General features: G+C 44.0%; 1 protein-coding gene across 1 annotated transcript; it reads left to right on the top strand.

Moving 5' to 3' along the window:
- Nucleotides 1-78,830: 78,830 nt before the first annotated feature.
- Nucleotides 78,831-724,955, top strand: LOC137324930 (LIM homeobox transcription factor 1-alpha-like). The gene is made up of 7 exons (XM_067989620.1): nucleotides 78,831-79,102; nucleotides 685,986-686,218; nucleotides 702,315-702,484; nucleotides 703,807-703,884; nucleotides 710,543-710,612; nucleotides 722,017-722,184; nucleotides 724,798-724,955. The coding sequence occupies exons 1-7, from the start codon at nucleotides 78,831-78,833 to the stop codon at nucleotides 724,953-724,955; spliced, it is 1,149 nt and encodes a 382-aa protein (XP_067845721.1).
- Nucleotides 724,956-1,153,433: the final 428,478 nt, after the last annotated feature.

Consider the following 1,153,433-nt stretch of genomic DNA (forward strand, 5'->3'; position numbering starts at 1 on the left):
CCATCGGAGCTGATGTACAGACGTGCCGAAATGAAATCTGAATCAAGACATGGTGAGGCATTGGGTTGTTAACCAGATTGGCAGATTCAAATCCTGGTTAACCATTGAAGTTGAAGTTTTGCATTTAGGTTATAGGGAGGGAGCACTGACCGCCATGTTGTTTGTTTTAGGGAGAAAAATCCAAGTGTCAAGACAGCTTTTAAAACACCACTAATCTTAACCTTCAGGCTCCTGTGCATATGTGGGGTCAAGCCACAAGGATCACCATATATAAATAAGAGAAAGTATTTCAGTAAGGTGAAGCTCCCATTGTTTGTTGCAAGGCTGGAATTAACCTTTGACATGGCTTTACAATGCACTAGAATGTGTTGGAAGTTTATTTGTGGAAAAAGTAATTGAATTAACCACAGGGATTTTCTTTACTTCAATTCAGGTTTGACCTTAAATTGAACCCCTGGCTGAGCACTTTCAACTTGCTGATGAGTTGAACAGGGTAAAAGAGAAGATGAGGTAAGTTAGGAAATGGTGATTGGGTGAGGCCAAGCTTGGGCTTCAGAAGCCTGAAGATTGTTGGAGGAAGTGAAGGCTGAGGGAGGTGATATGTTCCACAGTTTGGAAATAAGCAGCCACCTGAAGTTAATTAGATTTCGAGGTCGTGAAAGGTGCACTATTTCTTTTCTTGGAAAGAATGAGTTAGAGTAGCAGACTGCAGTGAATTCTGATTTCAACATATTAAGAATTTGGAGGGAGTACGAACAATGTGTAGGACGATGGTGAAAAGGTTGGAAAGAGTACAAGAAAACATGAGGTAAATCATCCAGTCCAGGAGTGTGCGAGGGTGTTTTACACCCTTGCCAGAAAAGGGAGCAGTATTCAAGCCTTGGATGGTTGGGCTTCATAGAGAGTTGTTGAGGAGAAACAAAATATGTGATATGAAAGGGGAAACCCGAGCTTCTTGGAGGTAGGTTTAGCACTGGAGGTGATTGACAGTTCAGTTAGAGGTAAGAGGAGATAGTGAGGTCTATAATGTTAATGGATGTAGAAAGATGAAAGGTGGAGCCATGTAAGGTTACATCTGCGAGAAACATGAACATGTGTCTTTGAAGAGTTGGAAAACAAGACTTTCATTGGCACCACAAAGGCATGGAGAAGATCAGATGTAGTCATTCAGCTATTGCACTGCAAGAGGAATAAAACGGTGTGCTTTGAGGGTGCGCAGCCTGAAGGAAGTTGATAAATTTCAAGTGGAATCATCAGCAAACAAATGGATAGGGTTGGATTATGGCGGAAGAATGTCCTTGACATGAAGAAACAGAGAGAAAAGAAGACAAGGCCCTGGGGAACTCCAGAATTATTGAGGAAAGGATCAGAGGATGAGCCATAAACTACAGCATGGATAAGGCCATTTGATGTGTGCTTCTAAACCTTATGGTGTCCCAGCATGATCGGCACTTTGATAGGGGAACCACGTGCTGTTAACTCGTTTAGAAGTGCACAGCATCAGGCCTGGTCGAAGGCAATGGCAAATGAATCATCAGAGTTTTCAAGAGTAGAGTTTGAGGTGCGTAGGTATCGAGATCACTAGTGGAATAACAGTGGCCAAGACTATACTGGTGATCATGGATTTGGCCAGAATTTTCAAGGTGAGGAATAATTTGAGTGAACAGCAGATTCCATAACTTTAGAAAGTACCACGATAACAACATAGGGTAGTAGTTTGAAGAGCAACAGGGATCACATTTCTTGGGGATAGAGCAAATTTTCAGTGAGAAGGAAAAGTGGTCCGAGAGCAAGAGATACAAGAGCATTTTGAAGAGTTAGGTTTAGAGGTGCAAACCTTGAGGACAATGGGATGGATACCATCAAGACCAGAGATGGTACTGGGAGTCTAGAAAGAAAGAGCTTGCAATTATATGTGCCTTTCACATCCTCAGGAAGTCCCAAAGCACTTCACAGCCAATGGATTACTTTTGAAGTGCCATCATTATTGTAAGGTAGGGAATCTTTGCACCCAATTTGCACCCAGCAAGGTCTCACAAACAGTGATGAGATAAATGACCAGATAATCTTTTTCGTGATGTTAGTTGAGAGATAAATGTTGGTCAGGACACCAGGTGAACTCCTCTGCTCTCCTTTCGGTAGATTTCTTCCGTCCACCTAAGAGGGCTGACAGATTCTCGGTTTAACATCTCATCCGAAAGACGGCAGCACTCCCTCAGTACTGCACTGAAATGTCAGCCTAGATTATGTGCTGCAGTCTGTGGAGTGGGGCTTGAACCCATGACTGTCTGACTCAGGTGAGCGTGCTACCACTGACGTGGAATGGACCTGGCAGGGATAAAACCAGATGTTAGTCATAATGGCATAACAGACTGAAGTAATGGCAATACTGTTCTGCGTGGTGAAAAAGGATGATGTCCTGCTTGGTAGTGGTTATTGTACTGTCAATGAAAGCTAATCATACCTCTGATAAAGAGAATCTACATGACTATTTTTCCTGGCAAGCTGTTCACTGTTGTGTATACAGTACTTAAAACAACAATAATGTGCATTTATATGGCACCTTTAACGTAGTAAAACGTCCAAGACGCTTCACAGGAGCGTAATCAGACAAAAATTGACACCGAGCCAAAGAAGGAGACAAATACGTGGAACAGCATTTGAAAATGAGAGAATTGCAGCTGAAGTGCTGGGCATCTGCCTCTCTTGCAGGAATATTAGGTCACCAAGTGTGATGAATATAGATTTTGAAGTGATGTTACAAAATAGAAGTGGACAGGGTGCTGATCTTGGCTTAGTCTGGGTTGGAAAGGAGGTGAAAGCAGCCAGAATGGATTTTTTTTTTACATGGACATAAAGGACAGGGTGAGCCCAGTGATCTAAGTACTCTTTATACGGGATATATGGGATATATGGATATACGGGATATATGGATATATATGGGATAAATGGTTCATTCTCGGACTGGCAACCAGTAGCCAGTGGTGTTCCGCAGGGGTCGGTGCTGGGTCCCCAACTCTTTACAATCTATAACGATTTGGAGGAGGGGACCGAGTGTAACATATCAAAGTTTGCAGATGATACAAAGATGGGAGGGAAAGTCGAGAGTGAGGAGGACATAAAAAACCTACAAGGGGATATAGACAGGCTGGGTGAGTGGGCGGAGATTTGGCAGATGCAATACAATATTGGAAAATGCGAGGTTATGCACTTTGGCAGGAAAAATCAGAGAGCAAGTTATTATCTTAATGGCGAGAAACTGGAAAGTACTGCAGTACAAAGGGATCTGGGGGTCCTAGTGCAAGAAAATCAAAAAAATTAGTATGCAGGTGCAGCAGGTGATCAAGAAGGCCAACGGAATGTTGGCTTTTATTGCTAGTGGGATAGAATATAAAAACAGGGAGGTATTGCTGCAGTTATATAAGGTATTGGTGAGACCGCACCTGGAATACTGCATACAGTTTTGGTCTCCATACTTAAGAAAAGACATACTTGCTCTCAAGGCAGTACAAAGAAGGTTCACTCGGTTCATCCCGGGGATGAGGGGGTGGACATATGAGGAGAGGTTGAGTAGATTGGGACTCTACTCATTGGAGTTCAGAAGAATGAGAGGCGATCTTATTGAAACATATAAGATTGTGAAGGGGCTTGATCGGGTGGATGCGGTAAGGATGTTCCCAAGGATGGGTGAAACTAGAACGAGGGGGCATAATCTTAGAATAAGGGGCTGCTCTTTCAAAACTGAGATGAGGAGAAACTTCTTCACTCAGAGGGTAGTAGGTCTGTGGAATTTGCTGCCCCAGGAAGCTGTGGAAGCTACATCATTAAATAAATTTAAAACAGAAATAGACAGTTTCCTAGAAGTAAAGGGAATTAGGGGTTACGGGGAGCGGGCAGGAAATTGGACATGAATTTAGATTTGAGGTTAGGATCAGATCAGCCATGATCTTATTGAATGGCGGAGCAGGCTCGAGGGGCCGATTGGCCTACTCCTGCTCCTAGTTCTTATGTTCTTTACCCATTGCTGACACAGTGTATTAAATAATCAGGGCCTCTGCTGACTTTCTGAACCATAACTGTAGACACATAGAAGATTAGAGAAGTATCGTACAATACAAGCCCATTCAACCCATTTGAAGCTCACCCTTGTGTCCCAATTCCCATGATAGCATCCAGCTGCATTTTGAATGTCCTGGAACTCAATTGTTTTCAGTTCAGTTAGTTTTCTTTTATGTGGAACTTTTGTCAGAAGCTTTCTCCAAGTCCCAACAAATTATATCTTAAGGAGTTCCACTATTACTATTTAATCTGTAATGTCCTCAAGGAAGTAGAGGAGGTTTGTCATACAAAATTTTTGCCTTCTGAACTCATATTTGCTGCTACTTATTAAGTTACCACTATATCAATACTCCTCCAGCCTGCCCCTTAGAATAGTTTAATTATTTTATCTATTATTGATGTTGGACTAATTAGCTTATTTGTTGGATCTAATTTGTTGCCTTTTTTAAAAATTGGTGCTCCATTTGCTCGTTGCTAGGCCTGTGGAACTTCACCACTGATTCCTTCCTCCGCAAAATTTCTTCCCTTATCTCGAAACAAAAGGTATATTATATCAGTCAGCATATTGAGTGTTTGTTAAAGCCATGTTTTATTTGGGACACCCTATAAGCTGGAAGCAAAGGTGAACATAGATCAGTAGGTTCAGATGACATCTTAAACGTGCAGTTTGCTCCCTGGTGGCTCAGCGGGTTTAGATGGTGAGAACCTGAACCATAACGAGCAGCAAGGACCCAGGTTCACTCCCCGCTCTTTGCTGAGCCAGCCGATACCAGCTGAGGTGGCACTAAAGGCACTGTAACTGGCCGTTAGTACCTCTTGGATTAGGGACGGGAAAATCGATCTGGATTCACACTCCCGGTTATTGCCCAGCAGCCCCTGTTCATTCAGAGATTCAGATGACCTTTCGTCAGAACTGGAAGAAGTTAGGGATTGTAACAGTTTATAAGCAAGTTTATAGCTCTGTACATGTTTATAAACTGTTAAATTTCTTGAGCTTTTGTCAGAACTGGAAAAAGCTCATCGACCTGAAACGTTAACTCCCTTTCTTTCTCCACAGATGCTGCCTGACCTGCTGAGTAGTTTCAGCATTTTCTGACCTTAATTCCCACAAACAGATGAGCTGGTCATTTATTTCATTGCAGTTTGTGGGACCTTACTGTGCACAAATTGACTGCCACATTACAACAGTGCTAGTACTTTATTAGCTGTAAAGCGCTTTGGGTTGTGAAAAGGGCGATATATGTAATTTCTTTCTTTTTAAATCCCAATATATTCTTCCCTGGCTGTTCTGAGACCAGACCCTTCATGTGCAGTGGAAGAAGCATGGGTCTGACGAGAGCAGTTCCAACTCCAGCTGGTGTCGGATCAGATTTCACTTCAAGGAAACCTTTTGACATGTGTTAAGTAGGACTTGACCTATTTATTTGAAGATGGACTTGAATTTAATTTATTAAGTTTGTGTTAGAAGGTTGGTATGGTTATGATTAGCAATATCAAAGGCCTTCTTGGGGTCCAGAAAAGGGTCACCGGGAGAGTCATGTGTTTAAATTAGTAGCACCAGACCTATTTGTCCTGGCTAGGTCAGATTCTAAGCAGATGAGCCAATACGAGCTGGTACCCGAAGACCTGTTTAAAATGCATCTTTTAAGAACGACTTGTTTTACAAGTGCGTTTGGTCCTCAAATCTGACCAGCTAAGCAAGACGTTATATCTGTCTATATTTTAAAAAATGACAAAGGATAAGTATACATTGCATACCTCTTAACGATCCAGTGTAGAACAGGGGGTGTAGCACATGAGCACATCGTGTAATTTTTTTGCAGTGCGAAGTTAATGTGTGCAACGCAAAGCTTCTGTGCGTCTTGCTGGAGCCCGCTGCTGAGTGATGAAACATCGAGCGTTTGGGAGAGGGGATGGTCGGGGTACTAAATGAGTACTTTGCATCTGTCTTTACCAAGGAAGAAGATGCTGCCACAGTCTCAGTAAAGGAAGGTATAGTTGAGATACTGGATGGGCTAAAAATTGATAAAGAGGAGGTAGTAGAAAGGCTGGCTGTACTTAAAGTAGATAAGTCACCCAGTCTGGATGGGCTGCATCCTAGGTTGCTGAAGGAAGAAAGGGTGGAAATTGCAGAGGCACTGGCCATAATCTTCCAAACATCTGTAGATACGGGGGGTGGTGCCAGAAGACTGGAGAACTGCAAATGTTACACACTTGTTCAAAAAAGGGTGTCAGGATAAACCCAGCAACTATGGGCCAGTCAGTTTTAACCTCAGGTGTGAGGAAACTTTTCAGAAACGATAATCCGGGACAGAATTAGCAGTCACTTGGACAAGGGTGGATTGATTCGGGAAAGCCAGCACAGATTTGTTAAAGGCAAATCGTGTTTAACCAACCTTGATAGAGTTTTTGATGAGGTAACAGAGAGGGTAGTTGAGGGCATTGCAGTTGATGTGGTGTATATGGATTTTCAAAAGGCGTTTGATAAAGTGCCGCATGGTAGGCTTGTCATCAAGATTGCAGCCCATTTAATAAAGGGGGCAGTGGCAACGTGGATACTCAATTGGCTAAGGGACAGGAAACAGAGTAGTGGCGAACGGTTGTTTTTCAGACTGGAGGGAGGTGTGCAGTGGTGTTCCCCAAGGGTCAGTGCTGGGACCACTGTTTTTCTTGATATATATTAATGACTTGCACTTGGGTGTACAGGGTACAATTTCAAAATTTGCAGATAACACAAAACTTGGAAGGGAGGTGAGGAGGATAGTGATAGACTTCAAGAGGATATAGACAGGCTGGTGGCATGGGCGGACACGTGGCAGATGAAATTTATCACAGAAAAATGTGAAGTGATACATTTCGGTAGGCAGAATGAGGAGAGGCAATATAAACTAGAGGGCACAACTCTAAAAGGGGTACAGGAACAGAGAGATCTGGGTGTATATGTGCACAAATCATTGAAAGTGGCAGGGCAGGTTGAGAAAGTGATTAAAAAAGCATACGGGATCCTGGGCTTTATAAATAGAGGCATAGAGTACAAAAAGTATGGAAGTCATGATGCACCTTTATAAAACACTGGTTCAACCACAACTGGAGTGTTGTGTCCAGTTCTGGGCACCGCACTTTAGGAAAGATGTGAAGGCTTTAGAGAGGGTGCAGAAGAGATTTACAAGAATGATTCCAGGGATGAGGGACTTCAGTTACGTGGATAGACCGGAGAAGCTGGGGTTGTTCTCCTTGGAACAGAGAAGGTTGCGTAGAGATTTGATAGAGGTATTCAAAATCATGAAGGGTCTGGATAGAGAGAAACTGTTCCCATTGGCTGAAGGGTCAAGAACCAGAGGACATAGATTTAAGGTGATTGGCAACAGAACCAAAGGTGACATGAGGAAAAACTTTTTTACACAGTGAGTGGTTCGGATCTGGAATGCACTGCCCTCGGGGGTGGTGGAGGCAGATTCAATCATGGCCTTCAAAAGGGAACTGGATAAGTACTTGAAAGGAAAACATTTGCAGGGCTACAGGGATAGGGTGGGGGAGTGGGACGAGCTGGATTGCTCAGGCATAGAGCCAGCGCGGAATGGCTTCCTTCCGTGCTGTAACCTTTCTATGATTCTGTGTTTGCCTTGATGTAAATTTTTTGAATTAAGAGGAATGGGTTTAACTCTGAAAGCAACATTTTCGACTGCTGGTGATGTGGAGCATTCAGTGTCAATGTATGGGAGACAAAGTGAACTTCCTGTGCAGCATGCGGACTGCTTCACAAAATCTGTTTTTTTTTGGTCAGCTGGGCGCACAGAAACCCATCAACATATTGTCAAGTCTCCAAAGCAAGCTACTTTACACTGGTAGGTTTTCTGTTTGAGCACACGCACTCTCTATTGGGAGATGCAGCCCACGTGTGAACCACGTGTGCAGAAAAGGTAATTTGTCTAAAAAGCTCCCATGAAGAACCTTGGGACATTTTACTACGTTAAAAGCGCTATATAAATGCAATTTGTTGTAAATTTTGTACACTAGATGAAACTAGACCATGGCACATGGACCAGGCGAAGGGTGGGGGGGGCACTGGCTTCAACGGCGAACAGCAAATTTAGGATTTAGGCTGGGACATTTCTCATACACAGTGTGATCACTGATTGAAATGGACTTCCAGGTAAAGTAGTGGAGGCAAAAGCTTAGAACCATTTCAGACGTAGTTGGATAGTTATGATGGGGGTCAGGCGGAATGGGGGGGGGGATGGAACGGCAGATTTTCTCTAAGATGGACGAACTAAGATGGCCTGAATTATCTCTTTCATTTGTATTTCTCTTGATCTTGTAATTCAAATGGCTGTAGGTTAAAGCTGGGCTGCAATCATCCACAACCGACCAAGAGTCTCAACTCGGAGCGAACAGCTCTGATCTACCGGACTCTGCATCGCGTGTTCGAATCTTCTCCTCTGACTCCTCCCGGGCTCAATGTTAACACAAAAAACAGCAGGTAGCGTATTGCTAGAAGTCTCATTTTCGAACTTATTTCTCTATATTTTTATTAATTAAATCTTTATGGAAGACTCATACAGTCCAGAACTGGGGGTTCCCTGATGCTTTGGGAGTGGTCCTGAGCCACACAGACCATGAGCATATACCCAGTTTGGTGTTGAGTTTGCTGATGTCTGTGAGGGCTGCTGCAATGGGCTTCACTGCTGGGCGGGGGGAGGGGAAGAGAGAGAGAGAGAGAGAGATGGAACCATAGTCCTGCAAAGGTCAAGGGTAATGGGCACAAAGTAAAATCAATCATAAACACATATTACAGTCGGGTGAATAAGAATCTTCAGTGTAGCCCGTGTAATAGATAACACGTACTCATCAAAGGCAGCTCGCTCTTCTATACAGCTCAGTATCTCAACACGTGTCTGTAAGACCTCCTTTCAGTAGCAGATATTCACTGGACCAAATTGTAAAACCAGGCTGAGCTTCTTGTGCAGAACTAATCTATTAAAAAAAAAATAATGTACTTGTTTGAATGTTTTGGAAATCTGGAGGAAGAAAATACTGAAGGCCCCACATTGTGGTTCCAGGTTTTCCGTTCATGCTTTGTTTTATCCATGATGTGGAGATGCCGGTGATGGACTGGGGTTAACAATTGTAAACAATTTTACAACACCAAGTTATAGTCCAACGATTTTATTTTTAATCCCACAAGCTTTCGCGGGCTTTCCCCTTCCACCGCCTGAGGAATGGGAAAGCCCCCGAAAGCTTGTGGGATTAAAAATAAAATAGTTGGACTATAACTTGGTGTTGTAAAATTGTTTACAATTGTTTTATCCAGCAATACATCGCCCCACACTGCCCTCTGGTGGTCAGCAACATAACAATCAAGAAGTCACTGACGAAAATTTACTTGAACTGCAGCAGCAGCTTTCAACTTGAATCAACCCATGCAACCTGGATCTTGAAATGTGAAAATGACCAGAGAGACAGACAAATGGAAGTTGTTGCAAAGTACCTCCGGTTGATCCGGGACACCGTTTTATCAGTAGACCTTTCTCCACTTCACAGAAAAAAAGTAATCTGAAATTCCTGAAAAGTAAATATGTAAGAGTGATTCTAAAACACAGCAATTATAAAGACTGCCCTATGCATAAGGACATTGCATGTTAGGGCACTGTCCTACATAATAAAAAGTGCACAAGGTTCAGACCCCTGGGATAGATGGAACGTATTGAATTGGATTGAAGACTGGCTAATTTGAAAGGAAGCAATAAATAGTATTAAATGGGAAGACATCTGGCTGGGAGTCGGTTGTTAATGGTGTGCGCCAGGAATCAGCATCAGAACCATTGATGTTCATCATTTTTTATGTATTTATTCTTGGGATGTTGGCAACACTGGCAAGGCAGTATTTATTGTCCATCCCTAGTTACCCTGAGGGCATTAAGAGTCAACCACATAGTGTGGGACTGGAGTCACATGTAGGCCAGACCGGGTAGGGGTGACAGGCTCCTTTCCCTGAAAGATGTTAGTGATCATTAGTTTAATGACCATCTGGCAGCTTTCCTGGTCATTTTCTGGTACTAGCCCACAAATCACAGAACGGAAAGAGGCCATTCATCTTATGATGGTATTCTTTCTTCAGCTGGAGCTATCCAGTGTAATCTTGCTTCCCTGCTCTTTCCCAGTATCCTTTTATATTCTTCCTTTACAAATATTTATCCTTTTCCACTTTAAATGATGTTAACAGTCTGCTTCAACAGCCATTATTGTTGAAGCATTCTATGTTCTAACAATTCTTTGTGAGATTAAAAAAAAATTCGATATTCCCCCTTCATTCTTCCAATGAAAAATGCCCCAATTCTTTGTAACTAAAACATCATTCCTCGTATCACTCTAGTGAATCTTTGCTGTCCCCTTTTCCTGGCTCTAATATCCTTCCTATAATTGGGCGTCCAGTACTGCACACAATACTCCAGCTGTGGCCTAACCAATGTCTTGTACAAATTCAACGTCACTTCATTGCTTTTATATTCAATACCCCTGTGTACAAAACGCAGAATCTCATTTGTCTTTTTTTATGGTCTTTGCCTGGATCTGTAAACCTTGTCAGTGGCAAAGGTCTCAAAGTTATACTGCGCCAGTAGCAGTTCATTGCTTAGTTTATTTTTACAAGTGTGAAAGACACACAGTTCACGAGTGGGAGTGAGTTAAGAGCTCGCTGTCATGCGGAGTCAATCCAGTTAATATTTACTCTATAAATATTAAAAGATTGATGCAAACAAATTCTTAAATTGCAAAATTTTATTGATTTTTTTTTTTGTGTGTGCGCAGAGTAAGACCAATTTTGGTTCCCCTGACGACGTATCAGGATCTCTTGAATTTCGCTCTGGTGACATCTGTGCATGGAGAGCAACTCAGCTCTGCCAGATCAATTGGGCAGTTGGCCCATCAAATGGGATTCAAAGGTTATAGAGATATAGGATGTAATTTTAAATGTGGGTGAAGGTGTAAATCGGGCGATATCAAATTAGACGCTTGTTATACATGCCGCCTGATCATTATACATGCCGCCTGATCATCACGCAACCGCGCCTGATCATCACGCAACCGCGCCTGATCATCACGCAACCGCGCCTGATCATCACGCAACCGCGCCTGATCATCACGCAACCGCGCCTGATCATCACGCAACCGCGCCTGATCATCACACATCCTGACTTATTACACACCCCGCCCGATTATTACACACCCCGCCTGATTTTCCTTTCCATTGAAGTCAGTGGAAGGATATATCAGGAACAGATGTATAATGGGCAGTCAATTTGATATTGCCTGTACTACACTATCACCAAAAGTTAAAATAACCCTCTATATCTTTTTAATTCCATTTGATGGGCCAGGTGGCCAATTGACCTCGACCATTCAAAATCCGACGTTCGTGATTAGACTGGATAGGTGGATGAAAGAAAAGGGGATGACGGGATATGGGAAGAGGGTAGGTAAAGGTGATTAGATCTATTTGCTCGCATGCAGGGTAAATGCTGACACGGACTGGTTGGGCCGAATGGCCCGTGTCCGTGTTGTAACTTCTATGTATTACCCCCATAAGTGTGTGTAGCAGGGCTCAATGGGCCGAAAGGTCTACTCCTGATCCAATGTTCTTCTTAAAATAGAAATTGTTCCATAATTCTTAAGCTTTACAAAGGGAAATATCTGCACACGAAATGGCTTTGGCCCTGCAGGTTAGAGGTGCAGATCAAAAGGGAAAAAAACAAACTGCTGCTGCTCTAAATTGAAATAAAATATACTACAGGTCCACCAGCAGCAGTGGAGAGAAAAGAGAGGTTAATGTCTTGGATGTGGACCCTTCATCTGGGTCATGATGAACGAGCCACAGCTGAAACCTTGACCCTTGACATCGTACCTTAACCGATACTACCAGACCTGCTGCGTATTTTCAGCATTTTCTGTTTTTATTGCCGGTTCGGAGTAGCACAGGAGCAGCTTTTTTTGTTCAGTGTTTCTCTCACTGTCATCCAGCTCCAGTGATAAAGGGAGCAGAAATTCCTGGCCGGGGGTGGGGGCGCGGGGAGGAGGGCGGTGGGAGATAATTTCAAACAGTACAAGATACACAGTTACCCCAATATTTGAATGCGTGTTTTTATATTAACTGTTCCTGCCAGCTTTCTTTCACATCAACAAAATGATGGGGAAATTCCCCTTAATCCACTGTCCCATTCAAGGTCTCTCAGCAGTGGAACTTCACCATCTCTGGTCAGCGGGAGTGCCTGCACAGAATGTCTGCTCACAGGACAACCTCCAACCAGCGATGTAAGAAAGACAAGACAGACCTTGTACAACGCCTTTCACAACATTAGGACGCCCCAAAACGCTTCACAGCTAATTAAGTACTTTTGGATTGTAGTTACTGGTGTAACGTAGGGAAATGCAGCAGCGAATTTGCACACAATAAGGTCCCACAAATAGGAATGAGATTAATGACCAGACAATCTGTTTTGAGATGCTGGTTGAGCGATAGACATTGGCCAGGACACCAGGAGAACTCCCCCTGCTCTTCTTCAAATAATGCTACCTGAGAGGGCAGACTCTTTTTGACATCTCGACTGAAAAACATTCCAGTGGGTATAATCTTGTTCTACTGGTAGCTGGTTGTGACCAGTCAATCCTTTCCTTCAGTCCTCAGCACCTTATTCATAGAATCATAGAAGTTTACAACACGGAAACAGGCCCTTCGGCCCAACATGTCCATGTCGCCCAGTTTATACCACTAAGCTAGTCCCAATTGCCTGCACTTGGCCCATATCCCTCTATACCCATCTTACCCATGTAACTGTCCAAATGCTTTTTAAAAGACAAAATTGTACCCGCCTCTACTACTGCCTCTGGCAGCTCGTTCCAGACACTCACCACCCTTTGAGTGGAAAAATTGCCCCTCTGGACCCTTTTGTATCTCTCCCCTCTCACCTTAAATCTATGTCCCCTCGTTATAGACTCCCCTACCTTTGGGAAAAGATTTTGACTATCTACCTTATCTATGCCCCTCATTATTTTATAGACTTCTATAAGATCACCCCTAAACCTCCTACTCTCCAGGGAAAAAAGTCCCAGTCTATCTAACCTCTCCCTATAAGTCAAACCATCAAGTCCCGGTAGCATCCTAGTAAATCTTTTCTGCACGCTTTCTAGTTTAATAATATCCTTTCAAAAGTAGGGTGACCAGAACTGTACACAGTATTCCAAGTGTGGCCTTACTAATGTCTTGTACAACTTCAACAAGACATCCCAACTCCTGTATTCAATGTTCTGACCAATGAAACCAAGCATGCTGAATGCCTTCTTCACCACCCTATCCACCTGTGACTCCACTTTCAAGGAGCTATGAACCTGTACTCCTAGATCTCTTTGTTCTATAACTCTCCCCAACGCCCTACCATTAACGGAGTAGGTCCTGGCCCGATTCGATCTACCAAAATGCATCACCTCACATTTATCTAAATTAAACTCCATCTGCCATTCATCGGCCCACTGGCCCAATTTATCAAGATCCCGTTGCAATCCTAGATAACCTTCTTCACTGTCCACAATGCCACCAATCTTGGTGTCATCTGCAAACTTACTAACCATGCCTCCTAAATTCTCATCGTGGTGGTAGCAACCAAGGATCCAGCAAGGATGTCAGATCATGAACATCTGAGCATTGCAGATCTGACTTATGATATGCCATCAACCAGACCGCTTAAGGGAATGAGTGACAGCACTGAGCCCGAGTTGATACCTGCAGCGTAAGGGTTTTTTTTACTGTTTCTCGGGCCTATTATAGGTCAGCCAGTTATGTTTTTCCTGAGCTGCCCTGCCCGCTATGCGGTTGTGAATCGCTTTCCCCTTCCTGATTCTGAGCTGAGGACTTATCGGGCGGTAACAAGGACAGACGAACAGACCAGTGGATTGGTACAAGGAAAACCAATGTTTATTAATAAGAAAACTAAAACTACAAGGTAAACAGTATTATACAGAAGATAAAAAGAAATCGCTATGGATGCAATACAGTCTTACACTTAACGGGGTGGAAGAAACGGACACATCGAGGGAAAATTCTAAAATCACAATTTTAGCAATACCCCTTTAACTCCCACCCTCACACCTAGCGAGGTTGTCTTGTGGCGGCCAGAAAATTAATGCTCACCGGTGAAACAGATGAAAAGGCCTGGCCCCTGTGCCCTGCTGCTGCCGTCGACATGTGGTTGCGAGGTTTACCGGATGGCCTTCCTTCTTAGTTGCTAGCAGGCAGACAGGACACTGGGCCAAGAGGCGAAGAGAAGAGAGAGAGAGATACTGGGAAGCCCCAGTTATATCCTCCCGGTATCCGGTTTTTTTCGTGCCTCATCAGCTTGCTCCATTGTTCGATTTGAGCACGAAAACGTAAGACAAAGGACTCCAATCTCTGGCCCATTTACATTAATGGCCGGTACCTGTACTGATCTGTTCCATAACTGCTTTCCATTGTTCCGAATGTTCCTTAATGGTCTATCTTTTGTCCTGGGATTTCTCCTGCTCGAATTTTGATGTGTAGGCCGGCAATGTTGATGGCTTGCCTCAGGGCGTAAATGCAACTGCATTGTTCAGAGACAATCCAATTTCAAATGCTGCAGGCCCTTGGCCATGTGTCTGACCGCAGCCATTTTGAAAGACCCTGGATTTTTTTAAAACACAGTCGCACCAGGGTTTCTTTAATAACTCCAATAAATCTTCGGGGAGGGGGGGGGACATGTGAAATTTTGCGAATCCCTTCAGCAGCAAACCCAAATTCATAACATTGTCTTTTTTTGCTTGTCTCTTTGGGCTCCAAGATGATGTTGCTTGTGATGGGAAACGGCAACTGCCAACTCTCTGAGGCAATCTCTGAAAAGAAGAAGAATGAATGGACTTGCTTTTCTAAAATGTCCTATCACATTCTCGTAACTTTCCAAAGCATTTTTGCAGTGCAGTCATTGCTCTGCACATTACACGCAATCCAATATCAGGTCCACAGTACTCTGAGGCATTGTTGATGATTGACCTTAATCAGCCTTACTCATTAATGGGATGGGTGTACCTGCCACTTGGGGGGAGGGGGGGGTTCAGGGGGGGGGTGGAATTATTTCTGCTCCACATAACCCTGCAAGCTAATGTCCTAATGCTCAGGGTGGTCTGAGCTGGATAAACAGCAGGTACCTTACCAGTGCTCTCTGTGGGTGTTTAGCTGTTTAAACTCCAGCAGTAACCTCTGGACACGCTTGGGGGGGGGGCTTCCTCAGCTTTAGTGCTTGCCAACTTGCACCTTTGTTCTTTGGCCTTGTGTAAGTGGGCTGTGTGCTTACAGGGGCAGAGATCCATTCTATACGCCCACAGATCTATTCTATACTTCCAGCACTTCCAATCATCCAGCTCAACACGCAGATCTGATCAGCACTCCGCGTTCTCTTCCAGCTTTCCCAGGAAATGCCAGAAAAGTTTTACATCTTCAAATCACATTTGTGACACACAGGCCACTATTGCAAAGGACCGGGATTGTATAAGCTGTGAAAATGCTGCATGACAGATTTTTTTTTTAATTTCCATGTTGTCGTATTCTAGAGCAATCAATCAACAGCATTTGGCCAAGAGGTGAAAATTTAAATTGTTATCAATTTTTGTCCTTTTATGTTGTGAAGTTGGGCAGTTTAATGTACAGAGCGGGGCTGCAGTAGATCGACTTTTACACTCTAGGTGGAGCCAGAAGCACGATAAACACAAGCAATTTATTTGGTCAAAGCACAGTGAATCACTGCTGCTCTCCCCCTTCCCCTCCCCTCCCCCCAGCACATGCAATAAACAATGCAACACTGCAATTGTAATCCCATATAGCTATACACACACACACACACACACACACCCTGTCTATACACCACGGATTGAACATTGGCTTTAAATGCAAGTGATGTGAATGTACTGCCAATAAGAATGGATTGGTCATACAGTCGCTACCCAAACAGTTTAGGACTGGCAATCTAGTTTCTCAGTGGGCTTCCTGGAAGATTAAGATGTAAAGTTGATCTACTGTAGCTCTCCCCCCTCAGTACATTACAATGCCCAGATGGTTGTTGCTTTACAATGTAATACGCAAAACCACTGCTCATAAAATAACTGTTTTATCCCCACTTTTGTTTTGGACTCTGGAGTTTGGGGAGTCTGTAGTTCTGGAGCCATCTTGGCATCACACCATTATCCCAGAGATAATGATGCTTTTCTCTCATATTCTGACCTTCTGTTCAGCATAGCTTGTGATTGTCTGCTGCAGATTTGAAATTCACGGGCTTTGTCATGTTTGACATCCCATGCAGCCTCCTTGACATAAATCATGAACACAAATCAGCCAGGGATCTGCCAAGACCTGGTTTCGGACTTGGTAAGAGATGGGAGCCCCAGTTGATAGTGGAGCAAGGATTAGCATTTGGACTTGCATTCCTTGTACTCTGTTGTTGTTGGGGAGTTGGCTTATGTGTGACTTGAGTTTTGCCTTGGTCTGTTTGGGTCAATATCCTAGTATTTCAGGGACTTCTAATTCTACTCAGGTCTTACTGTGTTGTTGTGATGAGGCCAGAAGAGGGTACATTTGAAACCCCAGCCTAATGAAACCACTGCTGGCCCTTTATCAAAAAGGCTTCTCCAGTGTTCGTCACCATTTGATGATTGTCGGAGACCCAAGGACTGATATTGCAAGGCTTTGATCCCAGTGTGGAGTTTCACTAGATGCATGTGCAGGTCGCAGAATGGGCACCTATAGTATTAAGTAATCAGTCTATGACCCAGACTCTGTGCCAAGGGTAGAGCATCACAATATTTTTTTTTATTCGTTCATGGGATGTGGGTGTCACTGGCGAGGCCGGCATTTATTGCCCATCCCTAATTGCCCTTGAGAAGGTGGTGATGAGCCGCCTTCTTGAACCGCTGCAGTCCGTGTGGTGAAGATTCTCCCGCAGTGCTGTTAGGAAGGGAGTTCCAGGATTTTGACCCAGCGACGATGAAGGAACGGTGATATATTTCCAAGTCGGGATGGTGTGTGACTTGAAGGGGAACGTGCAGGTGGTGTTGTTAACATGTGCCTGCTGCTCTTGTCCTTCTAGATGGTAGAGGTTGCGGGTTTGGGAGGAGCTGTCGAAGAAGCCTTGGCGAGTTGCTGCAGTGCATTTTGTGGATGGTGCACACTGCAGCCACTGTGCGCCGGTGGTGAAGGGAGTGAATGTTAAGGGTGGTGGATGGGGTGCCAATCAAGCGGGCTGCTTTGTCCTGGATGGTGTCGAGCTTCTTGAGTGTTGTTGGAGCTGCACTCATCCAAGCGAGTGGAGAGTATTCCATCACACTCCTGACTTGTGCCTTGTAGATGGTGGAAAGGCTATGGGGAGTCAGGATGTGAGTCACTCGCTGCAGAATACCCAGCCTCTAACTTGCTCTTGTAGCCACAGTATTTAAATAGCTGGTCCAGTTAAGTTTCTGGTCAATGGTGACCCCCAGGATGTTGCTGGTGGGGGATTCGGCGATGGTAATGCCGTTGAATGTCAAGGGGAGGTGGTTAGACTCTCTTGTTGGCACTTATCTGGCGCGAATGTTACTTGTCACTTATGAGCCCAAGCCTGGATGTTGTCCAGGTCTTGCTGCATGCGGGCTCGGACTGCTTCATTATTTGAGGGGTTGCGAATGGAACTGAAGACTGTGCAATCATCAGCGAACATCCCCATTTCTGACCTTATGATGGAGGGAAGGTCATTGATGAAGCAGCTAAAGATGGTTGGGCCTAGGACACTGCCCTGAGGAACTCCTGCAGCAATGCCCTGGGGCTGAGATGATTGGCCTCCAACAACCACTACCATCTTCCTTTGTGCTAGGTATGACTCCAGCCACTGGAGAGTTTTCCCCCCGATTCCCATGGACTTCAATTTTACTAGGGCTCCTTGGTGCCACACTCGGTCAAATGCTGCCTTGATGTCAAGGGCAGTCACTCTCACCTCACCTCTGGAATTCAGTTCTTTTGTCCATGTTTGGACCAAGGCTGTAATGGAGTCTGGAGCCGAGTGGTCCTGGCGGAACCCAAACTGAGCATCGGTGAGCAGGTTATTGGTGAGTAAGTGCCGCTTGATAGCACTGTCGATGACACCTTCCATCACTTTGCTGATGATTGAGAGTAGACTGATGGGGCGGTAATTGGCCAGATTGGATTTGTCCTGCTTTTTGTGGACAGGACATACCTGGGCAATTTTCCACATTGTCGGGTAGATGCCAGTGTTGTAGCTGTACTGGAACAGCTTGGCTAGAGGTGCAGCTGGTTCTGGAGCACAAGTCTTCAGCACTACAGCCGGGATGTTGTCGGGGCCCACAGCCTTTGCTGTATCCAGTGCACTCAGCCGTTTTTTGATATCACGTGGAGTGAATCAAATTGGCTGAAGACTGGCTTCTATGATGGTGGGGATATCAGGAGGAGGCCGAGATGGATCATCTAGTCGGCACTTCTGGCTGAAGATGGTTGCAAACGCTTCAGCCTTGTCTTTTGCACTCACGTGCTGGACTCCGCCATTATTGAGAATGGGGATGTTTGCAGAGCCTCCTCCTCCCATTAGTTGTTTAATTGTCCACCACCATTCACGACTGGATGTGGCAGAACTGCAGAGCTTTGATCTGATCCGTTGATTGTGGAATCGCTTAGCTCTGTCGATAGCATGTTGCTTCCGTCGTTTAGCATGCATGTAGTCCTGAGTTGTAGCTTCACCAGGTTGGCACCTCATTTTTAGGTACGCCTGGTGCTGCTCCTGGCATGCTCTTCTACACTCCTCATTGAACCAGGGTTGATCCCCTGGTTTGTTGGTAATGGTAGAATGAGGAATATGCCAGGCCATGAGTTTACAGATTGTGCTGGAATACAATTCTGCTGCTGCTGATGGCCCACAGTGCCTCATGGATGCCCCGTTTTGTGCTGCTAGATCTGTTCTGAATCTATCCTATTTAGCACGGTGGTAGTGCCACACAACACGTTGGATGGTGTCCTCAGTGCGAAGATGGGACTTCATCTCCACAAGGACCGTGCGGTGGTCACTCCTACCAATACTGTCATGGACAGATGCATTTGCGACAGGTAGATTGGTGAGGACGAGGTCAAGTAAGTTTTTCCCTCGTGTTGGTTCGCTCACCACCTGCCGCAGGCCCAGTCTAGCAGCTATGTCCTTCAGGATTCGGCCAGCTCAGTCAGCAGTGGTGCTACCGAGCCACTCTTGGTGATGGACTTTGAAGTCCCCCACCCAGAGTACATTTTGTGCCCTTGCTACCCTCAGTGCTTCCTCCCAAGTGGTGTTCAACATGGAGGAGGACTGATTCATCAGCTGAGGGAGGGCGGTCGGTGGTAATCAGCAGGAGGTTTCCTTGCCCATGTTTGACCTGATGCCATGAGATTTCATGGGTTCCAGAGTCAATGTTGAGGACTCCCAGGGCCACTCCCTCCTGACTGTATATCACTGTACCGCCACCTCTGGTGGGTCCGTCCTGCCGGTGGGACAGGACATACCCAGGGATGGTGATGGAAGAGTCTGGGACGTTGGCTGAAAGGTATGATTCTGTGAGTATGGCTATGTCAGGCTGTTGCTTGACTAGTCTGTGGGACAGCTCTCCCAATTTTGGCACAAGTCCCCAGATGTTCGTGAGGAGGACTTTGCAGGGCCGACTGGGCTTGGTTTGCCGTTGTCGTGTCTGGTGCCTAGTGGTCCGATGCCGGGTGGTCCATCCGGTTTTATTCTTATTATGACTTTTCGTAGCGAGATTTTACAACTGAGTGGCTTGCTCGGCCATTTCAGAGGGCAATTAAGAATCAACCACATTGCTGTAGGTCTGGAGTCACATATAGGCCAGACCGGTTGAGGACGGCAGGTTTCCTTCCCAAAGGACATCAGATGGAGGAGATGTTTAAAGTTCAAGTGTTCAGTTCCTACAAGTCGTCCTGTGGACTGTTCAGGGCATTTGTTTATTGACCAAGCAGTCTGCAACAGCATCGTGTAGAGTGCAACAGAGGGGAATGTGTATGTGTGATTAGCAATCTATCCCGTTCAACAACAGGCTAACAGATTTGACCGTCCTTCGGGGAAATCTGAAAATAAGTATCAACGGGCTCTTCTGATGCCTGTAGTGTGAGTGAATGGGCTCTGTTGGCATTGTCGATGGTAAGAGTTGAACTTGAAAGAGGACTGATGAAAGAAATATAAAATTTAAAAGTAGTCATGTAATGCAACGCAAGTTACAGATGTGCAAAATTTGACTGGAAGAAAGCATGAAATAGAAAAAAAGAGCAATTGACCCATCTACCCCATTCCTTTCACAGACTATGTGCAATTCACTCCAGTCAACTCATTTACTATCCTGAGGAAAGGTTCTGCCAGGTTTCTTTCCCAAATGTAAACCAAACTCTGCATTTTCCAACACAAGTTTAACATAGTGGTAATCACTTGTAACTAGTAAACCAAAAACATCAATTTTGGCAGTTTTTAAGAGGATGAATCACAGCTAATATGTCACTGGGGAAGAATGGGGGACCTTTATTCTGTATTTAAACCATGTTTTCTCTGACCAGGGAGTACTTGTTAACATTTGCTCCTTGAAATTGGGCTTTTTAAAACAGGTGAGCACCTCAGTTGAAGCAGCAGACCAAGGAAGTTTGTTTGAACATAATGTATTGGTACACTGATATTCAAAAAGACCAATTTCGAGGCATTGCTGCAGAAACAGAAGCAAGTAAATGCATGACACGAAGTTTGGTTCAATTTGAATCGATTTCATTGCTTGCTCCCACAAGAGAAATGTAACATAAAACATTTAGGGTTAAGGCCAATTGGGAGGAGATGTGAGGAAATACCTGAAGGTCTTGGATAGCTTTCCCCTTCATTGTATATTTATAATAACAGGAAGATAAAGAAACAATTGTTGTATTTTCACATTGTTTAAAAGAAAAGGGTGGTTAACATGAATCAAAATAAATGTAAAATAACAGCATAAATATCAAATATTTTGTTTAAATTCTGTGAAAGATGCAAAAGTAATCGTCACTCCAATATTAAGATGTACAAGAAAGCATTTTAATGCATTTGCTTATTTTTAGAATTTGCAAGAAAGTGTCCATCAGAGCTTGGAAGAGGACATCACAAAGGATCTCCTATAACTTCTCACCATGGATCTTGTAGCTGTCAGCCGCAGTGGGATATGATTGTACCACAGCTCCAACAGTCTACACCAACTAGCCTTTGAAGGGCTCGGGGTAGCTCTGAATATGCTCTGGTGATTAGGATGTTTGGCAATGGGCATTAGGAAGCCATGTCCTTTGATGGTGCAAAGAGACTTTGGCACATTCAAGGGCGGGTTTGGATAAACCCTCTAGTAGTATCCCAGAGCTGTGAAGAGGAGGTATGTTCGATTCTGACCAAAGTGGTGAGCAAATTAATTACTGAGCCAATTTGCTTTGTCAGCAGTCCCAGGCCAAATTGAATAATAAGCTATATTGTCATGTGAAATCAGGCTGCACAGCTTCAGTGATGTTCCGAATAGCCCATTTCAGTAAACTCTCCAATTTATATAGTGAAGTCCACAGATAGGTGTATGGGTGTCTAAGGGAGCTTGCCAAAGGTGTGAAGTCCTCATACACTTTGTTAGGCCATTTACCTGTTTGGATCTAAGATCCCTCATCTTCGGGGCTGTGTGGTGCTCCCCTTTGCCAGATTCCAGTTGATTGAGTTTTCATCCTCATCTTCTGAATTTACTGGCAGTAATTTTGACTTTGGGCAATAGTGTGTAAGACTGGTGATATTGGATCAGCCGCCCGTTATACATCTCTCCCCATTTTCATTTCTATTGAAATCAAAATGGAAATGAAAATCAGGAGAGATGTATAATGGGCGGCTGATCCGATATTGCCCGTTTTCCACTATCACCCAAAGTCCAAATTAACCACACTGTGTCTTTATAATGAAGACTTAAAGAATATGGAGCTCTGAAAGACAATTTTGCTTTGGACCATCCATGAACTTAAGATTTTTTTTTAACATTAAAACTTTACCTGAAGACAATCAATAATTAACTTAATTAACTCATGCATAGGAATGAATTGTACAATACTTGTGTTACGCATCAGATTGGCAATGCTTTGCTAAGTATCATCCAGTCTACAGCACAGAAATAGGCCATTCGGCCCAACTGGTTTATGCCGGCGTTTATGCTGCACATGAGCCCCTTCCCTCCCTACGTCATCTAACCCTATCAGCATACCCTTCTATTCCTTTCTCCCTCGTGCTTATCTAGCTTCCCTTCAAATGCACCTTAACTACTCCTTATGGTAGCAAGTTTCAATTTTTACCACTCTCTGGGTAAAGAATTTTCTCCTGAATTCCCTATTAGATTTATTAGCGACCATCTTATATTTATGACCTCTAGTTTTGGACTCCCCCACAAGTGGCAACACGTTCTCTATGTCTACCCAATCCATCTCCTTTTTATAATATGGAGACCGGAACTGTGCACAGTGCTCCAAGTGTGGTCTAACCAAGGTTCTCTACAAGTTTAGCATAACTTCTTTGCTTTTCAATTCTATCCCTCTAGAGTTGAACCCTAGTGCTTGGTTTGACTTTTTTATGGCCTTATTAATCTGCGTCGTTACTTTTAGATTTGTGTATCTGTACCCCGAGATCCCTTTGCTCCTCTACTCCATTTAGACTCTTACTATCCAAGCAGTATGTGGCCTCCTTATTTTTCCTACCAAAATGAACCCCTTACAATTATCAATATTGAAATTCATTTGCCAATTACACAGCCATTCTGCAAGTTTACTAATGTCTTCTTGCGTTTTGATGTATTCTTTGTATTAACTACCCCCCAATTTGGTATCCGCAAATTTTGAAATTGTACTTCCGATTCCTGAATCCAAATTGTTAATGCAAATTGTGACCAACAGTGGTCCCAGCACCGATCCCTGTGGAACACCACTTCCCAGCTTTTGTCAGTCCGAATAGCTACCCTTAACCCCTACTCTCTGTTTTCTGTTTTGTAGACAGTACGGTATCCATTCTGTTACCTGTCTCATGACTCCACATGCTCTGACCTTAATCATGAGTCTACAATGCGGTACCTTATCGAAGACCTTTTGAAAATCCAAATATATTACATCTACTGCATTACCCTTGTCTACTCTTTCTGTTACTTCAAAGAATTCAATAAGTTGGTCAAGCTTGATTTTCCCTTCTGAAGTCCATGCTGACTAGCCTTTATTATATTTTCATTTTCTAGATATTTTTCTATTACATCTTTGAGTAAAGATTCCATTATCTTTCCTAGCACCGAAGATAAGCTAACTGGTCTATAGTTCCCCGGACTTGTTCTATTTCCCTTTTTAAATATAGCAATAACATTAGCTGTCCACCAGTCCCCTGGCAGTATTCCCTTTTCTAATGAATTTTTCTATATATGTAATTATGCCTCTGCTATCTCTTCCCTAACTTTTAATATGCGCGGATGCAATCCATCCAGACCAGAGGTTTTATCCTCTCTAAGTATGATTAGTTTATCAATTATCTCCCCCCTTTCTATCTTAAATATATACCTTTTTTGAGCTCTTTTTCTAATGTCATGCCCACCGTGTTAGTCTCCCTGGTAAATACTGAGGCAAATTAACTATTCAATATTTCTGCCATTTCGCTGTCATTACCTGTGAGTTTATCTTGTGCATCCCTTAGTGGCCATAACCCTATCGTGATTTTTCTTTTATTATTTATGTGTCTGTAGAATACTTTACTATTTCTTTTTATAGTCCTTGATAATTTAATTTCGTAGTTCTTCTTTGCTTTCCTAATTGTTTTTTTTTACTTTTTTCCTAACCTCTTTGTATTCCCTTTTGGCATCCTCTCCTTTATTGTCTATGTAGTTAGAGTTTGCCTTTTTCTTTAGTTTCAATTTTACCTTATCTCTTTATTCATCCATGGTGTTTCATTATTGGTTAGTTTGTTCTTGATTCCCAGAGGAATGTATTTCTCCGAACTCTAATGATCACCCCTGTGCTTGCTGACCTACATTGGCTCCCGGTCCGGGAACACTTCAATTTTAAAATTCTCAGCCTTGTTTTCAAATCCCTCCATGGCCTCACCCGTCCCTAGCTCTGTAACCTCCTCCAGCCCTACAACCCTCCGAGATCTCTGCGCTCCTCCAACTCTTGCCTCTTGCGCATCCCCGATTTTAATCGCTCCACCATTGGCGGCCGTGCCTTCAGCTGCCTAGGCCCTGAGCTCTGGAATTCCCTCCCTAAACCTCTCCACCTCTCGACCTCTCTCCTTTAAGATGCTTCTTAAAACCTGCCTCTTGTCCTAATACCTCCTTATGTGGCTCGGTGTCAAATTTTGTTTGATAACACTCCTGTGAAGCGCCTTAGGATGTTTTAGTACATTAAGACTGAGATGAGGAGAAATTTCTTCACTCAGAGGGTGGTGAATCTTTGGAATTCTCTACCTGAGAGGGCTGAGGAGGCTCAGTCATTGAGTAAATTCAAGACTGAGCTTGATAGATTTCTAGATATTAAAGACATCAAGGGATATGGGGATAGTGCAGGAAAATGGCATTGAGGTGGAAGATCAGCCATGATCTTGTTGAATGGCAGAGCAGACTCGAGGGGCCGGATGGCCTACTCCTGCTCCTAGTTCTTATGTTCATATTAAAGGCGCTGTATAAATGCAAGTTGTTGTTTTAAATATTTCCCACTGCTGATCTATCTCTTTGTCAAATTTTATTTTCCAATTTACCTTCCCATTTCCATTCTCATCCCCACAAAATTAGTTTTTTTCCAATCTATTACTTTGTCCTTTGTCTTACTTATGCCTTCCCCAACCATTATTTTAAACCTTATTATGTTATGATCGCTATTGCCTAGATGTTCCCCTACACTTACTTCTCTTGTCTGCTCTGGTTCATTTCCCATTACTAGATACTGCAGTGATTCCTCTCTTTTTGAGCTTCTCCCTTACTGGGTAAGAAAGGAGTCCTGTACACACTGTAAAAGCTCCATTCCCCATCTCTTATTGCCAGTTTATTTGGGGGTAGTTGAAATCTCCCATGATAATTATTTGATGATTTTTACGAATTTCATGGATTTGCTGACATATTTCTCCCTCCACTTCCCTTCCATTATTAGGTGGTCTGTAGAATATACCTATTAACATGATCGATCCCTTCTTATCCTCTGTCTCAATCCATATGGATTCTGTTTCTATCTTAATATTACTTATTTCACTTTTTTCTATTGCCATTATGTTGTCCCCTTCTTCCTTCCCTGTCCTTTCTACATACGCCATATCCTGCAATATTTAACTGCCAATCCTATTCTTTATGTAGCCATGTTTCAGTTATCCCTACTACATCTGGCTCCTCGAATATGAATTATTGCCTCCAGTTCCCCTGTTTTGTTTCAGATCCTATGCACATTGCTATACAGGCAATTGCAGAGGACGCTATCTATCCCCCTAATTATCAAATCCCCTGTGGCTACAACCTTACTATTCTGTTTCTTCCTTACATGGACTGCCTCCTGCTCCACGGTGCCATGTTTAGCATTCTGGCTGTCCACCCCACAGCCTGCATCCTTATCCTCACAGATAGCAAGTACATTGTACCTGTTGGATAGGACCAGTGTCTGCGGGACCTCCTTCTATATCTCCCCTTGGTTCCCCGCACCCTGCTGATCAACAGTCAGACTCTTCCCTTTCCTGTACCTGTGCTTTCCTCTGAGGTGTGATTGTACCCTGGAGAAAACTATCCAAAAATTCCTCCCCCTCCCTCCTGTGTCGGAGTGTCTCTATCTCGCACTCCAGCTCAAGAACTCTGAGCTGGAGTGTCTCAAGGTAGAGACGTTTCCTACTTATGTGGCAATCTGGGACAGTCTCACTGTCCACAAACTCCCACATATCACAGTCTCGACACATAGCCTGCACTGCTATTTCTAGTTTTAAAATTTTATTTATTTATTTATTAGTAGTAATTTAATTCTAGATATAATACAATTACTTGAGATCTAAATTATATTTAGTAGATGAATTTAGCTTGATTTCAGATTAATTCATAATGAATTAGTCTTGTTTTTTGCTTATTAATTTCTTTATTTTAGTATCCCCTTAACCCCTATTTATTATTTATGTATACCAGATTTTTATTTAATGCAATTCAGATTCCTTTAAAGTTGGTATCCTCTGTTTAGTTAATTTTAATTTTATCCCCTTAGATCTAATTAATTATTCTGATTTATTTACTGTTGCCCCTTGGTTTAAATTACCTAGCACCTCCTTCCCCCTCTGCATCTAATTCCCACTCTCACCAAATTCCCATCATCACTCTGTTTAGCAAGTCATTCCATTTAGTAGATTCACCCAACTCTCACTGAGCTCTGAGAGAAATGTTTTATTAAAGACGTTTTAACAATTGCACGTTTTAATAACAGTACATTTCTGACTCCATCTGCCCATTCCACCAGCGGAAAGCCTAAGCAGTTTTGATCCATGTTATTAATTTGCAGGTATCTCAGGTGACTGACACCAACAGATCTTGGTGTTCTGATCTAGGATTTACCCACCAATGAGGCAGCATTGCTGAGGCGTACCTTTTCTCAACCTCCAGTTCTACGAAATTCAAACGGGACACACCGACAAATAAGAAGTAATTACAAATACAAGGGTGTTGTCCAGGCTTTGTAAGCTGGATTGTCTGGACTCATGGGCCACTCGTAGAATCATAGAAAATTTACGGCACCGAAGGAGGCCATTCGGCCCATCGTGTCCGCGCCGGCCGAAAATGAGCCACCCAGCCTAATCCCACTTTCCAGCACTTGGTCCGTAGCCCTGCAGGTCATGGCACTTCAGGTGCACATCCAGGTACTTTTAAAATGAGTTGAGGGTTTCTGCCTCTACCACCCTCTCAGGCAGTGAGTTCCAGACCCCCACCACCCTCTGGGTGAAAAAAGTTTTCCTCAGCTCCCCTCTAATCCTTCTACCAATCACTTTAAATCTATGCCTCCTGGTTATTGACCTCTCTACTAAGGGAAATAGGTCCTCCCTATCCACTCTATCGAGGCCCCTCATAATTTTATACACCTCAATTAAATCACCTCTCAGCCTCCAAAGAGAACAACCCCAGCCTATCCAATCTTTCCTCATAGCTAAAATTCTCCAGTCCTGGCGACATCCTCAAATCTCCTCTGCACCCTCTCTAGCGCAATTACATCCTTCCTGTAATGTGGTGACCAGAACTGTGCGCAGTACTCAAGCTGTGGCCTAACCAATGTTTTATAAAGTTCTAGCATAACCTCCCTGCTCTTATATTCTGTGCCTCGGCTAATAAAGGAAAGTATTCCATATGCCTTCTTAACCACCTTATCTACCTGTCCTGCTACCTTCAGGGGTCTGTGGACGTGCACTGCAAGGTCTCTCACTTGCTCTACGCCTTATATCCTCCCATGTATTGTGTACTCCCTTGCCTTGTTTCCCCCCCCCCCCCAAATGCATTACCTCACACTTCTCTGGGTTGAATTTCATTTGCCACTTTTCTGCCCACCTGACCAGTCCATTGATATCTTCCTGCAGTCTACAGCTTTCCTCCTCACTATCAATCATACAGCCAATTTTTGTATCATCTGCAAACTTCTTAATCATGCCTCCTACATTTAAGTCCAAATCATTAATATATATCTCAAAAAGCAAGGGAACAAGTACTGAGCCCTGCGGAACCCCACTGGAAACAGCCAGTTTGGCACACAGCTGTAACTTGTATATCCCCATTGTAGACCACAGTGTACCTTTCACTGTTTACGTGATCAATCTGACAACACAACATTGTAATGTTAGTCATCTGGTACTGGTGACTTTTGAATGAGCAAATATTTTAGCAATTGTTTATTCTCTGGAATGGGGTCTTGCCGTAGTTAGAAAATTGACCTTTCACCTCTAGAACATGGGATGGAAGCCTTCTCATTAAGCTTCTACATGCAATAATCTTGAGTATCGTCAACCTACGCCAGACCACAATCTGGCGTAGGTTGACATTAAGTTGGGAATCTCATTCAGAGAGCCACAATGCTGGCAAATGTGTGAAACTTAAAAGATCAGTGTAGTTAGGGGTGCTATTTTGAGGTTAGGCCAAGGTACATTGTTGTGGGGGTGGGGGTAGGGGAAGCAGGGGTGAGTCAGGGAAGCTTTACTCTGCTGTGAATCATGCTGTACCTGTTAGACAAGTGCTTGGTGATGGCATCTGGTCATAAAACAGGTGCAAACAAATGCATTGCACTGTGTTTGCTGAATTTGAAGACCCTTCACCACTGATTCCCTTCCAGAAGCACTGACACGTAAAACACAAGGATTGGGAGAAGACGCGAAAGGATTCCAAAAGACTCTTGAGCAGCTTTTGTACCTCGTTATATCAACAGCATTAATGTTGAGATCAGCCCTGAAGAAGCTATAGGGACTCTCGAGTGAAAGTATGACCAATAATAAGGGGCCTTTATTTTCTGTAACCCCTTGCATTGCTTTTATAAATACTTTTGGTAAGACTAGTCAGAATTGTGCCCTTTGTTTTAATAATGGGGTCAGAAATTCTGATTGTCGACTGGTTTTGATGGCCTGAGGGGGTCGGAGAGGAATTTTCCAGTTTTTTTTCCCCCTTACTGGCCCTTGGTTTTTCTCTCTTTTTTGCCTCTCCCGGGAGATTACATGGCTGCGGGGGCGGGAGTGGGTGGTGGGGTGGGGGGGGGGGGCGCGGTGCGGGGAATAGCAAGTGTCTAGTCATGATGCTCCAGCCATCATGAGATGTGGGGTAGGCTTGATGGACCAGTTGGTCTTTTCCTGCCCATTAATTTCGTATGTTTTTAATGTGCTGATAATGAACGTAATGTATTTCAGAACTGTAACTGTACTTCAACCACAACAACAACAACTTGCATTTATATAGCGCTTTTAACGTAGTAAAACGTCCCAAGGCGCTTCACAGGAGCGTTATCAAACAAAATTTGACACTGATCCACATACGGAGATAGTAGGAAGGAAGAGGTAGGTTTTAAGGAGTGTCTTAAAGGAGGAGAGAGGCAGAAAAGTTTAGGGAGGGAATTCCAGAGCTTAGGGACTAGGAAGCTGAAGGCACGGCCGCCAATGTTGGAGTGCTTAAAATCAGTGATGCGCAAGAGGCCAGAATTGGAGGAGCACAGATCTGGGAGGGTTGTAGGGCTGGAGGAGGTCACAGAGATAGGGAGGCGTGAAGCCATGGAGGGATTTGAAAACAAGGATGAGAATTTTAGAATCGAGGCGCTGCCGGACCGGGAGCCAATATAGGTCAGCGAGCACAGGGGTGATGGGTGAACAGTACTTGCTGCGAGTTAGGATACAGGCAGCAGAGTTTTGAATGAACTCAAGTTTATGGAGGGTGTAAGATGAGAGGCTGGACAGGAGAGCATAGGAGTAGTCAAGTCCAGAGTTAACAAAGGCATGGATGCGGATTTCAGCAGCAGATCAGCTGAGGCAGGGGCAGGGGCAGGAGATGTTACGGAGGTGGAAGTAGGCGGTCTTGGTGATGGAGGACGTTAAGGTCGCGAACAGTCTGGTTCAGCCTCAGACAGTGGACAGAGAGAGGGATGGAGTCAGTGGCTGGGGAGCAGAGTTTGTGGCGGGGACCGAAAACAATGGCTTCAGTCTTCCCAACATTTAGTTGGAGGAAATTTCTGCTTATCCAGCACTGGATGTTGGACAAGCAGCCTGACAAATCAGAAGCAGAGGAGGGGTCACGAGAGGTTGTCGTGAGGTGGAGCTGGGTGTCTTCAGTATACATGTGGAACCTGATGTGTTTTCGGATGATGTCGTCGAGGGGCAGCATGTAGATGAGAAATAGGAGGGGGCCAAGGATGGATCCTTGGGGGATTCCAGAGGTAACGGTGCGTGAGTGGGAAGAGAAGCCCCGGCAGGTGATTCTCTGGCTACAACTGGATAGACAGGAGTGGAGTCAGACGAGGCCATTCCCACCCTCGTTGGGACGACAGAGGAGAGGCATTGCAGGAGGATGGTGTGGTCAACCGTGTCAAAGGCTGCAGATAGGTCGAGAAGGATGAGGAGGGATAGTTTACCACGGTCACAGTCACATAGGATGTCATTTCTGACTTTTATAAGGGCCATTTCAGTACTGTGGCAGGGGCGGAAACCTGATTGGAGGGATTCAAACATGGAGATTTGGGAAAGATGGGCACGGATTTGGGAGGCGACAATATGTTCAAGGACTTTGGAGGGGAAAGGAAGGTTGGAGATGGGGCCGTAGTTTGCAAGGATGGAGGGGTCAAGGGTGGGTTTTTTGAGGAGTGGATAATGATGGCAGATGTGAAGGGGAGGGGACAGCACCTGAGGAGAGGGAACCATTAGCAATATCACCTAACACGGGGGCCAGAAAGGGGAGTTTGGTGGTCAGCAGTTTGGTGGGAATAGGGTCAAGGGAGCAGGAGGTGGGTCTCATGGTCAAGATGAGCTTGGAGAGGGCATGAGAGGAGATAAGAGGGAAACTAGAGAAAGATCCAGGGCTGGGGCAGGGGTGAACCATATCGGAAATTTGGGCTAAGGGAAGGGAGGGAAGCGGCAGAGGCAGCTGAACGGATGGTCTCAATCTTAGTGACAAAGAAGTCCATGAGCTCCTCATACTTGTTGTTGGAGGTGAGGGTGGAGGGGGCAGGGGAGAGGGGTTGAAGAGGCCGGTTTATAATGGAGAAGAGAAGCTGGGGGCTATCTTTGCACTGCAAGATGATCCTGGAATAGTGAGCAGTTTTGGCAGAGGAGAGCAGGACCCTTGGGTTGCAAAAAAAAAGCCTTGATGTGGACGAAAAAGTGGAAATGTTCTTTTGCCCAACACTGATATCTTTCATCTCTCCTCCCATCTGGCAAACTCTACCTGGAAAAGGTCGAGCAAATTGCTTATACAGCAAAACGAGGGGGCGAAATCTTTCATTGCTCCAGCAATTCCTTCTAATATTATACCGGCAGTCGCGATCCTCGGGTTTGCCATTCTGCAGGTGCAGGCTAAGAAACCTCCGCCAAGGTCCGAGACGTTGCTCCCCCTCTGGATGATGTGATCGTGTGAGACATGACAAATGGAGAGAAGGGCTGCAGCTGCAAAAGGAGCTTCTAGAACCTGTGCGTACCTGCACACTGCTTAGGGCACTATCCAACACAAATAGACAGGATAGTGTGTGGTGGTGGGGGGGCGGGGTGCAGGATGAAATGAAAAGACTATTTTTATGAGCGGACTAACACTAGTGCTCCTTAGCAAGGTAAGCTAAGGTCAGTCCACAAGCAGAAACATTGCATGGCTTACCTACGCTTCAGGGGTTTTGCTGTGTGACATAGTGAGTATCCAACAGTAATTAAATACGTATAATTGAGTGAGCTGCATTAAAGGTACGTGGAATGTTACTTTCAAAAGCTGGAGCTGACAGCGAGAGTAATTTTTCTTTGACACTAAGTTTCTTGAAAACTCTGCAGACTCTGAACAACGGCTACTTGCTTCCCAATTGTTAAAATGCAGAACATATTTCCACACTTAATGACCGAGTGTGATGATCGTTATTGAACTAGCACTGTGATGCGAACAGGATCTGTTTTTAATAAGTAGGGTTATGAAGCGGTCAGTTAATTGTTCAATGGTTCCTGCCAAATGCAATAGTCAACCAATCTGCAAGTTTAAAACAGTTCACAGTCCAGACAGCGTCACTGATTTAATGCTTTTTAAATTATTTAATTGGGCAACTGTGTTTACTGGTGAAATGGTCGAGCCACCAATTGCTGACCCAGGTGTCTGTAGCTGTATTGATTTTCATGGCAGTAACTATGGTGCACTTCACTGGAGGGCATCTCAGGTGCTCTTCATGGGTGGTAAGCACTGCATCTTTTTCACTAGGTGGAACCATGCTGTACTTTGCCCTGCGTTATCTGTCATTTTTCGTTGGTAATAACACTGCATGCTCTCGTTTGCCATTATTATCTCTCCTTCACTTTGGGGTAGCTGTGTTGTTGGGTTAATTGTTCTTCTTTCCTAGCAATAACACTGTCTGCTCCTCATGAGGAAATTCATGCAGCTTTTCAATGGTAACAACTCAAATCTCAACTTCCACCCCACCAGCCTCCACATTCAGCAGATCATAGAAGCATAGAGAGGTTACAGCACGGAAAGAGGCCATTCGGCCCACCGAATCCGTGCCGGCTCTATGCAAGAGGATTCCAACTAGTCCCACTCCCCCCGCCCTTTCACCGTAGCCCTGCAAATTTTTTCCTTTCAAGTTCTTATTCAGTTCCCTTTTGAAGGCCATGATTGAATCTGCCTCCACCGCCCCCTCGGGCAGTGCATTTCAGATCCTTACACTCCCATTCTGACCTCTCTGTCCTCGGCCTCCTACACTATTCCAATGAAGCTCAATGCAAGCTCAAGGAACAGCACCTCATCTTTTGACAAGGCACTTTACAACCTTCTGGCCTCAACATCTTCAGATCATAACCAGCACTCCCATTTTCTTGGAGAGTAGGTGCTGGTAATGGTTCTGCTGTGACCATTTACACCTCCTCTGAACCCATCTTTTGTTTCTTTACTTGTCCCATTACCACTCCCTTTTGCCTTGCACCCACGTCCCTTTCATCATTTAATCAGTCCTGTCCTCCACTCCATCACAGACCTTTCCCATTGTTTCTTTCCCATTGTTCCTTCCCATTTCCCCCCTCCTTTTCCGTGGCTCTGTACTTACTTATAAACTGTTAAATCTCTAACCTCTTCCAGTTGTGATGAAAGGTCATCGACCTGAAACAATGACTCTCCACAGATACTGACTGACTGACTGAGTGTTTCCAGCATTTTCGGTTTTTATTTCAGATTTCCAGCATCCACAGTTTTTTGCTTTTGAACAACTCTAGTCTTGTTCACTAGTTGTAATTATTCTTACTGTTGCTGGTGGTAACTCTGCTGTCCTTCAGTGGGATAACTGCCATCCTTCAGTGGGATAATTATGCTGACCTTCAGTGGGATAACTGGGCTGTCCTTCAGTGGGAGTACAGTGTGGTCCTTTATTGGGATACCTGTGTGGTCCTTTATTGAGATAACTGTCCATTCCTCTATTGAGATAACAGGGTACTCTTTCAGGCGGATAACTGTGCAATCCTTCTGGGGCATAACTGTGCGGTTCTTTATTGTGATATCTGTACTGTCCTTTATTGAGATAACACTGCTCTCCTTTATTGGGATAACTGTGCCTTCCTTCAGTGGGATGACTGTGCTGTCCTTTATTGGGACGGCTGTGCTGTCCTTTATTGGGACGGCTGTGCTGTCCTTTATTGGGACGGCTGTGCTGCCCTTTATTGGGACGGCTGTGCTGCCCTTTATTGGGACGGCTGTGCTGCCCTTTATTGGGACGGCTGTGCTGCCCTTTATTGGGACGGCTGTGCTGCCCTTTATTGGGACGGCTGTGCTGCCCTTTATTGGGACGGCTGTGCTGCCCTTTATTGGGACGGCTGTGCTGCCCTTTATTGGGACGGCTGTGCTGCCCTTTATTGGGACGGCTGTGCTGTCTTTCAGTGATATACTTGTGCAATTCTTTATTGGGATAAATTTCAATTTGTTATTGGGATGTCTGTACCATTCTTCTGTGGGATAGTTGTGCAATCCTTTATTGGGATAACTGTCCATTCCTTTATTGAGATAACAGGGCAATCTTTCAGGTGGATAACTGTGCAATCCTTCTGGGGCATAACTGTGCAGTTCTTTATTGTGATATCTGTGCTGTCCTTTATTGGGATAACTGTGCTGTCCTTTATTGGGATAACTGTGCAATCGATCTGTGGGACACTTGTGCAGTTTTTAGTGGGGTAAATGTGCAATTCTTTATTTTTTTTATTCATTCATGGGATGTGGACGTAGCTGGCGATGCCAGCATTTATTGCCCATCCCTAATTGCCCTTGAGAAGGTGGTGGTGAGCCGCCGCCTTGAACCGCTGCAGTCTTTGTGGTGAAGGTTCTCCCTCAGTGCTGTTCGGAAGGGAGTTCCAGGATTTTGACCCAGTGACGATAAAGGACGGCGATATATTTCCAAGTCGGGATGGTGTGTGACTTGGAGGGGAATGTGCAGGTGGTGTTGTTCCCATGTGCCTGCTGCCCTTGTCCTTCTAGGTGGTAGAGGTCGTGGGTTTGGGAGATGCTGTCGAAGAAGCCTTGGCGAGTTGCTGCAGTGCATCCTGTAGATGGTACACACTGCAGCCACAGTGCGCCGGTGGTGAAGGGAGTGAATGTTTAGGGTAGTGGATGGGGTGCCAATCAAGCGGGCTGCTTTGTCCTGGATGGTGTCAAGCTTCTTGAGTGTTGTTAGAGCTGCACTCATCCAGGCAAGTGGAGAGTATTCCATCACACTCCTGACTTGTGCCTTGTAGATGGTGGAAAGGCTTTGGGGAGTCAGGAAGTGAGTCACTCGCTGCAGAATACCCAGCCTCTGATCTGCTCTTGTAGCCACAGTATTTATGTGGCTGGTCCAGATAAGTTTCTGGTCAATGGTGACCCCCAGGATATTGATGGTGGGGGATTTGGCGATGGCAATGCCGTTGAATGTCAAGGGGAGGTGCTTAGACTCTCTCTTGTTGGAGATGGTCATTGCCTGGCACTTATCTGGCACGAATGTTACTTGCCACTTATGAGCCCAAGCCTGGATGTTGTCCAGGTCTTGCTGCATGCGGGCTCGGGCTGCTTCATTATTTGAGGGGTTGAGAATGGAGCTGAACACTGTGCAATCAACAGCGAACATCCCCATTCCTGACCTTATGATGGAGGGAAGGTCATTGATGAAGCAGCTGAAGATGTTTGGGCCCAGGATACTGCCCTGAGGAACTCCTGCAGCAATGTCCTGGGGCTGAGATGATTGGCCTCCAACAACCACTACCATCTTCCTTTGTGCTCGGGATGACTCCAGCCACTGGAGAGTTTTTCCCTTGATTCCCATTGACTTCAATTTTACTAGGGCTCCTTGGTGCCACACTCGGTCAAATGCTGCCTTGATGTCAAGGGCAGTCACTCTCATCTCACCTCACCTCTGGAATGCAGCTCTTTTGTCCATGTTTGGACCAAGGCTGTAATGAGGTCTGGAGCCGAGTGGTCCTGGCGGAACCCAAACTGAGCATCGGTGAGCAGGTTATTGGTGAGTAAGTGCCGCTTGATAGCACTGTCGACGACACCTTCCGTCACTTTGCTGATGATTGAGAGTAGATTAATGGGGCGGTAATTGGCCGGATTGGATTTGTCCTGCTTTTTGTGGATAGGACATACCTGGGCAATTTTCCACATTGTCGGGTAGATGCCAGTGTTGCAGCTGTACTGGAACAGCTTGGCTAGAGGCGCAGCTAGTTCTGGAGCACAAGTCTTCAGCACTACAGCCGGGATGTTGTCGGGCCCATAGCCTTTGCTGTATCCAGTGCACTCAGCCGTTTCTTGATATCACGTGGAGTGAATCAAATTGGCTGAAGACTGGCTTCTGTGATGGTGGGGATATTGGGAGGAGGCCAAGATGGATTTTCCACTCGGCACTTTTGGCTGAAGATGGTTGCAAACGCTTCAGCCTTGTCTTTTGCACTCACGTGTTGGACTCCACCTTCATTGAGGATGGGGATGTTTGCAAAGCCTCCTCCTCCCGTTAGTTGTTTAATTGTCCACCAACATTCACGACTGGATGTGGCAGGACTGCAGAGCTTTGATCTGATCCGTTGGTTGTGGAATCGCTTAGCTCTGTCTATAGCATGTTGCTTCCGCTGTTTAGCATGCATGTAGTCCTGAGTTGTAGCTTCAGCAGGTTGGCACCTCATTTTTAGGTACGCCTGGTGCTGTTCCTGGCATGCTCTTCTGCACTCCTCATTGAACCAGGGCTGATCCCCTGGCTTGTTGGTAATGGTAGAGTGAGGAATATGCCGGGCCATGAGGTGACAGATTGTGGTGGAATACAATTCTGCTGCTGACGGCCCACAGCGACTCATGGATGCCCTGTTTTGAGCTGCTAGATCTGTTCTGAATCTATCCCATTTAGCACGGTGGTAGTGCCACACAACACGTTGGATGGTATCCTCAGTGCGAAGATGGGACTTTGTCTCCACGAGGACTGTGTGATGGTCACTCCTCCCAATATTGTCATGGACAGATGCATTTGCGACAGGTAGATTGGTGAGGACGAGGTCAAGTAAGTTTTTCCCTTGTGTTGGTTCGCTCACCACCTGCCGCGGGCCTAGTATGGCAGCTATGTCCTTCAGGACTCGGCCAGTAGTGGTGCTACTGAGCCACTCACGGTGATGGACATTGAAGTCCCCCACCCAGAGTACATTCTGTGCCCTTGCTACCCTCAGTGCTTCCTCCAAGTGGTGTTCAACATGGAGGAGGACTGATTCATCAGCTGAGGGAGGGCGGTAGGTGGTAATCAGCAGGAGGTTTCCTTGCCCATGTTTGACCTGATGCCATGAGATTTCATGAGGTCCAGAGTCAATGTTGAGGACTCCCAGGGCCACTCCCTCCTGACTGTATATCACTGTACCGCCACCTCTGGTCAGACAGGACATACCCAGGGATGGTGATGGAAGAGACTGGGACGTTGGCTGAAAGGTATGATTCTGTGAGTATGGCTATGTCAGGCTGTTGTTTGACTAGTCTGTGGGACAGCTCTCCCAATTTTGGCACAAGCCCCCAGATGTTAGCGAGGAGGACTTTGCAGGGTCGACTGGGCTTGGTTTGCCTTTGTCGTGTCTGGTGCCTAGCGGACTGTCCGGTTTTATTCTTATGACTTTTTTTAGCGAGAGTTTACAACTGAGTGGCTTGCTCGGCCATTTCAGAATCAACCACATTGCTGTGGATCTGGAGTCACATGTAGGCCAGACCGGGTAAGGATGGCAGGTTTCCTTCCCTAAAGGGCATTAGTGAACCAGATGGGTTTTTACGACAATCTGGTAGTTTCATGGCCATCATTACTGATACTAGTATTTTAATTCCAGATTTTATTTAATTAATTGAATTTAAATTCCCCAGCTGCCGTGGATTTGAACTCATGACTCCAGATTATTAGTCTAGGCCTCTGGATTATTAGTCCAGTAACATAACCACTATGCTACCGTACCCACTTTATTGGGAAGTCTGTACCGTTCTTCAGTTGGGTAGTTGTGTTATCATTCAGTGGGATAACTGTGCTGTCCTTTATTGGGATGACATGGCAATCATTCAGTGGGACGATGGTGTGCTCTTTTATTGGGATAACTATGCTGTCGTTTATTGGGATAACTGGGCTGTCATTGATTTAGATCTCTCTGCTGTCCTTCAGTGGGATTACTCTGCTGTCCTTTATTGGGATTACTCTGCTGTCCTTTATTGGGATTACTCTGCTGTCCTTTATTGGGATTACTCTGCTGTCCTTTATTGGCATAACAGCTGTCCTTTATTGGGATAACTGTGCTATAATTGATTTGGATATCTGTGCTGTCCTTCAGTGGGATAACTGTGCTGTCCTTCAGTGGGATAACTGTGCTGTCCTTCAGTGGGATAACTGTGCTGTCCTTCAGTGGGATAACTGTGCTGTCCTTCAGTGGGATAACTGTGCTGTCCTTCAGTGGGATAACTGTGCTGTCCTTATTGGGATAACTGTGCTGTCCTTATTGGGATAACTGTGCTGTCCTTTATTGGGATAATTGCGCTGTCCTGAGATGGCAGGACTGTCGTATGAGGAGAGATTGGGTCGACTCGGCCTGTGCTCACTCAAGTTTAGAAGAATGAGAGGGGATGTCATTGAAACATATAAAATTCGGACAGGGCTGGACAGACTGGATGCAGGGAGGATGTTTCCCCGGCTGGGGGGTCCAGAACGAGTTATCACAGTCTCAGCATACGGGGTAGGACATTTAGGACTAAGATGAGGAGAAATTTCTTCACTCAGAAGATGGTGAACCTTTGGAATTCTCTGCCACAGAAGGCTATGGGGGCCAAGTCACTGAATATATTGAAGAAGGAGATAGATAGATTTCTAGACACAAAAGGTATCAAAGGGGTATGGGGAGAGAGCGGGAATATGGTATTGAGATAGAGGATCAGCCATGATCATATTGAATGGCAGAGCAGGCTCAAAGGGCCGAATGGCCTACTCCTGCTCCTATTTTTTTTTCTATGTTCTTTTTTGGGATAACTGCTGTACTTTATTGGGGTGACTGTGCTGTCCTTTATTGGGATAAATGTGCTATCCTTTATGGGGTAACTGTGCCGTCCTTAAGTGGGATAACTGTGTGATCCTTCAGTAGGATAACTGTGCAATCCATCGGTGGGACACTTGTGCAGTTTTTAGTGGGGTAAATGTGCATTTCTTTATTGGGAAGTCTCTGCCATTCTTCACTGGGGTAGTTGTGTAATCATTCAGTGGGATAACTGTGCTCTCCTTTATTGGGATAACTTGCTGTCCTTTATTGGGATAACTGTATGGTCCTTTATTGGGATAACATGGCAATCATTCAGTGGGATAACGGGGTGCTCTTTTATTGGGATATCTGTGCTGTCCTTTAATAGGATAACTATGCTGTCGTTTATTGGGATATCTGTGCTGTCCTTTATTGGGATAACTGGGCTTACCTCTATTGCCATAACTGTGCATTCCTTCAGTGGGAAAGCTGTGCTGTTCTTTACTGGGATAATTGTGCTGTTCTTTACTGGGATAATTGTGCTGTCCTTTATTGGGATAACTGTGTTGTCCTTTATTGGGATAACTGTGCTGTCCTTCTGTGGGAAAGCTGTGCTGCCCTTTATTTGGGTAACTGTGCTGTCCTTTATTAGGGTAACTGGGCTGTCCTATAGTGGGATAACTGAGCTGTCATTTGTTGGGATAACAGTTGTTCTCTATTGGGATAACTGTGCTGTCATTGATTTGGATATCTGTGCTGTCCCTTATTGGGATATCTGTGCTGTCATTGATTTGGATATCTGTGCTGTCCTTCAGTGGATTAACTGTGCTGTCCTTATTGGGATGGTTTTGCTGTCCTTTATAGGGATAACAGCAGTCCTTTATTAGGATAACTGTGCTGTCCTTCTGTGGGATAACTGTGCTGTCCTTCTGTGGGATAACTGTGCTGTCCTTCTGTGGGATAACTGTGCTGTCCTTCTGTGGGATAACTGTGCTGTCCTTCTGTGGGATAACTGTGCTGTCCTTCTGTGGGATAACTGTGCTGTCCTTCTGTGGGATAACTGTGCTGTCCTTCTGTGGGATAACTGTGCTGTCCTTCTGTGGGATAACTGTGCTGTCCTTTATTGGGATAACTGTGCTGTCCTTTATTGGGATAACTGTGCTGTCCTTTATTGGGATAATTGTGCTGTCCTTCCTGGAGTAACTGTGCTGTCCTTAAGTGGGATTACAGTGTGATCCTTCAGTAGGATAACTGTGCAATCCATCGATGGGACACTTGTGCAGGTTTTAGTGGGGAAAATGTGCAGTTCTTTATTGGGAAGTCTGTGCCGTTCTTCAGTGGGGTAGTTGAGTAATCATTCAGTGGGATATCAGTGTGGGAATTTCAATGGGAAAGCTGTCTTCTATTGGGATAACAGTGTGGTCCTTTATTGGGATAACATGGCAATCGTTAAGTGGGATAACGGTGTGCTCTTTTATTGGGATATCTTGTTCTTTAATGGGATAACTATGCTGTTGTTTATTGGGATAACTGTGCTGTCCTTCAGTGGGATATTTTGCTGTCCTTCAGTGTGATAACTGTGCAATCCTTCAGTGTGATAACTGTACTGTCCTTTATTGGGATGTGTGCTGTGCATCATTGGGAAAATTGTGCAATCTTTCAGTGGGATACTTGTGCAGTTCTTTATTGGGATAAATTTCATTTTGTTATTGGGATGTCTGTACCGTTCTTCCGTGGGATAGTTGTGCAATCCTTCAGTGGGATTACAGTGTGGTCCTTTATTGGGATACCTGTGTGGTCCTTTATTGAGATAACTGTCCGTTCCTCTGTTGAGATAACAGGGCAATCTTTCAGGGGATAATTGTGCAATCCTTCTGGGGCATAACTGTGCGGTTCTTTTTTATGATATCTATGCTGTCCTTTATTGGGATAACACTACTTTTCTTTATTGGGATAACTGTGCATTCCTTCAGTGGGACAGCTGTGCGGTCTTTTATTGGGACAGCTGTGCGGTCTTTTATTGGGACAGCTGTGCGGTCTTTTATTGGGACAGCTGTGCGGTCTTTTATTGGGACAGCTGTGCGGTCTTTTATTGGGACAGCTGTGCGGTCTTTTATTGGGACAGCTGTGCGGTCTTTTATTGGGACAGCTGTGCGATCTTTTATTGGGACAGCTGTGCGGTCTTTTATTGGGACAGCTGTGCGGTCTTTTATTGGGACAGCTGTGCGGTCTTTTATTGGGACAGCTGTGCGGTCTTTTATTGGGACAGCTGTGCGGTCTTTTATTGGGACAGCTGTGCGGTCTTTTATTGGGACAGCTGTGCGGTCTTTTATTGGGACAGCTGTGCGGTCTTTTATTGGGACAGCTGTGCGGTCTTTTATTGGGACAGCTGTGCGGTCTTTTATTGGGACAGCTGTGCGGTCTTTTATTGGGACAGCTGTGCGGTCTTTTATTGGGACAGCTGTGCGGTCTTTTATTGGGACAGCTGTGCGGTCTTTTATTGGGACAGCTGTGCGGTCTTTTATTGGGACAGCTGTGCGGTCTTTTATTGGGACAGCTGTGCGGTCTTTTATTGGGACAGCTGTGCGGTCTTTTATTGGGACAGCTGTGCGGTCTTTTATTGGGACAGCTGTGCGGTCTTTTATTGGGACAGCTGTGCGGTCTTTTATTGGGACAGCTGTGCGGTCTTTTATTGGGACAGCTGTGCGGTCTTTTATTGGGACAGCTGTGCGGTCTTTTATTGGGACAGCTGTGCGGTCTTTTATTGGGACAGCTGTGCGGTCTTTTATTGGGACAGCTGTGCGGTCTTTTATTGGGACAGCTGTGCGGTCTTTTATTGGGACAGCTGTGCGGTCTTTTATTGGGACAGCTGTGCGGTCTTTTATTGGGACAGCTGTGCGGTCTTTTATTGGGACAGCTGTGCGGTCTTTTATTGGGACAGCTGTGCGGTCTTTTATTGGGACAGCTGTGCGGTCTTTTATTGGGACAGCTGTGGTGTCCTTTACTTGGATAGATGTACTGTCCTTTATTCAGATATCCGTTGTCCTTCTGTGGGAAAACTGTGCTGGCCTTTATTGGGATAACTGTGCTGGCCTTTATTGGGATAACTGTGCTGGCCTTTATTGGGAAATGTTTGCTCTCATTTATTGGGATAACTGTGCTGGCCTTTATTGGGATAACTGTGCTGGCCTTTATTGGGATAACTGTGCTGGCCTTTATTGGGATAACTGTGCTGGCCTTTATTGGGAAATGTTTGCTCTCATTTATTGGGATAACTGTGCTGGCCTTTATTGGGATAACTGTGCTGGCCTTTATTGGGATAACTGTGCTGGCCTTTTTTGGGATAACTGTGCTGGCCTTTTTTGGGATAACTGTGCTGGCCTTTATTGGGATATCTTTGATGTCCTTTATTGGGATAACTGTGCTGTCATTGATTGGGATAACTGTGCTGTCCTTCAGTGGGATAACTGTGCTGGCCTTTATTGGCATAAGAGCTGTCCTTCAGTGGGATAACTGTGCTGGCCTTTATTGGCATAAGAGCTGTCCTTCAGTGGGATAACTGTGCTGTCCCTTATAGGGATAACAGTGCTGTACTTAATTGGGATAATGGTGCTGTCCTTTATTGGGAGAACTGTACTGTCCTTTGTTGGGATAATATGTGTCCTTTGTTGGGATAAGAGCAGTCCTTTATTGTGATAAGAGCTGTCCTTTATTGGGATATCTGTGCTGTCCTTTATTGGGATAACTGGTTTCATTTATCGTGTTATCTGTACTTTCCTTTATTGGGATAACTGTGCTCTCCTTTATTGGGATAACTGTGCTCTCCTTTATTGGGATAAGAGCTGTCCTTTATTGGGATAAGAGCTGTCCTTTATTGGGATAAGAGCTGTCCTTTATTGGGATAAGAGCTGTCCTTTATTGGGATATCTGTGCTGTCCTTTATTGGGATATCTGTGCTGTCCTTTATTGGGATATCTGTGCTGTCCTTTATTGGGATATCTGTGCTGTTCTTTATTGGGATATCTGTGCTGTCCTTTATTGGGATAACTGGTTTCATTTATCGTGTTAACTGTACTGTCCTTTATTGGGATATCTATGCTGTCTTTATTGGGATATCTGTTCTGTCCTTTATTGGGCTAACTGTGCAATCCTTCAGTCCGATAACTCTGTGGTTCTTTTGTCGGTATAACTGTGCTGTCCTTTATTGGGATAACTGTGCTGTCCTTTTTTGATAACCGTGTAATCCTTTAGTCGGATAACTGTGCTGTCCTTTGTTGGGATAACTATGCAGTCATTTATTATAACTGTAGGATCCTTCAGTGGGATAACTGTGCTGTTGTTTATTGGGATACCTGTGCTGTCCTTTATTAAGTCAACTGCACTGTCCTTTATTGGGATAACTGTGCAATCTTCCAGTGGGATAACTGGGCTGTTCTTTATTGGGATAACTATTCTATCTTTTATTGGGATAACTGTGCTGTAATTTATTATGATAACTGTGGAATCCTTCAGTGGGATAACTGTGCAATCTTTCAGTGGGATAAGTGCCCAGTCCTTTATTGGATTAACTGTGTAATCTTTCAGTGGGATAACTGTGAGGTCCTTTATTGGGATAACTGGCAACTGTCATTCTTTATTGATAATTTCTATGCTCTTTAAAGCCTGCCTCTTTCATCAAGATTTTAGTCACCTGTCGTAATATCTCCTTATATGGCTCGGTGTCAAATTTTGATTAATAATGTTCCTGTGAAGCACCTTGGGTCGTTCTACTATGTTAAAGGCGCTATATAAATGAAGTTGTTGTTGTGTGCTCTTAACCAATGGATTGCTCTGCTCTTCTTCATTTGGAGAAATTGTTCTTCTGTATAACCTGTGGACTGTTCGTTATGTTCGAGTGATGAATGCTCTTCACTGGTGATACCTCTCGATGATTAAATGGGGATAACACCTCACCAGGTGCTATCTGTGCTGTCCCTCACCAGGTGCTATCTGTGCTGTCCCTCACCAGGTGCTATCTGTGCTGTCCCTCACCAGGTGCTATCTTTGCTGTCCCTCGCCAGGTGCTATTCCTGCTCTCCCTCGCCAGGTGCTATTCCTGCTCTCCCTCGCCAGGTGCTATTCCTGCTCTCCCTCGCCAGGTGCTATTCCTGCTCTCCCTCGCCAGGTGCTATTCCTGCTCTCCCTCGCCAGGTGCTATTCCTGCTCTCCCTCGCCAGGTGCTATTCCTGCTCTCCCTCGCCAGGTGCTATTCCTGCTCTCCCTCGCCAGGTGCTATTCCTGCTCTCCCTCGCCAGGTGCTATTCCTGCTCTCCCTCGCCAGGTGCTATTCCTGCTCTCCCTCGCCAGGTGCTATTCCAGCTCTCCCTCGCCAGGTGCTATTCCTGCTCTCCCTCGCCAGGTGCTATTCCTGCTCTCCCTCGCCAGGTGCTATTCCTGCTCTCCCTCGCCAGGTGCTATTCCTGCTCTCCCTCGCCAGGTGCTATTCCTGCTCTCCCTCGCCAGGTGCTATTCCTGCTCTCCCTCGCCAGGTGCTATTCCAGCTCTCCCTCGCCAGGTGCTATTCCTGCTCTCCCTCGCCAGGTGCTATTCCTGCTCTCCCTCGCCAGGTGCAAACCCTGCTCTCCCTCGCCAGGTGCAAACCCTGCTCTCCCTCGCCAGGTGCAAACCCTGCTCTCCCTCGCCAGGTTCAAACCCTGCTCTCCCTCGCCAGGTGCAAACCCTGCTCTCCCTCGCCAGGTGCAAACCCTGCTCTCCCTCGCCAGGTGCAAACCCTGCTCTCCCTCGCCAGGTGCAAACCCTGCTCTCCCTCGCCAGGTGCAAACCCTGCTCTCCCTCGCCAGGTGCAAACCCTGCTCTCCCTCGCCAGGTGCAAACCCTGCTCTCCCTCGCCAGGTGCAAACCCTGCTCTCCCTCGCCAGGTGCAAACCCTGCTCTCCCTCGCCAGGTGCAAACCCTGCTCTCCCTCGCCAGGTGCAAACCCTGCTCTCCCTCGCCAGGTGCAAACCCTGCTCTCCCTCGCCAGGTGCAAACCCTGCTCTCCCTCGCCAGGTGCAAACCCTGCTCTCCCTCGCCAGGTGCAAACCCTGCTCTCCCTCGCCAGGTGCAAACCCTGCTCTCCCTCGCCAGGTGCAAACCCTGCTCTCCCTCGCCAGGTGCAAACCCTGCTCTCCCTCGCCAGGTGCAAACCCTGCTCTCCCTCGCCAGGTGCAAACCCTGCTCTCCCTCGCCAGGTGCTATCCCTGCTCTCCCTCGCCAGGTCAAACCCTGTTGTTCCTTCTGAATAGTATCTGTTCCTTCTACAGATAAGTTCCTGCTTGCTCTTTACTGGTTTATCCACGTGGCTCTTTAAACCTGTTATTTCTCATCTTTAATAAGAACCGGCTTAAGTAGAAAAACGATATGGAGCTTTGCCTTTGGCTGATTTCCTCATAATTTGTGGCAGTTGCTACATTTGTGTGGATAGAGGAACAATAAATGCGAATGGCTGATTGCTCCCATGGTACAGATTGGAATTATTTAAAATTCAAAGGAGGGAGAAATGCAGTGGATGAACACATGACAGTGTGTTGTCTAATATGCAGCAAAGAATCATTACTGGTTGACTCAGAGGAAATAATCACCTGTATGTTTTCCTTCGGCAAAATATATGGAAAGTTGGTCCCAGTGATCTCATCCTACCCAGAACGCTTTCCACGAAGGAACAAGCAGTGGTGGCTCTCTGGTGACTGAAAGGGGTAATGTCACTCACTGGATTTTTGTGCTGTGATTGTCTCAAGATACTTTCAGAGGATCTTTTTAACTAGCTAATAAATCAGCTTTTTATGTTTACTTATCTGTAAAGTGGGTAGAGTTCTTCCACTTTGATAGTAAAAAAAAAACCTAATATTTTACACACTACAAGTGTTAATGAGCACTGAGCTGTTTGATACCATGTGGAGATATTGGTCATTGTGCAGCTGTGCCACTGATGTGCATCAGATGTTCTAATGGTTAATGGTACCAGCAATTTCTGCCAAAATGCTGCAGTGTTTGTTTGTTTTTTTAATTAAAAAAATTATTGATACATGTATACATAGATCTGAAATACGTTTAAAAGTAATGGTTATGAGTGATAAATAGCTGGAATTTGTTGCCAAGAAGGGCGTTTGAGGCTACGTCGTTGAGTCATTGCAGAAACAGAACATGCTGTAATAGGAAGATGGGAGGATCCGTGTTCTGGAAGGATGAGATGAAGTGGGCTATTTACATACTTCATCTAAATTTAATCTAATGGCAACGCTATAAATTGTGTGTGTTACTGTTACGATTCAAAAAATACATACAGTTCAAAAAATTATAACAGATCATTTCAAAGGATATCAGGGCCTTGGAGAGGGTGCAGAGGAGATTTACCGGAATGAGGGACTTCAGTTATGTGTAGAGAGTAGAGAAGCTGGGATTGTTCTCCTTAGTAAGGAATCTTACAACACCAGGTTATAGTCCAACAAATTTATTTTTAAATCACAAGCTTTCGGAGATTATCTCCTTCGTCAGATGATTGAATGAAAAGGTTCTCAAATCGCATATCTTATACGATGTTGGGACAGCATCACACCAATCAAAAGGTGTCGTTGTTATTCAAACAGGCCAGTCACGGAGAACAGCACGTCCCAGTACACTCGATATACATTGTGTCTTTTACACAGGCAGGCAGAAAGAAACTTAAAATGGCAGAGAGAGAGAGAGAGAGAATTTTAAAAAACATATAAATTTTTTTCCCCCTTTTTGCTGGTGGGGTTACGTGTAGCGTGACATGAACCCAAGATCCCGGTTGAGGCCGTCCTCATGGGTGCGGAACTTGGCTATCAACTTCTGCTCGACGATTTTGCGTTGTCGTGTGTCTCGAAGGCCGCCTTGGAGAACGCTTACCCGAAGATCGGTGGCTGAATGTCCTTGACTGCTAAAGTGTTCCCCGACTGGGAGGGAACCCTCCTGTTTGGCGATTGTTGCGCGGTGTCCGTTCATCCGTTGTCGCAGCGTCTGCATGGTCTCGCCAATGTACCATGCTCCGGGGCATCCTTTCCTGCAACGTATGAGGTAAACAACGTTGGCCGAGTCACAGGAGTATGAACCATGTACCTGGTGGGTGGTGTCCTCTCGTGTGATGGTGGTATCCGTGTCGATGATCTGGCATGTCTTGCAGAGGTTGCCGTGGCAGGGTTGTGTGGTGTCGTGGACGCTGTTCTCCTGAAAACTGGGTAACTTGCTGCGAACGATGGTCTGTTTGAGGTTGGGTGGCTGTTTAAAGGCGAGCAGTGGAGGCGTGGGGATGGCCTTAGCGAGGTGTTCGTCGTCATCGATGACATGTTGAAGGCTGCGGAGAACATGGTGTAGTTTCTCCGCTCCGCCTTTAAACAGCCACCCAACCTCAAACAGACCATCGTTCGCAGCAAGTTACCCAGTTTTCAGGAGAACAGCGTCCACGACACCACACAACCCTGCCACGGCAACCTCTGCAAGACATGCCAGATCATCGACACGGATACCACCATCACACGAGAGGACACCACCCACCAGGTACATGGTTCATACTCCTGTGACTCGGCCAACGTTGTTTACCTCATACGTTGCAGGAAAGGATGCCCCGGAGCATGGTACATTGGCGAGACCATGCAGACGCTGCGACAACGGATGAACGGACACCGCGCAACAATCGCCAAACAGGAGGGTTCCCTCCCAGTCGGGGAACACTTTAGCAGTCAAGGACATTCAGCCACCGATCTTCGGGTAAGCGTTCTCCAAGGCGGCCTTCGAGACACACGACAACGCAAAATCGTCGAGCAGAAGTTGATAGCCAAGTTCCGCACCCATGAGGACGGCCTCAACCGGGATCTTGGGTTCATGTCACGCTACACGTAACCCCACCAGCAAAAAGGGGGAAAAAAATTTATATGTTTTTTAAAATTCTCTCTCTCTCTCTCTCTGCCATTTTAAGTTTCTTTCTGCCTGCCTGTGTAAAAGACACAATGTATATCGAGTGTACTGGGACGTGCTGTTCTCCGTGACTGGCCTGTTTGAATAACAACGACACCTTTTGATTGGTGTGATGCTGTCCCAACATCGTATAAGATATGCGATTTGAGAACCTTTTCATTCAATCATCTGACGAAGGAGATAATCTCCGAAAGCTTGTGATTTAAAAATAAATTTGTTGGACTATAACCTGGTGTTGTAAGATTCCTTACATTTGTCCACCCCAGTCCATCACCGGCATCTCCACATCATGGCTACTATCGACACCACAAACTGCCGGCTCACAGTGTTAAGGATCTCCATGAAGATTGCGCATATCGACACAGACATCAAGTTTTTACAGAGCTGCAAGAAAGCAGACAAGATCCCGAAAGGACTCCAGATCAAGAACCCACTCAAGTCCACATACAACTCGGATTACGCTGAGAGACTCTGCCGCCGTACCTCTCGCACACTCTGCAACCATCTCATACACCAACTCTACAGCAGACGCCACAACCTCGAAACCAAGATAGAGTCCATACTCTCAACCTGTACTCAGGACACAGCAGACCAGCTACGAGATACCGCCAAACAGACGAGGCAACGGAACTACACTGCCTACATGAAAACCAAGAGCAGGAAGCTTGAGAAACTCGGCATCACCACCAGCAACGACCAAGCCTCCCCCGGTACCACGGTTACAACCACAGGGAAGTCTATCATCAATTTGTCCGACCACACCCTTCAACCAGACGAAATCGAGGTTCTCAGCCGAGGGCTCAATTTCTGCCCCACCACCAAAATGGACCGCATCGGTCTCGCGGCGGACACAGAGGAATTCATCAGGAGAATGAGGCTCCGGGAATTTTACCACAAACCCCAAGATTTCAACAGTGAACCCAATGAGACAATCAATGATCCAGAACAGCAGACAGAGGGATCCACGGTACAGCAACCGAAGAGGAAAGAGTCAAACTGGACTCCTCCGGAGGGTCGCTACCCTCAGCTTGACATGTATGCCCAAGCTGTCAGGAAATGCGTCAATGCCAGATTCATCAGGCGCACTCAGAAGACAGTCCAGAATGTCACCCGAGCACAACGCAACGCCATCAACGCTCTCAAGACCAACCGAAACATCGTCATCAAACCAGCGGACAAAGGAGGAGCCATTGTCATACAGAACAGAACGGACTATTGCAAAGAAGCATACCGACAACTGGACAACCAGGAACACTACAGACGGTTACCCGCAGATCCGACCAAAGAACACACCCACCAGCTCAACAAACTGATCAAGACCTTCGATCCAGACCTTCAAAGCATCCTACGCACTCTCATCCCACGTACTCCCCGCGTGGGTGACTTCTACTGCCTCCCAAAGATACACAAAGCCAACACACCCGGACGTCCTATCGTATCAGGCAATGGAACCCTGTGTGAGAACCTCTCTGGATACGTCGAGGGCATCCTGAAACCCATTGTACAGGGAACCCCCAGCTTCTGTCGCGACACTACAGACTTCCTACAAAAACTCAGCACCCACGGACCAGTTGAACCAGGAACACTTCTCACCACGATGGACGTCTCGGCACTATACACCAGTATCCCCCACGATGACGGCATCGCTGCAACAGCCTCAGTACTCAACACCAACAACAGCCAATCTCCAGACGCCATCCTACAACTCATCCGCTTCATCCTGGATCACAATGTCTTCACCTTCAATAACCAGTTCTTTACCCAAACACACGGAACAGCCATGGGGACCAAATTCGCACCCCAATACGCCAACATTTTCATGCACAAGTTCGAGCACGACTTCTTCACTGCACAGGACCTCCAACCAACACTATACACCAGATACATCGACGACATTTTCTTCCTATGGACCCACGGCGAAGAATCACTGAAGAGACTACACGATAACATCAACAAGTTCCATCCCACCATCAAACTCACCATGGACTACTCCTCAGAATCGGTTTCTTTCTTGGACACACAAATCTCCATCAAAGACGGGCACCTCAGCACCTCACTCTACCGCAAGCCCACGGACAACCTCACGATGCTCCACTTTTCCAGCTTCCACCCCAACCACGTCAAAGAGGCCATCCCCTATGGACAGGCCCTACGAATACACAGGATCTGCTCAGATGAGGAGGAACGCGATGGACACCTACAGACGCTGAAAGACGCCCTCGTAAGAACGGGATATGACGCTCGACTTGTCGATCGACAGTTCCGACGGGCCACAGCGAAGAATCGCATAGACCTCCTCAGAAGACAAACACGGGACGCAACCAACAGAGTACCCTTCGTCGTCCAGTACTTCCCTGGAGCGGAGAAACTACACCATGTTCTCCGCAGCCTTCAACATGTCATCGATGACGACGAACACCTCGCTAAGGCCATCCCCACGCCTCCACTGCTCGCCTTTAAACAGCCACCCAACCTCAAACAGACCATCGTTCGCAGCAAGTTACCCAGTTTTCAGGAGAACAGCGTCCACGACACCACACAACCCTGCCACGGCAACCTCTGCAAGACATGCCAGATCATCGACACGGATACCACCATCACACGAGAGGACACCACCCACCAGGTACATGGTTCATACTCCTGTGACTCGGCCAACGTTGTTTACCTCATACGTTGCAGGAAAGGATGCCCCGGAGCATGGTACATTGGCGAGACCATGCAGACGCTGCGACAACGGATGAACGGACACCGCGCAACAATCGCCAAACAGGAGGGTTCCCTCCCAGTCGGGGAACACTTTAGCAGTCAAGGACATTCAGCCACCGATCTTCGGGTAAGCGTTCTCCAAGGCGGCCTTCGAGACACACGACAACGCAAAATCGTCGAGCAGAAGTTGATAGCCAAGTTCCGCACCCATGAGGACGGCCTCAACCGGGATCTTGGGTTCATGTCACGCTACACGTAACCCCACCAGCAAAAAGGGGGAAAAAAATTTATATGTTTTTTAAAATTCTCTCTCTCTCTCTCTCTGCCATTTTAAGTTTCTTTCTGCCTGCCTGTGTAAAAGACACAATGTATATCGAGTGTACTGGGACGTGCTGTTCTCCGTGACTGGCCTGTTTGAATAACAACGACACCTTTTGATTGGTGTGATGCTGTCCCAACATCGTATAAGATATGCGATTTGAGAACCTTTTCATTCAATCATCTGACGAAGGAGATAATCTCCGAAAGCTTGTGATTTAAAAATAAATTTGTTGGACTATAACCTGGTGTTGTAAGATTCCTTACATTTGTCCACCCCAGTCCATCACCGGCATCTCCACATCATGTTCTCCTTAGAGCAGAGAAGGTTAAGGGGAGATTTAATAGAGGTGTTCAAAATCATGAAGGGTTTTGATGGAGTAGGTGGGGAGAAACTGGCAGGAGGGTCGGTTACCAGAGGACACAGATTTAAGGTAATTGGCAAAGAACCAGGGGGGAGATGAGGAAATTTTTTTTTACACAGTGAGTTGTTATGATCTGGAATACACTGCCTGAAAGAGTGGTGGAAGCAGATTCAATAGTAACTTTCAAAAGTGAATTGGATAAATGCTTGAGAAGGAGAAATTTGCAGGGCTATGAGGAAAAAGCAGAGGAATGGGACGAATTGGATAGCTCTTTCAAAGAGCCAGCATAGACATGATGGGTGGAATGGCCTCCTTCTGTGCTCTATGATTCAGAAAAAATCCCTCCAATTTCCCCCCTGCTCTCTTTTCTCCTGAAGGTGCTGGCCTTTGCTGGGTTAAAGTCCCGTGGACCACGGTCACCTTCAGTACCTCAGCCAAGTGGCCTAGTGACCTGGACAGCAAATGTTGGCAAGCTATTCGACCATAAGTGGGGGGAAAGAGGGAGGAATCACAACTGAGCCCAATCCTGGTCTGAGCCTCACCAGGTATATCAGACACCTACACATGCCAGCAGCATTAGCAGCAGAAGCTGTGACTGAAGTTGTTCCATTTTCTATCCCAAAGGCACTGAGGCCAACATTTGAGCCTCTATAATATTAACTTCTATATCCTTTTCACCCTTTTATAAATACATATATTTTCAATAGACCATTGGGGAACTAGCTTGAAGGAGCCTGATAGTACGACTGAGATATTCCGTTACTGCTCCACTCTTTTCCCCCCTGATTATGCCATCTTTACTCATTGGACAAAAATATTTTTAATTTTTTTAAAAACAAAAAGATAAAAGGGGCCGTTAAAGTTCACAGTAAGCTTTTCTAACTGGTTATTAAAAGGGGCCCTGACAAGGCAGTTCAGGAGCATTGCAGTTCCTCTCCGCGTCTTCGAATTAGGAGGAAATTCTGCCAGAGTTTTTGCACCTGATCTCTATCCAGTGACCTCTACTGGAGAGTGCATGTCAGACAAGGACAGGATTGGCCTCAGCTGTGAAGCCCAATTGGTAAAATTATTAGGGACGGGCAATAAATGCCGGCCTCGCCAGTGACGCCCACATCCCATGAACGAATATGTAAAAAAAAATAGCCAGCTGACACTGCTTAGGCTCACACATGAAGAATAGGCCTTTGAATGAGGTACTCGAGGACCACTGGTGCTTGTCGAGCAATAGGCCAGCATGAGTCACTGCCTTCAAAGGAAAGGCAAAAAAGGGGTCATAGGAATATAGGAACAGGAGTAAGCCATTCAGCCCCTTGAGCCTATTCCGCCATTCAATTAGATCATGGCTCATCTATATCCTAACTAGATCTACCTGCCTTGATTCCGTATTGCTTGATACCCTTGCCTAACAAAAATCTATCAATCCCAGTTTTGAAATTTTCAATTGACCCCCTGCCTCAGCAGCTTTTTGGAGTCCTGATGGGGCTTCACAATAGCATAGCATGCTAGAACCTGTATAGCCTCAAAATCTGTAGTAAAATGCTCGGCTTCCCAACAACTCAGTGGGCTAACGCACGGCCCAGTGAAGAACTGACTCTTAGAGATCAGGAAAGTTCATATTTGATTCGTGGACCCTGCGGAGTTGCCAGGGCAGTGGTAGCCAAGGCACAACTGGTCTAGAGAGGGGAGAAAATCAGTCGGTGTTCCCGCTCTCGATTGCTAGCAAATGGTTCATGGTGGAAAGTGTATGTGTTCTGATGAACGGGGTCATCGACCTGAAGTGTTAACTCTGTTTCTCTCTCCACTGATGCTGCTTGACCTGCTGAGTGTTTCCAGCACGTTCTGTTTTTATTTAAGTGAGAACAGGGTTAGGCTCAGCCACTATACTGGCCCACAGTTGGAGAGCCTGCCTAACAAGACCCAACACATGTGGAACGACCATTTGGGAGAGGTACTGCAAAGTGCATGTGTGTGGAAACCAAATGAGAACAGGGTCAGGCCCAGCCATTATATGGCCCACAGTTGGAGAGCCTGCCTAACATCACTGGCTAGGCTGACACATATGGAATGACTGCTTGTGCGAGGTACTGGAGGGCAGCTGGCACCAGTGGAACTGTTCTCCTGGCATGTCAGCAGAAGAGGGGAAAAGATTAGAGTCAGCCCTAGACTATTGTAGCATTGTGGAGAAGAGGCTGGAAGTAGATATGGCAAGATTATAAACTCATCATGCTGAATGGTGATGCCTATTGTCTCCGCTTTGAAATATTGAAAGCATGTCTTTGGCCTTTTGTGGAAATTTGTATTTGAGTGTAACATATAGAATCATGGATACTGAAGAGGGAACTGTGATGAAATGAGGGGCTCTGATGACAATCAAATTTCTTGAGCGTGCAACCGAATCCTCGTAATGAATTATAGCCCTTAATTCCCTCCATTACACCTGAGGGCACAGAGTAAATATCATTGGTTATGAGGTCTTTGGAATGCCTCATTTAGATTTTAGCCTGTAACTCACTCCTGCCTATCCGTCATTCTATATGTAAACCACCCGAACCCCTCAGTTAGATTCTAGCCTGTAATTCACTCCGGAGTAAATGTTATTCTATATATAAACCACCCAAACCCCTCGATTAGATTCCAGGCTTTACCTCACTCCTGGGGATCTGTTATACTCTATCTAATTAGAAAAATACTGTTCTTGTTGATGAAATAACCTAATGACAAAAAAAAAGAACATTTTTGTTGCTCCTTTGAAAAAGTTGGTGGACTTTCCAGCCCATCTTCGTTATTACCACATGGGGGCAGGCTCTGCTTAAGGACTGCGCTCCCTTTAAGAGCCTGTCCATCCAGTTTTAGCACTGCATTAATCAATATTAATTTTACTGCATTGATTTTTACAAGCAAATACCAACCTCGGAGGCTGAGTTCATTTCCTTATTCTCTGTAGTCCTCGGTTTTTCTCTGTCGAAATGAAAGATTTGCCGCAGGTTAGTGACTTTCTTACACTGAACAAACTTCCATTTGCAATTAATAATAGTTTTTTTTTAAAAAAAACTTTGTAAACCTCTGGGTGGATGGGGGAAAGTTCCAAAATATAATGGTAATAACTACCTTAAAATGTAAAAGTTGATGAATTAAGAACCCAGAGGTACAGCATATAAAATGGAAATGTATCCTCCATGTCTCTTTCAATGAGACGGGGGGGGGGGGTAATTGTTGGGAAACTGACGGGATCAGCTGGAATGCCAGTTTTACACCCTGTCCATTGACTTCATTGGGGAGTGAAATTGGGCGAGGTATAAAACCAGTGTTCCACCCGATCCCGTCAATTTCCGGATGGGCAGGTTGGGTTAATATTGTTCAGTTGTCTTTTTTTTAAATAAAAAAATAGCTCTTCGGTTTACCTCACAATCAGTGTGTGTTATTATTTGCTACATGCTTTTATATCTTTAAGTGTTGACCAGCAAAATGCATAACATTCCTGTCAAAAAGTAAAATTATCCCGTGAAAAATGTACCGTGCATCATTGTCCCTCAATTGCTTTGTTCAGTACTTATTGATGATCAAAATTTTCAGACACCAGAGGGGAAGATTCCCTCTGTGTGTCGGATGGAGTGAAGCCCTGACTGTGTTTATAAAGAATTGGTTTATGATTTCACCAAAATGACTTGCGCTTCTATGGCAACTTTAATGTAATAAAATGTCCCAAGGTGGATTGCAGAAAGGGGAGCAGCTTATGGAGGCCAAGCAAAAGTTAGGAATGGAGCTGGGGGTAGGTGAATGATAAGGTTGTTGGAGAGAGAGGCTTTTGAAGGTGGGGACTGCTGTAGCAAGGCGGACCGGTTTACAAAGAGGCTTCAGGGCTACGATGGCTCAAGATTGGTGAAGCTGAGTGAGGGGGGAGGGGGGGGGTGGATTGCACAACAGACATAGGAACAGGAGGAGGCCACTCAGCCCCTGGAGCCTGCTCCCTCATTCAGTTAGATCATGGCTGATCTGTACCTCAACTTCACTTAGCTGCCTTAGGTCCATATCCCTTGATACCCTTAGCGAACAAAATCCTCTTGATTTTTGGACCAGAGTTGTATGGGTGCAGTGTGTGAGCTGGAGGAGGTTGCAGAGGGAGGGTACGTCAAGGCTACGGAGGGATTTGTAGATGAGGACAATTATTTTAAAATCAATACCTTGGGGGACACAGAGGAAATCTTGGCCCACTGTAAATTCAAGGTGGGTTGCAATGCACATCTAAAGATCTTCTCAAAGTCTGATGCACGTGGTTGCAAAAACATTGATGGAGAAATAAATTAAATATTGAATGTAGGCAACAGCTTGTGCCAAAGTAAAAAATGTAAGCCTGTTGCTACTTCAGTTTGCTTTTATATAGTTTTTTAAAGCTGAATTTTGGCATGGTTCAATTTGGTATGCAAAAAATTGTTCAGTTATTGCAAGGTCATCTTTTTTTTCCAGACGCTATTAGGCATGACACATCATCGTTGACTGTAGCTGTCAGGCAGAGATGTCAATTATTATTAAAAGTGGAAGAATTCATTAAAACTTTCAAGGACAGCCCCAGCTCCGTGAAAGGGAAAGGAATGCAGACTGAACACAGTCCTTGTAGCACAGCTGAAAGGTAGAGCTTAATTTAAAATATTATTGTATACTTTTGTTTCAATATTTCAGTCTTGCAAAATCACCATTGTCCTCAGGAAGTGTTTATTGATACCTCACATACGATTAATACTCATTATCACATATATGTGGGCTACAGAATTTATTCCACACACATGAAGTAACCCAACCAGAACTACTATTTTGTGAGCTGCAGATGTAACAAAATATATCCTGCCTTGTATTGGATCTCACTCCCATGGAATTCACCTCAACACAGAGCATTTCCCCAACAAATTTACCCCGGAGCAGAGCTTCACCCCATTCCCCAAAATAAACTTGCCTCTTCAACGAAATAAAAATCGCCCCCGAAATAAATGAACCATAAACCTAACCTGGGCAGATTTTATTCTCACTGGGAGTGGATTTACTTCGCAACACCAGTGGTTTTGGAGAGCGCTCGCCCACTGCGTTACGTGCGCAGCTGTGACCAAATAACCCGCCCCCAAACTTCGTGATACTCCACATGCTCGCAAGGAAAGATCATCACTCTGGACCAAAAGCACCATCGTTGAAAGGAAAGCTTACTTTCAATTTGTAACAAAATAATATGAAACTAGAACTCCAAGGCTATGCAAATAGAATGGTGCACAGGATATTGCTGAGTGTGAACATTTATGATGGAGACATATTATTTGTGACTTGGTCACTTGTGAGCTGGGCAGTCCCCTTAACAGTTTCCTGTGCGTTATTCTCCATTCATACGCCAAGTGTTTTGATTTATTACCAGTGGATTATGCTCTGTTCCAGCACCACCACTGGAACTTGCTTTCCTTCAAGTCACCTGGATAGGGATGGTTTAATTTTCTAATAACTGCCTACTCCTTATGAGTTGTGTTTATGTTAACACTTTTCTGTTGGAACATCTTTTTTTTTCCAGAGAATTAAATTAAATTTAATTGTTTTTTCACGGCTGTGAAACAAAATCCTGAGTAAAACCTATTGGCATTCTTGCAGAAAAAAATGCCTTTTCATGTTTCGAACATACTGTATAAGTAAAATTTGTATTCGAGGATCAGTAACTGATGTAGAAATACCCGTGGTGCAGCTGTTAATTTACCCCGCAGCACTCGCGGGACCCACAGATTATTTTGCATAACTATTTAGTCCGTGATACGTATCCTCAACATTGATGGATTCTAGATGAGTATATGTAAGTTTTCTTGCTGAACCTATTCTATTAACGTCGCAATCATTAATTGTGTCACAACGTTCGTGCAATGACTATCAACTCTGCACTGACAGCTACATCTGGCACAAAGCAGACCCAAAACTAAATAAAACCACCCCGTAAGATTAATGTAAAGAACATATGTCAGCCATGGTCCCAGTGGTAGCACTTTCGCCTGAGTCAGAAGGTTGTGACTTTAAAAGTCCTGCTTCAGAGATTTGAGCGCATAATCTAAGCTTACACTTCAGTGCAGTACTGAGTGAGTGCTGCACTGTCGGAGGTGCTGTCTTTCAGATGAGAAGTTCAAGTGGATGTAAAAATTCCCATGGCGCTATTTGAAGCAGATCAGGAGCGTTCTCCCCGATGTCCAGGCCAATATTTCTCTCTCTCCCAACAGCACCAAAACAGATAATCACATTGCTGTTTGTGGGACCTTGCTGTGAGCAAATTGGCTGCAGCATTTGCCTTCAAAACAACAGTAACTACACTTCAAAGATAATTACTTGGCTATGTAGTGCTTTGGGACATCCTGAGAATGTGAAAGGCGCCACATAGATGTAAGTTCCTTTTCTTTCTTAGTAATAAGAAATATACTCCAGTGCGATCATAAGGCAGTGAATGAATTTTGAGGATCAGATGACCAATATTAACCAATGAAACTTAGCTCTCCCTGTTATAAATCATTACACCTCTCAAATTGCAGCCTTGTCTCATTCCCAGGTATCCATAACAGTTATTAAACAAAAATGGTGGGTATCACCTTTGAGCCATCTTATTGGCAGATAGCAATCTCATGACTGTCTAAGAATCTCATTGGCCAAGGGTAACCACTGGACCACTCCCACTGTCAGCATTGCTTTCCAGCAATCTTGTTGGCCATGTTTGATTGACACAAAGCTCAAGATCAATGCGAGTAAGGGCAGACCAGACAGGGGTGGGGTAGGTAGCCCTGTAATGACAGTAAATTGCTCAAATGTTCATAAACCTGACGTTCTGTAACTATTAGACCTGCATCCATAATGAAAGTCAATGTTATAAACCTTCCTTGGTGAGGATTCCCGAGCATTTAGAGCCACCCTGCAGGTCAGACTTCAGTGAGTGTTTGTGGGGAAACTGTTGCAGCTCTTGCACCACAATGGGGCCTTATTGTGACACCATTGCTCCCCCCCCCCCTTCCTCCAGTTCTTATATTGTGGGCAGAACATGTGCTGGGGATTGTTCGAGTTTTGTTTTATTAGACAGGGCGACCATAAGGGACAAAGTGGTGGCAACAGGGGTCAGTCCGACAATGTGAGATGGACACAGTGACAGTTTCGGCCAAACCGGGAGGTGGAGAGGCATGAGACATAGCACAACCTGGTCTCAGCGACCAACCCCGGAGCAAAGCTGCTGAAGATGCACCAGTTCAGTCTATAAACTATCTGAACCCCTCAGTTAGATTCCCGTCTGTCATTCATTTTTGGGCATCTTTCTATAAATAAACCATCTGAACCTCTCGATTAGACCTCAGCCAGTAACTCACTCCCGGGTGTCCATTATTCTACATATAAACCACTTGAATCCCTCCGTTAAATTTGAGTTTGTAACTCTGCCACGTATCCGTTATTCTATACATCGTTCAACTAATCTAGGTAATTGCCAAGTGTATAATCTAATTAAAAATGGACCTTTGATCAAATTCCACCCTGTAACTCCCAGGTATCTGTTATTTTGCAGCCTACTCCCGGGTATCCATTATGTGCTGTAAATAAACCATTAGACCCCATGCAATAAGTCCTTGCAGTTAGTCTCAGGTATGAAAAGGGACACACGCACACACCTAAGTTGCATTTCCAAAGTAAGAAATACATTTTAATTTCATTTAAGAGTGCATCTGAGGGATTTTAGGGAGTCGCGCTCCCGGCGCAGAGCGTCGCCCTGTAACGTTGGGAAATCGCGGACCAAGAGGAAAGAGCCCGGCAGAATCTTCCGTCCATTAAAGCTCATGGAAAGAAAACCTTGTGTGACCCGCTAACCTCCGTGCCAACCCGGTGGGCAGGGGTGCAAACTGGTAAAAAAAATAAATCTACCCTCTTAATGCCTTCCTGTTGAAACCCCCTTAACAACAGTTGAGTAAAGGTATCTAGGTACCAGATCCTTCCTAGGGTTTAAAGTGACCGTGCAACCTGAACGGTCCTCGGTCATTCTGGACGCAGACTCTTACTTGTCGCAGACTCACAATCCTGGCTATCGGAGTGCAAAATATAGGCAAATCCCGGGGGATTGTATAATGTTGCAGTCAACGAGAGCACCGCACCGTATACCCATGTCGGTATTCTGCATTAAACTGTATATGATGTGGTGTATAAAATGTTCCAATTTGGGAGTGTTCCGATTGTCGGTCCCGCTCAAGTGACTGGAGTTCATCTTTCTTATAAAATAAATCATCATAAGTGGTGCAACAGTGGGTTTTTTTGAGTAAACGGATGGGTGCCTGAGAGGCCAGCTACAGAGTGTGCTCGGGGAAGATTCGGTAATCAAGGCTAGAAAAAGAGACGGTGACAGCAAAACAGTCCCAAACTTTCGGCTTTAACTTGTAAAAGGGAAAGTCATGTGTTGTGGCCTCCCCCCTCCTCACTCCCCAGCCCCCCTCACTCCCCAGCCCCCCCTCACTCCCCAGCCCCCCCCTGAGCCGCGTGTAGTTCTTTAACTCTATCGGCTCCCTGAATGTGATCGGTTTCGGCGGTCACGCCTACATATTGTGACAGAATGATATAGTTAAATGATGGACTTGCAATATTTGGCAATCTTTCATTTTTCTTCTAGGTTGTGTAAGTGCGCTCTTGGGAGCTGGCCCTTGTCTGCATAGGTGAGTTGGGGAACTCTGAGAGTTGTTATACGATCTATGGCTTGATATCTGTTCTTTTAAGTGTGCAGTAATTTGTATAAACGAGGACTCCATGGTTCGAACCGATAACCTCTTTGGGAGGTTCGTGGTTTGATTTGTGTTTAAATTGAAATAACCCGACTTCCCAGTTTGTAAACGTGCAGAATTCGGTCAGGGTTTTAAAAATCCTTTTATTGAAAACATTTCCCATCGGTTCCACACTGTTTGTTATATACATTGGAGACGATCAATTTGCCGTACAGTCGGGATGCAATTGCAGCGTGTTTGAGAGCGTCCCGCATTCAGAGCGGGTCCTGAAATCACAGCAACCTTTACACCAGCCTTGTTCCAACTCGTCACTCTCTACATTTCTCCCCGTCTCTTTTTCTTTCCCCTTTAATTTGTTTAAGCACTTTTCAATTAAATTAGTGTCTGTTAAAGATTGCCGAGCTTTCAATCATTAGTTTAAAATGCCCTCTCCTCTCCTCCCTTTCAAAATTCGGGCACCCGAAAGGTCGTTTCATTGTATCTGAAAACACATATTTCAGCTGGATATAATAATTCTAATCTAATCAAGGGAAGCATTTTATATATTTTTATTTATGGTTTGAGGATGTTTGATAAACACCTGCTCTTTGGGTTCGATAAACACTGACCTTTACATTATACGAATGTCTTTAGTTTGCATCGATTTGTTAGAAGGGGACTGGGTCTGGCTGTTGAGCGGGATAGTACCCAGGCCGGCCTGCTCGCCTCCCCCACCTTTTGCAGCCGGACTCTCGTCCCGATAAGCCCAGTGTCCGTGGAGGCTGTCGATTGCTTCCTCATCCCCCCCCCCCATCTCTCAGCCCAGTTAGCGAAGGAATTAAAACAAAACTTCACCTCTCCCAACACCACCGAAACGAATCTCTCTGGCGATTGTGAGCGCCCCACGCCTCGCATTCATTAAAGGGGCCAATTTATCTGTCAAACTGATCCCCGTTCAATAGGGACCGTTTACACACTTTAAAATGCAACAGCAACAAACCAGGGCCATAGATAAAACGGTGAATTAGGGTGTTACTGACACTCTAGAACGAACTTGCTACACGGTTCTGCTCTAAATATAATTTTAGGTGCAACGAGTTACCTGCTAGACACTGTATGCTTACACCAATACAGGATTGGTACTTCACTGAACAGGCGCTATTTAAATAAGTTACATTTACAAATAACGCTGCATTCGCTGTAAGTCTGCATTTAACAAATTTCCTAGTGAATCTAAAAATTATCGAATTACTCCTCACTTCTCTCTTTTCCCCTCTCTCTCTCTCCACGGTTCTAAATTTCAGGTAATTGAAAATAAATTGTACTTTAGAGCGGGGAGTTGTGTAAGATTTGTGCGCTGTTCCCTCGCCCCTTGGTCACTTGCACAGTTCTCCTGGCAGTGTCGGCTGCGTTCGTTTAATAATAAGAGCCTCTCTGAGTGAGATTTGTAATAAAAAGTGCCCCCGAGCTAAGCCAGCGCTAATGAGCTCTTATCAAATTATTGTCGAAAGTGCCCGCTGATTCCTTCAAGATAACAAGAAAGATAATTATATTCAAAAGGAAAAATCGATAAGGAAATATTAATCCTCTCTGAAGAGCTCTTAAGGAGATGACGGTAATAACGGGCTGGGCAGGACTAAGCAATTCACTGTTGGCTGTGGGACATTAAACACTTGCAATTTATGCCGATTTCAGGGACTGTGCAGTTATCAGTTTAAACCTTCGTTCATTTTTTTAAAAACATCGTTTCCCGTTAAACATCTGCTATTTGCACACAGTTAAAAAACCTTTCAAAACGGACCTACACCCCGGACAGGCGACCTGTGTGTTTCATTTACGTGATTAACTCGTCAAAGCGCCAATCGGAATTCATTTAAAACCCACAAGATTCACCCGTTTGATTTGTGCAGATTGGTCAGCTTTTATTATCGAACAGATTAGTGTTTCCCGTGTCTAATATTTAATATTAATAACAAGGGTAAATATGATTGTACCCGCTTATATACGGGCGTATTACAACCCTTTGTGTGTGTGTGTTTGAATATGTCACTTAGAAATATATATCATCATTGCATTTCCGACACACACACATTGCAGTTCTGCATGTGTATACAAATATATCAGTTCCTCTGAATATATGTGTATTAGTATATAACGTTCACTATACACATTAATTGACCGCGATATTGCAGTCGTTCTGTATATGTGTTAATATGACACCTGGATATTTGTGTATTAATATTGTATGCCCATATACACAACCATTAACAGCGATATTGCAGTCCTTCTGTAAGATGCATGTAATGATACTTCCTCTGAATGCAGTTAATGTATGACATTCCCTGTACCCCCACACAATTCACTGGCCTTTTACAGCGCTCCCAAAACAGTTCCAAAAAACCTTATCATTAGAATATATAACTTCTCCCTGAAATCCGTACCAACAGCGCGCAGTAATTTCGGGCGGAATGTGAACCATTAAGCATGTGCTGATGGTGAAAGGCGAGGATTTATGTATTTGTACGGTGTAACCAGGCAGTGACTGTAATAGACCCTTAATGCAGCCTCTGTCCAATGTGGGACGCAACACTCAACGGGCCCGGAGCTCCTGTACTATGTGTTGCTTTACACGGTGGTTGAAAATAATTCAGGCAAATAAGATCAGCTCTAAATGTCTTCTGGGCACCTCGTATAGGCAGCAGTTTCAGTAATATATGTATATATATTTATTTATACTTGCAGACACACACGTACACTGGTAATAGATATACACATATTATTTATAAGTGGTATAATATTTATTTGGGATCAAATACCTGGCAATTGCTGTCAGTCGGATATTTATTTTTCCCACTGACCCGTGCTGCATCAAATCCCTATAAACGGCGAGCCCAGGAACAGAGGGTTCCGCGGGTAGAGAGGCAGAGTTGCCGGGGTGAGGAGTCGGCCAGCCGGAGCCGGGGATAGGCTCCTTCACCCACACACACACACCGAGCTCTCATTAATACCAGACTCCGTTCTGTGACCGAGAGAGTGAGAGAGAAGCAGTTGAATTCGGAAAGCGCTGTGTTTAGTTTCGAGGGGGTCTGAACCCACTCGAGAAATCGCATCCGTTCGATGTGTCCGTGTCCTGTGAAGCGAACGTGATTCAGAATTAGGTGAACGAGCAGCAATAATCTCTGCAGAGTTTAACGCGGTTATGAACTTATTAATGGGTTATAAGGACTTTTTTTTTTGGCTAAAGTTTCAATTGTTTGCTTTCCCTTTCTACCCCGACTTTAAACATATTTTCAGGACGTGCTGCTAGTTTGGAACTTGTCTACGTGTGTAGGAGGAGAGGAGAGGGGAGGAGGAATGAGGGGGGACAGGAGAGGAGTGGGAGAGGGAGGGGAGAGGAACGTGGAGAGGGAGAGGAATGGGGGAGCGGAGGGGAATGGGGGGGGGGGGGGTGGAGAGGAGGAGGAGGAGGAGGAGAGTAGAGGAGAGCTGCAGGGCTCTGTTCCGGGGTTCTTGCCTTTAAGAGAAGTGGAGGTCGTCACTCAGGTAACAGACAGCCGGCCCTCCTGTGTGTTAGAAAAGAAACGGGCTTTCATTATATCAGAGTGAGATTTTACTGAGAACTCCGAGAAAGAGCGGTATTAAAAAAGGGAGGGGGAGCGGGGAGAGAAACCTGAGAATAAAATTAGGAGGAAAGAAAGCAAAAACTTTCAGGAATAAAGTGGGGAGCGGGCCGCCGCCCAGCAGTTGCTGCTAACTGTAAGTTAGCCTCTTGTGTTGTCTCGATTTGAGAAGCTTCCCAACTAGTCTTTATTTTTCTCTCTCCCTGGGCTGCTGCGTTAAGTCTCGGGGTGTATTGCTGCACCCGCTGAACTGAGAGACACGGCATCGAATGAAACGGCAAGGAGGGAACGAGCCGGTTACCGAACCGCGGGCCGTCTGGGGTGAATACCGTTCCCAGGGAATGTGTGACACAGGTCGGTCAGTGCCGTAATAAGCAAACGGTGCAGGTGACAGCTAATGTGCAACACCCACACACACACGGAGCGAGGGAGAGGCAAAAAAAAAACACACTGAGGAATTGTTACCCAGAAACCTGGGGCTATAAGAACAGAGAGGGAGAGACCGAGAGAAAGAACAGATTCCCAGGAACCTTGCACGTTACAAACCAAAAATAGAAGCAAACGAAAAGAAGTCGTCGAACGAAAAGAGCGGACGGAGTATGACATTAATTATAATAAAAACAGAGATGTTTAAATGTGCTCTTAAGACAGACGGCAAAAAAGAAGCCGTCTCCGAACCAGAGGGATCGGTCCATAGGGACCCTGGAAACTGCTCATACTTAAATTAAAGAGGGGAAAAGTTCGGAAAAATCAAAGCAAAAGCAAATTGCCCATTTAGATCCGGTAAAGCCCATCTGAATATCACCACCTCCTGCCCGTGTAAGTGGTTCTGACTGGATTTTATGAATACACACCAAGCTATTTTTTATTGCTATTAATATACAGAATGTTTCACGCCGTGTCATTTTAAGAAACCGTTGAATGAGAACGGAAATGTTTTTTGGATAAACTATCACAGGACCCGCAGATGCGTGGCTGTATGAAGATAAAGCGCCCACACTGATATATATAATAAAATGTGTTCATATATGTATAATAGAATGTGGTCATATTTATAATAAAATATGTTCCTATATAATAAAATGTGTTAATATATTTATAATAGAATGTGTTCATATATATAACATTTATTTTGTATATATGTGTATAATATATATAATGTATTATGTGTATAATATGTATATTCTAAAATGTGCTTTATATGTGTGTACATGTGTTTGTATACAGATATATGTGTGTGTCTGTGTATGTGTAATATCAATATAATATAATAGTATAATCTGTGTATAATTTATATATATGATGTAGCAGCCTGGGCGATTTCCTTCCCAGTTTCTCTCGCTGACATTTCATTCTGGAATGTGTTTGTGCGAATTAGGATCTTTGTGTTGTGAGGTTTTTCGTTCAATGCCATCGTTGCCCTCATCGTTTGGGGTTTTGCTGAAACTCTTCGGTCTCCCTGAGCCAGGATTCTTTTGTACCCAAGTGAGTGTCGACTGTTCCTCCGCCCAGTGCCCTCTGACTGGCGCGGAGGAATCGGAGGGGCTGGCTCCCAAGGTTCAGGCTGGAGGTGACGAGCAGAAAAGTGTGTGATTCCCTGGGAGAAAAGTTTGGGATTAGGGAGCTCTCAAAACCAGTCGGGATCAGACAGCCGTTTCCTCTGTCTTCCCTTCCCCCCCCCCCCCTCCTCCAGCAGAGAGAGAGGGAAAAAAAAACAAGATCGTTAATTACAGCCAGGACTTTGGGAGTTGGGCTTTGGACATGCTGGGATCATTGGACTGAAAGAAGATTTTCACGTTACCTGGGACGGGCCTGGGATTTGTCGATTAGCTGTGGGACACAGGTATCTGCACAGAGACTGGCTTGAGTGAGGGGGCTGTGATCTGCTTCTGCACGTCGGTTATGAGCAGCTCTCCCAAACCCATAAGTTTAAAATCTGTCCCCTCATAAGAGTGGCTGAGCTCCCTGACATTGCGGTGAGTTGCATGTGTGTGTAGTAAATCAGTGGTACCGAGCTAACTAACCGAGCACCCTAAGCTCTGTCTATGCCTGTATTTTGTGATCGAATTGACACAAAAAGCATCACTGGCTGACGGGCAGTGCCCAGCGTTTAACTTTATTTAAAAGTTATTTTTAAATCAAAATAAAAAGTGCACGTTTTTTGCCCGGGATCTGCACGATTGACGTCTCCCGGTGCTCTTTAAATCACATCCAACCAGCCGCCTTTCTTCAAATACCCATTTGTTTAGTATTTGCAATTGCGAGCAGTCGCAGGGACAGATATCACAAAGTAATCCAATTTGCCAACCCCATTTGCCACTCACTGTAACGAAGATTGTTAATTATTAATTTTTGACACAACTTTTAAAACCTGTAGCTTTTTATTTTGTTTGAATATTTGATTCTAAAAAACACTTCTCACATCGGCGAGCACACCAAAGGCGCGTGTATAATATTTACACACTGTCTCTATCCATAATTCATTTATTAAAAAATATTTCTTTCTGGTTGTCATTTGTAGCCGGCGTTCCCCATCCCAGTTCCACTCAACTAACTCCTTTTATTATTTTTTTGCATTTTTTAAAAACAAGCTAATTTATTTCAGGTTTTCAAATCATGCTTTATTTTTAAATTTGAAAGATTTTTTTTTAAAACGAGAACTGTCATTATTTGTTCGAAGTGGGATATTTGGTGCCCGCGTTGAACGCGACAGCGCCTTGTTTAATGCAAACCAGCTCCAGCGTTGAAATTTATATATGTGCATATATAGTTGTAGTTTTATATATATAGTTAAAGATATATTTATATATAATATGTATGTTTAAATAGAAATATTAAACTTCATGCGAAAACCTCAATTTGGGCAGTAGATTGGTGTCGTGATGCGATGAACTTTGACTATTGACGGCAATTGAATTAAAAATATTATGTGCGGCTCTGTAAGACCCAGTCAAACTTGTTTTTGAAATTAAAATGAATTACAAAGATTTATTTATGTTATATAATAGAGCATTTTTAAAACAAACTTTTTTTTTTCTTTTCAAAGCAAATAATAGACCGATGCTCAGGCTAGTACACAAGGAGGGAGCGGGACTGGGCGGAAATTCTAATCAGTTGCTCACGACGGAGGTGTGAAATGAATCGAGCGCCTCTGTTCTGGGCCGGACTGTGTGCTAACCTGATGGGATAGATGTGTTATACCCCCACCACCTCTTCCCTTCCATTCCCCCTCCTCACCCATTTCAGAATTCACTTCACAGGAAATTATGATGGACACCAGTTTCAGAAATTATTCATCGTTACAGCCTCTTTAACCGTTAGCTCCCTGTCAGTCAGACCAACAAAATATATATTAGTAAGTGAAAAATCATTCATTCAGCTCCAAATATTTCCTTTTTTTTTGTGGGGGGGGGGAGCGGAAAAACATTCAAAGTAAATTACATTAAAACATAATAATCGCGACAAGAAGTGTTTGCTATTTTCTCCTATTAACGTGAGTGTGATTTTTTGGGGGGATGTTAGTTTGCAGTGTTTTTTTTTTGTGAATGTTTTGTCTTTGTAAATGTTAGCAGAAATCCTGGGTCGAACGCTGAGATTTGAACTGTGTCCCAGTTGAGTTGTTATTTCATAATTCGAGCAGAAATTCGCATGCCCGTACACAGATCAGTGTTACAACGAGTCTCTCTCGGTCGATCACTCCGCAGAGACTCACTTCCCCAGTCTGCTGGCGCAGATCGGTAACTTTGGGGAGGAGAGAGGAGGGCGGGGATGGGGAAGGAGGAGAGGAGGAGAAGGGGGGAAGTTCTGTCGGCCTCTCCCTGACGGCGGCCGCCTGTCCCCTCTGCTCTCCCATGTGCCGAGCGGATCAGCAGTCTGATCGGGCGCCACTTAAAAGAATCCGAGGCCGGCGTGTTTGACAGAAGTCAGCCCCTGCGAGTCAGGGGTTTGCCGTTTGTGTGTGGAGGGGCCGGCCGAGCTGACAGCCCTGCTCTCTTCATTTAGGTGCCGCTTTCCCTGAGATCATGTTGGACGGATTGAAAATGGAAGGAAGTTTGCAGCATTCGGCTCAGACCCCCGCGTCCCTTCTTGGTGAGTTCTTTATACCTGATATCGTTTTGCACATTCAATCTCAGAATGAATCTCCCGTTTTTTATATAAAGACTGTCCAGTTTTTTTTAACCTAACCCCTTTTTTATTTTGGTTGTAGGTCTTTTTAATTTGAACAGATCGCTCACATGTGGACTGTATAACTCGATCCTCATAACTTGCGTGTTGATGCATGTACAGCTAGGAGCAAAATATAAGGGAATGGTTACAATAGTGTATTATAGTCAGAATATGCAAAATACATACACAAGATTAATACACAATGCATATACATAGAATGTACAATATACATAGACAAAATAAATGCACAATTCATATTATACAGTGTGCAATATACAAGAAAATTAATACACTGCATATTAGTCAGCATTTACAATATACGTAAATAATGCATATTATACAGTATGTGAAATATAAACACAAAACGAATACACAATTCATGTACAATAGACACACCATTACTGCATGATGCATATTGTTACACAATGTGCAAAATAAATATGCAACGTATATAATGCACAATATGTGCAAGATACATGCGTGTATATTATGCACAATATATTATATACAAAATAAAAGCACTGTCATACATGGTATGTATTATACATGCACACAATAGGTACATACTATATATTACATACAGTATGTGAAATATATATCTACATGCGTGGGTGCTGCTCCAAAATATACACATACTCCTACATATTCACACAAATAGGTGTTCACCCGTTATATATACATGCATATTGTGTACACACATATAGATTCTAATGCACGCATATACACCCAAACTTTATGCACACAGATCATATACATATTTTACATCTATATACAGAGCCCATATATACACGCGTATATATAATATATACATTTTCACGTATATTCACAGATCTTATGTAATTGTACATATTTATCTAAACGTAAATTATATATACACATACAAAGCTGTGTTGTAGCTTTCGTTGAAATCATTCCACATCTTATGAAGTACGGTGTCTGTGAATTAGTAAGGATGCCCCGACAGTCAGGCAGTCAAGTTAATGATCTGTTTGTCCCCAGATTCTTTTATCTGAAAATTTGCAAATTCCTATGAATTCCCACCGCAATATTAAAATGCCCGCTCATTGACAAAAAACCATCCGGCAGAGTTCTGATTGCAGTATAAAAATCTACTGGCCCTAAATCAAACCCCGTACATAACGAATATCTTAACTCGGACTTGCTGAGTTTAATCAAGGAGCGAGGCATGAGGTGGAGGGGAGGACTTCCCTTACTCTGAATTTACAATTCAAATCCGCACTCAGCACAAATAATAAAAAAAAACACTTCCAGATACACTTACACCGAGCTATTTCTGAAAAAAATAGCCTTTGCTATAAAACATATCCCTTTACATTATCCTGGGAGATTAATAACACTGTAATTCCGTTGGGTTATTGCGGCTCGGTTTTAACTCGAGTTTAGAATTTACCATTGATCCACTTTTTTAATGGTATAAAAAAATAATCCTGTCGCCGGAATTGGCGATTGCCTGTCAGGGTCAGGGCTGTTCCCGAGCCCTGTAAAACGATCAAGTAACATTACCCACGAAAGTTGTGCAGTTTGAATTGTGTGGACAAGAATGCCGCCGATGCGCCAAGGCGATAAATCCAATGTATCCCTGACTATATTAGATTTGGAGCCAGTTAAAGGCCCTTCTAGGAGAGCGGGGTTCAGGGTGTATAATAGACACGGGACACTCCAAAGCTTTCTTAGACCCAGAGAAACTCTCAGAGAGTAACATAAATACTAAGCCCGTGGCTTTACCCTTTACTCCTCTCCTGAAAAAGTTGCTAAGTTTTAACAGTGGGTGAAAAGTCTTTAAGTAAACATTTATACTCACAAGAAGTGAGAATTTCTGATAAATTAATAGGGTAGCAGGCCGTTATTTTGACATAAATTGATTATATTGGTGCATTATTTCCTTATACTTTATAAACAATTTAAGGAAAGGTTTAAAATATGGTGTGTGGATAGCCGGTAGCTGACAGATATTAGAGGGAGAGAGATACACACATCGATACAATGGGGAGGGGACAGAGAAGAGGCCTGGGAGACAGAGCTAGGAAGCAGAGAGAGAGAGTGGGTAACAAATAAATACCGGAGAAAGAGAGCTAGACACACGACAGAGAGTTTGAGTCTGCGTTTAGATAGATAGCAAATAAATATTGGCGTCACAAAAGGAGAGGGGAAAGGGACAAGAGAGCAGGTAGATACACACGACAGAAAGCGACTGCTGAAATATTGATCTGGGACATGTTACATGGATTAAGGTCAGCCTCTCCCAATCCTGCGTTTGGCCGTTGTGAGGAGTTGTGTGTCCATCTCTGAATTCCAAAAAAAAGTGAAAAAAAAAGTCAAGATTTATTTCGCTCTTTCAGTGCACTTCCAGGTGCTAAAACTATTCTCATTTTCTCAGTTTTAAATCTCTCCGCCGCGCGTATTATCAACAAAACAACATGCTGCCGAGAGAGAAGTACCAGAAATCACACATAATATCAATGTGAGACCGCCTTAGACATGGGAGTCATTTAGAAGTTTAGGAGGATTGCTAAAATAATGTAGATTGCATAGTTGTTATAAAGAAACGGCATCGATGTAATTATTAATTGCAGGGCCTAGCAACACACGCAGCACTGTCGTTTACACCCTTTGGTAAAGTTGTTGAATGTTCGGCTGCTTAGTCTGTTAAAATTAACACTTTGAATCTATGCTGTGATCTATATTAGCACTGGGACACAGACACACACAGGCACAGACATACACACGAATACAGACGCACATTCACACATACAGACACACACACAGATATACGCACGTACACACACATACAGACACACAGACATACACACGTACACACATACAGACACACACACATACGCACGTACACACACATACAGACACACAGACATACACACGTACACATACAGACACACACAGACATACACACGTACACACACATACAGACGCACACACAGACATACACACGTACACACATACAGACACACACAGACATACACACGTACACACACATACAGACACACACACAGACATACGCACGTACACACACATACAGACATACACAGACATACAGACGCACATACACACATAAATACACATACACAGACACATTCATTCATACACCGACAAACACACAAATAGACACACATAGACAGAAACACAGACACATACATACACAGGCTGTCAATCTGGATTTGCCGTTTCTCTCGTTATTTCCCCCTCTCACATTTAATTTAAACGGACCCAACCATTTATGCCAGACCTGTTGAAAATAAATGAACAGAAGGGCCGGTTCCTTCGATATTCTCCAAATCACAACCGTCCCCAACCATAAGAAGGTTAACGCAAATACCAGGCAAAATAATTAATAAGTCTTTAAACTGCAAATAATTTTGAAACAATCGAGAAATTTTTTGAAAAAAAGACACGGCTTTTGTTTTTTCGGTGGTATTTAAAAGCCCAGGCCCCTGCGAAGGGAGCCGTGATATTTTATCTCTACTTATTGCATTGCGTTGTTTCCCCTGATAGTTGTTCCTAAGTGAATTACTCATTTGTCGGTGGGTTTATTCGGGTTACTAGGAGCTCGGTGTCGGCAGGAATGTAAACGCGGGCCTTTCTCCTCTATGTAAGACAACAGCAGTCCGTTAACGGGAAAGAGACTGGGGGAAACATATTTCAAGGCAAGGATTTGTTTTAAAGGATCCGAATCACAGCGCCCAGCATATATGTTTTAAAATAAAGAATCAGATCTATTCAGTTTTAAAATCTCATTGAAGCGAATGTTTTTTAAATTGTTCTATATTTTCAAACGATCTGAGTTTAAAATAATAAATAATACTGAGCCGTGCCTGGCATATTTGTTCACTTTCTAACAGAACACTTTGGAGTGAATAATAAATCAGTCCGTATTAATGGAAAGAGCAATATTATGAAGCAGTTAATGCATTGCCAAAATGCACACATACGAACAGACACACACCTACATGTACACACGTACACCTACATATACACACGTACACCTACATATACAGATAGCTAGGTATATGTACATAGCTACACAGATACCTACACATACACACACAGATCCTCACGTATGCACGAAGTACCTACAGGCACACACCCACGGTTACACACATGCATATACACTCCGATGCCTACATTCACAAACATTCTTACAGACACACATACCTACACACATACCTACATATACGCTCGTACACCTTCAAACAAAGAAACAGGAATATTGTACTAAATATTTTAAGCAACATTATCTTGCTAGAATGTCAGAATCCCTCTGTGTATCTGATTTTCTATATGTGGATTTATTTGAAGGTATATTTATATGTTTGTATGTGTGTATGCACACTTCCATATGTAGACATGTCTTCCACACATGCCTATTTACATACATAATTACATATATATGTACCTTTAACTATACAAGAGTGATGTACATACCTATGCACTTTATATGTGCTATACATATAACTTACATCGATGGCAATACAAACGTGCAGCTAGTGTTATTTAATAGGGCGCTCCTTCAACAGCAATTAACTTCGGTTCCCACCCTCGTTTACTTTTTGAACTGGAAAGTTAACATGCACAAGTCTCACCCACAGCACTTCCAAACTGTTAGCACCTCGCACCCAGCTCTGTTTCTGATCAGTCCCAAACGCTCAGTACGGGTTATCATTGTTAGGTCGTTTGCCCGGTTGTTTGGTTGATTTCAGCGATATCCTATGTTAAGAATCCCTGCGAGAATTCCCGGGAGAGATCAAGGCCACATCGTAAACAGGGATCTGGATGCAGGATTCCTGGAGGAAAACGATTGTAATTATTTATTTTTTTCCCCAAAAAATATACTTTATTCATAAAATTTGCAGCAATACATACAATACAGTTGTCATATCACATTCCAAACGTACACAATACAGATTATACAATTTGCAGGTTACATCAAGTGCAGTTCAATGAACACATTGTACATAATTACAGTTCATGACGTCCCAGGTCACCCCGGTTCGGAAAATGTTGCACCCCAGAGGCGGGGGAAGAGAGAGCCGAGGTAAAGGTGAATGGCACACACGTACTGGTCACACTGTTTAATACATAATGTGGATCATTGTGTATTGTACACACACACACGTATCTATCTGCATTTGTGTGTCTTACATATTTATATAAGAAGTTGAAGATGAACTTTTAAATAAACTTGACGTGTTTAATAGAGAGCGTTTTCTGTAGACCCGCAGTTTGCCAGTAATTGATCCTGGTAATTTCGGTTCTCGTTAATCTGCCTCTATCCCCTCACATGGTGATGTCTCGCTGTTCAAGTAACTTGTTTAGATTTTTTTTAAAAATCGCGCAAATGAAGGCGTTCGGAGGCGGTCAGCGTTATCACACTAACAACTGCGGCGTGTCCCCTTAATCGGGCAGATTGATGTAGAAACATGTACACGTACCGTTTAAAGGGAGAGAGGGACAGGGTGCGCTGTGGTGGAAACGCTGTCAGGCCGACAAAATGCGGTTGCCGAGTTTTACCCACCGCTCACTCTGCAGTTCCACACAGTGTCTCCAGTGAAAGGATTCCTCCAGCGAGGCTGTTGTTTGCACTCTTCACCCATTAGAGTCTGGGTCGGGTCACTGTGCTCTGGACCCCCTGGTCTGAAAGACAGCTGTACAGCCAACAGATGATTATTTATCTGTAGTTTTGAATATATTCCATAATCTGATCCTTTGGAGAATCCAGGGCTGATGTAGAAACCTGCTCCGTGACATTAGAACCGGTGTCCTCGTCTTACCAAGGGAAGCATCTACTATTTGGAAATACCCCGAGACTTTCTTACCCAGATATTTTGTAAAATGTCTGTTTTTTAAATGCAGGAATATTTTCGACGCTTTCCCGGTTTGGTGACATCGATTTTACGTTAAACGTCGTAATTCTGTTACATCGTTGAAATACCTGTCCCCACCCCCCACCTCAATAAATTGCTGTAAATAATATTTCGAACATTAAATTACTTAAAAAATATCAGGAACATTAAATTCAAGCAGTTTGTTAAAAGCGAGAGAGAGAGAGAGAGAAGGATTATTAGGCAGAACCGCTCTTACAGCGCTTGGTCACATTTCTCAGAAATGGCTCAAAGTGTTTCACATTACAATTAATTACTTTGAAGTGGAGTTAACCTATTTTGGGTGCAGCACCGTCTCACAAAGAACAATGGGATAAAAGGCCAGGTAATCTAATTTTGGTGGTGGTGGTTGAGGGAAGTATGTTGGCCAGGACACCTGGAGAACCTCTGCTCTTTGATTGGCGTCATGGGATCTTAATCGACCCAAACTCCTAAAAGGGGCAGACTTGATCTTGGATTCAGTGTTTCACCTGAAGGAGGGCAGGTCAGACAATGCAGCACTCCCTCAGTACTGCACTGGATTGTCAACCGAGATTGTCAATCTCAGATTCCAGGGTGGGAGCGAACCTACTGTCTGAGATTCCTACCAGACAAGCTAAACTGACACTAGGTGATTTCCCGCCGTGTTGTTCGCAGATCAAAAGAAAATAAACCCTTACCGTCAATCAGTTTTACTTGAAAGGCACAAGAAGATAGTTAAGATTCTTGGATACATTAAATTAAGGAGAAGTAACAAATATTATACTTTACACACACATATATATATATATACACACAATGGGGTCAGCTTCGTGAGACCTGATGGGTGAAAGATAAATTAAACGTCTTCCCTTGGATGCATTGAAGATAAAATAATAAAGTCATGTAAAAGTGCAGAAAATGTTGTTTTAAAATGGAGCCTGACCAACAGTCTCCCCTCTCCTGACTTAGCTACTGAAATATCTCTTTATATCTTAATAATAATATTACATCTATGGACAGCCCCTGTCTACACAACCTCACTTCTTGCTGTTATCCCTTTTTGTTACATTTGTGTGTCAATTATTTTCCACCATAAGTTCCTATGTCTCACATTTATAATGGGAATGTCCTATGTAAACTCGTCACCCTGTAATTACATAATCTGGCCACTGGATGGGTTTTTGCCCCAAAAAATCACTCAAAATGCTCCCTGTATAGTTTTCATTTAAAAGTTTTAGATCCACCATAGTTTCCTCAGTAACTGTAATTTATAATGCCCAAATAAGTGTTAAACAAAATTAAAAAAAAATATGCATTTCATAATAACATTTTCACATTTATCGTTTAAATTTTGTGTTTTGTGTCTTTCAATGCTTTCATTAACATTTTTACTCAACGGCTTCAGCCTCCTCCGAGCTGTGGCGTTGTGAGTCGAATTTGGATCCAGCGATATAAGTATGTGCTGTGTATCTAAGTTCCCAGGTTCCATCAGTAGCATTCATTCTGCTGCACTGATGGATTTTTTTTAGCTTCCAGCACCTGCTGCTCTATTTGTTTTCAAAATTATTTGCAGAAAAGCTTTATTCAAGTAAAGCTTATACTGAGTGCGTATTTTTTTAACAGAAAGGGTGATAATGTGTGTGCGTATTTCTGAGTGAGAAAAATGGCAGTTTACTGATTACACGCCTGTCGTAGCTTTTGTTTTGTATTCTATAAATTTCGGAAAGCGTATTAAGCTGAGAGAGAGAGAGAAATATTTGAGGGAAAGGGGAGGGTTTAGAGAGTGCCTTCATGCTGCTAGTTCAGTTTTCAAAAAACACCAGTTGAATTTTGAAGTGAACTAATTATCTCCCCTTTGTTTTGATAGTTAGAAAAGGTAAATGTTAATTGCTTCTACCTGTGAGAAAAAATATTCTAATTGTTAGAGGCAGGGTATATTTTCTCATTCTAATTTGATATTTTAATAAAACAAGTACAAAGCATTCTGAAAGAAATCAAAGACTCCAAGGGAAACAGATTGGCAGGGAAGGGAAACAGGTTGAGGTCAAGAGGCATCTTGCCTCTTGCCACTACTCTGGGGGCGGGGAGCAATTGTGATTTGATGGAGGGTTAAGGGTGTAGCGAGTGACTAGAGCAAGAGGAGGATTCTGGGATTGAGAGGGGCAGTTATGAGAGTGAGGGGGTGGTGGGAAGGAAAAGTGGTATGGGACACAATGGGAAAAAGGGGAGAGGGGCAGCATGAGTTAATGGGGGAGGGGGTGGGAAGGCATGCTGCTGAGGGCCACAGTTACCCTGCAACCCCCACCCAACAGGTTGGCAGTTCCTTTTCCAACCACGGTACGTCATGCCACCCACCACCTCCTCCCCAAAAGGAAAGAAGAAAAAGAGAGAGAGAAATTTAGAAGAGAATAGGGAGAGAAACAAAGAGAGAGACAGAAGAAGAAGATGGGAGACAGAGAGAGAAACAGTAGCAGTAAGACAGCACATTCTGGTAAGAGAGACCATATTCTCCAACTTGCAATGTGCAATGCTGCAGAAGATGCATTCGTAATATATTAAATGTCTTGTATATAGCACACCCTTCCTAAGTGTCACACTTGCTCCCAGTAACACTTTTCCCATCATATTTTGTTCATAACCTATAGTTATCAAATAGCAACTCACGATGTATAGAGAATATGGTTTCACTTACCAGTATGTGCTGCTGTTTCTTCTTCCCTGTATAGAGCACACTTCCTGCAAGAGTCACACTTACTTCCTGTAACACTGTCCTCATCACTCTTTGTTATCAGCCACTCAATTGTTATATGACAGCTAGTCACCTGCGAGCAATGTTACGGCAGATTTGCCAGTATATAAATAATAAAATATTTCTGCTGTGCTTGCCTCAGCCTGACAAAGCTCCTAAATATATAGAAAAAATCAAATCTTTCTCTAAATATTATAATCTGGGTAAGTTAAAAACAAGGTAAGTGAATACGCTCAAGCTGGCTGGCTAAGAATGTAAATTAAAAATGTAGCCTTACATCTGTGAGGGCGTGGAAACATAGAACTGCTGACAAAAAAAGTTCAATTCATGATCAAATGTTTCAAAATATGTTAAATTAATTTTAACATTAAATAAAAATTAAATTAAACATTTACTTCAACAAGTCCTTGGCCTCTGGATTAAGGAACAATTAAATCTTTGAAGAAGCCAGCCAGAAAGAGCTGGTACGGAATAATAGCAGACTTTGGAACGCTGGTAAGTAAAATGGTCATGTTAACCAGCAGCCAATGAGCTTGCTAGAAAGCAACACACTCGATGGTCATGTGATTACTGCTCCCCAATGCGATTGCTAAAAACAAAGTTGGTACGGTCATGTGGTAACTATTGACCAATAAACTGTCTCAGAAATGATGCTCGCCATTTTATTTTTATTATTATTATACTTGTCTGTTCATTGCACATTTCTGTACATGTTGAAATATGGCCCTGGGACTGGGATGGCTCCATTTCCCTTCAATCAACCTCCAGCTGTCCTGAAATGATCTGGGGGTGGGGGAATCCCCGTCAAATCAATTAAGGGTCAGAGAACAACCAAGTGGGTCAGATTTCTGTCACATTAACTCAGAAAATAAATTGTGATTTTTTTTGTTTAAATGTCAGTAGTGATTCTATTAGTCTATATAAGATATTTATGTAAGGTAATATTGCATTAAATAAATACACAGAAATATTCATCAGAACAGCACTCCCTACAATACAGCAACATTTCCAGATTCACAGTCAACAATTAAAGACACAGTTTTAGTTAGATGGTACCAGCAAGTGAGTACACGGAAAACTGATTCCTTCTAATGAATTATATTGCAACACTCAAACACGTACCTTCCAGTCAAACCTCCGTATATAATTTGTATAATCATCTATGAATCATGCAGCTCTGGGACTCTGATAGAATTCTACTCAAATCCATTTGCACAAGACAGAGATGGATGAGGGAGACGAGGAAGATTATAGCAACAGATGGAAGTGGCCAAGGCAAAGCAGTAGCCATACAACATTAAAATCACCCCATGGTCAATGATAACAGTGCAGTAATATTAGAGTCTGGGGGCAAGCAGCACAGGGAGGTGACAAGTGAGTCTGACCAGCTAACTCAAGAGGGTCTTGAGCCTTGTGATCCATGAACAAGCTCAGGAATGGAGATAGTTATCACCTCACGGTGTTGGCCGTGATAACTTCTGTTTATGCAATTGTTTGAAATATTTTTAAGCAAGTACAACACAAAAAAACAACAAAGCTGCCTCCCTACCATGAAGCTCCTCAGGTGTTGCTAGTGCTCAACCTGCAGGTATGAGCTACCATCTTCCCCAACTCCCACCAGGCCCATCTCCCTTGTGGGGAGCAGGTGGATGAATTCCTTTTGTTGTTTTATGTAATTAAATTATAAATGCTTATAAAGAAAGAAAGAACTTGCAATTATACAGTGCCTTTCACAACCTCAGGATGTCCCAAAGCGCTTTACAGCCAATGAAATACTTTTGAAGTGTAGTCACTGTTGTAATGTAGGAAACGCGGCAGCCAATTTGTGCACAGCAAGGTCCCACAAACAGCAATGAGATAATGACCAGATAATTTGTTTTACTGATGTTGGTTGAGGGATAAATATTGGCCAGGACAGCAGGGAGAATTAAAACAGATTATCTGGATGAAGGGGCAAAGGCTGATAGTATGATGAAGAGGACTGAGAGCACAACGGAGAGGCATTGGGTTGGACTGCTGACTATCACATCACTATATGATATTGTGATGTCAACTGTGACTCAATATTAGCAGTCTCGCCTCTGAGTCAGAAGGTTGTAGGTTCAAGTCCCATTCCAGAGACTTGAGCATAAAATCTGGAACAACACTTCTGTGCAGTACTGAGGGATTGCTGCACTGTCGGAGGTGCCATTTTTCAGAAGAGTTGTTAAACCAAAGGCGCGTCTGTCCTCTCAGGTGGATGTAAAAGATCCCATGGTACTATTCGAAGAAGAGCAGGGGCGTTCTCCCCAGTGTCCTGGCCAATATTTATCCCTCGACCAACATCGCTAAAACAGATTATCTGGTCATTATCTCATTGCTGTTTGTGGGACTTTGTTGTGTGCAAATTGGCTGCTGCATTTCCTACATTACAACAGTGACCACACTTCAAAAATCTGCTGTGAAGCTCTTTGGGACATCCTGAGATTGTGAAAGGTGCTATAGAAATGCAAATTCTTTCTTTCTTAAATTGGCCATCTCATTCAAAGCAGCAATGAGCTTGGCTGGTGTTGGAAATGGAAGTGTATAGTAGAGTCATCTCCTAAGGTAGAGAGCAAAGCAGAAGGACCTTTATTGCTCACAGTATCTAAGACTATGATGTATCTCAGTGCACAACTGCATGATGTGTGTTTTATAATTATGCATATGGTAAGTCTATACAATACAGTCTCAAAAGAATACAATGTTTCCCTCCATCCCTCTATTTCTATATCCCTCCATTCCTTTCAGCTCTCTATTTCTTTCTGTCTAGTCAGGGTGTCTCAGTCTCTCCTTCCATTGATGCATTCGTCCCAACCTCTACTCCTCTATTCACTTTGTTCTCTTTCTCCACAGCCATTCTATCCAATCCTTTATCCACCCCACTCTCCATCCCTTCACCTCATTCTTCCATTGTTGCATCCAACGCTCTATACATACGTACATCCCAATTCCCATCTGTGGTTAAGTTCTGATCTATAAACACAAAGTAGTCCAGTGAAAATGGCATCTCAGAGGTGCTACCTGACAGACGGTGGATCTTGTGGTACAAACAGCTTCACGGATTCCTCCTGTCTTTTCTCTCTAGGGCCCAGTGGAAAGGAGAGGGCGGTGTGTGAAGGCTGCGACAGGGTGATCTTAGACCGATTTCTGCTGAGGGTGAATGACAGCTTTTGGCACGAGCAGTGTGTGCAATGTGCTGGGTGTAGAGAGCCCCTCGCCACCACTTGCTACTACAGAGACAAGAAGCTTTACTGCAAACACGACTACGAAAAGTAAGCGAGAAACAATCATCTCATTAAATACCGTAAAATGTACCTCCCCCACCTTTAAAATGGACTTCTGTTCCCATGTTTGTGTTCGCTCTATCTCCATGTACTGTTACCAGATCAAGAAGAACAGGCAGACCATCTGTTGCCAGGTCTCTGTCAGTTCCTCACTTGAACCACAACTGACAGCAGCCTCAAAGGGAGTGACTCCTCTCCCATTGTCCCTCTCTCTCTGGGAGGCAAGTGGATGATACGCCTGAGATGGAGTGAATTGTGGGCATGTACTGCATCCTACCTACCCCTCTCTGTGGTTCCAGGCTAAGTACTTCACGCAGTCAATACCACAATCAGTGCTGTACAATGTGATGAGAAGTAATTACCTTGATAGATGGTGTACAGAGTCAAACCTGACCATGTGAAGGAATTACTACTGTGTATAACCCGTACCTGGGCTTAAGAATGGAGGGAGTAAGGCTCCTAGCAGGAGCCGGTAACTTCTGCATATTTGTTGCTGTGGTCTATATGTACTGAGTTTCAGACATGTTATGCCTGTAGCAAAAAACCCTGATGTGGAGAATCTGACTGTGAAAGATCCAATAAAAAGAATGTGCAATGGATGTAGCTGTGGGGATTGTGGTCTAATACCATTATTGGTGCATGTTGGTGACTTACAGTATTGTGAACAGAATTCCAGGTATTGTGAAATAATAATATGTATTGCTCATTAACTGTATAGTGAGCACAACAACAGAGTGTGAAATAATGCCAGTATTGGTATACATTGTTTTCTAATGATATTTTGAACAAAACTACAGGAATTGCGTAATAATGGCTCATACGTTCGCTGTAGCAGTAGTGAGTAATAACTACAGGAAATTTGTGATATTAGTAATATTGATGCATTTACTCACTGATGACATGTGAGAACATCTACGGGATGTGTGAAATACTGGCACACGATCATGAATAAGATGGGCAGTGTGAATTAATATTAACGGTGCAAATTATTTACTGACGGTATAGCGAGCACAGTGTCAGGGAATATGAAATAGTGGTGCATATTCACTGACAATACACTAAGTGCTGTCAGCACACTGCAGGGAGCGTGAAATAGTGTAATATAGCGAGCACAGCTACAAGGAATGTGATCTAATAGTAATGTTGGTTGATGTTACTCACTAATGGTATTGTGAGCCATTGTAGATAGTGTGATGTACACAGGAGTGCTGTAGTTCAAGGCTGTAGTTCTCAGTGCTCCTCTCTCCTGGCTTTTGATGTCATATTCACCAACATCATATGCAGTAACCTCTACACATTACAATACTAGCAGATCTCCAGTGGCGTTGTGTACAGTAACTCAGGTAATCCACAGTTTTATAATGGCAGGAGTATTATATCATGCAACGCACAATGTATTATTCTGCTGCTAAGAAGGGTCTGTGTTTAAATTGGACTGCTCCTTTAAGGCCACAGAGGCTGTAAGTGGGCTCCTGCTGAGGTCAATTAAAAGCTAATTGCTGCAGAGGAAAGTTTGTCTATTGACAACTAGTTGTAAATTTCTGACTCTAGGTCAGAAGAAACCAACATGAAATTACTGGCTTTCTTTCTCTTCTTTTCATACTTTTAAAAAAAATGTCACTTGCTCCTTGGTGGGTTCTCTGTTCAGTTGTGATTTATTGCACTTTTATGAAAATTATATTTGGAACCAATCAAGTGTGACAATTTGAACCGTGACGAGTGTGTGTTAGACACCATTGCGAGTGAAAATGGTCTCGGGCGACAGTGCCAAAACGAGCGATAGCGAATCGGCAGCCCATTTTACACTGCGCCTGGTCTTCCTTTCCATTGACTTCGATAGTGCAAAAGGAAATCGGGCGGGATGTAAAGCGGCCTGCCAATTCACGATCACCCATTTTGGTGCTAATGTGCAAGACTAATTTCACCCCCAGTATTTCACGTGAAATATAGATATGCAAGGTAATTAGTTTCAGTATCAAACTGGAAAGGTTCATCACACCCCACTGCCTAAGTCATGCATCATACCACAGTTGTGATGCCACAGAACAGTGAGAACCAATCCGCTCCCACACAGAGGATGCTGCCAACTCCTCCTATCACCATTTGCTTTCTATTCTTTCTCAACCCCCTCAGCCAAATCCTCTTTAAGCAGGTCCTCAACAAAATGAGAAAGCAGAATAATTGCACGCTCGGAATTCCTGTACTCGCTCTATATGATTTCAAAACTACGCTCTTATTGTGCATGATTTCAGCAACCATGTAGAAATAAGAATTTTAAGAACAGGACGAGGTCATAGGCTCAACAAGCCCATTCTTTTTTCATGGATCTAACTTCCTTTCCTTCTTCATCCATCAATTCATTCTCTTGAACCTACTGAGACTGTCCACTTCACTGTCCTCCGCTAGGACCTCCATCAACCTTTGGGTGAGAAAGTTACACATTGAACTCCCTTCTTAATCCTAGGTCTGATTTTTAACCTCTGTCCACTGTTATTGGAACCAGTGAACAATTTGCTCGGTTGAGCTTTGCAATTTCCTTCATAATCCTGAAATCATCAATTCGTTCACCTCAACATTTCTTTTGCAAAGAAAACAAGCTTAACTTCTTTAACTTTTCCTCATAATTTGAATGTCCAAGACCCAGAATCCTCATCCTTAAGTGACAATATCCTTATTATAATACATAACTTATAAAAACTGTCCTGTCTTATAGCTTTATAACCTGGGTAATTCTGTATGATGATAATTTATCAACCCTAGAACTTGCTGTTTGTGCTGTTCACAGGTAAGGAATGTACACATTAGATGCATGAAGTGTACTGAATAAATTGAGTGCTGTGTAATGAGGTTGGTGTGTTTTGGTACAGCACTGCCCTTTGCAAAAGCTCACCTATGTCGTTCGACCCCCTTAAACTGGTGGACTTGCTGTGTTGCCCGCATTGTGCACTTTAGTGCACAGAATCCTTCTCCCACTGCCAGCAATAGGGTTCAGAGCTACAAATGCCCTGAATTTGTTTGTCTCTTTTCTTACAATCAGTGCTGGTGTAGTCCTTTTTTTGGCCAACAGTAATTTCTCAACCGCAGTCGTGACCATTATATGCTGTTCCTGTGGGTGGGATTGTTCTTGCTTCTCACCATCAAGAATCTAGGTGGGAGGGCCATACAACTTTCACAGCAGAGAATCCAAGTCAGAAACCTGCTCCCCGGGCTTCACCAGATAGCACGCAACAGCAACCTTGATGTGGCAAATTGGAGGATAAGATGTTGTTGGGGCAGCACAACATGTCTCCTTGTGATAGTTGAAAGGTACCATTGTATCCAGGGTCCGGGAGCAGGTTGTCTGCCTGCCCATTACTTTCTTGGTCGCAGGAGGTGGATGGCCTGGTGAGGAAATAGTGGACAAATTGAGAATGTCAAGCCTCCACTGGCTGGATTCTGCTTAGTGCCTCTCCCATAGTATGGATGAGATTGTGAACTTGATATGGGTAGGGATGAGGGGGCAGAGAGGGGGGAGGGGGTGCGGGAAGAGATTGAACCCTCAATCACTAATCCGTAACTGGTCTTGCCGGCGGTACAATGCGTATTATCACCGTATGGCGTGGAACTGAGCAATATAGACCAGAAAGGCCCTACATTCTATCCCTGGCCTGTGGTGAGTAAAAACGCTTTTACGTTTAAAAAGTGTAGCCAATGGCAAACATGGGTTTCTTTCACCGTCAGTTGAGTTAGAAATATAAGCTGCCTGATTTAGTTTTTACAGGCCAGTATAGCGGCAGTCTTCCGAAACTTGGGTAGGGGGGTGCAGGGGGTGCGATTTAAAAGCACCTTCAGATGATCTCAGCTGGTGCAGTGCTGGGATACCACTGTTGGTCTGAGAGCTACAGGCCTAGGGAGAAGAAGAAAATCAGACTCAACCGTAATCACTTGGGCGAGGTAGAGGAGCATGCAACCGGAGACAGAGGCTTCACAATGTGGAGGGTGCTGGGAAAACAACGGGCAAGAGATTTTATACAACTTAAGGTTTGCTCCAGCAACTGGGGGTTCAGCAACCGGGGGTTACGGTGTGTACAACGGAAAAGAGTTGCAGGTGACAGCAATGTTTGGGAGAGAGTTTTACAAGTGGGTGGAAGTATAAAAGGGAATTGGATAAGTATTTGAAAGGGGAAGAATGTAAAAGGGCACAGCGAAAGGGCAGGGAAATTGAGTTCGAAGGGATAGATTCAGCTGAAGAGCATGAGTAGGTTGGCTGGAATGGCCTTCCCCGGTGCAGTAATTTCTGAGATTCTAGGTGTATGAAGTTTTCCCACTGGCACCTTATTGAATCATACAATCATACAGCACAGAAGGAGACCATTTGGCCCATCGTGCCTGTGCTGGCTCTTTGAAAGAGCGATCCAATTAGTCCCACTCCCCTGCTCTTTACCCATAGTCCTGCATTGTTTTCCTTTTTAATTATACATCCACTTCCCTTCTGAAAGTTACTATTGAATCTGCTTCCACCACCCTTTCAGGCAGTGCATTCCAAATCATTACAACTTGCTGAGTAAAAAAAAAAATCTCCTCATCTCCCCCCTGGTTCTTTTGCCAATTATCTTAAATCTGTGCCCTCTGTGTGGATTATTTGCTTTTGAGAATATCCCTTTGGTTTTTAAACCAAATTTGGGGGAGTAACACCTGCAAAGGACACTGTGAGCAATAGCTGTGTCAAACATGCTGCCCTCCATTTATTTACGTTCTTGTATATCTATATTCGTGTGGGCTTTTACCTGAGATATACATACAAGTGTTTAATTACTGCGCTGTGTAAAGATCCACATAAGTGTTTGTACTACAGAATAAACATGATTGATTTTTGTTTGAAATGAGATACCCCATTTTGTCCCTTTAAATCTAAGCTGGTGTATTCAACAGTGAGTGTGTTCCTGACTGACAGAAGGGTGTGCATTCTGTAGTTTTTAATTAACACCCAAACATAAAGGGCTGTGCGTTTAGCAGCGGAGACAGGTATCAGCGCTTGTAGATGAAGCTGTACTGGGAGGCAGCCAGGGATGGACAGGTGAAACCAGGAACAGAATGACTCGTGGACTGTTGAAGTTCCTTTAAAGACCTCACCGCTTGGAATTTGCACGGGGCTTCACCCGATCTCCCGCCGGCTGCTTACGACGTTCACCCGGGGTTTAAGCCGAAGTTACGACGGGTGATCGGGGGGGAAACTCTGCAGCAATTCTACCCCTTCTCTCCCTCGCTCTGAGAAAATCTTTGCCTTTAAATCAATTTCACACCTTTATAGGGTCGCCAGCTCTGGTTGGACGTATTGCTGGAGGTTTGATCACACGACCTCCTGCCTCCAACCTCCCCCGCCCCCGCACTCCCGCCATTGGTCGCCCAACACGTCCATCCTCACTTTGCACCGCCTTCCCACACCAATCGGAAAGCAAACGGGCTGCTAATTACCCGATTGGCTGATGCTTGACTGAGCATCAAACAGCCTTTTTATCCAGTCTCCAATACTTTTATAACTAATAAATGTTCAAAGAAAATGAAAAAAATAACACAATTTTTTTTTAATGTCCCCTATGATTTTTCTCCTGGGTTGCTCACAGCAGTGTCCTGGAGGTTAATCTTCAATTCCTGGAGGGTTGGCAACCCTACACCTTTAAATATTTTTTCTGTCACTGTTGGGGTGTTTCATACTCCAGAGTGTGATGGCAGTTTCCAGTGTACAGTGTATTTTAATTGAGAGGGGGTGGGGGGATGATGGAGCAAGGTGAGGTGGGGTGGATTATGCATATTTTTATTTTGCCTTTAGGGCATCAGGGGAGCTGTCCTTAAGTCAGATGACTTGTGAGCACTGCTCTCCCTTTCTCTTTCCCGTGTCCTGTTGGTCCGGGCATGGGCCTGTTAGAGGCCTATGCTTTGCATTGCCTTTAGCAGCAGCTCTCAGGAACTTTAAAGTAATTCCAGCTGGTGGCTACAGATAGTGCTCCCAGAACAGTGCCAATACCAGCATTAGATTCCTGCCGAGCAGAGCCAAGGCCCATCGCCCAGGGCACCAGTAAGGTTAAGAACAGAATGAAAAAAGAGAAAGAAGACTTGCATTTATACAACACCTTTGACATCCTCAGGACATCCCAAAGAGTAGGGGAGAAGGTGGGCATAAATTAAGTAGCGATCGGGTGGAACTAAGCTTGGGTTTCTCAAGCCTATTCATTGTAAAGACTGAAGGAGCTGAGGAGTTCCACAGCTCTGAGGTGCTGGGAAAGAACGTCAGAGTAGGGGACAGTGTGCGAAGGCTCAGTTTCAACACAGTGAGGAAGAAGAGCGTGTGGCATTGCATATTTGGAATTTAGGAAGAAATGAGAGGGGCATTGAGCAGGGTCATATTGATTTAAAATAACGAGAGAGGGAAGAAAGGTTGGAATGGAGAGAGGGAGGCTGAAGATGGGAGAAAAATTGCTTCGCAGACAAGCACATTCTGGTCAGGTACCGATATAAAAGGGGCCAATGTGTAAAGGTCTTGAGCCAGTGACCACATTCCAGCGACAGGTTTTTCTAAAAAATATTGTCCGTTGGCACTTTGGTGTGCTGCATCATAGTCTTTTTAAAAAAGATTTTGTTCATTCCTGTTTTTTGATGGTTCTAGAGTTCATAGAATCATACAGCACAGGAGGAGGCCATTCGGCCCATGTGCCCGTGCCAGCATTTTGACAGAGCTATCCAATTAGTTCCACTCCCCTGCCCTTTCCCCGTGGCCCTGCAATTTTATCCCTTTCAAGTATTTATCCAATTCCCTTTAGAAAGTTATTATTGAATCTGCTTCCAGCACCCTTTCCGGCAGTGCATTCCAGATCATTACAACTCACTGCCTAAAAAAAAAATTCTCCCCATCTCCCCTCTGGCTCTTTTGCCAATTTGCAATCTTTGTTGATTTTGGTGGCAACATTGCTCCAGCCACGTTGACAGCCCTCAATGGTCAGCATTTAGGCTTGGTGACCAAGGGCACACTTCATACTATTTTAAATTGTTTTACAATGCGTGTGTAAAACCAGCGTGGAGAAGACAGATTCCTGCCACGTGTCTGCTGTGCAGGTCTTTTTCCGCTGTTTACAGCCTGTGCAGAGAATGGGGTGGAAAAGTTGTTCGCATAAATCAAGCAGCTTGTTGTAATGATGTTATCAGCTTGAGTGTGAGAATTTAGAGATGTTCCCTTAAGACCAATAAACTCTGCATCAATGCTGCAATTAAACAACCAGTTGGATCCGTCCTGCAGAAGGCAGTCAGTCTGCAAGATGGAGGTTGAAAGCAGAATGTGAGCTGCTGCAAGTGAAGTTATTTAAAACCTGATTATAGTTGTTCTCCTTTTGTCGTTTGATGTTGAATTATTAGAAACCTTAGCAACAATGTAATATAAGCACAATATGTTGGAACTGCTGTATGAGAAAAGGAAAGCGGAAGTGAAGAATCACAGTATCCGAAGATATAAGGCCACAGACATGTTAAAATGGATAAATTTTAACCTCCATCTAGTCTTCAGGTGATAGAAACTTAGGAAGATAGGAACAGGAGGAGGCCATTTAGCCCCTTGAGCCTGTTCAGCTGTTCAATGTGATCATGGCTGATCTGTGACCTAACTCCATATACTCGCCCATATCCCTTAATACCTTTGGTTAACAAAAATCTATCAGATTTTTAAATCTCAGATTTAAAATTAACAATTGAGCTAGCATCAACTGACGTTTGCGGAAGAGAGTTCCAAACTTCTACCACCCTTTGCATGTGGAAGTGTTTCTTAACTTCACTCCTGAAAGTCCTGACTCTAATTTTTCGGACACGTCCCCTATTCCTAGACTCCCCAACCAGCAGAAATAGTTTCTCTCTATCTACCCTGTCAGTTGCGTTTAATACCTTGAAACCTTCGATCAAATCACCCCTTAATCTTCGAAACTCCAGAGAATACAACCCAGTTTGTGTAATCTCTCCTCGTAATTTAACCCTTGGAGTTCAGGTATCATTCTAGTAAATCCACATTGCACACACTCCAAGGCCAATATATCCTTCCTAAGGTGCGGTGCCCAGAACTGAACACAGTACTCCAGGTGTGGTCTAACTAGGGCTTTGTATAGCTGTAGCATAACTTTTACCCCCTTGTATTCTAGTCCTCTAGATATAAAGGTCAGCATTCCATTAACCTTTTTGCTTATTTTCTGTACCTGTGCGTGACATTTTAATGATCTATGTACATGGATCCCAAGTCTCTTTGGACCTCCACTGTTTCGAGCTTGTGTCATCGGCAAATTTGGATATGTGGCTCTCTATCCCGTCATCTAAGTCATTAATAAATACAGTGAATAGTTGAGGCCCCAACACAGATCCCTGTGGGATACCACTAATCACATCCTGCCAATTTGAGTACCTGCCCATTATCCCTACTCTCTGTCTCCTGCCGCTCAGCCAATTTCCTAACCAGGTCAATAATTTGCCCTCAATCCCATGAGCTTCAACTTCAACTAACAGTCTCTTATGAGGGACTTTATTGAATGCCTTCTGGAGGTCCATATAAACAACATCCATAGACATTCCCCTGTCCACTACTTTAGTCACCTCTTCAAAAAATTCAATTAAGTTCGTCAGGCATGACCTACCCTTTACAAATCCATGCAGGCTCTCCCTGATCAGCTAAAAATTTTCAAGATGTTCAGTCACTCTATCCTTAATTATAGACTCTAGTAATTTCCCGACAACAGTTGTTAGGCTAACTGGTCTATAATTCCCTGATTTCTCTCTCTCACCTTTCTTAAATAGAGGAGTGACATATGCAATTTTCCAATCTAAAGGAACAGTTCCTGACTCGAGAGAACTTTGGAAGATTATAGTTAGGGCTTCTGCAATGTTCTCACCTCCTTCCTTTAAAACCCTGGGATGGAAACCATCTGGTCCCAGGGATTTGTCACTCTTTAGTGCCATTATTTTCTTCATTGCTGATAATTAACTTACATTAATTATGGTTAGTCCCCATCCCTGATTCAAAATTAGTTTCCTTGGGGTGTCTGGCATGCTATCCTCTTCCCCGACTGTAAATGAGAAATCTTGCCGAAATTTTGAAATGGTTTAAACAATGGGTCAAAGTATTTTTTTTAAGCAACCAGTGAAACAAATAAAAAGGTGTCAAGATGAAAGCATCCATCTTCCATATGTTATTGGCAAAGAAGCATTAAATATTTATCGTAATTTCAACTTCAAGAAATACTTGTGGAATACCAGATCATCCTTTGGAGAAAGCTTTGGCGTGGGAGCAACACGTCACCTTAAATGAAGCGGTAGAGATAGGTGTGTGGTAAAGATGTGAAACGTTGCATTAACCCAAGATTTTCCCAGCCTTTGGGAAAGCATGTATAAAATGTGGTATGGGGAGCAGTATTCGGGATGTTGCAGATCACACAACAGGCCTATTCCATCGTATCCTGTGGGGGGGGGGGGGGGGAGAAAGGTCACCTGAGAAACTTTATTTGAGCTTAGGGGCTACAAATCAAGCAAGTGGGAGAGATTGGGTCCTGTTATTGGAAGTGAAGGGAAACAGTTAAACTATTTAAATTGGATACGGGGCACAAGTGAATGTCATGCCTGAGCAAGATTGCAGATCTGACCTAAATTGCAGGAGACTCACTTAAATGTGACTGGACACCCGAGGGAAGACATAACAGTGAAAGAAAGATGTGTAGGCAGCATTACTCTTAAGGACACAAAGTCCAAGTTGTCATTTGTATTGGTGTCGAAAGATAACCAGCTGATTATCGGTCTGAGTTCTTGTGAAAATTTAGATATAGGAAAAGGGACCATTCAGTAAAGGCTAAAGTTTACACAGGGTGTGGAACACTTACAGTGGAATAAAGAAAGAAAGAACTTGCATTTATAAAGTGCCTTATGACACCTTCAGATCATCCCAAAATGTTCTTCACAAACGATGAATTTGAACTGTAGTGACTTTTGTTATGCAGGCAAATTCAGCAGCTGATATGCACAATAACCTCCCACAAACAGCAAATGAGATGAATCTGTTTTTAATGATGTTGATTGAGGTAGGAATGTTGGCCAGGACACTGAGAAAACTCCCCTCTTCTTTGAAAAGTGTCATGTGATCTGTATCGTCCAACTGAAGCACCAAGCAAAACTTCAGTTTGCTGTTTCTTCCAAAACATGGTGCCTCTGACAATGCAGCACTCCCCCAGTACTGCACTGAAGTGTCAGCATAGATTATTTGCACCAATTGTAAAGTTGGGCTTGAACCCACAATCTTCTGGCTCAGAGGCAGGAGTGCTACCAACTGAGCCAGGCTGGCATCATGGGATCCATGTCACCAATGGGTTCTCTACGAGAACATCGGATCACAATTGATAAACAAGCTACCTGATTAATACACCCATGTAGAAAAGTGTCACTTGCACTGAGAAAAAATTGGAGCATGATTGAATAGAGGAGTTAGAGGACAAAAAAATAGATGATCTGACAGAATGGATGGATTCATTAATAACTGTTGCCAAAAAGAATGGTAAATGGTGAATTTGTTATGGCTCCAAATAACTAATCAGGGCTATTAGATGGGAACATTTGACGCCTTCAAAATATTCGCTAAGCAAAATATTTCAGCAACCTGGATGTATTCTCAAGTTGCTGACAACTGAAGTTGAATGAACCAAGTTCCAAGTTATACATGTTCAATACTCTTTATGCGAAGTACCGATTCACAAGATTATCCATATAATATGAGTATATTGATGGTATCTGCACGTCGATGGGTGAACTATTAGTGTGGGGTTTGTCCAAATAGGCACATGATGCAGACTTCAGATAGTACTTGATGTCATTAGAATAGTTGTCCTGAAACAGAAAAACATGTATTTGGAGTCACTGAGCTGACAATTGTTCGGACATCATCATTGGTAAAGGTGTTAAACTTAATAATATAGAAATCTCAGTCGCCATGTATTCAGTACAAGAAAGGCATGGTCACTTAACTAAGTCATACCATATCTTTTGGTGAAAGTATCGCCTTTTAAGGAAGTTGTTATAATGGAGCTGCAATCACAAACAGGAAAAAATATGGGAAACTTAAAGGAGCTGCTAATGAAAGAGCCGGATTTGAACTTTACTGACCCATTGCGGACAGGATTAAGGGATGTGCCGCTATAAAAGTATGAGGATCAGTGGCAAGATGTCACTTCTCCATCACGTTCATTGACTGGTACAGGAACAAGCTGTGCAGAGATTGATTGCAAAGTGGCTGTTGAGCATAGTGTCTGCTTGTGAAAGTTTCAGTCAGTTTGGATATAGTTATACCATTCCTTGGAAATGGATCGCTGGCCGATAAACTGTTTTATTTGTGAAATCTTAGAATGGTTTGTTCTTTGCAAATACAAAGAGTGATGATCAGGCTACAGGGGTATGACTTGAAGGTGTCCTATACAACTAGGCACATTTTTGTACGCTGCTAACGCACTGTCAACAGCAGTGGACCAGAATGCAAAGACTTACAAAGATCTTCACGTTTACATTGACATGGCTATTTTGGCCGAGCCAGTGTCTGACTAGAACATGAAGTTAATCAGAACTGAGACAAAAAAAGAGGATGAAGCCTTTGAGACCCTCAAAGAAACAGAAATGAAGGGATTTCCACAAGTAAAACGAGGTTGCTTCCCAGACATTCAGGAATACCATAAATGAGTTCAGACAGTTTGCCAAAGAACAGGATTTCATTCATTTTGAATGGACTCGTGCTGATTGTAAAGAATCCGATAAAATAAAGTCTTGGGACAGTGGGAATGGAGGTTTCTTCAGTGCAGCTATTCTTGGGACGGAGAATAAGAGCCAATCTGCCTCTGAAGGAAAATGACTATAGATAGGCAATTCAGAGATGATAAGACACAGGAAAGAGCACAAAAACTCAGGCAAAAGTTTTAATTTAATAAGAACACACACAGTTTCCAGCCCTGAAAAGAAAGAACATATATTTATAGAGCGTCTTTCACATCCTCAGGCTGTCCCAAAATTATTCACAGCCAATTAAATTTTTTTAAAGTGTTGTCACTGCTGTTATGTCGTCAAATAAGGACCTACAAATAGTAGTGAGATTCATGGCCAATTAATCTGTTTTGGTGGTGATAGTTGAGGGAAAAGTGTTGGCCAGGACCCAACGAAAACTCTCCTGCTCTTCTTCAAATAGTGCAGTGGGATCTTTCATGTCCACCTGAACAGGTAATCTGGTGCTACAGTTTTGAAGGCTGGGGGGAAAAAGGTTGTTTACATCATTTATTCCTATATAGGATAGGTGATGTTGGAGGTGCCTATAGGAGGTAGGAATCAGGAAGATTATGAGCCTTGAGATAAGTTGATATCAGGTTCAGGAAGAATCCATTCTGACCCATTTAAGATACCAATGGAATCATCCCTACTCTGTGGGGAAGTCACATGGGAGTTTGAGTCCTCGCCCAGCTAAATCTTGTATTAGTAACATTCCATTGAGAAAGAGAGAGAGTGTGTGTATGTGGAGGGGTCGGGGGGAGAGGGGGGAGATGAGATGGGCTGGTTAAGCTCATTACTTAAAGAATTTTACCATTGTGTGTCCATATTGAGCCAATAAAAAAAGCAAATGCTGCCGGGTGACACCCTGAGATGTAGAGAGAAAGAAATAAAGGATTTGCATTTATATAATGCCTTTCATGACCTCAGGACGTCCCAAAGCGCTTTACAGCCAATTAACTGCTTTTGAAGTGTAATCACTTGTAATGTACGAGTATTTTATTGTGCCCTCCTGTTAGTGTATAAATGTACGGCACCATGGAGTGCTGGGTAGATGGTTCATGCCTGGCATCCATTCACAAATTCCTGATCTCCGCCTTACTACCACGAACAGAAACTAGCAGCCTCCCAATGGGGAGAGAGGGACGGAAGGAAGGAAAGATCACAGGGAAAGTCAGTCCTCATAGAGCCCTCAACGGCCAATATAAAGAGAGGTAATGGTGAGGGGCTCTGGAGAGCGGTTCACCCACTTGCCCACAAATAGTGGCGCGTGACCATGAAGGGCTATGGAGGAGGAGAAACCCTCACCCATGACAAAAACCAAAGCAGAAGATCACCCCCATTACAGTATCATCTTGGACAGACAGGAAACTTGTGTGAAACTATCCAGTCTATTGAAAAGCGTTTTATTGCAAGCTTGCACTGTCTTCAATCGGTCTGTCAGTGAACTCAAGAAAAGGCGCTGTGGTATCAGTGACCGGGTCTTACACACAGTGGGTGTTTGTAAACACAGCCACCCCCACCCCCCCCCTCCTTCAGCAGGCCCCGGAACAGGTGACAGAGGACCTGCTTTCACCAGACAATGCACTCGGCACACAAGAGCCACAGCCTTGCTTAGCAGCCGCATTAAAAAGTAACGAGCGGCGGTGTCATTTGAGCTGCGCAGGTTTGTTTAAGCAGGAGCATATTGTCTTTCCGAAGTCTGTGGCACACAGCTGAGCTCCAGTGAGCAAGTCAGGCCTCACGTTTCGCTCTCCACAATGCACCTATTGTCCAGGCTCTCCAAAAAAATATGGCACAATCCATCTGAGAATCTGTAAACAAGCAAATATTGTTCCGACGAAAACCAATTTGTAAATACTTTTGGGAAAAAAAAAATGCTCTTTCTTCTTTTGGGGGGTGCAGGTGGTGCGAGCTGGAAAGCCTGGTTTGAATGTATATTTTACCGTTTCTTATACAACATTTACTCTGCATTGAAGAAAGGAAGGAGAAATGAGGTTTCAAAGAATTTATTTGAAATGCACCCGGCACTCTGGGACCTTGGCTTGAATCCAGGCCTGACTTTTGACCCAAAGGGGATGAAGGTCTTTAAGCACACAGCAGCTTGCTCTACCCTGGTCAGGTTTCACAAAGAGTATATTTAACGTGTGCTTTTAAAGGCCGCCAGGAATAAAAATGCATGACAAAGAAATCTGCAATTCAATATATTTTTACTGAAAATTCTGAGGGCAGTTTTGTGAAGGAGACTCTTTTCTCTCGGGTCCTTCAGTGCAGACTAAGCAGGTACATTGTGCTGGTTCATGGGCCACAAAGAATTGAAGTATTACCTCTTCCAGGTGACAGGGAGTTAGGACCCGACAAGCATGGAACTGTATGTTAAGGTTGCCAGCCCTCCAGGATTGGCCAGGAGTCTCCAGGAATTGAAGATTACTCTCCAGGACACTGCTGCGAGCAACCCTGGGGTAAACATCATAGGGGCATTAAAAACAAATTGTGTGTTTTTTTTCATTTTCTTTGGACACTTCCGATTATTATAGAAATATTGGAGATGGGAGGGGGACAAGATTGTTTGACTGACAGCCAAGAATCATCCAATTGGGTAATGAAGAGTTTTTCGCTTTCCAATTGGCGTGGGAAGGCAGTACGCCGTGAGGATGGACCAATGGCGGGAGTGTGGGGGCGGGTTAGTTGGAGACAGGAGGTCATGTGATGAAATCTCCAGGAACACATCCAATCAGAGTTGGCAACCCTACTGTATATGCAGCGGGAAGTCCTTGTCTGCGTTATTAAAAACTCACTCGGATCTTGCTCCACATTTCAGAGTCTGGTTGAAAGAACCCGAAACGCCACATTCAACTCCCAACAGAAACGGGAGGTTTATTTTTCACTTGGTCTGCGTTGAAACCCAGGCCCTCCAGGTGAAGGGAGAGTACTGTCACATACTATATCACCCGATACTCCAATCAGAAAGAGGATACCATAGTCCTCTCAGTCTCGCTGGATCTAATCAGGGTTGCAGAGGTGAAAGGTCATTTCCTAACTGACTATGCTTGCCAATCTGCCATCAGAGTGCAAATGGGTTCAAGTGGCAACTGTTTCTAGAGAGAGAAGGGGATGAGGGATATGGTGAGATATGTGACAGCGATCTATCAAAAAGTCATGGCCTGCTTTTCCTGTTCCTGAAAATTCATCTATTCTTATCAGAGAGGGGAGATCTTCATTCTGTCTTACTAAGTCCAAATCCATATCCCAGAAGTAAAAGAGAAGCTTTCTCACTCACCGTGCCACCCTGTCCCATATAAGAGAGAGGACACCTTGTTACCTCTTCCTGGCCAGAGGCTAAAGTGCAAAGCAGTGGAACGGTAGGAGGCCCACGCTATCACCCACAGTAGGCCCTTGGTCTTAGCCTTGACATCAAGGAGAGGCATGGTGCTTCGTCGCAGGGAAGGAACAGCCGTCAGAAGACAAATTACTGCGGCCAATGTTGCACGTCTCCTGGTAGGTCACCTTCTGCTGAAACCCTCATCCATGCCTTTGTTACCTCTAGACTCAACTATTCCAATGCTCTCCTGGCTGGCCTCCCACCCTCCATAAACTTGAGCTCATCCAAAACTCTGCTGCGCTTATCCAACCTTGCACCAAGTCCTGTTCATCCATCGCCCCTGTGCTCGCTGACCTACGTTAGCTCCCGGTCCAGCAACGCCTCGATTTTAAAATTGTCATCCTTGTTTTGAGGTCACTCTATTGTCTCGCCCTTCCCTATCTCTGTTGCCTCCTCCAGCCCTACAACCCTCCGAGCTCTCTGCGTTTCTCCAATTCTGGCCTCTTGAGCATCCCCGATTTTAATCGTCCCACCATTGGCTGCTGTTCCTTCAGCTGTCTAGGCCCTAAGCTCTGGGATTCCCTCCCTAAACCTCTCTGCCTCTCTCTCCTCCTTTAAGACTTCCCTTAAAACCTAATGGGGGCGAAATTGGGTCGAGTAGCGCCCATTTTTAGGTGCCACGCGGACACCTAAGCCCCGAAGATGGCGTCCGAGATGCACGCGCACACTTCTGACGTGAAGTGCGCAGGATGCCATCTTGGTAAAGAGATTTGCGCTCCCGCCCGTAGAATGTAAAGCAGGGAGATTATGACGTGAATCAGTGTGCAAGGCTGATTTAAAGGGACTATTTTGGAACTCCTCGCTCCAGCCAACGCACTGCCTTAACCTTGTACAGCTGAACAGGACTTAAACGGCATGAAGGACCCCCACCAGCGGTATTTAAAGGGATCATGCAGGAGTTACAAGTTAGTTGCTGGATTATTTCTTCCGGCTGCTGTTGCATTTGTACCTGTTTTTGGAGGTTTCCTATTCTCGGGTCAGGTTTCAATCCTGTACAGGGTGGCCTGGCTGGCTGATGGGCAACAGCAAGGGCACTGGCGGAGTGGCAGGGGTGGGAGCAGGAAATGCTGTCATCCTGGGAGTTTCACGGAGCCACTGCCACTTGCTGCCTCCAGTTATGCGTCACCTTCTCCTGCAAGAAAGAGGGAAATGTGTCAATGAGTGTCCTGCAAGATGTTTGGATGATCTGGTCGTCATGTTTGAACAGCTGCCAGCGTGTGTGACCTGTGAGTTGTGGGTGTTAGGCTTGCAACAGTGGTAATGTGTGAGGGTGAGATGAAGCATCTAATTTGAAGAGTTGAGTACGGATTGAAAGAGTCTGTTGGTAGGTGGGTGATGAGGGTGTAGTGCGTGGAGCAGTGGATGAGGCTAGTGGTAGGCTATGCCGCTTGAAAGTTGAACTCACTCACCTTGACCACTTGTGTCAAATCACTGAACTTCTTCCTGCACTGCATCCACGTTCGTGGTGCTATGCTCCTGGCATTGACCTTGTCTGCTACTTCCTCCCACTGCTTCTTCATCATACGTCTGGAGGGCCTCCTGCCCCCTGCGGATATAGGATGCCCCTCCTTCTGTCCACCTTTTGCAACAAAGCATCTAGTGCATCATCAGAGATCCTGTTGCATGCTCTCTCTCAGGTGCAGCCATTCATCACTATATTGCAGCACAGATTCACTTCCCAATGGATTTCCATCACTTCCTGCAGCCACAGTGCACCTCCCCTTTAAGAGGTGCAGGCTGCCTATAACTAGTGCCAGCCACTCCCGATATTGGGGCCCCCTGCTGATGCATGATTAGATAGATTCATGATTAACAAGGGAGTCAAAGGTTTTAGTAGGTAGAGCGGAAAGTAGGGTGAGGTCGCAATTAGATCAGCCATGATCTTATCAAATGGCAGAGCCGGCTCGAGGGGCCGAATTTGTATGCTCGTATGTAATCAGGTAGCGCTGGCTGCACGCAGCAATTGTTTAAACCAATGATACGTGCTGTCTGCTTCACAACCAATAGGCACGGGTAAATCGCGCACCGCAATCCCAGTGCCTGTTTTCGGGGGTTATCCAATATAACCCCCCCATATCTCCTTTTGTGGCTTGGTTCAATTCTTTGTCTGATTACGCTACTGTGAAGCACCTTGGGACGTTTTACTACATTAAAGACACTATGTAAATGCAAGTTTTTGTTGTTGTAGGTGGCCAAAGAGTGGCATTGATGAGTCTTGAGAGTAGGTCCATCGGGTGAGAACTGTGTCACGAGAAGAATATTTGCAAAACAGCATTTGTTTTTCAAAAAATGATTAATTGTATAGCCTATACTAAGTTAGCCGATCTCAGTTGAGGGGCTGCAGTTGGCCTTTGTGATCTTTTGTAAGGAACCTTACAACACCAGGTGAGAGTCCAACAGTTTTATTTGAAAATCACAAGCTTTCAGAGGCTTTCTCCTTCGTCAGGTGACTAGGAAGGAGAAGATTCAGCCTCGACTCTAGACTCAACTATTCCAATGCTCTCCTGGCTGGCCTCCCACCCTCCATAAACTTGAGCTCGTCCAAAACTCTGCTGCGCTTATCCAAACTTGCACCAAGTCCTGCTCATCCATCGCCCCTGTGACCTTTGCTGAAAAGAGCAGAATGTGTGTAAATCGGATGCTGACGAGCGCAGGACCGGCTGTGATATTCTCTACAGTCCCAGAGCTGACTGACACCCACGGTCTGGGCATGCCAATAAAGAAAGGCCAGTCGGCTGAGGTGCCAGTGTACAGCCACACCCCTGGAACGGTATTCCGTATGACTCAGTGAATTGAGGAAAGAGGGGAGAAAATTGGAAAGAAATGTTCGAAATAAAGAATTTTCAGGGAATTGTTAACATTGCTCTTACCTCATTGAGTGGAGGACAGAATTGCCTCCCCACTACCCCTCTTCCCCCAACTCTGATTGGACACATTCCCCCCCACCCATGTCCCCGCCATTGGTCACCCGACATGTCCATCCTCCAGGCCCATCGCCTGCCCATGGCAACTGGAGAATGAAGAGACCCATCGTTACAGATTGGATGATTCTTGACTGTCAGTCAAACAGCCTTTTTCCCCTATCCAATATTTTTATAACTAATAAATGAAAGCGTTCAAAGAAAATGGAAAAACATACAATTTCTTTTTAATGCCCCTAAGACTTTTCTCCCCAGGTTTTTTTGCTCGCAGAAGTGTCCTGGAGATTAATCTTTAATTCCTGGAGACTCCACCATCCCGGAGGGTTGGCGACCCTACCCCTCCCCGAACCCATATCTTTACTCCACCCATGGACAAAATATCATTTAGAAGGCAGAGCAAATATACTGTACGCTCCCCAGTTCCACAAGGACCAGGAGGTCGGAGGAGTCTGCCTGAAAACAATGATCTACAGTCGTTACCTTCTCTGACTTTTTTGTCGGGCATTCAGCAGGCTACAAATGGGGTCTCAGGAGGTCAAAGGCAACGCTTCAACTTTCATAGTTGAAGCATGGAAATCCATCGCCGTAGAAACAGGTAGTAACTGTAACAAAAGAGATCTGCTGCATGGCACTGGTTTTGATTGAAAGGCTCCTTTGTGTAAGTTCATTTTCAAGGAGTTGAGGAAGATTAAGATAAAACCCACTATATTTCGCTTGGAAGCTGTTTCCCTGCCAGCCCCTCTCTCCCTTTCATAATCGTCAGTGTTTTAAAGATGAAAGCTAAATAAACAGAGTGAACAAACTCACTGGTGGGCTGTGCATTCGGGTGTGATATGTTCGGTGTTATTGGCCAGTTGTTGTGGGGGCGTTATTACATAACAGGCAGAGAGATAATCACTTCTTCTTTTCATAGGCTTTTGGTACCTGCCTTGGTAACCATTGTAACGTCCCAATATTGCGTTATGCACTGCCAGCATACAGGAAGCACCTTTTTGTAAATTATTTAAAATCTCCCAGGTCATGTTGGGTCACGTGAAGTGAAAGAGGCAGTGAAAATGAGACCATCACAACCTCCATGGTTACAGCCCGACCCAACTCAGGCCTTGGACCAATGAACAATGACCACAGAGCTGGGTGGAATGGGTGCCCGATGGACTGGAGTTGCATGCTATAAGGGACTGACAGCGGGTGGTTGGCGGGTTTGAGACGTCCAGATTTACACCCGTAATTTATTTATTCCCCGCTTCTCTCGCCTACTCTCGAGGAGGTGCTAACACCCTCTGGGCTACAGCCCATGGTGGGGGTGGGGGGAGGTGGAGGCAGTCCACCTGCCCCTCAGCCGAGTGGCCGTTCTGCATGTGTGAGCCCAGACAACAACAACAACAACTTGCATTTCAATAACATAGTAAAACGTCCCGAGGCGCTTCACAGGAATGATTATCAAACAAATTTTGACACCCAGCCACATAAGGCGATATTAGGACAGGTGACCAAAAGCTTGGACAAAAAGGGAGGTTTTAAGGAGTGTCTTAAAGGAGGAGAGCGAGGTGGAGAGGCGGAAAGGTTTAGGGAGGGAATTCCAGAGCTTAGGGCCTAGGCACGGCCGCTAATGGTGGAGCGATTAAAATCGGGGATGTGCAAGAGGCAAGAATTGGAGGAATGCAGAGATCCTGGAGGGTTGTTGGGCTGGAGGAGGTGACAGAGATAGGGAGGGGTGAGGGCATGGAGGGATTTGAAAACAAGGGTGAGAATTTAAAAATTGAGGCGTTGCCGGACCGGGAGCCAATGTAGGTCAGTGAGCACAGGGGTGATGGGCGAACGGGACTTGGTGCGAGTTAGGAGACGGGCAGCAGAGTTTTGGATGAGAGTATCAGCAGCGTATTCAACCATTGAGTGAGACATTGTTGAGCCCGATCCTCTTCTCAGCCGGTATCCACACAGGTGCACTTCCAGGCAGGGCTCGTTGGGACCTCAGCTGGTTTTTCCTCTCCCTACCCTGGGGATCGTGAGGCCAGCTGAGTGCCTCAAATGTTGTCCTGCTTGACATTATGCAGCTCAGCATAGGGAGGCAATCTAACCTGGTATCTTCTGCTTTTAATGGATTAATGCCACATTCTGGGCACTTACCCGCTGAGGTATTGGGGGGGAAGTCCGCTCAACATGCATCACAAATAAAGAGCTTTCGTAGCAGCAGCAACTGATCCAGGAAGATACTCGAATGTGAAGAGTCTGTGAGATGGGTTATTGTATGTGAAGAGTCTGCGAGACACATGTGAAGATTCTGTGAGACAGGTTACTGTGTGTGAAGAGTCTGTGAGATGGTTTACTGTGAGTGCAGAGTCTGTGAGATGGTTTACTGTGAGTGCAGAGTCTGTGAGATGGTTTACTGTGTGTGAAGAGTCTGTGAGATGGTTTACTGTGAGTGCAGAGTCTGTCAGATGGTTTACTGTGTGTGAAGAGTCTGTGAGATGGTTTACTGTGTGTGAAGAGTCTGTGAGATGGTTTACTGTGTGTGAAGAGTCTGTGAGATGGTTTACTGTGTGTGAAGAGTCTGTGAGATGGTTTACTGTGTGTGAAGAGTCTGTGAGATGGTTTACTGTGTGTGAAGAGTCTGTGAGATGGTTTACTGTGTGTGAAGGGTCTGTGAGATGGTTTACTGTGTGTGAAGAGTCTGTGAGATGGTTTACTGTGTGTGAAGGGTCTGTGAGATGGTTTACTGCGTGTGAAGGGTCTGTGAGATGGTTTACAGTGTGTGAAGAGTCTGTGAGATGGTTTACTGTGTGCGAAGGGTCTGTGAGATGGTTTACTGCGTGTGAAGAGTCTGTGAGATGGTTTACTGTGTGTGAAGAGTCTGTGAGATGGTTTACTGCGTGTGTAGAGTCTGTGAGATGGTTTACTGTGTGTGAAGAGTCTGTGAGATGGTTTACTGTGTGTGAAGAGTCTGTGAGATAGTTTACTGTGTGTGAAGGGTCTGTGAGGTGGTTTGCTGTGTGTGAAGAGTCTGTGAGATGGTTTACTGTGTGTGAAGGGTCTGTGAGATGGTTTACTGCGTGTGAAGAGTCTGTGAGATGGTTTACTGTGTGTGAAGAGTCTGTGAGATGGTTTACTGTGTGTGAAGGGTCTGTGAGATGGTTTACTGTGTGTGAAGAGTCTGTGAGATGGTTTACTGTGTGTGAAGAGTCTGTGAGATAGTTTACTGTGTGTGAAGAGTCTGTGAGATAGTTTACTGCGTGTGAAGAGTCTGTGAGATGGTTTACTGTGTGTGAAGAGTCTGTGAGATGGTTTACTGTGTGTGAAGAGTCTGTGAGATGGTTTACTGTGTGTGAAGAGTCTGTGAGATAGTTTACTGTGTGTGAAGAGTCTGTGAGGTGGTTTACTGTGTGTGAAGAGTCTGTGAGATGGTTTACTGTGTGTGAAGAGTCTGTGAGATGGTTTACTGTGTGTGAAGAGTCTGTGAGATGGTTTACTGTGTGTGAAGAGTCTGTGAGATGGTTTACTGTGAGTGCAGAGTCTGTGAGATGGTTTACTGTGTGTGAAGAGTCTGTGAGATGGTTTACTGTGTGTGAAGAGTCTGTGAGATGGTTTACTGTGTGTGAAGGGTCTGTGAGATGGTTTACTGTGTGTGAAGAGTCTGTGAGATGGTTTACTGTGTGTGAAGAGTCTGTGAGATGGTTTACTGTGTGTGAAGGGTGTGTGAGATGGTTTACTATGTGTGAAGAGTCTGTGAGATGGTTTACTGTGTGTGAAGGGTCTGTGAGATGGTTTACTGTGTGTGAAGGGTCTGTGAGATGGTTTACTGTGTGTGAAGAGTCTGTGAGATGGTTTACTGTGTGTGAAGGGTCTGTGAGATGGTTTACTGCGTGTGAAGAGTCTGTGAGATGGTTTACTGTGTGTGAAGAGTCTGTGAGATGGTTTACTGTGTGTGTAGAGTCTGTGAGATGGTTTACTGTGTGTGAAGAGTCTGTGAGATGGTTTACTGTGTGTGAAGAGTCTGTGAGATAGTTTACTGTGTGTGAAGGGTCTGTGAGATGGTTTACTGTGTGTGAAGAGTCTGTGAGGTGGTTTACTGTGTGTGAAGGGTCTGTGAGATGGTTTACTGTGTGTGAAGGGTCTGTGAGATGGTTTACTGTGTGTGAAGAGTCTGTGAGATGGTTTACTGCGTGTGAAGGGTCTGTGAGATGGTTTACTGTGTGTGAAGAGTCTGTGAGATGGTTTACTGTGTGTGAAGGGTCTGTGAGATGGTTTACTGTGTGTGAAGAGTCTGTGAGATGGTTTACTGCGTGTGAAGGGTCTGTGAGATGGTTTACTGTGTGTGAAGGGTCTGTGAGATGGTTTACTGTGTGTGAAGAGTCTGTTAGATGGTTTACTGCGTGTGAAGGGTCTGTGAGATGGTTTACTGTGTGTGAAGAGTCTGTGAGATAGTTTACTGTGTGTGAAGAGTCTGTGAGGTGGTTTACTGTGTGTGAAGAGTCTGTGAGATGGTTTACTGTGTGTGAAGAGTCTGTGAGATGGTTTACTGTGTGTGAAGAGTCTGTGAGATGGTTTACTGTGTGTGAAGAGTCTGTGAGATGGTTTACTGTGTGTGAAGAGTCTGTGAGATGGTTTACTGTGTGTGACGAGTCTGTGAGATGGTTTACTGTGTGTGAAGGGTCTGTGAGATGGTTTACTGTGTGTGAAGGGTCTGTGAGATGGTTTACTGTGTGTGAAGAGTCTGTGAGATAGTTTACTGTGTGTGAAGAGTCTGTGAGATGGTTTACTGTGTGTGAAGAGTCTGTGAGATGGTTTACTGTGTGTGAAGGGTCTGTGAGATGGTTTACTGTGTGTGAAGGGTCTGTGAGATGGTTTACTGCGTGTGAAGGGTCTGTGAGATGGTTTACTGTGTGTGAAGAGTCTGTGAGATGGTTTACTGTGTGTGAAGGGTCTGTGAGATGGTTTACTGTGTGTGAAGAGTCTGTGAGATGGTTTACTGTGTGTGAAGAGTCTTTAAGATGGTTTACTGTGTGTGAAGGGTCTGTGAGATGGTTTACTGCGTGTGAAGAGTCTGTGAGATGGTTTACTGTGTGTGAAGAGTCTGTGAGATGGTTTACTGTGTGTGAAGAGTCTGTGAGATGGTTTACTGTGTGTGAAGAGTCTGTGAGATGGTTTACTGTGTGTGAAGAGTCTGTGAGATGGTTTACTGTGTGTGAAGGGTCTGTGAGATGGTTTACTGCGTGTGAAGAGTCTGTGAGATGGTTTACTGTGTCTGAAGAGTCTGTGAGATGGTTTACTGTGAGTGCAGAGTCTGTGAGATGGTTTACTGTGTGTGAAGAGTCTGTTGGATGGTTTACTGTGTGTGAAGGGTCTGTGAGATGGTTTACTGTGTGTGAAGAGTCTGTGAGATAGTTTACTGTGTGTGAAGAGTCTGTGAGATGGTTTACTGTGTGTGAAGAGTCTGTGAGATGGTTTACTGTGTGTGAAGAGTCTGTGAGATGGTTTACTGTGTGTGAAGGGTCTGTGAGATGGTTTACTGCGTGTGAAGGGTCTGTGAGATGGTTTACTGTGTGTGAAGAGTCTGTGAGATGGTTTACTGTGTGTGAAGGGTCTGTGAGATGGTTTACTGTGTGTGAAGAGTCTGTGAGATGGTTTACTGTGTGTGACGAGTCTGTGAGATGGTTTACTGTGTGTGAAGAGTCTGTGAGATGGTTTACTGTGTGTGAAGGGTCTGTGAGATGGTTTACTGTGTGTGAAGAGTCTGTGAGATGGTTTACTGTGTGTGTAGAGTCTGTGAGATGGTTTACTGTGTGTGAAGAGTCTGTGAGATGGTTTACTGTGTGTGAAGGGTCTGTGAGATGGTTTACTGTGTGTGAAGAGTCTGTGAGATGGTTTACTGTGTGTGAAGGGTCTGTGAGATGGTTTACTGTGTGTGAAGGGTCTGTGAGATGGTTTACTGTGTGTGAAGGGTCTGTGAGATGGTTTACTGTGTGTGAAGAGTCTGTGAGATGGTTTACTGTGTGTGAAGGGTCTGTGAGATGGTTTACTGTGTGTGAAGGGTCTGTGAGATGGTTTACTGTGTGTGAAGAGTCTGTGAGATGGTTTACTGCGTGTGAAGGGTCTGTGAGATGGTTTACTGTGTGTGAAGAGTCTGTGAGATGGTTTACTGTGTGTGAAGGGTCTGTGAGATGGTTTACTGCGTGTGAAGAGTCTGTGAGATGGTTTACTGTGTGTGAAGAGTCTGTGAGATGGTTTACTGTGTGTGAAGAGTCTGTGAGATGGTTTACTGTGTGTGAAGAGTCTGTGAGATGGTTTACTGTGTGTGAAGAGTCTGTGAGATGGTTTACTGTGTGTGACGAGTCTGTGAGATGGTTTACTGTGTGTGAAGAGTCTGTGAGATGGTTTACTGTGTGTGAAGGGTCTGTGAGATGGTTTACTGTGTGTGAAGAGTCTGTGAGATAGTTTACTGTGTGTGAAGAGTCTGTGAGATGGTTTACTGTGTGTGAAGAGTCTGTGAGATGGTTTACTGTGTGTGAAGGGTCTGTGAGATGGTTTACTGTGTGTGAAGAGTCTGTGAGATGGTTTACTGTGTGTGAAGGGTCTGTGAGATGGTTTACTGTGTGTGAAGAGTCTGTGAGATGGTTTACTGTGTGTGAAGAGTCTGTGAGATGGTTTACTGTGTGTGAAGGGTCTGTGAGATGGTTTACTGTGTGTGAAGAGTCTGTGAGATGGTTTACTGTGTGTGAAGGGTCTGTGAGATGGTTTACTGTGTGTGAAGAGTCTGTGAGATGGTTTACTGTGTGTGAAGAGTCTGTGAGATGGTTTACTGTGTGTGAAGGGTCTGTGAGACAGGTTGCGCTTTGTTTAGAGGTAGCTGGGAGGTCAGGGATAGACAGTACTTTGTGCTTTCTGAACCGTTGCGTTTAAGCTGGCAGTATTTCTGAGAATGAATCGATATTTGATTACAGCAGAAGATTGCGATGTAAAATGAAACACAAACCAACATTAGAGGCTGGCAGTGTGTAACCAGCTGTCATTAATCGGAGTGTTTTTGATGAGATCATGAGCTCCCGATACAAATATTGGGCGAGCTGTTCATGATTGAATTCACCCCTTAAACCCTGTGCCAGTGATTTGCTGATTATTATCTGGACGCCTCTGTTGATGTTAAACATGTGTATTAATTTTTGAGAACTGTATATCATCCTCATTTGTCGGACACACTGAGTGGAGAAACTGCACAGTGATCCAGACACAGGGTTTGTAAAAATAGTTGTGATGTCGGAGCAGAATGTGGAAGACGTCAAACAATTGGTTGAATCGCAGTGCTGCTCACGAACATTTTAGCGTCCTGCAACACACTGAGCCCCTGTCGTGACAGGGTGCAGGTCTCAGTCTGCCATTTCCCCCTACACGGCGAGCTCCTGTTTCGAATCATGTCAATGGCCCAGAATTAGCTGGGAAAATAATGGCGAGTTTAATGGCGCTCGCCGTTATTCGTGCGCAACTTGTGGCGAGGAGGAGATACGCCGTGAGTTGCGAATCGCCTCAGATTGCCGGATGATTTGCGCCGCTCCGCCGTAAGCCTCGTGAAAATGGGAGCTCGTCCTCAACCTCCAATAAGAAATTGTTGCATTTGTGCAGTAAATACAAATTAAACTCGCCGCAGAAAGTTAGCGCTCATACTTAACGACACAAGGACCCTTTTCGTGGGGTGATTGTTGTTCCTGCCGTGCCACTCAACCTCTCTGACCCAGAAAGAAAAGAATTGAAACTGTGGAGTCTCATTCCTACAGGTAGTAAATTGTTCCTCGAGGTTTTTAAAATTTAAAATGTTTACATTTTTTTCTTATTTTTCCTGTCTATCTTATTTTTGTCTCTCTCTTAATCCAATCTTTCTTTTCCTCCTTTTTTTTTCTCTTTCTGTCCCTAATTTGACTCTAATTCACCCTATTAGGATAAAATCCCTGGTCTGGATGGATTGCATCCGCACATATTAAAAGAAGTTAGAGAAGAGGTAGCAGAGGAGGCACAATTACATGTATATAAGAATTCATTAGAAAAGGGAATAGTGCCAGAGGACTGGTGGACAGCTAATGTGATTCCTATATATAAAAAGGGAGATAGAACCAGACCAGGGAACGATAGACCAATTAGCTTAACATTGGTGGTAGGAAAGATAATGGAATCCTTATTCAAAGATGTAATCGAAAAACATCGAGAAACCAAAAATATAAAAAAGAATAGTCAGCACGGATTTCAAAAGGGGAGGTCAAGCTTGACCAACCTTCTTGAATTCTTTGAAGAAGTAACAGAAAGTGTAGACAAGGTTAATGTAGGAGATGTAATATATTTGGATTTTCAAAAGGCCTTCGATAAGGTACCGCAGTGTAGACTCATGACTAAGATCAGAACATGTGGAGTCAGGGGACAAGTAGCAGAATGGATAGCAAGCTGGCTACAAAACAGAAATCAGAGAGTAAGGGTTAAAGGTAATTACTCAGACTGGCAAAAGGTAGAATGTGGTGTTCCAAAAGGATCAGTGCTGGGACCTCTGTTGTTCATCAGTTACATAAACGATTTGGACTCGGGAATCAGGAGTACAATTTCAAAATGTGCGGATGACACCAAATTGGGGGGGTGTAGTTAATACCGAGGAGGACTGCGACAAAATACAGGAGGACATTAATAAACTTGCAGAATGGATGTGTAATTGGCAAATGAGTTTCAATATAGATAAGTTTGAGCTATTACATTTTGTTAGAAAGAATAAGGAGGCCACACACTGCTTGAATAATGAGAGTCTAAATGAGGTTGAGGAGCAGAGGGATCTGGGGGTACAGATACACAAATCACTAAAAGTAGCAACGCAGGTTAATAAGGCCATAAAAAAAGCAAACCAAGCACTGGGGTTCATTTCTAGAGGGATAGAATTGAAAAGCAGGGAAGTTATGGTAAACTTGTATAGGACCTTGGTTGGACTACACTTGGCGTACTGTACACAGTTCTGGTCTCCATATTATAAAAAGCATATAGAGGCACTGGAGAAGGTGCAAAAAAGATTTACAAGAATGATACCAGAACTGAGAGGTTATACCTATCAGGAAAAGTTGAGCAGTCTGGGGCTCTTTTCTCTAGAAAAGAGAAGGCTGAGGGATGACCTGATAGAGGTCTTTAAGATTATGAAAGGGTTTGATAGGGTAGACATGGAGAAAATGTTTCCACATTGGGGAGACCAGAACTAGGGGCTATAAATATAAGATAGTCACTCCAATAGGGAATTCAGGAGAAACTTCTTTACCCAGAGAGTGGTTAGAATGTGGGAACTCGCTACCACAAGGAGCAGTTGAGGTGACTAGAATAGATGCATTTAAGGGGAAGCTAGATAAGCACATGAGAGAGAAAGGAATAGAAGGATATGCTGATAGGGTGAGATGAAATAGGGAAGGAGAAGGCTGGTGTGGAGCATAAACACTGGCATGGACCCGATGGGCCGAATGGCCTGTTTCACTGCTGTAAATTCTAAGTAATTCTATATATTTTCTTCTATCGTTCCTCCATTTCTTTCTCTATCCTTTAATCTCACTGGTTAAGGAGGTAGACTGTTGGTCCTGTCATTCCCCAAGGTTCCCAGATGCCCTGTTGCCTTCGACGTGCTGTTATCAGCTCACACTTAGCACAAAAATCTTTCAAACTGAAGGGCGAGGGAAAAAAATCCAACTCAGAAGCCCCGCTTCAGCAAATTCTGGGCCAATATCTTGCTCCGGGGTTTCTCCCCGAATGCTGCAACACACTTGCATGGTGGAGCGATGGGACCTGCGTCCTTCCCCGCCTTTCCAGATTGCGGTCATGGCGCTGTGGTCAGTTGACCCGTGGAACTGAGGCACTTTCCCACAGCAAGGTGTAAAGAAAACCTGTCACGCCAATAGTTTAAATTAAATCTATCCGGTTTGTTCAGGGCCCTTTCACTTGTTCTATGGGAGCCGGGTTAACCCTGCGTCGTATCAGCATTCATTCCTCCGCCACCTTTGTTGGGAAAGAAGAAAGGACAAAGAAACACCACTGAATCCCAGCTCGGCCAACAGCCCATAGCCGGGCATGTTGTGAATGGAAATCTGAAGGCAGCATCAAGTCTGCTGAGGGCTGCAAATGGAGGGGAGTCCCTTGGGCTGAATTATGAGTGGCACGGCCTTAAAAGAAAGAAAGACGTACATTTATATAGTGCCTTTTATGACTTCTGGACGTCCCAAAGTGCTTTACAGCCAATTAAGTACTTTTGAAGTTCAGTCACTGTTGTAATGTAAGAAATAAATAAAAGATTAAGCAGCATCATGCTCAGTCCTCTCAACATGAAAGCATATGGTTTAAATACCTGACCAGACCATTCACTTACTCCGAAACACCAAACGATTCTTTCTGTCAACGCGACTTGCTTAGTACAGTAATAACAACATTCCTTTTGAGGAAAGGGGAACAGGGCTGATGGGCTGCCGTGTAAACTCTGAGCCAACAAAGATATAAATGTCAAGATCACTAACTTGCTTACAAAGTCTCCACAGATGCATCGTCTCTCAGCTAGCTCCTCCGGACCAGTCAAAGGACCATTAATCTGAGGTATTCCTACAAACACTGCACAGGTGTATCCAGCACAAAGAGAGGGTTGTACAGAGCAATGGTGCGAGTTTGGACATTGTCCTCCAACACCGTCACTGTGCCTCTAGAATCAGACGAGGCAACAATACACCCGGGGAACTTAGTTCAGGTTACAGATCCCTTCCAATGGAAATAGTTCTGTAAAATTCCCGAGCTCCTAGTACTGTTTACATTAGAGGGCAGTTCCAAGCATTGGAGGGTAGGGGAGAGCTCCAGAGAAACAGTGGTGTGTAAGCCTGTGTGTTTGTGTGATAGTCATGGATCGCAGCTACCCCCGTGTCTCAGTGGGTAAATGCACCACTCGCTGTGGCTCAGCCACTTGCGGATCGAATCTGGGGCAGGAGTTCTGGTGCTACGAACAGCCTCAGGACTCGGCAGGGGGCTCCAGTTCCTGACTGTTTACCCAGTGACTCCCTGTTGGAAAGCTCCCTTGTGTTTGCACGTGTCAGAGTAGGACAGGGTTGGGCTCGGCTGCAATGCCGTGCATTTTACTCACTGCCTTGGCTCGCACACAAAGAACAGCTACTCGGGCAGGGCACTGGAGGGACACTGGTCGCTTGTTGAACCGTAGCCCGGGATGTCTCGGTTGCCTTCGGGAAAGGAGAGAAGAAAAGGCGAAAAAAGAGTCACAGAATGCTTTATTTCCTTTTGCCCTCTAGTTGTGGAGTTTCCCTGTTGGATGGGAGGACAGATCAAGAAGTTGCATTGCTGGGCTATATAGATAGGCTGAGCGCTTAGCACGCCCCTGGTCTAAGACATAGGGGCTGGCATCAATGGTGGAAGCATTTGGGCAAGAGGCAGCAGTGCCTCTTACACATGACAGTGCCTCTCCCTAGGGGAGGCTGCTGTCAGTGCAGCGCTGTGATCTCCAGGGGGGCCACAATTCTTTTTGGCGTCAGAAATGGGTTACCAACGGAATCAGGAATAAAGATGCAGTTGTATTTTAGGATTTTGTTTCTCAAAAACCTCATATTTTTGATGCCGAGCTATTCAAATCAAATATTTGGGAACATCAGCTGTGGCTCAGTCGGTAGCACCCTCACCTCTGAGTCAGAAGGTTGTGGGTACGTTTACACTGTAACTGAGGCACATCTCAGGCCCGTTAAAGCTGGTAGCGCAGAGAGACTTTGTTTCATCTGTTGTTAATCCTGCTGGATAAGATGTCCTCATGAAATAAAAAGAAAGTCTTATATTTATAGAGCGCCTTTCACGACCTCAGGACACTTTACAGTCAATGAAGTACTATTGAAGTGTAGTCACTGTTGTAATGTAGGAAATGTATCGCATCACAACCACAACTACTGCCCTTTCCTTGACTATTGCCGTAACCCTGCCATATTCAGATGTTCAGGCACGAGCAGAAGACTCACTCCCAGTGTAGCTGCTGAAATTTGGTTTATTTTTCTGAGGGTGTTTAGTTCTTACTGAAGGGCACTCACATCCCTTCCCTTGCACTTTCCAGGTCCCCCTGCCTTTGCTGCTGGGCATCAGGGATGGTGAAGGGTGGGAGGCTCTGCTTCCAGGCATCTTCCAATGACCTCTTTGTCCAGCCGTGTGATAGCATCAGCTTGGTGCTTCCTTGCTCAGCATGGCTCAGATTGGGAACTGAGTGAAATGGAGGGGAGGGTCAATCGTGTGACCTGCTGCTCCATGGGCCCACTTGTTTGTGTGCCAACACTGGCCCAGAGACACAGCTTTATGGAGTCAGAGAGTTAAACATTAATTGTAACTCAGTGCCTCGGGATGAATGGAGTAACATCTGGGACCCAGACGGCTCAATTTATTTAATACTCAATCCCTGTTCAAGAAACTTAGGAACTGGTTGTAAGAGGCAGTTTACATGAGACAACAGGGAGCATTAAAGCAGCATGCGCACTCTTATTAACACTCATAAAATAGACTGACTTTGGTTATTTTATTTGAAAGAAAATTAACCCCACCTCTGTTGTACAAATGGAACACATTTCAGGAAGCAATAAGCCTAACGTGGCCCAGAAGTCAGAAAGACTCACCTTTGTCCCTGTCTTTCCATATACGGGAATAGCCTGATGATGTTTTTCCCTGTGTTTTCATTTCCCAAGTTTTCCGTCGTCTCCTGAAGGCGCTGACTCTTGCTGGGGTATGATTTCGCCCAAGTGTCCATTCTGATTGTGTGAGCATTGATAGTGAATGTCAGCAGGACATCTGATCATGAGGCACACCTTGTCCTTCCGCATTGTCCATCCAGGAGAGGCCATAGGATGGACAACGGGGAGGGCCCCGGCTGAATTTTGTTTCAACTCCTCCATGACGTAGTGACCGTTTCCTTGCCTAGTGCACCCAACTGCTGCATTGGCTGGGATTTGATAAGCTGGGACAGACCGGGAATCATCTTGACGATATGGCTTTGTACGACACTAACTAGTCCTTTTACCAGTTAGGTCTTTGGGGGGGCTTCCCATTATCTTTTTACTTTTCCCGTGAAGTTTCCTGTGCATGCACAGGTCTAAATAAATGTAAGACAATTATTTCCATGTTACAAAGATACAGACAGATGAGGGAGTCCATTCAGTCTAGCAGGCTCAACGTTGAAACCTATGGTCCCCTCTAACTATCCCCATGAATAATTCCAGAGTTTCTGCCTCCTTTACCCTACACAGAAGACCATTCTAGGTATTGGTCACTCTTTGTGTGAAGAAGTACTTCTTGACATCAGTCCTGAACTTGCCTTTTCCAGTTTGTACCTGCGTCCCGTTGTCCTGCAGTTGTGCTCAGGATTAACCCAATCTACATCACTATCATATTCTTCTAGGAGCTCCCCTCTTATGCACTTCCATTCGAGACTGAAGAATCTGAGTTTTTCTAGCCTTGGTGAAAGTTAAAATTGTACAATATTCAAAGACAAAGTAAGAAGTTCTGTTTTTGTTTTTCTTCTCAGTATCTTTGTTTCTCTGTCTGGTGCTTTTCATTCCTTCCTCTCTTTCTTTCTGCTCTATGTTATTCATATGTTTCTCTCACACTCTCCCCACCCATTCCTGTAGGTCAGTCAGACCCTGGCAGCACACAGTCCACTATGATGCTCACAGTGCTTTACCCCAATATGGGTACAGCATCGACATGGATGATTTGGCTTTTCAGAGAATCTTATCAGGCATTTCAGATGTTTGTTGGGTGAAAGATAAAGACAAACATCTCAAAAGGTGTTGGAACCCAGCAGATTCATTGGGTTGCAGGCCTTCCTGGATCAAGAGATACATTCTGCATTCTGAAGCTTGGTATCAGGAAAAGGTCCGATTCATCACTTGAACTTGTTACTTCATCCAGTCATTCAATTCCATCAGTCCCTTCTGCCAATTCATTCCGTTATTCCATTTTATCCTATTATTTAATTTCACCAGTCCCTTTCGTCAATTCATAATATTATTCACATTCAAACCCATTACTTCAATCTATTCTATAACCATTCAATTCCATCAATGTGTTCCATTTATCCTTCCTTTACACTGTTTTATTAATACCTTCCATTTATTAATCCCATTACTCTGCCTCATTACTCTCCATCCTGTGACTGCGTTCCATCACACCTGATGCATCAATCTATCTCATTGCTCCATTCTATTAGTTATTCAAATAATCCATCCTCTCACTCCATTCCATCGCTCATAGATTCATAGAACTCATAGAGTCATAGAAAATTTACGGCACAGAAGGAGGCCATTTGGCCCATCGTGTCCGCACTGGCTGAGAAACGAGCCCCCCAGCCGAATCCCACTTTCCTCTTTTGGTCCGCAGCCCTGCAGGTCATGGCTCCTCAGGTGCACATCCAGGTATTTTTTAAATGAGTTGAGGGTTTCTGCCTCGACCACCCTCTCAGGCAGTGAGTTCCAGACCCCCACCACCCTCTGGGTGAAAAGATTTTTCCTCATTTCCGCTCTAATCCTTCTACCAATCAATTTAAATCTATGCCCCCTGGTTATTGACCCCTCCGCTAAGGGAAATAGGTCCTTCCTATCCACTCTATCTCGGCCCCTCATAATTTTGTACACCTCAATCAAATCACCCCTCAGCCTCCTCTGTTCCGAGGAAAACAACCCCAGCCCATGCAATCTGTCATCATAGCTAAAATTCTCCAGTCCTGGCAACATCATCGTAAATCTCCTCTGCACCCTCTCCAGTGCAATTACATCCTTCCTGTAATGTGGTGACCAGAACTGTGCGAAGTATTCAAGCTGTGGCCTAACTAGTGTTTTATAAAGTTCCAGCATAACATCCCTGCTTTTATATTCGATGCCTCGGCTACTAAAGGAAAGCATTCCATATGCCTTCTTAACCACCTTACCTACCTGTCCTGCCACCTTCAGGGATTTGTGGACATGTACTCCAAGGTCCCTCACTTCCTCTACACCTCTCAGTATCCTTCCATTTATTGTGTATTCCCTTGCCTTGTTTGCTCTCTCCAATTGCATAACCTCACACTTCTCTGGATTGAACTCCATGAGCCACGTTTCTGCCCATCTGACCAGTCCAGAGATATCTTCCAGTAGTCTACAGCTTTCCTCCTCACCATCAAACACATGGCCTATCCTTGTGTCATCCGCAAATTTCTCAAATCATGCCCCCAACATTTAAGTCCAAATCGTGAACGTACACCACAAAAAATACTCTCCTTTCATTTCATCCTCTCACTCCATTACATCAGTCACTTCCATCGTTCCATCCTCACACTCCATTCCATCAGTCTCTTCCTCCATTCGATCCTCTCACTCCATTACATCAGTCTCTTCCTCCATTCCATCCTCACACTCCATTCCATCAGTCTCTTCCTTCATTCCATCCTCTCACTCCATTCCACCAGTCTCTTCCTTCATTCCATCCTCTCACTCCATTCCATCAGTCTCTTCCTTCATTCCATCCTCTCACTCCATTCCATCAGTCTCTTCCTTCATTCCATCCTCTCACTCCATTCCATCAGTCTCTTCCATCATTCCATCCTCTCACTCCATTCCATCAGTCTCTTCCTTCATTCCATCCTCTCACTCCATTCCATCAGTCTCTTCCTTCATTCCATCCTCTCACTCCATTCCATCAGTCTCTTCCTTCATTCCATCCTCTCACTCCATTCCATCAGTCTCTTCCTTCTTTCCATCCTCTCACTCCATTCCATCAGTCCCTTCCTTCATTCCATCCTCTCACTCCATTCCATCAGTCTCTTCCTTCATTCCATCCTCTCACTCCATTCCATCAGTCTCTTCCTTCTTTCCATCCTCTCACTCCATTCCATCAGTCCCTTCCTTCATTCCATCCTCTCACTCCATTCCATCAGTCTCTTCCTTCATTCCATCCTCTCACTCCATTCCATCAGTCTCTTCCATCATTCCATCCTCTCACTCCATTCCATCAGTCTCTTCCTTCATTCCATCCTCTCACTCCATTCCATCAGTCTCTTCCTTCATTCCATCCTCTCACTCCATTCCATCAGTCTCTTCCTTCATTCCATCCTCTCACTCCATTCCATCAGTCTCTTCCTTCATTCCATCCTCTCACTCCATTCCATCAGTCTCTTCCTTCTTTCCATCCTCTCACTCCATTCCATCAGTCCCTTCCTTCATTCCATCCTCTCACTCCATTCCATCAGTCTCTTCCATCATTCCATCCTCTCACTCCATTCCATCAGTCTCTTCCTTCATTCCATCCTCTCACTCCATTCCATCAGTCTCTTCCTTCATTCCATCCTCTCACTCCATTCCATCAGTCTCTTCCTTCATTCCATCCTCTCACTCCATTCCATCAGTCCCTTCCTTCATTCCATCCTCTCACTCCATTCCATCAGTCTCTTCCTTCTTTCCATCCTCTCACTCCATTCCATCAGTCCCTTCCTTCATTCCATCCTCTCACTCCATTCCATCAGTCTCTTCCATCATTCCATCCTCTCACTCCATTCCATCAGTCTCTTCCTTCATTCCATCCTCTCACTCCATTCCATCAGTCTCTTCCTTCATTCCATCCTCTCACTCCATTCCATCAGTCTCTTCCTTCATTCCAACCTCTCACTCCATTCCATCAGTCTCTTCCTTCATTCCATCCTCTCACTCCATTCCATCAGTTCCTTCCATCATTCCATCCTCTCACTCCATTCCATCAGTCTCTTCCTTCATTCCATCCTCTCACTCCATTCCATCAGTCTCTTCCTTCATTCCATCCTCTCACTCCATTCCATCAGTCTCTTCCTTCATTCCATCCTCTCACTCCATTCCATCAGTCTCTTCCTTCATTCCAACCTCTCACTCCATTCCATCAGTCTCTTCCTTCATTCCATCCTCTCACTCCATTCCATCAGTTCCTTCCATCATTCCATCCTCTCACTCCATTCCATCAGTCTCTTCCTTCATTCCATCCTCTCACTCCATTCCATCAGTCTCTTCCTTCATTCCATCCTCTCACTCCATTCCATCAGTTCCTTCCATCATTCCATCCTCTCACTCCATTCCATCAGTCTCTTCCTTCATTCCATCCTCTCACTCCATTCCATCAGTCTCTTCCTTCATTCCATCCTCTCACTCCATTCCATCAGTCTCTTCCTTCATTCCAACCTCTCACTCCATTCCATCAGTCTCTTCCTTCATTCCATCCTCTCACTCCATTCCATCAGTTCCTTCCATCATTCCATCCTCTCACTCCATTCCATCAGTCTCTTCCTTCATTCCATCCTCTCACTCCATTCCATCAGTCTCTTCCTTCATTCCATCCTCTCACTCCATTCCATCAGTCTCTTCCTTCATTCCAACCTCTCACTCCATTCCATCAGTCTCTTCCTTCATTCCATCCTCTCACTCCATTCCATCAGTTCCTTCCATCATTCCATCCTCTCACTCCATTCCATCAGTCTCTTCCTTCATTCCATCCTCTCACTCCATTCCATCAGTCTCTTCCTTCATTCCATCCTCTCACTCCATTCCATCAGTTCCTTCCATCATTCCATCCTCTCACTCCATTCCATCAGTCTCTTCCTTCATTCCATCCTCTCACTCCATTCCATCAGTCTCTTCCTTCATTCCATCCTCTCACTCCATTCCATCAGTCTCTTCCTTCATTCCAACCTCTCACTCCATTCCATCAGTCTCTTCCTTCATTCCATCCTCTCACTCCATTCCATCAGTTCCTTCCATCATTCCATCCTCTCACTCCATTCCATCAGTCTCTTCCTTCATTCCATCCTCTCACTCCATTCCATCAGTCTCTTCCTTCATTCCATCCTCTCACTCCATTCCATCAGTTCCTTCCATCATTCCATCCTCTCACTCCATTCCATCAGTCTCTTCCTTCATTCCATCCTCTCACTCCATTCCATCAGTCTCTTCCTTCATTCCATCCTCTCACTCCATTCCATCAGTCTCTTCCTTCATTCCATCCTCTCACTCCATTCCATCAGTCTCTTCCTTCATTCCATCCTCTCACTCCATTCCATCAGTCTCTTCCTTCATTCCATCCTCTCACTCCATTACATCAGTCTCTTCCTTCATTCCATCCTCTCACTCCATTCCATCAGTCCCTTCCTTCATTCCATCCTCTCACTCCATTCCATCAGTCTCTTCCTTCATTCCATCCTCTCACTCCATTCCATCAGTCTCTTCCTTCATTCCATCCTCTCACTCCATTCCATCAGTTCCTTCCATCATTCCATCCTCTCACTCCATTCCATCAGTCTCTTCCTTCATTCCATCCTCTCACTCCATTCCATCAGTCTCTTCCTTCATTCCATCCTCTCACTCCATTACATCAGTCTCTTCCTTCATTCCAACCTCTCACTCCATTCCACCAGTCTCTTCCTTCATTCCATCCTCTCACTCCATTCCATCAGTCTCTTCCTTCTTTCCATCCTCTCACTCCATTCCATCAGTCTCTTCCTTCATTCCATCCTCTCACTCCATTCCATCAGTTCCTTCCATCATTCCATCCTCTCACTCCATTCCATCAGTCTCTTCCTTCATTCCATCCTCTCACTCCATTCCATCAGTCTCTTCCTTCATTCCATCCTCTCACTCCATTCCATCAGTCTCTTCCTTCATTCCAACCTCTCACTCCATTCCATCAGTCTCTTCCTTCATTCCATCCTCTCACTCCATTCCATCAGTTCCTTCCATCATTCCATCCTCTCACTCCATTCCATCAGTCTCTTCCTTCATTCCATCCTCTCACTCCATTCCATCAGTCTCTTCCTTCATTCCATCCTCTCACTCCATTCCATCAGTCTCTTCCTTCATTCCATCCTCTCACTCCATTCCATCAGTCTCTTCCTTCATTCCATCCTCTCACTCCATTCCATCAGTCCCTTCCTTCATTCCATCCTCTCACTCCATTCCATCAGTCTCTTCCATCATTCCATCCTCTCACTCCATTCCATCAGTCTCTTCCTTCATTCCATCCTCTCACTCCATTCCATCAGTCTCTTCCTTCATTACATCCTCTCACTCCATTCCATCAGTCTCTTCCTTCATTCCATCCTCTCACTCCATTCCATCAGTTCCTTCCTTCATTCCATCCTCTCACTCCATTCCATCAGTCTCTTCCTTCATTCCATCCTCTCACTCCATTCCATCAGTCTCTTCCTTCATTCCATCCTCTCACTCCATTCCATCAGTCTCTTCCTTCATTCCATCCTCTCACTCCATTCCATCAGTCTCTTCCTTCATTCCATCCTCTCACTCCATTCCATCAGTCTCTTCCTTCATTCCATCCTCTCACTCCATTCCATCAGTCTCATCGTTCATTCCATCCTCTCACTCCATTCCATCAGTCTCTTCCATCATTCCATCCTCTCACTCCATTCCATCAGTCTCTTCCTTCATTCCATCCTCTCACTCCATTCCATCAGTCTCTTCCTTCATTCCATCCTCTCACTCCATTCCATCAGTCTCTTCCTTCAGTCCATCCTCTCACTCCATTCCATCAGTCTCTTCCTTCATTCCATCCTCTCACTCCATTCCATCAGTCTCTTCCTTCATTCCATCCTCTCACTCCATTCCATCAGTCTCTTCCTTCATTCCATCCTCTCACTCCATTCCATCAGTCTCATCCTTCATTCCATCCTCTCACTCCATTCCATCAGTCTCTTCCATCATTCCATCCTCTCACTCCATTCCATCAGTTCCTTCCATCATTCCATCCTCTCACTCCATTCCATCAGTCTCTTCCTTCATTCCATCCTCTCACTCCATTCCATCAGTCTCTTCCTTCATTCCATCCTCTCACTCCATTCCATCAGTCTCTTCCTTCAGTCCATCCTCTCACTCCATTCCATCAGTCTCTTCCTTCATTCCATCCTCTCACTCCATTCCATCAGTTCCTTCCATCATTCCATCCTCTCACTCCATTCCATCAGTCTCTTCCTTCATTCCATCCTCTCACTCCATTCCATCAGTTCCTTCCATCATTCCATCCTCTCACTCCATTCCATCAGTCTCTTCCTTCATTCCATCCTCTCACTCCATTCCATCAGTCTCTTCCTTCATTCCATTCTCTCACTCCATTCCATCAGTCTCTTCCTTCATTCCATCCTCTCACTCCATTCCATCAGTCTCTTCCTTCATTCCATCCTCTCACTCCATTCCATCAGTCTCTTCCTTCAGTCCATCCTCTCACTCCATTCCATCAGTCTCTTCCTTCATTCCATCCTCTCACTCCATTCCATCAGCCTTTTCCATCATTCCATCCTCTCACTCCATTCCATCAGTTCCTTCCATCATTCCATCCTCTCACTCCATTCCATCAGTCTCTTCCTTCATTCCATCCTCTCACTCCATTCCATCAGTTCCTTCCATCATTCCATCCTCTCACTCCATTCCATCAGTCTCTTCCTTCATTCCATCCTCTCACTCCATTCCATCAGTTCCTTCCATCATTCCATCCTCTCACTCCATTCCATCAGTCTCTTCCTTCATTCCATCCTCTCACTCCATTCCATCAGTTCCTTCCATCATTCCATCCTCTCACTCCATTCCATCAGTCTCTTCCTTCATTCCATCCTCTCACTCCATTCCATCAGTTCCTTCCTTCATTCCATCCTCTCACTCCATTCCATCAGTCTCTTCCTTCATTCCATCCTCTCACTCCATTCCATCAGTTCCTTCCATCATTCCATCCTCTCACTCCATTCCATCAGTCTCTTCCTTCATTCCATCCTCTCACTCCATTCCATCAGTCTCTTCCTTCATTCCATCCTCTCACTCCATTCCATCAGTCTCTTCCTTCATTCCATCCTCTCACTCCATTCCATCAGTTCCTTCCTTCATTCCATCCTCTCACTCCATTCCATCAGTCTCTTCCTTCATTCCATCCTCTCACTCCATTCCATCAGTTCCTTCCTTCATTCCATCCTCTCACTCCATTCCATCAGTCTCTTCCTTCATTCCATCCTCTCACTCCATTCCATCAGTCTCTTCCTTCATTCCATCCTCTCACTCCATTCCATCAGTCTCTTCCTTCATTCGATCCTCTCACTCCATTCCATCAGTCTCTTCCTTCATTCCATCCTCTCACTCCATTCCATCAGTCTCTTCCTTCATTCCATCCTCAATCTCCATTCCATCAGTCTCTTCCTTCATTCCATCCTCTCACTCCATTCCATCAGTCTCTTCCTTCATTCCATCCTCTCACTCCATTCCATCAGTCTCTTCCTTCATTCCATCCTCTCACTCCATTCCATCAGTTCCTTCCTTCATTCCATCCTCTCACTCCATTCCATCAGTCTCTTCCTTCATTCCATCCTCTCACTCCATTCCATCAGTCTCTTCCTTCATTCCATCCTCTCACTCCATTCCATCAGTCTCTTCCTTCATTCGATCCTCTCACTCCATTCCATCAGTCTCTTCCTTCATTCCATCCTCTCACTCCATTCCATCAGTCTCTTCCTTCATTCCATCCTCTCACTCCATTCCATCAGTCTCTTCCTTCATTCCATCCTCTCACTCCATTCCATCAGTCTCTTCCTTCATTCCATCCTCTCACTCCATTCCATCAGTTCCTTCCATCATTCCATCCTCTCACTCCATTCCATCAGTCTCTTCCTTCATTCCATCCTCTCACTCCATTCCATCAGTCTCTTCCTTCATTCCATCCTCTCACTCCATTCCATCAGTCTCTTCCTTCATTCCATCCTCTCACTCCATTCCATCAGTTCCTTCCATCATTCCATCCTCTCACTCCATTCCATCAGTCTCTTCCTTCATTCCATCCTCTCACTCCATTCCATCAGTCTCTTCCTTCATTGCATCCTCTCACTCCATTCCATCAGTCTCTTCCTTCAGTCCATCCTCTCACTCCATTCCATCAGTCTCTTCCTTCATTCCATCCTCTCACTCCATTCCATCAGTTCCTTCCATCATTCCATCCTCTCACTCCATTCCATCAGTCTCTTCCTTCATTCCATCCTCTCACTCCATTCCATCAGTCTCTTCCTTCATTGCATCCTCTCACTCCATTCCATCAGTCTCTTCCTTCATTCCATCCTCTCACTCCATTCCATCAGTCTCTTCCATCATTCTATCCTCTCACTCCATTCCATCAGTCTCTTCCTTCATTCCATCCTCTCACTCCATTCCATCAGTCTCTTCCTTCATTCCATCCTCTCACTCCATTCCATCAGTCTCTTCCTTCATTCCATCATCTCACTCCATTCCATCAGTTCCTTCCATCATTCCATCCTCTCACTTCATTCCATCAGTCTCTTCCTTCATTCCATCCTCTCACTCCATTCCATCAGTCTCTTCCTTCATTCCATCCACTCACTCCATTCCATCAGTCTCTTCCTTCAGTCCATCCTCTCACTCCATTCCATCAGTCTCTTCCTTCATTCCATCCTCTCACTCCATTCCATCAGTCTCTTCCATCATTCCATCCTCTCACTCCATTCCATCAGTCTCTTCCTTCATTCCATCCTCTCACTCCATTCCATCAGTCTCTTCCTTCAGTCCATCCTCTCACTCCATTCCATCAGTCTCTTCCTTCATTCCTTCATCCCACTCCATTCCATCAGTCTCTTCCTTCTTTCCATCCTCTCACTCCATTCCATCAGTCTCTTCCTTCAGTCCATCCTCTCACTCCATTCCATCAGTCTCTTCCTTCTTTCCATCCTCTCACTCCATTCCATCAGTCTCTTCCTTCATTCCATCCTCTCACTCCATTCCATCAGTCTCTTCCTTCATTGCATCCTCTCACTCCATTCCATCAGTCTCTTCCTTCATTCCTTCCTCTCACTCCATTCCATCAGTCTCTTCCTTCATTCGATCCTCTCACTCCATTCCATCAGTCTCTTCCTTCAATCCATCCTCTCACTCCGTTCCATCAGTCTCTTCCTTCATTCGATCCTCTCACTCCATTCCATCAGTTCCGTCCTTCATTCCATCCTCTCACTCCATTCCATCAGTCTGTTCCTTCTTTCCATCCTCTCACTCCTTTCCATCAGTCTCATCATTCATTTGATCCACTCGCTCCATTCCATCAGTCCCTTCCTTCAATCCATCCTCTCATTTCATTCCATCAGTCTCTTCCTTCATTCCATCCTCTCACTCCATTACATCAGTCTCTTCCTTCATTCCATCCTCTCACTCCATTCCATCAGTCTGTTCCTTCTTTCCATCCTCTCACTCCATTCCATCAGTCTCTTCCTTCATTCCATCCTCTCACTCCATTCCATCAGTCTCTTCCTTCATTCCAACCTCTCACTCCATTCCATCAGTCTCTTCCTTCATTCCAACCTCTCACTCCATTCCATCAGTCTCTTCCGTCATTCCATCCTCAATCTCCATTCCATCAGTCTCTTCCTTCATTGCATCCTCTCATTTCATTCCATCAGTCTCTTCCTTCATTCCATCCTCTCACTCCTTTCCATCAGTCTCTTCCTTCATTCCATCCTCAATCTCCATTCCATCAGTCTCTTCCTTCATTGCATCCTCTCACTCCATTCCATCAGTCTCTTCCTTCATTCCAACCTCTCACTCCATTCCATCAGTCTCTTCCTTCATTCCATCCTCTCACTCCATTCCATCAGTCTCTTCCTTCATTCCAACCTATCACTCCATTCCATCAGTCTCTTCCTTCATTCCATCCTCTCACTCCATTCCATCAGTCTCTTCCTTCATTCCATCCTCTCACTCCATTCCATCAGTCTCTTCCTTCATTCCATCCTCTCACTCCATTCCATCAGTCTCTTCCTTCATTCCATCCTCTCACTCCATTCCATCAGTCTCTTCCTTCATTCCAACCTCTCACTCCATTCCATCAGTCTCTTCCTTCATTGCATCCTCTCACTCCATTCCATCAGTCTCTTCCTTCATTCCATCCTCTCACTCCATTCCATCAGTCTCTTCCTTCATTCCAACCTCTCACTCCATTCCATCAGTCTCTTCCTTCATTCCATCCTCTCACTCCATTCCATCAGTCTCTTCCTTCATTCCAACCTCTCACTCCATTCCATCAGTCTCTTCCTTCATTCCAACCTCTCACTCCATTCCATCAGTCTCTTCCTTCATTCCATCCTCTCACTCCATTCCATCAGTCTCTTCCTTCATTCCATCCTCTCACTCCATTCCATCAGTCTCTTCCTTCATTCCAACCTCTCACTCCATTCCATCAGTTCCTTCCATCATTCCATCCTCTCACTCCATTCCATCAGTCTCTTCCTTCATTCCATCCTCTCACTCCATTCCATCAGTCTCTTCCTTCATTCCATCCTCTCACTCCATTCCATCAGTCTCTTCCTTCATTCCATCCTCTCACTCCATTCCATCAGTCTCTTCCTTCATTCCATCCTCTCACTCCATTCCATCAGTCTCTTCCTTCATTCCAACCTCTCACTCCATTCCATCAGTCTCTTCCTTCATTCCATCCTCTCACTCCATTCCATCAGTCTCTTCCTTCATTCCATCCTCTCACTCCATTCCATCAGTCTCTTCCTTCATTCGATCCTCTCACTCCATTCCATCAGTCTCTTCCTTCATTCCATCCTCTCACTCCATTCCATCAGTCTCTTCCTTCATTCCATCCTCTCACTCCATTCCATCAGTCTCTTCCTTCATTCCATCCTCTCACTCCATTCCATCAGTCTCTTCCTTCATTCCATCCTCTCACTCCATTCCATCAGTTCCTTCCATCATTCCATCCTCTCACTCCATTCCATCAGTCTCTTCCTTCATTCCATCCTCTCACTCCATTCCATCAGTCTCTTCCTTCATTCCATCCTCTCACTCCATTCCATCAGTCTCTTCCTTCATTCCATCCTCTCACTCCATTCCATCAGTTCCTTCCATCATTCCATCCTCTCACTCCATTCCATCAGTCTCTTCCTTCATTCCATCCTCTCACTCCATTCCATCAGTCTCTTCCTTCATTGCATCCTCTCACTCCATTCCATCAGTCTCTTCCTTCAGTCCATCCTCTCACTCCATTCCATCAGTCTCTTCCTTCATTCCATCCTCTCACTCCATTCCATCAGTTCCTTCCATCATTCCATCCTCTCACTCCATTCCATCAGTCTCTTCCTTCATTCCATCCTCTCACTCCATTCCATCAGTCTCTTCCTTCATTGCATCCTCTCACTCCATTCCATCAGTCTCTTCCTTCATTCCATCCTCTCACTCCATTCCATCAGTCTCTTCCATCATTCTATCCTCTCACTCCATTCCATCAGTCTCTTCCTTCATTCCATCCTCTCACTCCATTCCATCAGTCTCTTCCTTCATTCCATCCTCTCACTCCATTCCATCAGTCTCTTCCTTCATTCCATCCACTCACTCCATTCCATCAGTCTCTTCCTTCAGTCCATCCTCTCACTCCATTCCATCAGTCTCTTCCTTCATTCCATCCTCTCACTCCATTCCATCAGTCTCTTCCATCATTCCATCCTCTCACTCCATTCCATCAGTCTCTTCCTTCATTCCATCCTCTCACTCCATTCCATCAGTCTCTTCCTTCAGTCCATCCTCTCACTCCATTCCATCAGTCTCTTCCTTCATTCCTTCATCCCACTCCATTCCATCAGTCTCTTCCTTCTTTCCATCCTCTCACTCCATTCCATCAGTCTCTTCCTTCAGTCCATCCTCTCACTCCATTCCATCAGTCTCTTCCTTCTTTCCATCCTCTCACTCCATTCCATCAGTCTCTTCCTTCATTCCATCCTCTCACTCCATTCCATCAGTCTCTTCCTTCATTGCATCCTCTCACTCCATTCCATCAGTCTCTTCCTTCATTCCTTCCTCTCACTCCATTCCATCAGTCTCTTCCTTCATTCGATCCTCTCACTCCATTCCATCAGTCTCTTCCTTCAATCCATCCTCTCACTCCGTTCCATCAGTCTCTTCCTTCATTCGATCCTCTCACTCCATTCCATCAGTTCCGTCCTTCATTCCATCCTCTCACTCCATTCCATCAGTCTGTTCCTTCTTTCCATCCTCTCACTCCTTTCCATCAGTCTCATCATTCATTTGATCCACTCGCTCCATTCCATCAGTCCCTTCCTTCAATCCATCCTCTCATTTCATTCCATCAGTCTCTTCCTTCATTCCATCCTCTCACTCCATTACATCAGTCTCTTCCTTCATTCCATCCTCTCACTCCATTCCATCAGTCTGTTCCTTCTTTCCATCCTCTCACTCCATTCCATCAGTCTCTTCCTTCATTCCATCCTCTCACTCCATTCCATCAGTCTCTTCCTTCATTCCAACCTCTCACTCCATTCCATCAGTCTCTTCCTTCATTCCAACCTCTCACTCCATTCCATCAGTCTCTTCCGTCATTCCATCCTCAATCTCCATTCCATCAGTCTCTTCCTTCATTGCATCCTCTCATTTCATTCCATCAGTCTCTTCCTTCATTCCATCCTCTCACTCCTTTCCATCAGTCTCTTCCTTCATTCCATCCTCAATCTCCATTCCATCAGTCTCTTCCTTCATTGCATCCTCTCACTCCATTCCATCAGTCTCTTCCTTCATTCCAACCTCTCACTCCATTCCATCAGTCTCTTCCTTCATTCCATCCTCTCACTCCATTCCATCAGTCTCTTCCTTCATTCCAACCTATCACTCCATTCCATCAGTCTCTTCCTTCATTCCATCCTCTCACTCCATTCCATCAGTCTCTTCCTTCATTCCATCCTCTCACTCCATTCCATCAGTCTCTTCCTTCATTCCATCCTCTCACTCCATTCCATCAGTCTCTTCCTTCATTCCATCCTCTCACTCCATTCCATCAGTCTCTTCCTTCATTCCAACCTCTCACTCCATTCCATCAGTCTCTTCCTTCATTGCATCCTCTCACTCCATTCCATCAGTCTCTTCCTTCATTCCATCCTCTCACTCCATTCCATCAGTCTCTTCCTTCATTCCAACCTCTCACTCCATTCCATCAGTCTCTTCCTTCATTCCATCCTCTCACTCCATTCCATCAGTCTCTTCCTTCATTCCAACCTCTCACTCCATTCCATCAGTCTCTTCCTTCATTCCAACCTCTCACTCCATTCCATCAGTCTCTTCCTTCATTCCATCCTCTCACTCCATTCCATCAGTCTCTTCCTTCATTCCATCCTCTCACTCCATTCCATCAGTCTCTTCCTTCATTCCAACCTCTCACTCCATTCCATCAGTTCCTTCCATCATTCCATCCTCTCACTCCATTCCATCAGTCTCTTCCTTCATTCCATCCTCTCACTCCATTCCATCAGTCTCTTCCTTCATTCCATCCTCTCACTCCATTCCATCAGTCTCTTCCTTCATTCCATCCTCTCACTCCATTCCATCAGTCTCTTCCTTCATTCCATCCTCTCACTCCATTCCATCAGTCTCTTCCTTCATTCCATCCTCTCACTCCATTCCATCAGTCTCTTCCTTCATTCCATCCACTCACTCCATTCCATCAGTCTCTTCCTTCATTCCATCCTCTCACTCCATTCCATCAGTCTCTTCCTTCATTCCAACCTCTCACTCCATTCCATCAGTCTCTTCCTTCATTGCATCCTCTCACTCCATTCCATCAGTCTCTTCCTTCATTCCATCCTCTCACTCCATTCCATCAGTCTCTTCCTTCATTCCATCCTCTCACTCCATTCCATCAGTCTCTTCCTTCATTCCATCCTCTCACTCCATTCCATCAGTCTCTTCCTTCATTCCAACCTCTCACTCCATTCCATCAGTCTCTTCCTTCATTCCAACCTCTCACTCCATTCCATCAGTCTCTTCCTTCATTCCATCCTCTCACTCCATTCCATCAGTCTCTTCCTTCATTCCAACCTCTCACTCGATTCCATCAGTCTCTTCCTTCATTCCATCCTCTCACTCCATTCCATCAGTCTCTTCCTTCATTGCATCCTCTCACTCCATTCCATCAGTCTCTTCCTTCATTCCATCCTCTCACTCCATTCCATCAGTCTCTTCCTTCATTCCAACCTATCACTCCATTCCATCAGTCTCTTCCTTCATTCCATCCTCTCACTCCATTCCATCAGTCTCTTCCTTCATTCCATCCTCTCACTCCATTCCATCAGTCTCTTCCTTCATTCCATCCTCTCACTCCATTCCATCAGTCTCTTCCTTCATTCCATCCTCTCACTCCATTCCATCAGTCTCTTCCTTCATTCCATCCTCTCACTCCATTCCATCAGTCTCTTCCTTCATTCCAACCTCTCACTCTGTTCCATCAGTCTCTTCCTTCATTCCATCCTCTCACTCCATTCCATCAGTCTCTTCCTTCATTCCATCCCCTCACTCCATTCCATCAGTCTCTTCCTTCATTCCATCCTCTCACTCCATTCCATCAGTCTCTTCCTTCATTCCAACCTATCACTCCATTCCATCAGTCTCTTCCTTCATTCCATCCTCTCACTCCATTCCATCAGTCTCTTCCTTCATTCCATCCTCTCACTCCATTCCATCAGTCTCTTCCTTCATTCCATCCTCTCACTCCATTCCATCAGTCTCTTCCTTCATTCCATCCTCTCACTCCATTCCATCAGTCTCTTCCTTCATTCCTTCCTCTCACTCCATTCCATCAGTCTCTTCCTTCATTCCATCCTCTCACTCCATTCCATCAGTCTCTTCCTTCATTCCATCCTCTCACTCCATTCCATCAGTCTCTTCCTTCATTCCATCCTCTCACTCCATTCCATCAGTCTCTTCCTTCATTCCTTCCTCTCACTCCATTCCATCAGTCTCTTCCTTCATTCCATCCTCTCACTCCATTCCATCAGTCTCTTCCTTCATTCCATCCTCTCACTCCATTCCATCAGTCTCTTCCTTCATTCCATCCTCTCACTCCATTCCATCAGTCTCTTCCTTCATTCCATCCTCTCACTCCATTCCATCAGTCTCTTCCTTCATTCCAACCTCTCACTCCATTCCATCAGTCTCTTCCTTCATTCCATCCTCTCACTCCATTCCATCAGTCTCTTCCTTCATTCCAACCTCTCACTCCATTCCATTAGTCTCTTCCTTCATTCCATCCTCTCACTCCATTCCATCAGTCTCTTCCTTCATTCCATCCTCTCACTCCATTCCATCAGTCTCTTCATTCCATCCTCTCACTCCATTCCATCAGTCTCTTCCTTCATTCCAACCTCTCACTCCATTCCATCAGTCTCTTCCTTCATTCCATCCTCTCACTCCATTCCATCAGTCTCTTCCTTCATTCCATCCTCACACTCCATTCCATCAGTCTCTTCCTTCATTCCAACCTCTCACTCCATTCCATCAGTCTCTTCCTTCATTCCAACCTCTCACTCCATTCCATCAGTCTCTTCCTTCATTCCATCCTCACACTCCATTCCACCAATCTCTTCCTTCATTCCATCCTCTCACTCCATTCCATCAGTCTCTTCCTTCATTCCAACCTCTCACTCCATTCCATCAGTCTCTTCCTTCATTCCATCCTCACACTCCATTCCATCAGTCTCTTCCTTCATTCCATCCTCTCACTCCATTCCATCAGTCTCTTCCTTCATTCCAACCTCTCACTCCATTCCATCAGTCTCTTCCTTCATTCCATCCTCTCACTCCATTCCATCAGTCTCTTCCTTCATTCCATCCTCTCACTCCATTCCATCAGTCTCTTCCTTCATTCCATCCTCTCACTCCATTCCATCAGTCTCTTCCTTCATTCCAACCTATCACTCCATTCCATCAGTCTCTTCCTTCATTCCAACCTCTCACTCCATTCCATCAGTCTCTTCCTTCATTCCATCCTCTCACTCCATTCCATCAGTCTCTTCCTTCATTCCATCCTCTCACTCCATTCCATCAGTCTCTTCCTTCTTTCCATCCTCTCACTCCATTCCATCAGTCTGTTCCTTCTTTCCATCCTCTCACTCCATTCCATCAGTCTCTTCCTTCTTTCCATCCTCTCACTCCATTCCATCAGTCTGTTCCTTCTTTCCATCCTCTCACTCCATTCCATCAGTCTCTTCCTTCTTTCCATCCTCTCACTCCATTCCATCAGTCTCTTCCTTCATTCCATCCTCTCACTCCATTCCATCAGTCTCTTCCTTCATTCCATCCTCTCACTCCATTCCATCAGTCTCTTCCTTCATTCCATCCTCTCACTCCATTCCATCAGTCTCTTCCTTCATTCCATCCTCACAGTCCATTCCATCAGTCTCTTCCTTCTTTCCATCCTCTCACTCCATTCCATCAGTCTCTTCCTTCTTTCCATCCTCTCACTCCATTCCATCAGTCTCTTCCTTCATTCCATCCTCTCACTCCATTCCATCAGTCTCTTCCTTCATTCCAACCTCTCACTCCATTCCATCAGTCTCTTCCTTCATTCGAACCTCTCACTCCATTCCATCAGTCTCTTCCTTCTTTCCATCCTCTCACTCCATTCCATCAGTCTCTTCCTTCATTCCATCCTCTCACTCCATTCCATCAGTCTCTTCCTTCATTCCATCCTCACAGTCCATTCCATCAGTCTCTTCCTTCATTCCATCCTCTCACTCCATTCCATCAGTCTCTTCCTTCATTCCATCCTCACAGTCCATTCCATCAGTCTCTTCCTTCATTCCATCCTCTCACTCCATTCCATCAGTCTCTTCCTTCTTTCCATCCTCTCACTCCATTCCATCAGTCTCTTCCTTCTTTCCATCCTCTCACTCCATTCCATCAGTCTCTTCCTTCTTTCCATCCTCTCACTCCATTCCATCAGTCTCTTCCTTCATTCCATCCTCTCACTCCATTCCATCAGTCTCTTCCTTCATTCCATCCTCACAGTCCATTCCATCAGTCTCTTCCTTCTTTCCATCCTCTCACTCCATTCCATCAGTCTCTTCCTTCTTTCCATCCTCTCACTCCATTCCATCAGTCTCTTCCTTCATTCCATCCTCTCACTCCATTCCATCAGTCTCTTCCTTCATTCCATCCTCTCACTCCATTCCATCAGTCTCTTCCTTCATTCCATGCTCACAGTCCATTCCATCAGTCTCTTCCTTCATTCCATCCTCTCACTCCATTCCATCAGTCTCTTCCTTCATTCCAACCTCTCACTCCATTCCATCAGTCTCTTCCTTCTTTCCATCCTCTCACTCCATTCCATCAGTCTCTTCCTTCATTCCATCCTCTCACTCCATCCCATCAGTCTCTTCCTTCATTTGATCCTCTCACTCCATTCCATCAGTCTCTTCCTTCATTCCATCCTCTCACTCCTTTCCATCAGTCTCATCCTTCATTTGATCCTCTCACTCCATTCCATCAGTCTCTTCCATCATTCCATCCTCTCACTCCATTCCATCAGTCTCTTCCTTCATTCCATCCTCTCACTCCATTCCATCAGTCTCTTCCTTCTTTCCATCCTCTCACTCCATTCCATCAGTCTCTTCCTTCATTCCATCCTCTCACTCCATTCCATCAGTCTCTTCCTTCATTCCAACCTCTCACTCCATTCCATCAGTCTCTTCCTTCTTTCCATCCTCTCACTCCATTCCATCAGTCTCTTCCTTCATTCCATCCTCTCACTCCATCCCATCAGTCTCTTCCTTCATTTGATCCTCTCACTCCATTCCATCAGTCTCTTCCTTCATTCCATCCTCTCACTCCTTTCCATCAGTCTCATCCTTCATTTGATCCTCTCACTCCATTCCATCAGTCTCTTCCATCATTCCATCCTCTCACTCCATTCCATCAGCCTCTTCCATCATTCCATCCTCTCACTCCATTCCATCAGTCTCTTCCTTCATTCCATCCTCTCACTCCATTCCATCAGTCTCTTCCTTCTTTCCATCCTCTCACTCCATTCCATCAGTCTCTTCCTTCATTCCATCCTCTCACTCCATTCCATCAGTCCCTTCCTTCATTCCATCCTCTCACTCCATTCCATCAGTCCCTTCCTTCATTCCATCCTCTCACTCCATTCCATCAGTCTCTTCCTTCTTTCCATCCTCTCACTCCATTCCATCAGTCACTTCCTTCATTCCATCCTCTCACTCCATTCCATCAGTCACTTCCTTCATTCCATCCTCTCACTCCATTCCATCAGTCTCTTCCTTCTTTCCATCCTCTCACTCCATTCCATCAGTCTCTTCCTTCTTTCCATCCTCTCACTCCATTCCATCAGTCTCTTCCTTCATTCCATCCTCTCACTCCATTCCATCAGTCACTTCCTTCATTCCATCCTCTCACTCCATTCCATCAGTCTCTTCCTTCTTTCCATCCTCTCACTCCATTCCATCAGTCTCTTCCTTCATTCCATCCTCTCACTCCATTCCATCAGTCTCTTCCTTCATTGCATCCTCTCACTCCATTCCATCAGTTCCTTCCATCATTCCATCCTCTCACTCCATTCCATCAGTCACTTCCTTCATTCCATCCTCTCACTCCATTCCATCAGTCACTTCCTTCATTCCATCCTCTCACTCCATTCCATCAGTCACTTCCTTCATTCCATCCTCTCACTCCATTCCATCAGTCACTTCCTTCATTCCATCCTCTCACTCCATTCCATCAGTCTCTTCCTTCTTTCCATCCTCTCACTCCATTCCATCAGTCTCTTCCATCATTCCATCCTCTCACTCCATTCCATCAGTCTCTTCCTTCATTCCATCCTCTCACTCCATTCCATCAGTCTCTTCCTTCATTCCATCCTCTCACTCCATTCCATCAGTCTCTTCCTTCATTCCATCCTCTCACTCCATTCCATCAGTTCCTTCCATCATTCCATCCTCTCACTCCATTCCATCAGTCTCTTCCTTCTTTCCATCCTCTCACTCCATTCCATCAGTCCCTTCCTTCATTCCATCCTCTCACTCCATTCCATCAGTCTCTTCCTTCATTCCATCCTCAATCTCCATTCCATCAGTCTCTTCCTTCATTCCATCCTCTCACTCCATTCCATCAGTCTCTTCCTTCATTGCATCCTCTCACTCCATTCCATCAGTCTCTTCCTTCATTCCATCCTCAATCTCCATTCCATCAGTCTCTTCCTTCATTCCATCCTCTCACTCCATTCCATCAGTCTCTTCCTTCATTCCATCCTCTCACTCCATTCCATCAGTTCCTTCCATCATTCCATCCTCTCACTCCATTCCATCAGTCTGTTCCTTCTTTCCATCCTCTCACTCCATTCCATCAGTCTCTTCCTTCTTTCCATCCTCCCACTCCATTCCATCAGTCTCTTCCTTCATTCCATCCTCACAGTCCATTCCATCAGTCTCTTCCTTCATTCCATCCTCTCACTCCATTCCATCAATCTCTTCCTTCTTTCCATCCTCTCACTCCATTCCATCAGTCTCTTCCTTCATTCCATCCTCAATCTCCATTCCATCAGTCTCTTCCTTCATTCCATCCTCTCACTCCATTCCATCAATCACTTCCTTCATTCCATCCTCTCACTCCTTTCCATCAGTCTCTTCCATCATTCCATCCTCAATCTCCATTCCATCAGTCTCTTCCTTCATTCCATCCTCTCACTCCATTCCATCAGTCACTTCCTTCATTCCATCCTCTCACTCCATTCCATCAGTCTCTTCCTTCATTCCATCCTCTCACTCCATTCCATCAGTCACTTCCTTCATTCCATCCTCTCACTCCATTCCATCAGTCTCTTCCTTCATTCCATCCTCTCACTCCATTCCATCAGTCTCTTCCTTCATTGCATCCTCTCACTCCAATCCATCAGTTCCTTCCATCATTCCATCCTCTCACTCCATTCCATCAGTCTGTTCCTTCTTTCCATCCTCTCACTCCATTCCATCAGTCCCTTCCTTCATTCCATCCTCTCACTCCATTCCATCAGTCTCTTCCTTCATTCCATCCTCAATCTCCATTCCATCAGTCTCTTCCTTCATTCCATCCTCTCACTCCATTCCATCAGTCTCTTCCTTCAGTCCATCCTCTCACTCCATTCCATCAGTTCCTTCCATCATTCCATCCTCTCACTCCATTCCATCAGTCTGTTCCTTCTTTCCATCCTCTCACTCCATTCCATCAGTCTCTTCCTTCATTCCATCCTCTCACTCCATTCCATCAGTCTCTTCATTCCATCCTCCCACTCCATTCCATCAGTCTCTTCCTTCATTCCATCCTCTCACTCCATCCCATCAGTCTCTTCATTCCATCCTCTCACTCCTTTCCATCAGTCTCATCCTTCATTTGATCCTCTCACTCCATTCCATCAGTCTCTTCCATCATTCCATCCTCTCACTCCATTCCATCAGCCTCTTCCATCATTCCATCCTCTCACTCCTTTCCATCAATCTCTTCCTTCATTCCATCCTCAATCTCCATTCCATCAGTCTCTTCCTTCATTCCATCCTCTCACTCCATTCCATCAGTCTCTTCCTTCATTCCATCCTCTCACTCCATTCCATCAGTCTCTTCCTTCATTCCATCCTCAATCTCCATTCCATCAGTCTCTTCCTTCATTCCATCCTCTCACTCCATTCCATCAGTCTCTTCCTTCATTCCATCCTCTCACTCCATCCCATCAGTCTCTTCCTTCATTCCATCCTCTCACTCCATTCCATCAGTCTCTTCCTTCATTCCATCCTCTCACTCCATTCCATCAGTCTCTTCCTTCATTCCATCCTCTCACTCCATTCCATCAGTCTCTTCCTTCATTCCATCCTCAATCTCCATTCCATCAGTCTCTTCCTTCATTCCATCCTCTCACTCCATTACATCAATCTCTTCCTTCATTGCATCCTCTCACTCCATTCCATCAGTCTCTTCCTTCATTCCATCCTCTCACTCCATTCCATCAGTCTCTTCCTTCATTCCAACCTCTCACTCCATTCCATCAGTCTCTTCCTTCATTCCATCCTCTAACTCCATTCCATCAGTCTCTTCCTTCATTCCAACCTCTCACTCCATTCCATCAGTCTCTTCCTTCATTCCAACCTCTCACTCCATTCCATCAGTCTCTTCCTTCATTCCAACCTCTCACTCCATTCCATCAGTCTCTTCCTTCATTCCAACCTCTCACTCCATTCCATCAGTCTCTTCCTTCATTCCAACCTCTCACTCCATTCCATCAGTCTCTTCCTTCATTCCAACCTCTCACTCCATTCCATCAGTCTCTTCCTTCATTCCATCCTCTCACTCCATTCCATCAGTCTCTTCCTTCATTCCTTCCTCTCACTCCATTCCATCAGTCTCTTCCTTCATTCCAACCTCTCACTCCATTCCATCAGTCTCTTCCTTCATTCCAACCTCTCACTCCATTCCATCAGTCTCTTCCTTCATTCCATCCCCTCACTCCATTCCATCAGTCTCTTCCTTCATTCCAACCTCTCACTCCATTCCATCAGTCTCTTCCTTCATTCCACCCTCTCACTCCATTCCATCAGTGTCTCCCTTCATTCCACCCTCTCACTCCATTCTATCAGACTCGTCCTTCAATTCATCCTCTCACTCCATTCTATCAGACTCGTCCTTCAATTCATCCTCTCACTCCGTTCCATCAGTCTTTCCTTCATTCCATCCTCTCATTCCATTCCATTAGCCTCTTCCTTCATTTCATCCTCCCACTCCATTCCATCAGTCCCTTCCATCATACCATCCACTCACTCCGTTCCATCAGTCTTTCCTTCATTCCATCCTCTCATTCCATTCCATTAGCCTCTTCCTTCATTTCATCCTCCCACTCCATTCCATCAGTCCCTTCCATCATACCATCCACTCACTCCATTCCATCAGTCACTTCCTTCTTTCCATCCTCCCACTCCATTCCATCAGTCTCTTCCTTCATTCCATCCTCTCACTCCATTCCATCAGTCTCTTCCTTCATTCCATCCTCTCACTCCATTCCATCAGTCTCCTCCTTCATTCCAAACAATCACTCCATTCCATCAGTTCCTTCCTTCATTACATCCTCTCACTCTGTTCCATCAGTCTCTTCCTTCATTCCATCCTCAATCTCCATTCCAGCAATCTCTTCCTTCATTCCATCCTCAATCTCCATTCCATCAGTCTCTTCCTTCATTCCAACCTCTCACTCCATTCCACCAATCTCTTCCTTCATTCCATCCTCTCACTCCATTCCATCAGTCTCTTCCTTCATTCCATCCTCTCACTCCATTCCATCAGTCTCTTCCTTCATTCCATCCTCTCACTCCATTCCATCAGTCTCTTCCTTCATTCCATCCTCTCACTCCATTCCATCAGTCTCTTCCTTCATTCCATCCTCTCACTCCATTCCATCAGTCTCTTCCTTCATTCCATCCTCTCACTCCATTCCATCAGTCTCTTCCATCATTCCATCCTCTCACTCCATTCCATCAGTCCCTTCCTTCATTCCATCCTCTCACTCCATTCCATCAGTCTCTTCCTTCATTCCATCCTCTCACTCCATTCCATCAGTCTCTTCCTTCATTCCATCCTCTCACTCCATTCCATCAGTCTCTTCCTTCATTCCATCCTCTCACTCCATTGCATCAGTCTCTTCCTTCATTCCATCCTCTCACTCCATTCCATCAGTCTCTTCCTTCATTCCATCCTCTCACTCCATTCCATCAGCCTCTTCCATCATTCCATCCTCAATCTCCATTCCAGCAATCTCTTCCTTCATTCCATCCTCTCACTCCATTCCATCAGTCTCCTCCTTCATTCCAAACAATCACTCCATTCCATCAGTTCCTTCCTTCATTACATCCTCTCACTCCTTTCCATCAATCTCTTCCTTCATTCCATCCTCAATCTCCATTCCATCAGTCTCTTCCTTCATTCCATCCTCTCACTCCATTCCATCAGTCTCTTCCTTCATTCCATCCTCTCACTCCATTCCATCAGTCTCTTCCTTCATTCCATCCTCAATCTCCATTCCATCAGTCTCTTCCTTCATTCCATCCTCTCACTCCATTCCATCAGTCTCTTCCTTCATTTCATCCTCTCACTCCATTCCATCAATCTCTTCCTTCATTCCATCCTCTCACTCCATTCCATCAGTCTCTTCCTTCATTCCATCCTCTCACTCCATTCCATCAGTCTCTTCCTTCATTCCATCCTCAATCTCCATTCCATCAGTCTCTTCCTTCATTCCATCCTCTCACTCCATTCCATCAGTCTCTTCCTTCATTCCATCCTCAATCTCCATTCCATCAGTCTCTTCCTTCATTCCATCCTCTCACTCCATTCCATCAGTCTCTTCCTTCATTCCATCCTCTCACTCCATTCCATCAGTCCCTTCCTTCATTCCAACCTCTCACTCCATTCCATCAGTCTCTTCCTTCATTCCATCCTCTCACTCCATTCCATCAGTCCCTTCCTTCATTCCAACCTCTCACTCCATTCCATCAGTCTCTTCCTTCATTCCATCCTCTCACTCCATTCCATCAGTCTCTTCCTTCATTCCATCCTCAATCTCCATTCCATCAGTCTCTTCCTTCATTCCATCCTCTCACTCCATTCCATCAGTCCCTTCCTTCATTCCAACCTCTCACTCCATTCCATCAGTCTCTTCCTTCATTCCATCCTCTCACTCCATTCCATCAGTCTCTTCCTTCATTCCATCCTCAATCTCCATTCCATCAGTCTCTTCCTTCATTCCATCCTCTCACTCCATCCCATCAGTCTCTTCCTTCATTCCATCCTCTCACTCCATTCCATCAGTCTCTTCCTTCATTCCATCCACTCACTCCATTCCATCAGTCTCTTCCTTCATTCCATCCTCTCACTCCGTTCCATCAGTCTCTTCCTTCATTTCATCCTCCCACTCCATTCCATCAGTCCCTTCCATCATACCATCCACTCACTCCATTCCATCAGTCTCTTCCTTCATTCCATCCTCTCACTCCATTCCACCAATCTCTTTCTTCATTCCATCCTCTCACTCCATTCCATCAGTTCCTTCCTTCATTCCTTCCTCTCACTCCATTCCATCAGTCCCTTCCTTCATTCCATCCTCTCACTCCATTCCATCAGTCTCTTCCTTCATTCCATCCTCTCACTCCATTCCATCAGTCTCTTCCTTCATTCCAACCTCTCACTCCATTCCATCAGTCTCTTCCATCATTCCATCCTCTCACTCTGTTCCATCAGTCTCTTCCTTCATTCCAACCTCTCACTCCATTCCACCAGTCTCTTCCTTCATTCCATCCTCTCACTCCATTCCATCAGTCTCTTCCTTCATTCCATCCTCTCACTCTGTTCCATCAGTCTCTTCCTTCATTCCAACCTCTCACTCCATTCCACCAGTCTCTTCCTTCATTCCATCCTCTCACTCCATTCCATCAGTCTCTTCCTTCATTCCATCCTCTCACTCCATTCCACCAGTCTCTTCCTTCATTCCATCCTCTCACTCCATTCCATCAGTCTCTTCCTTCATTCCATCCTCTCACTCCATTCCATCAGTCTCTTCCTTCATTCCATCCTCTCACTCCATTCCATCAGTCTCTTCCTTCATTCCATCCTCTCACTCCATTCCATCAGTCTCCTCCTTCAGTCCATCCTCTCACTCCATTCCATCAGTCTCTTCCTTCATTCCATCCTCTCACTCCATTCCATCAGTCTCTTCCTTCATTCCAACCTCTCACTCCATTCCATCAGTCTCTTCCTTCATTCCAACCTCTCACTCCATTCCATCAGTCTCTTCCTTCATTCCAACCTCTCACTCCATTCCATCAGTCTCTTCCTTCATTCCAACCTCTCACTCCATTCCATCAGTCTCTTCCTTCATTCCATCCACTCACTCCATTCCATCAGTGTCTCCCTTCATTCCACCCTCTCACTCCATTCTATCAGTCTCTTCCTTCATTCCATCCTCTCACTCCATTCTATCAGACTCGTCCTTCAATTCATCCTCTCACTCCGTTCCATCAGTCTTTCCTTCATTCCATCCTCTCATTCCATTCCATTAGCCTCTTCCTTCATTTCATCCTCCCACTCCATTCCATCAGTCCCTTCCATCATACCATCCACTCACTCCATTACATCAATCTCTTCCTCCATTCGAACCTCTCACTCCATTGCATCAGTCTCTTCCTTGATTCCATCCTCTCACTCCATTCCATCAGTCTCCTCCTTCATTCCAAACAATCACTCCATTCCATCAGTTCCTTCCTTCATTCCTTCCTCTCACTCCATTCCATCAGTCCCTTCCTTCATTCCATCCTCTCACTCCATTCCATCAGTCTCTTCCTTCATTCCATCCTCTCACTCCATTCCATCAGTCTCTTCCTTCATTCCAACCTCTCACTCCATTCCATCAGTCTCTTCCTTCATTTCATCCCCTCACTCCATTCCATCAGTCTCTTCCATCATTCCATCCTCTCACTCTGTTCCATCAGTCTCTTCCTTCATTCCATCCTCAATCTCCATTCCATCAGTCTCCTCCTTCATTCCAAACAATCACTCCATTCCATCAGTTCCTTCCTTCATTACATCCTCTCACTCTGTTCCATCAGTCTCTTCCTTCATTACATCCTCTCACTCCTTTCCATCAGTCTCTTCCTTCATTACATCCTCTCACTCCTTTCCATCAATCTCTTCCTTCATTCCATCCTCACACTCCATTCCATCAGTCTCTTCCTTCATTCCAACCTCTCACTCCATTCCACCAATCTCTTCCTTCATTCCATCCTCTCACTCCATTCCATCAGTCTCTTCCTTCATTCCATCCTCTCACTCCATTCCATCAGTCCCTTCCTTCATTCCATCCTCTCACTCCATTCCATCAGTCTCTTCCTTCATTCCATCCTCTCACTCCATTCCATCAGTCTCTTCCTTCATTCCATCCTCTCACTCCATTCCATCAGTCTCTTCCTTCATTCCATCCTCTCACTCCATTCCATCAGTCTCTTCCTTCATTCCATCCTCTCACTCCATTCCATCAGTCTCTTCCTTCATTCCATCCTCTCACTCCATTCCATCAGTCCCTTCCTTCATTCCAACCTCTCACTCCATTCCATCAGTCTCTTCCTTCATTCCATCCTCTCACTCCATTCCATCAGTCTCTTCCTTCATTCCATCCTCACACTCCATTCCATCAGTCTCTTCCTTCATTCCATCCTCTCACTCCATTCCACCAATCTCTTCCTTCATTCCATCCTCTCACTCCATTCCATCAGTCTCTTCCTTCATTCCATCCTCTCACTCCATTCCATCAGTCTCTTCCTTCATTCCATCCTCTCACTCCATTCCATCAGTCTCTTCCTTCATTCCAACCTCTCACTCCATTCCAGCAATCTCTTCCTTCATTCCATCCTCTCACTCCATTCCATCAGTCTCCTCCTTCATTCCAAACAATCACTCCATTCCATCAGTTCCTTCCTTCATTACATCCTCTCACTCCTTTCCATCAATCTCTTCCTTCATTCCATCCTCTCACTCCATTCCACCAATCTCTTCCTTCATTCCATCCTCTCACTCCATTCCATCAGTCTCTTCCTTCATTACATCCTCTCACTCCTTTCCATCAATCTCTTCCTTCATTCCATCCTCAATCTCCATTCCATCAGTCTCTTCCTTCATTCCAACCTCTCACTCCATTCCACCAATCTCTTCCTTCATTCCATCCTCTCACTCCATTCCATCAGTCTCTTCCTTCATTCCATCCTCTCACTCCATTCCATCAGTCTCTTCCTTCATTCCATCCTCTCACTCCATTCCATCAGTCTCTTCCTTCATTCCATCCTCTCACTCCATTCCATCAGTCTCTTCCTTCATTCCTTCCTCTCACTCCATTCCATCAGTCTCTTCCTTCATTCCAACCTCTCACTCCATTCCATCAGTCTCTTCCTTCATTCCATCCTCTCACTCCATTCCATCAGTCTCTTCCATCATTCCATCCCCTCACTCTGTTCCATCAGTCCCTTCCTTCATTCCATCCTCTCACTCCATTATTTCAGTTTCTTCCTTCATTCCATCCTCTCACTCCATTCCATCAGTCTCTTCCTTCAATCCATCCTCTCACTCCGTTCCATCAGTCTTTCCTTCATTCCATCCTCTCATTCCATTCCATTAGCCTCTTCCTTCATTTCATCCTCCCACTCCATTCCATCAGTCCCTTCCATCATACCATCCACTCACTCCATTACATCAATCTCTTCCTCCATTCGAACCTCTCACTCCATTCCACCAATCTCTTCCTTCATTCCATCCTCTCACTCCATTCCACCAATCTCTTCCTTCATTCCATCCTCTCACTCCATTCCATCAGTCTCTTCCATCATTCCATCCCCTCACTCTGTTCCATCAGTCCCTTCCTTCATTCCATCCTCTCACTCCATTATTTCAGTTTCTTCCTTCATTCCAACCTCTCACTCCATTCCATCAGTCTCTTCCGACAATCCATCCTCTCACTCCATTCCATCAGTCTCTTCCTTCATTCCATCCTCTCACTCCATTGCATCAGTCTGTTCCTTGATTCCATCCTCTCACTCCATTCCATCAGTCTCTTCCTTCATTCCATCCTCTCACTCCATTCCATCAGTCTCTTCCTTCATTCCATCCTCTCACTGCATTCCATCAGTCTCTTCCATCATTTCATCCACTCACTCCATTCCATCAGTTTCTTCCTTCATTCCATCCTCTCACTCCATTCCATCAGTCTCTTCCTTCATTCATTTCCCTCACTCCATTCCATCAGTCTCTTCCTTCATTCCATCTTCTCACTCCATTCCATCAGTCATTTCCTTCATTCCATCCTCTCACTCCATTCCATCAGTCTTTTCCGCCATTTCATCCTTTCACTCCATTCCATCGGTCTTTTCCTTCATTTCATCCACTCACTCCATTCCATCAGTCTTTTCCTTCATTCCTTCCTCTCACTCCATTCCATCAGTCTTTTCATTCATTTCATCCACTCACTCCATTCCTTCGCTCTCTTCCTTCATTCCTTGCTCTCACTCTGTTCCATCAGTCCCTTCCTTCATTCCATCATCTCACTCCATTCCATCAGTCTCTTCCTTCATCATTTCCTCTCACTCCATTCCATCACTCTCTTCCTTCATTCCATCCTCTCACTCCATTTCATCAGTGTCTTCCTTCATTCCGTCCTCTCACTCCATTCCATCATTCTCTTCTTTCATTTCATCCACTCACTTCATTCCATCAGTCTCTTTCTTCATTCCATCCTCTCACTCCGTTCGATCAGTCACTCCCTCATCTCATCCTCTCACTCCATTCCATCAGTCTCTTCCTTCATTCCATCCTCTCACTCCTTTCCATCAGTCTCATCCTTCATTTGATCCTCTCACTTCATTCCATCAGTCTCTTCCTTCATTCCATCCTCTCACTCCATTCCATCAGTCTCTTCCTTCATTGCATCCTCTCACTCCATTCCATCAGTCCCTTCCTTCATTCCATCCTCTCACTCCATTCCATCAGTCGCTTCCTTCAATTCATCCACTCACTTCATTCCATCAGTCTCATCCTTCATTCCATCCTCTCACTCCTTTCCATCAGTCTCATCCTTCATTTGATCCTCTCACTTCATTCCATCAGTCTCTTCCTTCATTCCATCCTCTCACTCCATTCCATCAGTCCCTTCCTTCATTCCAACTTCTCACTCCATTCCATCAGTCCCTTCCTTCATTCCATCCTCTCACTCCATTCCATCAGTCTCTTCCTTCATTGCATCCTCTCACTCCATTCCATCAGTCTCTTCCTTCATTCCATCCTCTCACTCCATTCCATCAGTCCCTTCCTTCATTCCAACTTCTCACTCCATTCCATCAGTCCCTTCCTTCATTCCATCCTCTCACTCCATTCCATCAGTCTCTTCCTTCATTTCATCCTCTCACTCCATTCCATCAGTCGCTTCCTTCAATTCATCCACTCACTCCATTCCATCAGTCTCTCCTTTCATTCCACCCTCTCACTCCATTTCATCAGTCTGTTCATTCATTCCATCCTCTCACTCCATTCCATCAGTTCCTTCCTTCATTCCATCCTCTCACTCCATTCCATCAGTCTCTTCCTTCAATTCATCCCCTCACTCCATTCCATCAGTCTCTTCCTTCATTCCATCCTCTCACTCCTTTCCATCAGTCTCTTCGATCATTCCTTCCTCTCACTCCATTCCATCAGTCTCTTCCTTCATTCCATCCACTCAATCCATTCCATCAGTCTCTTCCTTCATTCCTTCCTCTCACTCCATTCCATCAGTCTCTTCCTTCATTCCATCCACTCAATCCATTCCATCAGTCTCTTCCTTCATTCCTTCCTCTCACTCCATTCCATCAGTCTCTTCCTTCTTTCCATCCTCTCACTCCATTCCATCAGTCTCTTCCATCATTCCATCCTCTCACTCTGTTCCATCAGTTCCTTCCTTCATTCCATCCTCTCACTCCATTCCATCAATCTTTTCCTTCATTTCATCCAATCATTCCATTCTGTCAGTCTCTTCCTTCATTCCATCCACCCACTCCATTCCATCAGTCTTTTCCGCCATTCCATCCTATCACTCGGTTCCATCAGTCTCTTCCTTCATTCCATCCTCTCACTCCATTCCATCAGTCTTTTCCGCCATTTCATCCTCTCACTCCATTCTATCAGTCTCTTCCTTCATTCCATCTTCTCACTCCATTCCATCAGTCTTTTCCTTCATTTCATCCACTCACTCCATTCCATCAGTCTCTTCCTTCATTCCGTCTGCTCACTCCATTCCATCAGTCTTTTCCTTCATTCCATCCTCTCACTCCATTCCATCAGTCTTTTCCTTCTTTTCATCCTCTCACTCCATTCCATCAGTCTCTTCCTTCATTCCATCCTCTCACTCCATTCCATCAGTCTTTTCCTTCATTCCATCCTCTCACTCCATTCCATCAGTCTCTTCCTTCATTCCATCCTCTCACTCCATTCCATCAGTCTTTTCATTCATTTCATCCACTCACTCCATTCCATCAGTCTCTTCCTTCATTCCATCTTCTCACTCCATTCCATCAGTCTTTTCATTCATTCCATCCTCTCACTCCATTCCATCAGTCTTTTCCTTCATTTCATCCCCTTACTCCATTACATCAGTCTCTTCCTTCATTCCATCCTCACACTCCATTCCATCAGTCTCTTCCTTCATTTCATCCCCTTACTCCATTCCATCAGTCTCTTCCTTCATTTCATCCTCTCACTCCATTCCACCAGTCCCTTCCTTCATTCCATCCTCTCACTCCATTCCATCAGTCTCTTCCTTCATTTCATCCCCTTACTCCATTCCATCAGTCTCTTCCTTCATTTCATCCTCTCACTCCATTCCACCAGTCCCTTCCTTCATTCCATCCTCTCACTCCATTCCATCAGTCTCTTCCTTCATTCCATCCTCACACTCCATTCCATCAGTCTCTTCCTTCATTTCATCCCCTTACTCCATTCCATCAGTCTCTTCCTTCATTTCATCCTCTCACTCCATTCCACCAGTCCCTTCCTTCATTCCAACCTCTCACTCCATTCCATCAGTCTCTTCCTTCATTCCATCCACTCACTCCATTCCATCAATCCCTTCCTTCATTCCATCCTCTCACTCCATTCCATCAGTCTCTTCCTTCATTCCATCCACTCACTCCATTCCATCAATCCCTTCCTTCTTTCCAACCTCTCACTCCATTCCATCAGTCTCTTCCTTCATTCCATCCTCTCACTCCATTCCATCAGTCTCTTCCTTCATTCCATCCTCTCACTCCATTCCATCAATCCCTTCCTTCTTTCCAACCTCTCACTCCATTCCATCAGTCTCTTCCTTCATTCCATCCTCTCACTCCATCCCATCAGTCTCTTCCTTCATTCCATCCTCTCACTCCATTCCATCAGTCTCTTCCTTCTTTCCAACCTCTCACTCCATTCCATCAGTCTCTTCCTTCTTTCCAACCTCTCACTCCATTCCATCAGTCTCTTCCTTCATTCCATCCTCTCACTCCATTCCATCAGTCTCTTCCTTCATTCATTTCCCTCACTCCATTCCATCAGTCTCTTCCTTCATTCCATCCTCTCACTCCATTCCATCAGTCTCTTCCTTCATTCCATCCTCTCACTCCATTCCATCAGTCTCTTCCTTCATTCCATCCTCTCACTCCATTCCATTAGTCTCTTCCTTCATTTCATCCCCTCACTCCATTCCATCAGTCTCTTCCTTCATTTCATCCCCTCACTCCATTCCATCAGTCTCTTCCTTCATTCCATCCTCTCACTCCATTCCATTAGTCTCTTCCTTCATTCCATCCTCTCACTCCATTCCATCAGTCTCTTCCTTCATTCCATCCTCTCACTCCATTCCATCAGTCTCTTCCTTCATTTCATCCCCTCACTCCATTCCATGAGTCTCTTCCTTCATTCCATCCTCTCACTCCATTACATCAATCTCTTCCTTCATTCCTTCCTCTCACTCCATTCCATCAGTCTCTTCCTTCATTTCATCCCCTCACTCCATTCCATCAGTCTCTTCCTTCATTTCATCCCCTCACTCCATTCCATCAGTCTCTTCCTTCATTCCATCCTCTCACTCCATTCCATCAGTCTCTTCCTTCATTCCATCCTCTCACTCCATTCCATCAGTCTCTTCCTTCATTCCAACCTCTCACTCCATTCCATCAGTCTCTTCCTTCATTTCATCCCCTCACTCCATTCCATCAGTCTCTTCCTTCATTTCATCCCCTCACTCCATTCCATCAGTCTCTTCCTTCATTCCAACCTCTCACTCCATTCCATCAGTCTCTTCCTTCATTTCATCCCCTCACTCCATTCCATCAGTCTCTTCCTTCATTTCATCCCCTCACTCCATTCCATCAGTCTCTTCCTTCATTCCATCCTCTCACTCCATTCCATCAGTCTCTTCCTTCATTTCATCCCCTCACTCCATTCCATCAGTCTCTTCCTTCATTTCATCCCCTCACTCCATTCCATCAGTCTCTTCCTTCATTTCATCCCCTCACTCCATTCCATCAGTCTCTTCCTTCATTTCATCCCCTCACTCCATTCCATCAGTCTCTTCCTTCATTCCAACCTCTCACTCCATTCCATCAGTCTCTTCCTTCATTTCATCCCCTCACTCCATTCCATCAGTCTCTTCCTTCATTCCATCCTCTCACTCCATTCCATCAGTCTCTTCCTTCATTCCAACCTCTCACTCCATTCCATCAGTCTCTTCCTTCATTCCATCCTCTCACTCCATTCCATCAGTCTCTTCCTTCATTCCAACCTCTCACTCCATTCCATCAGTCTCTTCCTTCATTTCATCCCCTCACTCCATTCCATCAGTCTCTTCCTTCATTTCATCCCCTCACTCCATTCCATCAGTCTCTTCCTTCATTCCATCCTCTCACTCCATTCCATCAGTCTCTTCCTTCATTTCATCCCCTCACTCCATTCCATCAGTCTCTTCCTTCATTTCATCCCCTCACTCCATTCCATCAGTCTCTTCCTTCATTTCATCCCCTCACTCCATTCCATCAGTCTCTTCCTTCATTTCATCCCCTCACTCCATTCCATCAGTCTCTTCCTTCATTCCAACCTCTCACTCCATTCCATCAGTCTCTTCCTTCATTTCATCCCCTCACTCCATTCCATCAGTCTCTTCCTTCATTCCATCCTCTCACTCCATTCCATCAGTCTCTTCCTTCATTCCAACCTCTCACTCCATTCCATCAGTCTCTTCCTTCATTCCATCCTCTCACTCCATTCCATCAGTCCCTTCCTTCATTCCATCCTCTCACTCCATTCCATCAGTCTCTTCCTTCATTCCATCCTCTCACTCCATTCCATCAGTCTCTTCCTTCATTCCATCCTCTCACTCCATTCCATCAGTCCCTTCCTTCATTCCATCCTCTCACTCCATTCCATCAGTCTCTTCCATCATTCCATCCTCTCACTCCATTCCATCAGTCCCTTCCTTCATTCCATCCTCTCACTCCATTCCATCAGTCTCTTCCTTCATTCCATCCTCTCACTCCATTCCATCAGTCTCTTCCTTCATTCCACCCTCTCACTCCATTCCATCAGTCTCTTCCTTCATTCCATCCTCTCACTCCATTCCATCAGTCTCTTCCTTCATTCCATCCTCTCACTCCATTCCATCAGTCTCTTCCTTCATTCCACCCTCTCACTCCATTCCATCAGTCTCTTCCTTCATTCCATCCTCTCACTCCATTCCATCAGTCTCTTCCTTCATTCCATCCTCACACTCCATTCCATCAGTCTCTTCCTTCTTTCCATCCTCTCACTCCATTCCATCAGTCCCTTCCTTCATTCCATCCTCTCACTCCATTCCATCAGTCTCTTCCTTCATTCCATCCTCTCACTCCATTCCATCAGTCTCTTCCTTCATTCCATCCTCTCACTCCATTCCATCAGTCTCTTCCTTCATTCCATCCTCTCACTCCATTCCATCAGTCTCTTCCTTCATTCCATCCTCTCACTCCATTCCATCAGTCTCTTCCTTCATTCCATCCTCTCACTCCATTCCATCAGTCTCTTCCTTCATTCATTTCCCTCACTCCATTCCATCTGTCTCTTGCTTCAGTCCATCCTCTCACTCCATTCCATCAGTCTCTTCCTTCATTCCTTCCTCTCACTCCATTCCATCAGTTCCTTCCTTCATTCCATCCTCTCACTCCATTCCATCAGTCACTTCCTTCATTTCATCCACTCACTCCATTCCATCAGTTTCTTTGATCATTCCTTCCTCTCACTCCATTCCATCAGTTTCTTTGATCATTCCATCCTCTCACTCCATTCCATCAGTCTCTTCCTTCATTCCTTCCTCTCACTCCATTCCATCAGTCTCTTCCTTCATTCCTTCCTCTCACTCCATTCCATCAGTCTCTTCCTTCATTCCTTCCTCTCACTCCATTCCATCAGTCTCTTCGATCATTCCATCCTCACACTCCATTCCATCAGTCCCTTCCTTCATTCCATCCTCTCACTCCATTCCATCAGTCTCTTCCTTCATTCATTTCCCTCACTCCATTCCATCAGTCTCTTCCTTCATTCCATCTTCTCACTGCATTCCATCAGTCTTTTCATTCATTTCATCCACTCGCTCCATTCCATCAGTCTCTTCCTTCATTCCATCTTCTCACTCCATTCCATCAGTCTTTTCATTCATTCCATCCTCTCACTCCATTCCATCAGTCTCTTCCTTCATTCCATCCTCTCACTCCATTCCATCAGTCTCCTCCTTCATTCCATCCTCTCACTCCATTCCATCAGTCTCTTCCTTCATTCCATCCTCTCACTCCATTCCATCAGTCTCTTCCTTCATTCCATCCTCTCACTCCATTCCATCAGTCCCTTCCTTCATTCCATCCTCTCACTCCATTCCATCAGTCTCTTCCATCATTCCATCCTCTCACTCCATTCCATCAGTCTTTTCCTTCATTTCATCCCCTTACTCCATTACATCAGTCTCTTCCTTCATTCCATCCTCTCACTCCATTCCATCAGTCTCTTCCTTCATTCCATCCTCACACTCCATTCCATCAGTCTCTTCCTTCATTCCATCCTCTCACTCCATTCCATCAGTCTCTTCCTTCATTCCTTCCTCTCACTCCATTCCATCAGTCTCTTCCTTCATTCCATCCTCTCACTCCATTCCATCAGTCTCTTCCTCCATTCCATCCTCTCACTCCATTCCATCAGTCTCTTCCATCATTCCATCCTCTCACTCCATTCCATCAGTCTCTTCCTTCATTCCATCCTCTCACTCCATTCCATCAGTCTCTTCCTTCATTCCATCCTCTCACTCCATTCCATCAGTCTCTTCCATCATTCCATCCTCTCACTCCATTCCATCAGTCTTTTCCTTCATTTCATCCCCTTACTCCATTACATCAGTCTCTTCCTTCATTCCATCCTCTCACTCCATTCCATCAGTCTCTTCCTTCATTCCATCCTCACACTCCATTCCATCAGTCTCTTCCTTCATTCCATCCTCTCACTCCATTCCATCAGTCCCTTCCTCCATTCCATCCTCTCACTCCATTCCATCAGTCTCTTCCTTCATTCCATCCTCTCACTCCATTCCATCAGTCTCTTCCATCATTCCATCCTCTCACTCCATTCCATCAGTCTCTTCCTTCATTCCATCCACTCACTCCATTCCATCAATCCCTTCCTTCATTCCATCCTCTCACTCCATTCCATCAGTCTCTTCCTTCATTCCATCCTCTCACTCCATTCCATCAGTCTCTTCCTTCATTCCATCCACTCACTCCATTCCATCAATCTCTTCCTTCTTTCCAACCTCTCACTCCATTCCATCAGTCCCTTCCTTCATTCCATCCTCTCACTCCATTCCATCAATCCCTTCCTTCTTTCCAACCTCTCACTCCATTCCATCAGTCTCTTCCTTCTTTCCAACCTCTCACTCCATTCCATCAATCCCTTCCTTCTTTCCAACCTCTCACTCCATTCCATCAATCCCTTCCTTCTTTCCAACCTCTCACTCCATTCCATCAGTCCCTTCCTTCATTCCATCCTCTCACTCCATTCCATCAGTCTCTTCCTTCATTCCATCCTCTCACTCCATTCCATCAGTCTCTTCCTTCATTCCATCCTCTCACTCCATTCCATCAGTCTCTTCCTTCATTCCTTCCTCTCACTCCATTCCATCAGTCTCTTCCTTCATTTCATCCCCTCACTCCATTCCATCAGTCTCTTCCTTCATTCCATCCTCTCACTCCATTCCATCAGTCTCTTCCTTCATTCCATCCTCTCACTCCATTCCATCAGTCTCTTCCTTCATTCCATCCTCTCACTCCATTCCATCAGTCTCTTCCTTCATTCCATCCTCTCACTCCATTCCATCAGTCTCTTCCTTCATTCCATCCTCTCACTCCATTCCATCAGTCTCTTCCTTCATTCCATCCTCTCACTCCATCCCATCAGTCTCTTCCTTCATTCCTTCCTCTCACTCCATTCCATCAGTCTCTTCCTTCATTCCATCCTCTCACTCCATTCCATCAGTCTCTTCCTTCATTCCATCCTCTCACTCCATTCCATCAGTCTCTTCCTTCATTCCATCCTCTCACTCCATTCCATCAGTCTCTTCCTTCATTCCATCCTCTCACTCCATTCCATCAGTCTCTTCCTTCATTCCATCCTCTCACTCCATTCCATCAGTCTCTTCCTTCATTCCATCCTCTCACTCCATTCCATCAGTCTCTTCCTTCAATTCATCCTCTCACTCCATTCCATCAGTCTCTTCCTTCATTCCATCCTCTCACTCCATTCCATCAGTCTCTTCCTTCAATTCATCCTCTCACTCCATTCCATCAGTCTCTTCCTTCATTCCATCCTCTCACTCCATTCCATCAGTCTCTTCCTTCATTCCATCCTCTCACTCCATTCCATCAGTCTCTTCCATCATTCCATCCTCTCACTCCATTCCATCAGTCTTTTCCTTCATTTCATCCCCTTACTCCATTACATCAGTCTCTTCCTTCATTCCATCCTCTCACTCCATTCCATCAGTCTCTTCCTTCATTCCATCCTCACACTCCATTCCATCAGTCTCTTCCTTCATTCCATCCTCTCACTCCATTCCATCAGTCTCTTCCTCCATTCCATCCTCTCACTCCATTCCATCAGTCTCTTCCATCATTCCATCCTCTCACTCCATTCCATCAGTCTCTTCCTTCATTCCATCCTCTCACTCCATTCCATCAGTCCCTTCCTTCATTCCATCCTCTCACTCCATTCCATCAGTCTCTTCCATCATTCCATCCTCTCACTCCATTCCATCAGTCTCTTCCTTCATTCCATCCTCTCACTCCATTCCATCAGTCTCTTCCTCCATTCCATCCTCAATCTCCATTCCATCAGTCTCTTCCATCATTCCATCCTCTCACTCCATTCCATCAGTCTCTTCCTTCATTCCATCCTCTCACTCCATTCCATCAGTCTCTTCCTTCATTCCATCCTCTCACTCCATTCCATCAGTCTCTTCCTCCATTCCATCCTCTCACTCCATTCCATCAGTCTCTTCCTTCATTCCATCCTCTCACTCCATTCCATCAGTCTCTTCCATCATTCCATCCTCTCACTCCATTACATCAGTCTCTTCCTTCATTCCATCCACTCACTCCATTCCATCAATCCCTTCCTTCATTCCATCCTCTCACTCCATTCCATCAGTCTCTTCCTTCATTCCATCCTCTCACTCCATTCCATCAGTCTCTTCCTTCATTCCATCCACTCACTCCATTCCATCAATCCCTTCCTTCTTTCCAACCTCTCACTCCATTCCATCAGTCCCTTCCTTCATTCCATCCTCTCACTCCATTCCATCAGTCTCTTCCTTCTTTCCAACCTCTCACTCCATTCCATCAATCCCTTCCTTCTTTCCAACCTCTCACTCCATTCCATCAATCCCTTCCTTCTTTCCAACCTCTCACTCCATTCCATCAGTCCCTTCCTTCATTCCATCCTCTCACTCCATTCCATCAGTCTCTTCCTTCATTCCATCCTCTCACTCCATTCCATCAGTCTCTTCCTTCATTCCATCCTCTCACTCCATTCCATCAGTCTCTTCCTTCATTCCTTCCTCTCACTCCATTCCATCAGTCTCTTCCTTCATTTCATCCCCTCACTCCATTCCATCAGTCTCTTCCTTCATTCCATCCTCTCACTCCATTCCATCAGTCTCTTCCTTCATTCCATCCTCTCACTCCATTCCATCAGTCTCTTCCTTCATTCCATCCTCTCACTCCATTCCATCAGTCTCTTCCTTCATTCCATCCTCTCACTCCATCCCATCAGTCTCTTCCTTCATTCCTTCCTCTCACTCCATTCCATCAGTCTCTTCCTTCATTCCATCCTCTCACTCCATTCCATCAGTCTCTTCCTTCATTCCATCCTCTCACTCCATTCCATCAGTCTCTTCCTTCATTCCATCCTCTCACTCCATTCCATCAGTCTCTTCCTTCATTCCATCCTCTCACTCCATTCCATCAGTCTCTTCCTTCATTCCATCCTCTCACTCCATTCCATCAGTCTCTTCCTTCATTCCATCCTCTCACTCCATTCCATCAGTCTCTTCCTTCAATTCATCCTCTCACTCCATTCCATCAGTCTCTTCCTTCATTCCATCCTCTCACTCCATTCCATCAGTCTCTTCCTACAATTCATCCTCTCACTCCATTCCATCAGTCTCTTCCTTCATTCCATCCTCTCACTCCATTCCATCAGTCTCTTCCTTCATTCCTTCCTCTCACTCCATTCCATCAGTCTCTTCCTTCATTCCATCCTCTCACTCCATTCCATCAGTCCCTTCCTTCATTCCATCCTCTCACTCCATTCCATCAGTCCCTTCCTTCATTCCATCCTCTCACTCCATTCCATCAGTCTTTTCCTTCATTCATTTCCCTCACTCCATTCCATCAGTCTTTTCCTTCATTCCATCCTCTCACTCCATTCCATCAGTCTCTTCCTTCATTCCATCTTCTCACTCCATTCCATCAGTCTTTTCCTTCATTCCATCCTCTCACTCCATTCCATCAGTCTCTTCCTTCATTCCATCCACTCACTCCATTCCATCAATCCCTTCCTTCTTTCCAACCTCTCACTCCATTCCATCAGTCCCTTCCTTCATTCCATCCTCTCACTCCATTCCATCAGTCTCTTCCTTCATTCCATCCTCTCACTCCATTCCATCAGTGTCTCCCTTCATTCCATCCTCTCACTCCATTCCATCAGTCTCTTCCATCATTCCATCCTCTCACTGCATTCCATCAGTCTCTTCCTTCATTCCATCCTCTCACTCCATTCCATCAGTCCCTTCCTTCATTCCATCCTCTCACTCCATTCCATCAGTCTCTTCCATCATTCCATCCTCTCACTCCATTCCATCAGTCTCTTCCTTCATTCCATCCTCTCACTCCATTCCATCAGTCTCTTCCTCCATTCCATCCTCAATCTCCATTCCATCAGTCTCTTCCATCATTCCATCCTCTCACTCCATTCCATCAGTCTCTTCCTTCATTCCATCCTCTCACTCCATTCCATCAGTCTCTTCCTTCATTCCATCCTCTCACTCCATTCCATCAGTCTCTTCCTCCATTCCATCCTCTCACTCCATTCCATCAGTCTCTTCCTTCATTCCATCCTCTCACTCCATTCCATCAGTCTCTTCCATCATTCCATCCTCTCACTCCATTACATCAGTCTCTTCCTTCATTCCATCCACTCACTCCATTCCATCAATCCCTTCCTTCATTCCATCCTCTCACTCCATTCCATCAGTCTCTTCCTTCATTCCATCCTCTCACTCCATTCCATCAGTCTCTTCCTTCATTCCATCCACTCACTCCATTCCATCAATCCCTTCCTTCTTTCCAACCTCTCACTCCATTCCATCAGTCCCTTCCTTCATTCCATCCTCTCACTCCATTCCATCAGTCTCTTCCTTCTTTCCAACCTCTCACTCCATTCCATCAATCCCTTCCTTCTTTCCAACCTCTCACTCCATTCCATCAATCCCTTCCTTCTTTCCAACCTCTCACTCCATTCCATCAGTCCCTTCCTTCATTCCATCCTCTCACTCCATTCCATCAGTCTCTTCCTTCATTCCATCCTCTCACTCCATTCCATCAGTCTCTTCCTTCATTCCATCCTCTCACTCCATTCCATCAGTCTCTTCCTTCATTCCTTCCTCTCACTCCATTCCATCAGTCTCTTCCTTCATTTCATCCCCTCACTCCATTCCATCAGTCTCTTCCTTCATTCCATCCTCTCACTCCATTCCATCAGTCTCTTCCTTCATTCCATCCTCTCACTCCATTCCATCAGTCTCTTCCTTCATTCCATCCTCTCACTCCATTCCATCAGTCTCTTCCTTCATTCCATCCTCTCACTCCATCCCATCAGTCTCTTCCTTCATTCCTTCCTCTCACTCCATTCCATCAGTCTCTTCCTTCATTCCATCCTCTCACTCCATTCCATCAGTCTCTTCCTTCATTCCATCCTCTCACTCCATTCCATCAGTCTCTTCCTTCATTCCATCCTCTCACTCCATTCCATCAGTCTCTTCCTTCATTCCATCCTCTCACTCCATTCCATCAGTCTCTTCCTTCATTCCATCCTCTCACTCCATTCCATCAGTCTCTTCCTTCATTCCATCCTCTCACTCCATTCCATCAGTCTCTTCCTTCAATTCATCCTCTCACTCCATTCCATCAGTCTCTTCCTTCATTCCATCCTCTCACTCCATTCCATCAGTCTCTTCCTACAATTCATCCTCTCACTCCATTCCATCAGTCTCTTCCTTCATTCCATCCTCTCACTCCATTCCATCAGTCTCTTCCTTCATTCCTTCCTCTCACTCCATTCCATCAGTCTCTTCCTTCATTCCATCCTCTCACTCCATTCCATCAGTCCCTTCCTTCATTCCATCCTCTCACTCCATTCCATCAGTCCCTTCCTTCATTCCATCCTCTCACTCCATTCCATCAGTCTTTTCCTTCATTCATTTCCCTCACTCCATTCCATCAGTCTTTTCCTTCATTCCATCCTCTCACTCCATTCCATCAGTCTCTTCCTTCATTCCATCTTCTCACTCCATTCCATCAGTCTTTTCCTTCATTCCATCCTCTCACTCCATTCCATCAGTCTCTTCCTTCATTCCATCCACTCACTCCATTCCATCAATCCCTTCCTTCTTTCCAACCTCTCACTCCATTCCATCAGTCCCTTCCTTCATTCCATCCTCTCACTCCATTCCATCAGTCCCTTCCTTCATTCCATCCTCTCACTCCATTCCATCAGTTCCTTCCTTCATTCCATCCACTCACTCCATTCCATCAATCCCTTCCTTCTTTCCAACCTCTCACTCCATTCCATCAGTCTCTTCCTTCATTCCATCCTCTCACTCCATTCCATCAGTCTCTTCCTTCATTCCTTCCTCTCACTCCATTCCATCAGTCTCTTCCTTCATTTCATCCCCTCACTCCATTCCATCAGTCTCTTCCTTCATTCCATCCTCTCACTCCATTCCATCAGTCTCTTCCTTCATTCCATCCTCTCACTCCATTCCATCAGTCTCTTCCTTCATTCCATCCTCTCACTCCATTCCATCAGTCTCTTCCTTCATTCCATCCTCTCACTCCATCCCATCAGTCTCTTCCTTCATTCCTTCCTCTCACTCCATTCCATCAGTCTCTTCCTTCATTCCATCCTCTCACTCCATTCCATCAGTCTCTTCCTTCATTCCATCCTCTCACTCCATTCCATCAGTCTCTTCCTTCATTCCATCCTCTCACTCCATTCCATCAGTCTCTTCCTTCATTCCATCCTCTCACTCCATTCCATCAGTCTCTTCCTTCATTCCATCCTCTCACTCCATTCCATCAGTCTCTTCCTTCATTCCATCCTCTCACTCCATTCCATCAGTCTCTTCCTTCAATTCATCCTCTCACTCCATTCCATCAGTCTCTTCCTTCATTCCATCCTCTCACTCCATTCCATCAGTCTCTTCCTTCATTCCATCCTCTCACTCCATTCCATCAGTCTCTTCCTTCATTCCATCCTCTCACTCCATTCCATCAGTCTCTTCCTTCATTCCATCCTCTCACTCCATTCCATCAGTCTCTTCCTTCAATTCATCCTCTCACTCCATTCCATCAGTCTCTTCCTTCATTCCATCCTCTCACTCCATTCCATCAGTCTCTTCCTTCATTCCATCCTCTCACTCCATTCCATCAGTCTCTTCCTTCATTCCATCCTCTCACTCCATTCCATCAGTCTCTTCCTTCATTCCATCCTCTCACTCCATTCCATCAGTCTCTTCCTTCATTCCATCCTCTCACTCCATTCCATCAGTCTCTTCCTTCAATTCATCCTCTCACTCCATTCCATCAGTCTCTTCCTTCATTCCATCCTCTCACTCCATTCCATCAGTCTCTTCCTTCAATTCATCCTCTCACTCCATTCCATCAGTCTCTTCCTTCATTCCATCCTCTCACTCCATTCCATCAGTCTCTTCCTTCATTCCTTCCTCTCACTCCATTCCATCAGTCTCTTCCTTCATTCCATCCTCTCACTCCATTCCATCAGTCTCTTCCTTCATTCCATCCTCTCACTCCATTCCATCAGTCTCTTCCTTCATTCCTTCCTCTCACTCCATTCCATCAGTCTCTTCCTTCATTCCATCCTCTCACTCCATTCCATCAGTCTCTTCCTTCATTCCATCCTCTCACTCCATTCCATCAGTCTCTTCCTTCATTCCATCCTCTCACTCCATTCCATCAGTCTCTTCCTTCATTCCTTCCTCTCACTCCATTCCATCAGTCTCTTCCTTCATTCCATCTTCTCACTCCATTCCATCAGTCTTTTCCTTCATTCCATCCTCTCACTCCATTCCATCAGTCTCTTCCTTCATTCCATCCTCTCACTCCATTCCATCAGTCTCTTCCTTCATTCCATCTTCTCACTCCATTCCATCAGTCTTTTCCTTCATTCCATCCTCTCACTCCATTCCATCAGTCTCTTCCTTCATTCCATCCTCTCACTCCATTCCATCAGTCTCTTCCTTCATTCCATCCTCTCACTCCATTCCATCAGTCTCTTCCTTCATTCCTTCCTCTCACTCCATTCCATCAGTCTCTTCCTTCATTCCATCTTCTCACTCCATTCCATCAGTCTTTTCCTTCATTCCATCCTCTCACTCCATTCCATCAGTCTCTTCCTTCATTCCATCCTCTCACTCCATTCCATCAGTCCCTTCCTTCATTCCATCCTCTCACTCCATTCCATCAGTCTTTTCCTTCATTCATTTCCCTCACTCCATTCCATCAGTCTTTTCCTTCATTCCATCCTCTCACTCCATTCCATCAGTCTCTTCCTTCATTCCATCTTCTCACTCCATTCCATCAGTCTTTTCATTCATTCCATCCTCTCACTCCATTCCATCAGTCTCTTCCTTCATTCCATCTTCTCACTCCATTCCATCAGTCTTTTCATTCATTCCATCCTCTCACTCCATTCCATCAGTCTCTTCCTTCATTCCATCTTCTCACTCCATTCCATCAGTCTTTTCATTCATTCCATCCTCTCACTCCATTCCATCAGTCTCTTCCATCATTCCATCCTCTCACTCCATTCCATCAGTCTTTTCATTCATTCCATCCTCTCACTCCATTCCATCAGTCTTTTCCTTCATTCCATCCTCTCACTCCATTCCATCAGTCCCTTCCATCATTCCATCCTCTCACTCCATTCCATCAGTCTCTTCCTTCATTCCATCCTCTCACTCCATTCCATCAGTCTCTTCCTTCATTCCATCCTCTCACTCCATTCCATCAGTCTCTTCCTTCATTCCATCCTCTCACTCCATTCCATCAGTCTCTTCCTTCATTCCATCCTCTCACTCCATTCCATCAGTCTCTTCCTTCATTCCATCCTCTCACTCCATTCCATCAGTCTCTTCCTTCATTCCATCCTCTCACTCCATTCCATCAGTCTCTTCCTTCATTCGATCCTCTCACTCCATTCCATCAGTTCCTTCCTTCATTCCATCCTCTCACTCCATTCCATCAGTCTCATCCTTCATTCCATCCTCTCACTCCATTCCATCAGTCTCTTCCTTCATTCCATCCTCTCACTCCATTCCATCAGTCTCTTCCTTCATTCCATCCTCTCACTCCATTCCATCAGTTCCTTCCTTCATTCCATCCTCTCACTCCATTCCATCAGTCTCATCCTTCATTCCATCCTCTCACTCCATTCCATCAGTCTCTTCCTTCATTCGATCCTCTCACTCCATTCCATCAGTTCCTTCCTTCATTCCATCCTCTCACTCCATTCCATCAGTCTCTTCCTTCATTCCATCCTCTCACTCCATTCCATCAGTCTCTTCCTTCATTCCATCCTCTCACTCCATTCCATCAGTCCCTTCCATCATTCCATCCTCTCACTCCATTCCATCAGTCTCTTCCTTCATTCCATCCTCTCACTCCATTCCATCAGTCTCTTCCTTCATTCCATCCTCTCACTCCATTCCATCAGTCTCTTCCTTCATTCCATCCTCTCACTCCATTCCATCAGTCTCTTCCTTCATTCCATCCTCTCACTCCATTCCATCAGTCTCTTCCTTCATTCCATCCTCTCACTCCATTCCATCAGTCTCTTCCTTCATTCCATCCTCTCACTCCATTCCATCAGTCTCTTCCTTCATTCCATCCTCTCACTCCATTCCATCAGTCTCTTCCTTCATTCGATCCTCTCACTCCATTCCATCAGTTCCTTCCTTCATTCCATCCTCTCACTCCATTCCATCAGTCTCTTCCTTCATTCGATCCTCTCACTCCATTCCATCAGTTCCTTCCTTCATTCCATCCTCTCACTCCATTCCATCAGTCTCTTCCTTCATTCCATCCTCTCACTCCATTCCATCAGTCTCTTCCTTCATTCCATCCTCTCACTCCATTCCATCAGTCTCATCCTTCATTCCATCCTCTCACTCCATTCCATCAGTCTCTTCCTTCATTCCAACCTCTCACTCCATTCCATCAGTCTCTTCCTTCATTCCATCTGCTCACTCCATTCCATCAGTCTCTTCCTTCATTCCATCCTCTCACTCCATTCCATCAGTCTCTTCCTTCATTCCATCCTCTCACTCCATTCCATCAGTCTCTTCCTTCATTCCATCCTCTCACTCCATTGCATCAGTCTCTTCCTTCATTCCATCCTCTCACTCCATTCCATCAGTCTCTTCCTTCATTCCATCCTCTCACTCCATTCCATCAGCCTTTTCCATCATTTCATCCCCTCACTTCACTCCATCAGTGTTTTCCATCATTTCCATTCCTTTACTCCATTCGACCCGTTCCTACCGACAATGCACCCCATTACTCCATTGCCTTAATTGATTGTTCGTGTCTATTCCATTGGTTCATTCTGAGAGCCCAGGAACAGTTGCATTAATGCATACCCTGACTGTACTAAGAACAATAACCTTACGAATGAAATCAGGCCGTTTATGAGATCATTTGCACTGTTCTGTTTACTGCAGCTTTCTATTGATTTAACCATGCTGACATGCTGAGCATCTGCAGATGTCCCTTTTCTGGGTTTGAATGCCTGTGTATTTGTTGTGTGGAAGGATAGGTACGTATTCTCCATCAGCTGTTCCTATTAAAACAAATCATTTAAATCCAGTGTTTTCTGAAGGAAATGGGAACAGAAATGGAGGGAAGTTTGTTCTCCTGGTACAAACTATATCCATCCTTGGAATTGGAATCATTTGGTCCTGGATTACACGTATCGAGGTTCATTGACGCATAGTTCTCTTGCAAGTGGTGTTACAAGACACTCTTTGGCTATCCTTCCAAAACAAGCAGAAGTCTCCATTTCTGAAATATTTTTGAAAATATTCTCGGAGTTTGCAATGAAGACTCCAATACTAATATTTTGAAGCAAAATTTCTGAGGGTGGTAGGCTGCAAAGCTGAACAGGCTGTGCTCGAGGAGAATTTGAGTATATTTGGGGATTGGGCAGACAAAGTTGAATATGAAGCGAAATGCAAAGTACTCTGCACGAGGACAAACAAAATCCTGCAAGGGGCTTTCACTTTAATGGAAAGAAAATAATATGCATGGACAATGAAAGAGATCTGGGGGTCCTGATTGATAATAATTTGAAGCTTTCGCAACAATGCTCGGTGGCAGTGAGTAAAGCTAATCAGATGTTGGGATGCATTAAAAGGTCAATGTTGAGCCGAAATAGTGAGATAATCCTGTCACTTCATAAACCATTGGTGCGACCGCACTTAGAATACTGTGTACTGTTCTGGTCGCCACAGCACAAAAGAGATATTGCAGCAATGTGGTTGATTCTTAATTGCCCTCTGAAATGGCCTAGCAAGCCACTCAGTTGTAAAATCTCGCTACGAAAAGTCATAATAAGAATAAAACCGGACGGACCACCCGGCATCGGACCACTAGGCACCGGACACGACAACGGCAAAACACCAAGCCCAGTCGACCCTGCAAGGTCCTCCTTACTAACATCTGGGGACTTGTGCCAAAATTGGGAGAGCTGTCCCACAGACTAGTCAAGCAACAGCCTGACATAGCCATACTCACAGAATCATATCTTTCAGCCAACGTCCCAGACTCTTCCATCACCATTCCTGGGTATATCCTGTCCCACCGGCAGGACAGACCCACCAGAGGTGGCGGTACAGTGATATACAGTCAGGAGGGAGTGGCCCTGGGAGTCCTCAACATTGACTCTGGACCCCATGAAATCTCATGGCATCAGGTCAAACATGGGCAAAGAAACCTCCTGCTGATTACCACCTACCGTCCTCCCTCAGCTGATGAATCAGTCCTCCTCCATGTTGAACACCACTTGGAGGAAGCACTGAGGGTAGCAAGGGCACAAAATGTACTCTGGGTGGGGGACTTCAATGTCCATCACCAAGAGTGGCTCGGTAGCACCACTACTGACCGAGCTGGCCGAGTCCTGAAGGACATAGCTGCTAGACTGGGCCTGCGGCAGGTGGTGAGCGAACCAACACGAGGGAAAAACTTACTTGACCTCGTCCTCACCAATCTACCTGTCGCAAATGCATCTGTCCATGACAGTATTGGTAGGAGTGACCACCGCACAGTCCTCGTGGAGATGAAATCCCGTCTTCGCACTGAGGACACCATCCAACGTGTTGTGTGGCACTACCACTGTGCTAAATGGGATAGATTCAGAACAGATCTAGCAGCTCAAAACTGGGCATCCATGAGGCGCTGTGGGCCATCAGCAGCAGCAGAATTGTATTCCAGCCAGCACAATCTGTAACCTCATGGCCCGGCATATTCCTCACTCTACCATTACCAACAAGCCAGGGGATCAACCCTGGTTCAATGAGGAGTGTAGAAGAGCATGCCAGGAGCAGCACCAGGCGTACCTAAAAATGAGGTGCCAACCTGGTGAAGCTACAACTCAGGACTACATGCATGCTAAACAGCGGAAGCAACATGCTATAGACAGAGCTAAGCGATTCTACAACCAACGGATCAGATCAAAGCTCTGCAGTCCTGCCACATCCAGTCGTGAAAGGTGGTGGACAATTAAACAACTAACGGGAGGCGGAGGCTCTGCAAACATCCCCATTCTCAATGATGGCGGAGTCCAGCACGTGAGTGCAAAAGACAAGGCTGAAGCATTTGCAACCATCTTCAGCCAGAAGTGCCGAGTGGATAATCCATCTCGGCCTCCTCCCGATATCCCCACCATCACGGAAGCCAGTCTTCGGCCAATTCGATTCACTCCACGTGATATCAAGAAACGGCTGAGTGCACTGGATACAGCAAAGGCTATGGGCCCCGACAACATCCCAGCTGTAGTGCTGAAGACTTGTGCTCCAGAACTAGCTGCGCCTCTAGCCAAGCTGTTCCAGTACAGCTACAACACTGGCATCCACCCGACAATGTGGAAAATTGCCCAGGTATGTCCTGTCCACAAAAAGCAGGACAAATCCAATCCGGCCAATTACCGCCCCATCAGTCTCCTCTCAATCATCAGCAAAGTGATGGAAGGTGTCGTCGACAGTGCTATCAAGCAGCACTTACTTACCAATAACCCGCTCACCGATGCTCAGTTTGGGTTCCGCCAGGACCACTCGGCTCCAGACCTCATTACAGCCTTGGTCCAAACATGGACAAAAGAGCTGAATTCCAGAGGTGAGGTGAGAGTGACTGCCCTTGACATCAAGGCAGCATTTGACCGAGTGTGGCACCAAGGAGCCCTAGTAAAATTGAAGTCAATGGGAATCAGGGGGAAAACTCTCCAGTGGCTGGAGTCATACCTAGCACAAAGGAAGATGGTAGTGGTTGTTGGAGGCCAATCATCTCAGCCCCAGGGCATTGCTGCAGGAGTTCCTCAGGGCAGTGTCCTAGGCACAACCATCTTCAGCTGCTTCATCAATGACCTTCCCTCCATCATAAGGTCAGAAATGGGGATGTTCGCTGATGACTGCACAGTGTTCAGTTCCATTCGCAACCCCTCAGATAATGAAGCAGTCCGAGCCTGCATGCAGCAAGACCTGGACAACATCCAGACTTGGGCTCATAAGTGACAAGTAACATTCGCGCCAGATAAGTGCCAGGCAATGACCATCTCCAACAAGAGAGTCTAACCACCTCCCCTTGACATTCAACGGCATTACCATCGCCGAATCCCCCACCATCAACATCCTGGGGGTCACCATTGACCAGAAACTTAACTGGACCAGCCACATAAATACTGTGGCTACGAGAGCAGGTCAGAGGCTGGGTATTCTGCGGCGAGTGACTCACCTCCTGATTCCCCAAAGCCTTTCCACCATCTACAAGACACAAGTCAGGAGTGTGATGGAATACTCTCCACTTGCCTGGATGAGTGCAGCTCCAACAACACTCAAGAAGCTCGACACCATCCAAGATAAAGCAGCCCGCTTGATTGGCACCCCATCCACCACCCTAAACATTCACTCCCTTCACCACCGGCGCACTGTGGCTGCAGTGTGCACCATCCACAGGATGCACTGCAGCAACTCGCCAAGGCTTCTTCGACAGCACCTCCCAAACCCGCGACCTCTACCACCTAGAAGGACAAGGGCAGCAGGCGCATGGGAACAACACCACCTGCACGTTCCCCTCCAAGTCACACACCATCCCGACTTGGAAATATATCGCCGTTCCTTCATTGTCGCTGGGTCAAAATCCTTGAACTCCCTTCCTAACAGCACTGTGGGAGAACCGTCACCACACGGACTGCAGCGGTTCAAGAAGGCGGCTCACCACCACCTTCTCGAGGGCAATTAGGGATGGGCAATAAATGCCGGCCTTGCCAGCGACGCCCACATCCCGTGAACGAATAAAAAAAAAAGCTATTGAAAGGACACAGAAGAGAGCAACCAGAATGATTCAGGGAACGGAGGGATTGGATTATGAGGAGTGCTTATGCAAATTGGGCATGTTGTCATTGGAAAAGAGAAGGTTGAGAGGTGATCTGATTGCTGCTTTTAAGATTCTAAAGGGACTGGATAATGTCTACCATGACGAGCTATTTCGCCTTGTCCAGAACAGTAAAACCAGAGGATTCGGTCTGCGCTTGAAGGAGGGGCAAATTCAAAACTGATCTGTGGAAACAGTGAGCAAGTGATCAGTCTACGGGACAGGCTCCCGAGGGGAACGATGGAAGCAGTTAGTCTTGAATCATTCTAATTGGATAGATTTCATTCAGAAAATAATATTTTGGGATATGGTATATGAGCAATTCGAGACATGATATGTGGTAAGTGCTTGGGAGGAACAGGTGACTTTGGACCTATGCTCTCCACCCACTGGGGGTTTTCCACAGGCCATGTCTGGGTCTCTTGTGGACTAATAGAGATTGATTGCCATGATTCGTCAACAATTCCATTACCGTTGTATCATGCGACTACCAGGATGGTAGAAGGCTAACTAGTTGGACGTTGGTCCTTTCTCATCTAGCAATTCCTATGTAACCTATGAGAGTAGGATGCAATTAGGACCTGAATGACACTACTGTCCCTGAAACTCATATCACTATACAATATTGAAGATGGATTCATGGACTGAAAACAGAGAGGGTCATTTTCAGGTTGGTAGGTTATTGCATGGATCAGTGCTTGGGCCTCAGCTATTTACAATCTATATTAATAACTTAGATGAGGGGACTGAGTGTAATGTATCCAGGTTGGCTGTGAGGAGGATGCAAAGAGGCTGCAAAGGGATATTTTGACAGGTTAAGTGATTGGGCAAGAAGGTGGCAGATGGAGTATAATGTGGGGAAATGTGAAATTATCCACTTTGGTCGGAAAAATAGAAAAGCGGAATTTTTTTAAAAGGTGAGAGACTAAGAAATGTTGGTATTCAGAGGGATTTGAGTCTTCTTGTACATAAATCACAGAAAGTTATCAGGTAGGTACAGCAAGCAATTAGGAAAGCAAATGGTATGTTTGCCTTTATTGCAAGGAGGTTGGAGTATAAGAATAAGGAAGTCTTGCTGCAATTATACAGGGCTTTGGTGAGACCACACCTGGAGTACTGTGTGCAGTTTTGGGCTCCTTATCTAAGGAAGGATATACTTACCTTCGGGGCGGTGCAATGAAGGTTTACTAGATTGTTTCCTGGGATGACAGGCATGTCCTCTGAGGAGCAATTGAGTAGAATGGGCCTATATTCTCTGGAGTTTAGAAGAATGAGAAGTGATCTCATTGAAACCTATAAATTTCTTAGCGGGCTTGACAGGGAAGATGCTGAGAGGCTTTTTCCCCTGGCTGGAGAGTCTTGAACTAGGGGTCATAGTTTCTGGATAAGGGGTCAGCCATTTAGGACCGAGATGAGGAAAAATGTCTTCACTCAGAGGGTTGTGAATCTTTGGAATTCTCTACCACAAAGGGCTGTGGATGCTGAGTCTTTGAGTATATTAAAAACTGAGATCAAAAGATATTTGGACACTGAGGGAATCAAGAGATATTGGGATTGGGTGGGAAAGTGGAGTTGAGGTCGAAGATCAGCCATGATCTTGTTGAATGGCGGAGCAGGCTCGAGGGGCCGTATGGCCTACTCCTGCGCCTGTTCCTTATGTTCTCATGTTCTTATTTAAAACAATTGCCATTGAAATGTTTGGTACTATATGTTACTCCTGTCATTGCAGCGCATAGTACTTATCATATCCCATTACTATTCCTGATTCCCATGAAGCTGTATGACAGTCCTGTCTCTGATTCCCCATGGTGCTGTACGACAGTCCTGTCCCTGCTTCTAATGGTGCTGTACAACAGTTCAGTCCCTGATTCCCATGGTGCTGTACAACAGTCCTGTCCCTGATTCCCATGGTGTTGTACAACAGTCCTGTCCCTGATTCTCATGGTCCTGTACGACAGTCCTTCCCTGATTCCCACGGTCCTGTACGACAGTCCTGTCCCTGATTCTCATGCTCCTGTACGACAGTCCTGTGCAGGAAAGATTTACTAGGATGCTACCGGGACTTGATGGTTTGACTTATAGGGAGAGGTGAGACAGACTGGGACTTTTTTCCCTGGAGAGTAGGAGGTTAAGGGGTGATCTTATAGAAGTCTATAAAATAATGAGGGGCACAGATAAGGTAGATAGTCAAAATCTTTTCCCAAAGGTAGGGGAGTCCATAACGAGGGGGCATAGATTTAAGGTGAGAGGGGAGAGATACAAAAGGGTCCAGAGGGGCAATTTTTTCACTCAAAGGGTGGTGAGTGTCTGGAACGAGCTGCCAGAGGCAGTAGTAGAGGCGGGTACAATTTTGTCTTTTAAGAAGCATTTGGGACAGTTACATGGGTAAGATGGGTATAGAGGGATATGGGCCAAGTGCAGGCAATTGGGAACAGCGTAGTGGTATAAACTGGGCGACATGGACATGTTGGGCCGAAGGGCCTGTTTCCATGTTGTAACTTCTATGATTCTATGATTCTCATGGTCCTGTACGACAGTCCTGTCTCTGATTCCCATGGTGCTGTTCGACAGTCTAGTCTCTGATTCCCATGGTGCTGTTCGACAGTCTAGTCTCTGATTCTCATGGTCCTGTACGACAGTCCTGTCTCTGATTCCCATGGTGCTGTTCGACAGTCCTGTCCCTGATTCTCACGGTCCTGTACGACAGTCCTGTCCCTGATTCTCATGGTCCTGTACGACAGTCCTGTCCCTGATTCTCATGGTCCTGTACGACAGTCCTGTCCCTGATTCTCATGGTCCTGTACGACAGTCCTGTCCCTGATTCTCATGGTCCTGTACGACAGTCCTGTCTCTGATTCCCATGGTGCTGTTCGACAGTCCAGTCTCTGATTCCCATGGTGCTGTACGACAGTCAAGTATCTGATTCTCATGGTCCTGTACGACAGTCTAGTCTCTGATTCCCATGGTCCTGTACGACAGTCCTGTCCCTGATTCTCATGGTGCTGTACGACAGTCCTGTCCCTGATTCTCATGGTCCTGTACGACAGTCTAGTCTCTGATTCCCATGGTCCTGTACGACAGTCCTGTCCCTGATTCTCATGGTGCTGTACGACAGTCCTGTCCCTGATTCTCATGGTCCTGTACGACAGTCCTGTCCCTGATTCTCATGGTGCTGTACGACAGTCCTGTCTCTGATTCCCATGGTCCTGTACGACAGTCCTGTCTCTGATTCTCATGGTCCTGTACGACAGTCCTGTCCCTGATTCTCATGGTCCTGTACGACAGTCTAGTCTCTGATTCCCATGGTGCTGTACGACAGTCCTGTCCCTGATTCTCATGGTGCTGTACGACAGTCCTGTCCCTGATTCTCATGGTCCTGTACGACAGTCCTTTCCCTGATTCTCATGGTCCTGTACGACAGTCCTGTCCCTGATTCCCATGGTGCTGTACGACAGTCTTGTCCCTGATTCCCAAGGTCCTGTACGACAGTCCTGTCCCTGATTCCCTTGGTGCTGTACGACAGTCCTGTCCCTGATTCCCATGGTCCTGTACGACAGTCCTGTCCCTGATTCCCATGGTGCTGTACGACAGTCCTGTCCCTGATTCCCATGGTGCTGTACGACAGTCCTGTCTCTGATTCCCTTGGTGCTGTACGACAGTCCTGTCCCTGATTCCCATGGTCCTGTACGACAGTCCTGTCCCTGATTCCCATGGTGCTGTACGACAGTCCTGTCCCTGATTCCCATGGTGCTGTACGACAGTCCTGTCCCTGATTCCCTTGGTGTTGTACGACAGTCTTGTCCCTGATTCCCAAGGTCCTGTACGACAGTCCTGTCCCTGATTCTCTTGGTGCTGTACGACAGTCCTGTCTCTGATTCCCATGGAGCTGTACGACAGTCTTGTCCCTGATTCCCAAGGTCCTGTACGACAGTCCTGTCCCTGATTCTCATGGTGTTGTACGACAGTCCTGTCTCTGATTCCCATGGTGCTGTACGACAGTCTTGTCCCTGATTCCCAAGGTCCTGTACGACAGTCCTGTCCCTGTTTCTCATGGTGTTGTACGACAGTCCTGTCTCTGATTCCCATGGTGCTGTACGACAGTCCTGTCCCTGATTCTCTTGGTCCTGTACGACAGTCCTTTCCCTGATTCTCATGGTCCTGTACGACAGTCCTGTCCCTGATTCCCAAGGTCCTGTATGACAGTCCTGTCCCTGATTATCATGGTGTTGTACGACAGTCCTGTCTCTGATTCCCATGGTGCTGTACGACAGTCTTGTCCCTGATTCCCAAGGTCCTGTACGACAGTCCTGTCTCTGATTCCCATGGTGTTGTACGACAGTCCTGTACCTGATTCCCATGGTCCTGTTCGACAGTCCTGTCTCTGATTCCCTTGGTGCTGTATGACAGTCCTGTCCCTGATTCCCATGGTGCTGTACGACAGTCCTGTCTCTGATTCCCTCGGTGCTGTACGACAGTCCTGTCCCTGAATCCCATGGTGCTGTACGACAGTTCTGTCCCTGATTCTCATGGTTTTGTACGACAGTCTTGTCCCTGATTCCCAAGGTCCTGTACGACAGTCCTTTCCCTGATTCTCATGGTCCTGTACGACAGTCCTGTCCCTGATTCCCATGGTGCTGTACGACAGTCTTGTCCCTGATTCCCATGGTGCTGTACGACAGTCTTGTCCCTGATTCCCAAGGTCCTGTACGACAGTCCTGTCTCTGATTCCCATGGTGCTGTACGACAGTCCTGTCTCTGATTCCCATGGTGCTGTACGACAGTCCTGTCTCTGATTCCCATGGTATGTACGACAGTCCTGTCTCTGATTCCCAAGGTCCTGTACGACAGTCCTGTCCCTGATTCCCATGGTGCTGTACGACAGTCTTGTCCCTGATTCCCATGGTGCTGTACGACAGTCTTGTCCCTGATTCCCAAGGTCCTGTACGACAGTCTTGTCCCTGATTCCCATGGTGCTGTACGACAGTCCTGTCTCTGATTCCCATGGTGCTGTACGACAGTCCTGTCTCTGATTCCCATGGTATGTACAACAGTCCTGTCTCTGATTCCCAAGGTCCTGTACGACAGTCCTGTCCCTGATTCTCATGGCATGTACGACAGTCCTGTCCCTGATTCCCTTGGTCCTGTACGACAGTCCTGTCTCTGATTCCCTTGGTGCTGTACGACAGTCCTGTCTCTGATTCCCATGGTCCTGTACGACAGTCCTGTCCCTGATTCCCATGGTCCTGTACGACAGTCCTGTCTCTGATTCCCATGGTGCTGTACGACAGTCCTGTCTCTGATTCCCATGGTCCTGTACGACAGTCCTGTCCCTGATTCCCATGGTCCTGTACGACAGTCCTGTCTCTGATTCCCATGGTGCTGTACGACAGTCCTGTCCCTGATTCCCATGGTGCTGTACGACAGTCCTGTCTCTGATTCCCTCGGTGCTGTACGACAGTCCTGTCCCTGAATCCCATGGTGCTGTACGACAGTTCTGTCCCTGATTCCCATGGTGCTGTACGACAGTCCTGTCTCTGATTCCCATGGTGCTGTACGACAGTCCTGTCCCTGATTCTCATGGTGCTGTACGACAGTCCTGTCCCTGATTCTCATGGTGCTGTACGACAGTCCTGTCTCTGATTCCCATGGTGCTGTACGACAGTCCTGTCCCTGATTCCCATGGTGCTGTACGACAGTCCTGTCCCTGATTCCCTTGGTGCTGTACGACAGTCCTGTCCCTGATTCCCATGGTCCTGTACGACAGTCCTGTCCCTGATTCTCATGGTGCTGTACGACAGTCCTGTCCCTGACTCCCATGGTGCTGTACGACAGTCCTGTCCCTGATTCTCATGGTCCTGTACGACAGTCCTGTCCCTGATTCTCATGGTGCTGTACGACAGTCCTGTCCCTGATTCCCTTGGTCCTGTACGACAGTCCTGTCCCTGATTCTCATGGTGCTGTACGACAGTCCTGTCCCTGATTCCCATGGTGCTGTACGACAGTCCTGTCCCTGATTCCCATGGTGCTGTACGACAGTCCTGTCCCTGATTCCCTTGGTGCTGTACGACAGTCCTGTCCCTGATTCCCTTGGTCCTGTACGACAGTCCTGTCCCTGATTCCCATGGTGCTGTACGACAGTCCTGTCCCTGATTCCCTTGGTGCTGTACGACAGTCCTGTCCCTGATTCCCTTGGTGCTGTACGACAGTCCTGTCCCTGATTCCCTTGGTGCTGTACGACAGTCCTGTCCCTGATTCCCTTGGTGCTGTACGACAGTCCTGTCCCTGATTCCCTTGGTGCTGTACGACAGTCCTGTCCCTGATTCCCATGGTCCTGTACGACAGTCCTGTCCCTGATTCCCTTGGTGCTGTACGACAGTCCTGTCCCTGATTCCCATGGTCCTGTACGACAGTCCTGTCCCTGATTCCCTTGGTGCTGTACGACAGTCCTGTCTCTGATTCCCATGGTCCTGTACGACAGTCCTGTCCCTGATTCCCTTGGTGCTGTACGACAGTCCTGTCTCTGATTCCCATGGTCCTGTACGACAGTCCTGTCCCTGATTCTCATGGTCCTGTACGACAGTCCTGTCCCTGATTCTCATGGTCCTGTACGACAGTCCTGTCCCTGATTCCCATGGTCCTGTACGACAGTCCTGTCCCTGATTCCCATGGTCCTGTACGACAGTCCTGTCCCTGAATCCCATGGTGCTGTACGACAGTCCTGTCTCTGATTCCCATGGTGCTGTACGACAGTCCTGTCCCTGATTCCCATGGTGCTGTACGACAGTCCTGTCTCTGATTCCCTTGGTGCTGTACGACAGTCCTGTCCCTGATTCCCATGGTCCTGTACGACAGTCCTGTCCCTGATTCCCATGGTGCTGTACGACAGTCCTGTCCCTGATTCCCATGGTGCTGTACGACAGTCCTGTCCCTGATTTCCATGGTGATGTACGACAGTCTTGTCCCTGATTCCCAAGGTCCTGTACGACAGTCCTGTCCCTGATTCTCATGGTGCTGTACGACAGTCCTGTCTCTGATTCCCTTGGTCCTGTACGACAGTCCTTTCCCTGATTCTCATGGTCCTGTACGACAGTCCTGTCCCTGATTCCCATGGTGCTGTACGACAGTCTTGTCCCTGATTGCCAAGGTCCTGTACGACAGTCCTGTCCCTGATTCTCATGGTGTTGTACGACAGTCCTGTCTCTGATTCCCATGGTGCTGTACGACAGTCCTGTCCCTGATTCCCATGGTCCTGTACGACAGTCCTGTCCCTGATTCCCATGGTGCTGTACGACAGTCCTGTCCCTGATTCCCATGGTGCTGTACGACAGTCCTGTCCCTGATTCCAAGGTCCTGTACGACAGTCCTGTCCCTGATTCTCTTGGTGCTGTAGGACAGTCCTGTCTCTGATTCCCTTGGTCCTGTACGACAGTCCTTTCCCTGATTCTCATGGTCCTGTACGACAGTCCTGTCCCTGATTCCCATGGTCCTGTACGACAGTCCTGTCTCTGATTCCCAAGGTCCTGTATGACGGTCCTGTCCCTGATTCTCATGGTGTTGTACGACAGTCCTGTCTCTGATTCCCATGGTGCTGTACGACAGTCTTGTCCCTGATTCCCAAGGTCCTGTACGACAGTCCTTTCCCTGATTCTCATGGTCCTGTACGACAGTCCTGTCCCTGATTCCCATGGTGCTGTACGACAGTCTTGTCCCTGATTCCCAAGGTCCTGTACGACAGTCCTGTCTCTGATTCCCATGGTGCTGTACGACAGTCCTGTCCCTGATTCTCATGGTATGTACGCCAGTCCTGTCTCTGATTCCCAAGGTGCTGTACGACAGTCCTCTCTCTGATTCCCATGGTGCTGTACGACAGTCCTGTCCCTGATTCTCATGGTATGTACGACAGTCCTGTCTCTGATTCCCATGGTGCTGTACGACAGTCCTGTCCCTGATTCCCATGGTGCTGTACGACAGTCCTGTCTCTGATTCCCTTGGTGCTGTACGACAGTCCTATCCCTGATTCCCATGGTGCTGTACGACAGTCCTGTCTCTGATTCCCATGGTGCTGTACGACAGTCCTGTCCCTGATTCTCATGGTGCTGTACGACAGTCCTGTCCCTGATTCCCATGGTGCTGTACGACAGTCCTGTCTCTGATTCCCTTGGTGCTGTACGACAGTCCTGTCCCTGATTCCCATGGTGCTGTACGACAGTCCTGTCCCTGATTCCCATGGTGCTGTACGACAGTCCTGTCTCTGATTCCCATGGTGCTGTACGACAGTCCTGTCTCTGATTCCCATGGTGCTGTACGACAGTGCTGTCCCTGATTCTCATGGTATGTACGACAGTCCTGTCTCTGATTCCCATGGTGCTGTACGACAGTCCTGTCCCTGATTCCCATGGTCCTGTACGACAGTCCTGTCCCTGATTCTCATGGTGCTGTACGACAGTCCTGTCTCTGATTCCCTTGGTGCTGTACGACAGTCCTGTCCCTGATTCCCATGGTGCCGTACGACAGTCCTGTCTCTGATTCCCATGGTGCTGTACGATAGTCCTGTCCCTGATTCTCATGGTCCTGTCCGACAGTCCTGTCCCTGATTCCCTTGGTGCTGTACGACAGTCCTGTCCCTGATTCTCATGGTGTGTACGACAGTCCTGTCCCTGATTCCCTTGGTGCTGTACGACAGTCCTGTCCCTGATTCCCTTAGTGCTGTACGACAGTCCTGTCCCTGATTCCCATGGTCCTGTACGACAGTCCTGTCCCTGATTCTCATGGTCCTGTACGACAGTCCTGTCCCTGATTCTCATGGTCCTGTACGACAGTCCTGTCCCTGATTCCCATGGTGTGTACGACAGTCCTGTCCCTGATTCCCATGGTGTGTACGACAGTCCTGTCCCTGATTCCCATGGTGTGTACGACAGTCCTGTCCCTGATTCCCTTGGTCCTGTACGACAGTCCTGTCCCTGATTCCCTTGGTCCTGTACGACAGTCCTGTCCCTGATTCCCTTGGTCCGGTACGACAGTCCTGTCTCTGATTCCCATGGTCCTGTACGACAGTCCTGTCCCTGATTCTCTTGGTCCTGTACGACAGTCCTGTCCCTGATTCCCATGGTCCTGTACGACAGTCCTGTCTCTGATTCTCATGGTCCTGTACGACAGTCCTGTCCCTGATTCCCTTGGTCCTGTACGACAGTCCTGTCCCTGATTCCCATGGCCCTGTACGACAGTCCTGTCCCTGATTCTCTTGGTCCTGTACGACAGTCCTGTCTCTGATTCCCATGGTCCTGTACGACAGTCCTGTCCCTGATTCTCTTGGTCCTGTACGACAGTCCTGTCTCTGATTCCCATGGTGTTGTACGACAGTCCTGTCCCTGATTCTCATGGTGCTGTACGACAGTCCTGTCCCTGATTCCCATGGTCCTGTACGACAGTCCTGTCCCTGATTCCCATGGTCCTGTACGACAGTCCTGTCTCTGATTCCCTTGCTGCTGTATGACAGTCCTGTCCCTGATTCCCTTGGTCCTGTACGACAGTCCTGTCCCTGATTCCCATGGTGCTGTACGACAGTCCTGTCTCTGATTCCCTTGGTGCTGTACGACAGTCCTGTCCCTGATTCCCATGGTGCTGTACGACAGTCCTGTCTCTGATTCCCTTGGTGCTGTACGACAGTCCTGTCTCTGATTCCCTTGGTGCTGTACGACAGTCCTGTCCCTGATTCCCTTGGTGCTGTACGACAGTCCTGTCTCTGATTCCCTTGGTGCTGTACGACAGTCCTGTCTCTGATTCCCTTGGTCCTGTACGACAGTCCTGTCTCTGATTCCCTTGGTGCTGTACGACAGTCCTGTCCCTGATTCTCATGGTCCTGTACGACAGTCCTGTCCCTGATTCCCATGGTCCTGTACGACAGTCCTGTCCCTGATTCCCTTGGTCCTGTACGACAGTCCTGTCCCTGATTCCCATGGTCCTGTACGACAGTCCTGTCCCTGATTCCCATGGTGCTGTACGACAGTCCTGTCTCTGATTCCCTTGGTGCTGTACGACAGTCCTGTCCTCGATTCCTATGGTGCTGTATGGCAGTGGTTGTTGGAGGCCAATCATCTCAGCCCCAGGACATTGCTGCAGGAGTTTCTCAGGGCAGTGTCCTAGGCCCAACCATCTTCAGCTGCTTCATCAATGACCTTCCCTCCATCATAAGGTCAGAAATGGGGATGTTCACTGATGACTGCACAGTGTTCAGTTCCATTCGCAACCCCTCAAATAATGAAGCAGCCCGAGCCCGCATGCAGCAAGACCTGGACAACATCCAGGCTTGGGCTCATAAGTGGCAAGTAACATTCGCGCCAGATAAGTGCCAGGCAATGACCATCTCCAACAAGAGAGAGTCTAACCACCTCCCCCTGACATTCAACGGCATTACCATCACCGAATCCCCCATCATCAACATCCTGGGGGTCACCATTGACCAGAAACTTAACTGGACCAGCCATATAAATACTGTGGCTACGAGAGCAGGTCAGAGGCTGGGTATTCTGCGGTGAGTGTCTCACCTCCTGACTCCCCAAAGCCTTTCCACCATCTACAAGGCACAAGTCAGGAGTGTGATGGAATACTCTCCACTTGCTTGGATGAGTGCAGCTCCAACAACACTCAAGAAGCTCGACACCATCCAAGATAAAGCAGCCCGCTTGATTGGCACCCCATCCACCACCCTAAACATTCACTCCCTTCACCACCGGTGCACTGTGGCTGCAGTGTGCACCATCCACAGGATGCACTGCAGCAACTCGCCAAGGCTTCTTCGACAGCACCTCCCAAACCCGCGACCTCTACCACCTAGAAGGACAAGAGCAGCAGGCACATGGGAACAACACCACCTGCACGTTCCCCTCCAAGTCACACACCATCCCGACTTGGAAATATATTGCCGTTCCTTCATTGTCGCTGGGTCAAAATCCTGGAACTCCCTTCCTAACAGCACTGTGGGAGAACCGTCACCACACGGACTGCAGCGGTTCAAGAAGGCGGCTCACCACCACCTTCTCAAGGGCAATTCGGGATGGGCAATAAATGCCGGCCTCGCCAGCGACGCCCACCTCCCATGAACTAATAAAAAAAAAGTCCTGTCCCTGATTCCCATGGTGTGTACGACAGTCCTGTCCCTGATTCCCTTGGTGCTGTACGACAGTCCTGTCCCTGATTCCCTTGGTCCTGTACGACAGTCCTGTCTCTGATTCTCATGGTCCTGTACGACAGTCCTGTCCCTGATTCTCATGGTCCTGTACGACAGTCCTGTCTCTGATTCCCATGGTGCTGTACGACAGTCCTGTCTCTGATTCCCTTGGTGCTGTACGACAGTCCTGTCCCTGATTCCCTTGGTGCTGTACGACAGTCCTGTCCCTGATTCTCATGGTGCTGTACGACAGTCCTGTCCCTGATTCCCTTGGTGCTGTACGACAGTCCTGTCCCTGATTCTCATGGTGTTGTACGACAGTCCTGTCTCTGATTCCCATGGTCCTGTACGACAGTCCTGTCCCTGATTCTCATGGTCCTGTACGACAGTCCTGTCTCTGATTCCCATGGTGCTGTACGACAGTCCTGTCCCTGATTCCCTTGGTGCTGTACGACAGTCCTGTCCCTGATTCTCATGGTGCTGTACGACAGTCCTGTCTCTGATTCCCTTGGTGCTGTACGACAGTCCTGTCCCTGATTCTCATGGTGCTGTTCGACAGTCATGTCCCTGATTCCCTTGGTGCTGTACGACAGTCCTGTCTCTGATTCCCATGGTGCTGTACGACAGTCCTGTACCTGATTCCCATGGTCCTGTACGACAGTCCTGTCCTTGATTCCTATGGTGCTGTATGGCAGTGGTTGTTGGAGGCCAATCATCTCAGCCCCAGGACATTGCTGCAGGAGTTCCTCAGGGCAGTGTCCTAGGCCCAACCATCTTCAGCTGCTTCATCAATGACCTTCCCTCCATCATAAGGTCAGAAATGGGCATGTTCGCTGATGACTGCACAGTGTTCAGTTCCATTCGCAACCCCTCAAATAATGAAGCAGCCCGAGCCCGCATGTAGCAAGACCTGGACAACATCGAGGCTTGGGCTCATAAGTGGCAAGTAACATTCGCGCCAGATAAGTGCCAGGCAATGACCATCTCCAACAAGAGAGAGTCTAACCACCTCCCCCTGACATTCAACGGTATTACCATCGCCGAACCCCCCACCATCAACATCCTGGGGGTCACCATTGACCAGAAACTTAACTGGACCAGCCATATAAATACTGTGGCTACGAGAGCAGGTCAGAGGCTGGGTATTCTGCGGTGAGTGTCTCACCTCCTGACTCCCCAAAGCCTTTCCACCATCTACAAGGCACAAGTCAGGTGTGTGATGGAATACTCTCCACTTGCTTGGATGAGTGCAGCTCCAACAACACTCAAGAAGCTCGACACCATCCAAGATAAAGCAGCCAGCTTGATTGGCACCCCATCCACCACCCTAAATATTCACTCCCTTCACCACCGGCGCACTGTGGCTGCAGTGTGCACCATCCACAGGATGCACTGCAGCAACTCGCCAAGGCTTCTTCGACAGCACCTCCCAAACCCGCGACCTCTACCACCTAGAAGGACAAGAGCAGCAGGCACATGGGAACAACACCACCTGCACGTTCCCCTCCAAGTCACACACCATCCCGACTTGGAAATATATCGCCGTTCCTTCATTGTCGCTGGGTCAAAATCCTTGAACTCCCTTCCTAACAGCACTGTGGGAGAACCGTCACCACACGGACTGCAGCGGTTCAAGAACGCGGCTCACCACCACCTTCTCAAGGGCAATTAGGGATGGGCAATAAATGCCGGCCTCGCCAGCGACGCCCACCTCCCGTGAACGAATAAAAAAAAAGTCCTGTCCTTGATTCCCGTGGTGCTGTACGACAGTCCTGTCCCTGATTCTCATGGTCCTGTACGACAGTCCTGTCCCTGATTCCCTTGGTCCTGTACGACAGTCCTGTCCCTGATTCCCATGGTCCTGTACGACAGTCCTGTCCCTGATTCTCATGGTCCTGTACGACAGTCCTGTCCCTGATTCCCATGGTGTTGTACGACAGTCCTGTCCCTGATTCCCTTGGTGCTGTACGACAGTCCTGTCCCTGTTTCCCTTGGTGCTGTACGACAGTCCTGTCCCTGTGTCCCTTGGTCCTGTACGACAGTCCTGTCCCTGAGTCCCTTGGTCCTGTACGACAGTCCTGTCCCTGATTCCCATGGTGCTGTGTGACTGGGACCCGAATGCCAACTCCCTATGGGTGACCTCATGCAAATCATTGGTTGGAGTTGTTTTTGTGGCCATCCTGGATGGAGGACCAAGATCCGTAATATTGCTCACTGCCATCGAGAATGAAAAGACTCACATTGAAGATGAGATAAACCTTGTAGTAGATGTTAGGAGAAAGGGTCGACTAAAGGAAATGAGGAGTTGCACCTCTTTGAAATTGTCAGGAATTAATGAGTTCTAATAGTGCTGTGTCTTTGAGTCAGAATATTATGGATTCGATTCCTCCTCCAAGGACTTGAGCACGTAATCCAGGCTGACACTTCAGTGTAGTAGAGGGAGAGTTGCACTGTCGGAGGTGCCATCTTTCGGATTGAAATGTTAAACCGAACCATTTGCCCTCTCAGGTGGACCGAAAAAATATTCAAAGAAGAGCAGGGGAGTTTTCATTGGTGTCCTGGTCAATATTTATCCCTCAATATCAGTAAAACAGATTATCTGGTCAGTATCTCATTGCTGTTTGTGGGGTCTTGCTGTGTACAAATTGGCTGTTGCATTTCCTACATTACAACAGTGACTGTGTTTCAAAAGTTCTTAATTAGCTGTAAAGCTCTGGGACATCCTGAGGACATGAAAGGTGCTATATAAATGCAAATCTTTCTTTCTTTAGGAGACAGTGGATTAATCTTGATTTAAACACAATTAGGATGTAGGGAAGAGGAAGAGCATGTCGATGGTGTACTTGGTGGTTAGACGACATGGTAGTCTTGATAAAATCTAGAGGAACCCAGAAGCTTGCAATGATAAGACAGATTGGAGTTTGGAGATTGGGATTGTGGCACTCGATACAATTAGTGAGTAACACTGCCCTAATTGAATGGAATTTAGTTAATTGGTCCAGGGGGAGTAATGTCGAAATTTGCAAATGATACCAAAATAGGAGGTATAGTTAATTCTTTAGAAGGCCATAGGAAGCTGAAAAGGAATATTGATAAGGTGGGGGAATGGGCTAAAAAGTGGCAGATGGAATTCAGTGCCAGTACACGTGAGGTGATATATTCTGGTAAAATAAATAACAGCAGTAATTACATTCTGAACGTAGTGGGCTCGATGCTGTGGAAGAGCAGAGGGATTTGGAGGTACAGGTTCACAGGACATTAAAGGCAGCACCTCAGGCCATAAAAAAATCTAAGGGAGTTCTAGGTTTTATCTCAAGAGGTATAGAATGTAAAAGCTGAGGTAATGATGAGCCTATATAAAACTTTAATAAGACCTCAGTTAGATTATTGTGTGCAGTATTGGGCTCCGCATTATAAGAAGGAGATTGAGGCTTTCGAGGGGTACAGATTCACTCGGATGCTGCCTGGTATGAGGGAACACAAAGAAAGATTTGAAAAATTGGATCTTTTTTCCTTAGAACAACGCAGATTACGGGGCGATATGATCGAAGTGTTTAAAATTGTGAAAGATTGGGACAGGGTAGGTAGAATCGGACTGTTTCCAGTAGCTGAGGGATCAAGAAGGAGGGGCCATAAATACAGGATTAAATGTAAGAGATTTCGAACAGAGGGCCGGAGAAACTTCTTCACATGGAGAGAACTGTGAGGCTGTGGAATTCGCTGCCAGGGCTGGTGATTGAGGCAGAAAGTATGTCAGCATTCGAGATGAGATTGGATCGGGGGATGAAGGGAAAGGGGTTGAAGGGATATGGGAACAGGGTGGATAAACTCCTGTCCTAATGTCTCTTTATGTGGCTCGGTGTCAAATTTTGTTTGATAGTCCTGTGAAGCGCCTTGGGACGTTTTACCACGTTAAAGGCACTGTATAAATGCAAGTTGTTGTTGTTGTAAACGTAATGAGGACTATTTGCTTGTGTGGAGTGTGAATGCTGACACGGACTGGTTGGGCCGAATGGCCTGTTTCTGTGTGGTACCTTCTATATATAACTCCTGGAATGTGAGGAGTATTTTTTTGCCAATGAATCCTTGAGACCAAACGACAGGCAGGAAATGAGTGGCTTTATCAGTCAGCAATAAACTTATTTTATGGGGATTTAATTGATAAGGAGGAAGCATTAAGTGTGATTTATAGCACTTGAATTTCTTTAGTTTTGTTTTTGCTTTGGTGGTGGTGGTGGTGGGGGTTTGGGGCAGTCGATTGGAAAGCTGCAGGCCGTGAGGATGTCATTATATTCAGGAGGCCTCTGAAGGCCAGAAATTATCACTCACCAAATCCCATGTATTGGGCGGCTTAAAATCTCCCAGCTGACTGGAAATCCGCAGCAGGTCTGTCCACATCTTCACCTGCGCCCTGGCGGTGGGGGAGCGGGGGCTTGACGTCATTAATTCATTGCCTACATCGCTGCGATGGTGACTTTTCAATGTGGAGTTTCTCCCCGGGCCGCACACTGACTACGGCTGCTTCCCAGGCACTCCCCCCACCTCCCCCCACCCTGCCCCTCCACGCCCCTGCCTGTACCACTCTGAGCTGCCTGCCGGGGAGGCGGCAAGGTGGTACCTGGGGCAAGGCCTCTCCTCTGACCTGCTCTGTCATGTCAGGAAAACATCTGGATTCGTGCCTCCCCTAACCGACTTGGTCAAGACCGAGAACTTGCTCTGGAGTCAGACGCTGGGCGCAAGTCCAGTACGGTGCCTGTGGCGCCCTCTGCTGGCATGTCAACTCTTGCTCGTTTACCTCCCGTGCTTTCTCACTTCGCCCTCCTTTGGAATCCGGCCGCTTTATACCTGGAGTCCGGCCCATTCACACCTCCCTAGGTTTTGTTGGGGTGCTCTGTACGGGTGTGCCGCGAGCTTTGAACAAAATGGCGACCCCCCCACCAAACCAGGCGCTGCAAGTTCTCATTGGCTGATCATCCTTGTTGAAGTGAATGAGGAAGACTCCAGAAGGAATGAAAGATTTGCATTCCTATTGTGCCTTTCACCACCTCAGAACGTCCCAAAGTGCTTTACAGCCAATGAAGTACTTTTTGAAGTGCAGTCACTGTTGTAATGTAGGAAACGCGGCAGCCAATTTGCACACAGCAAGATCCCACAAAGAGCAATGTGACAAATGCCAAATAATCTGTTTTAGTGATGTTGATTGAGGGGTAAATATTGGCCCAGGACACCGAGGAGCGCTCCCCTGCCCTTCTTTGAAATAGTGCCATGGGATCTTTTGCGTCCACCTGAAAGGACAGACGGGTCCTGGCTTTAACATCTCATCTGAATGACCTTTCACTGTAGGAACCTGCACTGATGGTCTACTTTCCCAGTCGCCTGCACAGAGGAGCGATGACATAGAGGTTTCAAAGACTTTCGAGGGAAGAAAATCCACATGGAAAGTTTGAAAGTGAACAGTGTTTGCACGAGATCCCGAGGAACTTGTTGGGAGGAGCAGAGCTGAGAAGCAGGGGCTTGAGTTGATTATGCTCTCTTTTCCACACCAGCCGAGCCTCGATCCCGCACCTCCCCCCTCCCCCCACCTCCCCATGCCCCAAAATAACCAAACTAAATCCTTTATCTTTTCTTATGGAAAGCAGAGTCGGAACTGACTGTCAGGGCAAGGATGTTGGCCTGTGATTAACTCTTTCTGTTTGGAAGTGAAGTAAACAGATTAACACCTTGAGCCGATCAATTGAGCTACTGCACTAAATCCAGCACTTGCTTTCACTGTGGCAAAATGCCGGAAACATGGCCATCTGATCCCTTTAAGTGTTGCCAAGGAGGAAAAGGAAAACCAAGTACCCATGGAGGGAGCTGGACAATGCGGCTTCTACAGCAGGATTATTCAGTGATTTAGCAGTCCCAGAAAGTTTCCAAATATGCACACACAGACACACACACGCTGGCTTGTACAGATCAATACACACACACACACACAGACACACACACACACACACGCTGGCTTGTACAGATCAATACACACACACACACACACACACACACACGCTGGCTTGTACAGATCAATACACACACACACACACACACACACACACACGCTGGCTTGTACAGATCAATACACACACACGCTGGCTTGTACAGATCAATACACACACATACACACACACACACACACACACACATGCTGGCTTGTACAGATCAGTACAAACACGCACACCACACGCACACCACACGCGCACACATGCGCACACACCACACACAAACACCACACACACCCACACACGCGCGCACACATGCAGTGGGAATGCTCGAACGTCCATGCAGCAATTTGGGAATTTGGTTCTATATTTTGTTATTTTTTGTAATCACGAAGCTAAGTATTCTCACTAACTCCAGGTTTATTATCTGAAAGTGTTAATACTTCAGGCTCAGTGTCGCACTTCAGTCCCGCAAAAAGGATTTTCAAGATGGTAGCCTGTTGGGTCTGGACAGAGGTGAAAGACAGCTCACATGACATAATGGACAGCACCACCTTGGTGCCTGTAATAATCCTCATTTAAATTAATAGGGCCCTAGAACCCAATGATGGATTTGTGCTGAGTCAGCCTCAGTGTTCCTATGCTTTTTAGCGCGAGCAGAAATCAGGTTTCTGTTCCTGATTAGTTTTCCAGTGACCCTTACTGAAAAAAATGTGCATGCACCAGAGGTGGGTACAGGATTGGGCTCAGCCATGATGCCTTCTGTGGTAGAATATCTTGTCAACACTCGCTGTCTTTTCTATGGGGGTGTGTCACTGAAGGACAGCTGCAGCCATATCCCAGCAAGGATCAGCATTCAGGAGAAAATTGGAGGGGAAGAGTTATCTAATGCACATTTATCCCCAAGTCCATTTTATAGAGTATCTATAAGAGGACAGAGGAGTACCTGGTTTACTGGACAACAGAAGACTTCACCTGCTATCTTGTTGGGTGTGATCATAAGGTCTTCCTCCCTCATGAAATACATTCAGCCCGTCACTTAGCTTTCTGCTGTCAGTGGCTCAGTGGTAGCACTTTTGCCTCTGAGTCAGAAAGTCATGGGTTCAAGTCCCACACCAGAGATTTGAGCACAAAATCTAGGCTGACACCTCAGTGCAGCACTGAGGGAGTGCAGCACTGTCGGAGGTACTGTCTTTCGGTTGAGACGTTAAACCCAGGCCCCGTCTGCCCTCTCAGGTGGACGTAAAAGATCCTACGGCACTATTTCGAAGAAGAGCAGAGCAGTTCTCCCAGTGTCCTGGCCAATATTTATCCCTCAACCCATACCTAAAAAACAGATTATCTGGTCATTTGTCACATTGCTGTTTGTGGGAGCTTGCTGTACACAAATTGGCTGCCGTATTTCCTACATTACAACAGTGACTACACTTCAAAAAGTATTTAATTGGCTGTAAAGCCATGAGGTTGTGAAAGGCAATATATAAATGCAAGATCTTTCTTTCTTCTTCACTCAATCCCATTGGGTTTGGGCCAATTCCTCCCCCAGGACCTTGGTGAAGTGACGTCCAATACATGGACTCCGTCAGATCAAATAAGCTGGAAACCCTAGTGAGCTTACATATCAATGAGCGGGTAACTTTCCCAACATATTGTTGGAACAGTTCTTGCGAATTCTGGTATATAAAGGGTTACCCTCAAACTACTGGGGGAATACTTTCTTTGCAGCCACACCACAGACTGATGTAAATCCTACTGAAACTCATCGTCATGTCTCTGGTTTGACACCGTCAATGTTAAAAAACTCACAGCCCTTCACTCCAAGCGAAAATACCAGATACTTTGTCAAGAAATCAGTGCCCTGTAAGTTTTGACATATACAATCATCTAATTATAGAATCATAGAATAGAATCTTAGAATCATACAGCATAGAAGGAGGCCATTTGGCCCATCGTGCCTGTGCCAGCTCTTTGAAAGATCTATCTAATTAGTCCCACTCCCCTGCTCTTTCCCTGTAGCCCTACAAATTTCTCCTTTTTAAGTATTTATCCAATTCTCTTTTGAAAGTTACTATTGAATCTGCTTCCACCGCCCTTCTGGGCAATGCATTCCAGATCAGAACAACTCGCTGAGTAATAAAATTTCTTTTCATCTCCCCCTATTTTTTTTGCCAATTATCTTAAATCTGTGTCCTCTGTTTACCAACCTTTTTGCCAGTGGAAACAGTTTCCCCCTATCTACTCTATCAAAATCTCTCATTATTTTGAACACCTTCATTAACCTTCTCTGCTCTAAGGAGAACAACCCCAGCTTCTCCAGTCTCTCCACATAACTGAAGTCCCTCATCCCTGGTACCAATCTGGTAAATCTCCTCCGCACCCTCTCTAAGGCTTTGAAAGCCTTCCTAAAGTGTGGTGCTCAGCATTGGATACAATACTCCAGCTGAGGCCTAACCAGTGATTTATAAAGGTTTAGCATAAGGACCTTTAACATAGCAAAACCTCCCAAGGTGCTTTACAAAGAGGGGGTTGGGGGTCTAGACACCAAGCAGGAGTTTGAGAGGCAGGTGAGGTAGATTTTGAGGGGGCTTTTGGAAATGGGGTGAGATGTGGCAAGGCGGAGGGTGGGGTGGGGTGGGGGGGGGGGTGGTGGTTGGAGGGGTGGGGGATGGGGGAAGGGGTGGACTTTGAGAAGATAATTCCAGATTGCTGAGGGTTGGTGACTGAAGTCTCTACTACCGATGGTGGAGGGGAGAGCAGAGGTCAGAGGCTGAAGTGTGGAGGGTGCAAATTGGAACGTCGGGATGGAGGAGGTTGCTGAGGTAGAGGGGAGAGAGGCCGTGGATGGAAACAGGGACATGGAAGTTGAAATCGGTGCGTTTTCTTTTATTGATGTGACTCATTTGTTGCGGTCAGCATACGCATGGCTTTCTTGTGCTTCAGTGTAAATGATTACATACAGGTAATATTACTCTGAGTGGTGCGAGGGAACTGAACAAACGAGGACGTTTCCAGGTTCGACCCCGGGGCAATAATGGGGTAGAGTCGCTGGGATGGGATGGAGGGGGGGATAAATCAGTCAAGGCCCCAGTCTTGAGTGCTACCTGGTCACCCCTGGAAGTTGCGAGTATGAGGACATCAGGCAAAGATGGGAGCAGGATTGGCTATGGTGCTCTCTTGGGTTAAATAGCCGACAGTCATTCAGTCTAGGCTTACACGAGAAGAATGGGTGAGTAACAGGAAGGTTGCTGGTGTCCTTGGAACTGTATCCCAGCACGGAATGGAGGGTGAAAAAGGGACACATAAATATTGACCGAGGAATCCCCCTCATAGGAAGGCTCAGTAACACGCATATCATCATCAGTATAGTGATGGGAACACTCAAAGATCCGGCATCCATTTCTGAGTCTCAGGACTAGGTGCATGCTGTGCTGAAGGCCAAGAGGAAGAGGAGAAACACTTTACACAAAATGGGGCAAGTTGAGGAAATGGTATTTGTTCTTCGCTATTTCGCTAATTTTTCTCCGCGTGGTGACCCATCCCTCAAGTAGAGTTGCCAACTCTGGTTGGACGTATTCTTGGAGGTTTCATCACATGACCTCCCATCTCCAACTGCCCCACCCAGTCAAACAGCCTTTTTCCCCCCCCCATCTCCAATATATTTACAACTAATAAACAAAAGTGTTCAAAGAAAATGAAAAAAAACCCCACAATTTCTCCTGTTTTTTTTTGGCTCGCAGCAGTGTCCAGGAGGTTAATCTTTAATTCGTGGAGACTCCAGGATAATCCTGAAGGGTTGACAACCCTAAACTCAATTACCCCCCGCATTTGTGATGCCCCACTCATCAATATCACTTGTGCAGTTAACACAGAGAATGATCTGCCTTCGGTCAAATTTTCTTCTCTCCTTCAGCCAAGATTAAAACCTCGCCTCCCCTCCCCTCCTCAGGGGAGGCCCAATTATAAGTGAGTCTCGGTGAAGACTGAGGTCCAAACCTTGGTCTCAGAGATGGCTGATTTCCATTAATAATTAAAAAAAAAGACCCAAATCGTTGTCTTTGTGGAAATCTATGTTTTCTCCTGTGTGCACCAATGCCTTGCAGCTGCGTGATTCGGCTGAAATGGCTGCCAACCTCAACACACTGCGAGGAGGGGGATTTTGGCAATAGTAGAGGGTGGGGGACATCAACTGCAAAATCCATTTCAGTGTGTAGAGCAAACAATATTTGATATATTCAGCAGAAATCAAATTTCCTTTAATGGAAGAGTCGGAGCCTCCTTCCAAAAAGAAGATTGCTTGGCAGTTCGGAGAAGTTAACTTCAACAGCGGGGCCAATTTAAATACTGCTAATACTGCCCCGGAGATTTAAAAAAAAAATTCCAAATGTGTGACAGTGAAAGTGATGGGTGAGGCAAATGCTTTTTGGAGGACCTGTACTATGGCCGCCTGTCCAGAGAAGGACACCCAGCAGTTCTCCTTACAAAGTCCTTGCTTTCTTCAAAATAATTGATTATGCATCAGCGGTCCCAAGTGCCTGAGGCTAGTGCTAGTTCAGCAGGTACTTGCTTATTCCTGGCCCCGACCAGGGTTGGTGGTAACCCAGGGAGAGATTAAAAACTCGGGCTTGGCCTGTAAGGCCTCAGGCTTTATTTCAGCCTTTTGTGAGGCAGGCCTGACATGGTTCCCTCTCAGCTGCTGCCCTGTCTTTGACTCCTCAGCCCTCCTTTGGAGCCGTATTTACTTGTCCAGCTGTTTGGAGATCTTTGGTCTTTCATGAGTAACTAGCGGAACAAATCTCTTTACTACGGCACTGCAGCTTATGCTCACTCAGTGCTCTCGGGTTACCAGGCACCTCTGCAAATTTCAATTATTTAATATCTGGGGCTAGTTTCCTTCTAACAAAATCTTTTGAATGATTAGAATAATAGATACCAAAGAGTTTTTAAAAAAATCACACCAGGAAATGAAACTTTGGCCATACACGTGATGGTTTCTTGTCTTCCAACCCCCTGTAGATGTGACACTGTGAGACAGCACTTGTGAGTAATATTACAGCACCAAAAGGTTCATGTGATATGCTCACTGTATAAAATGGCCATCTACTTCCAGTAAAATGCTGCTTGCCCGTGACTATCGAGTCTTGGAGTTGTCCCCTTTTGCCCGGGCGGTGGTGGAATCCTGGCTTAAATCCTGATAGTTTCTTCACTGGTGAAAATTTGTTTAAAACTTTTTTTAGTAGGTAATCACAAGGCCTTGGAGGAGGTGCAGAGGAGATTTACCAGAATGATACCCGGGCTGAAGGATTCCAGTTATGTGGAGAGACTAGAGAATCTGGGGTTATTCTCCTTAGGTCAAGAGGAGATTTAATAGAGGTGTTCAAAATCATGAAGGGCTTTGATAGAGCAAATAAGGAGAAACTGTTTCCACTGGCAGGACAGTCGGTAACCAGAGGACACGGATTTAAGGTAATTGGCAAAAGAACCAGAGGGGAGATGAGGAGACATTTCTATACGCAGCGAGTTGTTATGATCTGGAATGCACTGCCTGAAAGGGCGGTGGAAGCAGATTCAATAATAACTTTCAAAAGGAATTGGATAAATACTTGAAAAGGAAACATTTACAGGGCTATGGGGAAAGAGCAGGGGAGTGGGACTAATTGGATAGCTCTTTCAAAGAGCTGGCACAGGCACGAAGGGCTGAATGACCTCCTTCTATGCTGTTTAATTCTATGATTCGAGGTAATTGTAGCACGTTCTATTTTAAAACCGGACTTAGATTTCTGACTTAGGTTTGAAACATTTTCGGATAAACCATTGAAAAACTGCATGTGTGGAAATCCTGTTAAATCTCCTGTGTTATATCAACTGATGATTGCTAATAAAAGCTAACAATTTTGGATAAAAGTGAGCAGTCTCAGTCAATGAGCAGTCTCAGGATGGTTGGTGTGAGATATGGAAAAATGTCACACTGCCGACTATAGGATACTCTGATTAAATTGAGGCTGAGGCACCTTGTTTGGACATAACGGAATAGTTTTACTCTGTACCTAATCCATGCTGAATGTAACTTTGGGAGTGTTTGATGGGTCAGTGTAGGGGAAGCTTTACTCTGTATCTAACCCGTGCTGTACCTGTTCTGGGAGTGTTTGATGGGACTGTGTGGAGGGAGCTTTACTCTGTATCTAACCCGTGCTGTACCTGCCCTGGGAGTGTTTGATGGGACAGTGTGGAGGGAGCTTTACTCTGTATCTAACCCGTGCTGTACCTGATCTGGGAGTATTTGATGGGACAGTGTAGAGGGAGCTTTACTCTGTATCTAACCCGTGCTGTACCTGCCCTGGGAGTGTTTGATGGGACAGTGTAGAGGGAGCTTTACTCTGTATCTAACCCGTGCTGTACCTGCCCTGGGAGTGTTTGATGGGACAGTGTAGAGGGAGCTTTACTCTGTATCTAACCCGTGCTGTACCTGCCCTGAGAGTGTTTGATGGGACAGTGTAGAGGGAGCTTTACTCTGTATCTAACCCGTGCTGTACCTGCCCTGGGAGTGTTTGATGGGACAGTGTAGAGGGAGCTTTACTCTGTATCGAACCCGTGCTGTACCTGCCCTGGGAGTGTTTGATGGGACAGTGTAGAGGGAGCTTTACTCTGTATCTAACCTGTGCTGTACCTGCCCTGGGAGTGTTTGATGGGACAGTGTAGAGGGAGCTTTACTCTGTATCTAACCTGTGCTGTACCTGATCTGGGAGTATTTGATATTGATATTGGATGCCCTTCACTGTGATGAGGATAAAATGTAATAAAAAAAAAGATTTAAAAGACATTCCTATTTTGAGCTGCCCAGAACATTGCCGGGTAAGAAGAATGTAAAACCCAAAGCCAGCCCAGGTTCTACCGAATACAGGACCGTCTGGGATTACATTGATTATGGAGCCAGAGGGACTGGATGGTGTAAAGGTTACCTCAGGGATTCGAAGCAAGCTGGGATGTATCAATGAAAGTCTCTCCTGTCTGTCGATTGGCAGGGTGCTTTGTCAGCACTAATTGGCACTAAATGGCCATCTCATATTCAGTGCTGCAAAGGGAGAGTCATACGGTCATAGAATCTTACAGCAGAGAAGGAGGCCATTCGGCCCATCATGCTGGTGCCGGCTCCTTGAAATAGCTATCCAATTAGTCCCACTCCCCCAAAGTATTAAAATTCAGTGTTTGGGAGGGAATATTATCACTCAGTTCTCCAGAGTGGTAAGTACTAACATTCAGTTCTCCAGAGTGGTGAGTACTATCATTCAGTGGTCCAGAGTGGTGAGTACTAACATTCAGTGCTCCAGAGTGGTGAGTACTATCATTCAGTGGTCCAGAGTTGTGAGTATTAACATTCAGTGCTCCAGAGTGGTGAGTACTATCATTCAGTGCTCCAGAGTGGTGAGTATTTATGTTCAGTGCTCCAGAGTGGTGAGTATTAACATTCAGTGCTCCAGAGTGGTGAGTATTAACATTCAGTGCTCCAGAGTGGTGAGTACTAACATTCAGTGCTCCAGAGTGGTGAGTACTAACATTCAGTGCTCCAGAGTGGTGAGTACTAACATTCAGTGCTCCAGAGTGGTGAGTACGAACATTCAGTGCTCCAGAGTGGTGAGTATTAACATTCAGTGCTCCAGAGTGGTGAGTGTTAACATTCAGTGCTCCAGAGTGGTGAGTACTAATGTTCAGTGCTCCAGAGTGGTGAGTACTAACATTCAGTGCTCCAGAGTGGTGAGTACTAACATTCACTGCTCCAGAGTGGTGAGTATTAACATTCAGTGCTCCAGAGTGTTGAGTATTAACATTCAGTGCTCCAGAGTGGTGAGTATTAACATTCAGTGCTCCAGAGTGGTGAGTACTAACACTCAGTGCTCCAGAGTGGTGAGTACTAACATTCAGTGCTCCAGAGTGGTGAGTATTAACATTCAGTGCTCCAGAGTGTTGAATACTAACATTCAGTGCTCCAGAGTGTTGAGTACTAACACTCAGTGCTCCAGAGTGTTGAGTACTAACATTCAGTGCTCCAGAGTGTTGAATACTAACATTCAGTGCTCCAGAGTGTTGAGTACTAACACTCAGTGCTCCAGAGTGGTGAGTACTAACATTCAGTGCTCCAGAGTGTTGAGTACTAACACTCAGTGCTCCAGAGTGTTGAGTATTAACATTCAGTGCTCAAGAGTCGGAGGCTGCAGGTTTGGTCTCTATTTGGCTCAATTGCTGATCTGGCCTCCCAGTTGGGAGAGGGCAGGGACATTTGGACAGAGTAGTGCAGCCTGGGTAGTTACTCAATCCTCCTGGTGGACAGCCAAAGGGAACATTTCTGGAGGTCTGGGAGCAAGTTGTCTGTTCCTCTCCCTCCCCTTGGCAACAGAGTCATGGCAGACTGAAGAGCAGAATGAAGATTCACTAAAGGTCTTGTTAGCCTGTCCTACTTTGAAGTAATACTGTGGGATAACCACATCTACACTGTTTACATTTTCTACACTTCAGTGAGAATCTTCCTTAGTGATCATTTCTCTCTACTTGGATATTAAAATTCACAGTTCATAAAAAATAACATGGAATGAGAAAAGATTCCTTGGCTCATCAAGCCCACTGCTTGTTGCACCTTTAAGAGGCTTGACCTCAATTTTGCGTTCACCTTTGCATCATTACCATGGGCATCATTAACGATGTAGAGTAATGATCCTAAGGACCGCTTTTAGTGTTATGAGGGAGTGCTGAAAGTTCACCTGCACTGACAGTAGCCTTTCTCACTCGCTTCTCTCTGGCCCATTAACGGCTTTTATAGAAACTCACCATGCCCACAAACTCAGCTTCGTTCAGTTCACCCTCCCCCTCCCCCATCCCCTTTCACCTGTCAGATGCCTGAGCAGGGAACTGATGAATTATTTACAGTCTAAGTGTTGGAATTCACTTCCGAGCTCTCAGCGAATTCATCCAATTCGCCTCAAAGTTACAGGGCTGGTGCCACCAGGAGCTTGGCGCTTGCAGCAAAAAATACTGCTGGGTGGTCAGCGGTGGCTATAAAGACGTGAGAGCACAACAAAGCAAATCCCTCCGACCCATTCTTCATTTGCCCTCTTTTCCAATTTAATACCGCTCCTCTGCTGTTCTAAAGGTACTGACTGGCCCTTGGGTGGGGTTCCGTGGGTTGCATTCCAAGGGGCAGTTCTGTATCCGTGAGCCCAGGCAATGTGTGTCCATCGACTAGTCGTCTGAGGAGCTCATCAGTGCCGAATCTGACCCTGCTCTTACCCAATGCGCGCACCCACATTTCAGCAGGCGCTCACTGAATAACTTTCAACAACGGGAACGGCAGCTGCTTTCTCCTCTGCGATCACAACGATGACACTATCGTTACTGTCCCCCCCCCCTACCCCCATCCACCTGGGCTCAGGTCAGCTAACACAGTACAGGATTAAAATCAGGGATCCTCCTGTTCTATTTGGTATAGTTTCGCACTAAGCAGTGTATTTATGAAATGAATCACTGGCCACTGTTGCTGAACGGTATTCTAATTGGTTAGGGAGGAGAGAAGGAGTTTATTGTAAAATCATAGCTGGTTTCACCTGTTGATTTCCACATTGTCGGGTGGATGCCAGTGTTGTAGCTGTACTGGAACAGTTTGGCTAGAGGCACGGCTAGTTCTGGAGCACAAGTCTTCAGCACTACAGCCGGGCTGTTGTCAGGGCCCATAGCCTTTGTTGTATCCAGTGCACTCAGCCGTTTCTTGATATCACGTAGAGTAAATCGAATTGGCTGAAGACTGGCTTCTGTGATGGTGGGGATATCAGGAGGGTACGGTAGCATAGTGGTTATGTAACTGGACTAGTCATCCAGAGGCCTAGACTAATAATCTGGAATTATGAGTTCAAATCCCACCACGGGAGCTGGGGAATGTAAATTCAATTAATTAAATAAAAATCTGGAATTAAAAAAAGCTATTATTAATGGTGGCCGTGAAACTACCAGATTGTTGTAAAAACCCCTCTGGTTCACTAATACCCTTTAGGGAAGGAAACCTACTGTCCTTACCCGGTCTGGCCTTTCTGTGACTCCAGACCCACAGCAATGTGGTTGATTCTTAATCACCCTCTGAAATGGCCTAATAAACCACTCAGTTGTTTAATCTCGCTACGAAAAGTCATAATAAGAATAAAACCAGACAGGCCACGAGGCACTGGATGTGACAAAGCAAACCAAACCGACCCTGCAAAGTCTTCCTTACTAATATCTGGGGACTTCTGCCAAAATTGGGAGAGCTGTCTCACAGACTAGTCAAGGAATAGCCTGACATAGCCATACTCACAGAATCATATCTTTCAGCCAATGTCCCAGACTCTTCTGTCACCAGAGGTGGTGGTACAGTGATATATAGTCAGGAGGGAGTGACCCTGGGAGTCCTCAACATTGACTCCGGACCCCATGAAATCTCATGGCATCAGGTCAAACATGGGCAAGGAAACCTCCTGCTGATTACCACCTACCGTCCTCCCTCAGCTGATGAATCAGTCCTCCTCCATGTTGAGCATCACTTGGAGGAAGCACTGAGGGCAGCAAGGGCACAGAACGTACTCTGGGTGGGGGACTTCAATATCCATCACCAAGCGTGGCTCGGTAGCACCACTACTGGCCGAGTCCTGAAGGACATAGCTGCTAGACTGGGCCTGCGGCAGGTGGTGAGGGAAAAACCTACTTGACCTCATCCTCGCCAGTCTACCTGTCGCAGATGCATCTGTCCGTGACAGTACTGGTAGGACTGACCACCACACAGTTCTTGTGGAGACGAAGTCCCGTCTTCACACTGAGGACACCATCCAATGTGTTGTGTGGCACTACCACCTTGCCAAATGGGATAGATTCAGAACAGATCTAGCAGCTCAAAACTGGGCATCCATGAGGCTCTGTGGGCCATCAACAGCAGCAGAATTGTATTCCAGCACAATCTGTAACCTCATGGCCTGGCATATTCCTCACTCTACCATGACCAACAAGATAGTTTTTGTTTTTGTTTTGTGTGAGTCCATGTTTGGGACGGTCACCTCTCCACATGAGCTGAGTCAGTGTGTTCAGCTGTCAGACAGTTTACACCAAGCGCTCTTGTGTTTGTAGATAGACGTTCAGCGGAGATCTGTGCTCTATGTTTTGAAGTGTGACTTTGAAGTAGTATTCACCTGACTTTAATGTCTGGACAGAAACACTATAGAGAAATGGCTAACATGACAACAGTGCTTAGTAATTGTCCGTCTGCAGATCAGTAGATGTTCAGGTTATTGATTTTCCTCACACTTTTCAACGTGCCTTTATCGTCCAATCTATTGTCCTCGAATGGCGGGAGGATGGGGAGGAAGCTGGGAACTTCAGTTAGGTGATGTGGAGAAACAGCGGGGACAATTTTGACTTCAGAAGATATTGTAAAACGCGCGATAAATCTCCCGATTTTCATTTCCATTGAAGCCACTGGAAGTTTAACGGGTGGCCGAGCTGACATTTTACAATGGCCCGGATTTTCCTGTGAGCAGCGAACGAACGGTGCCCGCCGCTCGTTAGACTGCACTTACCCGTAAACTTTCCTTGTTTTTTTTTCACGGCAAGTTCCTCTCATTGGGGAGCTGAATCCAGCGCGACCCCCACTACAGGGTAGCTGGGACCTGTGTGAACGGGGCAAGCGGCTGTGTAACCCCTTAACAAATCACACTGAAGCATCTGATGTGCAGCGAAGAGTCAGAACCAAGAAGTGTAAGTTTGAATAGTGAATTCAATGTTAGATCAGGTACAGAAAGCAAAATAAAAAGAGGGTAAGAAATATTGAATCAAGAGACAGAGATAAAAGAGACAGAAAGAAAAAAAAGTATTTTTTTTTGTCAAATATCCAACAACAATTAAAACCTGAAGGAATAAGACTCCACATTTGTAAAGGTTAAGTTTCAGTGCCAGAGAGGTTGCTTGGCCGTTATTAAGACTTAACACACTTTTAAAAGTGTGCTTAGACTTAAATAGCTTGACGTACCTTTTTTGGCGAGTTTAATTCGTATCCATAAGGTCAGTGCAGGAACTTCACGCTGTTCAATTCATTTGAATGGGGAGCCAGCCAGCAAGATGCAGTTCTCGCAGAGTTTATGGAGAAGCAGGGCATCTGGTAGAGCAACTTCCAGATTTCTGCGTTTAACTGTGCATGCTGGAAGTTGCTCTACCATTTGCACTGAAATAACGGTGAGCCCTGTTAGGGCTCGTCTATATCGTCTATAATCAAAATAACCCCCCAGTGTGTCCAATTTTTTCCTTCTATTGTGGCTTTGCACCGGGAACAGCAGGGAGCAAGGAAACTTGGGGGGAGGGAAGGGTCAGCCTTGGTGCTCCTTCATGCCATCCCTTGGCACTGCCACGTGCTATGCCATTGCACTGCCAGTGTTCAGCCAGCTCGTGAGCTTAGCAGCAAAAGAAGATCTCACCTTTGCAATATGACTGTCGACACTGGACAAATGTTAGGAGTGAGGCTTGTGACCAAGAAGAGTGAGACAGATCTCAAACCCGTTTATAAACACAGGGAGCTGTGGTTATTTTTAACAGTGAGATATATGAAAATAGTTTACATTCTTAGAATGAAATGAGTTAAAAGAAAGAAAGAAAAAAAGAAAGACTTGCATTTATATGGCGCCTTTCACGACCTCAGGATGTCCCAAAGCGCTTTAAAGCCAATGAAGTACTTTTTTGAAGTATAGTTACTGTTGTAATGTAGGAAACATGGCAGCCAATTTGCGCACAGCAAGTTCCCACAAACAGCAATGTGATAATGACCAGATAATCGTTTTTTAGTGATGTTGGTTGAGGGATAAATATTGGCCAGGACACCGGGGAGAACTCCCCTGCTCTTCTTTGAAATAAGTGTCAAGGGATCTTTTACATCCACCTGAGAGGGCCTCAGTTTAACATCTCGTCCAAAAAACGGCATCACCGACAATGCAGCACTCCCTTGGTACTGCCTGGATTTTGTGCTTAAGCCTGTGGAGTGAGACCTGAACCCACAGCCTCCTGACTCAAAGACGAAAGTGAATCACGGCTGACACTGTAGTGTGTAGTCTCACAGCAAGTGAGTGAGGTTTGGACAGACCTAGCCTTGGAGGTGGTTGTGTACCCCAGTTAGCCCCTGCCGGTTTGCCCATCTCACCCTTCAGCGAGGCCTCGTGAGGAAGCGTTTGCGGAGTTTCCAGCAGTGATTCTAGGGATCCTGAAGTTGGATGAAAATAGACAGAAATGAGGGTGGGAAGGGAATTTCAATACTGCACTGAGTTCCCGCAAAGGGGATGCCTGACCGAGGCCCATAAACAGAGATACTCTGCCATTCAATTAGATCATGGATGATCCGTACCTCAACTCCATTTACCCTCCCTTGTTTCATATCCCTTGATACCCTTACCTAACTTTGCAGGAAAAATTTTCAGGGCTACAGGGAGGAATGGGGCTAATTGGTTAGCTTTTTCAAAGAGCCAGCACAGGCATGATGAGCAGAACGGCCTCCTACTGTGCTGTACGATTCTATGATTCTAACAAAGATAGTGTGTGTGTGGGGGGGTGGGGTGAGGGAGTCACGGGAGGGCGGTCTCTCGTAGTCGGCCACAAGGCTTATTGATGGAGACCTGGGAGCAAACTGTACACTCACTCTCACTGCCCCCCCTTCAGATAGACGGACAAGAAGCAAATAAAATCACAAGCGGGAACAAAGATTAAAGGATTTGATAGAGTGGATAGAGAGAAACTATTTCCTCTGGTGGGGGAGTCCAGAACAAGGGGGCATAACCTTAAAATTAGAGCTCGGCCGTTCAGGGGTGATGTCAGGAAGCACTTCTTCACACAAAGGGGAGTGGAAATCTGGAACTCTCTCCCCCAAAAAGCTGTTGAGGCTGGGGGTCGATTGGAAATTTCAAATCTGAGATTAATAGATTTTTGTTGGGTAAGGGTATTAAGGGTTACGGAACCAAGGCAGGTAGATGGAGTTAAGATACAGATCAGCCATGATCTAATTGAACGGTGGAACAGGCTCGAGGGGCTGAATGGCCTCCCTCTGTTCCCATGTTCTCATTCCTAGGAGAGGGAGAAACTCAGCCGAGAACACCCCGCTCAAACAAAAGTTTAAAACAAAAAAAATGAAGTGTTCTACCCGCCGACCTTTACAAGCCTGCGACCTTGCCAACAGGAACTTTCCCAACAAACGGCTGCATTGTAGGAGGGGTAGAAAAGGCTGCTCTGTACGGCAGAGGTTCTCATTTGGGGGAAGCCTAAATTTCGCAATGGACTGAGCAGGAAGATCTCTGGGAATCCATGAGTCGGTGTGAGTTCACCTCTGGCAGGGTATGTTAGCAGCACAGCGTGGGGTAGATTTATGAAACAAGTTGAAAAAAAAACAGCCTTACCCTGGCCCGTGTTCTGATGAAGGGGTCCTGTCATTTAGCCGTTTATCTCTTGCCCGCTGGGATTTTGCCAGTGTGTGTAACACAAGCTGATGTGTTTCTAAAGTGGCTTTAATCACCTGCCCTAGAGTTCCCTAGCCAGCAGGGGGTTAATAATCCAGTACAAGCCTCTGGACAGTAATTCGTTTGGTCTGTCAGCCTAGAATTTACCAATGAGCCTTTTCAGAGACTGGAGTCTAATACTACTGAAAAATACTTGATTGACCATTATAAATATATAGATTTTATTTAGAGATGTATAAATATAGACATTTTGTTAATTGTGCATATGATTATAAATGTACTTGCATATAAAGCGCACAACTCTGTATATTTCCAGATTTAAATAATACTCACATGGATGAGTTTGTCCAGATTTTTACAACAATCCTTCTTGGACTCATGTTTTACAAGATTAGACTCACATAACAGTTTCAAAATCACGGTAGCTTTCTTGTTGTCTGTCTGTCTTTTTTTCTCTAATTCCCTTATCCCTTTCTTCCCCCTTTCTCTATGTATCTGTGTATCTATGTGTGAGGGTCTCTCTGCCTATTTGCCTGTTCAGTTTTTCTATCTATGTCTATGCCTGCCTGCCTATTAGTCTGTTAGTTTACCTGTCTGTCTGAATTTGTCTTTTTAATCCAGCTATTTTTACATTTGTATATCTGCCTAACTAGCTGCGTCTGTCTATCTATGTGAGTTTGCGTGGGTCCATGTATGTATCTATCTGTGTTTGCGTGGGTCCATGTATGTATCTATCTGTGTTTGCGTGGGTCCGTGTATGTATCTATCTGTGTTTGCGTGGGTCCGTGTATGTATCTATCTGTGTTTGCATGGGTCCATGTATGTATCTATCTGTGTTTGCGTGGGTCCGTGTATGTATCTATCTGTGTTTGCGTGGGTCGGCGTATGTATCTATCTGTGTTTGCGTGGGTCGGCGTATGTGTCTATCTGTGTTTGCGTGGGTCCGTGTATGTGTCTATCTGTGTTTGCGTGGGTCCGTGTATGTGTCTATCTGTGTTTGCGTGGGTCGGCGTATGTGTCTATCTGTGTTTGCATGGGTCCGTGTATGTATCTATCTGTGTTTGCGTGGGTCCGTGTATGTATCTATCTGTGTTTGCATGGGTCCATGTATGTATCTATCTGTGTTTGCGTGGGTCCGTGTATGTATCTATCTGTGTTTGCGTGGGTCGGCGTATGTATCTATCTGTGTTTGCATGGGTCCGTGTATGTGTCTATCTGTGTTTGCGTGGGTCCGTGTATGTGTCTATCTGTGTTTGCGTGGGTCGGCGTATGTGTCTATCTGTGTTTGCATGGGTCCGTGTATGTATCTATCTGTGTTTGCGTGGGTCCGTGTATGTATCTATCTGTGTTTGCGTGGGTCCGTGTATGTATCTATCTGTGTTTGCGTGGGTCGGCGTATGTATCTATCTGTGTTTGCGTGGGTCCGTGTATGTATCTATCTGTGTTTGCGCGGGTCGGCGTATGTGTCTATCTGCCTGTACGTCTGATTTTCCCTTGCCTATTTTCTCTGTTGATTTTTCTCACTTCCCCTCTATCCTGAACACCCAGACCCCGCTTGGTGGTGTATGGTTCCAGGGGCACAAGGCATCCTCTGGTACCTTGCCCAAAGAGCCATTAGTTATTTATAAGCCTTGGCCGTGAATGCAGGCTATTTGACCACAGGAGGCATGACAGGTGGACCCCCATCCTGCCCTCACCTGACATCCTCACACAAACACTTCGTGCAGGGTTCATTGGATAGCAATTAGGAGCAGGAATCCTGGCTGATTATCTCTTCCCAACCCATAGGCGCTGAGACAAAGTCCAACACCTCAGCTATAATCAGGCTGGGGAGCAAATCTGTAACCTTCCCTGTCTCTGTGATTCAGCTGTTCACTGAATAAATTCACTGAGCCTGCATTTGAGAACTTAATGAGCATTTTCCCCATTTCTATCTCTATGTTGGTTTGTCAGTGGCCATGTGTCTGCCTATTCTGAGTATCTAACTTCGTCTGTCTGTGTGACTGTTCTTGCGTCTGCCTGCCTACCTATTTGTTGGTCTGTGTATGTGTACCCATCTATTACCATATGTGACAGCCGTGCCTCAGTGGCAGCACCCTTGCCTCTGAGTCAGAAGGTTGTGAGTTCACAGACCCATTCCAGAGACTTAAGCACATAATCCAGGCTGATACTTCAGTGCAGGACTGAGGGAGTGCTGCACTGTCGGAGGTGTCATCTTTCGGATGAGACGTTAAACCGAGGCCCGCTCTGCCCTCTCAGGTAAAAGATCCCTGGGTGCTATTTCGAAGACGAGCAGGGGAGTTCTCCCCGGTGTCCTGCCCAATATTTATCCCTCAACTGACATCACTAAAATAGATTATCTAGTTCTTATCACATTGCTGTTTGTGGAACCTTGCTGTGCGTAAATTAGCTGCTGCGTTTCCTACATTACAACAGTGAGTACCCTTCAAATAAAGTACTTAATTGGCTGTAAAGCGCTTTGGAACATCCTGGAGTTGTGAAAGGCGCTATATAAATGCAACTTCTTTCTTTCTGTGTATTGTGTAGTCTTTGGCTGAAGTCTGGTTCCAGTCTTGACCTGTTCTTTCTCCTGAATCTCCAGCTGCGCAACCAATACCACTTTTGGGCTTCCCGTGCTGCCGAGGGCACTTTCGAACCACATCTACCTGCTGGGCATTGTCGGTTTGGCAGTGGTACTCCCAGTATTGCCTGCAGTAAAGCTCTGCTATGTTTACTGGCTAAGCCGTGATCTGAAAACTTCTATAATAAACAGCATGCGCCTCTCCTTGAATAAGTGCTTTATCGTGTCAGCAGAGGCGTCTTGGCAGCTTCAAAAGGTCCTTGGTGCCGTAACATCCCACTAACCAAAGGGAGTATCGGGTTTACACTGTCCCAGAGGTTGTTAGCGTAGCAGTTGGGGGCAGTTCCTTCGCCATTGAAACCTGGTGACCAGATGTGTGATAGTTCAGACAGTTCGCAGATGAACTGTTGAGACAGGGCATGAGACTCATCACAAGAGACTCCGGCTGACCTCGGTCGTGATTACTGCCCCTTGGGTGAGTGGGGTCAGAAACTGAGGCCTGCATCCTCCTCCTTCTGTCTGAATAAAGGGGATGTAGACAAGGAAAACCCATGATAGAGGTAGGAACTAAACCAGGAAAATGAGAACATTAGAGTTGCTAAAGGAATTTATAAAGGTTTTAGAAGTGGTACCTCCAATACTTTAGGCAATATTGGGAGTACCACTCAAGCAAAAGGGGTGAGCCAGCATGTGTAACTAAGGATATCTAGCACCTTGACCTCTGACTGGATATCTGAGGACAAAAAGCTAAACTCACCTCAACTTACCACTTGGGCCATGATTTGATTCACATTTCAGAATGCACCTTTAAATGGCAAAAGTTGGGGCCTAGGTCATTTGACCAGTTTGGGATGGGGTGTGATGAGTTGGAGTTTCGTACTATTGACTAGTTGTCACTATTTGTAATGCAGTAGCTTCTCTAGAATTGAAATTTGATGGGCGGAGGTCAGTATTCTTGACCATGACTCAACGGTTTCAATGGGTGGGATTCCCAGTAGAGGTGCTATAGGTGGGACTCAGTGCTACTGACCATGACTCAACAGTTTCAATGGGTGGGATTCCCAGTAGAGGTGCTATAGGTGGGATTCAGTGCTACTGACCATGACTCAACGGTTTCAATGGGTGGGATTCCTGTTTAGGGTATGGTAGACGGAGTTCAGGGCTATTGACCTTGACTCAGATCTACAGGCATTGGGGTATTCACAATACATTAGGATACCAGGCTGGGAGGGCTTGAGTATTATGGGGAAGAGCTTAAATGGACCAAACATTTTCTCATCCTTAACTTTTGTTATGTAACAGACAGTGTTTTATACACAAGGTCCCAATAATTCATATGCCGAGGCCCCAATAAAACACAGCAATAAGCACGTTGCACTTACATTACCTTTACAATACTGTAACATGGTGACCACTCCATTTACAATGCAGCTGTAAAAGTATTTGAATGGGGCCCTGTCACCTGTCAAAGGAGAGAGTTGTTGTCTAAATGAAAATATAATCCAACTCCACTCATATATAAATCTTCGTACATTTGAATGCATTGTTATTTTGTTCTGATTCTCCTCCCTTCTCTTCAGTGTCATTCTAATTTATGTTCATGTAAGTCCCATATGTAAGTTCAAGATATAAATTAAGTTCATGTTCCTTTATTTAAAAGCTTTGAATGAACTCAGAGAGCCAGCTCAGGCATACGGCTTTTAGAAAACTATCGTTAGCTAAATTGTGCTGAAGTATTTCTGACCTGTCTAAATGCTGCACACTTGTAAACTTAGTCGAAGTGTGCAATTTTGACAGTCATTTAACGGTTGTAGATTTTTCATACCGTAGCTTCATTTTTACACGTGGCCCTTTGAAAGTCAAATCAGTAGCCCCACGCCTTGTCACTGATATATTTAAAGCTGTCTTATTGACTTTAAATGGTGCTCATGCAAAATTAAAGCCGATTTTGAGACACGCTGCCTTGCAATGGGATTATGTTGCCTCATCCCATTGTTGCGTTCCCCCTTGGGATATACGCTAGGTTCGTTTCAGAGACCAAACGCTGACATATAACAGGATTCCGATGTAGATTCAGGCAGGGGAATTCAAAGGCATTCGAGTGTTTCTGAATTTGCTGCATTCTGATCTAATCTGATTCATGGCCCCTTTATATTACAGCTTTGCTGCAGATGGCAGCCCTGTCTTTAGTGGCGGTGTTGGAGAGTAAATGAGGCAGCTCTCGAGGTGCCATTGCCCACCTAAAGAGTATTCAGCCTGCCCAGTCATATGGGCGAGATGGCTATGGTAGCCTAGTGGTTCTAGCACTGGACTGGTACTCTAGAGGTTGTGAGTTTAAACCTCACTACGGCAAGTTGGGAAATTTAATTCAGTAAATCTGGTAATTTGTGAGTTGGCACCAGATAAAATAACCATGAAAACTGCTGGAATGTTGTAGACATGAACTGGTTCACTAATGTCCTTCAGAAGCAGGGAACCTGCCACCCCTTACCTGGTCTGACCTACATGTGACTCCAGTCCCACACTACATGGTTGACTCTTAATGTCCTCAGGGCAACGAGGGATGGGCAATAAATGGGGCCTTGGCACATCCTGAGAACAATAAATATATATATATATGTAAAAAAAAAATACTTTTCCTCTGTGAACTTTCCCCAGCCTTTGGGGATGTTTCAGGCAGCCAGAACTGAAAGTAGCAAATTACGTCTTTCAAACAGTTTCGCAGGTGCAGGCCTGCAGACGAATGGTTATTTGCTTATCGCTGTGGAATCTTTCCTGCAATGAAATCCCCTGCCTGGATCTGCATTGGAACCCTGCTATAGATCAGAGTTTGGCCTTGTGATACCAGCCTCGCACCTATCCCAAGCGGCAGCCTGACACGGGGTGCGAGTTCCAGTGTATTTTTTAAATTTCAAAATATACTTTATTTCATAGAATTTAAAGATGCACACAGTTCAAAGTAAATATCAAGTAAATACATTTCAAACCAAGAACGCCGCAGATCGAAGAAGCGATCGCATTATTACAATTCAAACACAGTATTTCTTATAACTCATGGTGTACAATACAAGGTGGGGTTGGCCTTACATGGTGGCCTTTCCCTATAGAGCCTTTGCGTGGGCTGCACCTCGCCTCAGTGCATCCCGCAGCACGCTCTCCTGGACCTTGGAGTGTGCCAGTCGGCAACACTGGGTCGGGGACAGTTCCTTCAGCTGGAAGACCAGCAGGTTTTGGGCGGTGTACCAGGAGCTCCAGGGTCTCGATGTGGTCCTGTGATATAAAAGGGGTGTCGAGGCTGGCCACACACCTGGGCCAGGTATATTTCTGCAATGTGGCGGCAACTTTAGAAGTTGTAGCAGGAACCTGCAATTCCCCGCGTCCCCCCCCCCCAACTTTCCCCAAATAGAAATCCGTGCTCAAACCTGTTGCTTTTAGCACTGTATAAAATGGCAGAGCTCCTTTAAGCTCATTGGCTGAAAGTAGTGCATTGCAAACCGCAGACATCTGGGATATAATTGGACAGGAACAGAATTTAGTGGGGCCTGTTACCTATCGGGTTTTCAAAACTACCGGCGTCTAATGATGCACCATTTCACTCGTGCTAACCCATACCAGAGTTTGCTACAGGACGGTTGGTGTCTGCTGGCCTTGCGTTGTATCAGCTGAGATACATCGGGGGGCTGGGGGGGGGTGGTGGTTCTGACTGTTGCTGTCACAAGCTTGGCCTTTGAGCCGGCGATGACAGCTTACTCCTGACAGTAATTGCTCCGTCCTCTCATTTCTTAATCATTGATTTTCCTTTGCCGAGGGTCCCGGGAGAGAGCCCCCTCTCGCTGCTACGGCACCGTGTAATGAAAAAAAAAGGGCAGCGACTGGCCTGGAGCTGGGCCGGCCATAGGGCATCGTCTTTATTGCTTTGTTCTTCAGGGCAGCAATGGGTACCTCCACAGGGAGCAGCAAAAGGAATATTACGGTGATTCGGAGCGGGGGGGTGGGGGTTGGAGCATATCCACATGCAGGCTGCAATAATGCCATTTCCCTGCTTTTATTAAGTTAAGCGAGTCTTTGTTCATCTCCCTGATGCCTCGGGGCATTTGGTTTGTCTGAGCAAACTCCCCGGCCCTCCACTTTGATAAATAAAAGTGTTGTGATTTCAAGCAATTAGGGAGATTATTAAACACGCTGAATTCGAAATGAGCTGCTTTGAATTGTTAATCGGGTTGGCGATGTAATATATTTTAATGTTAAGTTTTTTTTTAAAAAGGCAGTTCACGATTTAAGGATGCCGTCCTGCAGTGCAAAGACTAAAAAAAAGTGCTTAAATACACATGATGTATATACTGTAAGTAACGTCTACTTGCACATTAACATGTAAAGCACATATGTGTACATTATGTGTGACTATTCACAGATGCACATGTTTTTTTATCTATCCATCTACCTCTAGATTTTATCTTGTCTGTCCATCCATTTATCTCTGCAGGTTTTCCTGTTAATATATGTTGAAATGTCGGGGGCTTCGTCTGTTTATCAAGCTGCCCATGTATCTAATTCTCGATCTGCCTTCTATCCATCCATTCACATATCTGTTTCGAATAAGGTTAGCGCCTCCCCTGAACATTTTCACTCTCTTTTAAGGGGCAGTCGTGGTGGTTTAACATCTTTCGGAGGAGGGAGGGAGGGAGGGAGTGAGGGAGAAGAGTTTCCAATCCTATAATCTGTGCCAGTTTTGTGAGTGAGTGTTCACTGGAAATCGAGGCCTTGTGCAAGGATTGAGTAAAAATGCAAATTCCCGAGCAGTCTCCCAGGCTTCGTCCCTGGTCTGTGCTGAGTGAGCTGATCTCACCTGAGGCAGCAGGAGGGGTTGCTGTTTGGCCTCAGTAGGGAGGGGGTAATCAGACACAGTTCCCATTCCTGATCGCTATTCAGTGTGGACATCAGGCGAGGGAAGGATTGGGTTTAGCTGTGACATCCCATACAGTGGAATAGCCTGTTGGAATTCATTTCTCAAGCATGCAGGTAAAGAATAGCCAATTGGCACCCATGGATCTGTGCCCTCGGACAAGTCACTGCCTTCAGGTGACTTGGGGAGGAAGTTGACAAAAAGAATTAATTTAAATTTAAAATAAATTTGCTCATGGTATAAACTGAAGATACCAGGTGAAAGCACTTGATACGATATTCTATTGGAGTCTTGAGTGTCACAAACCTGACCGTCACATTTAGATTTTAACTATTTTATTGATATTCTTGCCCTTGTTTTTTTTTTGGTAACTTTAGCCCTCCTTTAGCTCCCACCACGGGGCGCAATGGTTGAGAGGGTCGGTCACTAACTTACTCCAGGGCCTCTGCCAGTGAATTACTGTCAGTTTAGAATGGGCTGGCTGGAGTCTTTCATCATTCAGCTTTCCTTTCCTCACTTTAATAGAGAGAGGGAGAAAGAAAGAAAGAAAGAAAGAACTTGCATTTATACAGTGCATTTCACGACCTCAGGACGTCCCAAAGAGTTTTACAACCAATGAAGTACTTTTTGAAGTGTAGTCACTGTTGTAATGTAGGAAACACGGCAGTCAATTTGGGCACAGCAAGGTCCCACAAACAGCAATGTGATAATGATCAGATAATCTCTTTGAGTGATGTTCCTTTTACCCTGGGAGCTGGTTTCACATCCAGCCGTTACTGATGGGAAGAGATTCTCCTCTGTTTGCCAGTTGCCTGGGGTCCTACATGAAATGGAGCATATTCTGCCCTTGTTCCGATTATCTGGAGTGGCCTGATTCGTGAAAGGAGATAAGTCTATTTTACCGAGTGCTCCAGGACTTGCTGGTTTGGTCGAGCAAACACTATTCATTTTCACCCTTCTCGTTTTCCAGCGTAAAAGTGCAAGCGAGCGCTACCTGGAGGTGGAGCTGACCCAGCATTCATAGCACAAGTGAAAGGGCTCCATTAATTACTGCAGGTGATTCTTCCAGCATGCTCTCAGGGGAGTGGAGAAGAAGGAGACAGAAAAAGAGACCATCATCGGCAAATCCAACATCCGGGCAGCTAGAGACTAGAGACAAAAGGGAGAGAGAGGGAGAAAATAAATGAGAGCGAAAGAACATTAAAGAAGAAGAAAGACATCCTGAGAAAGACTCCTCAGGATGTCCCAAAGTGCTTTTGCCGCTAATGAAGTATTTTTTGAAGTGTAGTCACTGTTGTGATGTAGGAATCACGGCAGCCAATTTGCGCACAGCAAGATCCCACAAACAGCAATGTGATAATGACCAGGTAATCTGTTTTAGTGATGTTGGTTGAGGGATAAATATTGGCCCAGGACACCGAGAAAATCTCTCCTGCTGTCCTTTGAATAATGCCGTGGGATCTGTCCTGTCCACCTGAGAGGGCAGACAGGGCCTCGGTTTAATGTTTCATCCGAAAGACTGCACCTCCAACAGTGCAGCACTCCCTCAGTACTGCACTTAAGTGTCAGCCTAGATTACAGGCTCAAGTCCCTGGTGCCTCTTTTGTACTTCACTAGTTCCCTCTTCGAGTACAAGTGGTTCCTTCATATTATTAGGGCACCCAGTACTGTGAAACCAATTCCATTTATACCACAGCTAGATTCTATCGGACTAGTGGCAACAGAGAAACAAAGGTCGTATACACGGATCACAACTGATCCAAACGCATAGATCACAACTGTGAGCTCTGGCCACAGACTGGAGAAGCTGCTCATTATTGACTTGTGTGGGCAATTGAGGCCTGAGTGGTCAGCCTGCTGCATAGCCAGGAAAAGTATTGGTTGGGGGTGGTGCGGGGCAGGGGCATGCTGCCTCTGGACTAACAGTTGGACCCCATCTCTTGAGACTCATTTATATTGCAATGCAGCCATTGAAGTCGGGGATGCTGTTGGTGATATTGCTATTATGTAAAGAAAGGAGGAATAAAGGGCTTGGTATCTTCACAACAGTACAAAGGGAGGGCTACATTTTCACTGCCCGTTCACGAACTTGGGGAAGGCAGAGCTCCAGTCACACATACTCAACCTCATGCACTGGGCCCCTCTGCCACTCGTTCAATTTTCAATAAATGAAATGATTTTCACTGCTTAAAATGTGAATGGTGTTGCAGCTTTTACATGGTAGCCAATAGCTATCCTCACCGACACAAACCGCAGTGTCCGGTTGGCCCTGGTACCAGTGTATTGGCATACAATTGCTCGTTTGATGTGGCACGTTTGGTGTTGGCTCACTGTCCAAGTGGGAGGAGTGGCACCTGCACCGGTAAGTGTGGAATGAAAATCAGCAGTGGCTGGTATTATACAAGGACTGCCTCCTTGCAGAAGCTGAAAGATTCAGAGATGCTCACACAAGGGGATGCTCGTGCTGGGCTCAAGGTGAGCCTGAGATAGTACACATGGTCGAAAGCAGCTGTCCCTGATATTGGTCTTTTGCCTGATTTCTGCGGGCCACGTATCTAATTGACTAGTTCTACTGCTACTGCCGATGGCCAACTCCACCAATGGAAGTGGGACGGTGTGTGTGCAATGGTCCTGTCTCTGTCTCGTGCGGAGTGCCACGCAGTGTGGAAGCCTAAGCTGAGCTCTCATCGGTCCTCCACGAGTCCAAGCAGTTCTTGGTCGCCCAATCTGGAGGGAGCCTTGATTAGGATGCCTTCAGGGCTCTCTTTACTAATTCGGAGGTCGCACATGCTCATGCCCCTCAGCTGAGTGTCCTTGTACCAGTTTCCATTCCAGAATGGGCACCATTAACAAGGAGAGGGTATTGCACATTCACATGAAGCTTTTACGAAATCCTGATGGAAGCAGTAAGAGTAAGATTTCTCGGCAGACTGATTACTGCTCAGCCTTATCGGGGGCTTCTGATAGGTTGCACTGTGAATTCCAGGAAACGGCTTTGCTCACTTAGCAGGGTGAAAGTGACTTGCCTCAGAGTGTTAGGAGATGATGCTGTTAGAGTCCAAGGCAGTGTTAATAATTTATGGAGCCCTTCGACTTACTTTAGTGATGAGGCTCGGGTATTGAGAAAAGACTAAGAAGGAATGACTCCCAGACACTTGCGATGAGAAATCTTCAGGGCAGGGATGTGCAATTAAATTCTGGTGGGCCATCATTCTCATAGAGTGTCTGCATAATGTCGATGCTTGTTACAATAATGCTACATTGGCATTTATTAACTGTAAAGCTCCCTTGATGATCTCAGCTTGATAAATGCACTGTATATTGTGATACTGAGCCAACAGAGTGGAAATATTTCTACACTGAATCCCCGGTCAGTCCTGAGTTTGGAAAACGCAGCATGGGTGGGTGGGGTAAGGACAGCACATGTGGTAAAGGAGTAGAACTCATTAGAGAAAAAAGAAACTCAAACCATAGAATCACAGAAAGAAACTCTTTAATGAATGTCCAAAAATGAGGAAATCCATTAACCCTGTTATGCATTTTTTTCTCCCTGTACTTTCCTCTGTTCCTCCCCAGGGTACAGTTTCACAGTTGCCAGTACCTTGTTCAAATGGCCACTTTTCACGTCATATTTAGGGTTGCCAACTCGACTTGGACATATTCCTGGAGGTTTCATCACATGACCTTTTGCCTCCAACCTTCCTGCCCCCACACTCCTGCCATTGGTCACCTGACATGTCCATCCTCATGGAGCACCACCTTCCCACAGCCTTTTTTCCCATGTCCGATATTTTTATAACTAATAAACAGAAGTGTTCAAAGAAAATTTAAATAAAACAATGTTTTTATTGCCCCTATGATTTTTTCTCCTGGTTTTTTTGCTCGCAGCAGTGTCCTGGAGATTAGTCTTTAATTCCTGGAGACTCCAGGGCAATTCCTGGAGGGTTGGCCACTCTAGTTGTATTAGATCAAAAAATCGGTCTGGATGAAGAAGGCCCTTCGGCCCATTTGATCTCATCCTCCCGGAATACAAACTCCACTGTTATCCCGTCAGAGCATCTGGCTATATCTTGAGTGACTCCAGTGTGCTGACCTTAACCATCCTGCCTGGTAACCTGTCCCTGATGTTGACCACCTTCTGTGTGCAGAAATATTTCCTGACATCTGTCCTACATTTACCGTTCCTGACCCGAAACTTGTGTCCTCTTGTCCTTCTGTCCTGGGGTATCAAAGCAAAGCTTCAGTTTGCTGTCTCGATCCCATTAAATATCTTATTCACCTCTATAAGGTCTCATCAGAGACACCTCTTTTCAAGGCTGAAGAGCCCCAATTATAATATAGTCATTGCTCATAGCTCCAACACTGAGGATTAGCCTTGTTGTTCTCCATACTGCCTGTAGGGCCTGGGTGGCCCTAATATGTCAAGGTGAGCAGAACTGTATGCAACACTGTGGGTTTGGCCTGACAACTTCAGCATGACTCTTGAGGATTTGAACTCGACTGATTTGGCAATATAACTCGCACCAAGTCCCTTTCACCCATCACACCTGGGGTCGCTGACCTAAAATGGCTTCCTTTCCGGCAACATCTCGATTTTAAAATTCTCATCCTTGTTTTCAAATCCCTCCATGGCCTCGTCCCTCCCTATCTCTGTAAACTCCTCCAGCCCTACAACCCTCCGAGATCTCTGTGTTCCTCCAATTCTGGCCTCTTGCGCATCCCCAATTTTCATCGCTCCACCATTGGCGGCCGTGCCTTCAGCTGCCTGGGCCCTAGGCTCTGGAGTTCCCTCCCTAAAACCCTCCGCCTCTCTACCTCTCTCTTCCTTTAAGATGGTCCTTAAAACCTACCCCTTTAACCAAGCTTTTGGTCACCAATCCTAATATCTCCTTATATGGCTCGGTGTCAAATTTTGTTTGATGATCGCTCCTGTGAAGCACCTTGGGATGTTTTACTACATTAAAGGCGCTATATAAATACCAGTTGTTGTTATTATTATAAACCAGCATCCCATTCACGCTATTTATTGCCAACTCACACACAGTCTGAACAGAGAAGCCCTAACTATAATCTTCCAAAGTTCTCTCGATTCAGGAACCGTTCATTTAGATTGGAAAATTGCACATGACACTCCGCTATTTAAGAAAGGTGAAAGGGGGAAACCAGGGAATTATAGACCAGTTAGCCTAACATCTGTTGTCCGGAAATTACTAGAGTCTTTAATTAAGGATAGAGTGACTGAGCACCTTGAAAATTTTCAGCTGATCAGAGAGAGCCAGCGTGGATTTGTGAATGGTAGGTCATGCCTGATGAACCTGATTGAATTTTTTGAAGAGGTGAATAACGTAGTGGACAGGGGAATGTCTATGGATGTTGTTTATATGGACTTCCAGAAGGCATTCGATAAAGTCCCTCATAAGAGACTGTTAGCTAAAGTTGAAGCTCATGGAATTGAGGGCAAATTATTGACCTGGTTCAGAAAATTGGCTGAGAGGCAGGAGCGAGAGAGAGAGAGAGAGAGAGTAGGGATAATGGGCAGGTACTCAAATTGGCAGGATGTGACTAGTGGTGTCCCACAGGGATCTGTGTTGGGGCCTCAACTATTCACTGTATTTATTAACGACTTAGATGACAGAATAGAGAGGCACATATCCAAGTGTGACGATGACGCAAAGATAGACAGCATTGTAAGCAGTGTAGATGGAAGCATAAAATTACAGAGCGATATTAATAGATTAAAGTGAATGGGCAAAACTGCGGCAAATGGATTTTAATGTAGGCAATTGTGAAGTCATCCACTTTGGACCTAAAAAGGATAGATCAGAGTACTTTCTAAATGGTGAAAAGCTCAAAACAGTGGAGGTCCAAAGAGACTTGGGATCCATGTACATAAATCATTAAAATGTCATGGACAGGTACAGAATATAATCAAAAAGGCTAATGGAATGCTGGCCTTTATATCTAGAGGACTAGAATACAAGGGAGATAGAAGTTATGCTACAGCTATACAAAGCCCTGGTTAGACCACACCTGGAGTAATGTGTTCAGTTCTGGGCACTGCACCTTAGGAAGGATATATTGGCTTTGGTGTGTGTGCAATGTAGATTTACTAGAATGATACCTGGACTCCAAAGGTTAAATTACGAGGAGAGATTACACAAACTAGGTTGTATTCCCTGGAATTTAGAAGTTTAAGATCGAAGTTTTCAAGATAGTAAGGGGAACCGATAGATTAGATAGAGAGAAAGGGCTCGATATTAGGAGGGCGGTGGATTCACAGTGGGGGGGTCGACTGGGCGCGTGGGTAACGCGCCCGGTGAAATCAGTGTGCTCCGCACGGAATCGCAGGCTAATTGGAGCCACTTACCTGTGCTTCCGGGTTTCCCGCTGGAAAGCTGTGCGGCGGGCGGACTGCGCATGCGCAGCAAAGTCTGTCAGCTGGAGGAGCTCTATTTAAAGGGGCAGTCCTTCTCTGACTGATGCTGCAAGAAATAGGAAAAATTACAGCATGGAGCAGCCCAGGGGGAAGGCTGCTCCCAGGTTTAATGATGCCTCACTCCAGGTATCATTAGATGGGGTGAGGAGGAGGGGGAGGACAGAGATCTTCCCCCCGGCGGGCGGGAGGAAGCGGCCTGCCTCTGCCACCAGGAAGGCCTGGCTCGAGGTGGCAGAGGAGGTCACCTGCACCACCAACATATCGCGCACCTGTATACAGTGCAGGAGGCGCTTCAATGACCTAAGTAGGTCAGCCAAAGTGAGTACACTTACTCATTCCACTACACTCCATCTGCCACATCACCGCCCCCACCCCACATCTCCTTCTGCACTGCCAACACTACTCTATCACATCATCCCTCACACCCACTCAAAGCTCATCCTCATCTTACCTGCACTTACTCACCTCGCCAGTACTCATCCCACCACTACCACTCAACCCAATCCTCATACAATCTCATGGCTCTATCTCATACTCACCCTCTCGTGCATCTCTCTCACGGTCAGCCTCACTCAACCTGCCACTACCTGTGCTGCAGCCACAGGGCATGCATGACATATGTGCAGTAGGAAGCATAAGGCAAACGTGTTGTGAGCATGAAGGGGATGCACAAGGGTGTCTGAGGGTTTGTCATTTGTGTTTACCTATATCTAATTTCTGATCAACTCACATTACATATTATATTGTCACAACTACTGCCATATCTTTGTGAATCTTGTCTGGTTTGTGCAATAATGCCCTTTCCTGAGGGTCACTATGAAGACCCACAACTGATTCCACCCATTGTGTCACTGCAGAGTGGGTGTAGGTGTATTTGCAGGGCTCTTTTGTGCAGACGACTGAGAGACGTCAGCGATGTCCCCGGTGGCACCCTGGAAGGATGCGGAGGAGAAGTTGTTGAGGGCATTGGTGACTTTGACAGCGACAGGTAAGAAGATGGTGCTCGGGCCAGCCGGGAGCAGCTCGCCATGAAGGAGGCTGCAGATGTCCACAACTACATGTCGAGTGACTCTGAGCCTCTGTGTGCACTGCTGCTCAGAGAGGTCCAGGAAGCTGAACCTCAGTCTGTAGACCCTGCGCCGAGGGTAGTGCCCTCTGCAACGCATCTCTCTCTGCGGCTGCCCTCCCTCCTGCGGTGCAGGTGGATGTGTCACAGCACTGTGTTGTGGAGCTCCACGTGTCAGAAGTGGACGGCGTGGCCTGCGAGGCTGGTGATGCTGTTCGCCCTCCGAGGAGGTCATGACTGCAGCTACGGCGGCCCCCATCCGGAAGATGTACATCTGATGGGGTCCGCAAGGTAGTTAAATGTGTCTGGACACCGGGGTAAGTGTGCAAGTTGGTGCATTTTACTGTTAGGAGGAGGGTGGTGGAGGCCAAACTTTGTCCAAAGTGACAGAGTGGCCTCCTGCAATGAGTGAGGGTCGCCCCCCCACCTGTCAAATGGACCTTTGCAGCTGCCACAGGCTGGTGGCTGCAACACGTCCATCTGAACTGGGAGCGTTTCCCCCAGTACGGGAAACAGTCTCAGTTAATTTCAAAATCCCACCCCTCCTAAAATATCAGGTCAATCAGGTCTGTAAACAGCCTGAAGTACCTGTTTAAGTACTTTAAGTGGCACCCCGCCGGCGGGAGTCCCACATGCGGGGGCTGCGCGCGCATGTCATCGCGTCGCTGGGGAACCCGGAGTGGGCGGGTTGGAGCCGGGCTCCCGCCCCGCCCCGGGAATCCCCGATTTTCGCAGCCCCCCCGCCACGAACGCACCCGATCGCAGGTACGAAAATCGAGCCCAAACTCTTTCCACTGGTTGGGGAATCTAGGACTAGTGGACATAGCCTAAAAATTAGAGCCAGGACTTTCAGGAGTGAAGTTAGGAAACACTTCCACACGCAAAGGATGGTAGAAGTTTGGAACTCTCTTCCATGAATGGCAGTTGATGCTAGCTCAGTTGTTAACTTTAAATCTGAGAGTGACAGATTTTTGTTAACCAAAGGTATTAAGGGATATGGGGCTATGGCGGTATATGGAGTTAGGTCACAGATCAGTCATGATCTCATTGAATGGCGGGACAGGCTCAAGGGGCTAAATGGCCTACTCGCGTTCCTGTGTTCCTATGTTCTTAGTGAGCGACAAGTTAACTAACACACCCTAGATCTTTCTCAATTCTTCCTTGGCACGTTCCCAGCCATGAAAGACATGCCACCTATTTTTAAATCCAACCTTCAATACCTCACATTTGAACTGTGTTTGCCACTGATCAGCCCGGGTGCAGGCCCTGTTGAGCTCAGCTCTCTGAGCTTCAGCGATATTAAAGGTCGTCTAGCCATCGGAGGCATCACAGCCAAAGCCAATCCTTTGCTCAGCCAATGTTCACTCATGCACAGCCCAGGGGTGAGGATCTTCAGTTATGTGGAGAGACTAGAGAAGCTGGGGTTGTTCTCCTTCGGGTGGAGAAGGTTAAGGGGAGGTCTAACAGAGGTTATGAAGGGTTTTGATTGAGTCAATAAAGAGACACTCTTTCCAGTGGCAGGAGGGTCGGTAACCAAACGACACAGATTTAAGATGATTGGCAAAAGAACCAAAGGGAAATGAGGAGAATTTTTTTTACACTGTGAGTTGTTATGATATGAAATGCCTGAAAGGGCGGTGGAAGCAAATTCAATAGTAATTTCAAAAGGGAATTGGATATACAGTTGAAAAGAAAAAATTTACAGGGCTATGGGGAAAGAGCAGGGGAGTGGGACTAATTGGATAGAATCATAGAATCATAGAAGTTACAACATGGAAACAGGCCCTTCGGCCCAACATGTCCATGTCGCCCAGTTTATACCACTAAGCTAGTCCCAATTGCCTGCACTTGGCCCAATAGCTCTTTCAAAGAGTCGGCACAGGCACGATGGGCCGAATGGCCTCCTTCTGTGCTGTTGATTCTATGATGCTAGGTAATGCCTTCACATTGTAGCACATTCAGTTTTAAAATGGGACAGATTTCTGACTTACGTTTGAAACATTTTCGGATAAACCATTGAAAAACTGCATGTGTGGCAATCCTGTTAAATCTCCTGTGTTATATCAACTGATGATTGCTAATAAAAGCTAACAATTTTGGATAAAAGTGAGCAGTCTCAGTCAATGAGCAGTCTCAGGATGGCCTTCTTCAGTGCTGTATAATTCGATGCACACTTCCCAGTCGGGATGAATGGGTGGCAATCAGGAGTGGGGAATTCTTGGCACATTTTTTTTCTCTCTTCACCTCTGTAGCTTAGGATTGCTGAGGCCAATTTTGCTCTTACTCCAGCCCCAGCTGAGATCAGCGAACTCAGCACAGGCTGGGGATTCCACCTGGGACCTTCCAGGTCTGCGTGGTGCAATTCCAGGCTAAGCGCACACTTAGCAACTGAGCCATCGGGGAGCTGAACCTCACTGTTTGAGTGAATTGTTCCACTTAGTCGGTGTTTATCTCTGGTTTAAAAGGGAATAATTGGAGCTTGCAGCCTGGACTTACTACTTCATGCCAAGGTAATCAGCTTCAGCCTGTAATTTGATTGATAAATAAAGATAATAGCCTTTGTCATCAGAGCAGCAAGTTTGGGAAGGCAGCGTGTCCCATGTACGAATGGAAGGGAAATGGCCCTCATGTGCATTCATCCTATAAACAGAGTAGCTGCACAGTGCCTTGTTTCCATATGTCAGCCCATTCAAACGCTGATTTTACAGCCGGTCTGGGAGTCATTCTGCTGCAACTTATTATCCTGCTGTCTGAGCTGCGTTTTCTCTTTTTTAATCTGTTGTGATGTGACTCTGGAGTTAACCCTTTGAGGGCTGCACTAGTGGCTTGTGAACAGTCGGCCAAGGTTAGAGGGAGGCAGAGAATCGAGAAACGTCAGGGCACTTGAAGAGACTCCCTCCATTCGGACAGTCCTTAAAGTGGGAGTTTTCCCATCACTAACTCGTTAAGGAGGGAGCCTCATCATCAGCGACCATTAAAGGGGGGGGTCTTAACATCAAGACCTCCTAAAAAGGGAAAACCAACCTTTCCCATTCTGCACTTTGTTCTCTTTTTAAACTTTATTTTTTTGGGTGTATTTTGGAGAAGTCCTTTTTAAAAAAAAATGCTTTGATCCCTTTTTCCTTCTCTGCCTGGCCCTATGCCTGCAGATAAAAGAATGCCTGGCTCCCAGGCCATCATCAATGCCTTGTGTAGAAAGCCACCTGAGAGGAGCCAGTCTAGGCATGACACTTCCCCTCTGAATCCCCTTCTCCCCCCCACCACCCCCTCCGCTGGGAGACACTAAGGTCCCCCCGCTTGGCATGGCTCAGATCGGGAACTGAGCGGATTGGGACCAGGACTCGGACCCATCCCCGCATCATTGTGCTGAGAATGAGTGCCCTTGAGCCCTTATTCTATCTGTACGGTGACAGAAGAGGCTGGTCTCTTCCCTTTCCTGTTGCAAAGCTGGATTCCCCCCCCCCACCAATCCCTCCTCCATGTCCAACTCCTTCCTGTTGTTTGCCAGTGGGATTGTATTCCATGGAATCATACAGCACAGAAGGAGGCCGTTCGGCCCCTTGTGCCTGTGCCGGCTCTTTGAAAGAGCTACTCAATTATTCCCACTCCCCTGCCCTTTCCTCATAGCCCTGCAATTTTTTCCTTTTCAAGTATTTATCCAATTCCCTTTTAAAAGTTACTATTGAATCTGCTTCCACCACCCTTTTCAGGCAATTCATTCCAGATCATAACAACTCGCTGCATAAAAAAATTTCTCCTCATCTCCCCTCCGGTTCTTTTACCAATTATCTTAAATCCGTGTCCTCTGGTTACCGACCCTCCTGCCACTGGAAACAGTTTCTCCTTATTTACTCTATCGAAACCCTTCATCATTTTGAACACCTCTATTAAATCTCCCCTTAACCTTCTCTGCTCTAAGGAGAACAATCCCAGATTCTCTAGTCTCTCCACATAACCAAAGTCCCTCATCCTAACGTTTGGGGGGGGGGGGGCGTGTTTGAAATATTGGAATAATATATATGTCTGGAGGTCAGTTACAAAATAAGAGTTCAATCAAGCAGCTTTGACGACATCATAAAAAGTAGTTCTGGGGTTTGCAAATGCCAGCAGAGTGCCCCCGAGACTGAATTACTGCCTCAAACTCACTGCCAAACATTTGGTATTCGTTATAAAACATCATCTATAATTTAAAAACAATGGCCATTATTTGGGGGAGACGATGCTGAACATGATATGGGCAGAATGAGGTAACTGAAAGGGTAAGATGACAGTGATAGCTGACGATGCCATAAGCCTTCAACTGGTACTTGATAATATAGCATCACTAGATTTTGCTTGGCAGCCGACTGTAAGGAAATATACTGTTAATTGAATATGCCTTACATTATATGTTACGTATACCACTGTATATTTAGTAGTCATGTAAACCCTGTGTTCGTCATGTTTCCTGTTTTACTGTTAAGAAACCAAGTTGAGGGGCCTAGCACTACAGTGGAGTGGAGTGGAATGGAGAAATGAAAAAATGTAGGGTGGGGTGAATGGAGACACTGCTGACACCCTCATCTATTTTGTTGCTTCCGGACTCGACTATTCTCATGGTCTCCTGGCCGGCCTCCCATCTTCCACAATCTTGAGCTCATCCAAAACTCTGCTGCCTGTATCCTAACTCGCACCAAGTCCTGTTCACCCATCACCCCTGTGCTTGCTGACCTACATTGGCACCCGGTCCCTGAACGCCTCCATTTTAAAATTCTCATCCTTGTTTTCAAATCCCTCATGGCCCCGCCGCTCCCTATCTCTGTAACCTCCTCCAGCCCTACAACCCTCCGAGATCTCAGCGCTCCTCCAATTCTGGCCTCTTGCGCATCCCCGAGTTCCTTCACCCCACCATTGGCGGCCGTGCCTTCAGCCGTTTAAACCCTGAGCTCTGGAATTCCCTCCCTAAACCTCTCTACACCTTTCTCCTCTAAGACTCTCCTTAAAATCTACCTCTTCAACCAAGCTTTTGGCCGCCTGTCCTAATGTCTTCTTCTTTGGCTTAGTGTCACTTTGCGTTTGATAACGCTCCTGTGAACCGCCTTGGGACGTTTTATTACATTAAAAGGGCGCTATAAATACAAGTAGTTTTTGGTATTGTGGTTAGGAGATGCTGGATGATGATCATTGGTCCAGGTTGGCAGACGACTGTGGTCAGCTCACTCAGCACAGACCAGGAAATAGCCGTGGGACCATTTGGTTTAGTTACGCAACTGCCGGTATAAATTGAGCCAATGTGGGGATCCAGTCTCATCTCAATTAAAAAGAAAACGCAACAGAAGTTTTAAATGGCATAAAGGATAGAGGTGAGCTGGGACAGTTGCAGTGCTGAACTCTGAGCGTTAAAAAGTGATTCTGCTGAGGCGGGTATGAGCTGAGCTGGCAGGGGGCATGGCAGGAATTGGGGAAACATCGTTGTAGCCCCGTCTCTGACCCAGGACCCTGCAATAGTCGCTCCTCCCACACAGGGGTCATCCCTCCATTTGCTGCAGCCATGTTGTACATATTTATGAGGATTGTGGATGGTGAACTCGAGGGGAGTTTATCACATTACATGGCTGAAATGGGTGGAGCGTATTCTGGCACCGAGGCAGAGCGTGAGGTCATCAGATTGATGTCATGTGCACCAGAATGCACTGCAGAAGAAGCAATGGAGTCCCACCCAGAGATGAAAGGACGCACTGTTGTAAGCTGAATTTCTACGCCGTGGATCGCGTTAATCCATCAATTTTTCAACAGGCAGGAGCTTTTGTTTATTTTCCCACTCCTCAGTGTGGGAGACTGAACAAAGAATGTGCAAATACAATTTAGTCTTGCAGTTTGTTTTGCAGAAACAAAATCTTCTTTAGTTACAAAGATTATCATGAATTTACATTGTGATATTAGTGAGCATTTTACACGGGACCCTTCAGCAGGCATTTACACTGATATTAGTGAGCATTTTACACAGAATCCCACCAGGAATTTACACTGATGTTAGCGAGCATTTTACACAGGCCCCTACCAAGAATGTTCACTAATATTAGTGTGCATTTTACACAGAAAACCACCAGGAATTTACACCGATATTAGTGAGAATTTTACACAGAATCACATCAGGAATTTACACTGATACTGGTGAGAATTTTACACAGAATCACTTCAGGAGTTCACGCTGATTTTAGTGAGCATTTTACACAGGTCCCCACCAAGAATGTTCACTAATTTTAGTGAGCATTTTACACAGAAACCGACCAGGAATTTACACTGTGATATCAGTCAGCATTGTTCACAGGGCCCTTTGGAGAATTTACTCTAATATTAGTGAGCATTTTACACAGGACCTCAGCAGGCATTTACATTATTAGTGAGCATTTTACAGAGAAACTCACTAGGAATTTGCACTGAAATTAGTGAGCATTTTACACAGAACCCCACCAGGAATTTACACTGTATTAGTGAGTATTTTACACAGGAAATCACTAGGACCTTGTACTGAAATTAGTGAGCATTTTGCACAGGGACATATGAGAAATTGCATTGTGATATTAGTGAGCATGTTATACAGGAATTCACCAGGAATTACACTGCAGTACGTATGAGCATCTTACTCAGGAATTTACACTGTGATATTAGTGAGCAGTTACACAGGAACTGAACAGCAATTTACCTGAAATAATGCAGGAATTTACACTGTGAGGATATTGGTGAAGATTTTTCACAGGTTTTTACCGGGAGTTTAAACTGTGAGATTAGTGAGCATGTTTTACAAGAGATCACCAGGAGTTACACTGTAAGATTAGTGAGCATGTTATATAAGGGCTCACCAGAGTTACACTGTAAGATTAGTAAGCATGTCATACAAGGGCTCACCAGAGTTACACTGTAAGATTAGTGAGCATGTTATAGAAGGGCTCACCAGGAGTTACACTGTAAGATTAGTGAGCATGTCATATAAGGGCTCACCAGGAGTTACACTGTAAGATTAGTGAGCATGTCATACAAGGGCTCACTAGAGTTACACTGTAAGATTAGTGAGCATGTTATATAAGGGCTCACCAGGAGTTACACTGTAAGATTAGTGAGCATGTCATACAAGGGCTCACTAGAGTTACACTGTGAGATTAGTGAGCATGTCATACAAGGGCTAACCAGGAGATTCACTGTGAGATTAGTGAGCATGTTATATAAGGGCTCACCACAGTTACACTGTAAGATTAGTGAGCATGTCATACAAGGGCTCACCAAGAGTTACACTGTAAGATTAGTGAGCATGTCATACAAGGGCTCACCCAGAGTTACACTGTAAGATTAGTGAGCATATTATAGAAGGGCTCACCAGAGTTACACTGTAAGATTAGTGAGCATGTCATACAAGGGCTCACTAGAGTTACACTGTGAGATTAGTGAGCATGTCATACAAGGGCTAACCAGGAGATTCACTGTGAGATTAGTGAGCATGTTATATAAGGGCTCACCACAGTTACACTGTAAGATTAGTGAGCATGTCATACAAGGGCTCACCAAGAGTTACACTGTAAGATTAGTGAGCATGTCATACAAGGGCTCACCCAGAGTTACACTGTAAGATTAGTGAGCATATTATAGAAGGGCTCACCAGAGTTACACTGTAAGATTAGTGAGCATGTCATACAAGGGCTCACCAGAGTTACACTGTGAGATTAGTGAGCATGTCATACAAGGGCTAACCAGGAGATTCACTGTGAGATTAGTGAGCATGTTATATAAGGGCTCACCACAGTTACACTGTAAGATTAGTGAGCATGTCATACAAGGGCTCACCAGGAGTTACACTGTAAGATTAGTGAGCATGTCATACAAGGGCTCACCCAGAGTTACACTGTAAGATTAGTGAGCATGTTATAGAAGGGCTCACCCAGAGTTACACTGTAACATTAGTGAGCATGTCATACAAGGGCTCACTAGAGTTACACTGTAAGATTAGTGAGCATGTCATACAAGGGCTAACCAGGAATTACACTGTGAGATTAGTGAGCATGTTATATAAGGGCTCACCAGGAGTTACACTGTGAGATTAGTGAGCATGTTATATAAGGGCTAACCAGGAATTACACTGTGAGATTAGTGAGCATGTTATATAAGGGCTCACCAGGAGATACACCGTGAGATTAGTGAGCATGTTATAGATGGGCTCACCAGGAGTTACACCGAGATTTAGTGAGCATGTTACATTGTGAGATTAGTGAGCAGGAATCTACAGCAGAAATGTTGATGATATTTGCAAGGACAGACCTGGTACGGTGATATAATTACTGAATGACTGGAGATAATCATATATCTTAGAAGTGACAGACTATGAGGATATTGTGTCTAGTGGGGGCCTTGAGATATGTAATGTATCATTGCAAGACCTGTATGGTCTGTGCTTTGTTGAGAGGGACGGAGTGACTGTGGTGAAATTGTTTTGTTTTAAATTGGATTACATTTATCCCCGATGACTCGGGTTTGATCCCTGCTCTGTGCTGTGAGCCGATCTTAGCCGGAGCAACAGTTGAAACGCTGTAGTTAGCCTCAGTTTCTCTGGCGGAGGGAAGGGCGGAAATAGGCAGGCTGCCACTCCTGGTCACCATTTAGTAATCCCTGCTGAAGAGGATGCGTGCGGACATCGGGTGAGTTCAAGGTCCTGCTCGACGATGATGACTTCCAGAGGAGAATAGCTCACCAACACACACACTCAAAGTTTTAAAAAATTCGTTCATGGGATGTGGGTGTCGCTGGCAATGCCCATCCCTAGTTGCCCTTGAGAAGGTGGTGGTGAGCTGCCTTCTTGAACCGCTGCAGTCTGTGTGGTGAAGGTTCTCCCACAGAGCTGTTAGGAAGGGAGTTCCAGGATTTTGACCCAGCGACAATGAAGGAACGGCGATATATTTTCAAGTCGCGATGGTGTGTGACTTGGAGGGGAATGTGCAGGTGGTGTTGTTCCCATGTACCTGCTGCCCTTGTCCTTCTAGGTGGTAGAGGTCGCGGGTTTGGGAGGTGCTGTTGAAGAAGCCTTGGCGAGTTGCTGCAGTGCATCCTGTGGATGGTGCACACTGCAGGCGCGGTGTGCCGGTGGTGAAGGGAGTGAATGTTTAGGGTGGTGGATGGGGAGCCAATCAAGAGGGCTGCTTTGTCCTGGATGGAGTCGAGCTTCTTGAGTGTTGTTGGAGCTGCACTCATCCAGGCAAGTGGAGAGTATTCCATCACACTCCTGACTTGTGCCTTGTAGTTGGTGGAAAGGCTTTGGGGAGTCAGGAGGTGAGTCACTCGCCACAGAATACCCAGCCTCTGACCTGCTGTTGTAGCCACAATATTTATATGGCTGGTCCAGTTAAGTTTCTGGTCAATGGTGACCCCCAGAATATTAATGGTGGGGGATTCGGCGATGGTAATGCCGTTGAATGTCAAGGGGAGGTGGTTGGACTCTCTCTTGTTGGAGATGGTCATTGCCTGGCACTTGTCTAGCATGAATGTTACTTGCCACTTATCAGCCCACGCCTGGATGTTGTCAAGGTCTTGTTGCATGCGGGCACGGACTGCTTCATTATCTGAGGGATTGCGAATGGAACTGAACAATGTGCAATCATCACCGAACATCCCCATTTCTGACCTTATGATGGAGGGAAGGTCATTGATGAAGCAGCTGAAGATGGTTGGGCCTAGGACACTGTCCTGAGGAACTCCTGCAGCAATGCCCTGGGGCTGAGATGATTGGCCTCCAACAGCCACTACCATCTTCCTTTGTGCTAGGTATGACTCCAGCCACTGGAGAGTTTTCCCCCTGATTCCCATTGACTTTAATTTTACGAGGGCTCCTTGGTGCCACACTCGGTCAAATGCTGCCTTGATGTCAAGGGCAGTCACTCTCACCTCACCTCTGGAATTCAGCTCTTTTGTCCATGTTTGGACCAAGGCTCACAGTTGAAGAACTCGGGTGAGGTTTCAGAGGGCTACTGGTGCTGAGGAGCTAGATCCCAGTAAGAGACTGCACTTTCAGGAAAGGGCAGAGAAAGGGAATGAAACAAAATTCAAAAACAAACTGATATAGACGCCTGCATTCAGATGATGATGGAAAACTCGAGGACTGGATTTACTGCAGTTTCACCCGGAAGTGCCCCCCTCAGCCCTCTGCCCTCCTCAAAAACCCTTGCCCCCTCAGCCCTCTGCCCCTGTCTGCCCACCCTCAGCCCTCCACCCTCTCAGCCCTCTGCCTCCCCTCAGCCCTCTGCCCCTCAGCCCCTTTTCCCCCTCAGCCTTCTGCCCCCATCTGCCCCCCCTCAGCCCTCTTCCCCATCAGCTCTTTGCCCCATCCGCCCCGCACAACCCTCTGCCTCCTCTGCCCCCTCAGCCCTCTTCCTCCCTCTGACCCCTTCAGCCCCCATACCCCACTTCTGCCCCTTTAGCATTCTTTTCCCCCACAGCCCACCACCCCCTCAGCTCTCTTTAGCCCTCTGCCCCCCTCAGCCTTCTGCCCCCCAGCCCTCTGTTCCTCGGCCCTCTGTCCCTCAGCCATCTGCCCCTCACCCATCTGCCCCCTCAGCCCTCTGCTCTCCTCAGCCCTTTAACCCCTCACCCATCTGCCCCCTCAGCCTTCTGCCGCCCCCAGCCCTTTGTCCCTCGGCCCTCTGCCCCTCAGCCCTCTGCCCCTCAGCCCTCTACCCCTCAGCCCTCTACCCCTCAGCCTTCTGCCCCCTCAGCCCTCTGCCTTCCTCAGCCCTTTGCCCCCTCACCCATCTGCCCCCCTCAGCCCTCTGCCCCCTCAGCCTTCTGCCCCCCCACCCTGTGTCCCTCGGCCCTCTGTCCCTCAGCCCTCTGCCCCTCACCCATCTGCCCCCTCAGCCCTCTGCACTCCTCAGCCCTTTGCCCCACTCACCCATCTGCCTCCCTCAGCCCTCTGACCCCCTCAGCCCTCTGACCCCCCTCAGCCATCTGTCCCCTGCTCCCTCAGCCCTCTGACCCCCTCAGCCCTCTGCCCCCCCCCTCAGCCATCTGTCCCCTGCTCCCTCTGTCATCTGCTCCCCTCAGCCCCCTTGACCCCCTCAGCCCCTGCCCCTCTCAGCCTTCTGCCCCCCTCAGCCCCCTGTCCCACTCAGCCCCCTATCCCCCTCAGCCCCCATCCTCCTCAGCCCCCAGTGCCTCTCAGCCTTCTGTTCACCCAGTACCAAAGCACAATAGAATTGGAATCAATACTTCTCATACACAAGGATGGTGTTGGGATTCCTGTTTACAGTCACTCACAGAGAGACTCATCAAACAGGATCAGAGTTGTGAATTCATTCCTATACATGCACTTTAATTGAAGCCAACCCCTTCTGTGAATGATGAGCTTCCAATGATCTGCAAGGGGCCTGTTTAATGTGGTTTGTGCATTAGCGAGGGAAACGGGATGTTTATTATACCACAGATTCGGACGGGGGGTGGGGGGCGGGGGTCAGGGGGGAGAGGGAGATGTTCAAATTTATTGATATTGGACCCTCAAAGGATGCATATGGTGTGGGAGGCCTCGGAGGGTCTAGAGATGAATTGCTCCATATTACTGGTGATTCTGAACCCTGGGTGAAATTCATCCTTTACTGGAAATCGGGAGAATACTGTTGCTCTCCTGAAATGACCAAATTGCATTCTCCAGTGCCACACGTTTCACAGCTGGTCTATTCCTGCAATTCCGTTAGCGGGTCCAAAATTACAGAGAAAAGCAGACATTCTCCTGCTTTATGTTATAAGGGGAATTCCACCCCACCGATAGGTGCTATGCTGGGGCTGTTCCTGTGACGCTGTCAGATGTGTGAGTGGGCTGGGGTCTGGGGATGGGGCTGCTCTTATTTACGATATACACATGAATGATCTGGACTTAGGAATTGAGGGAGCAATTTTGGACTTTGCTGATGACGCCAAATTGGAGGGTGTGTGGCAAATTGTGAGGAGGATTGCGAAAGATTGCAGGAGGACATGGGAGTCTGGCAGGGTGGGCAAGTGGGGGACAGATGTAGTTCAACGCGGAGAACTGGGAAGTAACATGTTTTGGAAGTGTGAATAGGGGAAGCACGTAAATGGTAAGATCTTAAATGGAGTGAAGGAGCAGAGACATCTTACTGGGCAGATCCAGGTCATTAAAGGTGGCACGGAATTAGATACGATCCTATAAACGACAACTGAATCCTTGGCTTTGTATTTAAAGGCATAGAATACAAAAGCAAAGAAGTAACTTTGAACTTGTACAAGGCCTTTAATTCGGCCGCAGTTGGGGTACTGACTACAGTTTGGGGCACCCCATTCTAGGAATGATATAAAAGCAATGGACAAGGTGTAGCATAGATTCACTAGGATGTTAGCAGAGATGAGATTACATGGAGATGAGATGGAGCTGAGAAGGTTGAAGGGTGACCTGATAGAGGTGTTCAAGATTATGAGGGGTTATGCTCAGTTAAAAAGATTAAAAAAGAAAGAACTTGCATTTATATAGCGCCTTCCACACCGTCAGGACGTCCCATAAGAACATAAAAAATAGGAGCAGGAGTAGATCATACGGCCCCTCGAACCTGCTCCGCCATTCAATCAGATCATGGCTGATCTTTGACCTCAACTCCACTTTCCTGCCCGATCCCCATATCCCTTGATTCCCCTAGAGTTCAAAAACCTATCCATCTCAGCCTTGAATATAATCAATGACTCAGCATTCACAGTCCTCTTGGGTACAGAATTCCAAAGATTCACAACCCTCTGTGTGAAGAAATTCCTCCTCATCTCAGTCTTGAATGGCCGACCCCTTATCCTGCGATTATGTCCCGTAGTTCTTGACTCTCCAGCCAGGGGAAACAATCTCTCAGCATCCACCCTGTCAAGCTCCCTCAGAATCTTATATGTTTCAATGAGATTACCTCTCATTCTTCTAAACTCCAGAGAGTATAGGCCCATTCTACTCAACCTCGCCTTGAAGGACAACCCTCTCATCCCAGGAATTAATCTAGTGAACCTTCGTTGCACCGCCTCGAAGGCAAGTATATCCTTCCTTAGATAAGGAGACCAAAACTGTACACAGTACTCCAGGCGAGGTCTCACTAAAGCCCTATACAACTTTAGTAAGACTTCCTTTCTCTTGTACTCCAACCCCCTTGCAATAAAGGCCAACATGCCATTTGCTTTCCTAATTGCTTGCTGTATCTGCATACTAACTTTTTGTGTTTCTTGTACGAGGACACCCAAGTCTCTCTGAACACCAACATTTAATAGTTTCTCGCCATTTAAGAAATATTCTGTTTTTCTATTCTTCCTACCAAAGTGAATAACCTCACATTTCCCCACATTATACTCCATCTGCCACCTTCTTGCCCACTCACTTAACCTGTCTATATCCCTTTGCAGACTCTTTGTGTCTTCCTCACAGCTTACTTTCCCACCTAGCTTTGTATCATCAGCAAACTTGGATACATTACACTCGGTCCCTTCATAGGAACATAGGAACAGGAGTAGGCCATTCAGCCCCTCGTGCCTGCTCCGCCATTTGGTAAGATCATGGCTGATCTGTGATCTAACTCCATATACCTGCCTTTGGCCCATTTCCATTAATACCTTTGTTTGCCAAAAAGCTATCTATCTCAGATTTAAATTTAGCAATTGAGCTGGTATCAATTGCCGTTTGCGGAAGAGAGTTCCAAACTTCTACCACCCTTTGTGTGTAGAAATGTTTTCTAATCTCACTCCTGAAAGGTCTGGCTCTAATTTTTAGATTGTGCCCCCTACTCTTAAAATCCCCAACCAGCGGAAATAGTTTCTCTCTATCCACCCTATCTGTTCCCCTTAATATATTATAAACTTCGATCAGATCACCCCTTAACCTTCCAAACTCTAGAGAATACAACCCCAATTTGTGTAATCTCTCCTCGTAACTTAACCCTTGAAGTCCAGGTATCATTCTAGTAAACCTACGCCAGCATTCCATTAGCCTTATTGATTATTTTCTGCACCTGTTCATGACACTTCAATGATCTATGTACCTGAACCCCTAAGTCCCTTTGGATATCCACTGTTTTTAACTTTTTACCATTTAGAAAGTACCCTGTTCTATCTTTTTTTGATCCAAAGTGGATGACCTCACATTTGTCTACATTGAATTCCATTTGCCACAGTTTTGCCCATTCACCTAATCTATCAATATCGCTTTGTAATTTTATGTTTTCATCTACACTGCTTACAATGCCACCAATCTTTGTGTCATCGGCAAACTTAGATATGAGACTTTCTATGCCTTTATCTAAGTCGTTAATAAATATTGTGAATAATTGAGGCCCCAAGACAGATCCCTGCAGGACTCCACTAGCCACATCCTGCCAATGTGAGTACCTTCCCATTATCCCTACTCTCTGTCGCCTTTCGCTCAGCTAACTTCCTAACCAAGTCCGTACTTTTCCCTCGATTCCATGGGCTTCTATCTTAGCTAACAGTCTCTTATGTGGGATCTTATCAAATGCCTTCTGGAAGTCCATATAAATAACATCCATTGACATTCCCCTGTCCACTGCTTTAGTCACCTCTTCAAAAAATTCAATCAGGTTTGTCAGGCACGACCTACCTTTCACAAATCCATGCTGGCTCTCTCTGATTAACTGAAAATTCTCCAGGTGTTCAGTCACCCTATCCTTAATTATAGACTCCAGCATTTTCCCCACAACAGATGTTAGGCTAACTGGTCTATAATTCTCCGGTTTCCCTCTCTCTTCTTTCTTAAAAAGTAGAGTGACATGTGCAATTTTCCAATCTAGAGGGACAGTTCCTGAATCTAGAGAACTTTGAAAGATTATAGTTAGGGCATCTGCAATGTGCTCACCTACTTCCTTTAAAACCCTGGGATGGAAACCATCTGGTCCTGGGGATTTCATCTAAGTCATTAATATAGATTGTAAATAGTTGAGGTCCAAGCACCGATCCTTGCGGCACCCCACTAGTTACAACCTGAAAATGACCCGTTTATCCATACTCTCTGTTTTCTGTCCATTAACCAATCCTCTATCCATGCTAATATATTACCCCCAATCCCATAAGCCCTTACCTTGTGTAACCACCTTTTATGTGGCACCTTATTGAATGCCTTTTGGAAATCCAAATATACTACATTCACTGGTTCCCCTTTATCTACTCTGCTAGTTACATCCTCAAAAAACTCTAATAAGTTTGTCAAACATGATTTCCCTTTCATAAAACCATGTTGACTCCGCCTAATCATATTATGATTTTCTAAGTACCCTGTTACCACTTCCTTAATAATGAATTCCAGCGTTTTCCCGACGTCCGATGTCAGGCTAACTGACCTGTTGTTCCCTGTTTTCTCTCTCCCTCCCTTCTTGAATAGCGGTGTTACATTTGCTACCTTCCAATCCACTGGGACTGTTCCAGAATCTAGGGAATTTTGGAAGATCACTTCTAATGCATCCACTATCTCTGCAGCCACCTCTTTTAGAACCCTCCGATGTAGGCCATCAGGTCCAGGGGATTTGTTGGCTTTTAGTCCCATTAGTTTGTCCAGTACTTTTTCTCTAGTGATATTAATTGTTTTAATTTCCTCGCTCTCATTTACCCCATGGTTCCCTACTATTTTTGGTAAGCTTTTTATGTCATCTAGTTCCAAAGCACTTCACAGCCAATGAAGTACTTTTCATGTGCAGTCACTGTTGTAATGTAGGGAAATGCTGCAGTAATTTTGCACACAGCAAGGTCCCATAAACAGCAATCTGATAAATGACCAGGTAATCTGTTTTTTAGTGATGTTGGTTGAGGGATAAATATTGGCCAGGACACCAGGGAGAACTCCCCTGCTCTTCTTCGAATAGTGCCATGGGATCTTTTATGTCCACCTGAGAGGGCCGAAAGGGCCTTGGTTTATCGTCTCATCTGAAAGACGATACCTCCCACAGTGCAGTACTCCTTCAGCACTGCACTGGAGTGTCAGCCTGGATTATGTGCTCAAGCCCCTGGAATGGGGCTCAAACCCACGACCTTCTGACTTAGAGGCGAGTGTGTTCGCACTGAGCCACAGCTAACACTGTAGATTGATCCTTGGTGAGATGAAACCAGAGACAAATTAAGATGATAACAAAAAGAATCAAAGAGGAGGTTTGGAAAAAAAATGTTGTTATGCAGAGGTTTAGAATGTGGAATTATCTGCCTCAAACTGGTGTTGCAGCAGAGTCTATGAGTACTAAAGTACTTTCAAAAGGAAATTAGTTTGTTGCTTGAGAAAGAGGGATATTAAAGAGTATAGGGAGCGAGCAGGAGATTGGGCTTAAACAAGGTGGCTCTCGTGGAGAATAACACCGGCACAGACTCAATGGGCCGAATGGCCTGTGTGACTGCTGTAACATTCTATCATACTGATTATCAGAGCATACAAAGTATACTGGGGAGGGGCTGTTCTGTGGCACTGATAATACCAGAGTTTACGGACTGCCCTGTGATTTGAGAGACACTGAGGAACAGAATGTAGAGTGTGCGTGCTGGAGAGGGCCTGTCCTGCTGGTGAAACTCATCGACAAGTTGCATTGAAATTTCGTAAAGAAAGTCCAAAATGTTTTAATACAGGTAGAAAAATGCCATGTTAAGAGAAATGCCTTGTGCTTTATTGGGATTGTGCTTTATAAAATCTCATAACATTTGCAAAATCTCAAATTCTGATTGGTGTTCAGGGAATTGGACGTCCTTCTGTTGCCTGCTGTGTTGTGAAGATTTCAAAGCACCACAAGAAACGTAGGATTTATTTGGAAGTTTATCAAGTGCCTTAAAGGCCAGGTGATGAGAGATGTGTGCAACGCCCCATTAACAAACCTCTTCGAACCCTCGCTGTGATCTCTGTCAGCCAGGCGACTGAAAGCTAGCCCGAGTACGCTTATCTGAAGAAGCTGTCAAACTGTTGAGGGACTTCTAGTGGTTTCTTGATGAAACTAGACCTGTATAATCAAGTGTAGCATTTAGAAAAAGACAAGAAGGTCCCTGGACCCTGACTTAAACCTCCCATCCACTTGTTGTGAGAAAATTAAAGGCTTTCTTATAGCTGGCATTGTTCGTTTGTTTTCTAGGTCGTTCCATGCAAGTGAAATATTGGGGGGCCATGTTTACTGAACCCACCCGCTGGGGAACTGATCGGATCGGGTGGAACACCGGTTTTACACTCCGCTAGATTTTACTCTCCGCAACTGGAGAGTAATATGGGGCATGTGGTGTCAAACCGGTGCTCCACCCAATCCCGTGGGTTTCCCACCCGGTGAGTTGGGTTAAAATGACCCCCGTTGACTTGGTTGAGAATTCTGGTGACGGTTGGATCTTCCAGAACCCCCACCCCCCACCCACCAACACCCCATTTCAGTTTTAACCCGTTCCAGATTTCTCAGGCAACCTCCAGCAAACTCCAAGTGTAGTTTCCATCACCTGGAACAGAAAAATAGCCTGTAGCTGTCAGTCACCGAGCACTGAATCCGAGCACCAAGGCAATATCTGACACCAAGGATCCATTCTTCACTTTTCTACTGACCTTCTATCCTCTTCTCCCAAAAATATCGGCTGTTGCTGGCTCGACTGGATACCATTCCAATAGTGACCCATCTACTGGAATCTAGACAGCGAGTAGCTGTAAGCTCAAGCTGTTTGACTGCAGAGGGCATCATTGTTGAGCCTCCATCCTGCCCTCCACTGATGGCACATTCATGCGTTTTCTGGCAGTCACTGGGCAATAATAGGGAGAGCGACCCTTGGTCATATTTTTCCCCTTCCTTGCCCAGTGAGCACTGAGTCACTGTTCAACTGCTCCTCTGCCTGAGATCAGCTAACACTCAACAGGGCTTTTCTTTGTTGAAAGGATTTTGTTACATCATGGACTCTACCCACCCATTTAATCTCCCTCCACACACCATGTACACTCTCCCCTATCATGGACTCTACCCACCCATTTAATCTCCCTCCACACACCATGTACACTCTCCCCTATCATGGACTCTGTCCACCCATTTAATCTCCCTCCACACACCATGTACACTCTCCCCTATCATGGACTCTCCCCACCCATTTAATCTCCCTCCACACACCATGTACACTCTCCCCTATCATGGACTCTACCCACCCATTTAATCTCCCTCCACACACCATGTACACTCTCCCCTATCATGGACTCTACCCACCCATTTAATCTCCCTCCGCACACCATGTACACTCTCCCATATCATGGACTCTGTCCACCCATTTAATCTCCCTCCACACACCATGTACACTCTCCCCTATCATCAACACTTTGAATGATACTGGAATTGACAACACACTGCTTACAGTTGTTGCAGCAGGAACCTCTAGAGATCAATCACGAGATAGAACCTGTGTTCCCTTAGTCTATGCTTTTGCTTGAAGTAATGTCTCAGATCTACCTTCTCTGTGTTAGGGTAGGGTTAGGTTTACAATAATCAGACTGATCAAAGGAGAGCTGGAGGACACGGACACAAAATTAACCAGTGAGACAAGAGATTCTCGAAACATTTTACCCACAGCTAAATGATACACTTATAGTACAAGCAGTAATTCTGTTAATTGTCTTCTTTAAACAACCTGGACAAATATCTTCTTAGGAATTGTATTGAAAGGTAGAAGGAGAGGATACAGATCATCAAACAGTAAAAGCAACAGAGTGGTTCATGCACTAAAGGTGTTTGTGGCCATGCAACTTGTTGGGGTTGTAGGAGCAGGGTCGTAAGGATGGGTGCTGTAAATACAGGGACTGGGGCTGTGGGAGTGGGGCTGATAGTGCAGGAGCTGTAACGGTGGGGGATGTAAATGAGTGAGGTGTAACAGTCGGACTGTAAATGAGTGAGGTGTAACGGTGGGGGATGTAAATGAGTGAGGTGTAACGGTGGGACTGTAAATGAGTGAGGTGCAACGGTGGGGGATGTAAATGAGTGAGGTGTAATGGAGGAGCTGTAAATGAGTGAGGTGTAACGGTGGGGATGTAAATGAGTGAGGTGTAACGGTGGGGATGTAAATGAGTGAGGTGTAACAGTGGGACTGTAAATGAGTGAGGTGTAACGGTGGGGGATGTAAATGAGTGAGGTGTAACGGTGGGGCTGTAAATGAGTGAGGTGTAACGGTGGGGGATGTAAATGAGTGAGTTGTAACAGTGGTACTGTAAATGAGTGAGGTGTAACGGTGGGGCTGTAAATGAGTGAGGTGTAACGGTGGGGCTATAAATGAGTGAGGTGTAACAGTGGCACTGTAAATAAGTGAGGTGTAGCAGTGGGGCTGTAAATAAGTGAGGTGTAACGGTGGGGCTGTAAATGAGGGAGGTGTAACGGTGGGGCTGTAGATGAGTGAGGTGTAATGGTGGGGCTGTAAATGAGTGAGGTGTAACGGTGGGGCTGTAAATGAGTGAGGTGTAATGGTGGGGCTGTAAATGAGTGAGGTGTAACAGTGGGGCTGTAAATGAGTGAGGTGTAACGGTGGGGTTGTAAATGTGGGAGGTGTAACAGTGGGGCTATAAATGAGTGAGGTGTAACAGTGGGACTGTAAATGAGTGAGGTGTAACGGTGGGGCTGTAAATAAGTGAGGTGTAACAGTGGGACTGTAAATAAGTGAGGTGTAACGGTGGGGCTCAAAATGAGTGAGGTGTAACGGTGGGGCTGTAAATGAGTGAGGTGTAACGGTGGGGCTGTAAATAAGTGAGGTGTAACAGTGGGACTGTAAATGAGTGAGGTGTAACGGTGGGGCTCAAAATGAGTGAGGTGTAATGGTTATGCTATAAATGAGTGAGGTGTAACAGTGGGGCTGTAAATGAGTGAGTTGTAACGGTGGGGCTGTAAATGAGTGAGGTGTAACGGTGGGGTTGTAAATGTGGGAGGTGTAACAGTGGGGCTGTAAATGAGTGAGGTGTAACGGTGGGGTTGTAAATGTGGGAGGTGTAACAGTGGGGCCATAAATGAGTGAGTTGTAACAGTGGGGCTGTAAATGAGTGAGGTGTAACGGTGTGGCTGTAAATGAGTGAGGTTTAACGGTGGGGCTGTAATTGAGTGAGGTGTAACGGTGCGGCTGTAAATGAGTGCGGTGTAATAGTGGGGCTGTAAATGAGTGAGGTGTAACGGTGGGGCTGTAAATGAGTGAGGTGTAACGGTGGGGTTGTAAATGAGTGAGGTGTAACAGTGGGGCTATAAATGAGTGAGGTGTAACAGTGGGGCTGTAAATGAGTGAGGTGTAACGGTGGGGCTGTAAATAAGTGAGGTGTAACGGTGGGGCTGTAAATGAGTGAGGTGTAACAGTGGGACTGTAAATAAGTGAGGTGTAACAGTGGGGCTGTACATAAGTGAGGTGTAACAGTGGGGCTGTAAATAAGTGAGGTGTAACGGTGGGGCTGTAAATGAGTGAGGTGTAACAGTGGGGCTGTAAATGAGTGATGTGTAACGGTGGGGCTGTAAATGAGTGAGGTGTAACGGTGGGGCTGTAAATGAGTGAGGTGTAACGGTGGGGCTGTAAATGAGTGAGGTGTAACGGTGGGGCTGTAAATGAGTGAGGTGTAATGTTGGGGCTGTAAATGAGTGAGGTGTAACGGTGGGGCTGTAAATAAGTGAGGTGTAACGGTGGGGCTGTAAATGAGTGTGGTGTAACAGTGGGACTGTAAATGAGTGAGGTGTAACGGTGGGGCTGATAATGAGTGAGGTGTAACGGTGGCGCTGAAAATGAGTGAGGTGTAACGGTGGGGCTGAAAATGAGTGAGGTGTAACGGTGGGGCTGTAAATGAGTGAGATGTAACGGTGGGGCTATAAATGAGGGAGGTGTAACGGTGGGGCTGTAAATGAGTGAGGTGTAACGGTGGGGCTGTCAATAAATGAGGTGTAACGGTGGGGCTGTAAATGAGTGAGGTGTAATGGTGGGGCTGTAAATGAGTGTGGTGTAACGGTGGGGCTGTAAATGAGTGAGGTGTAACGGTGGGCTTGTAAATGTGGGAGGTGTAACAGTGGGGCTGTGAATAAGTGTGGTGTAACGGTGGGGCTGTAAATGAGTGAGGTGTAACAGTGGGACTGTGAATAAGTGAGGTGTAACAGTGGGGCTGCAAATAAGTGAGGTGTAACGGTGGGGTTGTAAATGAGTGAGGTGTAACAGTGGGACTGTAAATGAGTGAGGTGTAACAGTGGGGCTATAAATAAGTGAGGTGTAATGGTGGGGCTGTAATTGAGTGAGGTGTAATGGTGGGACTGTAAATGAGTGAGGTGTAACGGTGGGGCTGTAAATGAGTGAGTTGTAACAGTGGGACTGTAAATGAGTGAGGTGTAACGGTGGGGCTGTAAATAAGTGAGGTGTAACAGTGGGACTGTAAATGAGTGAGGTGTAACGGTGGGGCTGTAAATAAGTGAGGTGTAATGGTGGGACTGTAAATGAGTGAGGTGTAACGGTGGGGCTGTAAATAAGTGAGTTGTAACAGTGGGACTGTAAATGAGTGAGGTGTAACGGTGGGGCTGTAAATAAGTGAGGTGTAACAGTGGGGCTGTAAATGTGGGAGGTGTAACAGTGGGGCTGTGAATAAGTGAGGTGTAACGGTGGGGCTGTAAATGAGTGAGGTGTAACAGTGGGACTGTGAATAAGTGAGGTGTAACAGTGGGGCTGCAAATAAGTGAGGTGTAACGGTGGGGTTGTAAATGAGTGAGGTGTAACAGTGGGACTGTAAATGAGTGAGGTGTAACAGTGGGGCTATAAATAAGTGAGGTGTAACGGTGGGGCTGTAATTGAGTGAGGTGTAATGGTGGGACTGTAAATGAGTGAGGTGTAACGGTGGGGCTGTAAATGAGTGAGCTGTAACGTTAGGGTTGTAAATGTGGGAGGTGTAACAGTGGGGCTATAAATGAGGGAGGTGTAATGTTGGGGCTGTAAATGAGTGAGGTGTAACGGTGGGGCTGTAAATGAGTGAGTTGTAACAGTGGGACTGTAAATAAGTGAGGTGTAACAGTGGGGCTGTAAATAAGTGAGGTGAAACAGTGGGGCTGTAAATAAGTGAGGTATAACGGTGGGGCTGTAAATAAGTGAGGTGTAACAGTGGGGCTGTAAATAAGTGAGGTGTAACGGTGGGGCTGTAAATGTGGGAGGTGTAACAGTGGGGCTGTAAATGAGTGAGTTGTAACGGTGGGGCTGTCAATGAGTTAGGTGTAACGGTGGGGCTGTAAATGAGTGAGGTGTAACAGTGGGGCTGTAAATGAGTGAGGTGTAACAGTGTGGCTGTAAATGAGTGAGGTGTAACGGTGGGGCTGTAATTGAGTGAGGTGTAACGGTGGGGCTGAAAATGAGTGAGGTGTAACGGTGGGGCTGAAAATGAGTGAGGTGTAAAGGTGGGGCTGTAAATGAGTGAGGTGTAACGGTGGGGCTGTAAATAAGTGAGGTGTAACGGTGGGGCTGTAAATGAGTGAGGTGTAACGGTGGGGTTGTAAATGAGTGAGGTGTAACGGTGGGGCTGAAAATGAGTGAGGTGTAACGGTGGGGCTGAAAATGAGTGAGGTGTAAAGGTGGGGCTGTAAATGAGTGAGGTGTAACAGTGGGACTGTAAATAAGTGAGGTGTAACAGTGGGGCTGTAAATAAGTGAGGTGTAACAGTGGGGCTGTAAATGAGTGAGGTGTAACAGTGGGACTGTAAATGAGTGAGGTGTAATGGTGGGGTTGTAAATGAGGGAGGTGTAACAGTGGGGCTGTAAATGAGTGTGGTGTAACGGTGGGGTTGTAAATGTGGAAGGTGTAACAGTGGGGCTGTGAACAAGCGAGGTGTAACGGAGGGGCTGTAAATGAGTGAGGTGTAATGGTGGGGCTGTAAATGAGTGAGGTGTAACGGTGGGGCTGTAAATGAGTGAGGTGTAACGGTGGGGTTGTAAATGTGGGAGGTGTAACAGTGGGGCTGTGAACAAGCGAGGTGTAACGGAGGGGCTGTAAATGAGTGAGGTGTAACAGTGGGACTGTAAATAAGTGAGGTGTAACAGTGGGGCTGTAAATAAGTGAGGTGTAACGGTGGGGTTGTAAATGAGTGAGGTGTAACAGTGGGACTGTAAATGAGTGAGGTGTAACAGTGGGGCTATAAATAAGTGAGGTGTAACGGTGGGGCTGTAAATGTGGGAGGTGTAACAGTGGGGCTGTAAATGAGTGAGGTGCAACGGTGGGGCTGTAAATGAGTGAGGTGTAATGGTGGGGCTGTAATTGAGTGAGGTGTCATGGTGGGACTGTAAATGAGTGAGGTGTAACGGTGGGGCTGTAAATGAGTGAGCTGTAACGTTGGGGTTGTAAATGTGGGAGGTGTAACAGTAGGGCTATAAATGAGGGAGGTGTAATGTTGGGGCTGTCAATGAGTGAGGTGTAACGGTGTGGCTGTAAATAAGTGAGGTGTAACGGTGGGGCTGTAAATGAGTGAGGTGTAACAGTGGGACTGTAAATAAGTGAGGTGTAACTGTGGGGCTGTAAATAAGTGAGGTGAAACAGTGGGGCTGTAAATAAGTGAGTTGTAACGGTGGGGCTGTAAATGAGTGAGTTGTAACGGTGGGGCTGTAAATGAGTTAGGTGTAACGGTGGGGCTGTAAATGAGTGAGGTGTAACAGTGGGGCTGTAAATGAGTGAGGTGTAACGGTGGGGCTGTAAATGAGTGAGGTGTAACGGTGGGGTTGTAAATGTGGGTGGTGTAACAGTGGGGCCATAAAGGAGTGAGGTGTAACAGTGGGGCTATAAATGAGTGAGGTGTAACAGTGTGGCTGTAAATGTGTGAGGTGTAACGGTGGGGCTGTAATTGAGTGTGGTGTAACGGTGGCGCTGTAAATGAGTGCAGTGTAATGGTGGGGCTGTAAATGAGTGAGGTGTAACGGTGGGGTTGTAAATGTGGGAGGTGTAACAGTGGGGCTGTGAATAAGTGAGGTGTAACGGTGGGGCTGTAAATGAGTGAGGTGTAACGGTTATGCTATAAATGAGTGAGGTGTAACAGTGGGGCTGTAAATGAGTGAGTTGTAACGGTGGGGCTGTAAATGAGTGAGGTGTAACGGTGGGGTTGTAAATGTGGGAGGTGTAACAGTGGGGCTGTAAATGAGTGAGGTGTAACGGTGGGGTTGTAAATGTGGGAGGTGTAACAGTGGGGCTGTAAATAAGTGAGGTGTAACGGTGGGGCTGTAAATGTGGGAGGTGTAACAGTGGGGCTGTAAATGAGTGATGTGTAATGGTGGGGCTGTAAATGAGTGAGGTGTAACGGTGGGGCTGTAAATGAGTGAGGTGTAACGGTGGGGCTGTAAATGAGTGAGGTGTAACGGTGGGGCTGTAAATGAGTGAGGTGTAATGGTGGGGCTGTAAATGAGTGAGGTGTAACGGTGGGGTTGTAAATGTGGGAGTTGTAACAGTGTGGCTGTAGATAAGTGAGGTGCAACAATGGGGCTGTAAATGAGTGTGGTGTAATGGTGGGGTTGTAAATGAGTGAGGTCTAACAGTGGGGCTGTAAATAAGTGAGGTGTAATGGTGGGTTTGTAAATGAGGGAGGTGTAACAGTGGGGCTGTAAATAAGTGAGGTATAACGGTGGGGTTGTAAATGAGTGAGGTGTAATGGTGGGATTGTAAATGAGTGAGGTGTAACAGTGGGACTGTAAATAAGTGAGGTGTAATGGTGGGGCTGTAAATGAGTGAGGTGTAACGGTGGGGCTGTAAATGAGTGAGGTGTAACGGTGGGGCTGTCAATGTGGGAGTTGTAACAGTGTGGCTGTATATAAGTGAGGTGCAACAGTGGGGCTGTAAATGAGTGAGGTATAACGGTGGGGTTGTAAATGAGTGAGGTGTAATGGTGGGGTTGTAATTGAGTGAGGTGTAACGGTGGGGTTGTAAATGAGTGAGGTGTAACGGTGGGGCTATAAGTGAGTGAGGTGTAACAGTGGGACTGTAAATAAGTGAGGTGTAACGATTGGGTTGTAAATGTGGGAGGTGTCGCGGTGAGGATGTAAATGAGAGAGCTGTAATGGTGGGGATGTAAATGAGGGAGCTATAAGTGAAGGAGCTGTATGGATGGGGAGAGGCTAATACAGTTCATTGTAGACAGTAATAAATTCACTGAGGGTGGGACAAAGGTTAAATAAGGCAGTGCCTGTATTGGGGCCGAAAGCTACACTTGTGCTGGTGGATGATCAAGGACCAAACCTTCCATTATTAACAATAAGAAATGGCTTATTCTTGCTGTGTGTGTTTGGGTGAGAGACAGTCTGTTGAATGAAGCTTTCCAAGGCGGAATGAAGTAATAACAGACAGCTGCCTGGACGATGTCTGGATTAACAAGTTGATTAAAGAACTGCAGCACAGGTGGGGCTCTTCCCTCAGCCTCCCTTCCTCTATTTCGGCACAGTGTTGCACAGCCTATCATTATAAATTCAGCAATTTGGAGAAATTGCTGTTTATTGACGTTTTTTTCCTCTGTCTGCTGCTGTTGTCGTTGCCAGTCTTTGGTGTTGGAGGACAGCTGCCAGACAAGGCCAGGGCTTTGGGGCATATGCCATCGTACTGTTCTCAAAAAGGACAATTGTTGACATCCGGAAATATATAATACATCCCTGTCTCTCTCTGTCTCAAACCTCTCTCCTTCTCAACCCTCTCTCAACTCTCTCTCAACCCTCTCCCTCTCAACCCTCTCTCAACTCTCTCTCAGCCCTCTCCCTCTCAACCCTCTCTCAAATCCCTCTCTCTCAACCCTCTCTGAATCCTCAACTCACTCTCCCTCTCAACCCTCACTGAACTCTCTCTCCTCTCAACTCTCTCTCAACCCTCACTTGACTCTCAACTCTCTCTCTCCTCTCAACTCCCTCTCAATCCTCTCTCAACCCTCTCTCTCATCTCAACTCCCTCTCAACCCTCTCAACTCTCTCCCTCAACTCTCTCTCTCAACCCTCTCTCAACTATCTCTCGCAACCCTCTCTGAACCCTCAACTCACTCTCCCTCTCAACCCTCACTGAACTCTCTCTCCTCCCAACTCTCTCTCAACCCTCACTTGACTCTCAACTCTCTCTCTCCTCTCAACTCCCTCTCAATCCTCTCTCAACCCTCTCTCATCTCAACTCCCTCTCAACCCTCTCAACTCTCTCCCTCAACTCTCTCTCTCAACCCTCTCTCAACTATCTCCCTCAACCCTCTCTTAACTCCCTCTCAACCCTCTCTCAACTCTCTCCCACAACCCTCTCTCAACTCCCTCTCTCTCAACTCACTCCCTCTCAACCCTCTCTCTCATCTCAACTCCCTCTCAACCCACTCAACTCTCTCCCTCAACTCTCTCTCTCAACCCTCTCTCAACTCTCTCCCTCAACCCTCTCTCAACTCCCTGTCTCTCAACTCACTCCCTCTCAACCCTCTCTGTCATCTCAACTCCCTCTCAACCCACTCAACTCTCTCCCTCAACTCTCTCTCTCAACCCTCTCTCAACTCTCTCCCTCAACCCTCTCTTAACTCCCTCTCAACCCTCTCTCAACTCCCTGTCTCTCAACTCACTCCCTCTCAACCCTCTCTCTCATCTCAACTCCCTCTCAACCCACTCAACTCTCTCCCTCAACTCTCTCTCTCAACCCTCTCAACTCTCTCCCTCAACCCTCTCTTAACTCCCTCTCAACCGTCTCTCAACTCTCTCTCAACCCTCTCTCAACTCTGTCTCAACTCCCTCTCTCTCAACTCACTCCCTCTCAACCCTCTCTCATCTCGTACCTGTCTGCCTTTAAAATATCTGACTAAAAATATTGCAGCAAGTCCCTGATTTGCTTCGACAGATCCCTCCAATTCACCAGGATAGTGGAGCAAAAGATTTCCTGAGCTCACAAACTTTCGCATTTATTACTTATCACATTATCCATGTAGCCATTTTCCCTCTAGATTAGGGGAAGAATTTGTACATATTGTTAAATATTAGGGAGATAACTGTGCACTTGCTGGTGCCTCTCAGTTGTCTGCTGTCCCTGTGCTGTATACTGTCAGAAGCTGCCATATTGTGTAGACGCTCCGCTGCTGTTATTTCGGTGCTTCTGTCTGTCTGCACTGCGAGTGTTGCTGTCCCTGTTCATATAATCTTTGAAGAGAAGGTACCACATGAAGTGGCTGCTGCTGGACTATCTGAGAGTAAGAGGACAGGTAGCTCTAATCAGTTCTCTTTAACAGCATTTTACATAGAATCGTGCAGCACAGAAGGAGGCCATTCGGTCCACTGTGCCGAAAGAGCTATCTAATTAGTCCCACTCCCCCAGCTCTTTACCCATAGCCCTGCAAATTTTTCATTTTCGAGGATTTATCTCGTTCCCATTTGAAAGTTATTATTGAATCTGCTTCCACCACCCTTTCAGGCAGTGCATTCCAGATCATAACAACTCGCTGCATAAAATAAATTCTCCTCATCTCCCCTCTGGTTCTTTTGCCAATTACTTTAAATCTGTGTCCTCTGGATACTGGGTCTCCTGCCAGTGGAAACAGTTTCTCCCTATTTACTTTATCAAAACCCCTCATTATTTTGAACACCTCTATCAAATCTTCCCTTAACCTTCTTTGTTCCAGGGAGAACAACCCCAGCTTCTCTAGTATCTCCACATAACTGAAGTCCCTCATCCCTGGTACCATTCTAATAAATCTTCTCTGCACCCTCTCCAAGGCCTTGAGATCCTTCCTAAAGTGTGGTGCCCAGAATTGAACACAATACTCCAGCTGAGACCTAACCAGTGTTTTATAAAGGTTTAGTATAACTCTCTTACTTTTGTACTCTGTGCCTCTATTTGTGTTTTTGTTTTGTAAAACTTGAGGAGCTTTCCACCCTATGTGCCTGGAGAGGGACAGTTGGTGATTTTTCCCCAGTGGTCTAGTGATTCTGCAGTTATCAAAAGGCCTCCATCTCTGACCTCCTCACTGTAGAATCCCCAGCATATTACATTTCAACAACTTGTTAATCTTCCCGCAAAATTCCTGCAAACATTCTTCAGTGAACCTAACACTGCAGATCTCTAATTGATTGCAACTGCTGATCAAATCCTAAGCAACACACACTTTGGTTTCTCTGTACACACATGAGAGTTCAAGGGGAAGTGCTGTCCTCTGAATGGGCCCAGAACCCGAAGATTTGTAGCAATAATTTTCTCTAGCTTGCCGCCGTTACCTATGTTTCTTGTTGCCAGGCCTGCGGAGACTTCCACATTCGGTGGGAGTCTCTCGTGTGGGATTGCGACTACTGACTCAGGGTTGCCGTCACAAGCCTGTGTGTGCTGCCCATTCTGGGCATTGCTCTCACTTTCTTCAGCAAGACAAATCGCTCACAAATGACATGCCCAGGCAGGCCGAGGAAGGCAGGGCGTAAAGGATGAGAGAGATAAGAATATTAATGCTACCCGGCCATCTACCTCCGTCCATCTGACAGATGCAGCTTCCGGCTTTTAAAAGGTGTTTGGTTTTGGCGGCAGGTGGCATATTGGCAAAGCAGGATTTGTCCGATCTTAACTGCTTTGCTTCTCATCCCGCTTTATACTTTGGGAGGCAGTGTGTGGAGTGTGTGCATGCGCGTGTACACACACACACACACACAAACATACGTATACATACACATATGTACACACAAAACACATATATATGTACACACACGTATGCATGCACATACACACACGTATACACACTCACACATATAGTCTTTAGGGTTCTGGACTAGTAACCCAGAGATTGTGACTTTGAATTCAATTAATCTGATCATTTGTGGGCTGGCACCAGAAAATTACCATTTAAAAAATAAACAATGCCACCCCTACCCGGTCTGGCCTACACATGACTCCAGTCCCACACTATGACTAAGAAAGCCAGTCAGTTGTAAAAACAATCGCTTCTCAGAGCAATTAGGAATGCGCAATAAACATGGCCTTGCCAGCATCGCCCACATCCTGAAATCACATTTAAAAAAAAAAGCATAGTGTGATAGCTTTCTATTGAACAGCTAACCACGGAAGCTGTGTTAAGCATACTACAGTGTGTAATATTACATTAAACAGCGCAGTCCATCATTAGTGCAAGTTAATAGTCTGTGGCTGCAATACTCCAATCAGTTTGATACCGTGACACTGAGCCTGATAACCTCGAGTGTGGTAGGCCTCTGTCATTAAGTGCGGTTCTCATATCCTTTCCGCTTCTCCTCCCTCGCAGTCACTGCAGGCTCTGGATTTGTTTGTTTTGTTCCCGCAGCTCTCCAGAATCTGTTCCGGGAATTTCCTCCCTCTGCCTCATGTTGGGCCCAGCACTCCAGGAGTGCAACTGGTGTCTGTTTATAAAATTCCATGCGAAGGAAAATGATTTCAGACTTTATTTTCGATCTTATTAATCACGCCACTGGTCCAATGGACTTGTTTTTTGTGTATATTTGACAGGTAGCTGCAGGGATCTCAGTCCCAGTCACTTTAATGAAGGCAGAGAGACACTACTTGAGGACCTGGTCTCACAGCTTCGAATTCACACCTGCTTGTGGTGTAGCATTTTAATTTTAATTTTTACATTCATTGATGTCAACGAAAATGCAGCTGTCCCTTCGGTCCATCGCCAAAATGCAGCTGAAATTCGGACGCTGCTGAGTGTGAGCAGCATGCAGGTACGAGGATATCTCGGTGCTGTTGGCTCGCATTGCTCTAAAGCTGCCCGTATCCAAACTCGCACCAAGTCTCGTTCACCCATCACCCCTGTGCTCGCTGACCTTCATTGGCTTCCTATCCTGTATGCCTTGATTTTAAAATTCTCATCCTCATTTTCAAATCCCTCCATGGCCCCTCCCCTTCCTTTCTCTCTCACCTCCTCCAGCCCTACAATCCTCCGAGATCTCTGCGCTCCTCCAATTCTGGCCTCTTGCGCATCCCCGATTTTCATCATTCCACCATTGGCTGCCGTGCCTTCAGCTGCCTAGCCCTAAGCTCTGAAATTCCCTCCCTAAACCTCTCCGCCTCTCCCCCACTCCCTCCTTTAAGACGCTCCTTAAAACCCAATTGTTTGACCAAGCCTAATACCTCCTTATGTGGCTCGGTGTCAAATTTTGTCAGATTACGCTCCTGTGAAGCACCTTGGGACGTTTTTACTGCGTTAAAGGGGATATATAAATGCAACTTGATGTTGTTGTAAAGCTGGTGGTTGAATCAGACCAGTGCTGGCGATGTAACAGCACTGTAATGGATATGGGTCCCATAAATGGTTGTTCTTACCGGTTGAACGGAAAATAACAAGGAATGTTGAACCGACCTGTCTCTGTAAGATAATTAAAAGGATCGCTGATGGGGAGACGACTCTTTAAATTGCTGGTAAGTGCTGAATGAATTGCCACTGTATGTCAGGCAGGCCAGAGGCATAGGGCTATTGGCGTGCCAGCACACTGCGGTGTGTGGCATCCAGCGTGGCAAGTTCCCCGTCTCCGTCGGCTCTTCTGGGTAAAGGCCAATTAGACGACCCTCAGGGAAGCTCGGTCACCAAGTCACCCTGCCGCGTTCCCACAAACCTTTGCACCGAGCAGGGTAGGTCCGTGTGAGCTCGATTCATGACTATTAATGGGCGATAAATCTAGCCTTGCTACGTCTCCTCTTAAAAAAAAGTGCAACTCAGCTCCAGTTGTTCTGACAGATTTGTAACCCATGGTAAAGTCCTACAGGAGTGAAAGAAAGAAAACATAGTGCTTATATTTTTTTTTGAAAGGGCATATAAATTTGGCTCGGCTAACAATGGGCCCTTTAATATGTTATTAAGGATTGAAACTAATCTGAGGTGTAGGTTGGAAGAGTGCCTGTATAACAATAACTGAATAATAAAAAACAGTCAACATGGATCTCAAAAGGGAAGATCGTGTGTGACAAAACTCTGTGACTTCTTTGAGGACATCACAGGTAAAAGTAGTTAATGGGCCCCCACCCCAGTCCCCATAATGGACTTTCAGAAAGCTTTTGACAAAGTTCCACCTGAAAGCCTTCTAATTAATCTGAATGGCAGGAATATGGAACTGGATTTAAAAAAACAATGGGAAATACAACGAGAGCTGTAATATCAGACTGGGGGAAGGTGTTGAGTGGGGTCCTGGGCTGGATCTGGGCTCAGACCCCTGTTGTACGTGACCTGGGTATCAACTGTAATCTCGTCATATTTGCAGACAACACTAAAGTAGGAGGAGCAATAGAAACGGAGGATGCATCTTAAGGTTTGCAGAAGGATTTAGATGTTAGCAACCAACACCACTATAAACAGGTCATTAATATCATTGCTGTTTGTGGGACCTTGCTGTGCGCAAATTGGCTGCCACGTTTCCCTACATTACAACAGTGGCTACATTTCAAGAGTACCTCATTGGCCGTGAAGCGATTCGGGACGTCCTGATGTCATGAAAGGCGCTATATAAATGCAAGTTCTTTCTCATACAATCAGGCAGACAAATAGCGAATTGAATTTAATACTGACAAAAATGTAAAATATAACGCATTGGTTGTAAAAATGTGTCTCAAGTACACAATGAATCGAATAGAATGAGCACAGCAAGATTTAACAAGGAACATGGGGTGATAACAGAATTGTCATTTTCACTTAAAAAGGCCTATTGAATATTGGGATTATAAAGTAGAGTGCAAATTGGCCACCGCGTTATAATAAAAAGGGATTGAAGGGGACACGGAGAAGAGCAGCAAGAGGAATGGGAGTGCAAAGGAGCTGAGGATGAGGAAAGATCGAAGTAGCTCCATCTCGAGTGTCTAGGAACAAGCTGGTGACCCCATTGGAGATAAAAGATAAAATGTTCAATGGTATCGGTCGATTCAGAATATTTCTGAAACCTGAGCAGGTAATAGGAGCGGAGAACGGAATGAATGTTTGGAATATTGAAAGGTTTGGTAGTAGAGGTAAAAGCAGCAGGGACATTTGAAGTGCAGTTGGATGCAGTAATGAGAAAAGTAGGAGACTGGAGGGATGAGCCTCAATGGGCCAAACGGCCTTTCTCATCCATGACTCTGCCACCTCTCCAATGTTTTTATGTAATCCCTCTCTCTGTATATGCAGCTCAATTGGTTTCCGATCTGGTGGATTAGGAACAATGGCGTTCTATCCACACTAGCACGGAGGCAGAAAGTTCCCTCCTGCACGTGGGGGTGAGGCCATTTTATTTTTAAGGGAACAGGCGCATTGAAAAGTATTTGCCTTGCGCCAATATTTGACAAAGGAGCCAGGGCAGGCTCAACCTCGGGTGACCAGGGGCTTGAGATCTGGTCTGACGCCACTCCCGTCTCTGAAGTGAGATGGCCCGTTCCAGCAAGACCCGGTCCATTGTTTACAGAGATTGCAGAAAATGCACCAAGCTGCCAGCACTCAGATGGTTAAAATATATGTGAACATTTTCCTGGGGGCTGAGGAGCCGAACGATTTTTTAAAAATAAAGTCCTTCATTGTCTCCTCACAGATTCCACTCCCCCCCCCCCCCCCCACCCAATACTGTAATCTGATCGCTGCTTCCTTGGCCTCCAGCAGCCTTGGCACCTCCCGCACTGAGCCTCCTGCTCCCACTTCATCTTCAAACACGAAGGCTGTTTTGTTTTTGAGAAACCCAGCGGTTTTCTATCTCTTAAATTATTGCCTCATCTCTTATTATTATTTTGTATTTTAAAAAAATATATATATAATATTTGTGAATATATTATTTATTTATGTATATTAGTGACCTAATAGAGGTCTTTAAAATTATGAAGGAGTTTGATGGAATAGACCTGGAGAAGATGTTTTCACTTGTGGGGGAGACCAAAACTAGAGGCCGTAAATATAAGATAGTCACTAATAAATCCAATAAGGAATTCAGGAAGAACTTCTTTACCCATAGAGTGGTTAGAATGTGGAACTCACGAACACAAGGAGTGGTTGAGGTGAATAGCATAGATGAATTTAAGGGGAAGCTAGATAAATACATGAGGGAGAAAGGAATAGAAGGATATGTTGATAAGGTGAGATGAAGTAGGGAGGGAGGAGGCTCATGTGGAACGTAAACACCAGCATAGACCAGCTGGGCCGAATGGCCTGTTTCTGTGCTGTAAATTCTATGTAATTCCATGTAATATATATACAAACAGCTTGGGGTAGATCTTGACTTTGTGCGATAGTGTAAAACAGGTGATAGTGAGTCAGCAGCTTGTTTTACATCTCTCCCCATTGAGTTCAATGGAAATAAAAATGGGGAGAGATGTAAAACAGGCTGCCGATTCACTATCACCTGCTCTACACTATCGCACAAAGTCAAAATCTTCTCCCTTCTGTTTTTTGGAGCATTTTTCAGCCACCTTCTGTTGGGTGAAGAGCACATAGAGAGGGAGCCTGTTACCTTAATGGCTATCGGGGTAGGGGTCAGGCACAGCCTGGAAGTTTGTGGGCAGCTCACCTGGTGCCATGAAGAGTGCTGCAAGTACTTAGTGCCAGTTTCTCTATGTCCTAAATCGCCCTTGATGGTCATCCCTATTGGTTGAATTTTTCCCCCCAATATGGCGGTGTCAGATGGCGGTTTGAGAGTTACAGTTGTTGTGGGTATATTTATAAATTAAAACAAGTGTGGCCTCACAGTTCACTGTCGTTCGTTCTAACACCACTTTGACGTTGTGTCAGCCGTGGCTCAGTGGGTAGCACTCTTGCCTCTGAGACAGAAGGTCATTGGTTCATAGTCCCATTCCAGAGACTTGAGCACATAATCCAGGCTGACACTTGAGTGTAGTACTGAGGGTGTCCTGCACTGTCAGAGGTGCTGTCTCTCAGATGAGACGATAAACCGAGGCCCTCTCAGGTGGACGTAAAAGATCCCGTGGCATTATTTCGAAGAAGAGCAGGGGAGTTCTCCCTGGTGTCCTGGTTTATCCCTCAACCAACATCATTAAAAACAGATTATCTGGTCATTATCACATTGCTCTTTGTGGGACCTTGCTGAGTGCAAATTGGCTGCTGCGTTTCACTATATTACAACAGTGACTACACTTCAAAAGTACTTCATTGGCTGTAAAGCACTTTGGGGAATCCTTGCATAAAAATGCAAGTTCTTTCTTTCCTGCATTGTTTGACCGTGCGTCGCGTGTCATGCTCTGCACTGGACCTTGGAGAAGCTGAAAGATACAATATCACATTGGGCCTCACCCCACACTGACAGAGCAGCTGGTCAGAACACGGCGTGCTGCTCAGAGAGGAAATCATAGATGACCATCCCACAATGCACCACTCCATCCATGCTTGGCGCCGCCTCACAATGAGTTTCTATTTGAACGTCGGGTAAAACAAATTTATTTTTCTAACTTTCCCATTCGTAAGGTTGGCCTTTGAATTCCTTATCAGGTTGTCCTCAGTTGTGGGAACTCAAATAACTTCTCCCCATTTCCACTGAAGGGTCCTCTTGCCTTTCCCCATTGTGTGTCTACAGCCACTGGCATCCACTGAGCAGACCTGAAGCAGCATTCCTACAGGTTGTAATTATGATCCGGCTTTTGTTGTTGGATTCCACTGTCAGTAATTAAGTGAAGGGTCTGTTAACCTGGTCACACTCTGCTTACAGTCAGGGTTTGCGCCCAGGGTCAAGGGTCACAGGGTTACATAGTTGGAATGATTCAGTGAACAATCAAAGCACCACCTGAGGTGAACGACTAATGGATCCCTTGAATCGAACCTTCCCAATTGCTGTGTGGCCTTTCTAGTCTCGCTGGCAATGGGGCCTCTGTGCTCGCTCACCTTGCCCGAGCAATGACAGCAGTATTTATCTCGGGGAGACCTGTGCGGACTCTGAGGCGACAAAGAAAAGGGTAAGGGTTTCAGCGGCAGAGTGGAAGAGGTAGAGGCAGAGAGGCAGGCAACGTATTCAGCAAAATAAAGTAACGTTGGTTAAAAGCTCGGGCTCGGGCAGTACACCACGTTTCCAAACCTCTCTGGGCTTAGCCTAAGGTGGCAGCAAGCGGGAAGTCAACAGAGTCAAGGTCAGAGGTAGACTAGGGTTGCCAACCCTCCAGGATGGCCCCGCAGTCTCCAGGGATCGAAGATTAATCTCCTGGACAATGCTGCGAGCAAAAAAAACCCTTTTGTTTATTAGTTATAGAAATATTGGAAATGGGGAAAAAAAGGCTGTTTGACTATGCAGGGCTGTTAGAGACGGGAGACCGTGTGATGAAACCTCCAGGAATACATCCATCCAGAGTTAGCAACCTAACGTAGACATTTGAGAGAGATGAAAGGAATGACTTTGGCCTTCTAACATTTAGCTGAGGAAATGTCAGCTCATCCTGGTCATAAATGTTGGACAGGCAAGAAAAAAAGAATTTGCATTTATATTGCGTCTTTCACCACCTTGGGACGTCCCGAAGCACTTTACAGCCAATGGAGTACTTTTTGGAGTGTAGTCACCGTTGTTAAGTAGGCAGTGGGAGAGAGTGGGAACGCCAAGTTTGAAAAGAATAAAAGAGATGAAGTAGGAAGCAGTGATTGGATGACACCAAGCTTAGGTTTTGGAAGGCTGAAGAGTACAGGAGGAAGAAAAAGCTGAGGGAGGCTTGAATAACAACAACCAATTGCATTTATATAGCGCCTTTAATGTAGTAAAACTTCCCAAGACTCTTCACAGGAGTGTAATCAGATAACATTTGACACCGAGCCACATAAGGACAGATTAGGAGGGGCGACCAAAAGCTTTAAGGAACGTCTTAAAGGAGTTGGAGAGATGGAGTGGTGGAGAGGTTTAGGGAGGGAATACGAGGCCAATGTTGTCAGGGGAAGAGGTATGGAGCTTGAAGGCCGAGTGAGTTGAGGTGTATAGGCCTCTGGACAGGCAAAAATGGGCTTAGCGGTCAGGACCCCTGAAGGAAGGGGATGCTGCTTGTTCAATTTTCTGGATCTGGAGTGCTTGCTTAACCCCATGTGGCACCCACCTGCAACTGGGGGGCAGGAGATGAGGGTACAGGGGGCCATGGTTTGGGTCAGGGTCAGCGGAGCCTGGGCAACCTCCTCCTCCCAAATGGCGAATGGGCTTTGGACTTTCTGGCTGCCTGAGGTGTGCCCGCAGTGGCCACACGCGCCCGCCTGCCCATTGCAAGTTTGGTGCCCTCCCCTGACACTGCAAACTCTGCTGGAGTGAGAGCTGGAGGGCACAGGTGGGAGTGATCCTGACATAAACGTTTCAGAATAAAGGCAGGGCAACAGAACATTAACGTGGGCGTAACGAAGGGCTCAGAGTGGCTGTAACATACCCGCTCGCGATCCACCCGTCTACTCTCTCCTCCGACTTTACCTGCCCAAGAAGGAGATCAGAGTCATTTCTGGAAGGTCAAACTGGCAATGCAATCAACATGACGGAACTGACTTTAATAAGCATGTATCTGTTTGCCCATTTACTGAGGCGTGTTTGCATGCTGAGTAATTGTTTGTTTTCGGAGTTACTGATTCCCGTATATATTGACAGTTGACCCACAGCGTTGAGTGTCTTCTGATGTCTGATTCATTCCTCATTGCTGTAATTGATGTTGGTTACGTACAAAAGGAAGAGTGAGAGAACAGCACCAGGCCCATCAATGCTCACTCTGCCTACTGTACCACCTTCCCTACCCACCGGGGCTGGTGTACCAGTCTCCCTACCCACCGGGGCTGGTGTACCAGTCTCCCTACTCACTGGGGAAAGTGTACCACCCTCCCTACTCACCAGGGCTAGTGTACCACCCTCCCTACCCACCGGGGCTAGTGTACCACCCTCCCTACCCACCAGGGCTAGTGTACCACCCTCCCTACCCACCGGGGCTGGTGTACCACCCTCCCTACCCACCAGGGCTCGTGTACCACCCTCCCTACCCACCGGGACTTGTGTACCACCCTCCCTACCCACCGGGACTTGTGTACCACCCTCCCTACCCACTGGGGCTAGTGTACTACCCTCCCTACCCACTGAGGCTAGTGTACCACCCTCCTTACTCACTGGGGCTAGTGTACCACCCTCCTTACTCACTGGGGCTAGTGTACCACCCTCCATACCCACCAGGGCTAGTGTACCACCCTCCCTACCCACTGGGGCTAGTGTACCACCCTCCTTACTCACTGGGGCTAGTGTACCACCCTCCCTACTCACTGGTGCTAGTGTACCACCCTCCCTACCCACCGGGGCTAGTGTACCACCCTCCTTACTCACTGGGGCTAGTGTACCACCCTCCCTACCCACTGGGGATAGTGTACCACCCTTTCTACCCACCAGGGCTAGTGTACCACCCTTCCTACACACCGGGGCTAGTGTACCACCCTCCCTACCCACCAGGGCTAGTGTACCACCCTCCCTACCCACCAGGGCTAGTGTACCACCCTCCCTACCCACCGGGGCTAGTGTACCACCCTCCCTACCCACTGGGGCTAGTGTACCACCCTCCCTACCCACCAGGGCTAGTGTACCACCCTCCCTACCCACCGGGGAAAGTGTACCACCCTCCCTACCCACCGGGGCTAGTGTACCACCCTCCATACCCACCAGGGCTAGTGTACCACCCTCCCTACCCACCAAGGCTAGTGTACCACCCTCTCTACCCACTGGGGCTAGTGTACCACCCTCCTTACTCACTGGGGCTAGTGTACCACCCTCCCTACCCACCGGGGCTAGTGTACCACCCTCCCTACCCACCGGGGCTAGTGTACCACCCTCCCTACCCACCGGGGCTAGTGTACCACCCTCCCTACCCACTGGGGCTAGTGTACCACCCTCCCTACCCACTGGGGCTAGTGTACCACCCTCCTTACTCACTGGGGCTAGTGTACCACCCTCCCTACCCACCGGGGCTAGTGTACCACCCTCCCTACCCATCGGGGCTAGTGTACCACCCTCCCTACCCATCGGGGCTAGTGTACTACCCTCCCTACCCACCGGGGCTAGTGTACCACCCTCCCTACCCACTGGGGCTAGTGTACCACCCTCCCTACCCACCGGGGCTAGTGTACCACCCTCTCTACCCACTAGGAGTGGCAAAAAAACCCAGGAAAAACGTTGCAAATTCCTCCCCAATTCCAACAGGTAATCAATGAATCTCCAGAAGGCATGGTTAACCATGGCACACCACCAGACCAGCTAAACTGGCCCCCACAACCCTGACACACCCCTAGTTTCTTGCTCCCTCAGGAACTGCTCAAGCCACATCTTATAGGCTGGTATGCACCAGATAGATGGGAGTATAATTCACCTGAGGAATGAGTCCAAGACATTTTGTGTTATTTTTCCAATGTCTCCACTCTACTCTGCCATCCTTAAACTGGGAGGAGAGATTCCGCAGCACTACTTGAAGAAAAGCAATGAGTTCTAGGAACAGAGGACAAGGAGGAGGCCATTCAGCCCCTCGAGCCTGCTCCGCCATTCTATTAAATCATGGTTGATCTGTACTTTAACCCTATTTACTGCATAGTAATTACCTGCATTCTCTATCTTTTTTATCTCAAGATGTGGGCAAAGCCAAATTTATTGCCCATCCCTAGTTGCCCTGAGGGCATTAAGAGTCAAACATGTAGTGTGGGACTGGAGTCACGAGTAGCCCAGACCAAGTAGGAGTGGTAGGTTCCCTTCCCTGAAGGACATTAGTGAACCAGGTGGGCTTTTACAGTGATCCAGCAGAGATTTCATGGTCATTTTATCTGGTGCCAGCTCACAAGTTATCAGATTGAATGAAATCAGTTTTAATACTCACCATGGTGGGTTTTAACTCTCAACCTCTGGATTACTAGTCCATTACCAGAACCACAAGGCTACCATCTCCCAGTGTCCTGGCCAACGTTCCTCCCTCAAACAACATCGGCAAACGCAGATTGACGGGTCATCTCGATACTGCGGTGAAGAATGGCTGCCGCATTTGGTTACGTAACAACAGTCATTGCCCATCAAAGTAATTACATAGAATTTCATAGCACAGAAACAGGCCATTCGGCCCAAAAGGTCTATACCGGTGTCTATGCTCCACACGAGCCTCCTCCCACCCTATTTCATCTCACCCTATCAGCATATCCTTCTATATTTTCTCCCTCATGTGTTTATCTAGTTTCCCCTTAAATGTACCTATGCTATTCGCCTCAACTACTCCTTGTGGTAGTGAGTTCCACATTCTCACCACTCTCTGGGTAAAGAGGTTTCTCCTGAATTCTCCATTGGATTTATTAGTGACTATCTTATATTTATGGCCCCAAGTTTTGGATTCTCCACAAGTGGAAACATCATCTCTGCGTCTACCCTGTCGAACCCCTTCATAATTTTAAAGATCTCTATCAGGTCACCCCTCAGCCTTTGCTTTTCTGGAGAAAAGAGCCCCAGCCTGTTCAGCCTTTCCCGATAATTATAACCTCTCAGTTCTGGTATCAATTAACTGAGTCATGTGTTTTAAGACTTTTTGAGGTGATAAGGCGGAAGTGGTAGAAGCATATTTTTGAAACGCCATCTAGAGTTCCTTTTATTTCTTAACATGAAGAGGATTAATATTTGAGCAGTTCCAAACCTCAGTCCAGCAAAACGTTCTTAATTGGAACTGACTGCAGTTATACCGTAGTCAGTGCACGGCCACACTGGTTGTGAAGCTGCCTCCTGTTGGCAGTGGAGCCACACTGCACCTGGGCAGACAGTGCACGTCCTCCACCAATATGAAGCAGGTTTAATATCGAACGCACGCAAAACCTAGAATCTAAATGAGCGGCACTGCTGCTGTTTGCTTTGGGCTCGGAATTCTCCCTCTGTGCTTGTGCTGACTGAGAGGTGTTTTTGCTGCGACCAGGAGACACCCGGTTCATTGGCCCTGGGACTGCATGGCTAAGGGGGAGAAGCAGGATTAGTGTTATCGGGGTGGGGGGAGGGGGGTCAGGCACCTGGTGTTTAGTGTTGCTGGCAGCAGCCGGGCAGGCACACAGCACAGAGATAAGAGGCAGTTTTCTGACTCCCTCTCGCATCTGAAGGTCCTGCAAAAACATTAATGCCACATTTAGAAGAGAAAGCACTGATAGAGAGTGAGGGAGGAGGGTTTTTTAATGTGGTGTTGTCGGAAGTTCTGGGCACCGCACCTCAGGAAGGATATATCGGCCTTGGAGGGGGTGCAGTGCAGATTCACCAGAATGATACCGGGGCTAAAAAGGGTTAAATTACAAGGACAGGATGCATAGACCAGGCTTGTGTTCCCTTGATTATAGAATATGAAGGGTGGATCTAATTGAAGTGTTTAAGATGATTAAAGGATTTGATAGGGTGGAGAGAGAGAAACTATTTCCTCTGGTGGGGGAGTCCCGAACAAGGGGGCATAACCTTAAAATTAGAGCTAGGCCGTTCAGGGGTGATGTCAGGAAGCACTTCTTCACACAAAGGGGAGTGGAAATCTGGGACTTTGTCCCCCAAAAAAGCTGTTGAGGCTGGGGGTCAATTGAAAATTTCAAAACTGAGATTGATAGATTTTTGTTGGGTAAGGGTATTAAGGGTTACGGAACCAAGGGAGTAAATGGAGTTAAGATACAGATCAGCCATGATCTAATTGAATGGCGGAACAGGCTCGAGGGGCTGAATGGCCTCCTCCTGTGCCTATGTTCTTAAATTTAGAATTATCACAAGGTTGGAGAAACACCGCACCCTAGATTCCCCCAATGGCTCAGCTGGCAGCTACACCCACTGATGTGAAAAAAGAGCGATACTCACCAGAAAGCTCCCAAATCCAGTACTCGCTGAGCCAGCCGATCTCCGACAAGGTAGCAGTAGACACTGAGCAGTTGGGTCCCTGTGCCTTTGGGCTGAGGAAGGGACAGAAACAGCCAGATTTCCCACTCTGCGTACACCATCCTGTGATTCCTGAATGCTGAGCCGTGTTGGGTTCGGCCGTGCCAGCCCCGGCACAGCCCAAGAGTCTGCCGACACTCGCTGTCCATTCTCACCCATGATGAATGGTTACTCAGGTGAGGTACTGGTGCTAGGATTCACCAACCTTACCAGATGGTCCCACATGTGTCCTGGGAATTAAAGATTAATCCCCCGAGGCGTCCCGGGAATTAAAGATTAATCTCCTGGAGTGTCCCGGGATTAAAAATTAATCGCCCAGATTGTGCTGGACTCCAGGAATTAAACATTAATCTCCCAGATTGTCCTGGACTCCAGGAATTAAAGATTAATCTCCCAGATTGTCCTGGACTCCAGGAATTAAAGATTAATCTCCCAGATTGTCCTGGACTCCAGGAATTAAAGATTAATCTCCCAGATTGTCCTGGACTCCAGGAATTAAAGATTAAGCTCCCAGATTGTCCTGGACTCCAGGAATTAAGGATTAATCTCCCAGATTGTCCTGGACTCCAGGAATTAAAGATTATTCGCCCAGATTGTCCTGGACTTCAGGAATTAAAGATTAATCTCCCAGATTGTCCTGGACTCCAGGAATTAAAGATTAATCTCCCAGATTGTCCTGGACTCCAGGAATTAAGGATTAATCGCCCAGATTGTCCTGAACTCCAGGAATTAAAGATTAATCTCCCAGATTGTCCTGGACTCCAGGAATTAAAGATTATTCGCCCAGATTGTCCTGGACTCCAGGAATTAAAGATTAATCTCCCAGATTGTCCTGGACTCCAGGAATTAAAGATTAATCTCCCAGATTGTCCTGGACTTCAGGAATTAAAGATTAATCTCCCAGATTGTCCTGGACTCCAGGAATTAAAGATTAATCTCCCAGATTGTCCTGGACTCCAGGAATTAAGGATTAATCGCCCAGATTGTCCTGAACTCCAGGAATTAAAGATTAATCTCCCAGATTGTCCTGGACTCCAGGAATTAAAGATTATTCGCCCAGATTGTCCTGGACTCCAGGAATTAAAGATTAATCTCCCAGATTGTCCTGGACTCCAGGAATTAAAGATTAATCTCCCAGATTGTCCTGGACTCCAGGAATTAAAGATTAATCTCCCAGATTGCCCCGGAGTGTCCCGGGAATTAAAGATTAATCTCCTGACACTGCCGCGAGCAAAAACCCGGGAGAAAAATCATAGGGGGCTTTAAAAAGAACTTGGAGAAGGGGGAGAAAAGCTGTTTGACCGACGGAAAGAATCATCCAATTGGGTAACGAAGAGTCTGTTCACTTTCTGATTGGCGTGGGAAGGCGGTACGAAGCGAAAATAGAAGTGTTGGGCGACCAATGGCGGGTGTGTGGAGGCGGGAGGTCACGTGATAGAACCTTCTGGAATACGTCCAACCAAAGTTGGTAATCCCAACTGGAGGAACTGTACCAGTAATTTTATTACTGTGTACTTGTTTCAGGGTTCTTTGTAATCCAAGATTGAATGAGAAGGAGTAAGTGTATTGAAGATTTAAAAGCATGTAGGCACAGCAATTCATTCAATGCTAACAAACCCCTTGTTCAGTCCTCAGCTAGAGCAGGCGGCCTCAAGCAGTTTATCTAATTGACACGTCGTCAGGCACTGATTGTTGAAGGAATGGCCCTAACCTATAAACTCAAATTGATCAAAAGCACCGCACACAGTTACCCATCAGATCGCTTGAAATCTTCCATAAGCATCAACTGCACAATTGGCTCAGGTTCCCAAGACACGTTTGGTAGAAAATTGCCACCACCCGTTTTTGGTGTGGGCAGGCTGCCTGCTTTCTTGTGGGGGATTGGGGGGGCGTGGGTGGCTGTGCTGGTTCGAGTGACATTGGATCCCACTCAATGGCCCAGCCAAAAGAGGACACCTGGATTGACATCAGTAGCTGAGCCACTTTACAGGTGCCCCGGTATCGTGTCCATTCCGCAGCCAGGATTAAACCACTTTCCATACACGGGCTGCTCCTCAATGTAGGGCTGCAGTTCGCCTCATTATGCGCTGAAGTTTTTGGTGTGAGACTTGTACGCGCAACCTTTCGACTCAGAGGTGAGTGTGCTATCACTGGGTCACGGCTGACACACAATATTAAAGGACCTAGTCAGAGCCTTGAGGATGAGAGGGGGAGACAACTGGAGTGATGGGGGAGGAGGCCAAACCTGAATTTCCTTTAGAGTGCGAATAAGTGCAAATATAAAAGTAACAGGACTCAGGCTAAATTGCTGCAAGGCACAGATTAAACAAGAATCAAACTCATTTGGCACACAGCTGTTCTACAGACAGTTCTGAATTCTGTTTGTCTGATGCTGGGCGACTTTAATCATGGTGTTCCGTCTCTTTTAGAGAGTTTATGGTAGTTTGCCACGCGTCCCTGGCTCATGCTATCACTTCACAGGTTGGTGAAAATTAGAAATTGATGCAGTGCTCGGGTTTAAAAAAAAACAGGAGAGAGAGCGAGAGAGAAGGGTGGTGTGGGGGGGTGGTGGGGGAGAGTGGACGTTGCTTGGGCGACCAGGTCCCATGGCGATGGGGCCCAAGTTCTCAGCAAACGTTGAAAGTTCGCGGAGGGCTGACAACCCTCGGCAAATATCTCCACGCGTCCCCAACCAGCTGCGAAATGACTCCTCTCGCTCGAATGGGGCTGGGGGTCAGGTTTCCTGGGCCCGCAGAATGAGGTGGCACCAAGGTGCGAGGCTCCACACTATGGCTCAATAGAGAGAGAGAGAGAATCAAGAGAGAAGTGTCTTCCACGCCCTTTCGTTGGCCTGCGGCCCTTTCAAAGGCGATCTGGTAACTCGCCACAACACTCTGACGACTGCTGACTGATTCGCTGTCTTCTCTGAACCAGGCTTTCAGATCTTCAGCCCTCACAGCAGCGACAAGGCTGTCAGGGAGGCTGTTGTTCAGCACCCCCTGCTCTGTGCTTTGCATCACATGCTAGATCGAAGAGCCACGCTGGCTCGGCAGGTGGATTGCCCACCGACTGTGGTAAAAGAAGAAAAGGACTTGCATTTACACAGCCTCAGGAAGTCCCAAAACTCTTTACAGCCAATGAAGTACTTTTTTGAAGTGTAGTCACTGTTGTAATGTAGGAAACATGGCAGCCAATTTTCACACAGCAAGATCCCACTAACAGCAATGAGATAATGACCAGATCATCTGTTTTAGTGATGTTGGTGTAGGGATAGACATTGGGGAGAACTCCCCTACTCTTCTTCAAAATAGTGCCATGGGATCTTTTACACCCACCTGAAAGGGCAGGAGGGGCCTCAGATTATCTGGTCATTACCTCGTTGCTGTTTGTGAAACCTTGTATGCACAAATTGGCTCATCTGAAAGACAGCACCTCCGACAATGCAGCACTCCCTCAGTACTGTATTGGGAGTGTCAGCCTGGATTATTGTACTCAAGTCACTGGAGTGGAGTTTCGAACCCACAACCTTTTACCTCAGAGGTGATAGTACTCCCCACTGAGCCAGCCAGGACACTGCAGTTAGCTTCACTTGGTTGGGGGGTAGGTCAGCCTGGGCACCTGCTCCTGATCGCCTTCTAGTGACCTGTGCTGGAGAGTGCGCGTGTGGATGTTGGGTGAGTTCAGGGATCGGCCTTGTCTGGATATGCCCTCACGGTCAAACAGCTTCTCCGCACCACCTGGGCTCACTCACGAGTGAGGGACTTGGTGCTTATGGAGCTGTAACTAACAAGGTGCCGAGAGGAGACAAGAACAATTGGAAAGCAAGTAAAAATGTTTCAGAAACATAGGAATTTTTGGCATAGGACAAGGCCATCTTGGCCCTTCTTGCTTGGGCTAAATTTAGGTGCCTCTCATGCTGTTTTATTATAGATGGTTGTCAGTTTGAATTGAAATCTTCAGCTACACTTACTTTCCATTATTTCCTGTCCCATTATGTCTCTGTTTGACAATTCACAGGTGAGACAGGACCTGAGGGGATCTTGAACTTACAATGTAAGACCGGAAGGTATGCAGGGTTGCCAACTCTGGTTGGACGTATTCCTGGAGGTTTGATCACATGGCCTCCTGCCTCCAAATGTGCCAGCTGGTCAAACAGCACTTTTTTTCCTCATTTCCAATAGTTTTATAACTAACAAGTGAAACCCTTCAAAGAAAATGACAATTTTTTTTAATGCCCCAGTGATTTTGCTCCCAGGCATTTTGTTCACAGCAGTGCCCTAGAGATTAACCTTTAATTCCTGGAGACTCCAGGGCAATCCTGGAGGGTTGGCGACCCTGACGGCCTATGGAGTTTGAGATGCCAATACGCTGCATAGGGTCGCCAACCCTCCAGTGTTGCCTAGGAGTCTCCAGGAATTGAAGATTAATCTCCGGGGACACTGTTGCGAGCAAAAAGCCCGGGAGAAAAATCGGAGGGGCATTAAAAAAAAAATTGTGTATTTTTTTTCATTTTCTTTGAGCCCTCTTGTTTATTAGTTATAAAAATATAGGAATTGGGTAAAAAGGCTGTTTGACAGTCAAGGATCATCCAATTGAGTCATGAAGAGTCTGTTCGCTTTCCAATCAGCATGGGGAGGCGGTGCACCGGGAGGATGGACATGTCGGGCGACCAATGGTGGGAGTGTGGGGGCGGGGCAGTGAGAGGTTGGACGTCATGTGATGAAACCTCCAGGAATACGCCCAACCAGTGTTGGCGAGCCCCAGTGACACAGAAGAGACGGCGCTCGCTTGGATTTCCAAGTGTTGGAATAATACACCGAGTCAGCACAAGCGTGTGAGAGAGCTGAGTCGCTGCTGGTTACAGGGCCAACTCCCAGTTCGCACTATGTAGACACAGGCCGCTTGGCTCTTGACCGTCATTTTCTGTCAGCCTTTTTCGGGGCAGGCTGCTATTTCTGACACTGAAGGCACACATTTAGCATCGTGCAGGCTCTTCTCTGCACATGCGAGGGGGGTCGCTGACAGCTGCGAGCGCACGTACGCACAGCGAGCTGGCTGAGGAGGCTGCAGCTCGGCAGTTGAAAGCTAAAATCAGCACCTCTTCCCTGAGGAGCTAATCCCGCACACTCTTTGGCCTTCGCGACAAAAACAGACTTTTTTAATGCTGGCCAATGCCTGCCGTGGTTTTATTTTTTGCCAACGCAAGGTGCTCTACTCCAGGCCATGGGAGAGCAATCCCTGTGCACTTTGTTTTGAAGAGGTAAGAGGCGGGGGCTAAAACTCTGCTGTCGGGCTAACAGAGCCAGTTTTAAACAGGGGAGGGCGGTGGGGGTCAAAGTCACCTACAGTACCCTCCCGCAATCCGAACTCAACAAGCATCAACAGCAACTCCTGGCATTTACACAGCACTTTTAATGGAGTGAAATGTCCCAAGGAGCTTCACAGGAGCGTCATCAGTAACCGAGACCGAAAGCTCGGTCAAAGAGCTGGGTTTTAAGGAGGAGAGAGAAAGGCGGAGAGGTTTAGGGCGGGAATTCCAGAGCTGAGACAGCTGAAGGCACGGCCGCCAATGGTGAGACGAAGAAAGGCGGAGGATGGACAAGAGGTCAGAGTTGGAGGTGGGCAGAGATCTCGGAGGTTTGTAGGGCTGGAGGAGGTTACAGAGATGGGGAGGGGCGAGGTCATGGAGGGATTTCAACTACAAGGACGAGAATTGTAAAATCGAGGCGTGGCCAGACCGGGAGCCAATGTAGGTCAGCGAGCACAGGAGTAATCGGTGAACGGGACTTGGTGCGAGTTAGGATATAAGCAGCAGAGTTTTGATCAAATGTAAAAGCACCGACACCGTCACACACTATGTCACACATAGGGTCACAAACATTGAGAAGTTTCTTGTGAAGGAACCACAGATGTTTGCTGCACAGGAGGCCATTCAGCCCTTTACGCCTGTGGCAGCTTCTTAAGTGTCAGCTTGGCTCCGTGTCCACATTCTCGCATCTGAATCTGGAGGTCGTGGGTTCATGTCCCACTCCAGAGACTTGAGCACAAAATCCAGGCTGACAGTCCCAGTGCAGTACTGAGGGAGTGCTGCACTGTCAGAGTTGCCATCTTTCAGATGAGGCGTTTAAACGAGGTCCCGTCCTCTCAGGTGAACGTAAAAGATCCCATGGCAATTGAGAAAAAGAGCAGGAGGGTACTCCCGGATGTCCTGGGCCAACATTTATCCCTCAGCCAATGCTTCCAAAAACAGATTAACAGTGCTGTTTGTGAGATCTTGCTGTGCGCAAACATGCTGCTGTTTGCCTGCAAAACAACAGGGAATACACTTCAAAAGTATCTCATTGACTGCAAAGCGCTTTGAGACGCAAAAGTCGCCACATAAAGGCAGGTTCTTTCTTTGACAGAGTAAACCAAAACTAGTCCCGTCAAAGTTTATCTTGAAGCCGTTAACTACAGTCCCATAAATCTTGGCCTGGTGGCAGGCTGCCAACACTACTCTTTTTATTGTATCTGTGGGTCTCAGTCTGACTCTGTCCCTTTGACAGCAATCAGTATTATTGAGCATGTAAACCATCACGTTTCATTGATGCCATTCTGATCTGAAAGAAAGACAAAGATAAAATAAATATATATATATATATATTTTAAATTACAGTAATAATTACATTTTGAATGACTTCCGCTGCTTAGTGATTAAACATCCTGATAGAAAGCGCTGGAAACCTTTGTGTCTGGGGGATTAAAAAGATGGAAGAAGATTTAATTAATTTTGATTCTTCTGCGCTACTTCACCAGTGCGAGGCCCGTGGCTCAGGGCTCTCCACAGCTGCAAAAATTCTCCCGATAAATATTTCTGGATTTGATATCGGCAACAATAATGTTAAGAAGAAAACGAAACTGAAACAGGGAGACACTCGAAGCCTGAGGGATGGGATGCTGGCTGCTTGCAGTAGGCCTTTCCCCTCAGAACTAGTGAGGGGCGGGCTTGCTGGAGGGCCAGTGCTATCAGGAGGGTCCCTCGGGCCTGTGCTGAGCAGGTTTTAGCTGGTGGCTATTGTCACAGGTGCGTCTTGGGCTGTCAACCAGGGACGCGAGAGGTCCGTCCCAGTCACAGGTCGGACCTAATCAATCAACTGGAGGCCACAAACCTATAATCATTGTTTAATTGTCACCACCCCGACCCTATGCGGCCTCCACTGTTTACTAAGCCCATTGAGAATCAATTGGCAATAAAAGAGCAGCCATAAAGAGAGGTGTGAAATTCCCCAGCTAATTAAACTAATGACTGTTTAGCCTTTCCTTTCCTTTCGGGAGGCAGGGGGTTTCGAGGAGGATAAGGAATGCAAAGCTAGCAGCTGTAAGTCGATAGCACCGTTTATACTGATTCTGAGTTTTAAAGGACCATCGCCACCTTGTTAAAGGGGCCGCTATCTTCACGGACGAAAGGACATATTTGGCAATCCCTTTTTTCTTGTCCAGAGAAGAGCATGGATCAGAATGGCACAAGCTCAGCTGAGGTGGTGATGTTGTTCAAAACAAGTGCAAATAAATCGTTTGTCAAATACGTTTTTTTAAATGCTCAGAGAAGTGACCTTGATATTTCCATTCCCCAACGGCAGTTATTGTTGAAAGATTTGTTTGTGGGATTAACAATTTAGCACCGGGGGCAGTGTTACATACAATTACATAGTATTTACAACACAGAAACAGGCCATTCGGCCCAACTGGTCTATGCCGGTGTTTATGCTCCACATGAGCCTCCTCCTATCCCTCTTCTACTAACCCGATCAACATTTCCTTCTATTCCTTTCTCCCTCGTGTACTTATCTCGCTTCCCCTTAAATGCTATTCGCCTCAACTACTCCTTGTGGTCATGATGTGGAGATGCTGGACTGGGTTGACAATCTGGGGTTGACAATTGTAAACAATTTTACAACACCAAGTTATAGTCCAGCAATTTTATTTTAAATTCACAAGCTTTCGGAGACTTCCTCCTTCCTCAGGTAAATGTGGTAGCAAGTTCCACATTCTAACCACTCGCTGTATAGAGGCTGCGTAAAGTTATTTCATGTAGCCAGCAAACAGAGGAAGGATGTGGAAGAACAGTCTGCTAATCAACTGCACCCCCTTAGACTCATTTAAAGATACAGTTCGTTTTTGGAGAGATTAAGTATTTTTGACATATCTAATGCCACTCTTACATAATATAAAGTGGGTCTGGGGGAGGCAATGGTGATTCAGAGACCCTCAACCTCCGTGTGCCACTCTCCATATTTACTAAAGATAAAGAAAGACTTGCTCTTACATAACACCTTTCACGACCAATGCAGTACTTTTGAAGAGTAGTCACTGTTGTAATGTAGGAAATGCGACAGCCAATTTGCGCACAGCAAGGTCCCATAAACAGCAATGAGAAAATGACCAGGTAATCTGTTTTAGTGATGTTGTTGAGGGATAAATATTGGCCAGGACACCGGGGAGAACTCCCCTGCTTTTCTTTGAATAGTGCCATGAGGTCTTTTATGTCCACCTGAGAGGGCAGACGAGGCCTCGGTTTAACGTCTCATCTATAGGTGAGGTGCCTGAAGATTGGAGGGTAGCAAATGTTGTGCCTTTGTTTAAGAAGGGCAGCAGGGAAAAGCCTGGGAACTACAGACCGGTGAGCCTGACATCTGTAGTGGGTAAGTTGTTAGAGGGTATTCTGAGAGACAGGATCTACAGGCATTTGGAGAGGCAGGGACTGATTAGGAACAGTCAGCATGGTTTTGTGAGAGGAAAATCATGTCTCACGAATTTGATTGAGTTTTTTGAAGGGGTAACCAAGAAGATAGATGAGGGCTGTGCAGTAGACGTGGTCTACATGGACTTTAGCAAAGCCTTTGACAAGGTACCGCATGGTAGGTTGTTACATAAGGTTAAATCTCACGGGATCCAAGGTGAGGTAGCCAATTGGATACAACATTGGCTTGACGACAGAAGACAGAGGGTGGTTGTAGAGGGTTGTTTTTCAAATTGGAGGCCTGTGACCAGCGGTGTGCCTCAGGGATCGGTGCTGGGTCCGCTGTTATTTGTTATTTATATTAATGATTTGGATGAGAATTTAGGAGGCATGGTTAGTAAGTTTGCAGATGACACCAAGATTGGTGGCATTGTGGACAGTGAAGAAGGTTATCTAGGATTGCAATGGGATCTTGATAAATTGGGCCAGTGGGCCGATGAATGGCAGATGGAGTTTAATTTAGATAAATGTGAGGTGATGCATTTTGGTAGATCGAATCGGACCAGGACCTACTCTGTTAATGGTAGGGCGTTGGGGAGAGTTATAGAACAAAGAGATCTAGGAGTACAGGTTCATAGCTCCTTGAAAGTGGAGTCACAGGTGGATAGGGTGGTGAAGAAGGCATTCAGCATGCTTGGTTTCATTGGTCAGAACATTGAATACAGGAGTTGGGATGTCTTGTTGAAGTTGTACAAGACATTAGTAAGGCCACACTTGGAATACTGTGTACAGTTCTGGTCACCCTACTTTTGAAAGGATATTATTAAACTAGAAAGAGTGCAGAAAAGATTTACTAGGATGCTACCGGGACTTGATGGTTTGACTTATAGGGAGAGGTTAGATAGACTGGGACTTTTTTCCCTGGAGAGTAGGAGGTTTAGGGGTGATCTTATAGAAGTCTATAAAATAATGAGGGGCATAGATAAGGCAGATAGTCAAAATCTTTTCCCAAAGGTAGGGGAGTCTATAACGAGGGGACATAGATTTAAGGTGAGAGGGGAGAGATACAAAAGGGTCCAGAGGGGCAATTTTTTCACTCAAAGGGTGGTGAGTGTCTGGAACGAGCTGCCAGAGGCAGTAGTAGAGGCGGGTACAATTTTGTCTTTTAAAAAGCATTTGGACAGTTACATGGGTAAGATGGGTATAGAGGGATATGGGCCAAGTGCAGGCAATTGGGACTAGCTTAGTGGTATAAACTGGGCGACATGGACATGTTGGGCCGAAGGGCCTGTTTCCATGTTGTAAACTTCTATGATTCTATGATTCTATCTGAAAGACAGCACCTCCGACGGTGCAGCACTCCCTCATTCCTGCCCTGCAGTGTCAGCCTGGATTTTACCATTCCAGGTCAGGAGAACACAGTCCCGCCGTCCCCATTGCTGAAAGGGCTGTACTTATAGTCTTAACTGGAGACTCGCAGGACCCATGAAAATGCTTGTCTCTTGGTGGCGGGCTCACTTCAATCAGACAGCTGCTGACTGCAGATTGCTGTGTGCCCTGTCCACGTAAAATCACCTTCATGTTGGCGGGATGGGACCCAACGAAATCTACTTAAATGGTATTGGTTTATTAGTTGCCTCCCTCCCATTCCCTCCAATCCCCCTGGAATGGAAAACAAGTGCTGTGCTTAAAAAGGATGTTGGTTTTGCGAGACGCCTTCGTGCTTGCATCAGTTCTGAGAGCCAGCCAGCTTAGTCTCAAAATGGGGGTAAGCCAGGTTATTGCCTCCTCTGCCTCTCGACAACCGGCTCACGCCCCCTCAACTCAACAGTTTTACATCTATACATCAACGTGAGGAATGACTACAGTTCAAAAGGTCACTGCAGTCTGCTCATGCTCAGGCATGCGCAGTAATCTATACACACTTCTGTGTACTTGACCACAAAATCCAGGCTGACACTTCAGTAGTAATGAGGGAGTGCTGCACTGTTGGAGGTGCCGTCTTTCAGATGAGACGTTAAACCGAGGCCCTGTCTGCCGGCTCAGGTGGATGTAAAAGATCCTATAGCACTATTCGAAAAAGAGCGGGGGAGTTCTCCCCTGTGTCCTGGCCAATATTTATCCCACAACCAACATCATTAAACAGATTATCTGGTCATTATCACATTACTGTTTGTGGGAGCTTGCTGTGTGCAAATTGGCTGTCGCATTTCCATTCACTGGCTGTAAAGTGCTTTGGGACGGCCTGAGGTCATGAAGGTGCTATATAAATGCAAGTTCTTTATGTTCTCAGCCGAATAAGCACCACCTTCATTCTATAGTAGGAGAACTCTGCCTCAAACCAGTCGTCCAATTGATGCACTGTCAGATAATGATTGTCAAGATAATGTCTCTAAAATACAAACTATCATGAAACACTGGATGAAACGGAAGGAAAATCGTGTGGCTGCGAATTGGTCAATTTTGACCTCTGCACCTGAATTTACAATATATGCCTCGTCTTGCAAAGCTCTAGACTCTGTGAGCATTGAAGGCTCATAGCCGATCAGTATAGAAGTCACCTTTTGTTTAGGGGGCCTCCGTTAGAATTGAAGCCCTGCGCCCCCTTTTAGTGCCTCCCTGTATTGATTGATGGGTCTAATCAATGTTGGAAATAGGTCTAGTCCAACTCGGCTGATAGGAGCATTGGTTGAGTTTCAGTCATTCACTGCTCTGCGTAATTGCGCTGTGAGGTGTGATACGGAGCCAGAGCGCTCAGGCTGGTCCCAGGGTCAATCCTTGGGCTGTGCTGATTTGTCTCAACATCACTGGGCTAAGGAGGAGAAAGCGTCCGCCGTGACCCATGCTGATCGCCTGCCGTGACCCCTGCCGACCGTCCGCCATGACTGCTGCCGATCGTCTGCTGTGACCCCTGCTGGCTGTCCACCGTGACCCCTGCTGATCGTCAGCTATGATCCCTGTTCATGGTCCGCCGTGACCCCTGCTGACCGTCCGCCGTGACCCCTGCTGATCGTCAGCTATGATCCCTGCTCATGGTCCGCCGTGACCCCTGCCGACCGTCCGCCATGACTGCTGCCGATCGTCTGCTGTGACCCCTGCTGACTGTCCACCGTGACCCCTGCTGATCGTCAGCTATGATCCCTGTTCATGGTCCGCCGTGACCCCTGCTGATCGTCAGCCGTGACCCCTGCTGAACGTCCGCCGTGACCCCTGCTGAACGTTCGCCGTGACCCCTGCTGACCCTCCCCCTGACCCCTGCTAATGGTCTGCCTGACCCCTGCTGATGGTCCGCTGTGACCCCTACTGATTGTCATTTAGTGAACACCTTCTAGAAAATTCGCCTCTGTGGACCCCAGATAAAGACGGGATCCGGTTTGGCTGGGGTGCCTTCCACAGTGGAATAGCCGTTAGATCACGTCTGAACTCACATGCGAAAAATGGCCGCTTGGACAAGCTACTGGGAGGCTCCCAGCGCCCATCGAACTGGAATCTATTGTGAGAAACACCAGGATCTGCATATCTGTAGACTTCTGTGTTCGGTAACACAGAGAGTTAAAGACTGACCGAAGACCAATGCAGAGAGGGGCCGTCTTTCGGATGAAACGTTAAACCAAGGCCCCGTCTGCTCTCTTAGATCCCAGGGCACTATTTTGAAGAAGAGCAGGAGAGTTCTCCCGGTGTCCCGGCCAATATTTATCTCTCAATCAACATCACTGAAAACAGATAATCTGGTCATTTTCACATTGCTCTGTGTGGGATCTTGCTGTGCGCAAATTGGCTGCCGCATTTCCCTACCTACAACAGTGACTACATTTCAAAAGAACTTCATTGGTTGTAAAGTGTTTTTGGACATCTTGAGGTCAATGTGTTGTATAAATGCGAGATCTTTCGTTCCTTTGTTTCTCCTCATGGATGCTGTTAACTAAGGCCATAGTTTGACTTTCATCCCTCCTCCCTCCCGCCCCCATGGCCTGGCATTAAACAAGGTGAGTGTTTATTCAATATCCTGATATTAAAAAAAAAGAGTAAACCTTCAGCAGAATGCAGCAATCAGTGTTGATCAGGAAATTAAATTTCCTTTCAGCTCAGCTTTACAGCTGTATGTAAACATTAACAATAGAGCACCTCGCAGAATTGATTAGCGTCGTGAAGCTTATCGTTGCTTATCTACGTCTTTCTGTTTATCAGCAAGCAGTGTGTTTTAGTCAGGAAATCAAGAAACCTGCTCCCCTGCCCCGAGATGGCTCAGTGGGTAAATGCACCGACTGGTGCGGCAATGAGCCTAGGTTTGGTCCCTGTATCTCTGCTGAGCTCAGCTCGGATGAAAGTTGGTCTCATGTCTTACCAGTGGAAACATCAGAAAATGCTGGAAATACTCAGCAAGTCAGGCAGCATCTGTGGAGAGAGAAACAGAGTAAACGTTTCAGGTCGATGACCCTTCGGAGTTCTGACTCAGAACTGAATCCTGGCATAAATTTATCAGGCACAGTGCATCTGAAAAAGAGTTCAATACTATTTTCTCAGGATATTCTAAAAAGTTGCTATTTAGAGGGGGTCCCGGGAGCTTTAGAAGTAGACTTTGTGGACTCGTGTTTAGAGGGACCCACTGACTCAGGTGTTTGTGCTGGACCCCCGTGCAAAGGGCATCCTGGATACATCAGGAATAGCTGGGCTCCCTATTCATGTTTCAACAACGAAGGAGAATAACAGGACATGGCTGAAGTCATGGGTATGGTGGTGTGGTGGTTATACTAGTGGACTAGTAATCCACAGGCCTGAATGTGTATGGTGGTGTGGTGGTTATACTAGTGGACTAGTAATCCACAGGCCTGAATGTGTATGGTGGTATGGTGGTTATATTAGTGGACTAGTAATCCACACGCCTGAATGTGTATGGTGTTTGGTGGTTATACTAGTGGACTAGTAATCCACAGGCTCGAATGTGTACGGTGGTGTGGTGGTTATACTAGTGGACTAGTAATCTAGATAGGCCTGAATGTGTACGGTGGTGTGGTGGTTATACTAGTGCACTAGTAATCCACAGGCCTGAATGTGTACGGTGGTGTGGTGGTTATACTAGTGGACTAGTAATCCACAGGCCTGAATGTGTATGGTGGTATGGTGGTTATACTAGTGGACTAGTAATCCACAGGCCTGAATGTGTACGGTGGTATGGTGGTTATACTAGTGGACTAGTAATCCACAGGCCTGAATGTGTATGGTGGTATGGTGGTTATATTAGTGGACTAGTAATCCACAGGCCTGAATGTGTATGGTGGTATGGTGGTTATACTAGTGGACTAGTAATCCACAGGCCTGAATGTGTATGGTGGTATGGTGGTTATACTAGTGGACTAGTAATCCACAGGCCTGAATGTGTATGGTGGTATGGTGGTTATATTAGTGGACTAGTAATCCACAGGCCTGAATGTGTATGGTGGTATGGTGGTTATACTAGTGGGACTAGTAATCTAGATAGGCCCGAATGTGAGTTCAAATCCCACCAGGGTAGTTTGATCATTTGAATTCCGTTTAAAAAATCTGAAAATAAAAAGTATTTTACTCAAAAACATCAGTAAAAGTGACCACGATTCTGTCGGATTGTCGTAAAATCCCAACTGGTTCACTGATGTCCTGTAGTGATGAAAACCTGCCGTGCTTACCTGATCTGACCTATATGTAACTCCAGTCCCACACCAACGTGGTTGACTTGTAACTGCTCTCAGATGTGGGCACTCAGTAGGGCAATGAAGGGGATGGGCAATTAATGCCGGCCTTGCCTGCGAAGCTCGCCTCCCGAGAATGAATTTTAAAAAGTTAACTACGAGGACAGATGTCTCGCAAACTTGACCTTAGTGGTTGCTGGGAGAACAGAAAATGATACAGGACACCGACAGGGAAATCAGACATTTCCTGTTGCCTGATACAGCAGCAGCTTTGGTTCAATAAGTAGGATGAAAGTTTGGGGGGGATTTAAAAAAAAAGAATTTCCCCGTCTCATGAAATGCCCTGACTCCTTGCTGGGGTGTGATCTCCATGAGTACTGGATGCCCTCTCTGATACCTGAGCCTAGAAAGAGAGTGTTGGCAGGCTATTCGACTAACGTGGGCATCACAGTTAAACCCAAACCAAATAAACTGTGCAGTCTTCCATCCAAGACTCCTGGATTGTGATCAGGAGCTGGAACACAGGTCCACTTTACCCTTCTTAGTGCCCCTACCTGGCCAAAGTGAGCCAAGCCAGATTGAACCTGGGACCTTTCTAGTCCGGACGACCCAGTTGTTTAGTAGATAAAATTGCTGAGCCACCCAGGGAGCTGGTAAACATACGGACATACAAACAAGGATGGACGGGAAAAGACCCTTTGGTCCATCCAGCCCGTCCCACACAACTGTGATGCCTTGTGGATCACAATATAAACACTCCCCACCCCACCCGAAACCATGTGATTTCCTGGGAGAGGCCAAAACCGGATAAAAACCCAGGCCAATTTGGGAAATTCCTCACTGAACCCTTTAGGCCATCAAAACTAGTCCAGGAGATCACTCTGGCCCTGCCTTTGAACTCCTACGCGCAAGGCACAGAGCTCAGCTGACAATTCTCTCTTGGAAATAATTCCCTCGGCCCAAAGCTTCACCGCTGGTGCAGCACGTTAAGGCGCTGTGTATTTTGCTTAAGTCTCAGCGACTCCTGTAGCGCTCGAATTATGATGATGTAGAGGAGTGAGAGGCCAGCTTCATCCCTCCGGTGTGGTAAGAGATGGATTTGGCATTGAGTTGGCCGTCCTCATCAAGGGCTCGTCACTTTTACACAGAAAAGGGTAGTGGAAATCTGGAACTTTCTCCTCCAAGAGGCTGTCTGGGGGACAATTGGAGCTTTCAAGGCTGAGATCGATAGATTTTTGTTCTGGGTATGGAGCAAAGGCGGGTAAATGGAGTCGAGGTACAGATCAGCCGTGATCTAATTGAATGGCGGAGCAGGCTGGAGGGGCTGAATGGCTTAAACTTGTCCCTAATGTCCCTAATGTTCCTTAACTGCCTGCCAAGTGCTGGGCGGATATCAGTTTTGTAGAACCTTGAAGTTACTGACGGCGACGAGCAGGGCTAAGCCTCCTGAAGGATTCCCACTCTCCCACTGGCTTTTCAAGCCACTACCCTCTGAGGACCCAAGTCTGAAACCCAATGTAGGTTCATCCGTTACTTGTCAAAGAGCCTCTTGCCTTCTTTAAGGCTCTCCACCGTCTCCCATCACGCTTGTTGGCAGCGGTCGGAAATTGAAATCCATTTTTCACATTAATCTCAAGGCTAATCCATTCTTTTCTTCGCACCAAGAAATAGTCTTAAACAGCCTAAATCTGCACATCTAGTTGCCACGGTGATTTCTATGGCTACTGGCCCCTGACAGGAAATGACAGCCGAATCCAACAGGATATTGCATGCGTTACTGCTGCCGACCTGGATCCAGAATCGTCCAAAAATTCTGATAAGGAGGCAGCTGCCGCTCGGATCTAATAATGAAGTGTCATTTTCTGAGCACTTTCAAAGAGATGATACCAGGGAATGTTGTCCTGCTGAGTACTTATCAGATCAGGGGGTGATCCTGCACAACCAACGCAATATATTACAGAGCTTTAAAAACGACTTTGCTGCCTCACTGTGTGCTGCGGCTGTGACTGATGAGATCAGATTACGACTGGGCACCAGGCAGTTATCACTGCACAGCTATGCAATCCGCATTCAGAAAAGAATGTATCGGTGGGCTTTGCTTCATCGTCCTTCGTTCTGCAGAAGTCCAGGGTTTTAGGACAGACTTCGTTTAAAGTGAGAGCTCCTCCGCCCGCGCCCCTTTTAAACAGCGAACCGGTGGGGCCCACCGCCCAGCTCAGTGGCTAAACGCGTGTGAAACCGAACCCGGAAAGCTCCCTGGTTCCACCCTCTGCTCCGTGCTCACAAAGAGTTGATCTCAGCTGGACCAGCAGTGGGGGCACTGCGACAACAACTTGCATTTATATAGCGCCTTTAAAGCAGTAAAAAATCTCAAGGCGCTTCACAGGAGCGTTAACAAACAAAATTTGACACCGAGCCGCATAAGGAGATATTAGGACAGGCGACCAAAAGCTTGGTCAAAGAGTTAGGTTTTTAGGAGCGACTTAAAGGAGGAGAGAGAGGTGGAGAGGTTTAGGGAGGGAATTCCAGAACTTCGGGCCTAGGCAGCTGAAGGCACGGCCGCCAATGGTGGGGTGATAGAAGTGGGGGAATGCTCAAGAGGCCAGAATTGGAGGAGCGCAGAGATCTTGGAGGGTTGTAGGGCTGGAGGTACAGAGATAGGGAGGGGCGGGGTCATGGAGGGATTTGAAAACAAGGATGAGAATTTTAAATTTGAGGCATTGTCGGACCGGGAGCCAGTGAAGGTCAACGAATACAGGGGTGATGGGTGAACGGGACTTGGTGGTGCTGTCCTAGGGAGGGGGGAAGTCAGCCAGGCCCCTGCTCCTGATCGTTAATCCTTTGGATCCCCCCCCAGCTAGCAATTGCCCAAGTGTGGGCATTGACCGAGGATGGTATGGAGTGGGGTTTGACACTCCCTGTGCTTGAATCCATTGCCAGCCATCACGGTTGAGGCAATTAGTAATCACCGGGGGAAGCAAGTGGTGACCTGCTACCATAGAAGGTGTGAATCAGAGCCTTCACAGCAGAATATAACACAGCTAAATTTAGCCTTTACAGGGAAAGAAAGAACTTTTTATTAGAATGTATCTCTACTGATGTTAATCCAGCTCCCTCACACTGTCACTCAGTAACCCCTCTCCCCCCAGAGCCCTGTTTTACTGACTGTATCTCTACTGGTGTTAATCCAGCTCCCTCACACTGTCACTCAGTAACCCCTCACCCCCAGCGCCCTGTGTTACTGGCTGTATCTCTACTGGTGTTAATCCAGCTCCCTCACACTGTCACTCAGTAACCCCTCTCCCCCCAGCGCCCTGTGTTACTGACTGTATCTCTACTGATGTTAATCCAGCTCCCTCACACTGTCACTCAGTAACCCCTCTCCCCCAGCGCCCTGTGTTACTGACTGTATCTCTACTGGTGTTAATCCAGCTCCCTCACACTGTCACTCAGTAACCCCTCTCCCCCAGCGCCCTGTGTTACTGACTGTATCTCTACTGATGTTAATCCAGCTCCCTCACACTGTCACTCAGTAACCCCTCTCCCCCAGAGCCCTGTGTTACTGACTGTATCTCTACTGATGTTAATCCAGCTCCCTCACACTGTCACTCAGTAACCCCTCTCCCCCCAGCGCCCTGTGTTACTGACTGTATCTCTACTGATATTAATCCAGCTCCCTCACACTGTCACTCAGTAACCCCTCTCCCCCAGCGCCCTGTGTTACTGACTGTATCTCTACTGATGTTAATCCAGCTCCCTCACACTGTCACTCAGTAACCCCTCTCCCCCAGCGCCCTGTGTTACTGACTGTATCTCTACTGATGTTAATCCCCCTCCCTCACACTGTCACTCAGTAACCCCTCTCCCCCAGCGCCCTGTGTTACTGACTGTATCTCTACTGATATTAATCCAGCTCCCTCACACTGTCACTCAGTAACCCCTCACCCCCAGAGCCCTGTGTTACTGACTGTATCTCTACTGATATTAATCCAGCTCCCTCACACTGTCACTCAGTAACCCCTCTCCCCCAGCGCCCTGTGTTACTGACTGTATCTCTACTGATGTTAATCCAGCTCCCTCACACTGTCACTCAGTAACCCCTCTCCCCCAGCGCCCTGTGTTACTGACTGTATCTCTACTGATGTTAATCCCCCTCCCTCACACTGTCACTCAGTAACCCCTCTCCCCCAGCGCCCTGTGTTACTGACTGTATCTCTACTGATATTAATCCAGCTCCCTCACACTGTCACTCAGTAACCCCTCACCCCCAGAGCCCTGTGTTACTGACTGTATCTCTACTGATATTAATCCAGCTCCCTCACACTGTCACTCAGTAACCCCTCTCCCCCAGCGCCCTGTGTTACTGACTGTATCTCTACTGATGTTAATCCAGCTCCCTCACACTGTCACTCAGTAACCCCTCTCCCCCAGCGCCCTGTGTTACTGACTGTATCTCGACTGATGTTAATCCAGCGAGCTCACACTGTCACTCAGTAACCCCTCTCCCCCAGTGCCCTGTGTTACTGACTGTATCTCTACTGATGTTAATCCAGCTCCCTCACACTGTCACTCAGTAACCCCTCTCCCCCAGGGCCCTGTGTTACTGACTGTATCTCTACTGGTGTTAATCCAGCTCCCTCACACTGTCACTCAGTAACCCCTCTCCCCCAGGGCCCTGTGTTACTGACTGTATCTCTACTGATGTTAATCCAGCTCCCTCACACTGTCACTCAGTAACCCCTCTCCCCCAGCGCCCTGTGTTACTGACTGTATCTCTACTGATGTTAATCCCCCTCCCTCACACTGTCACTCAGTAACCCCTCTCCCCCAGCGCCCTGTGTTACTGACTGTATCTCGACTGATGTTAATCCAGCGAGCTCACACTGTCACTCAGTAACCCCTCTCCCCCAGCGCCCTGTGTTACTGACTGTATCTCGACTGATGTTAATCCAGCGAGCTCACACTGTCACTCAGTAACCTCTCTCCCCCAGCGCCCTGTGTTACTGACTGTATCTCTACTGATGTTAATCCAGCGAGCTCACACTGTCACTCAGTAACCCCTCTCCCCCAGAGCCCTGTGTTACTGACTGTATCTCTACTGATGTTAATCCAGCGAGCTCACACTGTCACTCAGTAACCCCCCCCCCAGCGCCAGTGTTAGTGACTAGAGGCTAGAAATTGCAGTTGGTGATATTAGTGGGCGAGCACTTAAAACATTCATGTGACATTTTTCTGTCTGCTGCTCCAACAGAGGCAGTAACCTGCGGTTAACATCTCTGTTAAAATGGTGAACAGAGGAATGTTATATGAATGTGTTAAATGTTCTGCATTATTTTCACTGACAGTAATTATATATATATAATATATACATGATCACTATAATCTGCTGATGCTACTGTAACTGCCCTGCATTGATGGCCTCTGCAGCCAGTTAGGGTTTATTTTTAACCAGGTGGCTGAACCACAAGTGGGATGAGGAAATTGGATAATGAGTTAGTGAAGATAAGCCAGCCGGGATCTGAAGGTCAACAGTAGAACAACCTTTTAGTTCCCTGGTATGAATTGGGACGTACGGGTGACACAAACCAAAATACTCCTTCCAAAACAGTCCCCAGAAACGATCTTGAAATGTTCAATAGCACAGCGGTCAGTCTAGGCACCCTCCCCAGTTCCCCTCTGGTTTGCCGCCATACTCTCTGCTGGCTAAAGTTTCCTCAACTCTTATTCTCTTTGAGTGAGGATTCAGTTCCCCTTGCCCCCCCACTCCCCACCATTCCACCCCCCCCCCCAACCCATCTCCATGTTTCCCTGCAACTGTTTCCTGCTTAATGTAAAGCACTGTGATACGTCTTCCTGTGCGTAATGTTAAACTTGTGTAGAACCTTGGTTAGACCACACTTGGAGGACTGTGCACAGTTCTGGTCTCCATATTAGGAAAAGGATATAGAGGCACTGGAGAAGGTGCAAAAAAGATTCAGAAGGATGATACCAGAACTGAGGGGATATAACTATCAGGAAAGATTGAACAGACTGGGGCTCTTTTCACTAGAAGAGAAGGCTGAGAGGTCACCTGATAGAGGTCTTTAAAATTATGAAGGAGTTTGATAGGGTAGATGATGTAGAGAAGATATTTCCTCTCATGGGGAAGTCCAAAACCAGGGGCCATAAAGATAAGATAGTCACTAATAAATCCAATAAGGAATTCAGGAGAAACTTCTTTTCTCAGAGAGTGGTAAGAATGTGGAACTCGCTACAAGGAGTAGTTGAAGCAAATAGCATAGATGCATTTAAGGGGAAGCTAGATAAACACATGTAGGAGCAAAGAGTAGAAGGATATGTTGATAGGGTGAGATGAAGTAGGGAGGGAGGAGGCTCATGTGGAGCATGAACACCGGCATAGACCAGTTCGGCCGAATGGCCTGTTTCTGTGCTGTAAATACTATGTAATTCTCTATGTAATGTAAGTTGCTGTTCGGATACACGGCTGAATCCCAGTGACCAACTCTCGCTCCATTTGAGCTGGTCCTTCCAGGCTTTAATTCCTGGAGACTCCAGGACAATCCTGGAAGGTTGGTAACCCTATTTGGAGCTTCAATGTTCTCTGTACTTGTTGCAGGTTCACCTGGTGAGTGAGGGAGGTTGGGCAGGGACGGGAGGGTCTTATCAGGAATACGGCCATTGCGTGTTGTGATTTGTCATGAGCAGTCCACCGTACTGGCTCAGTGCTGAGCGACATCGCCACTGGAGAACACGGAGGAATAATCCTCGCTGAACAATGACGTGGTGAGGGAAGGGAAGGGAGGGAAGCGTCCAGTCTAGTTGCAATGTAAAATAACAGCTCCCTCCCATGGCCTAGTGGGTGAAGTCACAGTCCAGTGTGGTAAGGAGCAGTCCAGACCAGAAAATCACAGCTTCACTTTCTGGTCTTTGCTGTATTTGCTGATCTCAGAAGTCACAAGATGGAAACAGGCCATTCGGCCCAACCAGTCCGTGTCGGCATTTACCCTCCACACGAGCAAATAGTCCTCATCACCTTATCACCTTTACCCACCCTGTTCCCATGCACCTTCAACCCCTTTTCATTCATCCCCCTATCCAATGTAATCTCGAACGTTGACATATTTTCTGCCTCAAACACCAACGCTGGCAGTGAATTCCACAGCCTCACAGTTCTCTCTCCGTGTGAAAAACTTTCTCCGGCCCTCTGTTCTAAATCTCTTACATTCAATCCTGTATTTATGGCCCCGTCCCCCCTTTCTCGATCCCTCAACTACTGGAAACAGTCCGATTCTACCTTACCCTGTCCCATCCTGTCATAATTTTAAACACTTCTATCATATCGTCCCGTAATCTGCATTGTTCTAAGGAAAAAAGACCCAATCTTCAAATCTTTCTTTGTATTTGTACTTCCTCATACCAGGCAGCATCCGAGTGAATCTGGACAGTGCCCTCCCTGAAGCCGCAATTTGCTTCCGACAGTGTGGAGCCCAATTCTGCAAACAGTAATCGAACCGAGGTCTTACTGAGGTTTTATATGGGCTCATCATTACCTCTTGGCTTTTATATTGTACACCTAGACTTCCATTAGTTTTAGGAGGTGGTAGTAGGGACACGACAACGACAACAACAACAACAACAACAACAACAACAGCTCGCATTTATATAGCTTCTTTAACGTAGTAAAACATCCCATGGCGCTTCACAGGAGCGATTATCAGACAAACGTTGACACCGAGCCGCATAAAAAGATATTAGGACAAGAGGTAGGTTTTAGGGAGTGTCTTAAAGGTTAAGAGAGGGGTGGAGAGGCGGAGAGGTTTAGGGAGGGAATTCCAGAGCTCAGGGCCTAGGCAGCTGAAGGCACGGCCGCCAATGGTGGAGCGATTAAAATCGGGGATGGGCAAGAGGCCAGAATTGGAGGAGCGCAGAGATCTCGGAGGGTTGTAGGGCCGGAGGAGGTTACAGAGGTAGGGAGAGGCGGGGCCACAAAGGGGATTTGAACACAAGGATGAGAATTTTAAAATCGAGGCGTTCCCGGACCGGGAGCCAATTTAGGTCAACGAACACAGTGGGTGATGGGTGAACGGGACTTGGTGCATTTGGGCCTCAGCCTTGGGATAGGAGAATCAGCCAGGGTCCCTGCTCCCATTCACTACCTGTGACTCCTGGTGGAAAGTGCACATACCATTTGGGGGGGCGGGGTGGGGGGTCAGAAATCATGCCCCCCTATGAACAAAGAGCCTGCTGACGCACGCGGTCATACAAGGAATGGTCACTCGGGTGAGATAATGGAGGGCTCCTCCTGCTCACAGGATGGGTCAGTACCTCCAGGAGGGGAGGGGAAGGAATTAGAGAGGGAAAATGTATATATATATATAAAGGTAGAAATCACTGAGGAGCAGTGATAGTCTCAGTGACACAGACAATGTTGCTAAATAACAAGTTCCTGAAAAAAATTGCAGCCCTGTCAGCTCTGGGTGGGATTAAAGGATTCATTCTGCTGAAGTGAATTCTTTAGGATATGAGTGTGTGTAATTTTAGAAACAGAAAGAGATTAAACAAACAAGTATTCGAATACTGAGTGAAACCTGAGCTGGATTTGGGCAACAGTGGGGTTTGGCTTTGTTTATGCATCAAGGCGAATGCACTGTCCCTCAACCTCACCCATTGTAAGAGTGTAAGGTAATACACAGGCAAGTTCCACCAGGACACGCCAGAGAAATAGAGACAGTGAGAGAAACGCAGAGAAACGATGAGAGAGAGAGACAGCGAGAGAGAGAGGGCGAGCAAGAGAGAGAGAGACTGAGAGAGACAGCGAGAGAGAGAGACTGAGAGAGGCAGCGAGTGAGAGCTAGAGAGAGAGAGAGTGACAGCGAGAGAGAGAGAGAGGGCCAGAAAGAGAGATGGAGAGAAAAAAGACAGAGACAGAGAGAGAGGGAGAGACAGAGAGAGAGAGAAGGAAACAGAAAGAGAGCCAGCGTGAGAGAAAGAGAAAGACAGCGAGAGAAAGAGAGACAGGGCAAGAGAGAGACAGCGAGAGAAAGACATGGAGAGAAAGACAGACAGCGAGAGACAGCGTGAGTGAGAGAGACAGCACGAAAGAGAGTGAGGCACAGTAAGAGACACAGATAGAAAGAATGATGATGAGGGGCAGATTGACAGTGTATGAGAAAGAAAATGAGACACAGAAAGCATGTCACAATGAAAGAGAGACAGTGACAGACAACTAGATCTGCTTTGTGCTATGTGCAACAAAATCATAAACCCATGTAGAAAGAATGGATTTACAATAGTTTTACACCTAGCACGCAGGGGAAATCTGCGCCTCGCCCATGGAGATAGAACAGAGCGAGAGGAGGAGAAATACAGGAAGCAAGAGTTAGAGATAGACAGACGGACACACAGCTGGGGAAGAAAGAACTTGCATTTATATAGCGCCTTTCACAACCCCAGGACGTCCCAAAGCACTTTACAGCCAATGAGGTACTTTTGAAGTGTAGGCACTGTTGTAATGTAGGGAAACATGGCAGCCAATTTGCACACAGCAAGATCCCACAAATAGCAATGTGATAATGAGCAGAGAATCTATTTTAGTGGTGTTTGATGAGGGATAAATATTGGCTGGGACACCGGGGAGAACTCTGCTCTTCTTCGAAATAGTGCCATAGGATTTTTTACATTCACCTGAGAGGGCAGACGGGGCCTCGGTTTAATGTCTCATCCGAAAGGCGGCACCTCCGACAGCGCAGCACTCCCTCAGTACTGAACTAGGGTGTCAGCCTAGATTTTGTGCACAAGTCTCTGAAGTGGGGAGAGAGAGAGCCAGATAATAGAGACAGAAAGACAGAGGTATCTCTGTGCTGTTTGGTATAACTGGGAGTCTTCAAACCTAAAGTGCACATTGAAACTAAACAGTGTGCTTCAACTGTGATTTCAGAAGACTGCCCCCCCGACTAGCATCAGTGTGCCATTCCCTTCACCTGCACCAGCCTCTATTCTTATTCTGTGCTGCACTGTGGCCAGTTTTGTGCAGTGGAGGATTATGTCCTCCCTCTTCCCCAGACTTGTTTCACATAGGATCATTACACCCAGCAGAAGGGGTAGACTTTGGGCTGGGTTTGTACCCAAGTCCCAGGGCTGAAGGCTCTCAGTTCTAACCCACTGTCCCACCCAGGCCAGGGCGACGAGTGGTCCTCCTTCTTGTAGATTACAAAAAATTCTATTTTACCAGAGAAATGGTAAAATGGAGGGGGCGGGGGAGGGTGTTGGTTGGGGTCGGGTATGCTCCCGATTAGCTCCCAGGCTCCTCTGAAGCAGTCAACTCCTACACTGCCAACTGTTCTCCTTAGAACAAGGAAGGTTAGTGTGAGATCTAATAGAGGTGTTCAAAATCATGAAGGGTTTTGATCGAGTAGATAGGGAGTAACTGTTTCCAGCGGCAGGAGGGTCGGTAACCAGAGGACACAGATTTAAGGTAATTGGCAAAAGAACCAGAGAGGAGATGAGAAGAGGAGATTTTTTTTTTACGCAGCGAGTTGTTGTGATCTGGAATGCACTGCCTGAAAAAAATAATAACTTTCAAAATGGAATTGGATCAATATTTGAAACGGAAAAAAATTTCAGGGCTCTGGGGAAAGAGCAGGGGGAGTGGGATTAATTTTATAGTTCTTTCAAGGGGCCGGCCCAGGCACGATGGGCTGAATGGCCTCCTTCTGGCTGTAAGAGTACGATTCTACCTGCCTGCAACATCTTCTCGAGAGAAGCAAAACTCAAATGGCAAGAGAATTTTACCAAAATAAAATGACAAGAAATATTTTTATAAATTGACATGAGGCGGGGGGTATACTTTGATTAAAAAAATACTTGTGAACTTCAAGGTCCCCTTTAAATGAAAGTAATTTGCAGAGTTGGACCAGTGTTATTTTTTAAATTAGAAGATTAAACCTCTCGTCAGAAAGCCAGAAGAGTGAGTGCAGTCCCCTGCCCACCACCCCCACCCAGTCCTGCCCCCCACCTTCCCTGGCTTTGCGAGCCTGTCAATCAGTGAGCTCTGCCCCCCCTGCCCCCCCACCAACCTCCCTGACCCCTTTGCTGAGAGAGCTAATTCCTCTCCTCTCTGGAGCCACGGCTCCTGAAGTCACATTCTCCTCGCACTGCCGGCGGTGGGGGGAGCCCTGAGTCCCACCAAAGCCCGGCCAACAAAAAGAGAAAAAAAAACCCGCTGGCATTCCGTGCGACCGAGCCTCTCTCCCGGTTGCCAGGCTCCCGGCAACGGGCATTCAGGCCGGCACAGAGGGTGGCCGAGCAGGAGCAGGAGGAAGCCTCGTCGGCCCCCCGCTGTCCCAGGCAAGCACTCAGCAACATTCCTGACAACTCTTGTCATTTACCTGAGGACTAACAAGCAGCAGCATCGTTAACTTCAGCCCGGGGAGGCCGGCGGTGCCAAAAAAAAAAGTAATCTCATTAAAGCTGACAAGAGGGCCAGCAGTCCCTCCCTCCCTCTCCCTCCCTCTCCCCCTCCCCACACACCCCCCCGAACCAACAAATGATTTCACCTCCCGAGGCCACAGCACCATTTCTACGTCCAAGTGAAATTTTAGAAGATTACAGTTTAATTTTATGCTGAGACGTGGCCAGTGGTTTGGGATTTTTAATTGCGCTCGTAATATTAAAGTATTCCAGGAAAGAATGACACAAGGGGGCTGGAACCGTCAGCTTATCAAATGGCTAAGTACAGGAAACAGCTCTCTTAGAGAAATATCGGCTGTTTCCACCTCTAGTTCTTTCTTTCTTTCCTTCCTTCTTTATTTTATCCCTCTTTCTTTCCCTCTTTATTCTTTCATTTGCTATTTTCTCTTTGTTATTCCTTCTTTCTCTTTCATTTCTTCTTTCTCTCCTATCTTTTTTCTCATTTTTGTCTCCTGCATTCTTTCTTTCTCTCATTCTTTAATTTGTTTTTCTCTACCTTTCATTTCTTCATTCTCCCTCGTTTCTTCTTTCTCTCCTGTCTTTTTTTTCTCATTCTTTCTCCTGTGTACCTTCTTTCCCTCACTCTTTAATTCATTTTCCTCTCTCTCTCCTTCATTCTTCCTTTCCCTTTGTCGCCCTGCTCCATTCTTTGCGCCTTTCCGCTACTGTTCTGCACCCCTCCGACCGATTCCTCATCTGTCCCCGAAGGTGCATTTTTTTTCTGTTCTCTCCCCTCTTCCCTGAAGGTGCTGACTTTTGCTGGGGCACAGTTATATGGGGACCTACATCATAGAATCTTACAGTACAGAAGGAGGCCATTCGGCCCATTGTGCTGTGCCAGCTCTTTGAAAGAGCTATCCAATTAGTCCCACTCCCCTGCTCTTTCCCCATAGCCCAGCAAATTTTTTCTTTTTAAGTATTTATCCAATTCCCTTTTGAAAGTTACTATTGAATCTGCTTCCACCACCCTTTCAGGCAGTGCATTCCAGATCATAACAACTCACTGTGTAAAAAAAATTCTCCTCATCTTCCCTCTGGTTCTTTTGCCAATTACCTTAAATCTGTGTCCTCTGGTTACTGGGTCTCCTGGAAGTGGAAACAGTTTCTCCCCATCTACTCTATCAAAACCCCTCATAATTTTGGACATCTCTATTAGATCTCTCTTTAACCTTCTCTGCTCTAAGGAGAACAACCCCAGCTTCTCCAGTCTCTTCACGTAACTGAAGTCCCTCATCCCTGGTACCATTCTAGTAAATCTCTTCTGCACCCTCGCTAAGGCCTTGACATCCTTCCTAAAGTGTGGTGCCCAGAATTGGACACAATACTCCAGCTTAGACCCAACCAGTGATTTATAAAGGTTTAGCATTGTGTGTCAGAGAAAAATCACTTGAAATAAAACGTTCCCAAATTGTTCAGCGAATTTATTCAGTGAGTAACTGAGCTGTACAGACGTCGTTTGATTCCTGGCATCTGCGCAGTTGGCTGATTTCAGCTAGAGTGGAATTGGTGTGCCACAGCTGGCACCAGTAGCCCCCCCCCCTGGGCTGGCCAAAATCAGCCAGGGCTCCCGCTCCTGATCACTATCCAGTCACGCCCTCCCACACCCTCGCTGGAAAGTGTGTGTGTGTGTGTGTGAGGTGAGGGCAGGAGAGGGCTTGGCTGTGAGGTGCCCGGCGGGCCAATCGCCTGCTGACCCTCAGGCAAAGAGCAGCTATCACAGGGCCGATTGCACCCCGAATCGCCGCCTTCAGGGAGGGAGGGGGAGTGGTGGGGTGGGGGAGGGAGGGAGGTGGGTGGGGAGAGGAATGCGGCAAAAACAAAAAAGGTTTAAAAAAATATCGTGCATGTTTACGAAATGTTCCTGATTATCTGCTGACATTTCTCAGACCCCGTACAGGAAAATTAAAATGCTCCCCAGTCACACAGCAAATAAAAATGAAAATAAAATCCGTCTGGTCTTTGGAGCCCCCATGAAGCCTGGCCGATGAGTTCCAGTCTTTTACAGAGATTCAGGCCTCACACCTTGTGGCCTGTTTCTACGTTCCATTTCCAGCTCGCTGCACATTGCCTAGCAGCTCCTGCCCAAGAGGGAGTCAGGGGTCAGTTGTACTTGTCGCAGGAGGCGGGAGCTACACACTACTGCTAATCGGGAAGGCATGTAAACCAGGGCTGACAGTGAACAGCGGCTCTGGCACAGGGGAGCGGTGTTAACCCTCGACAGCCCGAAGGGAGCCACTGACAAGGTATCAGCGACTGGAGGCTCGGGTGGCCAACTCTGCTTGTGGATATTAAGGGGTGATCTAATTGAGGTGTTGAAGATAAGTAAAGGACCTGATAGGGTCGATAGAGAGAAACTATTTCTGCTGGTGGGGGGAGTTCAGAACAAGGGGGCATAATCTTAAAATTAGAGCTCGGCCGTTCAGGGGTGATGTCAGGAAGCATTTCTTCACACAAAGGGTAGTGGAAATCTGGAACTCTCTCCCCCAAAAAGCTGTGGGTGCTGGGGGTCAATTGAAAATTTCAAAACTGCGATTGATAGATTTTTGTTAGGTAAGGGTATTAAGGGATATGGAACCAAGGCAGGTAGATCGAGTTAAGATCCAGATCAGCCATGATCTAATTGAATGGCGGAACAGGCTTGAGGGACTGTAGGGCCTCCTCCTGTTCCTATGTCCCTATGATGTATTTCAGGAAGTTTCACAACATGACCTGCTCCCTCCAACCGCCCCATCCCCACACTCCCACCATTGGTCGCCCGACACATCCGTTCTTGCAGCAAACTGACTTCCTGCACCGATTGGAAAGTGAACAGACTCAACTCTTTGTTGCCCCATTAGATGAATCTTGACTGTCATTCAAATAGCCCTTTCTCCCCATTTCCAATATATCTACAACTAATAAACAAATGTCCAGAGAAAATGAAAAAAAAACACAATATTTTTAGTGCCACTATGATTCTTCTCCTGGGTTGCTTGTAGCAGTGTCCAGGAGATTAATCTGTAATTCTTGGAGACTCCAGGGTAACCCTACTGGAAGGCAGTTCTCCTGGACACTTCACCGTATATATGGATCTCTGAAAGGCCCTGTGGATATAGGGTAGACATTACTGAACATACACAGTCCTTGCAGTGAAGGCTATTACTGAATATACACAGTCCTGATATTATTACTGAACATACACAGTCCTTGCAGTGAAGGCTATTACTGAATATACACAGTCCTGATATTATTATTGAACATACACAGTCCTGATGGAGTAGACTATTACTGAACATACACAGTCCTGAAAGGGTAAACTATTACTGAATATACACAGTCCTTATGGGGTAGGCTATTACTGAATATACGCAGTCCTTATAGAGTAGGTTATTACTGAATATACACAGTCCTTATGGGGTAGGCTATTACTGAATATACACAGTCCTTGTGGGGTAGGCTATTACTGAATATAAGCAGTGGTTATAGTGTAGCCGATCACTCATTATACACAGTCCTGACGTTATTACTGAATATACACAGTCCTGATGGGTTAGGCTATTACTGAATAAACACAGTCCTGATGGAGTAGACTATTACTGAATATACACAGTCCTGATGGAGTAGACTATTACTGAATATACACAGTCCTGATGGAGTAGACTATTACTGAATATACACAGTCCTGATGGAGTAGACTATTACTGAATATACACAGTCCTGATGGAGTAGACTATTACTGAATATACACAGTCCTTACAGGGTAGGCTATTATTGAATTTACACAGTCCTTATAGAGCAGGCTATTATTGAATATACAATACTTATAGTGTAGCCGATCACTGAATATACACAGCCCTTGTAGTGTTGGCTGTTTCTGAATGCGCTCCCGTGAAGCGCCTTGGGACTTTTGCTACGCTAAAGGTGCTATATAAATTTAAGTTGTTGTTGTTCTTATTTAAAGTTCCTCTGGTATCAACTGTTACTGTAGTGCTGGCTGTTACTGAATATACACAGTCCCTGTCTTGTTGGCTGTTATTGAATGGACACAGTCCCTCTAGTGTTGGCTCTGACTATACATCCTCCCTGTAGTGTTGGCTGTTATTAGTTGTACACAGTCCCTGTGGTCTTGACTGTTACTGAATGTACACGGTGCCTGTGGTGTTGAGTGTTATTGAATGTACACTGCCCTCTAGCATTGGCTGTTACTGAATGTACACTATCCCCGTAGTGTTGGCTGTTACTGAATGTACACTATCCCCGTAGTGTTGGCTGTTACTGAATGTACAAAGACCCTGCAGTGTTGGCTGTTACTGAACGTATACAATTCCTGAACTGTTGGCTGTTACTGAATACACACAGTTCCTGTAGTGTTGAGTTTTGCACAATGTGCACAGTCCCTGTACTGTTGGATGTTGCATAAGAACATAAGAACATAAAAAATAGGAGCAGGAATAGGCCATACGACCTCTCGAGTCTGCTCCACCATTCAATAAGATCAGAACTTTGTCCTCAACTCCATTTTCCCGTCCAATTCCCATATCCCTTGATTCCCTTAGAGTTTAAAAATCTATCGATCTCAGTCTTGAATATACTCAACGACTGAGCACTCACAGCCCCCTGGGTAGAGAATTCCAAAGATTCACAACTCTCCTCACAGCTTACTTTCCCACCTGGCTTTGTATCGTCAACAAACTTGGATACATTACACTCGGTCCCTTCATCTAAGTTATTAATATAGATTGTAAATAGCTGAGGCCCAAGCACTGATCCTTGTGGCACCCCACTAGTTACAGACTGTCAACCGTTTATTCCTACTCTCTGTTTTCTGTGCGTTAGCCAATCCTCTATCCATGATAAAATATTACCCCCATCCCATGAGCCCTTATCTTGTGTAACAGTTTTTTGTGTGGCACCTTATCGAATGCCTTTTGAAAATCCAAATATACTCCATCCATTGGTTCCCCTTTATCTACCCTGCTAGTTACATCATCAAAAAACTACAGTAGATTCGTCACACTCGATTTCCCTTTCATAAAACCATGTTGACTCTGCCTAATCCTGAGGGGAAACTTGATTGAGGTGTACAAAATTATGAGGGGCCTAGATAGAGTAGACAGGAAGTACCTGTTTCCCCTAGCGGAGAGTTCAAGAACTAGAGGACATAGATTTGAGCTGATTGGTGGAAGGATTAGAGGGGACATGAGGAAAAACTTTTTTACCCAGAGGGTGGTGGGTGTATGGAATTCGCTGCCTGAATTGATGGTAGAGGCAGGGACCCTCAACTCTTTTAAAAGGTACCTGGACCTGCATCTAAAGTGCTGTAAGCTGCAGGGCTACAGACCGGGTGCTGGAAGGTGGGATTAGAATGGGCAACTGGTTGTTCTTCGAGCTGGTGCGGACACGATGGGCTGAATGGCCCCGTTCTGTGCTGTATCTTTTCTATGGTTCTATGGTTCTAATCATATCATGATTTTCTAAGTGCCCTGTTACTACGTCCTTAATAAAGGGTTCCAACATTTCCCCAATGACTGATGTCAGGCTAACTGGCCTGTAGTTCCCTGTTTTCTCTCACCCTCCTTTCTTGAATATCGGTGTTACATTTGCTACCTTCCAATTCACTGGGACCGCTCTAGAATCTAGGGAATTTTGGAAGATCACAACCAATGCATCCACTATCTCTGCAGTCACCTGTTTTAGAACCCTAGGATGTAGGCCGTCAGGTCCAGGGGATTTGTCAGCTTTTAGTCCCATTCATTTCTACAGTACTTTTTCTTTACTAATATTAATTACTTTAAGTTCCTCACTCTTGTTAGTCCCTTGGTTCCCCACTATTGCTGGTATGTTTTTTGTGCCCTCTACTGTGAAGACAGATACAAAATATTTGTTTAATGTCTCTGCCATTTCCATAGTCCCCATTATAATTCCTCCCGTCTCAGCCTCTAAGGGACCCATGTTTATTTTCACTACTCTCTTTTTCATATATTTGTAGAAGTTACTGCGTGTACTCAGTCCCTGTAGTGTTGGCTGTTACTGAATGTACACAGTCCCCATAGTGTTGTATTTTTCTGAATGTACACAGTCCCCATAGTGTTGTATTTTTCTGAATGTACACAGTCCCCATAGTGTTGTATTTTTCTGAATGTACACAGGCCCCATAGTGTTGTATTTTTCTGAATGTACACAGCTCCCATAGTGTTGTATTTTTCTGAATGTACACAGCCCCCATAGTGTTGTATTTTTATGAATGTACACAGTCCCCATAGTGTTGTATTTTTCTGAATGTACACAGGCCCCATAGTGTTGTATTTTTCTGAATGTACACAGCTCCCATAGTGTTGTATTTTTCTGAATGTACACAGTCCCCATAGTGTTGTATTTTTCTGAATGTACACAGTCCCCATAGTGTTGTATTTTTCTGAATGTACACAGTCCCCAGTGTTGTATTTTTCTGAATGTACACAGCCCCCATAGTGTTGTATTTTTCTGAATGTACACAGTCCCCAGTGTTGTATTTTTCTGAATGTACACAGTCCCCATAGTGTTGTATTTTTCTGAATGTACACAGCCCCCATAGTGTTGTATTTTTCTGAATGTACACAGCCCCCATAGTGTTGTATTTTTCTGAATGTACACAGTCCCCATAGTATTGTATTTTTCTGAATGTACACAGCCCCCATAGTGTTGTATTTTTCTGAATGTACACAGTCCCCATAGTGTTGTATTTTTCTGAATGTACACAGTCCCCATAGTGTTGTATTTTTCTGAATGTACACAGCCCCCATAGTGTTGTATTTTTCTGAATGTACACAGTCCCCATAGTATTGTATTTTTCTGAATGTACACAGTCCCCAGTGTTGTATTTTTCTGAATGTACACAGTCCCCATAGTGTTGTATTTTTCTGAATGTACACAGTCCCCATAGTGTTGTATTTTTCTGAATGTACATAGCCTCTCTAGTGTTGACTGTTGCTGAAAATGCACAGTCCCTGTTGGGTTGACAGTTAGTGAAGGGACACAATCACCTACCTTCGGCTGTTACGGAACGTACACAGTCCCTGCAGTGTTGGCTGTTACTGAATGTGCACAGACCTCTTCCGTTGGCTGTTTCTGAATGCACACAGTATACTATTGTTGACTGTTACTGAATGTACACAATTCACTTGCATTGGATGTTACTGAATGTACACAGTCCTCTAGTGTTGGCTGTTACTGAATGTACACAGTCCCTCTAGTGTTGACTGTTGCTGAATATACACAGTCCCTGCAGCATTGCATGTTTCTGAATGTATACAGTCCCTGTAGTGTTGGCTGTTACTGAATGTTTGCAGTCCTCTAGTGTTGACTATTACTGAACGTAGACAATCCGAGCACTCTTGACTGTTACTGAATGTATACAGTCCTCTTGCGTTGACTGCTTCCGAATGTACTGTTGGCTGTTACTGAAATATACGCAGTCCTGTAGGTTTGCTGTTACCGAATGTACACAGTCCAGGTAGTGTTGATTGTTACTGAATGTACACAGTCCCTGTAACGTTGGCTGTTACTGGATGTACACAGTCCCCCTAGTGTTGGCTGTTACTGAATATACACTGTTCCAGGAATGTTGGCTATTACTCAATGTTCATAGTCATCAGGTGTTAGCTATTACTGAATGTATACAGTCCCTCTAATGTTGGCTGTTACTGAATGTACAGTCTCTGTAGAGTTTACTGTCACTGAATGTACACATTCCCTGTAGCGTTGGCTGTTACTGAATGTACATAATCCTCTAGTGTTGGCTCTTACTTGAACGTACACAGTCCCTGTAGTGTTGGCTGTTACTGAAAGCATGCAGTCCCTCTAGTATTGACAGTTACTGAATGTACACAGTCCTTTACCATTGGCTGTTGCTGAATGTACACAGTCCTCTACCATTGGCTGTTGCTGAATGTACACAATCCCAGCACTTTTTGCTTTTAATGAATATACACTGTCCTTTAGTGACCTTTTGATGCACACAATCGCTGTAATGTTGATTCTTACTAATGTACACAGTCTCACTCGAGCTGGCTGTTACTCAATGCACACAATCCTGTAGTGTTGGCTGTTACTGAATGTATATAATACTGCAATGTTGACAGTTAGTGAATGTACACAATGCACTTGGGTTGGCTGTTACTGAATGTACACAGTCCCTGTAGTGTTGATTGTTACTGAATGTACACAGTCCCTGTAGTGTTGATTGTTACTGAATGTACACAGTCCCTGTAGTGTTGATTGTTACTGAATGTACACAGTCCCTGTAGTGTTGATTGTTACTGAATGTACACAGTCCCTGTAGTGTTGATTGTTACTGAATGTACACAGTCCCTCGAGTGTTGACTGTTCCTGAAAGAAACAGTCCCTGTAGTGTTGGCTGTTAATGAATGTAAGCATGCCTCTAGTGTTGACAGTTACTGAATGTACACAGTCCCTGTAGCGTTGACTATTACTGAATGTACACAGTCCCTGCAGTGTTGACTGTTACTGAATGTACACAGTCCTCTACCATTGACTGTTACTGAATGTACACAGTCCCAGGACTGTTTACTGTTACTGAATTTTTAAAAATTCATTTGTGGGATGTGGGCATCGCTGGCGAGGCCGGCATTTATTGCCCATCCCTAATTGCCCTTGAGAAGGTGGTGGTGAGCCGCCTTCTTGAACCGCTGCAGTCCGTGTGGTGACGGTTCTCCCACAGTGCTGTTAGGAAGGGATTCCTTTTTGTAGCAGGACTGTACAACTGAATGGCATGTAAGGCCACTTCATAAGGCAGTTAAGAATCACTCACATTGCTCTGGGTCTGGAGTCACATATAGGCCAGACCGGGTACAGCAGGTTTCCTTCCCTAAAGGACATTAGTGAACTAGATGGGTTTTTATGACAATCGATTTTTTCATGGTTACTATTACTTTTATTCTAATTATTTTAATTAACTGAAATTAAATTCCCCAGCTGCCATGGTGGGATTTGCACTCTTATCTGTGGCTTATTATTCCAGGCTTTTGGATTACCAGTCCAGTAACACAACCACTATGCTACCACTATGAATGTACACAACCCACTTGCGTTGCCTGTTACTGAATGTACGCAGTCCCTGTAGACTTGCTGTTATCGAATATACATAGTCCTCATAATTTTGGCTGTTACTAAATGTACACAGTCCCTGTACTGTTGGCATTTATTGAATGTACACAGTCCCTGTAGTGTTGTATGTTTCTGAATGCACACAGTCCCTCTAATGTTGGCTGTTATTGAATCTACATAGTGCACTAGATTTGACAGTTAGTGAATGTACACATCCACTTGCGTTGGCTGTTACTGAATTGTACACAGTCCCGGTAGTGTTGGCTGTTACTGATTGTACACCGTCCTCTAGTGTTGGCTGTTACTGATTATAGTCAGACCCTATAGTGTTGCTGTTACTGAATGTACACAGTCCCGGTAGTGTTGACGGTTACTGAATGTAAATAGTCCCTCTAATGTTGACCATTGCTGAATATACGCAGTCCCTGTAGTGTTGTATGTTCCTGAATGTGCACAGTCCCTGTAGTGTTGACTGCTACTGAATGTATGCAGTCCTCTAGTGTTGACTATTATTGAATGTACACAGTCCCAGCACTGTTTGCTGTTAATGAATGTACACCATCCCCTAGTGTTGACTTACTGAATGTACACAGTCCCTCTAGTGCTTTTTTCTTATTGAATATACGCTGTCCCTGTAATGTTGCTGTTACCGAATGTACACAGTCCCTGTTGTGTTTGGCAGTTATTGAATGTATACATTCCCTCTAGTGTTGGCGGTTATTGAATGTACACAACCCTCTATTATTGACTGTGACTGAATGTAGATAGTCCCTGTAGGGTTGACAATTACTGAATGTACACTGTTCTCTAGCGTTGGTTGTTACTGAATGTACGCTGTCTCTGTAGTGTTGGCAGTTATTGAATGTGCACAGTTCCTGCTGTGTTGGCTGTTACTTAATGTGCACAGTCCTCCAGTGTTGTATTTTACTGAATGTACACTGTCCCGTAGTGTTGGTTGTTGCTGAATGTTCACAGCCCCTGTAGTATTGGCGGTTTATGAATGTACATGTTCCCTGTAGTGTTGGCAATTACCAAATGTACACATAGTTGATTGTTGCTGAATATACACAGTCTCTTAGTGTTGTATGTTCCTGAATATACACAGTCTCTTAGTGTTGTATGTTCCTGAATATACACAGTCCCTTAGTGTTGTGTGTTCCTGAATGTGCACAGTCCCTGCAGTGTTGGCTGTTACTGAATGTACGCAGTACTCTTGTGTTGGCTGTTACTGAATGTACACAGTCCTCTAGTATTGGCTGTTACTGACTGTACACAGTCCTCTAGTGTTGGCTGTTACTGAACGTACACAGTCCTCTAGTATTGGCTGTTACTGAATGTATACAGTCCTCTAGCTTTTGCTGTTGCTGAATGTACACAATCCCAGCACTTTTGGCTTTTACTGAATGTGCAGGTTCTTTTAGTGTCCTTTCGATGCACACAATCGCTGTAATGTTGACTGTTACTGAACTTACACAGTCCCTCTAGAGGTGGTTGTCACTCAATGTACACAAACCTATAGTGTTGGCTGTTACTGAAAGTACACAGTCCTGTAGTGTTGGCTTTTACTGAATGTACATATGCCTCTAGTGTTGCGGTTATTAATGTACACAGTACCTGTAGTGTTGGCTGTTACTGAATGTACACAGTCCCTGTACTGTTGGCTGTTACAGACACGTACACTGTCCCTCTAGTGTTGACTGTTACTGAATATACATGGCCCCTGTAGTCTTGCTGTTACCGAATCGGCACAATGTTAGCTTGTACTGAATGTAAATAGTCCCTCTAGTGTTGATGGTTATTGAATGCACACAGTGCCTGTAGTATGTTGCCTGTTGTTGAATGTACACACTTGTCTAAGATTGGCTGTTACTGAATGTACACTGACCACGAAGTGTTGACTGCTGTTGAATATACACGGTCCCCGTAGTGTTTTATGTTCCTGAATGTGCACAGTCCCTGTAGTGTTGGCTGTTACTGAACGTATGCAGTCCTCTAGTGTTGACTGTTACTGAATGTACACAATCCTCTTGCGTTGACTGTTTCTGAATGTACATAGTCCATTTAGTGTTGGCTGTTACTGAACATACACCATCCCTCTAGTGTTGACTGTCATTGAATATACGTAGTCCCTGTAGTGTTGCTGTTACCAAATGTACACAGTCCCTGTTGTGTTGGCGGTTATTGAATGTACACAGTCCCTCTAGTGTTGGCAGTTACTGAATGCACACAATCTTGTATTATTGGATGTGATTGAATATAGGAAGTCCCTGTCGGGTTGACGGTTAGTGAATGTGCACAGCACTCTAGTGTTGGATATTACTAATGTACACTATCCCGGTACTGTTGGCCGTTACTGAATGCACATAGTCCCTGTACTGTTGGCAGTTATTGAATGTACACAGTCCTCTGTGATTGGCTGTGACTGAATGTACACAGTCTCTGTAGTGTTGGCTGGTACTGAATGTACACAGTCCCTGCAGTGTTGGCTGTTACAGCATGTACACTGTCCTCTAGAGTTGACTGTTACTGAATGTACACAGTCCACTTGCATTAGCTGTTTCTGCATGTACACAGTCTCTGTAGTGTTGCTGTTACTTAACGTGCACAGTTCTCTACTGTTGGATTTTAATGAATGTACACATAGTGTTGTTTGCTACAGAATGTGCACAGTACCTGCAGTGTTAGCTGTTGCTGAATGTACACGTCCATCTAGTGTTGACTGTTATTGAATATGTGCAGTCCCTGTAGTGTTGCTGTTACCGAATGTACACAGTCACTGTAGTATTGGCGGTTTTTGAATGTACACATTCCCTGTAGTGTTGGCAGTGATTGAATGTGCACACTCCTTTAGTATTGGTTGTTACTGAATGTGCACAGTCCCTGCAGTTAAGGCTGTTGCAACATGTACACCGTCCTCCAGTGTTGGCTGTACCTGATTGTATACAGTCCTCTTGCATTGGTTGTTCCTGAATATACACAGTCCCTGCAATGTTGGCTGTTACTTAACATGCACAGTCCTCTAGTACTGAATTTTACTGAATGTACACTGCCCCCGTAGTGTTGGTCGTTACTGAATGTGCTCTGTCTCTGTAATGTTGGCTGTTGAAGAATGTACATCGTCCCTCTAGTGTTGACTGTTATTGAATATACGCTGTCCCTCTAGTGTTGACTGTTATTGAATATACACTGTCCCTCTAGTGTTGGCAGTTAGTGAATGTACACAGTCCCTGTAGTTTTGTATGTTTCTCAATGTACACAGTCCCTGTAGTGTTGGCTGTTACTGAAAGTACACAGTCCCTGTAATGTTGACCGTTGCTGAATATACACAGTCCTTGTACTGTTGGCTGTTACTGAATGTACATAGTCCCCGTAGAGTTGACAGTCAGTGAATGTGCACAGTCCTGTAGTGTTGGCTGTTACTGAATGTACACAGTCCCTGTAGTGTTGGCTGTTACCGAATGTACACAGTCCCTGTAGTGTTGGCTGTTACTGAATGTTCACAATCCCTGTAGTGTTGGCTGTTACTGAATGTACACAGTCCCTGTAGTGTTGGATGTTACTGAATGTACACAATCCCTGTAGTGTTGGCTGTTACTGAATGTACACAGTCCCTGTAGTGTTGGCTGTTACTGAATGTTCACAATCCCTGTAGTGTTGGCTGTTACTGAATGTACACAGTCCCTGTAGTGTTGGCTGTTACTGAATGTTCACAATCCCTGTAGTGTTGGCTGTTACTGAATGTACACAGTCCCTGTAGTGTTGGCTGTTACTGAATGTTCACAATCCCTGTAGTGTTGGCTGTTACCGAATGTACACAGTCCCTGTTGTGTTGGATGTTACTGAATGTTCACTGTCCCCATACTGTTGGCTGTTACTGAATGTACACCATCCTGGTTGTGTTGGCAGTTATTGAATGTACACAGTCCTCTGTTATTGACTGTGACTGAATGTACACTGCCCCTGTAGTGTTGGCTGTTACTGAGTGTACACAATCCTTTAGTGTTGGCTGTTACTGAACGTATACAGTCCCTGTAGTGTCAGCTGATATTGAATGTACATCTGGTGTTGACTGTTGCTAAGAACATAAGAATATAAGAAATAGGAGCTGGAGTAGGCCACGTGGCCCCTCGAGCCTGCTCCGCCATTCAATCAGATCATGGCTGATCTTCGACCTCAACTCCACTTTCCTGCCTGATCACCATATCCCTTGATTCCCCTAGAGTCCACATATCTGTTTATCTCAGCTTTGAATATATTCAATGACTCAGAATCCACAGCCCTCTAGGTAGAGAATTCCAAAGATTCACAACCCTCTGAGTGAAGAAATTCCCCCTCATCTCAGTCTTAAATGGCCGACCCCTTATCCTGCGACTATGCCCCCTAGTTCTAGACTCTCCAGCTGTGGGAAACAACCTCTCAGCATCTACCCTGTCAAGCTCCCTCAGAATCTTATATGTTTCAATTAGATCACCTCTCATTCTTCTAAACTCCAGAGAGTACCATAAGACCATAAGACCATAAGAGATAGGAGCAAGTGTAGGCCATTCGGCCCCTCGAGCCTGCTCCGCCATTTAATGAGATCATGGCTGATCTGATTTTTACCTCAACTCCACTTTCCCGCCCTTTCCCCATATCCTTTGACTCCCTTGCTGATCAAAAATTTATCTAACTCAGCCTTGAATGTATTCAATGACTCAGCCTCCACAGCTTTTTGGGGTAAAGAATTACAAAGATTTACGATCCTCTGGGAGAAGAAATTCCTCCTCATTTCCATCTTAAACGGGTGACCCCTTATTCTGAGACTATGCCCCCTAGTTTTAGATTCCCCCATGTGGGGTAACATCCTCTCAGCATCTACCCTATCGAGTCCCCTCAGAAACTTGTATGTTTCAATAAGATCTCCTCTCATTCTTCTAAACTCCAATGAGTATGGACCCAACCTGTTCAATCTTTCCTCATAAGACAACCCTTCCATACCTGGAATCAACCTAGTGAACCTTCTCTGAATTGCCTCCAATGCAAGTATGTCCTTCCTTAAATAAGGGCACCAGAACTGTACGCAGTACTCCAGGTGTGGTCTCACCAGCACCCTGTACAGTTGTAGCATGACTTCCCTGCTTTTATACTCCATCCCCCAGAAATAAAGGCCAATATTCCGTTTGCCTTCCGGATTACCTGCTGCACCTGTATGTTGACTTTTTATGTTTCATGTACGAGGACACCCAGATCCCTCTGTACCTCAGAATTTTGTAGTATTTCTCCATTCAAATAATATTTTGCTTTTTTATTTTTCCTCCCAAAGTGGATGACTTCACATTTTCCCACATTATATTCCATCTGCCAAATTTTTGCCCGTTCACTTACCCTGTCAATATCCCTTTGCAGGCACTTTGGGCTCGATTTTAGGAGGGAGGCGGGTTGGCAGCGGGGGGTCGACTGGGTGCGTGGGTAACGCGCCCATTGAATTCGGGGTGCTCCGCACGCGATCGCAGCCTAATTGAAGGCACTTACCTTGGCTTCCGGGTTTCGCGCTGGAAAAATGCGCAGCGGGCGGACTGCGCAGCCGCATCATAGGCTGTCGGCTGGAGGAGCCCTATTTAAAGGGGCGGTCCTCCACTGACTGATGCTGCAGCATGGAGCAGCCCCGTGGGAAGGTTGCTCCCAGGTTTAATGATGCCTCACTCCAGGTCCTACTGGATGGAGTGAGGAGGAGGAGGACAGAGATCTTCTCCCCGGCGGACGGGCGGAAGTGGCCTGCCTCTGCCACCACGAAGGCCTGGCTCGAGGTGGCAGAGGAGGTCACCAACATATCACGCATCTGCATACAGTGCAGGAGGCGCTTCAATGACCTAAGTAGGTCGGCCGAAGTGAGTGCACTTACTCATTCCCCTACCGCCCCCACCCCACATCTCCTTCTGCACTGCCAACACTGCTCTATCACATCACTCCTTACACCCACTCAAAGCTCATCCTCATCTTACCTGCAAGTACTCACCTCGCCAGTACTCATCCCACCACAACCACTCAACCCAATCCTCATACAATCTCATGGCTCTATCTCATACTCACCCTCTCATGCATCTCTTTCACGGTCAGCCTCACTCAACCTGCCACTGCCTGTGCTGCAGCCACAGGGCATGCATCACATATGTGTAGTAGGAAGCGTAAGGCAAACGTGTCATGAGCATGAAGGGGATGCACAAGGGTGTTTGAGCGTTTGTCATGGTTTTTACTTATATTTGATTTCTGATCAACTCACATTACATATTATATTGTCACCACTACTGCCACGTCTTTGCAAATCTTGTCTGGTTTGTGCAATAATGCCCTTTCCTGAGGATCACAATGAAGACCCACACCTGATGCCACTCATTGTGTCACTGCAGAGTGGGTGTAGGTGTATTTGCAGGGCTCTTTTGTGCAGACGACTGAGAGACATCGGCGATGTCCCCGGTGGCACCCTGGAAGGATGCGGAGGAGAAGTTGTTGAGGGCAGTTGGTGACTTTGACAGCGACAGGTAAGAAGATGGTGCTCGGGCCAGCCGGGAGCAGCTCAGCATGAAGGAGGCTGCAGATGTCCACGACTACATGTCGAGTGACTCTGAGCCTCCGTGTGCACTGCTGCTCAGAGAGGTCCAGGAAGCTGAGCCTTGGTCTGTAGACCCTGTGGCGAGGGTAGTGCCCTCTGCGACGCATCTCTCTCTGCGGTTGCCCTCTCTCCTGCTGTGCAGGTGGATGTGTCACAGCACTGTGTTGTGGAGCTCCACGTGTCAGAGGTGGACGGCGTGGCCGGCGAGGCTGGTGATGCTGTTCGTCCTCCGAGGAGGTCATGACTGCAGCTACGGCGGTCCCCATCCGGAAGATGTATGTTAGAGGGATTCCCAAGTTAGTTCAATGTGTCTGCACACCGGGGTTGAGGTTCCAAGTTGGTGAATTTTATTGTTAGGAGGAGGGTGGTGGAGGCCAAACCTTGTCCAAAGTGACAGAGTGGCCTCCTGCAATGAGTGAGGGTCTCCCCCCCCCGACCTGTCAAATGGATCTTTGCCGCTGCCACAGGCTGGTGGCTGCGACACATCCATTTCAACTGGGAGTGTTTCCCCCAGTATGGGAAACACGCTCAGTTGAGATGAAAATCCCACCCCTCCTAAAATATCCTACAGATCAGGTCTGGTAACGACCTGAACTATCACATTAATTGCCTAAAGTGGGATCCCGCCAGCTTTAATTGCCGACGGGAGTCCCACATGCGGGGGCTGCGCGCGCATCTAAGCGTGTCACTGGGGAACCCGGAAGTGGGCGGGTTGGAGCCGGGCTCCGGACCCGCCCCAGGAATCCCTGATTTTCGGAGCCTCCCCCGCCAAGAACCCGCCAGCTCGGACATCCAAAAATCGAGCCCTTTGTGACCTCATCACAACTTGCTTTTCCACCTATCTTTGTATCATCAGCAAATTTGGCCACAAGACACTCTGTTCCTTCATCCAAGTCATTGATATATATTGTAAATAGTTGAGGCCCCAGCACTGAGCCCTGCGGCACCCCACTAGTTACAGATTGCCATTTTGAAAATGACCCTTTTATCCCGACTCTTTGTTTTCTGTTAGTTAGCCAATCCTCTATCCAAGCCAGTATATTACCCCCAACACCATGAGCTCTTATCTTGTGCAGTAATCTTTTATGTGGCACCTTATCAAATACCTTTTGAAAATCCAAATATACTGCATCCATTGGTTCCCCTTTATCCACCCTTCCCGTTACTTCCTCAAAGAACTCTAATAAATTTGTCAGACATGATTTCCCCTTCATAAAACCATGTTGACTCTCCTTGATTGTATTATGAGTCTCCAAATGTCCTGCTACTACTTCCTTAATAATGGATTCTAGCATTTTCCCAATGACAGATGTTAGGCTAACTGGTCTATAGTTACCTGCTTTCTGTCTCACTCCCTTCTTGAATAGGGGTGTTACGTTTGCGGTTTTCCAATCCGCTGGGACCTCTCCAGAATCTAGTGAATTCTGGAAGATTATAACCAGTGCATCCATTATCTTTGTAGCCACTTCCTTTAAGACCCTCGGATGCAAGCCATCAGGTCCAGGGGACTTGTCAGCCTTTAGACCCATTAGTTTACCTAGTACTTTTCTCTAGTGATCGTGATTGTTTTCAGTTCCTCCCTCCCCTTTGCCCCTTGATTTTCTACTATTATTGATATGTTATTAGTGTCTTCTACTGTGAAGACAGATACAAAATGTCTGTTCAATTCCTCTGCCATTTCCTTGTTTTCCATTATTATTTCCCCAGTCTCATCCTCTGAGGGACCAATGTTTACTTTAGCTACCCTCTTCCTTTTTATATACTTGTAGAAGCTTTTACTGTCAGTTTTTATATTTCTTGCTAGTTTACTCTCATAATTTATTTTCTCCCTTTATTATTCTTTTCATCATCCTTTGCTGGTTTTTAAAGTTTTCCCAATCTTCGGGCTTACCAGTAATCTTTGCCATGTTGTATGCTTTTTCTTTTAACCTGATACCATCCTTGACTTCCTTGGTTAGCCATGGTTGGTTCACCCTTTTTGTGGACTCTTTCCTCCCCACAGGGATATATTTTGGTATAGGCCCATTCTACTCAACCTCACCTCATAGAACAACCCTCTCATCCCAGGAATTAATCTAGTGAACCTTCATTGCACCGCCTCTAGGGCAAGTATATCCTTCCTTAAATAAGGAGACCAAAACTGTACGCAGTACATCAGGTGAGGTCTCACCAAAGCCCTGTACAATTATAGTAAGACTTCTTTTATTTTGTACTTCAACCCCCTTGCAATAAAGGCAATTCCATTTGCTTTCCTAATTGCCTGCTGTACCTGCATGCTAACTTTTTGTGTTTCTTGTACGAGGACATCCAAGTCTCTCTGACACTAACATTTAATAATTTCTCACCATTTAAAAAATATTCTGTTTTTCTATTCTTCCTACCAAAGTAAATAACATTTCCCCACATTATACTCCATCTGCCACCTTCTTGCCCACTCACTTAACCTGTCTAAATCCCTTTGCAGACTCTTTGTGTCCTCCTCACAGCTTACTTTCCCACCTAGCTTTGTATCATCAGCAAACTTGGATACATTACACTTGGTCCCTTCATCTAAGCCATTAATATAGATTGTAAATAGCTGAGGCCCCAGCACTGATCCTTGCGACACCCCACTAGTTACAGCCTGTCAAAGTGAAAATGACCCGTTGATCCCTCTATCCATGCTAATATGTTACCCCCAACTCCATGAGCCGTTATATTGTGTAACAACCTTTTATGTGGCACCTTATCAAATGCCTTTTGAAAATCCAAATATACTACATCCACTGGTTCCCCTTTATCTACCCTGCTAGTTACATCCTCAAAAAAACTGTAATAAGTTTGTTAAACACGATTTCCCTTTCGTAAAACCACATTGACTTTGTCTAATCATATTATGATTTTCTACCACTTCCTTAATAATGGATTCCAGCATTTTCCCGATGACTGATGTCAGGCTAACTGGCCTGTAGTTCCCTGTTTACTCTGACCCTCCTTTCTTGAACAGTGAGGTTACATTTGCTACCTTCCAATCTGCTGGGACCGTTCTAGAATCTAGGGAATTTTGGAAGATCACAACCAATGCATCCACTATCTCTGCAGCCACCTCTTTTAGAACCCTCGGATGTAGGCCATTAGGTCCAGGGGATTTATTAGCTTTTAGTCCCATTAGTTTCTCAAATACTTTTTCTCTACTGATATTAATTACTTTATGTTCCTCACTCTCATTAGCCCCTTGATTCCCCACTATTTCTGGTATGCTTTTTGTGTCTTCTACTGTGAAGACAGACACAAAATATTTGTTTAACGCATCTGCCAGTTCCTGATCCCCCTTTATAATTTCTCCCCTCTCAGCCTCTGAGGGACCAACCTTTACTTTCGCTACTCTCTTCCTTTTTACATACTTGTAGAAGCTCTTACAATCTGTTTTTATATTTCTTGCTAGTTTACTTTCATATTCTATTTTCTCCATTTCTATCAATTTTTTGGTCATCCTTTGCTGGTTTCTAAAACTCTCCCAATCCTCAGACTTACTACTCTTCTTGGCAACATTATAGGTCTCTTCTTTTAAGCTAATACTATCCTTAACTTCTTTAGTTATCACGGGTGGATCACTTTTCCCGTGGAGTTTTTATTTCTCAATGGAATGTATATTTGTTGAGAATATTGAAATATTTCTTTAAATGTTTACCATTGCTTTTCAACCGTCTTACACTTTAATTTAGGTTCCCAATCTACCTTAGCCAACTCACCCCTTATACCTATATAATTGACTTTATTTAAGTTTAAGACTAGTTTCTGTCTTAAGTACGTCACTCTCAAACTCAATGTGAAATTCTATCATATTATGATCACTCTTCTCCAGAGAATCTCTTACTGTGAGATTACTCATTAATCCAATCTCATTACATAATACAAGATCTAAAATAGTCTGTTCCCTGGTTGGATTCATGACATATTGCTCTGGGAAACTGTCACAAATTCTTTCCATGAACTCGTCCTCCAAATTACTTTTGCCAATTTGATTTGCCCAGTCCATATGCAGATTAAAGTCCCCCGTGATGACAGCATTTCCTTTGTTACAAGCTCCTATTATGTCATGATTAATACTCTGTCCAACGGTATTGCTACTATCAGGGGGCCTATAAACCACTCCCATCAGTGTTTTCTGCCCCTTGTTATTTCTTACTTCAACCCATACTGATTCTACTTCCTGATCTTCCAAGCCAAGATCCTTTCTCACCACTGTCCTTATGTCATCCTTTATTATCAGGGCTACACCCCCTCCTTTTCCAGTCTGCCTGTCTTTTCTAAACGTCAAGTACCCTGGAATATTTAGTTCCCAACCTTGGTCACTTTGCAACCATGTCTCTGTAATGGCTATTAGATCAAACACATTTATCTCTATTTGTGAAATTAAGCCATCTCTCTTGTTATGAATGCTTCTTGCATTTGATGAAGAGCCTTTAATTTTGACTTTTTACCATTTTTTCCAGCTTTAACTGAATGTACACAGTTTCTGTAGTGTTGACTGTTACTGAAATTACACAGTCCATGTAGTGTTGGCTCTTACTGAATCTACACAGTCCCTCTAGTGTTGACTGTTACTGAAATTACACAGTCCATGTAGTGTTAGCTCTTACTGAATCTACACAGTCCCTCTAGTGTTGACTGTTGCTGAATATACACAGTCCTTGTGGTGTTGGCGGTTTTACTGAATGTACATAGTCCAAGTAGTGTTGACAGTTAGTGAATGTACACAGTCTTCTTGTGTTGGCTGTTACTGAATGTACGCAATCCCTGTAGTGTTGCTGTTACCGAATGTACACAGTTCCTGTTGTGATGGCTGTTATTGAATGTACAGTCCTAAAGTGTTGGCTGTTACTGAATGTACACTGTCCCCGTACTGTTGGCTGTTACAGAATGTACACAGGCCTTGTTGTGTTGGCAGTTATTGAATGTACACAGTCTTCTGTTATTGGCTATGACAGAATGTACACTGCCCCCGTAGTGTTGAGAGTTAGTGAATATGCATTGTCGTTTAGCATTGGTTGTTACTGAATGTATGCTGTCCCTGTAGTTTTAGCTGTTACTGAATGTACACAGTCCCTGCAGTTTTGGCTGTTACAGCAAGTACACCATCCTCTAGTGTTGACTGTTGCTGAACGTACACAGTCCTCTTGCATTGGCTGTTCTGAATGTACACCGTCCCTCTAGTGTTGACTGTTATTGAATATATGCAGTCCCTGTAGTGTTGCTGTTACCGAATGTACACAGTGCCTGTAGTGTGGGCAGTTACTGAATGTACACACTCCTCTAGTATTGGCCGTTACTGAATGTACACTGCCCCTGTAGTGTTGGCTGTTACTGAATGTACAGAGTCCCTGTAGTGTTGGCTGTTACTGAATGTACTCAGTCTTCTGATGTTGACCGTCACTGAATGTACACGGTCTTCTAGTATTGGCTGTTACTGAATGTACACAATTCATTTGCGTTGGCTACTGCTGAATGTACTCAGTCCATGTAGTGTTAGCTGATATCGACTGTATAGAGTCCCTCTAGTGTTGGCTTTTACTGAATGTGCACAGTTTCTGTGATGTTGACTGTTACTGAAAGTACACAGCCCTGTAGAGTTGGCTGTTACTGAAAGTACACAGCCCTGTAGAGTTGGCTGTTACTGAAAGTACACAGTTCTCTTGTGTTGACTGTTACTGAATGTACACAGTCCTCTAGAGTTGGCTGTTGCTGAATGTACACAATCCCTGTAGTGTTGGCTTTTACTGAATGTACAGAGTCATTTAGTGTTGACTGTTATGGAATGTACACAGTCCTCCAGCGTTGTCAGTTGCTGAATGTGCACAGTCCCTGTAGTTTTGGCTGTTATTGAATATACGCAGTCCCTGTGGTGTTGCTGTTACCGAATATACACAGTGCCTGTATAGTTGGCTGTTACTGAATGTACACTGTCTCTGTACTATTGGCAGTTTTTGAAAATAAGCATTCCCTGTAATGTTGGCTTTTACTCAATGTATACACTCATCTGGCATTGGCCTGTTACTGAATGTACTCAGTCCTCTAGCGTTGGCTGTTACTGAATGTACTCAGTCCTCTAGCGTTGGCTGTTACTGAATGTACTCAGTCCTCTAGCGTTGGCTGTTACTGAATGTACTCAGTCCTCTAGCGTTGGCTGTTACTGAATGTACACAGTCCTCTAGCGTTGGCTGTTGCTGAATGTATACAGTCTCTGTAGTGTTGGCTGTTACTTGAATAAACAGAGCCCCTCTAGTGTTGACCGTTACTGAATGTTAGTTGTTACTGATTGTAAACAGTCCCTCTAGTGTTGACGGTTATTGGATGTACATAGTGCATATAGTGTTGGCTGTTACTGAATGTACACAGTCCGAGCACTGTTTGCTGTTACTGAATGGGCACAGTCCCTGTAGTGTTGGCTGTTTCTGAATGGACACAGTCCCTGTAGTGTTGGCTGTTTCTGAATGGACACAGTCCCTGTAGTGTTGGCTGTTTCTGAATGGACACAGTCGCTGTAGTGTTAGCTGTTACTGAATGTAAATAGTCTCTCCAGTGTTGGTGGTTATTGAATGTACATAGTGCCTGTAGTGTTGGCTGTTGCTGAATGTACACCGTTCTCTAGTGTTGACTGATACTGAATGTACACAGTCCCTGTAGTGTTTCCTGTTACTGAATGTACACCGTTCTCTAGTGTTGACTGTTACTGAATGTACGCAGTCCCTGTAGTGTTTCCTGTTACTGAATGTACACCGTTCTCTAGTGTTGACTGTTACTGAATGTACGCAGTCCCTGTAGTGTTTCCTGTTACTGAATGTACACCGTTCTCTAGTGTTGACTGTTACTGAATGTACGCAGTCCCTGTAGTGTTTCCTGTTACTGAATGTACACCGTTCTCTAGTGTTGACTGTTACTGAATGTACGCAGTCCCTGTAGTGTTTCCTGTTACTGAATGTACACCGTTCTCTAGTGTTGACTGTTACTGAATGTACACAGTCCCTGTAGTGTTTCCTGTTACTGAATGTACACCGTTCTCTAGTGTTGACTGTTACTGAATGTACGCAGTCCTCTTGTGTTGGCTGCTTCTGAATGTACACAGTCCCTGTAGTGCTGCTGTTACCGAATGTACACAGTTCCAATAATGTTGGCTGTTACTGAATGTACACAGATCCTGTAATGTTGACTGTTACTGATGTACACAGTCCTTGTCATGTTGACTGTTACTGATTGTGCATAGTCCCTGTAATGTTGGCCGTTACTGAATGTACACACGCCTTGCAGTGTTGACTGTTACTGGTGTACACAGTCCTTGTCGTGCTGACTGTTACTGATTGTGCATAGTCTCTGTAATGTTGGCTGTTACTGAATGTACACAGTTCTGGTAGGGTTGACAGGTACTGAATGTACACAGTCCTTTAGTGTTTGCTGTTTCTGAATGTTCACAATCTCTGCAGTGTTGGCTGTTTCTGAATGTACTCTGTCCTCTAGTGTTAGCTGTTACTGAATGTACACAGACCTCTTGTGTTGGCTGTTGCTGAATGTGCACAGTCCTTCTGGTGTAACTTCTATTGAATGTACACATTCGTCTTGCGTTGCCTGTTCCTGAATGTAAACAGTAGTTGTAGTGTTGGCTGTTACTGAATGTACACAGGCCCTGTAATTTTGACTGTTATTAATGTACGCAGTCCCTGTAGTGTAAACTCAGTAACAGCCCACAGTACAGGGACTGTGTACATTCAATGTCACCTAACGCTACATGGACTGCATATATTCAGTGACAGCCAATGCTACAGAGACTGTGTACATTCTGTAACAGCTAACACTACAGAGACTGTATACATTTAATAACAGCCAAAGCCACGGGGACTATGTACATTCAGTAATAGCCAACACTATGGAGACAATGTACATTCAGTAACAGCTAACACTAGAGGACTGCGTACATTCAGTAACAGCCAACACTACAGGGACTGCATACATTCAGTAACAGCCAACAATAGAGGACTGCATGCATTCAGTAACAGCCAACAATAGAGGACTGCATGCATTCAGTAACAGACAACATTACAGGGACTGCGTACATTCAGTAACAGCCAACAATAGAGGACTGCATACATTCAGTAACAGCCAACAATAGAGGACTGCATGCATTCAGTAACAGCCAACACTACAGGGACTGCGTACATTCAGTAACAGCCAACAATAGAGTTGACTTTTGCTGACTGTACACAGTCCCTCTAGTGCTGGCTGTGACTGAATGTACACAGTCCATTTCTGTTGGCTGTTATTCATTGTTGGCTGTCACTGACTGTACACGTTCCTGAATTTTTGATTGTTACTGAATGTACTCAATCCACTTGCGTTGGCTGTTACTGAATGTACACAGTCCCCGTGGTGTTGGCTGTTATTAAATGTACACAGTCTCTCTGTAGTTTTGGCTGTTACTTGAATATACACAGTCTCTGTAGTGTTGGATGTTCCTGAATATATGCAGTCCATGTAGTGTTGGCTGTTTTGAATGCACACAGTCCCTGTACTCTGGGCTGTTTACTGAGTGTACACAGCCTCTGTAGTGTTGGCTGTTACTGAAAGTGCACAGTCCCTGTAGGGTTGACAGTTACTGAATGTACAAAGTCCCCTAGTGTTGGCTGTTGCTGAATGTACACAGTCCAATAATGTTGCCTTTTACTGAATGCATGCAGTCTCCGTATTGTTGGCTGTTACTGAATAGATGCAGTCCCTGCAGTGTTGACTGCTACTTAATATACTCAGTCACGGTCATGTTGGCTGTTACACTGAATGCATTCAGTCCCTGTAGTGTTGACTGTTGCTGAATGACAGTCTCTGTAATGTTCACTATAGTTGTATGTACACAGTCTTTGTAGTGTTGACTTTTGCTGACTGTACACAGTCTCTCTAGTGTTGGCTGTTGCTGAATGTACACAGTCCATTTCTATTGGCTGTTATTCATTGTTGACTGTCACTGACTGTACACATTCCTGTATTTTTGATTGTTACTGAATGTACTCAATCCACTTGCGTTGGCTATTTCTGAATGGACACAGTCCCCGTGATGTTGGCTGTTACTGAATGTTTTCTTTTATTCCTTCATGGGATGTGGGCGTCGCTGGCGAGGCCGGCATTTATTGCCCATCCCTAATTGCCCTTGAGAAGGTGGTGGTGAGCCGCCTTCTTGAACCGCTGCAGTCCGTGTGGTGAAGGTTCTCCCACAGTGCTGTTAGGAAGGGAGTTCCAGGATTTTGAACCAGCGACAATGAAGGAACAGCGATATATTTCCAAGTTGGGATGGTGTGTGACTTGGAGGGGAACGTGCAGGTGGTGTTGTTCCCATGTGCCTGCTGCCCTTGTCATTCTAGATGGTAAAGGTTGCGGGTTTAGGAGGTGCTGTCGAAGAAGCCTTGGCAAGTTGCTGCAGTGCATCCTGTGGATGGTACACATTGCAGCCACAGTGAGCTGGTGATGAAGGGAGTGAATGTTTAGGGTGGTGGTTTGGCTGCCAATCAAGCGGGCTGCTTTGTCCTGGATGGTGTCGAGCTTCTTGAGTGTTGTTGGAGCTGCACTCATCCAGGCAAGCGGAGAGTATTCCATCACACTCCTGACTTGTGCCTTGTAGATGGTGGAAAGGCTTTGGGGAGTCAGGAGGTGAGTCACTCGCCACAGAATACCCAGCCTCTGACTTGCTCTTGTAGCCACAGTATTTATATGGCTGGTCCAGTTAAGTTTCTGGTCAATGGTGACCCCCAGGATGTTGATGGTGGGGGATTCAGCGATGGTAATGCTGTTGAATGTCAAGGGGAGGTGGTTAGACTCTCTCTTGTTGGAGATGGTCATTTCCTGGCACTTGTCTGGCGCAAATGTTACTTGCCACTTATGATCCCAAGCCTGGATGTTATCCAGGTCTTGCTGCATGTGGGAATGGGTTGCTTCATTATCTGAAGGATTGCGAATGGAACTGAACACTGTGCAATCATCAGCGAACATCCCCATTTCTGACCTTATGATGGAGGGAAGGTCTTTGATGAAGCAGCTGGAGATGATTGGGCCAAGGACACTGCCCTGAGGAACTCCTGCAGCAGTGTCCTGGGGCTGAGATGATTGGCCTCCAACATCCACTACCATCTTCCTTTGTGCTAGGTATGACTCCAGCCACTGGAGAGCTTTCCCCCTGATTCCCATTGACTTCAATTTTACGAGGGCTCCTTGATGCCACACTCGGTCAAATGCTGCCTTGATGTCAAGGGCAGTCACTCTCACCTCACCTCTGGAATTCAGCTCTTTTGTCCATGTTTGGACCAAGGCTGTAATGAGGTCTGGAGCCGAGTGGTCCTGGCGGAACCCAAACTGATCATCAGTGAGCAGGTTATTGGTGAGTAAGTGCCGCTTGATAGCACTGTCGACGACACCGTCCATCACTTTGCTGATGATTGAGAGTAGACTGATGGGGCGGTAATTGGTCGGATTGGATTGGTCCTGCTTTTTGTGGACAGGATATACCTGGGCAATTTTCCACATTGTTGGATAGATGCCAGTGTTGTAGCTGTACTGGAACTGTTTGGCTAGAGACGCGGCTAGTTCTGGAGCACAAGTCTTCAGCACTACAGCTGGGATGTTGTCGGGGCCCATAGCCTTTGCTGTATCCAGTGCACTCAGCCATTTCCTGATATTACGTGGAGTGAATCGAATTGGCTGAAGACTGGCTTCTGTGTTGGTGGGGATATCGGGAGGAGGCCGAGATGGATCATCCACTCGGCACTTCTGGCTGAAGATGGTTGCAAACACTTCGGCCTTGTCTTTTGCACTCATGTGCTGGACTCTGCCATCATTGAGGACTGTAAACAATTTTACAACACCAAGTTATAGTCCAGCAATTTTATTTTACCTGAGGAAGGAGGAAGTCTCCGAAAGCTTGTGAATTTAAAATAAAATTGCTGGACTATAACTTGGTGTTGTAAAATTGTTTACAATTGTCAACCCCAGTCCATCACCGGCATCTCCACATCATTGAGGACGGGGGTGTTCACAGAGCTTCCTCCTCCCGTTAGTTGTTTAATTGTCCACCACCATTCACGGCTGGATGTGGCAGGACTGCAGAGCTTTGATCTGATCCGTTGGTTGTGGAATCGCTTAGCTCTGTCTATAGCATGTTGCTTCCGTTGTTTAGCATGCATGTAGTCCTGAGTTGTAGCTTCACCAGGTTGGCACCTCATTTTTAGGGACGCCTGGTGCTGCTCCTGGCCTGCTCTTCTGCACAGCTCATTGAACCAGGGTTGATCCCCTGGCTTATTGGTAATGGTGGAGTTAGGAATATGCCGGGCCATGAGGTTACAGATTGTGCTGGAACACAAATCTGCTGCTGCTGATGGCCCACAGCGCCTCATGGATGCCCAGTTTTGAGCTGCTAGATCTGTTCTGAATCTATCCCATGGTAGTGCCATACAACATGTTGGATGGTGTCTTCAGTGTGAAGGTGGGACTTCACCTGCGCAAGGACTGTACGGTGGTCACTCCTACAAATACTGTCACGGACAGATGCATCTGCGACAGGTAGATTGGTGAGGACGAGGTCAAGTAGGTTTTTCCCTCGTGTTGGTTCACTCACCACCTGCTGCAGGCCCAGTCTGGCAGCTATGTCTTTCAGGACTCGGCCAGCTCGGTCAGTAGTGGTGCTACCGAGCCACTCTTGGTGATGGACATTGAAGTCCCCCACCCAGAGTACATTTTGTGTCCTTGCTACCCTCAGTGCTTCCTCCCAAGTGGTGTTCAACATGGAGAAGGACTGATTCATCAGCTGAGGGAGGGCGGTAGGTGGTAATCAGCAGGAGGTTTCCTTGCCCATGTTTGAACTGATGCCATGAGATTTCATGGGGTCCGGAGTCAATTTTGAGTACTCCCAGGGCCACTCCCTCCTGACTGTATATCACTGTACCGCCACCTCTGGTGGGTCCGTTCTGCCGGTGGGACAGGACATACCCACGGTTGGTGATGGAAGAGTCTGGGACGTTGGCTGAAAGGTATGATTCTGTGAGTATGGCTATGTCAGTTTGTTGCTTGACTAGTCTGTGGGACAGCTCTCCCAATTTTGGCACAAGTCCCCAGATATTAGTGAGGAGGACTTTGCAGGGTCGACTGGGCTTGGTTTGACTTTGTCGCATCCGGTGCCTAGTGGTCCGATGCCGGGTGGCCCGTCTGGTTTTATTCTTATTATGACTATACACAGTCCCTGTAGTATTGGTTGTTGCTGAATGTACACAGTCCATTTCTATTGGTTGTTATTCTCGACTTGGGTAAGGCCGACTTCAATGGGATGAGACAGAGACTGTCCACAGTAAACTGGGCAAATCTGTTAATGGGTAAAACGACTGATGATCAGTGGGAAATGTTCAAAGAAACATTTAATGTGATACAGAACCGGTTTATACCCCTGAGGGGCAAGAACTCTACTTGCTAAAAAAAACAGCCATGGACAACTAAAGAGGTAAGGGACAGTATAAGACCTAAGGAAAGGGCATATAAAAAGGCAAAAAATGGCACAAATCCTGGCGAATGGGAAAGATCCAAAGATCAACAAAGGGTCACAAAACAGATAGTAAGAGCTACAAAAAGAGAGTATGAAAAGAAACTTGCAAGGGATATCAAAACCAATAAGAAGAACTTTTATAGTTATATTAGGAAAAAGAGGGTGGTCAGGAGCAGTGTTGGCCCCTTAAAAACTGAAAGTGGGAATACTGTCATTGACAATGGGGAAATGGCAGACATGTTGAATAATTACTTTGCGTCAGTATTTACCGTAGAAAAAGAGGATTGCATGCCGGAAATCCCAAGAAAACTAATATTGAATCGGGGACAGGGACTCAATAAAATTAACAGAAGTAAAACAACTGTAATGAAGAAAATAATAGCACTAAAGAGTGACAAATCCCCAGGACCAGATGGTTTCCATCCCAGGGTTTTAAAGGAAGTAGGTGAGCACATTGCAGATGCCCTAACTATAATCTTTCAAAGTTCTCTAGATTCAGGAACTGTCCCTCTCGATTGGAAAATTGCACATGTTACTCCACTTTTTAAGAAAGGAGAGAGAGGGAAACCAAGGAATTATAGACCAGTTAGCCTAACATCTGTTGTGGGGAAAATGATGGAGTCTATAATTAAGGATAGGGTGACTGAACACCTCGAGACTTTTCAGTTAATCAGAGAGAGCCAGCATGGATTTGTGAAAGGTAGGTCGTGCCTGACAAACCTGATTGAATTTTTTGAAGAGGTGGCTAAAGTAGTGGACAGGGGAATGTCAATGGATGTTATTTATATGGACTTTGATAAAGTCCCACATAAGAGACTGTTAAGCTAAGATAGAAGCCCATGGAATCGAGGGAAAAGTACGGACTTAGTTAGGAAGTTGGCTGAGCAAAAGGCGACAGAGAGTCGGGATAATGGGTAGGTACTCACATTGGCAGGATGTGACTAGTGGTGTCCCGCAGGGATCTGTCTTGGGGCCTCAATTATTCACAATATTTATTAACGACTTCGATGAAGGCATAGAAAGTCTCATATCTAAGTTTGCCGATGATACAAAGATTGGTGGCATTGTAAGCAGTGTCGATGGAAACATAAAATTACAAAGCGATATTGATAGATTAGGTGAATGGGCAAAACTGTGGCAAATGGAATTCAATACAGACAAGTGTGAGGTCATCCACTTTGGATCAAAAAAGGATAGAACAGGGTACTTTCTAAATGGTAACAAGTTAAAAATTGTGGATGTCCAAAGGGACTTAGGGGTTCAGGTACATAGATCATTGAAGTGTCATGAACAGGTGCAGAAAATAATCAATAAGGCTAATGGAATGTTGGCCTTTATATCTGGAGGACTAGAGTACAAGGGGGCAGAAGTTATGCTGCAGCTATACAAAACCCTGGCTAGACCGCACCTGGAGTACTGTGAGCAGTTCTGGGCACCGCACCTTCGGAAGGACATATTGGCCTTGGAGGGAGTGCAGCGTAGGTTTACCAGAATGATACCTGGATTTCAAGGGTTAAGTTACGAGGAGAGATTACACAAATTGGGGTTGTATTCTCTGGAGTTTAGAAGGTTAAGGGGTGATCTGATCGAAGTTTATAAGATATTAAGGGGAACAGATAGGGTGGATAGAGAGAAACTATTTCCGCTGGTTGGGGATTCTAGGAGTAGGGGGCACAGTCTAAAAATTAGAGCCAGACCTTTCAGGAGTGAGATTAGAAAACATTTCTACACACAAAGGGTGGTAGAAGTTTGGAACTCTCTTCCGCAAACGACAATTGATACTAGCTCAATTGCTAAATTTAAATCTGAGATCGAAAGCTTTTTGGCAACCAAAGGTATTAAGGGATATGGGCCAAAGGCAGGTATATGGAGTTAGATCACAGATCAGCCATGATCTTATCAAACGGCGGAGCAGGCTCGAGGGGCTGAATGGCCTACTCCTGTTCCTATATTCCTATGTTCCTAATTGACTGTTGACTGCCACTGAATGTACACATTCCTGTACTTTTGATTGTTACTGAATGTACTCAATCCACTTGCATTGGCTGTTATTAAATGTACACAGTCCCTGTAGTGTTAGCTGTTACTGAATATATGCAGTCCATGTAATGTTGGCTGTTTTGAATGAACACGGTCCCTGTATAATATGGGCTGTTACTGAGTGCACACAGTGCTGTAGTTTTGGCTGTTACTGAATGTACGCAGTCCCTCTAGTGCTGTCTGTTACTGAATGTACACAGTCCCTTTAGTGTTGGTTGTTACTGAAGGTACGCAGTTGTTTAGTATTGAAAGTTAGTGACTGTACACTGTTGTCTACTGTTTGCTGTTACTAAATGTACACAGTCCCTTTCGTGTTGGCTGTTACTGAATGCCCACCATCCTCGAGTGTTGACTGTCATTGAATGTACACAGTTTTCTTGCATTGGCTGTTTCTGAATGGACACAGACCTCTAGTATGGACTGTTACTGAATCTACAAAATCCACTTGTGTTGGCTGTTACTGTAAGTACTCAATCCATGTTGTGTTGTCTGATATCGAATGTACACAGTCTCTGTCGTGTTGACTGTTACTGAAAGTGCACAGTCCCTGTAGGCTTGACAATTACTGAATGTACAAAGTCCACTAGTGTTGCTGTTACTGAATGCATGCAGTCTCCGTATTGTTGACTGTTACTGAATAGATGCAGTCCCTGCAGTGTTGGCTGCTACTTAATGTACTCAGTCGCTGTCGTGTTGGCTGTTACTGAATGTACATAACCCAGCACTGTTGGCTGTTACTGAATGTACATAACCCAGCACTGTTGGCTGTTACTGAATGTACATAACCCAGCACTGCTGGCAGTTACTGAATGTACATAACCCAGCACTGCTGGCAGTTACTGAATGTACATAACCCAGCACTGCTGGCAGTTACTGAATGTACATAACCCAGCACTGCTGGCAGTTACTGAATGTACACTGTCCTCTAACATTGGCAGTTACTGAATGTACACAGTCCTCTAACATTGGCTGTTACTGAATGTACACTGTCCTCTAGCATTGGCAGTTACTGAATGTACACAGTCCTCTAACATTGGCTGTTACTGAATGTACACAGTCCTCTAACATTGGCTGTTACTGAATGTACACAGTCCTCTAACATTGGCAGTTACTGAATGTACACAGTCCTCTAACATTGGCTGTTACTGAATGTACACAGTCCTCTAACATTGGCTGTTACTGAATGTACACTGTCCTCTAACATTGGCTGTTACTGAATGTACACAGTCCTCTAACATTGGCTGTTACTGAATGTACACAGTCCTCTAACATTGGCTGTTACTGAATGTACACAGTCCTCTCGCGTTGGCTGTTACTGAATGTACACAGTCCTCTAACATTGGCTGTTACTGAATGTACACTGTCCTCTAACATTGGCTGTTACTGAATGTACACAGTCCTCCAACATTGGCTGTTACTGAATGTACACAGTCCTCTAACATTGGCTGTTACTGAATGTACACAGTCCTCTCGCGTTGGCTGTTACTGAATGTACACAGTCCTCTAACATTGGCTGTTACTGAATGTACACAGTCCTCTAACATTGGCTGTTACTGAATGTACACAGTCCTCTAGCGTTGGCTGTTACTGAATGTACACCGTCCTCTAATATTGGCTGTTACTGAATGTACACAGTCCTCTAACATTGGCTGTTACTGAATGTACACAGTCCTCTAACATTGGCTGTTACTGAATGTACACCGTCCTCTAACATTGGCTGTTACTGAATGTACACAGTCCTCTAACATTGGCTGTTACTGAATGTACACCGTCCTCTAACATTGGCTGTTACTGAATGTACACAGTCCTCTAACATTGGCTGTTACTGAATGTACACAGTCCTCTAGTGTTGGCTGTTACTGAATGTACACCGTCCTCTAGCGTTGGCTGTAACTGAATGTACACAGTCCTCTAACATTGGCTGTTACTGAATGTACACAGTCCTCTAGCGTTGGCTGTTACTGAATGTACACAGTCCTCTAACATTGGCTGTTACTGAATGTACACAGTCCTCTAGCGTTGGCTGTTACTGAATGTACACAGTCCTCTAGCATTGGCTGTTACTGAATGTACACAGTCCTCTAACATTGGCAGTTACTGAATGTACACCGTCCTCTAGCATTGGCCGTTACTGAATGTACACCGTCCTCTAGCATTGGCTGTTACTGAATGTACACAGTCCTCTAACATTGGCTGTTACTGAATGTACACAGTCCTCTAACATTGGCTGTTACTGAATGTACACAGTCCTCTAGCATTGGCTGTTACTGAATGTACACCGTCCTCTAGCGTTGGCTGTTACTGAATGTACACAGTCCTCTAACATTGGCTGTTACTGAATGTACACAGTCCTCTAGCATTGGCTGTTACTGAATGTACACCGTCCTCTAACATTGGCAGTTACTGAATGTACACTGTCCTCTAACATTGGCAGTTACTGAATGTACACCGTCCTCTAACATTGGCAGTTACTGAATGTACACCGTCCTCTAACATTGGCAGTTACTGAATGTACACCGTCCTCTAGCGTTGGCTGTTACTGAATGTACACCGTCCTCTAACATTGGCAGTTACTGAATGTACACCGTCCTCTAGCATTGTCTGTTACTGAATGTACACCGTCCTCTAGCGTTGGCTGTTACTGAATGTACACAGTCCTCTAACATTGGCTGTTACTGAATGTACACAGTCCTCTAACATTGGCTGTTACTGAATGTACACCGTCCTCTAGCGTTGGCTGTTACTGAATGTACACAGTCCTCTAACATTGGCTGTTACTGAATGTACACAGTCCTCTAACATTGGCAGTTACTGAATGTACACAGTCCTCTAACATTGGCAGTTACTGAATGTACACAGTCCCTCTAACATTGGCAGTTACTGAATGGACACCGTCCTCTAGCGTTGGCTGTTACTGAATGTACACAGTCCTCTAACATTGGCTGTTACTGAATGTACACTGTCCCTCTAACATTGGCAGTTACTGAATGTACACAGTCCTCTAGCGTTGGCTGTTACTGAATGTACACAGTCCTCTAACATTGGCTGTTACTGAATGTACACAGTCCTCTAACATTGGAAGTTACTGAATGTACACCGTCCTCCAGCGTTGGCTGTTACTGAATGTACACAGTCCTCTAGCATTGGCTGTTACTGAATGTACACAGTCCTCTAACATTGGCTGTGACTGAATGTACACAGTCCTCTAGCATTGGCTGTTACTGAATGTACACAGTCCTCTAACATTGGCTGTTACTAAATGTACACCGTCCTCTAGCGTTGGCTGTTACTGAATGTACACAGTCCTCTAACATTGGCTGTTACTGAATGTACACCGTCCTCTAACATTGGCTGTTACTGAATGTACACAGTCCTCTAGCATTGGCTGTTACTGAATGTACACAGTCCTCTAGCATTGGCTGTTACTGAATGTACACAGTCCTCTAACATTGGCTGTTACTGAATGTACACAGTCCTCTAACATTGGCTGTTACTGAATGTACACCGTCCTCTAACATTGGCTGTTACTGAATGTACACAGTCCTCTAACATTGGCTGTTACTGAATGTACACAGTCCTCTAACATTGGCTGTTACTGAATGTACACAGTCCTCTAGCATTGGCTGTTACTGAATGTACACAGTCCTCTAACATTGGCTGTTACTAAATGTACACCGTCCTCTAGCGTTGGCTGTTACTGAATGTACACAGTCCTCTAACATTGGCTGTTACTGAATGTACACCGTCCTCTAGCATTGGCTGTTACTGAATGTACACAGTCCTCTAGCATTGGCTGTTACTGAATGTACACAGTCCTCTAGCATTGGCTGTTACTGAATGTACACAGTCCTCTAGCATTGGCTGTTACTGAATGTACACAGTCCTCTAACATTGGCTGTTACTGAATGTACACCGTCCTCTAACATTGGCTGTTACTGAATGTACACAGTCCTCTAGCGTTGGCTGTTACTGAATGTACACAGTCCTCTAACATTGGCTGTTACTGAATGTACACAGTCCTCTAGCGTTGGCTGTTACTGAATGTACACAGTCCTCTAACATTGGCTGTTACTGAATGTACACAGTCCTCTAACATTGGCTGTTACTGAATGTACACAGTCCTCTAACATTGGCTGTTACTGAATGTACACCGTCCTCTAACATTGGCTGTTACTAAATGTACACTGTCCTCTAACATTGGCTGTTACTGAATGTACACTGTCCTCTAGCATTGGCTGTTACTGAATGTACACAGTCCTCTAGCATTGGCTGTTACTGAATGTACACAGTCCTCTAACATTGGCTGTTACTGAATGTACACTGTCCTCTAGCATTGGTTGTTACTGAATGTACACAGTCCTCTAGCATTGGCTGTTACTGAATGTACACAGTCCTCCAGCATTGGCTGTTACTGAATGTACACAGTCCTCTAACATTGGCTGTTACTGAATGTACACAGTCCTCTAACATTGGCTGTTACTGAATGTACACAGTCCTCTAACATTGGCTGTTACTGAATGTACACAGTCCTCCAGCATTGGCTGTTACTGAATGTACACAGTCCTCTAGCATTGGCTGTTACTGAATGTACACAGTCCTCTAACATTGGCTGTTACTGAATGTACACAGTCCTCTAACATTGGCTGTTACTTAATGTACACAGTCCTCTAACATTGGCTGTTACTGAATGTACACCGTCCTCTAACATTGTCTGTTACTGAATGTACACAGTCCTCTAACATTGGCTGTTACTGAATGTACACAGTCCTCTCACATTGGCTGTTACTGAATGTACACAGTCCTCTAACGTTGGCTGTTACTGAATGTACACCGTCCTCTAACATTGGCTGTTACTGAATGTACACAGTCCTCTAACATTGTCTGTTACTGAATGTACACTGTCCTCTAACATTGGCTGTTACTGAATGTACACTGTCCTCTAACATTGTCTGTTACTGAATGTACACTGTCCTCTAACATTGTCTGTTACTGAATGTACACTGTCCTCTAACATTGGCTGTTACTGAATGTACACTGTCCTCTAACATTGGCTGTTACTGAATGTACACCGTCCTCTAGCATTGGCTGTTACTGAATGTACACAGTCCTCTAACATTGGCTGTTACTGAATGTACACCGTCCTCTAACATTGGCTGTTACTGAATGTACACAGTCCTCTAGCATTGGCTGTTACTGAATGTACACAGTCCTCTAACATTGGTTGTTACTGAATGTACACAGTCCTCTAGCATTGGCCTGTTACTGAATGTACACAGTCCTCTAGCATTGGCCTGTTACTGAATGTACACAGTCCTCTAGCATTGGCCTGTTACTGAATGTACACAGTCCTCTAACATTGGCCTGTTACTGAATGTACACAGTCCTCTAGCATTGGCTGTTACTGAATGTACATAGTCCTCTAACATTGGCTGTTACTGAATGTACACAGTCCTCTAACATTGTCTGTTACTGAATGTACACTGTCCTCTAACATTGGCTGTTACTGAATGTACACCGTCCTCTAACATTGGCTGTTACTGAATGTACACTGTCCTCTAGCGTTGGCTGTTACTGAATGTACACTGTCCTCTAACATTGGTTGTTACTGAATGTACACCGTCCTCTAACATTGGCTGTTACTGAATGTACACTGTCCTCTAACATTGGCTGTTACTGAATGTACACTGTCCTCTAACATTGGCTGTTACTGAATGTACACTGTCCTCTAACATTGGCTGTTACTGAATGTACACTGTCCTCTAACATTGGCTGTTACTGAATGTACACCGTCCTCTAGCATTGGCAGTTACTGAATGTACACAGTCCTCTAACATTGGCTGTTACTGAATGTACACAGTCCTCTAGCATTGGCAGTTACTGAATGTACACAGTCCTCTAACATTGGTTGTTACTGAATGTACACAGTCCTCTAGCATTGGCAGTTACTGAATGTACACAGTCCTCTAACATTGGTTGTTACTGAATGTACACTGTCCTCTAACATTGGCTGTTACTGAATGTACACTGTCCTCTAGCATTGGCAGTTACTGAATGTACACAGTCCTCTAGCATTGGCTGTTACTGAATGTACACCGTCCTCTAACATTGGCTGTTACTGAATGTACACAGTCCTCTAGCATTGGCTGTTACTGAATGTACACAGTCCTCTAACATTGGTTGTTACTGAATGTACACTGTCCTCTAACATTGGCTGTTACTGAATGTACACTGTCCTCTAGCATTGGCTGTTACTGAATGTACACAGTCCTCTAGCGTTGGCTGTTACTGAATGTACACAGTCCTCTAACGTTGGCTGTTACTGAATGTACACAGTCCTCTAACATTGTCTGTTACTGAATGTACACTGTCCTCTAACATTGGCTGTTACTGAATGTACACTGTCCTCTAACATTGTCTGTTACTGAATGTACACTGTCCTCTAACATTGTCTGTTACTGAATGTACACTGTCCTCTAACATTGTCTGTTACTGAATGTACACTGTCCTCTAACATTGTCTGTTACTGAATGTACACTGTCCTCTAACATTGGCTGTTACTGAATGTACACTGTCCTCTAACATTGGCTGTTACTGAATGGACACCGTCCTCTAGCATTGGCTGTTACTGAATGTACACAGTCCTCTAACATTGGCTGTTACTGAATGTACACCGTCCTCTAACATTGGCTGTTACTGAATGTACACAGTCCTCTAGCATTGGCTGTTACTGAATGTACACAGTCCTCTAACATTGGCCTGTTACTGAATGTACACAGTCCTCTAGCATTGGCTGTTGCTGAATGTACACAGTCCTCTAACATTGGCTGTTACTGAATGTACACAGTCCTCTAACATTGTCTGTTACTGAATGTACACTGTCCTCTAACATTGGCTGTTACTGAATGTACACCGTCCTCTAACATTGGCTGTTACTGAATGTACACTGTCCTCTAGCGTTGGCTGTTACTGAATGTACACTGTCCTCTAACATTGGTTGTTACTGAATGTCCACCGTCCTCTAACATTGGCTGTTACTGAATGTACACTGTCCTCTAACATTGGCTGTTACTGAATGTACACTGTCCTCTAACATTGGCTGTTACTGAATGTACACTGTCCTCTAACATTGGCTGTTACTGAATGTACACTGTCCTCTAACATTGGCTGTTACTGAATGTACACCGTCCTCTAGCATTGGCAGTTACTGAATGTACACAGTCCTCCAACATTGGCTGTTACTGAATGTACACAGTCCTCTAGCATTGGCAGTTACTGAATGTACACAGTCCTCTAACATTGGTTGTTACTGAATGTACACAGTCCTCTAGCATTGGCAGTTACTGAATGTACACAGTCCTCTAACATTGGTTGTTACTGAATGTACACTGTCCTCTAACATTGGCTGTTACTGAATGTACACTGTCCTCTAGCATTGGCTGTTACTGAATGTACACCGTCCTCTAACATTGGCTGTTACTGAATGTACACAGTCCTCTAGCATTGGCTGTTACTGAATGTACACAGTCCTCTAACATTGTCTGTTACTGAATGTACACTGTCCTCTAACATTGGCTGTTACTGAATGTACACTGTCCTCTAACATTGGCTGTTACTGAATGTACACAGTCCTCTAACATTGTCTGTTACTGAATGTACACTGTCCTCTAACATTGGCTGTTACTGAATGTACACTGTCCTCTAACATTGGCTGTTACTGAATGTACACTGTCCTCTAACATTGGCTGTTACTGAATGTACACAGTCCTCCAGCATTGGCTGTTACTGAATGTACACAGTCCTCTAACATTGGCTGTTACTGAATGTACACAGTCCTCTAGCATTGGCTGTTACTGAATGTACACTGTCCTCTAACATTGGCTGTTACTGAATGTACACAGTCCTCTAACATTGGCTGTTACTGAATGTACACTGTCCTCTAATATTGGCTGTTACTGAATGTACACAGTCCTCTAACATTGGCTGTTACTGAATGTACACTGTCCTCTAACATTGGCTGTTACTGAATGTACACAGTCCTCTAGCATTGGCTGTTACTGAATGTACACAGTCCTCTAGCATTGGCTGTTACTGAATGTACACTGTCCTCTAACATTGGCTGTTACTGAATGTACACAGTCCTCTAGCATTGGCTGTTACTGAATGTACACAGTCCTCTAGCATTGGCTGTTACTGAATGTACACCGTCCTCTAACATTGGCTGTTACTGAATGTACACAGTCCTCTAGCATTGGCTGTTACTGAATGTACACAGTCCTCTAACATTGGCTGTTACTGAATGTACACAGTCCTCTAGCATTGGCTGTTACTGAATGTACACCGTCCTCTAACATTGGCTGTTACTGAATGTACACTGTCCTCTAGCATTGGCAGTTACTGAATGTACACAGTCCTCTAACATTGGCTGTTACTGAATGTACACCGTCCTCTAACATTGGCTGTTACTGAATGTTAACAGTCCTCTAGCATTGGCAGTTACTGAATGTACACAGTCCTCTAACATTGGCTGTTACTGAATGTACACCGTCCTCTAGCATTGGCTGTTACTGAATGTACACAGTCCTCTAACATTGGCTGTTACTGAATGTACACAGTCCTCTAGCATTGGCAGTTACTGAATGTACACTGTCCTCTCGCATTGGCTGTTACTGAATGTACACAGTCCTCTAACATTGGCTGTTACTGAATGTACACCGTCTTCTAACATTGGCTGTTACTGAATGTACACAGTCCTCTAACATTGGCTGTTACTGAATGTACACAGTCCTCTAGCATTGGCAGTTACTGAATGTACACAGTCCTCTAACATTGGCTGTTACTGAATGTACACCGTCCTCTAACATTGGCTGTTACTGAATGTACACAGTCCTCTAACATTGGCAGTTACTGAATGTACACTGTCCTCTAACATTGGCTGTTACTGAATGTACACAGTCCTCTAACATTGGCTGTTACTGAATGTACACAGTCCTCTAGCATTGGTTGTTACTGAATGTACACTGTCCTCTAGCATTGGCTGTTACTGAATGTACACAGTCCTCTAGCGTTGGCTGTTACTGAATGTACACAGTCCTCTAGCATTGGCTGTTACTGAATGTACACAGTCCTCTAACATTGGCAGTTACTGAATGTACACCGTCCTCTAACATTGGCTGTTACTGAATGGACACAGTCCTCTAACATTGGCTGTTACTGAATGTACACAGTCCTCTAACATTGGCAGTTACTGAATGTACACAGTCCTCTAGCATTGGCTGTTACTGAATGTACACAGTCCTCTAATATTGGCAGTTACTGAATGTACACAGTCCTCTAGCGTTGGCTGTTACTGAATGTACACAGTCCTCTAGCATTGGCTGTTACTGAATGTATACCGTCCTCTAGCATTGGCAGTTACTGAATGTACACCGTCCTCTAGCGTTCGCTGTTACTGAATGTACACAGTCCTCTCGCATTGGCTGTTACTGAATGTACACAGTCCTCTAGCATTGGCTGTTACTGAATGTACACAGTCCTCTAGCATTGGCAGTTACTGAATGTACACCGTCCTCTAGCGTTGGCTGTTACTGAATGTACACAGTCCTCTAGCATTGGCTGTTACTGAATGTACACAGTCCTCTAACATTGGCAGTTACTGAATGTACACCGTCCTCTAACATTGGCTGTTACTGAATGTACACTGTCCTCTAACATTGGCAGTTACTGAATGTACACAGTCCTCTAGCATTGGCTGTTACTGAATGTACACCGTCCTCTAGCATTGGCTGTTACTGAATGTACACCGTCCTCTAGCATTGGCTGTTACTGAATGTACACAGTCCTCTAACATTGGCTGTTACTGAATGTACACAGTCCTCTAACATTGGCTGTTACTGAATGTATACTGTCCTCTAGCATTGGCTGTTACTGAATGTACACAGTCCTCTAACATTGGCTGTTACTGAATGTACACCGTCCTCTAACATTGGCTGTTGCTGAATGTACACAGTCCTCTAACATTGGCTGTTACTGAATGTACACAGTCCTCTAACATTGGCTGTTACTGAATGTACACAGTCCTCTAACATTGGCTGTTACTGAATGTACACAGTCCTCTAACATTGGCTGTTACTGAATGTACTCAGTCCTCTAACATTGGCTGTTACTGAATGTACACCGTCCTCTAACATTGGCTGTTACTGAATGTACACAGTCCTCTAACATTGGCAGTTACTGAATGTACACAGTCCTCTAACATTGGCTGTTACTGAATGTACACAGTCCTCTAGCATTGGCAGTTACTGAATGTACACTGTCCTCTAACATTGGCTGTCACTGAATGTACACAGTCCTCTAACATTGGCTGTTACTGAATGTACACTGTCCTCTAACATTGGCTGTTACTGAATGTACACAGTCCTCTAGCATTGGCTGTTACTGAATGTACACTGTCCTCTAACATTGGCTGTTACTGAATGTACACAGTCCTCTAACATTGGCAGTTACTGAATGTACACTGTCCTCTAACATTGTCTGTTACTGAATGTACACAGTCCTCTAACATTGGCTGTTACTGAATGTACACAGTCCTCTAGCATTGGCTGTTACTGAATGTACACAGTCCTCTAACATTGGCTGTTACTGAATGTACACTGTCCTCTAACATTGGCTGTTACTGAATGTACACTGTCCTCTAGCATTGGCAGTTACTGAATGTACACAGTCCTCTAACATTGGCTGTTACTGAATGTACACTGTCCTCTAGCGTTGGCTGTTACTGAATGTACACAGTCCTCTAACATTGGTTGTTACTGAATGTACACCGTCCTCTAACATTGGCCTGTTACCTAATGTACACAGTCCTCTAACATTGGCCTGTTACTGAATGTACACAGTCCTCTAACATTGGCTGTTACTGAATGTACACAGTCCTCTAGCGTTGGCTGTTACTGAATGTACACCGTCCTCTAACATTGGCTGTTACTGAATGTACACAGTCCTCTAACATTGGCTGTTACTGAATGTACACAGTCCTCTAGCTTTGGCTGTTACTGAATGTACACAGTCCTCTAACATTGGCTGTTACTGAATGTACACAGTCCTCTCGCGTTGGCTGTTACTGAATGTACACAGTCCTCTAACATTGGCTGTTACTGAATGTACACCGTCCTCTAACATTGGCTGTTACTGAATGTACACAGTCCTCTAACATTGGCTGTTACTGAATGTACACCGTCCTCTAACATTGGCTGTTACTGAATGTACACAGTCCTCTAGCATTGGCCTGTTACTAAATGTACACCGTCCTCTAACATTGGCTGTTACTGAATGTACACAGTCCTCTAGCATTGGCTGTTACTGAATGTACACAGTCCTCTAGCATTGGCCTGTTACTAAATGTACACCGTCCTCTAACATTGGCTGTTACTGAATGTACACAGTCCTCTAGCATTGGCTGTTACTGAATGTACACTGTCCTCTAGCATTGGCTGTTACTGAATGTACACCGTCCTCTAACATTGGCTGTTACTGAATGTACACCGTCCTCTAGCATTGGCTGTTACTGAATGTACTCAGTCCTCTAGCGTTGGCTGTTACTGAATGTACACAGTCCTCTAACATTGGCTGTTACTGAATGTACACAGTCCTCTAGCGTTGGCTGTTACTGAATGTACACAGTCCTCTAACATTGGCTGTTACTGAATGTACACAGTCCTCTAACATTGGCAGTTACTGAATGTACACTGTCCTCTAACATTGGCTGTTACTGAATGTACACTGTCCTCTAGCATTGGCTGTTACTGAATGTACACTGTCCTCTAGCATTGGCAGTTACTGAATGTACACCGTCCTCTAGCATTGGCAGTTACTGAATGTACACAGTCCTCTAACATTGGCTGTTACTGAATGTACACTGTCCTCTAGCATTGGCTGTTACTGAATGTACACTGTCCTCTAGCATTGGCAGTTACTGAATGTACACCGTCCTCTAGCATTGGCTGTTACTTAATGTACACAGTCCTCTAGCATTGGCCTGTTACTAAATGTACACCGTCCTCTAACATTGGCTGTTACTGAATGTACACTGTCCTCTAGCATTGGCTGTTACTGAATGTACACCGTCCTCTAGCGTTGGCTGTTACTGAATGTACACAGTCCTCTAACATTGGCTGTTACTGAATGTACACAGTCCTCTAGCGTTGGCTGTTACTGAATGTACACAGTCCTCTAACATTGGCTGTTACTGAATGTACACAGTCCTCTAACATTGGCAGTTACTGAATGTACACAGTCCTCTAGCATTGGCTGTTACTGAATGTACACCGTCCTCTAACATTGGCTGTTACTGAATGTACACTGTCCTCTAGCATTGGCTGTTACTGAATGTACACAGTCCTCTAGCATTGGCTGTTACTGAATGTACACCGTCCTCTAACATTGGCTGTTACTGAATGTACACAGTCCTCTAGCATTGGCTGTTACTGAATGTACACAGTCCTCTAACATTGGCTGTTACTGAATGTACACAGTCCTCTAGCATTGACTGTTACTGAATGTACACAGTCCTCTAACATTGGCTGTTACTGAATGTACACAGTCCTCTAGCGTTGGCTGTTACTGAATGTACACCGTCCTCTAGCGTTGGCTGTTACTGAATGTACACAGTCCTCTAGCATTGGCTGTTACTGAATGTACACAGTCCTCTAGCGTTGGCTGTTACTGAATGTACACCGTCCTCTAGCGTTGGCTGTTACTGAATGTACACTGTCCTCTAGCATTGGCTGTTACTGAATGTACACAGTCCTCTAGTATTGACTATTACTGAATGTACACAATCCATTTTGTGTTGTCTGATATTGAATGCACACAGTTCCTCTTGTGATGGCTGTTACTGAATGTACACAATCCTTATAAGCTCTGGCTGTTACTGAATGTGCACAGTCTTTGTAGTATTGTCTGTTACTGAATGTACACAGTCCGTCTAGTGTTGACTGTTACTGAAAGTACACAATCCCTGTAGTGTTGACTGTTACTGAAAGTACACAGTCCCTATAGTGTTGACTGTTACTGAAAGTACACAATCCCTGTAGTGTTGACTGTTACTGAAGGTACACAATTCCTGTAGTGTTGACTGTTACTGAAGGTACACAACGCAGCACTGCTGGCTGTTACTGAATGTACACTGTCCTCTAGCGTTGGCTGTCACTGAATGTACACCGTCCTGTAGCGTTAACTGTCACTGAATGTACACAGTCATCTTCCGTTGGCTGTTTCTCAATGTACACAGTCCTCTAGTATTGACCGTTACTGAATGTACACAGTCGTCTAGTATTGACCGTTACTGAATGTACACAGTCCTCTAGTATTGACCGTTCCTGAATGTACACAGCCCTCTAGTATTGACCGTTACTGAATGTACACAGCCCTCTAGTATTGACCATTACTGAATGTACACAGCCCTCTAGAGTTGGTTGTTATTTCATCTAAACAGTCTCTGTAGTGTTGACTGTTACTGAATGTACATAGTGCCTGTAGTGTTAGCTGTTACTGAATCAGCAGAGTCTGTAGAGTTGACTGTTACCAAATGTACACAGTCCCTCTAGTGTTGACTGTTGCTGAATATAAATAGTACCTGTAGTTTTGGCTGTTACTGAATGTACACAGTCTCTGTAGTGTTGGCTGTTACTGAACGTACACAGTCTCTGCAGTGTTTTCTGTTACTGAATGTACACAGTTCCTCTAGAGTTGACTGTTGCTGAATATACACAGTTCCTGTAGTGTTGGCTGTTTCTGAATGTAAAAGATCCCTGTCGTGTGGGCCATTACTGAATGTACACAGTCCTCTAGTGTTGGCTGTTACTGAATGTACACAATTCCTGCAGTGTTGGCCGTTGCTTGAATGTACACAGTGCCAGTAGTGTTGGCTGTTACTGAGTGTACACAGTCCTCTAGTGTTCGCTGTTACTGAATGTACACAATCCCTGTAGTGTTGGCTGTTGCTTGAATGTACACAGTCCCTATGGTGTTAGCTCTTACTGAATATATGTAGTCCTTGTGGTGTTGACTGTTACTGAATGAACACAGTCCCTGTGGTGTTGGCTGTTGCTGAGTGTACACAGTCCCTCTAGTGTTGACTGTTACTGACTTAACACATTCCCTGTAGTTTTGGCTGCTGCTGAATGAACACTGCCTCTCTTGTGTTGGCTGTTACTGAATGTACACAGTACCTGTAGTATTGACTGTTATTGAATGTATGCAGTCCCTCTCATGTTGGCTGTTAATGAATGTACACATTCCCTGTAGCTTTGGCTGATACTGAATGTACAGTCCCTGTAGTACTGGCTTTTGCTGAATGTAGACAATCCTTTAGTGTTGGCTGTTACTGAAAGCACACAGTCCCTCTAGTGCTGGCTGTTATTCAATGTACACTGTTCCTCTGGTGTTGGCAGTTAATGAATGTACACAGTCCTCTAGAATTGGCTGTTACTGAATGTACACAATCCACTTGTGTTGGTTGTTACTGAAGGTATACAGTCCCTGTAATCTTGGCTGTTACTGAACGTATGCAGTCCTCTAGTATTGTCTGTTACTGAATGTGCACAGTTCTATAGTGTTGGCTTTTCTGAAAGTACACCGTCCATGTAAGGGTTGACAGTTACTGAATGTTCACAGTCCTGTAGTGTTGGCTGTTACTGAATGTTCACAATCCCTGCTGCGTTGGCTGTTATTGAATGTACACAGTCTCTGTAGCGTTGACAGTTACTAAATCTAGTGTTGGCTGTTACTGAATGTATGCACTCTTTTTGCATTGGCTGTTACTGAATGTACACAGTCCTCTAGAGTTGGCTGTTATTTAATATGAACAGTCTCTGTAGTGTTGACTGTTACTGAATGTACATAGTGCCTGTAGTGTTAGCTGTCACTGAATGTGCAGAGTCTGTAGAGTTGACTGTTACCAAATGTACACAGTCCCTCTAGTGTTGACTGTTGCTGAATATAAATAGTACCTGTTGTATTGGCTATTACCGAATGTACTCAATCCACTTGCGTTGGCTGTTACTGAATGTACACAGTCACTCTAGAGTTGACTGTTGTTGAATACACACAGTCCCTGTAGTGTTGGCTGTTTCTGAATGTACGCAGTCTTCTAGTGTTGGCTGTAACTAAATGTACACACTCATCTTGCATTGGCTGTTACTGATTGTATACAGTCCCTGTAGACTTGGCTGTTACTGAATGTACACAGCCTAGTGTTGGCTGTTACTGATTGTATACAGTCCCTGTAGACTTGGCTGTTACTGAATGTACACAGCCTAGTGTTGGCTGTTACTGATTGTATACAGTCCCTGTAGACTTGGCTGTTACTGAATGTACACAGCCTAGTGTTGGCTGTTACTGATTGTACACAGACCCTGTAGACTTGGCTGTTACTGAATGTACACAGCCTAGTGTTGGCTGATACTGATTGTACACAGTCCCTGTTGTGTTTTCTGTTACAGAATGTACACAGTTTCTGAGGTGTTGGCTATTACTGAATGTACACAGACCCCGTAGGTTTAACAGTTACTGAATGTACATAGTCCTCTAGTGTTGGCTCATATTTGAATGTACACAGTCCCCATAGTGTTGGCTGTTACTGAATTTACATTGTTTCTGTAGTGTTGGCTGTTACTGAAAGTACAATGTTTCTGAAGTGTTGGCTGTTATTGAATGTACATGGTGCCTATAGTGTTGACTTTTAGTGAATATGCACAGTCCCCGCAGTGTTAGCTGTTAATGAATGTAAACAGTCTCTGTAGTGTTGGCTGTTACTGAATGTACACAGCTCCTGTAGTGTTGGCTGTAGCTGAATGTACACAATCCCTGCAGTGTTGGCTGTTGCTTGAATGTACACAGTCCCTGTAGGGTTGACATTTACTGTATGTACTCAGCTCCTGTAGTCATAGCATCTTAAAATCATAGAAATTTACGTGTCTGTGCCAGCTGAAAAAGAGCTATCCAGCCCAATCCCAATTTCCAGCTCTTGGTCCGTAGCCTTGTAGGTTACGTCACTTCAAGTGCATATCCAAGTACTTTTTAAATGCGATGAGGGTTTCTGCCTCTACCACCCTTTCAGGCAGTGAGTTCAAGACCTCCACCGCCCTCTGGGTGAAGAAAATTCTCCACAACTCCCCTCTAATCTTTCTACCAATTACTGTAAATCTATGCCCCGGGTTATTGACCTCTCTGCTAAGGGAAATAGGTCCTTCCTATCCTCTCTACCTAGGCCCCTCATAATTTTATACACCTCAATTAATTATTAAACACCACAATTAATGCTCCCATCAGCCTCCTCTGTTCAAAAGAAAATAACCCCAGCCTATCCAATCTTTCCTCATAGCGAAAATTCTCCAGCCCTGGCAACATCCTTGTAAATCTCCTCTGTACCCTCTCTAGTACAATCACATCTTTCCTGTAATGTAGTGACCAGAAATATATGCAGTACTCCAGTGGAGATTGGTTGTTATTGAATGTTCCCAGTCCTTGTAACATTGGCTGTTACTGAGTGTACACAGTCTCTGTGCTGTTGGCTGTTACTGAGTGTACACAGTCCCTGTGCTGTTGGCTGTTACTGAGTGTACACAGTCCCTGTGGTGTTGACTGTTACTGAATGTACACAGTCCCACTAGTGTTGACTGTTATTGACGATACACAGACCCTGTAATGCTGTTACTGAATGTACACAGTCTCTGTAAGACTGGCGATTATTGAAAGTGCACAGCGGCTATAGTGTTGACTGTTACTGATTGTACACAGTTCCTGTAGTGTTGGCGGTTTCTGAATGTACTCAATCCGCTTGTTTTGGCTGTTACTGAATGTTCACAGTGCCTGTAAGGTTGACTGTTAATGAATGTACACAGCTCCTGTAGGGTTGGCTGTTCAAGGATATACCCAGTCCCTGCAGTGTTGGCTGTTATTTGATGTACTCAGACACTGTAGTGTTGACAGTTACTGAATGTCCACAGTCCCTGTTTGTTGGATTTTACTGAATATATGCGTTCCCAGTAGTGTTGGCTGTTTCTGAATGTACACAGTCCCTGTAGTGTAGTCTGCTACTGAATATATGCAGTCCATGTAGTGTTGGCTGATATTGAATGTACACAGTCCCTGTAACATTGACTGTTTCTGAATGTATACAGTCTCTGTAGTGTTGGCTGTTACTGAATATGTGCAGTCCATGTAGTGTTGGCTGATATTGAATGTACACAGCCCCTGTAGTGTTGGATGTTACTGAATGTACCCAATCTCTGTAGGGTTAACAGTTACCGAATGTACATAGTCCTCTAGTGTTGGCTCTTACTTGAATGTGCACAATCCTCTTGTGTTGGCTGTTACTCAATGTACACTGTTTCTGTAGTGTTGGCCATTACTGAATGTACACAGCCCCTGTAGTGTTGGCTGTTACTGAATATATGCAGTCCCTGTGGGGTTGACTGCTACTTAATGCACACAGTCCTCCAGTGTTGGCTGCTACTGAATGTACACAGTGCCTGTCGGGTTAGCTATTATTAAATCAACTAGTGTTGTTTGCCACTGAATGTCCACAAACCTCTTACGTTGGCTGTTACTGAATGTACACAGTCCATATAGGGTTAACAATTACTGAATGTATATAATCACTGTAGAGTTGTCTGTTCCTGAACGTATACAGTCCCTGGAGTGTTGACTGTTACTGAATGTATGCAGTGCCTGCAGTGTTGGCTGTTACTTAATGTACTCAGTTGCTGTAGTGTTGGCTGTTATTGAATGTTCACAATCCCTGCAGTGTTGGCTGTTACTTGAGTGCATACAGTCCTCTAGTGTTCGATGCCTCAATTTACTTGCATTGGTTGTCACTGAATGTCCACAGTCCCTGTAGGGTTGACAGTTAATGAATGTACACAGTCCTCTAGTATTGACTGTTACTAAATGTAAACAGTTCCTGTAGTGTTGGCTGTTACTGAATATATGCAGTCCATGTAGTGTTGGCTGTTACTGAATATATGCAATACATTTAGTGTTGGCTGATATTGAATATACACAGTCTCTTCAGTGTTGGCTGTTACAGAATATAGACAGTCCCTGTAGTGTTGGATGTTACTGAATGCACAATGTCCCTGTAGGGTTGTTAGTTACTGAATGTCCATTGTACCTGTAGGGTTGACAGTTGCTCAATGTACATAGTCCTTAAATGTTGGCTCTTACTTGAATGTTCACAGTCTCTGTAGTGTTGGCTGTTAATGAATATACGCAGTCCCAATAGTGTTGGTTTTTATCGAATGTACACAATCCCTGCAGTGTTGGCTGTTACTTGAACGTGCACAGTCCTTGTAGTGTTGTCTATTACTGATTGTACACGGTCCACTATTGTTGATTGTTACGGAATGTACACAGTTCCTGCAGTGTTGACTGTTACTGGATGTACATGGTCTGTGTAGTGTTGATGTTACTGCATGTACACAGTCCCTGTTGTGTTGGCTGTTACTGAATGTACACAGTTCCTATACAGTTGTCTGTTACTGAATGTATACAGTTCCTGTAGTCTTGTCTGTTGCTGAATGTACACAGTCATTTGGCATTGACTGTTGCTGAATGTACACAGTCTCTATAGTGTTAACTGTTATTGAATGTACACAGTTCCTGTATTGTTCACAGTTACAGAATATACACATTACCTATAATGTTGACAGTTACAGAATATACACATTACCGATGTCCTTCAGGACTCCGCCAGTCGTGGTGCTACCGAGCCACTCTTGGTGATGGACATTGAAGTCCCCCACCCAGAGTACATTCTGTGCCCTTGCTACCCTCAGTGCTTCCTCCAAGTGGTGCTCAACATGGAGGAGGACTGATTCATCAGCTGAGGGAGGACGGTAGGTGGTAATCAGCAGGCAATGTTGAGGACTCCCAGGGCCACTCCCTCCTGACTGTATATCACTGTGTACCGCCACCTCTGGTGGGTCTGTCTTGCCGGTGGGACAGGACATACCCAGGGATGGTGATGGAAGAGTCTGGGACATTGGGTGAAAGGTATGATTCTGTGAGTATGGCTATGTTAGGCTGTCGCTTGACTAGTCTGTGGGACAGCTCTCCCAATTTTGGCACAAGTCCCCAGATGTTAGTGAGGAGGACTTTGCAGGGTCGACTGGACTTGGTTTGCTTTGTCGTGTCCGGTGCCTAGTGGTCCGATGCCGGGTGGTCCATCCAGTTTTATTCTTATTATGAATATACACAGTCCTCCAGTGTTGGCTTTTCCTGAATGTACATAGTACCTGTTGGGTTGACTGTTACTGCTTACACAGTCCCTGTAGTCTTGACTGTTACTGAACGTACATAGTCCCTCTAGTGTTGGCTATTGCTGGATGTATACAATCCCTCGACTGCTGTCTGTTCTGAATGTAAGCAGTCCCTGTAGTGTTGAATGTTATAGCCGTACACAGTCCTTGTAATATTGGCTGTTACTGAATGTGCACAGTCCCTGTAGTGTGGCCTGTTACTGCATAGACACTGTCTCTGTAGTGTTGCCTGTTAATAAATGTATGCAGACCCTATATTGTTGAACGTTAATGAATGTACACATTCGCTCTAGTGTTGGGTGTTACTGAATGTATACCGTCCCTTTAGCATTGTCTGTTACTGAAGGTACACTCTCCTCTAGTACTAGCTGTTACTGAATATAAACAGTCATCTAGTTTTGGCCATTAATGAATATACGCAGTCCCTGTAATGTTGAATGTTAATAAAAGTACACAGTCCCTGTGTTGTTGGCTATTACTGAATGTACACAGTCCCTGTAGTGTTGACTGTTATTGAATGTACACAGTCCCTGTTCTGTTGCCTGTTACTGAATGTACACAGGCTCTGTCGTGTTGGCTGTTACTAAATGTACACAGTCCCTGTAGTGTTGACATTTACTGAAGGTATACAGTCCCTGTCGTGTTGACTGTTACTGAATGTACACAGTCCCTGTTGTGTTGACTGTTACTCCATGTGCACAGTCCCTGTAGTGTTGGCTGTTACTAAATGTACATAGTCCTCTAGTTTTGGCTGTTACTGTATGTACGCAGTCCCTGTAATATTGTACGTGACTGAATGTACACAATCCCTGTGCTGACTATGTTGATTGTATTGACTGTGACAGTATGAACACAGATCCTCTAGTGTTGCCTGTTATGGCATGTACACTGTCCCTGTAGTGTTGGCTATTATTGAATGTACACAGTCCCTGTAGAGTTGGCTGTTACTGAATGTATACAGTCCCTTTAGCATTGGCAGTTACTGAAGGTACACAGTCCGGTAGTGCTGACTGTTACTGAAAGCACACAGACCTCTAGTTTTGGCTGTAACTGAATGTACGCGGTCCCTCTAGTGCTGGTTGTTTCTGAAAGTACAGAATCCCTGTAGTGTTGCCTGTTATGGCACGCACACAGTCCCTGTGGTGTTGACTGTTACTGAATGTACACAGTCTGTGTAGTGCTGACTGTTTCTGAATGTACACAGTTCCTGTAGTGTTGACTGTTACTGCATATGTACAGTCCCAGGAGTGTCATGTAGTGTTGACTGTGACTGGTACCACATGAACACAGTCTCTGTAGTGTTGACTATTGCTGAATGTACAAAGTCCCTGTGGTGTTGACTGGTACTGAATGTACACGGTCCCTGATGTTTTGGCTATTACTGAATGTATACAGCCCTTTCAGCATTGGCTATTACTGAATGTACACTCTCCTCTAGTACTGGCTTTAAATGAGTGTACACAGTCCCTCTGATGCTTGCTATTTCTGAATTACACAGTCCCTGTAGTCTTGACTGTTACTGTATATGTACAGTCCTCCAGTGTTGGCTGTACCTGATTCCACACAGTCCCTGTAGTGTTGTCTATTACTGCATGTATACAGTCCCTGTAGTGTTAACTGTTTCTGAATGTACACAATCCATGAAATGTTGGCTGGTACTGAATGTACACAGTCCCTCCAGTGCTGGTTGTTTCTGAAAGTACAGAGTACCTGTAGTGTTGCCTGTTATGACATGTACACAGTCCCTGTAGTGTTGACAGTTACTGAATGTGCACAGTCCCTGTAATGTTGTCTATTAATGAATGTACACAGTCCCTGTAGAGTTGACTGTTACTGAATGTACACAGACCCTGTAGAGTTGACTGTTACTGAATGTACAGAGTCCCATTAGCGTTGACTGTTACTGAATGTACGCTATCCTCTATTGATGGCTTTTACTGAACATATACAGTCCCTTTAGCTTTGGCTTTACTAAAGGTACATTGTCCTCTAGTGCTGGCTTTTACTGAATGTATATAGTCCTCTAATTTTGGTTGTTACTGTATGTGCGCAATCCGTGTAATGTTGTATGTTTCTGAATGTGCACAGTCCCTGTGCTGTCGGCTATTACTGAATGTACACAGTCCTCTACTATTGACTGTAACTGAATATATATGGTCCCTTTGGTGCTGGTTGTTTCTGAAAGTACAGAGTTATGTAGTGTTGCCTGTTGAGGTATGTAGACAGTCCATGTAGTTTTGACTGTTTCTGAATGTACACAATTCCTGTAGTGTTTACTGTTACTGCATAGACACAGTCTCTGTCGTGTTTGCAGTTATTGAATGCACACAATCCCTGTAGTGTTGACTGTTGCTGGATATGCACAGTCCTCTAGTGTACCTGATTGTACACTGCCCCTGTAATGCTGACTGTTACTGAATGTACACAGCCCCGGTAGTGTTGACTGTTACTGAATGTACACAGTCCTTGTAGTATTGACTGTACTTGAATGTACACAGTCCCTGTAGTGTTGGCTATTACTGCATGTACACAGTCCCTGTAGTGTTGGCTATTACTGAATGTACACAGTCCCTGTAGTGTTGGCTATTACTGAATGTACACAGTCCCTGTAGTGTTGGCTGTTACTGAATGTACACAGTCCCGGCAGTGTTGGCTGTTACTGAATGTACACAGTCCCGGCAGTGTTGGCTGTTACCGAATGTACACAGTCCCGGCAGTGTTGGCTGTTACTGAATGTACACAGTCCCGGCAGTGTTGGCTGTTACTGAATGTACACAGTCCCGGCAGTGTTGGCTGTTACTGAATGTACACAGTCCCTGTAGTGTTGGCTGTTACTGAATGTACACAGTCCCTGTAGTGTTGGCTGTTACTGAATGTACACAGTCCCTGTAGTGTTGGCTATTACTGAATGTACACAGTCCCTGTAGTGTTGGCTGTTACTGAATGTACACAGTCCCTGTAGTGTTGGCTATTACTGAATGTACACAGTCCCGGCAGTGTTGGCTATTACTGAATGTACACAGTCCCGGCAGTGTTGGCTGTTACTGAATGTACACAGTCCCGGCAGTGTTGACTGTTACTGAATGTACACAGTCCATTTAGCATTGGCTGTTACTGAAGGTTACACTGTCCTCTAGTGCTGGCTATTGGTGAATGTACACAGTCCTCTAGTTTTGGCTGTTACTGTATGTATGCTGTCCCTGTGATGTTGAATGTACACAGTCCCTGTGCTGTTGGCTATTACTGAATGTACGCTGTTCCTTCAGTGTTGACTGTAATTAAATGTCCACAGTCCCTGTATGGTTGGCAATTACTGAAGTTACACTGACCCTCTAGAAATGTGCACAGTGCCTGTTGTGTTAACTGTGACTGTATGAACACAGACCCTCTATTGTTGGCCGACTGTTACTGCATACACACAGTTCCTATAATGTTTGCAGGTACTGAATGTACATTGTCCCTGTAGTGTTGACTGTTACTGATTATGCACAGTCCTCCAGTTTTGGCTATTACTGAATGTATATAGACCCTCTAGTGTTAGATGTTACTGAATGTACAAAGTCACCCTTGTTCTGGCTGTTAATGAATGTACACAGTCCCTCCAGTGCTGGCAGTTACTTAATGTGGTTAGTGTCTGTTGTGTTGACTGTGACTGTAACAACGCAGTCCCTGAAGTTTTGGCTGTTTCTGAATGTGGTCAGTTCCTGTAGTGTTGGCTATTACTGAATGTGCACAGTCCCTGTTGTGTTGACTGTTACTGCATGAACACAGTCCTCTAATGTTGGCTGTACTTAATGTTACTGAATATATGCACTCCCTTTAGCATTGGCTGTTACCGAATGTACACTCTCTAATATAGGCTTTAACTAAATGTACAGTCACTTTGATGCTGGCTGTTACCGAATGTACACAGTACCTGTTGTCTTGACTGTTACTGTATATGCACAGTCCTCTAATGTTGGCTGTACCTGATTGTATATTGTCCCTGTAGTGCTGACTGTTACTGAATGTGCACAGCCCTAGTAGTGCTGACTGTTACTGCATGTACACAGTCCCTGTAATGTTGGCTGTTACTGGATATACTCAGTCTCTCCAGTACTGGTTGTTTCTAAATGTACCCAATTCCTGTAGTGTTGACTGTTACTGTGTATACACAGTCATTCTTGTGTTGACTGTTACTGAATGTACACATTCCCTTGAGTGTTATCTGTTACTGTATGTAGACATCCCTATAGTGTCGGCTGTCACTGAATGTACACAGTCCATGTAGTGATGGCTGTCACTGAATGTACACAGTCCATGTAGTATTAACTGTTTCTGAATGTATACAATTCAGGTAATGTTGGCTAGTACAGAATGTGCACATTGTCTGTAGTGTTGCCTGTTATGCCATGCACAGTCCTAGTAGTGCTAATTGTTACGAAATGTACACTGTCCCTGTAGAGTTGACTGTCACTGCATGTACACAGTCCCGGTAATGTCGGCTGCTACTGTGCTCATGCCCCTAGTACTGGCTATTTCTGAATATGCACAACTCCTGTGTTGTTGACTGTTACTGCACACAGACCCTCTAGTGTTGGCTGTTGCATAATGTATACAGTCCCTGTAATGCTGGCTATTACTGAATGTACACAGACCCTGTAGCGTTAACTGTTACTGAATCTACACAGGGCCTGCTGTGTTGAGTGTTACTGAATGTACACAGTCCCTCTGGTGTTCTGTTACTGAATGTACACAGTCCCTCTGGTGTTGGCTGTTATTGAATGTACACAGTCCCTCTGGTGTTCTGTTACTGAATGTACACAGTCCCTCTGGTGTTGGCTGTTATTGAATGTACACAGTCCCTCTGGTGTTGGCTGTTATTGAATGTACACAGTCCCTCTGGTGTTGGCTGTTATTGAATGTACACAGTCCCTCTGGTGTTGGCTGTTACTGAATGTACACAGTCCCTCTGGTGTTGGCTGTTACTGAATGTACACAGTGTCTCTGATACTGGCAGTTACTGAATGTACACAGTCCCTGTAGTGTTGACTGTTACTGAATGTACACAGTCCCTGTAGTGTTGACTGTTACTGAATGTACACAGTCCCTCTGGTGTTGGCTGTTACTGAATGTTCACTGTCCCTGTTGTGTTGTCTGTTACTGAATGTACACTGTCCCTGTTGTGTTGTCTGTTACTGCGTGAACACTGTCACTGCAGTGCTAACTGTTACTGTATGTACATATGCCCTGCTGTTTTGAGTGTTCCTGAATGTATACAGCGCCTCTGGTATTGGTTGTTACTGAAAGTACACAGCCCTTCAGTGTTGGCTGTTACTTTTTTTTATTCGTTCATGAGATGTGGGCATCGCTGGCGAGGCCGACATTTATTGCCCATCCCTAATTGCCCTTGAGAAGGTGGTGGTGAGCCGTCTTCATGAACCGCTGCAGTCCGTGTGGTGAAGGTTCTCCCACAGTGCTGTTAGGAAGGGAGTTCCAGGATTTTGACCCAGCGACGATGTAGGAACGACGATATATTTCCAAGTCGGGATTGTGTGTGACTTGGAGGGGAACGTGCAGGTGGTGTTGTTCCCATGTACCTGCTGCTCTTGTCCTTCTAGGAGGTAGAGGTCGCGGGTTTGGGAGGTGCTGTTGAAGAAGCCTTGGCGAGTTGCTGCAGTGCATCCTGTGGATGGTACACACTGCAGCCACAGTGTGCCGGTGGTGAAGGGAGTGAATGTTTAGGGTGGTGGATGGGGTGCCAATCAAATGTACTGAATGTACACGGTCCCTGTAGTGTTGGCTATTACTGAAAGTACACAGTCCCTGTAGTGTTGGCTGTTAGTGAATGTACACAGTCCCTGTAGTGCTAGCTGTTACTGAGTGTTGGCTGATACTGAATGTACACAGTCCCTTTGCTGTTAACTGTTGCTGAATGTACACAGGCTCTGTCATGTTGGCTACTACTGAATGTACACAATCCTGTAGTGTTGACTGTTACTGAAGATACATAATCCCTGTAATGATAGCTGTTACTGAATGTACACAGTGCCTCCAGTGCTGGCTGTTTCTGAATGTACACAGTCCCTGTAGCATTGACTGTTACTGAACGTACACAGTCCTCTAGTTTTGGCTGTGAGTGACTGTACACTGTCTCCTGTAATGTTGACTTTTTTTCTGGTGAGTTTTTTTATAAGTCTTTCAGTTTATTTTGTTAAGTTTAGTTAATAATATAATAAATTGAGGCATGGCAGAGCAGCTCAGTCCCGTGGAATGCACATCTTGTGCCATGTGGGAACTCCACGACACTTCCCATGTCCTGGACAACCAAAGTGTCGTCAGCTGGAGAAGCTCGAGCTCCGGGTTTCGGAGCTTGAGCAACAGCTGGCGTCACTACAGTGCACCTGCGAGGCTGAGAGCTGCATGGATAGCACATTTCTGGAGGTGGTCACCCTGCAGCTTAAGAGAGTGCAGGCAGAGAGGGAATGGGTGACCACCAGACAGACAAGGAGGACCAGGGCAGGAGTCCCCTGAGTGCATCTCACTCTCTAACTGGTATTAGTGAGAGAGAGGGTTCCTTTCTGGAGTGCAGCCAGAGCCAACTCCACAGCACCATGGGTGACTCAGCTGTACGGGAGTAGTGGGGGGGCACAGAGGAGAAAGGCCGAGAGAGCAATAGTGATGGGGGATTCTATAGTTATGGGAGCAGATATGCGTTCCTGCGGCCGCAGATGTGATTCCAGGATGGTATGTTGCCTCCCTGGTGCCAGGGTCAAGGATGTCACTGAGCAGCTGCAGAACATTCTGGTGGGGGAGGGTGAACAGCCAAAGGTCATGGTCCATATCGGTGCCAATGATATAGGTAGAAAGAGGGATCAGGTCCTGCAGGCAGATTTTAAAGAGCTAGGAAAGGAATTAATAAGCAGGACCTCAAAGGTGGTAATCTCTGGATTACTCCCGATGCCACACGCTAGTTAGTGTAGAAGTAGGAGGATAGAGCAGATGAATGCGTGGCTGGAGAAATGTGCAGTTGGGGGTAGGGGGGGCTTTAGATTCCTGGGACATTGGGCCCGGTTCTGGGGGAGGTGGGACCTGTACAAGCCGGACGGGTTACACCTCAACAGGGCCGGGACCAATATCCTCACGGGGAGGTTTGCTAGTGCTGTTGGGGAGGGTTTAAACTAGCTTGGCAGGGGAATGGGTACCTGAGGATAGGTTCAGAAGGGAGAGAAGCAGAGCTGGAAATGGAAGGCAGAAGATTAATAAGCGAGTTTGGAAAGCAGAGGAAGCAATGGTTAGAAAATAAACAACGAAGGAGTTTGGCAGTGTTTAAAGGTATATACCTCAATGCAAGGAGTATAGTGAATAAGGCAGATGAGCTGAGGGCACAGATAGACATGTGGAAGTATGATATCATAACTATTACTGAAACATGGCTTAAAGAGGGGCAGGAATGGCAGCTCAATATTCCTGGTTATAGGGTTTTCAGATGAGATAGAGAGGGGGATAAAAAAGGAGGCGGGGGTCGCAATATTGGTTAAAGAAACAATTACAGCTGTGAGGAGGGATGATATGTTAGAAGGATCATCAAATGAGGCCATTTGGGTTGAACTGAAGAACAAAAAAGGGGCAGTCATACTGCTGGGAGTGTACTATAGACCCCCAAACAGTCAGAGGGAGATAGAGGAGCAAATATGTAGGCAAATTTCTGAGAAGTGCAAAAACAATAGGGCAGTAATAGTAGGGGATTTCAACGACCCTAATATTAACTGGGATACAATCAGTGTAAAAGGTATAGAGGGCGCAGAATTCTTAAAATGCATTCAGGAGAACTTTTTAGCCAGTACGTAGCAAGCCCAACAACAGCGGGGTGGGGGGCAATTCTGGATTTAGTTTTCGGGAATGAAGCTGGGCAGGTGGAATGAGTATCAGTGGGAGAGCATTTTGGTGGGAGTGATCATAATTCAGTTAGATTTAGCATAGTTATGGAAAAGGACAGAAATAGAACAGGAGTAAAAGTTCTAAATTGGGGAAAGGCCAATTTTACTAAGCTGAGAAGTGATTTAGCAAAAGTGGACTGGAAACAGCTACTTGAAGGTAAATCAGTGTCAGAGCAGTGGGAGGCGTTCAAGGGGGAGATTCAAGGGGTTCAGAGTAAACATGTTCCCATAAAGAAAAAGGGTGGGACTGACAAATCAAAAGCTCCCTGGATGACAAGGAGCAAACAGGGTAAGATAAGGCAAAAAAGGGAAGCTTATGTCAGACACCGAGAGCTCAATACTGCGGAAAGGCTAGAGGAGTATAGAATGTGAAGGGGTGACATTAAAAAGGAAATTAGGAAAGCAAAGAGAGAGCATGAAAAACCCAAAAAGTTTTATTAATACATAAAGAGTAAGAGGTTAACTAAAGAAAGAGTAGGACCTGTTAGAGTCCAAAAAGGAAATCTATGTGTGGAGGTGGAAGATGTGGGTATGGTTCTTAATGAATACTTTGCGTCTGTCTTCACAAAACAGGAGGACGATGCAGAGATTGTAGTTAAGGAGGGAAGTTAATGTGAAATATTGGATGGGATAAACATAGTGAGAGAGGAAATATTAAGGGGTTTAGCATCTTTGAAAGTAGATAAATCACCAGGCCCGGATGAAATGTATCCCCGGCTGTTAAAAGAAGCAAGGGAGGAAATAGCGGAGGCTCTAACCATAATTTACCAATCCTCCCTGGCTACAGGCGTGGTGCCGGAGGATTGGAGGACTGCTAACGTTGTACTGTTGTTTAAAAAGGGAGAAAAGTATAGACCTAGTAATTACAGGCCAGTAAGGCTAACCTCGGTGGTGGGCAAGTTATTGGAATCAATTCTGAGGCTCAGTATAAACCGTCATTTAGAAAGGCACGGATTAATCAAGGACAGTCAAAATGGATTTGTTAAGGGAAAGTTGTGTCTGACTAACTTGATTGAATTTTTTGAGGAGATAACAAGGAGTGTCGATGAGGGTAGTGCGTTTGACGTAGTCTGCATGGATTTTAGCAAGATTTTTGACAAGGTCCTACATGGCAGACTGGTCAAAAAAGTAAAAGCCCATGGGATCCAAAAGAAAGTGGCAAATTGGATCCAAAATTGGCTCAGTGGCAGGAAGCAAAGGGTAATGGTCGACGGGTGTTTTTGTAACTGGAAGGATGTTTCCAGTGGGGTTCCGCAGGGCTCAGTACTAGGTCTATTGCTTTTTGTGTATATATTAATGATTTAGACTTAAATGTAGGGGGCATGATTAAGAAGTTTGCAGATGATACAAAAATTGGCCGTGTGGCTGATTGTAAGGAGGAAAGCTGTAGACTGCAGGAAGATATCAGTGGACGGACTGGTCAGGTGGTCAGAAAAGTGACAAATGGAAATCAATCCGGAAAAGTGAGAGGTAAAGTATTTGGGGAGGTCAAACAAGACAAGGGAGTACACAATAAATGGGAGGATACTGAGAGGAGTAGAGGAACAAAGGGACCTTGGAGTGCATGTCCACAGATCCCTGAAGGTAGCAGGACAGGCAGATAAGGTGGTTAAGAAGGCAAATGGGATACTTTCCTTTATTAGCCGAGGCATAGGATATAAAAGCAGGGAGGTTATGCTAGAACTGTATAAAACATGAGTTAGACCACAGCTTGAGTACTGCGTACAGTTCTGGTCACCACATTACAGGAAAGATGTAATTGCACTAGAGAGGGTACAGAGGAGATTTCTGAGGATGTTGCCAGGACTGGAGAATTTTAGCTATGAGGAAAGATTGGATAGGCTGGGGTTGTTTTCTTTGGAACAGAGGAGGCTGAGAGGTGATTTGATTGAGGTGTACAAAATTATGATGGGACTAGATAGAGTGGATAAGAAGGACCTATTTCCCTTAGCAGAGAGGTCAATCACCTGAGGGCATAGATTTAAAGTAATTGCTAGAAGGATTAGAGGGGAGTGGAGGAAAATTTTTTCACCCAGAGGGTGGTGGGGGTCTGGAGCTCACTACCTGAAAGGGTGGTAGAGGCAGAAACCCTCATTACATTTAAAAAGTACTTGGATATGCACTTGAAGTGCCATAACCTACAAGGCTATGGACCAAGTGCTGGAAAGTGGGATTATGCTGGATAGCTCTTTTTCAACTGGCATAGACATGATGGGCTGAATGGCCTCCTCCTGTGCTGTAAATTTTTCTATGTTTCTATGATTTCTATGTTACTGAATGTAGACAGTCCTCTAGTGTTGGCTGTTACTGACTGTACACAGACACTGTCATGTTGACTGTTACTGAATTTACACAGTCCCTCTAATGCTGGCTGTTACTGAATGTACACAGTGTCTCTGATACTGGCAGTTACTGAATGTACACAGTCCCTGTAGTGTTGATTGTTACTGAATGTACACAGTCCCTGTAGTGTTGATTGTTACTGAATGTACACAGTCCCTGTAGTGTTGACTTACTGAATGTACACATTCCCTGTCGTATTGGCTGTTACTGAATGTACACAGTCCCTGTAGTGTTCGTTGTTACTGAATATACACAGTTGATTTACTGTGGCTGTTATTGAATGTACACAGGGCCTGTAGTGTTGACTGTTACTGAATATATACAATCCCTGCAGTGTTGACTGTTGCTGAATGTACACAGTCGATTTAATGTTGTCTGTTACTGAATGTACACAATCCCTCTACCTCTGGCGGTTACTGAACGTACACAGCCCCTGTAGTGTTGGCTGTTACTGAATGTACACAGTCCCCGAAGTGCTGACTGTTTCTGAATGTACACAATTCCTGTAGTGTTGATTGTTACTGCATACATGCAATCCCTGTAATGTTGGCTGTTACTGAATATTCACTGTCCCTGTAGTGGTGGCTGTTAATGAACGTGCAAAGGCCTCCAGCGTTGGCTGTTGCTGAATGTACACATTCCCTGTGGCATTGGCTATTACTTAATGTACACCAGCCCTGAAATGTTGGCTGTCACTAAATCTACCCAGTCCCTGTAGTTTTGACTGTTCCTGAATGTACCCAGTCCCTGTAGTTTTGACTGTTCCTGAATGTACCCAGTCCCTGTAGTGTTGGCTATTACTGATTATACACTGTCTATCTAGTGTTGTCTGTTATTGAATGTACATGGTCCCTGTAGTGTTAACTGTTTCTGAATGTACACTGTTCTCTAATGTTGGCTATTACTGACGGTACACAGTCCCTCTACTGTCACTGAATGTACACAGTCCCTGTAGTGTTGGCTATTACTGACGGTACACAGTCCCTCTACTGTCACTGAATGTACACAGTCCCTGTAGTGTTGGCTACTACTGAATGTACACAGTCCCTCTAGTGTTGTCTGTTATTGAATGTACATAGTCCCTGTAGTGTTGACTGTTTCTGAATGTACACAGTCCAGGTAACGTTGACTGTTACTGACTGTACACATTCCCTGCAGTGTTGACTGTTACTGACTGTACACAGTCCCTGCAGTGTTGACTGTTACTGACTGTACACAGTCCCTGCAGTGTTGACAGTTACTGAATGTACACATTCCCTGCAGTGTTGACTGTTACTGACTGTACACAGTCCCTGCAGTGTTGACAGTTACTGACTGTACACAGTCCCTGCAGTGTTGACAGTTACTGACTGTACACAGTCCCTGCAGTGTTGACTGTTACTGACTGTACACATTCCCTGCAGTGTTGACTGTTACTGACTGTACACAGTCCCTGCAGTGTTGACAGTTACTGACTGTACACAGTCCCTGCAGTGTTGACTGTTACTGACTGTACACATTCCCTGCAGTGTTGACAGTTACTGACTGTACACAGTCCCTGCAGTGTTGACAGTTACTGACTGTACACAGTCCCTGCAGTGTTGACAGTTACTGACTGTACACAGTCCCTGCAGTGTTGACAGTTACTGACTGTACACAGTCCCTGCAGTGTTGACAGTTACTGACTGTACACAGTCCCTGCAGTGTTGACAGTTACTGAATGTACACAGTCCCTGCAGTGTTGACAGTTACTGACTGTACACATTCCCTGCAGTGTTGACAGTTACTGACTGTACACATTCCCTGCAGTGTTGACTGTTACTGACTGTACACAGTCCCTGTAGTGTTGACAGTTACTGACTGTACACATTCCCTGTAGTGTTGACTGTTACTGACTGTACACAGTCCCTGCAGTGTTGACAGTTACTGACTGTACACAGTCCCTGCAGTGTTGACTGTTACTGACTGTACACAGTCCCTGCAGTGTTGACAGTTACTGACTGTACACAGTCCCTGCAGTGTTGACAGTTACTGACTGTACACAGTCCCTGCAGTGTTGACAGTTACTGACTGTACACAGTCCCTGCAGTGTTGACAGTTACTGACTGTACACAGTCCCTGCAGTGTTGACTGTTACTGACTGTACACAGTCCCTGCAGTGTTGACAGTTACTGACTGTACACAGTCCCTGCAGTGTTGACAGTTACTGAATGTACACAGTCCCTGCAGTGTTGACAGTTACTGACTGTACACAGTCCCTGCAGTGTTGACTGTTACTGAATGTACACAGTCCCTGCAGTGTTGACTGTTACTGACTGTACACAGTCCCTGCAGTGTTGACAGTTACTGACTGTACACAGTCCCTGCAGTGTTGACTGTTACTGACTGTACACAGTCCCTGCAGTGTTGACAGTTACTGACGGTACACAGTCCCTGCAGTGTTGACAGTTACTGACTGTACACAGTCCCTGTAGTGTTGACTGTTACTGACTGTACACAGTCCCTGCAGTGTTGACAGTTACTGACTGTACACAGTCCCTGCAGTGTTGACAGTTACTGACTGTACACAGTCCCTGCAGTGTTGACAGTTACTGAATGTACACAGTCCCTGCAGTGTTGATTGTTACTGAATGTACACAGTCCCTGCAGTGTTGACAGTTACTGAATGTACACAGTCCCTGCAGTGTTGACAGTTACTGAATGTACACAGTCCCTGTAGTGTTGACAGTTACTGACTGTACACAGTCCCTCTAGTGTTGACAGTTACTGAATGTACACAGTCCCTGCAGTGTTGACAGTTACTGACTGTACACAGTCCCTCTAGTGTTGACAGTTACTGAATGTACACAGTCCCTGCAGTGTTGACAGTTACTGAATGTACACAGTCCCTGCAGTGTTGACTGTTACATTTGCTACAGGGACTGTACATTCAGTAACACCGCTATTCAAGAAAGAAGGGAGAGACAAAATGGGGAACTACAGGCCAGTCAGCCTGACTTCAGTCGTCGGGAAAATGCTGGAATCCATTATTAAGGAAGTAATAACTGGGCACTTGGAAAATCATAATATGATTCGGCAGAGTCAACTTGGTTTTAGAAAGGGAAATCGTGTTTGACATCTTCATTATTGTTCTTTGAGGATGTAACTAGTAGGGTGGATAAAGGGGAACCAGTGGATGTAGTACATTTGGATTTCCAAAAGGCATTCGACAAGGTGCCACATAAAAAATTGCTATGCAAGATCAGGGCTCATGGGGTTGGGAGTAATATATTAGCATGGATAGAGGACTGGTTAATGGACAGAAAACAGAGAGTAGGGATAAACGGATCATTCTCAGGTTGACAGGCTGTAACTAGTGGAGAGCCGCAAGGATCAGTGCTGGGGCCTCAGCTATTTACAATCTACATTAATGACTTAGATGAAGGGACCGAGTGTGATGTATCCAAGTTTGCTGATGATACAAAGCTAGGTGGGAAAGTAAGCTGTGAGGAGGACACAAAGAGTCTGCAAAGGGATATAGACAGGTTAAGTGAGTGGGCAACATGGTGGCAGATGGAGTATAATGTGGGGAAATGTGAGATTATTCACTTTGGTAGGAAGAATAGAAAAACAGAATATTTTTTAAATGGTGAGAAACTATTAAATGTTGGTGTTCAAAGAGATCTGGGTGTCCTGGTACAAGAAACACAGAAAGTTAGCATGTAGGTACAGCAAGCAATTAAGAAGGCAAATGGTATGTTGGCCTTTATTGCAAGGGGGTTGGAGTACAGGAGTAAGGAAGTCTTGCTACAGTTGTACAGGGCTTTAGTGAGACCTCACCTGGAGTACTGTGTACAGTTTTGGTCTCCTTATCTAAGGAAGGATATACTTGCCTTCGAGGCGGTGCAACGAAGGTTCACTAGATTAATTCCTGGGATGAGAGGGTTGTCCTATGAGGAGAGATTGAGTAGAATGGGCCTATACTCTCTGGAGTTCAGAAGAAAGAGAGGTGATCTCATTGAAACATATAAGATTCTGTTCTTATATTCTTATGTAGTGTTGGCTGTTACTAAATGTACACAGCCCCTGTAGTTTTGACTGTTGCTGAATGTACACAGTGCCTGTAGTTTTGACTGTTGCTGAATGTACACAGTGCCTGTAGTTTTGACTGTTGCTGAATGTACACAGCCCCTGTAGTTTTGACTGTTGCTGAATGTACACAGTGCCTGTAGTGTTGACTGTTACTGAACATACACAGTCCCTGTAGTGTTGACTGTTACTGAACATACACAGTCCCTGTAGTGTTGACTGTTACTGAACATACACAGTCCCTGTAGTGTTGGCAGTTGTTGAATGTACACAGTGCCTGTAGTTTTGACTGTTGCTGAATGTACACAGTGCCTGTAGTTTTGACTGTTGCTGAATGTACACAGCCCCTGTAGTTTTGACTGTTGCTGAATGTACACAGCCCCTGTAGTGTTGACTGTTTCTGAATGTACGCAGTGCCTGTAGTGTTGACTGTTACTGAACATACACAGTCCCTGTAGTGTTGGCAGTTGTTGAATGTACACAGTCCCTGTAGTGTTTGCAGATACTCAATGTACATAGTGCTCTAGTGTTGGCTGTTTCTGATCCTGGATGGAGCTCTGTTCTGATGCAGCCCTTTCACTTGCTCCATGGAAGCTGGGAGAGCCCAGCCTCCTCCCGCTGAGGAGCAAAGAGGAGGTGTGATTCCCGGCTCCAGAAACACTGACCCTAACCCTAACCTTAATGCACAGTTGAGAAACCCATGAGGGCAGTAAGTGTGTTGAGGATCCCAGGGAGATGGGCTGCGTTGTCTACCATTGCCCAGTGCAGCTGTAAGGTGTGGATTCCTGCCTGTTTGTGTCCAGTGGGAGGCCTTGTTTGTTCCCCCTCCCGCCCCACCAAAACACTCTGGCTGTACGGCGAGGGACGGGAAGGGATACCTGCCTTCTGTGTTGAGAGTGACACAGGCTGCAGCACTGGTAGCCCATTCTGATCGTGCTGCAGAATGTAACATGCTGGTAACACCTTAAACCTTCACCTGCCTCAGGGTTGTGAGTTTACCAATCACACGCTGCACTGTTGGGATTACAGATGACTTGAAGATTTACATGGTTTAACGGAGTGATTGTTTTCAGCCGGTTCCTGCTCTCCCAACTCCCTCCCCGTCCCCACTGAAGTCGTGGGGGTAGAAAATCGTCCTGGGCGACAGCACAAAGTGGGCAGTGTCACATCAACCACCCCTTACATGTCCCATTGACCAGTGGGACTGAACATTGGACGGGGTGTATAATAGACGGTCTGTGTATTGGGCTGGGTGAGTAATGGGCGGAGCATGTAATGGGTGGGCGGTGTGACGGGCGGTCGGTGTAACGGGCGGAGCATGTAATGGGCGGTTGGTGTAACAGGTGGGGCAAGTAAAAGGCCGTCGGTTTAATGGGCGGCTGGTGTAGAGGGTGGTCGGTGTAACGGATGGTCCGTGTAACGGGTGAGGCATGTTACGGGCAGTCGGTGTAACAGGCGGGGCATGTAAAGGGCGGTCAGTGTAACAGGCGGAGCGCGTAACGGGCGGCCGGTGTAGAGGGTGGTCAGTGTAACAGATGGTCGGTGTATCGGGTGAGGTGTGTAACGGGTGGGGTGTGTAACAGGCAGTCGGTGTAATGGCCGGGGCATCTAACGGGCGGTTGGTGTATTCGGCGGGGCATGTAATGGGCGGTCGGTGTAACGGGCGGGGCGTGTAATGGGCGGTGTGTAACAGGCTGTCTGTGTTACGGGCGGGGTGTGTAACTGGAGGTTGTTAAAACGGGCGGGGTGTGTAACGGGCGGTCGGTGTAACGGGCAGTGTGTGTAACGGGCGGGCGGTGTGACAGGCGGTTGGTGTGACAGGTGGGGCCATGTAACGGGTGGTCAGTTTGACGGGCGTCGGTGTGAGGGGCTGTCAGTATAACAGGCAGGGCGTCTAACGGGCAGTCAGTCTACCAGGGGGTCAGTGTAATGGGCGGGGCATGTGACGGGCAGTTGGTCTAACAGGGGGGTCAGTGTAACGGGCGGGGCGTCTAACGGGCAGTTGGTCTAACGGGAGTTGGTGTAACAGGCGGGGCATGTGACGGACGGGGCGTGTAACGGGCGGTCGGTGAGATGGGCGTCGGTGTGACGGGCGGGGCGTGTAACGGGCGGTCGGTGAGATGGGTGTCGGTGTGACGGGCGGGGCGTGTAACGGGCGGTCGGTGAGATGGGTGTCGGTGTGACGGGCGGGGCGTGTAACGGGCGGTCGGTGAGATGGGTGTCGGTGTGACGGGCGGGGCGTGTAACGGGCGGTCGGTGAGATGGGCGTCGGTGTGACGGGCGGGGCGTGTAACGGGCGGTCGGTGAGATGGGTGTCGGTGTGACGGGCGGGGCGTGTAACGGGCGGTCGGTGAGATGGGCGTCGGTGTAACGGGCGGGGCGTGTAACGGGCGGTCGGTGAGATGGGTGTCGGTGTGACGGGCGGGGCGTGTAACGGGCGGTCGGTGAGATGGGTGTCGGTGTGACGGGCGGGGCGTGTAACGGGTGGTCGGTGTGATGGGCATTGGTGTAATAGGCAGTCGGTCTAACGGGCGGAACGTCTAACGGGCAGTCGGTCTAGTGGGGGCGCAGTGTGACGGGCAGTTGGTGAGATGGGCGGTCAGTGTAACGGGTGGGTTTTTATTGGGTGGTCGATTCTCTATCGCCCCCTTTTGCGCTGTCGTCCAAGTCCAGTTTCTACCCTGGTGACTCTTTCTGGTTTTGCAGGCCTTCTGGCACCTCGCCCAGTGGTCATTCTCCACCTGTGAAACCGGAGAGTGAGTGTCGGCTGACTGGTCGACAGCGGAGGGCATCACAAATCAGCGGAGTCATGTCCCCCCCCACAGGGACTTTTACAGAGTGGGCACTGAGCGGGGGATGAACCCGAGCTTGGGTACCAATCCCAATGTAGCTTTAGCAAGTGGGCAGATGCCAGGAGGGGTAATTGGAGGAGCGAAGATGCCCGGTGGTCATTGGTGTCCACTCTCGCTCCGGCTCTCTCAGCTGCTACTATCAGGCACCACTGATGAAGAACGGGGACAAAAATACGGATTCTGATTGGAACGTCGTGACGGAGTGATTTTAAAAAGCAGCCTAAGTGCCCCATCCAAAAGCTTCATGAGTAAATGCAGTGCCCAATGTCATACTGGCACATAAAGACCAGGCTGGTTCTATGTTCAGTTCCCTGGTATGCACAGCGTCTCACCCGGGGCATGGTTCAGGTCCCACACTTGCCCTCAGTGCCTCTGGGCTGGGGGAGTAGAAGATTAGCCAAGGCTCCGCCACTCCCGATTTCCATCCAGTGACCCCTGCTGGACGTGCACCTCGGTGGATGTTGGTTGAGGTAGGATTGGGTTTGGCTCGTCATGCCCTACCATGGCTGAATGTCTTCCTCTCCATAGCCTAGGGAGGACACTGTGGCCAACTGTGGCACACCACTTGAAAACAGCTGACTCAGCACAGAGCAGGGACCAAGCCTGGACCTTCCTCATCTATGTGACACCAGGCAGTGCCTTTCCTCACCAAAGCAAGGTTCGTACTCCAAGACAACTGAGTCGCCTTTCTCCCATTTCACCACGTTAAGCAAAGCTGCATTCTACCTAAGCACTGGAATTCCCTCCCTTAACCTCTCCGCCTCTCCACCTCTCTCTCCTCCTTTAAAACCCACCTTAAAACCTACCTCTCTGACTCAACTTTTGGTCACCTGTCCTAATATCTCCTTATGTAGTTCTGTGTCAAATTTGTCTGATTTACGCTCCTGTGAAGCACCTTGGGACATTTTACTATATTAAAGGCGCTATATAAATACAAGGATCAGAGGATGGTTTGCCACTTCCCAGGAGCTGGGTGCCTCAGCTCACGTCATGGCTGTGGTTTCCTGCATCAAGTTGTAGCGATAATTGTGGTCAGCACCGTGGTTCTGCCTCTTCTCAGTCACTGCATGCGGTGATCCTTTCTGAGCCCAGGGCAGAGCACAGGCCCCTTTTTGCTTTGCCTTGCCTTTATCTCACCCTCCCTTCTCATTTCCCATGTGCTAGTTGTAGCCTGAATTTGAGCTCAGGGCTTGCTCGCCGAAATCTGTGTCCCCCCCAACTGACGACTGGACTTATGTTTTTTTTATTTGTTCACGGGATGTGGGCATCGCTGGCAAGGTCGGCATTCATCGCCCATCCCTAATTGCCCTTGAGAAGGGGGTGGTGAGCCGCCTTCTTGAACCGCTGCAGTCCGTGTGGTGACGGTTCTCCCACAGTGCTGTTAGGAAGGGAGTTCCAGGATTTTGACCCAGCGACGATGAAGGAACGGCGATATATTTCCAAGTCGGGATGGTGTGTGACTTGGAGGGGAACGTGCAGGTGGTGTTGTTCTCATGTGCCTGCTGCCCTTGTCCTTCTAGGTGGTAGAGGTCGCGGGTTTGGGAGGTGCTGTTGAAGAAGCCTTGGCGAGTTGCTGAAGTGCATCCTGTAGATGTAGCCGTGACCCCATTTATATTGGGGAACTACTCACAATGGAGGCTGGTCCAGGGCTGGAGAAGGTTGGAGATAGTGAGGGGCAAGGCCATGGAGGGATTTAAACAGGAGGATGAGAATTTTAAATGTGAGGTATTGTGGGATACTAAATCTTACGAACTCAGGTGTAATGGATCCCTGGGTCACTCGCCTGTTGAAGCAGGTCTCTTAAAGGAAGAAGGTGTGTTTGGAATTAATACTGGAATATGTGCGCAAAACCTGACTGTACGGAGCTCGATGAAATTGGCTGTCGTGTTTCCTACATTACAACAGTGACTACATTTTAAAAGTACTTCATTGGTTGTTAATCACTTTGGGATATCCTGAGGTCATGAAAGGCGCTATATAAATGCAAGTCTATCTTTTCAAAAGCAAAATATTGCAGATGCTGGAAATCTGAAATAAAATTCTGGAAATACTCAGCAAGTCAGGCAGCATCTATGGAGAAAGAAACAGAGTTAACATTTCAGGTCGATGACCCTTCGTCAGAACTGGAAGAAGTTGAAGATTAATCAGTTTTTAAGTAAATACAAAGCCAGGGAAAGGGGGGGGGAGGAAGGGGAGGGGAGGAAAGAACAAGGTCTGTGATAGGGTGGAGGGCAGGAGTGATTAAATAACAAAGGATGATGGTGCAAGACAAGGAGGGTGGGAATGGGACAAGTAAAGAAACAAAAGATGGGTCTAGAGGAGCTGTAAATGGCAACAGTAGAACCATTACCAGCACCTGGTGTCTGAAAAAATGGGAGCAGTGGTTATGATCTGAAGTTATTGAAATCAGTGTTGAGTCCAGAAGGTTGTAAAGTGCCTAATCAAAAGATGAGGTTCTGTTCCTCGAGCTTCTGTTGAGCTTCATTGGAACAGTGTAAGAGGCCGAGGACAGAGAGGTCAGAGTGGGAGAGGGACAGGGAATTAAAATGTCAAGTGACCAGCAGGTCAGGGTCACGCTTGCGGACTGAATGGAGGTGTTCGGCAAAGTGATCACCCAATCTGCGTTTGGTGTCCCCGATGTATCGTAAATTGAAAGAAGTACAGGTAAATCACTGTTTCACCTGGAAGGAGTGTTTGGGGCCCTGGATGGTGGGAAGGGAGGAGGTGAAAGGGCAGGTGTTGCATCTCCTGCGCTCACATGGGAAGGTGCCGTGGGGAGGAGAGCGGGTGTTGAGGGTGATGGAAGAGTGGACCAGGGTGTTTTTGCTGCACAAGACAGGCTACTGCTATGGGAGGATGCACTTTCAGCCAATCATCAATGGCCGTTCTTTGTGTGCGAACATGGGTAATGAGGGTATTCAGCTGTGGAGGGCTTCTCCTTAGCTGGTTTGCTGTCTTGTAATGCCTGCTGGAAAGTGATGATGTGTGGGTGTTAGGTGAGGATGGAATGGGCTTGGATGTGATGCCTCCCTAATCGTTGTATAGCCCCTGACATTCCTTTTCCAGGCTCCCATATGACAGACAACCACGTAGATGAGATACCAGAGTGTTGCTAGAACACAAGGAACATATCCCAGCAAGAATCAACATCTTCAGGAGAGATGAGGGGGCACCCATTTCCATATTTAGATTCTTCAGATTGACATCAGCAAATGCGTTAGGTGTAACAATGACTTATTCCAATTTAAAATGGTTGTCTATTTTGACATATGTCGCACTTAATAGTAGACATATATCTCCATTTGGTTTGATGGGTTTGCAGCCTGCATTGATCCTGTTGATTTTAATTGTCACTCCAAACATTTCCCCGATCTTGACCGCTCTGCTTCAACTCTCTGTTCACTGCTATTGACAGGAGTTTCCTCGGTTTCGGGTGACTAGCATACTGATACAAGGGGGCCGATTTTCGGGTGACGGAGCTGGTGCGTTGGGGGCAGGGGGCTCCGAAAATCGCTGAAATGCCGAGCGGGTTCAGAGCCCAGCTCCAACCGCTGACTTCCGCGTTCCCCAGTGATGCGTCCGGGTGCAGGCGCCTCCCGAATGCGGGAGTCCCACCGGCAATTAAAGCCGGAGGGATGATAATTTGCATAGTTTGTCTGATAGTTGAGGTACTTGAGATACTTGATTGACTCGACATTTTGGCAGGGGTGCGATTTTGAAGGATCCTCAGCGTGTTTCCCGTGCTGTGGGAAACACTCCCTGTTGGAGCAGACATGTTTCAGCCAGCAGCCAGTGGGAGATGCAAAGGATGATTTGACGGGTGGGGGGAAAACCTCATTTATTGCAGCAGGGCACTCTGTCACTTCAGACAAAGTTTTGGCTGCAACACCTTTGTGTTTTCACTCAAAGTTCTCACTTTCCACCCAAAACTCTGCTGTGCAAACCAACTTTGCGGACCCCCTCAAACTCACACCGTCAGGATGGGGGGCTCCATGGCTGCATTCACCACTTCATCCGAGGACGAGCAACATCACCAGCCTCGCCAGGCACTGCGTCCACCTCCGCCACGTGGAGCTCCACAACACAGTGCTGCACCACAGGCACCTGCACAAGAGCACGGAGGGCAACAACAGAGAGAGCGACATCGCAGGAGGCACTACCCTCACCACAGGGTCTACAGACCGAGGCTCAGCTTCCTGGACCTCTCTGAGGAGCAGTGCATACGGAGGCTCAGAGTCAGTCGCCAGGTAGTCGCAGACATCTGCAGCCTCCTTCATGCCGAGCTGCTCCCGGTCTGTGCCGAGCAGCATCTTCTTACCTGTCGCTGTCAAAGTCACCACTGCCCACAACTTCTTCGCCTCCGGATCATTCCAGGGTGCCACCAGGGACATCGCCGGGGTCTCTCAGTCGTCTGCACACAAGTGCCTAAGGCAGGTCACCGATGGCTTGTTTCTCAGGGCCTCGCAGTACGTCAACTTCCCCATGGACGACCTCAGCCAGACGGAGAGGGCAGTGGGATACCACGCTGTGGCTGGCTTCCCACGGGTGCAGGGTGTAATCGATTGCACCCATATAGCAATACGAGCACCTCCACACGAGCCGGGACTGTTCATCAACAGGAAGGGCTATCACTCCATCTACACTCAGCTCGATTGTGACCACCGCAAGAGATTCCTTCACGTGTGCACCAGATACCCTGGCAGCTGCCATAATTCCTTCATCCTCCGGAAATGTATCATCCCGCCCCTCTTCCACGCACCGAACACCCGCAAGGGCCGGCTCCTCGGGGACAAGGGAGACCCCCTGCACACGTGGCTCATGACACCTCTGAGGAACCCCACCACCGAGCAACAGTGTCGATATAACGACAGCCACATCGCTACCAGGTCTACAATTGAGCATGCTATTGTGCTGCTCAAGATGCGCTTCAGGTGCCTTGATCGTTCTGGGGGAGGGCTTCAATACACACCAGACAGAGTGGGACGCATTATAGTCGTGTGTTGTGCCCTGCACAACATGGCACAATGGAGAGGGGTGCGGTTAGAGGAGGAGGAGGAGGAGGAGGAGCAGGAGCAACCCATGGGCAGAACAGCGGCTCACCTGGCTACTCGTGAGGCTGGGGAGTCACTGATATGTGAACGCTTCTCCTAACATCGGACAGTGTGAAGAGTCCAGTCCTCATCACCTGGATAGAGCAGCGCCCACACCAGCACCTCCCCCCAACCCCTGCACAAAACAGTCCTGTAACTACACATACACCCAGTGCAGAGTGACCCAGTGGGTGGCATCAAGTGTCGCTGTTCATGGTGAACCTCATGAAAGGGCCTTATTACAGAAGCCAGTCAAGAATGGCCAAGACGTGGTAGTCGCAGATTGCTCTTGTTCATGCCCTGACCGATTAGATGCTTTGGGCCGATGCCCTCTGGGTTTCGGTGCCTGTGAGGGCCCTCCAAAGACTGCTCCACCTGCACCTGTGCAGGGGCAGACTCAGCCACCTGGAGAGGAAGCAGCATTGCGGGTACTGAGAGGGGGGGCAACGGGTGAGACATGGGGGCGCTTTGTGTGGTGTCCCCACTTCTATGTCCCCTTTTGTCATCATCCCCCCCCGGGCCAGGCCCACATTACTCCTACTACCCTGCTGGACGACAGTTTGGAGGATATGTGTGAAGCCTTGTAAGGCCACTGCTGGTGTATCTGCCTGCCTGTTTAAGGCGGCAGAATGTTGTTCACCCTGAGTCCGAAAGGCCGTTGTCAGGGCCTCAATGGACTCATTTGTGAGCTGTGCTTGAAGCTCCATGGAGGCTAGTCTTCCCTCCATCGCAGACATTCCCGCACTTACCCGCGACAGTATGTCAGAGATGCCCTCATGTCCCTGTGACACTATCTCAGAGATTCCCTCACGTCCCTGTGACACTATCTCAGAGATTCCCTCACGTCCCTGTGACACTATCTCAGAGATTCCCTCACGTCCCTGTGACAGTATCTCAGAGATTTCCTCACGTCCCTATGACACTATCTCAGAGATCCCCTCACGTCCCTGTGACACTATCTCAGAGATTCCCTCACGTCCCTGTGACACTATCTCAGAGATTCCCTCACGTCCCTGTGACAGTATCTCAGAGATTTCCTCACGTCCCTATGACACTATCTCAGAGATCCCCTCACGTCCCTGTGACACTATCTCAGAGATCCCCTCACGTCCCTGTGACACTATCTCAGAGATTCCCTCCTGTACCTGTGCCACCATTCCACTAATGCAGGAGTTGGACTCCTCCATCCTCTGCACGATTTTGGAGAGTGCGCGTGGCACCTGTTCCAGCACCTCGCAAATGTGCTGCTGCCCCTCCATCATTCTCCTTTTAATGGATGGCCCCCAGGGTTCAGCATCCAGCTGAGCAGAGCCTGGAGAGGAGTGCTCCCACTGAGGCGGACTCTCCACAGCTGCCCCTGCCACCAGTGTCTGCTCGTGCTCACATGTGTGTGGTTACTCACCATGTACGACCCCAACTAACTGCGGACGGGGACCTACCGAGGTGTGTGTATCTGTGCTGGTGGATGGCTCACTCAGATGTGACGGTGCCCCCTCAGAGGCCGGCAGGTCCTTTGAGGAATCGCCCTCTGCCGTCACAGCAGTCGCTGAAGGCCCTGTAAGAGAACAGAAGGCAATATTAAGCATGATCACAGATGTGTCATGTTGCGATGAGCTTACTGAGATGGCAAGGCATGTTAACATCAATTCATATTGTGAGTGCTGAATGTTAAAGTTCTGTGACCAGACGTTTGTCGGGTGCCAGTCTCAGCGTCCCCGATGGACAGGCACTCGAGGGTGTGGCTCAGCTCCAGCGCCTCCTGCTCCGCGTCTGTGAGGACGACGATCTGTTGTGGGCCCCCTCTGGTCCTCGCCCTCTCCCGTGCACTCTGGGCTCTCTTCTCCCATAAGGGGAGAAAGTACAGACACGTGAGTGAGTGATGGTGACGTGGCCAATCGATGAATGCATTGGTTTGGGTGCGGCTGACTGTGAAAGAGATGCATCAGAGGGTGAGTATGAGACAGAGCCATGACATTGTATGAGGATTGGGGTGAGTGATAGTGGTGGGGTGACTAATGGGGAGGTGAGGAAGTGCAGGTAAGTTGAGAATGAGCTTTGAGTGGGTGTGAGGAGTGATGTGATAGAGTAGTGTTGGCAGTACAGAATGAGGTGTGGGGTGGGGGCGGTGATGTGGAAGACGGAATGTAGGGGAATCAGTCAGTGTACTCACTTTGGCTGACCTAGTTAGGTCATTGAAGTGCTTCCTGCACTGGATCCAGGTGTGGGAGATGTTGCTGCTGCTGGTGACCTCCTCTGCCACCTCGAGCCAGGCCTTCTTGGTGGCAGAGGCAGAGGCTAGAAGACATCCCTCCTCCTCCTCACCCCATCCAGTAGCACCTGGAGTGAGGCATCGCTGAATCTAGGAGTAGCCTTTCCCCTGTGCTGCTCCATTGTGCTGTGTGGGTGTTTGCTCCAGGAGCAGCCATTGGAGGACTGCCCCTTTAAATAGATCTCCTCCAGCTGACAGCCTGTGATGCGGGTGCGCAGTCCGCCCGCTGCGCAGCTTTCGGACGGCAAACCCAGAAGCCACGTTAAGTGGCTCCAATTGATCCGTGATTGGGTGGGGAACTGACAGATTTTATTGGGCGGGTTACCCACGTGCCCAATCGCCCCCTCCACCCACTGCCATCCCACCTCCCCGCTAATATCAGGGCCCGGAGTCCAGTGAAGATTTGTGTAGGGTGCCTGTTTTCCTTTGTGCAGAACTGACGCTGATGTGCTATTCTGCTGTTCCAGCACTTCATATGAGGCTTCCAACTGTTACTCGGCCGAAAGTTCCCGAAAAAATGTCATTACTGCCTAGTGCCAAAATGAAACTCAGCAACAAAACACTGCCAGGGTGTAGGGGAGTGAGCGCAGATATCTCAGATATCTCAGGCTAGTTTGAAGCCACAGGAGGATTTAAATGCGCTGAAAAGGTCGAGGTTAGATTTGGCTTGTCCCAGGTCTCACATAATTGCTGGGGCCTTGCTGTTATTAGACCCTCTTGTGAGTACACCGTATTACAGAGGCCTGCTTATTTACACAGGCTTCAGTCAGTGTGCTGCCAGCCTGGCTCTGAGCAAGGTGTGTTTACCGAGCACTGAGCGGTCAAATCCAGCCTTCTGAGCACCAGTAATGAATTCGAGCTCTGCAAATCTTTGATAGTCAAGTAGCTTATTTGCACTTTCAACTTGCTAATTTAGCCAGTTGATATAAAAAGAATGAAATTTAAACCAGAAGACTTAATCTTGCCATCTATATTAAAGATTCCAACCCCCTTGAATCCTGGAAAATGTGGTTTCCCAATGCATTTGTGCTAAAATCGGAATTGTGTCTGGATCACGACTTTCACATTGTTTAAGGGCAAAAGGCCGATAATTAATCAACCATGATCTATCCCTTATAACCAGAGTTTTATGAAACTTTGGGATTGCAGTTGACATCACCATCTCTGTGCTAGGGAGGGGGGGAAATCAGCCAGGCTTTCTGCTCCTGATCGCTGTCCAATGATCCGTTCTGGAAAACACCTGGATGTGGGTGTTGGGTGAGAATAAGATTGAGCTTGGCCATAATGCCCCCACAGTTAAATAATCAACCCACTCTCATGATTGTGGAGCAATGACACACAGGTTCCATCCCAGGCCCCACTGAACTCCCAAGCTGAAGTGCCCTGGGGGCAGGGAAGTGAAGGCCTGGTGTCTCCTCATGGAGAGGAAGGCAAGGAAAGATGGGGGAGTCTTCACCAGGGTAGGCCCTCTGCTCCAAGCTCTCCACCTCAAGTGATTCATCAGCTTGGAGGAAATATTAAGGGGGCAGTGTTTGAAATTTGGCAGCTTTGCACATCGGGTGTCTGTGTGTCTATGGGTACGCGTCATGTGGATATGTGTGTATTTGGGCAGATAGGGGGGTGTGTGTGTACATTTTGTGTGTATGTATGTCTGTGCCTGTCTGTGTGTAGATGTCTGCATGTGTCTGTGTGTCTACATGTATATGTTTGTGTGTGTGTGTGTGCCTGTGCATGTCTGTGTGTATGTCTATGTATGTGTGTATATAGGTGTTATTAGATGTGTGAATGTGTCTGTGGATGTGTGTCTGTGGGTGTACGCATGTGTCTGTGGGTGTGTGTCTGTGTAGATGTGTGCATGTGTCTGTGGGTGTGTGTCTGTGTAGATGTGTGCATGTGTCTGTGGGTGTGTGTCTGTGTAGATGTGTGCATGTGTCTGTGGGTGTGTGTCTGTGTAGATGTGTGCATGTGTCTGTGGGTGTGTGTCTGTGTAGATGTGTGCATGTGTCTGTGGGTGTGTGTCTGTGTAGATGTGTGCATGTGTCTGTGGGTGTGTGTCTGTGTAGATGTGTGCATGTGTCTGTGGGTGTGTGTCTGTGTAGATGTGTGCATGTGTCTGTGGGTGTGTGTCTGTGTAGATGTGTGCATGTGTCTGTGGGTGTGTGTCTGTGTAGATGTGTGCATGTGTCTGTGGGTGTGTGTCTGTGTAGATGTGTGAGTGTGTCTGTGGGTGTGTGTCTGTGTAGATGTGTGAGTGTGTCTGTGGGTGTGTGTCTGTGTAGATGTGTGAGTGTGTCTGTGGGTGTGTGTCTGTGTAGATGTGTGAGTGTGTCTGTGGGTGTGTGTCTGTGTAGATGTGTGCATGTGTCTGTGGGTGTGTGTCTGTGTAGATGTGTGCATGTGTCTGTGGGTGTGTGTCTGTGTAGATGTGTGCATGTGTCTGTGGGTGTGTGTCTGTGTAGATGTGTGAGTGTGTCTGTGGGTGTGTGTCTGTGTAGATGTGTGAGTGTGTCTGTGGGTGTGTGTCTGTGTAGATGTTTGTATGTGTTGGTCTCTGTGTATGTGCGTATATAAGTGTGTGTAGATGTGTGCATGTGTTGGTCTGTGTGTGTGTGTGTGTGTGTATATTGGTGTAGATTCTATTCTATTAAGCATGCTCTTTTGTTGGTTTAAAAAAAAATAAGGCAATGAAAAGTTGGATTATTTTGGAAAAGTAAACGAAAGTTTAAAAAAACAGGTTGGAAATTGGACTTGAGTATCCCTTGTAATGTCAACCCAGTATTCAGAGAGCGGAGCTCTGGTCTCCTGCTCATCGAGACTGTCTGGAGTGAGGCCCGAACACACAAACTTCCAACTCAGAGATGGGAATGCTGCCACTGCACAAAGGCTCCGCCTTGTTTCTATCCCAGTCCCGCCTTGTTTCTATCCCAATCCCGCCTTGTTTCTATCACAGCCCCGCCTTGTTTCTATCACAGCCCCGCCTTGTTTCTATCCCAATCCCGCCTTGTTTCTATCACAGCCCCGCCTTGTTTCTATCACAGCCCCGCCTTGTTTCTATCCCAATCCCGCCTTGTTTATATCCCAGCCCCGCCTTGTTTCTATCACAGCCCCGCCTTGTTTCTATCCCAATCCCGCCTTGTTTCTATCACAGCCCCGCCTTGTTTCTATCACAGCCCCGCCTTGTTTCTATCCCAATCCCGCCTTGTTTCTATCCCAGTCCCGCCTTGTTTCTATCCCAGCCCCGCCTTGTTTCTATCCCAGCCCCGCCTTGTTTATATCCCAGCCCTGCCTTGTTTCTATCCCAGTCCCGCCTTGTTTCTATCACAGCCCCGCCTTGTTTCTATCCCAGTCCCGCCTTGTTTATATCACAGTCCCGCCTTGTTTCTATCACAGCCCCGCCTTGTTTATATCCCAGCCCCGCCTTGTTTCTATCCCAGTCCCGCCTTGTTTCTATCACAGCCCCGCCTTGTTTCTATCCCAGTCCCGCCTTGTTTATATCCCAGTCCCGCCTTGTTTCTATCCCAGTCCCGCCTTGTTTCTATCCCAGTCCCGCCTTGTTTCTATCGCAGCCCCGCCTTGTTTATATCCCAGTCCCGCCTTGTTTCTATCACAGCCCCGCCTTGTTTCTATCCCAGCCCCGCCTTGTTTCTATCCCAGTCCCGCCTTGTTTATATCACAGTCCCGCCTTGTTTCTATCCCAGTCCCGCCTTGTTTCTATTGCAGCCCCGCCTTGTTTATATCCCAGTCCCGCCTTGTTTCTATCACAGCCCCGCCTTGTTTCTATCACAGCCCCGCCTTGTTTCTATCCCAGCCCCGCCTTGTTTCAATCACAGCCCCGCCTTGTTTCTATCACAGTCCCGCCTTGTTTCTATCACAGTCCCGCCTTGTTTCTATCCCAGTCCCGCCTTGTTTCTATCCCAGCCCCGCCTTGTTTCTATCCCATTCCCGCCTTGTTTCTATCCCAGCCCCGCCTTGTTTCTATCCCAGTCCCGCCTTGTTTCTATCACAGCCCCGCCTTGTTTATATCCCAGCCCCGCCTTGTTTCTATTGCAGCCCCGCCTTGTTTATATCCCAGTCCCGCCTTGTTTCTATCACAGCCCCGCCTTGTTTCTATCACAGCCCCGCCTTGTTTCTATCCCAGCCCCGCCTTGTTTCAATCACAGCCCCGCCTTGTTTCTATCACAGTCCCGCCTTGTTTCTATCACAGTCCCGCCTTGTTTCTATCCCAGTCCCGCCTTGTTTCTATCCCAGCCCCGCCTTGTTTCTATCCCATTCCCGCCTTGTTTCTATCCCAGCCCCGCCTTGTTTCTATCCCAGTCCCGCCTTGTTTCTATCACAGCCCCGCCTTGTTTATATCCCAGCCCCGCCTTGTTTCTATCCCAGTCCCGCCTTGTTTCTATCACAGCCCCGCCTTGTTTATATGCCAGTCCCGCCTTGTTTCTATCCCAGCCCCGCCTTGTTTCTATCCCAGCCCTGCCTTGTTTCTATCACAGCCCCGGCTTGTTTATATCCCAGCCCCGCCTTGTTTCTATCCCAGCCCCGCCTTGTTTATATCCCAGCCCCGCCTTGTTTCTATCACAGCCCCGCCTTGTTTATATCCCAGCCCCGCCTTGTTTCTATCCCAGTCCCGCCTTGTTTCTATCCCAGTCCCGCCTTGTTTCTATCACAGCCCCGCCTTGTTTCTATCCCAATCCCGCCTTGTTTCTATCCCAGTCCCGCCTTGTTTCTATCACAGCCCCGCCTTGTTTCTATCCCAGTCCTGCCTTGTTTCTATCCCAGCCCCGCCTTGTTTCTATCCCAGCCCCGCCTTGTTTATATCCCAGCCCCGCCTTGTTTATATCCCAGCCCTGCCTTGTTTCTATCATAGCCCCGCCTTGTTTCTATCCCAGTCCCGCCTTGTTTATATCCCAGTCCCGCCTTGTTTCTATCACAGCCCCGCCTTGTTTCTATCCCAGCCCCGCCTTGTTTCAATCACAGCCCCGCCTTGTTTCTATCACAGTCCCGCCTTGTTTCTATCCCAGTCCCGCCTTGTTTCTATCCCAGCCCCGCCTTGTTTCTATCCCATTCCCGCCTTGTTTCTATCCCAGCCCCGCCTTGTTTCTATCCCAGTCCCGCCTTGTTTCTATCACAGCCCCGCCTTGTTTATATCCCAGCCCCGCCTTGTTTCTATCCCAGTCCTGCCTTGTTTCTATCACAGCCCCGCCTTGTTTCTATCACAGCCCCGCCTTGTTTATATCCCAGCCCTGCCTTGTTTCTATCCCAGTCCCGCCTTGTTTCTATCCCAGCCCCGCCTTGTTTCTATCACAGCCCCGCCTTGTTTATATCCCAGCCCCGCCTTGTTTCTATCCCAGTCCCGCCTTGTTTCTATCACAGCCCCGCCTTGTTTCTATCCCAGCCCCGCCTTGTTTCTATCCCAGCCCCGCCTTGTTTCTATCCCAGTCCCGCCTTGTTTCTATCACAGCCCCGCCTTGTTTATATCCCAGCCCCGCCTTGTTTCTATCCCAGTCCCGCCTTGTTTCTATCACAGCCCCGCCTTGTTTATATCCCAGTCCCGCCTTGTTTATATCCCAGCCCCGCCTTGTTTCTATCCCAGCCCCGCCTTGTTTCTATCACAGCCCCGCCTTGTTTCTATCCCAGCCCCGCCTTGTTTCTATCCCAGCCCCGCCTTGTTTCTATCCCAGTCCCGCCTTGTTTCTATCCCAGTCCCGCCTTGTTTCTATCACAGCCCCGCCTTGTTTCTATCCCAATCCCGCCTTGTTTCTATCCCAGTCCCGCCTTGTTTCTATCACAGCCCCGCCTTGTTTCTATCCCAGCCCCGCCTTGTTTCTATCCCAGCCCCGCCTTGTTTCTATCCCAGCCCCGCCTTGTTTATATCCCAGCCCCGCCTTCTTTCTATCACAGCCCCGCCTTGTTTCTATCCCAGTCCCGCCTTGTTTATATCCCAGTCCCGCCTTGTTTCTATCACAGCCCCGCCTTGTTTCTATCCCAGCCCCGCCTTGTTTCAATCACAGCCCCGCCTTGTTTCTATCACAGCCCCGCCTTGTTTCTATCCCAGTCCCGCCTTGTTTCTATCCCAGCCCCGCCTTGTTTCTATCCCATTCCCGCCTTGTTTCTATCCCAGCCCCGCCTTGTTTCTATCCCAGTCCCGCCTTGTTTCTATCACAGCCCCGCCTTGTTTATATCCCAGCCCCGCCTTGTTTCTATCCCAGTCCCGCCTTGTTTCTATCACAGCCCCGCCTTGTTTATATCCCAGTCCCGCCTTGTTTCTATCCCAGCCCCGCCTTGTTTCTATCCCAGCCCCGCCTTGTTTCTATCACAGCCCCGCCTTGTTTATATCCCAGCCCCGCCTTGTTTCTATCCCAGCCCCGCCTTGTTTCTATCCCAGCCCCGCCTTGTTTCTATCCCAGCCCCGCCTTGTTTCTATCCCAGCCCCGCCTTGTTTCTATCCCAGTCCCGCCTTGTTTCTATCCCAGCCCCGCCTTGTTTATATCCCAGCCCCGCCTTGTTTCTATCACAGCCCCGCCTTGTTTCTATCCCAGTCCTGCCTTGTTTCTATCCCAGCCCCGCCTTGTTTCTATCCCAGTCCCGCCTTGTTTCTATCCCAGCCCCGCCTTGTTTCTATCCCAGCCCCGCCTTGTTTCTATCCCAGTCCCGCCTTGTTTCTATCCCATTCCCGCCTTGTTTCTATCCCAGCCCCGCCTTGTTTCTATCCCAGTCCTGCCTCTTTTATATCCCAGCTCTGTAGGTGTTGCTCAGTTCTGCCTGTAGATGTAACACTGTTGATGAGTGAATTTAAGTGCTGAAGCTGTTTGGAGTCACCAGTGAGTTAAAATAAGGCTCTCCATCATTCAGCAGACTCTGCTTTGGGCTGTCGTTACAATAATCACCTCCTGAAAACACCTCCAGTGCTGTAGGTGGTGCTGTGGTGTTGATACATGGCTCAAGTGGTAAGATAAATTTTCTGGCGTTTCCATGATTATCTTTCGAGATTCGTGGGTATTATACAGAACTTCCCCTCAAGAAATCAAATGAGTGGGTAGTGTCCATGATAGAGCAGTTTTTACATGGGGTGTGGAGGGAGATTAAATGGGTGGGTAGAGTCCATGATAGGGGAGAGTGTACATGGTGTGTGGAGGGAGATTAAATGGGTGGGTAGAGTCCATGATAGGGGAGAGTGTACATGGTGTGTGGAGGGAGATTAAATGGGTGGGTAGAGTCCATGATAGGGGAGAGTGTACATGGTGTGTGGAGGGAGATTAAATGGGTGGGTAGAGTCCACGATAGGGGAGAGTGTACATGGTGTGTGGAGGGAGATTAAATGGGTGGGTAGAGCCCATGATAGGGGAGAGTGTACATGGTGTGTGGAGGGAGATTAAATGGGTGGGTAGAGTCCATGATAGGGGAGAGTGTACATGGTGTGTGGAGAGAGATTAAATGGGTGGGGAGAGTCCATGATAGGGGAGAGTGTACATGGTGTGTGGAGGGAGAATAAATGGGTGGGTAGAGTCTATAATTAGGTAGAGTGTACAGGGGCTTCAGAAGGAGATTAAATGGGTGGGGTAGTTTATGATAGGGTAGAGGGTACACAGATTGGGAAAGGAACGGGATTGATGAGCCAAATGGCCTTTTCTTTCTCCCTGCAAGGAGGGGTATGGTAGCATAGTGGTTATGTTACCGGACTAATAATCCGGGGTCACGAGTTCAAATCCCACCACAGTAGCTGGGGAATTTAAATTCAATTAATGAAAAAGTTAAATCTGGAATAAGAAAAAACTAGTATCAGTAATGGTGACCATGAAACATTGTTGTAAAAACCCATCTGGTTCACTAATGCCCTTTAGGGAAGGAAACCTGCCTTCCAAAGCCGGTCTGGCCGATATGTGACTCCAGACCCACAGCAATGTGGTTGATTATTAATTGCCCTCTGAAATGGCCTAGCAAGTTACTCAGTTGTCCAATCTCGCTACGAAAAGTCATAATAAGAATAAAACCGGATAGATCACAAGACACCGGAAACGACAAAGGCAAACCAAGCCCAGTCGACCCTGCAAAGTCCTCCTCACAAATATCTGGGGACTTGTGACAAAATTGGGAGAGCTGTCCCTCAGACTAGTCAAGCAACAGCCTGACAGAATCATACATTCCAGACTCTTCCATTACCATTGCTGGGTGTGTCCTGTCCCACTGGCAGGACAGACCCACCAGAGGTGGCGGGAAACAGTCAGGAGGGAGTGGCTCTGGGAGTCCTCAACATTGACTCCGGACCCCATGGAATCTCATGGCATCAGGTCAAACATGGGCAAGGAAAGCTACTGCTGATTACCACCTACCGCCCTCCCTCAGCTGATGTGGAGGAAGCACTGAGGGTCGCAAGGGCACAGAGTGTACTCTGGGTGGGGGACTTCAATGTCCATCACCAAAGAGTGGCTCAGTAGCACCACTACTGGTCGAGTCATGAAGGACATAGCTACCAGACTGGGCCGGCGGCAGGCGCTGAGCGAACCAACACGAAGGAAAAACTTACTTGACCTCGTCCTCACCAATCTACCTGTCACAGGTGCATCTGTCCATGATAGTATTGGTAGGAGTGACCACCGCACAGTCCTCGTGGAGACCATCCAACGTGTTGTGTGGCACTACCACCGTGCTAAATGGGATAGATTCAGAACAGATCTAGCAGCTTAAAACTGGGCATCCATGAGGCTCTATGGGCCATCAGCAGCAGCAGAATTGTATTCCAGCACAATATGTAACCTCATGGCCCGGCATATTCCTCACTCTACCATTACCAACAAGTTAGGGGATCATCCCTGGTTCAATGAGGAGTGTAGAAGAGCATGCCAGGAGCAGCACCAGGCGTACCTAAAAATGAGGTGCCATCCTGGTGAAGTTACAACACAGGACTACATACATGTTATAGATAGAGCGAGGCGATTCCACAACCAATGGATCAGATCAAAGCTCTGCAGTCCTGCCACATCCAGTCGTGAATGGTGGTGGACAATTAAACAACTAATGGGAGGAGGAGGCTCTGTAAACATCCCCATCCTCAATGATGGCAGAGCCCAGCACGTGAGTGCAAAAGACAAGGCTGAAGAGTTTGCAACCATCTTCAACCAGAAGTGCTGAGAAGATGATCCATCTCGGCCTCCTCCCGATATCCCCACCATCACAGAAGCCAGTCTTCAGCCAATTCGATTCACTCCACGTGATATCAAGAAACGGCTGAGTGCACTGGATACAGCAAAGGCTATGGGCCCCGACAACATCCCGGCTGTAGTGCTGAAGACTTGTGCTCCAGAACTGGCTGCGCCTCTAGCCAAACTGTTCCAGTACAGCTACAACACTGGCATCTACCCGACAATGTGGAAAATTGCCCAGGTATGTCCTGTCCACAAAAAGCAGGACAAATCCAATCCGGCCAATTACCGCCCCATCAGTCTACTCTCAATCATCAGCAAAGTTGACAGTGCTATCAAGCGGCACTTACTCACCAATAACCTGCTCACTGATGCTCAGTTTGGGTTCCGCCAGGACCAATCGGCTCCAGACCTCATTACAGCCTTGGTCCAAACATGGACAAAAGAGCTGAATTCCAGAGGTGAGGTGAGAGTGACTGCCCTTGACATCAAGGCAGTATTTGACCGAGTGTGGCACCAAGGAGTCCTAGTAAAATTGAAGTCAATGGGAATCAGGGGGAAAACTCTCCAGTGGCTGGAGTCATACCGAGCACAAAGGAAGATGGTAGTGGTTGTTGGAGGCCAATCATCTCAGCCCCAGGGCATTGCTGCAGGAGTTCCTCAGGGCAGTGTCCTAGGCCCAACCATCTTCAGCTGCTTCATCAATGACCTTCCCTCCATCATAAGGTCAGAAATGGGGATATTTGCTGATGATTGCACAGTGTTCAGTTCCATTCGCAACCCCTCAGATAATGAAGCTGTCCGTGCCCGCATGCAGCAAGACCTGGACAACATCCAGGCTTGGGCTGATAAGTGGCAAGTAACATTCGCTCCAGACAAGTGCCAGGCAATGACCATCTCCAACAAGAGAGAGTCTAACCACCTCCTGTTGACATTCAACGGCATTAGCATCGCCAAATCCCTCACCGTCAACATCCTGGGGGTCACCATTGACCAGAAACTTAACTGGACCAGCCACATAAACACTGTGGCTATAAGAGCAGGTCAGAGGCTGGGTATTCTGTGGCAAGTGACTCACCTCCTGACTCCCCAAAGCCTTTCCACCATCTACAAGGCACAAGTCAGGAGTGTGATGGAATACTGTCCACTTGCCTGGATGAGTGCAGCTCCAACAACACTCAAGAAGCTCGACACCATCCAGGACAAAGCAGCCCGCTTGATTGGCACCCCATCCACCACCCTAAACATTCACTCCCTTCACCACCGGCGCACTGTGGCTGCAGTGTGTACCATCCACAGGATGCACTGCAGCAACTCGCCAAGGCTTATTCGACAGCACCTCCCAAACCCGTGACCTCCACCACCTAGAAGGACAAGGGCAGCAGGTACATGGGAACAACACCACCTGCACGTTCCCCTCCAAGTCACACACCATCCCGACTTGGAAATATATTGCCGTTCTTTCATCGTCGCTGAGTCAAAATCCTGGAACTCCCTTCCTAACAGCACTGTGGGAGAACCTTCACCACATGGACTGCAGCGATTCAAGAAGGCGGCTCACCACCACCTTCTCGAGGGCAATTAGGGATGGGCAATAAATGCCGGCCTCGCCAGCGACGCCCACATCCCATGAACGAATAAAACATAATGCTGCCTTGTGTCCCTTGGAATAATTGTGTCTCTCTTTATCCTTGCCTTTAGTTACATTGATAACTATTAGCTGCCTCATCTATGTATGTGAGGGGAAGGGAGAAGAACAACATGTCACATAGATGGAGTCAAAGTGTGTGTCGGTGAGGGCAACCGAGGAGAATGGGTCATCCAGGCAGAGACCACTGGGAGTCTGTTGTGAATGTGTTAAGTGTGAGTTCTATCTATGGAATTATGGCCTCTACTTAAGATATTTTCATGGTTCTCATCTGCTTCTATATCTGCCTTAAATTAACTCAACATTCTTTGTTATAAGGTCGGCAGAGGCATGGAGTCCATTTTAAACCTTCATGTTCATTTTAAATCTTCTTCTTTTGTCACCCCTGCCTCTGCCTGGAGTTTAAAGCTTCTGGCTTCAGGTATCTCACCCAAATGAATCTTGATGGTGAATGCTGGCAGGAAATTGAACTGTAGTGGGCATCACAGGCCAACCCAATTGTTGTTCCCACCTGCCGCACAATCCCAAAAGGGGTTGATGGATAGCAGTTCCCGGACCCGATTAAGTGGAAATGGGGACAGAGATCTGACGCAACGGGATTACTGGGGCTTCCCCAACTCAGCATAACTAAGCCTGTACCCGCAGTAGGCACAGGCTCAGTGTAATTGTGTAAACGAAGTGGGATGAGGGCAGCCACACAAGACCCTGCTGGGGGTGGGCCTGTGCCTGGGGGGCAGGGGCGCCCTGGGTATGGACGCCCCTGGGTATGGGCTAGGAATTTGAGCTGTGGTCCAGCTGCAGGCACAGCGTGCCCTCCAGTGCGCCACCCATGGGTCACTGAGAGGAAAATCAGCCCTAATATTGACTGCATCCCCTCCCCTCCCCAACTAGGCTTATCCAGTGAAGGTGGTGAGTAACTGAGTCAGATAGGTCAAGAAGGGTCCAGGTTCGATCACTGGCCCGTGCTGAGTTGGGCAATGTAGCAGGTGAACCTCAATAATTAGCCTCAATGTCCCCTGTATCAAAGGGGAAAAAAATCAACGCAGGTTCCCGGTCCTTATCACTATCTAGCAACGCTGGTTGGAACGTCTGGTGAGGGCAGGATTAGGCGGAGCTGTGATGCCTCCTTGGTTAAATATCTTATTGATACTCATTGGATCCAGCAGCACACGATGAGTGGGCAATTACTAAAGCACTGGAATCTGGCCGGTGCTCTTGGAACTGCAGTGCCACATTAGCTCAGTTGGTAGCCCTCTAATCTCCCAGTTGAAAGCTTGTGGGCCCATATCCCACCATGGAATTGAGTGTATCATCTAATGCTGACACTGAAGGAGTGCTGCACTGCTGTAGGTGCTTGGTGAGATGTTGAGAGTGGGAGGCCCTGTCTGCCTGCTCAGGTGGTGGATGCGAAAGACCCCATCCCATTGGAAGAAGAGCAGGGAGTTCTCCCGATGTCCCAGCCAGCATTCCTTCTTCAACCAACATCAACTGAAACACATCAACTGGTCATTAATTTGGGATCTTGCTCAGCACCAATTGGCTGCCATGGTTGCCACAAAACAATTGTGATTGCACTTGGAAAGTAATTCATTGGCTGTGAAGCATTTGGGACCTTGTGAATACACAGTATGGCACAATGAACTGCAGGTTCTTTCTGCGCACCTGCAAGGTTCAGATAATTAAGGAATAGGAAGAGAAAATTGAGGAAAAGCATGCTGCTGTCTCATGTTGCCCCAGCCCCCTCCACTCTCCGCTTTCAAATCTTCGTCACATTAGTTGCTAAGGAAGTGAACTCCACATTGTACAAATTAGCAGGAAGTCTCCCATTGCCCATCCCCCATGTGAGGCTCAGGTTGGAATATATTGGCCTCAATTTCACGCTGAACTTGACCTCAGGTGACCTCATATTGCTACTATTACTAGTGTTAAGTAGCCCTCAATCATCCTCAACAATCGGAACAAAACTTCAAACTTTCCTTTTGAAAACAGAATCATTCAACATGTAACTTTGTGAAAAAATTATCAGCTCTTTTACCAGAGTCTGTCAACAAAACTATAGGAAATTATTTATTGTTCCAGTGAGTATAGGTATTACTATTGTACTGAAGGATATTAGTGTTCAGTGTTAGATTGTGTATTGGTATTAATATTGTACTGATGGATATTAGTGTTCAGTGTTAGATTGTGTATTGGTATTAATATTGTACTGATGGATATTAGTGTTCAGTGTTAGATTGTGTATTGGTATTAATATTGTACTGATGGATATTAGTGTTCAGTGTTAGATTGTGTTTCGGTCTTAATATTGTACTGATGGACATTAGTGTTCAGTGTTAGATTGTGTTTTGGTCTTAATATTGTACTGATGGATATTAGTGTTCATTGTTAGATTGTGTTTCGGTATTAATGTACTGATGGATATTAGTGTTCAGTGTTAGATTGTGTTTCGGTATTAATGTACTGATGGATATTAGTGTTCACTGTTAGATTGTGTATTGGTATTAACGTTGTACAGATGGATATTAGTGTTCAGTGTTGGATTGTGTTTCGGTATTAATGTTGTCCTGTTATTGTTGTCCCCTCCCTATCTCTGTGCCTCACAACCCTTCGAGATCTCTGAGCTCCTCCAATTCTTGCCTCTTGCGCATCCCCGATTTTAATCGCTCCACCATTGGTGGCCGTGCCTTCAGCTGCCCAGGCGCTAAGCTCTGGAATTCCATCCCGAAACCTCTCCGCCTCTCTACCTCTCTCTCCTCCTTGAAGATGCTCCTTAAAACCCACCTCTTTGACCAAGCTTTTGGTCACCTGTCCTAACATCTCCTTATGCAGCTCGGTGTCAAATTTTGTTTGATAACAATCCTGTGACGCACCTTGGGACTGTTTACCACGTTAAAGGCGCCATATAAATGCAAATTGTTGTTTTTGTACTGATGGATATTAGTGTTCAATGTTAGATTGTATATTGGTATTAATGTTGTACTGATGGATATTAGTGTTCAGTGTTAGATTGTGTACAGGTATTAATGTATTACTGATGCATATTAGTGTTCAGTGTTAGATTGTGTTTTTTTTATTCGTTCATGGGATGTGGGCGTCCCTGGCAAGGCCGGCATTTATTGCCCATCCCTAATTGCCCTTGAGAAGGTGGTGGTGAGCCGTCTTCTTGAACCGCTGCAGTCCATGTGGTGAAGGTTCTCCCACAGTGCTGTTAGGTAGGGATTTCCAGGATTTTGACCCAGCGACGATGAAGGAACGGCGATATATTTCCAAGTCGGGATGGTGTGTGACTTGGAGGGGAACGTGCAGGTGGTGTTGTTCCCATGTACCTGCTGCCCTTGTCCTTCCAGGTGGTAGAGGTCGCGGGTTTGGGAGGTGCTGTTGAAGAAGCCTTGGCGAGTTGCTGCAGTGCATCCTGTGGATGGTACACACTGCAGCCACTGTGCGCCGGTGGTGAAGGGAATGAATGTTTAGGGTGGTGGATGAGTGCCAATCAAGCGGGCTGCTTTATCCTGGATGGTGTCGAGCTTCTTGAGTGTTGTTGGAGCTGCACTCATCCAGGCAAGTGGAGAGTATTCCATCATACTCCTGACTTGTTCCTTGTAGATGGTGGAAAGGCTTTGGGGTGTCAGGAGGTGAGTTACTCACCGCAGAATACCTAGCCTCTGATCTGCTCTTGTAGCCAAAGTATTTATATGGTATTAATGTTGTACTTATGGATATTAGTGTTCAGTGTTAGATTGTATATCGGCATTAATGGTGTTCTGATGGATATTAGTTTTCAGTGTTAGATTGTGTATTGGTATTAATGTTATACTGATGGATATTAGTGTTCAGTGTTAGATTGTGTACAGGTATTAATGTTGTACTGATGGATATTTGTGTTCAATGTTAGATTGTGTATAGGTATTAATGTTGTATTTATCCAGTCGTAGCCAGAGAATCACCTGCTATGGCTTCTCTTCCCACTCCTGCACCATTACCTCTGGAGTCCCCCGAGGATCTATCCTTGGCCCCTCCTATTTCTAATCTACATAGGGCCCCTCAACGACATCATCCGAAAACACCACGTCAGATTCCATATGTCACTGACGACACCCAGGTCTACCTCACTACCACCTCTCTCGACCCCTCTGTTGTCTCTCATTTGTCGCACTGCTTGTCCGACGAGCAAAAATTTCCTCCAATTAAATATTGGGAAGACCGAAGCCATTGTCTTTGGTCCCCGCTGCAAACTCCGTTCCCTAGCCACCGACTCCATCCATCTCTCTGGCCACTGTCTGAGGCTGAACCAGACCGTTTACAGCCTTGGTGTCGTATTTTACCCTGAGATAAGCTTTCAACCACATATCCGCTCCATCACCAAGACAGCCTACTTCCACCTCCGTAACATCGCCCGTCTCTACCGCTGCCTCAGCTCATCCGCTGCTGAAACCCTCATCCATGCCTTTGTTAGCTCTAGACTCGACTATTCCAATGTTCTTCTGGCCGGCCTCCCATTTTCCTCCCTCCATAAATTTGAACTCAACCAAAACTCTGCTGCCCCTATCCTAACTCGCACCAAGTCCCGTTCTTCCATCCACCTCTGTGCTCACTAACTTACGTTGGCTCCCTGACCAGGAACGCCTCGATTTTAAATTCTCAACTTGTTTTCAACTCCCTCCATGGCCTCGCCCCTCCCTATCTCTGTAACCTTCACCAGCCCTACAACCCTCCGAGATCTCTGCGCTCCTTCAATTCTGGCCTCTTGCGTATCCCCGATTTTCATCGCTCCACTGTTGGCGGCCGACCCTTCAGCTGCCTAGGCCTCAGCTCTGGAATTCCCTCCCTAAATCTTTTTAATTGAACCCAACTGATTTGTGTCAATTAGTGTTAATTGTATTCAAGTGATGGGTATCATTTGGGGACTCTCTATCCATTTATAGGAGGGAGCTTATCGAGGGGGTTCTCGGTGTGTAATGGGGATTTCTGAGAATAAATGATTGGAAGCAACTGAAGACTAGGCTCTAGTATGCTATCCTTCACCACCTGGCTATCCAGTTTATTACAAACCTCTCTGCATATCTACCTCTTTCTCCTCCTTTAAGACCATCCTTAAAACCTACATCTTTGACCAAGCTTTTGGTCACCTGTCCTAATATCTCCTTATGTGGCTCGGTTTCAAATTTTGTTTGATAATCACTCCTGTGAAGCGTCCTGGGACTTTTTACTACATTAAAGGGGCCATATAAATGCAAGTAGTTGTTGTTGTACTGATGAATGTTAGTGTTCAGTGTTAGATTGTGTATTGGTATTAATATTGTACTGATGGATATTAGTGATCACTGTTAGACTGTATATAAGAATTAATGTTATACCAATGGATATTAGTGCTCAATGTTAAATTGTGTACAGGTAGTAATGTTATACCGATGGATAATAGTGTTCATTGTTAGATTGTGTACAGGTATTAATGTTGTACTGATGGATATTAGTGTTCATTGTTAGATTGTGTATTGGTATTAATGTTGTACTGATGGATATTAGTGTTCAATGTTGGATTGTGTATAGGTATTAATATTGTACTGATGGATATTAGTGATCACTGTTAGATTGTGTATAGGTATTAATGGTGTACGAATGATTATTGGTGTCCAGTGTTAGATTTTGTACAGGTATTAATGTTGTGCTGATGGATATTAGTGTTCATTGATAGGGTGTGTATGGATACTAATGTAGTACTGATGGATATTATAGAACCATATCATCATATGGCACAGAAGGAGGCTTTTCGGCCCATCGTGTTTGTGCCGCCTCTTTGAAAGAGCTATCCAATTAATCCCACTCCCCTGCTCTTTCCCCATAGGCCTGCAGTGTTCTCCTTTTCGAGGATTTATCCAATTCCCTTTTGAAAGTTACTATTGAATCTGCTTCCACCACCCTTTCAGGCAGTGTACTCCAGATCATAACAACTCACTATGTAAGACATTTCTCCTCACCTACCCTCTGGTTCTTTTGCCACTTGTCTGAAATCTGTGTTCTCTGGTTACTGACCCTCCTACCAGCGGAAACAGTTTCTCCTTATTTACTCGATAAAATCCCATTATGATTTTGAACACCTCTATCAAATCTCCCCTTAACCTTCTCTGCTCTAAGGAGAACAACCCCAGCTTCTCCAGTCTCTCCACGTAACTGAAGTCCCTCATCCCTGGCACCATTCTAGTAAATCTTCACTGCACCCTCTCCAAGGCCTTGACATCCTTCCCAAAGTGTAGCACCCAGAATTGTACACAATACTCCAGCTGAGGCCGAACCAGTGGTTTATAAAGGTTTAGCATAACTTCCTTGCTGTTGTACTCTATGCCTCCATTTATAAAGTCAAGGATCCCGTATGCTTTTTTAACAGATGAGACACGGGCTGCACCAGGTCCTGCTGGGGCCTCGACTGCCCTAAGACGAGGGTCCACCTCAGACCCCAAAGGCTCCTGGAGGAAAGCAACAGGCAGACACTTCCGAACCTCCTGCCCCGTGAGTGAAATGTGGGAGATTAGGGTTGAAGGGGACACAATTACAGGTACCCAGGGGGGAGGCACACAGAACTGTGATCATTTAAAGAATTGTTAGCCCAGATATATAACATGTACATAGTTTTCTGCAAGGTAAGCACATGCCTTGGACAATCCCATGCAGAGTGGTTTGACATGGTTCGTTATATTTGGTGACAGGACTGTTTATTAAGTAGCCACAGGTAGACCTTAGGAAAAGGGATCCCTTCGGAGCTGCTCACCAAGACCGCCTACGTCCACCTCTGTAACATCGCCCGTCTCTGCCCTGCCTCAGCTCATCTGCTGCTGAAACCCTCATCCATGCTTGTGTTACCTCTAAAATTGACTATTTCAATACTCTCTTGGCCGGCCTCCCATCTTCCACCCTCCATAAATTGAGATCATCCAAAACTCTGCTGCCCCTATTGTATCTCGCATCATCCCATTCAGCCATATTGGTGTTCAGTGTTAGATTGTGTACAGGTATTAATGTTGTACTGATGGATATTAGTGCTCAGTGTTAGATTGTGTATTGGTATTAATGTTGTACTGATGGATATTAGTGTTCACTGTCAGATTGTGTATAGATATTAATATTGTACTGATGGATATTAGTGTTCAGTGTTAGATTGTGGATAGGTATTAATGTTGTACTGATGGATATTTGTGTTCAATGTTAGATTTACAGCACAAAATAGGCCATTCGGCCCAACTGGTCTATGCTGATGTTTATGCTCTACACGAGTCTCCGCCCACTGTACTCATCTCACCCTATCAGGATATCCTTCTATTTCTTTCTCCCTCATGTACTTATCTCGCTTCCCCTTAAATGTATCTATGTTATTCGTCTCAACTACTCCATGTGGTAGTGAGTTCCACATTCTAACCACTCTCTGGGTAAAGAAGTTTCTCCCGAACCCCTTATTGGATTTATTAGTGAAAATCTTATAATAATGACCCCTAGTTTTGGACTCCCCCAGAAGTGGAAACATCCTCTCTACGTCTACCCTATCAAACCCTTTTGTAATTATAAAGACCTCTATTAGGTCACCCCTCAGCCTTTACTTTTCTAGAAATAGTTATAACCTCACTTGTGTGTGTATTGGTATTAATGTTCTACTGGTGGACATTAGTGTTCAGTGTTAGATTGTGTATTGGTATTAATGTTGTACTGATGGACATTAGTGCTCAGTGTTACATTGTGTATTGGTATTAATGTTGTACTGATGGATATTAGTGCTCAGTGTTAGATTGTGTATTGGTATTAATGTTGTACTGATGGACATTAGTGCTCAGTGTTAGATTGTGTATTGGTATTAATGTTGTACTGATGGACATTAGTGCTCAGTGTTAGATTGTGTATTGGTATTAATGTTGTACTGATGGACATTAGTGCTCAGTGTTAGATTGTGTATTGGTATTAATGTTGTACTGATGGACATTAGTGCTCAGTGTTAGATTGTGTATTGGTATTAATGTTGTACTGATGGACATTAGTGCTCAGTGTTAGATTGTGTATTGGTATTAATGTTGTACTGATGGACATTAGTGCTCAGTGTTAGATTGTGTATTGGTATTAATGTTGTACTGATGGACATTAGTGCTCAGTGTTAGATTGTGTATTGGTATTAATGTTGTACTGATGGACATTAGTGTTCAGTGTTAGATTGTGTATTGGTATTAATGTTGTACTGATGGACATTAGTGTTCAGTGTTAGATTGTGTATTGGTATTAATGTTGTACTGATGGATATTTGTGTTCAATGTTAGATTGTGTACAGGTATTAATGTTGTACTGATGGACATTAGTGTTCAGTGTTAGATTGTGTATTGGTATTAATGTTGTACTGATGGATATTTGTGTTCAATGTTAGATTGTGTACAGGTATTAATGTTGTACTGATGGACATTAGTGTTCAGTGTTAGATTGTGTATTGGTATTAATGTTGTACTGATGGACATTAGTGTTCAGTGTTAGATTGTGTATTGGTATTAATGTTGTACTGATGGACATTAGTGTTCAATGTTTGAGTGTGTATTGGTATTAATATTGTACTGATGGATATTAGTGTTCAGTGTTAGATTGTGTATTGGTATTAATGTTGTACTGATGGATATTAGTGTTCAATGTTTGAGCGTTGATAGATATTAAGGTCGTACCAAAGATTTTTCTCCATACTGGGAAAGTAAATACTGTGTTTAATTATAATATATTGGTGTGTGACTGTAAGGAACATCAGTAAGTCCTATTAGGTACATGCTGCTCCCCTTTCTAATGATTGACATTACTCAAATTGCAAAGAGAGTGAGAGACTGACCGTCTGTTGATCAAAGGTACTAAAGCAGACAGCAGTAGCTCAGCATGTTGTTTCTGTAGGGCTGGCCTCTTAACTAAAGCTTGTGAAAACTAATCCTGTTGCCCAGGGCAGAATGGGATACCTGTCAGGTCAGGAAGAGGCAATGGCTCCTCTTAGAACACAAACCTGTTGCACTCAAAGCTTGGCGAATAAAGGAACAGTATTGATGGGGGAATCACAACTGGATTCAACCCAGCTGAATCATGACACATGGGAGAAGTCATAGGAAATGGCATGTTTATACTCCTGGCAAATATGAAATCCTCGGAGCACCAAGCAATCTTTCCTGTTTTCAAAATCTGTTCACCTCCTCTTTAACCCTTTCGCCACCATCGGCCCAGATTCATGTTCTAACAGGGTGGAATCTAGACACCAGAAAAAGAATTTTGTGAGCTGTACATATCTATAAATGTGTTCAATGTCCGCATGCACAAAACCATACTTCCTATTGTTGTACTTTTCCCATCATGAATCACTGTTTCCACATTTATAATAGAAACTGCCTGTGTAAATTTGTCACGATTGTAATTAAACCCTCCTGCCAGTGGTGGAGCTCCTCATTTTTGCACCTCGCCTGTCCTTAGCCCGTTTCGGCACAGAAACCGCAATGCTCCAACCAACTTTACCTCTCTGATTCCCAAATTGCTTGTAAGTTTTGCGATTGAGCTAGAAATTTATATCATATTATAATACATCTGAGTGCACTTCCTGTCTGTACCACTTGACTTCCTATTGTCACATTTTTGTCACACTTTTTGTGTCAACATTTCCCCATTATAAAATCCTATGCCTGTGTTCATCATTTATTTTGTCTTTATGTAAACCTGCCACACTGGTTTAATTACACAGACTGGCCATTGGGTGGTTTTGTAGTTGGACTGTGAACATGCTCGGGGAGTCCTTCTCTGGAAAGTTTCAGAGCCTGGGGCCACCAAATTGGTTTATCAACGGCTATAATTTCAATGTGAGTTTTAGCCTGCGCTTCTTGGCAATTTTTCACCTTAATGAAAATGTCATATATTCCCCCAGTTATGGAGCAAATCCTCCTGATCCCCTCGTTCTCACTCCTGTCAAAATGAGTTAAAAAAATTAAATTTTACTCTTCTATCTCCCTGAGCCTCCATGTCTCATTGTCTTTGACTCAAAATAAGAAGATTTTCAACATGGTGGGACTTTTGCTTTTATGAAAAGGAAGTCTTACTCTGCATTTGAAGCTTTAGCGTCAGCTGTGGCTCAGTGGGGCGTGTTCCCACAGTTGCTGGCGGGGGAGCCGCTCTGGTACCTCACAGGGGGAGGGGGTCATTCTTCATGTGTGAGCCTGAACGACGAGTGTCAGCAGGTTATTCCCCGGACGGAGGGGCATTAGTGACCAGGCTGGTCCTCTCTCATCTGGGGCATGATTTTAACTCGGAAAAATGGGCGGGTTGGGGGCAGTAAAAATTTCAAAAATCTAAAACCTGCCTCCAACCCACCCATTTCCGGTTTTAACGGAGGCGGGATGAGGGGCGGGTTGGCCACTAAACGCTTTCAAAGAGGCTGCTAGCCTCCATTTTAACAGATTTTTTGTTTTTAACCCCTGGGGGCCGGGATTCCCGGGCCTTCTCCTTTTCGCCACGTGAGAGGAGGCGAGAAGGCCCGAAACATAGAACATAAGAAATAGGAGCAGGAGTAGGCCATATAGCCCCTCGAGCCTGCTCCACCATTCAATAAGATCATTGTAAGGAATCTTACAACACCAGGTTATAGTCCAACAAATTTATTTTAAAATCACAAGCTTTCGGAGATTATCCCCTTCGTCAGATGAATGAGTGAAAAGGTTCTCAAATCGCATATCTTATACTATGTTGGGACAGCATCACACCAATCAAAAGGTGTCGTTGTTATTCAAACAGGCCAGTCACGGAGAACAGCACGTCCCAGTACACTGGATATACATTGTGTCGATTACACAGGCAGGCAGAAAGAAACTCAAAATGGCAGAGAGAGAGAGAGAATATTAAAAAACATATAATTTTTTCCCCCCTTTTTTGCTGGTGGGGTTACGTGTAGCGTGACATGAACCCAAGATCCCGGTTGAGGCCGTCCTCATGGGTGCGGAACTTGGCTATCAACCTCTGCTCGACGATTTTGCGTTGTCATGTGTCTCGAAGGCCGCCTTGGAGTACGCTTACCCGAAGGTCGGTGGCTGAATGTTCTTGACTGCTAAAGTGTTCCCCGACTGGGAGGGAACCCTCCTGTCTGGCGATTGTTGCGCGGTGTCCGTTCATCCGTTGTCGCAGTGTCTGCATGGTCTCGCCAATGTACCATGCTCCGGGGCATCCTTTCCTGCAACGTATGAGGTAGACAACGTTGGCCGAGTCACAGGAGTATGAACCATGTACCTGGTGGGTGGTGTCCTCTCGTGTGATGGTGGTATCCGTGTCGATGATCTGGCATGTCTTGCAGAGGTTGCCGTGGCAGGGTTGTGTGGTGTCGTGGACGCTGTTCTCCTGAAAACTGGGTAACTTGCTGCGAACGATGGTCTGTTTGAGGTTGGGTGGCTGTTTAAAGGCGAGCAGTGGAGGCGTGGGGATGGCCTTAGCGAGGTGTTCGTCGTCATCGATGACATGTTGAAGGCTGCGGAGAACATGGTGTAGTTTCTCCGCTCCAGGGAAGTACTGGACGACGAAGGGTACTCTGTTGGTTGCGTCCCGTGTTTGTCTTCTGAGGAGGTCTATGCGATTCTTCGCTGTGGCCCGTCGGAACTGTCGATCGACAAGTCGAGCGTCATATCCCGTTCTTACGAGGGCGTCTTTCAGCGTCTGTAGGTGTCCATCGCGTTCCTCCTCGTCTGAGCAGAACCTGTGTATTCGTAGGGCCTGTCCATAGGGGATGGCCTCTTTGACGTGGTTGGGGTGGAAGCTGGAAAAGTGGAGCATCGTGAGGTTGTCCGTGGGCTTGCGGTAGAGTGAGGTGCTGAGGTGCCTGTCTTTGATGGAGATTTGTGTGTCCAAGAAAGAAACCGATTCTGAGGAGTAGTCCATGGTGAGTTTGATGGTGGGATGGAACTTGTTGATGTTATCGTGTAGTCTCTTCAGTGATTCTTCGCCGTGGGTCCAAAGGAATAAGATCATGGCTGATCTTCGACCTCAACTCCACTTTCCCGCCCGATCTCCATATCCCTTGATTCACCTAGAGTCCAAAAATCTATTGATCTCAACGACTCAGCATCCACGGCCCTCTGGGGTGAAGAATTTCAAAGATTCACAACCCTCTGAGTGAAGAAATTCCTCCTCATCTCAGTTTTAAATGGCCGACTCCTTATCCTGAGACTATGCCCCCCCTAGTTCTAGACTCTCCAGCCAGAGGGAACAACCTCTCAGCATTTACCCTGTCAAGCCTCCTCAGAATCTTATATGTTTCAATGAGATCACCTCTTATTCTTCTAAACTCCAGAGAGTATAAGCCCATTATACTCAACCTCTCCTCATAGAACAACCCTCTCATCCCAGGAATTAATCTACTGAACCTTTGTTGCACCGCCTCTAAGGCAAGTATGTCCTTCCTTAGATAAGGAGACCAAAACTGTACACAGTACTCCAGGTGATGTCCTACCAAAGCCCTGTACAATTAGAGTAAGACTTACTCTTGTACTCTAACCCCCTTGCAATAAAGGCCAACATGCCATTTGCTTTTCTAATTGCTTGCTGTACCTGCATGCTAACCTGTGTTTCTTGTACCAGGACATCCAAGTCTCTCTGGACCCCAACATTTAATAGTTTCTCGCCATTTAAAAAAATTCTGTTTTTCTATTATTCCTACCAAAGTGAATAACCTCACATTTCCCCACATTATACTCCATCTGCCACCTTCTTGCCCACTCACTTAACCTGTCTGTATCCCTGTAGGAAGGAATCACTGTAATACAGAGAAATGATATTGGGACAAAGCATCAAGATAATGAAACAGTTTGGGTGGAGATAAGGAATAATAAGGGAAAAAAAACATTAGTGGGCGTAGTATATAGGCCTCCTAATAGTTGCAACTCTGCTGGAAGAAGTATTAATCAGGAGATAGTCGGGGCATGTAATAAGGGAACAGCCATAATTATGGGGGATTTTAATTATCATATTAACTGGACAAATCAAATTGGGCAGAGCAGCCTTGAGGACGAGTTCATTGAGTGCATCAGGGATGGATTTCTTGAGCAGTATGTAACTGATCCTACAAGGGGGCAGGCAACCTTGGACCTGGTCCTGTGTAATGAGTCAGGATTAATTAATAATGTCCTAGTTAAGGATCCCCTTGGAACGAGCGACCACAACATGGTTGAATTCCATATCCAATTAGAGGGTGAGAAGGTTGATTCTCAAACAAGCGTACTGAGCTTGAATAAAGGAGACTATGATGGTATGAGAGCGGAATTGATTAAAGTGGACTGGGAAAATAGATTAAAGGGTAAGACGGTACATGAGCAGTGGTGTTCATTTAGGGAGTTATTTTACAACTTTCAAAATAAATATATTCCACTGAGGAAAAAAGGGTGTAAAAGAAATGACAGCCATCCGTGGCTAAGTAAAGAAATCAAGGATAGTATCCGACTAAAAACAAGGACATATAAGGTAGCCAAACTTAGTGGGAGGATAGAAGATTGGGAATTCTTCAAAAGACAGCAAAAAGTAACTAAAGGATTGATTAAGAAAGGGAAGTTAGATTATGAAAAGAAATTAGCAAAAAATATAAAAACAGATAGCAAGAGTTTCTATAGTTATATAAAAAGAAAAAGGGTGGCTAAGGCAAACATAGGTCCCTTAGAGGATGAGACCGGGAAATTAATGGTGGGAAACATGGAGATGGCAAAAATGCTGAACAAATATTTTGTTTCAGTCTTTACAGTAGAGGACACTAAGAATATCCCAACACTGGACAAACAGGGGACTCTCGGGGGGGAGGAGCTAAATACGATTAAAATCACTCAGGAGATGGTACTCAGTAAAATAATGGGACTCAAGGCGGATAAATCCCCTGGACCTGATGGCTTCCATCCTAGGGTCTTGAGGGAAGTGGCAGTAGGGATTGTGGATGCTTTGGTGATAGTTTTCCAAAATTCCCTGGACTCAGGAGAGGTCCCGGCAGATTGGAAAACTGCTAATGTAACACCGTTATTTAAAAAGGGTAGTAAGCAGAAGGCTGGAAATTATAGGCCAGTTAGCTTAACATCTGTGGTGGGTAAAATTTTGGAGTCTATTATTAAGGAGACAGTAACGGAACATTTAGATAAGCATAATTTAATAGGACAAAGTCAGCATGGCTTTATGAAGGGGAAGTCATGTCTGACAAATTTGCTTGAGTTCTTCGAGGATATAACGTATAGGGTGGATAAAGGGGAACCAGTGGACATAGTGTATTTAGACTTCCAGAAGGCATTCGACAAGGTGCCACATAAAAGATTATTACTTAAGATAAAAAATCACGGGATTGGGGGTAATATTCTGGCATGGGTGGAGGATTGGTTATCGAACAGGAAGCAGAGAGTTGGGATAAATGGTTCATTTTCGGACTGGCAACCAGTAACCAGTGGTGTTCCACAGGGGTCGGTGCTGGGTCCCCAACTCTTTACAATCTATATTAACGATTTGGAGGAGGGGACCGAGTGCAACATATCAAAATTTGCAGATGATACAAAGATGGGAGGGAAAGTAGAGAGTGAGGAGGACATAAAAAACCTGCAAGGGGATATAGACAGGCTGGGTGAGTGGGCGGAGATTTGGCAGATGCAATATAATATTGGAAAATGTGAGGTTATGCACTTTGGCAGGAAAAATCAGAGAGCAAGTTATTTTCTTAATGGCGAGAGACTGGAAAGTACTGCAGTACAAAGGGATCTGGGGGTCCTAGTGCAAGAAAATCAAAAAGTTGGTATGCAGGTGCAGCAGGTGATCAAGAAAGCCAACGGAATGTTGGCTTTTATTGCTAGGGGGATAGAATATAAAAACAAGGAGGTATTGCTGCAGTTATATAAGGTATTGGTGAGACCGCACCTGGAATACTGCATACAGTTTTGGTCTCCATACTTAAGAAAAGACATACTTGCTCTCGAGGCAGTACAAAGAAGGTTCACTCGGTTAATCCCGGGGATGAGGGGGCGGACATATGAGGAGAGGTTGAGTAGATTGGGACTCTACTCATTGGAGTTCAGAAGGATGAGAGGCGATCTTATTGAAACATATAAGATTGTGAAGGGTCTTGATCGGGTGGATGCAGTAAGGATGTTCCCAAAGATGGGTGAAACTAGAACTAGGGGGCATAATCTTAGAATAAGGGGCTGCTCTTTCAAAACTGAGATGAGGAGAAACTTCTTCACTCAGAGGGTGGTCGGTCTGTGGAATTTGCTGCCCCAGGAAGCTGTGGAAGCTACATCATTAGATAAATTTAAAACAGAAATAGACAGTTTCCTAGAAGTAAAGGGAATTAGGGGTTATGGGGAGCGGGCAGGAAATTGGACATGAAGCTGAGTTCGGATCGGTCAATGCTCTGTGGGTGGCGGAGAGGGCCCAGGGGCTATGTGGCCGGGTCCTGCTCCGACTTCTTGTGTTCTTTAGATTTGTGGTTGGGATCAGATCAGCCATGATCTTATTGAATGGCGGAGCAGGCTCGAGGGGCCGATTGGCCTACTCCTGCTCCAATTTCTTATGTTCTTATGTTCTTTGCAGACTCTTTGTGTCCTCCTCACAGCTTACTTTCCCACATAGCTTTGTATCATCAGCAAACTTGGATACATTACACTCAGTCCCTTCATCCAAATCATTAATATAGATTGTAAATAGCTGAGGCCCAAGCACTGATCCTTGCGGCTCTCCACTAGTTACAGCCCGTCAACCCGAAAATGACCTGTTTATCCCTACTCTCTGTTTTCTGTCCATTAACCAATCCTCTATCCATGGCTAATATGTTACCCCCAACCCCATGAGCCCTTGTCTTGTCTAACAATCTTTTATGTGGCACCTTATCCACATAAAAATCCAAATATACTTCATCCACTGGTTCCCCTTTATCTACCCTACTAGTTACATCCTCAAAAAACTCTAATAAAATTGTTAAATACAATTTCCCTTTCGTAAAACCATGTTGACTCTGCCTAATCATATTATGATGTTCTAAGTGCCCTGTTACCACTACAGGTAAGTGCCTTTGTAGCCTAGATTGTGAGCTCGGATGAGCAGGGGTGCTTCCCCCAGGCCCAACAAGCCTACCTGCCCTACAAATGATCTCCGACCCCCCCTCCCTGATCTTTGACCCCCTTCCCACGATCTCCGACTCCCTTCCCATGATTTCCGACCCCCCCCCCCAGGATCTCTGACTGGATGGTGATCAGCAGTGAGAATCCAGTGTGATATATTTTTCACACCTCCCCATAACCAGAGGGATATTGAGATCAGCAAAAGCATCTCCACGACAACTAAGATCAGTGCATCGTGAAAGAAAGACTTGGGTTTAGATAGCACCTTTCATAACATCCCAAAGCGCTTCACAATGTAGTCACTGCTATAATGTAGGAAACAGAACAGTCAATTTGCACACAGCAAGATCCCACACAAGCAGCAATGTGATAATGACCAGATAATTTCATTTTAGTTGAGGACTATATATTGGCCAGTGGCAAACTGCACTGCTCTTCTTTGAAATAGTGCCATGGGATCTTTTACACAAGCTGAGAGGGCAGACAGGGCCTCGGTTTAACGTCCCATTTGAAAGACAGCGCCTCTGTCAGAGCAGCACTCCCTCGGTACTGCGCTGGAGTGTCAGCCTGGATTTTGTGTTCCAGTCTCTGGAATGGGGCTTGAACCCACAACCTTCGTGGCTTAGGGGGGAAGAGTGCTTCTCACTGACCCACAGGTAATACAACAGCTGTGATCCTGTATTGGGGATTAAACCTGGGCACCTTCCTGGTCTGCATGGCTCAGCACAACACGGGTGGTGCACATACAAAGTGAGTCACAGGGAAGTGTGCTGTGCTTTAAAATCTTGTAATACTTCCCACGTTTCTGGTCGGAACCCTTAAAAATCGATTTACTGTATCGGCGAAGGAGATAACTCATGCAACTCCGTTCCTTTGGCCGATGAGAACGTGGTAACTCCCTGTTGCTTTCTCATGTCACTCGAGTGAGCTGCGACTTGCCCGGGCGGTAAAATATCACTCGATTCCACGGAATAAGAAGGTTGAATTTGTGTGCCAAAACTCATTATCCTTGGATCAAGACGTGTAGTTCCAGACAGTCGAAAGTACAGGCTGCATTCTCAGGGTGTGACAAGCAATGCATTGAGAATAGATTCCAGAAGACGTTAGAAAGGAAAGAAATATTTAGAAGTTTTATTGACGCCTCGAGAAGGGATTCAGAACCCAGTTAAATGGAGAGACTGGAGAAGCTGAGATTGTTCTCCTTAGAGCAGAGAAGGGTAAGGGGAGATTTAATTGAGGTATTCAAAGTTATGAGGGTTTTGATAGAGTAAATAAGGAGAAACTGTTCCCACTGGCAGGAGGGTCGGTAACCAGAGGACAGAGATTTAAGATAATTGGCAAAGGAACCAGGGGAGAGATGAGGAGAATTTTTTTTACGCAGCGAGTTGTTATGATCTGGAATGCCTGAAAGGGAAGTAAATTCAATAATAACTTTCAAAAGGGAATTGGATAATTGAAATGGAAACATTTGCAGGGCTACGGGGAAAGAGCAGGGGAGTGGGACTAATTGGATAGCTCTTTCAAAGAGCCGGCACAGGCACGATGGGCCGATTGGCCTCTTTCTGTGCTGCATCATTCTATAAACCACAGAACAAAGGCCAAATGTAAAAATACCTTACAACTTAGCTTCAGGAGGATTGAACTTCGCTCAGGATTTGTAAGGAAATGTTTTTTTTTTGAGGTAGTGAACGTCCCTTGGCATTGCTTACGGTTAGTTGGAGAAAATGGGGAGTCTTTTCACTGTGTTTGTTGTTGAAGGCTGAGAAAGATGACAGCACCATCTCTGGAGCAGGTTGAGAACAACAGGCAATCTTGTCATACTTTTTTTTTTGAGAGGTTTACACCGCCACCTCTGGAGGAAATAAGAAACACAGCCATTAATGTTACAGTGATAAGAAATAACTTGCTTTTATACAGAGCCTTTCATGAACTAAGGACATCCCAAAGCACTTCACAGCCCATGAAGTACTTTTGAAGTGTAGTCACTGTTGTAATGTAGGAAAACACGGCAGCCAATTTGCGCACAGCAAGATCCCACAAACAGCTATGAGATAAATACCCAGATTATCTGCTTTTGGTACTCTTGGCTGAGGTTTAAATATTGGCCGGGACAACAGGAGGACTCCCCCGCTCGTCTTCAAATACTGCCATGGGATCTTTTAAGTAGGAACATAGGAACAGGAGGAGGCCATTCAGCCCCTCGAGCCGATTCCGCCATTCAATTAAATCTTGGCTGATCTGTGCATCAACTCCATTTACCCGCCTTTGCTCCATATCCAGAACAAAAATCTATCGACCTCACTCTTGAAAATTTCAATTGACCCCCAGCCTCTGCAGCCTTTTGGGGGAGAAAGTTCCAGATTTCCTCTAGCCTTTCTTTGAAAAAATTCACCTCCTCTGTTCTGTATTCCCCCACCAGAGGAAATAGTTTCTCTGTATCTACCCTATCAAATCCCTTTATCATTTTAAAGACTTCAATTAGATCACCTCACAACCTTCTAAACTCAAGGGAATACAAGCCGAGTTTATTCAACTTGACCTCATAATTTAACCCTTTAAGCCCTGGTATCATTCTGGTTAATCTGCGCTGCACTCAGTATATCCCTCCGCAGGTTCGGCGCCCAAAACTGAACCCTGTACTCCAGGTGGGGTCGGTCCATAGCTCTGTGCACCAGCCCATTTGAGATGAAGGCCAACATTCCATTCGCGCTTTTGATTGCTTTTGTACCTGTCTACTGGCTTTTAGTGATCTGGGCACATGGGCACCCAAAGCCCTTTGCTCTTCCACAGCTCCTAGTCTCTCTCCATTAAGAGAATATTCCGAATGATCTCTCTCTGATCCAAAATGGATGATCTCATACTTTCCCACATTGAGCTCCATCTGCCATGGTTTTGCCCACTCACTTAGTCTGTCTGTGTCCCTTTATAACTTCCTGCTCCCATCTACACAACTTACTATACCTCCTAACTTAGTGACATCTACAAACTTGGATATACAACTCGATCCCTTCATCCAACATGAGAGGGCAGACAGGGCCTCGGTTTAACATCTCATCCAAAAGACAGCACCTCAATACTGCAGTGGGAGTGTCAGTCTAGATTATGTGCTCAAGTCTCTAGAGTGGGGCTTGAACCCACAAACATCTACCTCTAAGGAAGGGTGCTACCCACTGAACCACATTTTGTGAGCCTTGGAATCTGCTAATAGGATGGGGAAGCTAAGTTTAACAACGTAACCATGGGTGAAAGTCTCCTGTGATCCAAACTACTAAACAAAGGCCAAATGTAAAAGTAAATTTTACCTATTTATTTCAATAGCCAGGGGGAGGGGGAGTGACAGCATTACCAACTCGGCAATTTTATATGTTGTTCCCACCTCCTCCTCCCCTGAAGTGGGGGCAGAATTCTGCAGAGGCAGCCGCCCTCCGATGACTTGCCAAGGATTTTCCTCCATGGGGGTGGCGCCACAGCTCTGTCCAATCCTGCCCTCACCCCAAACATCCCCACAGTCACAGTTTCCAGCTGGCATCACAGGATGGTGCAGGAGTTGTCGGGTCTCAGTTTGGCTACTGGTGGGCACATTGCGAAGTTAACTCAGCAGAAAAGAAAGATAGGGTTGGTATGTTTAAAGGTGCCTTTACCTCGTCTCAGGTCTGGAGTGGGGATCTCCTGCCACTTAAAAGGCAACACCTCAACCTCGACATGCCCACTGCCAGTGCCACTTTGCGTTCTGGCACCAATGGCCTCCTCCTCCTGCGACCCCAGCTAAACTGGGCTGAGATAGATTGCGTGCCAGGGAAATAGTGTGCTGGACAGGAGCATGCTTGCACACAGAGCTCAGCTCGGTGCCACTTTCCATTGCATTTCATTGGCTCTGCCAAATGTGACGGGGCCTGGTTGGGGAATTGGCGCTACAATCTTGTAGCTGTTGCCTCCCACCCCCGCCCCTGTGGACCATTGCTTCTGGCTGGGAGGGCGGGCTCGATGAACCCGCACTATATATCCTTCAATTCAAAATGGTACATTTTAAAAAAATTGTTAATCGGTGTAAGATGGGGACGTATGACACATAATCGCCATTGGGTTATACAGGGGGTAATGTTCATCTTCACCATTTGGGCAGTAATCTGGCCCGTCCCTCGGGGAACCTGCTCGATTTTCGTCCCATTGGGTTACAACCCAGGAGGTGAAGGTGAAAATTACCCCCAGGATGCCACAAAAATAGAATCATTCTTGGTGATGCCCAGAGACCAGACTTTTATAAAGAATATGTATAATTGGGGATATGTTATTCTTTACTTCGAGATTAAGTAATGAAATGCCTGCATTGATCATCAATTCCACACATTAGCACTGATCGTGAAGACTCCTGACAAATTGGGATTTTCGGTCTGCAGGTGCCACAGCTCCCCCAGTGGTAGGATACAGAAATGCAATCGACACTTCAATTTTGAATGAAAGGGCAGGGGGAGGTGTTGCCTTCTGAGAAACTAACAATTATAAGCTTTAAAAATGTGCTAGAACTGCCTTTGGGGACAGGGGGCGAAAAAGATAATCCTGTTTAAACCAGCCAACAGCCTTTAAGCAGCACAATGGTACTTTTTGAGGAATTAGCAAACGGACAAGCACAGTGTCTTTGAGTGGGAGGTTGCGTCGGAGCTCCTGAGGCTACGGGATGTTTAAGGCCTCTGTGCACTTTGCTGAAAGGTCAAGCTTCTTGGGTGGGTGGATTGGGTACTTAACGTTCAACACAGGCACACAGCAGCAAGCGTATAGGGCCACCCAGTTCTTTCAGTTGTGAGGCACTCGCCAAGTGCAAGGTGCCAATTGATGGCGCCCGACTTGCCATCCATGCGTCTGAAGGCAGAGGCCCTCTCTCTTGTCAACTGAAAGAACTGTTGCTTCGTCAATTTGTGGATGGCGTGCTCCGACTGGGGAGTGAATGCTCCGTTTCCCCATCTGCTCCCGTTGATGGAATCTAGAGTTTCCCGACTGTTCAAAGGAGCAAGGTTGGCTCCTGAGAGACGTGGCTTACCCATTGCTAAAATGGCCAATGACGCAAGACCCTCTCAAAGGAAGAGCCTACAAGGGCATCCAGTCATTTGATAGCGAAGACCTTGGTCTTGGTCAAGTAACATTCTGATGGGTCTCTCTGGGGGTGCCTTGTGAAGTAGTTGTAATATGCTGGTAGCACAATATTACCAATAACAACAACAACCTGCATTTATATAGCGCCTTTAACAAAGCAAAATATCCCAAGGCTCTTTACAGGAGCGTTATCAGACAAAATTTGACACCGAGATCTTAAAGACGATCCTTAAAATCTACCTCGTTGAGAGGAGAGAGAGATGGAGAGGCAGAGAGGTTTATGGAGGGAATTCCGGAGCTTAGGGCCTAGGCAGCTGAAGGCACGGCCGCCAATGGTGGAGCGATGAAAATGCGCATTAGGCCGGAATTGGAGGAGCGCAGAGATTTCGGAGGGTAGTAGGGGTGGAGGAGCTTACAGAGATAGGGAGAAGCAAGGCCATGGAGGGATTTGAAAACAAAAATGGGAATTTTATATTCGAGGCGTAGCCGGACCGGGGTCCAATGTAGGTCAGCGAGCACAATGGTGACGGGTGTACGGGTCTTGGTGCGAGTTAGGATACGGGCTGCAGAGTTTCGGATACCAGTGAAAGGTCATACTTGCTGAAGGGAAGCTGCAACAAGCCAGTTCCCAGGAAGAGATTGACGGGGAAACAAGAATACACTGAATCCTGTAGTGGCACAGGGGCAATGGCCATTTGTCAACCATATAGCCTTTTGGAGGCCTGCACAGGGCCTTGTCTGCAAAGTCAGAGAAAAATTTAGAACTTTGGAAAGACCTAAGTTGCCTGGCTGTTTGGTTTTCTTCACACGAAGACTAAGTGCTCTTTAGAATTTTTCATATCAAAAAAGTAATATCTGGATTTTTTTGCCCTATTAAGCATTTAATTCAAGAGTATATGTTTAACACCATACACTGTTATCAGAGTTATATGTGCATAAGGTTAGTCAACAATCATTGCAAGTTGCAGCTTCATGTTCGCTTTTCTAGCCTGCTGTAATATTTCTGAAATATGCTAGTTATATTTCTTTCTCCTCCTGTTCCAGCAAGTTACTGCGTAAATTCAGGTTAACAAGATTCTGTAATGAAATTGTTTAACCCAACAGGTTTAATACTTGCAGCCTCCTGGGCTAGTCACGCATAGGAATGGAATTTTGCCCAGTGGGTAGCACTCTCGCCTCTGAGTCAGAAAGTCGTGGGTTTAAGTCCCACTCCAGAGACTTGAGCACATAATCCGGGCCGACACTTCAGTGCAGTACTGAGGGAGTGCTGCACTGTTGGAGGTGCTATCTTTCAGACGAGATGTTAAGCCAAGGCCCAGTCTGTCCTCTCAGGTGTACATAAATGGTCCTTGATGTCCTGGGCTTGTATTCTCTCGAGTTTCGAAGGTTAAGGGGTGATCTGATCGAAGTTTATAAGATATTAAGGGGAACGGATAGGGTGGATAGAGAGAAACTATTTCCGCTGGTTGGGGATTCTAGGAGTAGGGGGCACAGTCTAAAAATTAGAGCCAAACCTTTCAGGAGCGAGATTAGAAAACATTTCTACACACAAAGGGTGGTAGAAGATTGGAACTCTCTTCCGCAAACGGCAGTTGATACTAGCTCAATTGCTAAATTTAAATCTGAGATAGATAGCTTTTTGGCAACCAAAGGTATTAAGGGATATGGGCCAAAGGCAGGTATATGGAGTTCGATCACAGATCAGCCATGATCTTATCAAATGGCAGAGCAGGCACGAGGGGCTGAATGGCCTACTCCTGTTCCTATGTTCCTATTTATCCCTCAACCGACATCACTAAAAACAGATTATCTGGTCATTATCTCATTGCTGTTTGTGGGTCCTTCTCATGCGCAAATTGGCTGTTGGGCTTCCTACATTACAACAGTGACTACGTTTCGAAAAGAATTCAACAGCTGTAAAGAGCTTTGAGACATCTTGAGGATGTGAAAGATGCTATATATTCGCAAGTTCTTTCTTAACAGACAAACCCATATCTTGCAGCAAAAGAAAATTAATGGTCATGTTTATTGTTGTCACAGCTCAGTTGGTAGCACTCATGCCTCTGAGTCAATAAGGCTTAAGCCCCAGGATTGGACTGGAGCTCATAATCTAAGCTGACACTTCAGTGCAGTACTGTGAGAGGGCTCTGTCTGTGAGATATAAGAAGGTGCGACGTAAATGCAAATCTTTCCTCCTTTTATTGCATGTCATGGCATTGTTCTTCAAATCAGACATCTTCCGTACATTCTTCCAAGTGCAGCACCACATTGACCTTCCTCTTGCGGAGCCTTCTCATGCCTTCTGGACTATCGTATTAGTGAGTTGCCCTTTGACAGTGGGCGTGATCTCACACTACCCACAATAAAAACAACCACAACAACTTTCATTTATATAGCGCCTTTAATGTAGTAAAACGTCCCAAGGCGCTTCACAGGAGCAATGATCAAACAAAATTTGACACCGAGCCACATAAGGAGATATTAGGACAGGTGACCAAAAGCTTGGTCAAAGAGGTAGGTTTTAAGAATTGTCTTAAAGGAGGAGAGGTGGAGAGGTTAAGGGAGTGGATTCCCAGGGCTTCGGGCCTGGGCAGCTGAAGACACGGCCGCCAATGGTGGAGTAATGAAAATCGGGGAAGCGCAAGAGGCCAGAATTGTCTCCCACTACACTGCCCCATCAAACACTCCCAGGTCAGGTTCAGATATGGCCCCATGCCCATTCTTTGTGTGTGAACCTGAAGTGTGAGTGGCAGTGGGATATTCAACAGCTCGATTCAAATGTCCACACACGCGGGCACTCTCCAGGGGTGAGGGGTCACTTATAATAATCAGGATTAGGGGAACCCCAACTGATCTTTCTCCCCCTTTCCCTTAACCAAAAAACTTAAGTCCTACTGTAACCCCTCTCTACTGTTGCCCTCCCTGAGACCAGCTAAATCAGACACGAAGGGGGAATTGAACTAGGCACCTTCCTGGTCTGTACGGCTCAGTACTATTGAGGCAGAAGGAGAGCTGGTGTTTGACCTTTCTTGCTTGTTACTGTGAGTTTTATTTTTCAGAATGCTTAGCAGTGCTTATTGGGAGGCGGTTGCTATGGTTACAGCTAATACTGACTACAGGTGAAAGTAATCACCCACCTGTTTGATTTTTTTCCAAATGCCAATGGCTTAGGTTGAGAAATCCCTATTAGGTTATTATCTCACGTAGGTGGAACAAAAGATCTTTTTTATGGCACCAAATTATTCACTCCATAATGCAAATGGTTTTAAAACTGATCATTTTTCATTTCAGGCACCCAATGTTAACACTGAAGTCTCCCAGTTTAGGTACAACACAGGTTAGATATAGACTATATATAGACTAACGCTCCCTTTACACTGCCCCATCAAGCACACCCAAATCAGGTACTGCACAGGTTAGATTCAGAGTAAAGCTCCCTCTACACTGCCCCATCAAGCACACCCAAATCAGGTACTGCACAGGTTAGATTCAGAGTAAAGCTCCCTCTACACTGCCCCATCAAGCACACCCAAATCAGGTACTGCACAGGTTAGATACAGACTAAAGCTCCCTCGACACTGCCCCATCAAACACTCCCAAATCAGGTACTGCACAGGTTAGATACAGACTAAAGCTCCCTCTACACTGTCCGATCAAAAACTCCCAGGGTAGGTACAACATGGGTTAGAAACAGAGTAAATCTCCTTCTACATTGTCCCATCAGGTCATTCCAGGACAAGTACAGCATGGGTTAGATACAAAGTAAAGCTGTTTGTATCCACCCTCAGTGTGAGGTTCTCAGTTATACCACAGTCTGTTATACACACACCCTCAGTGCAAGGTTCTCAGTTATACCACAGTCTGTTATACACACACCCTCAGTGCAAGGTTCTCAGTTATACCAGTCTGTTATACACACACCCTCAGTGCAAGGTTCTCAGTTATACCAGTCTGTTATACACACACCCTCAGTGCAAGGTTCTCAGTTATACCACAGTCTGTTATACACACACCCTCAGTGCAAGGTTCTCAGTTATACCAGTCTGTTATACACACACCCTCAGTGCAAGGTTCTCAGTTATACCACAGTCTGTTATACACACACCCTCAGTGCAAGGTTCTCAGTTATACCACAGTCTGTTATACACACACCCTCAGTGCAAGGTTCTCAGTTATACCACAGTCTGTTATACACACACCCTCAGTGCAAGGTTCTCAGTTATACCACAGTCTGTTATACACACACCCTCAGTGCAAGGTTCTCAGTTATACCACAGTCTGCTGTATACCTACTCAGTATAAGGTTTTTTGATACAACACTTTCTCTATTTTGCACCTTGTTCTCACTTTAGATGAAGTTCCACACAGGGGCCCATTGCCCTTGAGTAATACAACCTTTTCGCTCCTCCATATTAGAAGACACCTGTGTTTTTTTTCTCTGAGGAAGAAATGAAATGCATCGAGGTTTGTGGGGCAGCCCTCCTGGGATTAGGGCTCTAGTTACCAACGTGCTCAAGTATGTCTGTGACAACTGAGAGTGAGAACAGGCTGCTGGAGCCTGACTGACTCTGTGTACCAACCTCACACTCTTACACATTAAAGCCACTGAACGTTTGTGTAATCTGCTCGAGAGGCCCTTAATCCGAATGGTAAACTACACTGAAGCACTCCATCTTTGCATTGACATCCAACTACAAGAGCATACTTCAAGGGGGATTGCACTCCTTGAACCCACTGCGTACTTCTGAACTTGAAAGACCGCTGACTGCTGTCAGGTCAGTCCTCCATGGTTCCTGGGTGTTCTGGTTTATAACTGTTAGTCAGAGGAAATCTTGGACCAGACCTTCCCCCTCAATCTTTTCCCTCCTCTCCTGTGGGTAAGGTTCTCTAGGCCCCAACAGCCCCCATCACCTCACCACCTAAGTGCCTATTTTTCATGCGTGTGCCTAGGCTCCAACTCGCTGACTTCCGTGTTCCCCAGTGACTCGTTCGGGTGTGCGCGCAGCTCCCGAATGCGGGACTCCCACCGGCAATTAAAGCCGGCGGGATGCTGCTTTAGATAGTTGGTTAGATACTTGAGGTACTTGACAGACCTCATTGACTGGAGATTTTGGCGGGGGTGCAATTTTGAAGGATCCCCAGCGTGTTTCCTGTGCTGTGGGAAACACTCCCTGTTGGAGCAGACGTGTTTCAGTCAGCAGCCAGTGGAAGATGCAAAGGATGATTTGACGGGTGGGGGGAATACTTCATTTATTGCAGCAGGGCACTCTGTCACTTCAGACAAAGTTTTGGCTGTAAGACCTTTGTCTTTCCACTCAAAATGCTTAATTTATACCCATAACTCTGCAGTGCAAACATACTTACCTACTTTGCGGACCCCCTCAAACTCACACCGTCAGGATGGGGGGGGCGCCATAGCTGCATTCATCACTCCATCCGAGGACGGGCAGCATCACCAGCCTCGCCAGGCACGCCGTCCACCTCCGCCACGTGGAGCTCCACAACACAGTGCTGCACCACAGGCACCTGCACAAAATAGTCCCGCAACTACACATACACCCACTGTAGGGTGACCCAATGGGTGGCATCAAGTGTGGGTGTTCACGGAGAACCTCATGAAAGGGACTTATTGCACAAGCCAGTCAAGAATGGCCAAGGCGTGGCAGTAGTGGTGATAATAATAATATTTAATGTGCCATTAACAAAAATCAAATATAAATAAAAAACATGACAAACCGTCAAACATCCTTGTACAACCCCTTCGTGATCACAAAACCTTTGCCTTACCCTTCCGACTACTCCTACGTGGTGCCTTCCCTGTGGCCGCAGCAGAGGTAGCGGCAGGTTGCTCTTGTTCATGCCCTGACCGATTAGATGCTTTGGGCCGACGCCCTCTGGGTTTCGGTGCCTGTGAGGGCCCCTCCAAAGACTGCTCCACCTGCACCTGTGCAGGGGCAGACTCGATCACCTGGAGAGGAGGTGGCATCGTGGGTACTGGCTGAGGGGGGGGCAACGGGTGAGACGTGGGGGCGCTTTGAGTGGCGTCCCCACTTACGTGTCCCCTTTCGCCGTCATCCCTCCACTGGGCCAGGCCCACATCACTCCTACCACCCTGCTGGATGACAGTTTGGAGGACATGTGTGAAGCCTTGTAAGGCCAGTGCTAGTGTATCTGCCTGCCTGTTTAAGGCGGCAGAAAGTTGCTCACCCTGAGTCCGAAGGGCCGTTGTCAGGGCCTCAATGGACTCATTGGTGAGACGTGCTTGAAGCTCGATGGAGGCTAGCCTTCCCTCCATCGCAGACATTCCCACACTTAACCGTGACACTATCTCAGAGGTTCCCTCCCGTACCTGTGCCACCATTCCACTCATGCAGGAGTTGGACTCCTCCATCCTCTGCGCGATTGTGGAGAGTGCGCATGGCACTTGTTCCAGCACCTCGCAAATGTGCTGCTGTCCCTCGATCATTCTCCTTTTAAAGGATGGCCCCCAGGGTTCAGCATCCAGCTGAGCAGGGTCTGGAGAAGAATGGTCCCACTGACGCGGACTCTCCACAGCTGCCCCTGCCACCAGTGTCTGCTCATGCTCACATGTGTGGTGACTCACCATATGCAACCCCAACTAAGTGAGGACGGGGACCCACTGCCGGCTGGTCCTCTGAGGAATCACCCTCTGCCATCACGGCGGTTGCTGAAGGTCCTGTAAGAGAACAGAAGGCAATATTAAGCATGATGACAGATGTTGAGGTGCTAGAGATGGCAAGGCATGTTAACATCATTTGCTATTGTGAGTGCTGAATGTTAAAGTTCTGTCACCAGACGTTTGTCGGGTGGCAGTCTCGGCGTCCCCGATGGACAGGCGCTCGAGGGTGCGGCTTAGTTCCAGAGCCTCCTGCTCCGTGTCCGTGAGGATGACCAGATGTTGTGGCCCTCCTCCGGTCTTCATCCTCTCCCGTGCATTCTGGGGTCTCTTCTCCTATAAGGGGTGAAAGTAGTGAGTGAGGGATGATGACAACCGCTGAATGCATTGGTTTGGGTGCGGCTGACCGTGAAAGAGATGCATCAGAGGGTGAGTATGAGACAGAGCCATGACATTGTATGAGGATTGGGTTGAGTGGTAGTGGTGGGATGAGTACTGGGGAGGTGAATAAGTGCAGGTAAGTTGAGGATGAGGTTTGAGTGGGTGTGAGGAGTGATGTGATAGAGTAATGTTGACAGTGCAGAATGAGTTGGGGGGTGGGGGCAGTGATGTGGAAGACGGAGTGTAGGGGAATCAGTCAGTGTACTCACTTTGGTTGACCTGGTTAGGTCATTGAAGCGCTTCCTGCACTGGATCCAGGTGCGGGAGATGTTGCTGCTGCTGGTGACCTCCTCTGCCACCTCGAGCCAGGCCTTCTTGGTGGCAGAGACAGGCCCCTTCCTCCTGTCCGCCGTGCAGAAAATATCCCTCCTCCTCCTCACCCCATCCAGTAGGACCTGGAGTGAGGCATCGGTAAATCTGGGAGCAGCCTTTCCCCTGGTCTGGTCATTCTATAATTTTGGTTCTTTGCTGTAGGAGCAGCATTGGAGGACTGCCTCTTTAAATAGGGCTCCTTCAGCTGACAGCCTGTGATGCGGGTGCGCAGTCCGCCCGCTGCGCAGGTTGAAGACAGGAAACCTGGAAGCCACGGTAAGTGGCTTCAATTTACCTGCGATCGTGTGGGGAATGGACGGATTTTAACTGGGCGGGTTACCCACCCGTCCAGTCGCCCCCCTGCTGGCATCCCGCCTCCCTGGTAATATCGGGGCCTGTGACTCAGCACTAATTCGCACTCTCACCGACAGAGGGCAGACGCATAGCAAGTGTGGGAAACAGAAATATCAAACAGCTGAGATTTGGGCTAAAGGACAGTGTTAGGTCAGAGCATCTAACCCATGCTGTACCTATCCTGGGAGTGTTCAATGGGGCAGTGTAGAGGGAGCTTTACTCTGTATCTAACCCATGCTGTACCTATCCTGGGAGTGTTTGATGGGGCAGTGTAGAGGGAGCTTTACTCTGTATCTAACCCATGCTGTACCTATCCTGGGAGTGTTTGATGGGGCAGTGTAGAGGGAGCTTTACTCTGTATCTAACCTGTGCTGTATCTGCCCTGGGAGTGTTTGATGGGGCAGTGTAGAGGGAGCTTTACTCTGTATCTAACCCGTGCTGTACCTGCCCTGGGAGTGTTTGATGGGACAGTGTAGAGGGAGCTTTACTCTGTATCTAACCCATGCTGTACCTGCCCTGGGAGTGTTTGATGGGGCAGTGTAGAGGGAGCTTTACTCTGTATCTAACCCGTGCTGTACCTGCCCTGGGAGTGTTTGATGGGACAGTGTAGAGGGAGCTTTACTCTGTATCTAACCTGTACTGTACCTGTTCTGGGAGTGTTTGATGGGACAGTGTAGAGGGAGCTTGACTCTGTATCTAACCCGTGCTGTACCTGCCCTGGGAGTGTTTGATGGGACAGTGTAGAGGGAGCTTTACTCTGTATCTAACCTGTACTGTACCTGTTCTGGGAGTGTTTGATGGGACAGTGTAGAGGGAGCTTTACTCTGTATCTAACCCATGGTATACCTGCCCTGGGAGTGTTTGATGGGACAGTGTAGAGGGAGCTTTAGTCTGTATCTAACCCGTGCAGTACCTGATTTGGGAGTGTTTGATGGGGCAGTGTAGAGGGAGCTTTACTCTGTATCTAACCCATGGTATACCTGCCCTGGGAGTGTTTGATGGGGCAGTGTAGAGGGAGCTTTACTCTGTATCTAACCTGTACTGTACCTGCCCTGGGAGTGTTTGATGGGGCAGTGTAGAGGGAGCTTTACTCTGTATCTAACCTGTACTGTACCTGTTCTGGGAGTGTTTGATGGGACAGTGTAGAGGGAGCTTTACTCTGTATCTAACCCGTGCTGTACCTGCCCTGGGAGTGTTTGATGGGGCAGTGTAGAGGGAGCTTTACTCTGTATCTAACCCATGGTATACCTGCCCTGGGAGTGTTTGATGGGGCAGTGTAGAGGGAGCTTTACTCTGTATCTAACCCGTGGTATACCTGCCCTGGGAGTGTTTGATTGGACAGTGTAGAGGGAGCTTTACTCTGTATCTAACCTGTACTGTACCTGTTCTGGGAGTGTTTGATGGGACAGTGTAGAGGGAGCTTTACTCTGTATCTAACCTGTACTGTACCTGTTCTGGGAGTGTTTGATGGGACAGTGTAGAGGGAGCTTTACTCTGTATCTAACCTGTACTGTACCTGTTCTGGGAGTGTTGGATGGGACAGTGTAGAAGGAGCTTTACTCTGTATCTAATGTGTGCTGTACCTGCCCTGGGAGTGTTTGATGGGACAGTGTAGAGGGAGCTTTACTCTGTATCTAACCTGTACTGTACCTGTTCTGGGAGTGTTTGATGCTGACCCTTGATTGTAAAGATGGGAAAGTGTCCCATTTCCAACTGTGCCACCCCTCCCACCCTTGACATTGAAAATTCACAAATTTTCTTATGTTGTGAAAATTATAATCCAGGCGTGATTTAAAAAAAAAAGACACAAATAATGTACAGAACAAGCGTACATTAAATCTGCATAAAGCAAAATAGTGTAAAGTGAAAGAGAGCAGCTTGGTAGAAGCAATGTCCACTCTCAGTTGAAGATTCCTTTACATCCGAGGGCAGCCAGTGCCACATTGTCATTCTGCCTCTCAGCTGCTCTGCCTAGTGTCAGCGAAAATGCAGAGTTAAATCCACCTATTGCAGCTAAGCAAACATGGGAGTTAGTCCAGCTCATTCTAAATGACATGTATTGTTTTCTCGATCTCCTGGGAATGTTAAACTGTGCCTTAATCTTTTACCGTGAACCGTTTTGTGGGATGGCTGCATTTAAAAAAATCCTTTCAATTTGTTTATTTACATAGAATTACAAAGAAGTGACATGATAAGTGTTTATCCTTCACAAGAACGGTAGTCCTAATCCCAAGTTCCCACCCTGATCCCATATCCCTTTATCTCTCTCCCATCTTAAATGTTGAAATGGTCTCTGCTTCAATCACTAACTCAGGTAGTCCATTCCACAGCCCCACAGCACTCCGTGTAAAAGAGTATGTACTGCTCTCCGTCCTAAATATATTACTTTTCATTTTATATCCAAGTCTACTCGTTCCGGACTGCTCACTCACAGGGAACAGTCTGTTTCTAACTCCTCCATCTCATCCCTTCATAATTGTAAGCACCTCTTTCAAATTACCCTACAACCGCACCTGTACTAAATTAAAACCACTGGTGAAAAGACAGGAGCCCGAGAACATAGTGCAACTGGGCAATGAGCAGGATTCGAGAGCGTGATCCTGCAGGAAGCCTAATTGTCAGTGGGTGTGGTAGAAGACTATTGGTAGTATGTTGTGTTGTGGTTGAAGTCTATGGTCAATATGTTGTCATGTGGTAGAAGCCTGTTGTGAGTATGTTGTGTTGTTGTAGAAGCTCATTGTTAGTATCCTGTGGTAGAAGCCTATTGCTAGTGGTAGACACCTATTGTTAGTGTTGTGGGGGAAGCCTGTTGTTAGTGTGTTGTGGTAGAATCCTATTGATAATGTTTGTGGTAGAATCCCATTGTTGTTATGTTGTGATAGAGGCCAATTGTTAGTATGTTGTGGTGGAAGCCTATCGTGAGTGTGCTGTGGTGGAAGCCTTAAGCATGTATGTTTTGGTAGAAGACTATTGGTAGTATGTTGTGTTGTGGTTGAAGCCTATGGTCAATGTGTTGTCATGTGGTAGAAGCCTGTTGTTAGTATGCTGTGTTGTGATATGGTAGAAGCTTATTGTTCGTGTGTTGTGGTAGAATCCTATTGTTTGTGTGTTGTGGTAGAATCCTATTGCTAGTGTATTGTTGTAGACACCTATTGTTAGTGTTGTGGTGGAAGCCTGTTGTTAGTGATTTGTCATGATGTGGAGATGCCGGTGATGGACTGGGGTTGACAATTGTAAACAATTTTACAACACCAAGTTTTACAACACCAACATTTGCCTGAGGAAGGAGAAAATCTCCGAAAGCTTGTGAATTTAAAATAAAATTGCTGGACTATAACTTGGTGTTGTAAAATTGTTTACAATTAGTGATTTGTGGCAGAGGTCTATTGTTGTTGTGTTGTGGTAGAAACCAATTGTTAACATATTGCAGTGGATGCATATTGTTAGTGTTTTGTGGTAGAATGCTTTTGGTTGTGTGTTGTGGTGGAAGTCTATTATTATTGTGTTGATGTAGAAACCTATTGTTAGTGTGATCAGGTAAAAGCCTATTGTTAATCGTGTTGTGGCAGAAGCCTATTGTTAAATTTGTTGTGGTAGTAGCCTATTGTTAGTGTGCTGTGCTTAAAGCCTATTGTTAGTATGTTTTAGTAGAAGCCTATTGTTAGTATGTGTTGTGTTAGATGTCTGTTGTTAGTATGTTGTGCCATGGTAGAAGCATATTGTTTGTATGTTGTGGTAGAAGCGTGTTGTTATGACGTTGTGGTAGAAGCCTATTGTTAGTATGTTGTGTTGTGGTCGAAGCCTACTGTTAGTATGTTGTGGTGAAAGCCAATTTTGAGTGTATTGTGGTGGAATACGATTGTTAGTTTGTTGTAGTAGAAGCCTTTTGTTAGTGTGTTGTAGGGGAAGCCTACAGTTACTTTGTTGTAGTAGATGCCGATTTGTATTTTGTAGTGGAATGCTTTTAGAATGTGTTATTGTAGAAGCCGATCGTTAGTGTGTTGTGTTGTGGTAGAAATCTATTGTTAGTATATGGTGGTTGAAGACAATCATTAGTCAGTTGTGGTAGAATCCTATTGTTAAGGTGTTTTGGAAAAGACTGTTGGTAATATGTTGTGGTAGAAGGCTATTGTCAGTGTGTTTTGGCAGAAGCCATTGTTGGTATGTTGTGGTAGAAGCCTGTTGGTAATGTGCTGTGGTAAAAGCTTATTGATAGCGTGTTGTGGTAATCGTCTATTGTTAGTGTGTTGTCGTAGAAGTCTATCATTAGTACATGGTGGTGGAAGCCTATTGTTAGTACTTTGTTTTTTGGTAGAAGCCTATTGTTAGTATATGGTTGTAGAAGCATATTGTTAATGGTGGTGGACAATTAAACAACTAACGGGAGGAGGAGCCTCTGCAAACATCCCCATCCTCAATGATCGCAGAGTCCAGCATGTGAGTGCAAAAGACAAGGCTGAAGCGTTTGCAACCATCTTCAGCCAGAAGTGCCGAGTGGATGATCCATCTCGGCCTCCTCCCGATATCCCCACCATCACAGAAGCCAGTCTTCAGCCAATTCGATTCACTCCACGTGATATCAAGAAACGGCTGAGTGCACTGGATACAGCAAAGGCTATGGGCCCTGACAACATCCCGGCTGTAGTGCTGAAGACTTGTGCTCCAGAACTAGTTGCGCCTCTAGCCAAGCTGTTCCAGTACAGCTACAACACTGGCATCTACCCGACAATGTGGAAAATTGCCCAGCTATGTCCTGTCCATAAAAAGCAGGACAAATCCAATTACCGCCCCATCAGTCTACTCTCAATCATCAGCAAAGTGATGGAAGGTGTCATCGACAGTGCTATCAAGCGGCACTTACTCACCAATAACCTGCTCACCGATGCTCAGTTTGGGTTCCGCCAGGACCACTCGGCTCCAGTCCTCATTACAGCCTTGGTCCAAACATGGACAAAAGAGTTGAATTCCAGAGGTGAGGTGAGAGTGACTGCCCTTGACATCAAGGCAGCATTTGACCGAGTGTGGCACCAAGGAACCCCAGTAAAATTGAAGTCAATGGGAATCAGGGGGAAAACTCTCCAGTGGCTGGAGTTGTACCCAGCACAAAGGAAGATGGTAGTGGTTGTTGGAGGCCAATCATCTCAGCCCCAGGACACTGCTGCAGGAGTTCCTCAGGGCAGTGTCCTAGGCCCAACCATCTTCAGCTGCTTCATCAATGACCTTCCCTCCATCATAAGGTCAGAAATGGGGATGTTCGCTGATGATTGCAGAGTGTTCAGTTCTATTCGCAACCCCTCAAATAATGAAGCAGTCCGAGCCCGCATGCAGCAAGACCTGGACAACATCCAGGCTTGGGCTGAAAAGTGGCAAGTAACATTTGCGCCAGACAAGTGCCAGGCAATGACCATCTCCAACAAGAGAGAGTCTAACCACCTCCCCTTGACATTCAACGGCATTATCATTGCCGAATCCCCCACCATCAACATCCTGGGGGTCACCATTGATCAGAAACTTAACTGGACCAGCCATATAAGTACTGTGACTACAAGAACAGGTCAGAGGCTGGGTATTCTGCAGCGAGTGACTCACCTCCTGACTCCCCAAAGCCTTTCCACCATCTACAAGGCACAAGTCAGGAGTGTGATGGAATACTCTCCACTTGCCTGGATGAGTGCAGCTCCAACAACACTCAAGAAGCTCGACACCATCCAGGACAAAGCAGCCCACTTGATTGGCACCCCATCCACCACCCTAAACATTCACTCCCTTCATCACTGGCGCACTGTGTCTGCAGTGTGTACCATCCACAGGATGCATTGCAGCAACTCGCCAAGGCTTCTTCGACAGCACCTCCCGAACCCGCGACCTCTACCACCTGGTAGGACAAGAGCAGCAGGCACATGGGAACAACATCACCTGCACGTTCCCCTCCAAGTCACACACCATCCCGACTTGGAAATTTATCGCTGTTCCTTCATTGTCGCTGGGTCAAAATCCTGGTACTTCCTTCCTAACAGCACTGTGGGAGAACCTTCACCACACAGACTGCAGCGGTTCAAGAAGGCGGCTCACCACCACTTTCCCAAGGGCAACTAGGGATGGGCAATAAATGCCGGCCTTGCCAGCGATGCCCACATCCTATAAATGAATAAAAAAAAATATTGTCAACGTGTTCTGGTAGAAGCCTATTGTTGGTATGTTGTAGTAGCTGTCTATTGACAATGTGTTTTGCTATAAGCATGGCCGTTTGTTGTGGCTGTCTCCAATTGTTGTGGTGGAATCCGATTGTTAGCATAAGAGAGAACATAAGAACATTAGAAATAGGAGCAGGAGTAGGCCAATCGGCCCCTCGAGCCTGCTCCGCCATTCAATAAGATCATGGCTGATCTGATCCTAACCTCAAATTTAAATTCATGTCCAATTTCCTAATGCCCTTTACTTCCAGGAAACTGTCGATTTCTGTTTTAAATTTATTTAATGATGCAGCTTCCACAGCTTCCTGGGGCAGCAAATTCCACAGACCTACTTCCACAGCATGTTGTGGTGAAGCCTATTGTTTGTGTGTTGTGGTAGAATCCGATTGTTATTGTGTTGAGTTAGAATCCTATTGTTTGTATGTTCTGGAAGAAGCCCATTGTTAGGTTAAAGTGGCAGAAGCCTATTGTTCGTGTGCTGAGGTCGAATCCTATTGTTTGTATGTTGTGGTACAATCGTATTATTAGTGTGTTGAGGTAGAATTCTGTTGTTAGTATGTTGAGGTAGAATCCTCAAGTTAATGTGTTGTGGCAGAATCCTATTGTTCGTATTTTAAGGTGGAATCCGATTGTTAGTGTGTTGTGGTAGAATCCTATTGTTAGTCTGTTGTGGTAGACTCCTCCTGTTAGTATGTTGAGGTAGACTCCTCCTGTTAGTATGTTGAGGTAGATTCCGATTGTTCATATGTTGTGTTGTAGAATGCTATTGTTAGTGTGTTGTGGTAGAATCCTATTATTAGTGTGTTGTGGGAGAATCCTATTGTTAGTGTGTCGTGAAATAATCCTATTTTTGGTATGTTGAGGTAGAATCATATCGTTCGTGGGTTGTGGTAGAATCTAACTGCTAGCATGTTGTTAGAATCCTATTTTTAGGATGTTAAGGTAGAATCGTATTGTTAAGTATTTTGTGGTAGAAGCCTATTGTTGTGTGAAGTGGCAGAAGCCTATTGTTAGTGTTTTGCAGTAGAAGCATATTGTTAGTGTGTTCTGGAAGAAGCCTATTGTTATTGTGAAGTGGTAGAAGCCGATTGTTAGTGTTTCGAGGTGGAAGCCTGTGGTTGGCATGTTGAGGTGGAAGCCTATTGTTAGTGTGTTGAGGTAGAATCCTATTGTTAGTATTTTGAGGTAGAATCCTATTGTTAGTATTTTGAGGTAGAATCCTATTGTTAGTATTTTGAGGTCGAATCCTATTGTTAGTATTTTGAGGTAGAATCCTATTGTTAGTATTTTGAGGTAGAATCCTATTGTTAGTGTGTTGTGGTAGAATCCTATTGTTAGTATTTTGAGGTAGAATCCTATTGTTAGTATTTTGAGGTAGAATCCTATTGTTAGTATTTTGAGGTAGAATCCTATTGTTAGTGTGTTGTGGTAGAATCCTATTGTTAGTATTTTGTGGTAGAATCCTATTGTTAGTGTGTTGTGGTAGAATCCTATTGTTAGTATTTTGAGGTAGAATCCTATTGTTAGTATTTTGAGGTAGAATCCTATTGTTAGTGTGTTGTGGTAGAATCCTATTGTTAGTATTTTGAGGTAGAATCCTATTGTTAGTATTTTGAGGTAGAATCCTATTGTTAGTATTTTGAGGTAGAATCCTATTGTTAGTGTGTTGTGGTAGAATCCTATTGTTAGTATTTTGTGGTAGAATCCTATTGTTAGTGTGTTGTGGTAGAATCCTATTGTTAGTGTGTTGTGGTAGAATCCTATTGTTAGTGTGTTGTGGTAGAATCCTATTGTTAGTGTGTTGTGGTAGAATCCTATTGTTAGTGTGTTGTGGTAGAATCCTATTGTTAGTGTGTTGTGGTAGAATCCTATTGTTAGTGTTTTGTGGTAGAATCCTATTGTTAGTATTTTGAGGTAGAATCCTATTGTTAGTGTGTTGTGGTAGAATCCTATTGTTAGTGTTTTGTGGTAGAATCCTATTGTTAGTATTTTGAGGTAGAATCCTATTGTTAGTGTGTTGTGGTAGAATCCTATTGTTAGTGTGTTGTGGTAGAATCCTATTGTTAGTGTGTTGTGGTAGAATCCTATTGTTAGTGTGTTGTGGTAGAATCCTATTGTTAGTGTGTTGTGGTAGAATCCTATTGTTAGTGTGTTGTGGTAGAAACCTATTGTTAGTGTGTTGTGGTAGAATCCTATTGTTAGTGTGTTGTGGTAGAATCCTATTGTTAGTATTTTGTGGTAGAATCCTATTGTTAGTATTTTGTGGTAGAATCCTATTGTTAGTGTGTTGTGGTAGAATCCTATTGTTAGTGTGTTGTGGTAGAATCCTATTGTTAGTGTGTTGTGGTAGAATCCTATTGTTAGTGTGTTGTGGTAGAATCCTATTGTTAGTATTTTGTGGTAGAATCCTATTGTTAGTGTGTTGTGGTAGAATCCTATTGTTAGTGTGTTGTGGTAGAATCCTATTGTTAGTGTGTTGTGGTAGAATCCTATTGTTAGTGTGTTGTGGTAGAATCCTATTGTTAGTGTTTTGTGGTAGAATCCTATTGTTAGTATTTTGAGGTAGAATCCTATTGTTAGTGTGTTGTGGTAGAATCCTATTGTTAGTATTTTGTGGTAGAATCCTATTGTTAGTATTTTGAGGTAGAATCCTATTGTTAGTGTGTTGTGGTAGAATCCTATTGTTAGTATTTTGAGGTAGAATCCTATTGTTAGTATTTTGAGGTAGAATCCTATTGTTAGTATTTTGAGGTCGAATCCTATTGTTAGTATTTTGAGGTAGAATCCTATTGTTAGTATTTTGAGGTAGAATCCTATTGTTAGTGTGTTGTGGTAGAATCCTATTGTTAGTATTTTGAGGTAGAATCCTATTGTTAGTATTTTGAGGTAGAATCCTATTGTTAGTATTTTGAGGTAGAATCCTATTGTTAGTGTGTTGTGGTAGAATCCTATTGTTAGTATTTTGTGGTAGAATCCTATTGTTAGTGTGTTGTGGTAGAATCCTATTGTTAGTATTTTGAGGTAGAATCCTATTGTTAGTATTTTGAGGTAGAATCCTATTGTTAGTGTGTTGTGGTAGAATCCTATTGTTAGTATTTTGAGGTAGAATCCTATTGTTAGTATTTTGAGGTAGAATCCTATTGTTAGTATTTTGAGGTAGAATCCTATTGTTAGTGTGTTGTGGTAGAATCCTATTGTTAGTATTTTGTGGTAGAATCCTATTGTTAGTGTGTTGTGGTAGAATCCTATTGTTAGTGTGTTGTGGTAGAATCCTATTGTTAGTGTGTTGTGGTAGAATCCTATTGTTAGTGTGTTGTGGTAGAATCCTATTGTTAGTGTGTTGTGGTAGAATCCTATTGTTAGTGTGTTGTGGTAGAATCCTATTGTTAGTGTTTTGTGGTAGAATCCTATTGTTAGTATTTTGAGGTAGAATCCTATTGTTAGTGTGTTGTGGTAGAATCCTATTGTTAGTGTTTTGTGGTAGAATCCTATTGTTAGTATTTTGAGGTAGAATCCTATTGTTAGTGTGTTGTGGTAGAATCCTATTGTTAGTGTGTTGTGGTAGAATCCTATTGTTAGTGTGTTGTGGTAGAATCCTATTGTTAGTGTGTTGTGGTAGAATCCTATTGTTAGTGTGTTGTGGTAGAATCCTATTGTTAGTGTGTTGTGGTAGAAACCTATTGTTAGTGTGTTGTGGTAGAATCCTATTGTTAGTGTGTTGTGGTAGAATCCTATTGTTAGTATTTTGTGGTAGAATCCTATTGTTAGTATTTTGTGGTAGAATCCTATTGTTAGTGTGTTGTGGTAGAATCCTATTGTTAGTGTGTTGTGGTAGAATCCTATTGTTAGTGTGTTGTGGTAGAATCCTATTGTTAGTGTGTTGTGGTAGAATCCTATTGTTAGTATTTTGTGGTAGAATCCTATTGTTAGTGTGTTGTGGTAGAATCCTATTGTTAGTGTGTTGTGGTAGAATCCTATTGTTAGTGTGTTGTGGTAGAATCCTATTGTTAGTGTGTTGTGGTAGAATCCTATTGTTAGTGTTTTGTGGTAGAATCCTATTGTTAGTATTTTGAGGTAGAATCCTATTGTTAGTGTGTTGTGGTAGAATCCTATTGTTAGTATTTTGTGGTAGAATCCTATTGTTAGTATTTTGAGGTAGAATCCTATTGTTAGTGTGTTGTGGTAGAATCCTATTGTTAGTGTGTTGTGGTAGAATCCTATTGTTAGTGTGTTGTGGTAGAATCCTATTGTCAGTATTTTGAGGTAGAATCCTATTGTTAGTGTGTTGTGGTAGAATCCTATTGTTAGTATTTTGAGGTAGGATCCTATTGTTAGTGTGTTGTGGTAGAATCCTATTGTTAGTGTGTTGTGGTAGAATCCTATTGTTAGTATTTTGAGGTAGAATCCTATTGTTAGTGTGTTGTGGTAGAATCCTATTGTTAGTATTTTGAGGTAGAATCCTATTGTTAGTGTGTTGTGGTAGAATCCTATTGTTAGTGTGTTGTGGTAGAATCCTATTGTTAGTGTGTTGTGGTAGAATCCTATTGTTAGTGTGTTGTGGTAGAATCCTATTGTCAGTGTGTTGTGGTAGAATCCTATTGTTAGTATTTTGAGGTAGAATCCTATTGTTAGTGTGTTGTGGTAGAATCCTATTGTTAGTGTGTTGTGGTAGAATCCTATTGTCAGTGTGTTGTGGTAGAATCCTATTGTTAGTATTTTGAGGTAGAATCCTATTGTCAGTGTGTTGTGGTAGAATCCTATTGTTAGTATTTTGAGGTAGAATCCTATTGTTAGTGTGTTGTGGTAGAATCCTATTGTTAGTGTGTTGTGGTAGAATCCTATTGTTAGTGTGTTGTGGTAGAATCCTATTGTTAGTGTGTTGTGGTAGAATCCTATTGTTAGTGTGTTGAGGTAGAATCCTATTGTTAGTGTGTTGTGGTAGAATCCTATTGTTAGTGTGTTGTGGTAGAATCCTATTGTTAGTGTGTTGTGGTAGAATCCTATTGTTAGTGTGTTGTGGTAGAATCCTATTGTTAGTGTGTTGTGGTAGAATCCTATTGTTAGTGTGTTGTGGTAGAATCCTATTGTTAGTGTGTTGTGGTAGAATCCTATTGTTAGTGTGTTGTGGTAGAATCCTATTGTTAGTGTGTTGTGGTAGAATCCTATTGTTAGTGTGTTGTGGTAGAATCCTATTGTAGTATTTTGTGGTAGAATCCTATTGTTAGTGTGTTGTGGTAGAATCCTATTGTTAGTTTGTTGTGGTAGAATCCTATTGTTAGTATTTTGAGGTAGAATCCTATTGTCAGTGTTTTGTGGTAGAATCCTATTGTTAGTGTGTTGAGGTAGAATCCTATTGTTAGTGTTTTGTGGTAGAATCCTATTGTTAGTATTTTGTGGTAGAATCCTATTGTTAGTATTTTGTGGTAGAATCCTATTGTTAGTGTGTTGTGGTAGAATCCTATTGTTAGTATTTTGTGGTAGAATCCTATTGTTAGTTTGTTGTGGTAGAATCCTATTGTTAGTATTTTGTGGTAGAATCCTATTGTTAGTGTGTTGTGGTAGAATCCTATTGTTAGTATTTTGTGGTAGAATCCTATTGTTAGTTTGTTGTGGTAGAATCCTATTGTTAGTATTTTGAGGTAGAATCCTATTGTTAGTGTTTTGTGGTAGAATCCTATTGTTAGTATTTTGTGGTAGAATCCTATTGTTAGTGTGTTGTGGTAGAATCCTATTGTTAGTATTTTGTGGTAGAATCCTATTGTTAGTTTGTTGTGGTAGAATCCTATTGTTAGTATTTTGTGGTAGAATCCAATTGTTAGTGTGTTGTGGTAGAATCCTATTGTTAGTATTTTGTGGTAGAATCCAATTATTAGTGTGTTGTGGTAGAATCCTATTGTTAGTTTGTTGTGGTAGAATCCTATTGTTAGTATTTTGTGGTAGAATCCAATTGTTAGTGTGTTGTGGTAGAATCCTATTGTTAGTATTTTGTGGTAGAATCCAATTGTTAGTGTGTTGTGGTAGAATCCTATTGTTAGTATTTTGTGGTAGAATCCTATTGTTAGTTTGTTGTGGTAGAATCCTATTGTTAGTATTTTGTGGTAGAATCCAATTGTTAGTGTGTTGTGGTAGAATCCTATTGTTAGTATTTTGTGGTAGAATCCAATTATTAGTGTGTTGTGGTAGAATCCTATTGTTAGTATTTTGTGGTAGAATCCTATTGTTAGTGTGTTGTGGTAGAATCCTATTGTTAGTATTTTGTGGTAGAATCCTATTGTTAGTTTGTTGTGGTAGAATCCTATTGTTAGTATTTTGTGGTAGAATCCTATTGTTAGTATTTTGTGGTAGAATCCTATTGTTAGTGTGTTGTGGTAGAATCCTATTGTTAGTATTTTGTGGTAGAATCCTATTGTTAGTATTTTGTGGTAGAATCCTATTGTTAGTTTGTTGTGGTAGAATCCTATTGTTAGTATTTTGTGGTAGAATCCTATTGTTAGTATTTTGTGGTAGAATCCTATTGTTAGTGTGTTGTGGTAGAATCCTATTGTTAGTGTGTTGTGGTAGAATCCTATTGTTAGTGTGTTGTGGTAGAATCCTATTGTTAGTGTGTTGTGGTAGAATCCTATTGTTAGTGTGTTGTGGTAGAATCCTATTGTTAGTATTTTGTGGTAGAATCCTATTGTTAGTGTGTTGTGGTAGAATCCTATTGTTAGTGTGTTGTGGTATAATCCTATTGTTAGTGTGTTGTGGTAGAATCCTATTGTTAGTGTGTTGTGGTAGAATCCTATTGTTAGTATTTTGAGGTAGAATCCTATTGTTAGTGTGTTGTGGTAGAATCCTATTGTTAGTGTTTTGTGGTAGAATCCTATTGTTAGTATTTTGAGGTAGAATCCTATTGTTAGTGTGTTGTGGTAGAATCCTATTGTTAGTGTTTTGTGGTAGAATCCTATTGTTAGTGTGTTGTGGTAGAATCCTATTGTTAGTGTGTTGTGGTAGAATCCTATTGTTAGTGTGTTGTGGTAGAATCCTATTGTTAGTGTTTTGTGGTAGAATCCTATTGTTAGTGTGTTGTGGTAGAATCCTATTGTTAGTGTGTTGTGGTAGAATCCTATTGTTAGTGTTTTGTGGTAGAATCCTATTGTTAGTATTTTGAGGTAGAATCCTATTGTTAGTGTGTTGTGGTAGAATCCTATTGTTAGTGTTTTGTGGTAGAATCCTATTGTTAGTGTGTTGTGGTAGAATCCTATTGTTAGTGTGTTGTGGTAGAATCCTATTGTTAGTGTGTTGTGGTAGAATCCTATTGTTAGTGTTTTGTGGTAGAATCCTATTGTTAGTATTTTGAGGTAGAATCCTATTGTTAGTGTGTTGTGGTAGAATCCTATTGTTAGTGTTTTGTGGTAGAATCCTATTGTTAGTATTTTGAGGTAGAATCCTATTGTTAGTGTGTTGTGGTAGAATCCTATTGTTAGTGTGTTGTGGTAGAATCCTATTGTTCGTGTGTTGTGGTAGAATCCTATTGTTAGTATTTTGAGGTAGAATCCTATTGTTAGTGTGTTGTGGTAGAATCCTATTGTTAGTGTGTTGTGGTAGAATCCTATTGTTAGTGTGTTGTGGTAGAATCCTATTGTTAGTGTGTTGTGGTAGAATCCTATTGTTAGTGTGTTGTGGTAGAATCCTATTGTTAGTATTTTGAGGTAGAATCCTATTGTTAGTATGTTGTGGTAGAATCCTATTGTTAGTGTGTTGTGGTAGAATCCTATTGTTAGTGTGTTGAGGTAGAATCCGATTGTTAGTGTGTTGTGGTAGAATCCTATTGTTAGTGTGTTGTGGTAGAATCCTATTGTTAGTGTGTTGTGGTAGAATCCTATTGTTAGTGTGTTGTGGTAGAATCCTATTGTTAGTGTGTTGTGGTAGAATCCTATTGTTAGTGTGTTGTGGTAGAATCCTATTGTTAGTGTGTTGTGGTAGAATCCTATTGTTAGTGTGTTGTGGTAGAATCCTATTGTTAGTGTGTTGTGGTAGAATCCTATTGTTAGTGTGTTGTGGTAGAATCCTATTGTAGTATTTTGTGGTAGAATCCTATTGTTAGTGTGTTGTGGTAGAATCCTATTGTTAGTGTGTTGTGGTAGAATCCTATTGTTAGTGTGTTGTGGTAGAATCCTATTGTTAGTGTGTTGTGGTAGAATCCTATTGTTAGTATTTTGTGGTAGAATCCTATTGTTAGTGTGTTGTGGTAGAATCCTATTGTTAGTTTGTTGTGGTAGAATCCTGTTGTTAGTGTGTTGTGGTAGAATCCTATTGTTAGTATTTTGTGGTAGAACCCTATTGTTAGTGTTTTGTGGTAGAATCCTATTGTTAGTATTTTGTGGTAGAATCCTATTGTTAGTGTGTTGTGGTAGAATCCTATTGTTAGTATTTTGTGGTAGAATCCTATTGTTAGTTTGTTGTGGTAGAATCCTATTGTTAGTATTTTGTGGTAGAATCCAATTGTTAGTGTGTTGTGGTAGAATCCTATTGTTAGTATTTTGTGGTAGAATCCTATTGTTAGTTTGTTGTGGTAGAATCCTATTGTTAGTATTTTGTGGTAGAATCCTATTGTTAGTTTGTTGTGGTAGAATCCTATTGTTAGTATTTTGTGGTAGAATCCTATTGTGAGTATTTTGTGGTAGAATCCTATTGTTAGTGTGTTGTGGTAGAATCCTATTGTTAGTATTTTGTGGTAGAATCCTATTGTTAGTGTGTTGTGGTAGAATCCTATTGTTAGTATTTTGTGGTAGAATCCTATTGTTAGTGTGTTGTGGTAGAATCCTATTGTTAGTATTTTGTGGTAGAATCCAATTGTTAGTGTGTTGTGGTAGAATCCTATTGTTAGTATTTTGTGGTAGAATCCTATTGTTAGTTTGTTGTGGTAGAATCCTATTGTTAGTATTTTGTGGTAGAATCCTATTGTGAGTATTTTGTGGTAGAATCCTATTGTTAGTGTGTTGTGGTAGAATCCTATTGTTAGTATTTTGTGGTAGAATCCTATTGTTAGTATTTTGTGGTAGAATCCTATTGTTAGTATTTTGTGGTAGAATCCTATTGTTAGTATTTTGTGGTAGAATCCTATTGTTAGTGTGTTGTGGTAGAATCCTATTGTTAGTATTTTGTGGTAGAATCCTATTGTTAGTGTGTTGTGGTAGAATCCTATTGTTAGTATTTTGTGGTAGAATCCAATTGTTAGTGTGTTGTGGTAGAATCCTATTGTTAGTATTTTGTGGTAGAATCCTATTGTTAGTTTGTTGTGGTAGAATCCTATTGTTAGTATTTTGTGGTAGAATCCTATTGTGAGTATTTTGTGGTAGAATCCTATTGTTAGTGTGTTGTGGTAGAATCCTATTGTTAGTATTTTGTGGTAGAATCCTATTGTTAGTATTTTGTGGTAGAATCCTATTGTTAGTATTTTGTGGTAGAATCCTATTGTTAGTTTGTTGTGGTAGAATCCTATTGTTAGTATTTTGTGGTAGAATCCTATTGTTAGTGTGTTGTGGTAGAACCCTATTGTTAGTATTTTGTGGTAGAATCCTATTGTTAGTATTTTGTGGTAGAATCCTATTGTTAGTATTTTGTGGTAGAATCCTATTGTTAGTGTGTTGTGGTAGAATCCTATTGTTAGTATTTTGTGGTAGAATCCTATTGTTAGTTTGTTGTGGAAGAATCCTATTGTTAGTGTGTTGTGGTAGAATCCTATTGTTAGTATTTTGTGGTAGAATCCTATTGTTAGTTTGTTGTGGTAGAATCCTATTGTTAGTATTTTGTGGCAGAATCCTATTGTTAGTTTGTTGTGGTAGAATCCTATTGTTAGTATTTTGTGGTAGAATCCTATTGTTAGTGTGTTGTGGTAGAATCCTATTGTTAGTGTGTTGTGGTAGAATCCTATTGTTAGTGTGTTGTGGTGGAATCTTATTGTTAGTATTTTGTGGTAGAAACCTATTGTTAGTTTGTTGTGGTAGAATCCTATTGTTAGTATTTTGTGGTAGAATCCTATTGTTAGTGTGTTGTGGTAGAATCCTATTGTTAGTGTGTTGTGGTAGAATCCTATTGTTAGTGTGTTGTGGTAGAATCCTATTGTTAGTGTGTTGTGGTGGAATCTTATTGTTAGTATTTTGTGGTAGAAACCTATTGTTAGTTTGTTGTGGTAGAATCCTATTGTTAGTATTTTGTGGTAGAATCCTATTGTTAGTGTGTTGTGGTAGAATCCTATTGTTAGTATTTTGTGGTAGAATCCTATTGTTAGTGTGTTGTGGTAGAATCATATTGTTAGTGTGTTGTGGTAGAATCCTATTGTTAGTATTTTGTGGTAGAATCCTATTGTTAGTGTGTTGTGGTAGAATCCTATTGTTAGTATTTTGTGGTAGAATCCTATTGTTAGTGTGTTGTGGCAGAATCCTATTGTTAGTGTGTTGTGGTAGAATCCTATTGTTAGTATTTTGTGGTAGAATCCTATTGTTAGTGTGTTGTGGCAGAATCCTATTGTTAGTATTTTGTGGTAGAATCCTATTGTTAGTGTGTTGTGGCAGAATCCTATTGTTAGTGTGTTGTGGTAGAATCCTATTGTTAGTATTTTGTGGTAGAATCCTATTGTTAGTGTGTTGTGGTAGAATCCTATTGTTAGTATTTTGTGGTAGAATCCTATTGTTAGTGTGTTGTGGCAGAATCCTATTGTTAGTGTGTTGTGGTAGAATCCTGTTGTTAGTGTGTTGTGGTAGAATCCTATTGTTAGTGTGTTGTGGTAGAATCCTATTGTTTGTGTGTTGTGGTAGAATCCTATTGTTAGTGTGTTGTGGTAGAATCCTATTGTTAGTGTGTTGTGGTAGAATCCTATTGTTAGTATTTTGTGGTAGAATCCTATTGTTAGTGTGTTGTGGTAGAATCCTATTGTTAGTGTGTTGTGGTAGAATCCTATTGTTAGTGTGTTGAGGTAGAATCCTATTGTTAGTATTTTGTGGTAGAATCCTATTGTTAGTGTGTTGTGGTAGAATCCTATTGTTAGTGTTTTGTGGTAGAATCCTATTGTTAGTGTGTTGTGGTAGAATCCTATTGTTAGTATTTTGTGGTAGAATCCTATTGTTAGTGTGTTGTGGTAGAATCCTATTGTTAGTATTTTGTGGTAGAATCCTATTGTTAGTATTTTGAGGTAGAATCCTATTGTTAGTGTGTTGTGGTAGAATCCTATTGTTAGTATTTTGAGGTAGAATCCTATTGTTAGTGTGTTGTGGTAGAATCCTATTGTTAGTATTTTGTGGTAGAATCCTATTGTCAGTGTGTTGTGGTAGAATCCTATTGTTAGTGTGTTGTGGTAGAATCCTATTGTTCGTATGTTGTGGTAGAATCCTATTGTTAGTATTTTGAGGTAGAATCCTATTGTTAGTGTGTTGTGGTAGAATCCTATTGTTAGTGTGTTGTGGTAGAATCCTATTGTTAGTATTTTGAGGTAGAATCCTATTGTTAGTGTGTTGTGGTAGAATCCTATTGTTAGTATTTTGTGGTAGAATCCTATTGTCAGTGTGTTGTGGTAGAATCCTATTGTTAGTGTGTTGAGGTAGAATCCGATTGTTAGTATTTTGAGGTAGAATCCTATTGTTAGTGTGTTGTGGTAGAATCCTATTGTTAGTGTGTTGAGGTGGAATCCGATTGTTAGTATTTTGAGGTAGAATCCTATTGTTAGTGTGTTGTGGTAGAATCCGATTGTTAGTATTTTGAGGTAGAATCCTATTGTTAGTGTGTTGTGGTAGAATCCTATTGTTAGTGTGTTGAGGTGGAATCCTATTGTTAGTGTGTTGAGGTGGAATCCTATTGTTAGTATTTTGAGGTAGAATCCTATTGTTAGTGTGTTGTGGTAGAATCCTATTGTTAGTATTTTGAGGTAGAATCCTATTGTTAGTATTTTGAGGTAGAATCCTATTGTTAGTGTGTTGAGGTGGAATCCTATTGTTAGTATTTTGAGGTAGAATCCTATTGTTAGTGTGTTGTGGTAGAATCCTATTGTTAGTATTTTGAGGTAGAATCCTATTGTTAGTATTTTGAGGTAGAATCCTATTGTTAGTATTTTGTGGTAGAATCCTATTGTTAGTGTGTTGTGGTAAACCCTATTGTTAGTATTTTGTGGTAGAATCCTATTGTTAGTGTATTGTGGTAGAATCCTATTGTTAGTATTTTGTGGTAGAATCCTATTGTTAGTGTGTTGTGGTAGAACCCTATTGTTAGTATTTTGTGGTAGAATCCTATTGTTAGTATTTTGAGGTAGAATCCTATTGTTAGTATTTTGTGGTAGAATCCTATTGTTAGTGTATTGTGGTAGAATCCTATTGTTAGTATTTTGAGGTAGAATCCTATTGTTAGTATTTTGTGGTAGAATCCTATTGTTAGTGTATTGTGGTAGAATCCTATTGTTAGTGTATTGTGGTAGAATCCTATTGTTAGTATTTTGTGGTAGAATCCTATTGTTAGTGTATTGTGGTAGAATCCTATTGTTAGTGTATTGTGGTAGAATCCTATTGTTAGTATTTTGAGGTAGAATCCTATTGTTAGTATTTTGTGGTAGAATCCTATTGTTAGTGTATTGTGGTAGAATCCTATTGTTAGTGTATTGTGGTAGAATCCTATTGTTAGTATTTTGTGGTAGAATCCTATTGTTAGTGTATTGTGGTAGAATCCTATTGTTAGTATTTTGTGGTAGAATCCTATTGTTAGTGTATTGTGGTAGAATCCTATTGTTAGTGTATTGTGGTAGAATCCTATTGTTAGTATTTTGTGGTAGAATCCTATTGTTAGTGTATTGTGGTAGAATCCTATTGTTAGTGTGTTGTGGTAGAACCCTATTGTTAGTATTTTGTGGTAGAATCCTATTGTTAGTGTATTGTGGTAGAATCCTATTGTTAGTATTTTGTGGTAGAATCCTATTGTTAGTGTATTGTGGTAGAATCCTATTGTTAGTGTTTTGTGGTAGAATCCTATTGTTAGTGTATTGTGGTAGAATCCTATTGTTAGTATTTTGTGGTAGAATCCTATTGTTAGTGTATTGTGGTAGAATCCTATTGTTAGTGTGTTGTGGTAGAATCCTATTGTTAGTATTTTGTGGTAGAATCCTATTGTTAGTGTATTGTGGTAGAATCCTATTGTTAGTGTATTGTGGTAGAATCCTATTGTTAGTATTTTGTGGTAGAATCCTATTGTTAGTGTATTGTGGTAGAATCCTATTGTTAGTGTGTTGTGGTAGAACCCTATTGTTAGTATTTTGTGGTAGAATCCTATTGTTAGTGTATTGTGGTAGAATCCTATTGTTAGTGTGTTGTGGTAGAACCCTATTGTTAGTATTTTGTGGTAGAATCCTATTGTTAGTGTATTGTGGTAGAATCCTATTGTTAGTGTGTTGTGGTAGAATCCTATTGTTAGTATTTTGTGGTAGAATCCAATTGTTAGTATTTTGTGGTAGAATCCTATTGTTAGTATTTTGTGGTAGAATCCTATTGTTAGTGTGTTGTGGTAGAATCCTATTGTTAGTATTTTGTGGTAGAATCCTATTGTTAGTGTTTTGAGGTAGAATCCTATTGTTAGTATTTTGTGGTAGAATCCTATTGTTAGTGTATTGTGGTAGAATCCTATTGTTAGTGTGTTGTGGTAGAACCCTATTGTTAGTATTTTGTGGTAGAATCCTATTGTTCATTTGTTGTGGTAGAATCCTATTGTTAGTGTGTTGTGGTAGAATCCTAATGCTAGTATGTTGTGGTAGAATCCTATTGTTAGTGTGTTGTGGTAGAATCCTATTGTTAGTGTGTTGTGGTAGAATCCTATTGTTAGTGTGTTGTGGTAGAATCCTATTGTTATTGTGTTGAGGTAGAATCCTATTGTTAGTATTTTGTGGTAGAATCCTATTGTTAGTGTGTTGTGGTAGAATCCTATTGTTAGTATTTTGAGGTAGAATCCTATTGTTAGTATTTTGAGGTAGAATCCTATTGTTAGTGTTTTGAGGTAGAATCCTATTGTTAGTATTTTGTGGTAGAATCCTATTGTTAGTGTATTGTGGTAGAATCCTATTGTTAGTGTGTTGTGGTAGAACCCTATTGTTAGTATTTTGTGGTAGAATCCTATTGTTAGTGTATTGTGGTAGAATCCTATTGTTAGTATTTTGTGGTAGAATCCTATTGTTAGTATTTTGTGGTAGAATCCTATTGTTAGTGTATTGTGGTAGAATCCTATTGTTAGTGTGTTGTGGTAGAACCCTATTGTTAGTATTTTGTGGTAGAACCCTATTGTTAGTATTTTGTGGTAGAATCCTATTGTTAGTGTGTTGTGGTAGAATCCTATTGTTAGTGTGTTGTGGTAGAATCCTATTGTTAGTATGTTGTGGTAGAATCCTATTGTTAGTGTGTTGTGGTAGAATCCTATTGTTAGTATTTTGTGGTAGAATCCTATTGTTGGTGTGTTGTGGTAGAATCCTATTGTTAGTGTGTTGTGGTAGAATCCTATTGTTAGTATGTTGTGGTAGAATCCTATTGTTAGTGTGTTGTGGTAGAATCCTATTGTTAGTGTGTTGTGGTAGAATCCTATTGTTAGTGTGTTGTGGTAGAATCCTATTGTTAGTGTGTTGTGGTAGAATCCTATTGTTAGTATGTTGTGGTAGAATCCTATTGTTAGTGTGTTGTGGTAGAATCCTATTGTTAGTATTTTGTGGTAGAATCCTATTGTTAGTGTGTTGTGGTAGAATCCTATTGTTAGTATTTTGAGGTAGAATCCTATTGTTAGTATTTTGAGGTAGAATCCTATTGTTAGTGTGTTGTGGTAGAATCCTATTGTTAGTGTGTTGTGGTAGAATCCTATTGTTAGTATTTTGAGGTAGAATCCTATTGTTAGTATTTTGAGGTAGAATCCAATTGTTAGTGTGTTGTGGTAGAATCCTATTGTTAGTGTGTTGTGGTAGAATCCTATTGTTAGTGTGTTGTGGTAGAATCCTATTGTTAGTGTTTTGTGGTAGAATCCTATTGTTAGTATTTTGAGGTAGAATCCTATTGTTAGTATTTTGAGGTAGAATCCTATTGTTAGTATTTTGAGGTAGAATCCTATTGTTAGTATTTTGAGGTAGAATCCTATTGTTAGTATTTTGAGGTAGAATCCAATTGTTAGTATTTTGAGGTAGAATCCTATTGTTAGTGTGTTGTGGTAGAATCCTATTGTTAGTGTGTTGTGGTAGAATCCTATTGTTAGTGTGTTGTGGTAGAATCCTATTGTTAGTGTGTTGTGGTAGAATCCTATTGTTAGTATTTTGAGGTAGAATCCTATTGTTAGTGTTTTGTGGTAGAATCCTATTGTTAGTGTGTTGTGGTAGAATCCTATTGTTAGTGTGTTGTGGTAGAATCCTATTGTTAGTGTGTTGTGGGAGAACCCTATTGTTAGTATTTTGTGGTAGAATCCTATTGTTAGTGTATTGTGGTAGAATCCTATTGTTAGTATTTTGTGGTAGAATCCTATTGTTAGTGTATTGTGGTAGAATCCTATTGTTAGTGTGTTGTGGTAGAATCCTATTGTTAGTGTGTTGTGGGAGAACCCTATCGTTAGTATTTTGTGGTAGAATCCTATTGTTAGTGTGTTGTGGTAGAATCCTATTGTTAGTGTGTTGTGGGAGAACCCTATCGTTAGTATTTTGTGGTAGAATCCTATTGTTAGTGTATTGTGGTAGAATCCTATTGTTAGTGTGTTGTGGTAGAATCCTATTGTTAGTATTTTGTGGTAGAATCCTATTGTTAGTATTTTGAGGTAGAATCCTATTGTTAGTATTTTGAGGTAGAATCCTATTGTTAGTATTTTGAGGTAGAATCCTATTGTCAGTATGTTGTGGTAGAATCCTATTGTCAGTATGTTGTGGTAGAATCCTATTGTTAGTATTTTGAGGTAGAATCCTATTGTTAGTGTGTTGTGGTAGAATCCTATTGTTAGTATTTTGAGGTAGAATCCTATTGTTAGTATTTTGAGGTAGAATCCTATTGTTAGAATTTCGAGGTAGAATCCTATTGTTAGTGTGTTGTGGTAGAATCCTATTGTTAGTATTTTGTGGTAGAATCCTATTGTTAGTATTTTGAGGTAGAATCCTATTGTTAGTATGTTGTGGTAGAATCCTATTGTTAGTATGTTGTGGTAGAATCCTATTGTTAGTGTGTTGTGGTAGAATCCTATTGTTAGTGTGTTGTGGTAGAATCCTATTGTTAGTATTTTGAGGTAGAATCCTATTGTTAGTGTGTTGTGGTAGAATCCTATTGTTAGTATTTTGAGGTAGAATCCTATTGTTAGTATTTTGAGGTAGAATCCTATTGTTAGTATGTTGTGGTAGAATCCTATTGTTAGTATGTTGTGGTAGAATCCTATTGTTAGTGTGTTGTGGTAGAATCCTATTGTTCGTATTTTGAGGTAGAATCCTATTGTTAGTGTGTTGTGGTAGAATCCTATTGTTACTATTTTGAGGTAGAATCCTATTGTTAGTATTTTGAGGTAGAATCCTATTGTTAGTATGTTGTGGTAGAATCCTATTGTTAGTATGTTGTGGTAGAATCCTATTGTTAGTGTGTTGTGGTAGAATCCTATTGTTCGTATTTTGAGGTAGAATCCTATTGTTAGTATTTTGAGGTAGAATCCTATTGTTAGAATTTCGAGGTAGAATCCTATTTTTAGTGTGTTGTGGGAGAATCCTATTGTTAGTATTTTGTGGTAGAATCCTATTGTTAGTATTTTGAGGTAGAATCCTATTGTTAGTATGTTGTGGTAGAATCCTATTGTTAGTATGTTGTGGTAGAATCCTATTGTTAGTGTGTTGTGGTAGAATCCTATTGTTCGTATTTTGAGGTAGAATCCTATTGTTAGTGTGTTGTGGTAGAATCCTATTGTTAGTGTGTTGTGGTAGAACCCTATTGTTAGTATTTTGTGGTAGAATCCTATTGTTAGTGTATTGTGGTAGAATCCTATTGTTAGTGTGTTGTGGTAGAATCCTATTGTTAGTATGTTGTGGTAGAATCCTATTGTTAGTATTTTGAGGTAGAATCCTATTGTTAGTATGTTGTGGTAGAATCCTATTGTTAGTATTTTGAGGTAGAATCCTATTGTTAGTGTGTTGTGGTAGAATCCTATTGTTAGTGTGTTGTGGTAGAATCCTATTGTTCGTATTTTGAGGTAGAATCCTATTGTTAGTATTTTGAGGTAGAATCCTATTGTTAGTATTTTGAGGTAGAATCCTATTGTTAGTATTTTGAGGTAGAATCCTATTGTTAGTATTTTGAGGTAGAATCCTATTGTTAGTGTGTTGTGGTAGAATCCTATTGTTAGTGTGTTGTGGTAGAATCCTATTGTTAGTGTGTTGTGGTAGAATCCTATTGTTAGTATTTTGAGGTAGAATCCTATTGTTAGTATTTTGAGGTAGAATCCTATTGTTAGTGTGTTGTGGTAGAATCCTATTGTTAGTGTGTTGTGGTAGAATCCTATTGTTAGTATTTTGAGGTAGAATCCTATTGTTAGTATTTTGTGGTAGAATCCTATTGTTAGTGTGTTGTGGTAGAATCCTATTGTTAGTATTTTGTGGTAGAATCCTATTGTTAGTATTTTGAGGTAGAATCCTATTGTTAGTGTGTTGTGGTAGAATCCTATTGTTAGTGTGTTGTGGTAGAATCCTATTGTTAGTGTGTTGTGGTAGAATCCTATTGTTAGTATTTTGAGGTAGAATCCTATTGTTAGTATTTTGAGGTAGAATCCTATTGTTAGTATTTTGAGGTAGAATCCTATTGTTAGTATTTTGTGGTAGAATCCTATTGTTAGTATTTTGTGGTAGAATCCTATTGTTAGTGTTTTGTGGTAGAATCCTATTGTTAGTGTGTTGTGGTAGAATCCTATTGTTTGTGTGTTGTGGTGGAATCCTATTGTTAGTGTGTTGTGGTAGAATCCTATTGTTAGTGTGTTGTGGTAGAATCCTATTGTTAGTGTGTTGTGGGAGAACCCTATTGTTAGTATTTTGTGGTAGAATCCTATTGTTAGTGTATTGTGGTAGAATCCTATTGTTAGTATTTTGTGGTAGAATCCTATTGTTAGTGTATTGTGGTAGAATCCTATTGTTAGTGTGTTGTGGTAGAATCCTATTGTTAGTGTGTTGTGGTAGAATCCTATTGTTAGTGTGTTGTGGTGGAATCCTATTGTTAGTGTGTTGTGGTAGAATCCTATTGTTAGTGTGTTGTGGTAGAATCCTATTGTTAGTGTGTTGTGGTAGAATCCTATTGTTAGTGTTTTGAGGTAGAATCCTATTGTTAGTGTGTTGTGGTAGAATCCTATTGTTAGTATTTTGTGGTAGAATCCTATTGTTAGTGTTTTGAGGTAGAATCCTATTGTTAGTGTGTTGTGGTAGAATCCTATTGTTAGTATTTTGTGGTAGAATCCTATTGTTAGTGTATTGTGGTAGAATCCTATTGTTAGTATTTTGAGGTAGAATCCTATTGTTAGTGTGTTGTGGTAGAATCCTATTGTTAGTGTTTTGAGGTAGAATCCTATTGTTAGTGTGTTGTGGTAGAATCCTATTGTTAGTATTTTGTGGTAGAATCCTATTGTTAGTGTTTTGAGGTAGAATCCTATTGTTAGTGTGTTGTGGTAGAATCCTATTGTTAGTATTTTGTGGTAGAATCCTATTGTTAGTGTATTGTGGTAGAATCCTATTGTTAGTATTTTGTGGTAGAATCCTATTGTTAGTGTGTTGTGGTAGAATCCTATTGTTAGTATTTTGTGGTAGAATCCTATTGTTAGTGTGTTGTGGTAGAATCCTATTGTTAGTATTTTCAGGTAGAATCCTATTGTTAGTATTTTGAGGTAGAATCCTATTGTTAGTATTTTGAGGTAGAATCCTATTGTTAGTATTTTGAGGTAGAATCCTATTGTCAGTATGTTGTGGTAGAATCCTATTGTCAGTATGTTGTGGTAGAATCCTATTGTTAGTATTTTGAGGTAGAATCCTATTGTTAGTGTGTTGTGGTAGAATCCTATTGTTAGTATTTTGAGGTAGAATCCTATTGTTAGTGTGTTGTGGTAGAATCCTATTGTTAGTGTGTTGTGGTAGAATCCTATTGTTAGTATTTTGTGGTAGAATCCTATTGTTAGTATTTTGAGGTAGAATCCTATTGTTAGTATTTTGAGGTAGAATCCTATTGTTAGTATGTTGTGGTAGAATCCTATTGTTAGTATGTTGTGGTAGAATCCTATTGTTTGTATTTTGAGGTAGAATCCTATTGTTAGTGTGTTGTGGTAGAATCCTATTGTTAGTATTTTGAGGTAGAATCCTATTGTTAGTATTTTGAGGTAGAATCCTATTGTTAGTGTGTTGTGGTAGAATCCTATTGTTAGTATTTTGAGGTAGAATCCTATTGTTAGTATTTTGAGGTAGAATCCTATTGTTAGTATTTTGAGGTAGAATCCTATTGTTAGTATTTTGAGGTAGAATCCTATTGTCAGTGTGTTGTGGTAGAATCCTATTGTTAGTGTGTTGTGGTAGAATCCTATTGTTAGTGTGTTGTGGTAGAATCCTATTGTTAGTGTGTTGTGGTAGAATCCTATTGTTAGTATTTTGAGGTAGAATCCTATTGTTAGTATTTTGAGGTAGAATCCTATTGTTAGTGTGTTGTGGTAGAATCCTATTGTTAGTATTTTGAGGTAGAATCCTATTGTTAGTATTTTGAGGTGGAATCCTATTGTCAGTGTGTTGTGGTAGAATCCTATTGTTAGTATTTTGAGGTAGAATCCTATTGTTAGTATTTTGAGGTAGAATCCTATTGTTAGTATGTTGTGGTAGAATCCTATTGTTAGTATTTTGAGGTAGAATCCTATTGTTAGTATTTTGAGGTAGAATCCTATTGTTAGTATTTTGAGGTAGAATCCTATTGTTAGTATTTTGAGGTAGAATCCTATTGTTAGTGTGTTGTGGTAGAATCCTATTGTTAGTATTTTGAGGTAGAATCCTATTGTTAGTATTTTGAGGTAGAATCCTATTGTCAGTGTGTTGTGGTAGAATCCTATTGTTAGTATTTTGAGGTAGAATCCTATTGTTAGTATTTTGAGGTAGAATCCTATTGTTAGTATTTTGAGGTAGAATCCTATTGTTAGTATTTTGAGGTAGAATCCTATTGTCAGTATTTTGAGGTAGAATCCTATTGTTAGTATGTTGTGGTAGAATCCTATTGTTAGTGTGTTGTGGTAGAATCCTATTGTTCGTGTGTTGTGGTAGAATCCTATTGTTAGTGTATTGTGGTAGAATCCTATTGTTAGTATTTTGAGGTAGAATCCTATTGTCAGTATTTTGTGGTAGAATCCTATTGTTAGTATTTTGAGGTAGAATCCTATTGTTAGCATTTTGAGGTAGAATCCTATTGTTAGTGTGTTGTGGTAGAATCCTATTGTTAGTATTTTGAGGTAGAATCCTATTGTCAGTATTTTGCTGTCGAATCCTATTGTTAGTATTTTGAGGTAGAATCCAATTGTTAGTATTTTGAGGTAGAATCCTATTGTTAGTATTTTGAGGTAGAATCCTATTGTTAGTATTTTGAGGTTGAATCCTATTGTTAGTATTTTGAGGTAGAATCCTATTGTTAGTATTTTGAGGTAGAATCCTATTGTTAGTATTTTGAGGGAGAATCCTATTGTTAGTGTGTTGTGGTAGAATCCTATTGTTAGTATTTTGAGGTAGAATCCTATTGTTAGTATTTTGAGGTAGAATCCTATTGTTAGTATTTTGAGGTAGAATCCTATTGTTAGTATTTTGAGGTAGAATCCTATTGTTAGTATTTTGAGGTTGAATCCTATTGTTAGTATTTTGAGGTAGAATCCTATTGTTAGTATTTTGAGGTTGAATCCTATTGTTAGTATTTTGAGGTAGAATCCTATTGTTAGTATTTTGAGGTAGAATCCTATTGTTAGTATTTTGAGGTAGAATCCTATTGTTAGTATTTTGAGGTAGAATCCTATTGTTAGTATTTTGAGGTAGAATCCTATTGTTAGTATTTTGAGGTAGAATCCTATTGTTAGTGTGTTGTGGTAGAATCCTATTGTTAGTATTTTGAGGTAGAATCCTATTGTTAGTGTGTTGTGGTCGAATCCGATTGTTAGTATTTTGAGGTAGAATCCTATTGTTAGTGTGTTGTGGTAGAATCCTATTGTTAGTGTGTTGTGGTAGAATCCTATTGTTAGTATTTTGAGGTAGAATCCTATTGTTAGTGTGTTGTGGTAGAATCCTATTGTTAGTATTTTGAGGTAGAATCCTATTGTTAGTGTGTTGTGGTTGAATCCTATTGTTAGTGTGTTGTGGTAGAATCCTATTGTTAGTGTGTTGTGGTAGAATCCTATTGTTAGTGTGTTGTGGTGGAATCCTATTGTTAGTATTTTGTGGGAGAATCCGATTGTTAGTATTTTGAGGTAGAATCCTATTGTTAGTATTTTGAGGTAGAATCCTATTGTTAGTATTTTGAGGTAGAATCCTATTGTTAGTATTTTGAGGTAGAATCCTATTGTTCGTATTTTGAGGTAGAATCCTATTGTTAGTATTTTGAGGTAGAATCCTATTGTTAGTATTTTGAGGTAGAATCCTATTGTTAGTATTTTGAGGTAGAATCCTATTGTTAATATTTTGAGGTAGAATCCTATTGTTCGTATTTTGAGGTAGAATCCTATTGTTAGTATTTTGAGGTAGAATCCTATTGTTAGTATTTTGAGGTAGAATCCTATTGTTAGTATTTTGAGGTAGAATCCTATTGTTAGTATTTTGAGGTAGAATCCTATTGTTTGTATTTTGAGGTAGAATCCTATTGTTCGTATTTTGAGGTAGAATCCTATTGTTAATATTTTGAGGTAGAATCCTATTGTTAGTATTTTGAGGTAGAATCCTATTGTTAGTATTTTGAGGTAGAATCCTATTGTTAGTAATTTGTGGTAGAATCCTATTGTAAGTGTGTTGTGGTGGAATCCTATTGTTAGTATTTTGAGGTAGAATCCTATTGTTAGTGTGTTGTGGTAGAATCCTATTGTTAGTGTGTTGTGGTAGAATCCTATTGTTAGTATTTTGAGGTAGAATCCTATTGTTAGTGTGTTGTGGTAGAATCCTATTGTTAGTGTGTTGTGGTAGAATCCGATTGTTAGTATTTTGAGGTAGAATCCTATTGTTAGTGTGTTGTGGTAGAATCCTATTGTTAGTCTGTTGTGGTAGAATCCTATTGTTAGTATTTTGTGGGAGAACCCTATTGTCAGTATGTTGTGGTACAATCCTATTGTTAGTATTTTGAGGTAGAATCCTATTGTTAGTGTGTTGTGGTAGAATCCTATTGTTCGTGTGTTGTGGTAGAATCCTATTGTAAGTGTGTTGTGGTAGAATCCTATTGTTAGTGTTTTGAGGTAGAATCCTATTGTCAGTGTGTTGTGGTAGAATCCTATTGTTAGTATTTTGTGGTAGAATCCTATTGTCAGTGTGTTGAGGTAGAATCCTATTGTTAGTATTTTGAGGTAGAATCCTATTGTTAGTATTTTGAGGTAGAATCCTATTGTTAGTATTTTGAGGTAGAATCCTATTGTTAGTGTGTTGTGGTAGAATCCTATTGTTAGTATTTTGTGGTAGAATCCTATTGTAAGTGTGTTGTGGTAGAATCCTATTGTTAGTATTTTGTGGTAGAATCCTATTGTTAGTATTTTGTGGTAGAATCCTATTGTTAGTATTTTGAGGTAGAATCCTATTGTTAGTATTTTGAGGTAGAATCCTATTGTTAGTGTGTTGTGGTAGAATCCTATTGTTAGTGTGTTGTGGTAGAATCCTATTGTCAGTATGTTGTGGTAGAATCCTATTGTTAGTGTATTGAGGTAGAATCCTATTGTTGGTATTTTGAGGGAGAATCCTATTGTTAGTATGTTGTGGTAGAATCCTATTGTTAGTGTGTTGTGGTAGAATCCTATTGTTAGTGTGTTGTGGTAGAATCCTATTGTTAGTGTGTTGTGGTAGAATCCTATTGTTCGTGTGTTGTGGTAGAATCCTATTGTTAGTATTTTGAGGTAGAATCCTATTGTTAGTATTTTGAGGTAGAATCCTATTGTTAGTATTTTGAGGTAGAATCCTATTGTTAGTATGTTGTGGTAGAATCCTATTGTTAGTATTTTGAGGTAGAATCCTATTGTTAGTATTTTGAGGTAGAATCCTATTGTTAGTATTTTGAGGTAGAATCCTATTGTTAGTATTTTGAGGTAGAATCCTATTGTTAGTATGTTGTGGTCGAATCCTATTGTTAGTATTTTGAGGTAGAATCCTATTGTTAGTATTTTGAGGTAGAATCCTATTGTTAGTATTTTGAGGTAGAATCCTATTGTTAGTATGTTGTGGTAGAATCCTATTGTTAGTGTGTTGTGGTAGAATCCTATTGTTAGTGTGTTGTGGTAGAATCCTATTGTTAGTGTGTTGTGGTAGAATCCTATTGTTAGTATTTTGAGGTAGAATCCTATTGTTAGTATTTTGAGGTAGAATCCTATTGTTAGTATTTTGAGGTAGAATCCTATTGTTAGTGTGTTGTGGTAGAATCCTATTGTTAGTATTTTGAGGTAGAATCCTATTGTTAGTATTTTGAGGTGGAATCCTATTGTCAGTGTGTTGTGGTAGAATCCTATTGTTAGTATTTTGAGGTAGAATCCTATTGTTAGTATTTTGAGGTAGAATCCTATTGTTAGTATGTTGTGGTAGAATCCTATTGTTAGTATTTTGAGGTAGAATCCTATTGTTAGTATTTTGAGGTAGAATCCTATTGTTAGTATTTTGAGGTAGAATCCTATTGTTAGTATTTTGAGGTAGAATCCTATTGTTAGTGTGTTGTGGTAGAATCCTATTGTTAGTATTTTGAGGTAGAATCCTATTGTTAGTATTTTGAGGTAGAATCCTATTGTCAGTGTGTTGTGGTAGAATCCTATTGTTAGTATTTTGAGGTAGAATCCTATTGTTAGTATTTTGAGGTAGAATCCTATTGTTAGTATTTTGAGGTAGAATCCTATTGTTAGTATTTTGAGGTAGAATCCTATTGTCAGTATTTTGAGGTAGAATCCTATTGTTAGTATGTTGTGGTAGAATCCTATTGTTAGTGTGTTGTGGTAGAATCCTATTGTTCGTGTGTTGTGGTAGAATCCTATTGTTAGTGTATTGTGGTAGAATCCTATTGTTAGTATTTTGAGGTAGAATCCTATTGTCAGTATTTTGTGGTAGAATCCTATTGTTAGTATTTTGAGGTAGAATCCTATTGTTAGCATTTTGAGGTAGAATCCTATTGTTAGTGTGTTGTGGTAGAATCCTATTGTTAGTATTTTGAGGTAGAATCCTATTGTCAGTATTTTGCTGTCGAATCCTATTGTTAGTATTTTGAGGTAGAATCCAATTGTTAGTATTTTGAGGTAGAATCCTATTGTTAGTATTTTGAGGTAGAATCCTATTGTTAGTATTTTGAGGTTGAATCCTATTGTTAGTATTTTGAGGTAGAATCCTATTGTTAGTATTTTGAGGTAGAATCCTATTGTTAGTATTTTGAGGGAGAATCCTATTGTTAGTGTGTTGTGGTAGAATCCTATTGTTAGTATTTTGAGGTAGAATCCTATTGTTAGTATTTTGAGGTAGAATCCTATTGTTAGTATTTTGAGGTAGAATCCTATTGTTAGTATTTTGAGGTAGAATCCTATTGTTAGTATTTTGAGGTTGAATCCTATTGTTAGTATTTTGAGGTAGAATCCTATTGTTAGTATTTTGAGGTTGAATCCTATTGTTAGTATTTTGAGGTAGAATCCTATTGTTAGTGTGTTGTGGTAGAATCCTATTGTTAGTATTTTGAGGTAGAATCCTATTGTTAGTATTTTGAGGTAGAATCCTATTGTTAGTATTTTGAGGTAGAATCCTATTGTTAGTATTTTGAGGTAGAATCCTATTGTTAGTATTTTGAGGTAGAATCCTATTGTTAGTGTGTTGTGGTAGAATCCTATTGTTAGTATTTTGAGGTAGAATCCTATTGTTAGTGTGTTGTGGTCGAATCCGATTGTTAGTATTTTGAGGTAGAATCCTATTGTTAGTGTGTTGTGGTAGAATCCTATTGTTAGTGTGTTGTGGTAGAATCCTATTGTTAGTATTTTGAGGTAGAATCCTATTGTTAGTGTGTTGTGGTAGAATCCTATTGTTAGTATTTTGAGGTAGAATCCTATTGTTAGTGTGTTGTGGTTGAATCCTATTGTTAGTGTGTTGTGGTAGAATCCTATTGTTAGTGTGTTGTGGTAGAATCCTATTGTTAGTGTGTTGTGGTGGAATCCTATTGTTAGTATTTTGTGGGAGAATCCGATTGTTAGTATTTTGAGGTAGAATCCTATTGTTAGTATTTTGAGGTAGAATCCTATTGTTAGTATTTTGAGGTAGAATCCTATTGTTAGTATTTTGAGGTAGAATCCTATTGTTCGTATTTTGAGGTAGAATCCTATTGTTAGTATTTTGAGGTAGAATCCTATTGTTAGTATTTTGAGGTAGAATCCTATTGTTAGTATTTTGAGGTAGAATCCTATTGTTAATATTTTGAGGTAGAATCCTATTGTTCGTATTTTGAGGTAGAATCCTATTGTTAGTATTTTGAGGTAGAATCCTATTGTTAGTATTTTGAGGTAGAATCCTATTGTTAGTATTTTGAGGTAGAATCCTATTGTTAGTATTTTGAGGTAGAATCCTATTGTTTGTATTTTGAGGTAGAATCCTATTGTTCGTATTTTGAGGTAGAATCCTATTGTTAATATTTTGAGGTAGAATCCTATTGTTAGTATTTTGAGGTAGAATCCTATTGTTAGTATTTTGAGGTAGAATCCTATTGTTAGTAATTTGTGGTAGAATCCTATTGTAAGTGTGTTGTGGTGGAATCCTATTGTTAGTATTTTGAGGTAGAATCCTATTGTTAGTGTGTTGTGGTAGAATCCTATTGTTAGTGTGTTGTGGTAGAATCCTATTGTTAGTATTTTGAGGTAGAATCCTATTGTTAGTGTGTTGTGGTAGAATCCTATTGTTAGTGTGTTGTGGTAGAATCCGATTGTTAGTATTTTGAGGTAGAATCCTATTGTTAGTGTGTTGTGGTAGAATCCTATTGTTAGTCTGTTGTGGTAGAATCCTATTGTTAGTATTTTGTGGGAGAACCCTATTGTCAGTATGTTGTGGTACAATCCTATTGTTAGTATTTTGAGGTAGAATCCTATTGTTAGTGTGTTGTGGTAGAATCCTATTGTTCGTGTGTTGTGGTAGAATCCTATTGTAAGTGTGTTGTGGTAGAATCCTATTGTTAGTGTTTTGAGGTAGAATCCTATTGTCAGTGTGTTGTGGTAGAATCCTATTGTTAGTATTTTGTGGTAGAATCCTATTGTCAGTGTGTTGAGGTAGAATCCTATTGTTAGTATTTTGAGGTAGAATCCTATTGTTAGTATTTTGAGGTAGAATCCTATTGTTAGTATTTTGAGGTAGAATCCTATTGTTAGTGTGTTGTGGTAGAATCCTATTGTTAGTATTTTGTGGTAGAATCCTATTGTAAGTGTGTTGTGGTAGAATCCTATTGTTAGTATTTTGTGGTAGAATCCTATTGTTAGTATTTTGTGGTAGAATCCTATTGTTAGTATTTTGAGGTAGAATCCTATTGTTAGTATTTTGAGGTAGAATCCTATTGTTAGTGTGTTGTGGTAGAATCCTATTGTTAGTGTGTTGTGGTAGAATCCTATTGTCAGTATGTTGTGGTAGAATCCTATTGTTAGTGTATTGAGGTAGAATCCTATTGTTGGTATTTTGAGGGAGAATCCTATTGTTAGTATGTTGTGGTAGAATCCTATTGTTAGTGTGTTGTGGTAGAATCCTATTGTTAGTGTGTTGTGGTAGAATCCTATTGTTAGTGTGTTGTGGTAGAATCCTATTGTTCGTGTGTTGTGGTAGAATCCTATTGTTAGTATTTTGAGGTAGAATCCTATTGTTAGTATTTTGAGGTAGAATCCTATTGTTAGTATTTTGAGGTAGAATCCTATTGTTAGTATGTTGTGGTAGAATCCTATTGTTAGTATTTTGAGGTAGAATCCTATTGTTAGTATTTTGAGGTAGAATCCTATTGTTAGTATTTTGAGGTAGAATCCTATTGTTAGTATTTTGAGGTAGAATCCTATTGTTAGTATGTTGTGGTCGAATCCTATTGTTAGTATTTTGAGGTAGAATCCTATTGTTAGTATTTTGAGGTAGAATCCTATTGTTAGTATTTTGAGGTAGAATCCTATTGTTAGTATGTTGTGGTAGAATCCTATTGTTAGTGTGTTGTGGTAGAATCCTATTGTTAGTGTGTTGTGGTAGAATCCTATTGTTAGTGTGTTGTGGTAGAATCCTATTGTTAGTATTTTGAGGTAGAATCCTATTGTTAGTATTTTGAGGTAGAATCCTATTGTTAGTATGTTGTGGGAGAATCCTATTGTTAGTGTGTTGTGGTAGAATCCTATTGTTAGTATTTTGAGGTAGAATCCTATTGTTATTATTTTGAGGTAGAATCCTATTTTTAGTATTTTGAGGTAGAATCCTATTGTTAGTATTTTGAGGTAGAATCCTATTGTTAGTGTGTTGTGGTAGAATCCTATTGTTAGTGTGTTGTGGTAGAATCCTATTGTTAGTATTTTGAGGTAGAATCCTATTGTTCGTATGTTGAGGTAGAATCCTATTGTTAGTATTTTGAGGTAGAATCCTATTGTTAGTGTGTTGTGGTAGAATCCTATTGTTAGTATTTTGAGGTAGAATCCTATTGTTGGTGTGTTGTGGTAGAATCCTATTGTCAGTATGTTGTGGTAGAATCCTATTGTTAGTATTTTGTGGTAGAATCCTATTGTTAGTGTGTTGTGGTAGAATCCTATTGTTAGTGTGTTGTGGTAGAATCCTATTGTCAGTATTTTGAGGTAGAATCCTATTGTTAGTGTGTTGTGGTAGAATCCTATTGTTAGTATTTTGAGGTAGAATCCTATTGTTAGTGTGTTGTGGTTGAATCCTATTGTTGGTGTGTTCTGGTAGAATCCTATTGTTGGTGTGTTGTGGTAGAATCCTATTGTTGGTGTGTTGTGGTCGAATCCTATTGTTAGTGTGTTGTGGTAGAATCCTATTGTTAGTGTGTTGTGGTAGAATCCTATTGTTAGTGTGTTGTGGTAGAATCCTTTTGTAAGTGTGTTGTGGTAGAATCCTATTGTTAGTGTGTTGTGGTAGAATCCTATTGTTAGTATTTTGAGGTAGAATCCTATTGTTAGTGTGTTGTGGTAGAATCCTATTGTTAGTATTTTGTGGTAGAATCCTATTGTTAGTGTGTTGTGGTTGAATCCTATTGTTAGTGTGTTGTGGTAGAATCCTGTTGTGAGTGTGTTGTGGTAGAATCCTATTGTTAGTGTGTTGTGGTAGAATCCTATTGTTAGTGTGTTGTGGTAGAATCCTATTGTTAGTGTGTTGTGGTAGAATCCTGTTGTTAGTGTGTTGTGGTAGAATCCTATTGTTAGTGTGTTGTGGTAGAATCCTATTGTTAGTATTTTGAGGTAGAATCCTATTGTTAGTGTGTTGTGGTTGAATCCTATTGTTGGTGTGTTCTGGTAGAATCCTATTGTTGGTGTGTTGTGGTAGAATCCTATTGTTGGTGTGTTGTGGTTGAATCCTATTGTTAGTGTGTTGTGGTAGAATCCTGTTGTTAGTGTGTTGTGGTAGAATCCTATTGTTAGTGTGTTTTGGTAGAATCCTATTGTTAGTGTGTTGTGGTAGAATCCTGTTGTCAGTGTGTTGTGGTAGAATCCTATTGTCAGTATGTGGTGGTAGAATCCTATTGTTAGTGTGTTGTGGTAGAATCCTATTGTTAGTGTGTTGTGGTAGAATCCTATTGTTAGTGTGTTGTGGTAGAATCCTATTGTTAGTGTGTTGTGGTAGAATCCTATTGTTAGTGTGTTGTGGTAGAATCCTATTGTCAGTATGTTGTGGTAGAATCCTATTGTTAGTGTGTTGTGGTAGAATCCTATTGTTAGTGTGTTGTGGTAGAATCCTATTGTTAGTATTTTGTGGTGGAATCCTATTGTTAGTGTGTTGTGGTAGAATCCTATTGTCAGTATGTTGTGGTAGAATCCTATTGTTAGTGTGTTGTGGTAGAATCCTATTGTCAGTATGTTGTGGTAGAATCCTATTGTTAGTGTGTTGTGGTAGAATCCTATTGTTAGTGTGTTGTGGTAGAATCCTATTGTTAGTATTTTGTGGTGGAATCCTATTGTTAGTGTGTTGTGGTAGAATCCTATTGTTAGTATTTTGTGGTAGAATCCTATTGTCAGTATGTTGTGGTAGAATCCTATTGTCAGTATGTTGTGGTAGAATCCTATTGTTAGTGTGTTGTGGTAGAATCCTATTGTCAGTATGTTGTGGTAGAATCCTATTGTTAGTGTGTTGTGGTAGAATCCTATTGTTAGTGTGTTGTGGTAGAATCCTATTGTTAGTGTGTTGTGGTAGAATCCTATTGTTAGTATTTTGTGGTGGAATCCTATTGTTAGTGTGTTGTGGTAGAATCCTATTGTCAGTATGTTGTGGTAGAATCCTATTGTCAGTATGTTGTGGTAGAATCCTATTGTCAGTATGTTGTGGTAGAATCCTATTGTTAGTGTGTTGTGGTGGAATCCTATTGTTAGTGTGTTGTGGTAGAATCCTATTGTCAGTATGTTGTGGTAGAATCCTATTGTTAGTGTGTTGTGGTAGAATCCTATTGTCAGTATGTTGTGGTAGAATCCTATTGTTAGTGTGTTGTGGTGGAATCCTATTGTTAGTGTGTTGTGGTAGAATCCTATTGTTAGTGTGTTGTGGTAGAATCCTATTGTTAGTATGTTGTGGTGGAATCCTATTGTTAGTGTGTTGTGGTGGAATCCTATTGCTGGTGTATTGTGGTAGAATCCTATTGTCAGTATGTTGTGGTAGAATCCTATTGTCAGTATGTTGTGGTAGAATCCTATTGTCAGTATGTTGTGGTAGAATCCTATTGTCAGTGTGTTGTGGTAGAATCCTATTGTTAGTGTGTTGTGGTAGAATCCTATTGTTAGTGTGTTGTGGTAGAATCCTATTGTTAGTGTGTTGTGGTAGAATCCTATTGTTAGTGTGTTGTGGTAGAATCCTATTGTTAGTGTGTTGTGGTAGAATCCTATTGTTAGTGTGTTGTGGTAGAATCCTATTGTTAGTGTGTTGTGGTAGAATCCTATTGTCAGTATGTTGTGGTAGAATCCTATTGTCAGTATGTTGTGGTAGAATCCTATTGTCAGTATGTTGTGGTAGAATCCTATTGTTAGTGTGTTGTGGTAGAATCCTATTGTTAGTGTGTTGTGGTAGAATCCTATTGTCAGTATGTTGTGGTGGAATCCTATTGTTAGTGTGTTGTGGTAGAATCCTATTGTTAGTGTGTTGTGGTAGAATCCTATTGTTAGTGTGTTGTGGTAGAATCCTATTGTTAGTATGTTGTGGTGGAATCCTATTGTTAGTGTGTTGTGGTAGAATCCTATTGTTAGTGTGTTGTGGTAGAATCCTATTGTTAGTGTGTTGTGGTAGAATCCGATTGTTAGTGTGTTGTGGTAGAATCCTATTGTTAGTGTGTTGTGGTGGAATCCTATTGCTGGTGTATTGTGGTAGAATCCTATTGTCAGTATGTTGTGGTAGAATCCTATTGTCAGTATGTTGTGGTAGAATCCTATTGTTAGTGTGTTGTGGAAAAATCCTATTGTTAGTGTGTTGTGGTAGAATCCTATTGTCAGTATGTTGTGGTAGAATCCTATTGTTAGTGTGTTGTGGTAGAATCCTATTGTCAGTATGTTGTGGTAGAATCCTATTGTTAGTGTGTTGTGGAAAAATCCTATTGTTAGTGTGTTGTGGTAGAATCCTATTGTCAGTATGTTGTGGTAGAATCCTATTGTTAGTGTGTTGTGGTAGAATCCTATTGTCAGTATGTTGTGGTAGAATCCTATTGTTAGTGTGTTGTGGTAGAATCCTATTGTTAGTGTGTTGTGGTAGAATCCTATTGTTAGTGTGTTGTGGTAGAATCCTATTGTTAGTGTGTTGTGGTAGAATCCTATTGTTAGTGTATTGTGGTAGAATCCTATTGTCAGTGTATTGTGGTAGAATCCTATTGTTAGTGTGTTGTGGTAGAATCCTATTGTTAGTATTTTGAGGTAGAATCCTATTGTTAGTGTATTGTGGTAGAATCCTATTGCTGGTGTGTTGTGGTAGAATCCTATTGTTAGTATTTTGAGGTAGAATCCTATTGTTAGTATTTTGTGGTAGAATCCTATTGTTAGTAATTTGAGGTAGAATCCTATTGTTAGTGTGTTGTGGTAGAATCCTATTGTTAGTATTTTGAGGTAGAATCCTATTGTTAGTATTTTGAGGTAGAATCCTATTGTTAGTATTTTGTGGTAGAATCCTATTGTTAGTATTTTGAGGTAGAATCCTATTGTTAGTGTGTTGTGGTAGAATCCTATTGTTAGTGTGTTGTGGTAGAATCCTATTGTTAGTATTTTGAGGTAGAATCCTGTTGTTAGTATTTTGTGGTAGAATCCTATTGTTAGTATTTTGAGGTAGAATCCTATTGTTAGTGTGTTGTGGTAGAATCCTATTGTTAGTGTGTTGTGGTAGAATCCTATTGTTAGTATTTTGAGGTAGAATCCTATTGTTAGTATTTTGTGGTAGAATCCTAATGTTAGTATTTTGAGGTAGAATCCTATTGTTAGTGTGTTGTGGTAGAATCCTATTGTTAGTGTGTTGTGGTAGAATCCTATTGTTAGTGTGTTGTGGTAGAGTCCTATTGCTGGTGTGTTGTGGTAGAATCCTATTGCTTGTGTGTTGAGGTAGAATCCTATTGTTCGTGTTTTGTGGTAGAATCCTATTGTTAGTGTGTTGTGGTGGAATCCTATTATTAGTGTGTTGTGCTGGAATCCTATTGTTAGTTTGATGTGGTAGAATCCTATTGTTAGTGTGTTGTGGTAGAATCCTATTGCTGGTGTTTTGTGGTAGAATCCTATTGCTCGTGTGTTGAGGTAGAATCCTATTGTTAGTGTTTTGTGGTAGAATCCTATTGTTAGTATTTTGAGGTAGAATCCTATTGTTAGTGTGTTGTGGTGGAATCCTATTATTAGTGTGTTGTGGTGGAATCCTATTGTTAGTTTGTTGTGGTAGAATCCTATTGTCAGTATGTTGTGGTAGAATCCTATTGTCAGTATGTTGTGGTAGAATCCTATTGTCAGTATGTTGTGGTAGAATCCTATTGTTAGTGTGTTGTGGTGGAATCCTATTGTTAGTGTGTTGTGGTAGAATCCTATTGTCAGTATGTTGTGGTAGAATCCTATTGTTAGTGTGTTGTGGTAGAATCCTATTGTCAGTATGTTGTGGTAGAATCCTATTGTTAGTGTGTTGTGGTGGAATCCTATTGTTAGTGTGTTGTGGTAGAATCCTATTGTTAGTGTGTTGTGGTAGAATCCTATTGTTAGTATGTTGTGGTGGAATCCTATTGTTAGTGTGTTGTGGTGGAATCCTATTGCTGGTGTATTGTGGTAGAATCCTATTGTCAGTATGTTGTGGTAGAATCCTATTGTCAGTATGTTGTGGTAGAATCCTATTGTCAGTATGTTGTGGTAGAATCCTATTGTCAGTGTGTTGTGGTAGAATCCTATTGTTAGTGTGTTGTGGTAGAATCCTATTGTTAGTGTGTTGTGGTAGAATCCTATTGTTAGTGTGTTGTGGTAGAATCCTATTGTTAGTGTGTTGTGGTAGAATCCTATTGTTAGTGTGTTGTGGTAGAATCCTATTGTTAGTGTGTTGTGGTAGAATCCTATTGTTAGTGTGTTGTGGTAGAATCCTATTGTCAGTATGTTGTGGTAGAATCCTATTGTCAGTATGTTGTGGTAGAATCCTATTGTCAGTATGTTGTGGTAGAATCCTATTGTTAGTGTGTTGTGGTAGAATCCTATTGTTAGTGTGTTGTGGTAGAATCCTATTGTCAGTATGTTGTGGTGGAATCCTATTGTTAGTGTGTTGTGGTAGAATCCTATTGTTAGTGTGTTGTGGTAGAATCCTATTGTTAGTGTGTTGTGGTAGAATCCTATTGTTAGTATGTTGTGGTGGAATCCTATTGTTAGTGTGTTGTGGTAGAATCCTATTGTTAGTGTGTTGTGGTAGAATCCTATTGTTAGTGTGTTGTGGTAGAATCCGATTGTTAGTGTGTTGTGGTAGAATCCTATTGTTAGTGTGTTGTGGTGGAATCCTATTGCTGGTGTATTGTGGTAGAATCCTATTGTCAGTATGTTGTGGTAGAATCCTATTGTCAGTATGTTGTGGTAGAATCCTATTGTTAGTGTGTTGTGGAAAAATCCTATTGTTAGTGTGTTGTGGTAGAATCCTATTGTCAGTATGTTGTGGTAGAATCCTATTGTTAGTGTGTTGTGGTAGAATCCTATTGTCAGTATGTTGTGGTAGAATCCTATTGTTAGTGTGTTGTGGAAAAATCCTATTGTTAGTGTGTTGTGGTAGAATCCTATTGTCAGTATGTTGTGGTAGAATCCTATTGTTAGTGTGTTGTGGTAGAATCCTATTGTCAGTATGTTGTGGTAGAATCCTATTGTTAGTGTGTTGTGGTAGAATCCTATTGTTAGTGTGTTGTGGTAGAATCCTATTGTTAGTGTGTTGTGGTAGAATCCTATTGTTAGTGTGTTGTGGTAGAATCCTATTGTTAGTGTATTGTGGTAGAATCCTATTGTCAGTGTATTGTGGTAGAATCCTATTGTTAGTGTGTTGTGGTAGAATCCTATTGTTAGTATTTTGAGGTAGAATCCTATTGTTAGTGTATTGTGGTAGAATCCTATTGCTGGTGTGTTGTGGTAGAATCCTATTGTTAGTATTTTGAGGTAGAATCCTATTGTTAGTATTTTGTGGTAGAATCCTATTGTTAGTAATTTGAGGTAGAATCCTATTGTTAGTGTGTTGTGGTAGAATCCTATTGTTAGTATTTTGAGGTAGAATCCTATTGTTAGTATTTTGAGGTAGAATCCTATTGTTAGTATTTTGTGGTAGAATCCTATTGTTAGTATTTTGAGGTAGAATCCTATTGTTAGTGTGTTGTGGTAGAATCCTATTGTTAGTGTGTTGTGGTAGAATCCTATTGTTAGTATTTTGAGGTAGAATCCTGTTGTTAGTATTTTGTGGTAGAATCCTATTGTTAGTATTTTGAGGTAGAATCCTATTGTTAGTGTGTTGTGGTAGAATCCTATTGTTAGTGTGTTGTGGTAGAATCCTATTGTTAGTATTTTGAGGTAGAATCCTATTGTTAGTATTTTGTGGTAGAATCCTAATGTTAGTATTTTGAGGTAGAATCCTATTGTTAGTGTGTTGTGGTAGAATCCTATTGTTAGTGTGTTGTGGTAGAATCCTATTGTTAGTGTGTTGTGGTAGAGTCCTATTGCTGGTGTGTTGTGGTAGAATCCTATTGCTTGTGTGTTGAGGTAGAATCCTATTGTTCGTGTTTTGTGGTAGAATCCTATTGTTAGTGTGTTGTGGTGGAATCCTATTATTAGTGTGTTGTGCTGGAATCCTATTGTTAGTTTGATGTGGTAGAATCCTATTGTTAGTGTGTTGTGGTAGAATACTATTGCTGGTCTTTTGTGGTAGAATCCTATTGCTCGTGTGTTGAGGTAGAATCCTATTGTTAGTGTTTTGTGGTAGAATCCTATTGTTAGTATTTTGAGGTAGAATCCTATTGTTAGTGTGTTGTGGTGGAATCCTATTATTAGTGTGTTGTGGTGGAATCCTATTGTTAGTTTGTTGTGGTGGAATCCTATTGTTAGTGTGTTGTGGTGGAATGCTATTATTAGTGTGTTGTGGTAGAATCCTATTGTTAGTATTTTGAGGTAGAATCCTATTGTTAGTGTGTTGTGGTGGAATCCTATTATTAGTGTGTTGTGGTGGAATCCTATTGTTAGTTTGTTGTGGTAGAATCCTATTGCTGGTGTGTTGTGGTAGAATCCTATTGCTAGTGTGTTGAGGTAGAATCCTATTGTTAGTGTGTTGTGGTAGAATCCTATTGCTGGTGTGTTGTGGTCGAATCCTATTGTTAGTGTTTTGTGGTAGAATCCTATTGTTAGTGTGTTGTGGTAGAATCCTATTGTTAGTGTGTTGTGGTAGAATCCTATTGCTGGTGTGTTGTGGTCGAATCCTATTGTTAGTGTTTTGTGGTAGAATCCTATTGCTGGTGTGTTGTGGTAGAATCCTATTGCTAGTGTGTTGAGGTAGAATCCTATTGTTAGTATTTTGAGGTAGAATCCTATTGTTAGTGTGTTGTGGTAGAATCCTATTGTTAGTGTGTTGTGGTAGAATCCTATTGCTGGTGTGTTGTGGTAGAATCCTATTGCAAGTGTGTTGTGGTAGAATCCTATTGTTAGTATTTTGAGGTAGAATCCTATTGTTAGTGTGTTGTGGTGGAATCCTATTGTTAGTGTGTTGTGGTAGAATCCTATTGCTGGTGTGTTGTGGTAGAATCCTATTGTTAGTATTTTGAGGTAGAATCCTATTGTTAGTGTGTTGAGGTAGAATCCTATTGTTAGTATTTTGAGGTAGAATCCTATTGTTCGTGTGTTGTGGTAGAATCCTATTGTTAGTATTTTGAGGTAGAATCCTATTGTTAGTATTTTGTGGTAGAATCCTAATGTTAGTATTTTGAGGTAGAATCCTATTGTTAGTGTGTTGTGGTAGAATCCTATTGTTAGTGTGTTGTGGTAGAATCCTATTGTTAGTGTGTTGTGGTAGAATCCTATTGCTGGTGTGTTGTGGTAGAATCCTATTGCTTGTGTGTTGAGGTAGAATCCTATTGTTCGTGTTTTGTGGTAGAATCCTATTGTTAGTGTGTTGTGGTGGAATCCTATTATTAGTGTGTTGTGCTGGAATCCTATTGTTAGTTTGATGTGGTAGAATCCTATTGTTAGTGTGTTGTGGTAGAATCCTATTGCTGGTGTTTTGTGGTAGAATCCTATTGCTCGTGTGTTGAGGTAGAATCCTATTGTTAGTGTTTTGTGGTAGAATCCTATTGTTAGTATTTTGAGGTAGAATCCTATTGTTAGTGTGTTGTGGTGGAATCCTATTATTAGTGTGTTGTGGTGGAATCCTATTGTTAGTTTGTTGTGGTGGAATCCTATTGTTAGTGTGTTGTGGTGGAATCCTATTATTAGTGTGTTGTGGTAGAATCCTATTGTTAGTATTTTGAGGTAGAATCCTATTGTTAGTGTGTTGTGGTGGAATCCTATTATTAGTGTGTTGTGGTGGAATCCTATTGTTAGTTTGTTGTGGTAGAATCCTATTGCTGGTGTGTTGTGGTAGAATCCTATTGCTAGTGTGTTGAGGTAGAATCCTATTGTTAGTGTGTTGTGGTAGAATCCTATTGCTGGTGTGTTGTGGTCGAATCCTATTGTTAGTGTTTTGTGGTAGAATCCTATTGTTAGTGTGTTGTGGTAGAATCCTATTGTTAGTGTGTTGTGGTAGAATCCTATTGCTGGTGTGTTGTGGTCGAATCCTATTGTTAGTGTTTTGTGGTAGAATCCTATTGCTGGTGTGTTGTGGTAGAATCCTATTGCTAGTGTGTTGAGGTAGAATCCTATTGTTAGTATTTTGAGGTAGAATCCTATTGTTAGTGTGTTGTGGTAGAATCCTATTGTTAGTGTGTTGTGGTAGAATCCTATTGCTGGTGTGTTGTGGTAGAATCCTATTGCAAGTGTGTTGTGGTAGAATCCTATTGTTAGTATTTTGAGGTAGAATCCTATTGTTAGTGTGTTGTGGTGGAATCCTATTGTTAGTGTGTTGTGGTAGAATCCTATTGCTGGTGTGTTGTGGTAGAATCCTATTGTTAGTATTTTGAGGTAGAATCCTATTGTTAGTGTGTTGAGGTAGAATCCTATTGTTAGTATTTTGAGGTAGAATCCTATTGTTCGTGTGTTGTGGTAGAATCCTATTGCTGGTGTGTTGTGGTAGAATCCTATTGCAAGTGTGTTGAGGTAGAATCCTATTGTTAGTATTTTGAGGTAGAATCCTATTGTTAGTATTTTGAGGTAGAATCCTATTGTTAGTATTTTGAGGTAGAATCCTATTGTTAGTATTTTGAGGTAGAATCCTATTGTTAGTGTGTTGTGGTAGAATCCTATTGTTAGTATTTTGTGGTAGAATCCTATTGTTAGTATTTTGAGGTAGAATCCTATTGTTAGTATTTTGAGGTAGAATCCTATTGTTAGTATTTTGAGGTAGAATCCTATTGTTAGTGTGTTGTGGTAGAATCCTATTGCTGGTGTGTTGTGGTAGAATCCTATTGCTGGTGTGTTGTGGTAGAATCCTATTGTTAGTATTTTGTGGTAGAATCCTATTGTTAGTATTTTGAGGTAGAATCCTATTGTTAGTATTTTGAGGTAGAATCCTATTGTTAGTATTTTGAGGTAGAATCCTATTGTTAGTGTGTTGTGGTAGAATCCTATTGCTGGTGTGTTGTGGTAGAATCCTATTGTTAGTATTTTGTGGTAGAATCCTATTGTTAGTATTTTGAGGTAGAATCCTATTGTTAGTATTTTGAGGTAGAATCCTATTGTTAGTATTTTGAGGTAGAATCCTATTGTTAGTGTGTTGTGGTGGAATCCTATTGCTGGTGTATTGTGGTAGAATCCTATTGTCAGTATGTTGTGGTAGAATCCTATTGTCAGTATGTTGTGGTAGAATCCTATTGTTAGTGTGTTGTGGAAAAATCCTATTGTTAGTGTGTTGTGGTAGAATCCTATTGTCAGTATGTTGTGGTAGAATCCTATTGTTAGTGTATTGTGGTAGAATCCTATTGTTAGTGTATTGTGGTAGAATCCTATTGTCAGTGTATTGTGGTAGAATCCTATTGTTAGTGTGTTGTGGTAGAATCCTATTGTTAGTATTTTGAGGTAGAATCCTATTGTTAGTGTATTGTGGTAGAATCCTATTGCTGGTGTGTTGTGGTAGAATCCTATTGTTAGTATTTTGAGGTAGAATCCTATTGTTAGTATTTTGTGGTAGAATCCTATTGTTAGTAATTTGAGGTAGAATCCTATTGTTAGTGTGTTGTGGTAGAATCCTATTGTTAGTATTTTGAGGTAGAATCCTATTGTTAGTGTGTTGAGGTAGAATCCTATTGTTAGTATTTTGAGGTAGAATCCTGTTGTTAGTATTTTGTGGTAGAATCCTATTGTTAGTATTTTGAGGTAGAATCCTATTGTTAGTGTGTTGTGGTAGAATCCTATTGTTAGTGTGTTGTGGTAGAATCCTATTGTTAGTATTTTGAGGTAGAATCCTGTTGTTAGTATTTTGTGGTAGAATCCTATTGTTAGTATTTTGAGGTAGAATCCTATTGTTAGTGTGTTGTGGTAGAATCCTATTGTTAGTGTGTTGTGGTAGAATCCTATTGTTAGTATTTTGAGGTAGAATCCTATTGTTAGTATTTTGTGGTAGAATCCTAATGTTAGTATTTTGAGGTAGAATCCTATTGTTAGTGTGTTGTGTTAGAATCCTATTGTTAGTGTGTTGTGGTAGAATCCTATTGTTAGTGTGTTGTGGTAGAATCCTATTGCTGGTGTGTTGTGGTAGAATCCTATTGCTTGTGTGTTGAGGTAGAATCCTATTGTTCGTGTTTTGTGGTAGAATCCTATTGTTAGTGTGTTGTGGTGGAATCCTATTATTAGTGTGTTGTGCTGGAATCCTATTGTTAGTTTGATGTGGTAGAATCCTATTGTTAGTGTGTTGTGGTAGAATCCTATTGCTGGTGTTTTGTGGTAGAATCCTATTGCTAGTGTGTTGAGGTAGAATCCTATTGTTAGTGTTTTGTGGTAGAATCCTATTGTTAGTATTTTGAGGTAGAATCCTATTGTTAGTGTGTTGTGGTGGAATCCTATTATTAGTGTGTTGTGGTGGAATCCTATTGTTAGTTTGTTGTGGTGGAATCCTATTGTTAGTGTGTTGTGGTGGAATCCTATTGTTAGTTTGTTGTGGTAGAATCCTATTGCTGGTGTGTTGTGGTAGAATCCTATTGCTAGTGTGTTGAGGTAGAATCCTATTGTTAGTGTGTTGTGGTAGAATCCTATTGCTGGTGTGTTGTGGTCGAATCCTATTGTTAGTGTTTTGTGGTAGAATCCTATTGTTAGTGTGCTGTGGTAGAATCCTATTGCTGGTGTGTTGTGGTCGAATCCTATTGTTAGTGTTTTGTGGTAGAATCCTATTGCTGGTGTGTTGTGGTAGAATCCTATTGCTAGTGTGTTGAGGTAGAATCCTATTGTTAGTATTTTGAGGTAGAATCCTATTGTTAGTGTGTTGTGGTAGAATCCTATTGTTAGTGTGTTGTGGTAGAATCCTATTGCTGGTGTGTTGTGGTAGAATCCTATTGCAAGTGTGTTGTGGTAGAATCCTATTGTTAGTATTTTGAGGTAGAATCCTATTGTTAGTGTGTTGTGGTGGAATCCTATTGTTAGTGTGTTGTGGTAGAATCCTATTGCTGGTGTGTTGTGGTAGAATCCTATTGTTAGTATTTTGAGGTAGAATCCTATTGTTAGTGTGTTGAGGTAGAATCCTATTGTTAGTATTTTGAGGTAGAATCCTATTGTTCGTGTGTTGTGGTAGAATCCTATTGCTGGTGTGTTGTGGTAGAATCCTATTGCAAGTGTGTTGAGGTAGAATCCTATTGTTAGTATTTTGAGGTAGAATCCTATTGTTAGTATTTTGAGGTAGAATCCTATTGTTAGTATTTTGAGGTAGAATCATATTGTTAGTATTTTGAGGTAGAATCCTATTGTTAGTGTGTTGTGGTAGAATCCTATTGTTAGTATTTTGTGGTAGAATCCTATTGTTAGTATTTTGAGGTAGAATCCTATTGTTAGTATTTTGAGGTAGAATCCTATTGTTAGTATTTTGAGGTAGAATCCTATTGTTAGTGTGTTGTGGTAGAATCCTATTGCTGGTGTGTTGTGGTAGAATCCTATTGCTGGTGTGTTGTGGTAGAATCCTATTGTTAGTATTTTGTGGTAGAATCCTATTGTTAGTATTTTGAGGTAGAATCCTATTGTTAGTATTTTGAGGTAGAATCCTATTGTTAGTATTTTGAGGTAGAATCCTATTGTTAGTGTGTTGTGGTAGAATCCTATTGCTGGTGTGTTGTGGTAGAATCCTATTGTTAGTATTTTGTGGTAGAATCCTATTGTTAGTATTTTGAGGTAGAATCCTATTGTTAGTATTTTGAGGTAGAATCCTATTGTTAGTATTTTGAGGTAGAATCCTATTGTTAGTGTGTTGTGGTAGAATCCTATTGCTGGTGTGTTGTGGAAGAATCCTATTGTTAGTATTTTGAGGTAGAATCCTATTGTTAGTATTTTGAGGTAGAATCCTATTGTTAGTATTTTGAGGTAGAATCCTATTGTTAGTGTGTTGTGGTAGAATCCTATTGCTGGTGTGTTGTGGTAGAATCCTATTGTTAGTATTTTGAGGTAGAATCCTATTGTTAGTATTTTGAGGTAGAATCCTATTGTTAGTATTTTGAGGTAGAATCCTATTGTTAGTGTGTTGTGGTAGAATCCTATTGCTGGTGTGTTGTGGTAGAATCCTATTGCAAGTGTGTTGAGGTAGAATCCTATTGCTGGTGTGTTGTGGTAGAATCCTATTGTTAGTATTTTGAGGTAGAATCCTATTGTTAGTATTTTGAGGTAGAATCCTATTGTTAGTATTTTGAGGTAGAATCCTATTGCTGGTGTGTTGTGGTAGAATCCTATTGTTAGTATTTTGAGGTAGAATCCTATTGTTAGTATTTTGAGGTAGAATCCTATTGTTAGTATTTTGAGGTAGAATCCTATTGTTAGTGTGTTGTGGTAGAATCCTATTGCTGGTGTGTTGTGGTAGAATCCTATTGCAAGTGTGTTGAGGTGGAATCCTATAGTTAGTATTTTGAGGTAGAATCCTATTGTTAGTATTTTGAGGTAGAATCCTATTGTTAGTGTGTTGTGGTAGAATCCGATTGTTAGTATTTTGAGGTAGAATCCTATTGTTAGTATTTTGAGGTCGAATCCTATTGTTAGTATTTTGAGGTAGAATCCTATTGTTAGTGTGTTGTGGTAGAATCCTATTGTTAGTATTTTGAGGTAGAATCCTATTGTTAGTATTTTGAGGTCGAATCCTATTGTTAGTATTTTGTGGTAGAATCCTATTGTTAGTGTTTTGTGGTAGAATCCTATTGTTAGTATTTTGAGGTCGAATCCTATTAGTATTTTGTGGTAGAATCCTATTGTTAGTGTTTTGTGGTGGAATCCTATTGTTAGTGTTTTGTGGTAGAATCCTATTGTTAGTATTTTGTGGTAGAATCCTATTGTTACTATTTTGTGGTAGAATCCTATTGTTAGTGTATTGTGGTAGAATCCTATTGTCAGTGTGTTGTGGTAGAATCCTATTGTTAGTGTGTTGTGGTAGAATCCTATTGTTAGTATTTTGAGGTAGAATCCTATTGTTCGTATTTTGAGGTAGAATCCTATTGTTAGTATTTTGTGGTAGAATCCTATTGTTAGTGTGTTGTGGTAGAATCCTATTGTTACTATTTTGTGGTAGAATCCTATTGTTAGTGTGTTGTGGTAGAATCCTATTGTTACTATTTTGTGGTAGAATCCTATAGTTAGTATTTTGAGGTAGAATCCTATTGTTAGTATTTTGAGGTAGAATCCTATTGTTAGTATTTTGAGGTAGAATCCTATTGTTAGTATTTTGAGGTAGAATCCTATTGTTAGTATTTTGAGGTAGAATCCTATTGTTAGTGTGTTGTGGTAGAATCCTATTGTTAGTGTGTTGTGGTAGAATCCTATTGTTACTATTTTGTGGTAGAATCCTATTGTTAGTGTGTTGTGGTAGAATCCTATTGTTAGTGTGTTGTGGTAGAATCCTATTGTTAGTATTTTGAGGTAGAATCCTATTGTTAGTATTTTGAGGTAGAATCCTATTGTTAGTATTTTGTGGGAGAATCCTATTGTTAGTGTTTTGTGGTAGAATCCGATTGTTAGTGTGTTGTGGTAGAATCCTATTGTTAGTATTTTGAGGTAGAATCCTATTGTTAGTATTTTGAGGTAGAATCCTATTGTTAGTATTTTGAGGTAGAATCCTATTGTTAGTGTGTTGTGGTAGAATCCTATTGCTGGTGTGTTGTGGAAGAATCCTATTGTTAGTATTTTGAGGTAGAATCCTATTGTTAGTATTTTGAGGTAGAATCCTATTGTTAGTATTTTGAGGTAGAATCCTATTGTTAGTGTGTTGTGGTAGAATCCTATTGCTGGTGTGTTGTGGTAGAATCCTATTGTTAGTATTTTGAGGTAGAATCCTATTGTTAGTATTTTGAGGTAGAATCCTATTGTTAGTATTTTGAGGTAGAATCCTATTGTTAGTGTGTTGTGGTAGAATCCTATTGCTGGTGTGTTGTGGTAGAATCCTATTGCAAGTGTGTTGAGGTAGAATCCTATTGCTGGTGTGTTGTGGTAGAATCCTATTGTTAGTATTTTGAGGTAGAATCCTATTGTTAGTATTTTGAGGTAGAATCCTATTGTTAGTATTTTGAGGTAGAATCCTATTGCTGGTGTGTTGTGGTAGAATCCTATTGTTAGTATTTTGAGGTAGAATCCTATTGTTAGTATTTTGAGGTAGAATCCTATTGTTAGTATTTTGAGGTAGAATCCTATTGTTAGTGTGTTGTGGTAGAATCCTATTGCTGGTGTGTTGTGGTAGAATCCTATTGCAAGTGTGTTGAGGTGGAATCCTATAGTTAGTATTTTGAGGTAGAATCCTATTGTTAGTATTTTGAGGTAGAATCCTATTGTTAGTGTGTTGTGGTAGAATCCGATTGTTAGTATTTTGAGGTAGAATCCTATTGTTAGTATTTTGAGGTCGAATCCTATTGTTAGTATTTTGAGGTAGAATCCTATTGTTAGTGTGTTGTGGTAGAATCCTATTGTTAGTATTTTGAGGTAGAATCCTATTGTTAGTATTTTGAGGTCGAATCCTATTGTTAGTATTTTGTGGTAGAATCCTATTGTTAGTGTTTTGTGGTAGAATCCTATTGTTAGTATTTTGAGGTCGAATCCTATTAGTATTTTGTGGTAGAATCCTATTGTTAGTGTTTTGTGGTGGAATCCTATTGTTAGTGTTTTGTGGTAGAATCCTATTGTTAGTATTTTGTGGTAGAATCCTATTGTTACTATTTTGTGGTAGAATCCTATTGTTAGTGTATTGTGGTAGAATCCTATTGTCAGTGTGTTGTGGTAGAATCCTATTGTTAGTGTGTTGTGGTAGAATCCTATTGTTAGTATTTTGAGGTAGAATCCTATTGTTCGTATTTTGAGGTAGAATCCTATTGTTAGTATTTTGTGGTAGAATCCTATTGTTAGTGTGTTGTGGTAGAATCCTATTGTTACTATTTTGTGGTAGAATCCTATTGTTAGTGTGTTGTGGTAGAATCCTATTGTTACTATTTTGTGGTAGAATCCTATAGTTAGTATTTTGAGGTAGAATCCTATTGTTAGTATTTTGAGGTAGAATCCTATTGTTAGTATTTTGAGGTAGAATCCTATTGTTAGTATTTTGAGGTAGAATCCTATTGTTAGTATTTTGAGGTAGAATCCTATTGTTAGTGTGTTGTGGTAGAATCCTATTGTTAGTGTGTTGTGGTAGAATCCTATTGTTACTATTTTGTGGTAGAATCCTATTGTTAGTGTGTTGTGGTAGAATCCTATTGTTAGTGTGTTGTGGTAGAATCCTATTGTTAGTATTTTGAGGTAGAATCCTATTGTTAGTATTTTGAGGTAGAATCCTATTGTTAGTATTTTGTGGGAGAATCCTATTGTTAGTGTTTTGTGGTAGAATCCGATTGTTAGTGTGTTGTGGTAGAATCCTATTGTTAGTATTTTGAGGTAGAATCCTATTGTTAGTATTTTGAGGTAGAATCCTATTGTTAGTATTTTGAGGTAGAATCCTATTGTTAGTGTTTTGTGGTAGAATCCTATTGTTAGTATTTTGTGGTAGAATCCTATTGTTAGTGTGTTGTGGTAGAATCCTATTGTTAGTGTGTTGTGGTAGAATCCTATTGTTAGTGTGTTGTGGTAGAATCCTATTGTTAGTATTTTGTGGTAGAATCCTATTGTTAGTGTGTTGTTGTAGAATCCTATTGTTAGTGTGTTGTGGTAGAATCCTATTGTTAGTATGTTGAGGTAGAATCCTATTGTTAGTATGTTGAGGTAGAATCCTATTGTTAGTATTTTGAGGTAGAATCCGATTGTTAGTGTGTTGTGGTAGAATCCTATTGTTAGTGTGTTGTGGTAGAATCCTATTGTTAGTATGTTGAGGTAGAATCCTATTGTTAGTATGTTGTGGTAGAATCCTATTGTTAGTGTGTTGTGGTAGAATCCTATTGTTAGTGTGTTGTGGTAGAATCCTATTGTTAGTGTGTTGTGGTGGAATCCTATTGCTGGTGTATTGTGGTAGAATCCTATTGTCAGTATGTTGTGGTAGAATCCTATTGTCAGTATGTTGTGGTAGAATCCTATTGTTAGTGTGTTGTGGAAAAATCCTATTGTTAGTGTGTTGTGGTAGAATCCTATTGTCAGTATGTTGTGGTAGAATCCTATTGTTAGTGTGTTGTGGTAGAATCCTATTGTTAGTGTGTTGTGGTAGAATCCTATTGTTAGTGTGTTGTGGTAGAATCCTATTGTTAGTGTGTTGTGGTAGAATCCTATTGTTAGTGTATTGTGGTAGAATCCTATTGTCAGTGTATTGTGGTAGAATCCTATTGTTAGTGTGTTGTGGTAGAATCCTATTGTTAGTATTTTGAGGTAGAATCCTATTGTTAGTGTATTGTGGTAGAATCCTCTTGCTGGTGTGTTGTGGTAGAATCCTATTGTTAGTATTTTGAGGTAGAATCCTATTGTTAGTATTTTGTGGTAGAATCCTATTGTTAGTAATTTGAGGTAGAATCCTATTGTTAGTGTGTTGTGGTAGAATCCTATTGTTAGTATTTTGAGGTAGAATCCTATTGTTAGTGTGTTGAGGTAGAATCCTATTGTTAGTATTTTGAGGTAGAATCCTATTGTTAGTATTTTGTGGTAGAATCCTATTGTTAGTATTTTGAGGTAGAATCCTATTGTTAGTGTGTTGTGGTAGAATCCTATTGTTAGTGTGTTGTGGTAGAATCCTATTGTTAGTATTTTGAGGTAGAATCCTGTTGTTAGTATTTTGTGGTAGAATCCTATTGTTAGTATTTTGAGGTAGAATCCTATTGTTAGTGTGTTGTGGTAGAATCCTATTGTTAGTGTGTTGTGGTAGAATCCTATTGTGAGTATTTTGAGGTAGAATCCTATTGTTAGTATTTTGTGGTAGAATCCTAATGTTAGTATTTTGAGGTAGAATCCTATTGTTAGTGTGTTGTGGTAGAATCCTGTTGTTAGTGTGTTGTGGTAGAATCCTATTGTTAGTGTGTTGTGGTAGAATCCTATTGCTGGTGTGTTGTGGTAGAATCCTATTGCTTGTGTGTTGAGGTAGAATCCTATTGTTCGTGTTTTGTGGTAGAATCCTATTGTTAGTGTGTTGTGGTGGAATCCTATTATTAGTGTGTTGTGCTGGAATCCTATTGTTAGTTTGATGTGGTAGAATCCTATTGTTAGTGTGTTGTGGTAGAATCCTATTGCTGGTGTTTTGTGGTAGAATCCTATTGCTAGTGTGTTGAGGTAGAATCCTATTGTTAGTGTTTTGTGGTAGAATCCTATTGTTAGTATTTTGAGGTAGAATCCTATTGTTAGTGTGTTGTGGTGGAATCCTATTATTAGTGTGTTGTGGTGGAATCCTATTGTTAGTTTGTTGTGGTGGAATCCTATTGTTAGTGTGTTGTGGTGGAATCCTATTATTAGTGTGTTGTGGTAGAATCCTATTGTTAGTATTTTGAGGTAGAATCCTATTGTTAGTGTGTTGTGGTGGAATCCTATTATTAGTGTGTTGTGGTGGAATCCTATTGTTAGTTTGTTGTGGTAGAATCCTATTGCTGGTGTGTTGTGGTAGAATCCTATTGCTAGTGTGTTGAGGTAGAATCCTATTGTTAGTGTGTTGTGGTAGAATCCTATTGCTGGTGTGTTGTGGTCGAATCCTATTGTTAGTGTTTTGTGGTAGAATCCTATTGTTAGTGTGTTGTGGTAGAATCCTAATGTTAGTGTGTTGTGGTAGAATCCTATTGCTGGTGTGTTGTGGTCGAATCCTATTGTTAGTGTTTTGTGGTAGAATCCTATTGCTGGTGTGTTGTGGTAGAATCCTATTGCTAGTGTGTTGAGGTAGAATCCTATTGTTAGTATTTTGAGGTAGAATCCTATTGTTAGTGTGTTGTGGTAGAATCCTATTGTTAGTGTGTTGTGGTAGAATCCTATTGCTGGTGTGTTGTGGTAGAATCCTATTGCAAGTGTGTTGTGGTAGAATCCTATTGTTAGTATTTTGAGGTAGAATCCTATTGTTAGTGTGTTGTGGTGGAATCCTATTGTTAGTGTGTTGTGGTAGAATCCTATTGCTGGTGTGTTGTGGTAGAATCCTATTGTTAGTATTTTGAGGTAGAATCCTATTGTTAGTGTGTTGAGGTAGAATCCTATTGTTAGTATTTTGAGGTAGAATCCTATTGTTCGTGTGTTGTGGTAGAATCCTATTGCTGGTGTGTTGTGGTAGAATCCTATTGCAAGTGTGTTGAGGTAGAATCCTATTGTTAGTATTTTGAGGTAGAATCCTATTGTTAGTATTTTGAGGTAGAATCCTATTGTTAGTATTTTGAGGTAGAATCCTATTGTTAGTATTTTGAGGTAGAATCCTATTGTTAGTGTGTTGTGGTAGAATCCGATTGTTAGTATTTTGAGGTAGAATCCTATTGTTAGTATTTTGAGGTCGAATCCTATTGTTAGTATTTTGAGGTAGAATCCTATTGTTAGTGTGTTGTGGTAGAATCCTATTGTTAGTATTTTGAGGTAGAATCCTATTGTTAGTATTTTGAGGTAGAATCCTATTGTTAGTGTGTTGTGGTAGAATCCTATTGTTAGTATTTTGTGGTAGAATCCTATTGTTAGTGTTTTGTGGTAGAATCCTATTGTTAGTATTTTGAGGTCGAATCCTATTAGTATTTTGTGGTAGAATCCAATTGTTAGTGTTTTGTGGTGGAATCCTATTGTTAGTGTTTTGTGGTAGAATCCTATTGTTAGTATTTTGTGGTAGAATCCTATTGTTACTATTTTGTGGTAGAATCCTATTGTTAGTGTATTGTGGTAGAATCCTATTGTCAGTGTGTTGTGGTAGAATCCTATTGTTAGTGTGTTGTGGTAGAATCCTATTGTTAGTATTTTGAGGTAGAATCCTATTGTTCGTATTTTGAGGTAGAATCCTATTGTTAGTATTTTGTGGTAGAATCCTATTGTTAGTGTGTTGTGGTAGAATCCTATTGTTACTATTTTGTGGTAGAATCCTATTGTTAGTGTGTTGTGGTAGAATCCTATTGTTACTATTTTGTGGTAGAATCCTATTGTTAGTATTTTGAGGTAGAATCCTATTGTTAGTATTTTGAGGTAGAATCCTATTGTTAGTATTTTGAGGTAGAATCCTATTGTTAGTATTTTGAGGTAGAATCCTATTGTTAGTATTTTGAGGTAGAATCCTATTGTTAGTGTGTTGTGGTAGAATCCTATTGTTAGTGTGTTGTGGTAGAATCCTATTGTTACTATTTTGTGGTAGAATCCTATTGTTAGTGTGTTGTGGTAGAATCCTATTGTTAGTGTGTTGTGGTAGAATCCTATTGTTAGTATTTTGAGGTAGAATCCTATTGTTAGTATTTTGAGGTAGAATCCTATTGTTAGTATTTTGTGGGAGAATCCTATTGTTAGTGTTTTGTGGTAGAATCCGATTGTTAGTGTGTTGTGGTAGAATCCTATTGTTAGTATTTTGAGGTAGAATCCTATTGTTAGTATTTTGAGGTAGAATCCTATTGTTAGTATTTTGAGGTAGAATCCTATTGTTAGTGTTTTGTGGTAGAATCCTATTGTTAGTATTTTGTGGTAGAATCCTATTGTTAGTGTGTTGTGGTAGAATCCTATTGTTAGTGTGTTGTGGTAGAATCCTATTGTTAGTGTGTTGTGGTAGAATCCTATTGTTAGTATTTTGTGGTAGAATCCTATTGTTAGTGTGTTGTTGTAGAATCCTATTGTTAGTGTGTTGTGGTAGAATCCTATTGTTAGTATGTTGAGGTAGAATCCTATTGTTAGTATGTTGAGGTAGAATCCTATTGTTAGTATTTTGAGGTAGAATCCTATTGTTAGTGTGTTGTGGTAGAATCCTATTGTTAGTGTGTTGTGGTAGAATCCTATTGTTAGTATGTTGAGGTAGAATCCTATTGTTAGTATGTTGTGGTAGAATCCTATTGTTAGTATTTTGAGGTAGAATCCTATTGTTAGTATTTTGTGGTAGAATCCTATTGTTAGTATGTTGTGGTAGAATCCTATTGTTAGTGTGTTGTGGTAGAATCCTATTGTTAGTGTGTTGTGGTAGAATCCTATTGTTAGTGTGTTGTGGTAGAATCCTATTGTTAGTGTGTTGTGGTAGAATCCTATTGTTAGTATGTTGAGGTAGAATCCTATTGTTAGTATGTTGTGGTAGAATCCTATTGTTAGTATTTTGAGGTAGAATCCTATTGTTAGTATTTTGTGGTAGAATCCTATTGTTAGTGTGTTGTGGTAGAATCCTATTGTTAGTGTGTTGTGGTAGAATCCTATTGTTAGTATTTTGAGGTCGAATCCTATTGTTAGTATTTTGTGGTAGAATCCTATTGTTAGTGTTTTGTGGTAGAATCCTATTGTTAGTATTTTGAGGTCGAATCCTATTAGTATTTTGTGGTAGAATCCTATTGTTAGTGTTTTGTGGTGGAATCCTATTGTTAGTGTTTTGTGGTAGAATCCTATTGTTACTATTTTGTGGTAGAATCCTATTGTTAGTGTGTTGTGGTAGAATCCTATTGTTAGTGTGTTGTGGTAGAATCCTATTGTTAGTATTTTGAGGTAGAATCCTATTGTTCGTATTTTGAGGTAGAATCCTATTGTTAGTATTTTGTGGTAGAATCCGATTGTTAGTGTGTTGTGGTAGAATCCTATTGTTACTATTTTGTGGTAGAATCCTATTGTTAGTGTGTTGTGGTAGAATCCTATTGTTACTATTTTGTGGTAGAATCCTATTGTTAGTATTTTGAGGTAGAATCCTATTGTTAGTATTTTGAGGTAGAATCCTATTGTTAGTATTTTGAGGTAGAATCCTATTGTTAGTATTTTGAGGTAGAATCCTATTGTTAGTATTTTGAGGTAGAATCCTATTGTTAGTGTGTTGTGGTAGAATCCTATTGTTAGTGTGTTGTGGTAGAATCCTATTGTTACTATTTTGTGGTAGAATCCTATTGTTAGTGTGTTGTGGTAGAATCCTATTGTTAGTGTGTTGTGGTAGAATCCTATTGTTAGTATTTTGAGGTAGAATCCTATTGTTAGTATTTTGAGGTAGAATCCTATTGTTAGTATTTTGTGGTAGAATCCTATTGTTAGTGTTTTGTGGTAGAATCCGATTGTTAGTGTGTTGTGGTAGAATCCTATTGTTAGTATTTTGAGGTAGAATCCTATTGTTAGTATTTTGAGGTAGAATCCTATTGTTAGTATTTTGAGGTAGAATCCTATTGTTAGTGTTTTGTGGTAGAATCCTATTGTTCGTATTTTGAGGCAGAATCCTATTGTTAGTGTGTTGTGGTAGAATCCTATTGTTAGTATTTTGTGGTAGAATCCTATTGTTAGTGTGTTGTGGTAGAATCCTATTGTTAGTGTGTTGTGGTAGAATCCTATTGTTAGTATGTTGAGGTAGAATCCTATTGTTAGTATGTTGAGGTAGAATCCTATTGTTAGTATTTTGAGGTAGAATCCTATTGTTAGTGTGTTGTGGTAGAATCCTATTGTTAGTGTGTTGTGGTAGAATCCTATTGTTAGTATGTTGAGGTAGAATCCTATTGTTAGTATGTTGTGGTAGAATCCTATTGTTAGTATTTTGAGGTAGAATCCTATTGTTAGTATGTTGTGGTAGAATCCTATTGTTAGTGTGTTGTGGTAGAATCCTATTGTTAGTGTGTTGTGGTAGAATCCTATTGTTAGTATGTTGTGGTAGAATCCTATTGTTAGTGTGTTGTGGTAGAATCCTATTGTTAGTATTTTGTGGTAGAATCCTATTGTTAGTGTGTTGTGGTAGAATCCTATTGTTAGTATTTTGTGGTAGAATCCTATTGTTAGTGTGTTGTGGTAGAATCCTATTGTTAGTGTGTTGTGGTAGAATCCTATTGTTAGTATTTTGTGGTAGAATCCTATTGTTAGTGTGTTGTGGTAGAATCCTATTGTTAGTGTGTTGTGGTAGAATCCTATTGTTAGTGTGTTGTGGTAGAATCCTATTGTTAGTATGTTGAGGTAGAATCCTATTGTTAGTATGTTGTGGTAGAATCCTATTGTTAGTATTTTGAGGTAGAATCCTATTGTTAGTATTTTGTGGTAGAATCCTATTGTTAGTGTGTTGTGGTAGAATCCTATTGTTAGTATTTTGTGGTAGAATCCTATTGTTAGTGTGTTGTGGTAGAATCCTATTGTTAGTGTATTGTGGTAGAATCCTATTGTTAGTATTTTGAGGCAGAATCCTATTGTTAGTGTGTTGTGGTAGAATCCTATTGTTAGTATTTTGTGGTAGAATCCTATTGTTAGTGTGTTGTGGTAGAATCCTATTGTTAGTATTTTGTGGTAGAATCCTATTGTTAGTATTTTGAGGCAGAATCCTATTGTTAGTGTGTTGTGGTAGAATCCTATTGTTAGTATTTTGTGGTAGAATCCTATTGTTAGTGTGTTGTGGTAGAATCCTATTGTTAGTATGTTGAGGTAGAATCCTATTGTTAGTATGTTGTGGTAGAATCCTATTGTTAGTATTTTGAGGTAGAATCCTATTGTTAGTATTTTGTGGTAGAATCCTATTGTTAGTGTGTTGTGGTAGAATCCTATTGTTAGTATTTTGAGGTAGAATCCTATTGTTAGTATTTTGAGGTAGAATCCTATTGTTAGTATTTTGAGGTAGAATCCTATTGTTAGTGTGTTGTGGTAGAATCCTATTGTTAGTATTTTGAGGTAGAATCCTATTGTTAGTATTTTGTGGTAGAATCCTATTGTTAGTGTGTTGTGGTAGAATCCTATTGTTAGTATTTTGTGGTAGAATCCTATTGTTAGTGTGTTGTGGTAGAATCCTATTGTTAGTATTTTGAGGTAGAATCCTATTGTTAGTATTTTGAGGTAGAATCCTATTGTTAGTGTTTTGAGGTAGAATCCTATTGCTGGTGTGTTGTGGTAGAATCCTATTGTTAGTATTTTGAGGTAGAATCCTATTGTTAGTATTTTGAGGTAGAATCCTATTGCTGGTGTGTTGTGGTAGAATCCTATTGTTAGTATTTTGAGGTAGAATCCTATTGTTCGTATTTTGAGGTAGAATCCTATTGTTAGTATTTTGTGGTAGAATCCTATTGTTAGTGTGTTGTGGTAGAATCCTATTGTTACTATTTTGTGGTAGAATCCTATTGTTAGTGTGTTGTGGTAGAATCCTATTGTTACTATTTTGTGGTAGAATCCTATTGTTAGTATTTTGAGGTAGAATCCTATTGTTAGTATTTTGAGGTAGAATCCTATTGTTAGTATTTTGAGGTAGAATCCTATTGTTAGTATTTTGAGGTAGAATCCTATTGTTAGTATTTTGAGGTAGAATCCTATTGTTAGTGTGTTGTGGTAGAATCCTATTGTTAGTGTGTTGTGGTAGAATCCTATTGTTACTATTTTGTGGTAGAATCCTATTGTTAGTGTGTTGTGGTAGAATCCTATTGTTAGTGTGTTGTGGTAGAATCCTATTGTTAGTATTTTGTGGTAGAATCCTATTGTTAGTATTTTGAGGCAGAATCCTATTGTTAGTGTGTTGTGGTAGAATCCTATTGTTAGTATTTTGTGGTAGAATCCTATTGTTAGTGTGTTGTGGTAGAATCCTATTGTTAGTATGTTGAGGTAGAATCCTATTGTTAGTATGTTGTGGTAGAATCCTATTGTTAGTATTTTGAGGTAGAATCCTATTGTTAGTATTTTGTGGTAGAATCCTATTGTTAGTGTGTTGTGGTAGAATCCTATTGTTAGTATTTTGAGGTAGAATCCTATTGTTAGTATTTTGAGGTAGAATCCTATTGTTAGTATTTTGAGGTAGAATCCTATTGTTAGTGTGTTGTGGTAGAATCCTATTGTTAGTATTTTGAGGTAGAATCCTATTGTTAGTATTTTGTGGTAGAATCCTATTGTTAGTGTGTTGTGGTAGAATCCTATTGTTAGTATTTTGTGGTAGAATCCTATTGTTAGTGTGTTGTGGTAGAATCCTATTGTTAGTATTTTGAGGTAGAATCCTATTGTTAGTATTTTGAGGTAGAATCCTATTGTTAGTGTTTTGAGGTAGAATCCTATTGCTGGTGTGTTGTGGTAGAATCCTATTGTTAGTATTTTGAGGTAGAATCCTATTGTTAGTATTTTGAGGTAGAATCCTATTGCTGGTGTGTTGTGGTAGAATCCTATTGTTAGTATTTTGAGGTAGAATCCTATTGTTAGTATTTTGAGGTAGAATCCTATTGTTAGTATTTTGAGGTAGAATCCTATTGTTAGTATTTTGAGGTAGAATCCTATTGCTGGTGTGTTGTGGTAGAATCCTATTGTTAGTATTTTGAGGTAGAATCCTATTGTTAGTATTTTGAGGTAGAATCCTATTGTTAGTATTTTGAGGTAGAATCGTATTGTTAGTGTGTTGTGGTAGAATCCTATTGTTAGTATTTTGAGGTAGAATCCTATTGTTAGTGTTTTGTGGTAGAATCCTATTGTTAGTATGTTGTGGTAGAATCCTATTGTTAGTATTTTGAGGTAGAATCCTATTGTTAGTGTGTTGTGGTAGAATCCTATTGCTAGTGTGTTGAGGTAGAATCCTATTGTTAGTATTTTGAGGTAGAATCCTATTGTTAGTATTTTGAGGTAGAATCCTATTGTTAGTGTGTTGTGGTAGAATCCTATTGTTAGTATTTTGAGGTAGAATCCTCTTGTTAGTATTTTGAGGTAGAATCCTGTTGTTGGTATGTTGTGGTAGAATCCTATTGTTAGTATGTTGTGGTAGAATCCTATTGTTAGTATTTTGAGGTAGAATCCTATTGTTAGTGTGTTGTGGGAGAATCCTATTGTTAGTATGTTGTGGTAGAATCCTATTGTTAGTATTTTGAGGTAGAATCCTATTGTTAGTATTTTGTGGTAGAATCCTATTGTTAGTGTGTTGTGGTAGAATCCTATTGTTAGTGTGTTGTGGTAGAATCCTATTGTTAGTATTTTGAGGTCGAATCCTATTGTTAGTATTTTGTGGTAGAATCCTATTGTTAGTGTTTTGTGGTAGAATCCTATTGTTAGTATTTTGAGGTCGAATCCTATTAGTATTTTGTGGTAGAATCCTATTGTTAGTGTTTTGTGGTGGAATCCTATTGTTAGTGTTTTGTGGTAGAATCCTATTGTTACTATTTTGTGGTAGAATCCTATTGTTAGTGTGTTGTGGTAGAATCCTATTGTTAGTTTTTTGTGGTAGAATCCTATTGTTAGTGTGTTGTGGTAGAATCCTATTGTTTGTATTTTGAGGTAGAATCCTATTGTTAGTTTTTTGAGGTAGAATCCTATTGTTAGTATTTTGAGGTAGAATCCTGTTGTTAGTATTTTGAGGTAGAATCCTGTTGTTAGTATTTTGAGGTAGAATCCTATTGTTAGTATTTTGAGGTAGAATCCTATTGTTAGTATTTTGAGGTAGAATCCTGTTGTTAGTATTTTGAGGTAGAATCCTGTTGTTAGTATTTTGAGGTAGAATCCTTTTGTTAGTATTTTGAGGTAGAATCCTATTGTTAGTATTTTGAGGTAGAATCCTGTTGTTAGTATTTTGAGGTAGAATCCTGTTGTTAGTATTTTGACGTAGAATCCTATTGTTAGTGTGTTGTGGTAGAAGCCTATTGTTAGTGTGTTGAGGTAGAATCCTATTGTTAGTATTTTGTGGTAGAAGCCTGTTGTTAGTGTTTTGTGGTAGAATCCTATTGTTAGTGTGTTGTGGTAGAAGCCTATTGTTAGTGTGTTGTGGTAGAATCCTATTGTCAGTATGTTGTGGTAGAAGCCTATTGTTAGTATTTTGAGGTAGAATCCTGTTGTTAGTCTTTTGAGGTAGAATCCTGTTGTTAGTATTTTGACGTAGAATCCTATTGTCAGTATGTTGTGGGAGAAGCCTATTGTTAGTATTTTGAGGTACAATCCTGTTGTTAGTCTTTTGAGGTAGAATCCTGTTGTTAGTATTTTGACGTAGAATCCTATTGTTAGTATGTTGTGGTAGAATCCTATTGTCAGTAAGTTGTGGTAGAAGCCTATTGTTAGTGTGTTGTGGTAGAATCCTATTGTTAGTGTGTTGTGGTAGAAGCCTATTGTTAGTGTGTTGTGGTAGAATACTATTGTTAGTGTGTTGTGGTAGAATCCTATTGTCAGTATGTTGTGGCAGAAGCCTATTGTTAGTGTGTTGTGGTAGAATCCTATTTTCAGTATGTTGTGGTAGAAGCCTATTGTTAGTGTGTTGTGGTAGAATCCTATTGTTAGTGTGTTGTGGTAGAAGCCTATTGTTAGTGTGTTGTGGTAGAATCCTATTGTTAGTGTGTTGTGGTAGAATCCTATTGTCAGTATGTTGTGGTAGAAGCCTATTGTTAGTGTGTTGTGGTAGAAGCCTATTGTTAGTGTGTTGTGGTAGAATCCTATTGTCCGTATGTTGTGGCAGAATCCTATTGTTAGTGTGTTGTGGTTGAATCCTGTTGTTAGTATTTTGTGGTAGAATCCTATTGTTAGTGTGTTGTGGTAGAATCCTATTGTTAGTATTTTGAGGTAGAATCCTGTTGTTAGTATTTTGAGGTAGAATCCTGTTGTTAGTCTTTTGAGGTAGAATCCTATTGTTAGTGTGTTGTGGTAGAATCCTATTGTTAGTATTTTGAGGTAGAATCCTGTTGTTAGTATTTTGAGGTAGAATCCTATTGTTTGTGTGTTATGGTAGAATCCTATTGTTAGTATTTTGAGGCAGAATCCTATTTTTAGTGTGTTGTGGCAGAATCCTGTTGTTAGTATTTTGAGGTAGAATCCTGTTGTTAGTGTGTTGTGGCACAATCATATTGTTAGTGTGTTGTGGTAGAATCCTGTTGTTAGTATTTTGAGGTAGAATCCTGTTGTTAGTGTGTTGTGGTAGAATCCTATTGTTCGTGTGTTGTGGTGGAATCCTATTGTTAGTGTGTTGTGGTAGAATCCTATTGTTAGTGTGTTGTGGTAGAATCCTATTGTTAGTTTGTTGTGGTAGAATCCTGTTGTTAGTATTTTGAGGTAGAATCCTGTTGTTAGCGTGTTGTGGTACAATCCTATTGTTAGTGTGTTGTGGTAGAATCCTATTGTTAGTGTGTTGTGGTAGAATCCTATTGTTAGTGTGTTGTGGTAGAATCCTATTGTTAGTATTTTGAGGTAGAATCCTGTTGTTAGTGTGTTGTGGTAGAATCCTATTGTTCGTGTGTTGTGGTAGAATCCTATTGTTAGTGTGTTGTGGTAGAATCCTATTGTTAGTATTTTGAGGTAGAATCCTATTGTTAGTGTGTTGTGGTAGAATCCTATTGTTAGTATTTTGTGGTAGAATCCTATTGTTAGTGTGTTGTGGTAGAATCCTATTGTTAGTGTTTTGTGGTAGAATCCTATTGTTAGTATTTTGTGGTAGAATCCTATTGTTAGTGTGTTGTGGTAGAATCCTATTGTTAGTATTTTGTGGTAGAATCCTATTGTTAGTGTGTTGTGGTAGAATCCCATTGTTAGTGTGTTGTGGTAGAATCCTATTGTTAGTATTTTGAGGTAGAATCCTATTGTTAGTATTTTGTGGTAGAATCCTATTGTTAGTGTGTTGTGGTAGAATCCTATTGTTAGTGTGTTGTGGTAGAATCCTATTGTTAGTATTTTGAGGTAGAATCCTATTGTTAGTGTGTTGTGGTAGAATCCTATTGTTAGTATTTTGAGGTAGAATCCTATTGTTAGTGTGTTGTGGCAGAATCCTATTGTTAGTATTTTGTGGTAGAATCCTATTGTTAGTGTGTTGTGGTAGAATCCTATTGTTAGTGTTTTGTGGTAGAATCCGATTGTTAGTATTTTGTGGTAGAATCCTATTGTTAGTGTGTTGTGGTAGAATCCTATTGTTAGTATTGTGTGGTAGAATCCTATTGTTAGTGTGTTGTGGTAGAATCCTATTGTTAGTGTTTTGTGGTAGAATCCTATTGTTAGTGTGTTGTGGTAGAATCCTATTGTTAGTATTTTGTGGTAGAATCCTATTGTTAGTATTTTGTGGTAGAATCCTATTGTTAGTATTTTGTGGTAGAATCCTATTGTTAGTGTGTTGTGGTAGAATCCTATTGTTAGTGTGTTGTGGTAGAATCCTATTGTTAGTGTGTTGTGGTAGAATCCTATTGTTAGTATGTTGAGGTAGAATCCTATTGTTAGTATGTTGAGGTAGAATCCTATTGTTAGTATGTTGAGGTAGAATCCTATTATTAGTGTGTTGTGGTAGAATCCTATTGTTAGTGTGTTGTGGTAGAATCCTATTGTTAGTATGTTGAGGTAGAATCCTATTGTTAGTATGTTGAGGTAGAATCCTATTGTTAGTATTTTGAGGTAGAATCCTATTGTTAGTATTTTGTGGTAGAATCCTATTGTTAGTGTGTTGTGGTAGAATCCTATTGTTAGTGTGTTGTGGTAGAATCCTATTGTTAGTATGTTGAGGTAGAATCCTATTGTTAGTATGTTGTGGTAGAATCCTATTGTTAGTATTTTGAGGTAGAATCCTATTGTTTGTATTTTGTGGTAGAATCCTATTGTTAGTGTGTTGTGGTAGAATCCTATTGTTAGTGTGTTGTGGTAGAATCCTATTGTTAGTGTGTTGTGGTAGAATCCTATTGTTAGTATGTTGAGGTAGAATCCTATTGTTAGTATGTTGTGGTAGAATCCTATTGTTAGTATTTTGAGGTAGAATCCTATTGTTAGTATTTTGTGGTAGAATCCTATTTTTAGTGTGTTGTGGTAGAATCCTATTGTTAGTATTTTGAGGCAGAATCCTATTGTTAGTGTGTTGTGGTAGAATCCTATTGTTAGTATTTTGTGGTAGAATCCTATTGTTAGTGTGTTGTGGTAGAATCCTATTGTTAGTATGTTGAGGTAGAATCCTATTGTTAGTATGTTGTGGTAGAATCCTATTGTTAGTATTTTGAGGTAGAATCCTATTGTTAGTATTTTGTGGTAGAATCCTATTGTTAGTGTGTTGTGGTAGAATCCTATTGTTAGTATTTTGTGGTAGAATCCTATTGTTAGTGTGTTGTGGTAGAATCCTATTGTTAGTGTATTGTGGTAGAATCCTATTGTTAGTATTTTGAGGCAGAATCCTATTGTTAGTGTGTTGTGGTAGAATCCTATTGTTAGTATTTTGTGGTAGAATCCTATTGTTAGTGTGTTGTGGTAGAATCCTATTGTTAGTGTTTTGTGGTAGAATCCTATTGTTAGTATTTTGAGGCAGAATCCTATTGTTAGTGTGTTGTGGTAGAATCCTATTGTTAGTATTTTGTGGTAGAATCCTATTGTTAGTGTGTTGTGGTAGAATCCTATTGTTAGTATTTTGTGGTAGAATCCTATTGTTAGTGTGTTGTGGTAGAATCCTATTGTTAGTATTTTGAGGTAGAATCCTATTGTTAGTATTTTGAGGTAGAATCCTATTGTTAGTGTTTTGAGGTAGAATCCTATTGCTGGTGTGTTGTGGTAGAATCCTATTGTTAGTATTTTGAGGTAGAATCCTATTGTTAGTATTTTGAGGTAGAATCCTATTGCTGGTGTGTTCTGGTAGAATCCTATTGTTAGTATTTTGAGGTAGAATCCTATTGTTAGTATTTTGAGGTAGAATCCTATTGTTAGTATTTTGAGGTAGAATCCTATTGCTGGTGTGTTGTGGTAGAATCCTATTGTTAGTATTTTGAGGTAGAATCCTATTGTTAGTATTTTGAGGTAGAATCCTATTGTTAGTATTTTGAGGTAGAATCGTATTGTTAGTGTGTTGTGGTAGAATCCTATTGTTAGTATTTTGAGGTAGAATCCTATTGTTAGTGTTTTGTGGTAGAATCCTATTGTTAGTATGTTGTGGTAGAATCCTATTGTTAGTATTTTGAGGTAGAATCCTATTGTTAGTGTGTTGTGGTAGAATCCTATTGCTAGTGTGTTGAGGTAGAATCCTATTGTTAGTATTTTGAGGTAGAATCCTATTGTTAGTATTTTGAGGTAGAATCCTATTGTTAGTGTGTTGTGGTGGAATCCTATTGTTAGTATTTTGAGGTAGAATCCTCTTGTTAGTATTTTGAGGTAGAATCCTGTTGTTGGTATGTTGTGGTAGAATCCTATTGTTAGTATGTTGTGGTAGAATCCTATTGTTAGTATTTTGAGGTAGAATCCTATTGTTAGTGTGTTGTGGGAGAATCCTATTGTTAGTGTGTTGTGGTAGAATCCTATTGTTAGTGTGTTGTGGTAGAATCCTCTTGTTAGTATTTTGAGGTAGAATCCTCTTGTTAGTATTTTGAGGTAGAATCCTCTTGTTAGTATTTTGAGGTAGAATCCTATTGTTAGTTTTTTGAGGTAGAATCCTATTGTTAGTGTGTTGTGGTAGAATCCTATTGTTAGTATTTTGAGGTAGAATCCTATTGTTAGTTTTTTGAGGTAGAATCCTATTGTTAGTATTTTGAGGTAGAATCCTGTTGTTAGTATTTTGAGGTAGAATCCTGTTGTTAGTATTTTGAGGTAGAATCCTATTGTTAGTATTTTGAGGTAGAATCCTATTGTTAGTATTTTGTGGTAGAATCCTATTGTTAGTATTTTGAGGTAGAATCCTGTTGTTAGTATTTTGAGGTAGAATCCTGTTGTTAGTATTTTGAGGTAGAATCCTGTTGTTAGTATTTTGAGGTAGAATCATATTGTTAGTATTTTGAGGTAGAATCCTGTTGTTAGTCTTTTGAGGTAGAATCCTGTTGTTAGTATTTTGACGTAGAATCCTATTGTTAGTGTGTTGTGGTAGAAGCCTATTGTTAGTGTGTTGAGGTAGAATCCTATTGTTAGTATTTTGTGGTAGAAGCCTGTTGTTAGTGTTTTGTGGTAGAATCCTATTGTTAGTGTGTTGTGGTAGAAGCCTATTGTTAGTGTGTTGTGGTAGAATCCTATTGTCAGTATGTTGTGGTAGAAGCCTATTGTTAGTATTTTGAGGTAGAATCCTGTTGTTAGTCTTTTGAGGTAGAATCCTGTTGTTAGTATTTTGACGTAGAATCCTATTGTCAGTATGTTGTGGGAGAAGCCTATTGTTAGTATTTTGAGGTACAATCCTGTTGTTAGTCTTTTGAGGTAGAATCCTGTTGTTAGTATTTTGACGTAGAATCCTATTGTCAGTAAGTTGTGGTAGAAGCCTATTGTTAGTGTGTTGTGGTAGAATCCGATTGTTAGTGTGTTGTGGTAGAAGCCTATTGTTAGTGTGTTGTGGTAGAATACTATTGTTAGTGTGTTGTGGTAGAATCCTATTGTTAGTGTGTTGTGGTAGAATACTATTGTTAGTGTGTTGTGGTAGAATACTATTGTTAGTGTGTTGTGGCAGAAGCCTATTGTTAGTGTGTTGTGGTAGAATCCTATTGTCAGTATGTTGTGGTAGAAGCCTATTGTTAGTGTGTTGTGGTAGAATCCTATTGTTAGTGTGTTGTGGTAGAATACTATTGTTAGTGTGTTGTGGTAGAATACTATTGTTAGTGTGTTGTGGCAGAAGCCTATTGTTAGTGTGTTGTGGTAGAATCCTATTGTCAGTATGTTGTGGTAGAAGCCTATTGTTAGTGTGTTGTGGTAGAATCCTATTGTTAGTGTGTTGTGGTAGAAGCCTATTGTTAGTGTGTTGTGGTAGAATACTATTGTTAGTGTGTTGTGGTAGAATCCTATTGTCAGTATGTTGTGGTAGAAGCCTATTGTTAGTGTGTTGTGGTAGAAGCCTATTGTTAGTGTGTTGTGGTAGAATCCTATTGTCCGTATGTTGTGGCAGAATCCTATTGTTAGTGTGTTGTGGTTGAATCCTGTTGTTAGTATTTTGTGGTAGAATCCTATTGTTAGTGTGTTGTGGTAGAATCCTATTGTTAGTATTTTGAGGTAGAATCCTGTTGTTAGTATTTTGAGGTAGAATCCTGTTGTTAGTCTTTTGAGGTAGAATCCTATTGTTAGTGTGTTGTGGTAGAATCCTATTGTTAGTATTTTGAGGTAGAATCCTGTTGTTAGTATTTTGAGGTAGAATCCTGTTGTTAGTATTTTGAGGTAGAATCCTGTTGTTCGTGTGTTGTGGTAGAATCCTATTGTTAGTATTTTGAGGTAGAATCCTATTGTTAGTGTGTTGTGGTAGAATCCTGTTGTTAGTATTTTGAGGTAGAATCCTGTTGTTAGTATTTTGAGGTAGAATCCTATTGTTAGTGTGTTGTGGTAGAATCCTGTTGTTAGTATTTTGAGGTAGAATCCTATTTTTAGTGTGTTGTGGTAGAATCCTGTTGTTAGTATTTTGAGGTAGAATCCTGTTGTTAGTGTGTTGTGGTACAATCATATTGTTAGTGTGTTGTGGTAGAATCCTGTTGTTAGTATTTTGAGGTAGAATCCTGTTGTTAGTGTGTTGTGGTAGAATCCTATTGTTCGTGTGTTGTGGTGGAATCCTATTGTTAGTGTGTTGTGGTAGAATCCGATTGTTAGTGTGTTGTGGTAGAATCCTATTGTTAGTTTGTTGTGGTAGAATCCTGTTGTTAGTATTTTGAGGTAGAATCCTGTTGTTAGCGTGTTGTGGTACAATCCTATTGTTAGTGTGTTGTGGTAGAATCCTATTGTTAGTGTGTTGTGGTAGAATCCTATTGTTAGTGTGTTGTGGTAGAATCCTGTTGTTAGTGTGTTGTGGTAGAATCCTATTGTTAGTATTTTGAGGTAGAATCCTATTGTTAGTGTGTTGTGGTAGAATCCTATTGTTCGTGTGTTGTGGTAGAATCCTATTGTTAGTGTGTTGTGGTAGAATCCTATTGTTAGTATTTTGAGGTAGAATCCTATTGTTAGTGTGTTGTGGTAGAATCCTATTGTTCGTGTGTTGTGGTAGAATCCTATTGTTAGTGTGTTGTGGTAGAATCCTATTGTTAGTATTTTGAGGTAGAATCCTATTGTTAGTGTGTTGTGGTAGAATCCTATTGTTAGTATTTTGTGGTAGAATCCTATTGTTAGTGTGTTGTGGTAGAATCCTATTGTTAGTGTTTTGTGGTAGAATCCTATTGTTAGTATTTTGAGGTAGAATCCTATTGTTAGTGTTTTGTGGTAGAATCCTATTGTTCGTATTTTGAGGCAGAATCCTATTGTTAGTATTTTGTGGTAGAATCCTATTGTTAGTGTGTTGTGGTAGAATCCTATTGTTAGTATTTTGTGGTAGAATCCTATTGTTAGTATTTTGTGGTAGAATCCTATTGTTAGTGTGTTGTGGTAGAATCCTATTGTTAGTATTTTGTGGTAGAATCCTATTGTTAGTATTTTGTGGTAGAATCCTATTGTTAGTATTTTGTGGTAGAATCCTATTGTTAGTGTGTTGTGGTAGAATCCTATTGTTAGTGTGTTGTGGTAGAATCCTATTGTTAGTATGTTGAGGTAGAATCCTATTGTTAGTATGTTGAGGTAGAATCCTATTGTTAGTGTGTTGTGGTAGAATCCTATTGTTAGTATGTTGAGGTAGAATCCTATTGTTAGTATGTTGAGGTAGAATCCTATTGTTAGTGTGTTGAGGTAGAATCCTATTGTTAGTATGTTGAGGTAGAATCCTATTGTTAGTGTGTTGTGGTAGAATCCTATTGTTAGTGTGTTGAGGTAGAATCCTATTGTTAGTATGTTGAGGTAGAATCCTATTGTTAGTGTGTTGTGGTAGAATCCTATTGTTAGTATGTTGAGGTAGAATCCTATTGTTAGTGTGTTGAGGTAGAATCCTATTGTTAGTGTGTTGAGGTAGAATCCTATTGTTAGTATGTTGAGGTAGAATCCTATTGTTAGTGTGTTGTGGTAGAATCCTATTGTTAGTATGTTGAGGTAGAATCCTATTGTTAGTGTGTTGTGGTAGAATCCTATTGTTAGTATGTTGAGGTAGAATCCTATTGTTAGTATGTTGAGGTAGAATCCTATTGTTAGTGTGTTGTGGTAGAATCCTATTGTTAGTGTGTTGTGGTAGAATCCTATTGTTAGTGTGTTGTGGTAGAATCCTATTGTTAGTATGTTGAGGTAGAATCCTATTGTTAGTATGTTGAGGTAGAATCCTATTGTTAGTATTTTGAGGTAGAATCCTATTGTTAGTATTTTGTGGTAGAATCCTATTGTTAGTGTGTTGTGGTAGAATCCTATTGTTAGTGTGTTGTGGTAGAATCCTATTGTTAGTATGTTGAGGTAGAATCCTATTGTTAGTATGTTGTGGTAGAATCCTATTGTTAGTATTTTGAGGTAGAATCCTATTGTTTGTATTTTGTGGTAGAATCCTATTGTTAGTGTGTTGTGGTAGAATCCTATTGTTAGTGTGTTGTGGTAGAATCCTATTGTTAGTGTGTTGTGGTAGAATCCTATTGTTAGTATTTTGTGGTAGAATCCTATTGTTAGTGTGTTGTGGTAGAATCCTATTGTTAGTGTGTTGTGGTAGAATCCTATTGTTAGTGTGTTGTGGTAGAATCCTATTGTTAGTGTGTTGTGGTAGAATCCTATTGTTAGTGTGTTGTGGTAGAATCCTATTGTTAGTATTTTGAGGTAGAATCCTATTGTTAGTGTGTTGTGGTAGAATCCGAATGTTAGTGTGTTGTGGTAGAATCCTATTGTTAGTGTGTTGTGGTAGAATCCTATTGTTAGTGTGTTGTGGTAGAATCCTATTGTTAGTATGTTGAGGTAGAATCCTATTGTTAGTATGTTGTGGTAGAATCCTATTGTTAGTATTTTGAGGTAGAATCCTATTGTTAGTATTTTGTGGTAGAATCCTATTGTTAGTGTGTTGTGGTAGAATCCTATTGTTAGTGTTTTGTGGTAGAATCCTATTGTTAGTATTTTGAGGCAGAATCCTATTGTTAGTGTGTTGTGGTAGAATCCTATTGTTAGTATTTTGTGGTAGAATCCTATTGTTAGTGTGTTGTGGTAGAATCCTATTGTTAGTATGTTGAGGTAGAATCCTATTGTTAGTGTGTTGTGGTAGAATCCTATTGTTAGTATTTTGAGGTAGAATCCTATTGTTAGTATTTTGTGGTAGAATCCTATTGTTAGTGTGTTGTGGTAGAATCCTATTGTTAGTATTTTGTGGTAGAATCCTATTGTTAGTGTGTTGTGGTAGAATCCTATTGTTAGTGTATTGTGGTAGAATCCTATTGTTAGTATTTTGAGGCAGAATCCTATTTTTAGTGTGTTGTGGTAGAATCCTATTGTTAGTATTTTGTGGTAGAATCCTATTGTTAGTGTTTTGTGGTAGAATCCTATTGTTAGTATTTTGAGGCAGAATCCTATTGTTAGTGTGTTGTGGTAGAATCCTATTGTTAGTATTTTGTGGTCGAATCCTATTGTTAGTGTGTTGTGGTAGAATCCTATTGTTAGTATGTTGAGGTAGAATCCTATTGTTAGTATTTTGTGGTAGAATCCTATTGTTAGTATTTTGAGGTAGAATCCTATTGTTAGGATTTTGTGGTAGAATCCTATTGTTAGTATGTTGTGGTAGAATCCTATTGTTAGTATTTTGAGGTAGAATCCTATTGTTAGTATTTTGAGGTAGAATCCTATTGTTAGTATTTTGAGGTAGAATCCTATTGTTAGTGTGTTGTGGTAGAATCCTATTGTTAGTATTTTGAGGTAGAATCCTATTGTTAGTATTTTGTGGTAGAATCCTATTGTTAGTGTGTTGTGGTAGAATCCTATTGTTAGTATTTTGTGGTAGAATCCTATTGTTAGTGTGTTGTGGTAGAATCCTATTGTTAGTATTTTGAGGTAGAATCCTATTGTTAGTATTTTGAGGTAGAATCCTATTGTTAGTGTTTTGAGGTAGAATCCTATTGCTGGTGTGTTGTGGTAGAATCCTATTGTTAGTATTTTGAGGTAGAATCCTATTGTTAGTATTTTGAGGTAGAATCCTATTGCTGGTGTGTTGTGGTAGAATCCTATTGTTAGTATTTTGAGGGAGAATCCTATTGTTAGTATTTTGAGGTAGAATCCTATTGTTAGTATTTTGAGGTAGAATCCTATTGTTAGTATTTTGAGGTAGAATCCTATTGCTGGTGTGTTGTGGTAGAATCCTATTGTTAGTATTTTGAGGTAGAATCCTATTGTTAGTATTTTGAGGTAGAATCCTATTGTTAGTATTTTGAGGTAGAATCGTATTGTTAGTGTGTTGTGGTAGAATCCTATTGTTAGTATTTTGAGGTAGAATCCTATTGTTAGTGTTTTGTGGTAGAATCCTATTGTTAGTATGTTGTGGTAGAATCCTATTGTTAGTATTTTGAGGTAGAATCCTATTGTTAGTATTTTGAGGTAGAATCCTATTGTTAGTGTATTGTGGTAGAATCCTATTGTTAGTATGTTGTGGTAGAATCCTATTGCTAGTGTGTTGAGGTAGAATCCTATTGTTAGTATTTTGAGGTAGAATCCTATTGTTAGTATTTTGAGGTAGAATCCTATTGTTAGTGTATTGTGGTGGAATCCTATTGTTAGTATTTTGAGGTAGAATCCTCTTGTTAGTATTTTGAGGTAGAATCCTGTTGTTGGTATGTTGTGGTAGAATCCTATTGTTAGTATGTTGTGGTAGAATCCTATTGTTAGTATTTTGAGGTAGAATCCTATTGTTAGTGTGTTGTGGGAGAATCCTATTGTTAGTGTGTTGTGGTAGAATCCTATTGTTAGTGTGTTGTGGTAGAATCCTCTTGTTAGTATTTTGAGGTAGAATCCTCTTGTTAGTATTTTGAGGTAGAATCCTCTTGTTAGTATTTTGAGGTAGAATCCTATTGTTAGTTTTTTGAGGTAGAATCCTATTGTTAGTGTGTTGTGGTAGAATCCTATTGTTAGTATTTTGAGGTAGAATCCTATTGTTAGTTTTTTGAGGTAGAATCCTATTGTTAGTATTTTGAGGTAGAATCCTGTTGTTAGTATTTTGAGGTAGAATCCTGTTGTTAGTATTTTGAGGTAGAATCCTATTGTTAGTATTTTGAGGTAGAATCCTATTGTTAGTATTTTGTGGTAGAATCCTATTGTTAGTATTTTGAGGTAGAATCCTGTTGTTAGTATTTTGAGGTAGAATCCTGTTGTTAGTATTTTGAGGTAGAATCCTATTGTTAGTATTTTGAGGTAGAATCCTGTTGTTAGTCTTTTGAGGTAGAATCCTGTTGTTAGTATTTTGACGTAGAATCCTATTGTTAGTGTGTTGTGGTAGAAGCCTATTGTTAGTGTGTTGAGGTAGAATCCTATTGTTAGTATTTTGTGGTAGAAGCCTGTTGTTAGTGTTTTGTGGTAGAATCCTATTGTTAGTGTGTTGTGGTAGAAGCCTATTGTTAGTGTGTTGTGGTAGAATCCTATTGTCAGTATGTTGTGGTAGAAGCCTATTGTTAGTATTTTGAGGTAGAATCCTGTTGTTAGTCTTTTGAGGTAGAATCCTGTTGTTAGTATTTTGACGTAGAATCCTATTGTCAGTATGTTGTGGGAGAAGCCTATTGTTAGTATTTTGAGGTACAATCCTGTTGTTAGTCTTTTGAGGTAGAATCCTGTTGTTAGTATTTTGACGTAGAATCCTATTGTTAGTATGTTGTGGTAGAATCCTATTGTCAGTAAGTTGTGGTAGAAGCCTATTGTTAGTGTGTTGTGGTAGAATCCTATTGTTAGTGTGTTGTGGTAGAAGCCTATTGTTAGTGTGTTGTGGTAGAATACTATTGTTAGTGTGTTGTGGTAGAATCCTATTGTCAGTATGTTGTGGCAGAAGCCTATTGTTAGTGTGTTGTGGTAGAATCCTATTGTCAGTATGTTGTGGTAGAAGCCTATTGTTCGTGTGTTGTGGTAGAATCCTATTGTTAGTGTGTTGTGGTAGAAGCCTATTGTTAGTGTGTTGTGGTAGAATCCTATTGTTAGTGTGTTGTGGTAGAATCCTATTGTCAGTATGTTGTGGTAGAAGCCTATTGTTAGTGTGTTGTGGTAGAAGCCTATTGTTAGTGTGTTGTGGTAGAATCCTATTGTCCGTATGTTGTGGTAGAATCCTATTGTTAGTGTGTTGTGGTTGAATCCTGTTGTTAGTATTTTGTGGTAGAATCCTATTGTTAGTGTGTTGTGGTAGAATCCTATTGTTAGTATTTTGAGGTAGAATCCTGTTGTTAGTATTTTGAGGTAGAATCCTGTTGTTAGTCTTTTGAGGTAGAATCCTATTGTTAGTGTGTTGTGGTAGAATCCTGTTGTTAGTATTTTGAGGTAGAATCCTGTTGTTCGTGTGTTGTGGTAGAATCCTATTGTTAGTGTGTTGTGGTAGAATCCTGTTGTTAGTATTTTGAGGTAGAATCCTATTTTTAGTGTGTTGTGGTAGAATCCTGTTGTTAGTATTTTGAGGTAGAATCCTGTTGTTAGTGTGTTGTGGTACAATCATATTGTTAGTGTGTTGTGGTAGAATCCTGTTGTTAGTATTTTGAGGTAGAATCCTGTTGTTAGTGTGTTGTGGTAGAATCCTATTGTGAGTGTGTTGTGGTAGAATCCTATTGTTAGTGTGTTGTGGTAGAATCCTATTGTTAGTGTGTTGTGGTAGAATCCTATTGTTCGTGTGTTGTGGTGGAATCCTATTGTTAGTGTGTTGTGGTAGAATCCGATTGTTAGTGTGTTGTGGTAGAATCCTATTGTTAGTTTGTTGTGGTAGAATCCTGTTGTTAGTATTTTGAGGTAGAATCCTGTTGTTAGCGTGTTGTGGTACAATCCTATTGTTAGTGTGTTGTGGTAGAATCCTATTGTTAGTGTGTTGTGGTAGAATCCTATTGTTAGTGTGTTGTGGTAGAATCCTATTGTTAGTGTGTTGTGGTAGAATCCTATTGTTAGTATTTTGAGGTAGAATCCTATTGTTAGTGTGTTGTGGTAGAATCCTATTGTTAGTGTGTTGTGGTAGAATCCTATTGTTAGTGTTTTGTGGTAGAATCCTATTGTTAGTATTTTGAGGTAGAATCCTATTGTTAGTATTTTGAGGGAGAATCCTATTGTTAGTATTTTGAGGTAGAATCCTGTTGTTAGTCTTTTGAGGTAGAATCCTATTGTTAGTGTGTTGTGGTAGAATCCTGTTGTTAGTATTTTGAGGTAGAATCCTATTTTTAGTGTGTTGTGGTAGAATCCTGTTATTAGTATTTTGAGGTAGAATCCTGTTGTTAGTGTGTTGTGGTACAATCATATTGTTAGTGTGTTGTGGTAGAATCCTGTTGTTAGTATTTTGAGGTAGAATCCTGTTGTTAGTGTGTTGTGGTAGAATCCTATTGTGAGTGTGTTGTGGTAGAATCCTATTGTTAGTGTGTTGTGGTAGAATCCTATTGTTCGTGTGTTGTGGTGGAATCCTATTGTTCGTATTTTGAGGTAGAATCCTGTTGTTCGTGTGTTATGGTAGAATCCTATTGTTAGTGTGTTGTGGTAGAATCCTGTTGTTAGTATTTTAGGTAGAATCCTATTTTTAGTGTGTTGTGGTAGAATCCTGTTGTTAGTATTTTGAGGTAGAATCCTGTTGTTAGTGTGTTGTGGTACAATCATATTGTTAGTGTGTTGTGGTAGAATCCTGTTGTTAGTATTTTGAGGTAGAATCCTGTTGTTAGTGTGTTGTGGTAGAATCCTATTGTGAGTGTGTTGTGGTAGAATCCTATTGTTAGTGTGTTGTGGTAGAATCCTATTGTTAGTGTGTTGTGGTAGAATCCTATTGTTAGTATTTTGAGGTAGAATCCTGTTGTTAGTCTTTTGAGGTAGAATCCTATTGTTAGTGTGTTGTGGTAGAATCCTATTGTTAGTATTTTGAGGTAGAATCCTGTTGTTAGTATTTTGAGGTAGAATCCTGTTGTTAGTGTGTTGTGGTAGAATCCTATTGTTAGTATTTTGAGGTAGAATCCTATTGTTCGTGTGTTGTGGTAGAATCCTATTGTTAGTATTTTGAGGTAGAATCCTATTGTCAGTGTGTTGTGGTAGAATCCTATTGTTAGTGTTTTGTGGTAGAATCCTATTGTTAGTGTGTTGTGGTAGAATCCTATTGTTAGTATTTTGAGGTAGAATCCTGTTGTTAGTCTTTTGAGGTAGAATCCTATTGTTAGTGTGTTGTGGTAGAATCCTATTGTCAGTGTGTTGTGGTAGAATCCTATTGTTAGTGTGTTGTGGTAGAATCCTATTGTTAGTATTTTGAGGTAGAATCCTGTTGTTAGTCTTTTGAGGTAGAATCCTATTGTTAGTGTGTTGTGGTAGAATCCTGTTGTTAGTATTTTGAGGTAGAATCCTGTTGTTAGTCTTTTGAGGTAGAATCCTATTGTCAGTGTGTTGTGGTAGAATCCTATTGTTAGTGTGTTGTGGTAGAATCCTATTGTTAGTATTTTGAGGTAGAATCCTGTTGTTAGTCTTTTGAGGTAGAATCCTATTGTTAGTGTGTTGTGGTAGAATCCTGTTGTTAGTCTTTTGAGGTAGAATCCTATTGTTCGTGTGTTGAGGTAGAATCCTATTGTCAGTGTGTTGTGGTAGAATCCTATTGTTAGTGTGTTGTGGTAGAATCCTATTGTTAGTATTTTGAGGTAGAATCCTGTTGTTAGTCTTTTGAGGTAGAATCCTATTGTTAGTGTGTTGTGGTAGAATCCTGTTGTTAGTATTTTGAGGTAGAATCCTGTTGTTCGTGTGTTATGGTAGAATCCTATTGTTAGTGTGTTGTGGTAGAATCCTGTTGTTAGTATTTTGAGGTAGAATCCTATTTTTAGTGTGTTGTGGTAGAATCCTGTTGTTAGTATTTTGAGGTAGAATCCTGTTGTTAGTGTGTTGTGGTACAATCATATTGTTAGTGTGTTGTGGTAGAATCCTGTTGTTAGTATTTTGAGGTAGAATCCTGTTGTTAGTGTGTTGTGGTAGAATCCTATTGTGAGTGTGTTGTGGTAGAATCCTATTGTTAGTGTGTTGTGGTAGAATCCTATTGTTCGTGTGTTGTGGTGGAATCCTATTGTTAGTGTGTTGTGGTAGAATCCGATTGTTAGTTTGTTGTGGTAGAATCCTGTTGTTAGTATTTTGAGGTAGAATCCTGTTGTGAGTGTGTTGTGGTAGAATCCTATTGTTCGTGTGTTGTGGTAGAATCCTGTTGTTAGTATTTTGAGGTAGAATCCTATTGTTAGTGTGTTGTGGTGGAATCCTATTGTTAGTATGTTGTGGTGGAATCCTATTGTTGGTGTGTTGTGGTAGAATCCTGTTGTTAGTATTTTGAGGTAGAATCCTGTTGTTAGTGTGTTGTGGTAGAATCCTATTGTTAGTATTTTGAGGTAGAATCCTATTGTTAGTGTGTTGTGGTAGAATCCTATTGTTAGTATTTTGAGGTAGAATCCTATTGTTAGTGTGTTGTGGTAGAATCCTATTGTTAGTATTTTGAGGTAGAATCCTATTGTTAGTGTGTTGTGGTAGAATCCTATTGTTCATTTGTTGTGGTAGAATCCTATTGTTAGTATTTTGTGGTAGAATCCTATTGTTAGTATGTTGTGGTAGAATCCTATTGTTAGTATTTTGAGGTAGAATCCTTTTGTTAGTATGTTGTGGTAGAATCCTATTGTTAGTATTTTGAGGTAGAATCCTGTTGTTAGTATTTTGAGGTAGAATCCTGTTGTTAGTATTTTGAGGTAGAATCCTGTTGTTAGTATTTTGAGGTAGAATCCTATTGTTAGTGTGTTGTGGTAGAATCCTATTGTTAGTGTGTTGTGGTAGAATCCTATTGTTAGTATTTTGAGGTAGAATCCTATTGTTAGTGTGTTGTGGTAGAATCCTATTGTTAGTATTTTGAGGTAGAATACTATTGTTAGTGTGTTGTGGTAGAATCCTATTGTTAGTATGTTGTGGTAGAATACTATTGTTAGTATTTTGAGGTAGAATCCTATTGTCAGTGTGTTGTGGTAGAATCCTATTGTTAGTGTGTTGTGGTAGAATCCTATTGTTAGTGTGTTGTGGTAGAATCCTATTGTTAGTATGTTGTGGTAGAATCCTATTGTTAGTATTTTGAGGTAGAATCCTATTGTCAGTGTGTTGTGGTAGAATCCTATTGTTAGTGTGTTGTGGTAGAATCCTATTGTTAGTGTGTTGTGGTAGAATCCTATTGTTAGTATGTTGTGGTAGAATCCTATTGTTAGTATTTTGAGGTAGAATACTATTGTTAGTGTGTTGTGGTAGAATCCTATTGTTAGTATGTTGTGGTAGAATCCTATTGTTAGTATTTTGAGGTAGAATCCTATTGTCAGTGTGTTGTGGTAGAATCCTATTGTTAGTGTGTTGTGGTAGAATCCTATTGTTAGTGTGTTGTGGTAGAATCCTATTGTCAGTGTGTTGTGGTAGAACCCTATTGTTAGTGTGTTGTGGTAGAATCCAATTATTAGTGTGTTGTGGTAGAATCCTATTATTAGTGTGTTGTGGTAGAATCCTATTGTTAGTGTGTTGTGGTAGAATCCTACTGTTAGTGTGTTGTGGTAGAATCCTATTGTTAGTGTGTTGTGGTCGAATCCTATTGTTAGTGTTTTGTGGTAGAATCCTATTGTTAGTGTGTTGTGGTAGAATCCTATTGTTAGTGTGTTGTGGTGGAATCCTATTGTTAGTGTGTTGTGGTAGAATCCTATTGTTAGTGTGTTGTGGTGGAATCCTATTGTTAGTGTGTTGTGGTGGAATCCTATTGTTAGTGTGTTGTGGTGGAATCCTATTGTTAGTGTGTTGTGGTAGAATCCTATTGTTAGTGTTTTGTGGTAGAATCCTATTGTTAGTGTGTTGTGGTAGAATCCTATTGTTAGTGTTTTGTGGTAGAATCCTATTGTTAGTGTGTTGTGGTAGAATCCTATTGTTAGTGTTTTGTGGTAGAATCCTATTGTTAGTGTTTTGTGGTAGAATCCTATTGTTAGTGTGTTGTGGTAGAATCCTATTGTTAGTGTTTTGTGGTAGAATCCTATTGTTAGTGTGTTGTGGTAGAATCCTATTGTTAGTGTTTTGTGGTAGAATCCTATTGTTAGTGTGTTGTGGTAGAATCCTATTGTTAGTGTTTTGTGGTAGAATCCTATTGTTAGTGTTTTGTGGTAGAATCCTATTGTTAGGAAGTTGTGGTAGAATCCTATTGTTAGTGTTTTGTGGTAGAATCCTATTGTTAGTGTGTTGTGGTAGAATCCTATTGTTAGTGTTTTGTGGTGGAATCCTATTGTTAGTGTGTTGTGGTAGAATCCTATTATTTGTGTGTTGCGATAGAATCCTATTGTTAGTGTGTTGTTGTAGAATCCTATTATTAGTGTGTTGTGGTGGAATCCTATTGTTAGTGTGTTGTGGTAGAATCCTATTGTTAGTGTGTTGTGGTAGAATCCAATTATTAGTGTGTTGTGGTAGAATCCTATTATTAGTGTTTTGTGGTAGAACCCTATTGTTAGTGTTTTGTGGTGGAATCCTATTGTTAGTGTGTTGTGGTAGAATCCTATTGTTAGTGTGTTGTGGTAGAATCCTATTGTTAGTGTGTTGTGGTAGAATCCTATTATTAGTGTGTTGTGGTAGAACCCTATTGTTAGTGTTTTGTGGTAGAATCCTATTGTTAGTGTGTTGTGGTAGAATCCTATTATTAGTGTGTTGTGGTAGAATCCTATTGTCAGTGTGTTGTGGTAGAATCCTATTGTTAGTGTGTTGTGGTAGAATCATATTGTTAGTATTTTGAGGTAGAATCCTATTGTTAGTGTGTTGTGGTAGAAGCCTATTGTTCGTCTGAAGTGCTCGAAGCCTATTGTTAGTGTGTTGAGGTAGAATCGAATTGTTAGTGTGATGTGGTACAATCCTATTGTTATATGTTGAAGTCGATTCCTATTGTTAGTCTGTTGTGGTAGACTCCTCCTGTTAGTATGTTGAGGTAGATTCCGATTTTTCTTATGTTGTGTTGTAGAATGCTATTGTTAGTGTGTTGTGGTAGAATCCTATTGTTTGTGTGTCGTGAAATAATCCTATTTTTGGTATGTTGAGGTAGAATCATATCGTTCGTGTGTTGTGGTAGAATCTAACTGCTGGCATGTTGTTAGAATCCTATTTTTAGGATGTTAAGGTAGAATCGTATTGTTAAGTATTTTGTGGTAGAAGCCTATTGTTGTGTGAAGTGGCAGAAGCCGATTGTTAGTGTTTCGAGGTGGAAGCCTGTGGTTGGCATGTTGAGGTGGAAGCCTATTGTTAGTGTGTTGAGGTAGAATCCTATTGTTTGTGTGTTGAGGTAGAATCCGATTGTTTGTGTGTTGTGGTAGAATCCTATTGTCAGTATGTTGTGGTAGAATCCTATTGTTAGTATGTTGAGGTAGAATCCTATTGTCAGTATTTTGAGGTAGAATCCTATTGTCAGTATGTTGTGGTAGAATCCTATTGTTAGTATTTTGAGGTAGAATCCTATTGTCAGTATGTTGTGGTAGAATCCTATTGTTAGTGTGTTGTGGTAGAATCCTATTGTTAGTATTTTGAGGTAGAATCCTATTGTCAGTATGTTGTGGTCGAATCCTATTGTTAGTATGTTGTGGTAGAATCCTATTGTTAGTATTTTGAGGTAGAATCCTATTGTTAGTATGTTGTGGTAGAATCCTATTGTTAGTATTTTGAGGTAGAATCCTATTGTTAGTGTGTTGTGGTAGAATCCTATTGTTAGTGTGTTGTGGTAGAATCCTATTGTTAGTATTTTGAGGTAGATTCCTATTGTCAGTGTGTTGTGGTAGAATCCTATTGTTAGTATTTTGAGGTAGAATCCTATTGTTAGTATTTTGTGGTAGAATCCTATTGTTAGTATTTTGAGGTAGAATCCTATTGTTAGTATTTTGTGGTAGAATCCTATTGTTAGTATTTTGTGGTAGAATCCTATTGTCAGTGTGTTGTGGTAGAATCCTATTGTTAGTGTGTTGTGGTAGAATCCTATTGTTAGTATGTTGTGGTAGAATCCTATTGTTAGTATTTTGAGGTAGAATACTATTGTTAGTGTGTTGTGGTAGAATCCTATTGTTAGTATGTTGTGGTAGAATCCTATTGTTAGTATTTTGAGGTAGAATCCTATTGTCAGTGTGTTGTGGTAGAATCCTATTGTTAGTGTGTTGTGGTAGAATCCTATTGTTAGTGTGTTGTGGTAGAATCCTATTGTCAGTGTGTTGTGGTAGAACCCTATTGTTAGTGTGTTGTGGTAGAATCCAATTATTAGTGTGTTGTGGTGGAATCCTATTATTAGTGTGTTGTGGTAGAATCCTATTGTTAGTGTGTTGTGGTAGAATCCTATTGTTAGTGTGTTGTGGTAGAATCCTATTGTTAGTGTGTTGTGGTCGAATCCTATTGTTAGTGTTTTGTGGTAGAATCCTATTGTTAGTGTGTTGTGGTAGAATCCTATTGTTAGTGTTTTGTGGTAGAATCCTATTGTTAGTGTGTTGTGGTAGAATCCTATTGTTAGTGTTTTGTGGTAGAATCCTATTGTTAGTGTTTTGTGGTAGAATCCTATTGTTAGTGTGTTGTGGTAGAATCCTATTGTTAGTGTTTTGTGGTAGAATCCTATTGTTAGTGTGTTGTGGTAGAATCCTATTGTTAGTGTTTTGTGGTAGAATCCTATTGTTAGTGTGTTGTGGTAGAATCCTATTGTTAGTGTTTTGTGGTAGAATCCTATTGTTAGTGTGTTGTGGTAGAATCCTATTGTTAGTGTTTTGTGGTAGAATCCTATTGTTAGTGTGTTGTGGTAGAATCCTATTGTTAGTGTTTTGTGGTGGAATCCTATTGTTAGTGTGTTGTGGTAGAATCCTATTGTTAGTGTGTTGTGGTAGAATCCTATTGTTAGTGTGTTGTGGTAGAATCCTATTATTTGTGTGTTGCGATAGAATCCTATTGTTAGTGTGTTGTTGTAGAATCCTATTATTAGTGTGTTGTGGTGGAATCCTATTGTTAGTGTGTTGTGGTAGAATCCTATTGTTAGTGTGTTGTGGTAGAATCCAATTATTAGTGTGTTGTGGTAGAATCCTATTATTAGTGTTTTGTGGTAGAACCCTATTGTTAGTGTTTTGTGGTGGAATCCTATTGTTAGTGTGTTGTGGTAGAATCCTATTGTTAGTGTGTTGTGGTAGAATCCTATTGTTAGTGTGTTGTGGTAGAATCCTATTATTAGTGTGTTGTGGTAGAACCCTATTGTTAGTGTTTTGTGGTAGAATCCTATTGTTAGTGTGTTGTGGTAGAATCCTATTATTAGTGTGTTGTGGTAGAATCCTATTGTCAGTGTGTTGTGGTAGAATCCTATTGTTAGTGTGTTGTGGTAGAATCATATTGTTAGTATTTTGAGGTAGAATCCTATTGTTAGTGTGTTGTGGTAGAAGCCTATTGTTCGTCTGAAGTGCTCGAAGCCTATTGTTAGTGTGTTGAGGTAGAATCGAATTGTTAGTGTGATGTGGTACAATCCTATTGTTATATGTTGAAGTCGATTCCTATTGTTAGTCTGTTGTGGTAGACTCCTCCTGTTAGTATGTTGAGGTAGATTCCGATTTTTCTTATGTTGTGTTGTAGAATGCTATTGTTAGTGTGTTGTGGTAGAATCCTATTGTTTGTGTGTCGTGAAATAATCCTATTTTTGGTATGTTGAGGTAGAATCATATCGTTCGTGTGTTGTGGTAGAATCTAACTGCTAGCATGTTGTTAGAATCCTATTTTTAGGATGTTAAGGTAGAATCGTATTGTTAAGTATTTTGTGGTAGAAGCCTATTGTTGTGTGAAGTGGCAGAAGCCTATTGTTAGTGTTTTGCAGTAGAAGCATATTGTTAGTGTGTTCTGGAAGAAGCCTATTGTTATTGTGAAGTGGTAGAAGCCGATTGTTAGTGTTTCGAGGTGGAAGCCTGTGGTTGGCATGTTGAGGTGGAAGCCTATTGTTAGTGTGTTGAGGTAGAATCCTATTGTTTGTGTGTTGAGGTAGAATCCGATTGTTTGTGTGTTGTGGTAGAATCCTATTGTCAGTATGTTGTGGTAGAATCCTATTGTTAGTATGTTGAGGTAGAATCCTATTGTCAGTATTTTGAGGTAGAATCCTATTGTCAGTATGTTGTGGTAGAATCCTATTGTTAGTATTTTGAGGTAGAATCCTATTGACAGTATGTTGTGGTAGAATCCTATTGTTAGTGTGTTGTGGTAGAATCCTATTGTTAGTATTTTGAGGTAGAATCCTATTGTCAGTATGTTGTGGTCGAATCCTATTGTTAGTATGTTGTGGTAGAATCCTATTGTTAGTATTTTGAGGTAGAATCCTATTGTTAGTATGTTGTGGTAGAATCCTATTGTTAGTATTTTGAGGTAGAATCCTATTGTTAGTGTGTTGTGGTAGAATCCTATTGTTAGTGTGTTGTGGTAGAATCCTATTGTTAGTATTTTGAGGTAGATTCCTATTGTCAGTATGTTGTGGTAGAATCCTATTGTTAGTGTGTTGTGGTAGAATCCTATTGTTAGTGCGTTGTGGTAGAATCATATTGTTAGTGTGTTGTGGTAGAATCATATTGTTAGTGTGTTGTGGTAGAATCCTATTGTTAGTGTGTTGTGGTAGAATCCTATTGTTAGTGTGTTGTGGTAGAATCCTATTGTTAGTGTGTTGTGGTAGAATCATATTGTTAGTGTGTTGTGGTAGAATCATATTGTTAGTGTATTGTGGTAGAATCCTATTGTTAGTGTGTTGTGGTAGAATCATATTGTTAGTGTGTTGTGGTAGAATCATATTGTTAGTGTGTTGTGGTGGAATCCTATTGCTGGTGTGTTGTGGTAGAATCCTATTGTTAGTATTTTGAGGTAGAATCCTATTGTCAGTATGTTGTGGTAGAATCCTATTGTTAGTGTGTTGTGGTAGAATCCTATTGTTAGTATTTTGAGGTAGAATCCTATTGTCAGTATGTTGTGGTAGAATCCTATTGTTAGTGTGTTGTGGTAGAATCCTATTGTTAGTGTGTTGTGGTAGAATCCTATTGTTAGTATGTTGTGGTAGAATCCTATTGTTAGTGTGTTGTGGTAGAATCATATTGTTCGTGTGTTGTGGTAGAATCCTATTGTTAGTGTGTTTTGGTAGAATCCTATTGTTAGTATTTTGAGGTAGAATCCTATTGTCAGTATGTTGTGGTAGAATCCTATTGTTAGTGTGTTGTGGTAGAATCCTATTGTTAGTATTTTGAGGTAGAATCCGATTGTCAGTATGTTGTGGTAGAATCCTATTGTTAGTGTTTTGTGGTAGAATCCTATTGTTGGTGTGTTGTGGTAGAATCCTATTGTTCGTGTGTTGTGGTAGAATCCTATTGTTAGTGTGTTTTGGTAGAATCCTATTGTTAGTATTTTGAGGTAGAATCCTATTGTCAGTATGTTGTGGTAGAATCCTATTGTTAGTGTGTTGTGGTAGAATCCTATTGTTAGTATTTTGAGGTAGAATCCTATTGTTAGTATTTTGAGGTAGAATCCTATTGTCAGTATGTTGTGGTAGAATCCTATTGTTAGTGTGTTGTGGTAGAATCCTATTGTTAGTATTTTGAGGTAGAATCCTATTGTCAGTATGTTGTGGTAGAATCCTATTGTTAGTGTGTTGTGGTAGAATCCTATTGTTAGTGTGTTGTGGTAGAATCCTATTGTTAGTGTTTTGTGGTAGAATCCAATTGTTAGTGTGTTGTGGTAGAATCCTATTGTTAGTGTGTTGTGGTAGAATCCTATTGTTAGTGAATGTGGTAGAATCCTATTGTTAGTGTGTTGTGGTAGAATCCTATTGTTAGTGTGTTGTGGTAGAATCCTATTGTTAGTGTGTTGTGGTAGAATCCTATTGTTAGTGTGTTGTGGTGGGATCCTATTGTTAGTGTGTTGTGGTAGAATCCGATTGTTAGTGTGTTGCGGTAGAATCCTATTGTTAGTGTGTTGTGGTAGAATCCTATTGTTAGTGTGTTGCGGTAGAATCCTATTGTTAGTGTGTTGCGGTAGAATCCTATTGTTAGTGTGTTGTGGTAGAATCCTATTATTAGTGTGTTGTGGTAGAATCCTATTGTTAGTGTGTTGTGGTAGAATCCTATTGTTAGTGTGTTGTGGTAGAATCCTATTGTTAGTGTGTTGTGGGAGAATCCTATTGTTCGTATTTTGAGGTAGAATCCTATTGTCAGTATGTTGTGGTAGAATCCTATTGTTAGTGTGTTGTGGGAGAATCCTATTGTTAGTGTGTTGTGGGAGAATCCTATTGTTCGTATTTTGAGGTAGAATCCTATTGTCAGTATGTTGTGGTAGAATCCTATTGTTAGTATGTTGTGGTAGAATCCTATTGTTAGTGTGTTGTGGTAGAATCCTATTGTTAGTGTGTTGTGGTAGAATCCTATTGTTAGTATTTTGAGGTAGAATCCTATTGTCAGTATGTTGTGGTAGAATCCTATTGTTAGTGTGTTGTGGTAGAATCCTATTGTTAGTGTGTTGTGGGAGAATCCTATTGTTCGTATTTTGAGGTAGAATCCTATTGTCAGTATGTTGTGGTAGAATCCTATTGTTAGTATGTTGTGGTAGAATCCTATTGTTAGTGTGTTGTGGTAGAATCCTATTGTTAGTGTGTTGTGGTAGAATCCTATTGTTAGTATTTTGAGGTAGAATCCTATTGTCAGTATGTTGTGGTAGAATCCTATTGTTAGTATTTTGAGGTAGAATCCTATTGTCAGTATGTTGTGGTAGAATCCTATTGTTAGTATGTTGTGGTAGAATCCTATTGTTAGTGTGTTGTGGTAGAATCCTATTGTTAGTGTGTTGTGGGAGAATCCTATTGTTCGTATTTTGAGGTAGAATCCTATTGTCAGTATGTTGTGGTAGAATCCTATTGTTAGTATGTTGTGGTAGAATCCTATTGTTAGTGTGTTGTGGGAGAATCCTATTGTTCGTATTTTGAGGTAGAATCCTATTGTTAGTATTTTGAGGTAGAATCCTATTGTCAGTATGTTGTGGTAGAATCCTATTGTTAGTATTTTGAGGTAGAATCCTATTGTCAGTATGTTGTGGTAGAATCCTATTGTTAGTATGTTGTGGTAGAATCCTATTGTTAGTGTGTTGTGGGAGAATCCTATTGTTCGTATTTTGAGGTAGAATCCTATTGTTAGTGTGTTGTGGTAGAATCCTATTGTTAGTATTTTGAGGTAGAATCCTATTGTTAGTGTGTTGTGGTTGAATCCTATTGTTAGTATTTTGAGGTAGAATCCTATTGTTAGTATGTTGTGGTAGAATCCTATTGTTAGTGTGTTGTGGTAGAATCCTATTGTTAGTATTTTGAGGTAGAATCCTATTGTTAGTGTGTTGTGGTAGAATCCTATTGTTAGTATTTTGTGGTAGAATCCTATTGTTAGTGTGTTGTGGTAGAATCCTATTGTTAGTGTGTTGCGGTAGAATCCTATTGTTAGTATTTTGAGGTAGAATCCTATTGTCAGTATGTTGTGGTAGAATCCTATTGTTAGTATTTTGAGGTAGAATCCTATTGTTAGTGTTTTGTGGTAGAATCCTATTGTTAGTATTTTGAGGTAGAATCCTATTGTTAGTGTGTTGTGGTTGAATCCTATTGTTAGTATTTTGAGGTAGAATCCTATTGTTAGTGTGTTGTGGTTGAAGCCTATTGTTAGTATGTTGTGGTAGAATCCTATTGTTAGTATTTTGAGGTAGAATCCTATTGTTAGTGTGTTGTGGTTGAAGCCTATTGTTGGTATGTTGTGGTAGAATCCTATTGTTAGTATGTTGTGGTAGAATCCTATTGTCAGTCTGTTGTGGTGGAATCCTATTGTTTGTATTTTGAGGTAGAATCCTATTGTTAGTGTGTTGTGGTAGAATCCAATTGTTAGTGTGTTGTGGTCGAATCCAATTATTAGTGTGTTGTGGTAGAATCCTATTATTAGTGTGTTGTGGAAGAATCCTATTGTCAGTATGTTGTGGTAGAATCCTATTGTTAGTATGTTGAGGTAGAATCCTATTGTCAGTATTTTGAGGTAGAATCCTATTGTCAGTATGTTGTGGTAGAATCCTATTGTTAGTATTTTGAGGTAGAATCCTATTGTCAGTATGTTGTGGTAGAATCCTATTGTTAGTGTGTTGTGGTAGAATCCTATTGTTAGTATTTTGAGGTAGAATCCTATTGTCAGTATGTTGTGGTCGAATCCTATTGTTAGTATGTTGTGGTAGAATCCTATTGTTAGTATTTTGAGGTAGAATCCTATTGTTAGTATGTTGTGGTAGAATCCTATTGTTAGTATTTTGAGGTAGAATCCTATTGTTAGTGTGTTGTGGTAGAATCCTATTGTTAGTGTGTTGTGGTAGAATCCTATTGTTAGTATTTTGAGGTAGATTCCTATTGTCAGTATGTTGTGGTAGAATCCTATTGTTAGTGTGTTGTGGTAGAATCCTATTGTTAGTGCGTTGTGGTAGAATCATATTGTTAGTGTGTTGTGGTAGAATCATATTGTTAGTGTGTTGTGGTAGAATCCTATTGTTAGTGTGTTGTGGTAGAATCCTATTGTTAGTGTGTTGTGGTAGAATCCTATTGTTAGTGTGTTGTGGTAGAATCATATTGTTAGTGTGTTGTGGTAGAATCATATTGTTAGTGTATTGTGGTAGAATCCTATTGTTAGTGTGTTGTGGTAGAATCATATTGTTAGTGTGTTGTGGTAGAATCATATTGTTAGTGTGTTGTGGTGGAATCCTATTGCTGGTGTGTTGTGGTAGAATCCTATTGTTAGTATTTTGAGGTAGAATCCTATTGTCAGTATGTTGTGGTAGAATCCTATTGTTAGTGTGTTGTGGTAGAATCCTATTGTTAGTATTTTGAGGTAGAATCCTATTGTCAGTCTGTTGTGGTAGAATCCTATTGTTAGTGTGTTGTGGTAGAATCCTATTGTTAGTGTGTTGTGGTAGAATCCTATTGTTAGTATGTTGTGGTAGAATCCTATTGTTAGTGTGTTGTGGTAGAATCATATTGTTAGTGTGTTGTGGTAGAATCCTATTGTTAGTGTGTTTTGGTAGAATCCTATTGTTAGTATTTTGAGGTAGAATCCTATTGTCAGTATGTTGTGGTAGAATCCTATTGTTAGTGTGTTGTGGTAGAATCCTATTGTTAGTATTTTGAGGTAGAATCCGATTGTCAGTATGTTGTGGTAGAATCCTATTGTTAGTGTTTTGTGGTAGAATCCTATTGTTAGTGTGTTGTGGTAGAATCCTATTGTTAGTATTTTGAGGTAGAATCCTATTGTCAGTATGTTGTGGTAGAATCCTATTGTTAGTGTTTTGTGGTAGAATCCTATTGTTAGTGTGTTGTGGTAGAATCCTATTGTTAGTATTTTGAGGTAGAATCCTATTGTCAGTATGTTGTGGTAGAATCCTATTGTTAGTGTGTTGTGGTAGAATCCTATTGTTAGTGTGTTGTGGTAGAATCCTATTGTTAGTGTTTTGTGGTAGAATCCAATTGTTAGTGTGTTGTGGTAGAATCCTATTGTTAGTGTGTTGTGGTAGAATCCTATTGTTAGTGAATGTGGTAGAATCCTATTGTTAGTGTGTTGTGGTAGAATCCTATTGTTAGTGTGTTGTGGTAGAATCCTATTGTTAGTGTGTTGTGGTAGAATCCTATTGTTAGTGTGTTGTGGTGGGATCCTATTGTTAGTGTGTTGTGGTAGAATCCGATTGTTAGTGTGTTGCGGTAGAATCCTATTGTTAGTGTGTTGTGGTAGAATCCTATTGTTAGTGTGTTGTGGTAGAATCCTATTGTTAGTGTGTTGTGGTAGAATCCTATTATTAGTGTGTTGTGGTAGAATCCTATTGTTAGTGTGTTGTGGTAGAATCCTATTGTTAGTGTGTTGTGGTAGAATCCTATTGTTAGTGTGTTGTGGGAGAATCCTATTGTTCGTATTTTGAGGTAGAATCCTATTGTCAGTATGTTGTGGTAGAATCCTATTGTTAGTATGTTGTGGTAGAATCCTATTGTTAGTGTGTTGTGGGAGAATCCTATTGTTCGTATTTTGAGGTAGAATCCTATTGTCAGTATGTTGTGGTAGAATCCTATTGTTAGTATGTTGTGGTAGAATCCTATTGTTAGTGTGTTGTGGTAGAATCCTATTGTTAGTGTGTTGTGGTAGAATCCTATTGTTAGTATTTTGAGGTAGAATCCTATTGTCAGTATGTTGTGGTAGAATCCTATTGTTAGTATTTTGAGGTAGAATCCTATTGTCAGTATGTTGTGGTAGAATCCTATTGTTAGTATGTTGTGGTAGAATCCTATTGTTAGTGTGTTGTGGTAGAATCCTATTGTTAGTGTGTTGTGGGAGAATCCTATTGTTCGTATTTTGAGGTAGAATCCTATTGTCAGTATGTTGTGGTAGAATCCTATTGTTAGTATGTTGTGGTAGAATCCTATTGTTAGTGTGTTGTGGGAGAATCCTATTGTTCGTATTTTGAGGTAGAATCCTATTGTTAGTATTTTGAGGTAGAATCCTATTGTCAGTATGTTGTGGTAGAATCCTATTGTTAGTATTTTGCGGTAGAATCCTATTGTCAGTATGTTGTGGTAGAATCCTATTGTTAGTATGTTGTGGGAGAATCCTATTGTTCGTATTTTGAGGTAGAATCCTATTGTTAGTGTGTTGTGGTAGAATCCTATTGTTAGTATTTTGAGGTAGAATCCTATTGTTAGTGTGTTGTGGTTGAATCCTATTGTTAGTATTTTGAGGTAGAATCCTATTGTTAGTATGTTGTGGTAGAATCCTATTGTTAGTGTGTTGTGGTAGAATCCTATTGTTAGTATTTTGAGGTAGAATCCTATTGTTAGTGTGTTGTGGTAGAATCCTATTGTTAGTATTTTGTGGTAGAATCCTATTGTTAGTGTGTTGTGGTAGAATCCTATTGTTAGTGTGTTGCGGTAGAATCCTATTGTTAGTATTTTGAGGTAGAAGCCTATTGTTAGTGTGTTGTGGTAGAATCCTATTGTTAGTGTGTTGCGGTAGAATCCTATTGTTAGTATTTTGAGGTAGAATCCGATTGTCAGTATGTTGTGGTAGAATCCTATTGTTAGTATTTTGAGGTAGAATCCTATTGTTAGTGTGTTGTGGTTGAATCCTATTGTTAGTATTTTGAGGTAGAATCCTATTGTTAGTGTTTTGTGGTAGAATCCTATTGTTAGTATTTTGAGGTAGAATCCTATTGTTAGTGTGTTGTGGTTGAATCCTATTGTTAGTATTTTGAGGTAGAATCCTATTGTTAGTGTGTTGTGGTTGAAGCCTATTGTTAGTATGTTGTGGTAGAATCCTATTGTTAGTATTTTGAGGTAGAATCCTATTGTTAGTGTGTTGTGGTTGAAGCCTATTGTTAGTATGTTGTGGTAGAATCCTATTGTTAGTATGTTGTGGTAGAATCCTATTGTCAGTCTGTTGTGGTGGAATCCTATTGTTTGTATTTTGAGGTAGAATCCTATTGTTAGTGTGTTGTGGTAGAATCCAATTGTTAGTGTGTTGTGGTCGAATCCAATTATTAGTGTGTTGTGGTAGAATCCTATTATTAGTGTGTTGTGGAAGAATCCTATTGTCAGTGTGTTGTGGTAGAACCCTATTGTTAGTGTGTTGTGGTAGAATCCAATTATTAGTGTGTTGTGGTAGAATCCAATTATTAGTGTGTTGTGGTAGAATCCTATTATTAGTGTGTTGTGGTAGAATCCTATTGTTAGTATGTTGTGGTAGAATCCTGTTGTTAGTGTGTTGTGGGAGAATCCTATTGTTAGTGTGTTGTGGTAGAATCCTATTGTTAGTGTGTTGTGGTAGAATCCTATTGTTAGTGTGTTGTGGTAGAATCCTATTGTTAGTGTGTTGTGGTAGAATCCTATTGTTGGTGTGTTGTGGTAGAATCCTATTGTTAGTATTTTGAGGTAGAATCCGATTGTCAGTATGTTGTGGTAGAATCCTATTGTTAGTGTTTTGTGGTAGAATCCTATTGTTAGTGTGTTGTGGTAGAATCCTATTGTTAGTATTTTGAGGTAGAATCCTATTGTCAGTATGTTGTGGTAGAATCCTATTGTTAGTGTGTTGTGGTAGAATCCTATTGTTAGTGTGTTGTGGTAGAATCCTATTGTTAGTGTTTTGTGGTAGAATCCAATTGTTAGTGTGTTGTGGTAGAATCCTATTGTTAGTGTGTTGTGGTAGAATCCTATTGTTAGTGAATGTGGTAGAATCCTATTGTTAGTGTGTTGTGGTAGAATCCTATTGTTAGTGTGTTGTGGTAGAATCCTATTGTTAGTGTGTTGTGGTAGAATCCTATTGTTAGTGTGTTGTGGTGGGATCCTATTGTTAGTGTGTTGTGGTAGAATCCGATTGTTAGTGTGTTGCGGTAGAATCCTATTGTTAGTGTGTTGTGGTAGAATCCTATTGTTAGTGTGTTGTGGTAGAATCCTATTGTTAGTGTGTTGCGGTAGAATCCTATTGTTAGTGTGTTGTGGTAGAATCCTATTGTTAGTGTGTTGTGGTAGAATCCTATTATTAGTGTGTTGTGGTAGAATCCTATTGTTAGTGTGTTGTGGTAGAATCCTATTGTTAGTGTGTTGTGGGAGAATCCTATTGTTAGTGTGTTGTGGGAGAATCCTATTGTTCGTATTTTGAGGTAGAATCCTATTGTCAGTATGTTGTGGTAGAATCCTATTGTTAGTATGTTGTGGTAGAATCCTATTGTTAGTGTGTTGTGGGAGAATCCTATTGTTCGTATTTTGAGGTAGAATCCTATTGTCAGTATGTTGTGGTAGAATCCTATTGTTAGTATGTTGTGGTAGAATCCTATTGTTAGTGTGTTGTGGTAGAATCCTATTGTTAGTGTGTTGTGGTAGAATCCTATTGTTAGTATTTTGAGGTAGAATCCTATTGTCAGTATGTTGTGGTAGAATCCTATTGTTAGTATGTTGTGGTAGAATCCTATTGTTAGTGTGTTGTGGTAGAATCCTATTGTTAGTGTGTTGTGGTAGAATCCTATTGTCAGTATGTTGTGGTAGAATCCTATTGTTAGTATTTTGAGGTAGAATCCTATTGTCAGTATGTTGTGGTAGAATCCTATTGTTAGTATGTTGTGGTAGAATCCTATTGTTAGTGTGTTGTGGTAGAATCCTATTGTTAGTGTGTTGTGGGAGAATCCTATTGTTCGTATTTTGAGGTAGAATCCTATTGTCAGTATGTTGTGGTAGAATCCTATTGTTAGTATGTTGTGGTAGAATCCTATTGTTAGTGTGTTGTGGGAGAATCCTATTGTTCGTATTTTGAGGTAGAATCCTATTGTTAGTATTTTGAGGTAGAATCCTATTGTCAGTATGTTGTGGTAGAATCCTATTGTTAGTATTTTGAGGTAGAATCCTATTGTCAGTATGTTGTGGTAGAATCCTATTGTTAGTATGTTGTGGTAGAATCCTATTGTTAGTGTGTTGTGGGAGAATCCTATTGTTCGTATTTTGAGGTAGAATCCTATTGTTAGTGTGTTGTGGTAGAATCCTATTGTTAGTATTTTGAGGTAGAATCCTATTGTTAGTGTGTTGTGGTTGAATCCTATTGTTAGTATTTTGAGGTAGAATCCTATTGTTAGTATGTTGTGGTAGAATCCTATTGTTAGTGTGTTGTGGTAGAATCCTATTGTTAGTATTTTGAGGTAGAATCCTATTGTTAGTGTGTTGTGGTAGAATCCTATTGTTAGTATTTTGTGGTAGAATCCTATTGTTAGTGTGTTGTGGTAGAATCCTATTGTTAGTGTGTTGCGGTAGAATCCTATTGTTAGTATTTTGAGGTAGAATCCTATTGTCAGTATGTTGTGGTAGAATCCTATTGTTAGTATTTTGAGGTAGAATCCTATTGTTAGTGTTTTGTGGTAGAATCCTATTGTTAGTATTTTGAGGTAGAATCCTATTGTTAGTGTGTTGTGGTTGAATCCTATTGTTAGTATTTTGAGGTAGAATCCTATTGTTAGTGTGTTGTGGTTGAAGCCTATTGTTAGTATGTTGTGGTAGAATCCTATTGTTAGTATTTTGAGGTAGAATCCTATTGTTAGTGTGTTGTGGTTGAAGCCTATTGTTAGTATGTTGTGGTAGAATCCTATTGTTAGTATGTTGTGGTAGAATCCTATTGTCAGTCTGTTGTGGTGGAATCCTATTGTTTGTATTTTGAGGTAGAATCCTATTGTTAGTGTGTTGTGGTAGAATCCAATTGTTAGTGTGTTGTGGTCGAATCCAATTATTAGTGTGTTGTGGTAGAATCCTATTATTAGTGTGTTGTGGAAGAATCCTATTGTCAGTGTGTTGTGGTAGAACCCTATTGTTAGTGTGTTGTGGTAGAATCCAATTATTAGTGTGTTGTGGTAGAATCCAATTATTAGTGTGTTGTGGTAGAATCCTATTATTAGTGTGTTGTGGTAGAATCCTATTGTTAGTATGTTGTGGTAGAATCCTGTTGTTAGTGTGTTGTGGGAGAATCCTATTGTTAGTGTGTTGTGGTAGAATCCTATTGTTAGTGTGTTGTGGTAGAATCCTATTGTTAGTGTGTTGTGGTAGAATCCTATTGTTAGTGTGTTGTGGTAGAATCCTATTGTTAGTGTGTTGTGGTAGAATCCTATTGTTAGTGTGTTGTGGTAGAATCCTATTGTTAGTGTGTTGTGGTAGAATCCTATTGTTAGTGTGTTGTGGTAGAATCCTATTATTAGTGTGTTGTGGTAGAATCCTATTGTTAGTGTGTTATGGTAGAATCCTATTGTTAGTGTGTTGTGGTAGAATCCTATTGTTAGTGTGTTGTGGTAGAATCCTATTGTTAGTGTGTTGTGGTAGAATCCTATTGTTAGTGTGTTGTGGTAGAATCCTATTGTTAGTGTGTTGTGGTAGAATCCTATTGTTAGTGTGTTGTGGTAGAATCCTATTGTTAGTGTGTTGTGGTAGAATCCTATTGTTAGTGTGTTGTGGTAGAATCCTATTGTTAGTGTGTTGTGGTAGAATCCTATTGTTAGTGTGTTGTGGTAGAATCCTATTGTTAGTGTGTTGTGGTAGAATCCTATTGTTAGTGTGTTGTGGTAGAATCCTATTGTTAGTGTGTTGTGGTAGAATCCTATTGTTAGTATGTTGTGGTAGAATCCTATTGTTAGTGTGTTGTGGTAGAATCCTATTGTTAGTGTGTTGTGGTAGAATCCTATTGTTAGTGTGTTGTGGTAGAATCCTATTGTTAGTATGTTGTGGTAGAATCGTATTGTTAGTGTGTTGTGGTAGAATCCTATTGTTAGTGTGTTGTGGTAGAATCCTATTATTAGTGTGTTGTGGTAGAATCCTATTGTTAGTGTGTTGTGGTAGAATCCTATTATTAGTGTGTTGTGGTAGAATCCTATTGTTAGTGTGTTGTGGTAGAATCCTATTGTTAGTGTGTTGTGGTAGAATCCTATTGTTAGTGTGTTGTGGTAGAATCCTATTATTAGTGTGTTGTGGTAGAATCCTATTGTTAGTGTGTTGTGGTAGAATCCCATTGTGAGTATTCTGTGGTAGAATCCTATTGTTAGTGTGTTGTGGTAGAATCCTATTGTTAGTATGTAGTGGTAGAATCCTATTGTTAGTGTGTTGTGGTAGAATCCTATTGTTAGTGTGTTGTGCTAGAATCCTATTGTTAGTGTGTTGTGGGAGAATCCTACTGTTAGTGTGTTGTGGTAGAATCCTATTGTTAGTATGTTGTGGTAGAATCCTATTGTTAGTGTGTTGTGGTAGAATCCTATTGTTAGTGTGTTGTGGGAGAATCCTATTGTTAGTGTGTTGTGGTAGAATCCTATTGTTAGTGTGTTGTGGTAGAATCCTATTGTTAGTATGTTGTGGTAGAATCCTATTGTTAGTGTGTTGTGGTTGAATCCTATTGTTAGTATGTTGTGGTGGAATCCTATTGTCAGTATGTTGTGGTGGAATCCTATTGTGAGTGTGTTGTGGTTGAATCCTATTGTTAGTATGTTGTGGTGGAATCCTATTGTTAGTATGTTGTGGTAGAATCCTATTGTTAGTGTGTTGTGGTAGAATCCTATTGTCAGTATGTTGTCGTGGAATCCTATTGTTTGTATTTTGAGGTAGATTCCTATTGTTAGTGTGTTGTGGTAGAATCCTATTGTTAGTGTGTTGTGGTAGAATCCAATTATTAGTGTGTTGTGGTAGAATCCTATTATTAGTGTGTTGTGGAAGAATCCTATTGTCAGTGTGTTGTGGTAGAACCCTATTGTTAGTGTGTTGTGGTAGAATCCAATTATTAGTGTGTTGTGGTAGAATCCAATTATTAGTGTGTTGTGGTAGAATCCTATTATTAGTGTGTTGTGGTAGAATCCTATTGTTAGTGTGTTGTGGTAGAATCCTATTGTTAGTATGTTGTGGTAGAATCCTGTTGTTAGTGTGTTGTGGTAGAATCCTATTGTTAGTGTGTTGTGGTAGAATCCTATTGTTAGTGTGTTGTGGTAGAATCCTATTGTTAGTGTGTTGTGGTAGAATCCTATTGTTAGTGTGTTGTGGTAGAATCCTATTGTTAGTATGTTGTGGTAGAATCCTATTGTTAGTGTGTTGTGGTAGAATCCTATTGTTAGTGTGTTGTGGTAGAATCCTATTGTTAGTGTGTTGTGGTAGAATCCTATTGTTAATATGTTGTGGTAGAATCCTATTGTTATTGTGTTGTGGTAGAATCCTATTGTTAGTGTGTTGTGGTAGAATCCTATTATTAGTGTGTTGTGGTAGAATCCTATTGTTAGTGTGTTGTGGTAGAATCCTATTATTAGTGTGTTGTTGTAGAATCCTATTGTTAGTGTGTTGTGGTAGAATCCTATTGTTAGTGTGTTGTGGCAGAATCCTATTGTTAGTGTGTTGTGGTAGAATCCTATTATTAGTGTGTTGTGGTAGAATCCTATTGTTAGTGTGTTGTGGTAGAATCCCATTGTGAGTATTTTGTGGGAGAATCCTATTGTTAGTATTGTGAGGTAGAATCCTATTGTTAGTGTGTTGTGGTAGAATCCTATTGTTAGTGTGTTGTGGTAGAATCCTATTATTAGTGTGTTGTGGTAGAATCCTATTGTTAGTGTGTTGTGGTAGAATCCTATTGTTAGTGTGTTGTGGTAGAATCCTATTGTTAGTATGTTGTGGTAGAATCCTATTGTTAGTATTTTGAGGTAGAATCCTATTGTTAGTGTGTTGTGGTAGAATCCAATTATTAGTGTGTTGTGGTAGAATCCTATTGTCAGTGTGTTGTGGTAGAATCCGATTGTTAGTATTTTGAGGTAGAATCCTATTGTTAGTGTGTTGTGGTAGAATCCAATTATTAGTGTGTTGTGGTAGAATCCTATTGTCAGTGTGTTGTGGTAGAATCCGATTGTTAGTATTTTGAGGTAGAATCCTATTGTTGGTGTGTTGTGGTAGAATCCTATTGTTAGTGTGTTGAGGTAGAATCCGATTGTTAGTATTTTGAGGTAGAATCCTGTTGTTAGTATTTTGAGGTAGAATCCTGTTGTTAGTGTGTTGTGGTAGAATCCTATTGTTGGTATTTTGAGGTAGAATCCTATTGTTAGTGTGTTGTGGTAGAATCCTATTGTTAGTGTGTTGTGGTCGAATCCTATTGTTAGTGTGTTGTGGTAGAATCCTATTATTAGTGTGTTGTGGTAGAATCCTATTGTCAGTGTGTTGTGGTAGAATCCTATTGTTAGTGTGTTGCGGTAGAATCCTATTGTTAGTATTTTGAGGTAGAATCCTATTGTTAGTGTGTTGTGGTAGAATCCTATTGTTAGTGTGTTGTGGTGGAATCCTATTGTTAGTGTGTTGTGGTAGAATCCTGTTGTTAGTATTTTGAGGTAGAATCCTGTTGTTAGTGTGTTGTGGTAGAATCCTATTGTTAGTATTTTGAGGTAGAATCCTATTGTTAGTGTGTTGTGGTAGAATCCTATTGTTGGTGTGTTGAGGTAGAATCCGATTGTTAGTATTTTGAGGTAGAATCCTGTTGTTAGTGTGTTGTGGTAGAATCCAATTATTAGTGTGTTGTGGTAGAATCCTATTATTAGTGTGTTGTGGTAGAATCCTATTGTTAGTGTGTCGTGAAATAATCCTATTTTTGCTATGTTGAGGTAGAATCATATCGTTCGTGTGTTGTGGTAGAATCTAACTGCTAGCATGTTGTTAGAATCCTATTTTTAGGATGTTAAGGTAGAATCGTATTGTTCAGTATTTTGTGGTAGAAGCCTATTGTTAGTATGTTGTGGTAGAATCCTATTGTTCGTATTTTGTGGTAGAATCCTATTGTTAGTATTTTGAGGTAGAATCCTATTGTTAGTGTGTTGTGGTAGAATCCTATTGTTAGTGTGTTGTGGTAGAATCCTATTGTTAGTGTGTTGTGGTAGAATCCTATTGTTAGTATGTTGTGGTAGAATCCTATTGTTAGTATGTTGTGGTAGAATCCTATTGTTGGTATGTTATGGTAGAATCCCATTGTTCGTATTTTGTGGTAGAATCCTATTGTTAGTGTGTAGTGGTAGAATCCCATTGTTCGTATTTTGTGGTAGAATCCTATTGTTAGTGTGTTGTGGTAGAATCCTATTGTTAGTATTTTGTGGTAGAATCCTATTGTTAGTATGTTGTGGTAGAATCCCATTGTTCGTATTTTGTGGTAGAATCCTATTGTTAGTATGTTATGGTAGAATCCTATTGTTAGTATTTTGTGGTAGAATCCCATTGTTCGTATTTTGTGGTAGAATCCTATTGTTAGTATTTTGTGGTAGAATCCCATTGTTCGTATTTTGTGGTAGAATCCCATTGTTCGTATTTTGTGGTAGAATCCTATTGTTAGTGTGTTGTGGTAGAATCCCATTGTTCGTATTTTGTGGTAGAATCCTATTGTTAGTGTGTTGTGGTAGAATCCTATTGTTAGTATTTTGTGGTAGAATCCCATTGTTCGTATTTTGTGGTAGAATCCTATTGTTAGTGTGTTGTGGTAGAATCCTATTGTTAGTATTTTGTGGTAGAATCCTATTGTTAGTGTGTTGTGGTAGAATCCCATTGTTCGTATTTTGTGGTAGAATCCTATTGTTAGTGTGTTGTGGTAGAATCCCATTGTTCGTATTTTGTGGTAGAATCCTATTGTTAGTATTTTGAGGTAGAATCCTATTGTTAGTATGTTGTGGTAGAATCCTATTGTTAGTGTGTTGTGGTGGAATCCCATTGTTCGTATTTTGCGGTAGAATCCTATTGTTAGTATGTTGTGGTAGAATCCTATTGTTAGTGTGTTGTGGTGGAATCCCATTGTTCGTATTTTGTGGTAGAATCCTATTGTTAGTGTGTTGTGGTAGAATCCCATTGTTCGTATTTTGTGGTAGAATCCTATTGTTAGTATGTTGTGGTAGAATCCTATTGTTAGTATATTATGGTAGAATCCCATTGTTCGTATTTTGTGGTAGAATCCTATTGTTAGTGTGTTGTGGTAGAATCCTATTGTTAGTGTGTTGTGGTAGAATCCTGTTGTTAGTATTTTGAGGTAGAATCCTGTTGTTAGTGTGTTGTGGTAGAATCCTATTGTTAGTATTTTGAGGTAGAATCCTATTGTTAGTGTGTTGTGGTAGAATCCTATTGTTAGTGTGTTGTGGTAGAATCCTGTTGTTAGTATTTTGAGGTAGAATCCTGTTGTTAGTGTGTTGTGGTAGAATCCTATTGTTAGTATTTTGAGGTAGAATCCTATTGTTAGTGTGTTGTGGTAGAATCCTATTGTTGGTGTGTTGAGGTAGAATCCGATTGTTAGTATTTTGAGGTAGAATCCTGTTGTTAGTGTGTTGTGGTAGAATCCTATTGTTGGTGTGTTGAGGTAGAATCCGATTGTTAGTATTTTGAGGTAGAATCCTGTTGTTAGTGTGTTGTGGTAGAATCCTATTGTTGGTGTGTTGAGGTAGAATCCGATTGTTAGTATTTTGAGGTAGAATCCTGTTGTTAGTGTGTTGTGGTAGAATCCAATTATTAGTGTGTTGTGGTAGAATCCTATTATTAGTGTGTTGTGGTAGAATCCTATTGTTAGTGTGTCGTGAAATAATCCTATTTTTGCTATGTTGAGGTAGAATCATATCGTTCGTGTGTTGTGGTAGAATCTAACTGCTAGCATGTTGTTAGAATCCTATTTTTAGGATGTTAAGGTAGAATCGTATTGTTCAGTATTTTGTGGTAGAAGCCTATTGTTAGTATGTTGTGGTAGAATCCTATTGTTAGTGTGTTGTGGTAGAATCCTATTGTTAGTATTTTGAGGTAGAATCCTATTGTTAGTGTGTTGTGGTAGAATCCTATTGTTAGTATGTTGTGGTAGAATCCTATTGTTAGTATGTTGTGGTAGAATCCTATTGTTGGTGTGTTGTGGTAGAATCCTATTGTTAGTATGTTGTGGTAGAATCCTATTGTTAGTGTGTTGTGGTAGAATCCCATTGTTCGTATTTTGTGGTAGAATCCTATTGTTAGTGTGTTGTGGTAGAATCCCATTGTTCGTATTTTGTGGTAGAATCCTATTGTTAGTGTGTTGTGGTAGAATCCCATTGTTAGTGTGTTGTGGTAGAATCCCATTGTTCGTATTTTGTGGTAGAATCCTATTGTTAGTGTGTTGTGGTAGAATCCCATTGTTCGTATTTTGTGGTAGAATCCTATTGTTAGTGTGTTGTGGTAGAATCCTATTGTTAGTGTGTTGTGGTAGAATCCTATTGTCAGTATGTTGTCGTGGAATCCTATTGTTTGTATTTTGAGGTAGATTCCTATTGTTAGTGTGTTGTGGTAGAATCCTATTGTTAGTGTGTTGTGGTAGAATCCAATTATTAGTGTGTTGTGGTAGAATCCTATTATTAGTGTGTTGTGGAAGAATCCTATTGTCAGTGTGTTGTGGTAGAACCCTATTGTTAGTGTGTTGTGGTAGAATCCAATTATTAGTGTGTTGTGGTAGAATCCAATTATTAGTGTGTTGTGGTAGAATCCTATTATTAGTGTGTTGTGGTAGAATCCTATTGTTAGTGTGTTGTGGTAGAATCCTATTGTTAGTATGTTGTGGTAGAATCCTGTTGTTAGTGTGTTGTGGTAGAATCCTATTGTTAGTGTGTTGTGGTAGAATCCTATTGTTAGTGTGTTGTGGTAGAATCCTATTGTTAGTGTGTTGTGGTAGAATCCTATTGTTAGTGTGTTGTGGTAGAATCCTATTGTTAGTATGTTGTGGTAGAATCCTATTGTTAGTGTGTTGTGGTAGAATCCTATTGTTAGTGTGTTGTGGTAGAATCCTATTGTTAGTGTGTTGTGGTAGAATCCTATTGTTAATATGTTGTGGTAGAATCCTATTGTTATTGTGTTGTGGTAGAATCCTATTGTTAGTGTGTTGTGGTAGAATCCTATTATTAGTGTGTTGTGGTAGAATCCTATTGTTAGTGTGTTGTGGTAGAATCCTATTATTAGTGTGTTGTTGTAGAATCCTATTGTTAGTGTGTTGTGGTAGAATCCTATTGTTAGTGTGTTGTGGCAGAATCCTATTGTTAGTGTGTTGTGGTAGAATCCTATTATTAGTGTGTTGTGGTAGAATCCTATTGTTAGTGTGTTGTGGTAGAATCCCATTGTGAGTATTTTGTGGGAGAATCCTATTGTTAGTATTGTGAGGTAGAATCCTATTGTTAGTGTGTTGTGGTAGAATCCTATTGTTAGTGTGTTGTGGTAGAATCCTATTATTAGTGTGTTGTGGTAGAATCCTATTGTTAGTGTGTTGTGGTAGAATCCTATTGTTAGTGTGTTGTGGTAGAATCCTATTGTTAGTATGTTGTGGTAGAATCCTATTGTTAGTATTTTGAGGTAGAATCCTATTGTTAGTGTGTTGTGGTAGAATCCAATTATTAGTGTGTTGTGGTAGAATCCTATTGTCAGTGTGTTGTGGTAGAATCCGATTGTTAGTATTTTGAGGTAGAATCCTATTGTTAGTGTGTTGTGGTAGAATCCAATTATTAGTGTGTTGTGGTAGAATCCTATTGTCAGTGTGTTGTGGTAGAATCCGATTGTTAGTATTTTGAGGTAGAATCCTATTGTTGGTGTGTTGTGGTAGAATCCTATTGTTAGTGTGTTGAGGTAGAATCCGATTGTTAGTATTTTGAGGTAGAATCCTGTTGTTAGTATTTTGAGGTAGAATCCTGTTGTTAGTGTGTTGTGGTAGAATCCTATTGTTGGTATTTTGAGGTAGAATCCTATTGTTAGTGTGTTGTGGTAGAATCCTATTGTTAGTGTGTTGTGGTCGAATCCTATTGTTAGTGTGTTGTGGTAGAATCCTATTATTAGTGTGTTGTGGTAGAATCCTATTGTCAGTGTGTTGTGGTAGAATCCTATTGTTAGTGTGTTGCGGTAGAATCCTATTGTTAGTATTTTGAGGTAGAATCCTATTGTTAGTGTGTTGTGGTAGAATCCTATTGTTAGTGTGTTGTGGTGGAATCCTATTGTTAGTGTGTTGTGGTAGAATCCTGTTGTTAGTATTTTGAGGTAGAATCCTGTTGTTAGTGTGTTGTGGTAGAATCCTATTGTTAGTATTTTGAGGTAGAATCCTATTGTTAGTGTGTTGTGGTAGAATCCTATTGTTGGTGTGTTGAGGTAGAATCCGATTGTTAGTATTTTGAGGTAGAATCCTGTTGTTAGTGTGTTGTGGTAGAATCCAATTATTAGTGTGTTGTGGTAGAATCCTATTATTAGTGTGTTGTGGTAGAATCCTATTGTTAGTGTGTCGTGAAATAATCCTATTTTTGCTATGTTGAGGTAGAATCATATCGTTCGTGTGTTGTGGTAGAATCTAACTGCTAGCATGTTGTTAGAATCCTATTTTTAGGATGTTAAGGTAGAATCGTATTGTTCAGTATTTTGTGGTAGAAGCCTATTGTTAGTATGTTGTGGTAGAATCCTATTGTTCGTATTTTGTGGTAGAATCCTATTGTTAGTATTTTGAGGTAGAATCCTATTGTTAGTGTGTTGTGGTAGAATCCTATTGTTAGTGTGTTGTGGTAGAATCCTATTGTTAGTGTGTTGTGGTAGAATCCTATTGTTAGTATGTTGTGGTAGAATCCTATTGTTAGTATGTTGTGGTAGAATCCTATTGTTGGTATGTTATGGTAGAATCCCATTGTTCGTATTTTGTGGTAGAATCCTATTGTTAGTGTGTAGTGGTAGAATCCCATTGTTCGTATTTTGTGGTAGAATCCTATTGTTAGTGTGTTGTGGTAGAATCCCATTGTTCGTATTTTGTGGTAGAATCCTATTGTTAGTATGTTATGGTAGAATCCTATTGTTAGTATTTTGTGGTAGAATCCCATTGTTCGTATTTTGTGGTAGAATCCTATTGTTAGTATTTTGTGGTAGAATCCCATTGTTCGTATTTTGTGGTAGAATCCCATTGTTCGTATTTTGTGGTAGAATCCTATTGTTAGTGTGTTGTGGTAGAATCCCATTGTTCGTATTTTGTGGTAGAATCCTATTGTTAGTGTGTTGTGGTAGAATCCTATTGTTAGTATTTTGTGGTAGAATCCCATTGTTCGTATTTTGTGGTAGAATCCTATTGTTAGTGTGTTGTGGTAGAATCCTATTGTTAGTATTTTGTGGTAGAATCCTATTGTTAGTGTGTTGTGGTAGAATCCCATTGTTCGTATTTTGTGGTAGAATCCTATTGTTAGTGTGTTGTGGTAGAATCCCATTGTTCGTATTTTGTGGTAGAATCCTATTGTTAGTATTTTGAGGTAGAATCCTATTGTTAGTATGTTGTGGTAGAATCCTATTGTTAGTGTGTTGTGGTGGAATCCCATTGTTCGTATTTTGCGGTAGAATCCTATTGTTAGTATGTTGTGGTAGAATCCTATTGTTAGTGTGTTGTGGTGGAATCCCATTGTTCGTATTTTGTGGTAGAATCCTATTGTTAGTGTGTTGTGGTAGAATCCCATTGTTCGTATTTTGTGGTAGAATCCTATTGTTAGTATGTTGTGGTAGAATCCTATTGTTAGTATATTATGGTAGAATCCCATTGTTCGTATTTTGTGGTAGAATCCTATTGTTAGTGTGTTGTGGTAGAATCCTATTGTTAGTGTGTTGTGGTAGAATCCTGTTGTTAGTATTTTGAGGTAGAATCCTGTTGTTAGTGTGTTGTGGTAGAATCCTATTGTTAGTATTTTGAGGTAGAATCCTATTGTTAGTGTGTTGTGGTAGAATCCTATTGTTAGTGTGTTGTGGTAGAATCCTGTTGTTAGTATTTTGAGGTAGAATCCTGTTGTTAGTGTGTTGTGGTAGAATCCTATTGTTAGTATTTTGAGGTAGAATCCTATTGTTAGTGTGTTGTGGTAGAATCCTATTGTTGGTGTGTTGAGGTAGAATCCGATTGTTAGTATTTTGAGGTAGAATCCTGTTGTTAGTGTGTTGTGGTAGAATCCTATTGTTGGTGTGTTGAGGTAGAATCCGATTGTTAGTATTTTGAGGTAGAATCCTGTTGTTAGTGTGTTGTGGTAGAATCCTATTGTTGGTGTGTTGAGGTAGAATCCGATTGTTAGTATTTTGAGGTAGAATCCTGTTGTTAGTGTGTTGTGGTAGAATCCAATTATTAGTGTGTTGTGGTAGAATCCTATTATTAGTGTGTTGTGGTAGAATCCTATTGTTAGTGTGTCGTGAAATAATCCTATTTTTGCTATGTTGAGGTAGAATCATATCGTTCGTGTGTTGTGGTAGAATCTAACTGCTAGCATGTTGTTAGAATCCTATTTTTAGGATGTTAAGGTAGAATCGTATTGTTCAGTATTTTGTGGTAGAAGCCTATTGTTAGTATGTTGTGGTAGAATCCTATTGTTCGTATTTTGTGGTAGAATCCTATTGTTAGTATTTTGAGGTAGAATCCTATTGTTAGTGTGTTGTGGTAGAATCCTATTGTTAGTATGTTGTGGTAGAATCCTATTGTTAGTATGTTGTGGTAGAATCCTATTGTTGGTGTGTTGTGGTAGAATCCTATTGTTAGTATGTTGTGGTAGAATCCTATTGTTAGTGTGTTGTGGTAGAATCCCATTGTTCGTATTTTGTGGTAGAATCCTATTGTTAGTGTGTTGTGGTAGAATCCCATTGTTCGTATTTTGTGGTAGAATCCTATTGTTAGTGTGTTGTGGTAGAATCCCATTGTTAGTGTGTTGTGGTAGAATCCCATTGTTCGTATTTTGTGGTAGAATCCTATTGTTAGTGTGTTGTGGTAGAATCCCATTGTTCGTATTTTGTGGTAGAATCCTATTGTTAGTGTGTTGTGGTAGAATCCCATTGTTCGTATTTTGTGGTAGAATCCTATTGTTAGTGTGTTGTGGTAGAATCCCATTGTTCGTATTTTGTGGTAGAATCCTATTGTTAGTATGTTGTGGTAGAATCCTATTGTTAGTATATTATGGTAGAATCCCATTGTTCGTATTTTGTGGTAGAATCCTATTGTTAGTGTGTTGTGGTAGAATCCTATTGTTAGTATGTTGTGGTAGAATCCTATTGTTAGTGTGTTGTGGTAGAATCCCATTGTTCGTATTTTGTGGTAGAATCCTATTGTTAGTATGTTGTGGTAGAATCCCATTGTTCGTATTTTGTGGTAGAATCCTATTGTTAGTGTGTTGTGGTAGAATCCTGTTGTTAGTGTGTTGTGGTAGAATCCTATTGTTCGTATTTTGTGGTAGAATCCTATTGTTAGTGTGTTGTGGTAGAATCCTATTGTTGGTGTGTTGTGGTAGAATCCTGTTGTTAGTATTTTGAGGTAGAATCCTGTTGTTAGTGTGTTGTGGTAGAATCCTATTGTTAGTATTTTGAGGTAGAATCCTATTGTTAGTGTGTTGTGGTAGAATCCTATTGTTGGTGTGTTGAGGTAGAATCCGATTGTTAGTATTTTGAGGTAGAATCCTGTTGTTAGTGTGTTGTGGTAGAATCCAATTATTAGTGTGTTGTGGTAGAATCCTATTATTAGTATTTTGAGGTAGAATCCTATTGTTAGTGTGTCGTGAAATAATCCTATTTTTGCTATGTTGAGGTAGAATCATATCGTTCGTGTGTTGTGGTAGAATCGTATTGTTAGTGTGTTGTGGTAGAATCCTATTGTTAGTGTGTTGTGGTAGAATCCTATTGTTAGTATTTTGAGGTAGAATCCTATTGTTAGTGTGTTGTGGTAGAATCCTATTGTTGGTGTGTTGAGGTAGAATCCGATTGTTAGTATTTTGAGGTAGAATCCTGTTGTTAGTGTGTTGTGGTAGAATCCTATTGTTAGTATTTTGAGGTAGAATCCTATTGTTAGTGTGTTGTGGTAGAATCCTATTGTTGGTGTGTTGAGGTAGAATCCGATTGTTAGTATTTTGAGGTAGAATCCTGTTGTTAGTGTGTTGTGGTAGAATCCAATTATTAGTGTGTTGTGGTAGAATCCTATTATTAGTGTGTTGTGGTAGAATCCTATTGTTAGTGTGTCATGAAATAATCCTATTTTTGCTATGTTGAGGTAGAATCATATCGTTCGTGTGTTGTGGTAGAATCTAACTGCTAGCATGTTGTTAGAATCCTATTTTTAGGATGTTAAGGTAGAATCGTATTGTTCAGTATTTTGTGGTAGAATCCTATTGTTAGTATTTTGAGGTAGAATCCTATTGTTAGTGTGTTGTGGTAGAATCCTATTGTTAGTATGTTATGGTAGAATCCCATTGTTCGTATTTTGTGGTAGAATCCTGTTGTTAGTGTGTTGTGGTAGAATCCTATTGTTAGTATGTTGTGGTAGAATCCTATTGTTAGTATGTTGTGGTATAATCCCATTGTTCGTATTTTGTGGTAGAATCCTATTGTTAGTGTGTTGTGGTAGAATCCTATTGTCAGTGTGTTGTGGTTGAATCCTATTGTGAGTGTGTTGTGGTAGAATCCTATTGTTAGTGTGTTGTGGTAGAATCCTATTGTTAGTATTTTGAGGTAGAATCCTATTGTTAGTATGTTGAGGTAGAATCCTATTGTTAGTATTTTGAGGTAGAATCCTATTGTTAGTATTTTGTGGTAGAATCCTATTGTTAGTGTGTTCTGGTAGAATCCTATTGTTAGTGTGTTGTGGTAGAATCCTATTGTCAGTATTTTGTGGTAGAATCCTATTGTTAGTGTGTTGTGGTAGAATCCTATTGTCAGTATTTTGTGGTAGAATCCTATTGTTAGTGTTTTGTGGTAGAATCCTATTGTTAGTGTGTTGTGGTAGAATCCTATTGTTAGTATTTTGTGGTAGAATCCTATTGTTAGTATTTTGTGGTCGAATCCTATTGTTTGTATTTTGTGGTAGAATCCTATTGTTAGTATTTTGTGGTAGAATCCTATTGTTAGTATTTTGTGGTAGAATCCTATTGTTAGTATTTTGTGGTAGAATCCTATTGTTAGTATTTTGTGGTAGAATCCTATTGTTAGTATTTTGTGGTAGAATCCTATTGTTAGTATTTTGTGGTAGAATCCTATTGTTAGTATTTTGTGGTAGAATCCTATTGTTAGTATTTTGTGGTAGAATCCTATTGTTAGTGTGTTGTGGTAGAATCCTATTGTTAGTATTTTGTGGTAGAATCCTATTGTTAGTGTGTTGTGGTAGAATCCTATTGTTAGTATTTTGTGGTAGAATCCTATTGTTAGTATTTTGAGGTAGAATCCTATTGTTAGTGTGTTGTGGTAGAATCCTATTGTTAGTATTTTGTGGTAGAATCCTATTGTTAGTATTTTGTGGTAGAATCCGATTGTTAGTGTGTTGTGGTAGAATCCTATTGTTAGTGTGTTGTGGTAGAATCCTATTGTTAGTGTGTTGTGGTAGAATCCTATTGTTAGTGTGTTGTGGTAGAATCCTATTGTTAGTATTTTGTGGTAGAATCCTATTGTTAGTATTTTGTGGTAGAATCCTATTGTTAGTGTGTTGTGGTAGAATCCTATTGTTAGTGTGTTGTGGTAGAATCCTATTGTTAGTGTGTTGTGGTAGAATCCTATTGTTAGTATTTTGTGGTAGAATCCTATTGTTAGTATTTTGTGGTAGAATCCTATTGTTAGTGTGTTGTGGTAGAATCCTATTGTTAGTGTGTTGTGGTAGAATCCTATTGTTAGTGTGTTGTGGTAGAATCCTATTGTTAGTGTGTTGTGGTAGAATCCTATTGTTAGTGTGTTGTGGTAGAATCCTATTGTTAGTGTGTTGTGGTAGAATCCTATTGTTAGTATTTTGTGGTAGAATCCTATTGTTAGTGCGTTGTGGTAGAATCCTATTGTTAGTGTGTTGTGGTAGAATCCTATTGTTAGTGTGTTGTGGTAGAATCCTATTGTTAGTGTGTTGTGGTAGAATCCTATTGTCAGTATTTTGTGGTAGAATCCTATTGTTAGTATTTTGTGGTAGAATCCTATTGTTAGTGTGTTGTGGTAGAATCCTATTGTCAGTATTTTGTGGTAGAATCCTATTGTTAGTGTGTTGTGGTAGAATCCTATTGTTAGTGTGTTGTGGTAGAATCCTATTGTTAGTGTGTTGTGGTAGAATCCTATTGTTAGTGTGTTGTGGTAGAATCCTATTGTCAGTATTTTGTGGTAGAATCCTATTGTTAGTATTTTGTGGTAGAATCCTATTGTTAGTGTGTTGTGGTAGAATCCTATTGTCAGTATTTTGTGGTAGAATCCTATTGTTAGTATTTTGTGGTAGAATCCTATTGTTAGTGTGTTGTGGTAGAATCCCATTGTTAGTGTGTTGTGGTGGAATCCTATTGTCAGTATTTTGTGGTAGAATCCTATTGTTAGTATTTTGAGGTAGAATCCTATTGTTAGTGTGTTGTGGTAGAATCCTATTGTTAGTATTTTGTGGTAGAATCCTATTGTTAGTGTGTTGTGGTAGAATCCTATTGTTAGTATTTTGTGGTAGAATCCTATTGTTAGTATTTTGTGGTAGAATCCTATTGTTAGTATTTTGTGGTAGAATCCTATTGTTAGTATTTTGTGGTAGAATCCTATTGTTAGTGTGTTGTGGTAGAATCCTATTGTTAGTATTTTGTGGTAGAATCCTATTGTTAGTATTTTGAGGTAGAATCCTATTGTTAGTATTTTGTGGTAGAATCCTATTGTTAGTGTGTTGTGGTAGAATCCTATTGTTAGTATTTTGTGGTAGAATCCTATTGTTAGTGTTTTGTGGTAGAATCCTGTTGTTAGTGTTTTGTGGTAGAATCCTATTGTTAGTGTGTTGTGGTAGAATCCTATTGTTAGTATTTTGTGGTAGAATCCTATTGTTAGTATTTTGTGGTAGAATCCTATTGTTAGTATTTTGTGGTAGAATCCTATTGTTAGTATTTTGTGGTAGAATCCTATTGTTAGTATTTTGTGGTAGAATCCTATTGTTAGTATTTTGTGGTAGAATCCTGTTGTTAGTGTTTTGTGGTAGAATCCTATTGTTAGTGTGTTGTGGTAGAATCCTATTGTTAGTATTTTGTGGTAGAATCCTATTGTTAGTGTGTTGTGGTAGAATCCTATTGTTAGTATTTTGTGGTAGAATCCTATTGTTAGTATTTTGTGGTAGAATCCTATTGTTAGTATTTTGTGGTAGAATCCTATTGTTAGTATTTTGTGGTAGAATCCTATTGTTAGTATTTTGAGGTAGAATCCTATTTTTAGTGTGTTGTGGTAGAATCCTATTGTTCGTATTTTGTGGTAGAATCCTATTGTTAGTGTGTTGTGGTAGAATCCTATTGTTAGTATTTTGTGGTAGAATCCTATTGTTAGTGTGTTGTGGTAGAATCCTATTGTTAGTATTTTGTGGTAGAATCCTATTGTTAGTATTTTGTGGTAGAATCCTATTGTTAGTATTTTGAGGTAGAATCCTATTTTTAGTGTGTTGTGGTAGAATCCTATTGTTTGTATTTTGTGGTAGAATCCTATTGTTAGTATTTTGAGGTAGAATCCTATTGTTAGTATTTTGAGGTAGAATCCTATTGTTAGTGTGTTGTGGTAGAATCCTATTGTTAGTATGTTGTGGTAGAATCCTATTGTTAGTATTTTGTGGTAGAATCCTATTGTTAGTGTGTTGTGGTAGAATCCTATTGTTAGTATTTTGTGGTAGAATCCTATTGTTAGTATTTTGTGGTAGAATCCTATTGTTAGTGTGTTGTGGTAGAATCCTATTGTTAGTATGTTGTGGTAGAATCCTATTGTTAGTATTTTGTGGTAGAATCCTATTGTTAGTATTTTGTGGTAGAATCCTATTGTTAGTGTGTTGTGGTAGAATCCTATTGTCAGTATTTTGTGGTAGAATCCTATTGTTAGTATTTTGTGGTAGAATCCTATTGTTAGTGTGTTGTGGTAGAATCCCATTGTTAGTGTGTTGTGGTGGAATCCTATTGTCAGTATTTTGTGGTAGAATCCTATTGTTAGTATTTTGAGGTAGAATCCTATTGTTAGTGTTTTGTGGTAGAATCCTATTGTTAGTGTGTTGTGGTAGAATCCTATTGTTAGTATTTTGTGGTAGAATCCTATTGTTAGTATTTTGTGGTAGAATCCTATTGTCAGTATTTTGTGGTAGAATCCTATTGTTAGTATTTTGTGGTAGAATCCTATTGTTAGTATTTTGTGGTAGAATCCTATTGTTAGTGTTTTGTGGTAGAATCCTATTGTCAGTATTTTGTGGTAGAATCCTATTGTTAGTGTTTTGTGGTAGAATCCTATTGTTAGTGTGTTGAGGTAGAATCCTATTGTTAGTGTTTTGTGGTAGAATCCTATTGTCAGTATTTTGTGGTAGAATCCTATTGTTAGTGTTTTGTGGTAGAATCCTATTGTTAGTGTGTTGAGGTAGAATCCTATTGTTAGTGTTTTGTGGTAGAATCCTATTGTCAGTATTTTGTGGTAGAATCCTATTGTTAGTGTGTTGTGGTAGAATCCTATTGTCAGTATTTTGTGGTAGAATCCTATTGTTAGTATTTTGTGGTAGAATCCTATTGTTAGTGTTTTGTGGTAGAATCCTATTGTTAGTGTGTTGTGGTAGAATCCTATTGTCAGTATTTTGTGGTAGAATCCTATTGTTAGTATTTTGTGGTAGAATCCTATTGTTAGTATGTTGTGGTAGAATCCTATTGTTAGTGTTTTGTGGTAGAATCCTATTGTCAGTATTTTGTGGTAGAATCCTATTGTTAGTATTTTGTGGTAGAATCCTATTGTTAGTGTGTTGTGGTAGAATCCCATTGTTAGTGTGTTGTGGTGGAATCCTATTGTCAGTATTTTGTGGTAGAATCCTATTGTTAGTATTTTGAGGTAGAATCCTATTGTTAGTATTTTGTGGTAGAATCCTATTGTTAGTGTGTTGTGGTAGAATCCTATTGTTAGTATTTTGTGGTAGAATCCTATTGTTAGTATTTTGTGGTAGAATCCTATTGTTAGTATTTTGTGGTAGAATCCTATTGTTAGTATTTTGTGGTAGAATCCTATTGTTAGTATTTTGTGGTAGAATCCTATTTTTAGTGTGTTGTGGTAGAATCCTATTGTTCGTATTTTGTGGTAGAATCCTATTGTTAGTGTGTTGTGGTAGAATCCTATTGTTAGTATTTTGTGGTAGAATCCTATTGTTAGTGTGTTGTGGTAGAATCCTATTGTTAGTATTTTGTGGTAGAATCCTATTGTTAGTATTTTGTGGTAGAATCCTATTGTTAGTATTTTGTGGTAGAATCCTATTGTTAGTATTTTGAGGTAGAATCCTATTTTTAGTGTGTTGTGGTAGAATCCTATTGTTCGTATTTTGTGGTAGAATCCTATTGTTAGTATGTTGTGGTAGAATCCTATTGTTAGTATGTTGTGGTAGAATCCTATTGTTAGTATTTTGTGGTAGAATCCTATTGTTAGTGTGTTGTGGTAGAATCCTATTGTTAGTATTTTGTGGTAGAATCCTATTGTTAGTATTTTGTGGTAGAATCCTATTGTTAGTGTGTTGTGGTAGAATCCTATTGTTAGTATGTTGTGGTAGAATCCTATTGTTAGTATTTTGTGGTAGAATCCTATTGTTAGTATTTTGTGGTAGAATCCTATTGTTAGTGTGTTGTGGTAGAATCCTATTGTCAGTATTTTGTGGTAGAATCCTATTGTTAGTATTTTGTGGTAGAATCCTATTGTTAGTGTGTTGTGGTAGAATCCTATTGTTAGTATTTTGTGGTAGAATCCTATTGTTAGTATTTTGTGGTAGAATCCTATTGTTAGTGTGTTGTGGTAGAATCCTATTGTTAGTATGTTGTGGTAGAATCCTATTGTTAGTATTTTGTGGGAGAATCCTATTGTTAGTGTGTTGTGGTAGAATCCTATTGTCAGTATTTTGTGGTAGAATCCTATTGTTAGTATTTTGAGGTAGAATCCTATTGTTAGTGTGTTGTGGTGGAATCATATTGTTAGTATTTTGAGGTAGAATCCTATTGTTAGTATTTTGTGGTAGAATCCTATTGTTAGTGTGTTGTGGTAGAATCCTATTGTTAGTATTTTGAGGTAGAATCCTATTGTTAGTATTTTGTGGTAGAATCCTATTGTTAGTGTGTTGTGGTAGAATCCTATTGTTAGTATTTTGTGGTAGAATCCTATTGTTAGTGTGTTGTGGTAGAATCCTATTGTTCGTATTTTGTGGTAGAATCCTATTGTTAGTATTTTGTGGTAGAATCCTATTGTTAGTATTTTGTGGTAGAATCCTATTGTTAGTATTTTGAGGTAGAATCCTATTTTTAGTGTGTTGTGGTAGAATCCTATTGTTCGTATTTTGTGGTAGAATCCTATTGTTAGTATTTTGAGGTAGAATCCTATTGTTAGTATTTTGAGGTAGAATCCTATTGTTAGTATGTTGTGGCAGAATCCTATTGTTAGTATTTTGAGGTAGAATCCTATTGTTAGTATTTTGAGGTAGAATCCTATTGTTAGTATGTTGTGGTAGAATCCTATTGTTAGTATGTTGTGGTAGAATCCTATTGTTAGTATTTTGAGGTAGAATCCTATTGTTAGTATGTTGTGGTAGAATCCTATTGTTAGTATGTTGTGGTAGAATCCTATTGTTAGTATTTTGAGGTAGAATCCTATTGTTAGTGTGTTGTGGTAGAATCCTATTGTTAGTATGTTGTGGTAGAATCCTATTGTTAGTATGTTGTGGTAGAATCCTATTGTTAGTATTTTGAGGTAGAATCCTATTGTTCGTATTTTGTGGTAGAATCCTATTGTTAGTATTTTGAGGTAGAATCCTATTGTTAGTATTTTGAGGTAGAATCCTATTGTCAGTGTGTTGTGGTAGAATCCTATTGTTCGTATTTTGTGGTAGAATCCTATTGTTAGTATTTTGAGGTAGAATCCTATTGTTCGTATTTTGTGGTAGAATCCTATTGTTAGTATTTTGAGGTAGAATCCTATTGTTAGTATTTTGAGGTAGAATCCTATTGTTCGTATTTTGAGGTAGAATCCTATTGTTAGTATTTTGAGGTAGAATCCTATTGTTAGTGTGTTGTGGTAGAATCCTATTGTTAGTATTTTGAGGTAGAATCCTATTGTTCGTATTTTGTGGTAGAATCCTATTGTTCGTATTTTGTGGTAGAATCCTATTGTTCGTATTTTGTGGTAGAATCCTATTGTCAGTGTGTTGTGGTAGAATCCTATTGTTCGTATTTTGTGGTAGAATCCTATTGTTAGTATTTTGAGGTAGAATCCTATTGTTAGTATTTTGAGGTAGAATCCTATTGTTAGTGTGTTGTGGTAGAATCCTATTGTTCGTATTTTGAGGTAGAATCCTATTGTTCGTATTTTGTGGTAGAATCCTATTGTTCGTATTTTGTGGTAGAATCCTATTGTTCGTATTTTGTGGTAGAATCCTATTGTCAGTGTGTTGTGGTAGAATCCTATTGTTCGTATTTTGTGGTAGAATCCTATTGTTAGTATTTTGAGGTAGAATCCTATTGTTCGTATTTTGTGGTAGAATCCTATTGTTAGTATTTTGAGGTAGAATCCTATTGTTAGTATTTTGAGGTAGAATCCTATTGTTCGTATTTTGAGGTAGAATCCTATTGTTAGTATTTTGAGGTAGAATCCTATTGTTAGTGTGTTGTGGTAGAATCCTATTGTTAGTGTGTTGTGGTAGAATCCTATTGTTCGTATATTGTGGTAGAATCCTATTGTTAGTATTTTGAGGTAGAATCCTATTGTTCGTATTTTGTGGTAGAATCCTATTGTTAGTATTTTGAGGTAGAATCCTATTGTTAGTATTTTGAGGTAGAATCCTATTGTTCGTATTTTGTGGTAGAATCCTATTGTTCGTATTTTGTGGTAGAATCCTATTGTTAGCATTTTGTGGTAGAATCCTATTGTCAGTGTGTTGTGGTAGAATCCTATTGTTCGTATTTTGTGGTAGAATCCTATTGTTAGTATTTTGAGGTAGAATCCTATTGTTCGTATTTTGTGGTAGAATCCTATTGTTAGTATTTTGAGGTAGAATCCTATTGTTCGTATTTTGAGGTAGAATCCTATTGTTAGTGTGTTGTGGTAGAATCCTATTGTTCGTATTTTGTGGTAGAATCCTATTGTTAGTATTTTGAGGTAGAATCCTATTGTTCGTATTTTGTGGTAGAATCCTATTGTTAGTATTTTGAGGTAGAATCCTATTGTTCGTATTTTGTGGTAGAATCCTATTGTTAGTATTTTGAGGTAGAATCCTATTGTTCGTATTTTGAGGTAGAATCCTATTGTTAGTGTGTTGTGGTAGAATCCTATTGTTCGTATTTTGTGGTAGAATCCTATTGTTAGCATTTTGTGGTAGAATCCTATTGTCAGTGTGTTGTGGTAGAATCCTATTGTTCGTATTTTGTGGTAGAATCCTATTGTTAGTATTTTGAGGTAGAATCCTATTGTCAGTGTGTTGTGGTAGAATCCTATTGTTCGTATTTTGTGGTAGAATCCTATTGTTCGTATTTTGTGGTAGAATCCTATTGTTAGTATTTTGAGGTAGAATCCTATTGTTCGTATTTTGAGGTAGAATCCTATTGTTAGTGTGTTGTGGTAGAATCCTATTGTTAGTATTTTGTGGTAGAATCCTATTGTTAGTATTTTGAGGTTGAATCCTATTGTCAGTGTGTTGTGGTAGAATCCTATTGTTCGTATTTTGTGGTAGAATCCTATTGTTAGTATTTTGAGGTAGAATCCTATTGTTAGTATTTTGAGGTAGAATCCTATTGTTAGTATGTTGTGGTAGAATCCTATTGTTAGTATTTTGAGGTAGAATCCTATTGTCAGTGTGTTGTGGTAGAATCCTATTGTTAGTATTTTGAGGTAGAATCCTATTGTTAGTGTGTTGTGGTAGAATCCTATTGTTAGTGTGCTGTGGTAGAATCCTATTGTTCGTATTTTGTGGTAGAATCCTATTGTTAGTATTTTGTGGTAGAATCCTATTGTTAGTGTGTTGTGGTGGAATCCTATTGTTAGTGTATTGTGGTAGAATCCTATTGTCAGTGTGTTGTGGTAGAATCCTATTGTTAGTGTGTTGTGGTAGAATCCTATTGTTAGTGTGTTGTGGTGGAATCCTATTGTTAGTGTATTGTGGTAGAATCCTATTGTTCGTATTTTGTGGTAGAATCCTATTGTTAGTATTTTGAGGTAGAATCCTATTGTTCGTATTTTGAGGTAGAATCCTATTGTTAGTATTTTGAGGTAGAATCCTATTGTCAGTGTGTTGTGGTAGAATCCTATTGTTCGTATTTTGTGGTAGAATCCTATTGTTAGTATTTTGAGGTAGAATCCTATTGTTAGTATTTTGAGGTAGAATCCTATTGTTAGTATGTTGTGGTAGAATCCTATTGTTAGTATTTTGAGGTAGAATCCTATTGTCAGTGTGTTGTGGTAGAATCCTATTGTTAGTATTTTGAGGTAGAATCCTATTGTTAGTGTGTTGTGGTAGAATCCTATTGTTAGTGTGCTGTGGTAGAATCCTATTGTTCGTATTTTGTGGTAGAATCCTATTGTTAGTATTTTGTGGTAGAATCCTATTGTTAGTGTGTTGTGGTGGAATCCTATTGTTAGTGTATTGTGGTAGAATCCTATTGTCAGTGTGTTGTGGTAGAATCCTATTGTTAGTGTGTTGTGGTGGAATCCTATTGTTAGTGTATTGTGGTAGAATCCTATTGTTAGTGTGTTGTGGTAGAATCCTATTGTCAGTGTATTGTGGTAGAATCCTATTGTTAGTGTGTTGTGGTAGAATCCTATTGTTAGTGTGTTGTGGTAGAATCCTATTGTTAGTGTGTTGTGGTGGAATCCTATTGTTAGTGTATTGTGGTAGAATCCTATTGTTAGTGTGTTGTGGTAGAATCCTATTGTCAGTGTGTTGTGGTAGAATCCTATTGTTAGTATTTTGTGGTAGAATCCTATTGTTAGTGTGTTGTGGTGGAATCCTATTGTTAGTGTATTGTGGTAGAATCCTATTGTTAGTGTGTTGTGGTAGAATCCTATTGTCAGTGTATTGTGGTAGAATCCTATTGTTAGTGTGTTGTGGTAGAATCCTATTGTTAGTGTGTTGTGGTAGAATCCTATTGTTAGTGTGTTGTGGTGGAATCCTATTGTTAGTGTATTGTGGTAGAATCCTATTGTTAGTGTGTTGTGGTAGAATCCTATTGTCAGTGTGTTGTGGTAGAATCCTATTGTTAGTATTTTGTGGTAGAATCCTATTGTTAGTATTTTGTGGTAGAATCCTATTGTTAGTGTGTTGTGGTAGAATCCTATTGTTAGTGTGTTGTGGTAGAATCCTATTGTCAGTGTGTTGTGGTTGAATCCTATTGTTTGTGTGTTGTGGTAGAATCCTATTGTTAGTGTGTTGTGGTAGAATCCTATTGTCAGTGTGTTGTGGTAGAATCCTATTGTTAGTATTTTGTGGTAGAATCCTATTGTTAGTATTTTGTGGTAGAATCCTATTGTCAGTGTGTTGTGGTAGAATCCTATTGTCAGTGTGTTGTGGTAGAATCCTATTGTTAGTATTTTGTGGTAGAATCCTATTGTTCGTATTTTGTGGTAGAATCCTATTGTTAGTATTTTGTGGTAGAATCCTATTGTCAGTGTGTTGTGGTAGAATCCTATTGTTAGTATTTTGTGGTAGAATCCTATTGTCAGTGTGTTGTGGTAGAATCCTATTGTTAGTATTTTGTGGTAGAATCCTATTGTTAGTATTTTGTGGTAGAATCCTATTGTCAGTGTGTTGTGGTAGAATCCTATTGTTAGTATTTTGTGGTAGAATCCTATTGTCAGTGTGTTGTGGTAGAATCCTATTGTTAGTATTTTGTGGTAGAATCCTATTGTTAGTATTTTGTGGTAGAATCCTATTGTCAGTGTGTTGTGGTAGAATCCTATTGTTAGTGTGTTGTGGTAGAATCCTATTGTTAGTATTTTGTGGTAGAATCCTATTGTTAGTGTGTTGTGGTAGAATCCTATTGTTAGTGTGTTGTGGTAGAATCCTATTGTTAGTGTGTTGTGGTAGAATCCTATTGTTAGTGTGTTGTGGTAGAATCCTATTGTTAGTGTGTTGTGGTAGAATCCTATTGTTAGTATTTTGTGGTAGAATCCTATTGTTAGTATTTTGAGGTAGAATCCTATTGTTAGTGTGTTGTGGTAGAATCCTATTGTTAGTATTTTGTGGTAGAATCCTATTGTTAGTGTGTTGTGGTAGAATCCTATTGTTAGTGTGTTGTGGTAGAATCCTATTGTTAGTATGTTGTGGTAGAACCCTATTGTTAGTATTTTGTGGTAGAATCCTATTGTTAGTGTGTTGTGGTAGAATCCTATTGTTAGTATTTTGTGGTAGAATCCTATTGTTAGTGTGTTGTGGTAGAATCCTATTGTCAGTATTTTGTGGTAGAATCCTATTGTTAGTGTGTTGTGGTAGAATCCTATTGTCAGTATTTTGTGGTAGAATCCTATTGTTAGTGTGTTGTGGTAGAATCCTATTGTTAGTATATTGTGGTAGAATCCTATTGTCAGTATTTTGTGGTAGAATCCTATTGTTAGTGTGTTGTGGTAGAATCCTATGGTTAGTATTTTGTGGTAGAACCCTATTGTTAGTATTTTGTGGTAGAATCCTATTGTTAGTGTGTTGTGGTAGAATCCTATTGTTAGTATTTTGTGGTAGAATCCTATTGTTAGTATTTTGTGGTAGAATCCTATTGTTAGTGTTTTGTGGTAGAATCCTATTGTTAGTATTTTGTGGTAGAATCCTATTGTTAGTATTTTGAGGTAGAATCCTATTGTTAGTATTTTGTGGTAGAATCCTATTGTTCGTATTTTGTGGTAGAATCCTATTGTTAGTGTTTTGTGGTAGAATCCTATTGTTAGTATTTTGTGGTAGAATCCTATTGTTAGTATTTTGAGGTAGAATCCTATTGTTAGTATTTTGTGGTAGAATCCTATTGTTAGTATTTTGAGGTAGAATCCTATTGTTAGTATTTTGTGGTAGAATCCTATTGTTAGTATTTTGAGGTAGAATCCTATTGTTAGTGTTTTGTGGTAGAATCCTATTGTTCGTATTTTGAGGTAGAATCCTATTGTTAGTATTTTGAGGTAGAATCCTATTGTTAGTGTTTTGTGGTAGAATCCTATTGTTAGTATTTTGTGGTAGAATCCTATTGTTAGTGTTTTGTGGTAGAATCCTATTGTTAGTATTTTGTGGTAGAATCCTATTGTTAGTATTTTGAGGTAGAATCCTATTGTTAGTATTTTGTGGTAGAATCCTATTGTTAGTATTTTGAGGTAGAATCCTATTGTTAGTATTTTGTGGTAGAATCCTATTGTTAGTATTTTGAGGTAGAATCCTATTGTTAGTGTTTTGTGGTAGAATCCTATTGTTCGTATTTTGTGGTAGAATCCTATTGTTCGTATTTTGTGGTAGAATCCTATTGTTCGTATTTTGTGGTAGAATCCTATTGTTCGTATTTTGTGGTAGAATCCTATTGTTAGTATTTTGTGGTAGAATCCTATTGTTAGTATTTTGAGGTAGAATCCTATTGTTAGTGTGTTGTGGTAGAATCCTATTGTTAGTATTTTGTGGTAGAATCCTATTGTTAGTATTTTGAGGTAGAATCCTATTGTTAGTGTGTTGTGGTAGAATCCTATTGTTAGTATTTTGTGGTAGAATCCTATTGTTAGTATTTTGTGGTAGAATCCTATTGTTCGTATTTTGTGGTAGAATCCTATTGTTCGTATTTTGTGGTAGAATCCTATTGTTAGTATTTTGTGGTAGAATCCTATTGTTAGTATTTTGTGGTAGAATCCTATTGTTCGTATTTTGTGGTAGAATCCTATTGTTAGTGTGTTGTGGTAGAATCCTATTGTTAGTATTTTGTGGTAGAATCCTATTGTTAGTGTTTTGAGGCAGAATCCTATTGTTAGTGTGTTGTGGTAGAATCCTATTGTCAGTATTTTGAGGCAGAATCCTATTGTTAGTATTTTGTGGTAGAATCCTATTGTCAGTATTTTGAGGCAGAATCCTATTGTTAGTATTTTGAGGTAGAATCCTATTGTCAGTATTTTGAGGCAGAATCCTATTGTTCGTATTTTGTGGTAGAATCCTATTGTCAGTATTTTGAGGCAGAATCCTATTGTTAGTATTTTGTGGTAGAATCCTATTGTCAGTATTTTGAGGCAGAATCCTATTGTTAGTATTTTGTGGTAGAATCCTATTGTTAGTATATTGTGGTAGAATCCTATTGTCAGTATTTTGTGGTAGAATCCTATTGTTAGTATTTTGTGGTAGAATCCTATTGTCAGTATTTTGTGGTAGAATCCTATTGTTAGTATATTGTGGTAGAATCCTATTGTCAGTATTTTGTGGTAGAATCCTATTGTTAGTATTTTGTGGTAGAATCCTATTGTCAGTATTTTGTGGTAGAATCCTATTGTTAGTATTTTGTGGTAGAATCCTATTGTTAGTATTTTGTGGTAGAATCCTATTGTTAGTATTTTGTGGTAGAATCCTATTGTTAGTATTTTGTGGTAGAATCCTATTGTTAGTATTTTGTGGTAGAATCCTATTGTTAGTATATTGTGGTAGAATCCTATTGTCAGTATTTTGTGGTAGAATCCTATTGTTAGTATTTTGTTGTAGAATCCTATTGTTAGTACTTTGTGGTAGAATCCTATTGTGAGTGTGTTGTGGTAGAATCCTATTGTCAGTATTTTGTGGTAGAATCCTATTGTTAGTATTTTGTGGTGGAATCCTATTGTTAGTATATTGTGGTAGAATCCTATTGTCAGTATTTTGTGGTAGAATCCTATTGTTAGTATATTGTGGTAGAATCCTATTGTCAGTATTTTGTGGTAGAATCCTATTGTCAGTATTTTGTGGTAGAATCCTATTGTTAGTATTTTGTGGTGGAATCCTATTGTTAGTATATTGTGGTAGAATCCTATTGTCAGTATTTTGTGGTGGAATCCTATTGTTAGTATATTGTGGTAGAATCCTATTGTCAGTATTTTGTGGTAGAATCCTATTGTTAGTATATTGTGGTAGAATCCTATTGTCAGTATTTTGTGGTAGAATCCTATTGTTAGTATTTTGAGGTAGAATCCTATTGTTAGTATTTTGTGGTAGAATCCTATTGTTAGTATTTTGTGGTAGAATCCTATTGTCAGTGTGTTGTGGTAGAATCCTATTGTTAGTGTGTTGTGGTAGAATCCTATTGTTAGTATTTTGTGGTAGAATCCTATTGTTCGTATTTTGTGGTAGAATCCTATTGTCAGTGTGTTGTGGTAGAATCCTATTGTTAGTATTTTGAGGTAGAATCCTATTGTTAGTATTTTGAGGAAGAATCCTATTGTTAGTGTGTTGTGGTAGAATCCTATTGTTAGTATGTTGTGGTAGAAGCCTATTGTTAGTGTGTTGAGGAAGAATCCTATTGTTAGTATATTGTGGTAGAATCCTATTGTCAGTATTTTGTGGTAGAATCCTATTGTTAGTATTTTGAGGTAGAATCCTATTGTTAGTATTTTGTGGTAGAATCCTATTGTTAGTATTTTGAGGAAGAATCCTATTGTTAGTGTGTTGTGGTAGAATCCTATTGTTAGTGTGTTGTGGTAGAATCCTATTGTCAGTGTGTTGTGGTGGAATCCTATTGTGAGTGTGTTGTGGTAGAATCCTATTGTTAGTGTGTTGTGGGAGAATCCTATTGTTAGTATTTTGAGGTAGAATCCTATTGTTAGTATTTTGAGGAAGAATCCTATTGTTAGTGTGTTGTGGTAGAATCCTATTGTTAGTATGTTGTGGTAGAATCCTATTGTTAGTATTTTGAGGTAGAATCCTATTGTTAGTATTTTGAGGTAGAATCCTATTGTCAGTGTGTTGTGGTAGAATCCTATTGTGAGTGTGTTGTGGTAGAATCCTATTGTTAGTATGTTGTGGTAGAATCCTATTGTTAGTATTTTGAGGTAGAATCCTATTGTTAGTATTTTGAGGTAGAATCCTATTGTTAGTATTTTGAGGTAGAATCCTATTGTCAGTGTGTTGTGGTAGAATCCTATTGTTAGTATGTTGAGGTAGAATCCTATTGTTAGTATGTTGAGGTAGAATCCTATTGTTAGTATGTTGTGGTAGAATCCTATTGTTAGTATTTTGAGGTAGAATCCTATTGTTAGTATTTTGAGGTAGAATCCTGTTGTCAGTGTGTTGTGGTAGAATCCTATTGTGAGTGTGTTGTGGTAGAATCCTATTGTTAGTATTTTGTGGTAGAATCCTATTGTCAGTGTGTTGTGGTAGAATCCTATTGTGAGTGTGTTGTGGTAGAATCCTATTGTTAGTGTGTTGTGGTAGAATCCTATTGTCAGTTTGTTGTGGTAGAATCCTATTGTGAGTGTGTTGTGGTAGAATCCTATTGTTAGTGTGTTGTGGTAGAATCCTATTGTTAGTATTTTGAGGTAGAATCCTATTGTTAGTATTTTGAGGTAGAATCCTATTGTTAGTGTGTTGTGGTAGAATCCTATTGTTAGTATTTTGAGGTAGAATCCTATTGTTAGTATTTTGAGGTAGAATCCTATTGTTAGTATTTTGAGGTAGAATCCTATTGTCAGTGTGTTGTGGTAGAATCCTATTGTTAGTGTGTTGTGGTAGAATCCTATTGTTAGTATTTTGTGGTAGAATCCTATTGTTAGTGTGTTGTGGTAGAATCCTATTGTTAGTATTTTGTGGTAGAATCCTATTGTTAGTGTGTTGTGGTAGAATCCTATTGTTAGTATTTTGTGGTAGAATCCTATTGTTAGTATTTTGAGGTAGAATCCTATTGTTAGTGTGTTGTGGTAGAATCCTATTGTTAGTATTTTGTGGTAGAATCCTATTGTTAGTATTTTGTGGTAGAATCCTATTGTTAGTGTGTTGTGGTAGAATCCTATTGTTAGTGTGTTGTGGTAGAATCCTATTGTTAGTGTGTTGTGGTAGAATCCTATTGTTAGTGTGTTGTGGTAGAATCCTATTGTTAGTATTTTGTGGTAGAATCCTATTGTTAGTATTTTGTGGTAGAATCCTATTGTTAGTGTGTTGTGGTAGAATCCTATTGTGAGTGTGTTGTGGTAGAATCCTATTGTTAGTGTGTTGTGGTAGAATCCTATTGTTAGTATTTTGTGGTAGAATCCTATTGTTAGTATTTTGTGGTAGAATCCTATTGTTAGTGTGTTGTGGTAGAATCCTATTGTTAGTGTGTTGTGGTAGAATCCTATTGTTAGTGTGTTGTGGTAGAATCCTATTGTTAGTGTGTTGTGGTAGAATCCTATTGTTAGTGTGTTGTGGTAGAATCCTATTGTTAGTGTGTTGTGGTAGAATCCTATTGTTAGTATTTTGTGGTAGAATCCTATTGTTAGTGCGTTGTGGTAGAATCCTATTGTTAGTGTGTTGTGGTAGAATCCTATTGTCAGTATTTTGTGGTAGAATCCTATTGTTAGTATTTTGTGGTAGAATCCTATTGTTAGTGTGTTGTGGTAGAATCCTATTGTTAGTGTGTTGTGGTAGAATCCTATTGTCAGTATTTTGTGGTAGAATCCTATTGTTAGTATTTTGTGGTAGAATCCTATTGTTAGTGTGTTGTGGTAGAATCCTATTGTCAGTATTTTGTGGTAGAATCCTATTGTTAGTGTGTTGTGGTAGAATCCTATTGTTAGTGTGTTGTGGTAGAATCCTATTGTTAGTGTGTTGTGGTAGAATCCTATTGTTAGTGTGTTGTGGTAGAATCCTATTGTCAGTATTTTGTGGTCGAATCCTATTGTTAGTATTTTGTGGTAGAATCCTATTGTTAGTGTGTTGTGGTAGAATCCTATTGTCAGTATATTGTGGTAGAATCCTATTGTTAGTATTTTGTGGTAGAATCCTATTGTTAGTGTGTTGTGGTAGAATCCCATTGTTAGTGTGTTGTGGTTGAATCCTATTGTCAGTATTTTGTGGTAGAATCCTATTGTTAGTATTTTGAGGTAGAATCCTATTGTTAGTATTTTGTGGTAGAATCCTATTGTTAGTGTGTTGAGGTAGAATCCTATTGTTAGTGTGTTGTGGTAGAATCCTATTGTTAGTATTTTGTGGTAGAATCCTATTGTTAGTGTGTTGAGGTGGAATCCTATTGTTAGTGTGTTGTGGTAGAATCCTATTGTTAGTATTTTGTGGTAGAATCCTATTGTTAGTGTGTTGTGATAGAATCCTATTGTTAGTATTTTGTGGTAGAATCCTATTGTTAGTATTTTGTGGTAGAATCCTATTGTTAGTATTTTGTGGTAGAATCCTATTGTTAGTATTTTGAGGTAGAATCCTATTGTTAGTATTTTGTGGTAGAATCCTATTGTTAGTGTGTTGAGGTAGAATCCTATTGTTAGTGTGTTGTGGTAGAATCCTATTGTTAGTATTTTGTGGTAGAATCCTATTGTTAGTGTGTTGTGGTAGAATCCTATTGTTAGTATTTTGTGGTAGAATCCTATTGTTAGTATTTTGTGGTAGAATCCTATTGTTAGTATTTTGTGGTAGAATCCTATTGTTAGTATTTTGTGGTAGAATCCTATTGTTAGTATTTTGAGGTAGAATCCTATTTTTAGTGTGTTGTGGTAGAATCCTATTGTTCGTATTTTGTGGTAGAATCCTATTGTTAGTGTGTTGTGGTAGAATCCTATTGTTAGTATTTTGTGGTAGAATCCTATTGTTAGTGTGTTGTGGTAGAATCCTATTGTTAGTATTTTGTGGTAGAATCCTATTGTTAGTATTTTGTGGTAGAATCCTATTGTTAGTGTGTTGTGGTAGAAGCCTATTGTTAGTATTTTGTGGTAGAATCCTATTGTTAGTATTTTGTGGTAGAATCCTATTGTTAGTGTGTTGTGGTAGAATCCTATTGTTAGTATTTTGTGGTAGAATCCTATTGTTAGTATTTTGTGGTAGAATCCTATTGTTAGTATTTTGTGGTAGAATCCTATTGTTAGTATTTTGAGGTAGAATCCTATTTTTAGTGTGTTGTGGTAGAATCCTATTGTTCGTATTTTGTGGTAGAATCCTATTGTTAGTATTTTGAGGTAGAATCCTATTGTTAGTATTTTGAGGTAGAATCCTATTGTTAGTGTGTTGTGGTAGAATCCTATTGTTAGTATGTTGTGGTAGAATCCTATTGTTAGTATTTTGTGGTAGAATCCTATTGTTAGTGTGTTGTGGTAGAATCCTATTGTTAGTATTTTGTGGTAGAATCCTATTGTTAGTATTTTGTGGTAGAATCCTATTGTTAGTGTGTTGTGGTAGAATCCTATTGTTAGTATGTTGTGGTAGAATCCTATTGTTAGTATTTTGTGGTAGAATCCTATTGTTAGTATTTTGTGGTAGAATCCTATTGTTAGTGTGTTGTGGTAGAATCCTATTGTCAGTATTTTGTGGTAGAATCCTATTGTTAGTGTGTTGTGGTAGAATCCCATTGTTAGTGTGTTGTGGTGGAATCCTATTGTCAGTATTTTGTGGTAGAATCCTATTGTTAGTATTTTGAGGTAGAATCCTATTGTTAGTATTTTGTGGTAGAATCCTATTGTTAGTGTTTTGTGGTAGAATCCTATTGTCAGTATTTTGTGGTAGAATCCTATTGTTAGTATTTTGTGGTAGAATCCTATTGTTAGTGTGTTGTGGTAGAATCCCATTGTTAGTATTTTGTGGTAGAATCCTATTGTTAGTGTGTTGTGGTGGAATCCTATTGTCAGTATTTTGTGGTAGAATCCTATTGTTAGTATTTTGAGGTAGAATCCTATTGTTAGTATTTTGTGGTAGAATCCTATTGTTAGTGTGTTGTGGTAGAATCCTATTGTTAGTATTTTGTGGTAGAATCCTATTGTTAGTATTTTGTGGTAGAATCCTATTGTTAGTATTTTGTGGTAGAATCCTATTGTTAGTATTTTGTGGTAGAATCCTATTGTTAGTATTTTGTGGTAGAATCCTATTGTTAGTATTTTGAGGTGGAATCCTATTTTTAGTGTGTTGTGGTAGAATCCTATTGTTCGTATTTTGTGGTAGAATCCTATTGTTAGTGTGTTGTGGTAGAATCCTATTGTTCGTATTTTGTGGTAGAATCCTATTGTTAGTGTGTTGTGGTAGAATCCTATTGTTAGTATTTTGTGGTAGAATCCTATTGTTGGTGTGTTGTGGTAGAATCCTATTGTTAGTATTTTGTGGTAGAATCCTATTGTTAGTATTTTGTGGTAGAATCCTATTGTTAGTATTTTGTGGTAGAATCCTATTGTTAGTATTTTGTGGTAGAATCCTATTGTTAGTGTGTTGTGGTAGAATCCTATTGTTAGTATGTTGTGGTAGAATCCTATTGTTAGTATTTTGTGGTAGAATCCTATTGTTAGTATTTTGTGGTAGAATCCTATTGTTAGTGTGTTGTGGTAGAATCCTATTGTCAGTATTTTGTGGTAGAATCCTATTGTTAGTATTTTGTGGTAGAATCCTATTGTTAGTGTGTTGTGGTAGAATCCCATTGTTAGTGTGTTGTGGTGGAATCCTATTGTCAGTATTTTGTGGTAGAATCCTATTGTTAGTATTTTGAGGTAGAATCCTATTGTTAGTATTTTGTGGTAGAATCCTATTGTTAGTGTGTTGTGGTAGAATCCTATTGTTAGTATTTTGTGGTAGAATCCTATTGTTAGTGTGTTGTGGTAGAATCCTATTGTTAGTATTTTGTGGTAGAATCCTATTGTTAGTATTTTGTGGTAGAATCCTATTGTTAGTATTTTGTGGTAGAATCCTATTGTTCGTATTTTGAGGTAGAATCCTATTTTTAGTGTGTTGTGGTAGAATCCTATTGTTCGTATTTTGTGGTAGAATCCTATTGTTAGTCTTTTGAGGTAGAATCCTATTGTTAGTATTTTGAGGTAGAATCCTATTGTTAGTATGTTGTGGTAGAATCCTATTGTTAGTATGTTGTGGTAGAATCCTATTGTTAGTATGTTGTGGTAGAATCCTATTGTTAGTATTTTGAGGTAGAATCCTATTGTTCGTATTTTGTGGTAGAATCCTATTGTTAGTATTTTGAGGTAGAATCCTATTGTTAGTATTTTGAGGTAGAATCCTATTGTTAGTATTTTGAGGTAGAATCCTATTGTTAGTATTTTGAGGTAGAATCCTATTGTTAGTATGTTGTGGTAGAATCCTATTGTTAGTATGTTGTGGTAGAATCCTATTGTTAGTATGTTGTGGTAGAATCCTATTGTTAGTATTTTGAGGTAGAATCCTATTGTTCGTATTTTGTGGTAGAATCCTATTGTTAGTATTTTGAGGTAGAATCCTATTGTTAGTATTTTGAGGTAGAATCCTATTGTCAGTGTGTTGTGGTAAAATCCTATTGTTAGTATTTTGAGGTAGAATCCTATTGTTAGTATTTTGAGGTAGAATCCTATTGTTCGTATTTTGAGGTAGAATCCTATTGTTAGTATTTTGTGGTAGAATCCTATTGTTAGTATTTTGAGGTAGAATCCTATTGTTAGTGTGTTGTGGTAGAATCCTATTGTTCGTATTTTGTGGTAGAATCCTATTGTTCGTATTTTGAGGTAGAATCCTATTGTTAGTATTTTGAGGTAGAATCCTATTGTTCGTATTTTGTGGTAGAATCCTATTGTTAGTATTTTGAGGTAGAATCCTATTGTCAGTATTTTGAGGTAGAATCCTATTGTTCGTATTTTGTGGTAGAATCCTATTGTTAGTATTTTGAGGTAGAATCCTATTGTTAGTATTTTGAGGTAGAATCCTATTGTTAGTATTTTGAGGTAGAATCCTATTGTTAGTATGTTGTGGTAGAATCCTATTGTTAGTATTTTGTGGTAGAATCCTATTGTCAGTGTGTTGTGGTAGAATCCTATTGTTAGTATTTTGTGGTAGAATCCTATTGTTAGTATTTTGTGGTAGAATCCTATTGTTAGTGTGTTGTGGTAGAAGCCTATTGTTAGTATTTTGTGGTAGAATCCTATTGTTAGTATTTTGTGGTAGAATCCTATTGTTAGTGTGTTGTGGTAGAATCCTATTGTTAGTATTTTGTGGTAGAATCCTATTGTTAGTATTTTGTGGTAGAATCCTATTGTTAGTATTTTGTGGTAGAATCCTATTGTTAGTATTTTGAGGTAGAATCCTATTTTTAGTGTGTTGTGGTAGAATCCTATTGTTCGTATTTTGTGGTAGAATCCTATTGTTAGTATTTTGAGGTAGAATCCTATTGTTAGTATTTTGAGGTAGAATCCTATTGTTAGTGTGTTGTGGTAGAATCCTATTGTTAGTATGTTGTGGTAGAATCCTATTGTTAGTATTTTGTGGTAGAATCCTATTGTTAGTGTGTTGTGGTAGAATCCTATTGTTAGTATTTTGTGGTAGAATCCTATTGTTAGTATTTTGTGGTAGAATCCTATTGTTAGTGTGTTGTGGTAGAATCCTATTGTTAGTATGTTGTGGTAGAATCCTATTGTTAGTATTTTGTGGTAGAATCCTATTGTTAGTATTTTGTGGTAGAATCCTATTGTTAGTGTGTTGTGGTAGAATCCTATTGTTAGTATTTTGAGGTAGAATCCTATTGTCAGTATTTTGTGGTAGAATCCTATTGTTAGTGTGTTGTGGTAGAATCCCATTGTTAGTGTGTTGTGGTGGAATCCTATTGTCAGTATTTTGTGGTAGAATCCTATTGTTAGTGTGTTGTGGGAGAATCCTATTGTTAGTATTTTGAGGTAGAATCCTATTGTTAGTATTTTGTGGTAGAATCCTATTGTTAGTGTTTTGTGGTAGAATCCTATTGTCAGTATTTTGTGGTAGAATCCTATTGTTAGTGTTTTGTGGTAGAATCCTATTGTTAGTGTGTTGTGGTAGAATCCCATTGTTAGTATTTTGTGGTAGAATCCTATTGTTAGTATTTTGTGGTAGAATCCTATTGTTAGTATTTTGTGGTAGAATCCTATTGTTAGTGTTTTGTGGTAGAATCCTATTGTTAGTGTTTTGTGGTAGAATCCTATTGTTAGTATGTTGTGGTAGAATCCTATTGTTAGTATTTTGTGGTAGAATCCTATTGTTAGTATTTTGTGGTAGAATCCTATTGTTAGTGTGTTGTGGTAGAATCCTATTGTTAGTATTTTGAGGTAGAATCCTATTGTCAGTATTTTGTGGTAGAATCCTATTGTTAGTGTGTTGTGGTAGAATCCCATTGTTAGTGTGTTGTGGTGGAATCCTATTGTCAGTATTTTGTGGTAGAATCCTATTGTTAGTGTGTTGTGGGAGAATCCTATTGTTAGTATTTTGAGGTAGAATCCTATTGTTAGTATTTTGTGGTAGAATCCTATTGTTAGTGTTTTGTGGTAGAATCCTATTGTCAGTATTTTGTGGTAGAATCCTATTGTTAGTGTTTTGTGGTAGAATCCTATTGTTAGTATTTTGTGGTGGAATCCTATTGTTAGTGTGTTGTGGGAGAATCCTATTGTTAGTATTTTGAGGTAGAATCCTATTGTTAGTATTTTGTGGTAGAATCCTATTGTTAGTGTTTTGTGGTAGAATCCTATTGTCAGTATTTTGTGGTAGAATCCTATTGTTAGTATTTTGTGGTAGAATCCTATTGTTAGTGTGTTGTGGTAGAATCCCATTGTTAGTATTTTGTGGTAGAATCCTATTGTTAGTGTGTTGTGGTGGAATCCTATTGTCAGTATTTTGTGGTAGAATCCTATTGTTAGTATTTTGAGGTAGAATCCTATTGTTAGTATTTTGTGGTAGAATCCTATTGTTAGTGTGTTGTGGTAGAATCCTATTGTTAGTATTTTGTGGTAGAATCCTATTGTTAGTATTTTGTGGTAGAATCCTATTGTTAGTATTTTGTGGTAGAATCCTATTGTTAGTATTTTGTGGTAGAATCCTATTGTTAGTATTTTGTGGTAGAATCCTATTGTTAGTATTTTGAGGTAGAATCCTATTTTTAGTGTGTTGTGGTAGAATCCTATTGTTCGTATTTTGTGGTAGAATCCTATTGTTAGTGTGTTGTGGTAGAATCCTATTGTTCGTATTTTGTGGTAGAATCCTATTGTTAGTGTGTTGTGGTAGAATCCTATTGTTAGTATTTTGTGGTAGAATCCTATTGTTGGTGTGTTGTGGTAGAATCCTATTGTTAGTATTTTGTGGTAGAATCCTATTGTTAGTATTTTGTGGTAGAATCCTATTGTTAGTATTTTGTGGTAGAATCCTATTGTTAGTATTTTGTGGTAGAATCCTATTGTTAGTGTGTTGTGGTAGAATCCTATTGTTAGTATGTTGTGGTAGAATCCTATTGTTAGTATTTTGTGGTAGAATCCTATTGTTAGTATTTTGTGGTAGAATCCTATTGTTAGTGTGTTGTGGTAGAATCCTATTGTCAGTATTTTGTGGTAGAATCCTATTGTTAGTATTTTGTGGTAGAATCCTATTGTTAGTGTGTTGTGGTAGAATCCCATTGTTAGTGTGTTGTGGTGGAATCCTATTGTCAGTATTTTGTGGTAGAATCCTATTGTTAGTATTTTGAGGTAGAATCCTATTGTTAGTATTTTGTGGTAGAATCCTATTGTTAGTGTGTTGTGGTAGAATCCTATTGTTAGTATTTTGTGGTAGAATCCTATTGTTAGTGTGTTGTGGTAGAATCCTATTGTTAGTATTTTGTGGTAGAATCCTATTGTTAGTATTTTGTGGTAGAATCCTATTGTTAGTATTTTGTGGTAGAATCCTATTGTTAGTATTTTGAGGTAGAATCCTATTTTTAGTGTGTTGTGGTAGAATCCTATTGTTCGTATTTTGTGGTAGAATCCTATTGTTAGTATTTTGAGGTAGAATCCTATTGTTAGTATTTTGAGGTAGAATCCTATTGTTAGTATGTTGTGGTAGAATCCTATTGTTAGTATGTTGTGGTAGAATCCTATTGTTAGTATGTTGTGGTAGAATCCTATTGTTAGTATTTTGAGGTAGAATCCTATTGTTCGTATTTTGTGGTAGAATCCTATTGTTAGTATTTTGAGGTAGAATCCTATTGTTAGTATTTTGAGGTAGAATCCTATTGTCAGTGTGTTGTGGTAGAATCCTATTGTTAGTATTTTGAGGTAGAATCCTATTGTTAGTATTTTGAGGTAGAATCCTATTGTTCGTATTTTGAGGTAGAATCCTATTGTTAGTATTTTGTGGTAGAATCCTATTGTTAGTATTTTGAGGTAGAATCCTATTGTTAGTGTGTTGTGGTAGAATCCTATTGTTAGTATTTTGAGGTAGAATCCTATTGTTAGTATTTTGAGGTAGAATCCTATTGTTAGTATTTTGAGGTAGAATCCTATTGTTCGTATTTTGTAGTAGAATCCTATTGTTAGTATTTTGAGGTAGAATCCTATTGTTAGTATTTTGAGGTAGAATCCTATTGTCAGTGTGTTGTGGTAGAATCCTATTGTTAGTATTTTGAGGTAGAATCCTATTGTTAGTATTTTGAGGTAGAATCCTATTGTTCGTATTTTGAGGTAGAATCCTATTGTTAGTATTTTGTGGTAGAATCCTATTGTTAGTATTTTGAGGTAGAATCCTATTGTTAGTGTGTTGTGGTAGAATCCTATTGTTCGTATTTTGTGGTAGAATCCTATTGTTCGTATTTTGAGGTAGAATCCTATTGTTAGTATTTTGTGGTAGAATCCTATTGTCAGTGTTTTGTGGTAGAATCCTATTGTTCGTATTTTGTGGTAGAATCCTATTGTCAGTGTGTTGTGGTAGAATCCTATCGTTCGTGTGTTGTGGTAGAATCCTATTGTTAGTATTTTGAGGTAGAATCCTATTGTTAGTATGTTGTGGTAGAATCCTATTGTTCGTATTTTGAGGTAGAATCCTATTGTTAGTATTTTGTGGTAGAATCCTATTGTCAGTGTGTTGTGGTAGAATCCTATTGTTCGTATTTTGTGGTAGAATCCTATTGTTAGTATTTTGAGGTAGAATCCTATTGTTCGTATTTTGTGGTAGAATCCTATTGTTAGTATTTTGAGGTAGAATCCTATTGTTCGTATTTTGAGGGAGAATCCTATTGTTAGTATTTTGAGGTAGAATCCTATTGTCAGTGTGTTGTGGTAGAATCCTATTGTTCGTATTTTGTGGTAGAATCCTATTGTTAGTATTTTGAGGTAGAATCCTATTGTTAGTATTTTGTGGTAGAATCCTATTGTTAGTATGTTGTGGTAGAATCCTATTGTTAGTATTTTGAGGTAGAATCCTATTGTCAGTGTGTTGTGGTAGAATCCTATTGTTAGTATTTTGAGGTAGAATCCTATTGTTAGTGTGTTGTGGTAGAATCCTATTGTTAGTGTGCTGTGGTAGAATCCTATTGTTCGTATTTTGTGGTAGAATCCTATTGTTAGTATTTTGTGGTAGAATCCTATTGTTAGTGTGTTGTGGTGGAATCCTATTGTTAGTGTATTGTGGTAGAATCCTATTGTCAGTGTGTTGTGGTAGAATCCTATTGTCAGTGTGTTGTGGTAGAATCCTATTGTTAGTATTTTGTGGTAGAATCCTATTGTTAGTATTTTGTGGTAGAATCCTATTGTTAGTGTGTTGTGGTAGAATCCTATTGTTAGTGTGTTGTGGTAGAATCCTATTGTTAGTATTTTGTGGTAGAATCCTATTGTTAGTATTTTGTGGTAGAATCCTATTGTTAGTGTGTTGTGGTAGAATCCTATTGTTAGTGTGTTGTGGTAGAATCCTATTGTTAGTATTTTGTGGTAGAATCCTATTGTTAGTATTTTGTGGTAGAATCCTATTGTTAGTGTGTTGTGGTAGAATCCTATTGTTAGTGTTTTGTGGTGGAATCCTATTGTCAGTGTGTTGTGGTAGAATCCTATTGTTAGTATTTTGTGGTAGAATCCTATTGTTAGTATTTTGTGGTAGAATCCTATTGTTAGTGTGTTGTGGTAGAATCCTATTGTTAGTGTGTTGTGGTAGAATCCTATTGTTAGTGTGTTGTGGTAGAATCCTATTGTTAGTGTGTTGTGGTAGAATCCTATTGTTAGTGTGTTGTGGTAGAATCCTATTGTTAGTGTGTTGTGGTAGAATCCTATTGTCAGTGTGTTGTGGTAGAATCCTATTGTTAGTGTGTTGTGGTAGAATCCTATTGTCAGTGTGTTGTGGTAGAATCCTATTGTTAGTATTTTGTGGTAGAATCCTATTGTTAGTATTTTGTGGTAGAATCCTATTGTCAGTGTGTTGTGGTAGAATCCTATTGTTAGTATTTTGTGGTAGAATCCTATTGTTCGTATTTTGTGGTAGAATCCTATTGTCAGTGTGTTGTGGTAGAATCCTATTGTTAGTGTTTTGTGGTAGAATCCTATTGTTAGTATTTTGTGGTAGAATCCTATTGTTAGTATTTTGTGGTAGAATCCTATTGTCAGTGTGTTGTGGTAGAATCCTATTGTTAGTATTTTGTGGTAGAATCCTATTGTTAGTATTTTGTGGTAGAATCCTATTGTTAGTATTTTGTGGTAGAATCCTATTGTTAGTGTGTTGTGGTAGAATCCTATTGTTAGTATTTTGTGGTAGAATCCTATTGTTCGTATTTTGTGGTAGAATCCTATTGTTAGTATTTTGTGGTAGAACCCTATTGTTAGTGTGTTGTGGTAGAATCCTATTGTTAGTATTTTGTGGTAGAATCCTATTGTTAGTGTGTTGTGGTAGAATCCTATTGTTAGTATTTTGTGGTAGAATCCTATTGTTAGTATTTTGAGGTAGAATCCTATTGTTAGTATTTTGAGGTAGAATCCTATTGTTCGTATTTTGTGGTAGAATCCTATTGTTAGTATTTTGAGGTAGAATCCTATTGTTAGTATTTTGAGGTAGAATCCTATTGTCAGTGTGTTGTGGTAGAATCCTATTGTTAGTATTTTGAGGTAGAATCCTATTGTTAGTATTTTGAGGTAGAATCCTATTGTTCGTATTTTGAGGTAGAATCCTATTGTTAGTATTTTGTGGTAGAATCCTATTGTTAGTATTTTGAGGTAGAATCCTATTGTTAGTGTGTTGTGGTAGAATCCTATTGTTCGTATTTTGTGGTAGAATCCTATTGTTCGTATTTTGAGGTAGAATCCTATTGTTAGTATTTTGAGGTAGAATCCTATTGTTCGTATTTTGTGGTAGAATCCTATTGTTAGTATTTTGAGGTAGAATCCTATTGTCAGTATTTTGAGGTAGAATCCTATTGTTCGTATTTTGTGGTAGAATCCTATTGTTAGTATTTTGAGGTAGAATCCTATTGTTAGTATTTTGAGGTAGAATCCTATTGTTAGTATTTTGAGGTAGAATCCTATTGTTAGTATGTTGTGGTAGAATCCTATTGTTAGTATTTTGTGGTAGAATCCTATTGTCAGTGTGTTGTGGTAGAATCCTATTGTTCGTATTTTGAGGTAGAATCCTATTGTTAGTATTTTGTGGTAGAATCCTATTGTCAGTGTGTTGTGGTAGAATCCTATTGTTAGTGTGTTGTGGTAGAATCCTATTGTTAGTATTTTGAGGTAGAATCCTATTGTTAGTATTTTGTGGTAGAATCCTATTGTCAGTGTGTTGTGGTAGAATCCTATTGTTAGTATTTTGTGGTAGAATCCTATTGTTCGTATTTTGTGGTAGAATCCTATTGTTAGTATTTTGAGGTAGAATCCTATTGTTCGTATTTTGTGGTAGAATCCTATTGTTAGTATTTTGAGGTAGAATCCTATTGTTCGTATTTTGTGGTAGAATCCTATTGTTAGTATTTTGAGGTGGAATCCTATTGTTCGTATTTTGAGGGAGAATCCTATTGTTAGTATTTTGAGGTAGAATCCTATTGTTAGTATTTTGAGGTAGAATCCTATTGTTAGTATGTTGTGGTAGAATCCTATTGTTAGTATTTTGAGGTAGAATCCTATTGTCAGTGTGTTGTGGTAGAATCCTATTGTTAGTATTTTGAGGTAGAATCCTATTGTTAGTGTGTTGTGGTAGAATCCTATTGTTAGTGTGCTGTGGTAGAATCCTATTGTTCGTATTTTGTGGTAGAATCCTATTGTTAGTATTTTGTGGTAGAATCCTATTGTTAGTGTGTTGTGGTAGAATCCTATTGTTAGTATTTTGTGGTAGAATCCTATTGTTAGTGTGTTGAGGTAGAATCCTATTGTTAGTATTTTGTGGTAGAATCCTATTGTTAGTATTTTGAGGTGGAATCCTATTGTTAGTATTTTGTGGTAGAATCCTATTGTTAGTATTTTGAGGTAGAATCCTATTGTTCGTATTTTGTGGTAGAATCCTATTGTTAGTATTTTGTGGTAGAATCCTATTGTCAGTGTGTTGTGGTAGAATCCTATTGTTAGTATTTTGTGGTAGAATCCTATTGTTAGTGTGTTGTGGTAGAATCCTATTGTTAGTATTTTGTGGTAGAATCCTATTGTTAGTATTTTGTGGTAGAATCCTATTGTTCGTATTTTGTGGTAGAACCCTATTGTTAGTATTTTGTGGTAGAATCCTATTGTTAGTGTGTTGAGGTAGAATCCTATTGTCAGTATGTTGTGGTAGAATCCTATTGTTAGTATTTTGTGGTAGAATCCTATTGTTCGTATTTTGTGGTAGAACCCTATTGTTAGTATTTTGTGGTAGAATCCTATTGTTAGTGTGTTGAGGTAGAATCCTATTGTTAGTGTGTTGTGGTAGAATCCTATTGTTCGTATTTTGTGGTAGAACCCTATTGTTAGTATTTTGTGGTAGAATCCTATTGTTAGTGTGTTGAGGTAGAATCCTATTGTTAGTGTGTTGTGGTAGAATCCTATTGTTAGTGTGTTGAGGTAGAATCCTATTGTTAGTGTGTTGTGGTAGAATCCTATTGTTAGTATTTTGTGGTAGAATCCTATTGTTAGTGTGTTGTGGTAGAATCCTATTGTTAGTGTGTTGTGGTAGAATCCTATTGTTAGTATTTTGTGGTAGAATCCTATTGTTAGTGTGTTGAGGTAGAATCCTATTGTCAGTATGTTGTGGTAGAATCCTATTGTTAGTGTGTTGTGGTAGAATCCTATTGTTAGTGTGTTGTGGTAGAATCCTATTGTTAGTATTTTGTGGTAGAATCCTATTGTTCGTATTTTGTGGTAGAACCCTATTGTTAGTATTTTGTGGTAGAATCCTATTGTTAGTGTGTTGTGGTAGAATCCTATTGTTAGTATTTTGTGGTAGAATCCTATTGTTAGTATTTTGAGGTAGAATCCTATTGTTAGTATTTTGTGGTAGAATCCTATTGTTAGTATTTTGTGGTAGAATCCTATTGTTAGTATTTTGTGGTAGAATCCTATTGTTAGTATTTTGTGGTAGAATCCTATTGTTAGTATTTTGTGGTAGAATCCTATTGTTAGTGTGTTGTGGTAGAATCCTATTGTCAGTGTGTTGTGGTAGAATCCTATTGTTAGTATTTTGTGGTAGAATCCTATTGTTCGTATTTTGTGGTAGAATCCTATTGTTAGTATTTTGTGGTAGAATCCTATTGTTAGTATTTTGTGGTAGAATCCTATTGTTAGTATTTTGTGGTAGAATCCTATTGTTAGTATTTTGTGGTAGAATCCTATTGTTAGTATTTTGTGGTAGAATCCTATTGTTAGTATTTTGTGGTAGAATCCTATTGTTAGTATTTTGTGGTAGAATCCTATTGTTAGTATTTTGTGGTAGAATCCTATTGTTAGTATTTTGTGGTAGAATCCTATTGTTAGTGTGTTGTGGTAGAATCCTATTGTTAGTGTGTTGTGGTAGAATCCTATTGTTAGTATTTTGTGGTAGAATCCTATTGTTAGTGTGTTGTGGTAGAATCCTATTGTTAGTATTTTGTGGTAGAATCCTATTGTTAGTATTTTGTGGTAGAATCCTATTGTTAGTATTTTGTGGTAGAATCCTATTGTTAGTATTTTGTGGTAGAATCCTATTGTTAGTATTTTGTGGTAGAATCCTATTGTTAGTATTTTGTGGTAGAATCCTATTGTTAGTGTGTTGTGGTAGAATCCTATTGTTAGTGTGTTGTGGTAGAATCCTATTGTTAGTGTGTTGTGGTAGAATCCTATTGTTAGTATTTTGTGGTAGAATCCTATTGTTAGTATGTTGTGGTAGAATCCTATTGTTAGTGTTTTGTGGTAGAATCCTATTGTTAGTATTTTGTGGTAGAATCCTATTGTTAGTATTTTGTGGTAGAATCCTATTGTTAGTATTTTGTGGTAGAATCCTATTGTTAGTATTTTGTGGTAGAATCCTATTGTTAGTATTTTGTGGTAGAATCCTATTGTTAGTATTTTGTGGTAGAATCCTATTGTTAGTGTGTTGTGGTAGAATCCTATTGTTAGTGTGTTGTGGTAGAATCCTATTGTTAGTATTTTGTGGTAGAATCCTATTGTTAGTGTGTTGTGGTAGAATCCTATTGTTAGTGTTTTGTGGTAGAATCCTATTGTTAGTATTTTGTGGTAGAATCCTATTGTTAGTATTTTGTGGTAGAATCCTATTGTTAGTATTTTGTGGTAGAATCCTATTGTTAGTATGTTGTGGTAGAATCCTATTGTTAGTGTTTTGTGGTAGAATCCTATTGTTAGTATTTTGTGGTAGAATCCTATTGTTAGTGTGTTGTGGTAGAATCCTATTGTTAGTGTTTTGTGGTAGAATCCTATTGTTAGTATTTTGTGGTAGAATCCTATTGTTAGTGTGTTGTGGTAGAATCCTATTGTTAGTGTTTTGTGGTAGAATCCTATTGTTAGTGTGTTGTGGTAGAATCCTATTGTTAGTGTGTTGTGGTAGAATCCTATTGTTAGTATTTTGTGGTAGAATCCTATTGTTAGTGTTTCGTGGTAGAATCCTATTGTTAGTATTTTGTGGTAGAATCCTATTGTTAGTGTATTGTGGTAGAATCCTATTGTTCGTGTGTTGTGGTAGAATCCTATTGTTAGTATTTTGTGGTAGAATCCTATTGTTCATGTGTTGTGGTAGAATCCTATTGTTAGTATTTTGTGGTAGAATCCTATTGTTAGTATTTTGTGGTAGAATCCTATTGTTAGTGTTTTGTGGTAGAATCCTATTGTTAGTATTTTGAGGTAGAATCCTATTGTTAGTGTTTTGTGGTAGAATCCTATTGTGAGTATTTTGTGGTAGAATCCTATTGTTAGTGTTTTGTGGTAGAATCCTATTGTTAGTATTTTGTGGTAGAATCCTATTGTTAGTGTGTTGTGGTAGAATCCTATTGTTAGTGTTTTGTGGTAGAATCCTATTGTTAGTATTTTGTGGTAGAATCCTATTGTTAGTATTTTGTGGTAGAATCCTATTGTTAGTATTTTGTGGTAGAATCCTATTGTTCATGTGTTGTGGTAGAATCCTATTGTTAGTATTTTGTGGTAGAATCCTATTGTTAGTGTTTTGTGGTAGAATCCTATTGTTACTATTTTGTGGTAGAATCCTATTGTTAGTATTTTGTGGTAGAATCCTATTGTTAGTGTTTTGAGGGGAATCCTATTGTTAGTGTTTTGTGGTAGAATCCTATTGTTAGTATTTTGTGGTAGAATCCTATTGTTAGTGTGTTGTGGTAGAATCCTATTGTTAGTGTTTTGAGGTAGAATCCTATTGTTAGTATTTTGAGGTAGAATCCTATTGTTAGTGTGTTGAGGTAGAATCCTATTGTTAGTATGTTGTGGTAGAATCCTATTGTTAGTATTTTGAGGTAGAATCCTATTGTTAGTATTTTGAGGTCGTATCCTATTGTTAGTATTTTGTGGTAGAATCCTATTGTTAGTATTTTGTGGTAGAATCCTATTGTTAGTATTTTGAGGTAGAATCCTATTGTTAGTGTTTTGTGGTAGAATCCTATTGTTAGTATTTTGTGGTAGAATCCTATTGTTAGTGTGTTGTGGTCGAATCCTATTGTTAGTATTTTGTGGTAGAATCCTATTGTTAGTGTTTTGTGGTAGAATCCTATTGTTAGTGTGTTGTGGTAGAATCCTATTGTTAGTATTTTGTGGTAGAATCCTATTGTTAGTGTGTTGTGGTCGAATCCTATTGTTAGTATGTTGTGGTAGAATCCTATTGTTAGTGTTTTGTGGTAGAATCCTATTGTTAGTATTTTGTGGTAGAATCCTATTGTTAGTGTTTTGTGGTAGAATCCTATTGTTAGTGTGTTGTGGTAGAATCCTATTGTTAGTATTTTGTGGTAGAATCCTATTGTTAGTGTTTTGTGGTAGAATCCTATTGTTAGTGTTTTGTGGTAGAATCCTATTGTTAGTGTTTTGTGGTAGAATCCTATTGTTAGTGTTTTGTGGTAGAATCCTATTGTTAGTATTTTGTGGTAGAATCCTATTGTTAGTGTGTTGTGGTCGAATCCTATTGTTAGTATTTTGTGGTAGAATCCTATTGTTAGTGTTTTGTGGTAGAATCCTATTGTTCGTGTGTTGTGGTAGAATCCTATTGTTAGTGTTTTGTGGTAGAATCCTATTGTTAGTATTTTGAGGTAGAATCCTATTGTTAGTGTTTTGTGGTAGAATCCTATTGTCAGTATTTTGTGGTAGAATCCGATTGTTAGTGTTTTGTGGTAGAATCCTATTGTTAGTATTTTGTGGTAGAATCCTATTGTTCGTATTTTGAGGTAGAATCCTATTGTTAGTGTTTTGTGGTAGAATCCTATTGTTAGTATTTTGTGGTAGAATCCTATTGTCAGTATGTTGTGGTAGAATCCTATTGTTAGTATTTTGAGGTAGAATCCTATTGTCAGTGTGTTGAGGTCGAATCCTATTGTTAGTATTTTGTGGTAGAATCCTATTGTTCGTATTTTGTGGTAGAATCCTATTGTTAGTATTTTGAGGTAGAATCCTATTGTCAGTATGTTGTGGTAGAATCCTATTGTTAGTGTGTTGTGGTAGAATCCTATTGTTAGTATTTTGTGGTAGAATCCTATTGTTAGTTTTTTGTGGTAGAATCCTATTGTTAGTATTTTGAGGTCGAATCCTATTGTTAGTGTGTTGTGGTAGAATCCAATTGTTAGTGTGTTGAGGTAGAATCCTATTGTTAGTATTTTGAGGTAGAATCCTATTAGTATTTTGTGGTAGAATCCTATTGTTAGTATTTTGAGGTCGAATCCTATTGTTAGTGTGTTGTGGTAGAATCCTATTGTTATTGTGTTGAGGTAGAATCCTATTGTTAGTATTTTGTGGTAGAATCCTATTGTTAGTGTATTGTGGTAGAATCCTATTGTCAGTGTGTTGTGGTAGAATCCTATTGTTAGTATTTTGTGGTAGAATCCTATTGTTAGTGTATTGAGGTAGAATCCTATTGTTAGTGTATTGTGGTAGAATCCTATTGTCAGTGTGTTGTGGTAGAATCCTATTGTTAGTATTTTGTGGTAGAATCCTATTGTTAGTGTATTGAGGTAGAATCCTATTGTTAGTATTTTGTGGTAGAATCCTATTGTTCGTGTATTGTGGTAGAATCCTATTGTCAGTGTGTTGTGGTAGAATCCTATTGTTAGTATTTTGTTGTAGAATCCTATTGTTAGTATTTTGTGGTAGAATCCTATTGTTAGTTGTTGTGGTAGAATCCTATTGTTAGTATTTTGAGGTAGAATCCTATTGTCAGTATGTTGTGGTAGAATCCTATTGTTAGTATGTTGTGGTAGAATCCTATTGTTAGTATTTTGAGGTAGAATCCTATTGTTAGTATTTTGTGGTAGAATCCTATTGTCAGTATGTTGTGGTAGAATCCTATTGTTAGTATGTTGTGGTAGAATCCTATTGTTAGTATTTTGTAGTAGAATCCTATTGTTAGTATTTTGAGGTAGAATCCTATTGTTAGTATTTTGTGGTAGAATCCTATTGTTAGTATGTTATGGTAGAATCCTATTGTTAGTATTTTGTGGTAGAATCCTATTGTTAGTCTGTTGTGGTAGAATCCTATTGTTAGTATTTTGAGGTAGAATCCTATTGTTAGTATGTTGTGGTAGAATCCTATTGTTAGTATGTTGTGGTAGAATGCTATTGTTAGTATTTTGTGGTAGAATCCTATTGTTAGTATGTTGTGGTAGAATCCTATTGTTAGTATGTTGTGGTAGAATCCTATTGTTAGTATTTTGAGGTAGAATCCTATTGTTAGTATTTTGTGGTAGAATCCTATTGTTAGTATTTTGTGGTAGAATCCTATTGTTAGTATTTTGTGGTAGAATCCTATTGTTCGTGTGTTGTGGTAGAATCCTATTGTCAGTGTGTTGTGGTAGAATCCTATTGTTAGTATTTTGAGGTAGAATCCTATTGTTAGTATTTTGTGGTCGAATCCTATTGTTAGTATGTTGTGGTAGAATCCTATTGTTAGTATTTTGAGGTAGAATCCTATTGTGAGTATTTTGTGGTAGAATCCTATTGTTAGTATTTTGAGGTAGAATCCTATTGTTAGTATTTTGTGGTAGAATCCTATTGTTAGTATTTTATGGTAGAATCCTATTGTTAGTGTGTTGTGGTAGAATCCTATTGTTAGTATTTTGAGGTAGAATCCTATTGTCAGTGTGTTGTGGTAGAATCCTATTGTTAGTATTTTGAGGTAGAATCCTATTGTTAGTATTTTGAGGTAGAATCCTATTGTCAGTGTGTTGTGGTAGAATCCTATTGTTAGTATTTTGAGGTAGAATCCTATTGTTAGTATTTTGAGGTAGAATCCTATTGTCAGTGTGTTGTGGTAGAATCCTATTGTTAGTATTTTGAGGTAGAATCCTATTGTTAGTATTTTGTGGTAGAATCCTATTATTAGTATGTTGTGGTAGAATCCTATTGTTAGTATTTTGAGGTAGAATCCTATTGTTAGTATTTTGTGGTAGAATCCTATTGTTAGTATTTTGAGGTAGAATCCTATTGTTAGTATTTTGTGGTAGAATCCTATTGTTGGTATTTTGTGGTAGAATCCTATTGTTGGTGTGTTGTGGTAGAATCCTATTGTTAGTATTTTGAGGTAGAATCCTATTGTTGGTGTGTTGTGGTAGAATCCTATTGTTAGTATTTTGAGGTAGAATCCTATTGTTAGTATTTTGAGGTAGAATCCTATTGTCAGTATGTTGTGGTAGAATCCTATTGTTAGTGTGTTGTGGTAGAATCCTATTGTTAGTATTTTGTGGTAGAATCCTATTGTTAGTTTTTTGTGGTAGAATCCTATTGTTAGTATTTTGAGGTCGAATCCTATTGTTAGTGTGTTGTGGTAGAATCCAATTGTTAGTGTGTTGAGGTAGAATCCTATTGTTAGTATTTTGAGGTAGAATCCTATTAGTATTTTGTGGTAGAATCCTATTGTTAGTATTTTGAGGTCGAATCCTATTGTTAGTGTGTTGTGGTAGAATCCTATTGTTATTGTGTTGAGGTAGAATCCTATTGTTAGTATTTTGTGGTAGAATCCTATTGTTAGTGTATTGTGGTAGAATCCTATTGTCAGTGTGTTGTGGTAGAATCCTATTGTTAGTATTTTGTGGTAGAATCCTATTGTTAGTGTATTGAGGTAGAATCCTATTGTTAGTGTATTGTGGTAGAATCCTATTGTCAGTGTGTTGTGGTAGAATCCTATTGTTAGTATTTTGTGGTAGAATCCTATTGTTAGTGTATTGAGGTAGAATCCTATTGTTAGTATTTTGTGGTAGAATCCTATTGTTCGTGTATTGTGGTAGAATCCTATTGTCAGTGTGTTGTGGTAGAATCCTATTGTTAGTATTTTGTTGTAGAATCCTATTGTTAGTATTTTGTGGTAGAATCCTATTGTTAGTTGTTGTGGTAGAATCCTATTGTTAGTATTTTGAGGTAGAATCCTATTGTCAGTATGTTGTGGTAGAATCCTATTGTTAGTATGTTGTGGTAGAATCCTATTGTTAGTATTTTGAGGTAGAATCCTATTGTTAGTATTTTGTGGTAGAATCCTATTGTCAGTATGTTGTGGTAGAATCCTATTGTTAGTATGTTGTGGTAGAATCCTATTGTTAGTATTTTGTAGTAGAATCCTATTGTTAGTATTTTGAGGTAGAATCCTATTGTTAGTATTTTGTGGTAGAATCCTATTGTTAGTATGTTATGGTAGAATCCTATTGTTAGTATTTTGTGGTAGAATCCTATTGTTAGTCTGTTGTGGTAGAATCCTATTGTTAGTATTTTGAGGTAGAATCCTATTGTTAGTATGTTGTGGTAGAATCCTATTGTTAGTATGTTGTGGTAGAATGCTATTGTTAGTATTTTGTGGTAGAATCCTATTGTTAGTATGTTGTGGTAGAATCCTATTGTTAGTATGTTGTGGTAGAATCCTATTTTTAGTATTTTGAGGTAGAATCCTATTGTTAGTATTTTGTGGTAGAATCCTATTGTTAGTATTTTGTGGTAGAATCCTATTGTTAGTATTTTGTGGTAGAATCCTATTGTTCGTGTGTTGTGGTAGAATCCTATTGTCAGTGTGTTGTGGTAGAATCCTATTGTTAGTATTTTGAGGTAGAATCCTATTGTTAGTATTTTGTGGTCGAATCCTATTGTTAGTATGTTGTGGTAGAATCCTATTGTTAGTATTTTGAGGTAGAATCCTATTGTGAGTATTTTGTGGTAGAATCCTATTGTTAGTATTTTGAGGTAGAATCCTATTGTTAGTATTTTGTGGTAGAATCCTATTGTTAGTATTTTATGGTAGAATCCTATTGTTAGTGTGTTGTGGTAGAATCCTATTGTTAGTATTTTGAGGTAGAATCCTATTGTCAGTGTGTTGTGGTAGAATCCTATTGTTAGTATTTTGAGGTAGAATCCTATTGTTAGTATCTTGAGGTAGAATCCTATTGTCAGTGTGTTGTGGTAGAATCCTATTGTTAGTATTTTGAGGTAGAATCCTATTGTTAGTATTTTGAGGTAGAATCCTATTGTCAGTGTGTTGTGGTAGAATCCTATTGTTAGTATTTTGAGGTAGAATCCTATTGTTAGTATTTTGTGGTAGAATCCTATTATTAGTATGTTGTGGTAGAATCCTATTGTTAGTATTTTGAGGTAGAATCCTATTGTTAGTATTTTGTGGTAGAATCCTATTGTTAGTATTTTGAGGTAGAATCCTATTGTTAGTATTTTGTGGTAGAATCCTATTGTTGGTATTTTGTGGTAGAATCCTATTGTTGGTGTGTTGTGGTAGAATCCTATTGTTAGTATTTTGAGGTAGAATCCTATTGTTAGTGTGTTGTGGTAGAATCCTATTGTTAGTATTTTGAGGTAGAATCCTATTGTTAGTATTTTGAGGTAGAATCCTATTGTTAGTGTGTTGTGGTGGAATCCTATTGTTAGTATGTTGTGGTAGAATCCTATTGTTAGTATTTTGAGGTAGAATCCTATTGTCAGTGTGTTGTAGTGGAATCCTATTGTTAGTATTTTGAGGTAGAATCCTATTGTTAGTATTTTGAGGTAGAATCCTATTGTCAGTGTGTTGTGGTAGAATCCTATTGTTAGTATTTTGAGGTAGAATCCTATTGTTAGTATTTTGAGGTAGAATCCTATTGTTAGTGTGTTGTGGTAGAATCCTATTGTTAGTGTGTTGTGGTAGAATCCTATTGTTAGTATTTTGTGGTAGAATCCTATTGTTAGTGTGTTGTGGTAGAATCCTATTGTTAGTATTTTGAGGTAGAATCCTATTGTTAGTGTGTTGTGGTAGAATCCTATTGTTAGTATTTTGAGGTAGAATCCTATTGTTAGTATTTTGAGGTAGAATCCTATTGTTAGTGTGTTGTGGTAGAATCCTATTGTTAGTATTTTGAGGTAGAATCCTATTGTTAGTATTTTGAGGTAGAATCCTATTGTTAGTGTGTTGTGGTAGAATCCTATTGTTAGTATTTTGTGGTAGAATCCTATTGTTAGTGTGTTGTGGTAGAATCCTATTGTTAGTATTTTGTGGTAGAATCCCATTGTTAGTGTTTTGTGGTAGAATCCTATTGTTAGTATTTTGAGGTAGAATCCTATTGTTAGTGTTTTGTGGTAGAATCCTATTGTTAGTATTTTGTGGTAGAATCCTATTGTTAGTGTTTTGTGGTAGAATCCTATTGTTAGTATTTTGTGGTAGAATCCTATTGTTAGTATTTTGAGGTAGAATCCTATTGTTAGTGTTTTGTGGTAGAATCCTATTGTTAGTATTTTGTGGTAGAATCCTATTGTTAGTATTTTGAGGTAGAATCCTATTGTTAGTGTTTTGTGGTAGAATCCTATTGTTAGTATTTTGTGGTAGAATCCTATTGTTAGTATTTTGAGGTAGAATCCTATTGTTAGTGTTTTGTGGTAGAATCCTATTGTTAGTATTTTGTGGTAGAATCCTATTGTTAGTATTTTGTGGTAGAATCCTATTGTTAGTGTTTTGTGGTAGAATCCTATTGTTAGTATTTTGTGGTAGAATCCTATTGTTAGTATTTTGAGGTAGAATCCTATTGTTAGTGTTTTGTGGTAGAATCCTATTGTTAGTATTTTGTGGTAGAATCCAATTGTTAGTATTTTGAGGTAGAATCCTATTGTTAGTGTTTTGTGGTAGAATCCTATTGTTAGTATTTTGTGGTAGAATCCTATTGTTAGTATTTTGAGGTAGAATCCTATTGTTAGTGTGTTGTGGTAGAATCCTATTGTTAGTATTTTGTGGTAGAATCCTATTGTCAGTATGTTGTGGTAGAATCCTATTGTTAGTATTTTGAGGTAGAATCCTATTGTCAGTGTGTTGAGGTCGAATCCTATTGTTAGTATTTTGTGGTAGAATCCTATTGTTCGTATTTTGTGGTAGAATCCTATTGTTAGTATTTTGAGGTAGAATCCTATTGTCAGTATGTTGTGGTAGAATCCTATTGTTAGTGTGTTGTGGTAGAATCCTATTGTTAGTATTTTGTGGTAGGATCCTATTGTTAGTTTTTTGTGGTAGAATCCTATTGTTAGTATTTTGAGGTCGAATCCTATTGTTAGTGTGTTGTGGTAGAATCCAATTGTTAATGTTTTGAGGTAGAATCCTATTGTTAGTATTTTGAGGTAGAATCCTATTGTTAGTATTTTGTGGTAGAATCCTATTGTTAGTATTTTGTGGTAGAATCCTATTGTTAGTATTTTGAGGTCAAATCCTATTGTTAGTATTTTGAGGTAGAATCCTATTGTTAGTATTTTGAGGTAGAATCCTATTGTTAGTGTGTTGTGGTAGAATCCTATTGTTAGTATTTTGAGGTAGAATCCTATTGTTAGTATTTTGAGGTAGAATCCTATTGTTAGTGTGTTGTGGTAGAATCCTATTGTTAGTATTTTGTGGTAGAATCCTATTGTTAGTGTGTTGTGGTAGAATCCTATTGTTAGTATTTTGTGGTAGAATCCCATTGTTAGTGTTTTGTGGTAGAATCCTATTGTTAGTATTTTGAGGTAGAATCCTATTGTTAGTGTTTTGTGGTAGAATCCTATTGTTAGTATTTTGTGGTAGAATCCTATTGTTAGTGTTTTGTGGTAGAATCCTATTGTTAGTATTTTGTGGTAGAATCCTATTGTTAGTATTTTGAGGTAGAATCCTATTGTTAGTGTTTTGTGGTAGAATCCTATTGTTAGTATTTTGTGGTAGAATCCTATTGTTAGTATTTTGAGGTAGAATCCTATTGTTAGTGTTTTGTGGTAGAATCCTATTGTTAGTATTTTGTGGTAGAATCCTATTGTTAGTATTTTGAGGTAGAATCCTATTGTTAGTGTTTTGTGGTAGAATCCTATTGTTAGTATTTTGTGGTAGAATCCTATTGTTAGTATTTTGTGGTAGAATCCTATTGTTAGTGTTTTGTGGTAGAATCCTATTGTTAGTATTTTGTGGTAGAATCCTATTGTTAGTATTTTGAGGTAGAATCCTATTGTTAGTGTTTTGTGGTAGAATCCTATTGTTAGTATTTTGTGGTAGAATCCAATTGTTAGTATTTTGAGGTAGAATCCTATTGTTAGTGTTTTGTGGTAGAATCCTATTGTTAGTATTTTGTGGTAGAATCCTATTGTTAGTATTTTGAGGTAGAATCCTATTGTTAGTGTGTTGTGGTAGAATCCTATTGTTAGTATTTTGTGGTAGAATCCTATTGTCAGTATGTTGTGGTAGAATCCTATTGTTAGTATTTTGAGGTAGAATCCTATTGTCAGTGTGTTGAGGTCGAATCCTATTGTTAGTATTTTGTGGTAGAATCCTATTGTTCGTATTTTGTGGTAGAATCCTATTGTTAGTATTTTGAGGTAGAATCCTATTGTCAGTATGTTGTGGTAGAATCCTATTGTTAGTGTGTTGTGGTAGAATCCTATTGTTAGTATTTTGTGGTAGGATCCTATTGTTAGTTTTTTGTGGTAGAATCCTATTGTTAGTATTTTGAGGTCGAATCCTATTGTTAGTGTGTTGTGGTAGAATCCAATTGTTAATGTTTTGAGGTAGAATCCTATTGTTAGTATTTTGAGGTAGAATCCTATTGTTAGTATTTTGTGGTAGAATCCTATTGTTAGTATTTTGTGGTAGAATCCTATTGTTAGTATTTTGAGGTCAAATCCTATTGTTAGTGTTTTGTGGTAGAATCCTATTGTTAGTATTTTGAGGTAGAATCCTATTGTTAGTATTTTGAGGTAGAATCCTATTGTTAGTATTTTGTGGTAGAATCCTATTGTTAGTATTTTGAGGTCGAATCCTATTGTTAGTGTGTTGTGGTAGAATCCTATTGTTATTGTGTTGAGGTAGAATCCTATTGTTAGTATTTTGTGGTAGAATCCTATTGTTAGTGTATTGTGGTAGAATCCTATTGTCAGTGTGTTGTGGTAGAATCCTATTGTTAGTATTTTGTGGTAGAATCCTATTGTTAGTGTATTGAGGTAGAATCCTATTGTTAGTATTTTGTGGTAGAATCCTATTGTTAGTGTATTGTGGTAGAATCCTATTGTCAGTGTGTTGTGGTAGAATCCTATTGTTAGTATTTTGTTGTAGAATCCTATTGTTAGTATTTTGTGGTAGAATCCTATTGTTAGTGTATTGTGGTAGAATCCTATTGTTAGTATTTTGTGGTAGAATCCTATTGTTAGTGTGTTGTGGTAGAATCCTATTGTTAGTATTTTGAGGTAGAATCCTATTGTCAGTATGTTGTGGTAGAATCCTATTGTTAGTATGTTGTGGTAGAATCCTATTGTTAGTATTTTGAGGTAGAATCCTATTGTTAGTGTGTTGAGGTAGAATCCTATTGTTAGTATGTTGTGGTAGAATCCTATTGTTAGTATGTTGTGGTAGAATCCTATTGTTAGTATTTTGAGGTAGAATCCTATTGTTAGTATGTTGTGGTAGAATCCTATTGTTAGTATGTTGTGGTAGAATCCTATTGTTAGTATTTTGTGGTAGAATCCTATTGTTAGTATTTTGAGGTAGAATCCTATTGTTAGTATTTTGTGGTAGAATCCTATTGTTAGTATGTTATGGTAGAATCCTATTGTTAGTATTTTGTGGTAGAATCCTATTGTTAGTATGTTGTGGTAGAATCCTATTGTTAGTATTTTGAGGTAGAATCCTATTGTTAGTATGTTGTGGTAGAATCCTATTGTTAGTATGTTGTGGTAGAATCCTATTGTTAGTATTTTGAGGTAGAATCCTATTGTTAGTATTTTGTGGTAGAATCCTATTGTTAGTATGTTGTGGTAGAATCCTATTGTTAGTATGTTGTGGTAGAATCCTATTGTTAGTATTTTGAGGTAGAATCCTATTGTTAGTATTTTGTGGTAGAATCCTATTGTTAGTATTTTGTGGTAGAATCCTATTGTTAGTATTTTGTGGTAGAATCCTATTGTTAGTATTTTGTGGTAGAATCCTATTGTTCGTGTGTTGTGGTAGAATCCTATTGTCAGTGTGTTGTGGTAGAATCCTATTGTTAGTATTTTGAGGTAGAATCCTATTGTTAGTATTTTGTGGTCGAATCCTATTGTTAGTATGTTGTGGTAGAATCCTATTGTTAGTATTTTGAGGTAGAATTCTATTGTTAGTATTTTGAGGTCGAATCCTATTGTTAGTATGTTGTGGTAGAATCCAATTGTTAGTGTGTTGAGGTAGAATCCTATTGTTAGTATTTTGAGGTAGAATCCTATTGTTAGTATTTTGTGGTAGAATCCTATTGTTAGTATTTTGTGGTAGAATCCTATTGTTAGTATTTTGAGGTCGAATCCTATTGTTAGTGTTTTGTGGTAGAATCCTATTGTTAGTATTTTGAGGTAGAATCCTATTGTTAGTATTTTGAGGTAGAATCCGATTGTTAGTATTTTGTGGTAGAATCCTATTGTTAGTATTTTGAGGTCGAATCCTATTGTTAGTGTGTTGTGGTAGAATCCTATTGTTATTGTGTTGAGGTAGAATCCTATTGTTAGTATTTTGTGGTCGAATCCTATTGTTAGTGTATTGTGGTAGAATCCTATTGTCAGTGTGTTGTGGTAGAATCCTATTGTTAGTATTTTGTGGTAGAATCCTATTGTTAGTGTATTGAGGTAGAATGCTATTGTTAGTATTTTGTGGTAGAATCCTATTGTTAGTGTATTGTGGTAGAATCCTATTGTCAGTGTGTTGTGGTAGAATCCTATTGTTAGTATTTTGTTGTAGAATCCTATTGTTAGTATTTTGTGGTAGAATCCTATTGTTAGTGTATTGTGGTAGAATCCTATTGTTAGTATTTTGTGGTAGAATCCTATTGTTAGTGTGTTGTGGTAGAATCCTATTGTTAGTATTTTGAGGTAGAATCCTATTGTCAGTATGTTGTGGTAGAATCCTATTGTTAGTATGTTGTGGTAGAATCCTATTGTTAGTATTTTGAGGTAGAATCCTATTGTTAGTGTGTTGTGGTAGAATCCTATTGTTAGTATGTTGTGGTAGAATCCTATTGTTAGTATTTTGAGGTAGAATCCTATTGTTAGTATGTTGTGGTAGAATCCTATTGTTAGTATGTTGTGGTAGAATCCTATTGTTAGTATTTTGTGGTAGAATCCTATTGTTAGTATTTTGAGGTAGAATCCTATTGTTAGTATTTTGTGGTAGAATCCTATTGTTAGTATGTTATGGTAGAATCCTATTGTTAGTATTTTGTGGTAGAATCCTATTGTTAGTATGTTGTGGTAGAATCCTATTGTTAGTATTTTGAGGTAGAATCCTATTGTTAGTATGTTGTGGTAGAATCCTATTGTTAGTATGTTGTGGTAGAATCCTATTGTTAGTATTTTGAGGTAGAATCCTATTGTTAGTATTTTGTGGTAGAATCCTATTGTTAGAATGTTGTGGTAGAATCCTAATGTTAGTATGTTGTGGTAGAATCCTATTGTTAGTATTTTGAGGTAGAATCCTATTGTTAGTATTTTGTGGTAGAATCCTATTGTTAGTATTTTGTGGTAGAATCCTATTGTTAGTATTTTGAGGTAGAATCCTATTGTTAGTATGTTGTGGTAGAATCCTATTGTTAGTATGTTGTGGTAGAATCCTATTGTTAGTATTTTGAGGTAGAATCCTATTGTTAGTATTTTGTGGTAGAATCCTATTGTTAGTATTTTGAGGTAGAATCCTATTGTTAGTATGTTGTGGTAGAATCCTATTGTTAGTATGTTGTGGTAGAATCCTATTGTTAGTATTTTGAGGTAGAATCCTATTGTTAGTATTTTGTGGTAGAATCCTATTGTTAGAATGTTGTGGTAGAATCCTAATGTTAGTATGTTGTGGTAGAATCCTATTGTTAGTATTTTGAGGTAGAATCCTATTGTTAGTATTTTGTGGTAGAATCCTATTGTTAGTATTTTGTGGTAGAATCCTATTGTTAGTATTTTGTGGTAGAATCCTATTGTTAGTATTTTGTGGTAGAATCCTATTGTTCGTGTGTTGTGGTAGAATCCTATTGTCAGTGTGTTGTGGTAGAATCCTATTGTTAGTATTTTGAGGTAGAATCCTATTGTTAGTATTTTGTGGTCGAATCCTATTGTTAGTATGTTGTGGTAGAATCCTATTGTTAGTATTTTGAGGTAGAATCCTATTGTTAGTATTTTGTGGTAGAATCCTATTGTTAGTATTTTGAGGTAGAATCCTATTGTTAGTATTTTGTGGTAGAATCCTATTGTTAGTATTTTGTGGTAGAATCCTATTGTTAGTGTGTTGTGGTAGAATCCTATTGTTAGTATTTTGAGGTAGAATCCTATTGTCAGTGTGTTGTGGTAGAATCCTATTGTTAGTATTTTGAGGTAGAATCCTATTGTTAGTATTTTGAGGTAGAATCCTATTGTCAGTGTGTTGTGGTAGAATCCTATTGTTAGTATTTTGAGGTAGAATCCTATTGTTAGTATTTTGAGGTAGAATCCTATTGTCAGTGTGTTGTGGTAGAATCCTATTGTTAGTATTTTGAGGTAGAATCCTATTGTTAGTATTTTGTGGTAGAATCCTATTGTTAGTATGTTGTGGTAGAATCCTATTGTTAGTATTTTGAGGTAGAATCCTATTGTTAGTATTTTGTGGTAGAATCCTATTGTTAGTATTTTGAGGTAGAATCCTATTGTTAGTATTTTGTGGTAGAATCCTATTGTTAGTATTTTGTGGTAGAATCCTATTGTTGGTGTGTTGTGGTAGAATGCTATTGTTAGTATTTTGAGGTAGAATCCTATTGTTAGTGTGTTGTGGTAGAATCCTATTGTTAGTATTTTGAGGTAGAATCCTATTGTTAGTATTTTGGGGTAGAATCCTATTGTTAGTGTGTTGTGGTGGAATCCTATTGTTAGTATGTTGTGGTAGAATCCTATTGTTAGTATTTTGAGGTAGAATCCTATTGTCAGTGTGTTGTGGTGGAATCCTATTGTTAGTATTTTGAGGTAGAATCCTATTGTTAGTATTTTGAGGTAGAATCCTATTGTCAGTGTGTTGTGGTAGAATCCTATTGTTAGTATTTTGAGGTAGAATCCTATTGTTAGTATTTTGAGGTAGAATCCTATTGTTAGTGTGTTGTGGTAGAATCCTATTGTTAGTGTGTTGTGGTCGAATCCTATTGTTAGTATTTTGTGGTAGAATCCTATTGTTAGTGTGTTGTGGTAGAATCCTATTGTTAGTATTTTGAGGTAGAATCCTATTGTTCGTGTGTTGTGGTAGAATCCTATTGTTAGTATTTTGAGGTAGAATCCTATTGTTAGTATTTTGAGGTAGAATCCTATTGTTAGTGTGTTGTGGTAGAATCCTATTGTTAGTATTTTGAGGTAGAATCCTTTTGTTAGTATTTTGAGGTAGAATCCTATTGTTAGTGTGTTGTGGTAGAATCCTATTGTGAGTATTTTGAGGTAGTATCCTATTGTTAGTGTGTTGTGGTAGAATCCTATTGTTAGTATTTTGTGGTAGAATCCTATTGTTAGTATTTTGAGGTAGAATCCTATTGTTAGTGTGTTGTGGTAGAATCCTATTGTTAGTATTTTGAGGTAGAATCCTATTGTTAGTATTTTGAGGTAGAATCCTATTGTTAGTGTGTTGTGGTAGAATCCTATTGTTAGTGTGTTGTGGTAGAAATCTGTTGTTAGTGTGTTGAGGTGGAATCCTCTTGTAAGTGTTTTGTGGTAGATTCCTATTGTTAGTTTGTTGTGGTAGAATCCTATTGTTAGTATTTTGAGGTAGAATCCTATTGTTAGTGTGTTGTGGTAGAAATCTGTTGTTAGTGTGTTGAGGTGGAATCCTCTTGTAAGTGTTTTGTGGTAGATTCCTATTGTTAGTTTGTTGTGGTAGAATCCTATTGTTCGTGTGTTGTGGTAGAATCCAATTGTTAGTTTGTTGTGGTAGAATCCTATTGTTAGTATTTTGAGGTAGAATCCTTTTGTCAGTGTGTTGAGGTGGAATCCTATTGTTAGTGTGTTGAGGTGGAATCCTATTGTAAGTGTTTTGTGGTAGATTCCTTTTGTTAGTATGTTGTGGTAGAAATCTGTTGTTGGTGTGTTGAGGTGGAATCCTCTTGTAAGTGTTTTGTGGTAGATTCCTATTGTTAGTTTGTTGTGGTAGAATCCTATTGTTAGTATTTTGAGGTAGAATCCTATTTTTTGTGTGTTGTGGTAGAATCCTGTTGTTAGTTTGTTGTGGTAGAATTCTGTTGTTAGTATTTTGAGGTAGAATCCCATTGTTAGTGTGTTGTGGTAGAATCCTGTTGTTAGTTTGTTGTGGTAGAATCCTATTGTTAGTGTGTTGTGGTAGAATCCTGTTGTTGGTGTGTTGAGGTGGAATCCTATTGTAAGTGTGTTGTGGTAGAATCCTATTGTTAGTGTGTTGTGGTAGAATCCTATTGTTCGTGTGTTGTGGTAGAATCCTATTGTTAGTGTGTTGTGGTGGAATCCTATTGTTAGTGTGTTGAGGTAGAATCCTATTGTTAGTGTGTTGAGGTAGAATCCTATTGTTGGTGTGTTGTGGTACAGGTCTATTGTTCGTGTGTTGAGGTAGAATCATAATGTTAGTGTGTTGTGGTAGAATCCTATTGTTAGTATGTTGTGGTAGAAGCCGATCGTTAGTATGTTGAGTTAGAAGCTGATAGTTAGTATGCTGCGGTGGAATCCTATTGTTAGTCCGTTGTGGCAGAAGCCAATTGTGAATTTGATGTGGTCGAAGTCCATTGTTCGTGTGTTGAGGTAGAATCATAATGTTAATATGTTGTGGTAGAAGCCTATTGTTAGTTTGTTGTGGTACAAGTCTATTGTCAGTATGTTGAGGTGTAATCCGATTGTTAGTGCGTTGTGGTAGAATTCTATTGTTTGTATATTGTGGTGGAATCCTATTTTTAATGTGTTGTGGTAGAATCTTATTGTTCGTGTGTTGAGGTAGAATCCTATTGTTAGTACGTTGTGGTGGAATCCTATTGTTATTTTGAAGTGGTCGATGTCTATTGTTCGTGTGTTGAGGTGGAATCATAATGTCAGTGTGATGTGGTAGAATCCGATTGTTAGTATGTTGTTGTAGAAGTCCATTGTTAGTATTTTGTGGTGGAATCCTATTCTTAGTAAGTTGAGGTAGAATCCTATTGTTAGTGTGTTGTGGTAGAATCCTATTGTTAGTGTGTTGTGGTAGAAATCTGTTGTTAGTGTGTTGAGGTGGAATCCTCTTGTAAGTGTTTTGTGGTAGATTCCTATTGTTAGTTTGTTGTGGTAGAATCCTATTGTTAGTATTTTGAGGTAGAATCCTATTGTTAGTGTGTTGTGGTAGAAATCTGTTGTTAGTGTGTTGAGGTGGAATCCTCTTGTAAGTGTTTTGTGGTAGATTCCTATTGTTAGTTTGTTGTGGTAGAATCCTATTGTTCGTGTGTTGTGGTAGAATCCAATTGTTAGTTTGTTGTGGTAGAATCCTATTGTTAGTATTTTGAGGTAGAATCCTTTTGTCAGTGTGTTGAGGTGGAATCCTATTGTTAGTGTGTTGTGGTAGAATCCTATTGTTAGTGTTTTGTGGTAGAATCCTATTGTTAGTGTGTTGTGGTCGAAATCTGTTGTTAGTGTGTTGAGGTGGAATCCTCTTGTAAGTGTTTTGTGGTAGATTCCTATTGTTAGTTTGTTGTGGTAGAATCCTATTGTTCGTGTGTTGTGGTAGAATCCAATTGTTAGTTTGTTGTGGTAGAATCCTATTGTTAGTATTTTGAGGTAGAATCCTTTTGTCAGTGTGTTGAGGTGGAATCCTATTGTTAGTGTGTTGAGGTGGAATCCTATTGTAAGTGTTTTGTGGTAGATTCCTTTTGTTAGTATGTTGTGGTAGAAATCTGTTGTTGGTGTGTTGAGGTGGAATCCTCTTGTAAGTGTTTTGTGGTAGATTCCTATTGTTAGTTTGTTGTGGTAGAATCCTATTGTTAGTATTTTGAGGTAGAATCCTATTTTTTGTGTGTTGTGGTAGAATCCTGTTGTTAGTTTGTTGTGGTAGAATTCTGTTGTTAGTATTTTGAGGTAGAATCCCATTGTTAGTGTGTTGTGGTAGAATCCTGTTGTTGGTGTGTTGTGGTAGAATCCTGTTGTTGGTGTGTTGTGGTAGAATCCTATTGTTAGTGTGTTGTGGTAGAATCCTATTGTAAGTGTGTTGTGGTAGAATCCTATTGTTAGTGTGTTGTGGTAGAATCCTATTGTTCGTGTGTTGTGGTAGAATCCTATTGTTAGTGTGTTGTGGTGGAATCCTATTGTTAGTGTGTTGAGGTAGAATCCTATTGTTAGTGTGTTGAGGTAGAATCCTATTGTTGGTGTGTTGTGGTACAAGTCTATTGTTCGTGTGTTGAGGTAGAATCATAATGTTAGTGTGTTGTGGTAGAATCCTATTGTTAGTATGTTGTGGTAGAAGCCGATCGTTAGTATGTTGAGTTAGAAGCTGATAGTTAGTATGCTGCGGTGGAATCCTATTGTTAGTACGTTGTGGCAGAAGCCAATTGTGAATTTGATGTGGTCGAAGTCCATTGTTCGTGTGTTGAGGTCGAATCATAATGTTAATATGTTGTGGTAGAAGCCTATTGTTAGTTTGTTGTGGTACAAGTCTATTGTCAGTATGTTGAGGTGTAATCCGATTGTTAGTGCGTTGTGGTAGAATTCTATTGTTTGTATATTGTGGTGGAATCCTATTTTTAATGTGTTGTGGTAGAATCTTATTGTTCGTGTGTTGAGGTAGAATCCTATTGTTAGTACGTTGTGGTGGAATCCTATTGTTATTTTGAAGTGGTCGATGTCTATTGTTCGTGTGTTGAGGTGGAATCATAATGTCAGTGTGATGTGGTAGAATCCGATTGTTAGTATGTTGTTGTAGAAGTCCATTGTTAGTATTTTGTGGTGGAATCCTATTCTTAGTAAGTTGAGGTAGAATCCTATTGTTAGTGTGTTGTGGGAGAAGTCTATTGCTGGTATGTTGTGGTAGAAGCCTATTGTAAGTATGTTCTGCTGGAATCCTATAGTTAGTGTTTTGTGGTAGAAGCCTTTTGTTAGTTTGTTGTGGTGGAATCCTATTTTTAGTGTGTTGTGGTTGAATCCTGTTGTTAGTATGTTGTGGTGGAATCGTATTGTTAGTGTGTTCTGGTTGAATCCTGTTGACAGTATGTTGAGGTAGAATCCTGTTGGTGGTATGCTCTGGTTGAATCCTGTTGTTAGTATGTTGTGGTACAAGTCCATTGTTGGTATGTTGAGGTAGAATCCGATTGTTGGTATATTCTGGTTGAATCCGATTGTTAGTATGTTGTGGTGAATTCCTATTTTTAATCGTTGTGGTAGAATCCCGTTGATAGTATGTTGTGTCGGAATCCTATTGTTCGTGTGTTGTGGTAGAATCCAATTATTGGTGTGTTGTGGTAGAATCCTATTGTAGGTGTGAAGTGGTAGAAGCCTGTTGTTGGTGTGTTATGGTAGAATCGTTTTGTTAGTATGTTGTGGTAGAAGTAAATTGTTTGTGTGTTGTGGTAGAATTGTATTGTTAGTTTTTGAGGTAGAATCCTAGAGTAAGTATTTAGGGGTAGAATCCTATTCTTAGTATGTTGAAGTTGAATCCCATTGTTAGTTTGTTGTGGGAGAATCCTGTTGTTAGTATGTTAAAGTAGAATCCTCTTGTTAGTGTGATGTGTTCGAAGCATATTGTTACTGTTTTGCGGTAGAATCCTATTGTTAGTATGTTGTGGTAGAAGTAAATTGTTGGTGTATTGTGGTGGAATTGTACTGTTAGCATGTTGAGGTAGCATCCTATTGTTAGTGTTTGAGGTTGAATCCTATTATTAGTGTGTTGTGGTAGAATGTTGTGTTGTGGCAGTGTGCACCATCCACAGGAGGCACTGCAGCAACTCGCCAAGGCTTCTTCGACAGCACCTCCCAAACCCGCGACCTCTACCACCTAGAAGGACAAGGGCAGCAGGCCCTTGGGAACAACACCACCTGCACGTTCCCCTCCAAGTCACACACCATCCCGACTTGGAAATATATCGCCGTTCCTTCATTGTCGCTGGGTCAAAATCCTGGAACTCCCTTCCTAACAGCACTGTGGGAGAACCGTCACCACACGGACTGCAGCGGTTCAAGAAGGCGGCTCACCACCACCTTCTCGAGGGCAATTAGGGATGGGCAATAAATGCCGGCCTTGCCAGCGACGCCCACATCCCGTGAACGAATAAAAAAAAAAAAAAGAATCCTATTGTTAGTGTGAAGTGGTCGAATGCTATTGCTCGTATGTTGTGGGACAATCCGATTGTTCGTGTGTTTTGGTAGAATTCTGTTGTTTGTATGTTGTGGGACAATCCGATTGTTCGTGTGTTGTGGTCGAATCCTATTGTTAGTATTTTGTGGTAGAATCCTATTGTTAGTGTATTGTGGTAGACGCCTATTATTCGTATTTTGTGGTAGAATCCTATTGTTAGTGTATTGTGGTAGATGCCTATTATTCGTATTTTAAGGGAGAATCCTACTGTTAGTACGTTGTGGTAGAAGCATATTGTTAGTGTGTTTTGGTGGAATCCTATTGTTACTATTTTATGGTCGAAGCCAATTGATAGTATGTTGAAGTAGAATCCTATTGTTAGTGTTTTGTGTTCGAAGCATATTGTTGGTGTGTTGTGGTAGAATCCGACTGTTACTATGTTGAGGTAGAATCCTATTATTAGTGTGCTGTGGTAGAATCGTATTGTTGGTATGTTGTGGTAGAATCCTATTTTAGTGTGTTGTGGTGGAAGCATATTGTTTGTGTGTTGTGGTAGAATCCAACTGTTAGTATGTTGAGGTAGATTCCTGTCATTAGTATGTTGTGGAAGAATGCTATTGTTGGTGTGTTGAGGTAGAATCCTATTGTTGGTGTGTTGAGGTAGAATCCTATTGATCGTGTGTTGTGGTAGAATCCTATTGTTAGTATTTTGTGGTAGAATCCTATTGATCGTGTGTTGTGGTAGAATCCTATTGTTAGTATTTTGTGGTAGAATCCTATTGATCGTGTGTTGTGGTAAAATCCTATTCGTGTGTTGTGGTAGAATCCTATTGTTAGTGTGTTGTGGTACAGAAGAACATAAGAAATAGGAGCAGGAGTAGGCCAATCGTCCCCTCGAGCCTGCTCCGCCATTCAATAAGATCATGGCTGATCTGATCCTAACCTCAAATCTAAATTCATGGCCAATTTCCTGCCCGCTCCCCATAACCCCTAATTCCCTTTACTTCTAGGAAACTGTCTATTTCTGTTTTAAATTTATTTAATGATGTAGCTTCCACAGCTTCCTGGGGCAGCAAATTCCACAGACCTACCACCCTCTGAGTGAAGAAGTTTCTCCTCAGCTCAGTTTTGAAAGAGCAGGCCCTTATTCTAAGATTATGCCCCCTAGTTCTAGTTTCACCCATCCTTGGGAACATCCTTACCGCATCCACCCGATCAAGCCCCTTCACAATCTTATATGTTTCAATAAGATCGCCTCTCATTCTTCTGAACTCCAATGAGCAGAGTCCCAATCTACTCAACCTCTCCTCATATGTCCACCCCCTCATCCCCGGGATTAACCGAGTGAACCTTCTTTGTACTGCCTCGAGAGCAAGTATGTCTTTTCTTAAGTATGGAGACCAAAACTGTATGCAGTATTCCAGGTGCGGTCTCACCAATACCTTATATAACTGCAGCAATACCTCCCTGTTTTTATATTCTATCCCCCTAGCAATAAAAGCCAACATTCCGTTGGCATTCTTGATCACCTGCTGCACCTGCATACTAACTTTTTGATTATTTTGCACTGGGACGCCCAGATCCCTTTGTACTGCAGTACTTTCCAGTTTCTTGCCATTAAGATAATAACTTGCTCTCTGATTTTTCCTGCCAAAGTGCATAACCTCACATTTTCCAATATTGTATTGCATCTGCCAAATCTCTGCCCACTCACCCAGCCTGTCTATATCCCCTTGCAGGTTTTTTATGTCCTCCTCACAATCCACTTTCCCTCCCATCTTTGTATCATCTGCAAACTCGGTCCCCCCTCCAAATCGTTAATATTGATTGTAAAGAGTTGGGGACCCAGCACCAACCCCTGCAGAACACCACTGGCAACTGGTTGCCAGTCCGAGAATGAACCATTTATCCCAACTCTCTGCTTCCTGTTAGATAACCAATCCTCCACCCATGCCAGAATATTACTCCCAATCCAGTGATTCTTTATCTTGAGCAATAATCTTTTATGTGGCACCTTGTCGAATGCCTTCTGGAAGTCTAAACACACTACGTCCACCGGTTCCCCTTTATCCACCCTGTACGTTATGTCCTCAAAGAACTCAAGCAAACTTCCCCTTCGTAAAGCCATGCTGACTTTGTCCTATTAAATTATGTTTATCCAAATGTTCCGCTACTGTCGCCTTAATAACAGACTCCAAAATTTTACCCACCACAGATGTTAGGCTAACTGGTCTATAATTTCCAGCCTTCTGCCTACTACCCTTTTTAAATATGGGTGTTAAATTAACAGTTTTCCGATCTGCCGGGACCTTTGCCGAGTCCAGAGAATTTTGGAAAATTATTACCAAAGCATCCACAATCCCTCCTGCCACTTCCCTCAAGACCCTAGGATGTAAGCCATCAGGTCCAGGGGATTTATCCGCCTTGAGTCCCATTAATTTACTGAGTACCAATTCCTTAGTGATTTGAATCGCATTTAGCTCCTCCCCCCCAGAGCCCCCTGTTTGTCCAGTGTTGGGATATTCTTAGTGTCCTCTACCGTAAAGACTGAAACAAAATATTTGTTCAGCATTTTTGCCATCTCCATGTTTGCCACCATTAATTTCCTGGTCTCATCCTCTAAGGGACCTACGTTTGCCTGAGCCACCCTTTTTCTTTTTCTATAACGACAGAAACTCTTGTTATCTGTTTTTATATTTTTTGCTAATTTATTTTCATAATCCATCTTCCCTTTCTTAATCAATCCTTTAGTTACTTTTTGCTGTCTTTTGAAGACTTCCCAATCTTCTATCCACCCACTAAGTTTGGCTACCTTATATGTCCTTGTGGTAGAAGCATATTGTTTGTGTGTTGTGGTAGAATCCGACTGTTCGTATGTTGTGGTAGATCCTATTGTCAGTGTTTTGTGGTAGAATCCTAGTGTTAGTGTGAAGTGGTAGAATCCTATTGTTAGCATGTTGTGGTAGAATCCGAATGTTAGTGTGTTGTGGTAGAATCCTATTGTTGGTGTGTTGTCGAATCCAACTGTTACCATGTTGAAGTGGAATCCGATTTTTACTAATTTATGGTCGAAGCCTATTATTGTGTTGTGGTAGAATCCCGTTGTTAGTGTGTTGTGGTAGAATCCCATTGTTAGTTTGTTGTGGTAAAATTCGATTGTTTCTATTTTGTTGCAGAAGCCTATTGTTAGTGTGACGTGTTAGAAGCATATTGTTGGTGTGCTGTGGTCGAAGTTTAGTGTGTTTTGGAACAATCCGATTGTTACTGTTTTGTGGTGAAAGCCTACTGTTCTTTTGTTACTGTAGAATCCTGTTGTTACTATTTTGTGGTAGAAGCCTATTGTAAGTGTGTTGTCGTATTAGCATATTGTTGGTGTGTTGTGGTTGAATCCTATTGTTATGTTGGGGTTGAATCCGATTGTTCGTATTTTGCGGTAGAATCCTATTGTAAGTGTGTTGAGGTAGAATCCTATTGTTATGTTGGGGTCGAATCCGATTGTTCGTATTTTGCGGTAGAATCCTATTGTTAGTATGTTGAGGTAGAATCCTATTGTTAGTGTGTTGTGGTGGAATCCTATTGTTAGTGTGTTGAGGTAGAATCCTATTGTTAGTGTGTTGTGGTGGAATCCTATTGTTAGTACATTGAGGTAGAATCCGAATCTTAGAGTGTTCAGGTGGAATCCCATTGTAAGTATGTTGAAGTAGAATCATATTTTTAGTATTTTGAGATGGAATCCTATTGTTAGCGTGTTGAGGTAGAATCCTATTGTTAGTACATTGAGGTAGAATCCTATTGTTAGTACATTGAGGTAGAATCCTATTGTTAGTACATTGAGGTAGAATCCGATTGTTAGTATGTTGAAGTTGAATCCTATTGTTCGTATTTTGAGGTGGAATCCTATTGGTAGTGTGTGGGGGAAGAATCCTATTGTTGGTATGTTGTGGTCGTTCCTATTGTTAGTGTGTTGTGATGGAATTCTACTGTTGGTATATTGTGGTGGAATCTGAATGTTAGTATGTTGATGTGGAATCCTCCTGTCAGTATGTTAAGGTAGAATCCTACTGTTAATGTGTTGTGGTAGAATCCTATCGTTAGTATTTTGTGGTAGAATCCGATTGTTCGTGTGTTGTGGAAGAATCCTATTGTTCGTGTGTCGTGGTAGAATCCTATTCTTAGTGTGTTGTGGTAGAATCCGATTATTACTAATTTGTTGTAGAAGCCGATTGTTAGTGTGATGTGGGAGAAGCATATTGTTTGTGTATTTATGTAGAATCCTATTGTTACTATTTTGTGGTGGAATCCTATTTTTTGTTTGTTGTCGTAGAATCCGATTGTTAGTGTGATGTGGTCGAAGCATATTGTTAGTGTATTGTGGTAGAATCCTATTGTTCGTATGTTGTGGTAGAATCCTCTTTTTACTGTGTTGAGGAAGAATCCTATTGTTGCTATTTTGTGGTAAAAGCCTATTGTTAGTGTGTTGTGGTCGAATTCTTTTGTTCGTGTGTTGTGGTCGAATCCTATTCGTATTTTGTTTTAGAATCCCATTGTTAATGTTTTGACGTGGAATCCGACTGTTAGTGTGTTGTTGTAGAATCCTATTGCAAGTGTGTTGAGGTCGAATCCAATTGTGAGTGTGATGTGGTAGAAGCATATTGTTAGTGTGTTGTGGTGGAATCTTACTGTTGGTACGTTGTGGTAGAATCCGATTGTTACTATTTTGTGGTGAAAGCCTATTTTTATTATATTGTGGTGGAAGACTATTGTTAGTATGAAGTGGTAGAAGCCGATTGATAGTTTATTGTGGTAGAATCCGATTGGTAGTATGTTCTGGTAGAATCCTATTGTTCGTATTTTAAGACGGAATCCTACTGTTATAGTGTGGTGGTACAATCCTGTTGTTATTAAGTTGTGTTGGAAGCATATTGTTATTGTGTTGTGGTTCAATTGTATTGTTACTATTTTGTGGGAGAAGCATATTGTTAGTGTGTTGTGGTTGAATCCGACTGTTTGTATGTTGAGGTAGAACCCTGTTGATAGTTCTTTGTGGTACAAACCTATTGTTAGTGTGTTGTGGTAGAATCCTATTGTTCGTGTGTTGTGGTAGAATCCGATTGTTAGTGTGTTGTGGTAGAATCCTATTGTTAGTGTGTTGTGGTAGAATCCTATTGTTAGTGTGTTGTGGTAGAATCCTATTGTTAGTGTGTTGTCGTAGAATCCTATTGTTAGTGTGTTGTGGTCGGATCCTACTGTTAGTGTGTTGTGGAAGAATCCTATTGTTCGTGTGTTGTGGTAGAATCCTATTGTTCGTGTGTTGTGGTCGCATCCTACTGTTAGTGTGTTGTGGAAGAATCCTATTGTTCGTGTGTTGTGGTAGAATCCTATTGTTAGTGTGTTGTGGTAGAATCCTATTGTTAGTATGTTGTGGTAGAAGCATATTGTTCGTGTGTTGTGGTTGAATCCTATTGTTAGTGTGTTGTGGTCGCATCCTACTGTTAGTGTGTTGTGGAAGAATCCTATTGTTCGTGTGTTGTGGTAGAATCCTATTGTTAGTGTGTTGTGGTCGCATCCTACTGTTAGTGTGTTGTGGAAGAATCCTATTGTTCGTGTGTTGTGGTAGAATCCGATTGTTAGTGTGTTGTGGTAGAATCCTATTGTTAGTGTGTTGTGGTAGAAGCATATTGTTCGTGTGTTGTGGTTGAATCCGACTGTTTGTATGTTGAGGTAGAACCCTGTTGATAGTTTTTTGTGGTACAAACCTATTGTTAGTGTGTTGTGGTAGAATCCTATTGTTCGTGTGTTGTGGTAGAATCCGATTGTTAGTGTGTTGTGGTAGAATCCGATTGTTAGTGTGTTGTGGTAGAATCCTATTGTTAGTGTGTTGTGGTAGAATCCTATTGTTGGTGTGTTGTGGTAGAATCCTATTGTTAGTGTGTTGTGGTAGAATCCTATTGTTAGTATGTTGTGGTAGAACCATATTGTTCGTGTGTTGTGGTTGAATCCTATTGTTAGTGTGTTGTGGTAGAATCCTATTGTTAGTATGTTGTGGTAGAACCATATTGTTCGTGTGTTGTGGTAGAATCCTATTGTTAGTGTGTTGTGGTAGAATCCTATTGTTAGTATGTTGTGGTAGAACCATATTGTTCGTGTGTTGTGGTAGAATCCTATTGTTAGTGTGTTGTGGTAGAATCCTATTGTTAGTATGTTGTGGTAGAACCATATTGTTCGTGTGTTGTGGTCGCATCCTATTGTTAGTGTGTTGTGGTAGAATCCTATTGTTAGTGTGTTGTGGAAGAATCCTATTGTTAGTGTGTTGTGGTCGCATCCTACTGTTCGTGTGTTGTGGTAGAATCCTATTGTTAGTGTGTTGTGGAAGAATCCTATTGTTAGTGTGTTGTGGTCGCATCCTACTATTCGTGTGTTGTGGTAGAATCCTATTGTTAGTGTGTTGTGGAAGAATCCTATTTTTCATGTGTTGTGGTAGAATCCTATTGTTCATTTGTTGTGGTAGAATCCTATTGTTAGTGTGTTGTGGAAGAATCCTATTGTTCATTTTTTGTGGTAGAATCCTATTGTTAGTGTGTTGTGGAAGAATCCAATTGTTCATTTGTTGTGGTAGAATCCTATTGTTAGTGTGTTGTGGTAGAATCCTATTGTTAGTGTGTTGTGGTAGAATCCTATTGTTAGTGTGTTGTGGAAGAATCCTATTGTTAGTGTGTTGTGGTAGAATCCTATTGTTAGTGTGTTGTGGTAGAATCCTATTGTTAGTGTGTTGTGGAAGAATCCTATTGTTAGCATGTTGTGGTAGAATCCCATTGTTAGTGTGTTGTGGTAGAATCCTATGGTTAGTGTGTTGTGGTAGAATCCTATTGTTAGTGTGTTGTGGTAGAATCCTATTGTTAGTATGTTGTGGAAGAATCCTATTGTTAGTGTGTTGTGGTAGAATCCTATTGTTAGTATGTTGTGGAAGAATCCTATTGTTCATTTGTTGTGGCAGAATCCTATTGTTAGTGTGTTGTGGAAGAATCCTATTGTTAGTGTGTTGTGGAAGAATCCTATTGTTCATTTGTTGTGGTAGAATCCTATTGTTAGTGTGTTGTGGTAGAATCCTATTGTTAGTGTGTTGTGGTAGAATCCTGTTGTTCATTTGTTGTGGTAGAATCCTATTGTTAATGTATTGTGGTAGAATCCTATTGTTCATTTGTTGTGGTAGAATCCTATTGTTAGTGTGTTGTGGTAGAATCCTATTGTTAGTGTGTTGTGGTAGAATCCTATTGTTAGTGTGTTGTGGTAGAATCCTATTGTTAGTGTGTTGTGGTAGAATCCTATTGTTAGTGTGTTGTGGAAGAATCCTATTGTTCATTTGTTGTGGTAGAATCCTATTGTTAGTGTGTTGTGGTAGAATCCTATTGTTAGTGTGTTGTGGTAGAATCCTATTGTTAGTGTGTTGTGGAAGAATCCTATTGTTAGTGTGTTGTGGAAGAATCCTATTGTTCATTTGTTGTGGTAGAATCCTATTGTTAGTGTGGTGTGGTAGAATCCTATTGTTAGTGTGTTGTGGTAGAAGCATATTGTTCGTGTGTTGTGGTTGAATCCGACTGTTTGTATGTTGAGGTAGAACCCTGTTGATAGTTTTTTGTGGTACAAACCTATTGTTAGTGTGTTGTGGTAGAATCCTATTGTTAGTGTGTTGTGGTAGAATCCTATTGTTAGTGTGTTGTGGTAGAATCCTATTGTTGGTGTGTTGTGGTTGAATCCTATTGTTAGTGTGTTGTGGTAGAAGCATATTGTTCGTGTGTTGTGGTTGAATCCGACTGTTTGTATGTTGAGGTAGAACCCTGTTGATAGTTTTTTGTGGTACAAACCTATTGTTAGTGTGTTGTGGTAGAATCCTATTGTTAGTGTGTTGTGGTAGAATCCTATTGTTAGTGTGTTGTGGTAGAATCCTATTGTTGGTGTGTTGTGGTTGAATCCCACTGTTTGTATGTTGAGGTCGAACCCTGTTGATAGTTTTTTGTGGTACAAACCTATTGTTAGTGTGTTGTGGTAGAATCCTATTGTTCGTGTGTTGTGGTAGAATCCGATTGTTAGTGTGTTGTGGTAGAATCCGATTGTTAGTGTGTTGTGGTAGAATCCTATTGTTAGTGTGTTGTGGTAGAATCCTATTGTTGGTGTGTTGTGGTAGAATCCTATTGTTAGTGTGTTGTGGTAGAATCCTATTGTTAGTATGTTGTGGTAGAAGCATATTGTTCGTGTGTTGTGGTTGAATCCTATTGTTAGTGTGTTGTGGTCGCATCCTACTGTTAGTGTGTTGTGGAAGAATCCTATTGTTCGTGTGTTGTGGTAGAATCCTATTGTTAGTGTGTTGTGGTCGCATCCTACTGTTAGTGTGTTGTGGAAGAATCCTATTGTTCGTGTGTTGTGGTAGAATCCTATTGTTAGTTTGTTGTGGTAGAATCCTATTGTTCGTGTGTTGTTGAAGAATCCTATTGTTAGTGTGTTGTGGTCGCATCCTACTGTTCGTGTGTTGTGGTAGAATCCTATTGTTAGTGTGTTGTGGAAGAATCCTATTGTTAGTGTGTTGTGGTCGCATCCTACTGTTCGTGTGTTGTGGTAGAATCCTATTGTTAGTGTGTTGTGGAAGAATCCTATTGTTCGTGTGTTGTGGTAGAATCCTATTGTTAGTTTGTTGTGGGAGAATCCTATCGTTAGTGTGTTGTGGAAGAATCCTATTGTTCATTTGTTGTGGTAGAATCCTATTGTTAGTGTGTTGTGGAAGAATCCTATTGTTAGTGTGTTGTGGAAGAATCCAATTGTTCATTTGTTGTGGTAGAATCCTATTGTTAGTTTGTTGTGGAAGAATCCTATTGTTAGTGTGTTGTGGTAGAATCCTATTGTTAGTGTGTTGTGGTAGAATCCTATTGTTAGTGTGTTGTGGTAGAATCCTATTGTTAGTGTGTTGTGGTAGAATCCTATTGTTAGTGTGTTGTGGAAGAATCCTATTGTTAGCATGTTGTGGTGGAATCCTATTGTTAGTGTGTTGTGGTAGAATCCTATTGTTAGTGTGTTGTGATAGAATCCTATTGTTAGTGTGTTGTGGTAGAATCCTATTGTTAGTGTGTTGTGGAAGAATCCTATTGTTCATTTGTTGTGGTAGAATCCTATTGTTAGTGTGTTGTGGTAGAATCCTATTGTTAGTGTGTTGTGGTAGAATCCTATTGTTAGTGTGTTGTGGAAGAATCCTATTGTTAGTGTGTTGTGGAAGAATCCTATTGTTCATTTGTCGTGGTCGAATCCTATTGTTAGTGTGTTGTGGAAGAATCCTATTGTTCATTTGTTGTGGTAGAATCCTATTGTTGGTGTGTTGTGGTAGAATCCTATTGTTAGTGTGTTGTGGAAGAATCCTATTGTTCATTTGTTGTGGTAGAATCCTATTGTTAGCGTGTTGTGGAAGAATCCTATTGTTAGTGTTTTGTGGAAGAATCCTATTGTTCATTTGTTGTGGTAGAATCCTATTGTTAGTGTGTTGTGGTAGAATCCTATTGTTAGTATGTTGTGGAAGAATCCTATTGTTCATTTGTTGTGGCAGAATCCTATTGTTAGTGTGTTGTGGTAGAATCCTATTGTTAGTGTGTTGTGGAAGAATCCTATTGTTAGTGTGTTGTGGAAGAATCCTATTGTTCATTTGTTGTGGTCGAATCCTATTGTTAGTGTGTTGTGGTAGAATCCTATTGTTAGTGTGTTGTGGAAGAATCCTATTGTTAGTGTGTTGTGGAAGAATCCTATTGTTCATTTGTTGTGGTAGAATCCTATTGTTAGTGTGTTGTGGTAGAATCCTATTGTTAGTATGTTGTGGAAGAATCCTATTGTTCATTTGTTGTTGTAGAATCCTATTGTTAGTGTGTTGTGGCAGAATCCTATTGTTAGTGTGTTGTGGTAGAATCCTGTTGTTCATTTGTTGTGGTAGAATCCTATTGTTAGTGTGTTGTGGTAGAATCCTGTTGTTAGTGTGTTGTGGTAGAATCCTATTGTTCATTTGTTGTGGTAGAATCCTATTGTTAGTGTGTTGTGGTAGAATCCTATTGTTAGTATGTTGTGGAAGAATCCTATTGTTCATTTGTTGTGGTAGAATCCTATTGTTAGTGTGTTGTGGTGGAATCCTATTGTTAGTGTGTTGTGGTAGAATCCTATTGTTAGTGTGTTGTGATAGAATCCTATTGTTAGTGTGTTGTGGTAGAATCCTATTGTTAGTGTGTTGTGGAAGAATCCTATTGTTCATTTGTTGTGGTAGAATCCTATTGTTAGTGTGTTGTGGTAGAATCCTATTGTTCATTTGTTGTGGTAGAATCCTATTGTTAGTGTGTTGTGGTAGAATCCTATTGTTAGTGTGTTGTGGTAGAATCCTATTGTTAGTGTGTTGTGGAAGAATCCTATTGTTAGTGTGTTGTGGAAGAATCCTATTGTTCATTTGTCGTGGTCGAATCCTATTGTTAGTGTGTTGTGGAAGAATCCTATTGTTCATTTGTTGTGGTAGAATCCTATTGTTGGTGTGTTGTGGTAGAATCCTATTGTTAGTGTGTTGTGGAAGAATCCTATTGTTCATTTGTTGTGGTAGAATCCTATTGTTAGCGTGTTGTGGAAGAATCCTATTGTTAGTGTGTTGTGGAAGAATCCTATTGTTCATTTTTTGTGGTAGAATCCTATTGTTAGTGTGTTGTGGTAGAATCCTATTGTTAGTATGTTGTGGAAGAATCCTATTGTTCATTTGTTGTGGTAGAATCCTATTGTTAGTGTGTTGTGGTAGAATCCTATTGTTAGTGTGTTGTGGAAGAATCCTATTGTTCATTTGTTGTGGTAGAATCCTATTGTTAGTGTGTTGTGGTAGAATCCTATTGTTAGTGTGTTGTGGTAGAATCCTGTTGTTCATTTGTTGTGGTAGAATCCTATTGTTAGTGTGTTGTGGTAGAATCCTATTGTTAGTGTGTTGTGGTAGAATCCTGTTGTTAGTGTGTTGTGGTAGAATCCTATTGTTCATTTGTTGTGGTAGAATCCTATTGTTCATTTGTTGTGGTAGAATCCTATTGTTAGTGTGTTGTGGTAGAATCCTATTGTTAGTGTGTTGTGGAAGAATCCTATTGTTCATTTGTTGTGGTAGAATCCTATTGTTAGTGTGTTGTGGTAGAATCCTATTGTTCGTGTGTTGTGGTGGAATCCTATTGTTAGTGTGTTGTGGAAGAATCCTATTGTTAGTGTGTTGTGGAAGAATCCTATTGTTCATTTGTTGTGGTAGAATCCTATTGTTAGCGTGTTGTGGAAGAATCCTATTGTTCGTGTGTTGTGGTAGAATCCTATTGTTAGCGTGTTGTGGAAGAATCCTATTGTTAGTGTGTTGTGGAAGAATCCTATTGTTAGTGTGTTGTGGAAGAATCCTATTGTTAGTGTGTTGTGGAAGAATCCTATTGTTCGTGTGTTGTGGTAGAATCCTATTGTTAGCGTGTTGTGGAAGAATCCTATTGTTAGTGTGTTGTGGAAGAATCCTATTGTTCGTGTGTTGTGGTAGAATCCTATTGTTAGCGTGTTGTGGAAGAATCCTATTGTTAGTGTGTTGTGGAAGAATCCTATTGTTCGTGTGTTGTGGTAGAATCCTATTGTTAGCGTGTTGTGGAAGAATCCTATTGTTAGTGTGTTGTGGAAGAATCCTATTGTTAGTGTGTTGTGGAAGAATCCTATTGTTCGTGTGTTGTGGTAGAATCCTATTGTTAGCGTGTTGTGGAAGAATCCTATTGTTAGTGTGTTGTGGAAGAATCCTATTGTTCGTGTGTTGTGGTAGAATCCTATTGTTAGCGTGTTGTGGAAGAATCCTATTGTTAGCGTGTTGTGGAAGAATCCTATTGTTAGTGTGTTGTGGAAGAATCCTATTGTTCGTGTGTTGTGGTAGAATCCTATTGTTCATTTGTTGTGGTAGAATCCTATTGTTAGTGTGTTGTGGTAGAATCCTATTGTTAGTATGTTGTGGAAGAATCCTATTGTTCATTTGTTGTGGCAGAATCCTATTGTTAGTGTGTTGTGGTAGAATCCTATTGTTAGTGTGTTGTGGAAGAATCCTATTGTTAGTGTGTTGTGGAAGAATCCTATTGTTCATTTGTTGTGGTAGAATCCTTTTGTTAGTGTGTTCTGGTAGAATCCTATTGTTAGTGTGTTGTGGAAGAATCCGATTGTTAGTGTGTTGTGGAAGAATCCTATTGTTCATTTGTTGTGGTAGAATCCTATTGTTAGTGTGTTGTGGTAGAATCCGATTGTTAGTGTGTTGTGGTAGAATCCTGTTGTTCATTTGTTGTGGTAGAATCCTATTGTTAGTGTGTTGTGGTAGAATCCTATTGTTCATTTGTTGTGGTAGAATCCTATTGTTAGTGTGTTGTGGTAGAATCCTATTGTTAGTGTGTTGTGGAAGAATCCTATTGTTCATTTGTTGTGGTAGAATCCTATTGTTAGTGTGTTGTGGTAGAATCCTATTGTTCGTGTGTTGTGGTGGAATCCTATTGTTAGTGTGTTGTGGAAGAATCCTATTGTTAGTGTGTTGTGGAAGAATCCTATTGTTCATTTGTTGTGGTAGAATCCTATTGTTAGTGTGTTGTGGAAGAATCCTATTGTTCATTTGTTGTGGTAGAATCCTATTGTTAGTGTGTTGTGGTAGAATCCTATTGTTCATTTGTTGTGGTAGAATCCTATTGTTAATGTATTGTGGTAGAATCCTATTGTTCATTTGTTGTGGTAGAATCCTATTGTTAGTGTGTTGTGGTAGAATCCTATTGTTAGTGTGATGTGGAAGAATCCTATTGTTCATTTGTTGTGGTAGAATCCTATTGTTAGTGTGTTGTGGTAGAATCCTATTGTTAGTGTGTTGTGGTAGAAGCATATTGTTCGTGTGTTGTGGTTGAATCCGACTGTTTGTATGTTGAGGTAGAACCCTGTTGATAGTTTTTTGTGGTACAAACCTAATTTTAGTGTGTTGTGGTAGAATCCTATTGTTCGTGTGTTGTGGTAGAATCCGATTGTTAGTATTTTGTGGTAGAATCCGATTGTTCGTGTGTTGTGGAAGAATCCTATTGTTCGTGTGTCGTGGTAGAATCCTATTCTTAGTGTGTTGTGGTAGAATCCGATTATTACTAATTTGTTGTAGAAGCCGATTGTTAGTGTGATGTGGGAGAAGCATATTGTTTGTGTATTTATGTAGAATCCTATTGTTACTATTTTGTGGTGGAATCCTATTTTTTGTTTGTTGTCGTAGAATCCGATTGTTAGTGTGATGTGGTCGAAGCATATTGTTAGTGTATTGTGGTAGAATCCTATTGTTCGTATGTTGTGGTAGAATCCTCTTTTTACTGTGTTGAGGAAGAATCCTATTGTTGCTATTTTGTGGTAAAAGCCTATTGTTAGTGTGTTGTGGTCGAATTCTTTTGTTCGTGTGTTGTGGTCGAATCCTATTCGTATTTTGTTTTAGAATCCCATTGTTAATGTTTTGACGTGGAATCCGACTGTTAGTGTGTTGTTGTAGAATCCTATTGCAAGTGTGTTGAGGTCGAATCCAATTGTGAGTGTGATGTGGTAGAAGCATATTGTTAGTGTGTTGTGGTGGAATCTTACTGTTGGTACGTTGTGGTAGAATCCGATTGTTACTATTTTGTGGTGAAAGCCTATTTTTATTATATTGTGGTGGAAGACTATTGTTAGTATGAAGTGGTAGAAGCCGATTGATAGTTTATTGTGGTAGAATCCGATTGGTAGTATGTTCTGGTAGAATCCTATTGTTCGTATTTTAAGACGGAATCCTACTGTTATAGTGTGGTGGTACAATCCTGTTGTTATTAAGTTGTGTTGGAAGCATATTGTTATTGTGTTGTGGTTCAATTGTATTGTTACTATTTTGTGGGAGAAGCATATTGTTAGTGTGTTGTGGTTGAATCCGACTGTTTGTATGTTGAGGTAGAACCCTGTTGATAGTTCTTTGTGGTACAAACCTATTGTTAGTGTGTTGTGGTAGAATCCTATTGTTCGTGTGTTGTGGTAGAATCCGATTGTTAGTGTGTTGTGGTAGAATCCTATTGTTAGTGTGTTGTGGTAGAATCCTATTGTTAGTGTGTTGTGGTAGAATCCTATTGTTAGTGTGTTGTCGTAGAATCCTATTGTTAGTGTGTTGTGGTCGGATCCTACTGTTAGTGTGTTGTGGAAGAATCCTATTGTTCGTGTGTTGTGGTAGAATCCTATTGTTCGTGTGTTGTGGTCGCATCCTACTGTTAGTGTGTTGTGGAAGAATCCTATTGTTCGTGTGTTGTGGTAGAATCCTATTGTTAGTGTGTTGTGGTAGAATCCTATTGTTAGTATGTTGTGGTAGAAGCATATTGTTCGTGTGTTGTGGTTGAATCCTATTGTTAGTGTGTTGTGGTCGCATCCTACTGTTAGTGTGTTGTGGAAGAATCCTATTGTTCGTGTGTTGTGGTAGAATCCTATTGTTAGTGTGTTGTGGTCGCATCCTACTGTTAGTGTGTTGTGGAAGAATCCTATTGTTCGTGTGTTGTGGTAGAATCCGATTGTTAGTGTGTTGTGGTAGAATCCTATTGTTAGTGTGTTGTGGAAGAATCCTATTGTTAGTGTGTTGTGGAAGAATCCTATTGTTCATTTGTTGTGGTAGAATCCTATTGTTAGTGTGTTGTGGTAGAATCCTATTGTTAGTATGTTGTGGAAGAATCCTATTGTTCATTTGTTGTTGTAGAATCCTATTGTTAGTGTGTTGTGGCAGAATCCTATTGTTAGTGTGTTGTGGTAGAATCCTGTTGTTCATTTGTTGTGGTAGAATCCTATTGTTAGTGTGTTGTGGTAGAATCCTGTTGTTAGTGTGTTGTGGTAGAATCCTATTGTTCATTTGTTGTGGTAGAATCCTATTGTTAGTGTGTTGTGGTAGAATCCTATTGTTAGTATGTTGTGGAAGAATCCTATTGTTCATTTGTTGTGGTAGAATCCTATTGTTAGTGTGTTGTGGTGGAATCCTATTGTTAGTGTGTTGTGGTAGAATCCTATTGTTAGTGTGTTGTGATAGAATCCTATTGTTAGTGTGTTGTGGTAGAATCCTATTGTTAGTGTGTTGTGGAAGAATCCTATTGTTCATTTGTTGTGGTAGAATCCTATTGTTAGTGTGTTGTGGTAGAATCCTATTGTTCATTTGTTGTGGTAGAATCCTATTGTTAGTGTGTTGTGGTAGAATCCTATTGTTAGTGTGTTGTGGTAGAATCCTATTGTTAGTGTGTTGTGGAAGAATCCTATTGTTAGTGTGTTGTGGAAGAATCCTATTGTTCATTTGTCGTGGTCGAATCCTATTGTTAGTGTGTTGTGGAAGAATCCTATTGTTCATTTGTTGTGGTAGAATCCTATTGTTGGTGTGTTGTGGTAGAATCCTATTGTTAGTGTGTTGTGGAAGAATCCTATTGTTCATTTGTTGTGGTAGAATCCTATTGTTAGCGTGTTGTGGAAGAATCCTATTGTTAGTGTGTTGTGGAAGAATCCTATTGTTCATTTTTTGTGGTAGAATCCTATTGTTAGTGTGTTGTGGTAGAATCCTATTGTTAGTATGTTGTGGAAGAATCCTATTGTTCATTTGTTGTGGTAGAATCCTATTGTTAGTGTGTTGTGGTAGAATCCTATTGTTAGTGTGTTGTGGAAGAATCCTATTGTTCATTTGTTGTGGTAGAATCCTATTGTTAGTGTGTTGTGGTAGAATCCTATTGTTAGTGTGTTGTGGTAGAATCCTGTTGTTCATTTGTTGTGGTAGAATCCTATTGTTAGTGTGTTGTGGTAGAATCCTATTGTTAGTGTGTTGTGGTAGAATCCTGTTGTTAGTGTGTTGTGGTAGAATCCTATTGTTCATTTGTTGTGGTAGAATCCTATTGTTCATTTGTTGTGGTAGAATCCTATTGTTAGTGTGTTGTGGTAGAATCCTATTGTTAGTGTGTTGTGGAAGAATCCTATTGTTCATTTGTTGTGGTAGAATCCTATTGTTAGTGTGTTGTGGTAGAATCCTATTGTTCGTGTGTTGTGGTGGAATCCTATTGTTAGTGTGTTGTGGAAGAATCCTATTGTTAGTGTGTTGTGGAAGAATCCTATTGTTCATTTGTTGTGGTAGAATCCTATTGTTAGCGTGTTGTGGAAGAATCCTATTGTTCGTGTGTTGTGGTAGAATCCTATTGTTAGCGTGTTGTGGAAGAATCCTATTGTTAGTGTGTTGTGGAAGAATCCTATTGTTAGTGTGTTGTGGAAGAATCCTATTGTTAGTGTGTTGTGGAAGAATCCTATTGTTCGTGTGTTGTGGTAGAATCCTATTGTTAGCGTGTTGTGGAAGAATCCTATTGTTAGTGTGTTGTGGAAGAATCCTATTGTTCGTGTGTTGTGGTAGAATCCTATTGTTAGCGTGTTGTGGAAGAATCCTATTGTTAGTGTGTTGTGGAAGAATCCTATTGTTCGTGTGTTGTGGTAGAATCCTATTGTTAGCGTGTTGTGGAAGAATCCTATTGTTAGTGTGTTGTGGAAGAATCCTATTGTTAGTGTGTTGTGGAAGAATCCTATTGTTCGTGTGTTGTGGTAGAATCCTATTGTTAGCGTGTTGTGGAAGAATCCTATTGTTAGTGTGTTGTGGAAGAATCCTATTGTTCGTGTGTTGTGGTAGAATCCTATTGTTAGCGTGTTGTGGAAGAATCCTATTGTTAGCGTGTTGTGGAAGAATCCTATTGTTAGTGTGTTGTGGAAGAATCCTATTGTTCGTGTGTTGTGGTAGAATCCTATTGTTCATTTGTTGTGGTAGAATCCTATTGTTAGTGTGTTGTGGTAGAATCCTATTGTTAGTATGTTGTGGAAGAATCCTATTGTTCATTTGTTGTGGCAGAATCCTATTGTTAGTGTGTTGTGGTAGAATCCTATTGTTAGTGTGTTGTGGAAGAATCCTATTGTTAGTGTGTTGTGGAAGAATCCTATTGTTCATTTGTTGTGGTAGAATCCTTTTGTTAGTGTGTTCTGGTAGAATCCTATTGTTAGTGTGTTGTGGAAGAATCCGATTGTTAGTGTGTTGTGGAAGAATCCTATTGTTCATTTGTTGTGGTAGAATCCTATTGTTAGTGTGTTGTGGTAGAATCCGATTGTTAGTGTGTTGTGGTAGAATCCTGTTGTTCATTTGTTGTGGTAGAATCCTATTGTTAGTGTGTTGTGGTAGAATCCTATTGTTCATTTGTTGTGGTAGAATCCTATTGTTAGTGTGTTGTGGTAGAATCCTATTGTTAGTGTGTTGTGGAAGAATCCTATTGTTCATTTGTTGTGGTAGAATCCTATTGTTAGTGTGTTGTGGTAGAATCCTATTGTTCGTGTGTTGTGGTGGAATCCTATTGTTAGTGTGTTGTGGAAGAATCCTATTGTTAGTGTGTTGTGGAAGAATCCTATTGTTCATTTGTTGTGGTAGAATCCTATTGTTAGTGTGTTGTGGAAGAATCCTATTGTTCATTTGTTGTGGTAGAATCCTATTGTTAGTGTGTTGTGGTAGAATCCTATTGTTCATTTGTTGTGGTAGAATCCTATTGTTAGTGTGTTGTGGTAGAATCCTATTGTTCATTTGTTGTGGTAGAATCCTATTGTTAATGTATTGTGGTAGAATCCTATTGTTCATTTGTTGTGGTAGAATCCTATTGTTAGTGTGTTGTGGTAGAATCCTATTGTTAGTGTGATGTGGAAGAATCCTATTGTTCATTTGTTGTGGTAGAATCCTATTGTTAGTGTGTTGTGGTAGAATCCTATTGTTAGTGTGTTGTGGTAGAAGCATATTGTTCGTGTGTTGTGGTTGAATCCGACTGTTTGTATGTTGAGGTAGAACCCTGTTGATAGTTTTTTGTGGTACAAACCTAATTTTAGTGTGTTGTGGTAGAATCCTATTGTTCGTGTGTTGTGGTAGAATCCGATTGTTAGTATTTTGTGGTAGAATCCGATTGTTCGTGTGTTGTGGAAGAATCCTATTGTTCGTGTGTCGTGGTAGAATCCTATTCTTAGTGTGTTGTGGTAGAATCCGATTATTACTAATTTGTTGTAGAAGCCGATTGTTAGTGTGATGTGGGAGAAGCATATTGTTTGTGTATTTATGTAGAATCCTATTGTTACTATTTTGTGGTGGAATCCTATTTTTTGTTTGTTGTCGTAGAATCCGATTGTTAGTGTGATGTGGTCGAAGCATATTGTTAGTGTATTGTGGTAGAATCCTATTGTTCGTATGTTGTGGTAGAATCCTCTTTTTACTGTGTTGAGGAAGAATCCTATTGTTGCTATTTTGTGGTAAAAGCCTATTGTTAGTGTGTTGTGGTCGAATTCTTTTGTTCGTGTGTTGTGGTCGAATCCTATTCGTATTTTGTTTTAGAATCCCATTGTTAATGTTTTGACGTGGAATCCGACTGTTAGTGTGTTGTTGTAGAATCCTATTGCAAGTGTGTTGAGGTCGAATCCAATTGTGAGTGTGATGTGGTAGAAGCATATTGTTAGTGTGTTGTGGTGGAATCTTACTGTTGGTACGTTGTGGTAGAATCCGATTGTTACTATTTTGTGGTGAAAGCCTATTTTTATTATATTGTGGTGGAAGACTATTGTTAGTATGAAGTGGTAGAAGCCGATTGATAGTTTATTGTGGTAGAATCCGATTGGTAGTATGTTCTGGTAGAATCCTATTGTTCGTATTTTAAGACGGAATCCTACTGTTATAGTGTGGTGGTACAATCCTGTTGTTATTAAGTTGTGTTGGAAGCATATTGTTATTGTGTTGTGGTTCAATTGTATTGTTACTATTTTGTGGGAGAAGCATATTGTTAGTGTGTTGTGGTTGAATCCGACTGTTTGTATGTTGAGGTAGAACCCTGTTGATAGTTCTTTGTGGTACAAACCTATTGTTAGTGTGTTGTGGTAGAATCCTATTGTTCGTGTGTTGTGGTAGAATCCGATTGTTAGTGTGTTGTGGTAGAATCCTATTGTTAGTGTGTTGTGGTAGAATCCTATTGTTAGTGTGTTGTGGTAGAATCCTATTGTTAGTGTGTTGTCGTAGAATCCTATTGTTAGTGTGTTGTGGTCGGATCCTACTGTTAGTGTGTTGTGGAAGAATCCTATTGTTCGTGTGTTGTGGTAGAATCCTATTGTTCGTGTGTTGTGGTCGCATCCTACTGTTAGTGTGTTGTGGAAGAATCCTATTGTTCGTGTGTTGTGGTAGAATCCTATTGTTAGTGTGTTGTGGTAGAATCCTATTGTTAGTATGTTGTGGTAGAAGCATATTGTTCGTGTGTTGTGGTTGAATCCTATTGTTAGTGTGTTGTGGTCGCATCCTACTGTTAGTGTGTTGTGGAAGAATCCTATTGTTCGTGTGTTGTGGTAGAATCCTATTGTTAGTGTGTTGTGGTCGCATCCTACTGTTAGTGTGTTGTGGAAGAATCCTATTGTTCGTGTGTTGTGGTAGAATCCGATTGTTAGTGTGTTGTGGTAGAATCCTATTGTTAGTGTGTTGTGGTAGAAGCATATTGTTCGTGTGTTGTGGTTGAATCCGACTGTTTGTATGTTGAGGTAGAACCCTGTTGATAGTTTTTTGTGGTACAAACCTATTGTTAGTGTGTTGTGGTAGAATCCTATTGTTCGTGTGTTGTGGTAGAATCCGATTGTTAGTGTGTTGTGGTAGAATCCGATTGTTAGTGTGTTGTGGTAGAATCCTATTGTTAGTGTGTTGTGGTAGAATCCTATTGTTGGTGTGTTGTGGTAGAATCCTATTGTTAGTGTGTTGTGGTAGAATCCTATTGTTAGTATGTTGTGGTAGAACCATATTGTTCGTGTGTTGTGGTTGAATCCTATTGTTAGTGTGTTGTGGTAGAATCCTATTGTTAGTATGTTGTGGTAGAACCATATTGTTCGTGTGTTGTGGTAGAATCCTATTGTTAGTGTGTTGTGGTAGAATCCTATTGTTAGTATGTTGTGGTAGAACCATATTGTTCGTGTGTTGTGGTAGAATCCTATTGTTAGTGTGTTGTGGTAGAATCCTATTGTTAGTATGTTGTGGTAGAACCATATTGTTCGTGTGTTGTGGTCGCATCCTATTGTTAGTGTGTTGTGGTAGAATCCTATTGTTAGTGTGTTGTGGAAGAATCCTATTGTTAGTGTGTTGTGGTCGCATCCTACTGTTCGTGTGTTGTGGTAGAATCCTATTGTTAGTGTGTTGTGGAAGAATCCTATTGTTAGTGTGTTGTGGTCGCATCCTACTATTCGTGTGTTGTGGTAGAATCCTATTGTTAGTGTGTTGTGGAAGAATCCTATTTTTCATGTGTTGTGGTAGAATCCTATTGTTCATTTGTTGTGGTAGAATCCTATTGTTAGTGTGTTGTGGAAGAATCCTATTGTTCATTTTTTGTGGTAGAATCCTATTGTTAGTGTGTTGTGGAAGAATCCAATTGTTCATTTGTTGTGGTAGAATCCTATTGTTAGTGTGTTGTGGTAGAATCCTATTGTTAGTGTGTTGTGGTAGAATCCTATTGTTAGTGTGTTGTGGAAGAATCCTATTGTTAGTGTGTTGTGGTAGAATCCTATTGTTAGTGTGTTGTGGTAGAATCCTATTGTTAGTGTGTTGTGGAAGAATCCTATTGTTAGCATGTTGTGGTAGAATCCCATTGTTAGTGTGTTGTGGTAGAATCCTATTGTTAGTGTGTTGTGGTAGAATCCTATTGTTAGTGTGTTGTGGTAGAATCCTATTGTTAGTATGTTGTGGAAGAATCCTATTGTTAGTGTGTTGTGGTAGAATCCTATTGTTAGTATGTTGTGGAAGAATCCTATTGTTCATTTGTTGTGGCAGAATCCTATTGTTAGTGTGTTGTGGAAGAATCCTATTGTTAGTGTGTTGTGGAAGAATCCTATTGTTCATTTGTTGTGGTAGAATCCTATTGTTAGTGTGTTGTGGTAGAATCCTATTGTTAGTGTGTTGTGGTAGAATCCTGTTGTTCATTTGTTGTGGTAGAATCCTATTGTTAGTGTGTTGTGGTAGAATCCTATTGTTCATTTGTTGTGGTAGAATCCTATTGTTAATGTATTGTGGTAGAATCCTATTGTTCATTTGTTGTGGTAGAATCCTATTGTTAGTGTGTTGTGGTAGAATCCTATTGTTAGTGTGTTGTGGTAGAATCCTATTGTTAGTGTGTTGTGGTAGAATCCTATTGTTAGTGTGTTGTGGTAGAATCCTATTGTTAGTGTGTTGTGGAAGAATCCTATTGTTCATTTGTTGTGGTAGAATCCTATTGTTAGTGTGTTGTGGTAGAATCCTATTGTTAGTGTGTTGTGGTAGAATCCTATTGTTAGTGTGTTGTGGAAGAATCCTATTGTTAGTGTGTTGTGGAAGAATCCTATTGTTCATTTGTTGTGGTAGAATCCTATTGTTAGTGTGGTGTGGTAGAATCCTATTGTTAGTGTGTTGTGGTAGAAGCATATTGTTCGTGTGTTGTGGTTGAATCCGACTGTTTGTATGTTGAGGTAGAACCCTGTTGATAGTTTTTTGTGGTACAAACCTATTGTTAGTGTGTTGTGGTAGAATCCTATTGTTAGTGTGTTGTGGTAGAATCCTATTGTTAGTGTGTTGTGGTAGAATCCTATTGTTGGTGTGTTGTGGTTGAATCCCACTGTTTGTATGTTGAGGTAGAACCCTGTTGATAGTTTTTTGTGGTACAAACCTATTGTTAGTGTGTTGTGGTAGAATCCTATTGTTCGTGTGTTGTGGTAGAATCCGATTGTTAGTGTGTTGTGGTAGAATCCGATTGTTAGTGTGTTGTGGTAGAATCCGATTGTTAGTGTGTTGTGGTAGAATCCTATTGTTGGTGTGTTGTGGTAGAATCCTATTGTTAGTGTTTTGTGGTAGAATCCTATTGTTAGTATGTTGTGGTAGAAGCATATTGTTCGTGTGTTGTGGTTGAATCCTATTGTTAGTGTGGTGTGGTAGAATCCTATTGTTAGTGTGTTGTGGTAGAAGCATATTGTTCGTGTGTTGTGGTTGAATCCGACTGTTTGTATGTTGAGGTAGAACCCTGTTGATAGTTTTTTGTGGTACAAACCTATTGTTAGTGTGTTGTGGTAGAATCCTATTGTTAGTGTATTGTGGTAGAATCCTATTGTTAGTATGTTGTGGTAGAAGCATATTGTTCGTGTGTTGTGGTTGAATCCTATTGTTAGTGTGGTGTGGTAGAATCCTATTGTTAGTGTGTTGTGGTAGAAGCATATTGTTCGTGTGTTGTGGTTGAATCCGACTGTTTGTATGTTGAGGTAGAACCCTGTTGATAGTTTTTTGTGGTACAAACCTATTGTTAGTGTGTTGTGGTAGAATCCTATTGTTAGTGTGTTGTGGTAGAATCCTATTGTTAGTGTGTTGTGGTAGAATCCTATTGTTGGTGTGTTGTGGTTGAATCCCACTGTTTGTATGTTGAGGTCGAACCCTGTTGATAGTTTTTTGTGGTACAAACCTATTGTTAGTGTGTTGTGGTAGAATCCTATTGTTCGTGTGTTGTGGTAGAATCCGATTGTTAGTGTGTTGTGGTAGAATCCGATTGTTAGTGTGTTGTGGTAGAATCCTATTGTTAGTGTGTTGTGGTAGAATCCTATTGTTGGTGTGTTGTGGTAGAATCCTATTGTTAGTGTGTTGTGGTAGAATCCTATTGTTAGTATGTTGTGGTAGAAGCATATTGTTCGTGTGTTGTGGTTGAATCCTATTGTTAGTGTGTTGTGGTCGCATCCTACTGTTAGTGTGTTGTGGAAGAATCCTATTGTTCGTGTGTTGTGGTAGAATCCTATTGTTAGTGTGTTGTGGTCGCATCCTACTGTTAGTGTGTTGTGGAAGAATCCTATTGTTCGTGTGTTGTGGTAGAATCCTATTGTTAGTTTGTTGTGGTAGAATCCTATTGTTCGTGTGTTGTTGAAGAATCCTATTGTTAGTGTGTTGTGGTCGCATCCTACTGTTCGTGTGTTGTGGTAGAATCCTATTGTTAGTGTGTTGTGGAAGAATCCTATTGTTAGTGTGTTGTGGTCGCATCCTACTGTTCGTGTGTTGTGGTAGAATCCTATTGTTAGTGTGTTGTGGAAGAATCCTATTGTTCGTGTGTTGTGGTAGAATCCTATTGTTAGTTTGTTGTGGGAGAATCCTATCGTTAGTGTGTTGTGGAAGAATCCTATTGTTCATTTGTTGTGGTAGAATCCTATTGTTAGTGTGTTGTGGAAGAATCCTATTGTTAGTGTGTTGTGGAAGAATCCAATTGTTCATTTGTTGTGGTAGAATCCTATTGTTAGTTTGTTGTGGAAGAATCCTATTGTTAGTGTGTTGTGGTAGAATCCTATTGTTAGTGTGTTGTGGTAGAATCCTATTGTTAGTGTGTTGTGGTAGAATCCTATTGTTAGTGTGTTGTGGTAGAATCCTATTGTTAGTGTGTTGTGGAAGAATCCTATTGTTAGCATGTTGTGGTGGAATCCTATTGTTAGTGTGTTGTGGTAGAATCCTATTGTTAGTGTGTTGTGATAGAATCCTATTGTTAGTGTGTTGTGGTAGAATCCTATTGTTAGTGTGTTGTGGAAGAATCCTATTGTTCATTTGTTGTGGTAGAATCCTATTGTTAGTGTGTTGTGGTAGAATCCTATTGTTAGTGTGTTGTGGTAGAATCCTATTGTTAGTGTGTTGTGGAAGAATCCTATTGTTAGTGTGTTGTGGAAGAATCCTATTGTTCATTTGTCGTGGTCGAATCCTATTGTTGGTGTGTTGTGGTAGAATCCTATTGTTAGTGTGTTGTGGAAGAATCCTATTGTTCATTTGTTGTGGTAGAATCCTATTGTTAGCGTGTTGTGGAAGAATCCTATTGTTAGTGTTTTGTGGAAGAATCCTATTGTTCATTTGTTGTGGTAGAATCCTATTGTTAGTGTGTTGTGGTAGAATCCTATTGTTAGTATGTTGTGGAAGAATCCTATTGTTCATTTGTTGTGGCAGAATCCTATTGTTAGTGTGTTGTGGTAGAATCCTATTGTTAGTGTGTTGTGGAAGAATCCTATTGTTAGTGTGTTGTGGAAGAATCCTATTGTTCATTTGTTGTGGTCGAATCCTATTGTTAGTGTGTTGTGGTAGAATCCTATTGTTAGTGTGTTGTGGAAGAATCCTATTGTTAGTGTGTTGTGGAAGAATCCTATTGTTCATTTGTTGTGGTAGAATCCTATTGTTAGTGTGTTGTGGTAGAATCCTATTGTTAGTATGTTGTGGAAGAATCCTATTGTTCATTTGTTGTTGTAGAATCCTATTGTTAGTGTGTTGTGGCAGAATCCTATTGTTAGTGTGTTGTGGTAGAATCCTGTTGTTCATTTGTTGTGGTAGAATCCTATTGTTAGTGTGTTGTGGTAGAATCCTGTTGTTAGTGTGTTGTGGTAGAATCCTATTGTTCATTTGTTGTGGTAGAATCCTATTGTAGTATTTTGTGGTAGAATCCTATTGTTAGTGTGTTGTGGTAGAATCCTATTGTTAGTATGTTGTGGAAGAATCCTATTGTTCATTTGTTGTGGTAGAATCCTATTGTTAGTGTGTTGTGGTGGAATCCTATTGTTAGTGTGTTGTGGTAGAATCCTATTGTTAGTGTGTTGTGATAGAATCCTATTGTTAGTGTGTTGTGGTAGAATCCTATTGTTAGTGTGTTGTGGAAGAATCCTATTGTTCATTTGTTGTGGTAGAATCCTATTGTTAGTGTGTTGTGGTAGAATCCTATTGTTCATTTGTTGTGGTAGAATCCTATTGTTAGTGTGTTGTGGTAGAATCCTATTGTTAGTGTGTTGTGGTAGAATCCTATTGTTAGTGTGTTGTGGAAGAATCCTATTGTTAGTGTGTTGTGGAAGAATCCTATTGTTCATTTGTCGTGGTCGAATCCTATTGTTAGTGTGTTGTGGAAGAATCCTATTGTTCATTTGTTGTGGTAGAATCCTATTGTTGGTGTGTTGTGGTAGAATCCTATTGTTAGTGTGTTGTGGAAGAATCCTATTGTTCATTTGTTGTGGTAGAATCCTATTGTTAGCGTGTTGTGGAAGAATCCTATTGTTAGTGTGTTGTGGAAGAATCCTATTGTTCATTTTTTGTGGTAGAATCCTATTGTTAGTGTGTTGTGGTAGAATCCTATTGTTAGTATGTTGTGGAAGAATCCTATTGTTCATTTGTTGTGGTAGAATCCTATTGTTAGTGTGTTGTGGTAGAATCCTATTGTTAGTGTGTTGTGGAAGAATCCTATTGTTCATTTGTTGTGGTAGAATCCTATTGTTAGTGTGTTGTGGTAGAATCCTATTGTTAGTGTGTTGTGGTAGAATCCTGTTGTTCATTTGTTGTGGTAGAATCCTATTGTTAGTGTGTTGTGGTAGAATCCTATTGTTAGTGTGTTGTGGTAGAATCCTGTTGTTAGTGTGTTGTGGTAGAATCCTATTGTTCATTTGTTGTGGTAGAATCCTATTGTTCATTTGTTGTGGTAGAATCCTATTGTTAGTGTGTTGTGGTAGAATCCTATTGTTAGTGTGTTGTGGAAGAATCCTATTGTTCATTTGTTGTGGTAGAATCCTATTGTTAGTGTGTTGTGGTGGAATCCTATTGTTAGTGTGTTGTGGAAGAATCCTATTGTTAGTGTGTTGTGGAAGAATCCTATTGTTCATTTGTTGTGGTAGAATCCTATTGTTCATTTGTTGTGGTAGAATCCTATTGTTAGTGTGTTGTGGAAGAATCCTATTGTTCATTTGTTGTGGTAGAATCCTATTGTTCGTGTGTTGTGGTGGAATCCTATTGTTAGTGTGTTGTGGAAGAATCCTATTGTTAGTGTGTTGTGGAAGAATCCTATTGTTCATTTGTTGTGGTAGAATCCTATTGTTAGTGTGTTGTGGTAGAATCCTATTGTTCGTGTGTTGTGGTGGAATCCTATTGTTAGTGTGTTGTGGAAGAATCCTATTGTTAGTGTGTTGTGGAAGAATCCTATTGTTCATTTGTTGTGGTAGAATCCTATTGTTAGCGTGTTGTGGAAGAATCCTATTGTTCGTGTGTTGTGGTAGAATCCTATTGTTAGCGTGTTGTGGAAGAATCCTATTGTTAGTGTGTTGTGGAAGAATCCTATTGTTAGTGTGTTGTGGAAGAATCCTATTGTTAGTGTGTTGTGGAAGAATCCTATTGTTCGTGTGTTGTGGTAGAATCCTATTGTTAGCGTGTTGTGGAAGAATCCTATTGTTAGTGTGTTGTGGAAGAATCCTATTGTTCGTGTGTTGTGGTAGAATCCTATTGTTAGCGTGTTGTGGAAGAATCCTATTGTTAGTGTGTTGTGGAAGAATCCTATTGTTCGTGTGTTGTGGTAGAATCCTATTGTTAGCGTGTTGTGGAAGAATCCTATTGTTAGTGTGTTGTGGAAGAATCCTATTGTTAGTGTGTTGTGGAAGAATCCTATTGTTCGTGTGTTGTGGTAGAATCCTATTGTTAGCGTGTTGTGGAAGAATCCTATTGTTAGTGTGTTGTGGAAGAATCCTATTGTTCGTGTGTTGTGGTAGAATCCTATTGTTAGCGTGTTGTGGAAGAATCCTATTGTTAGCGTGTTGTGGAAGAATCCTATTGTTAGTGTGTTGTGGAAGAATCCTATTGTTCGTGTGTTGTGGTAGAATCCTATTGTTCATTTGTTGTGGCAGAATCCTATTGTTAGTGTGTTGTGGTAGAATCCTATTGTTCGTGTGTTGTGGAAGAATCCTATTGTTCATTTGTTGTGGCAGAATCCTATTGTTAGTGTGTTGTGGAAGAATCCTATTGTTCGTGTGTTGTGGAAGAATCCTATTGTTCATTTGTTGTGGCAGAATCCTATTGTTAGTGTGTTGTGGTAGAATCCTATTGTTAGTGTGTTGTGGAAGAATCCTATTGTTAGTGTGTTGTGGAAGAATCCTATTGTTCATTTGTTGTGGTAGAATCCTTTTGTTAGTGTGTTCTGGTAGAATCCTATTGTTAGTGTGTTGTGGAAGAATCCGATTGTTAGTGTGTTGTGGAAGAATCCTATTGTTCATTTGTTGTGGTAGAATCCTATTGTTAGTGTGTTGTGGTAGAATCCGATTGTTAGTGTGTTGTGGTAGAATCCTGTTGTTCATTTGTTGTGGTAGAATCCTATTGTTAGTGTGTTGTGGTAGAATCCTATTGTTCATTTGTTGTGGTAGAATCCTATTGTTAGTGTGTTGTGGTAGAATCCTATTGTTAGTGTGTTGTGGAAGAATCCTATTGTTCATTTGTTGTGGTAGAATCCTATTGTTAGTGTGTTGTGGTAGAATCCTATTGTTCGTGTGTTGTGGTGGAATCCTATTGTTAGTGTGTTGTGGAAGAATCCTATTGTTAGTGTGTTGTGGAAGAATCCTATTGTTCATTTGTTGTGGTAGAATCCTATTGTTAGTGTGTTGTGGAAGAATCCTATTGTTCATTTGTTGTGGTAGAATCCTATTGTTAGTGTGTTGTGGTAGAATCCTATTGTTCATTTGTTGTGGTAGAATCCTATTGTTAATGTATTGTGGTAGAATCCTATTGTTCATTTGTTGTGGTAGAATCCTATTGTTAGTGTGTTGTGGTAGAATCCTATTGTTAGTGTGATGTGGAAGAATCCTATTGTTCATTTGTTGTGGTAGAATCCTATTGTTAGTGTGTTGTGGTAGAATCCTATTGTTAGTGTGTTGTGGTAGAAGCATATTGTTCGTGTGTTGTGGTTGAATCCGACTGTTTGTATGTTGAGGTAGAACCCTGTTGATAGTTTTTTGTGGTACAAACCTAATTTTAGTGTGTTGTGGTAGAATCCTATTGTTCGTGTGTTGTGGTAGAATCCGATTGTTAGTGTGTTGTGGTAGAATCCGATTGTTAGTGTGTTGTGGTAGAATCCTATTGTTAGTGTGTTGTGGTAGAATCCTATTGTTGGTGTGTTGTGGTAGAATCCTATTGTTAGTGTGTTGTGGTAGAATCCTATTGTTAGTATGTTGTGGTAGAAGCATATTGTTCGTGTGTTGTGGTTGAATCCTATTGTTAGTGTGTTGTGGTCGCATCCTACTGTTAGTGTGTTGTGGAAGAATCCTATTGTTCGTGTGTTGTGGTAGAATCCTATTGTTAGTGTGTTGTGGTCGCATCCTACTGTTAGTGTTTTGTGGAAGAATCCTATTGTTCGTGTGTTGTGGTAGAATCCTATTGTTAGTTTGTTGTGGTAGAATCCTATTGTTAGTGTGTTGTGGTAGAATCCTATTGTTAGTGTGTTGTGGAAGAATCCTATTGTTAGTGTGTTGTGGTCGCATCCTACTGTTCGTGTGTTGTGGTAGAATCCTATTGTTAGTGTGTTGTGGAAGAATCCTATTGTTAGTGTGTTGTGGTCGCATCCTACTGTTCGTGTGTTGTGGTAGAATCCTATTGTTAGTGTGTTGTGGAAGAATCCTATTGTTCGTGTGTTGTGGTAGAATCCTATTGTTCATTTGTTGTGGTAGAATCTTATTGTTAGTGTGTTGTGGAAGAATCCAATTGTTCATTTGTTGTGGTAGAATCCTATTGTTAGTGTGTTGAGGTAGAATCCTATTGTCAGTGTGTTGTGGAAGAATCCTATTGTTAGTGTGTTGTGGTAGAATCCTATTGTTAGTGTGTTGTGGTAGAATCCTATTGTTAGTGTGTTGTGGTAGAAACCTATTGTTAGTGTGTTGTGGAAGAATCCTATTGTTAGCATGTTGTGGTAGAATCCTATTGTTAGTGTGTTGTGGAAGAATCCTATTGTTCGTGTGTTGTGGTAGAATCCTATTGTTAGTTTGTTGTGGGAGAATCCTATCGTTAGTGTGTTGTGGAAGAATCCTATTGTTCATTTGTTGTGGTAGAATCCTATTGTTGGTGTGTTGTGGAAGAATCCTATTGTTCATTTGTTGTGGTAGAATCCTATTGTTAGTGTGTTGTGGAAGAATCCAATTGTTCATTTGTTGTGGTAGAATCCTATTGTTAGTGTGTTGTGGAAGAATCCTATTGTTAGTGTGTTTTGGTAGAATCCTATTGTTAGTGTGTTGTGGTAGAATCCTATTGTTAGTGTGTTGTGGAAGAATCCTATTGTTAGCATGTTGTGGTAGAATCCTATTGTTAGTGTGTTGTGGTAGAATCCTATTGTTAGTGTGTTGTGGTAGAATCCTATTGTTAGTGTGTTGTGGTAGAATCCTATAGTTAGTGTGTTGTGGAAGAATCCTATTGTTCATTTGTTGTGGTAGAATCCTATTGTTAGTGTGTTGTGGTAGAATCCTATTGTTCATTTGTTGTGGTAGAATCCTATTGTTAGTGTGTTGTGGTAGAATCCTATTGTTAGTGTGTTGTGGTAGAATCCTATTGTTAGTGTGTTGTGGAAGAATCCTATTGTTAGTGTGTTGTGGAAGAATCCTATTGTTAGTGTGTTGTGGAAGAATCCTATTGTTCATTTGTTGTGGTCGAATCCTATTGTTAGTGTGTTGTGGAAGAATCCTATTGTTCATTTGTTGTGGTAGAATCCTATTGTTAGTGTGTTGTGGTAGAATCCTATTGTTAGTGTGTTGTGGAAGAATCCTATTGTTCATTTGTTGTGGTAGAATCCTATTGTTAGTGTGTTGTGGTAGAATCCTATTGTTAGTGTGTTGTGGAAGAATCCTATTGTTCATTTGTTGTGGTAGAATCCTATTGTTAGTGTGTTGTGGTAGAATCCTATTGTTAGTGTGTTGTGGAAGAATCCTATTGTTCATTTGTTGTGGTAGAATCCTATTGTTAGTGTGTTGTGGTAGAATCCTATTGTTAGTGTGTTGTGGAAGAATCCTATTGTTAGTGTGTTGTGGAAGAATCCTATTGTTCATTTGTTGTGGTAGAATCCTATTGTTAGTGTGTTGTGGTAGAATCCTATTGTTAGTATGTTGTGGAAGAATCCTATTGTTCATTTGTTGTGGTAGAATCCTATTGTTAGTGTGTTGTGGTAGAATCCTATTGTTAGTGTGTTGTGGTAGAATCCTGTTGTTCATTTGTTGTGGTAGAATCCTATTGTTAGTGTGTTGTGGTAGAATCCGATTGTTAGTGTGTTGTGGTAGAATCCTGTTGTTAGTGTGTTGTGGTAGAATCCTATTGTTCATTTGTTGTGGTAGAATCCTATTGTTAGTGTGTTGTGGTAGAATCCTATTGTTCATTTGTTGTGGTAGAATCCTATTGTTAGTGTGTTGTGGAAGAATCCTATTGTTCATTTGTTGTGGTAGAATCCTATTGTTAGTGTGTTGTGGTAGAATCCTATTGTTCGTGTATTGTGGTGGAATCCTATTGTTAGTGTGTTGTGGAAGAATCCTATTGTTAGTGTGTTGTGGAAGAATCCTATTGTTCATTTGTTGTGGTAGAATCCTATTGTTAGTGTGTTGTGGAAGAATCCTATTGTTCATTTGTTGTGGTAGAATCCTATTGTTAGTGTGTTGTGGTAGAATCCTATTGTTCATTTGTTGTGGTAGAATCCTATTGTTAATGTATTGTGGTAGAATCCTATTGTTCATTTGTTGTGGTAGAATCCTATTGTTAGTGTGTTGTGGTAGAATCCTATTGTTAGTATTTTGAGGTAGAATCCTATTGTTAGTGTGTTGTGGTAGAATCCTATTGTTAGTGTGTTGTGGAAGAATCCTATTGTTCATTTGTTGTGGTAGAATCCTATTGTTAGTGTGTTGTGGTAGAATCCTATTGTTCATTTGTTGTGGTAGAATCCTATTGTTAGTGTGTTGTGGTAGAATCCTATTGTTCATTTGTTGTGGTAGAATCCTATTGTTAGTGTGTTGTGGTAGAATCCTATTGTTCATTTGTTGTGATAGAATCCGATTATTAGTGTGTTGTGGTAGAATCCTATTGTTCATTTATTGTGATAGAATCCTATTGTTAGTGTGTTGTGGAAGAATCCTATTGTTCATTTGTTGTGATAGAATCCTATTGTTAGTATGTTGTGGTAGAATCCTATTGTTAGTGTGTTGTGGTAGAATCCTATTGTTAGTGTGTTGTGGTGGAATCCTATTGTTCATTTGTTGTGATAGAATCCTATTGTTAGTGTGTTGTGGAAGAATCCTATTGTTCATTTGTTGTGGTAGAATCCTATTGTTAGTGTGTTGTGGAAGAATCCTATTGTTCATTTGTTGTGATAGAATCCTATTATTAGTGTGTTGTGGTAGAATCCTGTTGTTCATTTTTGTGATAGAATCCTATTGTTAGTGTGTTGTGGAAGAATCCTATTGTTCATTTGTTGTGATAGAATCCTATTATTAGTGTGTTGTGGAAGAATCCTATTGTTCATTTGTTGTGGTAGAATCCTATTGTTAGTGTGTTGTGCAAGAATCCTATTGTTCATTTGTTGTGATAGAATCCTATTGTTAGTGTGTTGTGGTAGAATCCTATTGTTAGTGTGTTGTGGTAGAATCCTATTGTTAGTGTGTTGTGGTAGAATCCTATTGTTGGTGTGTTGTGGTAGAATCCTATTGTTAGTGTGTTGTGGTGGAATCCTATTGTTCGTGTGTTGTGGTAGAATCTTATTGTTCGTGTGTTGTGGTTGAATCCTATTGTTAGTGTGTTGTGGTATAATCCTATTGTTAGTGTGTTGTGGTAGAATCCTATTGTTCGTGTGTTGTGGTAGAATCCTATTGTTAGTGTGTTGTGGTAGAATCCTATTGTTAGTGTGTTGTGGAAGAACCCTATTGTTCATTTGTTGTGACAGAATCCTATTGTTAGTGTGTTGTGGTAGAATCCTATTGTTAGTGTGTTGTGCTAGAATCCTATTGTTCGTGTTTTGTGGTAGAATCCTATTGTTCGTGTGTTGTGGTTGAATCCCACTGTTTGTATGTTGAGGTAGAATCCTATTGTTAGTGTGTTGTGGTAGAATCCTATTGTTAGTGTGTTGTGGTAGAATCCTATTGTTAGTATGTTGTGGTAGAATCCTATTGTTAGTGTGTTGTGGTAGAATCCTACTGTTCGTGTGTTGTGGTAGAATCCTATTGTTAGTATGTTGTGGTAGAATCCGATAGTTCGTGTGTTGTGGTTGAATCCCACTGTTTGTATGTTGAGGTAGAACCCTGTTGATAGTTTTTTGTGGTACAAACCTATTGTTAGTGTGTTGTGGTAGAATCCTGTTGTTATTGTGTTGTGGTAGAAGCCTATTGTTAGTGTGTTGTGGTAGAATCCTATTGTTAGTGTGTTGTTGTAGAATCCTATTGTTCGTGTGTTGTGGTAGAATCCTACTGTTAGTATGTTGTGGTAGAATCCTATTGTTAGTGTGTTGTGGTAGAATCCTATTGTTCGTGTGTTGTGGTTGAATCCCACTGTTTGTATGTTGAGGTAGAACCCTGTTGATAGTTTTTTTGTGGTGGAATCCTATTGTTAGTGTGTTGTGGAAGAATCCTGTTGTTTGTATGTTGAGGTCGAATCCTATTGTTAGTACATTGAGGTAGAATCCGAATCTTAGTGTGTTCAGGTGGAATCCCATTGTAAGTATGTTGAAGTAGAATCCTATTGTTAGCATGTTGTGGTAGAATCCGAATGTTAGTGTGTTGTGGTAGAATCCTATTGTTGGTGTGTTGTCGAATCCAACTGTTACCATGTTGAAGTGGAATCCGATTTTTACTAATTTATGGTCGAAGCCTATTAGTGTGTTGTGGTAGAATCCCGTTGTTAGTGTGTTGTGGTAGAATCCCATTGTTAGTTTGTTGTGGTAAAATTCGATTGTTTCTATTTTGTTGCAGAAGCCTATTGTTAGTGTGACGTGTTTGAAGCATATTGTTCGTGTGCTGTGGTCGAAGTTTAGTGTGTTTTGGAACAATCCGATTGTTACTGTTTTGTGGTGAAAGCCTACTGTTCTTTTGTTGCTGTAGAATCCTGTTGTTACTATTTTGTGGTAGAAGCCTATTGTAAGTGTGTTGTCGTATGAGCATATTGTTGGTGTTTTGTGGTTGAATCCTATTGTTGTTATGTTGGGGTTGAATCCGATTGTTCGTATTTTGCGGTAGAATCCAATTGTAAGTGTGTTGAGGGAGAATCCTATTGTTAGTATGTTGAGGAAGAATCCTATTGTTATGTTGGGGTCGAATCCGATTGTTCGTATTTTGTGGTAGAAGCCTATTGTTAGTGTGTTGAGGTAGAATCCTATTGTTAGTGTGTTGTGGTGGAATCCTATTGTGAGTACATTGAGGTAGAATCCGAATCTTAGTGTGTTCAGGTGGAATCCCATTGTAAGTATGTTGAAGTAGAATCGTATTTTGAGATGGAATCCTATTGTTAGCGTGTTGTGGTCGAATCCTATTGTTCGTGTGTTGTGGTCGAATCCTATTGTTCGTGTGTTGTGGTAGAATCCTATAGATAGTGTGCTGTGGTAGAATCCTATTGTTCGTGTGTTGTGGTTGAATCCCACTGTTTGTATGTTGAGGTAGAACCCTGTTGATAGTTTTTTGTGGTACAAACCTGTTGTTAGTGTTTTGTGGTAGAATCCTATTGTTAGTGTGTTGTGGTAGAAGCCTGTTGTTAGTGTGTTGTGGTGGAATCCTATTGTTGGTGTGTTGTGGTGGAATCCTATTGTTGGTGTGTTGTGGTGGAATCCTATTGTTCGTGTGTTGTGGAAGAATCCTATTGTTAGTGTGTTGTGGTAGAATCCTATTGTTTGTATGTTGAGGTAGAATCCTATTGCTAAGTATGTTGTGGTCCAAATCTATTGTTATTGTGTTCTGGTAGAAGCCAATTTTTAGTGTGTTTTGGTAGAATCCTATTTTTAGTATGTTTGGTAGAATCCTATTTCTGGTGTGTTGTGGTAGAATCCAACTGTTCGTGTGTTGTGGTCAAAGCATATTTGTAGTGTGTTGTTTTAGAATCCTTCTGTTGTTATGTTGAGGTTGATTCTACTGTTGGTAGATTGTGGTAGAAGCCTATTTTGAGTGTGAAATGGTTGAAGCCGATTGTTAGTGTGTTGTGGTAGAATCCTTTTGTTAGTATGTTGTGGTGGAAGATTATTGTTGGCATGTTGAGGTTGAAGCCTATAGTGTGTTGATGTGGAAGCCTTTTGTTAGTGTGTTGTGAAAGAAAGCTATTGTTACTATATTTTGGAAGAAGCCTATTGTTAGTATATTAAGTTAGAATCCTATTGTTAGTGTGTTGTGGTAGAATCCTATTGTTAGTTTGTTGTGGTTGAATCCTATTGTTCGTGTGTTGTGGGAGAATCCTATTGTTCGTGTGTTGTGGGAGAATCCTATTGTTCGCCTGTTGTGCTTGAATCCTATTGTTTGTGTGTTATGGTAGAATCCGATTGTTAGTGTGTTGCGGTCGAATCCCATTGTTCGTGTGTTGACGTTGAATCCTATTGTTAGTATGTTGAGGTAGAATCCCATTGTTCGTATGTTGAAGTTGGATCCTAGTGTTAGTGTGTTGTGGTAGAATCCTATTGTTGGTATGTTGAGGTACAATCCTATTGTTGGTGTTTTGTGGTAGAATCTTATTGTTAGTATGTTGTTGCGGAAGCCCGTTGTTAGTATGTTGAGTTGGAATCTAGTTGGTGGTATGTTGAGGTAGAATCCGATTGTTAGTATGTTGTGATGGAAGCCTATTGTTCGTACGTTGAGATAGTATACTTTTGTCAGTATGTTATGGTGGAAGCCTATTGTTAGAAGGTTGAGGTACATTCCTATTGTTAGTACGTTATGGTGGAAGCCTATTTTTAGTGTGATGTTGTAGAATCCTATTGTTAGTGTGTTGTGGTGAATCCTATTGTTGCTATGTTGAGGTAGAATCCTGTTGTTAGTGTGTTGTGGTAGAATCCTATTGTTAGTGTGTTGTGGTAGAATCCCATTGTTAGTGTGTTGTGGTCGAATCCAATTGTTGGTGTGTTGTGGTAGAATCCTATTGTTAGTATTTTGTTTTAGAATCCCATTGTTAATGTTTTGACGTGGAATCTGACTGTTAGTGTGTTGTTGTAGAATCCTATTGCAAGTGTGTTGAGGTCGAATCCAATTGTGAGTGTGATGTGGTAGAAGCATATTGTTAGTGTGTTGTGGTGGAATCTTACTGTTGGTACGTTGTGGTAGAATCCGATTGTTACTATTTTGTGGTAAAAGCCTATTGTTATTATATTGTGGTGGAAGACTATTGTTAGTATGAAGTGGTAGAAGCCGATTGATAGTTTATTGTGGTAGAATCCGATTGGTAGTATGTTGTGGTAGAATCCTATTGTTCGTATTTTAAGACGGAATCCTACTGTTATAGTGTGGTGGTACAATCCTGTTGTTATTAAGTTGTGTTGGAAGCATATTGTTATTGTGTTGTGGTTCAATCGTATTGTTACTATTTTGTGGTAGAAGCCTATTGTTAGTGTGTTGTGGTAGAATCCTATTGTTAGTGTGCTGTGGTAGAATCCTATTGTTAGTGTGTTGTGGTAGAATCCTATTGTTAGTGTGCTGTGGTAGAATCCTATTGTTCGCATGTTGTGGTAGAAGCATATTGTTCGTGTGTTGTGGTTGAATCCGACTGTTTGTATGTTGAGGTAGAACCCTGTTGATAGTTTTTTGTGGTACAAACCTATTGTTAGTGTGTTGTGGTAGAATCCTATTGTTCGTGTGTTGTGGTAGAATCCGATTGTTAGTGTGTTGTGGTGGAATCCTATTGTTAGTGTGTTGTGGTAGAATACTATTGTTAGTGTGTTGTGGTAGAATCCTATTGTTAGTTTGTTGTGGTAGAATCCGATTGTTAGTGTGTTGTGGTAGAATCCGATTGTTAGTGTGTTGTGGTAGAATCCTATTGTTAGTGTGTTGTGGTAGAATCCTATCGTTAGTGTGTTGTGGTAGAATCCTATTGTTAGTGTGTTGTGGTAGAATCCTATTGTTAGTGTGTTGTGGTAGAATCCTATTGTTAGTGTGTTGTGGTAGAATCCTATTGTTAGTGTGTTGTGGTAGAATCCTATTGTTAGTGTGTTGTGGTAGAATCCTATTGTTAGTGTGTTGTGGTAGAATCCTATTGTTAGTGTGTTGTGGTAGAATCCTATTGTTAGTATTTTGTGGTGGAAGCCTATTGTTGCTATGTTGAGGTAGAATCCTATTGTTAGTGTGTTGTGGTAGAATCCTATTGTTAGTGTGTTGTGGTAGAATCCTATTGTTAGTGTGTTGTGGTAGAATCCTATTGTTAGTGTGTTGTGGTAGAATCCTATTGTTAGTATGTTGTGGTAGAAGCTTATTGTTAGTATTTTGTGGTGGAAGCCTATTGTTGCTATGTTGAGGTAGAATCCTATTGTTAGTGTGTTGTGGAAGAATCCTATTGTTCGTGTGTTGTGGTAGAATCCTATTGTTAGTGTGTTGTGGTCGCATCCTACTGTTAGTGTGTTGTGGAAGAATCCTATTGTTCGTGTGTTGTGGTAGAATCCTATTGTTAGTTTGTTGTGGTAGAATCCTATTGTTAGTGTGTTGTGGAAGAATCCTATTGTTAGTGTATTGTGGTCGCATCCAACTGTTCGTGTGTTGTGGAAGAATCCTATTGTTCGTGTGTTGTGGTAGAATCCTATTGTTAGTGTGTTGTGGTAGAATCCTATTGTTAGTGTGTTGTGGAAGAATCCTATTGTTAGTGTGTTGTGGTAGAATCCTATTGTTAGTGTGTTGTGGTAGAATCCTATTGTTAGTGTGTTGTGGTAGAATCCTATTGTTCATTTGTTGTGGTAGAATCCTATTGTTAGTGTGTTGTGGAAGAATCCTATTGTTCATTTGTTGTGGTAGAATCCTATTGTTAGTGTGTTGTGGAAGAATCCTATTGTTAGTGTGTTGTGGAAGAATCCAATTGTTCATTTGTTGTGGAAGAATCCTATTGTTAGTGTGTTGTGGTATAATCCTATTGTTAGTGTGTTGTGGAAGAATCCTATTGTTCATTTGTTGTGGGAGAATCCTATTGTTAGTGTGTTGTGGAAGAATCCTATCGTTCATTTGTTGTAGTAGAATCCTATTGTTCCTGTGTTGTGGTAGAATTCTATTGTTAGTGTGTTGTGGAAGAATCATATTGTTAGTGTGTTGTGGTCGCATCCTACTGTTAGTGTGTTGTGGTAGAATCCTATTGTTAGTATGTTGTGGTAGAAGCATATTGTTCGTGTGTTGTGGTTGAATCCTATTGTTAGTGTGTTGTGGTGGAATCCTATTGTTAGTGTGTTGTGGTAGAATCCTATTGTTAGTTTGTTGTGGTAGAATCCTATTGTTAGTGTGTTGTGGTAGAATCCTATTGTTAGTTTGTTGTGGTAGAATCCGATTGTTAGTGTGTTGTGGTAGAATCCTATTGTTAGTTTGTTGTGGTAGAATCCGATTGTTAGTGTGTTGTGGTAGAATCCGATTGTTAGTGTGTTGTGGTGGAATCCTATTGTTAGTGTGTTGTGGTAGAATCCTATTGTTAGTGTGTTGTGGTAGAATCCAATTGTTAGTGTGTTGTGGTAGAATCCTATTGTCAGTTTGTTGTGGTAGAATCCGATTGTTAGTGTGTTGTGGTATAATCCTATTGTTAGTGTGTTGTGGTAGAATCCTATTGTTAGTGTGTTGTGGTAGAATCCTATTGTTAGTGTGTTGTGGTAGAATCCTATTGTTAGTGTGTTGTGGTAGAATCCTATTGTTAGTGTGTTGTGGTAGAATCCTATTGTTAGTATTTTGTGGTGGAAGCCTATTGTTGCTATGTTGAGGTAGAATCCTATTGTTAGTGTGTTGTGGTAGAATCCTATTGTTAGTGTGTTGTGGTAGAATCCTATTGTTAGTATGTTGTGGTAGAAGCTTATTGTTAGTATTTTGTGGTGGAAGCCTATTGTTGCTATGTTGAGGTAGAATCCTATTGTTAGTGTGTTGTGGAAGAATCCTATTGTTCGTGTGTTGTGGTAGAATCCTATTGTTAGTGTGTTGTGGTCGCATCCTACTGTTAGTGTGTTGTGGAAGAATCCTATTGTTCGTGTGTTGTGGTAGAATCCTATTGTTAGTTTGTTGTGGTAGAATCCTATTGTTAGTGTGTTGTGGAAGAATCCTATTGTTAGTGTATTGTGGTCGCATCCAACTGTTCGTGTGTTGTGGAAGAATCCTATTGTTCGTGTGTTGTGGTAGAATCCTATTGTTAGTGTGTTGTGGTAGAATCCTATTGTTAGTGTGTTGTGGAAGAATCCTATTGTTAGTGTGTTGTGGTAGAATCCTATTGTTCATTTGTTGTGGTAGAATCCTATTGTTAGTGTGTTGTGGAAGAATCCTATTGTTAGTGTGTTGTGGAAGAATCCTATTGTTAGTGTGTTGTGGTATAATCCTATTGTTAGTGTGTTGTGGAAGAATCCTATTGTTCATTTGTTGTGGGAGAATCCTATTGTTAGTGTGTTGTGGAAGAATCCTATTGTTCATTTGTTGTAGTAGAATCCTATTGTTCCTGTGTTGTGGTAGAATCCTATTGTTAGTGTGTTGTGGAAGAATCATATTGTTAGTGTGTTGTGGTCGCATCCCACTGTTAGTGTGTTGTGGAAGAATCCTATTGTTCGTGTGTTGTGGTAGAATCCTATTGTTAGTTTGTTGTGGTAGAATCCTATTGTTAGTGTGTTGTGGTAGAATCCTATTGTTAGTGTGTTGTGGAAGAATCCTATTGTTCATTTGTTGTGGTAGAATCCTATTGTTAGTGTGTTGTGGAAGAATCCTATTGTTAGTGTGTTGTGGTAGAATCCTATTGTTCGTGTGTTGTGGTAGAATCCGATTGTTAGTGTGTTGTGGTAGAATCCTATTGTTAGTGTGTTGTGGTAGAATCCTATTGTTAGTGTGTTGTGGTAGAATCCTATTGTTAGTGTGTTGTGGTAGAATCCTATTGTTAGTATGTTGTGGTAGAAGCATATTGTTCGTGTGTTGTGGTTGAATCCTATTGTTAGTGTGTTGTGGTCGCATCCTACTGTTAGTGTGTTGTGGAAGAATCCTATTGTTCGTGTGTTGTGGTAGAATCCGATTGTTAGTGTGTTGTGGTGGAATCCTATTGTTAGTGTGTTGTGGTAGAATACTATTGTTAGTGTGTTGTGGTAGAATCCTATTGTTAGTTTGTTGTGGTAGAATCCGATTGTTAGTGTGTTGTGGTAGAATCCGATTGTTAGTGTGTTGTGGTAGAATCCTATTGTTAGTGTGTTGTGGTAGAATCCTATCGTTGGTGTGTTGTGGTAGAATCCTATTGTTAGTGTGTTGTGGTAGAATCCTATTGTTAGTGTGTTGTGGTAGAATCCTATTGTTAGTGTGTTGTGGTAGAATCCTATTGTTAGTGTGTTGTGGTAGAATCCTATTGTTAGTGTGTTGTGGTAGAATCCTATTGTTAGTGTGTTGTGGTAGAATCCTATTGTTAGTGTGTTGTGGTAGAATCCTATTGTTAGTATTTTGTGGTGGAAGCCTATTGTTGCTATGTTGAGGTAGAATCCTATTGTTAGTGTGTTGTGGTAGAATCCTATTGTTAGTGTGTTGTGGTAGAATCCTATTGTTAGTGTGTTGTGGTAGAATCCTATTGTTAGTGTGTTGTGGTAGAATCCTATTGTTAGTATGTTGTGGTAGAAGCTTATTGTTAGTATTTTGTGGTGGAAGCCTATTGTTGCTATGTTGAGGTAGAATCCTATTGTTAGTGTGTTGTGGAAGAATCCTATTGTTCGTGTGTTGTGGTAGAATCCTATTGTTAGTGTGTTGTGGTCGCATCCTACTGTTAGTGTGTTGTGGAAGAATCCTATTGTTCGTGTGTTGTGGTAGAATCCTATTGTTAGTTTGTTGTGGTAGAATCCTATTGTTAGTGTGTTGTGGAAGAATCCTATTGTTAGTGTATTGTGGTCGCATCCAACTGTTCGTGTGTTGTGGAAGAATCCTATTGTTCGTGTGTTGTGGTAGAATCCTATTGTTAGTGTGTTGTGGTAGAATCCTATTGTTAGTGTGTTGTGGAAGAATCCTATTGTTAGTGTGTTGTGGTAGAATCCTATTGTTCATTTGTTGTGGTAGAATCCTATTGTTAGTGTGTTGTGGAAGAATCCTATTGTTCATTTGTTGTGGTAGAATCCTATTGTTAGTGTGTTGTGGAAGAATCCTATTGTTAGTGTGTTGTGGAAGAATCCTATTGTTAGTGTGTTGTGGTATAATCCTATTGTTAGTGTGTTGTGGAAGAATCCTATTGTTAGTGTGTTGTGGAAGAATCCTATTGTTCATTTGTTGTGGGAGAATCCTATTGTTAGTGTGTTGTGGAAGAATCCTATTGTTCATTTGTTGTAGTAGAATCCTATTGTTCCTGTTTTGTGGTAGAATTCTATTGTTAGTGTGTTGTGGAAGAATCATATTGTTAGTGTGTTGTGGTCGCATCCTACTGTTAGTGTGTTGTGGTAGAATCCTATTGTTAGTATGTTGTGGTAGAAGCATATTGTTCGTGTGTTGTGGTTGAATCCTATTGTTAGTGTGTTGTGGTCGCATCCTACTGTTAGTGTGTTGTGGAAGAATCCTATTGTTCGTGTGTTGTGGTAGAATCCGATTGTTAGTGTGTTGTGGTGGAATCCTATTGTTAGTGTGTTGTGGTAGAATACTATTGTTAGTGTGTTGTGGTAGAATCCTATTGTTAGTTTGTTGTGGTAGAATCCGATTGTTAGTGTGTTGTGGTAGAATCCGATTGTTAGTGTGTTGTGGTAGAATCCTATTGTTAGTGTGTTGTGGTAGAATCCTATCGTTAGTGTGTTGTGGTAGAATCCTATTGTTAGTGTGTTGTGGTAGAATCCTATTGTTAGTGTGTTGTGGTAGAATCCTATTGTTAGTGTGTTGTGGTAGAATCCTATTGTTAGTGTGTTGTGGTAGAATCCTATTGTTAGTGTGTTGTGGTAGAATCCTATTGTTAGTGTGTTGTGGTAGAATCCTATTGTTAGTGTGTTGTGGTAGAATCCTATTGTTAGTATTTTGTGGTGGAAGCCTATTGTTGCTATGTTGAGGTAGAATCCTATTGTTAGTGTGTTGTGGTAGAATCCTATTGTTAGTGTGTTGTGGTAGAATCCTATTGTTAGTGTGTTGTGGTAGAATCCTATTGTTAGTGTGTTGTGGTAGAATCCTATTGTTAGTATGTTGTGGTAGAAGCTTATTGTTAGTATTTTGTGGTGGAAGCCTATTGTTGCTATGTTGAGGTAGAATCCTATTGTTAGTGTGTTGTGGAAGAATCCTATTGTTCGTGTGTTGTGGTAGAATCCTATTGTTAGTGTGTTGTGGTCGCATCCTACTGTTCGTGTGTTGTGGAAGAATCCTATTGTTAGTGTGTTGTGGTATAATCCTATTGTTAGTGTGTTGTGGAAGAATCCTATTGTTAGTGTGTTGTGGAAGAATCCTATTGTTCATTTGTTGTGGGAGAATCCTATTGTTAGTGTGTTGTGGAAGAATCCTATTGTTCATTTGTTGTAGTAGAATCCTATTGTTCCTGTGTTGTGGTAGAATCCTATTGTTAGTGTGTTGTGGAAGAATCATATTGTTAGTGTGTTGTGGTCGCATCCTACTGTTAGTGTGTTGTGGAAGAATCCTATTGTTCGTGTGTTGTGGTAGAATCCTATTGTTAGTTTGTTGTGGTAGAATCCTATTGTTAGTGTGTTGTGGTAGAATCCTATTGTTAGTGTGTTGTGGAAGATTCCAATTGTTCATTTGTTGAGGTAGAATCCTATTGTTAGTGTGTTGTGGAAGAATCCTATTGTTAGTGTGTTGTGGTAGAATCCTATTGTTAGTGTGTTGTGGTAGAATCCTATTGTTAGTGTGTTGTGGTAGAATCCTATTGTTCGTGTGTTGTGGTAGAATCCTATTGTTAGTGTGTTGTGGAAGAATCCTATTGTTAGTCTGTTGTGGAAGAATCCTATTGTTCATTTGTTGTGGTAGAATCCTATTGTTAGTGTGTTGTGGAAGAATCCTATTGTTCAATTGTTGTGGTAGAATCGTATTGTTAGTGTGTTGTGGAAGAATCCTATTGTTCATTTGTAGTGGTAGAATCCTATTGTTCATTTGTTGTGGTAGAATCCTATTGTTAGTGTGTTGTGGTAGAATCCTATTGTTAGTGTGTTGTGGTAGAATCCTATTGTTAGTGTGTTGTGGTAGAATCCTATTGTTAGTTTGTTGTGGTAGAATCCTATTGTTCATTTGTTGTGGTAGAATCCTATTGTTTGTGTGTTGTGGTAGAATCGTATTGTTAGTGTGTTGTGGAAGAATCCTATTGTTCATTTGTTGTGGTAGAATCCTATTGTTAGTGTGTTGTGGTAGAATCCTATTTTTAGTGTGTTGTGGAAGAATCCTATTGTTCATTTGTTGTGGTCGAATCCTATTTTTAGTGTGTTGTGGTAGAATCCTATTGTTAGTGTGTTGTGGAAGAATCCTATTGTTAGTGTGTTGTGGAAGAATCCTATTGTTCATTTGTTGTGGTAGAATCCTATTGTTAGTGTGTTGTGGAAGAATCCTATTGTTCATTTGTTGTGGTAGAATCCTATTGTTGGTGTGTTGTGGAAGAATCCTATTGTTCGTGTGTTGTGGTAGAATCCTATTGTTAGTGTGTTGTGGTCGCATCCTACTGTTAGTGTGTTGTGGAAGAATCCTATTGTTAGTGTGTTGTGGTATAATCCTATTGTTAGTGTGTTGTGGAAGAATCCTATTGTTAGTGTGTTGTGGAAGAATCCTATTGTTCATTTGTTGTGGGAGAATCCTATTGTTAGTGTGTTGTGGAAGAATCCTATTGTTCATTTGTTGTGGTAGAATCCTATTGTTAGTGTGTTGTGGTAGAATCCTATTGTTAGTGTGTTGTGGTAGAATCCCATTGTTAGTGTGTTGTGGTAGAATCCTATTGTTAGTGTGTTGTGGTAGAATCCTATTGTTAGTGTGTTGTGGAAGAATCCTATTGTTAGTGTGTTGTGGTAGAATCCTATTGTTGGTGTGTTGTGGTGGAATCCTATTGTTAGTGTGTTGTGGTAGAATCCTATTGTTAGTGTGTTGTGGAAGAATCCTATTGTTAGTGTGTTGTGGTAGAATCCTATTGTTGGTGTGTTGTGGAAGAATCCTATTGTTAGTGTGTTGTGGTAGAATCCTATTGTTCGTGTGTTGTGGTAGAATCCTATTGTTGGTGTGTTGTGGTAGAATCCTATTGTTAGTATGTTGTGGTAGAATCCCATTGTTAGTGTGTTGTGGTAGAATCCTATTGTTAGTGTGTTGTGGTAGAATCCTATTGTTAGTGTGTTGTGGAAGAATCCTATTGTTCATTTGTTGTGATAGAATCCTGTTGTTAGTGTGTTGTGGAAGAATCCTATTGTTCATTTGTTGTGATAGAATCCTATTATTAGTGTGTTGTGGTAGAATCCTATTGTTCATTTGTTGTGATAGAATCCTATTGTTAGTGTGTTGTGGAAGAATCCTATTGTTCATTTGTTGTGATAGAATCCTATTGTTAGTGTGTTGTGGTAGAATCCTATTGTTAGTGTGTTGTGGTAGAATCCTATTGTTGGTGTGTTGTGGTAGAATCCTATTGTTAGTGTGTTGTGGTGGAATCCTATTGTTCATTTGTTGTGATAGAATCCTATTGTTAGTATGTTGTGGTAGAATCCTATTGTTAGTGTGTTGTGGTAGAATCCTATTGTTGGTGTGTTGTGGTAGAATCCTATTGTTAGTGTGTTGTGGTGGAATCCTATTGTTCGTGTGTTGTGGTAGAATCCTATTGTTAGTCTGTTGTGGTAGAATCCTATTGTTAGTGTGTTGTGGTATATTCCTATTCTTAGTGTGTTGTGGTGGAATACTATTGTTCATGTGTTGTGGTAGAATCCTATTGTTAGTGTGTTGTGGTAGAATCCTATTGTTAGTGTGTTGTGGAAGAATCCTATTGTTCATTTGTTGTGACAGAATCCTATTGTTCGTGTGTTGTGGTAGAATCCTATTGTTAGTGTGTTGTGGTAGAATCCTATTGTTCGTGTGTTGTGGAAGAATCCTATTGTTCATTTGTTGTGGTAGAATCCTATTGTTAGTGTGTTGTGGTAGAATCCTATTGTTCATTTGTTGTGGTAGAATCCTATTGTTAGTGTGTTGTGGTAGAATCCTATTGTTCATTTGTTGTGGTGGAATCCTATTGTTAGTGTGCTGTGGTAGAATCCTATTGTTAGTATGTTGTGGTAGAATCCTATTGTTAGTGTGTTGTGGAAGAATCCTATTGTTCATTTGTTGTGGTAGAATCCTATTGTTAGTTTGTTGTGGTAGAATCCTATTGTTAGTGTGTTTATGGTAGAATCCTATTGTTAGTGTGTTGTGGAAGAATCCTATTGTTCATTTGTTGTGATAGAATCCTATTATTAGTGTGTTGTGGTAGAATCCTATTGTTCATTTGTTGTGGTAGAATCCTATTGTTAGTGTGTTGTGGAAGAATCCTATTGTTAGTGTGTTGTGGAAGAATCCTATTGTTAGTGTATTGTGGTCGCATCCAACTGTTCTTGTGTTGTGGAAGAATCCTATTGTTCGTGTGTTGTGGTAGAATCCTATTGTTAGTGTGTTGTGGTAGAATCCTATTGTTAGTGTGTTGTGGAAGAATCCTATTGTTAGTGTGTTGTGGTAGAATCCTATTGTTCATTTGTTGTGGTAGAATCCTATTGTTAGTGTGTTGTGGAAGAATCCTATTGTTAGTGTGTTGTGGAAGAATCCTATTGTTAGTGTGTTGTGGTATAATCCTATTGTTAGTGTGTTGTGGAAGAATCCTATTGTTAGTGTGTTGTGGAAGAATCCTATTGTTCATTTGTTGTGGGAGAATCCTATTGTTAGTGTGTTGTGGAAGAATCCTATTGTTCATTTGTTGTAGTAGAATCCTATTGTTCCTGTGTTGTGGTAGAATCCTATTGTTAGTGTGTTGTGGAAGAATCCTATTGTTCGTGTGTTGTGGTAGAATCCTATTGTTAGTTTGTTGTGGTAGAATCCTATTGTTAGTGTGTTGTGGTAGAATCCTATTGTTAGTGTGTTGTGGAAGATTCCAATTGTTCATTTGTTGTGGTAGAATCCTATTGTTAGTGTGTTGTGGAAGAATCCTATTGTTAGTGTGTTGTGGTAGAATCCTATTGTTAGTGTGTTGTGGTAGAATCCTATTGTTAGTGTGTTGTGGTAGAATCCTATTGTTCGTGTGTTGTGGTAGAATCCTATTGTTAGTGTGTTGTGGAAGAATCCTATTGTTCATTTGTTGTGGTAGAATCCTATTGTTAGTGTGTTGTGGAAGAATCCTATTGTTCAATTGTTGTGGTAGAATCGTATTGTTAGTGTGTTGTGGAAGAATCCTATTGTTCATTTGTAGTGGTAGAATCCTATTGTTAGTGTGTTGTGGAAGAATCCTATTGTTCAATTGTTGTGGTAGAATCGTATTGTTAGTGTGTTGTGGAAGAATCCTATTGTTCATTTGTAGTGGTAGAATCCTATTGTTAGTGTGTTGTGGAAGAATCCTATTGTTCATTTGTTGTGGTAGAATCCTATTGTTAGTGTGTTGTGGAAGAATCCTATTGTTAGTCTGTTGTGGAAGAATCCTATTGTTCATTTGTTGTGGTAGAATCCTATTGTTAGTGTGTTGTGGAAGAATCCTATTGTTAGTGTGTTGTGGTAGAATCCTATTGTTAGTGTGTTGTGGTAGAATCCTATTGTTAGTGTGTTGTGGTAGAATCCTATTGTTCGTGTGTTGTGGTAGAATCCTATTGTTAGTCTGTTGTGGAAGAATCCTATTGTTAGTGTGTTGTGGAAGAATCCTATTGTTCAATTGTTGTGGTAGAATCGTATTGTTAGTGTGTTGTGGAAGAATCCTATTGTTCATTTGTAGTGGTAGAATCCTATTGTTCATTTGTTGTGGTAGAATCCTATTGTTAGTGTGTTGTGGTGGAATCCTATTGTTAGTGTGTTGTGGTAGAATCCTATTGTTAGTGTGTTGTGGTAGAATCCTATTGTTAGTTTGTTGTGGTAGAATCCTATTGTTCATTTGTTGTGGTAGAATCCTATTGTTTGTGTGTTGTGGTAGAATCGTATTGTTAGTGTGTTGTGGAAGAATCCTATTGTTCATTTGTTGTGGTAGAATCCTATTGTTAGTGTGTTGTGGTAGAATCCTATTTTTAGTGTGTTGTGGAAGAATCCTATTGTTCATTTGTTGTGGTCGAATCCTATTTTTAGTGTGTTGTGGTAGAATCCTATTGTTAGTGTGTTGTGGAAGAATCCTATTGTTAGTGTGTTGTGGAAGAATCCTATTGTTCATTTGTTGTGGTAGAATCCTATTGTTAGTGTGTTGTGGAAGAATCCTATTGTTCATTTGTTGTGGTAGAATCCTATTGTTGGTGTGTTGTGGTAGAATCCTATTGTTAGTGTGTTGTGGTAGAATCCTATTGTTAGAGTGTTGTGGTAGAATCCTATTGTTAGTGTGTTGTGGAAGAATCCTATTGTTCATTTGTTGTGGTAGAATCCTATTGTTAGTGTGTTGTGGTAGAATCCTATTGTTAGTGTGTTGTGGAAGAATCCTATTGTTCATTTGTTGTGGTAGAATCCTATTGTTAGTGTGTTGTGGAAGAATCCTATTGTTCATTTGTTGTGGTAGAATCCTATTGTTAGTGTGTTGTGGTAGAATCCTATTGTTAGTGTGTTGTGGTAGAATCCCATTGTTAGTGTGTTGTGGTAGAATCCTATTGTTAGTGTGTTGTGGTAGAATCCTATTGTTAGTGTGTTGTGGAAGAATCCTATTGTTAGTGTGTTGTGGTAGAATCCTATTGTTGGTGTGTTGTGGTGGAATCCTATTGTTAGTGTGTTGTGGTAGAATCCTATTGTTGGTGTGTTGTGGAAGAATCCTATTGTTAGTGTGTTGTGGTAGAATCCTATTGTTCGTGTGTTGTGGTAGAATCCTATTGTTGGTGTGTTGTGGTAGAATCCTATTGTTAGTATGTTGTGGTAGAATCCCATTGTTAGTGTGTTGTGGTAGAATCCTATTGTTAGTGTGTTGTGGTAGAATCCTATTGTTAGTGTGTTGTGGAAGAATCCTATTGTTCATTTGTTGTGATAGAATCCTGTTGTTAGTGTGTTGTGGAAGAATCCTATTGTTCATTTGTTGTGATAGAATCCTATTATTAGTGTGTTGTGGTAGAATCCTATTGTTCATTTGTTGTGATAGAATCCTATTGTTAGTGTGTTGTGGAAGAATCCTATTGTTCATTTGTTGTGATAGAATCCTATTGTTAGTATGTTGTGGTAGAATCCTATTGTTAGTGTGTTGTGGTAGAATCCTATTGTTGGTGTGTTGTGGTAGAATCCTATTGTTAGTGTGTTGTGGTGGAATCCTATTGTTCGTGTGTTGTGGTAGAATCCTATTGTTAGTCTGTTGTGGTAGAATCCTATTGTTAGTGTGTTGTGGTATATTCCTATTCTTAGTGTGTTGTGGTGGAATACTATTGTTCATGTGTTGTGGTAGAATCCTATTGTTAGTGTGTTGTGGTAGAATCCTATTGTTAGTGTGTTGTGGAAGAATCCTATTGTTCATTTGTTGTGACAGAATCCTATTGTTCGTGTGTTGTGGTAGAATCCTATTGTTAGTGTGTTGTGCTAGAATCCTATTGTTCGTGTGTTGTGGTAGAATCCTATTGTTAGTGTGTTGTGGTAGAATCCTATTGTTAGTGTGTTGTGGTAGAATCCTATTGTTCGTGTGTTGTGGAAGAATCCTATTGTTCATTTGTTGTGGGAGAATCCTATTGTTAGTGTGTTGTGGTAGAATCCTATTGTTAGTGTGTTGTGGTAGAATCCTATTGTTCGTGTGTTGTGGAAGAATCCTATTGTTCATTTGTTGTGGTAGAATCCTATTGTTAGTGTGTTGTGGTAGAATCCTATTGTTCATTTGTTGTGGTAGAATCCTATTGTTAGTGTGTTGTGGTAGAATCCTATTGTTCATTTGTTGTGGTGGAATCCTATTGTTAGTGTGTTGTGGTAGAATCCTATTGTTAGTATGTTGTGGTAGAATCCTATTGTTAGTGTGTTGTGGAAGAATCCTATTGTTCATTTGTTGTGGTAGAATCCTATTGTTAGTTTGTTGTGGTAGAATCCTATTGTTAGTGTGTTGTGGTAGAATCCTATTGTTAGTGTGTTGTGGAAGAATCCTATTGTTCATTTGTTGTGATAGAATCCTATTATTAGTGTGTTGTGGTAGAATCCTATTGTTCATTTGTTGTGGTAGAATCCTATTGTTAGTGTGTTGTGGAAGAATCCTATTGTTCATTTGTTGTGATAGAATCCTATTGTTAGTATGTTGTGGTAGAATCCTATTGTTAGTGTGTTGTGGTAGAATCCTATTGTTGGTGTGTTGTGGTAAAATCCTATTGTTAGTGTGTTGTGGTGGAATCCTATTGTTGGTGTGTTGTGGTAAAATCCTATTGTTAGTGTGTTGTGGTGGAATCCTATTGTTCGTGTGTTGTGGTAGAATCCTATTATTAGTGTGTTGTGGTAGAATCCTATTGTTAGTGTGTTGTGGTAGAATCCTATTGTTCATTTGTTGTGGTAGAATCCTATTGTTAGTTTGTTGTGGTAGAATCCTATTGTTAGTGTGTTGTGGTAGAATCCTATTGTTAGTGTGTTGTGGAAGAATCCTATTGTTCATTTGTTGTGATAGAATCCTATTGTTAGTGTGTTGTGGTAGAATCCTATTGTTAGTGTGTTGTGGTAGAATCCTATTGTTAGTGTGTTGTGGAAGAATCCTATTGTTCATTTGTTGTGATAGAATCCTATTGTTAGTATGTTGTGGTAGAATCCTATTGTTAGTGTGTTGTGGTAGAATCCTATTGTTGGTGTGTTGTGGTAAAATCCTATTGTTAGTGTGTTGTGGTGGAATCCTATTGTTCGTGTGTTGTGATAGAATCCTATTGTTAGTGTGTTGTGGTAGAATCCTATTGTTAGTGTGTTGTGGTATATTCCTATTGTTAGTGTGTTGTGGTAGAATCCTATTGTTCGTGTGTTGTGGTAGAATCCTATTGTTAGTGTGTTGTGCTAGAATCCTATTGTTCGTGTGTTGTGGTAGAATCCTATTGTTCGTGTGTTGTGGTAGAATCCTATTGTTAGTGTGTTGTGGTAGAATCCTATTGTTCGTGTGTTGTGGTAGAATCCTATTGTTAGTGTGTTGTGATAGAATCCTATTGTTTGTGTGTTGTGGTAGAATCCTATTGTTAGTGTGTTGTGGTAGAATCCTATTGTTTGTGTGTTGTGGTAGAATCCTATTGTTAGTGTGTTGTGGTAGAATCCTATTGTTAGTGTATTGTGGTAGAATCCTATTGTTAGTGTGTTGTGGTAGAATCCTATTGTTAGTGTGTTGTGGTAGAATCCTATTGTTAGTGTGTTGTGGTAGAATCCTATTGTTCGTGTGTTGTGGTAGAATCCTACTGTTAGTATGTTGTGGTAGAATCCTATTGTTAGTGTGTTGTGGTAGAATCCTATTGTTTGTGTGTTGTGGTAGAATCCTATTGTTAGTGTGTTGTGGTAGAATCCTATTGTTAGTGTATTGTGGTAGAATCCTATTGTTAGTGTGTTGTGGTAGAATCCTATTGTTAGTGTGTTGTGGTAGAATCCTATTGTTAGTGTGTTGTGGTAGAATCCTATTGTTCGTGTGTTGTGGTAGAATCCTACTGTTAGTATGTTGTGGTAGAATCCTATTGTTAGTATGTTGTGGTAGAATCCTATAGTTCGTGTGTTGTGGTTGAATCCCACTGTTAGTATGTTGAGGTAGAACCCTGTTGATAGTTTTTTGTGGTACAAACCTATTGTTAGTGTGTTGTGGTAGAATCCTATTGTTAGTGTGTTGTGGTAGAAGCCTATTGTTAGTTTGTTGTGGTAGAAGCCTATTGTTAATGTGTTGTGGTAGAATCCTATTGTTGGTGTGTTGTGGTGGAATCCTATTGTTCGTGTGTTGTGGTAGAATCCTATTGTTAGTGTGTTGTGGTAGAATCCTATTGTTCGTGTGTTGTGGTAGAATCCTACTGTTAGTATGTTGTGGTAGAATCCTATTGTTCGTGTGTTGTGGTAGAATCCTATTGTTCGTGTGTTGTGGTTGAATCCCACTGTTTGTATATTGAGGTAGAACCCTGTTGATAGATTTTGTTGTGGAATCCTATTGTTAGTGTGTTGTGGAAGAATCCTATTGTTCGTGTATTGTGGTAGAATCCTATTGTTTGTATGTTGAGGTCGAATCCTATTGTTAGTACATTGAGGTAGAATCCGAATCTTGGTGTGTTCAGGTGGAATCCCATTGTAAGTATGTTGAAGTAGAATCCTATTGTTAGCATGTTGTGGTAGAATCCGAATGTTAGTGTGTTGTGGTAGAATCCTATTGTTGGTGTGTTGTCGAATCCAACTGTTACCATGTTGAAGTGGAATCCGATTTTTACTAATTTATGGTCGAAGCCTATTAGTGTGTTGTGGTAGAATCCTGTTGTTAGTGTGTTGTGGTAGAATCCCATTGTTAGTTTGTTGTGGTAAAATTCGATTGTTTCTATTTTGTTGCAGAAGCCTATTGTTAGTGTGACGTGTTAGAAGCATATTGTTCGTGTGCTGTGGTCGAAGTTTAGTGTGTTTTGGAACAATCCGATTGTTACTGTTTTGTGGTGAAAGCCTACTGTTCTTTTGTTGCTGTAGAATCCTGTTGTTACTATTTTGTGGTAGAAGCCTATTGTCAGTGTGTTGTCGTATGAGCATATTGTTGGTGTGTTGTGGTTGAATCCTATTGTTGTTATGTTGGGGTTGAATCCGATTGTTCGTATTTTGCGGTAGAATCCTATTGTAAGTGTGTTGAGGTAGAATCCTATTGTTAGTATGTTGAGGAAGAATCCTATTGTTATGTTGGGGTCGAATCCGATTGTTCGTATTTTGTGGTAGAAGCCTATTGTTAGTGTGTTGAGGTAGAATCCTATTGTTAGTGTGTTGTGGTGGAATCCTATTGTTAGTACATTGAGGTAGAATCCGAATCTTAGTGTGTTCAGGTGGAATCCCATTGTAAGTATGTTGAAGTAGAATCATATTTTTAGTATTTTGAGATGGAATCCTATTGTTAGCGTGTTGTGGTCGAATCCTATTGTTCGTGTGTTGTGGTAGAATCCTATTGTTCGTGTGTTGTGGTTGAATCCCACTGTTTGTATGTTGAGGTAGAACCCTGTTGATAGTTTTTTGTGGTACAAACCTGTTGTTAGTGTGTTGTGGTAGAATCCTATTGTTAGTGTGTTGTGGTAGAATCCTATTGTTAGTGTGTTGTGGTAGAAGCCTATTGTTAGTGTGTTGTGGTGGAATCCTATTGTTGGTGTGTTGCGGTGGAATCCTATTGTTCGTGTGTTGTGGAAGAATCCTATTGTTAGTGTGTTGTGGTAGAATCCTATTGTTAGTATGTTGAGGTAGAATCCTATTGCTAAGTATGTTGTGGTCCAAATCTATTGTTATTGTGTTCTGGTCGAAGCCAATTTTTAGTGTGTTTTGGTAGAATCCTATTTTTAGTATGTTTGGTAGAATCCTATTTCTGGTGTGTTGTGGTAGAATCCAACTGTTCGTGTGTTGTGGTCAAAGCATATTTGTAGTGTGTTGTTTTAGAATCCTTCTGTTGTTTTGTTGAGGTTGATTCTACTGTTGGTAGATTGTGGTAGAAGCCTATTTTGAGTGTGAAATGGTTGAAGCCGTTTGTTAGTGTGTTGTGGTAGAATCCTTTTGTTAGTATGTTGTGGTGGAAGATTATTGTTGGCATGTTGAGGTTGAAGCCTATAGTGTGTTGATGTGGAAGCCTTTTGTTAGTGTGTTGTGAAATAAAGCTATTGTTACTATGTTTTGGAAGAAGCCTATTATTAGTATATTAAGTTAGAATCCTATTGTTAGTGTGTTGTGGTAGAATCCTATTGTTAGTTTGTTGTGGTTGAATCCTATTGTTCGTGTGTTGTGGGAGAATCCTATTGTTCGTGTGTTGTGGGAGAATCCTATTGTTCGCCTGTTGTGGTTGAATCCTATTGTTAGTGTGTTGTGGTAGAATCCTATTGTTCGTGTGTTGTGACAGAATCCTATTGTTAGTGTGTTGTGGTGGAATGCTATTGTTAGTGTGTTGTGCTAGAATCCTATTGTTAGTGTGTTGTGGTAGAATCCTATTGTTAGTGTGTTGTGGAAGAATCCTATTGTTCATTTGTTGTGACAGAATCCTATTGTTAGTGTGTTGTGGTAGAATCCTATTGTTAGTGTGTTGTGCTAGAATCCTATTGTTCGTGTGTTGTGGTAGAATCCTATTGTTAGTGTGTTGTGGTAGAATCCTATTGTGCGTGTGTTGTGGTAGAATCCTATTGTTCGTGTGTTGTGGAAGAATCCTATTGTTCATTTGTTGTGGTAGAATCCTATTGTTAGTGTGTTGTGGTAGAATCCTATTGTTCATTTGTTGTGGTGGAATCCTATTGTTAGTGTGTTGTGGTAGAATCCTATTGTTCATTTGTTGTGGTGGAATCCTATTGTTAGTGTGTTGTGGTAGAATCCTATTGTTAGTGTGTTGTGCTAGAATCCTATTGTTCGTGTGTTGTGGTAGAATCCTATTGTTAGTGTGTTGTGGTAGAATCCTATTGTTCGTGTGTTGTGGTAGAATCCTATTGTTAGTCTGTTGTGGTAGAATCCTATTGTTAGTGTGTTGTGGTATATTCCTATTCTTAGTGTGTTGTGGTGGAATACTATTGTTCGTGTGTTGTGGTAGAATCCTATTGTTAGTGTGTTGTGGTAGAATCCTATTGTTAGTGTGTTGTGGAAGAATCCTATTGTTCATTTGTTGTGACAGAATCCTATTGTTCGTGTGTTGTGGTAGAATTCTATTGTTAGTGTGTTGTGCTAGAATCCTATTGTTCGTGTGTTGTGGTAGAATCCTATTGTTAGTGTGTTGTGGTAGAATCCTATTGTTAGTGTGTTGTGGTAGAATCCTATTGTTCGTGTTTTGTGGAAGAATCCTATTGTTCATTTGTTGTGGTAGAATCCTATTGTTAGTGTGTTGTGGTAGAATCCTATTGTTAGTGTGTTGTGGTAGAATCCTATTGTTCGTGTGTTGTGGAAGAATCCTATTGTTCATTTGTTGTGGTAGAATCCTATTGTTAGTGTGTTGTGGTAGAATCCTATTGTTCATTTGTTGTGGTGGAATCCTATTGTTAGTGTGTTGTGGAAGAATCCTATTGTTCATTTGTTGTGGTAGAATCCTATTGTTAGTGTGTTGTGGTAGAATCCTATTGTTCATTTGTTGTGGTAGAATCCTATTGTTAGTGTGTTGTGGTAGAATCCTATTGTTCATTTGTTGTGGTAGAATCCTATTGTTCGTGTGTTGTGGTAGAATCCTATTATTAGTGTGTTGTGGTAGAATCCTATTGTTAGTGTGTTGTGGTAGAATCCTATTGTTCATTTGTTGTGGTAGAATCCTATTGTTAGTTTGTTGTGGTAGAATCCTATTGTTAGTGTGTTGTGGTAGAATCCTATTGTTAGTGTGTTGTGGAAGAATCCTATTGTTCATTTGTTGTGATAGAATCCTATTATTAGTGTGTTGTGGTAGAATCCTATTGTTCATTTGTTGTGGTAGAATCCTATTGTTAGTGTGTTGTGGAAGAATCCTATTGTTCATTTGTTGTGATAGAATCCTATTGTTAGTATGTTGTGGTAGAATCCTATTGTTAGTGTGTTGTGGTAGAATCCTATTGTTGGTGTGTTGTGGTAAAATCCTATTGTTAGTGTGTTGTGGTGGAATCCTATTGTTCGTGTGTTGTGGTAGAATCCTATTGTTAGTGTGTTGTGGTAGAATCCTATTGTTAGTGTGTTGTGGTATATTCCTATTGTTAGTGTGTTGTGGTAGAATCCTATTGTTCGTGTGTTGTGGTAGAATCCTATTGTTAGTGTGTTGTGGTAGAATCCTATTGTTCGTATGTTGTGGTAGAATCCTATTGTTCGTGTGTTGTGGTAGAATCCTATTGTTAGTGTGTTGTGGTAGAATCCTATTGTTCGTGTGTTGTGGTAGAATCCTATTGTTAGTGTGTTGTGCTCGAATCCTATTGTTCGTGTGTTGTGGTAGAATCCTATTGTTCGTGTGTTGTGGTAGAATCCTATTGTTAGTGTGTTGTGGTAGAATCCTATTGTTCGTGTGTTGTGGTAGAATCCTATTGTTCGTGTGTTGTGGTAGAATCCTATTGTTCGTGTGTTGTGGTAGAATCCTATTGTTAGTGTGTTGTGCTAGAATCCTATTGTTCGTGTGTTGTGGTAGAATCCTATTGTTCGTGTGTTGTGGTAGAATCCTATTGTTAGTGTGTTGTGGTAGAATCCTATTGTTCGTGTGTTGTGGTAGAATCCTATTGTTAGTGTGTTGTGGTAGAATCCTATTGTTCGTGTGTTGTGGTAGAATCCTATTGTTCGTGTGTTGTGGTAGAATCCTATTGTTAGTGTGTTGTGGTAGAATCCTACTGTTCGTGTGTTGTGGTAGAATCCTATTGTTAGTGTGTTGTGGTAGAATCCTATTGTTCGTGTGTTGTGGTAGAATCCTATTGTTAGTATGTTGTGGTAGAATCCTATTGTTCGTGTGTTGTGGTAGAATCCTATTGTTAGTGTGTTGTGATAGAATCCTATTGTTTGTGTGTTGTGGTAGAATCCTATTGTTAGTGTGTTGTGGTAGAATCCTATTGTTCGTGTGTTGTGGTAGAATCCTATTGTTAGTGTGTTGTGGTAGAATCCTATTGTTAGTGTGTTGTGGTAGAATCCTATTGTTAGTGTGTTGTGGTAGAATCCTATTGTTCGTGTGTTGTGGTAGAATCCTACTGTTAGTATGTTGTGGTAGAATCCTATTGTTAGTATGTTGTGGTAGAATCCAATAGTTCGTGTGTTGTGGTTGAATCCCACTGTTAGTATGTTGAGGTAGAACCCTGTTGATAGTTTTTTGTGGTACAAACCTATTGTTAGTGTGTTGTGGTAGAATCCTATTGTTAGTGTGTTGTGGTAGAAGCCTATTGTTAGTTTGTTGTGGTAGAAGCCTATTGTTAATGTGTTGTGGTAGAATCCTATTGTTGGTGTGTTGTGGTGGAATCCTATTGTTCGTGTGTTGTGGTAGAATCCTACTGTTAGTATGTTGTGGTAGAATCCTATTGTTCGTGTGTTGTGGTAGAATCCTATTGTTAGTGTGTTGTGGTAGAATCCTATTGTTAGTGTGTTGTCGTAGAATCCTATTGTTCGTGTGTTGTGGTTGAATCCCACTGTTTGTATATTGAGGTAGAACCCTGTTGATAGTTTTTTGTTGTGGAATCCTATTGTTAGTGTGTTGTGGAAGAATCCTATTGTTCGTGTATTGTGGTAGAATCCTATTGTTTGTATGTTGAGGTCGAATCCTATTGTTAGTACATTGAGGTAGAATCCGAATCTTGGTGTGTTCAGGTGGAATCCCATTGTAAGTATGTTGAAGTAGAATCCTATTGTTAGCATGTTGTGGTAGAATCCGAATGTTAGTGTGTTGTGGGAGAATCCTATTGTTGGTGTGTTGTCGAATCCAACTGTTACCATGTTGAAGTGGAATCCGATTTTTACTAATTTATGGTCGAAGCCTATTAGTGTGTTGTGGTAGAATCCTGTTGTTAGTGTGTTGTCGTAGAATCCTATTGTTAGTGTGTTGTGGTAGAATCCCATTGTTAGTTTGTTGTGGTAAAATTCGATTGTTTCTATTTTGTTGCAGAAGCCTATTGTTAGTGTGACGTGTTAGAAGCATATTGTTCGTGTGCTGTGGTCGAAGTTTAGTGTGTTTTGGAACAATCCGATTGTTACTGTTTTGTGGTGAAAGCCTACTGTTCTTTTGTTGCTGTAGAATCCTGTTGTTACTATTTTGTGGTAGAAGCCTATTGTCAGTGTGTTGTCGTATGAGCATATTGTTGGTGTGTTGTGGTTGAATCCTATTGTTGTTATGTTGGGGTTGAATCCGATTGTTCGTATTTTGCGGTAGAATCCTATTGTAAGTGTGTTGAGGTAGAATCCTATTGTTAGTATGTTGAGGAAGAATCCTATTGTTATGTTGGGGTCGAATCCGATTGTTCGTATTTTGTGGTAGAAGCCTATTGTTAGTGTGTTGAGGTAGAATCCTATTGTTAGTGTGTTGTGGTGGAATCCTATTGTTAGTACATTGAGGTAGAATCCGAATCTTAGTGTGTTCAGGTGGAATCCCATTGTAAGTATGTTGAAGTAGAATCATATTTTTAGTATTTTGAGATGGAATCCTATTGTTAGCGTGTTGTGGTCGAATCCTATTGTTCGTGTGTTGTGGTAGAATCCTATTGTTCGTGTGTTGTGGTTGAATCCCACTGTTTGTATGTTGAGGTAGAACCCTGTTGATAGTTTTTTGTGGTACAAACCTGTTGTTAGTGTGTTGTGGTAGAATCCTATTGTTAGTGTGTTGTGGTAGAATCCTATTGTTAGTGTGTTGTGGTAGAAGCCTATTGTTAGTGTGTTGTGGTGGAATCCTATTGTTGGTGTGTTGTGGTGGAATCCTATTGTTGGTGTGTTGTGGTGGAATCCTATTGTTCGTGTGTTGTGGAAGAATCCTATTGTTAGTGTGTTGTGGTAGAATCCTATTGTTAGTATGTTGAGGTAGAATCCTATTGCTAAGTATGTTGTGGTCCAAATCTATTGTTATTGTGTTCTGGTAGAAGCCAATTTTTAGTGTGTTTTGGTAGAATCCTATTTTTAGTATGTTTGGTAGAATCCTATTTCTGGTGTGTTGTGGTAGAATCCAACTGTTCGTGTGTTGTGGTCAAAGCATATTTGTAGTGTGTTGTTTTAGAATCCTTCTGTTGTTTTGTTGAGGTTGATTCTACTGTTGGTCGATTGTGGTAGAAGCCTATTTTGAGTGTGAAATGGTTGAAGCCGTTTGTTAGTGTGTTGTGGTAGAATCCTTTTGTTAGTATGTTGTGGTGGAAGATTATTGTTGGCATGTTGAGGTTGAAGCCTATAGTGTGTTGATGTGGAAGCCTTTTGTTAGTGTGTTGTGAAATAAAGCTATTGTTACTATGTTTTGGAAGAAGCCTATTATTAGTATATTAAGTTAGAATCCTATTGTTAGTGTGTTGTGGTAGAATCCTATTGTTAGTTTGTTGTGGTTGAATCCTATTGTTCGTGTGTTGTGGGAGAATCCTATTGTTCGTGTGTTGTGGGAGAATCCTATTGTTCGCCTGTTGTGGTTGAATCCTATTGTTAGTGTGTTGTGGTAGAATCCTATTGTTTGTGTGTTGTGACAGAATCCTATTGTTAGTGTGTTGTGGTAGAATCCTATTGTTAGTGTGTTGTGCTAGAATCCTATTGTTAGTGTGTTGTGGTAGAATCCTATTGTTAGTGTGTTGTGGAAGAATCCTATTGTTCATTTGTTGTGACAGAATCCTATTGTTAGTGTGTTGTGGTAGAATCCTATTGTTAGTGTGTTGTGCTAGAATCCTATTGTTCGTGTGTTGTGGTAGAATCCTATTGTTAGTGTGTTGTGGTAGAATCCTATTGTGCGTGTGTTGTGGTAGAATCCTATTGTTCGTGTGTTGTGGAAGAATCCTATTGTTCATTTGTTGTGGTAGAATCCTATTGTTCGTGTGTTGTGGTAGAATCCTATTGTTCATTTGTTGTGGTGGAATCCTATTGTTAGTGTGTTGTGGTAGAATCCTATTGTTCATTTGTTGTGGTGGAATCCTATTGTTAGTGTGTTGTGGTAGAATCCTATTGTTAGTGTGTTGTGCTAGAATCCTATTGTTCGTGTGTTGTGGTAGAATCCTATTGTTAGTGTGTTGTGGTAGAATCCTATTGTTCGTGTGTTGTGGTAGAATCCTATTGTTCGTGTGTTGTGGAAGAATCCTATTGTTCATTTGTTGTGGTAGAATCCTATTGTTAGTGTGTTGTGGTAGAATCCTATTGTTCATTTGTTGTGGTGGAATCCTATTGTTAGTGTTTTGTGGTAGAATCCTATTATTAGTGTGTTGTGGTAGAATCCTATTGTTAGTGTGTTGTGGTAGAATCCTATTGTTCATTTGTTGTGGTAGAATCCTATTGTTAGTGTGTTGTGGTAGAATCCTATTGTTAGTGAGTTGTGGAAGAATCCTATTTTTCATTTGTTGTGATAGAATCCTATTATTAGTGTGTTGTGGTAGAATCCTATTGTTCATTTGTTGTGGTAGAATCCTATTGTTAGTGTGTTGTGGAAGAATCCTATTGTTCATTTGTTGTGATAGAATCCTATTATTAGTGTGTTGTGGTAGAATCCTATTGTTCATTTGTTGTGATAGAATCCTATTGTTAGTATGTTGTGGTAGAATCCTATTGTTAGTGTGTTGTGGTAGAATCCTATTGTTCATTTGTTGTGATAGAATCCTATTATTAGTGTGTTGTGGTAGAATCCTATTGTTAGTGTGTTGTGCTAGAATCCTATTGTTCGTGTGTTGTGGTAGAATCCTATTGTTAGTGTGTTGTGGTAGAATCCTATTGTGCGTGTGTTGTGGTAGAATCCTATTGTTCGTGTGTTGTGGAAGAATCCTATTGTTCATTTGTTGTGGTAGAATCCTATTGTTAGTGTGTTGTGGTAGAATCCTATTGTTCATTTGTTGTGGTGGAATCCTATTGTTAGTGTGTTGTGGTAGAATCCTATTGTTCATTTGTTGTGGTGGAATCCTATTGTTAGTGTGTTGTGGTAGAATCCTATTGTTAGTGTGTTGTGCTAGAATCCTATTGTTCGTGTGTTGTGGTAGAATCCTATTGTTAGTGTGTTGTGGTAGAATCCTATTGTTCGTGTGTTGTGGTAGAATCCTATTGTTCGTGTGTTGTGGAAGAATCCTATTGTTCATTTGTTGTGGTAGAATCCTATTGTTAGTGTGTTGTGGTAGAATCCTATTGTTCATTTGTTGTGGTGGAATCCTATTGTTAGTGTTTTGTGGTAGAATCCTATTATTAGTGTGTTGTGGTAGAATCCTATTGTTAGTGTGTTGTGGTAGAATCCTATTGTTCATTTGTTGTGGTAGAATCCTATTGTTAGTGTGTTGTGGTAGAATCCTATTGTTAGTGAGTTGTGGAAGAATCCTATTTTTCATTTGTTGTGATAGAATCCTATTATTAGTGTGTTGTGGTAGAATCCTATTGTTCATTTGTTGTGGTAGAATCCTATTGTTAGTGTGTTGTGGAAGAATCCTATTGTTCATTTGTTGTGATAGAATCCTATTATTAGTGTGTTGTGGTAGAATCCTATTGTTCATTTGTTGTGATAGAATCCTATTGTTAGTATGTTGTGGTAGAATCCTATTGTTAGTGTGTTGTGGTAGAATCCTATTGTTCATTTGTTGTGATAGAATCCTATTGTTAGTATGTTGTGGTAGAATCCTATTGTTAGTGTGTTGTGGAAGAATCCTATTGTTCATTTGTTGTGATAGAATCCTATTGTTAGTATGTTGTGGTAGAATCCTATTGTTGGTGTGTTGTGGTAGAATCCTATTGTTGGTGTGTTGTGGTAGAATCCTATTGTTAGTGTGTTGTGGTGGAATCCTATTGTTAGTGTGTTGTGGTATATTCCTATTGTTAGTGTGTTGTGGTAGAATACTATTGTTCGTGTGTTGTGGTAGAATCCTATTGTTAGTGTGTTGTGGTAGAATACTATTGTTCGTGTGTTGTGGTAGAATACTATTGTTCGTGTGTTGTGGTAGAATCCTATTGTTAGTGTGTTGTGGAAGAATCCTATTGTTCATTTGTTGTGATAGAATCCTATTGTTAGTATGTTGTGGTAGAATCCTATTGTTAGTGTGTTGTGGTAGAATCCTATTGTTGGTGTGTTGTGGTAGAATCCTATTGTTAGTGTGTTGTGGTGGAATCCTATTGTTAGTGTGTTGTGGTATATTCCTATTGTTAGTGTGTTGTGGTAGAATACTATTGTTAGTGTGTTGTGGTAGAATCCTATTGTTAGTGTGTTGTGGTAGAATCCTATTGTTAGTGTGTTGTGGTATATTCCGATTGTTAGTGTGTTGTGGTAGAATACTATTGTTCGTGTGTTGTGGTAGAATCCTATTGTTAGTGTGTTGTGGTAGAATCCTATTGTTAGTGTGTTGTGGAAGAATCCTATTGTTCATTTGTTGTGACAGAATCCTATTGTTAGTGTGTTGTGGTAGAATCCTATTGTTAGTGTGTTGTGGTAGAATCCTATTGTTAGTGTGTTGTGGTAGAATCCTATTGTTAGTGTGTTGTGGTAGAATCCTATTGTTAGTGTGTTGTGGTAGAATCCTATTGTTAGTGTGTTGTGGTAGAATCCTATTGTTAGTGTGTTGTGGTAGAATCCTATTGTTGTTGTGTTGTGGTAGAATCCTATTGTTCGTGTGTTGTGGAAGAATCCTATTGTTCATTTGTTGTGGTAGAATCCTATTGTTAGTGTGTTGTGGTAGAATCCTATTGTTCATTTGTTGTGGTAGAATCCTGTTGTTAGTGTGTTGTGGTAGAATCCTATTGTTAGTGTGTTGTGGTAGAATCCTTTTGTTCATTTGTTGTGGCAGATTCCTATTGTTAGTGTGTTGTGGTAGAATCCTATTGTTAGTGTGTTGTGGTAGAATCCTTTTGTTCATTTGTTGTGGCAGAATCCTATTGTTAGTGTGTTGTGGTAGAATCCTATTGTTCATTTGTTGTGGTGGAATCCTATTGTTAGTGTGTTGTGGAAGAATCCTATTGTTCATTTGTTGTGGTGGAATCCTATTGTTAGTGTGTTGTGGTAGAATCCTATTGTTCATTTGTTGTGGTGGAATCCTATTGTTAGTGTGTTGTGGAAGAATCCTATTGTTCATTTGTTGTGGTAGAATCCTATTTTTAGTGTGTTGTGGTAGAATCCTATTGTTCATTTGTTGTGGTAGAATCCTATTTTTAGTGTGTTGTGGTAGAATCCTATTGTTCATTTGTTGTGGTAGAATCCTATTATTATTGGTGTGTTGTGGTAGAATCCTATTGTTAGTGTGTTGTGGTAGAATCCTATTGTTCATTTGTTGTGGTAGAATCCTATTGTTAGTGTGTTGTGGTGGAATCCTATTGTTAGTTTGTTGTGGTATATTCCTATTGTTAGTGTGTTGTGGTAGAATACTATTGTTAGTGTGTTGTGGTAGAATCCTATTGTTAGTGTGTTGTGGTAGAATCCTATTGTTAGTGTGTTGTGGTATATTCCTATTGTTAGTGTGTTGTGGTAGAATACTATTGTTCGTGTGTTGTGGTAGAATACTATTGTTCGTGTGTTGTGGTAGAATCCTATTGTTAGTGAGTTGTGGAAGAATCCTATTGTTCATTTGTTGTGATAGAATCCTATTATTAGTGTGTTGTGGTAGAATCCTATTGTTCATTTGTTGTGGTAGAATCCTATTGTTAGTGTGTTGTGGAAGAATCCTATTGTTCATTTGTTGTGATAGAATCCTATTATTAGTGTGTTGTGGTAGAATCCTATTGTTCATTTGTTGTGATAGAATCCTATTGTTAGTATGTTGTGGTAGAATCCTATTGTTAGTGTGTTGTGGTAGAATCCTATTGTTCATTTGTTGTGATAGAATCCTATTATTAGTGTGTTGTGGTAGAATCCTATTGTTAGTGTGTTGTGCTAGAATCCTATTGTTCGTGTGTTGTGGTAGAATCCTATTGTTAGTGTGTTGTGGTAGAATCCTATTGTGCGTGTGTTGTGGTAGAATCCTATTGTTCGTGTGTTGTGGAAGAATCCTATTGTTCATTTGTTGTGGTAGAATCCTATTGTTAGTGTGTTGTGGTAGAATCCTATTGTTCATTTGTTGTGGTGGAATCCTATTGTTAGTGTGTTGTGGTAGAATCCTATTGTTCATTTGTTGTGGTGGAATCCTATTGTTAGTGTGTTGTGGTAGAATCCTATTGTTAGTGTGTTGTGCTAGAATCCTATTGTTCGTGTGTTGTGGTAGAATCCTATTGTTAGTGTGTTGTGGTAGAATCCTATTGTTCGTGTGTTGTGGTAGAATCCTATTGTTCGTGTGTTGTGGAAGAATCCTATTGTTCATTTGTTGTGGTAGAATCCTATTGTTAGTGTGTTGTGGTAGAATCCTATTGTTCATTTGTTGTGGTGGAATCCTATTGTTAGTGTTTTGTGGTAGAATCCTATTATTAGTGTGTTGTGGTAGAATCCTATTGTTAGTGTGTTGTGGTAGAATCCTATTGTTCATTTGTTGTGGTAGAATCCTATTGTTAGTGTGTTGTGGTAGAATCCTATTGTTAGTGAGTTGTGGAAGAATCCTATTTTTCATTTGTTGTGATAGAATCCTATTATTAGTGTGTTGTGGTAGAATCCTATTGTTCATTTGTTGTGGTAGAATCCTATTGTTAGTGTGTTGTGGAAGAATCCTATTGTTCATTTGTTGTGATAGAATCCTATTATTAGTGTGTTGTGGTAGAATCCTATTGTTCATTTGTTGTGATAGAATCCTATTGTTAGTATGTTGTGGTAGAATCCTATTGTTAGTGTGTTGTGGTAGAATCCTATTGTTCATTTGTTGTGATAGAATCCTATTGTTAGTATGTTGTGGTAGAATCCTATTGTTAGTGTGTTGTGGAAGAATCCTATTGTTCATTTGTTGTGATAGAATCCTATTGTTAGTATGTTGTGGTATATTCCTATTGTTAGTGTGTTGTGGTAGAATACTATTGTTCGTGTGTTGTGGTAGAATCCTATTGTTAGTGTGTTGTGGTAGAATACTATTGTTCGTGTGTTGTGGTAGAATACTATTGTTCGTGTGTTGTGGTAGAATCCTATTGTTAGTGTGTTGTGGAAGAATCCTATTGTTCATTTGTTGTGATAGAATCCTATTGTTAGTATGTTGTGGTAGAATCCTATTGTTAGTGTGTTGTGGTAGAATCCTATTGTTGGTGTGTTGTGGTAGAATCCTATTGTTAGTGTGTTGTGGTGGAATCCTATTGTTAGTGTGTTGTGGTATATTCCTATTGTTAGTGTGTTGTGGTAGAATACTATTGTTAGTGTGTTGTGGTAGAATCCTATTGTTAGTGTGTTGTGGTAGAATCCTATTGTTAGTGTGTTGTGGTATATTCCGATTGTTAGTGTGTTGTGGTAGAATACTATTGTTCGTGTGTTGTGGTAGAATCCTATTGTTAGTGTGTTGTGGTAGAATCCTATTGTTAGTGTGTTGTGGAAGAATCCTATTGTTCATTTGTTGTGACAGAATCCTATTGTTAGTGTGTTGTGGTAGAATCCTATTGTTAGTGTGTTGTGGTAGAATCCTATTGTTAGTGTGTTGTGGTAGAATCCTATTGTTAGTGTGTTGTGGTAGAATCCTATTGTTAGTGTGTTGTGGTAGAATCCTATTGTTAGTGTGTTGTGGTAGAATCCTATTGTTAGTGTGTTGTGGTAGAATCCTATTGTTGTTGTGTTGTGGTAGAATCCTATTGTTCGTGTGTTGTGGAAGAATCCTATTGTTCATTTGTTGTGGTAGAATCCTATTGTTAGTGTGTTGTGGTAGAATCCTATTGTTCATTTGTTGTGGTAGAATCCTGTTGTTAGTGTGTTGTGGTAGAATCCTATTGTTAGTGTGTTGTGGTAGAATCCTTTTGTTCATTTGTTGTGGCAGATTCCTATTGTTAGTGTGTTGTGGTAGAATCCTATTGTTAGTGTGTTGTGGTAGAATCCTTTTGTTCATTTGTTGTGGCAGAATCCTATTGTTAGTGTGTTGTGGTAGAATCCTATTGTTCATTTGTTGTGGTGGAATCCTATTGTTAGTGTGTTGTGGAAGAATCCTATTGTTCATTTGTTGTGGTGGAATCCTATTGTTAGTGTGTTGTGGTAGAATCCTATTGTTCATTTGTTGTGGTGGAATCCTATTGTTAGTGTGTTGTGGAAGAATCCTATTGTTCATTTGTTGTGGTAGAATCCTATTTTTAGTGTGTTGTGGTAGAATCCTATTGTTCATTTGTTGTGGTAGAATCCTATTTTTAGTGTGTTGTGGTAGAATCCTATTGTTCATTTGTTGTGGTAGAATCCTATTATTATTGGTGTGTTGTGGTAGAATCCTATTGTTAGTGTGTTGTGGTAGAATCCTATTGTTCATTTGTTGTGGTAGAATCCTATTGTTAGTGTGTTGTGGTGGAATCCTATTGTTAGTTTGTTGTGGTATATTCCTATTGTTAGTGTGTTGTGGTAGAATACTATTGTTAGTGTGTTGTGGTAGAATCCTATTGTTAGTGTGTTGTGGTAGAATCCTATTGTTAGTGTGTTGTGGTATATTCCTATTGTTAGTGTGTTGTGGTAGAATACTATTGTTCGTGTGTTGTGGTAGAATACTATTGTTCGTGTGTTGTGGTAGAATCCTATTGTTAGTGAGTTGTGGAAGAATCCTATTGTTCATTTGTTGTGATAGAATCCTATTATTAGTGTGTTGTGGTAGAATCCTATTGTTCATTTGTTGTGGTAGAATCCTATTGTTAGTGTGTTGTGGAAGAATCCTATTGTTCATTTGTTGTGATAGAATCCTATTATTAGTGTGTTGTGGTAGAATCCTATTGTTCATTTGTTGTGGTAGAATCCTATTGTTAGTGTGTTGTGGAAGAATCCTATTGTTCATTTGTTGTGATAGAATCCTATTATTAGTGTGTTGTGGTAGAATCCTATTGTTCATTTGTTGTGATAGAATCCTATTGTTAGTATGTTGTGGTAGAATCCTATTGTTAGTGTGTTGTGGTAGAATCCTATTGTTAGTGTGTTGTGGTGGAATCCTATTGTTCGTGTGTTGTGGTAGAATCCTATTGTTAGTGTGTTGTGGTAGAATCCTATTTTTAGTGTGTTGTGGTATATTCCTATTGTTAGTGTGTTGTGGTAGAATCCTATTGTTCGTGTGTTGTGGTAGAATCCTATTGTTAGTGTGTTGTGCTAGAATCCTATTGTTCGTGTGTTGTGGTAGAATCCTATTGTTCGTGTGTTGTGGTAGAATCCTATTGTTAGTGTGTTGTGGTAGAATCCTATTGTTCGTGTGTTGTGGTAGAATCCTATTGTTAGTGTGTTGTGGTCGAATCCTATTGTTCGTGTGTTGTGGTAGAATCCTATTGTTCGTGTGTTGTGATAGAATCCTATTGTTAGTGTGTTGTGGTAGAATCCTATTGTTAGTGTGTTGTGGTAGAATCCTATTGTTCGTGTGTTGTGGTAGAATCCTATTGTTAGTGTGTTGTGGTAGAATCCTATTGTTAGTGTGTTGTGGTAGAATCCTATTGTTAGTGTGTTGTGGTAGAATCCTATTGTTAGTGTGTTGTGGTAGAATCCTATTGTTAGTGTGTTGTGGTAGAATCCTATTGTTCGTGTTTTGTGGTAGAATCCTACTGTTAGTATGTTGTGGTAGAATCCTATTGTTAGTGTGTTGTGGTAGAATCCTATAGTTCGTGTGTTGTGGTTGAATCCCACTGTTTGTATGTTGAGGTAGAACCCTGTTGATAGTTTTTTGTGGTACAAACCTATTGTTAGTGTGTTGTGGTAGAATCCTATTGTTAGTGTGTTGTGGTAGAAGCCTATTGTTAGTGTGTTGTGGTAGAAGCCTATTGTTAATGTGTTATGGTAGAATCCTATTGTTGGTGTGTTGTGGTGGAATCCTATTGTTCGTGTGTTGTGGTAGAATCCTATTGTTGGTGTGTTGTGGTGGAATCCTATTGTTAGTGTGTTGTGGTAGAATCCTATTGTTAGTGTGTTGTGGTAGAATCCTATTGTTAGTGTGTTGTGGTAGAATCCTATTGTTCGTGTGTTGTGGTTGAATCCCACTGTTTGTATGTTGAGGTAGAACCCTGTTGATAGTTTTTTGTGGTGGAATCCTATTGTTAGTGTGTTGTGGAAGAAGCCTATTGTTAGTGTATTGTGGTAGAATCCTATTGTTTGTATGTTGAGGTCGAATCCTATTGTTAGTACATTGAGGTAGAATCCGAATCTTAGTGTGTTCAGGTGGAATCCCATTGTAAGTATGTTGAAGTAGAATCCTATTGTTAGCATGTTGTGGTAGAATCCGAATGTTAGTGTGTTGTGGTAGAATCCTATTGTTGGTGTGTTGTCGAATCCAACTGTTACCATGTTGAAGTGGAATCCGATTTTTACTAATTTATGGTCGAAGCCTATTAGTGTGTTGTGGTAGAATCCTGTTGTTAGTGTGTTGTGGTAGAATCCCATTGTTAGTTTGTTGTGGTAAAATTCGATTGTTTCTATTTTGTTGCAGAAGCCTATTGTTAGTGTGACGTGTTAGAAGCATATTGTTCGTGTGCTGTGGTCGAAGTTTAGTGTGTTTTGGAACAATCCGATTGTTACTGTTTTGTGGTGAAAGCCTACTGTTCTTTTGTTGCTGTAGAATCCTGTTGTTACTATTTTGTGGTAGAAGCCTATTGTCAGTGTGTTGTCGTATGAGCATATTGTTGGTGTGTTGTGGTTGAATCCTATTGTTATGTTGGGGTTGAATCCGATTGTTCGTATTTTGCGGTAGAATCCTATTGTAAGTGTGTTGATGTAGAATCCTATTGTTAGTATGTTGAGGAAGAATCCTATTGTTATGTTGGGGTCGAATCCGATTGTTCGTATTTTGTGGTCGAAGCCTATTGTTAGTGTGTTGAGGTAGAATCCTATTGTTAGTGTGTTGTGGTGGAATCCTATTGTTAGTGTGTTGAGGTAGAATCCTATTGTTAGTGTGTTGTGGTGGAATCCTATTGTTAGTACATTGAGGTAGAATCCGAATCTTAGTGTGTTCAGGTGGAATCCCATTGTAAGTATGTTGAAGTAGAATCATATTTTTAGTATTTTGAGATGGAATCCTATTGTTAGCGTGTTGTGGTCGAATCCTATTGTTCGTGTGTTGTGGTCGAATCCTATTGTTCGTGTGTTGTGGTAGAATCCTATAGATAGTGTGCTGTGGTAGAATCCTATTGTTCGTGTGTTGTGGTTGAATCCCACTGTTTGTATGTTGAGGTAGAACCCTGTTGATAGTTTTTTGTGGTACAAACCTATTGTTAGTGTGTTGTGGTAGAATCCTATTGTTAGTGTGTTGTGGTAGAATCCTATTGTTAGTGTGTTGTGGTAGAAGCCTATTGTTAGTGTGTTGTGGTGGAATCCTATTGTTGGTGTGTTGTGGTGGAATCCTATTGTTGGTGTGTTGTGGTGGAATCCTATTGTTCGTGTGTTGTGGAAGAATCCTATTGTTAGTGTGTTGTGGTAGAATCCTATTGTTAGTATGTTGAGGTAGAATCCTATTGCTAAGTATGTTGTGGTCCAAATCTATTGTTATTGTGTTCTGGTAGAAGCCAATTTTTAGTGTGTTTTGGTAGAATCCTATTTTTAGTATGTTTGGTAGAATCCTATTTCTGGTGTGTTGTGGTAGAATCCAACTGTTCGTGTGTTGTGGTCAAAGCATATTTGTAGTGTGTTGTTTTAGAATCCTTCTGTTGTTATGTTGAGGTTGATTCTACTGTTGGTAGATTGTGGTAGAAGCCTATTTTGAGTGTGAAATGGTTGAAGCCGATTGTTAGTGTGTTGTGGTAGAATCCTTTTGTTAGTATGTTGTGGTGGAAGATTATTGTTGGCATGTTGAGGTTGAAGCCTATAGTGTGTTGATGTGGAAGCCTTTTGTTAGTGTGTTGTGAAATAAAGCTATTGTTACTATGTTTTGGAAGAAGCCTATTATTAATATATTAAGTTAGAATCCTATTGTTAGTGTGTTGTGGTAGAATCCTATTGTTAGTTTGTTGTGGTTGAATCCTATTGTTCGTGTGTTGTGGGAGAATCCTATTGTTCGTGTGTTGTGGGAGAATCCTATTGTTCGCCTGTTGTGGTTGAATCCTATTGTTTGTGTGTTATGGTAGAATCCCATTGTTAGTGTGTTGCGGTCGAATCCCATTGTTCGTGTGTTGACGTTGAATCCTACTGTTAGTATGTTGAGATAGAAGGCTATTGTTCGTGAGTTGAGGTTGAATCCTATTGTTTGTGTGTTGAGGTTGAATCCCATTGTTCGTATGTTGAAGTTGGATCCTATTGTTAGTGTGTTGTGGTAGAATCCTATTGTTAGTGTATTGTGGCACAATCCTATTGTTGGTATGTTGAGGTACAATCCTATTGTTGGTGTTTTGTGGTAGAATCTTATTGTTAGTATGTTGTTGCGGAAGCCCGTTGTTAGTATGTTGAGTTGGAATCTAGTTGGTGGTATGTTGAGGTAGAATCCGATTGTTAGTATGTTGTGATGGAAGCCTATTGTTGGTACGTTGAGATAGTATACTTTTGTCAGTATGTTATGGTGGAAGCCTATTGTTAGAAGGTTGAGGTACATTCCTATTGTTAGTACGTTATGGTGGAAGCCTATTTTTAGTGTGATGTTGTAGAATCCTATTGTTAGCGTGTTGTGGTGAATCCTATTGTTGCTATGTTGAGGTAGAATCCTGTTGTTAGTGTGTTGTGGTAGAATCCTATTGTTAGTGTGTTGTGGTAGAATCCCATTGTTAGTGTGTTGTGGTCGAATCCTATTGTTGGTGTGTTGTGGTAGAATCCCATTGTTCATGAGTTGAGGTTGAATCCTATTGTTAGTGTGTTGAGGTTGAATCCTATTGTTAGTGTGTTGTGGTAGAATCCTATTGTTAGTGTGTTGTGGTAGAATCCTATTGTTCGTGTGTTGTGGTAGAATCCTATTGTTGGTGTGTTGTGGTAGAATCCTATTGTTCGTGTGTTGACGTTGAATCCTATTGTTAGTATGTTGAGATAGAAGGCTATTGTTAGTATGTTGCGGTAGAATCCCATTGTTTGTATGTTGTGGTAGAATCCTATTGTTAGTGTGTTGAGGTTGAATCCTATCGTTCGTGTGTTGTGGTGCAATCGTATTGTTAAGATGTTGAGGTAGAATCCTTTTGTTGGTATGTTGTGGTAGAATCCTACTGTTGGTTTGTTGAGGTAGAATCCTATTGTTAGTATGTTGATGTGGAAGCCTTTTGTCAGTTTGTTGTGGTCGAAACTATTGTTAGCGTGAAGTGGTTAAAGCCTATAGTTATTTTGTTGTGGTAGAATCCCATTGTTGGTGTGTTGAGTTTGAAGCCTATTGTTCGTATGTTGAGATAGAATCCTATTTTTAGTGTATTTTGGTAAAGTCCCATTGTTATGTTGAGGTAGAAGCCATTTGTTAGCATGTTGTGGTCGAAGAATATTGTCAGTGTGTTGTGGTAGAATCCTATTGTTCGTTTGTTGTGGTAGAAGAATATTGTTAGTATGTTGAGGTTGAATCCTATTGTGAGTGTGTTGTGGTTGAAGCCTATTGTTGGTGTGTTGTGGTAGAATCTTATTGTTATTATATTGTGGCGGAAGCCTGTTGTTCGTATGTTGGTTTTGAATCCTATTGTTAATATATTGTGGTGGAAGCCAATTGGTGGTATGTTGAGGTCGAATCCGATTGTTCGTATGTTTTGGCAGGATTCTGTAGTTCGTATGTTGTGGTGGAAGCCTATTGTTGGTGTGTTGTGTTACAAGCCTATTGTTAGTATGTTGAGGTTGAAGCCTATTGTTCGTATGTTGTGGTAGAATCTTATTGTTAGTATGTTGTGGCGGAAGCCTATTGTTCGTCTGTTGGGTTGGAATCCTATTTTTCGTGTGTTGTGGTCGAATCCTTTTGTTCGTATTTTGTGGTGGAATCCTATTGTTAATATATTGTGGCAGGATTCTGTCGTTAGTTTGTTGTGGTGGAATCCTATTGTTAGTATGTTGTGGTGGAAGCCTATTGTTCGTACTTTGAGGTAGAATCCTTTTGTTTGTATGTTACGGTGGAAGCCTATTGTTTGAAGGTTGAGGTACAATCCTATTGTTAGTATATTATGGTGGAAGCCTATTTTTAGTGTGCTGTTGTAGAATCCTATTGTTAGTATTTTGTGGTGGAAGCCTATTGTTGCTATGTTGAGGTAGAATCCTATTGTTGGTGTGTTGTGGTAAAATCCTGTTGTTAGTGTGTTGTGGTAAAATCCTGTTGTTAGTGTGTTGTGTTGGAATCCTATTGTTGGTATGTTGAGGAGTTAGGAGATAAATTTAAAGCAGGACTTCAAAGGTAGTGATCTCAGGATTACTACCGGTGCCACGTGCTAGTGAGTGCAGGAACAGGAGAATGGACAGGATGAATGCGTGGCTGCAGGGATGGTGTAGGACGGAGGGATTTAGATTCCTGGGACATTGGGACCGGTTCTGGGGAAGGTGGGACCTGTACAAGCGGGACGGGTTACACCCGAGCAGGACCGGGACCAATGTCCTCGCGGGGGTGTTTGCTAGTGCTGTTGGGGAAGGTTTAAACTAGAGTGGCAGGGGGATGGGAACCTGAGCGGGGAGACAGAAGAGAATAAATTTGAGAGCAGCAAGAGAGGGGAAGACCCAGGGGAAATCTACAATACAAATAGTACAAACAGTTGTTCAAGAACAAGTGAAAGGGAAAAGCGTAGAGCAGCGGAAAGAAAGTGTACTTTAGGCACGACAGATAAAATAAAAACTGGAAGGCATAAGGTGATTAACCCAGCAGCAAAGCTGTGGCAGGGGGTTGGGAACCTGAACAGGGAGACAGAGGAAAGTGTGTCAGGAAGGGACAGAAGATATGGAGTAAAAGGTAAAGTGTTAAAAAAGGAAAAAGCAAGAACTAAGTGTCACAAAACATATTTGAAAGTTCTTTATCTGAATGCACGTAGCATTCGTAACAAAATGGACGAGTTAACGGCACAAATAACTACGTATGGGTCTGATCTTGTGGCCATTACAGAAACATGGCTGCAGGGTGACAACGACTGGGAATTAAATATGCCAGGGTATTTAACAATCAGGAAGGACAGGCAGGAAGGAAGGGGAGGTGGGGTGGCTATGTTAATAAAGGAAGGAATCACTGTAATACAGAGAAATGATATTGGGACAAAGGATCAGTATAATGAAACAGTTTGGGTAGAGATAAGGAACAATAAGGGGAAAAAACACGACTGGGCGTAATATATAGGCCTCCTAATAGTTGCAACTCTGCTGGAAGAAGTATTAATCAAGAAGTAGTCGGGGCATGTAATAAGGGAACAGCTATAATTATGGGGGATTTTAACTCTCATATTAACTGGACAAATCAAATTGGGCAGGGCAGCCTTGAGGAAGAGTTTATTGAGTGTATTAGGGATGGATTTCTTGAGCAGTATGTAACTGATCCTACAAGGGGGCAAGCAACCTTGGACCTGGTCCTGTGTAATGAGCCAGGATTAATTAATAATGTCGTAGTTAAGGATCCCCTTGGAATGAGTGACCATAACATGGTTACATTCCATATCCAATTAGAGGGTGAGAAGGTTGGTTCTCAAACAAGCGTACTGCGCTTTAATAAAGGAGACTATGATGGTATGAGAGCGGAATTGATTAAAGTGGACTGGGAAAATAGATTAAAGAGTAAGACGGTACATGAGCAGGGGTGTTCATTTAAGGAGTTATTTTACGACTTTCAAAAAAAAAATATTCCACTGAGGAAAAAAGGGTGTAAAAGAAATGACAGCCATCCGTGGCTAAGTAAAGAAATTAAGGATAGTATCCGACTAAAAACAAGGACATATAAGGTAGCCAAACTTAGTGGGAGGATAGAAGATTGGGAAGACTTCAAAAGACAGCAAAAAGTAACGAAAGGATTGATTAAGAAAGGGAAGATAGATTATGAAAATAAATTAGCAAAAAATATAAAAACAGATAGCAAGAGTTTCTATGGTTATATAAAAAGAAAAAGGGAGACTAAGGCAAACGTAGGTCCCTTCGAGGATGAGACCGGGAAATTAATGGTGGCAAACATGGAGATGGCAAAAATGCTGAACAAATATTTTGTTTCAGTCTTTACGGTAGAGGACACTAAGAATATCCCAACACTGGACAAACAGGGGGCTCTAGGGGGGGAGGAGCTAAATACGATTAAAATCACTAAGGAATTGGTACTCAGTAAATTAATGGGACTCAAGGCGGATAAATCCCCTGGACCTGATGGCTTACATCCTAGGGTCTTGAGGGAAGTGGCAGGAGGGATTGTGGATGCTTTGGTAATAATTTTCCAAAATTCTCTGGACTCGGCAAAGGTCCCGGCAGATTGGAAAACTGCTAATGCAACACCCTTATTTAAAAATGGTAGTAGGCAGAAGGCTGGAAATTATAGACCAGTTAGCCTAACATCTGTGGTGGGTAAAATTTTGGAGTCTATTATTAAGGAGACATTAGCGGAACATTTGGATAAGCATAATTTAATAGGACAAAGTCAGCATGGCTTTACGAAGGGGAAGTCATGTCTGACAAATTTGCTTGAGTTCTTTGAGGACATAACGTACAGGGTGGATAAAGGGGAACCAGTGGACGTAGTGTATTTAGACTTCCAGAAGGCATTCGACAAGGTGCCACATAAAAGATTATTGCTCAAGATAAAGAATCACTGGATTGGGGGTAATATTCTGGCATGGGTGGAGGATTGGTTATCGAACAGGAAGCAGAGAGTTGGGATAAATGGTTCATTTTCGGACTGGCACCCAGTAGCCAGTGGTGTTCCGCAGGGGTCGGTGCTGGGTTCCCAACACTTTACAATCTATATTAACGATTTGGAGGAGGGGACCGAGTGTAACGTATCGAAGTTTGCAGATGATACAAAGATGGGAGGGAAAGTAGAGAGTGAGGAGGACATAAAAAACCTCCAAGGGGATATAGACAAGCTGGGTGAGTGGGCAGAGATTTGGCAGATGCAATACAATATTGGAAAATATGAGGTTATGCACTTTGGCAGGAAAAATCAGAGAGCAAGTTATTATCTTAATGGCAAGAAACTGGAAAGTACTGCAGTACAAAGGGATCTGGGGGTCCTCGTGCAAGAAAATCAAAAAGTTACTATGCAGGTGCAGCAGGTGATCAAGAAGGCCAATGGAATGTTGGCTTTTATTGCTAGGGGGATAGAATATAAAAACAGGGAGGTATTGCTGCAGTTATATAAGGTTTTGTTGAGACCGCACCTGGAATACTGCATACAGTTTTGGTGTCCATACTTAAGAAAAGACAAACTTGCTCTCGAGGCAGTACAAAGAAGGTTCACACGGTTAATCCCGGGGATGAGGGGGCGGACATATGAGGAGAGGTTGAGTAGATTGGGTCTCTGCTCATTGGAGTTCAGAAGATTGAGAGGCAATCTTATTGAAACATATAAGATTGTGAAGGGGCTTGATTGGGTGGATGCGGTAAGGATGTTCCCAAGGATGGGTGAAACTAGAACGAGGGGGCATAATCTTAGAATAAGGGGCTACTCTTTCAAAACTGAGATGAGGAGAAACTTCTTCACTCAGAGGGTGGTAGGTCAGTGGAATTTTCTGCCCCAGGAAGCTGTGGAAGCTACATCATTAAATAAATTTAAAACAGAAACAGACAGTTTCCAAGAAGTAAAGGGAATTAGGGGTTACGGGGAGCGGGCAGGAAATTGGACATGAATTTAGATTTGAGGTTAGAATCAGATCAGCCATCATCTTGTTGAATGGTGGAGCAGGCTCGAGGGGCCGATTGGCCCACTCCTGCTCACATTTCTTATGTTCTTATGTTCTTATCCTATTGTAAGTATGTTGTGGCAGAAGATTATTGTGAGTGTGTTGTGGTAGACTCCAATTGTTAGTATGTTGAGGTAGAATCCCATTGTTCGTATATTGTGGTTGAATCCTATTGTCAGTATGTTGTGGAAGAATCCCAATGTTAGTGTATTGTTTTAAAATCCTATCGTTAGTATGTTGAGGTAGAAACCTATTGTTTGTGTGTTGAGGTTGAATCAAATTGTCAGTATGTTGATGTTGGATCCTATTGTTAGTATGTTGAGGTAGAAGCCTATCGTTAGTGTGTTGTGGTGCAGTCGTATTGTTAAGATGTTGAGGTAGAATCCTTTTGTTCGTATATTGTGGTAGAATCCTACTGTTGGTTTGTTGATGTAAAATCCGATTGTTAGTATGTTTTGGTAGAATATTGTTAGCATATTGAGATTGAATCATATTGTTGGTATGTTGAGGTAGAATCCAATTGTTTGTCTGTTGTGGTGTAATCCTATTGTTGGTATGCTGTGGTAGATTCCTATTGGTTAGTCTGTTGTGGTCGAATCCTATTGTTAGTGTTAAGTGGTAGAAGCCTGTTGTAAGCATGTTGTGGCAGAATCCTATTGTTACTATGTTGAGGTAGAATCCTTTGTCAGTGTGTTTTGGTCGAATCCTATTGAGATTGAATCCTACTGTAGGTATGTTGAGGTCGAATCCAGTTTTTAGTCTGCTATCGTGGAATCCTATTGTTCGTATGTTGTGGTCGAATTATATTGTTAGTATGTTCTAGAATCCTATTGTTGGTATGTTGAGTTTAAATCCTATTGATAGTGTGTTGAAGTTGAAGCATATTGTTGGTATGTTGAGGTTGAATTCTATTGTTAGTCTGTTGTGGTAGAAGCCTATTGTTGGTGTTAAGTGGTAGAAACCTGTTGTCAGAGTGTTGTGGTAGAATCCTACTGTTAGTGTGATGAGGTAGAAGCCTATTATTAGTCTGTTGAGGTTGAATCCTATTGTTAGTGTGTTGTGGTAGAATCTAATTGTTGGTCTCTTGTGGCAGAAGCCGATTGTTGGTGTTAAGTGGTAGAAACCTGTTGTAAGCGTGTTGTGGTAGAATCTTACTGTTAGTGTGTTGAGTTTGAATCCTATTGTTAGTGTGTTGTGGTAGAATCCGATTTGTAGTGTTTTGTGGTAGAATCCTATTGTTAGTGTGTTGTGGTAGAATCCTATTGTTCGTGTGTTGTGGTAGAATCCTATTGTTAGTTTGTTGTGGTAGAATCCTATTGTTCGTGTGTTGTGGTAGAATCCGATTTGTAGTGTTTTGTGGTAGAATCCTATTGTTGGTGTGTTGTGGTAGAATCCTATTGTTCGTGTGTTGTGGTAGAATCCTATTGTTAGTGTTTTGTGGTAGAAGCCTATTGTTAGTGTGTTGTGGTAGAATCCTATTGTTAGTGTGTTGTGGTAGAATCCTATTGTTAGTATTTTGAGGTTGAAGCCTATTGTTCGCATGTTGAGGTAGAATCCCATTGTTAGTCTCTTGTGGTAGAAGCCGATTGTTGGTGTGTTGTGGTAGAATCCTATTGTTCGTGTGTTGTGGTAGAATCCTTTTGTTAGTATTTTGAGGTTGAAGCCTATTGTTCGCATGTTGAGGTAGAATCCCATTGTTAGTGTGTTGTGGTAGAATCCTATTGTTGGTGTGTTGTGGTAGAATCCTATTGTTGGTGTGTTGAGGTAGAATCCTATTGTTGGTGTGTTGAGGTGGAATCCTATTGTTCGTGTGTTGTGGTAGAATCCTATTGTTGGTGTGTTGTGGTAGAATCCTATTGTTGGTGTGTTGTGGTAGAATCCTATTGTTCGTGTGTTGTGGTAGAATCCTATTGTTGGTGTGTTGTGGTAGAATCCTATTGTTGGTGTGTTGAGGGAGAATCCTATTGTTGGTGTGTTGAGGTAGAATCCTATTGTTGGTGTGTTGAGGGAGAATCCTATTGTTGGTGTGTTGAGGGAGAAACCTATTGTTCGTGTGTTGTGGTAGAATCCTATTGTTGGTGTGTTGAGGGAGAATCCTATTGTTGGTGTGTTGAGGTAGAATCCTATTGTTGGTGTGTTGAGGGAGAATCCTATTGTTGGTGTGTTGAGGGAGAATCCTATTGTTTGTGTGTTGTGGTAGAATCCTATTGTTAGTATTTTGTGGTAGAATCCCATTGTTAGTGTGTTGTGGTAGAATCCTATTGTTGGTGTGTTGAGGTAGAATCCTATTGTTAGTGTTTTGTGGTAGAATCCTATTGTTGGTGTGTTGAGGTAGAATGCTATTGTTGGTGTGTTGAGGTAGAAACCTATTGTTGGTGTGTTGAGGTAGAATCCTATTGTTGGTGTGTTGAGGTAGAATCCTATTGTTCGTGTGTTGTGGTAGAATCCTATTGTTGGTGTTTTGAGGTAGAATCCTATTCTTGGTGTGTTGAGGTAGAATCCGATTGTTGGTGTGTTGAGGTAGAATCCTATTGTTGGTGTGTTGAGGTAGAATCCTATTGTTCGTGTGTTGTGGTAGAATCCTATTGTTGGTGTGTTGAGGTAGAATCCTGTTGTTGGTGTGTTGAGGTAGAATCCTATTGTTGGTGTGTTGAGGTAGAATCCTATTGTTGGTGTGTTGTGGCAGAATCCTATTGTTGGTGTGTTGTGGTAGAATCCTATTGTTGGTGTGTTGAGGTCGAATCCTATTGGTATGTTGTGGTAGAATCTAATTGTTAGTGTGTTGTGGTAGAATCGTATTGTTCGTATGTTGTGGTGGAATCCATTCGTTCGTATTTTGTGGTTGAATCCAATTGTTAGTATGTTGTGGTAGAATCCAATTGTTAGTATGTTGTGGTAGAATCCTATTGTTAGTGTGTTGAGGTAGAATTATATTGTAAGCATGTTGTTCTAGAATCCTATTGTTGGTATGTTGAGTTTAAATCCTATTGTTAGTGTGTTGAAGTTGAATCATATTGTTCGTGTGTTGAGGTAGAAGCCTATTGTTCGTGTTTTGAGGTTGAATCCTATCGTTAGTATGTTGAAGTTGGATCCTATGTTTAGTATGTTCAGGTTGAATGCTATTCTTTCCATGTTGAGGTTGAATCCTATCGTTGGTATGTTGAGGTAGAAGCCTCTTGTTATTATGTTGAGGTAGAATCCTGTCGTTCGTATGTTGTGGTGAAATCGTATTGTTGAGATGTTGAGGTAGAATCCTTTTGTTAGTATGTTGTGGTAGAATCCTACTGTTGGTTTGTTGAGTTGGAATCCTATTGTTAGTGTTTTGTGGTAGAATCCTATTGTTGGTGTGTTGAGGTAGAATGCTATTGTTGGTGTGTTGAGGTAGAAACCTATTGTTGGTGTGTTGAGGGAGAATCCTATTGTTGGTGTGTTGAGGTAGAATCCTATTGTTGGTGTGTTGAGGGAGAATTCTATTGTTGGTGTGTTGAGGGAGAATCCTATTGTTAGTGTGTTGTGGTAGAATCCTATTGTTTGTGTGTTGTGGTAGAATCCTATTGTTGGTGTGTTGAGGGAGAATCCTATTGTTGGTGTGTTGAGGTAGAATCCTATTGTTGGTGTGTTGAGGGAGAATCCTATTGTTGGTGTGTTGAGGGAGAATCCTATTGTTTGTGTGTTGTGGTAGAATCCTATTGTTAGTATTTTGTGGTAGAATCCCATTGTTAGTGTGTTGTGGTAGAATCCTATTGTTGGTGTGTTGAGGTAGAATCCTATTGTTAGTGTTTTGTGGTAGAATTATATTGTAAGCATGTTGTTCTAGAATCCTATTGTTGGTATGTTAAGTTTAAATCCTATTGTTAGTGTGTTGAAGTTGAATCATATTGTTCGTGTGTTGAGGTAGAAGCCTATTGTTCGTGTTTTGAGGTTGAATCCTATCGTTAGTATGTTGAAGTTGGATCCTATGTTTAGTATGTTCAGGTTGAATGCTATTCTTTCCATGTTGAGGTTGAATCCTATCATTGGTATGTTGAGGTAGAAGCCTCTTGTTATTATGTTGAGGTAGAATCCTGTCGTTCGTATGTTGTGGTGAAATCGTATTGTTGAGATGTTGAGGTCGAATCCTTTTGTTAGTATGTTGTGGTAGAATCCTACTGTTGGTTTGTTGAGTTGGAATCCTATTGTTAGTGTTTTGTGGTAGAATCCTATTGTTGGTGTGTTGAGGTAGAATCCTATTGTTCGTGTGTTGTGGTAGAATCCTATTGTTGGTGTTTTGAGGTAGAATCCTATTCTTGGTGTGTTGAGGTAGAATCCTATTGTTGGTGTGTTGAGGTAGAATCCTATTGTTGGTGTGTTGAGGTAGAATCCTATTGTTGGTGTGTTGAGGTAGAATCCTATTGTTCGTGTGTTGTGGTAGAATCCTATTGTTAGTGTGTTGTGGTAGAATCCTATTGTTGGTGTGTTGAGGTAGAATCCTGTTGTTGGTGTGTTGAGGTAGAATCCTATTGTTGGTGTGTTGAGGTAGAATCCTATTGTTGGTGTGTTGTGGCAGAATCCTATTGTTGGTGTGTTGTGGTAGAATCCTATTGTTGGTGTGTTGAGGTAGAATCCTATTGTTGGCATGTTGTGGTAGAATCCAATTGTTAGTATGTTGTTGTGGAATCCATTATTTAGTATGTTGTGGTAGAATCCTATTGTTAGTGTGTTGTGGTAGAATCCTATTGTTAGTATGTTGTTGTGGAATCCATTTGTTAGTATGTTGAGGTCGAATCCTATTGGTATGTTGTGGTAGAATCTAATTGTTAGTGTGTTGTGGTAGAATCGTATTGTTCGTATGTTGTGGTGGAATCCATTTGTTCGTATTTTGTGGTAGAATCCAATTGTTAGTATGTTGTGGTAGAATCCAATTGTTAGTGTGTTGAGGTAGAATTATATTGTAAGCATGTTGTTCTAGAATCCTATTGTTGGTATGTTGAGTTTAAATCCTATTGTTAGTGTGTTGAAGTTGAATCTTATTGTTCGTGTGTTGAGGTAGAAGCCTATTGTTCGTGTTTTGAGGTTGAATCCTATCGTTAGTATGTTGAAGTTGGATCCTATGTTTAGTATGTTCAGGTTGAATGCTATTCTTTCCATGTTGAGGTTGAATTCTATCGTTGGTATGTTGAGGTAGAAACCTCTTGTTATTATGTTGAGGTAGAATCCTGTCGTTCGTATGTTGTGGTGAAATCGTATTGTTGAGATGTTGAGGTAGAATCCTTTTGTTAGTATGTTGTGGTAGAATCCTACTGTTGGTTTGTTGAGTTGGAATCCTATTGTTAGTATGTTTTGGTCGAATACTATTGGTATATTGAGATTGAGACGTAATTGTTGGTATGTTGGGGTAGAATCCATTTGTTAGTATGTTGTTGTGGAATCCATTTGTTAGTATGTTGTGGTAGAATCCTATTGTTAGTATGTTGTGGTAGAATCCAATTGTTAGTGTGTTGTGGTAGAATCCTATTGTTAGTGTGTTGTGGCAGAATCGTATTGTTAGTGTGTTGAGGTAGAATCCTATTGTTAGTGTGTTGTGGTAGAATCCTATTGTTAGTATGTTGTGGTAGAATCCTGTTATTAGTGTGTTGTGGTAGAATCCAATTGTTAGTGTGTTGTGGTGGAATCCTATTGTCAGTATGTTGTGGTAGAATCCAATTGTTAGTATGTTGTGGTGGAATCCATTTGTTAGTATGTTGTTGTGGAATCCATTTGTTAGTATGTTGTGGTAGAATCCTATTGTTAGTATGTTGTGGTAGAATCCAATTGTTAGTGTGTTGTGGTAGAATCCTATTGTTAGTGTGTTGTGGCAGAATCGTATTGTTAGTGTGTTGTGGTAGAATCCTATTGTTAGTGTGTTGTGGTAGAATCCTATTGTTAGTGTGTTGTGGTAGAATCCTATTGTTAGTATGTTGTGGTAGAATCCAATTGTTCGTGTGTTGTGGTAGAATCCAATTGTTAGTGTGTTGTGGTCGAATCGTATTGTTCGTGTGTTGAGGTAGAATCCTATTGCTAGTGTGTTGTGGTAGAATCCTGTTGTTAGTGTGTTGTGGTAGAATCCAATTGTGAGTATGTTGTGGTGGAATCCATTTGTTAGTATGTTGTTGTGGAATCCATTTGTTAGTATGTTGTGGTAGAATCCTATTGTTAGTATGTTGTGGTAGAATCCTGTTGTTAGTATGTTGTGGTAGAATCCTATTGTTAGTGTGTTGAGGTAGAATCCTATTGTTAGTGTGTTGTGGTAGAATCCTGTTGTTAGTGTGTTGTGGCAGAATCGTATTGTTAGTGTGTTGAGGTAGAATCCCATTGTTAGTGTGTTGAGGTAGAATCCTATTGTTAGTGTGTTGTGGTAGAATCCTATTGTTAGTATGTTGTGGTAGAATCCTGTTGTTAGTATGTTGTGGTAGAATCCTATTGTTAGTGTGTTGTGGTAGAATCCTATTGTTAGTGTGTTGTGGTCGAATCGTATTGTTAGTGTGTTGTGGTAGAATCCCATTGTTAGTATGTTGTGGTAGAATCCTATTGTTAGTGTGTTGTGGTAGAATCCTAGTTAGTGTGTTGTGGTAGAATCCTATTGTTAGTATGTTGAGGTAGAATCCGATTGTTGGTGTGTTGAGGTAGAATCCAATTGTTAGCATGTTGTGGTAGAATCCAATTGTTAGTATGTTGTGGTGGAATCCATTTGTTAGTATGTTGTGGTAGAATCCTATTGTTAGTATGTTGTGGTAGAATCCAATTGTTAGTGTGTTGTGGTAGAATCCTATTGTTAGTGTGTTGTGGCAGAATCGTATTGTTAGTGTGTTGAGGTAGAATCCTATTGTTAGTGTGTTGTGGTAGAATCCTATTGTTAGTATGTTGTGGTAGAATCCTGTTATTAGTGTGTTGTGGTAGAATCCAATTGTTAGTGTGTTGTGGTGGAATCCTATTGTCAGTATGTTGTGGTAGAATCCAATTGTTAGTATGTTGTGGTGGAATCCATTTGTTAGTATGTTGTTGTGGAATCCATTTGTTAGTATGTTGTGGTAGAATCCTATTGTTAGTATGTTGTGGTAGAATCCAATTGTTAGTGTGTTGTGGTAGAATCCTATTGTTAGTGTGTTGTGGCAGAATCGTATTGTTAGTGTGTTGTGGTAGAATCCTATTGTTAGTGTGTTGTGGTAGAATCCTATTGTTAGTGTGTTGTGGTAGAATCCTATTGTTAGTATGTTGTGGTAGAATCCAATTGTTCGTGTGTTGTGGTAGAATCCAATTGTTAGTGTGTTGTGGTCGAATCGTATTGTTAGTGTGTTGAGGTAGAATCCTATTGCTAGTGTGTTGTGGTAGAATCCTGTTGTTAGTGTGTTGTGGTAGAATCCAATTGTGAGTATGTTGTGGTGGAATCCATTTGTTAGTATGTTGTTGTGGAATCCATTTGTTAGTATGTTGTGGTAGAATCCTATTGTTAGTATGTTGTGGTAGAATCCTGTTGTTAGTATGTTGTGGTAGAATCCTATTGTTAGTGTGTTGAGGTAGAATCCTATTGTTAGTGTGTTGTGGTAGAATCCTGTTGTTAGTGTGTTGTGGCAGAATCGTATTGTTAGTGTGTTGAGGTAGAATCCCATTGTTAGTGTGTTGAGGTAGAATCCTATTGTTAGTGTGTTGTGGTAGAATCCTATTGTTAGTATGTTGTGGTAGAATCCTGTTGTTCGTATGTTGTGGTAGAATCCTATTGTTAGTGTGTTGTGGTAGAATCCTATTGTTAGTGTGTTGTGGTCGAATCGTATTGTTAGTGTGTTGTGGTAGAATCCCATTGTTAGTATGTTGTGGTAGAATCCTATTGTTAGTGTGTTGTGGTAGAATCCTAGTTAGTGTGTTGTGGTAGAATCCTATTGTTAGTATGTTGTGGGAGAATCCTGTTGTTAGTGTGTTGTGGTAGAATCCTATTGTTAGTGTGTTGTGGTCGAATCGTATTGTTAGTGTGTTGAGGTGGAATCCTAGTGTTAGTGTGTTGTGGTAGAATCCTGTTGTTAGTATGTTGTGGGAGAATCCTGTTGTTAGTGTGTTGTGGTAGAATCCTATTGTTAGTGTGTTGTGGTAGAATCCTAGTTGGTGTGTTGTGGTAGAATCCTATTGTTAGTATGTTGTGGGAGAATCCTGTTGTTAGTGTGTTGTGGTCGAATCGTATTGTTAGTGTGTTGAGGTGGAATCCTATTGTTCGTATGTTGTGGTAGAATCCTGTTGTTAGTGTGTTGTGGTAGAATCCAATTGTTCGTGTGTCGTGGTAGAATCCTATTGTTAGTATTTTGTGGTAGAATCCAATTGTTCGTGTGTCGTGGTAGAATCCTATTGTTAGTATGTTGTGGGAGAATCCTGTTGTTAGTGTGTTGTGGTCGAATCGTATTGTTAGTGTGTTGTGGTAGAATCCTATTGTTCGTATGTTGTGGTAGAATCCTGTTGTTAGTATTTTGTGGTAGAATCCAATTGTTCGTGTGTCGTGGTAGAATCCTATTGTTAGTATTTTGTGGTAGAATCCAATTGTTCGTGTGTCGTGGTAGAATCCTATTGTTAGTATGTTGTGGTAGAATCCTGTTGTTAGTATGTTGTGGTAGAATCCAATTGTTCGTGTGTTGTGGTAGAATCCTATTGTTAGTATGTTGTGGTAGAATCCTATTGTTAGCATTTTGTGGTAGAATCCTATTGTTGGTATTTTGTGGTCGAATCCAATTGTTAGTATGTTGTGGTAGATTCCTATTGGTTAGTCTGTTGCGATAGAAGCCTATTGTTAGTGTTAAGTGGTAGAAGCCTGTTGTAAGTGTGTTGTGGTAGAATCCTATTCTTAGTGTCTTGTGGTAGAATCCTATTGTTAGTATGTTGTGGTGCAATCCTATTGTTAGTGTGTTGAGGTAGAATCCTATTGGTATGTTGTGGTAGAATCCAATTGTTAGTGTGTTGTGGTAGAATCGTATTGGTTAGTCTGTTGCGATAGAAGCCTATTGTTAGTGTTAAGTGGTAGAAGCCTGTTGTAAGTGTGTTGTGGTAGAATCCTATTCTTAGTGTGTTGTGGCAGAATCCTATTGTTACTATGTTGAGGTAGAATCCTTTTGTCAGTATGTTTTGGTCAAATCCTATTGAGATTGAATCCTACTGTAGGTATGTTGAGGTAGAATCCAATTGTTAGTCTGCTATCGTGGAATCCTATTGTTGGTATGTTGTGGTAGAATTATATTGTGAGTATGTTGAGGTAGAATTATATTGTTAGCATGTTGTTCTAGAATCCTATTGTTGGTATGTTGAGTTTGAATCCTATTGTTAGTGTGTTGAAGTTGAATCATATTGTTGTTAAGTTGTAGTAGAATATTATTGTTGGTATGTTGAGGTAGAATTCAATTGTTGGTATGTTGAGGTTGAATCCTATTGTTACTCTGTTGTGGTAGAATCCTATTGTTGGTGTTAAGTGGTAGAAACCTGTTGTAAGCGTGTTGTGGTGGAATCCTATTGTTTGTACGTTGTGGTGTAATCCAATTGTTGGTATGTTGTGGTAGAATCCTATTGTTGGTCTGCTGTGGTAGAATACAATTGTTTTTCTGTTGTGGTACAATCCAATTGTTAGTATGTTGTGGTAGATTCCTATTGTTAGTGTTAAGTGGTAGAAGCCTGTTGTAAGCATGTTGTGGCAGAATCCTATTCTTAGTGTGTTGTGGCAGAATCCTATTGTTACTATGTTGAGGTAGTATCCTTTTGTCAGTATGTTTTGGTCGAATCCTATTGAGATTGAATCCTACTGTAGGTATGTTGAGGTAGAATCCAGTTTTTCGTCTGCTATCGTGGAATCCTATTGTTCGTATGTTGTGGTAGAATTACATTGTGAGTATGTTCTAGAATCCTATTGTTGGTATGTTGAGTTTAAATCCTATTGTTAGTGTGTTGAAGCTGAATCATATTGTGAGTGTGTTGTGGTAGAATCCTATTGTCAGTATTGTGAGGTAGAATCCTATTGTTAGTTTGTTGTGGTGGAATCCTATTTTTAGTCTCTTGTGGTAGAAGCCGATTGTTGGTGTTAAGTGGTAGAAAACTGTTGTAAGCGTGTTGTGGTAGAAGCCTATTGTGAGTCTGTTGAGGTTGAATCCTGTTGTCAGTGTGTTGTTCTAGAATCCTATTGTTAGTCTGTTGAGGTTGAATCCTGTTGTCAGTGTGTTGTGGTAGAATCCTATTGGTAGTGTTTTGTGGTAGAATCCTATTGTTAGTCTGTTGAGGTTGAATCCTGTTGTCAGTGTGTTGTGGTAGAATCCTATTGTCAATGTGTTGTGGTAGAATCCAATTGTTAGTGTATTGTGGTAGAATCCTATTGTTGGTGTGTTGAGGTAGAATCCTATTGTTGGTGTGTTGAGGTAGAATCCTATTGTTAGTGTGTTGAGGTGGAATCCTATTGTTACTTTGTTGTGGTGGAATCCTATTTTTAGTCTCTTGTGGCAGAAGCCGATTGTTGTTGTTAAGTGGTAGAAACCTGTTGTAAGCGTGTTGTGGTAGAATCCTAGAATCATAGAAGTTTACAACATGGAAACAGGCCCTTCGGCCCAACATGTCCATGTCGCCCAGTTTATACCACTAAGCTAGTCCCAATTGCCTGCACTTGACCCATATCCCTCTATACACATCTTACCCATGTAACTGTCCAAACACTTTTTAAAATACAAAATTGTACCCGCCTCTACTACTGCCTCTGGCAGCTCGTTCCAGACACTCACCACCCTTTGAGTGAAAAAATCCTATTGTTAGTGTGTTGTGGTAGAATCCTATTGTTAGTATTTTGAGGTAGAAGCCTATTCTTAGTGTGTTGAGGTACAAGCCTATTGTTAGTGTTTTGAGGTAGAATCTTATTGTTGGTGTGTTGTGGTAGAATCCTTTTGTTAGTATTTTGAGGTTGAAGCCTATTGTTAGTGTGTTGTGGCAGAATCCTATTGTTGGTATGTTGTTGTGGAATCTATTTGTTAGTATGTTGAGATAGAATCCTATTGTTAGTGTGTTGTGGTAGAATCCTATAAGTGATTTGTGGTAGAATCCTATTGTTAGTGTGTTGTGATAGAATCCCATTGTTCGTATTTTGTGGTGGAATCCTATTGTTAGTGTGTTGTGGTGGAATCCTATTGTTAGTGTGTTGTGGTAGAATCCTATTGTTAGTGTGTTGTGGTAGAATCCCATTGTTCGTATTTTGTGGTGGAATCCTATTGTTAGTGTGTTGTGGTGGAATCCTATTGTTAGTGTGTTGTGATAGAATCCCATTGTTCGTATTTTGTGGTGGAATCCTATTGTTAGTGTGTTGTGGTAGAATCCTATTGTTAGTGTGTTGTGGCAGAATCCTATTGTTAGTATGTTGAGGTAGAATCCGATTGTTGGTGTGTTGAGGTAGAATCCAATTGTTAGCATGTTGTGATAGAATCCCATTGTTCGTATTTTGTGGTGGAATCCTATTGTTAGTGTGTTGTGGTGGAATCCTATTGTTAGTGTGTTGAGGTAGAATCGTATTGTTAGTGTGTTGTGGCAGAATCCTATTGTTAGTATGTTGAGGTAGAATCCGATTGTTGGTGTGTTGAGGTAGAATCCAATTGTTAGCATGTTGTGGTAGAATCCAATTGTTAGTATGTTGTGGTGGAATCCATTTGTTAGTATGTTGTTGTGGAATCCATTTGTTAGTATGTTGTGGTAGAATCCTATTGTTAGTGTGTTGTGGTAGAATCCTATAAGTGATTTGTGGTAGAATCCTATTGTTAGTGTGTTGTGATAGAATCCCATTGTTCGTATTTTGTGGTGGAATCCTATTGTTAGTGTGTTGTGGTGGAATCCTATTGTTAGTGTGTTGTGGCAGAATCCTATTGTTAGTATGTTGAGGTAGAATCCGATTGTTGGTGTGTTGAGGTAGAATCCAATTGTTAGCATGTTGTGATAGAATCCCATTGTTCGTATTTTGTGGTGGAATCCTATTGTTAGTGTGTTGTGGTGGAATCCTATTGTTAGTGTGTTGAGGTAGAATCGTATTGTTAGTGTGTTGTGGCAGAATCCTATTGTTAGTATGTTGAGGTAGAATCCGATTGTTGGTGTGTTGAGGTAGAATCCAATTGTTAGCATGTTGTGGTAGAATCCAATTGTTAGTATGTTGTGGTGGAATCCATTTGTTAGTATGTTGTTGTGGAATCCATTTGTTAGTATGTTGTGGTAGAATCCTATTGTTAGTATGTTGTGGTAGAATCCAATTGTTAGTGTGTTGTGGTAGAATCCTATTGTTAGTGTGTTGTGGCAGAATCGTATTGTTAGTGTGTTGAGGTAGAATCCTATTGTTAGTGTGTTGTGGTAGAATCCTATTGTTAGTATGTTGTGGTAGAATCCTGTTATTAGTGTGTTGTGGTAGAATCCAATTGTTAGTGTGTTGTGGTGGAATCCTATTGTCAGTATGTTGTGGTAGAATCCAATTGTTAGTATGTTGTGGTGGAATCCATTTGTTAGTATGTTGTTGTGGAATCCATTTGTTAGTATGTTGTGGTAGAATCCTATTGTTAGTATGTTGTGGTAGAATCCAATTGTTAGTGTGTTGTGGTAGAATCCTATTGTTAGTGTGTTGTGGCAGAATCGTATTGTTAGTGTGTTGAGGTAGAATCCTATTGTGAGTGTGTTGTGGTAGAATCCTATTGTTAGTGTGTTGTGGTAGAATCCTATTGTTAGTGTGTTGTGGTAGAATCCAATTGTTCGTGTGTTGTGGTAGAATCCTATTGTTAGTGTGTTGTGGTCGAATCGTATTGTTAGTGTGTTGAGGTAGAATCCTATTGTTAGTGTGTTGTGGTAGAATCCTGTTGTTAGTGTGTTGTGGTAGAATCCAATTGTTAGTGTGTTGTGGTCGAATCGTATTGTTAGTGTGTTGAGGTAGAATCCTATTGTTAGTGTGTTGTGGTAGAATCCTGTTGTTAGTGTGTTGTGGTAGAATCCAATTGTGAGTATGTTGTGGTGGAATCCATTTGTTAGTATGTTGTTGTGGAATCCATTTGTTAGTATGTTGTGGTAGAATCCTATTGTTAGTATGTTGTGGTAGAATCCTGTTGTTAGTATGTTGTGGTAGAATCCTATTGTTAGTGTGTTGAGGTAGAATCCTATTGTTAGTATGTTGTGGTAGAATCCTATTGTTAGTATGTTGTGGTAGAATCCTGTTGTTAGTGTGTTGTGGCAGAATCGTATTGTTAGTGTGTTGAGGTAGAATCCTATTGTTAGTGTGTTGAGGTAGAATCCTATTGTTAGTGTGTTGTGGTAGAATCCTATTGTTAGTATGTTGTGGTAGAATCCTGTTGTTAGTATGTTGTGGTAGAATCCTATTGTTAGTGTGTTGTGGTAGAATCCTATTGTTAGTGTGTTGTGGTCGAATCGTATTGTTAGTGTGTTGTGGTAGAATCCCATTGTTAGTATGTTGTGGTAGAATCCTATTGTTAGTGTGTTGTGGTAGAATCCTAGTTAGTGTGTTGTGGTAGAATCCTATTGTTAGTATGTTGTGGGAGAATCCTGTTGTTAGTGTGTTGTGGTAGAATCCTATTGTTAGTGTGTTGTGATCGAATCGTATTGTTAGTGTGTTGAGGTGGAATCCTAGTGTTAGTGTGTTGTGGTAGAATCCTGTTGTTAGTATGTTGTGGGAGAATCCTGTTGTTAGTGTGTTGTGGTAGAATCCTATTGTTAGTGTGTTGTGGTAGAATCCTAGTTGGTGTGTTGTGGTAGAATCCTATTGTTAGTATGTTGTGGGAGAATCCTGTTGTTAGTGTGTTGTGGTCGAATCGTATTGTTAGTGTGTTGAGGTGGAATCCTATTGTTCGTATGTTGTGGTAGAATCCTGTTGTTAGTATGTTGTGGTAGAATCCTATTGTTCGTATGTTGTGGTAGAATCCTATTGTTAGTATGTTGTGGTAGAATCCTGTTGTTAGTATGTTGTGGTAGAATCCAATTGTTAGTATTTTGTGGTAGAATCCTGTTGTTAGTATTTTGTGGTAGAATCCAATTGTTCGTGTGTCGTGGTAGAATCCTATTGTTAGTATTTTGTGGTAGAATCCAATTGTTCGTGTGTCGTGGTAGAATCCTATTGTTAGTATGTTGTGGTAGAATCCTGTTGTTAGTATGTTGTGGTAGAATCCAATTGTTCGTGTGTTGTGGTAGAATCCTATTGTTAGTATGTTGTGGTAGAATCCTATTGTTAGCATTTTGTGGTAGAATCCTATTGTTGGTATTTTGTGGTCGAATCCAATTGTTAGTATGTTGTGGTAGAATTATATTGTAAGCATGTTGCTCCAGAATCCTATTGTTGGTGTGTTGAGTTTAAATCCTATTGTTAGTGTGTTGAAGTTGAATCATATTTTTCGTGTGTTGAGGTAGAATCCTATTGTTTGTGTTTTGAGGTTGAATCCTATCGTTAGTATGTTGAGGTTGGATCCTATGTTTAGTATGTTGAGGTCGAATTCTATTCTTTCCATGTTGAGGTTGAATCCTATCGTTAGTATGTTGAGGTAGAAGCCTCTTGTTAGTGTGTTGATGTTGAATCCTATCGTTAGTGTGTTGTGGTGAAATCGTATTTTTGAGATGTTGAGGTCGAATCCTTTTGTTAGTATGTTGTGGTAGATTCCTATTGGTTAGTATGTTGTGATAGAAGCCTATTGTTAGTGTTAAGTGGTAGAAGCCTGTTGTCAGTGTGTTGTGGTAGAATCCTGTTCTTAGTGTGTTGTGGCAGAATCCTATTGTTACTATGTTGAGGGAGAATCCTTTTGTCAGTATGTTTTGGTCGAATCCTATTGAGATTGAATCCCACTGTAGGTATGTTGAGGTAGAATCCAATTGTTAGTCTGCTATCGTGTAATCCTATTGTTGGTATGTTGTGGTAGAATTATATTGTGAGTCTGTTGAGGTAGAAATATATTGTTGGCATGTTGTTCTAGAATCCTATTGTTGGTATGTTGAGTTTGAATCCTGTTGTCAGTGTGTTGTGGTAGAATCCGATTGGTAGTGTTTTGTGGTAGAATCCTATTGTCAATGTGTTTTGGTAGAATCCAATTGTTAGTGTATTGTGGTAGAATGCAATTGTTAGTATTGTGAGGTAGCATCCTATTGTTGGTGTGTTGAGGTAGAATCCTATTGTTAGTGTGTTGTGGTGGAATCCTATTGTTAGTTTGTTGTGGTGGAATCCTATTGTTAGTGTGTTGAGGTAGAATCAAATTGTTAGTGTGTTGAGGTAGAATCCTATTGTTAGTGTGTTGAGGTAGAATCCTATTGTTAGTTTGTTTGGTGGAATCCTATTTTTAGTCTCTTGTGGCAGAAGCCGATTGTTGTTGTTAAGTGGTAGAAACCTGTTGTAAGCGTGTTGTGGTAGAATCCTAGAATCATAGAAGTTTACAACATGGAAACAGGCCCTTCGGCCCAACATGTCCATGTCGCCCAGTTTATACCACTAAGCTAGTCCCAATTGCCTGCACTTGACCCATATCCCTCTATACCCATCTTACCCATGTAACTGTCCAAACACTTTTTAAAAGACAAAATTGTACCCGCCTCCACTACTGCCTCTGGCAGCTCGTTCCAGACACTCACCACACTTTGAGTGAAAAAATCCTATTGTTAGTGTGTTGTGGTAGAATCCTATTGTTAGTATTTTGAGGTAGAAGCCTATTCTTAGTGTTTTGAGGTACAAGCCTATTGTTAGTGTTTTGAGGTAGAATCTTATTGTTGGTGTGTTGTGGTAGAATCCTTTTGTTAGTATTTTGAGGTTGAAGCCTATTGTTCGTGTGTTGTGGCAGAATCCTATTGTTAGTATGTTGTTGTGGAATCTATTTGTTGGTATGTTGAGGTAGAATCCTATTGTTAGTGTGCTGTGGTAGAATCCTATAAGTGTTTTGTGGTAGAATCCTATTGTTAGTGTGTTGTGATAGAATCCCATTGTTAGTATGTTGAGGTAGAATCCTATTGTTGGTGTGTTGAGGTAGAATCCTATTGTTAGTGTGTTGTGATAGAATCCCATTGTTAGTATGTTGTGGTGGAATCCTATTGTTAGTGTGTTGTGGCAGAATCCTATTGTTGGTGTGTTGAGGTAGAATCCTATTGTTAGCATGTTGTGGTAGAATCCAATTGTTAGTATGTTGTGGTGTAATCCTATTGTTAGTGTGTTGTGGCAGAATGCTATTGTTAGTATATTGTGGTAGAATCCTGTTGTTAGTATGTTGTGGTAGAATCCAATAGTTAGTGTGTTGTGGTAGAATCCAATTGTTAGTGTGTTGTGGTAGAATCCTATTGTTAGTGTGTTGTGGTAGAATCCAATTGTTAGTGTGTTGTGGTAGAATCCAATTGTTAGTGTGTTGTGGTAGAATCCTATTGTTAGTGTGTTGTGACAGAATCCTATTGTTGGTGTGTTGTGGTAGAATCCTATTGTTAGTATGTTGAGGTAGAATCCTATTGTTGGTGTGTTGAGGTAGAATCCTATTGTTAGCATGTTGTGGTAGAATCCAATTGTTAGTATGTTGTGGTGTAATCCTATTGTTAGTGTGTTGTGGCAGAATGCTATTGTTAGTATATTGTGGTAGAATCCTGTTGTTAGTATGTTGTGGTAGAATCCAATAGTTAGTGTGTTGTGGTAGAATCCAATTGTTAGTGTGTTGTGGTAGAATCCTATTGTTAGTGTGTTGTGGTAGAATCCAATTGTTAGTGTGTTGTGGTAGAATCCAATTGTTAGTGTGTTGTGGTAGAATCCTATTGTTAGTGTGTTGAGGTAGAATCCTATTGTTAGTATTTTGTGGTAGAATCCTATTGTTAGTATTTTGTGGTAGAATCCTATTGTTGGTGCGTTGAGGTAGAATCCTATTTTTAGTCTCTTGTGGTAGAAGCCGATTGTTGGTGTTAAGTGGTAGAAAACTGTTGTAAGCGTGTTGTGGTAGAAGCCTATTGTTAGTCTGTTGAGGTTGAATCCTGTTGTCAGTGTGTTGAGGTAGAATCCTATTGTTAGTGTGTTGAGGTAGAATCCTATTTTTAGTCTCTTGTGGTAGAAGCCGATTGTTGGTGTTAAGTGGTAGAAAACTGTTGTAAGCGTGTTGTGGTAGAAGCCTATTGTTAGTCTGTTGAGGTTGAATCCTGTTGTCAGTGTGTTGTGGTAGAATCCTATTGGTAGTGTTTTGTGGTAGAATCCAATTGTTAGTATTGTGAGGTAGTATCCTGTTGTCAGTGTGTTGAGGTAGAATCCCATTGTTAGTCTGTTGAGGTTGAATGCTGTTGTCAGTGTGTTGTGGTAGAATCCTATTGGTAGTGTTTTGTGGTAGAATCCTATTGTCAATGTGTTGTGGTAGAATCCAATTGTTAGTGTATTGTGGTAGAATCCAATTGTTAGTATTGTGAGGTAGAATCCTATTGTTAGTGTGTTGAGGTGGAATCCTATTGTTAGTGTGTTGAGGTAGAATCCTATTGTTAGTTTGTTGTGGTGGAATCCTATTGTCAATGTGTTGTGGTAGAATCCAATTGTTAGTGTATTGTGGTAGAATCCAATTGTTGGTATTGTGAGGTAGAATCCGATTGTTAGTGTGTTGTGGTAGAATCCTATTGTTAGTGTGTTGAGGTAGAATCCTATTGTTAGTTTGTTGTGGTGGAATCCTATTTTTAGTCTCTTGTGGCAGAAGCCGATTGTTGTTGTTAAGTGGTAGAAACTTGTTGTAAGCGTGTTGTGGTAGAATCCTAGAATCATAGAAGTTTACAACATGGAAACAGGCCCTTCGGCCCAACATGTCCATGTCGCCCAGTTTATACCACTAAGCTAGTCCCAATTGCCTGCACTTGACCCATATCCCTCTATACCCATCTTACCCATGTAACTGTCCAAACACTTTTTAAAAGACAAAATTGTACCCGCCTCTACCACTGCCTCTGGCAGCTCGTTCCAGACACTCACCACCCTTTGAGTGAAAAAATCCTATTGTTAGTGTGTTGTGGTAGAATCCTATTGTTAGTATTTTGAGGTAGAAGCCTATTCTTAGTGTGTTGAGGTACAAGCCTATTGTTAGTGTTTTGAGGTAGAATCTTATTGTTGGTGTGTTGTGGTAGAATCCTTTTGTTAGTATTTCGAGGTTGAAGCCTATTGTTAGTGTGTTGTGGCAGAATCCTATTGTTAGTATGTTGTTGTGGAATCTATTTGTTAGTATGTTGTGGTAGAATCCTATTGTTAGTATGTTGTGGTGGAATCCATTTGTTAGTATGTTGTGGTAGAATTATATTGTAAGCATGTTGCTCCAGAATCCTATTGTTGGTATGTTGAGTTTAAATCCTATTGTTGGTGTGTTGAAGTTGAATCATATTGTTCGTGTGTTGAGGTAGAATCCTATTGTTTGTGTTTTGAGGTTGAATCCTATCGTCAGTATGTTGAGGTTGGATCCTATGTTTAGTATGTTGAGGTTGAATTCTATTCTTTCCATGTTGAGGTTGAATCCTATCGTTAGTATGTTGAGGTAGAAGCCTCTTGTTAGTGTGTTGATGTTGAATCCTATCGTTAGTGTGTTGTGGTGAAATCGTATTTTTGAGATGTTGTGGTAGAATCCTTTTGTTAGTATGTTGAGGTAGAATCAAATTGTTTGTCTTTTGTGGTGTAATCCAATTGTTAGTATGTTGTGGTAGATTCCTATTGGTTAGTATGTTGTGATAGAAGCCTATTGTTAGTGTTAAGTGGTAGAAGCCTGTTGTAAGTGTGTTGTGGTAGAATCCTATTGTTAGTATTTTGTGGTAGAATCCTATTGTTAGTATTTTGTGGTAGAATCCTATTGTTGGTGCGTTGAGGTAGAATCCTATTTTTAGTCTCTTGTGGTAGAAGCCGATTGTTGGTGTTAAGTGGTAGAAAACTGTTGTAAGCGTGTTGTGGTAGAAGCCTATTGTTAGTCTGTTGAGGTTGAATCCTGTTGTCAGTGTGTTGAGGTAGAATCCTATTGTTAGTGTATTGAGGTAGAATCCTATTTTTAGTCTCTTGTGGTAGAAGCCGATTGTTGGTGTTAAGTGGTAGAAAACTGTTGTAAGCGTGTTGTGGTAGAAGCCTATTGTTAGTCTGTTGAGGTTGAATCCTGTTGTCAGTGTGTTGTGGTAGAATCCTATTGGTAGTGTTTTGTGGTAGAATCCAATTGTTAGTATTGTGAGGTAGTATCCTGTTGTCAGTGTGTTGAGGTAGAATCCCATTGTTAGTCTGTTGAGGTTGAATGCTGTTGTCAGTGTGTTGTGGTAGAATCCTATTGGTAGTGTTTTGTGGTAGAATCCTATTGTCAATGTGTTGTGGTAGAATCCAATTGTTAGTGTATTGTGGTAGAATCCAATTGTTAGTATTGTGAGGTAGAATCCTATTGTTAGTGTGTTGAGGTGGAATCCTATTGTTAGTGTGTTGAGGTAGAATCCTATTGTTAGTTTGTTGTGGTGGAATCCTATTGTCAATGTGTTGTGGTAGAATCCAATTGTTAGTGTATTGTGGTAGAATCCAATTGTTGGTATTGTGAGGTAGAATCCGATTGTTAGTGTGTTGTGGTAGAATCCTATTGTTAGTGTGTTGAGGTAGAATCCTATTGTTAGTTTGTTGTGGTGGAATCCTATTTTTAGTCTCTTGTGGCAGAAGCCGATTGTTGTTGTTAAGTGGTAGAAACTTGTTGTAAGCGTGTTGTGGTAGAATCCTAGAATCATAGAAGTTTACAACATGGAAACAGGCCCTTCGGCCCAACATGTCCATGTCGCCCAGTTTATACCACTAAGCTAGTCCCAATTGCCTGCACTTGACCCATATCCCTCTATACCCATCTTACCCATGTAACTGTCCAAACACTTTTTAAAAGACAAAATTGTACCCGCCTCCACTACTGCCTCTGGCAGCTCGTTCCAGACACTCACCACACTTTGAGTGAAAAAATCCTATTGTTAGTGTGTTGTGGTAGAATCCTATTGTTAGTATTTTGAGGTAGAAGCCTATTCTTAGTGTTTTGAGGTACAAGCCTATTGTTAGTGTTTTGAGGTAGAATCTTATTGTTGGTGTGTTGTGGTAGAATCCTTTTGTTAGTATTTTGAGGTTGAAGCCTATTGTTCGTGTGTTGTGGCAGAATCCTATTGTTAGTATGTTGTTGTGGAATCTATTTGTTGGTATGTTGAGGTAGAATCCTATTGTTAGTGTGCTGTGGTAGAATCCTATAAGTGTTTTGTGGTAGAATCCTATTGTTAGTGTGTTGTGATAGAATCCCATTGTTAGTATGTTGAGGTAGAATCCTATTGTTGGTGTGTTGAGGTAGAATCCTATTGTTAGTGTGTTGTGATAGAATCCCATTGTTAGTATGTTGTGGTGGAATCCTATTGTTAGTGTGTTGTGGCAGAATCCTATTGTTGGTGTGTTGAGGTAGAATCCTATTGTTAGCATGTTGTGGTAGAATCCAATTGTTAGTATGTTGTGGTGTAATCCTATTGTTAGTGTGTTGTGGCAGAATGCTATTGTTAGTATATTGTGGTAGAATCCTGTTGTTAGTATGTTGTGGTAGAATCCAATAGTTAGTGTGTTGTGGTAGAATCCAATTGTTAGTGTGTTGTGGTAGAATCCTATTGTTAGTGTGTTGTGGTAGAATCCAATTGTTAGTGTGTTGTGGTAGAATCCAATTGTTAGTGTGTTGTGGTAGAATCCTATTGTTAGTGTGTTGTGACAGAATCCTATTGTTGGTGTGTTGTGGTAGAATCCTATTGTTAGTATGTTGAGGTAGAATCCTATTGTTGGTGTGTTGAGGTAGAATCCTATTGTTAGCATGTTGTGGTAGAATCCAATTGTTAGTATGTTGTGGTGTAATCCTATTGTTAGTGTGTTGTGGCAGAATGCTATTGTTAGTATATTGTGGTAGAATCCTGTTGTTAGTATGTTGTGGTAGAATCCAATAGTTAGTGTGTTGTGGTAGAATCCAATTGTTAGTGTGTTGTGGTAGAATCCTATTGTTAGTGTGTTGTGGTAGAATCCAATTGTTAGTGTGTTGTGGTAGAATCCAATTGTTAGTGTGTTGTGGTAGAATCCTATTGTTAGTGTGTTGAGGTAGAATCCTATTGTTAGTATTTTGTGGTAGAATCCTATTGTTAGTATTTTGTGGTAGAATCCTATTGTTGGTGCGTTGAGGTAGAATCCTATTTTTAGTCTCTTGTGGTAGAAGCCGATTGTTGGTGTTAAGTGGTAGAAAACTGTTGTAAGCGTGTTGTGGTAGAAGCCTATTGTTAGTCTGTTGAGGTTGAATCCTGTTGTCAGTGTGTTGAGGTAGAATCCTATTGTTAGTGTGTTGAGGTAGAATCCTATTTTTAGTCTCTTGTGGTAGAAGCCGATTGTTGGTGTTAAGTGGTAGAAAACTGTTGTAAGCGTGTTGTGGTAGAAGCCTATTGTTAGTCTGTTGAGGTTGAATCCTGTTGTCAGTGTGTTGTGGTAGAATCCTATTGGTAGTGTTTTGTGGTAGAATCCAATTGTTAGTATTGTGAGGTAGTATCCTGTTGTCAGTGTGTTGAGGTAGAATCCCATTGTTAGTCTGTTGAGGTTGAATGCTGTTGTCAGTGTGTTGTGGTAGAATCCTATTGGTAGTGTTTTGTGGTAGAATCCTATTGTCAATGTGTTGTGGTAGAATCCAATTGTTAGTGTATTGTGGTAGAATCCAATTGTTAGTATTGTGAGGTAGAATCCTATTGTTAGTGTGTTGAGGTGGAATCCTATTGTTAGTGTGTTGAGGTAGAATCCTATTGTTAGTTTGTTGTGGTGGAATCCTATTGTCAATGTGTTGTGGTAGAATCCAATTGTTAGTGTATTGTGGTAGAATCCAATTGTTGGTATTGTGAGGTAGAATCCGATTGTTAGTGTGTTGTGGTAGAATCCTATTGTTAGTGTGTTGAGGTAGAATCCTATTGTTAGTTTGTTGTGGTGGAATCCTATTTTTAGTCTCTTGTGGCAGAAGCCGATTGTTGTTGTTAAGTGGTAGAAACTTGTTGTAAGCGTGTTGTGGTAGAATCCTAGAATCATAGAAGTTTACAACATGGAAACAGGCCCTTCGGCCCAACATGTCCATGTCGCCCAGTTTATACCACTAAGCTAGTCCCAATTGCCTGCACTTGACCCATATCCCTCTATACCCATCTTACCCATGTAACTGTCCAAACACTTTTTAAAAGACAAAATTGTACCCGCCTCTACCACTGCCTCTGGCAGCTCGTTCCAGACACTCACCACCCTTTGAGTGAAAAAATCCTATTGTTAGTGTGTTGTGGTAGAATCCTATTGTTAGTATTTTGAGGTAGAAGCCTATTCTTAGTGTGTTGAGGTACAAGCCTATTGTTAGTGTTTTGAGGTAGAATCTTATTGTTGGTGTGTTGTGGTAGAATCCTTTTGTTAGTATTTCGAGGTTGAAGCCTATTGTTAGTGTGTTGTGGCAGAATCCTATTGTTAGTATGTTGTTGTGGAATCTATTTGTTAGTATGTTGTGGTAGAATCCTATTGTTAGTATGTTGTGGTGGAATCCATTTGTTAGTATGTTGTGGTAGAATTATATTGTAAGCATGTTGCTCCAGAATCCTATTGTTGGTATGTTGAGTTTAAATCCTATTGTTGGTGTGTTGAAGTTGAATCATATTGTTCGTGTGTTGAGGTAGAATCCTATTGTTTGTGTTTTGAGGTTGAATCCTATCGTCAGTATGTTGAGGTTGGATCCTATGTTTAGTATGTTGAGGTTGAATTCTATTCTTTCCATGTTGAGGTTGAATCCTATCGTTAGTATGTTGAGGTAGAAGCCTCTTGTTAGTGTGTTGATGTTGAATCCTATCGTTAGTGTGTTGTGGTGAAATCGTATTTTTGAGATGTTGTGGTAGAATCCTTTTGTTAGTATGTTGAGGTAGAATCAAATTGTTTGTCTTTTGTGGTGTAATCCAATTGTTAGTATGTTGTGGTAGATTCCTATTGGTTAGTATGTTGTGATAGAAGCCTATTGTTAGTGTTAAGTGGTAGAAGCCTGTTGTAAGTGTGTTGTGGTAGAATCCTATTGTTAGTATGTTGTGGTAGAATCCAATTGTTAGTGTGTTGTGGTCGAATCGTATTGTTGGTGTGTTGTGGTGGAAGCCTATTGTTAGTGTGTTGAGGTAGAATCCTATTGTTAGTATGTTGTGGTAGAATCCTATTGTTAGTGTGTTGTGGTAGAATCCTATTGTTAGTGTGTTGTGGTAGAATCCTATTGTTAGTATGTTGTGGTAGAATCCATTTGTTAGTATGTTGTGGTAGAATTATATTGTAAGCATGTTGCTCCAGAATCCTATTGTTGGTATGTTGAGTTTAAATCCTATTGTTGGTGTTTTGAAGTTGAATCATATTGTTCGTGTGTTGAGGTAGAATCCTATTGTTTGTGTTTTGAGGTTGAATCCTATCGTTAGTATGTTGAGGTTGGATCCTATGTTAAGTATGTTGAGGTTGAATTCTATTCTTTCCATGTTGAGGTTGAATCCTATCGTTGGTATGTTGAGGTAGAAGCCTATTGTTAGTGTGTTGATATTGAATCCTATCGTTAGTGTGTTGTGGTGAAATCGTATTTTTGAGATGTTGAGGTAGAATCCTTTTGTTAGTATGTTGTGGTAGAATCCTATTGTTGGTATGTTGAGGTAGAATCCAATTGTTTGTCTTTTGTGGTGTCATCCAATTGTTAGTATGTTGTGGTAGATTCCTATTGGTTAGTATGTTGTGATAGAAGCCTATTTTTAGTGTTAAGTGGTAGAAGCCTGTTGTAAGTGTGTTGTGGTAGAATCCTATTCTTCGTGTGTTGTGGCAGAATCCTATTGTTACTATGTTGAGGTAGAATCCTTTTGTCAGTATGTTTTGGTCAAATCCTATTGAGATTGAATCCTACTGTAGGTATGTTGAGGTAGAATCCAATTGTTAGTCTGCTATCGTGGAATCCTATTGTTGGTATGTTGTGGTAGAATTATATTGTGAGTCTGTTGAGGTAGAATTATATTGTTGGCATGTTGTTCTAGAATCCTATTGTTGGTATGTTGAGTTTGAATCCTATTGTTAGTGTGTTGAAGTTGAATCATATTGTTGTTAAGTTGTAGTAGAATATTATTGTTGGTATGTTGAGGTTGAATCCTATTGTTAGTCTGTTGTGGTAGAATCTGATTGTTGGTGTTAAGTGGTAGAAACCTGTTGTAAGTGTGTTGTGGTGGAATCCTATTGTTTGTACGTTGTGGTAGAAGCTTATATTAGTATGTTGTGGTTGAATCCTATTGTTAGTGTGTTGTGGTAGAAGCCTATTGTTAGTATTTTGAGGTAGAAGCCTATTGTCAGTGTGTTGTGTTGGAATCCTATTGTTGGTATGTTGTGGTGGAATCCAGTTGTTACTGTTTTGTGGTAGAAGCCTATTGTTGGTATGTTGAGGTTGAATCATATCATCAGTATGTTGAGATTCAATCCTATTGTTCGTATGTTGAGGTAGAATCCTATTGTTGGTATGTTGTGGGAGAGGCCTGTTGTCAGTGTGTTGTGGTAGAATCCAATTGTTAGTGTGTTGTGGTGTAATCCAATTGTTAGTGTGTTGTGGTGTAATCCAATTGTTATTGCGTTGAGGTAGAATCCTATTGTTAGTGTGTTGTGGTCGAAGCCTCTTTTCAGTGTGTTGTGGTCGAATCTCATTGTTACAATATTGTGGTAGAATCCGATTGTAAGTCTGTTGTGGTAGAATCCTATTGTTAGTGTATTGTGGTAGAATCCAATTTTTAGTATGTTGAGGTAGAATCCTATTGTTTGTGTTTTGTGGTGGAATCCTATTTTTAGTATGTTGTGGTAGAAGATTTTTGTCAGTGTTTGGTGGTAGAATCCAATTGTTAGGATGTTGAGGTAGAAGCCTATTGTTGGTGTGTTGTGGTAGAATCTTATTTTTAGTACGTTGTGGCGGAAGCCTGTTGTTAGTATGTTGGGTTGGAATCCTTTTGTTAGCATGTTGAGGTGGAATTCAATTGTTAGTATGATGTGGCAGAATTCTGTAGTTAGTATGTTGTGGTGGAATCCTATAGTTAGTATGTTGTGGTGGAATCCTAGAGTTCGTATGTTGTGGTGGAATCCTATAGTTAGTATGTTGTGGTGGAATCCTATAGTTAGTGTGTTGTGGTGGAATCCTATAGTTAGTATGTTGTGGTGGAATCCTATAGTTAGTATGTTGTGGTGGAATCCTATAGTTAGTGTGTTGAGGTAGAATCCTATTGTTAGTGTGTTGTGTTAGAAGCCGAGTGTTAGTGTGTTGTGGTGGAATCCTATTGTTAGTGTGTTGTGGTAGAATCCTATTGTTAGTGTGTTGAGTCGGAATCCTATTGGTCGTGTGTTGTAGTCGAATCCTTTTGTTCGTATGTTGTGGTGGAATCCTATTGTTAGTGTGTTGTGCTAAAATCCTATTGTCAGTGTGTTGTGGTAGAATCCTGTTGTTAGTATGTTGTAGTAGAAGCCAATTGTTAGCAGGTTGTGGTAGAATCCTATTGTTAGTGTGTTGTGGTAGAATCCTATTGTTAGTATGTTGTAGTAGAAGCCTATTATTGGTGTTTTGTGGTCGAATCCCATTGTTAGTGTATTGTGGTAGAAGCCTATTGTTGGCATGTTGAGGTAGAATCCTATTGTCAGTGTGTTTTGGTAGAGTTCTCTTGTTGGTGTGTTGTGGTAGAATCCAATTTTTGGTATGTTGACGTCGAATCCTATTGTTCGTGTGTTGTGGTAGAATCCTATTTTTAGTATGTTGTGGGAGAAGATTATTTTCAGTGTGTGTTGGTACAATCCAATTGTTAGTATGTTGAGGTGGAATACTATTGTTGGTGTGTTGTGTAAGAATCCTATTGTTGGTATGTTGACTTCGAAGCCTATTGTTAGTATGTTGTGGGAGCATCCTATTGTAAGTGTGTTGTGGTAGAATCCCATTGTTTGTGTGTTGTGGTGGAATCCTATTGTTATTGTGTTGTGGTAGAATCCAATTGTTAGTATGTTGAGGTAGAAGCCAATTTTTGGTTTGAAGTGTTAGAAACCTATTGTTGGTATGTTGAGTTGGAACCCTATTGTAAGTGTGTTGTTATCGTATCAAATTGTGACTGTGTTGTGGTAGAATCCAATTGTTCCTGTGTTGTGGTCGAATCCTATTGTTGGTATGTTGAGGGAGAATCCAATTGTTGGTATGTTTTCGTAGAAACCTATTGTTGGTATATTGAGATAAAATCCTATTGTTGGTATATTGAGGTAGAATGACATTGTTAGTATGTTGTGGTGGAACGCTATTGTTAGTATGTTGTGGTTGATTCCTATTGTTAGTCTGTTGTTGTCGACAGCCATTGTTCATTTTAAGTGGTAGAAGTCTGTTGTAAGCATGTTGTGGTCGCATCCTATTGTTTATATGTTGAGGTAGAATCCTATTGCTCGTGTGTTGTGGTAGAATCCTATTGTTGGTGTGTTGTGGTAGAATCCTATTGTAGTTCTGTTGTGATAGAATCCTATTGTTAGTATTTTGAGGTGGAAGACGATTGTTGTTGTGAAGTGGTTGATTCCTATTTTTCGTATGTTGAGTTGGCATCCTATTGTTAGTGTGTTGTGGTAGCATCCTATTGTTAGTGCGTTGCGGTAGAATTCTCTTGTTAGTGTGTTGTGGTAGAATCCTATTTTTAGTATGTTGACGTAGAATCCAATTGTTATTGTGTTGAGGTAGAATCCTATTTTTAGTGTGTTGTGGTAGAATCCTATTTTCAGTGTGTTGTGGTGGAATCCTATTGTTAGTGTGTTGTGGTAGAAGCCTATTGTTAGTGTGTTGTGGTAGAATCCTGTTAGTGTGTTGTGGTAGAATCCTCTTGTTAGTGTTTTGTGGTAGAATACTATTGTGAGTGTTTTGTGGTAGAATCCTATTGTTAGTGTGTTGTGGTAGAATCCTATTGTTGGTGTGTTGTGGTAGAATCCCATTGTTAGTGTTTTGTGGTCGAAACCGATTGTTAGTGTTTTGTGGTAGAATCCTATTGTTAGTGTTTTGTGGTAGAATCCTATTGTTGGTGTGTTGTGGTAGAATCCCATTGTTAGTGTTTTGTGGTAGAAACCGATTGTTAGTGTTTTGTGGTAGAATCCTATTGTTAGTGTTTTGTGGGAGAATCCTATTGTTAGTGTTTTGTGGTAGAATCCTATTGTTAGTGTGTTGTGGTAGAATCCTATTGTTGGTGTGTTGTGGTAGAATCCCATTGTTAGTGTTTTGTGGTAGAAACCGATTGTTCGTGTTTTGTGGTAGAATCCTATTGTTAGTGTGTTGTGGTAGAATCCTATTGTTAGTGTGTTGTGGTAGAATCCTATTGTTAGTGTTTTGTGGGAGAATCCTATTGTTAGTGTTTTGTGGTAGAATCCTATTGTTAGTGTTTTGTGGGAGAATCCTATTGTTAGTGTTTTGTGGGAGAATCCTATTGTTAGTGTTTTGTGGTAGAATCCTATTGTTAGTGCGTTGTGGTAGAATCCTATTGTTGGTGTGTTGTGGTAGAATCCCATTGTTAGTGTTTTGTGGGAGAAACCGATTGTTAGTGTTTTGTGGTCGAATCCGATTGTTAGTGTGTTGTGGTAGAATCCTATTGTTAGTGTTTTGTGGTAGAATCCTATTGTTAGTGTTTTGTGGTAGAATCCTATTGTTAGTGTTTTGTGGTAGAATCCTATTGTTAGTGTTTTGTGGCAGAATCCTATTGTTAGTATTTTGTGGTAGAATCCTATTGTTAGTGTTTTGTGGTAGAATCCTATTGTTAGTGTTTTGTGGTAGAATCCTATTGTTAGTGTTTTGTGGTAGAATCCTATTGTTAGTGTTTTGTGGTAGAATCCTATTGTTAGTGTGTTGTGGTAGAATCCTATTGTTAGTGTTTTGTGGTAGAATCCTATTGTTAGTGTTTTGTGGTAGAATCCTATTGTTAGTGTGTTGTGGTAGAATCCGATTGTTAGTGTTTTGTGGTAGAATCCTATTGTTAGTGTGTTGTGGTGGAATCCGATTGTTAGTGTTTTTTGGTAGAATCCTATTGTTGGTGTGTTGTGGTAGAATCCTATTGTTAGTGTTTTGTGGTAGAATCCGATTGTTAGTGTTTTGTGGTAGAATCCTATTGTTAGTGTGTTGTGGTAGAATCCTATTGTTGGTGTGTTGTGGTAGAATCCTATTGTTAGTGTTTTGTGGTAGAATCCGATTGTTAGTGTTTTTTGGTAGAATCCTATTGTTGGTGTGTTGTGGTAGAATCCTATTGTTAGTGTTTTGTGGTAGAATCCGATTGTTAGTGTTTTGTGGTAGAATCCTATTGTTAGTGTGTTGTGGTAGAATCCTATTGTTGGTGTGTTGTGGTAGAATCCTATTGTTCGTGTTTTGTGGTAGAAACCGATTGTTAGTGTTTTGTGGTAGAATCCTATTGTTAGTGTTTTGTGGGAGAATCCTATTGTTAGTGTTTTGTGGTAGAATCCTATTGTTAGTGTTTTGTGGGAGAATCCTATTGTTAGTGTTTTGTGGGAGAATCCTATTGTTAGTGTTTTGTGGTAGAATCCTATTGTTAGTGCGTTGTGGTAGAATCCTATTGTTGGTGTGTTGTGGTAGAATCCCATTGTTAGTGTTTTGTGGTAGAAACCGATTGTTAGTGTTTTGTGGTCGAATCCGATTGTTAGTGTGTTGTGGTAGAATCCTATTGTTAGTGTTTTGTGGTAGAATCCTATTGTTAGTGTTTTGTGGTAGAATCCTATTGTTAGTGTTTTGTGGTAGAATCCTGTTGTTAGTGTTTTGTGGTAGAATCCTATTGTTAGTATTTTGTGGTAGAATCCTATTGTTAGTGTTTTGTGGTAGAATCCGATTGTTAGTGTTTTGTGGTAGAATCCTATTGTTAGTGTTTTGTGGTAGAATCCTATTGTTAGTGTTTTGTGGTAGAATCCTATTGTTAGTGTGTTGTGGTAGAATCCTATTGTTAGTGTTTTGTGGTAGAATCCTATTGTTAGTGTTTTGTGGTAGAAACCGATTGTTAGTATTTTGTGGTAGAATCCGATTGTTAGTGTTTTGTGGTAGAATCCTATTGTTAGTATTTTGTGGTAGAATCCGATTGTTAGTGTTTTTTGGTAGAATCCTATTGTTGGTGTGTTGTGGTAGAATCCTATTGTTAGTGTTTTGTGGTAGAATCCGATTGTTAGTGTTTTGTGGTAGAATCCTATTGTTAGTGTGTTGTGGTAGAATCCTATTGTTGGTGTGTTGTGGTAGAATCCTATTGTTAGTGTTTTGTGGTAGAAACCGATTGTTAGTGTTTTGTGGTAGAATCCTATTGTTAGTGTTTTGTGGTAGAATCCGATTGTTAGTGTGTTGTGGTAGAATCCTATTGTTAGTGTTTTGTGATAGAATCCTATTGTTAGTGTTTTGTGGTAGAATCCGATTGTCAGTGTTTTGTGGTAGAATCCTATTGTTAGTGTTTTGTGGTAGAATCCTATTGTTAGTATTTTGAGGTAGAATCCTATTGTTAGTATTTTGTGGTAGAATCCTATTGTTAGTATTTTGTGGTAGAATCCTATTGTTAGTATTTTGTGGTAGAATCCTATTGTTAGTGTTTTGTGGTAGAATCCTATTGTTAGTATTTTGTGGTAGAATCCTATTGTTAGTATTTTGAGGTAGAATCCTATTGTTAGTATTTTGTGGTAGAATCCTATTGTTAGTATTTTGTGGTAGAATCCTATTGTTAGTATTTTGTGGTAGAATCCTATTGTTAGTGTTTTGTGGTAGAATCCTATTGTTAGTATTTTGTGGTAGAATCCTATTGTTAGTATTTTGTGGTAGAATCCTATTGTTAGTGTTTTGTGGTAGAAACCTATTGTTAGTATTTTGTGGTAGAATCCTATTGTTAGTATTTTGTGGTAGAATCCTATTGTTAGTGTTTTGTGGTAGAATCCTATTGTTAGTATTTTGTGGTAGAATCCTATTGTTAGTATTTTGTGGTAGAATCCTATTGTTAGTGTTTTGTGGTAGAATCCTATTGTTAGTATTTTGTGGTAGAATCCTATTGTTAGTATTTTGAGGTAGAATCCTATTGTTAGTATTTTGTGGTAGAATCCTATTGTTAGTATTTTGTGGTAGAATCCTATTGTTAGTATTTTGTGGTAGAATCCTATTGTTAGTGTTTTGTGGTAGAATCCTATTGTTAGTGTTTTGTGGTAGAATCCTATTGTTAGTATTTTGAGGTAGAATCCTATTGTTAGTATTTTGTGGTAGATTCCTATTGTTAGTGTTTTGTGGTAGAATCCGATTGTCAGTGTTTTGTGGTAGAATCCTATTGTTAGTGTTTTGTGGTAGAATCCTATTGTTAGTGTTTTGTGGTAGAATCCTATTGTTAGTATTTTGTGGTAGAATCCTATTGTTAGTATTTTGAGGTAGAATCCTATTGTTAGTATTTTGAGGTAGAATCCTATTGTTAGTATTTTGTGGTAGAATCCTATTGTTAGTGTTTTGTGGTAGAATCCTATTGTTAGTATTTTGTGGTAGAATCCTATTGTTAGTATTTTGAGGTAGAATCCTATTGTTAGTATTTTGAGGTAGAATCCTATTGTTAGTATTTTGTGGTAGAATCCTATTGTTAGTATTTTGAGGTAGAATCCTATTGTTAGTGTTTTGTGGTAGAATCATATTGTTAGTATTTTGTGGTAGAATCCTATTGTTAGTATTTTGTGGTAGAATCCTATTGTTAGTATTTTGAGGTAGAATCCTATTGTTAGTGTTTTGTGGTGGAATCCTATTGTTAGTGTTTTGTGGTAGAATCCTATTGTTATTGTTTTGTGGTAGAATCCTATTGTTAGTATTTTGTGGTAGAATCCTATTGTTAGTATTTTGAGGTAGAATCCTATTGTTAGTATTTTGAGGTAGAATCCTATTGTTAGTATTTTGTGGTAGAATCCTATTGTTAGTGTTTTGTGGTAGAATCCTATTGTTAGTATTTTGTGGTAGAATCCTATTGTTAGTATTTTGAGGTAGAATCCTATTGTTAGTATTTTGAGGTAGAATCCTATTGTTAGTATTTTGTGGTAGAATCCTATTGTTAGTATTTTTAGGTAGAATCCTATTGTTAGTGTTTTGTGGTAGAATCATATTGTTAGTATTTTGTGGTAGAATCCTATTGTTAGTAATTTGTGGTAGAATCCTATTGTTAGTATTTTGAGGTAGAATCCTATTGTTAGTGTTTTGTGGTGGAATCCTATTGTTAGTGTTTTGTGGTAGAATCCTATTGTTAGTGTTTTGTGGTAGAATCCTATTGTTAGTGTTTTGTGGTAGAATCCTATTGTTAGTGTTTTGTGGTAGAATCCTATTGTTAGTGTTTTGTGGTAGAATCCTCTTGTTAGTGTTTTGTGGTAGAATCCTATTGTTAGTATTTTGTGGTAGAATCCTATTGTTAGTATTTTGAGGTAGAATCCTATTGTTAGTATTTTGTGGTAGAATCCTATTGTTAGTGTGTTGTGGTAGAATCCTATTGTTAGTGTTTTGTGGTAGAATCCTATTGTTAGTGTGTTGTGGTAGAATCCTATTGTTAGTGTTTTGTGGTAGAATCCTATTGTTAGTGTTTTGTGGTAGAATCATATTGTTAGTATTTTGTGGTAGAATCCTATTGTTAGTATTTTGTGGTAGAATCCTATTGTTAGTATTTTGAGGTAGAATCCTATTGTTAGTATTTTGTGGTAGAATCCTATTGTTAGTGTGTTGTGGTAGAATCCTATTGTTAGTGTTTTGTGGTAGAATCCTATTGTTAGTGTGTTGTGGTAGAATCCTATTGTTAGTGTTTTGTGGTAGAATCCTATTGTTAGTGTGTTGTGGTAGAATCCTATTGTTAGTGTTTTGTGGTAGAATCCTATTGTTAGTGTGTTGTGGTAGAATCCTATTGTTAGTATGTTGTGGTAGAATCCTATTGTTAGTGTTTTGTGGTAGAATCCTATTGTTAGTGTTTTGTGGTAGAATCCGATTTTTAGTGTTTTGTTGTAGAATCCTATTGTTAGTGTGTTGTGGTAGAATCCTATTGTTCGTGTGTTGTGGTGGAATCCTGTTAGTGTGTTGTGGTAGAATCCTCTTGTTAGTGTGTTGTGGTAGAATCCGATTTTTAGTGTTTTGTTGTAGAATCCTATTGTTAGTGTGTTGTGGTAGAATCCTATTGTTAGTGTGTTGTGGTAGAATCCTGTTAGTGTGTTGTGGTAGAATCCTATTGTTAGTGTGTTGTGGTAGAATCCTATTGTTAGTGTGTTGTGGTAGAATCCTATTGTTAGTGTGTTGTGGTAGAATCCTGTTAGTGTGTTGTGGTAGAATCCTCTTGTTAGTGTGTTGTGGTAGAATCCGATTTTTAGTGTTTTGTTGTAGAATCCTATTGTTAGTGTGTTGTGGTAGAATCCTATTGTTAGTGTGTTGTGGTAGAATCCTATTGTTCGTGTGTTGTGGTGGAAGGCTATTGTTAGTGTGTTGTGGTAGAATCCTATTGTTAGTGTGTTGTGGTAGAATCCTGTTAGTGTGTTGTGGTAGAATCCTCTTGTTAGTGTGTTGTGGTAGAATCCTATTGTTAGCGTGTTGTGGTAGAATCCTATTGTTCGTGTGTTGTGGTGGAAGGCTATTGTTAGTGTGTTGTGGTAGAATCCTATTGTTAGTGTGTTGTGGATGAATCCAATTGTCAGTGTGTTGTGGTTGAATCCAATTGTTTGTATGTTGTGGTAGAAGCCTTTTGTTCGTGTGTTGTGTTTGAATCCTATCGTAAGTGTGTTGTGATAAAATCCTATTGTTGGTATGTTGAGTTGGAACCCTATTGTAAGTGTGTTGTGATAGTATCAAATTGTGACTGTGTTGTGGTAGAATCCAATTGTTAATGTGTTGTGTTGCAATTCTATTGTTCGTATGTTGAGGTAGAATTCTATTATTGGTATGTTGTGGTTGAAGCCAATTGTCAGTGTGTTGCAGTAGAATCCAATTGTTCGTGTGTTGTGGTAGAACCCTATTGTTAGTTTGCTGTGTTGGAAGCCGATTGTCAGTGTGTTGCAGTAGAATCCAATTGTTCGTGTGTTGTGGTGGAATCCTATTGTTGGTATGTTGAGGTGGAATCCAATTGTTGGTATGTTTTCGTAGAAATCTATTGTTAGTATATTGAGATAAAATCCTATTGTTGGTATATTGAGGTAGAATTATATTGTTGGTATGTTGTGGTAGAATTACATTGTTGGTATGTTGTGGTGGAATCCTATTGCTAGTCTGTTGTGATAGAATCCTATTGTTAGTATTTTGAGGTGGAAGACGATTGTTGTGAAGTGGTTGAATCCTATTGTTCGTATGTTGAGTTTGCATCCTATTGTTAGTGTGTTGTGGTAGAATCCTATTGTTAGTGTTTTGTGGTAGAAACCTATTGTTCGTATGTTATGGTGGAATCCTATTATTATAATGGTGTTGTAAAATCCGATTGTTAGGATGTTGAGGTGGAATCCTATTGTTAGTATTTTGAGGTAGAATCCTATTGTTGGTGTGTTGAGGTCGAAGCCTATTGTTAGTGTTATGTGGTGCAATCCTCTCGTTAGCATGTTGACGTAGAATCCTTTTTTCAATATGTTGTGGTAGAATCCTATTGTTAGTGTGTTGTGGTAGAATCCTATTGTTAGTATGTTGTGGTAGAAGCCGATTGTTAGTATGTTGTGGTCGAGGTCTATTGTCAAAGTGTTGTGGTTGAATCCTTTTGTTGGTATGTTGTGGTGGAATCCTATTTTTTTATTAGTTCATGGGTTTTGGGTGTCGCTGGCGTGGCCAGCATTTATTGCCCATCCCTAATTGCCCTTGAGAAGGTGGTGGTGAGCCGCCTTCTTGAACTGCTGCAGTCCCTGTGGTGAAGGTTCTCCCACAGTGCTGTTAGGAAGGGAGTTCCAGGATTTTGAACCAGCGACGATGAAGGAATGGCGATATATTTCCAAGTCGGGATGGTGTGTGACTTGGAGGGGAACGTGCTGGTGGTGCTGTTCCCATGTGCCTGCTGCTCTCGTCCTTCTAGGTGGTAGAGGTCGCTGGTTTTGGATGTGCTGTCGAAGAAGCCTTGGCGAGTTGCTCAGTGCATCCTGTGGATGGTGCACACTGCAGCTACTGTGCGCCAGTGGTGCAGGCAGTGAATGTTTAGGGTGGTGGATGGGGTGCCAATCAAGCGGGCTGCTTTCTCCTGGATCGTGTCGAGCTTCTTGTGTGTTGTTGGAGCTGCACAGATCCAGGCAAGTGGAGAGTATTCCATCACACTCCTGACTTGTGCCTTGTAGATGGTGGAAAGGCTTTGGGGAGTCAGGAAGTGAGTCATTCGCCACAGAATACCCAGCCGCTGACCTGCTCTCGTAGCCACAGTATTTTTTGGCTGGTCCAGTAAAATTTCTGGTCAATGGTGACCCCCAGAATGTTGATGGTGGGGGATTCGGTGATGGTAATACCGTTGAATGTCAAGGGGTGGTGGTTAGACTCTCTCTTGTTGGAGATGGGCATTGCCTGGCACTTGTCTGGCGCGAACGTTACTTGCCACTTATGAGCCCAAGCCTGGATGTTGTCCAGGTCTTGCTGCATGCGGGCACGGACTGCTTCATTATTTGAGGGGTTGCGAATGGAACTGAACACAGTGCAATCATCAGCGAACATCCCCATTTCTGACCTTATGATGGAGGGAAGGTCATTGATGAAGCAGCTGAAGATGGTTGGGCCGAGGACACGGCCACGAGGAACTCCTGCAGCAATGTCCTGGGGCTGAGATGTGTTGTGGTAGAATCCTATTGTTATTGTTTTGTGGTAGACTCCTATTGTTAGTATTTTGTGGTAGAATCCTATTGTTGGTGTCTTCTGGTAGAATCCGATTGTTGTTGTGTTGTGGTGGAATCCTATTGTTAGTGTGTTGTGGTAGAATCCTATTGTTAGTGTGTTGTGGTGGAAGCCTATTGTTAGTGCATTGTGGTGGAAGCCTATTGTTGGTGTGTTGTGGTAGAATCCGATTGTTGGTGTGTTGTGGTAGAATCCTATTGTTAGTGTGTTGTGGTGGAAGCCTATTGTTGGTGTGTTGTGGCATAATCCGATTTTTGTTGTGTTGTGGTAGAAGCCTATTGTTAGTATGTTGTGGGAGAATCCTGTTGTTAGTGTGTTGTGGTAGAAGCCTATTGTTAGTGTATTGTGGTAGAATCCGATTGTTAGTGTGTTGGGGAAGAATCCTATTGTTAGTGTATTGTGGTAGAAGCCTATTGTTAGTGTATTGTGGTAGAATCCTATTGTTAGTGTGTTGTGGTAGAAGCCTATTGTTAGTGTATTGTGGTAGAATCCGATTGTTAGTGTATTGTGGTAGAATCCTATTGTTAGTGTGTTGTGGTAGAAGCCAATTGTTAGTGTGTTGTGTTAGAATCCTATTGTTAGTGTGTTGAGGTAGAATCCTAATGTTTGTGTATTGTGGTAGAAGCCAATTGTTAGTGTGTTGTGTTAGAATCCTATTGTGAGTGTGTTGAGGTAGAATCCTATTGTTCGTGTTTTGTGGTAGAATCCTATTGTTCGTGTATTGTGGTAGAATCCTATTGTGAGTGTGTTGAGGTAGAATCCTATTGTTAGTGTTTTGTGGTAGAATCCTATTGTTCGTGTATTGTGTTAGAATCCTATTGTTCGTGTATTGTGGTAGAATCCTCTTGTCAGTGTATTGTGTTAGAATCCTATTGTTCGTGTATTGTGGTAGAATCCTATTGTTGGTGTGTTGTGGGAGAAGCCTGTTGTTAGTGTGTTGTGGTAGAATCCTATTGTTGGTATGTTGTGGTAGAATCCTATTGTTGGTGTTTTGTGGAAGCATCCTATTGTTAGTGTATTGTGGTGGAATCCGATTTTTAGTTTATTGTGGTAGAAGCCTATTTTTAGTGTATTGTGGTAGAATCCGATTGTTAGTGTTTTGTGGTAGAATCCTATTGTTAGTGTGTTGTGGTAGAATCCGATTGTTAGTGTTTTTTGGTAGAATCCTATTGTTGGTGTGTTGTGGTAGAATCCTATTGTTAGTGTTTTGTGGTAGAATCCGATTGTTAGTGTTTTGTGGTAGAATCCTATTGTTAGTGTGTTGTGGTAGAATCCTATTGTTGGTGTGTTGTGGTAGAATCCTATTGTTAGTGTTTTGTGGTAGAATCCGATTGTTAGTGTTTTTTGGTAGAATCCTATTGTTGGTGTGTTGTGGTAGAATTACATTGTTGGTATGTTGTGGTGGAATCCTATTGCTAGTCTGTTGTGATAGAATCCTATTGTTAGTATTTTGAGGTGGAAGACGATTGTTGTGAAGTGGTTGAATCCTATTGTTCGTATGTTGAGTTTGCATCCTATTGTTAGTGTGTTGTGGTAGAATCCTATTGTTAGTGTTTTGTGGTAGAAACCTATTGTTCGTATGTTATGGTGGAATCCTATTATTATAATGGTGTTGTAAAATCCGATTGTTAGGATGTTGAGGTGGAATCCTATTGTTAGTATTTTGAGGTAGAATCCTATTGTTGGTGTGTTGAGGTCGAAGCCTATTGTTAGTGTTATGTGGTGCAATCCTCTCGTTAGCATGTTGACGTAGAATCCTTTTTTCAATATGTTGTGGTAGAATCCTATTATTAGTGTTTTGTGGTAGAATCCTATTGTTAGTATGTTGTGGTAGAAGCCGATTGTTAGTCTGTTGTGGTCGAGGTCTATTGTCAAAGTGTTGTGGTTGAATCCTTTTGTTGGTATGTTGTGGTGGAATCCTATTTTTTTATTAGTTCATGGGTTTTGGGTGTCGCTGGCGTGGCCAGCATTTATTGCCCATCCCTAATTGCCCTTGAGAAGGTGGTGGTGAGCCGCCTTCTTGAACTGCTGCAGTCCCTGTGGTGAAGGTTCTCCCACAGTGCTGTTAGGAAGGGAGTTCCAGGATTTTGAACCAGCGACGATGAAGGAATGGCGATATATTTCCAAGTCGGGATGGTGTGTGACTTGGAGGGGAACGTGCTGGTGGTGCTGTTCCCATGTGCCTGCTGCTCTCGTCCTTCTAGGTGGTAGAGGTCGCTGGTTTTGGATGTGCTGTCGAAGAAGCCTTGGCGAGTTGCTCAGTGCATCCTGTGGATGGTGCACACTGCAGCTACTGTGCGCCAGTGGTGCAGGCAGTGAATGTTTAGGGTGGTGGATGGGGTGCCAATCAAGCGGGCTGCTTTCTCCTGGATTGTGTCGAGCTTCTTGTGTGTTGTTGGAGCTGCACAGATCCAGGCAAGTGGAGAGTATTCCATCACACTCCTGACTTGTGCCTTGTAGATGGTGGAAAGGCTTTGGGGAGTCAGGAAGTGAGTCATTCGCCACAGAATACCCAGCCGCTGACCTGCTCTCGTAGCCACAGTATTTTTTGGCTGGTCCAGTAAAATTTCTGGTCAATGGTGACCCCCAGAATGTTGATGGTGGGGGATTCGGTGATGGTAATACCGTTGAATGTCAAGGGGTGGTGGTTAGACTCTCTCTTGTTGGAGATGGGCATTGCCTGGCACTTGTCTGGCGCGAACGTTACTTGCCACTTATGAGCCCAAGCCTGGATGTTGTCCAGGTCTTGCTGCATGCGGGCACGGACTGCTTCATTATTTGAGGGGTTGCGAATGGAACTGAACACAGTGCAATCATCAGCGAACATCCCCATTTCTGACCTTATGATGGAGGGAAGGTCATTGATGAAGCAGCTGAAGATGGTTGGGCCGAGGACACGGCCACGAGGAACTCCTGCAGCAATGTCCTGGGGCTGAGATGTGTTGTGGTAGAATCCTATTGTTATTGTTTTGTGGTAGACTCCTATTGTTAGTATTTTGTGGTAGAATCCTATTGTTGGTGTCTTCTGGTAGAATCCGATTGTTGTTGTGTTGTGGTGGAATCCTATTGTTAGTGTGTTGTGGTAGAATCCTATTGTTAGTGTGTTGTGGTGGAAGCCTATTGTTAGTGCATTGTGGTGGAAGCCTATTGTTGGTGTGTTGTGGTAGAATCCGATTGTTGGTGTGTTGTGGTAGAATCCTATTGTTAGTGTGTTGTGGTGGAAGCCTATTGTTGGTGTGTTGTGGCATAATCCGATTTTTGTTGTGTTGTGGTAGAAGCCTATTGTTAGTATGTTGTGGGAGAATCCTGTTGTTAGTGTGTTGTGGTAGAAGCCTATTGTTAGTGTATTGTGGTAGAATCCGATTGTTAGTGTGTTGGGGAAGAATCCTATTGTTAGTGTATTGTGGTAGAAGCCTATTGTTAGTGTATTGTGGTAGAATCCTATTGTTAGTGTGTTGTGGTAGAAGCCTATTGTTAGTGTATTGTGGTAGAATCCGATTGTTAGTGTATTGTGGTAGAATCCTATTGTTAGTGTGTTGTGGTAGAAGCCAATTGTTAGTGTGTTGTGTTAGAATCCTATTGTTAGTGTGTTGAGGTAGAATCCTAATGTTTGTGTATTGTGGTAGAAGCCAATTGTTAGTGTGTTGTGTTAGAATCCTATTGTGAGTGTGTTGAGGTAGAATCCTATTGTTCGTGTTTTGTGGTAGAATCCTATTGTTCGTGTATTGTGGTAGAATCCTATTGTGAGTGTGTTGAGGTGGAATCCTATTGTTAGTGTTTTGTGGTAGAATCCTATTGTTCGTGTATTGTGTTAGAATCCTATTGTTCGTGTATTGTGGTAGAATCCTCTTGTCAGTGTATTGTGTTAGAATCCTATTGTTCGTGTATTGTGGTAGAATCCTATTGTTGGTGTGTTGTGGGAGAAGCCTGTTGTTAGTGTGTTGTGGTAGAATCCTATTGTTGGTATGTTGTGGTAGAATCCTATTGTTGGTGTTTTGTGGAAGCATCCTATTGTTAGTGTATTGTGGTGGAATCCGATTTTTAGTGTATTGTGGTAGAAGCCTATTTTTAGTGTATTGTGGTAGAATCCTATTGTTAGTGTATTGTGGTGGAAGCCTATTGTTAATGTATTGTGGTAGAATCCGATTGTTGTTGTGTTGTGGTAGAAGCCTATTGTTAGTGTGTTTTGGTAGAATACTATTGTTAGTGTGTTGTGGTGGAAGCCTATTGTTAGTGCATTGTGGTGGAAGCCGATTGTTGGTGTGTTGTGGTAGAATCCTATTGTTAGTGTGTTGTGGTAGAATCCTATTGTTAGTGTGTTGTGGTAGAATCCTATGGTTATTGTTTTGTGGTAGAATCCTATTGTTGGTGTGTTGTGGTAGAATCCAATTGTTATTGTTTTGTGGTAGAATCCTATTGTTGGTGTGTTGTGGTAGAATCCTATTGTTGGTGTGTTGTGGTAGAATCCTATTGTTAGTGTGTTGTGGTAGAATCCTATTGTTAGTGTTTTGTGGTAGAATCCAATTGTTATTGTTTTGTGGTAGAATCCTATTGTTATTGTTTTGTGGTAGAATCCTATTGTTAGTGTTTTGTGGTAGAATCCTATTGTTATTGTTTTGTGGTAGAATCCTATTGTTATTGTTTTGTGGTAGAATCCTATTGTTTTTGTTTTGTGGTAGAATCCTATTGTTAGTGTTTTGTGGTAGAATCCTATTGTTAGTGTTTTGTGGTAGAATCCTATTGTTATTGTTTTGTGGTAGAATCCTATTGTTAGTGTTTTGTGGTAGAATCCTATTGTTAGTGTTTTGTGGTAGAATCCTATTGTTATTGTTTTGTGGTAGAATCCTATTGTTAGTGTTTTGTGGTAGAATCCTATTGTTGGTGTCTTGTGGTAGAATCCTATTGTTAGTGTTTTGTGGTAGAATCCTATTGTTAGTGTTTTGTGGTAGAATCCTATTGTTATTGTTTTGTGGTAGAATCCTATTGTTTTTGTTTTGTGGTAGAATCCTATTGTTGGTGTCTTGTGGTAGAATCCTATTGTTAGTGTTTTGTGGTAGAATCCTATTGTTATTGTTTTGTGGTAGAATCCGATTGTTAGTGTGTTGTGGTAGAATCCTATTGTTAGTGTTTTGTGGTAGAATCCTATTGTTAGTGTTTTGTGGTAGAATCCTATTGTTAGTGTTTTGTGGTAGAATCCTATTGTTATTATTTTGTGGTAGAATCCTATTGTTAGTGTTTTGTGGTAGAATCCTATTGTTATTGTTTTGTGGTAGAATCCGATTGTTAGTGTGTTGTGGTAGAATCCTATTGTTAGTGTTTTGTGGTAGAATCCTATCGTTAGTGTTTTGTGGTAGAATCCTATTGTTAGTGTTTTGTGGTAGAATCCTATTGTTATTGTGTTGTGGTAGAATCCGATTGTTAGTGTGTTGTGGTAGAATCCTATTGTTATTGTGTTGTGGTAGAATCCGATTGTTGGTGTGTTGTGGTAGAATCCTATTGTTCGTGTGTTGTGGTAGAATCCTATTGTTAGTGTGTTGAGGTTGAATCCTATTGTTAGTGTGTTGTGGTAGAATCCTATTGTTGGTGTGTTGTAGTAGAAGCCTGTTGTTAGTGTATTGTGGTAGAATCCTATTGTTGGTGTTTTGTGGTAGAATCCGATTGTTGGTGTGTTGTGGTAGAAGCCTGTTGTTCGTGTATTGTGGTAGATTCCTATTGTTAGTGTGTTGTGGTAGAATCGTATTGTTAGTATGTTGTGGTTGAATCCTATTGTTGGTGTTTTGTGGAAGAATCCTATTGTTAGTGTGTTGTAGTAGAAGTCTATTGTTAGTGTATTGTGGTAGAATCCGATTTTTAGTGTATTGTGGTAGAAGCCTATTGTTAGTGTATTGTGGTAGAATCCTATTGTTGTTGTGTTGTGGTGGAATCCTATTGTTAGTGTTTTGTGGTAGAAGCCGATCGTTAGTGTGTTGTGGTAGAATCCTATTGTTCGTGTGTTGTGGTGGAAGCCTATTGTTAGTGCATTGTGGTGGAAGCCTATTGTTGGTGTGTTGTGGTAGAATCCGATTGTTGGTGTGTTGTGGTAGAATCCGATTGTTGGTGTGTTGTGGTAGAAGCCTATTGTTAGTATGTTGTGGGAGAATCCTGTTGTTAGTGTGTTGTGTTAGAATCCTATTGTTAGTGTGTTGAGGTAGAATCCTAATGTTTGTGTATTGTGGTAGAATCCTATTGTTATTGTGTTGTGGTAGAATCCTATTGTTTGTGTGTTGTGGTAGAATGCGATTGTTAGTGTGTTGTGGTAGAATCCACTTGTTAGTGTGTTGTGGTAGAATCCTATTGTTATTGTTTTGTGGTAGAATCCTATTGTTGGTGTGTTGTGTTAGAATCCTATTGTTATTGTTTTGTGGTAGAATCCACTTGTTAGTGTGTTGTGGTAGAATCCACTTGTTAGTGTGTTGTGGTAGAATCCTATTGTTATTGTTTTGTGGTAGAATCCTATTGTTAGTATTTTGTGGTAGAATCCTATTGTTAGTATTTTGAGGTAGAATCCTATTGTTGGTGTCTTGTGGTAGAATCCTATTGTTAGTGTTTTGTGGTAGAATCCTATTGTTCGTATTTTGTGGTAGAATCCTATTGTTAGTGTTTTGTGGTAGAATCCGATTGTTAGTATTTTGTGGTAGAATCCTATTGTTAGTATTTTGTGGTAGAATCCTATTGTTAGTGTTTTGTGGTAGAATCCTATTGTTAGTGTTTTGTGGTAGAATCCGATTGTTAGTGCGTTGTGGTAGAATCCTATTGTTTGTGTGTTGAGTTAGAATCCTATTGTTCTTGTCTTGTGGTGGAATCCTATTGTTAGTGTGTTGTGGTAGAATCTTATTGTTCGTGTATTGTGGTAGAATCCAATTGTTAATGTGTTGAGGTAGAATCCTATTGTTGGTGTGTTGAGGTAGAATGCAATTGTTAGTGTATTGTGTTAGAATCCTATTGTTAGTGTGTTGACGTAGAATCCAATTGTTAGTGTATTGTGTTAGAATCCTATTGTTGGTGTGTTGAGGTAGAATCCTATTGTTAGTGTATTGTGTTAGAATCCTATTGTTGGTGTGTTGAGGGAGAATCCTATTGTTAGTGTATTGTGGCAGAATCCTACAGTTAATGTATTGTGGTAGAAGCCTCATGTTAGTGTATTGTGGTAGAATCCTATTGTTAGTGTATTGTGGTGGAAGCCTATTGTTAATGTATTGTGGCAGAATCCGATTGTTGTTGTGTTGTGGTAGAAGCCTATTGTTGGTGTGTTGTGGTTGAATCCTATTGTTGGTGTCTTGTGGTAGAATCCTATTGTTGGTGTGTTTTGGTAGAATCCTGTTGTTAGTGTGTTGTGGTGGAAGCCTATTGTTGGTGTGTTGTGGTAGAATCCTATTGTTGGTGTGTTGTGGTAGAATCCGATTGTTAGTGTGTTGTGGTGGAAGCCTATTGTTGGTGTGTTATGGTAGAATCTGATTGTTATTGTGTTGTGGTAGAAGCTTATTGTTAGTATGTTGTGGTAGAATCCTGTTGTTAGTGTTTTGTGGTGGAAGCCGATTGTTAGTGTGTTGTCATAGAATCCGATTGTTAGTGTGTTGTGGTAGAATCCGATTGTTAGTGTGTTGGTGTAGAATCCTATTGTTAGTGTATTGTGGTAGAAGCATATTGTTAGTGTATTGTGGTAGAATCCTATAGTTAGAGTATTGTGGTAGATGCCAATTGTTAGTGTGTTTGGGTAGAATCCTATTGTTAGTGTATTGTGGTAGAAGCATATTGTTGGAGTGTTGTGGTAGAATACTATTGTTGGTGCGTTGTGGTAGAATCCAATTGTTATTGTTTTGTGGTAGAATCCTATTGTTATTGTGTTGAGGTAGAATCCTATTGTTAGTGTGTTGTGGTGGAATCCTATTTTTAGTATTTTGTGGTTGAATCCTATTGTTAGTGCAATGTGGTAGAATCCTATTGTCTGTGTGTTGTGGTAGAATCCTATTGTTAGTGTCATGTGTTAGAATCCTATTGTTCGTGTGTTGTGGTGGAATCCTATTGTTAGTATTTTGTGGTAGAATCCTATTGTTAGTGTTTTGTGGTAGAATCCTATTGTTAGTATTTTGAGGTAGAATCCTATTGTTAGTGTGTTGTGGTAGAATCCTATTGTTAGTATTTTGTGGTAGAATCCTATTGTTAGTGTTTTGTGGTAGAATCCTATTGTTAGTATTTTGAGGTAGAATCCTATTGTTAGTGTGTTGTGGTAGAATCCTATTGTTAGTATTTTGAGGTAGAATCCTATTGTTAGTGTGTTGTGGTAGAATCCTATTGTTAGTGTTTTGTGGTAGAATCCTATTGTTAGTATTTTGAGGTAGAATCCTATTGTTAGTGTGTTGTGGTAGAATCCTATTGTTAGTATTTTGTGGTAGAATCCTATTGTTCGTGTATTGTGGTAGAATCCTATTGTTAGTGTTTTGTGGTGGAATCCTATTGTTAGTGTGTTTTGGTAGAATCCTATTGTTAGTATGTTGTGGTAGTATCCTATTGTCAGTGTGTTGTGGTAGAATCCTATTGTTAGTGTGTTGTGGTAGAATCCTATTGTTAGTGTGTTGTGGTAGTATCCTATTGTTAGTGTGTTGTTGTAGAATCCTATTGTTAGTGTTTTGTGGTAGAATCCTATTGTTAGTGTGTTGAGGTAGAATCCTATTGTTAGTGTGTTGTGGCAGAATCCGATTGTTGTTGTGTTGGGGTAGAATCCTATTGTTAGTGTATTGTTGTAGAAGCCTATTGTTAGTGTATTGTGGTAGAATCCGATTGTTGGTGTGTTGGGGTAGAATCCTATTGTTAGTGTGTTGTGGTAGAATCCTATAGTTAGAGTATTGTGGTAGAATCCTATTGTTAGTGTGTTGAGGTAGAATCCTAATGTTTGTGTATTGTGGTAGAATCCTATTGTTAGTGTTTTGTGGTAGAATCCTATTGTTATTGTTTTGTGGTAGAATCCTATTGTTATTGTTTTGTGGTAGAATCCTATTTTTGGTGTCTTGTGGTAGAATCCTATTGTTAGTGTTTTGTGGTAGAATCCTATTGTTATTGTTTTGTGGTAGAATCCTATTGTTATTATTTTGTGGTGGAATCCTATTGTTGGTGTCTCGTGGTAGAATCCTATTGTTAGTGTTTTGTGGTAGAATCCTATTGTTAGTGTGTTGTGGTAGAATCCTATTGTTAGTGTTTTGTGGTAGAATCCTATTGTTAGTGTTTTGTGGTAGAATCCTATTGTTAGTGTGTTGTGGTAGAATCCTATTGTTCGTGTGTTGTGGTAGAATCCTATTGTTAGTGTGTTCTGGTAGAATCCTATTGTTAGTATGTTGAGGTTGAATCCTATTGTTGATATGTTGTGGTAGAATCCTATTGTTGGTGTTTTGTGGTAGAATCCGATTGTTGGTGTGTTGTGGTAGAAGCCTGTTGTTCGTGTATTGTGGTAGATTCCTATTGTTAGTGTGTTGTGGTAGAATCGTATTGTTAGTATGTTGTGGTTGAATCCTATTGTTGGTGTTTTGTGGAAGAATCCTATTGTTAGTGTGTTGTGGTAGAAGCCTATTGTTAGTGTATTGTGGTAGAATCCGATTTTTAGTGTATTGTGGTAGAAGCCTATTGTTAGTGTATTGTGGTAGAATCCGATTGTTGTTGTGTTGTGGTGGAATCCTATTGTTAGTGTTTTGTGGTAGAATCCTATTGTTGTTGTGTTGTGGTAGAAGCCTATTGTTAGTATGTTGTGGGAGAATCCTGTTGTTAGTGTGTTGTGTTAGAATCCTATTGTTAGTGTGTTGAGGTAGAATCCTAATGTTTGTGTATTGTGGTAGAATCCTATTGTTGGTGTGTTGTGGGAGAAGCCTGCTGTTAGTGTATTGTGGTAGAATCCTATGGTTATTGTTTTGTGGTAGAATCCTATTGCTGGTGTGTTGTGGTAGAATCCAATTGTTATTGTTTTGTGGTAGAATCCTATTGTTGGTGTGTTGTGGTAGAATCCTATTGTTGGTGTGTTGTGGTAGAATCCTATTGTTAGTATTTTGTGGTAGAATCCTATTGTTGGTGTCTTGTGGTAGAATCCTATTGTTATTGTGTTGTGGTAGAATCCTATTGTTTGTGTGTTGTGGTAGAATGCGATTGTTAGTATGTTGTGGTAGAATCCACTTGTTAGTGTGTTGTGGTAGAATCCGATTGTTATTGTTTTGTGGTAGAATCCTATTGTTGGTCTGTTGTGGTAGAATCCACTTGTTAGTGTGTTGTGGTAGAATCCTATTGTTAGTGTTTTGTGGTAGAATCCTATTGTTATTGTGTTGTGGTAGAATCCAATTGTTAGTGTGTTGTGGTAGAATCCTATTGTTAGTGTTTTGTGGTAGAATCCTATTGTTAGTTTTTTGTGGTAGAATCCTATTGTTAGTGTTTTGTGGTAGAATCCTATTGTTATTGTGTTGTGGTAGAATCCGATTGTTAGTGTGTTGTGGTAGAATCCTATTGTTCGTGTTTTGTGGTAGAATCCTATTGTTATTGTGTTGTGGTAGAATCCGATTGTTAGTGTGTTGTGGTAGAATCCTATTGTTCGTGTGTTGTGGTAGAATCCTATTGTTAGTGTGTTCTGGTAGAATACTATTGTTAGTATGTTGAGGTTGAATCCTATTGTTGGTATGTTGTGGTAGAATCCTATTGTTGGTGTGTTGTGGTAGAATCCTATTGTTGGTGTGTTGTGGTAGAAGCCTGTTGTTAGTGTATTGTGGTAGAATCCGATTGTTGGTGTTTTGTGGTAGAATCCTATTGTTGGTATGTTGTGGTAGAATCCTATTGTTGGTGTGTTGTGGTAGAATCCTATTGTTGGTGTGTTGTGGTAGAAGCCTGTTGTTCGTGTATTGTGGTAGAATCCTATTGTTGGTGTTTTGTGGTAGAATCCGATTGTTGGTGTGTTGTGGTAGATTCCTATTGTTAGTGTGTTGTGGTAGAATCGTATTGTTAGTATGTTGTGGTTGAATCCTATTGTTGGTGTTTTGTGGAAGAATCCTATTGTTAGTGTGTTGTGGTAGAAGCCTATTGTTAGTGTTTTGTGGTAGAATCCTATTGTCACTGTGTTGTGGTAGAATCCTATTGTTAGTGTGTTGTGGTAGAATCCTATTGTTAGTGTTTTGTGGTAGAATCCTATTGTTAGTGTGTTGTGGTAGAATCCTATTGTTAGTGTGTTGTGGTAGAATCCTATTGTCACTGTGTTGTGGTAGAATCCTATTGTTAGTGTGTTGTGGTAGAATCCTATTGTTAGTGTTTTGTGGTAGAATCCTATTGTTAGTGTGTTGTGGTAGAATCCTATTGTTAGTGTGTTGTGGTAGAATCCTATTGTCACTGTGTTGTGGTAGAATCCTATTGTTAGTGTGTTGTGGTAGAATCCTATTGTTAGTGTTTTGTGGTAGAATCCTATTGTTAGTGTGTTGTGGTAGAATCCTATTGTTAGTGTGTTGTGGTAGAATCCTATTGTTAGTATTTTGTGGTAGAATCCTATTGTTAGTGTGTTGTGGTAGAATCCTATTGTTAGTGTGTTGTGGTAGAATCCTATTGTTAGTGTTTTGTGGTAGAATCCTATTGTTAGTGTGTTGTGGTAGAATCCTATTGTTAGTGTGTTGTGGTAGAATCCTATTGTTCGTGTTTTGTGGTAGAATCCTATTGTCACTGTGTTGTGGTAGAATCCTATTGTTCGTGTTTTGTGGTAGAATCCTATTGTCACTGTGTTGTGGTAGAATCCTATTGTTAGTGTTTTGTGGTAGAATCCTATTGTCACTGTGTTGTGGTAGAATCCTATTGTTCGTGTTTTGTGGTAGAATCCTATTGTTAGTGTGTTGTGGTAGAATCCTATTGTTAGTGTGTTGTGGTAGAATCCTATTGTTAGTGTGTTGTGCGAGAATCATTTTGTTAGTGTGTTGTGGTAGAATCCTATTGTTAGTGTTTTGTGGTAGAATCCTATTGTTAGTGTGTTGTGGTAGAATCCTATTGTCACTGTGTTGTGGTAGAATCCTATTGTTAGTGTGTTGTGGTAGAATCCTATTGTTAGTGTGTTGTGGTAGAATCCTATTGTTAGTGTGTTGTGGTAGAATCCTATTGTTAGTGTGTTGTGGTAGAATCCTATTGTTAGTGTGTTGTGGTAGAATCCTATTGTTATTGTTTTGTGGTAGAATCCTATTGTTAGTGTGTTGTGGTAGAATCCTATTGTTAGTGTGTTGTGGTAGAATCCTATTGTTAGTGTGTTGTGGTAGAATCCTATTGTTAGTGTGTTGTGGTAGAATCCTATTGTTAGTGTTTTGTGGTAGAATCCTATTGTGAGTGTGTTGTTGTAGAATCCTATTGTTAGTGTGTTGTGGTAGAATCCTATTGTTAGTGTGTTGTGGTAGAATCCTATTGTTAGTGTGTTGTGGGAGAATCCTATTGTTAGTGTGTTGTGGTAGAATCCTATTGTTAGTGTTTTGTGGTAGAATCCTATTGTCACTGTGTTGTGGTAGAATCCTCTTGTTAGTGTTTTGTTGTAGAATCCTATTGTTCGTGTTTTGTGGTAGAATCCTATTGTTAGTGTGTTGTGGTGGAATCCTATTGTTGTTGTGTTGTGGTAGAATCCTATTGTTGTGTTGTGGTAGAATCCTATTGTTGTTGTGTTGTGGTAGAATCCTATTGTTAGTGTGTTGTGGTCAAATCCTCTTGTTAGTGTGTTGTGGTAGAATCCTATTGTTAGTGTGTTGTGGTGGAATCCTATTGTTAGTGTGTTGTGGTGGAATCCTATTGTTGTTGTGTTGTGGTAGAATCCTATTGTTAGTGTGTTGTGGTCAAATCCTCTTGTTAGTGTGTTGTGGTGGAATCCTATTGTTGTTGTGTTGTGGTAGAATCCTATTGTTAGTGTGTTGTGGTCAAATCCTCTTGTTAGTGTGTTGTGGTGGAATCCTATTGTTAGTATGTTGTGGTGGAATCCTATTGTTGTTGTGTTGTGGTAGAATCCTATTGTTAGTGTGTTGTGGTCAAATCCTCTTGTTAGTGTGTTGTGGTGGAATCCTATTGTTAGTATGTTGTGGTGGAATCCTATTGTTAGTGTGTTGTGGTGGAATCCTATTGTTAGTATGTTGTGGTGGAATCCTATTGTTAGTGTGTTGTGGTAGAATCCTATTGTTAGTATGTTGTGGTGGAATCCTATTGTTAGTATGTTGTGGTGGAATCCTATTGTTAGTGTGTTGTGGTCAAATCCTCTTGTTAGTGTGTTGTGGTGGAATCCTATTGTTAGTATGTTGTGGTAGAATCCTATTGTTAGTGTGTTGTGGTCAAATCCTCTTGTTAGTGTGTTGTGGTGGAATCCTATTGTTAGTGTGTTGTGGTGGAATCCTATTGTTAGTGTGTTGTGGTGGAATCCTATTGTCAGTATGTTGTGGTAGAATCCTATTGTTAGTGTGTTGTGGTGGAATCCTATTGTTAGTATGTTGTGGGAGAATCCTGTTGTTAGTGTGTTGTGGTAGAATCCTATTGTTAGTATGTTGTGGTGGAATCCTATTGTTAGTGTGTTGTGGTCGAATCCTCTTGTTAGTGTGTTGTGGTGGAATCCTATTGTTAGTGAGTTGTGGTGGAATCCTATTGTTGGTATGTTGTGGTGGAATCCTATTGTTAGTGAGTTGTGGTGGAATCCTATTGTTGGTATGTTGTGGTGGAATCCTATTGTTAGTGAGTTGTGGTGGAATCCTATTGTTAGTGAGTTGTGGTGGAATCCTATTGTTGGTATGTTGTGGTGGAATCCTATTGTTAGTGAGTTGTGGTGGAATCCTATTGTTAGTGTGTTGTGGTAGAATCCTATTGTTAGTGAGTTGTGGTGGAATCCTATTGTTAGTGTGTTGTGGTAGAATCCTATTGTTAGTGTGTTGTGGTAGAATCCTATTGTTAGTGTGTTGTGGTAGAATCCTATTGTTAGTGTGTTGTGGTAGAATCCTATTGTTAGTGTGTTGTGGGAGAATCCTATTGTTAGTGTGTTGTGGTGGAATCCTATTTTTAGTGTGTTGTGGTGGAATCCTATTGTTGGTGTGTTGTGGTAGAATCCTATTGTTGGTGTGTTGTGGTAGAATCCTATTGTTAGTGTGTTGTGGGAGAATCCTATTGTTAGTGTGTTGTGGTGGAATCCTATTGTTAGTGTGTTGTGGTGGAATCCTATTGTTAGTATGTTGTGGTAGAATCCTATTGTTGGTGTGTTGTGGTGGAATCCTATTGTTAGTGTGTTGTGGTGGAATCCTATTGTTAGTGTGTTGTGGTGGAATCCTATTGTTAGTGTGTTGTGGTGGAATCCTATTGTTTGTGTGTTGTGGTAGAATCCTATTGTTAGTGTGTTGTGGTAGAATCCTATTGTTAGTGTGTTGTGGTGGAATCCTATTGTTAGTGTGTTGTGGTGGAATCCTATTGTTAGTGTGTTGTGGTGGAATCCTATTGTTAGTGTGTTGTGGTAGAATCCTATTGTTAGTGTGTTGTGGCAGCAGACAGTTGTTGGCATGTTGTGGTAGAAGTCTATGGTTAATATGTTGTTGTAGAAATCTTTTATTAATATTTTCAAGTCTTAGCCTATTGTTTGTACTTTTTGGTAGAAGCCTATTGTTAGTAAGTTGCGGGAGAAGCCTATTGTTAGTACTTTGTTGTGGAAGCCTATTGTTAGTACTTTGTTGTGGAAGACTATTGTTAGTATTTGTTTTTAGAAGCCTATTGTTCGTACTTTGTTGTAGAATCCTATTGTTAGTATTTGTTTTTAGAAGCCTATTGTTAGTACTTTGTTGTAGAAGCCTATTGTTAATACTTTGTTGTAGAAGCCTATTGTTAATACTTTGTTGTAGAAACCTCTTGTTAATATTCTGTTTTAGAAGCCTATTGTTAATACTTTGTTGTGGAAGCCTATTGTTAATACTCTGTTTTAGAAGCCTATTGTTAGTACTTTGTTCTAGAAGCCCATTGTTAATACTTTGTTGTAGAAGCCTATTGTTAATACTCTGTTTTAGAAGCCTATTGTTAATACTTTGTTTTCGAAGCCTATTGTTAGTACTTTGTCGTAGAAGCCTATTGTTAATACTTTGTTGTGGAAGCCTATTGTTAATACTTTGTTGTAGAAGCCTATTGTTAATACTTTGTTGTGGAAGCCTATTGTTAATACTCTGTTTTAGAAGCCTATTGTTAATACTTTGTTGTAGAAGCCTATTGTTAATACTTTGTTGTAGAAGCCTATTGTTAATATTCTGTTTTAGAAGCCTATTGTTAATACTTTGTTGTGGAAGCCTATTGTTAATACTTTGTTTTAGAAGCCTATTGTTAGTACTTTGTTGTAGAAGCCTATTGTTAATACTTTGTTGTAGAAGCCTATTGTTAATACTCTGTTTTAGAAGCCTATTGTTAATACTTTGTTGTAGAAGCCTATTGTTAGTACTTTGTCGTAGAAGCCTATTGTTAATACTTTGTTGTAGAAGCCTATTGTTAATACTTTGTTGTGGAAGCCTATTGTTAATACTTTGTCGTAGAAGCCTATTGTTAATACTTTGTTGTAGAAGCCTATTGTTAATACTTTGTTGTAGAAGCCTATTGTTAATACTTTGTCGTAGAAGCCTATTGTTAATACTTTGTTGTAGAAGCCTATTGTTAATACTTTGTTGTGGAAGCCTATTGTTAATACTCTGTTTTAGAAGCCTATTGTTAATACTTTGTTGTAGAAGCCTATTGTTAGTACTTTGTCGTAGAAGCCTATTGTTAATACTTTGTTGTAGAAGCCTATTGTTAATACTTTGTTGTGGAAGCCTATTGTTAATACTCTGTTTTAGAAGCCTATTGTTAATACTTTGTTGTAGAAGCCTATTGTTAATACTTTGTTGTAGAAGCCTATTGTTAATACTTTGTTGTAGAAGCCTATTGTTAATATTCTGTTTTAGAAGCCTATTGTTAATACTTTGTTGTAGAAGCCTATTGTTAATATTCTGTTTTAGAAGCCTATTGTTAATACTTTGTTTTAGAAGCCTATTGTTAATACTTTGTTGTAGAAGCCTATTGTTAATACTTTGTTGTGGAAGCCTATTGTTAATACTCTGTTTTAGAAGCCTATTGTTAATACTTTGTTGTAGAAGCCTATTGTTAATACTTTGTTGTAGAAGCCTATTGTTAATATTCTGTTTTAGAAGCCTATTGTTAATACTTTGTTGTGGAAGCCTATTGTTAATACTTTGTTTTAGAAGCCTATTGTTAGTACTTTGTTGTAGAAGCCTATTGTTAATACTTTGTTGTAGAAGCCTATTGTTAATACTCTGTTTTAGAAGCCTATTGTTAATACTTTGTTGTAGAAGCCTATTGTTAGTACTTTGTCGTAGAAGCCTATTGTTAATACTTTGTTGTAGAAGCCTATTGTTAATACTTTGTTGTGGAAGCCTATTGTTAATACTTTGTCGTAGAAGCCTATTGTTAATACTTTGTTGTAGAAGCCTATTGTTAATACTTTGTTGTAGAAGCCTATTGTTAATACTTTGTTGTAGAAGCCTATTGTTAATACTTTGTCGTAGAAGCCTATTGTTAATACTTTGTTGTAGAAGCCTATTGTTAATACTTTGTTGTGGAAGCCTATTGTTAATACTCTGTTTTAGAAGCCTATTGTTAATACTTTGTTGTAGAAGCCTATTGTTAATACTTTGTTGCAGAAGCCTATTGTTAATACTTTGTTGTAGAAGCCTATTGTTAATACTTTGTTGTAGAAGCCTATTGTTAATATTCTGTTTTAGAAGCCTATTTTTAATACTTTGTTGTAGAAGCCTATTGTTAATATTCTGTTTTAGAAGCCTATTGTTAATACTTTGTTGTCGAAGCCTATTGTTAATATTCTGTTTTAGAAGCCTATTGTTAATACTTTGTTGTAGAAGCCTATTGTTAATACTTTGTTGTAGAAGCCTATTGTTAATACTCTGTTTTAGAAGCCTATTGTTAATACTTTGTTGTAGAAGCCTATTGTTAATACTTTGTTGTGGAAGCCTATTGTTAATACTTTGTTGTAGAAGCCTATTGTTAATATTCTGTTTTAGAAGCCTATTGTTAATACTTTGTTGTGGAAGCCTATTGTTAATACTTTGTTGTAGAAGCCTATTGTTAATACTCTGTTTTAGAAGCCTATTATTAATACTTAGTTGTAGAAGCCTATTGTTAATACTTTGTTTTAGAAGCCTATTGTTAATACTTTGTTGTAGAAGCCTATTGTTAGTACTTTGTCGTAGAAGCCTATTGTTAATACTTTGTTGTAGAAGCCTATTGTTAATACTTTGTTGTAGAAGCCTATTGTTAATACTTTGTTTTAGAAGCCTATTGTTAATACTTTGTTGTGGAAGCCTATTGTTAATACTTTGTTGTGGAAGCCTATTGTTAGTACTTTGTTGTAGAAGCCTATTGTTAATACTTTGTTGTGGAAGCCTATTGTTAATACTTTGTTGTGGAAGCCTATTGTTAATACTTTGTTGTAGAAGCCTATTGTTAATACTTTGTTTTAGAAGCCTATTGTTAGTACTTTGTTGTAGAAGCCTATTGTTAGTACTTTGTCGTAGAAGCCTATTGTTAATACTTTGTTGTAGAAGCCTATTGTTAATACTTTGTTGTGGAAGCCTATTGTTAATACTTTGTTGTGGAAGCCTATTGTTAATACTTTGTTGTAGAAGCCTATTGTTAATACTTTGTTTTAGAAGCCTATTGTTAGTACTTTGTTGTAGAAGCCTATTGTTAGTACTTTGTTTTAGAAGCCTATTGTTAGTACTTTGTTGTAGAAGCCTATTGTTAGTACTTTGTTGTAGAAGCCTATTGTTAGTACTTTGTTGTAGAAGCCTATTGTTAGTACTTTGTTGTCGAAGCCTATTGTTAGTACTTTGTTGTAGAAGCCTATTGTTAGTATGTTGTAGTTAAAGCCTATTGTTTGTCTGTCGTAGTAGAAGCATATTATTCGTAAGTTGCGGTGGTAGCCTATTGTTAGTCCGATATGTTAGAAGCCGACTGTTAGTGTTTTGTGGTAGAAGCCTTTTGTTAGTGTTTTGTTGTAGAAGCTTATTTGTTAGTATTTTGTGGATGGGGAGGGGCGCCATGGCTGCATTCATCACTACATCCGAGGACGAGCAACATCACCAGCCTCGCCAGGCATGGCGTGCACTTCTGCCATTGGAGCTCTACAACACAGGCACCTGCACAAGAGCACTGTGGGCAACAACAGAGAGAGCGACCTCGCAGGAGGCACTACCCTCGCAACAGGGTCTACAGACCGAGGCTCAGCTTCCTGGACCTCTCTGAGGAGCAGTGCATACGGAGGCTGAGAGTCAGTCGCCAGGTAGTCGCAGACATCTGCAGCCTCCTTCATGCCGAGCTGCTCCGGGCTGGGCCTGGAGGCATCTCATTACCCATCGCTGTCAAAGTCACCACTGCCCTTAACTTCTTCGCCTCCAGATCATTCCAGGGTGCCACTGGGGACATCGCTGGGGCCCCTCAGTCGTCTTCATACAAGTGCATAAGGCAGGTCACCGACGGCTTGTTTCGCAGGGCCTCGCAGTACGTCAACTTTCCCACGGACGACCTCAGCCAGACGGAGAGGGCAGCGTGATTCCAATCTGTGGCTGGCTTCCCACGGTTGCAGGGTGCAATCGATTGAACCCATATAGCAATACGAGCACCTCCACACGAGCCAGGACTGTTCATCAACAGGAAGGGCTATCACTCCATCAACGCTCAGCCCCTTTGTGACCACCGCAGAAGAATCCTTCACATGTGCACCAGATTCCCTGCCACGATTCCTTCATCCTCCGGGAGTCCAACATCCCGCTCCTCTTCTGCGCACCGAATACCCTTAAGGGCCGGCTCCTCGGGGACAAGGGAGACCCCCTGCACACATGGCTCATGACACCTCTGAGGAACCCCACCACCGAGCAACAGTGTCGATATAACGACAGCCACATTGCTACCAGGTCTACAATTGAGCATGCTTTTGGGCTGCTCAAGATGCGATTCAGGTGCCTTGATCGTTCTGGGGGAGCGCTTCAATACGCATCAGACAGAGTGGGACGCATTATAGTCGTGCGTTGTGCCCCATCCACATCTGCCACCCACATTGAGGAGGCGGAGGAGGAGGAGGACGAACCCATGGGCAGAGCAGCGGTTCACCTGACTGCTCATGAGGCCAGGGAGTCACTGATATATGAACGGTTCTCCTAACATCAGAAAGTGTGAAGAATCCAGTCCTCAGACCATCTGGAAAGAGCAGCACCAACATCAGTCTCCTCACTCCCTGCACAAAACAGTTCTGCAACTACACATACACCCACTGCAGAGTGACCCAATGGGTGGCATCAAGTGTCGCCGTTCATGGTGAACCTCATGAAAGGCCCCATCACAAAAGCCAGTCAAGAATGGGCAAGATGTGGCAGTAGTGATGAGAATGATAACATTTAATGTGAATATAACAAAAAGCAAATATAAATGGAAAACATGACAGTCTGTCAGACACCCTTGTGCAGACCCTTCGTGCTCACAAATCCTTAGCCTTTCTCTTCCTACTGCTTCTACGTGGTGCATCCCCTATGGCTGCAGCAGAGTTAGTGGCAGGTTGTTCATGTTCATGCCCTGACCGATTAGATGCTTTGGCCGACGCCCTCTGGGTTTCGGTGCCCGTGAGGGCCCCTCCAAAGACTGCTCCACCTGCACCCGTGCAGGGGCAGACTCGGCCACCTGGAGAGGAGGCAGCATTGCAGGTACTGGTTGAGAGGGGGGCAACGGGTGAGATGTGGGAGCACTTTGAGTGGTGTCCCCACTTCCATGTCCCCTTTCGCCATCATCCCTCCCCTGGACCAGGCTCACATCACTCCCACCACCCTGCTGGAGGACAGTTTGGAAGACATGTGTGAAGTCTTGGAAGGCCACTTCTAAAGTATCTGTCAGCCTGTTTAAGGCGGCAGAATGTTGTTCAGCCTGAGTCCGAACGACCGTCGTCAGGGGCTTTTGTGAGCCATACTTGAAGCTCAATGGAGGCTGCCATTCTCTCCATCACAGACTTACCTGTGCCGCCATTCCACGAATGCAGGAGTTAGAAACATAGAAACATAGAAAATAGGAGCAGGAGGAGGCCATTCAGCCCTTCGAAACTGCTCTGCCATTCAATATGATCATGGCTGATTCTCTATCTCAATACCATATTCCTGCTCTCTCCCCATACCCCTTGATGCCTTTTGTGTCTAGAAATCTATCTCGCTCCTTCTTAAATATATTCAGTGACTTGGCCTCCACAGTCTTCTGTGGTAGAGAATTCCACAGGTTCACCACCTTCTGAGTGAAGAAATTTCTCCTCATCTTAGTCCTAAATGTCCTACCCTGTATCCTGAGACTGTGACCCCTCATTCCGGACCCACCCAGCCGTGGGAAACATCCTCCCTGCATCCAGTCTGTCTAGCCCTGACAGAATTTTATATGTTTCAATGAGACCCCCTCTCATTCTTCTAAACTCTAGTGAATACAGGCCGAGTCGACCCAATCTCTTCTCATACGACAGGCCTGCCATCTCAAGAATCAGTCTGGTGAACCTTTGCTGCACTCCCTTTATGGCAAGTATATCCTTTCTTAGGTAAGGAGACCAATACTGCACACAATACTCCAGGTGTGGTCTCACCAAGGCCCTGTATAACTGCAGTAAGACATCCTTGGTCCTGTACTCAAATCCTTTTGCAATGAAGGCCAACATACCATTTGCCTTCCTAACTGCTTGCTGCACCAGCATGTTTGCTTTCAGTGACTGGTGTACAAGGACACCCAGGTCCCTTTGTACATCAACATTTCCCAATCTATCACCATTTAAATAATACCCTGCCTTTCTGTTTTTCCTTCCGAAGTGGATAACTTCACATTTATCCACATTATACTGCATTGCCATGTATTTGCCCACTCACTCAACTTGTCTAAATTGCCCTTGAAGCCTCTTTGCATCCTCCTCACAACTCACGATCCCACCTAGCTTTGTTGTTGTCAGCAAACTTGGAAATATTACATTTGGTTCCCTCATCCAAATCATTGATATATATTGTGAATAGCTGGGGCTCAAGCACTGATCCCTGCGGCACCCCACTAGTCACTGCCTGCCATTCCGAAAAAGAACCATTTATTCCTACTCTCTGTTAACCAATTTTCAATCCATGCCAATATATTACCAACAATCCCATGAGCTTTAATTTTGCACACTAACCTCTTATGTGGGACTTTATCAAAGGCCTTCTGAAAATCCAAATAAACCACATCACTGGTTCTCCCTTATCTATTCTACCAGTTACATCCTCAAAAAACTCCAGTAGGTTTGTCAAACACGATTTCCCTTTCATAAATCCATGTTGACTTTGTCTAATCCCGTTGATATTTTTTAAGTGTCCTGTTATCACATCCTTTATAATAGACTCTAGCATTTTCCCTACTATTGATGTTAGGCTAACCGGTCTGTAGTTCCCTGTTTTCTCTCTCCCTCCTTTTTTAAATAGTGGGGTTACATTTGCCACCCTCCAATCTGCAGGAACCGGTGCATAGTCTTTAGAATTTTGGAAGATGAGAACTAACACATCCACTATTTCCATAGCTACCTCTTTTAATACTCTGGGATGCAGATTATCAGGCCCTGGGTATTTATCGTCTTTCAGTCCCATTAATTTCTCCAGCAATATTTTTCCACTAATACTAATTTCCTTTAATTCCTCCTTCTCACTAGTCCCTTGTTTCCCTAGCATTTCTAGGAAGTTATTTGTGTCCTCTTCCGTGAAGACAGAACCAAAGTATTTGTTTAATTGCTCTGCCATTTCCTTGTTCCCCATTATAAATTCTCCCGTTTCTGACTGTAAAGGACCTACACTTGTCTTCACTAATCTTTTTCTTTTTACATACTTGTAGAAGCTTTTACAGTCCGCTTTTATGTTCCTTGCAAGTTTACTCTCGTACTCTATTTTTCCCCCTCTTAATCAATCTCTTGGTCCTTTTATGCTGAATTCTTAACTGCTCCCAATTCTCAGGCTTGCTACTTTTTCTGGCAACTTTATATGACTGCTCTTTGGATCTAATACTATCCTTAATTTATTTTGTTAGCCATGGTTGGGCCGCTTCTCCTTTTGTGTTTTTGCACCAGAAACTGTTGCAATTGATGCATTTGTTCCTTAAATGTTAGCCATTGCCGATCCACTGCCATGCCTTTTAATGAAGCTTCCCAATCTATCACAGCCAACTCACTCCTCATAGTTTCCTTTGTTTAGATTTAGGATCCTGGTTTTGGGTTGGACTACTTCACTCCTCTATCCTCTGCACTATTGTGCAGAGTGCGCGTGGCACCTGTTCCAGTACCTCGCGAATGTGCTGCCGTCCCTCGATCATTCTCCTTTTAAAGGATGGCCCCCAGGGTTCAGCATCTGTGTCCAGCTGAGCAGAGGCCGGAGCGGAGTGCTCCCACTGACGCGGATTCTCTGCAGTTGACTCTGCCACCAGTGTCTGCTCGTGCTCGCTTGTGTGTGGTGACTCACCAGGTGCCAACCCAACTAACTGATGACGAGGACCCACCGAGGTGCGCGTATCTACGCTGGTGGCTGGCTCGCTAAGATGTGATGGTGCTCCCTCAGATGCCGGGAGTTCCTCTGAGGAATCGCCCTCTGCCATCACTGGGGTCGTTGAAGGCCCTGTAAGAGGACAGAAGGCAATATTAAGCATCATCACAGATGTGTCATGTTGCGATGAGCATACTGAGATGTTGATCATGGCAAGCTTTATTAACATCAATTCATGTTATGTGTGATGAATGTTAAAGTTGTGTCAGCAGAGGTTCATGGGGTGCCAGTCTCGGCGTCCCCAATGGACAGGCACTCGAGGGTGCAGCGCCTCCTGCTCCACATCTGTGAGGACCACCATTTGTTGTGGCCCCCCTCCAGTCCTCGTGTGCATTTTGCACTCTCTTCTCCTATAAGGGGAGAAAGTACAGTCATGTGAGTGAGTGATGGTGAAGTAGCCAGCCGATTAATGCATTGCTTTGGGTGAGGCTGACCGTGAAAGAGATACATCAGAGGGTGAGTATGAGACAGAGCCATCACATTGTATGAGGATCGGGGTGAGTGGTAGTGGTGGGATGACTAATGGTGAGGTGAGGAAGTGCTCAGGAAGTGCAGGTAAGTTGAGGATGAGCCTTAATTGGGTGTGAGGAGTAATGTGATGGAGTAGTCTTGGCAGTGCAGAATGCGTTGAGGGGTGGAGGGTGATGTGGAACACGGAATGCAGGAGAATCAATAAGTGTACTCACTTTTGCTGACCTCGTTAGGTCATCGAAGCACTTCCTGCACTGGATCCAAGTGCGGGAGATGTTGCTGCTGCTGGTGACCTCCTCTGCCACCTCGAGCCAGGCCTTCTTGGTGGCAGAGGCAGGGCACTTCCTCCCGTCCGCCAGGTAAAACATAGAAACATAGAAACTAGGAGCAAGAGTAGGCCATTCGGCCCTTCGGGCCTGCTCCGCCATTCAAAATGATCATGGCTGATCGTCTAACGCAATATCCTGTTCTCGCTTTTTCCCCATATCCCTTGATCCCTTTAACATTAAGAAATATATCTATCTCCTTCTTGAATACATCTAATGACTTGGCCTCCACTGCCTTCTGTGGTAGAGAATTCCACAGGTTCACCACCCTCTGAGTGAAGAAATTTCTCCTCATCTCGGTTCTAAATGTCCTACCCCGTATCCTGAGACTGTGACCTCTGGTTCTGGACTCCCCAGCCATCGGGAACATCCTCCCTGCATCTAGTCTGTCTCGTCTTGTTAGAATTTTATATGTTTCGATGAGATCACCTCTCATTCTTCTAAACTCTTGTGAATATAGGCCTAGTCGACCCAATTTCTCCTCATACGTCAGTCCTGCCAAACCAGGAATCAGTCTGGTAAACCTTTGTTGCACTCCCTCCATGGCAAGGACATCCTTCCTCAGATAAGGAGACCAAAACTGCACACAATACTCCAGATGTGGTCTCACCAAGGCCCTGTATAACTGCAATAAGACATCCCTGCTCCTGTACTCAAATCCTCTTGCAATGAAGGCCAACACACCATTCGCCTTCCTCACTGCTTGCTGCACCTGAATGCTCGCTTTCAGTGTACAAGGACACCCAGGTCTCGTTGCACCTCCCCTTTTCCCAATCTATCACCATTCAGATAATCTGCCTTTCTGTTTTTACAACCAAAGTGGATAACCTCACATTTATCCACGTTATACTGCATCTGCCATGTTCTTGCCCACTCACCCAACTTGTCTAAATCACATTGGAGCCTCTTTGCATCCTCCTCACAGCTCACATTCCACCCCAGCTTTGTGTCGTCAGCAAACTTGGAAATGTTACATTTAGTTCCCTCATCTAAATCATTGATAAATATTGTGAATAGCTGGGGCCCAAGCACTGATCCCTGCGGTACCCCACTAGTCACTGCCTGCCACCCGGAAAAAGACCTGTTTATTCCTACTCTCTGTTTCCTGTCTGTCAACTAATTCTCAATCCATGCCAGTATAGAAGCCTCCTCCTCCTCACCCCGGCCAGTAGCTGCTGCAGTGAGGCATCACTAAACCTTGGAGCAGCCTTGCTCCTGTGCTGCTCCATTGTGCCTTTTTGGTCTTTGCTGCAGCAAAAGCCTTTGGAGGAATGGCCCCTGTAAACAGAGCCGCTCCAGCTGACAGCCTGTCCTGCGGGTGCGCAGTCCGCCCACTTCGCAGCTTTCGGATGACAAACCAGGAAGCCACGTTAAGGGCAACCACTTAACTCGCGATGGCGTGGGAAACGGTGAGGTTTTGTTAGTCGGGTTACCCACGTGCCCATTGACCACACCCGGGGGGGCGCTGCCATCTCACCGCCATTTGAAAATCGAGCCGAACGTTTCGGGGTGAAGACCCTGCTTCAGAACCAGTCAGTTCAACCTCGGTGGTGGGAAAACTTTTGGAAACGATAATCCGGGACAGAATTATCAGGCACTTGGACGAGGGTGGATTGATTAAGGAAAGCCAGCACGGATTTGTTAAAGGCAAATAGTGTTTAACTAACCTTGATAGAGTTTTTTGATCAGGTAACAGAGAGGGTAGATGAGGGCAATGCAGTTGATGTGGTGTATATGGACTTTCAAAAAGTGTTTGATAAAGTGCCACACGGTCGGCTTGCTATTAAGATTGTGGCCCATGGAATAAAGGGGGCAATAGCAACATTGATACAGAATTGGCTAAAAGACAGGAAACAGAGTAGTGGTGAACGGTTGTTTTTCAGACTGGAGGGAGATGTACAGTGGTGTTCCCCAGGGGTCGGTACTGGGACCACTGCTTTTCTTGATATATATTAATGACTTGGACTTGGGTGTACAGGATGCAATTTCAAAATTTGCAGATGACACAAAACTTGGATGGGTAGTGAACAGTGAGGAGGATAAATGTAAGGAATCTTACAACACCAGGTTATAGTCCAACAGTTTTATTTGAAAATCACAAGCTTTCGGAGGCTTTCTCCTTCGTCAGGTGAGTGTCGGATTCCTTGAAAATTACGCATAAATAGTCACAGAACAATGCCTGGTGATTACATATAATCTTTCCAACTGCCCTTTATCAAGGCAATCAAAGGAATTGAATAGTGTTCAGACAGAGAAACATTAGATACCAGACTACTGAATATACAAACGGCCAGAACCAAAGAAAGAGAGAGAGAGAGAGAAACATCCGAAAGGAAGAGAAAGAGAGAGAATGACCAGTGGTATTAAAAACAGATAACTTTTTTTTCGCTGGTGGGGTTACGTGTAGCGCGACATGAATCCAAGATCCCGGTTGAGGCCGTCCTCATGGGTGCGGAACTTGGCTATCAATTTCTGCTCGATGATTTTGCGTTCTCTTGTGTCTCGAAGGCCGCCTTCGAGAACGCTTACCCGAAGAATGGTGCCTGAATGTCCTTGACTGCTGAAGTGTTCCCCGACTGGGAGAGAACCCTCCTGTCTGGCGATTGTTGCATGGTGTCCGTTCATCCGTTGTCGCAGTGTCTGCATGGTCTCGCCAATGTACCATGCTCCGCGGCATCCTTTCCTGCAACGTATGAGGTAGACAACGTTGGCCGAGTCACAGGAGTATGAACCATGTACCTGGTGGGTGGTGTCCTCTCGTGTGATGGTGGTATCTGTGTCGATGATCTGGCATGTCTTGCAGAGGTTGCCGTTGCAGGGTTGTGTGGTGTCGTGGACGCTGTTCTCCTGAAACCTGGGTAATTTGCTGCGAACGATGGTCTGTTTGAGGTTGGGTGGCTGTTTGAAGGCGAGTAGTGGAGGCGTGGGGATGGCCTTAGTGAGGTGTTCGTCGTCATCGATGACATGTTGAAGGCTGCGGAGAACATGGCCTAGTTTCTCCGCTCTGGGGAAGTACTGGACGACGAAGGGTACTCTGTTGGTTGCGTCCCGTGTTTGTCTTCTGAGGAGGTCTGTGCGATTTTTCGCTGTGGCCCATCGGAACTGTCGATCGACGAGTCGAGCGTCATATCCCGTTCTTACGAGGGCGTCTTTCAGCGTCTGTAGGTGTCCATTGCGTTCCTCCTCGTCTGTGATCGACTTCAAGAGGATATAGATACGCTGGCGGCATGGGCGGACGCATGGCAGATGAAATTTAACCCGGAAAAATGTGGTAGGAAAAATGAGGAGAGGCAATATAAACTAGAGGGCACAATTCTAAAAGGGGTGCAGGACCAGAGTGATCTGAGGGTATATGTGCACAAATCATTGAAGGTGGCAGGGCAGGTTGAGAAAACGGTTAAAAAAGCATACGGGGTCCTGGGCCTTATAAATAGAGGCATAGAGTACAAAAGAAAGGAAGTCATGATGAACCTTTATAAAACATTGGTTCGACCACAACTGGAGTATTGGGTCCAGTTCTGGGCATTGCACTTTAGGAAGGATGTGAAGGCCTTGGAGAGGGTGCAGAGGAGATTTACTAGAATGATTCCAGGGATGAGGGATTTAAATTATGTGGATAGACTGGAGAAGCTGGAATTGTTCTCCTTGGAACAGAGAAGGTTGTGAGGAGATTTGATAGAGATGTTCAAAATCATGAAGGGTCTAGACAGAGTAGATAGAGAGAAACTGTCCCCATTGGCGGAAGGGTCAAGAACCAGAGGACATAGATTTAAGGTGATTGGCAAAAGAACCAAAGGTGACATGAGGAAAAACTTTTTTACACAGTGAATGGTTAGGATCTGGAATTCACTGCCTGAGGGGGTGGTGGAGGCAGATTCAATCATGGCCTTCAAAAGGGAACTGGATAAGTACTTGAAAGGAAAAAATGTGCAGGGCTACGGGGATAGGGTGGGGGAGTGGGACGAGCTGAATTGCTCAGGCATAGAGCTGGCACGGACTCGATGGGCCGAATGGCCTCCTTCCGTGCTGTAACCTTTCTTTGATTCTGTGATTCTAAGAACTGTTCGCTGCCTGACTTGCTGAGCTCTTCTAGCATTTTCTGTTTTCATTTCAGATTTCCAGCATACGCGGCATTTTGCATTTGACCTATTAATAGTATGTTATGGTAAAAGCTTGTGGTTAGTATGTTGTGGTAGAAGCATAACGTTGGTGTGTTTTGCTGGAAGCCTAATGTTAGTATATTGTCGTTGTAGCCTATTGTTTGTAAGTAGTGGTCAAAACCTTTTGTTAATGTGTTGTGTTGTGGCGAAAGCCTATCTCAGTATGTTGTGGTAGAATCCTATTGTTAGTGTGTTGTGGTAGAAACACAGAAACATAGAAAATAGGAGCAGGAGGAGGCCATTCGGCCTTCGAACCTGCTCCGCCATTCAATATGATCATGGCTGATCCTCTATCTCAATACCATATTCCCACTATCTCCCCATACCCTTTGATGCCTTTTGTGTCTAGAAATCTATCTAGCTCCTTCTTAAATATATTCAGTGACTTGGCCTCCACAGCCTTCTGTGGTAGAGAATTCCACAGGTTCACCACCCTCTGAGTGAAGAAATTTCTCCTCATCTTAGTCCTAAATGTCCTACCCCGTATCCTGAGACTGTGACCCCTCGTTCCGGACCCCCCCCAGCCGTGGGAAACATCCTCCCTGCATCCAGTCTGTCTCGCCCTGTCAGAATTTTATATGTTTCAATGAGATCCCCTCTCAGTCTTCTAAACTCCAGTGAATACAGGCCGAGTGAACTCAATTTCTCATACAACAGTCCTGCCATCCCAGGAATCAGCCTGGTGAACCTTCGTTGCACTCCCTCTATGGCAAGTACATCCTTTCTTAGGTAAGGAGACCAAAACTGCACACAATATTCCAGGTGTGGTCTCACCAAGGCCCTGTATAACTGCAGTAAGACATCCTTGGTCCTGTACTCAAATCCTCCACAGAAGTCCATTGTTAGCGTGTTGTGGTAGATGCCCATTGTTAGCGTGTTGTGGTAGATGCCCATTGTTAGCGTGTTGTGGTAGATGCCCATTGTTAGCGTGTTGTGGTAGATGCCCATTGTTAGCGTGTTGTGGTAGATGTCCATTGTTAGCGTGTTGTGGTGGATGTCCATTGTTAGCGTGTTGTGGTGGATGTCCATTGTTAACGTGTTGTGGTGGATGCCCATTGTTAGCGTGTTGTGGTAGATGCCCATTGTTAGCGTGTTGTGGTAGATGTCCATTGTTAGCGTGTTGTGGTGGATGTCCATTGTTAGCGTGTTGTGGTGGATGTCCATTGTTAGCGTGTTGTGGTGGATGCCCATTGTTAGCGTGTTGTGGTAGATGCCCGTTGTTAGCGTGTTGTGGTAGATGCCCATTGTTAGCGTGTTGTGGTAGATGTCCATTGTTAGCGTGTTGTGGTAGATGCCCATTGTTAGCGTGTTGTGGTAGATGCCCATTGTTAACATGTTGTGTAGGATGTCCATTGTTAGCATGTTGTGGTAGATGCCCGTTGTTAGCGTGTTGTGGTAGATGCCCATTGTTAGCGTGTTGTGGTAGATGCCCATTGTTAGCGTGTTGTGGTAGATGCCCATTGTTAGCGTGTTGTGGTAGATGCCCATTGTTAGCGTGTTGTGGTAGATGCCCGTTGTTAGCGTGTTGTGGTAGATGCCCGTTGTTAGCGTGTTGTGGTAGATGTCCATTGTTAGCGTGTTGTGGTAGATGCCCATTGTTAGCGTGTTGTGGTAGATGTCCATTGTTAGCGTGTTGTGGTAGATGCCCATTGTTAGCGTGTTGTGGTAGATGCCCATTGTTAGCGTGTTGTGGTAGATGTCCATTGTTAGCGTGTTGTGGTAGATGCCCATTGTTAGCGTGTTGTGGTAGATGCCCATTGTTAACATGTTGTGGTGGATGTCCGTTGTTAGCGTGTTGTGGTAGATGCCCATTGTTAGCGTGTTGTGGTAGATGCCCGTTGTTAGCGTGTTGTGGTAGATGCCCATTGTTAGCGTGTTGTGGTAGATGCCCATTGTTAGCGTGTTGTGGTAGATGCCCGTTGTTAGCGTGTTGTGGTAGATGCCCGTTGTTAGCGTGTTGTGGTAGATGTCCATTGTTAGCGTGTTGTGGTAGATGCCTATTGTTAGCGTGTTGTGGTAGATGCCCGTTGTTAGCGTGTTGTGGTAGATGCCCATTGTTAGCGTGTTGTGGTAGATGCCCGTTGTTAGCGTGTTGTGGTAGATGTCCATTGTTAGCGTGTTGTGGTAGATGCCCATTGTTAGCGTGTTGTGGTAGATGTCCATTGTTAGCGTGTTGTGGTAGATGCCCATTGTTAGCGTGTTGTGGTAGATGCCCATTGTTAGCGTGTTGTGGTAGATGCCCATTGTTAGCGTGTTGTGGTAGATGCCCATTGTTCGCGCGTTGTGGTAGATGCCCATTGTTAGCGTGTTGTGGTAGATGCCCATTGTTAGCGTGTTGTGGTAGATGCCCATTGTTAGCGTGTTGTGGTAGATGCCCATTGTTAGCGTGTTGTGGTAGATCTGTATTCCATCCTGTGTTGATGCTCTGTTTTGCTGGTTTGATGCTCAAGCAGCGGGATTCTACTTGTCACTCTCACAGTCACATCTCCATCACTGACCAGCAACCAATGCCAAATGTTTAAAGTGGGAGGGAACGATCTGGGGCTGGGGTTCGGCCCAGGTAACCCTAACCCTAACCCTAACCCCAGACAGGAGTCAAAAAAAGGAAGCATATTTGCAGCCTAAGACTGGCAATAAAAGTAAACACGCTGGTGATTGGCAGTGGGACTAATGGGATGGCTCTTTTAAAGAGCTGGCACAGGCACGATGGGCCAAATGTCCTTGCGTGCTGTATGATCCAATGACAGTGGGATTTGTGTGTCTTAACCTCACACTGGACAGCGCATCTTCCCACTGAGCCCTCAGAGATGCGGAGTTCCCGTTATAATTAGTCGCATGTAAGTCCGGGGACAAAGGGTGACGATTGCATCGGGGACCCAGCTCATTACTGAGATGCCCAATGACCCAGGAGGACCACATCTGGATGTCCTGGCTGGACCTCAGTACAGTAAGACCTCGGCCCTTTCACTGCACTACATAAGGAAGCTCAACGCTACCTGAAATCCTGAGCTCGTCGACAATGATTGAAGCGATGCTTGGCTGTACTGTCCTCTGCCCCCTGCCCCCCCAATCCTCTCTGCCCCCCCATCCCCACCCCCTCTCCCTCACTTATCAAATATGGAAACTGGCTCCCAGTGTAATCCCATACTAGTGATTAGAGATGATTGATTGCCAGCCATGTTTCATTAATCAGATGTTTAAATATTGTCACTCTCTCTCCCCTCCCCCGGTCTGTTGCTAAGCTTTGAGCTGCAGAAGAAATTCCATACTTGCTTACTTAACAATGGTGCAGATTATGCAGCAGCTTCTTAAACAGATTAGCGAGGGTCGATTAAACAGATTAAGGGGGGGTGTAGGTCTGCAGAAGCATATTTTCTTTTTATTAAACTGGGTTTGCCATCTCCATGGCGACGCAGCTAATAACACATGTTGGGCGAGCGGTGATTGTGTGAGGTTTCATTTTCTCCTGTCTGTCTCCTATAATTTAAATCATGCTGACATTCAGCTCGGGGGGGGGGGAGGGGGGGAGGGGCCTGATTGCAGGAACTGGAAACCCGGGACATCGCAGCATGGCACATACAATACACAAAAACACACAGGATGGGTATGGGCGAGGCGCATTGTATGCCCAGCGCATCATGGGTCTGTGGTTCAAGTCGTCCTGCTTCTTACATCATAACAGGAGCTAAGTGGCATTTGTAGAATTTATACCAGACGGGAGTGAATCGTTCCCTTTTACGCAGTGTGTACTGTACATGTACGGGAGCTGACACTGAGACACACACGGGCCATACAGTAACAGAAGGGAGTGAATCGTTCCCTTTTACCCAGTGTGTACTGTACATGTACAGGAGCTGACACTGAGACATACACGGGCCGTACAGTACCAGACAGGAGTGAATCGTTCCCTTTCACCCAGTGTGTACTGTACATGTACAGGAGCTGACACTGAGACAAACACGGGCCGTACAGTATCAGAAGGGAGTGAATCGTTCCCTTTCACCCAGTGTGTACTGTACATGTACAGGAGCTGACACTGAGACAAACACGGGCCGTACAGTATCAGAAGGGAGTGAATCGTTCCCTTTTACACAGTGTGTACTGTACATGTACAGGAGCTGACACTGAGACATACACGGGCCATACAGTAACAGAAGGGAGTGAATCGTTCCCTTTTACCCAGTGTGTACTGTACATGAACAGGAGCTGACAGTGAGACAAACACGGGCCGTACAGTATCAGACAAGTGAAACGTTCCCTTTTACCTGCTGTGTACTGTGCACATACAGGAGCTGACACTGAGGTACACATGAACTACTCAGTACAACAGGTCGCTTTCTGTGTACTCTATTTATATTGGAGATATGTATCATTTGGGATGTGTCTAACTCATATGTTAGTTTAAAAAAACATCATAATAAAAGATGAATAATATACAGTCTGTAAGTGAAGAGCTGGACAAAATTCACACCATCCAAGCAGCAGAGAAATAATAATTATGTCCAGAAATATTGATCTATCTGTAACAATTTAACATCAATCACTTAGTCAGTTATTGAAATGAACCACTCTCTATTTAAAATCAACACCACTGTCTGCTTCTTTCATTAGAAAGGGAATGAAACAATTTAAAACTTGTGGCAAGGATGTCAAAACCCAGTTTGAAGTTTTTTCTTAGTTCCCAAGCGTCATTTGTTGTATTCTTGGTTACATTTCCAACCAAGGCACAGTCTAGCCACAATTTTATACAGTAGGAACATGGGAAAGTACAGAACAAGGAAAAGCCCAATCGTTCGATTGACTTGGCTCTTTCCAACAAGTTGCACTGTTGTGAACTGTACCTAATCTCCTGAGGGAGGCGATCAAAGGAGGTCAAGGTTCGCAAAATGTCTTTCTGACCTCCCAAGTTAATCAAGATGAACTGTAGTAGTATTCCACAGGTGTTATCCCTATAATCCCAACAGGACTGGAGCCATAGTGTGATACAAAGGACTTGCTCTTCAATACTTACTTATCCTCACTACTTTCAATCCCATCTTTGTTCATGGATAACTCACCCCCCTCCCCAATTTTCTCCCCTTCTTTCCCCGAGGCACTGACTCTTGCTGGGGCTTCAGTTTGATGGATGCAGAAAGCCCCCTGGTACCTTGCCCGATCTGCCGTTCTCCCTCCATGAGCCTAGGCAGCGAGCGTCAGCATGTTATTCCACCACGGAAGTCATGACAGATGAGCCTGATTCTTGTCCTTATCCAACCCCCGCCTCCCCTCCCACAAATATGCATTTTCCAGGAGACTTCACGGGAGAGCCATCGGAAGCATGAACCCTGCCTGACTTTTTCCCCCTCCCTTAGCCAAGGGGCAACGAGGTAATTTGTCACCCCCACTGAGTCCCAGCTGAGATCAGCTAACTCTGCACAGATTGCAACTCAGCCCTGGGACTTTCTGATCTGTATGGTTTAGTGCTGTGACCACTGACATGGAGCCTTTAAAAAAAACTTTTCTTAATAGTGTATTTGCCCGGCTTGCATTTGAAGGCAATAAACATTAGCTGCTGTTGATGGAAGTCTATCTCACATATTCCAACTAATCCCTAGTCTTATCTTAAGGCTTAGGTATTGTGCATTTATGCCCTCTAATGCTGCAATCACATGGAACATCTGCTTTCCAAATCAGAACAGCCGTGTTTACTGGCATTTGCTTCTTTGGAGCAGGAAAATTAATAACGAGACAAAGAAAAGGCAGTGGTAGACAGCTGCCATTCTGGTGACTTGGGGCGGCAGCAGAGTAATGGCATAAGAAATGCAAAGTGTTGGGTGTGATGTGTGCTTCAGTGTGATGGGTGATAGCATGGTAGGATAACAGGTTTATTCCTGTGGTTCCTCATCTACTAAGAACGGGGTCCCAAGTCATGTGGATGGTTACAGATGTTGCAAATACTCGAAAGAACACTCGTGGATTGGGACGGTGGATGGGTCACCTGGTCACGGTCGAATCGTGATGTATTGAAAGGTTGAATTAGTCCTTTGGAGTTTTGCTTCATTACCTTTCGGGGACGGGGAGAATTTATCGTCCTGGTTGTTGTACCTCTGATTGGTTGTTTCCCTCAGGAAATAAAGTGGATTCCATGATAGTACAAATTTACACGATGGGCCGAAGGGCCTCTATCCGTGCTGTATAACTCTAGGTCAACCTAGGAAACTAGTGAAAGCTGACCAACAGGCCAGTCATGAATATTGACTTATAGCATGTAGTTACACTAAAAGTGCAATGGGACTATTGTAGATGTGTATTGGTACTCTCTGTTACTAAACCTGATTGTTAAATTGCTGTTTATTGTCGATGTGTATTGGTACTCTCTGTTACTAAACCTGATTGTTAAATTACTGTCCATTGTCGATGTGTATTGGTACTCTCTGTTACTAAACCTGATTGTTAAATTACTGTCCATTGTCGATGTGTATTGGTACTCTCTGTTACTAAACCTGATTGTTAAATTACTGTCCATTGTCGATGTGTATTGGTACTCTCTGTTACTAAACCTGATTGTTAAATTGCTGTCCATTGTAGATGTGTATTGGTACTCTCTGTTACTAAACCTGATTGTTAAATTGCTGTCCATTGTCGATGTGTATTGGTACTCTCTGTTACTAAACCTGATTGTTAAATTACTGTCCATTGTCGATGTGTATTGGTACTCTCTGTTACTAAACCTGATTGTTAAATTGCTGTCCATTGTAGATGTGTATTGGTACTCTCTGTTACTAAACCTGATTGTTAAATTGCTGTCTATTGTCGATGTGTATTGGTACTCTCTGTTACTAAACCTGATTGTTAAATTACTGTCCATTGTCGATGTGTATTGGTACTCTCTGTTACTAAACCTGATTGTTAAATTACTGTCCATTGTCGATGTGTATTGGTACTCTCTGTTACTAAACCTGATTGTTAAATTGCTGTCCATTGTAGATGTGTATTGGTACTCTCTGTTACTAAACCTGATTGTTAAATTGCTGTCTATTGTAGATGTGTATTGGTACTCTCTGTTACTAAACCTGATTGTTAAATTGCTGTCCATTGACGATGTGTATTGGTACTCTCTGTTACTAAACCTGATTGTTAAATTGCTGTCCATTGTAGATGTGTATTGGTACTCTCGGGTGTAGATTTTCACTTTCAGTGGTTGAGGAAGACGGGCGGTAGCGGACCAGCTGCCCATTTTACGCCACACCCAAATTTTCCTTTCCATTGACTAGTGCCCACAAGCACAGACCAGCAGATACTGAGTCTGTATTGCTAAACCTTTATAAAACATTGGTTAGGCCTCAGCTGGAGTATTGTGTCCAATTCTGGGCACCACACTTTAGGAAGGATGTGAAGACCTTGGAGAGGGTGCAGAAGAGATTTACTAGAATGGTACCAGGGATGAGGGATTTCAGTTATGTGGAGAGACTGGAGAAGCTGAGGTTGTTCTCCTTAGAACAGAGAAGGTTAAGAGGAGATTTGATATTCAAAATCATGAACGGTTGTGATAGAGTAAGTAAGGAGAAATTGTTTCTAGTGGCAGAGCGGTCAGTAACTAGAGGACACAGATTTAAGAGAATTAGCAAAAGAACAAGAGGCAACATGAGGAAACATTTTTTTTACGCAGCGAGTTGTGATGATCTGGAATGCACTGCCTGAAAGGATGGTGGAAGCAGATTCAATAGTAACTTTCAGAAGGGAACTAGATAAATACTTGAAGGGAAAAATTTACAGGGCTATGGGGAAAGAGCAGGGGAATGGGACTAATTGGAGAGCTCTTTCAAAGAGCTGGCACAGGCACGATGGGCCGAACGGCCTCCCCCTGTGCTGTACCTGATATGATTCTATGAAATGCTGACTGGCTGTGTAAACGTATACAAATAACTTCGGGCTGATGGACCAAATTTGCTCATTCCATTCTTCTATCTCAGCCCCATCGTTGACGGAGGCCCACCGTCTCCCCACAGGGAACGGGTGGTGGGGAAAGTAACCCTCCTGGGCAGTTCTTGTGCCCCTCCCAGCAGCTTGATGAAGAGCTGATTTGGGGTAGGCTTGGGAGGGAGTCGGAGCCCGGCAGAGAAATGAGGTGAGGGCAGACCTAAAAAGAGGGAAGATAAGGGACGTAAAGGAATGTGTTGATAGGGTTAGAGGGAGAAGGGTGGGACGAGGCTCGTGTGGATCATAAACACCAGCATGGACCATTTGGGCCGAATGGCTGGTTTCTGTGCTGCAAACTTCTATGTAATTCTATGTAGAACTTTACCTGTACGAATGCAAAAATGGTTCCACGCTCAACAGGCTGTTTGTTCTTGGGTCCGCAGGCTTTTCGCAGCCAAGTGCAGCGGTTGCATGGAGGCCATCGCGCCCACCGAGTTCGTCATGCGAGCACAGAAGAGCGTTTACCACCTGCACTGCTTCTGCTGCTGCGTGTGCGAGCGGCAGCTCCAGAAAGGAGATGAGTTTGTGCTGAAAGAGGGGCAACTGCTCTGCAAGAGCGACTACGAGAAGGAACGGGAGCTGCTGAGCCTGGTCAGCCCGGCCGCCTCGGACTCAGGTAAACCAAATCCACAATCGGCCGCCCGCCAGAGCCTCGGCCAACTCCCTTCTGACAGTACAGCGAAACGGAATGGGGAAAGAGCGGGACAGATTGGATCGCTCTTTCAAAGAACTGGCACAAGCACGATGGACCGAATGGCCTCCTTCTGTACAGTATGATTCTATAAGTATGATACATTTAGGAAGGAGGTTGCTGGACGGTTTGTGGTTGGGGCTGGTGGGGGAAATGTCAGCATGATGAGGTATAATTATAGAGCTCAACACTGCGAACTGGGTAAGGTCACCTCTCTGTCTTTCTCTGTCACTCAGCCTTGACCCCAGTCAGATTGGGCCCAGCTTCATGTCGTTGCTACTGTGACAGAGGCCCGATACAGGAGGACATCCTTAATCGGGCTTGAAAGGGACTCCTCTCTCCTGCCGGAGGTAGCTCAGAGTGAAGTGAGTTTGGGACCAGCACTTCTTGAGTTCTGAGGTCCATAGAAGAAAGAATATCCAAAATTTGGCTAGCTTTGCACTCGCAAGAACCACAGAAATGGCTGCTGTGGAATGTGTAAGTGTTGCAGGAGCAAGTAACCCCCTTTAAGCCTGGAGGATGTTACACATTGTTGTAGCTTTCTGTACCGTACCAGAGCGAGGACCTGATGCTGACTGTGGAGGCAATAGATGGCCAGTGTCCTGGCCAATGTTTATCCCTCAACCAACATCACTAAAACAGATCATCTGGTCGTTTATCTCATTGCTGTTTGTGGGACCTTGCTGTGCGCAAATCGGCTGCCGCGTTTCCTACATTACAACAGTGACTACACTTCAAAAGTACTTAATTGGCTGTAAAGCGCTTTGAGACATCCTGAGGTTGTGAAAGGCGTTATATAAATGCAAGTCTTTCATTCCTTTTTTCCTTTTTTCCTTCTTTCCTTCTTTCTTTCCTTCCTGCAGATACTTGCCAGCGGTACTTGAAGGCAGACATTGATCCGTCTATTTTAGATGCCTTAAGGTAACACTGGCAGGAATTTGGTGCCTTAGAACGCTGGCACGAACAGGAAATTCCCTTTAACATCTTTTTCCTGGCACACTCATTCCTCAGTTCGACAAAGGGCAAGCCTAATCCCTTTAAAAAAAAACCACAGTTCGATCCGTAGTAGAATTGAATGCTTCAAATGGAAGAAACATAATTGTCTGCGGGAATTTACAGGAAGGGTATCCTGGCGATACTTGAAAAGAATTGGCATTCTTTTATTTTGTGTTGGCTTTGATGAAATCATTTCATGAAGTATTGATTTATGAGGAGGTAGAGTTCCCTACAGAATGCACAGCAGTCCAAGAACAGTCCATATACCTACCTTAATAGCTGGGCTTCATGAGGCCCTAGTCCACTGCTCTCCTGGCCGGCCTCCCACCTTGCACACTCCGTAGATTTGAGCTCATCCAAAACTCTGCTGCCTGTATCCTAACTCACATCAAGTCCCATTCACCCATCACCCATGTGCTCGCTGACCTACGTTGGTTTCCGGTCCAACAATGCCTCGATTTTAAAGTTCTCATCCTTGTTTTCAAATCCCTCCATGGCCTCGTACCTCCCGATCTCTGTAACCTCCTCCAGCCATACAACCCTCCGAGATCTCTGCGCTCCTCCAATTCTGGAAGTCTTGTCCATCCCCGATTTTAAGCACTCCACCATTGGCGGCCGTACCTTCAGCTGCCTAGGCTCTAATTTCTGGAATTCCCTCCCTAAATCTCTCTACCTCTCTCTCCTCCTTTAAGACGTTCCTTAAAACCTACCTCTTTGACCAAGCTTTTGGTCATCTGTCCTAATATCTCCTTATGTGACTTGGTGTCAAATTTTGTTTGATTATCACTCCTGTGAGGCGCCTTGGGACGTTTTACTAGGTTAAAGGCGCTATATAAATGCATGTTGTTGTTGTATGGAGACTTAAAGAGCTCGAAGGACTCCCTCAGCGTTGGTGTGAAAATAAAATTGAACATTTTTTGTTATCTTCTTAACAAAAGCATCAGATTTCCTGTGCAGCTTGATATCTCCTTCCCTCTGGACCTCCTCTTGTGACATGGAGGTGCCAATTCCATCTTTGATTGACGCGTTCATTTTAATGGGGGGGGGTGGGGGGGTGGGTGGGTGTTGGGAGGGAGGGGATTACAACTTCAAACCAGCTTGATAGCTGAGCTACATCTGACTGAAATGCTATTGGTAAAGGACACAGAGTACCCAGCCACTAGCCTGTCTTCCTTAGGGTTGCCAACCCTCCAGGATTGTCCTGGAGTCTCCAGGAATTGAAGATTAATCTCCAGGACACTGCTGTGAGCAAAAAAACCCGGGAGAAAAATCATAGGGGCATTAAAAAAATGTTTATATCCATATTTTTGAATACTTTTGTTTATTAGTTGTAGAAATATTGGAAATGGGGAACAAAAAGGCTGTTTGACTATCCAGGGCTGTTAGAGGCGGAAGGTCATGTGATAAAACCTCCAGGAATACGTCCAACCAGAGTTGGCAACCCTAGTCTTTCTGGAGCCGGACAGTTCAGGATTGGGCTCCAGACTTGTGTGAAGCTGTGAACCCCCTCGCCCCCTTTAACTCCAGGAACAAGTATCCCCCTCCTCCATCAGTGACATCCCCTCACTGGAACAGCTTATTTCGGGTTTCAATAAGGGCAGGAGGTTTGATTTTTTTTAAAGTGGTAATTTTTTTTATGACTGCAAGCAATTTCTCACGCAGTTCTTCACGGTAACTCAGCGGATATGCTGTTGTATAAAGACGGCAACATATTACCATGCCAAGGGCATTGCGTTATTCTGTTGCTAAGATACACCTGTACTAACTTGGTGTGTACCTTCAAGATTACCGAATTTAATTGCTGTATCTTCCTGAAGTCAGTTATAGAGTAATTGCTCTTAGGCAGATCCTGAGGTCAATTCGAGGGCTGCAGAAACCAGCAGGAAATGACTGGCTTGCTTCCCCCCTGCCAACCCTCCCCCCACCCCCGGGTGTTTTTTAAAGCCATAGTCCATATCCACTCTGACTCCTGTGTTAATAAAAAGGTATATTTTGTTGAGGGAGTTTCTCTGTACTTTCCAAATGACTTTTTTCTTTCTTTTTGTCAAAAATTGTTGGAGAAATTTGTACATGAGCTAATCGGATGGGAGAAATGTGCCATTGTGTGACAGAAGTGTGACACAGGAAGTGTGAGGTGATAGACAGGAAACATGTGCTCAGATACCATTTTTGTCATATGATAGGGTTTTTAAAATTTTGCAACACAGATAATAGCAGAGTCCTTTGAATAAAATACACTGAGCTCTCTCTAGACTTTCCCTTCCCTTTAACTAAAATTTATTTTACCTTATCATTGACTCTGGCCATGTCCATTTGGCTGTAGCTAGTATGAAAGAAAGATTTGCATTTATACAGCGGCTTTCATGACCTCAGGATGTCCCAAAGCACTTTACAGACAATGAAGTGCTATTGAAGTGTAGTCAGTTGTAGGAAACGTGTCAGCCAATTTGTGCACAGCAAGCTCCCACAAACAGCAATGTGATAATGACCAGATCATCTGTTTTAGTGATATTGGTTCAGGGATAAATATTGGCCCAGGACACCGGGGAGCACTCATCTGCTTCAAAGACCATTTTTAAAAGGTGAGAGACTAAGAAATTTTGGTCGTCAGAGGGATTTGGGTGTCTTTGTACACGAATCACAAAAAGTTAACATGCAGGTACAGCAAGCAATTAGGAAGGCAAATGAAATTATACTCCAACTCCTTTATTGCAAGGGGTTGGAGTATAAGAGTCAGGAGGTCTTGTTGCAATTATACAGGGCTTTGAGGAGACCTCACCTGAAGTACTGTATACAGTTTTGGTCTCCTTATCTAAGGAAGGATATACTTGCCTTAGAGGCGGTGCAATGAAGGTTCACTAGATTGATTCTTGGGATGAGAGGGTTGTTCTATGAGGAGAGATTGAGTAGAATGGGCCTATATAATCTGGAGTTTAGAAGAATGAGAGGTGATCTCATTGAAATGTATAAAATTCTTAGAGGGTTTGACAGGTTAGATGCTGAGAGGCTGTTTCCCCTGGCTGGAGAGTCTAGAACAGGGGGGTCATAGCCTCAAGATAAGGGGTCAGTCATTTAGGACTGAGATGAGGAAAAATTTCTTCACTCAGAGGGTTGTGAATCTTTGGAATTCTCTACCCCAGAGGGCCGTGGATGCTGAGTCATTGAATATATTCAAGACTGAGATTGATAGATTTTTGGACACTAAGTGAATCTAGGGATATGGGGATTGGGTGGGAAAGTGGAGTTGAGGTAGAAGATCAGCCATGATCTTATTGAATGGCGGAGCAGGCTTGAGGGGCCATATGGCCTACTCCTGCTCCTATTTCTTATGTTCTTATATTCTTATGAAATAATGCCACGGGATCATTTACGTCCAGCTGAGAGGGCAGATGGGGCTGCGGTTTAACGTCTCATCCGAAAGACGGCACCTCCGCCAATATAGCACTCCCTCAGTACTGCACTGGGAGGGCCAGCCTAGATTATGTGTCTCTGGAGTGGGGCTTGAACCCACAATGTTCTGATTCAGAGGCCAGAGTGCAGCCACGGCTCACACCTATTTTGTGATGGGCAGCCGGGAGATGCTGTTTGAATGAATAGCCTGATTGATGTTGGCATATTGTGGACTTTATTCCAGTGGGAGTCACGCACCAAAAGGGCAATCTGAGCTGAAAAGATCTCGCACATAGTGGTACTCAACACCATGTGCTTCACGGCTGAGCTCCGAGCCTTTCACACCCCTCTGCTAAAAGCCAAATTAAGACCGGCATGTTTTTTTATTCTTTCCCTCACCACCCGCCCCCCCCTGTCTTTTCTGATTTAAACTAAGCAGAATATCAAAGGGGGTTTAAAAGTGCAAGAGAGTGCACCTCAAAGCCACTTTTTATGAGAATATAAGAGATGAGAGGTGGCTCTCTCGAGGCCCATATGCCGCCTCTAATCCCGGCAGTCTACGATTTAATCATTGCTTTCACCCAGTATGAAGAGACAATCCTGGGTAAACAAAGGCCTCCAGGAGGAGTACAATTTCCAATTAAAGATCACTAACGCCCCCCTCTCTCTCTTAGTGATGTCTGTGAACCAAGATCTTTATTAATTTTGGGAGGGGGCGAGTTAGTCAATGGCTTCTTGTACTGGCCTCGCTCCTCTTTTTACGGAGGATTGACTAAACAGTGAGCATATCGGTGGCCTCTTTCTCCTCAGCGCTGTAGAATGGGGGGCCTCCAAAGACAACTTAATTAATGTTTGCGTTCTTTTGCATCGATAGAATAAATGTTATACGCACAGCTGGTCCCCTGTTTAGCCAAATGCAGGGCCTGTCACACACGGGGAGTAATCCTAACTCTGTTTACGTAAGAAATACCTACCTCTGGAAATGAAACTTCTAAACCCTCCTCCTCCCCCTCGCCCCTGCCCCCCTGCACTGATTCTGTGAAGCCTGCTAAGCTGCCCCCGCCTGTCTGGGTATCAGTGTGTGTCGTCACTCTGTTTCAGAAAAAACAAGTTACGCTCTACATTGATGAGGTTCATCGAGGTCTTAGATTGATAAGAACTATGGGTTGAATTTGAAACTCAAAGTGTGTCAAGCTGGCATGAAGTGTTCGTTTATATTTCTTTTGCCCCTCCCTACCCTCCTAATCTCCTGAAGCTGTTAACTCCTCGCTTGGGATATGGTTTGCATAGGTACCGGGCACCCTCCAGTACCACACCCCAAGTGTCTGTTATTCATGCCTGAGCCTTGACGGCGGTTGTCGGCAGGTATTCGATCATGGGGGGTAGGTTCTTTCTAAAGGCCTTTCTCATATAGTTACACAGAGAACACAGATGAAATTTTCCCCTTTCATTAACAAACTATCTAAAGCATCCTGACAGTATTACATAGAATAGAATGACATAGAATTTTACAGCTCAGAAACAGGTTTTTCGGCCCAACAGGTCCATGCTGGTGTTTATGCTCCACACGAGCCTCCTCCCTTCCTACTCCATCTCACCCTATCTGCATATCCTTCTATTTCTTTCTCCCTCATGTACTTATCCAGCTTCCCCTTAAATGTATCTATGTTATTCGCCTCAACTACTCCTTGTGGTAGCGAGTTCCACATTCTAACCACTCTCTGGGTAAAGAAGTTTCTCCTGAATTCCCTATTGGATTTATTTGTGACTATATTATATTTATGGCATGTGATATAGTATTGGATGTTTTTGGCACCCTCACTAATGAAGAAGCAGTGTCAAGCATCTTCGCTGTAACACACTCCACTATTTACTTACAATCAGAGGAGGTTATTTTAACTTTCTATAACTCGTTGGCAAGGCCACATTTGGAGGGCCGTGCCCAGTTTTAGTCGTCTTGTGGTCGAACTTCGGTGGGATTTTCTCCCTATCTCCTGCCGAAATCTGAGAGAAATGATGTAAAAAGCCGGATATTCCACCGATCTTCCACTGAAGTTATGGGGTGGAGGGAGATCAGGAGAACCCGCACAGAAATTCCAACCCCTTACCTTCAAACAAAAAACGTGGATGCAATACAACAGATAAAGAAAAGAAGGGTGAGGATTGTTTTGGGAATTTGAAACCCTCAAGTACAAGTCTAGAATGAAGATGGGTATCTCGCCTCTGAGTCAGAAGGTCCTGGGTTCAAGTCCCACTCCAGAGACTTGAGCACATAATCTAGGTCGATACTCCAGCGCAGATCTCAGGGAGTGTTGCACTGTCGGAGGTGCTGTCTTTCGGATGAGATGTTAAACCATGTCTACTCTCTTAGGTCAATGGGAAAGATCCAACGGCACTATTTCGAAGAAGAGCAGGGGAGGTCTCCCCAGTGTCCGAGCCAATATTTATTCCTCAACACTAAAAATCAGATTATCTGGTCATTCTTCTCATTGCTGTTTATGGGATCTTGCTGTGCACAAATTGGCTGCCACATTTCCTACATTACAACAGCAGCTGCACTTTAAAAGCATTTAATTGGCTGTAAAGCACTTTGGGACATCCTGAATTGTGAAAGGCACTGTATGAATGCAAGCTTGCTCTTTCTTTAGCAGAGTTTTTGTAGTCAGCAGCACACTCCTCACCTTTCCCCCCAAATTGTAACTGTTCCCTATCCCTTGGGCACTCTCTGAGCTATATCACACCTCTGCAAAGTGTTTGGTTGACAGATCTGCTGGAAATCAATTTGCGTCCAGTTCACATGCCCATTTATCTCTGTGTTATTTTGGTGCGGTGTTCCAATTTTTCAGAGCTTGGATCGATTGCTTGCCCTATTTTGTAGGGTTGCCAACTCTGGAGGTTACCTCACATGACCTTCTGCCTCCAACTGCCCCGCCCCCACGCTACCGCCATTGGCCGCCTGACACGTCCATCCTCGCTGTGCCCCGCCTTCCCATGGTCAATCGGAAAGCGAATCGACTCTTCGTTACCCGATTGGGGATGATTCCTGACCGTCAGTCAAACAGCCTTTTTCCCCCATCTCCAATATTTTTATAACCAATAAACAGAAGTGTTCAAAGAAAATTTTAAAAAGGCACAATTTTATTTAATGCACCTATGATTTTTCTCCCGAGTTGCTCGCCGCAGTGTCCTGGAGATTAATCTGGAGACTCCTGGACAAACCTGGAGGGTCAGCAACACTACTGTTTTGGGATGTGCAGTTGGCCCTTATATCCGTTAGCTGTCGGTGTTGCACTCACTGCTAGCAGCTAGTTTAATTAAGGGGGTGAATTCTTGAAACAAGAGTCAAGCATCCAATAATGCGTTGATCTCAAGGGCTGAATGTTGCTACATTCTGACTCTTGTACAAGGCCCATTCTATGTTGGGCCTGCAGGGAACTGAAAATCCATTGGTACCTGCCGCCTGTGATCGCTCAAAGCTTGCTGCCCTCGGGTAAGCGAGAGAATCCCGAGTGTTACCTGAGAGAGCAGTGAGGAATGAAGGTCTTCGCAGGCAATTAACCTCCTGAGTGGCACCAGCAAGCTGTGACTCTTCACCCTCTTCTGGCATTACCCGTTGCCAGTACAAACGAACATGGGGCCGACTCGCCAGTGACCGCTGGCGTAGAAAGCACAATCGCAAAATGACCTTTGAAGCAAAAGAAAGTTGTGTAAAATCTGCTTACCTCCCCGATCGTAGGACAAGTGGACCTAGGTACAAAACTGGGCAAAGGGCAAGTGCAGTTCTCCCGGCCTCCTGGCCAACGTTCCGCCTTCGACCAGCGTCCATCATCAAAATAGATTAACTGCTCATTTGTCTCGGCGGTGCTCGTGGGATCTTGCTGTGTACAAATGAGCTGCCCTGTTTGCCTGCATAACAGCAGTGATTCTGCCTCAAAGTAATTCACTGCATCTGGATCTTTCGAAGATGTGATGAGGTGCCGTGTGAACGCAAGTCTCTTTTTTTTTGATTCTTTCTTTGGGACTGATGTCAGGGATCACTTGTCAGTCGTGGCTCAGTAGCAGCTCTCTCACCTCTGAGTCAGAAGGTTGTGGGTTTGTGCATTTATATGGCTTCTAAAGCCAGAGCTCCCTGGATGACGAAAGAGATAGAGAGTAAGATGAAACGGAAAAAAGGGGCGTATAACAGATGTCAGGTTGATAATACAAGTGAGAACCAGGCAGAATATAGAAAGTTCAGAGGGGAAGTGAAAAAGGAAATAAGAGGGGCAAAGAGAGAGTGAGAGAATAGACGGGTGGCCAACATAAAAGGGAATCCAAAAGTCTTCCACAGGAATGTAAACAGTAAACGGGTAGTAAGAGGAGGGATGGGGCCGATTAGGGACCATAAAGGAGATCTACTCATGGAGGCAGAGGATATGGCTGAGGTACTAAATGAGTACTTTGCATCTGTCTTTACCAAGGAAGAAGATGCTCCTACAGTCTCAGTAAAGGAAGGTATAGTTGAGATACTGGATGGGCTAAAAATTGAGAAAGAGGAGATACTAGAAAGGCTAACTGTTCTTAAGATAGATAAATCACCTGGTCCAGATGGAATGCATCCTAGGTTGCTGAGGGAAGTCAGGGTGGAAATTGCAGAGGTACTGGCCATAATCATCCAAACATCCATAGATACGTGGGTGGTGCCAAAGGACTGGAGAATTGTAAATGTTACATCCTTGTTCAAAAAAGGGTCAAAGGATAAACCCAGCAACTATAGGCCAGTCAGTTTAACCTTGGTGGTGGGGAAACTTTAAGAAATGATAATCCGGGACAGAATTAACTGTCACTTGGACTAGTGTGGATTGATTCGGGAAAGCCAGCATGGATTTGTTAAAGGCAAATTGTGTTTAACTAACCTGATAGAGTTTTTTGATGAGGTAACAGAGAGGGTCGATGAGGGCAATGCAATTGATGTGGTGTATATGGACTTTCAAAAGGCGTTTGATAAAGTGCCGCACGGTAGGCTTATCATCAAGATTGCGGCCCATGAAATAAAGGGGGCAGTAGCAACATGGATATTGAATTGGCTAAGGGACAGGAAACAGAGAGTAGTGGTGAACAGTTGTTTTTCGGACTGGAGGGAGGTGTACAGTGGTGTTCCCTAAGGGTCAGTGCTGGGACCACTGCTTTTCTTGATTATATATTAATGACTTGACTTGGGTGTACAGGGCACAATTTCAAAATTTGCAGATGACACAAAAGTTGGAAGGGAGGTGAGGAGGATAGTGATAGACTTCAAGAGGATATAGACAGGCTGGTGGCATGGGCGGACACGTGGCAGATGAAATTTAATGCAGAAAAATGCAAAGTGATATATCTCGGTAGGAAGAATGAGGAGAAGCAAAATAAACTAAAGGGCACAACTCTAAAAGGGGTACAGGAACAGAGAGATCTGGGCTTATATGTGCTCAACTCATTGAGGGTGGCAGGGCAGGTTGAGAAAGTGATTAAAAAAGCATACGGGATCCTGGGCTTTATAAATAGAGGCACAGAGTACAAAAGTATGGAAGTCATGATGAATCTTTATAAAACACTGGTTCAGCCACAACTGGAGTATTGTGTCCAGTTCTGGGCACCACACTTTAGGAAAGATGTGAAGGCCGTAGAGAGGGTAATGAAGAGATTTACAAGAATGATTTCAGGGATGAGGGACTTTATTTACATGGATAGACCGGAGAAGCTGGGGTTGTTCTCCTTGGAACAGAGAAGGTTGCGAGGAGATTTGATAGAGGTATTCAAAATCATGAAGGGTCTAGACAGGTTAGATAGAGAGAAACTGTTCCCATTGATAGAAGGGTCAAGAACCAGAGGACATAGATTTAAGGTGATTGGCAAAAGAACCAAAGGTGACATGAGGAAAAACTTTTTTACACAGCGAGTAGTTATGATCTGGAATGCACTGCCCTCGGCGGTGGTGGAGGCAGATTCAATCATGGCCTTCAAAAGGGAACTGGATAAGTACTTGAAAGGAAAAAATTTGCAGGGCTACAGGGATAGGGCGGGGGAGTGGGACTAGCTGGATTGCTCTTGCATAGAGCCGGCACGGACTCGATGGGCGGGATGGCCTCCTTCTGTGCTGTAACCTTTCTATGATTCTAAGATTCTTTCACGACCTCACAAGGTCCCAAAGCACTTTACAGCCAATTAGATACTTGTGAACTGTGGTCACTGTTGTAATGTAGAGAATGCGGCAGCCAATTTGCGCACAGCAAGATCCCACAATGAGATAAATGATCAGATCATCTGTTTTTTAATGATGTTGCTTGAGGGATAAATATTGGCCAGGACACCGGGGAGAGCTCCCCAACTCCTCTTTGAACAGTGCAGTGGGATCTTTTACCTTTACCTGAGAGAGCAGACAGGGCCTCGGTTTAACGTCTCTTCCGAAAGACGGCACCTCTGACAGTGTAGCACCCCCTCAGTACTGCAGTGGAGTGACAGCCTAGAAAATGTGCTCAAGTCTCTGAAGTGGGACTTGAACCAAAGTAACAACCTCCTGACCCAGAGAGGAGAGCGCTGCCACTGAGCCGCTGCTGACAGCACCAGTACTTTTGATACCGAGTTGAACTGAACTGTATCCAGTCTTGTGCCCACTAGGAACCACATTTGAGACAACTCCAGACTCTTTTCACTTGGGCCCCCCATACATGACGGAGAGGGAGGACACCTTTACACCATCAATCGTACGCAACAACTTTCGAACTGCCGTGCTTTGCACAAGTGCTGACTTTTTAGTATGACAGCCATTTTCTTTTCGGTCTGATGACGCTTCAGTGGAGCGCCTTGGGACGTGGTAGGCGGGACATAAACGCAAGTTGTTGTTGTATACATCAGACCCTACTGCAGAATGAGACTCCCCGAGGGGGCAATCACACAACTGCTTCAGTTTGACACTGCTTGGAGTGCAAAGCCAGGACAGTGTCAAACCAGGTGTTAAAAAGTGTGCAAGGTGTGGAGGGGTCCCCCAATATGACAGACATAATTTGAAAACCTACCTGAGATTCATTTAAGTATTTACATGGTACGCAAGAGAAGCTCGTCTCGTGGTTACATATGGCCGTATACCGATCTCTCTGCCGGGCAGCCGGGTTCAAGATTCACCCCGGCAAGGGTGTAACGGGCGACTGCCCCCTGGCTGAAACCAGACCCGCGGCCTGCCATTCTCACACAGTGCCAAGGCAGCTCGGGTAGGGACTGGAACACACGCATCACAGAGGTGAAAGGTCAGTGCCCGGACCCAGCGCGCCAACTGGCTTCCCAACGGGAATTCTCGGATGGGGCCTGCTGTCGAGTAGGCGTTTATTTCACGCCAGGGCCGGGAGAAAAGAAGATGTAAGATGGGGGGCTGACAACCAGAAGCGCCTGCGGTTGTGAAGGTGGCAGCCACGGTGGTGAAAACTGCAGCAAGGGTTCGAGCCTGGAGTTAAGACATCAGTCAGTTACATAGAATTAGAATCATAGAAAGTTACGGCACAGAAGGAGGCCATTCGGCCCATCGTGCCGTGCTGGCTGATAAAGAGCGATCCAACTTAATCCCACTTTCCAGCTCTTGGTCCGTAGCCCTGCAGGTCACAGCTCTTCAGGTGCACATCCAAGTACTTTTTAAATGAGTTGAGGGTTTCTGCCTCTACCACCCTCTCAGGCAGTGAGTTCCAGACCCCCACCACCCTCTGGGTGAAAAAATTTCTCCTCAGCTCCCCTCTAATCCTCCTACCAATTACTTTAAATCTATGCCCTCTGGTTATTGACCCCTCTGCTAAGGGAAATAGGTCCTCCCTATCCACTCTATCTAGTCCTGTCATCATTTTATACACCTCAATTAAATCTCCCCTCAGCCTCCTTTGTTTCAAAGAAAATAACCCCAGCCTGTCCAATCTTTTCTCATAGCCTCTACCTCGGCCTGTACAGCACAGAAACAGGCCATTCGGCCCAACGGGTCCGTGCCGGTGTTTATGCCTACTCCCTCCCTACTTCATCTAACCCTGTCTACATATCTTTCCGATGTCGTTCTTGCACCGCAGTCTGTCACCCGGCCCCGTGACAGTGCCAAGAATGTGCTGTCTGCAGAGTTTTAATTTTCGAGCTCCGTTTTGTTTACATGTTTTCAAGCGGCTTCCTTTTATCTCGGCTGTGCGCTGTCAGGGAGCGAGGTGATTAACAACGGGGGCAGGAGCTGGGCGTCTGTGCCGCGAGCAAGTCGGGGAAGATCACAACCGTTTGATCTGTCCCTCCTACATTAAGGACCTTTCACCCACTCACACAGGCCCCTGATGCAATGACTGCTGACAGTCTGCTCAGTAAATGCTGCATAAATTTAGTCATTGCATGCAGTTTCTGAATCGACATTTAAAGATGCAGCGTGCGACTTTAGAAGTATTAATGCAGTTAAGAATCCCTGAGCTCCGCTGACAGTCCATCTCTCGCTCTTTATGATTTACGACACTCTACAGCTTTCCAAATTTTCCCCTCCTTCCTCTCCTGAAGGCATTGACTGTAGCTGGGAGAAAGTTCCACGCCCTTCCAGTACAACGATCAGAGCACCAACTTGCAATTATACAGTGCCTTTAATGTAGAACAACATCCCAAGGCACTTCATAGATGGGCAATCAATTAAAAATGCATGCCGAGCCAAAGAAGGAAATATTAAAGAGTGAGAGGAAAGTGAGGAGCCTCCCTCAAATAGTTATAATTGTTTGTGAGTCCAGTATATAGAAAAAGAACTTGCATTTATATGGCCCCTTTCACCACCTCAGGACAGCCCAAAGCGCTTTACGGCCAATGAAGTACTTTTGAAGTTTAGTCACCGTTGTACTGTAGGAAACGCAGCAGCCAAAATGTACACAGCAAGATCCCACGGACAGCAGTGAGATGCTGACCGGATCATCTGTTTCAGTGAATCAAAAGCAAAATACTGCAGATTCTGGAAATCTGAAATAAAACCAGAAAATGCTGGAAAAGTTCAGCAAGTCAGGCAGCATCTGTGGAGAAAGAAACAGAGTTAACATTTCAGGTCGAGGAGCTATCGTCAGAACTGGAAGATGTTAAAAGAGTTAAAGTTTTTGAGCAAGTACAGAGTCAGGGAAAGTGGGGGGGGGAGGAGAGGAGAGGGGAGGAAAGAACAAATGGGAAGGTCTGTGATAGGGTGGAGGGCAGGAGTGATTAAATGATAAAAGGGATGATGGTGCGAGGCAAGGAGGGCGGGAATGGGACAAGGAAAGAAACCGATCCATCTTTTATTTTCTGTTTTTATATCTGTTTTAGTGATGTTGGTTAAGGGATAAATATTGGCCCCAGGACACCAGGGAGAACTCCCCTGCTCTTATTCCAATAGTTTTTTTAATTTTTTTTTATTCGTTCACGGGATGTGGGCGTCCCTGGCGAGGCCGGCATTTATTGCCCATCCCTAATTGCCCTTGAGAAGGTGGTGGTGAGCCGCCTTCTTGAACCGCTGCAGTCCGTGTGGTGAAGGTTCTCCCACAGTGCTGTTAGGAAGGGAGTTCCAGGATTTTGACCCAGCGACAATGAAGGAACGGCGATATATTTCCAAGTCGGGATGGTGTGTGACTTGGAGGGCCGTGGAATCTTTTACATCCACCCGAGAGGGCAGACGGGGCCTCGGTTTAACGTCTCATCTGAAAGACGGCACCTCCGACAGTGCAACACTCCCTCAGTACTGTACTGCTTATCAGCCTAGATTATGTGCTCAAGTCTCTGGAATGGGGTTTGAACCCATGACCTTTATGACTTAAGAGGAACGATTGCTACCCACAGAGCCACCGTCAAAACCAACTATCACGAGGAGACATTAGAGCCAAGCCCGGTCCTGTTCTTACCCAACGACCACGGGTATTTTCCAAAGGGGCTCAGCCCTGCCTGACTGTCTCCCCCACCCGCCCTCCTACCTTCCTACCTATGGCGGGAACTCTGAGCTTAATCGTAGTCCTCCCCTCCCCTCCCCCCCCCCCCCAGCTGCTGACCTGAGTGTTAACTCAGCACAGATCGGGAATCCAAAGAGAAGAACTTTCAGGTGCAATGCGGGAGAAGTATTTTAATCAGTAATCGGATGTGGGAAGAGGCTGGCGTTCTGAGGGATGACGTTATTGCTTTTTGTTACTTGACAGCCCTTCTGGTTCAGGCCTGTGGGGCACCTCCGATAGTAAATTATATAATGATAGGTGAGAATGTCGTTAAACCTAATTACAAGGCTAATAGAGCCTGAAGGTAAACCCAATTACAACATTTTCATCTTTGTTGTTGCAGCTGATCTGAAAAAGGGAAATCGTTTTTCAGAGTGCAGGAGCACGGGGTTAAGGTGCGCGCTGTTGGCTTCAAGGTTTCGGAATTAGGTCTCCCAGTGCTTCAGCGAGACGTTGTGTGAAAAACCAGCCCCATGGTCGCCAACTCTGGTTGGGTGCATTCCTGGAGGTTTCATCATTTGACCTCCTGCCTTGAACCGCCCCACCCTCCCGCCATTGGTCGCCCGACATGTCCATCCTCACGGCGCCCCGCCTTCTCATGCCAATTTGAAAGCTGATTGGATGATTCTCGACTGTCAGTCAGAACAATCCTTTTCTTCCCCCTCTCTTCAATATCTTTAGAATTAATAAACAAAAGTGTTCAAACTAAAGGGAAAAAAAACGCACAGTTTGTTTTTAGTAACCCTGTGATTTTTCTCCTGGATTGCGAGCAGCAGTGCCCTGGAGATTGCTGGAGACTCCTGGAGGGTTGGTCACCCTCTCCTAGGGTTGGGCCGAGGTCCTATCTCTCTCTCCTGCTGGACATTAAAGGTCCAATGCTACTCTTCAACGAAGAGCGAGGACTTCTGCTGCCTTGACCAACATTCCTGGATCCCTAGTTACCCTGAGGGCATTAAGAGTCATCACACAGTGTGGGACTGGAATCACACGTAGGCCCGGACTGGGTTCCCTTCCCTGAAGGACATTCAGACCTATCGTGGTCATCTTGAAATTAAAAAATGGGGAGAGATGTAAAATGGGCTCCCGATTCTTACACTAACGCACAAAGACACAATCTACCCGCTTCCCCCCCCCCCCGCCCCGCCCCGGCCCCGATTGCGTGGGATGAACGTGTTACAAGGTAGAAAGAGACTTGAGGAAAGTTTAGCCTGAATCCAGGTACACGCTGCCGCCTTGAAACGCATTCCTATTCGTCAATTAACTTTCATTATACAAATTAAATTAACATGGAATTTGGTCATGAATTAGGATTCGGGGCTCAGGGGAACATGGGAACAGGAGGAGGCCATTCAGCCCCTCGAGCCTGTTCCACCATTCAGTTAGATCATGGCTGATCTGTATCTTAACTCCATCCAGCAGCATTGGTTCTGTCAATCTATCAATCTCAGTTTTGAAATTTTGACTCAATGACTAAATCAAGTGATCTAAGTGAAAGGGGGAACCTGATTGCCACAGATGTAAAGAAGTGTCGACACACAGTGTGACTGGAGTGGAATTGATACTGTTCTTTGTGAGAGAGGCTGAGGTTGAGTTGGTACCAAGGGAGGACACTGCCGTGCATGTGTAGCGCGATGTTATTGCTCATTCACCCCCTCGTTTGACTCTCTCCTCTTCCGCAGCTAAGAGTGGTGACGAGGATTGCAATGGCAAACTGGGACAGTTGCATTGCAAAGGAGGGGACGACTCCAAAGACCCCAAAAGACCCAAAAGGCCACGGACTATTCTCACCACGCAGCAGAGGCGTGCCTTCAAGGCATCTTTTGAAGTGTCTTCCAAGCCTTGCAGGAAGGTAGGAGAGAGACAGAAGCAGAAACTAAAGGCGGGGAGGACTCAGTCCCGAGGGATCGTTGCCCCTCCCTGTACTCCTTGTTTGTATCACAGCGCTGCCTCGGGCGACCCCTCACAACCTATCTGACGAGGTGCCGCTGGCAGCATCAGACACCGCAGGCTTCTACACTGCAGGGGCAGAGGGCAGGGTCGGAGGGCAGAGGGCAGAGGCAGAGGGCTGAGGGCAGCAGTGTGAGGAAACTGCCTTGCTGCCCTGTACAGACCATGCTCCTGCTGCCCTTGTCTTTCTAGGTGGTGGAGGTCGCAGGTTTGGGAGGTGCTGTCGAAGAAGCCTTGGCGAGTTGCTGCAGTGCATCCTGTGGATGGTGCACACTGCAGCCACGTGGGCCGGTGGGGGAGGGGGGCGGATGTGTAAGGTGGTGGGTGGGGTGTTGATCAAGCGGACTGTGAGGCCGGCACACGTTGCACGTCCCTAGTTACCCTTGAGAAGATGGTGGTGAGCCGCCTTCTTCTTGAATTGCACCGATGGTATATACTGTATATGCAGTCCATTAAAAGCAAGGCCGAGAAGTCAGTCACGTGGCAGCACCACTCATGCTGAAACGTCTCATTCTGTTCCGAGAATGGAATCGTTTTGCGGGGGGGATGAGATGTGTCTGCTCTGCTTGTCCACCTCTCCTGGTACTAGAGGCAGTGCGGCCTGCAAATACTGGTGTACCCTGGGGTGACCAAGCAGAGCAGTGCTGTTACCCCTTTTTTGGGGGGGGGGGGATGCCAGGAGTAAATATCCATTGGGGGGGCCTACTAATTTAAAGCTAACAGACACTATCAAACCCACTGAGCGCCCGCTGCCAGTGTGACCAGATCCCCACCGCAGCTCCAATGAAATCCAAGACAACAGTTAGGCCCAACTTACTTCAAGCCCTGAGTGGCAGTCCCTTCCCGGAGGTGCAATTGTGGAGGGGATGGGGGCGGGGTGGGGGGGGGGGTTTAAATTGTCTCCTGCCCTCACTATAGAACATAGAGGGGAACTATCCTGATGGGTTTAGCAAAGGTTCCCCAAGAACGGTTTCCATTGTATCCTACGCACTTGCTGGCCTCTCCCTTTGGCCAGTGGACTTGATCATCCACTGACCACCCAAGTGAGGTTGGGGGGCCCACCTTGCGAGTGATCAGCTTGAAGGGGAGAGGGAGGGGGGGAGGGACAAGTGAAAGCCAGCGGGGAGGAAAGGTCCGTCCAGGTCTTTCGAGGTGGTTTTTTTTAGTGCCTGTTCTGCGGGGGGCCACTGCTGATGATTGGTTTCTGCTTTCTATCTTTCCAAGGTCAGGGAGACACTAGCGGCGGAGACGGGCCTGAGTGTCCGGGTCGTGCAAGTCTGGTTCCAAAACCAAAGAGCGAAGGTAAGTCCTGTTACCAGGACTCTCCAGGATTGTCCTGGAGTCTCCAGGAATGAAAGATTAATCTCCAGGACACTGGCGCGAGCAAAATAACCCGGGAGAAAAATCACAGAGGCTTTAAAATAAATGTGGGACTTTCTCATTTTCTTTGAAGACTTTTGTTCGTTAGTTGTAAATATATCGGAGATGGGGGAGAAAAGCTGTTTGACCGGGCAGGGCGATTGGAGGAACGAGGTCACGTGATGAAACCTTCAGGAGTGCGTCCAACCAGGGTTGTCGACTCGGTCAACACGGCCCATCGGGGAGGGAGGAGTGATGATCAGAGTGACCGCCACGCGGTGTTAGAGACGGAGTGACCGCCACGCTGTGTTAGAGACGGAGTGACCCCCACGCTGTGTTAGAGACGGAGTGATCCCCACGCTGTGTTAGAGACGGAGTGACCCCCACACTGTGTTAGGGACGGAGTGACCCCCACGCTTTGTTAGAGACGGAGTGACCCCACGCTGTGTTAGGGACGGAGTGACCCCCACACTGTGTTAGGGACGGAGTGACCCCCACACTGTGTTAGGGACGGAGTGACCCCCACACTGTGTTAGGGACGGAGTGACCCCCACACTGTGTTAGGGACGGAGTGACCCCCACACTGTGTTAGGGACGGAGTGACCCCCACACTGTGTTAGGGACGGAGTGACCCCCACACTGTGTTAGGGACGGAGTGACCCCACGCTGTGTTAGGGACGGAGTGACCCCCACGCTGTGTTAGGGACGGAGTGACCCCACACTGTGTTAGGGACGGAGTGACCCCCACACTGTGTTAGGGACGGAGTGACCCCCACACTGTGTTAGGGACGGAGTGACCCCACGCTGTGTTAGGGACGGAGTGACCCCACACTGTGTTAGGGACGGAGTGACCCCCACACTGTGTTAGGGACGGAGTGACCCCCACGCTGTGTTAGGGACGGAGTGACCCCCACACTGTGTTAGGGACGGAGTGACCCCCACGCTGTGTTAGAGACGGAGTGACCCCACGCTGTGTTAGAGACGGAGTGACCCCCACACTGTGTTAGGGACGGAGTGACCCCACGCTGTGTTAGGGACGGAGTGACCCCCACACTGTGTTAGGGACGGAGTGACCCCCACACTGTGTTAGAGACGGAGTGACCCCCACGCTGTGTTAGGGACGGAGTGACCCCCACGCTGTGTTAGAGACGGAGTGACCCCCACGCTGTGTTAGGGACGGAGTGACCCCCACACTGTGTTAGGGACGGAGTGACCACACGCTGTGTTCGGGACGGAGTGACCCCCACGCTGTGTTCGGGACGGAGTGACCCCCACGCTGTGTTAGAGACGGAGTGACCCCCACGCTGTGTTAGGGACGGAGTGACCCCCACGCTGTGTTAGGGACGGAGTGACCCCACGCTGTGTTAGAGACGGAGTGACCCCCACGCTGTGTTAGGGACGGAGTGACCCCCACGCTGTGTTAGGGACGGAGTGACCCCACGCTGTGTTAGAGACGGAGTGACCCCCACACTGTGTTAGGGACGGAGTGACCCCCACGCTGTGTTAGAGACGGAGTGACCCCACGCTGTGTTAGGGACGGAGTGACCCCCACACTGTGTTAGGGACAGAGTGACCACCACACTGTGTTAGGGACGGAGTGACCCCCACACTGTGTTAGGGACGGAGTGACCCCCACACTGTGTTAGGGACGGAGTGACCCCCACACTGTGTTAGGGACGGAGTGACCCCCACACTGTGTTAGGGACGGAGTGACCCCCACACTGTGTTAGGGACGGAGTGACCCCCACACTGTGTTAGGGACGGAGTGACCCCCACACTGTGTTAGGGACGGAGTGACCCCACGCTGTGTTAGGGACGGAGTGACCCCCACGCTGTGTTAGGGACGGAGTGACCCCACGCTGTGTTAGGGACGGAGTGACCCCCACACTGTGTTGGGGACGGAGTGACCCCCACACTGTGTTAGGGACGGAGTGACCCCACGCTGTGTTAGGGACGGAGTGACCCCACACTGTGTTAGGGACGGAGTGACCCCCACACTGTGTTAGGGACGGAGTGACCCCCACGCTGTGTTAGGGACGGAGTGACCCCCACACTGTGTTAGGGACGGAGTGACCCCCACGCTGTGTTAGAGACGGAGTGACCCCACGCTGTGTTAGAGACGGAGTGACCCCCACACTGTGTTAGGGACGGAGTGACCCCACGCTGTGTTAGGGATGGAGTGACCCCCACACTGTGTTAGGGAGGGAGTGACCCCCACACTGTGTTAGAGACGGAGTGACCCCCACGCTGTGTTAGGGACGGAGTGACCCCCACGCTGTGTTATAGACGGAGTGACCCCCACGCTGTGTTAGGGACGGAGTGACCCCCACACTGTGTTAGGGACGGAGTGACCCCCACGCTGTGTTAGGGACGGAGTGACCCCACGCTGTGTTAGAGACGGAGTGACCCCCACGCTGTGTTAGGGACGGAGTGACCCCCACGCTGTGTTAGGGACGGAGTGACACCCACGCTGTGTTAGAGACGGAGTGATCCCCACGCTGTGTTAGGGACGGAGTGACCCCACGCTGTGTTCGGGACGGAGTGACCCCCACGCTGTGTTAGAGACGGAGTGACCCCACGCTGTGTTAGAGACGGAGTGACCCCACGCTGTGTTAGGGACGGAGTGACCCCACGCTGTGTTAGAGACGGAGTGACCCCCACGCTGTGTTAGGGACGGAGTGACCCCACGCTCTGTTCGGGACGGAGTGACCCCACGCTGTGTTAGAGACGGAGTGACCCCCACGCTGTGTTAGAGACGGAGTGACCCCACGCTGTGTTAGAGACGGAGTGACCCCACGCTGTGTTAGAGACGGAGTGACCCCACGCTGTGTTAGAGACGGAGTGACCCCCACGCTGTGTTAGAGACGGAGTGACCCCCACGCTGTGTTAGAGACGGAGTGACCCCACGCTGTGTTAGAGACGGAGTGACCCCACGCTGTGTTAGAGACGGAGTGACCCCCACGCTGTGTTAGGGACGGAGTGACCCCACGCTGTGTTAGAGACGGAGTGACCCCACGCTGTGTTAGAGACGGAGTGACCCCCACGCTGTGTTAGGGACGGAGTGACCCCACACTGTGTTAGAGACGGAGTGACCCCACGCTGTGTTAGAGACGGAGTGACCCCCACGCTGTGTTAGGGACGGAGTGACCCCACGCTGTGTTAGAGACGGAATGACCCCACGCTGTGTTAGAGACGGAGTGACCCCCACGCTGTGTTAGGGACGGAGTGACCCCCACGCTGTGTTAGGGACGGAGTGACCCCACGCTGTGTTAGGGACGGAGTGACCCCCACGCTGTGTTAGGGACGGAGTGACCCCCACGCTGTGTTAGAGACGGAGTGACCCCCACGCTGTGTTCGGGACGGAGTGACCCCACGCTGTGTTCGGGACGGAGTGACCCCCACGCTGTGTTAGAGACGGAGTGACCCCACGCTGTGTTAGAGACGGAGTGACCCCACGCTGTGTTAGGGACGGAGTGACCCCACGCTGTGTTAGGGACGGAGTGACCCCACGCTGTGTTAGAGACGGAGTGACCCCCACGCTGTGTTAGGGACGGAGTGACCCCACGCTGTGTTCGGGACGGAGTGACCCCACGCTGTGTTAGAGACGGAGTGACCCCCACGCTGTGTTAGTGACGGAGTGACCCCACGCTGTGTTAGAGACGGAGTGACCCCACGCTGTGTTAGAGACGGAGTGACCCCACGCTGTGTTAGAGACGGAGTGACCCCCACGCTGTGTTAGAGACGGAGTGACCCCCACGCTGTGTTAGAGACGGAGTGACCCCACGCTGTGTTAGAGACGGAGTGACCCCACGCTGTGTTAGAGACGGAGTGACCCCCACGCTGTGTTAGGGACGGAGTGACCCCACACTGTGTTAGAGACGGAGTGACCCCACGCTGTGTTAGAGACGGAGTGACCCCCACGCTGTGTTAGGGACGGAGTGACCCCACACTGTGTTAGAGACGGAGTGACCCCACGCTGTGTTAGAGACGGAGTGACCCCCACGCTGTGTTAGGGACGGAGTGACCCCACGCTGTGTTAGAGACGGAGTGACCCCACGCTGTGTTCGAGACGGAGTGACCCCACACTGTGTTAGGGACGGAGTGACCCCACGCTGTGTTAGAGACGGAGTGACCCCACACTGTGTTGGAGACGGAGTAACCCCACACTGTGTTAGAGACGGAGTAACCCCACACTGTGTTAGAGACGGAGTGACCCCCACCCTGTGTTAGGGACGGAGTGACTCCCACACTGTGTTAGAGACGGAGTGACCCCACACTGTGTTAGGGACGGAGTGACCCCACGCTGTTTTAGGGACGGAGTGACCCCCACACTGTGTTTGGGACGGAGTGACCCCACGCTGTTTTAGGGACGGAGTGACCCCACGCTGTGTTAGAGACGGAGTGACCCCCACACTGTGTTAGAGACGGAGTGACCCCCACCCTGTGTTAGGGACGGAGTGACCCCCACACTGTGTTAGAGACGGAGTGACCCCCACACTGTGTTGGGGACGGAGTGACCCCCACACTGTGTTAGGGACGGAGTGACCCCCACGCTGTGTTAGGGACGGAGTGACCCCACGCTGTGTTAGGGACGGAGTGACCCCACACTGTGTTAGGGACGGAGTGACCCCACGCTGTTTTAGGGACGGAGTGACCCCCACACTGTGTTTGGGACGGAGTGACCCCACGCTGTTTTAGGGACGGAGTGACCCCACGCTGTGTTAGGGACGGAGTGACCCCACACTGTGTTAGGGACGGAGTGACCCCACGCTGTTTTAGGGACGGAGTGACCCCCACACTGTGTTTGGGACGGAGTGACCCCACGCTGTTTTAGGGACGGAGTGACCCCACGCTGTGTTAGAGACGGAGTGACCCCCACGCTGTGTTAGGGACGGAGTGACCCCACACTGTGTTAGGGACGGAGTGACCCCACGCTGTTTTAGGGACGGAGTGACCCCCACACTGTGTTAGAGACGGAGTGACCCCCACGCTGTGTTAGAGACGGAGTGACCCCACGCTGTGTTAGAGACGGAGTGACCCCACGCTGTGTTAGAGACGGGGTGACCCCCACGCTGTGTTAGGGACGGAGTGACCCCACGCTGTGTTAGAGACGGAGTGACCCCACGCTGTGTTAGAGACGGAGTGACCCCCACGCTGTGTTAGGGACGGAGTGACCCCACACTGTGTTAGAGACGGAGTGACCCCACGCTGTGTTAGAGACGGAGTGACCCCCACGCTGTGTTAGGGACGGAGTGACCCCACGCTGTGTTAGAGACGGAATGACCCCACGCTGTGTTAGAGACGGAGTGACCCCCACGCTGTGTTAGGGACGGAGTGACCCCACGCTGTGTTAGGGACGGAGTGACCCCCACGCTGTGTTAGGGACGGAGTGACCCCCACGCTGTGTTAGAGACGGAGTGACCCCCACGCTGTGTTCGGGACGGAGTGACCCCACGCTGTGTTCGGGACGGAGTGACCCCCACGCTGTGTTAGAGACGGAGTGACCCCACGCTGTGTTAGAGACGGAGTGACCCCACGCTGTGTTAGGGACGGAGTGACCCCACGCTGTGTTAGGGACGGAGTGACCCCACGCTGTGTTAGAGACGGAGTGACCCCACACTGTGTTAGGGACGGAGTGACCCCACGCTGTTTTAGGGACGGAGTGACCCCCACACTGTGTTAGGGACGGAGTGACCCCCACACTGTGTTAGAGACGGAGTGACCCCCACACTGTGTTGGGGACGGAGTGACCCCCACACTGTGTTAGGGACGGAGTGACCCCCACGCTGTGTTAGGGACGGAGTGACCCCACACTGTGTTAGGGACGGAGTGACCCCACGCTGTTTTAGGGACGGAGTGACCCCCACACTGTGTTTGGGACGGAGTGACCCCACGCTGTTTTAGGGACGGAGTGACCCCACGCTGTGTTAGAGACGGAGTGACCCCCACACTGTGTTAGAGACGGAGTGACCCCCACCCTGTGTTAGGGACGGAGTGACCCCCACACTGTGTTAGAGACGGAGTGACCCCCACACTGTGTTGGGGACGGAGTGACCCCCACACTGTGTTAGGGACGGAGTGACCCCCACGCTGTGTTAGGGACGGAGTGACCCCACACTGTGTTAGGGACGGAGTGACCCCACGCTGTTTTAGGGACGGAGTGACCCCCACACTGTGTTTGGGACGGAGTGACCCCACGCTGTTTTAGGGACGGAGTGACCCCACGCTGTGTTAGAGACGGAGTGACCCCCACACTGTGTTAGAGACGGAGTGACCCCCACCCTGTGTTAGGGACGGAGTGACCCCCACACTGTGTTAGAGACGGAGTGACCCCCACACTGTGTTGGGGACGGAGTGACCCCCACACTGTGTTAGGGACGGAGTGACCCCCACGCTGTGTTAGGGACGGAGTGACCCCACACTGTGTTAGGGACGGAGTGACCCCACGCTGTTTTAGGGACGGAGTGACCCCCACACTGTGTTTGGGACGGAGTGACCCCACGCTGTTTTAGGGACAGAGTGACCCCACGCTGTGTTAGAGACGGAGTGACCCCACACTCTCTCCATGTCGAGTAACGTCCTCTTTTCTCTCTCTCTGCAGATGAAGAAGTTAGCTCGCAGGCAGCAGCAACAGCAGCAGGACCAGCAGAATACCCAACGACTGAACACAGGTTAGAACAGGAAGTACTGCAGACACAGCGAATCTGACAGGGTGCGACAGAGAAAGATCGGTTCGCGTATGAGGTGTGCGAACTCTGACCTTGGCGGGGTGGGGGGTGGTGTCCCACAATGCCAACTCAGTGTAGCTACCGCGGAGCACACAGCCGGTCTGTCTGACCCTGAAATAGAAGGGCCAATCAGATGGCAAGTACTCTGGGGGTGTCGTTGTCGGAAGCCCGGCTGGTATCTTTTTGAATGGCACCGGGTGGGAAGTGGCAGCTGGTCAGCGGCGGGGCGGGGGGGGGGGGGGGAGAAAGATCGGGCAGCCCGAGGGAAGACGGACGGCAGCAAGGTAGGTCCAATAGGGAGGGGCATTGCATGAGTCTCACTGCTGGGAAGGGGGAACACGGGGCAAGTGGGACTTACCTTGTCGGGGGGTCTGGAGCGGGTTAAAGTGTCCCGGGGGTCTCCGGGTGGAGAGGGGGGCCTGGAGCGGGTTAAAGTGTCCCGGGGGTCTCCGGGCGGAGTGGGGGGCCCTGGAGCGGGTTAAAGTGTCCCGGGGGTCTCCGGGCGGAGTGGGGGGCTTGGAGTGGGTTAAAGTGTCCCGGGGGTCTCCGGGCGGAGTGGGGGGCCCTGGAGCGGGTTAAAGTGTCCCGGGGGTCTCCGGGCGGAGTGGGGGGCCTGGAGCGGGTTAAAGTGTCCCGGGGGTCTCCGGGCGGAGTGGGGGGCCTGGAGCGGGTTAAAGTGTCCCGGGGGTCTCCGGGTGGAGTGGGGGGCTTGGAGTGGGTTAAAGTGTCCCGGGGGTCTCCGGATGGAGTGGGGGGCTTGGAGTGGGTTAAAGTGTCCCGGGGGTCTCCGGGTGGAGTGGGGGGCTTGGAGTGGGTTAAAGTGTCCCGGGGGTCTCCGGATGGAGTGGGGGGCTTGGAGTGGGTTAAAGTGTCCCGGGGGTCTCCGGATGGAGTGGGGGGCTTGGAGTGGGTTAAAGTGTCCCGGGGGTCTCCGGGTGGAGTGGGGGGCCCTGGAGTGGGTTAAAGTGTCCCGGGGGTCTCCGGGTGGAGTGGGGGGCTTGGAGTGGGTTAAAGTGTCCCGGGGGTCTCCGGGCGGAGTGGGGGGCCTGGAGCGGGTTAAAGTGTCCCGGGGGTCTCCGGGTGGAGTGGGGGGCCCTGGAGTGGGTTAAAGTGTCCCGGGGGTCTCCGGGCGGAGTGGGGGGCTTGGAGTGGGTTAAAGTGTCCCGGGGGTCTCCGGGCGGAGTGGGGGGCCTGGAGCGGGTTAAAGTGTCCCGGGGGTCTCCGGGTGGAGTGGGGGGCCCTGGAGTGGGTTAAAGTGTCCCGGGGGTCTCCGGGCGGAGTGGGGGGCTTGGAGTGGGTTAAAGTGTCCCGGGGGTCTCCGGATGGAGTGAGGGGCTTGGAGCGGGTTAAAGTGTCCCGGGTTCTCCGGGCGGAGTGGGGGGCCTGGAGTGGGTTAAAGTGTCCCGGGGGTCTCCGGATGGAGTGAGGGGCTTGGAGTGGGTTAAAGTGTCCCGGGGGTCTCCGGATGGAGTGGGGGGCTTGGAGTGGGTTAAAGTGTCCCGGGGGTCTCCGGGCGGAGTGGGGGGCTTGGAGTGGGTTAAAGTGTCCCGGGGGTCTCCGGATGGAGTGGGGGGCTTGGAGTGGGTTAAAGTGTCCCGGGTTCTCCGGGCGGAGTGGGGGGCCTGGAGTGGGTTAAAGTGTCCCGGGGGTCTCCGGGCGGAGTGGGGGGTCTGGAGCGGGTTAAAGTGTCCCGGGGTCTCCGGGCGGAGTGGGGGGTCTGGAGCGGGTTAAAGTGTCCCGGGGGTCTCCGGGCGGAGTGGGGGGCTTGGAGTGGGTTAAAGTGTCCCGGGGGTCTCCGGATGGAGTGAGGGGCTTGGAGTGGGTTAAAGTGTCCCGGGGGTCTCCGGATGGAGTGAGGGGCTTGGAGTGGGTTAAAGTGTCCCGGGGGTCTCCGGATGGAGTGGGGGGCTTGGAGTGGGTTAAAGTGTCCCGGGGGTCTCCGGATGGAGTGGGGGGCTTGGAGTGGGTTAAAGTGTCCCGGGTTCTCCGGGCGGAGTGGGGGGCCTGGAGCGGGTTAAAGTGTCCCGGGGGTCTCCGGATGGAGTGGGGGGCCTGGAGTGGGTTAAAGTGTCCCGGGGGTCTCCGGATGGAGTGGGGGGCCTGGAGTGGGTTAAAGTGTCCCGGGGGTCTCCGGGGGTTGTCGGGAGGGAGCATCATCCACCACCAAAACCAGCGGCATTAAAACGGGGAATTGGCGGTAACAGAGGCACTGCCTTTTAACTGCTCCCACCGATCAGGGGGCACTAGTCAAAATTACCCCTTCGTCAGGGGTCTCCGGCTCTCAACTTAACTCAGGCACCTCAATTCTCAGACCCCGAACCCGAGCTTTTTGTCCCCTCTTCCTGAGTCGCTTCCTTACGTTCACTTGTTAAAATTCAGGTATGGACCTGAATTCTGCACTGACCCGTTAATCGAGTTACTGCGGCCCTCCCCAGTCAGTTTACAGTTAATACCCATCCATCCTGCTCTGGCCTGGTGAGATTAAGGTGAGACAGTAAAGAGCGAGTTGTTGTGTAAAATCAATGTTATCTGCTCTGATGGTGAATTACCGACCCTCGTAATTCTCTATTGAGGGTCTTGCCCCTCAGCACCGTTCCCTCCCACCCCTCGCTGTCTGTGGTTTGTGAACACTAAACGCTGTAACGTCAGCCTTTAATTTCAGCACGTTTACACTTCTTGATTCTTTTGATCAGTTCAGCCATATCTCTGTGTGGGGAGTCTGGGTGTGGTGAGTCTGGGTGTGGGGATTCTTAATGGGGAGTCTGGGAGTGGGGAGTCTGGGAGTGGGGATTCTGAATGGGGAGTCTGGGTATGGGGAGTCTGGTTTGGGGAGTCTGGGTATGGGGTGTCTGGTTTGGGGAGTCTGGGTATGGGGTGTCTGGTTTGGGGAGTCTGGGTATGGGGTGTCTGGTTTGGGGAGTCTGGGTATGGGGTGTCTGGTTTGGGGAGTCTGGGTATGGGGTGTCTGGTTTGGGGAGTCTGGGTATGGGGAGTCTGGTTTGGGGAGTCTGGGTATGGGGTGTCTGGTTTGGGGAGTCTGGGTATGGGGTGTCTGGTTTGGGGAGTCTGGGTATGGGGAGTCTGGGTATGGGGTGTCTGGTTTGGGGAGTCTGGGTGTGTGGAGAGTGCATCCCAGAGTATTAAAAGAGGTAGCCATGGAAATAGTGGATGTGTTAGTTGTCATCTTCCAAAATTCTATAGATTATGGAACAGTTCCTGCAGACTGGAGGGTGGCAAATGTAACCCCACTATTTAAAAAAGGATGTGGAGATGCCGGTGATGGACTGGGGTTGACAATTGTAAACAATTTTACAACACCAAGTTATAGTCCAGCAATTTTATTTTAAATTCACAAGCTTTCGGAGGCTTCCTCCTTCGTCAGGTAAATGTACCTGACGAAGGAGGAAGCCTCCGAAAGCTTGTGAATTTAAAATAAAATTGCTGGACTATAACTTGGTGTTGTAAAATTGTTTACAAAAATGTAAAAAAGGAGGGAGAGAGAAAACAGGGAACTACAGACCGGTTAGCCTAACATCAATGGCAAGTATATCCTTTCTTAGGTAAGGAAACCAAAGTAGGGAAAATGCTAGAGTCTATTATCAAGGATGTGATAACAGGACACTTAGAAAATATCAATGGGATTAGACAAAGTTAACATGGATTTATGAAAGGGAAATCATGTTTGACAAACCTACTGGAGTTTTTTGAGGATGTAACTGGTAGAATAGATAAGGGAGAAGCAGTGGATGTGGTTTATTTGGATTTTCAGAAGGCCTTTGATAAAGTCCCACATAAGAGGTTAGTGTGCAAAATTAAAGCACATGGGATTGGGAGTAATATACTGGCATGGATTGAAAATTGGTTAATAGACAGGAAACAGAGAGTAGGAATAAATGGTTCTTTTTTGGGGTGGCAGGCAGTGACTAGTGGGGTACCGTAGGGATCAGTGCTTGAGCCCCAGCTATTCACAATATATATCAATGATTTGGATGAGGGAACCAAATGTAATATTTCCAAGTTTGCTGACGACACAAAACTAGGTGGGATCGTGAGTTGTGAGGAGGATGCAAAGAGGCTTCAAGGCGATTTAGACAAGTTGAGTGAGTGGGCAAATACATGGCAGATGCAGTATAATGGGATAAATGTGAAGTTATCCACTTCGGAAGGAAAAACAGAAATGATGTGGAGATGACAGTGATGGACTGGGGTGGACAAATGTAAGGAATCTTACAACACCAGGTTATAGTCCAACAGTTTTATTTGAAAATCACAAGCTTTCGGAAGCTTTCTCCTTCGTCAGGTGAGTGTGGGATTCCATGAAAGGTATCCTCAACCGGGATCTTGGGTTCATGTCACGCTACACGTAACCCCACCAGCGAAAAAAGAGTTATCTGTTTTTAATACAACTGGTCATTCTCTCTCTTTCTCTTCCCTTCGGATGTTTATCTCTCTCTCTCTCTCCCTGTCTTTGGGTTCTGACCGTTTGTATATTCAGTAGTCCTGTATGTAATGTCTCTCTGTCTGAACACTATTCAACTCCTTTGATTGCCTTGATAACGGGCAGTTGGAAAGATTATCTGTAATCACCAGGCATTGTTCTCTGACTATATATGCGGTACCTTTCATGGAATCCCACACTCACCTGACGAAGGAGAAAGCCTCCGAAAGCTTATGATTTTCAAATAAAACTGTTGGACTATAACCTGGTGTTGTAAGATTCCTTACATTTGAAAAACAGAAAGGCAGAGTATTATTTAAATGGTGATAGATTGGGAAATGTTGATGTACAAAGGGACCTGGGTGTCCTCGTACACCAGTCACTGAAAGCAAATATGCAGGTGCAGTAAGCATTTAGGAAGGCAAATTGTATGTTGGCCTTCATTGCAAGAGGATTTGAGTATAGGTGCAAGGATGTCTTACTGCAGTTATACAGGGCCTTGGTGAGACCACACCTGGAGTATTGTGTGCAGTTTTGGTTTCCTTACCTAAGAAAGGATGTACTTGCCATAGAGGGAGTGCAGCGAAGGTTCACCAGACTGATTTCTGGGATGGCAGGACTGTCGTATGAGAAGAGATTGGGTCGACTCGGCCTGTAATCACTTCAGTGTAGAAGAACGAGAAGGGATCTCATTGAAACATATAAAATTCTGAAAGGGCTAGACTGACTGGAATTTAAATTCAATGAATTAAATTCAATGAATTAAATAAAATCTGGAATTAAAATACTAGTATCAGTAACGGTGGCCATGAAACTACCGGATTGTCGTAAAAACCCATCTGGTTCACTAATGTCCTTTCGGGAAGGAAGCCTGCCGTCCTTACCCGGTCTGGCCTATATGTGACTCCAGACCCACAGCAATGTGGTTGATTCTTAATTGCCCTCTGAAATGGCCTAGCAAGCCACTCAGTTGCAAAATCTCGCTAAAAAAAGTCACAATAAGAATAAAACCAGATGGACCACCCGGCATCGGACCACGAGGCACCGGACACGACAAAGGCAAACCAAGCCCAGTCGACCCTGCAAAGTCCTCCTCACTAACATCTGGGGACTTGTGCCAAAATTGGGAGAGCTGTCCCACAGACTAGTCAAGCAACAGCCTGACATAGCCATACTCACAGAATCATATCTTTCAGCCAACATCCCAGACTCTTCCATCACCATCCCTGGGTATGTCCTGTCCCACCGGCAGGACAGACCCACCAGAGGTGGCAGTACAGTGATATACAGTCAGGAGGGAGTGGCTCTGAGAGTCCTCAACATTGACTCTGGACCCCATGAAATCTCATGGCATCAGGTCAAACATGGGCAAGGAAACCTCCTGCTGATTACCACCTACCGTCCTCCCTCAGCTGATGAATCAGTCCTCCTCCATGTTGAACACCACTTGGAGGAAGCACTGAGGGTAGCAAGGGCACAGAATGTACTCTGGGTGGGGGACTTCAATGTCCATCACCAAGAGTGGCTCGGTAGCACCACTGCTGACCGAGCTGGCCGAGTCCTGAAGGACATAGCTGCTAGACTGGGCCTGCGGCAGGTGGTGAGCGAACCAACACGAGGGAAAAACTTACTTGACCTCGTCCTCACCAATCTACCTGTCGCAAATGCATCTGTCCATGACAGTATTGGTAGAAGTGACCACCGCACAGTCCTCGTGGAGACGAAGTCCTGTCTTCGCAATGAGGACACCATCCAACGTGTTGTGTGGCACTACCACCGTGCTAAATGGGATAGATTCAGAACAGATCTAGCAGCTCAAAACTGGGCATCCATGAGGCGCTGTGGGCCATCAGCAGCAGCAGAATTGTATCCCAGCACAATCTGTAACCTCATGGCCCGGCATATTCCTCACTCTACCATTACCAACAAGCCAGGGGATCAACCCTGGTTCAATGAGGAGTGTAGAAGAGCATGCCAGGAGCAGCACCAGGCGTACCTAAAAATGAGGTGCCAATCTGGTGAAGCTACAACACAGGACTACATGCGTGCTAAACAGCAGAAGCAACATGCTATCGACAGAGCTAAGCGATTCCACAACCAACGGATCAGATCAAAGCTCTGCAGTCCTGCCACATCCAGTCGTGAATGGTGGTGGACAATTAAAGAACTAACGGGAGGAGGAGGCTCTGTAAACATCCCCATCCTCAATGATGGCGGAGTCCAGCACGTGAGTGCAAAAGACAAGGCTGAAGCGTTTTCAACCATCTTCAGCCAGAAGTGCCGAGTGGACGATCCATCTCAGCCTCCCCCCGATATCCCCACCATCACAGAAGCCAGTCTTCAGCCAATTCGATTCACTCCACGTGATATCAAGAAACGGCTGAGTGCACTGGATACAGCAAAGGCTATGGGCCTCGACAACATCCCGGCTGTAGTGCTGAAGACTTGTGCTCCAGAACTAGCTGCGCCTCTAGCCAAGCTGTTCCAGTACAGCTGCAACACTGGCATCTACCCGACAATGTGGAAAATTGCCCAGGTATGTCCTGTCCACAAACAGCAGGACAAATCCAATCCGGCCAATTACCGCCCCATCAGTCTGCTCTCAATCATCAGCAAAGTGATGGAAGATGTCGTCGACAGTGCTATCAAGCAGCACTTACTCACCAATAACCTGCTCGCCGATGCTCAGTTTGGGTTCCGCCAGGATCACTCGGCTCCAGACCTCATTACAGCCTTGGTCCAAACATGGACAAAAGAGCTGAATTCCAGAGGTGAGGTGATAATGACTGCCCTTGACATCAAGGCAGCATTTGACCGAGTGTGGCACCAAGGAGCCCTAGTAAAATTGAAATCAATGGGAATCAGTGGGAAAACTCTCCAGTGGCTGGAGTCATACCTAGCACAAAGGAAGATGGTAGTGGTTGTTGGAGGCCAATCATCTCAGCCCCAGGACATTGCTGCAGGAGTTCCTCAGGTCAGTGTCCTCGGCCCAACCATCTTCAGCTGCTTCATCAATGACCTTCCCTCCATCATAAGGTCAGAAATGTGGACATTCGCTGATGATTGCACAGTGTTCAGTTCCATTCGCAACCCCTCAGATAATGAAGCAGTCCGAGCCCGCATGCAGCAAGACCTGGACAACATCCAGGCTTGGGCTGATAAGTGGCAAGTAACATTCGCGCCAGATAAGTGCCAGGCATTGTCCATCTCCAACAAGAGAGAGTCTAACCACCTCCCCTTGACATTCAACGGCATTACCATCACCGGATCCCCCACCATCAACATCCTGGGGGTCACCATTGACCAGAAACTTAACTGGACCAGCCATATAAATACTGTGGCTGCAAGAGCAGGTCAGAGGCTGGATATTCTGCGTCGAGTGACTCACCTCCTGACTCCCCAAAGCCTTTCCACCATCTACAAGGCACAAGTCAGGAGTGTGATAGAATACTCTCCACTTGCCTGGATGAGTGCAGCTCCAACAACACTCAAGAAGCTCAACACCATCCAGGACAAAGCAGCCCGCTTGATTGCACCCCATCCACCACCCTAAACATTCACTCCCTTCACCACTGGCGCACAGTGGCTGCAGTGTGTACCATCCACAGGATGCCCTGCAGCATCTCGCCAAGGCTTCTTCGACAGCACCACCCAAACCCGCAACCTCTACCACCTAGAAGGACAAGAGCAGCAGGCGCATGGGAACAACACCACCTGCACGTTCCCCTCCAAGTCACACACCATCCCGACTTGGAAATATATCGCCGTTCCTTCATCGTCACTGGGTCAAAATCCTGGAACTCCCTTCCTAACAGCACTGTGGGAGAACTTTCACCACACGGACTGCAGCGGTTCAAGAAGGCGGCTCACCACCACCTTCTCAAGGGCAATTAGGGATGGGCAATAAATGCCGGCCTCGCCAGCGACGCCCACATCCCATGAACGAATAAAAAAAAACTGACTGGATGCAGGGAGGATGTTTCCCCTGGCTGGGAGGTCCAAAACGAGGGGTCACAGTCTCAGGATACGGGGTAGGACATTTAGGACTGAGATGAGGAGAAATTTCTTCACTCAGAGGGTGGTGAACCTGTGGAATTCTCTACCACAGAAGGCTGTGGAGGCCAAGTCACTGAATATATTTAAGAAGAAGCTGGATAGTTTTCTAGACACAAAAGTCATCAAGGGGAATGGAGAGAGAGTGGGAATATGGTATTGAGTTCGAGGATCAGCCATGATCATATTGAATGGCGGAGCAGGCTCGAATGACCGAATGGCCTACTCCTGCTGCTATTTTCTATGTTTCTATGTTTCTATGGAGTCTGGCGGTGGGGAGTCTGGTGGTGGGGAGTCTGGCAGTCGGGAGTCTGGTGAGGCGTCTACCGGTGTGGAGTCTGGTGGTGGGATGTCTGAGCGTGGGGAGTCTGGGTGAGGCGTCTGCTGGTGGGGAGTTTGGTGATGGGGAGTCTGGGTGTGGGGAGTCTGGGTGAGGCCTCTGCGGGTGGGGAGTCTTATGTTGGGGAGTCTGGGTGTGGGAAGTCTGGGTGAGGCGTCTGCTGGTGAGACGTCTGCCGGCGGGGAGTCTGGGTGTGGTGTCTCGGTGTGGAGCCTCAGCCGGGGAGCTCTTCGATCAGGGTTTGAGCCCTGATCGTCCGATACATGCTCCCTGCGTACGAGCCTCCCCCCACCATCCGGGATCTTGGACTCGTATAATTATTCCCAGGGCTAAGGCTACCCCGTGAGTTTAACACTGACCCCCTCCCTCCTCCCCTCCCTCATTTTGAGGATTGTCTGCACAGGAGACCATCACCTGGGCAGGGAGGTGTGACCCACACTCCCGCTATTCAACCATGAGGGTTTTGGTGCCATCCAAAGTCTTACAGCTCAAAGTGCAATCGAAATAAATGAAAGGTTTCCAATAGTCTCGAGGGATCTGCACCAGTCGTTATAGGCTGAATAATCAGACATTGCAAAAATAAGCAGGTCACTGGTTGTGTTCAATATTGCATTTATTCATTCTCGGGATATGGGCATCTCTGGCAAGGCCGGCATTTATTGCCCATTCCGAGGGGCCCTGAGAAGGTGGTGGTGGGCCTTCTCCTTGATCCTCTAGTTATCAGTTTGAAACAACTGACCCAATGCTTGCTGTGAGAGCCATACGGCAAGTTATCATACAGGGCACCTCTTGATTCGTGAATGTGGACACATAGATATACACATACACACATACACTCACACAAACACACATACACACACATATATACACACACATACACACAAACATATATATACACACATATACACACACACTCTCACAGCAACGCCTGTGTGACTGACACACTAACTGACAGCACTGTAAGAAGATGATGCTATCTCGTTCCAACATGTCTGAGAATAGGAGGCAGTACTGATTACAATCTGAATTGTGGGATGGTGATCTCGGAGACAAGCGCCCGCCCGACCAACCCACAGCTGGCAGAACACCCCTGCCCCTTTCACCCTTGTCGATGAGAAGGTGCCCATCTCAGCCATGGCTCCAACCCAACACCTCACAAAGCAAACGTGACCAGGCTCCTTTGGGAGATATCTCGATCCGAGTGTGCGATGCACGAGCTATGTCCAGTATCGGGAGCTGAGGGCCTCCTTCCTCTGGACTTATTCTACTCGTTCCTTTCTTCCCAAGTTACTCCCACTGCTGAAAGAATCTGGGACCAACCAATTAGTGGGCACTGTGCTCTCTAACAGCCATGATGGTAGAGCAGTACTCTCCCCATAGATCCCCTGGCCAGGGAAGAGCCAAGTTAACATTCTCCGAAAGCTCCCTCAATAGCTCCGTGGGTGAGGTTGCTTCCCAATGTACTGAGCCACGCAGACCCAACGATCCAAAGTTCAGCTCCCAGGTGCTGAATTTGTGGATCTCAGCTGGGAGAAGGAGGGAGGTGGGCGTCAGCCTCTCTACGCTAGGGGTGGATGGGGAAGAACCAAGAAGAGCTCCCGACCCTCAACGCTATCCAGTGACCCCCTACTAGAAAGGGCCTCCGTTTGGACAGGATGGGCCTCCGCTGCGAAGCCTCCTCTGCCATCCAGCAGACTGCTGACGCTTCCTGTCATTGAAAGATAGCCACTTGGGTGCGGGTTTACCCTCAAATGAGTCAACGCTTTCGGCAGAGAAGGGGAGAATTTATCTAGCTTTAAATGATGGTGACTGAGATGGTAATTCAGGTTCTTATCTACCCCAGTAGGCCCGATTAGCATCTCATACAGCACTGGAGGAGGCTATTCGGCCCATCGTACCTGTGCCGGCTCTTTGAAAGAACTATCTAATTAGTCCCACTCTCCCAGCTCTTTCCCCATAACTCTGCATTTTTTTCCTTTTCAAGTATTTATCCAATTCCCTTTTGAAAGTTATTATTGAATCTGCTTCCACCGCCCTTTCAGACAGTGCATTCCAGATCATAACAACTTGCTGCGTAAAAATATTTCTCCTCATCTCCCCCCCAGTTCTTTTGCCAATTATCTTAAATCTGTGTCCTCTGGTTACTGACCCTTCCTCCAGTGGAAACAGTTTCTCCCTATTTACTCTATCAAAACCCCTCATCATTTTGAACACCTCTATTAAATCTCCCCTTAACCTTCTCTGCTCTAAGGTGAACAATCCCAGCTTCTCCAGTCTCTCCACATAACTGAAGTCCCTCATCCCTGGTACCATTCTAGTAAATCTCCTCTGCACCCTCTCCAAGGCCTTGACATCCTTCCTAAAGTGTGGTGCCCAGAATTGGACACAATACTGCGGCTGGGGCCTAACCAGTGATTTATAAAGGTTTAGAATAACTTCCTTGTATAAATGCCGAGCTGGATGGAATGTGCTGCTGTGTGACATTCATTTCATTTTATTTCTTTTCTCTCGTACAGTCCCAGCGAACACCTCCAATAACCCTGGAATGGAGACGATGATGAACCCTTACACAACCCTGCCTCCGCAGCAGCTCCTGGCCATTGAACAGAATGGATATAACACCGATCCTTTCCGACAAGGCCTCACTCCTCCACAGATGCCAGGAGACCACATGCACCCATATGGTGACTGCTTCCTTCTCCTTAAACTGTAACCCAATTTTTAAAAAAACACAGAAAAAATGCCTGGAGGAGGGTGGGGTGACCAGCCACAGCCAGTCATAACCACTCCTTGTACGGTGTCTACCTTTTAACCTTTCCAGCATGGACCTACCCTACTGGTAGTTGAGCTTCAACCGGCCTGGAGCCTTGCAAGCCCCTTCACCATATCTAGGTTTGCTGTCAAGAAAGAGCCCACAGAGTAGTGGATGCAGAGCAGACTCCCAGCAAAAGCAGTTGATCATAGAATCATACAGCACAGAAGGAGGCCATTCGGCCCATTGTGCCTGTGCCGGCGCCTCTGAAAGACCTATCCGATTTGTCCCACTCCTCTGATCTTTCCCCATATCCCTGCAAAATTTTCCTTTTTAATTATACATCCAATTCCCTTTTGAAAGTCACTGCTTCCACCACCCATTCAGGCAGTGCATTCCAGATCACAAACACTCGCTGCGTAAAAAAAATTCTTCTCATCTCTCTCCTGGCATTTTTGCCAATTATCTTAACTCTGCGTCACTGATTACCGACCCTCCTGCAACTGGAAAGAGTTTCTCCTTATTTACTCTAACAAAAACCATTCATGGTTTTGAACACCTCTATCAAATCTCCCCTTAAGCTTCTCTGATCTAAGCTTCTCCAGTCTCTCCACATAACTGAAGTCCCTCATCCCTGAAGTCATTCTAGTAAATCTCTTCTACACCCTCTCTAAGGCCTTGACCTCCTTCCTAAAATGTGGTGCCCAGAATTGGACACAACACTCCGTCTGAGGTCCAACCGGTGAACGATGCTGACACTTAACTCTTTCGTAGAGGAGCTGGTTAGGCAGCTGGCTGGGACTGGGACTGAAGACCATAGGAATAGGGATAGCTTGAGATAATCAACTATAATGAGTCTCGTGATAGCAGGGCTGGGTGGGGAAGGCAAGTGACGTCTGTCCAGGGCGGCAAGGGATGAATTGTGGAGATATGAAGCTGGACGAACGTTTTGGAGTCTTGCTTCACTATCTTTGAAGGTCAAGATATGTTGATAGTGAACCTTCCCTCAGGAGATCAAATGGGTTTGGCAGAGTACTGGAATACTACACACACCTATCCTCTCAAGTGGATGTAAAAAGTTCATGGCACTATTCAAAGAAGAGCAGAGGAGTTCTTCCGGTACACTGGCCAATATTTATCCTTCAACCAACACCACCAAAAACAGATGATTTGGTTTGTGGTTTCCTTGCCTTGCGCAGTGTGGCTGCCATGTTTCGCTACGTAATATGAGTGATTACACTTCAAAAGTTATTCGTTGGCTGTAAAGCGCTTTGGGACGTCCTGAGCACATGAAGGGCGCTATAAAAATGTAGTATCTTTCTCTCTCTCTCTCTCTCTCGCTATCTCTCCCTCTCTCTTTCTCCCTTCCTCCCTCCTTCCCCCACCACCCAGCTTGATTCAGTGGGTGGCACTCTCGCCCCTGAGTCAACACCTCCAGCAGAGAAGGGGAGAATTTATCTGGGTCGTGGATTCGTGGCTCACTCCAGAGACTTGAACATATAATCGAGGATGACTCACTGAGGGAGATGTTGAGCCAAGTCCCTGCCTGCCTGTTCAGGTGGATGTAAAAGGTCCCTGGCACTATTTGATGAAGTGCAGGAGAGTTCTCCCGTTACACTGGCCGACATTTATCCCTCGACCAACACCACCAAAAGCAGATTAACTGGTCAGTTATCCCAGATGCTGTTTGTGGGATCTTGCTGTGTGCAAATTTGCTACCACATTTGCCTATTTAACAGTGACTGCACTTGAGAAAAGTAATTAATCAGTTATGAAGGACTTTGGGACAACCTGAGAATGTATATAAAAAGAAGCTCGTCCTTTCTTTCTATAGGTAATGATGGGGTATCTTGCATAGAGCCGGCACGGACTTGATGGGCCAAATGGCCTCCTTCCGTGCTGCGACCTTTCTGTGATTCTACGATTGTGTCAGCCATGGCTCGGTGGGTAGCACCTCTCGCCTCTAAGTCAGAAGGTTGTGGATTCATATCTCCCTCCAGAGACTTGAGCACACAATCCAGGCTGACTCTCCTGGTGCAGTACTGAGGGAGTGCCGCACTGTCGGAGGTGCCGTCTTTTGGATGAGACTTTAAACCGAGGTCCCGCCTGCTCTCTCAAGCGGACGTAGAAAGATCCCATGGCAATATTTTGAAGAAGAGCAGGGGAGTGGCCACTATTTATCCCTCAACCAGCAGCGCTAAAAACAGATGATCTGATCATTATCACATTTGTTGTTTGTGGGATCTTGCTGTGTGTAAATTGACTGCTGTGTTTCCTACATTACAACAGTGACCACACTTCACAAAAAGTATTTCATTGGCTGTAAAACGCTTTGCGACGTCCTGAGGTCTTGAAAGGCGCTGTCGAAATGCAAGTTCTTTTTCTTTATTGTAGATGGTGTGTGGAAGGAGGTGGCTCGATGGGCCAAATGGCCTTTTCTCATACCAGGCTTTCTTAGGTCCTCATGTCTCCTGGCTGGCAGACACCGCGAGTCTCTGCTGGATCAAGTCGCTGACGGTTTTATTCCCTCTTCTTCCCTCCGCAGGCAACGAAACCCTTTTCCATGACATGGACAGCGACACCTCACTCAACAGTTTAGGAGACTGTCTCCTAGCGACCACTGAGGCAAACTCCATGCAGGCCAGGATAGGAAACCCCATAGATCGGCTGTACTCCATGCAAAACTCCTACTTTACCTCATGAAGTCGTGTCCATGGCCACGTTGGAAGGAGCAGACCTGCCCCAGCCCAGTTTAACCTTTGTTCCAACTGATGTCGTTCACGGCTCGACTCCAACGCCACAGAAAGCAACACAGGAGTTCCCCAGATGATTGGATTAAGATGCTTTTTTTTTTTAAAAAAAAAATCCCTCAGCTCTTGCAACGCTATCAATAAGCAGTTTCGATGCATTAGACTGTTCTGATGAGACACACGCAGCAGTTGATGTGTAGCTGACAGTCTTATCAGTCCAAATGCTTGTAGAGAATTTCAGATCCCAGACATTAACAAGTCGGGCGACTCATCGAGACAAGCCTGCAAGTTGCCATTTGAATCTTCTCCTGTTCTGTCCCCCTGGGAAAGTCTTAAATCATCTGACTGTTTTTGATTCCAAAGATTGATTATTTATAGATTGAAATTTAAAAAAAAAAACCCCCACGCCAGTTGGATGGAGCTCCTCCCTATGAAACTCGCACAGACGGGGTAGACCTCTGCCCCCCCCCCACCCTGCCTCCCATCTCCCCCCCCCCCGCCTCCCATCTCCCCCCCCCCCCGCCTCCCATCTCCCCCCCCCCCCCCGCCTCCCATCTCCCCCCCCAACCCCTGCCTCCCATCTCCCCCCCCCCCCACCTCCCATCTCCCCCCCCCCACCCCTGCCTCCCATCTCCCCCCCCCCCACCTCCCACCTCCCCCCCCCCACCTCCCATCTCCCCCCCCCCACCTCCCATCTCCCCCCCCCCCACCCCTGCCTCCCATCTCCCCCCCCACCCCTGCCTCCCATCTCCCCCCCCCCCCCCCGCCTCCCATCTCCCCCCCCCCACCTCCCATCTCCCCCCCCCCACCCCTGCCTCCCATCTCCCCCCCCCCCCCACCTCCCATCTCCCCCCCCCCACCCCTGCCTCCCATCTCCCCCCCACCCCTGCCTCCCATCTCCCCCCCCCCCACCCCTGCCTCCCATCTCCCCCCCCCCACCCCTGCCTCCCATCTCCCCCCCCCCACCCCTGCCTCCCATCTCCCCCCCCCCACCCCTGCCTCCCATCTCCCCCCCCACCCCTGCCTCCCATCTCCCCCCCACCCCTGCCTCCCATCTCCCCCCCCCACCTCCCATCTCCCCCCCCCCACCTCCCATCTCCCCCCCCCCACCCCTGCCTCCCATCTCCCCCCCCCAACCCCTGCCTCCCATCTCCCCCCCCACCCCTGCCTCCCATCTCCCCCCCCCACCCCTGCCTCCCATCTCCCCCCCACCCCCACCTCCCATCTCCCCCCCCCCCACCTCCCATCTCCCCCCCCCCCCCCACCTCCCATCTCCCCCCCCCCACCTCCCATCTCCCCCCCACCCCCACCTCCCATCTCCCCCCCCCCCCACCCCTGCCTCCCATCTCCCCCCCCCACCCCTGCCTCCCATCTCCCCCCTTCCTCGCCCCAGATTAAAGCAGAGTCGAACCTTTCAAACCGAAATTGTGGGAGTGGATGAAGGAGGTGCAGGATCGGTTCAAAGCTTTCAGCTGGGGAGAGTGGAGTCAGTGGAGAAGCAAGGACGAGCTGCATCAGACAGCAAACAAGATCCAGGCCTGGAGAATACAAAAATAACAACGGCGCCACCCACACAATCGGGACGGTTATGATTTTACGGAGGTGGCTTTAATTCTACAGCTTTTACTATTTAATGAAGCACTCGGTGCACTTAAGTTATGAAATTATCATTAATTTTTTCTTTTTTTGTTTTTTGTAAATTGTTTGAAGGAGGACGCTAATTCCAAGTTATTTTCGGGACACAATTGGTGACAATTATCCGAGACTATTACAACCGTTGCCAGGTACAAAAAACCCTCCCCGCCCAACCCCAAAAGACTTGCGTTGTAAATAACTGCGGTTTATGGACGTGTGTGTTTTTTTTTTCTCAAAAAGTGCTGGTTATTTAACTGTGAAGAAAAAAAGCTGTGGCGATGTAGTGACCGAAAAATCCCTCCCAGGGCACCAAACACAACTGAGCCAGCGACACACACAGAAAAGTTCGCGGGTTATAGGTCGAAGGTCTCTTCATTGTATGCTGTGTACATGTTCCTATACCGGACTCTGAATATATATTGTGCACCGTCTATAGAAGTTGTAAACAATTTTACAACACCAAGTTATAGTCCAGCAATTTTATTTTAAATTCACAAGCTTTCGGAGGCTTCCTCCTTCCTCATTTACCTGAGGAAGGAGGAAGCCTCCGAAAGCTTGTGGGATTTTAAAATAAAATTGCTGGACTATAACTTGGTGTTGTAAAATTGTTTACAATTGTCAACCCCAGTCCATCACCGGCATCTCCACATCATGACTACCGTCTATAGAAGTGACATTATTAATGTTTGAAGGACCGGGGGGACCAGTAGCGTGACAGTTTAAGAGCCCCTACTCACCTGTGGTTGTGGGTTCGAGTCCCAGTGCTGGGCTGACACTTAAATCTCACAGCAGTGTCTCCTCTCGGCCACTTGCTCAATGCCGTGAAGCAGAATTTTTTTTTTTCCAAAAAATATACTTTATTCATAAAATTTGCAGCAGTACATACAATACAGTTGTCATATCACATTCCAAACGTACACAATACAGATTATACAATTTGCAGGTTACGTCAAGTGCAGTACAATGAACACATTGGACATCATTGCAGTTCATGACACTCTAGGGTGTCTCATTGCATCATACTCAAACACAGATTATTGCTTACAGATTCATTTCAGATTCATTACAGGTACATTACAGCAATTTGAATTTTACATTCTGCCCGAGGGGGTTTTTCCCTGATTGCAGCCCCTCGGTTTACAATGGCGGGAAGGCTCTAAACGGTTGCCTTTCCCCACAGGGAGCAGAATGCCTCACCCTCAGGGGGTGAAGGAGAAACTGATATCGTCAGTCTCACCTTGAGGCGTATGTAGTTCCTACCAGCTGCTAACTGCGCTGGAAAAAAAAGTAGTCCCGGGAGCTTGCCTTCGTGGGCAAGGCGCTGCCTGTCGTTAATACTGAGCCGCACAGAGCAGAGGGTCAAAGTTCAACCGGGCCTTTGCTGAGTCAGTGGATCTCTCGCAGGCCGTCGTTTGGGCTGCTGCTGGGAGGGAAAGTCAGGCGGGGTTCCTGCTCCCGGCAGCGGGCCAGTGACTCCCGCTGGAAAAGTACAGGATTGGCCTTGGCCCGCGATGTCCTCCACACTCGGGGCAGGAGAACAGCACACTCGGGCGAGACACTGAGAGGTCGGGCGGAGGGGGGGGTTGCTGCAGGCATCCCGAGAACTGCGAGAGGCCGGGGGGCGGTGGGGGCTTCTGGAGAGGAGAGAGGAAAAGTGTGAGGTGGTTGTGGAGCGGGGCGGGGCGGGGGGGTGGTGGTGGGAGCTATTCCAAGAGAAGGCTATGGCCTTGACTGCTCCCATCCTCTGAAAGGCAGATATCGGAAGGAAAGAAGGGGGAGGGGAGGGAATGGCCGGGGGGACCTGAGCAATTGTGCCAGGAACTACTTTTGCAAGATTGGGTTGCGCCAACGGCCATTTTGTCATTGGCTGTTGTTAGCAAGCCTTGTAAATACTGTACTGTAGCATCGTGTATGAAGCAGGCTAGTGACATCTAGTGTCAGCAACCGGGTTTGTGACCAGGAAACTCCGACACCCATGTCCAGAACCGCCAATGACGCTGCACTTTAAAGCCGTGTGACCACACTCCCCAATGACGCACCCACATTTCTTATTGCAGTTGTTAAAAGGAACCCACATTTGAAATTAAAACTCAGCTCCCAGTTGCAGTTGGGTGCTGATCATGAGACTTGAGGGTGCTATTAGGAGCTGTCAATCACCCAGGGGAGGGGGGGGCGTGGCCCTTAGGCTGCTGGCCACGCCCACAGCGGGCTGAGTGACAGTTCGAACAGGTAACCCGCAGATCGAAGCTCGCTTTTGATGTGTCAGGGGTGGGTGGGGATGGCCTGTCGGTCGAAAGGGACGGTGCTGGGAGATTCCCTGCTTGGAAAACTCCACTGCCAAGATGCAATATTGGACAGAGCGGCCAATTCACCCCAGGGCGGGCCACTTCGACCTGAAGCTCTTACGTCACGGGCTCCGTATCTCCAGCCGTTTGCTCTCACGCCAGTCCAAAGTTCCTCATAATCCAAGTCGGGGTGTGTGTGGTGGGGAGTGGGAGGGGTTGCCAGTTAGGGTACATGTGGTCGGGGTTGTGGGGGGGGGCGTTGGCATTCCCTTCACCGTGGTCTTGAGATGTTACTGCTCCGTAGGCCTCAAAGCCTGACCATTTGGGGAATGTCGCCCGATCTACGGGGGCCCGGCAAGAACAAAGCAAGGGAACGAGACTGGGGCGGTAAAAGCTATCCCTCCCTCCACAGAGCAAGTGGAAGGGGCCGTGGTCTGACAGCGGCCCGCCATTCCACATCACACTAATGGGAGCGGCCCTTGAACAAGAGCTGGCTTGTCACTCTGATCTTTGACAAAGAAACGTTAGTGAGTCAGACTGCAATTAACTGGGGAGTGGTAGAATTCCAGAGAACACGTGTTTAAATCCCAACAGGGCAGTTTGTGAATTTGAATTCAGTTTTTTAAAATTAATCTGGAAATAATAAACCAGGTATCAGTAAAAGTGACCAGAAGCTGTCGGATTGTCGTAAAGACCCAACTGGTTCATTAATGCCCCTCCAGGGAAGGAAACCTGCCGTCTTTACCCGGTCTGGGCCTATACGTGACTCCAGTCTCTCACCAACATGGTTGACTCTTAACTGCCCTCTGAAGTGGCCAACCAAGACACTCAGTTCTAGGGATGGGCAATAAATGTCGGCCTTGTCAGCAACGCCCACATCCCGAGAATGAATTTAAAGAGAGACTAGATGCGATGGTGAGTCAATACGGCCTGTGATAAGATACCCTCCTCCTGTGGCTCAGTGGGTGAATGCACTACGTGGTTTGATAATGAACCCTCCAGGTCAGAGTCACCTCATGTTCAACTCCTGGTCCGTGCTGGTAATTGGGATGCTGCATTTGGCCTCAATGCCACATGGAGGGGGAAACACAGCCCCAGGGTTCCTGACCCCCAATCCCTATCCAGTAACTTTCACGCCCTCCCCCTCCCCGCACCTCCCTCCCCCACCCCTCCCTGCACCTCCCTCCCTCTCCCCATCCCCCTTCTCTCCCTCCCCTCCCCACACCTCCCTCCTCCTCCCCCTCCTCTCCCTTCCCCCACTCCCCCTCTCCCCAACCCCTCCCCGCATCTCCCTCCCCCTTCCCTCCCCGGTCCCCTTCCCCTACCATTTGTTCCCTCCCCCTCCCCACACCCCCCTCCCCTCACCCTCACTTCCCTCCTCCCTCCCCTCCCCTCCCTCCTCCTCCCTCCCCACACCCCCCTCCCCTTACCCTCACTTCCCTCCTCCCTTCCCTCCCCTTCCCTCCCTCTTCCTCCTTTCCCTCCCCTCCCCTTACCCTCACTTCCCTCCTCCCTCCCCTCCCCTTCCCTCCCTCCTCCTCCCTTCCCTCCCCCTCACCTCACCCTCACTTCCCTCCTCCCTTCCCTCCCCTTCCCTCCCTCCTCCTCCCTTCCCTCGCCTTCCCTCCCCCTCACCTTACCTTCACCTCCCTCCCCCTCCCCTCCCCCTCCCCTTACCCTCACTTCCCTCCTCTCTTCCCTCCCCTTCCCTCCCTCCTCCTCCCTTCCCTCCCCTTCCCTCCCCTTCCCTCCCCCTCACCTCCCTCCCCCTCCCTCTCCCCTCCCCCACCAATGTGCGGACAGGAAGGAGTGTGACCACGGTCACCGGCTCCACTCACCGCCTGAGTCCACACTCGACGGACTGCCACTCGTGCAAGGCACCTGAGGGCCGTCAGCCTCTGTTCAACTGTACCCCGGCAAAGGGCAGCACCTCCGGGCAGAGGGGGGGGCGGTTAGAAACCCGGGGGCGGGGAGAGGGGCCAGAGAAGTCTTCCAGGTCCCTCCCCCTTGGCAGCACGGTCCCTTTAAGGAGGAGATTTTTATTTGATTTTTAAAAAATGGGTTAATGCAGATCAAAAAAAAATGTGTTAAAATGGTTTGAGTGATTGTGCAGTGGGTTGGAGAACAGTGCGACAACACAGACGACAGGCCACGTCTGCTCTGTGATACCCAGTCACTGTCAGTAGCCCACAGTTTTAGTAATTGTCATGTTTACGTAACGCTGTGTCCTTAATAAAATTTTTAAACGTGAGGAGAAACACCACCCGTGTACACTGACATCGCTCAGTGTTTCTAGCGACAGGGAATCCCTCGGGATGTGGGAGGTTCCAGAAACTAAGGGAGTTTCCTCAGCAACATATTTAATGTAAGAGACTGTTCTGTACCAGTGGCTTGTAGAAAGAATATCCTCTGTACACCATAAAGAATTATCAACCAAACCTGCTGCCTGCTTGTCTCTTTTCGCCAACTCTGTGCATCGAACAGAGTTTTCATTTCCATCGTTCCACAGCTCACCAATCAGTGGGGAGGCAGAATAACCTGGAGAAAGGAGTTACCGAGGGCATGAGTGAGTGAGGTCTCGAGGGACACTGTCAGTGAGTGAGTGAGGTTTGGAGGGAGTGTCAGTGAGTGAGGTATTGAGTGTTTCTGTCAGTGAGTGAGGTATTGAGTGATTCTGTCAGTGAGTGAGGTATTGAGTGATTCTGTCAGTGAGTGAGGTATCGAGTGTTTCTGTCAGTGAGTGAGGTTTCGGGTGATTCTGTCAGTGAGTGAGGTATCGAGTGATTCTGTCAGTGAATGAGGTATCGAGTGTTTCTGTCAGTGAGTGAGGTATCGAGTGTTTCTGTCAGTGAGTGAGGTTTCGGGTGATTCTGTCAGTGAGTGAGGTATTGAGTGTTTCTGTCAGAGAGTGAGGTATCGAGTGATTCTGTCAGTGTTTGAAGTAACGAGTTATTCTGTCAGTGAGTGAGGTTTTGAGTTTCTGTCAGTGAGTGAGGTATCGAGTGTTTCTGTCAGTGAGTGAGGTATCGAGTGTTTCTGTCAGTGAGTGAGGGATTGAGTGATTCTGTCAGTGAGTGAGGTATCGAGTGTTTCTGTCAGTGAGTGAGGTTTTGAGTTTCTGTCAGTGAGTGAGGTATAGTGTTTCTGTCAGTGAGTGAGGTATCGAGTGTTTCTGTCAGTGAGTGAGGTTTTGAGTTTCTGTCAGTGAGTGAGGTATCGAGTGTTTCTGTCAGTGAGTGAGGTATTGAGTGTTTCTGTCAGTGAGTGAGGTATCGAATGTTTCTGTCAGTGAGTGAGGTATTGAGTGATTCTGTCAGTGTGTGAGGTAACGAGTGATTCTGTCAGTGAGTGAGGTAATGAGTGTTTCTGTCAGTGAGTGAGGTATTGAGTGTTTCTGTCAGTGAGTGAGGTATCGAGTGTTTCTGTCAGTGAGTGAGGTATCGAGTGATTCTGTCAGTGAGTGAGGTAACGAGTGATTCTGTCAGTGAGTGAGGTAACGAGTGATTCTGTCAGTGAGTGAGGTATCGAGTGTTTCTGTCAGTGAGTGAGGTATTGAGTGATTCTGTCAGTGAGTGAGGTGTCGAGTGTTTCTGTCAGTGAGAGAGGTATTGAGTGATTCTGTCAGTGAGTGAGGTATCGAGTGTTTCTGTCAGTGAGTGAGGTTTTGAGTTTCTGTCAGTGAGTGAGGTATCGAGTGTTTCTGTCAGTGAGTGAGGTATCGAGTGTTTCTGTCAGTGAATGAGATATCGAGTGTTTCTGTCAGTGAGTGAGATATCGAGTGTTTCTGTCAGTGAGTGAGGTATTGAGTGATTTTGTCAGTGAGTGAGGTAACGAGTGATTCTGTCAGTGAGTGAGGTATCGAGTGTTTCTGTCAGTGAGTGAGGTATTGAGTGATTCTGTCAGTGAGTGAGGTATAGAGTGATTCTGTCAGTGAGTGAGGTATCGAGTGATTCTGTCAGTGAGTGAGGTATGGAGTGATTCTGTCAGTGAGTGAGGTATCGAGTGATTCTGTCAGTGAGTGAGGTATCGAGTGATTCTGTCAGTGAGTGAGGTATCGAGTGATTCTGTCAGTGAGTGAGGTATCGAGTGATTCAGTCAGTGAGTGAGGTATCGGGTGATTCTGTCAGTGAGTGAGGTATCGGGTGATTCTGTCAGTGAGTGAGGTAACGAGTGATTCTGTCAGTGAGTGAGGTATCGAGTGATTCTGTCAGTGAGTGAGGTATCGAGTGATTCTGTCAGTGAGTGAGGTATCGAGTGATTCTGTCAGTGAGTGAGGTATCGAGTGATTCAGTCAGTGAGTGAGGTATCGGGTGATTCTGTCAGTGAGTGAGGTATCGGGTGATTCTGTCAGTGAGTGAGGTAACGAGTGATTCTGTCAGTGAGTGAGGTAACGAGTGATTCTGTCAGTGAGTGAGGTATCGAGTGATTCTGTCAGTGAGTGAGGTAACGAGTGATTCTGTCAGTGAGTGAGGTAACGAGTGATTATGTCAGTGAGTGAGGTATCGAGTGATTCCGTAAGTGAGTGAGGTATCGAGTGATTCTGTCAGTGAGTGAGATATTGAGTGATTCTGTCAGAGAGTGAGGTATCGAGTGTTTCTGTCAGAGAGTGAGGGATCGAGTGTTTCTGTCAGTGAGTGAGGTATCGAGTGTTTCTGTCAGTGAGTGAGGTAATGAGTGTTCCTGTCAGTGAGTGAGGTATTGAGTGATTCTGTCAGTGAGTGAGGTAATGAGTGTTTCTGTCAGTGAGTGAGGTATTGAGTGATTCTGTGTGAGTGAGGTATTGAGTGATTCTGTCAGTGAGTGAGGTTTCGAGTGATTCTGTCAGTGAGTGAGGTATCGAGTGATTCTGTGTGAGTGAGGTATTGAGTGATTCTGTCAGTGAGTGAGGTTTCGAGTGTTTCTGTCAGTGAGTGAGGTATCGGGTGATTCTGTCAGGGAGTGAGGTATCGAGTGATTCTGTGTGAGTGAGGTATCGAGTGATTCTGTCAGTGAGTGAGGTATCGAGTGATTCTGTCAGTGAGTGAGGTTTCGGGTGATTCTGTCAGGGAGTGAGGTATCGAGTGATTCTGTGTGAGTGAGGTATCGAGTGATTCTGTCAGTGAGTGAGGTATCGGGTGATTCTGTCAGTGAGTGAGGTATCGAGTGATTCTGTCAGTGAGTGAGGTTTCGAGTGTTTCTGTCAGTGAGTGAGGTATCGGGTGATTCTGTCAGTGAGTGAGTTATCGAGTGTTTCTGTCAGAGAGTGAGGTATTGAGTGTTTCTGTCAGTGAGTGAGGTATCGAATGTTTCTGTCAGTGAGTGAGGTATTGAGTGATTCTGTCAGTGTGTGAGGTAACGAGTGATTCTGTCAGTGAGTGAGGTAATGAGTGTTTCTGTCAGTGAGTGAGGTATTGAGTGTTTCTGTCAGTGAGTGAGGTATCGAGTGTTTCTGTCAGTGAGTGAGGTATCGAGTGATTCTGTCAGTGAGTGAGGTAACGAGTGATTCTGTCAGTGAGTGAGGTAACGAGTGATTCTGTCAGTGAGTGAGGTATCGAGTGTTTCTGTCAGTGAGTGAGGTATTGAGTGATTCTGTCAGTGAGTGAGGTGTCGAGTGTTTCTGTCAGTGAGAGAGGTATTGAGTGATTCTGTCAGTGAGTGAGGTATCGAGTGTTTCTGTCAGTGAGTGAGGTTTTGAGTTTCTGTCAGTGAGTGAGGTATCGAGTGTTTCTGTCAGTGAGTGAGGTATCGAGTGTTTCTGTCAGTGAATGAGATATCGAGTGTTTCTGTCAGTGAGTGAGATATCGAGTGTTTCTGTCAGTGAGTGAGGTATTGAGTGATTTTGTCAGTGAGTGAGGTAACGAGTGATTCTGTCAGTGAGTGAGGTATCGAGTGTTTCTGTCAGTGAGTGAGGTATTGAGTGATTCTGTCAGTGAGTGAGGTATAGAGTGATTCTGTCAGTGAGTGAGGTATCGAGTGATTCTGTCAGTGAGTGAGGTATGGAGTGATTCTGTCAGTGAGTGAGGTATCGAGTGATTCTGTCAGTGAGTGAGGTATCGAGTGATTCTGTCAGTGAGTGAGGTATCGAGTGATTCTGTCAGTGAGTGAGGTATCGAGTGATTCAGTCAGTGAGTGAGGTATCGGGTGATTCTGTCAGTGAGTGAGGTATCGGGTGATTCTGTCAGTGAGTGAGGTAACGAGTGATTCTGTCAGTGAGTGAGGTAACGAGTGATTCTGTCAGTGAGTGAGGTATCGAGTGATTCTGTCAGTGAGTGAGGTAACGAGTGATTCTGTCAGTGAGTGAGGTAACGAGTGATTATGTCAGTGAGTGAGGTATCGAGTGATTCCGTAAGTGAGTGAGGTATCGAGTGATTCTGTCAGTGAGTGAGATATTGAGTGATTCTGTCAGAGAGTGAGGTATCGAGTGTTTCTGTCAGAGAGTGAGGTATCGAGTGTTTCTGTCAGTGAGTGAGGTATCGAGTGTTTCTGTCAGTGAGTGAGGTAATGAGTGTTCCTGTCAGTGAGTGAGGTATTGAGTGATTCTGTCAGTGAGTGAGGTAATGAGTGTTTCTGTCAGTGAGTGAGGTATTGAGTGATTCTGTGTGAGTGAGGTATTGAGTGATTCTGTCAGTGAGTGAGGTTTCGAGTGATTCTGTCAGTGAGTGAGGTATCGAGTGATTCTGTGTGAGTGAGGTATTGAGTGATTCTGTCAGTGAGTGAGGTTTCGAGTGGTTCTGTCAGTGAGTGAGGTATCGGGTGATTCTGTCAGGGAGTGAGGTATCGAGTGATTCTGTGTGAGTGAGGTATCGAGTGATTCTGTCAGTGAGTGAGGTATCGAGTGATTCTGTCAGTGAGTGAGGTTTCGGGTGATTCTGTCAGGGAGTGAGGTATCGAGTGATTCTGTGTGAGTGAGGTATCGAGTGATTCTGTCAGTGAGTGAGGTATCGGGTGATTCTGTCAGTGAGTGAGGTATCGAGTGATTCTGTCAGTGAGTGAGGTTTCGAGTGTTTCTGTCAGTGAGTGAGGTATCGGGTGATTCTGTCAGTGAGTGAGTTATCGAGTGTTTCTGTCAGAGAGTGATGTATCGAGTGTTTCTCTCAGTGAGTGAGGTATCGGGTGATTCTGTCAGTGAGTGAGGTATTGAGTGATTCTGTCAGTGAGTGAGGTATCGAGTGTATCTGTCAGTGAGTGAGGTATTGAGTGATTCTGTCAGTGAGTGAGGTATCGAGTGATTTTGTCAGTGAGTGAGGTATCGAGTGATTCTGTCAGTGAGTGAGGTATCGAGTGTTTCTGTCAGTGAGTGAGGTATTGAGTGATTCTGTCAGTGAGTGAGGTATCGGGTGATTCTGTCAGTGAGTGAGGTATAGAGTGATTCTGTCAGTGAGTGAGGTATTGAGTGATTCTGTCAGTGAGTGAGGTATCGAGTGATTCTGTCAGTGAGTGAGGTATTGAGTGATTCTGTCAGTGAGTGAGGTATCGAGTGATTCTGTCAGTGAGTGAGGTATTGAGTGATTTTGTCAGTGAGTGAGGTATCGAGTGTTTCTGTCAATGAATGAGGTAATGAGTGTTTCTGTCAGAGAGTGAGGTATCAAGTGTTTCTGTCAGTGAGTGAGGTTTTGAGTGTTTCTGTCAGAGAGTGAGGTATCGAGTGATTCTGTCAGTGTTTGAAGTAACGAGTTATTCTGTCAGTGAATGAGGTTTTGAGTGATTTTGTCAGTGAGTGAGGTATCGAGTGTTTCTGTCAATGAATGAGGTAATGAGTGTTTCTGTCAGTGAGTGAGGTATCGAGTGTTTCTGTCAGTGAGTGAGGGATTGAGTGATTCTGTCAGTGAGTGAGGTATCGAGTGTTTCTGTCAGTGAGTGAGGTTTTGAGTTTCTGTCAGTGAGTGAGGTATAGTGTTTCTGTCAGTGAGTGAGGTATCGAGTGTTTCTGTCAGTGAGTGAGATTTTGAGTTTCTGTCAGTGAGTGAGGTATCGAGTGTTTCTGTCAGTGAGTGAGGTATTGAGTGTTTCTGTCAGTGAGTGAGGTATCGAGTGTTTCTGTCAGTGAGTGAGGTATTGAGTAATTCTGTCAGTGTGTGAGGTAACGAGTGATTCTGTCAGTGAGTGAGGTAATGAGTGTTTCTGTCAGTGAGTGAGGTATTGAGTGTTTCTGTCAGTGAGTGAGGTATCGAGTGTTTCTGTCAGTGAGTGAGGTATTGAGTGATTCTGTCAGTGAGTGAGGTATCGAGTGTTTCTGTCAGTGAGTGAGGTATCGAGTGATTCTGTCAGTGAGTGAGGTATCGAGTGATTCTGTCAGTGAGTGAGGTATCGAGTGATTCTGTCAGTGAGTGAGGTATCGAGTGATTCTGTCAGTGAGTGAGGTATCGAGTGATTCTGTCAGTGAGTGAGGTATCGAGTGATTCTGTCAGTGAGTGAGGTATGGAGTGATTCTGTCAGTGAGTGAGGTATCGAGTGATTCTGTCAGTGAGTGAGGTATCGAGTGATTCTGTCAGTGAGTGAGGTATCGAGTGATTCTGTCAGTGAGTGAGGTATCGAGTGATTCAGTCAGTGAGTGAGGTATCGGGTGATTCTGTCAGTGAGTGAGGTATCGGGTGATTCTGTCAGTGAGTGAGGTAACGAGTGATTCTGTCAGTGAGTGAGGTAACGAGTGATTCTGTCAGTGAGTGAGGTATCGAGTGATTCCGTAAGTGAGTGAGGTATCGAGTGATTCTGTCAGTGAGTGAGATATTGAGTGATTCTGTCAGAGAGTGAGGTATCGAGTGTTTCTGTCAGAGAGTGAGGTATCGAGTGTTTCTGTCAGTGAGTGAGGTATCGAGTGTTTCTGTCAGTGAGTGAGGTAATGAGTGTTCCTGTCAGTGAGTGAGGTATTGAGTGATTCTGTCAGTGAGTGAGGTATTGAGTGATTCTGTCAGTGAGTGAGGTATCGAGTGATTCTGTGTGAGTGAGGTATTGAGTGATTCTGTCAGTGAGTGAGGTTTCGAGTGTTTCTGTCAGTGAGTGAGGTATCGGGTGATTCCGTCAGGGAGTGAGGTATCGAGTGATTCTGTGTGAGTGAGGTTTCGAGTGTTTCTGTCAGTGAGTGAGGTATCGGGTGATTCTGTGTGAGTGAGGTATTGAGTGATTCTGTCAGTGAGTGAGGTTTCGAGTGTTTCTGTGTGAGTGAGGTATTGAGTGATTCTGTCAGTGAGTGAGGTATCGAGTGATTCTGTGTGAGTGAGGTATTGAGTGATTCTGTCAGTGAGTGAGGTTTCGAGTGTTTCTGTCAGTGAGTGAGGTATCGGGTGATTCCGTCAGGGAGTGAGGTATCGAGTGATTCTGTGTGAGTGAGGTTTCGAGTGTTTCTGTCAGTGAGTGAGGTATCGGGTGATTCTGTCAGTGAGTGAGTTATCGAGTGTTTCTGTCAGAGAGTGATGTATCGAGTGTTTCTCTCAGTGAGTGAGGTATCGGGTGATTCTGTCAGTGAGTGAGGTATTGAGTGATTCTGTCAGTGAGTGAGGTATCGAGTGTATCTGTCAGTGAGTGAGGTATTGAGTGATTCTGTCAGTGAGTGAGGTATCGAGTGATTTGGTCAGTGAGTGAGGTATCGAGTGATTGTGTCAGTGAGTGAGGTATCGAGTGTTTCTGTCAGTGAGTGAGGTATTGAGTGATTCTGTCAGTGAGTGAGGTATCGGGTGATTCTGTCAGTGAGTGAGGTATTGAGTGATTCTGTCAGTGAGTGAGGTATTGAGTGATTCTGTCAGTGAGTGAGGTATCGAGTGATTCTGTCAGTGAGTGAGGTATTGAGTGATTCTGTCAGTGAGTGAGGTATCGAGTGATTCTGTCAGTGTGTGAGGTATTGAGTGATTTTGTCAGTGAGTGAGTTATCGAGTGTTTCTGTCAATGAATGAGGTAATGAGTGTTTCTGTCAGAGAGTGAGGTATCAAGTGTTTCTGTCAGTGAGTGAGGTTTTGAGTGTTTCTGTCAGAGAGTGAGGTATCGAGTGATTCTGTCAGTGTTTGAAGTAACGAGTTATTCTGTCAGTGAATGAGGTTTTGAGTTTCTGTCAGTGAGTGAGGTATCGAGTGTTTCTGTCAGTGAGTGAGGGATCGAGTGTTTCTGTCAGTGAGTGAGGGATTGAGTGATTCTGTCAGTGAGTGAGGTATCGAGTGTTTCTGTCAGTGAGTGAGGTTTTGAGTTTCTGTCAGTGAGTGAGGAATAGTGTTTCTGTCAGTGAGTGAGGTATCGAGTGTTTCTGTCAGTGAGTGAGATTTTGAGTTTCTGTCAGTGAGTGAGGTATCGAGTGTTTCTGTCAGTGAGTGAGGTATTGAGTGTTTCTGTCAGTGAGTGAGGTATCGAGTGTTTCTGTCAGTGAGTGAGGTATTGAGTAATTCTGTCAGTGTGTGAGGTAACGAGTGATTCTGTCAATGAGTGAGGTAATGAGTGTTTCTGTCAGTGAGTGAGCTATTGAGAGTTTCTGTCAGTGAGTGAGGTATCGAGTGTTTCTGTCAGTGAGTGAGGTATCGAGTGTTTCTGTCAGTGAGTGAGATATCGAGTGTTTCTGTCAGTGAGTGAGGTATTGAGTAATTCTGTCAGTGTGTGAGGTAACGAGTGATTCTGTCAGTGAGTGAGGTAATGAGTGTTTCTGTCAGTGAGTGAGGTATTGAGAGTTTCTGTCAGTGAGTGAGGTATCGAGTGTTTCTGTCAGTGAGTGAGGTATTGAGTGATTCTGTCAGTGAGTGAGGTATCGAGTGTTTCTGTCAGTGAGTGAGGTATTGAGTGATTCTGTCAGTGAGTGAGGTATCGAGTGTTTCTGTCAGTGAGTGAGGTTTTGAGTTTCTGTCAGTGAGTGAGGTATCGAGTGTTTCTGTCAGTGAGTGAGGTATCGAGTGTTTCTGTCAGTGAGTGAGATATCGAGTGTTTCTGTCAGTGAGTGAGGTATTGAGTGATTTTGTCAGTGAGTGAGGTAACGAGTGATTCTGTCAGTGAGTGAGGTATCGAGTGTTTCTGTCAGTGAGTGAGGTATCGAGTGATTCTGTCAGTGAGTGAGGTATCGAGTGTTTCTGTCAGTGAGTGAGGTATCGAGTGATTCTGTCAGTGAGTGAGGTATCGAGTGATTCTGTCAGTGAGTGAGGTATCGAGTGATTCTGTCAGTGAGTGAGGTATAGTGTTTCTGTCAGTGAGTGAGGTATCGAGTGTTTCTGTCAGTGAGTGAGATTTTGAGTTTCTGTCAGTGAGTGAGGTATCGAGTGTTTCTGTCAGTGAGTGAGGGATTGAGTGTTTCTGTCAGTGAGTGAGGTATCGAGTGTTTCTGTCAGTGAGTGAGGTATTGAGTAATTCTGTCAGTGTGTGAGGGAACGAGTGATTCTGTCAGTGAGTGAGGTAATGAGTGTTTCTGTCAGTGAGTGAGGTATTGAGTGTTTCTGTCAGTGAGTGAGGTATCGATTGTTTCTGTCAGTGAGTGAGGTATTGAGTGATTCTGTCAGTGAGTGAGGTATCGAGTGTTTCTGTCAGTGAGTGAGGTATTGAGTGATTCTGTCAGTGAGTGAGGTATCGAGTGTTTCTGTCAGTGAGTGAGGTTTTGAGTTTCTGTCAGTGAGTGAGGTATCGAGTGTTTCTGTCAGTGAGTGAGGTATCGAGTGTTTCTGTCAGTGAGTGAGATATCGAGTGTTTCTGTCAGTGAGTGAGGTATTGAGTGATTTTGTCAGTGAGTGAGGTAACGAGTGATTCTGTCAGTGAGTGAGGTATCGAGTGTTTCTGTCAGTGAGTGAGGTATTGAGTGATTCTGTCAGTGAGTGAGGTATCGAGTGTTTCTGTCAGTGAGTGAGGTATCGAGTGATTCTGTCAGTGAGTGAGGTATCGAGTGATTCTGTCAGTGAGTGAGGTATCGAGTGATTCTGTCAGTGAGTGAGGTATCGAGTGATTCTGTCAGTGAGTGAGGTCTGGAGTGATTCTGTCAGTGAGTGAGGTATCGAGTGATTCTGTCAGTGAGTGAGGTATCGAGTGATTCTGTCAGTGAGTGAGGTATCGAGTGATTCTGTCAGTGAGTGAGGTATCGAGTGATTCAGTCAGTGAGTGAGTTATCGGGTGATTCTGTCAGTGAGTGAGGTATCGGGTGATTCTGTCAGTGAGTGAGGTAACGGGTGATTCTGTCAGTGAGTGAGGTAACGAGTGATTCTGTCAGTGAGTGAGGTAACGAGTGATTATGTCAGTGAGTGAGGTATCGAGTGATTCCGTAAGTGAGTGAGGTATCGAGTGATTCTGTCTGTGAGTGAGATATTGAGTGATTCTGTCAGAGAGTGAGGTATCGAGTGTTTCTGTCAGTGAGTGAGGTATCGAGTGATTCATTGTGAGTGAGTTATTGAGTGATTCTGTCAGTGAGTGAGGTTTCGAGTATTTCTGTCAGTGAGTGAGGTATCGATTGATTCTGTCAGTGAGTGAGGTATCGGGTGATTCTGTCAGTGAGTGAGGTATCGAGTGTTTCTGTCAGTGAGTGAGGTATCGAGTGATTCTGTCAGTGAGTGAGGTATCGAGTGATTCTGTCAGTGAGTGAGGTATCGGGTGATTCTGTCTGTGAGTGATGTATCGGGTGATTCTGTCAGTGAGTGAGGTTTCGAGTGTTTCTGTCAGTGAGTGAGGTATCTAGTGTTTCTGTCAGTGAGTGAGGTATCGAGTGTTTCTGTCAGTGAGTGAGGTATCGGGTGATTCTGTCAGTGAGTGAGGTTTCGAGTGTTTCTGTCAGTGAGTGAGGTTTCGAGTGATTCTGTCAGTGAGTGACGTTTCGAGTGTTTCTGTCAGTGAGTGAGGTATCGGGTGATTCTGTCAGTGAGTGAGGTCATGAGTGTTTCTGTCAGAGAGTGATGTATCGAGTGTTTCTCTCAGTGAGTGAGGTATCGGGTGATTCTGTCAGTGAGTGAGGTATTGAGTGATTCTGTCAGTGAGTGAGGTATCGAGTGTATCTGTCAGTGAGTGAGGTATTGAGTGATTCTGTCAGTGAGTGAGGTATCGAGTGATTTTGTCAGTGAGTGAGGTTTCGAGTGATTCTGTCAGTGAGTGAGGTATCGAGTGTTTCTGTCAGTGAGTGAGGTATTGAGTGATTCTGTCAGTGAGTGAGGTATCGGGTGATTCTGTCAGTGAGTGAGGTATTGAGTGATTCTGTCAGTGAGTGAGGTATTGAGTGATTCTGTCAGTGAGTGAGGTATTGAGTGATTCTGTCAGTAAGTGAGGTATCGAGTGATTCTGTCAGTGAGTGAGGTAACGAGTTATTCTGTCAGTGAGTGAGGTATCGAGTGTTTCTGTCAGTGAGTGAGGTATTGAGTGATTCTGTCAGTGAGTGAGGTATTGAGTGTTTCATGTCAGTGAGTGAGGTATTGAGTGATTCTGTCAGTGAGTGAGGTATCGAGTGATTCTGTCAGTGATTGAGGTATCGAGTGATTCTGTCAGTGAGTGAGGTATCGAGTGATTCTGTCAGTGAGTGAGGTATCGAATGATTCTGTCAGTGAGTGAGGTATCGAGTGTTTCTGTCAGTGAGTGAGGTTTTGAGTTTCTGTCAGTGAGTGAGGTATCGTGTTTCTGTCAGTGAGTGAGGTTTTGAGTTTCTGTCAGTGAGTGAGGTATAGTGTTTCTGTCAGTGAGTGAGGTATCGAGTGTTTCTGTCAGTGAGTGAGGTTTTGAGTTTCTGTCAGTGAGTGAGGTATCGAGTGTTTCTGTCAGTGAGTGAGGTATTGAGTGTTTCTGTCAGTGAGTGAGGTATCGAGTGTTTCTGTCAGTGAGTGAGGTATTGAGTGATTCTGTCAGTGTGTGAGGTAACGAGTGATTCTGTCAGTGAGTGAGGTAATGAGTGTTTCTGTCAGTGAGTGAGGTATTGAGTGTTTCTGTCAGTGAGTGAGGTATCGAGTGTTTCTGTCAGTGAGTGAGGTATTGAGTGATTCTGTCAGTGAGTGAGGTAACGAGTGATTCTGTCAGTGAGTGAGGTAACGAGTGATTCTGTCAGTGAGTGAGGTATCGAGTGTTTCTGTCAGTGAGTGAGGTATTGAGTGATTCTGTCAGTGAGTGAGGTATCGAGTGTTTCTGTCAGTGAGTGAGGTATTGAGTGATTCTGTCAGTGAGTGAGGTATCGAGTGTTTCTGTCAGTGAGCGAGGTTTTGAGTTTCTGTCAGTGAGTGAGGTATCGAGTGTTTCTGTCAGTGAGTGAGGTATCGAGTGTTTCTGTCAGTGAGTGAGATATCGAGTGTTTCTGTCAGTGAGTGAGGTATTGAGTGATTTTGTCAGTGAGTGAGGTAACGAGTGATTCTGTCAGTGAGTGAGGTATCGAGTGTTTCTGTCAGTGAGTGAGGTATCGAGTGATTCTGTCAGTGAGTGAGGTATCGAGTGTTTCTGTCAGTGAGTGAGGTATCGAGTGATTCTTTCAGTGAGTGAGGTATCGAGTGATTCTGTCAGTGAGTGAGGTATCGAGTGATTCTGTCAGTGAGTGAGGTTTCGAGTGATTCTGTCAGTGAGTGAGGTATCGAGTGATTCTGTCAGTGAGTGAGGTATCGAGTGATTCTGTCAGTGAGTGAGGTATCGAGTGATTCTGTCAGTGAGTGAGGTATCGAGTGATTCTGTCAGTGAGTGAGGTATCGAGTGATTCAGTCAGTGAGTGAGGTATCGGATGATTCTGTCAGTGAGCGAGGTATCGGGTGATTCTGTCAGTGAGTGAGGTAACGAGTGATTCTGTCAGTGAGTGAGGTAACGAGTGATTCTGTCAGTGAGTGAGGTAACGAGTGATTCTGTCAGTGAGTGAGGTATCGAGTGATTCTGTAAGTGAGTGAGGTATCGAGTGATTCTGTCAGTGAGTGAGGTATCGAGTGATTCTGTAAGTGAGTGAGGTATCGAGTGATTCTGTCAGAGAGTGAGGTATCGAGTGTTTCTGTCAGAGAGTGAGGTATCGAGTGTTTCTGTCAGTGAGTGAGGTATCGAGTGTTTCTGTCAGTGAGTGAGGTAATGAGTGTTTCTGTCAGTGAGTGAGGTATTGAGTGATTCTGTCAGTGAGTGAGGTAATGAGTGTTTCTGTCAGTCAGTGAGGTATTGAGTGATTCTGTCAGTGAGTGAGGTATAGGGTGATTCTGTCAGTGAGTGAGGTTTCGAGTGATTCTGTCAGTGAGTGAGGTATCGGGTGATTCTGTCAGTGAGTGAGTTTTCGAGTGTTTCTGTCAGTGAGTGAGGTTTCGAGTGATTCTGTCAGTGAGTGAGGTTTCGAGTGTTTCTGTCAGAGAGTGATGTATCGAGTGTTTCTCTCAGTGAGTGAGGTATCGGGTGATTCTGTCAGTGAGTGAGGTAATGAGTGATTCTGTCAGTGAGTGAGGTTTCGAGTGTATCTGTCAGTGAGTGAGGTATTGAGTGATTCTGTCAGTGAGTGAGGTATCGAGTGATTCTGTCAGTGAGTGAGGTATTGAGTGATTTTGTCAGTGAGTGAGGTATCGAGTGATTCTGTCAGTGAGTGAGGTATTGAGTGATTCTGTCAGTGAGTGAGGTATCGAGTGATTCTGTCAGTGAGTGAGGTATTGAGTGATTTTGTCAGTGAGTGAGGTATCGAGTGTTTCTGTCAATGAATGAGGTAATGAGTGTTTCTGTCAGAGAGTGAGGTATCGAGTGTTTCTGTCAGTGAGTGAGGTTTTGAGTTTCTGTCAGTGAGTGAGGTATCGAGTGTTTCTGTCAGTGAGTGAGGTATCGAGTGTTTCTGTCAGTGAGTGAGATATCGAGTGTTTCTGTCAGTGAGTGAGGTATCGAGTTTTTCTGTCAGTGAGTGAGGTATCGAGTGTTTCTGTCAGTGAGTGAGGTATTGAGTGATTCTGTCAGTGAGTGAGGTATCGAGTGTTTCATGTCAGTGAGTGAGGTATTGAGTGATTCTGTCAGTGAGTGAGGTATCGAGTGATTCTGTCAGTGAGTGAGGTATCGAGTGATTCTGTCAGTGATTGAGGTATCGAGTGATTCTGTAAGTGAGTGAGGTATCGAGTGATTCTGTCAGTGAGTGAGGTATCGAGTGATTCAGTCAGTGAGAGGTATCGGGTGATTCTGTCAGTGAGTGAGGTATCGAGTGATTCTGTCAGTGAGTGAGGTAACGAGTGATTCTGTCAGTGAGTGAGGTAACGAGTGATTCTGTCAGTGAGTGAGGTATCGAGTGATTCTGTAAGTGAGTGAGGTATCGAGTGATTCTGTCAGTGAGTGAGGTATCGAGTGATTCTGTCAGTGAGTGAGGTATCGAGTGATTCTGTCAGTGAGTGAGGTATCGAGTGTTTCTGTCAGTGAGTGAGGTATCAAGTGATTCTGTCAGAGAGTGAGGTATCGAGTGTTTCTGTCAGAGAGTGAGGTATCGAGTGTTTCTGTCAGTGAGTGAGGTATCGAGTGTTTCTGTCAGTGAGTGAGGTAATGAGTGTTTCTGTCAGTGAGTGAGGTATTGAGTGATTCTGTCAGTGAGTGAGGAAATGAGTGGTTCTGTCAGTCAGTGAGGTATTGAGTGATTCTGTCAGTCAGTGAGGTATTGAGTGATTCTGTCAGTGAGTGAGGTATCGAGTGATTCTGTCTGTGAGTGAGGTATGGAGTGTTTCTGTCAGTGAGTGAGGTATCGGGTGATTCTGTCAGTGAGTGAGGTATGGAGTGATTCTGTCAGTGAGTGAGGTTTCGAGTATTTCTGTCAGTGAGTGAGGTATCGAGTGATTTTGTCAGTGAGTGAGGTATCGAGTGATTCTGTCAGTGAGTGAGGTATCGTGTGATTCTGTCAGTGAGTGAGGTTTCGAGTATTTCTGTCAGTGAGTGAGGTATCGAGTGATTCTGTCAGTGATTGAGGTATCGAGTGATTCTGTCAGTGAGTGAGGTATCGAGTGATTCTGTCAGTGAGTGAGGTATCGAGTGATTCTGTCAGTGAGTGAGGTATTAAGTGTTTCTGTCAGTGAGTGAGGTATCGAGTGATTCTGTCAGTGAGTGAGGTATCGAGTATTTCTGTCAGTGAGTGAGGTATCGAGTGATTCTGTCAGTGAGTGAGGTATCGAGTGATTCTGTCAGTGAGTGAGGTTTCGAGTATTTCTGTCAGTGAGTGAGGTATCGATTGATTCTGTCAGTGAGTGAGGTATCGGGTGATTCTGTCAGTGAGTGAGGTTTCGAGTATTTCAGTCAGTGAGTGAGGTATCGAGTGATTCTGTCAGTGAGTGAGGTATCGATTGATTCTGTCAGTGAGTGAGGTATCGGGTGATTCTGTCAGTGAGTGAGGTATCGAGTGATTCTGTCAGTGAGTGAGGTTTCGAGTGTTTCTGTCAGTGAGTGAGGTATCGATTGATTCTGTCAGTGAGTGAGGTATCGGGTGATTCTGTCAGTGAGTGAGGTAACGAGTGATTCTGTCAGTGAGTGAGGTATCGAGTGATTCTGTAAGTGAGTGAGGTATCGAGTGATTCTGTCAGTGAGTGAGGTATCGAGTGATTCTGTCAGTGAGTGAGGTATCGGGTGATTCTGTCAGTGAGTGAGGTATCGAGTGTTTCTGTCAGTGAGTGAGGTATCGAGTGTTTCTGTCAGTGAGTGAGGTATCGGGTGATTCTGTCAGTGAGTGAGGTTTCGAGTGTTTCTGTCAGTGAGTGAGGTATCGAGTGTTTCTGTCAGTGAGTGATGTATTGAGTGATTCTGTCAGTGAGTGAGATATTGAGTGTTTCTGTCAGTGAGTGAGGTTTCGAGTGATTCTGTCAGTGAGTGAGGTATCGAGTGAATCTGTCAGTGAGTGAGGTATCGAGTGTTTCTGTCAGTCAGTGAGGTATCGGGTGTTTCTGTCAGTGAGTGAGGTATCGAGTGTTTCTGTCAGTGAGTGAGGTATGGAGTGTTTCTGTCAGTGAGTGAGGTATCGAGTGATTCTGTCAGTGAGTGAGGTAATGAGTGTTTCTGTCAGAGAGTGATGTATCGAGTGTTTCTGTCAGTGAGTGAGGTATCGGGTGATTCTGTCAGTGAGTGAGGTATTGAGTGATTCTGTCAGTGAGTGAGGTATTGAGTGTTTCTGTCAGAGAGTGATGTATCGAGTGTTTCTGTCAGTGAGTGAGGTATCGGGTGATTCTGTCAGTGAGTGAGGTATTGAGTGATTCTGTCAGTGAGTGAGGTATCGAGTGATTCTGTAATTGAGTGAGGTATCGAGTGATTCTGTCAGTGAGTGAGGTATCGAGTGATTCTGTCAGTGAGTGAGGTATCGAGTGATTCTGTAAGTGAGTGAGGTATCGAGTGATTCTGTCAGAGAGTGAGGTATCGAGTGTTTCTGTCTGAGAGTGAGGTATCGAGTGTTTCTGTCAATGAGTGAGGTATCGAGTGTTTCTGTCAGTGAGTGAGGTAATGAGTGTTTCTGTCAGTGAGTGAGGTATTGAGTGATTCTGTCAGTGAGTGAGGTAATGAGTGTTTCTGTCAGTCAGTGAGGTATTGAGTGATTCTGTCAGTGAGTGAGGTATTGAGTGATTCTGTCAGTGAGTGAGGTATCGAGTGATTCTGTCTGTGAGTGAGGTATTGAGTGTTTCTGTCAGTGAGTGAGGTATCGGGTGATTCTGTCAGTGAGTGAGGTATCGAGTATTTCTGTCAGTGAGTGAGGTATCGGGTGATTGTGTCAGTGAGTGAGGTATCGAGTAATTCTGTCAGTGAGTGAGGTATCGAGTGTTTCTGTCAGTGAGTGAGGTATCGAGTGTTTCTGTCAGTGAGTGAGGTATGGAGTGTTTCTGTCAGTGAGTGAGGTATCGAGTGATTCTGTCAGTGAGTGAGGTAATGAGTATTTGTGTCAGAGAGTGATGTATCGAGTGATTCTGTCAGTGAGTGAGGTATCGGGCGATTCTGTCAGTGAGCGAGGTATTGAGTGATTCTCTCAGTGAGTGAGGTAATGAGTGTTTCTGTCAGTCAGTGAGGTATTGAGTGATTCTGTCAGTCAGTGAGGTTTTGAGTGATTCTGTCAGTGAGTGAGGTATCGAGTGATTCTGTCTGTGAGTGAGGTATTGAGTGTTTCTGTCAGTGAGTGAGGTATCGGGTGATTCTGTCAGTGAGTGAGGTATCGAGTATTTCTGTCAGTGAGTGAGGTATCGGGTGATTCTGTCAGTGAGTGAGGTATTGAGTGATTCTGTCAGTGAGTGAGGTATCGAGTGTTTCTGTCAGTGAGTGAGGTATCGAGTGTTTCTGTCAGTGAGTGAGGTATGGAGTGTTTCTGTCAGTGAGTGAGGTATCGAGTGATTCTGTCAGTGAGTGAGGTATCGAGTGATTCTGTCAGTGAGTGAGGTTTCGAGTGTTTCTGTCAGTGAGTGAGGTATCGAGTGTTTCTGTCAGTGAGTGAGGTATTGAGTGATTCTGTCAGTGAGTGAGGTATCGAGTGATTCTGTCAGTGAGTGAGGTATCGAGTGATTCTGTCAGTGAGTGAGGTATCGAGTGATTCTGTCAGTGAGTGAGGTATCGAGTGATTCTGTCAGTGAGTGAGGTATCGAGTGATTCTGTCAGTGAGTGAGGTATGGAGTGATTCTGTCAGTGAGTGAGGTATCGAGTGATTCTGTCAGTGAGTGAGGTATCGAGTGATTCTGTCAGTGAGTGAGGTATCGAGTGATTCTGTCAGTGAGTGAGGTATCGAGTGATTCAGTCAGTGAGTGAGGTATCGGGTGATTCTGTCAGTGAGTGAGGTATCGGGTGATTCTGTCAGTGAGTGAGGTAACGGGTGATTCTGTCAGTGAGTGAGGTAACGAGTGATTCTGTCAGTGAGTGAGGTAACGAGTGATTCTGTCAGTGAGTGAGGTATCGAGTGATTCCGTAAGTGAGTGAGGTATCGAGTGATTCTGTCAGTGAGTGAGATATTGAGTGATTCTGTCAGTGAGTGAGGTATCGAGTGATTCTGTCTGTGAGTGAGGTATTGAGTGTTTCTGTCAGTCAGTGAGGTATCGGGTGATTCTGTCAGTGAGTGAGGTATCGAGTATTTCTGTCAGTGAGTGAGGTATCGGGTGATTCTGTCAGTGAGTGAGGTATCGAGTAATTCTGTCAGTGAGTGAGGTATCGAGTGTTTCTGTCAGTGAGTGAGGTATCGAGTGTTTCTGTCAGTGAGTGAGGTATGGAGTGTTTCTGTCAGTGAGTGAGGTATCGAGTGATTCTGTCAGTGAGTGAGGTAATGAGTGTTTGTGTCAGAGAGTGATGTATCGAGTGATTCTGTCAGTGAGTGAGGTATCGAGTGTTTCTGTCAGTGAGTGAGATATTGAGTGATTCTGTCAGTGAGTGAGGTATCGAGTGATTCTGTCAGTGAGTGAGGTATCGAGTGATTCTGTCAGTGAGTGAGGTATCGAGTGATTCTGTCAGTGAGTGAGGTATCGAGTGATTCTGTCAGTGAGTGAGGTATCGAGTGATTCTGTCAGTGAGTGAGGTATGGAGTGATTCTGTCAGTGAGTGAGGTATCGAGTGATTCTGTCAGTGAGTGAGGTATCGAGTGATTCTGTCAGTGAGTGAGGTATCGAGTGATTCTGTCAGTGAGTGAGGTATCGAGTGATTCAGTCAGTGAGTGAGGTATCGGGTGATTCTGTCAGTGAGTGAGGTATCGGGTGATTCTGTCAGTGAGTGAGGTAACGAGTGATTCTGTCAGTGAGTGAGGTATCGAGTGATTCCGTAAGTGAGTGAGGTATCGAGTGATTCTGTCAGTGAGTGAGATATTGAGTGATTCTGTCAGAGAGTGAGGTATCGAGTGTTTCTGTCAGAGAGTGAGGTATCGAGTGTTTCTGTCAGTGAGTGAGGTATCGGGTGATTCTGTCAGTGAGTGAGGTATCGGGTGATTCTGTCAGTGAGTGAGGTAACGAGTGATTCTGTCAGTGAGTGAGGTAACGAGTGATTCTGTCAGTGAGTGAGGTATCGAGTGATTCCGTAAGTGAGTGAGGTATCGAGTGATTCTGTCAGTGAGTGAGATATTGAGTGTTTCTGTCAGAGAGTGAGGTATCGAGTGTTTCTGTCAGTGAGTGAGGTATCGAGTGTTTCTGTCAGTGAGTGAGGTAATGAGTGTTCCTGTCAGTGAGTGAGGTATTGAGTGATTCTGTCAGTGAGTGAGGTAATGAGTGTTTCTGTCTGTCAGTGAGGTATTGAGTGATTCTGTCAGTGAGTGAGGTATCGAGTGATTCTGTGTGAGTGAGGTATCGAGTGATTCTGTGTGAGTGAGGTTTCGAGTGTTTCTGTCAGTGAGTGAGGTATCGGGTGATTCTGTCAGTGAGTGAGTTATCGAGTGTTTCTGTCAGAGAGTGATGTATCGAGTGTTTCTCTCAGTGAGTGAGGTATCGGGTGATTCTGTCAGTGAGTGAGGTATTGAGTGATTCTGTCAGTGAGTGAGGTATCGAGTGTATCTGTCAGTGAGTGAGGTATTGAGTGATTCTGTCAGTGAGTGAGGTATCGAGTGATTTTGTCAGTGAGTGAGGTATCGAGTGATTGTGTCAGTGAGTGAGGTATCGAGTGTTTCTGTCAGTGAGTGAGGTATTGAGTGATTCTGTCAGTGAGTGAGGTATCGGGTGATTCTGTCAGTGAGTGAGGTATTGAGTGATTCTGTAAGTGAGTGAGGTATTGAGTGATTCTGTCAGTGAGTGAGGTATCGAGTGATTCTGTCAGTGAGTGAGGTATTGAGTGATTCTGTCAGTGAGTGAGGTATCGAGTGATTCTGTCAGTGAGTGAGGTATTGAGTGATTTTGTCAGTGAGTGAGGTATCGAGTGTTTCTGTCAATGAATGAGGTAATGAGTGTTTCTGTCAGAGAGTGAGGTATCAAGTGTTTCTGTCAGTGAGTGAGGTTTTGAGTGTTTCTGTCAGAGAGTGAGGTATCGAGTGATTCTGTCAGTGTTTGAAGTAACGAGTTATTCTGTCAGTGAATGAGGTTTTGAGTTTCTGTCAGTGAGTGAGGTATCGAGTGTTTCTGTCAGTGAGTGAGGTATCGAGTGTTTCTGTCAGTGAGTGAGGTATTGAGTGATTCTGTCAGTGAGTGAGGTATCGAGTGTTTCTGTCAGTGAGTGAGGTATTGAGTGATTCTGTCAGTGAGTGAGGTATCGAGTGTTTCTGTCAGTGAGTGAGGTTTTGAGTTTCTGTCAGTGAGTGAGGTATCGAGTGTTTCTGTCAGTGAGTGAGATATCGAGTGTTTCTGTCAGTGAGTGAGGTATTGAGTGATTTTGTCAGTGAGTGAGGTAACGAGTGATTCTGTCAGTGAGTGAGGTATCGAGTGTTTCTGTCAGTGAGTGAGGTATTGAGTGATTCTGTCAGTGAGTGAGGTATCGAGTGTTTCTGTCAGTGAGTGAGGTATCGAGTGATTCTGTCAGTGAGTGAGGTATCGAGTGATTCTGTCAGTGAGTGAGGTATCGAGTGATTCTGTCAGTGAGTGAGGTATAGTGTTTCTGTCAGTGAGTGAGGTATCGAGTGTTTCTGACAGTGAGTGAGATTTTGAGTTTCTGTCAGTGAGTGAGGTATCGAGTGTTTCTGTCAGTGAGTGAGGTATTGAGTGTTTCTGTCAGTGAGTGAGGTATCGAGTGATTCTGTCTGTGAGTGAGGTATTGAGTGTTTCTGTCAGTCAGTGAGGTATCGGGTGATTCTGTCAGTGAGTGAGGTATCGGGTGATTCTGTCAGTGAGTGAGGTATTGAGTGATTCTGTCAGTGAGTGAGGTATCGAGTGTTTCTGTCAGTGAGTGAGGTATCGAGTGTTTCTGTCAGTGAGTGAGGTATGGAGTGTTTCTGTCAGTGAGTGAGGTATCGAGTGATTCTGTCAGTGAGTGAGGTATCGAGTGATTCTGTCAGTGAGTGAGGTTTCGAGTGTTTCTGTCAGTGAGTGAGGTATCGAGTGTTTCTGTCAGTGAGTGAGGTATCGAGTGATTCTGTCAGTGAGTGAGGTATCGAGTGATTCTGTCAGTGAGTGAGGTATCGAGTGATTCTGTCAGTGAGTGAGGTATCGAGTGATTCTGTCAGTGAGTGAGGTATCGAGTGATTCTGTCAGTGAGTGAGGTATCGAGTGATTCTGTCAGTGAGTGAGGTATGGAGTGATTCTGTCAGTGAGTGAGGTATCGAGTGATTCTGTCAGTGAGTGAGGTATCGAGTGATTCTGTCAGTGAGTGAGGTATCGAGTGATTCTGTCAGTGAGTGAGGTATCGAGTGATTCAGTCAGTGAGTGAGGTATCGGGTGATTCTGTCAGTGAGTGAGGTATCGGGTGATTCTGTCAGTGAGTGAGGTAACGAGTGATTCTGTCAGTGAGTGAGGTAACGAGTGATTCTGTCAGTGAGTGAGGTATCGAGTGATTCCGTAAGTGAGTGAGGTATCGAGTGATTCTGTCAGTGAGTGAGATATTGAGTGATTCTGTCAGAGAGTGAGGTATCGAGTGTTTCTGTCAGAGAGTGAGGTATCGAGTGTTTCTGTCAGTGAGTGAGGTATCGGGTGATTCTGTCAGTGAGTGAGGTATCGGGTGATTCTGTCAGTGAGTGAGGTAACGAGTGATTCTGTCAGTGAGTGAGGTAACGAGTGATTCTGTCAGTGAGTGAGGTATCGAGTGATTCCGTAAGTGAGTGAGGTATCGAGTGATTCTGTCAGTGAGTGAGATATTGAGTGATTCTGTCAGAGAGTGAGGTATCGAGTGTTTCTGTCAGAGAGTGAGGTATCGAGTGTTTCTGTCAGTGAGTGAGGTATCGAGTGTTTCTGTCAGTGAGTGAGGTAATGAGTGTTTCTGTCTGTCAGTGAGGTATTGAGTGATTCTGTCAGTGAGTGAGGTATCGAGTGATTCTGTCAGTGAGTGAGGTAACGAGTGATTCTGTCAGTGAGTGAGGTAACGAGTGATTCTGTCAGTGAGTGAGGTATCGAGTGATTCCGTAAGTGAGTGAGGTATCGAGTGATTCTGTCAGTGAGTGAGATATTGAGTGATTCTGTCAGAGAGTGAGGTATCGAGTGTTTCTGTCAGAGAGTGAGGTAATGAGTGTTCCTGTCAGTGAGTGAGGTATTGAGTGATTCTGTCAGTGAGTGAGGTAATGAGTGTTTCTGTCTGTCAGTGAGGTATTGAGTGATTCTGTCAGTGAGTGAGGTATCGAGTGATTCTGTGTGAGTGAGGTATTGAGTGATTCTGTCAGTGAGTGAGGTTTCGAGTGTTTCTGTCAGTGAGTGAGTTATCGGGTGATTCCGTCAGGGAGTGAGGTATCGAGTGATTCTGTGTGAGTGAGGTTTCGAGTGTTTCTGTCAGTGAGTGAGGTATCGGGTGATTCTGTCAGTGAGTGAGTTATCGAGTGTTTCTGTCAGAGAGTGATGTATCGAGTGTTTCTCTCAGTGAGTGAGGTATCGGGTGATTCTGTCAGTGAGTGAGGTATTGAGTGATTCTGTCAGTGAGTGAGGTATCGAGTGTATCTGTCAGTGAGTGAGGTATTGAGTGATTCTGTCAGTGAGTGAGGTATCGAGTGATTTTGTCAGTGAGTGAGGTATCGAGTGATTGTGTCAGTGAGTGAGGTATCGAGTGTTTCTGTCAGTGAGTGAGGTATTGAGTGATTCTGTCAGTGAGTGAGGTATCGGGTGATTCTGTCAGTGAGTGAGGTATTGAGTGATTCTGTAAGTGAGTGAGGTATTGAGTGATTCTGTCAGTGAGTGAGGTATCGAGTGATTCTGTCAGTGAGTGAGGTATTGAGTGATTCTGTCAGTGAGTGAGGTATCGAGTGATTCTGTCAGTGAGTGAGGTATTGAGTGATTTTGTCAGTGAGTGAGGTATCGAGTGTTTCTGTCAATGAATGAGGTAATGAGTGTTTCTGTCAGAGAGTGAGGTATCAAGTGTTTCTGTCAGTGAGTGAGGTTTTGAGTGTTTCTGTCAGAGAGTGAGGTATCGAGTGATTCTGTCAGTGTTTGAAGTAACGAGTTATTCTGTCAGTGAATGAGGTTTTGAGTTTCTGTCAGTGAGTGAGGTATCGAGTGTTTCTGTCAGTGAGTGAGGTATCGAGTGTTTCTGTCAGTGAGTGAGGTATTGAGTGATTCTGTCAGTGAGTGAGGTATCGAGTGTTTCTGTCAGTGAGTGAGGTATTGAGTGATTCTGTCAGTGAGTGAGGTATCGAGTGTTTCTGTCAGTGAGTGAGGTTTTGAGTTTCTGTCAGTGAGTGAGGTATCGAGTGTTTCTGTCAGTGAGTGAGATATCGAGTGTTTCTGTCAGTGAGTGAGGTATTGAGTGATTTTGTCAGTGAGTGAGGTAACGAGTGATTCTGTCAGTGAGTGAGGTATCGAGTGTTTCTGTCAGTGAGTGAGGTATTGAGTGATTCTGTCAGTGAGTGAGGTATCGAGTGTTTCTGTCAGTGAGTGAGGTATCGAGTGATTCTGTCAGTGAGTGAGGTATCGAGTGATTCTGTCAGTGAGTGAGGTATCGAGTGATTCTGTCAGTGAGTGAGGTATAGTGTTTCTGTCAGTGAGTGAGGTATCGAGTGTTTCTGACAGTGAGTGAGATTTTGAGTTTCTGTCAGTGAGTGAGGTATCGAGTGTTTCTGTCAGTGAGTGAGGTATTGAGTGTTTCTGTCAGTGAGTGAGGTATTGAGTAATTCTGTCAGTGTGTGAGGGAACGAGTGATTCTGTCAGTGAGTGAGGTAATGAGTGTTTCTGTCAGTGAGTGAGGTATTGAGTGTTTCTGTCAGTGAGTGAGGTATCGATTGTTTCTGTCAGTGAGTGAGGTATTGAGTGATTCTGTCAGTGAGTGAGGTATCGAGTGTTTCTGTCAGTGAGTGAGGTATTGAGTGATTCTGTCAGTGAGTGAGGTATTGAGTGTTTCTGTCAGTGAGTGAGGTTTTGAGTTTCTGTCAGTGAGTGAGGTATCGAGTGTTTCTGTCAGTGAGTGAGGTATCGAGTGTTTCTGTCAGTGAGTGAGATATCGAGTGTTTCTGTCAGTGAGTGAGGTATTGAGTGATTTTGTCAGTGAGTGAGGTCACGAGTGATTCTGTCAGTGAGTGAGGTATCGAGTGTTTCTGTCAGTGAGTGAGGTATTGAGTGATTCTGTCAGTGAGTGAGGTATCGAGTGTTTCTGTCAGTGAGTGAGGTATCGAGTGATTCTGTCAGTGAGTGAGGTATCGAGTGATTCTGTCAGTGAGTGAGGTATCGAGTGATTCTGTCAGTGAGTGAGGTATCGAGTGATTCTGTCAGTGAGTGAGGTCTGGAGTGATTCTGTCAGTGAGTGAGGTATCGAGTGATTCTGTCAGTGAGTGAGGTATCGAGTGATTCTGTCAGTGAGTGAGGTATCGAGTGATTCTGTCAGTGAGTGAGGTATCGAGTGATTCAGTCAGTGAGTGAGGTATCGGGTGATTCTGTCAGTGAGTGAGGTATCGGGTGATTCTGTCAGTGAGTGAGGTAACGAGTGATTCTGTCAGTGAGTGAGGTAACGAGTGATTCTGTCAGTGAGTGAGGTATCGAGTGATTCCGTAAGTGAGTGAGGTATCGAGTGATTCTGTAAGTGAGTGAGATATTGAGTGATTCTGTCAGAGAGTGAGGTATCGAGTGTTTCTGTCAGAGAGTGAGGTATCGAGTATTTCTGTCAGTGAGTGAGGTATCGAGTGTTTCTGTCAGTGAGTGAGGGAATGAGTGTTTCTGTCAGTGAGTGAGGTATTGAGTGATTCTGTCAGTGAGTGAGGTAATGAGTGTTTCTGTCAGTCAGTGAGGTATTGAGTGATTCTGTCAGTGAGTGAGGTATCGAGTGATTCATTGTGAGTGAGTTATTGAGTGATTCTGTCAGTGAGTGAGGTTTCGAGTATTTCTGTCAGTGAGTGAGGTATCGATTGATTCTGTCAGTGAGTGAGGTATCGGGTGATTCTGTCAGTGAGTGAGGTATCGAGTGTTTCTGTCAGTGAGTGAGGTATCGAGTGATTCTGTCAGTGAGTGAGGTATCGAGTGATTCTGTCAGTGAGTGAGGTATCGGGTGATTCTGTCTGTGAGTGATGTATCGGGTGATTCTGTCAGTGAGTGAGGTTTTGAGTGATTCTGTCAGTGAGTGAGGTTTCGAGTGTTTCTGTCAGTGAGTGAGGTATCGGGTGTTTCTGTCAGTGAGTGAGGTATCGAGTGTTTCTGTCAGTGAGTGAGGTATGGAGTGTTTCTGTCAGTGAGTGAGGTATCGAGTGATTCTGTCAGTGAGTGAGGTAATGAGTGTTTCTGTCAGAGAGTGATGTATCGAGTGTTTCTGTCAGTGAGTGAGGTATCGGGTGATTCTGTCAGTGAGTGAGGTATTGAGTGATTCTGTCAGTGAGTGAGGTAATGAGTGTTTCTGTCAGAGAGTGATGTATCGAGTGTTTCTCTCAGTGAGTGAGGTATCGGGTGATTCTGTCAGTGAGTGAGGTATTGAGTGATTCTGTCAGTGAGTGAGGTATCGAGTGTATCTGTCAGTGAGTGAGGTATTGAGTGATTCTGTCAGTGAGTGAGGTATCGAGTGATTTTGTCAGTGAGTGAGGTTTCGAGTGATTCTGTCAGTGAGTGAGGTATCGAGTGTTTCTGTCAGTGAGTGAGGTATTGAGTGATTCTGTCAGTGAGTGAGGTATCGGGTGATTCTGTCAGTGAGTGAGGTATTGAGTGATTCTGTCAGTGAGTGAGGTATTGAGTGATTCTGTCAGTGAGTGAGGTATTGAGTGATTCTGTCAGTGAGTGAGGTATCGAGTGATTCTGTCAGTGAGTGAGGTATTGAGTGATTTTGTCAGTGAGTGAGGTATCGAGTGTTTCTGTCAATGAATGAGGTTTTGAGTTTCTGTCAGTGAGTGAGGTATCGAGTGATTCTGTCAGTGAGTGAGGTATGGAGTGATTCTGTCAGTGAGTGAGGTAACGAGTTATTCTGTCAGTGAGTGAGGTATCGAGTGTTTCTGTCAGTGAGTGAGGTATTGAGTGATTCTGTCAGTGAGTGAGGTATTGAGTGTTTCATATCAGTGAGTGAGGTATTGAGTGATTCTGTCAGTGAGTGAGGTATCGAGTGATTCTGTCAGTGAGTGAGGTATCGAGTGATTCTGTCAGTGAGTGAGGTATCGAGTGATTCTGTCAGTGAGTGAGGTAACGAGTGATTCTGTCAGTGAGTGAGGTAACGAGTGATTCTGTCAGTGAGTGAGGTATCGAGTGATTCCGTAAGTGAGTGAGGTATCGAGTGATTCTGTCAGTGAGTGAGATATTGAGTGATTCTGTCAGTGAGTGAGGTATCGAGTGATTCTGTCTGTGAGTGAGGTATTGAGTGTTTCTGTCAGTCAGTGAGGTATCGGGTGATTCTGTCAGTGAGTGAGGTATCGAGTATTTCTGTCAGTGAGTGAGGTATCGGGTGATTCTGTCAGTGAGTGAGGTATCGAGTAATTCTGTCAGTGAGTGAGGTATCGAGTGTTTCTGTCAGTGAGTGAGGTATCGAGTGTTTCTGTCAGTGAGTGAGGTATGGAGTGTTTCTGTCAGTGAGTGAGGTATCGAGTGATTCTGTCAGTGAGTGAGGTAATGAGTGTTTGTGTCAGAGAGTGATGTATCGAGTGATTCTGTCAGTGAGTGAGGTATCGGGTGATTCGGTCAGTGAGCGAGGTATTGAGTGATTCTCTCAGTGAGTGAGGTAATGAGTGTTTCTGTCAGTCAGTGAGGTATTGAGTGATTCTGTCAGTCAGTGAGGTATTGAGTGATTCTGTCAGTGAGTGAGGTATCGAGTGATTCTGTCTGTGAGTGAGGTATTGAGTGTTTCTGTCAGTGAGTGAGGTATCGGGTGATTCTGTCAGTGAGTGAGGTATCGAGTATTTCTGTCAGTGAGTGAGGTATCGGGTGATTCTGTCAGTGAGTGAGGTATTGAGTGATTCTGTCAGTGAGTGAGGTATCGAGTGTTTCTGTCAGTGAGTGAGGTATCGAGTGTTTCTGTCAGTGAGTGAGGTATGGAGTGTTTCTGTCAGTGAGTGAGGTATCGAGTGATTCTGTCAGTGAGTGAGGTATCGAGTGATTCTGTCAGTGAGTGAGGTTTCGAGTGTTTCTGTCAGTGAGTGAGGTATCGAGTGTTTCTGTCAGTGAGTGAGGTATTGAGTGATTCTGTCAGTGAGTGAGGTATCGAGTGATTCTGTCAGTGAGTGAGGTATCGAGTGATTCTGTCAGTGAGTGAGGTATCGAGTGATTCTGTCAGTGAGTGAGGTATCGAGTGATTCTGTCAGTGAGTGAGGTATCGAGTGATTCTGTCAGTGAGTGAGGTATGGAGTGATTCTGTCAGTGAGTGAGGTATCGAGTGATTCTGTCAGTGAGTGAGGTATCGAGTGATTCTGTCAGTGAGTGAGGTATCGAGTGATTCTGTCAGTGAGTGAGGTATCGAGTGATTCAGTCAGTGAGTGAGGTATCGGGTGATTCTGTCAGTGAGTGAGGTATCGGGTGATTCTGTCAGTGAGTGAGGTAACGAGTGATTCTGTCAGTGAGTGAGGTAACGAGTGATTCTGTCAGTGAGTGAGGTATCGAGTGATTCCGTAAGTGAGTGAGGTATCGAGTGATTCTGTCAGTGAGTGAGATATTGAGTGATTCTGTCAGAGAGTGAGGTATCGAGTGTTTCTGTCAGAGAGTGAGGTATCGAGTGTTTCTGTCAGTGAGTGAGGTATCGGGTGATTCTGTCAGTGAGTGAGGTATCGGGTGATTCTGTCAGTGAGTGAGGTAACGAGTGATTCTGTCAGTGAGTGAGGTAACGAGTGATTCTGTCAGTGAGTGAGGTATCGAGTGATTCCGTAAGTGAGTGAGGTATCGAGTGATTCTGTCAGTGAGTGAGATATTGAGTGATTCTGTCAGAGAGTGAGGTATCGAGTGTTTCTGTCAGAGAGTGAGGTATCGAGTGTTTCTGTCAGTGAGTGACGTATCGAGTGTTTCTGTCAGTGAGTGAGGTAATGAGTGTTCCTGTCAGTGAGTGAGGAATTGAGTGATTCTGTCAGTGAGTGAGGTAATGAGTGTTTCTGTCTGTCAGTGAGGTATTGAGTGATTCTGTCAGTGAGTGAGGTATCGAGTGATTCTGTGTGAGTGAGGTATTGAGTGATTCTGTCAGTGAGTGAGGTATCGGGTGATTCTGTCAGTGAGTGAGGTAATGAGTGTTTCTGTCTGTCAGTGAGGTATTGAGTGATTCTGTCAGTGAGTGAGGTATCGAGTGATTCTGTGTGAGTGAGGTATTGAGTGATTCTGTCAGTGAGTGAGGTTTCGAGTGTTTCTGTCAGTGAGTGAGTTATCGGGTGATTCCGTCAGGGAGTGAGGTCTCGAGTGATTCTGTGTGAGTGAGGTTTCGAGTGTTTCTGTCAGTGAGTGAGGTATCGGGTGATTCTGTCAGTGAGTGAGTTATCGAGTGTTTCTGTCAGAGAGTGATGTATCGAGTGTTTCTCTCAGTGAGTGAGGTATCGGGTGATTCTGTCAGTGAGTGAGGTATTGAGTGATTCTGTCAGTGAGTGAGGTATCGAGTGTATCTGTCAGTGAGTGAGGTATTGAGTGATTCTGTCAGTGAGTGAGGTATCGAGTGATTTTGTCAGTGAGTGAGGTATCGAGTGATTGTGTCAGTGAGTGAGGTATCGAGTGTTTCTGTCAGTGAGTGAGGTATTGAGTGATTCTGTCAGTGAGTGAGGTATCGGGTGATTCTGTCAGTGAGTGAGGTATTGAGTGATTCTGTCAGTGAGTGAGGTATCGAGTGATTCTGTCAGTGAGTGAGGTATTGAGTGATTCTGTCAGTGAGTGAGGTATCGAGTGATTCTGTCAGTGAGTGAGGTATTGAGTGATTTTGTCAGTGAGTGAGGTATCGAGTGTTTCTGTCAATGAATGAGGTAATGAGTGTTTCTGTCAGAGAGTGAGGTATCAAGTGTTTCTGTCAGTGAGTGAGGTTTTGAGTGTTTCTGTCAGAGAGTGAGGTATCGAGTGATTCTGTCAGTGTTTGAAGTAACGAGTTATTCTGTCAGTGAATGAGGTTTTGAGTTTCTGTCAGTGAGTGAGGTATCGAGTGTTTCTGTCAGTGAGTGAGGTATCGAGTGTTTCTGTCAGTGAGTGAGGTATTGAGTGATTCTGTCAGTGAGTGAGGTATCGAGTGTTTCTGTCAGTGAGTGAGGTATTGAGTGATTCTGTCAGTGAGTGAGGTATCGAGTGTTTCTGTCAGTGAGTGAGGTTTTGAGTTTCTGTCAGTGAGTGAGGTATCGAGTGTTTCTGTCAGTGAGTGAGATATCGAGTGTTTCTGTCAGTGAGTGAGGTATTGAGTGATTTTGTCAGTGAGTGAGGTAACGAGTGATTCTGTCAGTGAGTGAGGTATCGAGTGTTTCTGTCAGTGAGTGAGGTATTGAGTGATTCTGTCAGTGAGTGAGGTATCGAGTGTTTCTGTCAGTGAGTGAGGTATCGAGTGATTCTGTCAGTGAGTGAGGTATCGAGTGATTCTGTCAGTGAGTGAGGTATCGAGTGATTCTGTCAGTGAGTGAGGTATAGTGTTTCTGTCAGTGAGTGAGGTATCGAGTGTTTCTGACAGTGAGTGAGATTTTGAGTTTCTGTCAGTGAGTGAGGTATCGAGTGTTTCTGTCAGTGAGTGAGGTATTGAGTGTTTCTGTCAGTGAGTGAGGTATTGAGTGTTTCTGTCAGTGAGTGAGGTATTGAGTAATTCTGTCAGTGTGTGAGGGAACGAGTGATTCTGTCAGTGAGTGAGGTAATGAGTGTTTCTGTCAGTGAGTGAGGTATTGAGTGTTTCTGTCAGTGAGTGAGGTATCGATTGTTTCTGTCAGTGAGTGAGGTATTGAGTGATTCTGTCAGTGAGTGAGGTATCGAGTGTTTCTGTCAGTGAGTGAGGTATTGAGTGATTCTGTCAGTGAGTGAGGTATTGAGTGTTTCTGTCAGTGAGTGAGGTTTTGAGTTTCTGTCAGTGAGTGAGGTATCGAGTGTTTCTGTCAGTGAGTGAGGTATCGAGTGTTTCTGTCAGTGAGTGAGATATCGAGTGTTTCTGTCAGTGAGTGAGGTATTGAGTGATTTTGTCAGTGAGTGAGCTCACGAGTGATTCTGTCAGTGAGTGAGGTATCGAGTGTTTCTGTCAGTGAGTGAGGTATTGAGTGATTCTGTCAGTGAGTGAGGTATCGAGTGTTTCTGTCAGTGAGTGAGGTATCGAGTGATTCTGTCAGTGAGTGAGGTATCGAGTGATTCTGTCAGTGAGTGAGGTATCGAGTGATTCTGTCAGTGAGTGAGGTATCGAGTGATTCTGTCAGTGAGTGAGGTCTGGAGTGATTCTGTCAGTGAGTGAGGTATCGAGTGATTCTGTCAGTGAGTGAGGTATTGAGTGATTCTGTCAGTGAGTGAGGTATTGAGTGATTCTGTCAGTGAGTGAGGTATCGAGTGATTCTGTCAGTGAGTGAGGTATTGAGTGATTTTGTCAGTGAGTGAGGTATCGAGTGTTTCTGTCAATGAATGAGGTTTTGAGTTTCTGTCAGTGAGTGAGGTATCGAGTGATTCTGTCAGTGAGTGAGGTATGGAGTGATTCTGTCAGTGAGTGAGGTAACGAGTTATTCTGTCAGTGAGTGAGGTATCGAGTGTTTCTGTCAGTGAGTGAGGTATTGAGTGATTCTGTCAGTGAGTGAGGTATTGAGTGTTTCATATCAGTGAGTGAGGTATTGAGTGATTCTGTCAGTGAGTGAGGTATCGAGTGATTCTGTCAGTGAGTGAGGTATCGAGTGATTCTGTCAGTGAGTGAGGTATCGAGTGATTCTGTCAGTGAGTGAGGTAACGAGTGATTCTGTCAGTGAGTGAGGTAACGAGTGATTCTGTCAGTGAGTGAGGTATCGAGTGATTCCGTAAGTGAGTGAGGTATCGAGTGATTCTGTCAGTGAGTGAGATATTGAGTGATTCTGTCAGTGAGTGAGGTATCGAGTGATTCTGTCTGTGAGTGAGGTATTGAGTGTTTCTGTCAGTCAGTGAGGTATCGGGTGATTCTGTCAGTGAGTGAGGTATCGAGTATTTCTGTCAGTGAGTGAGGTATCGGGTGATTCTGTCAGTGAGTGAGGTATCGAGTAATTCTGTCAGTGAGTGAGGTATCGAGTGTTTCTGTCAGTGAGTGAGGTATCGAGTGTTTCTGTCAGTGAGTGAGGTATGGAGTGTTTCTGTCAGTGAGTGAGGTATCGAGTGATTCTGTCAGTGAGTGAGGTAATGAGTGTTTGTGTCAGAGAGTGATGTATCGAGTGATTCTGTCAGTGAGTGAGGTATCGGGTGATTCGGTCAGTGAGCGAGGTATTGAGTGATTCTCTCAGTGAGTGAGGTAATGAGTGTTTCTGTCAGTCAGTGAGGTATTGAGTGATTCTGTCAGTCAGTGAGGTATTGAGTGATTCTGTCAGTGAGTGAGGTATCGAGTGATTCTGTCTGTGAGTGAGGTATTGAGTGTTTCTGTCAGTGAGTGAGGTATCGGGTGATTCTGTCAGTGAGTGAGGTATCGAGTATTTCTGTCAGTGAGTGAGGTATCGGGTGATTCTGTCAGTGAGTGAGGTATTGAGTGATTCTGTCAGTGAGTGAGGTATCGAGTGTTTCTGTCAGTGAGTGAGGTATCGAGTGTTTCTGTCAGTGAGTGAGGTATGGAGTGTTTCTGTCAGTGAGTGAGGTATCGAGTGATTCTGTCAGTGAGTGAGGTATCGAGTGATTCTGTCAGTGAGTGAGGTTTCGAGTGTTTCTGTCAGTGAGTGAGGTATCGAGTGTTTCTGTCAGTGAGTGAGGTATTGAGTGATTCTGTCAGTGAGTGAGGTATCGAGTGATTCTGTCAGTGAGTGAGGTATCGAGTGATTCTGTCAGTGAGTGAGGTATCGAGTGATTCTGTCAGTGAGTGAGGTATCGAGTGATTCTGTCAGTGAGTGAGGTATCGAGTGATTCTGTCAGTGAGTGAGGTATGGAGTGATTCTGTCAGTGAGTGAGGTATCGAGTGATTCTGTCAGTGAGTGAGGTATCGAGTGATTCTGTCAGTGAGTGAGGTATCGAGTGATTCTGTCAGTGAGTGAGGTATCGAGTGATTCAGTCAGTGAGTGAGGTATCGGGTGATTCTGTCAGTGAGTGAGGTATCGGGTGATTCTGTCAGTGAGTGAGGTAACGAGTGATTCTGTCAGTGAGTGAGGTAACGAGTGATTCTGTCAGTGAGTGAGGTATCGAGTGATTCCGTAAGTGAGTGAGGTATCGAGTGATTCTGTCAGTGAGTGAGATATTGAGTGATTCTGTCAGAGAGTGAGGTATCGAGTGTTTCTGTCAGAGAGTGAGGTATCGAGTGTTTCTGTCAGTGAGTGAGGTATCGGGTGATTCTGTCAGTGAGTGAGGTATCGGGTGATTCTGTCAGTGAGTGAGGTAACGAGTGATTCTGTCAGTGAGTGAGGTAACGAGTGATTCTGTCAGTGAGTGAGGTATCGAGTGATTCCGTAAGTGAGTGAGGTATCGAGTGATTCTGTCAGTGAGTGAGATATTGAGTGATTCTGTCAGAGAGTGAGGTATCGAGTGTTTCTGTCAGAGAGTGAGGTATCGAGTGTTTCTGTCAGTGAGTGACGTATCGAGTGTTTCTGTCAGTGAGTGAGGTAATGAGTGTTCCTGTCAGTGAGTGAGGTATTGAGTGATTCTGTCAGTGAGTGAGGTAATGAGTGTTTCTGTCTGTCAGTGAGGTATTGAGTGATTCTGTCAGTGAGTGAGGTATCGAGTGATTCTGTGTGAGTGAGGTATTGAGTGATTCTGTCAGTGAGTGAGGTTTCGAGTGTTTCTGTCAGTGAGTGAGTTATCGGGTGATTCCGTCAGGGAGTGAGGTCTCGAGTGATTCTGTGTGAGTGAGGTTTCGAGTGTTTCTGTCAGTGAGTGAGGTATCGGGTGATTCTGTCAGTGAGTGAGTTATCGAGTGTTTCTGTCAGAGAGTGATGTATCGAGTGTTTCTCTCAGTGAGTGAGGTATCGGGTGATTCTGTCAGTGAGTGAGGTATTGAGTGATTCTGTCAGTGAGTGAGGTATCGAGTGTATCTGTCAGTGAGTGAGGTATTGAGTGATTCTGTCAGTGAGTGAGGTATCGAGTGATTTTGTCAGTGAGTGAGGTATCGAGTGATTGTGTCAGTGAGTGAGGTATCGAGTGTTTCTGTCAGTGAGTGAGGTATTGAGTGATTCTGTCAGTGAGTGAGGTATCGGGTGATTCTGTCAGTGAGTGAGGTATTGAGTGATTCTGTCAGTGAGTGAGGTATCGAGTGATTCTGTCAGTGAGTGAGGTATTGAGTGATTCTGTCAGTGAGTGAGGTATCGAGTGATTCTGTCAGTGAGTGAGGTATTGAGTGATTTTGTCAGTGAGTGAGGTATCGAGTGTTTCTGTCAATGAATGAGGTAATGAGTGTTTCTGTCAGAGAGTGAGGTATCAAGTGTTTCTGTCAGTGAGTGAGGTTTTGAGTGTTTCTGTCAGAGAGTGAGGTATCGAGTGATTCTGTCAGTGTTTGAAGTAACGAGTTATTCTGTCAGTGAATGAGGTTTTGAGTTTCTGTCAGTGAGTGAGGTATCGAGTGTTTCTGTCAGTGAGTGAGGTATCGAGTGTTTCTGTCAGTGAGTGAGGTATTGAGTGATTCTGTCAGTGAGTGAGGTATCGAGTGTTTCTGTCAGTGAGTGAGGTATTGAGTGATTCTGTCAGTGAGTGAGGTATCGAGTGTTTCTGTCAGTGAGTGAGGTTTTGAGTTTCTGTCAGTGAGTGAGGTATCGAGTGTTTCTGTCAGTGAGTGAGATATCGAGTGTTTCTGTCAGTGAGTGAGGTATTGAGTGATTTTGTCAGTGAGTGAGGTAACGAGTGATTCTGTCAGTGAGTGAGGTATCGAGTGTTTCTGTCAGTGAGTGAGGTATTGAGTGATTCTGTCAGTGAGTGAGGTATCGAGTGTTTCTGTCAGTGAGTGAGGTATCGAGTGATTCTGTCAGTGAGTGAGGTATCGAGTGATTCTGTCAGTGAGTGAGGTATCGAGTGATTCTGTCAGTGAGTGAGGTATAGTGTTTCTGTCAGTGAGTGAGGTATCGAGTGTTTCTGACAGTGAGTGAGATTTTGAGTTTCTGTCAGTGAGTGAGGTATCGAGTGTTTCTGTCAGTGAGTGAGGTATTGAGTGTTTCTGTCAGTGAGTGAGGTATTGAGTGTTTCTGTCAGTGAGTGAGGTATTGAGTAATTCTGTCAGTGTGTGAGGGAACGAGTGATTCTGTCAGTGAGTGAGGTAATGAGTGTTTCTGTCAGTGAGTGAGGTATTGAGTGTTTCTGTCAGTGAGTGAGGTATCGATTGTTTCTGTCAGTGAGTGAGGTATTGAGTGATTCTGTCAGTGAGTGAGGTATCGAGTGTTTCTGTCAGTGAGTGAGGTATTGAGTGATTCTGTCAGTGAGTGAGGTATTGAGTGTTTCTGTCAGTGAGTGAGGTTTTGAGTTTCTGTCAGTGAGTGAGGTATCGAGTGTTTCTGTCAGTGAGTGAGGTATCGAGTGTTTCTGTCAGTGAGTGAGATATCGAGTGTTTCTGTCAGTGAGTGAGGTATTGAGTGATTTTGTCAGTGAGTGAGCTCACGAGTGATTCTGTCAGTGAGTGAGGTATCGAGTGTTTCTGTCAGTGAGTGAGGTATTGAGTGATTCTGTCAGTGAGTGAGGTATCGAGTGTTTCTGTCAGTGAGTGAGGTATCGAGTGATTCTGTCAGTGAGTGAGGTATCGAGTGATTCTGTCAGTGAGTGAGGTATCGAGTGATTCTGTCAGTGAGTGAGGTATCGAGTGATTCTGTCAGTGAGTGAGGTCTGGAGTGATTCTGTCAGTGAGTGAGGTATCGAGTGATTCTGTCAGTGAGTGAGGTATCGAGTGATTCTGTCAGTGAGTGAGGTATCGAGTGATTCTGTCAGTGAGTGAGGTATCGAGTGATTCAGTCAGTGAGTGAGGTATCGGGTGATTCTGTCAGTGAGTGAGGTATCGGGTGATTCTGTCAGTGAGTGAGGTAACGAGTGATTCTGTCAGTGAGTGAGGTAACGAGTGATTCTGTCAGTGAGTGAGGTATCGAGTGATTCCGTAAGTGAGTGAGGTATCGAGTGATTCTGTAAGTGAGTGAGATATTGAGTGATTCTGTCAGAGAGTGAGGTATCGAGTGTTTCTGTCAGAGAGTGAGGTATCGAGTATTTCTGTCAGTGAGTGAGGTATCGAGTGTTTCTGTCAGTGAGTGAGGGAATGAGTGTTTCTGTCAGTGAGTGAGGTATTGAGTGATTCTGTCAGTGAGTGAGGTAATGAGTGTTTCTGTCAGTCAGTGAGGTATTGAGTGATTCTGTCAGTGAGTGAGGTATCGAGTGATTCATTGTGAGTGAGTTATTGAGTGATTCTGTCAGTGAGTGAGGTTTCGAGTATTTCTGTCAGTGAGTGAGGTATCGATTGATTCTGTCAGTGAGTGAGGTATCGGGTGATTCTGTCAGTGAGTGAGGTATCGAGTGTTTCTGTCAGTGAGTGAGGTATCGAGTGATTCTGTCAGTGAGTGAGGTATCGAGTGATTCTGTCAGTGAGTGAGGTATCGGGTGATTCTGTCTGTGAGTGATGTATCGGGTGATTCTGTCAGTGAGTGAGGTTTCGAGTGTTTCTGTCAGTGAGTGAGGTATCTAGTGTTTCTGTCAGTGAGTGAGGTATCGAGTGTTTCTGTCAGTGAGTGAGGTATCGGGTGATTCTGTCAGTGAGTGAGGTTTCGAGTGTTTCTGTCAGTGAGTGAGGTTTTGAGTGATTCTGTCAGTGAGTGAGGTTTCGAGTGTTTCTGTCAGTGAGTGAGGTATCGGGTGATTCTGTCAGTGAGTGAGGTAATGAGTGTTTCTGTCAGAGAGTGATGTATCGAGTGTTTCTCTCAGTGAGTGAGGTATCGGGTGATTCTGTCAGTGAGTGAGGTATTGAGTGATTCTGTCAGTGAGTGAGGTATCGAGTGTATCTGTCAGTGAGTGAGGTATTGAGTGATTCTGTCAGTGAGTGAGGTATCGAGTGATTTTGTCAGTGAGTGAGGTTTCGAGTGATTCTGTCAGTGAGTGAGGTATCGAGTGTTTCTGTCAGTGAGTGAGGTATTGAGTGATTCTGTCAGTGAGTGAGGTATCGGGTGATTCTGTCAGTGAGTGAGGTATTGAGTGATTCTGTCAGTAAGTGAGGTATTGAGTGATTCTGTCAGTGAGTGAGGTATTGAGTGATTCTGTCAGTGAGTGAGGTATCGAGTGATTCTGTCAGTGAGTGAGGTATTGAGTGATTTTGTCAGTGAGTGAGGTATCGAGTGTTTCTGTCAATGAATGAGGTTTTGAGTTTCTGTCAGTGAGTGAGGTATCGAGTGATTCTGTCAGTGAGTGAGGTATGGAGTGATTCTGTCAGTGAGTGAGGTAACGAGTTATTCTGTCAGTGAGTGAGGTATCGAGTGTTTCTGTCAGTGAGTGAGGTATTGAGTGATTCTGTCAGTGAGTGAGGTATTGAGTGTTTCATATCAGTGAGTGAGGTATTGAGTGATTCTGTCAGTGAGTGAGGTATCGAGTGATTCTGTCAGTGAGTGAGGTATCGAGTGATTCTGTCAGTGAGTGAGGTATCGAGTGATTCTGTCAGTGAGTGAGGTATCGAATGATTCTGTCAGTGAGTGAGGTATCGAGTGTTTCTGTCAGTGAGTGAGGTTTTGAGTTTCTGTCAGTGAGTGAGGTATCGTGTTTCTGTCAGTGAGTGAGGTTTTGAGTTTCTGTCAGTGAGTGAGGTATAGTGTTTCTGTCAGTGAGTGAGGTATCGAGTGTTTCTGTCAGTGAGTGAGGTTTTGAGTTTCTGTCAGTGAGTGAGGTATCGAGTGTTTCTGTCAGTGAGTGAGGTATTGAGTGTTTCTGTCAGTGAGTGAGGTATCGAGTGTTTCTGTCAGTGAGTGAGGTATTGAGTGATTCTGTCAGTGTGTGAGGTAACGAGTGATTCTGTCAGTGAGTGAGGTAATGAGTGTTTCTGTCAGTGAGTGAGGTATTGAGTGTTTCTGTCAGTGAGTGAGGTATCGAGTGTTTCTGTCAGTGAGTGAGGTATTGAGTGATTCTGTCAGTGAGTGAGGTAACGAGTGATTCTGTCAGTGAGTGAGGTAACGAGTGATTCTGTCAGTGAGTGAGGTATCGAGTGTTTCTGTCAGTGAGTGAGGTATTGAGTGATTCTGTCAGTGAGTGAGGTATCGAGTGTTTCTGTCAGTGAGTGAGGTATTGAGTGATTCGGTCAGTGAGTGAGGTATCGAGTGTTTCTGTCAGTGAGCGAGGTTTTGAGTTTCTGTCAGTGAGTGAGGTATCGAGTGTTTCTGTCAGTCAGTGAGGTATTGAGTGATTCTGTCAGTGAGTGAGATATCGAGTGTTTCTGTCAGTGAGTGAGGTATTGAGTGATTTTGTCAGTGAGTGAGGTAACGAGTGATTCTGTCAGTGAGTGAGGTATCGAGTGTTTCTGTCAGTGAGTGAGGTATCGAGTGATTTTGTCAGTGAGTGAGGTATCGAGTGTTTCTGTCAGTGAGTGAGGTATCGAGTGATTCTTTCAGTGAGTGAGGTATCGAGTGATTCTGTCAGTGAGTGAGGTATCGAGTGATTCTGTCAGTGAGTGAGGTATCGAGTGATTCTGTCAGTGAGTGAGGTATCGAGTGATTCTGTCAGTGAGTGAGGTATCGAGTGATTCTGTCAGTGAGTGAGGTATCGAGTGATTCTGTCAGTGAGTGAGGTATCGAGTGATTCTGTCAGTGAGTGAGGTATCGAGTGATTCAGTCAGTGAGTGAGGTATCGGATGATTCTGTCAGTGAGTGAGGTATCGGGTGATTCTGTCAGTGAGTGAGGTAACGAGTGATTCTGTCAGTGAGTGAGGTAACGAGTGATTCTGTCAGTGAGTGAGGTAACGAGTGATTCTGTCAGTGAGTGAGGTATCGAGTGATTCTGCAAGTGAGTGAGGTATCGAGTGATTCTGTAAGTGAGTGAGGTATCGAGTGATTCTGTCAGAGAGTGAGGTATCGAGTGTTTCTGTCAGTGAGTGAGGTATCGAGTGTTTCTGTCAGTGAGTGAGGTAATGAGTGTTTCTGTCAGTGAGTGAGGTATTGAGTGATTCTCTCAGTGAGTGAGGTAATGAGTGTTTCTGTCAGTCAGTGAGGTATTGAGTGATTCTGTCAGTGAGTGAGGTATAGGGTGATTCTGTCAGTGAGTGAGGTTTCGAGTGATTCTGTCAGTGAGTGAGGTATCGGGTGATTCTGTCAGTGAGTGAGGTTTCGAGTGTTTCTGTCAGTGAGTGAGGTTTCGAGTGATTCTGTCAGTGAGTGAGGTTTCGAGTGTTTCTGTCAGAGAGTGATGTATCGAGTGTTTCTCTCAGTGAGTGAGGTATCGGGTGATTCTGTCAGTGAGTGAGTTAATGAGTGATTCTGTCAGTGAGTGAGGTATCGAGTGTATCTGTCAGTGAGTGAGGTATTGAGTGATTCTGTCAGTGAGTGAGGTATCGAGTGATTCTGTCAGTGAGTGAGGTATTGAGTGATTTTGTCAGTGAGTGAGGTATCGAGTGATTCTGTCAGTGAGTGAGGTATTGAGTGATTCTGTCAGTGAGTGAGGTATCGAGTGATTCTGTCAGTGAGTGAGGTATTGAGTGATTCTGTCAGTGAGTGAGGTATCGAGTGATTCTGTCAGTGAGTGAGGTATTGAGTGATTTTGTCAGTGAGTGAGGTATCGAGTGTTTCTGTCAATGAATGAGGTAATGAATGTTTCTGTCAGAGAGTGAGGTATCGAGTGTTTCTGTCAGTGAGAGAAGTTTTGAGTTTCTGTCAGTGAGTGAGGTATCGAGTGTTTCTGTCAGTGAGTGAGGTATCGAGTGTTTCTGTCAGTGAGTGAGATATCGAGTGTTTCTGTCAGTGAGTGAGGTATCGAGTTTTTCTGTCAGTGAGTGAGGTATCGAGTGTTTCTGTCAGTGAGTGAGGTATTGAGTGATTCTGTCAGTGAGTGAGGTATCGAGTGTTTCATGTCAGTGAGTGAGGTATTGAGTGATTCTGTCAGTGAGTGAGGTATCGAGTGATTCTGTCAGTGAGTGAGGTATCGAGTGATTCTGTCAGTGATTGAGGTATCGAGTGATTCTGTCAGTGAGTGAGGTATCGAGTGATTCTGTCAGTGAGAGGTATCGGGTGATTCTGTCAGTGAGTGAGGTATCGAGTGATTCTGTCAGTGAGTGAGGTAACGAGTGATTCTGTCAGTGAGTGAGGTAACGAGTGATTCTGTCAGTGAGTGAGGTATCGAGTGATTCTGTAAGTGAGTGAGGTATCGAGTGATTCTGTCAGTGAGTGAGGTATCGAGTGATTCTGTCAGTGAGTGAGGTATCGAGTGATTCTGTCAGTGAGTGAGGTATCGAGTGTTTCTGTCAGTGAGTGAGGTATCAAGTGATTCTGTCAGTGAGTGAGGTATCGAGTGATTCTGTCAGTGAGTGAGGTATCGTGTGATTCTGTCAGTGAGTGAGGTTTCGAGTATTTCTGTCAGTGAGTGAGGTATCGAGTGATTCTGTCAGTGATTGAGGTATCGAGTGATTCTGTCAGTGAGTGAGGTATCGAGTGATTCTGTCAGTGAGTGAGGTATCGAGTGATTCTGTCAGTGAGTGAGGTATTAAGTGTTTCTGTCAGTGAGTGAGGTATCGAGTGATTCTGTCAGTGAGTGAGGTATCGAGTATTTCTGTCAGTGAGTGAGGTTTCGAGTGATTCTGTCAGTGAGTGAGGTATCGAGTGTTTCTGTCAGTGAGTGAGGTATCGGGTGATTCTGTCAGTGAGTGAGGTATCGAGTGAATCTGTCAGTGAGTGAGGTATCGAGTGTTTCTGTCAGTCAGTGAGGTATCGGGTGTTTCTGTCAGTGAGTGAGGTATCGAGTGTTTCTGTCAGTGAGTGAGGTATGGAGTGTTTCTGTCAGTGAGTGAGGTATCGAGTGATTCTGTCAGTGAGTGAGGTAATGAGTGTTTCTGTCAGAGAGTGATGTATCGAGTGTTTCTGTCAGTGAGTGAGGTATCGGGTGATTCTGTCAGTGAGTGAGGTATTGAATGATTCTGTCAGTGAGTGAGGTATTGAGTGTTTCTGTCAGAGAGTGATGTATCGAGTGTTTCTGTCAGTGAGTGAGGTATCGGGTGATTCTGTCAGTGAGTGAGGTATTGAGTGATTCTGTCAGTGAGTGAGGTATTGAGTGATTCTGTAATTGAGTGAGGTATCGAGTGATTCTGTCAGTGAGTGAGGTATCGAGTGATTCTGTCAGTGAGTGAGGTATCGAGTGATTCTGTAAGTGAGTGAGGTATCGAGTGTTTCTGTCAGTGAGTGAGGTATCGAGTGATTCTGTCAGAGAGTGAGGTATCGAGTGTTTCTGTCTGAGAGTGAGGTATCGAGTGTTTCTGTCAATGAGTGAGGTATCGAGTGTTTCTGTCAGTGAGTGAGGTAATGAGTGTTTCTGTCAGTGAGTGAGGTATTGAGTGATTCTGTCAGTGAGTGAGGTAATGAGTGTATCTGTCAGTCAGTGAGGTATTGAGTGATTCTGTCAGTGAGTGAGGTATTGAGTGATTCTGTCAGTGAGTGAGGTATCGAGTGATTCTGTCTGTGAGTGAGGTATTGAGTGTTTCTGTCAGTGAGTGAGGTATCGGGTGATTCTGTCAGTGAGTGAGGTATCGAGTATTTCTGTCAGTGAGTGAGGTATCGGGTGATTCTGTCAGTGAGTGAGGTATCGAGTAATTCTGTCAGTGAGTGAGGTATCGAGTGTTTCTGTCAGTGAGTGAGGTATCGAGTGTTTCTGTCAGTGAGTGAGGTATGGAGTGTTTCTGTCAGTGAGTGAGGTATCGAGTGATTCTGTCAGTGAGTGAGGTAATGAGTGTTTGTGTCAGAGAGTGATGTATCGAGTGATTCTGTCAGTGAGTGAGGTATCGGGTGATTCTGTCAGTGAGCGAGGTATTGAGTGATTCTCTCAGTGAGTGAGGTAATGAGTGTTTCTGTCAGTCAGTGAGGTATTGAGTGATTCTGTCAGTCAGTGAGGTATTGAGTGATTCTGTCAGTGAGTGAGGTATCGAGTGATTCTGTCTGTGAGTGAGGTATTGAGTGTTTCTGTCAGTGAGTGAGGTATCGGGTGATTCTGTCAGTGAGTGAGGTATCGAGTATTTCTGTCAGTGAGTGAGGTATCGGGTGATTCTGTCAGTGAGTGAGGTATTGAGTGATTCTGTCAGTGAGTGAGGTATCGAGTGTTTCTGTCAGTGAGTGAGGTATCGAGTGTTTCTGTCAGTGAGTGAGGTATGGAGTGTTTCTGTCAGTGAGTGAGGTATCGAGTGATTCTGTCAGTGAGTGAGGTATCGAGTGATTCTGTCAGTGAGTGAGGTTTCGAGTGTTTCTGTCAGTGAGTGAGGTATCGAGTGTTTCTGTCAGTGAGTGATGTATTGAGTGATTCTGTCAGTGAGTGAGATATTGAGTGTTTCTGTCAGTGAGTGAGGTTTCGAGTGATTCTGACAGTGAGTGAGGTATCGAGTGTTTCTGTCAGTGAGTGAGGTATCGGGTGATTCTGTCAGTGAGTGAGGTATCGAGTGATTCTGTCAGTGAGTGAGGTATCGAGTGTTTCTGTCAGTCAGTGAGGTATCGGGTGTTTCTGTCAGTGAGTGAGGTATCGAGTGTTTCTGTCAGTGAGTGAGGTATGGAGTGTTTCTGTCAGTGAGTGAGGTATCGAGTGATTCTGTCAGTGAGTGAGGTAATGAGTGTTTCTGTCAGAGAGTGATGTATCGAGTGTTTCTGTCAGTGAGTGAGGTATCGGGTGATTCTGTCAGTGAGTGAGGTATTGAGTGATTCTGTCAGTGAGTGAGGTATTGAGTGTTTCTGTCAGAGAGTGATGTATCGAGTGTTTCTGTCAGTGAGTGAGGTATCGGGTGATTGTGTCAGTGAGTGAGGTATTGAGTGATTCTGTCAGTGAGTGAGGTATTGAGTGATTCTGTAATTGAGTGAGGTATCGAGTGATTCTGTCAGTGAGTGAGGTATCGAGTGATTCTGTCAGTGAGTGAGGTATCGAGTGATTCTGTAAGTGAGTGAGGTATCGAGTGTTTCTGTCAGTGAGTGAGGTATCGAGTGATTCTGTCAGAGAGTGAGGTATCGAGTGTTTCTGTCTGAGAGTGAGGTATCGAGTGTTTCTGTCAGTGAGTGAGGTATCGAGTGTTTCTGTCAGTGAGTGAGGTAATGAGTGTTTCTGTCAGTGAGTGAGGCATTGAGTGATTCTGTCAGTGAGTGAGGTAATGAGTGTTTCTGTCAGTCAGTGAGGTATTGAGTGATTCTGTCAGTGAGTGAGGTATTGAGTGATTCTGTCAGTGAGTGAGGTATCGAGTGATTCTGTCTGTGAGTGAGGTATTGAGTGTTTCTGTCAGTGAGTGAGGTATCGGGTGATTCTGTCAGTGAGTGAGGTATCGAGTATTTCTGTCAGTGAGTGAGGTATCGGGTGATTCTGTCAGTGAGTGAGGTATCGAGTAATTCTGTCAGTGAGTGAGGTATCGAGTGTTTCTGTCAGTGAGTGAGGTATCGAGTGTTTCTGTCAGTGAGTGAGGTATGGAGTGTTTCTGTCAGTGAGTGAGGTATCGAGTGATTCTGTCAGTGAGTGAGGTAATGAGTGTTTCTGTCAGAGAGTGATGTTTCGAGTGTTTCTGTCAGTGAGTGAGGTATCGGGTGATTCTGTCAGTGAGTGAGGTAATGAGTGTTTCTGTCAGTCAGTGAGGTATTGAGTGATTCTGTCAGTCAGTGAGGTATTGAGTGATTCTGTCAGTGAGTGAGGTATCGAGTGATTCTGTCTGTGAGTGAGGTATTGAGTGTTTCTGTCAGTGAGTGAGGTATCGGGTGATTCTGTCAGTGAGTGAGGTATCGAGTATTTCTGTCAGTGAGTGAGGTATCGGGTGATTCTGTCAGTGAGTGAGGTATGGAGTGTTTCTGTCAGTGAGTGAGGTATCGAGTGATTCTGTCAGTGAGTGAGGTAATGAGTGTTTCTGTCAGAGAGTGATGTATCGAGTGTTTCTGTCAGTGAGTGAGGTTTCGAGTATTTCTGTCAGTGAGTGAGGTATCGAGTGATTCTGTCAGTGAGTGAGGTTTCGAGTGTTTCTGTCAGTGAGTGAGGTATCGAGTGTTTCTGTCAGTGAGTGATGTATTGAGTGATTCTGTCAGTGAGTGAGATATTGAGTGTTTCTGTCAGTGAGTGAGGTTTCGAGTGATTCTGTCAGTGAGTGAGGTATCGAGTGATTCTGTCAGTGAGTGAGGTATCGAGTGATTCTGTCAGTGAGTGAGGTATTGAGTGTTTCTGTCAGTGAGTGAGGTATCGGGTGATTCTGTCAGTGAGTGAGGTATCGGGTGATTCTGTCAGTGAGTGAGGTTTCGAGTGTTTCTGTCAGTGAGTGAGGTATCGAGTGTTTCTGTCAGTGAGTGATGTATTGAGTGATTCTGTCAGTGAGTGAGATATTGAGTGTTTCTGTCAGTGAGTGAGGTTTCGAGTGATTCTGTCAGTGAGTGAGGTATCGAGTGATTCTGTCAGTGAGTGAGGTATCGAGTGATTCTGTCAGTCAGTGAGGTATTGAGTGTTTCTGTCAGTGAGTGAGGTATCGGGTGATTCTGTCAGTGAGTGAGGTATCGAGTGATTCTGTCAGTGAGTGAGGTATCGAGTGTTTCTGTCAGTCAGTGAGGTATCGGGTGTTTCTGTCAGTGAGTGAGGTATCGAGTGTTTCTGTCAGTGAGTGAGGTATGGAGTGTTTCTGTCAGTGAGTGAGGTCTCGAGTGATTCTGTCAGTGAGTGAGGTAATGAGTGTTTCTGTCAGAGAGTGATGTATCGAGTGTTTCTGTCAGTGAGTGAGGTATCGGGTGATTCTGTCAGTGAGTGAGGTATTGAGTGATTCTGTCAGTGAGTGAGGTATTGAGTGTTTCTGTCAGAGAGTGATGTATCGAGTGTTTCTGTCAGTGAGTGAGGTATCGGATGATTCTGTCAGTGAGTGAGGTATCGGGTGATTCTGTCAGTGAGTGAGGTAACGAGTGATTCTGTCAGTGAGTGAGGTAACGAGTGATTCTGTCAGTGAGTGAGGTAACGAGTGATTCTGTCAGTGAGTGAGGTATCGAGTGATTCTGTAAGTGAGTGAGGTATCGAGTGATTCTGTCAGTGAGTGAGGTATCGAGTGATTCTGTAAGTGAGTGAGGTATCGAGTGATTCTGTCAGAGAGTGAGGTATCGAGTGTTTCTGTCAGAGAGTGAGGTATCGAGTGTTTCTGTCAGTGAGTGAGGTATCGAGTGTTTCTGTCAGTTAGTGAGGTAATGAGTGTTTCTGTCAGTGAGTGAGGTATTGAGTGATTCTGTCAGTGAGTGAGGTATCGGGTGATTCTGTCAGTGAGTGAGGTTTCGAGTGATTCTGTCAGTGAGTGAGGTATCGGGTGATTCTGTCAGTGAGTGAGGTTTCGAGTGTTTCTGTCAGTGAGTGAGGTTTCGAGTGATTCTGTCAGTGAGTGAGGTTTCGAGTGTTTCTGTCAGAGAGTGATGTATCGAGTGTTTCTTTCAGTGAGTGAGGTATCGGGTGATTCTGTCAGTGAGTGAGGTAATGAGTGTTTCTGTCAGAGAGTGATGTTTCGAGTGTTTCTGTCAGTGAGTGAGGTATCGGGTGATTCTGTCAGTGAGTGAGGTAATGAGTGTTTCTGTCAGTCAGTGAGGTATTGAGTGATTCTGTCAGTCAGTGAGGTATTGAGTGATTCTGTCAGTGAGTGAGGTATCGAGTGATTCTGTCTGTGAGTGAGGTATTGAGTGTTTCTGTCAGTGAGTGAGGTATCGGGTGATTCTGTCAGTGAGTGAGGTATCGAGTATTTCTGTCAGTGAGTGAGGTATCGGGTGATTCTGTCAGTGAGTGAGGTATGGAGTGTTTCTGTCAGTGAGTGAGGTATCGAGTGATTCTGTCAGTGAGTGAGGTAATGAGTGTTTCTGTCAGAGAGTGATGTATCGAGTGTTTCTGTCAGTGAGTGAGGTTTCGAGTATTTCTGTCAGTGAGTGAGGTATCGAGTGATTCTGTCAGTGAGTGAGGTATCGATTGATTCTGTCAGTGAGTGAGGTATCGGGTGATTCTGTCAGTGAGTGAGGTATCGAGTGATTCTGTCAGTGAGTGAGGTTTCGAGTGTTTCTGTCAGTGAGTGAGGTATCGATTGATTCTGTCAGTGAGTGAGGTATCGGGTGATTCTGTCAGTGAGTGAGGTAACGAGTGATTCTGTCAGTGAGTGAGGTATCGAGTGATTCTGTAAGTGAGTGAGGTATCGAGTGATTCTGTCAGTGAGTGAGGTATCGAGTGATTCTGTCAATGAGTGAGGTATCGGGTGATTCTGTCAGTGAGTGAGGTATCGGGTGATTCTGTCAGTGAGTGAGGTTTCGAGTGTTTCTGTCAGTGAGTGAGGTTTCGAGTGATTCTGTCAGTGAGTGAGGTTTCGAGTGTTTCTGTCAGAGAGTGATGTATCGAGTGTTTCTTTCAGTGAGTGAGGTATCGGGTGATTCTGTCAGTGAGTGAGGTAATGAGTGTTTCTGTCAGAGAGTGATGTTTCGAGTGTTTCTGTCAGTGAGTGAGGTATCGGGTGATTCTGTCAGTGAGTGAGGTAATGAGTGTTTCTGTCAGTCAGTGAGGTATTGAGTGATTCTGTCAGTCAGTGAGGTATTGAGTGATTCTGTCAGTGAGTGAGGTATCGAGTGATTCTGTCTGTGAGTGAGGTATTGAGTGTTTCTGTCAGTGAGTGAGGTATCGGGTGATTCTGTCAGTGAGTGAGGTATCGAGTATTTCTGTCAGTGAGTGAGGTATCGGGTGATTCTGTCAGTGAGTGAGGTATGGAGTGTTTCTGTCAGTGAGTGAGGTATCGAGTGATTCTGTCAGTGAGTGAGGTAATGAGTGTTTCTGTCAGAGAGTGATGTATCGAGTGTTTCTGTCAGTGAGTGAGGTTTCGAGTATTTCTGTCAGTGAGTGAGGTATCGAGTGATTCTGTCAGTGAGTGAGGTATCGATTGATTCTGTCAGTGAGTGAGGTATCGGGTGATTCTGTCAGTGAGTGAGGTATCGAGTGATTCTGTCAGTGAGTGAGGTTTCGAGTGTTTCTGTCAGTGAGTGAGGTATCGATTGATTCTGTCAGTGAGTGAGGTATCGGGTGATTCTGTCAGTGAGTGAGGTAACGAGTGATTCTGTCAGTGAGTGAGGTATCGAGTGATTCTGTAAGTGAGTGAGGTATCGAGTGATTCTGTCAGTGAGTGAGGTATCGAGTGATTCTGTCAATGAGTGAGGTATCGGGTGATTCTGTCAGTGAGTGAGGTATCGAGTGTTTCTGTCAGTGAGTGAGGTATCGAGTGTTTCTGTCAGTGAGTGAGGTATCGGGTGATTCTGTCAGTGAGTGAGGTTTCGAGTGTTTCTGTCAGTGAGTGAGGTATCGAGTGTTTCTGTCAGTGAGTGATGTATTGAGTGATTCTGTCAGTGAGTGAGATATTGAGTGTTTCTGTCAGTGAGTGAGGTTTCGAGTGATTCTGTCAGTGAGTGAGGTATCGAGTGATTCTGTCAGTGAGTGAGGTATCGAGTGATTCTGTCAGTGAGTGAGGTATCGGGTGATTCTGTCAGTGAGTGAGGTTTCGAGTGATTCTGTCAGTGAGTGAGGTATCGGGTGATTCTGTCAGTGAGTGAGGTTTCGAGTGTTTCTGTCAGTGAGTGAGGTTTCGAGTGATTCTGTCAGTGAGTGAGGTTTCGAGTGTTTCTGTCAGAGAGTGATGTATCGAGTGTTTCTTTCAGTGAGTGAGGTATCGGGTGATTCTGTCAGTGAGTGAGGTAATGAGTGTTTCTGTCAGAGAGTGATGTTTCGAGTGTTTCTGTCAGTGAGTGAGGTATCGGGTGATTCTGTCAGTGAGTGAGGTATCGAGTGATTCTGTCAGTGAGTGAGGTATCGAGTGTTTCTGTCAGTCAGTGAGGTATCGGGTGTTTCTGTCAGTGAGTGAGGTATCGAGTGTTTCTGTCAGTGAGTGAGGTATGGAGTGTTTCTGTCAGTGAGTGAGGTCTCGAGTGATTCTGTCAGTGAGTGAGGTAATGAGTGTTTCTGTCAGAGAGTGATGTATCGAGTGTTTCTGTCAGTGAGTGAGGTATCGGGTGATTCTGTCAGTGAGTGAGGTATTGAGTGATTCTGTCAGTGAGTGAGGTATTGAGTGTTTCTGTCAGAGAGTGATGTATCGAGTGTTTCTGTCAGTGAGTGAGGTATCGGGTGATTCTGTCAGTGAGTGAGGTATTGAGTGATTCTGTCAGTGAGTGAGGTATTGAGTGATTCTGTAATTGAGTGAGGTATCGAGTGATTCTGTCAGTGAGTGAGGTATCGAGTGATTCTGTCAGTGAGTGAGGTATCGAGTGATTCTGTCAGTGAGTGAGGTATCGAGTGATTCTGTCAGTGAGTGAGGTATCGAGTGATTCTGTCAGTGAGTGAGGTATCGAGTGATTCAGTCAGTGAGTGAGGTATCGGATGATTCTGTCAGTGAGTGAGGTATCGGGTGATTCTGTCAGTGAGTGAGGTAACGAGTGATTCTGTCAGTGAGTGAGGTAACGAGTGATTCTGTCAGTGAGTGAGGTAACGAGTGATTCTGTCAGTGAGTGAGGTATCGAGTGATTCTGTAAGTGAGTGAGGTATCGAGTGATTCTGTCAGTGAGTGAGGTATCGAGTGATTCTGTAAGTGAGTGAGGTATCGAGTGATTCTGTCAGAGAGTGAGGTATCGAGTGTTTCTGTCAGAGAGTGAGGTATCGAGTGTTTCTGTCAGTGAGTGAGGTATCGAGTGTTTCTGTCAGTGAGTGAGGTAATGAGTGTTTCTGTCAGTGAGTGAGGTATTGAGTGATTCTGTCAGTGAGTGAGGTATCGGGTGATTCTGTCAGTGAGTGAGGTTTCGAGTGATTCTGTCAGTGAGTGAGGTATCGGGTGATTCTGTCAGTGAGTGAGGTTTCGAGTGTTTCTGTCAGTGAGTGAGGTTTCGAGTGATTCTGTCAGTGAGTGAGGTTTCGAGTGTTTCTGTCAGAGAGTGATGTATCGAGTGTTTCTTTCAGTGAGTGAGGTATCGGGTGAATCTGTCAGTGAGTGAGGTAATGAGTGATTCTGTCAGTGAGTGAGGTATCGAGTGTATCTGTCAGTGAGTGAGGTATCGAGTGATTCTGTCAGTGAGTGAGGTATCGAGTGATTCTGTCAGTGAGTGAGGTATTGAGTGATTTTGTCAGTGAGTGAGGTATCGAGTGATTCTGTCAGTGAGTGAGGTATCGAGTGTTTCAGTCAGTGAGTGAGGTATTGAGTGATTCTGTCAGTGAGTGAGGTATCGGGTGATTCTGTCAGTGAGTGAGGTATTGAGTGATTCTGTCAGTGAGTGAGGTATTGAGTGATTCTGTCAGTGAGTGAGGTATCGAGTGATTCAGTCAGTGAGTGAGGTATTGAGTGATTCTGTCAGTGAGTGAGGTATCGAGTGATTCTGTCAGTGAGTGAGGTATTGAGTGATTTTGTCAGTGAGTGAGGTATCGAGTGTTTGTGTCAATGAATGAGGTAATGAGTGTTTCTGTCAGAGAGTGAGGTATCGAGTGTTTCTGTCAGTGAGTGAGGTTTTGAGTTTCTGTCAGTGAGTGAGGTATCGAGTGTTTCTGTCAGTGAGTGAGGTATCGAGTGTTTCTGTCAGTGAGTGAGATATCGAGTGTTTCTGTCAGTGAGTGAGGTATCGAGTTTTTCTGTCAGTGAGTGAGGTATTGAGTGATTCTGTCAGTGATTGAGGTTACGAGTGATTCTGTCAGTGAGTGAGGTATCGAGTGTTTCTGTCAGTGAGTGAGGTATCGATTGATTCTGTCAGTGAGTGAGGTATCGAGTGATTCTGTCAGTGAGTGAGGTAACGAGTTATTCTGTCAGTGAGTGAGGTATCGAGTGTTTCTGTCAGTGAGTGAGGTATTGAGTGATTCTGTCAGTGAGTGAAGTATCGAGTGTTTCATGTCAGTGAGTGAGGTATTGAGTGATTCTGTCAGTGAGTGAGGTATCGAGTGATTCTGTCAGTGAGTGAGGTATCGAGTGATTCTGTCAGTGATTGAGGTATCGAGTGATTCTGTCAGTGAGTGAGGTATCGAGTGATTCTGTCAGTGAGTGAGGTATCGAGTGATTCAGTCAGTGAGAGGTATCGGGTGATTCTGTCAGTGAGTGAGGTATCGAGTGTTTCTGTCAGTGAGTGAGGTATCAAGTGATTCAGTCAGTGAGTGAGGTATCGGATGATTCTGTCAGTGAGTGAGGTATCGAGTGATTCTGTCAGTGAGTGAGGTAACGAGTGATTCTGTCAGTGAGTGAGGTAACGAGTGATTCTGTCAGTGAGTGAGGTATCGAGTGATTCTGTAAGTGAGTGAGGTATCGAGTGATTCTGTCAGTGAGTGAGGTATCGAGTGATTCTGTAAGTGAGTGAGGTATCGAGTGATTCTGTCAGAGAGTGAGGTATCGGGTGATTCTGTCAGTGAGTGAGGTATCGATTGATTCTGTCAGTGAGTGAGGTATCGGGTGATTCTGTCAGTGAGTGAGGTATCGAGTGATTCTGTCAGTGAGTGAGGTTTCGAGTGTTTCTGTCAGTGAGTGAGGTATCGATTGATTCTGTCAGTGAGTGAGGTATCGGGTGATTCTGTCAGTGAGTGAGGTAACGAGTGATTCTGTCAGTGAGTGAGGTATCGAGTGATTCTGTAAGTGAGTGAGGTATCGAGTGATTCTGTCAGTGAGTGAGGTATCGAGTGATTCTGTCAGTGAGTGAGGTATCGGGTGATTCTGTCAGTGAGTGAGGTATCGAGTGTTTCTGTCAGTGAGTGAGGTATCGAGTGTTTCTGTCAGTGAGTGAGGTATCGGGTGATTCTGTCAGTGAGTGAGGTTTCGAGTGTTTCTGTCAGTGAGTGAGGTATCGAGTGTTTCTGTCAGTGAGTGATGTATTGAGTGATTCTGTCATTGAGTGAGATATTGAGTGTTTCTGTCAGTGAGTGAGGTTTCGAGTGATTCTGTCAGTGAGTGAGGTATCGAGTGATTCTGTCAGTGAGTGAGGTATCGAGTGATTCTGTCAGTCAGTGAGGTATTGAGTGTTTCTGTCAGTGAGTGAGGTATCGGGTGATTCTGTCAGTGAGTGAGGTATCGAGTGATTCTGTCAGTGAGTGAGGTATCGAGTGTTTCTGTCAGTCAGTGAGGTATCGGGTGTTTCTGTCAGTGAGTGAGGTATCGAGTGTTTCTGTCAGTGAGTGAGGTATGGAGTGTTTCTGTCAGTGAGTGAGGTCTCGAGTGATTCTGTCAGTGAGTGAGGTAATGAGTGTTTCTGTCAGAGAGTGATGTATCGAGTGTTTCTGTCAGTGAGTGAGGTATCGGGTGATTCTGTCAGTGAGTGAGGTATTGAGTGATTCTGTCAGTGAGTGAGGTATTGAGTGTTTCTGTCAGAGAGTGATGTATCGAGTGTTTCTGTCAGTGAGTGAGGTATCCGGTGATTCTGTCAGTGAGTGAGGTATTGAGTGATTCTGTCAGTGAGTGAGGTATTGAGTGATTCTGTAATTGAGTGAGGTATCGAGTGATTCTGTCAGTGAGTGAGGTATCGAGTGATTCTGTCAGTGAGTGAGGTATCGAGTGATTCTGTCAGTGAGTGAGGTATCGAGTGATTCTGTCAGTGAGTGAGGTATCGAGTGATTCTGTCAGTGAGTGAGGTATCGAGTGATTCTGTCAGTGAGTGAGGTATCGAGTGATTCTGTCAGTGAGTGAGGTATCGAGTGATTCTGTCAGTGAGTGAGGTATCGAGTGATTCAGTCAGTGAGTGAGGTATCGGATGATTCTGTCAGTGAGTGAGGTATCGGGTGATTCTGTCAGTGAGTGAGGTAACGAGTGATTCTGTCAGTGAGTGAGGTAACGAGTGATTCTGTCAGTGAGTGAGGTAACGAGTGATTCTGTCAGTGAGTGAGGTATCGAGTGATTCTGTAAGTGAGTGAGGTATCGAGTGATTCTGTCAGTGAGTGAGGTATCGAGTGATTCTGTAAGTGAGTGAGGTATCGAGTGATTCTGTCAGAGAGTGAGGTATCGAGTGTTTCTGTCAGAGAGTGAGGTATCGAGTGTTTCTGTCAGTGAGTGAGGTATCGAGTGTTTCTGTCAGTGAGTGAGGTAATGAGTGTTTCTGTCAGTGAGTGAGGTATTGAGTGATTCTGTCAGTGAGTGAGGTATCGGGTGATTCTGTCAGTGAGTGAGGTTTCGAGTGATTCTGTCAGTGAGTGAGGTATCGGGTGATTCTGTCAGTGAGTGAGGTTTCGAGTGTTTCTGTCAGTGCGTGAGGTTTCGAGTGATTCTGTCAGTGAGTGAGGTTTCGAGTGTTTCTGTCAGAGAGTGATGTATCGAGTGTTTCTTTCAGTGAGTGAGGTATCGGGTGATTCTGTCAGTGAGTGAGGTAATGAGTGTTTCTGTCAGAGAGTGATGTTTCGAGTGTTTCTGTCAGTGAGTGAGGTATCGGGTGATTCTGTCAGTGAGTGAGGTAATGAGTGTTTCTGTCAGTCAGTGAGGTATTGAGTGATTCTGTCAGTCAGTGAGGTATTGAGTGATTCTGTCAGTGAGTGAGGTATCGAGTGATTCTGTCTGTGAGTGAGGTATTGAGTGTTTCTGTCAGTGAGTGAGGTATCGGGTGATTCTGTCAGTGAGTGAGGTATCGAGTATTTCTGTCAGTGAGTGAGGTATCGGGTGATTCTGTCAGTGAGTGAGGTATGGAGTGTTTCTGTCAGTGAGTGAGGTATCGAGTGATTCTGTCAGTGAGTGAGGTAATGAGTGTTTCTGTCAGAGAGTGATGTATCGAGTGTTTCTGTCAGTGAGTGAGGTTTCGAGTATTTCTGTCAGTGAGTGAGGTATCGAGTGATTCTGTCAGTGAGTGAGGTATCGATTGATTCTGTCAGTGAGTGAGGTATCGGGTGATTCTGTCAGTGAGTGAGGTATCGAGTGATTCTGTCAGTGAGTGAGGTTTCGAGTGTTTCTGTCAGTGAGTGAGGTATCGATTGATTCTGTCAGTGAGTGAGGTATCGGGTGGTTCTGTCAGTGAGTGAGCTAACGAGTGATTCTGTCAGTGAGTGAGGTATCGAGTGATTCTGTAAGTGAGTGAGGTATCGAGTGATTCTGTCAGTGAGTGAGGTATCGAGTGATTCTGTCAGTGAGTGAGGTATCGGGTGATTCTGTCAGTGAGTGAGGTATCGAGTGTTTCTGTCAGTGAGTGAGGTATCGAGTGTTTCTGTCAGTGAGTGAGGTATCGGGTGATTCTGTCAGTGAGTGAGGTTTCGAGTGTTTCTGTCAGTGAGTGAGGTATCGAGTGTTTCTGTCAGTGAGTGATGTATTGAGTGATTCTGTCAGTGAGTGAGATATTGAGTGTTTCTGTCAGTGAGTGAGGTTTCGAGTGATTCTGTCAGTGAGTGAGGTATCGAGTGATTCTGTCAGTGAGTGAGGTATCGAGTGATTCTGTCAGTCAGTGAGGTATTGAGTGTTTCTGTCAGTGAGTGAGGTATCGGGTGATTCTGTCAGTGAGTGAGGTATCGAGTGATTCTGTCAGTGAGTGAGGTATCGAGTGTTTCTGTCAGTCAGTGAGGTATCGGGTGTTTCTGTCAGTGAGTGAGGTATCGAGTGTTTCTGTCAGTGAGTGAGGTATGGAGTGTTTCTGTCAGTGAGTGAGGTCTCGAGTGATTCTGTCAGTGAGTGAGGTAATGAGTGTTTCTGTCAGAGAGTGATGTATCGAGTGTTTCTGTCAGTGAGTGAGGTATCGGGTGATTCTGTCAGTGAGTGAGGTATTGAGTGATTCTGTCAGTGAGTGAGGTATTGAGTGTTTCTGTCAGAGAGTGATGTATCGAGTGTTTCTGTCAGTGAGTGAGGTATCGGGTGATTCTGTCAGTGAGTGAGGTATTGAGTGATTCTGTCAGTGAGTGAGGTATTGAGTGATTCTGTAATTGAGTGAGGTATCGAGTGATTCTGTCAGTGAGTGAGGTATCGAGTGATTCTGTCAGTGAGTGAGGTATCGAGTGATTCTGTCAGTGAGTGAGGTATCGAGTGATTCTGTCAGTGAGTGAGGTATCGAGTGATTCTGTCAGTGAGTGAGGTATCGAGTGATTCAGTCAGTGAGTGAGGTATCGGATGATTCTGTCAGTGAGTGAGGTATCGGGTGATTCTGTCAGTGAGTGAGGTAACGAGTGATTCTGTCAGTGAGTGAGGTAACGAGTGATTCTGTCAGTGAGTGAGGTAACGAGTGATTCTGTCAGTGAGTGAGGTATCGAGTGATTCTGTAAGTGAGTGAGGTATCGAGTGATTCTGTCAGTGAGTGAGGTATCGAGTGATTCTGTAAGTGAGTGAGGTATCGAGTGATTCTGTCAGAGAGTGAGGTATCGAGTGTTTCTGTCAGAGAGTGAGGTATCGAGTGTTTCTGTCAGTGAGTGAGGTATCGAGTGTTTCTGTCAGTGAGTGAGGTAATGAGTGTTTCTGTCAGTGAGTGAGGTATTGAGTGATTCTGTCAGTGAGTGAGGTATCGGGTGATTCTGTCAGTGAGTGAGGTTTCGAGTGATTCTGTCAGTGAGTGAGGTATCGGGTGATTCTGTCAGTGAGTGAGGTTTCGAGTGTTTCTGTCAGTGAGTGAGGTTTCGAGTGATTCTGTCAGTGAGTGAGGTTTCGAGTGTTTCTGTCAGAGAGTGATGTATCGAGTGTTTCTTTCAGTGAGTGAGGTATCGGGTGATTCTGTCAGTGAGTGAGGTAATGAGTGATTCTGTCAGTGAGTGAGGTATCGAGTGTATCTGTCAGTGAGTGAGGTATTGAGTGATTCTGTCAGTGAGTGAGGTATCGAGTGATTCTGTCAGTGAGTGAGGTATTGAGTGATTTTGTCAGTGAGTGAGGTATCGAGTGATTCTGTCAGTGAGTGAGGTATCGAGTGTTTCAGTCAGTGAGTGAGGTATTGAGTGATTCTGTCAGTGAGTGAGGTATCGGGTGATTCTGTCAGTGAGTGAGGTATTGAGTGATTCTGTCAGTGAGTGAGGTATTGAGTGATTCTGTCAGTGAGTGAGGTATCGAGTGATTCAGTCAGTGAGTGAGGTATTGAGTGATTCTGTCAGTGAGTGAGGTATCGAGTGATTCTGTCAGTGAGTGAGGTATTGAGTGATTTTGTCAGTGAGTGAGGTATCGAGTGTTTGTGTCAATGAATGAGGTAATGAGTGTTTCTGTCAGAGAGTGAGGTATCGAGTGTTTCTGTCAGTGAGTGAGGTTTTGAGTTTCTGTCAGTGAGTGAGGTATCGAGTGTTTCTGTCAGTGAGTGAGGTATCGAGTGTTTCTGTCAGTGAGTGAGATATCGAGTGTTTCTGTCAGTGAGTGAGGTATCGAGTTTTTCTGTCAGTGAGTGAGGTATTGAGTGATTCTGTCAGTGAGTGAGGTTACGAGTGATTCTGTCAGTGAGTGAGGTATCGAGTGTTTCTGTCAGTGAGTGAGGTATCGATTGATTCTGTCAGTGAGTGAGGTATCGAGTGATTCTGTCAGTGAGTGAGGTAACGAGTTATTCTGTCAGTGAGTGAGGTATCGAGTGTTTCTGTCAGTGAGTGAGGTATTGAGTGATTCTGTCAGTGAGTGAAGTATCGAGTGTTTCATGTCAGTGAGTGAGGTATTGAGTGATTCTGTCAGTGAGTGAGGTATCGAGTGATTCTGTCAGTGAGTGAGGTATCGAGTGATTCTGTCAGTGATTGAGGTATCGAGTGATTCTGTCAGTGAGTGAGGTATCGAGTGATTCTGTCAGTGAGTGAGGTATCGAGTGATTCAGTCAGTGAGAGGTATCGGGTGATTCTGTCAGTGAGTGAGGTATCGAGTGTTTCTGTCAGTGAGTGAGGTATCAAGTGATTCAGTCAGTGAGTGAGGTATCGGATGATTCTGTCAGTGAGTGAGGTATCGAGTGATTCTGTCAGTGAGTGAGGTAACGAGTGATTCTGTCAGTGAGTGAGGTAACGAGTGATTCTGTCAGTGAGTGAGGTATCGAGTGATTCTGTAAGTGAGTGAGGTATCGAGTGATTCTGTCAGTGAGTGAGGTATCGAGTGATTCTGTAAGTGAGTGAGGTATCGAGTGATTCTGTCAGAGAGTGAGGTATCGAGTGTTTCTGTCAGAGAGTGAGGTATCGAGTGTTTCTGTCAGTGAGTGAGGTATCGAGTGTTTCTGTCAGTGAGTGAGGTAATGAGTGTTTCTGTCAGTGAGTGAGGTATTGAGTGATTCTGTCAGTGAGTGAGGTAATGAGTGTTTCTGTCAGTCAGTGAGGTATTGAGTGATTCTGTCAGTGAGTGAGGTATCGGGTGATTCTGTCAGTGAGTGAGGTTTCGAGTGATTCTGTCAGTGAGTGAGGTATCGGGTGATTCTGTCAGTGAGTGAGGTTTCGAGTGTTTCTGTCAGTGAGTGAGGTTTCGAGTGATTCTGTCAGTGAGTGAGGTTTCGAGTGTTTCTGTCAGAGAGTGATGTATCGAGTGTTTCTCTCAGTGAGTGAGGTATCGGGTGATTCTGTCAGTGAGTGAGGTAATGAGTGATTCTGTCAGTGAGTGAGGTATCGAGTGTATCTGTCAGTGAGTGAGGTATTGAGTGATTCTGTCAGTGAGTGAGGTATCGAGTGATTCTGTCAGTGAGTGAGGTATTGAGTGATTTTGTCAGTGAGTGAGGTATCGAGTGATTCTGTCAGTGAGTGAGGTATGGAGTGTTTCAGTCAGTGAGTGAGGTATTGAGTGATTCTGTCAGTGAGTGAGGTATCGGGTGATTCTGTCAGTGAGTGAGGTATTGAGTGATTCTGTCAGTGAGTGAGGTATTGAGTGATTCTGTCAGTGAGTGAGGTATCGAGTGATTCAGTCATTGAGTGAGGTATTGAGTGATTCTGTCAGTGAGTGAGGTATCGAGTGATTCTGTCAGTGAGTGAGGTATTGAGTGATTTTGTCAGTGAGTGAGGTATCGAGTGTTTCTGTCAATGAATGAGGTAATGAGTGTTTCTGTCAGAGAGTGAGGTATCGAGTGTTTCTGTCAGTGAGTGAGGTTTTGAGTTTCTGTCAGTGAGTGAGGTATCGAGTGATTCTGTCAGTGAGTGAGGTATCGAGTGTTTCTGTCAGTGAGTGAGATATCGAGTGTTTCTGTCAGTGAGTGAGGTGTGGAGTTTTTCTGTCAGTGAGTGAGGTATTGAGTGATTCTGTCAGTGAGTGAGGTTACGAGTGATTCTGTCAGTGAGTGAGGTATCGAGTGTTTCTGTCAGTGAGTGAGGTATCGATTGATTCTGTCAGTGAGTGAGGTATCGAGTGATTCTGTCAGTGAGTGAGGTATCGAGTGATTCTGTCAGTGAGTGAGGTATCGAGTGATTCTGTCAGTGAGTGAGGTATCGAGTGATTCTGTCAGTGAGTGAGGTATCGAGTGTTTCTGTCAGTGAGTGAGGTATCAAGTGATTCTGTCAGAGAGTGAGGTATCGAGTGTTTCTGTCAGAGAGTGAGGTATCGAGTGTTTCTGTCAGTGAGTGAGGTAATGAGTTTTTCTGTCAGTGAGTGAGGTATCGAGTGATTCAGTCAGTGAGTGAGGTATTGAGTGATTCTGTCAGTGAGTGAGGTATCGAGTGATTCTGTCAGTGAGTGAGGTATTGAGTGATTTTGTCAGTGAGTGAGGTATCGAGTGTTTCTGTCAATGAATGAGGTAATGAGTGTTTCTGTCAGAGAGTGAGGTATCGAGTGTTTCTGTCAGTGAGTGAGGTATTGAGTGATTCTGTCAGTGAGTGAGGTTACGAGTGATTCTGTCAGTGAGTGAGGTATCGAGTGTTTCTGTCAGTGAGTGAGGTATCGATTGATTCTGTCAGTGAGTGAGGTATCGAGTGATTCTGTCAGTGAGTGAGGTAACGAGTTATTCTGTCAGTGAGTGAGGTATCGAGTGTTTCTGTCAGTGAGTGAGGTATTGAGTGATTCTGTCAGTGAGTGAGGTATCGAGTGATTCTGTCAGTGAGTGAGGTATCGAGTGATTCAGTCAGTGAGAGGTATCGGGTGATTCTGTCAGTGAGTGAGGTATCGAGTGATTCTGTCAGTGAGTGAGGTATCGAGTGTTTCTGTCAGTGAGTGAGGTATCGATTGATTCTGTCAGTGAGTGAGGTATCGAGTGATTCTGTCAGTGAGTGAGGTAACGAGTTATTCTGTCAGTGAGTGAGGTATCGAGTGTTTCTGTCAGTGAGTGAGGTATCAAGTGATTCAGTCAGTGAGTGAGGTATCGGATGATTCTGTCAGTGAGTGAGGTATCGAGTGATTCTGTCAGTGAGTGAGGTAACGAGTGATTCTGTCAGTGAGTGAGGTAACGAGTGATTCTGTCAGTGAGTGAGGTAACGAGTGATTCTGTCAGTGAGTGAGGTATCGAGTGATTCTGTAAGTGAGTGAGGTATCGAGTGATTCTGTCAGTGAGTGAGGTGTCGAGTGATTCTGTAAGTGAGTGAGGTATCGAGTGATTCTGTCAGAGAGTGAGGTATCGAGTGTTTCTGTCAGAGAGTGAGGTATCGAGTGTTTCTGTCAGTGAGTGAGGTAATGAGTGTTTCTGTCAGTGAGTGAGGTATTGAGTGATTCTGTCAGTGAGTGTGGTAATGAGTGTTTCTGTCAGTCAGTGAGGTATTGAGTGATTCTGTCAGTGAGTGAGGTATCGGGTGATTCTGTCAGTGAGTGAGGTTTCGAGTGATTCTGTCAGTGAGTGAGGTATCGGGTGATTCTGTCAGTGAGTGAGGTTTCGAGTGTTTCTGTCAGTGAGTGAGGTTTCGAGTGATTCTGTCAGTGAGTGAGGTTTCGAGTGTTTCTGTCAGAGAGTGATGTATCGAGTGTTTCTCTCAGTGAGTGAGGTATCGAGTGTATCTGTCAGTGAGTGAGGAATTGAGTGATTCTGTCAGTGAGTGAGGTATCGAGTGATTCTGTCAGTGAGTGAGGTATTGAGTGAATTTGTCAGTGAGTGAGGTATCGAGTGATTCTGTCAGTGAGTGAGGTATGGAGTGTTTCAGTCAGTGAGTGAGGTATTGAGTGATTCTGTCAGTGAGTGAGGTATCGGGTGATTCTGTCAGTGAGTGAGGTATTGAGTGATTCTGTCAGTGAGTGAGGTATTGAGTGATTCTGTCAGTGAGTGAGGTATCGAGTGATTCAGTCAGTGAGTGAGGTATTGAGTGATTCTGTCAGTGAGTGAGGTATCGAGTGATTCTGTCAGTGAGTGAGGTATTGAGTGATTTTGTCAGTGAGTGAGGTATCGAGTGTTTCTGTCAATGAATGAGGTAATGAGTGTTTCTGTCAGAGAGTGAGGTATCGAGTGTTTCTGTCAGTGAGTGAGGTTTTGAGTTTCTGTCAGTGAGTGAGGTATCGAGTGTTTCTGTCAGTGAGTGAGGTATCGAGTGTTTCTGTCAGTGAGTGAGATATCGAGTGTTTCTGTCAGTGAGTGAGGTATCGAGTTTTTCTGTCAGTGAGTGAGGTATTGAGTGATTCTGTCAGTGAGTGAGGTTACGAGTGATTCTGTCAGTGAGTGAGGTATCGAGTGTTTCTGTTAGTGAGTGAGGTATCGATTGATTCTGTCAGTGAGTGAGGTATCGAGTGATTCTGTCAGTGAGTGAGGTAACGAGTTATTCTGTCAGTGAGTGAGGTATCGAGTGTTTCTGTCAGTGAGTGAGGTATTGAGTGATTCTGTCAGTGAGTGAAGTATCGAGTGTTTCATGTCAGTGAGTGAGGTATTGAGTGATTCTGTCAGTGAGTGAGGTATCGAGTGATTCTGTCAGTGAGTGAGGTATCGAGTGATTCTGTCAGTGATTGAGGTATCGAGTGATTCTGTCAGTGAGTGAGGTATCGAGTGATTCTGTCAGTGAGTGAGGTATCGAGTGATTCAGTCAGTGAGAGGTATCGGGTGATTCTGTCAGTGAGTGAGGTATCGAGTGATTCTGTCAGTGAGTGAGGTATCGAGTGATTCTGTCAGTGAGTGAGGTATCGAGTGATTCTGTCAGTGAGTGAGGTATCGAGTGATTCTGTCAGTGAGTGAGGTATCGAGTGTTTCTGTCAGTGAGTGAGGTATCAAGTGATTCTGTCAGAGAGTGAGGTATCGAGTGTTTCTGTCAGAGAGTGAGTTATCGAGTGTTTCTGTCAGTGAGTGAGGTAATGAGTGTTTCTGTCAGTGAGTGAGGTATCGAGTGATTCAGTCAGTGAGTGAGGTATTGAGTGATTCTGTCAGTGAGTGAGGTATCGAGTGATTCTGTCAGTGAGTGAGGTATTGAGTGATTTTGTCAGTGAGTGAGGTATCGAGTGTTTCTGTCAATGAATGAGGTAATGAGTGTTTCTGTCAGAGAGTGAGGTATCGAGTGTTTCTGTCAGTGAGTGAGGTATTGAGTGATTCTGTCAGTGAGTGAGGTTACGTGTGATTCTGTCAGTGAGTGAGGTATCGAGTGTTTCTGTCAGTGAGTGAGGTATCGATTGATTCTGTCAGTGAGTGAGGTATCGAGTGATTCTGTCAGTGAGTGAGGTAACGAGTTATTCTGTCAGTGAGTGAGGTATCGAGTGTTTCTGTCAGTGAGTGAGGTATTGAGTGATTCTGTCAGTGAGTGAAGTATCGAGTGTTTCATGTCAGTGAGTGAGGTATTGAGTGATTCTGTCAGTGAGTGAGGTATCGAGTGATTCTGTCAGTGAGTGAGGTATCGAGTGATTCTGTCAGTGATTGAGGTATCGAGTGATTCTGTCAGTGAGTGAGGTATCGAGTGATTCTGTCAGTGAGTGAGGTATCGAGTGATTCAGTCAGTGAGAGGTATCGGGTGATTCTGTCAGTGAGTGAGGTATCGAGTGATTCTGTCAGTGAGTGAGGTATCGAGTGATTCTGTCAGTGAGTGAGGTATCGAGTGATTCTGTCAGTGAGTGAGGTATCGAGTGATTCTGTCAGTGAGTGAGGTATCGAGTGTTTCTGTCAGTGAGTGAGGTATCAAGTGATTCTGTCAGAGAGTGAGGTATCGAGTGTTTCTGTCAGAGAGTGAGGTATCGAGTGTTTCTGTCAGTGAGTGAGGTATTGAGTGATTCTGTCAGTGAGTGAGGTAATGAGTGGTTCTGTCAGTCAGTGAGGTATTGAGTGATTCTGTCAGTCAGTGAGGTGTTGAGTGATTCTGTCAGTGAGTGAGGTATCGAGTGATTCTGTCTGTGAGTGAGGTGTGGAGTGATTCTGTCAGTGAGTGAGGTATCGGGTGATTCTGTCAGTGAGTGAGGTATTGAGTGATTCTGTCAGTGAGTGAGGTATTGAGTGATTCTGTCAGTGAGTGAGGTATCGAGTGATTCAGTCAGTGAGTGAGGTATTGAGTGATTCTGTCAGTGAGTGAGGTATCGAGTGATTCTGTCAGTGAGTGAGGTATTGAGTGATTTTGTCAGTGAGTGAGGTATCGAGTGTTTCTGTCAATGAATGAGGTAATGAGTGTTTCTGTCAGAGAGTGAGGTATCGAGTGTTTCTGTCAGTGAGTGAGGTTTTGACTTTCTGTCAGTGAGTGAGGTATCGAGTGTTTCTGTCAGTGAGTGAGGTATCGAGTGTTTCTGTCAGTGAGTGAGATATCGAGTGTTTCTGTCAGTGAGTGAGGTATCGAGTTTTTCTGTCAGTGAGTGAGGTATTGAGTGATTCTGTCAGTGAGTGAGGTTACGAGTGATTCTGTCAGTGAGTGAGGTATCGAGTGTTTCTGTCAGTGAGTGAGGTATCGATTGATTCTGTCAGTGAGTGAGGTAACGAGTTATTCTGTCAGTGAGTGAGGTATCGAGTGTTTCTGTCAGTGAGTGAGGTATTGAGTGATTCTGTCAGTGAGTGAAGTATCGAGTGTTTCATGTCAGTGAGTGAGGTATTGAGTGATTCTGTCAGTGAGTGAGGTATCGAGTGATTCTGTCAGTGAGTGAGGTATCGAGTGATTCTGTCAGTGATTGAGGTATCGAGTGATTCTGTCAGTGAGTGAGGTATCGAGTGATTCTGTCAGTGAGTGAGGTAACGAGTTATTCTGTCAGTGAGTGAGGTATCGAGTGTTTCTGTCAGTGAGTGAGGTATTGAGTGATTCTGTCAGTGAGTGAAGTATCGAGTGTTTCATGTCAGTGAGTGAGGTATTGAGTGATTCTGTCAGTGAGTGAGGTATCGAGTGATTCTGTCAGTGAGTGAGGTATCGAGTGATTCTGTCAGTGATTGAGGTATCGAGTGATTCTGTCAGTGAGTGAGGTATCGAGTGATTCTGTCAGTGAGTGAGGTATCGAGTGATTCAGTCAGTGAGAGGTATCGGGTGATTCTGTCAGTGAGTGAGGTATCGAGTGATTCTGTCAGTGAGTGAGGTATCGAGTGATTCTGTCAGTGAGTGAGGTATCGAGTGATTCTGTCAGTGAGTGAGGTATCGAGTGATTCTGTCAGTGAGTGAGGTATCGAGTGTTTCTGTCAGTGAGTGAGGTATCAAGTGATTCTGTCAGAGAGTGAGGTATCGAGTGTTTCTGTCAGAGAGTGAGTTATCGAGTGTTTCTGTCAGTGAGTGAGGTAATGAGTGTTTCTGTCAGTGAGTGAGGTATCGAGTGATTCAGTCAGTGAGTGAGGTATTGAGTGATTCTGTCAGTGAGTGAGGTATCGAGTGATTCTGTCAGTGAGTGAGGTATTGAGTGATTTTGTCAGTGAGTGAGGTATCGAGTGTTTCTGTCAATGAATGAGGTAATGAGTGTTTCTGTCAGAGAGTGAGGTATCGAGTGTTTCTGTCAGTGAGTGAGGTATTGAGTGATTCTGTCAGTGAGTGAGGTTACGAGTGATTCTGTCAGTGAGTGAGGTATCGAGTGTTTCTGTCAGTGAGTGAGGTATCGATTGATTCTGTCAGTGAGTGAGGTATCGAGTGATTCTGTCAGTGAGTGAGGTAACGAGTTATTCTGTCAGTGAGTGAGGTATCGAGTGTTTCTGTCAGTGAGTGAGGTATTGAGTGATTCTGTCAGTGAGTGAAGTATCGAGTGTTTCATGTCAGTGAGTGAGGTATTGAGTGATTCTGTCAGTGAGTGATGTATCGAGTGATTCTGTCAGTGAGTGAGGTATCGAGTGATTCTGTCAGTGATTGAGGTATCGAGTGATTCTGTCAGTGAGTGAGGTATCGAGTGATTCTGTCAGTGAGTGAGGTATCGAGTGATTCAGTCAGTGAGAGGTATCGGGTGATTCTGTCAGTGAGTGAGGTATCGAGTGATTCTGTCAGTGAGTGAGGTATCGAGTGATTCTGTCAGTGAGTGAGGTATCGAGTGATTCTGTCAGTGAGTGAGGTATCGAGTGATTCTGTCAGTGAGTGAGGTATCGAGTGTTTCTCTCAGTGAGTGAGGTATCAAGTGATTCTGTCAGAGAGTGAGGTATCGAGTGTTTCTGTCAGAGAGTGAGGTATCGAGTGTTTCTGTCAGTGAGTGAGGTAATGAGTGTTTCTGTCAGTGAGTGAGGTATTGAGTGATTCTGTCAGTGAGTGAGGTAACGAGTGGTTCTGTCAGTCAGTGAGGTATTGAGTGATTCTGTCAGTCAGTGAGGTATTGAGTGATTCTGTCAGTGAGTGAGGTATCGAGTGATTCTGTCTGTGAGTGAGGTATGGAGTGTTTCTGTCAGTGAGTGAGGTATCGGGTGATTCTGTCAGTGAGTGAGGTTTCGAGTATTTCTGTCAGTGAGTGAGGTATCGAGTGATTCTGTCAGTGAGTGAGGTATCGATTGATTCTGTCAGTGAGTGAGGTATCGAGTGATTCTGTCAGTGAGTGAGGTATCGAGTGATTCTGTCAGTGAGTGAGGTATCGAGTGTTTCTGTCAGTGAATGAGGTATCGATTGATTCTGTCAGTGAGTGAGGTATCGAGTGATTCTGTCAGTGAGTGAGGTAACGAGTTATTCTGTCAGTGAGTGAGGTATCGAGTGTTTCTGTCAGTGAGTGAGGTATTGAGTGATTCTGTCAGTGAGTGAAGTATCGAGTGTTTCATGTCAGTGAGTGAGGTATCGAGTGATTCTCTCAGTGAGTGAGGTATCGAGTGATTCTGTCAGTGAGTGAGGTATCGAGTGATTCTGTCAGTGATTGAGGTATCGAGTGATTCTGTCAGTGAGTGAGGTATCGAGTGATTCTGTCAGTGAGTGAGGTATCGAGTGATTCAGTCAGTGAGAGGTATCGGGTGATTCTGTCAGTGAGTGAGGTATCGAGTGATTCTGTCAGTGAGTGAGGTATCGAGTGATTCTGTCAGTGAGTGAGGTATCGAGTGATTCTGTCAGTGAGTGAGGTATCGAGTGATTCTGTCAGTGAGTGAGGTATCGAGTGTTTCTGTCAGTGAGTGAGGTATCAAGTGATTCTGTCAGAGAGTGAGGTATCGAGTGTTTCTGTCAGAGAGTGAGGTATCGAGTGTTTCTGTCAGTGAGTGAGGTAATGAGTGTTTCTGTCAGTGAGTGAGGTATTGAGTGATTCTGTCAGTGAGTGAGGTAATGAGTGGTTCTGTCAGTCAGTGAGGTATTGAGTGATTCTGTCAGTCAGTGAGGTATTGAGTGATTCTGTCAGTGAGTGAGGTATCGAGTGATTCTGTCTGTGAGTGAGGTATCGAGTGTTTCTGTCAGTGAGTGAGGTATCGGGTGATTCTGTCAGTGAGTGAGGTTTCGAGTATTTCTGTCAGTGAGTGAGGTATCGAGTGATTCTGTCAGTGAGTGAGGTATCGATTGATTCTGTCAGTGAGTGAGGTATCGAGTGATTCTGTCAGTGAGTGAGGTATCGAGTATTTCTGTCAGTGAGTGAGGTATCGAGTGATTCTGTCAGTGAGTGAGGTATCGATTGATTCTGTCAGTGAGTGAGGTATCGGGTGATTCTGTCACTGAGTGAGGTTTCGAGTATTTCTGTCAGTGAGTGAGGTATCGAGTGTTTCTGTCAGTGAGTGAGGTATCGAGTGATTCTGTCAGTGAGTGAGGTATCGAGTGATTCTGTCAGTGAGTGAGGTATCGAGTGATTCTGTCAGTGAGTGAGGTATCGGGTGATTCTGTCAGTGAGTGAGGTATCGAGTGATTCTGTCAGTGAGTGAGGTATCGAGTGATTCTGTCAGTGAGTGAGGTTTCGAGTGTTTCTGTCAGTGAGTGAGGTATTGAGTGTTTCTGTCAGTGAGTGAGGTATCGATTGATTCTGCCAGTGAGTGAGGTATCGATTGATTCTGTCAGTGAGTGAGGTATCGGGTGATTCTGTCTGTGAGTGAGGTAACGAGTGATTCTGTCAGTGAGTGAGGTATCGAGTGATTCTGTCAGTGAGTGAGGTATCGAGTGATTCTGTCAGTGAGTGAGGTATCGAGTGTTTCTGTCAGTGAGTGATGTATCGGGTGATTCTGTCAGTGAGTGAGGTTTCGAGTGTTTCTGTCAGTGAGTGAGGTATCGAGTGTTTCTGTCAGTGAGTGATGTATTGAGTGATTCTGTCAGTGAGTGAGATATTGAGTGTTTCTGTCAGTGAGTGAGGTTTCGAGTGATTCTGTCAGTGAGTGAGGTATCGAGTGTTTCTGTCAGTGAGTGAGGTATCGGGTGATTCTGTCAGTGAGTGAGGTATCGAGTGATTCTGTCAGTGAGTGAGGTATCGAGTGTTTCTGTCAGTGAGTGAGGTATCGGGTGTTTCTGTCAGTGAGTGAGGTATCGAGTGTTTCTGTCAGTGAGTGAGGTATGGAGTGTTTCTGTCAGTGAGTGAGGTATCGAGTGATTCTGTCAGTGAGTGAGGTAATGAGTGTTTCTGTCAGAGAGTGAGGTATGGAGTGTTTCTGTCAGTGAGTGAGGTATGGAGTGTTTCTGTCAGTGAGTGAGGTATCGAGTGATTCTGTCAGTGAGTGAGGTATCGAGTGTTTCTGTCAGTGAGTGAGGTATGGAGTGTTTCTGTCAGTGAGTGAGGTATCGAGTGATTCTGTCAGTGAGTGAGGTATCGAGTGTTTCTGTCAGTGAGTGAGGTATCGGGTGATTCTGTCAGTGAGTGAGGTATTGAGTGATTCTGTCAGTGAGTGAGGTATTGAGTGTTTCTGTCAGAGAGTGATGTATCGAGTGTTTCTGTCAGTGAGTGAGGTATCGGGTGATTCTGTCAGTGAGTGCGGTATTGAGTGATTCTGTCAGTGAGTGAGGTATTGAGTGATTCTGTAAGTGAGTGAGGTATCGAGTGATTCTGTCAGTGAGTGAGGTATCGAGTGATTCTGTCAGTGAGTGAGGTATCGAGTGATTCTGTAAGTGAGTGAGGTATCGAGTGTTTCTGTCAGTGAGTGAGGTATCGAGTGATTCTGTCAGAGAGTGAGGTATCGAGTGTTTCTGTCAGAGAGTGAGGTATCGAGTGTTTCTGTCAGTGAGTGAGGTATCGAGTGTTTCTGTCAGTGAGTGAGGTAATGAGTGTTTCTGTCAGTGAGTGAGGTATTGAGTGATTCTGTCAGTGAGTGAGGTAATGAGTGTTTCTGTCAGTCAGTGAGGTATTGAGTGATTCTGTCAGTCAGTGAGGTATTGAGTGATTCTGTCAGTGAGTGAGGTATCGAGTGATTCTGTCTGTGAGTGAGGTATCGGGTGATTCTGTCAGTGAGTGAGGTATCGGGTGATTCTGTCAGTGAGTGAGGTATCGAGTATTTCTGTCAGTGAGTGAGGTATCGGGTGATTCTGTCAGTGAGTGAGGTATCGAGTAATTCTGTCAGTGAGTGAGGTATCGAGTGTTTCTGTCAGTGAGTGAGGTATCGAGTGTTTCTGTCAGTGAGTGAGGTATGGAGTGTTTCTGTCAGTGAGTGAGGTATCGAGTGATTCTGTCAGTGAGTGAGGTAATGAGTGTTTCTGTCAGAGAGTGATGTATCGAGTGTTTCTGTCAGTGAGTGAGGTATCGGGTGATTCTGTCAGTGAGCGAGGTATTGAGTGATTCTGTCAGTGAGTGAGGTAATGAGTGTTTCTGTCAGTCAGTGAGGTATTGAGTGATTCTGTCAGTCAGTGAGGTATTGAGTGATTCTGTCAGTGAGTGAGGTATCGAGTGATTCTGTCTGTGAGTGAGGTATTGAGTCTTTCTGTCAGTGAGTGAGGTATCGGGTGATTCTGTCAGTGAGTGAGGTATCGAGTATTTCTGTCAGTGAGTGAGGTATCGGGTGATTCTGTCAGTGAGTGAGGTATCGAGTGATTCTGTCAGTGAGTGAGGTATCGAGTGTTTCTGTCAGTGAGTGAGGTATCGAGTGTTTCTGTCAGTGAGTGAGGTATGGAGTGTTTCTATCAGTGAGTGAGGTATCGAGTGATTCTGTCAGTGAGTGAGGTATTGAGTGATTCTGTCAGAGAGTGATGTATCGAGTGTTTCTGTCAGTGAGTGAGGTATCGGGTGATTCTGTCAGTGAGTGAGGTATCGAGTGTTTCTCTCAGTGAGTGAGGTATTGAGTGATTCTGTCAGTGAGTGAGGTATTGAGTGATTCTGTCAGTGAGTGAGGTATTAAGTGATTCTGTCAGTGAGTGAGGTATCGAGTGATTCTGTCAGTGAGTGAGGTATTGAGTGATTTTGTCAGTGAGTGAGGTATCGAGTGATTCTGTCAGTGAGTGAGGTATTGAGTGTTTCTGTCAGTGAGTGAGGTATTGAGTGATTCTGTCAGTGAGTGAGGTATTGAGTGATTCTGTCAGTGAGTGAGTTTTCGGGTGATTCTGTCAGTGAGTGAGGTATTGAGTGATTCTGTCAGTGAGTGAGGTATTGAGTGATTCTGTCAGTGAGTGAGGTATTGAGTGATTCTGTCAGTGAGTGAGGTATCGAGTGATTCTGTCAGTGAGTGAGGTATTGAGTGATTTTGTCAGTGAGTGAGGTATCGAGTGATTCTGTCAGTGAGTGAGGTATTGAGTGTTTCTGTCAGTGAGTGAGGTATTGAGTGATTCTGTCAGTGAGTGAGGTATCGGGTGATTCTGTCAGTGAGTGAGGTATTGAGTGATTCTGTCAGTGAGTGAGGTATTGAGTGATTCTGTCAGTGAGTGAGGTATCGAGTGATTCTGTCAGTGAGTGAGGTATCGAGTGATTCTGTCAGTGAGTGAGGTATTGAGTGTTTCTGTCAGTGAGTGAGGGATTGAGTGATTCTGTCAGTGAGTGAGGTATTGAGTGATTCTGTGAGTGAGTGACGTATCGAGTGATTCTGTCAGTGAGTGATTTATCGAGTGATTCTGTCAGTGATTGAGGTATCGAGTGATTCTGTCAGTGAGTGAGGTATTGAGTGATTCTGTCAGTGAGTGAGTTATCGAGTGATTCTGTCAGTGAGTGAGGTATGGAGTGTTTCTGTCAGTGAGTGAGGTATCGAGTGATTCTGTCAGTGAGTGAGGTATCGGGTGATTCTGTCAGTGAGTGAGGTATCGAGTGTTTCTGTCAATGAATGAGGTAATGAGTGTTTCTGTCAGAGAGTGATGTATCGAGTGTTTCTGTCAGTGAGTGAGGTATCGGGTGATTCTGTCAGTGAGTGAGGTATTGAGTGATTCTGTCAGTGAGTGAGGTATTGAGTGATTCTGTCAGTGAGTGAGGTATCGAGTGTATCTGTCAGTCAGTGAGGTATTGAGTGATTCTGACAGTGAGTGAGGTATCGAGTGATTCTGTCAGTGAGTGAGGTATTGAGTGATTTTGTCAGTGAGTGAGGTATCGAGTGATTCTGTCAGTGAGTGAGGTATTGAGTGTTTCTGTCAGTGAGTGAGGTATTGAGTGATTCTGTCAGTGAGTGAGGTATCGGGTGATTCTGTCAGTGAGTGAGGTATTGAGTGATTCTGTCAGTGATTGAGGTATTGAGTGATTCTGTCAGTGAGTGAGGTATCGAGTGATTCTGTCAGTGAGTGAGGTATCGAGTGATTCTGTCAGTGAGTGAGGTATCGAGTGATTCTGTCAGTGAGTGAGGTATCGAGTGATTCTGTCTGTGAGTGAGGTATCGAGTGATTCTGTCAGTGAGTGAGGTATTGAGTGTTTCTGTCAGTGAGTGAGGTATTGAGTGATTCTGTCAGTGAGTGAGGTATTAAGTGATTCTGTGAGTGAGTGACGTATCAAGTGATTCTGTCAGTGAGTGAGGTATCGAGTGATTCTGTCAGTGATTGAGGTATCGAGTGATTCTCTCAGTGAGTGAGGTATTCAGTGATTCTGTCAGTGAGTGAGTTATCGAGTGATTCTGTCAGTGAGTGAGGTATGGAGTGATTCTGTCAGTGAGTGAGGTATCGAGTGTTTCTGTCAATGAATCAGGTAATGAGTGTTTCTGTCAGAGAGTGAGGTATCGAGTGTTTCTGTCAGTGAGTGAGGTATCGAGTGTTTCTGTCAGTGAGTGAGGTATCGAGTGTTTCTGTCAGTGAGTGAGGTATCGAGTGTTTCTGTCAGTGAGTGATGTATCGAGTGTTTCTGTCAGTGAGTGAGGTTCGAGTGTTTCTGTCAGAGAGTGAGGTATTGAGTGTTTCTGTCAGTGAGTGAGGTATCGAGTGATTCTGTCAGTGAGTGAGGTATCGAGTGATTCTGTCAGTGAGTGAGGTATCGAGTGTTTCTGTCAGTGAGTGAGGTATCGGGTGATTCTGTCAGTTAGTGAGGTATCGAGTGTTTCTGTCAGTGAGTGAGGTATCGAGTGATTCTGTCAGTGAGTGAGGTATCGAGTGATGCTGTCAGTGAGTGAGGTATCGGGTGATTCTGTCAGTGAGTGAGGTATCGAGTGTTTCTGTCAGAGAGTGAGGTATTGAGTGTTTCTGTCAGTGAGTGAGGTATCGAGTGATTCTGGCAGAGAGTGAGGTATCGAGTGTTTCTGTCAGTGAGTGAGGTATCGAGTGTTTCTGTCAGTGAGTGAGGTATCGAGTGTTTCTGTCAGTGAGTGAGGTATCGAGTGTTTCTGTCAGTGAGTGATGTATCGAGTGTTTCTGTCAGTGAGTGAGGTATCGAGTGTTTCTGTCAGAGAGTGAGGTATTGAGTGTTTCTGTCAGTGAGTGAGGTATCGAGTGATTCTGTCAGTGAGTGAGGTATCGAGTGATTCTGTCAGTGAGTGAGGTATCGATTGTTTCTGTCAGTGAGTGAGGTATCGAGTGATTCTGTCAGTGAGTGAGGTATCGAGTGTTTCTGTCAGAGAGTGAGGTATCAAGTGTTTCTGTCAGTGAGTGAGGTAATGAGTGTTTCTGTCAGTGAGTGAGGTAATGAGTGTTTCTGTCAATGAATGAGGTAATGAGTGTTTCTGTCGGAGAGTGAGGTATCGAGTGATTCTGTCATTGAGTGAGGTATCGAGTGTTTCTGTCAGTGAGTGAGGTATCGAGTGTTTCTGTCAGTGAGTGAGGTATCGAGTGTTTCTGTCAGTGAGTGAGGTATCGAGTGTTTCTGTCAGTGAGTGAGGTATCGAGTGTTTCTGTCAGTGAGTGAGGTATCGAGTGTTTCTGTCAGAGAGTGAGGTATCGAGTGTTTCTGTCAGTGAGTGAGTTATCGAGTGATTCTGTCAGTGAGTGAGGTATCGAGTGTTTCTGTCAGTGAGTGAGGTATCGGGTGATTCTGTCAGTTAGTGAGGTATCGAGTGTTTCTGTCAGTGAGTGAGGTATCGAGTGATTCTGTCAGTGAGTGAGGTATCGAGTGATGCTGTCAGTGAGTGAGGTATCGGGTGATTCTGTCAGTGAGTGAGGTATCGAGTGATTCTGTCAGTGAGTGAGGTATCGAGTGATTCTGTCAGTGAGTGAGGTATCGGGTGATTCTGTCAGTGAGTGAGGTATCGAGTGATTCTGTCAGTGAGTGAGGTATCGAGTGTTTCTGTCAGTGAGTGAGGTATCGAGTGATTCTGTCAGTGAGTGAGGTATTGAGTGATTCTGTCAGTGAGTGAGGGATTGAGTGATTCTGTCAGTGATTGAGGTATCGAGTGATTCTGTCAGTGAGTGAGGTATCGAGTGATTCTGTCAGTGAGTGAGGTATCGAGTGATTCTGTCAGAGAGTGAGGTATCGGGTGATTCTGTCAGTGAGTGAGGTATCAAGTGATTCTGTCAGTGAGTGAGGTATCGAGTGTTTCTTTCAATGAGTGAGGTATCGGGTGATTGTGTCAGTGAGTGAGGTATTGAGTGTTTCTGTCAGTGAGTGAGGTATCGGACGATTCTGTCAGTGAGTGAGGTATCGAGTGATTCTGTCAGTGAGTGAGGTATCGAGTGATTCTGTCAGTGAGTGAGGTATTGAGTGATTCTGTCAGTGAGTGAGGTATTGAGTGATTCTGTCAGTGAGTGAGGTATCGAGTGTTTCTGTCAGTGAGTGAGGTATCGAGTGATTCTGTCAGTGAGTGAGGTATCGAGTGTTTCTGTCAGTGAGTGAGGTATCGAGTGTTTCTGTCAGTGAGTGAGGTATCGAGTGTTTCTGTCAGTGAGTGAGGTATAGAGTGTTTCTGTCAGTGAGTGAGGTATCGAGTGTTTCTGTCAGAGAGTGAGGTATCGAGTGTTTCTGTCAGTGAGTGAGGTATCGAGTGATTCTGTCAGTGAGTGAGGTATCGAGTGATTCTGTCAGTGAGTGAGGTATCAAGTGTTTCTGTCAGTTAGTGAGGTATCGAGTGTTTCTGTCAGTGAGTGAGGTATCGAGTGATTCTGTCAGTGAGTGAGGTAATGAGTGTTTCTGTCAGTCAGTGAGGTATTGAGTGATTCTGTCAGTCAGTGAGGTATTGAGTGATTCTGTCAGTGAGTGAGGTATCGAGTGATTCTGTCTGTGAGTGAGGTATTGAGTGTTTCTGTCAGTGAGTGAGGTATCGGGTGATTCTGTCAGTGAGTGAGGTATCGAGTATTTCTGTCAGTTAGTGAGGTATCGAGTGTTTCTGTCAGTGAGTGAGGTATCGAGTGTTTCTGTCAGTGAGTGAGGTATCGGGTGATTCTGTCAGTTAGTGAGGTATCGAGTGTTTCTGTCAGTGAGTGAGGTATCGAGTGATTCTGTCAGTGAGTGAGGTATCGAGTGATGCTGTCAGTGAGTGAGGTATCGGGTGATTCTGTCAGTGAGTGAGGTATTGAGTGATTCTGTCAGTGAGTGAGGCATCGAGTGATTCTGTCAGTGAGTGAGGTATCGGGTGATTCTGTCAGTGAGTGAGGTATCGAGTGATTCTGTCAGTGAGTGAGGTATCGAGTGTTTCTGTCAGTGAGTGAGGTATCGAGTGATTCTGTCAGTGAGTGAGGTATTGAGTGATTCTGTCAGTGAGTGATGGATTGAGTGATTCTGTCAGTGATTGAGGTATCGAGTGATTCTGTCAGTGAGTGAGGTATCGAGTGATTCTGTCAGTGAGTGAGGTATCGAGTGATTCTGTCAGAGAGTGAGGTATCGGGTGATTCTGTCAGTGAGTGAGGTATCAAGTGATTCTGTCAGTGAGTGAGGTATCGAGTGTTTCTTTCAATGAGTGAGGTATCGGGTGATTGTGTCAGTGAGTGAGGTATTGAGTGTTTCTGTCAGTGAGTGAGGTATCGGACGATTCTGTCAGTGAGTGAGGTATCGAGTGATTCTGTCAGTGAGTGAGGTATCGAGTGATTCTGTCAGTGAGTGAGGTATTGAGTGATTCTGTCAGTGAGTGAGGTATTGAGTGATTCTGTCAGTGAGTGAGGTATCGAGTGTTTCTGTCAGTGAGTGAGGTATCGAGTGATTCTGTCAGTGAGTGAGGTATCGAGTGTTTCTGTCAGTGAGTGAGGTATCGAGTGTTTCTGTCAGTGAGTGAGGTATCGAGTGTTTCTGTCAGTGAGTGAGGTATAGAGTGTTTCTGTCAGTGAGTGAGGTATCGAGTGTTTCTGTCAGAGAGTGAGGTATCGAGTGTTTCTGTCAGTGAGTGAGGTATCGAGTGATTCTGTCAGTGAGTGAGGTATCGAGTGATTCTGTCAGTGAGTGAGGTATCAAGTGTTTCTGTCAGTTAGTGAGGTATCGAGTGTTTCTGTCAGTGAGTGAGGTATCGAGTGATTCTGTCAGTGAGTGAGGTAATGAGTGTTTCTGTCAGTCAGTGAGGTATTGAGTGATTCTGTCAGTCAGTGAGGTATTGAGTGATTCTGTCTGTGAGTGAGGTATTGAGTGTTTCTGTCAGTGAGTGAGGTATCGAGTGATTCTGTCAGAGAGTGAGGTATCGAGTGTTTCTGTCAGTGAGTGAGGTATCGAGTGATTCTGTCAGTGAGTGAGGTATCGAGTGATTCTGTCAGTGAGTGAGGTATCAAGTGTTTCTGTCAGTTAGTGAGGTATCGAGTGTTTCTGTCAGTGAGTGAGGTATCGAGTGATTCTGTCAGTGAGTGAGGTAATGAGTGTTTCTGTCAGTCAGTGAGGTATTGAGTGATTCTGTCAGTGAGTGAGGTATCGAGTGATTCTGTCTGTGAGTGAGGTATTGAGTGTTTCTGTCAGTGAGTGAGGTATCGAGTGATTCTGTCAGTGAGTGAGGTATCGAGTGATTCTGTCAGAGAGTGATGTATCGAGTGTTTCTGTCAGTGAGTGAGGTATCGGGTGATTCTGTCAGTGAGTGAGGTATCGAGTGTTTCTCTCAGTGAGTGAGGTATTGAGTGATTCTGTCAGTGAGTGAGGTATTGAGTGATTTTGTCAGTGAGTGAGGTATCGAGTGATTCTGTCAGTGAGTGAGGTATTGAGTGTTTCTGTCAGTGAGTGAGGTATCGAGTGTTTCTCTCAGTGAGTGAGGTATTGAGTGATTCTGTCAGTGAGTGAGGTATTGAGTGATTCTGTCAGTGAGTGAGGTATTGAGTGATTCTGTCAGTGAGTGAGGTATCGAGTGATTCTGTCAGTGAGTGAGGTATTGAGTGATTTTGTCAGTGAGTGAGGTATCGAGTGATTCTGTCAGTGAGTGAGGTATTGAGTGTTTCTGTCAGTGAGTGAGGTATTGAGTGATTCTGTCAGTGAGTGAGGTATTGAGTGATTCTGTCAGTGAGTGAGGTATTGAGTGATTCTGTCAGTGAGTGAGGTATTGAGTGATTCTGTCAGTGAGTGAGGTATCGAGTGATTCTGTCAGTGAGTGAGGTATTGAGTGATTTTGTCAGTGAGTGAGGTATCGAGTGATTCTGTCAGTGAGTGAGGTATTGAGTGTTTCTGTCAGTGAGTGAGGTATTGAGTGATTCTGTCAGTGAGTGAGGTCTCGGGTGATTCTGTCAGTGAGTGAGGTATTGAGTGATTCTGTCAGTGAGTGAGGTATTGAGTGATTCTGTCAGTGAGTGAGGTATCGAGTGATTCTGTCAGTGAGTGAGGTATCGAGTGATTCTGTCAGTGAGTGAGGTATTGAGTGTTTCTGTCAGTGAGTGAGGGATTGAGTGATTCTGTCAGTGAGTGAGGTATTGAGTGATTCTGTGAGTGAGTGACGTATCGAGTGATTCTGTCAGTGAGTGATTTATCGAGTGATTCTGTCAGTGATTGAGGTATCGAGTGATTCTGTCAGTGAGTGAGGTATTGAGTGATTCTGTCAGTGAGTGAGTTATCGAGTGATTCTGTCAGTGAGTGAGGTATGGAGTGTTTCTGTCAGTGAGTGAGGTATCGAGTGATTCTGTCAGTGAGTGAGGTATCGGGTGATTCTGTCAGTGAGTGAGGTATCGAGTGTTTCTGTCAATGAATGAGGTAATGAATGTTTCTGTCAGAGAGTGATGTATCGAGTGTTTCTGTCAGTGAGTGAGGTATCGGGTGATTCTGTCAGTGAGTGAGGTATTGAGTGATTCTGTCAGTGAGTGAGGTATTGAGTGATTCTGTCAGTGAGTGAGGTATCGAGTGTATCTGTCAGTCAGTGAGGTATTGAGTGATTCTGTCAGTGAGTGAGGTATCGAGTGATTCTGTCAGTGAGTGAGGTATTGAGTGATTTTGTCAGTGAGTGAGGTATCGAGTGATTCTGTCAGTGAGTGAGGTATTGAGTGTTTCTGTCAGTGAGTGAGGTATTGAGTGATTCTGTCAGTGATTGAGGTATTGAGTGATTCTGTCAGTGAGTGAGGTATCGAGTGATTCTGTCAGTGAGTGAGGTATCGAGTGATTCTGTCAGTGAGTGAGGTATCGAGTGATTCTGTCAGTGAGTGAGGTATCGAGTGATTCTGTCAGTGAGTGAGGTATCGAGTGATTTTGTCAGTGAGTGAGGCATCGAGTGATTCTGTCAGTGAGTGAGGTATTGAGTGTTTCTGTCAGTGAGTGAGGTATTGAGTGATTCTGTCAGTGAGTGAGGTATTAAGTGATTCTGTGAGTGAGTGACGTATCAAGTGATTCTGTCAGTGAGTGAGGTATCGAGTGATTCTGTCAGTGATTGAGGTATCGAGTGATTCTCTCAGTGAGTGAGGTATTGAGTGATTCTGTCAGTGAGTGAGTTATCGAGTGATTCTGTCAGTGAGTGAGGTATCGAGTGTTTCTGTCAGTGAGTGAGGTATCGAGTGTTTCTGTCAGTGAGTGAGGTATCGAGTGTTTCTGTCAGTGAGTGATGTATCGAGTGTTTCTGTCAGTGAGTGAGGTATCGAGTGTTTCTGTCAGAGAGTGAGGTATTGAGTGTTTCTGTCAGTGAGTGAGGTATCGAGTGATTCTGTCAGTGAGTGAGGTATCGAGTGATTCTGTCAGTGAGTGAGGTATCGAGTGTTTCTGTCAGTGAGTGAGGTATCGAGTGATTCTGTCAGTGAGTGAGGTATCAAGTGTTTCTGTCAGTGAGTGAGGTAATGAGTGTTTCTGTCAGTGAGTGAGGTAATGAGTGTTTCTGTCAATGAATGAGGTAATGAGTGTTTCTGTCGGAGAGTGAGATATCGAGTGATTCTGTCATTGAGTGAGGTATCGAGTGTTTCTGTCAGTGAGTGAGGTATCGAGTGTTTCTGTCAGTGAGTGAGGTATCGAGTGTTTCTGTCAGTGAGTGAGGTATCGAGTGTTTCTGTCAGTGAGTGAGGTATCGAGTGTTTCTGTCAGTGAGTGAGGTATCGAGTGTTTCTGTCAGAGAGTGAGGTATCGAGTGTTTCTGTCAGTGAGTGAGTTATCGAGTGATTCTGTCAGTGAGTGAGGTATCGAGTGTTTCTGTCAGTGAGTGAGGTATCGGGTGATTCTGTCAGTTAGTGAGGTATCGAGTGTTTCTGTCAGTGAGTGAGGTATCGAGTGATTCTGTCAGTGAGTGAGGTATCGAGTGATGCTGTCAGTGAGTGAGGTATCGGGTGATTCTGTCAGTGAGTGAGGTATCGAGTGTTTCTGTCAGAGAGTGAGGTATTGAGTGTTTCTGTCAGTGAGTGAGGTATCGAGTGATTCTGGCAGAGAGTGAGGTATCGAGTGTTTCTGTCAGTGAGTGAGGTATCGAGTGTTTCTGTCAGTGAGTGAGGTATCGAGTGTTTCTGTCAGTGAGTGAGGTATCGAGTGTTTCTGTCAGTGAGTGATGTATCGAGTGTTTCTGTCAGTGAGTGAGGTATCGAGTGTTTCTGTCAGAGAGTGAGGTATTGAGTGTTTCTGTCAGTGAGTGAGGTATCGAGTGATTCTGTCAGTGAGTGAGGTATCGAGTGATTCTGTCAGTGAGTGAGGTATCGAGTGTTTCTGTCAGTGAGTGAGGTATCGAGTGATTCTGTCAGTGAGTGAGGTATCGAGTGTTTCTGTCAGAGAGTGAGGTATCAAGTGTTTCTGTCAGTGAGTGAGGTAATGAGTGTTTCTGTCAGTGAGTGAGGTAATGAGTGTTTCTGTCAATGAATGAGGTAATGAGTGTTTCTGTCGGAGAGTGAGGTATCGAGTGATTCTGTCATTGAGTGAGGTATCGAGTGTTTCTGTCAGTGAGTGAGGTATCGAGTGTTTCTGTCAGTGAGTGAGGTATCGAGTGTTTCTGTCAGTGAGTGAGGTATCGAGTGTTTCTGTCAGTGAGTGAGGTATCGAGTGTTTCTGTCAGTGAGTGAGGTATCGAGTGTTTCTGTCAGAGAGTGAGGTATCGAGTGTTTCTGTCAGTGAGTGAGTTATCGAGTGATTCTGTCAGTGAGTGAGGTATCGAGTGTTTCTGTCAGTGAGTGAGGTATCGGGTGATTCTGTCAGTGAGTGAGGTATCGAGTGTTTCTGTCAGTGAGTGAGGTATCGAGTGATTCTGTCAGTGAGTGAGGTATCGAGTGATGCTGTCAGTGAGTGAGGTATCGGGTGATTCTGTCAGTGAGTGAGGTATTGAGTGATTCTGTCAGTGAGTGAGGTATCGAGTGATTCTGTCAGTGAGTGAGGTATCGGGTGATTCTGTCAGTGAGTGAGGTATCGAGTGATTCTGTCAGTGAGTGAGGTATCGAGTGTTTCTGTCAGTGAGTGAGGTATCGAGTGATTCTGTCAGTGAGTGAGGTATTGAGTGATTCTGTCAGTGAGTGAGGGATTGAGTGATTCTGTCAGTGATTGAGGTATCGAGTGATTCTGTCAGTGAGTGAGGTATCGAGTGATTCTGTCAGTGAGTGAGGTAACGAGTTATTCTGTCAGAGAGTGAGGTATCGGGTGATTCTGTCAGTGAGTGAGGTATCAAGTGATTCTGTCAGTGAGTGAGGTATCGAGTGTTTCTTTCAATGAGTGAGGTATCGGGTGATTGTGTCAGTGAGTGAGGTATTGAGTGTTTCTGTCAGTGAGTGAGGTATCGTACGATTCTGTCAGTGAGTGAGGTATCGAGTGATTCTGTCAGTGAGTGAGGTATCGAGTGATTCTGTCAGTGAGTGAGGTATTGAGTGATTCTGTCAGTGAGTGAGGTATTGAGTGATTCTGTCAGTGAGTGAGGTATCGAGTGTTTCTGTCAGTGAGTGAGGTATCGAGCATTTCTGTCAGAGAGTGAGGTATCGAGTGTTTCTGTCAGTGAGTGAGGTATCGAGTGATTCTGTCAGTGAGTGAGGTATCGAGTGATTCTGTCAGTGAGTGAGGTATCAAGTGTTTCTGTCAGTTAGTGAGGTATCGAGTGATTCTGTCAGTGAGTGAGGTATCGAGTGTTTCTGTCAATGAATGAGGTAATGAGTGTTTCTGTCAGAGAGTGAGTTATCGAGTGATTCTGTCATTGAGTGAGGTATCGAGTGTTTCTGTCAGTGATTGATGTATCGAGTGTTTCTGTCAGTGAGTGAGGTATCGAGTGATTCTGTCAGTGAGTGAGGTATCGAGTGATTCTGTCAGTGAGTGAGGTATCGAGTGATTCTGTCAGAGAGTGAGGTATCGAGTGTTTCTGTCAGTGAGTGAGTTATCGAGTGATTCTGTCAGTGAGTGAGGTATCGAGTGTTTCTGTCAGTGAGTGAGGTATCGGGTGATTCTGTCAGTTAGTGAGGTATCGAGTGTTTCTGTCAGTGAGTGAGGTATCGAGTGATTCTGTCAGTGAGTGAGGTATCGAGTGATGCTGTCAGTGAGTGAGGTATCGGGTGATTCTGTCAGTGAGTGAGGTATTGAGTGATTCTGTCAGTGAGTGAGGTATCGAGTGATTCTGTCAGTGAGTGAGGTATAGTGTGATTCTGTCAGTGAGTGAGGTATCGTGTGATTCTGTCAGTGAGTGTGGTATCGAGTGATTCTGTCAGTGAGTGAGGTATCGAGCGATTCTGTCAGTGAGTGAGGTATCGAGTGTTTCTGTCAGTGAGTGTGATATCGAGTGATTCTGTCAGTGAGTGAGGTGTCGAGTGATTCTGTCAGTGAGTGAGGTGTCGAGTGTTTCTGTCAGTGAGTGAGGTTTTCAGTGCTTCTGTCAGTGAGTGAGGTATTGAGTGATTCTGTCAGTGAGTGAGGTATCGAGTGATTCTGTCAGTGAGTGGGGTATCGAGTGATTCTGTCAGTGAGTGAGGTATCGAGTGATTCTGTCAGTGAGTGATGTATCGAGTGATTCTGTCAGTGAGTGAGGTATCGAGTGCTTCTGTCAGTGAGTGAGGTATCGAGTGATTCTGTCAGTGAGTGAGGTATTGAGTGATTCTGTCAGTGAGTGAGGTATCGAGTGTTTCTGTCAGTGAGTGAGGTATCGAGTATTTCTGTCAGTGAGTGAGGTATCGAGTGATTCTGTCAGTGAGTGAGGTATCGAGTGATTCTGTCAGTGAGTGAGGTATCGAGTGTTTCTGTCAGTGAGTGAGGTATCGAGTGATTCTGTCAGTGAGTGAGGTATTGTGTGTTTCTGTCAGTGAGTGAGGTATCGGGTGATTCTGTCAGTAAGTGAGGTATTGAGTGTTTCAGTGAGTGAGGTATTGAGTGATTCTGTCAGTGAGTGAGGTTTCGAGTGATTCTGTCAGTGAGTGAGGTATTGAGTGTTTCTGTCAGTGAGTGAGGTATCGAGTAATTCTGTCAGTGAGTGAGGTATCGAGTGTTTCTGTCAGTGAGTGAGGTATCGAGTATTTCTGTCAGTGAGTGAGGTGTTGAGTGTTTCTGTCAGTGAGTGAGATGTCGGGTAATTCTGTCAGTGAGTGAGGTATCGAGTGATTCTGTAAGTGAGTGAGGTATTAAGTGTTTCTGTCAGTGAGTGAGGTATCGAGTGATTCTGTCAGTGAGTGAGGTATTGAGTGATTCTGTCAGTGAGTGAGGTATTGAGTGTTTCTGTCAGTGAGTGAGGTATCGAGTGATTCTGTCAGTGAGTGAGGTATCGAGTGTTTCTGTCAGTGAGTGAGGTATCGGGTGATTCTGTCAGTGAGTGAGGTATTGAGTGTTTCAGTGAGTGAGGTATTGAGTGATTCTGTCAGTGAGTGAGGTTTCGAGTGTTTCTGTCAGTGAGTGAGTTATTGAGTGATTCTGTCAGTGAGTGAGGTTTCGAGTGATTCTGTCAGTGAGTGAGGTATCGAGTGTTTCTGTCAGTGAGTGAGGTATCGGGTGATTCTGTCAGTGAGTGAGGTTTTGAGTGTTTCAGTGAGTGAGGTATTGAGTGATTCTGTCAGTGAGTGAGGTTTCGAGTGTTTCTGTCAGTGAGTGAGGTATTGAGTGATTCTGTCAGTGAGTGAGGTATCGAGTGATTCTGTCAGTGAGTGAGGTATCGAGTGATTCTGTCAGTGAGTGAGGTATCGAGTGATTCTGTCAGTGAGTGAGGTTTTCAGTGTTTCTGCCAGTGAGTGAGGTATTGAGTGATTCTGTCCGTGAGTGAGGTATCGAGTGATTCTGTCAGTGAGTGAGGTATCGAGTGATTCTGTAATTGAGTGAGGTATTAAGTGTTTCTGTCAGTGAGTGAGGTATCGAGTGATTCTGTCAGTGAGTGAGGTATCGAGTGTTTCTGTCAGTGAGTGAGGTATCGAGTGTTTCTGTCAGTGAGTGAGGTATCGGGTGATTCTGTCAGTGAGTGAGGTATCGAGTGATTCTGTCAGTGAGTGAGGTATCGAGTGATTCTGTCAGTGAGTGAGGTATCGAGTGATTCTGTCAGTGAGTGAGGTATCGAGTGATTCTGTCAGTGAGTGAGGTATCGAGTGATTCTGTCAGTGAGTGAGGTATCGAGTGATTCTGTCAGTGAGTGAGGTATCGAGTGATTCTGTCAGTGAGTGAGGTATCGAGTGATTCTGTCAGTGAGTGAGGTATCGAGTGATTCTGTCAGTGAGTGAGGTATCGAGTGATTCTGTCAGTGAGTGAGGTATCGAGTGATTCTGTCAGTGAGTGAGGTATTGAGTGATTCTGTCAGTGAGTGAGGTATTGAGTGTTTCTGTCAGTGAGTGAGGTATCGAGTGATTCTGTCAGTGAGTGAGGTATTGAGTGATTCTGTCAGTGAGTGAGGTTTCGAGTGATTCTGTCAGTGAGTGAGGTATTGAGTGTTTCTGTCAGTGAGTGAGGTTTCGAGTGATTCTGTCAGTGAGTGAGGTATCGAGTGTTTCTGTCAGTGAATGAGGTATCGAGTGATTCTGTCAGTGAGTGAGGTATCGAGTGTTTCTGTCAGTGAGTGAGGTATCGAGTGTTTCTGTCAGTGAGTGAGGTATCGGGTGATTCTGTCAGTGAGTGAGGTATCGAGTGATTCTGTCAGTGAGTGAGGTATCGAGTGATTCTGTCAGTGAGTGAGGTATCGAGTGATTCTGTCAGTGAGTGAGGTATCGAGTGATTCTGTCAGTGAGTGAGGTATCGAGTGATTCTGTCAGTGAGTGAGGTATCGAGTGATTCTGTCAGTGAGTGAGGTATCGAGTGATTCTGTCAGTGAGTGAGGTATCGAGTGATTCTGTCAGTGAGTGAGGTATCGAGTGATTCTGTCAGTGAGTGAGGTATCGAGTGATTCTGTCAGTGAGTGAGGTATTGAGTGATTCTGTCAGTGAGTGAGGTATTGAGTGATTCTGTCAGTGAGTGAGGTATTGAGTGTTTCTGTCAGTGAGTGAGGTATCGAGTGATTCTGTCAGTGAGTGAGGTATTGAGTGATTCTGTCAGTGAGTGAGGTTTCGAGTGATTCTGTCAGTGAGTGAGGTATTGAGTGTTTCTGTCAGTGAGTGAGGTTTCGAGTGATTCTGTCAGTGAGTGAGGTATCGAGTGTTTCTGTCAGTGAGTGAGGTATTGAGTGATTCTGTCAGTGAGTGAGGTATTGAGTGATTCTGTCAGTGAGTGAGATATCGAGTGATTCTGTCAGTGAGTGAGGTATCGGGTGATTCTGTCAGTGAATGAGGTATTGAGTGATTCTGTCAGTGAGTGAGGTATCGAGTGAATCTGTCAGTGAGTGAGGTATTGAGTGATTCTGTCCGTGAGTGAGGTATCGGGTGATTCTGTCAGTGAGTGAGGTATCGAGTGATTCTGTCAGTGAGTGAGGTATTGAGTGATTCTGTCAGTGAATGAGGTATTGAGTGATTCTGTCAGTGAGTGAGGTATTGAGTGATTCTGTCGGTGAGTGAAGTATCGAGTGATTCTGTCAGTGAGTGAGTTATTGAGTGTTTCAGTGAGTGAGGTATCGAGTGTTTCTGTCAGTGAGTGAGGTATCGAGTGATGCTGTCAGTGAGTGAGGTATCGAGTGTTTCTGTCAGTGAGTGAGGTATCGAGTGATTCTGTCAGTGAGTGAGTTATTGAGTGTTTCAGTGAGTGAGGTATCGAGTGTTTCTTTCAGTGAGTGAGGTAACGAGTGATTCTGTCAGTGAGTGAGGTATCGAGTGATTCAGTGAGTGAGTGAGGTATCGAGTGATTCTGTCAGTGAGTGAGGTATCGTGTGATTCTGTCAGTGAGTGAGGTATCGAGTGATTCTGTCAGTGAGTGAGGTATCGAGCGATTCTGTCAGTGAGTGAGGTATCGAGTGTTTCTGTCAGTGAGTGTGATATCGAGTGATTCTGTCAGTGAGTGAGGTGTCGAGTGATTCTGTCAGTGAGTGAGGTATCGAGTGTTTCTGTCAGTGAGTGAGGTATCGAGTGATTCTGTCAGTGAGTGAGGTATTGTGTGTTTCTGTCAGTGAGTGAGGTATCGGGTGATTCTGTCAGTAAGTGAGGTATTGAGTGTTTCAGTGAGTGAGGTATTGAGTGATTCTGTCAGTGAGTGAGGTTTCGAGTGATTCTGTCAGTGAGTGAGGTATTGAGTGTTTCTGTCAGTGAGTGAGGTATCGAGTAATTCTGTCAGTGAGTGAGGTATCGAGTGTTTCTGTCAGTGAGTGAGGTATCGAGTATTTCTGTCAGTGAGTGAGGTGTTGAGTGTTTCTGTCAGTGAGTGAGATGTCGGGTAATTCTGTCAGTGAGTGAGGTATCGAGTGATTCTGTAAGTGAGTGAGGTATTAAGTGTTTCTGTCAGTGAGTGAGGTATCGAGTGATTCTGTCAGTGAGTGAGGTATTGAGTGATTCTGTCAGTGAGTGAGGTATTGAGTGTTTCTGTCAGTGAGTGAGGTATCGAGTGATTCTGTCAGTGAGTGAGGTATCGAGTGTTTCTGTCAGTGAGTGAGGTATCGGGTGATTCTGTCAGTGAGTGAGGTATTGAGTGTTTCAGTGAGTGAGGTATTGAGTGATTCTGTCAGTGAGTGAGGTTTCGAGTGTTTCTGTCAGTGAGTGAGTTATTGAGTGATTCTGTCAGTGAGTGAGGTTTCGAGTGATTCTGTCAGTGAGTGAGGTATCGAGTGTTTCTGTCAGTGAGTGAGGTATCGGGTGATTCTGTCAGTGAGTGAGGTTTTGAGTGTTTCAGTGAGTGAGGTATTGAGTGATTCTGTCAGTGAGTGAGGTTTCGAGTGTTTCTGTCAGTGAGTGAGGTATTGAGTGATTCTGTCAGTGAGTGAGGTATCGAGTGATTCTGTCAGTGAGTGAGGTATCGAGTGATTCTGTCAGTGAGTGAGGTATCGAGTGATTCTGTCAGTGAGTGAGGTTTTCAGTGTTTCTGCCAGTGAGTGAGGTATTGAGTGATTCTGTCCGTGAGTGAGGTATCGAGTGATTCTGTCAGTGAGTGAGGTATCGAGTGATTCTGTAATTGAGTGAGGTATTAAGTGTTTCTGTCAGTGAGTGAGGTATCGAGTGATTCTGTCAGTGAGTGAGGTATCGAGTGTTTCTGTCAGTGAGTGAGGTATCGAGTGTTTCTGTCAGTGAGTGAGGTATCGGGTGATTCTGTCAGTGAGTGAGGTATCGAGTGATTCTGTCAGTGAGTGAGGTATCGAGTGATTCTGTCAGTGAGTGAGGTATCGAGTGATTCTGTCAGTGAGTGAGGTATCGAGTGATTCTGTCAGTGAGTGAGGTATCGAGTGATTCTGTCAGTGAGTGAGGTATCGAGTGATTCTGTCAGTGAGTGAGGTATCGAGTGATTCTGTCAGTGAGTGAGGTATCGAGTGATTCTGTCAGTGAGTGAGGTATCGAGTGATTCTGTCAGTGAGTGAGGTATCGAGTGATTCTGTCAGTGAGTGAGGTATTGAGTGATTCTGTCAGTGAGTGAGGTATTGAGTGATTCTGTCAGTGAGTGAGGTATTGAGTGTTTCTGTCAGTGAGTGAGGTATCGAGTGATTCTGTCAGTGAGTGAGGTATTGAGTGATTCTGTCAGTGAGTGAGGTTTCGAGTGATTCTGTCAGTGAGTGAGGTATTGAGTGTTTCTGTCAGTGAGTGAGGTTTCGAGTGATTCTGTCAGTGAGTGAGGTATCGAGTGTTTCTGTCAGTGAGTGAGGTATTGAGTGATTCTGTCAGTGAGTGAGGTATTGAGTGATTCTGTCAGTGAGTGAGATATCGAGTGATTCTGTCAGTGAGTGAGGTATCGGGTGATTCTGTCAGTGAATGAGGTATTGAGTGATTCTGTCAGTGAGTGAGGTATCGAGTGAATCTGTCAGTGAGTGAGGTATTGAGTGATTCTGTCCGTGAGTGAGGTATCGGGTGATTCTGTCAGTGAGTGAGGTATCGAGTGATTCTGTCAGTGAGTGAGGTATTGAGTGATTCTGTCAGTGAATGAGGTATTGAGTGATTCTGTCAGTGAGTGAGGTATTGAGTGATTCTGTCGGTGAGTGAAGTATCGAGTGATTCTGTCAGTGAGTGAGTTATTGAGTGTTTCAGTGAGTGAGGTATCGAGTGTTTCTGTCAGTGAGTGAGGTATCGAGTGATGCTGTCAGTGAGTGAGGTATCGAGTGTTTCTGTCAGTGAGTGAGGTATCGAGTGATTCTGTCAGTGAGTGAGTTATTGAGTGTTTCAGTGAGTGAGGTATCGAGTGTTTCTTTCAGTGAGTGAGGTAACGAGTGATTCTGTCAGTGAGTGAGGTATCGAGTGATTCAGTGAGTGAGTGAGGTATCGAGTGATTCTGTCAGTGAGTGAGGTATCGTGTGATTCTGTCAGTGAGTGAGGTATCGAGTGATTCTGTCAGTGAGTGAGGTATCGAGCGATTCTGTCAGTGAGTGAGGTATCGAGTGTTTCTGTCAGTGAGTGTGATATCGAGTGATTCTGTCAGTGAGTGAGGTGTCGAGTGATTCTGTCAGTGAGTGAGGTGTCGAGTGTTTCTGTCAGTGAGTGATGTTTTCAGTGTTTCTGTCAGTGAGTGAGGTATTGAGTGATTCTGTCAGTGAGTGAGGTATCGAGTGATTCTGTCAGTGAGTGAGTTATCGAGTGATTCTGTCAGTGAGTGAGGTATCGAGTGATTCTGTCAGTGAGTGAGGTATCGAGTGATTCTGTCAGTGAGTGAGGTATCGAGTGCTTCTGTCAGTGAGTGAGGTATCGGGTGATTCTGTCAGTGAGTGAGGTATCGGGTGATTCTGTCAGTGAGTGAGGTATTGAGTGATTCTGTCAGTGAGTGAGGTATCGAGTGTTTCTGTCAGTGAGTGAGGTATCGAGTATTTCTGTCAGTGAGTGAGGTATCGAGTGTTTCTGTCAGTGAGTGAGGTATCGAGTGATTCTGTCAGTGAGTGAGGTATCGAGTGATTCTGTCAGTGAGTGAGGTATCGAGTGTTTCTGTCAGTGAGTGAGGTATCGAGTGATTCTGTCAGTGAGTGAGGTATTGTGTGTTTCTGTCAGTGAGTGAGGTATCGGGTGATTCTGTCAGTGAGTGAGGTATTGAGTGTTTCAGTGAGTGAGGTATTGAGTGATTCTGTCAGTGAGTGAGGTTTCGAGTGATTCTGTCAGTGAGTGAGGTATTGAGTGTTTCTGTCAGTGAGTGAGGTATCGAGTAATTCTGTCAGTGAGTGAGGTATCGAGTGTTTCTGTCAGTGAGTGAGGTATCGAGTGATTCTGTCAGTGAGTGAGGTATCGAGTGTTTCTGTCAGTGAGTGAGGTATCGGGTGATTCTGTCAGTGAGTGAGGTATTGAGTGTTTCAGTGAGTGAGGTATTGAGTGATTCTGTCAGTGAGTGAGGTTTCGAGTGTTTCTGTCAGTGAGTGAGGTATTGAGTGATTCTGTCAGTGAGTGAGGTTTCGAGTGATTCTGTCAGTGAGTGACGTATCGAGTGTTTCTGTCAGTGAGTGAGGTATCGGGTGATTCTGTCAGTGAGTGAGGTATTGAGTGTTTCAGTGAGTGAGGTATTGAGTGATTCTGTCAGTGAGTGAGGTTTCGAGTGTTTCTGTCAGTGAGTGAGGTATTGACTGATTCTGTCAGTGAGTGAGGTTTTCAGTGTTTCTGCCAGTGAGTGAGGTATTGAGTGATTCTGTCCGTGAGTGAGGTATCGAGTGATTCTGTCAGTGAGTGAGGTATCGAGTGATTCTGTAAGTGAGTGAGGTATTAAGTGTTTCTGTCAGTGAGTGAGGTATCGAGTGATTCTGTCAGTGAGTGAGGTATCGAGTGTTTCTGTCAGTGAGTGAGGTATCGAGTGTTTCTGTCAGTGAGTGAGGTATCGGGTGATTCTGTCAGTGAGTGAGGTATCGAGTGATTCTGTCAGTGAGTGAGGTATCGAGTGATTCTGTCAGTGAGTGAGGTATCGAGTGATTCTGTCAGTGAGTGAGGTATCGAGTGATTCTGTCAGTGAGTGAGGTATCGAGTGATTCTGTCAGTGAGTGAGGTATCGAGTGATTCTGTCAGTGAGTGAGGTATTGAGTATTTCTGTCAGTGAGTGAGGTATCGAGTGATTCTGTCAGTGAGTGAGGTATCGAGTGATTCTGTCAGTGAGTGAGGTATCGAGTGATTCTGTCAGTGAGTGAGGTATCGAGTGATTCTGTCAGTGAGTGAGGTATTGAGTGATTCTGTCAGTGAGTGAGGTATTGAGTGATTCTGTCAGTGAGTGAGGTATTGAGTGTTTCTGTCAGTGAGTGAGGTATCGAGTGATTCTGTCAGTGAGTGAGGTATTGTGTGTTTCTGTCAGTGAGTAAGGTATCGAGTGATTCTGTCAGTGAGTGAGGTATTGTGTGTTTCTGTCAGTGAGTGAGGTATTGAGTGATTCTGTCAGTGAGTGAGGTATTGAGTGATTCTGTCAGTGAGTGAGGTATCGAGTGATTCTGTCAGTGAGTGAGGTATCGAGTGATTCTGTCAGGGAGTGAGGTATCGGGTGATTCTGTCAGTGAGTGAGGTATCGAGTGATTCTGTCAGGGAGTGAGGTATCGAGTTATTCTGTCAGTGAGTGAGGTATCGAGTTATTCTGTCAGTGAGTGACGTATCGATTGATTCTGTCAGTGAGTGAGGTATTGAGTGATTCTGTCAGTGAGTGAGGTATCGGGTGATTCTGTCAGTGAGTGAGGTATTGAGTGATTCTGTCAATGAGTGAGGTTTCGAGTGATTCTGTCAGTGAGTGAGGTATTGAGTGTTTCTGTCAGTGAGTGAGGTATCGAGTGATTCTGTCAGTGAGTGAGGTATTGAGTGATTCTGTCAGTGAGTGAGGTATCGAGTGATTCTGTCAGTGAGTGAGGTATCGAGCGACTCTGTCAGTGAGTGAGGTTTCAAGTGTTTCTGTCAGTGAGTGAGGTATCGAGTATTTCTGTCAGTGAGTGAGGTATCGGGTGATTCTGTCAGTGAGTGAGGTATTGAGTGTTTCTGTCAGTGAGTGAGGTTTCGAGTGATTCTGTCAGTGAGTGAGTTATTGAGTGTTTCTGTGAGTGACGTATCGAGTGTTTCTTTCAGTGAGTGAGGTAACGAGTGATTCTCTCAGTGAGTGAGGTATTGAGTCTTTCTGTCAGTGAGTGAGGTATTGAGTGATTCTGTCAGTGAGTGAGGTATCGAGTGTTTCTGTCAGTGAGTGAGGTATCGAGTGATTCTGTCAGTGAGTGAGTTATTGAGTGTTTCAGTGAGTGAGGTATCGTGTGATTCTGTCAGTGAGTGAGGTATCGAGTGATTCTGTCAGTGAGTGAGGTATCGAGTGATTCTGTCAGTGAGTGAGGTATCGAGTGTTTCTGTCAGTGAGTGTGATATCGAGTGATTCTTTCAGTGAGTGAGGTATCGAGTGATTCTGTCAGTGAGTGAGGCATCGAGTGTTTCTGTCAGTGAGTGAGGTATCGAGTGATTCTGTCAGTGAGTGAGGTATCGAGTGTTTCTCTCAGTGAGTGAGGTTTTCAGTGTTTCTGTCAGTGAGTGAGGTATCGAGTGATTCTGTCAGTGAGTGAGGTATCGAGTGATTCTGTCAGTGAGTGAGGTATCGAGTGTTTCTGTCAGTGAGTGAGGTATCGAGTGATTATGTCAGCGAGTGAGGTTTCGAGTGATTCTGTCAGTGAGTGAGGTATCGAGTGATTCTGTCAGTGAGTGAGGTATCGAGTGATTCTGTCAGTGAGTGAGGTATCGGGTGATTCTGTCAGTGAGTGAGGTATCGAGTGATTCTGTCAGAGAGTGAGGTATCGGGTGATTCTGTCAGTGAGTGAGGTATCGAGTGATTCTGTCAGTGAGTGAGGTATCGAGTGTTTCTGTCAGTGAGTGAGGTATCGAGTGTTTCTGTCAGTGCGTGAGGTATCGAGTGTTACTGTCAGTGAGTGAGGTATCGAGTGATTCTGTCAGTGATTGAGGTATCGATTGATTCTGTCAGTGAGTGAGGTATTGAGTGATTCTGTCAGTGATTGAGGTATCGAGTGTTTCTGTCAGTGAGTGAGGTATCGAGTGTTTCTGTCAGTGAGTGAGGTATCGGGTGATTCTGTCAGTGAGTGAGGTATCGAGTGTTTCTGTCAGTGAGTGAGGTATCGGGTGATTCTGTCAGTGAGTGAGGTATCGAGTGTTTCTGTCAGTGAATGAGGTATTGAGTGACACTGTCAGTGAGTGAGGTATCGAGTGTTTCTGTCAGTGAGTGAGATATCGGGTGATTCTGTCAGTGAGTGAGGTATCGGGTGATTCTGTCAGTGAGTGAGGTATCGTGTGATTCTGTCAGGGAGTGAGGTATCGGGTGATTCTGTCAGTGAGTGAGGTATCGAGTGATTCTGTCAGTGATTGAGGTATTGAGTGATTCTGTCAGTGAGTGAGGTATTGAGTGATTCTGTCAGTGAGTGAGGTATTGAGTGATTCTGTCAGTGATTGAGGTATCGATTGATTCTGTCAGTGAGTGAGGTATTGAGTGATTCTGTCAGTGAGTGAGGTATCGAGTGTTTCTGTCAGTGAGTGAGGTATCGAGTGTTTCTGTCAGTGAGTGAGGTATCGGGTGATTCTGTCAGTGAGTGAGGTATCGAGTGTTTCTGTCAGTGAGTGAGGTATTGAGTGACACTGTCAGTGAGTGAGGTATCGAGTGTTTCTGTCAGTGAATGAGGTATCGAGTGATTCTGTCAGTGAGTGAGGTATCGGGTGATTCTGTCAGTGAGTGAGGTATTGAGTGATTCTGTCAGTGAGTGAGGTATCGAGTGTTTCTGTCAGTGAGTGAGGTATCGAGTGTTTCTGTCAGTGAGTGAGGTATTGAGTGACACTGTCAGTGAGTGAGGTATTGAGTGTTTCTGTCAGTGAGTGAGGTATCGGGTGATTCTGTCAGTGAGTGAGGTATCGAGTGTTTCTGTCAGTGAGTGAGGTATTGAGTGACACTGTCAGTGAGTGAGGTATTGAGTGTTTCTGTCAGTGAGTGAGGTATCGAGTGATTCTGTCAGTGAGTGAGGTATCGGGTGATTCTGTCAGTGAGTGAGGTATTGAGTGATTCTGTCAGGGAGTGAGGTATCGGGTGATTCTGTCAGTGAGTGAGGTATCGAGTGATTCTGTCAGTGATTGAGGTATTGAGTGATTCTGTCAGTGCGTGAGGTATTGAGTGATTCTGTCAGTGAGTGAGGTATCGAGTGATTCTGTCAGTGATTGAGGTATCGAGTGTTTCTGTCAGTGAGTGAGGTATTGAGTGATTCTGTCAGTGAGTGAGGTATCGAGTGTTTCTGTCAGTGAGTGAGGTATCGAGTGTTTCTGTCAGTGATTGAGGTATCGATTGATTCTGTCAGTGAGTGAGGTATTGAGTGATTCTGTCAGTGAGTGAGGTATCGAGTGTTTCTGTCAGTGAGTGAGGTATCGAGTGTTTCTGTCAGTGAGTGAGGTATCGGGTGATTCTGTCAGTGAGTGAGGTATCGAGTGTTTCTGTCAGTGAGTGAGGTATTGAGTGACACTGTCAGTGAGTGAGGTATCGAGTGTTTCTGTCAGTGAGTGAGGTATCGGGTGATTCTGTCAGTGAGTGAGGTATCGAGTGATTCTGTCAGTGAGTGAGGTATTGAGTGACACTGTCAGTGAGTGAGGTATCGAGTGTTTCTGTCAGTGAGTGAGGTATCGGGTGATTCTGTCAGTGAGTGAGGTATCGGGTGATTCTGTCAGTGAGTGAGGTATCGAGTGTTTCATGTCGGTGAGTGAGGTATTGAGTGATTCTGTCAGTGAGTGAGGTATTGAGTGATTCTGTCAGTGATTGAGGTATTGAGTGATTCTGTCAGTGATTGAGGTAATGAGTGATTCTGTCAGTGAGTGAGGTATTGAGTGATTCTGTCAGGGAGTGAGGTATCGAGTGATTCTGTCAGGGAGTGAGGTATCGGGTGATTCTGTCAGTGAGTGAGGTATCGAGTGATTCTGTCAGTGAGTGAGGTATTGTGTGTTTCTGTCAGTGAGTAAGGTATCGAGTGATTCTGTCAGTGAGTGAGGTATTGTGTGTTTCTGTCAGTGAGTGAGGTATTGAGTGATTCTGTCAGTGAGTGAGGTATTGAGTGATTCTGTCAGTGAGTGAGGTATTGAGTGTTTCTGTCAGTGAGTGAGGTATCGAGTGATTCTGTCAGTGAGTGAGGTATCGATTGATTCTGTCAGTGAGTGAGGTATTGAGTGATTCTGTCAGTGAGTGAGGAATCGGGTGATTCTGTCAGTGAGTGAGGTATTGAGTGATTCTGTCAATGAGTGAGGTTTCGAGTGATTCTGTCAGTGAGTGAGGTATTGAGTGTTTCTGTCAGTGAGTGAGGTATCGAGTGATTCTGTCAGTGAGTGAGGTATTGAGTGATTCTGTCAGTGAGTGAGGTATCGAGTGATTCTGTCAGTGAGTGAGGTATCGAGCGACTCTGTCAGTGAGTGAGGTTTCAAGTGTTTCTGTCAGTGAGTGAGGTATCGAGTGATTCTGTCAGTGAGTGAGGTATTGAGTGATTCTGTCAGTGAGTGAGGTATCGAGTGATTCTGTCAGTGAGTGAGGTATCGAGCGACTCTGTCAGTGAGTGAGGTATCGAGTGATTCTGTCAGTGAGTGAGGTATCGAGTATTTCTGTCAGTGAGTGAGGTATCGGGTGATTCTGTCAGTGAGTGAGGTATTGAGTGTTTCTGTCAGTGAGTGAGGTTTCGAGTGATTCTGTCAGTGAGTGAGTTATTGAGTGTTTCTGTGAGTGACGTATCGAGTGTTTCTTTCAGTGAGTGAGGTAACGAGTGATTCTCTCAGTGAGTGAGGTATTGAGTGTTTCAGTGAGTGAGGTTTCGAGTGATTCTGTCAGTGAGTGAGGTATTGAGTCTTTCTGTCAGTGAGTGAGGTATCGAGTGATTCTGTCAGTGAGTGAGGTATCGAGTGTTTCTGTCAGTGAGTGAGGTATCGAGTGATTCTGTCAGTGAGTGAGGTATCGAGTGTTTCAGTGAGTGAGGTTTCGAGTGATTCTGTCAGTGAGTGAGGTATTGAGTCTTTCTGTCAGTGAGTGAGGTATCGAGTGATTCTGTCAGTGAGTGAGGTATCGAGTGTTTCTGTCAGTGAGTGAGGTATCGGGTGATTCTGTCAGTGAGTGAGGTATCGAGTGATTCTGTCAGTGAGTGAGGTATCGAGCGATTCTGTCAGTGAGTGAGGTATCGAGTGTTTCTGTCAGTGAGTGTGATATCGAGTGATTCTTTCAGTGAGTGAGGTATCGAGTGATTCTGTCAGTGAGTGAGGCATCGAGTGTTTCTGTCAGTGAGTGAGGTATCGAGTGATTCTGTCAGTGAGAGAGGTATCGAGTGATTCTGTCAGTGAGTGAGGTATCGAGTGTTTCTGTCAGTGAGTGAGGTATCGAGTGATTATGTCAGCGAGTGAGGTTTCGAGTGATTCTGTCAGTGAGTGAGGTATCGAGTGATTCTGTCAGTGAGTGAGGTATCGAGTGATTCTGTCAGTGAGTGAGGTATCGAGTGATTCTGTCAGTGAGTGAGGTATCGGGTGATTCTGTCAGTGAGTGAGGTATCGAGTGATTCTGTCAGAGAGTGAGGTATCGGGTGATTCTGTCAGTGAGTGAGGTATGGAGTGATTCTGTCAGTGAGTGAGGTATCGAGTGTTTCTGTCAGTGAGTGAGGTATCGAGTGTTTCTGTCAGTGAGTGAGGTATCGAGTGATTCTGTCAGTGATTGAGGTATCGATTGATTCTGTCAGTGAGTGAGGTATTGAGTGACACTGTCAGTGAGTGAGGTATCGAGTGTTTCTGTCAGTGAGTGAGGTATCGGTTGATTCTGTCAGTGAGTGAGGTATCGGGTGATTCTGTCAGTGAGTGAGGTATCGAGTGATTCTGTCAGGGAGTGAGGTATCGGGTGATTCTGTCAGTGAGTGAGGTATCGAGTGATTCTGTCAGTGATTGAGGTATTGAGTGATTCTGTCAGTGAGTGAGGTATTGAGTGATTCTGTCAGTGAGTGAGGTATTGAGTGATTCTGTCAGTGATTGAGGTATCGATTGATTCTGTCAGTGAGTGAGGTATTGAGTGATTCTGTCAGTGAGTGAGGTATCGAGTGTTTCTGTCAGTGAGTGAGGTATCGAGTGTTTCTGTCAGTGAGTGAGGTATCGGGTGATTCTGTCAGTGAGTGAGGTATCGAGTGTTTCTGTCAGTGAGTGAGGTATTGAGTGACACTGTCAGTGAGTGAGGTATCGAGTGTTTCTGTCAGTGAGTGAGGTATCGAGTGATTCTGTCAGTGAGTGAGGTATCGGGTGATTCTGTCAGTGAGTGAGGTATTGAGTGATTCTGTCAGTGAGTGAGGTATCGAGTGTTTCTGTCAGTGAGTGAGGTATCGAGTGTTTCTGTCAGTGAGTGAGGTATTGAGTGACACTGTCAGTGAGTGAGGTATTGAGTGTTTCTGTCAGTGAGTGAGGTATCGGGTGATTCTGTCAGTGAGTGAGGTATCGAGTGTTTCTGTCAGTGAGTGAGGTATTGAGTGACACTGTCAGTGAGTGAGGTATTGAGTGTTTCTGTCAGTGAGTGAGGTATCGAGTGATTCTGTCAGTGAGTGAGGTATCGGGTGATTCTGTCAGTGAGTGAGGTATTGAGTGATTCTGTCAGTGAGTGAGGTATCGAGTGTTTCTGTCAGTGAGTGAGGTATCGGGTGATTCTGTCAGTGAGTGAGGTATCGGGTGATTCTGTCAGTGAGTGAGGTATCGAGTGATTCTGTCAGGGAGTGAGGTATCGGGTGATTCTGTCAGTGAGTGAGGTATCGAGTGATTCTGTCAGTGATTGAGGTATTGAGTGATTCTGTCAGTGAGTGAGGTATTGAGTGATTCTGTCAGTGAGTGAGGTATCGAGTGATTCTGTCAGTGATTGAGGTATCGAGTGTTTCTGTCAGTGAGTGAGGTATTGAGTGATTCTGTCAGTGAGTGAGGTATCGAGTGTTTCTGTCAGTGAGTGAGGTATCGAGTGTTTCTGTCAGTGATTGAGGTATCGATTGATTCTGTCAGTGAGTGAGGTATTGAGTGATTCTGTCAGTGAGTGAGGTATCGAGTGTTTCTGTCAGTGAGTGAGGTATCGAGTGTTTCTGTCAGTGAGTGAGGTATCGGGTGATTCTGTCAGTGAGTGAGGTATCGAGTGTTTCTGTCAGTGAGTGAGGTATTGAGTGACACTGTCAGTGAGTGAGGTATCGAGTGTTTCTGTCAGTGAGTGAGGTATCGGGTGATTCTGTCAGTGAGTGAGGTATCGAGTGATTCTGTCAGTGAGTGAGGTATTGAGTGACACTGTCAGTGAGTGAGGTATCGAGTGTTTCTGTCAGTGAGTGAGGTATCGGGTGATTCTGTCAGTGAGTGAGGTATCGGGTGATTCTGTCAGTGAGTGAGGTATCGAGTGTTTCATGTCAGTGAGTGAGGTATTGAGTGATTCTGTCAGTGAGTGAGGTATTGAGTGATTCTGTCAGTGATTGAGGTATTGAGTGATTCTGTCAGTGATTGAGGTATTGAGTGATTCTGTCAGTGAGTGAGGTATTGAGTGATTCTGTCAGGGAGTGAGGTATCGAGTGATTCTGTCAGGGAGTGAGGTATCGGGTGATTCTGTCAGTGAGTGAGGTATCGAGTGATTCTGTCAGTGAGTGAGGTATCGAGTGATTCTGTCAGAGAGTGAGGTATCGGGTGATTCTGTCAGTGAGTGAGGTATGGAGTGATTCTGTCAGTGAGTGAGGTATCGAGTGTTTCTGTCAGTGAGTGAGGTATCGAGTGTTTCTGTCAGTGAGTGAGGTATCGAGTGATTCTGTCAGTGATTGAGGTATCGATTGATTCTGTCAGTGAGTGAGGTATTGAGTGATTCTGTCAGTGAGTGAGGTATCGAGTGTTTCTGTCAGTGAGTGAGGTATCGAGTGTTTCTGTCAGTGAGTGAGGTATCGGGTGATTCTGTCAGTGAGTGAGGTATCGAGTGTTTCTGTCAGTGAGTGAGGTATCGGGTGATTCTGTCAGTGAGTGATGTATCGAGTGATTCTGTCAGTGAGTGAGGTATTGAGTGACACTGTCAGTGAGTGAGGTATCGGGTGATTCTGTCAGTGAGTGAGTTATCGAGTGTTTCTGTCAGTGAGTGAGGTATCGGGTGATTCTGTCAGTGAGTGAGGTATCGGGTGATTCTGTCAGTGAGTGAGGTATCGAGTGATTCTGTCAGGGAGTGAGGTATCGGGTGATTCTGTCAGTGAGTGAGGTATCGAGTGATTCTGTCAGTGATTGAGGTATTGAGTGATTCTGTCAGTGAGTGAGGTATTGAGTGATTCTGTCAGTGAGTGAGGCATTGAGTGATTCTGTCAGTGATTGAGGTATCGATTGATTCTGTCAGTGAGTGAGGTATTGAGTGATTCTGTCAGTGAGTGAGGTATCGAGTGTTTCTGTCAGTGAGTGAGGTATCGAGTGTTTCTGTCAGTGAGTGAGGTATCGGGTGATTCTGTCAGTGAGTGAGGTATCGAGTGTTTCTGTCAGTGAGTGAGGTATTGAGTGACACTGTCAGTGAGTGAGGTATCGAGTGTTTCTGTCAGTGAGTGAGGTATCGAGTGATTCTGTCAGTGAGTGAGGTATCGGGTGATTCTGTCAGTGAGTGAGGTATTGAGTGATTCTGTCAGTGAGTGAGGTATCGAGTGTTTCTGTCAGTGAGTGAGGTATCGAGTGTTTCTGTCAGTGAGTGAGGTATTGAGTGACACTGTCAGTGAGTGAGGTATTGAGTGTTTCTGTCAGTGAGTGAGGTATCGGGTGATTCTGTCAGTGAGTGAGGTATCGAGTGTTTCTGTCAGTGAGTGAGGTATTGAGTGACACTGTCAGTGAGTGAGGTATTGAGTGTTTCTGTCAGTGAGTGAGGTATCGAGTGATTCTGTCAGTGAGTGAGGTATCGGGTGATTCTGTCAGTGAGTGAGGTATTGAGTGATTCTGTCAGTGAGTGAGGTATCGAGTGTTTCTGTCAGTGAGTGAGGTATCGGGTGATTCTGTCAGTGAGTGAGGTATCGGGTGATTCTGTCAGTGAGTGAGGTATCGAGTGATTCTGTCAGGGAGTGAGGTATCGGGTGATTCTGTCAGTGAGTGAGGTATCGAGTGATTCTGTCAGTGATTGAGGTCTTGAGTGATTCTGTCAGTGAGTGAGGTATTGAGTGATTCTGTCAGTGAGTGAGGTATCGAGTGATTCTGTCAGTGATTGAGGTATCGAGTGTTTCTGTCAGTGAGTGAGGTATTGAGTGATTCTGTCAGTGAGTGAGGTATCGAGTGTTTCTGTCAGTGAGTGAGGTATCGAGTGTTTCTGTCAGTGATTGAGGTATCGATTGATTCTGTCAGTGAGTGAGGTATTGAGTGATTCTGTCAGTGAGTGAGGTATCGAGTGTTTCTGTCAGTGAGTGAGGTATCGAGTGTTTCTGTCAGTGAGTGAGGTATCGGGTGATTCTGTCAGTGAGTGAGGTATCGAGTGTTTCTGTCAGTGAGTGAGGTATTGAGTGACACTGTCAGTGAGTGAGGTATCGAGTGTTTCTGTCAGTGAGTGAGGTATCGGGTGATTCTGTCAGTGAGTGAGGTATCGAGTGATTCTGTCAGTGAGTGAGGTATTGAGTGACACTGTCAGTGAGTGAGGTATCGAGTGTTTCTGTCAGTGAGTGAGGTATCGGGTGATTCTGTCAGTGAGTGAGGTATCGGGTGATTCTGTCAGTGAGTGAGGTATCGAGTGTTTCATGTCAGTGAGTGAGGTATTGAGTGATTCTGTCAGTGAGTGAGGTATTGAGTGATTCTGTCAGTGATTGAGGTATTGAGTGATTCTGTCAGTGATTGAGGTATTGAGTGATTCTGTCAGTGAGTGAGGTATTGAGTGATTCTGTCAGGGAGTGAGGTATCGAGTGATTCTGTCAGGGAGTGAGGTATCGGGTGATTCTGTCAGTGAGTGAGGTATCGAGTGATTCTGTCAGTGATTGAGGTATCGAGTGATTCTGTCAGTGATTGAGGTATTGAGTGATTCTGTCAGTGAGTGAGGTATTGAGTGATTCTGTCAGGGAGTGAGGTATCGAGTGATTCTGTCAGGGAGTGAGGTATCGGGTGATTCTGTCAGTGAGTGAGGTATCGAGTGATTCTGTCAGTGATTGAGGTATTGAGTGATTCTGTCAGTGAGTGAGGTATTGAGTGATTCTGTCAGTGAGTGAGGTATTGAGTGATTCTGTCAGTGATTGAGGTATCGAGTGATTCTGTCAGTGAGTGAGGTATCGGGTGATTCTGTCAGTGAGTGAGGTATCGAGTGTTTCTGTCAGTGAGTGAGGTATGGAGTGATTCTGTCAGTGATTGAGGTATCGAGTGATTCTGTCAGTGAGTGAGGTATCGGGTGATTCTGTCAGTGAGTGAGGTATCGAGTGTTTCTGTCAGTGATTGAGGTATTGAGTGATTCTGTCAGTGAGTGAGGTATCGAGTGATTCTGTCAGTGAGTGAGGTATCGGGTGATTCTGTCAGTGAGTGAGGTATCGAGTGATTCTGTCAGGGAGTGAGGTATCGAGTGATTCTGTCAGGGAGTGAGGTATCGAGTGATTCTGTCAGTGAGTGAGGTATCGAGTGATTCTGTCAGTGAGTGAGGTATCGAGTGATTCTGTCAGTGAGTGAGGTATCGAGTGATTCTGTATGAGTGAGGTATCGAGTGTTTCTGTCAGTGAGTGAGGTTTTCAGTGCTTCTGTCAGTGAGTGAGGTATCGGGTGATTCTGTCAGTGAGTGAGGTATTGAGTGATTCTGTCAGAGAGTGAGGTATCGGGTGATTCTGTCAGTGAGTGAGGTATCGAGTGATTCAGTCAGTGAGTGAGGTATCGAGTGATTCTGTCAGTGAGTGAGGTATCGGGTGATTCTGTCAGTGAGTGAGGTATTGAGTGATTCTGTCAGTGAGTGAGGTATCGAGTGATTCTGTCAGTGAGTGAGGTATCGAGTGATTCTGTCAGGGAGTGAGGTATCGGGTGATTCTGTCAGTGAGTGAGGTATCGAGTGATTCTGTCAGGGAGTGAGGTATCGAGTTATTCTGTCAGTGAGTGAGGTATCGAGTTATTCTGTCAGTGAGTGACGTATCGGGTGATTCTGTCAGTGAGTGAGGTATCGAGTGATTCTGTCAGTGAGTGAGGTATTGAGTGATTCTGTCAGTGAGTGAGGTATCGAGTGATTCTGTCAGTGAGTGAGGTATCGAGTGATTCTGTCAGTGAGTGAGTTATCGAGTGATTCTGTCAGTGAGTGAGGTATCGGGTGATTCTGTCAGTGAGTGAGGTATCGGGTGATTCTGTCAGTGAGTGAGGTATCGGACGATTCTGTCAGTGAGTGAGGTATCGAGTGATTCTGTCAGTGAGTGAGGTATCGGGTGATTCTGTCAGTGAGTGAGGTATCGGGTGATTCTGTCAGTGAGTGAGGTATTGAGTGATTCTGTCAGTGAGTGAGGTATCGAGTGATTCTGTCAGTGAGTGAGGTATCGGGTGATTCTGTCAGTGAGTGAGGTATTGAGTGATTCTGTCAGTGAGTGAGGTATCGAGTGATTCTGTCAGTGAGTGAGGTATCGAGTGATTCTGTCAGTGAGTGAGGTATCGAGTGATTCTGTAAGTGAGTGAGGTATCGAGTGATTCTGTCAGTGAGTGAGGTATCGAGTGATTCTGTCAGTGAGTGAGGTATTGAGTGATTCTGTCAGTGAGTGAGGTATCGAGTGATTCTGTCAGTGAGTGAGGTATCGAGTGATTCTGTCAGTGAGTGAGGTATCGGGTGATTATGTCAGTGAGTGAGGTATCGAGTGATTCTGTCAGTGAGTGAGGTATCGAGTGATTCTGTCAGTGAGTGAGGTATTGAGTGATTCTGTCAGTGAGTGAGGTATTGAGTGATTCTGTCAGTGAGTGAGGTATCGAGTGATTCTGTAAGTGAGTGAGGTATCGAGTGATTCTGTCAGTGAGTGAGGTATCGAGTGATTCTGTCAGTGAGTGAGGTATCGAGTGATTCTGTCAGTGAGTGAGGTATCGAGTGATTCTGTCAGTGAGTGAGGTATTGAGTGATTCTGTCAGTGAGTGAGGTATCAGGTGATTCTGTCAGTGAGTGAGGTATCGGGTGATTCTGTCAGTGAGTGAGGTATCGAGTGATTCTGTCAATGAGTGAGGTATTGAGTGATTCTGTCAGTGAGTGAGGTATCGAGTGATTCTGTCAGTGAGTGAGGTATCGAGTGATTCTGTCAGTGAGTGAGGTATCGAGTGATTCTGTCAGTGAGTGAGGTATCGAGTGATTCTGTCAGTGAGTGAGGTATCGAGTGTTTCTGTCAGTGAGTGAGGTATCGAGTGATTCTGTCAGTGAGTGAGGTTTCGAGTGATTCTGTCAGTGAGTGAGGTATTGAGTGTTTCTGTCAGTGAGTGAGGTATCGAGTGATTCTGTCAGTGAGTGAGGTATTGAGTGATTCTGTCAGTGAGTGAGGTATCGAGTGTTTCTGTCAGTGAGTGAGGTATCGAGCGACTCTGTCAGTGAGTGAGGTTTCAAGTGTTTCTGTCAGTGAGTGAGGTATCGAGTATTTCTGTCAGTGAGTGAGGTATTGTGTGATTCTGTCAGTGAGTGAGGTATCGAGTGATTCTGTCAGTGAGTGAGGTATTGAGTGATTCTGTCAGTGAGTGAGGTATCGAGTGATTCTGTCAGTGAGTGAGGTATCGGGTGATTCTGTCAGTGAGTGAGGTATCGGGTGATTCTGTCAGTGAGTGAGGTATTGAGTGTTTCTGTCAGTGAGTGAGGTTTCGAGTGATTCTGTCAGTGAGTGAGTTATTGAGTGTTTCAGTGAGTGACGTATCGAGTGTTTCTTTCAGTGAGTGAGGTAACGAGTGATTCTCTCAGTGAGTGAGGTATTGAGTGTTTCAGTGAGTGAGGTTTCGAGTGATTCTGTCAGTGAGTGAGGTATTGAGTCTTTCTGTCAGTGAGTGAGGTATCGAGTGATTCTGTCAGTGAGTGAGGTATCGAGTGTTTCTGTCAGTGAGTGAGGTATCGAGTGATTCTGTCAGTGAGTGAGTTATTGAGTGTTTCAGTGAGTGAGGTATCGTGTGATTCTGTCAGTGAGTGAGGTATCGAGTGATTCTGTCAGTGAGTGAGGTATCGAGTGATTCTGTCAGTGAGTGAGGTATCGAGTGTTTCTGTCAGTGAGTGTGATATCGAGTGATTCTTTCAGTGAGTGAGGTATCGAGTGATTCTGTCAGTGAGTGAGGTATCGAGTGTTTCTGTCAGTGAGTGAGGTATCGAGTGATTCTGTCAGTGAGTGAGGTATCGAGTGTTTCTCTCAGTGAGTGAGGTTTTCAGTGTTTCTGTCAGTGAGTGAGGTATCGAGTGATTCTGTCAGTGAGTGAGGTATCGAGTGATTCTGTCAGTGAGTGAGGTATCGAGTGTTTCTGTCAGTGAGTGAGGTATCGAGTGATTCTGTCAGCGAGTGAGGTTTCGAGTGATTCTGTCAGTGAGTGAGGTATCGAGTGATTCTGTCAGCGAGTGAGGTTTCGAGTGTTTCTGTCAGCGAGTGAGGTTTCGAGTGATTCTGTCAGTGATTGAGGTTTCGAGTGATTCTGTCAGTGAGTGAGGTATTGTGTGTTTCTGTCAGTGAGTAAGGTATCGGGTGATTCTGTCAGTGAGTGAGGTTTCGAGTGATTCTGTCAGTGAGTGAGGTATTGAGTGTTTCTGTCAGTGAGTGAGGTATCGAGTGATTCTGTCAGTGAGTGAGGTATCGAGTGATTCTGTCAGTGAGTGAGGTATCGAGTGATTCTGTCAGTGAGTGAGGTATCGAGCGACTCTGTCAGTGAGTGAGGTTTCAAGTGTTTCTGTCAGTGAGTGAGGTATCGGGTGATTCTGTCAGTGAGTGAGGTATCGAGTGATTCTGTCAGTGAGTGAGGTTTTGAGTGTTTCTGTCAGTGAGTGAGGTATCGAGTGATTCTGTCAGTGAGTGAGGTATCGAGCGACTCTGTCAGTGAGTGAGGTTTCAAGTGTTTCTGTCAGTGAGTGAGGTATCGAGTGATTCTGTCAGTGAGTGAGGTATTGAGTGATTCTTTCAGTGAGTGAGGTATCGAGTGATTCTGTCAGTGAGTGAGGTATCGAGTGATTCTGTCAGTGAGTGAGGTTTCGAGTGATTCTGTCAGTGAGTTAGGTATCGAGTGTTTCTGTCAGTGAGTGAGGTATCGAGTATTTCTGTCAGTGTGAGGTATCGAGTGTTTCTGTCAAAAAGTGAGGTATCGAGTGATTCTGTCAATGAGTGAGGTATCGAGTGATTCTGTCAGTGAGTGTGGTTTCGAGTGATTCTGTCAGTGAGTGAGATATTGAGTGTTTCTGTCAGTGAGTGAGGTATTGAGTGATTCTGTCAGTGAGTGAGGTCTTGAGTGATTCTGTCAGTGAGTGAGGTATTGAGTGATTCTTTCAGTGAGTGAGGTATCGAGTGATTCTGTCAGTGAGTGAGGTATCGGGTGATTCTGTCAGTGAGTGAGGTTTCGAGTGTTTCTGTCAGTGAGTGAGATATTGAGTGTTTCTGTCAGTGAGTGAGGTATCGAGTGATTCTGTCAGTGAGTGAGGTATCGAGTGATTCTGTCAATGAGTGAGGTATCGAGTGATTCTGTCAGTGAGTGAGGTATCGAGTGTTTCTGTCAGTGAGTGAGGTATTGAGTGATTCTGTCAGTGAGTGAGGTCTTGAGTGATTCTGTCAGTGAGTGAGGTATTGAGTGATTCTGTCAGTGAGTGAGGTATTGAGTGATTCTGTCAGTGAGTGAGGTATCGAGTGATTCTGTCAGTTAGTGAGGTATCAAATGAGTCAGTGAGTGAGTGAGTTTTCAAGTGAGTCTGTCAGTGAGTGAGTGAGGTGTCGAGTGAGTCTGTCAGTGAGTGAGAGGTGTCGAGTGAGCCTGTCAGTGAGTGAGTGAGGTGTCGAGTAAGTCCGTCAGCGAGTGAGTGTGGTGTCGAGTGAGTCTGTCAGCGAGTGAGTGAGGTGTCGAGTGAGTCTGTCAGCGATTGAGTGAGGTGTCGAGTGAGTCTGTCAGCGATTGAGTGACGTGTCGAGTGAGTCTGTCAGCGAGTGAGTGAGGTGTCGAGTGATTCTGTCAGTGAGTTTTCGTGTGATTCTGTTAGTGAGAGGTTTTAAGTGAGTGTCAGTGAGTGAATGAGGTGTCGAATGAGTCTGTCAATGAGTGAGGTGTTGAGTGAGTCTGTCAGTGAGTGAGAGTTGTCGAGTGAGTCTGTCAGTGAGTGAGTGAGGTGTCGAGTGTGTCTGTCAGTGAGTGAGGTTTTGAGTGAGTCTGTCAGTGAGTGAGGTGTCGAATGATTCTGTCAGAGGTGTTGAGTGATTCTGTCAGTGAGTGAGGTTTCGAGTAAGTCTGTCAGTGAGTGAGGTTTCGAGTGAGTCTCAGCGAGTGAGTGACTGAGTCAGGTAGACAGTGACAGAGTGAATCCCTTAATGAATCAATGAGTGAATGAATGTTTAAATGATTGAGTTTATCAATGAATGAGTGAAGTTTTGTGTGATTGAAACTCTCGGTGAAGAGATACTGTCCCCTTTGCAGATACCAGCAAAGTTGAAAAGAGGAGGAGAGAAGACTTGTTAAATGAAGATAAATCAGGATCGAAGAGATAGGCGACACCAAGCTTGAGGTTTGCAGCCTGAAGGTTATAAGAGGGAGGTCAGGAGTTCTGCAGGGTTTTGAGGTCCTGAGAAAATGGGAGTTGGAGTAGGAGGTGGTGCTGAGAGTCTGTAGTTCAACACGAGGAATTTGTAGGCAGGAGGAACGATGGGTAGGCTGGTACGTTTGGAGCTTAGAGAGGAAAGTACAGTGGGTAATGGAAGCTAATATGGCTAAGATATAGAAAGACAAGTTAAGTTGCATTGGAGAGAGAGGTTGCAGACTGAAGCTGAGAGAAGCAGTGCCTGTTTGATATGACATGTTATTGTGAACTTGGATCTTCAGAAAGGTTTTTCCAAGGTTACACATCAGCAGTAATTCCACAGAACTGATGGTAAAGGACGGCCCTGGGTAAATAATTAATGGGTGAAAACCGGCAAACGCTGGGCAGCCAGATAGGAAGCTTTCAGGCTGGACAGAGTTTGATCAAGTTTTCCCAGGGGATGCTGTTGGGACCCTTGCTCTTTTTCATATATACTGGTGATTTGGACTCAGGGTATTGTAAGTAAAATCTCGATCCAGCACATCAATCCATTATAGAGCAAAAATTAAGGTTCAATCCAACCAGGCTTGGAAGGATTTCGATCATTGAATTAATTGGAAACATAGAAACATAGAAAATAGGAGCAAGAGTAGGCCATTCGGCCCTTCGGGCCTGCTCCGCCATTCAAAATGATCATGGCTGATCGTCTAACTCAGTACCCTGTTCCCGCTTTTTCCCCATATCCCTTGATCCCTTTGGCATTAAGAAATATATCTATCTCCTTCTTGAATACATCTAATGACTTGGCCTCCACTGCCTTCTGTGGTAGAGAATTCCACAGGTTCACCACCCTCTGAGTGAAGAAGTTTCTCCTCACCTCAGTTCTAAATGTCCTACCCCGTATCCTGAGACTGTGACCCCTGGTTCTGGACTCCCCAGCCATCGGGAACATCCTCCCTGCATCTAGCCTGTCTAGCCCTGTTAGAATATTATATGTTTTGATGAGATCACCTCTCATTCTTCTAAACTCTAGTGAATATAGGCCGAGTCGACCCAATCTCTCCTCATACGTTTTTTTTCTTATTCGTTCATGGGATGTGGGCGTCGCTGGCGAGGTCGGCATTTATTGCCCATCCCTAATTGCCCTTGAGAAGGTGGTGGTGAGCCGCCTTCTTGAACCGCTGCAGTCCGTGTGGTGAAGGTTCTCCCACAGTGCTGTTCGGAAGGGAGTTCCAGGATTTTGACCCAGCGACGATGAAGGAACGGCGATATATTTCCAAGTCGGGATGGTGTGTGACTTGGAGGGGAACGTGCAGGTGGTGTTGTTCCCAGTCAGGACGTTAGTCCTGCCATCCCAGAAATCAGTCTGGTAAACCTTCATTGCACTCCCTCCATGGCAAGGACATCCTTCCTCACATAAGGAGACCAAGACTGCACATAATACTCCAGATGTGGTCTCACCAAGGCCCTGTATAACTGCAGCAAAACATCCCTGCTCCTGTACTCAAATCCTCTTACAATGAAGGCCAACATACCATTCGCCTTCCTAACTGCTTGCTGCACCTGAATGCTTGCTTTCAGCGACTGGTGTACAAGGACACCCAGGTCTCGTTGCACCTCCCCTTTTCCCAATCAATCACCATTCAGATAATAATCTGCTTTTCTGTTTTTACAACCAAAGTGGATAACCTCACATTTATCCACGTTATACTGCATCTGCCATGTTCTTGCCCACTCACCCAACTTGTCAAAATCACATTGGAGCCTCTTTGCATCCTCCTCACAGCTCACATTCCACCCCAGCTTTGTGTCATCAGCAAACTTGGAAATGTTACATTTGGTTCCCTCATCCAAATGATTGATATATATTGCAAATAGCTGGGGTCCAAGCACTGATCCCTACGGTACCCCACTAGTCACTGCCTGCCACCCGGAAAAAGACCTGTTTATTCCTACTCTCTGTTTCCTGTCTGTCAACCAATTCTCAATCCATGCCAATATATTCCCCCCAATCCGATGTGCTTTAATTTTGCACACTAACCTCTTGTGTGGGACCTTATCAAAAGCCTTCTGAAAATCCAAATACACCACATCCACTGGTTCTCCCCTATCTATCCTACTAGTTACATCCGAAGATTAGGTAGCAGATGCAGTTTAGTGTAGATAAGGTATCAAAATATAATAAGGCAGCAAGGGACCTAAAGTGGAAATAAGTGTTCAATGGAACAGAACGAGTTCAGCACGCTGATTAGTAATGATTCTAGGCTGATAGTGAGGAAATCAATGAAACATTCAGCACAGTCTTTAGCTCTAATACTCCAGTAAAAGAACTCCCAGCTATTTTGAAGAAGAGCAGGGGAGTTCTCCCTGGTGTCCTGAGCCAATATTTATCCCTCAACCAAATCACAGTAACAGATTATCTGGTCATTATCACATTGCTGTTTGTGGCACCTGCAAATTGGCTGCCTACATTACAACAGTGACTACACTTCAAAAAAGTATTTCATTGGCTGTAAAATGCTTCGGGGCGTCCTGAGCTCATGAAAGGTGCGATATAAATACAACTCCTTTACTTTCTAGCTGCAGTAACCAATCAAATAAGGTACTGGGTGACATCGGCAGAGGGATAGAACGCAAACAAAATTTCTGTTGCTATATATTCGTCAGACACTATCTGTACTGTGCACAGTTGTGCTGACCTTATTATAGAAAGGATATTATCACCCTTCAGAGGGTACAGAGACAAGCAAAAAAGACTTTTCCAGGTTATCAGGATGTTTAAGTTCCCGAGGAAAGCTTTGCTTGTTTGCTTTGCAAAAGTGATGTCCTCATTATAGTTTTCAAGGTTATGAATGGTTCAAACAGCAGAGAACAAGAAATTAAAAAATGAAGATAATTGGAGATGAAAAGGGAAAAGAGGGGGAACTTTTTCACCCCAAGAGCGGTAAAATTGTGGGATAAACACAGCATAAATACAGCGGCTACAAGAGCAGGTCAGAGGCTGGGTATTCTGCAGCGAGTGACTCACCTCCTGACTCCCCAAAGCCTTTCCACCATCTACAAGGCACAAGTCAGGTGTGTGATGGAATACTCTCCACTTGCCTGGATGAGTGCAGCTCCAACAACACTCAAGAAGCTCGACACCGTCCAGGACAAAGCAGCCCGCTTGATTGGCACCCCATCCACCACCCTAAACATTCACTCGTTCACCACCGGCGCACTGTGGCTGCAGTGTGCACCATCCACAGGATGCACTGCAGCAACTCGCCAAGGCTTCTTCGACAGCACCTCCCAAACCCGCGACCTCTACCACCTAGAAGGACCAGGGTAGCAGGTGTGTGGGAACACCATCACCTCCAAATTCCCTTCCGAGTCACTCACCATCCCGACTTGGAAATATATTGGCTTTTCCTTCATCATCATTGGGTCAAAATCCTGGAATTCCCTACCTAACAGCACTGTGAGAGAACCTTCACCAGACGGACTGCAGCGGTTCAAGAAGTCGGCTCACCACCACCTTCTCCAGGGCAATTAGGGATGGGCAAAAAATACTGGCCTCACCAGCGACGCCCACATCCCGAGAATGAATTAAAAAAAGGTTACTTTTGAAAACAATTAAAGCAGAGAGTATTAATGGATTTCAGATAATTACATGGGTTTCAGGAGAAAGGATTGAGGGATATAGTGAGACCCTGGGAGACGGGTTTGATCTCTGAACAAGTGTTAGACTTGTTGCACTTGATGGCCTTTTCCTGATTCTAAAGCTCCTTATATTCTTAGGCCTAATTCATGACAGGATTTTACTAGGAGTGCAGGAGAGCTGTTGGAGAAGCAGTGTTCACATCTTGGACCAATTTGAGCTTCATAGAGTCTTAAGGAAGTTCCAGAGGAAAAGAATAAAAGAGAAAACCCAACTCCTTCAAGGGAGCTTTAGCAATGGAAGAGCTTTAGCAATGGAAGAGCTGTTGGAACTCAGAGGAGATCACGTGGCCAAGAATGATGAAAGATGAAGAAAGCCTAAGGATGGAACGGTCAAAGATAAGAAGGGATGGCTGATGATTGAGTTTCTGAAAGACCTAAAGAAACTGTGTCTGTGAAGGAATTATAAAAACAAGATCGTCATTGCCTGCTGGAGGACACGGAGATCGAGATCAGGATGTGGTAATGGGATGACCGAAGCCAGTGGGGGTGGAATTGGTTTTGGTTGGTTGTTCAAGGCGGGCGGAAGCGAATTGTCAGCCAGTTTTGCACCCCGATTGGTTTTCTTTTCCATCGACAATAAAAAGTGTAATGGTCCGATAATCTGTGTTAGTGATAAATATTGACCAAGACAGCGGGGAGAACTCCCCTGCTCTTCTTTGAAATAATGTTACAGGATCGTTTATGTCCACCTGAGAGGGCAGATGGGACCTTGGTTTAACGTCTCACCCAAAAGATGGCACCTCCATCACTGGAATGTCAGCCTGGATTATGTGCTCAAGTCTCTGGATTGGGACTTGAACCTATGACCTTTAATGACTTAGTTGCTGAGCGTGCTCCCCACTGAGCCACAGCTGACACAGTTAACAGCGAATGCATGGATGTAGGGGAGGGGGCCCCTCAAGTGGATGACAAAGGTCAAAGGACCAGTGATTAACTGCAGCACAGAAAAAGCAATTTGAGAGGACGCCGGGCAGCCACGATCACAACTCTAGCGTGAGACCATATGATAGTAACTGTTTTAGCCGTGCTCAGTGCTGGCCCCTTTGGTTAATAAGTGAATCTCCAAAGTGTTCAAGAGGTGCATGACACAGCATGCAGATCACACTGACAACCAAGGATTGGGCTGGAACTTTTAAACAATATATCTCGTGATGTGGGCGTTGCTGGCATCCCGATTGCCCATCCCTAGTTACCCCTGAGAAGGTGGTGGTGGGCCTTCTTGAGCTGTTGGTCGCGGGTTTGATACAACTGAGTGCCTTGCTGGGCAACTTCAGAGAGCAGTCAAGAGTCAACTGCGTCGGTGTGGGACTGGAGTCACATACAGGGCAGACTGGGTAAGGACGGCAGGTTTCCTTCCCTAAAGGACATCAGTGAATCACTCGGGTTTTTATCACAGTCAGTTTTATTGATACCGGCTTTTTATTTCCAAACATTTTCAAGGTGAACGGTAGAATGGGAGCGGGAGAGATTGAAGGGATGACATAGGATGGGGGTAAGTTTGAAGGCTCATGTGAGGCTAGGAGAGATACCATGAAATCCAGACAAGAGAGTGCACCAGTGGGTCACTGAGTTCGCCAGTCAGTCTCATTTGGATCTGCGACCCAGTTTCACTGTCCCATCCACCGCGACATCCCCAGCGATATAAAGGACCCTCACATCACTCCAGTCCGGCAACATTCGGTATTCAGAATCGCAACTGGATGTAAAGTGGAAAATATTCCACTGTGTAATACCATCACTCCTCACCTCAATGCATGACCCTAAAACAACGAGAGATCCAGCAGCAATCATTGCCTAAAAAAAAAACCATTCAAACTCATTTATGCGTGTAATGTGCCTTCAAAGCCCACCTCAGATTTAACTGTGATTGGCACCTTAATCCCACCAACCTATGTTCTCTCAGGACATGCGTGATTTTTAATAGGTGTGAAATAAACTAATTAAATAACTTGAGACCTTTGAATACTGATGTAAATCCTCGTTGAGCACCCGCTCTTTCAGTCATACAGAGGAACACCTGCTAGTCCTTCACGCCTCACACCACCTGGCCTCCATGTTAATTAACCCGCTACAATCCCCTTCATTGTCCTAAGCTCAGGACTATCAGTAAAGGCAAACACTTCACAGTCGTTCTTGAGCTGGTCTCGATCAATATCCGCCTCAGACATGAGCCATCTCCCTAAGGATGATTCGGGACATCGTCTATCGTGTTGTGAGGCACTGGTACATTAGTGACCCAGCAGAGTTCTGGTTTGCTCCACAATTTTCCGGAGGCTGAATGAGATTCAGTTCCATAGGCCCTGCCCCACCGTACACTGAGATAAAGTTCCATAGACCCTGCCCCACCTTACAGTGAGATACAGTTCCACAGACCCTGCCCCACCTTACAGTGAGATATAGTTCCATAGACCCTCCCCACCGTACAGTGAGATTCAGTTCCATAGGCCCTGCCCCACCGTACACTGAGATAAAGTTCCATAGACCCTGCCCCACCTTACAGTGAGATACAGTTCCACAGACCCTGCCCCACCTTACAGTGAGATATAGTTCCATAGACCCTCCCCACCGTACAGTGAGATTCAGTTCCATAGACCCTGCCCCACCGTACACTGAGATGCAGTACCATAGGCCCTGCCCCACCGTACCCTGAGATAAAGTTCCATAGACCCTGCCCCACCGTACAGTGAGATATAGTTCCATAGACCCTCCCCACTGTACACTGAGATATAGTTCCATAGACCCTGCCCCACCATATACTGAGATACAGTTCCATAGACCCTGCCCCACCGTACACCGAGATATTGTTCCAGAGACCCTGCCATACCATACGCTGAGATTCAAGTCCATAGACCCTGCCCCACTGAACACTGAGATACAGTTCCGTGGACCCTGCCACACCGTACACTGAAGTACAGTTCCAGAGGCCCTGGCACATCGGACACTGAGGTACAGTTCTGTAAACCGTGCCCCACATCGCACAATGAGATACAGTTCCATAGACCGTGCCGCACCATACACTGAGATACAGTTCCATAGACCCTGCTCCACTGCACGCTGAGATACAGTTCCAAAGGCATTGCCCCACTGCACGCTGAGATACAGTTCCATAGATCCTGCCCTCTGCACGCTGAGATACAGTTCCAAAGGCATTGCCCCACTGCACGCTGAGATACAGTTCCATTGATCCTGCCCCTCTGCACGCTGAGATACAGTTCCATAGACCCTGCTCCACTGCACGCTGAGATACAGTTCCATAGACCCTGCCCCACTGCACGCTGAGATACAGTTCCATAGACGCTGCCCCATTGCACGCTGAGATACAGTTCAATAGACGCTGCCCCATTGTACGCTGAGATACAGTTCCATAGACGCTGCCCCATTGCACGCTGAGATACAGTTCCATAGATCCTGCCCCTCTGTACACTGAGATATAGTTCCAGAGGCCCTGCCCCAGCATACTCTGAGGCACAGGTACATAGACCCTGCCTCACCGTACAGTGAGATACAGTTCTATAGACCCTGCCCCACTGTACACTGAGATACAGTTCTATAGACCCTGCCCCATCATACACTGAGATACAGTTCTATAGACCCTGCCCCACCATACACTGAGATACAGTTCTATAGACCCTGCCCCATCATACACTGAGATACAGTTCTATAGACCCTGACCCATCATACACTGAGATACAGTTCCATAGACCCTGCCCCACCATACACTGAGATACAGTTCCATAGACCCTGTCCCACCATACACTGAGATACAGTTCCATAGACCCTGCCTGACCATACACTGAGATACAGTTCCATAGACCCTGCCCCACCATACACTGAGATACAGTTCCATAGACCCTGCCCCACCATACACTGAGATACAGTTCTATAGACCCTGCCCCACTGTACACTGATATAAAATTCTATAGACCCTGCCCCACCATACACTGAGATACAGTTCCATAGACCCTGCCCCATCATACACTGAGATACAGTTCTATAGACCCTGCCCCACCATACACTGAGATACAGTTCTATAGACCCTGCCCCATCATACACTGAGATACAGTTCTATAGACCCTGCCCCATCATACACTGAGATACAGTTCTATAGACCCTGCCTCATCACACACTGAGAGACAGTTCTATAGACCCTGCCCCATCACACACTGAGAGACAGTTCTATAGACCCTGCTCCACCATACACTGAGATACAGTTCCATAGACCCTGCCCCATCATACACTGAGATACAGTTCTATAGACCCTGCCCCACCATACACTGAGATACAGTTCTATAGACCCTGCCCCATCACACACTGAGAGACAGTTCTATAGACCCTGCCCCATCACACACTGAGAGACAGTTCTATAGACCCTGCCCCACCATACACTGAGATACAGTTCTATAGACCCTGCCCCACCATACACTGAGAGACAGTTCCATAGACCCTGCCCCACCGTACACTGAGATACAGTTCTATAGACCCTGCCCCACCATACACTGAGATACAGTTCTATAGACCCTGCCCCACCATACACTGAGATACAGTTCTATAGACCCTGCCCATCATACACTGAGATACAGTTCTATAGACCCTGCCCCATCATACACTGAGATACAGTTCTATAGACCCTGCCCATCATACACTGAGATACAGTTCTATAGACCCTGCCCCATCATACACTGAGATACAGTTCTATAGACCCTGCCCCACCATACACTGATATACAGTTCTATAGACCCTGCCCCATCATACACTGAGATACAGTTCCATAGACCCTGTCCCACCGTACACTGATATAAAATTCTATAGACCCCACCCCATCACACACTGAGATGCAGTTCTATAGACCCTGCCCCACCATACACTGAGATACAGTTCTATAGACCCTGCCCCATTATACACTGAGATACAGTTCCATAGACCCTGCCCCATTATACACTGAGATACAATTCCATAGACCCTGCCCCACTCTACACTGAGATACAGTTCCATAGACCCTGCCCCATTATACACTGAGATACAATTCCATAGACCCTGCCCCACCATACACTGAGATACAGTTCCATAGACCCTGCCCCATCATACACTGAGATACAGTTCTATAGACCCTGCCCTACTCTACACTGAGCTACAGCTCCATAGACCCTGCCCCATCATACACTGAGATACAGTTCCATAGACCCTGCCCCATTATACACTGAGATACAATTCCATAGACCCTGCCCCACTCTACACTGAGATACAGTTCCATAGACCCTGCCCCATTATACACTGAGATACAGTTCCATAGACCCTGCCCCACTCTACACTGAGTTACAGTTCCATAAACCCTCCCCATCATTCACTGAGATACAGTTCCATAGACCCTGCCCCATTATACACTGAGATACAGTTCCATAGACCCTGCCCCATTATACACTGAGATACAGTTCCATAAACCCTCCCCATCATTCACTGAGATACAGTTCCATAGACCCTGCCCCATTATACACTGAGATACAGTTCCATAAACCCTCCCCATCATTCACTGAGATACAGTTCCATAGACCCTGCCCCATTATACACTGAGATACAGTTCCATAAACCCTCCCCATCATTCACTGAGATACAGTTCCATAGACCCTGCCCCACTCTACACTGAGATACAGTTCCATAGACCCTGCCCATCATTCACTGAGATACAGTTCCATAGACCCTGCCCCACTCTACACTGAGATACAGTTCCTTAGACCCTGCCCCATTATACACTGAGATACAGTTCCATAGACCCTGCCCCACTCTACACTGAGATACAGTTCCATAGACCCTGCCCATCATTCACTGAGATACAGTTCCATAGACCCTGCCCCACTCTACACTGAGATACAGTTCCATAGACCCTGCCCCATTATACACTGAGATACAGTTCCATAGACCCTGCCCCACTCTACACTGAGATACAGTTCCATAGACCCTGCCCCATTATACACTGAGATACAGTTCCATAGACCCTGCCCCACTCTACACTGAGATACAGTTCCATAGACCCTGCCCCATCATACACTGAGATACAGTTCCATAGACCCTGCCCCACTCTACACTGAGATACAATTCCATAGACCCTGCCCCACTCTACACTGAGATACAGTTCCATAGACCCTGCCCCATTATACACTGAGATACAGTTCTATAGACCCTGCCCCACTCTGCACTGAGATACAGTTCCATAGACCCTGCCCCACTCTACACTGAGATACAGTTCCATAGACCCTGCCCCACTCTACACTGAGGTATAGTTTCACGGGTGCCAGCTAGCGACCTTTGCGCTGGGATACAGTTCCATGGACGACATCAGCTACCTTGCTCTTGTTTCCATTCTTCATGCGCCAAGCCGAGGTTGTGGGCAGGTTGTTCGATGATGAAGACTGTCACTGTTGAGTCCAAGCCAACCTCGGCCAACATCCCACAATGAAAAAGAAAGAAAGAACTTGCATTTGTATAGCGCCTTTTATGACCTCAGGATGTCCCAAAGCGCTTTACTTTTGAAGTGTAATGTCGGGAAACGTGGCAGCCAATTTGTGGCCAGCGAGGCCCCACAAGCAGCAACGTGGTTCGTGGCGTTGTTTGAGGTTAGTGATGAATGGTTACGGTGAAGGCTTTTCTTTCATTGTTTGTTACGGCTTCACGATTCAGAACAGGTAGGGGCAGGGCTAGACACAGAGCATTCCTGACAGCCAGCAGTGCTCCACAGCTGACATATGAATCCACAGATCACAGCGCGAGATGGAAGATGAAACTCACTACCTCTTTCTACTGCTCTGAATTCACTTGGGACGGGGAAAGAGGCACAGGACTGGGACAAACTAATCCTTCATCCCTTCTGGCCGTGACACACGCAGGCCCATTTTCTTTCTGGCCTAGAATGAGCGGTCGTGACAGCACTTTCATTCCGCAGGCCTCTGATCTGGTGATATAATAGCGGCTACCTGTAATTCCACCTGCACCAGTCCCCGGTGGTCTCCGAGCAGCGATAAGCCAGAGATTAGCAGCTACTGCAGTCCAACACAGCTGTTAATACAAGTTAATACCACATTGTATAAATCCCTGTAATCAGCATCCCCTCAACATCAGATCAAAATTGTAGTTTGTTTCAATATTTTCTCATGCCGGCCTTATTTGTTTATTTGTCAGATGTTTGCCGTATCAAGTTCAGGAATGCTAATGCTGAGGTATGGAGCAAAAGTTTTGCACCCAGTCTCAGCCCTCGGTTATGGATAGTTAAGCTTTGCCCTGCTCTGCCCCATTGATGTATAAAAGAAAGGATTTGCATTTCTACAGCGCCTTTCAGGACCTCGAGGCATCGCAACGCGCTTTACAGCAAATGAAGTACTTTTTGAAGTGTAGTCACTGTTGTAATGTAGGAAACGCGGCGGCCGATTCGTTATTAAAATATTGGAGATGCGGAGGAAAGGGCTGTTTGACCGAGTGGGGCAGCTGGAGGCGGGGGGAAATGTGATCGAAACTCCAGGAATAGGTCTAACCAGAGTTGGCAACCCTGAGTACAGTTCCCTTCGGTCACCTCACCTGAATGACTATTCTTCATGTGGGGGCTGAGCCAGTGAATGTAAGCAGGCTCTTTGTCTGGGCAAGGCATCAAAGCTGAACCAGTCATAACCTCACCCAAAGACAACACACTTTGGAATTCTCTACCCCATAGGGCTGAGGATGCTCAGTCATTGAGTACATTCAAGACTGAGATCAATAGGTTTTTGGACACTGAGGGAATCAAGGGATATGGGGATAGGGTGGGAAAGTGGAGTTGAGGTCGAAGATCAGCCATGATCTTATTGATGGTTGGGCAGTGTCCTAGGCCCAACCATCTTCAGCTGCTTCATCAATGACCTTCCCTCCATCATAAGGTCAGAAATGGGGATGTTCGCTGATGACTGCACAGTGTTCAGTTCCATTCGCAACTCCTCAGATAATGAAGCAGTCCGAGCCCGCATGCAGCAAGACCTGGACAACATCCAGGCTTGGGCTCACAAGTGGCAAGTAACATTCGCGCCAGATAAGTGCCAGGCAATGACCATCTCCAACAAGAGAGAGTCTAACCACCTCCCCTTGACATTCAACGGCATTACCATCACCGAATCCCCCACCATCAACATCCTGGGGGTCACCATTGACCAGAAACTTAACTGGACCAGCCATATAAATACTGTGGCTACGAGAGCAGGTCAGAGGCTGGGTATTCTGCGGCGAGTGACTCACCTCCTGACTCCCCAAAGCCTTTCCACCATCTACAAGGCACAAGTCAGGAGTGTGATGGAATACTCCCCACTTGCCTGGATGAGTGCAGCTCCAACAACACTCAAGAAGCTCGACACCATCCAAGATAAAGCAGCCCGCTTGATTGGCACCCCATCCACCACCCTGAACATTCACTCCCTTCACCACCGGCGCACTGTGGCTGCAGTGTGCACCATCCACAGGATGCACTGCAGCAACTCGCCAAGGCTTCTCCGACAGCACCTCCCAAACCCGCGACCTCTACCACCTAGAAGGACAAAAGCAGCAGGTACATGGGAACAACACCACCTGCACGTTCCCCTCCAAGTCACACACCATCCCGACTTGGAAATATATCGCCGTTCCTTCATTGTCGCTGGGTCAAAATCCTGGAACTCCCTTCCTAACAGCACTGTGGGAGAACTTTCACCACACGGACTGCAGCGGTTCAAGAAGGCGGCTCACCACCACCTTCTCGAGGGCAATTAGGGATGGGCAATAAATGCCGGCCTCGCCAGCGACGCCCACACCCCGTGAACGAATAAAAAAAAAAAAAAAAAATGGCGGAGCAGGCTCGAGGGGCCGAATGGCCTACTCCTGCTTCTATTTCTTATGTTTCTTACACACAAACGCACAAACATGCATGTATGTGCACACTGGCACACACACGCACATGCACATGTACACACACACGCACATGCACATGTACACACACACGCACGTGCACACATATGCATATGTATACAAACACACCCACCATACATGCACTGCACATGCACATGTGACATCCACATGCACACACACATGCATACACACGCACAAACACACACACGCACATGTACATACACATGTGCATGCGCAAACACACTTTTTAGTGGGAGTCACTGGATTGTACGGATTAGCTGGATACTCAGGCTTATTTTTCCCTCCCTATCTCAGTGGATTGTGGCCAACTGCAGTGTCCCTACCGCCACTCCACGAGAGATCGACTAACTCCACAGACCAAACGTGGAACATTCCTGATCTGCAAGGCTCAGTTGTCACACCAAACCGAGTATTCACCCCGAGCCACCAATAAACCCCAAATTCTATCATTGTAACATGTACTGGGCATTGCTGGAGCAACGAAATGGATATGAATGATGTGAACATCCCATCAGTCAGTGACCCGACTGGGCAGTTTCTGAATACTTCTGGATACTTTCTTATGTTCCTACATATTCTACTTGTAGACTGAGCCAGTGTCCTGATACCACAAACCATTTATTCAGTCCTGCGTGAAATCCAAACCCAAAATGATAAAAAAATCACAGAGATGAGCCAAGTGTCACTGACACCATTAGAATAGACTGAGCGCCAGTTTGGAACAGTACACGACCGGGTAAAAGGGGACGATTCACTCCTGCCTGGTACTGTACGGCCCGTGTGTGTCTCAGTGTCGGCTCCTGTACATATACAGTACACACTGGGTAAAAAGGAACAATTCACTCCAGTCCGCTACTGTACGGCCCGTGTGTGTCTCAGCACTAACTCTTACATTGGTACCGTATACCCGCCCTACAGAATGCAATGAGCTGGGATGAAGTAAACCCAAAGAGAGGGGCTCTTTGGCTGCAGTATGTGTGGCCCACATTTCTACATCAGACTGAACAGCCTGATTAAGGTTCGACTATCGCAGAGTGCATTTTAAAGGGCCTGCCCCTCCACAGGCAATGTGTGACAAGCCTTTTCTCATTCGTTTGCCAGGAATCGCAAATGACGTCACACCATCGCGGAATCGACAACGGATTTTCCCTCCCTCGCAAAACATAAAAATTTGTTTCCCAAACACGAAAGTAGCAGCCCTTCGTTTCTCTCCGTCTCTAACAAAGAGTTGCTAACTCTGGGTGGACGTATTCCTGGAGGTATGATCACATGACCTCCTCCCTCCCACCGCTCTGCCTTTTTTATCCCCCCCCCATATCTCCGATACTTTTATAACAAATAAACAAAAGTGTTCAAAGAAAATGAAAAGAACACACAATTTTTTTTTTAAAGCCCCTGTGTTTTTACTCCCGGGTTTATTTTCGCTCGCAGCAGTGTCCGGGAGATTAATCATTAATTCCCCGGAGATTCCCGGACAATCCTGGGGGGTGGGGCACGGGCTGGCGGCGAACCCCGAACTCTGACATCCGTGCTACGTCCGCAGACGCCGCACTCTACGGAATGCCAGTGCTTTCCACAGGCTGCAAAGGATGATCGGTTCTCAAGGGGATTAACTTAACGGCCGGGTTTTTCTAACCCAGCCGTGGCTTTGTGGAACTCTGTGTGACCCGATCGGGAGAAGCCCGGAATGAAAGCATGTGGGCCGCAGCCTGTCCACGCTGAGAGGCATCAGCCGCAATAACGCCGCGATCCCAGGCAAACACGGCCTGTGTCAGCGATTGACTGCTCCCTTTATTCATCCCGACTGCTAATAATTCGGAGGCATTCCTTTCTAACACGGCAAAAAAAAAACCATGAGCCGAGAGGGCATACCGGAGCCCAGACAAGCAGTCTTTTCTTCCTGGGGATTGGTTCAAAGGGCAAAGGTCAAGAAAATATATGTAAACTCTGGAAGCAAGCTCTCATCGGAGCGAAACAACACAAAGGGAAGGAGTGAATTGCTCTTGGAAAAATGTTTACCTTTGCTGATCTGCACTCAGTCTTTAAGCCCTCTTCACTTACTCTCATTTTAATTAAACTTTAATCGGAATCCTTCAGGAGAGGAAAAAGAATGGGTTTTCTACATTATTTAGAACAAATCTCTTTTAACCCTTGCAAGCACCGGTGACAGTAGATGGGTGGTGGGGGGGGGGGGGGGGAGAGAGGGAATTAACCCCTTCACAGCCACCCATCGAATTCACAATTCGATCTGCAATGGCCTGAGTTCTGTTCAAGGCATCTTATCAGGTCTCTCAGAAACGGCTCAAAGTGCCGGGCGCACCACAAAGTGCTCTCGCGTGCGGTGACTGTTGCTATGTTGGTCGCCAGCTCTGGTTGGACGTGTTCCTGGTGACCTCCTGCCTCCAACCGCCCGGCCCCCACTCTCCCGCCATTGGTCACCAATTGGAAGGCGAGCGGACTCGTCTTTATCTGACTGGATGATCCTTGGCTGCCAGTCTAACAGCTTTTTTTTTTCAATCGCCAATATTTCTGTAACTAATAAATAAAAGTGTTCAAAGAAAATGCAATTTTATTTAACGCCCCTATGGTTTTTATCCTGTGCTTTTTTTGCTCGCAGCAGAGTCCTGGAGATTAATCTTTCATTCCTGGAGACTCCAGGGCAATCCTGGAGGGTTGGCGACCCCTAGTCATGCGGCAGCCATTTCGCAGAGGGCAAGGTCCCATAAACGGTTAATCTGTTTAGTTTTGCTGGTGTTGACCGAGGGAGGAATGTTGTCCAGGACACCGGGAGAACTCTCCGGCTCCTTTTTCAAATGTGCCGTGGGATCTTCACCATCCATCCGCACCACCGAAACTGGCAGATTGGTTGAAAGTTTCTCGGAAGGGTGCCTCCCAACACCTATCGTGGGCTCGTGTCTGATCCCAGCGGAGGGGACCAGCTCCCTCAATACGCATTTGCACTCAGCCCCTGGGCTGTTTCATTCCATTCCAATTTAAAAATGAATGGGTAAGGCATTCTTTTAAGAAAAAACAAACACAGGGCTCAGTTGGTTAATCCAGCACCTGGCGTGGTGCTGAGCCAGAGAGATAAGGAACATCCTAGGTTTGATTCCCCGTGTGGAGCCAAGCCAGAGAGGGTCATGCCCCAACCGACCTTTGCCCTTGGGCTAGGGAGGAGAGGGTTGGTGGGGGGGGTGGGGGGGGGTTTAGAAAGAATGAGCTCCTTCCTCGCTGTTGAAGGGTGCACTGTGTGGCTGGCGGAAAAGGACAGGGTGGGACCTTGCTGTGATGCACTCAGTGGTGGAATAGTGCCACGCCATTCACAGGTGAAGAATGACCAAAGGCCCACTATAATGCGTGAAATCATGCCCCAGGGAGAGTCACTACTTGTGCGAGAAAATCGAAGGTACAGTTATCGCTGCTCACAGGCTGCATATACCGTTCAATGTATATTTCTATATGTCGCTAACTTCATGTTCCAGCTTTCTGATTGGTTCAGTGCAGGCTAATTGCTAAGTTTTCTGATTGGTTCAGTGTTTCTACCGTGAAAAAACAACCAATAATATGCTCGGGGAAAATAATCCAGCTCCCTCTTTCTGATTGGTTCATTGTTTCTATTGTGAAAAACAACCAATGAGATACTACATTGCAACCGTGACGACATTTAAAGTAGTTCATTGGCTGTAAAGCACGTTGGGACGTCCTGAGGTCGTGAAAGGCGCTATATAAATGCAAGTTCTTTCTTTACTGGACAATATTTATCCCTGGACTAATGTCACTAAAAACAGATTATCTGGTCATTATCTCATTGCTGTTTGTGGGATCTTGCTGTGCACAAATTGGTTGCCACGTTTCCTACATTACAACAGTGACTACACTTCAAAAGTATTTGATAGGCTGCACAGTGCTTTGGGACGTCCTGAGGTTGTGAGAGGCAAGTTCATTCTTTTTCTTTTAACCCTTTGTTTCCACAGGCTGGCAAAGGTGCACAATGTAAAGTAAAGAGGGTGGATATTTGGGGAAAAGGTCGAGATACTGCAGCCTCTTCCTGGAAACAAGCCTGAGCCAACTTCCTTACAAGGCCCAAATCATTCCCAGGAGTCAGCATTCCAATCCAGGAGGGGGAATAAACCATCAATACCAACCCACCTGATACCCACTCATGGGCAGTGACCCAAGCTATCAGGATCACTAGCTCATGTAGGCAAGGGCCCCTTGACCCAGGCAATATGCTGGACAAAGGCCAAATTCATCCAACCACTGAATCTTCACTACAAATCAAAAGGAAAAAACCCTTGCAAACTCAGCGTTCCTCTAACCACCGAGCTGGCCGTTTCCTGAAGTCCATTCCTCTCCTCCGTGCACAGCCGCAGGTCCATGTGATCTCCTCCCCTGGTTTCGATCACCTGAGGGGGGGGGTCGGAGAGGAATTTTCCAGAGTATTACACAGTTGCGGGGGTGAGTGGGAGGTGAGGGAGTGGGAAGAAGTGTTTAGTCAACTTGGTCAGGCCAACATGGTGTGGGACCAGGCTTGACGGACCAGCTGGTTTTTTTCCTGCCCGTCAATGTTTCGTATGTTTCGTGCGATCGTACAGGTACGATCTCGACCGTTCTCTCCAGCAGCACCGACTCGTTCCCTCCCCCACCCCCCCACCCCCAACCTGGTCAGGGTTGCCAACTTTGGTTGGGCTTATTCCTGGAGGTTTCATCACATGACCTCCAAACGCCCTGCCCGGTCAAACAGCCCTTTTTCCTCATCTCCAATATTTTGATAACTAATAAACAAAAGTATTCAAAGAAAACAATTTCTTTTTAAAGCCCCTGTGATTATTTTTTCTCCTCAGTTCCTCGCAGCAGTGTCCTGGAGATTAATCATTAATTCCCAGAGACTCCAGGACAACCCTGGAGGTTGGCGACCCTACCCTTGGGGGAGCCAGAATTTGTACCCTCCCTTTGGTAAAATGCCCCTTTCTACAATGGGAGAGAGGGGGTGGGGGATTGATATTCTGAAAAGGTGAGACCCAAATGGGCTGAAAGGTTTGCTTCGTCCAGCAGTGCAGGGGACAGAGAGCTAACACAAGCATATCCTCCTGCTATGGCTCCTACAGAGAAACCATGTTAAACAGCCTCTCTATAACACCCTGTCCCTGACTAAAACTCTCTAAGAAATATCATTACCTCTAAAATAACACCCACTGACATCCCTCTCGCTCTCTCTCGTGTATAAAATTATGATAACAAGAAGATGAAAGAAAGACTTGCATTTATATGGCGCCTTTCATGACCTCCCAAAACGCTTCACAGCCAATGAGGTACTTTTGAAGTGTAGTCACTGTTGTAATGTAGGAAATGCAGCAGCCAATTTGCGCACAGCAAGGTCCCACAAACAGCAATGAGATAATGACCAGATCATCTGTTTTTCTGTTGATGTTGGTTGAGGGACAAATATTGGCCAGGACACCGGGGAGAACACCTACTCTTCTTCGAAATAGTGCCAAGGGATCTTTTACGTCCAATCTCCTCTAATGGGTCATTCACCCTAACAGCCTTCTCACTATAAAACTATCTGCGATGCTGCAGCCTCTGACACAGCATCCATTGCTGGTGAACATGTGCTCGATTGAAAAATTCTAACAAAATCCCTTTCTATAACATGGCCCCTGTCTGACATTCTCCCTGATGGAACAGACATTGCTTGTGAACTCTCCCTCAAAACAGAGAGAGACCATATAAAGCATCCTTTCTATAGCAAGTTTCTGCCATACCTTGTGTCTAATATAAGGCTGACTATCTGATAGATGAACTGTATGAAACCGCCTTTTACAAATTACGACATGTATCATTTCCAAAGACAGGCTTCACAGAGAGGGGCCACTGTATATTGTTCTAACCGAGAAGGCGCTAACTGTTCCAATTTGTTATTGGTTTTTGCTGCTACTGTTGACGCAGATTTTCCCACCCCGGAGCTTAGAGGAGGGAGGAAGTTTAAAAAAAATTCCCTTATGAAAATACCGGAAAGCAGGACTCCCACTGAGGGGAAGAATTCCCAGGCAGTTAACGAACTGCAAATACAGCGGCACATGAAGATTAACGGAGACATGGGACCCAAAACCCTCAGAGTAATGAAGCGGGTCGACTTGAACATAGGATCATAGGAACAGGAGGAAGCCATTCAGCCCCTCGAGCCTGTTCCGCCATTCAACTAGATCATGGCTGATCCGTATCTTAACTCCATCTACCCGCCTTGTTACCCTTACCTAACAAAAATCCATCAATCTCAGTTTTTAAATTTTCAATTGACCCCCAGCCTCAACAGCTTTTTGGGGGGAGAGAGTTCCAGATTTCCACTCCCCTTTGTGTGAAGAAATGCTTCCTGACATCACCCTATCTCTAATTTTAAGGTTATGCCCCCTTGTTCTGGACTCCCCCCACCAAAGGAAATAGTTTCTCTCTATCTACCCTATCAACTCCCTTTAATCATCTTAAACACCTCGATTAGATCACCCCTTAATCCTCTATAGTGAAGGGAATAAAAGCCGAGTCTATACAACTGGCAGAGAGGCACTTGCTGCCAAGACAGATTAGAAGGATATAATAATAAGCTAAAGAACAAGCTAAACTTAAAACATTTTTTTTATACAAGGGGGAAGACTGGGTGAAGGGACAAGGCCGAGAAGCCCCACAGCTGAAAGGAATAGGACTGAGGAAAATATAGGAATTTGTAATTGAGTGACACCAAACTTTGGGTTCTTAAGTTCAGAACGCTTGACATTGACATATATATTTTATGGAGCCAATGTTTACCTGACTGCAAATTTCTGCTGTATCTTGTGTCTAATATAAGGCTCACTATCTGTCAGATTAACTGTATGAAACCGCCTTTTACAGATTACGACTTGTATGATTTGCAAAGACAGGTGTCACAGAGAAGGGGCCGTTGTGCATTGTTCTAATCGAGAAAGGGCAAACTGTTCCAGAGATGCCATCTTTCGGATGAGACATTAAACCGGGGCTCTCTCAGGTGGACGTAAAAGATCCCACGCCACTATTTCGAAGAAGAGCAGGGGAGTTCTCCCCGGTGTCCTGGCCAATATTTATCCCTCAACCAACATCGCTAAAAAATAGGTCATTACCATTGGCTGTCAAGCGCTTAGGGATATCCGAAGGTCGTGAAATGCAAATTCTTTCTTTACGTTTTCTTTTTGAATTACGCGGTACTTACAGTGATGGTACAATCAGGTTGCTTGGCAGGTTGGGGGTGATGAAAGTTTGGTGGTTGAGGGAGTGTGTTTTCAGTCTTTAGCTGTCAGTTGGGTCTGAGCATTGAAGAGCCCCACTGGCAACAAAGAAAGAACTTGCATTTATATCGGCCCATTTCACAACCTCAGGACGTCCCAAACGCTTTACAGCCAATGAAATACTTTTGAAGTGTAGTCACTGTTGTAATGTAGGAAATGCGGCAGCCAATTTACGCACAGCAAGATCCCACAAACAGCAATGAGATAATGATCAGATTATCTATTTTAGTGATGTTGGTCGAGGGATAAATATTGGCCAGGACACCGGGGAGAACTCCCCTGCTCTTCTTCGGATAGTGCCATGGGATCTTTTACGTCCACCTGAGAGGGCGGACGGGGCTTTGGTTTAACGTTTCATCCAAAAGGACGGTACCTCCAATAGTGGAGCACTCCCTCAGTACTGCACTGGAGTGTCAGCCTAGATTTTGTGCTCAAGTCTCTGGAGTGGGACTCAAGCCCACAACCGTCTGACTCAGAGGTGAGAGTGCTGCCCACTGAGCAACGGCTGACACATGAACAATACTGTTAGAGAGACAGAGAGAGAGAGACAGAGCGACAGAGACTCCCATCAGTGTTGAACAGAACAAAACCCCAATCACTGGTGGACAGAGTGTGAGTGAGAGAGAGGGAGACCTGACACTGTTGGATAGACTGAGACCCCCGCTAGTGCAGGATAGGGACACACCCAACAGTACTGGATAGGGACACTGTACGATAGCACTGATCACCCCTGTGTGTGACAACATCTAGATAAAGTCCTCTCTAGCTTTTCTCTCTACTTGCTGAACACGCCCAGCACTTCAAGTGATAATTAGGGAATCCATGACATTACAGAATTCCAGTAAGCTTTGTGTCATTGTATCCGGATCATCCTGGGGGCTGGTATGTTAAATCAGCACAATCAGCTTGACTGGTTATGAAGAGCCCGGAGCCCATGGCCGAGTGAGCTGGCTTCTCTTATTTCGATACTACTGTCAACAAGTATCTTCATTCAGTCAGCTCCCGTCCAGAGCAGTAAGATCTGGGCCTCTGCCAGCTCGGCACCTGAAACCGGACACCTGACTGAGACAAGGCCCTCATTGTGCAGGGGGACCCTGCTATCAGGGAGCAGGGCCTGTCTGGTGTGGGCGATCAGCCAGCACGCTAACCTGCAGTGCCATGGCCTTGGATGGTGGGGCAAGTGAGATGGGATCAGGTTCAGCTTAATCTGAGTTCATCTGACACGCTCTGTGCACTGCAGCTGACAGGTTTACTGGGCTTCGTTCTTAGAGACTGTCAACGACCGTAGCATTGTGAGGTGACCAATCTAATGGAAACTCAATGATTCCAGTGTCCCCCAAAGCACGCACGCACACACACAGAAATATCTTTATAAAGGCTTTGATAGCGTCAGCTGTGGTTCAGTTGGCAGCACCGTTGTCTCAGAGTCAGAAGGTCATGGGTTCAAGTCCTACTCCAGAGAGTTGAGCACATAATCTAGGCTGACTCCCAGTGCGGTTCTGAGGGAGTGCTGCGCTGTCTTTCGGATGAGATGTTAAACTGAGGCCCCGTCTGTTCTCTCAGATAGCTGTGAAAGATCCCATGGCACTACTTTGAAGAAGAGCAGGGGAGTTCTTCCCGGTGTCCTGGCCGATAATTAACCAACATCACTAAAAAACAGATTTTTGGTCATTTGTTTCATTGCTGTCTGTGGGATCTTGCTGTGCGCAAATTGGCTGCTGCGTTTCCTACATTACAACAGTGACTGCACTTCAAAAAAGTACTTCATTGGCTGTAAAGCACTTTGGGACATCCCGAGGTGGTGAAATGTATGTTCTTTCTTCCTTTGCCCAGCTGAAAGTTGACTGAGTGAAAATGGTTGCCGGTCAGGAAGTTAATGGAGTTTTGGAAGGGGACATGTGTGGCAACGTGAGTGTGTTGGATGACACCTTACACTTGGGGATTCTAAAAGATTAGCCAACCGACCAATAAACATTGTTCTCTGGGAAACGCTAATTGTCCTCTGATGGAACTTGGAATGAGTTTATACCAAAATTCGAGGGCTGCAGTAACTTTCGCCAACACGAGCAGTGCGGTGAGTCTGGTGGCATGCCGAGGGAGTGCTGGACTGTCGGAGGTACCGTCTTTCGAATGAGACGATAAACCGAGGCCTTGACTGCCCTCTCAGGTGGACATAAAAGATCCCATGACACTATTTCGAAGAAGAGCAGGGGAGTTCTCCCCGGTGTCCTCAACAATATTTATCCCTCAACCTAAAACAGATCACTAAAACAGATTCTCCGGTTATTATTTCATTGCTGTTTGTGGGATCTTGCTGTGCGCTGATTGGCTGCTGTGTTTCCTGCATTACAACAGTGATTATGCTTCATAATACCTCATTGGCTGTCAAGCACTTTGGGACATCCTGAGGTTGTGAAAGGTGCTATGTAAATGCAAGTTCTCTTTCTGTCTCTCTCTCTCTAACTAACACTGTCTTTCTCTCTCTACATTCAACACTGATGGATCTTCCTTTTATGTCTCTATCCAACACTGCCGGCAGTCTCTCTCTCTCTCCCTCTCTCTCTCTCCCTCTGTCCATTTGTAATGCCACACGTTGAGGTGTCTACTTGGCTTCCCCCCTTACTGTGACACCTGGAGTAGCCCCTGACTCCTACTTTCTAAACTAACACCTCCCTTCTCAAACTCCTTTTGGCCCCATGTTATTGGTTCGAATGTAAATTACCAGTTCGGGCTGCGCACCCTGCCTTTCCAGAATCTTCTCCACCTACTTCCTGGCGCTTGGGAGGCACGAGACCAGTCAGGGTTCCCAGGACTGCAGAAAGGTTTCCTTAACTCACAGAATCCCCAATAACTACCAGCTTGCCTCTCCCCAACTCCATCACTTCTCTCCCTCTGTGAAATACGGACTCCACAGTGCAGTCGGGCTGCTCAAGGTCACCATTCCCTGTGTCACTGGCCTGGGCTACCACACTTGGAGTACTGTGCACAGTTCTGGACTCCATAATATAAAAAAGATATAGAAACACTGGGGAAGGTGCAAAAAAGATTTATAAGGGTGATACCAGAACTGAGAGGATATATTTATCAGAAAACGCTGAACAGTGTGGGGCTCTTTTCTCTGGAAAAGAGAAGGCTAAGGGGTGACCTGATAGAGATCTTTAAAATTATGAAGTGGTTCGAAAGGGTTCATCTAAAATTATCCTTCTATTCCTTCCTCCCTCATGTACTTATCTAGCTTCCCCTTAAAGGCATCAATGTTATTTGCCTCAGCCACTCCTTGTACTAGTGAGTTCCAAATTCTCACCACTCTCTGGGTAAAGGAGCATAAACTCCAGCATGGACCTGTCGGGCCGAATGGCCTTTTTCTGTGCTGTAAATTCGATGTGATGGTTACTCAGCATAATATACCCAATGGATAACTTCAGATCCAGGAGTTCCCTGCACTGCCTCTACCTACCTCTTGATAAATGTAAGGAGTCTTACAACACCAGGTTATAGTCCAACAGTTTTATTTGAAATCACAAGCTTTCGGAGGCTTCCTCCTCCCTGTATATACCATGTACTCTCTATATCTCACCTGACGAAGGAGGAAGCCTCCGAAAGCTTGTGATTTCAAATAAAACTGTTGGACTATAACCTGGTGTTGTAAGACTCCTTACATTTGTCCACCCCAGTCCATCACCGGCATCTCCACATCATGATCTCTTGATAATCACCTATTCCTGTTCCTCTGAGTCACTATTCCTCTCTTCCTGCAGAGCGAATATTTCCCCACCGGGAATCCTTCATGCTCCACCATTGGCGGCCGTGCTTTCCTAAACTCTGGAATTCCCTCCCTAAACCTCTCCACCTCTTCACCTCTCTCTCCTCCTTTAAGACTCTCCTTAAAACCTAACTCTTTGACCAGGCATTTGGTCACCTGCCCTAATATCTCCTTATGTGGCTCTGTGTCAAATGTTGTTTGATCATCGCTCCTGTGAAGCGTCTTGGGACGTTTTACTACGTTAAAGGCGCTATATAAATGCAAGTTGTTGTTGTTTATTTTCCACCTACTTTACAACAGGGCTGTCATTCATGGGGGGGGGGGCAAGGGGGTGGGGGAAGGAACTGTTGAGTTTGAAAGCCTCTTGAGTTTTCTTGAAAGGCAGTTGGCAGATCAGTCCATTGAGGGCTCCCAGGGCTGCAGAATCTCTCTCCAATCAGAAACAGCCTGCAGTGCGGACTGTCCGCAGTGAGTAGCGCTCCCGCCTCTGAGTTAGTAGATCATGGGTTCCAGCGCCACCCCAGAGACTTGAACACGTCCAGTGCAGTGCTGAGGGAGTGCTGCGCTGTCGGAGGTGCCGTCTTTCGGATGAGACGTTAAACCGAAGCTCTGTCTGTTCTCTCAGGTGGATGTGAAAGATCCCATGGCACTATTTCGAAAAAGAGCAGCGGAGTTCTCCCCGGTGTCCTGGCCAATATTTATCCCTCACATTGCTGTTTGTGGGATCTTGCTGTGCACCAATTGGCTGCCGCGTTTCCTACATTAAACAGTGACTACACTTCAAAAGTTCTTCACTGGCTGTAAAGCACTTTGGGACGTCCTGAAGTCATAAAAAACTCTATATAAATGCAAATCTATGATTCTATGCTTCCATGTACTCTCTATATTTCCCTGTATTCACCATGTACTCTCTATATCTCCCTGTATTCACCATGTACTCTCTATATCTCCCTGTATTCACCATGTACTCTCTATATCTCCCTGTATATAACATGTACTCTCTATATCTCCCTGTATATAACATGTACTCTCTATATCTCCCTGTATATATCATGTACTCTCTATATCTCCCTGTATATAACATGTACTCTCTATATCTCCCTGTATATAACATGTACTCTCTATATCTCTCTGTATATAACATGTACTCTCTATATCTCCCTGTATATGGCATGTACTCTCTATATCTCCCTGTATATGGCATGTACACTCTATATCTCCCTGTATATAACATGTACTCTCTATATCTCCCTGTATATGGCATGTGCTCTCTATATCTCCCTGTATATGGCATGTACTCTCTATATCTCCCTGTATATGGCATGTACTCTCTATATCTCCCTGTATATGGCATGTACTCTCTATATCTCCCTGTATATGGCATGTACTCTCTATATCTCCCTGTATATGGCATGTACTCTCTATATCTCCCTGTATATGGCATGTACTCTCTATATCTCCCTGTATATAGCATGTACTCTCTATATCTCCCTGTATATAGCATGTACTCTCTATCGCTCCCTGTATATTATGCTAAACGTTTATAAAATACTGATTAGGCCTCAGCTGGAGTATTGTGTTCAAATCTGGGCACCACACTTTAGGAAGGATGTCAAGGCCTTGGAGAGGGTACAGAGGAGGTTTACCAGGATGATACCAGGGATTAGGAACTTCAGTTATGTGGAGAGATTGGAGAAGCTGGGCTTGTTCTTAGAGCAGAGAAGGTTAAGGGGAGATTTGATAGAGGTGTTCAAAATCATGAATGGTTTTGACAGAGTAAATAAGGAGAAACTGTTTCCAGTGGCAGAAGGGTCGGTAATCAGAGGTCACAGATTTAAGGTGATCGGCAAAAGAGCCAGAGGTGACATGAGGAAACATTTTTTTACACAGCGAGTTGTTATGATCTGAAATACACTGCCTGAAAGGTTGGTGGAAGCAGATTCAATAGTATCTTTCAAAAGAGAATTGGACAAATACTTGAAGGGAAAAAATGATAGCGCAATGGGGAAAGAGCAGGGGAATGCGACTAATTGGACAGTTCTTTCAAAGAGCTAGCACAGGCACGATGGGCCAAATGGTCTCCTCCTGTGCTGAACCTACTGTGGTACTATGAAATCTTTCTTTTTTTACTTTTCTCAAAAATAAACTGTATCATGGAGAGTTCCACTACCTACTCAAAGATGTCCAGGGTCTAAGGCCCTCCCTCCTAAATACAGCCAGTGTACTTAATGTTTACTACATGGATCAGACTGTGGAGTGCTCAATGCTGATGGGGGGGACTGAGGCTTTGAAAGGCCCACTTTACTGCTGAGGCCCTCAGATTACTATGGATGGGGTGAGAGGGGGCTGGAAGGGCAACCACCATTACACAGAGATCTCAGAGCTCCTGGTCCATGGGAATGTTAAAGCAATGGAAGGTGGACCTACCTTAAGGCACAGGGAGGACCAGTGAATGAGGAAGAATCAATCCCACTAATTCACAGGAAGAATTTTCCTGGGCCTGCGTGGATTGGATTGACTGGTGCATGGCCACGAGGATTTTCTGATTGGAAGCTCAGACGGAAACCCCACTGCCTGATTGCCCTGTACCCAGGCAATTTAATACTCACGGCAAAACCTCGGTTCAAAGTTACTTTTAACCCTTCCTCGAACATAAGAGGCCACGGACTCCCGATGTATTCTGAAGTTATCTGGTCATTATTCACATTGCTGTCTATGGGAGCTTGCTGTGTGCAAATTGGCTGCTGCGTTTCCCTATGTTGTTACAGTAACTACATTTCAAAAAGCACAAAGTTGCAAAGCGCTTTGGGACGTCCTGAGGGGGTGAAAGGCACTATATAAATACAGGTTCTTTCTTTCTTTGGCCGATGCTGGCCTATTGCAAAAAGGAGCGCACCACAGTCAAACAAAAACACATTCGACCTGACTAATCTGGGCAGATCTCCACACCAGAAAATCAAGCCCGAGTACAAGGCAAGGGGATATTGTACGAATGCCAGTCAAAGGCAAAGAAGCAGCGGGAGGTGTGCGGGAGAGAGAGGTGGCTGCCTTTTTTGAATTTCAAATCAGCATGGGGAAAATAAAATAAAAATTAAATGAACGAGAAAGCTGGAGGTTCTATTGTCCAGGATCCGGCTGCTTTAATAAAGAGGGAATGTGCAAGGCCACATCGGGGCCAGGGACTGGGAGCGCTCGGAGAAGCAATAAAAAACAGGGCTTTGAGGAATGACAGATTGACATTTCAGCTAAACCTAGTACATACATAAACCCCTCTCAGTGCACATTATGGCATCTTAATAAGGTGGCTCGCCTGACAGACAGTAACATGTGCTTTTCAGTCGGCGAGGGGGGGGTCTTTAATACCTCAAGGGGGAACTGCTGCAGTTATTAAGTCTCTGATTATACAAATTTTGGCCTTTATTAGTCCTCCGTGGCTACTCTCTTGAAGTTTGCCAGATAATGTCACCTCATCTGTGCCCCTTTGAAGCTCAGAACGACTGTCTCCCTAATTAAGGATAAATTGATACAAGCTGCTTTCAAATTGGATGCCTTAACAAGTCAGCACCAGTGAAGACAGGCTTTGGGCCTATTCCGCAGGGGACTTGTGGGAGGCCCCAGAAGGCTCAGCCTGACATAATTAAAATTGCCCTTTCTTTTTTTTTCTTGAGGAGGGGTGCGGTAGCCATTAGATAACAAAAAAAAAACAAATAAAATCGAGAAAAGAGATGTAATCCTGGCCGGATCAGAGCACAGGCCCCCCTAGTGTGAGGGCACAACATGGTTGACTGCAAGAGACCCATCTTGTAAAGATCATTCTGACAGGTTCATAGCTGCTCGGGCTACCATATCATCAAAGACTGCTACTTTCTGGATGAATCTGAAATGGACACTGCCTGTTATCCTAGCTTCTGTTGGTCTCATTTTCAATTCTTAAAGGGGCTCTGTTGTCCTTTTTTGTTGGGGGGTGGGGGTTGAGTGTCAGCCTTGGCTCAGTGGGTAGCACACTCGCCCCTGAGTCAGAAGATCAGTTGGTTCAAGTCCCACTCCAGAGACTTGAGCACAGAATCTAGGCTGACCCTCCCAGTGCAGTACTGAGGGAGTGCTGCACTGTCAGAGGTGCCGTCTTTCAGATGAGATGTTAAACCGAGGCCCCATCTGTCCTCTCAGTTGGATGTAAGAGATCCCATGGCATTATTTCGAAGAAGAGCAGGGGAGTTCTCCCCGGTGTCCTGGCCAATATTTAACCAACATCACTAAAACGGATTATTTGGTCATTAGCACATTGCTGTTTGTGGGAGCTTGCTGTGTGCAAATTGGCTGCTGCGTTTCCTACATTACAACAGTAACTACACTTCAAAAAGTACTTCATTGGCTGTAAAGCACTTTGGGACATCCTGAGGTCGTGAAAGGAGCTCTATCATTGCAAGTTCTTTCCTTTGAGGGTGCTCTCGTGTTCCTGCACCGGGCTAGTTCGTGCTTGGGCAGGGGAAATTTATAGATCTGTCATTCTACTGCTTCGGACCTGAGTTCCGCAGCTTCAATAATATTTCGAAACCTTTCTGACGTGTTTCATTGGGCAAATGGGGGACGATGGCATCATTGAACCGTCACAGAACATGGTGCTTTCAAGACAGGCGCGACCCCCTCACCACAACTTCTCTCAAGATTCAAACCTGGCTTTCATAAAGAAAATGGATAAATATTTGAAGGGAAAAAATTTGCAGGGCTACGGGAAAAGAGCAAGGGGAATGGGATTAACTGGATTGCTCTTACAAAGAGCTGGCACGGGCTCGATGGGCCGAATGGCCTCCTTCTGTGCTGTAACCATTCTGTGATTCTATGATTACAATTTAAAGCTGCAATAACTCGATAATCGTGGATGATTTTTACCGTTTTACTGGGATCGCAAGACGATTGTTTCTCAAATAAAAATAGAAGCGATATTTAGCTTGTTGGTTAAAGGACTAAGAAGGATCTTTAGCCTTAAATCTTTCTGCCTTGCTGGTCAGTGACTCCCGCACCTCCTCTCCAGCTCAGCAAGCTTCTGTTACCTCCAGACTTGACTATTCCAATGCTCTCCCACCTTCCACCCTTCGTAAACATGAGGTCACCCAAATCTCTGCTGCCCATATCCCAATTCGCACCAAGTCCCGTTCACCCATCACCCCTTGTGCTCGCTGACCAACAATGGCTCCCTGTCGAATTTAAAATTCTCATCCCCATGTTCAAACTTCCCCACGGCCTCGCTCCTCCCCTCCCTCACCCCTGTAAGCTTCTCCAGCCCTGTGACCCTCCAAGATCTCTGCACTTCTTCAATTCTGGCCTCCACCATTGGCGGCCGTGCCTTCAGCTGCTTCGGCCCTAAGCTCTGGAATTCCATCCCTAAACCTCTCCGCCTCTCCGTCCTCCTTTAAGACGCTTCTTAAAACCTACCTCTTGTCCTAATGCCTCCTTCTTTGGCTCGGTGTCAATTTTTTTACCTGATTACACTCCTGTGAAGCGCCTTGGGACGTTTTACTACTTTAAAGGCGCAGTATAAATGCAAGTTGTTGTAAGCTCTGCTAGATACTAACTTCACCGTAGTCCTGGAAGGGTCTAAGTGATTAGGGTTAACTCAGAGCTGGATTATCCTACACTGCTCACACTATCAGTGGGTCTCCAGCACCTTAATCTCTTCGACAGTGGGTGGATCCTTATTCTAACCAGCCACCTGTATTGTAAGTGTACCATTTGGTACCATTTCTCCGCAAAGGCAAGTGTCACAGGGTGTGCGTGGATGGGCTCTCGTCCTGTCTTTGGTCTGTAACACGTTGAGCTGCTTGCAGCCGTGTGAGGTAAGGAAACATGTTTGCTTTCAGCTGTCAGCAGCTCAAGGGTCTCACCTCCTTGTTTATTTTCCACGCGCAAATAAAACTCTTTCAAGCGACGGTGATAAAGAGGCTGTTGACAGAAGCTAAGGTGATTGATATTAAGACTCATTATAATTACTGCACTAAATATCTCGAGGTACTGCTTTTGCTTTGTGCGGCCCTTTTGGGTTGCTGTAACGCTGAGTTGTACTTTGCAGCTGATTACAAGAGACTGAGGGTGAGCTGATGTGTTCCAGCAGGCAATAATAGGCCAGCGGGCCGGGATATCACCATGAAGTATAAGAGCAGAGCAGGTGGGTAACATTAAAACCTGCTACGTACAATAATACATTAAAAGATTTGCATACAATGTGCACCTCTTCTCCACTCTGATCTTACTTTCTATGTTACAATCTTTAAGTCACGCCTTTTATGTCAACATTTTACAACGGGAATACCCTGTGTCAACGTTTGGCTGTCACGCTGTAATTGTAGGCCTCCCGCCACAGGGTGGTGCTGTGGTGGGAGTTGCTCGATACTCCCCACCATTTTGTCTCTTACCCCAATTTTTGTTTCTTACTCAATCGGATTTTTGGGGTAACCGGGGTAGTGGGCTCACCCACAGGACCCAATCATGGCTGCCCCATTCTGATTTCCGGCTTTGGGCCACAGACTATCTGCTCACCACAAATCCTGTTTACTTTCCTTGGTATGAGACTGCCACCCCCGATCAGACCTCTCCTTAACCAAATTACCACCCCCTGATCAGACCTCTCCTTAACCAAATTACCACCCCCTGATCAGACCTCTCCTTAACCAAATTACCACCCCCTGATCAGACCTCTCCTTAACCAAATTACCACCCCCTGATCAGACCTCTCCTTAACCAAATTACCACCCCCCCGATCAGACCTCTCCTTAACCAAATTACCACCCCCCGATCAGACCTCTCCTTAACCAAATTACCACCCCCCTGATCAGACCTCTCCTTAACCAAATTACCACCCCCCTGATCAGACCTCTCCTTAACCAAATTACCACCCCCTGATCAGACCTCTCCTTAACCCAAATTATCACCCCCTGACCAGGCCGGTTCCCAGCCCCAACTGGCACCTCCTGATCGGGCCTCCCACTATTGTCCATTTTGGCCTCGGGCCCGGGGCGGCCACTGGCAACAGACCTTAGGCCCCTCCCATATGTTAATGAGGGGCGTGACCCCGGTTTTGGAAAACCTTTGATAAATTGGGCTGCCCTGAGCGGATTTCCTGGCATGGTTGCGGCCTAGCAAGCGGCCGCTGCCCTAAAGGTAATTAAAACATTTGTTTGTTGTTAACTTTGATGTGGAGCCAGGAGGAAGGTCGGTGCTTGTCCCAGCGCTACCTCACCCCCGTGGGCCACTGCCTACCTGTGTCCAGCCCTCCTCCCGGGTCTTACCCGATGGCTACGTCCTGCGAGGCGAGCTGCACTAAATTGACATTGAGCATCAAGCGAGCTGCCTCAGGATGGATTGAAACGAGGTCCGAGGCCTAATCTCGGGCGAGCCTCAGGCCTCCTGGTTGTGAGCCCCAAGAGTGGGCCATAACTAAAATCCAGCCCACAAGGTGCGGCACTGAGTCCTGGAGAACAGGAAGATCCCAGGTCCGGTCTTCGATCTCTGTTGAGTTAGTTGACCTCATCTGGGGCAGACAGCGGCAGCTGTAATTGGCCTTAGTGTCCGCAGGATGGGGAAGGGTAAAGTGGATGAGGGGGTCCTGCTCCAATGCTGCCTGTCGATTCCTGCTGGAAGGGGGCATGTGTGAAGGTCTCAGGCGAGGACGGGTGGTAACGGCACCTAACTAGCCTGCTCACACTCACTGCCTAGACTGACACTGACACTGCTCTCCTGGCCGGCCTCCCACCTTCCACCCTCCGTAAACTTGAGCTCATCCAAAACTCTGCTGCCCGCATCCTAACTCGCACCAAGTCCCGTTCTCCCATCACCCCCTGTGCTCGCTGACCTACATTTGCTCCCAGTCCGGCAACGCCTTGATTTTAAAATTCTTATCCTTGTTTTCAAATCCCTCCGAGGCCTCGCCCCTCCCGATCTCTGTAACCTCCTCCAGCCCTACAACCCTCCGAGATCTCTGCGCTCCTCCAATTCTGGCCTCTTGCGCATCCCCGATTTTAATCGCTCCACCATTGGCGGCCGTGCCTTCAGCTGCCTAGGCCCTAAGCTCTGGAATTCCCTCCCTAAACCTCTCCGCCTCGCTCTCCTCCTTTAAGACGCTTCTTAAAACCTACCTCTTTGACCAAGCTTTTGGTCACCTGTCCTAATATCTCCTTATGTGGCTCGGTGTCAAATTTTGTTTGTTGACGCTCCTGAGAAACGCCTTGGGACGTTTTACTACATTAAAGGTGCTATATAAATACCACTTGTTGTTGTTGACATGTGAAGAATGGCTTTTGGGATAGGATACTTGAGGGCGGCCAATGCCCATCGATCTTTAACCCAGCTGGTCCCTGCAATAACTTCCCATAGGGCTCCCCACATTCCATTTTTTTTTTGCCGTTGCTCAGTGGGTAGCACTCTCGCCTCTGAGTCAGACAGTCATGGGATCAAGCCCCGCTCCACAGATTGGAACACATAATCTCGGGAATTCACTCCCGTCTGGTACTGTGCAGCCTGCCTGTGTCTCAGTGTCAGCTCATGCACACGCACTGCTTCATCGCAAGGCGCAGCTAACCATCACTTGATGTCCACACACATGTGCACACACACACGGGCAAACACGCAAACACACAGTCACACACACACACACACATTCACCTCACCGCACACACACACAGATGCACACACACACACTCACACACACACACACGTGCAGGATGAGGAGTGAGAACCCATACTGATTGTGCCTGTCCCTAGCCCAGCAATGCTGATACTCACTGTAGCCTCCCCCAACCTCCCCTGCCCCGTGCTACTGCTGAAAGTGAGATCAGTAAGGCCCATTGGCTGCAGCAGGCAGGCTGAGGATGTGTTGCTGTAACACCCTGTAACTTGACAAACACTAATAAACGATGTAAGGTTATATAAATGCTAAGCTCCAGTGGCTCTGGACTAACTACATAACGCCCCGTCAGGTTGCTACCTGGAGTCCCATGAATCATCCCAAACTCTTGTAAAACTTTATCACTTCGACTCATGGAGCCTTTTTATATGGAGTCCTGCTCAATATAACCGAGCCTTGTATCCCAGGCTCTACAGCCCTGTAAATCTTTACGGGCAGGAGCACAAAGGTTTTATAAATTTACAAAGAAATAAAAGGGAGCTGTTCATTAGCAAGTGCTGGTTTCACTGAAATTGGAGATTGTGTTTATTTTACATTTAAAGGGACGGTTCCCTTTGATGCACTGTTTGGCTAATTTTTTTTTGTTTCCTCCTCAAAGTGTTCTCACATCACTTATCCATGAAGTCAATCTGATGAAAATCACAGGGACCCAGACGATGTCCTTCTAAGAGTGAAAGAAAGACTTGCGTTTATATCATGCCCTTTCACGACCTCAGGTCGTCCCAAAGCGCTTTACAGCCAATTAAGTACTTTTTTGAAGTGTAGCCACTGTTGTAATGTAGGAAACCTGGCAGCCATTTTGCACAGAGCAAGATCCCACAAACAGCAATGAGATAATGACCAGATAATCTGTTTTTAATGATGTTGGTTGAGGGATAAATGTTGGCCAGGACACCGGGGAGAGCTCCCCTGCTCTTCTTCGAAATAGTGGCCCTGAGATCTTTTACATTCACATGAGAGGGCAGACGGGGACTCGGTTTAAAGTTTCATCTGAACGATGGCACCTCTGACAGTGCAGCACTCCCTCAGCCTGCATTATGTGCTCAAGTCCATCGAGTGGGACTTAAACCCACAACTTTCTGACTCAGAGGCGAGAGTGCTACCCACTGAGCCAAGGCTGACACTGGTCCAATACGTTGACCATTCTACATAGGAACAGGAGTAGGCCATTCAGCCCCTCGTGCCTGCTCCTAGAATCCCCAACCAGCGGAAATAGTTTCTCTCTATCCACCCTATCCGTTCTCCTTAATATCTTATAAACTTCGATCAGATCACCCCTTAACCTTCGAAACTCCAGAGAATACAACCCCAATTTGTGTAATCTCTCCTCGTAACTTAACCCTTGAAGTCCGGGTATCATTCTAGTAAACCTACGCTGCACTCCCTCCAAAGCCAATATGTCCTTCCGAAGGTGCGGTGCCCAGAACTGCTCACAGTACTCCAGGTGCGGTCTAACCAGGGTTTTGTACAGCTAGCTCTCTGCCCCTCCATAATATTTCTGCCCAAATAATCCTCCCTGTCCTTTGATGCTCTGGGCCTGTAATACCTTGGGGGCTGTCGTAGGTCTCCTGACATAACTCCTGCGTGAGTCCAGTGATATCCCCGATATAAACGGTGGAGACCTGGTTAGGCCGAGTCCCCACTCTTTCTAGGAGCTTCTGCCCGCAAATGATGGGTGGGACCAGGGCTGAGGGTCCCTAAGCCAGGGGTTCTTGCTCCTGGACCTGGAAGGGGACCTGGCGTCGCTGTAGTGGCCGGTACACCCAGTGAGGTGAGGTGCACCTGCCTCAAGAAGGGGGGGCCGTGTGGACCCTACCTGTGGGGAAGGGCGGGTGTGAGGTCAAGGCCTGTCAAGCGGCCTGGACCCCTGATGAAGTCAATAAGAAATACTGCAGCCAGGTTGGCCCCCTTGCTCAGAGGTCCGATTGGACCAGTGCCAGGATCGGGGATTGTGGGGTGGGGGGGAGTTGATAATCCTGCTCCCCCTCCCCCAATACGGAACAAGGCTTGAGTTCCTGGTGGAATGCAGCAGGCAGACGCCAGAAATGCACCCATATTGGCACCTATGCCACGCTAATGAGGTGCCCTGTCACTGATCCCCACCCACCCCACAACTCCAGTGGAGGGGTGGGGAAGGGGGCAATGCTGGGCGCAGGAGGGGAATGGGCAGACGGGCGTCCTGCCCCACATAAAGGCACCGAGGAGGCTTCTAGAAACAGTGGAGACTCGGCTGGCACATCCGGGTCTCCGCTGGTTGGTGCCCGAGCAAGTTTGAGGCCACTTGGGGCAGAGCTAAGGAGATGCCCAGATGGTCGGCAGCAAGCTCGGGATGAAGTCGACATTCTCTGTGTCTGGGAGCAGCCTCACTCTACATGGACAGCACTGCTAAAATAAAATAAACATCCTAATTGTAATCGATCCTATGGCTGTGATATTTTTAGGCTGTAAACGTTAACACTGATATGAGTCAAAGACAATAACACCAGCTTTCAATCCCAATTCATGAGTAGACAGTATTTATTTTTTTGGTTTGCTGCCATTTTTGCAAATCCGTCTCTTTCCAATTTCTCCCGCGTTCCGCTCACTTTTCAGGCATTTATTCCCTCCCCCCCCCTCCGTCTCCGTTTACAACACACTCCACCCTCCCCATTTTCAGGACTGAGGGGAGGTGCGAGTCGCTCTGTAAAGTCACTCACTCCCCCGAGGGAAGGGGCCTGACTTCCCTTCAATAGGCACCCTCTACGACGTGCCCGCCCGACCGAGATGGGCTCCCCAAAGATGTGAAAGAGTTCGATTCTGCCCAGGTGGGTAGGTTACTGGAGGTAGACGGGCAGGAGAGAACTAGAGGGCAATCGGTACAAGACATGGCAGTGGAGAGTTAGGTTGGAGGTCGAGGGCGTTCCTGTTTACGAAGAGTGTCCGGGGTGAGTTGCCTCCTCGTGTGCGGACCTGCGTTCAAAAGGGCGCGGGGCGGGTTTCTGCCAGTGGAAGACATCTCGAGTTATAGCGAGCTGACGGGGACGTCATGTTGGCGTCCTGGAGCTTGCTTGCTCACCTACAGGGAGGGACGGAGTGGGGGGGCGGGGGGGGGGGGGTGCCAGGGGGGCTTTGGAGAGGAATTTCCCGGAAGGGTTTTGTTTTTTCCTCGAAATGGGCCTAAGGTTTTTTTCTGTCTCGGCTCTCCCAGGAGACTGGCCGGCTGTGAGGTGGTTGGGGGAGGGAGGAGTAGTTTCAGATGGCATGGTGCGTGAAGTGGGTGGCGATGGGCGTCAGTCTCAACGGACCAGCTGGCCCTCTCTCGCTCTTTTCGATATGTTCGTACGAAAGACGATGGGGGTCATTTTCGACTTACCACTCGATTTATCTGCCGGTTGAATTCAGGCGATTTCGATAATGGAGATCGGACACACAAGGCAGGTTTTACACTGCTGAGAGGGGGGGAAACATTCGGTCGCAAATTAATGTTTGGGCAGTCGGTTTTTCATTTGCCCAGCTGCGAGGGACTTTATCAATGGGCTCTACGTTGAAGGTGACGTCAATTTAGGGCTTTGGAAAAATAGTTCTGAATTCTCCAATAACAAAGAGAGCCAGCAACTTCAAACATAACCTCCCGGTACCCTGAATGTGAGACTGGGAAGAAAGGGAAGAGGCACTGCAGTAAACCCAAAGGCCAGTGTGAGGGGTTAATGCAATGTCAAACCTGTTGCTGATCAGCCAACTGTCAAATTTACTGTAATGTAGAGAATTTTCCCACCTCCAGATCCCATTAACGCTGCACAGGAAATGAATCTCGAGGTGGATCGGGACAGGGACAGGGTTCAAATAAACATTCCCAAAAACTTCAGACACTGAAGGAAATTGGTCTGAACTTTTACCCTCCACTTCCTAAGGATCCTGGGGGATTTGTGGAAAAGCAGACCCACAAACATTGGCTGGTTTTTTTTCTCTCTCTCTGTTTTCTTATGACACTGTAATAGAGGCCAGCCCAGCTCAGAGAAGCTTTTGATAACGGCTCCCTGCCTATGCTCCCGAAACAGCTTTGTTAGAGGGATGAGGTTACCAAGAACCCTGTGTATGTGCGTGTGCGTATGTGTGTGTGTGTATGTGCGTGTGTGTGTGCGTGTGTGTGTGTGTGTGTGTGTGCATGTCAGGATTTACCCATTGACGAGATCCAAACCGGACATAACCGGGGGTAGGAAAGACAGTCATGAACAGAGCTGATGGCTGGACATCATGGGCCAGATTAGAAGGCCTCGCAGGCTGGAGTTGGCCCACAGGCCGCACTCTGGATATCCCTGTGTCAAATGAAGTCTTTGCACCTATCCAGTCACATTGGCCCAATTAAACATGTGTCATAAAGACATTTTAAGAGGGCCTATAGGAAAATGGAGATTATATATATTTATATTCCCTAAAAAGACAAACATCAAGGGCATCAAGGGATATGGAGGAAAGGCAGGAAAATGGAGTTGAGGTGCAGATCAGCCATGATCTAAAAGAAGGCGGAGTAGGCCTGAGGAGTTAAACGGTCTACTCCTGTTCCTAATGCCACTTTGTTATTTTGTTAACCAGGGAATTGACTCTTAAAGTCTTGGCTCCCAATATCTGATCTCTGGGTAGATTTATTTTCCATCGACAGGGAGCGCACAGTGGAGAATGGGGCACACGCTGCCCACTATTTTCTGGGCAAGACTCCCTACCCAATGCCACCTAGACCCACGCTGTGCCCCATCCCTGTACGGGACGTTGCAGGGGAAACAACTCCATTACCGTTGTATCGTGCGATTCCAGGACGGCGGAGGGCGATCGCAGGCCTTTTCTCCGTCTAGCAATTCCTATGTTTCTATGAGTCTGACTTCATGTGAGCACGAATACTGTGCAATGTAGTCAAACCGAGCTCGCACACACCTGCAAACTGGCTCCCCTGCTTCTCCTCAATTTGTCTACTGACACGCCCTCGCAGCTGACTCGACATGGACCAGGGAGGCGCAGTACCCGTGCCACACTGGACATTTGCCCACAGAGCCGGCGGTCAGGGGGAAAAATACAACTGTCTCAGAAACGGCACCATAACCTGGCTCACCTGGGATAGATAGCTTTTTGGCAACCAAAGGTATTAAGGGATATGGGCCAAAGGCGGGTATGTGGAGTTAGATCACAGATCAGCCATGATCTTATCAAATGGCGGAGCAGGCACGAGGGGCTGAATGGCCTACTCCTGTTCCTATGTTCCTATAAGAGTTATGAGTGGAGTGCTCATCTCCCTTAAAGGGGCGTTGTTCAGGATGGTCCATATGGTCCTCTAGTCTGGTTTCGATCACCTGAGGGGGTCTGAGAGGAATCTTCCTGATTTTTCCCTTTGTGGCCCTGGGTTTTTTTTTGCCTCTCTCAGGAGATTATATGGCTGTTAAGGGGTGGCAGTGGGAGGTTGGAGAAGAGACTTGCATTTATATAGCGCCTTTCATGACCTCAGGATGATCCAAAGTGCTTTGCAGCCAATGAGGTACCTTTTCAGTGTAGTCACTGTTGTAATGTAGGGAAACGCGGCAGCCAATTGGCACACAGCAAGATCCCGCAAACAGCAATGAGGTAAATGACCAGATAATCTCTTTCAGTGATGTTGGTTGAAAGATAGATACTGGCTGGGACACCGGGGAGAACTCCCCTGCTCTTCTTCGAAATAATGCCCTGGGATCTTTTACACCTACCTGAGAGGGCAGGCAGAGCCTCGGTTTAACATCTCACCCAAAAGACGGCACCTTCGACAGCGCAGCACTCCCTCCGCGCTGGACTGCGAGTGTCAGCCTGGATTTTGTGCTCAGGTCTCTGGAGCGTTACTCGACCCTCACGACCTTCTGACTCAGAGGCGAGAGCCCTACCACCGAGCCAGGGCTTGAAGCTCCAGCCAGCGTGAACGCGGGGCAGGCTTGATGGACCAACTGGTCTTTACCTGCCCGCCACTCTCTTATGTTCTTCCCGAAAATGTTCCTGACAAATCTTTCTTTCATTTGTTGTCAGCGCACAAGACGTTGATATAATCCTGACAATGAAGGCAAAGTCGTTGCGATGGTGATGACCTTCGGCTCTTCACCCACTCAGTCAGATTTCCCCCATTTTTTTCCCTGCTCCCTCAAAAAGACCCTGCCCCTTTAAGAAAAAAAACATCAAAAAAATAGGGAGGATGAGGGAGGGGGACGTTTGCGGTTTTCTTATGAGAGAGAACCTCATTCAGGCAGAAGAAAGGAGAGTAAGTGGTTTCACCTTTCTGTGATGGCTCGTGTCTCTGTGAGGTTTTCTTCAATTGTGACTGACACACACACACAGGTGATTGGACAGCTGCCAGTATTAATGATTTATTCAGCAGGAACAAAGAGAGGCCTCGCTGTCAGGCATGTTTGCTTAAACTGGGTCTCTTTGTGCATCAATCCAAAACTGCCATTGGAGGAAGAGATTAAGCCGGGAGTCGAGATGAGCCCCTTTCAGATAACTTCTTGGCCTTTATTGACGTCGATGCAGTTTCTCGGCCAGGTGGGAGAGCTGTAGCGACCGGCAGACCCACTGGCGAGACTGCACACTATCAAAAGTAGACTTCCGCATTCAGACTTAAATCTGACAACAGCGCCTTTAACGTAGTAAAACATCCCGAGGCACTTCACGGGAGCGATGATCAAACAAAATATGACATTGAGCCACTTAAGGAGATGTTAGGACAGGTGACCAAAAGCTTGGTCAAAGAGGTGGGTTTTAAGGGGCATCTTAAAGGATGAGAGAGAGATGGAGAAATTTAGGGAGGGAATTCCAGAACTTGGGGCCTAGGCAGCTGAAGGCACGGCCGCCAATGGTGGAGCGATTAAAATCGGGGATGCGCAAGAGGCAAGAGTTGCAGGAACGTAGAGATCTTGAAGGGTTGTAGGGCTGAAGGAGGTTACAGAGATACCGAGGGACGAGGCCATGGAGGGATTTGAAAACAAGGCTGAGAATTTTAAAATCGAGACATTCCTGGACCGGGAGCCAATGTAGGTCAGCACAAGGGTTGATGAGTGAACTGGACTTGGTGCGAGTTAGGATACGGGCAGCAGAGTTTTGGATGAGCTCAACTTTACGGAGGGTGGAAGATGGGAGGCCGGACAGGAGAGCACTGGAATAGTCCAGTCTGGAGGTAACAAAGGCCTGGATGAGGCAGATGAGCTGAGGGAGGGGTGGAGATGGACAATGTTACTGAGGTAGAAGTAGGCGGTCTTGGTGATGGAGAGGGGTTCAGAAGCTCAGCTCTAACCTGTAAGACTCACAGGTTTCTTCTTGCAGGTAAATCTATCAGGTCCAATTTTGACTTTCCATTTCCACCGCAACTTTTATCCCAGGATAGAACCCTTCTTGGCAGGATAGATACTTTTGATGTAAGAATAATGGGATGGGGTATGGTAAGCTTATGCGTAGCAACCCAAAGGCTCAGAGTTCATAATCCCACCATAGCGGGTTGTGAAAAATAACCATGGAAACCACCGGACTGACATCAAAACCCAACTTGTGTCCTTCATTGAGGAACCTGCCAAATCTACACAATCTGGCCCACACTACAAGCTTGACTTAATGCCCTAGGGATGGCCAATAAACACTGCCTTGTTAGTGTCGCCCACATCCTAAGAACAAGCATTGAAAAAAAGGTTAAACTCGCCCTCAGGCCCTGGAACTGTGCAGGGCTTCTCCCCATCGGAAGTCGAAGGTGCCGTTTTGGTAATCGGTGTGTCTAGACTTTCTCAGATTCGGACAGATCATCCGGGACCAAATTCAGCAAAATGAGGCGGAGAAACGGAATTCCTTGGACTGCCTGGGATCCCGATGCATCCGGCCAAGGGATCGGCAGGTCTTCGGAGGGTGAATCTCCGCGGTGGGAAAGATTATTTCTCTCCGGGATCTCCGTGGCTCCTCCTCCGAGGTTGCGGCATACTAGTGCGACAACCTGCCCAGGAACGGTCACCGCCCCCCCTCCTCCTCAGAGAGGTACTCTATTGGACAACTATGGGCTTGGACACATGCACCATCATTGGATTATCCGGCACTTGGCCGCATGAGTTGAGACTATAACTCACCAATCGCTGCTGGCCGTATCAGCAAGACGGAAGCTTAACAGGCTGGGGGGGTCTTTATTCTTTAAAAAAAAAGGGAAGGCTGAGGGGTGACCTGATAGAAATCAGATAGAATAGGGTAGAAGTAGAGATGATGTTTCCACTTGTGGGAAAGTCCATAACTAGGGGCCATAAATATAAGATAGTCACTGAAAAATCCAATTGGAGAAACTTCCTTACCCAGAGAGTGGAAACTCGCTACCGCAAGGAGTAGTTGAGGTGAATAACATAGATGCATTTAAGGGGAAGCTGGATAAACACATGAGGGAGAAAGGAATAGAAGGATATGCTGATAGGGTGAGATGAAGTAAGGTGGGAGGAGGCGCATGTGGCCGGTTTCTGTGCTGTTATATTCTATGTAATTCTATGTGAAGCATTCTTGTTACATCCCTCGGTCCAGTATTTTAGCAGAGGGGCTAACCCATCTAAAGCAAACAGGTTAATGCCTGTGTTCAAATAGCGAGCAGACCAGTGCCATACAGACTCCCCGGTATGCTGCTCATTCATCACGCGCTGGCCCGAACTGTGCACAGCAGAGAGCTATTCGACTGCAGTGGATTTCACAACTGGAGGCGGTGGATTATGAAAGGTCATGAGAGGTCATGAATAATGTGGGTGCACGGTGGGTTGTGAGCAGCCTCTCTTGGAAGCATGCACGAGACATCCAGATGTTAGTAATTGGCAGTGCCCCGTCCCCCAGACCGCACCCTCGCCCCACCCCAGTGACCAGTGCACATCCCTCCTTGGCTGACTAAGGTGACAGCTGTAGCTCAGTGGGTCGCACTTTTGACTCTGAGCCAGAAGGTTGTGGGTTCAAACCCCACTCCAGAGACTTGAACACAAAATCCAGGCAGACACTTCAATGCAGTGCTGCACTGTCGGAGGCGCCGTCTTTTGGATGAGATGTTAAACCAAGGCCCTGTCTGCCCTCTCAGGTGGACGTAAAAGATTCTGCGGCACTATTTCGAAGAAGGGCGGCAGAGCTCGCCAGTGTCCTGGAAAATATTTATCACTCCACCGACCTCACTAAAGCTGATTATCTGGTCATTATCAGATTGCTGTTTGTGGGATCTTGCTGTGCGCAAATTGGCTGTCGCGTGACCTACATTGCAAGAGTGACTACACTTCAAAAGTACATCATTGGCTGTAAAGTGCTTTGCGGCGTGAAAGATGTTAAATAAATGCAAGTTCCTTCTTGGCTGTAATCGAATGCAGCATGCATGGAGAATCTGATGGCACACTCCTTTCAATGTCTGGAGGTCACACTGCAAACTGTGACTGGAAGCTTTTTGACATTGGGAGTGAAAAAGGGAAAGCCAGTTTGAATGTTCACCCAGGGCTTGCAGGGTTAAATTATGAGGACAGGTTGCATAGACGAGGCTTGTATTCCCTTGAGTATAGGAGATTAAGGGGGGATCTGATTGAGGTGTTTAAGATTATCAAAGGATTTGATAGGATAGATAGAGAGAAACTATTTCCTCTGGTGGGGGGAGTGCAGAACAAGGGGGCATAATCGAAAAATTAGAGCTAGGCCGTTCAGGAAGCACTTCTTCACACAAGAGTAGTGGGAATCTGGAACTCTCTCCCCCAAAAAACTGTCGAGGTTGGGGGTCAATTGAAAATTTCAAAACTGAGATTGATAGATTTTTGTTAGGTAAGGGTATTAAGGGATATGGAACCAAGGGGGGTAGATAGAGTTAAGTCACAGATCAGCCATGATGTAAGTGAATGGCAGAACAGGCTCGAGGGGCTGAATGGCCTCCTCCTGTTCCTATGTTCCGAGTACCGTCCCTGAGAGTGCAGCAAATCACAATGTTGCCCCAATATTAATGAAGCTTGTCTGGTGTTAGCCCTGGCTCAGTAGGTAGGACTCTTGCCTTCTGAGACTTGTATATGTAATCTAAGCTGTATATCCCCAGTGTGGTACTGAGGGAGTGCTACACTGTCAGAGGTGCTGTCTTTCAAATGAAAAGTTAAACTGAGGGCCTGTCTCACAACTCACATGGATGTTAAAAATCCCATTTCGGCACTATTTCGACAGAAGATCAGGAAGTTCTCCCAATGTCCTGACCAATGTTTATCCCTCAACGTTGTCTACCTCATACGTTGCAGGAAAGGATGCCCCAGAGCATGGTACATTGGCGAGACCATGCAGACGCTGCGACAACGGATGAACGGACACCGCGCAACAATCGCCAAACAGGAGGGTTCCCTCCCAGTCGGGGAACACTTCAGCAGTCATGGACATTCAGCCACCCACCTTCGGGTAAGCGTACTCCAAGGCGGCCTTCGAGACACACGACAACGCAAAATCGTCGAGCAGAAATTGATAGCCAAGTTCCGCACCCATGAGGATGGCCTCAACCGGGATCTTGGGTTCATGTCACGCTACACGTTACTCCGCCAGCGAACAAATGTTATCTGTTTTTAATACAACGGGTCATTTGCTGTCTTTTCGATGTTTCTGCCACTCTCTCTTTTTTTTTGGTGGTTTGTATATTCGGGGGATCTGTAGGTAACACCTGTCTGTCTGCACACTGATTGCCTTGGCAACGGGCAGTTGAAAACACTGTCTGTAATCACCAAGTATTGTTCTGTGATTTATAAATGCGAAGGGTTCGAGGATTTCATTTCCACAACATTCACCTGAGGAAGGAGGAAGCCTCCGAAAGCTTGTGAATTTCAAATAAAATTGCTGGACTATAACTTGGTGTTGTAAAATTGTTTACAATTATCCCTCAACCCACACTTCCCAAAAACCAGATCATTTACTGTTTATGGGATCTTGCTGTGCACACTTTGGCTGCCATATTTCTGTACATTACATCAGTGACTGCATTACAAAGCGTTTTGGGATGTCCTGAGGGTGTGCAAGATGTGATATAAATACCAGTTCTGTGCTCACACTCCTTTTCCCCTTTACATATACTCACAGGCTGACACACATATATGTACACGTTCGTAAACATTAGCATCTTAGTAAAGAAAAACAGAAAGGTTTTTTCACTTTTTCAGTCACACTGTGACTACCATTCTGGAGGCAAAACAATTACAGATCCTGCTGGTTCCCATTGAATAACAGCTGCCGTTTAAAAGCCTGTTTGACTGAATGCAGAGTATCTGGGGTTTGGTTTTATGTTTGAGTGTCCAGCTCAGTAAATCACGAAAAAAAAAGTCTTGGCTCAACCTCTGTATTAAACGTGAATATGACCTCTTCCTTCCGCCCCCACCTCCTCGCCCCCTCCTCCTCCCCAGACACTCAGCCACAACCTTGCTCATAATGGATGACTTCATAAGATGTCTTTTAAGGAAGAGGCCGAGGTCAACAGTCAAAGGTCAAGGTCATAAAGGAATGCATTGCACAGCATGAGGAGAATCCAACGCTATCTCTGCAGCAAAGGGGGTTGTTTTTTATGTTCTCAGGTCGCTCATCTTTATGTGACATCTCTAAACCTCAACCCCTGAAGATTCCTGTAATATTTCACCTGCAGGTTTAGCAAATTGAGTTTGTCAGAAGTGGCCATTTGAAGAAAACTTGAACCCATGAGGCACAGGATGTCCTGTGAAGAGTGGAAATGATTTGCCCCGGTTTTGTGCGCACTGACTATATCACAATGGTATTGCTGTGCTTGCTTCGCACAACCAAGACCTGAGAAGCTCCTCAGTCTCCTCAGAGCGTGGTGGGTGTGTATGTGAAATGCCTGGTGTGGTACTGAGACCCAGGGCTAGGTCCTGAGTTAGCTGACCTCAGCCCGGACAGTAGTAAGGGCACTACAATTGGCCTCAGTGCCCCTGAGTTAGCTGATCTCAGCCCGGACAGTAGTAAGGGCGCTACAATTGGCCTCAGTGCCCCTGAGTTAGCTGACCACAGCCTGGACAGTAGTAAGGGCACTACAATTGGCCTCAGTGCCCCTGAGTTAGCTGATCTCAGCCTGGACAGTAGTAAGGGCACTACAATTGGCCTCAGTGCCCCTGAGTTAGCTGATCTCAGCCTGGACAGTAGTAAGGGCACTACAATTGGCCTCAGTGCCCCTGAGTTAGCTGACCTCAACCCGGACAGTAGTAAGGGCGCTACAATTGGCCTCAGTGCCCCTGAGTTAGCTGATCTCAGCCTGGACAGTAGTAAGGGCACTACAATTGGCCTCAGTGCCCCTGAGTTAGCTGACCTCAGCCTGGACAGTAGTAAGGGCACTACAATTGGCCTCAGTGCCCCTGAGTTAGCTGATCTCAGCCTGGACAGTAGTAAGGGCACTACAATTGGCCTCAGTGCCCCTGAGTTAGCTGACCTCAGCCCGGACAGTAGTAAGGGCGCTACAATTGGCCTCAGTGCCCCTGAGTTAGCTGATCTCAGCCTGGACAGTAGTAAGGGCACTACAATTGGCCTCAGTGCCCCTGAGTTAGCTGACCTCAGCCCGGACAGTAGTAAGGGCACTACAATTGGCCTCAGTGCCCCTGAGTTAGCTGACCTCAGCCCGGACAGTAGTAAGGGCACGACAATTGGCCTCAGTGCCCCTGAGTTAGCTGACCTCAGCCCGGACAGTAGTAAGGGCGCTACAATTGGCCTCAGTGCCCCTGAGTTAGCTGACCTCAGCCCGGACAGTAGTAAGGGCGCTACAATTGGCCTCAGTGCCCCTGAGTTAGCTGATCTCAGCCTGGACAGTAGTAAGGGCACTACAATTGGCCTCAGTGCCCCTGAGTTAGCTGACCTCAGCCCGGACAGTAGTAAGGGCACTACAATTGGCCTCAGTGCCCCTGAGTTAGCTGACCTCAGCCCGGACAGTAGTAAGGGCACTACAATTGGCCTCAGTGCCCCTGAGTTAGCTGACCTCAGCCCGGACAGTAGTAAGGGCACTACAATTGGCCTCAGTGCCCCTGAGTTAGCTGACCTCAGCCCGGACAGTAGTAAGGGCACTACAATTGGCCTCAGTGCCCCTGAGTTAGGTGACCTCAGCCCGGACAGTAGTAAGGGCACTACAATTGGCCTCAGTGCCCCTGAGTTAGCTGACCTCAGCCTGGACAGTAGTAAGGGCACTACAATTGGCCTCAGTGCCCCTGAGTTAGCTGACCTCAGCCTGGACAGTAGTAAGGGCGCTACAATTGGCCTCAGTGCCCCGAGTTAGCTGATCTCAGCCCGGACAGTAGTAAGGGCACTACAATTGGCCTCAGTGCCCCTGAGTTAGCTGATCTCAGCCCGGACAGTAGTAAGGGCGCTACAATTGGCCTCAGTGCCCCTGAGTTAGCTGACCACAGCCTGGACAGTAGTAAGGGCACTACAATTGGCCTCAGTGCCCCTGAGTTAGCTGATCTCAGCCTGGACAGTAGTAAGGGCACTACAATTGGCCTCAGTGCCCCTGAGTTAGCTGATCTCAGCCCGGACAGTAGTAAGGGCGCTACAATTGGCCTCAGTGCCCCTGAGTTAGCTGATCTCAGCCTGGACAGTAGTAAGGGCACTACAATTGGCCTCAGTGCCCCTGAGTTAGCTGACCTCAGCCCGGACAGTAGTAAGGGCACTACAATTGGCCTCAGTGCCCCTGAGTTAGCTGACCTCAGCCCGGACAGTAGTAAGGGCGCTACAATTGGCCTCAGTGCCCCTGAGTTAGCTGACCTCAGCCCGGACAGTAGTAAGGGCGCTACAATTGGCCTCAGTGCCCCTGAGTTAGCTGACCTCAGCCCGGACAGTAGTAAGGGCACTACAATTGGCCTCAGTGCCCCTGAGTTAGCTGATCTCAGCCCGGACAGTAGTAAGGGCACTACAATTGGCCTCAGTGCCCCTGAGTTAGCTGACCTCAGCCCGGACAGTAGTAAGGGCACTACAATTGGCCTCAGTGCCCCTGAGTTAGCTGACCTCAGCCCGGACAGTATTAAGGGCGCTACAATTGGCCTCAGTGCCCCTGAGTTAGCTGACCTCAGCCCGGACAGTAGTAAGGGCGCTACAATTGGCCTCAGTGCCCCGAGTTAGCTGACCTCAGCCCGGACAGTAGTAAGGGCACTACAATTGGCCTCAGTGCCCCTGAGTTAGCTGACCACAGCCTGGACAGTAGTAAGGGCACTACAATTGGCCTCAGTGCCCCTGAGTTAGCTGATCTCAGCCTGGACAGTAGTAAGGGCACTACAATTGGCCTCAGTGCCCCTGAGTTAGCTGATCTCAGCCTGGACAGTAGTAAGGGCACTACAATTGGCCTCAGTGCCCCTGAGTTAGCTGACCTCAGCCCGGACAGTAGTAAGGGCACTACAATTGGCCTCAGTGCCCCTGAGTTAGCTGACCTCAGCCCGGACAGTAGTAAGGGCGCTACAATTGGCCTCAGTGCCCCTGAGTTAGCTGACCTCAGCCCGGACAGTAGTAAGGGCGCTACAATTGGCCTCAGTGCCCCGAGTTAGCTGACCTCAGCCCGGACAGTAGTAAGGGCACTACAATTGGCCTCAGTGCCCCTGAGTTAGCTGATCTCAGCCCGGACAGTAGTAAGGGCACTACAATTGGCCTCAGTGCCCCTGAGTTAGCTGACCTCAGCCCGGACAGTAGTAAGGGCGCTACAATTGGCCTCAGTGCCCCGAGTTAGCTGACCTCAGCCCGGACAGTAGTAAGGGCACTACAATTGGCCTCAGTGCCCCTGAGTTAGCTGATCTCAGCCCGGACAGTAGTAAGGGCACTACAATTGGCCTCAGTGCCCCTGAGTTAGCTGACCTCAGCCCGGACAGTAGTAAGGGCGCTACAATTGGCCTCAGTGCCCCTGAGTTAGCTGATCTCAGCCCGGACAGTAGTAAGGGCGCTACAATTGGCCTCAGTGCCCCTGAGTTAGCTGACCACAGCCTGGACAGTAGTAAGGGCACTACAATTGGCCTCAGTGCCCCGAGTTAGCTGATCTCAGCCCGGACAGTAGTAAGGGCACTACAATTGGCCTCAGTGCCCCTGAGTTAGCTGATCTCAGCCCGGACAGTAGTAAGGGCGCTACAATTGGCCTCAGTGCCCCTGAGTTAGCTGATCTCAGCCTGGACAGTAGTAAGGGCGCTACAATTGGCCTCAGTGCCCCGAGTTAGCTGATCTCAGCCCGGACAGTAGTAAGGGCACTACAATTGGCCTCAGTGCCCCTGTGTTAGCTGACCTCAGCCCGGACAGTAGTAAGGGCACTACAATTGGCCTCAGTGCCCCTGAGTTAGCTGACCTCAGCCCGGACAGTCGTAAGGGCGCTACAATTGGCCTCAGTGCCCCTGAGTTAGCTGACCTCAGCCCGGACAGTAGTAAGGGCGCTACAATTGGCCTCAGTGCCCCGAGTTAGCTGACCTCAGCCCGGACAGTAGTAAGGGCACTACAATTGGCCTCAGTGCCCCTGAGTTAGCTGACCTCAGCCTGGACAGTAGTAAGGGCGCTACAATTGGCCTCAGTGCCCCGAGTTAGCTGATCTCAGCCCGGACAGTAGTAAGGGCACTACAATTGGCCTCAGTGCCCCTGAGTTAGCTGATCTCAGCCCGGACAGTAGTAAGGGCACTACAATTGGCCTCAGTGCCCGAGTTAGCTGATCTCAGCCCGGACAGTAGTAAGGGCACTACAATTGGCCTCAGTGCCCCTGAGTTAGCTGATCTCAGCCCGGACAGTAGTAAGGGCACTACAATTGGCCTCAGTGCCCGAGTTAGCTGATCTCAGCCTGGACAGTAGTAAGGGCGCTACAATTGGCCTCAGTGCCCCTGAGTTAGGCGATGGGGGATACCTGGCATCCTTCTCACTTCTGGTCACTATGCAGTGACCTGTGCTGCTCAGGTCTGTGTGTCCGGACAGGATCGGGCATTGTTGTGACGCCTTTGGTCTAACTGCCTCCCCCACACATATTGTCTAGACTTACATGGAAGAGGATAACAATGTTTTATATGCTCTTTTTGAGATATATTAATGACCTGGACTTGGGTGTAGAGGATATATTTTCAAAGTTTGCAGATCACACGAAACTCGGAAATGTAGAAAGAAATGTGGAAGATAGTAACAGACTTGAGGAGGACAAAGGCAGACTGGTGAAATGGGCAGACACATGGCAGATGAAATTTAATGCAGAGAGGTGTGAAGTGATTCATTTTGGTAGGAAGAATGAGGGGAGACAATATAAACTGGTACAATTTTAAAGTGGGTGCAGGAACAGAGAGACCTGGGGGTGGACGTACACAAATCATTGAAGGTGGCAGAACAAGTTGAGAAGGTTGTTAAAAAAGCATATGGGATCCTTGGCTTTATAAATAGAGGCATAGAGTACAAATGCAGGGAAGTTATGCTAAACCTTAATAAAACACTGGTTAGGCCTTAACTGGAGTATTGTGTCCAATTCTGGGCACCACACTTTAGGAAGGATGTCAAGGCCTTGGAGAGGGTGCAGAAGAGATTTACTAGAATGGTGCCAGGGATGAGGGACTTCAGTTATGTGGAGAGACTGGAGAAGCTTAGAACAGAGAAGGTTAAGGGGAGATTTGATAGAGGTGTTCAAAATCATGAACGGTTTTGATAGTGTAATTAAGGAGAAGCTGTTTCCAGTGGCAGAAGGATCAGTAACCAAAGGACACAGATTTAAGGTGATCGGCAAAAGAGTCAGAGGCGACATGAGGAGAATTTTTTTAATGCAGCGAGTTGTTATGATCTGGAATGCACTGCCTGAAAGGGTGGAGGAGGCAGATTCAATAATAACTTTCAAAAGAGAATTGGATAAATACTCGAAGGGAAAAATATTACAGGGATATGAGGAAAGTGCAGGGGGAGTGGGATTAATTGGGTTGCTCCTTCAAAGAGCCGGCACAGGCAAGATGGGTTGAATGGCCTCCTCCTGTGCTGTACCTACTATGATACTATGATACTATGATACTATGCCAAGACAGAACAAGCCATTCGGTTCACGGAAGCTCATCTCTCTCTCTCTCTCTCTCGAGTAACTCCCTCAACCCAGCATTCTGCTGTATCTTGAACTCCCCTCCTGGCTTTCCTTTGACTCTACTACCTCCCCCAGCCGAATAGTCCAAACAACTATCACTCTTTTAGTAATGACGTTCTTCCTACTATATTATCAATTTACTCATTTAAATTTGTATTCCTTGATCTAACCAGCCCAATCTACTTTTGTGCAAAATAGGGTATAAACAGAGCATCATCCAACCTACCATGAGCAACGTGTACATGTGTGTGCGATTGTGTGTGTGTGCATGCAGATGTGTGTGTGTGTGTGCAGATGTGTGTGTATGTATGCAGATGTGTGAGAACATAATAAAAACATAAGAACATAAGAAATAGGAGCGGGAGTGCCACATTTCAGTGTCACACAGCTTAACGCATGCAAATTTTCTGTGTTGGAAATGTCCCTCATTGGCTGAAAGTTTGTATTTTTGAACCAGCAATCAGTCAGCTGTGCGTCAGTGGTTAATCCTCTCACCTCTCAGAAGGTCGTGGTTTCAAACCCCACTCTAGAGACTTGAGCACATAATGCAGGCCGACACTCCAGTGTAGTACTGAGGGAGTGATGCACTGTCTGAGGTGCCGTTTTTAGATGAGATGCTAAACCAAGGCCCCGTCTACCCTCTCAGGTAGATGTAAAAGATCGCATGCAATTATTCAAAGAAGACCAGGGAGGTGTCCCGGCCGACATTTATCCATCACCCACACCGATAACAGGCCTTTATCTCATTACTGTTTTGGGATCTTGCTGTGCACAATTTTGGCTGCTGTGTTTCCCTGCATTACAACAGTGCCCACACTTCAAAATTACTTTACCGGTTGTGCAGTGCTTTGGGACGTCCTGAAGTGGTGAAAAGTGCTTTATAAATGGAAGTTTGATAAAGCAGAGCTGTACTTGTGGGCAACTTCAAAATCAAACGTGGGAAAAGTGGGAGAATGAACTTCCAATGAAAAATGACCAAGGACATGTGACAACAAATCAAAGATGGGCAGTCAACGAAATCTACCAATAAAAGAAAGGATTAGCTGAACCAATCAAAGCACTCCAAATATTTTTGGGACATTCATGGCCTCGACATTTAAGGGGAGGTGGGGAGGGAGCCGAGGGGGGATGGGGTGACTGCCAGCAGCCGGGAAACACGGAAATACAGTAAACGTAGAGGTCCTGCTGAATTTGACGGCAGGACCTAATTTTCTCAGTTTCCCGCCTGGCAGCCAGCCAGATTGAGATGCTAGCTGGCTGTCGGGCGGGAAGACCTGTGGTGGAAGGCCGCAGCCGGGGGGGGTGGTGGGGGGACAGAGAGGAGGGAGGGAGGGATATCGAGGGGGAGATCGCAGAGGGGGAGGGAGATAGCTCGGGAAGGAGGGGGGAGGGAGATCACGAGGGGGAATCGGATCGCGGGGAGGGGGTCTGGAGATCGCAGTGGAGGGGGAAGAGTCGGCCAATCGCGGTAGAGAGGCAGAGCGCGGCAGGCTAGCTTGGTGGTCCGAGAGAAGGACTCCTTCTCCCCCCCCGGCCCACCAGCAGTGCTGGAAAAGCATTTACCTGCTGGATCCGGCCGTTCTCGCCTCCCTTTAGCTGCCGGGCTGCCCGAGCCCCGGGAAACCCGGCCCACAGCCGTTAAATCTAAACGGCTCCCAAAATCTGAGGAACGGAGCCTCATTTAACTATTAAAATCACTGAGCCGCCTCTCGAGAGCAGGTTACTCGCCCGGTTAAACCGGAAGTAGGCGCATTCACTGTGGGTTGGGGTCAGGTTTCCCATTGTTAAGGATTTAACTCACCTCCCTCCCCGATCCTCTCCCCCCGTCCTGGGGGGGTTAATATTCCCCCTTTGATTTCTCCATAGAGACTAACGACAGTAAATAGAGGTTGTACAGTGATAAAGCCAGAAAAATAGCAACATTCACAAGATGCTGTTACATTAATCTGCACAATGAGATTTTCTGTGTTTAAAATGTCGATAAAAGATTTCCTTTTGAAGACCTCCCACTTCATGAAAAAGCTGGGGATTGAGTTCCTACAGATTCCTAAATTCAGGACTGGCTGAAGAGAATCAAACTTTTAATCTACAGCTTCCATGGGCCCCACTCCCCATCTCTCCTGAAGGTACTGACTCTCACTGGGGTTAAATTCCATGGGCCCCACTCCCCTCCTCTCCTGAAGGTACTGACTCTCACTGGGGTACAGTTCCATGGGCCCCACTCCTCTCCTCTCCTGAAGGTACTGACTCTCACTGGGGTACAGTTCCATGGGCCCCACTCCCCTCCACTCCTGAAGGTACTGACTCTCACTGGGGTACAGTTCCATGGGCCCCACTCCCCATCTCTCCTGAAGGTACTGACTCTCACTGGGGTACAGTTCCATGGGCCCCACTCCCCTCCTCTCCTGAAGGTACTGACTCTCACTGGGGTACAGTTCCATGGGCCCCACTCCCCTCCTCTCCTGAAGGTACTGACTCTCACTGGGGTACAGTTCCATGGGCCCCACTCCCCATCTCTCCTGAAGGTACTGACTCTCACTGGGGTACAGTTCCATGGGCCCCACTCCCCATCTCTCCTGAAGGTACTGACTCTCACTGGGGTACAGTTCCATGGGCTCCACTCCCCTCCTCTCCTGAAGATACTGACTCTCTCATACTGGACTATTCCTCTGTGTAATATCTCTCTCTGACACTGCGCTGTTCCTTGTGTAATAGGTCCAGTTTACACATTGCAGTGTTTCCCTCTCTGATACCTCTGTCTCACACACACCACATAATTCAAAAACCTGACCGGATGGAGTTAAATGTGATATCCCACTTGTGACGGGGCCAATAATCTTCTAATAACTTTAAGAAACGCAGTCTCTTTGATTTGTGCGATCAACTTTGGCCCCTAAATTACACCAGCATAACCCTGGCAGGAGTGCAGAGGAAGGCCCGGGATGAGCAGGGTCCTGGATACGCGGTGTCCGAGCCTTGGCTTCTGGTTCCTGGGCGGGGGGCTTTGTTGTGGGGTCATTTTCACCCCGCCACTCACTGTATTCTTCGATTGATATTAAAGCACTGAAAAGAAAAACTGATGGAGAGCGAGCGGAAAGAAGCAGGGTTTGGAAAAGCGGCCTGGATTAAAAGAAATCATTCTGTTCTGTTCTGTCGCTTTAATGCGCCCTGGCTGATAAATGCTCATCATTCTTGAGTCTTCTCCAGCTGTCAGGCACCTGCAGGTGTGGGAAGGTTCAGTTCCTGCCAGTCCAACTGAAGGTTAGCGACTGGTGGGGATAGGACGTTGAGCCTTGCCTGACACACAAGGCCCAGCTCACTGATTCTCAACCCCCCACCCCGACCTGCAATCACCGTACCGTCATCAAAGAACGCATTGAGCCAAGCCTTACCTCTGTCAACCAAGCCCTCGGGCCAGCTGAGGGACTCGGCACGGCAGAGAAAGAGACTCTGTCAGGCCGGCTTAGCTGAGGGACGACAGACAGCTATGCGCACCATGGGGCCCCAGGAGAGGTGGACTGGGCTCCCCCTCGTGCCGAGGGGGGCTCGGAGCATCCACAGGCCCCCTTGACGTCTCGACACCTGTGCCTCGTACACTGGCTCGAAGGAAACTTTCTGCAGCTGCGTTTCGGAAGTGACTTTCAACGCTAAAAGTTTTTCAACATTCTTTCAGATTTGTTTTAGTGATTCCAGGATTTGACAGGTTTGGAGAGGTGGAGATGATATGTCAGAAAGCCCATCTTAAGGGGAAACTGCAAGAAAAACACATCTTTCTAACAGCCATTTCTGAGTGTAAAGAGTAAAATCCACCGTGTATGGATTTTGATTTCGTTTAACTCGTATATAATCACTGGGCTCACCAGTCAAAAATAATCAATTTTATTTTCATTTCCATCCCTTCATATCTGTGCCTTCTTTCTGAGGAAGAAAGAACTTGCATTTATATGGCGCCTTTCACAACCTCAGGATGTCCCAAAGTCCTTCACAGCCAATTTTTAACGTGAAGTCACTGTTGTAATGTAGGAAACGCAGTAACTAACTTGCACACAGCAAGATCCCACAAACAGCAATGAGATAAATGACTAGAAAATCTGTTTTTAGTGATGTTGGTTGTGGGATAAATATTGGCCCAGGGAAAACTCCCCTGCTCTTCATTGAAATAGTGCTGCACCATCTGTTGCATTCACCTGTGTGAGCCTTTGTTTAATATTTCCTCTGACGGTGCAGTACTGGAGTGTCAGCCCAGATTATCTGCTCAAGTCTCTAGAGTTGGGCTTAAACCCACAAACTTCTGACTCAGAGGGGGGTGCAGGAGTAGAGGGACCTGGGGGTGAAGATATTCACAAATCTTTGAAGGTGGCAGAGCAAGTTGATGAGGTGGTTAAGAAAGCTGATGGGATACTTGGCTTTGTAAATAGGGGCATTGAATATAAACCAAGGAAGTCATGATAATCCTTTACAAATCACTGGTTAGGCCTCAGCTGGAGTATTGTGTCCAATTCTGGGCATCACACTTTAGGAAAGATATCAAGGCCTTGGAGAGGGTACAGAGGAGGTTTACCAGAATGGTACCAGGGATGAGGGAGTTCAGTTATGTGGAGAGACTAGAGAATCTGGGATTGTTCTCCCTCGAGCAGAGAAGGATAAGGGGAGATTTAATAGAGGTCTTCAAAATTATGAGGGGTTTTGATAGAGCAAGTAGGGAGAAACTGTTTCATCTGGCAAGTGGGTCAGTAACCAGAGGACATCGATTTAAAATAATTCTCAAAAGAACTAGAGGCGAAATGAGGAGAATTTTTTCACACAGAGGATTGTTAAGATCTGAAACACACTGCCTGAAAGGGTGGTGGAATCAAATTCTAGAGGAACATTTAAAAGACAATTGGACATGTAGTTGAAGAGGATTAATTTACAGAGTTATGGGGAAAAAGCTGGGGCGTGGGACTAAATTGGAAAGCTCTTTGAAAGAGCTGGCACGGGCAGGATGGGCCAAATAGCCTCCTTCTGTGCTGTACGATTCTATGATTCTAGAGGTGAGAGTGCTACCCACAGAGCACAGAACTTCACTAGAAAAAGGCCCCCTCTATACTGTCCCATCAAATACTCTCAGGCTGTGTACAGGAAAGCCCCCTCTACACTGTCCCATCAAATACTCTCAGACTGTGTACAGCAAAGCCCCCTCTACACTGTCCCATCAAACACTCTCAGGCTGTGTACAGCAAAGCCCCCTCTACACGTCCCATCAAATACTCTCAGGCTGTGTACAGCAAAGCCCCCTCTACACGTCCCATCAAATACTCTCAGGCTGTGTACAGCAAAGCCCCCTCTACACTGTCCCATCAAATACTCTCAGGCTGTGTACAGCAAAGCCCCCTCTACACGTCCCATCAAATACTCTCAGGCTGTGTACAGCAAAGCCCCCTCTACACGTCCCATCAAATACTCTCAGGCTGTGTACAGCAAAGCCCCCTCTACACGTCCCATCAAATACTCTCAGGCTGTGTACAGCAAAGCCCCCTCTACACGTCCCATCAAATACTCTCAGGCTGTGTACAGCAAAGCCCCCTCTACACGTCCAATCAAATACTCTCAGGCTGTGTACAGCAAAGCCCCCTCTACACTGTCCCATCAAATACTCTCAGGCTGTGTACAGCAAAGCCCCCTCTACACTGTCCCATCAAATACTCTCAGGCTGTGTACAGCAAAGCCCCCTCTACACGTCCCATCAAATACTCTCAGGCTGTGTACAGCAAAGCCCCCTCTACACGTCCCATCAAATACTCTCAGGCTGTGTACAGCAAAGCCCCCTCTACACGTCCCATCAAATACTCTCAGGCTGTGTACAGCAAAGCCCCCTCTACACTGTCCCATCAAATACTCTCAGGCTGTGTACAGCAAAGCCCCCTCTACACTGTCCCATCAAATACTCTCAGGCTGTGTACAGCAAAGTCCCTCTACACTGTCCCATCAAATACTCTCAGGCTGTGTACAGCAAAGCCCCCTCTACACGTCCCATCAAATACTCTCAGGCTGTGTACAGCAAAGCCCCCTCTACACTGTCCCATCAAATACTCTCAGGCTGTGTACAGCAAAGCCCCCTCTATACTGTCCCATCAAATACTCTCAGGCTGTGTACAGCAAAGCCCCTCTACACTGTCCCATCAAATACTCTCAGGCTGTGTAAAGCAAAGCCCCCTCTATACTGTCCCATCAAATACTCTCAGGCTGTGTACAGCAAAGCCCCCTCTACACTGTCCCATCAAACACTCTCAGGCTGTGTAAAGCAAAGCCCCCTCTATACTGTCCCATCAAATACTCTCAGGCTGTGTACAGCAAAGCCCCTCTATACTGTCCCATCAAATACTCTCAGGCTGTGTACAGCAAAGCCCCCTCTACACTGTCCCATCAAATACTCTCAGGCTGTGTAAAGCAAAGCCCCCTCTACACTGTCCCATCAAATACTCTCAGGCTGTGTACAGCAAAGCCCCCTCTATACTGTCCCATCAAATACTCTCAGGCTGTGTACAGCAAAGCCCCTCTACACTGTCCCATCAAATACTCTCAGGCTGTGTACAGCAAAGCCCCCTCTACACTGTCCCATCAAATACTCTCAGGCTGTGTAAAGCAAAGCCCCCTCTACACTGTCCCATCAAATACTCTCAGGCTGTGTACAGCAAATCCCCCTCTACACTGTTCCATCAAACACTCTCAGGCTGTGTAAAGCAAAGCCCCCTCTACACATCCCATCAAATACTCTCAGGCTGTGTAAAGCAAAGCCCCCTCTACACGTCCCATCAAATACTCTCAGGCTGTGTACAGCAAAGCCCCTCTACACTGTCCCATCAAACACTCTCAGGCTGTGTAAAGCAAAGCCCCCTCTACACGTCCCATCAAATACTCTCAGGCTGTGTACAGCAAAGCCCCCTCTACACATCCCATCAAATACTCTCAGGCTGTGTAAAGCAAAGCCCCCTCTACAGGTCCCATCAAATACTCTCAGGCTGTGTAAAGCAAAGCCCCCTCTACACTGTCCCATCAAATACTCTCAGGCTGTGTAAAGCATAGCCCCCTCTACACTGTCCCATCAAATACTCTCAGGCTGTGTAAAGCATAGCCCCCTCTACACATCCCATCAAATACTCTCAGGCTGTGTAAAGCAAAGCCCCCTCTACACTGACCCATCAAATACTCTCAGGCTGTGTACAGCAAAGCCCCCTCTACACGTCCCATCAAACACTCTCAGGCTGTGTACAGCAAAGCCCCCTCTACACTGTCCCATCAAATACTCTCAGGCTGTGTACAGCAAAGCCCCCTCTACACGTCCCATCAAACACTCTCAGGCTGTGTACAGCAAAGCCCCCTCTACACTGTCCCATCAAATACTCTCAGGCTGTGTACAGCAAAGCCCCCTCTACACGTCCCATCAAATACTCCCAGGCTGTGTAAAGCAAAGCCCCCTCTACACGTCCCATCAAATACTCTCAGACTGTGTACAGCAAAGCCCCCTCTACCCTGACCCATCAAATACTTTCAGGCTGTGTACAGCAAAGCCCCCTCTGCACTGTCCCATCAAATACTCTCAGACTGTGTACAGCAAAGCCCCTCGACACTGTCCCATCAAACACTCTCAGACTGTGCACAGCAAAGCTCCCTCTACACTGACCCATCAAATACTCCCAGGCTGTGCACAGCAAAGCCCCTCTACACTGTCCCATCAAATACTCTCAGGCTGTGTACAGCAAAGCCCCCTCTACACTGGACCATCAAACTCTCCCAGAGTACACTATGTGTCCTTGTCTCTTTCTCTCTGTCTTAGTGTATGTCACTCTTCTCAATTGTATATCTGTGCGTGTCTCTTTCTCTTTCCCCTCTTTGTCTACATGTGGTTGTCTCTTTCTCTGTTTCTGTCTGTCTGTCTGTCTCTCCTTTTGTCTTTGTGTGTGTCCCTCACTCTGTCTCTCTCCCAGTCTTCGTGTTGGTGTCTCTCTCTCTTTCTCTCTCTCTTTGTCTTTGCATAGGTCTTTCTCTCTCTCTCTCTGCCTGTCTGGATGTCTCTCTCTTTGTCTCCCTTTCTGTCTCTCACATTCCCTCGCCTCTTATGTTTGTGTGGGTGTCTCATTCTCTCTCTCTCTCTCTCCCTCTATCTTATTGTGTGTATCCCTCTCTTTCTCTCCCGATGTGTCCCTCCCTGACTAGATACTTGTCTATCTTCTGTTCTTTTGCTGACATTTCTCCAATAGCTTTGTGTCTTGCTCTCCAAACAACAGATGTTTGTCTTGGAGTCCTTCGAACAGTTTATTCTGTAAAACCCACAGCCCCTTCCTCGAAAGCTTATGTCTACCTCTGGTGAATCTTTAGTGACTGCATTCCTTTCATATCTGTGCCATTCCTCATGAAATATTCAGGAGTGTTAACACCCACACTTCTTTACAGGCACCTATTCTTTTAGTAATGAAAAGTCAGGTGAAATTTCATTCCACATCTTGAAAAAGATGTTTCTCAAAAACACAATACTGAATACATACCTGATCCAAGAATAAATCCCAATAAACCTGGTCTATAGAATTCCAAACCCCTTCCTATTCTGTGGAATTTCAAACCACATCCCATTCTGTGTCATTCCAAATCGCTTCCGATTCTGTGTCATTCCAAACCCCTTCCAATTCTGTGTCATTCCAAATCGCTTCCGATTCTGTGGAATTCCAAACCACATCCCATTCTGTGTCATTCCAAACCCCTTCCAATTCTGTGTCATTCCAAATCGCTTCCGATTCTGTGGAATTCCAAATCGCTTCCGATTCTGTGGAATTCCAAACCTTCCCATTCTGTTTCATTCCAAACCACTTCCGATTCTGTGGAATTCCAAACCTTCCCATTCTGTGGAATTCCAAACCCCTTCCCATTCTGTGGAGTTCCAAACCACTTCCGATTCTGTGGAATTCCAAACCTTCCCATTCTGTGAAGTTCCAAACCACTTCCCATTCTGTTTAATTCCAAACCACTTCCGATTCTGTGGAATTCCAAACCCTTCCCATTCTGTGAAATTCCAAACCCCTTCCCATTCTATTTAATTCCAAGGTGCTTCTGATTCTGTGGAATTCCAAACCACTTCCGATTCTGTGGAATTCCAAACCACTTCCTATTCTGTGGAATTTCAAACCACATCCCATTCTGTGTCATTCCAAACCCCTTCCAATTCTGTGTCATTCCAAATCGCTTCCGATTCTGTGGAATTCCAAATCGCTTCCGATTCTGTGGAATTCCAAACCTTCCCATTCTGTTTCATTCCAAACCACTTCCGATTCTGTGGAATTCCAAACCTTCCCATTCTGTGGAATTCCAAACCCCTTCCCATTCTGTGGAGTTCCAAACCACTTCCGATTCTGTGGAATTCCAAATCGCTTCCGATTCTGTGGAATTCCAAACCTTCCCATTCTGTTTCATTCCAAACCACTTCCGATTCTGTGGAATTCCAAACCTTCCCATTCTGTGGAATTCCAAACCCCTTCCCATTCTGTGGAGTTCCAAACCACTTCCGATTCTGTGGAATTCCAAACCTTCCCATTCTGTGGAATTCCAAACCCCTTCCCATTCTGTGGAGTTCCAAACCACTTCCGATTCTGTGGAATTCCAAACCTTCCCATTCTGTGGAATTCCAAACCCCTTCCCATTCTGTGGAGTTCCAAACCACTTCCCATTCTGTGAAGTTCCAAACCACTTCCCATTCTATTTAATTCCAAACCACTTCCGATTCTGTGGAATTCCAAACCCTTCCCATTCTGTGGAATTCCAAACCCTTCCCATTCTGTGGAATTCCAAACCTTCCCATTCTGTGGAATTCCAAACCCCTTCCCATTCTGTGGAGTTCCAAACCACTTCCGATTCTGTGGAATTCCAAACCTTCCCATTCTGTGGAATTCCAAACCCCTTCCCATTCTGTGGAGTTCCAAACCACTTCCGATTCTGTGGAATTCCAAACCCTTCCCATTCTGTTTAATTCCAAACCACTTCCGATTCTGTGGAATTCCAAACCCTTCCCATTCTGTGAAATTCCAAACCCCTTCCCATTCTATTTAATTCCAAGGTGCTTCTGATTCTGTGGAATTCCAAACCACTTCCCATTCTGTGGAATTCCAAAGGATAAGAGGTCTTTAAAATTATGAAGCATTTTGACAGGGCAGATGTAGAGAAGATGTTTCCACTTCTGGAGGGATCCAAAACTAAGGGCCATGATTATAAGATCGTCACTAATAAATCCAATGGGGAATTCAGGAGAAAAGTCTTTACCCAGAGAGTGGTTAGAATGTGGAACTTGCTACCACATGGAATGGTTGAGGCGAATAACATAGCTGCATTTAAGGTAAAGCTAGATAAACACATGAGGGAGAAAGGAATAGAAGAATATGCTGATAGTGTGAGATGAAGTAAGGTGGGAGAAGACTTGTGTGGAACATAAACACTGACATTAACCTGTTGGGCTGAATGGCCTGTTTTGTGCTGTGAAGTCTATGTAATTCTATGTAAGAAAGGCAACTTGGACATCAGAATTGAATTCTACAGATCCCCACTCCGCTGAGTTCCCTATCTTGGCCATATTGCTTTGAGAAAGCACCAAGAAGAAGCCAGGTAGTTACCCAGAGGAGCAGTAGAGATCAGAGGAAAGGCCATCGGTCGACTGCTCTTGCACATCTTGTAACATCGGGATCAGAGGGGTGTAGACCGATACCGGGGAGCAGGTCAGCCATTCTGTGGTTTGGGCGAATGGTGGAGATGTGAAGTTGGAGGAATATTTTGATTACCTTCAGGGATCAAGGAGCATTTGTACAGAACTTTCCCTCAAGAGAGTACGGTAGTTGGGCAGATTTGACAACGGCTAATCATCATCCAACCCTCAGAAGAGAGCTGAACCAAGATTCTAGGGATGGTGGACCCACCATCTTGACCTTTATGGTAAGATCAGCACCAGAGTCTATTCTAAAAGAAGTGATTTAAGAGCACCTAGGGAGAGCCAATAATAGCCTGCTGGAATTTCCACGGGGTTTCCGCGATCACTCACTGCAACTTTGGCCAATCTGCCATCAAAGTTCCATCAGGAAATTGGGAAAACTCCAGGAGAATTCCAGATACAGAATTTTGGGGTACAGTTTACATTTCAGGATCGCCCACTCCTGGACTGGATAGGTGGCTCACCACCAGTGGACTGGATAGGTGGCTCACCACCAATGAACTGGATAGGTGGCTCACCACCAGTGGACTGGATAGGTGGCTCACCACCAGTGGACTGGATAGGTGGCTCACCACCAGTGGACTGGATAGGTGGCTCACCACCAATGAACTGGATAGGTGGCTCACCACCAGTGGACTGGATAGGTGGCTCACCACCAGTGGACTGGACAGGTGGCTCACCACCAGTGGACTGGATAGGTGGCTCACCACCAATGGACTGGATAGGTGGCTCACCACCAATGGACTGGATAGGTGGCTCACCACCGATGGACTGGATAGGTGGCTCACCACCAGTGGACTGGATAGGTGGCTCACCACCAATGGACTGGATAGGTGGCTCACCACCAATGGACTGGATAGGTGGCTCACCACCAATGGACTGGATAGGTGGTTCACCACCAATGGACTGGATAGGTGGCTCACCACCAATAGACTGGATAGGTGGCTCACCACCAGTGGACTGGATAGGTGGCTCACCACCTGTGGACAGGATAGGTGGCTCACCACCAATGGACTGGATAGGTGGCTCACCACCAATGGACTGGATAGGTGGCTCACCACCAGTGGACTGGACAGGTGGCTCACCACCAATGGACAGGATAGGTGGCTCACCACCAATGGACTGGATAGGTGGCTCACCACCAGTGGACAGGACAGGTGGCTCACCACCAGTGGACTGGATAGGTGGCTCACCACCAGTGGACTGGATAGGTGGCTCACCACCAGTGGACTGGATAGGTGGCTCACCACCAATGGACTGGATAGGTGGCTCACCACCAGTGGACAGGACAGGTGGCTCACCACCAGTGGACAGGATAGGTGGCTCACCACCTGTGGACTGGATAGGTGGCTCACCACCAATGGACAGGATAGGTGACTCACCACCAATGGACTGGATAGGTGACTCACCACCAATGGACTGGTTATTCATTCGGCCTCCTCTAGGGAGCCAGACAGTAAAATGAGGCTGGCAGTGGTCCCATTAAAACCTGCAGGGCCAGGCCTGATTATGGGTTGGCATATGTCCAACCTGCTAATGGTGATCTGGATTGATTTAATTCAGACTGATTTGCAGACTCAATAATGAAATGGGCTGACATTCAATCATGGCAACCCAGTCATTTAGAAAGTTAATTAATGGATCCCTCATCCAAGTATTACATTTCTTTACAAACTGATCATGGGGTAATTTGCATTCACCAGTACCATACATTATTCCTATTACGACTTTCATAGAATCATACAGCCCAGAAGGAGGCCATTCAGCCCATCGTGCCTGTGCCGGCTCTTTGAAAGTGCTACCCAATTAATCCCGCTCCCCTGCTTTTCCCCGTAGCCCTGCAAATTTTTCCATTTCAATTATTTATCCAATTCCCTTTTGAAAGTTATTATTGAATCTGCTTCCACCGCCCTTTCAGGCAGTGTATTCCAGATCATAACAACTCGCTGCTTAAAATAATTCTCCTCATCTCCCCTCTAGTTCTTTTATCAATTACCTTAAATCTGTATCCTTTGGTTCCCGACCCTCCTGCCAGTGGAGACAGTTTCTCCTTATCTATTGCACAGTTCGGATGAGACATTAAACCAAGGCCTCCTCTGCCCTCTCAGGTGGATGTAAAAGATCCCATCACACGATTCTAAGAAGAGCAGGGGAGTACTCCCTGGTGTCCTGGGCGATATTTATCCCTCAACCAACAACACTAAAAACAGGTTATTTGGTCATTGTCATGTTGCTGTTTGTGGGATCTTGCTGTGCACACATCGGCAATGTAAGGAGTGACCAATTTCATAGTTCATCTCTTTTTTATGAAGGTCAATGAGATAACAATGACTGTACCTAATCTAAGATACAATTTAAACATAGTCCCTCAGCAAGCTATTATATTAACCTGAAAGCACAGTGGCCTCATCTTATAATGTGCAAACCATTCTGGCGGAGAGTAGATTTACCATAGGACTGTGGAGTAGGCTAATGTCCAGGCGATATATGGTGCTGAGAGCTAGTCCCTGAAGAAGGTGCAAAGCAATGAGAAGATTGGAATGGGCAGGACATGTGCATGACGATTGGTACCTTTAGGATGTGCCGGAATGAATCCCAGTTATGAAAAGGTTGTGCAGACAAATGAGGTACAAGATGGGAAGAGGATGAGAGACCCTTTTACTGCGGTGCCTGAGGAAGGGTGGGACGTCGGCCACTTAATGCAGGCACCAGCCTCAACTCCACTTTCCCGCCCAATCCCCATATTCCTTCATTCCCCTAGAGTCCAAAAGTCTATCTATCTCAGCCTTGAACATACTCAATGTCTCAGCATCCACAGCCCTCTCGGATAGAGAATTCCAAAGATTTACAATCCCCTGAGAAATTCGTCCTCATGGCCGACCCTTTATCCTGAGACTATGCCCCCTAGAAACAACCGCTCAGCATCTACCCTGTCAAGCCCTCTCAGAATCTTATGTTTCAATGAGATCACCTCTCATTCTTCTAAACTCCAGAGAGTATAGGTCCATTCTACTCAACCTCTCCTCATAGGACAACCCTCTCCTCCCAGGAATCGATCACCGCCTCTAAGGCAAGTATATCCTCCCTTAGATAAGGAGACCAAAACTGTCTCCTTATGTTTCTATGATCAAGGAACCTAGCCATCCCTGACTCAAAGGGACTCTCTAATTCCCAGTTAGCCACAATTAGCTCCCTTGCATTCTAACTAGCACTGGAATCCGAGGACCCACTATTGAGAAGTATCCTATATTCATCAGGCAAACATCTCCACATGTAGGAACTGAATGCTTCTCTGTATAACAGATTAATTCACCAGCCATGAAAGCACTAACGTTGTACATTGGAATGATTAATGATTTCAATTGCAGGATTTTCACTAACTGAATTTCACCATGAAATGATCAGTGCTCCTTCTGAGATACGATGACGCTAAGTCAAAATGTCAGGGATTATCCATCTCTCTCTCTCTCTCTCTCTCTCTCTCACACAGAGTGAGCCCTGAGAGGAAAAACCCAACTGTAGGAGGAGGTGGCGAGGGGATGGAACTGCACCAAGGCCTCAGGTTAAGGGACGGGATTTGGTCTTTGTGTTTTTGCTAAGTTCCTTTTATCTTCTTTCTGTCAACACTAAGTAGCCTGTGTGTGTTAAACCGGACTGGCCGAGTACCAGTCTGTAGTGAGGCTTCGTGTCAGGCTGATGATGTGCTAACAAGTTGTTGCGAAGCTAAGCTGCTCCGAGCAGTCTGCTAGGCCGTCGGCCGCGATATAGCAGTGCCCACTGTGCAGACACTCTGCATGGAGACTGGCTACCCTGTGGGAGAGATCACGGCTCATTCTCCTGCAATATAAAAACAGCTCCAACCAACGGTCGAACCGTTGCCTATTCCTTTCACCTCCCCCCCACCCTCTCTCCAATTATCTCCCCCTTCTCTCGTGAAGGCGCTGACTCAGACGGAGGTACCGGAAGCTGGTGGCCACTCCCCATGTGCGAGCCTGGGCAATGAGTGTTGCTATTTGACCACGGGAGGCCTCGCAGTCCGCCTTGCTCGGTCCCATCACGGATCCCTGTGGAGCTCCACTGGGGAATGGACCTCATGCACAGCTGCTGTCACTGGTCACCACCCTTTGTCTACGAGATTGCAACCAATTCGCTAGACAAGCTTAAAATGCAGCCACCAATCCCATACAACGAGATCTTACCCAATAGCCTTCTGTGCTTTCAGGACATCAAGACACGCGAAATCAACTGGGCTAAAGTCGTCCACCAATCTCGTCAACTCTTCGAGAAGAACTCCCCTGCTCTTCTTCGAATAGTGCCGTGGAAACTTTTACGTCCGCCTGAGAGGGCAGACAGGTCCTCGGGTTAATGTATCATCCGAAAGAGGCACCTCTGACAGTGCAGCGCTCCCTCAGTGCTGCACTGGAGTGTGGGCCTGGATTATGTGCTCAAGTCTCTGGAGTGAGGTTTGAACCCATATGGTACCTTAAAGGTAAAAAGACTCCCAAAACACCTCGCAAATAGGGAGGGAGATTTTAGGGCAGGGTGACCGAAAGCTTGGTGACCACAAGCTTCTGACTCAGAAGTACGAGTGCTGAGTAACTGAGCCAAGCTGGCACTACGGGCAGACTTGGGCGGGAAGCACCCATGGGCGGAACGCCAAGAGGAAAATCGGGCAGGCTGCGTTACAGCCGTGCAATCTTCCCTGCCTGACTATCCGCCAACCGTGCCCAGCTTAGCGCCCAGGGTTGGAAATCCACGAGCCGGGCATGCCCGAATTTGCGAGCTACGTTTTCGGTGGGAGTGTCTCCCTGACAGAGCGTGATGTCAGAACATTGCCCCCTTTAATGTGCGCAGGCTAAATGGAGGCTCGAACTTAAAGGAATTTGTGGCAGCTAGTTCTGAAGTTCAAAGAGGCACGAGTAGAATTTCACGATGGCTTGCAGAGCGAATGTTAAGTACGCAAGAAATAAAGAGAGTAAAATCGCAGTGTGATCCTAGTTTGATTGAATTCCCTTTGCTCCTTGAATATACACATTAACTGTTTAAACAGCAGTCTGAGGAATTTCATACAAACTCACCTTCCTACACCAATACAGCTTGGTGTGATTTCATAACAAAGGCTGGGAGTGTTTTCATGTTCAACCTGTGAAAATAGGTTGTCACAACCCTCCATTATCTTCTGGAAATAAATGCTAGTTGCTCCCCTCACTCATGTTCGAGTGACGGGGGTAAGGTGTGTGGATAGGACACCAAGCCCTGCAATTCTCAGTGGGTGAGCCACTGGCCATGGAAGTGTTAGACAGAGCCACCATCTTTGTGGGCACCCCTGCTACAATTTGACTAACAGCACACAGTATAGCCTTAAGAAGAATTTGAGAGGCTCCATCTCCCTCTTCATCTCTCTCTCCCTCTCCCCCCGCCCTCCCCAGCCTTTATCTCAGTCCTACGCTTCTCTATTTCCCTCTTTTTCTCCAGAATGCAGCCGGTCAAGGAATGTTACCAGATGTAATGATATGGTACTCCAAGAGAATATTCCAGTATTCATCTCAGTACAGTTATTGGATCTGATTTAAACCCTGCTCTGTCGCCATGTGTGATAGGAATCTGCAGCACTGTTTTGCTAACCTGTGACTGAGACTCAGCCCCTTCAGTGCCACGAGTGAGTTAGAAGCAAAATACCGCAGATGCTGGAAACCTGAAATAAAAACAGAAAATGCTGGAAACACTCAGCAAGTCAGGCAGCATCTGTGGAGAGAGGAACAGAGTTAACGTTCCAGGTCGATGACCTTTCATCAGAACTGCCTGACTTGCTGAGTATTTCCAGCATTTTCTATTTTTATTTCATGAGTGAGTTTACAGGACCCAATGCTGTTGAGCTCCAAAGCCATTCACGAGTCCAAAGCCATTCACGAGTCCAAGGCCATTCACGAGTCCAAGGCCATTCACGAGTCCAAGGCCATTCACAAATCCAAGGCCATTCACGAGTCCAAGGCCATTCACGAGTCCAAGGCCATTCACGAGTCCAAGGCCATTCACAAATCCAAGGCCACTCATGAGTCCAAGGCCATTATGGGTCCATGAACACACCTCTACGTGTGAGAGAGGACACAGAAGTGGGACTGAAGCAAAGACACGGTTACAGGGAAAATGAGAGAGAATTGTTTCTCACAGTGAGCAATGCCACAGGAGATCAGCCCATGTATAACCACACACCATGTGTTAGTGTGTATCTTTACTACAACATTTCTACATTAAACACTTTTATTACAACCATTGGTTCCTGATATTTTACCACTGCCGGTAACTGGCATTAAAATGACACCAATTGGAAAATCTAGGCCTGCATCATAATTGTTCGAGTTTCAGGCCCTGGTAAGGGGTGGGAGAATCTGTTGAAGTGGGATACTCGTGACAGGCAGGTGTTGGGGCCCATAAAACCCTCTCGCCGTATAGGACCGACCACCCTATGGGCTGGTATAAAGATGGTTACGGCCATGGAAGGAGCATTCATGTCGCAGCCTGCCAGACTGTTAAATCAGCCTGAGACTCCTTCCACTGCTTCACAATATTCTCCAAGGGCAGAGGGTGAAGATACAACACCCAGGGCCTATGTTACTATTGACGGGAAGCCTTGCTCACCAGACGTGCATTAGAACTAGAGACAGAAACCTGTGGGTGAGCGTGCTGTGATTTCCTGCTACATGCGGCTAGTGTCTAGGGGTCCCTGTTGATGGAGGATCAGGAAGAGAAACCCCACAGTGTGAGAAGGGGGAATCTCTGGCTCCGCTGGGAGCAGAAGAGACCGTTTCGGGCATGGTCTCACCTCTCCCTATCGCGTAACCTCCTCCAGCCCTCCAACCCTCCAAAAGCTTTTGGTCTCCTGTCCTAACCTCTCCTTATGTGGCTCTGTGTCAAATGTTGTCTGATTACACTCCTGTGAAAAACCTTGGGACGATTTACGTTAAAGTTTCTATATAAATGCAATTTGTTGTTACCGTAACAGGCCCACATTCTTAAAGGGACATCCTCCGACACATTGTGAGCAGCGCCACGGGAGGGCCACCAGTTGTATAGAGTAGGGCGCTCCACGTGGCAGTGTGTGTGGCCAAGGGGTAGAGAGCGGATCAACGGGTGGGCACACTCTACCCATGGAACAGACGTCTCTTGCCTACATCTACTGTTGTTTTCTCTTGTGGTGATTCGCGGGAATTAAGAGTTAAGTTTAGCCCGGTGTATTTATAAAATAAATAAGCCAAACAGCATGCATGGAATAACATCAAAATGAACCTGATAGCTCAGTTCATCTGATTATTATTGTAACTTTTTTAATCAGCCTGTCTGTCTGAGTGGAGAGCGCGGATCCCCAGACTTGGAGCACTACTGTCACACACAGGTCTCACTGTGTGACTGCAGCCGCTCGGGAGACGAGAGCCACCAGGCACTAGCTCATGGTTTATTTGAACCCTCTGTCTATCGAGAGTGCCCAGTCCGATCCCAGACGGGGCAATGCTTTTCTTCTTCGTTGATTCTAAAGGCCAGGGGGAAAGGGCAGGCAAATGGGATAGGATAGTCAGCTCCAGCTGAAGAGCTAAGACCAGCACAGGTCTGATGGGTCGAATGGTCTCCTTCTCCGCTGTAATTTCTATGATTCTATGAGGTAATGCGATTTGAATAGACTGCTGCAGTTGAAGATCTAAGACCAGTACAGATCTGATGGGCCGAATGTACTGTAATTTCGATGATTTTACAATTGCTGCTTGCAGCAATTTCTAAAAGGCAGCAATCAAAAACTTGTCTTTCTCAATTTTCATAGTTACCGAGCACAGACCATCAATTCCTGCACCAGACCGGGATGGGGGGGGCAGGGGGCCCCCCGCCCTTTCCCTGCCTCTTTTTCTTTGGCATCTGCAGAAACACAAGCTGAAAACTCTCGGATTTTCATAAACTTCTTCCCCTCTGCTAAAACAGTGGCGCCTTCCGATTCCTTTTTTGTGAAGCTGGTGCTAAAGGTGAGGATCAGATTGCTGGGGTGTGTCTCCAATATTGTCCACATCGTAGCGGTGTGTTTTAGAATGTGACGTCGATGAGAGAGACGCTCCCTAGTAACGCCATCCTCCTGTATCCGTGTGCCAGGACAGGACTGAGCCAGCAATCTACCACCGGGCTGGGAGGCAGGATCAACCTGCCAGGTACAAAGGGCAGCGAGGGTAGAATTGGATGTTTGCAAGTCAGTGTCTTTGATGTTTTCCTGTGTTTGTTTTTCTAAGTAAAACAGGAGTCAATGCATCTGGAGCCCAGTGTGTTGAGACTGAGGAACGCAGATGCTAGCCTGTCACACAAGAGTTTCTGATTCTGTCTGTTATATCATGCTAGGCGCTAAGGCTTGTGCGCCAGAGCTAGCTTCTCCCCTAGTCGAGCTGTTCCAGTACAGCTATGACACTGGCATCTACTCGACAGTGTGGAAGATTGTTCGGGAATGTCCGATCCATAAATAAACAGGACAAATCTAACCCGGCCAATTACCGCCCTATCAGCCTCTTCCCAACAAACAACAACTTGCATTTTTATATCGCATTTAACGTAGTAAAACGTCCCAAGGCGCTTCACAGGAGCGTTATCAAACAAAATGTGACACCGAGACACATAAGGAGATATTAGGACAGGTGAACAAAAGCTTGTTCAAAGAGGTAGGTTTTAAGGAGAGTCTTAAAGGAGGGGAGAGGGGGAGCGAGGCGGAGAGGTTTAGGGAGGGAATTCCAGAGTTTAGGGCCTAAGCAGCTGAAGGCACGGCCGCCAATGGTGGAGCGATTAAAATCGGGGATGCGCAAGAGGCAAGAATTTGAGGAGCGCAGAGATCTCGGAGGGTTGTAGGGCTGGAGGAGGTTACAGAGATAGGGAGGGGCGAGGCCTCGGAGGGATTTGAAAACAAGGCTGAGAATTTTAAAATTGAGGCGTTGCTGGACCCGGAGCCAATGTAGGTCAGCGAGCACAGGGGTGATTAGTGAACAGGACTTGGTGTAAGTTAGCAGAGTTTTGGATGAGCTCAAGTTCATGGAGAGTGGAAGGTGGGAGGCTGGCCCAGGAGAGCATTGGAATAGTCGAATCTAGGGGTAACAAAGGCATGGAAGGAATCATCAATATTGACATCAAGTGATCTCCTACTTACCAATATCCCACTCACTGATGCTCTGTTGGGGCTCTGTCGGAACCACTTAGCTCAAGAGCTCATCACAGCCTTGATGAGCTGAATGCCAGAGGATAGGCCTCGACATCAAGGCAACATTCAACCAAGTGTGGCACAAAGGAGCCCATTCAAAACTGAGGGTCAAGGGAAAAGGTCTCCAGGGGCCAGAGTCGTACTTGATACAAATTAATGCAGGCCCAGGACATCAGGCCCAGAGCGAAATGACTTCGACCTAAACACCTTCAGATGCTTCATCAAAGACCTGATCACTGATGATTCCGGTGCTTAGCTCCACTCACAACTCTCCCAATAAGAAACCAGTCCCTGCCAGTATTCAGCAGGATCTGGATAACATTGAGGCTTGGGCTGACAAGTGGCAGGTAACATTTGTGCCAAACAAGTGCCATGTAATGACCGTCTAGAACAAGAGAAAACCCTGCCATCTCCCCTTGACCTTCAATGAGGCCACCATCGCCAAACCCCCCACGATTAACAACAGGGACTTCAGTGATGTGGAGAGACTGGAGAAGCTGGGATTGTTCTCCTTAAACAGAGAAGGTTAAGGGGAGATTTGATAGAGGTGTTCAAAATCATTAACAGTTTTGACAGAGCAAATAAGGAGAAACTGTTTCCAGTGACAGAAGGATCGATAACCAGAGGGCACAGATTTAAGGTGATCGGCAAAAGAGCCAGAGGTGACATGAGGAAACATTTTTTTAACGCAGTGAGTTATGATGATCTGGAATGCACTGCCTGAAAGGGCGGTGGAATCAAATACAATGGTAACTTTCAAAAGAGAATTGGATAAATACTTGAAGGGAAAATATTTACAGGGCTATGAGGAAAGAGCAGGGGAATGGGACTAAATGCATAGCTCTTTCAAAGAACCGGCAAAGGCATGATGGGCCAAATGGCCTCCTCCTGTGATACAATGATGCTATGAAAGGGGTGTGATGGAATTTTCACCAATTGCATTAACACTCAAGAAACTCATCAACCTCCAGAAAGGGGTGGTTCATGTGATCGGTGCTCCTGCCAATGGACTCGATACCCACCCCCTCCTCCACCGATCGATAAGATGTACTACAGTAACTCACCAAGGTTACCTAGACATCACCCCCTGGCGCTGCAACCTCAGGCAACACAGCAGTGTAGTGGTTTGGGTAAAGATAAGCAGATTGTGGGAGGAAGGGACAGAGAGTTTACCAATAATAGTGAATCAGCAAATAAGGTCAAAGCAGGAAAAAATGGTAAAAAGTCAAAATTAAAGGCTCTTTATCTGAATGCACGGAGCATTCATAACAAGATAAATGAATTAATTGCACAAGAAGAGATAAATGGGTTTGACCTAATAGCCATTACAGAGATGTGGTTGCAAAGTGACCAAGGTTGGGAACTAAATATTCCAGGGTACATGACGTTTAGAAAAGACAGGCAGACTGGAAAAGGAGGGGGTGTAGCCCTGATAATAAAGGATGACATAAGGACAGTGGTGAGAAAGGATCTTGGCTTGGAAGATCAGGAAGTAGAATCAGTATGGGTTGAAGTAAGAAATAACAAGGGGCAGAAAACACTGATGGGAGTGGTTTATAGGCCCCCTGATAGTAGCGATACCGTTGGACAGAGTATTAATCATGACATAATAGGAGCTTGCAACAAAGGAAATGCTGTCATCACGGGGGACTTTAATCTGCATATAGACTGGGCAAATCAAATTGGCAAAGCAAGTTTGGAAGACGAGTTCATGGAATGCATTTGAGACGGTTTCATAGAATAATACGTCATGAATCCAATCGGGGAACAGGCTATTTTAGATCTTGTATTATGTAATGAGACAGGGTTAATGAGTAATCTCACAGTAAGAGATTCTCTGGGGAAGAGTGATCATAATATGATAGAATTTCACATTGAGTTTGAGAGTCACTTACTTAAGTCAGAAACCAGAGTATTAAACTTAAATAAAGCCAATTATATAGGTATGAGGGGTGAGTTGGCAGGGGTAGATTGAAAAATTAGATTAAAGGGTATGACGGTTGATTAACAATGGCAAACATTTAAAGAAATATTTCAGTATTCTCAACAAATACACATCCATTGAGAAAAAAAACTCCACGGGAAAAGTGATCCATCCGTGGCTAACTAAAGAAGTTAAGGATAGTATTAGATTATTTGTAAGAGCTTCTACAAGTAGGTAAAAAGGAAGAGATTAGCGAAAGTAAGCATTGGTCACTTAGAGGCTGAGACAGGAGAGATTAAAATGGGGAACCAGGAAATGGCAGATGCATGAAGCAAATATTTTGTGTCTGTCTTCACAGTAGAAGACACAAAAAACATACCAGAAATAGTGAGGAACCAAGGGGCTAATGAGAGTGAGGAATTTAAAGTAATTAATATCAGTAGAGAAAAATTACTTGAGAAACTATTGGGACTAAAAGCCAATAAATCCCCTGGACCTGATGGGCTACATCCTAGGGTTCTAAAAGGGGTGGCTGCAGAGATAGTGGATGCATTGGTTGTGATCTTCCAAAATTCCCTAGATTCTAGAATGACCCCAGCGGATTGTAACACCGCTATTCAAGAAAGGAGGGAGAGAGAAAACAAAACTACAGGCCAGTTAGCCTGACGTCAGTCATCGGGAAAATGCTGGAATCCATTATTAAGGAAGTGGTAACAGGGCACTTAGAAAATCATAATATGATTAGGCAGAGTTAACATGGTTTTACGCAAGAGAAATCGTGTTTGACAAATTTATTAGAGTTTTTTGAGGATGTAAATAGCAGGGTAGATAAAGGGGAACCAGTGGATGTTGTATATTTGGATTTTCAAAAGGCATTTGATAAGGTGCCACATAAAAAGTTGTTACACAAGATAAGGGCTTATGGGGTGGGGGGGTAACATATTAGCATGGATAGAGGATTGGTTAACGGACAGAAAACAGATATAGGGATAAACGGGTCATTTTCACTTTGACAGGCTGTAACTAGTGGGGTGCCACAAGGATTGGTGCTTGGGCCTCAGCTATTTACAATCTATATTAATGACTTAGATAAAGGGACCGAGTGTAATGTATCCAAGTTTGCTGATGATACAAAGCTAGGTGGGAAAGTAAGCTGTGAGGAGGGCACACAGAGTCTGCAAAGGGATTTAGACAGGTTAAGTGAGTGGGCAAGAAGGTGGCAGATGGAGCATAATGTGGGGAAATGTGACGTTATTTACTTTGGTAGGAAGAATAGAAAAACAGAATATTTTTTAAATGGTGAGAAACTATTAAATGTTGGTGGTCAGAGAGATCTGGGTGTCCTCGAAAAAGAAATACAAAAAGTTAGCATGCAGGTACAGCAAGCAATTAGGAAAGCAAATGGCATGTTGGCCTTTATTGCAAGGGGGTTGGAGTACAAGAGAAAGGAAGTCTTACTAAAGTTGTATAGGGCTTCAGTGAGACCTCACCTGGAGTACAGTGTACAGTTTTGGTCTCCTTATCTAAGGAAGGATATACTTGCCTTAGAGGCGGTGCAACGAAGGTTCACTAGATTAATTCCTGTAATGAAAGGGTTGTCCTATGAGGAGAGGTTGTGAACAATCAGCCTAAGCTCTCTGGAGTTTAGAAGAATGAGAGGTGATCCAATTGAAACATAAAAGATTATGAGGGGGCTTGACAGAATAGGTGCTGAGAGGTTGTTTCCCCTGGCAGCAGAGTCTAGAACTATGGGGCATAGACTCAGGATAAGGGGTCGACCTTTTGAGACTGAGATGAGGAGGAATTTCTTCACTCAGAGGCATGTGAATCTTTGGAATTCTCTACCCCAGAGGGCCGTGGATGCTGAGTCATTGAATATATTCAAGACTGAGATCGATAGATTTTTGTACTCTATGGGAATCATGGGATATGGGGATCGGGCAGGAAAGGGGACTTGAGGTCAAAGATCAGTCATGATCTGATTGAATGGTGGAGCAGGCTCAGTCTCTATCAGTGATGGGACAATGGAAGTTTAACGGGTCAGTGTATATCAGTGATGGGTCAGGAGAGGTTTAATTGGTCAGTATCTATCAGTGATGGGACAGGAGAAGTTTAATGGGTCAGTATCTATCAGTGATGGGACAGGAGAAGTTTAATGGGTCAGTATCTATCAGTGATGGGACAGGAGAAGTTTAATGGGTCAGTATCTAACAGCAATGGGTCAGGAGAAGTCCAATGGATTAGTATCTATCAGTGATGGGTCAGGAGAAGTTCAATGGGTCAGTACCTATCATTCATGGGAGAGGAGATGTTTAATGGGTCAGTATCTATCAGTGATGGGACAGGAGTACATTAACGGGTCAGTATTTATCAGTGATGGGACAGGAGTAGATTAATGGGTCAGTATCTATCAGTGATGGGACAGGAGAAGTTTAATGGGTCAGTATCTATCAGTGATGGGACAGGAGTACATTAATGGGTCAGTATTTATCAGTGATGGGACAGGAGTAGATTAACGGGTCAGTATCAATCAGTGAAGGGACAGGAGAAGTTTAATGGGTCAGTATCTATCAGTGAAGGGACAGGAGAAGTTTAATGGGTCAGTATCTATCAGTGATGGTCAGGAGAAGTTTAATGGGTCAGTATCTATCAGTGATGGTCAGGAGAAGTTTAATGGGTCAGTATCTATCAGTGATGGTCAGGAGAAGTTTAATGGGTCAGTATCTATCAGTGATGGGACAGGAGAAGTTTAATGGGTCAGTATCTATCAGTGATGAGTCAGGAGAAGTTTAATGGGTCAGTATCTATCAGTGATGGGACAGGAGAAGTTTAATGGGTCAGTATCTATCAGTGATGAGTCAGGAGAAGTTTAACGGGTCAGTATCTATCAGTGATGAGTCAGGAGAAGTTTAATGGGTCAGTATCTATCAGTGATGAGTCAGGAGAAGTTTAATGGGTCAGTATCTATCAGTGATGAGTCAGGAGAAGTTTAATGGGTCAGTATCTATCAGTGATGGGACAGGTGAAGTTTAATGGGTCAGTATCTATCAGTGATGGGACAGGAGAAGTTTAATGGGTCAGTATCTATCAGTGATGGGACAGGAGAAGTTTAATGGGTCAGTATCTATCAGTGATGGGTCAGGAGAAGTTTAATGGGTCAGTATCTATCAGTGATGGGACAGGAGAAGTTTAATGGGTCAGTATCTATCAGTGATCGGTCAGGAGACGATTAATGGGTCACTGCTTATCAGTGATGGGTCAGGAGATGTTTCATGGGTCAGTACCTAATAGTGATGGGTCAGGAGACATTTATTGGGTCAGTGCTTATCAGTGATGAGAAAGGAGAAGTTTAATGGGTCAGTATCTATCAGTGATGGGTCAGGTGAAGTTTAATGGGTCAGTATCTATCAGTGATGGGTCAGGAGAAGTTTAATGGGTCAGTATCTATCAGTGATGGGACAGGTGAAGTTTAATGGGTCAGTATCTATCAGTGATGGGACAGGAGAAGTTTAATGGGTCAGTATCTATCAGTGATGGGACAGGAGAAGTTTAATGGGTCAGTATCTATCAGTGATGGGACAGGAGAAGTTTAATGGGTCAGTATCTAACAGTGATGGGTCAGGAGAAGTTTAATGGGTCAGTATCTATCAGTGATGGGACAGGTGAAGTTTAATGGGTCAGTATCTATCAGTGATGGGTCAGGTGAAGTTTAACGGGTCAGTATCTATCAGTGATGGGACAGGAGAAGTTTAACGGGTCAGTATCAATCAGTGATGGTCAGGAGAAGTTTAATGGGTCAGTATCTATCAGTGATGGGACAGGAGAAGTTTAATGGGTCAGTATCTATCAGTGATGGGTCAGGTGAAGTTTAACGGGTCAGTATCAATCAGTGATGGTCAGGAGAAGTTTAATGGGTCAGTATCTATCAGTGATGGGTCAGGAGAAGTTTAATGGGTCAGTATCTATCAGTGATGGGACAGGTGAAGTTTAATGGGTCAGTATCTATCAGTGATGGGACAGGTGAAGTTTAATGGGTCAGTATCTATCAGTGATGGGACAGGTGAAGTTTAACGGGTCAGTATCTATCAGTGATGGGTCAGGAGAAGTTTAACGGGTCAGTATCTATCAGTGATCGGTCAGGAGATGTTTAATGGGTCAGTATCTATCAGTGATGGGACAGGTGAAGTTTAATGGGTCAGTATCTATCAGTGATGGGTCAGGTGAAGTTTAATGGGTCAGTATCTATCAGTGATGGGACAGTTGAAGTTTAACGGGTCAGTATCTATCAGTGATGGGTCAGGAGAAGTTTAATGGGTCAGTATCTATCAGTGATCGGTCAGGAGATGTTTAATGGGTCAGTATCTATCAGTGATGGGACAGATGAAGTTTAATGGGTCAGTATCTATCAGTGATCGGTCAGGAGATGTTTAATGGGTCAGTATCTATCAGTGATCGGTCAGGAGATGTTTAATGGGTCAGTATCTATCAGTGATGGGTCAGGAGAAGTTTAATGGGTCAGTATCTATCAGTGATCGGTCAGGAGATGTTTAATGGGTCAGTATCTATCAGTGATGGGTCAGGAGAAGTTTAATGGGTCAGTATCTATCAGTGATGGGACAGGAGAAGTTTAATGGATCAGTATCTATCAGTGATGGGTCAGGAGAAGTTTAATGGGTCAGTGTCTATCAGTAATGGGACAGGAGAAGTTTAATGGGTCAGTATCTATCAGTGATGGGACAGGAGAAGTTTAATGGGTCAGTATCTATCAGTGATGGGTCAGGAGAAGTTTAATGGGTCAGTATCTATCAGTGATGGTCAGGAGAAGTTTAATGGGTCAGTATCTATCAGTGATGGGACAGGTGAAGTTTAATGGGTCAGTATCTATCAGTGATGGGACAGGAGAAGTTTAATGGGTCAGTATCTATCAGTGATGGGTCAGGAGAAGTTTAATGGGTCAGTATCTATCAGTAATGGGACAGGAGAAGTTTAATGGGTCAGTATCTATCAGTGATGGGACAGGAGAATTTTAATGGGTCAGTATCTATCAGTGATGAGTCAGGTGAAGTTTAATGGGTCAGTATCTATCAGTGATGGGTCATGTGAAGTTTAATGGGTCAGTATCTATCAGTGATGGGACAGGAGAAGTTTAATGGGTCAGTATCTATCAGTGATGAGTCAGGTGAAGTTTAATGGGTCAGTATCTATCAGTGATGGGTCAGGTGAAGTTTAATGGGTCAGTATCTATCAGTGATGGGACAGGAGAAGTTTAATGGGTCAGTATCTATCAGTGATGGGTCAGTTGAAGTTTAATGGGTCAGTATCTATCAGTAATGGTCAGGAGAAGTTTAACGGGTCAGTATCTATCAGTGATGGTCAGGAGAAGTTTAATGGGTCAGTATCTATCAGTGATGGTGAGGAGAAGTTTAATTGGTCAGTATCTATCAGTGATGGGACAGGTGAAGTTTAACGGGTCAGTATCTATCAGTGATGGTCAGGAGAAGTTTAATGGGTCAGTATCTATCAGTGATGGTCAGGAGAAGTTTAATGGGTCAGTATCTATCAGTGATGGGACAGGTGAAGTTTAATGGGTCAGTATCTATCAGTGATGGGACAGGTGAAGTTTAATGGGTCAGTATCTATCAGTGATGGGTCAGGAGTAGATTAATGGGTCAGTATCTATCAGTGATGGTCAGGAGAAGTTTAATGGGTCAGTATCAATCAGTGATGGGACAGGAGAAGTTTAATGGGTCAGTATCTATCAGTGATGGGTCAGGAGTAGATTAATGGGTCAGTATCTATCAGTGATGGGACAGGAGAAGTTTAACGGTTCAGTATCTATCAGTGATGGTCAGGAGAAGTTTAATGGGTCAGTATCTATCAGTGATGGTCAGGAGAAGTTTAACGGTTCAGTATCTATCAGTGATGGTCAGGAGAAGTTTAACGGGTCAGTATCTATCAGTGATGGTCAGGAGAAGTTTAATGGGTCAGTATCTATCAGTGATGGTCAGGAGACGATTAATGGGTCAGTTTCTATCAGTGATGGTCAGGAGAAGTTTAATGGGTCAGTATCTATCAGTGATGGTCAGGAGACGATTAATGGGTCAGTATCTATCAGTGATGGGTCAGGAGAAGTTTAATGGGTCATTATCTGTCAGTGAAGGGACAGGTGAAGTTTAATGGGTCAGTATCTATCAGTGATGGGACAGGAGAAGTTTAACGGGTCAGTATCTATCAGTGATGAGTCAGGTGAAGTTTAATGGGTCAGTATCTATCAGTGATGAGTCAGGTGAAGTTTAATGGGTCAGTATCTATCAGTGATGGGACAGGAGAAGTTTAATGGGTCAGTATCTATCAGTGATGAGTCAGGTGAAGTTTAATGGGTCAGTATCTATCAGTGATGGGTCAGGAGAAGTTTAATGGGTCAGTATCTATCAGTGATGAGTCAGGTGAAGTTTAATGGGTCAGTATCTATCAGTGATGAGTCAGGTGAAGTTTAATGGGTCAGTATCTATCAGTGATGGGACAGGAGAAGTTTAATGGGTCAGTATCTATCAGTGATGAGTCAGGTGAAGTTTAATGGGTCAGTATCTATCAGTGATGGGACAGGAGAAGTTTAATGGGTCAGTATCTATCAGTGATGAGTCAGGTGAAGTTTAATGGGTCAGTATCTATCAGTGATGAGTCAGGTGAAGTTTAATGGGTCAGTATCTATCAGTGATGGGACAGGAGAAGTTTAATGGGTCAGTATCTATCAGTGATGAGTCAGGTGAAGTTTAATGGGTCAGTATCTATCAGTGATGGGACAGGTGAAGTTTAATGGGTCAGTATCTATCAGTGATGGGACAGGTGAAGTTTAATGGGTCAGTATCTATCAGTGATGGGACAGGAGAAGTTTAATGGGTCAGTCTCTATCAGTGATGGGACAGGAGAAGTTTAATGGGTCAGTATCTATCAGTGATGGGTCAGGTGAAGTTTAATGGGTCAGTATCTATCAGTGATGGGACAGGAGAAGTTTAATGGGTCAGTATCTATCAGTGATGAGTCAGGTGAAGTTTAATGGGTCAGTATCTATCAGTGATGGGACAGGTGAAGTTTAATGGGTCAGTATCTATCAGTGATGGGACAGGTGAAGTTAAATGGGTCAGTATCTATCAGTGATGAGTCAGGTGAAGTTTAATGGGTCAGTATCTATCAGTGATGAGTCAGGTGAAGTTTAATGGGTCAGTATCTATCAGTGATGGGACAGGAGTAGATTAATGGGTCAGTATCTATCAGTGATGGGTCAGGAATAGATTAATGGGTCAGTATCTATCAGTGATGGGTCAGGAGAAGTTTAATGGGTCCGTATCTATCAGTGATGGGTCAGGAGTAGATTAATGGGTCAGTATCAATCAGTGATGAGTCAGGAGAAGTTTAATGGGTCAGTATCAATCAGTGATGGGACAGGTGAAGTTTAATGGGTCAGTATCAATCAGTGATGAGTCAGGAGAAGTTTAATGGGTCAGTATCTATCAGTGATGGGTCAGGAGTAGATTAATGGGTCAGTATCTATCAGTGATGGGTCAGGAGATGTTTCATGGGTCAGTACCTATTAGTGATGGGTCAGGAGACATTTATTGGGTCAGTGCTTATCAGTGATGAGAAAGGAGAAGTTTAATGGGTCAGTATCTAGAGTAACGGGTCAGGAGAGGTTTAACGGGTCAGTCTGTATCAGTGATGGGATAGGAGAAGTTTAATTGGTCAGTATCTTTCAGTGATGGGTCAGGAGTACATTAATAGGTCAGTATGTATCAGTGATGGGTCAGGAGTACATTAACGGGTCAGTATCTATCAGTAATGGGACAGGAGAAGTTTAATGGGTCAGTATCAATCAGTGATGGGTCAGGAGTACATTAACGGGTCAGTATCAATCAGTGATGGGTCAGGAGTATATTAATTGGTCAGTATCTATCAGTGATGGGACAGGTGAAGTTTTACGGGTCAGTATCTATCAGTGATGGTCAGGAGAAGTTTAATGGGTCAGTATCTATCAGTGATGGTCAGGAGAAGTTTAATGGGTCAGTATCTATCAGTGATGGGACAGGTGAAGTTTAATGGGTCAGTATCTATCAGTGATGGGACAGGTGAAGTTTAATGGGTCAGTATCTATCAGTGATGGGTCAGGAGTAGATTAATGGGTCAGTATCTATCAGTGATGGTCAGGAGAAGTTTAATGGGTCAGTATCTATCAGTGATGGGACAGGAGAAGTTTAATGGGTCAGTATCTATCAGTGATGGGTCAGGAGTAGATTAATGGGTCAGTATCTATCAGTGATGGGACAGGAGAAGTTTAACGGTTCAGTATCTATCAGTGATGGTCAGGAGAAGTTTAATGGGTCAGTATCTATCAGTGATGGTCAGGAGAAGTTTAACGGTTCAGTATCTATCAGTGATGGTCAGGAGAAGTTTAACGGGTCAGTATCTATCAGTGATGGTCAGGAGAAGTTTAATGGGTCAGTATCTATCAGTGATGGTCAGGAGACGATTAATGGGTCAGTATCTATCAGTGATGGTCAGGAGAAGTTTAATGGGTCAGTATCTATCAGTGATGGTCAGGAGACGATTAATGGGTCAGTATCTATCAGTGATGGGTCAGGAGAAGTTTAATGGGTCATTATCTGTCAGTGAAGGGACAGGTGAAGTTTAATGGGTCAGTATCTATCAGTGATGGGACAGGAGAAGTTTAACTGGTCAGTATCTATCAGTGATGAGTCAGGTGAAGTTTAATGGGTCAGTATCTATCAGTGATGAGTCAGGTGAAGTTTAATGGGTCAGTATCTATCAGTGATGGGACAGGAGAAGTTTAATGGGTCAGTATCTATCAGTGATGAGTCAGGTGAAGTTTAATGGGTCAGTATCTATCAGTGATGGGTCAGGAGAAGTTTAATGGGTCAGTATCTATCAGTGATGAGTCAGGTGAAGTTTAATGGGTCAGTATCTATCAGTGATGAGTCAGGTGAAGTTTAATGGGTCAGTATCTATCAGTGATGGGACAGGAGAAGTTTAATGGGTCAGTATCTATCAGTGATGAGTCAGGTGAAGTTTAATGGGTCAGTATCTATCAGTGATGGGACAGGAGAAGTTTAATGGGTCAGTATCTATCAGTGATGAGTCAGGTGAAGTTTAATGGGTCAGTATCTATCAGTGATGAGTCAGGTGAAGTTTAATGGGTCAGTATCTATCAGTGATGGGACAGGAGAAGTTTAATGGGTCAGTATCTATCAGTGATGAGTCAGGTGAAGTTTAATGGGTCAGTATCTATCAGTGATGGGACAGGTGAAGTTTAATGGGTCAGTATCTATCAGTGATGGGACAGGTGAAGTTTAATGGGTCAGTATCTATCAGTGATGGGACAGGAGAAGTTTAATGGGTCAGTATCTATCAGTGATGGGACAGGAGAAGTTTAATGGGTCAGTATCTATCAGTGATGGGTCAGGTGAAGTTTAATGGGTCAGTATCTATCAGTGATGGGACAGGAGAAGTTTAATGGGTCAGTATCTATCAGTGATGAGTCAGGTGAAGTTTAATGGGTCAGTATCTATCAGTGATGGGACAGGTGAAGTTTAATGGGTCAGTATCTATCAGTGATGGGACAGGTGAAGTTTAATGGGTCAGTATCTATCAGTGATGAGTCAGGTGAAGTTTAATGGGTCAGTATCTATCAGTGATGAGTCAGGTGAAGTTTAATGGGTCAGTATCTATCAGTGATGGGACAGGAGTAGATTAATGGGTCAGTATCTATCAGTGATGGGTCAGGAGTAGATTAATGGGTCAGTATCTATCAGTGATGGGTCAGGAGAAGTTTAATGGGTCAGTATCTATCAGTGATGGGTCAGGAGTAGATTAATGGGTCAGTATCAATCAGTGATGAGTCAGGAGAAGTTTAATGGGTCAGTATCAATCAGTGATGGGACAGGTGAAATTTAATGGGTCAGTATCAATCAGTGATGAGTCAGGAGAAGTTTAATGGGTCAGTATCTATCAGTGATGGGTCAGGAGTAGATTAATGGGTCAGTATCTATCAGTGATGGGTCAGGAGATGTTTCATGGGTCAGTACCTATTAGTGATGGGTCAGGAGACATTTATTGGGTCAGTGCTTATCAGTGATGAGAAAGGAGAAGTTTAATGGGTCAGTATCTAGAGTAACGGGTCAGGAGAGGTTTAACGGGTCAGTCTGTATCAGTGATGGGATAGGAGAAGTTTAATTGGTCAGTATCTTTCAGTGATGGGTCAGGAGTACATTAATAGGTCAGTATGTATCAGTGATGGGTCAGGAGTACATTAACGGGTCAGTATCTATCAGTAATGGGACAGGAGAAGTTTAATGGGTCAGTATCAATCAGTGATGGGTCAGGAGTACATTAACGGGTCAGTATCAATCAGTGATGGGTCAGGAGTATATTAATTGGTCAGTATCTATCAGTGATGGGAGAGGAGAATTTTATTTGGTCAGTGTCTATCAGTGATCGGTCAGGAGGTGTTTATTGGGTCAGTGCCTATCAGTGATCTGTCAGGAGACGATTAATGGGTCACTGCTTATCAGTGATGGGTCAGGAGATGTTTCATGGGTCAGTACCTATTAGTGATGGGTCAGGAGACATTTATTGGGTCAGTGCTTATCAGTGATGAGAAAGGAGAATTTTAATGGGTCAGTATCTATCAGTGATGGGTCAGGAGTAGATTCATGGGTCAGTATCTATCAGTGATGGGTCAGGAGTAGATTAATGGGGCAGTATCTATCAGTGATGGGACAGGAGTAGATTAATGGGTCAGTATCTATCAGTGATGGGACAGGAGAAGTTTAATGGGTCAGTATCTATCAGTGATGGTCAGGAGAAGTTTAATGGGTCAGTATCTATCAGTGATGAGTCAGGAGAAGTTTAATGGGTCAGTATCCATCAGTGATGGGACAGGAGAAGTTAAATGGGTCAGTATCTATCAGTGATGGGTCAAGAGTAGATTAATGGGTCAGTATCTATCAGTGATTGGTCAGGAGAAGTTTAATGGGTCAGTATCTATCAGTGATGGGACAGGAGAAGTTAAATGGGTCAGTATCTATCAGTGATGGGACAGGAGAAGTTTAATGGGTCAGTATCTATCAGTGATGGGACAGGAGTAGATTAATGGGTCAGTATCTATCAGTGATGGGTCAGGAGACATTTATTGGGTCAGTGCTTATCAGTGATGAGAAAGGAGAAGTTTAATGGGTCAGTATCTATCAGTGATGGGACAGGAGAAGTTTAATGGGTCAGTATCTATCAGTGATGGGTCAGGAGATGATTAATGGGTCAGTATCTATCAGTGATGGGACAGGAGTAGATTAATGGGTCAGTATCTATCAGTGATGGGTCAGGAGACATTTATTGGGTCAGTGCTTATCAGTGATGAGAAAGGAGAAGTTTAATGGGTCAGTATCTATCAGTGATGGGACAGGAGAAGTTTAATGGGTCAGTATCTATCAGTGATGGGACAGGAGAAGTTTAATGGGTCAGTATCTATCAGTGATGGGAGAGGAGAATTTTATTTGGTCAGTATCTATCAGTGATCGGTCAGGAGGTGTTTATTGGGTCAGTGCCTATCAGTGATCGGTCAGGAGACGATTAATGGGTCACTGCTTATCAGTGATGTGTCAGGAGATGTTTCATGGGTCAGTACCTATTAGTGATGGGTCAGGAGACATTTATTGGGTCAGTGCTTATCAGTGATGAGAAAGGAGAAGTTTAATGGGTCAGTATCTATCAGTGATGGGTCAGGAGATGATTAATGGGTCAGTATCTATCAGTGATGGGTCAGGAGACGATTAATGGGTCAGTATCTATCAGTGATGGGTCAGGAGATGATTAATGGGTCAGTATCTATCAGTGATGGGTCAGGAGAAGTTTAATGGGTCAGTGTCTATCAGTGATGGGTCAGGTGAAGTTTAATGGGTCAGTGTCTATCAGTGATGGGTCAGGAGAAGTTTAATGGGTCAGTATCTATCAGTGATGGGTCAGGTGAAGTTTAATGGGTCAGTATCTATCAGTGATGAGTCAGGAGAAGTTTAATGGGTCAGTATCTATCAGTGATGGGTCAGGAGTAGATTAATGGGTCAGTATCTATCAGTGATGGGACAGGAGAGGTTTAATGGGTCAGTATCTATCAGTGATGGTCAGGAGAAGTTTAATGGGTCAGTATCTATCAGTGATGGGTCAGGAGACGATTAATGGGTCAGTATCTATCAGTGATGGGTCAGGAGACGATTAATGGGTCAGTATCTATCAGTGATGGGACAGGAGAAGTTTAATGGGTCAGTATCTATCAGTGATGGGACAGGAGAAGTTTAATGGGTCAGTATCTATCAGTGATGGGTCAGGAGTACATTAATGGGTCAGTATCTATCAGTGATGGGTCAGGAGACGATTAATGGGTCAGTATCTATCAGTGATGGGACAGGAGAAGTTTAATGGGTCAGTATCTATCAGTGATGGGTCAGGAGACGATTAATGGGTCAGTATCTATCAGTGATGGGACAGGAGAAGTTTAATGGGTCAGTATCTATCAGTGATGGGTCAGGAGACGATTAATGGGTCAGTATCTATCAGTGATGGGTCAGGTGAAGTTTAACGGGTCAGTATCTATCAGTGATGGTCAGGAGAAGTTTAATGGGTCAGTATCTATCAGTGATGGGACAGGAGAAGTTTAATGGGTCAGTATCTATCAGTGATGAGTCAGGTGAAGTTTAATGGGTCAGTATCTATCAGTGATGGGTCAGGTGAAGTTTAATGGGTCAGTATCTATCAGTGATGAGTCAGGTGAAGTTTAATGGGTCAGTATCTATCAGTGATGGGACAGGAGAAGTTTAATGGGTCAGTATCTATCAGTGATGAGTCAGGTGAAGTTTAATGGGTCAGTATCTATCAGTGATCGGTCAGGTGAAGTTTAATGGGTCAGTATCTATCAGTGATGAGTCAGGTGAAGTTTAATGGGTCAGTGTCTATCAGTGATGGTCAGGAGAAGTTTAATGGGTCAGTATCTATCAGTGATGGTCAGGAGAAGTTTAATGGGTCAGTATCTATCAGTGATGGTCAGGAGAACTTTAATGGGTCAGTATCTATCAGTGATGAGTCAGGTGAAGTTTAATGGGTCAGTATCTATCAGTGATGAGTCAGGTGAAGTTTAATGGGTCAGTATCTATCAGTGATGAGTCAGGTGAAGTTTAATGGGTCAGTATCTATCAGTGATGGTCAGGAGAAGTTTAATGGGTCAGTGCCTATCAGTAATGGGTCAGGTGAAGTTTAATGGGTCAGTATCTATCAGTGATGAGTCAGGTGAAGTTTAATGGGTCAGTATCTATCAGTGATGGGTCAGGAGACGATTAATGGGTCAGTATCTATCAGTGATGGGACAGGAGAAGTTTAATGGGTCAGTATCTATCAGTGATGGGTCAGGAGACGATTAATGGGTCAGTATTTTGAGATCAGGCATGATGGTAAGACTTGAGATAATGACCCATCACTGATTGATACCCAGGGACTATAACCCTATCAATAAAAAGTATGGCAATGTATATTTATTTTCAGCCTCTTATTATCGGACTGGGCTGAGATCATCATATGGAATCACATGGTTTGAAGAACAAGAGGCTTTGCATCCTTGAATTCTCTGATAATGTCATTAATGTGGGAATGCTCTTTAAAGTGAAGGCACAAAAAGTAATCGAACCTTTTTGCAGTGGAAATTATTGATTAAAGTGAGAGTTGATGACCATTGGAAATGAAATATCTCATGTAAGTTTGAAGGAGTTGGTGACATACCATGAATCCTGCCCACCTAAGGGCGTTTCCAGTGAAGATTCCTTACCCATGGCCTTGACCCTAAGCCAGATCAATAATTCCCAATAACTTCATAAATGATTTTTTAAATTCTCTGCTGTATGCGTTGATGATTCAGTTTTCCCGCATAAAGTCCGAATCCCAACAATTTGTTCTGAGTGTTATTGAACCTGACAGGATCAGACTGACTGCCTGTTTTACACTCTGACCCTGGTTTTACTGTCCACTGAAAGGGAGTAAGATTGAGTGGGGTGTAAAACAGCAGCGAATCCGATCCCGTCAGTTACCCCCGGGTCGGGCTGGGTTAAAATGCCCACATTGGTTAGTTCCAGAGGTTTAAAGCCTATCTCTTTAACCTGTCCAAATATCTTCCTATGTGGCTCGGTGTCAAATTTTGTTTGATTCTGCTCTTGCGAAGCGCCTTGGGACATTTTACTACGTTAAAGGCGCTGTCTAAATACAAGTTCTTTTCTTCTCCTCTTCCTCCTTCACTACCTGAACCAGAGCCCATTCCAGGCATTGATCTCTGTGTGTGTGTGTGTGTGTGTGTGTGTGTGTGTGAACCATTGTTTCTTGACCACAGACCTGAACTTGCCTTTTTCCTGTTTTTTACCCATGTTGGGTCCTGCGCTCATGCTCTGGACTAAACTTTTGTACTCCACATGATAACTGTTTGGTCCCCTCTCCTCTCGAGGCTGAGAAATCCGAGTTAGCGCAATCTTTCCTCACAACTCAATCTTGAGGGAGCCACTGTGGCTCTTTGCTGCTCCCTTTCCAAGAGGTCGGAGCTCTCCTTCCTGTCTCGGTGAGCGCAGCTGAATGCAACATTCAAGGAATGTCCTGACCCAAGCACCACAGCGTCTATCGCTACAACTTTAAAGAAATAAAGAAAGGACTTGCATTTCTATGGCACCTTTCACAACCTCAGGACATCGCAAAGCGCTTTACAGCCAATGAAGTACTTTTTGAAGTGTAGTCACTGTTGTAATGTAGGAAACGCGGCAGCAAATTGGTGCACAGCAAGATCCCACAAACAGCAACGTGATAATGACCAGATAATCTGTTTTAGTGATGTTGGTTGAGGGATAAATATTGTCCATGACACTGGGGAGAACTCCCCCTGCTCTTCTTCAAAATAGGGCCATGGGATCTTTTATGTCCACCTGAGAGGGCAGACGGGGCCTTGGTTTATTGTCTTATCTGAAAGACGGCACCTCCGACAGTGCAGCACTCCCTCAGTACTGTGCTGGAGTGTCAGCCTAGATTTTGCACTCAAGTCTCTGGAGTGGGGCTCGAACCCACGACCTTCTGACTCAGATTTAGATTGATGCTATACTGATTTGGGCAATGCAGCTCGGCATTCTGGGGACGAAAATCCTTGGGCCTTTGAACCCAGTGTAAATACAGGGTCAGGTGGAGGTCACTTCATTGAAATGTTCTTGTTGGGCACCGTGCCACTGGTTGTAGTGGGGGGCATCTTGTGCACTCAGGAGGCTGCAAAATGAGACGGAATGTGCCAGAGTATCACCCACCCCGACCACCCGCCCAGAAACATCACATTAACGTGGCCTTCAGAAAGGGGGCTAAGAAGATCGTTTGGATTCCCCTCCACATCACAGGCTTGGGCCTCCAAAGGTGGGCTCTGTTTCTGCCAATCGGCAGGGTGGTGTCCCGCCAGAGCAGCTCTTCCAAAGAGCCAGCACAGGCACGATGGGCCGAACGGGCTGGGAGACTCTATGATGAAAAGAGAGAGAGGCTGTCACAAGATCACATGCCTTTGTCTCTGGTCAAGTTTGGGTGAGGGGGCCTCAAATTCTCACGTACAAGCTACACCTTTTTGGTTCCCTTTGCGCAGTTGGCGGGAGAGTTAATCAGCAGTTACTGACAGATTGACTCTGATCTGCCAACTGCACCTTCCATTAACCAGCACTGACGGCAATCCTTCCCAGTCAATGGGAAACTTCTCCTTAAGGTCCTGTCATCAGTTATGAGCGAGCACAATGCCTTCCTTTTTGCCAATGACCCTACTGGTGTCATTCCTGCTCAAAACGTTTGTACAAAGTCAGAGACTTTAATGCACTGAGAGAGTCATCATTTCTGAAACATTAACTCCAAAAAGTAATTTTTGATGCAATTGAAGGGAACCTTTAGCATAAGGGCAAACCATATTAGGATCACAAATCATAGAAAGTTACGGCACAGAAGGAGGCCATTCGGCCCATCGTGTCCATGCCGGCCGAAAAAGAGCTATCCTGCTTAATCTTACTTTCCAGCACTTGGCCGTAGCCCTGTGGGTTCCTGCACATCCAAGTACTTTTTAAATGAGTTGAGGGTTTCTGCCTCTACTACCCTTTCAGGCAGTGAGTTCCAGACCCCCACCACCCTCTGGGTGAAAAAAATTCTCCTCAGCTCCCCTCTAATCCCCCTACCAATTACTTTAATTCGATGCCCCCTGGTCACTGACCCTTCTGCTGAGGGCACCAGGTCCTTCCTATCCACTCTATCTAGTCCCGTCATCATTTTATATACCTCAATTAAATCTCCCCTCAGATTCTTTTGTTCCAATGAAAACAACCCCAGCCTATCCAATCTTTTCTCATAGCTAAAATTCTCCAGTCCTGGCAACATCCTTGTAAATCTCCTCTGTACTCTCTCTAGTGCAATCACATTTTTCCTGTAATGTGGTGACCAGAACTGTACGCAGTACTCAAGCTGTGGTCTAACTTGTATTTTATCCGGTTCCAGTATAACCTTGCTCCTCTTATATTCTATGCCTTGGCTAATAAAGGAAAGTATCCTGTATGCCTTTTTAACCACCTTATCTACCTGACCTGCTACTTTCAAGGATCTGTGGACATGCACTCTAAGGACCCTCTGTTCCTCTACACCTCTCAGTATCCTCCCATTTATTGTGTACTCCCTTGCCTTGTTTGCCCTCCCCAAATGCATAACCTCACACTTCTCTGGACTGAATTCCATTTGCCACTTTTCTGCCCATCTGACCAGTCCATTGATATCTTCCTGCAGTCTACAGCTTTCCTCCTCACTATCACCCGCACGGCCTATCTTTGTGTCATCTGCAAACTTCTTGGTCAAGCCCCCTACATTCAAGTCCAAGTCATTAATATAAACCACAAAAAACAAGGGACTGAGTACTGAGCCTTGCAGAACCTTACTGGAAACAGCCTTCCATTCGCAAAAACACCCATCGACCATTACTCTTTGCTTCCTGCCACTGAGCCAATTTTGGATCCAACTCGCCACTTTCCCTTGGATCCCATGGGCTTTTACTTTTTAACCAGTCTGCTGTGTGGGACCAAAATCCAGACCTTTATCAGTCTCCCACCATTGGTTTATCCTCAGCCTCTCAGCTGATGGATGGATATCTAACGATTATTTCTAGACCCCCAACAATGAAATCAGAAAGCTACGTGTTTGTCTAATCGTTATTTTACACCAGGTCACCTGATGTGGTGGGTCTCTAATGCCGACTGGTCTAGTAGTGGACACGCATCCCGCATCTCCATTTGGAGGGTCTGTTAGTTGGGCGTCTGATCTCTGACGGTCTTGATCAATGTGGAGGATCCGCGGAGGCCCAAACACCAGCCTCGGTGATTGGGGGCTGGTTTCCACCTTCCCGAGAAGCCAGACTTGAAACCTGACCCTCACTGCTGCACGTGAGGTATGTTGGCGCGCTCCCACCGTAGGGTTTAGTGTCTGTGCCACCACGGCACAAAACCGACTGTGAGCTGGCATTGACTGGCGCTAACCATTAGTGTTCAGGTGAGCTGGGGCCATCGTGCCTTGGGACGAAACTCCCCTTTAAGGCCCAATACATTATGACAAATATAAATTGGAGAGAAGAATCGAAACTTTTTTAATCTGCAGCAACCCTTGAAAAAATGTGATTGGGCAAGTGGGAATTTGACATTTGTGTTGGTCAAATAAATTTCAACTTTTTTTCACTTCCATTGGAAAGCAACGAATTACTGACTTTTCTGAGATGCTGTCTTTGCCTTCTGTGTGTATGAGTGTGTGTGAGTGTGTGTCTGTGTGTGTGTGTGAGTGTGTGTCTGTGTGTGTGTCTGTCTGTGTGAATGTGTGTGTGTGTATGACTGTGTGTGAGTGTGTGCGAGTGTGTGCCTATGTGTGCATGTGTGTATGCACGTGTGAACACATGTGTGTGCGTGTGTGCGAGTGCATTTGTACGAGTGTGTGTTTGTGCATGTGAGTGTGTGTGCACGAGTGTGTGTGTGTGCGAGTGTGTGCTTGTGTGCGTGCGAGTGTGTGTGCGAGTGTGGGCCTGTGTATGTTTGGGTGCCTGTGTGTGCGAATGCGTGTGTGAGTGTGCGCGTGTGGTTATGCATGTGTGTGCATGTGTGCGAGTGTGTGTGTTTGCGCATGTGTGAATGTATGTGTGTACGAGTGTGTGTGTTTATGTGAGTGTTTTCGCTTATGTGTGCGTGAGTGTGTGTGTGAGTGTATGGTCCCGATATTACCAGGGAGGCGGGATGACAGTGGGGGAGCGACTCGGTGCGCGGGTAACCCGCCCAGTAAAATCCGTCCGTTCCCCACGCGATCGCGGGTAAATTGAAGCCACTTACCGTGGCTTCTGGGTTTCCCGTCTTCAACCTGCGCAGCGGGCGGACTGCGCACCCGCATCACAGGCTGTCAGCTGGAGGAGCCCTATTTAAAGGGGCAGTCCTCCAATGCTGCTCCTACAGCAAAGAACCAAAATTATAGAATGAAGCAGACCAGGGGAAAGGCTGCTCCCAGGTTTAATGATGCCTCACTCCAGGTCCTACTGGATGGGGTGAGGAGGAGGAGGGATATTTTCTACTCAGCGGACGGAAGAAAGTGGCCTGTCTCTGCCACCAAGAAGGCCTGGCTCGAGGTGGCAGAGGAGGTCACCAGCAGCAGCAACGTCTCCCGCACCTGGATCCAGAGCAGGAAGCGCTTCAATGACCTCACTAGGTCAGCCAAAGTGAGTAGACTTACTTTGAGTAGACTTCCACATCACCGCCCCCACCCCCCAACTCATTCTGCACTGTCAACACTACTCTATCACATCATTCCCCACACCCACTCAAACCTCATCCTCAACTTACCTGCACTTACTCACCTCCCCAGTACTCATCCCACCACTACCACTCAACCCAATCCTCATACAATGTCATGGCTCTGTCTCATACTCACCCTCTGATGCATCTCTTTCATGGTCAGCCTCACCCAAACCAATGCATTCAGTGGTTGGCCATGTCACCATCCCTCACTCACACCTCTCTACTTTCTCCCCTTATAGGAGAAGAGAGGTGTGAGTGAGGGATGCACGGGAGAGGGCGAAGACCGGAGGAGGGCCACAACATCTGGTCATCCTCACGGACACGGAGCAGGAGGCTCTGGAATTAAGCCGCACCCTCGAGCGCCTGTCCATCGGGGACGCCGAGACTGCCACCCGACAAACGTCTGGTGACAGAACTTTAACATTCAGCACTCACAATCGCAAATGATGTTAACATGCCTTGCCATCGTCAGCACCTCAACATCTGTCTCTGAGATAGTGTCACAGGGGCGTGAGGGCATCTCTGAGATAGTGTCACAGGGACGTGAGGGCATCTCTGAGATACTGTCACAGGGACGTGAGGGAATCTCTGAGATACTGTCACAGGGACGTGAGGGAATCTCTGAGATAGTGTCACAGGGACGTGAGGGAATCTCTGAGATAGTGTCACAGGGACGTGAGGGAATCTCTGAGATACTGTCACAGGGACGTGAGGGAATCTCTGAGATAGTGTCACAGGGACGTGAGGGCATCTCTGAGATAGTGTCACAGGGACGTGAGGGCATTTCTGAGATAGTGTCACAGGGGCGTGAGGGCATCTCTGAGATACTGTCACAGGGATGTAAGGGAATCTCTGAGATAGTGTCACAGGGACGTGAGGGCATCTCTGAGATAGTGTCACAGGGACGTGAGGGCATTTCTGAGATAGTGTCGCGGGTAAGTGCGTGAATGTCTGCGATGGAGGGAAGACTAGCCTCCATCGAGCTTCAAGCACGGCTCACCAATGAGTCCATTGAGGCCCTGACAACGGCCCTTCGGACTCAGGGTGAGCAACTTTCTGCTGCCTTAAACAGGCAGGCAGATATTCTGGCACTGGCCTTAAAATGCTTCACACGTATCCTCCAAACTGTCATCCAGCAGGTAGAAGTGGTGTGGGCCTGGCCCAGGGGAGGGATGATGGAGAACTTGGACATGGAAGTGGGGACATCACTCAAAGTGCTTCCATGTCTCACCCGTTGCCCCCCCTCTCAACCAGTGCCTGCTCCAGGTGGCCGAGTCTGCCCCTGCACAGGTGCAGGTGGAGCAGTCTCTGGAGGGGCCCTCACAGGCACCGAAACCCAGAGGGCGTCGGCCCAAAGCATCTAATCGGTCAGGGCATGAACAAGAGCAACCTGCCACTACCTCTGTTGCAGCCACAGGGGATGCACCACGTAGAAGTAGTAAGAAGCTTAAGGCAAAGGTTTTGTGAGCACAAAGGGGATGCACAAGGGTGTTTGACGATTTGTCATGTTTTTAATTTATATTTGATTTTTGTTAATGGCACATTAAATATTATTATTGTCACCTCTACAGCCACGCCTTGGCCATTCTTGACTGGCTTGTGCAATAAGTCCCTTTCATGAGGTTCTCCGTGAACACCCACACTTGATGCCACCCATTGGGTCACTCTACACTGGGTGTATGTGTAGTTGCGGGACTATTTTGTGCAGGTGCCTGTGGTGCAGCACTGTGTTGTGGAGCTCCACGTGGCGGAGGTGGACGGCGTGCCTGGCGAGGCTGGTGATGCTGCCCGTCCTCGGATGGAGTGATGAATGCAGCCATGGAGCCCCCCATCCTGACGGTGTGAGTTTGAGGGGGTCCGCAAAGTAGGTAAGTATGTTTGCACTGCAGAGTTATGGGTAGAAATTCAGTGGAAAGACAAAGGTCTTGCAGCCAAAACTTCAAATATCGAAATAACAATGTGAAGTAGCATCCCGCTGGCTTTAATTGCCGGTGGGAGTCCTGCATGCGGGAGCTGCGCGCGCACCCGAACGCATCATTGGGGAACCCGGAAATCAACGGGTTGGAGCCGGGCTCCGAATCCGCTCCGGGATTCTGCCATTTTAGGAGCCCGCCCCCAAAGCACCCGCTTGGCCATCTGAAAATCGGCCCCCATGTGTGTGAGTGCGAGTGTATGTGTGTGTGCGAATGTGTGTGAGTGCGAGTGTATGTGTGTGTGCGAATGTGTGTGAGTGCGAGTGTATGTGTGTGAGTATGAGTTTGTGTGTGTGTCCGAGTGTGTGTGTGTGTGCGAGTTTATCTGTATGCGAATGTGTTGTATGCCTGTGTGTGTGAATTTGTGTGTGTGTGTGAGTGCAAGTGTGTGTGAGTGCGAGTGTGTGTCAGCGAGTGTGTGTATGAGTGTGAGTTTGTGTGTCTGTGTGCGAGTTTGTGTGTCTGTGTGAGTGCGATTTTGTGTGCAAGTGTGTGTCTGTGTGCAAGTGTGTATGTGTGAGTGTGTGTCTGTGTGTGAGTTTGTGTGTGTGCGAGTGTGAATTTGTGTCTGTGAGCAAGTGTGTGTGAGCATGAGTTTGTGTATGTGTGCGAGTGTTTGTGTTGAGTGCGAGTTTGTACGTGTGCGAGTGTGTGTGTGTCTGTGTGCGAGTGTGTGTGTGTCTGTGTCTCTGTGCGAGTGTGTGTGTGTGTGTCTGTGTGCGAGTGTGTGTGTGTGTGTCTGTGTGCGAGTGTGTGTGTGTCTGTGTCTGTGTGCGAGTGTGTGTGTGTCTGTGTCTCTGTGCGAGTGTGTGTGTGTGTGTGTCTGTGTGCGAGTGTGTGTGTGTCTGTGTCTGTGTGCGAGTGTGTGTGTGTCTGTGTCTGTGTGCGAGTGTGTGTGTGTCTGTGTGCGAGTGTGTGTGTGTCTGTGTCTGTGTGCGAGTGTGTGTGTGTCTGTGTCTGTGTGCGAGTGTGTGTGTCTGTGTCTGTGTGCGAGTGTGTGTGTGTCTGTGTCTGTGTGCGAGTGTGTGTGTGTCTGTGTGCGAGTGTGTGTGTGTCTGTGTCTGTGTGCGAGTGTGTGTGTGTCTGTGTCTGTGTGCGAGTGTGTGTGTGTCTGTGTCTGTGTGCGAGTGTGTGTGTGTCTGTGTCTGTGTGCGAGTGTGTGTGTGTGTGTCTGTGTGCGAGTGTGTGTGTGTGTGTGTCTGTGTGCGAGTGTGTGTGTGTCTGTGTCTGTGTGCGAGTGTGTGTGTGTGTGTGTGTCTGTGTGCGAGTGTGTGTGTGTGTGTGTGTCTGTGTGCGAGTGTGTGTGTGCCTGTGTCTGTGTGCGAGTGTGTGTGTGTCTGTGTCTGTGTGCGAGTGTGTGTGTGTGAGCACGTGCACGTGATTTTATATATATACAAATGCCGTCAATGATCTAAACATTGATGGGAGAATATTGAAACATGTATGTGTATGAACTGCTTCACTAATGGTTCCGTGTAATTGCAAATGTTTCTTCAGTAAATGGAGTTACACATCAGGTCTGACAGCATCTGCAGAGATAGAGGAAAGCCTTGGGCAGCGAAACTTCCTCAAAACTGCAGTCAGGACCTTGGTATTTCGATGAAGCTTTTGAAATGGACAACACAAATTAACCTTAAGGCTTGGCCACACACCAGAACAGGAGGTCACTGTGATTCTAATACAACTCAGAAGTTACAACTCAGACACAGACCATTCAGTTGACTTCGGCATTCACCCTCCATATGAGCAAATCTGAATGCACAAAGCATTCGTAACAAGATAGACGAATTAGTGGCACAATTAGAGATAAATGGGTTTGATCTAATAGCCATTACAGAGACATGGTTGCAAGGTGATCAAGGTTGGGAACTAAATATTCCAGAGTACTGGACGTTTAGAAAAGACAGGCTGAATGGAAAAGGAGGGGATGTAGCCCTGATAATAAAGGATGACATAAGGACAGTAGTGAGAAAGGATCTTGGCTCGGAAGATCAGGAAGTAGAATCAGTATGGGTGGAGATAAGAAATAACAAGGGTCAGAAAACACTGGTGGGGGTAATTTATAGGCCCCCCTAACAGTGGCTATACCGTTGGATAGAGTTTTAATCAAGAAATAATCAGAGCTTGTAATAAAGGTAATACAATAATCATGGCGGGCTTTAATCTTCATATAGACTGGACAAATCAAATTGGCAAAGGCAGTCTGGAGGACGAGTTCATGGAATGCATTTGAGATAGTTTCCTAGAATAATATGTCGTGGAACCAACCAGGGAACAGACTATTTTAGATCTTGTATTGTGTAATGAGAGAGGGTTAATTAGTAATCTCTTAGTAAAGGATCCTCTGGGGAAGAGTGATCATAATATGATAGAATATCACATTGACTTTGAGAGTGACATTTGTAGGTCCGAAATTAGAATCTTAAACTTACATAGGTATGAGGGGCGAGTTGGCTAAGGTAGATTGGAAATAAAATTAAAATGTATGACAGTAGAAAGCAATGGCAAACATTGAAAGAAATATTTCAAAATTCTCAACGAATATACATTACATTGAAAAATAAAAATTCCATGGGAAAAGTGATCCATTCATGGCTAACCAAAGAAGTTAAGGATAGTATTTGATTAAAAGAGGCTTATAATGTTGCAAAGAATAATAGTAAGGCTGAGTATTGGAAGAGTTTTAGAAACCAGCAAAGGATGACCAAAAAATTGATAAAGAAGGAAAAAATAGAATATGAGAGTAAACTAGCAAGAAATATAAAAACGGATTGTAAGAGCTTCTACAAGTATGTAAAAAGGAAGAGACTAGCAAAAGTAAATGTTGGTCCCTTCGAGGCTGAAACAGGAGAGATTAAAATGGGAACTACAGAAATGGCAGAGACGTTAAAGAAATATTTTGTATCTGCCTTCACAGTAGAAAACACAAAAAGCGTACCAGAAATAATGGGGAACCAAGGGGCTAATGAGAGTGAGGAACTTAAAGTAATTAATATCAGTAGAGAAAAAGTACTTGAGAAACTAATGGGACTAAAAGTCAATAAATCCCCTGGACCTGATGGCCTACATCCGAGGGTTCTAAAAGATGTGACTACAGAGATAGTGGATGCATTGGTTGTGATCTTCCAAAATTCCCAAGATTCTAGAACGGTCCCAACAGATTGGAAGGTAGCAAATGTAACCTCACTGTTCAAGAAGGGAGGGAGAGAGAAAACAGGGAACAACAGGCCAGTTAGCCTGACATCAGTCATCGGGAAAATGCTGGAATTTATTATTAAGGAAGTGGTAACAGGGCACTTAGAAAATCATAATATGATTAGGCAGAATCAATACAGTTTTATGAAAGGGAAATCATGTTTGACAAATTTATTAGAGTTTTTTGAGGATGTAACTAGCAGGGTAGATAAAGGGGAACCAGTGGATGTTGTATATTTGGATTTTCAAAAGGCATTCGATAAGGTGCCACATAAAAAGTTGTTACACAAGATAAGGGCTCATGGGGTGGGGGGGGTAACATATTAGCATGGATAGAGGATTGGTTAACGGACAGAAAACAGAGAGTAGGGATAAACAGGTCATTCTCAGGTTGGCAGGCTGTAACTAGTGGGGTGCCGCAAGGATCGGTACTTGGGCCTCAGCTATTTACAATCTATATTAATGACTTAGATGAAGGGACCGAGTGTAATGTATCCAAGTTTGCTGATGATACAAAGCTAGCCGGGAAAGTAAGCTGTGAGGAGGGCACACAGAGTCTGCAAAGGGACATAGACAGGTTAAGTGAGTGGGCAAGAAGTGGCAGATGGAGTATAATGTGGGGAAATGTGACGTTATTTACTTTGGTAGGAAGAATAGAAAAACAGAATATTTTTTAAATGGCGAGAAACTATTAAATGTTGGTGGTCAGAGAGATCTGGGTGTCCTCGAAAAAGAAATACAAAAAGTTAGCATGCAGGTACAGCAAGCAATTAGGAAAGCAAATGGCATGTTGGCCTTTATTGCAAGGGGGTTGGAGTACAAGAGTAAGGAAGTCTTACTACAGTTGTATAGGGCTTCAGTGAGACCTCACCTGGAGTACAGTGTACAGTTTTGGTCTCCTTATCTAAGGAAGGATATACTTGCCTTAGAGGCGGTGCAACGAAGGTTCACTAGATTAATTCCTGGGATGAGAGGGTTGTCCTTCGAGGTGAGGTTGAGTAGAATCAGTTTATGCTCGCTGGAGTTTAGAAGAATGAGAGGTGATCTCATTGAAACATGTAAGATTCTGAGGGGGCTTCACTGGGCAGTTGCTGAGAGATTGTTTCCCCTTGTAGGAGAGTCTAGAACTTGATGGCATAGCCTCAGGATAAGGGGTCGGCCATTTAGGACTGAGATGAGGATGAATTTCTTCACTCAGAGGGTTGTGAATCTTTGGAATTCTCTACCCCAGAGGGCTGTGGATGCTGAGTCGTTGAGTATATTCAAGGCTGAGAGAGATAGATTTTTGGACTCTGAGAATCAAGGAATCGAGGGGCCGTATGGCCTACTCCTGCTCCTATTTCTTATGTTCTTATGATCTTATAGTCCAACCACATTTACCCACCCTGTCCCATATCCCTTCAAGCCCTTTTCCTGCATCCCCCTATCCAACCTAATCTCGAATGTCGACATAATTTCTGCCTCAACCACAAACCCTGGAAGTGAATTCCACAGCCTCACAGCTCTCTCTGTGTGAAGAAGTTTCTCCTGCCCTCTGTTCTCTGTCTCGTACATTTAATCTTCCATCTATGGCCCCTCGTTAATGCACCAAACCCAGTATGGAGGGTGAACTTGTGTACAGTTTACACAACCCTTGCCAATAGGAAGTAGCTACCTAAGGAGAAGTGAAATATAATGAGGACTGTAGTTGTTTCAGGATACAGATCCACACAGCATAGAACTGAGGATCGTTCAAATGGTGACAGATCTTTCTCAGTGACAGAACAGCCACACTCCTATCTGACACGCTCCCTCTTGCTTCCTCTCTCCTTCTAGCTCAGTAAGAAACTGTGCAACAGAATCGGACCCGACAACAACAATAACTTGCATTTATATAGCGCCTCGAACATAGTGAAATGTTCCAACGTGCTTCACAGGAGCGTTATCAAATAAAATTTGACACCAAGCCACATAAGGAGATATTAGGACAAGTGACCAAAAACTTGGTCAAAGAGGTAGGTTTTAAGGAGCATCTTAAAGGAGGAGGGAGAGGTAGAGAGGCGGAGAGGTTTAGGGAGGGAATTCCAGAGTTTAGGGCCTACGCAGCTGAAGGCACGGCCGCCAATGGTGGAGCGATTAAAATTGGGGATGTGCAAGAGGCAAGAATTGGAGGAGCGCAGAGATCTGGGAAGGTTGTAGGGCTGGAGGAGATCACAGAGATAGGGAAGGGCGAGGCCATGGAGGGATTTGAAAACAAGGATGAGAATTTCCCAGACTGGGAGCCAATGTAGGTCAGCGAGCACAGGGGGTGATGGGAGAATGGGACTTGGTGCGAGTTAGGATACAGGCAGCAGAGTTTTGGATGAGCTCATGTTTATAGAGGGTGGAGGATAGGAGGCCGACCTAGAGAGCATTGGAATATTCAAATCTATTCAACAGCCAGAAGGTCTAGTCACACTCCGGAGCTGGAGAAATACTGGGAGAAGTACCCCATGGATTAAAGTACTATGGATGCACAAATTAACCTGCTGTGTGGTTAGGCCACCATAGCCATTAATCTAAGTTGTACCAATGACAAGGCCATTTCCTGATGTCCAAGGTATCTCAGAATTTCCAGGAGCATCCCTCCATTTTTCCAATTGCTGTGTGTCTTGGATTATTCTGGTTTGTCACTGGCCTTGATACAACAAAGGTTTACCAAGGTTCAGGGTTGACCAAGTTAGAAAGGGAGACTCCCAAGAGTTGAACTTGCCTTCACTGAAGGGAAGAAGGTTGGGGAGGTCGATAGATATGATCCAGATCGGTAAGGTATTAAAAGGAGTGCTCGCTGTAGATACTGGCAGGATATTTAACATGGACTGTGAGCACAGAGCTGGGGGGCAAGAAGACAAAACAGTGTTGAGATTGTGTCCAATTCTGGACACCACACTTTAGGAAGGATGTCAAGGCCTTAGAGAGGGTGCAGAGGAGATTTACTAGAATGGTACCAGGAATGAGGGACTTCAGTTACGTGGAGAGACCGGAGAAGCTGGGATTGTTCTCCTCGGAGCAGAGAAGGTCAAGGGGAGATTTAATAGAGGCGGTCAAAATTAAGAGGGGTTTTGGTAAAGTAAATAGGGAGCAATTGTTTCCAGTGGCAGGAGGGTTGGTAACCAGAGGACACAGATTTAAGGTAATTGGTAATTAAGGTAAAAGGACCAGAGGGGAGATGAGGAGAATTTTTTTTACGCAGCGAGTTGTTATGATCTGGAATGCACTGCCTGAAAGGGCGGTGGAAGCAGATTCAATAATAACTTTCAAATGGGAATTGAATAAATACTTGGAAGGGAAAGATTTACAGGGCTATGGGGAAAGACCAGGGGAGTGGGACTAATTGGATAGCTCTTTCAAAGATGGGCCGAATGTCCTCCTATGCTGTATGATTCTATGATTAGAAGGATTTTCTTCACACAGAGCAGTCAATATGCACTCCAGATTCCGAGCAAAAGCTGCCAATGAGACAGATATCAACTTTTTTTAAAAAGCTCTATGGGATTCGGGATGGGATTGATAATTTCAAATAGGATAAATACAGGTTAAAAACCTTATGCAGGGGTGATGTTCCTGAGATGCTGGGACTCCTGAACTTTGATGGCAGTGAAAAACAACGTGAGGGGTGAGAGGGTATTCAAAAGTTTCACTCGATTCTCCTCTGGGAGAAGATGCTAGAAGCCATTCTTGGGTCAAGTCCACAATGGGTTAGATTGTTGGCACGATTCGTTCTTCCTCATGCTGTGCTGTCTTCTGTTCTTATTTATAAAGTCACTTTTTGTTCTTACTTTTGCAAGAGTGTCCAACCCGTCTGTTTTCCTTGAGTCCTCCTCAATCCCACAGTAACCTCATGCAATACGGACAAAGGGGAGGGTCAGACAGTCACTAAACTGCTTTCAGGAGCCGGTGGCTGGAAGGTACACAGCTGTGGCTCAGTGGGCAGCCCTTTCCCTTCTGAGTCTAGCAGGTCGTGGGTTCAACTCCCATTCCAGAGACTTCAGCACATAATGTAAGCTAATACACCTAGTGCAGTACTGAGACATTAAACCAAGGCCCCGTCCACCCTCTCAGGTGGGTATCAAAGATCATATGGCACTATTTCAAAGAAGAGCAGGAGTGGTATCCTGGCCAATATTTATCCATCAACTCACATCACTCAAACAGATTATCTGGTCATTCTCTCAATGCTGTTTGTGGGATCTTACTGTGTGCAAACTGGCTGCTGTGTTTCCTACATTACAACAGTTCAAAAAAAAAGTACCTCATTGGCTGTAAAGCACTTTGGGATGTTCTGAGGTTGTGCAAGGTGCTATAGAAGTGCAAATCTGTCTGTTGTGTTACCAGCCTGGGGCTAACCCTCCAGCACCACAGCAAAAGGGGACTCCATCTGCTTGTCCCATCATCACCCCTCAGTGTGGGTAGTGTTGTGGCCCTTAGGGACATCAGTGAACCAGTTGGGTTTTTACCTCAATCCGACAGCTTCATGGTCACTTTTACTGGTACTAGCTATTTAATTCCAGATGTTTTGAACTGAATTCAAGTTGTCAAACGGCCTACGCTGGGGTTTGAATTCAACATCTGGATTAATGGTGCAGTAACACAACCACTACGCTACCCTACCCTAAACTTCATATCAGCCAGAGCTTCTTTCAAAGTCACCTGAATGTCAGGTCACCCCACCCAGGCCGCATTCCTCCCCTTGTTTTAAGGCTGCTTGTAATGAGAGGCAGGCGGTGATTTAAAAGGCCGGGATGTACCGAGCTCGTTTACTGTTGATTGGCGTCAGGCAGGTGGAGACAGATCAGTTCACAGGCCCCCCCCCCCCCCCTTTTCAAAGATCAGAGGCTCCTTTGTCCCTGCTCACTTTGTCAGGCTTGTCCGTACAAACCGTCGTTTGATCAGAGCACGGAGGACTTGGCTTCCTGCTCAGCACATTACAGGTCTACCGCACTTCAAATGAAGAGGCATCTTGCTTCAGAAGACGGAGAGCAAGAGAGAGAGAAAAAAAAACGTTTATTTTCTGTGTGAAAAGGGGCCATTGTCAGCCTGCGAGAGAGATTTTCAGACTGCCATGACAATCTGCTTCAGAAATTCAGCTTAAAGCCGACAGTGTTGGGCCTCAGCGGATGTGAACTTCTGCCTCGCAATACTTTTCTATTAATTATTCGAGTCTAGCTTAATCAATTAGGGACGGATCATCGTGTTACTACCGGTAACGAGATGAAACATAACCCTACGCTCACTAGCTGCCCGAGGCCCTGCCCAATGCAATGTCCGAGCGGTCTTTGATGTAGGCGGCCAGAGAACCCGCCTGAAACAGGCTGATAGCGTGGATTCCAATAAACTGCATGTTGAATCTTTAAGTCTGACTCCGAGTGGTGATTTTTCCCACAACACAGGCCAAATGCGTTACTTGTAAATGAGGGTCCGGACACGCCTTTAGGACCCGTTTTGCTCTCCACCCACGTTCCTCATCTGACCCACAGACCACGGGCGTTACAGTTCGCCAGGCAACCATTTCCAGCAACATTTAAAGAGATCCTCGGCTGCTCCCGGTTAAAACGGCTGGGAAGTTTTTGGGGAGACATTTTTCTTCCTTTACATTGTGGTTTTCGGTTACTTGGACCATTTAAATGTGCTTGTAGTGGCTGAAGAAGGTTCTGAACTCTTAAGGGGACTTCTGGCAACGGACATTTTTCTTACCATGGGGGTCCTTCTGGCAATTTCGCTGTAGCTAGAAGATGGGGGGTGGGGGGGGGGGCGGAGGAGAACGAGGAGGAGGAACATACAGAGCTGGAGCTGGAGGGAGAGGAAATAGAAGGAGGCAAGCTGACAGGGACCATCACCCTCCTGACAGAGTGCACAGGCCCAGGACAACGTACCTGCACCTCTCTGAGGAGCAGTGCATCGGCAGACTGTACTTCTCTCTCTCTCTCTCTCTCTCTCGAGTCTGTCACGGAGTTGGGACATCTCCTGCAACAAGACCTGCAGCCCACTGCCACAGCTCGCACGGCTTCGCCCGTTGTAGGCAAGATCACTGCAGTCCTCAACTTCTTTGCCTCCAGGCTGCCACTGTGGATATCGGTGACATCAGTCAACCTGCAGTCCACGCTTGTGTGAAGCAGGTGACAGACGCCGTGTTTGAACACTCCCATCACTTTCCCCATCGACAACCCGAAACATCAGGATGGGACTCTGGAGTTTGTTGAGATTGCAGGATTCGCCCAGGTCCAGGGCCCCATTGACCGCACCCACATCACTCGGTGGGTGCCTCCACACGACCCCACCGCCTTCACCAGTCGCAAGGGCTCCCACTCCATTAATGTGCGACTGGTGTACGGTTACCAGCAGGGCAGCCTGCTTAACTGGCGGGTGCCTTGACGCTTTATATTGCACCAATCCTCCATGCACCCACTCTTTGCCCCTGCACAGCAAGTGAGAGGCTGGCTGCTTGGGGGCTAGGGATATCCCCCTGCACAATGAGCCCGAGACTCCTCTCAGGATACCCAGGATCAGCGGCTGAGCTGTGCAACAATGAGATCCCCCGGGTGAACTCGTGGCCTCATCAAGCAGACCATTGGAGACCTCGAGCAACGAATCCCTGGAGGCTTCCTGTATCACAGCCCACACAGACTGTCCCGTGTGATGGAGGATTCCTGTATCACAGCCCACACCGACTGTCCCGTGTGATGGAGGATTCCTGCATCACAGCCCACACCGACTGTCCCGTGTGATGGAGGATTCCTGTATCACAGCCCACACCGACTGTCCCGTGTGATGGAGGATTCCTGTATCACAGCCCACACCGACTGTCCCGTGTGATGGAGGATTCCTGTATCACAGCCCACACCGACTGTCCCGTGTGATGGAGGATTCCTGTATCACAGCCCACACCGACTGTCCCGTGTGATGGAGGATTCCTGTATCACAGCCCACACCGACTGTCCCGTGTGATGGAGGATTCCTTATATTGTATAACTTTGTTCTGAAACAGGGACTACGCTTTAACCATGGTTGGACGAGGGCCTTCAGCATGATAAGGGGGGAGGACACTGATGATATGGAGGGTGGTGAGGGAGTGGGAGTGTTCCAGTGCCGGCCTGCAGCCACAGCTCTTTAGCAGCAGCTCAGTGAAGAGTGCTTCACCTGGTCAATCACTGCTCCCGTGACATGTCCATCATCTGTCCCAGTCCTTCCACTCTCCAATAAACTGCATCCACCCAAACACCAACCTTGGGGCTCGAGTGAACTAACATTGAAGGGTCGCCAGCAGCTTCTACTGGATCACTCTGTGCACAGAGATTTCAAACAGGTTCATCATTTTCATTGGCTGATAACGTTTCTAGTAATTATTATCACTCTGGCGAGAGTGCTTAGTCTCTCTCTTAAGTCGCTGAGTATATTCAAGACTGAGATCGATGGATATTTGGACGTTAAGGGAATCAAGGGATATGGGGATCGGGCGGGAAAGTGGAGTTGAGGTCGAAGATCAGCCATGATCTGATTGAATGGCGGGGCAGGCTCGAGGGGCCGAATGGCCTACACCTGCTCCTATTTCTTATGTTCTTTTGCGCTGTCTTACCTACTCTCGTGCTCCCTCAGGGCCTGCAGCACCGAGGTGGAGAGCTTCTGCGGCTGAGTCAAGGGTTCCTGAGATGCTGCTGTTGTTCAGGGACCTTTAGGAACGCAGGTTAGAAAGGTTCAGGCTCCAGACTGCAACAACTCAGCAGTTGCCGGGTGAGTCTGGCTTCCAGGCACCAGGGGCGGGCATTGGTCGAGGTGATTGCGAGGGTCCAGACAGGCCCCCTTCACCCACTGCGCCCACCGCCCCTGTTATGTGGCTGCGGCTCTGCTCTGCCGTTGATCTGTGGGAGACCAGACCGCAGGGGATCCCGTGATCCAATTGAAGCCCCTCCACCATTGCGTCTCCCAGCCTGCCCAAGGCGGAGGAGATGGTGGAGCCCAGGGCCCATTTAGGTGACCACTCACTCCACGGTTGAGTGCAGACCCTCGGTGCCATGTGCCAGGACCCTACACGAGTTGGCGTTGAGACTCCACACTCTCCCACGGGTCGCAGAAGCTCCCTGTCAGGCAGGCCGATGCTTCGAGCAATCGTTGGGAGACAGAAAGCATCATTCTTCTGAAGTCTGCATCTCTGTCTTCCCGCAGAGCTCGAGCTTGCGCCCTGGAGTGAGCAGTTTCCTGGGCCGTCCTTTCCACCTGCACCTGCTCCTGCGCAGTTGTGCTCAGCAAATGACCCGATGCAGACCCCGCTAACAAAAGCTTGCATTTATATAGCCCCTTTTAACGTAGTAAAACGTCCCAGGGCGCTTCACAGGAGCGATTATCAAACATAATCTGACACCGAGCCACGTAAGGAGATATTAGGACAGGTGACCAAAGGCTTGGTCAAAGAGGTAGGTTTTAAGGAGTGTCTTAAAAGAGGAGAGAGAGGCGGAGAGGTTTAGGGAGGGAATTCCAGAGCTTAGGGACTAGGCAGCTGAAACCACGGCCGCCAATGGTGGAGCGATTAAAATCAGGGATGCACAAGAGACCAGAATTGGAGGAATGCAGAGATCTCGGAGGGTTGTAGGGCTGGAGCAGATTACAGAGATAGGGAGGGGCGAGGCCATGGAGGGACTTGAAAACAAGGATGAGAATTTTAAAATCGAGACGTTGCTGAACTGGGAAACAATGTAGGTCAGCGAGCACAGGGGGTGATGGGAGAACGGGACTTGGTGCGAGTTAGGATACGGGCAACAGTATCTACAGCACAGCAGATGGATCTGACGAAGGGCCTACACGTGATTTTTATTCTTTTTTTGGGCTCCGATTACCTCACTACCTATAACTTGCAGCATGCCGAATTCTGTGCCGGTGCTCAGAACGACGAGAGGGACAGACGGTGAATCTTCAGAAGGATTTTCGGCCTCAGATCAGCAAAAAAAAAAGTGTTCCTTTTGTTTAGGACTGATGTCAGGAGGCTTCTCTTGTGCCCAGGTCAGCATGGGACTTCTCTCACTCACGTTCCTCACTGCCTCACTAAACAAACAAGCACTAGCGTTAACAGCGAGCGTCAAACATTGTCCTGGTGTGCTCACATTTCATGTCCCTCGCCCATCTTCAGAGCCGCCTTAAATTCCGCGGCCGTAAAAGGCCTGTATCCGAGGCGGACTAAAACCCAGTCCGCAGCGCGACCCGCTGCCTCTGTAAGTTAATACAAGGGAAAGGTTTGCTTCCCTGCCCCCTGCCCCATCTGCAGTGTGAGCTTCGTTAACCAGCACCAGAAAGGATTTGCCTTTGATGTCAGGCTGACCTGCTGACGATCGGCCCTCGTTCCGTCAGGAGAACAGGCCCATCATTCAGCAGGGGTCGGGTGGTCAGGACCATTGCTTTACACCTGACTGGTACTGGGAGGGGCGGGTAGATGAAAGGCAGAATGGACAGCTATAAGTGGAGTTCAGTCCGACTCTGTGACACACCACCTGACAGCCTGACAGGCTCGGTGCTTTGCTGCGAACAATCCCGGTCCTGTCTTCCCTCCCTGGAGCAGGTGCGAGCCTGTCGGAGACTCGAGTTAACCCTCGCGTGTCTGAGCCGCAGCCGGAGCCACCGCCCTCGCGGACAACCCTGTGTCAGGATCCGTGCGATGTTTAAAGGAACAGCACAGGGGACGCTGCGAATCAGAGCTCGAGAAAAAGAACTGAAAAGGCAAATCGGGTGTAGGCCCTTCGTCAGATCCATCTGCTGTACTTTTCTAATCCTTTCTTGTGTTTATACTGAGTTGACTCATGTTCCCCTCGATCTGTTTGAATTCACGGCGTGGTGGGGCGAATTGTGGCCTGTTCCCACAAGCTTGAATCCACTTTTTTGTTCTCCACACTGCTCTACCGGAGAAAGTAAGCTATTTGACCATGGGGTGGTGCACCACGGCCCAGGCGAATCCTGACCCTTCCCTCGCATCGTGCCCACACCCTCGCAAATTACACATTCCATAGAATTTTACAGCACGGAAACAGGCCATTCGGCCCACTGGTCAATGCCGGTGTTTATGCTCCGCACAAAAGTGTCCCCTCTGGTGTCAGCCATGGCTCAGTGGGTAGCACTGTCATCTCTGAGTCATGAAGGTCGTGGGTTTTAGTCCCACACCAGAGACTCGGGCACATAATCCAGGCTGACACTCCCAGTGCTGTACTGAGGGAGTGCTGCACTGTTGGAGGTGCCGTCTTTCGGATGAGACATTAAACCGAGGTGGATGTAAAAGGTCCCACAGCGCTATTCGAAGGAGAGTAGGTGAGTGCTCCCTGGTGGGTCCTGGCCAATACTTATCCCTCAACCAACATCACTAAAAGAACAGATTATCTGGTCGTTGCTGTTTGTGGGATCTTGCTGTGCACAAATTGACTGCCGTGTTTCCTACATTACAACAGTGACCACACTTCAAAGGTACTTCATTGGCTGTAAAGCGCTTTGGGACGTCCTGAGGTTGTGAAAGACGCTGTAGAAATGCAAGTCTTTCTTTTGATGGGAGAGTCCAGAAGAAGGGGGGCACAATCTTAAAATTAGAGCTCGGCCGTTCAAGGGTGATGTCAGGAAGCACTTCTTCACACAAAGGGGAGTGGGAATCTGGAACTCTCTCCCCCAAAAAGGCTGTGGATTCTGAGGGTCAACTGAAGCTTTCAAGACCGAGATTGATAGATTTTTGTGGGATAATGGCTCCGGGGAATATGGAGCAAAGGAGGGAAAATGGAGTTGAGGTGCAGAGCAGCCATGATCTATTGAATGGCGGGACAGGCTCGAGGGGCTGAATGGCCTCCTCTTGATTCTATGTTCCTCTGTTCCCGGCAGGTCAAGGGGAGAGGGGGGAGGGGGGAGAGAATCGGATAGCAATGTCAAGGAGGGGCCCTGGCCTGATTTCGCCACATCCTAGCCCAGGGGAGCTGGGGTCCTGTGAAAGACCCTTCAGGAGCACAGACCCATTTAGAACCTGAGATCTTTCTGGTCTGGATGGATCACGTCTACTCTGCTAGGGAAGCCCCTTTCTTTCAATTGTAACTAAACCTCTTCAGTAGATGCCACAACCTGCCCCCTCTACTAGCGCTCCCCCTGATGATACAGTCACAGCTACACAGCTCACTGCACAACTGGGCTGCACAGATCAGAAAGTTCCCAGTTTCAGTCCCCGGCCTGTGTCGAGTCGGCCGAATGCTGGGGTACGGGCCACTTCACCCCAGTGCCCTGGGGGTACGGAGGGGAATTTCAGCCGGGGGGGGGTCCCACTCTCGATTGCGACACGTTGGCCCCTGCAGGAGTGCACAGCCGTCAGATGGGGATCGGATTGGGTTCACACCGTGATACCTCCCAGAGTTGAATAGCACCCGTTTGGGGTCTGCAGCCCGGCTGAAGCGGGCATTGGTCAGCCTTGCATGTGCAAATCGTGGGCGATTCGATTAATCATGTGGCAGCCCTCTTTAATTTCAGGCGGAGAGTCCGATTGCAGAGGTAACGATGTCGACAGCATGTTTGGAGATTTTGTGGGACTGAGGCTCGGTCTTCGTATCCAACTGAACGGGAGAGCACGGCGAGAAAGGAAAGCGGCAGAAGAGGAAAAACGAACATCCCGAGCAGCTGCCGGGAGACGGGAAGTGAACGAGGGACAAAAACCAACGGTTATTGAAGCAGGAACATCTGTTAAAAGAAGAATTCCGAGACAGAGTGGGCCCGGGATAGCCGGAGAGCCAAATACAGATTGACTGTGATGGTGATGGGCAATGGTCAGTGCCATTGACCTGATATTGACTGTGATGGTGATGGGGAATGGTCAGTGCCATTGACCTGATATTGACTGTGATGGTGATGGGGAATGGTCAGTGCCATTGACCTGATATTGACTGTGATGGTGATGGGGAATGGTCAGTGCCATTGACCTGATATTGACTGTGATGGTGATGGGGAATGGTCAGTGCCATTGGCCTGATATTGACTGTGATGGTGATGGGGAATGGTCAGTGCCATTGACCTGATATTGACTGTGATGGTGATGGGGAATGGTCAGTGCCATTGGCCTGATATTGACTGTGATGGTGATGGGGAATGGTCAGTGCCATTGACCTGATATTGACTGTGATGGTGATGGGGAACGGTCAGTGCCATTGACCTGATATTGACTGTGATGGTGATGGGGAACGGTCAGTGCCATTGGCCCGATATTGACTGTGATGGTGATGGGGAATGGTCAGTGCCATTGGCCTGATATTGACTGTGATGGTGATGGGGAATGGTCAGTGCCATTGACCTGATATTGACTGTGATGATGATGGGGAATGGTCAGTGCCATTGACCTGATATTGACTGTGATGATGATGGGGAATGGTCAGTGCCATTGACCTGATATTGACTGTGATGGTGATGGGGAATGGTCAGTGCCATTGACCTGATATTGACTGTGATGGTGATGGGGAATGGTCAGTGCCATTGGCCCGATATTGACTGTGATGGTGATGGGGAACGGTCAGTGCCATTGACCTGATATTGACTGTGATGGTGATGGGGAATGGTCAGTGCCATTGACCTGATATTGACTGTGATGGTGATGGGGAATGGTCAGTGCCATTGGCCCGATATTGACTGTGATGGTGATGGGGAACGGTCAGTGCCATTGACCTGATATTGACTGTGATGGTGATGGGGAATGGTCAGTGCCATTGACCTGATATTGACTGTGATGGTGATGGGGAATGGTCAGTGCCATTGGCCCGATATTGACTGTGATGGTGATGGGGAACGGTCAGTGCCATTGACCTGATATTGACTGTGATGGTGATGGGGAATGGTCAGTGCCATTGACCTGATATTGACTGTGATGGTGATGGGGAATGGTCAGTGCCATTGGCCCGATATTGACTGTGATGGTGATGGGGAACGGTCAGTGCCATTGACCTGATATTGACTGTGATGGTGATGGGGAATGGTCAGTGCCATTGACCTGATATTGACTGTGATGGTGATGGGGAATGGTCAGTGCCATTGGCCCGATATTGACTGTGATGGTGATGGGGAACGGTCAGTGCCATTGACCTGATATTGACTGTGATGATGATGGGGAATGGTCAGTGCCATTGACCTGATATTGACTGTGATGGTGATGGGGAATGGTCAGTGCCATTGGCCCGATATTGACTGTGATGGTGATGGGGAACGGTCAGTGCCATTGACCTGATATTGACTGTGATGGTGATGGGGAATGGTCAGTGCCATTGACCTGATATTGACTGTGATGGTGATGGGGAACGGTCAGTGCCATTGGCCCGATATTGACTGTGATGGTGATGGGGAACGGTCAGTGCCATTGACCTGATATTGACTGTGATGGTGATGGGGAATGGTCAGTGCCATTGACCTGATATTGACTGTGATGGTGATGGGGAACGGTCAGTGCCATTGGCCCGATATTGACTGTGATGGTGATGGGGAATGGTCAGTGCCATTGGCCCGATATTGACTGTGATGGTGATGGGGAACGGTCAGTGCCATTGACCTGATATTGACTGTGATGGTGATGGGGAATGGTCAGTGCCATTGACCTGATATTGACTGTGATGGTGATGGGGAATGGTCAGTGCCATTGGCCCGATATTGACTGTGATGGTGATGGGGAACGGTCAGTGCCATTGACCTGATATTGACTGTGATGGTGATGGGGAATGGTCAGTGCCATTGACCTGATATTGACTGTGATGGTGATGGGGAATGGTCAGTGCCATTGACCTGATATTGACTGTGATGGTGATGGGGAATGGTCAGTGCCATTGACCTGATATTGACTGTGATGGTGATGGGGAACGGTCAGTGCCATTGGCCCGATATTGGTGTCCAATTTGCACACAGCAAAGTCCCACAAACAGAAAATGAGATAAATGACCAGCTCATGTCTTTTTGGTGGTGTTGGCCGAGGATTGAATGGTTGGCCGGGATCTAAGCTCTTCTTCCAATAGCATTGTGCGATCTTTACCATCGGCCTCGTCAGGCAAGTTGGTTTAACGTGTCATCAGAAAGACGGTGAGAAGTGCGGACGGTGTGAGTGACGGGGACAGTAACACCAAAATATATCGGCCCGGAATTTCCTTGGCGCTGCGCCTGTAACCGCCGCTGTACTTCCACCGCGAGTGTGGGGGAAGCTCCACTCGCTAGTGTAAACAGGATCTCTGCCGAGTTTCTGCCCAAGTTATATCGATAGAGCAGGAGCAAGTCCGAGGAAATCCTTGGCCATCGTTGTTTTAAGGTTTTCTGATGGAGACTGAATGTACCAATTTACCGGTTGGTGTGGTGGGCGCTGACTCTCTGCAAACCCTCAAGAGGGAGATGGACCACATCATGTCTGGGACAGAGATCACATCAAAAAGAAGGTAAGTGTCTTTATAGACAACACTTGGTCCGTTTGATCTCCTGGACTAGTTTTGATCGCCTGAGGGGTTCGGAGAGTAATTTTCCAGTGTATTTTTTCCCTTATTGATCCTGTTTTTTTGCCTCTCCCAGGAGATTACATGGATGGGGGGAAGGGAGGGAAGAAGTGTTTAGTCATGATAGCCCAGCCATCATGGTGTGCGTGGGGCAAGCTAGATGGACCAGCCGGTCTCTTCCAGCCCCTCAATTTTGTATGTTGGTACCTTCCATGGGTCTGGGGCGAGTGATTTATGCCATGTGACACTAATGTCCAAATACATCACACACTAGTCTGAAATTCCTCTTCACTGTTGCGGAGGCTGTAATCCATTCATTTTAGTCAAATTAATGTCTCCTTCCAGACGTGCTAATCATTCGTACGTTGGTGTTCCATGCAGAATCTCAGGGATCTCGTAGCCAGGACCAACAAATGTGAAGCTTAAGAGAAGAGCAGGTTAACTTGTATCCTTCCTTCTCTTCTGACTATTTCTGTCACATCACTTAGTATTGCTGTTCAAGTCAATGGCCTGGTTATTGGAACTTGTTGTACGTGTTTTCTGCCCGTAAAACAGGGGCATAGATGTCCAATTTAGTGACCAAACCCCTGTGCCCGAACAGCACCGGAATCACGCCCGGTGCCATATTGGTTGGGTCGCTGTATCGGCGTCCCTGGCATCAGCCTCAAACGGAAGGCTTAGGGCCCATTCCAGATACTCGTTCGACCTGAGCGGAGCAGTCATAGGATAGGGCCTACTCTGCTCAGGATTGTTTGGACTACTTGCAGCCTAACAATAAAATAAGTTATTTTCCTGGCTCCTTAGCACTGATGCTGGCCCCCTTTTCACCCACCCGCCTCCCGATCGCTCTCCCTCCCACCTCACTCCCAGGACCTACCTGACTTTCATCCTTGCTTCGCGGGGAGTTGCCTGGGAATGCGCAGTGGGCCTCCGCAGCTCGCCGGTCTTATTAAAATGAGGACCGCAGCCCAATATCGATCAGGCTTCAGGCCTACCAGCTCCAGCGCAGGGAATGTTTACATTCATTTCTTTTTAGTCAGAACCTCCCCCCAAACCTGAAGACTCCTACAGTTCTTCCAGAGTTTCCTGCTCTTATAATACACCATTAAATCATCTCTTCTGAGTTCTGTTCCAGACACACTTACATAAACATTAAACGATGGCAGTGTTTCAATGTGCCGATGTTCACTTGTCATACGCACATACCCAACACCAAAATAGTGCCTTTAACGTAGGAAAAATGTCCCAAGGCGCTTCACAGGAGCGTAATCAAACAAAATGTGACACCGATCCACATAAGGAGATATTCGGCCAGGTGACTAAAAGCTTGGTCAAAGAGGTAGGTTTTAAGGAGCGTCTTTAAGGAGGAGAGAGAGAGAGAGAGACAGACGGAGAGGTTTAGGGAGGGAATTCCAGAGCTTGGGGCCTAGACAGCTGTAGGCATGGCCATTGATGGTGGAGCGATTAAAATCGGGGATGCGTAAGAGTCCAGAATTGGAGGAGTGCAGAGATCTCGGAGACTTGTAGGGCTGGAGAAGGTTACAGATATAGAGAGGGGCGAGGCCATGGAGGGATTTGAACACCAGGATGAGAATTATAAAATCGAAGCATTGGTGGACCGGGAAACAGTGTAGATCAAATCGCCTTTGGTGCTTATTGAATAGACAGCAGCAGCAGAGTGCTCCTTAATGCAGGAATCGTTTGTTCCTTTGGCTTTTTTTTGTTGTGGACATGATTCAGATGTGTCAGGTAGGGTGAAACACAACTCTTGCTTCACCTGGCCACCTTAAACACGGTAACCATCACCTCCGACCTTGAAACACGCTCAAGCCCCAGGTGCCTGGCTCCCCCCACCTGTACCGCCCCATTGAATTCTGAACCGCAAAATTTAGCACTCACCTGCCTCCCACAATGCAATGGGCCGCAGCATCTGCGCCTAAAACACACAAACCCAATTGTACAGCGCTTGTCGTCGTTTACTCTGCTCCTGGTCTGAGCATTAAACACACACAATCGAGCAAACGTTCCCTTGTTAATTAATGCTGAATAACAAAGGAAAGACAGGGGCCAGTCTTTATAGTGAGAGCAGGGAGCAGATTTAATGAGTGAACCAAGCAAATATTTGTTGATGTGCCTCCCGCCTCTTTCAATCCATTTATGACACTGGGATCTGTTCAATCCAATATCTTGCAATCAAATCAGCCTTAATCCTCTCATCCATAAAGATTGGCCCAGGTGAAATTAAATAGTTACTGGTCAAAGGGACACCAGACCCCTTGTAAACCACTATTGCCGTTTCAATGAACCTATATTGCAGCAATAACATTTACCATCAAACCAGTTCATTTATGGTTAAGATAATTTAATTTCCAAAATAAGAAAGTAGCAGTGGCCCTGTGAGTAAAAGCTGAGAGACGATTTCCTCTGCATGCTGCATTTATGCGTAATAAAATCATGAATGTCAGTCTTGGCTCACTGGAGCACTCTCGCCTCTGAGTCAGACGGTCGTGGGTTCATAGTCCCACTCCAGAGACATGAGCACAAGATCCAGGCTGACACTCCCGGTGCAGTACTGAGGGAGTGCTGCACTGTTGGAAGTGCCGTTTTTCAGATGAGATGTTAAACCGAGGCCCTGTCTGCCCTCTCAGGTGGATGTTAACGATCCCACGGTGCTATTTCGAAGAAGAGCAGTAGGAGATCTCCTTGGTGACCTGGCCAATATTTATCCCACAGCCAACATCACTAAAACTGATTATTTGGTCATTATCCCATTGCTGTTTGTGGGATCTTGCTGTGTGCAAATTGGTTGCCGTGTTTCCTACATTACGATACTGACAACACTTCAAAAATACTTCATTGGATGTAAAACACTTTGGGACATCATGATTTCCTGAAAGGTGCTATAGAAATGCAAGTCTTTCCTTCTTCCCATTTGTTCTTTACAAACAGGTTTGTGGTTCAGTGCTCAGGGGAAATCTTCTCTCTGCTGTGGTACTGAGCCATACAGACTAGAAGACTGGACTATTTATGCCGGGGAAAGTTCCAGGGACAATTTGAGCCAGGTTTCCTCTCCCGATGGCTATCCAGTGCCTCCTGCGGAATAATGCATGTGGGTGAGAACAGGATTGGGCTCAGCTGTGACATCCTTCATGGCTGAACTCACTGTCTGGGCTCACATGTAAAAAATGGTCGGAGGGCTGGAGGCACCAGGGAGATGAAGGCAGGAGAGATTTGGGGGATCGAGGGAGCTGGAGATACTGGGAAGCACGATGTTCAAGGGAGCTGGAGGTACGAGGGAGCTGGAGGGAAGAGGGAGTTGAGGGTAAGAGGGAGTTGGAGGTAGAAGAGAGTTGGAGATACCGGGAAGCACGAGGTTCAAGGGAGCTGGAGGTACGAGGGAGCTGGAGTTACCGGGATGCACGAGGTTCAAGAGGAGCTAGAGGTACGAGGGAGCTGGAGGTATGAGGGAGCTGGAGATACCGGGAAGCACGAGGTTCAAGGGAGCTGGAGGTACGAGGGAGCTGGAGGGAAGAGGGAGTTGGGGGTAAGAGGGAGTTGGAGGTACAAGAGAGTTGGAGATACGAGGGAGCTGGTAGTACGAGGGAGCTGGAGGTTCGAGGGAGCTGGAGGAATGAGGGAGCTGGAGGAACGAGGGAGCTGGAGGTTCGAGGGAGCTGGAGGTTCGAGGGAGCTGGAGGAACGAGGGAGCTGGAGGTTCGAGGGAGCTGGAGGTTCGAGGGAGCTGGAGGAACGAGGGAGCTGGAGGTTCAAGGGAGCTGGGGGTAAGAGGGAGTTGGGGGTAAGAGGGAGTTGGAGGTACGAGGGAGCTGGAGGTTCGAGGGAGCTGGAGGTACGAGGGAGCTGGAGGTTCGAGGGAGCTGGAGGTAACTCTGGAACTCTACCCTTAGAAGAGAACAGGGATGTGCAAGAAAACGAACATAAAGAAAAAACGTGGTTGTTTTTGAGTGCTCTCACCTGGCAACAGGGTGGTAATGTCCAAAACTGCCGCCTGTTTCAGGCGATAGGCCCCTTTTAATGTGGAAATCAGGCTCCTATGATGTAATTAGGACCCTGTATGCCATTTTGGATGGGAACCGGTCGGGTCCTGAGGCCTTGCCCACTCCGTCCCATCCACGGGCAATGGAGCCTAGGGTCCCCCCAAAGGGGAGTGTCAATTATAACGTAATCTGGGCCGCTGTAGCCCCGTGATTGCCCACCTTGCCCACAGCCCAATCTTGAGGTCTCAATCTGGCTATTTAAATGTAAGTTGCTGTTGTTGATGATGAAGCAGATTGAAATGTGCAGGGTTATTTTTCGTGCGTCTTACTCTGATCGTGCTGGTCTCTCTCCCCCACGCACGTGGAAAACCTTTGACCGAGGCAGACAGGAAATGAAAATTGCCGATTTTTTAAATAAAAAGTAACTGAGTACCGTCCAGCGAGGAAATGACAGCAATTACATTTAATCCAACGAGATGTTGACATTTGGAGCTTTTAAGGTTACAAGGATGTATTAAAAGCGCTTTACTGTACGGTGAACTTACAGCTACGTTTCAGTTGTGCTCCTTTTAGTGTTTTCTACGTATGAGAGACGATCATGGCGCATGTTTTAGAAAAAAATAAACTTCCAGTGTTCTCCCTCTCGACTCCAGAGAGTGCTGCCTCTTCAAGGGTTAGGGTCCCACTTACCTGGTTGGTCCCAGCCCTCCCCCTGCTCAGTCATCCAAGTGCCACTGCTGCTTGAGTGAGTCTACGCAGGGAGCTTCACGAGCGACAAGAGCGGGTCAGAAAATTGGGCCTGCAGTGTAATAATCCTTAAGCGTCAGCTTGGCTCAGTTGGTAGCACTCTCTGAGGTGGTACGTTCAAGTCCCACTCCAAGACTGGAGCACATAATCCAGGCTGATACTGCAGTACAGTACTGTGGGAGTGCTGCACTGTTGGAGGTGCCGTCTTTCAGATGGGACTTTAAACTGAGGCCCTGTCTGCCCTCTCAGGTGTTAAAGATCCCATAGCACTAGTTGAAGAAGAGAAGGGCAAGTTTTCCCCGGTGTCCTGGGCAATATTTATATCTCAACCAACACCACTAAAAACCTGTCTGCACATTGGCTGCCACCTTTCCCCACATTATAACAGTGACTACACTTCAAAAGTACTTCATTGGCTGTGAAGCACATTGGGGCGTCCTGTGATGTGACAAAGCACTGTATAAACACGAGTCCTTTCTTCCTTAGCCCTGTCGTAGGCCCTTCACCCACATCCACTGAGACTCCACACCGGGACTGGAGTCTCGTAAGATCACCTCAAATCGACAGCTTATTCTGTCTCGGAGGGACTGACAGCCAAACCTCAGACAGAGAGAGAGAAGGAGGAAAAAGTGGGAAGGAAGAGAGAGAGAGAGAGAGAGTACAGTGAGTAGGAGAAAGAAATGGAGAGAGGGTAGAGAGAATTACATAGTATCCCCAGCACAGAATCAGGCCATTTGGCCCAACTGGTCCATGTCAGTGTTTATATTCCCACTCTGATTACATCTAGACAGAGAGTGAGGATAATGGGTATGTACTCGAATTGGAAGCAAGTGACTAGTGGTGTCCCACAAGGATCTGTTCTAGAGCATCAACTATTCATTATATTTATTAATGACTTAGATAACACAATAGAGAGCCATATATCCAAGTTTGCCAATGATACAAAGATTGGTGGCACAGTAAATACTGTAGATGGGAACATAAAATTACAAAGGAATATTGATAGATTAAGTGAGTGGGTAAAACTGGCAATTGGATTTCAACACAGGTGAGTGTGAGGTCATCTATTTTGGACCAAAAAAGGATCGATCCGAGTATTTTATAAATGATGAAAAGCTAGAAACAGTGGAGGTCCGAAGAGATTTAGGGGTCCATGTACACAGATCACTAAAATGTAGTCGTCAGGTACAAAAACTAATCAAAAAGGCCAGTGGAATGTTAGCCTTTATATCTGGAGCGCTAGAATATAAAGGGGAGAAAGTTTTGCTGCAGCTTTACAAAGCCCTGGTTAGACCACATCTGGAGTACTGTGTACAGTTCTGGGCACCGCACCTTAGAAGGGATATATTGGCCTTGGAAGGAGTGTAGTCCAGATTCACCAGAATGTAACCAGGGCTCCAAGGGTTAGATTATGAGGAGAGATTACATAAACTAAGCTTGTATTCCCTGGAATATAGAAGGTTAAGGGTTGATTTGCTTGAGGTTTTTAGGATTTTGAAAGGAATTGATAGAAACTTTTTCCACTGGTGGGGGGAGTCCAGCACAAGTGGACATAACCTTAAAATCAGAGCCAGGTCATTCAGGAGAGAAGTTAGGAAACACTTCTTCACACAATGGGAGGGAGAAGTGTGGAACACTCCCACAAAAAGCAGTAGATGCTAGCTCAATTAATAATGTTAAATCAGAGATCAATAGATTTTATGCTAGCCAAGGATATTAAGGGATTTGGAGCTGAGGCAGGTGGATGTGACCCTGACACCTTTTGGGTGTGACGAGGTACTTCATTGAGGTGATCAAACCGAACACAAATGATTTCAATTACAATGCTCAAGTGATAGTTCTAAGAATGGAACGATACTATCCCATTACCTTTTTGAGTGGAGTCATAACCGGCCGGTCTTCTCTTCTCCTCTGTAACTTTACCTCTACTACTGACCTCTTACAATTGCCTGTACCTATAGTGGTCTTGTAATCGGTTCAAGCCCGACCCTTGCACCTGGAGCCTCGAAATGTGATGTTGTTTTTCCAACATAACAAGGTCAAGGAAGATCAGGTTGATTGGTTATTGTCAGCTTTTGATGAGTTTAGACTGGAGGGAGAAGAGGTCGATCAGCCACGTGCGGCTTATCTCAACAGGCTAATTTCTTTAAGTGACAGGACATTGTCCAGAGCTACAGTGACTAAAATAAGGCTGGTTGACCACGAGCAGCTTATCTCAAGAAAGCATTCTTATTAAATTCTTTTAAAGACATTACCTAAGACTACGGTAGCTACGCTAAGCACAGGTTATTTCAGTATTTTAGTTTTAACTGTTTCATTGCCAGGCATTGTAATTAAAGTAATATGTACATCATATCTTCATGGGCTCTTGCTTGAATCTTCCTTGACCTGAGCATTCTTACAATCTAAGTCATTGATAAATATAGTGAAAATCTGAGGCCCCAGTACAGATCCCTGGGGAACACCACAAGTCATATCCTGCCAATGGGAGTATATACCCATTATCCCCATTCTCTGTCTCCTACCTCCTCACCATTCCTTACCAAATTCCATGTGCTCTCACTTTTGTTAACAGTCTCTTATGTGGAAACTTATCAAATGCTTTCTGGAAGTCCATCTAAATAACTTCTATAGACACTTCCTTATCTACCACATTAGTAACCCCCTCAAAAAATTCAGCTAGGTTAGTTAGACATGACTTACCCTTTACAAATCCATGCTGGCTCTCTTATCAGTTCATGCTCGTCCAAATGCTCAGTCACTCTGTCAATAATAATAGAATCTAGGAACTTCCCCACAACAGACTAATAGGCCTGTAATATATTAGTTTATCTTTCTTCTTAAATAGTGGAGTGACAGTGGCAATTTTACAATCTAAGGGGACAATTCCTGAATCGAGAGAGTTTTGGAAGATCATAATTAAAACATCTACAATTTCCTCACTGACTTCTTTCAATATCCTGGGGTGAGAACCATCAGGTCCTGGAGATTTGTCTGTCTTTAGTCTCATTATTTTCTCCATTACCATGTTTTTTACTCATACTAAATCTAGTAAGTTCCTCCCCTTGATTTATTTTTACTTTTCCTCGTATCTCTTGTACTTTAACCTCACCCTCTACTGTGAAGACCGATAGAAAGTAAATATTTAGCTAGTCTACCATTTCCTGATTTTCAATTACCCTATCACCTGCACCTGTCTTTAAGGAGCCCACATTACTCTTAACCAACCACTCTCTCTTAATGTGCTTGTCAAATCCTTTAGTATTGTCCTTCATACCCCTCACAAGTTTTTCCTTGCAATACCTTTTTGCAGCTCTTACTACTCTCTTAGCATAAGAGACTGCTAATAAAAATGAGAGCACATGGAATTTGAGGCACCCTGTTGACACAGGTAAGGAATGGTGAGGAGGTAGGAGACAGAGAATGGCGATAATTGGCAGGATGGGACTAGTGGTGTTCTTTATATCTCTCCCAATCTGCGGATAAGAAAGAGAGAATTAGGAGTAGGAAAGAGGAGAGGAGGAGAGAGAGATGAAAGAGAAAGAAAGAGAGGAGGAGATGGAAAGAATGAGAGAGACAGAAGGACCAAGGGAGGAGAGAGTGAAGGAGACCTACCAACCACAGACGCGCCCTTTGATAAGAACATAAGAAAAGTCAGGGATCAGAAAGGCCCTTCACTCCTCTGGAACATTAAGTCTCCCATCATGGTCTCACACTGTACGTTGAGTGTTCCCAATATTTTTGTCCCTATTCCCTTGCTCTGTGCATTATTCCAAATATTCTTCACTCTTTGCATAAGGGACTTTTTCTTGATATCGGTTCTGAATTTATTGATCACTAATTTACATTTATCTCCTCTGTCCTCTCTTGGTTTATTTTGAAGTAGTATTCTGGGTTTATCTTATGTGTAATATTTAATATTTTATATGGCATGATCAGATCCCCGCTCTTGACGATCGTTCCTATTTCTCCACCAGGTCTCACAGAATAGAGATCAGGAACGAGTAATCTAACTGAGGCACTGAGATCAATCATGGCACCAGATGCTGCCCTGGCTGAATCAGTGAGTTTAACTACAGATATATATATGCGTTGGGGCAGTTGGCATGGGTGTTAGGACCCATTTTTGACATTCTGTGTTCTTTCTACAAAGCTAAAGTCAAAAATGGGAGGTATAGTTAAGGTCTCATGTTATTAAAGTCACAATTAAGGGCAGACGGCTGTAAGGTGCCAGGTCCAAAGATGAGGTGCTGTTCCTCGAGCTTTCATTGAACTTCATTGGAACAATGTAGGAGGCCGAGGACAGAGAGGTCAGAGTGGGAATGGGACGGAGAATTAAAGTGACAAGCGACCGGAAGCTCGGGGTCATGCTTGTAAACAGGATGGAGGAGTTCAGCAAAGCGATCATCCGATCTGTGTTCGGTCTCCCCGATGTAGAGGAGATCACATTGTGAGCAGCAAATACCGGGTTGGAGGAAGTACAAGTACCTTGCTGTCTCACCCAGAAGGAATGTTTGGAGCCTTGGAGGGGGGTGTGGGAAGAGGTGAATGGAGAATTGTAGTGGTCGATTCATCTGCTAATACATTGGAGTTGATAGTCCATTTATTTTAATCGGATTTACTCCCCCGATGGAAATAGTAGAATCTGATGACATCATGGTCGTTCCTGGGCTTTGGTTTCTTTGACTTGTTCATTTATTTTTGATCATTTTGTGACAAACAAACCAAGCAGTTTATTTAATCAGAGAGACGCATTAATGGAACTTCATTTAACCTGGCTGGTGGGACATGACTGGACTTTGTGCTGTTCAGATCATATCCTCATCGAAGCACATGGCAAATATTTGCAGCCATCGGCTCAGGCACAGAATATTTCCAAGCGTTGAGTTTTATTGCTGTAAGTGCAGTCACCTCCGGACTCTCATTGCAAACAGAAATAAAACATTTTTAATAATAATCGGCACGGTGGCGGTGGTAGGCCGCAGCCTGTATCCATGGAAACTGTTTCAAGCTGGTTCTATTTTCTAAAGGTGTTTCCAGCAGGTTGTTTGTAAAACAGCGCAAATATTGAGATAGATTGACAGTTCAGAACTGGGATTGAAAATGTGGCTTTAGTCAGCGCTCTGAGACCATGGCGGTGAGTTACCTTCCTCAGGAGGATGGGTGGGTGAGTCGGGGGGGGGGGGGGGGGGGGGAATTTTAACCCCCAAGATCGGGTAGGTTGGGGGCGGGTGGGCAGTAAAAATTGTTTGTTTTTGGAGCTGGGCCGCACCCAGGCTCCAACACACTGGATTTAACCCAGGCACGTTTGGATGCGTGCGCGCAACAGAAATCCACAAGTCCCGTCCCCACTTAAAGCCAGCGGGCCGATATTTAAAGGGGCAATGTACCTCACTGCAATAGTTGAGGCACTTAATTTTTTGTGAATTACAAATGTCAAACGAATTTTGCCTTGCCTGTTCGAGTTTCCCATCGCTTCTGATTCAGGTGAAAGCAGGCAAGAAGGGCCCGATCCATGGGGTGAGTGCCTTTATTGCACTGCTTGTGGGCCCGGAGAAGCAGGAGTCCTTCATCCAGGTCCAACAAGTTCATCTGGACGACAGGACCCCCACAATAGGCTGATTCCACCCCCCCCCCTCCAGTGGTGGATACCCATCCCACCCACCCCGGCCAATGGTGAACCCCTTCCGATGGTGGACTCGTCCCCGATCTTCTAAAAGGCCCACCCAATGTCGTCCGCATCCCCACATATCCTCCCCCTACGCTCCCCTCCGATTTCTTCCAGGGCCCATGATCTCTTTCTCCCTCCCTCCCCCCTCTCTGATTTGCGGCTCCTTTTCCTTCTGACTGTCAATCTGGCTGCCTGGCGGCACGGGTAACCCGGAAGCACAAATAGTGACCTTCAATTGAGTTGCGATCACGACTTCCTGGTTCCCCACACGAATATCTAAGCACGCACCGGGTTCCCGGCTCCAAGCTCAAACCACGCGGGAGCCCATGATAGAAAGAAAGAAAGACTTTGCATTTATATGGCGTCGTTTACGACCTCAGGATGTCCCAAAGCACTTCACAGCCAACGAAGTACTTTTTTGAAATGTAGCTACTGTCGTAAAGTAGGAAATGCGGCAGCCAATTTGCGCACAGCAAGATCCCATAAACAGCAATGTGGTAATGACCAGATAATCTGTTTTAGTGATTTTGGTTGAGGGATAAATATTGGCCGGGGCACTGAGGAGAATTGTAGAGGGATAAGCTTGATCTGCAAACCAGACCCTACTTTCTCAGGCTCTGGTGGCCCAGGGTCATTCACAATAGCTCATCATCATCATCATCATCAGTGATCTGCCTAAGGCAAGTTCTGGCTCAATTCTCCCTTCTCCACACCTCTCTGCCTTATGCTTTGCTCTTCAATTCTCCTATTCTTCAACTGGTCCTGACTCATCCTTCTTTTCCTCCCACTTGGTTTCTTTCCTTCCATCTGACCTTCTAACATCCCATCCCCTCTCGGCACATGCCCAAGCCAATTCATTTGCCTTTTTCTGATAACATCAATCAAACTACGCCCTTCTTGTATGATTGCCAACACCTCCTCAGTGCTTTCCTTAATGATCCACTTTACTTTCTCCATGTGTCTCCAAACCAACATCTCAAAGCTCTCTGGAAGCCTGACCTCCTCTTTGCTCAGCATCCATATTTCAGCACCATACTCCATAACAAACTCTTCACCAATCTTTTCTTCCGTTCTCTATTCAGCTGCCCAGTCAGCAGCCTCTGCCTTTTATAAATGCAACTTTCCCCGTTGTAATCTGAGCTCTCACCTCCTCGGCACATCTGCCACCTTCGGTCATTATACTTCCCAGATATTTAAATGGTCTCACCTGACCTTTTATTAAAATGTTCACTCTTTCGCCTGCATTCCCGGAAACCTTCATAACTTTGGTCTTTACCCACATTGAACTTCATTCCATAATCCACTGCTCCAGTATTCAGGCCATCTGTCAACATCTGTAGTCCATTCATGGTACTTGATCTATTTAAGGGAAAGCTAGATAAACACACGAGGGAGAAAGGAATAGAAGGATACGCTGATAGGGTGAGATGAAGAGGGGTGGGAGGAGGCTCATGTGGAGCATAAACACCAGCATAGACCAGTTGGGCCGAATGGCCTGTTTCTGTGCTGTAACATTCTATATAATTCTATGTACTTGCTACCAAGGCTTTGTCACAGCTTTCCTTCACTTTCACTCCTTCCTCTACCTGATTAAATGCTTCTTTTACCATTGCTTCTGCGTGCACATTGAACCATACAGGTGACAAGCTGTATCCTTCTCACACTCCTGGTTCTGACTCTCCCTCTGCTACTCTAACACTGCAGTTTGTCCCATACACAATGCCTTCATCAGGTGTCTATCTCCCCCAATCCACACCGATATTCTTAAGTACCTCTGTTAGTCTGAACCAGATCACTCTATCGAAGGGCTTTCCAAAATCTACAAAGCAAATGTACACCTCTTGGATAACTTCTTCCAGCCTCCCACAGAACTCTCATTATCCCTATTGCCTCTCTTATTCTACAACCTTGTCAAAACCCAAATTGACATGTGCTACCATATTGCTCTTAACCTTCTGGCAAATAATCCGAGCATAATCTTTGAGGCACGTGGAATCCAATTGATGGCGTGAACCCGGCACATTCAGATATTTCTTCCAGAGGTATCATGATTATTTTCATGAACCTGTTTCCTCCAGATGCTGCAATCAGACGTCCCATGTCAGAATGACCCATGACCTTTCAGTTGACGTCGTCCTTAAAGCCTGCATGGAGGCCTTGGAAGTCCGTGGTGGGCCTTTCCTGCCCTTTTCTCCCCCCTCCCCCACTCCTGAAGGCACTGGGGTAGTAAATTTGTCTTGGGCAGTAGAACAAAACTGGCAGTCTCGCATCGTGTGTTCCACAGGTACACACCGTGGCCTATAACATGTACAGGCCTGTGTTACACTGGTACACGCCATGTTCTATAACATGTACAGGCCGTGTATGCAGGTACACACTGTGTTCTAATACATGCACAGGCCTGTGTTACATCGGTACACAGCATGATCAATGACATGTACAGGACTGTGTTACACACACACACACATCTTCTGTAACAGGTACAGGACTGTGTCACACAGGTACACACTGTGTTTTATAACATGTACAGGACTGTGTTATACACACACATTCTATAACATGTACAGGACTGTGTTCCGCACATACACGTGTTCTATAACATGTACTGGTGTGTGTTACACGGGCACATACCATATTCTATAACCTGTACAGGCGTGTGTTACACAGAGACACACCATGTTCTATAACCTGTACAGGCGTGTGTTACACAGGCACACACCATGTTCTATAACCTGTACAGGACTGTGTTACACAGGCACACACCATGTTCTATAACCTGTACAGGCGTGTGTTACACAGGCACACACCATGTTCTATAACCTGTACAGGCGTGTGTTACACAGGCACACACCATGTTCTATAACCTGTACAGGCGTGTGTTACACAGACACACACCATGTTCTATAACCTGTACAGGACTATGTTACACAGGCACACACCATGTTCTATAACCTGTACAGGACTGTGTTACACAGGCACACACCATGTTCTATAACCTGTACAGGACTGTGTTACACAGACACACGCCATGCTCTATAACCTGTACAGGACTGTGTTACACAGGCACACACCATGTTCTATAACCTGTACAGGCGTGTGTTACACAGGCACACACCATGTTCTATAACCTGTACAGGACTGTGTTACACAGGCACACACCATGCTCTATAACCTGTACAGGACTGTGTTACACAGGCACACACCATGTTCTATAACCTGTACAGGACTGTGTTACACAGGCACACACCATGTTCTATAACCTGTACAGGCGTGTGTTACACAGACACACACCATGTTCTATAACCTGTACAGGACTATGTTACACAGGCACACACCATGTTCTATAACCTGTACAGGACTGTGTTACACAGGCACACACCATGTTCTATAACCTGTACAGGACTGTGTTACACAGACACACGCCATGCTCTATAACCTGTACAGGACTGTGTTACACAGGCACACACCATGTTCTATAACCTGTACAGGACTGTGTTACACAGGCACACACCATGTTCTATAAACTGTACAGGCGTGTGTTACACAGACACACACCATGTTCTATAACCTGTACAGGACTGTGTTACACAGGCACACACCATGTTCTATAACCTGTACAGGACTGTGTTACACAGGTACACACCATATTCTATAACCTGTACAGGACTGTGTTACACAGGCACACGCCATGTTCTATAACCTGTACAGGACTGTGTTACACAGACACACGCCATGTTCTATAACCTGTACAGGACTGTGTTACACAGGCACACACCATGTTCTATAACCTGCACAGGACTGTGTTACACAGACACACACCATGTTCTATAACCTGTACAGGACTGTGTTACAAAGACACACGCCATGTTCTATAACCTGTACAGGCGTGTGTTACACAGGCACACACCATGTTCTATAACCTGTACAGGCGTGTGTTACACAGGCACATACCATGTTCTATAACCTGTACAGGTGTGTGTTACACAGGCACACACCATGCTCTATAACCTGTACAGGACTGTGTTACACAGGCACACACCATGTTCTATAACCTGTACAGGCGTGTGTTACACAGACACACACCATGTTCTATAACCTGTACAGGCGTGTGTTACACAGGCACACACCATGTTCTATAACCTGTACAGGACTGTGTTACACAGACACACGCCATGTTCTATAACCTGTACAGGACTGTGTTACACAGGCACACACCATGCTCTATAACCTGTACAGGACTGTGTTACACAGGCACACACCATGTTCTATAACCTGTACAGGCGTGTGTTACACAGACACACACCTTGTTCTATAACCTGTACAGGCGTGTGTTACACAGACACACACCATGTTCTATAACCTGTACAGGCGTGTGTTACACAGGCACACACCATGTTCAATAACCTGTACAGGTGTGTGTTACACAGGCACACCATGCTCTATAACCTGTACAGGTGTGTGTTACACAGACACACACCATGCTCTATAACCTGTACAGGCGTGTGTTACACAGACACACACCATGTTCTATAACCTGTACAGGCGTGTGTTACACAGACACACACCATGTTCTATAACCTGTACAGGCGTGTGTTACACAGACACACACCATGCTCTATAACCTGTACAGGACTGTGTTACACACACACACACCATGCTCTATAACCTGTGCAGGCGTGTGTTACACAGACACACACACGTCCCGGAGTGCGTTGGCTCTCCTGGTGCTGATGTCCTGGTCTGAGACCCATGCCTGCTCCCTCTCCTGGTGCTGATGTCCTGGTCTGAGACCCATGCCTGCTCCCTCTCCTGGTGCTGATGTCCTGGTCTGAGACCCATGCCTGCTCCCTCTCCTGGTGTTGATGTCCTGGTCTGAGACCCATGCCTGCTCCCTCTCCTGGTGCTGATGTCCTGGTCTGAGACCCATGCCTGCTCCCTCTCCTGGTGTTGATGTCCTGGTCTGAGACCCATGCCTTCTCCCTCTCCTGGTGTTGATGTCCTGGTCTGAGACCCATGCCTGCTCCCTCTCCTGGTGTTGATGTGCTGGTCTGAGACCCATGCCTGCTCCCTCTCCTGGTGTTGATGTCCTGGTCTGAGACCCATGCCTGCTCCCTCTCCTGGTGTTGATGTCCTGGTCTGAGACCCATGCCTGCTCCCTCTCCTGGTGTTGATGTCCTGGTCTGAGACCCATGCCTGCTCCCTCTCCTGGTGCTGATGTCCTGGTCTGAGACCCATGCCTGCTCCCTCTCCTGGTGCTGATGTCCTGGCCTGAGACCCATGCCTGCTCCCTCTCCTGGTGTTGATGTCCTGGTCTGAGACCCATGCCTGCTCCCTCTCCTGGTGTTGATGTCCTGGTCTGAGATCCATGCCTGCTCCCTCTTCTGGTGTTGATGTCCTGGTCTGAGACCCATGCCTGCTCCCTCTCCTGGTGCTGATGTCCTGGTCTGAGACCCATGCCTGCTCCCTCTCCTGGTGCTGATGTCCTGGTCTGAGACCCATGCCTGCTCCCTCTCCTGGTGTTGATGTCCTGGTCTGAGACCCATGCCTGCTCCCTCTCCTGGTGTTGATGTCCTGTTCTGAGACCCATGCCTGCTCCCTCTCCTGGTGTTGATGTCCTGGTCTGAGACCCATGCCTGCTCCCTCTCCTGGTGTTGATGTCCTGGTCTGAGACCCATGCCTGCTCCCTCTCCTGGTGTTGATGTCGTGGTCTGAGACCCATGCCTGCTCCCTCTCCTGGTGCTGATGTCCTGGTCTGAGACCCATGCCTGCTCCCTCTCCTGGTGCTGATGTCCTGGTCTGAGACCCATGCCTGCTCCCTCTCCTGGTGCTGATGTCCTGGTCTGAGACCCATGCCTGCTCCCTCTCCTGGTGCTGATGTCCTGTTCTGAGACCCATGCCTGCTCCCTCTCCTGGTGTTGATGTCCTGGTCTGAGACCCATGCCTGCTCCCTCTCCTGGTGTTGATGTCCTGGTCTGAGACCCATGCCTGCTCCCTCTCCTGGTGTTGATGTCCTGGTCTGAGACCCATGCCTGCTCCCTCTCCTGGTGCTGATGTCCTGGTCTGAGACCCATGCCTGCTCCCTCACCTGGTGTTGATGTCCTGGTCTGAGACCCATGCCTGCTCCCTCTCCTGGTGTTGATGTCCTGGTCTGAGACCCATGCCTGCTCCCTCTCCTGGTGTTGATGTCCTGGTCTGAGACCCATGCCTGCTCCCTCTCCTGGTGCTGATGTCCTGGTCTGAGACCCATGCCTGCTCCCTCTCCTGGTGCTGATTTCCTGGTCTGAGACCCATGCCTGCTCCCTCTCCCTCTGTCCAATTTGCTCTGTTCAATCCGAGCCGACTCTCTTCAGTGACAGATATAGTAACACCCCCACCTGCTGCCTTATAAGGGTTACTGCACACTGCAATTTAATGGCCGAACCTCCAAAGAGCTGATTATAAAACCAGGACCTTCTCTCCTCTTGTCATATTGATTTTGCTGTACGTGTGTTGAAACTTCTTCAGATGCCTGTGGACAGAAAGCACGGGTCATCTCTCCGGAACAGCTGGATGGCATAAGAAGGAAAGACAACAAGTGCAAAAATTTGAAATAAATCTGAAAAGGCTGGAAGTGTACAGCAGGTGAGTCAGATTCTGTGAAGACAAAAGACAAATTATGGTATTCTCAGTGTGTACTCTTCATCAGAAGGTCAGAACCTTAGCTGAATAGAAACAGGAAGCACAAAACCGCTCATTCCTCGGTCACTCACTGTCCAATGTTCCCATCCCTGTCACTGACCAGTACCGCCCAACGAGTCCACATACGTGTACTGTACGTGTACATGAGCTGACACTGAGCCACACACGAGCCGTACAGTACCAGACAGGTGTAAATCGTTCCCTTTTCTCCGGTGCATACTGTACATGTACAAGAGCTGACAGTGAGACATACACGAGACATACAATAGCAGACAGGAGTGAATCGTTCCCTTTTACCCAGTGTGTACTTTTTCTTTCCTTCACGGGATGTGGGCGTCGCTGGCGAGGCCGGCATTTATTGCCCATCCCTAATTGTCCTTGAGAAGGTGGTGGTGAGTCGCCTTCTTGAACCGCTGCAGTCCGTGTGGTGAAGGTTCTCCCACAGTGCTGTTAGGAAGGGAGTTCCAGGATTTTGACCCAGCGACGATGAAGGAACGGCGATATATTTCCAAGTCGGGACGGTGTGTGACTTGGAGGGGAACGTGCAGGTGGTGATGTTCCCATGTGCCTGCTGCCCTTGTCCTTCTAGGTGGTAGAGGTCGCGGGTTTGGGAGGTGCTGTTGAAGAAGCCTTGGCGAGTTGCTGCAGTGCATCCTGTGGATGGTACACACTGCAGCCACAGTGCACCAGTGGTGAATTGAGTGAATGTTTAGGGTGGTGGATGGGGTACCAATCAAGCGGGCTGCTTTGTCCTGGATGGTGTCAAGCTTCTTGAGTGTTGTTGGAGCTGCACTCATCCAGGCAAGTGGAGAGTATTCCATCACACTCCTGACTTGTGCCTTGTAGATGGTGGAAAGGCTTTGGGGAGTCAGGAGGTGAGTCACTCGCCGCAGAATACCCAGCCTCTGACCTGCTCTCATAGCCACAGTATTTATATGGCTGGTCCAGTTAAGTTTCTGGTCAATGGTGACCCCCAGGATATTGATGGTGGGGGATTTGGCGATGGTAATGCCGTTGAATGTCAAGGGGAGGTGGTTAGACTCTCTCTTGTTGGAGATGGTCATTGGCTGGCACTTGTCTGGCGCGAATGTTACTTGCCACTTATCAGCCCAAGCCTGGATGTTGTCCAGGTCTTGCTGCATGCGGGCTCGGACTGCTTCATTATCTGAGGGGTTGCGAATGGAACTGAACACTGTGCAATCATCAGCGAACGTCATCATTTCTGACCTTATGATGGAGGGAAGGTCATTGATGAAGCAGCTGAAGATGGTTGGGCCAAGGACACTGCCCTGAGGAACTCCTGCAGCAATGTCCTAGGGCTGAGATGATTGGCCTCCAACAACCACTACCATCTTCCTTTGTGCTAGGTATGACTCCAGCCACTGGAGAGTTTTCCCCCTGATTCCCATTGACTTCAATTTTACTAGGGCTCCTTGGTGCCACACTCGGTCAAATACTGCCTTGGTGTCAAGGGCAGTCACTCTCACCTCACCTCTGGAATTCAGCTGTTTTGTCCATGTTAGGACAAAGGCTGTAATGAGGTCTGGAGCCGAGTGGTCCTGGCGGAACCCAAACTGAGCATTGGTGAGCAGGTTATTGGTGCTTGATAGGACTGTCGACGACACCTTCCATCACTTTGCTGATTATTGAGAGTAGACTGATGGGGCGGTAATTGGCCGGATTGGATTTGTCCCGCTTTTTGTGGACAGGACATACCTGGGCAATTTTCCACATTGTCGGGGCTAGTTCTGGAGCACAAGTCTTCAGCACGACAGCCGGGATGTTGTCGGGGCCCATAGCCTTTGCTGTATCCAGTGCACCCAGCCGTTTTTTGATATCACGTGGAGTGATTCGAATTGGTTGAAGACTGGCTTCTGTGATGGTGGGGATATCGGGAGGAGGCCGAGATAGATCATCCACTCGGCACTTCTGGCTGAAGATGGTTGCGAACACTTCAGCCTTGTCTTTTGCACTCACGTTCTGGACTGTGCCATCATTGTACTGTAGATGTACATGAGCTGACACTCAGATGCTCTGTATGTTTCTGAGGTTTCAGATTTGACCTGACCTGGACTATGTGCTGCAGAGAAACTAAACACCGCACTAGAAGGTGAAATAAAAACAAAAGCAGCAATTGGTGTAAACTCACTGCATTTATTGGAGGGAAAAAGATCAGTTAATGTTCTGGCCCTGTCCTCCTGTAGAACTCAATCAAAGGCTAAACCCTTGCTCATTCCTGTCCAATCACCGTCTAACGCTATGACTGTCTTCTCGTCCCGAATACCGAAGATGTGGAGATGCCAAGTGGGAGGTTGTGGTGATGGATTACCCAGTGGAAGTGTTCTCACTTGTCTCCCTCAGCACTGACAGGAGAGGCTGTGGCTGAAATCTGATCAGGAGAGTCAGTAGTTTTGTTTACTTCACACCATTATCTCAATCCTGCCTCCAGCACTTTGGCCCAGAGTCCCGCTCTTTGATTTTTAAACTTTGTTTTTTGATTTGTGTGTTCATAAAGGCAATAGATATCAGTACTGAGGAGTGGAACACGTCCCCGGTTCCACACTTTCCATCAGCATCAAACACTCCCAGATCAGGTACAGCACGGGTTAGATACAGAGTAAAGCTCCCTCTACACTGTCCCATCAAACACTCCCAGATCAGATACAGCACAGGTTAGATACAGAGTAAAGCTCCCTCTACACTGTCCCATCAAACACTCCCAGGGCAGGTACAGCACGGGTTAGATACAGAGTAAAGCTCCCTCTACACTGTCCCATCAAACACTCCCAGGGCAGGTACAGCACAGGTTAGATACAGAGTAAAGCTCCCTCTACACTGTCCCATCAAACACTCCCAGGGCAGGTACAGCACGGGTTAGATACAGAGTAAAGCTCCCTCTACACTGTCCCATCAAACACTCCCAGGGCAGGTACAACATGGGTTAGATACAGAGTAAAGCTCCCTCTACACTGTCCCATCAAACACTCCCAGGGCAGGTACAGCACAGGTTAGATACAGAGTAAAGCTCCCTCTACACTGTCCCATCAAAAACTCCCAGGGCAGGTACAGCACGGGTTAGATACAGAGTAAAGCTCCCTCTACACTGACCCATCAAACACTCCCAGGGCAGGTACAGCACGGGTTGGATACAGAGTAAAGCTCCCTCTACACTGTCCCATCAAACACTCCCAGGGCAGGTACAACATGGGTTAGATACAGAGTAAAGCTCCCTCTACACTGTCCCATCAAACACTCCCAGGGCAGGTACAGCACGGGTTGGATACAGAGTAAAGCTCCCTCTACACTGTCCCATCAAACACTCCCAGGGCAGGTACAGCACAGGTTAGATACAGAGTAAAGCTCCCTCTACACTGTCCCATCAAACACTCCCAGGGCAGGTACAGCACAGGTTAGATACAGAGTAAAGCTCCCTCTACACTGTCCCATCAAACACTCCCAGGGCAGGTACAGCACGGGTTAGATACAGAGTAAAGCTCCCTCTACACTGTCCCATCAAACACTCCCAGGGCAGGTACAGCACGGGTTAGATACAGAGTAAAGCTCCCTCTACACTGTCCCATCAAACACTCCCAGGGCAGGTACAGCACAGGTTAGATACAGAGTAAAGCTCCCTCTACACTGTCCCATCAATGCGCCTCAGCCCTAACTTTAGACAAGAGTGATTTTTTTCCATTGCCCACATCCACCATCTCTGATTACGTTTGCTAATTAATGTGAAGTGAGGAGGTGGTCTGTGCTGGCTCGAGGCTGCCCAAACTCATTTTTTGAAAGGACCTTCCCAGCCCTCAGAGAGAGGAGACTTTCAGCTCATCGGTCTGAATTAGATTTGAACCTAGATCCACCAAGTTTGAAAGGCCGGTGGCTGATGCCCTACCCTGTTCCCTCTTCTCCTTTACCCTCAATGAGATACCTGGCTTGTGAGGCCCAGATTGGCCTGTAGATGTTACCATGTCCACTGGTTAGTCTTGACATGGTGATGAGGTTGCAAGTCAATCTTCTCTGCACCTCAAAACTGTTGAAGCTCCACAGCTCTCAGTCGTCCCTTCCTCCTGTGGACTACAGACTTTTAAAACGCAAACTTGGAGCCATCTTAATGCCGGTTCTGAAGATGATGGCATCTTTTAAACCTCGACCTCTCGCCCAGTTTCCTCCATGAAATAAATATTCTGGTAGAAAGGAATGTTGAATTGGGCACTGCTGGAGGCTACATTCTTGGGTTCAAAGGTCATTTTTCGCACCATTCCAGCCAACTCCACCCTCCCCCTCCCCCCAATGTAAGGAACAAGACACAGCAATATCTGTGGAGTCAAATTTAGCCGCCCACCCCAAGCAGAGTTTGTGTCACTGGCTGGCAGAACGATAGTCCTCGTGGGAGGCCCGCTCCCTTTTGAGGGAGGGGCCGGGCCTCATTAGCATGGGGAATGGGGCCAGTGGGCTGCAGGCCGGAGTTCGAGGGTCCAGGAGCAGGCCTTCAGGCGGGTGGCGGACCCTCTGGTGGTAGCCGCCTCTCCTGGCTTATTTAGCAGTTGTGCCAATGGAGCCCGTGTCTGCCGTACACGTCACTGCTGTTGATGAAGCAGCTTGAAACTGGTCTCCAATCACAGCTTCCAAACTGATAACTGCAGCGACAAAGTTACGTTTGCAGAGCTGGAGCACCACAAGAGCATCACCTTGACAACAGAAGTTACTGACTAATAGCTAGCTAGATAACCAGCTGCCTCTCCAAGGCTCTGTTTGAGGCCTTTCAACAACAACAACTTGTGTTTATACAGTGCCTTTAACGTAGTAAAAAGTCCCGAGGCACTTCACAGGGGCAACTATCAAACAAAATTTGACACCATGGCGAGGCCATGGAGGGATTGGAAAACAAGGATAAGAATTTTAAGACGTCACAAGGCGTTAATCAGACAAAAAATTGAGCCACAGAAGGAGATATTAGGACAGGTGACCAAAAGCTTGGTCAAAGAGGTAGGTTTTAAGGAGGAGAGAGAGGTAAAGAGGCGGAGAGGTTTAGGGAGGGAATTCCAGAGCTTGGGGCCTAGATGGTGAAGGCACGGCCGCCAATGGTGGAGCGAAGGAACTCGGAGATGTGCAAGAGGCCGGAATTGGAGGAGCGCAGAGGTCTTGGAGGGTTTGTAGGGCTGGAGGCGGTTACAGAGACAGAATCATAGAATCGTAGAATGGTTACAGCACAGAAAGAGGCCATTTGGCCCATCGAGCCCATGCCGACTCTCTGCAAGAGCAATCCAGCTAGTCCCATTCCCCGACCCTTTCCCTGTGGCCCTGCAATTTTTTTTCCTTGAAGTACTTATCCAGTTCTCTTTCGAAGGCCATGATTGAATCTGCCTCCACTACCCCCTCGGGCAGTGCATTCCAGATCATAATTACTTGCTGCGTAAAAAAGTTTTTCCTCATGTCGCCTTTAGTTCTTTTGCCAATTACCTTAAATCGATGTCCTCTGGTTCTCGACCCTTCTGTCAATGGGAACAGTTTCTCTCTGTCTACTCTCTCTAGACCCCTCAGATAGGGAGGGGCGAGGCCATGGATGGATTTGAAAACAAGGATGAGAATTTTAAAACGTCCCAAGGCGTTTCACAGGAGCGTTAATCAGACAAAAAATTAACACCGAGACAAAGAAGGGGACATTAGAACTGGTGACCAAAGAGATAGGTTTTAAGAAGTGTTTTAAAGGAGCAGCTGACAGGTTCTGCTCTATCTATGCCAAGAATTGCAAACACCTCATTCTGTAATTAGCCCAGCATTACTAGTAGCTGTCAAGATGACGGCAGCTACTAATCTCATTTAACTGTACTGTGCATCTCAACCAAAGGTCCAAGAAGGATAAGGCTTAGTACATCAGTCTCAACTGATAAAAAAGCATACAGGATACTGGGCTTTATAAATAGAGGCATAGAGTACAAAAGCAAGGAAGTTATGTTTGAACCTTTATAAAACACTGGTTCGGCCACAACTGGAGTGTTGTGTCCAATTCTGGGCACCGCACTTTAGGAAAGATGTGAAGGCCTTAGAGAGGGTGCAGAGGAGATTTACTAGAATGGTACCAGGGATGAGGGACTTCAGTTATGTGGAGACACTGGAGAAGCTGGGATTGTTCTCTTTAGAGCAGAGAAGGTTAAGAGGAGATTTGATAGAAGTGTTCAAAATCATGATGGGTTTAGATAAAATAAATAAAGAGAAACTGTTCCCATTGGCAGAAGGAACGAGAACCAGAGGACACAGATTTAAGGTGGTTGGCAAAAGAAACAAAGATGACATGAAGAATTTTTTTTTTACGCAGCGAGTTATTATGATCTGGAATGCACTGCCTGAAAGGGTGGTCATGATGTGGAGATGCCGGTGATGGACTGGGGTGGACAAATGTAAGGAATCTTACAACACCAGGTTATAGTCCAACAATTTTATTTTAAAATCACAAGCTTTCGGAGATTATTCCCTTCGTCAGGTGAATGAGTGAAAGATTCTCAAATCGCATATCTTATATTAGGCTGGGACAGCATCACACCAATCAAAAGGTGTCGATGTTGTTCAAACAGGCCAGTCACGGAGAACAGCACGTCCCAGTACACTGGATATACATTGTGTCTATTACACAGACAGAAAGAAAGAAACCCAAATGGCAGAGAGAGAGAGAATATTAAAACACATAACTTTTTTTCCCCTTTATTGCTGGTGGGGTTACGTGTAGCGTGACATGAACCCAAGATCCCGGTTGAGGCCGTCCTCATGGGTGCGGAACTTGGCTATCAACTTCTGCTCGACGATTTTGCGTTGTCGTGTGTCTCGAAGGCCGCCTTGGAGAATGCTGACCCGAAGATCAGTGGCTGAATGTCCTTGACTGCTGAAGTGTTCCCCGACTGGGAGGGAACCATCCTGTCTGGCGATTGTTGCGCGGTGTCCGTTCATCCGTTGTCGCAGCGCCTGCATGGTCTCGCCAATGTACCATGCTCCGGGGCATCCTTTCCTGCAACGTATGAGGCAGACAACGTTGGCCGAGTCACAGGAGTATGAACCATGTACCTGGTGGGTCTCTTTCTCTCTGTCTGTGTAATAGACACAATGTATATCCAGTGTACTGGGACGTGCTGTTCTCCGTGGCTGGCCTGTTTGAACAACAACGACACCTTTTGATTGGTGTGATGCTGTCCCAACCTAATATAAGATATGCGATTTGAGAATCTTTCACTCATTCACCTGACGAAGGGGATAATCTCCGAAAGCTTGTGATTTTAAAATAAAATTGTTGGACTATAACCTGGTGTTGTAAGATTCCCTACATTTGAAAGGGTGTTGGAAGCAGATTCAATTGTGGCTTTCAAAAAGGAATTGGATAAATACTTGAGGGGAAAAAATTTGCAGGGTTACAGTGAAAGAGCGGGGGAATGAGACTAACTGGATGAGATAATAAGAAATAGGAGCAGGAGCAGGCCATCCGGCCCCTCGAGCCTGCTCCGCCATTCAACAAGATCATGGCTGATCTTCTACCTCTACGCCATTTTCCTGCACCATCCCCATATCCCTTGATGCCTTTAATAACTAGAAATCTATCAATCTCTGTTTTGAATGTACTCAATGACTGAGCCTCCACAGCCCTCTGGGGTAGAGAATTCCAAAGATTCACCACCCTCTGAGTGAAGAAATTTCACCTCACCTCAGTCCTAAATGGCCCACCCCTTATTCTGAGACTGTGACTCCTGGTTCTAGACTCCCCAGCCAGGGGAAACATCCTCCCTGCATCTACCCCGTCGAGCCCTGAAAGAATTTTGTATGTTTCAATGAGATCACCTCTCATTCTTCTAAACTCTAGAGAATACAGGCCTAGTCTGCTCAATCTCTCCTCATATGGCAATCCAGCCATCCCAGAAATCAGTCTGGTGAACCTTTGCTGCACTCTCTCTATGGCAAGTATATCCTTTCTTAGGTCAGGAGACCAAAACTGCACACAATACTCCAGGTGCAGTCTCACCAAGGCCCTATATAATTGCAGTAAGACATCTTTACTCCTGTACTCAAATCCTCTTGTAATAAATGCCAACATACCATTTGCCTTCCTAATTGCTTGCTGCACCTGCATGTTAGCTTTCAGTGACTCATGTACAAGGACACCCAGGTCCCTTTGAACATCAACATTTCCCAATCTCTCACCATTTAAAAAATATTCTGCATTTCTGTTTTTCCAACCAAAGTGGATTTTTCTACATTATATTCCATCTGCCATGTTCTTGCCCACTCACTTAGCCTGTTTATATTCCCTTGAAGCCTCTTTGCATCCTCCTCACAACTCACATTCCCACCTAGTTTTGTGTTATCAGCAAACTTGGAAATATTACATTTGGTCCCCTCATCCAAATCATTGATAGAGATTGTGAATAGCTGGGGCCCAAGCACCGATCCCTGTCGTACCTCACTAGTCACAGTTTGCCAAGCTGGATTGTTCTTACAAAGAGCCGGCATGGACTCAAAGGGCCAAATGGCCTCCTTCTGTGCTGTAACCATTCTATGATTCTATGAGTTGGGTCACATACCTATCTTGTTCGAGAGGGAATGATGCGAGTTATGGATCCCTACAATCAAACAGTGCCACCTGGGGAATCTTGGGTTGCATTAAGTTGAGGGAGGTTATTTCTGGGCGAATGGGGGCCGGGAATTTCCCCGATAGGGGGTTCTGGTGCCCAGAGACAATGAAGTACATTTTTAACCTAACCCGACCGGCAGGAAACTGACAGAAACAAAAGCAAAATACCGAGGATGCTGGAAATCTGAAATAAGGACAGAAAATGCTGGAAACACTCAGCAGATCAGGCAGCACCTGCGGAGAGAGAAACTGAATTAACGTTTCAGGTCGATGGCCCTTCGGCAGAACTGGAAGATGTAAAGATTTAACAGTTTTTAAGTGAGAAAGGAGCCAGGAAAAGGGGGAGAGAAGGAAAGAACAAAAGGGAAGGTCTGTGATAGGGTGGAGGACAGGAGTGATTAAATGACAATAGGGATGATGGTGCAAGACAAGGAGGGTGGGAATGGAGCAAGTAAAGAAATAAAAGATGGATCTAGAGGAGCTGTAAATGGCAACAGCAGAACCATTACCAGCACCTGCTGTCCGATAAAATGGGAGCAGCGGTTATATTATGATCTGAAGTTATTGAAATCAATGTTGAGTCCAGAAGGTTGTAAAGTGTCTAATCAAAAGATGAAGTGCTGATCCTCGAGCTTCTGTTGAGTTTCACTGGAACAGTGTAAGAGGCCGAGGACAGAGAGGTCAGAGTGGGAGTGGGACGGGGAATTAAAATGGCAAGTGACCGGCAGGTCAGGGTCACACTTGCGGACTGAGTGGAGGTGTTCAGCAAAGCGATCACCCAATCTGCAGAAACTGATGGGATGGACTTCAATGTGGGAGAACCTTCACCACACGGACTGCAGCGGTTCAAGAAGGCGGCTCAAGGGCAATTAGGGCAATTAGGGATTCTCAAGGGCAATTAGGGATGGGCAATAAATGCTGGCCTCGCCAGCGACGCCCACATCCCATGAACAAATAAAAAAAATGGAAAATAAAATCAGATGGAGTGTACAACGGGCGTCCGATCTGATTGTGTGAGTCTCCCGATGCGTTCAGTTAAGATAGCCCCCAATGCCGTGCGATCCCTTCTCTGATCAACTTTGTAGCCTCAACGGAAACTCCGGACAGACGCTCAAGCGAAGTTTCAGCGGCCGATCGTGAGAACCCTCCCGAGGAAATTGCCGCTGGGATACTTTCAGTGGATCGTCAGCAAGAATGGTCTACGAGCAGCCATTTCTAAAGTGAAGGAGGAGACAGTGCACGAGGCCGACCAGAGACAATCCAGAAGAATACCACGCAGGATGTCGATGGATTATTAGCCTCTCAGTCTCCCAAAGCAGAAGAATTGGTCATTCTGAGTGCCTCTTTAAGGCCTGGCGACAGCCCTTTAAATGTGCTGCTGCACCGTCCATCCCGGTCTCCACTGGACCCAATCCGCACAGCGAGCGCTGAATAATTGAGTTGGCACGCGGGCCTGGGCGGGTCCGCGTGGGACGTGCGGTGTAAACCAGCGCTTCCGGTCCCCTGTGGCAGACACAGGAGATCTGCCCTGGTATCTACACCCTTGCCCTTCTCTCCTCGTCCCGATCAGCCGTACGAGGAGGCTTCTCCCTGTTTCCCGGCAATGCTGGGGATGAAGGGGGTGGCCCGCAGTGTTCAGCCTCTCTCGGATCCTGGCCACGTCTCTCCAGCTCTCGCGCTTCCTTGTTACCTTTCGTCCCTTGGGCACCCCTGTTAGTTACTGGGCACGGCTGCTTTGCCACTCGGGGTCGCCAGCTCTGGCTGGATGTATTCTTGGAGATTTCGTCACATGATTTCCCTCCTCCAACCGTCCCCCACCCCCCCCAAACTCCGTCCATTGGTCCCCACACCTCCATCCTCAATGTGCACTCCCATCCCACTACCAATTGAAAAGCGAACAGATTTTTCAGTACCCCATTGGATGGATGTTGACTGTCAGTCAAACAGCCTTTTTTTCCAATCTCCAATATTTTTATAAATAATAAATGAAAACGATCCAAAAAAATAAGAGAATAAACACCATGGCATCTCTCCCTGGGTATTTTGCTCACGGCAGTGGCCAGGAGATTAATCGTTAATTCCTGGAGACTTCAGGGCAATCCTGGAGGGTTGGCAACCCTATTTGCCTCTGGCTTTCTCTCTCTCGCTGTAACTAGGTCAGACATACTCAGCTTCCCTGCGGATTCTTCTTGCAAACGCCTGGGCCTGTTAGCTGAGGCATCACGGAATGAAATGGTCTGATGATGCGCACGTAAGCATCTGGGGAAACGACTCGCCCTCCCCCTGGCAGCCGGCTCTGTTTCAGAGGCACAGCTGCACGGCTGGTCCTGGAGCTGGTGTTTGCCTCTGCCAGCTGTTTGCGAAGGTCTCAGAGTTCCAGAAGTACCCCCCGACCATCTGGTCACTGAAACTGCGAACAAAACCAACGTATGCAGAGGTGGGGGGGGGAAAGCAACGTTCGGTGTACAGTTTGAAACCAGCAGCAACTGTGATTGCTGGAGCCTGAGTAGATTCGACTTGACCGTGTCAATTAGCTTCTTTCATGGTGAAAACAGAACTGCGTGAGGATCTGGTTCAGAGCAGATTGGAGCGTTACCAGGGAATGTTGACGAGGGAGGCCATTCGGCCCACCCATCTCATCCTTCCAAAGAAAGTCTTCTAATCCCAGCATCCAACTGCCTCTTGAATGACCTTTTTGCCTCCCCTCCCCTACAATACCCATCCCAGGTACCAATCACACTGTGTGTGAAGAAATGCTTCCTAACATCAGTCCTGAACTCACCAGTTTGTACCTGTGTCCGCCTTGTCCGTAAGCCATAGCTTAACTTGAAATAGTGCTCAACCTTTCCTGTCCCACTTGAAATCTTACAAAATGCCAATGAGGTTCCCTTCCGTCCGTCTGCTTCCTTGGGCGGAAGTCTGAGACCATCACTCAGAAAGTAAGAAGAGAGGGGTAATGTCTTCACACAGAGGGTTGTTGGAGTATGGCATGCTTTACTATAAGGAGTGTTTGAGGCAGAAGCATTGCATCGTTTAAAAGAAAATTAGATAAATATTTGAAGCAGAGGAAGATGGGGAGACTGTGGGGCAACGGGATTAGTTTTGAATTCCTCCAGCAAAGAGCTGGCACAGGTGCAATGGGCTGAATGGCCCCTTCTGTACTGTGAACTTCATTGGTTCTATGGGTCTATGATCAGCTACTCCTTGGAACACATTGCTTCCTATGTTGCTGGGACCATGGAAATATCATCTACACAATATGGACAATCAGGATTAAATAATAGTTGTTTTAAGCTCAGATAGTGATAGTGGCAGAGTCTGTTAAAAAGCATATTGTAGATTGTAGATAGACGACTAGATGGCCTATAGTCTGTAAACGGATTGCAGATGGACCATAGATGGATTGTAGATGGACCGTTGATGGACCGTAGATGGATTGTAGATGGACCGTAGATGGATTGTAGATGGATTGTAGATATAATCCATCGATTATAGATGGATAGTGTATGGTCTATAGACTGTAAATGGATTGTAGGTGGTCTGTAGATGACAGTAGATGGACTATAGAAGACCATAGATGGACGGCAGCTGGACCGTAGATGGACCATATATTGATTGTAGGTGGTCTGTAGGTGACCGTAGATGGACCACAGATGTATTGTAGATTAACTGTAGATGTATTGTAGATGTATTATAGATTAACCGTAGATGGATTGTAGATGGTCTATAGACTATAAATGAATTGTAGATGGACTGTAGATCGACCGTAGGTGGATTGTAGATTGTGTGTAAATGAATTGTAGATGGGCTGTATATGGATTGTAGATGGACTGTAGATCGACCGTAGGTGGATTGTAGATTGTGTGCAGATGAATTGTAGATGGACTACATATGGATTGTACTTGGACTGTAGATGGGTTATATATGGACTGTAGTTGGGTTGTAGATGGAGTGTAGATGGGTTGTAGATTGACTGTAGATGGACTGTAGATGAGCTGCAGATAGGATGTTGATGGATTATAGATGTATTGTAGATGGATTGTAGAAAGATTCAAGGTGGACCGTTCCTGTAGGTTTGATCATGTGACATCTGATCATGTGACATCTGACATTATGCAAATTAGATGTGCGGTGTCCGTCCATCTGTTGTGTTCTTCACTAGGGCAGGTCCTAAGTCAAGACTCAATTCATGAGGCATTTAATGTCGAAGAGTAGCCAAGGTGGTTTACCTTTGTCCACTTAACTTGACAATACCAGTTGCACCTGCAATGGATCTGCCTGCATCAATCTGTGATCCAGCAGCTTTACCTATCTAAACCTGTCTCTGTGATCTATTGTCTCTTGTGTTTTTTAGAGCTAGGGGCTTTCCCTGATGCATGTTGGTTGAACCCTGTGTGTCTATGACATAGAACACGATGTTAAAACACGTAGGAATTGCTTACCATAGTTTGATGGGTCTAACTCTGTTTTACGTAGTTGCGATCGAAAGTGTCAGCCTTGGCCCAGTGGGTGGCATTCTTGTCTCTGTGTTTGAAGGTCGTGGATTCAAACCTCACTCCACAACTGGAGCACATAATCGAGGCTGACACCTCAGTGCAGTACTGGGGAAGTGCTGCATTATCGGATAGTACTCACCTTTGGATGAGACGTTAAACCGAGGCCCCGTCTGCCCTCTCAGGTAAAAGATCCCATGGCACTATTTGAAGAAGTGCAGGGGAGTCCTCCCTGGTGTCCTGAACAATATATATATGCCTCGCCTCAACCAACATCAGTAAAACAGATTATCTGGTCAAAAGCAAAATACTGCAGATGCTGGAAATCTGAAATAAAAACAGAAAATGCTGGAGAAGCTCAGCAAGTCAGGCAGCATCTGTGGAGAAAGAAACGGAGTTAACGTTTCAGGTCGAAGACCTTTAGTCAGAACTGGAAGAAGTTAAAAGATTTTTTGAGCAAGTACAGAGCCAGGGAAAGGGGGGGAGGAAGGGGAGGGGAGGAAAGAACAAACAGGGAGGTCTGTGATAGGGTGGAGGGCAGGAGTGATTAAATGACAAAAGGGATGAAAGTAGACAAATTTTTGATCAGCAAGGGAGTCAAAGGATATGGGGAAAAGGCGGGAAAGTGGAGTTGAGGTAAAAATCAGATCAGCCATGACCTCATTGAATGGCGGAGCAGGCTCGAGGGGCCGAATGGCCTACTCCTGCTCCTATCTCTTATGGTCTTATGGTTTATGGTCTTATGATGGTGCAAGGCAAGGAGGGTGGTAATGGGACAGGTTAAGAAACAAAAGATTGATCAGGTGTAGCTGTAAATGGCAGCAGCAGAACCATTATCAGCACTAGCTGACCGAAAAAATGTGAGCAGCGGTTATGATCTGAAGTTATTGAAATCAGTGTTGAGTCCAGAAGGTTGTAAAGTGCCTAATCAAAAGATGAGGTTCCGTTCCTCGAGCTTCTATTGAGCTTCATTGGAACAGTGTAAGAGGCCGAGGACAGAGTGGGAGTGGGACGGGGAATTAAAATGGCAAGTGACCGGCGGGTCAGGGTCACACTTGCGGACAGAGCGGAGGTGTTCAGCAGAGCGATCACCCAATCTGTGTTTGGTCTCCCCAATGTAGAGGAGACCATATCGCGAGCAGTGAATACAGTATAGTAAATTGAAAGAAGTACAAGTAAATCACTGTTTCACCTGGAAGGAGTGTTTGGGGCCCTGGACGGTGGGGAGGGAGGAGGTGAAAGGGCAGGTGTTACATCTCCTGCGCTCACACGGGAAGGTGCCGTGGGGAGGAGAGCGAATGTTGGGGGTGATGGAAGAGTGGACCAGGGTGTCACGGAGGGAATGGTCCCTTCGGAATGCTGAAAGGTGAGGGGAGGGGAAGATGTTTTTGGTGGTGGGATCGCGCTGGAGGTGGAGGAAATGGCGGAGGATGATACGTTGAATGTGGAGGCTGGTGGGGTGGAAGGTGAGGACAAGGGGGGACCCTATCATGGTCCTGGGAGAGAAGGGAAGGGGTGAGGGCAGAAGTGCAGGAAATGGGACGTTCAGGGTCGAGGATCCTGTCAACTACAGTGGAGGGGAATCCTCGGTTGAGGAAAAAGGAAGACACAGCGGAAGCACTGGTGTTGAAGGTGGTATCGTCAGAACAGATGCAACGGAGACAGAGAAACTGGGAGAATGGAATAGAGTCCTTACAGGAAGTGAGGTGTTAGGAAGTGTAATCAAGGTAGCTGTGGGAGTCGGGGGGCTTATAGTAGACATTGGTTGACAGTCTATCCCCAGAAATGGAGATAGAGAAGTTGAGGAAGGGATGGGAAGAGTCAGAGATGGACCACGTGAAGGTGAGGGAAGGGTGGAAATTGGAAGCTAAGTTGACGAAATTTTCCAGTTTGGGGCGAGAGCAGGAAACGGCACCGATACAGTCATCAAAGTACCGGGAAAAGAGGTAAGGAAGGGGACCCGAGTAGGACTCGAACAAGGAATGTTCCACCTACCCCACGAAAAGGCAGGCACAGCTGGGACCCATACAGTTTCCCATAGTGACACCTTTTATTTGGAAGAAGTGAGTGGAGTCAAAGGAGAAGTTGTTCAATATACAGTGAACAAGTTCAGCCAGGTGGAGGAGGGTGGTGGTAGATGAGGACTGGTTGGGCCTCTGTACAAGGAAGAAATGGGGGCCCACAGGCCGTCATGGTGGGGGATGGAGGCGTAGAGGGACTGGACGTCCATAGTGAAAAGGAGATGGTTCGGGCCGGGGAACTGGAAACTGTTAAAGTGGCGGAGGGTGTCAGAAGAGTCGCGGATGTAGGTCAGAAGAGACTGGACAAGGGGAGAAAATATAGAGTCGAGATAGGAGGAAATATGTTCAGTGGGGCAAGAACAGGCTGAAATGGTGGGTCTACCAGGGCAGTCCTGTTTGTGGATCTTGAGAAGGGGGTAGAAGCGGGCTGTGCGGGGTTGGGGGACTATGAGGTTGGAGGGAAGCTCTCCAGAGCAGTGACAATCTGGGAAACTTTGGCTTGATGTTCGGCGGTGGGGTCATGGTCCAGGGGGAGGTAGGAGGAGGTGTCGGAGAGTTGGCGTTCAGCCTCCGCAAGGTAGAAGTCTGTTCGCCACACAACAACAGCACCACCCTCGTCATCAGGTTTAATGACAATTAATTCATTATCTCATTGCTGTTTGTGGGATCTTGCTGTGCGCAAATTGGCTGCCATGTTTCCTACATTACAAAAGTGGCTACACTTCAAAAGTACTTTATTGGCTGTAAAGCACTTTGGGACATACTGAGGTCATGAAAGGCGCTGTATTAATGCAAGTTGTTTCTTCCTTTAGATAATGGCCTGACAATTGCTCCCGTTCTAACTTCACTATAAGTGCAGCGGAAACCCTGGTTACGCAGGTAATCGGGGATTCCAACGCACTTCCGGCGAAGTTACGGTGGTGGAGCGAAGCAGCTTGGAGGAAATTCCCGGCCGACGTATTCTCTGCTGCTGAATTTATCCACGAGATGCTCTGCACGTGCCCTGATCTGGTTGGGTTTTCTTATTTCCTGGCTGCAGAAGGTGCGGTTTCAGGCACCATTTTAACCAGGCCAGAAACTAGACAACGCAGTCCTGAGCCATCCAAGGTCTCATCGTACAAAGTACTTTGTGCCTAGAAGATGCATCAGGCAATAGCACTTATCGTCCTTGTTATATTGAGCCTAGTGTAACGCATTAAGTTGAGTTACAATTATGAAAAGGGTGGCTCTGTCTGATACAATAGGCAAGTCAGTCTTATTTGATGCTCTTTTCAAACACAGTTATTTTTGGATTAGCAGCATGTTCAAAAGACATAATGATAAGTTGTAGTCTAACAATGATGGTGAATCATTTACTGTTGATATTTCTGCACTTTGATGTAGGAGAATATGGTTACAGTCCTCCCCTCTGTTCCTGCTCCTACCTGTATCTCCGATTTTCTGCTATTTAAATTTAATTAAACCAGGTTATCTAGTTCTGGTCTCCATATTATAAAAAAGGATGTAGAGGCACTGAAGAAAGTGCAAAAAAGGTTTACAAGGATGATATCAGAACGGAGAAGTTATAACTATCAGGAAAGATTGAACAGGCTGGGGCTCTTTTCTCTAGAAAAGAGAAGACGGAGAGGTGACCTGATAGCGGTCTTTAAAATTACAAAAGTAGATGTAGAGAAGACGTTTCCAGTTTTGGAGGAGAGTACGTGGAGTGGTTGAGGCGAATACCATAGATGCATTTAAGGATAAACTAGATATACACGTGAGGGAGAAATTAATAGAAGGATATGTTGATAGGGTGAGATGAAGTAGGATGGGAGGATGCTCTGTGGACCATAAAGACCAGCATGGACCAGTTGGGCCAAATGGCCTGTTTCTGCACTGTACATTCTCTGTAATTCTATGTAAGTAAATACCCACGCAAAATCTTCAAACCTAGTAAAGGCTTGTGTGTCGCAGTACATATATGCTGTTTGAAAATCTACCCAAAAACTCCACAGAAGCTGGTACAGCATGGGAAGAAAATGGAGTTTTCTGGAAATATAATAACAGGTCTGTCAGCATCTGAGAACGGCATTACAATCGCCAAATCTCTGACAATTCACATCCTGAGGATTGCCATTGACAAGAAACTAAACTTGACCAGCCACATCCAGGCAAGTGGAGAGTATTCCATCGCACTCCTGATTTGTGCCTTGTAGGCCTGTTTCTGCACTGTACATTCTATGTAATTCTATGTAAGTAAATACCCACCCATTTAATCTCCCTCCACACACCATGGACACTCTCCCCTATCATGGACTCTACCCACCCATTTAATCTCCTCCACACCCCATGTACACTCTCCCCTATCATGAACTCTCCCCACCCATTTAATCTCCCTCCACACCCCATGTACACTCTCCCCTATCATGGGCTCTACCCACCCATTTAATCTCTCTCCACACACCATGTACACTCTCCCCTATCATGGACTCTACCCACCCATTTAATCTCCCTCCACACCCCATGTACACTCTCCCCTATCATGAACTCTACCCACCCATTTAATCTCCCTCCACACACCATGTACACTCTCCCCTATCATGGACTCTGTCCACCCATTTAATCTCCCTCCACACACCATGTACACTCTCCCCTATCATGGACTCTACCCACCCATTTAATCTCCCTCCACACACCATGTACACTCTCCCCTATCATGGACTCTACCCACCCATTTAATCTCCCTCCACACACCATGTACACTCTCCCCTATCATGAACTCTACCCACCCATTTAATCTCCCTCCACACACCATGTACACTCTCCCCTATCATGAACTCTACCCACCCATTTAATCTCCCTCCACACACCATGTACACTCTCCCCTATCATGGACTCTACCCGCCCATTTAATCTCCCTCCACACACCATGTACACTCTCCCCTATCATGGACTCTACCCACCCATTTAATCTCCCTCCACACACCATGTACACTCTCCCCTATCATGGACTCTACCCACCCATTTAATCTCCCTCCACACACCATGTTCACTCTCCCCTATCATGGACTCTACCCACCCATTTAATCTCCCTCCACACACCATGTTCACTCTCCCCTATCATGGACTCTACCCACCCATTTAATCTCCCTCCACACACCATGTACACTCTCCCCTATCATGGACTCTCCCCACCCATTTAATCTCCCTCCACACACCATGTTCACTCTCCCCTATCATGGACTCTACCCACCCATTTAATCTCCCTCCACACCCCATGTACACTCTCCCCTATCATGGGCAATGGCTTCAGTCTTCCCAATGTTTAATTGGAGGACATTGCGGCCCATCCAGGACTGGATTTTAGACAATCAGTCTGATAACAGAGGCAGTGGAGGGGTTGGGAGAGGTGGTGATGAGGTAGAGCTGGGTGTCATCTGTCTACGTGTGGAACGTGACGTCATGTCTTCGGATGATGTTGCCGAAGGGCCGTATGCAGTTGAGAAATAGGGGGGGTGAGGGCAAGGTAGACCCTTGGGGTATTCCAGAGGTAACGGTGTGGGGGCTTGAAGAGAATCCGTTGCAGGAGATTCATGGCTATGACTGGATAGATAAGACTGGAACCAGGAGAGTGCCTTCCCACCCAACTGGACGATGGAGGAGAGGTTTTGGAGGAGGATGGTGTGGTCAACCGTGTCAAAGGCTGCAGACAGGTCGAGAAGGATGAGGAGGGATAGTTTACCATGGTCACAGTCACACAGGATGTCATTTGTGACATTGATAAGGGCCGTTTCAACACTGTGGCAGGGACAGAATCCTGATTGGTGGGATTCAAACATGGAATTGTGGGAAAGACGGATTTGGGAGGCGACAACACGTTCAAGGACTTTAGCGAGGAAAGAGAGGTTGGAGGTGGGACGATAGTTTGCAAGGAGAGAGAGGTCAAAAGTGGGCTTTTTAAGGGGGGAGGGGGATGATGACGGCAGATTTGAAAGGGAGGGAGACAGTACCTGAGGAGAGATACAGCTTAGACCATTCATCCTTTTAAAGACCTCAAACAAATCTCCTTGAAGTCTACACCATGCCAGAGTAAAAAGATTCAGCTTTCTAAGCCTATTATGGTAATTAAAGGCTTTTACGCCAGGTATCAATCTAGTGTCCCTCCTCTGGAAGGAAATACTTTGTTGCAATAAAACCACAGTGCAGATCATTGACATTAAAGGCCACACATGAAGCATGTTATAACAAGGGCGGCTTTTGGTGAAGGTGGTCACACAGTCTCACTGAGAATGTGGGAGTCTTAGGAAAGTACAAATGTGCCAAAGATTATATTTCTAACACATGTTAAGCTGCAATTACACTGTGTACTATACTGAGCATTAATGCATTAATGTTTGGGGAAAATGCTCTCTGGTTTGAGGTGGGTTGTGTGAGATAATCCATGTCATTGTGTCAAATCAGAACCACACTCAGCATTTATTTCTCTGTATCCGCAGGCCCAGGATGAAAGCCTTCTCTCTCTGCTGGCTCTCAGGGGCCTACGTCAACTGGGTCTGGGCAGCCTCTGCCCAGTTCCACCGTACACCACCCTAAACATTTACTCTCTTCACCACCGGCGCACTGTGGCTGCAGTGTGTACCATCCACAGGATGCACTGCAGCAACTCGCCAAGGCTTCTTCGACAGCACCTCCCAAACCCCCGACCTAGAAGGAGAAGGGCAGCAAGCACATGGGAACAACACCACCTTCACGTTCCCCTCCAAGTCACACACCATCACGACTTGGAAATATATCGCCGTTCCTTCATCGTCACTGGGTCAAAATCCTGGAACTCCCTTCCTAATAGCACTGTGGGAGAACCTTCACCACACGGACTGCAATGGTTCAAGAAGGAGGCTCACCACCACCTTCTCAAGGGCAATTAGGGATGGGCAATAAATGCCGGCCTCGCCAGTGACGCCCACATCCCATGAACGAATAAAAAAAAAGTGTAGTCACTGTTGTAATGTAGGAAACGCGGCAGCCAATTTGCTCACAGCAAGATCCCACAAACAGCAATGTGATAACGACCAGATCATCTGTTTTGGTGATGTTGGTTGAGGGATAATATTTTCTAGGACACCGGGGAGAACTCCCCTGCTCTTCGTCGAAATAGTGCCATGAGATCTTTAATGACCATCTGAAAGGGCAGATGGGGCTTTAATGTCTCATCCGAAAGATGGACTAGAGTGTTAGCCTGGATTTTGTGCTCAAGTCTCTGGAGTGGGATTGTGAACCCATGACCTTCAGACTCAGAGGCGAGAGTGCTACCCACTGAGCCATGACTGACACCTAAAGGCAATTGGCCCCACCTGATTAAAGACGTTTTACAAATGAAAGTGGCTGAGGTGGTAATTCTTCTTGATGTAGGTCCAGGTAGAGAAAGAGGGCCGCTGTGTCCCTGTATTTTTCGTGCTAAGCCAGTCGATCTACAGCCAGGAGCACTCATGAGACAACAAAGCCCATTGGGACCGGAGATCAAGGAGGGATAGCAGCCAAAAGATGAGGTGATCAGACAGGGTTGCTGGAGGCAGTATCCATGGATCTAGGCCAATAATAGAGGGCATCAGGGAACCTAAGAACAGGCCCAGTGCTAAGAAACATTGAGCAGACATGGAGGACATTGAAGAGGTAACAATATAAGGGTGGGTGATTCGGAATAAAGGGTGGGACTGCAGAGGTCCACACAAGCTTGCATGCAGGTAGCCCCTTCATCATCATCGCCCAAATTATCTCTTCGTTCTTGCTCTTCCAGCTTCGATATTGGGTGATACACAAATCAAAATGGTGGTGGTGCTTACCTGTACTATTTGGTGTATTTGAACCTACTCAGTCAGGTCAGAAATGGTCCTCGTTTAACTGTCTTCCGTGTAGGAAAGAAACTCAACGATGAAGACATAAGCCCATTTATGTGTATGTCTCTTTTGTAGTCAATTAGATTTTGGTAAGTTGATATTGCATACTTGCTCAGTTGACTGTGTAACAAAGAGAAGCCACATTGCCTGAAATTTAACACATGTCTTTGATTACAATAATCTATGTGTTCACATCCCTCCATGGTCTCGCCTCTCCCTATCTCTGTAACCTCCTCCAGCCCTATAGGCCACCGAGATCTCTGCGCTCCTCCAATTCTTGCCTCTTGCGCATCCCCGATTTTCATCACCCCACCATTGACGGCTTTGCCTTCAGCTGCCTAGGTCCTAAGCTCTGGAATTCCCTCCCTAAACCTCTCCGCCTCTCCACCTCTCTCTCCTCCTTTAAGATGCTTAGGCCTCCTCGGTTAGGGCCACTACTTGCATATGCAAGATGCCTAAGGCCCGTTTCAGGCACGGGCCCTGGGCGCCTATACCTTAACCATCACCAATATGGCAGGCGGCGTATGCCCGGCGCAGAATACACGTGCAGGCAATGCCCGTCATATTGGCCACTTCGTGCAAAAAATTTCTAGGCCTCCCGCGACTAAAATTTACGCCATTGAGTGCGTTTCGCGCTCGCCCTGCCTCTCGTCCGCCCGAAACCCGCTCCGGATAAAAATCAACCCCCTTGTATATAAAAGTGCCTCTTATGTGCCAACTGTTGCTTACTGATCCAGGTGCTTAGATTTACTGAGGGTCGCCTAACTTAAGACTGGCCATATTAACCACGTCAGTGCTGTTGCATCATAACAGTTCAACAATGATGCTCTCGCTCAAGCTGTGCACCAGTGGGTTCGCTGTTAGCTGATTCACGCACTGAAGTGGAGGAAGAACGGACACCTCATGGTCAACCCTTCCAGGCCCCACTCAAAAGGAAGAGGGAGGAAAAGCCCCAAGGATTTTCAGCGAGGCTTTCTGGGAGCTGGGATCCTTGCAAACTCTGGGAGTTCAATCACAAATCCTGACGCGCCTCGTCCTTTTGACGGAACGATGCTGCAGCCTGCACCGTTGCTGTCTGTGCCAAGGGGTTGGGGAGCGAGCTGTCACGAAAGTCGTGACTTCTTTCTGTCAAGGTGCAGCATTGATTTGCTAAGAATTCCCGGTCCGTGCCCAGTTGCTGTCTCGCGGGTTGACGGCTCCTAGTTCTTAGTGTATCGTGTTACGGCGTCTATCTCTCAGTCTTAGAAACAAGATCTAAACTGTTCATCAGTCCCTCCCAGTGTGGCATTGAGACGTGCCTCAAGGCTTGTGGGTTGGGGAGGGATGTACAGCTCATTGTCTCCTCTTTCCTTTTGTATGTCTCAATCTCTCGTTTACTTTTCTTGTTGACTCTTCGCCTTTCTCTCTCTCCCTCATTTCTCCTTGATTTTCACTCCCTTTGTTTTCTCCTTGTCTTTTTCTTTACTCGTTCCCCCTCTCCACAGATCTTTCTGGGTCTGTTTTAGCTTTTTTTTAAAACCAGTGGGAAGGGGACAGCGGGGAATAAACCTAGTGTGACCCAGGAGCTATTAAAGATTATTAAAAAAAAAATCAGAACGTGCTTCACTGAAACACTTTGATCTGCAGTTGCCAGCTTAGCGATTGTCCAAACATGTTTTACTTTTTCTGCCCCGCTTTCCAATAGATTCAAAAGCCTAGAAATTAGGCCGTGCAGCGCCCGTTTTTCAGGCGCTAACCGACCTACTAAGGTCCCAATATGACAGGCAGGAAGCACGGGTGCATTTCCACCCAGAAATGCGCCTCTTGCGATATTTTGGATAAGGCGGTCGTGCTGGATTCAGGAGTGAACATCAGTGACATTTAAAGGGGGAAATAATTTACTCAAATTATGGTCTTGTGCATCTTGCAGGACCCGTTTTTAAAATTTTGATCGCTAGTTAAAGGGAACATGCAGAACTTACAGGTTAGTTGCTGGTTTATCATTTCGGGCTGCTGGTTAACTTCTGACCATGTTATTGGTGCGTTTTATCGCTCTGGAAAGTTGTTTTTGTCTGCACGGAGAAAGGTTTTGCTGGTGTTGCTCTGCTGTTGGCTGCCTCGGAAATCGGACTAACAGGACAAAGTCTTTCTCATTCTCACAAATAAAGGACGGGTGACTACAACAAACCTCACTACAGTTACTTAACCCCCCACCCCCCCGATTAAACTGTGCATCATTGATATATGGAGTTGTAATTGTTAATACTTCCATTAAATAGCAATGGATTGGACACAAAGACGTCAAGTTAAGCTTTTGTACAACAATATTGCCGGCCGTATGTTCTAACCTTTAATTAATTCTCACTTATACCAGAGTAGAGAATGCAGTTTTATATAAATTGCTATGTGAGCTGCTTGAAGGCCAAGCACTGAAACTGGTTGTAACTGCAGGGGTCTTCAGCCACTTTATTCAGGGCAGCAAAGAAAAAGAAAGAGAAAGACAGACTAACATTTCTATAACGCCTTTCACGACTTCAGGTCATCCCAAAACGCTTTGCAGCCAATGAAGTTCTTTTGGAGTGTAGTCACTGTTGTAGTGTAGGAAACGCGGCTCAGCAAGATCCCACAAACAGCAATGTGATAATGACCAGATAATCTGTCTTCACTGGTGTTGGTTGAGGGATAAATATTGGCCGGGACACTGGGGAGAAGTCCCCTGATCGTCTTCAAAATAGTGCCATGGGATCTTTTACGTTCACCTGAGAGGGCAGACGGGGCCTTGGTTTAACGTCTCGTCAGAAAGACGGCACCTCTGATAGTGCAGCACTCCCTCAGTACTGTATTGGAGTGTCCGCCTGGATTATGGGCCTCTGACTAATGAAGTTTGGGCAGTCACTATTGAGTTCCTGTGGGCATGCAATTAGGTCATAATGTTTCCCTTTGACTTAATGCTAATTCAATAATCTGTCATTAAGAGGTCAGAAGGATATTGGGAACAGGAGGTTGGTGGATTGAATAGTTGAGGTGCATTTAAGCTGTTAGGACAATTAAACAAAGATCTCCAAGGTTAACCCTTTAAGTGCATATTGAAACCTTCTTAAGTGTAATCTCGAGGGCAATGCAGAAGGGCATGGGTTCAAAACTAGCCCAAATTGGAAGAATGTCTCCTGTCTGTTGGTTTTATTGGTCCAAAATATAATTAGAGTCCTGATGAACTGGCACTCACTTAGAGACCTGTGTGAGAAATAGTTTGCACCATTGGTGAGGCAGGCTTTGCTTTCCCTTTCTTTCTCTCGTTCTTCCTTTCTCCCTCTTTCTTTCCTTCTCTCTTTCCTTCTCTTTCCCTCTCTATTTCTTTCTCATGCTCTGTCTTCTTCACTCACTTTCTCCTTCTTTATCTCTTTCTGGCTCTTCTTGTCACTTTTTCTTTCTTCATCTCTCTATTTCTTTCTCTCTTCTTCTTTTGTGTTTCTTTCTCTCACACTTTTTCTTTCTTTATCACTTTCACTCTTTCTCTCTCTCTTCTTTTTTTTTTTGTTTTCTCTTTCTTTCCCCTATCAATGGTCACGGTACAAAAGCACTAGAATCTGTTCCCCCCAACCTAACCCCGAGGACAACGGAGGTGTGGAAAATAAAATGGCAAAGTCTCCCAGAAGTTAAAGAGGTGTTGGAAAATTCAGACAGGTTTGGCACTTTCTTTGTGACTCGTTGTGCCCTGCACCTCGCCAATCACTGCCAGCCTGTGATGAGACCTTCCAGAGGTAGTTGTATTGCTTTGAGGCAGCAGAGTTTCAGGTCAGCACTGATTCAGCTCTTCAAAGCGATGAGAGGCATGTACAACGTATTTGTAAGTAGCTTATCATAATTAGCTGTGATTACAGAAGTAAAAGATCTAATACAAAATTAGTGGGTCTCAAGCATAAGCAGAGATTAGAAGAGATTTTATTTTTTTTTCTGTGCGGTTGTAGATATGTGGAATATAATCCCAGTTAAAGTACTTAATGCTATGTTGATTTAGTCTTTTGAGAAGGGGCTGGATAAATATTTGGTCATGAATGGGATTGAAAACGGTAAGGAAAGGTACAGGCAATCTGTAATGCCATGGAGCGAGATGGTCCCTGCACCATTGGGACTATGGAGGGGTCACGTGTGGGACATAGCTGGTCAGGCCTTTCAATTGGATTAAGATTTTGGAGATGTGACAGGGGCAATCACTGAAGGTTGTCCTGTGTGGGAGGTTGAGTGGGTTGGGGAGGGTGGGTTTATGGATGGAGGAGTCTTGATGGGCCGAGCAGGGAGAAGCAATGGTTCTAGCTCATTAAAACTCCAGCAGTGCCCTTGCAGGAGAAAGTAGCTCAGAACAGGAGGGAACTGCTCCATCCTCAGAGATGCTTATAGACATGGAAGAGGCACATGTGATAGAATGGTGGCAACAAGAAAAGCCTTTGAGCAGAGCTGGCGTCACGATATGTTGTGTGTCAGAGCTTCCTGTGCTGATGGTTGAGCTGGAGCCCCTTGTCTACCTACTCCTTGGTATCAGGGTTGTGTAACATGCAGCGAGCTGCTATGATTTTGAAGACCTCGGTGGGGCCGTTACTACTAAATCCATCCAAGCATCTGGACATTTAGATAGCAGGGTCTGCAGGGAATCTGATGCAGATGTGGACCTCATTATATCAACGTGTAATAAACTGGATAGCCCGGTGGTGAAGGATAGAACACTAGAGCCTGGTCTTCAGTTGCTTCCAAGCCTTTATTCACAGAGATCCACATTACCCACTGTGCAGCCCCTAGATAAGCTCCCATATAAATGGATACGAGTGAGTCCCCAATTGATAGGCATCACCTGAATACAATTAACACTAATTGATATAAATCATATGGATACAATTAATACAACATTCTCTTTTTGTTCGCGGTGTCTCAAGTGAGTCATTAGTTGGGGCTGTAATGGGTATCCTTGCTCCTGGAAGAGACATCTTTTTAGTCTTCCAATAGCAGCATGGTGGATTGTCGTAAAATGAAGGAGTGGCTGTTGCCAGGGTAGCGGGCGCTAAGATACATTATTTGATGCATATGGTCACTGACCATCTGTGGTACTCATTTCTATTCTAGAACATCATGGAGTTGGTGGCAGGGGCACAAATGGCCTCAAGTGCCATCCGTATTGCCCTGCCAATGTGTCACCCGGTGAAACCATGGGCAGCTTTCAGGGGAGAAGCGATGAAAGAGTTCCCATTACCTAGCAACGCTCCTGCCACCAGCTCGAGGCATTGGTGTGCTACTGGCTGATTTAATTGGTGGATATCTCCCGAGGTGACATGGAATAATCCAAAGGCGGATAAGTTCAAAAGGCCTGGACACCTTGGTGACCAACAGCAGGTGTCCCCTTTGGCAATTACTCCCACCTCCAATGGGGACAGCTGAGGTCTCAAGTTCTAGAGCGGTATTATCTGATAGCAATCACTGACTAACCACAGTTGTGGCTACAGTGACACTGTTTTAGCTACATGCACTAATTTTAGTCGAAAAATGCCTTACACCATCACCATCACCAATCTACTTCATCATCATCATCATCACCATCACTATCACTATCACCATCATCATCATCATCACCATCATCACCACCAACATCATCGTCACCATCATCATCACCACCACCATCACCATCATCAGCAGCATCACCATCATCATCATCATCATCACCATCAGCATCACCATCACCATCACCATCACCATCATCATCATCATCACCATCATCATCATCATCACGACCACCATCACCATCATCACCACCATCACCATCAGCATCACCATCATCAGTATCATCATCATTATCATCACCATCATCACTATCACCACCATCAGCATCACCATCATCAGTATCATCATCATTATCATCACCATCATCACTATCACCACCATCACCATCACCATCATCAGTATCATCATCATTATCATCACCACTATCGCCATCACCAACACCATCACCATCATCACCAACACCATCACCATCATCAACACCATCACCATCATCATCACCATCACCATCACCATCATCACCAACACCATCACCATCATCAACACCATCACCATCATCACCACCACCATCACCATCATCACCACCACCATCACCATCATCATCATCATCATCATCACCATCACCATCACCATCATCAACACATCCTTGGGGTAGATGATATCTGAAGGTTTGGTTTGAGGGTACAAGGCCACTTTGTATCTGTCTGCCTTGTGAATGTAGGCCATGAAGGGAAATTGACACTGATCTCCCCAAGTAGCCCTATCTTAGTCTACGAAGACCCAGTTGCTGGGCTAAGGGCATGTGCGGGAGGTACACTCACTGGGGTTTGTGAACCAGCCTCTGATTCCCCTTGTCAATGCCCTCCATCCCTCTTACTCCTCCAAATCTCTGAATGCAGGAGGAATTCCAATCCTTGGATTGTCTTTTAGGGTTGCTGCAACTAAAATTGTAGCAACTCTACCATGGGGAAAATAAAATGCAACAAAGAAAAAAGGCAAAACAAAAGCTGTGGGAAAAGTCATGTTAAAAGCACAAGGACAAAGGGGTGGAATCCCCCCACCCCACCCCGACTGCCTGCCCCCACTGGGACCTGCCGCTGAGACTTCATACACGTGCAAATGCAGGTGGTGAGGTGAGACTGTGTTCCTGGCCCATTTCCCTCTAGTCTGGCCCTTTTCCTGCTGCTCCCCAGGACCACCATGGTGGTTGGCACAATACCCCCAGTCGACATCCTGGCCCAGTGGGTGGGGTCCTGTGACTCTTTCAGCAATTACTCCCACCACCAGTGAGAAAAAAAGTGGGGACAGCTGAGGTCTCAAGTTCTAGAGCAGTATTATCTGATAGAAATCACTGACTAGCCACAATTGTGGCTACAGCGACACTGTTTTAGCTACATGCATTAATTTTAGTAGAAAAATGCCTTACACCATCACCATCATCATCATCATCACCACCATCAACACCATCACCATCATTATCACCATCACCATTACCACCATCACCATCACCACCAATATCATCATCACCATCACCATAACCACCATTACCATCGCCATCACTATCATCACCATCACCACCACCATCACCATCACAATCATCACCATCATCATCACCAGTATCAACATCACCTTCATCATCATCATCATCATCATCACCACCACCATCACCATCACAATCATCACCATCATCATCACCAGTATCAACATCACCTTCATCATCATCATCATCATCATCACCATCACCATCACCATCATCACCACCATCACCATCATCACCATCACCATCACTATCATCATCATCATCATCACCACCACCATCACAATCATCACCATCATCATCACCGGTATCAACATCACCTTCATCATCATCATCATCACCATCACCATCACCACCATCATCACCATTACTATAATCAGCATCACCACCATCAAAATCATTGGCATCACCATCAGCATCACTATCATCCCCATCACCAACATCACCGTCAATATCACAACCACCATCATCACCATCACCACCATCACCATCACCATCACCATCATCACCATCATCACCATCAGCATCACTATCATCCCCATCACCAACATCACCGTCAATATCACAACCACCATCATCACCATCACCACCATCACCATCACCATCATCACCATCATCATCACTATCATCATCAACACCATCATCACCATCATCATCATCGTCACCATCATCATCACCATCGCCATCATCACCATCATCATCACTATCACCATCAACACCATCATCACCATCATCATCATCATCACCATCATCATCACCATCGCCATCATCACCATCATCATCACTATCACCATCAACACCATCATCACCATCATCATCATCGTCACCATCATCATCACTATCACCATCAACACCATCATCACCATCACCATCATCATCACCATCATCATCATCACCATCATTATCACCATCTCCAACATCATCATCAGCATCATAATCATCATCAGCATCATCATCACCATCACCATAACCATTGTAACCATAACCATCATCACCAGCACCATCATCATTGCTATCAAGATCACAATCCCCACCATCATCAGCATCAGCATCACCATCATAAAATCATCACCATGACCCTCATCACCATCACCACCATCAAAATCATCATCACCATCACCATCATTACCATCACCACGATCATCACCATCATCATCATCACAAACATTATCTCCAACACCATCATCACCACCATTATCACCATCATCACCATCACCACCATCAAAATCATTGGCATCATCATCACCAACACCATCATCACAACCACCATCACCATCATCACCATTACCATCATCACTGCCATCACCATCATCATCATCACCAACACCACCATCATCATTATCACCATCATTATCATCACTGTCACCTTCATCATCACCATCATCATCACCATTATCACCATAACAATGAACATAAACTTCATCTTCTTCATCATCACCATTAACATCACCATCATCACCATCAGCATCACCATCACTAACAACATCATCATCACCATCATCATCATCATCAACATCATCGCCCTCACCATCACCATCAACATCACCATCATCACCATCACCACCATCACCATCACCTTCATCATCACCCTCAACATCACCAACAGCACCATCATCACAATCATCACCATCAATGTCATCATCATCATCATCATCACCATCATCATCATCATCATAATCACCATCATCACCGTCACCATCATCATCGCCATCAATAACATCATCATCACCATCATCATCATCACAGTCACCATCATCATCACCATCAATAACATCACCATCACCAACATCACTAACAGCACCATTATAATCACTATCATCTTCATCGGCACCATCGCCACCATAAAATCACCATCGCCATTGCCGTCATCATCACAATCACCATCATCACCATCACCATCAACATCATCACCATCATCATCATCATCATCACCATCGCCAACATCACCATAACTATCATCACCATCACCATCATCATCACTATCAAGATCACAATCCCCACCATCATCATCATCATCACCATCACCGTCAGCATCAGCATCAGCATCACCACCATTATCATCATCACCATTACCATCATCACCATCACCACCATCATCACCATCATCATCATCATCATCACAAACATCATCTCCAACACCATCACCATTATCACCATCATCATCACCATCATCACCACCATCATCATCATCATCAGCAGCACCACCATCATCAACATCACAATCATCACCATCACCATCATCACCATCATCATCAAAATCACCATCACCTTAACCATCATCACCATCACCATCATCACCATCATCATCAAAATCACCATCACTTTAACCATCACCACCATCATCATCATCACCATCATCATCAAAATCACCATCACTTTAACCATCACCACCATCACCATCATCACCATCATCATCAAAATTACCATCACCTTAACCATCATCACCATCACCATCATCACCATCATCATCAAAATTACCATCACCTTAACCATCATCACCATCACCATCACCATCATCACCATCATCATCAAAATCACCATCGCCTTAACCATCATCACCATCACCACCATCATCATCATCACCATCATCAAGCAACGTAGAAAGTGAAAGCTACCGAGGGTATTTTGTTTTTCATTTACCAAACGATGTCCCTCTCTGTAGTGTCTGAGAGTCCAATCTACTGGCAGCCTAGCTGTGTGGATTGGAGAATGGCTGAATGAAATCATTTGCGTTTGTATAGCGCCTTTCATGACCTCAGGGCATCCCAAAGCACTTTACAGCCAAGGATGTACTTTTCAAAGTGTAGTCACTTTTTTATATTGGATAAGCAACAACCAATCTGTGCACAGCAAAGTCCCACAAACAGCAATGAGATAAAAGACCATTTAATCTTTTTCTTTGGGTGGTGTTGGTTGAAGGATAAATATTGGACAGGACACTGGGGGGAACTCCCCTGCTCTTCTTTTATACAGTGCCATATGTTCTCTGACGTCCACCTTAGAGTGCAGGTGGCTTAACATCACATCCAAAAGACAGGAACCTCCAACGATGCAGCACTCGGTCAGGTCTGGAAATGTCAGTTGCGATTATGTGCTTAAGTGTCTAGAGTGAGACTTGGACCCTAAACCCTCTAACTCAGAGGTGAGAGTGCTTCCCACTGAACTACAGCTGACACCCTAACTGCTACTGCCATCCCTACAGAGATTACACTTACAGGTATCCAAACAGAATGCAATCTCCCACGGTCTTCACTGCCAGCTGGCTCAGTGCAGTCCAGACGTTGGCCACTAGGACATTCGGAGTTTTACATCACTCGTTCACAACTGCCTGATACAATTATTTTGCTTTCCAGCTTGGAGCCAACCCCAAGAGATGCGAAAGGTTTTAAACTTGGGGAGAAAAAGGAGTCAAGAATTCTGACACAATTAAATGGTGACCTGCTCAACATCAGCGTTTTTAACGTTCCTTTGTAAAAGGGTTCGATGAGTCCTATAAATAAAATGGTGAAATGTGAACCTGTTGTCTGGCTGTTGTTGCAGTTAAAAGCAGAGAGTGGTTAGAATGTGGAACTTGATAAAACACATGGAGTGATTGAGGCAAATAACAAAGATGAATTTAAGGGGAAGCTACATAAAAACATGAGGGAGGAAGGAATAGAAGAATAAAGTGATAGGGTGAGATGAAGAGTGGTGAGAGGAGGCTGATGTGAAGCATAAAGACCAGCATATTGGGCCAAATGGCCTGTTTCTGTGCTGTAAATTCAATGTAATTCCATGTAAAAGTGGTGTAATTTGTAGCACTGTTGTAATTTATGGAATCACAGAAGAGTTTTAGGATTTGAAAGCAATCTTTGATTCTTATCCACTAGCTGTGACAAGTGTAGTGTAAAAGAAAGAGAGAAAGAAAAGGACTTGCATTTGTATAGCGCCTATCATGACTTCAGGACGTCCCAAAGTGCTTTACGGCCAATGAAATACTTTTTGACGTGTTGTCACTGTTGGAATGCAGGAAATGCGGCAGGCAGTTTGCGCACAGCAAGATCCCACAAACAGCAATCTGTTTTAGTGAAGTTGGCTGAGAGATAGCTCACATGGCAAGAAATAACTTGCATTGGTTATGATCTAGTCCTCAGACCATCCCTGATTGCTTCACCAGTAGTGGATTAAGTTTGAAATGCAGTCACTGTTGTTACATAGGCAAAGGTGGGAGTCACTTTCTGCACAGCAAGATCCCACAAACAGTAAATTAGATAAGTGAGAAGATAATCCGTTTTGACAACTTTGGTTGAGGGGGGAATGTTGGGCGGGACACCAGGAGAACGCCCCACCCTTCTTGAAATAATGCCATTGGATCTGTTACTCAAACTAAATAGGCAGACGGGGCCTCGGTTTGACGTCTCATCTGAAAGACGACACCTCAGACAACGCAGCACTCCCTCAGTACTGCACTGACGCCTAAGTTATAGACTCAAGTCTCTGGAGTGGGGCATGACCCCATGACCTTCTAACTCGGAGCCAAACTGTGGCATAGAGGGACAATACCAAATACAACATAGACAGAATAAGAAGTCCCTTTCTCCTTTAAAGAAATGAAAGCGGAGAATAAAAGCACAGCCAGAAAGTGAAGGTGCAGGGCCCAGGACTATGAAGCCTTAACAGTTCTTTTAATTTTGAACTGTAGGTATTTTATTCCAGTGTAGGATTAAGAAATTGGGTGAAAACGTGTTGGAACTTTGTTCAAAAGACTATTCAACTCAAAAAATTGTGCATTTTCCAAAGTAATAAAAAAAAAGACTTATTTATAGAGTAACTCGCGACTGCTCCCACTGATCTCTGGGAGCGGCATCACTTCACATGGAAAGGTTCTTAGAGCAGTGGCATCTGCCACCATGACCCTCGAGGATGCCCAAACAATCCCACTAGGCTGGATGTCAGAAGACTGAACGATATTCTGACTGGTGACATCCCTCAGCAACACGCAAAAGGTAGCAGATGGCAATCGAAAGTACTCAACAGATTGATCAAAGTCAGGACACTTGACTAACTGTGCCAAGCCAACTTACATGCTGGGCACCAAGATGTCATGGCAACTGTACAGCTGGCTTCATCCAGTTGGCACAGCAGCCAGTACACTTCCTGTGCCCAGAGCCATCAGGTCACTCCCTGTGTCCTGCCAACTCAAGATGTAGGATTGGGATCACATTCTAACCTGCAAATGATGTTACCCCCTCTCCATTTATTGGTGTAACCTGGGTTTGCTTCGTTTTTCAAGGTCTCCTCCCATAGAGGATGTTGCAAGTGAGATACTGTCAACCACGAATTTGCTTCTGGCAGCCCTGGTTATACCCCTCAGATGCTGAATTGGCATTCCAGGGATGCCCATTGTTCCTGCTTAGGCCAAGTATGAGCACCCCATGTTCTACCTACCCCATCATGGGCTCTACCCACCCATTTAATCTCCCTCCACACACCATGTACACTCTCCCCTATCATGGACTCTACCCACCCATTTAATCTCCCTCTACACACCATGTACACTCTCCCCTATCGTGGACTCTACCCACCCATTTAATCTCCCTCCACACACCATGTACAGTCTCCCTTATCATGGACTTTTTTTTTATTCGTTCATGGGATGTGGGCATCGTTGGCAAGACCAGCATTTATTGCCCATCCCTAATTGTCCTTGAGAAGGTGGTGGTGAGCCACCTTCTTGAACCGCTGCAGTCCGTGTGGTGACGGTTCTCCCACAGTGCTGTTGGGAAGGGAGTTCCAGGATTTTGACCCAGCGACGATGAAGGAACGGCGATATATTTCCAAGTCGGGATGGTGTGTGACTTGGAGGGGAAGGTGCAGGTGGTGCTGTTCCCATGTACCTGCTGCTCTTGTCCTTCTAGGTGGTTGTGGTCGCGGGTTTGGGAGGTGCTGTCGAAGAAGCCTTGGCGAGTTGCTGCAGTGCATCCTGTGGATGGTACACAGTGCAGCCACTGTGCGCCGGTGGTGAAGAGAGTGAATGTTTAGGGTGGTGGATGGGGTGCCAATCAAGCGGGCTGCTTTGTCCTGAATGGTGTTGAGCTTCTTGAGTGTTGTTGGAGCTGCACTCATCCAGGCAAGTGGAGAGTATTCCATCACATTTCTGACTTGTGCCTTGTAGATGGTGGAAAGGCTTTGGGGAGTCAGGAGGTGAGTCACTCGCCGCAGAATACCCAGCCTCTGACCTGCTCTTGTAGCCACAGTATTTATGTGGATGGTCCAGTTAAGTTTCTGGTCAATGGTGACTCCCTGGATGTTAATGGTGGGGGATTCGGTGATGGTAATGCCGTTGAATGTCAAGGGGAGGTGGTTAGATTCTCTCTTGTTGGACATGGTCATTGCCTGGCACTTGTCTAGTGCGAATGTTACTTGCCACTTATCAGCCCAAGCCTGGATGTTGTCCAGGTCTTGCTGCATGCGGACACGGACTGCTTCATTATCTGAGGGGTTGCGAATGGAACTGAACACTGTGCAATCATCAGTGAACATCCCCATTTCTGACCTTATGATGGAGGGAAGGTCATTGATCAAGCAACTGAAGATGGTTGGGCCTAGGACACTGTCCTGAGGAACTCCTGGGCTGAGACGATTGGCCGCCAACAACCACTACTATCTTCCTTTGTGCTAGGTATGACTTCAGCTACTGGAGAGTTTTCCCCCTAATTCCCATTGACTTTAATTTTACTAGGGCTCCTTGGTGCCACACTCATTCCATAAGACCATAAGACCATAAGAGATAGGAGCAGGAGTGGCCATTCGGCCCCTCGAGCCTGCTCCACCATTTAATGAGATCATGGCTGATCTGATTTTTACCTCAACTCCACTTTCCCGCCCTTTACCCATATCCTTTGACTCCCTTGCTGATCAAAAATTTATCCAACTCAGCCTTGAATGTATTCAATGACTCAGCCTCCACAGCTTTTTGGGGTAAAGAATTCCAAAGATTTACGACCCTCTGAGAGAAGAAATTCCTCCTCTTTTCCATCTTAAACGGGCGACCTCTTATTCTGAGACTATGCCCCTCAGTTTTAGATCCCCCCAAGAGGGGTAACATCCTCTCAGCATCTACCCTATTGAGTCCCCTCAGAATCTTGTATGTTTCAATAAGATCTCCTCTCATTCTTCTAAACTCCAATGAGTATAGACCCAACCTGTTCAATCGTTCCTCATAAGACAACCCTTCCATACCCGGAATCAACCTAGTGAACTTTCTCTGAACTGCTTCCAATGCAAGTATGTCCTTCCTTAAATAAGGGCACCAGAACTGTACGCAGTACTCCAGGTGTGGTCTCACTAGCACCAAATACAGTTGTAACATAACATTTATATTCCATCCCCCTAGAAATAAAGGCCAATATTCCGTTTGCGTTCCGGATTACCTGCTGCACCTATATGTTGACTTTTTGTGTTTCTGTTGACTTTTTGTGTTTCAAAATGTCTTGATGTCAAGGGCAGTTACTCTCACCTCACCTCTGGAATTCAGCTCTTTTGTCCATGTTTGAACCAAGGCTGTAATGAGGTCTGGAGCCGAATGGTCCTGGCGGAACCCAAACTGAGCATCAGTCAGTAGGTTATTGGTGAGTAAGTGCCACTTGATAGCACTGTCGACGACACCTTCCATCACTTTGCTGATGATTGAGAGTAGACTGATGGGGCGGTAATTGGTCGGATTGGATTTGTCCTGCTTTTTGTGGACAGGACATACCTGGGCAATTTTCCACATTGTTGGGTAGATGCCGGTGTTGTAGCTGTACTGGAACAGTTTGGCTAGAGGCGCGGCTAGTTCTGGAGCACAAGTCTTGAGCACTACAGCTGGGATGTTGTCGGGGCCCATAGCCTTTGCTGTATCCAGTGCACTCAGCCGTTTCTTGATATCACGTGGAGTGAATCGAATTGGCTGAAGACTGGCTTCCGTGATGGTGGGGATAACGGGAGGAGGCCGAGATGGATCATGTACTCGGGACTTCTGGCTGAAGATGGTTACAAACACTTCAGCCTTGTCTTTTGCACTCACGTGCTGGACTCTGCCATCATTGAGGATGGGGATGTTTGCAGAGCCTCCTCCTCCCGCTAGTTGTTTAATTGTCCACCACCATTCACGACTAGATGTGGCAGGACTGCAGAGCTTAGATCTGATCCGTTGGTTGTGGGATTACTTAGCTCTGTCTATAGCATGTTGCTTCCGCTGTTTAGCATGCATGTAGTCCTGTGTTATAGCTTCACCAGGTTGGCACCTCATTTTTAGGTACGCCTGGTGCTGCTCCTGGCATGCTCTTCTACACTCCTCATTGAACCAGGGTTGATCCCCTGGCTTGTTGGTAATGATAGAGTGAGGAATATGCCGGGCCATGAGGTTACAGATTGTGCTGGAATACAATTCTGCTGCTGCTGATGGCCCACAGCGCCTCATGGATGCCCAGTTTTGGGTTGCGAGATCTGTTCTCGACCCACCCATTTAATCTCCCTCCACACACCATGTACACTCTCCCCTATCATGGACTCTCCCCACCCATTTAATCTCCCTCCACACACCATGTACACTCTCCCCTATCATGGACTCTCCCCACCCATTTAATCTCCCTCCACGCACCATGTACACTCTCCCCTATCATGGACTCTACCCACCCATTTAATCTCCCTCCACACACCATGTACACTCTCCCCTATCATGGACTCTCCCCACCCATTTAATCTCCCTCCACGCACCATGTACACTCTCCCCTATCATGGACTCTACCCACCCATTTAATCTCCCTCCACACACCATGTACACTCTAATCTATCATGGACTCTACCCACCCTATCACTTTATTCTTGGTCCTTCCTCCCTCATGTTTTTATGTAGCTTCCCCTTAAATTCATCTTTGTTATTTGCCTCAATCACTCCATGTGTTTTATCAAGTTCCACATTCTAACCATTCTCTGGTTTTAACTGCAACAACAGCCAGACAACAGGTTCATGTTTCACCATTTTATTTATAGGACTCATCGAACCCTTTTACAAAGGAACGTTAAAAACGCTGATGTTGAGCAGGTCACAATTTAATTCTGTCAGAATTCTTGACTCCTTTTTCTCCCCAAGTTTAAAACCTTTCGCATCTCTTGGGGTTGGCTCCAAGCTGGAAAGCAAAATAATTGTATCAGGCAGTTGTGAACGAGTGATGTAAAACTCCGAATGTCCTAGCGGCCAACGTCTGGACTGCACTGAGCCAGCTGGCAGTGAAGACCGTGGGAGATTGCATTCTGTTTGGATACCTGTAAGTGTAATCTCTGTAGGGATGGCAGTAGCAGTTAGGGTGTCAGCTGTAGTTCAGTGGGAAGCACTCTCACCTCTGAGTTAGAGGGTTTAGGGTCCAAGTCTCACTCTAGATTCTTAAACATATAATCGCAACTGACGTTTCCAGTGCAGTGCTGCATTGTTGGAGGTGCCTGTCTTTTGGATGAGATGTTAAACCGTCTGCCCTCTAAAGTGGATGTAAAGGATCGCATGGCACTATTTAGAAGAAGAGCAGGGGTGTTCTCCCCAGAGTCCTGTCCAATATTTTATCCTTCAACCAACACCACCCAAAGAAAAAGATTAATTTGCCTTTTATTTCATTGCTGTTTGGGAGATCTTGCTGAGCGCAAATTGGCTGTTGCTTAACCTACATTACAACAGTGACCACACTTCAAAAAGTACTTAATTGGCTGTGCACGCTTTAAGATGTTGTGAAAGGCGCTAAATAAATGCAAGTTCTTTCTTGTGTGTCAGCACTGCTGCAGTGAAGGAAGCCCTGTGCATTGCAATTGTGCCTCTGTCACTAAATGCAATATTTTCAACACTGGGAGTGTAGTCCCACTTCTGTTCAATTCGATACAAATACTGCCAGCAGCCTTGCATTCTTTCCATTCAGTTACAATGGCACCTAAGGTCATCTGAGCCCCCGCCTCCTACCCCTTGATGTTCTAGAACAGAAATGGGTACCACAGAAGGTCAGTGATGATGTGCACCCAATAACGCATCTTGGCGCCCGTTACCCTGGCAACAGCCATGCCTGCATTTTACGCCAACCCACCATTCATTATAAGATGTTTTAACTTCATCGAAGCTCAGCGGACAGCTCAGTCACTGTTCTCCCTCAGTCAGCTGCTCTAGGACGTATGGAAGGAACCACCTTCGTACCTTTCAGCACAGTGGAGACCCACTTCTCTTGTTTGTTTTCTCAACTGCCACCAGGACCACTTCTGCCTGATGGGGAACGTGGCCAAGTCAGAATCTAAATGGTGTTAGAGCAGTGGGTAAAGGGAAGCCTGTGTATGGCTGCTCTTCCCACATCAGAACTGCAAAGTAAAATCAGCTTCGAACAATTTTTAAAAACTATAAACGTTCACCTATTTTTGATGGAAAATATGGTCTAGTTGAGTGATATTCGGACTGGGATTCATGCTTCCACTGTCACTCACTGGTACCTTCGTTTTTTTTTTAGAAATGGAATTCCTTTACTAGTTTCCTAACTGTAGATAAAGAGAAGGGAGAAGTTCAAATAAAGGACTTGTATTTATATAGCACCTTTCATGGTGTCGCAAAGAGTTTCACAGCTGATTGGATACTTTTGAAGTGCAGTCATTGTTGTAATGTAGGAAACGCGGTCGCCAATTTGGTGCACAGCAAGATCCCACAAACAGCGCTGTCATAAATGACCAGATTTCGTTATGTTAGTTGAGGGATAAATATTGGCCAGGACACAGGGGAGAACTCCCCTGCTCTTCTTCAAATAGTGCCAAGGGACCTTTTACATCCACCTGGGAGGGCAGACGGGGCCTCGGTTTAACGTCTCATCTGAAAGAAGGCACCTCCAACAGTGCAGCACTCCCTCAGTACCGCATGGAAGAATCGGTTTAGATTATGCTGCAACTTCTGACTCAGAGACAAGAGTGCTACCACTGAGCCACGGCTGGCACTGTTATTTGCTAGCACTCATTATGAGTCATATTATTCAGTAACACTCACTCCGATGCAATAGTAGAGAGGGTTTAATATTTTACAGCAATGTAAATTTAGGAGATTGACTCCCTAAACCTCTTCGCCTCTCCATCTCTTTCTCCTCCTTTAAGACTCTCTTTTAAATGTATCTCCTTGACCAAGCTTTTAGTCCCTCATCCTAAAAGCTCCTTATTTGGCCCGCTGTCAATTTTGATTACACTCCTGTGAATTCCTTGGGACATTTCACTACGTTAAAGGCGCTATATAAATGCAAACTGTTGTTGTCTAAACTGTCTAAAAATGGCGAACTCTGATTGCATTGTGCGATTGTATTGATTTACAAGGACAGTACCAAATATGCTTGCAGCTCATTGAGAGGCGGGCCTCGAAACCAAGAAGGGTCCTGCCCGCATGATTCCTACCCCTTGACCACAGCATCACCCGATTCCATCCCTTCCCAATTGACTCCATTGTCTTCCTCCTAAGACACTGTTGGGACATCTTCCCGAATGAGCCAAAAGGATTGAATATGAGGTGTCAGTGGGCATGGCCGATATTGAGGGTTACATTCGCTCTCTGTTGCTCACTGTGTTTTTATATTCCTGGGTGACACGCAACGACCTTTGACCTTTCACCAATGACCCTTATCGTGGGCCACCATTTTATAGTGCGACCCTTTTATAGCCACCCGGTCAGGTTTTTATGTTCCCAAGGACCCCCTGGTAATAGACGATACTTCAGGGGGACCTTTTACCAGTTTGTGTCCCCCCCCTGCCCCCCTCCCCAGATAAGGAGCCTCACCCATCGGGAGAGCACATGGGGAACGCGGGTGCACGCTCTCTGCTGATCTCAGTCAGGGAACGAGTGGCTGAACTCCCCGACGTACTCTCCCAGGAGAGTTTTCGGGTGGGAATTTCAGAGCTTAGGACCTAGGCAGCTGAAGGCACGGCCGTCAATGGTGGAGCGATGAAAATCAGGGATGCGCAAGAGGCCAGAATTGGAAGAACGCAGAGATCTCGGAGGGTTGTAGGGCTGGAGGAGGTTACAGAGATAGGGAGGGGCGAGGCCATGGAGGGATTTGAAAACAAGGATGAGAATTTTTAATATGGAGGCGCTGCCGGACCGGGAGCCAATGTAGGTCAGCGAGCACAGGGGGTGATGGGTGAACGGGAGTTGGTGTGAGTTAGGATACAGACAGCAACCTGTTCCTACACAGTGTCTGTCGGGTAGGAGGGTGATTTACATAGGGCAATGGATGACACTGAGCAGGGAAATGAAAGGATTAAGGTGGGAGGAATGGTGAGGGCAGAGAGAGGTCTTTAGGAGGCTTTTAAAAGAAGGGGCAGGTTGATAGTACGGCAGCCAAGTGGTGGTTGGGAGTTCAAATCCAACGATGGAAAATTGTGAATTCAATAAATCTGGTAATTTGTGGGCTGCCGGATTGCTGTAAAAAACAAACTGATGTCCCACCATCCTTCAAGGGAAGGGAACCACCCCTACCTGGTCTGGTCCTACATGTGACTCCCTCTCACTCTGCGAGTAATTGTACCTTTTGGCGATTGTGTAAAACGAGTGATATTGAATCGACCGGCCGTTGCTCACCTTTCCCGGTTTTCCTTTACACTATCACCAAAAGTTAAAACTACCCCCACTATGTGATGGACTCTTAATAACCTCAGACGAACTAGGGATGGGCGCAAGGTCGCCAACCCTCCAGTATTGCCCTGGAGTCTCCAGGATTAAAGACTAATCTCCAGGACAGTGCTGGGAGCAAAAACCCAGGAGAAAAATCATAGAGGCATTAAAAATAATTTCATTTAAAAAACATTTTCTTTGAACACTTTCGTTTATTAGTTATAAAAATATCAGTCATAGGAAAAAATGTTGTTTGACTGAGAGTCAAGAATCATCCAATTGGGTAACAAAGTGTCTATTCGCTCTCCAATTGGCCTTGGGAAGGCGGGGCACAGTGAGGATGGACATGTTGGGCGACCAATGGCGGGAATGTGGGGGTGGGAGGTCATGTGATGAAACCTCCAGGAATATGCCCAACCAGGGTTGGCAACTCCTAAACAGGCAATAGATGACCTGCCTTGTCAGTTTGCCCACTTTCTGAGAATGAATGTAAAACAAAAGTGGTTGAAGAGAGAGCTCCAAAGCCTGGGTTGTCCTGACTGATGGATCTGCCTCCAATGGTGGATAGAAAGGAGCAGCGACAAGCAGTAATTCAGGATTGGAGGGCAAGTCCCTGGAGAAGGTGGAGGCATTTAAAAATGGGAACACTTAAATAATGTTCCACTTTGGGTTTAAATGCTACTTCTCCATCTTTACCACCTGCGTGTTCTGAAGGTCACTCGGTAAATTTAAATAACTTGAACTTTGTTTGCTGCTAGTGCAAACTCATCCTGCAGGATTGAGAACAAAAGTAGCTTTAAGGCATGGCAGCCGTTTTCTGCAATTGGCATACATTTACTGGCAAAGAAAATGCATTGCATGAGCTGCACAGATTGATTTCCTTCTCCCTATCCCTGGCACACACAGACACCCAGAGAGATAAACAGAGACACCGAGATACACAGAGATACTGAGACACACAGACAGATACACACACAGACACCCAGAGAGAGATAAACAGAGACACCGAGACACACAGAGATACCGAGACACATAGACAGACACACACAGACATCCAGAGAGAGATAAACAGAGATACCGAGACACACAGAGATACCGAGACACATAGACAGACACACACAGACACCCAGAGAGAGATAAACAGAGACACCGAGACACACAGAGATACCGAGACACATGACAGACACACACAGACACCCAGAGAGGGTTGTTTTTCAAACTGGATGCCTGTGTCCAGCGGTGTGCCTCAGGGATCGGTGCTGGGTCCGCTGTTATTTGTTATTTATATTAATGATTTGGATGAGAATTTAGGAGGAATGGTTAGTAAGTTTGCAGATGACACCAAGATTGGTGGCATTGTGGACAGTGAAGAAGGTTATCTAGGATTGCAATGGGATCTTGATAAACTGGGCCAGTGGGCCGATGAATGGCAGATGGAGTTTAATTTAGATAAATGTGAGGTGATGCATTTTGGTAGATCGAATCGGGCCAGGACCTACTCCGTTAATGGTAGGGCGTTGGGGAGAGTTATAGAACAAAGAGATCTAGGAGTACAGGTTCATAGCTCCTTGAAAGTGGAGTCACAGGTGGATAGGGTGGTGAAGAAGGCATTCAGCATGCTTGGTTTCATTGGTCAGAACATTGAATGCAGGAGTTGGGATGTCTTGTTGAAGTTGTACAGGGCATTGGTGAGGCCACACTTGGAATACTGTGTACAGTTCTGGTCACCCTATTATAGAAACAATATTATTAAACTAGAAAGAGTGCAGAAAAGATTTACTAGGATGCTACCGGGACTTGATGGTTTGACTTATAGGGAGAGGTTAGACAGACTGGGACTTTTTTCCCTGGAGAGTAGGAGGTTTCGGGGGGATCTTATAGAAGTCTATAAAATAATGAGGGGCATAGATAAGGTAGATAGTCAAAATCTTTTCCCAAAGGTAGGGGAGTCTATAACGAGGGGGCATAGATTTAAGGTGAGAGGGGAGAGATACAAAAGGGTCCAGAGGGGCAATTTTTTCACTCAAAGGGTGGTGAGTGTCTGGAACGAGCTGCCAGAGGCAGTAGTAGAGGCGGGTACAATTTTGTCTTTTAAAAAGCATTTGGACAGTTACATGGGTAAGATGGGTATCGAGGGATATGGGCCAAGTGCAGGAAATTGGGACTAGCTTAGTGGTATGAACTGGGCGACATGGACATGTTGGGCCGAAGGGCCTGTTTCCATGTTGTAACTTCTATGATTCTATGATTCTATGATAACAGAGATACCGAGACACACAGACAGACACACACACAGACACCCAGAGAGATAAACAGAGACACCGAGACACACAGAGATACCGAGACACATAGACAGACACACACAGACACCCAGAGAGAGATAAACAGAGACACCGAGACACACAGAGATACCGAGACACACAGACAGACACACACAGACACCCAGAGAGAGATAAACAGAGACACCGAGACACACAGAGATACTGAGACACAAAAAACAGACATGTAGAGAGAGATAAACAGAGACACAGAGCACACAGAGATACTGAGACACACATATAGACACATACACAGACAGACAGAGAGAGAGATGAACAGAGACACAAAGCACTCAGAGATACTGAGACACAAAAAACAGGCACAGACACACGCATGGACAGACACCCAGAGAGAGATAAACAGACACACCGAGACACACAGAGATATCGAGACACATAGACAGACACACACACAGACACCCAGAGAGAGATAAACAGAGACATCGAGACACACAGAGATACTGAGACACATAGACAGACACACACAGACACCCAGAGAGATAAACAGAGACACCGAGACACACAGAGATACCGAGACACACAGACAGACACACACACAGACACCCAGATCGAGATAAACAGAGACACCGAGACACACAGAGACACCGAGACACATGACAGACACACACAGACACCCAGAGAGGGTTGTTTTTCAAACTGGATGCCTGTGTCCAGCGGTGTGCCTCAGGGATCGGTGCTGGGTCCGCTGTTATTTGTTATTTATATTAATGATTTGGATGAGAATTTAGGAGGCATGGTTAGTAAGTTTGCAGATGACACCAAGATTGGTGGCATTGTGGACAGTGAAGAAGGTTATCTAGGATTGCAACGGGATCTTGATAAACTGGGCCAGTGGGCCGATGAATGGCAGATGGAGTTTAATTTAGATAAATGTGAGGTGATGCATTTTGGTAGATCGAATCGGGCCAGGACCTACTCCGTTAATGGTAGGGCGTTGGGGAGAGTTATAGAACAAAGAGATCTAGGAGTACAGGTTCATAGCTCCTTGAAAGTGGAGTCACAGGTGGATAGGGTGGTGAAGAAGGCATTCGGCATGCTTGGTTTCATTGGTCAGAACATTGAATGCAGGAGTTGGGATGTCTTGTTGAAGTTGTACAGGGCATTGGTGAGGCCACACTTGGAATACTGTGTACAGTTCTGGTCACCCTATTATAGAAAGGATAATATTAAACTAGAAAGAGTGCAGAAAAGATTTACTAGGATGCTACCGGGACTTGATGGTTTGACTTATAGGGAGAGGTTAGATAGACTGGGACTTTTTTCCCCTGGAGAGTAGGAGGTTTAGGGGTGATCTTATAGAAGTCTATAAAATAATGAGGGGCATAGATAAGGTAGATAGTCAAAATCTTTTCCCAAAGGTAGGGGAGTCTATAACGAGGGGGCATAGATTTAAGGTGAGAGGGGAGAGATACAAAAGGGTCCAGAGGGGCAATTTTTTCACTCAAAGGGTGGTGAGTGTCTGGAACGAGCTGCCAGAGGCAGTAGTAGAGGCGGGTACAATTTTGTCTTTTAAAAATCATTTGGACAGTTACATGGGTAAGATGGGTATAGAGGGATATGGGCCAAGTGCAGGAAATTGGGACTAGCTTAGTGGTATAAACTGGGCGACATGGACATGTTGGGCCGAAAGGCCTGTTTCCATGTTGTAACTTCTATGATTCTATGATTCTATGATAACAGAGATACCGAGACACACAGACAGACACACACACAGACACCCAGAGAGATAAACAGAGACACCGAGACACACAGAGATACCGAGACACATAGACAGACACACACAGACACCCAGAGAGAGATAAACAGAGACACCGAGACACACAGAGATACCGAGACACACAGACAGACACACACAGACACCCAGAGAGAGATAAACAGAGACACCGAGACACACAGAGATACTGAGACACAAAAAACAGACATGTAGAGAGAGATAAACAGAGACACAGAGCACACAGAGATACTGAGACACACATATAGACACATACACAGACAGACAGAGAGAGAGATGAACAGAGACACAAAGCACTCAGAGATACTGAGACACAAAAAACAGGCACAGACACACGCATGGACAGACACCCAGAGAGAGATAAACAGACACACCGAGACACACAGAGATATCGAGACACATAGACAGACACACACACAGACACCCAGAGAGAGATAAACAGAGACACCGAGACACACAGAGATACTGAGACACATAGACAGACACACACAGACACCCAGAGAGATAAACAGAGACACCGAGACACACAGAGATACCGAGACACACAGACAGACACACACACAGACACCCAGATAGAGATAAACAGAGACACCGAGACACACAGAGACACCGAGACACATGACAGACACACACAGACACCCAGAGAGGGTTGTTTTTCAAACTGGATGCCTGTGTCCAGCGGTGTGCCTCAGGGATCGGTGCTGGGTCCGCTGTTATTTGTTATTTATATTAATGATTTGGATGAGAATTTAGGAGGCATGGTTAGTAAGTTTGCAGATGACACCAAGATTGGTGGCATTGTGGACAGTGAAGAAGGTTATCTAGGATTGCAACGGGATCTTGATAAACTGGGCCAGTGGGCCGATGAATGGCAGATGGAGTTTAATTTAGATAAATGTGAGGTGATGCATTTTGGTAGATCGAATCGGGCCAGGACCTACTCCGTTAATGGTAGGGCGTTGGAGAGAGTTATAGAACAAAGAGATCTAGGAGTACAGATTCATAGCTCCTTGAAAGTGGAGTCACAGGTGGATAGGGTGGTGAAGAAGGCATTCGGCATGCTTGGTTTCATTGGTCAGAACATTGAATGCAGGAGTTGGGATGTCTTGTTGAAGTTGTACAGGGCATTGGTGAGGCCACACTTGGAGTACTGTGTACAGTTCTGGTCACCCTATTATAGACAGGATAATATTAAACTAGAAAGAGTGCAGAAAAGATTTACTAGCATGCTACCGGGACTTGATGGTTTGACTTACAGGGAGAGGTTAGATAGACTGGGACTTTTTTCCCCTGGAGAGTAGGAGGTTTAGGGGTGATCTTATAGAAGTCTATAAAATAATGAGGGGCATAGATAAGGCAGATCGTCAAAATCTTTTCCCAAAGGTAGGGGAGTCTATAACGAGGGGGCATAGATTTAAGGTGAGAGGGGAGAGATACAAAAGGGTCCAGAGGGGCAATTTTTTCACTCAAAGGGTGGTGAGTGTCTGGAACGAGCTGCCAGAGGCAGTAGTAGAGGCGGGTACAATTTTGTCTTTTAAAAAGCATTTGGACAGTTACATGGGTAAGATGGGTATAGAGGGATATGGGCCAAGTGCAGGCAATTGGGACTAGCTTAGTGGTATAAACTGGGCGACATGGACATGTTGGGCCGAAGGGCCTGTTTCCATGTTGTAACTTCTATGATTCTATGATAACAGAGACACAGAGATACCGAGACACATAGACAGACACACACACAGACACCCAGAGAGATAAACAGAGACACCGAGACACACAGAGATACTGAGACACACAAACAGACACATACACAGACAGAGAGAGAGAGATGAACAGAGACACAAAGCACTCAGAGATACTGAGAGACAAAAAACAGACACACGCACAGACATAGACGCCCAGAGACAGATAAAGAGAGACAAAGCACACAGAGATACTGAGACACAAAAAACAGGCACAGACACACACATGGGCAGACACCCAGAGAGAGATAAACAGACACACCGAGACACACAGAGGTACCGAGACACACAGACAGACACACAGACACACACTCCCTCACATACACACTCTCTCACACACACAGACAGACAGACACACACACACACAGACACACACACTCTCACACAGACAGACAGACACACACACACAGACAAACACACACACATTCTCACACACACACACACACACACACTCTCACACACACACTCTCTCTCACACACACACACACAGACACACACTCTCTCTCACACACACACAGACACACACACTCTCACACAGACAGACACACACACACACACAGACAAACACACACACACTCTCACACACACAGACACACACTCTCTCTCACACACACACACACTCTCACACACACAGACACGCACTCTCTCTCACACACACACACACACTCTCACACGCACAGACACACACTCTCTCTCACACACACACACACACACCCTCTCACACACACAGACACACACACACACCCTCTCACACACTCTCTCTCACACACACACACACTCTCACACACACAGACACACACACACACAGACACACACACACACCCTCTCACACACACAGACACACACACACACTCTCACACACACAGACACACACACACACCCTCTCACACACACAGACACACACACACACCCTCTCACACACACACAGACACACACACACACCCTCTCACACACACAGACACACACACACACTCTCTCACACACTCTCTCTCACACACACACACACTCTCACACACACAGACACACACACACACACAGACACACACACACACACTCTCACACACACAGACACGCACTCTCTCTCACACACACACACACACACACTCTCACACACACACACACACCCTCTCACACACACAGACACACACACACACTCTCTCACACACACAGACATGCACTCTCTCACACACACACACACTCTCACACACAGACACACACTCTCCCACACACACACACAGACACACACACTCTCACACAGACTGACACACACACACACAGACAAACACACACACACTCTCACACACACAGACACACACTCTCTCTCACACACACACACTCTCACACATACAGACACGCACTCTCTCTCACACACACACACACACACACTCTCACACACACAGACACACACTCTCTCTCACACACACACACACACCCTCTCACACACACAGATACACACACACACTCTCTCACACACACAGACACACACACACACCCTCTCACACACACAGACACACACACACTCTCTCCCACACACACAGACAAACACACACACACCCTCTCACACACACACTCTCTCTCACACACAGACACACACACACACCCTCTCTCACACACAGACACAAACACACACACACTCTCACACACACAGACACACACACACACTCTCTCACACACACACACTCTCACACACACACACCCTCTCTCACACACAGACACAAACACGCACACACTCTCACACACACACCCTCTCTCACACACAGACACAAACACACACACACTCTCACACACACACCCTCTCTCACACACAGACACAAACACACACACACTCTCACACACACACCCTCTCTCACACACAGACACAAACACACACACCCTCTCACACACACAGACACACACACACTCTCTCCCACACACACAGACAAACACACACACACTCTCTCTCACACACAGACACACACACACACCCTCTCTCACACACAGACACAAACACACACACACTCTCACACACACAGACACACACACACTCTCTCACACACACACACTCTCACACACACACCCTCTCTCACACACAGACACAAACACGCACACACTCTCACACACACCCCCTCTCTCACACACAGACACAAACACACACACACTCTCACACACACAGACACACACACACTCTCTCACACACACACACACTCACACACACACCCTCTCTCACACACAGACACAAACACGCACACACTCTCACACACACCCCCTCTCTCACACACAGACACAAACACACACACACTCTCACACACACACCCTCTCTCACACACACACTCTCACACACACAGACACACACACACACTCTCTCTCACACACAGACACACACACACACTCTCACACACACACACACACACTCTCTCTCACACACAGACACACACACACACTCTCTCACACACACAGACACACACACACACTCTCTCTCACACACAGACACACACACACACTCTCTCACACACACAGACACACACACACACTCTCTCTCACACACAGACACACACACACACACACCCTCTCACACACACACCCTCTCTCACACACAGACACAAACACACACACACTCTCACACACACAGACACAAACACACACACACTCTCACACACACAGACACACACACACACCCTCTCTCACACACAGACACAAACACATACACACTCTCACACTCACATACACATGGACACAAACACGGACACACACATTCGCACACACACATGTGTAGGCAAGACATGTCGATAGGTAGAACAGAGACCAACACACCCATTCAAAAAGAAAACTTTCTTCACTGAACAGGCTGCCTCTTTGAATTTGAAGGGACCTGAGCTTTTGCCACCTGACTGGTGATGTGGTCTGACTGTCGAGCTGCCCCCAGGCTGCCTTGTGGCTGCACACACTCAGCCACCACAATGATTGATGCTCTCGATGCCAGGCCCAGAGCCCCAGAACCAGCATTTTCACACATTCCCACAGATTTCCAATGTAACACTCTCAGTCGGGTCCTGGGCACACTGCTCTCCTCACTGACAGATCAACTTATCCGTCAATTCTTTCTGCCAGCTTCACGCTCTGCCCATCTGCCGCAGCCACAGGTTCTCCTCCCACTGGCACTCAGGCACGGAGGTATATAGCAGAGAAAGGACCACCAGCCATCGAGGAAAGGCACAGGAACTCTTTTTAAAGGATGTGCCTGGGACAAAAGGTTGTTTATAGTGAGCTCTCTATGTTAGAAAACATTACCAGAAGGACAATACATCAATACACTTGGACTCCCTCGTCTTTCTACCAGGCACTTTACAGCCTTCCGGCCTTAACACTGAGTTCAACAACTTTAGATCCTATCCACCGCTGCCATTTTCTCATGGACATTCTGTTGACCATTTACACCTCCTCTAGACCCATCTTTTGTTTCTTTACTTGTCCCATTACCACCCTCCTTGTCTTGCACCATCATCACTTTTGTTACTTAATCACTCCTGCCCTCCACCCTATCACAGACCTTCCCTTTTGTTCTTTCCCTAAGCCCCTCTTCCCCGGCTCTGTATTTGCTTAAAAACCGTTCATCTCTAACATCTTCCAGTTCCGATGAAAGGTCTTCGACCTGAAGTGTTAACTCTGTTTCTCTCTCCACAGATGCTGACTGATCTGCTGGGAGTTTCCAGCACGTTCTGTTTTTATTTTATATTAGAAGGACATGCAGATAGGGTTAAATGAAGAAGGGTTGAAGGAGGCTCGTGTGGAGCATAAACACCAGCATAGACAGGTTGGGCCGAATGGCCTGTTTCTGTGCTGTAAATTCTATGTAATTCAATGTAACACGCACTGACCCAGAACATCTTCCTGGATAAAAACAGAAAATGGTGGAAACACTCAGCAAGTCAGGCAGCATCTGTGGAGAGAGAAACAGAGTTAATGTTTCAGGACGATGACCCTTCGTCAGGACTGGAAGAAGTTGAAGATTAAATAGTTTTTAAGCAAATACAACCTGAGAAAGACGGGGAGGGAGGAGAGGGAGGGAAGAAAACGACAAAAAGGGAAGGTCTGTGATAGGGTGGAGGGCAGGAGTGATTAAATAACAAGGGATGATAGTGCAAGGCAAGGAGGGTGGGAATGGGACAGGTTGAGAAACAAAAGATGGGTCTAGAGGAGCTGTAAATGGCAACAGCAGAACCATTACCAGCACCTGGTATCTGAAAAAATGGGAGCAGTGGTTATGATCTGAAGTTATTGAAATCAATGTTGAGTCCAGAAGGTTGTAAAGTGCCTAATCGAAAGATGAGGTTCCGTTCCTCGAGCATCCATTGAGATTCATTGAAACAGTGTAAGAGGCCGAGGACAGGGAGGTCAGAGTGGGAGTGGGAATTAAATTGGCAAGTGACCGGCAGGTCAGGGTCACACTTGCAGACTGAGCAGAGGTGTTCAGCAAAGTGATCACCCAGTCTGTGTTTGGTCTCCCCAGTGTAGAGGAGACCGCATTGCGAGCAGTGAATACAGTATAACTAAATTGAAAGAAATACAAGTAAATCACTGTTTCACCTGGAAGGAATGTTTGGGGCCCTGGACGGTGGGAAGGGAGGAGGTGAAAGGGCAGGTGTTGCATCTCCTGCGCTCGCACGGGAAGGTGCTGTGGGGAGGAGAGTGGGTGATGGAAGAGTGAACCAGGGTGTCGTGGAGGGAACAGTCCCTTCAGAATGCTGAAAGGTGAGGGGAGGGGAAGATGTGTTTGGTGGTGGGATCGCGCTGGAGGTGGAGGAAATGGCGGAGGATGATACGTTGAATGTGGAGGCTGGTGGGGTGGAAGGTGAGGACAAGGGGGGACCCTATCATGGTCCTGGGAGGGAGGGGAAGGGGTGAGGGCAGAAGTGCGGAAAATAGGATGGACACAGTCGAGGGCCCTGTCAACTACAGTGGAGGGGAATCCTCAGTTGAGGAAAAAGGAAGACATAGCGGAAGCACTGGTATGGAAGGTGGTATCGTCAGAACAGATGCGATGGAGATGGAGAAACTGGGAGAATGGAATAGAGTCTTTACAAGAAGTAAGGAGGGAGGAAGTGTAATCAAGGTAGCTGTAGGAGTCGGTGGGCTTATCGTAGATATTGGTTGACAGCCTATAGGGTTCAGTCTCTCCACCGCACCCTGGTCCACTCTTCCGTCACACTCAAAACCTCTTCCCCTTCCCACTATTGGGTATTCCTTATTTCCTGTGATTCTTGGAACTGGACGAATAGTCAAGCAAAGAAAGTCACCCTCACTCACAATAGGTTCGTTAATCAAAAGTAATCATTTAATGATGTTATAATCACGAAGCAAAATCAAACCATACATATAACTTTCCTCTATAACATCCCATTATACACTTAATAATTCGCAATGTTTATTATTTAATGAATTAACAATTAATACACACATCAGGCAAATCATTAATGTAAACAACCTTTAAACCAAGGATTTTACTCATTAAGGCAGCTCAGAAGTGATCAGCTTCTTGTGTCTCGAGGCCCTCTTCTTCTTACATGATGTTCGACTGCAGTGTGCGTTCCTTGTGACTGCCGGGTGGTGAAGAGACTGTTCTTCTCTCAAAGTCTTCTTTTTATATTGTTTTTACCAATGGGACGTAGGATTGAGGAGGGTCATTCTCTTTGTCCAATCGCTCCCTGTTGCTATGCCTCAATCATTAACATATCTCAATGATTGACAGTTTAGGCTTTGATCATGTGACTGGAGACCCTTTGATGAAGAAAAGACCATGTGCTCGAACCATGGAATGTAAAAGGCCCCTTTACTGTCTCTGTTTATGGCCTTTCATGTGGAGATAGCCCCTTTCATTTCTATGCCCAGACATTCCTATTGGTCCTGACGTCTCCAATTTTGATTGCTTCACTGGTTTCAAATCCATTCCTTATACCATTTGACCATATGCTGGATGCAATACTATTTGATGTTTTAAAAATCACAGCTCTTTGAACAGGTTACCAGATAGGAATGAGAGGCCCGTGCCTTTTCACACCTATCATTGCTTTCCTGATCCAAAAAGCCCTTGTTGCCTTTCCTTACATTACCCCCGCTGTGTTGAAAAGCTTGTGTTTCCAAAAGTCTATGTGTTTTCAAAGCCTGACAACCCCCCAAGCTCAATATTATCCATCTAGCTTATTTATTTAATAATCCAGATAACTATCCACAATACAATGTCTTCGATCCCGAAACTCATACTTCTCCAATGCTGTCAGCATCACTGAGAGAAAACAAGATTTGCGAGAACACAGTTTACTACATTATGAAGTTTGCAGATTTTCAAATGTTTTTGTTTAAAAGAGGCACAGCTAGCCCTTCCCTACAAATGTCTGTTATTAACCACACAACCCCTCCTCAGGGAGGTCTGTCAAATCTTCTGACTGATCCACTTCATACCCTGAGCATTGTCCTTGGTTCTTAGGTTTTTATTCCATTCAGGACGGGTTTGAATATAAGAACATAAGAAATAGGAGAAGGAGTAGGCTAAATGGCCCCTCAAACCTGCTCCGCCATTCAATCAGATCATGACTGATCTTCAACCTCAACTCCACTTTCCCTCCCAATCCCCATATCCCTTGATTCCCCTAGAGTCCAAAAATCTATCTATCTCAGCCTTGAATATATTCAATGACTCAGCATCCACAGCCCTCTGGGGTAGAGAATTCCAAAGATTCACAACCCTCTGAGTGAAGAAATTCCTCCTCATCTCAGTCTTGAATGGCCGACCCCTTATCCTGAGACTATGCCCCCTAGTTCTAGACTCTCCAGTCAGGGGAAACAATCTCTCAGCATCCACCCTGTCAAGCCCCCTCAGAATCTTATATGTTTCAATGAGATCACCTCTCATTCTTCTAAACTCCAGAGAGTACAGGCCCATTCTACTCCACCTCTCCTCATAGGAGAACCCCCTATCCCAGGAATTAATCTCGTGAACCTTTGTTGCACCGCCTCTAAGGCAAGTATATCCTTCCTTAGATAAGGAGACCAAAACTGTACACAGCACTCCAGGTGAGGTCTCACCAAAGCCCTGTACAATTGTAGTAAGACTTCCTTATTCTTATACTCCAACCCCCTTACAATAAATGGTTTGCTGTGACATACACAAAAAATATTCCTTTTCCATTTTCCTAATTAAATATTGCATTATACATAAGCAAATTATCATAACAAACACTTGAATACATTGCATACATATTAAAGTTATACTAATTATTCTGATCCAAGGGTGTTGTCCCACATTATACATTGCTTCCCACCACTCATGGTCTCCAAACATTTGTACTGTTTGTTCGATAAGTGCATTGGCTGATTTCGTTTTAACCGGGTGGTGAAGTGAGATTAACATGAATCTTCATTACATTGTGTGGTTGCAGTGGCTTAAGAGGATATTCTCCAACCTGAGTAACTTCCATGGGGGTGAGAATTAACGGAGAATAAGTGATAGGACAGATGGTGTTACCATGCCTGAATGTAACGTCATTGGTGGTTATACAATACTGACCTCGGGTTTGATAGGCCACATGGGTACCAATCCACCTATTGATAACTTTCACCTGGCATTCAGGGTCCCCTTCCCCCCCACCCCGCCCCAAGGTGAAGCCACCATCGACAAATCCATGTCCCTGACACCTGTCTACAAGACAGGTCCACCCCATTCCATTCTCCTTCATGTCTCCCATATGTTTGGGGAAGATAGTGAGTTCTTTAAAGGTGTCTCCCTCAAGCATACCCATTGACTGTACACTAAATACTTCCCTTGGCTTATCTCGTTTTTGAGGCAATGCTTTCAGCAGTGGGAGAACCATTTTTCCCGTTGTAGTATTACATGGTTTTCAAAACAGATACTGTTCCATGTCTTCTAGCCTCACATAGGTCACAGTCTGCTTTATACCACTCCCATAAATGTTGATCAGTAACCCACTGTGGGATCTTGTTATTCTCTGCATCGTTCAATTCTTGTTGTATCTGATTTAATACAAAACCACCATACATGCTACATGTGATGATCTATGGATGCATTCTGATCCTTATACTCCCGATTACTTCCATTGATGATGTCATTTACTCCTACCATTATTTGCTCCACGCCTTTTGTAATTTCAGCTCTCGATACCATACCCTGTTTGATTTCATATGTCAGATCACCATCCCCTATATTCATGTCTTGTAAAATACCCTTTAGTTATTTCCACATCATTCAGCATGTTCCTACATTGATGCAATATCTAATCTATTCCATGCTGAAGTGCCTGTAGTAGCCCCGATACTTATTCACTCGGCTACACCCTTTTATGTATTTTATGACCTGGTTTGTGAGGTTGTGGGGCCCACGCTTGGTCTAAATCCCGACCTGCATTTCATTGGTGGAAATCATGTACCATCTCCTGCAGCATTGCACTATATAATTCATAGTGGGCCTTATGACATGGCCCTGGTTGAAACGCTATCTCTGATAGAGACATCAACACCGGTACTAACTCATAATGGACATCATTACAAATGCCTTGCCGAGTCTGGATAATGACTGTCTTACATTATATAACCATTCACAAATTTAAAACGTCACCAGACTGTTTCCGAGGCCTGGGTTTAGGATTGGGCAGGATGGCTCCCTAGCCTAGGTCCCAATTTCATTGTTAACTCAAAGGAACCCAACCCTGAATTTGGAAATCCAAATTTCTATGTCCCTCTTTACTTTAATTTCAATCTCTTTGATAGGTACCAGTGTGTTTAACTCCATCCTGATGATTTCATTAATTAGTCGGTTTCTCGATGGAGTATGTGTCAGTGTCCTGGTTAAAAGGTTTTCTCAATCTCCTGAGCCACATTAACCATTTCATCTCTCCCTGCATGGACCCAATATCTCGGGTAATGGCCAGGCCATCAAATGCAGTTTTCGCATCATTCATTATAGGCAAAGTCACAAACATCTCCAAGAGTAAGCTATCAATTGAGCATTTCATCTCATTCATCAGATCGCTAGAAGAATTTTAGTGTCCAATACAATATTTACATTAACTCTTAAAACATAGATTAGACCTTTCCGACCTGGTCCAAGTTACACTGAACACATTTTTGTTTATTTTTCCTCAACTCTTCTTGGACTACTTTTATTCCCAAAATATCTTGAATCCATTTTATCATTTCAAAATTATTCCAATTCTGGACAGCAGCATTCACTCCCCCGATGTCCTCCCGATGTCCCCATCTTCACCCCCCCGATGTCCTCCCAATGTCCCCATCTTCACCCCCCACCCCCCCCCCCGATGTCCCACTCTTCATCCCCCTGATGTTCTCCCGATCTTCCCCTCTCCCCCCCAGCCTTCCCCTCTCCCCCACCCCGATCTTCCATTCTCCTCCCCGGATCTTCCACTCTCTCCCCCCCCCCCCCCCCCCACCCCGGTCTTCCAGTCCAGCACTGGATGATGTCTCACTTTGTCTCTTTCTTGCGCCCTCCCCCTTTGCGTTGCAGCACCTGATGGCAGCCAGCCTGTCAATCAGCCTGTCAATCAGGCTGTCAATCAGCCTGTCAATCAGGCTGTCAATCAGGCTGTCAATCAGCCTGTCAATCAGCCTGTCAATCAGGCTGTCAATCAGCCTGTCAATCAGGCTGGCTGCTGGGCACGAAACCCGGAGAGGACGTTGATGATCAGCAATCAACATGTGATCGCATTGGAAACGGTAAGTTTTGTTCGTGCGGGTTTGCCATGTGCACCTTCACCACCCCCCCCCGCTGCCAACTCGCCACCGTTGCAAAATCGAGCCCATGATTTCCTTGTCACCATGGGGAAATATCCACTTAAATTAAGAAATTTAAAAATCTCATAAGCTTATCCAAAGCACTGTGCCAGAAGAACATGGGAGAGCCTATCTCTCAAGCTATTTCTCTCTCTCTCTCCTTAAAGGACAATAAAACTGCTTGTGAGTCAGTAGATGGACATGCTGGAAGTTCAGGGGGTGGGGGAGGAGTCAATCACAATAGCAGTTATTTTTAATCTGTCTGATCATTAAAACAAATGATCTTTTTCCAAAAAGTCTCTGTGCTTTTCTAACAGTTGTAAACAATTTTACAACACCAAGTTATAGTCCAGCAATTTTATTTTAAATTCACAAGCTTTCGGAGGCTTCCTCCTTCCTCAGGTGAACGATGTGGAAATGAAATCCTCGAAAAAAACAGTGTTAGCTTGCTCACAGATCCTGATACAGTTAAACTCTGGATAATACCTTTCAGCTTCTCTCTGGCTTCCAATTTTCAAAACATGAGCCATGAAGGCACAAGAGATTTGCCAATTTTTATCCATTAGTAATTGAAAATCTGTTAAAACAATAGAAATATTTCCTTCTATTGACTGTAAACATTCTATGAAACAATTGTGCAGTACAATCTAATGACTCCAGATCGTTCTCACAGAGATAGCAGAGATCCTTTAACCATTCTTTCTTCTTCATGATCACTTTGTTTTGACCGCAATCAATCACAGGATCAAAGGGTCAGTTGGCTAACAGCAATCACATTTCCGTATACGTTAAAACATGATTCAACAAATAGAGTTACTTCAAAATGTCCCAATATTTTAACACATCAATTCACGCTCACCAATACTCAACACAACTCAAACTTCAAATCACTCGACGGTTACTTCAAATCATTAAAACAAAAGAACACATTCTGTAGCTTGTAAACCCTCTCCCTTTCTCCTATAATAGTAAACAATTTTACAACACCAGGTTATAGTCCAACTGTTTTATTTGAAAATCACAAGCTTTCGGAGATTATCTCCTTCGTCAGGTGAGTGAGTGAATCGCATTTGCGATTTGAGAACCTCTCATTCACTCACTCACCTGACGAAGGAGATAATCTCCGAAAGCTTGTGATTTTCAAATAAAACTGTTGGACTATAACCTGGTGTTGTAAGATTCCTTACATTTTATCAGGCTTGTATTGGCTCTCCTGTTTAAACGTTTTCTTCGGAAGGATAGGATTTTAGATGCAGCTTTAGACCTCGAGCCTAATGCGGTTACTGCCTCCATACTCAGTCAGCAGGACACTCAGTTAGATGAAGAGTTAAAGGAGAAAGGGTGAAATGAATGATAAGGGGTTACTGGAGAACCAGCCCAGAGTTCTATTCTCTTTCTCAATTCACTTTCTAGAACCTCTATGATTGACTCTCTCAATCCTGCAACTCCCAGACCATCTGCACACCTCAGACATTTTCCCTTTTCACTCTCAGTTTTGAGATGGTCCCTTTCCACGGAAACTTGAAACGCTCCTGAACAAGCTACTGCTGCTTCCTGGTCAACGATCTCATCTTTAAACAATCTGAATTTCCTTCTCCTGTGCTTCTATTTCCACCTGTTTCTGCTGATACCCTTTTTCCTTTAACTCTTCATCTAACTGAGTGCCCTGCTGACTGAGCATGGAGGCAGTAACCGTAACAGGCTCGACATCTAAAACTGTAACCATGTGATGCGAGCCCATGCGGCCCTAATTCTATTTGAATCTTTTACTGTAGATTCCAGGTCGTCCCTCTGTCCTATTTTCTTTAATTCGTTTATGGGATGTGGGCATCGCTGGCGAGGCCGGCATTTATCACCCATCCCTAATTGCCCTTGAGAAGGTGGTGGTGAGCCGTCTTCTTGAACCGCTGCAGTCCGTGTGGTGAAGGTTCTCCCACAGTGCTGTTAGGAAGGGAGTTCCAGGATTTTGACCCAGCGATGATGAAGGAACGGCGATATATTTCCAAATCGGGATGGTGTGTGACTTGGAGGGGAACGTGCAGGTGGTGTTGTTCCCATGAGCCTGCTGCCCTTGTCCTTCTAGGTGGTAGAGGTCGCGGGTTTGGGAGGTGCTGTTGAAAAAGCCTTGGCGAGTTGCTGCAGTGCATCCTGTGGATGGTACACAGTGCAGCCACTGTGCGCCAGTGGTGAAGGGAGTGAATGTTTAGGGTGGTGGATGGGGTGCCAATCAAGTGAGCTACTTTGTCCTAGATGGTGTCGAGCTTCTTGAGTGTTGTTGGAGCTGCACTCATCCAGGCAAGTGGAGGGTATTCCATCACACTCCTGACTTGTGCCTTGTAGATAGTGGAAAGGCTTTAGGGAGTCAGGAGGTGAGTCACTCATTACAGAATACCCAGCCTCTGAACTGTAATGGCTGGTCCATTAAGTTTCTGGTCAATGGTGACCCCCAGGATGTTGATGGTGGGGGATTCGGTGATGGTAATGCTGTTGAATGTCAAGGGGAGGTGGTTAGACTCTCTCTTGTTGCAGATGGTCATTGCCTGGCACTTGTCTGGCGCGAATGTTACTTGCCACTTATGAGCCCAAGCATGTTGTCCAGGTCTTGCTGCATGTGGGCACGGACTGCTTCATTATTTGAGGGGTTGTGAATGGAACGGAACACTGTGCAATCATCAGTGAACATCCCCATTTCTGACCTTATGATGGAGGAAAGGTTACTGATGAAGCAGCTGAAGATAGTTGGGCCGAGGACACTGCCCTGAGGAACTCCTGCAGCAATGTTGATCAGGATTGGCTGGGATTCAGCACTTGTTTGTGAGTTTTACATGAATCCATTTAATTTCGAAGGTTCTCCAGTAGAAAAAGGAGGTTCCCTTGGCATCCAAATATATGTCTTGGTGAGACCCAACCTCAGCGGTTACACACAGTCATCCATGTAAGTCATACTGTAATGGGCACACATACCTAGGTGGGGCCTAACCCTGTCATTGGGGACCAGGGGACAAACTGACCTCCGAACCCCCTGGCTGTTCAATCGTGCAAATAGGAGGGGCAGTAGGTGATACCATCCCTTTTATTGTATCCTTAAAACACTTTTCCATGTCTGCCAAACTGGGATAGTGCTTGGCCGGTTCATTTCCCCCCCGTCCTGTTTCCCACACGGTGCTTTGAATTTACCACACAGGGGTTTTTTACACATTCTCACAATCTTACCACAATTGTGACATTTGCTATCAGCAGAAATGTTCATTCTGGGTCCCTCTGTTTTAGGGCCCTCATTTTCCTTGTTGGAGCTTGCATGGTGAATACTGGTTGTTTTATTTTACCCAATTTTCTATTCTCCCATTTAAGTACCATCCGTCTCGTGACTACAGCGTCCGTCTGAGCTGCATTTTCTGGATCAAAGTCACCCCGTGCCGCTTGTAAATACGGTTGTGCGTGACTAATCAAATTCCTCAACCAACTGGTAACATCATGACGAGCCCCCAGGTTAGCTCGGTCTAATCCTGGCCCATCGACTCATAGTATTGTCGTAAGCACTGGGTATATACATCGGGATGTTCATTGGGTTCTTGTTTACAATTTGTTAACACCTCACTGGGATCGCCCCTATCAAATCCAATGCCTGTCAGTGTGGCCTCTTGCATTTGTGCCCAAGCTCCTTGTCCAAATTCCCTAACCTGTGAGAGTCCGCCGAATACCACTGGACCCAACGTCCTTAGTAATAATCTCATTTTAAGTGACCATTCCACTTACTGTCGCGGTTTGGTCAACTTGAGCAAAGTTCTTAAACACATCGCCTTTACTGTCAAATTTAGTCTATCCACGTAACTGAAGTCTCTCATTCCTGGAACCATTCTAATAAATCTTTTCTGCACCCTCTCTAAGGCCTTCCTAAAGTGCGGTGCCCAGAATTGGTCACAATACTCCAGTTGTGGCTGAATCAGTGTTTTATAAAGGTTCATCATAACTTCCTTGCTTTTGTACTCTATGCCTCTATTTATAAAGCCCAGGATCCCGTATGCTTTTTTAACCGCTTTCTCAATCTGTCCTGCCACCTTCAAAGATTTGTGCACATATACCCCCAGATCTCTCTGTTCCTGCACCCACTTTAGAATTGTACCATTCAGTTTATATTGTCTCTCCTCATTCTTCCTACCAAAATGTATTACTTCGCACTTCTCTGCGTTAAATTTCATCTGCCATGTGTCCGCCCATTCCATCAGCCTGTCTATGTCCTCTTGAAGTCTATCACTATCCTCCTCACTGTTTACTACACTTCCAAGTTGTGTGTCATCTGCAAATTTTGAAACTGTGCTCTGTACACGAAGTCATTAATATATATCAAAAAAAGCAGTGGTCCTAGTACCGACCCCTGGAGAACATCACTGTACACCTCCCTCAACCGTTCACCACTACTCTCTCTTTCCTGTCACTTAGCCAATTTCGAATCCATGCTGCCACTGCCCCTTTTATTCCATGGGCTACAATTTTGCTGACAAACCTATTATGTGGCACTTTATCATCTACCCTCTCTGTTACCTCATCAAAAAACTCAGTCAAGTTAGTTAAACACAATTTGCCTTTAACAAATCCGTGCTGGCTTTCCTTAATTAATCCACACTTGTCCAAGTATTATTAATTCTGTCCTGGATTATCGTTTCTAAAAGTTTCCCCACCACCGAGGTTAAACTGACTGGCCTATAGTTGCTGGGTTTACCCTTACACCCTTTTGCAATTCTCCAGTCCTCTGGCACCACCCCCGTATCTACGGATGTTTGGAGGATTATGGCCAGTACCTCTGCAATTTCCACCCTTACTCCCCTCAACAACCTAGGATGCATCCCATCTGGACTGGGTGACCTATCTACTTTAAGCATAGCCAGCCTTACTAATACATCCTCTTTATCAATTTCCACCTCATCTAATATCTCAACTACCTCCTCTTTTACCGTGACTTTGGCAGCATCTTCTTCCTTGATAAGGACAGATGCAAAGTACTCATTTAGTACCTCGGCCATGCCCTCTGCCTCCATGCATAGATCTCCTTTTTGGTCCCTAATCGGCCCCACCCCTCCTCTGACAATCTGTTTACCATTTATATGCCAAAAATGACTTTTGGATTCCCTTTTTTGTTGGCCGCCATTCTATTCCCATACTCTCTCTTTACATAGGAACATAGGAACAGCAGTAGGCCATTCAGCCCTTCGTGCCTGCTCCGCCGTTTGATAAGATCATGGTGATCTGTGATCTAACTCCATATACCTGCCTTTGGCCCATATCCCTTCATACCTTTGGTTGCCAAAAAGCTATCTATCTCAGATTTAAATTTAGCAATTGAGCTAGTATCAACTGCCGTTTGCGGAAGAGAGTTCCAATCTTCTACCACCCTTTGTGTGTAGAAATGTTTTCTAATCTCGCTCCTGAAAGGTCTGGCTCTAATTTTTAGACAGTGCCCCTTACTCCTAAAATCCCCAACCAGCGGAAATAGTTTCTCTCTATCCACCCTATCTGTTCCCCTTAATATCTTATAAACTTCGATCAGATCACCCCTTAACCTTCTAAACTCCAGAGAATACAACCCTAATTTGTGTAATCTCTCCTCGTAACTTAACCCTTGAAGTCCGGGTATCATTCTAGTACACCTACGCTGCACTCCCTCCAAGGCCAATATGTCCCTCCGAAGGTGCGGTGCCCAGAACTGCTCTTTGCCCCTCTTATTTCCTTTTTCACTTGTCCTCTGTACTTTCATATTCAGCCTGGTTCTCATTTGTGTTATTAACATGAAATCTGTCATCCGCCCCCTTTTTCTGTTTCACCTTCCTCTCTATCTCTTTCGTCATCCAGGGAGCTCTGGCTTTAGTTGCCCTACCTTTCCCCCTCGTGGGAATGTACCTAGACTGAACCCGAACCATCTCCTCTTTAAAGGCTGCCTTTATGGAACAATTTGGAACAATAAATCTCTTTGATACGCTTGTTCTTTCATGTGTGGCGGGATCCACGATATATTTAATCTGTTCCATTCCTGCCATAGGAGGACCTGCATCCCATGAGGGTTGGTCTCCATGGCATCCGTATTCAGTAGCCTCCCTGTTTAAATCATCTCACTCTTGTTTGTCTAACTCACTTTCACTCTCATCTCTCTTCATGCTGTAGATAATTCCTTGTTTTACTTGCAAAGCTCTTTCCAATTCAGCTACCTTGTGTTTACAATGGAATGGGATATTTCTGGTCCACTATAGCTTTCTTTGTTGGCTTTCATCTGTACTCGCATGGCTGCTTTTAGGTCGTCCCTCTGCAGTGCTACTTTCCTTAATTGTTCTGATAACTCATTTTGAGTTGCCTGACTTCGGGCCAAATCATTTTCTTTAACTGCTGCCTGAGTTTGAAAGTATTCTACGTGGCCCTCTAAAGTATGGTTATGTTTTTTCCACTATTCTGCCCCTCCTGTTTCCAATTATCAAGTGTCTTTCCCAACTGTTTCTTTACCTCGTCCAATTTTTGCTTTCGATCAGGTACTTCTGTTTCTAACCCTTGCTTTTCCTTCTCTTCACTTTCTTTTCATTTACTGAAGGCAAGTAGCCATACGGCTTTAGCCCGTTTTTTAAATGTCGGCCGCTCTTTTCTCATGCATGCCCACCTCTCATCGTATGCTTCGAAGGGGTCTGACTGGTGGCCCTCCACCTGGAACCATTCCTCATTCCTCGGTGTCTTCTTTGCTCTCTATTTTTTGAATTACCACTTCCATTGTTATATTTCACCCGTCTCCTCCCGGTTCTGCTCAAACGTTGTCCTTTAACCTTCTTTTATACCTTCCACTCATCCTTGGCCAGGAAACTATGTTCTTGTGTAAACGTTAGCTCCAGTATCATTCTGTACTAGCTTCTACCCGCCTCTGCTCAGAAAACTGTGTTCCTGTCACATTAGCTGCAGTATTTTTTTAACTCGTTCTGAGACACCTTTCACCCAGTCCTGCCCAGAAAACTATGTTTCTGTCTCAACATTAGCTCCAGTATAACCCTTTCTGCTAGGACACAATATTTTAATCCTTTCTGTTCCACACACAGTGTCACTATGTCAGTGTCCATCTGGGGTGCCAATTATGTAGGGAATTCCTTATTTCCTGTGATTCTTGGAACTGGACGAATAGTCAAGCAAAGAAAGTCACCCTCACTCACAATAGGTTCGTTAATCAAAAGTAATCATTTAATGATGTTATAATCACGAAGCAAAATCAAACCATACATATAACTTTCCTCTATAACATCCCGATATACACTTAATAATTCGCAATGTTTATTATTTAATGAATACACAATTCATACACACATCAGGCAAATCATTAATGTAAACAACCTTTAAACCAAGGATTTTACTCATTAAGGCAGCTCAGAAGTGATCAGCTTCTTGTGTCTCGAGGCCCTCTTCTTCTTGCATGATATTCGACTGCAGTGTGCGTTCCTTGTGACTGCCGGGTGGTGAAGAGACTGTTCTTCTCTCAGAGTCTTCTTTTGTATTGTTTTTACCAATAGGGCGTAGGATTGAGGAGGGTCATTCTCTTTGTCCAATCGCTCCCTGTTGCGATGCCTCAATCATTAACATATCTCAATGATTGACAGTTTAGGCTTTGATCATGTGACTGGAGACCCTTTGATGAAGAAAAGACCATGTGCTCGAACCATGGAATGTAAAAGGCCCCTTTACTGTCTCTGTTCATGGCCTTTCATGTGGAGATAGCCCCTTTCATTTCTATGCCCAGACATTCCTAATGGTCCTGATATCTCCAATTTTGATTGCTTCACTGGTTTCAAATCCATTCCTTATACCATTTGACCATATGCTGGATGCAATACTATGTGATGTTTTAAAAATCACAGCTCTTTGAACAGGTTACCAGAAAGGAATGAGAGGCCCGTGCCTTTTCACACCTATCATTGCTTTCCTGATCCAAAAAGCCTGACAACCCTCCAAGCTCAATATTATCCATCCAGCTTATTGATTTAATAATCGAGATAACTATCCACAATACAATGTCTTCGAATCCAAAACTCATACTTCTCCAATGCTGTCAGCATCACTGAGGGAAAACAAGATTTGCAAGAACACAGTTTACGACATCATGGTGTTTGCCGGTTTTCAAATGTCTTTTGTTTCGTTTCTTGTCCCATTCCCACCCTCCTTGCCTTGCACCATCATCACTTTTGTCAATTAATCACTCCTGCCCTCCACCCTATCACAGACCTTCCCTTTTGTTCTTTCTTTCCCTCCCCATCCTCCTCCCCCTCCCCGCTTGCCTGGTTCATTATTTGCTTAAAAACTGTTAAAACTTTAATTACTTCCAGTTCTGATGAAAGCATCATCGACCTGAAACGTTAACTTTGTTTCTTTCCCCACAGATGCTGCCTGACGTGCTGAGTATTTCCAGCGTTTTTTGTTTTTATTTCAGATTTCTAGCATCGGCAGTATTTTGCTGTTGATTCAGGACATCTTCACTCTGTGTTTACAGTGTCACCAACACACACTGACCCAGGACATCGTCACACTGAGTTTACAGTGTCACTAACACACACTGACCCAGGACATCGTCACACTGTGTTTACAGTGTCACCAACACACACTGACCCAGGACATCTTCACACTGTGTTTACAGTGTCACTAACACACACTGACCCAGGACATCTTCACACTGTGTTTACAGTGTCACTAACACACACTGACCCAGGATATCTTCACACTGTGTTTACAGTGTCACGAACACACACTGACCCAGGACATCATCACACTGTGTTTACAGTGTCACCAACACACACTGACCCAGGACATCATCACACTGTGTTTACAGTGTCACCAACACACACTGACCCAGGACATCATCACACTGTGTTTACAGTGTCACTAAAACAGACTGACCCAGGACATCTTCACACTGTGTTTACAGTGTCACGAACACACACTGAACCAGGACATCGTCACACTGTGTTTACAGTGTCACGAACACACACTGATCCAGGACATCGTCACACTGTGTTTACAGTGTCACTAAAACAGACTGACCCAGGACATCGTCACACTGTGTTTACAGTGTCACCAACACACACTGACCCAGGACATCTTCACACTGTGTTTACAGTGTCACCAACACACACTGACCCAGGACATCGTCACACTGTGTTTACAGTGTCACCAACACACACTGACCCAGGACATCTTCACACTGTGTTTACAGTGTCACCAACACACACTGACCCAGGACATCGTCACACTGTGTTTACAGTGTCACCAACACACACTGACCCAGGACATCTTCACACTGTGTTTACAGTGTCACCAACACACACTGACCCAGGACATCTTCACACTATGTTTACAGTGTCACTAAAACAGACTGACCCAGGACATCTTCACACTATGTTTACAGTGTCACTAACACACACTGACCCAGGACATCTTCACACTGTGTTTACAGTGTCACTAAAACAGACTGACCCAGGACATCTTCACACTGTGTTTACAGTGTCACTAACACACACTGACCCAGGACATCTTCACACTGTGTTTACAGTGTCACTAACACAAACTGACCCAGGACATCTTCACACTGTGTTTACAGTGTCACTAACACACACTGACCCAGGACATCTTCACACTGTGTTTACAGTGTCACTAACACACACTGACCCAGGACATCTTCACACTGTGTTTACAGTGTCACGAACACACACTGAACCAGGACATCGTCACACTGTGTTTACAGTGTCACGAACACACACTGAACCAGGACATCGTCACACTGTGTTTACAGTGTCACTAAAACAGACTGACCCAGGACATCGTCACACTGTGTTTACAGTGTCACTAACACACACTGACCCAGGACATCGTCACACTGTGTTTACAGTGTCACCAACACACACTGACCCAGGACATCTTCACACTGTGTTTACAGTGTCACCAACACACACTGACCCAGGACATCGTCACACTGTGTTTACAGTGTCACCAACACACACTGACCCAGGACATCTTCACACTGAGTTTACAGTGTCACCAACACACACTGACCCAGCACATCTTCACACTGTGTTTACAGTGTCACCAACACACACTGACCCAGGACATCTTCACACTGTGTTTACAGTGTCACTAACACACACTGACCCAGGACATCTTCACACTGTGTTTACAGTGTCACCAACACACACTGACCCAGCACATCTTCACACTGTGTTTACAGTGTCACCAACACACACTGACCCAGGACATCGTCACACTGTGTTTACAGTGTCACCAACACACACTGACCCAGGACATCTTCACACTGTGTTTACAGTCTCAACAACACACACTGACCCAGGACATCGTCACACTGTGTTTACAGTGTCACCAACACACACTGACCCAGCACATCTTCACACTGTGTTTACAGTGTCACTAACACACACTGACCCAGGACATCTTCACACTGTGTTGACAGTGTCACCAACACACACTGACCCAGGACATCTTCACACTGTGTTTACAGTCTCACCAACACACACTGACCCAGGACATCGTCACACTGTGTTTACAGTGTCACCAACACACACTGACCCAGCACATCTTCACACTGTGTTTACAGTGTCACTAACACACACTGACGCAGGACATCTTCATACTGTGTTTACAGTGTCACTAACACACACTGACCCAGGACATCTTCACACTGTGTTTACAGTGTCATTAACACACACTGACCCAGGACATCTTCACACTGTGTTTACAGTATCACCAACACACACTGACCCAGGACATCTTCATACTGTGTTTACACTGTCACCAACACACACTGACCCAGGACATCTTCATACTGTGTTAACAGTGTCACTAACACACACTGACCCAGGACATCTTCACACTGTGTTTACAGTGTCACCAACACACACTGACCCAGGACATCTTCATACTGTGTTAACAGTGTCACTAACACACACTGACCCAGGACATCGTCACATTGTGTTTTCAGTGTCACCAACACACACTGACCCAGGATATCTTCACACTTTGTTTACAGTGTCACTAACACACACTGACCCAGTACATCTTCACACTTTGTTTACAGTGTCACCAACACACACTGACCCAGGACATCTTCACACTGTGTTTACAGTGTCACCAACACACACTGACCCAGGACATCTTCACACTGTGTTTTCAGTGTCACCAACACATACTGACCCAGGACATCTTCACACTGTGTTTACAGTGTCACCAACACACACTGACCCAGGACATCTTCACACTGTGTTTACAGTGTCACAAACACAGACTGACCCAGGACATCTTCACACTGTGATTACAGTGTCACGAACACACACTGACCCAGGATATCGTCACACGATGTTTACAGTGTCACCAACACACACTGACCCAGCACATCTTCACACTGTGTTTACAGTGTCACAAACACAGACTGACCCAGGACATCTTCACACTGTGATTACAGTGTCACGAACACACACTGACCCAGGATATCGTCACACTGTGTTTACAGTGTCACTAACACACACTGACCCAGGACATCATCACACTGTGTTTACAGTGTCACCAACACACACTGACCCAGGACATCTTCACACTGTATTTACAGTGTCACCAACACACACTGACCCAGGACATTGTCACACTGTGTTTACAGTGTCACTAACACACACTGACACAGGACATCTTCACACTGAGTTTACAGTGTCACTAACACACACTGACACAGGACATCGTCACACTGTGTTTACAGTGTCACTAACACACACTGACCCAGGACATCTTCACACTGTGTTCACAGTGTCACCAACACACACTGACCCAGGACATCTTCACACTGTGTTTACAGTGTCACTAACACACACTGACCCAGGACATCTTCACACTGTGTTTACAGTGTCACTAACACACACTGACCCAGGACATCTTCACACTGTGTTTACAGTGTCACCAACACACACTGACCCAGGACATCTTCACACTGTGTTTACAGTGTCACCAACACACACTGACCCAGGACATCGTCACACTGTGTTTACAGTGTCACCAACACACACTGACCCAGGACATCTTCACACTGTGTTTCCAGTGTCACCAACACACACTGACCCAGGACATCTTCACACTGTGTTTACAGTGTCACCAACACACACTGACCCAGGACATCGTCACACTGTGTTTACAGTGTCACCAACACACACTGACCCAGGACATCGTCACACTGTGTTTACAGTGTCACTAACACACACTGACCCAGGACATCTTCACACTGTGTTTACAGTGTCACCAACACACACTGACCCAGGACATCGTCACACTGTGTTTACAGTGTCACTAACACACACTGACCCAGGACATCTTCACACTGTGTTTACAGTGTCACCAACACACACTGACCCAGGACATCTTCATACTGTGTTTACAGTGTCACTAACACACACTGACCCAGGACATCTTCACACTGTGTTTACAGTGTCACCAACACACACTGACCCAGGACATCTTCACACTGTGTTTACAGTGTCACCAACACACACTGACCCAGGACATCTTCACACTGTGTTTACAGTGTCACTAACACACACTGACCCAGGACATCTTCACACTGTGTTTACAGTGTCACCAACACACACTGACCCAGGACATCTCCACACTGTGTTTACAGTGTCACCAACACACACTGACCCAGGACATCTTCACACTGTGTTTACAGTGTCACCAACACAGACTGACCCAGGACATCGTCACACTGTGTTTACAGTGTCACTAACACACACTGACCCAGGACATCGTCACACTGTGTTTACAGTGTCACCAACACACACTGACCCAGGACATCTTCACACTGTGTTTACAGTGTCACCAACACACACTGACCCAGGACATCGTCACACTGTGTTTACAGTGTCACTAACACACACTGACCCAGGACATCTTCACACTGTGTTTACAGTGTCACCAACACAGACTGACCCAGGACATCGTCACACTGTGTTTACAGTGTCACCAACACACACTGACCCAGGACATCGTCACATTGTGTTTTCAGTGTCACGAACACACACTGACCCAGGACATCGTCACACTATGTTTACAGTGTCACCAACACACACTGACCCAGGACATCGTCACATTGTGTTTTCAGTGTCACGAACACACACTGACCCAGGACATCGTCACACTGTGTTTACAGTGTCACCAACACACACTGACCCAGGACATCTTCACATTGTGTTTTCAGTGTCACGAACACACACTGACCCAGGACATCGTCACATTGTGTTTTCAGTGTCACCAACACACACTGACCCAGGACATCGTCACATTGTGTTTTCAGTGTCACGAACACACACTGACCCAGGACATCGTCACACTGTGTTTACAGTGTCACCAACACACACTGACCCAGGACATCTTCACACTGTGTTTACAGTGTCACCAACACACACTGACCCAGGATATCATCACACTGTATTTACAGTGTCACTAACACACACTGACCCAGGACATCTTCACACTGTGTTAACAGTGTCACTAACACACACTGACCCAGGACATCTTCACACTGTGTTTACAGTGTCACCAACACACAGTGACCCAGGACATCTTCACACTGTGTTTACAGTATCACCAACACACACTGACCCAGGACATCTTCATACTGTGTTTACACTGTCACCAACACACACTGACCCAGGACATCTTCATACTGTGTTAACAGTGTCACTAACACACACTGACCCAGGACATCTTCACACTGTGTTTACAGTGTCACCAACACACACTGACCGAGGACATCTTCATACTGTGTTAACAGTGTCACTAACACACACTGACCCAGGACATCGTATCATTGTGTTTTCAGTGTCACCAACACACACTGACCCAGGACATCTTCACACTGTGTTTACAGTGTCACCAACACACACTGACCCAGGACATCTTCACACTGTGTTTACAGTGTCACCAACACACACTGACCCAGGACATCTTCACACTGTGTTTACAGTGTCACTAACACACACTGACCCAGGACATCGTCACACTGTGTTTACAATCTCATCCAACACACACTGACCCAGGACATCTTCACACTGTGTTTACAGTGTCACCAACACACACTGACCCAGGACATCTTCACATTGTGTTTACAATCTCATCCAACACACACTGACCCAGGACATCTTCAAACTGTGTTTACAGTGTCACCAACACACACTGACCCAGTACATCTTCACACTGTGTTTACAGTGTCACCAACACACACTGACCCAGGACATCTCCACACTGTATTTACAGTGTCACCAACACACACTGACCCTGGACATCTTCACACTGTGTTTACAGTGTCACCAACACAGACTGACCCAGGACATCGTCACACTGTGTTTACAGTGTCACTAACACACACTGACCCAGGACATCGTCACACTGTGTTTACAGTGTCACCAACACACACTGACCCAGGACATCTTCACACTGTGTTTACAGTGTCACCAACACAGACTGACCCAGGACATCGTCACACTGTGTTTACAGTGTCACTAACACACACTGACCCAGGACATCTTCACACTGTGTTTACAGTGTCACCAACACAGACTGACCCAGGACATCGTCACACTGTGTTTACAGTGTCACTAACACACACTGACCCAGGACATCGTCACACTGTGTTTACAGTGTCACTAACACACACTGACCCAGGACATCGTCACACTGTGTTTACAGTGTCACCAACACACACTGACCCAGGACATCTTCACACTGTGTTAACAGTGTCACTAACACACACTGACCCAGGACATCTTCACACTGTGTTTACAGTGTCACCAACACACACTGACCCAGGACATCTTCATACTGTGTTAACAGTGTCACTAACACACACTGACCCAGGACATCGTATCATTGTGTTTTCAGTGTCACCAACACACACTGACCCAGGATATCTTCACACTGTGTTTACAGTGTCACTAACACACACTGACCCAGTACATCTTCACACTGTGTTTACAGTGTCACCAACACACACTGACCCAGGACATCTTCACACTGTGTTTACAGTGTCACCAACACACATTGACCCAGTGCATCTTCATACTGTGTTAACAGTGTCACTAACACACACTGACCCAGGACATCTTCACATTGTGTTTTCAGTGTCACCAACACACACTGACCCAGGACAACGTCACATTGTGTTTTCAGTGTCACCAACACACACTGACCCAGTGCATCTTCATACTGTGTTAACAGTGTCACTAACACACACTGACCCAGGACATCTTCACACTGTGTTTACAGTGTCACCAACACACACTGACCCAGGACATCTTCATACTGTGTTAACAGTGTCACTAACACACACTGACCCAGGACATCGTATCATTGTGTTTTCAGTGTCACCAACACACACTGACCCAGGATATCTTCACACTGTGTTTACAGTGTCACTAACACACACTGACCCAGTCCATCTTCACACTGTGTTTACAGTGTCACCAACACACACTGACCCAGGACATCTTCACACTGTGTTTACAGTGTCACCAACACACACTGACCCAGGACATTGTCACACTGTGTTTACAGTGTCACTAACACACACTGACCCAGGACATCTTCACACTGTGATTACAGTGTCACGAACACACACTGACCCAGGATATCGTCACACTGTGTTTACAGTGTCACTGACACATACTGACCCAGGACATCGTCACACTGTGTTTACAGTGTCACTAACACACACTGACCCAGGACATCGTCACACTGTGTTTACAGTGTCACCAACACACACTGACCCAGGACATCTTCACACTGTATTTACAGTGTCACCAACACACACTGACCCAGGACATCATCACACTGTGTTTACAGTGTCACCAACACACACTGACCCAGGACATTGTCACACTGTGTTTACAGTGTCACTAACACACACTGACACAGGACATCTTCACACTGAGTTTACAGTGTCACTAACACACACTGACACAGGACATCGTCACACTGTGTTTACAGTGTCACTAACACACACTGACCCAGGACATCTTCACACTGTGTTCACAGTGTCACCAACACACACTGACCCTGGACATCTTCACACTGTGTTTACAGTGTCACCAACACACACTGACCCAGGACATCTTCACACTCTGTTTACAGTGTCACCAACACACACTGACCCAGGACATCTTCACACTGTGTTTACAGTGTCACCAACACACACTGACCCAGGACATCTTCACACTGTGTTTACAGTGTCACCAACACACACTGACCCAGGATATCATCACACTGTATTTACAGTGTCACTAACACACACTGACCCAGGACATCTTCACACTGTGTTTACAGTGTCACCAACACACACTGACCCAGGACATCGACACACTGTGTTTACAGTGTCACTAACACACACTGACCCAGGACATCTCCACACTGTGTTTACAGTGTCACCAACACACACTGACCCAGGACATCTTCACACTGTGTTTACAGTGTCACCAACACACACTGACCCAGGACATCTTCACACTGTGTTTACAGTGTCACCAACACACACTGACCCAGAACATCTTCACACTGTGTTTACAGTGTCACCAACACACACTGACCCAGGACATATTCACACTGTGTTTACTGTGTCACCAACACACACTGACCCAGGACATCTTCACACTGTGTTCATAGTGTCACCAACACACACTGACCCAGGACATCTTCACACTGTGTTTACAGTGTCACCAACACACACTGACCCAGGACATCTTCACACTGTGTTTACATTGTCACGAACACACACTGACCAAGCACATCTTCACACTGTGTTTCCAGTGTCACCAACACACACTGACCCAGGACATCGTCACACTGTGTTTGCAGTGTCACCAACACACACTGACCCAGGACATCTTCACACTGTGTTTACAGTGTCACCAACACACACTGACCCAGGACATCGTCACACTGTGTTTACAGTGTCACTAACACACACTGACCCAGGACATCTTCACACTGTGTTTACATTGTCACCAACACAGACTGACCCAGGACATCGTCACACTGTGTTTCCAGTGTCACCAACACACACTGACCCAGGACATCGTCACACTGTGTTTACAGTGTCACCAACACACACTGACCCAGGACATCGTCACACTGTGTTTCCAGTGTCACCAACACACACTGACCCAGGACATCGTCACACTGTGTTTACAGTGTCACCAACACACACTGACCCAGGACATCGTCACACTGTGTTTGCAGTGTCACTAACACACACTGACCTAGGACATCTTCACACTGTGTTTACAGTGTCACCAACACACACTGACCCAGGACATCTTCACACTGTGTTTACAGTGTCACTAACACACACTGACCCAGGACATCGTCACACTGTGTTTACAGTGTCACCAACACACACTGACCCAGGACATCGTCACACTGTGTTTACAGTCTCACTAACACACACTGACCCAGGACATCTTCACACTGTGTTTACAGTGTCACCAACACACACTGACCTAGGACATCTTCACACTGTGTTTACAGTGTCACCAACACACACTGACCCAGGACATCTTCACACTGTGTTTACAGTGTCACTAACACACACTGACCCAGCACATCTTCACACTGTGTTTACAGTGTCACTAACACACACTGACCCAGGACATCTTCACACTGTGTTTACAGTGTCACCAACACACACTGACCCAGGACATCATCACACTGTGTTTACAGTGTCACCAACACACATTGACCCAGGACATCGTCACACTGTGTTTACAGTGTCACTAACACACACTGACCCAGGACATCTTCACACTGTGTTTACAGTGTCACTAACACACACTGACCCAGGACATCTTCACACTGTGTTTACAGTGTCACCAACACACACTGACCCAGGACATCTTCACACTGTGTTTACAGTGTCACCAACACACACTGACCCAGGACATCTCCACACTGTGTTTACAGTGTCACCAACACACACTGACCCAGGACATCGTCACACTGTGTTTACAGTGTCACTAACACAGTCTGACCCAGGACATCTTCACACTGTGTTTACAGTGTCACCAACACACACTGACCCAGGACATCTCCACACTGTGTTTACAGTGTCACCAACACACACTGACCCAGGACATCATCACACTGTGTTTACAGTGTCACCAACACACACTGACCCAGGACATCTTCACACTGTGTTTACAGTGTCACCAACACACACTGACCCAGGACATCTTCACACTGTGTTTACAGTGTCACCAACACACACTGACCCAGGACATCGTCACACTGTGTTTACAGTGTCACCAACACACACTGACCCAGGACATCATCACACTGTGTTTGCAGTGTCACCAACACACACTGACCCAGGACATCTTCACACTGTGTTTACAGTGTCACCAACACACACTGACCCAGGACATCGTCACACTGTGTTTACAGTGTCACAAACACACACTGACCCAGGATATCTTCACACTGTGTTCACAGTGTCACCAACACACACTGACCCAGGACATCGTCACACTATGTTTACAGTGTCACCAACACACACTGACCCAGGACATCGTCACACTGTATTTACAGTGTCACTAACACACACTGACCCAGGACATCTTCACACTGTGTTTACAATGTCACCAACACAGACTGACCCAGAACATCTTCACACTGTGTTTACAGTGTCACCAACACACACTGACCCAGGACATCTTCACTCTGTATTTACAGTGTCACCAACACAGACTGACCCAGGACATCGTCACACTATGTTTACAGTGTCACCAACACACACTGACCCAGGACATCTTCACACTGTGTTTACAGTGTCACCAACACACACTGACCCAGGACATCCTCACACTGTGTTTACAGTGTCACCAACGCACACTGAACCAGGACATCGTCACACTGTGTTTACAGTGTCACCAACACACAGTGACCCAGCACATCTTCACACTGTGTTTACAGTGTCACCAACACACACTGACCCAGGACATCTTCACTCTGTATTTACAGTGTCACCAACACAGACTGACCCAGGACATCGTCACACTATGTTTACAGTGTCACCAACACACACTGACCCAGGACATCTTCACACTGTGTTTCCAGTGTCACCAACACACACTGACCCAGGACATCTTCACACTGTGTTTCCAGTGTCACCAACACACACTGACCCAGGACATCGTCACACTGTGTTTTCAGTGTCCCCAACACACACTGACCCAGGACATCGTCACACTGTGTTTACAGTCTCACTAACACACACTGACCCAGGACATCTTCACACTGTGTTTACAGTGTCACCAACACACACTGACCCAGGACATCTTCACACTGTGTTTACAGTGTCACTAACACACACTGACCCAGGACATCTCCACACTGTGTTTACAGTGTCACCAACACACACTGACCCAGGACATCGTCACACTGTGTTTACAGTGTCACTAACACAGTCTGACCCAGGACATCTTCACACTGTGTTTACAGTGTCACCAACACACACTGACCCAGGACATCTTCATACTGTGTTAACAGTGTCACTAACACACACTGACCCAGGACATCGTATCATTGTGTTTTCAGTGTCACCAACACACACTGACCCAGGATATCTTCACACTGTGTTTACAGTGTCACTAACACACTCTGACCCAGTCCATCTTCACACTGTGTTTACAGTGTCACCAACACACACTGACCCAGGACATCTTCACACTGTGTTTACAGTGTCACCAACACACATTGACCCAGGACATCGTCACATTGTGTTTTCAGTGTCACCAACACACACTGACCCAGTACATCTTCACACTGTGTTTACAGTGTCACCAACACACACTGATCCAGGACATCTTCACACTGTGTTTACAGTGTCACCAACACACACTGACCCAGGACATCTTCACACTGTGATTACAGTGTCACGAACACACACTGACCCAGGATATCGTCACACTGTGTTTACAGTGTCACTGACACATACTGACCCAGGACATCGTCACACTGTGTTTACAGTGTCACTAACACACACTGACCCAGGACATCGTCACACTGTGTTTACAGTGTCACCAACACACACTGACCCAGGACATCTTCACACTGTATTTACAGTGTCACCAACACACACTGACCCAGGACATCATCACACTGTGTTTACAGTGTCACCAACACACACTGACCCAGGACATTGTCACACTGTGTTTACAGTGTCACTAACACACACTGACACAGGACATCTTCACACTGAGTTTACAGTGTCACTAACACACACTGACACAGGACATCGTCACACTGTGTTTACAGTGTCACTAACACACACTGACCCAGGACATCTTCACACTGTGTTCACAGTGTCACCAACACACACTGACCCTGGACATCTTCACACTGTGTTTACAGTGTCACCAACACACACTGACCCAGGACATCTTCACACTCTGTTTACAGTGTCACCAACACACACTGACCCAGGACATCTTCACACTGTGTTTACAGTGTCACCAACACACACTGACCCAGGACATCTTCACACTGTGTTTACAGTGTCACCAACACACACTGACCCAGGATATCATCACACTGTATTTACAGTGTCACTAACACACACTGACCCAGGACATCTTCACACTGTGTTTACAGTGTCACCAACACACACTGACCCAGGACATCGACACACTGTGTTTACAGTGTCACTAACACACACTGACCCAGGACATCTCCACACTGTGTTTACAGTGTCACCAACACACACTGACCCAGGACATCTTCACACTGTGTTTACAGTGTCACCAACACACACTGACCCAGGACATCTTCACACTGTGTTTACAGTGTCACCAACACACACTGACCCAGAACATCTTCACACTGTGTTTACAGTGTCACCAACACACACTGACCCAGGACATATTCACACTGTGTTTACTGTGTCACCAACACACACTGACCCAGGACATCTTCACACTGTGTTCATAGTGTCACCAACACACACTGACCCAGGACATCTTCACACTGTGTTTACAGTGTCACCAACACACACTGACCCAGGACATCTTCACACTGTGTTTACATTGTCACGAACACACACTGACCAAGCACATCTTCACACTGTGTTTCCAGTGTCACCAACACACACTGACCCAGGACATCGTCACACTGTGTTTGCAGTGTCACCAACACACACTGACCCAGGACATCTTCACACTGTGTTTACAGTGTCACCAACACACACTGACCCAGGACATCGTCACACTGTGTTTACAGTGTCACTAACACACACTGACCCAGGACATCTTCACACTGTGTTTACATTGTCACCAACACAGACTGACCCAGGACATCGTCACACTGTGTTTCCAGTGTCACCAACACACACTGACCCAGGACATCGTCACACTGTGTTTACAGTGTCACCAACACACACTGACCCAGGACATCGTCACACTGTGTTTCCAGTGTCACCAACACACACTGACCCAGGACATCGTCACACTGTGTTTACAGTGTCACCAACACACACTGACCCAGGACATCGTCACACTGTGTTTGCAGTGTCACTAACACACACTGACCTAGGACATCTTCACACTGTGTTTACAGTGTCACCAACACACACTGACCCAGGACATCTTCACACTGTGTTTACAGTGTCACTAACACACACTGACCCAGGACATCGTCACACTGTGTTTACAGTGTCACCAACACACACTGACCCAGGACATCGTCACACTGTGTTTACAGTCTCACTAACACACACTGACCCAGGACATCTTCACACTGTGTTTACAGTGTCACCAACACACACTGACCTAGGACATCTTCACACTGTGTTTACAGTGTCACCAACACACACTGACCCAGGACATCTTCACACTGTGTTTACAGTGTCACTAACACACACTGACCCAGCACATCTTCACACTGTGTTTACAGTGTCACTAACACACACTGACCCAGGACATCTTCACACTGTGTTTACAGTGTCACCAACACACACTGACCCAGGACATCATCACACTGTGTTTACAGTGTCACCAACACACATTGACCCAGGACATCGTCACACTGTGTTTACAGTGTCACTAACACACACTGACCCAGGACATCTTCACACTGTGTTTACAGTGTCACTAACACACACTGACCCAGGACATCTTCACACTGTGTTTACAGTGTCACCAACACACACTGACCCAGGACATCTTCACACTGTGTTTACAGTGTCACCAACACACACTGACCCAGGACATCTCCACACTGTGTTTACAGTGTCACCAACACACACTGACCCAGGACATCGTCACACTGTGTTTACAGTGTCACTAACACAGTCTGACCCAGGACATCTTCACACTGTGTTTACAGTGTCACCAACACACACTGACCCAGGACATCTCCACACTGTGTTTACAGTGTCACCAACACACACTGACCCAGGACATCATCACACTGTGTTTACAGTGTCACCAACACACACTGACCCAGGACATCTTCACACTGTGTTTACAGTGTCACCAACACACACTGACCCAGGACATCTTCACACTGTGTTTACAGTGTCACCAACACACACTGACCCAGGACATCGTCACACTGTGTTTACAGTGTCACCAACACACACTGACCCAGGACATCATCACACTGTGTTTGCAGTGTCACCAACACACACTGACCCAGGACATCTTCACACTGTGTTTACAGTGTCACCAACACACACTGACCCAGGACATCGTCACACTGTGTTTACAGTGTCACAAACACACACTGACCCAGGATATCTTCACACTGTGTTCACAGTGTCACCAACACACACTGACCCAGGACATCGTCACACTATGTTTACAGTGTCACCAACACACACTGACCCAGGACATCGTCACACTGTATTTACAGTGTCACTAACACACACTGACCCAGGACATCTTCACACTGTGTTTACAATGTCACCAACACAGACTGACCCAGAACATCTTCACACTGTGTTTACAGTGTCACCAACACACACTGACCCAGGACATCTTCACTCTGTATTTACAGTGTCACTAACACACACTGACCCAGGACATCGTCACACTGTATTTACAGTGTCACTAACACACACTGACCCAGGACATCTTCACACTGTGTTTACAATGTCACCAACACAGACTGACCCAGAACATCTTCACACTGTGTTTACAGTGTCACCAACACACACTGACCCAGGACATCTTCACTCTGTATTTACAGTGTCACCAACACAGACTGACCCAGGACATCGTCACACTATGTTTACAGTGTCACCAACACACACTGACCCAGGACATCCTCACACTGTGTTTACAGTGTCACCAACGCACACTGAACCAGGACATCGTCACACTGTGTTTACAGTGTCACCAACACACAGTGACCCAGCACATCTTCACACTGTGTTTACAGTGTCACCAACACACACTGACCCAGGACATCTTCACTCTGTATTTACAGTGTCACCAACACAGACTGACCCAGGACATCGTCACACTATGTTTACAGTGTCACCAACACACACTGACCCAGGACATCTTCACACTGTGTTTCCAGTGTCACCAACACACACTGACCCAGGACATCTTCACACTGTGTTTCCAGTGTCACCAACACACACTGACCCAGGACATCGTCACACTGTGTTTACAGTGTCCCCAACACACACTGACCCAGGACATCGTCACACTGTGTTTACAGTCTCACTAACACACACTGACCCAGGACATCTTCACACTGTGTTTACAGTGTCACCAACACACACTGACCCAGGACATCTTCACACTGTGTTTACAGTGTCACTAACACACACTGACCCAGGACATCTCCACACTGTGTTTACAGTGTCACCAACACACACTGACCCAGGACATCGTCACACTGTGTTTACAGTGTCACTAACACAGTCTGACCCAGGACATCTTCACACTGTGTTTACAGTGTCACCAACACACACTGACCCAGGACATCATCACACTGTGTTTGCAGTGTCACCAACACACACTGACCCAGGACATCTTCACACTGTGTTTACAGTGTCACCAACACACACTGACCCAGGACATCGTCACACTGTGTTTACAGTGTCACAAACACACACTGACCCAGGATATCTTCACACTGTGTTCACAGTGTCACCAACACACACTGACCCAGCACATCTTCACACTGTGTCTCCAGTGTCACCAACACACACTGACCCAGGACATCGTCACACTATGTTTACAGTGTCACCAACACACACTGACCCAGGACATCGTCACACTGTATTTACAGTGTCACTAACACACACTGACCCAGGACATCTTCACACTGTGTTTACAATGTCACCAACACAGACTGACCCAGAACATCTTCACACTGTGTTTACAGTGTCACCAACACACACTGACCCAGGACATCTTCACTCTGTATTTACAGTGTCACCAACACAGACTGACCCAGGACATCGTCACACTATGTTTACAGTGTCACCAACACACAGTGACCCAGCACATCTTCACTCTGTATTTACAGTGTCACTAACACAGACTGACCCAGGACATCGTCACACTATGTTTACAGTGTCACCAACACACAGTGACCCAGCACATCTTCACTCTGTATTTACAGTGTCACTAACACAGACTGACCCAGGACATCGTCACACTATGTTTACAGTGTCACCAACACACACTGACCCAGGACATCTTCACACTGTGTTTAAAGTGTCACCAACACACACTGACCCAGGACATCCTCACACTGTGTTTACAGTGTCACCAACACACACTGACCCAGGACATCTTCACACTGTGTTTACAGTGTCACCAACACACACTGACGCAGGACATCGTCACACTGTGTTTACAGTGTGACCAACACACACTGACCCAGGACATCGACACACTGTGTTTAAAGTGTCACCAACACACACTGACCCAGGACATCGTCACACTGTGTTTGCAGTGTCACCAACACACACTGACCCAGGACATCTTCACACTGTGTTTACAGTGTCACCAACACACACTGACCCAGGACATCTTCACACTGTGTTTACAGTGTCACCAACACACACTGACACAAGACAGCGTCACACTGTGTTTACAGTGTCACTAACACACACTGACCCAGGACATCTTCACACTGTGTTTACAGTGTCACCAACACACACTGACACAAGACAGCGTCACACTGTGTTTACAGTGTCACTAACACACACTGACCCAGGACATCTTCACACTGTGTTTCCAGTGTCACCAACACACACTGACCCAGGACATCGTCACACTGTGTTTACAGTGTCACCAACACACACTGACCCAGGACATCGTCACACTGTGTTTACAGTGTCACTAACACACACTGACCCAGGACATCTTCACACTGTGTTTACATTGTCACCAACACAGACTGACCCAGGACATCGTCACACTGTGTTTCCAGTGTCACCAACACACACTGACCCAGGACATCGTCACACTGTGTTTACAGTGTCACCAACACACACTGACCCAGGACATCGTCACACTGTGTTTACAGTCTCACTAACACACACTGACCCAGGACATCTTCACACTGTTTTTACAGTGTCACTAACACACACTGACCCAGGACATCTCCACACTGTGTTTACAGTGTCACCAACACACACTGACCCAGGACATCTTCACACTGTGTTTACAGTGTCACCAACACACACTGACCCAGGACATCTTCACACTGTGTTTACAGTGTCACCAACACACACTGACCCAGGACATCGTCACACTGTGTTTACAGTGTCACTAACACAGTCTGACCCAGGACATCTTCACACTGTGTTTACAGTGTCACCAACACACACTGACCCAGGACATCTCCACACTGTGTTTACAGTGTCACCAACACACACTGACCCAGGACATCATCACACTGTGTTTGCAGTGTCACCAACACACACTGACCCAGGACATCTTCACACTGTGTTTACAGTGTCACCAACACACACTGACCGAGGACATCGTCACACTGTGTTTACAGTGTCACAAACACACACTGACCCAGGATATCTTCACACTGTGTTTACAGTGTCACCAACACACACTGACCCAGCACATCTTCACACTGTGTCTCCAGTGTCACCAACACACACTGACCCAGGACATCGTCACACTATGTTTACATTGTCACCAACACACACTGACCCAGGACATCGTCACATTGTGTTTACAGTGTCACTAACACACACTGACCCAGGACATCTTCACACTGTGTTTACAATGTCACCAACACAGACTGACCCAGAACATCTTCACACTGTGTTTTCAGTGTCACCAACACACACTGACCCAGGACATCTTCACTCTGTATTTACAGTGTCACCAACACAGACTGACCCAGGACATCGTCACACTGTGTTTACAATGTCACCAACACAGACTGACCCAGAACATCTTCACACGATGTTTACAGTGTCACCAACACACAGTGACCCAGCACATCTTCACACTGTGTTTACAGTGTCACCAACACAGACTGACCCAGGACATCGTCACACTATGTTTACAGTGTCACCAACACACAGTGACCCAGCACATCTTCACACTGTGTTTACAGTGTCACCAACACAGACTGACCCAGGACATCGTCACACTATGTTTACAGTGTCACCAACACACACTGACCCAGGACATCTTCACACTGTGTTTACAGTGTCACCAACACACACTGACCCAGGACATCTTCACACTGTGTTTGCAGTGTCACCAACACACACTGACCCAGGACATCTTCACACTGTGTTTACAGTGTCACCAACACACACTGACGCAGGACATCGTCACACTGTGTTTACAGTGTGACCAACACACACTGACCCAGGACATCGTCACACTGTGTTTACAGTGTCACCAACACTCACTGACCCAGGACATCTCCACACTGTGTTTACAGTGTCACCAACACACACTGACCCAGGACATCGACACACTGTGTTTAAAGTGTCACCAACACACACTGACCCAGGACATCTTCACACTGTGTTTACATTGTCACCAACACAGACTGACCCAGGACATCGTCACACTGTGTTTCCAGTGTCACCAACACACACTGACCCAGGACATCGTCACACTGTGTTTACAGTGTCACCAACACACACTGACCCAGGACATCGTCACACTGTGTTTACAGTCTCACTAACACACACTGACCCAGGACATCTTCACACTGTGTTTACAGTGTCACCAACACACACTGACCCAGGACATCTTCACACTGTGTTTACAGTGTCACTAACACACACTGACCCAGGACATCTCCACACTGTGTTTACAGTGTCACCAACACACACTGACCCAGGACATCTTCACACTGTGTTTACAGTGTCACCAACACACACTGACCCAGGACATCTTCACACTGTGTTTACAGTGTCACCAACACACACTGACCCAGGACATCGTCACACTGTGTTTACAGTGTCACTAACACAGTCTGACCCAGGACATCTTCACACTGTGTTTACAGTGTCACCAACACACACTGACCCAGGACATCTCCACACTGTGTTTACAGTGTCACCAACACACACTGACCCAGGTCATCATCACACTGTGTTTGCAGTGTCACCAACACACACTGACCCAGGACATCTTCACACTGTGTTTACAGTGTCACCAACACACACTGACCGAGGACATCGTCACACTGTGTTTACAGTGTCACAAACACACACTGACCCAGGATATCTTCACACTGTGTTTACAGTGTCACCAACACACACTGACCCAGCACATCTTCACACTGTGTCTCCAGTGTCACCAACACACACTGACCCAGGACATCGTCACACTATGTTTACATTGTCACCAACACACACTGACCCAGGACATCGTCACATTGTGTTTACAGTGTCACTAACACACACTGACCCAGGACATCTTCACACTGTGTTTACAATGTCACCAACACAGACTGACCCAGAACATCTTCACACTGTTTTTTCAGTGTCACCAACACACACTGACCCAGGACATCTTCACTCTGTATTTACAGTGTCACCAACACAGACTGACCCAGGACATCGTCACACTGTGTTTACAATGTCACCAACACAGACTGACCCAGAACATCTTCACACGATGTTTACAGTGTCACCAACACACAGTGACCCAGCACATCTTCACACTGTGTTTACAGTGTCACCAACACAGACTGACCCAGGACATCGTCACACTATGTTTACAGTGTCACCAACACACAGTGACCCAGCACATCTTCACACTGTGTTTACAGTGTCACCAACACAGACTGACCCAGGACATCGTCACACTATGTTTACAGTGTCACCAACACACACTGACCCAGGACATCTTCACACTGTGTTTACAGTGTCACCAACACACACTGACCCAGGACATCTTCACACTGTGTTTGCAGTGTCACCAACACACACTGACCCAGGACATCTTCACACTGTGTTTACAGTGTCACCAACACACACTGACGCAGGACATCGTCACACTGTGTTTACAGTGTGACCAACACACACTGACCCAGGACATCGTCACACTGTGTTTACAGTGTCACCAACACTCACTGACCCAGGACATCTCCACACTGTGTTTACAGTGTCACCAACACACACTGACCCAGGACATCGACACACTGTGTTTAAAGTGTCACCAACACACACTGACCCAGGACATCGTCACACTGTGTTTGCAGTGTCACCAACACACACTGACCCAGGACATCTTCATACTGTTTTTACAGTGTGACCAACACACACTGACCCAGGACATCTTCACACTGTGTTTACAGTGTCACCAACACACACTGACACAAGACAGCGTCACACTGTGTTTACAGTGTCACTAACACACACTGACCCAGGACATCTTCACACTGTGTTTACAGTGTCACCAACACACACTGACACAAGACAGCGTCACACTGTGTTTACAGTGTCACTAACACACACTGACCCAGGACATCTTCACACTGTGTTTACAGTGTCACCAACACACACTGACCCAGGACATCATCACACTGTGATTACAGTGTCACCCACACACACTGACACAGGACATCTTCACACTGTGTTTACAGTGTGACCAACACACACTGACCCAGGACATCATCACACTGTGTTTACAGTGTGACCAACACACACTGACCCAGGACATCGTCACACTGTGTTTACAGTGTCACCAACACACACTGACACAGGACATCTTCACACTGTGATTACAGTGTCACCAACACACACTGACCCAGGATATCTTCACACTGTGTTTACATTGTCACCAACACACACTGACCCAGGACATCTTCACACTGTGTTTACAGTGTCACCAACACACACTGACCCAGGACATCTTCACACTGTGTTTATAGTGTCACCAACACACACTGACCCAGGACATCTTCACACTGTGTTTACAGTGTCACCAACACACACTGACCCAGGATATCTTCACACTGTGTTTACATTGTCACCAACACACACTGACCCAGGACATCTTCACACTGTGTTTACAGTGTCACCAACACACACTGACCCAGGACATCTTCACACTGTGTTTACAGTGTCACCAACACACACTGACCCTGGACATCTCCACACTGTGTTTACAGTGTCACTAACACACACTGACCCAGGACATCTCCACACTGTGTTTATATTGTCACTAACACACACTGACCCAGGACATCTTCACACTGTGTTTACATTGTCACCAACACAGACTGACCCAGGACATCGTCACACTGTGTTTCCAGTGTCACCAACACAGACTGACCCAGGACATCGTCACACTGTGTTTACAGTCTCACCAACACACACTGACCCAGGACATCTTCACACTGTGTTTACAGTGTCACCAACACACTCTGACCCAGGACATCATCACACTGTGTTTACAGTGTCACCAACACACACTGACCCAGGACATCTTCACACTGTGTTTACAGTGTCACCAACACACACTGACCCAGGACATCTTCACACTGTGTTTACAGTGTCACCAACACACACTGACCCAGGACATCTTCACACTGTGTTTACAGTGTCACCAACACACACTGACCCAGGACATCTTCACACTGTGTTTACAGTGTCACCAACACACACTGACCCAGGACATCGTCACACTGTGTTTACAGTGTCACCAACACACACTGACCCAGGACATCTTCACACTGTGTTTACAGTGTCACCAACACACACTGACCCTGGACATCTTCACACTGTGTTTACAGTGTCACCAACACACACTGACCCAGGACATCTTCACACTGTGTTCATAGTGTCACCAACACACACTGACCCAGCACATCTTCACTCTGTATTTACAGTGTCACGAACACACACTGACCCAGGACATCGTCACACTGTGTTTACAGTGTCACCAACACACACTGACCCAGGACATCTCCACACTGTGTTTACAGTGTCACCAACACACACTGACCCAGGACATCGTCACACTGTGTTTGCAGTGTCACTAACACAGACTGACCCAGGACATCTTCACAATGTGTTTACAGTGTCACCAACACACACTGACCCAGCACATCTTCACACTGTGTTTCAAGTGTCACCAACACACACTGACCCAGGACATCGTCACACTGTGTTTACAGTGTCACCAACACACACTGACCCAGCACATCTTCACACTGTGTTTACAGTGTCACCAACACACACTGACCCAGCACATCTTCACACTGTGTTTCAAGTGTCACCAACACACACTGACCCAGCACATCTTCACACTGTGTTTCAAGTGTCACCAACACACACTGACCCAGGACATCTTCACACTGTGTTTACAGTGTCACCAACACACACTGACCCAGCACATCTTCACACTGTGTCTCCAGTGTCACCAACACACACTGACCCAGGACATCGTCACACTGTGTTTACAGTGTCACCAACACACACTGACCCAGGACATCGTCTACTGTATTTACAGTGTCACTAACACACACTGACCCAGGACATCTTCACACTGTGTTTACATTGTCACCAACACAGACTGACCCAGGACATCTTCACACTGTGTTTACAGTGTCACCAACACACACTGACCCAGGATATCGTCACACTGTGTTTACATTGTCACCAACACAGACTGACCCAGGACATCTTCACACTGTGTTTACAGTGTCACCAACACACACTGACCCAGGACATCTTCACACTGTGTTTACAGTGTCACCAACACACACTGACCCAGGACATCTTCACACTGTGTTTACAGTGTCACCAACACAGACTGACCCAGGACATCTTCTCACTGTGTTTACAGTGTCACCAACACACACTGACCCAGGACATCGTCACACTGTGTTTCAAGTGTCACCAACACACACTGACGCAGGACATCGTCACAATGTCTTTACAGTGTGACCAACACACACTGACCCAGAACATCTTCACACTTTGTTTACAGTGTCAGCAACACACAATGACCCAGGACATAATCACACTGTGTTTACAGTGTCACCAACACACACTGACCCAGGACATCGACACACTGTGTTTACAGTGTCACCAACACACACTGACCCAGGACATCGTCACACTGTGTTCACAGTGTCACCAACACACACTGACCCAGGACATCTTCACACTGTGTTTACAGTGTCACCAACACACACTGACCCAGGACATCGTCACACTGTGTTTACAGTGTCACCAACACACACTGACCCAGGACATCGACACACTGTGTTTACAGTGTCACCAACACACACTGACCCAGCACATCGTCACACTGTGTTTACAGTGTCACCAACACACACTGACCCAGGACATCTTCACACTGTGTTTACAGTGTCACCAACACACACTGACCCTGGACATCTCCACACTGTGTTTACAGTGTCACCAACACACACTGACCCAGGACATCTTCACACTGTGTTTACAGTGTCACTAACACACACTGACCAGGACATCTTCACACTGTGTTTACAGTGTCACTAACACACACTGACCCAGGACATCTCCACACTGTGTTTACAGTGTCACCAACACACATTGACCAAGGACATCGTCACACTGTGTTTACAGTGTCACCAACACACACTGACCCAGGACATCTTCACACTGTGTTTACAGTGTCACCAACACACACTGACCCAGGACATCACCACAGTGTGTTTACAGTGTCACCAACACACACTTACCAAGGACATCGTCACACTGTGTTTACAGTGTCACTAACACACACTGACCCAGGACATCTTCACACTGTGTTTACAGTGTCACCAACACACACTGACCCAGCACATCTTCACACTGTGTTTACAGTGTCACGAACACACACTGACCCAGGACATCTTCACACTGTGTTTACAGTGTCACCAACACACATTGACCAAGGACATCTTCACACTGTGTTTACAGTGTCACCAACACACACTGACCCAGGACATCTTCACACTGTGTTTACAGTGTCACCAACACACACTGACCCAGGACATCTTCACACTGTGTTTACAGTGTCACCAACACACACTGACCAAGGACATTGTCACACTGTGTTTAAAGTGTCACCAACACACACTGACCAAGGACATCTTCACACTGTGTTTACAGTGTCACCAACACACATTGACCCAGGACATCTTCACACTGTGTTTACAGTGTCACCAACACACATTGACCCAGGACATCTTCACACTGTGTTTACAGTGTCACCAACACACACTGACCAAGGACATCTTCACACTGTGTTTACAGTGTCACCAACACACATTGACCCAGGACATCTTCACACTGTGTTTACAGTGTCACCAACACACATTGACCCAGCACATCTTCACACTGTATTTACAGTGTCACCAACACACACTGACCCAGGACATCTCCACACTGTGTTTACAGTGTCATCAACTCACACTGACCAAGGACATCTTCACACTGTGTTTACAGTGTCACCAACACACATTGACCAAGGACATCTTCACACTGTGTTTACAGTGTCACCAACACACACTGACCCAGGACATCTTCACACTGTGTTTGCAGTGTCACCAACAAACACTGACCCAGGACATCATCACATTGTGTTTACAGTGTCACCAACACACACTGACCAAGGACATCGTCACACTGTGTTTACAGTGTCACTAACACACACTGACCCAGGACATCGTCACACTGTGTTTACAGTGTCACCAACACACACTGACCCAGGACATCTTCACACTGTGTTTGCAGTGTCACCAACAGACACTGACCCAGGCCATCTCCACACTGTGTTTACAGTGTCACCAACACACACTGACACAGGACATCGTCACACTGTGTTTACAGTGTCACTAACACAGACTGACCCAGGACATCTTCACACTGTGTTTGCAGTGTCACCAACACACACTGACCCAGCACATCTTCACACTGTGTTTACAGTGTCACCAACACACACTGACCCAGGACATCGTCACACTGTGTTCACAGTGTCACCAACACACACTGACCCAGGACATCTTCACACTGTGTTTACAGTGTCACTAACACACACTGACCCAGGACATCGTCACACTGTGTTTACAGTGTCACCAACACACACTGACCCAGGACATCGACACACTGTGTTTACAGAGTCACCAACACACACTGACCCAGGACATCGTCACACTGTGTTTACAGTGTCACCAACACACACTGACCCAGGACATCTTCACACTGTGTTTACAGTGTCACCAACACACACTGACCCAGGACATCGTCACACTGTGTTTACAGTGTCACCAACACACACTGACCCAGGTCATCTTCACACTGTGTTTACAGTGTCACCAACACACACTGACCCAGGACATCACCACACTGTGTTTACAGTGTCACCAACACACACTGACCAAGGACATCGTCACACTGTGTTTACAGTGTCACCAACACACACTGACCCAGGTCATCTTCACACTGTGTTTACAGTGTCACCAACACACACTGACCCAGGACATCACCACACTGTGTTTACAGTGTCACCAACACACACTGACCAAGGACATCGTCACACTGTGTTTACAGTGTCACTAACACACACTGACCCAGCACATCTTCACACTGTGTTTCCAGTGTCACCCACACACACTGACACAGGACATCTTCACACTGTGTTTACAGTGTCACCAACACACACTGACCCAGGACATTGTCACACTGTGTTTACAGTGTCACCAACACACACTGACCCAGGACATCTTCACACTGTGTTTACAGTGTCACCAACACACACTGACCCAGGCCATCTCCACACTGTGTTTACAGTGTCACCAACACACACTGACCCAGGACATCATCACACTGTGTTTACAGTGTCACTAACACAGACTGACCCAGGACATCTTCACACTGTGTTTGCAGTGTCACCAACACACACTGACCCAGCACATCTTCACACTGTGTTTACAGTGTCACCAACACACACTGACCCAGGACATCGTGACACAGTGTTTACAGTGTCACCAACACACACAGACCCAGGACATTTTCACACTGTGTTTACAGTGTCACCAACACACACTGACCCAGGACATCGACACACTGTGTTTACAGTGTCACTAACACACACTGACCCAGGACATCTTCACACTGTGTTTACAGTGTCACCAACACACAGTGACCCTGGACATCTTCACACTGTGTTTACAGTGTCACTAACACACACTGACCCAGGACATCTTCACACTGTGTTTACAGTGTCACTAACACACACTGACCCAGGACATCTCCACACTGTGTTTACAGTGTCACTAACACACACTGACCCAGGACATCGACACACTGTGTTTACAGTGTCACCAACACACACTGACCCAGGACATCGACACACTGTGTTTACAGTGTCACCAACACACACTGACCCAGGACATCTTCACACTGTGTTTACAGTGTCACCAACACACACTGACCCAGGACATCTTCACACTGTGTTTACAGTGTCACCAACACACACTGACCCAGAACATCGTCACACTGTGTTTACAGTGTCACCAACACACACTGACCCAGGATATCTTCACACTGTGTTTACAGTGTCACCAACACACACTGACCCAGGACATCTTCACACTGTGTTTACAGTGTCACCAACACACACTGACCCAGGATATCTTCACACTGTGTTTGCAGTGTCACCAACACACACTGACCCAGGACATCGTCACACTGTGTTTACAGTGTCACTAACACACACTGACCCAGGACATCTTCACACTGTGTTTACAGTGTCACCAACACACACTGACCCTGGACATCTTCACACTGTGTTTACAGTGTCACCAACACACACTGACCCAGGACATCATCACACTCTGTTTACATTGTCACCAACACACAATGACCCAGGACATCTTCATACTGTGTTTACAGTGTCACCAACACACACTGACCCAGGACATCGTCACACTGTGTTTACAGTGTCACCAACACACACTGACCCAGGACATCTTCACACTGTGTTTACAGTGTCACCAACACACACTGACCCAGGACATCTTCACACTGTGTTTACAGTGTCACTAACACACACTGACCCAGGACATCTTCACACTGTGTTTACAGTGTCACCAACACACACTGACCCAGGACATCTTCACACTGTGTTTACAGTGTCACCAACACACACTGACCCAGGACATCTTCACACTGTGTTTACAGTGTCACCAACACACACTGACCCAGAACATCGTCACACTGTGTTTACAGTGTCACCAACACACAATGACCCAGGACATCTTCATACTGTGTTTACAGTGTCACTAACACACACTGACCCAGGACATCTTCACACTGTGTTTACAGTGTCACTAACACAGACTGACCCAGGACATCTTCACACTGTGTTTACAGTGTCACTAACACAGACTGACCCAGGACATCTTCACACTGTGTTTACAGTGTCACCAACACACACTGACCCAGGACATTGTCACACTGTGTTTACAGTGTCACCAACACACAATGACCCAGGACATCTTCACACTGTGTTTACAGTGTCACCAACACACAATGACCCAGGACATCTTCACACTGTGTTTACAGTGTCACCAACACACAATGACCCAGGACATCTTCACACTGTGTTTACAGTGTCACCAACACACAATGACCCAGGACATCTTCACACTGTGTTTACAGTGTCACTAACACACACTGACCCAGGACATCTTCACACTGTGTTTACAGTGTCACTAACACACACTGACCCAGGACATCTTCACACTGTGTTTACAGTGTCACCAACACACACTGACCCAGGACATCTTCACACTGTGTTTACAGTGTCACCAACACACACTGACCCAGGACATCGTCACACTGTGTTTACAGTGTCACCAACACACACTGACCCAGGACATCTTCACACTGTGTTTACAGTGTCACCAACACACACTGACCCAGGACATCTTCACACTGTGTTTACAGTGTCACCAACACACACTGACCCAGGACATCGTCACACTGTGTTTACAGTGTCACCAACACACACTGACCCAGGACATCGTCACACTGTGTTTACAGTGTCACTAACACACACTGACCCAGGACATCTTCACACTGTGTTTACAGTGTCACCAACACACACTGACCCAGGACATCGTCACACTGTGTTTACAGTGTCACTAACACACACTGACCCAGGACATCTTCACACTGTGTTTACAGTGTCACCAACACACACTGACCCAGGACATCTTCATACTGTGTTTACAGTGTCACTAACACACACTGACCCAGGACATCTTCACACTGTGTTTACAGTGTCACCAACACACACTGACCCAGGACATCTTCACACTGTGTTTACAGTGTCACCAACACACACTGACCCAGGACATCTTCACACTGTGTTTACAGTGTCACTAACACACACTGACCCAGGACATCTTCACACTGTGTTTACAGTGTCACCAACACACACTGACCCAGGACATCTCCACACTGTGTTTACAGTGTCACCAACACACACTGACCCAGGACATCTTCACACTGTGTTTACAGTGTCACCAACACAGACTGACCCAGGACATCGTCACACTGTGTTTACAGTGTCACTAACACACACTGACCCAGGACATCGTCACACTGTGTTTACAGTGTCACCAACACACACTGACCCAGGACATCTTCACACTGTGTTTACAGTGTCACCAACACACACTGACCCAGGACATCGTCACACTGTGTTTACAGTGTCACTAACACACACTGACCCAGGACATCTTCACACTGTGTTTACAGTGTCACCAACACAGACTGACCCAGGACATCGTCACACTGTGTTTACAGTGTCACCAACACACACTGACCCAGGACATCGTCACATTGTGTTTTCAGTGTCACGAACACACACTGACCCAGGACATCGTCACACTATGTTTACAGTGTCACCAACACACACTGACCCAGGACATCGTCACATTGTGTTTTCAGTGTCACGAACACACACTGACCCAGGACATCGTCACACTGTGTTTACAGTGTCACCAACACACACTGACCCAGGACATCTTCACATTGTGTTTTCAGTGTCACGAACACACACTGACCCAGGACATCGTCACATTGTGTTTTCAGTGTCACCAACACACACTGACCCAGGACATCGTCACATTGTGTTTTCAGTGTCACGAACACACACTGACCCAGGACATCGTCACACTGTGTTTACAGTGTCACCAACACACACTGACCCAGGACATCTTCACACTGTGTTTACAGTGTCACCAACACACACTGACCCAGGATATCATCACACTGTATTTACAGTGTCACTAACACACACTGACCCAGGACATCTTCACACTGTGTTAACAGTGTCACTAACACACACTGACCCAGGACATCTTCACACTGTGTTTACAGTGTCACCAACACACAGTGACCCAGGACATCTTCACACTGTGTTTACAGTATCACCAACACACACTGACCCAGGACATCTTCATACTGTGTTTACACTGTCACCAACACACACTGACCCAGGACATCTTCATACTGTGTTAACAGTGTCACTAACACACACTGACCCAGGACATCTTCACACTGTGTTTACAGTGTCACCAACACACACTGACCGAGGACATCTTCATACTGTGTTAACAGTGTCACTAACACACACTGACCCAGGACATCGTATCATTGTGTTTTCAGTGTCACCAACACACACTGACCCAGGACATCTTCACACTGTGTTTACAGTGTCACCAACACACACTGACCCAGGACATCTTCACACTGTGTTTACAGTGTCACCAACACACACTGACCCAGGACATCTTCACACTGTGTTTACAGTGTCACTAACACACACTGACCCAGGACATCGTCACACTGTGTTTACAATCTCATCCAACACACACTGACCCAGGACATCTTCACACTGTGTTTACAGTGTCACCAACACACACTGACCCAGGACATCTTCACACTGTGTTTACAGTGTCACCAACACACACTGACCCAGGACATCTTCACATTGTGTTTACAATCTCATCCAACACACACTGACCCAGGACATCTTCACACTGTGTTTACAGTGTCACCAACACACACTGACCCAGTACATCTTCACACTGTGTTTACAGTGTCACCAACACACACTGACCCAGGACATCTCCACACTGTATTTACAGTGTCACCAACACACACTGACCCTGGACATCTTCACACTGTGTTTACAGTGTCACCAACACAGACTGACCCAGGACATCGTCACACTGTGTTTACAGTGTCACTAACACACACTGACCCAGGACATCGTCACACTGTGTTTACAGTGTCACCAACACACACTGACCCAGGACATCTTCACACTGTGTTTACAGTGTCACCAACACATACTGACCCAGGACATCGTCACACTGTGTTTACAGTGTCACTAACACACACTGACCCAGGACATCTTCACACTGTGTTTACAGTGTCACCAACACACACTGACCCAGGACATCGTCACACTGTGTTTACAGTGTCACTAACACACACTGACCCAGGACATCGTCACACTGTGTTTACAGTGTCACTAACACACACTGACCCAGGACATCGTCACACTGTGTTTACAGTGTCACCAACACACACTGACCCAGGACATCTTCACACTGTGTTAACAGTGTCACTAACACACACTGACCCAGGACATCTTCACACTGTGTTTACAGTGTCACCAACACACACTGACCCAGGACATCTTCATACTGTGTTAACAGTGTCACTAACACACACTGACCCAGGACATCGTATCATTGTGTTTTCAGTGTCACCAACACACACTGACCCAGGATATCTTCACACTGTGTTTACAGTGTCACTAACACACACTGACCCAGTACATCTTCACACTGTGTTTACAGTGTCACCAACACACACTGACCCAGGACATCTTCACACTGTGTTTACAGTGTCACCAACACACATTGACCCAGGACATCGTCACATTGTGTTTTCAGTGTCACCAACACACACTGACCCAGGACATCGTCACATTGTGTTTTCAGTGTCACCAACACACACTGACCCAGTGCATCTTCATACTGTGTTAACAGTGTCACTAACACACACTGACCCAGGACATCTTCACACTGTGTTTACAGTGTCACCAACACACACTGACCCAGGACATCTTCATACTGTGTTAACAGTGTCACTAACACACACTGACCCAGGACATCGTATCATTGTGTTTTCAGTGTCACCAACACACACTGACCCAGGATATCTTCACACTGTGTTTACAGTGTCACTAACACACACTGACCCAGTCCATCTTCACACTGTGTTTACAGTGTCACCAACACACACTGACCCAGGACATCTTCACACTGTGTTTACAGTGTCACCAACACACATTGACCCAGGACATCGTCACATTGTGTTTTCAGTGTCACCAACACACACTGACCCAGTACATCTTCACACTGTGTTTACAGTGTCACCAACACACACTGATCCAGGACATCTTCACACTGTGTTTACAGTGTCACCAACACACACTGACCCAGGACATCTCCACACTGTGTTTACAGTGTCACCAACACACACTGACCCAGCACATCTTCACACTGTGTTTACAGTGTCACCAACACACACTGACCCAGGACATCGTCACACTGTGTTTACAGTGTCACAAACACAGACTGACCCAGGACATCTTCACACTGTGATTACAGTGTCACGAACACACACTGACCCAGGATATCGTCACACTGTGTTTACAGTGTCACTGACACATACTGACCCAGGACATCGTCACACTGTGTTTACAGTGTCACTAACACACACTGACCCAGGACATCGTCACACTGTGTTTACAGTGTCACCAACACACACTGACCCAGGACATCTTCACACTGTATTTACAGTGTCACCAACACACACTGACCCAGGACATCATCACACTGTGTTTACAGTGTCACCAACACACACTGACCCAGGACATTGTCACACTGTGTTTACAGTGTCACTAACACACACTGACACAGGACATCTTCACACTGAGTTTACAGTGTCACTAACACACACTGACACAGGACATCGTCACACTGTGTTTACAGTGTCACTAACACACACTGACCCAGGACATCTTCACACTGTGTTCACAGTGTCACCAACACACACTGACCCTGGACATCTTCACACTGTGTTTACAGTGTCACCAACACACACTGACCCAGGACATCTTCACACTCTGTTTACAGTGTCACCAACACACACTGACCCAGGACATCTTCACACTGTGTTTACAGTGTCACCAACACACACTGACCCAGGACATCTTCACACTGTGTTTACAGTGTCACCAACACACACTGACCCAGGATATCATCACACTGTATTTACAGTGTCACTAACACACACTGACCCAGGACATCTTCACACTGTGTTTACAGTGTCACCAACACACACTGACCCAGAACATCGACACACTGTGTTTACAGTGTCACTAACACACACTGACCCAGGACATCTCCACACTGTGTTTACAGTGTCACCAACACACACTGACCCAGGACATCTTCACACTGTGTTTACAGTGTCACCAACACACACTGACCCAGGACATCTTCACACTGTGTTTACAGTGTCACCAACACACACTGACCCAGAACATCTTCACACTGTGTTTACAGTGTCACCAACACACACTGACCCAGGACATATTCACACTGTGTTTACTGTGTCACCAACACACACTGACCCAGGACATCTTCACACTGTGTTCATAGTGTCACCAACACACACTGACCCAGGACATCTTCACACTGTGTTTACAGTGTCACCAACACACACTGACCCAGGACATCTTCACACTGTGTTTACATTGTCACGAACACACACTGACCAAGCACATCTTCACACTGTGTTTCCAGTGTCACCAACACACACTGACCCAGGACATCGTCACACTGTGTTTGCAGTGTCACCAACACACACTGACCCAGGACATCTTCACACTGTGTTTACAGTGTCACCAACACACACTGACCCAGGACATCGTCACACTGTGTTTACAGTGTCACTAACACACACTGACCCAGGACATCTTCACACTGTGTTTACATTGTCACCAACACAGACTGACCCAGGACATCGTCACACTGTGTTTCCAGTGTCACCAACACACACTGACCCAGGACATCGTCACACTGTGTTTACAGTGTCACCAACACACACTGACCCAGGACATCGTCACACTGTGTTTCCAGTGTCACCAACACACACTGACCCAGGACATCGTCACACTGTGTTTACAGTGTCACCAACACACACTGACCCAGGACATCGTCACACTGTGTTTGCAGTGTCACTAACACACACTGACCTAGGACATCTTCACACTGTGTTTACAGTGTCACCAACACACACTGACCCAGGACATCTTCACACTGTGTTTACAGTGTCACTAACACACACTGACCCAGGACATCGTCACACTGTGTTTACAGTGTCACCAACACACACTGACCCAGGACATCGTCACACTGTGTTTACAGTCTCACTAACACACACTGACCCAGGACATCTTCACACTGTGTTTACAGTGTCACCAACACACACTGACCTAGGACATCTTCACACTGTGTTTACAGTGTCACCAACACACACTGACCCAGGACATCTTCACACTGTGTTTACAGTGTCACTAACACACACTGACCCCGGACATCTTCACACTGTGTTTACAGTGTCACCAACACACACTGACCCAGCACATCTTCACACTGTGTTTACAGTGTCACTAACACACACTGACCCAGGACATCATCACACTGTGTTTACAGTGTCACCAACACACACTGACCCAGCACATCTTCACACTGTGTTTACAGTGTCACTAACACACACTGACCCAGGATATCTTCACACTGTGTTTACAGTGTCACCAACACACACTGACCCAGGACATCATCACACTGTGTTTACAGTGTCACCAACACACATTGACCCAGGACATCGTCACACTGTGTTTACAGTGTCACTAACACACACTGACCCAGGACATCTTCACACTGTGTTTACAGTGTCACTAACACACACTGACCCAGGACATCTTCACACTGTGTTTACAGTGTCACCAACACACACTGACCCAGGACATCTTCACACTGTGTTTACAGTGTCACCAACACACACTGACCCAGGACATCTCCACACTGTGTTTACAGTGTCACCAACACACACTGACCCAGGACATCGTCACACTGTGTTTACAGTGTCACTAACACAGTCTGACCCAGGACATCTTCACACTGTGTTTACAGTGTCACCAACACACACTGACCCAGGACATCTCCACACTGTGTTTACAGTGTCACCAACACACACTGACCCAGGACATCATCACACTGTGTTTACAGTGTCACCAACACACACTGACCCAGGACATCTTCACACTGTGTTTACAGTGTCACCAACACACACTGACCCAGGACATCTTCACACTGTGTTTACAGTGTCACCAACACACACTGACCCAGGACATCGTCACACTGTGTTTACAGTGTCACCAACACACACTGACCCAGGACATCATCACACTGTGTTTGCAGTGTCACCAACACACACTGACCCAGGACATCTTCACACTGTGTTTACAGTGTCACCAACACACACTGACCCAGGACATCGTCACACTGTGTTTACAGTGTCACAAACACACACTGACCCAGGATATCTTCACACTGTGTTCACAGTGTCACCAACACACACTGACCCAGGACATCGTCACACTATGTTTACAGTGTCACCAACACACACTGACCCAGGACATCGTCACACTGTATTTACAGTGTCACTAACACACACTGACCCAGGACATCTTCACACTGTGTTTACAATGTCACCAACACAGACTGACCCAGAACATCTTCACACTGTGTTTACAGTGTCACCAACACACACTGACCCAGGACATCTTCACTCTGTATTTACAGTGTCACCAACACAGACTGACCCAGGACATCGTCACACTATGTTTACAGTGTCACCAACACACACTGACCCAGGACATCTTCACACTGTGTTTACAGTGTCACCAACACACACTGACCCAGGACATCCTCACACTGTGTTTACAGTGTCACCAACGCACACTGACCCAGGACATCTTCACACTGTGTTTACAGTGTCACCAACACACACTGACGCAGGACATCGTCACACTGTGTTTACAGTGTGACCAACACACACTGACCCAGGACATCGTCACACTGTGTTTACATTGTCACCAACACACACTGACCCAGGACATCTTCACACTGTGTTTACAGTGTCACCAACACACACTGACCCAGGACATCTTCACACTGTGTTTCCAGTGTCACCAACACACACTGACCCAGGACATCGTCACACTGTGTTTACAGTGTCCCCAACACACACTGACCCAGGACATCGTCACACTGTGTTTACAGTCTCACTAACACACACTGACCCAGGACATCTTCACACTGTGTTTACAGTGTCACCAACACACACTGACCCAGGACATCTTCACACTGTGTTTACAGTGTCACTAACACACACTGACCCAGGACATCTCCACACTGTGTTTACAGTGTCACCAACACACACTGACCCAGGACATCGTCACACTGTGTTTACAGTGTCACTAACACAGTCTGACCCAGGACATCTTCACACTGTGTTTACAGTGTCACCAACACACACTGACCCAGGACATCATCACACTGTGTTTGCAGTGTCACCAACACACACTGACCCAGGACATCTTCACACTGTGTTTACAGTGTCACCAACACACACTGACCCAGGACATCGTCACACTGTGTTTACAGTGTCACAAACACACACTGACCCAGGATATCTTCACACTGTGTTCACAGTGTCACCAACAGACACTGACCCAGCACATCTTCACACTGTGTCTCCAGTGTCACCAACACACACTGACCCAGGACATCGTCACACTATGTTTACAGTGTCACCAACACACACTGACCCAGGACATCGTCACACTGTATTTACAGTGTCACTAACACACACTGACCCAGGACATCTTCACACTGTGTTTACAATGTCACCAACACAGACTGACCCAGAACATCTTCACACTGTGTTTACAGTGTCACCAACACACACTGACCCAGGACATCTTCACTCTGTATTTACAGTGTCACCAACACAGACTGACCCAGGACATCGTCACACTATGTTTACAGTGTCACCAACACACAGTGACCCAGCACATCTTCACTCTGTATTTACAGTGTCACTAACACAGACTGACCCAGGACATCGTCACACTATGTTTACAGTGTCACCAACACACAGTGACCCAGCACATCTTCACTCTGTATTTACAGTGTCACTAACACAGACTGACCCAGGACATCGTCACACTATGTTTACAGTGTCACCAACACACACTGACCCAGGACATCTTCACACTGTGTTTAAAGTGTCACCAACACACACTGACCCAGGACATCCTCACACTGTGTTTACAGTGTCACCAACACACACTGACGCAGGACATCGTCACACTGTGTTTACAGTGTGACCAACACACACTGACCCAGGACATCGACACACTGTGTTTAAAGTGTCACCAACACACACTGACCCAGGACATCGTCACACTGTGTTTGCAGTGTCACCAACACACACTGACCCAGGACATCTTCACACTGTGTTTACAGTGTCACCAACACACACTGACCCAGGACATCTTCACACTGTGTTTACAGTGTCACCAACACACACTGACACAAGACAGCGTCACACTGTGTTTACAGTGTCACTAACACACACTGACCCAGGACATCTTCACACTGTGTTTACAGTGTCACCAACACACACTGACACAAGACAGCGTCACACTGTGTTTACAGTGTCACTAACACACACTGACCCAGGACATCTTCACACTGTGTTTCCAGTGTCACCAACACACACTGACCCAGGACATCGTCACACTGTGTTTACAGTGTCACCAACACACACTGACCCAGGACATCGTCACACTGTGTTTACAGTGTCACTAACACACACTGACCCAGGACAACTTCACACTGTGTTTACATTGTCACCAACACAGACTGACCCAGGACATCGTCACACTGTGTTTCCAGTGTCACCAACACACACTGACCCAGGACATCGTCACACTGTGTTTACAGTGTCACCAACACACACTGACCCAGGACATCGTCACACTGTGTTTACAGTCTCACTAACACACACTGACCCAGGACATCTTCACACTGTGTTTACAGTGTCACCAACACACACTGACCCAGGACATCTTCACACTGTTTTTACAGTGTCACTAACACACACTGACCCAGGACATCTCCACACTGTGTTTACAGTGTCACCAACACACACTGACCCAGGACATCTTCACACTGTGTTTACAGTGTCACCAACACACACTGACCCAGGACATCTTCACACTGTGTTTACAGTGTCACCAACACACACTGACCCAGGACATCGTCACACTGTGTTTACAGTGTCACTAACACAGTCTGACCCAGGACATCTTCACACTGTGTTTACAGTGTCACCAACACACACTGACCCAGGACATCTCCACACTGTGTTTACAGTGTCACCAACACACACTGACCCAGGACATCATCACACTGTGTTTGCAGTGTCACCAACACACACTGACCCAGGACATCTTCACACTGTGTTTACAGTGTCACCAACACACACTGACCGAGGACATCGTCACACTGTGTTTACAGTGTCACAAACACACACTGACCCAGGATATCTTCACACTGTGTTTACAGTGTCACCAACACACACTGACCCAGCACATCTTCACACTGTGTCTCCAGTGTCACCAACACACACTGACCCAGGACATCGTCACACTATGTTTACATTGTCACCAACACACACTGACCCAGGACATCGTCACATTGTGTTTACAGTGTCACTAACACACACTGACCCAGGACATCTTCACACTGTGTTTACAATGTCACCAACACAGACTGACCCAGAACATCTTCACACTGTGTTTTCAGTGTCACCAACACACACTGACCCAGGACATCTTCACTCTGTATTTACAGTGTCACCAACACAGACTGACCCAGGACATCGTCACACTGTGTTTACAATGTCACCAACACAGACTGACCCAGAACATCTTCACACGATGTTTACAGTGTCACCAACACACAGTGACCCAGCACATCTTCACACTGTGTTTACAGTGTCACCAACACAGACTGACCCAGGACATCGTCACACTATGTTTACAGTGTCACCAACACACAGTGACCCAGCACATCTTCACACTGTGTTTACAGTGTCACCAACACAGACTGACCCAGGACATCGTCACACTATGTTTACAGTGTCACCAACACACACTGACCCAGGACATCTTCACACTGTGTTTACAGTGTCACCAACACACACTGACCCAGGACATCTTCACACTGTGTTTGCAGTGTCACCAACACACACTGACCCAGGACATCTTCACACTGTGTTTACAGTGTCACCAACACACACTGACGCAGGACATCGTCACACTGTGTTTACAGTGTGACCAACACACACTGACCCAGGACATCGTCACACTGTGTTTACAGTGTCACCAACACTCACTGACCCAGGACATCTCCACACTGTGTTTACAGTGTCACCAACACACACTGACCCAGGACATCGACACACTGTGTTTAAAGTGTCACCAACACACACTGACCCAGGACATCTTCACACTGTGTTTACATTGTCACCAACACAGACTGACCCAGGACATCGTCACACTGTGTTTCCAGTGTCACCAACACACACTGACCCAGGACATTGTCACACTGTGTTTACAGTGTCACCAACACACACTGACCCAGGACATCGTCACACTGTGTTTACAGTGTCACCAACACACACTGACCCAGGACATTGTCACACTGTGTTTACAGTGTCACCAACACACACTGACCCAGGACATCGTCACACTGTGTTTACAGTGTCACCAACACACACTGACCCAGGACATCTTCACACTGTGTTTACAGTCTCACTAACACACACTGACCCAGGACATCTTCACACTGTGTTTACAGTGTCACCAACACACACTGACCCAGGACATCTTCACACTGTGTTTACAGTGTCACCAACACACACTGACCGAGGACATCGTCACACTGTGTTTACAGTGTCACAAACACACACTGACCCAGGATATCTTCACACTGTGTTTACAGTGTCACCAACACACACTGACCCAGCACATCTTCACACTGTGTCTCCAGTGTCACCAACACACACTGACCCAGGACATCGTCACACTATGTTTACATTGTCACCAACACACACTGACCCAGGACATCGTCACATTGTGTTTACAGTGTCACTAACACACACTGACCCAGGACATCTTCACACTGTGTTTACAATGTCACCAACACAGACTGACCCAGAACATCTTCACACTGTGTTTTCAGTGTCACCAACACACACTGACCCAGGACATCTTCACTCTGTATTTACAGTGTCACCAACACAGACTGACCCAGGACATCGTCACACTGTGTTTACAATGTCACCAACACAGACTGACCCAGAACATCTTCACACGATGTTTACAGTGTCACCAACACACAGTGACCCAGCACATCTTCACACTGTGTTTACAGTGTCACCAACACAGACTGACCCAGGACATCGTCACACTATGTTTACAGTGTCACCAACACACAGTGACCCAGCACATCTTCACACTGTGTTTACAGTGTCACCAACACAGACTGACCCAGGACATCGTCACACTATGTTTACAGTGTCACCAACACACACTGACCCAGGACATCTTCACACTGTGTTTACAGTGTCACCAACACACACTGACCCAGGACATCTTCACACTGTGTTTGCAGTGTCACCAACACACACTGACCCAGGACATCTTCACACTGTGTTTACAGTGTCACCAACACACACTGACGCAGGACATCGTCACACTGTGTTTACAGTGTGACCAACACACACTGACCCAGGACATCGTCACACTGTGTTTACAGTGTCACCAACACTCACTGACCCAGGACATCTCCACACTGTGTTTACAGTGTCACCAACACACACTGACCCAGGACATCGACACACTGTGTTTAAAGTGTCACCAACACACACTGACCCAGGACATCGTCACACTGTGTTTGCAGTGTCACCAACACACACTGACCCAGGACATCTTCATACTGTTTTTACAGTGTGACCAACACACACTGACCCAGGACATCTTCACACTGTGTTTACAGTGTCACCAACACACACTGACACAAGACAGCGTCACACTGTGTTTACAGTGTCACTAACACACACTGACCCAGGACATCTTCACACTGTGTTTACAGTGTCACCAACACACACTGACACAAGACAGCGTCACACTGTGTTTACAGTGTCACTAACACACACTGACCCAGGACATCTTCACACTGTGTTTACAGTGTCACCAACACACACTGACCCAGGACATCATCACACTGTGATTACAGTGTCACCCACACACACTGACACAGGACATCTTCACACTGTGTTTACAGTGTGACCAACACACACTGACCCAGGACATCGTCACACTGTGTTTACAGTGTGACCAACACACACTGACCCAGGACATCGTCACACTGTGTTTACAGTGTCACCAACACACACTGACACAGGACATCTTCACACTGTGATTACAGTGTCACCAACACACACTGACCCAGGATATCTTCACACTGTGTTTACATTGTCACCAACACACACTGACCCAGGACATCTTCACACTGTGTTTACAGTGTCACCAACACACACTGACCCAGGACATCTTCACACTGTGTTTATAGTGTCACCAACACACACTGACCCAGGACATCTTCACACTGTGTTTACAGTGTCACCAACACACACTGACCCAGGACATCTTCACACTGTGTTTACAGTGTCACCAACACACACTGACCCTGGACATCTCCACACTGTGTTTACAGTGTCACTAACACACACTGACCCAGGACATCTCCACACTGTGTTTACATTGTCACTAACACACACTGACCCAGGACATCTTCACACTGTGTTTACATTGTCACCAACACAGACTGACCCAGGACATCGTCACACTGTGTTTCCAGTGTCACCAACACACACTGACCCAGGACATCGTCACACTGTGTTTACAGTCTCACCAACACACACTGACCCAGGACATCTTCACACTGTGTTTACAGTGTCACCAACACACTCTGACCCAGGACATCATCACACTGTGTTTACAGTGTCACCAACACACACTGACCCAGGACATCTTCACACTGTGTTTACAGTGTCACCAACACACACTGACCCAGGACATCTTCACACTGTGTTTACAGTGTCACCAACACACACTGACCCAGGACATCTTCACACTGTGTTTACAGTGTCACCAACACACACTGACCCAGGACATCTTCACACTGTGTTTACAGTGTCACCAACACACACTGACCCAGGACATCGTCACACTGTGTTTACAGTGTCACCAACACACACTGACCCAGGACATCTTCACACTGTGTTTACAGTGTCACCAACACACACTGACCCTGGACATCTTCACACTGTGTTTACAGTGTCACCAACACACACTGACCCAGGACATCTTCACACTGTGTTCATAGTGTCACCAACACACACTGACCCAGCACATCTTCACTCTGTATTTACAGTGTCACGAACACACACTGACCCAGGACATCGTCACACTGTGTTTACAGTGTCACCAACACACACTGACCCAGGACATCTCCACACTGTGTTTACAGTGTCACCAACACACACTGACCCAGGACATCGTCACACTGTGTTTGCAGTGTCACTAACACAGACTGACCCAGGACATCTTCACAATGTGTTTACAGTGTCACCAACACACACTGACCCAGCACATCTTCACACTGTGTTTCAAGTGTCACCAACACACACTGACCCAGGACATCGTCACACTGTGTTTACAGTGTCACCAACACACACTGACCCAGCACATCTTCACACTGTGTTTACAGTGTCACCAACACACACTGACCCAGCACATCTTCACACTGTGTTTCAAGTGTCACCAACACACACTGACCCAGCACATCTTCACACTGTGTTTCAAGTGTCACCAACACACACTGACCCAGGACATCTTCACACTGTGTTTACAGTGTCACCAACACACACTGACCCAGCACATCTTCACACTGTGTCTCCAGTGTCACCAACACACACTGACCCAGGACATCGTCACACTGTGTTTACAGTGTCACCAACACACACTGACCCAGGACATCGTCTACTGTATTTACAGTGTCACTAACACACACTGACCCAGGACATCTTCACACTGTGTTTACATTGTCACCAACACACACTGACCCAGGACATCTTCACACTGTGTTTACAGTGTCACCAACACACACTGACCCAGGATATCGTCACACTGTGTTTACATTGTCACCAACACAGACTGACCCAGGACATCTTCACACTGTGTTTACAGTGTCACCAACACACACTGACCCAGGACATCTTCACACTGTGTTTACAGTGTCACCAACACACACTGACCCAGGACATCTTCACACTGTGTTTACAGTGTCACCAACACAGACTGACCCAGGACATCTTCTCACTGTGTTTACAGTGTCACCAACACACACTGACCCAGGACATCGTCACACTGTGTTTCAAGTGTCACCAACACACACTGACGCAGGACATCGTCACAATGTCTTTACAGTGTGACCAACACACACTGACCCAGAACATCTTCACACTTTGTTTACAGTGTCAGCAACACACAATGACCCAGGACATAATCACACTGTGTTTACAGTGTCACCAACACACACTGACCCAGGACATCGACACACTGTGTTTACAGTGTCACCAACACACACTGACCCAGGACATCGTCACACTGTGTTCACAGTGTCACCAACACACACTGACCCAGGACATCTTCACACTGTGTTTACAGTGTCACCAACACACACTGACCCAGGACATCGTCACACTGTGTTTACAGTGTCACCAACACACACTGACCCAGGACATCGACACACTGTGTTTACAGTGTCACCAACACACACTGACCCAGCACATCGTCACACTGTGTTTACAGTGTCACCAACACACACTGACCCAGGACATCTTCACACTGTGTTTACAGTGTCACCAACACACACTGACCCTGGACATCTCCACACTGTGTTTACAGTGTCACCAACACACACTGACCCAGGACATCTTCACACTGTGTTTACAGTGTCACTAACACACACTGACCCAGGACATCTTCACACTGTGTTTACAGTGTCACTAACACACACTGACCCAGGACATCTCCACACTGTGTTTACAGTGTCACCAACACACATTGACCAAGGACATCGTCACACTGTGTTTACAGTGTCACCAACACACACTGACCCAGGACATCTTCACACTGTGTTTACAGTGTCACCAACACACACTGACCCAGGACATCACCACACTGTGTTTACAGTGTCACCAACACACACTTACCAAGGACATCGTCACACTGTGTTTACAGTGTCACTAACACACACTGACCCAGGACATCTTCACACTGTGTTTACAGTGTCACCAACACACACTGACCCAGCACATCTTCACACTGTGTTTACAGTGTCACGAACACACACTGACCCAGGACATCTTCACACTGTGTTTACAGTGTCACCAACACACATTGACCAAGGACATCTTCACACTGTGTTTACAGTGTCACCAACACACACTGACCCAGGACATCTTCACACTGTGTTTACAGTGTCACCAACACACACTGACCCAGGACATCTTCACACTGTGTTTACAGTGTCACCAACACACACTGACCAAGGACATTGTCACACTGTGTTTACAGTGTCACCAACACACACTGACCAAGGACATCTTCACACTGTGTTTACAGTGTCACCAACACACATTGACCCAGGACATCTTCACACTGTGTTTACAGTGTCACCAACACACATTGACCCAGGACATCTTCACACTGTGTTTACAGTGTCACCAACACACACTGACCAAGGACATCTTCACACTGTGTTTACAGTGTCACCAACACACATTGACCCAGGACATCTTCACACTGTGTTTACAGTGTCACCAACACACATTGACCCAGCACATCTTCACACTGTGTTTACAGTGTCACCAACACACACTGACCCAGGACATCTCCACACTGTGTTTACAGTGTCATCAACTCACACTGACCAAGGACATCTTCACACTGTGTTTACAGTGTCACCAACACACATTGACCAAGGACATCTTCACACTGTGTTTACAGTGTCACCAACACACACTGACCCAGGACATCTTCACACTGTGTTTGCAGTGTCACCAACACACACTGACCCAGGACATCATCACATTGTGTTTACAGTGTCACCAACACACACTGACCAAGGACATCGTCACACTGTGTTTACAGTGTCACTAACACACACTGACCCAGGACATCGTCACACTGTGTTTACAGTGTCACCAACACACACTGACCCAGGACATCTTCACACTGTGTTTGCAGTGTCACCAACAGACACTGACCCAGGCCATCTCCACACTGTGTTTACAGTGTCACCAACACACACTGACACAGGACATCGTCACACTGTGTTTACAGTGTCACTAACACAGACTGACCCAGGACATCTTCACACTGTGTTTGCAGTGTCACCAACACACACTGACCCAGCACATCTTCACACTGTGTTTACAGTGTCACCAACACACACTGACCCAGGACATCGTCACACTGTGTTCACAGTGTCACCAACACACACTGACCCAGGACATCTTCACACTGTGTTTACAGTGTCACTAACACACACTGACCCAGGACATCGTCACACTGTGTTTACAGTGTCACCAACACACACTGACCCAGGACATCGACACACTGTGTTTACAGAGTCACCAACACACACTGACCCAGGACATCGTCACACTGTGTTTACAGTGTCACCAACACACACTGACCCAGGACATCTTCACACTGTGTTTACAGTGTCACCAACACACACTGACCCAGGACATCGTCACACTGTGTTTACAGTGTCACCAACACACACTGACCCAGGTCATCTTCACACTGTGTTTACAGTGTCACCAACACACACTGACCCAGGACATCACCACACTGTGTTTACAGTGTCACCAACACACACTGACCAAGGACATCGTCACACTGTGTTTACAGTGTCACCAACACACACTGACCCAGGACATCTTCACACTGTGTTTACAGTGTCACCAACACACACTGACCCAGGACATCACCACACTGTGTTTACAGTGTCACCAACACACACTGACCAAGGACATCGTCACACTGTGTTTACAGTGTCACTAACACACACTGACCCAGCACATCTTCACACTGTGTTTCCAGTGTCACCCACACACACTGACACAGGACATCTTCACACTGTGTTTACAGTGTCACCAACACACACTGACCCAGGACATTGTCACACTGTGTTTACAGTGTCACCAACACACACTGACCCAGGACATCTTCACACTGTGTTTACAGTGTCACCAACACACACTGACCCAGGCCATCTCCACACTGTGTTTACAGTGTCACCAACACACACTGACCCAGGACATCATCACACTGTGTTTACAGTGTCACTAACACAGACTGACCCAGGACATCTTCACACTGTGTTTGCAGTGTCACCAACACACACTGACCCAGCACATCTTCACACTGTGTTTACAGTGTCACCAACACACACTGACCCAGGACATCGTGACACAGTGTTTACAGTGTCACCAACACACACTGACCCAGGACATTTTCACACTGTGTTTACAGTGTCACCAACACACACTGACCCAGGACATCGACACACTGTGTTTACAGTGTCACTAACACACACTGACCCAGGACATCTTCACACTGTGTTTACAGTGTCACCAACACACAGTGACCCTGGACATCTTCACACTGTGTTTACAGTGTCACCAACACACACTGACCCAGGACATCTCCACACTGTGTTTACAGTGTCACTAACACACACTGACCCAGGACATCGACACACTGTGTTTACAGTGTCACCAACACACACTGACCCAGGACATCGACACACTGTGTTTACAGTGTCACCAACACACACTGACCCAGGACATCTTCACACTGTGTTTACAGTGTCACCAACACACACTGACCCAGGACATCTTCACACTGTGTTTACAGTGTCACCAACACACACTGACCCAGAACATCGTCACACTGTGTTTACAGTGTCACCAACACACACTGACCCAGGATATCTTCACACTGTGTTTACAGTGTCACCAACACACACTGACCCAGGACATCTTCACACTGTGTTTACAGTGTCACCAACACACACTGACCCAGGATATCTTCACACTGTGTTTGCAGTGTCACCAACACACACTGACCCAGGACATCGTCACACTGTGTTTACAGTGTCACTAACACACACTGACCCAGGACATCTTCACACTGTGTTTACAGTGTCACCAACACACACTGACCCTGGACATCTTCACACTGTGTTTACAGTGTCACCAACACACACTGACCCAGGACATCATCACACTCTGTTTACATTGTCACCAACACACAATGACCCAGGACATCTTCATACTGTGTTTACAGTGTCACCAACACACACTGACCCAGGACATCGTCACACTGTGTTTACAGTGTCACCAACACACACTGACCCAGGACATCTTCACACTGTGTTTACAGTGTCACCAACACACACTGACCCAGGACATCTTCACACTGTGTTTACAGTGTCACTAACACACACTGACCCAGGACATCTTCACACTGTGTTTACAGTGTCACCAACACACACTGACCCAGGACATCTTCACACTGTGTTTACAGTGTCACCAACACACACTGACCCAGGACATCTTCACACTGTGTTTACAGTGTCACCAACACACACTGACCCAGAACATCGTCACACTGTGTTTACAGTGTCACCAACACACAATGACCCAGGACATCTTCACACTGTGTTTACAGTGTCACTAACACAGACTGACCCAGGACATCTTCACACTGTGTTTACAGTGTCACTAACACAGACTGACCCAGGACATCTTCACACTGTGTTTACAGTGTCACCAACACACAATGACCCAGGACATCTTCACACTGTGTTTACAGTGTCACCAACACACAATGACCCAGGACATCTTCACACTGTGTTTACAGTGTCACCAACACACAATGACCCAGGACATCTTCACACTGTGTTTACAGTGTCACCAACACAGACTGACCCAGGACATCTTCACACTGTGTTTACAGTGTCACCAACACACAATGACCCAGGACATCTTCACACTGTGTTTACAGTGTCACCAACACACAATGACCCAGGACATCGTCACACTGTGTTTACAGTGTCACCAACACACAATGACCCAGGACATCTTCATACTGTGTTTACAGTGTCACTAACACAGACTGACCAAGGACATCGTCACACTGTGTTTGCAGTGTCACTAACACAGACTGACCCAGGACATCTTCACACTGTGTTTACAGTGTCACCAACACACACTGACCCAGCACATCTTCACACTGTGTTTCAAGTGTCACCAACACACACTGACCCAGGACATCGTCACACTGTGTTTACAGTGTCACAAACACACACTGACCCAGGACATCTTCACACTGTGTTTACAGTGTCACCAACACACACTGACCCAGCACATCTTCACACTGTGTCTCCAGTGTCACCAACACACACTGACCCAGGACATCGTCACACTGTGTTTACAGTGTCACCAACACACACTGACCCAGGACATCGTCTACTGTATTTACAGTGTCACTAACACACACTGACCCAGGACATCTTCACACTGTGTTTACATTGTCACCAACACAGACTGACCCAGGACATCTTCACACTGTGTTTACAGTGTCACCAACACAGACTGACCCAGGACATCTTCACACTGTGTTTACAGTGTCACCAACACACACTGACCCAGGACATCGTCACACTGTGTTTACAGTGTCACAAACACACACTGACCCAGGACATCTTCACACTGTGTTTACAGTGTCACCAACACACACTGACCCAGCACATCTTCACACTGTGTCTCCAGTGTCACCAACACACACTGACCCAGGACATCGTCACACTGTGTTTACAGTGTCACCAACACACACTGACCCAGGACATCGTCTACTGTATTTACAGTGTCACTAACACACACTGACCCAGGACATCTTCACACTGTGTTTACATTGTCACCAACACAGACTGACCCAGGACATCTTCACACTGTGTTTACAGTGTCACCAACACAGACTGACCCAGGACATCTTCACACTGTGTTTACAGTGTCACCAACACACACTGACCCAGGACATCGTCACACTGTGTTCATAGTGTCACCAATACACACTGACCCAGCACATCTTCACTCTGTGTTTCAAGTGTCACCAACACACACTGACCCAGGACATCTTCACACTGTGTTTACAGTGTCACTAACACACACTGACGCAGGATATCGTCACACTGTGTTTACAGTGTGACCAACACACACTGACCCAGAACATCTTCACACTTTGTTTACAGTGTCAGCAACACACAATGACCCAGGACATAATCACACTGTGTTTACAGTGTCACCAACACACACTGACCCAGGACATCGACACACTGTGTTTACAGTGTCACCAACACACACTGACCCAGGACATCGTCACACTGTGTTCACAGTGTCACCAACACACACTGACCCAGGACATCTTCACACTGTGTTTACAGTGTCACCAACACACACTGACCCAGGACATCGTCACACTGTGTTTACAGTGTCACCAACACACACTGACCCAGGACATCGACACACTGTGTTTACAGTGTCACCAACACACACTGACCCAGCACATCGTCACACTGTGTTTACAGTGTCACCAACACACACTGACCCAGGACATCTTCACACTGTGTTTACAGTGTCACCAACACACACTGACCCTGGACATCTCCACACTGTGTTTACAGTGTCACCAACACACACTGACCCAGGACATCTTCACACTGTGTTTACAGTGTCACTAACACACACTGACCCAGGACATCTTCACACTGTGTTTACAGTGTCACTAACACACACTGACCCAGGACATCTCCACACTGTGTTTACAGTGTCACCAACACACATTGACCAAGGACATCGTCACACTGTGTTTACAGTGTCACCAACACACACTGACCCAGGACATCTTCACACTGTGTTTACAGTGTCACCAACACACACTGACTCAGGACATCACCACACTGTGTTTACAGTGTCACCAACACACACTTACCAAGGACATCGTCACACTGTGTTTACAGTGTCACTAACACACACTGACCCAGGACATCTTCACACTGTGTTTACAGTGTCACCAACACACACTGACCCAGCACATCTTCACACTGTGTTTACAGTGTCACGAACACACACTGACCCAGGACATCTTCACACTGTGTTTACAGTGTCACCAACACACATTGACCAAGGACATCGTCACACTGTGTTCACAGTGTCAACAACACACATTGACCAAGGACATCTTCACACTGTGTTTACAGTGTCACCAACACACACTGACCCAGGACATCTTCACACTGTGTTTACAGTGTCACCAACACACACTGACCCAGGATATCTTCACACTGTGTTTACAGTGTCACCAACACACACTGACCAAGGACATTGTCACACTGTGTTTACAGTGTCACCAACACACACTGACCAAGGACATCTTCACACTGTGTTTACAGTGTCACCAACACACATTGACCCAGGACATCTTCACACTGTGTTTACAGTGTCACCAACACACATTGACCCAGGACATCTTCACACTGTGTTTACAGTGTCACCAACACACACTGACCAAGGACATCTTCACACTGTGTTTACAGTGTCACCAACACACATTGACCCAGGACATCTTCACACTCTGTTTACAGTGTCACCAACACACATTGACCCAGGACATCTTCACACTGTGTTTACAGTGTCACCAACACACACTGACCCAGGACATCTCCACACTGTGTTTACAGTGTCACCAACACACACTGACCAAGGACATCTTCACACTGTGTTTACAGTGTCACCAACACACATTGACCAAGGACATCTTCACACTGTGTTTACAGTGTCACCAACACAGACTGACCCAGGACATCTTCACACTGTGTTTGCAGTGTCACCAACACATACTGACCCAGGACATCTTCACATTGTGTTTACAGTGTCACCAACACACACTGACCAAGGACATCGTCACACTGTGTTTACAGTGTCACTAACACACACTGACCCAGGACATCTTCACACTGTGTTTACAGTGTCACCAACACACACTGACCCAGCACATCTTCACACTGTGTTTCCAGTGTCACCCACACACACTGACACAGGACATCTTCACACTGTGTTTGCAGTGTCACCAACACACACTGACCCAGGACATTGTCACACTGTGTTTACAGTGTCACCAACACACACTGACCCAGGACATCTTCACACTGTGTTTGCAGTGTCACCAACACACACTGACCCAGGCCATCTCCACACTGTGTTTACAGTGTCACCAACACACACTGACCCAGGACATCGTCACACTGTGTTTACAGTGTCACTAACACAGACTGACCCAGGACATCTTCACACTGTGTTTGCAGTGTCATCAACACACACTGACCCAGCACATCTTCACACTGTGTTTACAGTGTCACCAACACACACTGACCCAGGACATCGTCACACTGTGTTCACAGTGTCACCAACACACACTGACCCAGGACATCTTCACACTGTGTTTACAGTGTCACTAACACACACTGACCCAGGACATCGTCACACTGTGTTTACAGTGTCACCAACACACACTGACCCAGGACATCGACACACTGTGTTTACAGTGTCACCAACACACACTGACCCAGGACATCGTCACACTGTGTTTACAGTGTCACCAACACACACTGACCCAGGACATCTTCACACTGTGTTTACAGTGTCACCAACACACACTGACCCAGGACATCGTCACACTGTGTTTACAGTGTCACCAACACACACTGACCCAGGTCATCTTCACACTGTGTTTACAGTGTCACCAACACACACTGCCCCAGGACATCACCACACTGTGTTTACAGTGTCACCAACACACACTGACCAAGGACATCGTCACACTGTGTTTACAGTGTCACTAACACACACTGACCCAGGACATCTTCACACTGTGTTTACAGTGTCACCAACACACACTGACCCAGCACATCTTCACACTGTGTTTACAGTGTCACCAACACACACTGACCCAGCACATCTTCACACTGTGTTTCCAGTGTCACCCACACACACTGACACAGGACATCTTCACACTGTGTTTACAGTGTGACCAACACACACTGACCCAGCACATCTTCACACTGTGTTTCCAGTGTCACCCACACACACTGACACAGGACATCTTCACACTGTGTTTACAGTGTCACCAACACACACTGACCCAGGACATCGTCACACTGTGTTTACAGTGTGACCAACACACACTGACCCAGGACATCTTCACACTGTGTTTACACTGTCACCAACACACACTGACCCAGGACATCGTCACACTGTGTTTACAGTGTCACCAACACACACTGACCCAGGACATCGACACACTGTGTTTACAGTGTCACCAACACACACTGACCCAGGACATTGTCACACTGTGTTTACAGTGTCACCAACACACACTGACCCAGGACATCTTCACACTGTGTTTACAGTGTCACCAACACACACTGACCCAGGCCATCTCCACACTGTGTTTACAGTGTCACCAACACACACTGACCCAGGACATCTTCACACTGTGTTTGCAGTGTCACCAACACACACTGACCCAGGACATCGTGACACTGTGTTTACAGTGTCACCAACACACACTGACCCAGGACATCGACACACTGTGTTTACAGTGTCACCAACACACACTGACCCAGGACATCTTCACACTGTGTTTACAGTGTCACTAACACACACTGACCCAGGACATCGTCACACTGTGTTTACAGTGTCACCAACACACACTGACCCAGGACATCGACACACTGTGTTTACAGTGTCACCAACACACACTGACCCAGGACATCTTCACACTGTGTTTACAGTGTCACTAACACACACTGACCCAGGACATCGTCACACTGTGTTTACAGTGTCACCAACACACACTGACCCAGGACATCTTCACACTGTGTTTACAGTGTCACTAACACACACTGACCCAGGACATCGTCACACTGTGTTTACAGTGTCACTAACACACACTGACCCAGGACATCTTCACACTGTGTTTACAGTGTCACCAACACACACTGACCCTGGACATCTTCACACTGTGTTTACAGTGTCACCAACACACACTGACCCAGGACATCTTCACACTGTGTTTCCAGTGTCACCAACACACACTGACCCAGGACATCGTCACACTGTGTTTACAGTGTCACCAACACACACTGACCCAGGACATCGTCACACTGTGTTTACAGTGTCACTAACACAGACTGACCCAGGACATCTTCACACTGTGTTTCCAGTGTCACCAACACACACTGACCCAGGATATCGTCACACTGTGTTTACAGTGTCACCAACACACACTGAACCAGTACACTCAGGATACCGCTGCAGTAGAATCTCACCGACGCACTCACAGGCTGGTGACAGCACCGGCCCTGACCCGCCTATGCGTGGTCAGATTTCCAGTGGTATATTGTGGACGTTTCCCGTGGGTTGTACGTTGCCATCAGAGTGTTATGACTATACAACACTGGAAAACAGATCCACTCGTCGCTGCGTGGGAGAGAGAGAGAGAGAGAGAGTGATGGGGGGATAGGGTTAATGAAGAGCTGGGAGGGCTGCAGAGCTTCATTCGGCCTACTCTCACAGCACCTCCCCAACATCTGTCCTTGGGTCGACGTGAAGGAGCAATGACCGGGGTCTCAGTCTGCCCAACCTGCCCAGCCCATCTCTCTGTGGCGGAGATTTCACAAGTGGGACCAGACATCTGCCATCAGTCAGCAGGTCAGAACAGCAGGCCGGTAATAACCTAATTATTAGTGAGGCTGCCCGATGGATGGTCTTCCTGCTGGCCATCAGACCAGCCTGTCACCGTGAGCCCCTGGTGCTGCACCGAGGCCGCTGGCTTATATTACTTTACTAATTAGCTTCCTGCGGACTTGCCAGGGAGGCAGATGAGGCTGTCGAATCGAGGCTGCGGAGCCAATCCCCCACCCCCCCTCCCTTGGCACGGCAGCTCTGCATACCCACACTTTCACCGGTGCTAATTAAGACTTCTCCGTCAGAAGCAGTGTCGCACTCTGCTGCTCAGAGCTGTCACATCCAGTTAGTGGATGCCGGGCCTGAATGCCCAGGCCCAACCTGGCTACCCGCCGTCCCCCCTTCTGCCACTCTGATCTCCCACACATGCTGCCCGACTCTGCCAGCTACACATTCACAAATGATCCTCCCCATTAGTCATGGCTTCTCCCCCTTTTACTCAGATGAGGGATACATTTTACTTTTTAAATCAATTTTACTGCCAATTTAACATGAATCAAAATTACGCTCGTCCTTATAAAGGGAGTGCTTTGAAATCCGCTCGGCTAAACACACAGAACAGCAGGCAAAGAAATGGGAAAAGTAACTGAATCACAGCTGTCGGCCCACATCAGATTAATTTCTTAGTAGCTCTGGAGAGTCAGGTCCCGTTAAGTGACTAACTGGCACATGAATATTATGGGGTTCCTGCCACTGTTGCTCACAGACTCCTGAGCAACGGACAATAATCAGACAGTGAGAGTAACAGGGAACGCTGCAGTTACGAAACACTTTGTGAAACTTGTTCTGAAAACTCGCTCTATGAATGTGGAGACTGTTGTGTTTACAAAAACTTTTGATGGCATCAGCCACTTAGAGAGAGCGCAGAACACAGGTTACATTAACGGGACGAACAAGAAATAGCCGATATAAAGGAGCGAATCTGATCGAGGAGTTCAGGGGGTTTAAATATAGAATAACAGATACCTGGGAGTGAGTTACAGACTGGAATCTAATCGAGGGAGTCAGGGGGTTTATATATAGAATAACAGATACCCGGGAGTGAGTTACAGACTGGAATCTAATCGAGGGAGTCAGGGGGTTTATATATAGAATAACAGATACCCGGGAGTGAGTTACAGGCTGGAATCTAATCGAGGGAGTCAGGGGGTTTATATATAGAATAACAGATACCCGGGAGTGAGTTACAGGCTGGATTCTAATCGAGGGGTTCGCAGGGTTTATGCATAGAATAACAGATACCTGGGAGTGAGTTACAGACTGGAATCTAATCGAGGGGTTCGGGGGGTTCAGATATAGAATAACAGATACCTGGGAGTGAGTTACAGACTGGAATCTTATCGAGGGAGTCAGGGGGTTTATATATAGAACAACAGATACCCGGGAGTGAGTTACAGGCTGGAATCTAATCGAGGGGTTCGGGGAGTTTATATATAGAATAACAGATACCTGGGAGTGAGTTACAGACTGGAATCTAATCGAGGGAGTCAGGGGGTTTATATATAGAACAACAGATACCCGGGAGTGAGTTACAGGCTGGAATCTAATCGAGGGGTTCGGGGGGTTTATATATAGAATAACAGATACCCGGGAGTGAGTTACAGACTGGAATCTAATCGAGGTGTTCGGGGGGTTTATATATAGAATAACAGATACCCGGGAGTGAGTTACAGACTGGAATCTAATCGAGGGGTTCGGGGGGTTTATATATAGAATAACAGATACCCCGGAGTGAGTTACAGACTGGAATCTAATCGAGGGGTTTGCAGGGTTTATATATAGAATAACAGATACCCAGGAGTGAGTTACAGGCTGGAATCTAATCGAGGGGTTCGGGGGGTTTATATATAGAATAACTGATACCCGGGAGTGAGTTACAGGCTGGAATCTAATCGAGGGGCTCAGGGAGGTTTATATATAGAATAACTGATACCCGGGAGTGAGTTACAGGCTGGAATATAATCAGGGGGTTTACATATAGAATAACTGATACCCGGGAGTGAGTTACAGGCTGGAATCTAATCGAGGGGTTCGGACGATACTGGATACCCGGGAGTGAGTTACAGGCTGGAATCTAATCGAGGGGTTCGGGCGATACTGGATACCCGGGAGTGAGCTCGGATGATGAATATAACATGCTGCACGAGCTTGAATTTAAGAGATTGATAAAATTCTCTCTGCTTTCACAATCTCTCAGTGTCTGCCATCTGCACATAATCCTTTCACAGTAAATTGGAACATGATCTGTCCTCTTCTGCCAGATCTAAGGCAATTGATATGTGAACACAATGATACAAGTATTGCCTTAATACTTAACTGGGAGTTTGCCCACTGGCGTGATGCAAAAATCGCTCAAGCCTGGTTATGTTCAACACTGCATTACATGGTACAGTATAAAACATCACTTTCAAAGATTAGATGACACATGAACATTTTTCTTGAAAAGAAATCTGGAAGGGGTTTGGTAGCAGAGAGGTGGGACATTCCTGGCTTAATCCTGTGGTTTTTTTGAGATCACATGCCTGGGCTGCTTTCTTTATATCCACCACCCACTGCTGGAGAAATAAATCAGCCAGGCGGAGCACCTTGTTTGTAAAGACTGTCTTGCCTGGAGGGACCAGAGTCAAGAAGACAAGAGCTTTGCTTGTAACCTGACAGCTACAAGCAGGTCTCTTGTCGCAGCAGGAGAAGGAGTCGTGGCTTGCTTGCCCAATTGCCCACCCTGCCAGCTGAAGGAGTCTCCACCGAGATCAAAGGCCCCGTTCTCGTAGCTGGAGAAGGCTTTCTGCAGATTAAGGGCTGCGCTCCATGCAGGCTGAAGATCAAAGGCCCGTGGCCCTTGCTCGCTGAAAGAAATTCTGTGGAGACACCAAGGTCCTCTCAAGGAAAGGGACAAATGGGCTGGAGAAGGCAGGACTTTTACGGCTCTACGTCTTGGAATTCGAGTTGGCAGGGCCCTGAGGAATTGAGCGGTTGCCATGGGGATCATTTGTTTTGCCCTGGCAACCATCAATGGTGCCAAAGTGGGCTCAGTCGGCCCAGCAAGACTTGCTACGGTTCAGTGATTCAGCATTCAATTCTGGGAAATCCTGAGCTTTCAAAATATATTAATTGACAAATCTTCATATTGATCAGACATTGGAGGAACAGACCAGACTGCTGAAAAAAGTCCAAAGCACTCCAACTGAAACCTTAATAAAGTCATCGAAATAGGTTCAAATGAATCAAGAAATTGACTATCAGCAAATGAAGCAAGTCAACCTGACACAATATGTCCTGTCCGCCACACAACTTCCCAAACACCATACACCGCTCCCATTCACCGTGTACTGTTCCTATACACCACACAATGCTCCCATTCACCGGATACTGTTCCTATACACCGTACAATGCTCCCATTCACCGTGTACTGTTCCTATACACCATACACCGCTCCCATTCACCGTGTACTGTTCCGATACAACAGACAATGCTCCCATTCACCGTGTACTGTTCCTATACACCATACAATGCTCCCATTCACCGTGTACTGTTCCTATGCACCATACAATGCTCCCATTCACCGTGTACTGTTCCTATACACCATACACCGCTCCCATTCACCGTGTACTGTTCCGATACAACAGACAATGCTCCCATTCACCATGTAATGTTACGATACACCATACAATGCTCCCATCCACCATGTAATGTTCCTATACACCATACAATGCTCCCATTCACCGTGTAATGTTCCCAAACACCATACAATGCTCCCATTCACCGTGTAATGTTCCCAAACACCATACAATGCTCCCATTCACTATGTACTGTTCCCAAAGACCATACAATGCTCCCATTCACCATGTAATGTTCCAATACACCATACAATGCTCCCATTCACCATGTACTGTTCCCAAAGACCATACAATGCTCCCATTCACCATGTAATGTTCCAATACACCATACAATGCTCCCATTCACCGTGTAATGTTCCCAAACACCATACAATGCTCCCATTCACCGTGTAATGTTCCCAAACACCATACAATGCTCCCATTCACCGTGTACTGTTCCTATACACCATACAATGCTCCCATTCACCATGTAATGTTCCTATACACCATACATTGCTCCCATTCACCATGTAATTTTCCAAGACACCATACAATGCTCCCATTCACCGTGTAATGTTCCCAAACACCATACAATGCTCCCATTCACCGTGTAATGTTCCCAAACACCATACAATGCTCCCATTCATTATGTACTGTTCCCAAAGACCATACAATGCTCCCATTCACCATGTAATGTTCCAATACACCATACAATGCTCCCATTCACCATGTACTGTTCCCAAAGACCATACAATGCTCCCATTCACCATGTAATGTTCCAATACACCATACAATGCTCCCATTCACCGTGTAATGTTCCCAAACACCATACAATGCTCCCATTCACCGTGTAATGTTCCCAAACATCATACAATGCTCCCATTCACCGTGTACTGTTCCTATACACCATACAATGCTCCCATTCACCATGTAATGTTCCTATACACCATACATTGCTCCCATTCACCATGTAATGTTCCTATACACCATACAATGCTCCCATTCACCGTGTACTGTTCCTATACACCATACAATGCTCCCATTCACCATGTAATGTTCCTATACACCGTACAATGCTCCCATTCACCATATAATGTTCCTATACACCATACAATGCTCCCATTCACCATGTAATGTTCCTATACACCATACAATGCTCCCATTCACCGTGTACTGTTCCTATACACCGTACACCACTCCCATTCACGGTGTACTGTTCCGATACACCATACACCACTCCCATTCACCGTGTACTCTTCCTATACACCGTACACCACTCCCATTCACCGTGTACTGTTCCGATACACCATACACCACTCCCATTCACCGTGCACTGTTCCGATACACAATACACCGCTCCCATTCACCATGTACTGTTCCGATACACCATACACCGCTCCCATTCACCATGTACTGTTCCGATACACCATACATTGCTCCCATTCACCGTGTAATGTTCCTATACATCGTACAATGCTCCCATTCACCGTGTACTGTTCCTATACACCGTACACCACTCCCATTCACCGTGTACTGTTCCGATGCACCATACACCACTCCCATTCACCATGTACTGTTCCTATACACCATACACCACTCCCATTCACCGTGCACTGTTCCAATAGACCATACACCGCTCCCATTCACCATGTACTGTTCCTATACACCATACACCGCTCCCATTCACCATGTAATGTTCCTATACAGCGTACAATGCTCCCATTCACCGTGTACTGTTCCCAAACACCATAAAATGCTCCCATTCACCATGTAATGTTCCTATACACCATACAATGCTCCCATTCACCATGTACTGTTCCCAAACACCATACAATGCTCCCATTCACCATGTAATGTTCCTATACACCATACAATGCTCCCATTCACCATGTACTGTTCCCAAACACCATACAATGCTCCCATTCACCATGTAATGTTCCTATACACCATACAATGCTCCCATTCACCATGTAATGTTCCCAAACACCATACAATGCTCCCATTCACCATGTAATGTTCCTATACACCATACAATGCTCCCATTCACCGTATACTGTTCCTATACATCATACAACGCTCCCATTCACCGTGTACTGTTCCTATACACCATACAATGCTCCCATTCACCATGTTATGTTCCCATACAGCGTACAATGCTCCCATTCAACATGTTATGTTCCTGTACACCATACATTGCTCCCATTCACCATGTAATGTTCCTATAAAGCGTACAATGCTCCCATTCACCGTGTACTGTTCCCAAACAACATACAATGCTCCCATTCACCATGTACTGTTCCGAAACACCATACAATGCTCCCATTCACGTTGTAATGTTCCTATACACCATACAATGCTCCCATTCACCGTGTAATGTTCCTATACACCATACAATGCTCCCATTCACCATGTTATGTTCCTATACACCATACAATGCTCCCATTCACCATGTACTGTTCCCAAACACCATACAATGCTCCCATTCACCATGTACTGTTCCGAAACACCATACAATGCTCTCATTCACGTTGTAATGTTCCTATACACCATACAATGCTCCCATTCACCATGTTATGTTCCTATACACCATACAATGCTCCCATTCACCATGGACTGTTCCCAAACACCATACAATGCTCCCATTCACCATGTACTGTTCCGAAACACCATACAATGTTCCCATTCACGTTGTAATGTTCCTATACACCATACAATGCTCCCATTCAACGTGTAATGTTCCTATACACCATACAATGCTCCCATTCACCATGTACTGTTCCTATGCACCATACAATGCTCCCATTCACCATGTAATGTTCCTATACACCATACAATGCTCCCATTCACCGTGTAATGTTCCCAAACACCATACAATGCTCCCATTCACCATGTACTGTTCCGAAACACCATACAATGCTCCCATTCACCGTGTAATGTTCCCAAACACCATACAATGCTCCCATTCACCATGTACTGTTCCCAAACACCATACAATGCTCCCATTCACCATGTACTGTTCCGAAACACCATACAATGCTCCCATTCACGTTGTAATGTTCCTATACACCATACAATGCTCCCATTCACCGTGTAATGTTCCTATACACCATACAATGCTCCCATTCACCATGTAATGTTCCTATACACCATACAATGCTCCCATTCACCATGTACTGTTCCGAAACACCATACAATGCTCCCATTCACCGTGTAATGTTCCCAAACACCATACAATGCTCCCATTCACCGTATACTGTTCCTATACACCATACAATGCTCCCATTCACCGTATACTGTTCCTATACACCATACAATGCTCCCATTCACCATGTAATGTTCCTATACACCATACAATGCTCCCATCCACCATGTACTGTTCCGAAACACCATACAATGCTCCCATTCACCGTGTAATGTTCCCAAACACCATACAATGCTCCCATTCACCGTATACTGTTCCTATACACCATACAATGCTCCCATTCACCGTATAATGTTCCTATACACCATACAATGCTCCCATTCACCATGTAATGTTCCTATACACCATACAATGCTCCCATTCACGGTGTAATGTTCCCAAACACCATACAATGCTCCCATTCACCATGTACTGTTCCGAAACACCATACAAGGCTCCCATTCACCGTGTAATGTTCCCAAACACCATACAATGCTCCCATTCACCATGGAATGTTCCCAAACACCATACAATGCTCCCATTCAACATGTAATGTTCCCAAACACCATACAATGCTCCCATTCACCGTGTACTGTTCCTATACACCATACACCACTCCCATTCACCGTGCACTGTTCCGATACACCATACACCGCTCCCATTCACCATGTACTGTTCCGATACACCATACACCGCTCCCATTCACCTTGTACTGTTCCTATACACCATACAATGCTCCCATTCACCATGTAATGTTCCTATACACCATACAATGCTCCCATTCACCGTGTACTGTTCCTATACACCGTACACCACTCCCATTCACCGTGTACTGTTCCGATGCACCATACACCACTCCCATTCACCATGTACTGTTCCTATACACCATACACCACTCCCATTCACCGTGCACTGTTCCTATACACCATACACCGCTCCCATTCACCATGTACTGTTCCGATACACCATACACCGCTCCCATTCACCGTGTACTGTTCCTATACACCGTACAATGCTCCCATTCACCGTGTAATGTTCCCAAACACCATACAATGCTCCCATTCACCATGTAATGTTCCCAAACACCATACAATGCTCCCATTCACGATGTAATGTTCCCAAATACCACACAATGCTCCCATTCACCATGTAATGTTCCCAAACATCATACAACGCTCCCATGCAGCATGTAACGTTCCTATACAGTGTACAATGCTCCCATTCACCAGGTTATGTTCCTATACAGCGTACAATGCTCCCATTCAACATGTTATGTTCCGAGACACCATACAATGCTCCCATTCACCATGTAATGTTCCTATACACCATACATTGCTCCCATTCACCATGGACTGTTCCCAAACACCATACATTGCTCCCATTCACCATGTAATGTTCCTATACACCATACAATGCTCCCATTCACCATGTAATGTTCCTATACACCATACATTGCTCCCATTCACCATGTACTGTTCCCAAACACCATACATTGCTCCCATTCACCATGTAATGTTCCTATACACCATACAATGCTCCCATTCACCATGTACTGATCCCAAACACCATACATTGCTCCCATTCACCATGTAATGTTCCTATACACCATACAATGCTCCCATTCACCATGTTATGTTCCTATACACCGTACAATGCTCCCATTCACCATGTAATGTTCCTATACACCATACAATGCTCCCATTCACCATGTAATGTTCCTATACACCATACAATGCTCCCATTCACCATGTAATGTTCCTCTACACCATACATTGCTCCCATTCACGATGTAATGTTCCCAAACACCACACAATGCTCCCATTCACCATGTAATGTTCCTATACACCATACAATGCTCCCATTCACCATGTAATGTTCCTATACACCATACAATGCTCCCATTCACCATGTAATGTTCCTATACACCATACAATGCTCCCATTCACCATGTAATGTTCCTATACACCATACAATGCTCCCATTCACCATGTAATGTTCCCAAACACCATACAATGCTCCCATTCACCATGTTATGTTCCTATACACCATACAATGCTCCCATTCACCATGTACTGTTCCCAAACACCATACAATGCTCCCATTCACCGTGTAATGTTCCCAAACACCATACAATGCTCCCATTCACCGTGTAATGTTCCCAAACACCATACAATGCTCCCATTCACCGTGTAATGTTCACAAACACCATACAATGCTCCCATTCACCATGTAATGTTCCTATACACCATACAATGCTCCCATTCACCATGTAATGTTCCCAAACACCATACAATGCTCCCATTCACCATGTAATGTTCCTATACACCATACAATGCTCCCATTCACCATGTACTGTTCCCAAACACCATACAATGCTCCCATTCACCGTGTAATGTTCCCAAACACCATACAATGCTCCCATTCACCATGTAATGTTCCCAAACACCATACAATGCTCCCATTCACCATGTAATGTTCCTATACACCATACACCGCTCCCATTCACCATGTACTGTTCCGATACACCATACACCGCTCCCATTCACCATGTACTGTTCCGAAACACCATACAATGCTCCCATTCACGTTGTAATGTTCCTATACACCATACAATGCTCCCATTCACCGTGTAATGTTCCTATACACCATACAATGCTCCCATTCACCATGTACTGTTCCTATGCACCATACAATGCTCCCATTCACCATGTAATGTTCCTATACACCATACAATGCTCCCATTCACCGTGTAATGTTCCCAAACACCATACAATGCTCCCATTCACCATGTACTGTTCCGAAACACCATACAATGCTCCCATTCACCGTGTAATGTTCCCAAACACCATACAATGCTCCCATTCACCATGTACTGTTCCCAAACACCATACAATGCTCCCATTCACCATGTACTGTTCCGAAACACCATACAATGCTCCCATTCACGTTGTAATGTTCCTATACACCATACAATGCTCCCATTCACCGTGTAATGTTCCTATACACCATACAATGCTCCCATTCACCATGTAATGTTCCTATACACCATACAATGCTCCCATTCACCATGTACTGTTCCGAAACACCATACAATGCTCCCATTCACCGTGTAATGTTCCCAAAAACCATACAATGCTCCCATTCACCGTATACTGTTCCTATACACCATACAATGCTCCCATTCACCGTATACTGTTCCTATACACCATACAATGCTCCCATTCACCATGTAATGTTCCTATACACCATACAATGCTCCCATCCACCATGTACTGTTCCGAAACACCATACAATGCTCCCATTCACCGTGTAATGTTCCCAAACACCATACAATGCTCCCATTCACCGTATACTGTTCCTATACACCATACAATGCTCCCATTCACCGTATACTGTTCCTATACACCATACAATGCTCCCATTCACCATGTAATGTTCCTATACACCATACAATGCTCCCATTCACGGTGTAATGTTCCCAAACACCATACAATGCTCCCATTCACCATGTACTGTTCCGAAACACCATACAAGGCTCCCATTCACCGTGTAATGTTCCCAAACACCATACAATGCTCCCATTCACCATGGAATGTTCCCAAACACCATACAATGCTCCCATTCAACATGTAATGTTCCCAAACACCATACAATGCTCCCATTCACCGTGTACTGTTCCTATACACCATACACCACTCCCATTCACCGTGCACTGTTCCTATACACCATACACCGCTCCCATTCACCATGTACTGTTCCGATACACCATACACCGCTCCCATTCACCGTGTACTGTTCCTATACACCATACAATGCTCCCATTCACCATGTAATGTTCCTATACACCATACAATGCTCCCATTCACCGTGTACTGTTCCTATACACCGTACACCACTCCCATTCACCGTGTACTGTTCCGATGCACCATACACCACTCCCATTCACCATGTACTGTTCCTATACACCATACACCACTCCCATTCACCGTGCACTGTTCCTATACACCATACACCGCTCCCATTCACCATGTACTGTTCCGATACACCATACACCGCTCCCATTCACCGTGTACTGTTCCTATACACCGTACAATGCTCCCATTCACCGTGTAATGTTCCCAAACACCATACAATGCTCCCATTCACCATGTAATGTTCCCAAACACCATACAATGCTCCCATTCACGATGTAATGTTCCCAAACACCACACAATGCTCCCATTCACCATGTAATGTTCCCAAACATCATACAACGCTCCCATGCAGCATGTAACGTTCCTATACAGTGTACAATGCTCCCATTCACCAGGTTATGTTCCTATACAGCGTACAATGCTCCCATTCAACATGTTATGTTCCGAGACACCATACAATGCTCCCATTCACCATGTAATGTTCCTATACACCATACATTGCTCCCATTCACCATGGACTGTTCCCAAACACCATACATTGCTCCCATTCACCATGTAATGTTCCTATACACCATACAATGCTCCCATTCACCATGTAATGTTCCTATACACCATACATTGCTCCCATTCACCATGTACTGTTCCCAAACACCATACATTGCTCCCATTCACCATGTAATGTTCCTATACACCATACAATGCTCCCATTCACCATGTACTGTTCCCAAACACCATACATTGCTCCCATTCACCATGTAATGTTCCTATACACCATACAATGCTCCCATTCACCATGTAATGTTCCTATACACCGTACAATGCTCCCATTCACCATGTAATGTTCCTATACACCATACAATGCTCCCATTCACCATGTAATGTTCCTATACACCATACAATGCTCCCATTCACCATGTAATGTTCCTCTACACCATACATTGCTCCCATTCACGATGTAATGTTCCCAAACACCACACAATGCTCCCATTCACCATGTAATGTTCCTATACACCATACAATGCTCCCATTCACCATGTAATGTTCCTATACACCATACAATGCTCCCATTCACCATGTAATGTTCCTATACACCATACAATGCTCCCATTCACCATGTAATGTTCCTATACACCATACAATGCTCCCATTCACCATGTAATGTTCCCAAACACCATACAATGCTCCCATTCACCATGTTATGTTCCTATACACCATACAATGCTCCCATTCACCATGTACTGTTCCCAAACACCATACAATGCTCCCATTCACCGTGTAATGTTCCCAAACACCATACAATGCTCCCATTCACCGTGTAATGTTCCCAAACACCATACAATGCTCCCATTCACCGTGTAATGTTCACAAACACCATACAATGCTCCCATTCACCATGTAATGTTCCTATACACCATACAATGCTCCCATTCACCATGTAATGTTCCTATACACCATACAATGCTCCCATTCACCATGTAATGTTCCCAAACACCATACAATGCTCCCATTCACCATGTAATGTTCCTATACACCATACACCGCTCCCATTCACCATGTACTGTTCCGATCCACCATACACCGCTCCCATTCACCGTGTACTGTTCCTATACACCATACAGCGCTCCCATTCACCGTGTACTGTTCGTATACACCATACAATGCTCCCATTCACCATGTAATGTTCCTATACACCATACAATGCTCCCATTCACCGTGTACTGTTCCTATACACCGTACACCACTCCCATTCACCGTGCACTGTTCATATACACCATACACCGCTCCCATTCACCATGTACTGTTCCGATACACCATACACCGCTCCCATTCACCGTGTACTGTTCCTGTACACCGTACAATGCTCCCATTCACCGTGTAATGTTCCCAAACACTATACAATGCTCCCATTCACCATGTAATGTTCCTATACACCATACAATGCTCCCATTCACGATGTAATGTTCCCAAACACCACACAATGCTCCCATTCACCATGTAATGTTCCCAAACATCATACAACGCTCCCATTCACCATGTAATGTTCCTATACAGCGTACAATGCTCCCATTCAACATGTTATGTTCCTATACACCGTACAATGCTCCCATTCACCATGTACTGTTCCTATACACCGTACAATGCTCCCATTCACCATGTTATGTTGCTATACACCGTACAATGCTCCCATTCACCATGTAATGTTCCTATACACCATACAATGCTCCCATTCACCATGTAATGTTCCTATACACCATACAATGCTCCCATTCACCATGTAATGTTCCCAAACACCATACAATGCTCCCATTCACGATGTAATGTTCCCAAACACCATACAATGCTCCCATTCACCATGTAATGTTCCCAAACACCATACAATGCTCCCATTCACCATGAAATGTTCCCAAACACCATACAATGCTCCCATTCACGATGTAATGTTCCCAAACACCATACAATGCTCCCATTCACCATGTAATGTTCCCAAACACCATACAATGCTCCCATTCACCATGTTATGTTCCTATACACCATACAATGATCCCATTCACCATGTACTGTTCCCAAACACCATACAATGCTCCCATTCACCATGTAATGTTCCTATACACCATACAATGCTCCCATTCACCGTATACTGTTCCTATACACCATACAACGCTCCCATTCACCGTGTACTGTTCCGATACACCATACAATGCTCCCTTTCACCATGTTATTTTCCCATACAGCGTACAATGCTCCCATTCAACATGTTATGTTCCTGTACACCATACATTGCTCCCATTCACCATGTAATGTTCCTATAAAGCGTACAATGCTCCCATTCACCGTGTACTGTTCCCAAACACCATACAATGCTCCCATTCACCATGTACTGTTCCGAAACACCATACAATGTTCCCATTCACGTTGTAATGTTCCTATACACCATACAATGCTCCCATTCACCGTGTAATGTTCCTATACACCATACAATGCTCCCATTCACCATGTACTGTTCCCAAACACCATACAATGCTCCCATTCACCATGTACTGTTCCGAAACACCATACAATGCTCCCATTCACGTTGTAATGTTCCTATACACCATACAATGCTCCCATTCACCATGTTATGTTCCTATACACCATACAATGCTCCCATTCATCATGTACTGTTCCCAAACACCATACAATGCTCCCATTCACCATGTACTGTTCCGAAACACCATACAATGCTCCCATTCACGTTGTAATGTTCCTATACACCATACAATGCTCCCATTCACCGTGTAATTTTCCTATACACCATACAATGCTCCCATTCACCATGTACTGTTCCTATGCACCATACAATGCTCCCATTCACCATGTAATGTTCCTATACACCATACAATGCTCCCATTCACCGTGTCATGTTCCCAAACACCATACAATGCTCCCATTCACCATGTACTGTTCCGAAACACCATACAATGCTCCCATTCAGCGTGTAATGTTCCCAAACACCATACAATGCTCCCATTCACCATGTACTGTTCCCAAACACCATACAATGCTCCCATTCACCATGTACTGTTCCGAAACACCATACAATGCTCCCATTCACGTTGTAATGTTCCTATACACCATACAATGCTCCCATTCACCGTGTAATGTTCCTATACACCATACAATGCTCCCATTCACCATGTACTGTTCCTGTGCACCATACAATGCTCCCATTCACCATGTAATGTTCCGAAACACCATACAATGCTCCCATTCACCATGTACTGTTCCGAAACACCATACAATGCTCCCATTCACCGTGTGATGTTCCCAAACACCATACAATGCTCCCATTCACCGTATACTGTTCCTATACACCATACAATGCTCCCATTCACCGTGTACTGTTCCTATACACCATACAATGCTCCCATTCACCATGTAATGTTCCTATACACCATACAATGCTCCCATCCACCATGTAATGTTCCTATACACCGTACAATGCTCCCATTCACCATGTAATGTTCCTATACACCATACAATGCTCCCATTCACGGTGTAATGTTCCCAAACACCATACAATGCTCCCATTCACCATGTACTGTTCCGAAACACCATACAAGGCTCCCATTCACCGTGTAATGTTCCCAAACACCATACAATGCTCCCATTCACCATGGAATGTTCCCAAACACCATACAATGCTCCCATTCACCATGTAATGTTCCCAAACACCATACAATGCTCCCATTCACCGTGTACTGTTCCTATACACCATACACCACTCCCATTCACCGTGCACTGTTCCTATACACCATACACCGCTCCCATTCACCATGTACTGTTCCGATACACCATACACCGCTCCCATTCACCGTGTACTGTTCCTATACACCATACAATGCTCCCATTCACCATGTAATGTTCCTATACACCATACAATGCTCCCATTCACCGTGTACTGTTCCTATACACCGTACACCACTCCCATTCACCGTGTACTGTTCCGATGCACCATACACCACTCCCATTCACCATGTACTGTTCCTATACATCATACACCACTCCCATTCACCGTGCACTGTTCCTATACACCATACACCGCTCCCATTCACCATGTACTGTTCCGATACACCATACATCGCTCCCATTCACCGTGTACTGTTCCTATACACCGTACAATGCTCCCATTCACCGTGTAATGTTCCCAAACACCATACAATGCTCCCATTAACCATGTAATGTTCCCAAACACCATACAATGCTCCCATTCACGATGTAATGTTCCCAAACACCACACAATGCTCCCATTCACCATGTAATGTTCCCAAACATCATACAACGCTCCCATGCAGCATGTAACGTTCCTATACAGTGTACAATGCTCCCATTCAACATGTTATGTTCCGAGACACCATACAATGCTCCCATTCACCATGTAATGTTCCTATACACCATACATTGCTCCCATTCACCATGGACTGTTCCCAAACACCATACATTGCTCCCATTCACCATGTAATGTTCCTATACACCATACAATGCTCCCATTCACCATGTAATGTTCCTTTCCACCATACATTGCTCCCATTCACCATGTACTGTTCCCAAACACCATACATTGCTCCCATTCACCATGTAATGTTCCTATACACCATACAATGCTCCCATTCACCATGTACTGTTCCCAAACACCATACATTGCTCCCATTCACCATGTAATGTTCCTATACACCATACAATGCTCCCATTCACCATGTAATGTTCCTATACACCGTACAATGCTCCCATTCACCATGTAATGTTCCTATACACCATACAATGCTCCCATTCACCATGTAATGTTCCTATACACCATTCAATGCTCCCATTCACCATGTAATGTTCCTATACACCATACATTGCTCCCATTCACCATGTAATGTTCCTATACACCATACAATGCTCCCATTCACCATGTAATGTTCCTATACAGCGTACAATGCTCCCATTCACCATGTAATGTTCCTATACACCATACAATGCTCCCATTCACCATGTTATGTTCCTATACACCATACAATGCTCCCATTCACCATGTACTGTTCCCAAACAACATACAATGCTCCCATTCACCGTGTAATGTTCCCAAACACCATACAATGCTCCCATTCACCGTGTAATGTTCCCAAACACCATACAATGCTCCTATTCACCGTGTAATGTTCACAAACACCATACAATGCTCCCATTCACCATGTAATGTTCCTATACACCATACAATGCTCCCATTCACCATGTAATGTTCCTATACACCATACAATGCTCCCATTCACCATGTAATGTTCCCAAACACCATACAATGCTCCCATTCACCATGTAATGTTCCTATACACCATACACCGCTCCCATTCACCATGTACTGTTCCGATACACCATACACCGCTCCCATTCACGGTGTACTGTTCCTATACACCATACACCGCTCCCATTCACCGTGTACTGTTCCTATACACCATACAATGCTCCCATTCACCATGTAATGTTCCGATACACCATACAATGCTCCCATTCACCGTGTACTGTTCCTATACACCGTACACCACTCCCATTCACCGTGCACTGTTCATATACACCATACACCGCTCCCATTCACCATGTACTGTTCCGATACACCATACACCGCTCCCATTCACCGTGTACTGTTCCTGTACACCGTACAATGCTCCCATTCACCGTGTAATGTTCCCAAACACTATACAATGCTCCCATTCACCATGTAATGTTCCTATACAGCGTACAATGCTCCCATTCACGATGTAATGTACCCAAACACCACACAATGCTCCCATTCACCATGTAATGTTCCCAAACATCATACAACGCTCCCATTCACCATGTAATGTTCCTATGCAGCGTACTATGCTCCCATTCAACATGTTATGTTCCTATACACCGTACAATGCTCCCATTCACCATGTACTGTTCCTATACACCGTACAATGCTCCCATTCACCATGTTATGTTGCTATACACCGTACAATGCTCCCATTCACCATGTAATGTTCCTATACACCATACAATGCTCCCATTCACCATGTAATGTTCCTATACACCATACAATGCTCCCATTCACCATGTAATGTTCCCAAACACCATACAATGCTCCCATTCACGATGTAATGTTCCCAAACACCATACAATGCTCCCATTCACCATGTAATGTTCCCAAACACCGTACAATGCTCCCATTCACCATGTAATGTTCCCAAACACCATACAATGCTCCCATTCACGATGTAATGTTCCCAAACACCATACAATGCTCCCATTCACCATGTAATGTTCCCAAACACCATACAATGCTCCCATTCACCATGTTATGTTCCTATACACCATACAATGCTCCCATTCACCATGTAATGTTCCTATACAGCGTACAATGCTCCCATTCACCATGTGATGTTCCTATACACCATACAATGCTCCCATTCACCATGTAATGTTCCTATACAGCGTACAATGCTCCCATTCACCATGTAATGTTCCTATACACCATACAATGCTCCCATTCACCATGTAATGTTCCTATACACCATACAATGCTCCCATTCACCATGTAATGTTCCCAAACACCATACAATGCTCCCATTCACCATGTAATGTTCCTATACACCATACAATGCTCCCATTCACCATGTAATGTTCCTATACACCGTACAATGCTTCCATTCACCATGTAATGTTCCCAAACACCATACAATGCTCCCATTCACCATGTAATGTTCCTATACACCATACAATGCTCCCATTCACCATGTAATGTTCCTATACACCATACAATGCTCCCATTCACCATGTAATGTTCCTATACACCATACAATGCTCCCATTCACCATGTAATGTTCCTATACACCGTACAATGCTCCCATTCACCATGTCATGTTCCTCTCCACCGTACAATGCTCCCATTCACCATGTAATGTTCCAATACACCATACATTGCTCCCATTCACCATGTAATGTTCCAATACACCATACATTGCTCCCATTCACCATGTAATGTTCCAATACACCATACATTGCTCCCATTCACCATGTAATGTTCCTATACACCATACAATGCTCCCATTCACCATGTAATGTTCCTATACACCATACAATGCTCCCATTCACCATGTAATGTTCCTATACACCATACATTGCTCCCATTCACCATGTAATGTTCCTATACACCATACAATGCTCCCATTCACCATGTAATGTTCCTATACACCGTACAATGCTCCCATTCACCATGTAATGTTCCTATACACCATACAATGCTCCCATTCACCATGTAATGTTCCTATACACCATACAATGCTCCCATTCACCATGTAATGTTCCTCTACACCATACATTGCTCCCATTCACGATGTAATGTTCCCAAACACCACACAATGCTCCCATTCACCATGTAATGTTCCTATACACCATACAATGCTCCCATTCACCATGTAATGTTCCTATACACCATACAATGCTCCCATTCACCATGTAATGTTCCTATACACCATACAATGCTCCCATTCACCATGTAATGTTCCTATACACCATACAATGCTCCCATTCACCATGTAATGTTCCCAAACACCATACAATGCTCCCATTCACCATGTTATGTTCCTATACACCATACAATGCTCCCATTCACCATGTACTGTTCCCAAACACCATACAATGCTCCCATTCACCGTGTAATGTTCCCAAACACCATACAATGCTCCCATTCACCGTGTAATGTTCCCAAACACCATACAATGCTCCCATTCACCGTGTAATGTTCACAAACACCATACAATGCTCCCATTCACCATGTAATGTTCCCAAACACCATACAATGCTCCCATTCACCATGTAATGTTCCTATACACCATACACCGCTCCCATTCACCATGTACTGTTCCGATACACCATACACCGCTCCCATTCACCGTGTACTGTTCCTATACACCATACACCGCTCCCATTCACCGTGTACTGTTCCTATACACCATACAATGCTCCCATTCACCATGTAATGTTCCCAAACAACATACACCGCTCCCATTCACCATGTAATGTTCCTATACACCATACAATGCTCCCATTCACCATGTAATGTTCCCAAACAACATACAATGCTCCCATTCACCATGTAATGTTCCTATACACCATACAATGCTCCCATTCACCATGTAATGTTCCTATACACCGTACAATACTCCCATTCACCATGTAATGTTCCTGTACACCGTACAATGCTCCCATTCACCATGTAATGTTCCCAAACACCATACAATGCTCCCGTTTACCATGTAATGTTCCCAAACAACATACAATGCTCCCATTCACCATGTAATGTTCCTATACAGCGTACAATGCTCCCATTCAACATTTTATGTTCCTATACACCGTACAATGCTCCCATTCACCATGTACTGTTCCTATACACCGTACAATGCTCCCATTCACCATGTTATGTTGCTATACACCGTACAATGCTCCCATTCACCATGTAATGTTCCTATACACCATACAATGCTCCCATTCACCATGTAATGTTCCTATACACCATACAATGCTCCCATTCACCATGGAATGTTCCCAAACACCATACAATGCTCCCATTCACCATGTAATGTTCCCAAACACCATACAATGCTCCCATTCACCATGTTATGTTCCTATACACCATACAATGCTCCCATTCACCATGTTATGTTCCTATACACCATACAATGCTCCCATTCACCATGTAATGTTCCTATGCAGCGTACAATGCTCCCATTCACCATGTTATGTTCCTATACACCATACAATGCTCCCATTCACCATGTAATGTTCCTATACAGCGTACAATGCTCCCATTCACCATGTAATGTTCCTATACACCATACAATGCTCCCATTCACCATGTAATGTTCCTATACAGCATACAATGCTCCCATTCACCATGTAATGTTCCCAAACACCATACAATGCTCCCATTCACCATGTAATGTTCCTATACAGCATACAATGCTCCCATTCACCATGTAATGTTACCAAACACCGTACAATGCTCCCATTCACCATGTAATGTTCCTATACACCATACAATGCTCCCATTCACCATGTAATGTTCCTGTACACCATACAATGCTCCCATTCACCATGTAATGTTCCCAAACACCATACGATGCTCCCATTCACCATGTAATGTTCCTATACAGCATACAATGCTCCCATTCACCATGTAATGTTCCCAAACACCGTACAATGCTCCCATTCACCATGTAATGTTCCTATACACCATACAATGCTCCCATTCACCATGTAATGTTCCTATACACCATACAATGCTCCCATTCACCATGTAATGTTCCTATACACCGTACAATGCTCCCATTCACCATGTAATGTTCCTATACACCATACAATGCTCCCATTCACCATGTAATGTTCCTATACACCGTACAATGCTCCCATTCACCATGTAATGTTCCAATACACCATACATTGCTCCCATTCACCATGTAATGTTCCAGTACACCATACAATGCTCCCATTCACCATGTAATGTTCCCAAACACCATACAATGCTACCATTCACCATGTAATGTTCCCAAACACCATACAATGCTCCCATTCACCATGTAATGTTCCCAAACACCATACAATGCTCCCAATCACCATGTAATGTTCCTATACACCATACAATGCTCCCATTCACCATGTACTGTTCCCAAACACCATACAATGCTCCCATTCACCATGTACTGTTCCCAAACATCATACAATGCTCCCATTCACCATGTAATGTTCCTATACACCATACAATGCTCCCATTCACCATGTACTGTTCCTATACACCATACAATGCTCCCATTCACCATGTAATGTTCCTATACACCATACAATGCTCCCATTCACCATGTAATGTTCCTATACACCATACAATGCTCCCATTCACCATGTACTGTTCCCAAACACCATACAATGCTCCCATTCACCATGTACTGTTCCCAAACATCATACAATGCTCCCATTCACCATGTAATGTTCCTATACACCATACAATGCTCCCATTCACCATGTACTGTTCCTATACACCATACAATGATCCCATTCACCATGTTATGTTCCTATACACCGTACAATGCTCCCATTCACCATGTCATGTTCCCAAACACCATACAATGCTCCCGTTTACCATGTAATGTTCCTATACACCATACAATGCTCCCATTCACCATGTAATGTTCCTATACACCGTACAATGCTCCCATTCACCATGTAATGTTCCCAAACACCATACAATGCTCCCGTTTACCATGTAATGTTCCTATACACCGTACAATGCTCCCATTCACCATGTAATGTTCCCAAACACCATACAATGCTCCCATTCACCATGTAATGTTCCTATACACCATACAATGCTCCCATTCACCATGTAATGTTCCTATACACCATACAATGCTCCCATTCACCATGTAATGTTCCTATACACCATACACCGCTCCCATTCACCATGTAATGTTCCTATACACCGTACAATGCTCCCATTCACCATGTAATGTTCCTATACACCATACAATGCTCCCATTCACCATGTAATGTTCCTATACACCATACAATGCTCCCATTCACCATGTAATGTTCCCAAACACCATACAATGCTCCCATTCACCATGTACTGTTCCCAAACATCATACAATGCTCCCATTCACCATGTAATGTTCCTATACACCATACAATGCTCCCATTCACCATGTACTGTTCCTATACACCATACAATGATCCCATTCACCATGTTATGTTCCTATACACCGTACAATGCTCCCATTCACCATGTAATGTTCCCAAACACCATACAATGCTCCCGTTTACCATGTAATGTTCCTGTACACCATACAATGCTCCCATTCACCATGTAATGTTCCTATACACCGTACAATGCTCCCATTCACCATGTAATGTTCCCAAACACCATACAATGCTCCCGTTTACCATGTAATGTTCCTATACACCGTACAATGCTCCCATTCATCATGTAATGTTCCCAAACACCATACAATGCTCCCATTCACCATGCAATGTTCCTATACACCATACAATGCTCCCATTCACCATGTAATGTTCCTATACACCATACAATGCTCCCATTCACCATGTAATGTTCCTATACACCATACACCGCTCCCATTCACCATGTAATGTTCCTATACACCGTACAATGCTCCCATTCACCATGTAATCTTCCTATACACCATACAATGCTCCCATTCACCATGTCATGTTCCTATACACCGTACAATGCTCCCATTCACCATGTAATGTTCCTTTACACCGTACAATGCTCCCATTCACCATGTAATGTTCCTATACACCATACACCGCTCCCATTCACCATGTAATGTTCCTATACACCGTACAATGCTCCCATTCACCATGTAATGTTCCTATACACCATACAATGCTCCCATTCACCATGTAATGTTCCTATACATCATACAATGCTCCCATTCACCATGTAATGTTCCTTTACACCGTACAATGCTCCCATTCACCATGTAATGTTCCTATACACCATACACCGCTCCCATTCACCATGTAATGTTCCTATACACCGTACAATGCTCCCATTCACCATGTAATGTTCCTATACACCGTACAATGCTCCCATTCACCATGTAATGTTCCCAAACAACATACAATGCTCCCATCCACCATGTAATGTTCCTATACACCATACAATGCTCCCATTCACCATGTAATGTTCCTATACACCGTACAATGCTCCCATTCACCATGTAATGTTCCTGTCCACCGTACAATGCTCCCATTCACCATGTAATGTTCCCAAACACCACACAATGCTCCCGTTTACCATGTAATGTTCCCAAACAACATACAATGCTCCCATTCACCATGTACTGTTCCTATACACCATACAATGCTCCCATTCACCATGTTCTGTTCCTATACACCATACAACACTCCTATACACCATGTACTGTTCCCATGGACTGTGTACCATTCATATTCACCATGTACTGTTCCCATACACCATGTACTGTTCCCATACACCATGTACTGTTCCCATACACCATGTTCTGTTCCCATTGACTATGTACTGTGCCTATACACCATGTACCATTCCCATATGCCATGTAGTGTGCCTATACACCATGTACCATTCCCATATGCCATGTAGTGTGCCTATGCACCATGTGCTGTTCCCAAACACCATGCACCATTCCCATACATCATGTACTGTTTCCATACACCACGTACTGTTTCCAAACAACATTTACTGTTCCCATACACCGTGTATTGTTCCCATTCACTGTGTACTGTTCACATGCACCGTGTACTGTTCCCATACACCTGCACTGCTCCCATCCCTGGGTATGTCCTGTCCCACCGGCAGGACAGACCCACCAGAGGTGGCGGTACAGTGATATACAGTCAGGAGGGAGTGGCCCCGGGAGTTCTCAACATTGACCCTGGACCCCATGAAATCTCATGGCATCAGGTAAAACATGGGCAAGGAACCCTCCTGCTGATTACCACCTACCGCCCTCCCTCAGCTAATTAATCAGTCTTCCTCCATGTTGAGCACCACTTGGAGGAAGCACTGAGGGTAGCAAGGGCACAGAATGTACTCTGGGTGGGGGACTTCAATGTCCATCACCAAGAATGGCTCAGTAGCACCACTACTGACCGAGCTGGCCGAGTCCTGAAGGACATAGCTGCCAGACTGGGCCTGCGGCAGGTGGTGAGCGAACCAACATGAGGGAAAAGCTTACTTGACCTCGTCCTCACCAATCTACCTGTCGCAAATGCATCTGTCCATGACAGTCTTGGTAGGAGTGATCACCGCACAGTCCTTGTGGAGATGAAGTCCCGTCTTCACACTGAGGACACCATCCATCGTGTTGTGTGGCACTACCACCGTGCTAAATGGGATAGATTCAGAGCAGATCTAGCAGCTCAAAACTGGGCATCCATGAGGTGCTGTGGGCCATCAGCAGCAGCAGAATTGTATTCCAGCACAATCTGTAACCTCATGGCCCGGCATATTCCTCACTCTACCATTACCAACAAGTCAGGGGATCAACCCTGGTTCAATGAGGAGTGGAGAAGAGCATGCCAGGAGCAGCACCAGGCATGCCGAAAAATGAGGTGCCAACCTGGTGAAGCTACAACTCAGGACTACATGCATGCTGAACAGCGGAAGCAACATGCTATAGACAGAGCTAAACGATTCCACAACCAACGGATCAGATCAAAGCTCTGCAGTCCTGCCACATCCAGTCGTGACTGGTGGTGGACAATTAAAGAACTAACGGGAGGAGGAGGCTCTGTAAACATCCCCATCCTCAATGATGGCGGAGTCCAGCACGTGAGTGCAAAAGACAAGTCTGAAGCGTTTGGAACCATCTTCAGCCAGAAGTGCCAAGTGGATGATCCATCTCGGCCTCCTCCCGTTATTCCCACCATCACAGAAGCCAGTCTTCAGCCAATTCGATTCACTCCACGTGATATCAAGAAACGGCTGAGTGCACTGAATACAGCAAAGGCTATTGGCCCAGACAACATCCCGCCTGTAGTGCTGAAGACTTGTGCTCCAGAACTAGCTGCGCCTCAAGCCAAGCTGTTCCAGTACAGCTACAACACTGGCATCTACCTGACAATGTGGAAAATTGCCCAGGTATGTCCTGTCCACAAAAAGCAGGACAAATCCAATCCGGCCAATTACCGCCCCATCAGTCTACTCTCAATCATCAGCAAAGTGATGGAAGGTGTTATCGACAATGCTATCAGGCGGCACTTACTCACCAATAACCTGCTCACCGGTGCTCAGTTTGGGTTCCGCCAGGACCACTCGGCTCCAGACCTCATTACAGCCTTGGTCTAAACATGGACAAAAGAGCTGAATTCCAGAGGTGAGGTGAGAGTGACTGCCCTTGACATCAAGGCAGCATTTGTCCGAGTGTGGCACCAAGGAGCCCAAGTAAAATTGAAATCAATGGGAATCAGGGGAAAACTCGCCAGTGGCTGGAGTCATACCTAGCACAAAGGAAGATGGTAGTGGTTGTTGGAGGCCAATCATCTCAGCCCCAGGGCATTGCTGCAGGAGTTCCTCAGGGCAGTGTCTTGGGCCCAACCATCTTCAGCTGCTTCATCAATGACCTTCCCTCCATCATAAGGTCAGAAATGGGGATGTTCGCTGATGACTGCACAGTGTTCAGTTCCATTCGCAACCCCTCAGATAATGAAGCAGTCCAAGCCCGCATGCAGCAAGACCTGGACAACATCCAGGCTGATAAGTGGCAAGTAACATTCGCGCCAGATAAGTGCCAGGCAATGACCATCTCCAACAAATGTAAGGAATCTTACAACACCAGGTTATAGTCCAACAGTTTTATTTAAAAAACACAAGCTTTCGGAGGCTTTCCCCTTCGTCAGGTGAGCCTCCGAAAGCTTGTGATTTTCAAATAAAACTATTGGACTATAACCTGGTGTTGTAAGATTCCTTACATTTGTCCACCCCAGTCCATCACAGGCATCTCCACATCATCTCCAACAAGATAGAGTCTAACCACCTCCACTTGACATTCAACGAGATTACCATCGCCAAATCCCCCACCATCAACATCCTGGGGGTCACCATTGACCAGCCATAAGGATACTGTGGCTACGAGAGCAGGTCAGAGGCTGGGTATTCTGCAGCGAGTGACTCACCTCCTGACTCCCCAAAGCCTTTCCACCATCTACAAGGCACTAGTTAGGAGTGTGATGGAATACTCTCCACTTGCCTGGATGAGTGCAGCTCCAACAACACTCAAGAAGCTCGACACCATCCAGGACAAAGCAGCCCGCTTGATTGGCACCCCATCCACCACCCGAAACATTCACTCCCTTCACCACCGGCGCACTGTGGCTGCAGTGTGCACCATCCACAGGATGCACTGCAGCAACTCGCCAAGGCTTCTTCGACAGCACCTCCCAAACCCATGACCTCTACCACCTAGAAGGACAAGAGCAGCAGGCACATGGGAACAACACGACCTGCACATTCCCCTCCAAGTCACACACCAACCCGACTTGGAAATATATTGCCGTTCCTTCATCGTCGCTGGGTCAAAATCCTGGAACTCCCTTCCCAACAGCACTGTGGGAGAACCTTCACCACATGGACTGCAGCGGTTCAAGAAGGCGGCTCACCACCACCTTCTCAAGGACAATTAGGGATGGGCAATAAATTCTGGCCTCGCCAGTGACGCCCACATCCCATGAACGAATAAAAAAAAATACACCATTAATTGTTCCCACACACCATTTACTGATCCCATACACCATGAACTGTTCCCATACACCATGTACTGGTTCTATGCAGCATGTACTGTTGCTATACACCATGTACTGCTCCTATAAACCATACAGCAATCCAATTCACCATATACTGTTCCCTTTCACCATGTAATGTTCCCAAACACCATACAACGCTCCCATTCACCATGTTATGTTCCTATACACCACACAATGCTCCCATTCACCATGTAATGTTCCCAAACATCATACAACGCTCCCATTCACTATGTACTGTTCCTATACACCGTACAATGCTCCCATTCACCATATAATGTTCCCAAACACCATACAATGCTCCCATTCACCATGTAATGTTCCTATACACCGTACAATGCTCCCATTCACCATGTAATGTTCCCAAACATCATACAACACTCCCATTCACTATGTACTGTTCCTATACACCGTACAATGCTCCCATTCACCATGTAATGTTCCTATACACCGTACAATGCTCCCATTCACCATGTAATGTTCCGATGCACCATACAATGCTCCCATTCACCATGTAATGTTCCTATGCACCGTACAATGCTCCCATTCACCATGTAATGTTCCTATTCACCATACAATGCTCCCATTCACCATGTAATGTTCCAATACACCATACAATGCTCCCATTCACCATGTAATGTTCCTATACACCATACAATGCTCCCATTCACCATGTAATGTTCCTATGCACCATACAATGCTCCCATTCACCATGTAATGTTCCTATGCACCGTACAATGCTCCCATTCACCATGTAATGTTCCTATGCACCATACAATGCTCCCATTCACCATGTAATGTTCCTATACACCGTACAATGCTCCCATTCACCATGTAATGTTCCTATGCACCATACAATGCTCCCATTCACCATGTAATGTTCCAATACACCATACAATGCTCCCATTCACCATGTAATGTTCCTATACACCGTACAATGCTCCCATTCACCATGTAATGTTCCTATGCACCATACAATGCTCCCATTCACCATGTAATGTTCCTATACACCGTACAATGCTCCCATTCACCATGTAATGTTCCTATGCACCATACAATGCTCCCATTCACCATGTAATGTTCCTATACACCGTGCAATGCTCCCATTCACCATGTAATGTTCCCAAACATCATACAACGCTCCCATTCACTATGTACTGTTCCTATACACCATACAATGCTCCCATTCACCATGTAATGTTCCTATGCACCATACAATGCTCCCATTCACCATGTAATGTTCCTATGCACCATACAATGCTCCCATTCACCATGTAATGTTCCCAAACATCATACAACGCTCCCATTCACCATGTAATGTTCCTATGCACCATACAATGCTACCATTCACCATGTAATGTTCCCAAACACCATACAATGCTCCCATTCACCATAAAATGTTCCTGTACACCATACAATGCTCCCATTCACCATGTAATGTTCCTATACACCGTGCAATGCTCCCATTCACCATGTAATGTTCCTATACACCGTACAATGCTCCCATTCACCATGTAATGTTCCCAAACACCATACAATGCTCCCATTCACCATGTAATGTTCCTATACACCGTGCAATGCTCCCATTCACCATGTAATGTTCCTATACACCGTACAATGCTCCCATTCACCATGTAATGTTCCCAAACACCATACAACGCTCCCATTCACCATGTTATGTTCCTATACACCACACAATGCTCCCATTCACCATGTAATGTTCCCAAACATCATACAACGCTCCCATTCACTATGTACTGTTCCTATACACCGTACAATGCTCCCATTCACCATATAATGTTCCCAAACACCATACAATGCTCCCATTCACCATGTAATGTTCCTATACACCGTACAATGCTCCCATTCACCATGTAATGTTCCCAAACATCATACAACACTCCCATTCACTATGTACTGTTCCTATACACCGTACAATGCTCCCATTCACCATGTAATGTTCCTATACACCGTACAATGCTCCCATTCACCATGTAATGTTCCGATGCACCATACAATGCTCCCATTCACCATGTAATGTTCCTATGCACCGTACAATGCTCCCATTCACCATGTAATGTTCCTATGCACCATACAATGCTCCCATTCACCATGTAATGTTCCAATACACCATACAATGCTCCCATTCACCATGTAATGTTCCTATACACCATACAATGCTCCCATTCACCATGTAATGTTCCTATGCACCATACAATGCTCCCATTCACCATGTAATGTTCCTATGCACCGTACAATGCTCCCATTCACCATGTAATGTTCCTATGCACCATACAATGCTCCCATTCACCATGTAATGTTCCTATACACCGTACAATGCTCCCATTCACCATGTAATGTTCCTATGCACCATACAATGCTCCCATTCACCATGTAATGTTCCAATACACCATACAATGCTCCCATTCACCATGTAATGTTCCTATACACCGTACAATGCTCCCATTCACCATGTAATGTTCCTATGCACCATACAATGCTCCCATTCACCATGTAATGTTCCTATACACCGTACAATGCTCCCATTCACCATGTAATGTTCCTATGCACCATACAATGCTCCCATTCACCATGTAATGTTCCTATACACCGTACAATGCTCCCATTCACCATGTAATGTTCCCAAACATCATACAACGCTCCCATTCACTATGTACTGTTCCTATACACCATACAATGCTCCCATTCACCATGTAATGTTCCTATGCACCATACAATGCTCCCATTCACCATGTAATGTTCCTATGCACCATACAATGCTCCCATTCACCATGTAATGTTCCCAAACATCATACAACGCTCCCATTCACCATGTAATGTTCCTATGCACCATACAATGCTACCATTCACCATGTAATGTTCCCAAACACCATACAATGCTCCCATTCACCATAAAATGTTCCTGTACACCATACAATGCTCCCATTCACCATGTAATGTTCCTATACACCGTGCAATGCTCCCATTCACCATGTAATGTTCCTATACACCGTACAATGCTCCCATTCACCATGTAATGTTCCCAAACACCATACAATGCTCCCATTCACCATGTAATGTTCCTATACACCGTGCAATGCTCCCATTCACCATGTAATGTTCCCAAACATCATACAACGCTCCCATTCACTATGTACTGTTCCTATACACCGTACAATGCTCCCATTCACCATATAATGTTCCCAAACACCATACAATGCTCCCATTCACCATGTAATGTTCCTATACACCGTACAATGCTCCCATTCACCATGTAATGTTCCCAAACATCATACAACACTCCCATTCACTATGTACTGTTCCTATACACCGTACAATGCTCCCATTCACCATGTAATGTTCCTATACACCGTACAATGCTCCCATTCACCATGTAATGTTCCGATGCACCATACAATGCTCCCATTCACCATGTAATGTTCCTATGCACCGTACAATGCTCCCATTCACCATGTAATGTTCCTATGCACCATACAATGCTCCCATTCACCATGTAATGTTCCAATACACCATACAATGCTCCCATTCACCATGTAATGTTCCTATACACCATACAATGCTCCCATTCACCATGTAATGTTCCTATGCACCATACAATGCTCCCATTCACCATGTAATGTTCCTATGCACCGTACAATGCTCCCATTCACCATGTAATGTTCCTATGCACCATACAATGCTCCCATTCACCATGTAATGTTCCTATACACCGTACAATGCTCCCATTCACCATGTAATGTTCCTATGCACCATACAATGCTCCCATTCACCATGTAATGTTCCAATACACCATACAATGCTCCCATTCACCATGTAATGTTCCTATACACCGTACAATGCTCCCATTCACCATGTAATGTTCCTATGCACCATACAATGCTCCCATTCACCATGTAATGTTCCTATACACCGTACAATGCTCCCATTCACCATGTAATGTTCCTATGCACCATACAATGCTCCCATTCACCATGTAATGTTCCTATACACCGTGCAATGCTCCCATTCACCATGTAATGTTCCCAAACATCATACAACGCTCCCATTCACTATGTACTGTTCCTATACACCATACAATGCTCCCATTCACCATGTAATGTTCCTATGCACCATACAATGCTCCCATTCACCATGTAATGTTCCTATGCACCATACAATGCTCCCATTCACCATGTAATGTTCCCAAACATCATACAACGCTCCCATTCACCATGTAATGTTCCTATGCACCATACAATGCTACCATTCAGCATGTAATGTTCCCAAACACCATACAATGCTCCCATTCACCATAAAATGTTCCTGTACACCATACAATGCTCCCATTCACCATGTAATGTTCCTATACACCGTGCAATGCTCCCATTCACCATGTAATGTTCCTATACACCGTACAATGCTCCCATTCACCATGTAATGTTCCCAAACACCATACAATGCTCCCATTCACCATGTTATGTTCCTATACACCGTGCAATGCTCCCATTCACCATGTAATGTTCCTATACACCGTACAATGCTCCCATTCACCATGTAATGTTCCCAAACACCATACAACGCTCCCATTCACCATGTTATGTTCCTATACACCACACAATGCTCCCATTCACCATGTAATGTTCCCAAACATCATACAACGCTCCCATTCACTATGTACTGTTCCTATACACCGTACAATGCTCCCATTCACCATATAATGTTCCCAAACACCATACAATGCTCCCATTCACCATGTAATGTTCCTATACACCGTACAATGCTCCCATTCACCATGTAATGTTCCCAAACATCATACAACACTCCCATTCACTATGTACTGTTCCTATACACCGTACAATGCTCCCATTCACCATGTAATGTTCCTATACACCGTACAATGCTCCCATTCACCATGTAATGTTCCGATGCACCATACAATGCTCCCATTCACCATGTAATGTTCCTATGCACCGTACAATGCTCCCATTCACCATGTAATGTTCCTATGCACCATACAATGCTCCCATTCACCATGTAATGTTCCAATACACCATACAATGCTCCCATTCACCATGTAATGTTCCTATACACCATACAATGCTCCCATTCACCATGTAATGTTCCTATGCACCATACAATGCTCCCATTCACCATGTAATGTTCCTATGCACCGTACAATGCTCCCATTCACCATGTAATGTTCCTATGCACCATACAATGCTCCCATTCACCATGTAATGTTCCTATACACCGTACAATGCTCCCATTCACCATGTAATGTTCCTATGCACCATACAATGCTCCCATTCACCATGTAATGTTCCAATACACCATACAATGCTCCCATTCACCATGTAATGTTCCTATACACCGTACAATGCTCCCATTCACCATGTAATGTTCCTATGCACCATACAATGCTCCCATTCACCATGTAATGTTCCTATACACCGTACAATGCTCCCATTCACCATGTAATGTTCCTATGCACCATACAATGCTCCCATTCACCATGTAATGTTCCTCTCCACCGTACAATGCTCCCATTCACCATGTAATGTTCCCAAACATCATACAACGCTCCCATTCACTATGTACTGTTCCTATACACCATACAATGCTCCCATTCACCATGTAATGTTCCTATGCACCATACAATGCTCCCATTCACCATGTAATGTTCCTATACACCGTACAATGCTCCCATTCACCATGTAATGTTCCCAAACATCATACAACGCTCCCATTCACTATGTACTGTTCCTATACACCATACAATGCTCCCATTCACCATGTAATGTTCCTATGCACCGTACAATGCTCCCATTCACCATGTAATGTTCCTATACACCGTACAATGCTCCCATTCACCATGTAATGTTCCGATGCACCATACAATGCTCCCATTCACCATGTAATGTTCCTATGCACCGTACAATGCTCCCATTCACCATGTAATGTTCCTATGCACCATACAATGCTACCATTCACCATGTAATGTTCCTGTACACCATACAATGCTCCCATTCACCATGTAATGTTCCTATACACCGTACAATGCTCCCATTCACCATGTAATGTTCCCAAACACCATACAATGCTAACATTCACCATGTAATGTTCCTGTACACCATACAACGCTCCCATTCACTATGTACTGTTCCTATACACCATACAATGCTCCCATTCACCATGTAATGTTCCTATGCACCATACAATGCTCCCATTCACCATGTAATGTTCCTATGCACCATACAATGCTCCCATTCACCATGTAATGTTCCCAAACATCATACAACGCTCCCATTCACCATGTAATGTTCCTATGCACCATACAATGCTACCATTCACCATGTAATGTTCCCAAACACCATACAATGCTCCCATTCACCATAAAATTTTCCTGTACACCATACAATGCTCCCATTCACCATGTAATGTTCCTATACACCGTGCAATGCTCCCATTCACCATGTAATGTTCCTATACACCGTACAATGCTCCCATTCACCATGTAATGTTCCCAAACACCATACAATGCTCCCATTCACGATGTAATGTTCCTATGCACCGTGCAATGCTCCCATTCACCATGTAATGTTCCTATACACCGTACAATGCTCCCATTCACCATGTAATGTTCCCAAACACCATACAATGCTACCATTCACCATGTAATGTTCCTGTACACCATACAATGCTCCCATTCACCATGTAATGTTCCCAAACACCATACAATGCTACCATTCACCATGTAATGTTCCTGTACACCATACAATGCTCCCATTCACCATGTAATGTTCCCAAACACCATACAATGCTACCATTCACCATGTAATGTTCCTGTACACCATACAATGCTCCCATTCACCATGTAATGTTCCCAAACACCATCCAATGCTACCATTCACCATGTAATGTTCCCAAACACCATACAATGCTACCATTCACCATGTAATGTTCCTGTACACCATACAATGCTCCCATTCACCATGCAATGTTCCTATACACCGTACAATGCTACCATTCATCATATGCTGTTCCCAAACACCATGCAATGCTCCCATTCACCATGTAATGTTCCTATACACCGTACAATGCTACCATTCACCATATGCTGTTCCCAAACACCATGCAATGCTCCCATTCACCATGTAATGTTCCTATACACCATACAATGCTCCCATTCACCATGTAATGTTCCTATACACCGTACAATGCTCCCATTCACCATGTAATGTTCCTATACACCATACACCGCTCCCATTCACCATGTAATGTTCCTATACACCGTACAATGCTCCCATTCACCATGTAATGTTCCCAAACAACATACAATGCTCCCATTCACCATGTAATGTTCCTATACACCATACAATGCTCCCATTCACCATGTAATGTTCCTGTACACCGTACAATGCTCCCATTCACCATGTAATGTTCCCAAACACCATACAATGCTCCCGTTTACCATGTAATGTTCCCAAACAACATACAATGCTCCCATTCACCATGTAATGTTCCTATACAGCGTACAATGCTCCCATTCAACATGTTATGTTCCTATACACCGTACAATGCTCCCATTCACCATGTACTGTTCCTATACACCGTACAATGCTCCCATTCACCATGTTATGTTGCTATACACCGTACAATGCTCCCATTCACCATGTAATGTTCCTATACACCATACAATGCTCCCATTCACCATGTAATGTTCCTATACACCATACAATGCTCCCATTCACCATGTAATGTTCCCAAACACCATACAATGCTCCCATTCACCATGTAATGTTCCCAAACACCATACAATGCTCCCATTCACCATGTAATGTTCCTATACACCATACAATGCTCCCATTCACCATGTTATGTTCCTATACACCATACAATGCTCCCATTCACCATGTTATGTTCCTATACACCATACAATGCTCCCATTCACCATGTAATGTTCCTATACAGCGTACAATGCTCCCATTCACCATGTTATGTTCCTATACACCATACAATGCTCCCATTCACCATGTAATGTTCCTATACAGCGTACAATGCTCCCATTCACCATGTTATGTTCCTATACACCATACAATGCTCCCATTCACCATGTTATGTTCCTATACACCATACAATGCTCCCATTCACCATGTAATGTTCCTATACACCATACAATGCTCCCATTCACCATGTAATGTTCCTATACACCGTACAATGCTCCCATTCACCATGTAATGTTCCTATACACCGTACAATGCTCCCATTCACCATGTAATGTTCCTATACACCGTACAATGCTCCCATTCACCATGTAATGTTCCAATACACCGTACATTGCTCCCATTCACCATGTAATGTTCCAATACACCATACATTGCTCCCATTCACCATGTAATGTTCCAATACACCATACATTGCTCCCATTCACCATGTAATGTTCCCAAACACCATACAATGCTCCCATTCACCATGTAATGTTCCTATACACCATACAATGCTCCCATTCACCATGTCCTGTTCCCAAACATCATACAATGCTCCCATTCACCATGTAATGTTCCAATACACCATACAATGCTCCCATTCACCATGTACTGTTCCCAAACACCATACATTGCTCCCATTCACCATGTAATGTTCCAATACACCATACATTGCTCCCATTCACCATGTAATGTTCCCAAACACCATACAATGCTCCCATTCACCATGTACTGTTCCCAAACACCATACAATGCTCCCATTCACCATGTACTGTTCCCAAACACCATACAATGCTCCCATTCACCATGTACTGTTCCCAAACACCATACAATGCTCCCATTCACCATGTAATGTTCCTATACACCATACAATTCTCCCATTCACCATGTACTGTTCCCAAACACCATACAATGCTCCCATTCACCATGTAATGTTCCCAAACACCATACAATGCTCCCATTCACCATGTACTGTTCCGATACACCATACAATGCTCCCATTCACCATGTTATGTTCCTATACACCGTACAATGCTCCCATTCACCATGTAATGTTCCCAAACACCATACAATGCTCCCGTTTACCATGTAATGTTCCTATACACCGTACAATGCTCCCATTCACCATGTAATGTTCCCAAACACCATACAATGCTCCCGTTTACCATGTAATGTTCCTATACACCGTACAATGCTCCCATTCACCATGTAATGTTCCTATACAGCGTACAATGCTCCCATTCACCATGTTATGTTCCTATACACCATACAATGCTCCCATTCACCATGTAATGTTCCTATACAGCGTACAATGCTCCCATTCACCATGTTATGTTCCTATACACCATACAATGCTCCCATTCACCATGTTATGTTCCTATACACCATACAATGCTCCCATTCACCATGTAATGTTCCTATACAGCGTACAATGCTCCCATTCACCATGTAATGTTCCTATACACCATACAATGCTCCCATTCACCATGTAATGTTCCTATACACCGTACAATGCTCCCATTCACCATGTAATGTTCCTATACACCATACAATGCTCCCATTCACCATGTAATGTTCCTATACACCGTACAATGCTCCCATTCACCATGTAATGTTCCTATACACCGTACAATGCTCCCATTCACCATGTAATGTTCCTATACACCGTACAATGCTCCCATTCACCATGTAATGTTCCAATACACCGTACATTGCTCCCATTCACCATGTAATGTTCCAATACACCATACATTGCTCCCATTCACCATGTAATGTTCCAATACACCATACATTGCTCCCATTCACCATGTAATGTTCCCAAACACCATACAATGCTCCCATTCACCATGTAATGTTCCTATACACCATACAATGCTCCCATTCACCATGTACTGTTCCCAAACATCATACAATGCTCCCATTCACCATGTAATGTTCCTCTTCACCAAACAATGCTCCCATTCACCATGTACTGTTCCCAAACACCATACATTGCTCCCATTCACCATGTAATGTTCCAATACACCATACATTGCTCCCATTCACCATGTAATGTTCCCAAACACCATACAATGCTCCCATTCACCATGTACTGTTCCCAAACACCATACAATGCTCCCATTCACCATGTACTGTTCCCAAACACCATACAATGCTCCCATTCACCATGTACTGTTCCCAAACACCATACAATGCTCCCATTCACCATGTAATGATCCTATACACCATACAATGCTCCCATTCACCATGTACTGTTCCCAAACACCATACAATGCTCCCATTCACCATGTAATGTTCCCAAACACCATACAATGCTCCCATTCACCATGTACTGTTCCTATACACCATACAATGCTCCCATTCACCATGTTATGTTCCTATACACCGTACAATGCTCCCATTCACCATGTAATGTTCCCAAACACCATACAATGCTCCCGTTTACCATGTAATGTTCCTATACACCGTACAATGCTCCCATTCACCATGTAATGTTCCCAAACACCATACAATGCTCCCGTTTACCATGTAATGTTCCTATACACCGTACAATGCTCCCATTCACCATGTAATGTTCCCAAACACCATACAATGCTCCCATTCACCATGTAATGTTCCTATACACCATACAATGCTCCCATTCACCATGTAATGTTCCTATACACCATACAATGCTCCCATTCACCATGTAATGTTCCTTTTCACCATACAATGCTCCCATTCACCATGTAATGTTCCTATACACCGTACAATGCTCCCATTCACCATGTAATGTTCCCAAACACCATACAATGCTACCATTCACCATGTAATGTTCCTATACACCATACAATGCTCCCATTCACCATGTAATGTTCCTATACACCATACAATGCTCCCATTCACCATGTAATGTTCCTATACACCGTACAATGCTCCCATTCACCATGTAATGTTCCTTTACACCGTACAATGCTCCCATTCACCATGTAATTTTCCCAAACAACATACAACGCTCCCATTCACCATGTAATGTTCCTATACACCGTACAATGCTCCCATTCACCATGTAATGTTCCCAAACACCATACAATGCTCCCATTCACCATGTAATGTTCCCAAACGACATACAATGCTCCCATTCACCATGTAATGTTCCTATACACCATACAATGCTCCCATTCACCATGTAATGTTCCTGTACACCGTACAATGCTCCCATTCACCATGTAATGTTCCCAAACACCATACAATGCTCCCGTTTACCATGTAATGTTCCCAAACAACATACAATGCTCCCATTCACCATGTACTGTTCCTATACACCATACAATGCTCCCATTCACCATGTTCTGTTCCTATACACCATACAACACTCCTATACACCATGTACTGTTCCCATGGACTGTGTACCATTCATATTCACCATGTACTGTTCCCATACACCATGTACTGTTCCCATACACCATGTACTGTTCCCATACACCATGTTCTGTTCCCATTGACTATGTACTGTGCCTATACACCATGTACCATTCCCATATGCCATGTAGTGTGCCTATACACCATGTACCATTCCCATATGCCATGTAGTGTGCCTATGCACCATGTGCTGTTCCCAAACACCATGCACCATTCCCATACATCATGTACTGTTTCCATACACCACGTACTGTTTCCAAACAACATTTACTGTTCCCATACACCGTGTATTGTTCCCATTCACTGTGTACTGTTCACATGCACCGTGTACTGTTCCCATACACCTGCACTGCTCCCATCCCTGGGTATGTCCTGTCCCACCGGCAGGACAGACCCACCAGAGGTGGCGGTACAGTGATATACAGTCAGGAGGGAGTGGCCCCGGGAGTTCTCAACATTGACCCTGGACCCCATGAAATCTCATGGCATCAGGTAAAACATGGGCAAGGAACCCTCCTGCTGATTACCACCTACCGCCCTCCCTCAGCTAATTAATCAACTTCCTCCATGTTGAGCACCACTTGGAGGAAGCACTGAGGGTAGCAAGGGCACAGAATGTACTCTGGGTGGGGGACTTCAATGTCCATCACCAAGAATGGCTCAGTAGCACCACTACTGACCGAGCTGGCCGAGTCCTGAAGGACATAGCTGCCAGACTGGGCCTGCGGCAGGTGGTGAGCGAACCAACATGAGGGAAAAGCTTACTTGACCTCGTCCTCACCAATCTACCTGTCGCAAATGCATCTGTCCATGACAGTCTTGGTAGGAGTGATCACCGCACAGTCCTTGTGGAGATGAAGTCCCGTCTTCACACTGAGGACACCATCCATCGTGTTGTGTGGCACTACCACCGTGCTAAATGGGATAGATTCAGAGCAGATCTAGCAGCTCAAAACTGGGCATCCATGAGGTGCTGTGGGCCATCAGCAGCAGCAGAATTGTATTCCAGCACAATCTGTAACCTCATGGCCCGGCATATTCCTCACTCTACCATTACCAACAAGTCAGGGGATCAACCCTGGTTCAATGAGGAGTGGAGAAGAGCATGCCAGGAGCAGCACCAGGCATGCCGAAAAATGAGGTGCCAACCTGGTGAAGCGACAACTCAGGACTACATGCATGCTGAACAGCGGAAGCAACATGCTATAGACAGAGCTAAACGATTCCACAACCAACGGATCAGATCAAAGCTCTGCAGTCCTGCCACATCCAGTCGTGACTGGTGGTGGACAATTAAAGAACTAACGGGAGGAGGAGGCTCTGTAAACATCCCCATCCTCAATGATGGCGGAGTCCAGCACGTGAGTGCAAAAGACAAGCCTGAAGCGTTTGGAACCATCTTCAGCCAGAAGTGCCAAGTGGATGATCCATCTCGGCCTCCTCCCGTTATTCCCACCATCACAGAAGCCAGTCTTCAGCCAATTCGATTCACTCCACGTGATATCAAGAAACGGCTGAGTGCACTGAATACAGCAAAGGCTATTGGCCCAGACAACATCCCGCCTGTAGTGCTGAAGACTTGTGCTCCAGAACTAGCTGCGCCTCAAGCCAAGCTGTTCCAGTACAGCTACAACACTGGCATCTACCTGACAATGTGGAAAATTGCCCAGGTATGTCCTGTCCACAAAAAGCAGGACAAATCCAATCCGGCCAATTACCGCCCCATCAGTCTACTCTCAATCATCAGCAAAGTGATGGAAGGTGTTATCGACAATGCTATCAGGCGGCACTTACTCACCAATAACCTGCTCACCGGTGCTCAGTTTGGGTTCCGCCAGGACCACTCGGCTCCAGACCTCATTACAGCCTTGGTCTAAACATGGACAAAAGAGCTGAATTCCAGAGGTGAGGTGAGAGTGACTGCCCTTGACATCAAGGCAGCATTTGTCCGAGTGTGGCACCAAGGAGCCCAAGTAAAATTGAAATCAATGGGAATCAGGGGAAAACTCGCCAGTGGCTGGAGTCATACCTAGCACAAAGGAAGATGGTAGTGGTTGTTGGAGGCCAATCATCTCAGCCCCAGGGCATTGCTGCAGGAGTTCCTCAGGGCAGTGTCTTGGGCCCAACCATCTTCAGCTGCTTCATCAATGACCTTCCCTCCATCATAAGGTCAGAAATGGGGATGTTCGCTGATGACTGCACAGTGTTCAGTTCCATTCGCAACCCCTCAGATAATGAAGCAGTCCAAGCCCGCATGCAGCAAGACCTGGACAACATCCAGGCTGATAAGTGGCAAGTAACATTCGCGCCAGATAAGTGCCAGGCAATGACCATCTCCAACAAATGTAAGGAATCTTACAACACCAGGTTATAGTCCAACAGTTTTATTTAAAAAACACAAGCTTTCGGAGGCTTTCCCCTTCGTCAGGTGAGCCTCCGAAAGCTTGTGATTTTCAAATAAAACTATTGGACTATAACCTGGTGTTGTAAGATTCCTTACATTTGTCCACCCCAGTCCATCACCGGCATCTCCACATCATCTCCAACAAGATAGAGTCTAACCACCTCCACTTGACATTCAACGAGATTACCATCGCCAAATCCCCCACCATCAACATCCTGGGGGTCACCATTGACCAGCCATAAGGATACTGTGGCTACGAGAGCAGGTCAGAGGCTGGGTATTCTGCAGCGAGTGACTCACCTCCTGACTCCCCAAAGCCTTTCCACCATCTACAAGGCACTAGTTAGGAGTGTGATGGAATACTCTCCACTTGCCTGGATGAGTGCAGCTCCAACAACACTCAAGAAGCTCGACACCATCCAGGACAAAGCAGCCCGCTTGATTGGCACCCCATCCACCACCCGAAACATTCACTCCCTTCACCACCGGCGCACTGTGGCTGCAGTGTGCACCATCCACAGGATGCACTGCAGCAACTCGCCAAGGCTTCTTCGACAGCACCTCCCAAACCCATGACCTCTACCACCTAGAAGGACAAGAGCAGCAGGCACATGGGAACAACACTACCTGCACATTCCCCTCCAAGTCACACACCAACCCGACTTGGAAATATATCGCCGTTCCTTCATCGTCGCTGGGTCAAAATCCTGGAACTCCCTTCCCAACAGCACTGTGGGAGAACCTTCACCACATGGACTGCAGCGGTTCAAGAAGGCGGCTCACCACCACCTTCTCAAGGACAATTAGGGATGGGCAATAAATTCTGGCCTCGCCAGTGACGCCCACATCCCATGAACGAATAAAAAAAAATACACCATTAATTGTTCCCACACACCATTTACTGATCCCATACACCATGAACTGTTCCCATACACCATGTACTGGTTCTATGCAGCATGTACTGTTGCTATACACCATGTACTGCTCCTATAAACCATACAGCAATCCAATTCACCATATACTGTTCCCTTTCACCATGTAATGTTCCCAAACACCATACAACGCTCCCATTCACCATGTTATGTTCCTATACACCACACAATGCTCCCATTCACCATGTAATGTTCCCAAACATCATACAACGCTCCCATTCACTATGTACTGTTCCTATACACCGTACAATGCTCCCATTCACCATATAATGTTCCCAAACACCATACAATGCTCCCATTCACCATGTAATGTTCCTATACACCGTACAATGCTCCCATTCACCATGTAATGTTCCCAAACATCATACAACACTCCCATTCACTATGTACTGTTCCTATACACCGTACAATGCTCCCATTCACCATGTAATGTTCCTATACACCGTACAATGCTCCCATTCACCATGTAATGTTCCGATACACCATACAATGCTCCCATTCACCATGTAATGTTCCTATGCACCGTACAATGCTCCCATTCACCATGTAATGTTCCTATGCACCATACAATGCTCCCATTCACCATGTAATGTTCCAATACACCATACAATGCTCCCATTCACCATGTAATGTTCCTATACACCATACAATGCTCCCATTCACCATGTAATGTTCCTATGCACCATACAACGCTCCCATTCACCATGTAATGTTCCTATACACCATACAATGCTCCCATTCACCATGTAATGTTCCCAAACACCATACAACGCTCCCATTCACCATGTTATGTTCCTATACACCATACAATGCTCCCATTCACCATGTAATGTTCCCAAACATCATACAACGCTCCCATTCACTATGTACTGTTCCTATACACCGTACAATGCTCCCATTCACCATATAATGTTCCCAAACACCATACAATGCTCCCATTCACCATGTAATGTTCCTATACACCGTACAATGCTCCCATTCACCATGTAATGTTCCCAAACATCATACAACGCTCCCATTCACGATGTACTGTTCCTATACACCGTACAATGCTCCCATTCACCATGTAATGTTCCTATACACCGTACAATGCTCCCATTCACCATGTAATGTTCCTATGCACCATACAATGCTCCCATTCACCATGTAATGTTCCTATACACCGTACAATGCTCCCATTCACCATGTAATGTTCCTATGCACCATACAATGCTCCCATTCACCATGTAATGTTCCAATACACCATACAATGCTCCCATTCACCATGTAATGTTCCTATGCACCGTACAATGCTCCCATTCACCATGTAATGTTCCTATGCACCATACAATGCTCCCATTCACCATGTAATGTTCCAATACACCATACAATGCTCCCATTCACCATGTAATGTTCCTATACACCATACAATGCTCCCATTCACCATGTAATGTTCCTATGCACCATACAATGCTCCCATTCACCATGTAATGTTCCTATGCACCGTACAATGCTCCCATTCACCATGTAATGTTCCTATGCACCATACAATGCTCCCATTCACCATGTAATGTTCCTATACACCGTACAATGCTCCCATTCACCATGTAATGTTCCTATGCACCATACAATGCTCCCATTCACCATGTAATGTTCCAATACACCATACAATGCTCCCATTCACCATGTAATGTTCCTATACACCGTACAATGCTCCCATTCACCATGTAATGTTCCGATGCATCATACAATGCTCCCATTCACCATGTAATGTTCCTATACACCGTACAATGCTCCCATTCACCATGTAATGTTCCTATGCACCATACAATGCTCCCATTCACCATGTAATGTTCCTATACACCGTACAATGCTCCCATTCACCATGTAATGTTCCTATGCACCATACAATGCTCCCATTCACCATGTAATGTTCCAATACATCATACAACGCTCCCATTCACCATGTAATATTCCTATGCACCATACAATGCTACCATTCACCATGTAATGTTCCCAAACACCATACAATGCTCCCATTCACCATAAAATGATCCTGTACACCATACAATGCTCCCATTCACCATGTAATGTTCCTATACACCGTGCAATGCTCCCATTCACCATGTAATGTTCCTATACACCGTACAATGCTCCCATTCACCATGTAATGTTCCCAAACACCATACAATGCTACCATTCACCATGTAATGTTCCTGTACACCATACAATGCTCCCATTCACCATATAATGTTCCCAAACACCATACAATGCTACCATTCACCATGTAATGTTCCTGTACACCATACAATGCTCCCATTCACCATGTAATGTTCCCAAACACCATACAATGCTACCATTCACCATGTAATGTTCCTGTACACCACACAATGCTCCCATTCACCATGTAATGTTCCTATACACCGTACAATGCTACCATTCACCATATGCTGTTCCCAAACACCATGCAATGCTCCCATTCACCATGTAATGTTCCTATACACCGTACAATGCTACCATTCACCATATGCTGTTCCCAAACACCATGCAATGCTCCCATTCACCATGTAATGTTCCTATACACCATACAATGCTCCCATTCACCATGTAATGTTCCCAAACACCATACAATGCTACCATTCACCATGTAATGTTCCTGTACACCATACAATGCTCCCATTCACCATGTAATGTTCCTATACACCGTACAATGCTCCCATTCACCATGTAATGTTCCCAAACACCATACAATGCTCCCATTCACCATGTAATGTTCCCAAACACCATACAATGCTCCCATTCACTATGTAATGTTCCCAAACACCATACAATGCTCCCATTACCATGTAATGTTCCCAAACACCATACAATGCTCCCATTCACCATGTAATGTTCCCTAACACCATACAATGCTCCCATTCACTATGTAATGTTCCCAAACACCATACAATGCTCCCATTCACCATGTAATGTTCCTGTACACCATACAATGCTCCCATTCACCATGTAATGTTACTATACACCGTACAATGCTCCCATTCACCGTGTAATGTTCCTATACACCGTACAATGCTCCCATTCACCGTGTAATGTTCCTATACACCGTACAATGCTCCCATTCACCATGTAATGTTCCTGTACACCATACAATGCTCCCATTCACCAGGTAATGTTCCCAAACACCATACAATGCTCCCATTCACCATGTAATGTTCCCAAACACCATACAATGCTCCCATTCACCATGTAATGTTCCTATGCACCATACAATGCTCCCATTCACCATGTAATGTTCCTGTACACCATACAATGCTCCCATTCACCATGTAATGTTCCTGTACACCATACAATGCTCCCATTCACCATGTAATGTTCCCAAACACCATACAATGCTCCCATTCACCATGTAATGTTCCTATACACCGTACAATGCTCCCATTCACCATGTAATGTTCCTATACACCGTACAATGCTCCCATTCACCATGTAATGTTCCCAAACACCATACAATGCTCCCATTCACCATGTAATGTTCCTATGCACCATGCAATGCTCCCATTCACCATGTAATGTTCCTATACACCGTACAATGCTCCCATTCACCATGTAATGTTCCGATACACCATACAATGCTCCCATTCACCATGTAATGTTCCTATGCACCGTACAATGCTCCCATTCACCATGTAATGTTCCTATGCACCATACAATGCTCCCATTCACCATGTAATGTTCCAATACACCATACAATGCTCCCATTCACCATGTAATGTTCCTATACACCATACAATGCTCCCATTCACCATGTAATGTTCCTATGCACCATACAACGCTCCCATTCACCATGTAATGTTCCTATACACCATACAATGCTCCCATTCACCATGTAATGTTCCCAAACACCATACAACGCTCCCATTCACCATGTTATGTTCCTATACACCATACAATGCTCCCATTCACCATGTAATGTTCCCAAACATCATACAACGCTCCCATTCACTATGTACTGTTCCTATACACCGTACAATGCTCCCATTCACCATATAATGTTCCCAAACACCATACAATGCTCCCATTCACCATGTAATGTTCCTATACACCGTACAATGCTCCCATTCACCATGTAATGTTCCCAAACATCATACAACGCTCCCATTCACGATGTACTGTTCCTATACACCGTACAATGCTCCCATTCACCATGTAATGTTCCTATACACCGTACAATGCTCCCATTCACCATGTAATGTTCCTATGCACCATACAATGCTCCCATTCACCATGTAATGTTCCTATACACCGTACAATGCTCCCATTCACCATGTAATGTTCCTATGCACCATACAATGCTCCCATTCACCATGTAATGTTCCAATACACCATACAATGCTCCCATTCACCATGTAATGTTCCTATGCACCGTACAATGCTCCCATTCACCATGTAATGTTCCTATGCACCATACAATGCTCCCATTCACCATGTAATGTTCCAATACACCATACAATGCTCCCATTCACCATGTAATGTTCCTATACACCATACAATGCTCCCATTCACCATGTAATGTTCCTATGCACCATACAATGCTCCCATTCACCATGTAATGTTCCTATGCACCGTACAATGCTCCCATTCACCATGTAATGTTCCTATGCACCATACAATGCTCCCATTCACCATGTAATGTTCCTATACACCGTACAATGCTCCCATTCACCATGTAATGTTCCTATGCACCATACAATGCTCCCATTCACCATGTAATGTTCCTATACACCGTACAATGCTCCCATTCACCATGTAATGTTCCTATGCACCATACAATGCTCCCATTCACCATGTAATGTTCCTATACACCGTACAATGCTCCCATTCACCATGTAATCTTCCGATGCATCATACAATGCTCCCATTCACCATGTAATGTTCCTATACACCGTACAATGCTCCCATTCACCATGTAATGTTCCTATGCACCATACAATGCTCCCATTCACCATGTAATGTTCCTATACACCGTACAATGCTCCCATTCACCATGTAATGTTCCTATGCACCATACAATGCTCCCATTCACCATGTAATGTTCCAATACATCATACAACGCTCCCATTCACCATGTAATATTCCTATGCACCATACAATGCTACCATTCACCATGTAATGTTCCCAAACACCATACAATGCTCCCATTCACCATAAAATGATCCTGTACACCATACAATGCTCCCATTCACCATGTAATGTTCCTATACACCGTGCAATGCTCCCATTCACCATGTAATGTTCCTATACACCGTACAATGCTCCCATTCACCATGTAATGTTCCCAAACACCATACAATGCTACCATTCACCATGTAATGTTCCTGTACACCATACAATGCTCCCATTCACCATGTAATGTTCCCAAACACCATACAATGCTACCATTCACCATGTAATGTTCCTGTACACCATACAATGCTCCCATTCACCATGTAATGTTCCCAAACACCATACAATGCTACCATTCACCATGTAATGTTCCTGTACACCATACAATGCTCCCATTCACCATGTAATGTTCCTATACACCGTACAATGCTACCATTCACCATATGCTGTTCCCAAACACCATGCAATGCTCCCATTCACCATGTAATGTTCCTATACACCGTACAATGCTACCATTCACCATATGCTGTTCCCAAACACCATGCAATGCTCCCATTCACCATGTAATGTTCCTATACACCATACAATGCTCCCATTCACCATGTAATGTTCCCAAACACCATACAATGCTACCATTCACCATGTAATGTTCCTGTACACCATACAATGCTCCCATTCACCATGTAATGTTCCTATACACCGTACAATGCTCCCATTCACCATGTAATGTTCCCAAACACCATACAATGCTCCCATTCACCATGTAATGTTCCCAAACACCATACAATGCTCCCATTCACTATGTAATGTTCCCAAACACCATACAATGCTCCCATTACCATGTAATGTTCCCAAACACCATACAATGCTCCCATTCACCATGTAATGTTCCCTAACACCATACAATGCTCCCATTCACTATGTAATGTTCCCAAACACCATACAATGCTCCCATTCACCATGTAATGTTCCTGTACACCATACAATGCTCCCATTCACCATGTAATGTTACTATACACCGTACAATGCTCCCATTCACCGTGTAATGTTCCTATACACCGTACAATGCTCCCATTCACCGTGTAATGTTCCTATACACCGTACAATGCTCCCATTCACCATGTAATGTTCCTGTACACCATACAATGCTCCCATTCACCATGTAATGTTCCCAAACACCATACAATGCTCCCATTCACCATGTAATGTTCCCAAACACCATACAATGCTCCCATTCACCATGTAATGTTCCTATGCACCATACAATGCTCCCATTCACCATGTAATGTTCCTGTACACCATACAATGCTCCCATTCACCATGTAATGTTCCTGTACACCATACAATGCTCCCATTCACCATGTAATGTTCCCAAACACCATACAATGCTCCCATTCACCATGTAATGTTCCTATACACCGTACAATGCTCCCATTCACCATGTAATGTTCCTATACACCGTACAATGCTCCCATTCACCATGTAATGTTCCCAAACACCATACAATGCTCCCATTCACCATGTAATGTTCCTATGCACCATGCAATGCTCCCATTCACCATGTAATGTTCCTATACACCGTACAATGCTACCATTCACCATGTAATGTTCCTATACACTATACACCGCTCCCATTCAACATGTACTGTTTCCAAACACCATACAATACTCCCTTTCACCATGTAATGTTCCTATACACCGTACAATGCTCCCATTCACCATGTAATGTTCCCAAACACCATACAATGCTCCCATTCACCATGTAATGTTCCTATGCACCATGCAATGCTCCCATTCACCATGTAATGTTCCTATACACCGTACAATGCTCCCATTCACCATGTAATGTTCCTATACACCATACACCGCTCCCATTCACCATGTAATGTTCCCAAACATCATACAACGCTTCCATTCACCATGTACTGTTCCCATATACCATGTACCGTTCCCATGCACCATTTACTGTTCCATACACCATGAACTGTTCCCATACACTGTGTACTGTTCCCATGCACCATGTACCATTCATACACCATGTACCGTTCCGATACACCATGTACCATTCCCATACACCATTTGCTGTCCCGTTCCCGTACACCATGTACTGTTCCCATACACTATTTAATGTTCCCATACACCATGTACCGTTCCCATTCACCATGTACCGTTCCCATACACCATTTGCTGTTCCATACACCATATACCGTTCCCGTACACCATGTACTGTTCCCATACACCATTTACTGCTCCATACACCATGTACTGTTCCCATACACCATGTATTGTTCCCATACGCCATGTACTGTTCCCATACACAGTGTACTGTTCCCATACACCATGGACTGTTCCCATACACCGTGTACTGTTCCCATATACCATGTACCGTTCCCATACACCATTTACTGTTCCATACACCATGTACTGTTCCCATACACTGGGTACTGTTCCCATACACTGGGTACTGTTCCCATAATCTATGTACTGTTCCTATAATCCATGTACTGTTCCCATACACCATGTACTATTCCCATAATCCATGTACTGTTCCTATACACCATATACTGTTTCCATACACCATGTACTGTTCCCATAATCCATGTACTGTTTCCATACACCACGTACTGTTCCTATAATCCATGTACTGTTCCCACACATCATGTACTGCTCCCATACCTGTGTACCATTCCAATACACCACGTACTGTTCCCATACACCATGTACTGTTCCCATACATCATGTACCATTCCCATACATCATGTACTATTCCCATACACCATGTACCATTCCCATACACCATGTACTATTCCCATACACCGTGTACTGTTCCCATACACCATGTACTGTTCCCATACACCATGTACTGTTCCCATATACCATGTACCATTCCCATACACCATGTACTATTCCCATACACCGTGTACTGTTCCCATACACCATGTACTGTTCCCATACACCATGTACTGTTCCCATACACTGTGTACCATTCCAATACACCATGTACTGTTCCCATACACCATGTACTGTTCCCATACACTGTGTACCATTCCAATACACCATGTACTGTTCCCATACACCGTGTACTGTTCCCATACACCACGTACTGTTCCCATACACCATGTACTGTTCCCATACACTGTGTACCATTCCAATACACCATGTACTGTTCCCATACACCATGTACTGTTCCCATACACCATGTACTGTTCCCATACACTGTGTACCATTCCAATACACCACGTACTGTTCCCATACACCGTGTACTGTTTCCATACACCATGTACTGTTCTCATACACCGTGTACCGTTCCCATACAACACGTACTGTCCCCATACACCATGTACTGTTCCCATAATCCAAGTACTGTTCCTATACACCCTGTACTGTTCCCATAGACCATGTACCATTCCCATACACCATGTACCATTCCCATAGACCATGTACCATTCCCATACACCATGTACTGTTCCCATACACCATTTACTGTTCCATACACCATGTACTGTTCCCATAGACCATGTACCATTCCCATACACCATGTACTGTTCCCATACACCGTGTACTGTTCCCATTCACCCTGTACTGTTCCCATATACCATGTACTACTCCCATACACCATGTACTATTCCCATACACCATTTACTGTTCCATACACCATGTACTATTCCCATACACCATGTACTGTTCCATACACCATGTACTATTCCCATACACCATGTACTGTTCCCATGCACCATGTACTATTCCCATACACCATTTACTGTTCCATACACCATGTACTATTCCCATACACCATGTACTGTTCCATACACCATGTACTATTCCCATACACCATGTACTATTCCCATACACCATGTACTGTTCCTATACACCATATACTGTTCCCATTCACCCTGTACTGTTCCTATACACCATGTACTGCTCCCATAGACCGTGTACCATTCCCATACACCATGTACTGTTCCTATACACCGTGTACTGTTCCCATATGTCATGTACTGTGCCTATACGCCATGTACCATTCCCACATGCTATGTACTGTGCCAGTGCACCATGTGCTGTTCCCATACATCATGTACTGTTCCTATACACCATGTACTGTTTCCATGCACCATTTAATGCTCCCGTACACCATGTACTGTTCCTATACTCTATGTACTGTTGCCAAATACCATGTACTGTTCCCATACACCATGCAACACTCACAGCCACCTTGTACTCTTTGTGTACACCACATGGGAAAGGGTTTGGTATTGGGATTCTGTACAGCAGGACTCAATGGGATGGGGTTTGGCTGATTGTAATTCTGTACAGCAGGAGATAATGGGATGTGGTTTGGTCCATTTGGATTGTATATATTAGGGTGAATGTGAAGGAGTTTTTATCATTGGGATTCTATATAGTTAGAGTGAATGGGAAGGGATTAGACCCATTGGAATTCTGAAAACCAGAAGTGCTTTCTTCTGTGGACTGATGTACAATGGAAAAGGATGGGAAGAGGTTTGGTCCTTGGATTCCTGTATAATTGAAATGAATGGGAATGGGTTTGCTCCATGGAATTCTGAACAATGTGAATGAAGGGGAGGGGCATTGCTCTAGTGAAATTCTGTACATTGGAAGTGAATGGGAAGTGGTTTGCTCCTTGCAATTCTGTACAATGGGAATGAAGGAGAGAGGTCCGTTGGGATCAAACGGGAACAGATTTGGTCCAGTGGAATTCTGTGATGTAGGAGTGAATAGGAAGGGGATTGGTGCATTGGGATTCTGTATAATATGAGTTAATGGAAAGGGGTTTGTTCCTTGGTATTCTATAGAATGGGAGTGAATGGATGGGATTGATTTTCCTCGGAATGCTGTACAGTCAGAATGAATGGAAAGGGATTTGTGCCAGTGGAATCCTGTACAATGGGACTGAATGGGAAAGGGTTTGATCCAATGGAATTCTATATGGTGGGAGTGAACTGGAAAGGCTTTGGTCCATTGCGATTGTATGGAGTGGGAGTGAATGGGAAGGGGTTTGGTCCTTGGAATTCTATACAATGGGAATGAATGCAAATGGTTTTGCACCAGATGAATTCTGTGCAAATGGAATGAATAGGAAGGGGGTCGGTCCATTCAGATCCTGTACAGCGGGAATGAATGGGAAGGGGTTTGGTGGAGTGTAATTCTGCACAGTGGGAGAAAATGGGAAGAGGTTTGATCCATTGGAATTCTGTTCAATGGGAATGAATAGGAAGGGGTTTGGTGGAGTGTAATTCTGCACAGTGGGAGAAAATGGGAAGAGGTTTGATCCATTGGAATTCTGTTCAATGGGAGTGAATAGGAAGGGGTTTGCTCCAGTGGAATTATGTACAATGGTAATGAATGGGAAGAAGTGTGTTCCTTGGAATTCTGCACAATAAGAGGCAATGGGAGGGGGTTTGGTCCATTGGGATTTTATATAGTGGGAGTCAATGGGAAGGCATTTGCTCTAGTGGAATGCTGCACTATGGCAATGAATGGGAAGACGTTTGCTCCTTAGAATTCTATACAATAGGAATAAAGGAGTAGCTGTTTGCTCCACTGGAATTCTGTATAATGGAAGTGAATGGGAAGGGCTTTGGTCCTTGGGATTCTGTACAATGGGAATCAATGTGAAAGGTTTTGCTCCAGGTGAATTCTGTGAAAATGGAATGAATGGGAAGGGGTTTGGTCCATTAGGATCATGTACAGCAGGAATGGACAGGAAGGGGTTTTGGTCCAGTGGAATTCTGTGTAATGTGAGTAAACGGCAAGGAGTTTGGTCCTTGGAATTCTGTGCAATGGGAGGCAATGAGAAGAGGTTTGGTCAATTGGCATTCTATATACTGGGAGTGAATAGGTAGGGGTTGGGTCCAATGGAATTCTATATAGTCGGAGTGAATTGGAAAGGCTTGGAAGGTTTTATATAGTGGGAGTGAATGTGAATGGGTTTGTACCTTTGGGATACTGTATCCTGGAAATGAACGGGAAAGGGTTTGGTGCATTGGGAATCAGTATAATGTGAGTAAATGGAAAGGGATTTGCTGCTTGGAATTCTGTACTATGTTAGTGACTGGGAAGGGGTTTGGTCCTTGGATTCTGTTCTATGGGAATGAAAGGGAAGGGGTTTGCTCCAGTGGAATTCTGTACAGTGGGAGTAAATGGAAAGGGGTTTGGTCCAGTGGAATGATGTACAATGAGAACGAATGGGCAGAAGTTTGGTCCTTCGAATTCTGGAATGGGAATGGGAAGGGGCTTGGGCCTTTGGAATTCTGTACAATGGGAGTGAATGGGAAGGGATCGGGCCCATTGGGATCCATATAGTAGGAGAGAATGGGTAGGGGTTTGGTCAATTGGGATTCTATATAGTGGGAATGAATTGGAAGAGATTAGGTCCATTGAATTTCAGTACATTGTGAGTGAATGGGAAAGGTGTTGTTCCACTGGAATTTGGCATGATGGGAATAAATCAGCAGGTGTTTGGTCCTTGGAATTCTGTACAATGGGAATGAATAGGAAGGGGTTCAGCATTTGGAATTCTGTACAATGGGAATGAATAGGAAGGGGTTCAGCATTTGGAATTCTGTACAATGGGAATGAATGGGAAGGGGTTCAGCATTTGGAATTCTGTACAATGGGAATGAATGGGACTAGGATTGCTCCAATGGTATTCTGTACAATGGAAGTAACTTGGCAGCGGATTGGTCCTTGGAATTCTGTACAATGGAAATGGATGGGAAGAGGTTTGGGTCTTGGAATTCTGTACAATATGAATGGAAAGGAAGGGATTTGTTCCAGTGGAATTCAGTGCAATGGGAATGGATAGGAAGGGGCTTGCTCCCATGGAATCCTATGCAATGGGAGTGAAAGGTGAAGGGTTTGGTCCAGTGGATTCCTGTACAACTGGAATGAATGGAATGGGGTTTGGTCCTTGGAATTCTGTACAACGGGAGTGAATGGGAAGGGGTTTGGAGAATTGGGATTCTGCACACTGCAAGTGAATGTGAAGGATTTAGCTCCAGTGGAATTTTGTACAATGGGAGTGAATTGGAAGGGATATGGTGCTTGGAATTCCATACAATGGGAATGGCTGGGGAGGGGTTTGGATCATTGGGATTCTATATAATTGGTTTGAATGGGAAGGGGTTTGGTTGATTGGGATTCTATATAATTGAAGTGAATGGAATAGGGTTTTGTCCATTGGGATTCTGTACAATAGGAGTGAATGGGAAGGGGAGTGTTCCAGTGGAATTATGTAGAATGTCAATGAATAGGAAGAAGTATATTCCTTGGAATTCTGCACAATGGGAGGGAATGGGAAGGGGTTTGGTCCATTGGAATTCTATATAGTGGGAGTGAATGGGAAGGAGTTTTTTTTTAATTCGTTCAGGGGGTGTGGGCGTCACTGGCAAGGGCCAGCATTTATTGCCCATCCCTAATTGCCCTTGAGAAGGTGGTGGTGAGCCGCCTTTTTGAACTGCTGCAGTCCGTGTGGTGAAGGTTCTTCCACAGTGCTGTTAGGAAGGGAGTTCCAGGATTTTGACCCAGCGACGATGAAGGAACGGCGATATATTTCCAAGTCGGGATGGTGTGTGACTTGGAGGGGAACGTGCAGGTAGTGTTGTTCCCATGTGCCTGCTATCCTTGTCCTTCTAGGTGGTAGAGGTCGCGGGTTTGGGAGGTGTTGTCGCAGAAGCCTTGGCGAGTTGCTACAGTGCATCCTGTAGATGGTGCACACTGCAGCCACAGTGCGCCGGTGGTGGACAGAGTGAATGTTTAGGGTGGTGGATGGGGTGTCAATCAAGCGGGCTGCTTTGTCCTGGATGGTGTTGAGCTTCTTCAGTGTTGTTGGAGCTGCACTCATCCAGGCAAGTGGAGAGTATTCCATCACACTCCTGACTTGTGCCTTGTGGATGGTGGAAAGGCTTTGGGGAGTCAGGAGGTGAATCACTTGCCGCAGAATACCCAGCCTCTGACCTGCTCTTGTAGCCACAGTATTTTCTGGCTGGTCCAGTTAAGTTTCTGGTCAATGGTGACCCCCAGGATGTTAATGGTGGGGGATTTCAGTGATGGTAATGCCATTGAATGTCAAGGGGAGGTGGTTAGACTCTCTCTTGTCGGAGATGGTCATTGCCTGGCACTTGTCTGGCGCGAATGTTACTTGCCACTTATCAGCCCAAGCCTGGATGTTGTCCAGGTCTTGCTGCATGCGGGCATGGGCTGCTTCATTATCTGAGGGGTTGCGAATGGAACTGAACACTGTGTAATCATCAGCGAACATCCTCATTTCTGACCTTATGATGGAGGGAAGGTCATTGATGAAGCAGCTGAAGATGGTTGGGCCTAGGACACTGCCCTGAGGAACTCCTGCAGCAATGTCCTGGGGCTGAGATGATTGGCCTCCAGCAACCACTACCATCTTACTTTGTGTTCGGTATGACTCCAGCCACTGGAGAGTTTTCCCCCCCGATTCCCATTGACTTCAATTTTACTAGGGCTCCTTGGTGCCACACTCGGTCAAATGCTGCCTTGATGTCAAGGGCAGTCACTCTCGCCTCACCTCTGGAATTCAGCACTTTTGTCCATGTTTGGACCAAGGCTGTAATGAGGCCATTAGGATTCTATATAGTGGGAGTGAATGGGAAGGAGTTTGGTCCATTGGGATTCTATATAGTGGGAGTGAATGGGAAGGAGTTTGGTCCATTGGATTTCTGAACACTGAGAGTCAATTGGGAAAGCATTAGCTCCAGTGGAATGCTGCACAATGGCAGTGAATCGGAAGGGTTATGTGCTTGGAATTCTGTGCAATGGGAATGACTGGGAAGGGGAGTGCTCCAGTGGAATTCTATATAATGGAAGTGAATGGGAAGGGCTTTGGTCCTTGGGATTCTGTACAATGGGAATCAATGTGAAAGGTTTTGCTCCAGATGAATTCTGTGCAAATGGAATGAATGGGAAAGGGTTTGGTCCATTAGGATTCTGTACAGTAGGAATGGACAGGAAGGGGTTTTTTGTCCAGCGGAATTCTGTGCATTGGGAGTGAATGGGAAGACATTAGGACTCTGTGTAATGTGAGTAAACGGAAAGGAGTTTGGTCCTTGGAATTCTGTGCAATGGGATTGAATGGAAAGGGGTTTATTCCAGTTGAATTCTGTACAATGGAAGTGAATGGGAATGGATTTGTTCCTTGGTATTCTGTGCAGTGGGAATCAATTCAAAAGGTTTTGCTCCAATGCAATTTTGTACAATGGAAGTAAATAGGAAGGTTTTTGTTCCTTGGAATTCTGTGCAATGTGAATGAATGGGAAGGATTTTGTTCCTTGGAATTCTGTGCAATGTAAATTAATGCAAAGTGTTTTGGTCCATTGGGATTCTATTCAGTGGCAGTGAATGGGAAGAGGTTTGTTCCTTGGAATTTTGTACAGTGAGAGTGAATGGGCAGGGATTTGTTCCTTGGAATTCTGTACAATGAGAATGAGTGGGAAGGGGTTTGCTCCAGTACAATTATATGCAATGGGAATGATTGGGAAGGGGTTTACTTCAGTGGAATACTGTGCAATGGGAATGAATGCGAAGGGTTTTGGTCCATTGGGATTCTGTACAGTGGGAGTGAGTGGGAAGCTGTGTGATCCATTGGGATTCTGTACAGTGGGAGTGAATGGGAAGCTATGTGATCCATTGGGATTCTGTACAGTGGGAGTGAATGGGAAGCTGTGTGATCCATTGGGATTCTGTACAGTGGGAGTGAGTGGGAAGCTGTGTGATCCATTGGGATTCTGTACAGTGGGAGTGAATGGGAAGCTGTGTGATCCATTGGGATTCTGTACAGTGGGAGTGAGTGGGAAGCTGTGTGATCCATTGGGATTTTGTACAGTGGGAGTGAATGGGAAGCTGTGTGATCCATTGGGATTCTGTACAGTGGGAGTGAGTGGGAAGCTGTGTGATCCATTGGGATTTTGTACAGTGGGAGTGAATGGGAAGCTGTGTGATCCATTGGGATTCTGTACAGTGGGAGTGAATGGGAAGCTGTGTGATCCATTGGGATTCTGTACAGTGGGAGTGAGTGGGAAGCTGTGTGATCCATTGGGATTCTGTACAGTGGGAGTGAGTGGGAAGCTGTGTGATCCATTGGGATTTTGTGCAGTGGGAGTGAATGGGAAGCTGTGTGATCCATTGGGATTCTGTACAGTGGGAGTGAATGGGAAGCTGTGTGATCCATTGGGATTCTGTACAATGGGAGTGAGTGGGTAAGGCTTAGGCCCATTGGGATTCTGTACAGTGGGAGTGAGTGGGAAGCTGTGTGATCCATTGGGATTCTGTACAGTGGGAGTGAGTGGGAAGAGGTTTGTTCCTTGGAATTTTGTACAGTGAGAGTGAATGGGCAGGGATTTGTTCCTTGGAATTCTGTACAATGAGAATGAGTGGGAAGGGGTTTGCTCCAGTACAATTATATGCAATGGGAATGATTGGGAAGGGGTTTACTTCAGTGGAATACTGTGCAATGGGAATGAATGCGAAGGGTTTTGGTCCATTGGGATTCTGTACAGTGGGAGTGAGTGGGAAGCTGTGTGATCCATTGGGATTCTGTACAGTGGGAGTGAGTGGGAAGCTGTGTGATCCATTGGGATTCTGTACAGTGGGAGTGAATGGGAAGCTGTGTGATCCATTGGGATTCTGTACAGTGGGAGTGAGTGGGAAGCTGTGTGATCCATTGGGATTCTGTACAGTGGGAGTGAGTGGGAAGCTGTGTGATCCATTGGGATTTTGTACAGTGGGAGTGAATGGGAAGCTGTGTGATCCATTGGGATTCTGTACAGTGGGAGTGAGTGGGAAGCTGTGTGATCCATTGGGATTCTGTACAGTGGGAGTGAGTGGGAAGCTGTGTGATCCATTGGGATTTTGTGCAGTGGGAGTGAATGGGAAGCTGTGTGATCCATTGGGATTCTGTACAGTGGGAGTGAATGGGAAGCTGTGTGATCCATTGGGATTCTGTACAATGGGAGTGAGTGGGTAAGGCTTAGGCCCATTGGGATTCTGTACAGTGGGAGTGAGTGGGAAGCTGTGTGATCCATTGGGATTCTGTACAGTGGGAGTGAATGGGAAGCTGTGTGATCCATTGGGATTCTGTACAGTGGGAGTGAATGGGAAGCTGTGTGATCCATTGGGATTCTGTACAGTGGGAGTGAGTGGGAAGCTGTGTGATCCATTGGGATTCTGTACAGTGGGAGTGAGTGGGAAGCTGTGTGATCCATTGGGATTTTGTGCAGTGGGAGTGAATGGGAAGCTGTGTGATCCATTGGGATTCTGTACAGTGGGAGTGAATGGGAAGCTGTGTGATCCATTGGGATTCTGTACAATGGGAGTGAGTGGGTAAGGCTTAGGCCCATTGGGATTCTGTACAGTGGGAGTGAATGGGTAAAGCTTAGGCCCATTGGGATTCTGTACAGTGGGAGTGAGTGGGAAGCTGTGTGATCCATTGGGATTCTGTACAGTGGGAGTGAGTGGGTAAGGCTTAGGCCCATTGGGATTCTGTACAGTGGGAGTGAGTGGGAAGCTGTGTGATCCATTGGGATTTTGTACAGTGGGAGTGAGTGGGAAGCTGTGTGATCCATTGGGATTCTGTACAGTGGGAGTGAGTGGGAAGCTGTGCGGTCCATTGGGATTCTGTACAGTGGGAGTGAGTGGGAAGCTGTGTGATCCATTGGGATTCTGTACAGTGGGAGTGAGTGGGAAGCTGTGTGATCCATTGGGATTCTGTACAGTGGGAGTGAATGGGAAGCTGTGTGATCCATTGGGATTCTGTACAGTGGGAGTGAATGGGAAGCTGTGCGATCCATTGGGATTCTGTACAGTGGGAGTGAGTGGGAAGGGGTTTCGTCCATTTTATAGAACATGAATGAGTGGCGAGGTATTCAGCCACTGGAATGCATTCACCACGAGTTGGCTGTGCTGATCACCGCAGCAGTATTTTTGTCGAGAACTCGCTCCCTTCTCATTGTGGACCCTCTGAATCCCTTAACACGCTGGCACAGCTGGCACAGCTGGCACACATGCCACTATCAATTAGCTGTTTTGTAGTAACTGATGCTTCGCCACCAACTGCTGTAAAGGGAGCCACGCGACCACAGAGCCAGTGACGATGCACACCGCTCGTTTCCAGGAATTATTCTCCAATTAATCATGGCCACAGCGATACAGCTAATGAGTGTCACTTGGACCCAGACGAGGCTGGCCAGCCAGTCACACTGCCGCTCGAGTCAAGCCGTGATTAATGAGTCCCTTTATTAACACTGGCAGTCGTGACATTACTAAAACATCGTCTTATGAGCCTTCAACACTCAGGGTGGGCGTAGGGAATTAAACCACCCTCTGCATCGACCCATACATACTTGCAATGCGTCTCGCAATATCAGCCCCTTTACAAGTGGGAGTCGCTTCATCAAATCCCAGTTTAAAGAGGCAACCCATCAGGACCCCTTTGATAGAGGAGCTCTCAGCATCTGAGACGCCCTCCCCTTTAAAGAATGGGAGCTGATTCTCTTCTTTTAAACAGCAGGCCCAGAGAAAGTAATAAAGAACTTGCATTTCTATAGCACCTTTTACATCCTCAGGACATCGCAAAGCGCTTTACAGCCAATGAAGTACTTTTGAAGTGTTGTCACTGTTGCAATGTAGGGAAACATGGCGGCCAATTTGTGTGCAGCAAGATCCCACGAACGGCAATGAGGTAATATGACCAGCAAGTCTGTTTTAATGATGTTGGTTGAGGGATAAATATTGGCCAGAACACCGTTGAGAACTCCCCTGCTCTTCTTCGAAACAGTGTCATGGGATCTTTTACATCCACCTGAGAGGGCAGACGTGGCCTTGGTTTATCGAATCAGACGGCACCTCCGACAGTGCAGCACTCCCTCAGTACTGCACGGGGAGTGTCAGGCTAGATTTTGTGGTCAAGCCTCCAGTGTGGGACTGTGAACCCACAGACCTTCTGACTCAGAGGCGAGAGTGCTACCCACTGAGCCAAAGGAGCAGAGGATTCTTTGGAACTACCAGCATTGTAAGGGTTAAATGTACTTTCATAGGATACAAGAATACAAAAGCAGCTGGACGACTTTCTTCTACGTTGTGACTATACTCTACTGCGGTCGTTCACTTAAGGCGACACTCAGTAGCCACCTTGAGCCGATGGCTGCCTGAGACATTAAGTTTGGTGAGCATCAACCAATAAAAGCTGCAGCAAAGGTCATTGTCCTTTAATGAGGTTGTAGATGATATTGTTTGAAGCACCTTCCCAGTGACATTGTCAAGCAGCAGCCGGCCATTTTCACCATCAGGACCATTTGATTAAAAGAGTCGCAATTCATTTTTATAAATTAGACTCTGCTGCTCGCTGAGCGGAGAGAAACCAGTATGGGTGAATGGAACTGACCCATTTTATTTACACCCAATGCTAACATCAGCCCATCTCAAGACTGAGACGTGCCAATTTAGGTACAGGTTAAAGGTTAAATTCAAAAGAAGAACGAAAGACCTCAGGACGTCCCGAAGCGCTCTGCAGCCAATGAAATACTTTTTGAAGTGTAGTCACTGTTGTAATGTAGGAAACGCGGCAGCCAATTTGCACACAGCAAGATCCCACAAATAGCAATGAGATAATGACCAGATCATCAGTTTTTAGTGATGTTGATTGAGGGATAAATATTGGCCCCAGGACACCGGGGAGAACTCCCCTGCTCTTCTTTGAATTAGTGGCCTGGGATCTTTTACATCCACCTGAAAGGACAGACCGGGCCTCGGTTTAACGTCTCATCCAAAAGACAGCACCTCAGACAGTTCAGCACTCCCTCAGTACTGTACTGGAGTTTCAGCCTGGGTTATGTGCTCAAGTTCCTGAATTTGAGGCTTAGAACCCACAACCTTCTAACTCAGAGGTGAGAGTGCTACCTACTGAGACACAGCAGGCAAATTCAACCCTCCTGTATGGGAGATACCCTCAGATGGAGAGCAGACCAGAGACGGGTTTACCACAACATAGCGCACGTGGCTACCCGCTAGGGGACCGGGTTCGTTGAGTTTAATCTTAAAGCCCCCTCTGCATTGTCCTAACGGACTGCTCCAACCTTACTTCCATTCTGCCCACGAGCCGCCCTTCTGACCTTGCTGGTCCCTTCAAGCCGCTCACTCAGTTTTCCTCAATGAGCCACGCCCTATTGTGCCAAGAGCAGGCCGCACATTGAGCCGAGCTGCCATCTTCCAGCCCTCTCCCCCAGCATTCAACCACCTTTTCACGGCCCAACCCAACAAATACTATCCGTACAAAGGGGGCTTAGAAAGATCAGTGTTTAATTTGTGCTATTTATATGGCTAATCTGGCCTAAATCCTATAGCCATGCTCCTCCTTGGTCACTCTATGAGGTGGGCTTGCCCTTCATCTTACGCATCTATATAGTCCCTTGAGTATAGAAGATTGAGGGGTGATCTGATGAAGGGATTTAAAATGATAAAAGGATTAGATACGGTAGATATGGAGATTTCCTCTGGCGGGGGAATCAAGAACAAGGGAACATCATCTAAAAATGACAGCTAGGCCATTCAGGAGGGAAATCAGGAAGCACTTTTTCATACAAAAGGGTAGTGGAAATTTGGAACACCCTCCCCCCAAATGTCTGTGGATGCTGGGGATCAATTGGAGCTTTCAATACTGGGATCGATAGATTTTGTTGGGTAAGGATATCAAGGGATAGGGAACCAAGGCGGGTAAATGGAGTTGAGGTGCAGATCAGCCGTGATCTAATTGAACGGTGGAGCAGGCTCGAGGGGCTGAATGGCCTCCTCCTGTGCTCCCTGAGTGGGAGGGGCCACTGTGGTGCCAGGTCGAGGTCGGATTGGGATCGTTATGACCTTGAATCTTTGGGTGAAAGGTCATGTGACGTCCCTTCAACAGCTGGAGCCACATCTGCACAGCGGTCGCCAGCAGCTGCCCAATCCTCGGCTTTCCTCAATCCTTTGAGGGACCTGGCCTGGAGCGGGGGGGGGGGGCCGCGCAGCCAGCTCCGAGGGGGAGCTGCGGTGTGGGACCATTCCTCTGGGACTGGCCGTCCCGGCTGCAAGTTTTTACGGTGTCTCCAATGTGGGGAAAAACCCGCTATCGCTGGTCTCACCTGAAACGATAGGCCCGGTCCGGCAAACCCGGCAGCGACAGGCTGGTCGGCCAAGGTCTCAGTGGCGCCAGCCACAGGCACCCGCGAGAGGGAACGCTGCTTGGCACTTGTTCCCTCACTGCTTGGGGCCTCCTCCGGCAATAAGCCTGGGAAGTTGCCGTTTGCTCCACGGGGCTCTGCGTTCCCGTAAAACATTAAGAACAGTAGGACTGCGGAGATGCCGGGGGCGCATGGCCGTGCCTCTTCATTGCCCGCTGCTCATGTAGCAAATGCCTTCCACACCCACTTGAAGGCAAGCCCAGTCCGATACCCATCCCTTGACCATGCTGTTGACGTGTGCTAGGGCTTGCGGCTTGCCCACATGGACTTCCCTCCTCTCCTTTCAACTCCACTTCTTCATCCACTCGCTTCTGGTTGTACAGAGCTCTGGTTAGACCCCATCTGGAGTACAGCGTTCAGTTCTGGGCACCGCATCTCAGGAAGGATATATTGGCCTTGGAGGGGGTGCAGTGCAGATTCACCAGAATGATACCGGGGCTAAAAAGGGTTAAATTATGAGGATAGGTTGTATCGACTGGGCTTGTATTCCCTTGTGTATAGAAGATTAAGGGGTGATCTAATCGAGGTGTTTAAGATGATTAAAGGATTTGATAGGGTCGATAGAGAGAAACTATTTCCTCTGGTGGGGGGAGTCCAGAACAAGGGGCCATAATCTTAAAATTAGAGCTCGGCCGTTCAGGGGTGATGTCAGGAAGCACTTCTTCACACAAAGGGGAGTGGAAATCTGGAACTCTCTCCCCCAAAAAGCTGTTGAGGCTGGGGGTCAATTGGAAATTTCAAAACTGAGATTGATCAATTTTTGACATCAAGGAATATCAAGGCGGGAAAATGCGGTCAAGGTACAGAACAGCCATGATCGAATCAAATGGCGGAATAGGCTCGAGGGGCCAAATGGTCTGCTCCTGTTCCGATGTTCCTATGATCTGACACACATCAGTGTAAATGTGTTCAGTGTGTACAGGATAAGGTGTATACAGGACCCTCACACATCAGTGTAAACGTGTTCAGTGTGTACAGGATAAGGTGTATACAGGACCCTCACACATCAGTGTAAACGTGTTCAGTGTGTACAGGATAAGGTGTATACAGGACCCTCACACATCAGTTTAAACATGTGTACAGTGTGCACAGGATAAGGTGTATACAGGACCCTCACACATCAGTGTAAATGTGTACAGTGTGCACAGGATAAGGTGTATACAGGACCCTCACACATCAGTTTAAACATGTGTACAGTGTGTACAGGATAAGGTGTATACAGGACCCTCACACATCAGTGTAAACGTGTTCAGTGTGCACAGGATAAGGTGTATACAGGACCCTCACACATCAGTGTAAATGTGTACAGTGTGTACAGGATAAGGTGTATACAGGACCCTCACACATCAGTGTAAACATGTGTACAGTGTGTACAGGATAAGGTGTATACAGGACCCTCACACATCAGTGTAAATGTGTACAGTGTGTACAGGATAAGGTGTATACAGGACCCTCACACATCAGTGTAAACGTGTACAGTGTGTACAGGATAAGGTGTATACAGGACCCTCACACATCAGTGTAAATGTGTACAGTGTGTACAGGATAAGGTGTATACAGGACCCTCACACATCAGTGTAAATGTGTACAGTGTGTACAGGATAAGGTGTATACAGGACCCTCACACATCAGTGTAAACGTGTTCAGTGTGTACAGGATAAGGTGTATACAGGACCCTCACACATCAGTGTAAACATGTGTACAGTGTGTACAGGATAAGGTGTATACAGGTCTGATATACTGTGCATGATGAATTCAAATAGTTGGCCTATTAAAGTAAGCTCGCCTTCACTGCATGTAGTTTGTGTTTCCGTCAGCAGATGGAGCTATTTGTCAATATTGTGGTTCCAGAGAAGTTGGGAGGACTGATCTCACTGGGAGTGAGAGCAAAAAAATACAAACACCAGGGCCGAGAAATTGGGCCTCATAGCGCCTGTTTGTGAGGCACTATGTGGCCACCTAAGAACCCAAAATAATGAAGCAGTCCGAGCCCGCATGCAGCAAGACCTGGACAACATCCAGGCTTGGGCTGATAAATGGCAAGTAACATTCGCGCCAGATAAGTGCCAGGCAATGGCCATCTCCAACAAGAGAGAGTCTAACCACCTCCCCTTGACATTCAACGGCATTACCATCACCGAATCCCCCACCATCAACATCCTGGGGGTCACCATTGACCAGAAACTTAACTGGACCAGCCACATAAATACTGTGGCTACAAGAGCAGGTCAGAGGCTGGGTATTCTGCGGCGAGTGACTCACCTCCTGACTCCCCAAAGCCTTTCCACCATCTACAAGGCACAAGTCAGGAGTGTGATGGAATACTCTCCACTTGCCTGGATGAGTGCAGCTCCAACAACACTCAAGAAGCTCGACACCATCCAGGACAAAGCAGCCCGCTTGATTGGCACCCCATCCACCACCCTAAACATTCACTCCCTTCACCACCGGCGCACAGTGGCTGCAGTGTGTACCATCCACAGGATGCACTGCAGCAACTCGCCAAGGCTTCTTCGACAGCACCTCCCAAACCCGCGACCTCTACCACCTAGAAGGACAAGAGCAGCAGGCACATGGGAACAACACCACCTGCACGTTCCCCTCCAAGTCACACACCATCCCGACTTGGAAATATATCGTCGTTCCTTCATTGTCGCTGGTTCAAAATCCTGGAACTCCCTTCCTAACAGCACTGTGGGAGAACCGTCACCACACGGACTGCAGCGGTTCAAGAAGGCGGCTCACCACCACCTTCTCGAGGGCAATTAGGGATGGGCAATAAATGCCGGCCTCGCCAGCGACGCCCACATCCCACGAACGAATTTTAAAAAATGGCGTGTATGAAGCGCACGTAAATTTCTGACTGGAAGTGCACAGCCCGCCATTTTGGTGCAGGAGGTAGCGCTCGAGTGAGGGGCACACGCTGGCAGCATTTAAAGGAGGCAGAAAATGATGCAGATGAGGGTAACACACTGCGTGCAGGACGTGCTCACCATGTTGGGCCGTCCCAGCGAATCGGCCACCTTGTGCTGACCCTGCTCAGCAAAGCTTGGCACCAACCAGTATGAAGGATCCCTGCCAGCGATATTTAAAGGGATCATGATGGACTTACAGGTTAGTTGCTGGTTTACTATTTCTGGCTACTATTTGACGTCTGGGCCTTTTTTTTGCTGAGTTCTAGCACTTTCCTGAGTTCGCTTTGTTTATATCGAGAGAGGTTTGGCTGCTTTTGCACTCCTGATGTCGCCTGATCCACAGGTTATCTGGCTCCAGGCATGGGTGGCCTGGTAGGGCTGCCTCCAGCAACAAAGCACGGCTAGGGGGCAAGAAGAAAGATATACCAGAGAGAGCAGGACAAGCCGCCTGTGGAGGGAGGAGGAGGAGGAGGAGGAGAGCACTCAGCAGGAGGCAGTATCCACAGAGGGTCTTCAGGGAGCAATTCTCCAACCTCAACTTCAGTGAGGAGCAGTGTATGAGGCGCCTTCGCTTCACCAAGGAGGCTGTCACTGAGATAGAATCACAGAATGGTCGCAGCACAGAAGGAGGCCATTCGGCCCGTCGAGCCCGTGCTGGCTATGTCAGCAGCTGCAGCCACAACCGCAACCTCAAACCGAGGCATGGGCAGCACTGCCAATGGCTGACACTGTCACCGTCGCCCTCAACCTTTATGCTACGGGTTCCTTTCAGGCCGCAGCAGGTGGCGTCAGCAAGGTCTCCCAGTTGGCAGCGCACCGATGTATCAGGGAGGTCACCCAGCTCTCTACACCTAGAGGAACACTGACACCTCCTTCTCCATTGACAGAGACAAGCAGGAAGGGAGAGCACAAGGCTTTGCATGCATGGCAGGCTTCCCTATGGTGCAGGGTACCATTGACTGCACACACAATGCCTTACGTGCTCCCCATCAGAACACTGGAATATTTATCGATCGCAAAGGACTCCTGTGCTGGATTTGTATCCCTGTGCTGGATTTGTAATCCTTGTGCTGGATTTGTAATCCCGTGCTGGATTTGTAACCTTGTGCTGGATTTCGAACAATCTGCTGGATTTCTAACCCTGCGCTGGATTTGTATCCCTGTGCTGGATTTGTAATCCTTGTGCTAGATTTGTAACCTTATGCTGGATTTGTAATCCTGTGCTGGATTTGTAATCGTTGTGCTGGATTTGTATCCCTGTGCTGGATTTGTATCACTGTGCTGGATTTGTATCCCTGTGCTGGATTTGTAATCCTTGTGCTGGATTTGTAATCCCGTGCTGGATTTGTAACCTTGTGCTGGATTTGGAACTCTCTGCTGGATTTCTAACCCTGTGCTGGATTTGTATCCCTATGCTGGATTTGTAATCCTTGTGCTAGATTTGTATCCCTGTGCTGGATTTGTATCCCTGTGCTGGATTTGTATCCCTGTGCTGGATTTGTAACCCTGTGCTGGATTTGTAACCCTGTGCTGGATTTCTATCCCTGAGCTGGATTTGTAACCCTGTGCTGGATTTGTAACCCTGTGCTGGATTTGTAACCCTGTGCTGGATTTCTATACCTGTGCTGGATTTGTAACCCTGTGCTGGATTTCTATCCCTGTGCTGGATTTCTATCCCTGTGCTGGATTTGTAACCCTGTGCTGGATTTCTATCCCTGTGCTGGATTTGTATGCCTGTGCTGGATTGGTATCCCTGTGCTGGATTTGTAACCCTGTGCTGGATTTGTATCCCTGTGCTGGATTTGTATCCCTGTGCTGGATTTGTAATCATGTGCTGGATTTGTATCCCTGTGCTGGATTTGTAATCATGTGCTGGATTTGTATCCCTGTGCTGGATTTGTAATCATGTGCTGGTTTTGTATCCCTGTGCTGGATTTGTAATCATGTGCTGGATTTGTGTCCCTGTGCTGGATTTGTATCCCTGTGCTGGATTTGTAACCCTGTGCTGGATTTGTATCCCTGTGCTGGATTTGTAACCCTGTGCTGGATTTGTAATCCTATGGTGGATTTGTATCCCTGTGCTGGATTTGTAATCCTGTGCTGGATTTGTAACTCTGTGCTGGATTTGTGTCCCTGTGCTGGATTTGTATCCCTGTGCTGGATTTGTAATCCTGTGCTGGATTTGTAATCCTGTGCTGGATTTGTATCCCTGTGCTGGATTTGTATCCCTGTGCTGGATTTCTATCCCTGTGCTGGATTTGTAACCCTATGCTGGATTTCTATCCCTGTGCTGGATTTGTAACCCTGTGCTGGATTTGTATCCCTGTGCTGGATTTGTATCCCTGTGCTGGATTTGTATCCCTGTGCTGGATTTGTATCCCTGTGCTGGATTTGTATCCCTGTGCTGGATTTGTATCCCTGTGCTGGATTTGTAATCCCGTGCTGGATTTGTATCCCTGTGCTGGATTTGTATCCCTGTGCTGGATTTGTAATCCCGTGCTGGATTTGTATCCCTGTGCAGGATTTGTATCCCTGTGCTGGATTTGTATCCCTGTGCTGGATTTGTAACCCTGTGCTGGATTTGTAATCATGTGCTGGATTTGTAACCCTGTGCTGGATTTGTAATCATGTGCTGGATTTGTATCCCTGTGCTGGATTTGTAATCATGTGCTGGATTTGTGTCCCTGTGCTGGATTTGTATCCCTGTGCTGGATTTGTAACCCTGTGCTGGATTTGTATCCCTGTGCTGGATTTGTAACCCTGTGCTGGATTTGTATCCCTGTGCTGGATTTGTAACCCTGTGCTGGATTTGTAATCCTATGGTGGATTTGTATCCCTGTGCTGGATTTGTAACCCTGTGCTGGATTTGTAATCCTATAGTGGATTTCTATCCCTGTGCTGGATTTGTAACCCTGTGCTGGATTGGTATCCCTGTGCGGGATTTGTAACCCTGTGCTGGATTTGTAATCCTATGGTGGATTTCTATCCCTGTGCTGGATTTGTAATCCTGTGCTGGATTTGTAACCCTGTGCTGGATTTGTAATCCGATGGTGGATTTGTATCCCTGTGCTGGATTTGTAATCCTGTGCTGGATTTGTAATCCTGTGCTGGATTTGTATCCCTGTGCTGGATTTGTATCCCTGTGCTGGATTTGTAATCCTGTGCTGGATCTGAATCCCTGTGCTGGATTTGTAACCCTGTGCTGGATTTGTAACCCTGTGCTCGATTTGTATCCCTGTGCTGGATTTGTGTCCCTGTGCTGGATTTGTAATCCTGTGCTGGATTTGTAATCCTGTGCTTGATTTGAAATTGTTGTGCTGGATTTGTATCCCTGTGCTGGATTTGTATCCCTGTGCTGGATTTGTAATCCTGTGCTGGATTTGTATCCCTGTGCTGGATTTGTAACCTTGTGCTGGATTTGTAACCCTGTGCTGGATTTGTATCCCTGTGCTGGATTTGTAACCTTGTGCTGGATTTGTAATCCTGTGCTGGATTTGTATCCCTGTGCTGGATTTGTATCCCTGTGCTGGATTTCTATCCCTGTGCTGGATTTGTAACCCGATGCTGGATTTCTATCCCTGTGCTGGATTTGTAACCCTGTGCTGGATTTGTAACCCTGTGCTGGATTTGTATCCCTGTGCTGGAATTGTAACCCTGTGCTGGATTTGTATCCCTGTGCTGGATTTGTATCCCTGTGCTGGAATTGTAACCCTGTGCTGGATTTGTATCCCTGTGCTGGATTTGTATCCCTGTGCTGGATTTGTATCCCTGTGCTGGATTTGTATCCCTGTGCTGGATTTGTAATCCCGTGCTGGATTTGTATCCCTGTGCTGGATTTGTATCCCTGTGCTGGATTTGTAATCCCGTGCTGGATTTGTATCCCTGTGCAGGATTTGTATCCCTGTGCTGGATTTGTATCCCTGTGCTGGATTTGTAACCCTGTGCTGGATTTGTAATCATGTGCTGGATTTGTAACCCTGTGCTGGATTTGTAATCATGTGCTGGATTTGTATCCCTGTGCTGGATTTGTAATCATGTGCTGGATTTGTGTCCCTGTGCTGGATTTGTATCCCTGTGCTGGATTTGTAACCCTGTGCTGGATTTGTATCCCTGTGCTGGATTTGTAACCCTGTGCTGGATTTGTATCCCTGTGCTGGATTTGTAACCCTGTGCTGGATTTGTAATCCTATGGTGGATTTGTATCCCTGTGCTGGATTTGTAACCCTGTGCTGGATTTGTAATCCTATAGTGGATTTCTATCCCTGTGCTGGATTTGTAACCCTGTGCTGGATTGGTATCCCTGTGCGGGATTTGTAACCCTGTGCTGGATTTGTAATCCTATGGTGGATTTCTATCCCTGTGCTGGATTTGTAATCCTGTGCTGGATTTGTAACCCTGTGCTGGATTTGTAATCCTATGGTGGATTTGTATCCCTGTGCTGGATTTGTAATCCTGTGCTGGATTTGTAATCCTGTGCTGGATTTGTATCCCTGTGCTGGATTTGTATCCCTGTGCTGGATTTGTAATCCTGTGCTGGATCTGAATCCCTGTGCTGGATTTGTAACCCTGTGCTGGATTTGTAACCCTGTGCTCGATTTGTGTCCCTGTGCTGGATTTGTAATCCTGTGCTGGATTTGTAATCCTGTGCTTGATTTGAAATTGTTGTGCTGGATTTGTATCCCTCTGCTGGATTTGTATCCCTGTGCTGGATTTGTAATCCTGTGCTGGATTTGTATCCCTGTGCTGGATTTGTAACCTTGTGCTGGATTTGTAACCCTGTGCTGGATTTGTATCCCTGTGCTGGATTTGTAACCTTGTGCTGGATTTGTAATCCTGTGCTGGATTTCTATCCCTGTGCTGGATTTGTGTCCCTTTGCTGGATTTGTATCCCTGTGTTGGATTTGTATCCCTGTGCTGGATTTGTAACCTTGTGCTGGATTTGTAATCCTGTGCTGGATTTCTATCCCTGTGCTGGATTTGTGTCCCTTTGCTGGATTTGTATTCCTGTGCTGGATTTGTAACCCTGTGCTGGATTTGTAATCCTTGTGCTGGATTTGTAACCCTGTGCTGGATTTGTATCCCTGTCCTGGATTTGTAATCGTTGTGCTGGATTTGTAATCCTGTGCTGGATTTGTAATTGTTGTGCTGGATTTGTATCCCTGTGCTTGATTTGTATCACTGTGCTGGATTTGTATTCCTGTGCTGGATTTGTAACCCTGTGCTGGATTTGTAATCCTTGTGCTGGATTTGTAACCCTGTGCTGGATTTGTATCCCTGTCCTGGATTTGTAATCGTTGTGCTGGATTTGTAATCCTGTGCTGGATTTGTAATCGTTGTGCTGGATTTGTATCCCTGTGCTGGATTTGTATCCCTGTGCTGGATTTGTAATCCTTGTGCTGGATTTGTAATCCCGTGCTGGATTTGTAACCTTGTGCTGGATTTGGAACCCTCTGCTGGATTTCTAACCCTGTGCTGGATTTGTATCCCTGTGCTGGATTTGTATCCCTGTGCTGGATTTGTAATCCTTGTGCTGGATTTGTAATCCCGTGCTGGATTTGTAACCTTGTGCTGGATTTGGAACTCTCTGCTGGATTTCTAACCCTGTGCTGGATTTGTATCCCTATGCTGGATTTGTAATCCTTGTGCTAGATTTGTATCCCTGTGCTGGATTTGTATCCCTGTGCTGGATTTGTATCCCTGTGCTGGATTTGTAACCCTGTGCTGGATTTGTAACCCTGTGCTGGATTTCTATCCCTGAGCTGGATTTGTAACCCTGTGCTGGATTTGTAACCCTGTGCTGGATTTGTAACCCTGTGCTGGATTTCTATCCCTGTGCTGGATTTGTAACCCTGTGCTGGATTTCTATCCCTGTGCTGGATTTCTATCCCTGTGCTGGATTTGTAACCCTGTGCTGGATTTCTATCCCTGTGCTGGATTTGTATGCCTGTGCTGGATTGGTATCCCTGTGCTGGATTTGGAACCCTGTGCTGGATTTGTATCCCTGTGCTGGATTTGTATCCCTGTGCTGGATTTGTAATCATGTGCTGGATTTGTATCCCTGTGCTGGATTTGTAATCATGTGCTGGATTTGTATCCCTGTGCTGGATTTGTAATCATGTGCTGGATTTGTATCCCTGTGCTGGATTTGTAATCATGTGCTGGATTTGTGTCCCTGTGCTGGATTTGTATCCCTGTGCTGGATTTGTAACCCTGTGCTGGATTTGTATCCCTGTGCTGGATTTGTAACCCTGTGCTGGATTTGTAATCCTATGGTGGATTTGTATCCCTGTGCTGGATTTGTAATCCTGTGCTGGATTTGTAACTCTGTGCTGGATTTGTATCCCTGTGCTGGATTTGTATCCCTGTGCTGGATTTGTAATCCTGTGCTGGATTTGTAATCCTGTGCTGGATTTGTATCCCTGTGCTTGATTTGTATCCCTGTGCTGGATTTCTATCCCTGTGCTGGATTTGTAACCCTGTGCTGGATTTCTATCCCTGTGCTGGATTTGTAACCCTGTGCTGGATTTGTATCCCTGTGCTGGAATTGTAACCCTGTGCTGGATTTGTATCCCTGTGCTGGATTTGTATCCCTGTGCTGGAATTGTATCCCTGTGCTGGATTTGTATCCCTGTGCTGGATTTGTATCCCTGTGCTGGATTTGTATCCCTGTGCTGGATTTGTAATCCCGTGCTGGATTTGTCTCCCTGTGCTGGATTTGTATCCCTGTGCTGGATTTGTAATCCCGTGCTGGATTTGTATCCCTGTGCAGGATTTGTATCCCTGTGCTGGATTTGGATCCCTGTGCTGGATTTGTAACCCTGTGCTGGATTTGTAATCATGTGCTGGATTTGTAACCCTGTGCTGGATTTGTAATCATGTGCTGGATTTGTATCCCTGTGCTGGATTTGTAATCATGTGCTGGATTTGTGTCCCTGTGCTGGATTTGTATCCCTGTGCTGGATTTGTAACCCTGTGCTGGATTTGTATCCCTATGCTGGATTTGTAACCCTGTGCTGGATTTGTATCCCTGTGCTGGATTTGTAACCCTGTGCTGGATTTGTAATCCTATGGTGGATTTGTATCCCTGTGCTGGATTTGTAACCCTGTGCTGGATTTGTAATCCTATAGTGGATTTCTATCCCTGTGCTGGATTTGTAACCCTGTGCTGGATTGGTATCCCTGTGCGGGATTTGTAACCCTGTGCTGGATTTGTAATCCTATGGTGGATTTCTATCCCTGTGCTGGATTTGTAATCCTGTGCTGGATTTGTAACCCTGTGCTGGATTTGTAATCCGATGGTGGATTTGTATCCCTGTGCTGGATTTGTAATCCTGTGCTGGATTTGTAATCCTGTGCTGGATTTGTATCCCTGTGCTGGATTTGTATCCCTGTGCTGGATCTGAATCCCTGTGCTGGATTTGTAACCCTGTGCTGGATTTGTAACCCTGTGCTCGATTTGTATCCCTGTGCTGGATTTGTGTCCCTGTGCTGGATTTGTAATCCTGTGCTGGATTTGTAATCCTGTGCTTGATTTGAAATTGTTGTGCTGGATTTGTATCCCTGTGCTGGATTTGTATCCCTGTGCTGGATTTGTAATCCTGTGCTGGATTTGTATCCCTGTGCTGGATTTGTATCCCTGTGCTGGATTTGTAATCCCGTGCTGGATTTGTATCCCTGTGCTGGATTTGTATCCCTGTGCTGGATTTGTAATCCCGTGCTGGATTTGTATCCCTGTGCAGGATTTGTATCCCTGTGCTGGATTTGTATCCCTGTGCTGGATTTGTAACCCTGTGCTGGATTTGTAATCATGTGCTGGATTTGTAACCCTGTGCTGGATTTGTAATCATGTGCTGGATTTGTATCCCTGTGCTGGATTTGTAATCATGTGCTGGATTTGTGTCCCTGTGCTGGATTTGTATCCCTGTGCTGGATTTGTAACCCTGTGCTGGATTTGTATCCCTGTGCTGGATTTGTAACCCTGTGCTGGATTTGTATCCCTGTGCTGGATTTGTAACCCTGTGCTGGATTTGTAATCCTATGGTGGATTTGTATCCCTGTGCTGGATTTGTAACCCTGTGCTGGATTTGTAATCCTATAGTGGATTTCTATCCCTGTGCTGGATTTGTAACCCTGTGCTGGATTGGTATCCCTGTGCGGGATTTGTAACCCTGTGCTGGATTTGTAATCCTATGGTGGATTTCTATCCCTGTGCTGGATTTGTAATCCTGTGCTGGATTTGTAACCCTGTGCTGGATTTGTAATCCTATGGTGGATTTGTATCCCTGTGCTGGATTTGTAATCCTGTGCTGGATTTGTAATCCTGTGCTGGATTTGTATCCCTGTGCTGGATTTGTATCCCTGTGGTGGATTTGTAATCCTGTGCTGGATCTGAATCCCTGTGCTGGATTTGTAACCCTGTGCTGGATTTGTAACCCTGTGCTCGATTTGTGTCCCTGTGCTGGATTTGTAATCCTGTGCTGGATTTGTAATCCTGTGCTTGATTTGAAATTGTTGTGCTGGATTTGTATCCCTCTGCTGGATTTGTATCCCTGTGCTGGATTTGTAATCCTGTGCTGGATTTGTATCCCTGTGCTGGATTTGTAACCTTGTGCTGGATTTGTAACCCTGTGCTGGATTTGTATCCCTGTGCTGGATTTGTAACCTTGTGCTGGATTTGTAATCCTGTGCTGGATTTCTATCCCTGTGCTGGATTTGTGTCCCTTTGCTGGATTTGTATCCCTGTGTTGGATTTGTATCCCTGTGCTGGATTTGTAACCTTGTGCTGGATTTGTAATCCTGTGCTGGATTTCTATCCCTGTGCTGGATTTGTGTCCCTTTGCTGGATTTGTATTCCTGTGCTGGATTTGTAACCCTGTGCTGGATTTGTAATCCTTGTGCTGGATTTGTAACCCTGTGCTGGATTTGTATCCCTGTCCTGGATTTGTAATCGTTGTGCTGGATTTGTAATCCTGTGCTGGATTTGTAATTGTTGTGCTGGATTTGTATCCCTGTGCTTGATTTGTATCCCTGTGCTGGATTTGTATTCCTGTGCTGGATTTGTAACCCTGTGCTGGATTTGTAATCCTTGTGCTGGATTTGTAACCCTGTGCTGGATTTGTATCCCTGTCCTGGATTTGTAATCGTTGTGCTGGATTTGTAATCCTGTGCTGGATTTGTAATCGTTGTGCTGGATTTGTATCCCTGTGCTGGATTTGTATCCCTGTGCTGGATTTGTAATCCTTGTGCTGGATTTGTAATCCCGTGCTGGATTTGTAACCTTGTGCTGGATTTGGAACCCTCTGCTGGATTTCTAACCCTGCGCTGGATTTGTATCCCTGTGCTGGATTTGTAATCCTTGTGCTAGATTTGTAACCTTATGCTGGATTTGTAATCCTGTGCTGGATTTGTAATCGTTGTGCTGGATTTGTATCCCTGTGCTGGATTTGTAATCCTTGTGCTGGATTTGTAATCCCGTGCTGGATTTGTAACCTTGTGCTGGATTTGGAACTCTCTGCTGGATTTCTAACTCTGTGCTGGATTTGTATCCCTGTGCTGGATTTGTAATCCTTGTGCTAGATTTGTAACCTTATGCTGGATTTGTAATCCTGTGCTGGATTTGTAATCGTTGTGCTGGATTTGTAATCCTGTGCTGGATTTGTAACCCTGTGCTGGATTTGTAACCCTGTGCTGGATTTGTATCCCTGTGCTGGATTTGTAACCCTGTGCTGGATTTGTAACCCTGTGCTGAATTTCTATCCCTGTGCTGGATTTGTAACCCTGTGCTGGATTTCTATCCCTGTGCTGGATTTGTAACCCTGTGCTGGATTTCTATCCCTGTGCTGGATATCTATCCCTGTGCTGGATTTGTAACCCTGTGCTGGATTTCTATCCCTGTGCTGGATTTGTAACCCTGTGCTGGATTTCTATCCCTGTGCTGTATTTCTATCCCTGTGCTGGATTTGTAACCCTGTGCTGGATTTGTAACCCTGTGCTGGATTTGTAACCCTGTGCTGGATTTCTATCCCTGTGCTGGATTTGTAACCCTGTGCTGGATTTGTAACCCTGTGCTGGATTTGTAACCCTGTGCTGGATTTGTAACCGTGTGCTGGATTTCTATCCCTGTGCTGGATTTGTAACCCTGTGCTGGATTTGTATCCCTGTGCTGGATTTGTAACCCTGTGCTGGATTTGTAACCCTGTGCTGGATTTCTATCCCTGTGCTGGATTTGTAACCCTGTGCTGGATTTGTATCCCTGTGCTGGATTTCTATCCCTGTGCTGGATTTGTAACCCTGTGCTGGATTTGTAACCCTGTGCTGGATTTGTAACCCTGTGCTGGATTTGTATCCCTGTCCTGGATTTGTAATCTTTGTGCTGGATTTGTATCCCTGTCCTGGATTTGTAATCGTTGTGCTGGATTTGTAACCCTGTGCTGGATTTGTAACCCTGTGCTGGATTTCTATCCCTGTGCTGGATTTGTAACCCTGTGCTGGATTTCTATCCCTGTGCTGGATTTGTAACCCTGTGCTGGATTTCTATCCCTGTGCTGGATATCTATCCCTGTGCTGGATTTGTAACCCTGTGCTGGATTTCTATCCCTGTGCTGGATTTGTAACCCTGTGCTGGATTTCTATCCCTGTGCTGTATTTCTATCCCTGTGCTGGATTTGTAACCCTGTGCTGGATTTGTAACCCTGTGCTGGATTTGTAACCCTGTGCTGGATTTCTATCCCTGTGCTGGATTTGTAACCCTGTGCTGGATTTGTAACCCTGTGCTGGATTTGTAACCCTGTGCTGGATTTCTATCCCTGTGCTGGATTTGTAACCCTGTGCTGGATTTGTATCCCTGTGCTGGATTTGTAACCCTGTGCTGGATTTGTAACCCTGTGCTGGATTTCTATCCCTGTGCTGGATTTGTATCCCTGTGCTGGATTTGTAACCCTGTTCTGGATTTGTAACCCTGTGCTGGATTTCTATCCCTGTGCTGGATTTGTAACCCTGTGCTGGATTTGTATCCCTGTGCTGGATTTCTATCCCTGTGCTGGATTTGTAACCCTGTGCTGGATTTGTAACCCTGTGCTGGATTTGTAACCCTGTGCTGGATTTGTATCCCTGTCCTGGATTTGTAATCGTTGTGCTGGATTTGTATCCCTGTCCTGGATTTGTAATCGTTGTGCTGGATTTGTAACCCTGTGCTGGATTTGTAACCCTGCGCTGGATTTCTATCCCTGTGCTCGATTTGTAACCCTGTGCTGGATTTCTATCCCTGTGCTGGATTTGTAACCCTGTGCTGGATTTCTATCCCTGTGCTGGATATCTATCCCTGTGCTGGATTTGTAACCCTGTGCTGGATTTCTATCCCTGTGCTGGATTTGTAACCCTGTGCTGGATTTCTATCCCTGTGCTGTATTTCTATCCCTGTGCTGGATTTGTAACCCTGTGCTGGATTTGTAACCCTGTGCTGGATTTGTAACCCTGTGCTGGATTTCTATCCCTGTGCTGGATTTGTAACCCTGTGCTGGATTTGTAACCCTGTGCTGGATTTGTAACCCTGTGCTGGATTTGTAACCCTGTGCTGGATTTCTATCCCTGTGCTGGATTTGTAACCCTGTGCTGGATTTGTATCCCTGTGCTGGATTTGTAACCCTGTGCTGGATTTGTAACCCTGTGCTGGATTTCTATCCCTGTGCTGGATTTGTAACCCTGTGCTGGATTTCTATCCCTGTGCTGGATTTGTAACCCTGTGCTGGATTTGTAACCCTGTGCTGGATTTGTAACCCTGTGCTGGATTTGTAACCCTGTGCTGGATTTCTATCCCTGTGCTGGATTTGTAACCCTGTGCTGGATTTGTATCCCTGTGCTGGATTTGTAACCCTGTGCTGGATTTGTAACCCTGTGCTGGATTTCTATCCCTGTGCTGGATTTGTAACCCTGTGCTGGATTTGTATCCCTGTGCTGGATTTCTATCCCTGTGCTGGATTTGTAACCCTGTGCTGGATTTGTAACCCTGTGCTGGATTTGTAACCCTGTGCTGGATTTGTATCCCTGTCCTGGATTTTTAATCGTTGTGCTGGATTTGTATCCCTGTCCTGGATTTGTAATCGTTGTGCTGGATTTGTAACCCTGTGCTGGATTTGTAACCCTGTGCTGGATTTCTATCCCTGTGCTGGATTTGTAACCCTGTGCTGGATTTCTATCCCTGTGCTGGATTTGTAACCCTGTGCTGGATTTCTATCCCTGTGCTGGATATCTATCCCTGTGCTGGATTTGTAACACTGTGCTGGATTTCTATCCCTGTGCTGGATTTGTAACCCTGTGCTGTATTTCTATCCCTGTGCTGTATTTCTATCCCTGTGCTGGATTT

The sequence above is a fragment of the Heptranchias perlo genome, chromosome 9, assembly GCF_035084215.1.
Source record: "Heptranchias perlo isolate sHepPer1 chromosome 9, sHepPer1.hap1, whole genome shotgun sequence".
NCBI classification, from domain to species: domain Eukaryota; kingdom Metazoa; phylum Chordata; class Chondrichthyes; order Hexanchiformes; family Hexanchidae; genus Heptranchias; species Heptranchias perlo.

Excerpts from the sequence above, each read along its gene's own strand:
- LOC137324930 (XM_067989620.1), top strand. The coding sequence starts at position 78,831 with ATGGCATCTCAGAGGTGCTACCTGACAGACGGTGGATCTTGTGGTACA. Across the intron at positions 702,485-703,806 it reads CTTCCAAGCCTTGCAGGAAG|GTCAGGGAGACACTAGCGGC; the intron begins GTAGGAGAGAGA and ends TATCTTTCCAAG. Across the intron at positions 710,613-722,016 it reads TACCCAACGACTGAACACAG|TCCCAGCGAACACCTCCAAT; the intron begins GTTAGAACAGGA and ends TCTCTCGTACAG.